At 31.3% G+C, this 1,119,736-nt stretch overlaps 6 protein-coding genes across 8 annotated transcripts; 3 read left to right on the top strand and 3 right to left on the bottom strand.

Annotated features, from left to right (window-relative positions):
• Positions 1–29,025: 29,025 nt before the first annotated feature.
• Positions 29,026–57,501, bottom strand: Drep2 (DNA fragmentation factor-related protein 2). Of its 2 annotated transcripts, none has more exons than XM_088243634.1 (4): positions 57,255–57,501; positions 37,659–37,755; positions 34,971–35,144; positions 29,026–34,881 (listed from the first exon to the last, which is right to left on the bottom strand). In XM_088243634.1, the coding sequence occupies exons 1-4, from the start codon at positions 57,264–57,266 to the stop codon at positions 33,902–33,904; spliced, it is 1,263 nt and encodes a 420-aa protein (XP_088099760.1). In that variant the 5' UTR covers positions 57,267–57,501; the 3' UTR covers positions 29,026–33,901. The 2 variants fall into 2 exon arrangements, with proteins under 2 accessions (XP_088099760.1, XP_088099759.1); XM_088243633.1 differs by lacking the exon at positions 57,255–57,501 and adding an exon at positions 47,397–47,741.
• Positions 57,502–73,487: 15,986 nt separating this feature from the next.
• On the bottom strand, positions 73,488–81,920 carry Myd88 (myeloid differentiation primary response protein MyD88). The gene is made up of 6 exons (XM_088243636.1): positions 81,727–81,920; positions 81,440–81,639; positions 76,142–76,377; positions 75,422–75,590; positions 74,540–74,711; positions 73,488–74,153 (listed from the first exon to the last, which is right to left on the bottom strand). The coding sequence occupies exons 1-6, from the start codon at positions 81,849–81,851 to the stop codon at positions 73,628–73,630; spliced, it is 1,428 nt and encodes a 475-aa protein (XP_088099762.1). The 5' UTR covers positions 81,852–81,920; the 3' UTR covers positions 73,488–73,627.
• A 73,080-nt stretch (positions 81,921–155,000) lies between these two features.
• Positions 155,001–193,662, top strand: LOC148283565 (uncharacterized). The gene is made up of 7 exons (XM_088243630.1): positions 155,001–155,320; positions 183,964–184,782; positions 184,859–185,034; positions 185,130–185,758; positions 186,546–186,832; positions 190,514–190,847; positions 191,456–193,662. The coding sequence occupies exons 1-7, from the start codon at positions 155,318–155,320 to the stop codon at positions 192,844–192,846; spliced, it is 3,639 nt and encodes a 1,212-aa protein (XP_088099756.1). The 5' UTR covers positions 155,001–155,317; the 3' UTR covers positions 192,847–193,662.
• Positions 193,663–197,808: 4,146 nt separating this feature from the next.
• On the top strand, positions 197,809–205,506 carry LOC148283564 (adhesion G protein-coupled receptor G2-like). 2 transcript variants are annotated; one of them, XM_088243631.1, is made up of 6 exons: positions 197,809–197,853; positions 198,964–199,492; positions 200,533–201,089; positions 202,866–202,970; positions 203,608–203,928; positions 204,047–205,506. In XM_088243631.1, exons 2-6 carry the CDS (start codon positions 198,978–198,980, stop codon positions 205,423–205,425), a joined length of 2,877 nt encoding a protein of 958 aa, XP_088099757.1. In that variant the 5' UTR covers positions 197,809–197,853; positions 198,964–198,977; the 3' UTR covers positions 205,426–205,506. The 2 variants fall into 2 exon arrangements, with proteins under 2 accessions (XP_088099757.1, XP_088099758.1); XM_088243632.1 differs by lacking the exons at positions 197,809–197,853; positions 200,533–201,089 and having other exon boundaries at positions 199,270–199,492.
• A 529-nt stretch (positions 205,507–206,035) lies between these two features.
• Positions 206,036–212,139, top strand: Dnaaf3 (Dynein axonemal assembly factor 3). The gene has a single exon (XM_088243629.1). It carries the CDS (start codon positions 206,327–206,329, stop codon positions 207,677–207,679), a length of 1,353 nt encoding a protein of 450 aa, XP_088099755.1. The 5' UTR covers positions 206,036–206,326; the 3' UTR covers positions 207,680–212,139.
• A 9,789-nt stretch (positions 212,140–221,928) lies between these two features.
• On the bottom strand, positions 221,929–895,350 carry mmd (disintegrin and metalloproteinase domain-containing protein mind-meld). The gene is made up of 23 exons (XM_088243654.1): positions 894,740–895,350; positions 882,603–882,716; positions 588,733–588,783; positions 528,403–528,551; positions 495,592–495,663; positions 427,781–427,860; positions 355,932–356,001; positions 321,554–321,700; positions 271,572–271,723; positions 270,123–270,465; positions 252,998–253,170; positions 251,556–251,889; positions 245,735–245,902; positions 244,107–244,411; positions 241,062–241,181; positions 239,951–240,128; positions 237,848–238,022; positions 231,719–231,824; positions 227,603–227,764; positions 226,537–226,611; positions 225,638–225,708; positions 224,756–225,446; positions 221,929–222,232 (listed from the first exon to the last, which is right to left on the bottom strand). Exons 1-23 carry the CDS (start codon positions 894,816–894,818, stop codon positions 221,929–221,931), a joined length of 4,119 nt encoding a protein of 1,372 aa, XP_088099780.1. The 5' UTR covers positions 894,819–895,350.
• Between the last annotated feature and the right edge of the window lie 224,386 nt (positions 895,351–1,119,736).

Genomic DNA, 1,119,736 nt, shown 5'->3' with positions numbered 1-1,119,736 from the left:
GGGTTATATTTATGTGTTATGTGTATGCGCATAGGTATATTTTATATGTATGTGTGTGTGTATATACATATATATATGAATATGTCTATACATGTAAATTTACATTTTATTTATCTGTTATAAATTAACTTGTAAATTATTATTATGTATTAAAATGTAACTGCCTGGCTTGGAACGGGGTATGTAGTATGTACCCTTGTTAGTTGGACAAAGTTTTTAGCAAAACGATGTAAATTAAATATCATAAAATGTATGAAAAAGTATTTTTTGAACAATTTTAAATAAAATACATTTTATAGCGTACTGACAGTCAGTGTCTTTGCTATGGTAACGAGTTTCACAAAAAAAAAATCTAATGAAATAATTACCTCCGTCCTCATTAATCTGCATAAAGTTTGTATTCCTTAGGAATAATTTAATTAACTTTCCTCTATGTGCAGCTGACAGAGAGTCCCTCGGGACTTTATACCAGCTGCGGGTAGATAGTGAGCTCTTAGATTCCCTCACTCTATGGTGATTTGCTGTCTCTTCATTTCCATTTGTTGAAGGCAACACAATGTTTTTTGGTAAATATGAAATGCGGTTGGAAAGGCAATAACTTGTCTATTTGTTACACGTAATTTTTGAGGATAAAATAATTTATTTTGTTCATTTACGAATAACTATTTTATTTGATTTAGTTCAATGATCTATGACTAACCCTCTGAACTTAATTTATCTTACACTCACTGTTTACAAAAAAGCAGAGAAAATTTATTTTAAACACAAAACCTTTTGGTTACGCCACATTTACTATTTGAATTGTGTATTGCACATTTACTAGGTTGCTGCGTTAAATTTATTGCTACCTACTGTGTGAATGTTGCAATTATGCTACTGAGGGTGCAATCTTATTTCTCTCCAGCCCAATAACACCTGGGCTGCTATTCCAAACGCTCTCGCGGCCGTAGGAAAAACTTTTATGGCGTGTATTTACATACTAAATATGTATATAACATACTACAGTACATAGATACTAATAGTATGTAAATACGCGCTATAAAAGTATTGTATACGGCCACAAAAGCGTTCGGAAAAGTAGCTCTCCACTGTGTCTCAAGTTATTACATCCACTGTGTTGTGTTATCGTGTGCATCAATAATCAAGAAAACGACAAGAGCATAATTGACCACAGGACATCTGATAGAGCCTGCCATGAGAGAAGTTCGAACATTAAGGTTGGAAGAATCCCACTATAAGGTAGGAAATTGCATTAATTTGTGTTGGGATTCAGTGGTAAAGTATATGAAGATCACGGAATTGCGACCCCGAAATCCGCGAACCAGCAAAACCGCAAATTCGTTCGTCTACCTGATATCTGGCGAGTGGCGCGATCACCTTTTATAAGTAATTTAATGATCATTGAAATTTTTTTCTCCTTGTGGTATTTTTTTCAACGCAATTCTGGGTGCAGACCAAGTTTCTGAGAACAAGCTTCGCAAAACAACACGGTTTCTTTTCTCCTTCCCTTTTTGACACTGCACACTGACCAGTTATTGGATCCACTTTTCTCCTTTTGGCTAAGAAGTATTACTTTCAATCTTATTTCGTCGTCAAAAAGTTTACCTACGCAACGGGCTGGGCTGGCCATTCTTCAAACGTTGAATGACATGGAATGACAATAATTGTAAAAATTTGATTTATTTTGATCCGTATTTTGAAATAGAAATCTGTGTTATCAAGTATTTCTTTCTTCATTAATTAGAAAGGTTTATTTGTTCTTCAAAACATAGTTGTAATAATATAGTTTTATGTCTAAAAATAAGAAAATTACCGCGTTTTTTACATGACAGTTCGCTCGGGCAGGATTCTCCCGCCATAGGTGCTGAAGCGTATTTTAATTTCAGGCGGGTGGCTCACACCAAAGGAGTTGTGAGGGCCAACATAGTCACATATTTTGCAAAATTATCTTAATTTGTTTAGGTATCTAATTCTCTTATTGCATCATTCTCATATGAATTTATAGACTGAGGTTAATACCGTAGTTTTAGATAGTGTTAGAATGTAAATTAAATAACAGTTCGCCACAGCTGTCTTTCTGTAAATGAATCCCGTGATTACCAAACCTTTGAAATGAAAGTTTAGACTTTCAGGAAAAACGTGACCTGAATATATTGCCCAAGTATTGGACAGATCTAGCTCAGCGCCCGACGCCGACGATCCGTGAGGGCAAACAGCGAATCTCAGATCGTAATTTACCAAAGGATTTCCTCCGTTGAATAAAAAATCAAAGAAAGCACACCTCACCATCCAAAAGAAGATTCACTCACCATTCAATAGATTATATTAGGAAGTTCAGTCCTTCGAGTTCGAGTATTGTCTATCATCCTGTTAACCTTAATAATAAGTTTTTTTTTTTTTTCATTTTCCCTTTTTTTTTTGCACCACAACAGGCCTGGAGGCCCAATTACAGTGGTGAATTACAGAATGCTATAGAATGTTAAAGAATGCTATCTTTGTTTAGTTTTTTTATATTTTACTTTTTGTGCTGTTACATATTCACTTAATTGCCATGCTTACTAGTTCTTTGCTCAATGTATTATTATTGTGTTTTTTTTATTATTTTTTATCGTTAACTTTTTTAAAATCATTCTTATGTTGTTAAAATTCCATTCGTCGATGCGTTTTGTAGCTGCAAGGCTTTTTGTGATGTTAGCTATCATATTCTGTAAATGTTATTAACTATCAAATATCTAAATTTGGTAAATAGGGTCTAGAATTTCAACCGTCCTTGCGCTCAGTAGCTGCAAGACTTGTTGTTATCTAACTTCTATTTTTATAAATTTGCTTTTTATTTCGTTTTTTAAAATATCACTTAAACTCGAAACTTCATTGTCAAATATTGAAAAAAATATATAAATAGTGGCTAGATTTCTTATTGTCCATGCGCTCTGTAGCTGCAAGACGTGCTGTTATCTAGCTCTAATATATCATAATTGTCATATATCTTAATTGGAGACGAGGAACTAGAATCCCAACCGTCCATGCGTTCTGTAGCTGCAAGACGTGCTGGGGTATTTACTTATTGTACGGCGCCCTTGAGGTGATTTTCACAAAAATGGCGCTTTATAAATTATCCAAACATTATTATAATTATTATTATTACGGGAAATAGGATATAAAAATATTTTCATTCACGCGGTAAAAATTAGAGCATTTAATTGTACAGTGAACTTACTCAAAAATGAATTAAAAATTTTTTTTTGATGAAAATGAACTACGTCACTTTTTTATTTTTATTTATTCTCACAAATTTAAATATACATATATTACATAAAAATAATAACGTATCCCTAACTCAATGAGGCCATGAGCACTGTCGTTAGAATACAACATAGTAGAAAGTGGAAGCATGCATATTATTAAACAATACCTACCAAAAATAAAATTAAAAAATTGATATATAAACATATGTTCTAATTAAGATCTGGACAACACACTTCATAGTACCTAAATCTATGCAATATCTCGCAACAGTTTCCTGCAATGGTCTCTTCCCTTATACAAAATCCAAACTTGTACACTTCTCCTGAAAATGGCTTTCGTTTTGGAGACCTTAATATGTTCATCCAGGACATTAAACACTCTTTAGAATCAACTAACCAATTACATTTTTTTAAACATTTTTTACATATTTTTTTTTGCACCACAACAGGCCAGGAGGCCTAATTACAGTGGTGAATTACATCACAAAGCACCCAGGCTTGAGAAAAATCACATTTTAATTTTTGTGTTCTCACCGGGAATCGAACCCGGAACCTTCCGTGCGTGAATCGAGCGTCTCGACCACTACACCACGGAGGCCGCCTACACCGTTGTTACGTGTTGTGATAGATTTCCAGTTTCCGGTAGTATTTTTTTTCAACGTTTAGTGTATTTTAACGCTACGAGGGCTCTACTTTTAAATGACAGCAGAACTCATAGACGAGAACTTGTGACGTCACGGGCGGAGTAATTAAAAAATTATAAATCTTTTAAAATCATAGCGATGATAATACGATAGATAACTATGAAAAAAATTCGCTTAGTTTTATAACCTCTACTAACAAGTAAATAAAACCCACTGGACTTCCTTATGTACACTTCATCCTACACAATACAATGTTATTATTAGAGAATAATATTACTACATAGTACGCCTCCTCGAGTGTTAAATGTATAAGGAAAATGTGTGTACCTACCTTGTAGGCTTTTACATGTTTATATATATTTATATATAAATATCAGACATATTATACACAAAGGTAGCAAAAAATTGAAAATGAAGTAATAAGAAAAAGAAAATAAAAATATATAAAACTAATCTCACATATAGTACATACATATATTCCAGTAGAGAGAACAGAAGTTCATTTTTTACCATCGGTTATATTAAATATTAAAAGAATCTTAAAATTAGAAGAATGTATAAAAATAATAATTAAGAATACAGATATAAGTTAATAAAAAGGTATACAATATAAAAAAAACATAGTATTATTTAAGTATTTGAATTTGGAGATAATAAATTGATACACTGCCTTTAAAAATTCAAAAGTGTTGTATTAAATATATATATATATCATTTGCGTGTTCCTATAATCATTTAAAGAAACTGCGGTTATCTTTTGAACAGTTGCAAAAATTATAATTTCTAAAATTGATTGGTGAGTTTTTAAAGACGCTTACCAGTAAGAATATTTTCATGTGTGTCCTATTTTAAGATTCAAAATCAAAATAACATTTTTCAAACGAATCTTGGTATCATAGATTTCTAATATCACATCCTTTCGGATGTGATATTTATTCATTGATTTTAGAGCATTTCCATCGCCTAGCATTCTTTAGTTGGAGTGACAAGCGGAATGTCATGCCGATTCCTCGCAGAACTTACTTCAATGGCTTTCATTCCGTAAATGGGTTACGCCATTATTTGTAGTGCTCTCGATTTGACAATTACAGTAATTGGATTACCTGCCATTCATTTGCGGCGTGATTGAGGGGCAAATTTTGATATCCCAGTTAACTCAGTCGGTAAAGTGTGAGACTGAATTTCAGGGTTGTCGGGTTCGAGCCCCATGCTGGAAAAAAAACGATTGAGAAAGTAAGGGATTGATTGGGTTTTAAAAAATGCAACAACAAAACATTATTCGACAAAAGATAACCCGAATGATCGCTTAACCAGCGTATTTTTTGGATGAGATGACGCAAAAACATTAATTAGAAGATCACAAAGTATTTTCTTTATTTGATTAAATATCGATACACTCTTAGAGACATCTCTAATTTTGTTTTAAAAATTTCCGCTTTGGAATTATTTTCTCCTGTTTTCTAAGTGCAAGTATTATTTTCTACATTTTATCTTAGTGAAATAGGGAAATATCACGTTTCTTTTATTACAATTTTTAATTTATAAGGGTCTATGAAATACTGACGAGTAAAAAGATTTTTTGTACTTATTTTAGCATAAGAAATATTTCAAATTTATAATTTTAAATTCCCGCGAAAACGGTTTATTGAATTGGCCGCGCCCCTAATACGTCACGATTCGGTTAAATTTTGAACTTTGTTGGTGACCTGTATATAATAAAACCACGTAAAAGTTTAAATAAATATAGCATCGCCATCGTCACGAATCTTGATGTCACAATTGAAGGGCTGATATAAAAAACAACACTTGTCAGTTGTTTTAAGATTTTGAGATAATAATGTCAAACGTTCATAAATTATATTCTCTATGGATTTGTTTATACTGTACATTAAAAAACAACTCATTATATGAACTACAAGGCTTTAAAGTTTGTTTTATTTCGGTAAAAAGAACACACGTCATGTGCTGCGAACTGTTTTGACATATTCTGTTTTTGATTTCAGCCCTTCAATTGTCAAGTCCAAACATGTCACGATTTTGTGAAGACATATTTTTAAACAATTTTATTTTAAAAGTTATGGATGAAAACATTTTTCCACAATATCCATATTGACTTTTAAATTAAATTAATTTTTCTTAATCCGTTTCACGTATTTTTATCGGTATTCGCAGTATGTGATATTTCCTAACAGCAATAATTATCTAGAGAAGCCCTTAAGCTCTATTGTATGGAACAAAAGCATTCCAAATTTTTGGTTTGATTTTAGTTTGGGTTTTAGTTTAAGAACAAACGTGTAGTGGATGGTTTCGGTCAGCGTTCGCAATTTTCAACGCTAGTTCTAAGCCCGCTGTATTGCTGTAATCTCTTAGCTAAGCTCGTGGTCAATAATCACATAATGTTTTTTCTCCGTACGAGCGTCTCTATTAGGTTTTTACTTTAAGGATATTTCCTATTTGAAACTCATCCTTCTTCATGTCTATTTCTCTATTTAAAAAAAATAAATATATTTCCGAATATTAATATGAATATTATTGAATTTCCAGTGAAAGTTCTTGCCCCTTCTTCTTCTTCTTATGAGCCCATTTCTCTCCACTGCTGGATATAGGCTTCTTCCAAATTTTTCCATGTTCTTTTGTCCTAGACACTCTGTTTCCATCCATGGCCCACGAGTTCGACGACGTCATCAGTTCATCTCCTTTGTGGTCTCCCTACTTTCCTTTTACTTCCGTAGGGTCTTCGGATTAGTATTTTGGGGGTCCACCTATCACTTCTTGTCTCGCCACATGACCCGCCCACTGCCATTTTTGTCTTCCCACTCTTTCTGTGATATCGGTCACCTTTGTACGGCGTCTTATCTCCTCATTCCTTATTCGGTCTCTTAAGGAGACGCCCAACATTTGTCTTTCCATGGACCGCTGAGTGCACTTAATTTTGTGAACACTTCTAGCAGTGAGTGACATGGTTTCAAAACCGTATGTTACCACCAGCTTTCTTTCTTTACTTTCTGCTTTCCAAACGCAGCCCAACTTAACCCGATTCGTCTAGGCAGTTCTGCAGTTTGATTAAATTTTCCCAATTTAATTTTGTGCCCAAGGTAAATGTACTCGTCAACAGCACCGATAGTTGTACTCGCCTCCACATACCCGAAAAACCGTTTTACAGACCGTGGATCTTTCAATTGGTTTCACTAATACAAAAAGAAATGTTATTTTGCCAATAACGATTACTCTTTTCAATCTTACATTTTTTAATCTCGTAAATTGCGATTGTGAGCGTGGAAAATTACATGGAGGCCCTTTGTCGGATATTGTCATTCTTCCTCACGATCGTATGGCAGACACGAATTGTAGCAAAAACTGTGTTCACCTACTTGTATCAAATTCAGCTACAAAAGAAGATATGTTTACAGTATGGTTACAGTATTTTAATTAATTTAAATTTAAAATTAATTTAGTGACATAAAATTAGACCTCCATTTTTTTATTATTTCTTAACTCTTAGCTTAAAAACTGGATTGTAAAATGTAGCCAAAATTTAAATGCTTTGGTCGGTAACGGTAACGACAATTTTTCCAAGGAGACTTCAGATTCTTCTCAGATGCTTCGTGCGATATGTGGCGGGCAAGCTGAATTGTACAATATGGTTGGTCTTTCAATTGCTTTTTACATTAACACTTTGTATCCCGTAGCTGTGTAAACACGTGATTATATAACCACGCGTTGTGTCCCGGTCCCATATTTTCACGTGGTTTACCAGCTGTCTAAAAAAGTGCATTTTATTGACATCTAGTGACTTCTATTAGTACTTTTTCGCTGCTGGTAAACCACGTAAAAACACGGGACCGGGACATAACGCATGGTTATTATAATCAAGTGTTTTCACGCCCCCGGGATACAGAGCACAATAAAAGGAGTGAGACCCTGTATATGTGTGAACATTGCAATGTGGCTCTCTCCATAAAGGCCAATATCGACAAAACTATCATAAAAACATTACTTATTAAATTGTTTAAAATAAATATGAGAAGTTTCAATTGATTTAACCTAGTATTTTCATAATTATGTCACTTTTAAGAAACTCTTCACAAAGCATGACATTTCACAAAAATGGGCCGGGCACAGGGTAAATTCTATGTGTGTTAATTAAACATTAGTGTATTTGCGCGATACAATAATTTGCATCACTTGTTTGGAAACACTATTAATTTGTTAAAATTTTCATGATAAGATTTAAAAAAAACTGCTAAAGTATATTTGACAATGTTCAACAATTATATTATCAATAATTTGGTAAGTATTTTTATTTGATTATACTGCCGTCATAGGAAAGAAAGACGCATCTAACGTTTTTTTCGAAAATGAGTTAAATACATATTTGGAATCAGGAGAAAAATACGCATCTACTAAAGTACATCTATCTTCCTTAAATAACCACAACCCTATTATTTTCACCTGTAAATGAGACTTAACTGCAAAAAGTCTTGAAGATTACTAAATATAAAAGGCTGTTCTAACTTTTGTAATTATTATTAAAGACTCATCAAAATACTTATTTTTTCTTCCATTCCGTTTTTAAAAACATTTGAAATGAATGTACCTACTCGTTTTCAATTAAATGTAAAATCTGCTAGTAATTTCGAAGATACATAATTGATTATTAAGGTCGGCGTTACTAGTTTGAAAAACAGTAAATGGTCAGTAACGTCTATTTTATTTAGTTGAGTAGAATCAATTGGCACATTAACACTAAAAAAAAGACGTTTACTTAATTACTAAATAAAAAAGGCGTTTTTTGCAAGAAACGTCTTTTTATTGAAATAAAACATGTTTTCTTGTATTTTTTTTTTACTAAAAAAATGTGAAAATGTAAATTTTTAAATTATAACGTAAAATTTATTAAAATTAAGATATATATGTCGTTAGGGCAAGCCATACTATCGCTTAATAATATACTTAATTTTTGTAGCATTTTTCACACAGAGAATTTTTCAATCTCCGAGTTACAAAATATTTATTTTCTCCGTTTTTTGTTTTATGTAGAAACGTCCTTCTTTTTTATGACGACAGTATACCGTAGGCGCTTTGAATGATTTAGGTACAATTATTACTGTAGAGTCATCAAATAAACAACTTATCCATGTAATCTATTAATTCTCACACGTATACACTTGATATATCTGTGATGTTCGATAAGCCGGATTTGTGACAATACGCATCTATGTTCATTCATTGAAATATTCATGAAATACATCGTGTTTCATTCCGGTAAAACATTAAAGTGAAAACATTTGATGAAATAATACTTAATATTTGGATATAACATACAATACATACATGTATTGCCAATCATAATGTGATAAGAACTCATAACAGAACTAAATTAATTAATAACAAGTTTAATTGACAATAGGTGAGTTCCATTTTTTTACACTTTTATTATTTTTACTACAGTAACTTAGTTTTATTTAATTTAAAATATCAGATGGTTTTAACCAGGTTGTGGTCTCATGGTAATGTTGTGGACACACGGATCAAAGGTGCGTTGTTTAAATTCCACTCTACCACAACTCGATTCCTATTTTTCCATTACAAGTTATATAAGACAAACGAGTGGAGGCGTATATAATATTAAAAAAATAAAAATAAAAAAAAAGTTATATACGACATTTCACGTCACACGTCGAGCTCTCTATTTCATGTGCCAGCAGTTTGTACAACTATGCCCAGAACTCTCCACTTATACGTTTTGCTCGTGAATATAATTTGAACTTTCCCTTTATTGGTCCATTTGATTGTAAAAAAATAACATTTAAAATGCGCGTCTTAACTTTTTGAAACATACTTTTTGTCATATTCTTAGTTTCAATAATAAAGTCTTATTTTATGTTATTTTATTTTATTTTATCTCTAATTCTTAATATTTTATATATATTTATATTTTCTACACTTGTGCAATAATATTTACACGCATGTCCACCCTTATTCCAATATAACACCCACTCACCCACCCTCTAACCCACTTACACTCACACAAACACACTAGTATGCATTGTACGTGTATTTAATGTATTTCTGTGGATATCTGTCATTGGTTTTATTCTCTGTATATTTTATTTGTTATATTTTTGTTACGTGTATTACTGTTAATATCCCCAATAAATAAAAATAAATAAATTAAGGAATGTTTTAAAAATGAAATGTTCGTGTAAATAACAAGAATTCAAATATTTATTTATTAAAAAAAATAAAAACTAAGCCGGTGACCACGCGATCATACTTTACACAAATAAGATAATTATGAAGGTTCTGTCAGAAACAACATATTCTTATCGGAGTAATTTATTTATTTATAAAAATATCATTGAGGTATATAACAAGAGTAAGCATGAGCGTTTGATATATGTTCCCTCAAACTGCGGCCAATTGGCATATGTTTGATAGAAAAGACTTTAGTTTATTGCGAGCATTCCCCGGCTACTTTTCTCCTCGCAATTACTAAAATGCCTATATGTACGCTAAGATACTGCACTAATCGATCTGGAAAAATTAGAAAAAGCGATGCTATAACCTCTCACCGGTAAGTATTGTTTTTATCTGGATCAATACTTGTTTAAAATAGCTATTTTAATGTTATAAAACGTTTTGTTAATATGTTACCCAGTATTTATTAGTCGTAAGCTATCTTCTGTCCTGGGTCCCAATCACAATGGGAAGCTAGCAGAATTATCCTCGGCTGTCTATAAAGAAAAACTGATATTTGTGTACGATAATGAGTATATTTGCGTGAATATTTAAAGGAATTTCCACGATAACCTCTAATTAAACATGTTTAGAAGAAAAAAATGTATTCATATTTTGCTTTTCATACAAAAAACTTAATTTTACTTAAAGATACGCCCTGCTCAGTTAGTTGGGCGTATTGTGAAACGATTAACAAAGGTGACAAAAGTGATTTGAATAGGAATTAACAAAAAAAGCATTCCATCATCGCTTTATTCGCGCACCTAGAAGTGACTCACTCGCAGCAATAATTTATTATACTTGTACATAAAGGCAGCGTTGCTGAAATCGAGAGACAAAATGCTATGGATCGCTATGCGATAGAGAAACTGAAAATAGTTTGGCAACAACGTAGTTTCACTAAATCTCCAAAAAAAATGGTTTAAACTCGTATTTTTCGTCTATTTTCTTGTACGCCGTAGAAACGTGGACCCTGAGAGAAAGATAAAAAAGAAAGATAGACGCTGGCGTAGAATGCTGCGGATACTAATGCCCCTATAACCCGAGAACTGGATATTGAACAGCTCTATCTTTCACTGTGCAAACCCGTGTTCTCAGATACTTTGGCCACGTTATGAGACGAAGAGACAATATAGAAAAAATAGCTGTGCAAGGACGAGCAGAGGGAACTCAACCCCGTGGAAGAAGACAGAGGCAACTGGCGTCCCTCTTCAGGAGGCCTCCAGAAGCGCAGAAGATAGAAGCGGGTGGAAGCGGATAACGTGCTTCCCTCCTGCCACCGTGACCACGACTGGTCTGCCAAGGGCAAATGACTAAGAAGAAGAGGAAGAACATGATGCAAGGCAATATTTAAAATACCTAAATGAATATTTCTAGGCAACCATGCCGGAAACTTACACAAATCCTGACAGGACATGGTGGATTTATGACCTATTTACACAGATTCAAGATATCTGAGATCAACGCTTGCCCATGCGATGATGTTACTCTCCAAGATGTCTCCCATCTATTGATGGATTTCCCCTTTTTTAGACTGCAGAGAATGCAACTGGAGGCGCGATGCAGAAGTCTAAATGAGGATTTGCACTATGTTCATGTAGTAATTAGTCATAAGGACTTGTCAAGAGAGGTAACAGTATACATGATATATATAGTAAAGGCAATAAAAGGTATCAATGCTAGCAGGACACCAAATGCCGAACACTCTTCAAGTGGATCGGAAAATCTGTTGATGAATTTCAACAGTCCGCCTTCTCCTGACGAGTTTTCTGTGGTTTTCTCGCCACTAGAGTAAATGCGGAGAGGCTCCAGAAACAGGCCACAGCCGAAACCTCCCACCCGATCCTTACATAATATATCAACTAAATAACTAAACAAAGTTTTTCATTGAAGTAAATTTAATAGAATAAGTGTTTTTTCTTTAAGTAAACAAATAAATACCTATCCCTTTGAAGTAAATATAAACCTTGTACATTACGAGCAAGGTGAAAGAATGATGCAATTCACGTATTAAAAAAAAACCTTGCCGGGAATCGAACCCAGGACCTCAGAAATGGTAGGAAAATGCACTAACCAGTACACCTCGAGGCTGATTTATCCGTACTTAATTTTCTCTTTCATTTTAAACTGAGAGTTGACATCGAGCCAAACACTCGTCCCGGTTTCTAAATGTATTTCACACACAGAACTGCATTCTTCATTTATAAGGGAATTTTGTATATTGCTATTGTTGCAAATATAATTTGTCAAACTTCCAATAGACTGTTCATTTATTTTATTTAATTGGCTAGATTAGAATCGGCTGGATTTTTACTTAATCCGGTATAGGTAAATCTAAGTGCTCCGGCGAACACATGCAGTACCTGCCTTTTTCGCAAGGAAAATTTATAGCAACCGTATAAAGCTTTCCGCTAACCGAAGCTTTTAAATTTGGCAACTTGGCGAATTAAATTATTACCCTGGTGTTCGAACGAACTGCAAAAAAAAGATCGAGTTTCAAAAAAAAAGCAAAATAGAGAGTCACATTTGTTTCGAAATAATACGGTAAAATTTTATTTTTTTAAAATAAAAAATGTAATAATGCTTTTTTATAAAATAATATTATATCATTCATCTTTTAATTTCACACATACACTTGTTTACTTTCTAGACACAGAGAGGTATGCGCAAGTGAAGGGTGATAACGACTAGTTATGAAACGGATAGTGGTTTGGCCGGATTCCGGATATCCGGAAAGCCCCTAGGCTGGATAGCCGGATATCTGGCGGCCGGATATCCGGCTCATTGTCTAGTAAAAAAGTAAAAACCACCCCGATACTCGAATTTCTCTTATAGTTGAAAACGGTTAAAATATTTTCATGATATTATCGATTAATGTGTTTATTAATTAAATAGTTATAATGGTTTTGCGTAGTTTCACCCTTTGCGTTTTTTTTAATGCGAGTACATTTTGAATTGAAAAATCATTTTTTATTTACCGTTTCATCTCAAATAATAACTAGTAACATTACTAGTAACAGTTCATGTTTTAAAATTTCGAAGTAATTTTTATACAATCAGATCCACCTAATATTGTTTTTTATTTGTTTTTAGTATATTTTGTTTAAAAGATACTATGTGTAACGTATCCCCCGTAAAAAAATAGGTTCTAGTGTACATTATTCTCGCATATAGTCCAGTCAAGCTAAGGTAAAAATCTTGAAAAAAATTATCTGGTGGAGAAAGTCCGCCTACTAGTGTAATGGTTGACGCTTTTGTATCCATGCCGATGTCCCAGGCTCGAATCCAGGAAGAGTCTAGAGAAACTATTGATTTAAAAGGTGGCCTTACAATGCGATATTTCGCGAGTTTGGCAAACGAGGAATTCAGTGGTTTAAAATAAAAATTGTTGATAAACTATCAAACAAGCCAAAAAAAAATAAAAAATATATATGTTTATCGTACTATCAGCGCTATGATCATTAAAAGTTCTCTTTGGTGAATTCTGCTAATTGGTTTTTTATAAAAGTATTTTTTAGGATTTTTTTCAAACATTTTTAAGTAACTTCGTAATATGTATATATATTAAATATATACAGCGTGTTCATTAAACCCTGAAACCACGATGATCAGTATGAGGAAGAAGACATATTGGCACATGAAAATAATTTTTTAGATAATAGTTATGATTAATATTTTATTTTTGAAAATTTTCTTTATTCTAATTTTTTTTTTAAATATGCTAATGTCTTCTTGCCCATACTGATCATCGTGATTTCGGATGTGACAAGGTTTAAAGAACACCCTGTATATATTTAAATAAATATTTGCGTTATTATGATTTACCCAAAGTCCCTGGACTGGCACCTGAAGCATTAGATTGATCATCTTACTTTCATGTAACAAAAATTATTAAAATATTCAGCGATTGGTGTACCAATGCCGTGCCTTATGCACCATTAGGTGAAGAAAGGGAATGTTGATGATGGTAATAATTGAATGCTCTAATTTTTACCACGTGTAAGAAAATATTTTTTATATTTTTTCCCGTGGCACCTGAAGTTCTTCATATTTACGAGTATATTATTAATATCAACAAAATAAATATTCGCAACAAATTTTGGCTCTCGAAGTCAAAAATATTCTCCCATAAAATATTGCTCTAAAATACTCCATTACGATGTTTTCGCAATCATGGCTCAATATATATGTAATGAAGAATACAGTTCTGATTGTGAAACAGAATTTGAATCCTGGACGAGTGTTTTTAACTCGATGGCTGCCGATAGGATTGTGACAGATTTCTGATTTACGGGAAGCTAACTGACCAATCAGAACTCACCGAGAGAACTTGTGACATCACGCGCGGAGTAATTTCAAAATCACAGCGCTGACGGTAAATAAAAAAAATAAATTGCTTTGTTTGAGATGGTCCATTAAAAAATAAATTTTGCCGATGGATCGATATTGTTTTTACTGAAATTAAAGTCATAAAAAACTATCTTAATTGATTGTATACAATACTTTACTATCAACGCTTGTCGACGTAAAAACGATTAGGGGAGTGTTAAGATGATTGGCCTCGTGACCCGCCAGGGGCGCACCGAGGGGGAGGAGATCTGGGCCAGTGGGGCGGCCAGGGCTGCGCTCGTTGCACTGGGCCCTCGCCCACCCCGGGCTCCGGGTACACCCCACCCGCGCCCCGCTCACTCCACTCGTCCACCGCAGCCAGCGCTATTCGACGCATGTGGATAGATAGTCATCTCAACATGCGAAATAATATTTAATGGGTTAGTTTTGTGATTAGTTTTTTTATAGTGTTATGACGTTGATATCAATCGGGATGATGGAAGCTGCAATTCTGACAAGTGATCACTTAAACCATTCAACAACAGGTCATAACCCTCGTAAATGCCGTGACTTCTATATTTTCTTACTGTTCTCCACATCTGTTGTCCGTTGTACGTAATATATATGTCAATTTAAAAAATATTTTTCAAACATTGTAAGTATCTAACACATCTATCAGCATCACTATTGTTTCATATCCGCACCTCATGGTGCATTGATGTGGTTTATCACTCTTTATTTAATTAAAAATAGTGTATTTCTTTACAAGGTTAATATTTTTGTATGTACGTACATATTCGTATTAATAATTTTTACATTAGGGTCATTCTAGAAGACGGCCATAGTTTTTTATAAATTAAACACTTGCTGATCTATCGCATATAAAACAGCGAATTCGTTTTTAATCAAGTATTTATAAGATAAATTGGCATGGGTTAGCTCAAAGTCTTATATGTTGATCGTGTTTATGAATATATCATATTGTATACCATTATTTTATTGCCCTTGTTTGTTTTTGCTACATAGTTTTATGTTCTTTTTGTTCAGTTTCTCGTAGATATGTTTTTTTCATATAACTGTTGTATTTAGCTTAGGCCGTATATTTTTTAATTATTTATTTATTAATACTTTTACATTGTTTGTGTTATTTTATTTATACAGAATAATGTTCCTTCACTGGGGTCCCGTGCCGAGGGAAACATTTTACAAAATGTGAAACATGCCTTAAATTAGTTATTTAACAAAGTTAACATTATAAAAATAATAAAAAAACGTAATGAAATCTAACTAAACGTAATAAACAATATAAACTAAAATAATCATAAAAAACATAACCAATTTATATAGACCAATAGACCAAATTTCAGAAACAATACACACATTTTACCTATTTGGCTTGATCCACTCATCGATCCGTGCGCAACCCACCTCCACTATCTATTTTTTAATAGCAATTTTATACTGTTAGTACTTACTAATTATCCTTATGGATAATGGAAGTAGATTGTACACTTTAACCGAGTAGTAGGCCAATCCTCTTTGACCCAAGGTTGTATTATTTTTTTAATTATTTGCAGCATCGGGGTGGAGTATCTAGTAACTCTTGTATTTGTAACGGAAGGTAGATAATAATGTTTATGTGCGTATAGTATCAGAGCATTTACATAAAGTTGTTTTATAGATTTTACATTAAGATTTTTTAATACACCGAGGGAGCTAGTTCTGATTGGAACTCTTAAGATTTTTATTTAAGCTCTATGTGCAATTATTATTTGTTTGATCAGTGTGTCATTTGCACATCCCCATCCAATTATTTCATATGCCAAAACTGATTGAGTTATTGCGTGATAAATTTTTACAAGTTATTTTAGGCTAATTATATTTCTTTTAGTTTAAAAAAGGAAATTTGCTTTTTCAATTTATTTTTAATATGTTTGACATGATAAATCCATCTTAAATTCCCATCTCTATAAATGCCTAAATATTTGATTGAATCTACTCTGTCCAACGATTTACAAATACATTTAATATTTGGAATTTTACTATTGTAATTGCAGCTGTAAATAGTTAAGGAAGCATTTGGATTACATTTAGTTTTATTATTTATTTAAATGTCATGTATTTTGTTTTCGATATAATAAATTAATAATTAAATAATGATGATATAAAAATAACGTGTTCAGAAAGTGAAAAACATAATATCGTAAAACACTGCGGTGGCCAACAACTCAACAATAGTATTTGTGGTAAGATGGCAGGGGCGAATCGTCTAAATAAGCGATTATGCACAGCTTACCATTTGACTTTTGATAAAAGTGTTTTGGAAAATAAATGAAATAATTACTATTTACTATAAATCACCACCACCGTTTATATCTTCACACAAACAATCGATAAAGTGCGCCCAGCGCCCAGCCCGTTCTCTGTGAACGATGAAACTAAATTCAGCTTATTCTCCATACAAAAAAATACACTATATTTTACGTCTTTAACCTGATCGTGTTTTTTTAGTACTAAAACAAGCTTGCGGATTACAAATATTATTTGAAGATTCTCTATTTGGAAACTAGTATTTCGGACATTATTTCCGAAGCATTTTTTTTTCTTTGATCGGATACCGTTGACATATTATGTATTACATAAAATATGTGACGTTTGCAGTGGCCGTTTTTAGCATTATTCATTTTAAAAGGAATCGGCCAATGCTCATTGTTGACATTTATTTTATTTTTATTTTTTTTTATTTGGGAAGTACAGTTACAAAGTTTTATATTTTACACAGTTAGACTTTACTCTAATGGACCAGTGAAGTTTCCATATTATAAATCTAATTATATGTTAGGCTATTAATGAAAGTACAAAAAGAGAAGGAAAAAAAAATAAGTAAATGGAAGTTGTTTAAAAATTAAAATTAAAGTAAAAAAAAAATGTTTTAAAGTTTGTAGTTTGTAGTTAGTATTTACAAATTGAAATAATATTAAAAATGAAGAAAATTTGTAAAAGTAATTAAAAGTTAAGAATTAAAATAAAGAATGAAAAACATGCTCAGATGTAAAAATAAAATAAAATAGTAATAACATTTTTAAAAAAAAGGAAAAACATAAATTTACACATACATATTTTAAGGGATTCAAAGAAACGATGAGAAGAATCTTTAAGTGAAATATAAGACAATAAATTTAAGTCGATTTAAAAAACATCTTCAAAATTAATGACACATTATAGTAAGAGCAGCAGTATATTGATTTTATATACATTTATAATAAAAGTAATTAAAAGTAGTTTAAAAGTATAAAAATTTGTCAATGCAGCAGAGAAAAAAGAAAGAATAACAGGTATAGCAAGTAATCTTTAAAATTTGAAAAAGCAATATAAGGAGAAGGTTTTAAACCAAGAGTAGTCGATAAAATTTAAATCAATCATAATCAAAATATCTGCTGAATGTCTTTTTGGTATTTATCAATAAACTTTTAATAAGTAGTGTATCAAACTAATATAGAATAAAGCTACTATCGCGTAGTTGATAATAATTGTTGTTTGAGTTGATTTTCTCAGAGCCACTGAAAACATATTCATTTACAATTACATTACTTGCACATTATGTACTTATATGTAGGTAAAATAAATTATATTTTTTTGTAGATTACCTAAAACAAATCACAGCTCACCACTGCAAGATAGTCATATGACCATATACAAATTTCGGACGCGTTTCCTTTGCCTTTGTCCGTTCCATTCCGTTTACCTTTAGCCACAATACAATACTCTAAAAGTAGGTAATTTATTAAATAGTTTTATCCCTTAAATAAAAATACAACCTTCTCACGACGGAAAGAGGACTCCGTAAAGATTATCTATGGATTTCGTACAACCGAGGAGTTTTATTTTTGTAAAAAGGGTACATTGATGCGACGGTGAAGATTCTGTTGACACTTTTACCAATAAAATGGTAATAGCAGTTCGGTAAGCGATATATTTGTGGACCAGTCTAGAGATCTTTCAAGCTTTGGCCACATTGTCTGTCAAGGTGCAAAACGCGGTAAAGTACTGTAGAGGGATTTTTTATTTATTATTTATACCAATCATTGCGCGCGAAGTATTTAATTATTTTTTTTATTTCTCTTCAATAAATTGTACAAAAAATGCGTAGGAAATGTGTTGTACAGAATGAATTGTGTACATATTTTTACAATTCGCATCATCATCATTGCAAGACTGCAAGTTTATTTACTTATTTCACTTAGTTGCAGGAAACCCAACATAAAATATTTTTTTAATTTCTCCTTAATGATTAAGGTTTTTTTTATACATCTCATATTACTATGTTCCATTACAAATCAGTGAATTCACAATTTTTTAGCCTTAGAACGGACTATTATCTAGTTGGGCGACAAATTGTGAATCGTAAATGTAATCTATATACATAAATGTGAATTGTTAACTGACTTTTTCGTTTATTTTGTTTCTCTTCTCTTCAATATAAATGTGTATGGATGTAAATCTGAATCAATGATTAATAAATAAATAATTTCACAATGAACAGAGGTTCATTGTTTCAGATCCCGACTAGCTAGGAATTTCCTGTGTTTGGGCAGGACCTTTTTTGTTACGTTATTAATAATAATAAAAGTTGAAACGTAAATAAAAATTACGAAATCTTGAAAAATCATAAAAAATAAGATGTAATTAAAATAAAAACCGACAAAATATTTTCACGAAGAAAAAAATCAATGGATATCAAAAGGTCTGATTTTTATCCGCTTCCTCGCCATCTACTTATATGCATAGCAACTGACAAACGTATTTATGTCCGGATCCAACATGTTAAAAAACTATGGAGCGTATGGTGTCCACAAAGAGCCTCCGGGCATCTCTGTCAGCTGCCAGCTACTATGCATCTTCCCTAGTCAGGTTCGCGTCTCGTAGTTCTGACGTGAACTACCAACAAACGGTCAGAAGCGGACGTTCAGGACGTCGAGAACCTAATGCTTTGTAAAGCAGGCAGGATCTTAGGAAGCATTCGTGGTTTGCTTTGGTCCAGCCAACCATATCGCCTCCGCTTAATGACAAATGTTGTCATAAATTCTCAAAACTGAGTATTTTTCTGTTCTGGGCCCTAGTGAGGCGCCACGATTCACACATACTTATTTTGTGGATGTAGAGATGTAGAAATATTGCAGTATAAAACCACCATTATATAATCTTTATTAGATTATTTCAATAAATCCAACAACAACAAAAATATATAGGTAATGTAGTAGAGTAAATAGTATTTTGAATGGCGGATTCATCAGGATTATTATAGGATTATATTCACCTGAATCGACTGATGTAACAGAAAATTGAATTACAAAGTACTAAATACTCACTTACTTACCAGTAAGCGGTTAAATACAAATATTTAATAACATTAAAAAATATATTTGACCACAAAGTTAATGCTTTAAATATTAAGAATTACACAGTGTTTTCTGCACCAAAGCAAATATGCAGACATTAATGAATAATGAGCAAAATTTAACACATATGATATTTTTATTTAATATAATGTACCTTTGATGTTTTTTTTTCTATAATTTAGTTATTTTTACTTTTTAAAGAAGAATTGTACTACTACTCCGAAAGTAATAAACAATTTCGATTTCAGGAATTTCAAAATGCAAATCGTGATGGATGTGTTTTTGTTTTCGTAAAATGGTGCATACGGTGTTACATTTCTCTCACAACAAGAAGATGCATTTACGAAAGCCGCATTGAGACTTATTGAAAATTTAATATCGGTGGATCAAAATGCATATGATTTCATACTTTGACCATGATTAATTGCACTTTCTTACCCGAACTTACTCGCTTCATTCACTGAAACATATCAGTATTCATTAGGTATATCTCGTAGATGGATGTCAGTGCTAAATGAGCTCCTGGCGTCATTGTGACCTGAGTAGATCTATTGTGAGGGATCCCCGTAAGTTAGTTCTCGCATTGCTAAATCTCCTCATCCTCGCCCGAGTCCTTAAAGTAACGAGCTGTTAGTCCACCGAGGAAGCGGCTTCATTAGTAATAGTACTATCTGCACTGCAAAACCTACATCTAGAAGTTTCAGAAAGATTCATTCTACTCATAGTAAGGTGTTTATTCAATCTGCAGTACAAAGCAATATTAACCTTTTGCAGTTTGTAAATAACCAAAAAGGTATACATTTTTTTGAGGTACAGACACCGATGTTGTGTTGATCATATTACTGCCTTTGAAGAAATATGGTGCCATATGTACTTTTAGCTGCAAATAAGGGTAAAGAAAGAAAGATCACGTTTAAGGTAAGAAATTATAAAAATTGTTCATTTTTGGTATCGTAGAACATGTAATTTTACACATTTATTTATTTTATTTTATTTATGGGAATTTTCATGGACACATTTATACAAAGAAAATGATTATAACAAAATTAGAAAAAACTCAATGGTTTATAGTAGACTTTGTGGGAGTGGAAGCGGGAGAGAGGTGTTTATAATTGAATTTGATTCAGTGATTGTTTGAAAGAAGACAACTTGTTATCAAAGAAATCAAGACTGGTATGTTTGTTGGCAGACCTGAGAATTCTGGGCATAGGGGAATGAAAACCGTTGTTAGTTCTATGGTTATCGGTATGAAAGAGTAAGTTTTGTCTGAGGTTTCTAGTTGGGATATTTAATTTTATTAAGCTCAGTAGTTCAGTCGCATCAAATATTGAGTTGAGAATTTGAAATAGGACTATAAGGTCGGATTTATTTTGACGGTCTTGAAGAGAAGATATATTGAAGGTAGTTTCTAACTCATTATAAGTATATAGGTCTCTGGATAAGCCCAACCTCCAGCCTATCTTTCTTTAAAATCGAATTTGAACTGATTCAATATTCTTGATGTGAACATCATAATATGGAGACCAGATAACAGAGGAATACTCTAGGTGCGGGCAAACTAGGGAAACATAACTGTACTTCTGTACATAAATTTTAATTTTAACTAAACATGTTATCAGTTGGTTCATTTAAATGTATTAAAAAAATATTCATCTGTAATTGTGCAACGAAATTTAATTTTATGCAAGGCGGTAAAAAATATATGGACACTGGGAAAAAAAAATGCTACCAAGCGACCTCTTACAACTTTACAGAAGACCCAATAAAAGTTTTTTTTATTATTAAAAAAAATCATGTATACGTATTATTTTAGGTTGATTCCTACATAACTTAAATTACGAGATTCTTTAGTGATTAAAAAACTAATTGGGTATTCTGTAAAGTTGCTACAAGTCGCTTTGTAACTTTTTCTTTAGCAGCGTCGATATATACGAGTATATCGACGGTGGAAAGGCAAAAGTTCCTAAGGGTAGGTAGGTAGTAGCAGCTTTACAGAAGAGCCAATTAAAATATCAAATAAATCCATCATTTCGGTGCGATTTTTTTAAAGAATTAAAATAAAACAACTTTAATTGGCTATTCTGTAAACTTAGGGTTCGATTAGGGTGAGATTAATCCACGTAACCAAAATAATCTAGATACGTTGCCGTTGGAGTACTAATGTAGTGCCTTGTGCACCACTGGGTGCCTATAGGTAAATAATCATGATAATAATTTAACAAGTTAATAAAAATATACTATTATTTATATTTAAAGCATCCACTTTGTGGTCAAAAATTTTACTAAATGTTATCAAATATTTATACATAACTACTTACCAAATTTTCCATGTCTACTGATTTCGATACATACCCGTTTGTATATTGGTTTAATTGGTGTTCTGACGAATAGGCGGGTACGTCTCGAAACCGGTAGACATAGAAAGGTCGGTAAATGGTTATGAACAATTATTTAATAATGTTTAGTAAAAATTTACTATTATTTCATTCAAATAACAAACGAACACCAATATTGACTCAATGAAAAATGGAAAATATTCCGATTTTAATTCATTAACTTAGAAGTTTGTTTTCATAATTATTTCATTGCTGTGAATGCTTCATGGCGAGTGGGTTTTAATTATCTGATTATGGCTTATGACAAGAAAAGTTCTTGACCAAGCATTTCCTTTTTCACTCTTGGCAGAACAATGTTTCCCCCTCCTTATCTCATTAGATCCCGACATCCATTATCCACCCTTAATGTTCAACTTGGTACATTTTCATTTTTTATTATTAAAAAAACGCCTTTCGAACGTTTTACGTCTGTATTCGCCAATTATGATGGATATACACACACAAGTATAAACATTTGTATAAAATAGAGGTAATTGGTATTGAGTTTGTATTTGATCGATTATTTTTTTTCTTTCGGAAAATAATAGACCGTTTCTAATGCTGATGCTACTACTACTACAACCATCACGCTATTTCCCCGTAGGGGTAGGCAGAGAGAATAGACCTCCACACACGTCTATCCTGGTATACATTCCTAGCTTCTTCCACATTCATACATCTTGTCATACATGCCCTTCGGTTCTGTCTGCTTTTGACATGACCAGACTTAAGATTTTGGTTTATCTGAGGCTAGGTAGGTAAAGAAAATTATTCAAAGTATTAACATTTAACTAAATGTTTTTAAATATTTGCACTTACCGACTTTTCGATGTCTACCGGTTTCGAGACGTACTCGTCTCTTCGTCAGGACACCAATTAAACCAACATGCAAAACCCACTATCAACCTTCACCATCGTTGTTGTATAAAACTATAAAAGCACCCCGACATGCATTTTATTAAGCAACCGTTATATGCACTGATTAGTTTATGAAAATAGTTTATGTTGTAGGAGAAATAATTTTTCAAAAAGGCAGGAGATAAAAGGAGGGGCATGAGTTTAATAGATATAGGGTGACCATTAACAATGGAACATCGTTTAACGGGCTAAATTGAAAGGTTCTTTGATTTTTGATAAAATATTTTCATAACCTATATGCACAACACTCTGTCCTTTATTGTTCTTGCTCAAATTATAGTGCTTTTATTAAATTTATTGATATATTTGACACACCCCATAATTTATTAAGACTCATTATTTCTGGCGGCGATACGCTCCCACTTCCTATTTAATGATGCGCACGCTTACGCACACCTGAACACTTACTCCCACACAAATACACACAAACCACGGCGTTTTTAATCAATATTTCTTGCAACCGTCCCAGGAATCGAATTTGGGACCTCAAGCAAGGTAGGCGAACGCGCAAACCACTGCACAACGAAGCGTATTTATCTCCACTCAATTTCCATATTAAGGATTTTTCCTGAAAGCAACCGCCGATTCGCAAACTCTCGTCCAGGGTTCTGGTTCTATTTCACACAGAGAGTTGTATTTTTGATCCGTTTGGACGCAGATTTTACATGTACATATACACTTTTGTAACAAAATATAGGTAATTGCTATTGTGTCGGTATTTGATAAGAAAAGTATTTTTTTATTTGGCAGATAACAGATCATCTAGTGTGGATTATGGGTAGCTGAAGTTAAATTTATTGTGATCTCATTGAGAATCGAACTCGGAATTCAAACAAACAAACTATCACAAATTGGAAAGTTCAAGCTGTTTTAGTAATATAAAAAATAGTGTTATATTATTAGGTCATACCCACGTCATACCTTAAGGAACCCGAAAACATTCCGCGTAGATTAATTTAAGAATAATGTGTCCTTCTTCAATCCAGTGTCAAGAATAAACAGATTATACACCATTGAAAACGTAGATATCGACATTTTGGGCACTGGATTGTTTAGGTTCAAGAAGTGTTTACAAAATGCCTTTTTTAAATATTGATATATTATTTTTTTACATTTCATTTTGATGGATTACAATGCTGGTTTTGTTTCGATGCACATTTTGTTTATTGTTTTTAATAGTATTTCATGGATTGTTTTTATTAGTTTTATATTTATGAACGATTTTTTTTAAATAATTTAATTTTGATAATTTGTACTGATTATTTTATTAAAATACGTATTTTGTTAATGTTTATTCTTTTATTAATTCGTAATTTTTTTTTTTCTTAAATGTTTTCAATAAATTTTATTCAATTTAATGATTTGTTTTGCTCATTTTATTTAAATAAGTATTTAATTCGTGTTTAGATGTAATTGATGAAAAATAAATAGTGTCATTTTTTTATTGTTCCAATATTTATGTGTATTATGTCTTATTTTTCATTGTTTGTAAACCAAATAAATAAATAAATCACGCCGTTTCCCCGTAAGGGTAGGCAGAGGGGATAGAACGCAACTATCTTTGCACACAGATCTCGCTTCCTCTACATTCATACATCTTCTCATGCACGCGCACCGATTATTTCCGACTTTTAACATGTCCATCTTCAAGTATTTGTTGGCTTTGGTCATGCCATGTCTTTCTCGGTCTTTCTCTATTTCTGCTTCAATCAACATTTGCATCGTAAATATCTTTAGCCGTTCTTTCGCTGTCCGTGTCCAAACCAACGTAGAGCTCCTTTCTTGATTTTGACGATAATGCTTATCTCAGCCTTACATCATATACGGATCTCAACGTCTACTTACATCCCTGTTTTTCCAAGACCATACTTCGCTCCCATACAGCAGGGTTGGGACCAGGACATTGTGAAATGCTAACTTTGCCTCTTGCGACAAACATTTATTTACCATGGTTGATTTAAGTACACCTTTCACTCTGTTCCAGGCATTCACCCTCCTTTCAATATCGTCCTCAGTCATTCCATCCCTAGTAAACATACTTCCCAGATATTTAATATATACTCTGTTGAAATACATTTAAATAGGGAGGAAATCCAGCCAGTCTGCAAGCATTTGGATATGCTCAAACATTGTTGAATTAACTACCTGGTAAAAGGAGAAGTATAATAATGGAAAATTGTTTTCAAGCGTTGCCTAGTAGGTGATTTGGTTCAGCCGGATGAATCACACCCACGTGATTAAGGTTTCAGCTCTTTTACTTCACAAAAGTAAACAGATGGAAGAGTTGAGGAAATGCGGATGTTCAAACATGGGCAGAATGGTGAATGTTATACAGTGTGTAAAGTGGCCACTTAAACCAGCCAATGACAGGTCATAAGCCCTGTTAATGCCTAGACTTCCATATTCCGTTTTCAAAAATGTTTTCCCTCTCTGTTGAAATAAATTTTAAAATGAATAACTCCCTAGGGAGGAAATCCAGCTACTCTGAAAGCATTTAGACATACTCAAACATCGTTGGACTTCGATGGTTTCATGAGTATATCCTATACTCGTATCATGTCCAAAACATGAATAAAGCAGACCGGAAAGACTTTTGTTGAGTCAAACTTCTAATTGATTTTTCTTAGCATAGGCAATAACGCATTTAAAGCGTGGTATTAGTCATACCGACTGATTAACTTATGCTATCTGAATTTTATATTAAATAGAGTTAGTTTTGGGAAACTGCCGACATTTCATCAACAGTAAAAATATTTAACTCAATCGAAAACATCAAATTGAAAATCTAAAACCCTATTACCAGGACGTTTTTCTCGTGAATTCTGTTCACGCAACTTTCTCGCTCTCACGCCGAAGGATACCGCGGGCGTGAGCGGGAAAGAGATATGTTTCAGCTGCATCTGGGATGAGCTTATTCCACTCAACCGGGGTGAGTTCATTCCACTCAACGGGGGGTGTGAATTTTCCAACACATGCATTCCACGCTGCGATTTTTTATTACGGGGAAGTTAAAAAGTAAACACGACTGTCAAAATACTAACGTGTTTTTATTAAATGCGGAATCGGTTAAGAATGCGCTAAAACAATCAGGAAATATTGAAATATAACCAAATAATAATACTAAATTATAATTATTAATTAAAATTACATTTATTTTTCGCACATTACTTTTTCTTTAATGTTTGAAATTGACGTTAATTTCAAATATGTATATTTTAAAAATGATAGATCGAAAATATATTTGACAGTTTGACCTTGAGATGGTTTTTTAGACGATTCTATGTTCTATTCGAGTTTTGAAAATTCTTAACTGATTGTAATTGCCTGCACACCTAGGTAATAAAATTGTTATGGAAATTTTAGTCTTGTTATTTTATTAAACTAAGATTAGTTTTTTTGAAATTAAATTAAAAAGGTTCCGTATAAAAATATTATATGAATACAGTTAATGTCTTTTTACCTACCTGTGTCATTATGCACACCGTTCCGCTAGTGTAAAAAGTGATCAAGATATAAATTTTTTATTGTATTTATTTTTTTATTAGCAAAGCGTTCATAAGGACGTATTTTTTAAATTAGCTTTCTTAGTGTTGCTTTTATATAAAAGTTTGCAAATAGTGACATGATAAAAAATGCAAAATAGTATATTTTTTTTTACTGAACAAATAAGGTACCTATAGTCCTTAAAATAAAGCTTGATTAGAATGACAGCTGTCAAACTAATCTCATTCATGATGGGAAATTACTGATCACTGATCAAATCCATTTTATCAGTTATTTCATGATTTCATGCAATCATAAAACTCTGCTTCCAAAAATTTATATAAAAAACGCAAACACAAGCCTTTTGTAGTGTGTTTAACACAAATATTCACCAATAAATGAGACATTTGTACCTTTTTCATGAACAACATCAAATGAATTATTTTTTTATTCGATCAATTTACATTGATCAATTTGTCCCATCTCTAACGCTTTTTCAAAATGATGTAACCTTGTAAAAACAACATTCATAATTAAGTTTATTTTAGTTTTAAATCTGGTTTTATATATTAATGTTGATTTATGTTTCAAGCATTGTAATAAAAAAAAAATCACACGCCAGATACAAATGATTTTTCGTGTGTCAATATAAATAACTCCTTTGACGTTACTACAAAGTTATGTCGTCACTTTTTCTGACAACTGTCATTCTAATCATGTTACATTTAAAGGACTATAGGACTTTTAATAATCAGTTTGCTTTAAGTATGCAAGTCCTTATAATTTATAAAAATAATAATAATTTTGAGGTATTTTCAACTAATTATAAATTATTGTGTCTTAAAAATGTGAATCAGCTTTAAGTAGAAGATTAAGTAAACCAGACTCAACAATATTTTTAAAATCGTAAAACTTTTAGTACGTAAAGTAAACAAGCTTTTTTCTTGTCAATATGTATCTTTTCGGGTGATCCCGTGTGAGTTGGATTCGTTCCGACGTTTCGGCTACCATTGCAGCATTCAACGTGGTTCCCGCCACTACACGCTACAAACATGACACGAAATGTGCCAGCTGCCGACTGCGACACGGCACAAATTACAAGTACATAAACACATATTTTAAAAAATTTATTTCAACAGAGAGAAAACATGATTGAGAAGGGAATAATTATGTTTTCCCTCTCTGATGAAAGAAATTCAAATATGAATAACGCCCTAGGGAGGAAATCCAGCCAGTCTGCAAGCATTTGGACATACTCAAACGTTGTTGACATATTTTTTTCTAAAAAATACACATTTTATCCTGAAGATGGCTTCTGCAATTGTAGTCGAAACGAATCCAACTTACACGGGGTCTCCCAAAAATACATACATATTGAAAACATTGTATGGACGAATACCTTCAAATTGTATGTTTTCTTGTATGTACATTTGTTAAATTATCTTATAAAATAACTAAATAAATAAACAGGGATCGTGAAAACTACGCACCCTTTTTTCTTGTGTTTTTCCACACCAATTTTATAATTTGTAATATTTTTAAAAACATCATTGTTTACCAGTGGTCAATAATAAAAATCCTTTTATTATTATTTATCTATACATTATGTCGTTTGATTCGTGTATTTAATGTTTTCTTTGAAGTGTTTTTATTTGTTTAACGACGTATGCTTTTAACAAAATATAAAAAAAATAACCATAATTTAAAATACTAAACACTTGTGTACATAAACAAAATAAAAAAATATATATAATGTATAACAGTGGCAAATATAGAAAAAACATAAATATTTAAACCCAGAATATACAGAAAAAAATTGTGAAATTAGTTAAAAAGGATATGATAAAAAGTTTTACAAAGTAAAAAAAAAAAACAATAATAACAAAGGTATGCAAGAAAAAACAGTAAGCCTATAAACAAAAAATGCAAAGATATAAGCTTATGAAATAAATTATGTAAGGCAAACAATAAATAAAGTGTTACGGTAAGCAAGAAAGACATTTTTAAGTTAAATTATAAACAAGCAAGCATATATTATCACGAAAAAATAAGAAATAAAAATATGTTTCTATGAAATGCGTATTTGCCAATACTACAGTGCAATTTGATATAATAGTAAAAAATAAAAAACAAGTATAAGGTAATAAAAATAAACATGTAAGTATTTTTTTTAATTTATGAAATTGAATTGTCAATAACAGTTTGACGAGCAGCTACAAATAAACTTGATATTGTGGACTTATATTACTTTATATTAAGGTTTATCAGCGCCAGAGACAGCATTTTAAATAGTTTTAATTAGAATTTGGAAAATAAATGCTCAAAAATTTCGTTTGTCTATTGATTAGCAATATGGAGGGTCATGACAGTCGTAAATAAAAATGCAACATAATTTTCGATATTATCATTCTTTATTTACCTAATTTGGCAGTGTTATAAGAGATGACATTTTTTCTATTCATTTTAGTGAAAACCACAGATCAACACAACCCGCAAGAAGCTATTGCCATAGGTATATTTTGTAAACATAAAATAATTGTACTATTTTAACACTTTGATTTGCACTTCGCTCGCACGATCGCTAAACATATCCGGGAAAAGGTAATGAATCAAACGGCATTCATTTTTATTTTACACGATAAAAAATATATTAATAATTAATTGTTATAAATAAATAGTCTTGGCGTATCGGGTGCATCAATTCAATCCAATACCAATCCACGTCTGTGTTTTGCAGTCCGCATATAACAAATATGTTTAAAACTTAGATTGAGTCATTTTAATTTAGAAATAGGACCAGACTGAGAAAAAAAAACAACACAATACAACTGATTTTTAGATTGTTTTAGATCCGTCGACTTTGTGCAGTTTGTCTTTGCAGATTTATGAGTATAACATTTTTGTATTTGACAGATTGTCAGTGTAAAAAACATATTATTACAACACACATATTAAAAAATAACCGTTCTTAACATCGCTTCTTTGTTAAATCAAGTAACATGACGTTTTCAACAAATTTCAAATATAAACTTCAACATTATTCTCAAGCGATTCTCGACATTAATCGAAAGAGATTGACATTGTCGTTTTTTAAAAAATATAAAATTGAAATAACGTATTCACAGTATATATTTTATTACGTTTTTATCAATACTTTTACATGAGGGAACTCCATTTTATTTCTTCAAATGATAGGAATACTATAACCGTACATTAAAATTGTAACATTTCAGTTTATTAAATTTAATTAGGTACCTAAACATATCAGAAAAAATACATATAACGAACACTTTTGTGATGCTCAGAAAATAAAAAATTTATTGAATTGTGCTAATACAATAAAATACGTAATTTTGAGATTGCTTTCATGATAAAAAAAAGGTTTTCATATGGTGTAAATTGGTAAGTATGCAACCCATAGTCTATTTGTCGTAGGTAATCATTTAATTTATACAATATTTTATATATTTGACATTACAAACATACATAATTCATTTGTTTATCGTATACATACGTGCTATCTTGATCATAGAGTTAGTTTTAGGCTTCCATTTAACACTTTATAATGACTTAGATTCGAGAAATCTACGTTAACCATTTAAAAATTGACGAAATAAATCAGTAAGTATAATGAAATAAATCTCGAATGGGTTTCAGTATTTCAAATTCATTATAACAAATGATTATTATTAAAAATATAATATATATGAATTATTTACGGAAAATTACGATTTAATTAGTTTTTAATAAATCATATAAAGAATAGAAAAAACACACAAATTTTAGTGCATAATTTAGTTAAATAATGTTCATCACAATGCAATGTTCATAGATTGGTTATGAAATTCTTCGGTAGCCATTATATAATTTCTTATTAATATTTCATTCGTATTATAATTTACATAAAATATTTTCTACATTTTGTACATTATATGTATATACAAATTCCCTTGTCTCACTTATAAAGTATTGATAAACACGGTACTGAAAAATAAACTAGTATCAATAATTGCCGAATAAAATATTAACAACATTAACAGCGGACATCATTGTCGCTCACAAAATTATAGCAATCATAGATAATATTTAGTTGAGATCATTTATGCACTTTTACAAATAGGTAGGAACGAGAAAATAACTTAAATTTATTAAATATTATATTTACCTAGTCGGAAGATTTTCATAATATCATTAACTGATATATTTGGCACAATAATTATAAATTTAATAAAGGTAAATTGCTAACAGTGCACCGATGAATTAGAAGTACCATTAAAGCACGAAATATTTTGTAAAACATGATATAAAAAATACCAACGCGCACTAAAACAATATCATACAATGTTTAGAAAATTCATGGAATGATTAAATATTCATGGAACACCACGACTGCGAACAACAGAAGACAGTGTACATTTACATGTCCTATTATATAGTATCAAGGATAGGAACCAAAATATTACTGATTTTTATATAATTTGATTGATATTGTAATTGTATAGTTCTTCTTTCAAATCTACATTCCCGCGATATTTCGCGAGAATGTAGATTTGCTTTAGAAAAATTTCCTAAGCAGTAAGTTATTACTATTCAATACATTTGTAGAAAAAAAATATGGATAACTGAAAATTACGACTTGTAAACTCAGACAAAATCTTTGTTAGAACATTTAATCACTCCATTTGTATTTATAAAGAAAATAAAAACGTATTTAACAATTATGAACACTATCACCTTACTTAATCCACTGCCTTACGATGGCTTCCCTCATACGGAATATAGTGTCACAGTACGGCAACACACATCAAAATTTCATACATTCCTCAAAACCCTTCATCAAACGCCAAATCAGAGTCCTGAAAACCTTTCAAAATACCTCTCCGTAGTGATTTGGCACAGATATTTGGCTGATGGTGAAATATAAAACAATACTGATTGGATTGAATATTTTTTCTGATATTGCTTACATCACCTTCGTGGTGAAAATATCTTACAGGTAGTTTTAAAAAAATAGCGCTTATTTCATTTTCCTACATCTTTACAACTAAAGTAATCGCTTGGGGGGAGAATCTTCTTTTCAAATAAAAAAAATAAAATTTTGAACGAATTAATAGTTTCGAAAATTGAAATTTGAGTTATGGTTTATTTTACTTATCTTTGAGTGTCGTTTTCTTTATGGATTTTATGGCATGTAAACATGTAAAATCTGACAGAAATATGTAGAAACAATATTTATAAGAACCTCGTGGTATAATGGCATATTCACTGGCTTAAGGTCTGTCAGATTACAAGTAATGGATTTTTGCAACCTAAAGCATACTGTGCTGTAATTTACCACTTAAACGGACTTCTCGGCGTGTTGTGCCAAAAGGATGCACAACATGCATCATATTTATTGGAAAATCTATTTTTAGTCCGTATTTTTTATGGAAATTTCAATTGAAAATTCTCCCTCGAAGCAATCAAAATAATTTATCACATTTCTTCACTCGAATCCAATCTTCGTTCCATTCGACAACCCAATTCGTCCTATTTTCAATTTTTGATTGCCGCACTATGACACTCACTCGCAAATGCCATGTAAAATTGTTTTATATTCGTATCTAATATAGACCTACATGTGACAATTTTCCAATGAAAAGTATCTTTTCATTTTAATATTCATGCGTGTATCCTAGGACTTCCGTACTATTAAAATTTTCACATTTGTGTGGACCTACCATGACGTCAGAAACAAGTTTTTTGGAGTCAAACTGTTTATAAATATATTTTATTTACAAAGTGCAATTTTCTCTTGTCATGTTTTCGTCTAGTTTATTTTACGTGTCTAACACTTCCTCCTCAGATTGAGCAGTTTTAGAAAGATACAATTATTAAGATTACTTTAGCGCACATGTCTTATAAGATTTTCGTTTGACGATACACATAAAAGTTAAGAATAGTGATAAAAATGCAAATAGCAGTGTTCGTAACTTAGTAAAAATAGTTTTACTACTATGCAGTATATTGCTATAAACTTCAATGTTAGAATCATGTATTGTGAAAATAAAGGATGCCAGTATAATAAATATTCATTCTTTAAAAAATATTATTAACAATCATAAACTGTAATTTATTATTTAAGTAACGTGAAAAAAGAAACTGATTAAATCAGCCATTCAATATTTTCGGAATAAGTAAAAGTATAAAATTCAAACTAGTCTAAATGTGATAAAAAGTAATAAATAACTGTTGAAAGTTGACATTTAGACGCCCTTTCATAGGCCCACACAATATCTCACCCCCTTCAACAAATCTTAAGCAAATAGTTCCATATTTATTCATTTACATGTCATAACAGAAATATCTATACAAAATTTTCATTAATTTGGCTTTATTTACTATTTATTTACCTTATATAATCGAATTAGAATAATAAAAAAACCGTGTATCGATACACATAAAAGTATTTATTTCATCGATTGAACATATTAATCGATTGTCAACTCTAAATAACGTTAATATATTGGAGTTTTTACTGCGACTAGTGTGCAACACCCTTCCACCGTCGCTCATTGGATATTTCACTCTCATTTATTTTCTCTCGTTTAAAATCACTAAACATTTGAAAAAAAAACATCAACATTGTGTAGCGTTTGACTAATTAATAATTGAAAATTCAATCTACACAAAATGTTTCCGGTTAAACTCGCAGTTTACATTAATTATAGTCACTTCGGATCGATATGTGCTTATAAAAACATCACACACGCACGATAGTTTTATAAATTATTAATTAATGGATTTTTAGTTATCTACCGTTTTAAATAAATATTTTAATAGCAACGGATTCGTTTGTGCGTGAGACATCTTCATACGCCTTTACTGGACTCACTGGCTGGGTTCTCGAACATTCGTACATCTTCTTCAGAGAGCAGTAGTGTCGGAGGCGGCGGATCCACGTTCGCCAAGTGGGCACCGGTGTGCCGCTCCGCCGAGTCTCCTACATCGGCTGTACAGTATCAGCGCTGTCGGGCCTGACCTCGTGGTCCACGTTGGAGTATCGGGCCTTACTTCTGGGAAGAACGAATGATTGCATTTATCCTAGGTGATTCTAGTACGGAGGTAATCAATACTTAACATACGCGCGCCGAGCGAAGGCCGGGCGGGGGTTATCCGACCGCGGGCCTATCGAGCTCGGGCCGCCTTCACGAGCTGCGGCGTAGCCGGGCGTCACGGCGAAACGGGGTAAGACTCTCGAGTTATTCCTCGCGGGTGCGATGCTCGTCTCAGAGGCGATCTTCTTCCTCTTCTTCTTCGGCCTCCTCGCCACCTTCCTCGTTCTCCTCCTTGTAGCCCGGATGTTCCGAGATCGCGTAGTAGTTCCCGTTGTAGATGACTCCTAGCTCCCGCAGCGCGTCTCCTCGGATAGTGGCCTTTATCGTCCAGTTATAACAATCGTCACTTTCCGATTCTCTGTCTAGTCTTTCCACGTCCAAAATTTTAGAACTGAGTCTCTCGAGAATGATGCCGATATCTTTGATGGTGAGGTGTCTCTTTTGGTCCACGCTAAGCTGGTCTATGAGAAGCAGGAACTTATCAGAAGTGACGAGCTCATCCTCGAGAACGGTGTTCTCCGTTTCGCTCTCCGAGCTGTCCCCGTTCCGGCGAGCGCCCTCGGCGTCCAGGAACCGCACGTGGCCCTTCTGCTGTGCGCGCCGCCCGTCCGCCAGGGAGGACGGCTGCGGGGACGTCTGGGCGTGCGCGTGGCCCTCCTGGATGGGCGAAGTGGCCACGCTCTTGTGCACGGCGATCTTGCGGCCCTCCTCGTGCAGCGCGCAGCAGTGGAAGTCGCACTCCGGCAGGCCGTTGCCGTCCGCGCCCGGCGGCGAGCCGGGCCGCGCCGCGGGCCGGTGCACGTGGCGCGCGCACTCGGGCGTGTGCGCGTGCACGGCGCCGGGCCGGCCCGGGTACGGCGGCTCGTCGTGGTTGATGACGGTGATCTGCGGCCCGGCCGGGTAGCGACGGTGCGGCTCCTTGTCTAGCGACGTCTGGATGACGAGCGAGGGGCGCCGCTCGGGGGCGAGCTTGCGCGAGGGGGACAGCCGCGCGCCCGCCCCTCCCCCCTGGCCCTGCCCCGCACGCTGGTCCCAGTGCAGCACCACTGTGACGCGCCCCTTGTTGTCCATGATCTTCCACGAAGGAGTCTCATCGTGCAACTCTAGCGCGTGGATGGTCTCGCATACGATCTTTGGGATCGCGGAGATAGCTGAAACGAACGAACGCATATTACTTTTAAATCCTCAGCCACCTCAGTCAGTTCGCATGGTACAGATATCGCGCGTACGCAGTACGTACCAGCCCTGATGACGTCAGCCCCCGTGGGCAGCCAGCGCTGACCCTGCCGCAGCAGCAGCAGGACAGTGTTGGGGGGGAGCGTCCTCCAGTACTCTCCGTCCTCCACCTGAGTCCCGTCGCTCTCGAGCACCAGCCGCACGGACTCGCCGGCGCCGACCGACAATTTCTCCTTACCTAAAATATATTTTAAACCATTTTATTATTTCGCGCATTTGTAATTCGGATGAATTAATCTTATTATTTTCTTACTTTTCAATTTATTTTTGGACGGTTATAATGATTCATCTTAAATTTTAATATTTGTTTATAGCTTATCAACGGTAAAATTGAAAATGACTCCAACTACAGTACAAATTACCGTAAAATAACGAAAATGAATTGTTCAAGAAAGAAAAAAATATTTTTGCTACTTAATTTTTTCTCTATGGGACTCCATAACAAGACAGTTTAGGAACATACTACAAACATGGAATTTAAAAGAATAAACTGAAGTGTAAACCGACCTAATTATATAAAAACTGTATGTAGTTATGGGGGTTGTGAATTTATTTGCTGCCAAGGGGAAAATGAAAAAGAAAATTAAATGCAGAGCAAACCGTCGTAATTTGATAAGAAAATTAAACAAAGGCCAATTACAAAATACAGCTCAGAGTACCATAATGAGGAACTTCAGCCCTACGGGAAATTGGATGAAAAAAATGTTTTCTTGCGCGCGGTAAAAATAAGAGCATTAAATTGTAAAGGGAGGTTTCATGAAAATGTAGGAAAAAAAATTATATATTTTTATAAAACCGCACTACTTTGAACGGCGTCACTGGTTCGTGTGAACCAACCAATGATACGTGAGCTGTGAAGGATATCCGGTTTGCTTTCCGTAAACGAAACGATCGGGAGAACTGACGTCACTCGCGGAGTTATTTCAGAAATAAAAAAATTAAAAATTATAGCGCTGATAATACGATACATGAAAATAAAAATATTTTCTTTTATTTAGTTTAATAATCTATTAACAAATAAAAAAAATAAAAAAAGGCACTGAACTTCCTCATTATTATCACAATAATGAGGAAGTTCAGTGCCAGTTCAGGGGATCACCCCCTGGGAATCTAACCCGGAGTGGAGCCCTCACGAGTGACGTCTTACCATTACACCACAGAGAAATGTTCGTTTAATTATACCCACCCTTAGAGGCGTGGGTGGAGTTTTATTGTTTCACTTTGTTACATAAAATTTTCTAGTATAAATGTTGAAATACATAATATTAAAACCTCAATTCGATATAAAGGTCAAAATCTCAATAATCTAAGCATTTTTATTTTCACAGGTGTGAATTTCTATCTATTTCGTTTTTTAAATCTTTGGTTAACCTTTTACGTCCTACACACATCAGAAAACAATACTTTGGAATTAGTTTCAATGAAAATATTACATTTTTAGTCAGCGAAAATGTTAGACTTTTCGTATTTTATTAAATTCGTGAGAACTATTTTTATCGTTCATTTGAACCCTACATCATGATTCATTCCGTAAAAGCTACGATTGAGTTAATACTATAAAAATGGCGCAGGTTCGATTCTCGATGAGATGAAAATAACACGTTTATTAAATATTGTTTTCACAGTAACCCCAAACTGACATCTCTAGGGTAAAATTTTAAAAAAACTTCTCTAACCAAAAACCATAAGTATAATTTTAATTTGAGCACAAAACAAACAAGACCTCGCGGTAATTCACCCTTTCAAAATTGAAGCAAAGATAATGTATTTCTATGATACGTAGGTAACTTATCTTAAAGTGTTACCACTTTGATAAGTTATTTAAAAGTGTCACCTCAATGATAAGTCAATATGCTCTTTTATAAGTAAACGCAACGGTGTAGGTTCTTCTGTGATAAGTTATCTCATAGTGTCACATCTATGATGGGTCAATGTGCCGTATTACAAGTAAATCGTTAACGTGTTCCACTATGATAAGTGGGTAATCTGAAAGTGTTCCTCTATGATGAGTAGGTAATTTATTTATTTATTTATTTATTAATGAAATCATACAGTCTTTATATAAAAAACAAGGTACAAAAGAACAATTTTAAAAAGTAAGACCAATTACAGATTTCACACTAATGAATGCAGGAGGAGAGGGGAAAAAAAATTTAATTCTAAAAAAGTAAAAATAAAAATATTACATAAAAAGTTCATAAAAAGGAGAAGACATTGTAAAGCTTCTCTACTTTCCTCCCTCTCTCTCTGCTTCCATGAACATTTCAATTTAATTGTAAAAAAAATCACAACTAACAATAAATTATTCGATGCAGGTAGTAGATGTAGGTAAGTATAAATTAAGATTTGAAATCAAATTATTAAAATTAAAAGTAAAAGTTAAAATTAAAATGAAAAGTTTCAATTAAAATTAAGTTAAAAGTTTAAATTAAAGGTTAAAATTAAGAATTAAAATTAAAAAGTTAAAATTGAAAGACAAAATTAAGAATCAAATTTAAAGTTAAAAGTCAAGCAGGAGATAAATTTAAAGTGTCTTTAACTGATCTGATAAAAGTATGGTATCTGAAAGAGTTCCTACATGACAGTTCAATTTGAAAGAGTTCCTACATGACAGTTTAATTTGAAAGAGTTCCTACATGACAGTTTAATTTGAAAGAGTTCCTACATGACAGTTTAATTAGAATAAACTTACCTCTATGAATAAGCTCCTCGAAACTGGTGACCACCAGACCTTTGCGCACATTTCTCGAACTGTCCCATATTTTAAAAGGCCTCTTTCCTCTCGCCTCCTGTAAAAAGAAAAACGACTTTAATTTAACCAGTAAATATTTCATGTCAATTTTTTGTGATTTATTTTCAAATATTTACTAAACTTAGCACATTTTAACACTAGAGATTTTTTTCATTAAAAAAATTCAGTGAACTTCAAACCTTCGTAGAACGAACGGACGATGTGCTAAGCGCTCTATTCGAGATAATTACGCGGAGGAGAATCGGACTACCGATCTCCAGCTTCGATTCTTTCAATTTACCACAGAACATTGGTTTGTATAGAGTCAAGTAATCTTGTATAGAATCGTGTAAATATTATATCAATTCTAACTAGGGAGACTATTAAGTTTATATAGAGTCTCATTGTTTTATACAGGTAAGTCCAAGCTATGCGGGGGAGAGTTGTAAGGAATGTAGGTATATTGTTGGTGACAACAATATATCTACAGTCGTCTGCATACCCACACAGCTTGGCAAGTCATTCTAGATTTGTCTCTCCTAGCAAACAGTCGCTCTCTTACCACAATATAATAAGCATTTATAATAAACCCCTGTCAACTACAATAAGTCTTATTATTGATCTTTACATACCACCATGGGATATAACACTATGATTTTGTAAAATCAATTTATTTTTTTTATTTACGGAAAATATCTGAAACATCAATATACTATATATATTCATGTTTTTAATTTATTTGCATTAATGGTTGTTTAAATCATGAAAATCTAATTGAATGTGCATTAAACAACTAAATTTAACCACTTACCAATAAGTGATAGATAACTTAACGGTAAGTAATTAAATAACGATATTTCATCATCATCGTTCCCTTTCCGCACCCAATGGTGCATAGGGCACTGCATTGGTACACCAATCGCAGCGTATCTTGATCATTTTTGTTACATGAAGGTAAGATGAACAGTCTTACGCTTCAGGTTCTAAGGAAATATTCTAGTGTCAAAACACCCTTTTCAATAAATATTTCATTCATGTCGAGAATCTAGCCCAAGACCTCTCGCATGGCAGGCTAATGCGGATATTTACTAACATTAATTAAAATGTCTGATCAAAAAGTTAACGCTTTGAACATAAATAATTAATTAAACATTATTTATCGTCAACGCATTTGTTTTAATGTATTATGCGGATTTCAGAATATATATATTCATACATATATGAATTAACTATTGTGACATTTGAAGTGCTTTCCAAGCACGAGAGTTTTTTTTTTTAAGGCACAAGAAATATGAGAATCGATTGTAAAAATACATTCAAATCGCAATAATATATATTAACTTAACAATAAATAAATTATTATAAAATAAACATAATCTAACAAAATTATATACATATTTATAACATCAATGAGTAGTATTTGAGTATGGTTCATTTTAGACTTATCGAACAAATCAACAAGGCACAGTAGAATTACTGAGGGTAGATTTAAAAAAAAAATTATTTGATTTATTTATTAAATGGTAGGAGAACGCACTACTTGTACACCCAATGAGGTCAACTTAACTCCCTTTGATTTTATTTGCATAATTTTTACTATAGAGTGGCAAAAACATAAATTAAAATGATAAATGAGTTGATTTGTACGACCCCGATAGTGACCGGTGTGAAATTAGTCTATTACAGACAGACCGTTCGCTTTTTCGAAGTATCGACAAAAATACAAAATAAAATCTTTTTTTAATAAGCTTTTTATAATTTCCCTAATAATATCGTCATGATCGTAGATCAACGACTCATGTGATTTTCTTCAACTTTACAAGATAGCAGGGTTTATTTATTTTTTGTTTATTTGTGTCACAACGCGATAAGTATAAAAGCCTTTATAAAACCTTTTCAATATGGTAAATGAAATGAAATTATTAACATATAAACAAAGAATATTTTACAATACAATGATATTTGTTCATAAAATTATAAACTCTAATAAAAAAACAGAATTTTGGAAAAAAATTGATCGGAACCAGCATGAACACAATCACAATACTAGAGAAAAGAACAAAATTAGACTTCCATTTAGGAAAAAGGCAAAGTCACAAAATTCAATTTTATTTAAAGCAATTAAAAAGTATTACGAAATGGAAAAAAATATTTATGAAGAAAAAAACATATCAAAATTTAAAATAATGGTCAAGACATATGTGATAAACAATTTATAAATTAAATATATTTGCAATGTTATTATTAGAACACACATAACAATATGTATGATATGTGTGCCCTATTTTAAGATTTAAATAAAATACATATAAAAAATAAAAAAATTACACATTTTTCGCACATCCGTCGTTGTTCTACGATCACAACGATATGAATGTTTTTATTATATTAATTTTATAAAATGTAGCTTTGGTTGTTAATAAATAAATAGTAAGTTATTTTTTTTAAATAGGATAAACATATTACCAAATTAAATTAAATTACAAAAATAAAATATTTTATTTCAATAAAAACATTAATACTTATTTAGCAATTATTAGCGGAATCAATTATTAGGTATGATATTACCAGTTGGGGCCTTTCTTGTAAAATCAACATAAAAAAATCTATTTTTACAAAAATCGGCTCTTAAATTAATCAAAAGATCAGCTAGAATTGATAAGGAAGAGGTACCCGAACCTTTTAAAAAGCAAGGGTGCCTGTCCGTAATTGCTATGCTATGGCTCAAATTTGTTACTAGATATCGATTTGATAGTTACTACCAGGAAAGGTTTATTCATATACATAATGCAAGGTTAACACGACGTGAAGACATGTCAGTACCGAGGTTTGTATACAAAAGAACACTTCATTATTCAATTCCAAAAATTTACCATTCCTAAGCAGATCTTTAAAGAAAATGTTAACAAAACTTTTCAGAAAAAAGTTATTTAATGTAACAAGGCTTTCTATTGATTATTATTTATGCAAACAGTCATCTATTTAAATTTTTGTAAATATTTTTTGTGTAAAATATACGTATACTTTTAGTTCTTAATAATGTTTATATTAATTTTTAAAAGTAGAAGATTTCTTAATTTTTTTCTTTGTAAAGGAAAAATAAGAAACCTGCTGACAAGCTGGTTTCGCGGTTCAGTAGGTTTCATTATTTTCCTTTTATATTTTCTGTTTATGTTTACCTTTTTAAACAAAAATAAATACAAAAAAAGACACTGAACTTCCTATATATTTTTTATCGCATTTAAAAAAATACTTATTTGTATTCAGTTTCACGTAGTTATAAACTTTTTCGTTCTGTGCCGGTGGGCCTCAAGCGTGGTAGACGAACGAACGAGGTGGGCTTTTTATTAAATTACCCACATATTAATATTGCCATGCGTCAAATGAGTTCAAGAATACGAATGCACCGGTTCTAAGGTTGTGCGCGGCTCCATGATCGATTCCCAGTCTCTGCAGTGTAGTCAGACCCCACCCGTGAGTACACGTGGCACCCGCCCCTGCCCTCACCCCGACGGCCGCCCCCGCCGCCGCCCTAACCGCCCGCCCACGGTATCCTGCGAGGATATAATCGCGGAAGGGCGTTCCATTCATTCAGCTAGACTGTTTGACGAATACAGCGGGAAACAAAGTGGAAAATAGAACCGAAACATCTTTTCCCACCTTAAGTTTTGTCTCTGAATACGGGCAATAGTCGAGTAGATGAGACCGTTTTATTTACTCCACGTAATCAAGCCCGGAGGATATATAAATCACATAAATAATTCAATGAAATTGAAACATATGAAACACGAGTACAGATATGTCTTTTACATATTTATGCGTGCATACCTAAAAATTACTTTAAACAGGAAAATAAATAAAAAAAGGAAAAGGAAGAAATATATTGAGTTTATAAATAAATAAATTACTCGGATAAGAATAAGTTGTTTCTGACAAAACCTTCATTATGAGGAACTTAAAATAAAATAAATATTTTTTCAAATATGGCATTCTTTTTGCAAACGTCAAACTCCGGTCTTCTCAACAACGAAGGGGTGTACTTATGTAGGAATACGATTTTTAAAAATGTATTGAATATAATATTATTTAAGTATTACCAAAACTCCAGTATAAAGAAATAAATGCGTAGAAATTTTAAGAAATTTAAGGAAAGAATCTGATTGAGATCCACAAAAAACAAATGCTGTTTGTAAACATTCAAAAACAAACTTTTTATGCACAAAAATCAACAGCTTTCCATTTTTTTGTAAATGCATTCTCCTCGAATGCAACCCTGGTGGATCGATGAATAAAACATTTATGCTCCTTACATCTCTTTTACACATTCGATTGAAGATTTTAATATCTACGAACACGCACAGCGCAAAGATCTATGTTTCTCTGGAAACCGCACGTAAGTTAAGCCGTTTAGAAGGAGTTCAGTGACATCACACGTAAAGAGCAATTATATGTATAAAGATGGGTACCGCTAAATTTATAAATTTTATTCATTATTCCATGGTGTCGTTCTACAAACCACGGGGCTCGACAGATAAAAAAAGTAATAGAAATTTTCAAGCACCTGTATAATTGATTGATTTGGTGTTTATTTTGTAGAATTCCATATTTGAACTTATAATTTAAGAAATCAAACACTGGTTTGAGTCTACTGAACACTATATTTTATTTTTACAAATATAAAAAAAAAAATCAACCAAAAATACATACTTGTATGTCAATAAATACTTACTTTGTTATAAATATTTCCGAAATTCAAATATAAATACCTAAATTTCCCATTACCTATTAAACACTTAGCCTTGCCCTTAACTATTGATTTTCCCCACAATTATGATTAATGTACATGTTCATAAGATTATTTTTTATTTTTTACCTAAGCACCTTGAATTGTATAACTATATAAGGACATTCAATCTATCTAATCTTCACATACGTTTGAAAATGCCCTAGCAAGGCGAAACAATTGTCACGAAATTTTTGTTTTTATAATTGTAAAAATAAAATCAGTTTTTGATTTTTTGACTCAAATCAATGTTTGACTTCTTATATAATAAGTTCACCTATATAATGTTAATAGAGATGGTGGGATGCGTCTCAAAACATCATAGTACCCGATAATGAACATTTATACAAAAAGCAATATACAGTAAAGTAACTCTAATTATCCAGATAAATGAGGGCCAGACGTTATCCGGATATGCAAAAATCCAGATAATTAGATTAACCAAAGAAAAAGCAAAATTTACTATGGGTCAATTTTTTTGCTTTAGAAATAATACAGCTTATTATTTTATTTTATTGAAATAAACGGCACTTTGTGCCTTTTACATATAAGTTGCAAATAATAAAATACATACATGTAAGTGAAATAAGTAAAATATAGTATTTAAAACAAATTATTACTAAACAGTTATTTACAAATTAAGGAGTCAAAAAAAAAGATACGCGGTTTAGAAATAATATTACTAGTTATAAAAATACTTGAAAATTTAAATATTTTCAGCCTGTAAAAAAATAAGAGAAAAAAAAGTAAAAAAGCAACACATATTGATTTAAAAAAATTAAAACAATTTTGAATAACACTAAACGAAGATTTTTCTTTTTTGAATTACAAGTATTATTATTTAAAACTACTACTTACGTAACTAATATAAATATACAAATAAATACATACTAATAAAAAATAAATTATAAGAGAAATATTTTGTACTTTTAAATAAAATCAAGAAAAGAAAAGGAAAAAAAATCATTAATAAAGAAATTTAAACAATTTTGAAGAATACTAAATGATATTTTTTATCTAGAACTATTAGGTACTAGCTTCTCCTACCTATGAAATACAGGTGAAGGGCCGTCCTATATAAAGTAAACTTAACATGCAATGAGTCACCAACGTCTTGGTACTTATTGCCTAGAGCGTGAAGTCTATTGATGACTGCATTTTTACCATATGAAGTCGAAGTATTGTTGCCACAGTATTGGTAGGTTTGCCGAGTTGCTCTTTTTGGTATATTGAAATTAATAAGTGATAAAATTGCAGGGGTATCAAACATAGAATGAATGAAATAAAATATAAAAAAATGATATAAATTTAATAAGTCAGTTATAATTCTTCTATCGCCTAATCTTAATAAGTTCAAAATATACAATAACAAATTGTAATCTAAAAATTCGATACAAACACCTAAATTAAAATTAATAAACGTAAAAACTTATTCTAAACTCTTTCAATGTAGTATTGAAATCACATTAAAAACTAACTTGAGCATGTCTAACAAAGTTTATTGCTTTGACTAATAAATTCGTTTACGACCAGTGAGGTCCTTATTTCAAGTTTTAACTTGATATTTTGTAAATTTTATTCTAAAATGAAGTTAAAGATATGTTATTAATATTAATAAAATTTAATTGACGATTACACATATCGTAGGTTCTTTTTAAAAATGAAATTTAATAAGGTTTAGTGGAACATTTGGAAATTTTAAATAGAGATTGGTTTCTGGTTAGCGTTACTGGGACTCTAAAATTAATAAGTGATAGATCTTAGAGCAATCTATCATGTTATTTGAAATTTTATATATAAAAATGGCGTCAGCCATGTTCCTGCGAGTTTGGAGTTTTGGTAAGTTTGTAGATTCATCTTGAACCTGTATTCAGAGTCAACCGTTTGAAATTGCAATACTATATACATTCCAATTGTGTAGATTCAATTCGGTCAATTTATTTTTTGTATTGATGGCACTAAGCGGGAGATGCAAATTCTAATTGACTTCAAACATATGCAAAGTAAAGAAGACTAAGAGTGCATTCGGAAGAGGAAACCTAACACTTGAAATGATTTTTTCACAATTGATTTAAAATATGCTTCAAACGTTCAAGCAGAACCTCGACATCCCGCAACTCATTAACTTTAGTAAGTACTCAATAGTCAAGGCAATAATTATGGATAATTTTAAAGTTGTTCCCTGAAAATGTGAGCACAGAGCATTTTTTAATATTCAATTTTGTCAGGACATTAGAGCACACGATATTCCATGTTCAACATACGCCCTCCCTTTCATCTCCTTCCTCTTTTATGAACTACTTCTCCCACAACATAAAATATTTTCATAACCTAATCAGTGCATGTAAAGGCCGCTTATTAAGATACATGGCATGTTGGTTTTGAATTTTAATGCAACATCTGTAATGAAGGTGTGCAGTGGGTTTTGCATGTTGGTTAAATTAGTCCTGACGAAGCGACGGGTACGTTTTGAAACCGAAAGACATAGAAAAGTCGGTAAGTGGTCATATACAAATATTAAATAACATTTAGTATAATCATTCGTATTAGCAAAAATAAATTGATCTAATTTGCATTTATTAAAATATATGTATAAATATATATATTTATTTAAAATTTATTCTTATGGTTGCCAATTAAAGGCATTGATCAACTTTAACGAGGAAATAAAATAATTGAATGTAAATTTTATGAATTGAAATTGCGCCTGGTGCATCGGCAAAATACGTTACGCTGAAAATATTTTTGACAATAGAAAAATGGTATATTTTAAATATTGAATTTAAGGGCAAAAAAGTGTTCTCAACAATTGATTTTAACTGCAGACAAAGGTAACTAATTCATTTTAATAATGATACTTAATTTATCTCAATCAAGACCTAAAGTTGATAAATGATCATAGTCTGTTTAGTCTGAAATATATTTTTTGTAAATCGTCTCAAATTTGTCAATCGTTGATATTTGACAAAGTAGGGTGAATAAAATAATGTATTTGGTTGACCCTTTCATCGTCTTGTTGATTTATCATAATTAAAAATGATCGGTAAATAAAGCATTTTTTTTTAATACCTAAATTATTCAAATAATTGAGACGGGTTGTGGTCCCGAGGAAGAGGTCCATCAGGAGGTCCAAGGCTCGAATTTTGCTCTACCACAAATGATTTTCCATTTTCTAACACGGCTTTAAGGACTAAATAAATATATAGTTTCAAAACTTAGATATTTTCCAGAGTTTTTTTTATGTCTGAAAGGGATTAAAAAACAAGTAACAACGCCACTTTGAATGTGCAAACTCTATAAAAAATCTCTGATTAATGAAATCCCTGCAAAAAAATGCGTTTCTAGAATAGCGCAATTTAAGTAAAATTATATAAAATTGCGAATGCGAAAATTTTTCAATTAAAAAAAGGTAAAAATCCTAAATAAGAAAATCGAATAAGATTAATTCTGCCTCATAATGTAGTGGTTGGTTGGCGAGTTCACCTACCATACTTAAGGTCCCGGGTTCGATTCCTGGGAACGTCGACATGAAATATCGATTGATAAGTTGCCTGAAGCGTAAGGCTGATCACTTCATGTAACATATAATCAACATTAGCTTAATTGTGTACCAATGCAGAGTAAAATGTAACATATTTTACCAAACTTTAATTTAAACTTTTTGCATCGTAATAGAAAAAAGTACACAGTAAATTTAACCAAAGTTCAATAATAAATTGACGTAACCACTAAAAATATATAACTTTAGCGGGAATACCATAATTATAAATACCACAGTGAACTATTTACAAAAAATAAATGTAACCAAAAAACAATAGTAAATAAATGTAGCCAAAGTCTAATAATAAATTATTGTAACCAAAGTACAGTAAAAATATGTATAACTTTTGCAGGAAGAGTTTGTTGTTCTAAAGATGAATTTTTTTTCTTCAGAAAACCTTAATGCCCTGTGGCTTGAAGGTTTCGAAGATCAGTTGTGAAAAACGTATATTGTCTTTCTTAATTTACGATTTCAGTAATCTTGAAATATAATTGACGTCAACTTGCAGAAATATAACTACTAAATAAGATCCCACGAAATCTTCACGTATTGCAATAAATGTTACTAAATAATACACCCTTACCTCAATTTTTAGTTAGGTGTATGTGGGGACGACGTCGAATATTTTCCGGAAAAACACACGTAAAATAAAAGAAAATCCATTTTTAGATCGTTAAAAAACATTAAATCGGCCTTTTACATTCAACTTAATAGATAAATCGCGCAAAAACGATAGGGTAGAGAAAAAACCGACAACGTAGGCGAGCCCCGGAGTGTCCGCGCATGCAACATGGCCGCCCCTGCTCGGCGCGCAGGCGTATCAAAAGTGCAACTAACTTCAGACGATATCGTGGCCCATTTTCGTGTTTTTATTGCAACTTAATAATTCAGAATTAAAATGAACTAACCGACACCAAAAAATAACAAATAAATGTGAATTTAATTAAATCCTGCGCGTTTTCACGTACCTAGATAATGAAAGCATAAATTGATTTATGAACACGTACAGTTTTCTTTTTAGTACGATAAATTTCAAGACGATATCAGGATTAATTTGGGATCTTAATAAATATTCTTCACTTTTTGTTTTTCTTGCTGTACCTTTTCAATAAGCTCGGTGTTCTTGTTTATGGCATGAACATTTAACATAGCAAATACATTAAGTCAATAATGCAAAGTGCATCCGGCTGTAGGTTACTTCCAGAACTGACCTAGATAATTTGGCAAGAGCTAAAATTTCTACTCCCGACCTATATTCTGGACGACAAATTCAAGAATCGCACGAAATAAATCGCGATTTTACAACGTTTCGCGGAGGAACGAAATCACTCGAGCTGTAATAACCATGCAAAATGTCAATGTCGGTTACACCTACCTCGAAATCATCATGAAGTCTCATTCTCCGCGGTCACGGGAAGATGTTCGTCATATTGCGTACGGTATAGAACACTCCAAAATAACGAAATATTATTTAAATATACGGTGAAAATGGCGTTAAATTCACTTTTTTTAAATATGGGCGATTGGGTTTTGGCGGCTGCGAGACAATAACTCCGCGCGTTTTACAGTTTCCTTTTTTGAATTTTCCAAACGCGCCCGAATTCGAATTATCGTGGATTCGCGTTCTTCTGTTTTTGGTGAGCAAGGTGGGCCAGTACGGCGGTGCCGCCCACGGCCATCGCAAGTAGCGACCGTCGCGCGCGCGCCCGCCCGCCGCTCTGCCGCCCTGCCGTGCGGCGGGCGGCCGGGCCGGGGCGGGGGGCAGGGCGGCCCCGTGACCCGCTCTCGGCCCCGCCCGCCTCAGGTGCCGAGTGTGTTTACGCACCAACGTTTGGCAAGCGCGATCTTAGCCGCGGCGATTCGAAAGGCGCTCGAAAGAATGGAAAATTCAAAATTAGGACGGTTGAGATATCATGCAGATATACCTACACCTATATTTTTTAAAAATCCACCCAGAGTTTAAGGAGAGGCTGTAGGTTAGCGACCACGCGTGTGTTCGGTATACTATACGGTGCATTTAGGTAGATTTAGCTATCAACAATACTATCAACAATACTATAAGCTACGCGACGTCCGTCCGGCCCCAAACTAAATTTAATAAATTTTTAAAGATTTATTTTGCATTCGACGGTAAAATTTTTGTTGGACAGAAATTTATATAGAAATCGAGCCTGGCAAAATCAATGAAAATATGAAATGACATAACAAACACAATTTTTTTTTTATTGGCTTTAAAATTAAAAATTATTTTAATTATGGATGTATTTGTATGTTCATTATTATATTTTTGTACCTTTTACATTATTTTTACAAAACTTTTTTCTTTTCTTATTCTTTAAATTTAAATTTATCTTGTTTCTATTAACTTTATTTTTATAACTGTTTATAAGTATATGTAATTTAATTTTATTTGCAACTTCCAAGTGCCTGACAATTGTTAATTGCTTTTATTTTGATACCGATAATGTACCCTATCAATATCTTACACCACTGTGGAAAAATTTTATTTACTGTTTTCACAAATTTCGTTTATGTGTATTCTTATTTTCTGTATACATATATATGTAAAAACTGTTGTTTTTATCCCAAATAAAAAAAAAAATAATAATAATAATAAATAAAAATAAATAAATAAATGTAATACAATTTCTGGACAGGACAAAATGTGACGAGAATATATATAACACGTGACTCTATTTGTGTTGATATCTCCATTGTTGTGAATAAGGAGTGTGGCTTGTGGAGAGATACATATGTGTAAAATGCGCTGTTTGTTTTATATGTATAGGGGAATTAGTATTTTTATCTTCACCTTTAAAATAAAATAAATGGGGCTAAATATTATTCGATTTGCTATCTTTTATCCGTGCGAGCATCTAGATCTACTGCGAGCAAAACTAGAGTATATATATATATATAAAAATAGAGTATATACATTATATATCATAGTTAGTTTATAGTAAACGTCTTTTATCCGTGCGAGCATCTAGATCTACTGCGAGCAAAACCTTGTGTAAACTGGTTACGAAGTACATATCCTTAGAGTATATACATTATATATCATAGTTAGTTTATAGTAAACGTCTTTTTATTACTGAAACTATTTTAATACTTTACTATATGCTAGAAGTTACGCCCATTTCCCTGTTGGCCTATTTTGTGCCCTAAATCTAAACATAATTTGAGGGGATTAAAATCAAAAACGCCCTTCGCCATAATAACTGTTTTTAACCAAGAAAGACCAACAAAGGTAGTAGCGAAAAGACTATTTCTTTTAAGTTCAATGTGAAACTTGTGCGTGGCATAACAAGTAACGAAATTTTTATTCATTTTAAGTTCAATGTGCACATTCATCTTTAAATAAATAGTATTTTCGATACTGGTTTTGTTGGTCTTCCCAAAAACAGTCATCACGTGGAAGGGCGTTTTGGGTCTTCACCCCCTCATTCAAACATATTTAAATATTGACGAAAAAACATTTAAAATCGTATCGTTTAAAAATACAACAAAAATATAAAAGGCGTTAAATATTTTAAATTGAGATTCATCTTTCGTAAATGTGAATTGACTGCTCAAAAAATGCGATAATTTAATAATGAAATAATATTAGAAGCTACCTCTCGCGAACGATGAACTTTGCGCCATAAAAAATCTGGGTACGTAAAGACTCCGATACATATTCACAGACAAAACTCGAGGTAAAAAAAGTACCCTAATCTCATTTTATTTTGAAACAGTGTGCTATTTTTTCAATTTTTAATTGTTTGTTGATTTTTTATGCATTTTTGTTTCTATTTTATATTATTTTGTACACTTGCCAAACATAAAAGCCTGACTTTTTTTGGCAAGTTTAACCTAAATTGCTCCACTTTTTATTTATTTGTGTATTGTTTAATGTTAAATAAAGGTCCAATACTCATAATAATAAAAAATGAAAAAATAAGGACAGTGGAATGGTTAGAATTTACTTTTTACTTTTTCTGTGAGGAAAGTACGAGTACATTCTAAAGAAAAAATCATATTTGAGGAAAGTATATTCTACTCCTCCTCATTTTTTAATTATTATCTGAATATGATATTAGAATTGACTTTTTCCTCTCCTGGAGTTTTGTCCCTTAACACACTGCGGGCGGGAAAGGTATTTTTACCCGTTCAGTCGATTGATGCTTAACGGCAGGAAGAGTAGAAATACCCTTTGCGCCGGCCTTATTTCAAAGACAAAAAAAGGAATTATCCAATGTTTTTTTATAAATATTATATACCGATCTCTTTGTTAAGGTCTTAACTATATGTACATATTTTTAAAATAGCAATGCAAATCTTTTTTTTATACAAAATATGTAATGTCACAAAATAGAAATCGAGTTTTGCTTTTAAAATTTAACCATCATGACGTTGAATTACAAATAATATTTGGTTTTGGATTGTAATTTTATAGCTTGGATATGCTGAGTTAGTATGTAGATATTTTTATTGAAATATATTTATTATTTTCGAAGATATAGCGATTTCAAATAAATTAAAGAAATTTGCGCGCAATATTTTACCGAAGAATTACCCGAAGGGTGTTAATATGTGCATGAGTTGATTTTTAAGGTAAGCAACAACCACCGGTTTTCCGTGAATGTTTAGAGCCGGTAGTGGTCTCATCCCTTAAACTGGGCGTGTTGTGAAATATTATCGTGAATACTGTGGAGATGGTAATGGTGAAGATGATGATAGATGTGTGTGGTGGTCTATCTTCTCTGCCTACCCCAACAGGGAAATGGAGCTTTAGTAGTAGTAGAGACGTCAAAATTTGGCTACGCAAATCGTATATCATTAATTCTGTTTTAAGATTTCGCTTCTTAATGAGTATTTTATTGTAAGCACTGAAAACTACCAAAATGAGAATCTCAATATACATCTTCTCCTATCGTATTTGTGGAAAAATATAAAACTGACTTTCTGATAGGACACATACGATTAGAAGCTAACATCAATGTGTAATTATTATAATCAATGTACGTTGGTGTTAGCTTCTCATATAATACATCCCATCAGCACGTTACTAATCTAAAGCTTATAATAGCATGTGTCCTATCAGCACGCTGTTTTTATGATTTTCTTCAATTACAACAGTTTAGGTGTATGTGAAATGGAATTTGCATGTTAGTGTAATTAGTGTCCCGATGAAGAGACGGGTACGTCGCAAAACCGCAATAAATAGAGTAGTCACTAATGGGTTATATTCGATCGTTGACTAACATTTCTTGAAGTGTTTGACCACAAAGTTAATAATTTAAATATAAATATGATTTTTATAGTGTTTGTTATATTTATTTCATACGTAGTTTGCTTTTTTATCATAAAAAAGAAATATTACTTATTACATACTGCACCCCGGGAATAATAGTGGCACAACTCAAAAACTTCATTTTTTACACGAGACCAGTTACAAATACGTCTGCGCTATCAGTAAACTAACATTCATTCGCAAAAACAAAGGCAAAACTCAATGTCCACTCACTTGAGCTATCTTGTTTTTACCTTTTTTCAGATATTACAATGGTATAGTGATCATTGTGCCACTGTTGGATTTTTATTTTATTTGATTAAACAATTATACTGTTATATTACAATTTTCGCTTTTAATCTTTTCGAGCCTGAAGGTGAAAAACATCCCTGAGTTCCTGAGAGGGTTACTAGGATTACCCCAGCTAGAATGCTATAAATACGACTTTAAAAAAGTCATTACGATTGTCGTCGTAGTGTTTAGTAGATAAAACTGTTTCATAACATCTGCGAGATTCATAGATTTTTCGTAGAATACTGTTGGGAGAGAATGGCGTAAACGTTGAACAAAACTGATCGAAAATCTCGCTACGTGTTCGCGTGGCAGTAGGCGGGGAGTTGAGTTTCAATAATTCAATAATTTTGATACATTCTCAGCATTATGGGATAGGATTGTGCAAAAAATTAAATCAATATGTTAATAACAAAGTTATTAAAAAATATGCTATCCTTAGATATTTTCCCTTGGGCCCGAAAGGCCAATAAAATATTATTTTAAAGAAAGCTATTAATCATACGGGTAGAAATAAAATTAAGAAACATTCCTGCTTATTTAATTTAAAAACGGGAATTTCGGACTCGTGCCACTATTATGGCTCAGGGATGCAATTATGAATCTTCTCTATCCCCTAGAGAGTGGTTAATTTAGGGATATTTATTATTTCCACGAGGCTAATTTTTGTTTCATATACGGCCACACTCATGATTAAACGTCAAAAAATATGAACACCTGAAATCAAACATGATGATTTTCATTAAAAAAAAAACAATTTTGTTTTTAACCACTAATTTTTATTTTTTACCGACCGGTTTCAAAGCAAACAAGCTTCTTTGTCAAGGTTTACGTAACTAGTGGTTAAAAACAAAGTTGTTTTATTTTTTGATTATAATGAATAACCACAAAGTTAGTGCTTCAAATATAAACTTTATATTATGATAATTTTCATTTAGAAAATTATTGCGACCTTAAGTATTACCCAAAACACTTATTATGTTAAATTGACCGAACCGTATTAGTTTTATTTCCGTTTCTGAAGCAGTTTTATACACCATTTGACGTTTAGTTATCAGTGTGGCCATCATACGAAGAAAAGTGTCGTCGCATTAAAAAAAATCATCTTCAAATTAATCACTCTCTAGAGAAGATCCAGAATACTACCACAGGTGCGATTTACATCGATTAATAATTAATTATTCCAACTTTTGAAATGTATCTAGGAATGGTCTACTACAAAAATTTTGTATGCGACTTGATCTACAATCGCACCGTAAATATTTTTCTTTGTATTGTAGTTTGCAAAAGTACAAGAGTCATAGAATGTTCGTTCTAGTATAACGGAAACAGGAGCGAAATACGACTTTGTAACAGTAGAGTGCGATAGTTATATATGACGGATACGAACGAACTAACAATACGAAGTTATGACATGCTAAGAGGTCGGCATGGATCTTGACATCAAGGAACGATTACTTTTACCGCACAATTCGTTATGATCGAAGAACAACGACGGATGTGCGAAAAGTGCGACATTGACTTTTTTTTAAATATTTGAGCATGAAATGGTTTTACAAAAGAGTTATGTTACAAATTTGAAAAGTATATATAACTAACCCAAGTATCAAAGTGTATACTTTTGTACTCAAGTTATGACATAAAATAAATCATCTCGATTTGTCTGATATATTGCATTTAGGCTTTGGTCTTTTTATTTAAATAATAAATGTATTTGCTATAAGTGTCTCACGGGTGTTTTTGACTACTCTCTGGTAAACATTCTGATTGAAACTATAATCAATGGGTAAAATTTGTCTAGTATCGTGGTGCTTGGCGCGTTCGCCTAGCGTGCTTGCGGTCCCGGGTTCGATTTCTGGGAAGGTTGATACGAAATATTTGTTTATAAGGTGGTTTTACACTGCGATATTTTACTGCCCCTGGGCCGGCTCCTGAAGTGTAAGATTGATCACCTCGTGTAACAAAAAATGAGCGATGTACTCTGCGGGTTAGCGATGCTGTGTAGGTACTATGCGACATTAGGTGAGGTTAAGGAAGTTGTAGTCGTGGATAGTAGAAAGAAGATTTAAATTACAGATTTGTTAATAAAATTGGTGAAGAATTTTTCGTTTTTTTTTTTAGTAAAAAGCGCTGAATTTTTTTTGAGGTATTAAGAACACGTAATTTTTTTTATAGAACTGATACTGGATTTGACCCCGAGGGAGTTTATTCAATTGTCAGATATTAAAAAATAAAATTTTTGAAATAAAAATGAAATTCTCAGACAATTTCCTTTAGGTCGTAAATAACTTGTGTTGGAAAAATGCGAATCGAGTTGTGTTAGAGAGGGATTTGAGCCTCGGACCTTTGATCCGTGGGTCCACAACTCGGTTTACAATTAAGATATATAATATTTTTTAAGAGTATGCAATTTCAGGCATTTACGGCGTTTATGACCTGCCATTAGGAATTTCAATTTATTTTTATAAATAAATATTTGCGTTCATGTGATTTGCCCACACATTTAAATTATAAAGCCATTTTCTTTTAGTCGTAAATAACCGCGTCATAAATTGGGAAACAAATTGTAATAGAGCGAGGTTCGAACCTCGGACCTCCTAATTCGGAGTTCGCACCACTACCCACGAGACTATAACCCATCTCAAATTTTAAGTAATTACTATATAGAAGATTAAAATCAATGAAATATTTATATTTCATAATTTTACACATATTGTAATCAGTGGTAACCGCATTTATTTTCAAATATCTTAACTTTAAAAAATAAGTCAAAAGATGGTGGTAGGAATTTCGAGAATTTTATATGCGACTATTTTGAGCAAAAAAATTAGGTTTCAGAATTAAAATGTTTTAATATGGGCAGAATAGTTAATAGACCACTAAGACCTTCTCTGAAACATTTTTCATTTCTAAAAAAAAATATATGTTTGCGTTTTGTAATTTACCCAAATGTTTTCATTCTAAGGGTCATTTATAAATTATATATTTATATAAAATGGGAAGCAAGTTGAGGTAGAGAGGGGTACGAACCTCGGAACTTTGATCCGTGAATCCGCGATTCTAGGCACTGGACCACAGCCCGGTTTATTTATGTTGAAAGTTATCAAAATAATAGTTATCTTCATAAGTTTTTTTCAACGCCAGATGAACCTCACCCATTTCAGTTATTTTACTTCACAGAAGTAAACAGACGGAAGAGTTGAGGAAATGTGAATATTAAAACATAGGTAGTATGGTGAATGTTACACAGTGTGTAAAATGCCCACTTAAACCAGCCAATGACAGGTCATGAGCCCTGTAAATGCCTAGACTCCGATATTTCTATCTGAAAAATGTTTTCCCTATAAGTGATTTCTTTGATAGTTACATCCTGTATTGTCTACATAGATTTGGACAGACCTAAAATGTTGTCTTATTTTGTTATTTGTTGAATGTAATCTTACCTCCTTTTTATTATCAGTTAAATTATCGTAAATTTCATTAAAATAAAAAAAAGGGCATCAATAAATAAAATAAAAAAAAGGGCATCAATAAATAAAATAAAAAAAAGGGCATCAATAAATAAAATAATAAAAACTCTTGTTGCTGTCGGCCTTGTGATATAGTGGTGAGCGCGTTTGCCTGCCATGCAAGAGGTCCCGGGTTCGATTCCCGACATGGTGATGTGAAATATTTATTTAATACGGTGTTTTTACACAAGAATATTTTATAACCCCTGGACTGGCACCTGAAGATGGTCATCTTTCCTTCATGTGACAAAAATGATCAAGATACGCTGCGATTGGTGAACCAATGCAGTGCCCTGTGCACCATTAGGTGCAGAAAGGGAATGAAGTTGTTGTAGCATCGTCTTGTTTATTTATGACACGAATATCAAATATGTCTTGTATTAAGATGGCAGTCCAGAACAACACGTGAAACATTATCGAATTATTGCAAATAAAAAGCACAAGATCCAATTTTTAATATTTAAAGCATTAATTTTGTGGTGAAAATTTCAATACGTGTTAATAAATTTATATATGATAACTAACCAACTTTTTTATGCGTACCGGTTTCGAGACGTACCCGTCTCTTTGTCAGGACACTAACTGCACTAAAATGCTAATTCCACTGTACATACGGGTGTAGTTCACTGTAGTGGTTATACAATAATACATAACCAACGTGCTGATAGGACACATGCTAGTAAAAGATAACACCAACGTGCACTGATTTTAATAAAAACGTGTTGTTGTTAGCTTCTTACGGCATGTATCCTATCGACAGGTTGGTTGTATATTTTTTCAAAACTACCATTGGTGAGGGTGTATATTGAGATTCTTATTTTTTGTAGTTTTCAGTGCTTACAATATAATATTATGAAGTGAAATCTTAAAACAAAATTAAAGAACTATGACTTTTTTTTAAACAAATGTTTACGTATCTATTTTAAATAATAAAACTGACCGTCTTTTATAACTACTTAGTATGATAAAATGTGAAACATGCTGCTTAATAATTATTTTAGTTGGAAACAAGGCTATTGAATTATTTTGAAATAACAAGAATCAAAACAATTTTTAGCATCACAGCACCATGCCTAATAAATCTCTGGGAATTGAACCCGGAAACCCCGCGTATGAGGTGAGCGTTTTAGACATTTCACCACGCGCGGAGGAGCCTATTCAATGAGAAAATCAATGATAGTATTTTTTATCAGCACGCGACAATCTCGTTCAGTTCGAAAATGAATACACGCTGCTTTGATATTTCCTTTTCATAACATCCTAAAAAAATATATCATAGTACGAGACTTACATCATTTGAATGTTCTTTTCCGTATCTGGTATACCATTTTAGCTGACAATTTTACCTTCCACATAAACACACAGTGTAATCAGCAACTGTTCACGTTGCTCCCAAATTCAGGGAAAACGTTGGAACCCGCGGTTCCAGAATCGATAGTAGGGAACTTCAGACGTCCGGAGGCGTTGGGGAAAAATCGAGGTAAAACCTGGGAAAATGGCATGATCCAACGTGGGAATCGACGTAATCTCTTAAAAATCGAATATTTACGTACATTGCGAGCGTGTAATGAAAACATTTTCAGGTTTAGACGGCGTGGCTGTGAATGGTAACCCCGTGAAATAATAAAGAATATAAGAAAGCTGAATCATATCGCGTGTTTGAGAATACGGGTATCATTTTACATCGAACACGTTTCAAAACATATCAGGCAAAGCACGTTTTTGGCTGTAGATTGCATGTGAAAATGTTTCGGAGCTTATAAAGCGCGGGGGGGTTACATGATAATCACGTTAACATTTTTAAATACAGTAAAAAACGAACAGAATATCTCATTTTGAGTATTTAGGGCATCGTTTCACATTGGCCGAGTTTCAAAACATATCTGGCGCAGCACATTTGCAAAAAACGCGGAGTTTTTGGCTGGGGCTTGGATGCGCCCCCTGAAATCATTCAGGACTAAGAGAGCGTGAGTACCTCGTGCGAAAATAAGAAAAAACAAAGAGATAAGTCGCATGTTGGGGGTATCATTTCACATCGGGCACGTTTCAAAACATATCTGGCGGAGCACGTTTGCGAAGATGCGGTTTACGGGCTCGGGTTGGATGCGCCCGCTGGGTTGGGGATTGAGGGGTCGATGTCGGAGCGTCTCTCGGTTACCTCTCTTGCCATGACGGCATGTCCTGCGGTCACACCCTGCCGCCGCCGCTGGCGAGCTCGTCATCCCCGATGAGCATCGTCCGACCGAGGAACAGGGCTGTCGGCGGAGCCGTGCGTCTGACTGGCGCGCGAGCGGCGGGCCCACTGCGGCGCGCCGCCCGCGCCAGTGGCGGCGAGCACCGATCTCGCCTGCGCTTATCTGAAAACTTTCGATAAAATTTTAGCCGGTTGCATGATTTTTTATGTATGTAGATGACCATCTCGATATCGACATCCTAAATTTTAAAAATTCACAAATGGTTAAAATGTTATTTTGGCGTTTCTGTTAGGATTTCAAATAATGTATATGAAAACTTGTATATTCGAAGAGTGTTACACTGTTTTATAAAAATTGCTACAATTTGCTACTGAAGTAAAAACTGTTTTTATTATTCACAAAAAAAAAAAAAAATTGGGATTTACAAGTTTTAAAAGTTAGGCCAACGATATGTCGTATATTTAGATTGTGGACTATGTTATAAAATGTAGAAAGTATATTATATTGTGCATACGTTCCTGTGTCCTCCTAAGTCCTACTCATAGTGTAGTAATTGGTGTCTTTGCCCATAATTCTAAAGGGCTTCAGTTCAATTCCTAGCAGGGGTTGCGAAATATTGATTTCAAAAGTTATTTCAACTGAAATATTTCGTTGTTTTTGGACTGGCACCTGAAGCGTAAAACTGATCACGTAGATTTTTAACCAATGGCAAATGTTTTAACTCAAAGAAAAAGACAATCAGTATTAAGTGAGGGGCAAACCCTATCGACATTTAATAAACCTCTTCAATGAACCTCCAAAGAGTGTAGATTTTTTCATCTCATTCGTTAACTGGTGCGTATGTAAATACATATTCACATGTATAGAATATTATTGAGTTGAAAACAGAATCGGGTTTTGGACTCGTGGCTAGTATCGCGGATTTGCGGATCAGAGGTCCGACCCCTACTTAACCCTACTCTACCCAAACTTAATTCCTATTTTATAATGGTGAGCTATTTACAACCCATTGAAAATGGCCCACAAAATTAATATATGTGGGTAAATCATAATATATACATACATATAAACCCATTGCAGGTGAAGTGAACCAACTGACAAAATAGTAAAAATTTTCGTTATAACTTTTAATGAGCTTTTTGCCCTTTTTTACTCAACTGTTGATAACAGTTGATACTCGTATTTATCAGTTAGTTAACTTCACCTGCAATGACCTCTTTTCTACAAGCCGTTAGACAAACGGTTCTAACCAACGGAAAATAAATGCTATAATTATTTTCACACATTAACGTTAGCTTATATTTTTTATAATTATTTATTTTGTATTTTAATTTTACAATACACCCAGGGGGCATTTACAAAAATAATACAGGTAACTACAAACATTGTTATAATTTAAAAAATAACAAAAACACATTTTTTTTATTTTTAGACATTTAGAAACCAAAAAAGCATACTGCGATGCAAAATCAAAAGTAAAAACTTTGCGTAGTAAAAAAAAGAAAAATATGTTTATAGTGTAACATGTTAAGTACAAAAGTATGCATAAAAAAATACTACTGAAAATCAGTAGGTATATAAAGTAAATAAGAAAAATAAAAAATCTCATTGTAAATAATCTTTTTTTCCTTTTTCCTATTTAATTTTTTAAAAATGGTATCAACAGATTAATACTATAATAAAAATAACAGTATGTGAATTAGATAGGTACACATATCAAAAATATTTGAAAAAATAATTTTAGAAACAGTATAAGACTATAATAATACCCATAAAGAACACGTTATTTTAATAGTAATATACTATGCGTTCGATTACTAAATAACTTCATGTTTACGTGTTAGTGAGATATCGTTCAAATATAATAAAATATTATGTTTTCCAAGGATAACAATCAAAATTTGTATGTTTACTTGGATCACTGACAGGTACTAATACATTAACAAATGGTGTATTAATTTATTATACTATTTTTTCATGACGACGGAAACAAGGAGTTTTATGGGATTTCGAATAATTTCGTGCAGCCTGTATCTGCACAATTCGGGGGAAATTTTCTTCCGAAATCGCTTCCCACGCAACGCCACTGGCCATAGTGGTCGGTGTCGCGATCAATGCACCACAGCGGCGAGACGCTTGCGCCAGCGCGGCGCAGGCGCAGAGTGGCGCAGGCGCAGGGGGCGCATGGCGCGAGTGGCGCAGGCGCAGGGGGCGCATGGCGCGAGTGGCGCATGCGCCACCCGCGCAACCATGCCGCCTTTTGTTTGTCACACAAACATTTAACTTCTGACCCATTTTGACGCATTATCTACTACGGACCTGACCTGTTCTATTGAACCATACTCTGTCATGCAATTTCCAACACGTACATAGATAAAAAAAAATGCAAATGACGTTTTATTGTCACATATTATTTTTCATTTCGACATGAATATATTTTGATTTCATCATTATCATTCCCCTTTCCACATCCAGTGGTGCATAGAATTGTTAACCAAATGCAGCGCGTTTCGATCATCTGTCACATGAATGTAATGTGATCTAGTCCAGGAATAATGAAATATTGAAGTGTAAAACCACGATATAAACCAATGTTTTGTTAACCCTCCCAGAAATCGAACCCAGATCGGTAGATGATCGTGCCAACCACTACACAACGAAGCGGACTTATCTCCACTCGATTTCCTTATTCAGGATTTTTACCTGAAAGCACTCGCCTGGACACGCATTATTATTTTCATCGATTTAAAAGCCACTACATTTTTATTTGAAATATTATTTACATATCAAAAATAGCGCTCGTAATTTTATTACGACGTTTATATATTTTAATTTAATATAAAAAATGTTTATAGTGTTGAAGACTACAATCGCATTTCAATATACACATGTTCGTAATCGGTAGTCAGATGACAGAAGGGACCATCTGTAATTTTCAAAAATGTTCAGGACAGCTGAAATACTACTCAATTTCAAGACTTTAATCCACAAACTAAAACATTTTACTTGCTTTCCAATAATAAATTACCATTCTAAATGACGCTGTCCTTTTTTTTGTTTTTTCTATGTGCATTTACTGAAATATTAATTAATGTTTTATGAAATATTAAAATAGTTTTATAACTAATTAAAAATAAATGTTTTCAAAATCTAAACCACTATTGATTTTTCCAAGTTTATTGCCGACAGATCCTTTCAACCTTTCTGATGCTGGTATAAAAAAATTAAGATATGGTAATATTTTATAGAAGTGACTTGACACGTCGTCTTGATGAACTGAAAGTGGAACATACATTCATCTTCCGACAAAAGGTTAAATGATTTAACACTGTTAAGCTAGGGTTTCCTAGGACAGCGGTGCCCGTATCTTAACGGCCGTAGTGAACGGTGATGCGGTGGACAGCCGTCGTAGTGGTGACTAGAGAGTGGTTTTATTTTTTAACGGTGTTATCAACACCATTTTTATAGGAAACCACTCTCTAGTCACCGTTACGACGGCTGTCAACCGCATTAATGTTCACTACGGCCGTTAAAATACGGGCACCACTGTCCTAGGAAACTCGAGCTTTAGGGGAGATCCGCAATGAAACGAACGCTTTTATACAAACTTAAATTGTGTTAAAACTGTAGACTCGAGACACAAACCAATCTTAAATTAATTTTCAATATATCTGCTACAGATCTTTAAAATAAAATTGTTGATAAGATTATTATGAAACAATAAAAAAACAGTTTTTGTAAAGAATTTGTCCGTTTCAAAACACATTTTTAAAAAAAAAAAAAAAGAAAAATTTGTGTTTTTATGATTTACCCAAATATTTCATTTTAAGAACCATTTTCAACGAGTTGTTAATAACTCACTATTAGAAAATGGAAATCGAGTTGGGGTAGAGTGGGATTCGAATCACGGACCGTATGTCCGAGACAGGACCACAAGCCGATTCAAATTCGATTCACCGATTCGCTTTGAAAAGGCCAGTGGGTGCTATGAAACGGGCCTAGGGATGAAATGGAAGATTTATCAACTTAAACACGAATTTAACGATTTGGTGCAGTAATTTGCTAGGAAATAATATCCAGCATATAGTAGCTATACGTAGAACACGGTGAGACAGAGACATACGAGTAAAATAATGATCAGTGAAGATAAGTGAATATATATCACATGTCTCGTGACACCATAGAGAACACTAAGTGCATTTCAAACAGTCAATCTTACTTTTAGAATATTCTTCTGCACAAATTTCACACCAATTATTTTCTTGATTTGTAGTTTCTTCATTCTTTTGTTTTTTGCCTTTACCGATTCCCCTTTCCTTCCATTTAGTTTTTGAGAATAATGTAAGACTTTCCTCAGTAAAACTATCAAGTATCGATATTTTGAAAATACTGAAATCATTTGAAGAATAGCTGATTCCTCCGTTGATGATTGCGTAAGTGTAAGAATATTTATCTTGTTTTTATTTATTTTGCTGGTTTCTTTTTGTTATCGTTTTTTTTTTTTGCATTCTTCGATTCCCATATATTATTTTTTCTGGTGTATCAGTGACCACTGTATTTTTAAGTTTTCTTGTTCTCTTGCATGTTTGTTTTCTCGGAGAAGCTTTCGGGAACAGACGTACCTATCTGTTTTGGTGATATTTGTGAATGGTAGGGTGTTGATGGTTGGTTTGTGGTTTGATTATTTGAGTTAGATGCAACGGGACTAAGAATGTCATCTTCATGCATTATTGCGGCAGATGTTTGGTCATCATGGTTGTATAGATTCAGGAATCGCTCGAGCAAACGATCATACGTGCACTAAGTTTATTTTTAATTAATAAGGACATTAAGAAAATAAAACACACCTTACAATATCTCTTAAAATTAAAATAATCAGACTAATAAAACATAGAAGTAATTAAAAGGACACTCATTGGGTATTGAAACGGTCATTATTTTCACAGCAGTCATCTGGCCGATTTAATGCGTATATTTAGTGCAAATCGTATTAAAAAAATTACTTGTGAATGATGTTATACACAAATACGAGTAATTGCAATTATTTCTACAATTACATGAAAATACAAAATCCTTCGTAACATACCTTTAAAAGTGTTGGCAAAAAACATAATTAAATTATTTTTTTCTGATCATAATCGACAATTGTTCATCGCTCCCGCAACGTCCCGCTCAAATAACTGTCAGTGGGAGCAGGGTATTGTCTATTACATTTAATGCTGCCAACATCAAAATTTGAAGGCACTGGCGTGGGTATTTATGAATAACGGTTGTTGGCCGTTTCATTACCCGGCCGTTTCACTATAGATCTCCCCTACATCTTTACAGATTTATGAATCCAACCCTTGATGCTGTTTTGGATAAACTAGCAGAAAAGCCTCGGAAACTTGACGTCATACTACATTGAGTAATAAGTTTAGTTATGCATTTTTAATTTGTGTTATTTGCCATTACAAAAAAATAATCTTTTAGTTTCGTTTTATAATAAAAAATCATTGGGCCGAACATTAATTAATGGTAAAAATCAGGTCAACAAATTTGAAAAAAGCGGGAGAGCAATTAAATAAAGACTGAAATAATATTTAACTTCACATAGATTAAATGAAGATATATCAAACTATGCATTACATTCAAATGAATTAAAACATAATTTTGACGAATCAAAAAACATAAAAAATTAACATGTAGGACATAAAGGTCAAAATTTAGATAGATTAGAAATTTTAGAAATAAATAGGATAAAAAATAATAGAGACAGAATTTTAATAAATCAGCAGATACAATTCAAAAACTCACCCTTATTAGCTACCTTAGTTGGACCTGGTACATTGTAATAAAGCAATAAATGTTTTTTACATAATAGAATCCTCTCTTAAAGTACACCGCCAACACATGTTTCAATAATTTGTCCCACTCTGTTCCATTGAAATATTACATATTGTATCTTTTTTTACCTATTTTTTAAATGTACCTACACTTAAGGTGGCTATTAGAGGGTGAAAGCGCTAATTGGTCAAACAAATAAGTGGAAGTGTACCAAGTATTTTTAAATTAATAACTTATATGTAAATATTTTGAATTGTCAATAAATAATTTAAATAAAATATATAAACGTGGCAATGAATTTAGCTCTAATGATATCTTTGGCTGTTCAATATCAAAATTTAAAGAAATTCTTTAATTTTTGGTGTAATGATTTATTGGGTCATTTATCCATTTTGTATTTAACTTCCATTATTGTTTCTATTTACGTGTTTTTTTGTATTTTTTAATTTCGTGGAGTACATCACTTCGCAGTTTACTAACTAAAATAAAAATGTAATAACTGAATAAAAATTAAGTCCGCTGAGGGCTTTAGAATTATATAAAAATAAATATTACATATTGTTTAATAGATAAAGCTGTTGAGAATACAGAAGCCTAGGGACTTACAGATATTATGACCTGTCATCGGCTGAGTTAAGTAAGGTCTTTACACACTGAGTAATTTTCATATTCACGTAACACATTCTTCGATTCCAGATAATTAACTATATATGGTAGATTTGAATATTACATACCCATGCGTATTGGTTTACTATTGAGAATGAAAATATGGAGAAAACTACGGACATCTATTGTGCCAATGATAGATTGTCAACAGTTTCTTTCAATTCTTCTTATAAGTACTGATAATATATCGCTAATCCCAAACTTTCAAAATTATCCTTCTTTTAAAAAACATACACTATCCTGGATTTAAACTAAAGATATTGACTATTTTTTCCTATGATATATTTTGTTGCCCTTTCCTGAACTATAACAAGGAATATTTTTGTTTTTTATTTTCTTTAATTACTAAAAAATAAAAAAGTACCTCATAATCTTTTCTCTTTCTTACATTATACAAAAATATTATAACTGTCTATTTATTATAGGAGCAAAAATTCATAAACATTTCTTGTATACCCTAGAACAGGCCATGCCTGCATGGGATTTTTTGTTTACTATTAATATGTATTTCATTGCTATGTAATTATACTTTTTTTAATACTCTAATAATAATTAAAAAAGTTTCATCTCTCCTGAAAAAAATCTAATATTACGTATCCTGCCGTCATAAGCAAAAAGGCAGTTATTTGCAAAAGTCATATAATGAGATTAGACACTTTTAAGTATTTATTAACTTTATGCAAATATTTAAAAAAAAAACATAAATAATCATAAGTTTCAAAAGCATAACACCTGTGTGTGTCATATCCACACTGAGTTTTTTCTTATGGCTCTCTAGATATTATGTTATTGCTTAAAAAACCTTATATCGATATTTAGTTCGAAATTTCTTGAAGAAAATTTCTTATTTTAACTTATGTTTAACTCATTTTGTTATTTTTGTCAAAAAACTGCCATTTTCCTTATGACGGCAGTATTCAATTCATATAATTAAGTTAAAAATAGCAAAATATACAAAAATAAAGTACAAAAAACAAACAAAAAAACACATTTTGTTTAATATTGTATATTTTATTTTGTATTAAAATATTTTCTTACAAAGCATTATCAAGAAAATTTATAATAAAAAAAACATCTAATTCAACCAATAACTGATACCACTAATTGGTGTAATGGTTAGCACACTGGATTACTATGCATGAGGTCTCGGGTTCGATTTTCAACCGAATAAAAAGGAAATATTCATTAAAATAATATGAATTTTCAATATCTTTAACAAAAATCTTTCTCGCTATCCTGGACTGGTAGCTGAAATGTAAGACTTATCATATATTTGTACGATAAATAATCAAATTACACCGCAATTCGTACTACAATGTAGCGCCCTGTGCACCATAGGAATTGATTAAGAAAATGTACTTTACATCAACAAAAAGCATGAATTATTTTTTTTAAAAAACAGTTTGCAGATGGGTACTAAAAACAATATATTTTTAACTTATCCTTGGTGCCTAGGGTACGGAATTCACCAATTGTATTGCTTTTGATCAGTCTCACACTCACACCTAATGTACCATTTTGTATATTATGTACATGGTGAATTACTTAGAAGAAAAATATGTTTTATTTAAGTTTAAACATTGCAATAATCATGACAATGATAAAATTTTTAAGGTAACTATAAAATACAATAATTTTAAATACATTTTCTTTAAGCTCAAAATGATACCAACAAATAAAATATGTGATTTGTAACAGTACTAAAACACAAATACTTCCATAAGAAAAAAAAATCATATGAACTACTTAAATTATATAGGACCTGATAAGCATACATAACAAACTCTCAAATGACAAGTTTAGAAAAAATGAGGAAATACAAATTCAAATGGTGACTTAAAATCTAATTCAACTTATTTAATTTATTTCACAGTTTTAAAATGTACAGAGTTTCTTATTTCAGGTCCCGACTAGCTAGGAGATTCCTGTGTTTAGGGAAGACCAGTTTTAGATGGTTTTTTTTCATTAAATGATGCTTGAAAAATCCAAATAATAATAATAATATCAAAAAATTAAAAATAAGTATAAATTAGAAAACATACCGACAATAATAAAAATTGAAACATAAACTAGAAAATATACCATTAATTATTAGAAAATGAAACAAGAATGTAAATTAGAAAACATATGGATAATAATAAAAATTGTGGCATATAAAAAATAAACATAAATTAGAAAACATACCGATAATAATAAATATAACTATTTGTGTAAGAATTTGACGTATTGTTAGTGTTTTAGGTACATCGGCAAATATATGGCGTTTATAAATAGCTTCCAGACCTCTCTGCCTGAAGAGCGGACATGGAATTATGAGGAAATCGGCAAAAAAGGTTTAACAATTGACCCAGGTAACATACCTGAACATTTGATTTTGTAGAAGTCTTTGGTATTAGAATTTTTTGTGTCATTTGCAATAGGGAAATGTCACATACTCCAAATACCAATAAAAATATGAATTGTATTTTCAAAATCAATATGGATATTGTGGAAAAATGTTTTCATTTACATTGAATCGGATTGTGGTACCGTGGCTAGTGTTGCAGACTCACGGATTAGAGGTCCGGGGGTTCGAACCCCACTCTACTCTTAACTTGATTTCCATTTTCTAATGGCGAGTTATTTATAACTCGTTAAAAATGGCCATTAAAATTGAAATACTTGGGTAAATTATAACAATGGTGATATTTCTTTTGTAAAAAAAAAGAATGTAATGAAATCAGCCGCCATAAAAACGCGACCAGATTGCCTTGACAATTGTGATGTTATGATTTGTGAAATACACTATGGTCTTTTTAAACGGTCACAAATGACGGTAAAAATTTTACCAAATCGTGACGTATTAGAGGCGTAGCCAATGCAAGAAGCATTTTGGCGGGAATTGAAATTTATAAATATAAAAAAAATTGCTACTAATAAAAACAACAAAATTGTTTTTTTTACTCAACAGTATTTCGTGACCATTTGGCTTTGGCTTTCTCATGAAACTGAGATATTGAGGTATGAAGTATTAATTTGTGATTATTGATATATTGAGATATTTGACATTTAAAGTATTCAGTTCACCCTTTAATTTTATTATTGATATGTTTTAAAAGATTTTTCAATAAAATATGCAGCGAATTAAGTGAAAATGATTTGCATAGATAGGCCATTCAAATAGAACTTTGTTGCCTAGTTGTTTCCTAAAGTACAAGGAATTTTGAAACGTTTTTAATACAGTTTTAAAGATTATTTTGTTGAGAAAAAAAAATGTGCAAAAAGATAAGTTTTTTCAAAAATGTACAATGATACCTTGTTGTTCTATGGTTACGATTTTTAAGACCCTTATTAATTCAACATGTAAAAAAAAAACATATTTCCTTTTCGTTTAAGAAATTAATCAAACAAAGATAATTTCACATGAATTTGAATCTTGTTTTTTCAGACTTGTCTCACTAACAAACTGGGGGATCGACACATATCGTCAATGTTAAAAATGGTAATTTAAGATTACATATATTTTTCAATTAGATAATATAATTTTTTGAGCAAGTTAACTAACATCTAAGCATTTTGTAAACGTATAATATTTTTAGTAAAAATAAACATTGCCGCTCTGAGCATATTGCAATCAATAGTTTTGTGAAAATAGGTAAATCTCCTTTCATGCAAGTGCGTTGGTTGTGCTTAAGGAATACGGAGGCAGAACATTTAATGCATAATCCACCATTTAAAAAACACCAATTTAAGATGGTATAAAAAATAAAATATTAATATAATTAAACCAGTTGCAACAAGAAGTTTTTGACTGTTTAACATTATGTAGGTAACAATTTATTTCACATACTAGGCAAGGCCTAAAAATTCTTCTTGGACCAGTTGGTTATATTTATTTTACAGAAACAAACAGTCAACAATGATATAATAACATAAAAAAGATATGGTTTAAAGACAGACCATCGAAGGTTCTAAATAAAAATCTTACAAATTAAATTGTGGTTCAACAAATAGTAGATAGTAAGTGTAGAGGTGTGTTTGTGAGGGAGTAAGTGTTCATGTGTGTATAATAATGAGCATACTCGAATAGCAAGTGGGAGCGTATCGCAGCCAGAAAGAATGATTCTTAATTTATTTTAAAATAGATTGAGGGATACAATATTTTGAGATTGTCCAAATGTTTGTAGAGAAAAGACTAGATTTACCCCCCCAGGGAGTCATTAACTAACTAACTAACTAACTAACCATCACGCCATTTCCCCAGAGGGGTAGGCAGAGAGGATAGAACGCCACACCACTCTGTCCTGGCACACTTCCTTTGCTTCCTTCACATTCATACATCTTCTCATGCACGCACGTCGATTATTCCGACTTTTCACATGACCACTTTCAAGAATTTGTTGTACTTGATCATGCCATGTCTTTCTCGGCCTTCCTCGACTTCTACAACCAGACACATTCGCATCATAAATCTTTTTAGCCGTTCTTTCATCATTCATTCGCTCCACATGACCGAACCATCGCAAAAGACCTTTCTTAATTTTGTCGATAATGCTTAACTCAGCCTTGCATTCTGCTCTAATTTCGACATTAGGGCACCTATCATACATTGTTTTTCCGCACATTCGCCTGAGGGATCGCATTTCAACAGCATTCAGTCTACTTTCGTCCCTTTTTTTCCAACTCCATGCTTCGCTTCCATACATTAGGGTTGGTACCAGAACTCCATTATGAACTTACAACAGAGATGGAGAACATTTTAGAGAGGGGAATATGGAAATCTAGGCATTTACCGGGCTTATGACCTGTCGTTGGCTGGTGACTATGATTACTGAAATGTAAATGGTAAATGACTACTTTACACACTGTAACATTCACCATTTTGCCTATGTTTGAACATCCATATTTCTTCAATTCTTCCATCTGTTGATTTTAGTGAGGTTAAAGAGCTGAAACCTTTATTGTTGTGAAGAGATTCATTTGATCGAATTATTTCACATACTAGGCAACGCTTGAAGACAATTAAAAATATTTTTTAACTTCTTCTTGGACCAGTTGGTTTTATTACAATATTTTGAGATTGTCCAAATGTTTGTAGACAAAAACAGTTACATAGTGTGTAAAGTGGCCACTTAATCCAGCCAACGACAGGTCATAGGCCCTAGAATTCCATATTTCTTTCTCTAAAATGTTCTCCATATCTGTTGTGATTTGTTAATCTTAATGGACTCCCTAGGGGGTGAAATCCAGTCATTTGTCTACAAACATTTGGACAATCTCAAAATATTGTAATTATGTATGTAGTTAAATTAATTTAATCTTAATGCATATATAATTATGTTGTTAACAATTTTCCCAAACTATGTGATAAAAAAAACACACACATTACATATTGCTAACAATGGTCAATTTCCCGCAAATTAGTTTGCCATTTAGTCAATCACATTCAGTGAACCATTATTATCTGACATTTGAACTGTAAAATTTGTAAACAAATTCAATCATCATGCGTCAAATCTAATTGAAAAATATATAAGAATTACAAGAAAACAATTATTGTCATTAGAAGAAACCTTTTTCGCAATAATTATCTATTTTAAATAAAAAACTGCAATAAAATAATTTATAATCAAATTTAAAACACCAATTTATCTTAGTGTAAAAATATAAACATACGTATTTAGTTGCTGCAAGGTTAATATGTATAATAAATGTTAAAATGTATAATAACAAACGGTAAATTATATTTTTTACAATTAAAAAAGACTTAGAACACACTTAAAATACTTATCTATATATTAGAAAAAACATCAGGATAAGCTAGTAAAAAAACATCTAATACATTTCGCATATTACAACTAGAGAATAAAATAGCAATAAAGGAGTTAATTGATAAGGATAAATAAAAAAATAACAAAATTCAATAATTTTTTTGACTATTGGAATTAGATTTAACTAACATTCAGATCACAAAAACAACCTTAAAATAACATAGTAAAAAAATATTATTTTTAAAAGTGCAATATTTTAAAAGACATTGCAGTTCCGGGAATGACTTAAGTATATCAAAATATTTTTTTTTAAATTGGACAGTAATTAATTAGTTCAATCTAAATAGACCTTTAATTCCAGCCTATTTTATGGAAAATCCCAAGCGATTTTCAAACAAGAAACAACAGTTTATATTTTAATTTTTTCTCGGTTATTTTTACTAGACAACAATTTTGGTGAATAGGGTATTTCCACAAATCCGGAATGAAATTAAAAATATGTATATTAAATATTCACAGCGGATTTTTACTATTCTAATGATATAACTATCAATGGATAAGAAAAAGTTTTCATTTACAATTTTTGGGTTTAAAAACGATCCAATACAAAACACCTCGCATTTGGCTTCATGTCATTTTGACGTCACACGTAATTCCCACCGAGTGCGTTTCTAGCAAACATTTCGTACAAGTATGGTGCGGTAATGTAACACAACCGTTCGTCCCATGGGGCGCGAAACGTCTCAGGTAATTCAAAATACGCATATTTTGAAACTTTGTGGAAATTTTATCCGACGTCACACAGAAAAAATTATAATACCGTTACCATTGTAATATTTTGCTTATTTAAAAATATGTATTTTTAAAAAAAACATGAAAAGACTATCAGGTTTGATTAGCAAGTTTACGAAATGATACTTAACATTAATACCCGTATGCAGAGACAAAACTTAAGGTGAGGAAAGTACATTCTAATCTCAAATGCGGAGAATAACCCAAAGGTGAAGACAATAGAATGTACTTTGTTCACCTTAAGTTTTGTCTCTTCATACGGGTATAAATCATCTCGAATTTTAAGTAACAAAAAAATATTCAACATAAAAACATTAAGGCTGACGGACAAATTGATTAATGATGAGAAAACACAAAACTATAATTTTGTATCATAACATTATTTGCATAGGGTACATAGAACTAAAGTGGAATGTTTGTAATCAAAGCATATTATACCTAGGAGCTATAGATTACTGAAACCAAACTCAACACTTATGCATTAATAAGTGTGAGATGGTTACAAATAACACAATTATTATATTATGATAAAAGCATCATTGTACTTAAGTTAATACCAATGAAACATACCATTAAATGAAGAGATGTGAAATTTATTACTAAATTATGGCATGTTAAAATAACTGTATTGTAAAATAAAGTATCTGCTATTGACAGCAGACAACTTTTTTTTATGCAAAAACATATGTATGTTTTCAAATTTCACATACTTAAATAGAAACAAATACCTAACTGTCAACCACAACCATAACACAAGATAAGCCAATATGACATTGGTCGTAGGGAGTCAAGAGAGGTTGATGCATGCCATGGATAGAAAATTCTTATAGGATGTAATGTATATATCTCTTCTTTCTTTTAAATAAATTAACTTGTAAACGATAATATATTAAAATGTAATTGCCTAGCTTGGAACGGGGTATGTACTCTTGTAAGCTGGGCAAAGTTTCTAATAAAAATGTAAATATGATAAAATGTATAAATAAATAAAAATATCTTTGTAGCATGTGGAATGATCGTATTAAATTAATATTAATGCAATTTCAACACATTTGCGGACACTTTTTTCTCATATGGACACATCATAACTTATTATTTTTTGGGATATTTCACTTTTGACTGTAGTTGATGGTTTAAAGTAAATCTTATTTGACTAACATACTAGGACACTTTTATTGCGGACTGTTTTTCATAGGGATACAATATCTTTTACTACCATGGTTTCAAATAAGCTAAAGCCGTCTTCACTACCAATATCTTTTGGACTGAAGTCATCGGTTGTGCCAGATATAACCGCCAAAATAATGGCTAGAGCCGGCGAAACTACAAGTCATTAAAGTGTAAATAAATTAAAAAAATATGTACATATTATATTATGTCTTGAGCATGCAAACAATTTTTTTTCACTATCATTACTTATCCGCATTTGATGGTGCATAAAGCAATGTATTAGTAAACCAATTTACAGGATATGTCGATCATTATTCACATAAAGGCAAGATCAGTCCTTACACTTCAGATGCTATTGACTTCAGATTGAAATTAAGTTTTCTAAATTAATATTTCATATACTTTCTCGGGAATCAAACCCAAATCCTCATGCAAGATATGCAAACATTTTAGCCACTACACCCCAAGGTGGAAAAAAAAACTTTAAAATACACTGATAAAAATAAAATTTTATATGTTTTTATAAATGGCTATCACAATAACAAAACTTAAATAAAATAATACATGTTATATCAGTAAATATTCACCTAAATCTATTGGAATTATTGCAGATATCGTATTTAATGTTAATTTATTGATAAATCGTTTGATCTTTCTTCAAATTACATATCAAATTGGAATGTAAAAAATATGTATATTTAAAAAAATCTTACTGAACAAGTTTATGAGTGTATTTAGATTTGATCTAATAGTTCCTGTTTTATTCTTCTATTGGTATATTAAAAAATATATACATATCTGTATGTCAGAGGTTCAGGATCCTAAGCACCATTTTTGACAAAATCACTTTTTGCCGGATTACAGATTGGATTTTTTTTCTCTATCTGGTGGTTTAACACAATATGTTCTGGGTATTATAAAACTGCTAAAATCGTTTTAGACCTGATTTTAATAATTACAGTTAATGAAGGCATAAAAGGTATTTAAATTGCAAATTTATCTAATTTTTAGTCGAAGTAATCCATACATATAATTTAAGGGTATATAAATCAATTAGAAAAATATTTTTATATTATAAACAAAAGAAATTAAATTTGATCATGGATATCGTTTTTGCTTCTCTTGAAAAAACAACATGGCGCATAGCATTCTATGCCTCTGACGTACAGATATTCAATTTGTGATAAGACAATAATTGATGGAATTCCATTGTAATTATATAATAACTTATATTTACATATAAACTGAAATATTATTGTACCTCTTTCAGCTTAGTTTGTACAAATGATCCTAACACTGTAAAATATTTACCAGTCTGAAGACGCCCATTAGAGGGTAAAAACACTAATTGGTCATTTTAAATTCATTTCCCATATGAAAATACGATTATATAATAAATATGTCCTAAGTATACAAAGAAAACTGGCCAAGTCATAATTATCTGCCAATCAAGATCGAAGTTTTTACAGTCACGAACTAGTAGTTAAGTTATTTAGTACACTTTTGATTTGGAAGTTTCTTTTGCTGTGCATAGACAAGGAATTAGCAATGTATTGTGTTAGTATGAAAGTGTTTTGATTTTGTCAATATTTCCTGTAGCAGATGTTTATAGACTAACTTGATTTATATACAACTATCAAATTTGTAAAAAAAACTTTGAGATTAAGGGGTTGCAAAAATTTTAAAGTTGCAAAAAATTGACTTGGCCAGTTTTTTTTGTATGCTTATGATATATACATATTGTATTCAATAAATACTTTAGAATATGAAAAAAGTTGTCTTAATTAAAAAAATAAAATATCCAATAGATTCAATGGACAATGGACAGTGGAAATTTGCAAACTAGATCTATCTTTAAGGCACGTAGAATGGAACATGTTTGGTTTTGTGGCACTCGATTAACATTTCAGAAAAATTGTAATATCACAGCCCATTATATGATAATAACATTTCATAAAACTCTTCACTAAAAGTATTCTTTGAGACATAATCTTTAAATTGCCATAGAAGCTATCACAATACAAAACAAAGACACAATTTATTTATTTGTGGATCATTGGACATTAAAAATATTTATTCTAGAGTAAAAAAAACTACGCTAAAGAACATTAATAATGATTATTGTCTTTTTCTTAGTCGGCCAAGACAGGTACTGATTTTTTCAAATGCCATTTCTTTTTTTGCTTTTCAGATCCCTTGCTGTGATCGAATAAACTGAAAGAAGAACTATTGAATATGGAAAGCTTCTGGTACCATTTGCTTTTCTTGGTCCGTTCTTTCTTGGAAGAATTGGCCATAGAATCAATGTTGGAAATGTCGCTCACGCTGACAAACGTTCCAGAATCTGTGACGGAACTAACAGACGGTTCTCTCTGACTATCCGCGGGGCTGTTGAAATCCACTAAACTCGTTGCGTGTCCGAGGGGGTGGAAGAATGTCGGGAGAGACGGGGTCTTTTCACTCGGTTCGACAACTTCTACTTCGCAGGGTGTTATACTTATCGTAGGCGGTTTTGTGGGTGGTGTGGGAGTTAACATATTATTTTCTACGGGTTTGATCATCAGTGGTGCACATGGAATGGCCAACCTAGGCGCGGCTGGATATTTGTTTTCTCTTGTTTGAGTTGGTATGCTGTTGTCAATTTCTCGGATAACAGCTCTGAAAGATAATTTTTTTGTAAAATTCAAACTAGATTTTAACGGGGTCTAATGACTTATTCATAACAGCTGCAAATTTTGAAGAAATTAAGTACCGATAATATAAGAAAAACTCAAGTCAAGCTTAAAAAACTAATTTCTTATATAAAATTCAATAAGTATGTTCAGTTATTGTAACCACCGATTGTGAGGTAAAATTTTATGCAAATTCAAATAGATACTGATTTTTGGATGGAAAATCAAATTTACTATATTGGTATATCTCTTATCATGTCTTTTTATATAAGCTCAGTTGCAGTCCAAGATAGCAAACGAACCACAAAGTTTATTGAGTGATGCAAGCATAAAAACTTCTGTATCTAACTTTTTTTTAAATCAATGACATACCTTCGATTGTTAGTAATTGAAAAGGGTGTTGCCCTTAGCGAGTCCCGAAGCTTGTCCCAGAAATTCCACAATGTTCCTGGCCTCTGATAATTTAGGATAAAGTAGAAAGAGAGTTGAGGTGGAAGCTCGCAACTTTTGTATAGACAAGGAATAACTTTTCGGCGCTGTTGTTCTGAAATTTTATGTGTTAAATTATTTACACTGCTTCTTATCTTAAAATACAAAACCAGGAAAATGTAAAAAAAGCTTAGTATTCAATATTTGAAATAAATAAACACAGAACCTGTTCCAGGGTTTACAATCTACCTTTAAAACTGGAAAGCTTTTAAAATTGGGTTGAGGTTCTTACTATGTGAGTTACTTTTATAAAGTAACTTATTTGTATTTTAAGTTTGATCTAGTTTTTCATTGAAGTTTTTTGTATGTAGAGATTTCTTGTTAAAACTACACAGTTTATAATTTTGATGTAAAAAATGAATAAATCCTTACGGTTTAGTTTTACTATTTTATTTATTGTACATTTCCATCATAAAACTGATAGATTCATATATTACAAGATGTATCCCCATTTTCATTTACCTACTCACCACATGTTCTCTCCTCAGCTTTCAACTAGTAAATATGGTTTAACCTCAATTTTAGTCTAAGGGCAAACTTTCCTAATATAAAAGTGAACTGTTTTGCAAATAAGATTTTCTTAAAATGTTTGTTTTTAAAATAAACATGTTGTACATGATTTACCAGTCTTAAAGATGCCTGCTTAGGTGAAGGTGCTCGTTTGTCAGTAAACAAAATATTATGAATATATTATCTATCTTTTTATATTGTAAAATATGCATGTAGAAATAAATGTAAATGGATAAATTGTAAATAGTCGGTTACCTATTCCAAGAGCTTGAGCAAAATCAATAAAGAATGTGTTGTATGGGGATTGAAGAAACTCAGGAGAAAGAATGACTATCAGACGATCACACCTCTCGGAAATGAGGCGTAGCATTGCAGAATGCTCTGCAACAATTCCACCAATCAAATCCCTGTCCTTTATGCACAACTGAAATCATAACATTCAAAATGACAACATACATATCAGTAAAAAAACATTTATTTAATTTGACATAAATATTTTTCAAATTACGGTAATTCCTATTTTGGTGGATAAAATTATTAACACTAAAGATTACACATGAAATATTTAATTGTCTTCAAAAATAAATATTAATATTTACGTTCTTAAAATTTACCGAAATATTTCGAATTTGAGGCTATTCTTAACTAGTTTTATATAACTCAATGATAGAAAATTGGAGTCAAGCTTTAGTAGGGCAGGGTTCGACTTCTTGACTATGCTCCATAAGTTTTCAATATCACCACGAGACCACAAGCAAGTTCAAAAATATAATTTAGAAGACTAGAAATCCCCCCCAAAACTAGATTTATTAAAGGGCCAAAAATGTATTTGGTCTATCGTTTCCCTACAGTTTTAATAGGTACCATTTTATCTAATACTTTATATTGTAATGTTTCTATCATTCTACATGGAAAAGGAGGATATATGTATAAATAAATAATAAATGAATTATGAAGACATATTATGTATGATACCTTAAATCCAAAACCATTTTCCATTCGCTCTATAAGAGTCATGGCAAAGTCAATGTCTTCATCAGCATATAAAACAAAAGCATTGTAAAATTGCGGAGTTAGTGAACCCTGGCTAGAAAGTTGCGCATCATCAACAGTTAAGACATCAAAGTCAGGAGTTGTCGGGAGTACTGATCGATTCACACTAGATAAACTATTTGTTTGTGAATCATTTAGAAAAGCGATGGCATCAGATTCTGAAACAAATATAAAAGATGGGCTGTAAAATAAAAATCAGTTGAAAAATTACATTCATTAACCACTTATACATCAGTATACATTAATATTACTAAGAAAACCATTTTATATTAATTTTATTTAAGAATCTTGAAATAATTTAAGATTCAAAAAGCTTATTAATATAATTTTTTTGCCAGGGTGGATTAAGAATACTGTTCTGTATGTGAATTAGAACCAGAAACCTGTACTTTTGATTCGAGCTACTCTCAGATAAATGTCCGGTAAAAAGAATGGCTTAACTGATGTACTATAGTTACTAGAATAAGTGGCATCCAATATTCCAATCTACGGGTTGCAAAATAATAATGTGCTGTCCCTTTATCAGCACAGCATAAACTACGGCTTGCATGCACCAATGTCCCAATTGTGTCGCATTGTATACTCGAGATAGAATCTGGACTTGTTTGGTGATTAATAGATCAAATCTTGTCTTGAAGTAGTCCTGCATTCAGGAAGAAAAAATGGTCTTTTGTCTAGCTCTTAAGTAGGTGCTCCGTGCATATAATTTTATATGTGTTTATGTTAGTGTTGCTAGTAATTTGCTATCATTCTAAAAAAATAAACATAAAATTTAAGAAACTGCAATCTCATAAATGAAAATACATGATTGTCTTAGCAAAATCGTGTTGAATCATATTGAATAGATAAATGTAATAAAAGATCAATTTAATCAAAAGATTAGTTTTGATTGATTGGTCTGAATCTTAATTGGTCAGGTTAAATGTGCGTATGATGAAATACCTACCTGTAAGAATATAATGCAACCTGTATATTTGGAGCAGGAATGAAAGGAAAAATTCAAATATGAAATAAAATGATTAGGTAACTTTCATTTTAAAAAATATGATTATATGACACCTCTTCTACCTCCAGATCTCACAGACGCAACTAACACACATACAAGCTGCGCGTATGATAAAAGAAAGAGCTTGGCTGTGTGCGTAGGTAGTGTGAACTCTGGTACATCAGGACAAGAACTAAGCCCCGAATACAATGTGAATGTTATTTTTTTCAGAAAAATATTTTCAATAAAACATATTGCATTTTATTTGGGGTAATACGGTATTTACATTTATTGTGCTGTGTGCTACACAGTGGAGGTTAAGAAGAAAGTTAACAATGATTAATGGGTAGTATAAAAAAATGTTATTAATTTATATGACTGTAATGTGATGATTAATTTGTGGTGAATTACTATTCAATAAAAGGTTGTTATTTAAATAGTCGAGAAGTATTCCACATTGTAATGTACGCATTACCACGGTTTCCCTGGTTTGTCAGCCTCGTCTGCCGCAGTCAGACTCCCCACCGTAGAGTTTTAATCTGCTTTACTCATTATTGATAATATTATCTTTTTTATCTCTAGTTTCATATTTATGGCCTTGTTAGTCAAATTTTATTATATTTTTTTATTTGATTTATTCTCTCAATTAATTTATGTATGAAAATTGCCACATTATACTTTGGTGCTTTACTGTGAGTAAGACAGTTTCTTCTGTATTAGTGCTATGCATTGTTTAAATACCCTAATAATTACTGATGCATTTTTCACAGAGTGGCCACTTAATGACAGGTCATAAGCCAGCCAGTGACAGGTCATAAGTCCTATTCCCTCTGTGGTGCAACAAATTTAGATCTAAAATAATCCCTATGGAGGAAATCCAGCCTGTCAGCAAACATCTGGACATACTCAAAACATTGCTATATTTATTTATTTTATTTTTATGCAGAATGCAAGTCTGAGACAAGCGCTGCCTGATTACATTAATAAAGGGGTGCTGCAATGGTTTAGTCACGTAGAGTGAATGAACAGTAAAATGGTGGCTGAAAAAAAAATACAATGCTATTGTTGATGGATGCAGAAAACATGGAAAACCAAAAAATACATGCTGGAATAATCTACGTGTGAGAAGATGTATGGGAGAGAGCAAGGTCTATATGAAAATATAGTTTCCTGGTGTTCTATCCTCTCTGCCTAACCCTATAGTGAAATGCCATGAAAGCCATTCTAATATGGCGGCAAATGTTGTACTATAAAACAGGAGCAGAATGTACCATATTATTGAAGCATTTTTTGCAAATGCATTGTACATTAAATAAAATTATTATTACTCAATTACTTTGAAAGATCTAAAAAATCAATTAATAAGTTTAATAGCAAAAATGTTTGCATCACTATCAACCATGAAGTATCGAATTCATTTATTCTGTATTAGAAGTCTATAATTAATAGATTGTCCTCTGAAAAGTCTTATTGTGATGTGTGTCCCACTAAATAATATTCTTCATCTTTTGGAGCACTTATCGGAGGTTAGTGACCATCATTATAATGATTATGGATAGCTTATACAGCGCCATTTTTGTAATATAATACCTCAAGGGCGCTTTACAAAGCGATTATATAAAGATATAAATTTAATTTTAACTTTTTGATTTAAGAAAAATAATGCACTTTGTCACCACATGCTAAGAATTTATTCAAATGATTTAGAGAACAAGTGGGTTTTAAGTTTTTTCCGAAACATCACTTCACTCTCACAGTTTCGGAACTCTGCTGGGAGAGAATTCCATGCCGTAGGGCCTGCGACCACAAATTCGCGTTCACCAAATTTAGTGCGCTGTTTGCTTAGAGGTATAATAACTTTTCCTTTCGACCTTGATGTAGCTGATCTAAGCGTAAGACGTCTGTCAGCTAGTTCATCTGGAATGCAGAGTTCCCATAAATATTCTGGAGCAGAGTTGTGCAGTGACTTATACATAAGTCAACCGAGTTTGTATTCCACCCTCTGTGGTAAACGTAGCCAGTGTAATTCCCGAAGTAGTGGAGTGATATGACTGAACTTAGAGATTCCAAAAATAAGTCTCGCTGCGGCATTCAATAGACTGTAAGCGAGTCATTTTATTCATTGGTAGACCTGCGTAGATACCATTACAATAATCGACTTTAGACACTACAAACGCATTTATTAATTGACGGGCGGCATCAACTGGCAAATTTTTGCGAATGCTTTTAATCTGTCTCAGCTGGTTAAAGCATGAGTTTATTGTTCTACTAATTTGAGCGTCAAGAGAAAGGTCAGAATTAAGGATGACACCCAGTAGTTTAACGGTGGGTAAAGCGGTACTCCTTACATCGGGTAGTGCCGTATCCTGAATTAAATTCTGTCGTCTGGCTGAAGCCATCCATAGTTGTTCCGTTTTAGATGGGTTAAGTGTTAGTCTATTTTCAGCCATCCAGTTTCCTATTTTCTCAATGCATCCTTAGTTAAATCAACAAGCACATTTCACTCGGTCGGTTTACAATAAAAATAAATCTGTGTATCATCTGCATAGCAGTGAAACCACAATCCAAATTCTTTGATAATATTCTATATATCTTTAGTGTACAGGAGATAGAGGAGTGGTCTGAGTACTGATCTTTGGGGTACTCCAGTAGACACCTTAAAGTTGGATGAGCTATTACCCTGGAACACAACTGCATATTCTCATTCATTAAGATATGAACTGAACCACATATGTGCCTGATCACGGATACCTTAAGTTTTTTCTAGACATTCAAGCAAAATGTTATGGTCTACAGCAGGGGTGCTCAAACTTGAACTGCTGGCGATCTACCTCAATATTTTTAGACTACTTACGATCGACTTGAGAGGCTGCAAGTATGTGTGATGCAGGGTTGTCGTACATACACGATACACCCTACCTACCTAGGTAGGGTGTACCGTAGCATATATAGATATTAGCTTTCGACTCGGTCGATCGCGATCGACTGGTCGATCGCGATCGACCGTTTGAGCACCCCTGGTCTACAGTATCAAATGAAGCACTCATGTCCAAAAGAGCCAACAATACCAGATTACCAGAGTCTACCGCCGTTATAATGTTAGCCAGCACTCTTATCACTCCTGTCTCCGTAGAATGAAAACGTCGGGGCATTGGTTGGTGAATTCATCATGATTCTGGGCTAGTCTAATCAGCGCTGCAGCATCCAGTACACCGCACCACTGTCTAAGATTTCCGACCCATGATGCTCTTTTCTGTCCTATACCCACCTTCCCCTGTCTTTCCTCCCATAATAAGTTGTAGGAGGGCATATTTCTCATTTTTCACTGCGGAATATGCAACCAAAGTATGGAGATTTTCTTCTTTTGACAGTGATCAGTAACTTTTTCTCTTTGTTCATAATTAGAACTGGTTCATTGGAGACACAATCAGTCTATGAGATTCAAAGCATTCTTCTGCACAACTAAAGTTCAAAGACTTAAATTTTGTTCATTGCTGAGATTTTGAGAGTCCAACTCCCCACTTCATATAGCAACACCGGCAGTACATGGGCTTGTATTGCTCTCCACCTTGTGCTTAGTCTCAGATCTCGGTTGTACAAGAGTTTCTGCATTTTATAAAAGGCTGATCTCGCAATCACAATTCTAGTCTTTATTTCTGAATCCGGATATCACTTGTTATTTAGCCAGCATCCTGAATATTTCAAACGGGTAACCTGTTCTATCCCACTACTGTCTATAGTGAGACGGATGTTAATGCCTCTCCGTTTGATGGCCACATAGCTTTGGTTTAATATTACAAAGAATAATATTACTAAGAACCGTGAAACACAGAAGATCCTTATTGATGTTATTTTATTTTAATTTTATTTAAGTTTATTGTTGTGCAAACAGTGCTATATTGGTATAATTACAGTGATATTATTACAAAAAAACATAAACATAACACATCACCAATTACATACACAACACAATATATAATACAATTTCTGAACAGGACAACAAAATGTGATGAGAATATGTTTAACATGTGACTCCGTTTGTGTTGGTATCTCTATAGTTTTGAATAAGGAGTGTGCGTTATGAAGTGATTTGTGTGAAATGTGGTGTATGTTTTGTATCCATTTTTTTTCAAAAAGATGGCTCATGGCCTTTAATGTTTGCTTGAGCGAGTTAAACCAATAAAATTAAAATTGTTTACATGTAAAAATAAATTGTTTTTCAACGCCCAACTTACCAAATAGTTTCCTAGTATCTTCCAGTACATCGAAACGATCCAAAGTTTCTAAATATTCCTGCAATGTCTGTAAATTTGCAATTTGAACACCCTTCCGACCCCACTGTGAAAGTAACTCGGAGGTTGGGTTTGGAGAGTTAGAAAAGGCGGGAATCATTTCTCCTGATATGCCAAATAGATGCGCCAAACCTCTCCAGTCCCTAGGAAGAAAAAAATGTAAAACGAAGGAATACAATACATAATGATGTTCCAGCTAACCTATATAAAGGAATGAGTGTTTGGCTTACCTTGGGATTCCTGCATCGTTTGTGATAACTTTACATGGATTAAGCAGTTTCGATAAAACCTCCTGGGCGTCATTTTTCAATGACAAAACGGGTATAACACTGAAATCTAATGAATTATCACTCATTTCTCACAGACTAACGATATAGTTAGAGACGCTTCAAGTCACAAATTATATTAAACTTCGAGTCTTACGTCAAAATAACATAACAAGATAATGTTGCTAGCACGATAGCTACTTAAATCCCTTCATTTGTATACCATTGCCATACCGCAGAATACATCAACCTGTTAATAAAAATATGAAATGGAAAAAATGTTACTTATCTAGTGTTAGTCTAGACCGTTAATTAAATTTCATAACTAACATTGAAGTCTTAGAACGGACGCAGCAGCCTCCTATGACGAGCATTTTGAGGGTGCAGCAGTGGACCTGGCTTAGACGCGTGCTGCGGATGCCTTAGAAGAGCCTTAACTCAAGATGTTTATTTTTTACACTTACGGGTTACGGGCTTCCGCTGTCCTGGAAGACCGTCTATGACGATCTTCTGGCTTTATTTGGTGAAACTAAGGGACCCATGATTGACGTGGGAGAAGGCGAGAGTACTGAGTAGTGATCGGGTCTCCTGAAGGCATTTGGTAATGTCGACAAGCTCTACTTAGGAGCGAATGTGGAAAATAAGAAGATATACAACAAATAATTAAGATTGATAAACATCGATACATCACGGTTTTTTTGTTTTTAGTATTTGTCTAATTTAATAACCATGTTTCCCAACAATCGATTTTCGATATTACACTATTAAGGTTTGTAGCAATATTTAACATTAACTATTGTATGCATAAACAAAAGATTTGAAAGGGTTAAAAGCGCCGGCAAAATTTAATCAGATAAAAATAATGAATTTGAATTACTATCTAGTTTAAAAAAAAAAGAATATTTTCATTAATTTTTTTTTTTCAATTCAATCAAATTTATAACTTGATTTAATAATAAATCCAGAAGAAAAAAATAAAAGAAAAATGTTTTACAAAACGGGGTAATTCTACCTTTTAATTTTACTATCATCTGTTTTCATTAAATTTTACTATGAATATTATACAAAAACAAAATTTTACAGGTGATTTTTTAAAAAATCTTTGTCTTATTAATAACAAAAAAATCGTAATGATAAAAATGTACATGATTCACAGGCCCACGAAATAAAAAAACGGATTTTAAAAAAAGGATGAAATCAAAACACGAAACAAATATTATCTTGTTCTAATAGAAAATCTAAAACGTATATTTTTTTTAAATAATTAGGTACGCAAGTACTGTAGTAAGCACAATTATTGCCATTACGTCTAGCGGGCATGCGCAGTACAAAATACGTGTTTTCGGCGCCAGCCAATGACAGTTTAAAGTTTGACCATCTGTAGTCAGCGAGTTTGACTAAATTGACAGTTGATAATTGATATTGACATTTGACACCACTGCATCTCGGTAATATTATTGTTACGATACGATTATATCACAAAAAACAAATGTACTCATGTCGTGACATAACACAAATCCACTAATTGCACTATGATTGCTTATATCCTAACTTACTGCTTCTACAGTTTTAGTAGAAGATAATAATATTATAGATGAAATATTAATTTTGATAAAAAAAACCTGAGAGTTCAACGCTTGACCATCAAATTTCTCAACATGACTGTAAAAATTATCTAGTAGCTTACAAAAAAGTGTTTCTTATTCATTCTATATATGTAATTCGACTTCCAATATGCATAAAAATACCCAGTTTATTAAAAATAACCATGAGCAGACTGAGTAGTACTGTTGCATCATAGGATTTCACTTAATGTAATGTTTATTGTATTCTCGTAAGAATAATTCTAATGGCGTAATAGTTTTATTTAGGTGCTGACATAATTTTAACAATATCTTCTTTCATATTTCAGATATACTTTGTAATTTTTGGTGACAGTGATGAAAGTTTTATGAAGTTCTTCCAAAAATGCCTATTTGGAGGTGAGCAATAAAACATGTAATATTTTACCAACCTGCCACGCTCTTTTTTAAAATCACAATAACAAATTAAACCTGATGGTGGCATTTTTCAAATTCTCAAATTAAGTTTTCTATTCAAATCTGTCATTTGCATTTTTTATGTTTATTATTTGTGTAACATTTCTACTGTTTTGCAATTTTTTATTGCATCCTTAACCTTTAACATACTATTTGAAAAAACTTCCTAATGTCCCATCCTAAATTTGTATATCCCAGCACAATATAGTTATGTCGTGTTGTAAAATAATATATTGGGGAGCTATCTTCGATTGGTTCGTTTACGGTGACCAAACCGGATATCCTTCAAAGCTCTCATATCACTGGATGGTTAATGTGAACCAGTGACGTTATTCAAAGTAGTGCGTTTTTATTAAAATATTTATTAGAATTTTTTTCGTACATTTTTAAGAAATTTTCCCTTACAATTTAATGCTCTAATTTTTACCGCGCGCAAGAAATATTTTTTTGTATCCAATTTACAGAAGAGCTGAAGTTCCTCATTGTGTCACTGTTCACAGCTCGCCCGTCTGATGGCAAAACAATGCATCTCAAAAAAGTTGAAACTGAGATAATCACCTTTAAAATGTTTTATGGAATTTAAATAATAACTTTTCTATAGCTACACCAAGTTGCCAATTGGCTAGGAAATGAAAAATAATCTCAAATACCATATGATAGATCTCATACCTTATGATGCATCTATATACCTTAGATAGAACCTTTTAGTAGAGTAATAAAACACCACTGGCTTATAGTCGCCCATACAGACAAAAACCGTTCTATGATTATCAGCTACAAAGTTAGGTACTACAGTTTACAGCAATACAACGGGCCCTATGTATTGCTGTAAACTGTAGTACCTAACTTTGTTTGAGAATTGCACGTTTGTCGTTGGTTGTTATACTAACTATCAAACCTAATTTTATTTATTTTTTATTTGAAATTTATTTATGTATAAAACTTTTACGGATCACATTCCTTTAACAAAATAATTTCTCCATTTTAAATTCTAATTCTATTGATAGTGATAGTGATAATATTTTTAACATATTTTGTAAAGGTTGTCTGTATCTTTTCTTTAGTTTTGTCTGGTTGGTAGTTTATTGTATAATTTCAGTCCCTGGTTTATTAGTCTTCACTGTTCTTGTCACGTTTTAGAATGTTGTATATGATATTCTCGTATTGTGTCCACGTTTACTACATTTTTTCCAAGTTTTAGTTCTTCGTCTACAATTATACCAGTAGCTAATTTATAAATAAATTTTGAGGATTCTAGTTGAAAGAGTTCAGTTACATTGAATTATTTAGTTTGTTTAAAGTTCTTTAGTTGCTGTTAGATAAGGGAGATCATATACTAACATTAATATTTTATTTTGCTGTCTTTGTTCTGTTTATGTCCTTTTTCATATTTATTTCCTGTACCCCATAGTAGTTGCATATCACATATCTTAGTTTTTACATAGGCTTATCATGTTGACCTTTTTAGGATTCCATCTGGGACCTCAGGTATCTGGGGTCACTGGGGAAGCGAATTACTACTCTAATGATATAACCATCCAAGTTTCAAACCACATTTCAATAGTACCTTCTTTGAAAACACTATAGTTCTGTTTCATGCCCATAGATGGTAGTAATACACAATATTATGTACTTAATTATTCATATTAGAAACTAAATATCAAGAACATGTTTTCTCAACCGTCAAATTGTATAAAATATTTTATTTATTTTTTTATTATCTATATACGTCCAGAGGGTTTTTACATGACGGGTATAAAATTAAAATTTAAGAGTTGTATGGTATAGCAAGTTATATGTAGGTAGGTACTTAAATAATAAACATCATCATCATCATTCCCTTTCTGCACCTAATGGCGCATAGGGCACTGCATTGGTACATCAATCTCAGCGTTTCTGGATCATTTCTGTTACATGAAGGTAAGATGATCAGTCTTAAGCTAGGGTTTCCTAGGACAGCGGTGCCCGTATTTTAACGGCCTTAGTGAACGGTGATGCGGTGGACAGCCGTCGTAATGATGACTAGAGTGTGGTTTCCTAGAAAAACGGTGTTATCAACACCATTAAACACCGTTTCCCTAGGAAACCACTCTCTAGACGACGTTACGACGGCTTCCCACCGCATAACCGTTCACTACGGCCGTTAAGATACGGGCACCGCTGTCCTAGGAAACCCTAGCTTTAGGCTTCAGGAGGCAGTCCAGGGACTATGAAATATTCTAGTGTGAAAACACCTTTATAAATTTATTTTATTAAGGAAATCATACAGTCTTAATATAAATACAAGGTAAAAAAGAACAATTAAAAAAATTAAGACCAATTACAGATTTCACATTAATTTATTATGAATGCAGGAGGAGAGGGGAAAAAATAATCAAATTCTAAAAAAATAAATATATGAAAATATAAATATTAAATAAAAAGTACATAAAAGGAAGAAGACATTGTATAGTTCAAACTCTAGTTTCCTCCCCTCTTTCTCTGCTTCCATGAACATTTATATTTCTTAGTAAAAATTCACAACCAATAATAATTATTTAGATGAATAAGTAAAAAATAAGAGTTGAAATTAAAAGTTAAAATTAAAATTAAAAAAAAAAAAAATTTTTTTCATACCAACCATGTCGGGAATCGAACCCGAGACCTCTTGCGTGGTTATAAAACGCGCTGACCACTAAACCACGAGCCGGAAAAACAAAAAAATAAATAACGATTAGAATAATATTAAAGTAGCAGGTGACATTATGCTTTATAGATGTAAACAATTAATAATTAGTTAATTTGTATAGATTTAATTAAGATTTACATTAAAATATGTTTTCGGTATTTATCCTACGTCACCCGAATAGTTAAACATAACACCTGTCTTACTTACATCGTTTTGGAATTGATTTTAAATAAAAAAAGTTGGTTTAATTTTTGAAATTTTCAATTGACTCCTGTAAAACAAACTTTAAAGTGCACCTTTTTACCATCGATAATAAGGTATTTTTACAAGTCGGGAATAACGTAATCAATATAATACATACGAGTATTTAGATCGGATTTTTATAATTCTAATGATATAACCTTCAATGTATTCAAAACAAGTTTTCATTTATAAATTTCGGGTATAAAAATGAGCACATACAAAACGGCTCGCAGCTGGCACATGTCATTTTGACGTCACGCGTTATGCCCGCCGACTGTGCTTCAAATAAACATCGCGTACAAGTTTGGCGCTAAAACGTCATACGTGCCGTTTGTCCCACAGGGCGCGTAGCGTCTCGTTTTCTGGTACCTAATTCAAATGATGCATACTTTGAACCTTTGTAGAAAATTTATCCGCGTTGCACGAAAAAAATATTTGTACCGTTATCATCATAATTTTTTGCTTCTTTTAAAAAAGTTTTTTTTTTAATGACCGTATTATGTATCATCGCACCTTTTATTTATTAATTTTTTTTGTTACTATGCTAAATGATTTTATACAAAATAATTTCAGAGTATATTGCCACACTCTTAGTGTACGAGTATACAAATTTGTATGTAATCTAAGGGTATATTCGATTGCCTGGGGTGCTATTCCGAACCACTCTCGTGACACGAGAAAACATTTTTTTTCCTATATTTACAATTTTACATAAAAAACATATATTTTATTTTGTTTATCACATATATTTTTTAAAATTTAAATATTCATTTTTTTAAAACTTTGATTTACTTTATTATTTTTACTCTACATATTTCATTTCCAGTTTCTGAATTACTAATTATTAATTTCTTAGTTTAAAAATTATTTTTTTTAAATACTGGGTTATTATAAATAGTGTGTACATTTGATCAATAACTTACATAGCCGTGAAAAATTATTATTTACTGTTTTTACAATTTAAGTTCCAATGTACCCTTATCTTCTATATCATAGGTTCCCAAAGTTGACTGGGCTCCGACCCATCTAACAAAAAAATCAAACTATGGGACCCACCTCTTAGCTGTCTTAGAGAAAAGAGGACATACATATTGGTAATGCTCAGATTCCCTAGTGGCGAGTCGTAGAGTCTTATTTGTTCTAATTGTTTGTGTTACATTCATAGTGTTACCAATATGAATGAAAGACTGTTGAAATAAAAAACACAACTTAAATAAAATAAAAATATTACTCAAATACCTACACCTGCAGGGTGTTTTTTTACAAAGGTATTTCAATGGGAAGGATGTATTTGTTTCTTATTTTTTCGTTTCGTTCGACGCGCTGTCGCTGACTGAGCTGTCAGTATAGCTGGCGCTAGCTGGCGATATTCAGCGACTGTGCTGCCGTCTGTAGTGCATTGGCAATTCAAATTATAATTATTTTATCACATTATTTTCCGTAACTTAAGTTTATTTCAATTTTCAGGAATTATAAATGGCTGAATGAAATATCAAATTTATCACTTCTTATTTTTTTAATTTATGTATACAGTGGCGAGGGCCCACTCAATATTCGCTCGCGACGCACTGTTGGGTCGCGACCCATAGTTTGGGAAACCATGTTCTATTTGAATTATATGTAAAAACTGTTGTTTTTTCTCTAATAAATAAATACAAAACGTAAAAAAACACAGCGCTGATAATACGATACATAAAAATTTTAAAAAAAATGCTTGGTTTAATAATTTATTAACAAATAAAAAATAAAAAAAAACGACTGAACTTCCTCATTATTAAGGCCAATGTGATTTTGCTGAAACTGAGATGCATTCAGTAAGGAATTAACGTGTATGATTTCTTGTAAGTGGGATTGGCCGCTTTCTTAAAATGTAGTCATTTGTTGAAAAATACATGTCCTCAATTATTGTTTCATGCTGATTTATGGTAATTTTCTTGTCATTTTAGTCACGTTACGTTTAACACAATGCAGCCTATCTAGTAGACAGTCTGTAGACGTTTGAACCGGCGCGGTCCGTAATGGAAGGCAGTAATTATTTTACAACAGTACAAGATTGAAAATTTCTCATCTTCCATTTACGTCAAAGGTCGCACGTTCTGGCGATAATAATGGCTGGTGCCTACTGCCTACTTAGCTCCGAGCCTTGAGAAAGTTGTAAACTTTACACTCGAATGAACGCTGGTATTACTACCTTGAGAAACCATACAAAACGGACTTGTCAATTGTTTGCTCGCAATATACCTCCACTCGTCTTTATTCACACCAATCAAACCTTATGATGCATAGAATACTGTATCCGTACACCGATTGCAGGGTCTTGATTTTTTGTTACATAGGCGAGATTACATCTCTTCCCCCTCAGATGCCAGTCTAAGAACTCTGAAATATTTTAGTAAAAAATTACATTTTTATAAAAATATTTTGGAACTAAAAGTGATAGAAATTTGCGCTAATTATTAAACAATCGACAAAAGGGGAAATATCATATACTAAGAATACCGATTTAAATATATATATAATGGATTAAGAATTATTAATTGTATTTTCAAAATCAATATGGATATTGTGGAGAAATATTTTCATATTTAAATGTAACAAAGAAATTTAATAAAAATACGTTGCTTTAAAAACGCGACGAGTTTGACCTCGGCTGTTGTGACGTCAAGATTTGTGATGATGTTCTAAACAAATTTCAATGGCCAGGAACAAATAAACATGAATCGTGACGTATTAGGGGCGTGGCCAATGGAACGACCGTTTTTGCGGGAATTTAAAATTACAAATTTTTATGTATTTTTTATGCTACTAATAATAAGCAAAAAAAAAAAATTCTTACTTGACCGTATTTCATAGACCTTTATTACTTTAAAAATGTGATATTTCTCTATTCTCAATAATGAAATATAAATTAAATAAATACACTGTATTGTAGGTAATTTAAGGTAAATGTGAAATTTCCCTATTGGTTGGTTTAGGTGATGATTTCATTCACCATTTTTCCTATTTGAACTTCCACGTCTCTGCAATTTTGGAATGTTACAGATTAAGAAAACTTGTCTCAATGATTTGTAAAAGTTCAAAATATTATAGAATTTTTAGTGTTTATTTATTGGTCGGCCTCGTGGTGTAATGGTCAGCGCGTTAGCCTGCCATGCAAGAGGTCTCGGGTTCGATTCCCGACATGGTTGATGTGAAATATTTAATTAAATGGGTGTTTTCATAGTCCCTGGACTGCTACCTGAAGCGTAAGATTGATCATCTTACCTTCATGTAACAAAAATGATCAAGATACGCTGCGATTGGAGTACCAACGCAGTGCCCTATGCACCATTAGGTGCGGAAAGGGAACGATGATTTATTTTTATTTTATTTTATAATTTTTACGCCCATAGGGCTTTTACATACATATAAATAATATAAAATTTGATTACATAACTTGATTTCCCTATTCGCTTGCATACACCTTACTATATAATAACAATAATAGTCTTTATTTATCATAATCTTCATTTATGTAATCCATGTTATAAATAATATCAAGTACATTTTTAGTCAAGTAGAATCAAAACTCAAATTTTACAAAAATGAGTTTTGACAAAAGTTCAAAAAAACCTCTGTATTTATATCCGTATTATTTATTAGGGAATTAATTTATTTTAAGATTATAATCCAATAATGTATTTGATTTCTTCGATATCTTTTAAACATGTAATAAAAATGTTTTTTATAGAAATGGGGACAGTTTAAAAAATGGGTAGTGTGAGTTTTGATCCCAAGTTTTGATATATAATGTGACTTTTTATACTGAAGAAGACAAGGAAAAATGAGGTTGTTTATAATAATGTTTTATGTACTAAACGATACCCGGTAATGATTTTGATTCTCGGTCCGATAGTAAGTTGATATTGAAACTGGCGTCATGGGATCGATTCCCATCAGCTGCAAGAAAAAAAGTCAAGATTCTTTTTTCCTAATTTGTCTGGGTATTATTGTGTATTTTTTATAACTGTCTTTCATATCCACTATTTCCCGCCTGCTGGCAATCCTTTTTTTTATTTTTAAAATTGTATTTATTATATTTTTTTCATTGCGTTTTACAATAGGTATACATAAGTTACAAATAGGAAAAAAAAATCCCACTAAGTCATGACCTGTGTGAGGTATACATTTTGTTTTTAAATTAAATAAAGGATACTGGAAGAATACGATTAATAAATAATAAATAAGTGGTAATAAATATTAGAACATATTTTTTTTGACAGTAAAAATGTGAAAATTATAATTAAAGTATACGCTATTCATTAAAAAAAGACGCTATTTCAATCAGATTTTACTATGCATAATTTCAACAAATTCAATTCGTTTTTTTTTCAATTACTATCTATTTTTATATTTTTTTAATGTCGTAATTAACTTTCCAAAAGATACTAGCTCTTGTGCTTGGAGAGTACAATGTTATATTTATTAATTAATTTGATGTCATATAATTTTGAATATACATGACAAAATACTTAAAATTACACGAAATAAAAAGAATAATAGAAAATAAAAATACAATAATACTAATTTAAATATTATGAAGATAACTCTCTTAATTTCTTATTGTATTCGGGTATTAAGGTATGAAATATTGCACATTTTTACATGCATGTTTAACGTTTGTTTTAATCAAGTAAAACTAAAGGTGCATTTATCAACAATACGGAGATTTTAGCCTTCAGAATTATTTTAGCGTAACGTTAGCACGAAATAAATAACAGCTAGACTTAACTTCTTGAGCGTGTGTCGTATTTTTTCTCTGAAGATTAATAAAAAAAGGCACTCAATATTCCCACATCAACCATTCAGATCATTGTTTTCTTTTAAAACTCTCAAGGAAATAATTATAATACTTGAATAATTTATTGTTCTATTTGATTACGCGAATGAAATAATGTATACAGGCCTCTGCACTGCGTTTTTAATGTTAACTGTAACCTTTAAATGAAATTGTAGTTAAGTTTACGTTGCATTCTTAACTAATAAGAATATGATTAGGTTGTTATTAAATTTGATGTATTTGTGTGTGTTTATCAACGAATTATTTATCATATAAAGAGCGAATACTTTGTGCGATTGAAAACAATTATTCACATATTTTTTTCGCAAATCAATGCACGTTTTATCTACGGTCTTCATTAAAAAAATAATAAGTAATAATAAAAATATAATTGTTATCGACAAAATAAACAATATGGGTAAGACTTACCTAAAAAGGGTCGGGCGTTTGTTTTTGGAAAGAAATGTATAATAATATGAATTATACAATTCTTTATATTGCATAGATGATCCATGTTAATTTAATATTTAAAATATAACATGAAGTAATTTATTTATTTATTTTCAGTTCACAAAAAGTAAAAGATATCACAATATAAATACAATTTATAAAATAAAATATAAAAAATAATAACACAAAACATTTTTCACCAATAGTCACAAAAGAAAAATTAAAAATCGTATATAGACCAAAATTTATTTTTCATTATATGTTATTAAAGCAGTTTATTAGAATTTATCTAAGATTAAATTTGATAAAATTTAATTTAAGATAGATGCAATTTATACAATCGAATATAATTTTTCTAGATTATTAATAAAGTCTCGTAGTAGTAATAAGTTTTTTTCAATGTAAATCAATAATTATAGTCACAATAAAATAAAATAAATAAAAAACAATGCGTACTCTTATTTAGTGTATCCGTTTTATTATTGTACATGTTAGTTAGGGTGAGTATATATATTTAGGGTGTGTGAGGGTGTGTGTATATGTGCATGGATGTGTGAGTATTGCGTGTATGCGAGAGTGTGTAGTGAATATAAGTGAACTTATTGATCAATGATTATAAAAAAAACCTGCTTAAAAAAAACCGTAATGAGGAAACCTATCAACCACCTTATCGATCGATGTAAAATAGTTAAGATTGTTAAGAATATTAACAAAAAATGTGTTTGGTGAAGTTAATAACGTAAAATTATGTAATTAAATACAATATAATAGACAATTTTCCAGTTTTATAATGTACAACGGATGAATAAGTCTTTTTTTTATATTTATTTTGAACATATTAAAATGCATGAAGTAATACTAAAAGGCAAAGAAAACAACTAGGACAAGAATTCCTGAATTCAAAATACTTGATTTTATCATGTTTTGTTAAAAATCGATGTAATATTTTTACAATTAATTATCTCAAGTTATGTACCTATTAAAATAAACTAAAAATATTTTATATAAATGTAACAAAATAAAAATGGCACGTTAACAAGTACACTTATACCCGTATGCCGAGACAAAACTTGATGTAAGGAAAGTACATTCTAATTTCAAATGCAGAGAATAACCCGAAGGTGAAGACAATAGAATGTACTTTCCTCACCGGTTTGTCTCTGCATACGGGTATTAGAGAAGCTTAGATAACAGATTTAGATAATTGATCTTTCCAGATAACTTTTATTTCGGTACCAATAAAAACCCGTAATGTTTATGTATATTATATAAATATTTATTATTTTGTGTCATCAGCGATCAATTTTTTTAAAGAAAATATGTTAAAAAAAAGATTGTTGGTCGATTTAATCAAATACGAAGGTGAAAAAAACAATTTCATATAAAAAGATTACGTGAATGCACAACAAATCAAGGCCAGATAAAAGTCAATTTCAAGTAAGTTAAGAGGATATGATACAGTGCGAAAAAGACAAGTCGAAATTACACGTCTGAATAATTTTGACAACTAAAATCGATCCCGTATTCCGCACCCCAAAATTCAACCGATTTGTTTTTTTTTAGAGAGAGTATCGGAATGAATTTTTCGGCGTTGGTACCTATGTTTTTATAAATTATTTATACTATTTCTATACCGTATGTCGGAAGACGGCAGTTAAAAATGGGCGCTTTTTTGGGTATTTGGATGGGCTTAGTTTCCATAGTTTTAAAATCCTCATGGACTTCATCTTAAGGAAGTCAATTCCACTAGATCGAAGAATATTCATCTCCTCCTCCCGAAAACTATGCGACCTAGAGTATGCCGATGATGCGGTTATAATTGACTGAATAAAATTTATTAGGTATTTTGATGAACTCGAGTTTTCATTTACGTTACAATAATTCACGTCTGGTAAATATGCTTTGCCTGTATCAATAAAATCGATTAATATTAGCTGAAATATTAAAGTATTTTAAGAGCTGAGTGAGCTGAGCTGTACAATGAGTTACCTGAAGAAATAAAAGAAATAGATAAAATTGAAATATTTAAAATTAATTTGTAAAAATATGTAATTGGCAATTTTGATAAAAAAATTGAAATATTATTAAAAGTTGATATCATACACATACACAAATAACATCAACCCTGATGATGGACGCTGTAACGCGATCCGAAACGTCGGTAGAGAGTACGAACGACACACGGCATAATAACCCAGAAAAACTTATTGTGCATCTTAACGGCCGTGAAAATCTAAGAAGTTTATATTAGTTCTTAAAATGTTATGAACTAATTTAATAAAGCATAAATAATAAATAAAACAAGGTATAATAAGAAATAAGAAAAAAAAGACTTCTATAATGTTAACATTAGAAATAAGGCCAGATTTTCTGTGCCCACTACTAGGCTCCAAAAAATTAGCAATTCTTTCCAAAGAATTGTAAAATACGCTTATATATTGATAGTGTATATTGATACCTTATGATATTTAAGCATTAACTAGAAAGTTTGATTAATCACGCGCTGTTTGAAAAAGGTTCGGAAAGAAGAATGTTCGGAAAGTAAGTGTACTAGATTTTTGCATTTATATTGTCTAAGGGCGCCTTCTTGGCTAAGGCTGTGGAGGATGGGCGCTCTTGGACCCATTTGGTTGGGATGTTTTGAACCATCCTCCGTATTCAGATTATTATCGTTCATCTCCCTGAAGTAGGTGAAATTAAATTTTCAACCAACGAGCAGGTGCAGAAAGAGATTCTGAAGTGGGAGAAGGAGTTTGCGGGAGAGTTTTTCGGGGAGGGCATAAATAAGCTTGTGCCACGGCTCGCCAAAAGACATTCGGAAGATGTTCTATGAATCCTAATTGCAATTTTTTGTTAATTTACTTATTAATAATTATTAATTATTCAGAAGTATTTTTTTTGAAAATTGTATGCATTTCGTATATAACATTCCAATATACCTACTAAATCGATAAATTAGTCGATTGTCGCACTTCGCGCGACGTTAGTGACATGTACATAAAAGAAAGTAACAACTTCATGCAATGTTTCCAGATGTACCTATTGGCCGCTTTGTAACATTACAAAACATGCGATTTCCCCACCTTCAAATTCATGTATTTTATAACTTCAGTAACTTTACAGGTAGAGAAATCGCTTTACGGGAACTGCATTCAAGATCACAGACACCTCATCCGAAAGGAAACTTTATTGACAACCTATTCAATTTGCTTGGAGTTACGTAACACAATGTTTTTTGCCTCACATTTATTTTAGCGTCGAATTTTATAACCGCTTCCCAAAAATTATTACGAGCAACGAACTTAATGGGTTGTGTGAATCGTTCTTTATTTTTCGTTATCTTGTGATATCATTATCGATCATTACAAATTGCACTTCGTGTCACAGATTGTTTAGTTACAAAACATTTGCGCATTATTCATGTCAATAATTGTTGCTATTTTTATTTGATTTCACTAGCAGGCGAAGTTCAATGCTTTGATGTGTGAATGCTATTGTTATGTTATTGTGATATTGTTAATGTTACTTTAGTTATAAAATCGTTCAATCCTTTCAGGATTTCTAAGAATTTTTTCAGCGCGTATTTTCGGGAGTCACTATATTTTCGGAACCATGTTTCAGAATTTTTCAGTTTTTTACCTTTGATTTAAAATCAAACTTTTCCCAAATCATTTTGAGATATTTTCAGAAATTATAAATAACCTCAATAACAAAATAAGGTTTTGATTGCAAGTATAAATATAAAAAGTAACACAGTTTTAAATGTATTTTCATTAAAATAAAATTTCTAGCCTAATTTTTAAACTTCTAGGCATTTTTGCAGTTTTAAAACCAGTTTTATTAATAAATATCTGATGAGCAAATTGCAACGTGTATTTTTACCAAATGTCTTGATATTTTCAAATAGCTGTCCCGTCATTCAATTTTATTCCTCTTATCAATACACTTTGTCAATCAAAATATTCAAAAATAAAACTTTTAAGAATTCAAGTGGTCTCAAGTTTTATGACTCTATGAACTATACTTATGACTAATAAAATTCCTTGAATGTTATGAAAACAAATTGGTTAAACTTTTTGAGTTTTTCATTGATTCTACTATTTTTATTGCAGTTTTTCTTCAGATATAATCGTTTTTATTATTGACTTAAACCAATTAATGACAGGTTATAAATCCTGTTGATGCCTAACCTTCCATATTCTTCTCAAATAATGATTTCTGTCGGTTAATATCTTTGATGATTATGAAATATGGCTTACCTGTCCAGTTAAAAAAATATATGTACCTTAACCACGGGAGTCACATTGAACGAAATGTCCAGGAAACAAGATTTCGTGATTGCACCTTTTCCAAAACATGATAAGTGTTAAACCAAATGAGATAATTTCAATCTATAAATAACTTTCAATCTTAAATAATGATTATTTTATTTAAAAAAGTACATTTTAAAATAGCGTATCTGGGACTACTGATTTTTTCGAATTCAAACAAAGTGGACTACGGTGTTTTATTGACATATAAAATAGCTTATTGCGATCAATTCTGCATTTTAAACCTTAAAACGGCTAAAAGTAGACTCTCGCGTTTTACCCTCTAAGGTAGCGCTATCCAACTTCTTTTAGGGTCGCCGGCCATTTTTTCTATGGGAAAAATTTCGGGTGTCATAGACTATAGGTACGTAATAAAACTATAATATAAGGTAATAAAAAGTCGAAAAAAAAAAAAAAAAACACATAACTAACTCGAAATAAAAACAGGATATTATTAAGTTAATTTCTTTTTATGACAAAAATATTCATCATAAATTAATTATGTTTACAAAACAAAGTTAACTTAAACGTACTTATGAGTTACTTAATTGGAGCAATGTGGTCGTCGTTGTTGAGCAACAATATCTTTGACGTCAATATTAACATTTGTTGTGGCAAGTCTAATTATATTTTCAAGTCTGGGGAGCTATTTTGAACCACTGTCGTAGCACGAAAAAACAGTTTTCCTCGTGTGTTTTGTATGTACGGGGCGGATTAAAAATGAAGCTACCTAAGTAGGAAATTTTTTTTTTTTTAAAAAACCATTTATTTCTCAACAACGTCTCCTTATACTTCGACACACTTAGTAAGACGATATTCCAACTTTTTTATACCATCTGAATAATACGATTTCGGGAATCTCTCAAAATACGCGTTAGTTTCGGTAATCACTTCTCCGTTTGAGCTGAATCTTTTTCCTGCGAGCCATTTTTTCAAGTTTGGAAACAAGAAAAAGTCACTAGAAGCTAAATCTGGACTATAAGGTGGATGATCAACCAATTCGAAGTGTATTTCACGTAATTTTAGCACCGTATCTAATGCTGTGTGAACCGGTGCGTTGTCTTGAAGAAAGAGCACTTTTTTCTTCTTTAACTGTGGTCGTTTTTCCTTGATTGCATCATTCAATTGATACAATAATGTACGATAATACTTTCCTGTGATTGTGGATCCTTTTTTAAGATAATCGATGGGCAATATTCCGAGTGCATCCCAAAATACAGTGGCCATAACCTTGCCAGCCAATTTCACTGCCTTTGCCTTCTTCGGAGCACTTCCACCAGCTTCCACCCATTGTTTCGATTGCTTTTTGGATTCAGGTGTATAGTGGTGCACCCACGTTTCATCAACAGTTATTAATCGACGCCAAAAATCAACAGGATTACGCTTTATCATGTCCAAACTCTGCTGTGAAGTAGTCTCTCGAACTCGTTTTTGTTCGACACTGAGCAAACGCGGCACACATCTTGCCGATAGCTTTTTCATATGCAAATGTTCATGAAAAATGTTAAACACACGTTCATATGAGATGTTTACCATTTTCTCTCACGCAACTTCATTCGGCGATCATTCATAACTATATCGAGGATTTTACTGATATTTTCTTCAGTCTTTTGGCCACCTCTTTTGGCCTTCCTGTTGATGGTATTGTTGCAGTGCTTGTTCGGCCGCGTTTAAATTCAGCAATCCAATATTTTACCATGTAATATGACGGAACAGACTCACCGTAATGTTTATCGAGGTTTTTTTTGTCTCTTTTGCCGTTTTCATTTTCAAATAATAGTGTTTAATCACTGTACGAAATTCGCTTTTTTTCCATTTTTCAAGAAACACAAAAGTTGTTTACTTCAAACGACTACAACAAATAAACTAATCGATAAATTTGAGTGTCATTTTAACAGCTGCCGTTTGACAGATCGCAATTTAGAAAAAAAAAAAAAAATGTGTTTGTGCTGCCATCTAGCGCTATGTAGCTTCATTATCAATCCGCCCTTGTAAATACACGAGGTAATACGGCCACGAGAGCATTTGGAATACCAGTCATGAAGTCCTTCAAGCTGTTTCCATGTTTTGATTTCATGTATTTTACGTGAGAGAAGGCACGCTCGCAGATGCATCCGAACGTACAAAAAACAAGTAATTTATTTCTTCATTTTTAAAGGTTTTTTAAATATTTAGTATTGGTAATTCTGAACACAATTTTTTATTTTCTTTCACGGGACATGCCACGTCAAATATTAATGTTTGATCAAAAGTTGGCTGTAAAATTTAAACCTCGCGGGGCGCAAAAAGTTTCACGGGCCGCCAGTTGGATAACGCTGCTCTAAGATACGGATTATTTTGGAGACAATTTTAAAATCAACATTCAAAGATCTATGATGATAACATGTACCAGACGAGATGCAGTATGACTTGACCTTTTAATATGTTTATATACACATAAAGGGTTTCTAAAATTATAAATAAATATAAATATTGAAAAGAATGTATTAGTTTAATAAGACATCATATTCTATCGAAATAAACTAATAGTCTTAGAACAAAATTCTATTTTAATTATTTGTTCCCAAACGTTCTTGGGATGGAATATAATATTTTTTCATTATTTTTATTTATTTACATACATTGGTTTATTGCACATTGTTTGAGACATAAGTCCCAAATCCATGGGACTTAAAGTCCTGAGTTAACGTAGGACGAGCAATTAGTTGACACAGACACATGAGTAACATTTGAAATTATCGTTTACTACACCTATCTATAAATCTGGAAACAAATCGGACGTCACTAACTATAGACCGATCTCAATTCTATCTCACATACCTAAATTATTCGAAGCAATATTAACGCATAAAATTACTCCTATTTTCAAAAATATCTTGGTTGATCAGCAACATGGTTTTCGGTCTGGTAAATCAACCACGACCAATCTCCTGTCTTTTACCGATACCGTTTTTAGGGGTCTGGAGAAAAATAAACAATTTGATTTGCTTTATACCGATTTCTCCAAAGCTTTTGACAAGGTCGATCACCAAATACTGTTGACCAAACTGTCTTCGTTTGGAATTCGTAATAATTTTTTATCGTTCTTTAAGTCATATCTCTGAAAGAAAACAGTTTGTAAGAGTAAATAATTCCATCTCAAACAGCATTAATGCATCTTCGGGTGTAAAACAGGGTGCTCACCTTGCTCCTTTGCTATTTAATCTATTCATCAATGATCTAAAAAATGTTTTTCTTACTTCATCAATTTGGCTGTTTGCTGACGACACTAAAATTCTCAAACATATTGACAGCCCTTTATTAATAAGCCCCACAATTACAATTTGATTTACTTTCTTTTAGTACCTGGTACTCATCCAATAATCTACATCTCAATTTAAGTAAGTGCAAGGTCATGAGATTTTTTCAGCTGGAAAATCCAAACATATACGACTACTCACTGAACGATGAAATATTATCACCTGTGTCTAGTATACGCGATTTAGGTATTATACTTGACACTCAACTTTCTTTTACAATTCATATTGAACATGCTATCAATAAATCCTTGGATTTATTAACAGAAGCATAACTGACTTCAAAAATATCAATACCTTTAAAACTATCTTCTTTTCTTTAGTTCGCCCGCACCTAGAATATTCCTCTGTTATCTGGTCTCCATATTATGATGCCTACATCAAAAATATTGAATCAGTTCAACGTCGATTTTTAAGAGAGATAGGCTGAAGGTTGGGCTTATGAAAAGACCAATATACGTATAATGAGTTAGAAACTAGCTTAAATATATCTTCTCTTCAAGACCGTCGAAATAAATCTGACCTTCTAGTCCTATTTAAAATTCTCAACTCACTCTTTGATGCGCTTGAACTACTGAGCTCAATAAAATTAAATATCCTAACTAGAAACCTCAGACAAAACTTACTCTTTCATACCGATAACCATAGAACTAACTATGGTTTTCATTTCCCTATGCCCAGAATTCTTAGGTCTGCCAACAAACATACCAGTCTTGATTTCTTTGATAACAAACGATCACTGAATCAAATTCAATTATAAACACCTCTCTCCCACTTCCACTCCCACCAAGTCTACCATATACCATTGTGTCTTTCTATTTTCCTTTATAATAATTTTATATGTACAAATATGTCCTTAAAAGTGCCCATTGGGCATAGTTATAAATATTTTTTAATATTTTAATTATATAAAATACTTATTCTACTCGTATGAATAACTCTGTGTAAGTCTCCTCCAAGCACAAGAACGTCTTGTCTTTTTTTGAAGAGGAACACCGTTAAAGATGCTAACAAAATATGTAGTAAAACTGAATAAACGTGCCTTAATAATTCATTGAATCTTTTATACAGCGTTTTTCAACAATAAAAAATGTGGCGACCCAATTACATAACCCGAATTATGGCAGTAGTGTTGAACTTTGTAATTTAGCGGTGTAAAGTAAAACCAAAAGGCAGTTCTACTCGTAATTGCACATTGTTTTGGATGACGCACCGTTATATTTAGCGTGTTCTTTGCAGCCAAGATCCCGTGACAAAGCCGCTATCCATTATGTTAACCCTCTCAGGTATTTTGTCCTAAGTAAAAAAATGACAAAAAAAATCTTCATTTTTTAAACGTTAGTTGCTTATTTTTTGTCTCGCTTATTATCTTATGTACAAACAAACAAACGAACCATCACGCCGCTTCCTCGTAGAGGTAAGCAGAGAGAATATAATGCCATATCACTCATCACTTGCATACAGACCTCGCTTTCTCTACATTCATACATCTTCTCATGCACGCACGCCGATAATTCCTACTTCTGACATGTCCACCTTCAAGTATTTGATAGACTTGATCGTGCCATGTCTTTCTCGGCCTTCCTCGTTTTCTGCATCCATCAACATTCGCATCGTAGATCCCTTTAGCCGTCCATTCGCTCTACATGTTCAAGCCAACGCAGCACCCCTTTCTTGATTCTTATTATCTCATGTCCTATTTTTAATTATTTCGACAATTACCTTTACTATTTCTAACATGCATAATATGACTAAATTACAGCTAAGATTGAGAACGTTTTAGAGAAGGGAATATGAAAGTCTAGGCACTTACAACTAGATGTTCTCCATCCCTGTTGCAATTTGTTAATCTTAATGACTCACTAGGGGGTAAATTCCAGTATTTTGTTTACAAATATCTGGACAAACTCAAAATATTGCATAACATTACTTCGTGTGATAAGTCTTTATGACTTATTACAGTTACAATATCTCCCTGGGTCCTGGGCCGCGATTATGAACGGCTATCTTTATCGGTATATACTGAGACGGTATAAACTAATATAGATATTTATCTATGAAAGTGTGTATATTTGTATGAAAATTTAAAGTATCTTTGTCGGTAACCGGTAATTAAACATGTTCAGAAAAAAAAGTTGTGAACAATATTATATTTTTCATACAGAAAACTCAATTTTACTTTGTAGATAAAATTGAAGATAAATTTTAACTACCAATCAGAATACGTACCCTGGGCCTGTATTACAATATGAAATATGAATCGAGTTTTGGTCCCGTGGCTAGCGTCTCGGACCAATGAATCAAAGGTCCGTGGTTCGAATTCCACTACCAAAACTTGATTCCCATTTTCTAATAATGAGTTATTTACAACTCGTTGAAAATGCTCCTCAAAGTTAAATATTTCGGTTAATCATAAGAACGCAAATATTTGTTTTCTTAAAAAAAAGTTAACAGTTATCTTCAATTTTGTCTATAAAGTAAAATTTGGTTTTTTGCATGAAAGATAGAATATGCATAATTTTTTTTCTGAGCATGTTCAATTACAGGTTACCGACGAAGACTCAAGAGATAACTCTGTTAACTTCACATTGTAATAGGGGCCCTGGGCCCGTATTACAATGGAAAATAATCTGAGTTATATTCAAATGTCTATAAAATAACTCTAATTTTCAGTACGATAATGCGCATATTCGTATAATTTTTAAAAATATCTTAGTCAATAACCTATAATTATTAGAGATGATATAATAACTTATATTTAAATATAAGTTACCAATAAAAATTATAATAATGAAAATACGTATATAGTTTTATTCCACTTTTATTTATATTTTTTACCAGCTACCGGGTTTTGTCGTGATCAACGTCGTCAGCGGTCACGACGAAACCCTGTCACGTAAAAATTACAATTTAAATGCAGTTCCACCAAGAAATGTCAGTAGAAAAACTCAATCTTTTACCAATTGAAAATACTTAGTACGCTTCCGCTTATTTTTTGACCAATAAGCGCTTTCACCCTCTAATGGGCATATTTAAATATAAGTTATTTTATTATTCAAATGGAATTCCATCAAGAATTGTCAATAAATAACTTAAATCAAATTATTGAAGATGTTTAAAAAATATACATTAATATTTAATTTTTCGTACATAAAATTCGCTTTTATTTTAAATTAAACTACTGCAAAGTTAACTTCTGATTATAATAAAATTAGGACCCTGGGCTGGTATTCCAAACGCTCTCGCGGCCGTATTATCTCGTGTATTTACATACAAAATGCACGAGAAAAACTGTTTTCTCGTGCCGCGAGAGTGGTTCAGAATAGCACCCCAGGTCTTCATTCAGACTTCTACATTGCGCCTCTAGCTGCATCGCTCTAGACTGAAAAGGGACAATGCATCAACAAATGAGGGATATCTTGGGTGTATATCACATGGACGGCTATTTATTTCAAAGGGCTTAAAGCTGTGAAGGTAGCTCCAAAAACCGCTGTGGCTGGTGAGGATTCGAGTCAGTTTGTAGCCAACTTGCGGCGTTTTCCTTAAATCGAAAGTATGGAAATTTTGTTGGAAAAAATATTTTAGTTACCTTAAAAATGTAATCAGACCTAAAAAATGGAAAGAAATGTTACAAAAATGATAAATATACGATGCGATTGGTGCACCAATGCAGTTCCCTATGCACCATTAGGTGCGGAAAGGGAATGATGATGATGAAAAAAAGAAAACTGCTAGTACACGCGCGTCGGAATCCACAATAATTTATGTTATTGCCTTTTGACAACGTTTTGCATTTTGTACAAAATTAAACATTGTACATTTTGCGATAACCGTGTCTTGAATGGATAAATGAGTTCAGTACTCTTAGAAATATATTTTTATTCTTATGATTTATCCAAATATTTATATAATATAATCAAATGTCCTATCCGTTACACCGCAGTGGTGGCCTTAATTAAAAAGGTGTTTGAGGCTGATAAAAGGCTTGATAATTTGGCTTCTGGTTCTATTTTACACACAAAACTGATGTATGTTTTTTTTTTAAATCATAAAAAAAGTATATTGTTGATATTATATCTTTCATGTTCAATATCAATATTTCCTTTAGATAAATGAGCAACACCTATAATTACATTATATCTGGTTTTATTATGTGCTTCAATAATAAGAAGCAAATATTGGTCTGCGTGATAAAATCAATCGATTGGTGGCTTTCTTCATCCGCCCGGACACAGAAAGGAATACCTATAGATAATCTTATTGGTAAACTAATGCGGTGTCCTATGTTCCATTTGATGTGGAAAAGAGAATGGCGGAATGGACATTAATGAAAGGGTTATTTTATAGATTATTCTCTTTACATCACACAGAAATGTTCTGGAATTTAAAAAGAATTCGACCACACCTTCGAACGATGGCGAACTGTGAACTTGCACGCGATTTGCCGCCAAAACCTACAAAATTATCATTTTACGTCCGTTCAATTTTCTTCTGTCATTCCTTGAATACTTTTGTCTGTTTATTTAGCAGCGAGTGAATTTATGACTGGACGCACGGAATCGGGAAATTATATTTATTATCAAAGTTAACTGTGATTTTAGTATCGGGTAATTTATTCTAATAGTATTGTCGTGCAAATTATGGTCATCCTCAATATTTTGAGAGAAGGGCGTATAGCTGATTTTTTCCAGAATATTTTTTGTACCATCTAACTTGATTTTTACTAACGACAGACGCATGGCTATTCGGTTGTTTAAATTACACCTTTCATTCTGCAAAAATCACCAAAGTAATGGAAAGCAAACAAAATCTACCGCCTTCTTGTACATTATTTATATTTGAGAGTTTTATTTGTTTTTATTATGTTATATATGTATTCGATATTATTATTTCATTATTTTTAATAAGGCATGTTTCAAAATTATATAAAATGTCTCATTCGGCACGGGATATCTTATTGTTATGATTTTTATTATTATATTATTATTACTATTGTGAGGTAAAAATCCATTAATGTAAAACAAGTAATACATAACTTGTAAAATAACAAATAAATAAATAATGTTACGTGCATATAATTTTTACGCTTATGTTTCATTTTTTAATTATAAATGGTATATTCTCTAATTTATATTTGTGCTTCAATTTTTATTATTATCAGTATATTTACCAATTTATATTTAAGCTTCAATTTTTTTTATTGTCGGCATGATTTCTAATTTATATTTATTTTGATTTTTTTGATATTATTATTTTATTTTTTTAAGCATTATTTAATGCAATAAAAAAATACACACGTATAAAAGAAGGTCCTTTCTAAACACCGGAATTTTCTTAGCTAGTCGGGACCTGAAACAAAGAAACTCTGTAAATTTTTAAACTGTAAAATACATAAATAAATAAAATTGAATAAATTAATATCATCAAAATGCCCTTATTTAAGTTCATTTAAAAATAAAGATTTCTTTATTTTTGGATGTCCTTAATTATTTATGTATTACAATATTTGCGTAAAACTGTTTGACTGAATAATTTACGGTTAATGAGCCTAATAAATACCGAATATCGATCGATCTACAGCGAAACAAAAAGTTGTTCTTCGGTAAATGTACCAACTACCAACCGTGAAAAATGATGAAGCAACCGGTTTATTTTTACTTTCGAGAAAACTACAGACGGCTTTGTTCTACGTTTACCATAGAAACCATGACTTGCCTTCATTCTCTAATGGACTTCAATCACGATAAGACGTGATGCTACGCAGAAATATGACATCATCTGTAATAAAAAAAATGCTTTAATTTCACTGTGAAAAACAGAACAAATATTATATCTACTTACGTTAGTGAATATTTGTTGGTTTCGAGACGCACCCGTCTCTTTGTCAGAAGACTCACTACACCAACATGCAAATTCTCAAATACTATTTCACATTTACCATCACCGTAGTAAATATGGTACCTATTTAAGAAAAAATACATAAATTACATGCAGAGTTAAAGGGGATGCAAACACCAATGCGTCCAAACATGCTAAATACTAAAAAATAAAATACATAAATTACATGCAAATTTAAAGAGGATGCGAACACCACCATGTTCAAACATGCACTAAAAAATTGATTAATAATATTAAGTTCTGTGTTGGAGAATGGGTGGAGGGGGGGGGGGGGGGGGTTGGGAAGTGGAGGTGCTAAGAGGTTGAAAGTTACATGATTGGTTAATTTTAAATAAGAAAGTGGGCTATATTGAAACGATTTGATTATTTACTACGGGACACCTCCATTTAATTTAATTTAATTCCTTTTTAGTATTTGAATGTAAATTTTTAACTCCTGTGATATTATACATATATATGTTTCGTAAATACTATATATACTACGGTGATCGTAAAGTGTATTTTAGTGTTTGCATGTTAGTGTAGTGAGTGTCCTGACGAAGAGACGGGATAATGGGTTCTAAGATATTGTATCGTTTCATTCGTAAATACAATCCAATTTATGAAATATCACCCTATGTTATTTTATCGTGCCGTGTGGATTTTTGTCACAGTGTGAAATAATAAAATGTGAAAAAAAATGTAAAAGCCAGTAATAATATTTTCTTGGAAGTATAATAAAAATTGAATATTTTTTCCGTAATTATAATTCACTTGTCTTGTACCATACGTGTTTCAAACAGTTGCGATTGCTATAGAAATATTATTTATATTCTTATTGATTAATTTATTCCCTATAAATTATCCCCAAATGGCTAACTATTGTAACTCTTGTATAAACAAACTATCTACTTGATATATAAGAATATTTTTTTTTTTTTGATAACAGTATCAAGCTCGATGTCAATTTACTAAATAGGATTAGTGTGTTTTGTTTTGTTCAGAGTGGGAAATTTTGATGGACAAGATAACCATTTATCAAACAGATTGAGGACAAAAAGCCAAATATGGCGAAGTTATATTTCACTGTAATTTTGCTAATATCCTTCATTACAGATACAGAATAGACCAAACAAATAGAATCATTAGTAATGCCTACTCATGAGTTAGCGCGTTGGTCCACGGCATCCGATTAGAGATTTGAAATTAAAATTTTTATTGAACCAAAATAACATTGTTATTACTATTTATTTATTAATTGACTTATTAAGCCCATTGAACAATGAAAAATACACTTCTTTATAATATATACAGTTACAATTGAAATACAATTCAAGTAAAGAAAATTAAAGCTAGGACATAACATTAAATGTTAATTACTACCTTAAAACAATATCTGGTATATCTTAGTGATTGTTTAAATCTAGATAGACTCACACCATAAAATACCAGATCTTGTCTCGAGTTTATGATCCGACATAATCGGGACATTGGTGCATGCAAGCCATAGGTGCTGTGCTGATCAAGGAATAGCACATTATTTCGCGACATTGAATGCCACTTGTTTCGGTAATTATGGTATATCAATTAAGCCATTTAGTACATTAAACATTAATATGGAGTCAATGTTATTTCTACGTTTTCGTAGACTTGAGATTTTCAACATTGTCTCTATTTCTCCGTAAGTGTAGTCTCCCCTCTCGAGGCCAATCGTCCATGCTCCCTTTCTTAGCGGATGAATAATGACATGACAAATAAAACAAAATATTCTAGTCGGTTTTTTTTATTAAATTTAATTGAAATTAATTTGTGAACACTTACGGATTACATTAATTTAATAAAATATATTTTTTTTTAAAATTCGAATTCTATTGTTGAAGATAATATTTTAAACGTCTTTTGCAAATGTTGTCTGAGTCTTTTCTTTAGTTTTGTCTGGTTGTTCATTGTATAACTTCAGTCCCCGGTTTATTAGTCTCGACTGAGTTGTCTCGTTTTAGAATGTTGTATGTGATACTCGTATTAATCTGATATTCTCTTATTGTGTCTGTCTTTGGTACATTTTTTTCAAGTTTTAGTTCTCTGCCTAAAATTACATCAGCGGCTTATTTTAAAATACATTTTGAAGATTCTAGTTGAAAAAGTTCAGTTACATTTAATTGTTTAGTTTGTTTGAAGATTTCTTTAGTTGCTATTAGATAACTAAATTTATGTATTAACTTTAATATTTTATTTTGCTATCATCGTAGGTAGGTATTCTGTTTATGTAATTTTGGTTTCCTGTTTCCCATAATTATTGCATACGAGTATAACTCCGTGGTGAAGTGGTCAAGACGCTTGACTCACGCACGGAAGGTTCCGGGTTCGGTTCCCGGTGAGAACACAAAAATTGAAATGTGATTTTTCTCAAGCCTGGTTTTTCTGTAATGTAATTCACCACTGTAATTGGGCCTCTTGGCCTGTTGTCGTGCAAAAAAAAAGAAATGAAAATAAAAAACATATCTTAGATTTCACATAGGCTTCTAGGAAGAAAAAAAAACGGTAACGTTTCTATTTTGCTAATTAAATGATTGATATGAATCATCCATGCCAATTGTCTCTCTTTTGTTAGTCCTAAGTATTTAACACTTTCAATTTCAATTAATCGTTCATCGTTTGTGTAAGCGCCTATTTTATGGCATTTTCTAGATTAAAGATGTCTTACATTCCTTTTTTTTTCATTAAAATTAAGTATTTTGTTTGTCTATTTAGCAAACACAGTTAGGTCAAATTGGGGCAATGTATCAGGCCGGGAACCTTTTGAGCAATAACCAAATATTATGAATGCACAGTACTCACCAATAGCAAGAATATTTGCCTTGCACGAATGATGATGAACTCCCGCCACATACCCGAAAACCGTTTTAAAGGCCGTAGGTCTTCCTATCAGTTTCGCTCATGCTTATAAGCAATGTTTTGTTGCCAATAAACGAGTTACTCTTTAAAATGCTCAAATTTGTAAGCCGCAATTTTATTTAAATTCTACTCGACATAACGGAGTACTCAAAAGCTTCACTTATTTAATGTTTCATCATAGGTGCTTTCTTGTGGCCCTTTTAAATGCAGCTAAGTTACCCATGCTAATTCCTTTGAAATTGGTAATAGTTTTTAATTTTTGTGAAGTCCTTGTAGATGTGGCTAAGATTTTCAACAACTAATTTATCTGCAATGGAATACCTGCCTACTATATTTAGTGGGTTGGTTCTTATTTCTTTTTAGACTGGTTGTTTTAATCAATGTTGTTTGTATGTCCAGGTTAGTATAGATTTTGAAAATCTAGGTTACTGGAACAAACTTCTAATCCCACTGCAAATATATAAGTACTGTAAGAACTTGTCAGAACATAATAATAGAATCGTAATTAGTTCCCTGATCGTCCCAATGACACATTTTTACAATATTGAGTTCAATGAGTTATCTACGATTGCTCTAAAGTACGTACATGTATGCAATAAATGCAATTATCCATGACATTGCCCCTGTTATCTTTGATAGTAAACTTGATAGAACAATGTCAACAGTGTTAATGATTAGAATACATTCTAGACTAAACCAAACATATGGGGCCTTACTCATATACTTGGTATGAAGTTATACCTAGGCATAGTAATAGAATACGGATAGGAATACCATTCTTATAATAGTAGTAGAAAAAGGATGATATTCCCATCCTTATTCTACCACTATGCCTTTTTATTTGTTAAAAGACTATTTATATAAACGTTGACAAAAATGGCTACCCATAAACCGAAATTCTATCACAACACATAACAACACAATAATTGATTGGTTTACAAGAACCTGTGATGTTTTAAAGTTGTAAATCTTTATTTAAACTAATTTTTTTTCATACGTTTTCGAGGTACTTCACTGTAATGTGCCGATGTAGTGTAGCACAGAGATAATAAATATTTGAAGTCCAACGGATTAATAGAGAAGACACTAAGATTTTGTAAATTAATTTTATTATTTAAAAGACATTACAAAAACCATTTTACTGTTACACTTGCAAGATACCGTGTATATTAAAACTAAGTATTACGTCAGAGCGACGTAGTAACCACGAGAGATTACATTTCTAATGTATCCTCCAAAGGACTGCGTATGGATTTATATAATACAAGTTTTGGTCTTTTGGAGAGGTAGGTTTGATACAAAAAATAGGTACATTTATTCTTCCCACGCTACATCCTGAGATTCACGCGTTGAAGCATATGGTTTTCAAGTGCATACGATAAACGACCCTTTTCAATAAAAATATATGATTTTTGCATTCCGTAAGATGTTAATATTGGTCTCAAGGGCTTTACCAGATGGTTAAGTGCCCAATGCATTAAAATTCTGGGTATAATTCATCCTGTGGAGAAAGTTATTTCTACCACCAGCTTACTAAATACAAAATGTGCCCTATGTAGGTGGTTAATAAAATGCTCTAGTTTTTACCGCGTGTAAGAAATCATTTTTATTTTCAATTTCCCATAGAACTAAACTTCCTCATTAAATAAGGATCTAATTTGAGTTAAATTATAATATCTGTACCTCAGAGGCAGACGCATGCAAATCCAGAATTTGATGAAATGGCATTTTGATTTTCGTTTCCAGTTTATGATCATGCCCATTGATTTTGAAGAAACAAAAGTCTTATAATAAATGAACCAATGTGTTAAAATATTGAACATACAAATTAATGTTCTGAATTATTAGAAATCACTTAGAGAAAGTAGATTCTTTAGGCTATTGTTGAACATTTGACGTTTGGATTTGCATCCGTCCGCCTCTGAGGTATATTTTATATAATTAAACTTTGCGGAACAATAGATTAAAATGAAAAATCACTTGTTCGTTTTATTTTTTAACCACATGGCGAGATCTGTGCATTTTCGTCGCTTCAGTTTGTTTTTATCTAACAGACCAAAACGCAAATCTGTAGAAATAGAGCTTTAAAGTTTTTTTTTACGAAATTGGCATAAATAATGACCACAACTTGGTCGAAAAATTAGAGGACGAAATTCGTTAAAATAAACTTTCAACAAGTTTTTTTTTTTAAATCCTTTGAGTTTTATAAATAAAGGCTTTCTCAAAACTCCGTACACTTAACTCAATTTCGTTAAAAATGCTCTGCTGGACAAAAACGACGTTATGTAAGGCTAAGACCAGCATTATTGACAAAACCAAGAAAAGAGTGTTTCGATAGCTCGGACATTTGAAGCGAATGGACAACGAAAGAACGGCTGAAAGTGTTTACTATGCGAATGTTGATGGATAAAATGTAAAAATACTTAATATGCGTTTTATTTTAAAATTTAAAATATTTGTGCCCAAATGTTGTAGGTTTACGGTAATGTAACTACATAGCCCAAGTGCGGTCCGCACTAATCCCCACTCAAAATATTTGCTCAAATTACAAAAAAAGGTTGCCGACTCATGATATCTTCTTCTTCTTCAGCCTTTTTCTCTCCACTGCTGGATAAAGGCCTCTCCAAACGACTTTATTCCTTCCTATCACCCGCTTTCATTTTCCATGTTTTACCGGCTATGGAGGCAATGTCATCGACCCATCTTTTCTGTGGCCTTCAAACTCTTCTATTGTTTGCCCACGGTCTCCACTTTATTATTCTGGGCGTCCACCTGCCATCATTTTGCCTCGTGTCCTGCTCACTGCCATTTCAATTTTGCTGCACGATCCATGATATCCACGACTCCGGTTCGGCGCCTTATTTCTTCATTTCTTATTGTCTCTTAGACATACACCGAGCATCTGTCTTTCTATGGATCGTTGCGTGCATTTTAATTTTTGGCCACTTTTCTGTGTTACAGACATGGTTTCTAGTCCCTATGTTGTCACTGGCAATATGCATGATTCAAAGACTTGTCCTTTTAAGCATATAGGGACTTCTTTACTTCAAAAATATATTTTAGTTTGGCGAAATGGGCTGTTATTGAAGCACTCCAAAATGCTAGAGTTGATTCTAGATACATTAGATTAGTAAAAATCATTTACGACAACGCTACTATGGATGTGAGGATTGATGAGGACACAGAAACTGATAAAATCAAAATAGAGAAAGGTGTCCGACAAGGGGACTCAATATGCCAAAGCTCTTTACTCTATCAACACATTACAACCTAGATGAAGCCTAGAAGGCTTACGACCTGTCATTAACTGGTTTCGGTAACATTTACTATTCTGCCCATATTTGAACATCTGTATTCCTTCAATTCTTTCATCTGTTGATGTTTGTGAAGTTAAAGAGCTGAAACATTTTTTATGCGGGTGATATTCATCTGATTGAGTTATTTCACCTACATACTAGGCAACGCATGAAAATTTATTTTCAATTTCTATACTCCTACATGGACTAGGTGGATTTATCAACACTATTTTAAGTTTGTCCAAATTTTTGTAGACAAGGACTGGATTCAACTCCACAGGGAGTGAATGTTGTACAGTGTGCATAGTGGCCACTTAAACCAGCTTATGACAGGTCATAAGCCTTGTAGATGCCTTGACTCCCATATTATCTTCTCTAAATTGTTCTTCATCTCTGTTGTAATATGTTGATATTAGCAGCTCCCTAGGGAGATGAATCCATACCTTGTCTACAAAAATTTAGACAAACTCAAAACATTGTTCTCTTTACTCTAGGCTTGGAGGATGTACGAGTATTTTAGACCTATGCTATAAAGCGGAGGTTCCCAAACTTTTTTGTGTCGTAGACCCCTTGCCATGTTTTTCGGTGTTTGGTAGACCCCCTACTTACCTGATATTGATTTTTCATAAATTTCTAACTGTAGTGAAGTTTAGTGTTAAAAACTTAAAGTTAAAACAATTGTTAAGTTTTATACATTTATTGATCAAATTTAAATTAAAACTACTCAAAATAAAATTTTGTATCTGTTATATAAAATAAACGTAACATAAAATAAACTAAGCAATAAGTAAATGTTTTTAGTGGGAAGGATGAATCTGATGCTTTAATAATAAATTATCAACATTTGGCGTCAATTTTGTCAGGTTTAATCTTAAATCTCCTCGGCCAATGATGTCCAGTCTGTTTCTTTTTTTCATTAGGAGATTGGTAACAGCGCTGAACCCCCTTTCCACTAGGTATGAGGATGGAAAGGAAATTAAAAATTTCCTCGCTATATTCCATAAAACAGAATAAGTAACGGGTATGTTTTTTTGCAGCCTGAAGTGTATGTTGAGATCCACTATCGTGGACCCCCATTTTTATTTAATGGACCCCCAAATTTTTTTTCGTTGACGTAGACCCCTTGCAGGTTGTCATAGACCCCTGGGGGTCGATATAGACCACTTTGGGAATCACTGGTATAGAGTGACAAAAACATTTGATTGTTATCTGTTAATTTCGCCCCCTACGCGTTCATAATAGTTAAATGGTGCTTATTGGTATTAATAGGATTTGATATTTTTACGGTATCTCCTTATCTATTTTTATTATATTTACATACCGAGATTATAATATGTAGGTGTATTAGGTATACATATGTCGTTCGTTATAACAACTTTTTCTGATTAGACAGAGGTACCGTTGTTGACAGTACGAATTTACTAATATAACAAACACGCCTAAAAATACCATAATATTTATATTTTTCGAGCAATATGTATTGGAATAATATATGGATGGTGTTTTGCAAATTGCGTTAAGCCCCACCACACCAATCTCATACTGAGATAATTGATGTTTAACATCACTTACATTTTTCAAAAATATGCTTAGATGATTTAAAATATTATTTAGTTTGGCTGTTCAGTTGAATATATAAAAAATACCAAATAGAACAAAAAAAAATATATATTAATTATTTTTTGCATTAAAATTTAACAAAAAGTGGGATAACACGTTTTTGCAGAGAACCTTACAAACTATTACCTTAATATGATTGTCTAGGCATTTGCAGGGCTTATGGTATGTCATTGACTGGTTTGAGTAGCCACTTTACATTTGTTGATCTTAATGCCTCCCTAGGGGTTAAAATCTAGTCTTTTGTGTACAAACATTTCGACAGACTCGAAATATTGTAAAAAAACTCTTTTATTAACAGAAACGAATCGTTAGCTCTTACCTACACTTACGTCACATAAAGAGGATGAGAAATTGAAAAAAAACGACAGGTAAGAAACGTCATTCCCTCATTCCCATTAAAAAATGGCGTACATATCGACCCATGATCGCCAAAACACCGTAACCGACAAAAAAAATACTTTACTAGCGAAAATTTCTCCTTTTTTGTGTGTTCTGTGAGTGGGGTTCTAACCTCGGACCTCTGATCCGTGAGTCCGCAACCCTAACCACGAGACCACAACCCGATTCTTCTTAATTGTTAAGAAGAAAAAGTTTTCTCCCTTGAAATATTGTTCTTGACGGTTACGATGTTTTGATGATCATGGCTCGATGTGTAGAGTAATAAAATGATTGATCATTATTAAAGGTCAAAAGATCTCGATAGAAGACCTTTAACAACTTTTGAACTATTCGACTTCGCGGTTTTATATTATTATCCTCGATCTTATTTGCGTCAAGTGAGAAATAAGTAAGCCGCGATGTAAGCAAATGAAAACATTTATTTTTAAAAAAAAACAAAAAGTGGACGTTTTAAACATGTGTCACCATTTATAAGACTCAGGGCCTTCGGATCGATTAACAAGAGCTGGCGCGTTCACAAAACTCACACAAACGCATTTAAAATATACAGGGATGGTGATTTTAACCAAATTTGCCAACTTTTGTAAAAGTCTCTGTTAGATTAGAGGGTTATGTACATGAAAAAAATTTAGCGGGATAAGAAAGAGTAATAAATTACTAATTTATTTTTACATAAGGATCTTTTTTATTTAATCTTTTGTTTTTTATTATTTTACAATAAAAATTAATAAAATGTAATTAAAATGCATATCACAAGTTATATTTTTATAGCAAACTGTTCTAAGTGTATAAATAAGGGATTTTTTTTTATCTATAAGTGTGTATACTCGTATATATTTTCTACAATATAACTTGTATCATACGTTTTATTTCATCGTTTCCTTTCCGCGCCGAATGGTGCTCTGCGTTGGTACACCAATCAGAGCGTATCTTAATCTTTTTTGTTACATGAAGGTAAGATGATCAGTCTTACGCTTTAGGTACCAGTTCAGGGACTATGAAATTATATAGTGTGAAAACACCCTTTTAAATATAAATAATTCATATCAACCATGTCGGGAAAAAAATATTTACACATTTTATTTACTATGTATTAATTAATATTAAAATGAATACAAGATATTTTATAAAAATGTATTTGTTTAAAAATAAATAAATATTTGTAATTTTTTAAACTGATGGTTTTTCTTCATATACACAACCCTCTAATGCAAAAGAGATTTTTTTTAAACACAGCTTCGACTAATATTTAATATTACGTTTTATTATTTATTTTTTTTAGTTGGATAATTTATAAAGCGCCATTTTTTGTGAAAATCACATCAAGGGCGCTGTATTAACATGTTATATCAACATTTTGTGCATTGAACATGCGTTTCTGTAAGTTTTGCGAATGCGCCAGCACTAGATAATCAACCTATGCATACGTGACTAGATTTAATGAGAAAGTATATTTATAAACCAGTAAATTCAGACGAACGCAGGAGCACCCTGTCTATATTTTATTACCATGTTATTTATTTATTTGTATTTGGGAAAAAACAACAGTTTTTACATATATTGTGTACAGAAAATAAGAATATAAATAAACTAAAATTGTGAAAACAGTCAATATAATTTTCCACAATGGTGTAAGCTATTGATTAAGTACATTATCGGTATCAAAATAAAAGCAAATTAACAATTAAGAAATGTTAAGCACTTAGAAGTTGCAAATAAAAAAAAAATACACATGTATATATACAGTAATAAAAATTAGGTAAATAGAAACAAGATAAATTCAAATTTAAAGAATAAGAAAAAAAAAGTTATATATAAACAATGTAAAAGGTACAAAATATAATAATGAACACACGTGCAATAGTTGCCTCTGGCACGCTCATAAGCGCGTCTGAACGCGATAGGAACAGATTTTTTTAAAATTCGTATGCCGTGCAATGTCATACTATGAGCATTGTGTAAATGTATTGTTCGCGCCAGCTCTTCCTAACAGACCCATACATTGAATAAAAGAACTTTATATAAATTGGCAAAGGGTGCGCTAATGAAACTTTTCTTATGAAATGGCGTATGGATATAGTCGGAGGTGTTGTGATATGACGTACGCAAATAAAATACTCTAATCAATTTGGCGTATTGTTCTTGATGTGGGTAGTGGGTGCTCAACGAAAGCTTATTTGCTCTAAGACGGTATCGATTCCAGCCCTTCCCTCGGAATTGGCGCTACATGGCCACCAGTTCGGCTGTTACGATGTCAAGGTGTGGTCTCCATTCCGTCCATCTTGGCGTGACGAAGAGCCATCACCGTAAACGGTAATGGGTACTCTTAAGCCTTAATCAGAAATGGTCAGTTCATCATTCTCCCGAGAGAATATCAAATTAGATACAAATTGACTTATCTTTCCAGGGTAGAAAAATCTTGACGGAATATATGAAAAAAAAATACAAACTAACAATCGTATTTTGTCTATGTGTTGTTTCAAAGCGGGGATCGAACTTCGGAATTCGTGAGTTCGTAACGCGACCACGGGAAACAGGTCTACAATTTATATAAATATTTAAGAAATTATTTTATTTGTTTTATTTTTATTTTATTTTATTCAGAAAACATACAGTCATACATAATAAGTATTAAAAACAACAAATTTTTAACGTAAAAAGACCAATTAAGTTTTCATAAATTATGCAAAAGATTTAAACATTAAATGTGACAAAAAACAAAATAAATAAGAATTTCAAGTGAGAAAAGAATAATTGTTAACATTTGCGTTTTTCATGGAGGTAATAAATAAAAATAGCGAATGCACATTCCGAGCCATCCACAAACAAACACATGAACGCATATATAAAACATATACAAACATATACATTACATTACATGCGGCACATATACACAGCATAAACCACTCAAGATGCACATTCAGCAACTATCCAAAATAATCGACCCCATGAAGAAATTTTCTGTATAAATGCAACGTGCAGTTAAAAATGTCTACACCAATACTGAGTCCATTATAATTTCTACAAGTACGTCTAATGAATGAATTCGAGGTATAATTGTTTTTACCAGTTGGTATATAAAAAAGGAAATTTAATCTGGTATAGCGAAGAGGACAACGGAAACCAATATTTTGTCAAAGATACGGCGAATCAACCATATTATTTAGAATTTTGAAAAGAAAAATTAAATCAGATGTAAGGCGCCTTTTTATAAATAATTGTAAAACGAACTCCCTCTCCTAAACATGAGCATCTACCTTTACCGACATGCGACATGTAGCAACTTTACAGAAGAGCGAATGTTTTTTTTTAATCAATGAAAAATCTCGTATTTTGATTTTTATATAAATTATGTAGGAAGCGCGCCAAAATAATAAGTATGTATGAGATTTTTTTATTAGTAAAAAAAAATAGCAGGGAAATATCACGCGGAAAAATGTTATCACGTATATCTTTTTTTTTTAAATATATAAAAAAATATGTCACTAGAAAAACGCGACACATTGGCATTTATAGTTAAGACGTCAAGATTCGTGATGATGTTCTAAAAAAAATTGAATGGTTTGTAACAAAGTTGAAAATGAACATGAATCGTGATATATACAAACAGTCAAAACATTATATAAGATCTGCAATTCATCTGCCTAGCCAATTCAGCGGTGGTTTGAAGGGGATCTTCACGAATAATATGGTTTAAGCTATCCTCATCGAAGTCCATCGGTCGTCCGGAACGCTCCATGTCTTTCAAATCGGAATTACCGCCTTTGAGACGCAAAACCATAGATGATTCATTCATCTTCACCGTATTCTGCGCAAATATTGCGATAAGCTTTGGCAGCTTTATTTCATCGATTGAACGCGAATATATGGAGATATCGAAAATGCTTACTTTCATCTACGAGTACTTGACATTACATTTTGAAGGCTTGTAATTAAATAATATATGTAACGTTAAAGCAAACACAGTATTTTGTAGAGCAGAAAATTTTCTTTTGAATCACGTTCAACCTTTCCATTTTCTTTTTGTCCGTATTTTTAAATTTGAAAAAAAAACAGACTCAACTTATATTGGAGCTCAATACATACGTAACACTGCGTTCGTATTTGAATAATGTATTTATGTACTCGTAAACGGTGAAAGGTTTTTATTCAATAGAAAGTGTTAATGAACAATATTCACGTAATTTAACTTACTTATACATAGTCGAATAACTTTGAATAGTATTTAAACTACTATTTACATGGGGTGAAATAGTGGTATTATGTATTATTTTTACTCTCTTATATTTCTTCTGATTCTTCCCGAACGAGAATCTTTCTTAGCTCTCTTTTTTGTCACATACCTCGTATTTAGGGAAAAGGTCAGTCTAGAATCTACTAGGTGCGCATCTAAGTTTCCGTTTTTTTTATCAATAAAACATTGCAAATTTTAAGAGAAATACAAAAAAAATATTCAAAGTATTGCTTCTCACTATCTATGCATTTGTGCCTTCTCTCTGGCAATACATGAATACCTTGGCGATAAAGTGATGCGTCTTTGGACCAAAACCATTCATGCAATCAATTTTGCACGTCTTTGAAATTGTCCAAGTGTAGCCCAGCCAAGCCATGGGCTATCGCCCGAAAAAAGTGATAATCAGAAGGGCCAGGTCTGGTGAATACGGTGGGGTAGCGGATCCCATTTCAGTGTTTTGATGGTGTCCTGGACGATGGAAGTGCGGTGGCACGAAGCGTTGTTGTGTTGCAATATCACTCGTTCGTGTCTCGTGTCCTATTCTGGCCGTTTGTCGAGCAATGGATGGTTCAAATTGATTAGTTGTTGCCAGCATAGGAGGCGTTTAGTCCTTCTATCGTCTGAGCTGCTAGCAACATGACCACATGACCACATGACCAGCCCAGCGCCATTTCAACGTTGCTACCTTTTCTATATTGTCCAGCACTCCAGTTATGATTTCGCTTCTTAATTTATCTCTAAGACTAATCTCCAGCATCACTGACTCCATGGCTCTCTGCATGACTCTCAGTTTATACGCAGTTTTGTTGGATAGAGTAATAGTTTTGAACCAATATGTGAACACTGGCAAAATACAGGAGCCAAACACTTTTCATTTAAGATTTATGGGGGTTCATGGCATTTTTCAAAATAAGATTAAGTTTTCCGAATGCTGTCCATCCCATCTCGGCCCCTTTAGTCTATCTCTGTTGTTTGATTTTCCTTTCTAAATACAATTTTATGGCCGAGAAATGCATATTCATTTACTGCTTTTATGGGCATATCAAATGAACATATAGTTGACTGATAATTAGATTTTTATTAATATTGAGACATTTATATATTATGATGTACAAGTTTAAGATTAAATAAATAAAATAAATAAAGGGAATGGGGAATCATATTTTATTTTAGAACAACAATTGAACTTAGTTATGAAGAAATCAGCCAGCTATAGAAAAGTGAAACTGAGATAATAGCACTTTAGTGACCATTCAATCTTTATCGAATAATCAATCTACACAAAACTTGAATCTTTTTTTGCTTTGGCAAATGATGAATAATGCATGCATTCGTTTTTTTACTATACAAACAAGAGTTTAATTATGTATTTGACCAAATAAAATTATTTTAATGATAGCCAGATTTATTATTGAATGAAACCTCATACAAACTCTAAATGCATGAGCCGACATTCATTTTCATGACATTTTGACAAAATGAAATTTTCGAAAGGTGATTATTTCAGTTTTTTTTTGTATTAAAACGGTCTGCGGCGCAATAAAAAAAAGGTTATCGACGTGCTTAAAAACATGCTAAGCATTTGAGCGATCACAATGAGCAATAATGAACATGCTTAAGTAATCGCGGCATAAGTCAACGCCTGTGTAATCTTTAAGTCAACGCCCGTGTCGGTTTATTTTTTTTCTCGTAAATAAATACAGTTCATTGCCGGAAAATCGTCGATGATTTATAAAAAAATTTAAATATATTGCATTTGCAAAATAGAAAGGAGTATCTAATACATAAATAGGAAATTAAATTACAAACAATTACTATAGCGACTGCTTTTCTTGACATTTGGCTTGCCGACCGCCGGCTAAATGCAATAAATAACATGATAAATTGTGAGCAAACAAATAAAACTTTATAAAACTAAATTGTTTTGCTTTACTTACAGTTTAGGAATATTTTCCATATTTACACGGGTGAAAATCAAAGATGTGATTGTGCAGCAGGATTTTGCGGTGCGAAACGTAAATATTTTGATATTTAATAATAGGTGTTGCGAAGCATAAGGTTGAAGTGTAACAATATAAAAAAACATAATCCCGATCTCACGGATGTTCCATTGTGATCGCGAATACGATAAAAGACCATGGTGAGAAATAGTTATCACGTCGCTTATTAGCGCGTCGATAGGCATTTGTGATTAAGCTACTGGCTGTTTTAAACAGAACATATAATTGACCTTCCTGAATTCGATAACACCAAAATCTCTTTTTTTTTAATTGTGGACTGGCTTCCTTCTGTATAACTACGTTGAATTGTTTCTTCGAATCATTATATAAACACAGACAAACATAATAAACCATCTGCTTTGTCGGCCGATTTTAGGAGATTGCATTTTTTGATCTTTTAACAATTTACGTTATTCATTAACCAACATAAATAATATAATCAAAGAATTTATATTCTGCGACTCGGAGCGTATTGGTGAAAATAAAAGTTCATTGTGAAAGTGTGTTTGTTTGCATATTTATAATTATCTAAGTAGGTACGGTACATTCCTGTGTAGTAGACATATCCTTCTCATACTGTGGTTCCTGTTCGATTGCCAAAAAACTCAAGATTTTTTTTCTCAATTTATTTGAGTGTTGTGGTATATTTTTTATAACTTCCTTTCATATCTTTCTTTCCCATGTGCTGACAAGCGTCTAAAATACAGATTTAGCGGGTTATTACATAAGATAAAACAAGTCGTATTTTATCCTGGAGCAGGATTTGAAGCACAAGGAGGATCATTTTACCCTAATTTAAGAAAAACATTGTAGTGAAAAAATTAACTCTAAACTAAAATTTCAATAAAATAAAAATATAATGTAAAAAATACAGGCATTTTTGATAAATACACAGCCATGTGTTGTAAATATACACCCGTGTGTTGTAAATATGCTCGTGTCTTAGTAGTCTTAAAATAAAGACCCGCTGAATTCAACGAAAAAAATAAGAAAGCGCTCACCCGTTTGCTGGTGCTAAGGAAAAAATGGATGAAAATTCGAGGTTCAAAAAGTATTTAAAGATAATAATATTTTTTTGTTCTTATACGTCCAAAGTTTTGAAAACACTTTTTAAATAGTTACAGAGATTATATTAAATAGTAGACAAGTGAAATGTTCGCGTCCATGGTACTAATTTCCTATTTCTATACCATTTATCAACGTTGTCCGCTTTTCTGTGATCAATAATACATGTTGATTAAACCATGTCCCGCCAAGACGAGAAAACAATAAAATGGACGATTGATGAAACAAAGATATTGGATGTAAACGTTTTATTTATACACGATCAAAGACATTCGTGAGTAATATATTTGCGAGAGAAAATTAATCATAGTCGAAAGTGGGTGGGCTGTTTAGGTAATACAGAAAACAACTTGCAAAGAATGTTAAAAAATAACCCTTCTAGAAACTACTAGAAAGTGTCGCTTCCGATTACTGAAGTATAATTAAATAGAGACGATGCCTCATAGAACGATAGGTTTAAATTATTATTAGGTTAAAATATGCGTGATCGCGTCATGCCGCATCAAAATTGCAGTGCAAAACGCGTAGCAGAGTAAAAAAGACTAACGGTCTATGACAGCTTACTGTGGATTCGAGGCTGTATAACGCGCCCTTTTACGCTGCGTCACGTTTACTGATCGCTGCGCGTAAAATACTATTTCTCACCAAATAAAAGATAAGTTCCGAAGCCTCAGTTGAATGAAACACAAGACGGTTGCTTAGTGCCGCATCTAGTGTATAAATATATATCAATTATAAAGTGCCGCGCAGTTTAGCGAGCTGTAGTACTGATTGTTCGATCCAAAGCAATGAAAATGATATTTCGTGTTGCCGCGACGCACAACGCAGTGCCGCCCAGTGCCGATCTAGTGCGGTTTGTACTTTAGAGGGGATTCACCCTCTAAAGCGCAATTCGTCAAATAAATAAGTGAAATAGTATCAAGTATTTTTTTTTATAACTTAACTATAAAATATACGTTGTTACTATAAAGTTCTATCAATAATTGACAATAAAACCAAAAGACTACTTTTTTTACACCTATATTAACTGGTCTGGTAAATAGACGCGTTATTTATATACTAGCTACATCTTAAAAAAATAGCAAATATTGAGTTGCCCTCAATAATACGGAAACATTTTTTTGCAATTTTAAATTAATAAAATTATGTAAAATATTGTCAAGTAAAAAAAAAAAATTCTGTGCTTATAGTAGCATAAACAATATAGTATTTCGCGGGAATTTTAATTATAATTTAAAATTCCCGCGAAAACGGTTCATTGCATTGGTCACGCCCCTAATACATCACGATTCGGTTAAATTTTCAACTTTGATAGTATCGAGCTATTAGGTAAGGGGCGAGCTATTTAACATCCTTAGGTTTGACCAGTGGTCCCCCAAGGATGAAACTTCCTTTATGATGTAAAGCATCACATTCACATATAATGTGTATAGGTGTTTCCTCATCTACGAGTAGGACTATGAGTGCATACCCTACATATACATATCTATCATACAGGATTACAATTATTTAAAAACAGTGTATTGAAAGCTTTTAAATAAAATTCCCGTTGATCCCCTTTTTTCTTACATCACTTCACATTACATACATTAATATTGTCAATTTTAATAAAAAAATTCTACTGAAATTTGTATTACTGCGAAAATCGCTTTACTGAAATTTTATCAACAACCTTTGGTTTAAAATCGTCTCCTTATATTGCTTTTTCAAATTTTAAATATTACTCGCTATACCTGTTATTCTTTCGTTTTTCTCTGCTGCATTGACATGTTTTTTTTACTTTTAAACTACTTTTAATTACTTATATTGTATATGTGTATAAAATCAATATATTGCTGATCTTACTATAATGTGTTTAATTTTGAAGATGTTTTTAAATTGACTTAAATTTATTTTCTCTTTTAAAGATTCTTCCCATCGTTTCTTTGAATCCCTTAGAATATGTATGTGAATATTTATGTTTTACCTTTTTAAAAAAATGTTATTATTATTTTATTTTATTTTTATATCTGAGCATATTTTTCATTCTTTATTTTAATTCTTAACTTTTAATTACTTTTACAAATTTTCTTCATTTTTTTACTTTACTTTTAATTTTTAAACAACTTCTACTTATGTTTTTTTCCTTCTCTTTTCTGTACTTTAATTAATAACCTTACATAAAATTACTTTTTAATACAGAAACTTCACTGGTCCATTAGAGTTAAGTCTAACTGAGTAAAATATAAAACTATGTAACTGTACTGTATGTTTCCTAAATAAAAGAAAAAAAATACCCTTGTAAAATAAGTGAGATTATTTTATCATTTTAAATGAGTTTTAATTTAACGCATTGAAAATGTAATAATGTGTGTGAAATAAAGATAAATAAACAACATGTACGTTACGTATAATGATAAATCTTTTAAACATAGGTTTTTTGAAAGCACGTTTTTCTATTGATATTCATTTGCGTATCTAAGTTTTATTGTGATTGGTACCATAACTCCTTAGATCGAATGGAAACGACACGTGCGGGCGGTCATCTTCTACAAAGGAAAGAACATAAGTATTTGAATACATTTCTCGGAATCTGTAGTGTTATTTACGTGCTCAATAAAGCGACAAATCAGAATTTAAAATTATTGTTAAATGCAACATGATAACAATAATAAATTATGATAAGGACAAACAATATCATAGTACTCAAGTAATTATTGTTAGGATTATTTAGAATGACGAAACTTGGCGTTTTTATTTTTTAAAGAAATATTAGCGTTTTTATACTTTACCTAAATATTTTTAATTTGGTGGCTATTTTCAACGAGTTGTAAATAATTCACTATTAGAAAAAAAAACATGTTGGGGTATAGTGGGGTTCGAACCTCGCACCTTTGATCCGTGAGTCCGCACCCACCAGCTACGGGACCACAACCCGATTCTTTTGATTTTTGTATATCGTATTATCATCGCTATATTTTTTTAACTATTTAGTTTTTTAAATTATTCCGTGTGTGACGCCTCATGTTCTCTTTCCCTTCTTCTCGGCGAGCTCTGCTGATAGGTCAGTCGACTTACGCTGAACCGAAAATCTATCACAACTCTGTTATTGTTGGTTAATTCGGAAGAACAAGTGACGTCATACGAAGTAGTTATTTAACAAAAAAATATTTTTATTATATATTTAATGCTCTAATTTTTACCGTGCTTAAGAATACATTTTTGTATCCAATTTCCCGTAGAGCTAAACCTCCTCGTTGTTTAGTAATGAGTATTTTAATACACCTACAATTATTGTGTCCTTTTAATAAAAATAAAACACTTGAGGACAATTACATACTCATTATTAAAGAATATTAACGTATTCAGAGATAAAAAAACATATTAAAGAAGGGAATGTTGAAGTCTTGGTAATTACAGAGCCACCTGCCATTGTTGGTTTAAGTAGCCACTTTACACATTCACCATTTTGCCTATATCGGATCATACATATTCATTCATATTCTTCCATCTGTTGGCTTTTCTTAAGTTAAAGAGCTTAAACCTTTTTTATACGGGTGAGATTCGTTTGACTAAATTATCCCCGATCACTGGACTACGCAGTTTTTTAAATTTAATGTCAAATTTGTTCTGGAAGACAGATCTGGAAGCCATTCCAAAAATAATTTCAAAGATTTTAAAAAGTTCTGTAATAATTTCGGCGAATTGATTATGTCCAATCAATTTAATTCCATTCAGCGAAGAATTCGCTTCTCTCTTTTTTCAATCCGATAAAGTGCATATTATGTGCTTCTAAATTACCTTCTTTCAGCACAAATATGCTAAAACTACCAGATTACAGAGAGCTCCTTCGGACCTTTCCCAAAATGAGCATTTTTTCCGTGTGTGTCCTCAGATGCGGTGGGCAAGCTGAATTATTTTGCCTACACACTAGGCCAGCGATCGACAACTGGTTTTGGTGGCGGGCCATATGAATATGTCAATTTTTTTTGGGGTAGCTATTATTATGTCAAAATTGCCTATTGTTTAAGATTTAAAAAAATCGGCAAGGTTACCATCGGATTCGGTAGATTGGTAGATTGCTCCCAAAAACGGTAGATCTGCCGAAAAACCTGTAGAGTTGGCAACGCTGGTTCAGGAACTGAACAGAAACCCGAATGGCTAGAAAGGAGCACTTCGCGGGCCGGATCTGACCCGCTAGCCGCTAATTGCCGATCGCTTCACAAGACAATGAATAAATATTTTAGTTCGTGGAATTAGGTTTTTGTCTTATTAATTTTTTTTTTCAGCACGTTTTTAGCAAATAATTAATGCCGTCGAATGGCCTACATAAATGTTTATTAATTTAAACAACTTGTCAGGTTTTACACGTTTTACATATATAAATCGAAAGTCAGAAATGTATTTTACCAAAAAGAAGCAAATAAAAATTTATTTCCGTATTTTTCGAGCTATAAGATGCACTTTTTTATTCTGAAAGTTCAACCGAAAATTGAGGTGCGTTAGTCCAATGCGTCTTATCGTCCATAACTTTTTTTTTCTAAAAGTTGATCGATAAATTTTGGTGTGCATTTAATGGTCCGACGCGTCTTATCGTTCGCAAAATACGGCAAGAAGAATAATAAAAAAAGCGTATTTACATATTAGTGTGCTGATGTAATGATGCAGGATCTACAGTATTCAATTATTGAAAGTAGAATTTTCAATCAGAGATATATCAAAAGAATCCTTTACAAATCACTAAAAACTCTGCCAGTTCAAGGAATTTTGTGGTTCTGCATCATTTTAGAGCAGTATAATTTTAATAATTTTTTAATTTATCAAATCATAATCACAACACTCGCTTAACTTATATTGCTGGTTTAGTGATCCGCAAAATTAGTAATAAATATGGCAGTAGAATATAGAATTATATTTAACCTTACATTTTTAATTTTTCTTCTACTGACCTTAGATTGAATAATACATGTAATAAGAATAAAATCGGAAATTGGCTTCTTAATCGAGAGTTTTTACCAATATATTCAAGTTATATTAATAATGTGTTCAAAAGTGGCTTGGTGAAGTTTTTATTCATTTATTAGGTGTATTTCGTTTTCGCATATCTTTATTTATTTTTTTAAAAGAAATACTTGCGTTCTTATGATTTACCCAAATATTTAATTTTGAGGGCCATTTTCAACGAGTTGTAAATAACTCACTATTAGAAAATGGAAATCGAGTTGGGGTAGAGTGGGATTCGAACCACAGACCTTTGGTCCTTGAGTCTGAGACACTAGCCACAGGACCACAACCCGGTCTATTATTTTTATTCATGTGTACTTTTACAATAATAAATAAATGAAAAAAAGTTAAAATGGCATATTAGTATTTGACAAAGTCGTATTATTTCCTTCATTTTTATCTTACCACAGCCTTGATCATCCTATTGTGAAGAGTATCTAGTATCTATAATAGTTATGTTTAAATTATTAATAACTTCGTAGTACAGTTTTATGGCGATACAATTTTATATGCCATTAAAAAGACAATGCAATTTACACCGTGAAAAATACGAGTACAATAATTGTTGACAGTTACTAATAATTTCCCCGCACAATAGACATTTCGCCTTGGTAAAGCCACTAATCGATTTATTTTACTACGCGGACCATTTCATTCTGATTATTGGACCACAAGATAAAACCAGATATAATTTTATTATAGGTTTTGTTCATTTATCTAATGACAATGTTGATATAAAACATGAAAGATAACCGCTGGCAAATACCAAAACCTAGAGGCAGTATAATAAAACATTGTTAAAAAAAGGTATAATATGCCTGAGAAAAGTTATATATAGGGAAATATCACTTTTTTTAATACATTTTTAAAGTAATAAAGGTCTAAGAAATACTGTCCAGTAAAAAAAAATTTTTTGCTAATTATTAGTGGCATAAAAATACTTTTAAATTTGTAATTTTGAATTACCGCAAAAACGGTCATTCCATTGGCCACGCTCCTAATACGTCACGATCCATGTTTATTTGTTCCTGCCATTGAAATTTGCGTAGAACAATTTCATGAATCTTGACGTCACAACAACCAAGGCCAAACACGTCGTGTTTTTCTACTAACATATTTTTATTGAATTTATTTTTTACATTTATGTGTAAAAACATTTCTCTACAATATCCATATTGATTTTGGAAAAATAATTAATTATTTTAAATCCATTTTATATATTTTTATCCGTAATCGAAGTATGTGATATCTTATAAAATTCTGAATTTTAGTATGGATCACATAATAATAATCACGAGTGAAATATTGATTTTTGACGGTGTTTTGCGTAACATGATGAAAATGAGACTAGTATAACCCACGCATAGGCCGCTGGTACTATTTTTTTAAAGTAAAAATTGATATGTTTTTCAATCTCATTCGTCCACACAACTATTACTCTCCACTGAACCGTCATCGCTGCTGTCATCTCCCAGATTAATTATAATTTCGCTGTCTAAAATACTATCTATTCTCACATTTCTGGCCAGTGCGAGAAAAAAATGCTAAAGTTACGATTTTGTGAACATACCTCGTTGTAAGAGGCCATTACGCATAATAGTATATTTTATTTTTTTAATTTTAACTATTGGCGCACAAATTAGGCCAAAGCCAAAATTATTGTCGATTAAATTTAATTAATCGTATTGCGAACTCCTTGAAATGAAAACATACAATATAATTCGATATTTAATATAAAGTTGATGTTGTCGATCGGTAGTGAGTTTTTCGGCGTCACTATTGCGGCGACAACAACAATGAAGTACGGCATTTGTTTCTTACACTTAGCCGTCAATATTTACAAAACTTTATGAGCGTGTAAACTGTGGGATGGCAAGTGTGACGGAAAATGTTCAGTAAAGCCAAAAAAGCAAATACGGGTATTCATGCTTTATGCGTGGCCTACACCTATCCAAAATCAATTTGTTGCAAATCTTATAGACATCTGGATATCAGTGGCGAGCTGTAATTTATTTTATAGGTAATCTACAAAAAAATGCTCTTTAATTTGTACTCATGTATAAGTACAAAATATGTAATAATATGATTAAAAATAAATATTTTTTCTGTGTTTTTGTGAAAATCAACTCAAACAACAATTATTATTAACCACACGATATACGTAGCTTAATTCTACTATTTTGATACAGTATTTGTACAAAAGTTTATTAAATAATACCCCAATGACATTCAGTAGAGATTTCCATTATGATTTAAATGTCAACACTGAGCGCTGGCCGATTCCTTTTAAAATGAATAATGCCAAAAACGGCCACTGCAAACGCCACATGTCCTATGTGATACATAATTTGTCAACGGTATCCTATCAAAGATAAATAGTCCTTCGACAATAATGTTCGAAATACTAGTTTTCAAATAGAGAATTTTTAAATAATATTTGTAATCTGCACGCTTGTTGAAGTACTAAAAACGCGACTAGGTTAAAGACATAAAATGTAGCGTACTTTTTTGTATGGAGGAAAAAGTTGAGGTAATCGGCTAGTTTCATCGTTCACTGAGAACGGGCTGGGCGCTGGGCGCACTTTATAGATATTTATTTTTTTGTAAAGAGATATAAACGGTGGTGGTGATTCATAGTAAATAACAATTATTTTATTTGTTTTCCTATAAACATGATAACAATAAAATATTATTATCGAAAGCCAAATATCAGGTTGGGGAAAAATTAATTTCGTATTTCGCGCTCTTTTTTTTCAACTAACCATATCTCGTTCATTGTTGGTCACATTGGATCATAAAATACGGTGTTGTAAAGGAGTGCGTGTATACAAACGCTTCTTTGACAGTATTGCGCTCTGTTAGTTCAATCGTGAACTATCGTGCGTCAAGTATGGAGGTCTCAAAGGAAGAAATTCGCCATATTTTAATTTTTACTACCTGAAAGGGAAAAACGCGTCGAAAGTGACCAAAAAAATTGGCGATGTATACGGGGCAAATACTCTTTTGGTTCGTGCTGCACAACAGTGGTTCAAGCGATTTCGTTCTGGTTTAGTGAAGGTGAATGATGCACCACGCTCTGGCAGGCCTGTCGTCAAAAATGTCGATAAAATCATAGAAAATATGGAGATCGACCATCATGGTAGCAGTCGTAGCATCGCCCAGGAGCTGAATATCGATCATAAAACCATTTTGAACCGTTTGCAAAAGGCTGGGTTAAAACAAGAAGCTCGATTTTTGGGTGCTACACGAGCTGACGCAAAAATTACGCCCATATACCGAATTTCCATCTGTGAATTTCTGCTGAATCGCAACAAAATCGACCCATTTCTGAAGTGGATGGTGACAGGTGATGAAAAGTGGGTCAATTACGACAATGTCAAGCGACAGAGATCGTGGTCGAAAGCAATTAAAGCGGCCAAGACCGTGGCCAAGCCAGGACTGACGGCCACGAAGGTGTTGCTGTGTGTTTGGTGGGATTGGCAGGGAATACTCTATACTATTATGAGCTGCGCTCCTATAGCCAAACGCTCAATTTTGCTCTTTGAACAGAAGCGGCCAGCATTGGTGAATAGGAGAGGACTCGTGTTTCATCAGGATAACGCCAGGCCGCACATATCTTTGATGGTGCGTCAGAAGCTCTGGTAGCTCGGATGGGAAGTTCTTATGCATCCACTATATAGCCCGAGCCTGGCACCGAGTAAATACCGCCTATTCCTGTCTATGGCCAACGCGCTTAGGAGTATAAAGTTGGCCTCCATAGAGGCCTGTGGAAGTTGGTTGTCCGAGTTTTTTGAGGGCTTCTACGAGAAAGGCATTATGAAGTTGGATTCTCGTTAGCAACAATATATCAAACAGAACGGCGCATATTTGACTTAAATCGGAAGATTGTAACACTTTTTATAAAGCATTAAAATAAAGCGAAAAATACGAAATTCCTTTTTTCTCAACCCTATATAATAGTGTGCATAATCGCTTATTTAGACAATTTGCCCCTGCTAGATGTACAGTCGGAACCTTTTTTATTATGATTCAAGTTAATTTTGCATGTTTTAAAGCACTTAATTATTTATGTTTTGTTTTAATTATCACATTATTTTTTAATTTCATAACATGGCATGTGTTCATGTATGACTATGACATTTTAAAAAATAAAGCATAATTCCTCATCACTACACTCAGTGGTGCAAAGGGCACTACATTAAGACTCCAATTGCAGCGTATCTTTATATTTTTTCTTACATATAAAGTATAGCGATTAATCTTACGCTTCAGGGTCGCGGTTACAAACGCTATCTTTATCGGTACACATCGAGACGGTATAAATTAAAATCGACATTCATGTACGAAAATGTGTATTTTTGTACGAAAGTTCAAAGCATCTTCGTCGGTAACCAGTAAAAAACGGTTTTTCATACAGGAAACTTAATTTTTCTTTGTAGATAAAATTGAAAAAAAACTTTCCATTTGAATACGTACCCTTGGGCCCGTATTACAATGGGAAGTTAACATTTATCTTCAACTTTATCTAAAAAGTAAAATTAAGTTTTTAATATGAATTTATTTTTTTTGCTTAACGTGTTACTTTAAAGATACTTTGTATTTTCGTACAAAAATACACATTTTCGTACATAAATATAGATTTAATTAATACCGTCTCGATATGCACGCACACATTCTTAATGTGCTTGTATTAGTTATATCTGTGTACGTTTCCGAAGTGTACAAGTGTGTGTGTTCATTAAAAATGTAGGCCAAATTTAGACGTACCACCCAAATCCACACGGCACGGTAAAATGAGGGTGGCTTGATATTTATAATATTATTTTGTATTTATTTTTAATTTATTCAGGGGCTACTCTTTGATGAAAAGCCAGCAAAAGAAAATCAAATGGAGGTTAGTCACCTTATTGTGTTTGCCTGTAATGAAATAAATATAAAATAGGTGCGAAGGTTTTCACGGTCACTATTATCAATATGTTTCTTTTTTGGGTGATACTGTGTAGCTAGTACACATCGCATCTAATAACTTTAATATCTCCATTAATATAATATATGATGGGTTGAGATTTTCGGCATTCCTTCGTTATATACTTACGTATCGGTAAAAACGATTTTTTTTATTAATTTTCTTAAATACTTAATGCTTATTGAGAACACAAAAAGCGTTTTATCAAATATCGGAGATATCACCAATACAATGGAAAGTTCACCAATGTGTCGCATTTGTCGCATGTTGCGTTCTTAGTAAAAGAGTAATCCTAATATATAATTGTCTCGCACACTCTTTACGTCTCACTCTCGATAAAACAGGTATATTTGGGAGCGAGAGAGGTAATTTTTATGCGTCACACGCGCGGACAGCAAAGTTTCTCGTACTTCTCCCAGACACCCGTTAGCTGCGTTAGTATTAGTAGCTTCTCGGCTTCCGTTGGGGCGGTTCTTTTGCGCGCATTGAGAGCATAAATTAATATATTTTTTCATGTTTTTAGCAATTAGATTAAAATACCACAACTTTTGACTTTAACTATAAATAATTGAAGCAATTGCCGATAAATATTACACTTTTACGATTTAAAATATCTCATTTTTCGCATGTGTAGTGACTACACAGCACCGTAACGCGTGGATGTTTTTAGGACAGTAAGGAAAAGGTTCATCATCATCATCATCATCAGCCGTCTCTTGTCCAATGTTGAACATAGGCCTCCTCGTTTAGTCTCCATATTTCCCTATCCTGAGCCAACCGCATCCAACCACTTCCTGCAACTTGTCTTATGTCATCAGACCACCTTGTCTGAGGCCTGCCGACACTTCTTCTACCCGTTCTGGGTCGCCATTCCAGGACTTTTTTGGTCCATCTAGAGTCTGTGATTCTGGCTATATGACCCGCCCAGCTCCATTTCTGGTTGGCAGCCCTATGGACCACATCGGTGATCTTTGTTCTCGCTCTAATCCATGTATTGGTTTTTCTGTCTCTCAACGAAATACCCAGCATTCTCCTTTCCATGGCTCTCTGTGTCACTGATAATTTGTGTAAATTTTTTTCGTGAATACAAAAGTTTCACAGCCATATGTCAGTACAGGGAGAACACAAGCATCAAAAAGTTTCTTCTTTAAGTAAATACTTCGGAGATTTTAGGATATATGAGAGCTTACCAAAGGCGGCCCATGCTAAAAAAAAGGAAAAGATTAAGAGGCCCAATTACAGTGCTGAATTACAACACAGAACACCGAGGCTTCAGAAAAAAAAATGTGTGCTCACCAGAAATTGAACCTTCCGAGCGTGAGTCAAATGTTTTAGCCATTACACCACGGAGGCTGCCACTCTTAAGTTTTACTATAATTTATGGTGATATGACCGGGAATCGATCCCGAAGTCTGTAGAAAGTACTATAAAGTACTTTTCGTCTAATCACGAGAACCTCTCTCTTCTAGGTCGAGTTTGCATGTTTTAAAATAAACCTATATAATATAATTATTATAATGGTTACGATGTTTAAATTATTTATTGTGTTTATCTCATAGAATTAAGAATAGTTCAGAAACCGCATACGAGCATCAAACATAAGGGGACTTAACTACTCATATATGAGTAGTTTCACGTTTGGACCCATTAATTTCTTTGTAGACGTCGCTCAGTACGCGACTCCTGATTTGAATTCAACTATGCCGTGTTGTGGCCTTTTAAAGTGTAGAAATACTGCTAGGATCTTAAAGAAACAGGATGGTATCACATTTCATGTGTAATTAGCAAATGAATGTGTAAGTAGCAAATACATTACTTAAAAATTAAATTATTTTTCCATCTGTCAGATTCTCGAAGAAATCAAAATGGACATTTCGTTAGTGTTGCCAGGGTAGTATTTTTTTTTTACCCTACTTTGCTCATCTAATGAGAGAACTAATGAAAATTGGACCTCGGATTAAATAACTCTGTGGTGTACATTTGTCAAATATTATCTTTAAAACATCAAATATTATTTATCATGATATAAAAATATCCGTTTAATGTAAAATAAAATTTGTTTTATATTTTAAGTTCAAAGATCATTAATTCAATTACTCTTATTAAATGACCCTTTACTTATCTTCTTTGTTGTGTCAATCAATATTTTCGCGTGCACAATGAAACTTTAGAGAAAATAACAGATTGCTTTTTTTTTTAAAACCTTAAATTAGTGTTATTATTATATTTTTTCCCATCGTGCAACATTACACGACGATATGCGCGCGGCGAAAGTGGGGCATAGTGGGGGCGTTTTTGGACACAGTCCGATGTATTCAAATATAATTCTACGCTCCTTCTGTACTATTCTTAATTCTATGGTATGCTAACTAATAAATTTTATCATATTTTATTTTCACAGTGATAATTTAATATTTCATTATTGATACACATTATGGATCTAATAAGTCAAGGTTTTGGTCATGTTAATCTTTCGCTTTCATGACACAAGCAGGCATTTTGGTTTCGATTATAATCGTTACGCCTGGCTGGCGGTCGAAGAACGACTAAATACGCGTTGGGCATGACTGAACGTTTGGGCATGAGATAAGTGTCAAAAATGTGTCATAAATATGAAACGAAAATAAATAATAATAACAATGTATCCTCCACGCCGCCGCCGGTTGTGCTTAAAACCTCAGTGTACCGGTAGATAAATAACCTAACAAATGTATTTTTTGATAAAGAATGAATCAATTATGGCGGTTTACATAAACTGCTGTAAATTTTCACATCAAGATACAGTTTAAATTACGAATGCTTATTCTTTTGTTTTAAATCAAATTTCAAACCCAACCCGGTTAGTTAGCCGGGCACTCAATTTCTAGGTTATCTCTGAGTTTAGAACTACCGAAAATAATGGAGATCACAATCTTAATGGGTGTATTCTCCGGCCGTACAACTGCAGGTTCAATTCCCGCTATTAATGTTGACCCAATAAAATGTACCTGACCCAATGTCATACATTGACCCTTGGGTATCTACCAACTACCAACTAATTGAATGTTTAATAATTAGCATTAGCATCCCGAAATACTTTTACCAAAGCAACAGTACACGCTAAAAAAACTTGCTAATTTAGTAAGAATATTATCAACCGTTGGCGGCCTCCGTGGTGTAGTGGTCAAGATGCTTGTTTCACGCACGGAAGGTTCCGGGTTCGATTCCCGGTGAGAACACAAAAATTAAAATGTGATTTTTCTCAAGCCTGGGTGCTCTGTGATGTAATTCACCACTGTAATTTGGCCTCCTGGCCTGTTGTGGTGCAAAAAAAAATGTAAAATGTAAAAAAATGTAAATAAAATTCTGTATGCCAGAGGTAAATTGCAGTAAATCCAAAAACCTGACTTTTCAGAAGAGACGAGTGAGCGTTTTTTCATTCTTTAAACATCTTGTATTTTTTAATGAGAGACTTTAAAGTAGATTTGGTTTCTAAAATATATACACATTAAAAAATCTTTGAAAGTAACTTCTAATTTGGTGTGGAATTATAATATTTTTTTTTATTAAAGAATTTTGAAGTGAATGCTATATACCATGTAATAGAGGGCGAAAACTTTGATTTCGACCTAGTAATAACTCAATTTCATAATATTTGGAGTTATCGTAGTTTACCTCTCGCATACAGAATTCAAAATCAGGAGCTGGCTAACGAAACGGGATTATTGGGACAAATTCAATTTTACAGGGCAGTCAAAAAAGTGAAACATCTACACTTCATTCAAATCATTACAATTATTTGATTATATGTGTGTAAACAAATGTTTTTATGTAAATCTATCAATTGTGTTTCTTAAAACTATGTATGCTTCTTTTGATTTTTCACCTTTAAAAAAATACCTATCTTTCAAATATTTAGATTTGTCTTAAAACAAGCTATAACAATATTTAAAAAAATCTCAATTTTCCTAAAGAAATTAGTTAAAATATGAGGCTTTGAGAACAGCGGCGTTCAAGGTTGAGAAACATATAGACATTTCATGCTACAATGTAGCACGAAAGGATACCATTATCCATTTCGCTCTTGGTCAACACGTTTGTGTGGGTACAAACAAAAATTCCAATTTCCTTCCCTATTCTGTTAGATCCTGGCCACAACGATTGCGCATGTTATTGGCCACTTAGAAAATAACATATTTTTTATATGATAGCTCCAGTATCTGAAGTGGAGGGATTGTTAAAAAAAGGAGAGTAGAGAAAATTTAACAAAATAATCTCAGGAGCGAAAAGGTAATTGAGCAATAGCTACCTAGCGGCATGTGGTCGAAACATTACTAGTATCGAGCATGCTTATATAAGCAAATCTGACAAATCCACCAAAGGTTGATTTTTGAGTAAACGAATGCTCTTAAGCAAGTTTGAACGCGTTTGATAAAAATAATACTTGTATCGATCAGTCGTTCGCGGCATTGCAAGCAAAATAGGGAAATATCACATACTACGAATACCGATAAAAATATATGAAATGGATTTAGAATAATTAATTGTATTTCTTAAATCAATATGGATATTGTAGAGAAACGTTTTCATAAATAAGTTAAAAAAATACGTTTTTTTTTAAAATACGCCTTTAGAAAAACGCGACATGTTTGGCCTAGATAGTTTTGACGTTAAGATTCGTGACAATGTTCTAAACACATTTGAATGGTCAAGAACAAATAAACATGAATCGTGACGTATTATGGCCGTTTTTGCGGGGATTCAAAATTACACATTCAAAAATATTTTTTATGCTCCTAAGTAAAAAATTTTTTTTTTTTAATGGATAGTATTTCATAGACCTTTATTACTTTAAAAATGTTTAAAAACAGTGATATTTCCCTACCACTTGGTTTTTTATGTTTTTTACTGCACTGCAGAGAGCTTGCTAATAAATGATATGTGTGTTGAAGTGTTTGCATTGAACATAGATATTTAGGAGCATGCTTATTTTAAGCAAATTTATACAGTTAAAGAGCATGCTCGTTTAAGCATGCTCATAGGCATGCTGTTTTAGTAGCATGTCTATCTGTACCTTTAGTGTAAATGTGTCATACAGCCATCAAGCGGGTAAATCGTTAAACTAGAATGTTGAGTTGAATGTTGAGTTGAATGTTGAGTTGAATGTTGAATGAATGTTTTAGAGGTTTTTGAAATGTGGCTTCACCGGAGAATGCTGAGAATTCCGTGGACAGATTTAGTGACAAACGTGGAGGTGCTGAGACGAGCCAGTGCCGACAAAGAACTACTGTCCTCAATAAAACAGAGAAAACTCGCATATCTGGGCCGTATCATGCATGGAAGCAAATATTCGCTTCTACAGCTGAACATGATGGTGAAGATCGAGGAAAAGCGTGGAGTTGGAAGGCGACAGATGCCCTGGCTAAGAAACATCCGCGACTGGACGGGAGTGCGCGGGGTCGAGGTGCTGTTCCAGTTGGCACAGGACCTGAATGCCTTCTCTAGAGTGATCGCCAACGTCGGGGAGACCTGATAAGGCCCAGAAAGAAGAAGAATGTTGTAAATTTTTTAGCATATGAGAAAAAAAATTATAAATTATTCTGTATATCGGATTTTTTTGAGTTATGGCTCTATTTTATCGATTTGTCATCAGCGCAATGGATGTTGCTAGTTTTCTCCATACTTTCATTCTCTACAGTAAACCAACACGCGTGGGAATGTAATATTCATCAACATCATCATCATACCCATGTCCGCATCAATAGTGCATAGGGTGCTGCATTGGTACACAAAATGCAGCGTATATCAATCATGTTACATGAAAGTAAGGCGATTAGCCTTACGCTTCATGTGCCAGTCCAGAAACATGAAATATTGCGGTAACTACCTTTGTTAATCAATATTTCATGTCGATATTCCTAGGAATGGAACACGGGACCTCAAGTGTTGTGGGTGAACGCGCCAACCACTATATTACGAGACGAAGATATCTCCACTCGATTAACGTCTTCAAGATTTTTACCAGAGAGTGTCCATCGACTCGAAAACGCATATCCAGGAATTTGGTAATATTTCACATACAGTACTGTATTTAAAATATAACATTAGCAATAGCATAACTTATGCTAAGCGAAATCTTTTCGCATGTTAGTAAAATAACAATGTTTTTTTTCATAAGTACTTAATAATGATTCATACAATGGAATTCAACAAAACAAGACTGGTGATAGTCATTGATATACGAGTATATGTACATATTTTGCATTAGATGCGGCACTAAGAACCCGACTTATGTTCCATTGAACATAGGTTCCGGAGCTTATCTTGTATTTGGTGGGAAATTGTGTTTTTCTTTGTATACGCTAAGCAAATGGGCAGCAGTTCGAAAGGGCGCGACGTACTGCTTTGAATTCATAGTAAGCGGCAGAAACAGTTAGTCCTTTTTACTCTACTACGCGTTTTGCACGGCAATGATGGTCGATAATTTTGAGAGCACGATTTCAAATTCACGTTATATGAAGCGTCATCTTATTTAATTATACTTCAGTGGTCAATTATTATTATCCCATTCGCTCCTATTCGTATATTAGTACTCTAATCACAACGTATCTGCGATCATTTGTTATGCACATGAAGTCAAGATGATCAGTCTTACGCTTTAGGCGCCGTTTCAGAAACCATGAAGCCGGCCTTGCTGGAAATCGAACCTAAGATCTCAGTTATACATATGTTCTAACTTGCACGATATTTTGAGTTTGTTCAAAGGACTGGATTTTACCTCCTACAGAATATTTTAGAAAAGGGAATAAAGAAATCTAGTCATTTACGGTACTCATGACCTGTCATTTGCTGGTTCGTGTAGCCACGTTACGCACTGTTTAACATTTATCATTTTACCTGTGTTTGAACATGCATAACTATTCAATTCTTCTTAATGAAAGAAGTGTTGCTAACCTTTGGTGCTGGAATTGTTAAACTTAGTACCTACCTATCTAGTATCAATCGTTTCTCTGTGACTTGATTAAATTGATGTAGTTCATCATCATTCCATGTTCGCTCCTTAGTTGGAGCACGTGGTGTCCACAAAGATTCCACAAGCATCTCTGTCGGCTGCCAGCTTCTGTGCGTCCTCCTAAGTCTAGTTCGCGTCCTGTAGTTCTGACACGAACTGCCGACGAACAGTCAGCAGTGGATGTCCAAGACGTCGAGAACCTGATGCCTTGTAAAGTAGGCAAGCGTGGTTAAGGCTCTCGGGAGGCATCCGCAGCACATGGCCAAGCCAACCGTATCGCCTCCGCTTGATGACAGTTGTCACCGGAGTTTGTTCCGTCCCATTCCTCATTTCTTCATTCCTTACAAAGTCAAACCACCGCACGCACACCTAAGATTCTTCCGAGGCATCATTTCTTGGAACTCAGAATTTTGCTGTTTTGGGCCCTAGTGAGGTGCCACGATTTGCATCCGTAGACGAGAATAGATGTATTAATTTAATAACATATACATTTTTTCCTATCATTCGTGTTTGCAATATGGTCATGAAGATGAATAACAATATCCGAAGAAGCCCCTTCATATAATTTGTCAAACTCGCAGTCAAAGTCGTAGAGTTAAATTCAATTAAAATCGCGATACATGAAATGGAAACTTTTCGAAGAGTGTGGGGTTCATAGTCCATAATCGATGACACACGTGCTAAAACATTTCACCTGAAAAAGCGCGATGACCGAAGAAAGCAATATCATTTTCTATAGAATCCAATACAACATATAATGCAACTCTAACAGTATTGCTCATAAAATCGGGAGTATCGTTCTGCAGTACATTTACATCGTCCCTATTATGAAGAAATGAACTACAAAGGAACGCTGCCTACAAAGAGACCACAGGGCGTAGCAACGCCAGCCAGTCAGTCAGTTCAGCTCAGTCCAGCTCAACGCAGTCACTCAGTTCCAGTGTGTAGTTTAAGTTCAGTTACTTCAACTCCTCGTCGTCGTAACGCTCGTGTGACATAATTCATTATTTATTTGCCATTTAATAAATAAACATCAATCAGCAATCTTGTGTCTTCTGTTAATCTCTAACTGGGGTAGAAGCTCCAACCAACACAACATCTAATTCCTACAAGAGTAACTCATTTATTCCAAAAAAACGTTGCTTTTTTGTATGATATAACCGATAGGAAGACCCACGGACTTTAAAATGATTTCGGGTATAAGAAGGAAGTATTTGACTGCAAATTTTTCCGAAGTAAAATAGCTGTTTATCTATCAATAAACGTTTCCGCTCTTTCAGTTGACATAAATCAACAGCTGAAAGAATCTAAAAAATGTGGATATTTAAACATAGACAGAATGGTAAATATATTAAACAGTGTGTAATGTGATTACATTAAGCCCACCGATGATCACCTACTTTACTAATGACTTTCCCAGTGGCGCAGGTTACTGAGCAAGATCATCAATATAAATATTTAGGATGCTGGCTGAATGATAAACGGAATCACTCGCAAGAGATCAAAGTCAGAATAGAGAAGGTGCGAGACTGCTTTTTCATAATGCTTGACCTTCTTTGCAGTAGAGACTTTAATTTTGACCTCCGAATGCGCATTGTACGATGTTACGTCTTCTCAGTACTTTTTTACGGCGTCGCAACGTGGACACTCACCCAAAACACTTCAAAAAAGATCGAAGCCTTTGAAATGTGGTACTACAGGAGGTTATCAAAATCTTCTGGGTAGACAGAGTCCGAAACGATGACTTTCTCCGACGGATGGAAAAAGATGACGATGTACTGAAGACCATAAAGAAAAGAAAACTTGAGTACTTTGCGAAAAATATCACATTTTACAAGTCATTCTACAGGGAAGGATTGAAGGAAGACGCAGTGCAGGTAGAAGGTGCATTTCTTGTGTAAAGAGCTTGCGTGACTGGTTCCATTGCAGCACTCAGTCGTTGTTAGGGCAGCTGCCAACAAGTGAGAATTGCTACGAAGACTTCCAACCTCCACTGGGGAGAGGAAAGATAAGAAAAGAAGAACCAATAACAGGTCAAAAGTTTTGTAAATGCCTTGACTTCCATATATCTTTCTCCAAAATGTTATCTATCTCTGTTGCAATATTATAAACTTGTTAATTATTTTTTTTAAGCGTGTTATTAACAAATACAATTTTTATGTAAATGGACATAATATTTGAACAAAATGTACATAACGAAATACCACACCACAAAAGTGGCAACTTCTTGTGCTTTGTGTGGGATTATAAACTAAAATACAATAAAATGTTTAAAAATAGGTTTTTAATACCTTAAGAAAACTCTTTGTTTTTTGTTCAAATTTAAATTAATTTATTTTAGCAAAAAACATTATAAATAAAATATTGAAGCCGTTACATTGGGACAACATATTAAACCAGGAGCCCTTGAGCAACGGTTCAACATAAATAAGGTATTTTACTCTCCAAAGGCTGTGCAAAGGTAAAACGCACGCAAAATGAGGAAATTATACGATGTTGCCATTTTAAATCGAATGTTTTTTTTAAATCGCGCAATAAAAAAAAAAAAATACATGTAAATTAGATAAAATCAATATTTTTAAAGGTATTTTAAGTATTACCGAGGGCATAATTTTACGTAAAAATAAAGAAAAATGTCACAAAAATGTATGTGATTTAAAATACTTGTATTTCTTTTCAAAAACTAAATTAAAATTTTGCTTCGGCTACTTCCATGTTCAATTTAGTGACGTGATGCTAACTGCGAACCGTTTTGTATCAGTTGTACTCGTTTGAAAACCCGAAAAAAATAATAAAACCACGTTTTTTATACATTGTTAGTTATCATTAGAATCGATAAAATCCGCTACTCCATACTAATATTATGAATGCGAAAGTGTGTTTGTCTGTTTGTTTGTGTTTCCTTCACGTCGCAACGGAGCGACCGATCAATTCGATTTTTCGCATAGTGATAGCCGAAAACCTAAGAAGTGACATAGGCCACTTTTCGTCCCAAAACTATTACAAAATTCTTAGTGGAAAAATGAATTATTCTCTAACGTCGCAACGGACCGACTGATTAACGTCGTTTTTTTGATAGGAATAGCCGGAGAGCTTACAAGTGTCAAAAATTTTTCATCTCGAAAAATATCACTCCCTCGGGAAAGTTCTTAGAGTAAAAATAAATTAATATTTAAACAGAATAACGATAGTATGTCGCCATAGACTAACTAATCGTTTTTTTGCATAGCGATAGTTGGAGGAACTGCAATCGATACCGCAAAGAATAAATAATAGTCCAGAAGGAGCGTAGAATCATATTTGAATACATCGGACTGTGTCCAATAATTACCCCACAGACACACATTCGCCGCGCGCATACTTGAAGTCTCCGAGTAATATTGCCAGATCGCGAAGAATATAACCATAACACAAATGTAAGGTCAAAAAAAGCAATCTGTTAATTTTTCTAAAATTTTATTTTGCACTCGGAAACATTGATTGACACAACACAGTAGATAAGTAAAGGGTTATTTAATAAGAGTAATTAAATTAATGAACTTTGAACTTAAAATATAAAACAAAATTTATTTTACATAAAACGGATATTTTTATATCATGTTAAATAATATTTTATGTTTTAATGATAATGTCGGCCAAATATCCACCACGGCGTTGTTTAATCCGAGGTTCAATTTTCATTATTTCTCTTATTATATGGGCAAAGTAGGGTAAAAAAAATTACTACCCTGGCAACACTTACGAAATTTCCATTTTGTTTCTTCGACAATCTGACAGATGGAAAAATAATTCAAATTTTAAGTAATGCATTTTCGACAAACACATTCATTTGATAATTACACATGAAATGTGATTGCATCCTGTTTCTTTAAGATCCTAGCAGTATTTCTACACTTTTAAAGAACACAACACGGCATGGTTAAATTCTAATCAAGAGTTGCGTACTGAGCGACGTCTACAAAGAAACTAATGGGTCAAAACGTAAACCTACTCATTTATAAGTAGTTGAGTCGCCTTCTGTTTGATGTGCGTATGCGGTTTCTGGACTATTTTTAATTCTATGCGATACAGGTTACTTTTTATCCGAAAATTCCATAGGGAAAGTTCTTATTGCTAAACGACAAAATTAATGAAATAATTTCTCCTTAATACCATCCGAACGAAGACGCGGGTACAAGCTAGTATTTAATATATTTTCAACGTTAGTCTTGATTTGCGAAAATACCTTATACTTTTGTAAATCGGTATCAAATTATAATTTTGTTTTTCATTTCTCTTGGAAATGGTTTCATGTATTCACAGAAGTTTATCTGCTGTTCTCGCATGTAAATTGCGTGAGAATAAAGTTTATTATATAATTACAACGGTTAAAGGTAAAACACATTAACATACTCAGTAGTTAAAGATGGCTCGCACAGAAATAGAAGACACAGTTTCAGATTAAGTAAACAAGAAGCTCTTTTCATTACTAATTAATTAATTTATAAATACACCAGTAGATATGAATTATTTCTTACGTCGATCACTTAGCACTGTCAAGGGCATCGATTTATAAAAATATGAATGTTATTTACTCATATCAGATGGAAGGTATTTGAGATTTAGTACTGGTGTTCAAGATATTAAATAATGTTTTCCCAAGCTCTTAAATATTATACATTTTTATGTGAGACAGCGTGAAACGAGACAAACCAAACTTACCTTTTGTTGATATGCACAGTTCTTATTAGGTATTTTAAAAAAAACCATCTTTTCCACGGCTACACACGTTGGCTAATAAACGTGTTGATGTAGACATATTTTATTTATCATAATTTAAATTAAATTCGAAACTTTAATTATTTTTTAAACTGTAATTATTAATTCTATGTAGCACTGTTTTTGGCGCCGATTATCTTAATATAAAAAAATACATTTCGAAAACTTTATATTTTTACATTCTGTTATTCTTTTACTTTGTTATATTTATTAAAATTTAGTTTTAAAATTGAATTATTATCGGTGTGCTTTCTAATTTATATTTATATTAATGTTTATTAAAAAAATATTAATGGTATATTTTCTAATTTATATATTCATGCTTTAATTTTTATCATTATCGGTATGTTTTCTAATTTATATTTATTGTTCATTTTTTGATTTTATTATTATTGAAATCGTTTAAGCAACATTTAATGAAAAAAACATATGTAAAAAAGAAGGTCCGGCCTGAACACACGAATTTCCTAGCTAGTCGAGATCTGAAGCCATCAATCTCAGTATATTTTAAAACTGCAAATGTTTAAACTATTTAAACTGCAAACTATTCTAAACTACCGTGGAATTCCCCTACTAGAAATCAATATAATAATAAACACTATATTTATTTAAAAATTCCAAACTTTTAGAATTTTGTCAAAAAGGATATATCTGTATATAACTTAACTTTTGCGTGAAATTAACTATTCATTGTTTAATTTTGTATGCCCAAATAAATGTTATTACATAATCGCTTTTTGCTGATGACAACAAGATACTTAAACTTATCGAATCTCCCAATAATTGTCTTCCTTTTCAACAGGATATTAATTGTTTCAATGAATGGTGCGACATCAATTGTCTTCAACTTAACATTGACAAATGTAAAAAAATATATATTTCGCGACGAAAAAAACGTATACAATTCAACTACATACTAAAAATATTTCCCTTTCAATGGTTTCGTCAATAAAGGATCTTGGCATTACTTTAGATAGTAAACTCTCATATCGTGAAAACATTGATGATATTGTAAACAAATCTCTTAAACTTCTCGGTTTTATCAATAGAATGACGACGGACTTCAAAAACATTAATACTATCAAAATTCTTTGCTGCTCTCTAGTTTGACCCCGTCTAGAATATGCTTCTCCAATTTGTTATCCATTCTATAGGACTCATATCGACCATATCGAATCTGTCCAACACTATTTTCTAAGAAAAATGGCATGGTTGCTCGGATTGCAAAGGGGTAATTATTCCTGTTTTGAAATAGAGCAATCACTTAATCTGTCTTCATTAGAGAAACGTAGAATGTGAGATGGACATTTTATGCATTTTCAAAATACTTAATGCTATAAGTGATGTCCCATCTCTGTTGCAATCAATCATGTTCCCAACCATGTCACCAGAAGTCAAAATTTGCTATTTATTAAATACGTTTTTATACCCCAATGTCCAGAATATGTAGATTAGTCAATTCGTCACACAACTTGGAATTCGTTGGGATAGATTTTCCGGCTTTTCGTAGATCTCTTCGCTATTAAATCTGTGTGGGATGAAGATGGATTGGAATGGTTTAGCTCGAAGTCTTATGTTTATGAATATATTGTATACTATTTTTTTATTGCCCTTGTTTGTATTTGGTAAGTTTCTTGAAATCTATGTAAAAAATAATGAAAAATATTTTAATAAAAACAAACTACTTTGAAGGACGTCACTAGTTTTTATGAATCAACCAATGCTAAGAGAGCTGTGAAAGATTTCCGGTTTACACGAAAAGAACTTGAGACGTAACGCGAGGAGTTTTTTCAAGCGCTGATAATACGATCTACAAAAATTAATTAATTTTAAAAAAATTAGTTTAATAGTCTACTAACAAATAAAAATGACAAAAAAACACCGAACTTCCTCATTGTGCTAGAAAATAGAAATCCAATTGTGGTAAATCGGAAAGTCAATCTCAGAATTCTTCCGGAAAACGTCAAATCACCATAAACTAAATTTAAATAACGTTTTCAATATAGCGCGTCTTACTGTATTTCAAAAAGGAAAAACATTTAGTTCATATTGAATAATTTAAATAAACTTCTAAGTGTATTTCCGTGGGAAAAAAACCGTCTTATGAACATATGATTTTATGTTAATTCAGGCGAAAAACAAATTAACTATGTTATGTGAGATGGTTTTGCTATTTGCATTAATAACGCACTACAATCGGTTCATATTTTATCTGATTTATGGCATCCATCGCCATAAAAATAACATTAAATTTCTCAATTTTACCATTTGGTATTATGCGATTTTGTGTTGGATTCGCGATAGCGAATTTCCATAAATAATTACCTATTATTACCTAATTAAAAAACATGCAATCATCACAGCTAACGAACTGAATTGAAGAAGTGAATGGATGTTCGATTTCAAACTGACTGGACGTTTTCGGTTACATTTAGATTTACAAAGATTCATTATTAACGAATATTTCTTTCAAGTAATGTGTAAGCAGTTTTTTTTCTTCTTTTTTTTGGTATCTTATAACTACCGAATATAAAAACGTGTAATGTATTTTTTTATGGTCAATTTAAATATATTTTTCATATAATACTAGCTGAACCCGGCTACGCTTCGCTGTGGCTTTGTCTGATGTTAATTATTATAAATAAAAATAGTCTAGCAACTATACATTTACCGAAAAAACATAGTGCTTAATTTAATATCTTAATTTGCGTTGCTGTGACTATGCTGTAGAATATAAGGAAGTAATTTTGTAACTTTGGCTAAAATTGATAAAATGGCAGCACCAACACCGTGTAGATTTGTAATACAGTAGGTAATTGTTTATTATGACAAAGTATGAGTCTATTTAAAACGCATAGAATGTTTTGTTTCCATTGGAACTTCCGAATAAGAAGTATAGAAACACCCTTCTGCCAAAATGCAATATTCTGCAAAAAATTGAGTCAATCCATCTTTTACTTTTCGAGATTTGCGGCCACAAACAAACGGAACCTTAATTTATATATATACATATATATGTGTGCATTACAAAATATTATATCTCAATTCATACATATAAAAACAAATTTCTGTAAAATTAGGGATGTAAATATATTTATTTATTTATTTATTTATGCTTTATTAAGTTAGTTCATAACATTTTAAGAACTGGTATAAACTTTTAATAATATTACAATTTTTTAATCAAAATATCTCAACCATATATTTTTTCAAATTAATTTTAAATATTTCAATTTTATCTATTTCTTTTATAAAACACATTGGTACATATACAGCGTGTTCATTAAACCCTGTCACATCCAAAACCACGATTATCAGTATGAGCAAGAAGACATATTGGCACATTAAAATAATTTTTTAGATTGAATAAAATTTTAAAAAATCAAAAAAGCAAATGGTTGCTTACTTCTGCAGGGGAAAACGAGGAGCGGGAGAGGGGAGTATGATACTGCGCCACGCTCCCCTCACTTTTCCCCTGCAGAAGTAAGCAACGATTTGTTTTTTTAAAATTTAATTTCAAAAAATTTTCTTTCTTGTAAATATTTTTTTTAATATGCTAATATGTCTTCTTGTCTATACTGATCATTGTGGTTTCGGATGTGACAGGGCTTAAAGAACACCCTGTATAATGTGTTTAGAAAATGTTAAAAAAGCAAGATAATCTTGCATCAAAAAACTTACTCGGGGGCGCGAAAAATATCAACGTCCAAAGTAATATTATTTAATTTAGAGGTAGATTTATACAAAGTTGCTTTAACTTCTAATTAATGTTGTTTACTCCGTTCAAAGACAATAAATAAAATAAATAAAAAACAGTAATCAAAACATAGAAAAAAATACTTGACATTGTCAAAATAAAGTGAATAGCACAAATACATAGTAAAAAACAAAGTAAAATAGCTTGTTGATGTCGTTGTAGTGCTTGCAAACGGTTACAGGAAACAGTTATCGTTTTATACATATATGAAATATTTTATTAAATTACACGTAAGAACTCCAAGGAGTTTAAACGTTCCTTAATTGTATTTTTTACTCTTGACTTAAAAACTCTTTTTTCCGAAATCCAGTGCCGGACACCTCTTGTGGTGTAATCGGGGTCTACGTTCAAGGCGCACGGAAGGTACGCCGTAGTGTGTTGTGACGTTGGCGCTGTCCGGTTGAGTTAACATAAAAATTAGCTGGTCGGTATTCACGAATATCGAGTCGCCAATTTGAATCGAATTTCTTTCGGTCATACCATATTGCATAAGATTTTTAAATATCAACATATGTCATTCAAACCTTTTTACATTATTTTTTTACTTATTTAACATCTTCCTTTGTATGCTCTTGGCTTAGCAAATAAACACCTCACATTTCTATTCATCCATTGTGAATACAGTACGAGTGCGGACACATTGACCTTCTTGTAATTGTATTTTATTTTCTTACTGCGGGCTCCTACACTTTACTCAGAAATACGTAAGATTAAAATTGTTAGTATTATTTAAAAAAAAATACGTCTTTTGAATGTCATTATGGATTAAAAATTAAAGGACAAAAATATAAGATGTGAAACGAATTATTGTGGATAATTTATAAAGCGCCATTTTTGCGAGTCACTTTTTTGGGAATTGAAGTTCAGTGCTGGAAATAGGATATAAAAATGTTTTCTTATGTGCGGTAAAAATAAGAGCATTAAATTGTCCGGCGAAGCTTCTTGAAAATGTATAAAAATTTTGAGTTCAATAAAAACGAACTACTTTGAACTAAGTCACAAGTTCTACCGATGTAACCAATGATGGAGTGTTGTGATGGATTTCCAGTTTCTGGGAAGCCAACTCACCAATCAGTAGAACTCACAGACTAGAACTTGTGCCGTCACTGGTGTAGTAATTTCAAAATTACGAAACTTTCAAAAATCATAGCACTGATAATACGATACATCAAAATATATTTTTAGTTTTTTGGCTTAGTTGGATAGTTTTTAAATGAAATAATCGACTAGGAAAAATACCTAAAAATGCTTTTTAATACTCTATTAAGTTTTTGCTACCACGAGGAAGGGTCAAGGAAATGACAATAACGAAATAATCGATCAGGAAAAATAATTGAAAATGCTATTTTGTACCAAGCATCAACTCTATAAATTTTTTGCCACCACGGTTTTTCAAGAGTAACAGAAAATGGCTCCAATATGAAAATATTTAACCAATGTGTTAAAAAAAAGCCTTGTAAATGCTAAGACTTCCATATTCCCTTCTCGCACAGGCTCTTAATCTCTGTTAAAATATCTTTAAAAAAAAAAAATGCTTTTGTCTTAAGTTATCCTTCATTAGCAACGTAGGTATTTATTCATAGATTTTTTCGATCGATTTTGCCCTTTAAATTTATTTTTATTATTAGTTTATAGCCTAGACGTAGGAATTTTCGGAATGGCTCTTCGCCATTAACTTGACATTTAAATTTGATAAACAGAATGTATGATAGGTTACTTGTCTTTTCAAACGCGTATTCACGTGGACAAATAATAATACCTACTATTATACGGTCTGCACTGTTAGCTGCTAACAAACTGGTACGCCTTACCTATGTATGTAGATGCAGGGGTCAGGGATTAATGAGCTACTGACGTCACCACGACCTGTGCTGGTCTATTATTTGTTTATTTAAGTAGATACTAACCTCCTCAATAAAATACAAATAAATGCGGGATTGAGAACACTCAGACATCGGGACATATTTAAACTGCCTTTGTTTTAAAGTAATGCTACATACCACACACGTATGGCCCGCATGTGTTAGGAATATAATATATACTGCCGAAATATCAAAATTGACATTTATCATGATACTCTCCCAACTTTTGCTCGATAAATCTTAGTTAATAAGTACACACGTACAACTTATTTTTCATTGTATTTTATACTGTACTAGTGGACCCGACAGACGTTGTCCTGCCCGAACATTGGCAAAAGACTTTTCGTTGATAAGTAGGTACCTAGATACTTGTTTGTGATTAAATTCCAAAACTAAAAGTTGTTCATATTCAAATATTGAAATCAAGTAGGTACCTTGGTACTTGTTTACGGTCGAATTCCAAAACATAAAATAAATATTTTTTCAAATATGGCATTATTTTTGCAAACGTCAAACTCCGGTCTTCTCACCAACAGAGGGGTGTACTTGTGTAGGAATATTTTTTTTTAAATGTATTGAATTTAAAACTATTTAAGTATTACCAAAAATCCAGTATAAAGAAATAAATGCGTAGAAATTTAAGGGAAAAAATCTGATTGAGATCCACAATAAACAAATGCTGTTTGTAAACATACAAACACAAACTTTTTTATACATAAAAAACCAACAGCTTTTCATTTTTTTGTAAATGCATTCTCCTCGAATGCAACCCTGGTAGATCGATGAATAAAACATTTATGCTCCTTACATCTGTTTTACATATTAGATTGAAGATTTTAATATCTACGAACACGGACAGCGCAAAGATCTATGTTTCTCTGAAATCCGCACGTAAATCGGTTAAGCCGTTTAGAAGGAGTTTAGTGACATCACGCGTACATATGAATTATATATATATAAAGATAAGAATTTATTTCATGTAATTATATCTATTTTGTGTATTTCTATAATTAAAGATATGTACTAGTATGCATGTGAAATCGTATCGACGAATACCTTCAAATTGTATGTTTGCTAGTATGTATCTTTGAACAAAAATAACAAAAAATTATGTAGCAAAGATAAAAGGGCAATAAAATAATGGTATACAACATATTCAAGAATATGATCAACGTACAAGATTTCGAGATAAGCCATGCCGATCCAAAATCGGGTTGATATATCCCAAAGAATACTAAGTTGTACGACGAATTGACTAATCTACTAATTCTAGACATTGCGGCATAAAAACAAAAGTTGCTCTTAGACGATTTGATAAATAGTAAATTTTTATTTCCGATAACACGGTTGGGAACATGAAAATAAATTGATTGCAATAGAGATGGGACACCACTTAAAGTACCTATTAAATATTTTGAATATTTCATTTCCGTTCTACGTTTCTCCAATGAATACAGATTGAGGTATTGCTCTATTATGATGAGTGCCCTTTTCTTACCATAATTCCCGTAAATGCCCAGACTTCCAAATTCCCATCAAAAACATGTTCTTCATCATTGTTTTAATATGTAAATCAATGTTTTTTTCCGTCTAGTAATGTTATTTTTTTTATTAAATTGAAAAACATATTATACATAATTTTATATAATATTCCCAAGGAGTTTTAAAAAAAAAACTCATTTAGGGACATGCAGATAACAATATTTATTTAAAGACGTTTTTTATATTTTAAACTATAACATTATTAACAAAAGCAGAATAAAAATTATGATACACTACAAATTAAAAGGGTATGAAAAATATTAAAAAATAATAAAATAAACTTAATACTAGGTATGGAAATAAATTCAGAATGATATATACATTATACGATCTGGGAAAGAAAAACTAAAAAATATAAAAGTTTAAAAAATTACATGTATGTATGTATACAAACTGAACTAGTACGAGAGTGCAAATGTTAAAAATTACAAGAATAAAAAAGTTTTTTTTTAATTAACAAAATATGCGCACCCAATACGGGTTAAAAAAATATCAAAAACGTATTAAAATTACGGATACATAATACAAGCTAATTATCATTGTAGAGTTTTTGCAAATTTTCACATTAAGGTTTGTTGTGATACTGTGAATAAATAAATTAAACAAACATGTAACTACAAAATTAAAAGTTAATAATCTTTTAATTAATTCTTAGTTAGTAATTATTATTTTTTTTCATCTAACGAACAGTAATGTTAACTTCTAGTTCCGTGAGACTTATCAGATGTGAGCAGACTTGAGTTATTATTTTTAATTATGGTAAAGATGTCTTGTGTCGCTGTTTGTAAACAATGTCTGAGTTACATAATGTAAAGCTCGTTTACACAAGTCAGAAAATAGTACAAGATCTTGTGCATGCCATAATAATTATTGTGCCAGATCTTAGGCTATTTTATTTGCTGTTTTACGCGAAGCAGTTTCTGGGCATTACGCGTAAGCATACGCAATACGCAAACGTTTTCGGTGCCATGACAGATAACAGACAGTTTCAAAGTTGACGAAACGAACTGTCTTCTGACGACGCGACTACTGATGGCTAACAATATATTATTCTGCAATCAACAAACGAAAACTTTATTAAAAATCAGTATTTCCAGAAAAGAGCGGTAAAGCTAGGGTTTCCTAGGACAGCGGTGCCCGCATCTTAACGGCCGTAGTGAACGGTGATTCGGTGGACAGCCGTCGTAACGTCGACTAGAGAGTGGTTTCCTAGGGAAACAGAGTTAAATGGTGTTGATAACACCGTTTTCCTAGGAAACCACACTCTAGTCACTGTTACGACGGCTGTCCACTGCATCACCGTTCACTACGGCCGTTAAAATACGGGCACCGCTGTCCTAGAAAACCCTAGCTTTAGCGTAAAGTGAAAAAATACATGTCGACAGTTAAGGCTGTAGTCTGGTAAAACGCACGCAAAATGAGGAAATCATACGATTTTGCCATTTTAAAACGAATGTTTTTTTTAAATCGCACATTAATAAAATAATAAAAAAACATAAACTAGATAAAAACAATATTTTCTAAAGGTATTTCTGTTAAAAAATATACTTTAAAGTGTTATGTGACTAAAATATAATTACTTTTAGACCGGCAGATTACGCCATTTCAAATTTAGACTAAACTCAGGTATCTGGGATCTCAATAAAAACTAAGTATCGAACTAAAATTTGTCGTAGTAATTTGAAGATAATAAATTGAACATGAAAGTGGCGGAAACTAAATTGTATTTTTTTGTTTTTGAAAAGAAATAAGAGCATTTTAAATCACATACATTTTTGTGACATTTTCCTTTATTTCTATGTTAAATTATGCCTTCTAAAAAAAATTTTGCTAGTTATAAGTAGTTAAATTTGTAATTTTCAATTTCCGCGAAAACGTTCATTACATTGGCCACGTCCCTAATACGTCACGATTCATGTTTATTTGTTCCTAGCCATTGAAATTTGTTTTAGAATATTATTACGAATCTTGACTGCCAAGCCTAAACACGTCGCGTTTTTCTACCAACGTATTTTTATTAAATTTCTCTTTTACATTTATGTATGAAAACATTTCTCCACAATATCCGTATTGATTTTGAAAATACAATTAATTATTCTAAATCCATTTAATATATTTTTATCGGTATTCGTAGTATGTGATATTTCCCTATTCTTCTATGATATGTGCACGTACATAGATAGCCAGTGTTTTACCAAATACCAGGACTTAAATTACAACATGCATAGTAGTAGGGGGATGCAATTACCACCGTGTCCGAACATGCACTAAAAATTAGGTTCATAAGATTAATTGAAATGTTAAGGAAATGGGTTGGGAGGTGGGTTTAGGAAGGGTAGGGGCTTGGAGGTTGAAAGTTAGACGATTGGTTAATTTCCAAATTTAAAAATGTTGTATATTGAAAAGATATTTGATTATTTATTAGGGGAATATTATTATTTTTAAGTGGTTAATGTACTAATATTTGCTAACATTAGTTCAAATGTTTGACCCCAAAGTTGAAGCTTTAAATATTAATGATATTTTTATTGTATGTTTTTTTTATTTATTTAAAGGCAGGCAAACGCACTAACCAGTAGCTCAATCACAAATAACTATTGACGTGCTAATAAGCGACGTGATAACAATTTCTCACCATGATTGTTTATCGTATTCGCGATCAAAACATTTACGTTTCGCGACGTATAATCCTGCTGCGCAATCACATACTTGAATTTCACCGGTGTAAATATAGAAAATATTCCCAAACTGCTATTTTTATTAATTGATTTATTATTTATCATGCTATTTATTTCATTTAGCCGGCGGTTGGCAATGCAAATGTCAAGAAAGAGAGTCGCCATTGTAATTGTAATTTAATTTTCACTTTTTTTTACAAGATACTTCCTACTATTTTGCAAATGCAATGTATTGTATTATTTTTTACAGTAAACGCCGATTTTTTGCCAGTGAACTGTATTTATTTACGGGGAAAACAAAAAATAAACCTACACGAGCGTTGACTTACAGATTACACATGCGTTGACTTTTGACTGCGATAACTTAAGCATGTTCATTATTGTTCATTGTGATCGCTCAAATGCCTAGCATGTTTTTAAACACGCCGATAGCTATTTGCGATTGAGCTACAGTACGCCATGAGGCCGAATAATCTCTACTTGATTTCCCCCACTAAATAAATAATTATATTTAAAAATGAAAATAATTCACCCTAATTTTACCGTATTCTGTGGATTTTGGAATTTATTTTATTTAAACATTCTACTCCTACAGTTTAAAAAAATCTCGTTTTTACAATGACAATTCATTGAATTTCGTTACTGCTATTATTGAAAGAATGCGAGAATCATGGATTGTCAATAGACTGTATTAGATAGGTAATATTATATATTTTAATCAATTTGACTTTACTTAGGTTTATTTGATTGAGTTAAATATTTTTAAGTACATTTTTTAAAATAAATATTTGCATTATTGCTTAGTCGAAAAAAATCGTTGGAAAATGGAAAACGAGTTGTGATGAAGCTGGGTTCGAAGTGTAATAATCATATCTGATCCGATGTTGTTAAAATTTATGGCAGTCAAAACTTTTTTGATGGTCAGACATCGAATTATGCATTTAGATTTAGTGTAAAAAAATGTCGCTAAGCAATCCCAGCAAAATTACATATTTATGTTTAGGCATAAAAAACTCTAAAATTATGAAAATAAATAAGCATTTAAAAAATAAAATAAAAAAATGCTTTTTACTGAAATCTACCTTGGCAAACAAGTGTTTGTCGCAGGAGGCAAAACAAGCAGTTCACAAAAGAGTTTTAGTGCCAACACTAATGTATGAGAATGGAAAAATACTGATGAAAGTAGGTTGAATGCTGTCAAAATGCGATCTCTCAGGCAAATGCGTGGTAAAACGATGTATGATGGGTGCACAAATGTCGAGATCCGTGAACTATGTAAGTCTGAGACATGCATTATCGACAGATTCAAGAAAGGGGTGCTGCATTGGTTTGGACATGTAGAGCGATTCGACGGCGAAAGAACGGCTTAAAAGATCCACGATGAGAATGTTGATGGATGCAGAAAACGACGAAGATCGAGAAGGACATGGCACGATCGAGTCCATCAAATACTTACAATATAAATATCAAGAGTATGAATTATCAGAAAGCATGAAAATATGTATGAATGTAGAGGAAGCGGGGTCTGTATGCAAATACAGAGTGATGTGGCGTTCTATCCTCTCGGCCAACTTCTACAGGAAAAAGGCGTGTTGGTTTGTTTATTTGATAAAAATACAGGACAATTAAAATAAGCCACTATTTTTATTTTATAAAAATTATTTTGAGGTTTTTTTTATGGTGGTCATGTTCTTCTCCAAACACAAGAGCTTGCCTCTTTTTTGGAGAAGAACAGTATGAAAAAAACATCATTACTTAAATATTTTATTTCATTTTATTTAAATAAACGGCACTTAGTGCCGTTTACATATTGGTTACAAATACAATTAAATAATCATACATTAAGCAAAATTTCAAGTAACACAGAGCATTTCAAACAATATTAGTCATTAACAAATTAAGAAAGTATAAAAAAGATAAACTATATAAAAGCATAAAATTTTAGCAGTTATAGAATTATTGATAAAAAAGATAATTTGGTATTAGAAATACTCTGAACCAGTTAAAAAAAAAATATTAATATAAAAAAAATATGTACAATATTGTACATATTTTCATACGAATAAAATTAAAAAAAAAACAAATAGTTGCTTTCTTTCTGCAGGGGAGAAACGAGGAGGGGGAGCGTCCCCATTTGCAACCATTTGTTTTTTTTTAGTATTTAAAAAAAAAAAAAATTCGTTCTAAAAATTTATTTTAATGTGCTAATATGTCTTCTTGCTCATACTGATCATCGTGGTTTCGGATGTGAAAGGGTTTAAAGAACCCCTGTATATTGAAACTGTAACACTATTAAATTGAATAAACAATAAAACAATACGGATAATCTAAGTGAAATTATGATAATAATGCGCTTTTTGTACCGAGTACGGAGTACTAAGTTTTACGATGCGATTATTTCACGGCATGACGTCACTTGCGTGAAAGAGGTGGGCATTTGAAGTTACTTGAATTTTAGTTGAGGAGTTGGAGGAACACCCAGTCTTCACCTCAGTCGTGTTAGAAGCGTCCGCATGACAGGTGGGCTGCGAACAGAATCAAGAAACGTGCAAGAAGTGTCAGTGTGACAAGTTGTGATAGTTGTTTATATGACAGGTGACAGTTCTGCGTGTCATAAATTAAAATAACAGCAATTGCATACATTTGAACAAACTTGATTTTGCTGTTTTTTATGAATAAAACGATACTTTTACAATTTTAGTTGCGGCCTCAGAAAAATGGCTTTACATTAAGTGTTTGTGCTACGTAAATGGTGAAATGATGATAATTCAATTTGTTTACTTTTTCGATAAGGTGAACGCTTAAAAATGGTGAGTCATAAACGCTGTTGTGTTTAAAAAATAGATTTCACCTTTTAATTGAAGATTGAAAAATTCCATGAATATGGATGTTTAAAAATTACAGAATGGTGAATGTTACACAGTGTGTAAAGTGATCACTTTAACCAGTCAAAGGCAGGTCACAGGCCCCGTAAATGTCTTTACTTCCATATTTATTTCTCAAAGATATATTTATTATTAAGTCTGTCTTCCATGTCTGTTGAGCTGAGCATTTAATAAGTTCATCTTGATTTAATTTAAAATCAATTTTACACGGTAAAAAAAAACGGTAGTTTTTATTAATATTGGTACACCAATCGCAGCCTATCTTGATAATTTTTGTTACATGAAGGTAAGATTATCAGTTTTATGCTTCATACATTCAGGCACCAGTCCGGGGACTATGGAATATTCTAGTGTGAAAACATTCCTTTGAATAAATATTTAATATCAACCATGTCGGGAATCGAACCCGAGATCTCTCGCGTAGAAGGCAAACGCGCTGACCACTGCACCACTATAATTAATATTACGTTATATTTATATTATCGTTGCGAAGTATATAATCGTTTTGAAGCTAAATTTTGTTTTCTTTCAATAAAAAAAAAATTAAGAATCTTTCTGACATTTGCACATTTACATATATTACGGTGGATCGATCTTGCATGGAGAAAAAAAAATTGAAATTATCAAAGTATTTACTTCACAAAAGTCAGTAGACGAAAGAGTTGAGGAAATGTGGATGTTTAAACATAGTCCGAATGCTAAATAAAAATGTTCAAATATGGGCAGAATGGTGAATGTTACAGTGTGTAAAGTGGCCACTTAAACAAGCCAATGACAGGTCATAAGCCCTGTAAATGCCTAGAATTCTATATTTCCTTCTCAAAAATGTTTTGCCTCTCTGTTGCGACAAAAATTCAGTTTTTATAATTTACCCAAATATATCCATTTTGGTAGTCATTTTTAACGAGTTGTAAATAACTCACTATTAGAAAATGTAAATCATGTTGGGGTAGAGTGGGATTCGAACCTCGGACCTCTGATCCGCAACACTAGCCTCGGAACCAAGAGCCGATTCATATTTAACATACCTAGTTATCGTCTTCGAGAGAAAATAATATGCATATTTTTGTAAGTATTCGAAATATCATCGTCGGTAACCTGTAATTGACCAGCCTTTTTTCAAATAAATTATATGTATATTGAGCGTAAAATTCGTTTTTACTCCATAGACATTTTTTTTTAGATTCTGTGTAGACAAAATTAACGTTTTGAAAAAAATTGTAAGTATAGTTGCTAATTATCTCACTCTAGGTTTAACCTGTTCTGAGGTAGCTAGTAGCTAGCAATTATTCCTCAATTTTTCGGCCTCGTGGTCTAATGGTCAGCGCGTTTGTCTATCACGCAAGAGGTCTCGGGTTCGATTCCTGACATGGTTGATACGAAATATTTATTCAAAACGGTGTTTTTACACTAGAATCTTCATAGTCCCTGAAGCCTAAGACTGATCATCTTACCTTCATGTAACAGATATTGACAAGATACACTGCGATTGGTGTATCAATGCAGTGCCCCATGCACCATTGGGTGTGGAGAGGAAATGGTAAAGACTTTTTTAAAAAGCTTGTACCTACGTGTGTGTGTCACTGAACGCCTTCAAACGACTGGACCGATTTTGATGAAATTTTTTGTGTGTGTTTGAGTGTGGGTTCCTGAATGGTTTAGATTCACAATTAGACCCGGTAGGTAATGGAAACGATTGAAATGTCAAACTCAAATGTCAAATGTCACTTGTATGTATATACACACAACCATAATACAAGATACTCTAATAGGGATCTGATACTTAGTGAAGGGGTCAACACTGTTCTGGCATTAAAACAACACTATTACGTAGGCAAAAAGGTCCATAACCTTTTGCCAGAATCGTGGAAAGACGGGAGTGTTGTCAAGTTGCGGAAGGTGTTGACCTCGCTCTTTCATGACATTGGTCGTAGGGAGCCACGGATTGGAGATTCTTACTGGATGTCGAAAATAAAATATGAAAATAAAGAATAATTTAAAAATATATATATATATACAGATGGTAGCCGTGAAGTTTCGCATTAGAAATAAATTGTCTATGTTTTATAAATGTATGTATGTGATAAAATGTGTATACGAGTAAGTTTATATTTTATTAGTCTGTGCTCTCTTTTAATTTGTTAACTATTATCATATATTATAATGTAATTGCCTAGCTTGGAACGGGGTATGTGCCCTTGTTAGCTGGGCAAAGTGAACGTAAAATTGTATTTTTGATAAAAGGTGTAAATAAATAAATTAATAAATGTTTATAGTTTATCGAAAATTCGAGTATCGAAAAAACGTTTGCTTAACCAGCTAAAAGCAGGCAAGTCAACGTTCGGGTAGGACAACGTCTGTTGGGTCCGCTGGTATTGTTAATAAATTAACAAAAAAAATAAGGTAACTCTGTTAATTTCCCATTGTATTTGGGCCCAGAGGGTCGTTTGTTTAAAATGAATGTAACATGAACCATGATGTAACTAAAATCTTGTCATGGAAAAGACAACAATAATCTGTGATCTTATCAAATAAAAACAGTAATAAGAAACGCCGCAGGCAAAATTTCTCGCATCCCATGTCCGAGGCACATTCTCCGTTGATGACTGCAATAACACGTGTACGGCTTGTCATTTTGAAAAATTAATTAGTTACCCCTTGATTATTATTTTTTATTTTAAAATAAAAAAAATTATAAATAACATTGTTTTCTTTAATTTATAGTAAAAAATAATAGAATTAGATTTTTTATGCCTCAATGCGTAGATTTCTTAAACTCTGCCCCGTAAATTCTTCAATTGACATGCGTTTTTTTGTGCTAGAAATTCCTTAATTTTGTAAATCTCTTCATTCTCAGTGCGGTGTGGAATGTAGCAGGATTGACATGGAAAACTAGATTTATGTAAATAGGAACTTAATGTGCGTGTCTATTATTTATTTTATGTCTTATTATTATAAAGCATTTGAAAAATTAACAAAGGTATTTTATTATTGGATAAATATTTTTGAATGAGGAAGACATTATAAAATTCATAAAATAAATTGTATTTAACCTTTTTATTTATTTTTATTAAATAAATTAGACAAAATTTTTTTTTTTATGTAATAAGGTGGCCCCGTATTACAAAAGGAATGTTACAGAGTTATCTTCAATTATTTTCTATAAAATAAAATGCAATTTTCTAAATTAAAAAAAAGAATATTCTTAAGAAATATGTTTTAAAACATGTTCAATTACAGGTTACCAATGAAGATACCTCACATTTTTGTACAAATTTACTTTATAGCCAATGAGGAAGTTCAGCAGCTTAAAAAAAAAATGACCTTGAAACTTACCAAAAAAAAAAAAATATTTGTCATATTATCATCGCTATGATTTTTCAAAGTTTTGTAATTTTGAAATTACTCCGCGTGGTAAACCGGAAATTTATCACAACACTATCATTGGTTGATTCGGAAAAAATAGTAACGTCCTTCAAAGAAGTTCGTTTTTATTTAAATGGTTTTAATTTTTTTTTTCATACATTCTTAAGAAACTTTGCCGTAAAATTTAATGCTTAAATTTTTTTTGTATCCAATTTCCCGTAGAACTGTACTTTCGCTATTTAAACTTATAGACAATGCTATAAATTGCCCCATAAGTTATTTAGAATATCTTGTGCCCAGCAGGACAAGACTCCAAACTACATTCAATTTTACCAGGACAAATTCAAGAAAGAATGATTTTTTCTATAGAGCATGTCATTATTACAATACCGTTCTCTCCGGTTACGCAGAAATTTTTTATCTTTCCTATACTAAATATAAAAGATTACTTATAGGCGTTGATAATACGCCTGTTTAATTATATGAGTATGTCGTTAAAACTGTATATTTATGTTTGTGTTTATGTAAGTTTTTTATTTTATTTTTATTTTCTTGTTAAAAAAAACAAATTTATAAATGTACTTATTTATCATATATATGTATTTTATTTATATTTATTATTATTATTTTGTTTAATTTTTTTGTTATTATTTATTATATTTACATATTTATTTTACAGTTTCTGAATTACTGATATTTCTTAACTTTTAAATTAATTTTATTCTATTGCTGGATTATTTTAATGTGTACACTTGATTTATAACTTACATAGCCGTGGAAAATGATTATTGACGGTTTTTACAATGTAACTTACAATGTACCCTTATTTTATAGATGATTTATAATATGTGAAAACTGTTGTTTTTTTCCCAAATAAAATTTAAAAAAATAAGATAACGTCGGTAACTTCCCAGTGTAATTGAGACCCTTATACACTTAACGTTTTAACCTCTCTCAAAAAGCAAGATTAGGGCTTCCAGTCTCGACACAAATTTTAGCCTCGAGACTAAGCCGAGACTCGGATACCAAGTCTCGAAATTTCGAGACTTTTCGAAACTGAGACTTCTTGATACTAACGATATAATTTGTATAAAATTATCGTGCATATAATTAATAATTCACACCATGGCATATTATTATTATTATATTATTATTTACATAGGATTCATCGAATCTCTTATAATCGTCAGTAAAATTATTTATTTATTTATTTATTTATTTACGGACAAAGTCCATTATAAACATTACAATTAAAAGAAATTTTTACAAAGGAATAAAAAAATATAAGGAACAGAAATAAGCAGCAAAGACAGATGATAGATTTTTTAGATTAAGTAAAAAGCATAGGCTAACTATACAGATTCTTAGCTGATTTGTAAAGAAAGACATCCTTACACCATAATAATCAAGATCTTGATGATCGTTCACCCGCCTGATCATTCTGGGCAAAGGCGACTGTGCACCATAATTGGTCCTGTAGTGACCGAGGAAAAGCATTTCATTATTTCTTAGTCTACGGGTGGGAACGTTAAAAAGAATCTTTTGCAAAATTTCAGGGGCATCAATGAGACAGTTCATAATTTTATACATGCAGATTATATCTGCAATGCATCTGCGTTTTTCAAGACTTGATATGCTTAAAAACCTCTCCATATCAGAATATGAATAGTCTCCTCTTTCCAATCCCATCTTCCATGCAATTTTTCTTATAAAACGATGTTGAACTGATTCAAGGCGCTTGATATGAACAGCATAATGAGGGGACCAGATTACAGATGCATATTCAAGAATAGGGCGAACTAAAGAGCAATAAAGTGTTTTAAGTGTAAGCATACTTTGGAAATAAATTATAACTACAAAATAAAAATAAAATAAAATAACGTCGGTAACTTTCCATTGTATTAGGGACCCTTATACACTTTACGTTTTAACCTCTCTAATAAAGCAAGATTAGAGCTTCCAGTCTCGACACAAATTTTGGCCTCGAGACTAAGCCGAGACTCAGATACCAAGTCTCAAAATTTTGAGACTTTTCGAGACTGAGACTTCTCGGACTTCTCGATACTAACAATATAATTTGTATAAAATAATCGTGCATGTAGTAAATAATTCACACCATGGCATATTATTATTATTTACTAGGATTCATCGAATCTCTTATAATCGTCAATAAAATTATAACTTTTTCCAGTAATACAAACATAAACTTTGTTCAGAACTTACGAAATTCAATGATCAATGTATTAATTGGAAAAAAAATTGTACTTTCAGTGACATGATATTCCAATATCCTTATTGTATAAATCTATAAATATTTTATCCGTTAGAGCTTTATTATGGTCCAAGCTGGTTTCTCGGCATGCGTCTCTATCTCTGAATGTGCAAGTAAATTGGAGCATGTATAATATAATACTCGGTTAACTAGTGTAGATGGACTAGCTCTCCCTAAATTTAATAATAAATACGAGAAAATAACATTAGAGTACAATTACCAAAAATGTATAATTTGCTTCCATTAATATAAAAAAAATCAAAAAAACTTATCTGGCTCTTAAGAGGTCTGCTGAGAATCTGGCTTTTAGAACGTGGTTTTTTATATTGATTTTTTTTTGTGTTTTTCTTTTTTATTTGGACAATTTTTTTTTTTTCGATGTACATATTTTAATTTTTTCCATAGTTGAAAGAGTTTTTACTTTTTAAAGATTATGTATCAGAGCTTAACTTATAAGCACCTGCTGATGAACTGCATTTTATGCAGTTCAGTAGGACTTGATAATTTATATGTTAATTTTTGTATGCTTTCGATAAATAAAATTAAATATTCTTCGATCGACTCCATAGTAGGTCTTTCCACAGCCTGTGCTCGACAAAATCTTTAATTTCTTTTTTTGGCAAAGCCTGAATTTCATGAGGGACCTTATTGTAAAATCGTATGCAGTTTAAGGCAAAAGATTTTTTTTTGTCTAGTGGTGGGCACAACTAGCATATCTTTATTTCTAGTGTTGAACCTATGGAAATCTCTGTTTCTCCTAAAATCAACAATATTTGATTGAAATGAAACTTTTTATTAAAATGAATACAAAAAATACCAAACATTCATGTATTACCAAACATAGATCATAATGGATTAACTAAAATAATATAACTGAAAAATATTATTTGAGGGGAAAGTCGGTTAGTAAACAGCAGCCATCATGTTCCAGGAGCCCAGCAGCATAGATAAAATATGTGCATCTTTAGCATAAATTCTATTAGTGCCGCATTGATCCATCTGAGACTAATAAAAAAATGGGTTTTTACCCGGCAGTGCATTTTTTGCTTCTGGCTAGCACTGAGATTGTAAAATTCTACCTTTATTTTTGTTATTATATTTGAAAATTATAATGTAAATTACGTGCTAGCAACGCGTTTTTTATCTCCTATAGAGCATTTAGAATTGTTCGGCTGATCTCGAGATTTCGATACTACCATCTCGAGTCTCGAATGGACGCCCCAAGCAAGATGCTCGTGTATAGAGAGAGAGATTTTGCTAAATCTATTTGATTGTCATGGTTTAACACTGTTTGTATTCTTTAACAGAGGTCCGAGGTTCCAACCCCTCTCTACCTCAACTTGTTTCAATCGCTGCAGAAATTAGCAAGTATTTTTAACAGTTGCTAACGCTATTGAAATTTAATTATGACTGGCACAATGCTAATGCTAATTTATTGTACAACTATAATGTATGTACATATTATATGGCGTAGTAGCCTAGATATTCCCAGCTGAAGTAGGAGCTGTTAGTTAAAATGTCAGATAAACTGTAACCATCAGATAACGCGCTAGGATTTCCGCTACGCGAACAAGAGTTCAAGGTTTAACTCTTTGAAATGAAAATTTTATCGAACAAATCGTAATTCGTACTTAGCAAAATAAGTTATACTTATAAAAAAGTAACTCAATTATGCATGTCTAATGATTTTGATATTGTACTATAGTATAAATAAATATATTTTTTCGTGATAGGGACTTGAATGCTGTTTTTTGCACCGGGCAATACTGCAGCCAACTTTATCGTGAAGCTTGACCATTAGGCTTGAAATGACATTATATATTATTTCTCCAAAGCGTAAAAAACGTATTTTTTCAAAGCGTTAAACTTGTCGAATTTCGTACAAAAAAGAGTATTTGCGGCGAGTTTTACTGCATTATTTTTTTCAAAATAAATCCACAGCTGAAGCACATAGAACTAGGAGACTGACGGTGACCATTCTCTCAAAAATATTTTTTAAATTATTTTTTTATGTATTATTTTTTTTTTTTACATAAGAGGTAAAATAGAGTTTACGAAAAATAAAGAATAATTACGTAGCAATGAAATACATATTAACAGTAAAAATAGTAAACATAAAAACCCACAAAGGCATGGCCTGTCTACCTATTTACCATTGGCGTGTCTTTATCGTTTTGCTTTTTTGAATAATCGTTTTTTATGGGAGCTTGGACCATCCAAATATCCACAAAAGCGCCCAGTTTTCTCTGCCGTACGATTTAAAAATAATATGATAAATAGTTTTGAAAGACGGAAAATGTACCGACACAGAAAATTTCATTCGAAAAAAAATCAAAATCAAAAACGAAATCGGTTCTGATATGGTGTGTAGAATATGGAACAACGCAACCTCGGTTTTGTCGATTTTAGTAAGGCATAATCAGTCCGACGTGCAGTTGCCTTTTTTGCACAATATCGAGGAGGCAGCGAGAGTTGTAGAAAAACTATTTTCAAATACCTGTTCATCAAAGACACTGCATATCCTCTTAAAATTAATAAACGCATTATTAAAACAAAATCTACCGTAATTGCGCGAACCTCATGTTGTATTCTAGTATATTTTTTGTATCTGTTGGAAGTGTCTATGGAAAATGTGATAATTACTTCAAACAACGTAAAACTTTCATTTCTCATTATTATTAATAATTCTTCCGCTATATAGTGTGATAGAAAATGCCCGTCTCCACATGCATAACTGGAATGCTTAACAATTATGTGTATGCTCAGTGCACAAAATCATTAAATTCAATTTCATAATGACGACTGTTTTTATCGTTTAAAACAAAGAATCCATTTGAAGAACCGAGTGCCAGGGCCCCTATTACAATGGGAAGTAAACTTTTATCTTCAATGTTATCTACAAAGTCAAATTAAGTTTTCTGTATGAAAAGCAGAATATGCATACAGTTTTTTCTTCTAAATATGTTCAATTATAGGTTACAGACGAAGATACTTTAAATTTTCATGCATTTTCACTTATTTTCGTACACAAATATCGGTTTTTTTATTGACGGCCGAAGATAACTCTGTCAATTTCCCATCGTCATCGGGGCCTAGGTGAACTTGACCGAAATTTAATCAGTTTTTAGCAAAACGACTTCTAAATATTACAATCGAAAATGACGAAAGGTTATTCTGATAATCGCAATTTAAAAAAACATATATTTTTCTAAAAATTGTAAATTATTTGCTATTCCACAAAAATATAAAAGTAAAAACAAAGTTGTTTTTAACCACTTCATAATATTTCAAAAATGTTTTGAGTATGCCCATATGTTTGCGGACAGGCTGGATTTCTTCCCTAGAGATTTATATCTAAATTTGTTGCAACAGAGGGAAAAAAATGAGAAGGAAATGTGGATGTTTAAACATAGGCAGGTAAAGTGGTCACTTAAAATAGCCAATGACAGGTCTCAAAACCTATATCCTTCGCAAAAAGGTTTTTCTGCTTCCTGTTCCAGTAAATTTAAACCTTGATAACTCGCTTGGGAGTAAAATTAAGCCTTGCCTACCAACATTTAAATATGTTTGACAAATTTAGTTATTTTTTATTGAAAACACGAAGAATCATAACAATGAGTTTTATTAACGCAAAATATCATATTATTATTTTATGTTTGTTTTTGTATTCTTCGAGGGAATATTTTAAATATTCAATTGTTTTTAACACAAATACATTCGTTTTTTAAATAAATGTCAGCTTCGTTTGTTATCGTTCAAACATATCATAATATTTTAAATGTGTTAAGACGGTTAACCATTTAACTCTTTAATGACCGATTGCACGAAAAAACTCTGAATTTGCTTTCAGATGTTTTTTCTTCCTTTTGGATATACTTTGTCAAGCCGACTGAGGCCTATTTCACGTGTATCGTCCCAATTCACACGGCCCGGCTAAATAAGGGTGGGTGGATACTCTATTTAAAAAATAAAATTTAAAAAAATAATTATAAATTTAATAAAAGGTACATGTTTTTTAAAAATTCTATTCAGATCTACTTTATACATCTAGTAAATGTTATCACTGTAACTCTCCAAAAAAAGAGGCTAACTCTTGTGCTTGGAGAGTGACTAAGACTGTTGCAGTTGTTTATTTATAAGAGTATATAATTTTAAATATACGAGTACATGAGAAACAAAATAAAAACATAGGATATATAAAGAAAAACATAAAACAATAATACATTCATACTTATTAAATTTCAATGTAGTTTTTACACGTGTTCAAAAAAATTCTTTAGATTTACTCTCAATTATTATTTTTTTTCGTTTAATTTATTTAGTTTCTACTTGCAGGTAAAAATATTGCGAAGGGAAATCGAATAGAGATTAGTCAGTCTCGTGGTGTACTGGTTAGTGCGTTTACATACCATTAAATAAATAATTGGAAAATTAGTTAAAATGCAATAAAAATCAATCCACTTTATGTCATTTTATCGAGCCGTGTGGATTTTTATCTTGGTGTGAAACAGGCCCAAGAGCCGGTTGCACCGAAAACGTTGATTATATATATATTCTTTGAATTTTTTATTTATTTTTATGGAATAACCTGCAAAGCCTCTATTCAGAGGCTTGTCAGCAGGTGGGTTGGAGGGGGTATGAAAGGAGGTAATGAAAAATACACCACAACACACGACACCCAGACCAATTGAGAAAAAAATATTTCTTGCATGTTTTTTTTGCAACTGGCGTAAATCGAACCCGCGACGCCAGTTTCACAGTTAGCTTTCTAACCAACTGCACCACGGCGCCTGCCTACAAATAATAAAAAATGTTGCCTTTTCGTCAAAATTGACAAAATGCGTTGCACAAAAAAGCCATGTAAAACAACTCGTCCATTCTAATAAAAATCAACAATTATTCAATTTTACTAACTATTTTTTTGTGATGCAACTGGTCCCTGGGGCCGGTTGGTTTTCGTTAAAATTGACAAATTGAATTTATTGTAAAAAGTAACATAAAAAAGTATTTCTTTTGCCTACATTGATGATACACAACAAACATTCAACTTTTAACTTAATTTTTAAGGGTGCAACTGGTCCTATAACTCTTTAAATATTTAAAATAAAAATATACAATTTCAATTAGTTCATGGATCTAAATAAAAACATTTAAAAATTAGTTTATACATTTAAAAAATAAATGGCGCCTGTTTTTTTCTCTCTGCCAAATGATGTAAGATGGTCCTTCATTGAAACACGATTTATTAGCCGAAGAATTTACTTTTAAACAGCTGTTTTTCGTTGTTAAAGTCTTAGCGAATTGTTTGTTCGCGTACGTATCAACATGTGAAATCGACTGGAAAAGTCCTAAATGAGGAAGTTCAGTAGTTTTTTAATTTTTATTTATTTGTTAATAGACTATTTATTTAAGCCAAAATTTAAAAAAAATCTAACGTATTATCAGCGCTTTGATTTTAAAAGTTTTGTATTTTGTAATTTATATCACGTATGGCGTCTCCAGTTGTCTTCTTCTTCTTCTCGATGAGTTCTGCTGATTTGTCAGTCGACTTACCATAAACGGGAAATATATTACAACTTTCTTATCGTTGGTTGATTCGGAAGAACTTATGACGTCATACAAAGTAGTTTAAAAAAAATAAAATATTTAATGCTCTATTTTTCACCGCGTTTAAGAATTCATTTTTTATATCCGATTTCCTGTAGAGCTGAACATCCTTATAATACTCACTTGATCTTAAGATTTCAATAAATGATAATTATGTTATTGTATATTTATACCTGCGTATTTACCCACAAATTATAAAACCAAGTGACAAGCCTAGAGGTATTAAATGCAATAATACGTTCGGAACATCAGAGCAGTGGAGACAATTTTTTTGTTTTACCAGGGTGAGACTAAATAGAACTCAAAACAGATTATTTTATAAATATTTTTAAATGTGTACAGGCACTGCAACGAGTAAATAGAATCTCAGGGAAGCTTGAAACGACCACGGTTTTACAGTAAAATCTTTTTTGAGAAAATACACTTATAAGTGAATGTAAATATGTATGTATTCCATCCGTACTAATATTACGAATGCGAAAGTGTGTTTGTTTGTTTGCATATTCTTCACATCTCAACGGATAGACTGATTGACATATTTTTTTGCAATAGGGATATCCGGAGAGGAGAGAAGGCATGGGGTATTTGTTTTTCACCCCGAATAAAAAAAAATACAAAGAAAAAAATATATCAACAATGTGCAACATTATTAATAAATGAGTAGGCGGTAAGGTGTAATGTCAAAAATAATCCTTTTAAAATTAATTCTTTTTTCTATAATTGGTTTGCTTTATTTATGGTTAGTTTGGAAAACTTTTCAATTTGGTTTTGTATTGAGATTTGTGAACAAAATAACGATGCTAATCGATGATGTGAGATGGATACGATCTCTAAAACCAGACAGGTTTTAAAACCAGACAGTGGACTATAGAAATTATTCTTTATTTGTTTATTTATGATTTTTTTCTTATTACACCTAGTGAAAAACTCCTTGATAGTTTTTTAAATATTTGAGTTGGTTTTGTTTGAATTTTGTTTTTTATTTTTGCATATATTTCAAATGTTTTTTATTGCATGTTTTTTTTATATTTGATTTCCCATGTATTTATTGATGATGTTTTTGTTATATTATGTAGTAAATATGGTGATATTGACTATAAGTTTTATGCATATATTCGTCCCAACTCAACACAGGACTTTGGTTCCATGGAGTTAAAACTAGTGTCTCAATAAATGTTTAAATGAATATATTGTGAATAAATAAATAAAATAAATAATTAAAAATAAAACAAAATAAAGAAGCTTTGAAACCGGTTAGTAGAAAAAAAGTTGTTTTATGTTTATTTAATTATATTGAATAAACACGAAGGAAGTGCTTCAAATGTAACTTTTTTTTAAATTAAAAAAAAAATATTTTCATTAAAAAATCTTGATAAAGTAAGTATAACGTAAAGTTAACACGACAAGTTAATTTTTTTAAATAATTTATTGCCCAAAAAAAAAATGTTCAAAACTCGTTTATTTATCGTAGCTGCTCCAAATTTAATTTACTTTGTCCTCATTTAGATATTTTTAATACAAAATTTTGTGACTTCAAAAAAAAACTTTTTGAAACACTGTAAAATAAAACATTTGTCAGTGTGTAATAAGTTTATGTTCCTTTGATTATGTTTATTTTATTATAAAATCAAAATTTTGAATTGGTCAACTATATCATGAAAATCCCTCTCCTCCACTCTATTTCCTCATCCCCTAACCTTCTTAAGAGCTATTTTTCTCTTTACTGTGTAACGTGTTCTCTCATTATATTTGTGAAAAACTTTAACTGGATGTATGTACTATTTTTTATATTTTGTATTATTATATAACAACTGTTGTTTTTCCTTAATAAATAAAAAAAAAAAAAAATAACATTTTCAAAATGATTGGTACATACGCAAGTAATAATAACGTTTCTACCTCTCTAATAAAGTGAAAACTCGTGTTCGAAAAAGAGGGAGTTCGTATATATTATTTATAGTATACATTCGCAACTTTTCTTATTATAAACATATATCATAATATTTTCCATATACTAATCTTTGCTAGTAGATTAATCGTAATTTTTATTTATGTTTTACAGGAATTACTTGAAATAAAACGATAAATAAACTTTAATGCTTACAAGACATCAAAATATACGGTCAATCGTTTGATATATTTTGTATTTATTCCATAAATTAACTTACAATATTACCGTAAATGGAAAGTACGACGCCAGTTGTCTGCCTATGCACCGATTCGTTGTTCTCGCTAAATTAATATGATAATTGATTCCTAATACCACAGAACAATCTATAATTTATTCGCTTATACAAAAGCAGAATTAATACATAAAATCGACTTGTGAAATCTTCAATTTTAAACAATTTCATTGGATAAGTATCATCCAAATCCACACGGCACGGTAAAATTAGGGTGGTTGGACATTTTCTTCGTATTACATTATTTTGCATTTATTTAAAATTCATTCAACGGCTATTATAAAATAAAATAGTACAATGATAATATATGAATGTCCTAATATTAACTTGTATCTATTTATGATTAAAATATAAACTTATTATTAACATTTCTAAACAATATTCGTACACTTAAAAAAAGCAAACTCGAATACAATTAATTTTTAACAGCTAACTTATCTGCTACACATGTGGTTTTTTAATTTTCGTTTAAATTAAATAATATTTTTTTGTTCTCTTATTTCTAATGGTCTTTCCTTTCAGTTATTTTCTTAGTTTAAAATACCAGAAAATAAAGTCGAGGGGAGATTAGTCGGCGTCATGGTGTACTAGTAAGCGTGTTTGCCTGGCCTTAAATAAATAAAAATAATTATTATGCAATAAATATCAATTCACACTGTTATTTTATCGTGCCGTGTGGATTTTTACCATAGTGTGAAATGGGCCTTTTATTTATTGAAATTAGAAATAAAAACTTGTTTTGAATACATTGATAGTTATTCATATCATTCTTCTTCTTCGCAGTCTCAATCCTGGGGATTGGTTCGCAGCAAAGTCCTGCATCTCGTCCTCCATTGGTCTCCATTTTCTGCAGCCCTCTTCAGCTCGACATATGAGGCGCAGCTTAAATCTTCGCACACTTGCTCCAAATATTCCCGTCGGGGCGCCCTCTATAATTTGTCCCCTCAGCCATTCCCTCTATGATGTCGTGCAGGAGACCCTCATGGTGCATAATGTGGCCGATCCATCGGGCTCGCCTCTCTGAGATGGTTTTGATAAGGTGCCTACCTTCTTCGATTCTGTTGAGAACCTTGTCATTAGTGATGTGGTCTCTCCAGTAAATTCCTAATATATTTCTGTAGCACCACATCTCGAAGGCCTCTAGTCTTTTTTTATCTTTTTCGGTAAGGCACCATGTCTCACAACCGTACATCAATATGCTCCATACATATGTCTCGGCAAGTTGCTTGCGGAGTTTTAGATTGATATTATTTGACTCAAAAACCTTTGATTTTTTGTTAAACGCAAGCCTCGCTTGGAGTATGCGGCAGTCGACTTCTCTTTTTGTTCTCCCATCCCAGGTGATCCTGCTTCCAAGGTACACAAACTCTATTGCGTTTTTCAGAGTTGCTCCTGACATTACTATATTCGTTCGTTGCTCATTACGGGCCACAGTCATTACTTTGGTTTTGCTCCTGTTTATTTTCATATTATATTTGTTATCATTATCATTAGAATCGTAAAAATCCGCAGTAAAATTATACTTTTAACGTTATTCCCGGCTTTGAAAAAACGCAACTGGTGTTTATTTTGTAGAGCTCCGTGTTAGGACTTACTTATAAAATAAATCTATGGTTTTGTGTTTTATTTATAAAATAATTAATTTTGTTTTTACACAATGTTTATGTCGATTCAATAAATAATATATCCTAGGTTAGTGTAATTTGTGTTTGTATTTAACTGCAAAATCTACCTATTTAATTTTGTACCGTGCCGTGGTCCTTATCATATTATGCGGCTTAATCTGTATCATAACAACTTGATAGAATATTCATTATATTTTGAAAATTTGTATTATTATTTTGATATTTAAAATACTAAAACCCACTCAGTAATATTGCTGTCTATCAAATAGATAGGTATATGTTTTTGTTGACATAGATGAAATCGTATTTAAATTCAAATAATCCATTTGTATTTTATGTTAATTTTGAAAACACGGTCATTAAAATATTGCATCAGAGGTTAGAGTAAAAATAATAATTGATCTTTTGTATTGTTAATGGCCCAAAACGTGATGGATGATGGATGGTAATGCCATCTTTGATTCAGTAGAAATACACTTAATGTAAAAATAAACGAGTTTCAAATAGTCAAGTTTTCTGGAGTTTTCTCTAGCACAAAGTTACCTGCTATTAAAAAAATATATTTTTGAAATTATGCCAAAAAAGTTTAATCGAAGCATCAATGTCAAATCGCTGTTATTCAAATTAAAATGATTTGTGTAACGTAGGTAACGAAAAGCTGAAATAGAGCATGACAGATTTATTAATCTTGGTTATTTGGTAGCAATAAAATCACGTATTTATCACAACCGTTCTTACAATAAAAAACAATTTATCAATAACGTAGAACAATAAAATATTTCAAGTTTCGAAGGTGCAATCAAAATTGAATTAGATAACCAACGTTATTTATGTTGTCGAGTCGCAGAATCATTACTGAACGTTTTGGAGTATGCACAATGAGTTTTCTCGGGTTTCGCGAATCGCATTACAGCGTCCATCTTTAGGTTTGATGCAATTTTTGTAGATACATGTACCTTAAAGAATAAACCACGCGAGTCGCATTGGGGGGTTCAGGAAACGAGAATTTTCGGTTGTGCGGTTTCTAAAACAGATAAAGAACTTTCAGTGTAAAACGAAAATGTGTACCAGAAATACATAATCATTCCATGTCCGCTCCCTAGTTGTAGCATATGGTGTCTACGAAGATCATCCAGGCATGGCAAGGCAGGCATCTCTGTCGGCTGCCAGCTCCTGTGCATCCTCCCAAGTCAAGTTCGCGTCTCGTAGTTCTGTCATGAACTGCCCACGAACAGTCAGCATTGAACGTCCAGGACGTCGAGAACTTGATGCCTTGTAAAGTAGGCAAGCGTGGTTAAGGCAGGCTCAGGAGGCATCCGCAGTACATGGCCACGCCAACCGTATTGCCTTCGCTTGATGACAGTTGTCACTGAAGTTCGCTGCGTCCGTTTTCTTATTACTTCATTCCGCACAAAGTCAAACCACCGCACACCCAAGATTTGTCTGAGACAGCTATTCTCAAAACTCCGTATTTTCCTGTTTTGGGCCCTAGTGAGGTCACACGATTCGCACCCATAGAGGAGAATAGGTGTTATTCAGGCGTTATATAGGCGGAATTTGGTTTTCACTGAGTAAATATTCGATCTCCAGACAGCCTTCATACTGTTGATTGTGGCGCCTGCTATTCCTAGCCACACTTCCTGTTCTTTTTAAAAGCTGACATTTTCCGTAACATATACTCCCAGGTATTTTAAGCTCTCGACCCTTTCGATGATTTGGTTTGACAGAGTCAGAGGATTTAGGGCACCAACGCATGAAGTGTTACACAGTACATGGGTTATTGTAATATTGATTTTTAAACCCACGCATGCAGAGTACCTATTTAGGCCATCTACAGTGGCCTGAAGACCCGTCACTGAATCGTCAATCATAACCGCATCATTGGCATGCATCTAGGTCGCACAGTTGTTGGGAGGAGGAGATGGGTATTCCCTAATCTAGTAGAATCGACTTCTTTAGGATGAAGTCCATTAGGATTATAAAAAGGAACGGTACAAGGACGCATCCTTGATGAACTCCAGTGTCGAAAACCTCAAACCAATCTGTGACAACATCGTTGATTCTAAATCGGCATTAGCTTCTTGAGTGGGGTGCTTTGATAAGTTAGACTAGTTTTATAGGTACCTTATATAATCCTAGTATTTTTCATAAGAAATACAAGTAATACAAAATAGAGTTATGAGAAATATTACGGTATACCAATGGAAACGCATGTCAAAGACATTAACAAGCTTAATGACATTCTCCCATTTTGGGTCATACCGTATTATGAGATCGCAAAAACGGCGCTTCAAATCGTAAATAAAAACTCTCTCACTAATATTGGCTTTATCTTCAATCGTGATGTCCACCAGTATAATATGCGACAAAGTCAAAATATTCACGTAACTGGACCACGCATGACCAGGTATGGCCCAATGTCTCTGATGTACCGGCTTGTAGTGCGTACAACAGACTACCCGAGTTCTATAGAATATAAAATAATGACATTATAAATTTTAAAAATTACTATTTTAGGAGGTACGTAGAAGGTGAAATTTAGTTATTTTTTTTTGTTTTACCTCAGATATTTCTTACTATATGCAAATGTTTATTATTATGTTTTGTCTTAATTTATTTGTATTATTTACTTGACATGCTATTTTATTTCAGGTTTATGTGCATGTTATTTTATACTTTTTATTCTATTTGACTTTTTGTACCTAATGTTTACTGTACATTGGCGGGCTTATTGCCAAATGGCAATTTCTTCCAACCAACCAATAAAATAAAAGTTTTGTTTTTATAATTCATGTTACAAAACATATTTAAAAAAGCCAAAGATATATAAGAATAGAAATAAATGTATTTGTGTATAAATTGTATTAAATCAATACCATTACTCAATGGTGAAAAGGAAAAAAGAGGAAACAGGAAAGGAGGAGAGATTAAGGTAGAAAGGAGATGTTTAACATATTATTACCGTACCTTTATGCAAATATTTTTCTGTCCCTAAATGAGTTTGCTGTAACTCCTGGGGTGGTATTCTGAATCTTCTCACCTCCTAGAGAGTGGTTAATTTAAGGATTTTTATTTTTTTAATACGACGACACTTTGCTTTATAATGGCCACGATGATGATTAAACGTCAAGTGATGTTTAAAACTATTAAAAAAAACGAATGCGGTTTGGTCAATCCAACCTAAGTAAATGTTTTTAGTAAGCTTGGGGTCGCAATAATGTTCTTCATGAAAATCGTCATGTTTGATTTCACATGTTCATATTTATTTGATGTTTAATCATCAGTGTTGCCAGATATGAAGCAAAATGTAAACGCATGCAAAAAATAAAATTCCGTAAATTAATCACTCTCTAGGGGGTAGAGAAGATCCAGAATACCACCCCAGGAAGTACATTTTTTTATTGTAGTATTCAGTTCAGTGCCAAAAAAACCGGCCTTTATTATTACGATCTGTTTACAAAACAGTGAAGAGGGTAAAAAATTACAAATAAGCCAAATTAAAATATAAACAAACATATAAGGCACTGTCTATTATTATTATTATTATTATTATGGATAACTTATATAGCACCATTTTCGTAATAAAATACCTCAAGGGCGCTTTACATAGTGATTCTATTGTTAAATTAATTTAATTGAATCTTTTAAATTTGTAATTTAATTAAAACAATTAATTTTTTTGTCACATGCTACGGATTTCTCACTGGGTATAGTAAAAAAAACAAAATGATTATTTTTATTACAATACTACTGTTAACGAAAAGGCGGACGGACTGTAAATGAAAATCGAATTCCATTAAATTTTGTGATTGGGAAATATTTGAGAAAGGATAGGAACATGGAATGGATACTTACCTTAAATATAATCTGAATGTTCTTCAATTTCTGGCATTGGATGACAAAATGAACTATAAAATATAACAATGTTTTCCACGACGCGCGACGATTCCAACCACTTTTTATCCGATTTTATGTGAAGTCAAAAATGTTGTTTGGTTTTTGTTCTAAATCCGAATCTTCTAATTTTGAATATCTTCTATCTTGATGTTAGGTAGGTACCATAAGGATAGGAACGAAAGGTAATCGGCCAGGAATAGTATCGATACATGCTGTTATTTACTTAACAACTACATATTTAAACATCACACCTGGGTGTAACAAATAAAATAGTAAAATAACAACGCTACTGTTTTTTTTCCATTAAAACAAAGTGGAATGCAGATTTTTATGACGAATGTGGGTTTTGGTGTTTTATTCACATATAAAATAGCTTATTGCGATAATTTCTGCATTTTTTACTTCAAAACGGCAAAAAAGGCTTACACATATTCCTAATTAGTGCACGTAAGGGTTGCTTGTTGGTTTTATATTTTGTGCGACAACTATGGTGAAGGTGTATAAGGGGTTTGCATGTTAGTTCAATTGGTGTCCTGACGAAGAGACGGGTACATTTAGAAACCGGTACCTACCTAAGTGTTTTAATATTGGCTATATCTTCAATAACATTTAGTAAACAATATATGTTTGTATTATAGTTTTTGTAAAAGGCAATCGTGCTGTATAATATTATGTTAAATAAAAAATACAATATCCGGAAAGTCCCGAACAATTTTCTAACAATCAGTAATTCCATATGAAGTGGAATCTGGAATCCATTCTTTGTCTACAGACATTTGGATGCCTACTGCCTGTAGTCAAAATATTGTCGATTTATATACCATGAACTGATCTAAGAAGGAGTATTGAAAGTAATTAACGGGCGTTTCATAAAGGTTTCATCTCATGAACTTTAATATGATCGTTAAAATATAACCAGAATGGAGAATGTTATGCAAACATGTAAAGTGATCACTCTAACCAGCCAATGACAGGTCATAAGATTTGTAAATGCCTAGACTTCTATATTCTCTTCTAGAAAATGTTTTCCCTCCCTATTGCAATAAATTTCAATCTTGATAACTCCCTAGAATCGCCTTGTCAACAAACATTTAGAGATACTCAAAATATTGTACAATATTTTTGTTTTAAAATCGTTTACCAGTAATATGAGGTGAATAAAAACACATTTTAAAATCAGATGTTTATTTTTTTTGTTTTCCAACAAATCAAAAAAACTGCCTTGGTGAAATCCTTGGACCGATTTGAACTTTCGTTTTTATTCAGCATGTCGCTCTCACGTTTTACTTAATTTACTTCACGTTTAACTTATTATAGCTTGATGCTTTTCACATTTGAAAGGGGTCAATAGCAATGCCATATGGGGTAAATGGAAACATTTAAAGATATTTTGATAATCGTAAAAAAAGTCTTAGAAATGTTTTTTAGAAGGTTTTAAACAAAACAGTGAAAAATTAGAATATTAAAAAAAAAGAAAAATAATGTCTTTAAAAATTAAGGCTTCTTTCACCCAACAGGTCTCTTTTATTCGTCCCACTAGTCGTTTCTATTTACCCCAAATTCATAAAAAAATATATATCACCTCATATCATCTAGTGTAAATCCGATTTTATAATTTGTGAAGTTTATATTTGTGATTTATATTGTAGACGATAGATTAATAAATTAATGGATTTAATTAATACTTTGTTACATTACCTTGGGTTATTCCTGTGAATTATTTTAAAAAAATTCACCAATGTAATACAAGCTAATGCAAAATAGCAAAAAGAGCAGGATATTGCTTAAGAAATATTGTTTTAATATAAGTAGTCCGTAGAAAACATTGTTTGCTTTTACGTACCGACGAATAATTCTGCAATAATTTTAACATGAGTTGCTAAAATCAAAATTAAGAGTTTTACCAAAAACTCTTTCTTATCGCCCCTTAGTTGCGATCCACCCCATATTACGGTACATATCTTTTTATTTTTTCTTGTGTTTTGTATTCTTATTCTTTTAAGAGAACCTAAGATTTGTGTTACAAAAAACCGTTTTTTCTTCCGAGATGATGAGGTCCAACTGTTCCTCCATTTCTTGGGTGGTCTTCCAGCGGACGTTGTCCAGATGGAATTTCATTGGCTGCAGCTTACATAAGTTTGTCACTGCTCATCCTGCCCACATGGTCCTAACAGTATCATCGCCCATCGCACGATATCTTCTATTTCAAACGTATCTATAATAGTATTACAGATTCGGTCTAGTAATGAACCTTAAAATTTTCGTTTCAGCAGTTCTGAGCAACCCTTTGGTACGAACTTTGGTACGCTTCCACAGCATACGTAATGGTGGGTCTCACACGTGTCTTGTGTATTTTGACCTTGCTATCAATACGCATATTTTTACTTCTCTATATTACATTCCTCAGACACCCCGACACAGTTGATGCTTTGTTGACATGTTTACGGACTTCAGTGTACACATCGCTATGACTTGAGGTTTCTACTCCCAGGTATCTGAAATGCTTGACCTGTTCCTCTGGCTTGTTGTCGCTGGCTTTCACCTTATACGTTCTGAATATTGTAAGACTTTTTGTATTGCTGACTGATATTGTCATTTTTTATTTTATGTTTTAAAAAATGATAACTATTCATTTACAAAAGTAATTTTAATGCGTAGAGAATATTCCGAATTGGTTTGGTCGAATGACGCAAAATACATATGAAGACATTATCGGAATCAAATGATAAAAAACACAAATTAAAAATTTACAGGTGTTTAGAGTCTGTATTGTCAGTTAAATGAATAATTATGCACACATTTGAAATAAATTAACAATTTGCTTCTGTGACATTAATTCTCTTGGCCATTCGTTTGTAGTGTACAAAAGCAGAAATTATTGAATTCATATTATTCGCCCAAATATTTAAATTTTCAGAAATTTTCCTAAAAGCCGTAGATAACTTGAGCTGGAAAGATGAAAATCGACTTGTGGTATTTGAATCTCGGGCCTTTGATTTGCGAGTCCACAACACTACCACGGGACCACAACCCGGTTCGATTAAAATTAATTTTTTAAATATGGGTGCTTAGTGCTGTAATTTGAATCAGTTGTGGTGACAAAAAAAAATTGTCTTTCCGAGAATTTTATCTACATTTACAAATATCACAAACGGATATGTATGTATGTCTAGGCATAAATTGTGCTTGTGATCTGATATCGGGTCAGGTGATCACACACAATGAATGCTCTCCCTCCACATACCTGAAAACCGTTGGTCTTCCTATCAGTTTTGCTCATTATTATTACAACATTTTTTGACAAAAATCAAAAAACTTTTTTTTTTTTTAAATTTCATTTTCATTGCCCCTTTCGCAGTGAGTTTTGTAAATTATACGGAAGGCTCATGTCGGATATTGTCACTCTTCCTCATGACCGGATTGCAATTACACAAACATTAGTAAAAACTGTTTAATTCACTTGTATAAACTAGTTACAAAAATCTATTAGTCGTTGGCGAAGTTGGTTGAAAGGCCAATTGCAAAACTGGCGTCAGAGGTTTGATTCCCTCCATTTTCGAGAAAAAACATAAGTTTTTTTCTCAATGAGGAACTTCAGCCCTACAGGAAATTGAATACAATTAATGTTTTCTTACGCGCGGTAAAAAATAGAGCATTCAATTTTATACGGTAAAGTTTCTTGAAAATAAACGACGAAAATATTTTAATAAAAGCGAACTACTTTAAACAAAGTAACTGGTTCATATGAATCAATCAATGATAGGAGGGTTCTGGAAAATTTCCGGTTTACTTATCCGTCAACGCTCCAATCCGCAGATCTGACCGAAAAGTAGCGGGAGAGAACCTGAGACGTCACACGCGGATTAATTTCAGAAATAGGTACAAAGCTTTAAAAATCATAGCGCTGATAATACGATACACATATTTTTTTAAAAAATGGCTTAGTTTAATAGTCTAATAACAAATATGATTTTTTTAAACCACTGAACTGCCTCATTGGTCTGGGTGTTGTGGTTGAATTTTTACAACTACCTTCCAAATCCTCTTTTTTCCGCCTGCTGACAACTTTCTAAAATAGAGGCTTAGCGGGGTATTCCTTGTAATAGTATTCAAAACAACTTCAATTAAGATTATTATCATCGTTATTTTGAAAGATTACTTATTTTTACCGACGCTCTTCGTACTTCGTACAAGTCACCGAAATATAAATTCCACAACCATGCAATTAACGGCACTCAATTTAACTACTTCAATTGAATTTAGTCACAGTGAAATGATTGTTAGCACTGCATTTGACAATAATTGTTACATAACATTATATCGAGAGATTTTTTAGCAGGGGATCCTAAAAAGCGTTATGTTAACGCTGTAGTCTGTTAAAACGAACGCAAAATTAGGAAATCATACGATTTTGCCATTTTAAAACGAATGTTTTTTTTAAATCGCGCAACAATAAAAAAATAAAAAAACATAAATTAGATAAAAACAATATTTTTTTAATGTATTTCTGTTAAAAAATATACTTAATTTTTTAAGTAACTAAAATATAATTACTTTTAGACCGGCAGATTACGCCATTTCAGATTAAGGCTGAACTTAGGTATCTGGGATCTCAATAAAGACTAATACCCGTATGCAGAGACAAAACTTAAGGTGAGGAAAGTACATTCGAATCTCAAATGCGGGGAATAACTCGAAGGTGAAGACAATAGAATATACTTTCCTCACCTTAAGTTTGGTCTCTGCATACAGGTATAAGTATTGAACTAAAATTTGTTACAATAATTTGAAGATAATAAATTGAACATGAAAGTGGTCGAAGCCAAATTTATTTTTTTTGATTTTGAAAAGAAATACAAGCCTTTTTCATCAAAACATTCGTTTTAAAATGGCGAAATCGTATGATTTCCTAATTTTGCGTTCGTTTTACCAGACTACAGCCTTAATATGTTACTTACGATTTTAATCAGCCAAAAATACCACTGGACTGTCATAAATAACAATAATTTAAAACTAACGGCTCTTAATCCCTACGACGAATTTATTTCAGTAAAACATTTAGTAAAATAAACAGGTTACGCTGTGTTGTAGTATCTCAATCTTAGTCTTAAGGTGGGGGTTTAGAACTATGCAAGCCCCTGACGTCACTGCGACCTGCGAAGAGTCCCCGTGAATAGTTCTCGCCCTCTAAGCCCAGGTCTACAAAGAGCCTGGCTACTGTGTGGAAGGCAAAATTTTTTATTTTGCTAAATCTCTCCCTCCATGCCCAGATCCGTAAAGTATCGGGGTGCGAACTCTTCAACATCTTCAGGTTCAATCACCGGTCCTCCGAGGATGAGGCTCCTTTTATTATGTAAAGCATCAGTGCTTCCTCATCTGCGCTGCAGACCCTTCACCTTGAAGTTTCGGAAAGGTTCATTCTAGCAAGGTGTTTTGTCAATCTGCAGTGCCCTGTAACCGACAACATATAAATTATATAGTTAACACTACTTCCCTTTGACGGAAAAGGACAGTACGAAAATATTAGTTCAGTTTATACCTATGGACATTGGGCTCCTTTGACAAAATATGATTTACCAATTATTCTACAAAACCTTAAGGAGTACCCTTGAGAGTTTCCCATTTCTCAGACCAAAAGCTTACACACTGATCTTAGAAAATAAAAATTGCTTTTACTTTCACACAAAAAAAAATCAGTTAAACCAGCCAATGAGTAGACATTCATATTTCTTTCTCAAATTAGGTTCTCCATCCCCGCTTAAATATTTGTTTACAGAATCAAAGATCTACTTCAACACTGTCCTTAATCTGACAATGATTATTCAATGATAAATTCAAAGTAAATATCATTTTTATAAACTTGTATGGAAAAGAATTTGACCAACTTCCATGTTGTTCAAACGAGAGCTTACTGCGTAGAATGCAGTCTGCCTCGTCAAGTAGGCATTTTTGTATTAATCAATTTAGAATCGTCAGTGATCTTGTGATTGATAAGGTGTGCGAATATAATATATAGCATGAACTTTTCCATACATTTAATCTTGAAATATTTATAAATTATGAATATAATATATATAAATATCGCAATCATTTCCCTACCGTAAAGGTCGGCAAACTGCGGCTCGCGAGCCACGTGCGGTAGAGTGGGCCGATGATGTATCAGGTTTTTTTTATTTTTTTAGACATCAAAGTGAAAGGGGTTTAAAAAGTTGCATTTTGGATCACGTTGAACGTAAAAATTAGTTAAAAAAATATTCCATACTTCTTTTGGCCCTCAACCGAGGTTTTAAGTTTATCACTGTCTGAACATTTTGTTAATTATCTATATTGATAAAATTATTTTGTGTTAGTAAAGAAATAACTTAATCCCATTACAAATTCGAACGCGCTTTAAAACTACCGAAATGGAAAAAGTTTACACTCCGCGGAACTAATTCCGTCGAGCGCCTGGCTAATATTGACGAAAACAATGGCCTATGAAAACAATGCTACCCATTTATTACTTAGATGCTTATTTAATAAGATTTAATGCACATTATAACATTTAGTTAGACTGATTTTCTTGCTTAAATACGAAATGACAGCCGGTTTACTCCAAAAAATCGACTTTTTCGAAAACTTAAGCTCTGGTTGAGGGCCAAAAGTAGTATCGAATATTTTTTGCATTCTGAGTAATCCAAAAGGCAACTTTTTAGACCCCTTTCATTTCAAAATTCGGAAAAAAAAAATATCGACCCACCCTAGCGTGCGGCTCTTTGGGCACTTGACCACGGCTCACACAGTGCGAGTTTCACCTTCATTCGATTTATTCGGTCTACCGGTCCTAAAGAAGAACTTTCAGGATTATTGCCACTGAAAGTTCCAACACGTGGCGAGGATATTGTGTCATTAAATGCATGGAAAAATATCAGAAAATTGATAAAATTATTTCAATGAAGCAGATAGAGCAAAATGTTTTTTAAAAAAAGACAAAAATTAATCGCGAAAAACTTCTTTATCATTGCATCATTCACCAAGAATCGCTTTGTTCGCAGACATTTCCAGAAAAAAATGATTGATCAATATTGTCGTCGCAATTTTAGCGAAAGCTAGTCTTACGCTTTAGGTGGCTGTCTAGGTACTATGAAACAATGCAGGGTAGAACCACCTCAGTCGAAACGTTGGAACGAATCCAACCTGGGGATAACTTTAAAATCGACCCATTAAAGTCCACGCTCCTATGATTGCGATGCACTCGTACCTTTGGTGTTCCGATTTAGTGCGTTGTACACCATCGGGTGGCGGATAAGGGGTATGATAATAAAATGATGCAGCTTTGGGTTCAATATTCAACAATGTAAACATACTCGAATTTGAGGGCTTGACTGAATCATCAATTAGTCACCGAGTCTACAAATTAAACAAATTGCTAAATTAACCACATTATATTGGGATACATGTTCTCATACACACATAAAGATAAGATAATTTTCACTAATTGTTCTTGGTATTGATACTAAATGTTTTTAGGGGGTTAGAGGGCACGTTCACCTCGTTACCCCGGGGCCCGAGAATCCCATCACCTGGCCTGATTCAATAATAAGTATTTTTTGTGTCAAATACTGGCCTGGGCCTCGATTATGATGGAAAGATACAGACGTCATACGTCATACGTTCACCTTGACGGCTTAGTTGATGATAAATTCTCTCTAGCGATTACTAAGACACACTACCGACCCCCCACCTTCAAGTTTTGGGTAGGTACATCGATATGAAACAAGGGGAAGCGTACGCCACAGTGCACATATCTACGCACTAAAATGACATAGCTTCAGTATCACGTCAGAGTTGACGATAAAATTCTCCCGACTGGTTACTAAGATACGCTACCGATCCCCCCCGCCATAAAGTTTTGATCTAAGTACATCGGTTTGTATCGACGCTGACGGGTCTAGAACTATTCGGATTCCTGCATACCCGGATACTCAATAATCCAGATAATTGGAGTTTTAGTACAAGAGGGAAATATCACAATAAATTAATAAGGGTCTATGAAATGCTGTCGTGTAAAAAAAAAATTTAAACTTATTAGTACGAGAGCATAAAAAATATTTTTAAATTTATAATTTTCAATTCCCGTGAAAACGGTCCATTGCATAAGCCACGCCCCTAATACGGCACGATTTTGGTAAATTTTGAATTTTGTTTGTGACCATTTAAATTTAAATAGAACATTAATTTTTGTTTGGTTTTTTGTATAAAATTATAAGATTCTGCATAATTACCTAGAATATGTCCATATACTTGTAATTTTCTCAATCTAAACGGTTTGGGTAGGTAGGAAGAAATTGCCTTAAGGCAATATGCCCGCCCTTATATGTATATAAATGTAAAGTGTTAAATAAACATCGTCACGAATCTTGACGTCACAATTATCAAGGCCAAACATGTCGCGTTTTTCTAGGGACGTATTTTTAATAATTTGTTTTTTTAATGTTGTGTATGAGAACATTTCTCCACAATATCCATATTTATTTTGAAAATACAATTCATTTTTTCATAGATGGCGCTTTTATAATTTTTTATTGAAAAATGCAATTTTTACGTTTATTTTCAATGGAAATTTTACAAAACTTGGTTTGCGAAAATTTTACACTATATTGATTGTAACAAATACTATTACAATATAAATTTGGTCTTTTTCACAAAACGGTGTGCAAAACAAAAAATAACCTATCTTATTTTTTGTTTCCGCAAACCAAGTTTTGTAAAATATCCATCGACAATAAACGTGAAAATAGCATTTTTCAATAAAAAATGATAAAAGAGTCATCTATGGATAATTAAGTTTCATATTTTTGTTTTGAATCACCTTAATCTAATGAAGCGCTTCTGTACTTCTGAATAGTTTTTATCTGCATATATGTGCTAAGGCTACCAGATAACTAACAGAAACTAACAGAAAACCTTTAGCTGTCATGGGGTCTAAGCGTAGATAAAGACTTTTTGAAATCTTAACCAGTGTTTATTTCTTCCTGCAGTTCATCATCATACTTATTAGTTGAACAAACACTTGATTACACAATCAAGTCCGCCTAATTTAAACTGATCTGGATATATTGTCTAAAAATATCTAAATACTTCTCAAGATTAAAATACCAATGTGAATAATTGTAACAACCTTGATATATGCGGATTACTTCAATCAATGAATTACTGTTATCAATGACTTCATAACAAAACCCGTACATGCTAATCCATCAAAAATCATAATGGCGTCCATTATTGATCTTTCTGTTATTAGTATATTTAGTTCGGATAAAACGATATTTTATTGTCGATTTGGATGTTGAAAACACATGTTTTATCATACATATAAAACTGATATATTATTTTTTTTTTCCACATTTATTTTATTGAGATAGTAATTAATGTATTTTTTACAGATGTATAAGCTAAAAATGGTAGTTGAACTTGATTAAGATATCTTTGAAATGTTAATCATGACGGTAGTGCACTAAATGCATTATTTATCTGCATTGCGTCTGTCGTATTATATGAACAAATACATGTTATTGAATGACGCTGATGATTAATTACGTAAATGATTACTATAGTAGCTAATGTTCTTTTTTTCAGAAAACTGACCCTGTGCAGCAGATGTTTGCCAAGAAATACAGAAGTTATTCCGGACGGTCAAAGTTGAAATTAGTTTCGATCGGATTAACGGTTTTCTTCCAATTTTATTTACCTGCCTATGCCGCTGTCTCCGAGCAAGCCAATTGCCCCATCGGGTTCACAGAGAGCCTGGATGGATTTAATTGTTATAAGATCAAAACATTCGAACCGAGCAATCAGAAGTACGAGGGATGCTCTGGTAATGAAGTAACGATAGATTTTTATAAAGATTATAAGTTCCTAGCCAGTGAAAATGGTAAAAATAGATTTTGGACAGATTATGTCCGTGCTTATGACGGAGGTCCATTTATTAATTGGAGAATTGGAGATGCACAAATGGGAGACTTAATGGATAAAAATTTACTGGACAAGAATTATGAAAATGACCAAGGGGCGTGTGCTGCGGTAGATTTAAGTAGCGGCAAGCTGATACCCTTAAACTGCGAGAAAGAAATCAATCGATTATGCGTAATAAAGTCGTATACTTTCGCCATGGTAGCACCGTGGAACTGTCCCGATGAATATTTACCGTTTCTCGCTCCTGTACCGGCGTGCTTGAGGATATTTGGATCGAGTTTTGCTCGAAGAGTGGCTGTAAGAGCCACGTGGTCGCAGACTTCTACTCTTTGTGAAAACTTAACCGGCCACCTGCCCCATAATGGGTATGTGTACATAAACCACAATGAGTTTAGTCAATCTATCGGCAACGACATACCACTAGGTATAGTTGTTAGAGAGAACATACCAAAATGGTTAGATTACGTGGATCGACCAAACACTGTAAGCATTTGATTTCATTATCATAATAAATGTAACTATCTGAATTAGTGGAATGCTGGATATTTTTTTCTTCTAGATTCCGTCAAAAGAGTGGAATTTCATCGATAAAGATCCCGATCGTCCGAATGGATATGTATCTTTATGGAAAAACAAGTGGATTGTGAAAGAGGACACAAAAGTCGTGTATAATAATGTTATTTGTGAATTCTTCGTGGAGCTTCCAATTATAAATATAACTTATGTTTTTACCGAGTAAGTAAAATAATATTATATTATATTCAATGAACTAGAAAATTACTTTGTTACTGTTGTTCATTTTTATGTAATCTACATTATTTTATTTCCAGCTCTCATGATACGTTGATTTTTAACATAAGCAGTCCGATTAAAATTACTGAGGATATTCAATGTTTCTCCGATGCCATAACATATTATCCAAAGAGGATAGCTCCTATAAAAATAAATGAAATAACATTTGGCGTTCCAACACATGGAGATGGATTCTACTGGTGTATAATATCTAATACTAAAGAATATGTAACCATTGAATCTGAAAGACTCTTATTCGTGAAAGATAAGGAGAAATTAAAATACACCAATGCATTTTTATTACAATTCAATTCAAGTATATTTACTACAGATATGCTGACTGAAGAAGTAATACTAAGTATTCTCAATCTTCAACTTCAACCCAACTATAAATATGCAAGGAATATTACGCGACTAGACCACGAAGCGAGAAGAAGACACGCCCGAAAGAAACTAACTCTAGAAGATGCCAATGTTTCATCTCGTTTATCAGAACCTGCATCAGAAAACATTACAATTAAAGGGATATTTAATGACTTGAAAGTACTCATTCACGCTAATCATGCGCTCATGGACGCATTTTCTGGTTCACTAGAATACGAAGTTGTCTATAGTAGGAAGTTGTTAACTTGCGCGGCAAGCGGAGATCTTCCGGAATTAGAGATAGGTGAGATATCCCTTATTTTTTATTAAGGCCTTGGTATTATTCTTGGGCCTCTTTGTTCTACGTTATCCTCGCCACATATTTTTATAATTCTTTCGTCATCCATTTGTTTCTTTTCTTAATCATCAGTCCCAGATTTGCATTTTTGTCTGATTTCATCATTCCTAATTCTATCATACATTAATTTCCTACAAATTCATCCGAAATGGTTTTTAGTTGTAATGTTCCGTGTCAATATTTTTTTTTTAAAAAAAATAAATATTTCAGTTCTTATGATTTACCCAAATATTTAATTTTGAGGGCCATTTTCAACGAGTTGTAAATAACTCACTATTCAAGTTGGGGTAGAGTGGGATTCGAACCACGGACCTTTGTTCCGTGAATCCGAGACACTAGCCACAGGACCACAACCCGAATTTAAGGTTAGAACATCAAGCTCTCGTGGTATAATGGTTAGCATATTTGCTTACCGTATTTGTCTCGTAGTTGCGACAAGATCATTATTTGATTTACTGTTACTCATCAATTCTAAAGTCTCTGGACTGGCACCCGAGGGGCAAGACTGATCACCTTGTCTCCGTGTAACAAATTATCAAGATATGCTGCGATTTGTGCACCAACACAGTTTCCTATTCTCGATTACGCGCAGATAAGGGAGTGATGTGATGTAAAAATTTAATCTGTCTATATATTTTAAAAACCCAATTTAATAACATCTTACTTACATATGTATCAGTATTTTTAGCTGTGGATATGTGTTTTAAAAGATTTTTTATGAAATGTGTTTCAGGAGGTACTGCACTTCTTGAAAAAAATTGTTCCCTTTACACTTGCGGTGGTACTTTTACTGTTGGGGCGAATTGGCTTTCGACTACAGATGAATCCTGCCAGACATTCCAACCATTGACTACATCAACGGATCCATATACAACAACTTTCAAAACAACAAAGGTTACAGATTTAGCAACTACCCCCACAATGAAAACAACAACGGAAATCACAACAGAAACAGCAATGGAAACTACAACAGACTCAGTAACGGATATGACAACAACAACTATTTCTACTACTACTCCGGTAAGCATGTTATGAATCATCAGTGGATATCAGCAATCACCATCAAACCCTAATCCGCACCGGATGGTGCATAGGGCACTGCATTGGAAAAGTACATGCAGTGTACCTCGATCATGTGCTACAGGAAAGTAAAAGTATCAGTCTTGCGCTTCAGGTGTTAATCTAGAGACAGGGAAATATTGCAGCGTAAAACCACTTTATATACAAATATTTCATGTTGACCCTCCCAGGAATCGAACCCAGGACCTCAAGCATGGTAGGCGATTACGTCAACCTTTACCCTAAGAGGCAAGCTTTTCTACACTCGATTTCCCCTTTTAGGATTTTTACCTGAGAGTAGCCATCGAGTAGAAAACACACATCCAGAGGTGCTATTCTGAATCTTCTCGCGGGGGTAGAGGGTGGTTAATTTGTGGATTTTTATTTTTTGCATGTGACTACACTATACTTCGTAAATGGCCACACTGATGATTAAACATCAAATGACTTAAAATAAACAGTTTTGTAATTTACATTTTACATTTCGACGTTATAAAACTATTTAAAAAAAGGGAAAAAAAACAAATACGCTTTGATTACTTCAACCTAATTAAGTGTTTTGGGTGACGCTTACGGCCGCAATAATGTTCTAATTGAAAACCATTTAGGAAATCCAGCCTGTCTACAAACATTTAGACATACTTAAAACATTAAAATATTTTTGTTTAAAATTTGGTTTCACACTGCAATATTTCACTGTCCCTGGACTAATCGACCTGAGGCTTAGGACCAATTACCTTACCTTCCTGTAGTAGATGTTCGTGGTACGCTGCATTTGGTGTTCCAATGTAGTGCCCTATGCGCCACCAAGTGAGGATTATTATGATTTCAACAATCTGTAAATAACTTACTTTTAGTAAATAGGCATCAAGTTGTGGGAGAGCGTGGTTTGAATCTCATGATCTGTGAGTCCGCGACACTGGCCACGGGATCACAACCCATTTAATATATAACTTAATAAATATTCAGAATGAATTACCAGAGTCTTATGTTGGGTGTTATGAGTTCCTGACATTTCAAGATCAGATCAAATTAGTTTGTAGTAGTTAATTAAAGAGTTGTGTACCTCGGCTCGCTTATTTCCAACAACGGCAGTTGCAGACCTGAGATTGGTTGCAGGATTCAAATGGCCAAAGAAGCAACAAACTCTTTGGAGAAGATTTGGCGAGATCGAGGTATAAAAAAAGCGGCTGATGGAAGCCCGGGTATTCTCCGTTTTTCTATATGGGGCTGAAACGTGGACAATGCGTGCCTACGAGAGGAAGAGGATCTGTGCATTCGAGATGTGGTGTTTAAGAAAGCTGCTGCGTGTGCCTTGGACAGCCAGAAGGACGAATGCATCGATACTCGAAGAGCTCCATTGGAAGAAGAAGAAGGATTCATCCTGCGTACCTACTGCCATGGTTTTCGGTAATACACGAGTACTGAGAATTCTTTACAACTCGTTGGTGCGATGTTGACTTGAGAGTGGCTCGATGATTTGGGACTATCTCATGGGAGAGAGGGTTCAGAAGAAATTTATTTGATCACGAGGGAGTGTGAATATTATCCTTGGCTTTATCTCACTGAGTTTCTCCAGGGTATGTTTGGTTACAACAGTTTGAAGACCAGAAGGGATGTATATTTAACTATGCATTTCTTTCAATTATTGCGGGCTATTGTCGACGACTATGAAATTGTGCGGAGCATTAGCTTTTATGTTCCGGATAAGCTTTTATGACCTTAGAGAGAGTCAGTATAGACTGTTCTACATTCCAATATACAGAAACAACCTGCCAATGGTTATTATTGTTGGAAAGACTACCCCTATGTTGAACAATATTACTTTGGACATTGATATTTTTCATGTCTCTGAGGGAGTTTTTCAATACAAGATTTTCTTGCTTTTTTAAACATATTCTCAAGATAATATGTGCAAACATTTAACTACTTAACCACTTAACCTTTCCAATGGATAACACGTGAACACATATTTATTTATACTTTTACATTGTTTGTATTCTTTTTTTTTATACGGAATAATGGTTCCCTCACTGGGGTGTCCCGTGCAGAGGGAAACATTTTACAAAATGTGAAACATGTCTTAAATTAGCTATTTAACAAAGTTAACATAATGATAACAATAAAAATTACCTAATTAATCCAACTAACTTAATTATCATTAACATAATAAACAATATAAACTAAAATAATCATAAAAACAAAACCAATTTATATAGACCAATAGAACAAGTTTTATTTTTATTTTATTTTATTTTTATTTATTAAGGAAAAACAACAGTTGTTATATAAGAATACAAAATAAAAAAAATAGTACAAACATCCAGTTAAAGTTTTCACAAATATAATGAGAGAACATGTTACACAGTAAAGAGAAAAATAATATATTATATAAGACATGAGAAGAAAAAAATAATAAAAGAGCTCTTAAGAAGGTTAATGGATGAGGAAATAGAGTGGAGGAGTGGAGGAGAGGGATTTTTAGTTTACCTTATGAACGTAGAAAAGCTTAGATGCCATACGGTCTACCTGTGTATCAGGCGCGTTCCGTCCATAGATACTGTGGATGCGACGCATCCCTTGAAAATTAATAAATAATATGAATTTTCACCTTCAAATATGTATTCCTAATATTCTCATGGAGAACGTTCGGTTGCACGCGATTCAAACAATATCTTTAGTATACATACCTAGCTACATATGCGTATTTCCTATATCATCGTACGTACTGAATATCTAGGTATCTTGATCTTGATAGTATTTGATGTATACGCGGGATGCTGCTTGTCGAGTTGCGTCTAGTTCCCATATCAATTGTCCAAATTTTCGCGCACGCGCTTTAGGTTCATAAGGTTTTAGATTTCTCTTTTGAGACTTGGAAAGATAAGAAGCATCCAACTTTTATAACGCAAAGAAAAAACGATTCTAATAACGTTTATCATAAAGTTTGAAGTAGCGCATTATTGACACTTGGTTTTGATGTTTATATTGTTTATCTCCTTTTCACATCCACGGGGACTGTCCTGGAAGACCATCGATGGTGATCTTTCAGCTTTGTTCAGCGGAATTAAGGGATGCGGAACTGACGTTGGAGGAGGCGAGAGTGCTGGCGAGCAATAAGGTCTCCCGGAGGCGTCTGGTGATGTCCACATGCTCCACTTAGGAGTGGAAAAAGAATAAGAAAATAAGAAAATTTAATGCTTCTCCTCCTTCAATTTATTGACTGTCAATTATTGATTATTATTACTCTGATGGACAACTTATATAGCGTATTAAATAATTCTGAATATACTTACTAAAATAAGGAACATGATGGTTTTTTGTCAGCATCCTTACAGATAAAAGTCACGCGCCTGCTGTGTATACCTAATTTTATTGACTTTTTTAAATTTATGTATGTATAAATTAAGATTTCATATTTTGTAATGAACATATATAAAATTTATGTATAAATAAAATCAAAATTAAAAAAAAAAGGAAAATAAACTAAAACAATCTAGCTTCATAATATAAATGCTTCAAAAAGACAAACTGATAATATATTGAACATGAAAAAACAATTATTGACTTTTCAAACAGATGGAAAAGCTAAATAGGGTTTATATATAATAACTAATAAGTATTTTGTTTTTTTATTTTCAGAGCCGAGAAGATCAGGTTAATGATGTTGTGAACGCTATTGACAATATTCTTAATGGGCCTGTCAACTCCTCAGCCCTTGCGACGGCTGTTAATATGATAAACGATGTTCTGTCTTTTGAAGAAGGTGTGATGATTCCCGCCAAAATTCTTCATAGCCTCGATTCGCTGGTTGACAAGATGTACTTACCAGAAAACCAAAGTCACATATCAATCGTGGAACCAAATTTAGCCATTATGGTCAGTGACAGGAAAGGTGATTTTCCAGTGACGGGAATCAAAGTTGGTTCCACTTCCGAAGGGTTCAATAATAACACCATACAAACATTAACACAAGGTAATATGAATTTTTCATGAACTTGTTTATTTTGTTTTGTATTCTAAAAAATCTAGAAAGAAAAATCACACCGATAACATGAACTGATAATAATATGAAAACATGATTGCCACCTTAAAAAAATATTTATTTTATTTTATTTCATATCACCTTATTCTTAAATTATGTCCAGGTTTTAACCTAGACATAATTTAATGTAAAAATGTAAACATCTGCATTAAAAATTCCAAAAAAAAATGAACTACAGGATTGATAAACGTTATCATTTTTTTATCTTAATTTTTCAAAATTATTTAAATAAGAAACAATTATTGCTATTACTCGAATATTATGTCAAATTAGTTATTCATTCTACGTTTTTTGTAGAAATTGAAGACAATTTTTTTTATCTTAATAAAGGTTATTTTTTATATGGGAATATAAAGGCCAGCTTTGGTAATAAAAAAATTGTATCCTTATTGTAAATTCTACTCACAAAATGACATTGAATAGTTTCCCTGAAATTAACGCGTCACGCTTATTATTATTTGTGTAGTCCGTCTGGTCTTCAATATACAATTATTGTTTATGTGAAGGGTAGCATAATCATAAATGAAACCTTTTTTCAGATTCCATTATTGATGAACAAGAAGAAAATGATGTTTATGTAAATATTCCCCTGAAAATTGGAGTTTCTTCGCAATCCAGGATATCATTCGTCGTCTTCCGAAATGATCGAGCATTCAACCCGTCATCATCTAATCAGTCGTCTGAAAGAATCAACACTCGTGTTCTCAGTATTAATATGGCCAATACGTCAGTTTTTACAAGTGGAAAACATGTGGATATACATTTCAGACCATACGAAACACACAATGTAAATGAAACTAAAGTTTGTGCATTCTGGGATTTCAACTCTGGGCCAAGAGGACGCTGGTCATCTGAAGGATGTGAATTGATCAAAAGCTCTCCTGCTAAAGGACTAGATGTTTGCAGATGTTATCACCTCACCCACTTTGCTCAGCTTATCGCCAAGAAATCAAATGATATCAGCCAAGGAAATAGCAATGCCCTCACGGTTATATCATTTGTCGGCTGCAGCCTATCCCTTATCAGTTTAATATTCATCTATTTGACAGGAATTTTGTTCAAGAGTTGGCGGCTTGATTTCATCAATAAAGTTTGGCTGCATTTGTCTGTCGCCGTAGGGATGATGATAGTGACATTTTTGTGTATTGCATTTATTGACTTTAGATTGTATTCTTCTGTATACTGTGTCATATCAGGAGTCGCATTGCATTATTCTGTTTTGGCTTCATTCTGCTGGATGCTTGTTGCGGCCGTTTTGTCATATCAGCGACTTGTAACAGTATTTGCTAAAAGTGTTTCTCACAGACTGCTTAAAGCGGGAATGTTTGGTTGGATGTTACCTGCCTTGCCTATAGCTGTATTGTTGCTAGTCAATGCCGATAGTTACACTGAACATTTTGAAAGCGCCAACTTACAAATAGAGTTTTGCTATCCGAGTGGGCTAAGCTTTTGGCTAGCAGTTTTTCTTCCGGTGATTTTGGTACTTGTTTGCAATACGTTGCTGTTTTCATTTATAATCTATTCTGTTTTCATAAGTTCGAAAATCAAGAGACACGGGGATAATAAACAGCTGTTTCGAAGTATGACTGTTGGTTTTTTGCTATTTTATTTATTCGGCTTGACGTGGATTTTTGGTTTGTTATCAGATTATTTGCCAATGGCTTATCTATTCTGTATAACAGCAACACTTCAGGGTGTAGTGCTTTGTATATTCTTTGTTGTGGGGAATAAAAAAGCAAGAGATTTGTGGCTGGTAAAACTACATCTCAAGGAAGCCAAAAAGCTTCCGGTTACTACTTCCATATCCAGATCCTTTCCAAGTAGAAATAGTCACTCGAGTAGGCCAATTAACTGCAGAAATGATACTGATTCAACTACCAAACCGAGATCACTCATTGGAAATAAAGATAGTGATTCAAGATTTTCCTAAAAAGATGCGCTTTTTTCATTAAAAAAACTTTTGCTTTTATGGTTAAGATAATAATATGTATATGAATATTAGTGATAATTCTTTTTAAAATTCATTAGCATTTTAGCTTGTATATTCAATATACATTGCGTAAACTAAAATTAAACCAAAAATTCTAAATTAATTACTTCTTGCATGGGCATTTCGGATTCTATTCCCAGTGAGATGATTAGTAAATAAAGATTACATTTATTAAGCCTGGATGTGCTGTGAAGTTCACAGCTGTAATTGGGCCCCTCAAACTGTTAGGGTGCTACAAAAAAGCCTCAAAAAGATCCTCCAGTACAAATAATTTATATTTATAATGGCACTTTAATGATAATATTTAATACATATAATGGAGACAATTTATTACGAGTCTTTAGCAGAGTTCACATGAGGACAATACTGTCCTGTCCCAGCTTCATGGACGATAGGACAATACAACAATTAGAAAGTAGTTCAAATGTGGAAAGCTGCAAAAATGGATACAATATGACACACGAGGTGGTGGGAAAGCTTGCCTGTCTTTAGTACAATGTCTCGGTCCGTTGTCCTGCCCTTTAAATTTTGTTCATTCTAGGATGACACGTCCGAAACTGGGACAAGGCAGTATTGTCCTGTCCTCGTATGTACTACGCATTAGTATTAAAATATCGTAAGCACCTACCTATATTTATTTATGTATTATTGCATAGTATTAACATTGTGATAATGGAACATATTCTCAAGGGGGAAAATGAAGCTTCATGAATTACTTTAAAAAATATATACATGTTGTATGTAAATTCCAAAGAAAAAAAATGTTACCTTGAAAAGTAAGCTACATGAGAAATATTTTTCTAAAAAAATGTTAAACGAAGTCATATTCAAAATCTATTTTCTTAAGATTATTGTATTAATAATGATCCCAAAGCTTACCGATTATTTACATTATGAACAAACATACTTATTAAAAAAAGTATTTGTTCATAATTTTGCTTGACTGTTAATGCATGCAATGCATGTGTTTACAAATTTGTAATGTTAATATAATAATAGGTTATACATTTTATAACAGAATAGGTAACTAAATCTCGTGTTAAAGATTATTGTTATTACAAACATAAACAAAGCACAATGAAATTTTATTTTCTTAATCATTGCATCATTTAATTGACTCACTCAAATTTTGCCAACGGCTGATTTGTTGATTTTATATATTATCCTTTGCATTTTACAGCAAAATACAAATAACTCTTTTCTAACCAAATGAAATGAAAATTTCAAACCAACGCGCCGTTTTCCTTGGGGGTAGGCAGAAAGGATGGAACGCCACATCACTATGTCTTTGCATACAGACTTCGCTTCCTCATCGTTCATCGACGATTTTTCCGACTTTCGACATGTCCCTCTAAAGTATTTATTGGATTTGGTCATGCCATGTTTCTTTCGATCTTCTTCATTTTATGCATCCATCAAAGTTTCCAATTGTAAATCTTTTTAGCTGTTCTTTTGCTCTACATATCCAAACCAATGCTGTACTCCTTTCTTGATTTTGTCGATAATGCTTCTCGGACTTACATAATGCATGGATCTCGACATTTGTGCACCTATTATTCATAGTTTTATCACACATCCTACTTAGTTTTGACTAAAAAGTTATGTCGATGCAGTTCGATCCCCGGAAAAATTAGATAACCTTTTTGAATTTTATGCGCGTCTTGTACAAAGGCAAGAATGTGTGGAAAATTACATCAATTTTGCGTATTTATAAATTGATCAATAACTACAGATTAATTTCCAAATGGGGTTTGGGATTTACAACTAACAACTTATCATCATCATTCTCCTTTGCGTATCTAGTAGTGCATAGGGCATTGCATTGGTACATCAGTCGCATCTCATCTTGATCATATATTAGATACACGAAAGCATGAAGATCAGTCTCATGTTTCAGGTGCTGGCACCTGGTCCAGGGACTATAAAATATTACAGTGCAAAAACACCCCGCTAAAGAAATATTTAATGTCAACCATGTCATGCATTGAACCTGAGACCTGAAACCTCTCGCATGATAGGCAAACATGATGACCATTAAACCTGAGGCGGACAAACAATTCACAACTCCTTCACTGCATCAGTAACAAGATCTAGCAATATTTTCAATTAATTACATGCATCGCATAACTATTACTTCACCAAGTCTAGCATGACATTTACGAGTGTCATACAGAGAAACGGTTGAGGAAATTTTCTAGCATTGTCAAACTAGTAAGTAAATCCTCATACTTAAAGATTTTTTCAATTATCTTGAACAATAATGACAAAGATTTGTCACTCATGTTTTTATAGATAAAGTGATTTTTTGGTGGTTCTTATTCTACTTATGTATTATTACTTACGTCACCATAATAACACAGATTATATGCATTACTTGGCCATGACTAAAAGATCACTTTCAATTTATTTGATTAATAAAGGAATTACTTTTTGTATTAGGATTCTAATATTCTTACAAAACATATTACTATGGTTTAATATTATGAAAGCAAACTTTGATAAAAGCACCCATAGACAATATGTAGTGTCACCAATTAACGTACATGTATTGTATTATTTATATTATTTTTAAAATTTATGTTAGAGATGTTAAGTATGTATCTACCTATTAGATTTTGTATAGAATATTATATTAGTAAAGTAAATGTGGTAAAAAATAAACTAGTCACTCGTATTTAATATTGTGTCATTAAATATGTACATTCAATCATATTTGTTTTATTTTTGACTTTTTAAATGTTAATTAATAAACTAGAATGAATGTTTTATGTTTTACTGTTTCAGAATTTGGAACAATGAGAGCGCTCGTCCCCTACCTAATAGCTTAATAATACTTTAAAGATCTAGGCTTGGAGGGGGAGATTTAGCAACGTGAGAACACTCACCCTCCACTCTATCAGGTCGGTGCTTATGTAGCACTGACCCCCAATTTTCAGAATATGAATAAACATGGAACAATAACAGACAACTGGACATCCATACATAGATTACATTCAATATATCGTTGGTGATACTGCGATACCGCGTAACTATCAATAAATTTTTTGGCAGCACCAAAAAAGCTTTCTATTGATATTTTACTTTCGATTTTAATCAACCAAAAATACCACTAGGGTTTCATTATTTAGAATCGAAATAGCAATAATTAAAAAATAACGGCTGTTAGACCCTATAAGAAATTTATTTCAGTAAAATATTTTCAGCCGAGCCTTTTCATCAGCCTTTTCGTTGTCAAGGATTCCGCAGTGTCCCTGTATCCAACCGATGTACTTGTCTTGGTGTCTGCACCGTAGCTTCTGGATATCTGTTCTAATGTCCATTACAATAGGGTTGACCGAATTTCGGCCAGTTATTGCATGTACGCCAGATTTGCAATCTGTCAGGATCATTATTTTCTTCCATCTGTTTGGTGGTTTCTTCAAAACATAGACCAGGGCTTCGCTGATCGCAAAGAGTTCGTCCTGAAGCACGGAGCAGAAATTGCTGAGTTTCAACTTTCTCGATGGTTGCTCTCTGACGCCATCGTAAGGTACAAACGCTGCACCCACTTTGCCGTCCAAGAGACTGCCATCTGTGTAGATCCTCAACTCTTCCTGCACCGTCCCAGGCAGAACCTGATCATCGTAGCCGTGATCTATCAGATAGTGCTACGCCGGTGATGTATAGTGTATGAAGGTGCTGGATGTGAGACAATTTCAACTAAAAGAAGCATTGATACAATTCTTGTCGAGCAATAAGGAAAGGTTTCAGCAAAATATTAGTACAAGGTTTTCCTAGAATATTAATTACGTAATACCCAAAACCTGCAAAACTTTTGGTAAGAGGCACCTCTGCTTTATTGCACCGAGATATTTTGGATTAGCATATTAAACTTTTAAAGACAAAATTAAATTTCTGAAGAGGGGGTTTAGGACTGCATTTTCCTTGAAGGAAGGGATTTGAGTTGAAAACTGTTGATTTCTTAATTATTTTAGTTAGTTATTTCATGTAAATGAAATGTTTTTCATTGTTTTTTTCCTTCTATATTATTTATGTTATTTAAAAATTATTATTTGTAATACTATATTATTGTACAACATTATTCAACTGAATGCAGGATTTTAGTTCCATGAAGACTTGTGTCCCAATTCCATTAGCCCATGTTTAGTGAATGTGTAAAAAAAAATGGAGTTATCATAATATGTTTTTCTTATCAGTTTTAGATATGATTAAAGGAAACGAGTTTTGAGTAAATAGATTAAATATTTGTCATGATTTGTTCAATAGGTTTGTCTGTCCATGGTATGGTAGTAATGCTTGAAAAGTAACGAAAATGTGATTGGTTATTTGGTAATGCCATCAGAATCTATATGGGTAGGTGTGTAAAAAATAAGCACTTATTATATGTAATTACATTGAATATATACACCAAAAAATCATGTTCAAGAACAAAACATTAAATTTAAGGATTTACCTGAATGTTTTTCCATTTAAAAGAATGAAATAAATTTTTAATAATTATAATGTATTTCAAACTATCAATTTGAATTCTTAACTATTATTCAATAGTTTATAATACAATCTTACACATTTTTTATGTCTTGATTCTGTGTTTTTGGAAAAATACTGACTTTAACCTGTAACCTGACTGTAGGCATATTGTAATACTTTTTTGTATTACAATGTGCCTACTTACTATTATAAATTTGACAGAGCATAGGGAGAAATCAAATAAATAAACTATAGTTATAGGATTTACCATACAATTAATGCTTAAAATAAAAAAAAGTATCAAAGTAGTAAATAAACCTTCAAAAGAGTTCCTACTATAAAAATTATGATCAAGATAGTTATTATGTTTGTTTTTCTGGGTTTTCAAGTAGTTTGAATTTTTTGTTGATGTTTTGAATGTTTGATATTCCCAGGAAAATGCTGTAGCTATCTCGCAGATTGTGAAAATCTATTAAGGTAAATAATGTTATGTTGCTTGATTCTTAAGACTGTTTAAACCTATTTTAAGAAACAGTGCAGCTCTTATATGAATCATCTTTTTAGGGTGATCCCGTTTAGATTGGATTCATTCTGATAAAAAAGACGATACATATTTTTATTATGTAAAATGTATCCCACTGCATGGGACACCCCAGTGAGGGAACACTATCATTAATTTAAAAAAAGTAATGAATTGTAAAAGAGCAAATAAATAATAATAATATTGATAACAGTGATAAAGTATAGCTCCATTCGTGCTGTGTTCACGGAGAAGTCTTTTTTAGGATTCTGTACACTATGGTGAATGAATTTTTAAAAATAACTTATAAAGTAAGGTTAAGTAACTACAAAAGCCTTTCAAAATACAATTTGCTTAATAACATTTGCACGGCAGCCTCTGTGGTGTAATGGCTAAGACATTTGTCATCACGCACGAGGGGTTTAGAGTTCAATTTTCGCCAGGTTCACAATAATTAATGTGATTTTTCTTAAGTCTGGGAATCCTGTGCTGTATTTCACAACTGTAATGAGGAAGTTCAGTGCTACGGGAAATTAGATGTAAAAAATGTTTTCTTAGGAGAAGTAAAAATTAGAGCATTAAATTGTGCAACGAAGTTTCTTGAAAATGCATGGAAAAAAAAAGAAAACAAACCACTTTGAAGGATATCACTAGTTATTCCGAATCAACCATGATATTGTGTTGTGATAGATTTCTGGTTTACGGGGAGCCATACACCTATTATTAGAACTCACTTAGAAGAACTTTGTTACTTCACATGCGCAGTAATTTCAAAATGAAAAAACTTTAAAAATTCATATGCAAATAAAAAAATTTTAGCTTTGGTAGTCCATTTACAAATAAAAAAATATTAAAAAAACAATGAACTTCTTTTATGGAGTATAAAAATATATTGATTATCTAATATATTCTAATTTGTCTAAAATAGAGCATGTTTTCTGCTATTTTCTCTCGTGGATTTTCCATTTATTTCATTTTCGAGTCTCAGAGATTTTGGAGTAGACAGTTGAGAGTACATAAGTTATGTGTAATGAGCGTTGTTTAATTTTTTATATGACTTTTTTCAGATTCTTAAACTGAAATGGACCACACACCTATCAAATTCAACAGACTATGGCTTGTATTTATGTTAAATTTTATGGCAGTTATATCCATAAATAACTGCCCAAATAGATTTGGACTCTATCATGGTGATAATAATTCTGTTACCTGCTTCAACATGAAACCACCCGAAACATATGACAAGAAATTCGATGGATGTTATGGTAACCAAGTGAATGTTTTCTTCTACACGAAGAATCATCTCATGAATATAGCAAACAGATTGATTTGGACTGAATTAGTTAGAGATTATGAAGGCGGTCCATATAGAGATTGGAGCGTGTCTGTATTAGCAAACGTAAAATATAATCTCATGGGAAATACTCTGAATTCAACAGAAGCGTTCATGTGTTCAGTATTCAACAGAACATATAGAGACATAATACCAGCCCGGTGTGACGAGGAACATGAAAGATTATGCATATTTTCGGATGAGTACAGGGACATTTATAACAAAAATCTTCCGGATACGAAAATCAGTTTCAAAAAGAGAAAGTGAGTTACAATTGCAAATAAATTGATAATGATGTGTATTACAAACTCCTAAATGCATCACAGTGAAACTTTAAAAACCACCCCGTTAAAATTGACTTGAAACCTCAGAGTAATAATGCGCCAAACGTGTTTGGCACAGTAAAATTATTAACTGTTTTAAGTCAGTATAGTCAATGAAATTGAGAGGAACATTCTTTTAAATTCAATAATTTGCTTAATACAGTATTCTGAATTTTTTTTGGTTGATTTCTGTTATTCTTGATGTTAATTTTTTTATCAGCATAATATTTATAGTGAGATCCAGGTGTTGTATTTGTTATTTTCATGTTTAATTTATTTTCCTAGTAGGTTTTTCTTAGTAATAATATAATATTATAAATATGCATGTTTTTATAGATAAATGAGTTTGCATCTAGTTTAAAATAAATGTCGATGTACCTTCATTTACATAACTTACATAAAATTGGTGATTCTTTATTATAATGTTATTGGACTTTTATGTGGAAAATATTGAGGAGTTGTGAAACACGGCATGATTGTAATTTGGCAAAAAGTTTGTTGCGTTTGTGGCCTAGCATAACGCGCTGTGCAGCGTACACTGCCATTTTGAAAAAAAAATGTTTGAAGTCAGTTTTTTAAAATATAAGAACTTTAGAAATATTATGTGTTGCAAAAAACAAATCATTGAATATGAAGATAAAAAAAAAATGCAGTCATAGTCTGTATTAAGCACTCCATAGTACTGATATAATTTAATAAATAGATTGGTTATTATCATTATACAATAAATGTTTTTGAACAATGGATGTACACATATATATGTTTGTATTTTCGGCAACTGAGCTGTTAAAGTGTAGTTTCTTTATTTTTATTTAAAAATATAATATGTTGCAGTTTGGCAGTCTTGACCTATTATATTCATGTGTGTTAATTTGTTTTTTTTGTAACTATTTTTGTAAATAAATTGAAAAAATTACTGAAATTTTGAAAACCAGTCTATATATCCACAGCAGTTTTTAACTTATGTTAATTTTTTTTAGTGATGACAGTCTTATTTTTGTAGTAAGTAATGATGTTCCACTGGAAAATATAAAATGCATAAACAAATCGCCTTTAAAAAATACCGGAGAACTAAAAATATTCAAAACGGATACAAAAATGGAGTTCGAATTGCACGTAACAGAGGACGATTACTATTATTGTTTTATCAAACAAAATCATTTCCAAGTATCTGAAAAAGTTTTATTCATAAAAGATAAGAATAAATATCTAAATGGATATGCTGTAATGGTATCATACAGTAAAATTTTGAATAACGTTTTGAAAATGGCATATAGAGAAAATTATACTGAGATTTATGAATGGTATTGTTATTTTGGGGATTGTGTCCAAAACTGTACTGAAAATGAGGCAAGAATTTCTAGTGTACTTTTGGAATCTTTAGAATTACGAATTAAGAGAGTTTACAGTGAAAGGTTGCTTTTCCATATTACAAAAGGAATTGATGTTTTCATGAAATACCTTAACTCGTATGTTATTTTCAAGAGAAAAGTTCTCGAGTGCGAAACATTGGATTCGATTCAAAACACTGACATTGGTAAGTATTTTTCACCGTACCATTTTTCTGTTTTCCTGGATCTTCTTTCTGTCTGCCTATTGTCAAACTGTAAATGGACACAGAACAGAGTTGTCCGGCAATTAATCGCACTTCTTCTTCTTCTTCCAAGTCGGTCCCTCAATGCTGAGAATTGTGATCACCATGAACACTTCTGATTACTCTGTTCCACTCTAGTCTGTCCTCAGCCCGACGAACTGACTCATCAAATTTTAGCCCCGTAGCCACCTTTATTTGGTCAGTCCATCTATATGGCATTCTACCCCGGCTTCTCCTACCTTCAAATAGTACATAGTTTCTACGTTGAAATACATTTTGCTTCAGAAAGAATATAACCGGCTCCCACAACGACTCTCTGCTCTGTACTGGTTAGGTTAGGTTTAGTTTTGGTTTTGGTTAGGTAACCATTTCCTTGTCCATTTGTCAGGAAATTTATATTGTGTTGTGTACGTAGTTAGTGGTATATTAAACTTCTTTAATTTATGTAATTGTCTGTTTATGTATTATAAAAATGTTGCACTTTGTGCCCAGCTGTAAAAATCATAAAATGAGGCAGAGGAATTGAAAGCTATTTAAAAGAATAAACATTTAATTTACCTCTTCACATTATCCACAAATGGCCAGTCTCACCATAAGAAGTAAGTTTAAAAAAAAATTGAACTGAAATAGGTAATTGTTGTGTTTTCACAATAATGGTAACAACAGTTAGTTTCATTTTAAGGTTTTCATGCAAACCATTTTGTCCATTTTAGAAAATAGTATTTTTGAAAGCTGCCATTTTCCATCTCGACCAGTCAATGATAGAACTTAAGCCTTATAAATACCTGGACTTCGGTATTCAGTATTCGGATATTTATATTGTGTTGTGTACGTAGTTAGTGGTATATTAAACTTCTTTAATTTATGTAATTGTCTGTTTATTTATCATAAAAATGTTCCACTTTGTGCGTAACTGTAAAAATCATAAAATGAGGCAGAGGAATTAAAAGCTATTTAAAATAATACACATTTAATTTACCTCTTCGCATTATCCTCAAATGGCCAGTCTCACCAAACACAAGAAGTAAGTTAAAAAAAAAAAGTGAACTGAAATAGGTAATTGTTATGTTTTCATAATAATGGTAACAACAGTTTGTTTTATTTTAAGGTTTTCATGCAAACCATTTTGTCCATTTTAGAAAATAGTCTTTTTGAAAGCTGCCATTTTCCATCTTGACCAGTCAATGATGGAACTTAAGCCTTATAAATACCTGGACTTCGGTATTCAGTATTCGGATATTTATATTGTGTTGTGTACGTAGTTAGTGGTATATTAAACTTCTTTAATTTATGTAATTGTCTGTTTATTTATCATAAAAATGTTCCACTTTGTGCGTAACTGTAAAAATCATAAAATGAGGCAGAGGAATTAAAAGCTATTTAAAATAATACACATTTAATTTACCTCTTCGCATTATCCTCAAATGGCCAGTCTCACCAAACACAAGAAGTAAGTTAAAAAAAAAAAGTGAACTGAAATAGGTAATTGTTATGTTTTCATAATAATGGTAACAACAGTTTGTTTTATTTTAAGGTTTTCATGCAAACCATTTTGTCCATTTTAGAAAATAGTCTTTTTGAAAGCTGCCATTTTCCATCTTGACCAGTCAATGATGGAACTTAAGCCTTATAAATACCTGTACTTCGGTATTCCTTTTTAGTAAAGGTAATTCATATCTATTGTGATATTTATTAATCCTCATATTTTTTTATTTACAGGTGATGTAAAAGTGGACATGAAAAATTGCAAAAAATACAGTTGTGAAGGAAACTTTAATATTGGAGCATTTTGGAATATTACTCAAATTAAGGATTGTAACGTTGGTATGTTTACATAGTCAGTCGATTATCCGCACCCAATGGTGCATAGGGAACTGCAGCATATTTCGATCGTTTTGTTACACAAAGGCAAGATCAGTAGTAAAAACACTTTTTATATTAATAATTAATGTCAACCATGTCGGAAATCGAATCGATGACCTTTTGGATAGTAGGTAAACGCGCTGAATTAGACATTAGGTGGACATTCAAACATACAATATAACGAGATGCTTATTGATGTACATTGGTGTTTTAATGTTTTATTAAAAAGTTGTTTTTTTTCAAGTAATACATTAAAGCAGGATATTTTGAATTTAGATTTCATTGTAATTCCGAAGATTAATAAATGTAAAAATTATATCAACCAATGCTTTCTTTACCTACATAAAAAAATTCCGCTCAACATGTTTTTTTTAATAAGAGCTGAAATGCAAACTTAATATCTTTTTTTTATATTAAAGTAAAAAAAAAATTATCTGCTTTAATTTTTGAAAAGATCTCCGAAATTTAGTTGGTATAGGTTGGCTCTGTAAATACCTAGCCTGCCATATTTTCTTTTCAATGTAACATTCAGAGTTCGTCTGCAAACATTCGGACAAAGCAAAATGTTGTTGATTAAATGAAATTGTTTTTTTTTTAGCTGTTCTGACTCCAGAGGAAGAAATTAAAGATGGACTGAATATAATAGAAGGTGCTTTAAAAGACTCTGTTAATACCAGCAGTTTTAAAATAACTGCTTTTACATTCGACAAACTATTGTCCTTGGGGCAAAATACAATAATTCCGCCGAAGATTTTGAGAACTTTTGAAAAATTTGTTGACAAAGTTATATTCTCAGCTAATGAAAGTATAGAAATGAATCTACCGAATATGGGCATAGTGATTGTTGGAAGCACAAACGACCAGCCAGTTATCGGAATCAAGGTTTCATCTAAGCTAGATATCAGTATTTTAACTGCAGGTAATTTTATTAATTACAAAATTAGTAATACGGCATACCGTAATTTAAGTGAATTAAAGAAGTAATTTAAAATTAAGCACAATGATGATTTTAAATTACTCCATTGACTTTTTTTCAGATTCCGTTATCGAGGATTGGGAAAATAATAGTATAGTTGTTAATACATCTTCTTTGATAAACCCAAATGAAAGTTCTAGAATGTCATTCATAGTATTCCGAGATGACAGAGTGTTTAATCCACAAATTAAAACAAGTCATATGGTAAACAAGCAAGTGTTGAGTATTCAAGTAAAAAACAATACGCAATTTATAAAAAATGGATACATCGACATTCATTTTCACGCCATACGTGAAAAAAAGAAAAATGAAAGAATTATTTGCGCTTTCTGGGACTTCGATTTGGGCCCATTCGGAAAATGGTCAACGAAGGACTGTGAGTTAACGAGTACTCCTGAAGTGGTTGGAATGAATACCTGCAGATGTAAACATCTCACACACTTCGCACAGTTGATAATAAATAATAACAAAAATATAAGTGAAGCTAACTATAATATATTATCAATTATATCTTTGGTCGGGTGCGTTTTATCGTTACTCGGTTTACTTTGCATCGGATTGACAGGGATATTGTTTCAGACGTGGAGACGAGATTTAGTTCATAAGATGTGGTTACATTTATCTGCTGCCATGACTGTTATGGTAGTAACGTTTTTAGTTATATCAACCTTTGGTTTTGACTCCAGCGATGTTACTCTGTGCGTTATATCCGGGGTGACATTACACTACGCAGTTCTGTCTACCTTTTGCTGGATGTTTGTAGTTGCGATAATATATTACCAAATGACGGTTAATGTATTTCAATCTATTTCCTCTTCTGACAGAATGCGGATAATACTTGCGAATGTATTCGGTTGGATATTTCCCGCAATACCGATAGCAGTATTGTTTGCAATAAGTACCGATAGCTATTCTGAAAAATTTATGAGCAATCAGTATGGTTATGAATTTTGCTACCCCAGTGAAAATAAATGGTGGCTAGCCGTTTTTCTTCCAGTATCTCTGATCGTATTTTGCAATACATTATTATTTATTTACATAGTGTTTTCAGTATACTTAAGCAATTTGAAGAAACGAAACAAAAAAAATAAGCGCTTGAAGCAGATTAAAACACTTTTGATATTATTTTATCAATTTGGACTGGTGTGGATATTTAGTCTTCTTTCTTATTATACATTTTCTGCTTATTTGTTTTGTGTTTTGGGATCATTGCAAGGAGTTGTATTGTTTTACTTCTTTATTGCTGGGAATGCCAAGTCCAGGAAGCTTTGGCTCATTAAGTTAAAAATCAACCCAGTCCAGAGAGTTCCCGGTGGCAAATCAACTAGGCATTACACTGTCAGTAAAAAGAAGTGTAATCATAATGACGGGAAATGTTTTATGTGTGAAAACGCTACAAAAGAATCAAGAGAAACGTACACGTTGACATTATCAGAGTAGTTCGATTTTTATTTAAAAATAATATAGATTTAGTAATTATGTGATTATAATTATTTATGTATGAAGTACTAACTTTGTGATTTTATATGCTAAGTAAATCTATTAAAAAAATCTCTAGAAATACTTTTGCTAGGTTAAATAATATTTAGTTTGTCTTTTATGCGTTTTGAGAAATAAACTTCTTAATTTAGTAAATTTTAAGCAAAAAGATTTGGTTTATTCTTACTTATTTATAGTTACTTCAAATAAGGTTACAAAAATATTACATAATGTGACTGGTAAATGTAAGTAAAATGATTGGCCCGATGATACGCGACGACGCAACGCTTCATCGCCAGTGGAGTAAAATCAGTCGGGACCCGTCCGAGTATAATATATAAATTTGTTGCAACAGAAAAGGAAAACATTTTTGAGAAGGGAATATAGAAGTCTAGGCATTTACAGGGCTTGTGACATATCATTGGCTGGTTTAAGTGGCCACTTTACACACCGTGTAACATTCACCATTCTGCCCGTGTTTAAACATCCGCATTTCCGCAACTCTGCCATCTGTTGACTTTTGTGAAGTGAAGGAGCTGAAACCTTTATCATGTGGAGATTCATCCGCCTGAAAACAATTTTCCAATTTTTATACTTCTTATACCAGTTAGTTAATTCAACAATGTTTTGAGTATATATGGAGTATAATAGTTCGAACAGAGATTATGTAGAAGAATGTTTGAGAAATCATTTAGTTTTAGCAGTTCGGTGGCACCACTAAATTCGTTTTATTGAACAACCAATTCTCATTTCCTATGTAACCATGGTGATATTTACCTTGTTGATAAATAGCCTGACATGACATAGTACTAAAACGTGTTTTTACTGAAGCCGTCTAGTTTTTCAAGTGAACTGTTTTAAAATGTTTTGGGGACTGAGCCCAGCTTTAGACTTGCAAAAAGAATTCATAATTAAAAGCGAAAAGTGTGATGTAATCAATATTATGATAATTGGGGGATGTGATGCGCGACATATTTTAAAAACATTATCACAGGCTTATCGACATGGAAAAACAGTTATAAATATACATATTATTGAAGGATGCCCAGAACTAATTGCGAAGCAATTGTTACTTATATCGATCGCCCTTACGGATCCTGAAATCCTCGGACTTGAAGAAAAAACCAGATTGTTTATGGAAGTGTATGGAAACAGCCTCCTGCGATCGGTTTCGTGTCAGGATTTAATCGGTTATTCTAAGCATTTAACAAAGATGATAACTGATCTAGAATACATGGAGAGTAAAATACCACTTATCAACTTAAACCATGTCAAGTACAGAGAACGAGATTACATAGAAACATTGATAAATTTCTGGAAGACAGGGAATAGTAATCTGTTTGATATTTGTGATCTGTGGGATAGAAGACTACGAAACGCTTTAGGAGTAAGGTACGATACTCGGTTAGGAGTTTTCGATTGGGACTATAATATGCGGCTTCGTGACTTGGGTGGAGCAGTTGTGAGCTCTCAAGAGTTCAAGCACTTTCGCTCAACAGGCGTGGCTTTTACTTGGTTGGAGAGTGAAGTTTCTCGGCCGAACTGTTCCCTGGCAGCGGGAGTCTTCAAGTCTGGCGAGCAATTCTGTCACCGCGGCTACATCGGGGATATTGTAATAGGACCTTACGTAACCTATGGACTCCACTGCGAAGATGAGAACATGTTAAAGTCAAGCAACGGTACGTATTTAAGAAGATCAACAGATGTCACGGAAAGAAACATAATGCGAATATTATACGAGTTACAGTTTCAAGAACCCTTTGATCCCGCCATTGTAGAACTAGACGCTGAACATAATTTAGGAATGGTTACTCTTGCGCAGATTGATGCGAAGCTCTCCGATCCGACTGAATGTATTTCATCCAGTAAGCTTCAAAATAATATATCATTTCTGAATCTCGACTACGCCAAAGTGTATTTTCATTCATCGTCAGCCCTAGAACTCTTTGCTGAGAGGCCAGAAAACCAATGTCAGTTTCAAGTCATGTTTGTTGGTTATAATTTAAGCAAACGGATTAAACCACCACTTTTAAGAATCATGGAAAAGGGGGGACTAGTCATAGTTGAAGGCTGTAAGTTTGTTTTAGACATGAAGAAAGATGATATGAAAGAGTTTGAAAAATATGTTGATAAAATGGCAGAAGAGTTTTCATGTGATTTAATTGGTAAATACGATGTATTTAAAGATGCGTGCGCTAAATTAGTTTATAAATAACTTAGATTTCCCTGAATATTTACTACTTCATTTGTGTTTACAAATCTTATGAATAAACGAAATGTCTTCTTAATCTTAAAGTATTTTTGAGTAATTTAAATCTAAATGTAGGAAATGGGAAAAGTAAAAATAAAACACCGTAATAAAATTTTGTTCTCATCTATTTTTCATCAAATAATATTTTACATTTATTTCATTTCACTTATCGAATTATTTACAGGGGCAAATAAAACTGAAATGGTTTAACGGTTTTCGTTTAATTTCGCATTTTTTTTCGTTTTTTTCTCTTCCTTTTTTAATAATTTTATAACATATTACTTTCGATAATGCGTAACACTACCGTGAGCAAATGTTCACATATAATCATATTATTATAATTATTCTATTGAGTTATCAATTTCCTATAATATCACTGTTGCATCCATAGAATTAATATCTTTATTACGAGCGGATTATTGTATATGATTAATTAGAATTAGTAATGGATTTGAATACACATATTTTTAATTTTATCTGATAATGTTTGTTTCATAGAAATAATAAAATATTTTTTTAGCGCAGTTTATTTTATTTTTGTTCACACTGGATTATGAGAATAATCTCACGAATATGCCACTGTATTTATAAAATGAGCTTTAATACAATTAATTACACAGAGTGTATTCGAAAAATGAATGCAAAAGTGATATTTTGCTAGTCCATTAAATCTTTGTCCTCCCAAAAATATGAACAAAAACAACAATTATACTGTCCGCCTTGAGCTGCTCTCTGAATAGTGTTGTTTGTATACACTTTACACTTTGAATGAATCAATAATCGATTGATCAAAGGTCATTCTAAGATGCCGGTAATAGGTATATGATAAAAAACAGCCCAATTTAAAACATTAAAGTACATGATTTCAGTAAAAAATAAGTAAATTATTTTCCTACATAAAACATATTACACATTTGTAAAATATATTTTTACAAATAACTGTTTTAACACAATTGATAGATAACCCTTTAATAGATAATTTAGAATTGTTAAGAAAATTTTCTCATTTGTCACCAGTAAAATAATCATAAATATATTACAAACATTGCAGGTATTAAAACATGATCTCATTAAAATATTATTATTGAAAATATTGTCAAGCAGAACCTTCGTCACAAACATAAGAGATATTTCTTAAGTGGGGCAGAAAATAGTTCGTTCGAAGTCTTCACTGAGATGATTCAAACTAATTACTTGATATACAAGCTTCTTTATCAAGGTATACCTAACTAATGAATTCTATTAGGTTTTATTTTTAACAGTATTAACTTATGAGTTCTCGCATCCCATCTCCGGTGGGTATGCCACCGGAGATGGGATTCTCAGACCCTATGAATACGAAAATTATCGATTACCCGATAAATAAATTTTATACGCGATTTTCGTTCTAATCTAATCGTCTAATCTTTCAAAATAAAATTAGCTTTCGAGACATAAATAAAACTTTTCGGTTAAGGTAAAACAGAGCTTTAATATAATTTAAAGAATAAAGATATAATTTGTTGCTTATCTTTTCTGTGAATTTTATAATACAGATCGGCTGTAGCTCTGTGCATTTATCTCTATGAAAATATAATTAAGATAAGAATTAGGAGATATTGCCTAACAAGATAAGCCTTGGAAGATATTGTCAACCTTTGGCACATGGTATTTTTAACGGATGACTTTGCCATTATAAATTAATCTTTATATATATAATTCCTCTGTACGTGTGATGTCACTGAACTTCTCCTAAACGGCTTAACCGATTTACGTGCGGTTTTCAGAGAAATATAGATCTTTGCGCTGTGCGTGTTCGTAGATATTAAAATCTTCAAACTTATATGTAAAACATATTTCAGGAGCATGAATGTTTTATTCATCGATCTACCAGAGTTGCGTTTGAGGAGAATGCATTTACAAAAAAATGGAACGGTGTTGTTTTTTGTGAATAAAAAAGTTTGTTTTTGAATGTTTACAAACAGCATTTGTTTTTTGTGGATCTCAATCAGATTCTTTCCTGAAATTCCTTATAATTTCTACCCATTTATTTCTTTTTACTGGATTTTTAGGTAAAACTAAAATAATATTACAATCCAATTTAACGTCTTAAATCATTTATTATTTGTTATGTTACTTTGTGAATAAATAATTTGAATTTGAATATTAAATTCAATACATTTTAAAAAATCGTATTCCAACATAAGTACACCCCTCTGTCTGTTGGTGAGAAAACCGGAGTTTGACGTTTGCAAAAAGAATGCCATATTTGAAAAAATGTTTATTTTATGTTTTGGAAAACTAAAGGCCATACTAAAAGGATTGAGTAATAATCCGTTTTTAGAAATAATGTTATCAACGAAAACGTAATTGGTAAATAAAGATCTTTTTTTTTTCAATGCATAGGTTTCATGTGACTCCTCCACAGATGAACTGTTTATCCCGATTCATAATTTATTTAGATTTTTGGATAACTTTAAAAAAAGAAAAATACAAAGTATTCGCAGCACGTGTGCATAATGAAAAGTTTTTTTACTATTACGCTAAATAAGTCAGTTATGTTCGGGGCTCGCGGTCGAAATGCTGAAATAATTTTATTCACTAAAAAAATGTTTTTTATTACTGAAGTATATCAAATGGACGGCAAATCATATTACATCATATATATATGTACATTCGCGCATTATAAGAGATAACGTTTTATGAGCGGCATAGAGCGGAGAGACGGGCGTTAGAAGATAAAACTGTAAAAATGACACTGGCCGGCCGGACGGCGGCAGTCCGACAGAAAAAAAGGCGTATAGCACGTATCCTTAGACTTTTTGCTTCGCTTTGATATTTTTAATTATAATTAGAAAAAACTTCAGCAATTAAAAAAAAAACTTATGAAATGTCATCTCTTTGCTATAAACTACATTTCTATATTTTTTTAAATAAAAAAAAACACCACGAAACAGGCCCAAAAAGCGACTTTTTAAACTGGTACTGTAAGTAACCATTCGCCACCTGAGCTTTTTTCGACCATCGGGCTTTACGTGATGCTGTGTATGGAACTAATAAATCAAGTCTTTTTGTCTTGTAAGGATGATAATGTTAGATGGATACGCTCGAAACTAGACAGGAGTGGAGTAAAGGAAATATTGTTTATTTGTTTTTTTTTTTTTCTTATTTCTTATTTCGAATCGCTTTTTTATTTCTAACATTTCCAAGTTGTCTAATTTAGTATTTTATTTTCAACTTGAAGAACTTTTAATTCAGTGTATATTAATTAAATAATATTATGATTATTAATTATTTATAATTACTAATCAATTATGATTATTTTCAATCAGATGGTTTGCAAATTCAGTTTTTTTTTTTATTATTTAGGCACTTTAAGTGTTTTTTTACTCTAATATTAAGGTTTCTTTTAGTTTTTCCCATACACAGCATAAAACTGATAAAATAAAATTAGAAGGAATTCACGAATTAAGTATACCTTGATAAAGAAGCTTGAGTAGCTTTGAAACCGGTCGGTAGAAAAAAGAAAAAAAAGTGGTTAAAAACAAAGTTGTTTTTATTTATTTTATTATGATAAATAACCACAAAGTGAATGCTTCAAATATAAAAAAAAAAACTAATTGCTTTAGTTCACTTTACCTTATATTTATCTATAGTCCTATATAATTATGTCTTGTGCTCGATTATGATGGGTGACGATGGTTAGCTTGGTTGACAATACGATATCTTCGTATTATAGATAAAATAAAACTATGCGCTATCTACTTGAGTAACAATTTAAATCTTTATTTCATTTTTCAGTTAAGGAATTGTCCCAATCTTCTTCATTCATTTATTTAGAATACGTTTTAAAGAAAGAAAAAATGGCGGAGTTACACTCTGCGCTGACAAAAAACAGATTAAAAGAGTGCAAATTTTATTAATGACTTTATTTAAAATTGTGACTTAATTACTAGTCACTTTTGTGCTGGGTATGGATTTATTAATATTGTACATTTAATTATTAATTCACAAGCATTAGGTATGTTTATTGAACGGATTCCTTTTGAGTGATTAAAGCAAGGATATTTAAAAGTATTTTCCAATATTCATTAGTAAATTATAAATTCTTTAGTAAACTTTATTCCAATGCAGGTTTTTTTATGATCATTTGATAATAATAGCAGTATTTTAGAAACACTAATTTGTTAATATTTTAAGTTAATTTTAACAGAACCAGCTCACTGCTTGAGCAATGACAGTTATATTCATATAACTTATTAAATCATTTAGAATTCATTATCTTTTACAAATACATTATATACAGCAATCGTGCTAATCATAAATTGAAATTAACTTATAAAATAATGTGCTCAAATACAATATATGTACAGTAAAATGTTCTAGATATTATAAATAGCACTGGCGATTTGGTTTGGCTAAATTAATTTCGTGCTTTGATTATCGAAAAAACATATTATTTGATTAGAAATACAAGAGAGTGAAATTCTTATGACTTTGTAAGAATAAAATGATAAATAATATTTCCAACTGCTTTAAAAATGGATTTATTTCATTTTTGTTTGTTTTGTAATTGAAATTCCAGTATTTGGATGCAAAAAGTTAGATATGTAGCTTTCATAATAACAATATAAAATATAATAATTTTATAAATAAGTTGATTAAAATTTGTGAGCTATCGTTTAAAGTGGAATGAAAAAGATCGTTAAAAAGTGTTTTTTTATGATCGCAAGAAGCCTCATGAAAATATTATATCATCTATGAACGCGAATGAAATTTCGTCACTGTTTGGTATACGTCGAATCATTCTGCAGTATATTATGGTTTTGGGTATTTCCAAACTTTGTCTAACTGTCAAACTCGATTTCTAAACTATTCATCATCTAATTCATATTAATTAAGATACTAATATTTCCGTAGTAAGAGAGTCTTGCGTCTTGCCGTACATATTGTGAAGACTAGATAAAAAAAGAAATTTTGTAACACTCTTCGGCCTGTGCAACGTGTGGACATATTAGGCTATGCACAAAACATTATTAAGATTTGATAGCTACTATCCGATGTCATGTATCATTTAATCGGTAACCGAGTTATTTGTGATCCATTTAATTTTCAATCTAACGCTGATTTTTAGTCATGTTTTATTTACACGTGTCTATCTATTAAGTTTATATAGTGTTAAAATTGCGTATGATTCCGTTTCTATGTAACTTTCACTAATATTTTTTCAATAATTCCATATTCATATTACATTATTTAACTTTAACGTACTTATGTATCTCCCTCAACTACGGGGATGTTTTAGAATTTTGGGTTGACATCACGCCGAACTCCTGCGTGCTTCATACTTCCTTAGAATGCCACCCCCTTTCACGCCTTTCTAACCAAATTATTAAAATCACAATGAACAGCATTTGAAATTCCCAATATCATAAATAAAAAACCAACTAATCTATTCAACTGAAAGCACAATAAAACAAAAATCTGCAATCCGTCATTATTAAACGCTATTTTTACTGATCAAGCATTAATAAAATGCCTCATGAAAGTACCCGAGAACTAACATGAAAAACTTTCAATTTCGACGGTTCGAATAGTGATTAGATTTTAAAACATTTAATTACCTAATTACATGTAATATTTTCATATGAAAATTGATAATAAACAACACAAATCGAATCGGAAACAATTTGTTAGATAGGTTCTTATGTATGTATTTAGGTAAATTACCGATTCTTTGTTTGTTTTTCCTGTGAATTGAATTGGCTTTATTTGTAATTTAAGCCATAATTTGGTCAGAAAAGCGGCTCAAAGGGTAAATAGCACCCGCGAGATGGAAATGAACCCTTGAGGTAGGTACCCTGCGGACCCAGGGAGAACTAAAGGGACCCGTGGGGACCCTGACTGTCGGGCTGTGCATACACTATCGCGATAGTGTACCCTTTTTACTAATTACCCTACCATTCCTTTAACATAACCAAAACATACGTCATGCACAATATGATCATGTCATGTCTCCTGAAAACATCGACCACCTACTCGACTATTGTATTCATATCGTTTGGCGATACAACGTGGAACCACAGTGAAGGGCCATGTGCAATTGAATAAAAACATCACGAAATTTCTAGCGAATGCTACTTGTTATATTAAAAAAAGTCATTTATTAGTCGAATAAAGGTGACGCACGATTGTATCATAATCAGGGGTGCTATTATGGATCTTATCGCGGGGATACAGAAGAAAGAAATTTGTGGATTTTTGTTTTTTGCATGCGAATACACTTTTCTTGATATATGGCCACTCTGATGATTAAACGTAAAATGACGTCTACAACCGTTTTATGGACTAATAACGTATACAAAAACAGAAAAAAAGAACACGGTTTGGTCAATTCAACCTAATTAAGTGTTTTGAGCAATGCTTAAGGTCGCAATAATGTTCTTAATGAAAATCCTCATGTATTTAAACATGTTTCACGCGTTCATATTTATTTGACGTTTCATCATCAGTGTGAACGCACGCAAAAAATATAAGTCCCCACATTACTCCTAGAATAGCACCCTGAAATAATTTAGCGCCCGATGCGGTTGCGTTTTATTTCATCGATAAACAAAGTAAATAAATAACAGTGAAAATAAAAATATGTTCAATGACATTGAATCATAATTTGATTGTAATAATAATAATGTAATTGGAAATGATTTCTAAACAGATCTAAGTACATTACACTATCGCGACAGTCTAACACCGTATTATTAATTATTATAAACACTAATTTGTTCATCTTTCACAACATCATTATAAATTTGAATATAATATTTTTTTCGTATCTACCTAATCATAAGTTACATACATATTTAGTTTAAATTGTCACAGGCAATGGCGACGTAATCACTTGCACTGGAGTTGTCGAGGGATCATCGCACACCGAAACACTTAAATAGTCTCCAAAGATGCACCGATAGACATACACGATATTATATTTACATTTGTCGTTAACTTAACTATCTTGGACAGCATTCGTGTGTGGACTGAACACCCTTCCTGATACAGAACCACTATTTTCATTTACTTCCCGGAGAGTTCATACGATTATTGACCATTTAACGGCATTTCAACGAGTTTATTTTATTCCTTAATTAAGTCAGCAAGTTTCGGATATAAAGGTTCATGGGCGGGTGGTTTCATTTTACTGAACACTGTGTCATTCATTTGTATTTTGAATAAAGCGATTAATTCTTTTAATTACAAAATAAGTCTGAAAATTTCATTTTAGACTTAGAGATCTTTAGTTATAGAAACCAAATTACTATTGAAATTATAATATTAACCTTATGTTCACAATCAAAATACCTAAGAAACAAAACAATACTACACATAGGAACAAAATATGAATCATAAATAGATTGGAAGATGAGAAGTGTATTTAAATTTTTTTAAAGTTACCAAAATTTAAACTTCCAATATTGTAATTAATATCTTCAAAAGATTCACAAACTTTATAATCTAAAATCACCAATGATTATGTCAAAAAATGTTTTTGTATAGTTCGTTGCACTAAATATAATTTTAAATTCCATTACAATGTAAAACAATAGGTACTTTGAATGATCGCTTTTGAATACAAACATTCTAATCGCTAGCAAATTTTCTGGGCACAAAGCTGTTTATGATATACAATTACAATCGCGGACTAAACTTTTAGATTCAAAGAGTGTGGATTTATACATAAAAAAGAGTACTGATTAACAAAATGTGTAATATTGATAAATGAAGTCCTGCTTTGAAAATTATCTTTATGATACATCTACGCCGACGATCCAAGGGAAGAAAGCAAAACACAAATTTATGTAACGCAAAAAGATAGACAGATTTAGAGGATATTGGTATTTTTCTAATACACATTTTTTTGCAATTACACCCGTATGAAGATTACTGCTGTTTGAAAATATTATTCACTACACAATCGTTGGTATGTATGACGAAATTCCAAATCCGGAGTAGCATTTAGAATTTGACGAATTAAATTTTAAACCTAGATTTGTTAAAAATCAGATAAAATAATTCTGATCTCACCGGAATCTCCTTTCGTAAGGCAGACGTTTTAGCCTCATCCGCCATGTACAAGTACACTCATGCAACGCGCTTTACGGCTTTATTCGGTTGGACCATCGACAGATGCATACTTGATGATGCGATCGAGTGAGTTTAGTTAGAAATTCATCGCTTTCCTAAAGTAATGTTTATCAAGAACAGCGTTGTACCAGACTGTTCGGAGCGGCGGTGGCGGCGGTGGCGGCGGCGGCGGCGGTGGCGACGCGGAGCGCGGCCGCGATGGCGCGCCCGGCGCGTGGCGTCGCAGGGCGCCGCCGGCGCGCGCTGTCGGGCGCTAGCGGCCCGCGCGGCCGTCAGAGGCGCGTGGCGCGGCAGCGGCACCGCGCCCGCGCGGTCAGTGCTTGTACTCGGGGAAGCGCGCCGGGGCTGGCGGCTCCGGGCCGGACAAGGAGGACGACGGGGCCGTGTCGTCCGAGTCGGAGGGCGGTCTCCGCGGGCCGGCCACCACGGTGACCTCGTCGCGCCCCGAGCTGCTGGTCGGCGGCGAGGGGAAGTACTCGCGCGCCCCCGCCCCCGCCGGCAGGGCGTCTTCACTCGCCCACCGGGCTAACTGTTGTTGAGCTTGAATAAATTCATCACTAGAAAATGACAAGAAGAACTAACGATACTCGGCGGGGAACTGCCGTCGCATAATGTTCCCAATTTTTCAATACCGAACAAACAAAATACTTTAATATCATTTGATTTAATACATTTTTACAAATTGATTTTATTGTAAATCGGTATATTATATGTGAGGATTATAAAGGTTATAATATTTTTTTCTCTTCTGAGTCCACATTTTAAATTATTCTACTGTTTACAACAAACTAATTTTGAAAAATATTTTTACCACACTGAAATATTTTTAATGTAAAATCATTTAAAATTGATTGTGTTTGTGTGTTTTTCGATTATTTAGAATCAAATCATGGCAAAAAAACTTAAGTGTTTTATTTTTTGTGTAGATAATCAATACCTAGTGTAATATTATAATTCGGGTAGCCAAACAAACGCTAAGAACTCAGCTAAAAAGCCATTCACTTATGTATTTCAACGTGTTTCATTGATATTTTTTAACTTTGAGAACATTATGCACTAAACAAACTAATTTTCTACCAGGTCATAAAAAAACATGCTTTTCAAATAATACATAGTAAATAACACATTCAGATTGTTGAAATCGTGTACGGGTGTAATCTGAAAATACCTACCATTGATAAATAAATCAGTAGTAAATATGATAATTCGATATTTTAAAAATAGTGTGATCATGTAAAAAGTGCATAATAGTGCCTATCACAAACATTTATTTATAAAAACGGTTATCAGTCCTGAAATTAATTTGAGGCATTCATGAAATAATATTAAAGAACCAGGTTGTGGTTCCGTGGAACTCGGGGTTGTATTGTGGATTTACGGACCAAAGGTGGGTACGACCCGAACGAGATTAAAATTCCATTCTACCACAACTCAATTCCCATTTTCCCAGAACAAGTTATTTACGACTTTTAGGAAATGGTCGGAAAATTGAAATAGCTGCGTAAATAATTAGAACTCAAATACTATTTTATTTGGAAAAAGTAGTTTATTAAAATTATTATTTAATCAAAACGTTTTTTAACTTTCATTGCTTAAAATGTGAAACAATTCAATTAGATAAATATCTTCACGACAATAAAGGTTTCAGCTTTTTTTCTTCACTAAAATCAACAGATGGAAGAATTGAAGGAATATGAATGTTCAAACATAGGTAAAATGGTAAACGTTACAGTGTGAAAAGTGGTCACTTAAATCAGGCAGCGACAGGTCATAAGCCCTGCAAATGCCTAGACTTCCATATTTCCTTCTCTAAAATGTTCTCCATTTCTGTTATTTTTTACATTTGTTCTATTTCACGACGAGTTAGTCCCCGAAACTATAGTCAGCAACACGTTAATAAAGAAATGGTAATTTAAACGGTACGCAACTTTTATATTTTTTAGGGCTGTTTAACTGATATATATATATATATATTTTAATTAAAAATTTTCATTGATAAACCCTTACGGGTTACATACATTTAACAAAATATATATTTTTTTTAAATTCACATTCTACTGTTAATAATAATATTTTTAACATCTTTTGTAAAGGTTGTCTGAGTCTTTGGTTTAGTTTTGTCTGGTAGTTTATTGTATAATTTCAGTCCATGGTTTATTAGTCTCAATTGTCCTTTTCTCGTTTTAAAAGGTTGTATATGATATTTTTCTGATATTCTCGTATCGCGTTCATGTTTACTACAGTTTTTTCAAGTTTTAATTCTTCCTCCACAGTTACATCAGTGGCTAATTTATGAATAAATTTTAAGGATTCTAGTTTAAAGAGTTCAGTTACATTTAATTGATTACTTTGTTTAAAAGTTCTTTTGATTGATTGGCTTTCATGAATGACCGGTTGACTCTTTACTCCACTTTGTTTGAAAGACCAATGATCGGTTTCGCCGCTCTTGCGATGTCGTCGGACTGGTATACTACCGTCATAAGCATAAAGGCAGTCATATTTTGAAGTATGTCACTTTTTCAAAGTCTTTTTTTTTCGCAAATAATTATGTGTTATTTACTTGTACGTTCTACCTACTAAAATCATAAAAACAACTAAAATGTTTGAAAAAATATTGAATGATGCCACACATTTTAAAATTTCGATTATCTTATTTTTGAAACCTTTTCTTTTGATTATGTGACTATATTTTATATCCTTTTTTTATTTTTTACAAATAAACTTTTATTAGCATGAAAACAATATATATATTTTTTAAAAAAGCACTTAAGGTTGAACTTGCCAAAAAAGAGTTTGGCTCTTGTGTTTGACAAGGAAACAAAATACTATAAAGACGAAACAAAAATGCATAACAAAATAAAAAAAAAACATTTATTTTTCGTATATCTACAAAAAGTCTAAAACAATTTCAGTGTGTAAAAAAAATGTATCACACTAAACTAAAATTGTAAAATGTCTTCCTCGTTTACTTTTTAACATTCAATTAATGTTAATTTGTCTCTTGCTTAAACAATTTTATATCATTTTCTTCTATTTATTTTTCTCTATACTGTTACAAACTTGTTTACTTTATTTGTTTTTGTGTTGTTGTTTACTTTATTTGTCTTATTTGATATTTGAATAATGGATTTATCTTTATATATATCGTTCTTCTGTACGTGTGATGTCAATGAACTCCTCCTAAACGGATTAACCGATTTACGTGCGGTTTTCAGCTAAATGTAGATCTTTACGCTGCGCGTGTTCGTAGACTCTTCATTAAAATCTTCAATCTAATATGTAAAAAAAAAGTTAGGAGCATAAATGTTTTATTCGTTGACTTACCAGGGTTGCATTCGACGAGAATGCATATACAAAAAAAATGGAAGGGTGTTGTTTTTTGTGCGTAAAAAAAGTTTATTTTTGAATGTTTTCAAACAGCATTTGCTTTTTATAGATCCCGATCAGATTTTTCAAGTAGATATTCTGAATAATATCAATATAATTATTCCGGGGCCGATTATAAGAGGCTTGAAGGGCCGAATTTTCTAACATGTAACAGTCGGCGATAACCTGCAACTTATTAAAACCGGTGTAGGTAAGTTTGTATTTCATAAAAGGGACTAGGCCCTGTATGTGTGTATTGTGTATAATGCCCATAATTTTGGTTTACTTGCCGATATTGTATTTTTCTGTAGCAACGGCGGTTATTTTCATAAATAAATCATAACCAAATATCTATGTAAATAAAAATAAAAAAAACATTTAATTAAAGGTCAAACCGCATTCAAGCGCCGCTGCGCCGCACTGCGCAACGCAGTGCGGTGCGGGTGAATTGCTTCCGGAAGGATAAAATATTTAGGCATGGGCCCCGATTTCAATGGAAAGTTAACATTTATCTCAAATTTTATCTACAAAGTTAAATAAAGTTTTCTGTTTAAAAAAGCAGAATATGCATACATTTTTTTCTTTTAAGCGTGTTCATAGGTTACCGATGAATACACTTGAATGTTCATGCAAATATACCCATTTTCGTACACAAATATTGATTTTTCTTTATAGACAGTCGAAGACAACTCTGTTAACTTTCTATTATAATCGGGGCCCTGGTTCGTTTAATTAACTGGCAAAGTTTTCCTTATCATTGGTGTAATATTAATTTATAATAAAATATTTGATATTTTTATTCTACGTTACTTGTTAAAATCCCATATTTTTGTTTTATTTATTTTATGGTATTCTTATTCTTAGGGGTAGGGGTGAGTGAGCGCTATACAAGCTCCTGACGTCACTACGATCTATGAAGATCTATTATGACGGGTCCCTGTGAATAGTTCTCGCCCCCCAAGCCCAGGTCTTAAAAGAGCCTGCCCACTGTATAGAAGGTGAGCGTTCTCATTTTGCCAAATCTCCTCTTCTAAGCCGAAATCCGTAAAGTATCGAGCTATTAGATAGGGAGCGAGCTCTTTAAAATCATCAGGTTTAACCGGTGATCCCCCGAGGATGCGGCTTCTTTTATGATGTCAAGCATCACATTCAAATATAATGTGTACAAGTGATTCCGCATCTGCGCTGCTGAACCTACATCTAGAAGTTTCGGAAAGGTTCATTCTAGCAAGGTGTTTGTTCAACCTGCAGTGCCCTGGGCGGGCTCTAGTGATAACCTTTACTTGATTTCGGCTGAGCTTTATTAGGTTGAAAGCAAACCTTTGCGAGAACTCTTTTATCAGTTCCTTCGCATGGTACTGACCAGGTACTTCTTGTCAGAGAATTATGCTCTGCTTCCTGGCCCGTGGACCGAAGCTCTTTACGAGGAGCACATTAGGGCTCAGAGCCTATTGGGGCTGTCTCAGCTACCAGCTCTTTTATGTTAACTGATTGTAATTTCGTTCCGGATTTGATGTATAATTGGTAATACTGTTTTTCGTGCTATCTCATTTCGTTTCTTCAATCTTTTTGTGTATTTTTTAGTTTCGTCACAAGGCGATTATTACTCACTTCTTAAATCATTTGATTACATCCTACTTTATTTTTAGTTTGAATTTTTTTTAAATATGCCATTCCTCTTTTATTGACATTATGAAGTTTCTCTCCTAAGTTTTTTGTGTTTTTTTTATATTTCGTTTTAGGTTACGTCTTGTAATTGAACAAAACTTTTAGTTTACTGTTGTCAATATTTTTTTTTGAATTTCACGAATTCTGTTATTTCTTCGGGTGCGAATAGAGGGATAATGATGAAGAATGCAATATTCTCTTTCAATGTATGATTTGGGAATATCGTGCACCCAGAACCTTTGATATCAAGAAACTGTGATAATTCTTGTGCGACTGTGGTGTTAGTCGAGTCTTCATAGGATACAAGACTTGATATATCTACCGTATTTATATAAATGATGAAGTTGTATTTTTTGTAATCTTCAAATAGACATTTTCACATCGGATAAGCAAAGTGAAGTTTGTATAAATATACCGGATTTTAATGTCGAAAATGTTTATCCTCACTATGCGAATAATATTTATACGAATGAAAGTGATTTGGCATCACGGTACCACAATAAATCTGTTTTACTGTATATAGACCACAAGAATATAACTTATAACAAGGAAGACAGACACGCTGTTCTGTGGCTGGTGTTTGTGTAAGAGACAAAATCAAAAGCAGAATTTCTTTCAATCAGTCGGTTATTGGCAGTAAATTAGAGGGCGCGCTAGTTATATGACCGGCGCGGCGTATTTATTTTGCTTTAACAGGCTTAAATTGTATTATAACTTTTATTAATTATGGAAATGGAATTTTTTAGTAGTATGTCTCTACGATTTTTTTTTTAAATATCTAACTTTCAAAATATTATATCTTTTGCTTAGGGTAACACGATGTTACATCATTGCGTGTAAAGGAATTTTGAACCACGGCCTTTAAAAATATAATCACAAGAGTCGTACACGACTATAGATATTGTTCGACACCAAAAATGAAAATGGTCAGTAAAATGACGCGCATTGCCGCACTCTTGCAGTTATAGCGCGTTCAGTAAGTGAAGTGAAGTGCAGCGCCGCTCTAGCACGGTTTGACCTTGGGTGTTCCAAACACGAATATTTAGTTTGACGAGGTCGGATTACCTCTCGCTGTCTTGGGGGTCCCGCATCCGGTGCGGGTCGCCGGCCCGCTCCCGGTCCGCGGTCTCGTACAGCGCCTCGTCGTCCGGCGGCGGCGGCGGGCCGGCGCGCGCGCGGCCCGGCGACGGCGCGCGCAGCGCGTGGTGCGGCGGGTAGGGCGCGTGCGCCGCGTGCGCGCCGTGCGCCGCGTGCGGGCTGTGCGCCGCGTGCGGCACGTGCGGCGGCGGCGGCGCGCGCTGCGACGGGTGCCGGTACCGCCCGTACACGAAGCGCGCGTCCTCCTCTGGACGGCCTCGACATCGACTGCTGTAAGCAAGTAAATCACATGTCTTTCACTCGTATTACATACCTACACACACACGTGGTTTAAAAAAATTATAAACCTTTATTTAGTATAAAGAAATTTAAAAAAAAATATTAACTTTTTAAAAACTTATTTGAGCATGTTGTGTTCGCATGAACAGTATCTAAACGTAATAAATTGTACAATGTTTGAGTATGTCCAAATGCTTGCAGACTGGTTGGATTTCCTCGCTAGGAATTTGTTCATATTTAAATTTATTTCAACAGAGAGGGAAAACATTTGTGAGAAGGGAATATGGAAGTCTAGGAATTTACAGGGCTTATGACCTGTCATTGGCTGGTTTAAGTGGCCACTTTACACACTGTGTAACATTCACCTTTCTGCCCATGTTTGAACATCCACATTTCCTCAACTGATCCATCTGTTGACTTTTGTGAAGTAAAAGAGCTAAAACCTTTATCAAGTGGGTGAGATTCATCCGGCTGAACCAAATCACCTACTAGGCAACGCCTGAAAACAATGTTCCAATTTTTATACTTCTTCTTTTACCAAGTTTTTTTTTTCAACAATGTTTGAGTATGTTCAAATGCTTGCAGACTGGCTGGATTACCCCCCTAGGAAGTTGTTCATAATGACAGGTCATTGTGAACAACTTCCAAGGTCAAACGGTCAAGCCCAGTAAATGCCTAGACTTCCATATCGCTTCTTAAAAATGTTTTCCCTCTCTGTTGAAATAAAATTAAAAGTAATAAATATGACTATTATACCAATGTCGTATGTATTGTTTATTGTTTGTAGACGTAATAAATAAAAAACAATAAAAAAGAAAAATTTAAATATTTTGCTAATTCTTTCAATTAATTACAAAATTATACATTATTATAACGAAGCCCGTTTGTTTTTTTTTATTTTGATAATTCAGTCCAAAGATATCGTAGTCACGCCAAGGCGCCATTTTTGAGAGAAGCTTCTGGAGATCGGCTATACTATAGCTACTTTCTATATACTACTTTCGAAATTATTATTTTTTAAATATTTTCATAATATGTGTACACATTTTAACATTAATTAATTTGAAAGTCTTCTCAGGAAAAATTCTGGAAAATCGCTATTTTTGGCTTCCTGACTGTATATAACCCCTTAAGAAGCTTAAAGTATTGTTGCATCAATATGTGGTAATATGAAAATAATATTGCAAAAATGTGTTAACCCCGCAATATACACTTTCTCTGCCGGAATTGCCCACAAGTTCTGTTAGGAAAGGTAGCAATTTTTTGTAATTTGGGGACTCATATATATTTTTTTGTTGTTTAATTTTTATTTAAGAAGCTAAACACGAACAGAACAAAATATAAAAGGAAACATAATAAAACCCACCAAACCACGAATCCGGCTTGTCAGCAGGTTTCTTATTTTTCCTTCACAAAGAAAAACGTTAGAGAAATTATATAAATTTAAAAAGTAATATAAACATTATTAAGAATTAAAGCATACGTATTTTTTCACAAAATTTATGTATAAAAAAATAGATAGATGACTGTTAACATAAAATAATAATCAATATAAAGCCTTGTTACATATAAGCTATTTAATTATTTTTTTCTTTAAAGTTTCTTTAACATTTTCTTTTAAGATCTGTTTGGGAATCTTATTGAAAATTTTAATAATTATTTAATGAAGTGTTCTTTGGCCATACTTGTTTACAAACCTCGGTACTGACAAGCCTTCACTTTGTGCTAACCATGTATTATGTGTATATATATACCTTTTCTGGTAGTTACTATCAAATCGATATCTAGTAACTAATTTCAGCCATAAAATGGCATTTACGGACAGGCACCCTTGCTTTTAAAAAAGTTCGGGTACCTCTTAAAATTGATACTAAAACCCAAGGTATTTTAACGTCTGATTTAGAATATGAAGCTTTTATATAAATATAATTAATTTTTTGACTCAAAATTTTAAATCACAATAAAAAATGTTATATTGATAATTTTGCGGATAAAAATTATGGATTAATGTATTTTTTACATTTAATTTATTTAACACGTTCAATATATATATTTTTTAAACAAAACTAATACATAAGGCAAAAGAAAACACAAAGAAAACGAAACAAATTCCACATAAAAAAATAGGAAACCTCTTGTGCTTGGTGTGGGATTAATAAGCCAAAGAATTTTATTTTTTTAATTTTGTTTATACATATATTTTTATGGGAAGTTGCACTGTTAAAAAGATTTTTGCGTTATTGTTTTTACAAATGTGTCCTGTCTAGTTTTGTGTTAAATTTTTATATGAAAAAATAACAAATAAAAATGTTATCACCCTTTTTTAACTTTTTAACCTTTTTCGTACTTTTTATATATTGAACTTTACAGCCAAGCTAAATTTTTAATAGTATTTTTGAAAAATGCGCCTGACGTTAAACACTCATTATCTCAATTTGAGGTTGTTGTGGCTTAACACATGTTTGCATAACATCGTCCAATTATTATAAACGTATTTTGAAATGAACATACCCTTGCGATGATTCGCTGCAAGGCGCCGAGTTGTCCAGCCTGTAGTGTCTGTCTGCTTCCGTCTCCGACATTCTGATGTCCTCCGATCCGCTGGGGCTCATATGTCGCGAGGAGTGGTGCTCAAGTTGTCTGATGAGATCCTCCAGGTTCCTAATTCTAATGGGTCCGCAGGACGGAGGAACGTCGTCGTCCTCGTCATCCTCGGCCGGCCCGTGGCGATGATGCAACCCCGAAGGGCCTTCCACCATCACCGTATGGGTCTGCGGTCCTTCGCAGATCTTCTCCTGACTACTGGTCCGCTTATACTCGTAGGATCCGCAGTCTTGGAGGGTTTTCCGAAGGATTTCTTCGCTCAAAAGACTACTGCTTCCCGAAGGCGTCGCGTTCGATCCTCTGTGGGAAGCGGCGTTTCTTAAAGCTTCTAAGATGTCTTCGTGGTAGCCGTTGAGGCTCTTGAGAGTTCGTTCTACTTCCGAAATGGTGCCCACTCCTCCGAGAAGCTCGGCTCCCATGTTGCTGTCGGACTGGGACATGTTCTCCAGGTTGTCCGATTGCGAGTCGTCTCCCCACTTCTCCTTGCTGTCTCCCATCACCATCCCGTACCCGCCGTGTTTCTTCAGTATTCCCTTTTCTGGAAGTTTGGATGGATTGTTTTGTGCAACATCTATAAAAGCCACAGTGTCTTCTTCTCCTAAAACGTTTTGCATCCTTTATTGTTATTCGCTTAATGTGTCCCAAGTCTCTCGAGTTCAAATGCGAGGTAAATTAAAGGGATGAAACATTGGGACTTTATACTTTAATTGAAAAACTAGGATCTGATAATAATCTGATAATAAACAAAGCTGACCGTATTTCAATGACATTTATAAATTCTTAAATTACCTGAATGTGTGGGATCTTCTTCACTCCCCGATCCCACACCGACTCTCTTCATATGTTGCATTTTGTGTTCTCTGTTAAAATAATTATACAGATTTAAATATAAAATTGGAAGATGTTCAAGTATTGAGGATGTTTAAGTTAGTAAGAATTTATGTTGAAAGTATTTTAATATTAATATTAATATTACGGACATTACGAGTATTTTCAAATTTATTAATTTTATTGGACTCAAGAATTAGCAAACTTTGTGCAAGATAAAATTAAAACTGCCTCAATATTGTAATTAAATTTAATATGGTTAAAAAAAAACACAATTAATTTACTTGCTTTATATTTTTTGTAATGATTTCCTTAAAATTAATACATTGAGTATTGCAGGTAAATTATTCAAGGCAGAGCAAATGCAAAAATATAAATAATTACGATACGAAATATTACTCATGGCAAGGAGAAGGTTCTGCAATAAGCTAACCCCGACGAACAAATGTTGAAGAGACAATTTGAATACTTATTTGAAATCTACTTAAGAAAAAGCTGTCTAAAAGCAATGATTATTTAAATATGAACGCAAAGAAGTTAAGAGAGAAATCATGATGATTCAAGCGAAATTTTGATTTCTATCTGCGGAATATGAAATATGTACATTTAGCGCAAAATTTAAACAATTTATGGGTAAGGTTTTTTAATGAAAGTTTACAACTCAGAATATATTTATCAGGCGTTCATCTCACATGTGACCTTCATATAATTTGATGAATATCATTTGAATATATTTAGAAGGGAGTTTCAGTACCCGTTCGATAGCAGAAATAGCGAGTTGCTTATGCAAACATTCAGTGTCTCCCCGAACCGGTGTGTTTATGTAATGTATTGGAATATTCCGTTAGATTAGGACTTACTGGAATCTAGAGGAGTTAGCACCGGGTCCCGTGTGATTCCCGTGTCGGAACAAAACCCTCTGGGAATCTCCTCTGCTGCGTGGCAAATTTGCACATAAAACACCATTATGTAGGTTATCACACTAGGTCAGTTATCGCACAGAAACATAACATAAGCCACTCACACATAAGGGAAAAGACTCTCATTATCAACATCGAACACATATTAAAATCCAACACAACACACACTTAATGTCAAAGGGATGGATATTGCAAATAATGGACAGTCGTGAACAAAAGTCGTACCTGAATATCCGACAAAAGTAATAGCGCAGAGCCTAATAATTTTATTATTAAACGGGCTAGGACTTTGGTCCTCGACTGTTGTAAGCATTCGTGCATTAGAACGACAAAAATGACACTAACTAAACAATATTCGACTCGTTCACTTGAGCTTTGGTACAAAATAGCGCAATCAGGAATACAAAATACTTTGGTAGAACCTTTTTTTTTGTATTATTGTCGTGTACCGCTTATAAGCCGAAATAGTAAAAGAAGCTTGAAAGCTGTGTGCTTTGCAATTAGCATTGTCATTATGTGCAATTAGCAAATTAATTTCAATCGACCACGTTAAACGATAATTTGAAATACTTTGTTTATTTTTGGAATATTGTTATTTCGCATTATTGTTCTCGATTTAGAGGTAGACCTCTAAATCGAGCTTTTGAAAGCAATCAAAAATTACGCGGGTGATTGTGAAATATTTAATGTTTGAAACCCACCTACTTAGACCCAATAACAAAACGGTATCATTCAATCAGCTAACTATTGTTTTATATTGTAATAAAAATATTGCGGATTTTTACCTATCTAGGGAGCTACAACAAATGAATAAAGAATGGAAAATATCTACAACGCAGCATAAAATGGATTTTATATTGTTTCAAGCGTTCGTTTTCATCGATCAACTTTCAGAAATAAATGAAGGAATCGGTATGTAGACTAGCCTATTTTAATATTAGCTCGCTAGTTTTCTATTTAGTTGGTTTAATGTGAAACCTCTATGAGATAATGGCGAATGCTTTACCTGACGAACGTGGAAGGTATGTTGCCGAAAGAATGCATCTTGCTTCCATCCATGGAGACGTCCTCTTGAGAATGGTTGGAGCCCGTGGATCCTCCGGGGAAGCTCTTGGCTATGGGCTTCTTAACGTAGGGCGGGTCGTATTTCAGTACGGAACTCTTCCTTCTGGTTGAAAAATAGGATAACAGAATAAAACAAACCAAAAATAACGCGGTGATGAAACAATAATCGAAAGAGGAGGGGACAAGAGAAAGGAAGTTGAACCAAAATGGCGAAAGTGGGACGAAAAAGAAAATAAAGAAAGAAACACGTAATACCGGACCGAATTAGATTTAGTAATCAATTAGAAAATAAAAAGGGAAAATTTTGTATGCCAATTATTACGACCAATAATAAATACTTATCAACACAAAGGGCTCGAATAGAGAGCAGATAATACCTGAATTTCATTGTAAAATAGGGGGAGTGGCAAAGTGACATTTAATCAAGGGGCATTTATATGACTAATCGCACAATGAGAATATTCATCACAAATTACATTTTCAAATAACTTTATAAAATGTTTATAAAAAAATGACTTTTGCTCAATACAAATAATAATTATTTTACATGTAGATATTTTTTAGGATGAGGAAAACTACGATAATAATTCCATTTGACTTCTTGAAATTGAAAGTAAACTTCATCCTCTGTAGGATAAGAACAGAATTTTCTATGACTCTCATAGAAAATTGTTTTCCAAAAGATTCTACCTAGATGTTGTCAGCCTTTATATACAATAACATTACACTAATCCACAGAGAGATGCACCTTTAAACAGGAAGTGCATTTGTAGACAACAGTCCTTGAACATGGAGAACATTTCAGTGATAATTACATACACATCGCATGCGTTCCCTGTACTATCACATTCAGACTATAATTACACAATCATTATCAAGATTTAAACATCAAAAGCAGTTTATTTTATTTCATAGGATCAACATTACCTCTGGTATAAACATCCATACTGTTTGAAGAAATACTTTGAAAAATATGTTCTTATAACATTTGTGTTTTAAAATTTTTAAGTTGTTACAAAATATGGGTTGATACCAGGATAAGTTTTGTGAGTTTCAACACAAATAGGTGATTTAAAAAGGAAGCGATTCAATCATTAGTAATATTTTCAAGGCTCAGCATGTTAGTATTGCTGAGTAACAACATTGTCCTTAACGACAGAGTGATGTTGTTTGTAGAAGTACACTTTACCTGAAACCAATCAAATAAACATAAATAAAATTCATACTTACTCTTTGAAATAAGAATAACAAACAGACAGTAACAAATAGAGAAATAAAAATATACTGAAAATGCCAATTAATTATACAGCGACACAAGCCATCGAGTCAGTTAGCATAGTAATTATACATTTCGATAGGGACCTCAAATTTAGTTTCATGCACGAGTTACTGTTACATACACTAGAGGTCTACTCCAAATGTCACAGGAGAGGAATCGATGTTACAATCACAAGACACGATCAAATATTAGGCAAATAATTACTTTTCTATACATCGAACATATTTTACTTTACGAAAAGTGCCAATGGATAACTGTTTTATGATAAACTTGTAAAATTTTGAAGTTTCAGTATATTTTCTCACACGAACTAAAATCCGCTTCGGTTGTCTCGTGAGACAGTTGACGAGTTCAAATTGAAGCAATTCCGATATTCCGAACCGACAGAGCCGAATGTTAGTTCGTGTTTCAACCCAGGCCTTAAGGCTGGGTTCATCTAAGTAGAACAGAGTGTTACATTTAGCTGCGTCGAACAGATGGCAGATTTTCACAGACACACTATCCAGGAGGTTTACTATTGACCGCAAACAAAAAAGTGATGAAAGGTGAAGGACTTCTAACTACGCGAGGTCTTGTCACTAGTTTGTCGTGTCCGGTGTTTTCAATCTGTGCTTGATATTAGGCTTGTATTTTCAAAGCTATTCTGCTGATTCTAGAAAGCTTTTATTTGTAAGAGGATTTTAATGTACAATGATTTTATCTCGGAACGAAAATCTAGGTGAAGTATTTCTAAAATGTCTTGAATTAAAAAAAAGAGAATTACAATACAGAAGGTCATTTTTCATAGTTTTGTTGTCAATTAACAATTTAAATGAGGCAGGTAAATGACAAATTTAATAAAATGACCTATTCGCCAAATAATCAGACAAATTGAATTGAAGTCTTCGGAGATCAGACAGTTTGTGTGAGTAAAAGTCATCATCAGTGCGACGATCATAGCGTGACAACACATCAACACAAAGATATACAAGTACAGATAGGTAGCCGAGTCGTTCGAGGGGCGCGCTTAATACTCGCCTCTTGTACTGTGTTGTACGGGGCCATAGGATAGCATTCTGTTCGTGTTACGTCCGCGGTGACTATCCGAATACGTTTCATTACAAGTAAGCGAACATGGCATGCTAAAGAAAGGAAACGATGGATCGGAATGAAGATGAGGTGAGCGTTAGGACGCCGCGGACCGGCATTAAATAGACACAAGTCGTGTATTGAGCGCGCCTTGTTGGAACCGAGTGGCAGACATTGCACTAACACGGCTAAGTGAACGGCATCTAAACAATGAGCTAAATAGATATAGAATGGGAAAAAGAAAGATGACGAAGGATAACTATGTGAAAAAAATACGAGGGACAATAATAAAAATTCGTGTGAAAACTACCTTCGGTCTGTTTTCTGCTCACTAACCTTAGGCACAGGGAGAAGTTTTTGTGTACTACGACTGACCTGTAGCAGAGAGCCATCAGAGCAAATGTAATGAAAACACCCCCTACCACGGACATTAGCATCCCCACTAGAAACACCGTGTTAGAGCCATGATAGTTCTCTGCTCGGGGCGGCAGCGGGCGCATGGCGGGGGGCGGCGGAAACAAGAGAGAAAAGGATCATCAGAAGAGTATTACCGCGCTGCTAAGCGCCTGTAGCCGTGGCCGCAGCCTTAGCCGCTAGAGGGAACAACCCTAGAAATGCATGGCCGGGAACGAAGTCTACGCAAAAATCCGTCTTACTGAAACAAAACAAAGGGGAAAAAAGCGCATCGCCTCCGCGAGAGATGTTTTCTGCACCTGTAATATACGGTCTCGGTGGACCTTTCCAGTAAGCAGACGGATTTTTGTTTAGAGTCTTCAGAACCCCTAGAGTTATTCTCTCGCTCGCGTACTTTGGGGATATTGCGGTGCGGTCATTGTGAATAACATCGACGTACTGTTACGACAGCGAACAAATAATATGGATCATTTAAAGCGATGTGTATCCATTGACATTTACAACACCAAACTTTCAAGATGCCACAACATCAATAGCGATAACTCTAAACCAAAATCCGCTAGCTTCCGGTTTGTTCTACAAAAATCAAAGCAAGTTTCATTTTTATACCGGCATACAATTAAATATACGTGATACAGATAGACAGAGAGGTTCAACATTCATACACAAACAAAAATTAAAAACTAAAGAAGAAGTTATTGTTAGATATGAACTAAATAGGATTTTTAGAATTCCCATTAAACCCCGCATTCCAGGAATCCACCAACTGAGGAAAAAACAAGGGCCTTTTCAAATCGTGCTGTGTTTTCCGCGTGTATTGCGAAAACAATTTACTACGCATACACAAACTTGGAAAAATAGGCAAACCTTTGTTGACATGATACTGCAGAAGATACACGTGAATTCTGTGCGATTCGAGCAAGCCCATGTTCCTCTTACCCACTTCTTCGTTATTGTATGTCAGCCCTATTCTGCATGTTAAATCAAAAACAGTATTGACCTTAAAAGGCAGCGAGCATGCTTCATTTGAAGTTCAAATTGAGTAAATGTTGAACTTTGAGTAGATTTTAAAAATGTTAACAATTTGGTCAATATTGTTCTTTTGATACGGAATAGTTCTGAGCGTATGTACAAATCAGCCAATCACAAGACAACAGCATCACAACATACAAAGAAGGCGGCTGTATGACACCATCCAGGTATTATTTAAGTATATTTCGGTTGCGTGGTGTTCCACCGATAGTTCGCGGATTATCGTAGTCTTCCACCGGCTCCGAGGGGCGTCGCTTACAGTACCTGTAGCAAACCGCCATTAGTGCAAAACATATGAAGACACTCTTTACAACTGCGACAAGTATGAAGACCATGGTCACCGTGCTCAGTTTGTTTTTGGTGTCGTTTCCTGTAAAACAAGTGGCAATTTCATGTTATGGTAAAGCATTTCCTTATTACCTAAGCAGACGGCGTTACGTTCAAATCAGAACCCGGAGCTTTAAAATTAAACATTTCAATAGAGAAATATCACATACTACGAATGTCGATAAAATGCATGAAATGGATTAAGAATAATAAATTTTATTTTTACAATCAATATATGTGGAGAAATGTTTTCATACATGAATGTAAAAAAATAAATTTAATGAAAATACGTTGGCCTTTGTTGTTGTTGTTGTTGTTTTTCAAGATTTGTGATTATATTCTAAACAAATTTCAATGGCCAGGAACAAATAAACATGAATCGTGACATATAAGGGGCGTGGCCAAAAGAATGACCGTTTTGGCGGGAATTAAAAATTAAAAATTTAAAAGTATTTTTTATGCTACTAATAATTTAGTAAAACATTTTTTTTTACTGGACAGTATTTAATAGACCTTTATTACTTTAAAAATGTAAAAAAATGTGATATTTCTCTATTCTCAATTATTATTTTTTTAAATAAATATACTGTATTCTAGGTAATTTAATGTAAGCTTGTAAGCAATCAAGGTGATAACAGTAAATTATTTTGTGATGGGAAAGAAATGTTTAATTGTTAATACATATACAAACTAGGTATAATTTAGTGTTTTCTCGTTACCATTTTGTTTTTTATTTTAAACGATTATCATCATCATCCCCTTTCCGCACTTAATGTTGCATGCAAGTGAGATGATTGGTTTTACGCTTCAGGCGCCGTCTAGGGAATACGAAATATTCTAGTGTAAAAACACCATATTCTAGTGTAGTATCAGCTATGTCGGGAATCGAACCCGAGACCTAGAGCACGGTAGGCAAGCATCTGCCAACCAACATGATACACGTATTTTTCTGTATACCGGCTTCAAAAATCGAGTTGAAAAATAACATAACACGATTTAAGTAACTAATTACGAGTCCATAAAATAATTACTTATTAATTTATAAAAATTTATAAAAAAAGAAAAGCAGAAAAAAGATTTTTAATTCACATTTGTATCAAGTGAAATTAAGTCTTCATTATTTTACTAAAGAAAATAGTTTCAATATCTGTAAGTACTGAATAGTGCGAATGGTAATTTAAAAATATTTTATTATTGTTATATCTGGTGAATATATTTATTGATAGATGTTTACATTGTTCATATTATTTATTATGTAATAAACAAATATAATTTCTAACGAATGGATCAACACTACAAATGTTTTATATTATTTCTATCATTATTGTTTTTTTTGCACCGGGCCAGGAAGTAGAATAACAGTAGTGAATTACATCACGGATCACTCAGGCTTGAGAAAAATCACATTCTATTTTTTGTTCTCACGGAGAATCGAACCCGGAACCTTCCGTGTGTGAGTTAAGCGTCTTGACCACTTCACCACGGAGGCCACCAATTATGTTATGTTTAACATAACAAGTGTTGTAGGTAAACCTATTAAACGACTAGTTTCAATTCACATTTAAAACACTTTAAATTTGCAATGGGTATATTAACAAAATCGATTCACCCAAAATGATGTTTGTCTTTAATCAGAAAAAATAACTTACTTACGGAGTTTTTTTTTCGTAGAAAAACATAAAAATATAAACAAGTAAGTTCCGATAAACCCCCGTCTAAGCAATTTTTCGAGAAGTGCTCAAAAAATGTAAGTGAAGTTGAATATTTAACTTAAAAAGCTAAAAACTGATACAAATGTGAAAATTGCAAGGTATAATAATATATTAATAATAATTTAGTGCTATAAAAATGGCTAAATAGTGCAGAGCCAATTCTACTATATTAAACAAAAACATATGTCATTTTAGTAAAACAATGTAGAGATAACTTACTTTATATGTATAATATATTAATAAAATAAGAATACAGTAGTTGAATAAAATACATTCAAACATATAAAAATAAACTCATTCAATAAAACGTTTTTTTATTTTTTTTACAAAAAAGCAGTAAAACATATTTTAGTATGGTTTATCTTATCGTACTCAAGTTAATTACGAGATCGTATCAATTTGTGTTGTCACATTTCACATTTGTCTTTTTTGGTAATTAAATTATTAAAAGATACGAAAATAAAATGCGTAATAGACATCCATATTTATAAATAATCCCTTCATCTCGCGATATCAGGTCAGTCAAAAATGATTCCTTTCCTTTAAATGTCGTTTTTTTTAAATATATATTATGGCATCGCAAAGCTGAAATACTATAAACTGAATTTTCTGAACATTTTTAGTTGAATTAATTTGGATTTTTATTCAGAAATCCTTGCATTTCTGTTTTTACAAAGGGCTTGATGCGACAACGTAACATTAGTTTGAAGGTTTCGGAGTCCAAATGACAAAGGGATGTTGCAGAAGCCTTTGTTATGCCTCGTCTGTCCCAAAATGGCGTTTGAACTCAAGGGATGATGCAGCAATTACGGTTTTGTGTAATTTGATTGTCACGGGGGGCGGAATTATATCTTGTTTTCAATTTGAAAGCGTTGACCCGAATCACAAAAAAGAGAAAATATTTACGAAAAGAATGTTTACTTTGCAGAATCAACCTCATAGAATAACATTGTAAAGCGCCTTTGAAGTATTTTATTACAAAATGACGCTATATAAGTTATTCATAATAATAATTTTAAGAAGCGTAAAACATTTTTGTGTTTATTTTTGCTCATTTAAGTCATTTTCAGTATTTTTAATATTTGCAGATATAAGATTTTTATTTTTTTTGGCAGTGTTTTCTTACGAAGAATCAGTGTCGTTTATTTTATTTCAGCATCATCATCACCTAATTGTACATAGAGCATTGCATCGGTACAATAACCAACTTTATCATTTGTAATTTAAAGTCAAGATCATCAGGCTTCCACTTCAGGTGCCAGTCCAGGGACTATGAAATAAAGCCGAGTTAAACACCTCAATCATATATCAAATAACATACAATCGAGATACATGGCATTTGATGTACGAATTGACTGCTCTATGCACCATTGGGTATAAAAAAGCTCTTCAAATATGAATAAGTAAGATTAAATATATATATATAAATATATTTGTACGTTCTTATGTTTTACCCATTGATTAATGATTGATTGTTCAGTGGTTTTACCAAAATATTTTCATTTTGCGATAATTTTCTTTGACTCGTCAATTTAAATAAATGATAAATTTCACAGCCAAAAAAAACTAGATGATGTCGCGGGAGCGGTGAAATCAGTTATTGGTCTAACTAAGTGTCAACCTGTCAGTCATGAAAATATTTATTCTTTGAATTAATGTAAATACCTGAGTACGTTTATCAATATATAATTTATATGGAAAAGCTCTCAAAGTTCCGAATTTCCACAGATTGGCTGCATAAAAATGGGGTCAAACAAGCTCATTTGGGACAAACTTTCTACTAAAGGGCGTCCCTACAAAGTATTTAATATTTAATTTGATTTGCCATAAAATCAATATCCATGAGTGGATCGTTCCAGAAGTTTTCCACTAAAGCAGACGATAAAAGGACCCTCCACAGGGTGCCTGGAAACAATTTGCGAACTTAAAACTTCGCCCTCTGCCTGAGAAGGGAAAGAGAGACATCTATTGGCGCCGTGATGGTTAGTATAGGGCGATTAAGAAATATAGTGCCTTTGAAAAATTGACAGCCAATTTCTAAATAATCTCTATTTTAGTAGTAGAATTTCATACTTTTCGAAAATAGTAACCAAAACTTAATACAGAGGTGGAGTTTTACGGTTTTTAAAATGAAACTTGTTCCAAAACGCGCTTATGTCAAAAATCTGAACGATCTTCGTGCGCGCATGAAAAGTTATGTAGAGGAAGCAAACTCTGTTTGCAATAAAAGAGTGGTGTGGTATTTTATTATCTTCGCCTACGAATTCGCAGAGTGATTTGTTTGTTTTTGTGAATTGTTTAGCTTAATCTTCATACGACAAAACGCCTGAAATATTTTGACAATATCCCACAAGACGATACGTTTCAGACGTTTGAAAATGTTCTCATAACTCGAAACGAGGTTTGTACTTTAAAATTTCATTTTCTAATCGTACGGGGAAACTAAGTAGGTAATATGTAATAAGTTTGTTAATATTTCCAATTCAAATAAAATCAAAATCAAACTAGATTTTACGAACCGGGTTGTGGTCCCACGGTGCAGTTGCGGACTCGTGGATCGAGGGGCCGAGTTTCGAACACCGTTCTACCACAACTCATTATATTACAGTTATTAAGCACAGCTATTTACGACAAATTGAAAATGGCACTAAAATTAAATTATTTACCTAAATATTATAAATATTTCTTTGTACTAAGAATTTTTCATAAAAATATCAAACTATGAAAAAAATTTAATATAGCTTTATTTCAGAATCTTAGAATATTCAAAATATAAAAAAAAAATCCTAAAGCTGATTAATTTTAACTAATTTGTACTATCACAAAACAGATTTTATAATTTAAATAAAATTTTAAATGAATAAGTTATTAAAAACAAAGAAGCTTATTTTAATTTAACATTTTTTCCTATCTAGTCAGAGTTTAAAGTTCGTTCGAAGCACGTGAAAGCTCGCTCGCTTGCATATTAAACCACTTCTGTGGATGTTTTTGCATTCTGTTTTAAGAGTTAACTACTAAAAACGCTAACTACTTAAGAAAGAACGGCACCGACAAGGGCTAAGCAAAAGTTTGTTGATTACATTAGTGCTAGGATAAATTATACCTTAAGAACAAGCTAAGGCAAAACGAGCTTAGAAAGTTCCCATTCTTCATAGCCAAAGACATTTTATTTGCGAAAATTTTTAGAAAAAAAATATCTTTATATCGTTATAAAAATCAGCTAAATTTATCATGATTGTTTTATGATGAATTTAATGCTTTTAACATATTATTTTTTAACATTATTATTAATGCGTCCATAGTGAAAAGGGTTGTGGTCCCGTGGTAGTGTCGCGGACTCCGGATCATAAGGTCCAAGATTCGAATCACGCTCTACCACAATTCGTTTCCGGTTTTATTTGACAGGTTTTTTTACAACTAACATAAATCTAGTTTAAAATTGAAATATTAGGGTAAATCATAAAAACGCAAATATTTCTTTAAAATTAAAATAAAGTAATTTTCGCCTCCACTTGTTTGCGAGTGATCTTGAATTTGTAGGGCCATTTTATGTGAAAATTCTATAAAGAATATTGTTTATTTTTCTTAAAAAACGCATGTTTAGTTAATTATATTTTTATATCAAATAATATTATTAAATCGCCAGTTGAAAAAACCCCATCAGAGTAAAAATTGTGCCACAAAAAAATAATCGTTATATTAAATAAATTGACCGAGAGCAAAAGAAATATGAAACGATAAAAAAATCTGACTGAAGCATATTGCTGGCCCAAAACAACAGTGAGATAAACCCGAAATTTCCAATGTTTAAATGAATATGCAGATATGTTAATAAATTTAATGTGTTAATCTTTTAAACTAATACTATTTTAAAGTTAAGACAGTTTACCTATTTGAAAATACGGCATTCATCTGCTTCAAATCGTTTAATTCATTATGATTCTTTTCAAACCCAAAAAAATGATTAATTTAGAACACGTTGCTTTGAGAAAACAATATAAGCATAGAAGAAGTTGTTTTAAAAACTGAGTAACCCGTATTAACAAAAAAACAAAACGTAACAGTCTCTACACTAGACAGTTCTCTTTTAAAGCTGGTTACTAGTGAAGAAGACTTTTTAACCAATTGTGTACATATTTTTTATCGTAAAATAATAAATAAAATTAATTTAAAAAAAAACGATCCTAGGCACATCTTCCATGTGCTATTATATTTGGCATTTATATTGGTACTGTTAGAAAAACATTTTTATTTATGAAAAGATTGACGGTAAAACCACATTTTCTTGTCACGCTTAAAATACTTGGAGCCAAATATTGTGATGGCGAATAGTTGAATTTTTGAGCCTACTCACCGTAGGGTGTTTCCTTTTTTTCCATCTTCATCTCGAGGTCGCTCTTGGCCTTGTCTGGGGGTGGAGTGACGGGGTCCCAGTGCGTGGGAGGGGCGATAGTGATCTCCTGAGGGATGGAGCAATCGGGCCCAGCCCAGCCAAGCTCACAGTGGCAGCGGATTACGTTTGAACACACCTGGGTTTAAAAAAAGCAAATAGAAAAAAGATAGAGGCGCTAAGAGTTAAAGGAAGTTAAGCGATATTTAAATAGTTTTTGGCAAAATGGCTTCCAAACATTTATGACGTTTATGAAATGACTTAGATTAAGTCAAGTAAATGTAACGATTTATTCGTAAAATGAATGAAGAGAAAATAAATTATGTAAACTGATTGCTTATACAAATTTAGCAGTTTCTATGGCATCATTTTTTCTTTTAAAATTGAACTTTGCTTTGAATATTTTTTTGTTTATTTGATTGCCGCTTAAATTAGTGTGGTTTAAAACTAAAGATTTTTAAAAATCTAACTACATACTTGGATTTAATAAAATTTCTGTCAAAAGTCGCTTTAGCTCTTATGGCTCTGAGCGCCTCAATTGGTCATACCCACATAACATTTTTGTACACTGATTTTACGATTTATCTAAACTGATTTCATTTATTTTTTATTTTATTTATTTATTTATTTTATTTATTTTTATTTTATTAGGGAAATCAACAGTTCTACATACATATTTTTAGTAAACAAACAGATATAGTGTATAAACTCAGAACCAATAACAGATTTCCACATAGTATACAAAGTTAGTAAAGAATATATATATTACATATCAAATAAATACATACAATTTATACATATAAAAATGTTATTTTCAAGTACTCAATAATCAAAGATTTTTTAAATATTAATTTTAAGAACATTAAGTTACTGTAAATTGGGCGGGATAAGGACAAAAAAAAATGCTTGAAGATAGGATAAGGAGGGGGGGGGGGAGATGTACATATTTATTATTATAATGTCTACTAAGTTACATAATACATTTTTAGTTTAAATTTTAAATCTGACAGAGTGATGTTTGTATAATCTATATTTTTAAATTTTGTATTGTACATTGAAAAAGTCCTACGAAAAAAAGCATTTTTAACATACGATGTTTTACTTGTTGGTATCATCGTATTTGTCCTATTCACAAAAGTCTGTATCCAAAAATACAAATAAGATACAATTTTTTTTGAACGTTTAATTTGAGGAAATGTATTTAACTGATTCTTCAATGTAGATACTTCGACCACACACCAAACCATAAAAATTCTCAGTGTCGGAAAGATGTATGAAATTTAAAATGTTTTATTAGGCTTTTCCTAATAATGATTGGGTAGAATCTCACAAATAGAGTTATATACTCTAGCCCTCTAGAGCGTCGAAACAAAGTTTTAATCATAGGTAGAATGTTCAGTCGAAATTTTGTAAATACGAATAAATTACGCCTTTTACTTCACACGGCAATCAAAGGAACTTTGATGCAACGAGGTAATTTGGTAAACAACGAGGTTAATTTATTTCTTTAAAATATTTGTGAAGAACTTTTTGTTTTAATTTGTGATAAGTATTTATTTTCTGTTTTATTTAATTTATATTTAAATTCTACATTTTTAATTTTTAGTATTTTTAAAAAGCTTTTTCATTGTTAATGTTTCCCTATCCACACCCAATGAAGCAATTACTATGAACAGGGCCTATGAAATATTCTAGTGTAAGAACACTTTTTAAAGAAATATTTTATGTCAACCTTCCAGGATCGAACCCGAAACCTGTTGCATGGTAGGCAAACGTTCTGATCGTTATAGCACGACGCAGACATATCAACAGTGTGCAAAGTGATCAGTGAAACCAGGCAAGAACAGTAGTAAAATTTTGAACTGTATACTGTTTTAAATCTAATATAAATAAAGTTCTCAACGCTGTTAATTTTAGTTTTGAATTCTTCAGACTTTGCGAGCAGAACCTAACACTGGCTACATATTTCAATTAAAAATAATAATATATAATATTAAGGATTAGTAAAATCGAATTCATAGTCTTCAAAAGATTTTAAAGTCAAATGTCTAAAAACTAAATACTTACACCGTGGCCGGAGCACTCCAAGTTGTTAAGGTTACTTGGGCACTTGGTTTGGTCTACGTAGGGGTAGATGCTGGTGCAGGTTTGATTGACACAAACAAGGTTATCTCCACACGGAGTTCCGTCTCTCACGAGACCGTGGTCAGGGATCTCTACATGGCCAGCTGCTCCACTCGTTGATCTGGCGAAAACATAATATGATTAAGGGCTTTGTTTGAGAGAGAATTTGAAAAGCGATGCCAACCTACCAAAACTTTACATCTCGTGAACTAATATAAAAAAAAACAAAGTTCGCCATCCAGCAGTATGTTTTTAAGGATAACAATACTATATTAAGGCCCGTTAGTATGTGTTGCAATCAAAACCATTATCCAAAATAAAGATAAGATCAATAATGTTTCAAGTTAAATAATTGTTGCGTTTTTGTCAAAATGTACAAAAGAGTTCTCACGAAAAAGTAAAATAAAACAACTCATTTCGACAAAAACGTGACAATTATTTATCTTTAAACTTTTTTTTATTGAATATTTGTTTATGCAACTGGCCCCTAAGAGTATTAAAATATTTCGATTATAAATTACTCTTTATTGGTACGTTTGTTGTAGTATTTTCTGGATTTTGTAAAACGCATTAACACGCGGAAGCCCCAGGCTGAGAGAGGGGAATGAAGTGAAAAAGGATGCAGTACAACTTCACCAGGTGGCGAATTGGAAGACGACGGCTGAGGACAGACAGAGTTGGAAGCGACTGTTGAAGGAGGCGAAAGCTCGATATGGGCTGTAGCGCCATCAGAGAGATAGTATAATAAGAGAGATATCTCGCACAATTTAACACACTGCCTAAAATTAATAGAGAGACCATTCCACTTTTGATTCCGCATATCCTTTAACAAACTTATCTCTAATGACAGTATTTTTCTTTCCCAAAAGCATTCCAAAATCTGTTGAATTTGTCTTGCATTTAAATGGTTGAGACAAAATAATACCCCTTATATAATAAAAATATATTTTATTTATATTTAATCTTCTGATTCGGGTTGAACAGTCAGATATTTCTTACAAATCAATTACTCCATAAAACGTATTGGCAAACAACAATAATTCATCATACTTACTTGCACTCAAACTCGACGCCCTTCATCGATATAATGGTTCTGGTGAAATAGTCGTCCATTCCGGAGATAACAGGGTACTGGTTTCCTAACTGGCATTGTAGCGATCCACAACGAACATTCCTACAACAGAATTGCATACTTTATCCTGATACATTGTTTCTCTGACAGCGTTACAAATTGTGTCGTTCAATACTATGTTGACACGAGCACTTTCAGGATAATAAGATCGTTTATATTAATACTGTCAAGTCAAGTAAGATGAGAAAACGGTCAATTTTATGAGTTTAATACCATAATATATATGACAGTTACAAGTTTTTGTAAATAATTCAATTATGCTAATCAAAAAACAAACACAAATCTTTTCCTTTATTAAAGTCTGTTCATTATTACAAGAATTTCTAAATAAGCAAACCAGCCGCGTGATATCCGACGGAGAATATATTTCAGACATATCATCTTTATCTAAACGGCACGGTAAAATTAAAGTGGATCGACATTTATTAGATTCGTTCGAACCTATTTTTTTTTTTTTTTAAATATTTTTTTGTTTATGAAGAAAAACAAAAGCAATACAGAAAAAATGTATACAACATTATAAGAAAAACAATGGTTGATGATATTTATATTTTCCGTTTTTTTAAAATCAATTGGTAATGATTTTAATAAAAACGCTTCTGTTAATATGTATAATTTTTTTAATTAAAAATGTATTAGCGTTCTTACATTTTACCGAAATTTATCAATTTTGGTGACCCTATTTAAAGAAATGTAAATAACTCAGTATTAGAAAATAGAAATCGCGTAGGAGTAGAGCGAGGTTCGAACCTTGGATCTCTGATCCGTGAGTCCGCAACACTAGCCACAGAATCACAACCCGATTCAAATAATAAAGTGAGACTTGACAAAACAGATTAAAATGATAATTTTATCAGAATCACGAGTACTCTCAGGTAAAAATCCTGCAAAAGGAAATCGACTGAAGATTAGTCGGTCTCGTGGTGTACTGGTTTTTGCGTTTGCCGGGAATTAAACAAATTATTAGTATTAAAACAATAAATATCGACCCACCGAATTGTATTTTATTTTTATTATATATTTTTTTTTTATTACTGTTAATTTTTCTCCATTTTGACAGTTGTTTAATTTCTTATTTATTGTGTAATTTTGTTTTGCATTCTTTTTACTATTTTTGGAAACTTGCCAAACACAAGAGCCAGACTCTTTTTGGGCAAGTTCAACCTCAAGTGTTTCGTTTTTTTAATGTATGTATTGTTTTTTTAAGCTAATAAAAGTTTTTATAAAAAAAATATTAAAAAATGTCGTGTAAGTTTGCTCTATTTAATCTATTACGTATTATAATTTACCTATCAATAAAACTACTATATTACGGATGTTGCGATAATGAATATAGATTTTAATGACTATTCACTCATGGGAACGATGATGAACACTGCATTACTCAGACAACCTGTTACCATAATTAGCCCTGCTAATCATAATACTCAGGCTTACATCATTTTCCGTAGCAACTAAAAATATTTGTCGACTGTATGATCTGGACTTTCATATCCCCTTTTCAATAAAATCATGTTTGATGAAGACTCCCATATTCCTTTTTCAAAAGTACTCGTTTATGATCCAGACAACTGTGAGGGTCATATTACATTGATCAATGACACACACAGGTGCTTAATGATTTCACCTAAAATATAGAGCAACGATTGTAAAAAGCAAGTCAGCATTTTATATTGAATACAATATAACCTATTCTGCATGAGCAACATTATTGCACATTTGAGGTCCGTCCATATAAAAGCGACGTCCTGGAGTACATTAACTTAATTACAACCGTGGAGACATGAAGAACAAAGGAACGCGGCCTATTAAGAAAACACAGGGTGTGGTAACGTAACCAGCCCAAAGAGTCAGCCCAACCAAGTCAGCTCAACCCGGTCGTGAAACAAGTCCATTCCAGCATGTAGTCGAAGTGCAGTCAGTTCAAGACATCATCGCCGTTACGGTCGCGCGAAATAAATCAATGAATAATTTATTCGCCATGTAATCAGAGATTTAGGAGTTGTTTTGGACTATAAACTGACATACAACGAGCATATAGATAATACAGTAAATAAATCATTGAAATTACTTGGCTTCATTAACAGAATATCCTCTGATTTTACTAATGTCCGTACAATCGAAACTCTTTATTGCTCAACTGTTCGCCCTCTTCTAGAATATGCCTCCGTGATCTGGTCTCCATTCTATGTCAATCGCATAAATCACATTGAATTATTCCAACATCGCTTGCTTCGAAAAATAGCGTGGATGCTTGGACTAGAGAGAGGTAATTATTCTTATGCTGAAATGGAGTCAATGTTAAATATTTCTAGTCTACAAAAACGTAGAACTAATATTGACTCTTAGTATGCCGAACATACATATGTTTGGCATACTAAATGGTATAATCAATGTTCTATCATTACTAGAACAAGTAAAATTAAATATTCCGACTCGTAGATTGAGAAACAATGAAGTACTGTTCATCGATCAGAATAGAACAAACTATGGCCTTAATTCTCCAATGACCCGTATTTGTCGTATTGTTAACTCAAGAGAAGATCTGGACTTTTTTGTCCAAGTTTAAAACGATTTAAACGAGCACTAAATAAATAGCCCAGATCTTGTCTTGATGTCCCTATGTTTGTCAATGCTTCTTTTCTTTTTTTTTATGTTTTAAACTATTCTTTTATTGTAATATTCAAACTCTATAAATTGTATATATGGACAATGTCCGTTAATAAATAAATGTAATAAATTTGCATCAAACATCAAGCTCGTATCTTCTACCGATCTCCAACTAGGGTATAAGCTCCAACCCCAACAGCATTCAAACTACTTCGCTACTATATTCCCTTTTCGAAAATGCTCGTGTATGATCTAGACGTCCACATTCCTTTTTTAAAATTACTAAAGTATGATCTAGAATCAATACTGTCATAATCCATTTTCATTTTTTTTTTTGTAAACGTGGTTTGGACTTACTCCGACTCGCACTTGATGTAGTGTTGCGCCGCGTCCATCCCGCAGTGGCCGTTGATGGAGCCCTTGGAGTTGAACTGGTCGAAGCACTGCTTGTCCCCGGCGATGCCCCCCTCGCCCCATATCTGCTCGCACTGCAGCGCCAGGGTGGGGCACACGCCGCCGAAGCAGTAGCCCGTGTTCATCCCGCACGGTTGGCCGTTCTTCTTGTGTACGTCGGGGGGACAGGCGCCGGACTCGCCCGTGCAGCGCTCTGACAGGTCGCACTCGTTGCCCGCCTCGCGACAAACGACGCCGCGGGAACGCAACTGATAAACAGATATCCGATTCAAAACAATTTTAATTATGCTACTGTAAACTCAAGATACCAAATAGTGTGTAAAATAAATTGTAACAATGACTTGATTTGTTACAATCATTGACAATGACTTGACAATGATTGTAACAAATGTTCAGTGTTTTAAAAAAAAAAGAAAACATTTGTTAGTAAATTAAACCAAATTTTTAACTTTTATATATCATATTATCAGCGCTATGAATTTTTAAAGTTTTGTATTTTTGAAATAACTCCGCGTGTGTTACGTCAGACGATTTTCTCTATCAGTGCTTCCGATTGCTTCGTTTACGGAAAGCAAACCAAGTAATCCTTCACAGCTCTCATAACATTGGTTGGTTCATATGAACCAGTCACGTCGTTCAAAGTAGTGCGTTTTTATTAAAGTATATTTATTTTTTGTACATTTTCAAGAAACTTTGCCGTACAATTTACCGCTTAATTTTTTTCTGCGCGCAAGAAAAAAAATGTATCCAAATTCCTCTTAGGGCTGAAGTTCCTCATTGTAATTGTTCCTCATAAAGATAAACATGTTTTTTCATACTTAATATTTCCATGAGTGTAACCATTGCATAGTGTAGAAAATGATTTTTCCACCCGTTTTTAGGGTGAGAAATATGATTTTTAATAATAAAAAAATATATTTAAAAAATCATGTAATGCAGGGTTAACTTAAGAATGAGAGGGTTGAGTGGTTTTTAAAAAAAATATTAATAGACTATTAAATAAGGCCAATATTTTTGATTTTTAATGTACGTATTGTATTATCAGCGTTTTTCATTTATTCAAGATTTGAATTTCTGAAATGAATCCAAGTGTGACGTCTCAAGTTTTCTTCCGCTTCTTCTCGGTTAGGTCTGCCGATTGGACCGTTGACGGTAAGTAAACCGGAACCCTTCCACAACTTACTTATCATTGGTTGATTTATATGTATTAGTGTCTTCGTTCTAAGCAGTTCGTTTTTACCAAAATATTTTGAATATATTTTTTTCGTACATTTTCAAGAAACTTTGCGGTACAATTTACTTCTCCAATTTTCACCGCGCGTAATAAAACATTATGCACAATATCCCGCAGGACTGAAATTTTTCATTATAATATTTGTTTCATTGTTTTAACTTTTTACATATTCCGAAACTAGCATATAATCTAAGGGATGAACCCTATATCGGCACATCAAATCCACTTTTAAAAATGTAATCGGGAGTACGTGGAAACATCCTATTTTTAATCATTAATTTTTATAACAAATATTTTAAAAGATAAAACGAAAAAAATTCCCTTTGTTTTTACTCACCTGGCAGTTCTCACAACACGCTCCTGTGGCACACTGCGCTTCTTTTGTCAGCTTACAGGTGATGGGGTCACAGCAAGGGTCCTTCTCCTGACAGTCGTCCAGCGTCCCGCAATCGCAGTCTTCGCCTTCTTCAACAACCCCGTTACCACACGACCGTCTCACCTCCAACTGGGGATCAAATCAGTTAATTGATTAATAAATTATTGTTTAAACTCTGTTGAAATGCGCAACTCGGCGATCGGACCCCACATTACAAAACAAGCTCAATCGTCGCTTCATCATCCTACGAAATGAGGGCATACATTTTATTAATATACTAACACAATTGCTTTACGGGGTTGAAACATGGACTCTCAAGGTGAACTCCATGAACCGATTAGAGGCTTTTGAAATGTGGCTTCACCAGAGAATGCTGAGAATTCCGTAGACAGATTTAGTGATTAACGTGGAGGTGTTGAGACGAGCCAGTGCCGAAAAAGAACTACTGTCCTCAATAAAACAGAAAACTCGCATATCTGGGCCGTATCATGCGCGGAAGCAAATATGCGCTTCTACAGCTGATTATGATGGGAAAGATCGAGGGAAAGCGTGGAGTTAGAAGGCGACAGATGTCCTGGCTGAGAAACATCCGCGACTGGACGGGAGTGCGTGGGGTTGAGGCCTGATATGGCACAGAAAGAAGGAGTCCTGGCCCCGACCCTGATGTATGGGAGCGAAGTATGGACTTGGAAAAACAGGGATGAAAGTAGGCTGAATGCTGTCGAAATGCGGTCTTTCAGACAAATGAGTGGTAATATTATTTATTTATATATTTCACAGTTTTAAAATGTACAGAATTTCTTTATTTCATGTCTCGATTAGCTAGGATATTCCTGTATTTAGGAAAGACCTTCTTTTTTACATGTGTTTCTTTTATTTCATTAAATGATACTTAATAAATTCAAAGAATAATAATATCATTAAAAAAATCAATGAAAATAAGAAAACATGCAGGTATAATAATAAAAATTGAATCGTAAATATAAATTAGAAAATAAACCATTAATGGTTAAAAAATGAGACATAATTATTATAAATTAGAAAACGTACCGATAATAATAAAAATTGAAGCAAAAATACGAATTATAAAATAAAACATTAGTTGTTAAGAAATAAATCATAAATATAAATTAGAAACCATACCGATAATAATAAAAATTGAAGCATAAATACGAATTATAAAATAAAGCATTAGTAATTAAGAAATTAAATATAAATATAAATTAGAAAACATACAGACAATAATAAAAATTGAAGCATAAATATAAATTTGAAAATGTACCAATATTAATAAAAAATTGAAGAACAAATATAAATTAGAGAATATACCATTTATAATTTAAAAAATTAAACATACATGTAAATACTAGTAACTATGTACGATAGAAGCAAAAATGTTGAGATTTGTACATTATGTAAGGCTGAGACAAGCATTATCGACAAAATCAAGTAAGGAGCTCTGCGCTGGTTTGGACATGTAGAGCGAATGGACGGCGAAAGAACGGCTAAGAATATTTACAATGCGAATGTTGATGGATGCAAAAATAGAGGAAGACCGAGAAAGACATGCCATGACCAAATTCAACAAATACTTGAAGATGGACATGTCAAAAGTCGGAATAATCGGCGCGCGTGCATGAGAAGATGAATGAATGTAGAAGAAGCGAGATCTGTATGCAAAGATGGAGTGATGTGGCGTTCTATCCTCTTTGCCTACCGTTACGGGGAAACGGTGTGATGGTTTGGTGTTGTTGTTGTTGCTAACGGACGTACAGTAATTAGATAAGGGTTGGTTAGTAATTTTTTGTTATAATTTAAAGTCACAATGCATTCTCAAAATTGATCTAATGTGACTTTATTTTAAATACTAACATTGAAATATTAGCATAAAATTGTTCTTTTTCTTTATCGTTTCTCTATAACCTGAAAACAATTAAACATATTTTTAATGCAAAATTAAAGTACAGGTAAACGTCGGCGTCGTTTCGCGCTGGTTCGATTTAAGCCGATTTACAATTACGCCGCGCCGGTCGGTGCCGGCGAGGGATTCCCCGGTCCGGCCGACACCAGACGACAGTGTAGGCGCCGCGATTCTAATAGCAGACACACTTTTACGCGTTGTTTTATTATATAACCGTGTACGCGAGCAGCCTATTGTGTATGTGAAACTGTTTCCGAGTTAGTTTTCGTTTTGTTTTTAAGAAAATAAAAAGTGTATTATTGAAATATTTGTAGCTTACGCAATGATTCTACAAAAAAGAAATAACAATCAAAGCAAATGAAATTGGACGCTTTTTCCAAAAATGCGTTTGAATTTAGTTTAATACCGGCGAGCTGGTGAGTTAGTATTTATTATAAAAAATGCAATATTTATATCAAGAGATTATTATTTATTTTGTGAACGAATTTAAACTGTATTTATTAAATACGTTTGTAATTTATTTTGAATATATTTGGGATATATATTAAATAAACATGTTAGATTGTCCTTAGAATTTCAACACGGAACCTAATCTTATAATATCTTCCATTATATTTGTGTTCATTTTACGTCGGTGTCTCTCGGAACGGAACCCCGGCGCAAAACAACGTGTACTCCATCTGGTAAATATCGTTCTGAGTCTTTATAAAAATGATATGTTTCCGAGTAACGACCAACCAATAAGCGCTGCTTTAAAAAATAAAATAAAAACAGGACGAATCTCTCGTTAATTTGAATAAAGTTTTTACGATGTTATTCCTTATGCCTGGATGTACTCGTATATGGAATAGTAACAGGTGAATAGCCAAAACTTCGGCTCAGCTGAAACCTGCGCTCAGATTGTGCCGGATTACGTTCGGCTGTGCTCGGATGCATCTTATGGCTCGTGACTCGGCCGCGTGACCTTTAGAATTTTTATTTTTGTAATTCCATTATAGTGGATAAGTTGAATTTCCTATAAAAAACTTTAACATAGCGTACATTGCAGAATTGCTGCAGATAAATTTAGTGTATAACTTTAATTTAATTTTAAAGATTACTTGCTATACTTGTTATTCCTTCTTTATTTTTTCTTTTTTCTTTGCTGCATTGGCATGTTTTTATACTTTTAAACTACTTTTAATTACTTATATTAAATATGTAAATAAAATCAATATGTTGCCATAAATTATTATTTATAAATCAATATAAATTGACTTAAATTTATTGTCTTATATTTCACTTAAAGATTCTTCTCATCGTTTCTTTGAATCCCTTAAAATAAATATGTGTATATTTATGTTCTTCCTTGTTTTTTTTAAATGTTATTACTTTTTTATTTTATTTTTACATCTGAGCATGTTTTTCATTCTTTATTTCAATTCTTAATTTTCAATTACTCTTACAAATTTTCTTCATTTTTAATATTATTTCCATTTGTAAATACTCACTACAAACTACAAACTTTAAAATATATTTTTTTCACTTAAATTTTAATTTTTAAACAACTTTCATTTATGTTTTTCTTTTTCCTTCTCTTTTTTATACTTTCATAATTAACCTTACATATAATTGCTTTATAATATGGAAACTTCACTGGTCCATTAGAATTAAGTCTAATTGTGTAAAAGATTGGACTTTGTAACTGTACTGTATGTTTCCTAAATAAAAGAAAATAAAAAAAAATAACAACGAACCAAAAAGCGCAAAAAATAAACAAGTTTACTTATTATTTTTTTGCCTTTTATTTCATTTTGGTATCTCTTATGGTGGAAAAGGTTCAGAAGGAATTTCTTCGGTTTCTCTACACGAGGTAGTGCGGATATTATCCATGGCTTGATCCCACTGATTCCCTCCAGGGAATGCTTGGTTACAGCAGTTCGAAGACAAGAAGGAATGTGTATTTTACTACGTACTACTTTCGATTGTTGCGCGGTATTATTTACAACCCTGAACTTATGCGAAGCATTAGCTTTTATGTTCCTGATAATTACCTTAGACAGCGTCAGCATAGACTGTTTCACATTCCAATACACAGAACCAACCTGCCAATGGTTATGCCTGTTGGAAGGGTTATCTCTATGTTGAACAATATTACTTTGGACATTGTCATTTTTCACGTCTCTGAGGGAGTTTTTCGTTACAAGATTCTCTTACTTTTTTAACATATTATTCTCTGGATATCATGTATACTTATATATTTTTTTTATGTTTACCTAATTTTACCTAATTATTTCTATATGTATGAATTAAGATATTCCATTTTGTAATGTATAAATATATATATGAATAAATAAAATTGAAATTGAAATTGTGTATTTTATTTAACACTTAGTTTAATGAACTCGTAAGTTTTAACAATTAAAATAATTGTGGGCATTTTGAAGTGATTTTCAACAAATTTAAATATGTTTCGGTTTCGGCAGAAAATTTTGTTTCGGTGGGTCATAAATATGTAATATGCATTAAAAAGTACTCGCATTTGTAACATACGAATTGGTATTATGATTGATGTAGTCTAATATGTTTTTTCTATCTCTGTTAAGTATCGAAAGATTTTGGAGGAAAGTGTGTAATCAAAGTAACCAAATAAAGATTCTTCTTTCTGGCTAAAAATATCACGTGTCTTAGTTTGTCTCAGAGCGCAATTTTTCTAATCCAAAATCGAGGGTAATTAAGTTTGTTTAAGAAAGGGAAAAGGAAAAGAAGTAATTACACACGGATAATCGTTTTGTGTTTAAGTTTCAATGTTTTCCGGAAAGTCGGGTTGGACCACGAATGAAAGCTATATTATTTTTTCTCCGCCATTTTGGAATCTCCCGCGCTCAAGGCGGGTAATCCATTTCGTAAAATCCCAAGCGATCCGAGAACTAACTTAGTTACCTTTTAGCTCAGGGCGGGGTGGAGGATCTGAGGAGACATTTTAAAAAATGAGAAAATATGAACCAATATCAGGTAGGGCCGTGAGGTAGAAAAACACGTGGAATATGATACGTTATTTAGTTACCAGAGCGGATATTCTGGCGGTTTTAAACTCAATTTCGGATATTTTATTATTTTACCGCTCTGTGGATTGCGAGAATTTTCATCCATACCGATGTAATCTCGTAAAAATACTTTTTAATGAAGATCTCAGACGAATAAAAAATGAGGAGCTGATCAAAAATCGGGATGAGTCTTGTGTGTATTATTTACTTAATATTGATGCAAAATATGGGAAATGTAAAAGTAAAAACAAAAATATGCAAATAGATGCAGAAAATGTTTATGCCATGAAGGTCGACAATACTGACATGTGAGGAACATTTAGTATAAAGGATCCTCAATGAGCTGAAGAGATGAGGAAACACCTATACACATTGTAGGTGAATGTGATGTTTTACATCATAAAAGAAGTCGCATCCTCGGGGGACCACTAGTTTATCCTGAGGAAGTATAACAGCTCACCCTTTACTTAACAGTCCGATACTTAACGGATCTGGGCTTGGAGGGGGAGATTTAGAAAAATGAGAACTCTCACAGTAGCCCGGCTCTTTAAAGACCTGGGCTTGGAGGGCGAGAACTATTCACGAGGACCCATCACAATAGATCTTCAGAGGTCGCAGTGACGTCAGGAGATTGTATAGCACTGACTTCCCAGCTAATAGGAAAAAAGTGGAAGGAAACGTAACAATCCAGTTGAAAAAAATACAAATTTAAATTTAATTTGGGATATTGTGAAACACGAAAACCTCGGATGAAACGTTTGGCAATCCGATATAATAATACATTGATCTTTTGAAAGTCGTAAAAACAAATTTGAATTATTTTGAAGAAACTAACCTCGTTTGGTTTATTGAGCAAGCAGATTCCGTGTCGTATTCTCAAGGCATCAATGTAATCAGATTTGCTGCACTCGCTGAACTTGTAAGGCTGGACGTTCTCCAGCCCGACGATGGTCTGCGCCATGATGCAGCCATGCCAGTCTCTGCAATAGCACTCCTCTCTCCCGTCGTCATGACCCATGCCGATGTTATGGCCGATCATGTGAGCCATGGTACCCGCCAAAAGGTGGGGTTCGTAGGTGTTGATGTCTACGCTGATGCCAACGGATTTGGCTGTGCAGACGGTTTCGGGAACCGCCATGCCGGATTCCCCGCCTTGAAATGTCTCACCTCTGGAAAAAAAGATTCAAGCTTCATTCGATCTAGTAAAATCTTCAATACCTGTATATTTGAGAGAATTTTTCAAAAGTCTAAAGGATTCTCCTGTATATGGTTATTGATAACCCAGTTTTCAAACACTAGCATTTTGTTTAAAGCTTTGTTGTTGTCACAAGTTGTTCTTTGACAATGTGAACATCTGTTGGGGATATTTCATATTTCGTTAGTAACCTGCATCACGACTACTAGTAAAAATAAAATAAAGCCCTCCCTAAAATAAACTATAAATATACGCATATCCGTGGTGGGAGGACTTCTGAAGATTTACACAAGTATTTTGATAAAATTTTGGTAATTTTACTGAAAGTATAAACGGTATTCTAATTTCTTGGAATATTGTTTAAACATTTTAGTTTGTAAGTGAAAGTTTTTGATGGAAGTTCATTGTTATTTATTATTAATAAAAGATGAATGATACTTTAATCCACAAATTTGGAATATCCAGTGACCGGTTTTATCGCTTTCGCGATATCTTCAAATATGATACTTAAACTTATTAAAATAGCATTATATCAACTCATTAGCTAACCCGAAAAAAATTTGATAATGATCCTTAAGATAAAAATAACTTTATTTGATTTACTTTCATATGATCCTTACCTCTGTTTTGTATAAATACATTGAACTCCTTAATAAAGATACCGGTCTCGAAGATGTCGCAAAAGCGATGAAACCGGTCACTGGATATTCCAAATTTGTGGATTAAAGTATCACTCGTCTTCTATTTATAAAATATTGTTTAAATAATTTTCTTTATTTATCTACATACATAAAAATGATATTAAGTGATAAACAAGGTAAACCCGATTAAAACGATATTATTTTTGTTCTATTTGAGTTTATTTCACACAAACATACGCATATATGTTCCTTTTGTATGATTTTTTATCACACCATTTGAAGTAACATTGTTAAATACCAAGTTAACACCGCAAATTAGTGAAATAAAATAAATTGTTCCCAACGGCAAGAAAAAATATATTTCGTATTTGCTTATTTGAAAATATTCATAAACAAGTTAGTTATTACAGGTTAGTAAAAACTGAATAAAATTATACTTACGTTAGTAATTGCGTGGTATCTTTGTCGACTTTGAACAATTTTCTCGAGGTATAATCATTAAAGTTAAGTAAAGCTCTGCTTATGTCCTGGCCCTTGTCAATCTGAGCCTGATTTGATCCCTGCCAAGTTTCAATGTATACTAAGGATACCCTCGTGTTGAGAGTTCTGAAGTACTGTAAGGAAGAAGGAAACAAAATTAACTAATAATAAAAATATTTTTTACAAAAACATGCAAAGTTCATATGCCCACACACTCTCTTTTTGATATTTAACGTGCGATTGAAATATATTATAAAAATTAAGGGTCTGGCAGAATGATCTACCCGTTTTAAAATTGTTGACCATGGATAAAGCTTAGGTATCGTTTTGACTTCCCGAACATTTAAAAAAAATAATTTAAAATAAATATTTGCGTTCTTATAGTTAACGCGAATATTTCATTTTGACGGCCATTTTCAACGAGTTGAAAATAACTCACTAATAGAAAATGGGAATCAAGTTGGGGTGGGGTGGGATTCATACCACGGACCTTCGATCCGTGAGTCCGAGACACTAGCCACGGGACCACAACCCGATTCAATTTGGTATTTTAGTTTCTACCATGGCGTGGAATGCCACCATATTTCGGCACTGAAACCGACATAAGTCCTCCATATGATTTATAAACTCACAATGAAAGGGCAATGAAAGCAGTAGCATTAAATTAAAGAAAATCACCGTTTATGGAATTGAAATTTTTTAACTCGTTATTGATTTAAAAAATCATCGCCTTTTAGTATAAGCGAAGTCGATAGGAAGACCCACGGTGTTTAAAACGGTTTTCTGATATGTGGAGGGAGCGCTTTCATTAGCGAGGATTGGGGAGCATCGTGCATAAAATGGCGTCACTGGCACGCAATGGTTGTTTCGTAGGCATAACGAATTCCGTGCGATTTCTTTGCTTGCGGGCACCTAAAGGCGAAAGCCTTTTAACACAAGCCACAGACAATTGACTAACCAAAGTATTATATTTATCTTTCAATCGTAGCAATACCAGGTGAGATGACTTAAAATTTCAGGGGTGTATAGTAATAACATTATTACATACATATTAGTGGCAAAATGCACAACTGCATAGCATATTAGTGGCAAAGTGCATTAACATACACACAGGTAAGTACATTACCCGGCATTAAATAAAATACATCGGGTTTAAGAAAGAGACTGCCGGCCTAATCGGCTAACCTCGGCTTTGTAGAGCGTCGTATTTGTCATTCATCCATGTTACAAAAACTGGACTCGTGCGACAGAGCCTACGCTCTACAAAGTCGGCAGTCTCTTTATTAAGCCCGATGTGCTTTTTTGTGCTGAAGAGTTAAATTAAATTATATCAACACGAAAACAAAATGGTAAGCCGTGTTCTTTCTTAAAGTAAAATAAAATATAAATTAGGATAATTGTTGCATATTTTAATGACATTTAAAAATATGTAGATCATTTTGCTGGTCCTGCATAAAAAAAAATTGTTTTTCACGCTAAGGCCAGTTTTAAAAAAATCATATTATTACAAATAATCAAACAACCCAGCCTTAGTTAGTTTGCACGGTGCCTACATGTTTATTTACGAATCAATTGGTTTATCAAACAGCTACTTATTCGTGATCTCTTATTCAAAGGGTCTAAAAGTGACTTTCTTCCGGGATCGAGAAAACATCATTTTGAGATGGTTCAAATATTAGTGGAAACGCAATGAACTTCAACCTCGAGAGACTAACGAAAAAATTATGAACAATGTGTCGACTAATTAGGTCATTTATTCCACGCAACCTTAAACATGCTAACAATAGATTTACCGGGGGCGATTTTTTTCACACAAAAAATTAAGTCACAAGACGTGGTAATATTATGGAAATTATATGTAATAAGGTTATTTATAAAAAAATCATTTTTGTCGGTAATTTTTGTCGGTAATCTATAATTAAACATGTTTTGATAAAAAAAAAGTTAAATTATTTTATTTTTGATACAGAAAATTAAATTGTACTTTGTAGATACGAGTACAATTAAATATTATTTCAAACTTCGTGTTAGAACGCAGACCCTGGTACAACTAAACAAACTTAGTAACTATGGGTAATATAGGGTGAGTATTATTTACGGGGGTCCGTCACAATACACTTTTACAGGTCATAGTGACGTCAGAAGCTTGCATAGCACTGACCCCCACCTCTAAGAAAAACTATGGGTACGTTTTCGTTTCACTACTTTTTCAAACATTTTATCCTATATGGCGCGTCTATATATTAATATATGAATGATATACTTTATTTATTTATTTATTTAGCATTTCACAGTTTTTAAATGTACATAGTTTATTTGTTTCAGGTCCCGACTAGCTAGGAAATTCCTGTGTTTAGGAAGGACCTTATTTTATTCTTGTGTTTTTTATTTTATTTTTAATTTCATTAAATGATGCTTAATAAATTCAAAGAATAATAATAACATTATTAAAAATCAATATAAATTTAAATTAGAAAACATGCAAGTAATAATAATAAAAATTGAATCATAAAAATAGATTAGAAAATATGCAATTAATAGTAAATAAATGAGACACAATTATTATAAATTATAAAACATACCGATAATAATAAAAATTGAACCACAAATACACATTATAATATTTAAAATGAGTAATTAAGAAATTAAACAAAAATATAAATTGGAAAACATACCGATAATAATAAAAATTGAAGAACAAAAATAAATTACAGAATATACCATTTATATTTTTTTTTAAAAAATAAGATACGGTTAAAATACTAGTTTTAAAAAGAAAAAAAAAAACATATGTAAATGAATAAACATAAAAAGTAAAAATGAAATATACATAAAAACAATAAGAGATTTTTTTCAATTAAAAGCAACACAATTTTTAGTCATGAAAATAATTACAGGATATAAAAAGGTCTACCCCTAATCCACTTGCTCACCTTCTTCTTATAATCATTGTAACTGACAGATGTCTTTATGTCAGGGTCCAACATGTTAAAAAACCTAGGGCCCAATACTGCAAAATGCCTCTGAAAAAAGGCAGTTCTACTTAGAGGTACCCCAAAGTTTATGCTCATTGCATATCTTGTTTTAATATTTTGTTGTGTTCTATTTTTTATTGAAGACCAGAAATTTGTAAGGACTTCTCTAACATAAAGTTGTCTGACAGTTAGTAAATTTGTTGTTTCAAATAGAGTATGAGAGGGGTAAGTAGATGGCAGTTTTAGCATTATTTTCAATATTGTTTTTTGGAGAATGACCAATGGATTTAGTATGACCTCCGAACAACCACCCCATCCAATTATTCCATATGACGCAACCGACTGGAACAGTGCAAAATATACCGATTTAACTGCTCCGTAGTCTAAAACACCTCTCAATGAGTAGAACACATGTATCAGTTTTCGGAGTTTTTTGACAGTCATAGAAATGTGAGATTCCCATTTAAGATGGCTGTCAATCATAATTCCCAAATATTTAATTTCATTAACTCTTTTCAAGGGAGAGCAGGTACACGGCACTTTATCTTGTCCAGGAATTTGGTTTAAACCACAAGTATGAAGCATAACATTGAAAGATGTGACTGGTTGGGTAGCTCCACTGAGGCTAAATGTTATGTAGTTTGTTTTATCAATATTGAGGGAAAGTAAATTTATGTCTAACCACTTTCTCACCATTTCCATTCCTTCTGTGGCCTTACAAAAAACATCGTTCCATGAGCATCCATCGAAAACGATTACGGTATCATCTGCGAAAGAAATAATGGCTTTGCCAAGTTCCATGTTACAGAGATTATTAATGTATACAAGAAATAGTATTGGACCCAGTACACTACCTTGGGGCACACCGTTTATGACTGGTTGACTTTTGCTTCTAGTTTCTTTTCCCGTCTCATCCGTTATTTTTGTAGTTTGAGTTCTCCCTGTCAGATAATTTTCAAACCATTTTAATGCAGTTCCATTGACTCCTATTTCTGATAGTCTTCTACACAGTATCGAGTAGGACACAGTGTCAAAAGCCTTAGCTAGATCAAGGAACACAGCTATAGTTTTACTTTTTCTATCTAAACATTCGGACAGTATCTTTGATAAATTTGCTATCGCATCAGATGTGCTCTTTTTTTGTCTAAAACCGTACTGATTATTTGATAAAATGCTATTGCTCTCTAGGAAGAAATTAAACCTTGTTTTAACTATCAATTCTATGATTTTAGAAACTACACTAAGAAGAGAAATTGGTCGGTAATTGTTAACTGAGCACTTATCTTTGGATTTAAAAATAGGAATAACAATAGAGTTTTTCAGACAATTAGGGAAAATTCCCTCCTTAAAGCTGCAGTTTATAATATGTGTTAGAGGAAAAGCGATTATGTTTTTTAGGTGCTTAACACATTTAGTAGTAATATTGTCAGTACCTGAAGAGCAACAATTCTTTAGCGAGGAAATAACCGCATTAAGCTCAACATGATTAGTGGGTGAAATATTAAATGGAGGGTACGGTATATTAGAGCCGTTTATTCGCGAAGCCAATTCTTGTTCGGAGTTTTTCAGTCTATTTTTGATAATATTAGCTAAATTAGATCCTATGTTAGCGAAAAATTTGTTAAAGTGGTTGGCAATTAGGTCAGGGTTTTTCAGTACGTTATACGGTTTTTCATCTATGTTAATATCGTTTATAGAATTTCTTGTCCCAGATGTATATGAAATTTCTTTTATGATTTGCCATATTCTTTTTCCATCACCTTTAGCATCGAGAATCTTATTTCTATAGTATTCCTCTTTAACATTTTTTATGGTTTTGTTGCATCTATTTCTATATTTCTTATAGTAATAATTTAAAATTCGATCAGTAGGATTATCAATAGAATATCGATGAAGTTTGTCTCTTTTTCTAACACATTTGATAAGTCCTGTTGTTATCCAAGGTTTGATTTTACGTTTCTTTGACGATGTTCTCCGTGTGATGCTTGTAGCATTTGTTATATGTGCATCAAGTATATTAACAAAGTGTTTGCAAGAAATATTTGGGTCGTTGTTTGAATATACTGGAGACCAGGTCTCTTCAGTTATTTTTTGGAATAATAAATTGTAATCAATATTTTTACAATTATATTGTCGCTCAGGTGGAGGTGGTGTCGAGGTTGCTACACTGATAATGTTAGCATAGTGATCGGTTATGCTACATTTGTAAACAACTGCCCTAGTGTGTAGTAAACTTTTTAAGAAAACGTGGTCAATGCAGCTACTAGTTGTTTCCGTTACCCTTGTGGGTACCATAATTGCCGGATAGAATCCATATGTACCAAGAAGGTTCAGGTATTCATTGGCTTGTGGGTGCATATTATTGATTATATTGATGTTTGTATCTCCTAAGATAAAAAAGTTTTTTATGTTCTTGTTAAGTTCCAAATATTCGTTTAAAGATGATAAGAAAGACGTTATGTTTGTGTTGTGAGGAGAACGGTAGATAGCTAGAATAGTCATCATATTATTAATTTCAATTTCAATACAATTGGAATGTGGAAAGCATACTTCCTTACTTGTAAAAGCTAGTTTACTTTTTACAAATATAACGACACCGTCATTTTGTAGTTTATTATTACAAGAATGACATTGGTTGTAGTTTCCAATAGTTTTAGGAATATAATATTCATTTATCCAGCATTCTGACAGTATGATAACATCTATATCACAATTTAGTTCAGTTAAAACAACCATTAGGGCATCAAAATTTTTGTTTATGCTTCTAATATTCATAGAAAATACCTTGATGGAAGAACCATTATTTAAAAATTGTTTAGCAACATTTGATTCTATGGTTTCCATCAGAGGTATAGGGTCAAATTCATCAAACGTACTATGTGGTTCACTCGCGCCCTAGAGAAAACAGTACTACAATGAGTGATACAAAAATAATTGACGGATTTACAGAATTTACAAGATAATTCAACAGAACAGTTTGAATAAGATTATTTTCAGTCGTTAACTCTTTTGAGAAAAGCTTTATATAAAAGATTATAGAGTGAATCGTAGCACTTGCAGCATCCAAAAAAATAATAAACATTGTCATAGTCATTATAGAGATTACTGGGAGTGATACTATGTAGATCATTTTATACGGTAGCAGAGTCATAGAAATTTTACAGCATATACTTAAGATACATACAGTGAGAATTTTACAATTATTTAATAGAAAGTACAGATACAAATATTTAAAAATGTAGATAAGAGTCAGTATATAGTATAAAAGAGCAAAATAAAAATCATTGTAATTATTACATTTATGACAAGAAAGTATAAATGCAATATTTAAATCCTGGTATAAGAGGTAAATTGTGGAGTCATTTAAAATAACCTTAAAATAAACCGTAGTTATAAATATCATGATATACAGATATAAAAAGTGAGCTGACAAAGAAAAATAGAACATGCTATAAAAACAATATAAAAACTTTGGTTTAATAAATAGAAGCACAAAAGTAAAGTTATATGTATATGAAACTAAGATGATATTAAAATAAATCATTTTTAGAATTGTTAAAAAGTAAGGATACAAAAAATATAGGCATTCTTCACAAAAGTAGAGATTCAATGTAAATAATATAAAGAGAAAAGTAAAATCGTTATAAACATAGGTATAAAGGGTGACAAATTTTACAGTATTTAGATTCATTTGGTTAGAGTCAAAAGTGTTCAAGGTTATAGTAGTATATAAATATGTAAAATTCAGTGTAGTCTCATTCACTGCTGTGTAATCTTTTGCCACACAATAACTGGCAATAACTTACATAATATATATGTAGTTATGCCAGCCAAAGTGAAACTGAGATAATACCAGGTTTTTGAACAGAGAGAATAATCAAATCTACACAACAGTTTAAATATTTTTGACTTTGACAAATAAAAAAAAGAATAAATTGTTTTTTTTTATATCACAAACATGAGTCTTATAACGTAGTTACCAGTCTTAATGATTTTTAAAGTATCCTAAGATTTTTCTAGTACTATTGGTGTGTTACTACTATGGGTGGTTGTTAGTTAGAATGTAAGCTTAGATATACAATTGTAAAGCGCCCTTGAGGTGATTTTTTTACAAAACTGGCGCCATATAAATCAACCAAATATTATTATTATTCTACAAATTGAGAAATGCTGCTTTTGTGATCAGTACTATTTTTGATAGCAATTATTACAGTTTTTGTATGAAAGCCGCCTGGTTGTTTGCCGCATCGATAACACCAATATCTATTGTTTTCTTAATTGTGGACTGACTGTTTTCGGCATAACTACGTTCATATTTGGTTTGTCAAATGAATGGTCCGTATTTCTCTTTTCTACACCGGATTTTTTACATATAATTTGATTTCTTAGTCACTCGGAGGGTCGCCATTCTGCGGTTGACATAATTGATCTTGGTCTGCCTGATGTATATTTTCTTTCTTCACCTTTCGGAATGGGGTGCCTCGATCCGTTATCAAGGGACGTGAGTTCTGCATACGAGAGTAAATGTCAACCCTTCCCATCCATTTGAATTTGGGAAAGTCTCGTTCACACTTCAACACTTGGTAATTGACTAAACCAGCTCCAGATACTAAGAAAATATACTGTGTTTTGGATCCGAGATGTTTTAACAGCTTACTTTTACTAAAAAAGGTTCCACCAATATCCTCTTGAGATTAAATACGAACGTGGTGATTTTATAAAGAATTTAAGGCCCATGACACAAACTAGTGGGCCGCCGACCCTGGGTATTTTATGTACCCACTTACACAGTCCAACATCTCTCCTTTTTATTTAAAAATGTCACAATTCAAACCGACGCGCATCTAGCTAGCTCTAAGTATTTCTCCGAACTGACAAATAAATTAATATCAACTCAGGCATTTACAGGGCTTATGAACGGTCATTGGCCGGTTTAAGTGGCCACTTTACACACTGTAAACTGATTAGACAAAACTAGCCAAACTTCTATATTCCCTCCTATAAAATTTTCTTCATCTCTGTTAAAAAATGTTGGTATTGATAACTTTCGAGGGGGTTGAATCCAGTTCATTTTTACGAAAATTTCGACAAACTCAAAATATTTTTGAAAAATTAATTAAATTTTATTTACTTCACTGAAGAAATTCACAAAAATATATATCGTAAGATATTCTGCAAAAATGCACTGATTTTCAAAATTCGTAGATGCTATTCGGAAGAGAAGTTTCATTTTAGTTATATTTATTAAACCTTTAACTAAACTACTTTTTTTCATAAACACCATTGACATGATTGTTTTTATATCATGATTTTTAACTTTTTTTTTGATGCTGCGATTTAGAAATAACTTTTAAAAAAAAGTAAAGTTTTCTTTATTTTTATCAAACTACAGCCAGCTGTCGGTATTGCGACGGAAAAGGTATTTGTGATCAAGTACTTTTTTCTAATTTACAAAAAAAAACGTTTTGGAATTCTGTAGTTAGTTTTCGTACCTTAAATGTCCTTTACAAGGCTAAAATAAACTAATTAACTTACGGCATTTTTCTAAAAACATGATATTGTGGCTCAGTTATTTTTACCAACAAAATGACGATTAAAGTGACGTTAGGCTAGGTACATAAAATAAACAAATTATTTTTGTTTGCTGCAAAATGGTTTAAGATATTTATCGTAAAAATTCCGAACACGTTTTCAGTACTATGGTTATAGTCACATCTGTGAGCAAAATAATATATTAACTGAGTGAATCGATTACAGTAACGATGGTTTTGTCCGTAATCGTTTTCGGTTCAAAATACGTTTTACTCAAAGGGACTCTACGCGTTAAAGTAAATTAAATGTTAAATATGACTATTTATTTGTTACCACCTAAATAAATAAGCAAATTGCTTATTACGAAAATAAATTACTGTTAATAAAAGCCAGGCTTATATAAACATTCGTTAGTAAACGTGATACCATTTTTAACTAATATTTTAATGTAATTAAATATTTTTGCCTTTTATCTTTTAAAAAAACTGTGGTAAATAATTTATTTGCGCCCGGTGATGTAACATTGAGTTACCACAAGCTAAAAGAGTATCCTAAAGTTCAGACATTTGAAAAAAAAAACATGGTGATATACTGTTTAATAATTTCTTTTCAATAATTGATAAAAATAATAATGGATTTTAGCCCTGATATAATCTGGCACGCGTGCATCCCTCATCACTGTCAATAACCGAGTAAATCTTTTTTGAACAAACACCGGCCACAGAACAGTGTCTCTGTCTTCCTTTTTATGGATTCTTCTAGTATCTTCGTGCTCTCTCTTCTACAAATTTATTGCTGTATTGGCGTCAGATTAATTTTTCGCGTAGCAAGGATAAATAAATTAATATCCAGCATACTTAAACAAATTTTACTTTCCAAATCCGGTGAGAAAATATCCATACAAATATTTCAAAAAATCCAACTTCATAATTTAAAAAAATAATCGAGATAAATCAAGTCTTGTATTGTATGTAGACTAGTGTAACATCACAGCCACACAAGAGTTATAAACGTTCGTTGCGTTACGTGTCGTTAAAATAATGGACAAAAGGTTATTACCCGATTTCGGCCGGAAGAGTAACGCTAACTTCAAGATACACACAAATAATGTTTTCTTTACTACACTCCATTTATGTATTGATCAAATAATTTTTAATTAACTTTTGAGACAAACTTTATATTTATGGTACTGACGCTATGAATGGTTTTGTCATTTTTTTCTTCATATTTTTAATACTTTCAAATCTTTGAAAACATACCCAAGATTCGATCCTTTATGTATAAATATAAAATGTAGCATTATCATTTAAAAATATAAAACCAAATGATGTAAAAAAATATTGTCATCATATTCAGATTGGCTAAGAACGAGATCAGTGTTTCGACTTATATTTAGTTACTACAGTCAACCCCTATTTATCGCGTTATATGGAAGCGGTGCTGTAAGACACCCTGAATTGAACGAAATTATTCAGAAAGCAGCCAGTCCACAATTTTGGAAAAATTAGATATTGATGTTATCGGGCGCAGGAAGGTCAATTCTATCTTCTGCTAAAAACAGCCAGACCGCTTTCGTACAAAAAACTGTATTAAGCACCTTCTGAAAATGGCGTCGATCACAAAAAAAGCATTTCTCAATTTGCAGAAAACACCCACATCTCTGGAAAAATTTTATGGTTTTTTAAAAATCATTAAAGCTAGTCAAATACATAATTAGATTCTTGTTTGTAATATAAAAAAAAAAAAACTTATGTATTTATCGTTTTTCATTTGTCAAAGTAAAAAATATTTTAACTGTTCTTTAGATTTGATAATTCACTCATTTCACAAAAGTTCTATCATCTATTATGTCAGTTTCATTTTTATATGGCTGGCTGCTTTCTGCATAACTACGTTCAATTAAGACTAATCAGATTATTCGTACCGCGTTATATAGAAACCGCGCTAAACGAACTCTAGAAGTAATCAAATTGTACAAAAATCAGATCCATTTGTTAAGTATTACATTAAAAAATTTCATTCTTCAAGTCAAAGTTTTGAAGGAAATTTTTATTAAAAAAAAATTGTACACAAACATGATATTTGCCATGAATATTTGTAATTTTACGTATCTGAGTGTAGGTTCATTCAATATGATACTTAGTTCATATAATTAAATTATAAACTAAAAAAAAAGTTTCTAATAAAAAAGCTTTTCATTCATCGCCACTGTCACATATTAATGGCCTAATCCTTTTTTTCTAATGGGCCAAAAATCCTCTTAACATGCGTCTGAACATATTTAAAGACTATCTCATACGAGCGCGGTGCTTTATCGTTTGAACGACGCGCGTCGTGCAGATGAACACAATAGACAAGCATTTTAAGTCATTTACGTTGCTGGAATTTTGTCTTGTACGAAAAGCGCGTTATAGGGAAACCGCGTTACAGAAGGGTTGTTCGCAATTTTTGCTTCGCGTTATATGGAAACTGTGTTATAAGAATACTGCGTAATAGGAGGATTGACTGTATAGCAAATTTACCGGAAGGGAGTCTCTGAATTAAAATAATAATAATAATAATTAAAGTTTATTTACAAAAATAACAATTACTTTATCTCTACTACAAACATACTTGGGTAATAAATTTCTCTAGATCATGTCTAGTCTGCCTAACTAGGTACAACTTGTTTTAAGGCAGACATTTTTGTGCAAAAAATAAACAATGAAATTAGAACCTACTTGTTAATTTATTATACAGTTATACTATATTAATTTATTATTTAGGAATGTATTTTGAGTAAATTTTTCGATTTTTCTCGACCCAGTAACCAATTTTTTACAAATTTATTAAATTGAATCCAGATCATGGTTTTGCAATCTTTGGGTAACATATTGAATATTTTGGGGCCCAGAAACCTGAAATTTCTTTGCCCGAATTCAGAATTTGTGATAAGCAACATGACACATCCTCTAGTTTGACTTCTGGTAGTGTGGGAGTGTTCCTTTTGGGATTTGATGGAATAATTTACTTTCACAAATATTATTCTAAAAATGTATTATTCCCTTATATCTAAGATCTCAAATTCCTCAAATAACAATACGCTGGGGTACCTAAAGGGCTTTTTAAAAATTATTTTAATGATTGATTTTTGAGCAGATTCGAGAGGTTTTAATATCGACTTATTAGTGCCTCCCCATCCTATTATGCCGTAAGTTATAATTGAGTTACATAAAATAAAATATAATTGTTTGAGTTTAATTAGGGATAAGATGTTACGTATCAACTTGAAGATATGGGAAAGCTTTCTAATTTTTTGTGTTATATATTCTATGAATATTTATTTCTTTTGATTTTCTCAGTTCCAGAGTAATTTGTTCAAAACGTTTAAAAATTGAATTAAATAACTATTAATATGTTTAAACATGTTCAATTAATAAAAATTATAGTTCGTCAATATATGTAAGAGCCACGGTAGGGTTGATTTGACACACGTACAATTTTAGTTAAACTTAATTTAATTTACTACTGCAAATTTACATGTCGGAAGTATCTTTTTGTCAATCTGAAAATCGTTTTCATTCGATTTCTGTTTTCCTAGTTCTAAGAGCAATTGGTCGAAATCTGCAAACTTAGATGTGTCAACAACAAGTTCTGTCGATGGTTCTATGGTCAAGTGACAAAGTTTGCTGAAGTGGATATTCGGGTGACTATTTGCTCGCTTTGTGGCAAGACTGGCAAGCTAGGGGTTATGTTTATTATGAACCCGGAAAGTATTCATGCGTAGCTGTTTGATTTGCAGAGTTCTAAATAAACACACGACCCGAGCGCTGTGATTGCGATATTCGGTAATAGGATTTGGGTCAAAGAACACAATTAACAAATAGGAAAAGGAAGGCTCCGGTTATACAACACATGATGTTCATCCTTGGTATTGATTCGAAAGGAGATGTTTCTAGAAGCGGAAATTCGTGCCTCAAACAAAACAATTTATTAGCTTACTTTGTATCGATTCCAATTTACGTGGGTAGACAATAATTTTGCCTAGAATTAATCGAGGAAATAAATAAATACCTCACATTTTCTTATTTATTTTATTAATAGGGAAATATCACATACTACGAACACCAATTAAAACATATGTGATGGATTTAGAATAATTAGTTGTATTTTCGAAATCAATATGGATATTGCGGAGAAATGTTTTCATATATAAATGGAAAAAAGAAATTCAATAAAAATACGTTCGTAGAAAAACGCGACGTGTTTGGCATTGGTTGTTGTGACGTCAAGACTCGTGATAATGTTAGAAATAAAATACAATAGCGAGGAATAAATAAACATGAATCGTGACGTATTAGGGGCGTGGCCGAAGGAATGGCCGTTTTTGCGGGAATTCAAAATTACAAATTTAAAAATATCTTTTATGCTACTAATAATGAGCTACATTTTTTTGCTGTACTGTATTTCATAGACCATTTTTAAAAAAAAAGGTTTTTTTGTCTTATTGCTATAATATCAAAGTGTACCAACAATTTATCCAAATTTTCATTTGTACATTCAATATTATTGTTAAAAAAAAACATAATTGACTGGTTTCTAAACTGAGAACGAAAAAATCTAGACATTAACCCTATGTTCCCTGGACATAAAAACTTATTTTTTAAACTAACATGCTTTAAATGATTACATGCTTTTCTTGTTTGTTTTTTTTTTTATTTCTTCTTACACAAAAAAATAGTGGAAAATGAAATTGAAGAAATATAGTGGTAGTTCGCCAGGGAATTGTGATATAAAAAATTGTTATTTTCACAATAAATTTAACAATGATAATATTAACAAAAAAATCAAACCACAAAAATATTTGGAAAAAGAACTGACTTGTTGTTATAGTTATAATATTGTGGTTTGTAAAGGAGTAGTAATTTTACAACACCAAACGGATGACAGCTTAACGTAAAACTAATCCCTACGAGTAATTTTTTGAAAATAATTACTTGAAATTGGCCGAAACCACTAAAAAATGACCAAATATGTGACAACAGACATTAGTTACATCGAATGTATTATCATATAAGAGAGATATATAAGTTATTATACACTTGGACAAATTTATACCGTCAGGGAGCAAAGGGTTAACAGGGCTTGTCTGTCCTATATTTGGCTGTTAGAGAGATCACCTTAACACGTGTAACATTTACTGTTCTGTACTGAAATATTTAGCATTATCTTCATTTTCCTATCTACACCAGTGGTGCATAGGACACTGCATTAGCATGATCTAGATCATATCTAGATCGTTTTTATTACTTGGAAGGTTAGATAATCAGTCTTACGCTTTAGGTGCCAGTGCAGAAAAATTCAAATAAAGAACAATGTTTTGAGTTTGTCCGAATTTTTGTAGACAAGGACTGGATTCAACTCTTTAGGGAGCTGTTAATATTAACAAAGTACAACAGATATGAAGAACATATTACAGAGAGGAATAAAGAAGTCTAGGCATTTACAGGGCTAATGTGTATCCAGGTAAAAGAGTCGGATGAATGTAGATGTCAAAATATAGGCAGAATGGTGAATGTTAAACAGTGTGTAAAGTGGCCACTTAAACCAGCCAATGAAAGGTCATAAGCCCTGTGGATGCCTAGACTTCCATATTCCTTTCTGTAAAATATTATTTATGTCTGTTGTAATATGTCAAATATAGAAGTTTATAACTATCTCAAATAAAAGACCAATAGTTTATTCTCCCCTGGTAATAATCGAACCCAGAACATATTGTCAAATAAACAATACAATATTTTGAGTTTGTCCATATGTTTGTAGACAAAATTCTGGATTTCTAAAATACTGGAAATACTGGATTAACAAATTACAACAGAGATAGAAAACATTTTAGAAAAGGAATGTGAAAGTCTAGGCATTTACAGGGCTTATGACATGTATTAATGTAACATTAACCATTTTTCCTATGTTAGTCTATTAATATTTCTTCAATTCTACCATCTGTTGATTTTTGTGGAGTTGAGCGCTTTAATATTGCATATTAAATGCCTGAAGTAATTTGTTAATCTTTACGACTCCCTAGGGAGTGAAATCCAATCCTTTGTCTACTAACATTTGGACAAATTCAAAATATTGTAATAAAACCGACTGGTCCAAGAAGAAGTTTAAAAAATGAAAAACTGTTTTCAGGCGTTGCCTAGTATGTGAAACAATTCGATCAGATGAATCTCTTCACAACAATAAAGGTTTCAGCTCTTTTACTTCACGAAAATCTTCAGATTAAAGAATTGAAGAAATTTGGACGTTCATAATTAGGCAAAATGGTGAATGTTACACAGTGTGTAAAGTGGCCGCTTAAAATACAAGAGTTACAACCTTCGGTCAAAGAGGATTGGCCTACTACTCGGTTAAAGTGTACAATCTACTTCCATTATCCATAAGGACAATTAGTAAGTTCTCACAATATAAAATTGCTATTAAGAAATGGATAGTGGAGTTAATTTGCACACGGATCGATGAGTGGATCAAGCAAAATAGGTAAAATGTGTGTACTATTTATAAAAACTTTTCTATTGGTCTATATAAATGATTATTTTAGTTTTTTATTGTTTATTATGTTAATGATAAATTAGGTTAATTGGATTAATTACGTTGTTTTTATTGTTATTATTATGTTAACTTTGTTAAATAAGTAATCTTGGGCATGTTTTACATTTTGTAAAATGTTTCCCTCGGCACGGGACACCCCAGTGAGGGAACATTATTCTGTATAAAAAAAAGAATACAAACAATGTAAAAGTATAAATAAATAAAAAAAACAAGCCAACGATAGGTCGTGAGCCCTGTAAATGCCTAGATTTTCATAATCCCTTCTCTAAAATGTTCTACCTTCCCATTGTATTAAAAAAAATACAATACGTATTTAATAAACAAAACGTATTAATTAACATTTTTAATCTCAGTTCAACATTAAAATTCTAAATTTTAACTCATGTTGCGTTCATTTCTGATTAAATTTCGATTTCGTGCACAAAATGCAAACATGACACTATATACAAAAGATTCAAAACTGTCGTCATACAAGCTTTATTTGGAGAAAGTAGCGGTTTTCAGAGGTGACATATTGTGAAGAGGGTTGTTCGAAGGCTCGATATATTTGATAGCGGCACCCCAGAGGTTGTACCAATAGCCTAAACCCCATAGAAATTACATCACACAAATCAGGGGGAAAGTTTGCCAAGCCCCAGAAGGATATCTGATACCGTACGCCTTACATAAAAATTAAACTATTCAATTTTCGTTAAACCCTATTTACCAGTGGCTCGTACAAATCGTGGTGGTAAATATTTACATGCCATAAATGATACACAACTATAATCCTTAAAATAAAGCCTAATTTAAATGACAGCTGCCAAACTAATGTGACTAGTGATGGGAAAGTACTGATTACTGACCATGTCCCGATCAAATCGATTTTATCAGTTTTTTTATGCAAACATGAAACTCTGTTTCCAAAAATTGATATAAAAACGCAAAAACACGCCTATTACAGTGTTTTTAAGACAATAATTCACCAAAAATAAGACATTTTATACTTTTTTTCATTATCAACATCAAATGAATTATTTTTTTATTCGATTGATTTACATTGATCAATTTGTCCCATTTCTAACATTTTTGCAAAATAATGTAACCTTGTGAGAACGACGTAAATAATAAGGTTTATTTTAGATTTGTAAGTTTTGAAGCTGATTTTATATAATTATGTTGATTTTTAATATAAAGCATTATATTAAAAAAAATAATTAACACGCCAGATACGAATGATTTTTCGCGTGTCAATATAAATCACCTCTTAGACGTTACTACAAAGTTATGCCGTAACTTTTGCTGACAACTGTCATTCTAATTAAGCTTTAATTTAATGACTATAGTTATGTACAATTTGTTAAAATATTTTTTTGTCTACCATTATCTACTTTAAATTATTACATTAAAAATACATACATACATTAAAAAAAGTTATGTATTGATTGTTTATCATTTGTATAAAACAGTACTAATGATTTTCTTGTCGTATTACTGTAAAATGTTTTATTATTTAATTTTGTTTTTTACATTTATCCTTGAATTGTTTAAACTTTCTACTAAATATGCTGTATAATTTTTAGGTAAATTTCTTAGATATATAAATCTTGTATAATTTTTAGGTTTAGATTTATTTATAAATCTTAGGTAAAAGGAAATTTATGTCTTTGAAAAAAAAAATATATTAAGCCAAATGTGCAAGTATTATATATTTTTGTAAAAGGCAGATTTGCCGTTTATGTTTATAAAATAATTAATAATAAAAAAAAAATTGACAAAGTCAAAAACATTACAACGGTTGTGTAATAACTACGTTCAATTATTATTGGTGGCCTACGTGATGCAGTGGTCAAGAGGCTTGACTCATACACGGAAGGTTCCGGGTTCAATTCCCGGCGAGAACACAAAAAAAGTCATTTTTCTTAAGCCTGAGTATTTTGTGATATAATTCACCACTGTAATTGGGCCTCATGGCCTGTTGCGGTGCAAAAAATAAAAAATAAACTTACCAAATCTGCGATATTCGCGACTTGTATGGCGTCGTGCACGACCTCGGCACGAGTGCTACCATTTCTCTTATCAAACATCGCCTTGTCGATGACAAGCGCTGTCTCTATATACTTCGTTGCCTCGCGCACGTCTCGTCTCTCCCGCTCCCTGTCGTGGCCGGCGTGTTCGTCGCGCGCGTCGTGCTCGTCGTGCGCGTCGTGCGGTTCGTGCATAACTTCTGCGCCGTGCAGGAGCGCGTCGAACGCCGCCATGTGCGCGTGGGCGTCCGCGTACGGGTCGCCCTCGTGCAAGCCACGCCAGAGGAACCGTTCGGTTGGTGGCGAGTCCGCTGCACGTTTGTACCTAGAATAGTAAACATTAGATTAATAATCATCATTATCAACATCAGCCTTCCAGAGGTCTCCGTCCATCGCCAGTTTATGCTATTGATGCCTTGCTGCCCTCATAATATCGTCGGGCTAACTTGCTTGTGGCCTGCCTGGATTTCTATAAGGGGTTCTCGGTCGTCATTACGTGCTTTCAGGAAGAAATAATGATAAAAAATAGAATAAGTGAAGTGCCTATGTTTTTACCGCTAGATCTTAATAAGGCAGCATCTAGCCACATTATCTCTGCACCTAGTCGTTCGTTTTTAAAACTGACAGTTGTGTCAGAGTTAAATTATTTCAATTCAAAATGTTCTTATTTCCTTTTCGTATTTATAAAGGCTTTAAAGAAAAAAATTGCCCACCTTGGAACGATAAAAATTAAAATTAATCGTAATCAAAGCAAAAATTGTTCGGTGGAACAACATTTTTGACACTTTCAATAAATAGATTTGTGAAACGGAGGGTATTTGAGCCCTCGGTACATATCGACGTACCTACCTCAAAACTTGAAAATAAAGGGTCGGTAGTGTATTTTTGTGATCGCTCGTGAGAATTTATCTTAAACTATGGTCATAATGAAGGTATGTTACTTTAGTGCTTAGATTTATATACTCGTATATACATATATATGTATACCGTGGCGTTCGCGTCCTATTGATTGTAAAAATAATAATGATATTTGTAACTTTTTTTTATTATCTTAAACCGCCCTGTTTTAATAAAGTAACACTTTTTGAACCACCTTAGATTGCTGGAATCCGTTGAAACCAGTAGAAATATTTTCTTTAATGACTTTTCGTTTTACATCAAGATTTCGGGACAATATCAAATTTCAGTCACCAGTTACGAAGCTCTTGATTACATGTGCTAATAATTGGGAGAAATATGAGAAAAATACTTTAGGTCGAATTATGACATAGAGCGTCAAAAAAAAACCCGTTCTCATGTAAAGTTAAAGAAAATCACATGTGTCGTTGTTCTACGATCATTGCGATATACTTGTTTAACCCCCTTACAGAAAATATTGTTCATAACATACAAAAGCGTTTTTTTAATAAATGTTGTTTTTCAAGGCAGTACCTGTGAGTTCTAGAGTCGTCAGGTTCTTCGGCCACAGCGGGTCCCACGTGCTTGGTCCGCCGTGACGTCTTCATCCGCAGCGCCAGGTTGCCCGAGTTGGCGCAGCCCTTGTTCGCCTTCGTGCGAGCTTCGAATATCACATGTGGGTGTTTCTGCTAAAACAAATGCCGGACAAAGCCGTGCAGTAACGGGATGTCAATGTGTGGAATGAGCGGTGTGCGAGATGAGAAACATAGCGGAAAGACAGCCATTTTGCAAGGACGCCATTTTGTGAGGACGCCATTTTGCAAGGACGCAATTTTGCAAGTACGCCATTTTATGTAAGTAATCAACAAATAAAAAATAAAATTGAGGTTAGACCTACATTTTGAAAATGCGTTTTAGAGTAAGTTTCTCATTTATCCAAAACCTTCATGTTTATTATAGAAAGAACTTTGTAAAAATGTCCTTAAGATTGAAAAAAAAAAATCAATACACAATTTTGAATTACCTTTTCTTACTGCTTTTTAAAAAGGACATTTAATTTTATAATAAAGATACCAGTCTCTAAGATGATGAAGATGGTGAAAGCGATGAAACTGGTCAGTGGTTATTCCAAATTTGAAGACTAGTACTTTATTTCTATGATATAATCCTTTTATGTCCTATTTTGTTTTGCTTTAAGTGCATTAAATATTTTAGTAATAAATAATATAATATAATATTATTTGGGTAAATATCAATGAGTGTTAAAAGGCGACATATAAAAAATACAGGTAATATTCATATGAAAGTTATCAAATATTGGTTTTTTTTTAACCAGCGAAGATACTACTATAAAAACATATATATTACGTGAAGTGCTTTAGAATGTTTGGTAAGCCTATGTAATTGTATTAGTGCCTGTCGGTGAACCGAGTAAAAATCCAATAAATAAACAAAGTTTATTAAATATTTTATATATTTGTATATTCATAAAGTAAACAGTGAGATTGAACGTCTTGACTTCACGTACAAATCGAGATCTGCTACAGTTTAGTGCTACTGACAATTAGCTTTTAACCTTTTATAGAAGATATAATTTGTTTTGATTTACGTCCAGCAAACCTATTAAAATATGTTCTTTTTTAAGATAATAAACCCATTGCATTAAAAAAACCTGAGCGGAAGATTGATCTACGGTGTACGTTATTACGGTATTTTTTATAATAATACTTATTATTGATACCGAATATGAGAAAATAAAGACCTCAATTCTATCATTAATCAAATCGGCATTAACTTCGAAGAATAAAGAAGAAATATATAATATAATATATCGAAGGAATACTTTGTTCTTAGACCACTAGAGTGAAATGTTGATTTTATAAACACCTGTAGATAAAAGAATCTGTGCCTTCCAAAACTAATTGTGCTTTGAAATAAACTCAATTGGTCTAAGAATAAAGAGTTTTATTACCACAACTCTGGTGATATTTTTATATGCCACTTTGTTCTAGGTGTCTTTTTAAGGGTTAAATATGTTTTCAGGGACGTAATCACCACATAAATATTTAATTGTATGACGCCGACGTTCTTTTTCTTAAAAACATAATAAACTTCGAATGCGCGTTTCCTACTATAGAATGTTAACGTTATTGGCCTGTTAGCTGACCAATCATCAACCTAGTAAATGAGGCATTGATCGAGCGAATCAATGTCACAATAGTTATGTCATTACTTTATCCCACAGTCACGATGTGAAGTCAAAAAATTGTGGCGCCTTCAATAAGAAAGTATGGAATTAAAGATCACATAGCCGATTGACTTCATTCATGTGACTTTAAGCGATATGCTTACGCAGTATATTCGTAATAATAAAAAACATTTGGTGACAAATTAAACAGCAGAATACATCTGCGACACTCAATTGGTTGTGCCTCACTCGCCCGGCTAAACTCGGCTCCGCCTGATTTACTCAAATAAATGTTTCAACTTTTACGTTTGTTTTTTAAATTATATTTATTTATTTAATGTCAGGTAAACGTAACATCTCGTTCATCTTGAGGTCAATAAATCTCCACTCGATTTCCTTTCGCACGATTTAATTTTTACCTGAGGGTTGCTGAATATTTTTATGATAAATCCAAAAGAATATAGGTAATGAATATTAATCCACCTTAATTTTACCGTGCACTGTGAATTGGACGATACTTTTAAAACGGGTCTCATTAATTGTCTAGCGAAAAGTGTGTATGCGGTACGCCTCAAGAAGATTTTATACCTGGCTTCATTTTTAGCTAAGGTAAAAACTTTAACCGGTGATATTCTGTTACAGCCCCCTATCAGAGTGCAAAAAACCTTATTCTGTATTTACGAAGCCATCCCATTTCCATTATAATTACCGTTGAACAGGACATAATCAGTAACTTCTGTCATCGTATGTAAGATATTGTATTACATCTCAAACTTGACGCATCACCTATTAATTATAGCCATACATCCGCCGATCGATATATTCGACTGAATTGTAATAATTAAAACACAAATTTAATCAAACTAATTTACGTGTACGATTTAAAAGTTAGGATAGTAATTAGTATCTTCTCCATGATAAACAATATATTAAAAATAAATATCCGTAAACAATATACGAGGTGTGGCAGAAAAGTAATGAGACAGATTTTTTATTTACAAAAGTTTATATTTTTTTCAAACATCAATGTTATCCCCTTCAAAGTTGTTCCCTTTGGCAACTACACACCGAAAGAGACGTTGTTCCCACTATTGGTAGTAGCGCTGGAAGTCTTCAACCAATATAGTCTTTAGCATGTCTGTTACACTCTCAATATTTTCTAAAGTTCCGAAATGACGTCCTTTGAGGACATTTTTCAGTTTAGGGAAAAGGAAGAAGTCACAGGCACTGAGGTCAGGTAAATAAGAGGGCTGGGGAACCACAGGAATACCTTTAGAGGTCAAACATTCTGTTATGGAGAGGGAGAGGAGTTCTGCTCAATTGTGAGGTTTTTCGGCAACATCTTGGCACAGATCTTTCTCATGTGTAAATGTTCAGTCAAAATTTGATGAACGATAAAACGGTTTAAATTAAATTGTTTACTCAACATTATTAATGATAACTGACGGTCTGATCTCACAAGAGTGTTCATACGTTCGATGTTTTCGTCGGTTTTCGAAGTTGAAGGCATCCCTAAACGATGTTCGTCTTCAACGTGTTCTCTGCCTTCCAAAAATGATTTGTGCCACCGAAAAACCTGTGCTAGGGATATAGAATGTTCCCCATAGGCCTGTTTTAACTTTTCAAACGTCACACTTGCCGATTCTCCAAGCTTAACACAAAATTTAATGGCACAACGTTTCTCCAAATTCCGCTGTTCCATTTTGCGTGACACACAACCAAAACACAACTTCACTAAAAGCAGCCACAAAAATCACGTGGTTAACGTAAGGAGTTGAAACTCGCACTGAGCTATGGGAGGTTACTGATACACGTGCTCTATAAAGGGCAACAACGCAGTTAGAAAAAAAATATTACAAGAAAATACTATATTGTATAAATAATCGGGTTGTGGTCCTGTGACTAGTGATACGGACTAACAGATCAGAGGTCCGAGGTTCAAACCTCACTTACCCAAACTTGATTCCCATTTTCTACTAGTGGGTTTTATTTTATTTGGGATTTATACAGCTATTACATAAAAAAATAAGTAGAAATATATTAACAATACTAGAGCTCATTAAAAAAAAATCACCGTAAATTGAATAATATATATGAAAAGAGTTTACGTAATTGTATGTGTGTGACGTTTGTACCCATGTGTGTGTATGTGAATGTGTGTATGCGTGAATGAATAAGGGAAAGGGTGCATGTGCGTAAGTATAAAATAAAAAACTTGTAATTAGATTGAAAAGAGTACAGGAAAGAGCTTGGTAAAAAGTGTGACTATAAAAAAAATTAATTGTTTGTACCTACTTTCGAAACCTTTTTGTTGAAATTTGAGCCAAGAAATATTATAAATTGTATTTTTTAAAAGTATGGTAAATTTCAAGTTGTGTACAACGCGTAGAAAATGGGCCCAAAATTAAAAAAATATTTTGGTAAATCATAAATACAAAACATTACAAATTTTGTACTGATTTTTCCGGCTGTTAAATACATCTGTAAACTCATTGTCTTTATAATTGTAGATATTATTAACATATATCTTTGTACAATAAATTTAGTATTCATATATATCTTAACCACTAAGCCACAGACTATGGCTTGGTGGGGTATATGATTTAAAATGTAAAATAAAAAAAAAATGTTATAAGTGTGTAATGTACCCATTAAAATTGATAAAATAAAACAAAAAATTATTCATATCAATCCATTCAAGGAAATATCCTTGGTATCTCTTAATTTTTTCCACCTGTTGAATTTGATAAAAAACATAAAATTTTATCTCTGGGTATTTTGATAACCCCTAGTGGATTAAATCTTGTAGGTACTCAATAAATACGTGGATACCAAATATGTTTCTAGACGCTCGAGCTTGCCCTTAAGATACAAGAGACTGAATCGAAATACGAGTATGTTCTTGATTTCTCTTATAAGTAGATTCAATAGATGGTTTCAGGTTCAAATATCAAAATCTAGGAACCCTTTGGCTCTTGATACCTATCGTTTATTTCTCAAATGAAACCGAAGTGGTTGTAACTATTAGGTGCTCTACAAAATGTAGGTAAATAAATATAACTATTAACTGTATTTACTGAAATTATTTACGAGGTAAAGAAGACATATTAATGATCTTTGCCCGACCACACTTTTAATGAATTTCATACCTTATAAATTTACAATCAAAATGTTATTTTAATATTATTTCTTCGGTTACTTTTGATAATTTATTTTTCACTGATCTATTTGTGCAAGCTTCATCCAAAGATTAATTATTATAACTTGATTTATAATCGACACAAAACTTGACGAGCTAATATGTGTGTTTTTTTGGCTGGATGAAAGATATTATTTTGTATCCGACTAAAGTCACATGCCGCCTCGCTATATCGCTTATCAGCTGGAGGGAGAGTCTTGAACAAGAACATCTCACGAAACGCAAAACTGGCCAACAGAGGGCGCTGACAAAACGTTATTGAACAAGAACATAAAATAGCCTCCAAACTTATACCTGCCGTTTAATCTTTAATTCTTGAAAACTCAATGAAAAATAAATCTTGTACACGTGCTACATGGCCAAACCGACGTAGCACCCTTTTTTTGACTTATTTTTATTTATCTAATGCACACAATACCCAATTTGATAATGGCAAAATTATATTTTTTTATGTCCCGACTTGTTGAAAAATTCCGTGATAATAATAAGAATATTTACATAATAAACAAAATACAAAATAATCAAAACAATACACAAAAAAATAATAATAAAAAAATATAAACATATATACATGTTAAGAAATGGAATGCAGAAAAGTTATTTAATAATACATGGCGATATGAAATTAATAATTATTTTTTATTTTATAATTAAATTTGTTAATTAATTGAAAGCCATAATAAATACAAACTAATTCAATTAAGTAATAATAGGAACACATCTATATGGTAGAATATGTAATTTAATAAACATAATAATAAATAATTTCTTGCTTCGATTAGCAATAGTTATATATTTACAAATTATTAAGTATCTCTATTAAGTTTATTTAAAGATGATATACATACGTATATGAATAATAATGAAGACAGCATCGATATTATATATTTATTCCCGAAGCAATATTATATCGACAGTGCTTGTCTCAGCCTTACGAAGTGCACGGATCTCGACATGAGTGCACCTATCATACATCGTTTTACCACACATTCGCCTGAAAGATCGCATTTTGACAGCATTTCACCCACCTTTATAATTATTTTTCCAATTCTGTATTTCGCTCCCATACATTAGGGTCGGCACCAGAACTCCATTGTGAATTGCTAGCTTTGCCTCCCGCGACAAACATTTGTTCGCCAATGTAGATTTCAGTGCACCGTTCACCCTGTTCCCGGCACTCACCCTCCTCAATATCTTTCTCAGCCTTTCTCTCCCTAGTAAACATACTTCTCAGATACGCAAATTATTCTACCTGATTCAGAATCTCTTCATTCACAGTGATCTCACATTTGGTTATTATGTGAATGTTCATGGATGCAGACAACGAGAAATACATGGCACAACAAATTCAACAAATACTTAAAGATAGACACGTTGAAAGTAGAAATAATCGGCGTGCTTGCATGAGAAGATATATGAATGTATAAAAAGCGAGGTATGTATGCAAAAACAGAGTGATATGGCAATTTATCCTCTCTGCTTACCCCTACGGATGAACGGCGTGGTGGTTTCTTGTTGTAATTAAAATTTATTCCAAATAGATTATTCGCAAAAGATGTGAAATTAAAACTAATTCAAAATTGTCATGAAAAACGAGGGTATTGGTATTATTTATATAAGAACTCCCTCAGTTTTCATATGTTTGTGTGAAAACAGAAAAAAGTATTAAAATTACTAAAAACACTACTGGCCTTTCAGTTTATTACAAATACCTCTTTTCCATATAAATGATTTGCTTCAATTTAAAATTCAGATAATGTATAAGCTTTCGTATTTCTGTAATACTTACATTTATTGGAATGATAACATTTAAATAATACTGTTATTTAAATAATGTTATATTAAAATGCCGGCAGTCAGATGGCAGAAAATAATTAATGGTAATTTTTTAAATGTTTAGGAAAGCTGAAATAAGACTTAATTTCGAGAATTTAATCCACTAAATACAATATTTTAATTAAAATTTTCAATAATTAATTAGCATTTTGCATGACGCTGATTTTTTTTCCCTACGTGTACTTACTGAAATATTTATTAAAACTGTTGACAATAAGAAAAACCAAAAAAAATACACATTAAATTGAATTAAAATGATCTCGTCTGCCATTGATTTATGGTAACATAATATTCTAATTTTAAATCGTCGGGTATTGATCGATCAAAAAATTTACGTTGATATTATTATAATCAAAATCGAAATCAAAACTAGGGTTGTATAACAGCCATTTTATTTCTTTATTTTTATTTTATTAATTTTAGATACCACCAGTAACACACGAAATGAAAATAGTAAAAAGGAAAAAACATAAATTAAACCAAAAATAGATATCCACACATATACAGGTAACATAAGCAAGAATGAGAGAGTGTGAGTGTGTGTGTGTGTGTGTGTGGGTGAGTACTCCCCCGTATTCGAGGACCGTGATAGATTTGACGACCTAAAATTCAATGACTCACACGAATTTGAGGACGTCTTTGGATTCGGAACGTGAAAAATTGAATATGTACCTATACTCTACACATTTCAATCGGTACACTGTCAAAATTTTGTGCCAATCAGAGCCGGTCTCCAGAGCGGCGCCACTAATGCTGGGGTGTTAACAGTCATAAATTGGCAGAAGTCAGCACACTCCAAATAAGTGGATATTGCTGTAAATGACATGACGCGATTGGTGTCCGGCTGCCTTAAGCCAACACCGGTGCACAAATGTTATCCTATAATAGGAATCGCTCCACCCAACACCAGGAGAAACGTAGCAGCGGATACAGATAGACATAAACAAATCCATGACCCTAGACACCTCTTTTACGACCATCGAACGGCTCCTCCGAGGCTGGAATCAAAAAAAAGTTTCCTCAAAGTCACAACTGACTTGGAGACCTCTGCAGAAAAACGCACATAGGATCTGTGGAGAGATGAACTCAGCGATAGGTTATGGATAATGCTACCCGAAAGCACAAACACCGCCCACAGTTTGGACTTCCCTACGTGGAAAGTTCTCAATAGACTAAGAGTAGGGGTATCTAGGTGCAAATACAATCAACGGAGGTGGGGTTTTCTGGAGGAAGATGACATGAACTGTAATTGTAGAGAGGTGCAAGATGATCCTCATCTGCTGTGGTGTCCACAAATGCAGTTAACTTGTGATGATAATGATTTGAGGATGGCCACTGACAAGGCGATATCTGTGGCTGCTTACTGGAGTGGCAAGGTCTGAAGTCCGGACCCGATAAGTATGTAACAGTCATGTACAAATCCTAAACCGATGACCTTTTAAAAATCCTCGGTTTATCTTCAAACATTTGTAAGTAACCAAAGGGTGTGTATTAGGGTGTGAGAGGATGTGTGAGGGTGTGTTTGAATGTAAATAAGTATCGACTCAGTATTGTAAACGTAGGTGCTTAAGTATTTATAAACATTATGAAATTGCACGATTAAGATATTTTAAGAACTATAATTAAAGTAGGTTACTGTACAATTGGTTACAGAATATTTTCTACGAGATATCTGCAAAACAGCGATATCCCATACGAATGAAATGCGCCAAAAAGTTAAAGGAAAATTTACAGAAAACAGGTCGCTAAATACGAACTGAGTGAAGGGCGTATATACTTCCATGCATAATAAATAGACTGCCCGACGAAAAACAGAAAAGTGAAACTAACAAATAAAGCTAAAGTTGCTTTGAAAACCTTTTTCCTAAATTCTAAACTCAGAGTGTAAAAAAAATATTTATTTTTACTTCCAAAAATAGTGTTTTTCGTTTGTTATGTTTACATTTCGTTACCTGAAAGGGAATTTTACTCTTATTTTTTAGTTTTATTTTGTTGAAGCACATGTTTTTTATTTGAAATATTTGTGAAAAGTATTATAATTAGTAAGTTTATAAACTTATATTTAAATTCACTTTAATTACGTATCTATTTATGTTAATTATGAAGAGATAAATTCTTGCAAAAAAACTAAGTCAGCAGTTTGGCGGGAATTTTAATATGTGCACATTGTGTTTAAAAAACAAACACAAACAAGGTAAATTATCACCATAGACTCAAAGGCTAGCATTTAATATTGATTTTAGAGCTCGCATTTAGAAAGTCATTGTATTAAAATGAGGACGTTCAGTAATTAAACGAAGGCATTTTTTTTAATATGCATGTCTCAAGTTCTATTTCCCTTCTTTTCAATGAGTTCTGCTGATTGGTAAGTTGGTTTCTTTTAAACCGGAAATCTATCACAACTCTATATCATCGGTTGATTTGGAAGAACTAGTGGCGTCGTTAAAAGTAGCTAGTATTTTTTTTCATACATTTTCAAGAAACTTCACGGTACAATTAAATGCTCTAATTTTTACGGCGCGCAAGAAAACATTTCGTATATTAATTAACCAGTAGCACTGAACATCCCCATTGAAAGGGTCATTATAAATAAAGTTTGATCTAGGTACTCTCGAGCGAAGCGTATTCATAAATCAATTTGGCGGTAGATGTGTTTAGTTTGGTGATGGAATCAGGGTGCTAGAGCCATAGATTCCCATCGAACGGATCAACCATAGACAAGAGCTTCCGCCTAATACTGCGGTGTGACGTCAGTCAACAGTTTCCCGCGTCAGCGATATTTCCTTCACCGCAAAACAAACACGGTGACACCTTGTGTGAAATAGCGAGGACTATTTCGGTACGCGAACGCGAGAGGCTCAAATAACACCCATCGCAGATAAAGGAATATCAAACTCAGCGACATTCAATTACTGTGTGAAACATAATATTGTTACTATTTAAATGGCATAATATTCAGCTAGCTGTTATTCTTTGAATCATGATAGCAAATGATATAAATTGGTAGAACTTTGAGAAATATTACATTACTTATTTCAATTTCTTAAACTGTCTTCAAAATATTGGAAAACTATTAAACTGGTGCATTTAGGGTATTTTACAATTTGTGACGTTATATCACAAGCAAATTTATAATTTTATTACTTATTTCAATGATATAAGTTTATGCATTCAAAACTAACATTTTTGCGGTACGCTGATGACAGTAAAGTATTGAAAATTGTGTCTTCAAAAAATGATTGCGTAGTTCTTCTAGCTAACTCAAATAGAATCTGTCGCTATTGTAAGGAATCAGTTATTATTGAATACTGATAAATACTGACTGTCTTGTCATGTCATTTACTCGGAACAAAAAAAGTATACTGTTTGACTACAAACTATCTGGGAAAATTGACAATCGTTCAATGAAAGCGAGAGATTTGGGTGTACTGATGGATGATAAGCTTTTATTTAGAGATCACATAAATACAATAGTAGATAAGGCGTACAGACTTCTAGGGTTTATCTTACGAATCTCCAAGCCATTCTCATTACCAAATACATTAAAACTTCTTTACTATACTTATGTGCGAAGTCAACTCGAATTCACTTCATTAGTATGGTCCCCTCAATATAATGTATATATTAATCAAATTAAAAACATTCAAAAGAAATTTATAAGGAGCCTGGAATATCGTTTTGGCAACATTGAAAATAATTACGGCGCATCTTTGATCAATTTTAATATAGAATCACTACAAAAAAGGCGCCTTACATATGATTTAATTTTTCTTTTCAAAATTCTCAATAATATAGTTGATTCGCCGTATCTTTTACAAAATATTGGTTTCCGTTGTCCTCTTCGCTATACTAGATTAAATTCCCCTTTTTATATACCAACTTGTAAAAACAATTATACCTCAAATTCATTCATTAGACGTACCTGTAGAAATTATAACGGACTCAGTATTGATGTAGACATTTTTAACTGCACGTTGCATTTGTACAGAAAATTTCTTCATGGGGTCGATTATTTGGGATATTTGCTGAATGTGCATCTTGAGTGATTTATGCTATGTATATGTGCCGCATGTAATGTATATGTTTGTGTATGTTTTATATGTGCGTTCATGTGTGTGCGTGGATGGCTCGGAGTGTACATTCGGTATTTTTTATTTATTTTAATTTATTACCTCCATGGAAAACGCAAATGTCAACAATTATTCTTTTCTCACGTAAAATTCTTATTTATTTTTTTGTCACATTTAATGTTAATATCTTTTGCATAATTTATGAAAACTGAATTGGTCTTTTTATGTTAAAAAATTGTTGTTTTTAATACTTATTTTGTATGACTATGTTTTCTGAATAAAATAAAATAAATAAATAAAAATATTGATGTGCCGTATATATGTATATAAATATATTTAAAAAATTTTTTTTTTTGTTTTTGCTTCTATATTTGTGGTGATATACTCATGTGTCTGTGTCAACTGATTGCTAGTCCCATCTCAATACAGGACTTTTAGTCCCATGGAGTTGAGACTTATGTCTCAAATAATGTACAATAAACTTGTGTATGGAAATAAATAAAATAAATACAAATAAATCATCAGAAATAAAAAAGCTACAGAGTTGTTCAAATCAAGTAAAAAAATTCATTAACTCAAACGATAAAATCGTTCCCTATTTATTGCACCTTTATTTTTTTTAATAGTGACAGAAAAATACTACTAAAAATCACCCTTCCCTTTCGCATATCTCACTGCATCAGGTAAAAGAGGGATGCAGGGAATTCCTAAAACGAATAGTAAGGATAATTATTTTACTGGTCGGCATTGTCGAATAATATTTTTTTTTTTTCGATTTCGTTTTCGTTTTTGCGTCATGTAAAAAGACGTTCAGGTGTATTTTAAAAAGCCTTCTTTGTTCTGAATATTTTCAAATACATGGCTAATAGTTAAATTGTTTTCCAGAAGGTCCATAGAAAGAAAATATAATATTTTTCTGATCCCGGGATTAGGATTGTGCGGTTTGGATACCTTCCAAGAAATTCAGCTTTTGGGTTTTCAATCAGGCAAAGGGTTTGTGGCCAAGTTGTAGTGTTGTAAATAATCATCACAATTCCAAATCCGCAAATCGCTTTTTTATAAACTGATATTGGAAGGTAAGGTGATCAATCTAACGCCTAGAGACAATGTAATACATCAGTGTGAAACCACCTTTTAAAACAAACGTTTCGAGTTAATAACCTCGCAAGAATCGACCCGGGACCTCAAGCATAGCAGGCGAACGCACCATCCGCTACTCGAAGTGACGAGTGACGTATGACGAGGTGGAGTATTTTTCACTAAATTTCCTTTTTCACGAGTTTTACTATTTGACACACAAAACTAAATTTTTCACTTGCTTGGACACAGACAACAAAAATCATATATGTCCAATGGACACTGTCCATACCTTAATTATGAACATATAACTTTTTAATATATTTTTTGGTTTTATTCACACAGTGTAAATAGAAAGACAAAAATGGGAAAATAAGCTTAAGTGTATCTAGTAAATATAACGAAACAAGTATAAGTAAAAGGGCATGTTTTTATAAAAATTACCATTGCAATATCCGTGATAGGTTTTTTTCACGTTTTATAACCAAAAAAATACTATGGTGATGAATTTTTTTTCCGAGTGGCGTCGATTAAAATGTCTACAATGGCTAAAAATACGCATATTTTGAATAACTTGAAAACCTTTCGCGCTCTATGAGACAAACGACATATATTACGCTAACGCGTCATCCTTGTACACAATGTTTATTAGAAGCGCACTCGGGAGTCACGACGTTTGACGTCAAAATGACGGGACTGACGCCAAATACGGAGCCGTTTAGTATGTGCCGAAAATGAATGAAAATTATTTTTTTATGCACTGATAGTCATACCATTAAAATCTGATCTAAATATTAAATATACCGTCCACGTTATTGATGATTCCCGAAAATACCCTGTTTCTGCTAAAGGTTTAAATGGGGGAATTAAAAAAAAGTGGTAATTTTTGTAATGTAGGTATACGTAAAATAACCTATCGTCACGTAGGGAAAATTGTGACGCAATCGTACGTCGTGTAGAGGAGTGTATATGAAGCTATTTTACGAAGAAATAAGCATGAGTTGTTTATGAAAAGCGTAAAAAATTCTCGGACCAAGAAAGTTCTATCCCGGGAGAACCGTGAAACTTTGGCGTGTATATTTTTTATTCATCCGAAAGTTAGGGAAATTTTTTAAAACATATTTTCACTAAAACCTTGAACGAGGGACAGGGCTGTAGTAATTCGTATATTTTATTCCAACTTCGTAAACGGTGCTACAACTTTTATTATTTTATTCGTAGCTAAGTCGTTTTTCAATTTATTCGTTTTTATGTTAACGTCTGAAAAAATACAACTGCGAACAGTAAGGAACTACGTTTAAAAAAATCTTACTTTATTAAGAAATATTTCAATATCAACAGTTTAAATAATAAAAACAATTGTTGGAAGCAATAGTTAGGATATATTATTATCAAATAATATAGTAGCAATCATTTTTAATTTACCCCCTATGCAGTGGTTAAAACATATCAATAAACATAAGTACATAATGGTTTATAACCTCTTACTTACTTTTCTTTGTTTACCAGTTTCGAGACGTACCCGTAATTAATGACTCTAACATACCAATCCTGTTATACACCTTCATAATACCTGTTACATGCACTAGGAAGGCTACGAAAATTAATGTCCCTCTAATCAATAGTAAAAAGCCTTCTGGGATAAAAAAAGTTTGATAAAAAGTATTGTCAAAATGTTCGTTAATTGTAAAGTGATAAAGCACGCAAAACGAGGAAAACATGTGCGATAAATTTATGGACATAAAAGCCACACTATCGAGACATACAGGAGAAGTAAAAATGTGTTCACTGTATTGCAGGACCCTTGTCATAGTTAAATTTGTCCTAATGAAGCTTACTTAGTGTTTAAACGTCTCTTAAAATCATTAAAGTAATAAAAAAAATACTTGATATTGTAGATTTTTATTGTCAGTAAAAAAATATGAAGTAGTATTTTTTAAATGTAACAAATTATAAGTCATTTTCAGGACATTTAATTGTTTGTTAGATCAATTTCGAAAACCGTTAAAAGTAACCAGACCTTCGGAAGTTGCCAGAATAAGTTAAATAAAAAAAAACTGGGTTTGGTCTTGTGGCTAGTGTCGCGGACTCACGGATCAGAGGTCCGAGGTTCGTAACCTGCTCTACCACAAGTGGTTCCCATTTTTTTAAAGTGAGATTTTACAACTCGTTGAAAATGGCTCCCTCAATTGAAATATTTGGATAAATCTTAAGAACACAAAATATTTATTTAGATAAAAAAAAGAAATTATTATAAAAATAAATAAAATAGATATGAGTGATAGATATTTTTTTTATTTTTTGAAGTGAGACTACCATCGATTTGCTAACACTAAATATTGTATAAAAAACAATCGTATAAATTAAAATAAAACAGGGTTTGTGTACAATCAAAGAAAGAATACTCATATCAAAACAAACTTATGATTAATTTGATTTATGGGACATATTGACATCGCATGTACGAGTACATGTCGCTTTCATGGTCTTTTAGTTTTCTTACATTTGATATTTTGTCGAGTCTGGGAAAACGCTTTATCAAAAGACGCAATTTGTACTTAATAAAAATACAATACTACACAATATACACAAGTATAGATATAAACATTCACATAGTGAATTTTATACTTTAGACTAGATATCACACATCTGATTGGTTTTTTCTATTTATTTTGTTTGTATGAAATAAAAAAGTTCATAGTGGTGTAATGTCTGAAATAAAAAATATCTAATATTTCTTTTGTAACACTTTTTTCATGACGTTTTCTTTCAAAGTTTGTAATATATCTAGTTATGAATATTTTCCGAATGTTTCATTAACGAAGCAAAATATATACATAGTAAGTCCGTACTCCAACAATATTGTGAGTTTTTAAAAACTATTTAGTCAAAATCAAGTATCAATTTGTTGTAAATAATAAGGATTAATTAGATATATTATACATGACATGTTTTTAATTTTGATACGATATGATTTAAATAATGATATTTGGTTTTATTTTTCTTTTGTGTATTTACGAGTAATACAAATATACTGTTGTACTTTCATGTAAACGGGCATCAATATATATATATATTTTTTTTAATTTTTAAAATTTATTTATTTAATTTTACAATACGCCCAAGGGGCATTTACAAAAATAATACAGGTAAGTACAAACATAGAAAGTAATAATCTTAAAAATAAACAACACTTTTTTGTGTAAACATGTAGATAACAGAAAAGCTTGCCGCAATGCAAAATAAAAGGTGAAACTTTGCATAATAAAAAACAAAAAAAGATAAATATGAATATATGAAAAATGTTAGAATTGAAAAGAAAACTGTAAATAACTTCTAAAGAATGTAAGCGAAAAAAAATGGTATTATAATAAATGTTAAAAACAAATAATAAAAATTAGTTAGTTGTAAGTATATATAAGATAATAATATAATATATGGCACACAAAAATATTTGATAAATTAATTTTAGAAAGAGATAAGATAATAAGAATTCACACATCAAAAACAGAGAAAAAATTGCATGAAAACAAAAAAATTATTACGACTTAAATAATTAGTTCTAAACAATGCATTTTAAAACGTTTTAAAATGAATAATTTTTGTTTTAAAAATGTCCATATCACAAGTAAATTTGTGAGAATGTAAACACGGAATCGGAGAGTTTCGTGCATACAACTCAGTATTTCTAGTGACTCGATTCGGTATTTTGAAGTTAATCAGATTCAGGATATATTGTGAGATGTTCATAATTTTAATTAAAAAAACATTTTACATACCAGTAACAGGAAGTTAATTAAATTTAAAAATTTGACTTAGAAAAAAAATCGCATTAACAAAAATCCTCAATAAGTAACTTCAGCCCTATGGGAAATTGAATGAAATTAATGTTTTCTTGCGAGCGGTAAAAATTGGAGCATTAAATTGTACGGCAAAGTTTCCTGAAAATGTACGAATTTAAAAATATAATATTTTAACAAAAACGAACCGCTTTGAACGACATCATAGGGTTATATAAATCAACCAATGATAGGAGAGTTATGGAAGATTTTCGAATTGCTTGTTGTCAATGGACCAATGGGCAGAACTGATCGAGAAAAAGCAGAAAAGAACCTCTGACGTCACACGTGGAGTTATTTCAGAAATGCAAAACTTGAAAAACTCATAGCGCTGAAAATTTTATATGTACAAAATGAAAAAAAGATTTTAAAAAAAACAGTAAACTTCCTCATTATTTGTTGCATCGTTTTAAGGAAAAATATATTTTACTTGATTACATAACGATTGACATACTTATTTATTTTTAATATTTTATTATCAACAATGATTAAATTCCATTATTATGATAAGGTTGACAGACCTACCAGCGACATTTCTAAATAATACGCATGCATATTTAATAATGGTACATTCAGAAATGTACGCGTGCGCGTAAGGGGATGCGTTTGTGTGTATTTGTATAACAGTAAGTGTTCCGGTATGTGTGAGCATGTGCATTATCAATAAGCAAGTGGGAGTGTATCGCAGCCATAAACAATGAGTCGTAGTTTGGTTTTAAAAAAGCTAAAAACAAAAGTAGTTTGAACAAGAACGATAGAGGAAAGAGTGTTGTGCATAGTTAGCGCTACAGACTGGCCAATGGAATTAATATTTATTTCGTTTCACGCAAATCGATACATCGAAATTAATTTTGGAAAGTAGGTTTTAAGAGTCTACTTAATTATTGAATAATTTGTTAGTTAATTGAATAAGCAATCGTGTTATTCAATCGTATCGCCTCGGATGTCGATATATTTCATGACAGTGGGATTACTCTTAGGAGGGCAATTTGCAAATTGTAATATGTATGTCAATTTTACATGATAATTTACTTTTATTTTTCTCTTTTCTATTTAATAAATATTTTATGTTTATGTATATTTTGTAATGTGTTGACAATTAATTGGATTTTCCGTAATGTTCTCAATGTAACTAAAAATAAATAAATGAAATAAAATAAATTCAAGAAGTGCGTCTATTTTCAAGGGTAAAAATCCATTTTGTTTAGTAGATTGGCCTCCGGATGATTTTTTGCTAATGGTTTTGTGTTTAGGATTTTTTAAAGCATCCAATAAACATTAAATAACTCATTTTACGAATACCTTGAAATGAACGATATTTTTATACAAGAACCTTAATCATTATACGTAATTTTGGTAAACTTTAATGTCCTTAACGAGTTTGAAAAAAACGTTATTTTAATCTTAACTTGTCTTCCGACTCAGGAGTAGATGATCAGTTAGGCTGGGTCTCTAAAATGACAAGTTAAGCCGCCATTTACTGATCTAACCTCCATACTTGGGTAAACTTGACAAGCCCTTAACTGAATACTCGTATCTCTGCCATCACTAGAACGTCGAGATGTAACTTACATTGAGAGGGTAGACACAACGCCATTTTGAAAATATCTGCTTCTTAAATACCCCAAGATATACGTGGTAATAGAATATTAAAATAAGTGGAAATATTTTAATAACATTTGGAGTGTTTTATTTAGATAGACAGCGCCAAAAGTTTAAAATACGTATTATTTAGAGCTTTATTTTTAAACATTGGGAGAGTAAGGAGAGTTATCACTTAAACCGTAAGCAACTAATCAATGATACGACAGGAGCTCTCTTAATTTGAAAACATTCATATAATTGATTTATTGTGTGTAAATATATTACATTCCTTAAATTACTTATTACCAGAGCATCTTTACATCAAGAGAGATTTATTCATGAAAATGCTGTGACTTCGAAAATTGATGCCTAAATAGATAATTTTATCGTAATAGTAAATAAATTTAATATTTATTATTTATTTATTTATTTATTAACGGACATTGTCCATGTATACAATTTATAAGGTTTAAATATTACAATAAAAGAGTAGTTTAAAACATTTAAAGAAAAAAGAAAGAAGCATTGACAAACATAAGGGACATCGAGACAAGATCTGGACTATTTATTTAGTGCTTGTTTAAATCGTTGTAAACTTAAACCAAAAAAGTCCAGATCCTGTCTTGAGTTAACAATACGACAAAGGCGGGTCATTGGAGAATTTAGGCCATAGTTTGTTCTATGCTGATCGATGAACAGTACTTCATTGTTTCTCAATCTACGAGTCGGAATATTGAATTTTACTTGTCCCAGTAATGATGGAACATCGATTATACCATTTAGTATGCCGAACATATATAGAGTCAATATTAGTTCTACGTTTTTGTAGACTAGAAATATTTAACATTGACTCTATTTCAGCATAAGAATAATTATCTCTCTCTAGTCCAAGCATCCACGCTATTTTTCGAAGCAAGCGATGTTGGACTGATTCAATGTGATTTATGCGATTGACATAGAATGGAGACCAGACCACTGAGGCATATTCAAGAAGAGGGCGAACAGTTGAGCAATAAAGAGTTTTGATTGTACGGACATTAGTAAAATCAGAGGATATTCTGTTAATGAAGCCAAGTAATTTCAGTGATTTATTTATAATTTCGTGTTTCGTGTTATAACAAGATTCTAATTATAAAGGTTGCAGTGCAGTGTGATAAAATACTCGTACAGTTGCATATTTTTACTATGAATTATTTATCATAATATAGTAACATCAAGTAGATATTTTAGATTAAAAAAAACTACGAAATGCAAGAAACACCTCAGATGTCAGTCATGTACGTACAGTACTCGTATTTACATTTAAAAAAAAATATTTGAATTAAAAACATATTATCCGTAATTTCGTATAGTATAAAAAAAACATTATTTACAAAAGCAGAAAAAAATTTATGATACACTATAAGTCAACAAATTATCGCAAAAAAATAAAAATAAAATTATCATAAATTTATCTTTTAAGTTCTAAGCTATTCTGAGTATAAAAAAGAACGTATGTAAAATAGAAAAAATAATGGGGTATTAAGAAAAATATTTACGTTATACAGATTAAAAGCATGTGATTAAATTTTTAAAATGATATAAACATACATAATACAAATTAAAAGAGTATAAAAAGTTTGAAAAATTACAAAATATACAAAACACAAGCTAAAATGGTATGAAAATTATCGATGCATAATACAATCTATTAAATAATAAAAATAAAAATGTATTTAAAATTAAATGTAGGTAAATAATACAAGCTAATATAAACCTATTAAATTCTCGCCCCTCTCTTCATCCCGTCCCTCTTCTTAAAACTATTTTTCCCACGACATAAAATATTCTCATAACCTAATTAGTGCATGTAAGGGTTACTTATAAAAATGCATGTCGTGTTGGTATTATATTTTTGTCCGACAACTATGGTGAAGGTGTATTGTGGGTTTTGCATGTTAGTTTGATGTTTAGTTGGTGTCCTAATGAAGAAACGGGTACGTCTTGAAACCGGGAGACACAGAAAAGTCGGAAAGTGGTTAAATACAAATATTTAATAACATTTATAAAAATGTTTTACCACAAAGTTAATGCTTTAAATTTTAATAATAAAAAATTACCAAATAAAAACGATTTTAAAAATAAAAAAATAAATATACCTATACAAACTAAAAGAGTACGAAAATGGTATTTTAATTACATACATATATATTACATTATTAAACTGTTTAAACTTCTACTGAATATGTTATAAGATTTTTGTTTATATACCTTTTTTTTTAATCATTAAACCAAATATATTAATATCTTCTCCTGAATATGTTGTATAATTTTTGTTTATAAATAATTAAGTCAAATATGTTAATATTATAGATTTTTGTAAAAGGCAGATTTGCCGTATATGTCAATTAAATAAAAAAAATAAAAAATAAAAAAAAAAAAAATAAAATAAATAAATAATATTTTTTTTTTTTTTTTTTAAATAACAAAAATTAAATAAGATTTTCTCATGAAAATTGTTGTCTTTTATTCGCAATCTTAGATATGCTATGTTTCTTTTTTACTTTTTTGTTGTTTTTTTTTTAATTTTATTTTCTCTAAGTTGTTTAGTTTTAATTATTCTTTTATATTTCAAATTATGTATTACATAATGAATTGTTCACTACTGTAATTATTTCTGTAAAACTTGTTATTGGAAAAGGTTCTTTGAACCGTTGATGTATAATTAAAGCTAAAAATGTATAAAAAAGCATAAAAAATCATTTAATAAACATTACACAAACAAGCTAAAAAGGTAAAATATTTAAAAAATACATATTCAAGATGCGCATTCTCTGGATCAATTAATATTATTCATTCGAAGTACTTTTGGAAAAAAATAATTCTTCAATTCGCACGTCCTGTGTCAGTGTTTTGAAATTGGTACTTTAAAACAACTGTGGCAATTTATTAAATTGTTTAAAGCCTATGTATTGCAAAGATCCAGTACCAAACTTGATAGACTTCACTGGTCCAATATAAATGTGATTTACTATCGAATTTTGTACTGGTGGATGTCTCTATTGAAAGCGAGCTTTATATTTATGTGTATTGAGCCGAGAGCTGTATGAATAACAGTGCTAGTTCTTTAGTTATTTATGCGGGTGAGATTCATCTAATTGAATTATTTCACCTACATACTAGGCAACGCCTGAAAATGTTATTTTTTAAATTTCTATACTTCTTCACGGACCAGGTGGATTTATCAGCAATATTTTGAGTTTGACCAAATTTTTGCAGACAAAGACTGGATTCAACTCCCTGGGGAGCTGTTTACATTAACATATTACAGCAGAGATGAAGAACATTTAAGAGAATAAAGATGTTCAAATATGGGCAGAATGGTGAATATAAAACAGTGTGCAAAGTGGCCACTTAAGCCAGCCATTGACAGGTCATCAGCCCTATAGATGCCTAGACTTCTATATTACCTTCTCCTTAATGTTCTTCATCTCTGCTGTAATATGTTAATATAAACAGCTCCCCAGAGAGTTGAATCCAGTCCTTGTCTACAAAAATTTGAACAAACTCAAAATATTGTTAGCAAAATGTCGGCCTTGTTTTATTTAACAATCTGACTGACGGTAAATTAAACGAATTCATAAATATTATTATTTGTGAATCCACTACTTACACATTAAATGTGATTCCACCCTATTCCCTTTTTATCCCAGCAGTATTTTGACACTTACAAACGACACAATAGGGCATAATTGAATATAAATCGGCAGTTACGTACTAAGCGACGTCTACAAAGTAACTAATGACCAAAACGTAAAACTACTAATTTATGAGTAGTTTAGTCGGCTTTAGTTAGATTAGTCAAAACGTTTATTTTACCTTAAAAACGTGTAAGATTATAAATGTACCCATAATTTATTGTCAATTCCATAAAAAGGGAGCACTATCTGTGTTTGAGTAAAAGACCCGGCTAAATTAAGACCGAATGAATGTTTCACCTAAATTGCTCCGTAAATTTAGTTTTTCTCTTCTTCGACTACGCTTAAGAGTATAAATCTATGAAATGTCGATTTAAATAGCCATTACCTCCCGCATAATTCACATAGGTCAGTCTGAATATATTTCTTCAACTGGGGGTCGCGACTCTCAGAAATTTGAGATATTTGAAAGAAAATGGAATATATTTTTACCAACCAATTCTGCAACTTATTTCCTTCTTAAGTGCTTAGCCATAGTGGCGAGCGTTTTCAGCCCGCGCGGTCGCCACTAGTTACCACATGTTTGGTTTACCGCGCCCGCGCCGCGCTGCAAAACACTCGCCACTATGGCTGAACACTAAGGGTTAATCAGTTTGTGAATAACATTGGAGAAGGCAATGTGTTACCGCAACTAGTTGGTTATTCGTTAAAAAAATAAAGCGGTGCAAAAAAGACGACGTAATTTTAATTTTAATTAATTGATTCTTTAATTTCTTGCTGAGACTCACAACCAACAAATTTAATTTCCGAAAAATAGTTGAACACTACTAGTAGAAATGGTAAAACCAATCAGAAAACAACGAATTTATTTATTTACACCTTCTATCAAAATATAATTTTACGTTCACTTTGCCCAGCTTACAAGGGTTCATACCCCGTTCCAAGCTAGGCAATTACATTCTAATATATAAAAATAGTTAACAGATTAATAGAGAACACAGACAAATAAAATATAAACTTATTCGTATACACATTTTGATACATATACATACATATATTCACATACATTTATATATATATACATTCATATATACACACACACATACATACACCCATGCGCATACACATACATACATTCATAAAAACATTGACAATTTATTAATGCGAAACTTCATAGTTGCCGTCTATAAATATATATTTTTTAATTATTCCTTATTTTTATATTTTATTTTCAACAGCTAGTAAGAATCTCCAATCCGTGGCATGCGTCAATTTTTCTGACTCCCTACGACCAATGCCATGAAGGAGCATTGTCACCTTGCGCAACTTACTTATTTATTCCGAATTATCGATATTGTGTTGCAGAAACTACATGGTTTAAATTTATTGTTCCTCCTGAAATGCATTTTTGAAAGTAATGCAAAACGTCAGCAAACGTTATTACTTTGTTAAATATAGTGGTCTTTTAAGGAGTCGCCATAATAAAAAGATTGAGAAATAATACTCTCACAGTATACGAAGTAGACTCTGGTAGACGATGCACAGTTTCTACATGTTAAACTTCCGTAGATAATTTGAGATTAATTGCTGAAACTTTTAATGGCCGTGTCCGGTAGAACTGCCAACTCACTGCGTTTAACGGAATCTTCACTTTTATATTCGAGAATAAAAATATTATTTGACTTGTTTTAGACTCGTTTGAAGAGTTTTCATTTTGGTTTGATTCTCCTAAATTTAGATGAAAACCTTTTTCAGGGCACGCCTAGAAACGTGTGTTAGAAAACACTGTCAATAAATTATTGGTTGCTCGTTGAAACCTTTTGTCGTACAAAAATATTCAAATATGTTTTCTTCGTCAAAAGTCAATTTTTTATGATCCTCTAATTTTGTATAACGTTAGAAATGTGCCAATACACATTAAATTATTGTAAGTTTAACGTGATCCAGATTTTTTTTGAAAAGTAACTATAATGTTGAATTTTTTTTTTTTTTTTATTATTCCTTTTATTTTTATTTGGATAGCCAACAGCGATATTTATTTTATTAAAACAGAACAAATTACAAATAAGCCAATTACCTACAGGTTTTCACTAGTAGCGTCACAGTAAGTTCAAAAGATTCTCGAACATGAAATGAACATTAATTTAATGTAAATCCAAAAGAAAAGAAAAAAACACTACGAATCATTTTAAAAGCAAACGCCGCACGTCATTATGATTATTCGCAAATAAATCAATGTTTATTGATTTGGTTATTACATTAAAATTATTAAAAGTTTACCATAAATATGAATTTTGCCTATAATTAGATGAAAAAAGAGGAATACGAAGAAGGTTATTCCTTAGAACTTTGGAAGGAACATTAATAGAGCAGCATAGTAGTTCAAAACAGTCAATAGAACCAGAGGCAATTTTTAATATGTAAATTATATCAGCTATTTCACGACGTTTTTGCAGAGGTAATAAGTGATGTTTTTTTTTTTACATATTTAAGTTTATTGATCGGATTTAAATTCAAGTTTCAACCGGAAACACATGTACTTGACCAAAATCTTTTTTCAAAGAAATATTTACGTTCCTATTTACCAAAATATTTTGATTTTGGTAGCCATTTTCAACGAGTTGTTAATAACTGACTTTTAGAAAATGGTATTTGAGTGGACGTAAAGGAGAGTTTGAACCTCGGACCTCTGTTACGTGAGTCCACGTCTCTAAACACGGGACCACAACCCGATTTGAAAATTAAATAGTATTTTTTAAAACTGCCCTTATAAGTAAAAATAAGTTATTCGTAGTCTGTCTTTTAGCTTTTATGAGTGTTAACTGATTTTCCAGTTACATGACGCAACAAAGGAACGTTATATGTATTTAAGCATAACAATAAGGCATTATAAACCCTTTTTATATTTCCAAGCACTACATAATCCCATAATTCAAACAGCTTTAAATATGGAACTACAAACCTTGACCAACTCACTCCAGTATATTTTTGATAAATTAAAAGCTATTATTTAAAGCAATGTGCCCTTCTATGCATGAACACATTATTCAAAAAACTATTGGAATGTTAAAAAATCACCAATTTTATTTTTTTCTGTTAAATTTAAAAAAAATGTAATCAACATATGTTTAAATATATTAAAATTCAATAAGCTTCATTAAAAGCAGGTACAGCTACGAACTTATTTGAAAATGACTTCCTGACTAACTGTTTTGGGTTGGCCATCGTTAAACTTTGAGATTTTTTCCAATTTTCACGACCTGTGTATATTGTGTACATTTTCCGTTTTGTTTTTGATGCTGAATAGAATTTCACCGGAAAACCTGTTTTTGAAAAGCTTCGGAGCTTTTAATCCGGAAAAGTTCCACAAAAAGTGATATTTTTATTTGCACATTCCATGTAACAACAGTAAAAAGAGTAAAAAAACAGTTTTCGCTTATTGGGGCCGCCTCTATAATAAAATTTCCCAATTCTGATTGTTTTTAGAAACGTGTAACTAGTTTTAATTAATTGAATCAAATGATAGAGGATTGAATAGTAATTATATTATATGTAGTCACTAATTGTTAATTGATAACAATGCGATACCTTATTATTCAAAATAAAATTCTAAATATGTTCGTCAATCTTCAAAAATTCCCATTGAATTTCAAATTGCCAAAAAAAGTTCGGTATACATATTAAAATGCATTAAAAATATATATTATAAGTGATTACTGTCAAAAACAATTAAAAGATTTATATTAAGTTTACAAAATGGTTGATTGATGTACTATCGTTACTGGAACACTTGGAATTCAATGCTTCTATTTGCTGGTTGCGAAATAATAATGAGCCGATCAGCACAGAACAAACCATGGCTTCCATTCCCGATGTCGCGATTGTATTGTAAACTCGAGACAGGATCTGGAGTTTTTTGGTGTTACTCTTTCTAAATTTAAACAATCATTAAAATAGACCAGATTTTTTTTATCGTTGCATTAATATTTTTTAGTTGTATTTTACTTTAATTGCACCTGTAAATATAAAAAAAGTAATGTGTTTTATTGTAACCACATGAAATAGTAGCAATTTTAATACATGAAATAATTAAGGGGGTGAATGAAATAAAAACTTTAATAAAATTTAACCAACAATGTCATACATATGAAACAAGGGATAAAAAAAAGATAAAATTATCAATGAGGAGAAAACAGAATCTCAAAACAAAGTACTAAAGCTGTACAATGAGTCACTTGAAGGAATAAAGGAGACAGATAAGATTGAAATATTCAAAATTAATTTGAAAAAATATGTTATTGAGAAATTTTGATGAAAAAATTGTAATGTTATTCAAAGTTTATATTAGTTCTTAAGATGTTATGAACTAACTTAATAAAGCATAAATAAAAAAATAAAAATTCATAATCTAATCAGTGAATGTTTGTCCTAATCAGTGCATGTGCTTATAAAAATGCATGTCGTGTTGGTTTTATATTTTTGTGCAACAACTATGGTGTAGGTGTATAGTGGGTTTAGCATGTTGATTTAATTGGTATCCTGAAGAAGTCTCGAAACTGGTAGACACAGAAAAGTCGGTGAGTGGTTATAAACAAATATTTAATAACATTTAATAAAATGTTTGGTCACAAATTTAATGCTTTAAATATTTAAAAATTCAGTTTATTTATTTAAAAAAAAAGATCTACCCATGTTATGAACAAAACTCTCAACTTATGGGACTTAAAGTTCTATGTTAAATAGATACAATTGGATTTCAAAAAAAGTAATAATAAAAACAAAATACAATCATAATAATAATCATCATATCAGGTATTAAAATATGAAGAAAAAATATATAAATATTCAACTTTGAAATAACTCTGATCCAATTTAATTCACTAAAAAAATATATCAGAAAATTTCCAACTTGAATCCAAAAAATAGAGCCAAAACGAGTATTTGTATTTAATATTCAAACATTATTAACTTTGAGTAGAGTATAAACGTTGAAATAACATCTAATAGAAATATATTATTTGGCAATTATTTAAACATCGAAAGAAAAACATTTTCACGTATTTTCTACTCGTTAGCTAAATGATTAAATACATAAGAAAAACCGCTTCGAGAAGACACATAAAAAACGAAAGTGTTGGAATTAACAGGGGTGCTATTCTGAATCTTCTCTACCTCTAGAGAGTGATAAATTTGGGAATTTTTATTTTTTTGCATACGTTTACACTTTACTTCGAGCATGACCAACCACACTTAACGATTAAATGTCAAATAAATATGAACACGTGAAATCAAACATGATGGTTTTAATTAAGAATATTATTGCGACTTTAAACATTACCCAAAACACTTAATTAGGTTGAATTGACCAAACCGTATTAGTTTAAAAAAAATGTTTGTACATTATTTGACGTTTAATCATCAGTGTGGCCATTATAGGAAGCAAAGCGTTGTCGCATAAAAAAATCCTCAAATTAACCACTCACTAGGGGGTAGAGAAGATTCCTAATACCAGCCCTGGGCAGCAATTTCGACGGGAAGTTTAGGACGTCATACTTTCACCATGACGGTATATTCGAAGATAAATTCTCCCGAGTGATTACGAAGATACGCGACCGATCCCCCATTTTTTTAGTTTTAAGGTAGGTACATTGATATGTACTGACAAATCAAGTACGGTAAACACATCTACTAGTTATAAGTGACCAAAATTTTTTTTCGACAAGCAATTTTTGCTTTAATTAAAATTTATCTTATTTTTAAACTGTTCTGAGGTGGCGAACCTTTTTTTTTTAAACCTATTTAAAATACTAGAGATAAATAACTTAATTTTAAAATCGAAGTAAATTCTGACGTAACTGTCAGTTTTGAATCCGAACGGCTAGATGCAGTGGTTAAATGTTACCCTATTAACATATAAGAGCATCTAGTCGTAAAAAAAGGCAACCATAAAAAAAATAATAGAGTTATTATATTATTTTCCATCTGTTTTACTATCTTTCTAAGTGTACGTGTCGAGATTTCAAAAGAATGGGATTTGTAATACCTTGGTAGATAAATACAGACGAAAGTTAAGCATACCCTTTTGTAACTGTCAAATCATTAAAAAACGTGTTCAAGCTAACATTTTTTGCTTGCGTTGGGATTCATTTGAGTTTACAATCGCTTTAGACACTTTTTATCTCAGAAGCCGGTTTGAAATATGAAAGAACTATTTTAAATTTTAATTGAGTAAGGAACGCGAACTTAATTTTCGGCGTCATTTATTGGTTAGATTCAATCATAAATTGATAGAGCATACTGAAGTAGGTAAAAATAGTACAGAAGTTAAGTAAACTGTCTCGGTATGTACCGATGAATTAATTGCACCCTTTATACGTGAAAGACATGCCGACAGGCCATAAGCTTTTAAAACGTCTAGATTTTCATATTCCTTTCTTCAAGAGAATCTTTGTCTCTGTTGAAATATCTATCAAAAAGTAATGAGTCTACTTAAGGAGGGTGGTTTGAATTTCCTTAGCCTGTAAACCGTATATTCAGTTCTCTTGAGCGGTCCCCGTAGTCCGACCCTTCCACGCCCTTAAGAGCCTTTCCATTTCCATTCAGCATACCATTTACTGTTATTATACCTGCCCCTAAGCCGACTTGCTTTTTTTTCTGAGAAGAGATCAGCGATTCGACTTTTTGTAGCAATTCGTCATCTTCCCTTCCTCCCCAATACCGCTAGCCTTTTTGTATTCCGTTTTGTCTTTCGAAATAGCTGGGGATCTACGACAAGGAACCTATAAATTTAAATCTACTTTGTCGAGGACTTTTTTACGGGATGTATCAGTCTAAAAGTAAACATCAAATCGATTTATCCATTCGTGGAAGTTGGCAATAGTCCGAGGTTCGAATCCCATTGTACCCCAACTTGATTACCATTTTTAAATAGTGAATTATTTACAACTCGTTGAAAATGGCCACCAAAATTGAAAAATATGGGTAAATCAGAACAACGCTAATATTTCTACGTCATTCGAAAGCAAATGTTTTGTATTATTTTTAACTTTAAACATATTATTTTATTTGGTTACAACCCTTCAAAATGGAATGTCCAGTAGATGACAATGTGCATTGACACCTCTTTCTGTTCGCGTTCTATCGAGGTTATAAGCTGCTCGCGATATTTGCGCAATATACGATGAAGAAGCTTAGAACTATTTACTAATTTGTTGTATAATAATGAAGGAGAATACAAAATTGACTCATTTTTTGGTGTTAACAGAAACAAGTTGTGTTTTTTTTTTAAATGAAGAGAACATGAGGACGCAACAAAAAAATTAAAACAACTTAGTCAATGATGTATTTTCCTTCATTATTATACAACAAATAAGTTAATAATTCATAGCATCTTCACCGTATACTGCGCAAATATCGCGACCGGCTTTGTCAGCTTTATTCTCTCGATTGAACGCGAACAAAAAGGGGTATTAAAAATATTCACTTTCGTTTACTTGACATTTCATTTTGAAGGTTACAATCAAATAAAATATTGTATATATTATAGCGCAGAAAATTTTGATTTTAATGACATAACCTTTCCAATTTTTTTTAAATTTTCGTGCTCATTTTTATTTGGAAAAAAAAACGAAAAAAACATATGTTACATCCCATACAAATCAAATAAGATAATCGGTTTAATTCTATGGAAAAGATAAAAATAGCAAATAATTCTAGGCCAATGTCAGATTTCTTTTTTTTCTTGCCAACATTTAGTAAAGGGTCGATGTTAATAAAAAAAAAAAATGTATTTTACTATTTTGTACATATATACATATGCGGTAGTGTTTGTTGATTGATGCTTGTTTCAAAAATCTAAAAGAGCCAATTAAAACATCATTCAATGTCTTAAAAATTATTCTCCTTTGATATTGTGATCTACGATTTTGGCCTTTTAGACCCAAACCACAGAATTATCTAATTGATCTTTCATTTCACAAATATGAAAAAAATTCATTCCGAGAAGGATATTTGATCCGTACCTAATGGTCCATAAGACACCATCGTCGTAATCATTTCTACATATTTTCGGAAAATTGCTTTCATTTCAAGGAAAGGAGAAACTAGCTAATACTACATGTTACACAGATTGACTTAATTACATATGTTATTTTTCCATCTTAATTGTCACGCAGTTTCCGACTGCGAGTATACTTAATGTGAGTGTATTTTTATGAGAACGTTTCACAAGTTTCTGGCCGGCAGATTAACTCCCTCGTAATTTCTCCTTTACGCTACGACTAAATAATGAGCCTACACATCTCACGATGTTTGCTAATTGGTCACGTGACATTTCGCAGACGAAGCTTAGAATCTCCCTCTCCAATACATGAACAGATGTATATGAAAACTTTTTCTCTCTGTTTTTTTCATTTGTCTGTTTCTTTCATACAACATTTTATAATATAAATAGCAACGCGAGTTGAAGAGAAATAAGTCATTTTAATTCCTGATGATGAGGTAGTAACCTCGAAACCGGTCGAAGTATAATTTTAAATTGAAGTGGCTTGTACAAATTTATAAACATATAAGTGATAATTCTTTTTATAATTCTTTTATCGTTAATGTTTTTTTCACTTTTTTAATTAATTTTCTTTGATCCACCTGGCCCACGATAGTAAATCATTGTGGGCCAGGCCAGTCAACGGCTAAATTTGTCTGTCGGCATTCGTTAAATTAAAATTTCCGTTAACTGAGAATAGGCCGTTAATTTAGGGGCGCTAAAAAGTGCCTCAAAATTCCTCTCACAATACCGAGAGTACTATTAAATTGATTAAGGTTAGTTCGCGGTAGTTGTCGCGACTTGAAATCGGCAGTGTAAATTTGCATTAATTATCATTAGGGTGATTTGAGGTTTGTGTGGTTAGTTGTTAAAGCATTTAGCTGTGTCGAAAATTTAACGTCCTGGAGGATAGTGTCACAAACTTAGGAATAAATTGCTAAAAACACTTAATGTGGTGCGCATTTAGTTTATTGCTAGAGTGAAATGATCTGACATTTAATTATCAAAAACAAAATTTAATGACAAAAATATAATATCTTTAAATACGGAAAAGACAAAAATCATTCCATTTTTTATTAACAAAACAAATTTAGATTTAGCATTAAAAACAATTATTCACCAAAGTAATTGTAACAAAACAAACTGCGATCTTGCATGTTCAGTACTTGATACAACAGATAAAATTAAATATCTTGGTGAATACCAAGACCAAAACTTAAAATGGAAAGACCATATTAGTGAACTAGGTAAACGAATTAGAAAATATAAATACATATTTATTAGATTAAGGAATGTTTAAAAAATCAATCATTTCAAAATAGCTTTTTACTCAATTGTACAATCTTTGTTACAATATGGTATTGTAGGATGGGGTGGTGCATATGCCAATATATTAAACCCTCATAAAATAGTATAAATATTAATATTATTAAAGTAATTTTAAAGAAACCCTCAACATTCAATACGGAAAGTCTAAATAAAATATTTGAGGTTCATACAGTAGATACTCTTTGTAAAATAAATTCCATTCTATAAATTTATAAAGAAAAAAAAAATAGAAATGAGATGAATAAGTCACTCAGATACCAAAATAATATTAAAATTCCTAAATTCCATACAAATCATGGTCAAAATAGCTTTGCAATCATAGGTGTAAAAAATTATAATAATCTTCCCAATGAACTAAAAACTATTAAAAATAAAACATTAATACATCAATACATCAATAAATAAATTTAAAGTTAATCTGAAGAAATTTTTTGAACACGTGTAAAAACAACATTAAATTTAAATTGGTATGAATGTATTATTGTTTTCTATTTTTTATTTATATATCATATGCTTTTATTTTTCTTTTTCATGTACTCGTATTTAAAATTATATAAACTCCTATAAATAAACAACTAAAATAGTGTAAGTCACTCCCCAAGCACAAAAGTTAGTCTCTTTTTTTGAGAGTTACAGTGATAACATTTACTAGATGTGTAAAAGTAGATATGTTTAGAATTTTACAAAAACAAAAAACCTAATTTTTTTCATAAAACAAAATTGTAGGAATAACTTTCTTTTTTTGACATTTTTTGCATTTTACACGTACCAAGATAATCTTAAAATATTCTTTACTGCAATATTTCATTGTTCTGATTCAATTCACGAAAAAAATATGTACCTGTATGATTTTTCATGGGCAGAATTAAAGTACACCGTATTTGAAGTGATCACTTAAACTAGCCAGATCATCATTATCATTTTCAAATCAGCACCCAGTGGTGCATAGAGCACTGCACTGGTATACCAAATGCAGCGTATCTTGATCATTACGCTTCAGGCTCCAGCACGATCGGCGAATGCGTCAACCGCTGCACCACGATGCGGACATATCTCTTCTCGATTTTCTTTTTCAGGATATTTATCCAAGGGTAGCCATTGAGTCAAAATCACTCGTCCAGGATTCTGGTTCTACTTTATATGCATAAATGTATTCTTTATCTTCTAAAAAAAGTTTTATTTCTTTGTCGACATATGTAAATAAATTAACGTTTTTCTTAAGGAATTATGAAATAAATCATTTAATCCACCGTGATTGAAATTCTTAAGACTCCTGAGATGTTCGTTATTGTCAAAGTTTGGATTTTGAGTAAACGTAGGGAATGTTATAAAATCAGGACATCACTTCAGTCTTTCATTACAAAAGGAACGAGGGGACAAATTTATATGTGGCTCGAAGTTTATTCTTCCGAAATTAAAACTCGCTAAACAAGACAACGAAATAGTTTGCCAAGTTTGCGAGATAAGTCCAACATTTTTCGCAGTTCGCGGTAAAGCTTGCGAAGGTTTAAACTTTGTACAAGAAAAAGTCCGGAGTTTTTGTAGCCGCCCTTGTAATGATACAAAAAAGGGAATCCCTAAAACTTCCCCCATTTCGATTTGACCCAAACCGATGGGGAAGGCAATAAAAAATACAAATTAAAGTGTATGGAAGCCGGGATGAACAAAAAACAAAAGAATTGATTTGAATCCCTAGAAAAAATACACTGCACCCGAATTCCGCAGGTACAGTACTAGACTTTCAGTTTTTTTTTTTTTTCAGAAGCGCTAAGTTACAAAGTATATTTTTTAATAGGCAAAGCGACCATTATAAACACAGCAATGAATTAAGATTAAAATTACGTTTTATGTATCACAAGAGTAAAAAAATATTAACCTAATTACAAATAACACCCAAAATTAATCCTTTCCTTACTGTGTCAAGAATATCCGCGCGTTATAGTGCTGTGTAGTCATTAAACACGCCAAAAAATAAAAATAAATATTCATCTGTAATTTATTAAATTATTTACGGTTGGTATTAAGTCATTGGTATTAAGTCAAAAGAAGTAATAGTTTTAATATTGCTAAAAACATGAAAAAAACCATCAGCTCATGCACGCAACGCGAACGAAAGGACCACCTCTGACGAAATTCGGAAAGCTACCTAATTGGCGTCTGGCAGAAGTACTGACAATTTTGCTGTTCGCGCGTGTGACACATGAAATTGTCTCTCTCGCTCCCAAATATATCTGCAGTATCAAGAGTAAGATGTTAAGAGTGCATAAAACAATTGTATATTCTGTTCTCTTTTATGTCATACGCCGTGACATGCGACACATAGGTAAACTTTTCTATTGTATTAGTGATTTATCAGCGTTTTTTGGTAAAGTGCTTTTTCTGTTCCTAATAAATGAATAAACTTGCAAAGTATTTGGAAGTGTAATGATTAGATGCATCAGCAGAGCCTTAACCCAAGCTGTGGCTTTTTCACACCTACGGGCTCCCGCCGTCCTGGGAGACTGTCGATGACGATCATTCGGCTTTATTCGGTGGAACTAAGGGACGTGGGAGGAGGCAAGAGTACTGGCTTGCGATGGGGTCTCCTGATGTAGTTTGGTGATGTCCACATGCTCCACTTAGGTGTGGATGTGGAAAAAAAGAAGAAGGAGAATCTTTGTAAATAAACTAGTTATTTTAGGTATGTAATTGAAAAAATGATTAGTTATCTTGGCGAAAATTATCTTCTAATCACAGTTTGTAAATGAGAAAATAGTAACTAAATAAAAAAGAAGAAAACTGGTTTTCTCACCACAGAGAAATTTAAAAAAAAACGCATAAAATTAGAGTTCCCGCCAAGAATATCTATGCATTAAATTTCATAGAAAAAATGCTTAACGACTCTCATACTTCCTAATAAAAATTCAGAGATAAAACAATAGCTTCATGTCTTTGCAAAAGTTGAATGTTTAAAATGTCCTTTTTCATCTATGGCGGAGAATCCGACCGCTCGCTTTCCAGAGATAAATGCATTTGTGGCGGGAAACCGAATACCAGTTCCATTAATAAATGCATTCAAATGCAATCGGTCAGAGAGCGCCACCGTTTTATAATGTTCCGCTTTCTTCATTCAAATTTAAATTAGTATTTCTTTTATCTCAATAAGAACGCGAACAATGGTATATTTTGTGAGAGAGAACAGTGATTTTCGTATAGAGATGTCGTTACTGAAACAAAGGTGTTAATACAACAAGCGCGTATTATTTTTAAACGGCTAGAAAATTATTTAAACTGTAACGAGCGTTTCTATATTCAGGATGCATCATAGGAAACTGATACATCAATGTTAGTCCACTCATTCCAATATCTGTCTGTTGAATCCAATGGATTTCAATATAAGGATTTTAAAGAAATAATACTTGATAAATATATATAAAATATCCATAATACGGATTTTGAACAAAACGGTTTAACTAAGTAATCATTTTGCTTTGTTAAAGAACAATGTTTGATAACGTTTAGTTAAAATACTATACAAGCGGTTGAGCAATCATGAAGTTAATGCATAATGAAGTTAAATACTCTTAAATTAACTTATGTATAAAATTACGTTTACCCAAAAATACATAAATTATTAATGAGTTGTAAATAAATTTGCTCAACGGCTAGTTAATGCCAAGACTTCAAAACCATAAATATATAAATCGTAAATATTAAAGTTTTAAAAAGCGTCAGGAAAATTGTAATAGTAAGAAATCCGAGATTTTCAAACAGTGAAACATCTTTAAAAAAACGAGAATTACTTAGACGAACGTACCATGGAAAATCGTTTAGTAGAACACACAGCCATATTTATTTTTTCAGGAGCCTTATAGATGGTAATGACGCCATAAAAAAGGTTTATTAATAAATAAAGTTACTTTTAAGGGTATCGTTGGCGCCAAAGGAACGTTTTTAGCTAATATTACCAGTTACGGGGTTCTTGAAGGGATGAACTTTAGGAATTATAAAGCCTTCAAAAGCCTCATATTACCTTTTAGAGCCTTTTCTGAAGGGAATCCAGATGATCTAACATTTAAGGTTTTTTATTTTAAGTTTGTTCAAATGTCATATAAAAAAGTTTATTGAAACATTTAAAACCCGAGATCACAATCGTATGAACGCTGGCACAGAGATTTATGTCAATTGTTTTTAATGAACCGGGTTGTGGTCCCGCGAAGTACTATGGACTTACAGGTCAAAGGTACGGCGTTCAAATCCCACTCTACCGCAACTCTACTCCTATTTTTCAAGCACCAGAGCTGTTTATGAATTTTAAGAGATGGTCTGAAAATTGAAATCTTTTAGTAAATAAAAATAACTCTAATATTAATTTTATACATTTTGTTTTATGTATTTGTGTAATATATATCAAACCATAATTCACAAATTGTTAGGAACAAAAAAAACCTGATTGGAGGATAATAATGGAGAGTTACGGAAAACACCTCACAATTAAAAGACGTGGGAACATTGATATTTTATCAATTTTGGAAATCCCAAATAAGCAATTATTAAAAAAAAAATCCCCATAAAAGCAATTAAAATAAATTCATTTAAGAGGTAATTAGATTAGGTACAACATTTTATGGATAAATATGACAAACCGTCTGGGTCTCAGTAATGGCAAATGACGTTTTAAATGACGAGTTAAAATTGATTCGGTTTATTGCTTTAACGGAGATTTAAAAAAAAAAACTAATTTGGGATTTCCAACTTTTATTGAATATTTAATGTACCTATTCTTTTAGTATTTTCTGAAACTCTTCATTATGAAACACTCTAATTAGTTTTTTTTTTGTTCTGTTGTTTGAATACCGACACTATTTTGAGTTCATCCAAATTTTTGCAGACAGGGACTGGATTCAACTCCCTGGGGAACTATTAATATTAACATATTACATACGAGATGATGTGCATTTTAGAGAAGACAGTTAAACCAGCCAATAACAGGTCATTAGCTTCTTAGACGCCTAGACTTCCAGATTACATTTTCTAAAATGTTCTTTATCTCTGTTGTAATATGCTAAAAATACCGTATTAATTTGTCAATCAAACAAAAATAAATGATCTTTTCTTCTTAAAGTTTGTCATTTCATAAGTTATTAGTAATTAAAATGCTTAGAGTTATTTAACTATCGAAACTTCTGATGGTTAATTTTAATTTTAGTTTGACAGTTTATATTTAAGTCTGATAGTTTATTTTATTGATAGTAAATTCAAAATTGTCCCAACGTTCTTAAAAACCACTGGCGGACATTACACGTGACACGTGGACGATAAAGACGAAGTTTTACAAAGCCGAATACAGCCGAAGGTCTCTATCTAAATGCCGTCGTACGATATATATTGCCGGGTACTGTATGTATATTTACTTTTGTTTCATAATCGTAATTGTACATTTTCTTATTTAAAAAAATGGATGCATATAAATACTACTAGCTAATGGATATTTGCACGGTTTGGTTGCGAAACCCTTACCGGCGCCTAAAAGCCAACCAGAAACCATGGGATGAATAAACTTAGGCTGTTACCATTTGCATAAAACATTTCTTAATGGTCAGGCGTAATGCGTTGCGTGGTTTCCTCGGTAATCGTTGGCTTGAGATACGAATATGGAATATGAAGCAAGATTTCATGGCGCAATTCATTGTCAGGGTTCCGTGTAATCTTCCAGGGAACACCTGCGACACATCGATACACCTTGCCATAATGTCCATTATGCGGGGCGCTTTGTTTTACCCTTTCGGCAGCTGACACAGAGCTAAGGTGATTACAACCGGAAGATACAGAAGCCATACCTTCACTATGATGGTAGGTTAAATTCTCCCTAGCGATTACGAAGATAAACTATCGACCCCGTCTCTTAGAGTTTTGAGTTATAAACGAAAGGTAGTGACGGTGCATGCATCAGATCATTTGGCGTTTGAAATGATATAATGCGCATGCGCCGTTTGGTGCAATAGCAACACTTCGGAAAACATAAAACCCCTTTTAACGTCAGTAATGCAATTTAATATATCGTTTCTAAAAATCTTAAGGCTTTGTTTTGTAATACGGTTAGTTTGTTTAAATTTTCTTGGTTTGATAAAAATAATATGCCGCTACAGTAGTTAATGTAAGGTTCAATAAATTTGTTTTTAATAATTTTGCGTGAATCCGTTTGCATGAATTTTGCAAGAAGTACCAGTAAGGGTCGGTATAAAAGCAATAAAAACCTAAATAAGATATTGTTAGAAATTGAATATCACAACCAGAACTATCTTTTTAAAAAAGAAAAAAGAATTTCAACTTAAATATTTCAATAACTATTTTTTTAAAGTATTACCGAAAGCATAACTTTACGAAGGAATAAGAAAAAATGTTACAAAAATTTGATGTGATTTAAAATACTTGTATTTCTTTTTCAAAAACGAAAAATTAAGATTTTGCTTCCGTTAGCTTCATTTTAAATCTATTATCTTTAACAATGTTTGAGTATTTCCAAATGCCTGCAGACTGGCTGGATTTTTTCTCTAGGAAGTTGTTCATATTTAAATTTATTTCAACAGAGAGGGAAAACGTTTTTGAGAAGGGAATATGGAAGTCTAGGCGGTGATTTGGTTCAGCCGGATGAATCTCACCCACGCGATAAAGGTTTCAGCTCTTTTACTTCACAAAAGTCAACATATGGAAGAGTTGAGGAAATGTGGATGTTCAAACATGGGCAGAATGGTGAATGTTACAGTGTGTAAAGTGGCCACTTAAACCAGCCAATGACAAGTCATAAGCCCTGTAAATGCCTAGACTTCTATATTCCCTTCTCAAAAATGTTTTCCCTCTCTGTTGAAATAAATTTAAATATGAACAACTCCCTAGAGAAAAAATCATTTGTAAAAAAATAGTTTTTAAATGAGAATCGAGGCCCCTAAGTTTAGTTTAAATTTGAAATGGCGTAATCTGCCGGTCGAAAAGTAATTATATTTTAGTTATATAAACATTTGAAGTTTCTTTTTTATAGGAATACCTTAAAAAAGTATTGTCTTTATCTAATTTACTTTTTTTTACTTTTTATTATTGCGCGATTTTTAAAAAAAACATTAGTTTTGTAATGGCAAAATCGTATGATTTCCTTATTTGTCGTGCGTTTTACCGGACTCCAGCCTTATCAACAAAACATGTCATTCTTCCCAAAATGTGTTATGATACAATGTGTATTTTACTTATAATACGAGGATAGAAGATAACTCCCGAATCATATCGACTTAAAAATACCGAATTGACTAACATACATACTTTGTTGAAGAAAATAGCTGTACGAGTATGTATGGGTAGATACATAACAACTTTACACTTTACTCTACGAGTCTGCGTTTACATTTTTTACCCAATAAAATTACCAACATCTACATACTTTTGACAATCTGTGATCTGGCGTATGAAAAATACTTTTTTTGTTTTCGACTAGATGACTGCCTTCAGATAAATGTCTCGAATGAGAAAATCGAGAGGAGATACGTCCGCCTCGTGAAGTAGTTGACGCGTTTGTTTACTATTATTGAAGTCCCGGACTCTATTGACTTTAAAGGTTTTTGGAAATGTAGTATTTTATTATTCTTGGACTGGCAATCACCTTACCTTCAAGTAATAGATGATAAAAGAACCAGATTTTGGTTTACCAACGCGGTGCCCTATGCACCACTGGATGCAAAAATGAAAGATGATCAATTAAGTCGAGAGACGTATGGGTAAATTTTATTTCTAAGTAAAAATTGTTTACTCTGTGGAGGGCATCACCAACAAGCCGTGAAGTTGACAGGGCCGAACACCGCTTTGGCCCGCAACGCGTAATCCGATGCAACGTCAGCTCGGGCAAGTTATTAAACGTCATGCATCGGAAAAATATGCACATTTCATCTTGGCATTTCGTGTCGCCCGTCCACCAGCTCCTCGCCAGTGTTCGCTGTTGTAAATTCCTTCTGTACAAAATTGTAAGGATGTAACTTGTGTGTATCTACTCAATAAATAACTTTATTCGTAGTCCATCTTTCTCATTTAACCTCAAATAAATTCACGAGCACCCATCCATACAACACCACTGAATAATAAAAATTTCCTATCGTCATTCTATATTTTATAATACTTGTATGTACATATTTTACTTATCTGTATGTATATAAATAATGTATTTCAAACCATATATGTAAAAGAAACTAAGTGGGGTTTATTTTTTTTTAAATTCTCTTTTAAATTATATACTCGTACCTACGTGAAAAATATATTCCCAAAATAAAAGATTTTTTCAAACGGAAAGTTTATTGATTAGAATATTTATGTCAATTTCGATATTCGTACAAAATAAGAAAATCGACGATAAATTCTTTAAAAATAATTTACTGAATAATCAAACTTATTTTAAACGGTATTTATATTGTATAGACCAAAATACGAAATAAAATAAAAAAACAGATATAAAGGGAAAAGTTTTGGTGATGAGGAGACAGCTACCTACTTAATTTCCTAATCGCCTTTGTATAACGAAGTGATAATATTTTTTTCTGAAAAATATGCTAAAAGGTCACTTATAACAAGAAAGCGCGAGAAATCGAGGCCTTCGTGAAAAACGCTGGAGGAACAAAAAGTTCGTGGAGGATGTTTTTCTTGTAACAAGGCGCTAAGAGCCAAGCCCTTGTTGTGGAATAATTTATACAATCAATTACGAGGGGGGAGGGGTGGCTGGGCTGATCCCCGAAGGGAGGGAGGGGGTTGGAAGGGAGCCAAAGATGTTTTCAGAAGTCATTTTTAATTATGACTTCGTTCAAGAAAGTGCTGGCATACATAAAAAAGAAGTTTAACGACAAAAATATATAATGCAGATGTACAAACATTTATTATGCTCTTCCTATAAACGTAATGTGATGTTTTATATCGGAAATTAATAACCATTTAGTGCAGTAAAAAAATATAACCAGTAAAAACAATTATGTGGCAATAATTTGAACATTAACTTAAGGAAAAAAGGCGAAATTAAACATGACATTTATTTCAATTTTTTAAAATGTATTTTTAAAATTACCTTTTTTATTATTTGTCGGCCTTGTGGTGTAATTGTCAGCGCGTTTGACCTCCATGCTAGAGCTCTCGGGTTCGATTCCCGGCATGGTTGATATGAAATATTTATTTTAAAGGGTGTTTTACACTAGAATGTTTCATAGTCCCTGGACTGGTACCTGAAGCGTAAGACTGATTACTGATTATCTTTACTTCATGTTATAAAAAAAGATCAAGATACGCTGCAATTGATGTACTAATGCAGTGCCCCATTAGGTGCGAAAAGGGAATGATGATGATGATGACTATTTTTTTTTCAATTTTTTTATAAATCATATCCTACAAGTATTTCACAAAGCATAAGACATATGAATTGCATTCTCTGGAGTTAATTTCATAATAAAAGTATAATTATTTATGATTAGAACATATCTATTTCTTATGTTCTAAAATCCTATACTAATATTTGCAATAACGTTAGATAATATTCTGAGATCCTACTGATGAAATTGTTTAGACGTTTACCATACGAACGTGGGTTCCGGGTTCGATTCCGGATTAAATCTTGAGTAAGATCATTATAATCAAAACATGTTTTTTTTCGAGTTATCTTAGTCTCTAATAACAACGATTTTCAACGGTCTTATTTTGGCGCAAAAAATATGAACATCCAATCAAATCTACATAAAAAAAATAAAGGCGGTGATAACAATGTTTCATGACCAAATATCTGCAAGTAAGTATTAAATCTTATTATTAAACAGAACGTTTTCAGAATTCACATTTTAAATTTGGCGGCCACCGTGGTGTAGTGGTCAGAACGCTTGACTCACAAACGGAAGGTTCTGGGTTCGATTCCCGGTGAGAACACAAAATTAAATGTGATTTTCTCAAGCCTGGGTATTGTCCGATGTAATTCACCACTGTAATTGGGCCTTCTGGCCTGTTGTGGTGCAAAAAATAATAATAATAAAAAAATTATATGAAAAAAAAACATGAACCGGTTGAATAATTCAAAAAATATTTATGCGAAAATATTCTCAGAATAGCCAATAATGGCAATGCAAAAACCCTGTAAATACTTAAAGCTCCACATTTCCTTATCAAAAGGGGGTTTTCCATCTCTTTGATAATATTAACACAGTGAACAATTTGACTTTTTTGCACCACAAAAGGTAGGGTTTGTTTTCCATTATCAATGCAACTTAAATGTTTGAATGAAAAAATATATGTTTTTTTTCATAGGTTGTATTGTCGTTAAGATTTTTTCGCTTTAAAAAATAATAAAAATAAAAATAATACCTTTTACTCGTAGTACTATTGCGATATTACACAAATAATAAAAAAGGAATGTCAGGTCGGTGATATTTTTTTTTTGTTTTACCAGGGCACAGGAAAAATTGAGGAAATTTAGATTAAAATTTGGTATGCCGTATATAAAGAATGCTTCAGTTTGAATCGAATAATCTTAATTAAAATCTTCACCCGAAACAATTTATTACACTGACCTAAATTGCATTTGTAAAGATTGCGGGTCTTATGGATTTACGTGATTATGTTTTTACAAGGGAGTTTTTATTTTATTTAATGACGGTAATTTAAGTTTTAGAAGAATGGCAATGTAAAAGTGTGACGGTAGGTGAATATGATAAATGGTACTCTTAAATGTAACAATGTCTTAGCGAAATGTAAAATATAACTTTACCGTTTATATTTTTAATATTTTGTCGACAATGTGTTCAATACGTCCAAATATTTGTAGACAGGCTGGATATCCTTCCTTGGGAATTATTAAGATCTAAATTTGTTGCAACAGAGAAGGAAAACATTTTTGAATAGGGAATATAAAACTTATATTTAAAACATATTAAACTAACTGGTATATGAAGTATGAAACTTGAAAAATTATTTTCAGGCGTTTCCTAGTGAAGGTAGAAATAGTTCATCCGTAGGAATTTCACCCACATAATAAAGGTTTCAGCTTGTCGACTTCACAAAAATCAACAGATGAAAAAGTGTGGATGTTTAAACATAGGTAGAATGGTAAATGTTACAAAGTGTGTAAAGTTGGCCACTTGAACCAACCAATGACAGGTCATAAGTTCTGCAAATGCCTAGACTTTCATAGTTCTTCTTCAAAAATGTTTTTTTTCCCCTGTGTAGCAAAGAAACTATATCTAAATAACTCCCTCGGGAGGAAATCCAGCCTATCTACAAACATTTGGACATACTCTAAGCATTGTTGATTAAAACTGACTGGTTTAAGAAGTACAAAAAAAAAAATATTTTCAGGCGTTGCCTAGTAGGTGAAATGGTTTAGCCAGATGAATCTCACCCATATAATAAAGGTTTCAGCTTGTTTACTTCACAAAAGTCAACAGATTAAAGAGTTGAAGAAATGTAGATGTTGAAATATGGGCAAAATGGTGAATGTTACACAGTGTGTAAAAGGGCCACTTAAACCAGCCAATAACAGATAATAACGCCTGTAAATGCCTAGACTTCCATATTCCCTTCTCAAAAATGTTTTCCCTCTCTGTTTCAATAAATAAGTAAATTCTGAGTTTAAAAAAAAATTGAAAAGAAAAACGTATAAAAAAGAATATCTGTCCATTTTCTTAGTTTTGAGAGTTTCAAGTTCAAATATTGAAAATATAATATGTATGTTTCATTATGTAAGGCTGAGATAAGCATTATCGACAAAATCAAGAAAGGAACTGCGTTGGTTTAGACATGTAGAGCGAATGGACAGCGAAAGAACAGCAAAAGATATTTACAATGCAAAAATGGTGATGAATGCAGAAACAGAGGAAGACTGAGAAAGAAATGGCATGACAGAATCCGACAAATACTTGAAGATGGACATGTTAAAAGTAGGAATAATCGGCGCGAGTTCATGAGGAAATGTATGAATGTAGAGGAAGCGAGATCTGTGTGCAAAGATAGAGCGATATGGCGTTTAATCCTCTCTGCCTACCCTTATGGGGAATAGGCGTGATGGTTTGTTTGTTCAAAAAAAATAAACAAAAGTAATTTGTCATTCAAAATCTCCACTTTTCAGTGTCATTAACTCGAAATTAATACAATTTGACTAATTCACACTTTTAGATATTTTTTGTATATAAGCAGTTAAACAGGTAAGTACATTTAACAGTTGTAAGTAAAACTACATTTAGCACCACCCAGCGGTGGAACCTAAGGTGATCAGTCTCACGCAGTCCCGGGAAAATAAAGTATCGCAGAGAAGAATCATTCTTAAAACAAATATTTCACGTCTACTCTGCTAAGAATCGAATCCGGGACCTTGGGCATGGTTGACTGTACACCAACCACTACAAAGAGCAGCGAGGCGAACTTACCTCCACATGGTTTTGTTTTTCAAGATTCCCCTGAGAGTAACCATCGAGTTGTAAATAATTGGTAATTATTAATTTATTAATTTCACACACACATCGACCTTTTAATAATAATACAAAAAGGCACACCCCGAGTCATAAAAAATTATGACACTTAATGCCCAACATGTGTATTTTTTTTAAGAAGGGGAAAATAAATATTTGCATTTTTATGATGTCCTTACTATTAATGTGAATCAAGTTGGGGTACAGTGGGGTTCGAACCTCTAATCTCTGATCTGTGAGTCCGCACTACTATCCACGGAACTACAACTCGATTCATAATAACCGATATAGTCGTTCTCTGACCGTTAGCTAGGGCTGACGTGAGCTTGACGTTTAGAATCGTAACCAAAATGTCCGCTTGTGTCGGAAAACGTGTAAAAACCGTTTGGATATACAATCTTACAATAACGGTGTAACTTTTCATTGAAAATGATTTGTTTGAAAGTGATTAAAGAAGCTAAAAATAATTCATATTTAAATATAAAAAATATATATATTTTTAATTCAATTTAATTCAATTAATTTTAAAAATGTCAAACTGTGTTAAACTGCGCCTAGCGACACAAATTAAAGCTATTTTTTTTAACAGGGGTGCACGTTAGGGATACACTTTTAAAAATATAAAACATGTAAGTTAATAATGTTAGTTTAGCTTTCTCAAACATCCAGTAAAATGAAATAAATGTGTATAAATTAAATAAATTTAAGGAAAGAATCTGATTGCGATCCATAAAAAACGAATATTGTTTCAAAACATTTGAATCCGAACTTTTTTATTAACCGGAAATGGGTATACTCCCAGTTTTTGTAGAATAACGTACGTTTTCGTGTTACTACTTTTTTGAATATTTTACTCTATATGGCGCGTCTATTTGTATTGATAGGTCGATGCACAAACAGAAGTACTTTATCCGCCCAATCGCGGCAGAGACATTTCAAATTCAACGTTTTAAAATTATACTATTCTATAACTATATATATTTGATAAATTCTCATCTAGAAATAAAATCTAAGACAATCTCTATTCCAATTCATACAAATCTCTCGGGGCGAGATTTCCTTTAGTTTCTCGGTTTTTTACTTTTGTAAAACGTTTTTTAGTAAGGCGACCTTGGGTGTATGAGAAAACCGACCTTCGTGGTCATATGGCGGTTGAAATAATAAAAACTGATGAGTATAGAAAAAGAGAGCCTAAATTCCTTTTTAAGTTGATAAATCCATTTTGTATTTTATATAATATTGAAACCACTTTGTCAAAACACAATTTCCGATATTTATTACCTAATTTTAGGTATGCATATTTTATTTCGTGTTATCGAAAAATTCACACACATAAAGGGTAAACAACTTAAACTGAATCTTCAAATTTTTTCGAATTTAAAATTATTAATGCCTTTTTTTTCTTTTGAGTGAGTTCAATAAAATAGAAAATTCAAAAGCAACAAAATGTGGCGTCTGTCTTATAAACGACTTGCAAAAATAAAGTCGAAATGGGACGATTGCTGACGAACGAACTCGTTTTTGTCAGTTCGAAAAAGAAGTTTTCAAAAAATATGAAGTAGACGTTTTTGTTTGTTCTTTTCTGTGATTTTATGTAAAAATATTATACCTATCACATAAAAGGAAGATATGTTTTAACAAATACATGAACTCAGAGTCCCACAAATAAGATTTTTATTATTGTTTTGCTTAGCTGAAAAAAACCTTATTTGTTCATGATTGTTTATTCTTGCCATATAGCCACTTCATAAGTTCGTAGAGTGTCATATAGTTAGCGCGACTATTGACATATGAATATGATTTTTGTGAAGCCCAATTCTGACGTTTATTTTACAAAATACAGTGGTTTTAGTGACGCTACTTTTATAATTTTCAAAACAATGAAAAAATTGGTTCACAAATTATTGCTTCGCTTCAACAAACATCGTTCAAGCGAAGCAATAATTTGACAAGGTAGTGGTGTTATTTGAACTCTGCTCCATCGAGATAAATGGTAGAGAGGTGGTTTGTTGTTTTTAAATGCACCCGTTCCGACACCGACGATGCTAATCAAACAAATCTTATCATCATTAGTTTGACAATATACAGTATTACCAATCGAAAGTTCTATTACGACAAAAAAACACACGTAACTAAAATATTATTTAAAGTTCTGGATAACTAATAAAAAATTAAATTTAACTTTAACTATTCAATTTTACAAATCTGTAAAGAGAATTTAAAAAATCTATACATTAAGTTATTCACGTAGACGCCAATATCATATTGACCTGCCAAAATTTAATACTAATCATCAGGGAAAAAATTCTTTAACAATTTGCATGATGAAATAAAAATTATCAATGTCTTTACGAAATTCAAACTAGAGGTTAAAATATTTGTTTATCAATCTCATTATTTAAATGTTGCTTTTTAACATTTAAATGAAATTTAAGTTTTTTATTTTAATTGAGGAAATATGTTTTTTTTTTCTTTCAATGTTTTTTTTTTCAGTTCTTTAAGTTCTTTTGTTAAGTAACTTGACAACCTTATTTTATAATTTTCTTCACCATGTTATAGTATGTATGTGGGTGAATAAGTATATGCGTGTGAGTGAGTGTGCGTGTGCGAGTATGTGTGTATAATTATACATGCGTGCGCACGCATGCATATTTGCATGCATATGTATATGCACTTATTTATAAAAAAAATATTTATAAACCGTTATTTATTTTTTTGAAATATATGTGTATTTTGTACTTAAATTATTAATATTGTAATCCCACAGCAAGCACAAGAGGTTGTTTTTTTTTTGGTGTGGTATTTCGTTTTGTTTTTTGTTTCTGTACTTTTGCTTCATTATTTATTTCTTTTCGTTAACATGTTGTAACTTTATATTGTATTAAATAAAGAAAAGAAAATCTTTGAAGGAATAGTAATATATTTAAAAAAATTACAAGCACTTTTGAAATAACAGAGAATCTTCAACGTATCGTAAATTTTATAAGTGATAATTAAACGCGCGGTTTTTCGTTTGAAAAACATCTTATTTTGAATCATTTCGGCGTGGTTAATTTTATTTAAATACGTATATTTTTAAAGATTTTTCACACGAGTGAATTCGTCGTCAATCATTTGGTAGATTCTTAGTTTTAATAATATAGATACCTGGTACATATTTCAAATTAATGATTACGCTATAGCGCATGCGATGACTTTATAGTTTCAACTGGTATGTATGTACATTACATTAATCTAGACACTTGGTATATTATGTATTATCATTCAATCATACTCGAGATGTTATTAAGCATAATTACGGAGAATATTCATGATGTAGTATGTAGATGATTTAATCTGTTTATTCAGGGAAAACTAAAGGTATAAAAAATAATACATTGATACTTTAATATTATAATATATCTGACCAGGTAAAAAATGGGAGAAAATGTGATCGCACGTATAAAATATTTTCACATATTATAATGGATGACAAAACGGTTAAATTTTTATCTCGTCAAAGGAATGGAAAAATTATTAGTAAGACACACCACGAGGAAGTCCAGTTGTTTAAAAAATAAATATATGTTAATAGACTATCAAACTAAGCCAAAATAATTTTAAAAAATGTATTGTATTATCATCACTAGGATTTTTTGAGTTTTGTAACTATGAAATTGTTCGGCCTGTGACGTCATGAGTTCAAGTCGGTGAGTTTTTCTGACATTTAAAAGGAGAAACCCGTTTTTTTTAACGACGTTAAACGTTTACAAACATATTGACCCGGAAACCGGAAATCTATCACAACGCAAAACAATGCTATCATTGATTGATTATTGTTCACCTGGACCTGTGAAGTTTTAAAGTAGTTTTCATATATTTCACTATAATACTCTAGTATACCCACAAACAGGCCATGTCTTTGTGGGATTTTTAGTTTACTGTTTTTATTGTTAATATGTATTGAATTACTATGTAATTATCCTTTATTTTTTTAATACTCTGTTTCACCTCTTATATATATTGTAAAAAAAACAAAAAAAAACAATTAAAATACCGCGCCCCCGTCTGATGGCCAAACGGTACATTTCAAAAAAGCTCGAACATAGATAATCGCCTGTAAAATGTTTTATGGAATTTAAATCAGAACTTTTCTATAGCTACATCAAGTTGCTCATAGGCAAAGAAGCCTTATAAAAATAATCTCAAACACCATATTATAGATATTATTATAATTTATTTAAGAGTACAGCATCTATGCCGTAAGATTTTTCTAGTGCGGTGGGTGTTTTCGGCAAAATGAAAAATGCCGTTTTTGTGATCAACACTATTCTCAGAAGGTGATTTTTTGTTTGAAAGTGGCTTGGTTGCTTCTAGCAGAACATTGAATTGACCCTACTGCACCTGATTACACCAATATTTAATTTTTTTAAATAGTGGACTGGCTGCTTTCTGTATGACTACTTTCAATTTTCAATCCAAAACGCCTTCTTGTAGAATTAATGTTGGAATTTTCTTTACCGAAAATCTATTTATGGTAGGTACGAGGAATAACACGTAAAAAAATAGAAACCCCCTTTAGGGCATAAAATAAGAAAAAATCTTGGATAGAAATTTTGAATTTGAAATAAAAAAAAGGATTTTTTTTAACAGTCCCAAAAATAGATCAATTTTATCAGGAAAAGCGTTTTTCAAAGATTCCAGTACTATTTTTTTATTCTCAATTATCTTGCAGTAAAAACGCTCAGTATCCCTCCTAACAGTTAGGATAGTATTCGCTTTGAATTTTTAAAATTATTAATAAATATGATTACGAAATATTCTACTGTAAAAACACGCTTTTTAATAAATATTTAATGTCAACCATGACGAGAATCAAACCCGAGAGCTCAAACAGGATACGCAAAGGGCTGAACGTTAAACGACGAGGTGGATGACATTATTACCTAATACAAATTCTTCAAACATCAAATTGAAATGTATCTTTATTTTTTATGCTGATGTTCGTTTTTTTATATCAGTTTGCACTACTGAAATAAGCCCGAAAGAAAGAAGACACATGTGAAAAGTTATGTTTTGATGTTAATTTATTTAACTGTTAAGTTAGTGATCAAAGCAGCTTATTAGTAGCCGTACTACGGAAAGGAAGGACGCTATGCTGCGCTGGTTCATTACTAACAATTAGCGTCGCTGCAGTTGAACGGAGCAAGAATAATACACCTAGTTTAATTCATCTTGCAAGTAAACGAAAGAAAATCTAATTCCGAGCAAATTTGTTTATTCATTCCACGCAGATGGCGAGAAGGTAAGACCGGAAAATTTTTAATTCAATTTTGCGTTACAAATTTGCGCACCTAGTTTGCAATGAGAAATATTATCCATGAAAACAAGATTTTTTATGATGATGGCGTGCAACTAGTAACAAAGTAACTTGGTTAAATTTACACCTATTTCCATTGAAAGCATTAAAATTTAACGCGTTGTTGCTAACAATATTTGTTTATCATGAATCCGGCTGTCGTCCCGTTGTAGTGACGCCGATTCACAGGTTATAGGATAGAACCACCCCGTCCGCGTCCGACCAAAACAAAATTCTCATTATTATCATTTTTCATTATTCCATGTCCGCTACCTAGTTGGAGCATATGGTGTCCATTGAGATCTTTCAAGCATCTCTGTCGGATGCCAGCTCCTGTGCATCCTCCTAATTCAGGTTTGCGTCCCGTAGTTCTGACACGAACTGCCGACGAACAGTCAGCAGTGGACGTCCAGGACAACGATAACCTTATGCCTTGTAAAGTGAGCAAGCGTGGTTAAGGCTCTTAGGAGGCAACCGCAGCACATGGCCAAGCCAACCCTAGCGCCTCCACTTGAGGCGACATTATTATCAACTTGATGAAAGATAGTAAAACAGATGTAAAAAATATAGTAACCAATTATTTTTTTTACAGTGGCCACATTTTACGACTAGATATTCTTAAATGTTAATAGAGCAGCATCTAGCCAGTCTAGCCAATCGTTTTCAAAACTGACTTCTAAATTTACTAATTTTGCTCTCACATTTTTAATAGACTTCTAAAAAACAAAGCGCCAACCTCAGAACGATTAACAATTGCTAGGCGGAACAACATTTTGGACACCTTTAATGCGTAGATATGTGTACCGTGACGTACGCTTCCCCTTGTTTCATTTCGACGTACCTACCTAAAACTTAAAGGTGAGGGTTCGGTAATGTATCTTTGTAATCGCTAGAGAGAATTTATCATCCTTTATACCGTCATAGTGAAGGTATGACGTTCTTAACTTCCCATCATAATCGAGGCCTACAGCTGTGTATATCGTTATATAAAGGCAAGATAGCTCTTTTGCTTGTGCTAGACAGGGAACGGAATATTGTAATAAAATAACATTGTTCATTTTTGAATAAATATTTTACCATAATCATGTTGGAATACGTGCCAGAAACATTTTGCATGATGGACAAACGTGTTAATAACTAGACCGCATAGCGAACGATTTTTTTTCGTTTCATTTACGGTATTTCTTCATTATTTCATTTACGGTATTTTGACTTATTTTTTCAATTCTTTAAAATTTTTGTAATTCAATTGCTATGAACAGTGTCAACAAAATTACTGGTCGAGTTATATTTTGTCATTGTTACTATATATAATAATATGATCATGGTGTTATGGGCGTCATGAATAAGTTTTTAGTTATCAGAGTATATTTCGAAAAAATTATCATAACATTTTGTTTAGTATTTATTTAAAAAAGTTAAATATTTGATAGTTAGTTATGAGGTATTTATTTATCTAAACAATAAAATAAATTTCTTAAATTAGCTTAAAGTGTGTGTTTTAATTGCTGACTTCAAACTATGATGTGGTTTATCTTGGGACTAAATTAAAGAATTAGTTTTAACGAAAGTCCAATAATCTTTGATATTTACCCAAAGCTATAACAAATAATATGTATCCGTCAATAATACTAAAAAAAAACTAAAAGTTTTTCTGAGAACGGTATCCATTTTGAGAATGTTGCGTTATTCAGAAAGCACCTTTGTAAAAATAAATAAAGGTAATTTGTGAAGTTTTTGGCAAATATAAACAATTTTCTATATTTTTTGAATATTTTATACGTATTTTTATTGAATACTGATTTATATAATGGCGATTATATTCTGTTGGCAGAAATCAACAGAAATGAATTGATATTATTGTTAAAATGATAGGGTTATTTACTGACCGAAAGATCCCCTCCATAGAAGGGGTGGATGACGAAGGTTTCATTTCCCACGTGGATAACACCTGAAACCCCGTTACACGTGTGGAAGGCTGCTGTAGCTCCAGGATAGTCCTTTACCGTACCGTGGTAGTAGCAGTGTTCAATCTCCTGAAATTTGAAAATGAAATCGAGTTAATATCGCGTTAAATTAAGAATAAAGTTTTATTTATTTACTTATAACATGTAAGTAAGCTTATATTAATTTAATTATAATGCTACATTTAAAAAATAAAATTAAATAATGCTGTTTCTATTTTATCATGTTTTATATATTAAAAGTACTTAATAGAACAGAAAAAAGTGATTATATTTAAATGTTTATTATTTTTTTTTAATAAAAATTTAACGTTAAAGTGGGATAATATGTATTTACAGAACATCTTTAAAGATATCATATTTGTAATAACAATAACGCAAAAATGTTTTAAACAATGTTACTTCCCAAAAAACATAATTTTGTCAGCAATTCTGGCAAAGATAGCGTCTAATGCGGAGCTAACAGATTTTTGCAATATTGTTATCATGTTGGCCACATATTGATATCAATCCGCAACAATTTGTTAAGCACCTTAAATCAGTGTTACATCGCAAAAGTATTTAGTCCAGTTGCGTGGTTTTAGATGAACACTCTGGGTTATAAAAAAATGCATGTTTTAACTCATTAAACTATTTTTTCAAAGAAAGAATATCTTATTATAATTTTATTATAAGAATATCACTTTTGAATCACAATTCTGATACAAACTTGTTTATCTATATAAGAACAATCTATTAATTGACATAATTCTTAATTAATTACCTATGAATCTTATATTTTAACACATATATTTTTGACATTTAACATTTAATTTTTTTCATTTTTTTCCTTATAAATTTTTAGTCCTTACAGTAGAAAATTTGAGAAACCTTTTTTTTTCAACTTTTTTAGATGTAAGCAATTCAAGCAATACAAAAAAAATGTGCGTTAATTTGTAAGAGATACTAATATCATGTCCACTGTTTCAATTTAATATTCTCGTACAACATGAAGTAAAGAAAAGATGAAAATAATTTAAACTTATAAAAAAATAATGTCAACGATATTTTGAGTTCGCCCAAATTTATGTGGCCAAGGACTCTATATCACTTCCTAAGAAGTTATCAATATTAACATATTAAACAGAGATAGAGAAAATGTCAGAAAAGGGAAAATGGAAGTCTAGGAATTGACAGGGCATATGATATTTTTCCGGCTGGTTTGAGTGGCCAGTTTGTAACAATTAGTATTCTACCTATGTTTAAACAAACATATTTTAAAAATTCTTCTAACTGTTGATTTTTGTGGAGTTCAGCAGCTAAACCCATTATCAATACGGATGGGATTCATCTGACTGAATTATTTCATCTGTATACAAGGTACCCTGTAATCACTTGAAGCATGTTTTTAATTTGACTTTTTTTTTTTTTTATATACTTTCAGTGACGTTTTTTCCCCCTTAAAATATTACTGTACTCAAAATAATAAAAACGGTTAATTAATTACTTTAGCATTTGATATAATATGAAAACTTTACAAGTCAATTAGAATTCGTCAACTTTTAGTCCCATGGAGTTGGGACTTATGTCTCAAATAATGTGTTAAAAACTACTTTTAAGTAAATAAAAAAATTACGCCTTATTTGTGAACTCTCAAACAATGTAATTGAACTTTTTTTCCTGAATAAAATTTACAAAAAATGAAAACGCCAGTAAAAAAAAATATATACTCTACTCTTTGGGACAGTTGGTTTAATAAAAAACATTTTAAGTTTGTCTGAATTGTTAAACAGTGTTATATGTGGCCACGTAAACCAGCTGACAAGTGATAAGTTTAGTAAATGCCTAGGCTTCCGTATTCCCCTTTTTGGAATGTCTTGAAATTCTATAGTTAATTTTTTTTAACAATTATGTATTAAAAAGAGTTTTTCCAAGAATGAAAATTATTATTAATATTTAAAGCATTAACTTTGTGGTCAAACATTTTACTAAATGTTCTAAAATATTTGTATATTACCACTTACCCACTTTTCTATGTCTACCGGTTTCCAGTAACCACTGTAATGGTCACCCTATAAAACCTTTTAAGCTTATCCCCTCCCTCCATCCCCTCTACTTTTTTTATTAATTCTCAAACAAGAGAATATTTTCATAATTTAATCAGTGCATGTTGGTCCTAATCAGAGCATGTGCTTATTAAAATGCATGTCGTGTTGGTTTTATATTTTTGTGCAACATCTATGGTAAAGGTGTATAGTGGGTTTTGCATGTTGGTTTAATTAGGGTTCTGACGAAGAGACGGGTACGTCTCGAAACCGGTAGACATAGAAAAGTCGGTAAGTGGTTATATACAAATATTTAATAACATTTAGTTAAATGAAAATTAACTAAAACATTTCATCTACAATAATATTCTGAACATCGCATTCTTGCTCAATAAGCCAAATTAACAATCGCTCCTCTTCGCTCTTCACCAGTGCCAAAGTATCAAAGTGGGTCGCTGATGTAACCCTTCCGCTTGTTCGCTGACTATAGGCGAGGGGAGTTTGCTGGGAGGGATGCAAGTTATTTTGGGGTTCATTTAATCGAAAACCACGATTGATGGGTAAAATTTGAAGAAGCGAGTGAGTTAGACACTAATAGTATAATAAAATTATTGCGAGCAATATTTTGCGCCAAAGCTTTCGATTGAATTATTTTAATGCAAAATTCGGTTAAAAATACTCGTATACTGAATATTTATAAAAAAACATATTTGTTATATTTGAAATTGAAACAAATTTTCTTTTGGAAAATTCATAAATCCCTTACAATCTTTTCCAATAAAAGTTCATTTAATCAAGAAAAAAAAAACGTCATTTTGTATGAATTTAGCGAAAGTGCAGAATATAAATAGATAAAACGAATGATTAGTGCAGTGAAGTATGCATTTGCAATGCAGTTTCCTTTTATGTAAGTTTATTTAGAGCTGTTTGCTCCAATTTAGTTCCCGAGTCCAAAGGAGTAGATTGCCAAAGGACAGCTGTTCGTTCTTCGGGTATTTTTTTCAATTTTCAAAGACACCGAAGAGATCAAAGAGTCTTTTGCCATTGACGTAAAATAGAACATGAAGCAGTGCGAAATAAATTGACAGTTTCGGCTTGTCTTATGAGAATATTTATCTCTAACAAATGTAAGGTGCTACGTTTGATAATATTATTTAAAACAGTGAATTGAAATTAACGAAAAATAAATTAGTTTATAAGAGGGATTTATAAACATAACACGTATCTTATATATTATTACTTTTTAACAATGTTAAACAATTTGCACAAATTGGCTACAGCCGTTAACAAATAAAGAGCCAAACTGATAAAAAATAATCTTTTTTTATGTTATTTATAAACCCCACTTCTTTGGGGAATGTAAAAAGGTGGTCATGTCCATACATTTTTTTTTATATTTGTTTACTACAATGATAATTTTGTATGTTTTTCACATCACAACAGGCATAATAAGGGCTGAATTGTAACAACTCTTATGGTTGAAAAAAAATATGCCTACATATTATTTACCAAGAAAATAATCTTGGAGACGCTTTAACGGAGTTGTAAACAACTTATTATTACAAAAAGTGGAAAAAACACTAGCCGAGGCTACACAGGGACCCGAAGGACCACAAACCACTTATTGTGGTTTCGTTGGGAATCGAACTCAGAACCCTCGACGTGAGGCGAGCGTCTTGGTCGTTAGTTAAATCACAAATCAATGACTATTTCGTAATTTATTTACTCCTAGATTTTTAAAAAGCTATATGCTCGTTTTTAACAATTTTTCGTATGTTTTCGCCTTGTTAAATTTTAATCGCTGGTTGCATTTGTCGAGGTGTATAAAATCAACTTAGGGAGAAAACGCGTAAAAAACAGAAAGTGTCGTTGGTTGGGAAGTAAAAATTTAAATGAACAGGATTAAAAGAAACTCATTTGCACTTAAAGTCAAAGCAGAACGAAAGGTGTTCTTTTTTTTTCATTTTCCACTGTAAGGGTTTCTTGCGTTCAAAAAGTAAAATGACAGAAATAGAAATTAGGAAAAAAAACATCATTTCTCCAAGGCTGAGATTTGGCTCGAGCTGTAAATTTGAGTTATCTTTGCCAAAAGGCGAGAGATAATGATAAAATAGTGAAAAAATTAATACAAAACAGAGTTGGCAACGTAAGCGTCACTAAACGGGTGATACTTAGTGGTTTTTAGGTACTTCTTGATATATTTTACGAGAAAAAGCAGGAAGATGAAAAAGAAAGGAATATCAACATAATACTATTTTATATTATGTGTTTCCTTATTTTGGATAATAATACATTTGTACAACGCTAATGCAACTTAACATAATTAATTTTAAAAATCATAAAAATTTTCTACTGTAGAGACAAAAATGCAAAAAGAAACAATTTATAACGGCCGTATTTATACGAATCTAGGGTTTCTAATCTCGGCATACCAAGATCCTGATTTTTTAGTATCCCGCGGGATAACAAAGCAGCATCAAGACGTTTTGCCACAGATGCAATTGCTCTGACTGCAGCCAGCTTATATGAATTAGTAAAATTTGTTTTTTTTTCTAAAAAAAAAAATTTAAAAAAAAAACATTGGTTGATCGCAGACTTTTATTTTAGCTGTCAACAGTAATATATCTTTAAACACCATATTATTACACCTTGACTAGTTCGTATACCTCTAAATAATTTAATTAATTTTACAATGTTTAAGATCTGCACTGATATACGTGGGCCCCGCGGGATTGAAAATATTTGATCCTGCAAATATCGAGATCGCAAATCAGCTGCGGGATAGGAATCCTATACGAATCAAAAAGTTTTAAAAATATTTTAAAACTATGATAAGGTATTAAATATTTAAAGAATAGGGCACTTTCACAAATTGGGAATAACGCAGAAAACAAATGAAATATTTATAAAGGATTTTTACGATCCTTACGGTATAACTATTTATGTAAGTTTTTATTAATAATTTAGGGGTTTAAAAATGACCGCAACAATTAACGGCTAGCAGTTTCGACGTCACGCGTTGTGTCATTTTGACGTCACGCGTTATGCCCGCCATGTACGCTTCTAAGAAACATTGCGTACAAGTATGGCTCGGTAACGTAATACGTGCCGTTTATCCGTTTGCGCAAAACGTCTCGTTTTCAAGAAATTCAAAATATTTGTATTTTAAACCTTTGTAGAAAATTTATCCGCCGTCGCATGGAAAAATTAGGAATAGTTACCATCGTAATTTTTTGGATATTTAAAAAGAACAATTAAATAAAAAATGAAAAAACAAAATCAGGAGGTTAAAGAAACCGAAAGAAGATTAAAGGGTATAAAACATGAAATAAAATGACGATGGCCGTTGAAGGGTGGTTGGAAGTGTATCAATATTTTAATTTATAATTTATATTATAAAATAAAATATAAATTAGACAGCCTGTAACTGGGAGGGTGGATCATCGGTGGCAGGGCGATGAAGGACCTCAATGTCTATCGATTTAACCTCGATGCATGTTCCGCGATATTCAGTCGTTTAAAAGTTATTCGGATTTTTAAGAAATTTTAGTAAAAATTTAAGTGTAGCTAAACTTTTAATTCTCCGATCGTATTTTTTTTGTCAAGTGGCTTAATAGTAGGTTTTTATTCTACATTACAGTTTTTAGTCGTGTTTTAATTTGATTCGAAATAACAAAAAAAATCTCAAAAAAATCTACACTCTTTACGACATTTACTTTTAAACTTTTAAACGACTGAATATCGCGGAACATACATATGGGTTTAATTAATAGGCATTGAGGTCCCCAATCACTCTGCCACAGATAATCCACGAACGAGCAGCTAGATGAAAAAAAACGATGTTGCTGAATTTTGCCCTAATAACATTTAAGAGTATCAAGGCGCAAGGAAGTTGCAATTATATATTTTTTTTCCATCTGTTTTACTATCATTCTGAGTGTAGGTATCGAGACGTCGAAGGAGTGTTTTGTAATCAATCGGTAGATAAATACAGACGATCGTTAAGCAAACTGGTAATTGTCAAAAGTCATATAAACATCATGTTCAAGCGAGCATTTTTTGCTTGAGTTGGGATTTATTGGAGTTTATAATCGCTTTGAAGTGGACACTTTTTATCACGGAAGCCTATTCTAAATATAAATGAGAACTATTTTTCATGTTTATGAAATTAAGAACGCGGTCTCAATCTTTGGCATCATTCATTGGTTGATTTCAATAATATTATAATGTCGAGATGACAAGTAAATAGAACATACGGAAGTAGATACACATAGTACAGAAGTTAAGTATACCGTATCGATATGCATAGATTAAGATAGCGTTCATAATTGAGGCCCGGATGGTGATTACTATGAAGGGGACAATATTAATATTATGGAATAAATATATATTTTTTTTATCAAACTGTGCAGTTATATACGAATATGCCAAGGTTAGTTAGATGTAATTTTGTAAGGAATGATAATAAACGTGAACGGTTGAATGAATTAACGTAAACATTTGTGCCGATCGCGATCATAATTTTAATCGATCTAGAATCTAGAGTGATAGAAGCTTGTAACCACATTTATGTACATATTGTAAGGAGATTACCGTTTATAGCTAAATTTTGTGGTTTATAGATACTCTCCAATTAACGTTTTCAGGCTCCGTTGATAAATTATTTGAGCTAGGATTTTTTTTTTATATTTACGCAGTAATATCAAAATTAAAGTCTTTCTGAATTGTAAGCATACAGTTTGTCAGCAGGTTCTTCTTATTTTCTTCAATGTTTTAAACTTAGCCTACATTAATAATTATTATCAAGAATGTTTTGAGTATGTCCAAATGTTTTGAGACTTGCAGGATTTTCTCCCTAGGGAGTTATTGAGATGTAAAATTTCACAAAAGTCAAGAAAATACGGGTGTTTAAACATTAGCAGAATGATAAATGTTACACAGTGTTTGAAGTGGTCACTTAAACCAGCCAATGATTGGTCGTAAGCCTTGTGAATGCCTAGACTTCCTGTTTTCCTTCTCAGTTGCAAGACATTTAGAATAATAATAAAATTTGAATGCCATTGCATATTATACCACATTTAGTTTTTTTTTTAAATTAAGGCTATCATTCATTTACCAATTATTCATTATTATCATTTTCCCACCTGCTCGTGTGGTGCATAGGGTACTGAATTGGTACTAAAATTGTAGGGAGTCATGATATTATTTTGTATTATTTATTTATTACACATATTTTTTTCTCTCTTCTATATGATTATCTCACCGAGCGAAACCCGTGTCAAGGCATTCATTTACTTTATTTTTATATTTTGTTCCAGTTACAGCAGTTTTTATTAATAATAATATATGCGCATACACACACACACATAAATGTATGTGTAGATGTACACGTACATTTATGACTAAATGTCAATAATAATAATAATTACGAAAATCATAATAATAGTAATTTAAGTAGTATAATACACATAGGTTCTGTGCAGATATTGAGCCGAGAAGCATGCCACCGTCGCGGGTTATTTGGCTCCTCTACACCGGCCAGCTGCCGGTCCTCCAACATCCGCTTTCAAATTAATATACTACTGTTTTGATGGAGTGACCATCTCAAGGCAGTTCTGTAGGTAAGGAGATCAGTCGGATGCTCGGTTAATTAGTTAGCGTTTTGATAAATAAAAAATAAATTATAATTTTCACTTGTAATCTTGTATAGTGCCACGTGGTCACACGTCACATGTTAGTTCTTTATTACTAGCGGACGAGACGTTGTGTTCTTCAAAATTAAGCAAGTTTTTACGATCCCCATGTCCCGTTACATTTTTAAGGGTGACGTTTCCTGGTCGAAAGGGACGCTTTAATTAATTTCGCCACCGTTTAGGGCCGTAATAAATACATTTTGCAAACCCTCTCTGTTGCTTATGGCTACTAAAAATGTAACACGTAATTTTAAAGGGATAATAAGGGAGTTTCATGAATAATTCACTTGACCGACGGAAAACTTTTCACAACTTTTGAAAACATAATTTTGCGATGGTACTGACATATTTATCTGAAATGCAAAATGCATGTTGCGTATTTTTATTGGGATATTTAAAAGACCCTAGACTAGTATCTGAAGCATAGGACTAAGAGCTACACCAAATATCGAAGATAACTCTGTTAACTTCGGCTGTCTATGAAGTAAAATCGAAATTTATGTACAAAAGTGTGTTTATTTGTATGAAAATTTTAAGTATCTTTGTCGGTAACCCGTAATTTAATATATTAAATAAAAACTGTATTCACATTTTATTTTTTATTCAGAAAATTTTATTTAATAGATTAAATTGAAGTGTAGTCGGGTCCCAGGTATTTGAAGCATAATATTGTACGATATAGTTACGATTTTGTACGTAAGCGGCGCAGTTATTTTGATGTAATAAATGATAAATACTATCTAACATGCCAGTGTGGGGTTCATAGTCCATGATCGATGACACACCCACGCGTGAAAAATCAGAGTCATGACTCCAAGAAGCAAGTCAGAATTTTATAATGAATTCAATTTATTACATTCTGCGAAACATGAGATCAACGTTCTGCAGTACATTTACTGCAGTCACTTTCATTGAGATATGAACAACAAAAGAACGCGGCCTATAAAGAGACCACAGGGCGTGGTAACGCCCAGCAGTTCTGTTCAGTCAGTCCAGCCAGCCCGAAGACTCTGCTTGACGCAGCCACTCAGTTACAGCATGTAGTTCAAGTGCAATCTCTTTCACCCATCATCGCCGTAACACTTGCGCGACAAAATTCACTATTTATTCACCATGTAATAAATACGCACTAAACAGCAACCTCGTGTATTCTATCAATCTCTCAATCTTTAACTGTGGTAGGAGCTTCATCAACCCTCAAGAACTGCATAATCCTTCGTAAGTAACAATTTTAAGTAAAAATTAAAATTACTTGCATTTCAAATACGCTTTTAGTTTATAAACTTTAAAGATACTCTGAATTTGAAGAATTAATAAAATGATGTATGTACCATGTCATCGTATCACTTGAAAAACCGAATAAAAATACTTTATATTCTTTCTGTTTGTTTTTCAGTTAAAACGGATGTAGTTAAAAGCCGGTCGTCTTAATAATTATACTGAGTGAATATAAATGCTTTTAATTATTAATTTGTACCAAAACGGCGAGAAAACCTAATTAAAGTAATGAATTATTATACGAAGTAATAAATTATAACGTTCTTAAATAAATGTTTGTCGCAGGAGGCAAAATTCGTCATTCACAATGAAGTCCTGGTGCCGACCCATGTGCATGGGAGTGAGGTGTGAAATTGGAAAAACAAGGATGAAAGTAGGCTGAATGCTGTCAAAATGCGATCTCTCAGGCGAATGTTTGGTAAAACTATGAAAGATAGGTGCACAAATGTCAAGATTAGTGCATCATAAATATACTCGTAAGACTGAGATGCACATAATTGAAAACATCAAGAAATGAGTGCTGTGTTGATTTGAAAACGTAAACCGAATAAACGACAAAAGAACAGCGAAAAAAAAAATAAGGATACACAAGTTGGTGGATGCAGAAAACGAAGATGACCTAGAAAAAACTGACATGACCAAATTTAACCAAAAGTTGACGATGGACATGTCAAAAGTCGGAATAATCGACATGCGTGCATGATAAGATGTATGCGTGTAGAGGAAGCGATATCCGTATGTTGATAGTGTGATATGGCGAACTAACCTCTCTGCTTACCCCTACAAAAAACGGCGTGATGGTTTGTAAATTTGTGAATTATTATGGCAAATCACGTTGGAATTTTGTGATCTCACTGGAAATTGAACCAAGAACCCTACGTGCGTGATGCAAGGGTTTTATTAAACCGAAGAAGCAGTCAAAATTCGACTAAAACGTTTATTTGTTGAACCTCACCATAACACTTTGATGTAGTTAATTCCCGAACGGTAAACGGTTAAAAATAAACCGGAGGCTTAGTTTTGTGTATTTTGAGAAATGTCCAATATTCGGTAAAAAAAAATATCATTTGACAATCATAAACTACCCTTTTTTTGAACGTCACTTAGTTCCGAAGTTTACTAAGTTTTCTAAGTAGAAAATAAAAATAATCTTATGAACTATAGCATGTACATTAATCATAATTGAGGGAAAAACCAATGGTTAAGGGCGAGGCCAAGTGTTTAATAGGTAATGGGGAATTTAGGTATTTATATTTGAATTTCGGGAAAAATATAACAAAGTAAGTATTTATTGACATACAAGTATGTATTGTGAAATAATTAATGAAGCTTTAAAGTTTGTAAATAAAGATAGTTGCTGTCGAAAAAATATCAATAATATTATAATAGTTTGGTGTTCAATTTTAAAACATGATTGAAATATTATGAGGAAATTTATATAAACATAAATATATTATTATACAATATTTCTTTTTTTAAGAATTTCTTATTTAAATATAAAAATGCAATTGTAACATGATTCATCTATTAATTAAGTACCTTGAATTGTATAACTATATAAGGACATTCAATCCATATAATCTTCACATTTGTTTGAAAACGCCCTAACAAGGCGAAACAATTGTCACGAAGTTTTTATTTTTATATTTGTAAAAATAAAATAAAGTGTTAAGTAGACTCAAATCAGTGTTTGATTTCTAATATTATAAGTTTAAATATGGAGTTCTACAAAATAAACACCAAATCAATCAATATATAGTACACTTATTTGTATGAAGAAAGAAGCTGGAGTAGTCGGCTAGTTCTTTGGCTCATTGCTGGCGCTGGGCGCGCTTTATTAATATTTTTACTTATATTTGGAGAAAAACACAAACAGTGGCATCGATTTACAAAAAATAAGAATTATTTGTTTGTTTTTCTGTTAATAAAGTTACCGTAAAACATTATTATGGATAGTCAAATATAAGGGTTAGCTGTGCATAATCGCTTCTGTACACGATTCGCCACTGCTGTGTAAAGTTGGGATACAACATAATGGAAAATGAAAGTGTGCATATTATTAAACAGTACCAAAAATGAAAAATATTACATAAACATATACTTTAATAAACATCTAGAGAAAAAGGTTTAACTGTATAAATATTCGTAAATCTATGCAATATCACGCAACAGCAGCAGTCTCCTGTAAGGGTCCCTTCCCTTAGACAAAATCCAAACTTGTACACTTCTCCTTATTAGGTTTATTATAGGTTTATTGCTTAAAATCTTTATGGAGAACATAAATTTGCCCATGGTTAGGAATATTACAATAACGTAGCATTTCTAAGACTATATTAAAATTGTTTCATTACGTTACGCCCAATAAATATGTTTTCTGGTATGTTTTTTAAATGAAATTCGATAACAAAGCTTCGGAAAGTTACCAATTTCATTTCCTATTGTGCCCAGATATGAAACTAAGTCTTCTTCGAAGGAACCGTTACTATGTTCCATCAGCAACATAGCGAATAATAGCGGTATTATATTGACAAGGCTTCTTTTGATATTTAATCAAATGGTAGACCGTTAACTCGCTACTTTTTCAACTCCCCGACAGCCAAAAATAATTCCCAGTAACACGGGAAAAACGAAGATATGCTAACTGATCAATCAATTAAAATGTTTTAGTCTTACAGGTGAAAAAACTTTCAAAATACGTATGCTGAGGCAATAGTGAATGGTTATGTCGTACGAAGATGACAAAAAAGAAACAAGCAAAGTTTTCATTATTACATTTATATGTATATTTTATTTATTTATTTATACGTTTACAATGTTTGTATTTTATTTTATACCGAATAATGTTCTTTTACTGGGGTGTCCCGTGCCGAGGGAAACATTTGACAATAAGTGAAACTTGCCTTAAATTAGTTATTTAATAAAGTTAAGATAATAATAAAATAAAAACGTAATTAATCTAATAAACCTAATTATTATTAACAAAATAAGCAATTTAATTAAAATCATAATAAAATCAAATAAAAAACAAAACCAATTTTTATAGACCTGTAAACCAAATTTCATAAACAGTACACAAATTTTAACGTATTTGGCTTGATCCACTCATCGATCCGATATCATTTTTGAATAAAATTAATAGTGATGGTTGATGATTTTTTTTTCAGTTTCAGTGCTGCAGAGCAGCGTTTATTTAATAATTTAAAACACATATAACAATTTGTCACCCACTAAGTCTAAAAACTTTTCGGTAAGACACATTTTGCAAATATGTATTTTAACTATTGCTGAACTAAAACATCCAATTATTTTTTAATCTGTTTATTAAATTGTATATTGCACAATAAAAACGTATTTCTATTATTATCAAATTTTTATTTTAACTTTAAAAATTAATATCTAAATTGAATTATTAAATTATTAAAGAAATACATTTAATTTTGAGATACATGATCTTAACTTTGCTACACTATGTATTATTAAATAACTTATCTGTATTGTATTGTTTGCCTCGTGGTGCGCGTTTGCTGCGCGTTTAGCGCGTCTCAGCGCGTTTGTCTACCGAGCAAGAGGTCTTGGGTTTGATTTCCGACGTGGTTAACATAAAATATTTATTTAAAAAGGTATTTTACACAAAAATATTTCATAGTCCCCTGAAGCGTAAGACTGATCATCTTACCTTCATGTAACAAAAATGAACAAGATACGCTACGATTGGTGTACCAATGCATTGCTTTATTAATGCAATGTTAGGTGTGAGAAGGGAATGATGATGATGATGTGTTGTATTTCTTGACATGTGTAAATTTTGAAAATGTATTTTGTTTATTGATGTGTATGATATTTATAAATTTATTAATTTTAGTATAGCAGAGTCCGACTTAACACAGATTTTATCACTATTTTCTAACAAGGTGGGACATAAAAAAATGCAATTATGTAATAGTAAAATTGTGTAATAAATAAATGAAAAGAGTAGGTACTTAAAGCAATAAATCTGATCACGTTGAGTGCAATAATCAAAGGGTAAATTTGTAAGTAGAAAATAAATAATCATGTAATCTAGGTCTGTCAAAAAAAATAACATGACAGAATGAGGGAGTATTTAAGGAAGACGTTTATTTAAAAACGTAATTTTACAATCGAGTATTTCATGGTTACAAGACTGTTTTTTTTTTTAATTTTAAAATTTTATAATTTATTTATTTTGAATCTTGAAATATGGCACGCTTAAGAATATTCTTATGTGTGCTCTAATAATAACAATGTAAATAAATTTAATTTATAAGTTGTTTAACACATATTTCTTAACATAGACTGATCGATCATTGATTATTTTACTTTAATGTAGCAAAAAGCTATCAAGATAGTCTGTGGTTGGTGTATCAATATATAGTGGGATATGCACAATATGGAAATATTAGGGTTTTTTTTTTTTTTAAATTTATCATTGTCTGGTAAAAAAAAACTTACACTTAATTTAATTTTGAATTACCGTGAAAACGGCCATTGCATCTACGTCATTTCTAGTACGTCACGATTCATATTAGTTTTGAACTTTGTTTGTAAACGTTCAAATTTTTATAGAACATCGTCACGGATCTTGACGTCACAATAAGGAAATATCAATATAAAAAAGATCTATGGAAAGCTGTCGAGTAAAAAAAAATGATTTTAAATTTGTAATTTTGAATTCCCGCAAAAATGGTCATTACGTTGGCCGCGCCCCTAATACGATTCATGTTTACTTGTTCCCGACCATTTAAATTTGTTTAGATCATTATCACGAATCTTGACGTCAAACATGTCACGTTTTTTTAGCAACGTGTTTTTATTAAATTTATTTTAACAATTTATGTATGAAAACGTTTCTCCACAATATCTATATTGATTTCGAAAGTACAATGTATTATTTTTAATCTATTTTATATATTTTTACCAGCATTCGTAGTTTGTGATATTTCCCTATTATGAATGCCAAACACGTTGCGTTTTTCTAGGGACATATTTAAGAAAAAAATAATATTAAAGTTATTTGTGAACATATTTCTCCACAGTATCCATATTGATTTTGAAAATACAATTAATTATTCTAAATCCATTTTATATATATTTATCGGTTACGGTATGTGATATTTCCCTATTTGATGCGAAAAGGCAATAAAGAAAAAAAATAAGCAAGATATGAGTTGGTAAAAGAGGAATTACGCATGATTTTATATCAGCGTATACGCTGTACAAATGTACTCATAACATGAATATATAACAACTATATCGTTTTTAGATTAGGGTTACCATATTTCACTAGGGTCTCGTCGGGACGTTCTGGAATTGGAATATGTAGAACAAAAAATGCAATTTTACAATAGTTTTTTTTTTACATTTTATGTGGTGCTTATGGTGAAAGAAGTACCGCTGGCCATATTTTTTCTATGACTTAAAATAAACGTCATACTGCAATATTGATTCTACCGTCCCTGGCAGCAGACGACATTTTTATCGGTTCTTTTCACTGTTCCAACATGAATGATATGACTTTTTCCATTATGGTTTTATGAGCACGGATGGAAATTAAATACTCAACTTTAAAAAATGAGAAAAAAAATCTTTCACAGAACCTATCGATTTCTCTATGCAGGCAAGTTCAGCACCCTTACCGGTTCAATGTCAAATCTCATTCGACATCGATTTTTTCCATGGAAAATTATAAAATGTAGATAATAAGGCCATTACTATGTACATTTTAAAAATAAATCTCGTTTATATTGCAAATCAAGTTTTTATTTTTTTTTTAATGAAAAAATTAGTTTCTATGATTTTATGTTGTAAAAATCAATGTTGAATGAGATTTGACATTGGACCATCATCAATTATTTTACATACATCAGTTACTGTAAGCATTTGCCCTCTTATTTTCACATTCATAATCAGTACTTCCGTGAAAGATTGTTGTTGATTAACAGTGTTGCACTGTGTAAGTTTAAATCGGGACATTATAGGTTTCATCGGGACGTCGGGACAGAGGGATCAATAACGGTGACAGTCCCGATATATCGGGACGGATGGCAACCCTATTCTAGAAAGGAAAGAAGATATTGTCTCTATCACCGTCATCCGAGTAGGTATGAATACTTGACATTTCATGATGTCGAGAAGAATATTTTGTGGCAACAACTGCTTACAAAATTAAGACGAAATTGCTTCCACTACGAGTGAGCACAGATATTCAAAAGGGGAGATTGACACGCGAGAAATGTATTTGAAATTTATATGAACAATACGTAACAATTGAACGTAGTTATACAGAAAGCAGCCAGCCATAGACAAGTGAAACTGAGATAATAGAACTTTTGTGAAAAGAGTGAATAATCAAATCCAAACAACAGTTAGAGTGTTTTTTATTTTGACAAATAATAAATAATGCATACATTAGTTTTCTAAATATTACAAAAAAGAACTGAGTCCTGTATTTGACCAGCTTTAATGATTTTTAAATTCTGGCTGACCAATCAACTTCAGATGTGCATTTTGCAGAAAACAGCCAGCCGTAGTAAAACTCTGATGTATGCTGTGTCATTAGTAATTATGTATTGGACATATTATTTTATATTTATATTAGGGTACTTAATTGTTAAGAATCACTTAATTAATTTATTATAATAACTTTAAAAATAATTTGATCGTATGTTAAAGGAATTTCGGTGAGTTTTTATTCTGAAGTCTGGCTGTCTACACAACCTAAAATATGCATTTTGCAGAAAACAGACAGATCTAATATTGAATGAGGTGACTTTCTGTATTAAAACATATTTTTTTGTTCCGGATGTTTTGAAATTATTGAATTTATAAATACATATGGCGGCCACCGTGGTGTAGGGGTCAAGACGCTTGACTCACACACGGAGGGTTCCGGGTTCGATTCCCGATGAGAACACGAAAATCAAATACATTTTTTCTTTTCTTTTCTTTTTATGTAATTTGGCCTTCTGGCCTGTTGTGGTACAAAAATAAAACGAAATTTTTAATGGAACTAGATTTCTGGAGGCATTAATCTACCCATCAGAATCTATACTTGTAGAGATGGCCTGGCCCCATTTAAATATTGTTCTCGAATATGTCATAAGAAGAACTCTGATAGACAGTAGCTCCAATATTTGTTAGAAGAGTAGCCAACTTTTCAGATATGCGGATGATATCAACATGTCAGGAGATCAATAACAGTTATAAAAAAAGGTCTTTGATCCCTTAGAAACAGCTGTACGAGATGTGGGACTGCAAATAATGTAGCAATAATGTCAGGTTGTGGTCCCGTGGCAGTATTGTGGACTCACGGACAAAAGGTGCTAGGTTCAAATCCTACTCTACCATAAATCAATTTCTATTTTACCAGCACAAGTTATTTACGACTTTTAGGAAATGGTTTGAAAGTTGAAATATTTAGTTAATAATAAGAACTCAAGTATATATCTTTTATTAAAAAAAAAAAAAACAATGTTGCGAAAAAAAAAATTATACATCGCATGGAGCAAGAGGCTGTGTCCAGTACAAATATAATTACTCTTTCGAAGTGGTCGAGCAATTCACCTAATTGGGATCCAGTATAACAGAGAACAATGAGGATCCAGCAGAAATCAGAAAAATAATCACAGCAGCCAACAAAACATTCTTTGCTTTGCTGCCAGTGTTCAAATCTCGTAACGTCCACAGGAAAACCAACATTACCATTTGCATAACAATTGAACGTACTGTATTGGCATATGAGTGTGAGGCGCTAACACTGACAGTAAAAATGGCTGAAATACCGGAAACTTTTGAAAGAAAAGTACACTGAAGAATCTGCGGACCAGTGAGAGAGAATAATCAGTGGCGCATTCGGTATAACGAAAAACTGTACAATTCGTATATACCATGCTCTGAGCATCTCGGCAAATAAAAAGTTGCTTGAATTAAGATAGGCCGGACATGTACAGCGAATGCCTGATTCAAGTGTCCCTAAAAGATTAATGATATATGCCCTATGATTTCAGAAAAATGCAGAATGCTGGCTCCGAGCTCACCCAGATGCTTACGGGTCATGGTGGGTTCATGAGCTACCCGCATCGCTTCAAGCTCGCTGAGATCGACAGCTGCCCATGCGACGGTGAAACTTCTCAAGATGTCCCTCACCTGTTGATGCATTGCCCCTTTTTCAGCTTTCAAAGACAACAGCCGGAAGCACGATGCAGAAGCCTGGGTGAAGATCTATGCGACATCCTATCGGTGAAAGGTAATGAAGAACTCACACAAGAGGTAGTATCATACATGATCAATATGGTGCAGGCAATTGGTAAAATAAACCAAAGTAGGGAACAAAATGCCGAACACTCCTCTAGTGGAACGAAAGGCTTGTTGACTTCTGCCAACAGGCCGGCTTCTCTTGAAGAGTTTTAATTAGATTCCTCTCCACGTGAGCAAATGCTGATAAGTTCCTGATTAGCCCACATCAATATATTCCTCCTGATCCCAATAGTTTAGATAAATTTTAAGATATTTAATTGCAGAAAAATCCACTTTTCGAAATATAAACCATGTATATTATAAACAAGATAAATAATACAACAACTCCTACTAAAAAAAAAAGGAGGCCAAAGCTCGACATGGGCGTCATCGGAGAGAGAGAGATAAAAAAATGACCCTATTGCACCCGATATCATCAATATCTATTTTTTTCAAAAGAATGAACTGGCTGCTTTCTGCACAACTACGCTCAATTGATACACATTGAAGTATTTAATATGCCCTTAAATTATTAGAGCCCCTTTCACTAGCTCTGTTCACGGTTAGAGAAACTTAATATTGAGAAATATATTTCTCAATATTAAGTGTTATATAATACACGCGAGCTTTATAAACATATGTACAAAGGATTAGTATGAAATAATTCTACCCTATGGTGGGTACTGTACTAGGCGGATGGTGTTAATCTTCTATTTCAACAAGGCGACTTAATAAGATTATTTTGAACTAACGAACGTAATATTCGATAATCCTGTCATAATTTATTACGAAACCTGCACCTGAGGTAATCCAGAATTTGATGAAATGACATTTCGATTTTCGTATCCAGTTTATGATCATGTCCATTGCTTTTGAAGAAATGTAGTCTTACAATGAATGAACCAATGTATTAAAATACTGAAAATACAAATTTATGCCATAAATTATTAGAAATCACTTAAAGAAAGTGGATTCTTTAAGCTTAAGTTGAACATTTGACGTTTGGATTTGCATCCGTCTGCCTCTGAGGTACAGAAATATGTACCGCAGTGAGAAAAATAGTGTCGTGTGAACAACTATTCCTAAACAGTATTGCGAGTGACGACTAATGAAAATAACCGAATCCAAAGTGATAAGTGAGTGGAGGCGTATAAAAAAAAAAAAAAAAAAAAAGTGATAAGTCTAAATGCGTCGAACTGAAAAAAACGACTTTGAAGATTTCGGCATTTGTATTTTGTTACCATAATAATTTATTAAAATACATACCTAGTTCATTGTAAATTCCGGAACATAATAAATATTTTTAATGACTACCGCAATTAGTATTATGGCAGTATTGACGAATGATAATAGATCAATGATAAATAAATGTTAATGTGCCTTTCGCACTACGTATGCGGTTATAAAGAACCTTTTAGTTATGGCAATGAGAAAGTTCAGTGGTTATTAAAAAAAAAAATAGAGTATTAAAATAACCAAATTTTGATTTTTTCATTTTCATGTATCGTATTAACAGCGCTATGTTTTTTTAAATTATTGTATTTTTGAAATTACTCCGCGTGCGACGTCTCAAGTTCTCTTCCGCGTCTTCTCGGTCAGTTTTGCCGATTGGTCCGTTGGCGGTAAGTAAACCGGAAATCTTTCACAGCTCTCTTATTATCGGTTGATTCATATGAACTAATGACGTCATTCAAAGTAGTTCGTTTTAATAAAAAAAAAAATATTTTCAACGAATTTGCCGTGCAATTTAATGATCTAATATTTACCGCGCGTAAGAAAACATGTTTTGTATCTAATTTCCCCTAAGGCTGAAGTTCTTTATTTGGCACAGTATTACATTCCAAATTCCATCAAATGTCATACTTAATTCTAAACACATTTTTTTTATATTTATGGCACCCTAGGGGGGTGCGAAATATTTTGGGTTTAAATTTGTTCATGTACTTTTCAGGACTTTATTTATATGTTTATGGCTGTTCTCCCGGATTTCGACGGTCGGTTTGTGTTTGTTTGAGCTCATTCAATAATTTAAAATATTGTCATACAAAATTTCAAAATCTTTCAATGTTTTTACGGTGAGTGCCTACACTTTCAGGACTGATTTTGACAATTATTGACTAATAACTACTAAAACGTATTCGGTATCGACTAATTCTCTAGTACCTACATTCAAATATTATTATTTTTTAATTTTATTTTATTCATTCATCATAGCAATACCATTTTTCGTACAAATAATTGAAACTTGGGCAGAAATTTCTATTTTGAACTGAGTAAGTTTTTAGTCGGAGGAAAACGTTCGATAAATGAACGAAAAGCTCGATTGTCTTTTGTTTCAAAAGTGCGTTCTGGCATCGCCGCGAGCGCGCGTGGCGCCATTTTGCGAGGAAAAAATGTACAGCTTAAATGTAAATGGCAGCGGTGCGGCGGGAAAAATCTGCCCCACTACCGAAACTGTTTAACCAGGTAGGTGGTGTGACACTATTGCCTCCGTTTACGACAATACAAACTCGTAAAAACAATCGTAAGGGATTTTATAACTCCCGTTTATTGCGTTGCCGCCTTTTTTTGCGTTCGAACTTTCACGGCAACAAATTGAAATTTGAACAAGTCACGCAACGCACTTGAAGAAGCAAAGAAAAAATATATACTCGTTTAAAAAAATAAACAGTATCTAACAAATGTATCCATACGAGGTATCGTTTTAATACCACAAATATAATGAGACCCTTGAAACATTATTAATAAACAATCATACTGACTATCTATATGTTCAACATATTCATTTAGTTGTGCAAAGAAAATAGCTACTACTGACATTTAAAAAAAAACAGTGAACTAAAAACTCACCTGTTTATAAATTGTTAAAATAAATTTATTTATACTAACGTCATAGAATTAAGAATAGTCCAGAAACCGCATACGCACATCAAACAGAAGGCGACTAAAGTACTTATAAATTAGTAGGTTTACGTTTTGATCCATTAATATCTTTGTAGACGTCGCTCAGTACGCAACTCCTGATTTGAATTTAACTATGCCGTTTTGTGTCTTTTTAAAGTGTAGAAATACTGCTAGGATCTTAAAGAAACAGGATGATATCACATTTCATGTGTAATTAGGAAACGAATGTTTAAATAGCAAATGCATTACTTCAAAATGGAATAAATCTTCCATCTGTCAGATTGTCGAAGTAACAAAATGAAAATTTTGTTAGTGATGCCAGGGTAGTAATTTTTTTTCCCTACTTTGCTTATCTAATTCAAATTAAACCTCGGATTAAACAACGCCGTGGGGGACATTTGAATGACATTACCTTTAAAAGATCAAAAATTATTCAACATGATATAAAAATATCAGTTATATGTAAAATAAAATTTGTTTTATATTTTAAGTTCAAAGGTCATTAATTCAAATACTCTTATTAAATGACCCTTTACTTATCTACTCTGTTGTGTCAATCAATGTTCCCGCGAGCACAATAAAATTTTAGAGAAATAAACAGATTGCTTTTTTTTTACTTTACATTTGTGTGATGATTATTTTTTTCCCATCAAGCAATATTACGCGTCGACATCACAAATGCGCGCGGCAAAAATAGGGCATCGTGGGGGGACTGTTGGACACAGTCCGAAGTATTTAAATATGATTCTACGCTTCTTCTGGACTATTCATAATTCTATGACTAACGTATTCAACATACATAATGTGCCTACATGAACATTATAATATGTTTGCAAGATTTATAAACTTAATTTGTATCTTATATTTTATAACTATTTAATTATGTTACTTAATTTGTACAAATTGGCTACTGCCGTAAATAAAAAATATGTATTAAGATGTCTAATTATTGCGGGATTTAAGGGATTCGTTTCTGGTCTCTGTTAGTAAGTAATCTTTTACAGATATAATATGTAAAATATTTTTTTATCTTTTAAATATATAAAAAAATAAACTGTATTATGTGTTTCACGAGAAAATACCTAGAACCGACAGAGGATAGATTCAAGATTAATGTTGTTATTTTGTATTTTTAATAACCTATGTTTATTTGCGTCACGAGCGTCTTCCTCGATAAAGGGTCGTAGTACCTATATTGAAAAGTCATATTGTCACATATGTAACTTTGAAGGGTTAGGTGAGGATCCTTTCTGTTCAATGTACCTGTTCACCCCACATCCTGTTTCTAAATACGTATTAGGGAAGTTATTATTAAAATTAGGTTTCCTAACTAAGTAATGCCAATATGATTTACTGCCGGTTCAAATAGGGTGGGCATTGGAATATGCCTTCAGTGTTGGTAATTCTATTGAAATATTTTCCTAAATGGTGGATTTACAAAAAATATTTTTATTATATAGAATACGGTACCTACAAAATAATTTGTCACAAGAAAATAGAACCCTTGTTATTTTAATTTATTTTATTATTCATTTTTTTACATTACAAACCATAATTAATAATTAAAATAATGTGACCTCACCCGTGTTGAGGACACTTTGAATATACTTTTTTTCTTTTTTTACATGTGAGAATATACAAAGAAAACTTAATATACAGATAAAAATAATACAAAATTCAGACAATTTTAAACACTACGTATTCATGTTTTTATTTAATTTATGGATACCTGAATTATTATTATTTTTAAACACACAATAAAATTAACAAAAACATAACATAAACTATACGTTTGTGGAGCATGTTATTAAATATTGGTTTTGGCGAATGAGACAATCCATTTTACTTTTACACAACGCTCCACTGTCCATTTTTTTATGGCTGTTTTAAACATTTCTTCGTTACTAATTGTTTGAGTGGACAGTAGAAGTAGGTTTTAGATTTTAATTGCATAATATTCTAAATCCTTTTGTCCGAAAGTGGTATTAATTTGTAATTGTGTAAGTTCTCTTTGTATTGAGGATTTAGTGATTATTTTATTTGTATGTGTCATATTGTTGAGGTTATGTCCTTTCGTTTGTATATAAATATGTTTCATCCGTTATAGTATGTACATATAGTTTTTCAGTTTCGTGGTGTAGTGATCAGCGCGTTTGCCTGCCATGCAAGAGGTCTCGGGTTCGATACCCGATGTGGTTGACATGAAATATTTATTTGAAAAGGTGTTCTTTCTCTAGAATATTTCATGTAGCTGAAGCGTAAGACTGATCTCACCTTACCTTCATGTAACAAAAATGATCTAGATACATTACGCTTGGTGTACCAGTGCAGTGCCCTATGCATCATAACGTGCGGAAAAGGAATGATGATGATAATAGTATGTCGCTGTAAGAATAGATAAAACCAAACTTTTTGTTCTTCATTCTTTTTTCGAAAATTAAAAACTACATTTTTAACCAAGAGACGCGTCGAAACCGTTAAGATAATAAATGACATAAATGGCAATTGAATTGAATCATTATGAGCACACTTTTGAAACGAAAAATTATCTTCACGTACATACTTTTATTTGAAGCCTTTATACAGTATTTTACTAAAAATTTAAACATTTTACTAATTTTAAAAGCCTATAATAATTATTCGAAACACTCAAAAAAATAAAGTTTTCTATAGAATCACAATTTTTTTTTATTGGTCCAGGGAATACTGTTAACATCAACAGATGAAAGAATTTAATGAATCTAGATGTTCAAATTTGGGTAGAATGGTGAATGTTACACTGTGTTTAAAGTGGCCACTTAAACCAGCCAATGACAGGTCATAAGCCCTTAATGTTTTTTATCTCTGTTGTAAAATGTTAATAATTAAATAATTTATAAATAAACAAATAAATAAATACATAAATTAACCAATCAATTTTCAAATTGTTTCCGCAAATTTTCGTCTATAGGAATTGATCAGTTAGCCGACGAAATCTCTACAGGATAAATAAAAAAATGTATATCTACATATCCTTATAAATAACTTTTCGTTTCGCAAGTTATCTGCATACCAGCAAAATCGCCAAAAAGATTAACGAAAAAAAAGTTTTTCACATCAGAGCACTTTTACTCAGTGCCGATAAAATATTCCAAGCTGTCCTGTTTTATGCCATTTGATAAATTACTGAGTAGAAACGACAGATAATTGCCAAAATTATGTTTTTCTGATTTCAATTATTGCTGCAGATTCCGTTTTCTAAAATTTATCATCGTATTTTAAATTTGAGAAAGCGTCAAACTGAGAAACGATTCTCACAAATCATACCGAGCGAAAATTGAAAAAATTAAACAAAAATGATTTATGTTAAGCTGCTGGTATAATGAATTTTTTCTGAAGTATCTGAAATGAAGATTTACGTCATTATTTCAACAGTGCAAAAACATATATTACGTAAAATTACATTCACTCCATTGTTAAAAATGTATTTAGTATGGTAGTTTGTACTTTTGTCAAACAAGCTTTTTACTCGGTAGGTAAAATATGTTTTTGGAAATAAATGCCTTAAGTCAAGTTAACCAAGTGAGATGTTAATATATATTTAAAAAAAATATTTTGTAGGTTGAAAAAATGTTCACGGGCGATACAAAAGTTATTAAGGTTGGGTACTAGTAAAAATTCCAGATACAAAATAAAATAATATTTTTTCATTGTATGTGCATTAGATACGCTTATGTACACAAAAATCATTGCGCTAGACATATTTTGATATGGACATTGTCATCCCCCTTGCTCAGGGACATGATTATATAACAAGGGTAAATAATGGTACAGCATAAATATTCTTCCTTATAGGACAGGTTAAAATATGCAACAATATTTTGTTCAGCTTAAAATTGAAAGAGAAAAAAAATCTTTTAAAATATTATATATATTTTTACATAAGCGTCAAAATAAAAAGTGCAAAAACGTGTATGTATAAACATTGTTAATATGCTTGGTCCAAAATGAGTTTTTCACAAAATTCCTTGGAAATTCAGAGTACTGAATATTATTCAACAGTATATATTGAGAACGGTAGTGGTTACACACATAAAGAGAGACATTTACCCAAGCGTCAACCACAACCATAATACAAGATACTCTAATAGGGATCTGATACTAAGTGAAGGGGTCAACACTGTTCTGGCATCGAGACAACACTATAACGTAGGCAAAAAGGTCCATAACCTTTTGCCAGAATCGTAGAAAGACGGGAGTGTTGTCAAGTTACGGAAGGTGTTGACCTCGCTCTTTCATGACATTGGTCGTAGGGAGTCAGAAAAGTTGATGCATGCCACGGATTGGAGAACCTTACTGGATGTCAAAAATATAATATAAAAAATAAGGAATAATTTTAAAAATATATATTTATAGATGACAACCATGAAGTTTCGCATAAATAAATTGTCTATGTTTTTATGAATGTATGTATGTGTATGCGCATAGGTGTATGTACGTGTGTGTGTATGTACATGTGTATATATGTGTATATTTATATATACATGTGTGTATATATGTGTATGTCTGTATGTATATGAATCAAAATGTGTATCCGAATAAGTTTATATTTTGTTTGTCTGTGCTCTATATTAATTTGTTAAGTATTATAATATATTAAAATGTAATTGCCTAGCTTGGAACGGGGTATGTACCCTTGTTAGCTGGGCAAAGTGAATATGGAATTGTATTTTGATAAAGAGTGTGAATAAATAAATAAATAAATAAATAAATAAATAAATAAAATATTTTTTAAATTAATGTTGATATTATATAAAAAAATGATTCTTAAATTGATGAATACTTCTCGGCAAAAATATTTAATATTTATGCTTTAAATAAGTCGTACAAAGTTTACAATCCTCTTAAGAACAGATTTCCTTGGTGAGGAGTCCTTTATTAATTGTTTTAAAAAAATATTTCAGATATTACATTAAAAAAAATAATAGTTTAAGGCATAATAATTAAAATTCTCAAATAAAATTAAAATGGAAATATAAAAATAATCATGGTATTATGTGTACTTTTTCTATGCTAACTAAAACAAAATTATGCATTCCGTAAAGGAAAGTCAATCAAGAGAGGAAATAACGCCACATCACTGTATTTGCATACATACATCGCTTCCTCTACATTCATACATCTCGTCACGCACGCAAGCCTATTATTCGGAATTTTAACGTGTCCATCTTCAAGTGTTTGTTAGATTTTAGTCTCACCACGTCTTTCTCGGTCTCCCTCGTTTACTGCATCCATCAACAGTCGCATCGTAAATCGTCTAGCCTTTCTTTCACTCTCCACGCGCTCTACATGTCGAAACCAACAAAGTGCTCCTTTCTTGATTGCCGATTATGCTCAACTCGCCCATAAAAGCATAATGCAAAGCCGAGAGATCGCATTTCAACAGCATTCAGCCTACTTTCATAATTATTTTTCCAATTCCATACATTGCTTCCATTAATAAGGTCCGTCACTGAGACTCCGCTATGAACGGCTAATTTTGCCTCCTGTGACAAACATCGTATGTATTTAGGTGTGCATCCATATTTCTTAATAGCCATAAATCCCGTTTTCAGTCGTCTCATTCGCGAAACACCCAAATCCGCGAAATCAATAAAGAATAAACGCCTACCCACTCCAAACGCGCAAAATTTGACGAAATTCAAATATAGAATGGTTAGGTTTCCCTCCCGAATATTGGCATTCTTTATTTCATTTGCAAAATGTCTTCCGAGTTTCACGGACGGGCGCCATATTTGTCACGGCAGATTGATGACTGTAAATGATTAGCTTAGGGCTCCCTTAGATAAGCCGCGTCCCGTTTTTAAAACAATGTTATTTTGTGGCAAGAATTTACGGAGAGTGCATGCCGTATTAAACAGACTCCATGAACTCGGCAACGGTTATTCCCACGCATCGGATGTACATATTTCATGTAAGGTATTGTTCCTATAGAACAAACCTTTTTAACTTTTTTGAAGATGGTAAATTGTAATTAAACTTTTACTATAGTTATTATATGAAACAGTAACATTTTGATATTCCTGTTTTATTAATCCATTAAAATGTTTTAGTATTTCATTTGGTTTTTACATTTATTTTTAAACTTCTACTAATAAACAATGAATCAATGTGAAATCTGTAATTGGTCTTACTTTTAAGAATTGTTTTCTTGTACCTTGTGTTTATAAAAAATACTGTTTGATTTCCATAAAAAGTAAATAGAAAAATTAAAATCAGTACTTTTTATTGAATTTCCTTATTAAGTTTAAAACGTATAAAAACAAATATCTATACTTATTTTAATTACTATATTGTAAATCTATATTATTAAAATATCCATAAATTCTTTGTTTGATTAATAATATTTCTTTCATTATTTTTACATTTAGGCATTTCGAAATACAATTTTAATCTTTTATACGTTAATGATTTGTTTTTTTTCTTAAGTGGAAGTCTCGTTTTATTACTATTTCTATTTCCAGAATTATGTTGATATTCCAAATTGTTAAAAAATTCATAATTTTATTATTATTTGAGTTCATATAATTATTTTGATTAACTGAAGTAATAATATTATTATTGATGTCATCAAAGCTTTAATTTTTGTTTTGAGTGTATAAATTTTAGTATCAACCACGATGATGTTATTCGTAAAATTTATCTGAAACATAATTCTGAAATGTTCATAATGACGAGTTTATTTGTTTTACGAAGACATTTTATAGCACATCGTTAAACTCATTTATTCAAATTCTGGACTGTTTATTGATCGGTTGACACACATTATTCTCAATGACAAGTGTGTTTATCGGTGCGTGTAAAATTGGTAGTTCAAATTCATAACTTATGTATAATTTTGTCTCTGAGAATCAAGCTATCTGCAGGTAACAACTTTAATAAACTATTGTTTGATATTGCATGTCATAAATGATCGATTTGAAGTTCACAGTGATAGTTTTATTAATACACTATTCTTTATTAAACATAAAATGTAAGAATACAAATTTTCACTATAATGATTTTTAAATAAACTATTTTTGTTTCAAAACAAAACAAAATATTTTGTTACTGAAGCAAAACAATAAAAGACATTAAAAGAAAAAAAGTTGTAGCGAGAAAAAACAAATATTTCTATTTAATTTTACCGTTATTGATAATAAATAAATAAAATTGACAGATGGATCAAATACGTGGATAACTTTATTAAAAAGATAATTTATCTTTTATTGAAGATTAACACATATTCAAAATGTTGTCATGAGTTTTTTTTTTCAGCTACTTTAGAACATTAAAATGTCGAAAGAAATAAACACGTCGGTTTAGAGTCATGTAAACAAAATCAATTTGAAAAACTGATCTCGAATTGAAATATTCGTCTGATTTCACAATTCACAATGCAAAAAAGCAGATTGCTATCACAACCTCAAAGCATTTTTATAAAAAAATTGTAATCACAGGCAAACGACATAACTAATTCAATACAAATCCCGGGATCGTGACATAATGAAATTAAGGAAAACACAGTATTAAATTAGAGAGAAATGGTGGATCATAACTTTACCAACAATCAGAGGAAACATTTTTTGTGGAGAAAATACGTTTGAGTACGAAGATTTTCGCACAAAGATAACACATAAAAAGTTTTTTATATCAGATATTTCGAATTATATCTTTCTTTTGAAAACACAATTAAAAAACTGATAAAAAATTTAACTCAGTAATAAAATACTTTTTGAATTGAATGAGATTTTTTGTAAATTATAAAAACTGTAACAAACATCAAACAAGCAGCAAATAAATAAATAAAGTGGATACTTGCCAAAAAACATATAGCTTAGGTTAAGGACCTGTAACTTTAATGAGGAACACAATTCAATATAAAAATATTAATAACAAAGTCAAAATAATAAAAAAATACGAAACAATTTTTTTTTTTTTCGCCCCGGAGTATAAATACCCGGTTCATAAAACCGTACACCCTGTACGATGTTGCCCCATAAATTAAAACTTGTTAAGATCATCCAGCCTCCTGTACAACCTTCGTTAAACTATTATTCACTATTTGTTAGGATGACTTGTACCATATTTTTGGGACAATACAAGCAATGATCGCTTTTTGTTGTTCTTCTTTTTACTCAATTGATTTTTGGACGTTTGTATTTTTTGGGTTGAAAACAATTAAATTTAGATTATTTTTTCTTGATTTGCGAAAGATTAAATAACTATTTTTCGTATGGAGATTGCATAGATTGTATGGAGATTGCATGGATACAATTTTTAGTGTGGATATTGCAGAGATTGTATGGAGATTTATTATATAGACAGCATTTGATTCAGGAAGAGAAAAATGACGTCACTGGTTCATGTGAATCAGCATATGACCTGAGAGCTATGGAAGATTTCCGGTCTGCTTGTCGCTTCTGGACCAGTGGGAAGAACTGAATGAGAATAAGCGGAAATGAACCTCTGACGTTACACGTGAAGTTATTTCAGAAATACAAAACTTCGAAAAATCGTAGCGCTGATAATACGATTTATAAAAATAGAAAAAAAAATTTTTAGACTTAGTTTAATAGTCTATTAACAAATAAAAAAATTTCCTCATTGGCAAAGGCCATATTTCTAATTAATAAATATATTATTTATGCGAAAAAAAATTCCGAGTAACATTCGAGAAACGAAGATCGTAAAATTATCAAATGTAGTTCAAATATACAATATATACTTTTAACTACTTTTAATTACTTATATTATATATGAAAATAAAATCAATATATTGCTGCTCTTACTATAAATGTGTCATTAATTTTGAAAATGTTTTTAAATTGACTTAAATTTATTGTCTTATATTTCACTTAAAGATTCTTCTCATTGTTTCTTTGAATCCCTTAAAATAAATATGTGGATATTTATGTTTTTCCTTTTTTTTTTTAAAATGTTATTACTATTTCATTTTATTTTTACATCTGAGCATGTTTTTCATTCTTTATTTCAATTATTAATTTTTAATTACTCTTACAAATTCTCTTCATTTTCAATATGATTTCTATTTGTAAATACTCACTACAAACTAAAAACTTTAAAATATCTTTTTTTCACTTAAATTTTAATCTTTAAACAACTTTAATTTATGTTTTTCTTTTTCCTTCTCTTTTTTATACTTTCATAATTAACCTTATACGAAATTGATTTGTAATATGGAAACTTCACTGGTCCATTAGAATTAAGTCTCATTGTGTAAAATATTAAACTTTGTAACTGCACTGTATGTTTCCTAAATAAAAGAAAAAAAAAATCGTAGATATAATACGTTTGAAAAAATAATACTTTGTGCTATACGAATTGAGGTAGACAAAAATCACCTTTCGACTGCTTTCTGTTAAATTTATTTTGTAATAAGATAAACGTAAGGGAAACCATTTAATTTGACGGAAATAAAATACAAAAACACAACCCCCTGATCGTATTTCCCCGAAAAACATTCGCGAGTTTAAGATATATTGTGTATACAAACAACTGAAAAATGTAAACCAGAATAGGTAAGTGTTCTCTTCGACTCACTCAGAAATATTTATTAGTACTTCGAAATTAAATGAAAAAATCTTCTCGGTGTTTTTTCTCTCTTTCCTTCGTTTTCTCTCTCCTTTACTCGGTATTCTCCTCCTTTGCACGTGTGATTCAGAACGAACCATTAAATAAGAGTAAAAGTGCGAAAGAGCTATAAATAAATGATAACGAGCCATTTACATTATCCGAAATGTTGGAGAAACTCGGCTCGTCAGTTACAGACGCGAACGTTCTAAGCCCACTTTCTTCATTTTATCTAAGGAGCAAACTGCGGAAAAACTTCTTAACAAAACTACAAAGAACGAATTTCAAGATCACGCCCCATTTAAGACAAATACGATTTCAAAAATGTGTTGGTAGTTTGTATTAAGTGTTGACTCGGCCCTTTCTTTCCCCCGGTCCATGTTTACGTTGCAAACACTAGAAATTTCGATCAATGTTTAAATGAGAAAGCTTATTTCTACCCGATAGATATTTTATTTAATATAATGTATTTCTAGACGTGATCGCAATATGAAATATGAATTAAACGACGAACGATTCTTATTCTTGGAGGTGGGGGTCAGTGCCATGCAATTTACCGACGTCACTGCGACCTGTGCAAATCTATTGTGACGGGTCCACGTGAATAGTTCTCGCCTCCCAAGCCCAGGTCCGTGAAGAGCCTGTCCACTGTGTGGAAGGCGAGAGTTCTTATTTTGATAAATCTCCCCCTCCAAACCCAGATCCGTAAAGTATCAGGCTATAAGGTATGGGGCGAGCTTTTTAACATACTCTGGGCCTCGATTATGATGGGAAGATAAAGACGTCATCCCTTCACCTTGACGGTATAGTTGAAAATAAATTATCTCGAGCGATCACGAAAATACACAACCCCCCCCTTCAAGTTTTGGATAGGTACATCGATATGAAACAAGGGCAAGCGTACGTCACGGTACACATATCTACATACTGAAATAACATAGCTTCAGTATGATGTCATAGTTGAAGACAAAAGTCTCCGACTACTAAGATACATTACCGATCCCCCCACCATCAAGTTTTGATGTAAGTACATCGGTTTATACCGAAGGGTTTAGAACCCTATCGATACATTTATCTGCCTATTAAAAGTGCCAAAAATTTTGTTACACTGAGTAATTTTTCCTTCTTTACGATTTAATAAAATTTTGAATCGTTTTGAGGTAGACACTTTTTCGTAAAAGCCTATTCATAATATAAGAGAGAAATAAGTAAACTTTGAAGGCAAATTAACTTCTGACATAAATGTCAGTTTCCGAAACGAGTGGTTAGATGCAAAAAATAATGTCGCTAGATTCTTTCCTATAAATATCTAGGCGTAAGAAAGTTGCCACTATAAAAAAAATAGTTATTTTATTTTTCTGTCTATTTTACTATCTTCCGGAGTGTACGCATAGAAACGAAAGAGGAGCCGGTTTTGTAGTCGCTCCGTAGATAAATAATAAAACAGACAATCGTTAAGCATATCGACTTGGCGAGTGTTAAAAGTATTTTAAAATCATGTTCAAGCGAGCATTTTTTGCTTGAATTGGGATTAATTGGCGTTTATAATCGCTTTGAAGTGGGCACTCTTTCTATCACAGAAGTCTATTTAAATTATAAATTAGAACCATTTTAAATTTTAATGAAGTAAAGAACGCGGACTAGTTTTTGCGGTAATTCATTGGTTTTTTTTGTTGATAAAATGTCGAGATGACAAGTAGGTAGAACAAATCGAGGAAGATACATATAGTACAGATGTTAAATATACCGTCTCGATATGTACAGATGAAGATAGGCCCAGGTTTGACCAGTAGTCTCCCGAGAATGAGGCTCCTTTTATGATGTCAAGCACCACATTCACACATTATGTTTGTAGGTGTTTTCTCATCTCTTAAGTTTATCATTTTTATATTTCATTGAGGATCCTTTATTCTAAATGTTCCTTACATGCCACTCAAAAAATCGAAAATTTCATAAATTTTGGAGATAAATAATGTGGACAGGTGACGTTATGTGTGAAAATGATGATGTGCCACAAAAAAGGATCTGTTCGATAATCCTTCCGTAAAAAAAAACATTTTCTCATTTAGGACATTGTTCTCCTTCTGTATGAACTAAATAATGTTTAAGTTTATTCTTAATAGTAATACATTATTTACTGTTCTTAAAAACTGCATTCGTTGGTTTAAAAAAAAAAAAAATATATTATGAAAATAAAAATTTGTTAGAAGTGTTACACAATTTTTATTATTTTTCAAAAACACTACAACGAACAAGTAATACAAAACTAAATAATAAGTTTTCGTTAGTAAATTCATCGAATTTGCTTTAAAATATTTCATTACTTTGCATTCTGTTTTTTTTTAGTATAAAAATTCTCAGTTAAAACAAAGTGGCATACGCAGCTTAGATTTTGTAAAAATAAAACTAGAATCTTCTCTTCGTATATAATTCTCGTGTCCTATAGTGCGGTCGTTGGCATACCAGTTATCGCTCCCTTAAGTATACTTGAATAAAGTTGGCTAAACCTTCGGGTTCCCTTGTATTTATCTCAATTTACATCGCTGGACTATAAAACTAACATAAATAACATGACGTACACATAATATCAAAGTACATTAAAAAAATAAAAAATTCAACGATATTTTTTTTGTTGAATAGGTGATTGGTTAGTGTTTGACCTGATTGATTAACTTACTTGGGATTGGAAATATAAGCTCTGATTAAGTATGAAGTATTTATTCTACGAAGTAACACACTATATAAATTCAAAGGAATTTACTGTTAATAAGACTAGAAGAAAACGATGGCGATGGGTGAAAAAAGCGTCGAGTTATCTCAGTTCTCGTTTGAAGTTGATAGCACAGTTTAAAATTAGGTATTTTAAAAATACGTGTTTTAATGAATATAATTATATATCTGTTTTTTAAATAAGAACCTCGAGGTATTGGATATTGTGATCAATATGTTTTCTTGATATTAATAATAAAAATAACATTTAACTGTGAAATGGTAAATTTTTTGAGAATAACAGTGCTATGATTGAAAAAAAAACAAAAAAATTGTATGTAGTAAGACACAAATTAACCCTAATAAATATGATGACGCTGAAGAGCAGTTAGTTAGACGGCCAACTTTGTAACTGGCGTCGCGGGTTCGTTTCCCGCCAGTTGCAAGAAAAATATCCAATAAAGATTTATTCTCAGTGAGGAAGATCAATAGTTTTTTTTATAAATTTTTTGATTCGTAAGTAACTAAGCTATTTTTTTATTATTATTACAATCAGCGTTAAATTTTTTTAAGGTTTTGTGATTTTGAAATCATTCCACCTGTATCGTCGCGAGTTCTCAACGGTAAGTTGTCCTGGTTGGTGGATTGGCTTCCTGGTAACCGGGAATGTAACACAACACTGTCATTGGTTGATTTCAGAGAAATAATGACGTCGCTTAAAGTAGTTTTTTTATTTTTATGCGTTTTCAAGAATCTTCACCGCACAAATTAATTCTCTAATTTTTACCGCACGTAAGAAAACATTTTTCATTTCTAATTTCCCGTTCTTTGACTGAACCTAAACCTTTGTTCAACTTATTTGCTTAGAGTGTTTATTTCTTTAAAAAATACATTTCATTCCAACATGTGAGTGAAATTTCAGTCATTTGCCATCATTTTAATAAAATAAAAAAATCATTCAACTTCAGGTGGGTTTTTGCACCGGATCTAACGGGCGCTAGCGCCCTACCACTAACTAGAAAGGGACGGGAATATACACGTTCGTTAATTAATACTTGCATATTATTCTTTCCCCCTTGTAAGCAAGTGTCCAATTCTTTGTTCCAGTTGAACCAATAGTAGGCCGATCGAGCTCTGGGACTTATCTTCCTAAAATTTTATTAATTTTGTTGATCGACCTTTAATTTTTATATTTAAATCTAATAACAAATTTCCCTAGTAAAATTCAAAACGCCTTGTTTATTTCTATGTTTTAAAAATGATTATTTCATAAATCTATTGAAATTTTTGTTTTATTAAATAATTTTATATGCGAAGGTGCTTATAAAAGTTGTTTCTAGTAAAGTTATCATTTGAAGCAGTCGTGAAGTATTTTGATTTTTTAAGAATATAAATATTTAAATTCTTATGATTTACTACAGTATTTTAATTTTGATACTATTTTCGACGGGTTGTAAATAACCCACTATTAGAAAATGGGAATCAAGTTGGGGTAGAGTGGGTTCAAACCTTGGACATCTGATCCGTGAGTCCACAAACTAGCCATGTGATCACAACCGGATTCATATAATATTAAACATTGATAACATTAAAATAAAGACTCGATTGACCATAATGTTTTTCTAATTAAGAAAAAAAAAAATTACAAAAATAGCTTTCTTAATAGTTTTGATTGCTTAAAGTATCTAAAAAGATTTTACTCGCGTAGATAAAAATACTAGTGTGAGTATTTAAGGAAACCAGGTATATTTATTTTGATTTTTGCCAGTAATGCCATATAATATACTTTGAAACTGTGTGAATTTTTATAAAAATAATTATAATACTGACCTGTTTAGAAACCTGTTCTGCTCCACTCGGTAGGAAGTGTTTTTGCATCAAGTTTGGTGCCAGCAATTGTCTGCAAAAAAAAAAAAATATATATGTAAAAATCTGTAAAATGAAAATAAAAAGTAATAAATTAGCTAGATACAGGAAGTCACAGATGCATGAAAAACACCTTTTACAATTTAAACAAGTACTTTTTCTTTTAAATTTTTAATTAGTACACAAGTGACTGCGAAACTGTGGCGTAGTGGTTAAGACGCTTGACTTACAAACGGAAGGTTCCGGATTTGATTCGGCCTTGTAATTGAGCCATCTGGCCTGTTGTGATGCAAACAAAATAATGTTCATTTCCAAAAAAATTTGTACACAAGATGGTTTATTTCTTTTACGTAATGGGAAACGGTAATGTAAATATATGTATTTGATTAATGTAAAAAAGTTGTATTTAGTTGGAATATTGTATTTTTATTTGTTATTAATAAAAAAAGGAAAAATCAGTTCTAGTACAGAATCAGTTATTTTGTAACATTTTTTTATAAATACCAACATACCTACAGTTTTATGGAAACATGAAACTTTCATAAATTATTCAAAGGTGATTTTGAAGGTCGGTACTCCAAGGGATCTCACTCAAATTAAAAAAGTTTTCGTGTCTTTTATTTTACAAAAGTCAACACACGGGAAAATTTTAGAAACACGGTGTCCAAACATATGCAGAATGATAAATGTTGTGTCGTGTTGTGGAGCGGTGCTTAACTTGCTTAGCGTGCAAGCGTAGACGTAAATAGTGACTTTTTAAAGAAACACTATGTTGTGGTGTGCTGTGACGCATCATAACCCCCTCCATCACTATGACTTAAAAATCGTTGGATCGGAACTGCATGAAGGCGCGCCACGATATACCACGCGAAAGCAGTGTGATTTTAACATGGAAGTGGTAGGCGCCAGATAGCTCCCCAACACACCACTCCACAACACGACATAACAATGTAACCCTGCCTTAAGCCCTGTCAACCTCTTGACTTATATTTTCTTTAAAAAAATCCTTCTCTCAGTTGAAATATTTGTGCATCAGAAAAGTGTGTAAACTTGTACAGTGTCAATGCGGCTCGACTGTGGAATCATGTCCCGTCCAGTTTTAAAGATGTTTCGGTAGTATCTCGGTTTAAATCACGCCACAAGGATCATCTTTCTATTTCTTAATCTGTCTTCTTTTCTTCTCTTTATTCCCATTTCCTATTAAAGACTAGTATTGATATTAATCAATTTATATATACGGATTGCTTGATCTATTTTATGTATTAAATTATTTATTTTTTCTCGTATACATTTTGAATTTTACATTTTCATCGGTCACCGTTCAGGCCAAAGTTTCTATTACAAAAAACAACATTTTCATAAATCGCAATTTAAAAGTTTGGTGACCAAGAAAATAACCGATTTTTGTGTTTTGGTAGTTTTATTTACACAACATAATTTCTTCATGTCTTGTTGACAAATTTCATTAGTACTTTTTTAATTCTAATAGATTTTTTTTTATTTGTAAGGTTTTTAATGTGGCTGAAATTTGACTAAGTGACTTTTGCTTGTTAAGTATCTAGAGAATGCCAGACAAAAAAGTTTGTGCGAGGAAGAAAATATTACAAGTAATTACAATAATGACATTTTTTAAATAAAATAAAAAATTTGCGTTCTTATTATTTACCTAAATATTTAATTTTGAGGGCCATTTTTAACGAGTTGTAAATAAGTCACTATTAGAAAATGGGAATCACGTTGGGGTAGAGTGGGATTCAAACCATGGACTTTTGAGTCGTGAATCCGAGACACTAGCCCCGGGACTAAAACCTGATTCTAAAATATGGATATGGGTAAAATAAGAAGTGGTTGAAAATATTTTTTAACATGATTCTTTGTTTTATTATACTAATAACCTAAACTCAAAACAAATGTTGTTTTAAGGCAGAAAACTGTCATGCTTAAAAAACTATAAAAATCTGCCGTAACTGTCGATAAATTCTGCTTTTAGTGATTTATGCTTGATGAGCTTTTTTCAAAAGTCCCACCATTGTTTTTCGCTAACAACAAATAATTTCGATTTACGCAACTTTTTTCTAAGTAACCTTGATGACTTTTGGCTAATTTTACGCTTTGTCAAAACTGTATTTTTTTGGATTAGTGACTTTTGTTTGAACGGTGACGACATATATAACACTTTTTATTTTATTGGTTGTTTAGAAGAAATTACCATTTGACAATAAGACCGCCAATATAAAAGTATGTACGTACGAGAAATTAAACAAATAAATAAAATAAAATAAACTTCACCGCACTTCAACCAAAAGAGGGACTGGGTCTGGACTATCTGTTTTAATCCCAATCAATTTGATTTTGTTGTCTGGTCTCGAGGGGTTAAAAAAATTCCGCACCGTTTACAAAGGTTTGGGCTATCTCGAAATACTAAATTTACAGTTTTAAAACAAACCATGTAGGATATTGATTATCAAATTGGAATGACTTGTTTGAAGAGCGGTTCGGTTTTATAAAGCACTGGAAACTTTTTAACTTCATCAAATATTGAAATACCTTTGTTGGTATTTCGCGTTACTCGGTTCGGGAGATGTTTTGCGAGAAACAAGAGATCAGAAATTGCGTTAAAATTTATTTTAAGACTGTTTTCTATTAAATATTTTAATCTTTGTAAAGGTGAGCTTACAAGAAATACACCATCAAAAATGATAAATTAATATCAGTTCTTCGTTCGAAATTAGTTTAACGATTTCTCGAAAATATAAAGACCGTTTAAACCAACCTTTAAAGATTTTAAATTTCAAACACCAATTCCAACAAATTTAATGAATACCAGTATTTACAATAATATTTTTTAAAAGTTTTATTTATTTTTTTACGTAAGTTTACATTATATTCTAGTTATTAAACAACTATTATTTCAATATTTCGCTGAAAAGTAATACGCATAATAAAGACATACTCACATTTAATTAATTTTCGATATGAAAATATATCTTCAAATAATATTTTTTGTATGACGACTATTCGCATATTAAATGGCAGCACTTAAAGCGGCCAAATGTTTGTTCATAAATTTGAACTTGCTACGTTTTAAGTCCAAAAAAATTTGGCTTGTAAACAGCACGGTTCATATAGAAATTACATTAAACGTTCATTTTTAATTTCACGTCTCTAGGACATGCCGTTGAAAAGTGTGATTTTACCGTGGAGGGTCGAGAAAAAATAACTGAGAAATAGCACAGTTTATCTAGAAATACTATTTTAAATGCATAATTTTCAACTTCATGTCACTACGACTCGCCAGTTAAAGTTAGTTCTTTATAATAATACAAAGAAAGTAAAAAAAAAACTGGCTTACAGCACGGTTAGTCTAGAAATTGCATTTACATGAAAAATTTAAATTTTACGTTTCTGTGACTTGTTAAAAAGTTGGGTTCTATTACGAAGAAGGCCGAGTAAAATTTGGCTTAAAAAACTAATTTATTTATTTAACACTTTATTTACGTATCACGGCGATCTAATTTGCCAAATTTGAAATTTGAAATTGTCTTAAGTATTATAACCCAAACCGTTCAGTTTAAGAAAATTACAAGTACATGGACTGAATTGGATTGAATCTGACAACTTTATACAGAATTCAAAACAAAGATTAAAAACACAAAAAAAAAAAAAAATTAACGCTATACTATAAAGAGAGTACAGAGGATAGGAAGGAAAGAAGAAGGATAATGGAGCAACTTAAATATTTAGATAGTGACATTTCAATCTTGATTTAAATGTTAATAAAGAAGGGGCGTCTCTAACATCAGTGGGTAGATTATTCCACAATCGAGCAGCTACTACTGTGAAAGAGAAAACAAGAAAATTAGAGCGATGAAAGGGTATTAAAAGGGTTCTCTCGTTACTAGAACGAAGAAATAGTTCGTGTTGTCATAAAGGTTGGAAGAGCTCTCTCAGATAAACAGGTGAAGTGATATTATTTAAAATATAGTGAAGAAGTGACAGTGTGAATGTTTCTTCTATGCCTGATACTGAGCCAGTGTAGTTGCGTGCGATATTCGATTATGTGGTCGAATTTGCGAAGATCAAAGATATAACGAATACAAACGTTCATTTTTAATCATTTTTAGCCTAAAAGTTGCTTTCAGAATGAGGCGTCCAAATTTCACTTTTCTTTCTTTTACTGTCTCGGAGAAGTTCTTGTGACAGATAGAAACAAACAAGCACACCCATGTACTTTTAATTTCAAATTATATGTTGAAAATTGGTTAAAAATTGACAAATAAATCACAAATAATTATAAACGCCTAAGTAAAAGAAAGTTTCACCAAGAAATGAGATATATTATTAGATGTCTTGAAAAATTATAAAAACTTATTTTAAATGTTGTTATATGAAGAATTTCGCATACATACGTTACGCTGTAAGGTTTTTCTTTTCTTAAATTTTTTACTTTTTTATTTTTTAAATTTTTCATTGATAAACCCTTACGGGTTACATACATTTAACACAATATTTTTACTTTTAATATTCACATTTTACTGTTAAGAATAATCTTTTTAACATCTTTTATAAAGGTTGTCTGAGTCTTTTGTTTCGTTTTGTCTAGTAGCTTATTGTATAATTTCAGTTCATGGTTTATTAGTCTCGATTGTCATTTTCTCGTTTTAAAAGGTTGTGAATGATATTTTTTTGATATTCTCGTATTGTGTTCATGTTAACAGTTTTTTCAATTTCTGATTCTTCGTCTACAATTACATCAGTGGCTAATTTATGAATAAATTTTAAGGATTCTAGTTTAAAGAGTTTTGTTACATTTAATTGCTTAGTTTGTTAAAACAGTTCTTTAGTTTCTGTTAGATAGGGTAGGTTATATACAAACTTAAATATTTTATTTTGCTGTCTTTGTAGTCTGTTTATGTCATTTTGATTTCCTGTTCTTCACATTAGTTGCCTATAACATATTTTAGTTTTTACATAAGCTTCATATATTTAAAAAAAATCCCGTTTTGGAACAAAGTTTTTGATTTAAAAAAAAAGACTCGAAAATGTCGCCACTTGGCTAATTAAATTGTTGATATAATTAAATTGAATTAATTAAAAAATTAAATGGCATGTAAACATTTATTCACCAAATATGTACCAATAGAAAATAAATAAAAAATAAATATTTCGTAAAACATTTGTGTGGCAGTATCAACTATAAAAATATGTAACAACAGAGGTACTCGTACTATACCGTAAACTTAATAAAAATACGTAATTCTGTATGGTTTTTGGTATAATTAAATAATTAATGCGAGTTCAAACAGATTTACCGATTCACGGTTCAAATGGGTTCGGGTAAAAGGCTCTCGCTTCTCAAGAAATTAAGTTACTTTTTAAATAACTATGTAGCACATATGAACAAATTTCATACCGGTAAATTAATCTACAATATCTGTATATTAGAAAATAATTATGTTTTGAACGATTTATACATGAAATTAATGAAAACACGTGAATATAAACACAATGTTAATATATAGTACGTTCATAGGTAATAATTTTACTTAAAATAATGAATTAAGGTTTACACACAATTAACATAATACTTAATACAAATATTATTAGAGTTCCTGTTTTCTTACAGTACGATTTCATAATTTTATGGTAATTTCAAAGAGTTTTACTCAGAAATAATAATAAAATTTCTTTTCTTTCTTTTCAATAAAAAACGATATTTTCAATATAAAAATCTAAAACTTCTGCAACGTTCTTTGAGTAAAATTCTCAGAAAAATTCTTAATTGAAACCATTAATCAAATTTTAGTTACGTAAAATTTCTTCATTTCTTAAGAGACATTCAGTCAGATCGGGCGTAATTTACGTTAAATTAATATACTCGAGTCTACAAAAATGATTGATGAAAGAATCCGAACATTTTAAATGGTTGCTAATTCCGCATTAAAAAATATTTCAATTACGAAGTGAAGAAAATTTCTGTTACTGAAAACCTGGTGATTTTCTTTTTGCCCCAAGGGAAAAGGATCTTTCATTCAGTCGAGCTGAAAAGATCCTCTCGGACAGTCAAAGAATCAGCGCGAGTAAAACAACTCCTCTAAAATGGCAAATAATAAGTTGACTGAGGTTTTAGACTCGGTATGAGCACAGTTGCTTTTTGCGCTTTGTCTTTATGAGTCACTCGAAAAATCAGGATGAAGCTTAAGCCTGATTGTCAAGAACCGCAGGAAATATCCATGGAAGAGAGAGATGATATTCATCCTTGGGAGCCTTTCATCTTCGCGGAGAAATTCATTGGGGGTGCAAAAAGTAAAAATCCACCCGTTTCTATTTCGTCGTATTCCTCCCCCCGGTATTTTTAGCATAATATTAAGTGTCGCGACGATTCAACGAACAAACACGTGAAGTGAAATAAAATAAGACGCGCGGATGAGACTTTATAATCTCTTTTGAAAGGTATCACAGGAATGGAAGACACAATTCGTGAAATATCTAGTATAATTTGCTGAAATAAACTCACAATTTTGTCGGCTTAATCAACACCTCAGCTTTTAATTAGTGTATTGTTATTCAGATACGGGAAATAAGCACACAAGTTAAATACGCGTGAACATAGGTAAACATCACAATTATAAGTGGGTGTGGTAAAATAAGAAGACTTTCTCTTTACTTTTTAAACTTGATTGTAAACATGAATAATAAAACAAACATATTTGTCATACTAATTGACATCATTTAGAGAAATATAAAACATGTAGTCGATGAAAAAATTGAAATTTTTGTTAATAAACAGATATATTATTATTTTTCAAACATGTCTTTAGTTAAGTAAGTATGAGAAATTAGAGATTCAAAAAGCAGTCAATCTTCTAAAAATAATAACCAAATTTAAGATTTAAATAACTGTGCTAAAAATGCTTAATGATTAAACATTGTACTATTTTTCGGACGCCTGCTTACCTACCAACTCTAGTATTTTTTCTAAATGGAAACCTAAACAAACAAACAAAAATAGAAAACACTGAACACATAATGTTAGCAAATAATGCATTTAAGATTCTTACTTGTTATTTTTTGTATGAAGATAATTTTTTTTTTTTTTTTATGCCTTGACAGAGGAACCGTTATATTTTAAAACCGGTCCGCAAATAAAATACATTTAGTGATTTCATATAAAGTCAATATTTATTTATATTTCAACGTGAAAAATCACAATGTAAGTATTTCAAATATTAATTTCTAGAAACAATTACCGGGTTGAGGTAACGTGGTAATATTATAGACTCACGGACCAAAAGTCCGAGGTTCAAGTTCGACATTACCACTCACGTTATTTACTTATAAGAAATGGTCTTAAAATTTAAATATTGGAATAAATAATAAGAACTCAAGCATTTCTTTTTTTTTAAGAAAGAAAAATAAAAATTGTAAACTTTGATTAGTCACCATCATCATCATCATTCCCTTTCGCACCTAATGGTGCATAGGGCAGTGAATTGGTACACCAATCGCAGAGTATCTTGATCATTTTTGTTACATGAAGGTAAGATGATCAGTCTTACGCTCCTGGTACCAGTCCACGGACTATGAAATATTCTAGTGTGAAAACACCCTCTTTTAATAAATATTTCATATCAACCATGTCGGGAATCGAACCCGAGACCTCTTGCATGGCAGGCTAACGCGCTGACAATTACACCGCGGGGCCTACTAGTACTAATACAATATATTCATGTCTTATACAATGTTAAAAATGCGATTAGGCAGCAATGAATTTTTACGTTTTATTTAACAATATTTGCACGCATGACTTAGGAATAAACGGGTGAAATTTAATTTAAACGATGATAAATTTAGTCGTAGTGATTTTAAAAATGACCGTATTATATAAGGTATCTTATTACATTCTTTGCAACTAAAATACAATTCCATACGTATTTCTAGAGAAATAAAGAAAAACTTTGACAGAGGTATGTAAACTAGGGTGTTTTAGTGTATTATTCATAACATTATTTTTTGGTATGTGTATTTTTGTACATACACAAATCTGGATTTCTCCCGAGGGGGAGTAGGTATATATTTTTTTAATCAATATTCCTACAGAGATCAGGCGATTACTAGTACTTAATTTAACTCGGAAGAGTCTTAAATACATAAAATAAAGTAATATGCTAATTAAAAATACTTAACTTCAATATCAATACATAGATGGTGCTCCAACACGCTAGTGAATGGTTTCTCATTTAATAAGATATATACAAGAATCAAAATGTTACCTGTGTCGATATTCGCTAATAAGCGGAATGGGGAATGTTGTAAAACGTAAAGTGGCCACTCAACCCAGCCAATGACAGGTCATAAGCCCTGTAAACGCTCGAATATCGATAATCCTGAATTTGAAAAAATTCTACCTCATCTCTGTAGGAATATTGATAAAAAAAAAATATTTTTCATAACTTAGTTCCATATCCTCTCTCTTCCACCTGCTGATAAGCCTCTGAAATAAAGTTTTTGAAGGTTATTTATCAATATATACTTAAAAAAGCTCTAGGCATTTATTAAACTTATGACATTTCATTGATTGTAAACAATTCAACATTTTGTCTTTTTACATTTATATTTCTTCACAACGTTTATTTATTTATTTATTGACACTTTATATACATATACAATAAATATACATATAAGGGCGGGCATATTGCCTTAAGGCAATTTCTTCCTACCTACCCAAACCGTTCAGTTTGAGAAAATTATAAATACATGGACATATTGAATCTTACAATTTTATACAAAAATTAAAAGCAAAGATTAAAAAATATATATATATATGTATAAAAAAAAATAACACTTTACTATGAAGAGAGGAGAGGGGAGGGGAAGGAAAGAAGAAGGATAAAGGAACAATTTAAATATTTAGATAGTGACATTTCAATCTCGACTTAAATGTAAATAAAGAAGGGGCGTCTCTTACATTAGTGGGTAGATTATTCCACAATCAAGCGGCTACTACTGTGAAAGAGGAGGCAAAAAAATTAGAGCGATGACAGGGTATTAAAAGGGTTCTCTCGTTACTAGAACGAAGAGATAGTCCGTTCAACGTTCATATGTTCCTTTTTTTAAGAGAAATATCTAAAACCTTTATTGGTATTGATTTATGAAGGCAGATATCAATCTACATAAACTTTTTTTTGGGTAAAATCCAGTATTTGCAAGTAAAAGATTTTTTTCCAATTTGTTATTAATGAAACAAATAATGCATAATGTAGATAGAATATTCCGAGGAGTTATAAAAAAAACTCTTTGGTAGCGCACATAAAAGAAAGCATTTTGGTGACAATACGTAATAACCTGCAAAGTTAATATAAGCCAAAATAATGGGATAACATGATATAAGAAATACAAAACACAGTACTTTAAACTTTACATATTATAAATTGCAATTTATTTATTTGAGTTTATCTAAATGTTTGTTGACAAAAAACTAGATTTCACCCCCTCGGGAGTCATTAAGATTAACCAATTACAACAGGGATGGAGAATACCATAAAAAAGGGAATTTGGAAGTCTAAGCATTTAAAAAACTTATGACCTATCATTTGTTGGTTTAACTTGCCACTTAAACCAGCCAATGACAGATCATAAGCCCTGTAAATGCCTAGATTTCCATATTCCCTTTTTAAGGTATTCTCCATCCCTTTTATAATTTGTTAAACATATAAATTACATTGATAACTATCACTATCAAAAATATTTTAATAATATTTTTTGATAGCAACATTTTTGGATTTGCTATTCGACTTTACGTTTTTTAGGTCATCGGGCAGTTTATTAAATTCAAAATGACCAATATTTTGTATTTTAAATTTGTTTGAGCAGAAAAGTTAATGGTATTTAATATAGTCTTGGCTATGTCATGCAGTGGCATCACCTTGAAATATTTTTATATTTTTGTCTGTCGGTAGATATCTTTGACATGGGAATTTATTGAATTCTTTTACTCATAAACAAACATGATTTTTTCACTCATAAACGCTTTCTAAATATAAATATAAAAGTTCTTTAATAAAGTGTGGTATAAAATTGCCCGTGATCTAAAATAATCATCGTTTCTTTCATATACGCGCAAGTGGCACTCAAGAGAGCATAATATTATGTAGATAACATAACATACACGATAACGTATAAAATATATGTACATATATGTTTGAAGAACCATCCCCCATTACTAGGTAAATCTCGGTAAACATACGCCATAAGATCCTTTCTAAATTTTAGGGTTGAAATTTTTCTCAAGACGTTCGAGGGTTAACCGACATTAGTCAGGGCGAAGTATACGAAAATGTGGTATGCTGTGAATTTTAAGTATAACTGCGTCATTGATTTTATGTGCAAAGAAGATTGATGTTCTTCTAATGATATTTATGGCTCGAGTCTTAAATCAAGGCATAATTTTATATCCTTTACGCCATTAACTAGAGTGAAATGTGATGGAAATATAGATATTTCAAAGGTATTTAACGGATAACTATTACCTAAAGAAGAATAATTTATTCGTTTCCACTTACTTAAGTTTTAATAATTAAAGTGTTTCTGCTAATAAATTCAACATTCATGTACCTGAACATAAGATCAATAGATATGTCGAGGCTTTACTGGTATTATGCAATTAATCGAGTTCCGAGATAATCGCATTTAAAGCTTTTTTATTCTTTCAACGCATTATTTCTTCAACAATTTTCTTTTCACACTTTGTATTCCGGAGCCGTGAAAACGCGTGATTTTATAACTACAGTTCCGGTCCCGTGTTTTTACGTGGTTTATTAGCTGTCTAAAAAGGTGCATTTTATTGATATCTAGTGATTTTTATTAGTGCTATTCCGCTGCTGGTAAACAACGTGAAAACACGGGACCGGACACAACGCGTGATTATTATAATTACGTGTTTACACGGCTCTGGGATAAAAAGCACAATAAAAGGAGTGAGACCCTGTATATGTGCGAACATTGCAATGTGGCTCTCCATAAAGGCCAATGTTGGCAAAACTATCATACAAAAAGGAAATATTAAATTGTTTCAAATAAATATGAAAATTTTCAATTGATTTAACTCAGTATTTTTTTATAATTATGACACCTTTAAGAAACCCTTCACAGAGCATGAAATTTCACAAAAATGGGCCGGGAACAGGGTAAATTCTATGTGTATTCGGCCGGTGCTCAAAGTGTTAAAATTTTTATTAAAGAAAGAATAATCTTTATTCTAGGCATAGAATAAAATTTGAAATCAACATCTGGCAACTATATTCAAACATATTTGAAATATATTTTATTTTTATTTTTTTTACATTAAACGCCCATAGGGCTTATATAATACAAATTGACTACTACTACTACTACTACCATCACGCCATTCCCCCGTAGGGGTAGGCAGAGAGAATGGACCGCCACACACGTCTATCCTGGCATACAATCCTAGCCTCCTTCACATTCATACATCTTGTCATACATGCCCTTCGGTTCTGTCTGCTTTTGACATGACCAGACTAAGGATTTTGGTTTATCTAGTCATGTCACGTCTTCCTTGGTCGTCCTCGTCTAACGTTGCCGTTCATTTTCGCCATATATACTTGTTTTACCATTCTTTCGTCATCCATTCGTTCTACGTGACCAAACCATCTCAGAGACCCTTTCTCAATCTTATCAATTATACTTGTCTCAGATTTACACTCTCGCCTGATTTCATCATTCGCAACCTTATCATACATTGATTTCCCACACATTCGTCTAAATTTGCTTATAAAAAAAATTAAGTTTACAAACAATAATAGATGGCAGTTATACAAAGGTTTAAAAAGTAAGGTAATAAAAACATGTTAAAAAATATACAAAAGAAGTTATTTAATAGTACGCAATTTACTTTTTACAAAGTATAACTTAATATTTTAAAGAATAAAACCGAAAATAAAGAATTAAAAAATGCACGAATATCTGTACATATAAAAATATGGAAAAGTTATTTCATCAATATAATAATTAAGTAGCAAAAGAATGACTAATTTAAGCTTTGTTTTTAATTACTTATTAAATTGTACTTGACAAAATTTTTGATTTGATTAACGCAGTCGAAGTATTTAATATATTTAAAAAAATTACTTAATTTATTGGCATATATATATAATTGCACTAACGGAGAGAACTGAGCATATTTAGTTTGAAATGATTTTGAGTAAAAAGTACACCTAAATCTGGTGATCTTAAAAGGAATCCTAAAGTTTATTTCATTATTTCATATGAAGACTGTTGATTTAATGTATTCTGTCAGTATAGCCTCAATATTATTTATTAATCAAAAATATTTTTATAACTAGGTCCTAAAGGTGACTAGGTTATTTGGAGCAACTAAAAGCAAAAAATTTATTTTCATATTATTTTGGCCTCAAAATGTGTATTTAATATCTAAAGCATAATAGCATTTCAATTTAATAATATTCCAATAAACCTAAAAAAATCTTTGATTTTGAACAATCCAAATACGTGCATTGAAAATTTGTTTTTGTAACATGGTAATTTTTTGTTTTGAATATAAAGCAATGAGTTGATTTGGATTGAAAATTATGAGTTGTAAATAAAAAAGAAAAATAAATTATTGACTAAATTTTTGTAGAAAAAAATTGTCCTCTTTTTTTTAACATTTCTTTTTTAATTCTTTTTAATTATCTTCCTTGGAAAAAACGGACGACATTTATGTAAACACCAGCAAATTAATCAATAATGCATTCTCTTTTATTATTTAAAAACAAATCAGTGAATAATTTATACCATGTTTACCGTACACTGTGCAAATATCCCAAGTACCCTTGGCAACTTTACTCCCTCGATTGAATGCGAACAAAATGCTCATATATTTTTATTTTTATTTATTTTTATTTTTATTTAGGAAAATCAACATGTACAAAATAAAATGTAAAAACTAGTACATACATCCAGTTAAAGTGTTTCACAAATAAAATGAGAAAAATTTTATACTGGAAGAGAGAAAAAAATATACATTACATAAGACTAGAGAAAAAAAGAGAAAGAAGGGATAAGAAAATAGAGAAGAAAAGTGAAGAAGAGGGATTTTAATTATACAGTTGATTGATTCCAATTTCATATGATAATAACATGAACATAATTAAAGGTACATAAACTTATTACGCAATGACAAATATTTGTCTACTTGTGTTTAAATTTTGAAGGCTTGCAATGAAATAAAAAAACATAAATATTTAACGTCAAAGCAAACACAATATCTTGTACATCAGAAAATGTTCTTTTAAATGACGTATGTACTTATAACCATTATCATTTTTTAAACTTTCGGTGCTCATTTTCAAATTTAAAAAAAATCAGACAACTTATGTTAAAACCTAATGCAGCGCAATTTTTTATCCTTGATTACCGAATGAAAACTTAGACAGATCCCCTTATCTTTCATGTCACAAAAATAATCAAGGAACACTTCGATTGAAGTATCAATTCCATGCCCTATGCACCATTGAGTGAGAAAAGAGTAGTAATAATAATATTTTGAAATAAATCTACCATTATTTTTCTCCAGGTAACATAGTAATGTTCTCATATAGGCATAACGGATGAATATTCCAGAAAACGTATTTTATTTGACGCTTTAGGGTAAATACTGGTTGTTATAACCAAATTAAAGTCTATATGAAAGAGCATGATTATACGTTACTTAAAACAAATCAAAATACAGCATATTTACTATGAGTATATTTGAATTAATCCTGTCAGTTTCATTGTAAGAATATTATTCACTAGGTATGTTATTTTTTTATAGTGTATTTACCGTAAAATTTCCGTCTACTGAATTTCAAATTCTTCTAATTTGAGTGGCAGTTCAAAACGGTTGTGTTTGCATGTAGGTCAGCAAGTTTCTAACCAGGGGTTGATAGGTATACCTATATTAGTAATAGTAACCCCCGAGGGTTGGGTTTCCTAATAAGCTTCTGACACTCCAAGTCACGTCCGTATTAGCTGTTGCACCTGCTAAGGATATCAATATTTCTGAGGAAGAAGCGATGAAAAAATAACAAGAGTTTTCATTTATTTTTCATCCATGGTGCATGAAGTGAAACCAAAAGTAAAAATACATTGGTATTGTGTTTTATATTCTCTACCTACTGAAATAAATACTTACGTGACAGTTTTATCAATAACTATTTTTTTTCAAATCTTTAAGAAAATAACAGATGAAAATGACTGCTACACACTTTAATTAAATTTAAATATATCAAATAACTGGTGTATCTCTAATAATTTGTATTTACATGTTGATAAATGTGTTAAAATAATGAAACTCTAGTATATATCCTCGGTTAAGTCAATCAGAGTACAACTCTACAATATGATTCCCTTTTTACAAAATTCACATAAATAATGTTAAAAGAGTCCAATGAAAAATTTTAAGGTTCGTTAATTTCAAACAGCATATTCCTAAAGAACAAATTTACTACATGTCTTTGTTGGATTCTTTGAATTTGCTTACTCTGGAGGATCACTGGACAATAACTGACTTCTTCTTCCAAGTCGGTCCCTTAATGCTAAGGATTGTGATCGCCATGAACACTTCTAATATTGATATAGTCAGATATTTTTGACAAATCATATTCAGCGATCTTTCAACATTTATAAAAACACAGTAATGATTGAAAAAAAAGATATGTTTGACATGCCATATTTTGTCATCTTGAACAAAGGCACCAAAACAAGGTGTGTTTGACATATCATAAATTGTCAACCATTTCTGAATATGGTATGTGATGTCTGTTGTCAAAGAACATATCTTAATTTTCCATATTTGGAATTAAAAAAAAAGACATATTATAAAGTGACACGGCTAATACTCTATTGAACGAAGACGTATAATATTTTGCCAAACTGTAGATCTCATCGAGACAATTTTGGTTATATATATATTACTTAATATGCCTAAAAAAGTGACAATTCATACTTTTCACTTTTGCCACTTTTCCAGTAAATTGCGTGTTGTTTTTTTACTGCTTTATTTTTTTTAACATTCAGGCATTACAACCCTCTACTTAAGAAATTACACTGGCAACGTTTAACAAGAAGGATGGAATACACATTTTATTGGCCTAGGTATGTTACTGCACAACTCTGCTCAGGAATATAAAAAATAACTACACATTACAGATAAACTAGCTGACAGACGACTTACGCTTAAATCTGCTACATCGGTAAAATAATTCGGTAAATGCTAATTTGCGATTGCAGGCACTATGGCATGGAATGCTCTTCTAGCAGATGTGCAAAATTGTACTATACAAGAATATTAATACCCACTTGTTCTCCAAATCATTTAAATAAATCTTTACCACGTGATGAGTAATTAAATTGTTGTACTAAAAAGCTATACTTTCTTAAATTCTGATTAAAACAAAAGAAACATTGTAAAGCGCCCTAGATGTATTTTATAACTAAAATTAAGTTGAATAATTTATCCATAAAAACTATTACATACGTTTATAAAAACGAGCAAATGTATAAATAAATAACACCTTTAATCCAATCATGTTTACGCTTTAACAGGGCGAGGAAAATAGTTTTCTTTATGATTTTCAAAAAAAAGAAAAAAGAAATATGTAACCGCTTCAAAAATAATTAAAAAATGTTTTTTTTACTGAATATATGTATTCTTCATTAAAGCCATTGCGGGCCTAAAATGGGACTAAAAGTTGATATTATGTTTATTAAAAAATAAGGTTTATTTTTATTCATCATAATTAATAATGCCTTATGGAACTAGAAAAAAAACCTCGTGGCTCGTAACGTTTTCTTTATTTTCACCCGACTATATTCAAGAGTGATCTTTTCTGCAGGTTAGGTTTGCCCAAATTACCTCGGGTTTGAGAATTTTCGCACAAAATAGCCTCCTGCGGGCCTGAGTATACTTGGGCGTGGTCTTTTAGCGGTTGAAAAAAAAATCGGTACAAAATGTTAAAAAAAAAACCAACTAAGATCTGGGTGCGAAAATTAACAATGTACCAAAAATAAATGCATCAAATTTTCATTATTTTATTTTGGGATAGACATTATAACAAAATTCAAGGGATGTTTTTACAAGGTTCATGAAAGTTTATCAAAGACTTGAATATTTCACAAATAAACTACCGCAGGAAGTTATGTAAAGCTTTAATTGGAATTCTCAGAAGGTGAGAAAACTATCAACGAGATATCTAACTTAAATTTAAACTTTTGAAAGAGTGTTCTGTGAAATTGGAAGATAAACAACCCCGGGGAAAACAAATATTTATTTCGAAGAAAATGCTTAATTTATCTAAAAAATAGTTTTGCTTTTTGTACACAATTTTTTTTGTATTTCATTTCAGAACGAATAATTGTTTTATTTTATTAAAAAATAGCGGACCCAACAGATGTTGTCCTTCTCAAACGTTGGCTTGCCTGCTATTAGCTTGGAAAAAGACTTTTCATTGATAAGTAGGTACTTGTTTGTGATTTAATTCCAAAACTAAAAATTGTTTACTATTATATTGAAATCTGATTGAGATTTACAAAAAATAAATGCTATTTGTAAACATTCAAAAACAAACTTTTTCATACACAAAAAAAAAACATCTTTCCATTTTTTTGCAAATGCATTCTCCTCAAATGCAACCCTGATAAATCGACGAATTAAACATTTATGCTCCTTACTTCTTTTTTACATATAAGATTTTAATATTTGCAAACACGCACAGCGCAAAGATCTACATTTCTTTGAAAACCGCACGTAAATCGATTAAGCCGTTTAGGAGGAGTTCAGTGACATCACACGTAGGGAGGAATTATATATATAAAGATAATACATAAAATTAAATAAAAGCGTTTTTTGGTTTTTATTGTTTTTATCCAAGTTTTGGTAATATAATTATCATTCACACACCAGTCACATAAAGTTGCCATGGTTTATTTTTGCCATTCACGTGTGCCAATACATGTTTCTATTTTTTCTCTACTTTGGCCCAATAAAAATGGTGAATTACAGCATAAAATACCGAGGCTTGAAAAAAAAACATTTTTTTTATGATCTTATCGGAAATCGAACCAGGAACCCTTTGTGCGTTTGACAAGGGTCTTACCCATTACAACACGGGGACCGCCGACTTTGAACATCTATCTTTATATATATAACTCCTCTGTACGTGTGATGTCATTGAACTCCTTCTAAACGGCTAAACCGATTTACGTGCGGTTTTCAGAGAAATATAGATCTTTGCGCTGTGCGTGTTCGTAGAATGTGTAAAAAAGAAGTAAAGAGCATAAATGTTTTATTCAATAATCTACCAGGGCTGCATTCGAGGAGAACGCATTGACAAAAAAATGAAAAGATTTTGTTTTTTGTGTATAAAAAAAGTTCGTTTTTGAATGTTTACAAACAGCATTTGTTTTTTGTGGATCTCAATCAGATTCTTTCCTTAAATTCCTTATAATTTCTATCCATTTATTTATTTTTACTGAATTTTTGGTAATATTAAAATAATATTAAATTTAATACATTTTTAAAAATCGTATTCCCAAATAAGTACACCCCTCTGTTGGTGAGAAGACCGGAGTTTGACGTTTGCAAAAAGAATGCCATATTTGAACAAATATTTATTTCATGTTTAGGAATTCAACCATGAACAAGTACCTACTTAAAGTCAATATTTGAATATTAATTTTTTTTAGTTTTGTAACTCAATCACAAACAATTACCTAGGTACCTACTTATCAATAAAAGGTATTTTTCCAAGGCAAGCCAACGTTCGGGCAGGACAACGTCTGACGGGTCAGCTAGTTTTCATATAAATTATGTATCCATGGTGGCCCAAAAGCAATGAGACCGGTGATTGAGCATCACAATGAAATGGAAGTATTAAAAATCTAATATAATTTAAAAAAATATTTTTAAATTTTGTACGACACCAGGCCAAGAAGCTTAGTAACAGTAGTAAATGCTTATTAACACTGGATCAATAATTTAATATTTATTCAAAGAAAAACCTTTAAGTAAACTTCATTTAATAATCTGAGTAAATATTTATGATAATTTTTTTATTTATTTCGTAATGTTTATTGTTGTGCACGCAATGCTACGTTGGTAAAATACAGTTATATTATTATTGCAAAAATAACATAAATCTAACACAGCCTCAATTACGTACACAACACAGTTATACACAACACAGTGGTTACACACATAAAGAGAGACATTTACCCAAGCGTCAACCACAACCATAATACAAGATACTCTAATAGGGATCTGATACTAAGTGAAGGGGTCAACACTGTTCTGGCATCGAGACAACACTATAACGTAGGCAAAAAGGTCCTTAACCTTTTGCCAGAATCGTGGAAAGACGGGAGTGTTGTCAAGTTACGGAAGGTGTTGACCTCGCTCTTTCATGACATTGGTCGTAGGGAGTCAGAAAAGTTGATGCATGCCACGGATTGGAGAACCTTACTGGATGTCAAAAATAAAAATTAAAATAAGGAATAATTTAAAAAAAAAATATTTATAGATGACAACCATGAAGTTTCGCATAAATAAATTGTCTATGTTTTTATGAATGTATGTATGTGTATGCGCATGGGTGTATGTACATGTGTATATATGTGTATATTTATATATACATGTGTGTATATGTGTGTATGTCTGTATGTATATGAATCAAAATGTGTATCCGAATAAGTGTATATTTTGTTTGTCTGTACTCTATATTAATTTGTTAAATATTATAATATATAAAAATGTAATTGCCTAGCTTGGAACGGGGTATGTACCCTTGTTAGCTGGGCAAAGTGAATATGGAATTGTATTTTGATAAAGAGTGTGAATAAATAAATAAATAAATAAATAATACATTTTCTGAACAGGACAACAAAATGTGACCAGAATATGTTTAACACGTAACTCTTTTCGTGTTGGTATCTCTATTTTTGTGAAAAAGGAGTGTGGCTCATAGAGTGATGTGTGTAAAATGTGGTATTTATTTTATATGCATTCGGGATTTAGTTATTTTTATGTTAGTTTTTATCTGTGAATCAATCTTTGATTTTATATTTATTTTATTATTTTTATTATTTAAAGAGGCTTAATACTCGTACTATTAATAGAGGCGAAACTTGAAAAAATAAATATTATAAATGTATATACGAGTATTTGCTGGCATATATATTTTGAAGAGTTCAAAATCGTAGAAGAGGTTCGATAGAAGTTTCGTGGGGTCGATTCATTTGTTGGGAAAATTTGATCCTTAAACCTTCGGACGGGGATGAGTACCACAATTAACCCCAGCCGATGTATCAATCAAGGGTGGCTTTCTTCCTAACGTACGACGTGTCATCGGCATTAATCCTGAAACACTACTCCCTCCGTACCACCCCTGCCACTCTAACCACCAGTGTTTCCGAGTGCCGTTAAACTATCATGCCCCGAATGTTTAGAGGTATCGAGCTTGATTAAAGATTCTATGTGGTCAGTGATATATTGACAGAGAGATAGGAAATTTATTTTCGCTATTAAAAATTGCATTCACTTTGAAATAACAACAAAACAAATGATTGAAAGATGTTTCAAAAGATAAACTTTTGAAGAAATGAATACGGAAGTTTACATATCGTGCGTTTACAAGGAAAACCAGTTAACTGCAAAAAGCCAGTTTTGCGTAAATTGAATTTTAAAGTTTGACTGTTCATTAAAAATCAAGTTTTGTTTTTTTTTTTAAATTATTGTTTATTATTCAAAAAACATATTTTTATATATTACAGAATTTAAATGAAATAAAAAACAAAAGAACTTTGAGAAAAAAAAAAAATTATGTAAGATAAGAAAAATAAAATCCGCATTTGCTGATTTTCCTAATGAAGAAATTTGTGCTGGTTGAGTTGGCCGGCAACATTGTGTAACTGAATTTATGTCGTATCAAATTCAACACTGTCTTCATCTTCAGATAAAGCATCTATCACATTAGCGGAATGGAAATACTCTTTTACCTATGATGGAATTGTTCGGGAATGACTCCTGTTTTGTCAAACTTTAATAAAAACTTTGGATGTACGAAAACCAGACAAAGACACTTAACCGTTTTTCCTTGTATATTCATGATTAAAAACATAAGCTTCAATTGAAAAATAATCATATAAAATCATTTAAGTGTTTTTTTTGTAAAGATTTGAGAAGAAATGCTATATATTTGTTAGTATTCATAACTCAAATATGCCAAAAACGTAGTTAACCGGTTTTCCTTGTATACTTACGATATACGAGTATGTAAAAATGTTGTACCGTATTTTTAGACGACGCCTTTATTTTTACATTTTTTTTGTGAAAAGGGTGAATAATCGAATCTACCCAACACTTGGAATGTTTTTTCCTTCCACAAATGATAAATAATGCAAAAATATTTTTTTAAAGTAAAAAAATCATTAAATTATGTATTGGACCCGTTTGAATGATTTTTACAGTCTGGCTGACCACACAACATAAGATGTGCATTTTGAATAAAATAGACAGCCCTAGTAAAACTCTGATGTGTGTTATGCCATTATGTATTGATCATATTATTTTATGTTTATATTTCGGTACTTACTTGTAAAGAATAACTTAATTCATTATTTATTATAATTTTCAAAATAATGTACTTTTGTTTTTAAGGAATTTTGGTGATTTTCTGAAGTCTGGCTGACCACACAACGTAAAATATGCATTTTGCAAAAAACAGCCAGATCTGATATTAAACGAAACCTGATACAAACTCTGAATATATGAGGTGACATTCATTTCCATGGCATTTTGATATCATGAAATTTTTCAAAGGAAATTATTACAGTTTTTTGTATGAAAGCGGCCCGGCTGTTTTCAACAAAACATAGAATCGACCTTCCTGAACTTCACATAGTCAATATATATTTTTTTTCAAATTGTAGACTGGCTGCTTTCTGCATAGCTACGTTTATAATGCAATGCAATAATCGTTCATAATTATTGTGCTAATGCGTGGAAATAAAAAAAATATATTTACCGAAAGGATTTTGCAGTATTTTCTCATTTGCAGAGAAGTGGAATACTAGAAATAAAATGGCGGTATGAAGCGATGTGAATTTATACGTCAAAAATCACGATATGACATCTTAGCTTCTAGTACTACATTCTATTCGATTCTATTCTCGGTACACTGAGGTCAATAACTAATGGGGTATTCTGGCCAGAGTAAAAACGCTAATCATTAATCACGGGGCTACATGAACACGTACGTCATAACTATTCAGAAACGGGGTTAGTTGGAGCGGACAAAGGTTGGCCCTACTTGCCACGCTAAGTGTGTTTATGTGTACCGACTTCATGGAACAGACAAATTTCTTTGATCAGCAACTTAATGAACAACGGTTACTTCGTTTCTTGGCAAGTTTTAGATATTATGTACAAGGGATAATAAATCCAATAGAACTTTGACGAATTGATTGATATTAAAAGTATATTGAGTCATTTAGCTTTCCTAATGATTAACGAGTGTTCCGCCGTTTTAAGATCTTCGTGATCTTTTAAAAAAAGGAATATTTTAAATTCAAATCACGTTTTTATCATCATTCAATAATCTAATATATTATTAATACTGGTACTCTTTTAATAAAAACCATGTTAAGACGAAATGTTAAACAATATTTCATATTAAAATTGATTAATAAAACGCACTTACATCTAATTTGGTTTTCATTTAAAAATTCATCACCACCACACACACCTATAAAGTATAAAGTTTATTTCAATCTTTGAAAGACTTGTGAATAAATTATTTATTTTAAGTACATCTATTTCACATTTCAAATGAAAAAATTGCAATGAAAAAATCACCAATCAACCGAGCAATTATTTAAATACTGAAAATGAGCAACTCGGTATGGCAGTCCAATAAGAAGTTAACGGTAGTTTTGTAAAAAATATGCATAATCCAATAAACGTATAATTATTAGAATTAAAAAAAATAATAATATGAACAATTAACATTTCAAGCCATTTTAGATGTTCTAAAATAATCATCCTTTATATTTACTTATACATCCATGCATTTAATCATATATGCATGTGTGTATATGAGAACTTCTAAAAATATTATTATTTCTTTTATATTCCATTTTTTTTTTTTTTACCTATTTTAAAATTAAGGTTTTAGGCTGGAGCGTTCTTAACAATTTAACATCGATCAATAAGGCGGTTGATAGGTTTCCTCAATTAATATAAAAAAATAGATGTTTTTTTAAAAATTAATTGTTTAATGAGTCCACTTATATTCACTACGCATTGTCACATACATACAAAACTCACTTACCCATAAACATAATATACACACACCCTCACACAATACATATAAACTCACATACTCATCCTCACTAACATGTACAATAATAACACTGAAACATTAAAATAAGTACTTAGCGTAAATATTATTATGTTATAATAAAAAAAATCCTCATAATGTTATTGAGACACGTTTTAAATATGTGTTTATTTTTTCCGATATATTGAAACCATTGTATGAAGTCCATAATGCGTTTTGTTTTAAAAAGAAAAATAAAATGAAAAATAGTAAAAGATCGTCTGTTTATTTATTTAGAAATATACACGGTACGCAGTGCCCGTTACTATAAAAAATACGCATTTAAAAGAAGCAAACCCATCGAATATAAAGTAAACCAAAAAAAGTACATAAATAGATATAATAATAAATTATCTACCACGATACGAAACCAACCACCAATTGCTACGCAGGCGCAGGTGGAAAACGCGATCTTTTTTCTAAATAGTATCGACTTAAATATTTTTACGTATTACGTAACAGCGAGCCTTACCTCAGAAAGGTGCTATAATTTTTTAAAATTTCTTATTGTATTTTCTGGTCCAATACACACATTTATATTAGAAGCACTAAAATGTATTATTCTTTTTTTGGGGCCACCCTTCGGTGGGTGTCTGCTATCATCAGGGTTATTTTAATTTACATGTAGTCGCTCTGAATAAGGATTTGAAACTACAATGGAAAGGAGATACTCGTAAGTCTTCTTACACTGCATTTTCCTTCAAATTTTCCTTGTAATGTGATACGGACTATTTTGCACTTCTCTCCCTGCATTAAAGGTTTAATTTTTATCGTGTTTAATACACAGCTTAAATTTTTAGTAATTTTTTTGATAAACATTTTTATTAAATAATATGAAAAGATAATATTTCATTGCATTATAAGTCATTTTCATTACAGGTTTGCCTAGCGAAAAACAATTGTTATAAAAATGTAAGATTAAATAAAATGAACAGAGACTTGTTATTAACAATTTTTTTAATACTTATGTATAAGCTGCCTATAATATATGTATTTTTTATTTAGTCATACAAAGATACATATTATGAAGAAAAAAATAACGTGTACCCAACTATATGAGACAAAGAGCCCTGTGTTGAATTTGGATACAACATAATGTAAAGTGAAATCATGCATATTTTTACAGAATATCAAAAATAAAAATTATTAAGTCAATTTTAATAAACATTTCAACAACACGCTTAATATTAATATATATAAATATATGCAATGCCTCGCAGCAGTCTCCTGCAATGGACAAAATCCAAACTTGTACACTTCTCTTGAAAACAGCTTTCGTTTTGGAGAACATAAAATGTTCATCCAGGACATTAAAGACTAGGGGGGCCAGAAAAGAGAAATTTCTCTGAGCGGAAGTCGTACGTGTTTTCGGTATTAAATCATACAAATTACAGAAAAACCTCGTACAAGCATTCTGCTAGGATCTCCCCTTGTAACCGCATAACCAGAAATGTGCAAATAACACTTTTAATAAAAAAAATCTAATGTCCAGTAGCTTTATAAATTGAAACAACGTCTCAGATGGGGAAGTTGAGGGGCATTAAAGCATCACTCTAAGCAATTATTTTGTACATTTTTGTACATTGTCTATAAGATTATGGATTTTATTATTTTTTCAGTTCATGCTTTACTTTTTTAAATGCTCTTCTTGATGCTCGGCAATCGCGATGGGAATCTTCTCCTTCACAGAGGGTTACCTTTTTTTTCCTCCAATCCGTCAGCGCTTAAAATGTCCAGGGGTTATCCCCGATTACTGGTTTACGCAGTTTTTATCAGGTCGTGGTAAATTAAACGTTAAATTATTTGTTTTTGATATTGTTGATTCCCTTTTGTGCTACTGCGGACATCCTAATCAATCTTCTGAACACATCTTGCGATCTTGTCCCTTTTCCCCTCTCTATGATTACCGAATGGAGCTTCTCGCTGCTATCCGTGGCCCTGTTATAGGATCTGTCGGTTATACAGATCTGGTGACTTCCAAAAAAAATTTCAGGGCTTTTAAAAAGTGTTTTAATCATTTTGGCGAATTGACCATGTCCAATCAATTTAATCTGATTAGGTGAAAAGTTCACTTCCCTCTTTTCTCATCAAATGAAGTGCAAATTGTGTACTTCCAGATTATTTTTTATCAGCACAAAGATGCTAAGGCTACCAAATGGTATGGTAATGGTTTGGTAACGAGAAATTTTTCTGTGTGTGTGGGCACCGCCAAGAAGACTTATGTCCTCAGATGCAGTGTGCGGTATGTGGTGGGCAAGCTGACTCATACTATACTTTTTTCCACGAAGAATTATTATTTTTCATAATGGCTGTTTGCGATAGCTTTGTAGTCAGGCGTTTTGTATTTTTTACAAGGATATTCCGTTAACAATTCAAATGTTGTTTTCGGAGTAAAAACCAACGTCAAAAAATAATCCTCTCTACAAATCGGACTGAAATAGTTTTATAGCTTCGCTGTCCTTTGTTAAAATTGTTTTGTTCGAAAGATTCATTGATAACAAAAATCCGGAAGAATTGTTCGAAAAATCAATACAGAACAAATGGAATTTTATATGAAGAGTAGATACCTACGTAACTAAAAAAAAAGAATGTCTTTTTTGTTCAAATATTAGTTTTCATTTTAATGTTTAAAAAAAGTAAATACATATGTAATTACGTAGTTCAGTGATGTGTGATTTTTTTTCTATAAAGACACTTCGAATGCATATTCCAGAAAGCTAGTTTTACTTGGCGCTTTAAAAGATATGTTTTTACGTAAAAGCAAATTTAAGTTTTCATGACAGAGAATACCACGTTATTAAAATACATTGAAAATAAATTAAAACACATTAAAAAATTGCTACTGGCTGACACCTGAAATATAACAGATGATCGAGATACACAATTACACAGCCTTTAGTGTACTAATTCAGTACCCTATGCACTATAAAGTATGCTACTCTAACTTTATTGTATCCTCTTTCACAGTAGTAGCTGCTTGATTGTGGAATTATCTACCCACTCATGTTAGAGACGCCTCTTCTTTATTTACATTTAAGTCATAATTGAAATGTCACTATCTAAATATTTAAGTTGTTCCCTTGTTCTTCTTCTTTCCTTCCCTTCCTCTTTCCTCTCTTCATAGGATAGTGATAATTTTATATATTTTTTTTTCAGTTAATTTTTGTTTTCAATTTTGTATAAAATTGTAAGATTCAATATGTCCATGTACTTGTAATTTTCTCAAGCTGAACGGTTTAGGTAGGTAGGAAGAAATTGCCTTAAGGCAATATGTCCTTATATTGCCTTAAGGCAATATGTCCTTATATGTATATAATATATTGTATATGGATATAATGTCATTAATAATAATAATATGATTGCATTAATAAAAAAAATATTTTAAAACGTATTTTGTAATAAAACGTGTTATTAAGATTTTTCTAATATTACTTTTATAGTTTGCGAGATCCATCTTGATGTTATTATTTTTTATTTCCCCGGAGAGCCTTGGATCATTCTGTCATCCAAAGTGTCTATTTACTCAACTTGAACCATGATGAATGATGTTTTCTGTTATACACTCGCAATCATAACGAAAATATTTTTTTCTTACCTAATAGGTCAATTTTTTTCTGTTGTTAATATTACAAAAATTCTTGTATCATAGAATATAATTTCTAAATGAAGATGAATTAATGATGAAATTACCTTTTTTAATATCAAAAAAAAAAGTTTTCAGTTGGGTGTGTGCTTAGATGTGGTAAATAAATAACAGTGTTCAAAAATAGGAATCAATTAGTGGAAAACTGGGAAAAAACTTAGGACTTCTGATCTGGAATCCAATCCTTAATGGACAACTGATTGAATTATTTTGAAAAACAAAAATACCGGAATTTCCAAGAAATCTACTATCACTAAAGAAATAGGTCAAACAGGCGTGTGGCATAGCCAAATATTCAATCTACCCGTTCCTATACGCGAAACGCCTGTTCTAAGAAACCGATATATTTCGGTTGAATAATATTCATTGGCATCGTGGTATAGTAATTAAGGCGTTTGGGTGCTATGTAGGTATGAAGTCTCAACTTCAGCTCCCAATTAGGACCACAGGTGTTTTTTACCATAATTTACCTCAGCCCCTTGACTGGAATTTAAAGCAAGACTTCTGTAACAGAATACTCAATACACGCAGCAATCGGTGTTCTAAGGTGCTTTTACAAGTACAATACAAATGACAAAAAATAAATTACAATGATTAATTTAAAAGAAAATTGAAATTTAGTAATAAACTGCTTTGAAAAATACAAATAACAACCGAAAATGAGCAGTATTTGAAAAAAATACGTAAAGCCAGATTCGCAAATGTGTTCAGACCATTAAGGTTAAGTTAGTCAGAAACTTGCCGAGTTCAGCGAAAACATTCTCATTTGCAAATGCTTCGAGGCAGCAAGAGGAATAAGTCGGTGGCCGCCGAGAAAATTTAGAGCCGAAAATAAATTGGAAAAGGAAACCGCATTTTTCACAGCGCAAAAAGGTCGAACACTCCCCAATGTGGCAGGCACGAATGTATTGATTAGCGAGGCTGCCATTGGAGAGAACCCGTTTCTCTGACTGAAAATTATGTGCAAAGAAAAGTAAATTAGAGGCTTCAGCAGTGGCGTTTAGTGAAACCGGATGCAGATAGGGCGCAAAATTAAATTTAAAATATACGAATTCTTCAAAATAGTGCAAAAAAGATTATACTAAAAAAAATATGAAGAAAGAATGTAAATAAGAATAACTTGCTCACAGTAAAGCAACAAATAAAATATAATGTTTCAATTTGTATACATAAAATAATTAAGGGGATAAATAAAATAAAAATAAAATCGAATTTGAATACAATTAGGGATAAGCAAAGATAAAAACACCAATAAAGAGAAAAACAGTCTCAAAACTCATTGTACAATGAATTGAAGCCTTATAATGAGTTACTTGAAGAAATGAAAGAAATTAAAACTATTGGCATATTAACATATTACAACAGAGATGAAGAATTTTTAAGAGAAGGTAAAATAGAATCCAGTTCTTGTCTACAAAAATTTGGACAAACTCAAACTATTGTTGACTATCGGCATATTAAAAATTATTTAAAAATAATGTTACAAGTTCATATTAGTTCCTTAAATGTTATTCATTAACTTAATAAAAAAAAAAAATCGTTTAATACTCGTACGTTGTTTGCACAGCGACAGTAAAATTAACGGTTTATTTAGTTTATTTATAAAAGTTGTGATACATACTACAAAAAAATAAAAACGTTTTCCTAACTCTATGGGTCTAAAAGCCTTGTGTCGAATTGGGGTACAGCAAAATAGAATGTGGAAGAATGCATATTATCAAATAATACTACAAATAAAAATTATAACATAAACGTGAATTTCAATTAACATCCGGACAATGAGTTTAATAGTACAAATATAAATTTATAATGTCTCGCAGCAGTCTCCTGCAACGGTTTTTTCTCTTAGAAAAGGGAAGATACCATGTGTGATAAATGGGCGAGTAGAATTAGGTATATGTGATAAAAATTGCAAAAATATATCCACCTTAGATCGGGTCGAATTATGTTAGATGGAGACTTATGTAATCAGAGAGCACTCCATACTTCTGTTAAATTTAATAGCTCTAGTATTATAAAGATTTCCTGGAAATAAATATGCACGAATATATGAGACAGCAAGAGCTGCTCTTAATAAAATGAGATCCCTCTTCTGCAATGCTAATCTCAACTTGAAAATAAGGCAAAGATTGGTGAAATGTTGTATGTGGTCTGTATTGTTGTATGGCTGTGAGACTTGGACTCTGAAGGTCAATACTATGAACAGGCTGAAGGCTTTTTAGAAGTGGTTGCATCGCAAAATTCTTAAAATATCCTGGACAGACCTGATAAAGAACTCAGAAGTCTTAAGTCGAGCTAGAACGAACAGAGAACTCTTATTCACCATTAAAGTTCGTAAAATTTCGGATCTGGGGCATATAATGCGTGGAGCAGAGTACCACTTGCTTCATTTAATTTTGCAAGGTAAAATTGAGGGTCACAGAGGGACTAGAAGAAGGCAGATGTCCTGGCTGCAAAATTTGTATCAGGGTGAGTTCGATAAATTTATATATATATAAATTCAGGGATTATTATCATATACTGGTTTATTTTATTTATTTTTTATTTTATTTCATTTTATTTGGGATTTTTACAGCTATTACATAAACAAAATAATTAGAAAAATCTTAACAATACTAAAGCCAATTACAAAAATCCACTGTAAATATAATGACACATAATATATAAGAAAGAAGTTTAGTAATTTTATTTGTGTGACGTTTGTATTCATGTGTATGTGAATGTGTGTATGCGTGAATGAATGAGGGAGAGGATACATGTGCGTGTGGGAATGAAAGAGGGAGAGGGTGCGTTTGTATGGGTGCGTAAGTATGAAAATAATATATTTGCTTAAAACTTGTAAATTATATTAAAAATGGTACAATAAAGAGCTTAGTAAAAAGTTAGAAACCTTTTTGTTAAAATTCAAATGACGAAATGATATAAATTGTTTTTTTTTTTTTTTTTAAGTATGTTAAATTTCAAAACCGTATTATGAAGAAAAAAAAAGCATTTTATTTTTTAAATTTAACTGATACACATCGAATGAATAATGTGCGACGAGTCCTATACAATACAGTAGGTAATCACAAAATGCAGTAAATACGAAATAATGACAACAATAAAATAAGGATTGACAATACGCGAACGTTGATTCAAAACGAACACACAAATGCATTTAAGAGTGTTTATACTAGATTTATATATTCCCAAATGATTTCATTGTCTTAAGTGAGATATTTGTTTACATATAATAAAAATAACATAAAAATCTTAAAAACGAGGTGCCCATTTAAAGATATGTTTAAAATATTGATGAAAACCTAACCGAACCTTACCCTGTTGTGCACAAGTCATTATGTGTATTATAATATCAAGAAATAAACATCATTTACATATCTGCATCAGGTGATGCATTGATACTCCCAATCGTAGCGTATCTGGATCATTTGTCACGAAATGTGAAATTATCAGTCTTTTGCTTCAGGTGCCAATCCAGAAACAATGAGATGCGGTAATGAAGAACCACATTTGAAAGTAACGTTTCATTTCTACCCTACTAAGAATCGAACGTACACAAGCAGTTTTAAAAAATTAATACATGTATTTTTTACTACCGCCCCTGGGTTTTAGCACTCCGATGTTCTTCATATTTTCTCTCCGTCAATAAAGATGTACGAATCGGAGGAAAACATAGGTGCCTTTTGAAAATTCCATTAATTCCACAAGTACGTATGAAGCCAATATTCTCAGGTTTTCCCGGGAAATATATCAATTATCGAAATGATTGAAGCCGATGTCGAGTAATTAAATACCCATTCATTTTTCTTTCTCTTATTTTTACCGAACCGAAAAAAAACGGACGGAGAAGTTGTATTAATTTACGCAACATTTTCATTATTATCTATAATTATACTCTAGAGAATTTTAATATAATTCTTTGAAAAGAAAAATGAACAAAAAGGAAGATTTTAATTTTATCTTAGTGTATATTACTATTAAATAATAAGGCTCGCTTTACAGATTCAAATACATTTTAATTTCATTCGTCAATATTGATTTAAAAATAAACTATAAAAAATAGGCAATTGTTAAGTACCATTTATTAAACGCTTCATAAAATACAATTTATTTAAAAAAGGTTCACGTTCTCGGTTAATAACTGCAATTTATTTTATAAATTAAATACTCGTGATACATAAATAAATAAATTTAGGATAAATAGTAACCGTTTGCGAAGATAAAGTGGCAATGGGCGGGGCATGTCGTAATGCAGAATGCCACAGATGGTCTACTAGGGTTCTGAAGATCTTAGGAGAATAAGAGAGGCATCGGAAGACCTCATAGGGGACTCTATATATGTATATGTCTCCCAGCTACAACAATCAAATTCGATTTGGAACAATAATGGTTTACCAACTGTCTAAAAAAGTGCATTTTTTTGACATATAGTGACTTTTATTAGTACTTTTTTGCTGCTGGTAAACCACGTAAAAACACAGGACCGGGACACAACGCGTGGTTATTATAATCACATTTTTACACGGCTCTGGGATATAAAGCACAAAAAAAAGCATGAGACCCTGTGTATATGTGCAAACATTGCAATGTGGCTCTCCATAAAGGCCAATGTTGTCTAAACTATCATACAAAAATGACTTATTAAATTGTTTGAAATAAATATGAGAAGGGTCAATAGATTTAACTCAGTATTTTCATAATTATGATACTTTTAAGAAACCCTTCACAAAGCATGAAAATTCACAAAACTGGGCCGGGCACAAGGTAAATGTGTATTTGGCTAGTGCTCTTAGTGTTCAGGAGAGATATAAAAATTGGACAATTATTGTTTTCTGGCGTTGCCTAGTAGGCGTATTGGTTCAGCTGGATGAATCTCACGCACAAGATAAAGGCTATAGCTCTTTTACTTTACAAAAGTCAACAAAAAAGTAAACATAGGCAGAATGGTGAATTTTACAGTGTATGAAGCGGGAGAATTGGAACTCATTAAAGGAAAACGTTTAAAAAACCCACATTTGTTTACTATGTTATGATTTTTTATTAGTAATTTGAACCTCGTTTATTTGACTATTTTTTCATCACAGTTTAAATCAACTACATCCATGCATTAAGGTACAATAAAGATTTGATTTTAAAAAGTCAATCGCTCCCATTACCCCATACATGCGGGTAATGAGAGCCCATTTAACGCTCATATGGGAAATGGGAGCCATAATTTTTACTTCACCAAAAAATAAAGCTCAACTTATTTGAAAAGCAAATGTCTCTTCAAAATTCTCGATGGTTGACAGAAACGGCCGAGTGCTTAATGTCACTCGAATGTGCACAGGTTCCGTACAATCGCCATCGCTCCGATTATTCGCCAGCTCTCATTACTCCGCGCTCTCCTAAACCAGCCAATGACAGGCCATAAGCCCTGTAAATGCCTAGACTTCCATATCCCTAGTCAAAATGTTTTTCCTCTCTGTTGTAACATATTCAGACAAAATATTATATTAACAAAGGTATTTTCTTGTACACACAATAAAACAGTTGAAAAAATACTTGCCTTTACGAACATGGACCAAATTTTTTTCACATTCAGATACTTAATTTTCTAAATGTGATTTCCTCGAAAAATCGTAACCATAGATTGAGTTTCTCCATTTACTAATCAAAATACTTTGTCTAGTTTTACCACTTTTTAAAACTAAATTGATCATTTTGATTTAAATTTATCTCAACAAAGAGGGAAAACATTTTTGAGAAGGGAATATGGAAGTCTAGGCATTTACAGGGCAGTAGTAATTCAACAATGTTTGATTATGTCCAAATGCTTGTAGACTGGCTGGATTTCCAATCCAGCGGAAATCATTGTTGAATACCTACCTGGTAAAAGAAGAAGTATAAAAATTGGAAAATTGTTTTTAAGCGTTGCCTAGTAGGTGATTTGGTTCAGCCGGATGAATCTCACCCACGTGATAAAGGTTTCAGCTCTTTTACTTCACAAAAGTCAACAGATGGAAGAGTCGAGGAAATGTGGATGTTCAAACATGGGCAGAATGGTGAATGTTACACAGTGTGTAAAGTGGCCACTTAAACCAGCCAATGACAGGTCATGAGCCCTGTAAATGCCTAGACTTCCATATTCCCTTCTCAAAAATGTTTTCACTCTCTGTTGAGATAAATTTAAATATGACAACTCCCTAGGGAGGAAATCCAGCCAGTCTGCAAGCATTTGGACATAATCAAACATTGTTGATCATTTTGAAACTAAAAATAATATTTTTACTATAATAATGTATGTATCATAATCAGTTGAGTACTAAGAAAGTCTGCTTGAGACATCTAATCAGCATACTTCTAATACAGTGACATAATATCATATAAATTTGTCACGAGAAGGCCTTTTGATCATAAACGTCACAGGAGATACCGGCATTACATATTATTTTAGTTAGTAACGAGATATCTGATTAGATTCGAGATGGATGGGTAAAAAAGTGATCTGGTTCATAGAACTAGGAAAGATTTATATGAAGGAAAAACAGAATGATGGTGTTACATGCTACCCGGAGAAATATATTAACAAAAACGAATACTAAATAAGTGTTTTTATCAGAATCCATTGAGCGCTTAATTATTTCAGGGAATTAACTTACGATATTAGTACGATAGGTACATAAATTAATATCTAGACCCGTGCGCTATAAAAGGCTGAGGTAAGCATTAACGACAAAATCAAGAACGGAGTTTTTGAAGACTTACTGTGTGAATGTTCATAGATTAAGGAAACGAGAAATTCCGAGAAAGACATAGCACGACCAAATTCAACAAATAATAATTGAAGATGGACATGTAAAAAGTCGAAAAACTCGGCGTCCGTGCACGAGAAGATATAAATGTATAGAAAGCGAGGTTTGTGTGCAAAGATAGTCATGTAAGTGATATGGCATTCCATCATCTTCTCTTATACAGTTCTACTTCTATTTTTAAATATAATCTCAAACTAAATGAGTTTATTGCTGTTTTCATTACACATATATGTTAAAACTATCGCTCAGTTTACCCTGAAGATAAAGGAAAAAAAGGGCGATATATATTAATGAAATCAATTTCTTTAAAAAAAATCAAAGTTCATTATGTACTGAAAAGTAAATAATGGTTCAATCTATAAAATATTTGGAAATGTTTATTTGACAAATTGATTGTTCAAAAACAATTGTTTCATATAATGTTACATATCTATTTAAATTGACTTAGTGTAGTTTCATTGACATTATTCAAATGTAAAAAAGGGAAAATAAGTTTTCTGATTGAATATACGAAAGTCAAACACAGTTAAAGCTTCAGAATAAAATAAAATACTCAACCCTTCTCCAGTAAAACTTCCATCTGATTTTTTGCCCCTCTAATAAAACATTGACAATAATATGCGCCTCTTCTTTCCACGTTTACTTTACAAAAACACAGGCCATTACTTCACAAAAATCAATTTTATTGATTCGTTTTGAGCAACTAACAATACTTCGTTATCTGATAACGTTATTAAACATTCATAAGAAACCTAACAGTGAGTTTATCTTTTATTAAATCTTCTATACTCTTTTTTTATGTAAATTAATATGAACATTTTATTTGCATTTACCATTTATACTGTGTAATATTTACCATTTTGCCCATGTCTAAACATCCACATTTCCTCAAATCTTCCATGTGTAAACTTTTGTGAAGTAAAAGAGCTGAAACCTTTATCATGTAGGCAAGATTCATCCGGCTGAACCAATTAACCGACTCTTACTACTTCGGAAATACTCAAAACATTGTTAAAATATCTATGGATAGTGATTTTATCAAAATATTTTTTTTGAAGGATATTTTTTTCTTTTGGGCAGGAAACATTAACGTATTTAGTATATCCTGTTTTCATTATTTTAATTAAATTTTTATTTGTTTTACCCAATTACTTAAAAATGCCACAGTATTAAATAATATCGATTCAATTTATTATTTCAAACGTTTGATTGAAATTGGTTTAAGTAAAATCAACTTCAATCGTTCGTATTAAAAAAAAGAAAATTATTCCACATATTTTTAAAGCTTAGAGGTATTTTATCGACGAATCAATTAAAGACAGTTTATTATGCTCTATTACAGTCAATCATTCAATATGCAATAGTTGGATGGGGGGGGGCTTATAACGCTCATCTTAGACCCTTAAAAATTCTACAAAAAAAAATCATCAAAATAATACTTTATAAACCATCCGTGTTCTCAACTACCGAACTGTTCAAAGAATTTAATGTTTTAAGAGTGGAGGATATCTACGGAAAGTGCTGTATGCTCCAGGTGCATAAGGATAGCCTCCCATCGGACCGTATTACGGGAAGGTTGAGAACAGGATGCCTCGCTCTACCGAGAATCAAAACTACCACGGCCAAAAATCATTATACTTACGTAGGACGGAAGCTTTTCAATAATTTACCTCAAAATCTACGTCAAGAAATAAATTACGAAAAATTTAAGGATAGATTAAAGAAAAGCTTCTTGACATAACTCTTGACATCTTGACATTAACATTAACTGTATTTAAAAAAAAGAGATGTATGTTTAATATGTGCCCGTGTTTACAAATTTTGTGTTTTTATTTAATATATTTTTTTATATATATATATAAATATATTTTTTTTTTTTTTTTAGTGTTATATTTTCTCAATTTTTAAAATTGTTTAATTTTTTATTTATTTTATTATTTTGTTTTGCATCTTATGTTTTATTTTTATGTTATTTTGTAAACTTGCCAAACACAAGAGCTAGACTCTTTTTTGGCAAGTTCAACCTTAAGTGTTTCATTTTTCTACTGAATGTATTGTTTATTTATGCTAAAATAAAGGTTTTAAAAAAAAAAAAAAAGTATTGGATAAATTTTCGAAGTTACGTGATAAAATGATCGGTGTACATTCTTGTTGGTGTGACACGTGCACATTTTTTTCGATATTTCTTTACAAATATAACGATTTGAAAGATTTTAAGCATTCTAACCGGATTCTGAAGAAGTAATCAAATTGCCGTGAGAAAAATTTACAGAACTGAAAAACGTCTGAATATATAGATTTTTTTATGAAGACCAAGTATCTAAGCGAAAAAGTTTCCTCGAAAAATTTTATCCGTAAGAAAAAATAAATTTCAGCACTAACATTTCGTATTGCGTCTAGATAATAATACATTTCACAATGTTTAAGCGGGCTTATTCTGTCACAATTTTGTTTCGTAAGTTCGTTCGTTCGTCGTAAATCCATCTCACTCTAACGCAATCGAAATCGTATATCGTTCTCGTTCCTTCTCGCAGAATACGAATTAATTTACAAAACGAATTAGTTACAGAACAAGGCCACATAATATCTCCAAAATGAAAATACTTAGTTTTGAAAAAATAATTTATTTTGTCCTTATTAATATTCTTTCCTGCATAGAATTTAGTTGTTCTCACACAAACAAACAAAACCGATCAAATAATTTCGCTATTTCTTCCATTTCTGATTTTTCATTTACTCTTACCATTTTAAAAAACAACCTGAACATAACTTTCCATTTTCACTGAACATGTCTTTTTTATTTATACAAACATCAACACCATAAATTTCATAATGCATTCAAGATTTAGTATACCCACGCACAGGCAATGCTTATTTGGGATTTTTGTTTGAAAAATATTGTGATATATGTAATAAAAAAAAATACCCAATGTTAACAAAAAAAAAAAAAAAACAAAAAGAAAATTGAAAAGTTTCCCCGTGGGGGTAGTCCGAGAGGATAGAACGCCACATCACTCTGCCTTTGTATACATATCTCCTTCCATTTACATTCATACAATTTCTCATGTATGTACGACGATTATTCAGACTTTCGCCATGCCACTAGTCAAGTATTTGTTGAATCTAGTCTGCCATCTCTTTTTCGGTCTTCCTCATTTACCGCACCTATTCTCATTCGCAAAGTAAACCCTTTTAGCTTTTCTTTCGCTATCCATTTTTTCGACATGTCTAAACCAAGCAACGCAGCAATTTTTAATATTCAGTAACACATTCTTTACATACATTTTGTTTATTTTTAAATCAATAACCCGCTGAGCCTCTATTTTAGAGGCTTATCCTCATGTGGGAAAAAGAGGATGTGGAAGGAAATTATGAAAAATACATTACAGCACCCATTCTAAATATAAAAAAGTTGTACCTATTACAACGAACTAAAAAGCTCTAAAAATAAACTCAACTTTAATTTATGCCCTGAATTTCATTGTGTCTTTTATAAATTTAAGTTTAAGTCAAGAAAATTGACAATTCTTGATGGAATTTCATTGTGATGGTGTAATAATTTACTAATTAAAATCATTTGGAACACTTCTATTTACTTTGTTTGACCATTCACTTGCAAAAGGGCATCTTCAGACTGGTAAATATTATGAAGTATAAGTATATAATTAAGAATAAGTATAAGAATAATTGATATAAAATTGAACATTATCTAAGATGTACGTTCATTAAAAAAATAAGTCGACAGAGGTACAATTGATTTTAATGAACTCGTAAGGTTTAATGATAAAAACGCTTAATTTTGGGCGTTTAAAAGTGATTTTTGACAACTTTCAATAAGTTTTTGTTTCCATTTTGGAAATCAATTTCGGTTGAAAATCGTGTTTCGATTGGTCACCAATAATTTGCATTTAAGCCAAGACTTAATATCAATAAAATCATCAATACTTAAAAAAAATATTTTTTTTTTAAGAATGGCAAGTACAGTAGAACTCCATTTATCCGAACTTTAGCCATCCGAATGACCAAATACCCGGATTCTTATCAAGAAATAAAACGACGATTTAAAAAGAGGACGATTTAAAAAAAATAAAAAAAATAGTTTTTGCAACAATATAATAATAATAATACTTGGCTGATTTATACAGTGTTATAAATCAGCCAATTATTTGTGAAAATTACTCAAAGGTGCACTTACATACATTCTAATCACCTAAGTTGAAGTTACATATTGTATTTTCTGATTTAAAATTGAGTATGATTAACTAAAGAAATGATATTTTCTTTTTGATCTGAACTGACTGGGACAGTCAATGATTTGTAAGTTTAAAGGCAATTGGTTCCAGGCAGAGGGGTCGGCAACGGCAAAAGCACGATCTCCGAATCAAGTGTTTGGGGAGTGCCAGATTTCGACAAGTTTTCCTCTGCCCTAATCAAATGCTGACCTACGAATAGATTTTCTTTGACATGTATTTTCCCTAATAAATAGGTCCGATAGGTATCTTGGACCCATTTCATGAAAGGATTTGAATACTGTTCAGCAAAGCTTGTATTTTATTCTCTCTGGGCTTTTTAAGCAGTGTAAATATCGAAGATGTTGTGAGTTGTGAAAATATTTGTTTACTCCCGTAATAAGCCTTGCTGCTGCATTGAAAACAGATTTGAGTTTATCAGTTAGGTATTTTGGGAGATTTGCGCATTTTCCAGTACAGTAATTTAGACGCAAAATACAAGCATTAACAAGAGCTTTAGTTGCGTCTTTAGGAATATTTCTCCGTGCGGATTTGATTTGTAGGGATTTGAACACGATCATCAGTCAAGACAACAAAATTATGTGTTGAGTTAGTGTATTATGCAAAACCACGTAAATTTTACAAATAACACACAATTTTACCATCATTCCCTTCTACGTACCGAACGGTACTAGGACATTGAATTTGTATTGGTATCAATAGCAGCGTTGAGATCATTATTTTTATAGCATAGTCGTCGGATAATCAGTCTTACGCTTCGGGTACCAGTCCAAGGACTATTAAATACTGCATTGTATAACACATATTTGAACATGTTAATAGTTCATGTCAACCATGTCAGGAATTGAAACCGAGACCTCTTGCATGGTAAGCAAATTTGCTTACCATAATACCACGAGGCGGATACTATTAGTGTTCTAATAATATTATTGAAGTTTAAAGCATAAACTTTGCGACCAAATTTTTTTACCAAATGTTACTAAATATTTTTATCAAACCACATACCGACTTTTCTTTGTCTACCAGTTTCAAGACATATTTGTCTCTTCATCAGAACACCAATTAAACTAACATACACATTCCAATACACTGCCTTCATTAGCGAAAAGGCAACTATTTGCAAAACTCATATTTTGAGATATGATACTTTTGAGTACACTTTATGCAAATTTTTTAAAACTAAATAATCGTAAGTAAAACACAGGATATTTCTAAGCAAAAAACCAGTATGTATCATATCTACACTGCGTTTGTGCTCATGAATCTTAAGATACTGCATTATTGCTTAGCTATGCTATCGTATTTTTTGAAAACTTGAAAAATGTTATGGTTTTTTGTTCTGAAATATTTTTTAACTTTAATAAAAATGGTTCGAAATTTATTACAGAACCTCATATTAAATTCATTCTTGTCGAAAAGCTGCCCTTTCGTTTATGAGGGGCAGCATACACCGTGTTAGTTTAATTCGTGTTCAAACAAAGAGACGGGCACGTCTCGAATGCGGTAGACATAGGAAATTCGGTTACCGGTTGAAAAAAAATATTTACTAACTTTCCGTAAAATATTGCTCTTAATCATCAGCAGTTTTACCGTATAGGTACAGCTCTTTATGTGAATATATTTATCTAAAAAAAGGCTGAGTTTGAAAGCCGTACTAAGCGTGTATTTATTAAAACTCGGTACTAGAGACTTATTACGAGTTATAAATTTAATTTTAAAATTCTCCACAGCGGAGGATGAGAAATAATAAAATAAATTAATTTTCGTTTTCCGATAAATTGAGCCGAGCTGTCATCTTTGTATAACAAGTCGAGCACAATTTTACAGCTATCGTAAAATGTTTACAGCGCCCAAAGATAATTTCCCTACAACTCGAGGCAATCTTTATTACATAAAAAGGATATTTTTCCTTTTATGGGGTGTTTTTACCAACATTCGATGGTGCTTCAATAGGCACGCACACATGTTACGTGAATATTTAAACGCCAACCCATACACAATCGTGAAAATATTATTTAAATACAATATAAGGAAATAGTTTTTTTAATACAGCAAGCCATTTTTACATTTTTCTATTTAATTTAAACTTTACAAGATTTTCGTCTCATTCGTTTTATTTGTTTACCACATTTATTTTGATTTCTAACCTTAATGTTTTATGTATTTGTTTTATTTTATTGTATTTCGACATATTGAAAATTAAAAATTTAAATATTGAATCTTTGAAAAAGACCCAAAAAGTTTTTATATAAATTAAGCAAAGAGTATTAATACTAAATCGGGTTGAAGTTCCCTGGCTAGTGTCCCGGACTCACGGCTTAAAAGTTCGTGGTTCGAATCCCACTCTACTCTAACTTGATTTCCATTTCCTTATAGTGAGTTATTTAAAAACTCGTTGAAAATGGCCTCAAAATGAAATATTTGGGTAAATCATAAGAACGCAATTATTTCCTAAAAAAGAACCTGTTAATATCTTTACTTAAAAAACCGAATGCATACACCGCCATCCACACACCGTCATATATTCTAACATTGATTTCATACGAATTATTTCACAGAATGGTGGATGTTATATTACACGCAGCGAAGGGTGTAAAGTGGCCATTCCTAATGACAGGGTTCAAGCCTTGTAAATGCCTAGACTTTCGTATTCCATTTTAAAACATATACCGACTCCGTCTCTGATGTAACTTTTCTTAATTTTAATAATTTCCCTGGGAGGACTAGCCGATGACAGGTCATGTCCCCAGTAAATGCTAAGATTTACACATTCCCTGCTGAAATGCTAAAAATATTATTTAATAACGGCCAAAATAACAATTCAGCCAAAATAACAATAAGATAATGAACATATTGGGATTCATATTTAATTTTTTTTATGGTCTATTGAACATACAAGCACTAGGGCAGCGATTTGTCTTATGGGCTATTTATGATTTTTTCAAAAACTTATTTAAATGAACTCTCAAGGTTTAACAATAAAACAGCTTAACTTGAAGCGTTTTGAAGTGAGTTTTAACTTATTTAAATATGTTCCGGTTTCGGCTGAAACTAGAACAGAGACCTAAACTCGGTTTCGGTTTTAGCTGGAAAATTTATTTCGGTCAGTCGCTAATATATTCGCACAAAGACAATCTGACGAGATAACTCTTATAACTTCCTATTGTAATCGGGACCCTGGTATACGAATATGTATAATGAGATCAAAACAAAGGAATCGTTTGCTTACCTCCCCTCTACAAGGCAGATTACAGCTTTACACTTTTTTCCAGCATTATCGACATTCGGGGACAGGTAATCATTTCAATCAAAACCCGATTTTTTCCAGGATCGCGGTCCCTTGTGCCAGCGTTGCCTGCCTTTAAATTAGATTTCGCTATTGTGGTCAAACTAGTGGGCCGAGTTGGGTTCAGTCCGTCATTTAGCGGGGGCGACAGCCCGCCGCGACCCAAATCATTTTGAAGAGAATTAGGATTCGCCCCCCTAAACCATGGAATGCCCCCTTCAAACGTCACCCTCGCCTGTTTCACTGCACCCGATGAGCCGGGGGTAGATACGTTCCTCATTTGGTTTTTACGCTTACAGTTTTCTTCAAATCTTTTTTACTTTCGTTTTAAGTATATTACGCTTCGCTTTTGCGTTAGAAATGCGGTAATTTTAGCAATAATCGAAAAAGAAATACGACTCTTTCTTAACTAGTTAAATGATGATCTAGAGTATTTTTCTACATATTTTTTATTGTATTGCTTGTAAGGGAAAACAACGAAAATATAAAATTTTACCTATTTAATATATTTTATCATATTGGTGTAAAATAACTCCAAAAAATACTCGGAAAAAATCAATAAGAAATTTTTTTAAGTAAAGGTTTTAACCTATAGAGCTGAAATATGTCCTACCTAATATAAAAGTATTTTTGTTTTTAAAAAAAAAAAAACATATTAAATGTACTAAAATTAGGGAGTGGGTGTTTGTTTTTTGGTGTTTGTTTGTTTTTTGGTGTTTGTTTTTTGGTATGAGTGATCTGATAATAAACTATAATATAAAATTATAGAGAACCAGAATTTGTAAAAAATATTTGTTTGAGAACTATAATTTTGATAGTAGATTTACAGCAATCAAATAGTATTGCATGAACTTTAAATTGTAATTCTAAACTACATAATATAGTCTGGTTTCTAGCACACGTTGGTAACTACATTTAAGTAGTTGTGAGGTATTGCATTTCAAAAGTTAAAACTTAAATAAAACCACAAGTTGAATTTTATAAAATATTATTTTTTGGATTTTATAAAATATGAAATATTTTTTAAATAAAGGTTATTTGATGCCATTTACGAAAATATCTGAATTTTCGAAAATTTGTAGTTACTAACTTGTGCCAGAAACCCGACGATATCCAAATCATGTGAAAAATCTTCGCATAATTTGTGTGAACTGCCGCGTCGCTAGATATAATGAAGAGTGGCGGGTGCGGTAGCCACACTTCAGGGTAATTCGGAGACACGAGCCGGACTATCAAGACAATCTGATTTTTAGAAAATTCTCCTCCTTAGAGACTTGCCGGGCTTGCCTCCTTTACTAGGCATCGGGCTCCGACGTCCGGGACGTTCGCTGCTGACTGCTTGAAATTTAATACCCAAAACACGTTCGGCATTCGCTCAGAGAAATTTCTCTTTTGTGCCCACATATTAAGTTCTTTAAAACGAAAGCCATTTTTAGGAGTGTACAAGTTTGGATTTTGTCTAAGGGAAGAGACCATTGCAGAAGACTGCTGCGCAATATTGCATAGATTTAACAAACAAACAAACCAAATCCCCGTAAGGGTAGGCAGAGAGGATAGAACGCCACATTACTCTATCCTTGCATGTAGATCTCGCTTCTTATACGTTCATACATCTTCTCGTGCACGAGCGCCGATTATTCCGACTTTTAACATGTCCATCTTCAAGTATTTGTTGGATTTGGTCACTCCATGTCTTCCTCGGTCTTCTTCTATTTTTGCATCCATCAACATTCGCATTGTAAATATTCTTAGTGGTTTGTTCGCCGTCCATTCGCTCTACCTGTCCAAACCAACGCAGAGGTTATTTCTTGATTTTTGCCTCTGGCGACCAATATTTATTTTCTAAGGTTGATTTAAGTGCACCGTTTACTCTATTCCCGGCACTCACCCTTCTTTCAATATCTTTCTCAGTCATACTATTCCTGGTAAACATACTTCCCAGATACACAAACTCCTCTACCTGTTTTAGTAAAACCACATTCACAGTGATTTCACATTAAGGCATACTTTCATTTCTTTCAAAAACCATCACATTCGATTTATCGACATTCATCAGAAAATCACCCACTTTGCATACATCGTAGACCTTTGTTACCAAGAATTGCAGCTCTTCTTTGCTGTTAGCAAGAAGCCCGGCATCATCAGGATACAAAAGAAACGAGTTGTCCAGATGTTTATAAAAATTTATGTTTAAGTTAAAATCATTATTTTTTGTATCGTTCAATAATATGCATTGCTTCACTCTCCATTTTGTTGAATCCCAACTCAACACAGGGTTATTGGCCTCATAGAGTTAGGGATGCGTTGTTTTTTTTTTTGTTGTAAAATGTGGATTTAAAAAAAGTATAAACGTATTTGTTTTTATCTTTCTCACGTTCGTTTACGGCACAGATCTAACTGACATAATAGAAATAGATTTGTGAATATAAATCAGATTTTGAACATCTATAAAAAATTAGAGCATTTTTATTGTAAGCGCATTGTTGAAGCTAATTCTAGACGGTCCGTATCGTGAATATCCACGTGATATAGTCCACATAACGATGATGATAGGTTCAGGAAAATATTCGTTTCACGTCCAACAATGATAATAATGGGCTCACGGCAAATTGGAAGCCTAATAGTTTGTACGGGCGCCAACTATATTGTATTACCTCGGCCGCATCACAACCACTTTGTGTGCCGAACATCAAAAGTATACCAGATACGAACGTATACTCTGGGTGTTGCAGGTCAAACGTGAAATTTAAAAAAGCCTATCAAAGTATTAAAATGAAAAAAACAGCCTGAATAAAAACTTAAAGAACTTTTTGAATAAATCTCTTAAAATTAAAAATAGATCTGCAATATCCATATATCTATTGAAATTTCCTATATAAATTATCATATGGATTTTTATAAAGTTTAAAATTTCCGATTGCAAAATCACGTAAAATTGCAGTAACTAAGTATACATCTATTAATGAAATCCTTGTTTTATTTATATATTAACAGTTATTTCATATGAAGTAGCTTTAATACTTAAGGTTCGGATAAAAACAAAAAAATTGTCCTCAAATTACTAAATGGTTCATTTCTTTATAGAAATGAAGGACTAGTGATACTTTAGTCCACAAATTTGGAATATACAGTGTTAAAAATATTACACACGTGTATTATTACAAATGTAACGCTAACACACGTGTATTCCCCATTACTATACCCGTTGTTATAATTTTAGTAATGACATTTTACCCTTTATTTTTCAGAAATCATAATTGACATAAATCAAACTCACGAAGGGTGGGACAATAAAAAATAAAATATAAACAATACTTAAACATATTAGAAATGTCATTAGATCAACTCATTAGTTAACCTCAAACACTTTTTTAATGATTCGAAAGATTTAATCAATTCAATTTACTCTCATATTATTTTTAATTCTCTATCCTTATCTTTATTTTGTATAAATACATTGAATTTCTTAATAAAGATACCTGTCTCGAAGATGTAGCGAAAGCGATGAAACCGATCACTGGATATTCCAAATTTGTGGATTAAAGTATCACTTGTCTTTTATTTCTATGATAAATTACAATGAACCAACATCAAGAATTTTCACTTGCAAACTTAAATATTTTTAAGTGTTCATAGTTGTAAAATTGGTCAATAGTCGTCAACCTGTTCCACATGCATTTATGATATCTTCAATCACCGAGTAACACTAAGTGTAAGTGCGCTTTATAAAGTGATTATTTTACTTATTCATGTATTATTAGTTCGCATTTGACTTAAACATTTTTTATTTAATTTAAAGTTTTTAATAAAACATTTTATTTTTCGTCAGACGCTACGGATTTATTGAAATGGTTTAGAGAAAAAGTGGGTTTAAAGTATTTCTTCTGAAACATCGCTTCACTCTCACAGTTTCACACTTCTGCTGGGAACACATTTTATGCAATTGGGTCCGTAATTGTAAATATGTATTTACCGAATTTGGTCCGCTGATTGCGTCAAGTACTTTTCCCATTGTTGTAAATATATCTGATCTAAGCGTAAAAAATATACCAGCTAGGTCATCTGGAAGGCATATTTCAGAACGAACAACTGTTTTATTTTATTTAAAATAATACATAAAATTCAACAGAGGCGTCTTTTTAGTTTTTATTGTTTTTGCTCAAGTTTTGGTAATATAATTATTATTCACACATCAGTCACATGAAATTGCCATGGTTTGTTTTTGCCATTCACGTGTGCCAATACATGCTTTTATTATTTATTTTTGGTCCAGTTACAATAGTGAATTACAGCACAAAATACCAAGGCTTGCAAAAAAAAAAAAAGATCTTATAGGGAATCGAACCCGGAACCCTTCGTGCGTTTGACAAGGGTCTTACCCATTACAACACGATTGCCGCAAACTTTGAAAATCTATTTTTATCAACAATATTTTAAGTTTGTCCAAATTTTTGTAAACAAGGACTGGATTCAACTCCGTGGGGAGCTGTTTATATTAACGTTTTACAACGAAGATGAAATAGATGAAAGAACTGAAGGAATATAGATGTTTAAATATGGGCAGAATGGTGAATGTTACAGTGTGTAAAGTGGCCACTTAAAACAGCCAATTATTGATATATGATCTTTATCTCTGTTGTAATATGTTAATCTAATTTTTTGTTTTCCAATTTCTATTCTTGCATAATATTACTTTATTTATGTCACATTTCTTTTATTGTTGATTACAAGTTTAAAATCATTTTTAGTCTGGTATTGAGTATTGATTATATATTAACCGTATTATTGTGTAAATGACTGTAGAATTATATAAATAAATAAAAAAATAACGTACAAAAATATAAAAAACATTCTGTTAATAAATTTCGTAAGATTTTAATCAACCAAAAATACCCCTGGAGTATCAGAAAGACTATAATTATTTGGCAATAGTAAAAAACACCGCTTAGTCCCCTTAACGAATTAATTTCAGCAAAACATTTCGTAATTTTTTTTGTATAATATACAGTAACTGTTTATTTTTGTATAAAATAATTAGGACTACTAAAAAACTATTTTGAAATTCGTGTATAATTTTTGGTTTTTGGTTAATTTTAACGGTTTTGGCTTATTAAAATAGCATGGATTGAAAACATTACAACCTTACTGTCTATTGTGACCTTTCAATAAACACTTAGCTTTTACCGCAATGGAAAAAGGTCACTCATACTGACTACAGAACATGCAAGGGCAGAAATCTATTAAGCTCTATTAATAATTCAACATAATTAGTATTGGAAACATTTATTTGTCTTTCGTGAAACAGTTGGGCATTCGTGTTTCTGTGAGAGGCGTGACTGCCGGGAATAATAAATAAAATAAAAACAGATAATTGGCAACAAGCTTAGAAGGTGCAAATCGATTAAATATATAATGCAATAAGAAGGGTCAGGCGAGGAACAGTATAACACGGGTACACTATAACAGTAATAGCATTTCCTCTTTTTTTTTCATTACAACACTGTTTTTTCAAAGGCCAATAAGAATTTAATATCAGCTATCTAAATACAGAGCTAATTTTATAGAAGTATTTTGATTTTTGTAGTATTTGCAAAACACGGTTTTTGTTTTTAAAAAAAAGCTTCAACAATATTTTGAGTTTGTCCAAATTTTTGTAGACAAGGACTGGATTCAACTCCCTGGGGAGCTGTTTATATTAACATAATACAACCGAGATGAAGAACATTTAAGAAAAGGTAATATAGAAGTCTAGGCATCTACAGGGCCTATGACCTGTCAATGGCTGGTTTAAGTGGCCACTTTACACACTGTGTAACATTCACCATTCTGCCTATATTTGAACATCTATATTCCTTCAATTCTTTCATCCGTTGATGTTTGTGATGTTAAAGAGCTGAAACCTTTATTTATGCAGGTGAGATTCATCTAATTGAATTATTTCACCTACATACTAGTCTTGTACTACAGTCCTTGTATACAAAAATTTGGACAAACTCAAAATATTGTTGATAAATTACCTGGTCCATGAAGAAGTAAAGAAATTGAAAAAATAACATTTTCAGGCGTTGCCTAGTATGTAGGTGAAATAATTCAATTAGATGAATCTCACCTGCATAAATAAAGGTGTAACCTATTTAACTTTACAAACATCAACAGATGAAAGAATTGAAGGAATATAGATGTTCAAATATAGGCAAAATGGTGAATGTTACACAGTGTGTAAAGTGGTCACTTAAACAACCACTTGACAGGTCATAAGCCCTGTAGATGCCTAGACTTCTATATTACCTTTCTTAAATGTTCTTCATTTCTGTTGTAATATGTTAAAAAAAAGCTTCGTTGCTATTTTGAAGCAGTGAAACGCAGTGGTTTAAAAACAATGGAAAAAAAGTGATTAAATTTTTGTCCATTGTTCATAAGCCATTTATCAAATCAAACAAGGTTCCGAGTTGTTCTGATCCGACTTTTTGAAATTGAAAGCAAATCATTAAAATACCCTCAAGGGCTCCTCAGATCTGGGGTACAGTGTAATAGATAAGTGACTTTAGAAAATCCCTTTTATTATTATTTGCAAGCATATTTTCAATTGTTTATTTTTATTCGAGTCAAGTTTAAGGATAAACTAATGACTTACGGCAAGAAAATGTACATGAAATAAATACAGATTTTCCAAAAATTAACTCAAAATTATTTTACTACACTGTTCTCTATCTGACACATTCAGAATTATTTTTAAGAATTTTAATCAAAAAGTATTCAGTACAAAAAGTACTAAAAAGCATCCTTTTTTGTTAACTTTGACATTTTGATTTTGAATTACATTTGTTCTATCAATTTACAAATTATTGTAAATGACTGAAGTTAAGTGTAAATATATTGAGTATCAACAAAATTTTGAGTTTGTCCGAATGCTTGTAGAGAGGCTGGATTTCCTTCCAATGGAGTTATTCAGGTCTTGATTTTTTGCAACAGAGAGAGAAAACATTTTAAAGAAGAAAATATGAAAGGGGATTAACAGGGCTGATGACTTGTCACTGGCTGGTTTAAGTGGCCACTTTACACACTGTGTAATACTCATAATTTTACAAATTTTTAAACATCCACATTTTCTCAACTGTTTTATCTGTTGACCTTTATTAAGTAAAAGAGCTAAAACTTTTATTGATTTCGGTAAACTTCATCTGGCTAAATTATTTCACCTACTAGGCAACGGCCGATAGTACTTTTTCAGCTATAGATTGAACTAACCAGTATGAAAAGAAGTATACAATTTTGACCACTGAGATAATGATATATCATAAGCCTTGTCAATGCCTTCTTCAGCGGTGCCTTATCAGATCTCCTCGACGTTGGCGATCACTACAGCGAAAGCATTTTGGTCTTGCGCTACTCCGAGGCTAGGACAACTGCCAGGACAACTTCCTGGGAAAAGATGACCAGAGTGGTTTCCTGTTACCTTCTCTGGTGAATTTTACTGTCGGGGTTACCTTCCCTTAGCTGGTTGATTCTGGTTTGAAGGCGCCAGAATTTCACCTTTCATCCTCTGGTTATTTGTTGTGAGTGGGATCCCATTGCCCAGGCTTTGCGACGTACAAGCTTATGAGTTGGACTTGTCAGTAGTGTTGCCGGTGGAATGCAACTGGGAATTTGCAGCATTAAATAAAATCACACCTTGCAGCAAGATGTGACTCATTAAGACCCTACTGATCGAACCCGTAGACTTTCATATTCCTTTCTCAAAAATGTTTTTTCCTCTCTGTCGCAATAAATACAGGTATCATGTGTATTGATTAAAATATATTTGTAAAAATAAAGCAAGGGTGCCAGGCGCGGGCGGTTGAAAATTTGAGTCCGAATTTAAGTAAATCTTCTGTGCGGTAAAGCCTTAAATTTTCTGTAAATGTTGTTTAACTGTAATTTTTCTTGATTTAAATGAAACATTTACATGCCGACGCCGACGGGCGAAGAACTTGCGGCGCCGTATTAAAAATCCACCCATACAGATTGCACGTCTAACTTTTCCTTGAGCTTAAACAAATTTATTCATTATATCTGAAAACGTGGCCTTAGAAGTTTTCTTCTCCGGAAAAGTTTCGTCAGCAACTGATGTCGATGTAAGCCTCCCTCATCAGCAATATGTCGGGTACGCCTTCCACTCGACTATCCTGAATTGAATAATGTCATAGTACCCACTCTCGAGATATAGCTCGAGAATTTAATTGATATTCGAAAATTCTTAGACCACAACGCAATCAAAACTTTAATTGTGCGGAAACATTTTCAGACTATAGCGTACGCATTATCAATGATTCCGATCACCAAATAGGGTAGATTTTAAGCAAATTAATAAAATAATTTGTTTTGATGTAATTTAATTAGTTAAAACTATGTTAATCAATTTGCGTCACTGACGCCGGTTATTATATTTTTCAAATAAAGAAAAGTAGGAAATTTTTTCAGTAAAAATGTTTCAAAAGGACAGAGAGGTTAAAACGCCATAGAACGAATCGGGTTGTAGTCCCGTGGCTAGTGTTGCAAACTCACGGTTCAGAGGTACGGTACGAGAAAATGTATGAATTTAGAGAAAGCGAGGTCCGTTAGCAAAGATGGAGTGATATTTGTGTTTTTTTTTACAAAAATAAAATATAAGCTCTCTTATAGATAACCAAAATATTTCAATTTTGGTGACGATTGAAATATTTGGTGAGTTGTAAATAACTCACTATTAGAAAATGGGAATCAAGTTTGGGTAGAGTGGGGTTTAAACCTCGGACCTCTGAACCGCGAGTCTGCAACACTAGCACGCAGTAGGCACGTGGTGTGCACGCGCACAGCGGTCCGGTCTCCGTGAATGTATGGTAGATATATATTTGATACTGATATGTCTTATGAAAAACTTACACATATATATGTAAAGGTATAGAAGATACATACAGTTCTTATGTTGAAAGACGATTTTGAGATTCCTTTGAGAGTCCCTGAATATAATTTGAATTAAATGAAAAATACAAAGAGTGATATTTCGATGCTTCTTAACTTTCACATCTGAGACAATTAACTCATCTTATACTCACTAAGGTACTGGATATGAGACATTTAAAAATAGTCTTTGCTTCATTTATGGTTATTCGACTACAAGAAAAGATCTCAGTAGAATACTCGTATGTACATTAACTTATTGTTTTTGGAAGTCTATGTCAAAATTATATTTTTTTAAATAAATTGTCCTTAAAAATTGAAACTTCAAAAATCTTCTTTAAAAAAAGATAAATTGAAGCTGAAAATTTCATTACGAAAAATGTACGTAATGTAATGAAAGTTATTTATTATTGAATCACGATTTCATTAAACTTCAAGCCAAATCAGTGAAACTAAAGCTGCTCTAAGATTTTGTACAGAAATTTCTTCATGTAAGTAGTACTCGTATTTCGATTTATTGAACTCAAAAAAGTTCCTTGGAGTAAAAAAATGGTGCGTCAGATTACAAAATCGGAATTTCAGATACAACCTCAAATTAATCCTCTACAATTGACGGGTTTCAATTAGGATCTTAAACATAAAAAGGTTTACATTGAAATTGTACAAAATCTAACTCAAAACAGGTCTTAAGTCTAATGAAGTCGGGACTGTGTTCCGATAAATTAAAAACAATAAATTATTTACGAATACATGGTTTCAAAAAATACCGCAGATATACAAGTTATAATTAGGTTCAAAAATAAAATTGTAAAAATCAATAAAATGATACCATAATACTCTGCGTAAAATGATTCCATTAAAATAATATAAACAATATTCTAAGTTTATCCAAACCCATGTGAGTAGCTAAATACATACGTTCTTAATTTAACCATGAAGAGATTTTTAATATGCATATTCCACAAATTAGAGTTTTATCGATGCTCAAGTAAATGAAACTATAAAAGATAATATAATATATATGATTGATGAATGTTAATTAAGGCTATTGAAGTTTGAAGTTTTGATCTCTCACAAGAAGATATGAAATATTTATCTCTCACAAAAAGATATGAAATATTTATCCCTCACAAAAAAATATGAAATATCTATCTCTCACAAGAAGATATGAAATATCTATCTCTCACAAGAAGATAAGAATTATTTATCTCCTACAAGAAGATATGAAATATCTATGCACCCATTGCAAGAATAATTAAGATTTCTATCTCTCACAAGATTAATGTAGAGATATGTATCTTAAAAATCGTTAATATATCTATATTTTACAAGATAAATGTTGAAATATCTATCAAAAGAATCGATGAGATATCAATTAAAATAGAGATATATATCTTTCGAAACATTAATGTTTGGATATCTATCTATCAGGGGCATGCAGTGAGGTTTTTAATTAGAGAAGCAGTCACTTAATACTCGGTACATAGGTTAAATATGTGCCTACTAACACGGTAATTTAAATGAAATGCATTGAAATAAACTAAAAAGGAATTTTTGGCCATTATTTAAGCATAAAAGAGTTGAGTTTCGTAGTTCCATATCATAATATCATCGCATCGTTTCAACCGATTTAAGTGCTAAATTTGTTATATGTTTATGTTAAAACAGTCACAAAATACGAAAAATAAAGGTTTGTTAGAGTTGCTTCTGCAGAATTACTATAAATCTCAATTTGCGCTTGCGCGGACTTGTGAACTCAGTACTGGGCGACCGCTTTATAGGAACCAATAGACTTACGCAGTTTCTTATTTCAGAATAAGACGGAGCGCATAAATATAGTTCGCACGTAACTGCGCAGGCGAAATGTTGGTGGATGAATGAACATCAAACATATGTCAGATCGCTACGATTAAAAACAAAATAATATACTACTACCTGATTTTATTATGATACGAAATAAAATATATTTTTGGGTAAACATTGGTTCCATCAAATCTATGGACGGACCGCGTATGCTATCTATTTATCACAAGACGCGTAGAGATATCCATCTCTGTCAAGATAAATGTTATGTCGAGATATCTACTCTGTATTAAAAGAAACGTAGCGGTATCTATCTTTCACAAAATCAATGCTTAGATATATATCGCAAAATTCATGATCTGATATTTATGTGTCTTCTTGTCAATGTTATATGTTAGCCTTCATAATTAAAAAAGAAATAAACTCAGATCACTAGATTCTGACGAAAGTATTAATTGCCGACACGAATAAATATTATTCTGTATTCCATTTTGGATTGCGAACTGTATCACGGAACAACGGGACACCTTTACTATAATTCGATGATTTATTAAGCAAGGGGATGTTGTTTTAAACGAATGCCCAGCAGAGGATCCCGTTTAAACTATATTCAGGATGTATAATAACAGCAATTATTGAACATCACGAAAGCTAATTTACAAACCAAACGAGGCTAAGCCTAAAGCAAGGTTGGGACAAGTGGCGACTCTTGATTAAAATTACTATCGGTGAATTTTTTATTTCTAATAATAAAGAAGTTATTTTACTGATATCTCAACAAAGAGGTAGGATGTAACGTTGAAACACACGTAAACCGAGGAATTTATTTATTTATTTATTAACGGAAATTGTCCATTTATACCATTTAAAGGGTTTTAATATTACAATAAAATAATAATTAGAAACATTTTTAAAACAAAGAAAAGAAACATTGACAAACATATGGGACATCAAGACAAGATCTGGACTATTCATTTAGTGCTCCTTTAAATCGCTGTAAATTTGTCTTGAGTAAACAATACGACAAAGACGGGTCATTGGAGAATTAAGGCCATAGTCTGTTCTATACTGATCGATGAACAGTCCTTCGTTGTTTCTCGACCTACGAGTCGGAATATGGAATTTAACTTTTCCCAGTAATGATGAAACATCGATTATACCATTAAGTATGCCGAACATATAATATGTAGAATCAATATTTGTTATACGTTTTTGTAGACTAGAAATATTTAAAATTGACTCCATATTAGCATAAGAATAATAACCTTTCTCTAGAACAAGCATCTACGCTACTTTTCGAAGCAAGTGATGTTGAAGTGATTTAATGTGATTTATGCGATTCACATAGAATGGAGGCCAGACCACGGAAGCATAGTCTAGAAGAGGGCGAACAGTTGAGGAATAAAGAGTTTTGATTGTACGGACATTAGTAAAATCAGAGGATATTCTGTTAATGATGCCAAGTTATTTCAGTGATTTATTTACTGTTTTACCTAAACGCTCGTTGTATAATTTATAGTCCAAAACAACTCCCAAATCTCTGATGGACTTAACTACATCAATTTGGGAGATTTCTATTAGGTACTCGAAGGAAATCGGTTGTCTTGAATTGAAGGAACTTATATTCTGTCATTGGCTTGAATGTTCATTTTACACACTGTGTAACATCCATAATTGTAGTATAAGTCCGAAAAGATTGGCTTATACTCAAAATGATGATTTTTTAAAAGGATTTCAGAAGTCCTAAAAAAAATTCTTTCAGGAAAATTGTAAACGAAAAAAAGGTGATAAATTTATTCAAAAATGAAAATAATATTAATGAAAGCAAGATAATCAGTTGCACGCTTTAGATATCAGAACAGGGACTATGAAGTTTAGCGGTGATAAAAAACTTCTAAAACAAATTAGTTGTGTATTTCAAAAACCGCTTTCTCCCTATGACGGTCATAGGGAGATGCTATTTCTGCCCAAGTATGAATAAAAAAAATAGCTAAGGTGTCTTTATTGTACTAAAATTACTATTTAAGTTATTATTCAACTCATTTTGCATGATGTGAACTGTGAAGCACTAACGTACGAAATTGTTGGGATTCCCGAAAATTATTTTGTAATGCAAACCAGAATATGTCAACTGCCAACCCTGGACAAGTGAACGAGTATGTGGGTAAATTATATATACGAAACTCCACCGAAATAGTTATACAAAACGTAATCTGTTTCGGACTGATACTGTCATTTGTATGTATGAAAGTCCAAATACAAAATACAGGATTGAAAAAGCTTACAGATATGCATATTTTGAATTATGTATTTTGAGCGTAAAATTCATAAAAACCAAAAATAATTTAACCACAGAAAACGGCGAACTATAATTAGTCAATTTTTGTATTATATCATGCAATATATGGGATTAGTGTTATAAACAAAGTTGTAAATAAGATCATAAAAACCAAGACAGAAGTACTGGACTTTATTGACAGATTTTCATATTAAAATCAAACACTGATTTGAGTCTACCTCAAATCGTTTATTATATTTTTAAACACACAAACAAAAAAAATCTGGAAATCGTTTCGCCACGTTAGGGCATTTTCAAACGAACGTGAAAACAAAATGGATTGCAGGTCCTTATATAGCTTTAAAATTGAAGGTATTTACGTACTTGACCTAACTATAATGTTTTTTTTCATCTATTGATATATTTTACATGCCCCTTAATTTATTTAAAAATAAATTAAGACTTTTTGTTTCTGGCTGCGATACGATCCCACTTACTATTTAATGATGCCCACACCTGAAAACTTACTCCCACACTTATACACATAAACACACATCTACACTTACTCTCATACAAATACACATAAACACATCCTTTTGTTACAATATTTGAGTTTGTCCAAATGTTCGTAGACAAAAGACTGGATTTCACCCCCTCGGGAGTCATTAAGATTAACAAATTACAACAGGGACAAACCAACTGGTCCAAAAAGAAGTGTAAAAATTGAAAATTTGTTTTCAGGCGTTGCCTAGTATGTGAAATAATTCAGTCAGATGAATCTCTTCACAACAATAAAGGTTTCAGCTCTTTAACTTCACTAAAATCAACAAATGGAACAATTGAAGAAATATGGATGTTCAAACATAGGCAAAATGGTGAATGTTACACAGTGTGTAAAGTGGCCACTTAAACCAGTCAATGACAGGTCATACGCCCTGAAAATGCCTTGACATCCATATTCCCTTATTTAAGGTATTCTACATCCTTTTGTTGTAACACAATTCAATAGTATGTATGATTTTTATTGAGAAACTTCGCTGGTCTGTCTTTAAACCGTATTTAAAAAAAAATGTTACTATATCATTATCGGCTGTTTGTTTCTTTAAAATAAATAAATAAATTATTTTACAATACATATCAATAAATGCTTACTTTAGTTAAATATCATAAATTTCCACAAAACTATTCCCTATTACTAAATGAACACTTAGCCTTACTCTTAACTATTGGTTTTTCCTATAATTATAATCATTACGCATGCTGAACTTAAAACGTTCAATTTATTATAACTTAAGTATCTAGAATTATAAAACTGTATAAGGACCTCCAGTCTATTTGATCTTCACATTCGTTTGAAATTTCAAATGCGAAACTAAGGCGAAACAATTTCCTGAATTCTTTGTTTGAAAATAAAACGAGTGATTTAATGAAAGTAGACACAAATAAGTGTTTGATTTTAATTTGAAAATTATAAAATTGAGTTCTACAAAATAAATAACAAGTCAATAAATAAATTGTTGAAAAAATTGCAATCTAAAAATGGTATGAGCTGGTCATGTCGCTGGTACCTCAAAATTCACCATTACCGTTTAGCGGGGAGGAGGTCTACGCTGAGGGCCGCGATTATAAACGGCTATCTTCATCGGTATATACTGAGACGGTGTAAAATAATATCGATATTTTTGTATGAGTGTGTATTTTTGTATGAAAATTCAAAGCATCTTCATCGGCAACCAATAATTGAACATGTTTAGAAAAAACAATTGTAAACATATTATATTTTTCATACAGAAAACTTGAATTTACTTTGTAGATAAAATTGAAAACAAATTTTAACTTCTCATCAGAATACGTACCCAGGAATGGATAGAAAAAAACGATAAAGATTTTTTTTCTCTTACCAGTCGTTCAGTCTTTGCTGAGTAATCCTGGTAAAACTTTCGGCCTCGAGGCACGTCAAACTATCTCTGGCAAGATGCAGATACCGCAGATCAAATGAAGTGATTGGTCTACGAGCGATGGCTCCTGAGAGCCTTAACCACATTCTAAACGTCTACTACTGATTGTCAATTGGCAGTTCATGTTAGAAATATGGGACGCGAACCTGACTTGTAGGATGCTCAGGAAACTGGAAGCCAACAAAAATACCCGGACGCTGTTTGTAGACACTTTATACATAAACTAGAGAATGTTAAATTTAACCTCACTAACCAAAGACAATTTAGAAGAGATAAGTCTGCCTCGTTTGTGGTTGATGACCTCATTTATCGTGCTTATGCCCCTAGGTTCTATTCCTAGCAGGGTAGACAAAAAATATTCATTTTAAAGGTGGTTCTCTATTGCGAAATTTCATTGTGTCTGTAATGGCACTTGAAGCATTAAGATTGATCATCTTTACTTTTATGTAACAAAAATGATCCAGATACGCTGCAATTAGAGATCAAATGCAGTCCTGTAAACTCTACTGGGTGCAGATAGAGAAATGATGACGATGAACAAAATATAATGAATTCGTTACACAAGAGCATTTTTCAACATAATAAATTTCAATTGTAATGATTTATGGAACCCCGTAATCTGGATACGATTATTGCGAATAATTTGTTTGGAAAACTAGTATCTGGGTAACATAATTTGTCACAGATAATTGGGACATTTGTCCCCAGTGACGTAACCGTCTAATAGATGACGTCACAACCCCGCTGGCGATAATTAGCTGATTGGTGGATCGCAATCATACGGTCAAACAGACAGGTAATATTAGTTTTCGATTAGTTATTCTGATTAACGTAGTAAAACCAATCTAAGTTGTATAAATAGGGAAAATTACAAAACTTATTGATCAGGGACATCTGATAATGATTCTTATTTACCGTTTCAAATAAAGGTATTCTGCTTTTTTATCAGAAACATTTTCTTTTTGTTGCTATTTTAAGCTATTGCTTATTGCGATGATGCTGCATTTTTAACTTTAAAACGTCGAACATAGACTCAAATGTTTTACCCTTTAAGGTACAGATGTTTCATCAACCTTATTTCCGATTGGTGAACATTGTATTCAAAGGAAGCGATTTGCTAATGAATGAAAACAGCACCCAGTTTATCTGCGATGTACAAATCAGATAAATAATTTTGGAAAACAGAAAAGGTACCAAGACAGATAATTCCGTTCTAATACTTTTTCTCAAAAAAAAACTTAATCGATTTAGTTTAGTTATATATAATACTTATAATCAGATAGTTGTCTTTTTTGTACAATATCGGGCTGGCACCTACGAGAGAGTGACCAAAAAAATGTTTTAATACCTGTTCATAACATTTCTCCGATACCGCCTATCCCCTTAAAGTAAGATACAAAAAATACACGTTCTTAATTTATACTCCAGTAAATTATCGATACAAGGTTCGCAGACGAAGTACAAAGAAATTCCTTGCAATAAAAAAGCAAATTTTATTCACTTAAAAGCGTTCCTAGGCAAAAAATGTTGATGATAATTTAAATTTATCGCGAATTTTTATTACGAAATAAATTGAATAAAAACACAAGCCACTATGTGCATTTTTTATGATATAAAATATAATCAAGACATGCTTTGTAAAATTATTATTCAGAGAGACTTTGATGTAATTTTAGATTTTGAGGTCAAATGAAGGTTGTTCTGAAATTACCGTAGACGATTTAATAATATAATTCGTTCACATTCATATTCATAATAAAAATATATGTATCTAAGTAATCAAAGGAAAGATAAATGAAATAAAGCAGTCTAAATACTATTATTTCAAATGAAATTTGAATAATTTATTTTATTATTTTAAAACTTCATTCCTATTAGCTAGCATGAAGAAAAAATAAGATATTAAACTTATTGACTCATATCTCAATCTGAAGGATGAAAAAATATACGTGTAATTTGAAAGTCAAACGGTACATTAAGCCCGCCCCGTGGTCACATGATCACTGCATTTATCTATCGTGCAAGAGATCTCTGGTTCGATTTCTGACATGGTTGATATGAAATTGAGAAAAATTTAGCCTTGTTGACAAACAATTGGACATACTTAACAACTTGCTCTATTCAAGAGGTAAAAGCATTATAATAATTGAGTTTATCGCTTTTTTTATTAAAAAAATAATAACAATAACAATAACAATAACAAATACATATTAAACATTGAAAAAAGTACGGTGACACAAATAATAAGAACAATCGCATAAGTGTAGGATTTTTTCACATATTTTACCAGCACTGGTAATGGGTGGATTTTTTAAAAAGAACTTATTATATTATCATGTTTTTTGTGTTTACCATACTAATTCGCGTCCATCTTCTGAACGAAATCAGTTGTCAATAAAAGGACGCACAACGCGCATCCTGCTCACCGTTTGCCATTTTTTTAAATCAAGTTTAAAGTTAACACTGTTTGAGTATGTCCAAATGCTTGCAGACTGGCTGGATTTCCTCCCTAGGGAGTTATTCATATTTAAATTTATTTCAACAAAGAGGGAAAACATTTTCTAGAAGGGAATATGGAAGTCTAGGCATTTACAGGGCTTATGACCTGTCATTGGTTAGTATAAGTGGCCACTTTACACACTGTGTAACATTCACCATTCTACCCATGTTTGAACATCCACATTTTCTGGACTCATCCATCTCTTGGCTTATGTGTAAAGTGGCCACTTAAACCAGCCAATGACAGGTCATAAGCCCTGTCATTGGCTGGTAGACTTCCATACTCCCCTCTCAAAAATGTTTCCCTCTCTGTTGAAATAAATTTAAATAAGTTTAAAGTTCCTCTATTTAAATTTATTAATTTCAGGCTCCCGCAAAGTTAGCCTCTAGTTTATATCTTTAATTTTCCTAGTAAAGTAACCAGTAAGTCCTCTGTTAAGTTGCATTAAAATATCAATAATAGGGAAATATAACATTTTATAATTCATGAATCAATAAGGGCATTTAAAATACTTTTTTGTTTTGTTTTTAGTACATTAAATATTTTATTTATTGACACTTTATATACATATACAATAAATATACATATAAGGGCGGGCATATTGCCTTAAGGCAATTTCTTCCTACCTACCCAAACCGTTCAGTTTCAGAAAATTATAAATATATGGACATATTGAATCTTACAATTTTATACAAAAATTAAAAGCAAAGATTAACAAAAATAAATAAATGTATAAAAAAAAAATAACACTTTACTATGAAGAGAGGAGAGGGGATGGGAAGGATAGAAGAAGGATAAAGGAACAATTTAAATATTTAGATAGTGACATTTCAATCTTGACTTAAATGTAAATAAAGAAGGGGCGTCTCTAACATTAGTGGGTAGATTATTCCACAATCGAGCGGCTACTACTGTGAAAGAGGAGGATATATATTTTTTAAAAATAAATCCCGCGGAAACGCTTCATTACATTGGCCACGCCAGGCCCCTTATACGTTACGATTCGCAATAATATTTTACGTTATGTCATTCCAGAATGTATTTTGTACGAAGAGACCGTCATATATTATTTTATCCGCGTTTATTTAGATAAAGTGATGATTTTACAACTGTTTTTTGTGCATTAAGTCTGGAAGAAAATGTTATAAATACTGTATAGTACCCGATACACAACAAATATATAATTTACTAGCGGACCTGAGAGACGTTGTCATGCCCAAATGCCCGCTATTAGTTGGTTTGCAAACCTTTTTTTTAATATTCGAATTTTCGATAAATTATATACTCAGTAACATTTGACAATGAGTAAGACATTTCAATCTAAAAAGCAAAATAAAAAAAAATGCAATATCATCAGCCATAAACATAATTCTTCTGTACGTGTGATTTGCGTTTAAGTAGGTACCTAGGTACTTTTTCATGGTTGAATTCCAAAACATGATATAAATATTTTTTTAAATTTTAACACAAATCTGTTTTTGAAAATGTCAGAATTTGCTCTTCTAACAACAGAGGTGCACTTTATTTAGGATTGCAATTTTTAAAAACGTATTAAATGTCAGTTAATATTATTTTAGTATTACCGACAATTTGAAAAAAACAAATAAATGTGTCAAAATTATAAGGAATTTAAGGAAAGAATCAGAATAAGATCCACAAAAACGAATGCTTTTTGATTTCAATACAAACATTTTTTATTCGCTAAAAAATTATATCTTCCCAATTTTTTAGTATATGCATTCTCGTCGAATGCAACCCTGGTATGTCGATGAATAAAACATTTATGATCCTAACTTTTTTTATACAGAAAAGATTGAAGATTTTAAAGTCTACAAAAATGCGCACCGCAAAGTACATTATTATGCAAAAAACCGCACGTAAATTGGTTTAACCGTTTGGTAGAACTTTAGTGACACCACACGTACAGAAAAAATATAAATAAAGATAACGCCAAAATCCTTCGTTAAACCTACAAGGCAATAACGACCCACTCAAATAGTAAGCAATAATGCCAAACATTGAAAAACAAACTGATTCTTAACAAATATCACGATCAATCATGTCTCGTTTTCGTGAAGGCGTATTTAAAAAAAAAAATATTTTGAAAATTATTTTTAAAAATTCCGCAATATTCATACTGATTTTGAAAAAACAATTAACTTTTCTAAAACCATTCAACATACTTTTATCTGTATTCATAGTGTGTGATATTTTCCTATTCGAAACAAACAATAACCTGTTCATTTAACAAAAAAAACTACAGTCCATAATCCCTCAAATAGTTTATTTTATATTCAGATAAAAAAGGAGTGTGTTAAACAAGAATATTAAATAAAAAAGTGTAAAGGATTTTGATAATGAAATCAAATCCTATTCACATTTAAATGGAAATTCCGTAAACCAACTTATTGAAGATTTAGAGTTTCGGTCTTTTAAAATAACTTAAAAGGGTAACCACCCACACACGAACTTTTGCAAACAGACATAATAAAAAAATAAAACATTTCAAGAGTTGTTCAATGAAACATTTATACGTAGGTATTATTTCAATTCCCGAATAATTATTTTTCTAACGAAATGTTAACTTAAGACTCTTGTTGATTTAAAACTTCGCGTCTTGAATAATGTAAATGAGAACATTTTGTAAAAAAAATACTGGAAATAATATTTATCATGAATAAATTTGAATACTGGAGAGCCGATGGAAAATAATTATTATTCTCTCGTTTAAATTGAAATATGAAACAAGTATAAGTAAGAAGTATAAATGTTTAAAAAAATACCACTTATAAAATGAACGGGGCGAAGTTTAAAAAAATAAAAATATTTTAGATATCACCAATAATAATGAACAGAAGCCGATATCATTTGCTCAACATAATATCGCACCTCCCAGAAAAAAAAAATATTACGAAAAAACTGATTTCAAGTTTTTTTTTTTTGAGAAATATTTGCACTTAAATGATTTATTTATTTATCATCAATGTTTTGAGTTTTTACATTTTTTTGTAGACAAGAACTGGATTTAAACCCCTTGGGAATTATTTTCTAATTGAGGTGCCTTGTTAAATCCCCCTGACGTTGGCGATCACTACAGCAAAAGCATTTCAGTCCTAAGCTACTCTTATATTCTGCAGCCAGGACAACTGCTTGGATGTACTCGCGATAGTGATTCCTGGGAAAAGCTTTTGTGATGGATTTTTTGGATTGGATTTTTCTTTTACATTTTTTTTTTGCACTACAACAGGCCAGGAGGCCTAATTACAGTGGTGAATTACATCACAGAGCACCCAGGCTTGAGAAAAATCACATATTAATTTTTCTGTTCTCACCGGGAATCGAACCCGGAACCTTCCGTGCGTGAGTCAAGCGTCTTGACCACTACACCACGTAGGCCGCCTTCTGTCAGGGTTACCTTCCCTTAGCTGGTTGGTTTTGGTTTTAAGGCGCCAGACACTCCAGTTTCATCCTCTCGTTATCTGCTGTGATCACAGCGTTATAAGTGTGATCTCATTGCCCAGGGTTCGCGACGTAGACGCTAACGAGTTAGACTAGTCAGTAGTGTTTCCAGTGGAATGCAACTGGGCATTCACGGCATTTTTTCAAATCACACCCTCCAGCAAGATGTGACTCACTGCAACCCTACTGACAATTCGAATCCGAACTTTTGAGAATTACAAATATTAATATTTATTTATTATATTGCACAATAAGTTCGTGGGATGACATGTAGTTGACGCAACTATTAGTTGACGAATCCACATTTTTATGAAGCACTAACCTTAAAGTAATACGTGGTAAAATTGCATAACAATCTGAGGTTAAGTTCATATGTTACAGTGTAGTGACGTTACTTTTGTAATTTTTAAAACAATGGAAAAACCTTAATTTCTTATGTTGATAAAGCATTGCTTTTTTAAGGGCAAAAATACCGTTCATTGGCTGGTTTAAGTAACAGAAAAGAAATATAGATATTGAAACATAGACAGAACGGTGAATGCTACACAGTGTGCAAAATCTTTACTTAAATTAGCTGACATGTCATAAGCCCTGTACATGCCTAGACTTCAAAATTACGTTTTTTTTTTAATTTTTACATTTGATTATTTACCCAAATATTGAAATTCTTGGGGCAATTACCGAGCAATAACCGGGCTGTGGTTTCGTGGAAGTATTGAAGACTCACCGGCCAAAGGTCCGAGGTTCAAATCCTACTCTTCCGCAATTCGATTTTCATTTTTCCAGCACAAGTTATTTACGACTTCTAGGAAATAGTCTGAAAATTTAAATATTTGAGTAAATAATAAGAACTAAAGTATTTCTCTGTAAAAAAAAAAAAAAAAAATTGTCAATAAAATTATAATTAATCTGAAGGTGTATAGTTGTATTTGCATATTACTGTTATCAGTGTTCTGATGAAGAGACGGGCATGTCTCAGTAAGCCAGAAAAGTCAAGTGTTTATAAAAAAATATTTACTAACATTTATTAGTCATTTTTTTATTTTCTTTCTGAAGTCCTTTCCACAGGGTAACATTTTTGCTAAATATGCTAAAATCCACAATAAGAAATGAATGAATTTTTTTTCAACAAATTAAAATTTGTAAGGGTCTATGAAATAATGACCAGTAAAAAAAAAAATATTTTTGAGACGCATAAAAAATATTTTTTAATTTGAAATATTATATTCCCGCGAAAACGGTTCATTCGGTTAAGTTTAATTTTAAACTTTGTGATAATTGAAATCGTACATCGTCACGAATCTTGACGTCATAATTATTGTCAAGAACAAACATGTCCAGTTTTGAAGAAAGCATATTCTTCAATCATTTTATTTCAATCAGGCGGCCTCCGTGGTGTAGTGGTCAAGACGCTTGACTCACGCACGGAAGGTTCCGGGTTCGATTCCCGGTGAGAACACAAAAATTAAAAAATGTGATTTTTCTCAAGCCTGGTTGTTCGTAATGTAATTCACCACTGTAATTGGGCCTCCTGGCCTGTTGTGGTGCAAAAAAAAAAAAAATGAAAATGAAATTTCAAAAGTGACATGTTAAAACATTTTTCCACAATATCCGTATTGATTTTAAAATGACAATTTATTTTTCTAAATCCATTTCACATATTTTTATCGGTATTCGTAGTATGTGATATTTCTCTATTGGTCATTTAAAAAAAAATCTAATTATTTTTGTGCCAGTTTACGAATCCAAATATTGAATTGAATAAAATAACTTACAGCCGCCCCCTCAGCAGCGATTTGTAAATACGAGTAGGTTTTGATTGTGCGTATATTACTGTAACTACATTTTTCATTCCCAATAGGCCAATGAATGATAGATGGCCTTGAATGACTGATCGAGAGGAAAAAATAATTTATTTTCCGTAAGCCGTTGAATATCATGAATAAATGTATAAATCAGAGAACGAGAAAATCAATTTGCCTGTCAATGGCGTCCAGTTGCCTTTATGGTGGAAGGTTCGGTGAAATTAAGTAATTAAATCCTCAACAACTAACCAACTCTGTGTGATTGATGGCAACCAGAAATGTACATGAATTGTTCCACACTGCGTTCAATTTAACCGGCCCAATATTTATGTAACCAAAGCCGGTCTCTTTTTATGAATATTGTACATGAAAATCCAAATATTCATTTAAAAATGTTCCTTTTAAACACTAACGTATAAAAAACACGGATATTATTTCTACAAATGAGGTGTTTAAAATAAGTTGTATCGGTTTTTATTCAAATTAAAAATTAACACTAAAAGTAAAACGGCAAAGAAAATGTTCTACTCAAGAAGATATTATGTTTGCTTTTATGTTACATATATTATTTTATTTGATTATAAGCCATTAAAACTAATGCCAAGTAAACAGAAGTTAGAATTTTCAAATCCTCATTCTGTTCACGTTAAATAGCGGGAATGGATTTTTAAAACCAATTACAACAGTTATATGAAGAAATATATATATCTAAGAAACTAAACAAAAAAAACGTAAAACTATGTGACAAAGAGAAATAAAGGCAATAAAATAATGGTATGTAATAAATACAAAAACACGATCAACCTGACTTCCATCTAACCCATGCCAATCCATCTTTATCCCACACTGTGTTGAATGCAAAGAGATCTACGAAAGGCCGAAAGATCTGTCTCAAAGAATTTTATGTAAAAAAAAGTAGAACACAAAGAAGAAGAATAAATTATTGACTAATTAGTTGTAAAATAATGAAGGAAAATTATTGGGTCGATTTTCTTATAAAAAAGAACGCCTTACTCGAAAACCGCTATAAAAGTTTCATTATAAAACTTTTACCCTAGGTATTGGTGTAAACACAAGTTGAGTCCATTTTTTTCCAAATAAAGAGAACAAGAAGAGAAATTACTCAATAATATGAAAATTATATTTATTTGTTTTCTCCTTTATTCCCGATTGAAGGCGTACAGAAAGAAGATTCAAAAATGCTTACTTCTGTCTACTTGACATTCCATTTTTAAGGCTTGTAATCAAATCAAATAATACATGTAACGTATGAATAAACACATATCTTGTAGAACAATTAGTTTTATTTTGAATGGTGTATAATTTTTACCATTTTGTTTGTTGTTGCCCTTTTGGTGTTTATTTTTAAACTTGAATGAAAACGGACAAAATTTATGTTCATCTAATGTAACAGTTTCATTTAAGATAAAACAAATGTGGCGTTGTCCTCAAATAAAAAAATAGCTATGCTAATTCTTATTCTTACTTGTAATGGTGGAGGTCAGTGCTATGCAAACTCCTGACGTCTCTACGATCTGTGAAGATCTATTGTGACGGGTGTTTCGTGAATAGTTGTTGCCCTCCAAGCCCAGGTCTATAAAGAGCCTGGCTACTGTGTGGAAGGCGAGAGTGTATATTTTGCTAAATCTTCCCTCCTAGCCCAGATCCGTTATGTACCGGGCTATTAGATGGGGGCGAGCTGTTTTACATCCTCAGGTTTAACCAGTGGTACCCCGAGGATGAGGCTCTTTTTATGATGTAAAGCATCACTTTTACATAAAATGTGTATAGGCGTTTCCTCATCTGCACTGCAGAACCTACATCTAGAACTTTCGGAAAGGTTTATTCTAGCAAGTTGTTTGTTCAACCTGCAGTGCCCTGTAAAGGCTCTAGTGATAACCTTTACTTGATTTCGGCTGAGCTTTATTAGGTCGAAAGCAAACCTTTGCGAGTACCCTTTTATCAGTTCCTTCGCATGGTACTGACTGGGTACTTTTTACCAGAGCATTACACGCAATCATTCATGTCAGAAAGGCATGGGCGTATATTTTTAGTTCCTTTTTATTTCTGAGAGACTGGTGACCGATATGAAACTAACTGTTTTTATTTATGCACCTAATTTGAAATGGAGAGAAACGCATCTAAAAAGTATTGCATCTTTTATAAGATTAAAAGAAAAATAACACAGACTAACATTTTTTTAAAATTATTTATTTATCAACTTTATACGCTAAGGAGGCCTTTACGTGAGAGGTATAAAATTGACACGTTTTGTTGTATAATAAGTTAATATTTCCATAAGGAAAATTAGTAGATAAGTACTTTAAATATAAAATAGCTATTCAGAAATGGATCGTGGAGGGGGGTTGCGTACGGATCGATGAGTGGATCAAGCCAAATAGGTAAAAAATTGTTTCCTGATACTGACATTTTGTATGCAAGTTTTTATGAATTTATTTTGTTCTTTATGATTATTTTAGTTTATTTTGCTTATTATGTTTACGGTGATAATTAGATTAATTATATTATTTACGTTTTTATTTTCTTATTATGTTAACTATGTTAATAACTCATTTAAGGGATGCATCATTATATTTATTGTAAAATGTTTCTTAAAAAGTATAAATAAATAGAATAAATACAGGTACAGCTCCAGAAAAGTTAGCCGCTAGTTTTTTCTTTAATTATTCTAGTATGGTAATCAGTAAATGTTCTGTAAATCTGCTATAAAATATCACGAATAGGAAAATATTACTTTTTTACTATCACAAATTTATAAGGGCTTTTGAAATACTTAAGAGAAAAAAAAACATTTTTTAAATTTTTTTAGTACTTAAAAAACTATAACAAATAAAAAATTGTTTAAAAAAAAAATGTTCTGAAGTTTTATGATATAATAAGTTGATATGTAGGTTCTTATGTAATAAACAACAATAAGAATAAGAATTAAGTATCAAATGACATTAAGATACAATACTGCACAAAAGTACTATTATTTTATATGTGTATTTTCTTCATAATGTTGAATGGTTTAGCTTTATCACCCAACAAAACGGGAAACAAAGGTGTTTGTAAATAGAGTAGTGCACTGAATAAGGATAATTAGTGAGGAAATAGGATTATCATAAATTCTATCTCTATCTAGGGTAATTCAAAACAAACGTTGATACTTTATGAATAATTACGACTGGGAAATTTACCGAGTCAGCGTATTTGTAATTGTGAAGGATAAACGCGAGGAGACATCAGATAAAGCATTAGTATTCACGGGAAACTGTGACACAGAATAAATTTATAAGTTTTTAATCTAATTTGAAAAAAGGTGTGTTTTTTGGATCTAATGGATAAAATTTTCTACTGCAAAATACTTTAAGTGAAAAAAATAAGAATACGTATTAACGTTTGGAGTATCTGATGCGGGAAATACTTTTTTCAAAATCAATGTAAATAATTTGTACTAAACAAACTAAACAGGTATACCTAACTTGATTTTCAGCACCTTTAAATGATCTTCTTTTAATTTCTGTTGTTCTATCTTAGTTTTCATTAAAATATACTTAATTGTTGAATATTTTACATTATAAATGGCAGACAAATTCAATATATTTTGGAATGCTTTGGGAAATAATAATACTGTCAATGGAGATAAGTTTAGTCAGAGGAAATTGTTCCAAATTAAAAGTGGGGTGTTCTTTTTATTCACTTTAAGTAGTATAAGCAATATACTGGTGGTAAAACAAACTCTAGATATTTACATGCAAATGTTCATGTTACATTGTACAGCGCGCAAGATATTTCGCTTGTGTCACCTTAAGGGTTGAATAAATTATATTTTTACAAATTGTTGGTATGGTACACTTTTATTTGTGTGATATTTTACATCAATTTAACTCAATTACATTTATGTCATTATAAATATGTTTACTATTTTGTAATTTTAATGCTGTTCCTCTCCAATAAAAAAATGATCTCTTGTGCTCCGAAAGGGACTAACATTAACCTAATATCGCATGCAACTACACTGGTTCAGTATCAGGCATAGAAGAAACATTTAAATTCTATCACTTCTTTACAATATTTTTAATCGCCTGTTTGTCTGAGAGAGCTCTTCCAACCTCTTCCACAACACGGACTATCTCTTCGTTCTAGTAACGAGAGAACCCTTTTAATACCTTGTCATTGCTCTAATTTTCTTGCCTCCTCTTTCACAGTAGTAGCCGCTTGAGATACGATACACAGTAAGATACGATCTGTTGTAATATGTTAATATTTACAGCTCCCAAGGGAAATGAATTCAGCCATTGTCTACAAAAATTTGGACAAACTCAAAATATTTCTAAAATGTTATTTATTTAAAGCACTTTATTACTATAAACAATTAAATATGTACATGTCCATAGAAATTAGGAACAGAACCAGAATAGCGGATATCATGGATCGCGTAGCAGGGCGTAAGTGGCAATGGGCAGGACATATTGCGAGATAAGACTCCACAAGGTGGACCCCTGAAATTTTAAGATGGAGACCTTGGGAGAATAAGCAAGGCGTCGGAAGACCTCAAAACATATGGTCCGACGACAAAGCTGCTGTAGGGGGTAAAAATTGGCTGCAAGCAGCAACCGACCGAGAAAAATGGATGGATGTGGAAGAGGCCTATGTCCAGTGGTGGACAGAATTCTGAAGAAGAAGAAGAAGAAGAAAGATGTACGCTTTGAAAGAGATACCACATAAACCAGTACGTAACGCCTCAATAAATGAAGATATAAACATTAAAAAAATACAGGAAATTTAGGCAAAGCAATGTTTCACATTGTCTAGATCAGAGGTTCCCAAACTTTTTTGTGTCGTAGACCCCTTGCCATGTTTTCGGTTTTTGGTAGACCTGATATTGATTTTTCACAAATTTCTGACAGTAGTGAAGTTTAGTGTTAAAAACTTAAAGTTAAAACAAATGATAGGTTTTATACATTTATGATTTGAATTTAAATTAAAACTATTCAAAATAAAATTTTGTATCTGTTATATAAAATAAACGTAGCATAAAATAAACTAAGCAATAAGTAAATGATTTTAATGGGAAGGATGAACCTGATGCTTTAATAATAAATTATCAACATTTGGCGTCAATTTTGTCAGGTGAAATCTTAAATCTCCTCGGCCAATGATGTCCAGTCTGTTTCTCTTTTTCGTTAGGAGATTGGTAACAGCGCTGAACCCTCTACCCACTAGGTATGATGATGGAAAGGAAATTAAAAATTTCCTCGCTATATTGCCTGCATCCTCAACTTACACAATTTAATAAACGTATATAATACTTTTTTTACTTCATAGGTACTTTTATAAATAATGTACATGTCTTTATATTATAAGATATCAATGTTTGTTGAGATCCACTATCATGGACTCCCATTTTCATTTCTTGGACCCCCAAACTTTATTTTCGCTGACGTAGACTCCTTGCAGGTTGTCATAGACCCTTGGGGGTCGATATAGACCACTTTGGGAATCACTGGTCTGGTGGATAAAAATAAATATTGACTTCAAATTAATTATTTATTTATAAATGTTGAGTTCGCTTAGCGGATTATTACTAGCAACCTTTGCACGCGGATAGCAGATTCACATCGATATCTTTCAATATGTTTCAATCAATCGTATAGTCTCTTGTCCCCGTTTCTACTACAATTTCTCGACTTAATTGTTTCCTTCCAAAATGGGTATCCTTTAACAGTGTATTTTCGACAGCTTCAATCGTCACTTCGATCAGTTCATCTCTCAAAGTCTATTTTCAATTACAAGCAACTACTTGCCGATGGCTAATTATGCCTTCCAATCTTCGCGAATCGACTAACCGAACAGTGTTGATATTTATTGTTGAAGATTAATTGTCTGAGGTGTATAAAACGACTTTTATTGTTATTTTAAATCATCCACAAGTAATAGTAAATATGTGTTTTTATTATTTTTTAAATTGATTTATTACTAGCTTTTACCCTCAGTGCCGCTCAGGTGATATTTATTATTGAGAAATTATTGAGCTAATTAATAAGCTGTGTCGTTTATCAATAAGAAATTTGCCTACAGAATTATATATTTTATAAAGAGATAGAAAGTATCTTGGCTTTCTTTAATAATATTTTAAGTTAGTGCAAATTTGTGTAGACAAAGACTGGATTCAACCCCTTGAGGAGTTATTAAGATATACATATATTACATCGGGGATGAAGAACGTATCAGGGAAAAGAATATGGAAGTTTAGACATTTATCCCATTCCTTGTTATACCCGTTTTTAACAAAGTCCTTGTCATTTGACCAATCTTAAAATATTGTTGATAAATCCGACTGGTTCACGAAGTTTAAATTGGAAAATATTTTTCGGTGTTGTTCGGTGTGTAGGTGAAATAATTCAATCAAACGAGTCGGGTTGTGGTCCTGTGGCTAGTGTCTCGGACTCACGGATCAAAGAGCCGTGGTTCAAACCCCACTCTACCCCAACTGGATTCCCATTTTCCCATAAGATAAGTTATTTTTTGTTTTGTTCACCATTTTGTGAAAAGGACCGAAATTGTATTGTCATGGTATTTGTCACAATCAGTATCGTGTAAAATTTCCGCGAACCAAGTTTTGTAAAATTTCCATTGAGGATGAACGTAAAAATGGCATTTTTCAATAAAACATGATAAAAACGCCATTTATGAATAATTAGTTTCATATTTTCGTTTAGAATCACCGTAACAAATAAAAAAATAGAAAAATTGTAAATGTTACACAGTGTGTAAAGTGGCCTCTTAAACTAGCCAATGACAGGTCATAAGCCCTGTAGATGCCTAGACTTCCATATTCCCTTTTCTAAAATGTTCTCCATACCTGTTGTATACCTACATGTATATTGTCTTTCAACAATTATGTTATTATTCTATCATTTAATTACATGTGACAGATTTTCTGTGATAAATTCAATACAAAATAGTGAATACATACCACGATTGTAAGATACGTTTGGTAATAGTAAATAAAAAGGATGAGATATCACGATTTGACAGTAGTTGCGAGGTATTTTCGATAAATAATCAATCTTGGATTATAAGTTTTTATTTCATTGATATTTTAAGGTAACATTTTTACACTTCACTTCAAGTTATACGAGTACATTTCGAAATGAAGAATTACCAATAATTATTTCTGTTAAAAGAGCGACCACTATTTAATATCAGTTTATAATTAGAACAGTGATATTTTTTTACGACTCCAGACAATTCAAACTCTCTTGTTTCTTTGACCTTCAACACACTGTAAAAAAAATTCCCTCCAGTAGCCGTGCGGTAACCCGAGGTAAGAATATGATCTCTTGATAATCAAGGTCTCTTTTCATCTTGTTAAATTATATGTGTCTTACTCAGTGATCTAATTAGACAACATTTCTTTCTCTCAAATGAATGTTTTATTTATTTGTCTCAATGTACTCGAAATTTTATCAGTTTCGGAGATCCTGATGAACAAAACATTCAATTGCAAAAATACCTAATAAATCCAAAAATAAGATGTACATTTTTCTTATGTTTAAAAGTTTACTTGAAGATTATAAAAAAAAATCGCGGGAATGTTCGTGCCGTGCCGGTTACATCTCAGAAACGGGCGGTTAATTAAAAACTTGTTAATGTTGTTTCTTATTCAGAGTTAGAGGTTTGTTTCATTATATATATATATTTTATTTTTTATTTATTTAATTTTACAATACGCCCAAGGGGCATTTACAAAAAATATACAGTTAAGTACAAACATAGTGCGTAAAAATTTAAAAGATAAACAATGCTTTTTTGTATACATTTAGAAACAATAAGAAGCATACTGCCATGCAAAATAAAAAGTGAAACTTTACATAGTAAAAAAGAGAAAATTTTTTTTATATGGATATAATAAAAGTAATTAAATTAAAAAGCAAATTGTAAGTAACTTGTAAAGAATTCAAACAAAAAAATAAATACATTTTCATATACTTCATATAAAAAAATACAGGTAACTACAAACAAAGAAAGTAATAATTTTATAAATACACAACACATTAAAAGAAATAAAAAAAGATTTTATAAACATGTAGAAACAATAAAAAGCAAACTGCAATGCAAAATAAAAAGCGAAACTTTGCATAAAAAAAAAGATTAAAAATATGAATAAAAGAACAATGTTAAAATTAAAAAACAAATTGTAAATAACTTGTTAAGAATTCTAAATATATATATACACACATATATACGTATAAACAAATTGTTATTAACAAATTAATCTTAAAAACAAATAATGAAAATTAGTTAACAGTAAGTGAAAATAATATAATATACGGTACACAAAAATATTTGATAAATTAATATCAGAAAGAGATAAGATAATAATAATACACATCAAAAACAGAGAAAGAATTGTATGAAAAAGAAAGTTTCATTACGACATTAATAATTTGTTTCAAACAGTGCATTTAAGAGGAGGTCATTTATTTTTCTACGATCTTCTAATAAAATAAAATTTAAAGTGTAATAAATACGTGTAATTTATGTTATCTAAGGGAATATTTAATTTAAAATTTACAAATCTCAAATACTTTTTTTGAATTCTCTCTATGTACATATATGTATATGCCCGTACTTGTTGATTATATTATTAAAAAAATGTAAATAAAAACTTACGTGTTAAGTTCGAGATCAAGACGAAATTTGTGGTTGAATGCTTTGATGAGTAGCGATGTTCGATGAAAGTGTTTTCCGGTCTGTAACAAGAAAAATTACAAATTAGTCACGAAAACCACAAACCAATTAATAATACAATTGTTCATAACTGTTTTAACTATAACATAAACGACTTATGATAACCTTTAAAACAAAAATGTAATTATTTCATTTTATTGGTGATTTTTAGAGCTACTACATATAAAATAAGTAACAATACTAGAGAGAAAAAAATCACTGTTAATCTAATAATACAATTTATACAATGAAAGCGTTTATGCAGTTGCATGTGTGCGACTTTTGAATTCATGTGTGTGTATGTGAAAGGGTGGGTGCGTATGTGTTGGTGCGTTAGTAAAAAATATAATTTAAAACATGTGTTAATATTGAAAAGGGTATAAGAGAGAACTGGGTAAGAATTTGACTATTAAATATATATATATATATATAAATTTAGATATATTTTACACCTGCTATCGAAACCTTTTTTAAAAAAAAATCTTAAATAATGTTATGACGTTATTTTGAATACGTGTTTGATTCATATCATTTATTGTAGTGCTTTCACACTTATATATTACGCAGACAGGGTATAGACTAAGCTTGTAACCGAGCTACACAGTTTAAACCCGCGCTGTGCCAGCGGGTGCCCTGCAAGACATCGGACCCTCCCAAGGAAGGTCAAGTCGCCTCGCAGTGCTTAACTTTTTGTCTTGGTATTTTTACAGGACCTCGACTCACATTTAGAGCAGTTACTTTACGGTCAAACATTTACTAAATGGTATATAATTTTTATATATAACCTCATACCGAGTTTGCTTTATCTACTGGTTTCGAGACCTATCCGTCTCTTCATCAGGATTTCAATTAAAACAACATGTAAAACCCGCTATTCACTTTCACCATAGTTGTCACGCAAAAATATAAAACCAACACGACATGCATTTTAATAAGAAACCCTTACATGCAGTGATTAGGTTACAGTGGGTTTTTCATGTTGGTTTAATTGGTGTCCTGACGAAGAGACGGGTACGTTTCGAAACCGGTAGACATAGAAAAGTCGGTATGTGGTTAAATACAAATATTTAATAATATTTAGTAAAATGTTTTGACGCTTTGATTATATTTTTAAAAAGTATGGTAATTTCAAAACCTCTTTATGAAAAAAGGATTTTATTTTAAAATTGAATCGATACAAAATGCAATGAGTCCCATATTATACGGTTGATAATCACAAAATGCAGTGAAAACGAAGTATTGTCTACAATGCTCCTATAAACGTCAATTTTGTTTTTCAACAGTACCTTATATAAATGACAAACACAATAAAACAGTTGTAAATGTGTACTCTTCTGGATATTATTTAGAAGTGTAAATTCAACATTATAATGGAGGGTAACAAAGACTTTTTGAATATTGTCTTCAATACTGAAACATATTGCAGTTTAACACAAAAAAAAACACATTTCATGATTATACAAAACATTTAAATTTATGTAGAGATCACTATGGAACTGGCAAGAAAAGTAATTAATTTTCTTGATTTAAAAATTAGCATTGAAAATTATAAATTAGAATCGGGAAATACGTACTACGAATACCGATAAAAATTTATGACATGAATTTAAAATAATTAATTGTATTTTCAAAATCAATTTGGATATTGTGGAGAAATGTTTTCATATATAACTTTAAAAAAGAAAAAAAAAATGTCACTAGAAAAACGCGGCACGTTTAGCATTGATAGTTATGACGTCAAGATTTGTGACAATGTTGAAACAAATTTGAATGGTCAGGAACAAATAAACATAAATCGTGACGTATTTGGGGCGTGGCCAATGGAATGACCGTTTTCGCGGGAATTCTAAATTACAATTTTTTTTTATGCTTCTTATAAATTAATTTCAAGAAGCTAATTTTTTTTTTATTGTATTGAGTATTTTATAGACCCCTTTAAATTAAAAATGTAAAAAAATAAATATTTCCCCATTTGATATCTATAGAAAACCCACATACAGCAATAATCTCATTCAGAATACATCCAACTCAGGCTCGTATCTATTATGCTGCGGTTTATAAAAAGTCAAGTACGTGGGACAAACGGGAAGATCGTTTAAAAATGAAAAAAAAACACGTATTTTACCACTGTTTTTATTATATATATTTAAAAAAAAAACAAATTTAAACTCTTTTATTCCCATAATTACGTAAAATCACGATTTACAATTCCTGCTTGCACTTGTGGGTTAGCATAAAAAATTGTTCAGTCTCCCACCAGTCTCACAATGTCGGTCACAACGAAACCTGGTCACCGGTAAAATTATATTTAAAAAAAAACAAAGGAATAAAACGTTACTCCTAGTTTTATTAGTATAATTATTATTATTAATATTAATGCAGTTCCACCAAGAAATAACAGTAAAACAACTCAATCGATATTATAAAATTATTTAATATTTTGATGTCATTTAAATCATAGTGTTTGAGGTATAAATTGTGGTGTTTGTAAAACTTTATTTTGTTAAAGACATAGTATTTTTATCAACTATTTGTCCAGAATATTTCATGGGAACATATTTCTAAATCGTTTGGCTTGAAAAAGAAACGTTTAACGAAGTTTACCCCGCGTCTGAGCCAATATTTGCTCACGTTTTGCTATCGTCAAATTTCTTAATCCATTTTCTATTTTGTATTTTTTGTATCAGAATTGAAAGAACCGAATATTTTTTTGACTCTGCAGTATTTTAACACAGACAGATAAATGTATGCATATATTAATAATTATTGGCGTAAAAAAACATAGATCTTTGAAAGTTGAACTTGTCTATTTACACAAAAATACTTTTGATTGGAAATATTATTATCATAATTTGTTTTTTTAATTTTATTGCCAACCTCGTGGAGTAGTGGTCAGCGCAATTGCCTGACTTGAAAGAATTCTCAGAAAGAGGGTTCGATTCTCGACATGATCGATGTGAAATATTTATTTTAAGAAGAGTCTTTACACAAGAATATTTCAGAGTCCCTAGACTGGCACCTGAAGCGTAAGACTGAATCTTACCTTAGTGTTGCAAAAAAATATGATAAGTTTTTGGTTTAGTTTTGTCTGGTAGTTTATTGTAAAATTTTAGTCCCTGGTTTATTAGTCTTGATTGTCCTTGTCTTGTTTTAGAAAGTTGTATATGGTATTTGTCTGGTATTCTCGTGTTATGTCCATGTTGACTACAATTTTTTACAAGTTTTAGTTCTTCGTCTACAATTACAATAGTGGCTAATTTATGTATAAATTTTAATGATTCTAGTTGAAGAGTTCGTTATTTTCAATTGCTTAGTTTTTTTAAAAAGTTCTCTAGTTGCAGTTAGATAGCAAAGGTCATACAATAACTTTAATATTTTATTTTGTTGTCTTTGTAGTCTGTTTATGTCATTTTGATATCCTGCTCCCCATAGTAGTTGCGTATAACATATTTTAGTTTTTACATAGGCTTCATCCATTAAAAAAAATCCCGTTTTGGAACAAAGTTTTTGATTTTTGAAAAAAGACTCGATAATTTCGCCACTTTGCAGATACGCTTCGATTGGTGTACCAATGCAATGCCCTATGAACTCTTGGAGGCAGAAAGCATATGATAATTTTATTTAGAAAATATTTTTAAAAATATACTGAACGCTTGCATAGCATCTATGCTCCTCTTCGGATGTGAATCGTGGTACCACACTAGGGCCCAAAACAGCAAAAAAGTGAGTTTCGACAATAAGTATCTTAAGTGTGCGGTGGTTTGACTCTCTGAGGAATGAAGTAATAAGAGAACGGATGCAAAAAACTCCTGTGACAACCGTTATTGAACGGAATATATACAGGCGGCTGGGCCATAAACTGCGGATGCCTCCTGAGAGCATTAACCACGCTTGCTTCTTTACAAGGCATCGGATTCTCGACGTCTTGGACATCCACTGCTGACGATGAAATGCTTAGAGGCTCTTTGTGGATACCATATGCTCCACTTAGGAAACGAACATGGAATGAAAAAAATATAATTTGTGTGCCGTGTAACAGTAATAATTGATTTATTTTACTTTCTTTATAAAGTTCTTTGTTTCGTGTCTAGATTTGCTAGGAATTGTTTTTAGGTAGGACCTTTTTATTATATGTTTCTATTGAAGATTGTAGAAAGTAAACAAAAAATAATACAATTATTTTCCTTATTGAAAGTGCGTTAATTAAACTCATGATATATTTTCTTTATTTTCAAACCTATAACAAGATATAACTATCAAGTTAGTATAAGTATACTGGGTAAGTTTTCAATGGTTTTTTGATGGAAATGCAAAATAAGCTCCGTTCGATAGATTATAGCCAGTCATATTCCCTACCGATACAAAGGCCCATTGACTATGGGAAACCATCTTTACAATGACGAGAAGCCTGGAAAATTGCATGAGTTTAATATCCTAAATTTTGAAATAAACTTTTATTATCAATTTTTACCCTACTTTATGGGTTCAAAATAAGGTGATAGTAATCACGACGTTATTACCGTTTCACTAAGAGCCTAAGTTTAACTTTTTTCGAACATCGTAATGCCTAATGGATTATATTTTTCATAGCATTTTTGTAAGAAACTACCATAACTAAGGTCTGAATATGAACCGTTTGCGTGCGATATCCATACTTGTGTTTAGGAAGCATTCCATTAGCAAACCGCCTTGATCGTTTCTCTCGGCGTTCTCTAGTTGATGACCATTCTTGTTTACTCCCCAACATCGTGCACTTACTCGCGTGCGGGTAGTTAATAAATCTTCGAGGGGAGGTTCGTTTTTTACTCAACCCCTTTCGGAACTTAGTGAAATGGCTGTTGCAAAGAAAATAAATACGGAATAACCGGAGCGCAGAAGACTCGAACTCTTGTTACATGTTTGCAAAGTCTATTATTGTGTGTTCACGTTTTGTTTCACCAATTCGTTTGTAACTCCCGGAAGTGTTTTGTACATTCTCAAGCGTAATACGAGTACTTTTAATACATCTTGTAAGCTTTTAAACTGCAAGTCTTGGAAGAGACGTCGGTCGTTCCGCTTCTTTGTCAAATCTGACAAAGGAATCGTGTAATCGCTTTATTTATTGACGAAATGGAATTATGTTTTACAGAAGCTAATGAATCCGCGAACCGGTTACATCTAGAGTAGATTTTAACAACAAACATCGCAAAGTAACAATAATTATTAAAATCACAAAAGGAACGATTAGCTTCGACTCAATCTTAATTTGTTTTGTTCGCCTAATTTGCCGACGGCCATTGTTTTCCGCTTTCAAATATGGAGCGCGGCGCGAAACGGGAAGATTAAGTTGTAAGCGATCATTGCAAGCGATTCTAACCCACAGTGCCGGGTACAAACGGAGTAATAACGCCTGAGTGTAGCTGCGGCATTGAAATTTACGCCCCCACATTTCCATGGCAATGGGCACTATCGCCAATATATATCGCATTACGGAAAATTAATCGGCGCCGAAGACTAAATTAAATTTAACTCCACGAATGGCGGGATCGCTCGGCGTGTTAGGAGGGATGTTCGGTAAAATCGGAATGGGAAAAAATCAGAGTCTAACGAAGCGTGAAGTGCAGAGACTTGCAATGACATATATGTTCCACGTAGGTACTGAATAAGCCGCCATGTTAGTCAGCCTTCCCGCGCTCGATCGGGTTGACAATTTACCCATTTGCTAGGAGACGTGCACGTACACAACCACACGCGCACACCAACACCACATACAAAATATTGTATTCGAACGTAACACGTATTTTGGCCGTATAGAGGTATACAAGTCTCGTCTGTATTTGAAATAACGTACATATATATTTATTTACCAAATGCGCTCGGTGAAATGAGATTTTTTCAATGGAAATTCAATGTGATCGAAATGTGATGTGTCTAAAAGTATTTCCATTACATCCTTGGATTAGAATTTACATAAAAATATCGAATTCTGTTGTCAATAAACGAAGTAATCTTAAATCGTTTGGCTTAGGTATAATGGAAAATAAAAATATACATTTTGAAGATACGTTTTTGTTCTATTTTAAAAAATAAATTGGGTTTAGATACATATAACATTGACAAAAAACAAATTTATTTAGAAAAAATATTTACGCCGTAAAAAACATGATAATTTTCTTTTCATCTATATGTTTTTTTTTAGGGTGATACCGTGTGTGTTGGATTGCAGGAGCCATCTTATAGGTAAACTGTGTGATATGTAGAAAAAAATATTTGTTTATGTTCTAGTAATTTGTACCATGTCGCAGTCGGCAGTAGGCACATTTCTATTCGTTTTTGTAGTATGCACTGATAGGAACCATGTTGAGTTTAAAGTCCGTCGTCTTTGTTAATTTTATTTCAGTGTTTGTGAATTAAAATGCCTCTTTTAGTATAATTATCATTATCAAACCATTATCTACACCTAATGGTGTGGAGCGTAAGGCATATCGTGGTCTTCTATTATGGGAAGGTAATGTGATCAGTCTTACGCCTTAGGTGCCGTCAAGGAACAGTAAAATATTGCAGTGAAAAACCACCTTAATAAACAAATATTTCATCTGGACCCTTCCAGGAATCTAACCCAGGATATCAAGCTCTGTAGGCGAGCGCGTCAATCACTTCACAACGAGTGGGACCTTATTATTTTCCTAAGAATAGTCATCGAGTCGAAAACACTCGTCCAGGTTTCTGGTTCAATTTTACACCCATAAATGTATACTTCAGCCACCTGGACACAGACAATCCTTAAATGTGTATAAACATGATATACTTTTTATTTGAGTTTATTTGTGCAAGCCTTATTCCCCATTAAAAACAGATGTAATTTTGATTAATTATGTTTTTTCATGCATGCATCTTTTAATACATATTTAGTTTTTTAGTATAATTATATTATCTTTTTTGACCAATCTGTTTTCTGGTTAGCTGGAAAATATTGTTTTTAGCAATAAGTCTCCCAAAATACATATTCTTTGTACGTAAAGATTTAAATACATAAATAAAATAAAAATAATTATTAATAAATGTATTGAAATATGTAACCTTAGTTGATCACATTATCTAACATGAATAGACTTAGTGGTGGATCAATAAAAAAATAATAATTATAAAGTTTTATCAGATTGTACATTTTCAGTACAAGAACTTCAAGTCGGTTTTAACGATACTATTATTATACCCTCTTTGTGATAAATAATTTCTAAATTATATTATAGAAATTATTTATCACAAAGAGGATAGGTACATTGAGGATTTACAAAATAAAACTATTTATATCAAAAACTAGCATCTGAAACAAGGTACAACTTTATGAATTATTAAGGGTTGTCCGGAATAGAATTTAGAGATACCGCAAAAAAGTTTCACGGGACAACCGAGTAAATAAAAAAATACCTATAAAATACACAGCTAACAAGAGACTAGATTGCCAAGTTACGTGAAAATATAAAAGGCTCACTGCTCCAACTTTATTGACTTGGAAACCTTTCACACCTTTAAACCCTCTAGTATGTTGAAACCTCCCGAAAAATTCTGGGTGGGTTCCACCCCCGTAGGTTTGAACCGGTTTTGTCGAAACGGAAATTTAATTCCGATTGTAGGAGAGGGGTCGTTAAGGTTATTTCCTAGTGTATTCTATAACACAACCCCTGCCTGAACCGCCTCATATTGTGTTTGTACTTCGTGTATTTATTACGCGGTGGCAAGACGTTTAACACTTTGTAATATTTTTATAAATGTGCTTTGTCTTGAATTAAATTATGCGGGATTAAAATAAAATTAAAGTGGAATGGTTTACAAATTTCATACAACAAATGCCCATAATATCAGTCAATTGATAAAGAAAACAGTTTTATAAAATAGTATTTAAAGCACAAACTTTGTTAAGCACTGAATTTACACTTTTATACTTGTAACTCATGTAAAACTGTTAATATCCGGACCCTACCTACATCTTTCCTTTTTCAAATGTTGTTGTTCTACCATCCTGTCAGTCAGTAACATTGCGAAAAGTGTTTCTTTGATAAAGCTCTATTATATTATTGCAAATTCTGACAAAGTACAATTAATGTTACATAAATGGCCAAAAATAAACATCTACGCGATACCGCTATGCGTGCAGTAGTAAAAGTAAAGTCCTTTATAAAAGAAACAAACGAACGAACTTAAAAGTGAATAAAAAAATCTAGACAGTCCAACAATTCCTGTTGTTATCAGTGTGCAATGATTGAAATTTATTGAGCTGACTAAATAAACTTTGTCATTTTATATTTGGGTTTCCAAAAATAATTTCTGTATAACGGACATAAACTGTATAACCTGATACCGTGTGTGTGGAAAGCTGGTAAACCATCAGTATTGAAAAAAAGAATAACGATTTGGTTGACAGACATTGGAAGTAAGGAGTCTGAGAATTTATTGTGGATAGTCATCTAAATATTATGTAATCTCATTGAATCATTTATAAATTTATTGTATTTTTTGCATTTGCATTTGCAAATGTATATATTTAATTTTATTTTTAGATTGACATTAACTGTAATTTTTTTCTTCTTCACTCTTGGGCTGTAACTGTTTTTCTATTTCTTCAATATTATTATTATTCAAAGGAAACATGTTCGAAAACCACATTTGCCGCAACAAATAGGTTTCTTAGAACAAGCATTTGCCCATATAGGATCCGATTGCAACACTGGGCATACTAATATTTCTGGCTTGCCGACCCTTCATATACTGAGCCTACTCCTAGTACAAGCAGAATATGCCAGTGTTATTGCCAGCACACAGTTGAATCTTTAGCCTATTCATCTCAGAATCATTTAAATAAAAATATTTTATCAAGAAATTTTGGAAGTAGAGGCTTGCCTTAAAATTAATTTAATTTTATATTTAGTTGAATTTTTATTTTATTTTCTTTAATATTTTTATTAGAAATAAAAGATGTTGTTTAAATAATAAACTATCAATATAAGCGAAATACCTTTTTTTAGATTTTTATAGTGTAATAAAGAGTAAAAACAAATTAATTTTTGTCACTTATTAGTAACATAAAAAAATATTTCTGAATATGAATTCCATTGACTACGCCCTTAATACGTCACAAATCATGTTTATTTGTTTCTGACCATTCAAATTTGTTAAGAATATTGTCACAAATCTTGACGTCCCAACTATCAAGGCCAAACATGTCGTGTTTTTCTAGTGACGTATTAAAAAAAAAAATATATATTTAAAGGTCCTAGTGGGCTTTTACACTATAAAAAATACTGGGAAATGGTTAATTTAACCTATAAACTGCATAGTGATAGAGGGTATACAATAAATTAATGCAATAATACAAATTAAATGGAAAAAAATAAAAACAAATCAAACCATAAAAACAATAGGAACTCGAACACAAAATGCCTAAATGACTTGAGTAAATTATTCCATCGTTGATAAAAGGCTTCCTTTAAATTGGGATATTGAACAACAAAAGATATCAATAGAGCGAAATTCATTGCCAATGAAAACATTTCTTTACAATATCAATATTGTTTTTGAAAGTTCAATTTGGTTTTCTAAATCTATTTCATTTTTTATTTTTTTATTTTATTTATTTTACAGATAATTCCCCATAGAAAAACAAACACACGTTGTGGTGTAGTTCAATAAAAAATACTCCGGAAAGAGTATGCTCGAATGTTTTTTTAAACAATTTTATTGTTTTCTGTACCTATATATCGTAGTATATCAATCAAATGACCAATTCGCGTTTGGTAAATTTGTCAAACGTTCGTTTGTATCAGATTTTTCAATTTTGTTTGTAAATATTTTTATAAAAATGCCAGTGTCTCGACTTTGACCTTTTTCACTATTACTAGGGGAAATTCGAAAAGACGTAGCATTCAATATTTGACACTAACTCGAAATGACAAGGAGAAAAGAACTGACAAATTATATTTGAACAAAATGTTGAGGAATACAGAATATTTCAATATTTTACTAACGTCGTGGATTTTTGTAAAAATTTTCATGAAAAAGTAATTAACAGAGATCAAAAAGGAATGACGAAGAAATTAAATTATTATTGAATCAGGTTGTGGCCCGTGTCTAGTGTTGTAGACTCGTGGATCAGAGGTTCAAGGTTCGAACCCCACTCTACCTCAACTTGAGTTCCATTTTTGAAAAGTGAGTTATTTACAACTCGTGAAAATGGCCAGCGAAATTGAAATATTTGGGTGAATTATAAGAACGCCAATGTTTATTTTTTCCTTAAAAAAATATATTGACTCAGGCATTTTGAAGTCATTATTATGAAGTTTTATGTAAAATACGATTGTTATTAATATTACAAAACTTAAATAGATAAGTACTCAAGAATCTAATAAATGTCGAACCTCTATAATTTTACCATGCCGTTTATATCTATTAAGATAATATGTGTGAAATATGTTATTCTCCGTCGAGTATTACGCGACTGGTTTCCTTATTTGGAAATTCTTGTAATAATAAACAGAGATGAATTTTTTTTAAATATCGCCCTTTTAGCAGCTATAACCTATGACAAATAAAAAAAACATAATTTCAGGACTGAAACAAATTTTTAAAAAAATGAATACGAAGAACCAATAAAGGTAGTTTAAAATGAGGCAGAAGCACGGCGGATGCTAAAGTTGCCGTTACTTGAATAATTACATCATCTTTTGATGGCGGTAATTAGCTCATTACAGTATTTGACCTAGCCGAAGCTTTTGATACTGCATCTCACGTAATATTTTATGTAATTCATTAATATATGTTTAGTATTATAAGAATTTCTAAATAAACAAACCAGCCGCGTGATAACCGATGGAAAAAACACTTTTTCAGGCATATCATCATAATCTAAACGACATGGTAAAATTATAGTAGATTGACATTTGTTAGATTCGTTGGTACTAATTTATATTTGATAATATTCGTTTTTTTTTTTTTTTTTAAATCCATAGTTATTAATTTTAGTAAAAATATTGATAAAAACGCCTCGGTTAATAAACTTTAAAAAAAGTATATTAGCGTTTTTATAATTTACCCAAATGTTTTGATTTTGGTGAGAATTTTTTAACGAGTTGTAAATAATCCGCTATTGGATAATAGAAACCAAGTTGAGGTAGACCGGGATTCAAATCTCGGACCTCTGATCCATGAGTTCGCAACACTTGCCACGGGACCACAACCCGATCAAAATAATAAAGTAAAACTTAACAAAAGAGATTTTAATTATAATTTTATCAAAATCATTATTTAAATTTAACGAGTACTCTTAGGTAAAAATTCTATAAAAAGAAATCCTCTGAAGATTAATATGGTGTACGAATTATTACGTTTGCCAGGCATTAACCAAGTAAATAATTGTAAAACAAATATCGATCCACCTAATTGTATTTTATCATACCGTGTAGATTTTTGACGTGGAGTGAAATGGGCCAATCATGTGATATCACGCAATGGTTTGCACGTGCACAACGGTCCAGTCTCCGTGAATGTACGATAGTCCTGTTTTGAAATTGTAAGGTTTTCATTATGGATATAAAAGCGTTAGGTATGTACTGTTTCCCAGAATAATGTTAATATTGAATATCTACAAAGTAATAAATACATGTTTTATAAAATACTATATAACTGAAATCTCACAACAACAACTAAATGGTGTAAAATATTAATAAAAGTGGTGTAAGTTAAAAACTAGCATTTTGATGGCTTTGTAATGTTTTTGTTATAATTGCTAACTATTTACAATTAGAATATCTACAAAATTAAGACATAAAATACTATAAGCAAGTCTCGCAGCTAACGCGGTCTAATTCTCGGTATGTACCTTCGCAAACTTAATCCTGGTAAAATGTAATTTAAGTTTTGCGAGTGTTGACACACTGGCGTGCAAACAGGAGGCCAATTCACCCCTAGCCGCTTCGTTCTTCATCCTTCGCCCACAAATCCACCGAATTCTCACCCCTTAATTTAGCCCGATCTCCCAGATCTTGCCCACCCGCACGGCATTTTCTACAATATTCCACCCCCATCCCCCTCTTGATACACTCGTACTATTCGATTTCACGATTTCACCCCCTGATTTCCATCCCAAGAATTTAGCACATTTGGGCCCGTATTGCAGTGAGACGGTAAAATGTTTACCGATGTATGTAAATATCAATTTAAATTTCGTATGACAAATTTCGAATATTAAAAAAAAAATCTATATTTCGTCGATTACACAGTACCAACTGATACCGACTAAAAATTGGGTACAAATATTCTTATATCAGTTTGGTAAACCTGAGTTTAATATTCTGATAAAAATCGTTAAATCTCTCTCAAAAGTGATAGTCGTTTTACGATAAGGTAGTAAAAAATGTATTCATTTGTCGATTTGGTCTAATTGTGTTTCATTATATGGTTTATCTAAATAAAATAATTAAAAATCAAAAAAAATGGAAAATTTGCCATACATAATATGTGCGTGAATATATCAAATTAATTGTTAATCCGTTTGAAAAAATGTTTAACTTGAAAAGAAAAACATTTGTGTTTCATTACCAACTTCTACTATTCTGATACAAAAAAAATTACAACAGTTTCATGAATTTTTCGTTGATACTAATTCTTATAACCGACAAAGGCAAATGCAAATGCAAATGCAAATACAAATTCAAATTTCGCAATTTTTTATAGAAAATTTAACGTAATGTATCCACAAATATCGTTAAATCTTTTGCCGTCCCTTTGTAATCGAGAGTGAAGATTTTCCCGCATATTTCCATGTCTCTGGACGATTATTCAATCTGTGATTACAGTTCAGGGCGTGGTCATCGCTTCATACGATAAATAATTCTAGCATTAATTCATAAATAAAATTCGTTTCTATATATAACAACTTTATGTACCCTAATCAAAACATGAATTTAATATGCCACATGCCGATATTTAAAATAATTAGATATATTACACAAGATTTTGTGAATGAATTTATTATTAAACTGATAACCAAAAATAAAAAATCAGTTCCATATAATAATTTTATCACATTATTTCATAAAACCATAAAAATTACTTCGTTCTTTTAAGTAAATATCTTTTTTACTTCTGTTATTAAACAAAAATAGTATGACAATAATTTTTTGATGGCCAGAGAAAAGAGCATAACTTACTGTATTTTGGTTCATTTTGCGATTTATATGAGAAAATGTTCCTTGAGTATGCCGGCTCTAATGATATAACAGTACACTTATACGATTACTTTAAACATAAATAAACAACTTTGTGTCTATTAAACCATGTTTTTATTAAAATAAGTAGGCGCATTAGTGCCATATTTTTAGTGGCACAAATAGTACAAGATAGTCTCAGTAATAAAAGTAGACTCATTTATATCATGCTATAAATAGTATAATTTAGCTCTGATAGTATAAGCAGACTCATGTCCATGAGAAAAGTTTTATATTTGAAGCACTAACTTTGTGGTTATTTATTATAATAAAATAAATGAAAGACAATTATATTTTGAATCACAATAATTTTTTTTACAGACCGGTTTTAGAGCTATCAAGCTTATATATATTTATTTATTATTATATTGCATACATAACATTATGCATTTATACAATGTTTCTTTGACTGTCTAACTAGGGCTATTTACCCCGTTCTAAGACAGTCAAGAAAATATAAGAAAAACCGTCATCAATACATAGAAAAAAAATTACGTTAGTTGACATAGTGAAAGTATAGTAAAAACCATAATACATAGTAAAAATTAAGTCAAAGGCATACTAAAAAACTTATTAAAAAACCCAGTGTAATACGTAGTAAAAAATATATACATTGTCAAAAACACAGTTAAATACATTGTAAAAAAAATATGCGGGTGTGTAAAAAAACAAAAAAAACCATTGTAAAATACGCAGTAAAAAGGAAAAACATAGAAAAATATATAATTTGAAAAAATATTTAGATAAACATATAAATAGTAAAAAAACAAAAAAAAACACAGTAGAAACAGAGGAAAAAGTAATGAGGGTCTCCTAAAATTCAACCAATAAAAAAATACAAATTCATAATTCCAATTCAAATAAGAGCCGGTGTTTCGTATCTAACAGCCACCATCAATCTTTCAGACTATCTGCGACTAATTTCACTGGGGAAAGTAGTCAGTGAGTTTTTAAGTTTGTGACTCTTACAACATATCCCTGATTCTGGCATTATACTAGAAGCTAAATAATTGGGTTCATAATTACGTTTTCTCGCCCATCAAAAAAAAAAAAATATAATTTTACAAATAATACAAAGTAGTTTTTGACTAATTATGTGGAATTGCTCCATCATGTGAAATGAACTATTTTTTAAATCTGTGTCTATTTTTTGTTATTTTCATAAGAAGTCTCCGAACGTTATTTTTGGTGGAATTCCAAGCGCTTAAGGATCTCGGATGACGTATTATATCTACGGCGAAGGTTAAAACCGAAAGTCAAAGTAAGCGGTGGTAATATAACCTACATAGGCATCCCTCAAGGTGGGCGGGGGTGAAATGAAGGTCGTAAACTACGACAATAAAAGACTCGAGCATTATCTGACCGATAAGAGCTCTTCCAGTATTTAAAGGAACATAAATGCCGCGAAATGTTTTAGGTCTTCTTTATGGGTCCTCGATTCACTTATTGACGTTTATGGTGATTGAATAAGACTTTCCTTTCAGAAATTTGTTGTTTTTTCTCATTTTAGACGCGTTAACGCGGTGATTAAAAACGTAAAATCAGATATTTATCTAATACTTACAAATAAGCATTTACATAAGATTATAATGTATTATATAATGAAGTTGCAAAATTGTAATTTGTGTTCCCAATTTCAAATTTTTTGACACAGTTTTTTTAAAAATTAAAAATTCAACTTGTATATAGTTTTTGATGCAAAAACTAAGCACGAAAGTTAATTTTTTTTTTTACAATATAATTGGTATAAGACGATTATTATTTTACCAAAAACCTTTTTTTACGGTTAAAATTGATAATTCATATTCCAAATATTCTTTATTGTTATAAATACACAAAACTTGTATAAAATGATGGCTTGTGAAACGCATGTGACGATTTTTGGTAAAGCATTAAATAAAACTTTTGTGAAACATACTGTTTAATTAAAAGTTTTAAAAATATTTTTAGATTTTTCTTTATCTTTCAGTACATACTATTGATTTTCAATTCACGGGCCTATTGCCAAATGGCAATTCCTTCCAACCAACTGATAAAATAAAAGTTTCATTTTTGTAATTCAAGTCGCAAAACATATTCAATAGAAAATAAAAAGCTGAAGATATACAAAAATAGAAATAATTGTATATGAATATAAATAACCTTAAATCAATGTTTTTTTTCAATGGGAACAATGAAATAAAGAGGATAGAGGAAAGAAGGAGAGGTTAAAATAGAGAAAGGAGACGTTTTTTTAAAAGTGATTTAAACAGATAGTAACATTTCTGATAGTGAATGGGAGATGATTCCACAGTCGAGCCGCGTAGACACTATATGAGTTAAAGAAAAAAGAAAAATTGTGGATGAGTATTAAGATGGATTTTATATAAACTAAAGACAGGCGCCTTAGTAGAGTAATTGGTTAGGAATCTCAACTGTAAAACTGGGGTCGCGGGTTCGACTCCCGTCGGTTGCAAGAAAAAAAGGTACAAAAAATATTTTTTCTCAAGGATTTTTCTAGGTATTAGGGGGTATTTTTTATAACATCCTTCCTTTAGGCAGGATAACATTGTAATGACGTGTTGTGGAGTTGATGTGTTGGGGAGGTGTCTGGCGCGGACCATTTAAATGGATTTTATATGGTCGGAATTACATTGTTCTTGTGTGGTGTGTCATGGCGCGCCACGATACCCAGGATCCAACGATTTTTATTCTGCGTCAGAATGATGGAGAGGGGTTATGGCTCCTCACAACACACAATAACAATACATTTCTAAAGACGTATCCGTAACACATTGAGTCACTGTTTCCATCTACGCAAGCACGTTAAGAGAGCTAAGCAAAAACGATAAATGATCAATAAAAACGACAAAACAGCCCTCATCACACCATACCGTTTCTCAACGCGACTCAACAATGTAATTCTACTTCAACTCGCCATCACAACACACCACACCTCATCACACAATATTATGGGGTAATCCTACATTTGTTATCTCTTGTCTACATGTTGAAAAGCCTTTAGGTTTAGCCAATTATTTTTGAAAAAACATGTAAAATCATAAAATTCATCATCACAATTCCCTTATTTGTACCCAATGGTGCACAAGGTACTAAATTGGTACTAAAATTTCAATGTTTATTGATCATTATTGTTACATAAAAGGTAAGACGATACTTGAAAGCACCCCATCCACTTATCCAGATCTGTTTTTTTAAGCATTAATGAACGATTGATTACATTTATATTTTTTATTGATATTCATTGTTTACACACTGGTTACGCGTGAATGTTTACTGCCATTTATATGTTTTGGTTGTCGGCTTTTCCTTGAGAAGTAGGAACCTGAGCAGCCTGGCGGTACCTACCGCATTGCAACAGTTCACAAATTCCATTTTCAAAATAAACTGACAGATGTATTTTTTCCTAAAACAAATGATGTCTTTCTGTGATCCGCACTATAAACTAACAATAACAAATAATATTCGTACAGCTATCTTGCTATTGGAAGTTACCGCTTAAGTGTCAGCATTAATATCACCACCGCAACCAATATTTAATCCTGATACGCCAATCAGAATAAGAAAGAACTTGACATCCGCATCGTTCCCGCATTAATATCTGGTGGAGCAAGGGGGAACACTTCAACACAGGCGAGTCGATTTCCATTGCATATTAAATGGCAGAAAACGTTCTTAGTAACGTGTGTGTTGGCTGACCTTGTTGGACCATCTTGGATCTGTTCATGCGCTCTCTAAGCCATCGAGGAATTAACTTCTGCGCCTCTCTCTCGCGTCATCAAATAGTTGATCCTTCGTCCCGGATTTCGAATTTAATTACCAACCGTCCTTCGATAAGTTAATATTTATAACCAATATTTAATTCCACAAATCGTGGTTTACATTTTTTTGTTCTTTCTTATTAAAACCGCTGAGACATATACTGAAATACTGTAGGTATTGTCATAAATCATTTAACCGCATATTATTATTATCTTTGAATATTGTGCTTAAAATAATATTTGTCTAAAATATTGTTAAAATAATTAATTATATTTCATTTAACAAAAATAAATAAATCTCCCGCTGCTGTTGACATTTGCATTTTTTGTTTTTTTTTGTATACCCGCATTGCTTTGAATTTTGAATTATTTTTAAAGCTATAAAAAATATTTGTATAGAACTCTATTTTGTATACGGTACCTACCTTTACAATAAAGAGGAAACAAATTCATAATTCGAATTAAATGAACTATTTACTTACCTATTTATGGAATAATGTCTTATATAATTGTTCTGTATTTAAAAAATATTATTTCTTCAGCAATTGAATAATTCAAATACATATTTCTTCAAACGCATTTAAAATAAAATTTCATAATAGCTAATAGAATTAAATTATTAACTGCTAAAAAAGAAATGATTTACTCACGAATAAATACTATATTTGAAAAATCCAAACGATTATCCGATGCTGATAATACTAGATGTACTGAAGCATTTTTAGCCGAAATAGAATCCATTGATGATTTCAAAACACAGTTTATCTCTATTATAGACGAGTTAAACAATATTATATTAAATGTATCTCCACTCGATTATCTAAAGTGCTTCAAATATACATTTTATACTAACGTTTTTAATCTTAAATTATGGGAATTTCGGTAATTTTTGTTTGAGTTATCAAAATATTTTTGAAAATTACTGCTAATAATGTAATTTTATAAGTTAAATATATTTTATGTAGTACAATAAGTACATTTAAAAAAAAACTTGATCGTATTATTTTGTATACCATACAAATGGCTATTGTTAAAGTTTTTGTTAATCAAATATAAGCTTAGTGCTTGGGCGGTGGTTGGGGCGGGTCTAAGGTCGACACTCCTACGCCTACAAGATTTATGTATGGAAGCCTACTATTTGTATTAGACATCACTAAGCAACCAGGGTAAAAATAAAGCGTGGAACTGCCTGGAATTTAGAGATAGACACACAAAGCCTTAATGTGAAAAGAATAATCCCGATGTTGAGTATTCACTTATATATAAAAAAACGGTAGACTTTCCGAGAATGTGTTTTCAATGAAAATGAAAACAATTTGACTAAAAGTTTTTATCCAAACCAAAACAATAAACAAGTTAGGAGACTCAATGGTTTATTCATCGTTATTTTTGGAATGCGTTTGCCCCATGACCCATAATGTTTAATCTTTCAATCAAATTATATCAGAATATGTTTAACATATCCGAGTTTACTACTCCAAATACAAGCAGAGAGCAAAAAAATATTAATTGATAGAAATGCAATTAACATGGAAACTTTGGTTCTCTCTATTGCAGTCATAAGCAAAAAGGCAGCTTTTTGATAAAAGTCACTAAACGACTAAAATATGAGGTAATATAAATAACGATAAATGTTTTTACAATGTTATTGATAAATAAAATAAATATTCTACAATCATTTTCCAACCATTTGACAAACAGCAAAAAAGTATTTCAGTATGAAAAACAATAGATTGTGAAGTTTTTTATGCAATACCACAATATCTAGAGATCCATAAAAAAAAAATTGTGTCAATATGACACATACGTAAGAAACAATTGATCAACTGTGTTTCTTTTAATTATGATAAACTACAGTTTTTTTTAAATTTGCACAAAGTTGATAAATAATAAAAAGTGTCATATCTCAAAAAATTACTTCCGCAAATAACTGCATTTTTTAAAGACGGAATTATAATCCAAACTAACTACACTCAAATACATTTTAATTTAAAATCAATTATTTATTTTCATTTATTTATTTATATTTTTGTTCATAATATAAAGTGTAAATTGGGGGGCTTATTGCTAAATGGAAATTTTTTCCGAAGAACCAATGAAATAAAAGTGCTATTTATAAACTGTTAACTTTCAAAACGGATTCAATAGGATATATTAATTAAAATAAAAAGAACAGTAGATGTTTTTTTCAGACGTGATTTAAACAGAGAAACATCGTTGATAGTGGATGGGAGATGATTCCACAGTCGAGCTGCATGGACACCGCATGAGGTCTGAATAAAGAGGAATTGTGAATGGGTATTAAAAGGGTGCTTTAAGAGTAAGAACGAAGAGGTAAACCATAAACTGATAGGCGTTGGAATTTTTCACGGACGTATATAAGAACGTTTACACATATACACATTTATTGTACGCATTTATTGTGTAAAAAAACGAATTAAATTAAAATTGTTTTCCTAAACAAGGGTTTTCCCAGTGAGTTGTCACTATAATTATATATTGTATTTTTGTGAGTATTAAATAAATAACAATATTAAAAAAAAAAAAAATTCAGGATATTTGCTGATAAATGTGAAGGTCTTTGAATGAAATGAAAGTATGACAAAATGTGAGATCACTGTGAATGATCACATATACTGAAATAGCTAGAAGAATTTGTGTATTTTGGAAGTGTTAACTAGGAATAGATTTACCTAAAGATATTAATATTATAAATATTGGGACCTTTTCTCCTGGATGATTTTAAAATGACACTCCGTATGACGGGAAAAAACAGTCAAAATTAGACAATTGCTGCAACTAGCTTCTCGTCCGTTCAAAAAATAAGTTTAAAACATATAAAGATGTGTTTTTATTTGTTTTTTCTGTGTAACAAAATATATTATATGAATCGGAAACCTATTTTGTTAATTTTCAAAAGGCTGTGCTACAAAATTCTTTTATACGTGGTGATGTAACATCAGGGTAACACAAGCAAAAGAAAATATTTGAAGTTCATACAATTGAAAAAGAAAACAACATAGAATCATACTGTAAAATAATCCATTTTCCATTATTTGTAATAATAATATATCATAGACCTGTTATAGCCAAGTAAACAAAAAAAAATACGCTGGTCATAAAACTAGCGTGTACTCTCCACAACTGCCAATAACTGATTGAATGAAATGTTTTTTTTCCCTTTTGTTTTTGTCTCTTTCACACAAACACCAGCCACAGAACAACGTCTGTTTTGTATTTGTTATAAGTTCTCTTATTGTGCTCTTTCTTATGCAGTAAAACAGATTCGTTGTGGTATTGGTATCACTTCATCATCATCATTATTCGATCTCCACTTCCTGGTTGAAGCAAATGGTATCCATAAAGAGCCTCTATGCATCTCTATCTCCTGCTAACTCCTTTGCGCCCTTTCAAGCAGGTTCTCGTCCCGAAGTTCCAATATAAATTGCCGATAAACAGTCAGCAGAAGACGTCCAGGACGTCGAGAACCTAATGCCTTGTAAAATAGGCAAGCGTGGTTAAGGCTCTCAGGAGGCATCCGCAGTATATGGCTAAGCCAACCGTATCGCCTCCGCTTGACGACAGTTGTCACCGGAGTTTGCTGCGACCATTCTCTTATTACTTCATTCCTCACAAAGCCGAACTACCCCACGGTATCACATTCATTCGTATAATTATTCTTCGCATCGTTAAGATAAATATTTTTTGCATTTAAATCTTGCATATTTATTCAAATTTTACTTTCCAAATCCTATACGAAAATGTTCATTTGAAGATTACAGAAAATATAACGTCATCATTAAATAAAATAAGAGAGATATATCAAGTCTTGTATCCCATGTTTTTAAACTTTTAGACTGCTTTTAATTATTCATTTTGTATATGTATATAAAATCAATATATTGCTGCTATTACTATTAATGTGTCATTATTTTTGAAGATGTTTTTTTAAATTGACTTAAATTTATGGTTTGATATTTCCTTTAAAGTTTTTTCTCATCGTTTCTTTGAATCTCTTAAAATATGTATATATATGTTTTTCCTTTTTGAAAAGGGTTTTTTTTTCATCTGAGCATATTTTTCACTCTTTATTTTAATTTTTATCTTTTAATTACTTTTACAATTTTTAATTTTTTTTTAAATATAATTTCCATTTGTAAATACTAACTACAAACTTTTAATATTTTTTTTACTTTGATTTTAATTTTTAAACAACTTTCATTGATGTTTTATTTCTTTCTCTTTTTTGAACTTATTATTATTGTATTAAAAAATCGTTCACTGATAACCTAAGACATAATTATAATAAAATATGGAAACTTCACTATTCCGTTAGAGTTAAGTCTAACTGTATAAAAAATAAAACTATGTAACCGTACTGTATAATTCATGAATAAAAGAAAATAAAATTAAAAAATCCCACGTAGACTCATGTTACATCAGAGCCAGACAAAAGTTAAATTCATAATCATTATCATTCCCTTTCCGCACCCAATCGGTACATCAATTTCAGCGTATCTTAGTATTTTTTTTTACATGAAGGTAAGATGATCAGTTTTACGCTTAAGGTACCAGTCCAGGTACTATTGAGGGAAAATTAGACAGCGGAGAGACTATCAGTCCCACTCACCTCTGTTCAATGTACTTTATAGTCCTAGCGCTCCTATATACCTCCGTGAAAAATTTCAGCGCTTATCACTTCATGGTTTACCTCTTGGTTTTAATTCTCAGAGCACTCACTTAATATCCATCCACAATTCATCTTTCTTCTCTAACTCATATAGTATCCAAGCGACTCGACTGTGGAATCATCTCCTACCTTCGACCAAAGATGTTACTACAGTATCTTTGTTTAAATTATGTCTGAAGATACATCATTTTTCTCTTCCTTAATCTCTCCTCCTTTTCTCTTTCAGCTTTTTTCCTATTTTACAATGAGTAATAGTATTGACTTATGGCTATAAATATGCAAATATAGTCATTTCTATTTCTGTTCTGCGATCCTACTGATAGTTAGGGTTCAAACTATCAATAGGATTGCAGTGAGTCGCATTTTGCTGGAGTATGCGATTCTATAAAATGCTGCAAACGCCTAATTGCATTCCATCGGCAACACTGCTGACTAATCCAAATTGTTAGCGTCCACGTCGCAAACCCTGGGCAACGAGATCACACTCATAGCGATGTGATCATAGCAGATAACGAGAGGATGAAAGGCGAGTTTTTGGCGCCTCAAAACCAAATCCAATCAGCTAAGGGAAGGTAACCCCGACATAATAATCCACCAAAGAAGGCAGCGGGAAACCACACTTGTCATCATTTCCCAGGACTACGGCGAGTACATCAATAAACAATCGTCCTGGCTGCAAAATATAAAAATAGCGCAGGACAGATACATATGCTTTCGCTGTAATGATCGCCAACGTCGCGTCGGCGGGACCCAGCAAGGCACTAGGGAAGAAGAAGATTTCTGTATATCTTTAACTTTTTTATTTTTGTTTTCTATTGAATATGTTTTGTAACTTGAATTATAAAAACCTAACATTTATTTTATTGGTTGGTTGGAAGAAATTAAATTGAAAATAAGCCTGCCAATGTGCAATTAACATTATGTACAAAAAGGTAAATAAAAAAAAAAAATAACACTGAAATATTTTAATGTAAAAACACCCACGTCGGAATCGAATCCGAGATCTCTTGCATGCTAAGCAAACGCGCTGCCATTACACCATGAGGCTGACACATAGATATAAGAAGAAATGCATATTTGCTTATGTATTTTTTCCGATTAATCCGTGGTATTACGATCAACATAGGTGTAATGGAGAGTATTTTTCTTTATGTTCCTAATGACTACCTTAGACATAGACAGCTTAAGCTGTTTTATCTTCCTGCTTGCAGAACCAACCTGCCGATGGTAATGCCAGTAGGAAGAGCAATGTCTTTACTCAACCGTATCTCTTCGGATATTGACATCTTTTATATTAGTGAAAAAAGTTCAGAGAGGATAGCATTCTTTTTCTATAATTGCTGGGTATTTTTATTTTACAATTTTCGTATATTTAAATTTGAGTATTAATTTTTTCGTTTTATGTATGCATTGAAATATTTTGTAATGTACATAAACGTTTAAAAAATAAATAAATTGAAATTGAAAATAATCTAGGTTTTTTTGCTCTTGTAAAATTCGTTATTCGATAATGATCCCGATCTTGCTGTGTACGCTTCATTTGTTGTTCGTACATAGTCTCCGTTAGTAAATCAAGAGAGAGGAAAAGTCACAGTAAATTTTCTCTTTCCTTCTGTACCTAATCTTTTTCCGTTTGTATGGATAGAATACAGTTTATTATTTGCTTTTGTTTTGGTAAATAAGAAAGCTTTCATTCTATTGCCAAAATGGATTTTCTTTTATTTGTTTAAGCAAGAGTAATAATAAGGCAAGAGGATAAATACTTACCCTGGTACAGTAAGACACTTCATTATAATCCGGAATATTTCCTCTTCCCGGAATCAGAAAAGGTCTCTCGTAATTAAATTGAAGATTTTTCCATTTTTATGCCGTAAATTTCATTAACCAACGACCGAAAAAGATCAATAAATGATATCATTTTAAAATATCGTAAGTACTGTTTTTATTTATATTACTAAGTGTGTTCAAAATAGTTCTATTTTAATTGTTATTTTATCTTCTTTGGGAATAAAACGGTGAAGAAGATTTTGAAAAATTGATCAAGAATTAATTTATGAACAGAGTCTGAGTCAGAGAGTATTTTATTCTGACACTAAAATTTGCGTAAAAAATATCAAGTAATGGTGATAAAATTGACGAGTGTGCGGGGGGCTTGTATGGATTTGTGTTATTTTCACCATCCCACTTTTTCAATGTTTCAGTTACTAGATTTTGAAAAAATAATCTTTGTGTTTAAGATTCCTATCATTGTTTCCACTTAAGTTACATTTAACACGCCATTTATTTAATTATTAATTCTCAAATATTATTTTACATATATCTGCATGCGATAGGTAAACTACGGTATTATTAAGTCAACACCAAATTTTTCTTCCTTTTTTAGGAGGTAAATAGCATTAACTCCATAGAATTAAGAATAGCCCAGAAACCGCATTCGCACATCAAACAGAAGGCGACTCAACCACTCATAAATGAGTAGGTTTACGTTTTGCCCCGTTAGCTTCTTTGTATACGTTCGCTCAGAACGCAACCCCTGATTTGAATTCAACTATGCCGTGTTGTGTCCTTAATACTGATAGGATCTTAAAGAAACAGTATGGCATTACTTAAAAATTGAATTATTTTTCCATCTGTCAGATTGTCGAAGAAACAAACTGGAAAATTCGTCAGTGTTGCCAGGGTAGAGTGTTTTTTTTTACTCTACTTTGCTCATTCAATAAAAGAACTAAAAAAATTAGACCTCGGATTAAACAACGCCGTGGGGGACATTTGAACGACATTATCTTTAAAACATAAAATATTATTTAACATGATATAAAAATATCCGTTTTGTGTCAATTAAAATTTGTTTTATATTTTAAGTTCAAAGTTCATAAATTCAATTACTCTTATTAAATGACCCTTTATTTATCTAATCTGTTGTGTCAATCACTGTTTCCGCGTGCACAATGAAATTTTAGAGAAATTAACAGATTACTTTTTTTTACCTTACATTTGCGTTATGATTATTTTTTTTTTCCTATCAATCAACATTATCCGGCGACTTAACGTATGCGCGCGGTGAAAGTGTGTCTTAGTGGGGGAATTATTGGATACAGTCCGATATATTCAAATATGATTCTACGCTCCTTCTGGACTATTCTTAATTCTATGATTAACTCTTTATTTCATTATTAATAAATATACTTTATGTTTTTTTGTTATAACTTCACACTACATTAGAGATAAAAGACAGTAAGAAATTATACAGTACTATGAAGAGTACGAAAAAAAAACTATAAATAGTTTATTTTGCAAAAAAAAAATACTTGTAAATACCTACTTACATGTTTTGTGCAAATAATTATAAAATAGGATTAGCTATTTTATAAAAAAAACTCAATTTTAATATTTCTCATATATACATAAATTTCATTTCTAGCAAATCGAGACGTTAATACGAAAAGATTCCTTTATTTTTAATTTCCGTTATAAAAATATAGGTAATAAATAAATGCATGTGTTAAAGTCCACTGCTAACAATTTTTTAGCCTTTTGTTGATGAATTACGGGAATTCAAAGGGCTCAGGGGAGTTATCTGTAAATAGAGAGCCATTGATAAAAATAACAGAATTATTCTAATATAACTTAAAGTATTTAAAATAAAATAAAAATGAAATATAAGTAAAGTAAAATACACATTTGCTTGTCTTTAAAAGGTAAGGTAGCGGGAGACAAATTTTAGAGTTCGCCTTGTATTGAATTAATAATTTAGCAAGCTGCCGTGAGTCGGTTACATGAAATATAATTAAAGTTTTGATATAATAAACAACACATGCTTAGGTGTAAACGCAAACTTTCCACTCAGTTTTACTACTGCGCAAGTAACATTCGTCAAAGGCGTATCTTTGTGTAACTAGTAAGCCGAGTTATATGTGACTTGTTTACTCTGGGAGAAGGTCTGTTGCTTCTAATGCATTTAAAGTGCTTCCTAAAGAAAACTTCATCTCACATTAAATGGAACCGTTTTCATATAGATATTTGCTTTGCACAATGCTATTTTTAAAAGCCATTCTACTTATGAGAAGAATTCTTAGAATAAAATAAAAATGGCCATCAATATTATTTCTACGTCGTAAATTTTGATAAAGGAAGTTCGGTTCTAAACATTGAGAAGTATTAGATCAACACATATATTTCATCATTATTTAACCCGAATAGGGCACTGCATTGTTAAATTAAATGCAGGATATTTTAATCATCTGTTACTGGAAAGTAAGGTGCTCTAGGTCCCGGGTTCGATTTTTGGAAAGATTGATAAGAAATAAATTATTTTAAAGGTGGATTTCTATATAAATATCCGAACAAACATGAAGATAACCTTCTGCATAACTAAATGAGGATAGAAAAACGGTGATTATGACTTACGCAATAATTGCAGTATTGTCGTTGCAGAAAGTTTCACAAAATCGCAGAAAAAGATCAAATCGATAAAAATGGCCACTGTTACACTGAAAATCTGTCAAAAAAATAATTCATCGTAATAAAAGCTGAAAATAAATTCCAACCAAACAGCTCACTTAAGCTGTCGGCGTCGCGTCGACAGTGACAGAAATCGGCTTTGTAAAAACCAAATCAGTAACATACATTATTGTGTCTCGTAGGAGAGCATGGATGTCAACTAAAAAAATTACCATGTTTTAACAACGACTTTTTGCAAAATAAAAACCTTGTTTAAAGAAGGGAAACGGCTATAAGAGGCATTCTTATTGAGTAACACCAAAGCAGCGTAAAATTATCCAATAAGGAGAGCAATCACTACTGTTTTAAAATTAGAGAAAATGAATGATTTGGATTTTTTAACGACCAAGCTATCCGCTATAAACGGAAGCTGAGTCTCATTGATATAAATTATATTTAATATTAACTAAATCTACTCTCATAACTGCCATAACGCGCAGTACATTCAACAAACTACTCATCACATTCCAAATACACGAAGCAATAGTAACGCCAACATAAATAATATCTGAATTTATTTATTTTATTCACAATGTATTTATGCAACATTTATTGAGAACAAATCTTAACTACGTGGAATTAAAGTCCTGTATCGAGTTAAAACGAATAGATGCATTGCTTTTTTACACCATGCATATCACCATATATGTTTATTATACAGAACAAAAACATCATTAAAAAGTGAAAAAAAAACATTTGAAGTACATGAAAAAATAAAATTTGAAAAAACTAACTCAAATATTTGAAAAACCAACAAAGAGTTTCTCACTCTGAGTCCTCCCCCTGAGGAAAATCTAGTCCTGAAACTCCTTTCTGAAAAAAGATTTTGTCCTTAAGAGTTTAACATGCTCTTCCTTATTGTTATTGTCTCTGAGCAAAAGTCGTCCGGGTTTTAGGTTTAACATAATTTATTCCCCGGGAAAACCTTGTACAAACGTTTTGTTGAGACCTCTCCTTATTTTTCGACCAGAAGTGTGTCAGTGCTTCTTTTAGGTAAAGTTTCCTCACATCCAGTTACTCCATGTACTGGAACAACTTTTCTGATGGATATGTGGAGGATGCTGAATTATGATTCTAAGCAATACTTTTTGCGAAATTATTGAGGCTCTAAGATAGATGCCGCAAAACCTCCCCTGCCAGCTATTCCAAGGTGACAGTGGGTTGTAGCAAAGAAAAGTACGCACTTCAGCTAATATCCAGAATGTCTCTCAGAGAGCAGAAAGTATGGCGAAGCTTTCTCAACTAAGACGTCAGTGACCTGAGGCTCCCATCGTAGATTCATGTCAATGATAACACCAACATCTTATATAGTTTAATTCTTATGTCATCTTATAGTCCAGTTAGAAATTTGTATAGTATGTTGTGTTGTGTACGTAATTGGTGCTGTGTTAGTGGTTAGGCCGTTTGAAAATGTGCCACAGCGTAAATAAATTCCTATACCTGTCTCCTTTTCTCTCGCCAATTTGAATCCTGTCTCTTTCGCACCTGTATATAATACCAAAACTATTTAGTTTATCATTTTGTCACCGGCTAAACTCGGCTAACATACCCGTAAATCGCCAAATTGATTTCGGTATACCGCACCGCGTAAAAATAAAAATACAATTAATTATAAACTTTTCTAAATTTATGTGACAAAGAAGAAATCATCAGTGTGGAGTTTTGCTGCGGCTTTCCAGAGGAACCAAAAATCTACAAAAGGTCAGTCCTTCTCAATTTTCTTTCATATTCCAATTTTGCGCTGTGACATAAATACATTTATGTACCTACTGTCGAGAACCAACTTACGCATCGCCAGTTAGGTTTTTGGTTTTTGGAACACTGTCTGCACAATAAAGGTATTTATAATAAATAAATAAAATTAATATCTTAAAATTAAAAAAAAAATAATAAGCGTAAATAAAACGCAATTGAACGCAAAGAGAACATCAATGCCAAACGTACAAAATAGGATATGATAAAATAAATATAATTGTATATTTTTCAAACATACCTAGAATTTTCATGTAAACATACAAAATATACTTATTTTCGTCAGACCTTCTATGATTACATAAATTGAGCACTGTTGGCTAAATTTTTTTATCAAACTTAACTCAAAAAAATATTGAAAGGCATTTAAAACAAACAAACAAAAAAGAGGGAAGCTTCAATATAAAGGAATTCCATTTTAACAAGTAGTATTTTTATATCTTCTATCTCGCTGGAATATAAATAATTTGATGCAATATCGACTCAAAAGCTCCGCTAAACACACACAGAAAATAAAACATTAGATCCATTCTACATAGATGTTTCCAGAACGCGGTCTGATTATCTTGACAGTACCACTGGCGCAAATGCTATGCCGCGTATTACTTCGTTTATATTGTGAATTTTGTTTAGTCCCGGAATAATAATGTAGCCAGCGGTGTGACAGAAACGTGGGATGCATATGAAACAAAAAATATACGTGCATCTATAGGGAGATCATCCCTTCTAGGGTTGTTTATTTTTATTAAAAACTCTCCGCGGGATTAAATGTGCTATAATGTAATAACAGCGAACTGAAATACAGGGTGTGAGTAAAGGAGTTCTAGGAAGAACGACAGATTTAAATAAGCGTTATTTTTATTTTTTAAAATTGTTTTTATGAAAAAAAGTTTCCTTTAAAAAGCCGTATGTTAATTAATATAAAATCAAATGCAAAAAGGTAAATTCATAAATAAGGAATAACTTTGAAAACATATAGAGTGGATTTGTACAAATCCAGGAAAATAATTTTTGACTATGAGAAAACCTTTTTAAAACTCTCTAAAATTAAAAATTTGTCAGTGTAATTAGTTAACGTTCCTTCAATTATTTTCATGTTATTATCATATCAAAATTTGAATCGGTTAACTATATTATAAAAATTCCTCTCCTCCTTTTCTCTTATCTATTTCCTCATCCCTTCTTTCTCTTTTTTTTCTCTCGTCTTATGTTATACATTAATTTTTCTCTTTACTGTTTAACATGTTCTTTCATTATATTTGTGAAAAACTTTCACTGGATGTTTGAACTATTTTTTATATTTTTATACACTTGCTGTTTTTCCTAAATTAAAAATAAATAATAATAACTATCAGCTAAACAGCATTCATTCTAAATTTTCGAGTTTAAAAACGAGTACACACGAACTGGCTCGTAGTTGGCGTACTTTACTCTTCATAATTATTATTTCATTTATATTTTTATTACAAAAAGCCATATTTTTAGCTTAGACTTTCATACTGCCTTCTCTAAATCTCTGTTTCAATCAAGCTTTTTCATTTGAATTTATTTTATACTGTAATTTAATCACTACAAGCTGTGATTATTATTTATTTAATATGGTTGTGTAGAAAGTTCTTTGAAACGTAAGTCAATGAATAAATATTGTCAATTATCATTTCGTAATAGTTCTATTATTATTAAAATTTTAATGTAAGTATGACAACTGTGCAATACCCAACAAACAGTAATGTCTCTTTTAAAGTGCTTTCACAGTTGCTTATCTTTCGGCGCAGCACTATCACAATATATTGTTGCATTATTCAAGGGAACGGTTTCAGAAACAGTTTTGATGATTTTACTCCGCTCTAGAGACACAATGTAACTTTAAATTTATTTGTGGTTTAGCTAAACTTCAATGAATACAAATACTGCGGCATTTTCTTCTTGTTTGAACCACGTTCCATACTTTACGGGGCATAATAAATTGCACTCGCAGAGAAATTACATCAAAACAAATTGAGAATTAATTAAATTTAATTACTGTGCCGGTCTACACACACAATAAAATATTTAGGTGGAATAAGCAGTCGACTATTAATATTTCAATAACCCCATATTACATAAAACTGTTTTATTTATAAGTCTAAATCATAGAATTAAGAATAGTCCAAAAACCACATACGCGCATCAAATAGAAGTCGACTAAACTTGTCTTAAATAAGTAGTTTTACGTTTGACCTATTAGTTTCTTTGTAGACGTCACTCAGTACGCAACTCCCGATTTGAATTCATCTATGCCGTGTAGTGTCGTTATCGGATCTTAAAGAAACAATATGGGATCATATTTCATGTGCAAGTAGCAAATGCGCGTGTAAGTAGCTAATGCATTACTTAAAAAATGAATTATTTTTCCATCTGTCAGATTGTCAAAGAAAACAAAATAGACATTTTGTTAGTGTTGCCGGGTAGTCAAACTTTTTACGCTACTTAGCTTATCTAATGAGAGAACTAATAAAAATTGGACCTCTCGGAATAAACAGCGCCGCGGTGAACATTTGACCGACATTATCTTTAAAACATCAAATATAACTTAACATGGCATAAAAATATCCGTTTTATGTCAAATAAAGTTAGTTTTATTTTTTAAGTTCAAAGTTCATGAATTAAATTACTCTTTTTAAATAACCCTTTACTTCGATGATACAATCGATGTTTCTGTGTGTACAATAAACTTTTATAGAAATTAACATATTGCTTTTTTAAGAAAATATGATTTGTGTTATGATTATATTTTTTGCGATTTGGCAACATTACGCGGCGATTTCACGCACGCGCGAGGGGCAAAATTGAGTTTTTTCGGACACATTCCCATATATTGATTTATGATTCTACGCTCCTTCTGCACTATTCTTAATTCTATGGCCTAAATACTAATATCAATCTGATAAAACGACACGATTTTAACTCTTAAAGGACTGTTGTTAATAATTCCCTTGCGCACGGTGATGTATGTATGTTACCATAAGTAAAAGTCGGAATATTTTAATGTTCAGAAATTTGAAAAAAAACATGGAGACATACTGTTTAATAATTATTTTTCCATATTTTACATAAATAAACATATAATTTTACCATGTTTGACAAAATCATAAATACTCCGGTCATCTCTTATATGCATGCATTCCCCATCACTGTCAATAACCTACTAAATCTATTTCACACAAACACCGGCAACAAAACAGGGTCTTTGTCTTCCTTGTTATGAGTTATGTTTTCGTGCTCTTTCTTGTACAGATTTATTGCTGTTTTAGCGTCGCATTCATTCTTCGCATAGCGAGGATAAATAATGTTTTTTGTATTGAAATCCAGCAGAGTTATACAAATTTTATTTGCCAAATCCAGTGTAAAAATATCAATTTGAAGATCACAAAAAATACAATTTCTTAATTGAAAAAAATACGCGAGATATTTCAAGTCTTGTATCGTATATAGACTAGTTTGACATCACAGCCACACAAGAGTGAATGTTTTTATCTGCGCTTATACAAAACTGAGTCTTATTGTATCTGTAAAATCGACAAAACAGTTTGCCATTTGTATTTCAGTATATAAAACGATTTTACCAACACTGCCGAACGCAATTTACACCACCTATGACACTACAACTTTTTAAATAATAATTCAATAAATCCAAGTATTTCATTATTCCAAAAAAGGACTGATGTTATTCTAACATGATGGTTTGTTTTTCTTAGTACATTAAAAATTGTTGTTTACCCAGATAAAAAGACTGTAATAGCATCTTGAAAACGAAATAATAAAAGGAGAACTTTCAGTAAAACGGGATTTGACAGCAAATAATTTAAATAAAATACAGAATAGAAGCAGCCCAAACAGCATTTAACAAAATAAAAAATCTTCTATGTGACGATGATATTAACCTTAAGTTTAAATCACGAATAGTCAAATGTAATATTATATAGTTTATCTTACTGTGCGGTGTAGATGCGAGGAGTCTTAGAGTTAATATTATAAACCGCCTTGAAGCATTTGAAATGTGAATCTATCGTAGAACGTTAAGAATATTTTGGACCGACATAATAACCAACAATGAAGTATTACGTAGTACCAACACTAATAGAGAACTATTAACTATTAATTAGGTGGTACATTAATATGTCATACTTTAGTTTGTCATAAAGGAGAAGATCGAGGGACGCAGAAGGGTCGGAAGAAAACAGCTTTCCTGGCTTCGAAACATCCGAGTATGGACCAGAAGTAGAACTGTGTAGAAGCCGTTTTGCACTGCTCAGGATAGGGAAGCTTTCTCCTAAATGGTCGTCAACGTTGAGGGGACCCGACATGACACGTGAAGAAGAAGAATGATTTGTATTCCATGAACTGCACTATTTTCTCACATTGTATAGTTAATCTGTAAAAGGTTTATTTTGCTCAAATGTTCATTTTTCACATTTATATCTTTCATATGTCACTATTTGGTATTCCTTAATAACGCTTATTTTATAATATTTATCTGTGACAAGCTATTCACAGTTTTTATACTTATTCTGAGTACTCTACCGTTGAGAATTTTTACTATATTATATTTGTTTTGTATGAGTTGCACCAAATCTTTGTTTATCATGTGTCATTGAGATTAAAAAAAAATGAAATGAAAAAAGTGTTCCAATTTTAAAAAATACATGCGAATGAAATATTTATTTACATCATGAGAGGAATTTCGTTTTACAAATTTAATAACAGTTATATTTTAAAGTATTTTCTGTATACAATGGAAGCTGCTTGAAACGTGTTTGTTTTATATGCATAAAATATGTACGCCACCAAAGATAAATAAGATGTTTCATCCTCCTTGTCAACTTATACAAAAAAAAAAAGATAAGGTCTCATGACATTGTAGAAATTTACTAATCTGAGGTCCGAGGTTCGATACCTGTTTTACTATAACTCGATTCCCCTTTTCTATTTCAGTTACATGTAACTTTTTGTAAGTGTCGTCAAAATTGTAATATTTGGGTAAAAATAAAACAGCGCAAATATTTATCTTTCACAAAAACACGGGATTTCATAACTAGCTGTGTTTCATGAATTTTAACTCGCCTCGGCATTATATATTGTACGTTCACTTAAGGGTTGTTAAAACTAACCCTCTTTGTGAAGAACAAGGCTAGTAGAGGAAATAAATCATGATTAACGGAGGCGTAAAATAGAAATATGACACACTTGAAGGTGTTTCTGATAAGATACATAAATAACAGTCGCTACCTTTTGGAACCACAGAAAGGGAAAGTAATATTTTGTTTCATTCTTAAGTTTAAATCCTTGAAAGGAATTATTATTATTTTCCATACGTTTTGTAATTTCTCCGTTATAACATTGATTTGGTAAACTTTTAAGAGTATAAAATCCGGACTTGTCTTTAAACGTTGGGATATACTCTTTAACCAAATATTTGGTAAAACATTAAAGTAAATTACAACGTTTTCTGGATTTATAAAATTTCATTTTGAATGTAATTGAATATATTTTCAAATGGTAGATTGTATTATAATCTAATTTCCGGTTGTCAATGTATCTCACTATTGTTACTGACAGAACATAATCAATTTATAAGTGAATTTATCTTCTGTTCCAAATGTGACAGTCCACGAAGAATAGAGAAGCCATGTGTCTTGCCAGTGTAATATACAGACATGAATACGTAAATAGAGTACTTCTAATAAATAAAAAAATGATAACAAAAAATACATAAGAACATTCATCAAAATATAAGTGTGTTAAATGAATGTTTGTAAAAAAATCTTAGAACTGTGTAAACTGTATAAATACGTAAATAAAAAACTAACCAAAAATAATTTAGAGAACAAAAATATTTTAAAAAATGCATTAAAATAATAAAAAATCGGAAGTTTGTAAAACGCATGTATCTTTTTAATTTTTTTTATTTCAAATAAAAAAAAATGTAAAATACATAATTGTACTCGCATGAGTTGGCGAACTTACTCTAGAACAGTTTCAATTAATAAGATTATCAGAAATAAAGATTTATAGTAACACTTAATTAAAACAAAAATGGACAAATCTTGGAGACTTTTAAATAGCAAATAATATATTATTTAACATTAGCTTACATAAGTCAAGGGTTATCGAGAAAAAGTTTTAGGATGTGATTTTTTTGTATAATATTTTTATTAGTAGACTGATAAGAAATTGATTTCAGGTGAATAGGCAGAAGGCTGTATCGATTAATGTTTTAATTTTTTAATGTTCGCGTTCCAATCTCACTGAAATATTTTACGTATCATCATCATCGTTTCAACACCATGCTAGATTAATTATTTATTATATTATAATATTAATTAACGCAGAAGTTTTCAAGGGATCCTAGTGGGTGGGGATGATGTGTTGGCCTCTGTTTATACATCCTCCTTCTCCCACATTAATTTGCCTAGAGTTTATATTCCTTGGGAATATTTAGCTTACTTTTCTCTATGCAAAGCTGACAGAGTCCTCCAGGACTCTATAATAGCTGCAAGTGGATAGTAGGCTTTAGGATCACCTCAAGTACAAGTTAACAATATGCATGTACTGACAGCGTCTTTGATGAGAAGCAGCCTGAGGTTAGAGGAGCAGTAAAAATTACACAGACAATATAACTAAAGATAAGCCCACAGTTGAAGAAAAAAAGTAAATTGTGTCGTTAGGTTCATTAGCAAATTTATAATATTTATGAACGCCACATCAATGATTTTTTTTCAAATCACGATGTAAAAAATAGTCTGTTCACATGAAGAAATAATGTATTTAAAAAAATGTGTTTTCAGTTGCCATCAAACCGTATTGTATTGAGAAGTCATTCAACTTCATGTCTTTTTCTGTTTTTAAATGAAATGAAAATACTCCTAATGCTTCTTTTGTTCAATTTCTATGGGAAAAATAATGAAAGAAATATACCTCATAGCGGTACCTACATCTATTTCTACATTCATATTGTCACCCCTCTCGTAAGGCTTTATTCATAGGATAAAAATAATTTCGTTTCAAGAAAATAAAATGTGTTTTGTAACACGATACTTTAAAAGGCTGTCATTTTTTGTTTAATTTGATTGATTTTTTATTAGAAAAAAAGATAACTAACGTTCCTTAAATACGTGCTGTTTATTTTCCGGAAAATTAAACACTAAATTAAGTAACTCCCTATAAGGTGAAATAACAGTCATATGAATCTCATCTGCATCATAAAAGGTGTTTTTAACTCAATGAAAAATTAACAGATTGAGGAATTGAAAAAATACCCATGTTTAAATGCAGGTAGAATAATGAATGTTATTTAATGTGTAAAATTGACACTTAAACAAGCCAATGACTGGTCAAATGCCTTGTTAATGCATAGATGTATCAAGATAATTTTTATCTCAAAAATAATGAACAACTGTCTATCCAGTCCTGATTTCAAACATTTGGGCGCACTGAAAATATTATTATCGAATTATTTAGTAGGAACCTGATTGATTCATCTCAGAATACAGGACTTGATTATCAATGAAATAAATCTAGGTCATTACCGTATTTATTTTTGAGCCGGCATAAAGTAATTGGATAATTTTATTTCTGAAATAACATTTTTATTCTGTTTTTTTCCCGCGTCAATCGCCATAAATATCCAAAAACAAACAAATAACAATCTGTGGTCCTGTTAAATCCACCGAAATATCGCCAATCCGAAAAACCTTTGATTTTTGAGTAATTAACATAAAGTATCACAAACATTTGGGTACGCGCCCACCGCCAATATACTCGTGCGGTTGGAATTAATTCATTTAATCTGTAATTCCCAGTTAATTGGTAAGCCCGATTAAATCTACGCTATGATACTGCGCAAGCCGGAGAGGATATTGGAATAAAAAATAAATGCTACTAAATGTTAAGTGGCGCAATAAAACGGTACACTCGATTACATGTATTCGATCGTCAAGTGCGTTTCTACGAAATCGTTATAACAAGATATTGTTTTACCAACATAAAATTTAACTAACCAAAGCATAATATAATACATATATTTTGAAAAATAATATACAACTACAATACGTAACCGAAAGACGTGTAAGACATGTTGGATGAATATGGAAAAAGCTAGAAATGTAGTCAGAATAGACGTGCGTGGCGGTCCATTCTCTAAATGGTAGTAGTAGTGGTTGAAAAATCATAATTTAATATTATCAAAATACCTAAATTCCACACTAGTCACTGTCAAAATACGTTTGGTTTCAAAGGAATAAAAATAGATAATAATCTCCCCAATTAACAGAAAACTATTATTATTTATTTTATTTTGAATCTAGAAAGAGGGCACACAAGAACATATTTTTATGAGTGGTCTCATAATAAAAATTTACATATGTTTAATTTAAAAGTTTTTCATAACATATTTCTTAACTCTCTGTTTAAATTTTGATTTTTTTATTCATCAATGTTTTTTCCCATATCACGAGATTTTTTCTCTGCTTTATATACAATAATTATTAAAAAAAAACTATTACATCACTAAATAAATTCAAGATAAATTAAAAGAAATTATTTGAACTCAAGAGAAAACTGGATTCTATTTAAATTAGTATAGCTGTACAATTTTAATTATATTTCTTATTATAAGGAGAGATCTCAGCAAAATGTTTCAAAAAATAAAAACCACGAATTATGTCATACCCAAAACTCGTACGACTTTTGCTCAGAGACGTCTCTCCTTTATCGCACCGAGAGTGATTAATATTTTGGAAGGGCGTATAATTTCTCAAGGACAAAAACTTTTTTCAAAAGAGGAGTTAAGGACTGGATTTTCCTTGGTGAGAAGGATTTGAGTGGGAAACTCCTTGATGATTTTCCGAACGTTTGAGTTTACTGATTACCATATTGATGTGCCATGTATATGTTTTATTATTATTATTATATTGTGTTTCTGATCCTTTACAATATTTGTGAAGATATTCTCTTGTGTCTGTGTCAACTAATTGCTCGTCCCAAATCAACACAGGACTTTTAGTCCCATCGAGTTGAGACTTAATCGTATGTCTCAAATAATGTGCTTTAAACTGCATTTAAAGAAATAATTTTTTTTTCTGTTTTTCTCTTTATTTTGAATATTTTTTTATTTTCATTATCATGTATATTAGAAATCATATAACTTCAGATTACTACACAACAATAACAGTTTTTTAAATTTAAATCCAAGCACAAGGTGCTCTTTTTTGGAAAGTTACTGTTTTAATTATTCACTAAATATATACAAGGGGATTGTAATAAAAAAAATATATTTTATGTAACTGTAAATAAATAGAGAAAGAAATTGGTGTGGTACAAACGAAGAATATTTCTAATAAAAGAGAGAAGACATTTGGAATAACTACTGAAAATAATAACTTTTAAAAATTAAGGAAATGTGGAAATCAAAACACTTGGCAGAATGGTAAATTAAAACAATCACCTTGTAAAATTATTATTTAAACCAGACTATGATATCCGTTTCTTATGGTACAAATAGTATTTTACTAAACATTCATTCGTTAAATATATTAAAAATAGTATTACCTGTAATAAAATACGCATTTGTACATTAAAGGAGACACATTGAACAAAATGATCAGGTATCAAGATTTTGTAATTGTGCGATTTCCAGAACATCTTATCTTTTGATCCTAATGAGATAATTTCAACCTATAAAGAACTTTTGATGTAGGATAATGATTTTTTGATGAAAAAAGGGTATACTAAAATATTGTATCTGGAACTACTACTTTAAAAAAAAAAATTAACAAAGAGGACTTCAGATTTTTATTTCAACTTAAAAAAAGCATTTTTACAACGAAAGTGGACTTTGGTGTTTTATTCACGCTTAAAATAGTTTTTTGCGATAATTTCTACATTTACAAATTCAAAGCGGCAAAAGCGGACTCCCATGTTTTATCCTCTAACGTACATAAATTATAATTATATTTTGATTATAAAAAATACATATAAATACGAGTATACGTACATACCAAATTATGAATATTTATGTATCAATGAAATACTTCATAAATAAATACATATACTCTAATATTAAAATTTTCTTAACAACATTATTTGTTTCTTTAGTCAGTTTTAACAGAATGGTATTATATATTTATAAAACGTATCTAAAATATAACATGAAGCAGCACTTTTTTAATTCACGTACTTTCCCATATATATTTTCTTTAATTTATACAAGAAACAATTTAGCGATGATTTTTTTCCTATCATTTTTTCTAGTTATAAATTTGAGTTATTTTTTATTTAAAATAATTTTGTTTGTGCATTGGGTTGTAAGCATCGTATAAACTAGTGTTAACAAATACCAATAAAAATAATAATGAAAACTCAACGCTTTTACCGAAATAAACAGTAAAAATCATTACAAAGTGCAAATTAGCGTTTTTAATTTATTTTGGAAATAACGATTTAATTGTTACCTTTTATAAACTTGTATAAAACTGCTACAAATATAATTAAAACAGGTTAATATTTTTCCTTTTTAAAATGCACTACGTGCCGTATTTATTAATCGAATGAAAATAAATAAATAAAAATTAAATAATATATGTTTCATACATAACTCCTTTTATATTAATTACATGTTCTAAGCCTATTCTATCATTAAGGAGACTTGAAGGTTCATATAGATAATACTACAGGATCTCTTTAATAAATTATTCAGCTTTCGTACAGCTCTAATAATAAAACCAATTACAAGAAGGATATTTCTTGCACAAGTGTGTCCTGTTTTCCCATTTTGTTCGGACCGTTTTTGATTGGATTATAGTCATCTTTATTCGATGTTTTTGTACACAAACACATACATTAATCTGCTACGTTGACTAAAGAAAGCTGATACGTTAACAAAAGCGTGTTCAAAATTGTTAAATATAACCAATTATTTTTAGAGAACCTTGTACAAATTCACTGACATTTGCACCATCAATATTTTCAGTTATTTTAATTGATGAAATATAGATTTTTACTCGTAGGCAAAAAAGTAATACGTCAAGAGGGTCCAACAAACCCCACAATAAGAGATCATTAGCTTCGTAACTGTCTTAGTGTCCGCATTGTTGAGAACAACAAGATTTTTTGTTTCTGTCGGAACGGACAATTTGGTTAATCAATAAAAATATTGAAAAAAACACCCAAAATAAATATGTTCAGTCTAGTTCAATCATTCTTTTATATTATTTTGTACATTTTACAATCTGTTTATTTCCATGAAACGAGTTCCATTTTATGTTAAATTTTTATTTTTTCAATTTCAATTATTGTTTTAAAATGATTTATTCTTTTTTCTGTGCCGCATCAGGTCTCCCCGACGTTGGCGATTACTCTAGAGTAGGCATTCCGGTCCTGCGCCAACTGGAACAGCGCCTCAACCCCGCGCACTCCCGCCCAGTCGCGGATGTTTCTCAGCCAGGACATCTGTCGCCTTCCAACTCCATGCTTTCCCTCGATCTTTCCTATCATAATCAGCTGTAGAAGCGCATATTTGCTTCGGCGCATGATATGGCCCATATATGCGAGTTTTCTCGGTTTTATTGAGGACAGTGGTTCTTTTTCGGCACTGGCTCGTCTCAACACCTCCACGTTGGTCACTAAATCTGTCCACGGAATTCTCAGCATTCTCCAATGAAGCCACATTTCAAAAACCTCTAATTGGTTCATAGAGTTCACCTTGATAGTCCATGTTTCAACCCCGTAGACCAGAATTGACCACACATAGCACTTGACCATCCTCTGTCTCAGTTTTAATCTTAGACTATCACTGCAGAAAAATGATTTCATGCTTTTGAATGCTGATCGTGCTATTTCTATTCTGCAAACTAATTTCCGGATCCAGATTAGAAGTGATTTGACTGCCGAAGTATTTAAATTTAATCACTCTCTCGATTGTTTGACCATTTATTCGCAATACAGCATTATTGTTAGGGTTTCGGCTAAACACAATCATCATTGATTTATTATTGATGATTTATTATTAAATTTAATTTATTATATCCTTATACTTTGTACACAATACATATACAATTTATCGAAGTTATACGTTATTACAGTGATTTTTCGAAGAATTCAGGGTACTTAATATTATTCAATAGAACACATTAAGAACGGTAATGGTCTCAGACTTAAATATAAACAAATACCTATCTGTCAACCAAAACCATAACACAAGATACGCCAAAAGGGATATGATACTAAGAGAAGGGGTCAACACTGTTCTGGCATCAAAGCAATGCTATTATTACCTTTGTAAAAAGGTTTATAGCCATTATATAATTTATTATTTTGGCATTTATTTTGTGGAATGACATTTTGAATTTATTTAAAATGAAACACTTTGTGATTTTTTACCACATAAGAGTTTAATATATAAACGTTTTATATCACAAAAGTTTATATTTACACCTGATGATGGATAATTCAGAATACCTGAAACTAGATGCGTTTTAATATATTAAACTCTTATGTGGTAAAAATGACAAAGTATTTGATTTTAAATAAAGCTTTATAACCTTTTACCGGAATTATAGAAAAGCAGGGCCTCAATTATGAACGCTATCTTCATTTGAACATATCAAAGCGGTATACTTAACTTCTGTAGTATCTGTATCTACCTCGGTATGTTCTACCTACTTGTCATCTCGACATCATATGGTCGAATAGAACCAATGAATGACCCCGAAATTTTAGTCTGCGTTCCTTACTTCATTTAAATTAAAAATATATCTTATTTTTATTTTAAATAGGCTTTTGCGATAAAAAGTGCCTATTTCAAAGTAATTATAAATTCCAATAAATCCCAATTCAAGCAAAAAACACTCGCTTGAACATGATTTTTATATGACTTTTGACAATTGGCAAGACTGTATACTTAACGATCGTCTGTATTTACCTACTGAGCAATTACAAGGCCGGCTCTCGACACGTGCACTCAGAAAGATAGTAAAACAGATGAAAAAAATAAAATAATTAGATTTATTTTCAACAGTTATAATATTTTACGGCTAGACGCTCTAATATATTAATAGGGCAGGCATCTAGCCAGTCTAGCCGCTCGTTTCCGAAACTGACAGTTTTGTTGGAATTTAATTCGACTTTAAAATTTACTTATTTCTCTATTATATTTTTAACGGGCTTTTAAGAAAAAAAGAGCCAATCTCAGAACGATTAAAAATTTTAACAAATCATAACTAAAAGAAAAATTGCTCGGTGGAATAACATTTTTGTCACTTTTAATGCGAAGATAAACGTATCGAGAGGTTCTAGAACCGTCGATACAAACCTATGAACTTACATCACAACTTGATGGTGGGGGGATTGGTAGTGTATCTTAGTAGCCGGTCGGAAGACTTTTATCTTCAACTATGACGTCATACTAAAGCTTTGTCATTTTAGTGCGTAGATATATGTATCGTGACGTACGCTTCCCCTCGTTTCATATCGATGTACCTACCCAAAACGTTGGGTGAGGGGTCGGTAGTGTAACTTCGTTATCGCTCAAGAGAATTTATCTTCAAATATACCGTCATGGTGAAGGTATGACATCCGTATCTTCATATCAATCATATTTTTTTTGTTGAAATATTTGCGCTCTTATAATTTACGCAAATATTTAATTTTGAGGGCCATTTTCAACGAGTTGTAAATAACTCGCTTTTAGAAAATGGGAATCAAGTTGCGGTAGAGTGGGATTCGAACCATAGACCTTTGATCCGCGAGTCCGAGACACTAGCCACGGGACCACAACCCGATTTGTTGTCAGGTTGAAACAATTATTGGCCTCGCTCTTTCATTAAATCGGTCGTGGAGAGTCAAGAGAGGTTGATGCATGCCGTGGATTGGAAATTCTTACTGGATGGTGAAAAAAAAAACAAATGATAAGCAAACAGTTTCGCCCAAATGCGCAAAATTAAGTCGTGTGAAATATTTTTTCAATTTAAATATTTTAAAAAAAAACGTTCCTATGGAACAGGAAAATAAGGTGGTATCAATAGGTGTTTATAATTTTCTAGATACTCCACTTCTAGAGGATCGTGAAAAAAAATACTACAGTGTTTATTTCAGGTTTGATATTTTTAAGCCGCCAACAAAATTGAATAATTAAACGAGGAAAAAAACACTTAACAAAGTAAACAGGGGAGAAACGTATTAGCATTTTTTTACGTATATTCATTTTGCTGATTGAATATTTAAAATGAAATTTGTTTGGTAAAAACATTATTTAAATCGACTTTGTTTTTTATGAATAACTTAATGGTTCTAATTTGGATTGAATAACTTGTCACATTGATTGAAATATTAATAACTCGTGAAGAAAAAAAAAATTAAATATCAACGCAGACACGAATTAATGTTTTTTTTTTTTCATCAAAATTTAGTGTGAGAGTATGTATTTTTTTATCTCTAGATTCCGGCATATGAAAAATAAAGTTCTGATTCTCGATGTTCTGAGTTCAGTTTCTGTAAAGGTGGACGTAGAATATTGATTTTGAAAGTTGTGTAAGTTGGAGCATTTCATTGTTTCTGGACTGGCAACTGAAGCGTAAGACTTATCACCTTACAATAATGAAACAGATGATCGAAATACGCAACATTTGGTCTATTCATATAATTCCCTATGCACACAAGGTGCATAAAGAAAAATTATGGTATAAAGTGTTTAAAAATAGTCCCGACAAAAAGACAGATACTACTTCAAGCGGTAGAAATATAACATATAAAAAAAAAAACAAATTATTTACTAAATTTTATGTTATGCACAAAATTAATTAAAGAGTACTAACTACGTAATATTTTGTGTTAAATCAGTAAATAAGTTTAACTAACAGACCGGTTTCAGGGCATTACTGTTTTGACCTTTGTCAAGGCTTAAAAATAAACAAAACCTAAATAACTGTTTTAAATCTTACTAAATCGGCTTTGTGGTGTAATAGTCAGCGCGTTTGCCTACCATGCTAGAGGTCTTGAGTTCGATCCCCGAATTTGTGATATAAAATATTTTTTTAAAAATGGACGTTTTCTCACTAGAATACTTCATAGTCCCGGGACTGGTACCTGAAGCGTAAGACTGATCATCTTACCTTTATGTTGCAAAAACGATTAAGATACGCAGCTATTGGTGAACCAATGCAGTGCCCTATGCACCATTAGGTGCAGAGAGAGAATGATGAGTGATGAGGAAATCTTAATCAATAACAAGGATATATATACCTTAAAACAGGTAATTTCTTTTGCTAACGAGGGTCTTCGTTATAAACCCAGTATAAAGTTACGCCTGTGCCTAGTGGTAAAGTAAAGATGGGAATACCATCCTTATTTTACCACTATAATAAGGGTGGTTTCTTATCCGGATTCTACCATTATACCTAGGCGTATCTTTATGAGTAAAGCCCTATGGGTTTAAAGTTCATGTTTTCTTACATTTGGTAACATTTTGACGAATTTTTTATTACTAAAAAAGTAGTACTTTTGATATAAATAACAAAATAATAATTTATTTATTTACAATTTAGAAAACAATTTGATACTACTATCACATTTAATTATCTAACTCTATTTTTTCTTACTTCTTACTTTCACCTGATTTAGGATAATCGTAATATTTCATTAACAGAAATTTATTCCTCTGAAATTATTTGCGCGAGCTTTATCGCTGTGATATACATTTTAATTACGCAAAACGATAAGCATTAATCACTTACTGTGACGGAATAAAACATTATTCAGCGGAGATTCACTTGATAAACACGCAATATATTGGTTTAATTTAAATACCCGAAAAAATAAATTACAGTTGAGGTCTGGATGGCTTACATTTTTTATTAATGAATTTTTTCCTTGATTTTATATCCTTTGGTTTTAACGCGGTAAAACGATGGTACGGCAACGTAACGGGAAAAATTAGAGCATTAAATTGAACGGTGAAGGTTCTCTATAATGTTTGTAATCCATCATTAAAATGAACTACTTTATACGACGTCACAAGTTCTTCTAAATAAACCGAGATAGTATTGTTATAGATGTCCATTCCCGGGATGCTAAAGCTAGGGTTTCCTAGGACAGCGGTGCCCGTATCTTAACGGCCGTAGTGAACGGTGATGCGGTGGACAGCCGTCGTAATGATTAAACTACGCTGCATTTGGTTAAGGGATGTAGTGCCCTATGCATCACTGGGTGCGGAATGTGAGATGATGGTAATGATGATAGAATTGGGTTGTGGTCCCGTGACTATTGTCTCGGACTCACGGACCGAAGGTCCGTGGTTCGAATCCCAATCTACCCCAACTTGATTCCCGTTTTCTAATAGTGAGTTATTTACAACTCATTGAAAATGGCCCTCAAAATTAAATATTTGTGTAAATTATAAGAACGCAAATATTTCTTTTTTATTAAAAAAAAATAAAAAAATATTTTTAAATTTAATTATTAAATTTATTTTTATACAAAATTAATTTAAGAATTCTCCCTACTAAGGAAATATCTCCAAAGGTGAACTTGAAGACTAAAAGCCAATTGCACCATAAAAAGTTAAGTCAAATAAATTTTAAAGAGAAATAAATGTTGCATTTTCCTCAAAATGAGTTGCTTTATTTTGCTTTTTTTGGCAACTCATTTAGTCAATTTTGACGAAAACGTAACAATTATTTAACTTAAAACTTAATTTAACTTAACTTATTATGATGCAACTGGCCTTAAGGAGGATTTTTATGTTTGTTGGTCAAAATTGGGTTGACTTATTTTTATTTTTTTAGAACTCACTAAAGATCTTTTTTGTCAGTAAATCTGTAGAACGTTTTACTTTGAATCAATACGTCAATATCCTTAAGCACCTAACAAAGATAAACATTATCCCTTGGGCTTCTCAATATAGCGGCTACCCGGAGAAAGTAGCAATGCCGGAGCTAAATGAAAGTTTCTCATTAAAGATCACAAAAGAGTACCATTATTGCAGTTCTCAAACATAACAATGAGAGAGGAATGTCTACACCAATAGCGAGAAAATTCTACGTCTTGGAAAAGATTAAACCCTGTAAAATCCTAGTCCGTCTTGATCGCGAATGTTTGTACTGCTGTTTCCTACAAGTAAACAGCACTTTGCAGAAAAATACACATCAAATTGTCCCGAGAAAAATGCAAAAGTTAAGAATTCGTTCTCACAGAACAACCACCGAAGGGTTTTTAAATTAAATTCAATCTAGCAGATGCCGAGCTGAGAAAAATATTAAAGTATATTTTGCCTCACAACTGTTATGAATATCAAATACTTTGTTTTTCAAACTTGTGTTATTTTGCCGGTAAAACAAGCACGTATTTTATTGTTGAAATTGTATTTAATATGTTGATAAAATCCAACTCAAGGAACTAATAATTTCTATTTTTTTAAGGTTCTAACTGATTGCTGGTTTAATTTATTCAATTGAGTTGAGATAAAAAACAGTTTTTAAAAATACATCCTCATATTTTTTTAGGAGAAAAAACGGAAGTCTAGAAATTTACAGAACTTATGACCTGTCATTGACTGGTTTTAGAGGCCACTTCACACACGTTTTCCCTTTCTGTTGCAACAAATTTCAAAATTGAGGAGTAAAAGATTTGTCTTCAAACATTTGGATTGAAAGCCTTACCTGAATCCGTTTTAAAAGTCTCTTTTCTTCAATCAATACAGCTAAAAAAAATCTTTTTTTTTTAGCTGTATTGAACGGTATTTTTTTTTCAAGAATTAACAGTTACTGCTTTCAATGCCCTTATCGCCGTCAGAGCAACCTAAATGTATACAGCCAATTTGTCCGTCACCTTTAATCTAATATTCCCATTTCTGACGGCGATAGGGTATGTTAGTTCATTAGCTTGTTAGTAAACATGAAAAAACAAGTCTGATCAAGGGAACCAGAACCGTCACCACCGACCTAATAATTTAAACCTTATAAGCTCAAAAGGAAATCACGGTTCATTGTATTAGTAGATAAACCTTTTTTCTTTTTACGGAAATAGACAATACATGACTTGAGTTCGGTTCTGAATTACCGCCATGAAGATCATCCGATTACATTTGGATTAAAATATCTGGCTAAATGAGTACCTACTCTACTAATGTTAAAAAAAAAAACACATTATAATTGCAACGTCAGGTGCCACGGCGCAGTTGGTAAAACAGCCAAATGTGCCAAACTGGCATCGAGGGTTCGATTCCCGCCAGTTGCAAGAAAAAAAATAAAGAAATACTTTTTATCAGTTATTCTGGGTCTTGTGTTGTATTTTTCATAACTTACTTCCATATTGCACCCGCTGATAAACCTCTAAAGAAGAAGCTTGGCGGGTTATTCCCTTAAAAAGATGTCGCAAAAGAAATAAGATTTTTATTTGAAAATCTTTATTACATGAGTTTTTTTAAATAATAAAATTAATATAAAATACCTTTGTTTTTAACCATGTATTTTTATTTTTTCTACGGAATGGTTTCAAAGATACACAAGCTGTTGAAGGCCGGTAGAAAAAAAAGTGGTTAAAACCAAAGTTATTTTATATTTATTGTATTATAATGAATAGCCACAAAGTTAATGTATCAAACTGTGTGACCAATATTCAAAAGTAGATATATTTTGAATAATATGTGTTACATTTACATTTCTAGTAATATTATAAGTTTTGTATGATTAGTTATTTTATGGTATGTATAATTTTTATGTGACAACATTAACAATGACAATATTATGTGGAAGCCTCTAATTGGACTTTATGATATGTATTTATGGTATAATTGATTCTTATAAATGTATAAATGTCTGTTGGCTTTCCAATAAAATAAAATATAAATAAAACAAATATTTTTTAATTTTTTTATGATAATTTGAAACGTTCGTAATGTTTTATTATTGCTTTAGATATAAACACGGATCTAAGGGCTAATGAGCTAATTCTTCATGAATGTATTAAGGAAAAGAATTGTTCAAAACATAATTAAATCAATTGAATCTTTCGATTAGATACACTCTTTGAATTCGAAATGTAGTCGATCTGAAAGTCTATTGGCACTTTTGTCTCCCATAAAACAAAGACAATGTCCTTTGTCTTAGTAGTTTAACTGAAGTATAGTGTTTCGGAAGCGACGGAGCATTACAAGAAACCATTTCGAGTCTGATCGGTAGAAGGATTTTCTTTCAGACAGAAACAAGATCCTTGCAATATTCTTTAATTAATTTTTAACTGCGCAATATTATTGTTCATTTTCTGCTTGAGTTACTCCATGACAGTATGTTTAAAAAGATTACCCATTAGTTACAATTTTATTGACAACGACCAATTATAGGAAGAATGGAACATTAAACTATTGCCAAAACTTATTAATTTCAATGTTTTTACAATGTACAGAGGTACTTTGTTTCAGGTCTCGCCTTGTTAGGAATTTCCAGCGTTTAAATGACGCTGTTGTAAGTGATGCTTAAACAAAAAAAGGTAAAAATGACGAAGCATAATTTAGAACAATGTTTTGAGAGTATACAAATGTATTTATTTATTTATTTTTCTTTTCTTTGACGCCCATGGGGCTTTTACATTATACATACTATATAAAAAGAAAAAGTTACACATTAAACATAATTAACATTTTTTCAAATATAAAAATTTAAAAAATATATTTTTAAAATTTAAAAATAAAGTTACATAGTCAACATAATACACTATTAAGACAAAATACACACATTATATTATGTTTATAATATAAGGCATAGTAGGATTTAAATAAAACATAATTATTATTTTTATTTTTTTTACACCGGTAAACTAAACTTTAAAGTGAAGTTTTCCAAAATACTGAAAACTGAAAAGGGTTTTATAAACTAAAAATATAAAAGATTCAGTATGTGGACATACTGAATTTCCTCCCTAGTACGTTATTAGGATCTTAATTTGTTTTATCAGAAAAACAAAATATTTTTGAAAAGGAAACATGGAGGTCTAGGCATTTACAGGGCTTATGACCTGTCATTTTTTCAAGACCCTCAGTCTTTAAAATGGTTTTTGAGTATGTAGAGATAGAGCTTTTAGTGCAATATTTCACTGTACTTGGACTGGCATCTGAAACGTAAAACTTCACTCCAATATTTTTAGTATGTCCAAATATTCATGAACAAAGTACTAAATTTCACCCCATAGAAAGTCATTAAGATTAACAAATTACAACAGAGATGGAGAACATGCTTAGACTTCCATATTCCCTTCTCTAATATGTTCTCTATTCCTGTTGTAATTTGTGAAAAGTAAAACTTAATCATCCTATAAAAGATTTATTTATTTATCTATATATACAGGGCATTTACAACAAAGGTAAACATTACATGAAAGACAAATATAGACATTAAATCTGTACCTTAGATAATAAAAAGCGTATGCCCACTTTTTGCCGTTTTGAAATTAAAAATGCAGACATGATCACAATAAGCTATTTTATACGTAAATAAGACACTTTTTCATAAGTTCACTTTCGTCGTGAAAATGTTAAGTTGAAATAAAAATCTGATATTTACATTTTTTTAATGCAAAAAGCATCCGTAGTACCAGATAAGCTATTTCAAAATATACTATTATAATATATGCAATTATAATAGTATTTTATATAATTGATACACATAATATTTATATTTTTATGTATTTCATTACTTTATATTTATTTTTTACTGTATATTATACAATATTATTTATGTTTAATAAACTTGTATTCTTGACACATATATATACTTTATTTTTGTATATTAACGATTTTTTATTTCTTACATTTGATTAGCTAGGCATTTATAATAAAGAAGTTTTAGTTTTTCTTTTTTTTATAATTGTTTTATTAGTAAAGGACTACTTACACTCTAAAGATAAAAGATCTCCATCTTAGAATAGGCTGAGCCATGTTAGATGGAGACTATCATAAACAGAGAATACTCCGTTTTCATTTTCTATTCATTAGTTTTATATAAATTCCGTGTTATTAAATATGTATACCAATTTTTATGCAATAAATTTATAAAATATATTTATTTTTAAATTAATAAGATCATAATTTCACATTGAAATTTCTTTGTTGGTTACAATTATCTAATTTCAATAATGTTTTGAGTATGTCCAAATGGACCAAAGTATAAAAATTGAAAAATTGTTTTCAGGCGTTGCCTAGTAGGTGAATTGATTCAGCCGGATTAATCTCACCCACGTGATAAAGGTTTCGACTTTTTTACTTCACAAAAGTCAATAGATGGAAGAGTTGACGAAATGTGGATGTTTAAACATAGTAAGAATGTGAATGCTACACAATGTGTAAAGTGGCTACTTAAACCAGCCAATGACAGGTCAAAAGCCCTGTAAATGCCTAGACTTCCATATTACTTTCTCGAAAATGTTTTCCCTCTTTGATACAACAAATTGAGATATTATCTAATTTCGTTCAAAAGTTATGATGTTTTCAAAATATCACAATCACAAAATTTTGCTTTCTGAAAATTTGGTTCAATGTAACTCCCGTGGTTTATCCTTCAAGATACAGATATTATACAAGTAAAAGTACAGAAATAAAGACAAATTCACAGACCAAGGTAGAGAAGGAACAAAATTGAACTAGGTGGGAAAGGATGAGGGAGAGAGATGATTATAGTTAAATTTAATTTAGTTATCGCATGAGAGAAGACAACTTATTATCAAAGTATTTGAGACTAGGATATTTATTGGGAGACTCAAGAACTATAGACAAGGTGGAGTGAACACTATAATAATTTCTATTGTTTTCAGTTTTCAGTATGAAAATGTACGTTTTGTCTTAAGTTTCTTATTGGATAGTCAAATTTTAGAGCTCAGTAGTCTGAACTACTAAACTGCCGAGTAAATTAAAAAGTTCAGTGGGTTTTAAAATATTTTTTTTTTGTTAACAGACTATCAAACTAAGCAAAAAAAAAAACATATTTGTATTGATATATTTCTTTTTTGAGTGCTACCGTGTGTGTTGAATTTGTTCCGACGTTTCAGACACCATTGCAGGAGCCATCTTTAAGTTAAACTGAGTGTTTTGTAGAAAAAAAGTACGTGTTTGAGTACTCGTAATTTGTACCGTGTCGCAGTCGACAGTAGGCACATTTCTATAAGTTTTTGTAGTATGTAGTGCGGGTAAACATGTTGAGTTTAATTTAAGCCCATCGTCTTTGTTTATGATATATGGGTGTCTGTATTTCAATTGCCTCTTTTATTATTTGTTCACTGTAATTACTGGGTATATGTAAACATTTTGGTTTAAAGGCGAAAAAATGATCGGTGTCTATAAAGTGTTCCGCTGTTGGAGGTTTGTCAGGATGCCCAAGTTTACACGCTCTTTTGTGTTTGTCAATACTTTTCTTTGCTGTGCGCCTTGTTTATCCTATGTACACTTTATCTCATCCTTAGCAACTAAATTTTAAAAACAGCTTCCGTTTCCAGGGGATTCTTATCTTTTGGGTTTAATAAATGGTTCGTTTTTTTTTCTACAGTCCCAAACGTTGTTCCAGTATTATGTTTCTTCAGCACTTTGGCTATTCTGTCAGTAACATTCTGTATATATTCCCAAATAACGTAAACAAAGACGACGGGCTTAAATCAAACTTAACATGGTTCTAAGCACTACATACTACAAAAATTTATAGAAATGTGCCTACTGCCGACTGCGACACGGTACAAATTACTAGTACTTAAACACATACTTTTTTTAACAAAACACTCAGTTTACTCTAAAGATGGCTTCTGCAATGGTAGCTGAAACATCGGAACAAATCCAACACATACGGTATCACCCAAAAAGAAACATATTGATAACAGTGACCGTGAAAACCTTTGCATCTATATTTGTAATGTATTATCAGTGCTGTTATTTTTTTTAACGTGACGCCTGTGACGTCACAAGTAATCCAATATGATTTCGATTAGTGGTAACCAGAACTGTATTACAACACTCTATCATTAGTTGGTTTCGGAGAACTAGTGACGTCGTTTAAAGTAGTTGATTTTTTAAATACATTTTCGAGAAACTTCGCGGTACAATTATATGCTTTTATTTTTACCGCACGTAAGAAAATTTGTTAAAAATCCAATTTCCTGTTAGACTGAACTTTGTCATTAAAGAAGATGAATGAAATACGCTGCATTTGGTTTTCAATGCACCATTAAGTATTGATAAGGAGATGAGGATGACTAAAAAATGAATGCTAAAAATAAATAAGATCAAAGAACTGAATAGCGCGCGTATATAAGATATTAAATATGCAATTTGGAAATTGTACAAGGGAGATTTATTAAATCTTGCCCAAGTTCAGTCTAGCCGCCCCTATTTGAAAACACTTAATCAAAGGATTGGTTGGTAGTCGGTTGGGTTGGAATTATTTACTGCCGAAGCAATCTCAATAACAATGATGACAAAGAAATTCGATTAAGTTGACATCCTTTAACAGCTCCCAAGAGAAGGAGACTAGCCAGAGCCTAAAGTGAATCATAAATAGATGTAGTAACGAAACTAGTATAGTTGGGAATTAAGTTGCATGGCACATATGGAATTAAACAGGATTAGTAGAACGTATTATAAATATGTGCTATGTAAAATTAATGTTTTAAATATGCATGTGACTAAAATATAAATGAATTACACTCTTGTGTGGCTTTGATATATCTCAAGTCTACATAGGATTAAAGACTTGAAATATATTTCTTATTTATTTAAATGATAAGGTTTTATTTTCTGTATTCTTTAAATTGACATTTTCAAATCGAACTCGGAAAATTAAAATTTTAGTACAAAAGTTAAACTGAAGTTTAGTACAAAAAATATTGATCGTAACTATGCAAAAATAATTATAAGGATGAAAGTTAGGCAAATGCCACAATAAATTTATTTTTCTGAAAAAAAAAGAGCACTAGAATGGAACTTTAAAAAAAACAGAGACTCTGTTCTGATACCGGTGTTTTTGTGAGACAAAATCAAATGAAGAAATTCGTTTAATCAGTCGGTTATTGACAGTACGCCGGAGTGCACGCTAGTTATATTACCAGCGTATTTATGATTTTTAATTTATTTTGCTATAACATACCTAAATTATGTTATAATTTTTGTGAATCATGGAAAATGAATGATTGAACAGTGTGTGTCTCAATGTTTTTTTTGCAAATGTCTTAACTTTAGGAAATTCTACATTTTGCTTAATATAACACGATGTTTTATCACCGCGTGTAAAGGATTTTTTTTACACAACCTTTCAGTAAATATTTGTAAGTTTGAAGGCAAGAATTTTTTTTTCCGTATATAAATACATTCATGCATTTAAATAAGTGCACATATATTATTTGATTTAAAATCAATGTTTAAGACTTCTATTTATGTTATTTGCTTTTGACATACACATGTTACTTTTTTTTCAGCATACTATGATTACATTTCACATAACATGACATTTATACGTATTAAATTCGTATTGAGATTTTGTTTGCACAGATAGTTTGTTTTTTTGAATGCAACATATTATTTAAATGTACTTACAACACATCAATAACTCGTCTTGTGATGCATCTTTATTTGGTTTACATAAAATTTAATTTGGTGAAGGATAATAATTTTATATATGTGTCTGTTGGACATTTTCAAATGTTTAAATACGAGTATATAGTAATTATGTGAAAGCCTGTAATTGGACATTTATGTAATTTTTTAAAGTTGTATTAATTTTATTTATAAACAACTTACATTTGTTGGCCTTCTTAAATATATAATTTTTACAAAAATTAATATAATATCAACTAATTGCACTAGAATATTAATATTAATTTTAATTATATATTAATATGATATTACAAGTATGTGTGAGAATGAGGTTGATTAGTGTTTTTTATATAATTTTATTTGTCTTTTAAACTAAGCCAAAAGACAATATTTATATATTTTGTATAAATTTATCATTATTCCCTTTCCATACCTCATGGTGCATAGGGCACTGAATTTGTACACCAATCGCAGCGTATCTTGATCATTTTTGTTACATGAAGGTGAGATGACCTGTCTTACGCTTTCGGTACCAGTCCACTAGAAATATTCTAGTGTAAAAACACCCTTTGAAATAAATATTTCATTTTAACCATGTCGGGAATCGAACCCGAGACCTCTTGCATGGTAGGGAAACGCGCTGGCTATTACACCACGAGGCCGACAATTTTCGTATTAATTACCATTGCTCTATTTTTTAAAGTTTTGTAATTATTTATTAATTACTCTGCCATGTATGTCACAAGTTGTCATCGGTGAGTTGCCCTGACATTTAAAAAAATGATCCTTACGTTCGAAAACATGCTAAACATGATCAAAATACTATGGAATATCTATGGAAGTCTAGAGCACAAACCTTCTGTGGACGTAGAACAACAGAATTTATTTTTTCATGACTGTTTAGCCAGCTTCCCGTCGAGGAAAATAACTCTACTAGTTTCGAGCAAAGAAGCGGACGATCAAAGGACTTGATCGTCGAAAATCAGAACTTTAACAACAACAACAAACCATCACGCCGTTTTCCCGTAGGGGTAGGCAGAGAGGATAGAACGCCATAACACTCTATCTTGGTATACAGAACTCGCTTCCTCTACATTCATACAACTTCTCATGCACGTACGCCGATTATTCCTACTTTTGACATGTCCATCTTCAAGTATTTGATGGACTTGATCGTGCCATGTCTTTCTCGGTCTTCCTCGGTTTCTGCATCCATCAACATTTGCATCGTATATCCTTTTAGCCGTTCTTTTGCTGTCCATTCGCTCTACATGTCCAAACCAACGCAGCACCCCTTTCTTGATTCTGTCAATAATGCATGTCTCAGCCTTACGCACGGATTTCGACATTTGTGCACCTACAATACATCGTTTTACCACACATTCGCCTAAGGGATCGCATTTCGACAGCATTCAACCTACTTTCATAATTTTTTTTCCAATTCCATACTTCGCTCCCATACATTGGAGTTGGAACAAGAACTCCGTTGTGAACTGCTAGTTTAGCCTCCTGCAAGTCGAAAAATGTGTTTAATTTAAATTTTCCTTTTTAAATTTATTTTTTTTAAGTTAGTTTTTAGATGAAAATTTTGTAGTTGATGGGCTGTTTTAAACAGCTGTTCAAAAGACCTGAAGTTTTAAAGTAGTTAATTTGAATTAAAACGTCTATTAAAACTTCACCGTACAATTGAATCCTCTAATTTTTACCGCGCGCAAGAAAACATTTTTTACATCCAATTTCCAGAAGCACTGAAATTTTTCATTTTAATTAATTAAAGGCCGGCAGTCTTTGCTGATGCGCCTATATCTCGTGTACCTTTTTTTGCGTTCTTCTTTCTTAAAAAAAGCATCCTAATGGTTTTTGAACTGGTTGACCGAAGTGGAATGGACAACTAGGCTCGGCAATTTATTCCAGTCAGAAACTACCCTGCTGAAAAGGAAGTTTTTCTTGGGATTGAGGTGGAATTGTTGACAATAGAGCTTCCTGTTATGACCTCGTAAATTTGTGTTGGGATTTAATTGATACATCTCATGCAGGGGGCCAAAATTTAATTGATGCATCTCATGGTGAGTAAATATCTGACTTTGAGTACTATCCAATCAATAATGTTTGATTATGTCCAAATGCTTGCAGACTGCAAGCATTTGGACATAATCAAACATTGTTGAATTACTACCTGGTAAAAGAAGAAGTATAAAAATTGAAAAATTGTTTTCAGGCGTTGCCTAGTAGGTGATTTGGTTCAGCCGGATGAATCTCACCCACGTTATAAAAGTTTAACCCCTTTAATTCACAAAAGTCAACAGATGGAAGAGTTGAGGAAATGTGGATGTTCAAACATAGGCAGAATGGTAAATGTTACACAGTGTGTAAAGTGGCCACTTAAACCAGCCAATGACAGGTCATAAGCCTTGTAAATGCCTAGACTTCCATATTCCCTTCTCAAAAATTTTTCCCTCTCTGTTGAAATAAATTTAAATATCCAATCAATATCTAACACCCGCTTCCACCGTCAATTAAAACCAAAAAATAGGTATAGAGAAAATCATCATTCCCTTTTCTGCAATCTGTGGTGCATAGGAGACTGCATTGGTTAACCAAATTTGGCGTATTTTAATAATCTGTTACATGAAGATAAAGTGATCAGTCTCACATTTCAGGTACTAGTGTAAGATATGAAATATTGCAGTGTAATTATTCATTATACTGTTGAATTATTTGAACACATGGCATCTGACTGAAAGAATAATTAAATTGATAGTAGTGTATTTCAAAGAAAATATTTGAATTTTGAGATAATAGCTGCTTTTAGATTCACATATACCTTCATAAAAATTAAAAGGATGATAAATAACTCTTTTCATACGAATTACAAGTTAACGTTAAGTTCTAAGATAAAAAACTTATTTTTAATAAAATAAATAAAACAACTTTGTTTTTTACCGCTAATTTTTATTTTCCACCGACCGGGTTCAAAGCAAACAAGCTTCTTCGTCAAGGTTTACGTTACTAATGAACTTATTCCTATTTATTTTTTCCCCATGTTTACTTAATACTACACGTGGAGCCAATTAATCAAGTCTTTTTGTCCCTAAAAGGGTGGTAATTTAACATGAATATTTTCGAAGCTAGACAGGAGTGGACTAAAAGAAATATTAAAAGTTACGTAAACCTTGACGAAAAAGCTTTTTGTTTTGAAACCGGCCGGTGGAAAACAAATAAATTAGTGGTTAAAAATAAAATTGTTTTATTTATTTTATCATAATGAACAACCACAAAGTCAGTGCCTGAAATATACATAATGTTTAAGTTTGAATGTTTTAACGCCGTTTCAGATTCTTAAAAAAACAAATGTCATTTGTGATGTTTAATCTTGTGCCATATATAGTTTTTTGTTCTTATTGTCAACGTTTCGGATGAAATTTATTTTCTAGACTAGTTTTGATGTTCTAGTAAATTGAAGTCGTATGAGAAATGTATACCGTACTGCAGGCTGCAGGCGGCTAATTTGTTTTACGGCGATAGATTTGTGTTGAATTCTGGGTACCATTTTGTTTTTTAAGCGCATCCTATCAACTCTAGAAGACACAAAATGAGATACACTGCACGGCACAAAAACCCACAAAAACCCATAAAAACATTCAAAATTTTGTAAATAGCACAAAACGGTGAAATGATTCTCCACTAGTAATTTGAAATTTTCAAAAAGTTATTGATTTTGAACAAGGCGGTTATATTTTCTTTGCACCTTTGAAAACATTAAATGTTTTTTTCTATTTTATTAAAAAAAAAAAAAAAACGTATCTTAAACTACAATATTATATATTTTGGATTAAACAATATTAAAGCTGACCATTATTAGGCAACTAGGTGGTTTTTGCATTGAAATATTTCAAAGTCCCTAGACTAGCATCTTAAACGTATTACTTTCATTTAATAAAAAAAAAGTAAACTTACATTACGATTATTGTGGCGATGCAGAGCTTTATTGATCATTACGTGCAATACATGTAGGTACATATTATAATGACGATGATTCAAAGTTTATAGTAAAATTCACTCATATTATAATAAATTTCATGTCATCAATAAAAATAACTAACTGCTATGTAAATTAAATCGCATCAACTTGGGATTATAAAGTCTATGGTAATCCAAATATTAAATTTTGATATAAAACTTCGTATTATTTGTGAGTAGGAATATATACTGTTATATAAACGGGAACCTCGCTAAAGCCCGGGCGCCTCTAAGCTATTTTCCATATCATTGAATAAATGCATAAGTGTGGAATAAATCAACCCGCATGCAAATTTTACGACTGGGCAAATATTGTAATGAAATATTGACGGAAAGTTTGCCTGAAGCAAAAAGCTGATTGAAACTGAAACAATTATGTTTATTGTAGAAAAAATCATTGCGAGTCTAAAAAAATGCACTTTATAGCACAGTGGTGTTTATGAACGCTTATAGGATAAAACTTCTCATTCATTTGCACAAAAGATACAAAATTACACGTATTTTTGTCTTTAGGAACACGCTTTCTCTACTCTTTAAAAATAAAATAAAATGTGTTTAGTAATCTCAATTAATCATCTTAATAGGTACTTTTAATTTTAATTCAAATCTATTTTGTTCTTATATTTAAATTTTTTTTTTAACCTTGTTTTAAATATATTTATGAGAATCCACCATTTTAATTTTTAAAAGCATTAAAACAATGTTGATTCTTTAAAATTACTGTTTTTTCCTTTCTTCTTTTTCATACTTATTTGGGAGCCAACAGAAACGCCTGAAGACTCTTTATGAACACCATATGATCTAATTAGGGAGCGGATATGGAATGATGATGAATAGCATTAACGTTTTTAGATTACAGTTAAAAAGTTCAAAACGGATAGTTATAAATCCCCTTTTTTCAATTTTTGCTAATTAATTGTTTTCTTACTAGCATCGATTTGTATTAATATCTGGAAAATAACTTAATTCATGTAAACATAATAAAAGCTTTACTCGTAGATATTTACTTATATTTATATATATTTTAAATAAATAAATCGTTGATATTTAAATGATCTTTGTTAATTTTCACTCAAATCAAATAAATAAAATGATACAAGCAACAACAAATAATTTAATACGCCTTGAAAATTTAAGTTGACAGATGACAGTTAACAATATAACAGGGGGATGCGCGCGCAGATCTTAGTTCAAATATTGGTTGAAAAATAGGACGCGTTCTGTTTTTGGAATTCGACCACACATTTCATCCAATTGTGTGTTGACTACACAATAAGATTTTGTACCATTTACAAACCAATGTTGTACGGGCTGTAGACTAGGTAATAATCAAGTTACTTTTATATGGGTCGAGTTAATTTTTTTAAGAGATTGTTTATGCCCAATGCTATTTCCCGAATAATCCCTTTATAATATGCAGGCTGAAATAAAGAGGATTTGCTTCGTTTGAAATGGTACGAAATACTGTGAAAATGGATAAAATATGCAAAAACAACAAAATATCTAGGAATTTCAAACGTGATCAGCATCAGAATTACTAGTTTATTGCAACACGATATACAGAAGTACATTTTTCAGCAAAGAAGGTAAAGCGTTGGTCAATACATACAGAATTTTGACTTTCATTTATATTTATTAATTCAGATACTCAATGAAGATGGGTTGCTATTTTTTTTTTCGCTTAAAACTACAAAAAAAAACACAATGCTCAAAATAAATGTTTTTTAAATAAATAAAAACTTTTAACAGATTATTTTTTAAGGTTTAATTACCTTTTGAATCTTTTCCTATTTTATTTTTAACATTGTTTACCAAATATTATATCGTATTGTTTCTGCTACTTTAAAAAAATATATTTTAAATGAATTTCAAAAACCACTATTATAAATTTTATAAGCGTTACCTAGTCGGCCTAGTGGTCTAATGGTCAGCACGTTCACCTACCAAGCAAGAGGACTCAGGTTCTATCCCTGATATGGTTGTTATGAAATACTTATTTAAAGGGTTGTTTACTCACCAGAATATTTCATAGTCCCTGGACTGGTACCTGAAGCGTAAGACTGATTATCTTTTTTTCATGTAACAAAAAAAAAGATACTCTGCGATTGGTGTATCAATGCAGTACCCTATACGGAAAGAGAATGATGATGATGTCTCAAGGAAATTTTTTGGCTTAGGAATGTATATTCCTGGTGCGTGCAGTGAATATTATGTAAGTAGGGATGCTGACAAAAAATAATCATGGTCTTACTTTTATTAGGCATGATAGTAGACATACTCGTAGGAAGATATCTGATTAAAATCAAAATAGCATAGAATCACTTTTGGAAAGTATGCCCGAGGTATTATATTACGAAAATTATGCCATATAAGTTTTTCATCATAATAATTATCGTCTATAAATTATTAACGTAGCGCAGAAGCCGACGCATCCAGCTGAAAACATTAGGACAGCACCTAAAACTCTAAATGTTCTTAAATTTTGACTAAATTTCAAGAATTTTAGACACTATAAGTATAATATATTAAATCATGTAAATAAATGCCTCGATTCGGGTTGTGCCCAGTGAGGTATTCATATTAAAAAAAGGTTTTTTGTAAAACGTGAAATAATAAATAAATAAATTCACTATTTATATTTTTATGCCATATGCATAGAATTAAGAATAGTCCAGAAATTGCATACGCATACGCGCATCAAACAGAAGGGGACTAAACTACCGTTAAAAGAGTAGTTTTACGCTTTGACCTATTAGTTTCTTTGTAGACGTCGCTCAGTACGCAACTCCCAATTTGAATTCAACTATGCCGTGTTGTGTTGTTTAAGAGTGTAGAAATACTGCTGGGATCTTAAAAAAAACAGGATGGGATCACATTTCATGTGTAATTAGTAAATGTATGTGTAAGTATCAAATGCATTACTACAAAATTGTAGTATTTTTCCATCTGTCAGATTGTCGAAGAAAACAAAATGGACATTTCGTTAGTGTTGCTAGGGTAGTGAATTTTTTTACCCTACTTTGCTCATCTAATGAGGGAACTAATGAAAATTGGACCTCGGATTAAACAATGCCGTGGTGGACATTTGACTAAAATTATCTTTAAAACATCAAATATTATTCAACATGATATAAAAATATCTGTTTTATGTCAAATAAAATTTGTGTTATTTATCTATTTTTATTTATTTATTTAATTTTACAATACGCCCAAGGGGCATTTACAAAAAATATACAGTTAAGTACAAACATAGTGCGTAAAAATTTAAAAGATAAACAATACATTTAGAAACAATAAGAAGCATACTGCCATGCAAAATAAAAAGTGAAACTTTACATAATAAAAAGAAAAAAATAATTTTATATGGATATAATAAAAGTAATTGAATTAAAAAGCAAATTGTAAGTAACTTGTAAAGAATTCAAACAAAAAAATAAATACATTTTCATATACTTATAAGTATAAAAATAAATGTACAGGTAACTACAAACAAAGAAAGTAATAATTTTATAAATACACAACACATTAAAAGAAATAAAAAAAGATTTTATATACATGTAGAAACAATAAAAAGCAAACTGCAATGCAAAATAAAAAGCGAAACTTTGCATAAAAAAAAAAAGATTAAAAATATGAATATAAGAACAATGTTAAAATTAAAAAACCAATTGTAAATAACTTGTTAAGAATTCTAAATATATATATACACACATATATACACATATATACGTATAAAAAAATGTTATTAACAAATTAATCTTAAAAACAAATAATGAAAATTAGTTAACAGTAAGTATATATGTGAAAATAATATAAGATACGGTACACAAAAATATTTGATAAATTAATATCAGAAAGAGATAAGATAATAATAATAAAGAGATAAGATAATAATAATACACATCAGTGTTATATTTCAAGTTCAAAGTTCATTAATTAAATTACTCTTTGTTAATATCCCCTTTACTTATCTACTCTATTGTGTCAATCAATATTTCCGCGTGCACAATAAAATTTTAGAGAAATCAACAGATTGCTTTTTTTTACCTTACATTTGTGGTATGATTGTTTTTTTTTCCATCGTGCAACATTACGCGGCAACAACAACTAATGCGAGTGGCAAAAGTGAGACACACTCCGATGTATTCAAATATGATTCTACGCTCCTTTTGGACTATTCTTAATTCTATGGCCATATGTTATTAAAGTGGTTTTTTCTTGCCATTACACGAGTTGGATGCTCTTATCTCTATGAGACTCGCAGAACAGTATAACAACGTTATGAATCGTAATGCGCGTGCGTGGAAATTCGAACATTTGAAATAGGACTGGACTCAAAATGAAGAGTAGTATCCAGATTCAAAGTCCAAGGTACCTTAAATACGCATACGTAGGTAGGAATGTACGCTGAAAATATTGTTTGAATTTGTTAATCACATGCGCTTGAGTATTTTTGCGACCATTTTAGGAATACTTATAGATTTTTTTTTCATATTTATAATTTTTAATGATAAAATACATATTATTTTTAAATATTCAGGAAATGCACCGCGTCTACAGTATGTAAGTATGGGCGGAACGCGCCTGGTAAACGCGTAATCGGAAAGTGTCGTGCATAGTTAGTATCTACGTATGTAGTCGCAAACAACTCAGTACTTCGAGTAACTCAGTAGTTCACAACAATCGAGATTTGAATTTGTATTTTTAAATAGAAAATGAAGGTCATTTATTTTTCTATGATCTTCTAATTATATTAAATTTAAAGTATTCGATTGAAACGCGTGATTAATGTTGTCTAAGGGAATATTTCATTTAAAACTTACGAAGCTCAAATACTTTCATTGAATTCTCTCTATGTTTCTTATGTGTTATTTATACTAAGGAGACCACTCAGTGGAATTATATTCTAACTTACTACGAACTAGTGCTACATATAAAATATTTGTCACTTCAAGCGAAATTAAGTCTTTGACAATGCGAAGCAGGAAACCAAACGTTTTCATGGTTTTGTTTGGTATGTTGTTAATATGGTTAACAAAATCTAGTTTAACATCAGACACATACCCAGGTATCTTATTTCGCTAACCCTTTAGAGCAGCGTGTCATTTATGGTGTATTCATACATAAGCGTTTTTTTTTTCAACAGAAAGTAATTGATTTGGTATGACTTGGATTTAAAAAATCAATTATTTTGTATGCACCAACTATTCAGTTTATTTATGTTAAACTGAAGTGTTAGACAATCATTAACATTTGATATTTCTGTATTTATTTTTATGTCGTCTGTGAACAGAACAACTTATACATCCTGAAAAACGGAAACAATGTCATTAATGAAAAATAATAACTGTACCTGTCATATTTGACTTACACGTGGTAAACAGCTAGAAGCGTAAAATGGCTGTGATTTTTTAGAATTAACCTTAAGATATAATTAACTATTAAATTAGTAACGTGAACACCACTCCAACATATTACATTTTATCCCCAACGCATGAAATATTTATTTAATAAGGTGTTTTCACACTAGATTATTTCAGTCTCTGGACTGGTAACTAAAGCGTAATACTGATCATCTTACCTTTATATGACAAAAATGATTTTTAAAATTATAATTTTTTTATTTTTGCACCACAACAGGCTAGGAAGCCCAATTACAGTGTTGAATCACATCGCAGAACACCCAGGCTTGAGAAAAATCACAATTAATTTTTTTTTGTGCTCTCACCGGGTATTGAACCCGAAACCTTCCTTGTGCAAGTCAAGCGTCTTGACCACTGCACCACGGAGGGCGCCAAGATACACAGCGATTGGTGTACCGATGCAGTGCCCTATGCGCCATTAGGTAAAGGGAATGATGATGATGATAAAAGAGAAAAAATGAACACTGTACTATGGACTTTTTTTTTTATTCTGCATCTTTCTTGTCTTATTATATCAATGGAATATACGATTTTTTACATGTGTTTTTGTATTTTCTATTAATATTGTATGCAAAGAGCGCAAGTAATTTCTCTCGCATTTGAATGAATTAATTCTAGACTTACACGTTGGAAAAGGATACGGCGAGGTATTCAAATGCAATAATGTTTGAAGTTTGCTTTGTACCGCTATGGAGAAGTTAATTGCACCGTTGATCGGAGTTTAATGAAATGACGCCGGATTCATTGAACGGGTTATTCGATTCTTCACCGAGCGGTACTGACACCACTTCAAGTGACACGAATGAAATTCACCAGCTTAATGACGTCATATTCAAACGATAGCGATGGCACGGACGTACGTTTATTCTGAACGACTCTCGTTGAAATCGGCTTTGAGATTTAAAAGAATATCCTTTAAGTTCATCAAAAATTTTCCCGCATTCTCCACTTTGCCAAGATTATATGGATTGTCTGTTAATTTAATGATCTCGGATATGCAATTTAACATTTTTTTGTCCTTATTAAATGCCAACAAAATACGGAAATCAAACCCAAGGTCTTTTAAATGGTAGACAAGACATGCTTATTTATTTATTTATTAACGGACATTGTCCATGTATTCAATTTACAGGTCAAGATATTTGAATTACTGGAGATGTCTTCCGATGCAATAGGCTGTGATTGTAATCCTAACACAAAATCTAGTAAAGCAGATGAGAATCGTCTTTGAGCATTCAGTTGGTTGATCTTATTGTCTTGAATATCACTTTCCACAATATCAACTCTCACATTGTCTTTTTGTTTGCTGCCAGATGATTCTCTAACTCATGTCATCCTCTTCTAATAATAAACGCGTGATATCGCCACCAGACACCGATCGATTTGAGGCCAAAGCTAAAAACTGCAAACGTACTGCGATTTGTCACCAAAAAATATACACAAACCCCAACCATTCGTCAAAATGACGAGTAGATTCGCAATATGTCGAGAAATTGTGTACTTACCCGCTACACATAATTGTCTCCCGAAATACCATGGCAAGCAGTGCGTTGACAAGCGACAACGCCATCATTGGCGTGCGGGGAAAAAGTGACAGCGTATTTGCTGTCGCGTGTTCGTCGATTCGACGAAGGTTAGGTGTCTGGGGTTAACGGTGCTTCATCATAGTAGGTACTATATACGTGTATATCTTCTCAAAATAAATTATTATTTATAACGGTGTTTATAAAAACGCGACATCGCTGCCGAATATTCATTTCAAGAAACATAAATAAGGTATTACCCGTCATAGCCACTTGATTGAAAGCTTACTAGAAACACATTTCCCTTTTCTAAATATGAGATTGTATGGAAAAGACTTCTATTTTTTCGCCGAATAACAAAACAATTTGTGAAAAATCGCTTCCAAGTAAAAGCATTTTGTGAGATGAGGAGGATCTTGTAATGAAATATTAATTTTGAATATTGGGGAACGGAATTCAAAATTTCCTATTTATATTTGTGATGGACTGTCGCGAAGAAAATAAATGCGATGTAAAATGTTTAAAAATGGTGGGGAAAGATTCAAAATAAACCAAATTATCCTTTAATTTAAAGCTTACCGGCTTATAACTGCGAGATGTTATCAATGTTGTGGATTGTATTAAGTGACAGATATTAGAAACATCACTTCACATCATTCCAAAAGAAGAAAAATTACCGATGATTGAACTGTTTATCGTACACAAACAGTGTGGTTATCTGATTGAAATTACAAAGTTAAAGTTTAAGACCCCATAAAGAATAAATGCAGCAACTTATGTAAAAACATGCAAAAATGCATTTTCTGATATGCTCCGCGCTACTGTTAAAGTAATTGCATTGAAAGGTTTTTTTTATAATACCAGGTAAAATAAGTTAAATAATACTCTAAATGGATTAAAATAACTTCGAAGATATTAAATTTTTGGACTTGGGTAATATTTCAAAACGCTAAAGTCGCCTATCTCCATACAAATTAATAATTTGACACCCGGCCGGTGGCGGTGAGCCGAAATAATTCTTAGAATAAATTTATTTATTATAAGTTATTAAAATACTAAGCAGCCACGACGCGCTAGTTTGCGTCTTAGGCCTAGAGCACGGTGTCAATACCGATGTCGATCTTTGGTCACAAACTCGACTAGGAAACACGGACTAGGCGGGATCAATTGAGCCTTGTTCCTAGCTTTGTCTTGATTTACAACAATTTGATTTCCTTTCCATAAAAATGGGCTACTTATAAAACTTTGGAAATGGTCCCCGTCCTGGAAGGCCGTCTATAATGATCTTTTGGCTTTATACGGCGGAACTAAGAAACGTGGGATTGACGTGGTAGTGGCGAGAGTGCTGGTTGGCGATAGTCTCCTGGAGGTATCTGGTGATGTTCATATGCTTCACTTCGGAGCGGGTGTGGAAAATAAGAAGAACAAAAATCAAATGGCTCCCTTACACAATCAGCTAACAGAGACTTCTTGTACCTCTTTACATAAATGCCACAGAATTATCAACTATTTTATCAAGAAATATCCTTTAAAATAATATTTCCTCACGTTTTTGTTCATTGTTTTGTTTTAAGTAGGGTTATAACCCAAATTATTCGGTAAAACATAAAGTTACGCATGAAAGGATATTTTGATAAATAATTAATGTTTATCTTTGGATTTAAATTCCCCTTTCGATTCGTATTTGTGGAGTTATTTACGAATTTCGTTGTAGTAAATCTAATATGAACCACCTTTAACTCGATGCAACAGTCAGAAATTACATTTTAGGAAAAAGTTAAAGGAAATTGAATCTGAAAGTTATTTCTAGTAGAAATTGACAGAGTCCATATTTCGCAAAACTTCTTTACGTGCACAATATCTGCTGATGAATTTTAAAATACAAAACTTTGGATACGCTACAGAAATCTAAACTGACATTGAACAAACACCATTATGAAATATTCAATGTTTCAAAAAAACTTTCGGACTTATGAATAGTGTTTCTGACTGTTTTACAAACGGTATATAATCCTAAGTTACGTAGTCAAATGGAAAAAGTCCAAGTCGGTCCTAGAATTGAATTGTGATTAAATTTAAAATATGTTCAAAAACAAAAAAATATATAAATTTATTTATTTATTAGTTTATACATACATTGTTACAAAAATGGCACAAAAAACACTCTGGCAAATTCTGCTTGTACTAGGAGTAGGCTCAGTATATGAAGGGTCGGCAAGCAAGAAATATTATTATGCCTAATGTTGCAATCGGTTCCTATATGGGTAAATGCCTGTTCTAAGAAACCGATTTTGACATTTTGAAATTTTGACATTTTGACATTTTGACATTTTGACATTCGAACATAAAATTAGTTTTTTTTAAAAATTACCGTTACCTACCTGTTTCAAGCCTTTATTCTGTATAATTTGCATTTCATTGTTGATTTGGCATTTTTTAAAAATATTTTATACAGCATATTCTTTCTTTAATATCATGCTCCGGTTTTTTATATTTTTGTGTACTTTATATGTTTCTAAATATTATAATTTGTTGTATTTCTTTAAACTGTATTTCCTGAATTCTGTGTTGTTGATTTACTCATAGTTTTTAATTATTTATGTGACGTATAAAAAAGGCTTACGGGCGTAAAAAATAATATAAGAAAAATGTATTTGAATTATTTTCTTATCTATAGGTAATGCGTAGGAACCAATTAAAAACTTAAAAAAAATAAATATGGGTTCTAATATTTAATCAATAACCAAAAACCATTTTTCAAAGGCCATTTTTAATGAGTTATAAATAACTCACTATCAGAAAATGTGAACGATGTCGAGTTAGAGTGTGGTTCGAACCTTGAATCTCTGATCCGTGAGTGCGCAACACTAGCTACGGGACCAAACCCGATGTTTTTAAGGAGAAGCCAACAGATTATTATCTTCATTTTTTTCCGATCCGTATCTAACTAGAATCGTAACCGTCCGTGCGCTGTGGAGCTGCAAGACGTGTTGGGATATTTACTGTACAGCGCGCTTGATGTGATTTTTACAGAACTGGCACTTGATAAATTATCCACAGTAATAACAATAATAATAATAATTGATTGGTCAGCTTATCACCTTTCAGACTTTGTACACTGATAACAGAAGGAAAGGGTGGACTGTATAAATATTGTATTCACAATTAAATTCTTCCGTTTGTTTCTTTTATGAAGCACTTCACTTTTACTTCTGCATGGATACAAGTATCGTGTAGATTTTGATGAGATGTATATTTTAAACTATTTATGTAGCACTAATTCCAATTTTTCAGAAATATGCATATGCAGGTTTATGATAAAGATTTATCAGAGTTATACTTTTCACAATGTGACTTGCTCACAGGACGGTAGGAAAGTTTGCCCACTACATACCGCACACCGCATCTGAGGACATAAGTCTCCTTGGCGGTGCCCACAGACACGGAATATTCGCTCATTGTCAAACGAAAAAAGCTGCCCGAAGGAGCTCTCTGAAATCTGGTAGCCTTAGCATATTTGTGCTGAAAAAAAGTAATCCAGAAGTACATAATATGTACTTTATTGGATTGAGAAGAGAGGGAAGTGAATTCTTCACTGACTGGGATTAAATTGATTGGACATGAGCAAATCACCGAAATGATTACAAAACTTTTTAAAAGCCTTGAAATTATTTTTGGAAGCCACCGGATCTGTATTTCTGACAGGACCTATAACAGGACGGTAGGACAGCAACAATTTTGAATAAGGAAGAATGTAGGTAGAATCGGGATATTTACAGTCTTATATATGAGTATTAAAAAAAATCAGTAGCCAACATTAATAATCCAGTAGTGCGCTAAAACATCGTAATCTACAAAAACCGTATTTTACAGGAGAACACGTATTCCTCTCAATTAACAAGGAATGCACTTTAAGCTCTTTTTCTACTATTTATTTTTTTGATAATTATAAATTACATATTCGAAACAAAATTTGGTTCTCAAAGTATATTACTTAATAATTAATTAGAAAAAAATATTCTCCTCTAAAATATTATTTTTGTAAAAATATGGTAAGAAAGCATAAAAATTCAAAAGCACCCTAATTCAGTTTGTCATTTTTTCAATGTGATGTTTATTCCGGGAATAAAAGTTTCAAACTTTTAGGACCTAAAAGGTTGAAATGTTAATTCACCTATTCACAGGACGAAATACAGTATAATTCATTTTTGAAGTCCCTATTCATAGTAACACAATATAAAGGACTCACCCTTGTTCTTCCCCGCGTACCACCCGGGTAACTTCCTTCGGCTCCTGCACCATACCCTCGGCCCCCAGGAAACTGGAACAAAGGTAAAAAAAGTTAAATAAATGACTTGTGTCTATGAAGGCACATTTTCAACTCTAAGCACCCGAGAGCTGATAAATACAAAAAAATAAATATTTGTTATTGAATTAAGAGACCAAAACAAATAAAAAACTGGTTACTAATAAGTACTCGTAGTAAAACAATTTATAATCTATATATATAAAAGGCAATGTTCGAATGGTTCTCTTCGATGGACTGAATAACTACTGAACCGATAACGTGCAGTTTTCAAACAAATGTACATCTTTGCCACGAGAAGGTTTAAAGCTTTAAAACAATTCAATTTATGAAGTACAAAAAAAGTTAGGAACGTAAATGTTTTTTTATCCATCACCAGGGTTGCATTTGTTGAAAATACGGATACAAAAAAATGGACGGAGGTTATTTATTTTGTATGAAAAAGCTGGTTTTTTAATGTTTACAAACAACATTCGTGTTTTTATAGATCCCAGTCAGATTATTTAATTGAATTCCTTATAATATCTACCGATTTATTTATTTTTACTTGATTTGGTTAAACTAAAATAATATCAACTAGGAATCAATACATTTTTGAAAATCGCATTCCTGACTAAAGTGCATCACTAAGCAGAGCTTGACATTTGTTAAAAGAATACTTTATTTTAAAATCATGAATTATTTTATGTTTTGGAATTCAAACATGAACAAGTACTTGGGTACCTATTTAAATTCAATATTTGAATATCTATTACTTTAAGATTTGGAATTCAATCATAATCAAGTACCTACTCATCAATGAAAAGTTGCAACATCTTTTTTACGTTTATCCGAACGGTTTTCACTGAAGACGTTTTAGTAATTTTTTGTTAGTATACTTAATTATGTTTAATCTTAAGAGGAAACGCGGTCCGACTTTTCTTCATTCAAACGTATTCACCTATTTTCTCTCTAAATTATGGCACAAGTAAATTGTTTATTTTACAATAACAACAACAAACTATCACGCCGTTTCCCCCAAGGGTAGGCAGAGAGGATAGCACTCAACATCACTCTATCTTTGTATTCAGATCTCACTTCCTCTACATTCATAGATCTTCTTATGCACGCGCGCCAATTATTCTGACTTTTAGCATGTACATCTTCAATTATTTGTTGGATTTGGTCATGCCATGTTCTCGGTCTTTTTCTGCATCCATGAACATTTGCATTGTAAATATTTTTAGCCGTTATTTTATTGTCCATTCGCTCTACGTGTCCAAATCAGCGCAGAGCTCCTTTATTGATTCTTGATCTTATCTCAGCCTTACAAAATGTATGGATCTAAACATTTGTGCATCTATCGCTCATATTTTTACTACACATTCGCTTGAGAGATCGTATTTTGACAGCATTCTATTTTGTTTATTTAATCTATATACGAGTATGAACTCAAATCTAGCAATAGCAAAGCATTGCCGGGTTTAGCTCGTTTAAAATAAAATGTATTACATGTTTTCATCATTTCATGTTTGCTCCCTAGTTAAAGCATATTGTAATGGTATCCACGAAGAGCCTCTACAAAGAGCGTCCCGTAGTTCTGACTTGAACTGGCATGACATGAAAGTATTCGTAATATAAACCCCCGATCGTAACAGTCAGCAGTAAATTTTCAAGATATTGAGAACTTGAAGCCTTGTTAAATGGGCAAGTGTGGTTATGGCTCTTAGGAGGCATCCGAAGTATGTAGCCCAGCCAACGTATCGTCTCCACTTAATAATCGTTGTTATCGGAAATCACGTTGTATGTTCTGTTATTTCTTCATTCCCCACAATGTCAAACTACTGCACAGCCAAGATTTTTCGAAAGTGAGACATCTATTCTAAAAACTCAATATTTTGCTGTCTTGGGCCCTGGAGCAAGAGTATTATATGTTGTAATTATCAGCTGCTGCAATAAGGCCTCTTGTTCTATCTTGGAACTAAAACAAGTGAAATATAACGAATATATTATAAGCATCACAGTATCAAAAAATGTTTCTCAATTATAATTTTGACGGTGCTTTGTCATACACTCGCATTCCGAAGCACTTGAATCCTCGGAAAAGCGTATGTTTATAATGAATTTGCATGCATTATTTACCTTGGTCAAATCCCCTTGACTCGACGTGGCCAGCAACATGCATGCTACACGCTTGTTATGATGAGTAGTTATTACGACCATGTAGAATCACGGGCCAGCGTGTTGACATGCCTTGAATCAGTTCTGCTTACAGCGGATTAAACTAGCCAGCGTGATATCAACATAATGCAGAGGTGATACAATTACTATGGAGATGAGTGTAACTTTGACGTTTGCGAGGCGTAATTGGACAACTTTAATCGTACACTTTTACATTGTTATACCAAAATTTACATAACACGTAAAAAAGAGCTACAGATCTACAATTTCGTTTATTATGTTTTGTTAATTTAATTCAAATTAACCAATAAATGTGTTTGATATCCGCCACAAATTAAATAGATTTTTAAATGAAAAAAAATTCACACACTTTTCGCTAGGAAGCGAGGGAATGATCCGTCATGCCTAAATTTATTTAACCCAATCATCATCATCATCATTCTATGTCCGCTCCTGAGTTGGAGCGTATGGTACCCACAAAGAGCCTCCATGCATTTCTATCGGCTGACAACTCCTTCGGGACCTCCCAAGTCAGATTCTCGTCCCGAAGTTCTGGCATAAACTGCCGACGAACAGTGAGCAGTGGACGTCCAGAACGTCGAGAACCTAATGCCTTGTAAAGTCGGCAAGCGTGATTATGGCTCTCAGGAGGCATCCGCAGTATATGACCTAGTCAACCGTATCGCTTCCACTTGACGACAGTTGTCACCGGAGTTTTCTGCGTCCGTTTATTACTTCATTCCTTACAAAGTCAAATCACCGCACACCTAAGATTCTTCTGAGACACCTACTCTCAAAACTCAGAATTTTGCGGTATTAAGCCCTAGTGAGGTGCCACGATTCGCATCCTTAGAGGAGAATAGGTGTTATGCAGGCGTCATATAGGCGTCATATAGGCGGCAACAACAAGAAAATTTTGGGATGCCGAAAATAGCCGAGCGAATTAAATACAAACAAATGTGCGTCGCTGCTGTGCTCTGCTATAATTTATACAATTATTTTTTTAGTTTTTTTTTTTGGCCTAAAATCGCACACACGAGCACTTCCATAGTTCATTATATTTACTTATTCTTCCCTTGTTTCGGGTTAAATTATTTAAAAAGCAGAGATTAAAAAAAATAATTAAACCGTGTTTTACAAAATATGCTTGTTTTATATTTCAGTGATTTAAATAAAATGGCTTTCACAACTATGTATTTATAAGGAAAAAAAATATTTGAGTAACATATGAACGAAGAAAATTTTTATTAAATCCTAGTGAGGAGAGAACTGAAATTAATTTTGTCTTTCTATACTGTTTCCTATTTACAAAATGTTGTAAATAAATGTATAAGGGTACAGTATATTTGTTTTGAAAATAACAAATGCCATCCCAATGAAAGAAGATTCATCTTTGACGAGGATATTTCTTAATTCCAATATAGGTTGAACGGAAGATAGTAATTTGATTTTAATCTACATACATATTTGTGGGCAAAATATAAAGGATTTCAAAGTTATTTTAGGAAATATTCATCTGGTTTATTGAAATCGTTCTTCGCCATTCTTTGAAATGCAAATACCATAGAAAAAATCTTGGCACGGCGGAATATTTCTGATTGTGGAAGAATAGTGTAATAAATATGCAAATAACCAGAAATCTACGATAAAAACCAAGCCAAAAGGCTTGAGGGCCATAATTCGTACTTAAAGTTGCTTCTCTAAGAAGAATATTTGAGTATGTACGTATATTAAATAAATAAAAATAAACAGTTCTTGAAACATTAATGTAATTCAATGTATTAATCAGTTGACGTCATAAACATTTCCTTAAGATAAGAGTTAAGAAAAAGACAAACAAATCGATCAGAACATAAACTTTGTATTCATTCTATTTTCAACAATGCTTTGAGTATGTCTGAATATTTGCAGAGGCTGAATTTTCTTCCTAAGGAGTTATTCAGATTAAAATTTATTGCAACAGAGAGGGAAAACATTTTTGAGAAGGGAATATGAAAGTCTGGGCATTTACAGGGCTGATGAACTTTTTAACTATTTTGAGAACTTAATACTTTTATTTCTTGTACCTAGGGTTTTTTATTTACAATTATGCATTGAAATCTCAATGTTATGCATATGTGGTTTTGATTAATAGTTTTTTTTTAATGTTTAGTGCTATGTTTATGAAAAAAATAAAATTATTCGTTTTAAATTAATTGAGGTAATCGATTGAGTAATAAGAAAAAAAGATATTATGTTTTGTTTTGTGTTTTTTTTTGCACCACAATAGGCCAGGAGATTAAATAAACGTAGTGAATTACATCACAGAACATCCAGGCTTTAAAAAAATCATAACTTGTTTTGTGTCCTCACCGGGAATTGAACCCGGAACTGTCTTAACCATTACACCACGGAGGCCACCAAATTATAAATCAAGTAGGAGTACTACTTTTTCAATTTCAAATATCACAGTAATACTATTTTAAAATAATTATAAAAATACAAAGACAGTTTGTGTTACGTATAAAATACACCGCACCTTCCTTTGGTCGCCTTTAAAAATGCATGAAAAAATATTGTTTACCCACGAAACCCTTATTTCTCTTAATTTTCTTTCCGTCTCCTTATTCCCCTTTTCATCATGCAGTATTCAGCTAAAAAATTAAGTATTTCTATTTAACGTAAATGTTTGCAAGCTTATCTGCTCAATAAAAACAGCTAATATTTCTAACTTAAAACACGTTGTACCTAGTTAGACAGACTAAACATGATCCAGAGAAATCTAATACCTGATTTTATATTAAGTAGATAAAATAATTGTTATTTTGTTAATAAACTATGATTATTATTATTATTATTTATAAGGCAAAAAATACATGTATTTTTTTTCGAATATTGAAACATTTGTAAGTGTGATTTTAGTTGGCTGAAAGATATTTCCTTAAGCTATAAGTCAACTAAAACATTGTACTTATTTTTAAAAATAAATAATGTATAAATTATCATATTCTTATATTGAGTTGATGGTTCAGAATAAGAACCTTCTAGGGACGACAAAAATGATACATATAATATCAGTAATCACAAATTTATGGGAGACATTTATTACATCAAAGATAAAGCGAGTGCTTAGACAAAGTTAAGCGTACGAATTTTATTTCAATACTGGATAAACATATTGATTTATGTTGTCCGAGCCAGTGCTATTTTTCATATAATATTCAAATAATAAATCTCTCGTTCTGCCGTATTCCGGAAGTTCCGTTTCCCGACGTCCAAAGATGGCGACGCCGCTTCCGGCCACTTGGCGGGGAGACCCCTGGTGGTGGAAAAATTTACTTTATTACAATCCGAAATGCGAAAAGTTTTCTCGCAACTTCGAAATGCATTCTTAAATAATGTATCCCTGCATGCAATATTTTCTCAGACCAACTTTGAGATTAAAAAATGAAAAACACGTGTTCAGCTCTGATTCTGCAAGATTCCGTACTGTCTGTGTATACTACATTTAGAACTTCTCTTCAGTATTTTAAGATACGAATGTTTTTTAAACATGAATGAGAAAAACAACCCTCTAAGATTTGCATGATTGATATTATTATGTTTTAAATTAAATTCTTAGAACCCAGAATCAAGATCACTCACCGTGTTTTATTTATTTTTATAAAAAAATATGTATCCATACATATGACAAAAGAGTAAAAAAGATATGTAACTAACAATTGAAGGTACTACTTGCAAACCCGGCAAAATTCAAAATTTAAAAAAGTGAGATATTGATTGAAAATTATTCAGAACACAATTTTTTACAATAATTTTAACATTGTCAGTCGAAAATACGGCTTAATTTGTAAGACTTGACTTTTAAATTATTGGCTTTGTTACAAACATGGCAACCTCTACTTGAGTATTGCAAAGTTGGTAATGTATAAAATTAAATTTATTATTCTACTACTGTTTTTTGACACAATCATGCTTATGTTATCACTGCTTATGTATAAAATATTTACTGATTATAATAAAAAAAATAATTTAAAAAAAAGTTTAAGTTGTATTCTCTCAGTTTTTTGTGATCTGCTCAAAATAAAGAAAGATAGATTTTGCAGGGTTTGCAAGTAGTACCCTCAATTTGAAGAAATACCCAGCCTTAATATTTAACAGTAAAAAAAATGTGCAAAGATTAAGGAAAAGATATCGAAGAAACAGGTTACTCAAGCAGGTAACAGGGCTCTTTAAAAAAATGATTTGTTAATGTTTATAAATTTTGAAAATATTATAGGTAACTTTTTGTGGAATTGTATGTTTTGTGAAGTTTGAGGATGTGTGTTAAAAAGTTTCAACACCAGACGCATCGTAGATGGAAAAAACAGTTTGTAGTTTTGAATGACTTTTTAACTACATTTAAATATACTTAATTAGAATATTGAAACAAACAAAAAGCTGACATTGTCAAGTAGCTGAGAGAGTACAGGAGAGATTTTTTTTTATTACATGGCGAATAATGAATTAATTGTATTATGTGTTAAACTGTCTGCACTCAGACTGCACGCTGGAACTGAGTGACTGCGTTTAGCTGACTTGGTTGGGCTGACTTGCTTACTGGGTGTTATCTCACCCTGTGGTGTCTTCATATGCCGCTTTCCTTTATTCTTTATGTATCCATTGCGGGAATAAAGTGTGTAACGAAGTCAATTTACTGGATGATGTTGCTCTTATATAGACGGACATTGTATGTGCAATACTGTTAGTATTGCAGAATATAATGTATTGTATCCAATAGAAAATGATGAGTTTCTTCTTACTGTCGTTGCTCTTTATTCAGGTAAAATGATAACAACTCTTTTTTTCGTCGATCAATGGACTATGACCTCCATATATGTTTATATTAATTAGCTCTGGAAATCTTAATTAATCAGTTTTACTTAACGTATATAAACATACACCGAAACTTCACTGGTTCATTACAAAAGTTTTTTTTGTTGTAATTAACATAAGTTTGTTACTATTTGTTCTTTCGAAATGTATAAAAATATTGGATTTGCCAAAAAAAATAATTAATATGCTTATAAAATAGAAATGCAAATTTACAAATATTAATAAATCAAAAACAGAATTTAAAATACACATTCCATGATAAACTTTGATTAAACCTGGGTTATGACAAAGGATATTGAGGAAACCATTGCAGTTTTCTAAAGAAGAACCTTTAGAGTTGTCTATGGCTCTATGAGAGAAAACAACCATTGGCATCATCGCTACAATAGGGAGCCATATGAAATCTACTTAGCGTCCGAAGTTATCAATTCCGTTATGGAGGGCTGGCCATAAAATAAGAATGGATGACGAAAATTTCATACAACGCCAAACACTCTCTGGTTCAGAAGAGAAGACAGTTCATAAAGACCAGGAACGTCAAAAATGCGATTGATGGACTGCATCAGTGAGGGTACAACGTTAAAAGTGAGGAACTGATAAAAGGAGAGAAAGGGCGGCAGACCGGCAAGAGTGAAGGAGACTCCTGGATACAGACTAGGCCCACTCAGCTCACCCAGGGCTGTCGGGCTTAAGAGATTGATTACAATTTAAACAACTCTATAAAATGTGCGTGTGTTTACGTATTATTTAAGTTTAAAAAAATCTGAATTCATAAAATACGTTAACGATATTGTGATTTTACTCCCTGAATGAATTGTTCGTAAAAAATCAAAAACGTATAATTGTTTACAACGATTAATTTTCAAGATAAAAGCGACCATTAGAGCATGCTAAAATATACCACCGCTTCACTCATATTTGATTCAATTATAATCCTTTGGTACAAATTGTTCAACATTATAATTTATATAGCAAACAGAGAGAGAGGTGCGACCGACACACCTTACAAATTAATTCCATTTAGGATTGCGGAGGTTAGGTTTGGCCGATGCGATGTGTACCCATTCTTGGGGGTTTAGTCCGGTAAATTCTGTATGACAGGGTGAATTATTGATAAGGGATGGTTCTCACTCCATCTTACGGTGCTCTGGCTGCTAATACCCGTTACCGCTATTCAACTCCTAACTGTGGAGAATATTTATACGCAAGATGCTCTGATTTAAACATTTTGATAGGTAAAAGAACACCCTGAGAAATATAAGAGGTAATTAGTTTTTAATGATAATATTTATTCAACAATGTTTGATTAAGTCCAAATGCTTGCAGACTGGCTGGATTTCTTCCCTCGGGAGTCGTTCATATTTAAATTCATTTCAATAGAGAGGGGAAACTTCACAAAAGTCAACAGATGGAAGAGTTGAGGAAATGTGGATGTTCAAACATGGGCAGAATGGCGAATGTTACACAGTGTGTAAAGTGGCCACTTAAACCAGTCAATGACAGGTCATAAGCCCTGTAATTGCCTAGACTTCCATATTCCCTTCTCAAAAATGTTTTCCCTCCCTGTTGAAATAATTTAAATAATATTTATTTCTTGAGTAAGTTTGCACTACATGCTCGTGTTTAAACAATTATTTACAGTATCCTTACATATATATTTATACCTAAATCAAACTTCCTAATTACAACAGTAAACATGGCATTTTATTACTTTGTTTAAATTATTATTGTTTGCTTTCTGAACAAAAGATTTATTATAAGTTCTAAGACTGAAAGTATAAAAACCAAAATGCGTTTTATTTTATTCGTTTTGGTGTCAGTATTTTTTTGAATTACAATAACTAGCCATTTAGGACCCCTTTTATTCAATGTATATGTTCATGATATAGGCGATTGTTTTAATAACTCTAAATACATTATGTATGCAGACGACATGAAGGTATACTTAAATATTGAAAATACTAATGACTGTCATAAAATGCAGGAGGACCTCACTAGACTGTCGGTTTATTGTTTAAATAATAAACTATCGCTTAACCCTGAAAAATGCCTAAAAATAACATTCAAAAGAAAGACCCGTGCCATCGATTTTAATTACAAATTAAATAATACAAATATTAAATCTGTCGAAACAGTCCGTGATTTAGGTATCCTCTTAGATGAAAAATTAACTTTTAATCGTCACATCGATGGTATTACTGAAAAATCTTTTAGAACACTAGGATTTATACTACGCACAGGCAAACCGTTTCAAAATACCGATACTCTTAAAAAATTATATTTTTCTTATGTTCGTAGTTTACTAGAATTTTCTTCACCTGTCTGGTCTCCTTATTATAAAATTCATTCCTGCAAAATTGAAAGAATTCAAAAAATGTTTATAAAAAACTTAAACCGTAGATTACATCTCAATTTTCCAGATTATCGCCAAGCGTGCGTTTTTCATAATATCCAAACTCTCGCTAATAGACGAACCACAGCTGATATAGTGTTACTCACCAACATAATATCTGATAAAATAGATTCCCCCGAATTGGTTAACCGCATTCATCTTAAGGTACCACAGAGACAAACGCGTTATACACAACTTTTCCACATACCTAAATGCAGAACAAATTCGTCAAAAAACGCTACGATTAACCGTATTATGGATACGTATAACAGAAAATTTAACGAAATAGATATATTTACCAAAAATATTAAATTTATCAAAACTGCCATAGGTAATAAATTGTCTTTGTCCGCATCCTCCTCTCCGTTGCTCTCTATCCCTGAACATATATAAGTTTTATAGTGAGAAGATCTTTTAATATAATTATGTATCCCCGTACTGCGGGCCAACTGTTTGTGACACCTGATTTTTATAATCCGAATCATTTCTATTAAACTTATATGTTATTCTTATTTATATATTATGTAGGTGCATATAATATGCATTTGTGTGTTCGTTTTGAATCAACGTTCGCGTATTGTCAATCCTTATTTTATTGTTGTCATTATTTCGTATTTACTGCATTTTGTGATTACCTACTGTATTGTATAGGACTCGTCCCACATTATTCATTCGATGTGAATCAGTTAAATTTAAAAAATAAAATGCTTTTTTTTTCTTCAGAATACGGTTTTGAAATTTAACATACTTAAAAAAAAATAAAAAAAAAACAATTTATATCATTTCGTCATTTGAATTTTAACAAAAAGGTTTCTAACTTTTTACTAAGCTCTTTATTGTACCATTTTTAATACAATTTACAAGTTTTAAGCAAATATATTATTTTCATACTTACGCACCCATACAAACGCACCCTCTCCCTCTTTCATTCCCACACGCACATGTATCCTCTCCCTCATTCATTCACGCATACACACATTCACATACACATGAATACAAACGTCACACAAATACAATTACTAAACTTCTTTTCTTATATATTATGTGTCATTATATTTACAGTGGATTTTTTTAATTGGCTTTAGTATTTTTAAGATTTTTCTAATTATTTTGTTTATGTAATAGCTGTAAAAATCCCAAATAAAATGAAATAAATAAATAAATAAATAAAATAACTACGAGTCCTGATGCCGACCCTTATGTATGGGAGCGAAGTATGGCATTATTAAAACAAGAGTGTAAGCAGAATGAATGCAGTCGAAATGCGATCTCTACGAATGTATGGTAAAACTGTGGACGATAGGTACACAAATGTTGAGATCCTTACATAATAAATAATTTAAAAAACTTTGAAAGAGAGATCGATGAAATATTTTCTTACTCTAAACATATTTAAAGAAAATGCCAGAACCTTAATTGAAAATAGTCAATTTAATCTAATCTAACTGGAAATATTGATTTATTTTTTTCATATTTATGAATTTTTTTATACTTTCATTTTATTTTTATTTCCACTGGTTTGAAAAAAGAAGGGAAGAAAGGCTAATTTGGGGCTAGTCAGTATGGATCCGCTAGCGAAAAGATTTTTTCAGATCGAATAAACAAAAAATCTTTTTCTTTTCATTCGTTCTTTTTCATTATTATTGTAATTAATTTTTTTTGTTGGAATAATACGGGTCGATTTTTCACGGGTACGCTTTTTTTCTAATTTTTCGTAATTCTGTTTAGTTGGTATACAGAAAACTATTTGCCTTTAATTTTGGTCAACTAAAATTTTATATATTTTTTTTTGTTATAATGCCCTTTTTTTAAATAAATAAAATATAAAAAAATAATATAAGGCTCGGATAGCATTATCGACAAAATCGAGCTCTGCGTTGGTCTGTACATGTAAAGCAAATAAACAGGTAAAAAGATTCACCATCCGAATGCTGACGGATGCAGAAAACGAGGAAGACCGAGAAATGGCACTACCAAATCCAACATTGTAACACTTTTGATTGCCCAATAGACCATCGCTAAAATTAAAGAAAAAATACCTTAAGCTAACCTTTCAAATTAAATTTTAAAAGAACTTTATATGTCATCAATTGATGGCATCTTAAAAAAAGCATCTATAATACAAACTTTAAAAAAAAAACTCACTTATTCACAAAATTCTCGAAACTCTAGATTAACAAATAATATTACTTAACACATATGCAATACAACTGCAACCTTAAATCATTAATCATATATTAGAAAAAATATATAAACTGGTTTTGAGACGACACCAATAAAACTAACATGCAAAACCCACTCTACACCTTCACCATAGCTGTAGCACAGAAATATAAAACGAACATGCCAATTTGAATGCTTCAAGTAGGTAACCCTTACATGTCCTGATTATAATGTGTAAAAATATTTTATGTTGTAGGAGAATTAGTAGAAAAAAGGGGGAAGAGATGAAAGGAGGGGCGTCAGTTCAATAGGTTTAAGGTGACCATTACAATGAAACATAAAAAAATGGGCTGTACTGAAAGGTTGTTTGATAATTGAAATAAGGAGCATTATTTTTCAAAGACTTTCAAACGTAAAATATTTCCACAGTTTTTGCTTTTAATCTTTAATTATTTGTCTGTTAGATATTTTTATAAAAATTATGATTTAAATTGCCTATGTGATTAAGGGATTCGTTGAAATTGTTATTGAGAAGACACCTCATATGATCTTTCTTTGACACAAATATCAAAATTCTTTCATTTTCTTTCAACGTAAACTGAAGAACAAGAATTGATGAACACCTGTTTAAATGTTCAACTACAAAGCCAATGTTTTAAATATTGATATTACAATATTTTTATTGCTATTTTAGCCCATTTCATAAAAAAATATAAAAATACTAACGTGTCATTTATTTTGGAAATTTTGTGTCTAATAGTCTTTAATTTTTCTTTAATGAGAACGTTCGACCGTGAAAATGTCATTCTCTTATTTAATATAATAACGAATATCATAGACACATTATTAAGAACGTCATGGAATTATAACAATGTCAGCATGACACCTTCTTCTGGCTGCGATGGCGTTAGTCAGCAGTTTACGTACTGGAAGATGTAACGAAAGGCCTGTCAGAAACGCAACTGACAACCATTGTTCGAATGGCGTTTGGGAAAACGACAAATGTTCTTTAGATGACAAAGCGAATGTATGGAAACATGTGTACTTTAATTACTTATAGAACATTGAAGATAATGAACAAAGTAACTAGATATATTCTTGCTGTTAAAAAAAGTTACCGCAAGTACTTCTTAGATAAAATTATTCTTCTTTTCTCGTGATCGAAAAAGTTTACCGTTAGACGTATAGAAAAAACTGTTATCACTTTATTTTTTTAATGTATTAACGTTACTTCTGCCAAGTTTTTAAATTAACTGCCTTAATGCACGTTTTGTAGTTCGGTGAAAGATTGTTTATTTTGGCATATACTTTAAATATTTAGAAAGTTTCTGACAAAGCGGTTTATTTATTGTGCTATAAAAATTATCAAATTGAACATACTTTTTTGAAGAAATAAGAATTACAGGTATTTTATTACACAAAATGTACCATAATCATGATCTTCATTTTAAATTTACTCCGCTGATCTACTTGAAAGACTTCCATTCCGTGTGTCATCTTGACCGACAAGACAAAATATTCTGTTTTTCACAGATAACGCGTCAACTTACTATTAAAAACTATCTTCAATACCTAGAATATGCCAGCAATTTTTATTTTTATTTTTTTTATAAAATTGAAAACATATAATACATAATTTTATATAATATTCCCAAGGAGTTTAAAAAAAAACTCATTTAGGGACATGCAGATAACAATAATTATTTAAAGACGTTTTTTTATTTTAAACTATAACATTATTTACAAAAGCAGAATAAAAATTATAACACACTACAAATTAAAAGGGTATGAAAAATATTTAAAAATAACAATATAAACATAATAATAGGTATGGAAATAAATTCAAAATGGTGTATACATTATACAATCTGGGAAAAAAAAATTAAAAAATATAAAAAGTTAAAAAATTATATGTATATTTACAAACTGAACTAGTACGAGAGTGCAAATGTTAAAAATTACAAGAATAAAAAAGTTTTTTTTAATATAACAAAATATGCGCACTCAATACAGGTTAAAAAAATATCAAAAACGTATTAAAATTACGTATACATAATACAAGCTAAAAAAGTATAAAAAAACACAAATAACATTTCAATAGTATTAAAAATTATATATAAGTACCATGGATTTACCAAGGTTGATATTTTTAATGACAATGAACGTAAATTGTCGTCAAAAGTCAAAGGAATATTGAGAAAACCACATATTTAATTAATTAGTATTAAAATATTTGAGTTTGTCCAATAGTTCGATGTCAACAAATGGAAGAATTGAAGAAATATGGATGTTCAAACATAGGCAAAATGGTGAATGTTACACAGTGTGTAAAGTGGCCACTTAAACCAGCCAACGACAGGTCATAAGCTCTGTAAATGCCTAGACTTCCATATTCCCTTATTTAAGGTATTCTCCATCCCTGTTGTAATTTGTTAATGAGTATTACTATTTACATCTAATTCATTTATAATCTTCTACATTTTAAGTATCTTCAATTTGAAGTATCTCACGCTTATAATAAAAAAAAAAACATATATTTTGTACATACTGTTTGTTACTACTACAACTACCATCACGCTATTTCTGTAGGGGTAGGCAGAGAGAATAGACCGCCACACACGTCTAACCTGGCATACATTCCTAGCTTCTTCTACATTCATACATCTTGACATACATGCCCTTTGGTTTTGTCTACTTTTGACATGACCAGACTTAAGATATCGGTTTATCTGATCATGCCGCATGTTCCTTAATCGTCCTCGTCTCACGTTGCCATTCATTTTCGCTATATAAACGTATTTTACCATTTTTTTGTCGTCCATTCGTTCTACATGACCAAACCATCTCAGAGACTCTTTTTTTATCTCATCAATTTAAACTTTCTCAATAAACAATTTAAACTCAGATTTAAACTTTCGTCTGATTTCAGCATTCTACTGTTTTTTTGGCCTATAAAATAAATAAATAAATAAAATAGAACGAGTACAATTTAATAAAAATTTAAATATATTTTAACTAGGCGGACTTCATGGTGTAGTGATTAAGACGCTCGACTCATACACGGAAAATTCCGGGGTTCAATTCCCGCTGAGAACAAAAAAAAAGCTTGATTTCTCTCAAGTCGCTTACGAGACTGTTGTGCAAAAAAAAAACTTTTGTTTTTTTACAAACCCGTCTTAGTTTATTCGCTATACAGCATCAATATAAATCAAATGTCTCTGTGCTTACATTCAAATTCGACCTTTTGCATAACTTTTTCACTAAATTGAGCCAAAAATGTTGCGAATTATTCAGTCGAAAAACACAAAATTCTTTTCAAATATCATAAGTCAGTGCCAAAAAAGAGAACGTATACTTAATAAATCGCTAAAACGTTTTCCGTCGAATATGTAGGCAATTTTTATGAGCACTCTTCTTGTTTGTTAAAACCAGAAGAACGAATTTATACGCTTTCGAGTAGTTTCTGGAGTAACGTGAGGCTGCAAAATATTCAGCATATTTTCAAACACTTTCGTATTCCGCAATATAACAGGCAGCAAATATTTTATATATCCCGCCATTTTCGCGTACGGACGCCCGAAGCAAGTGCCGCAATCTACAGGAGCCTGAAGCTGCATCCAGAGAAGATTTCATAAGTCACAAATTTGACTGTGTATTATTCTGGCTCCGCAGGTACGTGAATAAAGCAATTTTGTACGTTACCTTGGCTTCAAGCTCTGAACATTTTGAATAAGGTAAAGGCTTCTTGAAGTTTATACGCACCTTAGTCAATTTCCTTGGCAAATTTAATATTAAGATAGAAACACACACACAGGTGTTGCAAACTCGCAAACCGCAGAGTGGGTTTGCAAGTCAAATGAAAATAATACACTGCCTACTTATGATTTGTGTATACACAAACGTTAGGGAACACACAAGGTGACATTTAATAATTAAAATTAAAATAATTTAAATAGTTTAAAATACTTCTTGTGCGTTTTTCACACATTGACTACAAAAACCGATAAATGGAAAACAGATTAATTTTACCACTGTTTTTTGTAGTATGTAAATTTCAATTAAAATGTAATAACACTCAAATAAAAGTATTCAAGGCAGGGAGGAGAAGATCGAAAGCGCGCCAAGTGTGGCAAAGCCATGATTAGCAAATTAGGGAGATCCGAAGCGTACTTTGCACTAAAACCAAGAATTATTCCACAAAATATACGGTTTAAAATTGTGTTATTTATTTTATAAAACAGTTTGATGATTTGAATTTGATCTGCTACGCTCTGCGGCAATGGTGAACGAATATATAATTATAACTACGCACAGTACAGCTAATGTGTGACATTAATTGTATTAGAGTGCGATAAAATTAAATCACGATACTTGAATGGAATTTATTCAAGTGATGCTAGTACTTCGAAATAAATTAATACTACGCAGAGATTCATTCAAGAACTATCGGTTTTATCGTCAGAGTAATAATGCGTCAACCTATAGAGAAGCCCTATCACTATGTTTCACAGAACGCAAGCGATGTTGGTTGGCAACAAATTGGCGGTCATTTTGTTTTGCTTGACAACAATGACAACATATGCATAACAGTTATATCGGATGCTTTTATCGCTGTGCTTGGCTTTGTTTGTAAATAACTTGGTTATTTACGTTATGTTAAATAAAAATACACTTTTGTGAATTGCAGTATGTTTGGTTGCAGCAGTAGGAGCGTCAAAGGTCTTAAAAGAGTCAGTTTTCACAGGTAATTTATTTAGAATAGTTTCCCATGATTAACATTGATTTTTGGCATTTATTGTCCCGACACGAGTATTATGTTGCTTAAAAACTTTTCTTGTATCAACATGATTACTTGAGATACTATTTTTTCTCAATTTAGAGGATAAATTTGTGAATTAAAGTATATTTACTGTTGATAATGACAGTTGATTACGGGCAATATGTCAGGGCCGCACTAGGCATCCATATGATGTTTGAGTCTTTATCGAGTAGAGGTCGATTAAAATATTACTCAAAAATAGCTATGTTATACCTTGAAATTGCATCTAAAATGACATGTCCAAATTTCAGGCCGCTACGACTCGCCGTTTCGGAGATGTGACGGACAAACAAACAAACAAACTCAACACAGGACTTTGGTTCCATGAAGTTGGAATTTGTGTCTCAATAAATGTACCATAAGTATATTATGAATAAAATGAATGAATAAATAAAAAAATGAGCACACATTTATTTTTAATTTTGAAAAAAAAACCAAGGCGAATTATAGAAAAATAAATTGGAATAAACCTGCAATAATGAATACACAAGTACATATTTAAGAGTATTTACAATGCAAATTGATATTCATTTGGCATTCTCGACCTGAGTACGGCCCATAGTTTTGCTGCGAACTGTAGCTAACTTGATACCCAATAGTCATAAAATGGTTTTCCTACGTTTGAACTCCTCTATAGCTTGGCGCATTATAACTCTGAGGTATTATCGGTATTATCGGTGGTATCGGTATAAAAATACAATAAGTCGGCCTCGTAGTGTAATGGTCAGCGCGTTTGCCTACTATGCAAGAGGTCTCGGGTTCGATTCCCAACATGGTTGATGTAAAATATTTAATGAAAAGGGCGTTTTCACACAATAATATTTCATAGTCCCTGGACTGGTACCTGAAACGTAAGACTGATCATTTTTCCTTCATGTAACAAAAATGATCAAGATACGCTGCGATTGGTGTATCAATGCAGTGCCCTATACACCATTAGGTATGGAAAGGGAATGATGATGAAGATGACTATACTTGCTCAAATGCAATTCAATCACCCATCAGTGATTATGGATCAAAAATCAATTATAAGATTGAAAAAAATATTGGTTAAGAAATACGGCGTATTTACCCAAATATTTTAATTTTGGTAGCCATTTTCAACGAGTTGTAAATAACTCACTATTAGAAAATGGAAATCAAGTTGAGGTAGAGTGGGATTTGAAACTCGGACCTCTGGCCCGTGAGTCCGCAACACTAGCCACGGGACCCGATTGCTGATTTTGTACTATAGAAAAAATATAAATCTTAAATAGTTTAAATATCAACCATATTTTTCCCGTTGCGGTAAAAAATTTTAGACTTTCGTTTAAAAATCATTTTATGCGCAATAAACAGACATTCTTCTGTGAATCAAATTTGCATGCTGCTAAAATTGTACTCGTATATACACACCTTTTTACGTGTAAATTTTTGTGATTATGATAGGTAAATTCTATTATTATATCAAATTGATGTACGAGGCATATCCCGAGAGTCAGAGTACTCAGTTTTTGTATTTGAAAAAAAACATTTAAAAAGCACAGTAATTGTTTGTATAACTTATTTTTCAAGGTAGTTGCCTTCCCGTTTTATTCAGGTTGTAAGTCGTGGCCCAAGCATTTTGATGCTATCATCATTGAACTCTTTCACCATCTCCTTTACCCACTTCAAGACCTCTTGTTTCACCTCCTCATAGGTTAGAATTTTTTTCCACCCATGTGAGTCTTCAGGAAGGTAAAAAGATGAACATTTGAAGGCGCTAAGTCAGGATAGTATGCTGGGTGGTTAAAAATGTCCCAATCAAATGAGTTTAAACGCGCCTTGGTGGCATCAGCCGTGTGCGGGCAGGCGTTGTCGTGCAACAAACAAAATCCTTTTGTTAAAATTCCCCTCCGTTTGTTTTGAATAGCTCTTTTCAGCTTTTGTAGGGTCTCGTGCTGCAGTGATTGTCTCCCTCTGAGGCAAAAAATCAACCAAAATTTTCCCGTTTCGGTTTCAAAACACATCCATCTTTCTTTTCTGCAAATTTGTATCATAAATCGGTTAGGCAGATCTCTCACTCAACATGTTTCAATCAAGGCAGAACTCCTTTTTTATTTTATCGACGATGTTCATCTTAAATAACATAATACGCTGATCTTGACACTTCTGTGATTCGCCTAAATAATAGCATTTTGACCGCATTGAAGGTACTTTCATACTTGTATTTCTGATTTAATTCTTTGATTAATTTTAGTGTACCATTTACTCTGATAACTCAGTTCACAGTGAGCTCAAATTTAATCAAACGTTCATTTCATCATAAAGAACGTTACTTTTAATGCAAATTTCTCCGCTTGCAAATACATGAGATTATAGTAAAATAATTTCAAAAATAAAATATTATGTCCCTCAGGTTATATACTTTATTTTAAGTAAACTGTTTAAAAGAATATAGAAACTTAGTGATCATAAGTAAGTTAAACCGATGTTTTGCATTATGAATTCTGAATGAGGTATTACCATAAGCATAAGCATTCTTTTGGGTTATTCATAGAAAATTTATTTTTGGGTAAAGAAACATTGCTCGTGAAGTTATTTAAGTCGAATTTGGGGAGGAAAAGAAATTATAAAATGAAATTATGAATAATTTATTGTTGTGGTGTCTACGCCTTGAATTCTAGAAAGAACAATATTCAGGCTCCAGATGTTTTCAACACACGATTTCATGAGAGAATATTAGGGTTTATAAATCATCAAAAGAGAATTCTTTGGTTATATTAAAATTCCTAACAACCTACCCACGCTTTCCTGTGTTAAATGCCTTGATATGTTATTTTATATAATGTTGCCTTTTGAGTAATATGTAAGTACATATTTAACTTAATTTTGAATTTGAGCAAAATTTTCACATTACAGAATTATGGAAACATATTTTTAGGTAGATCATTTATTTAATAATGTTACCATCAATTATTTGTTACAACATGTAATATTTAGAACGTAAATAAGATAAATAAAACATAATTATTTGAATGTTAAATACGTTTTCCGTGATTTTGACTATTTCGAAGACGAATTTTTAATCGCTATTTAGAAATAGTTATATTAAAGCAAATGATTACCAAAGTTTCGAGTTTGTCAAATTTATCTTTCATCTCATAGAAAGTTAATGAAATATTACACCAACAGGTCTAAGAAGACGCATAAAAATTGGAAAACATTTTGCTTTACCTAGTATGTGTGTACTTATGTGAAAAATTTAGTCAGATGAATCTCACCCGCATCAATAAAAGTTTCGGCACTTTAACTTAACAAAAATCAACAGATGGAAGAATTGCAGAAAGACAAATGTTCAAACATAGGACGAATTTTTTCTGAAAGAGACAGGGTTTCGACGTAAAAGACATTGAAAAAATTAAAATAATGAATAAAAAAAAAATATTATAAAAACACGAAATCACCACAGTAAATTAAGAAAACACAAAAAGAACTGTACTCAGAATTTAAAAGACAATAATACGATTTTTTTCAAATGTGTAACAATAGTTTTCAAACTATGAGGTGCTGGTTTTTGATTCGATAACTGATAATATCAATTATTTTCCTTTCCACCTGATGAATAAATGATCATTTCTATTTTGATTAAAAAAGTATTTTGGTTTTTGTTTTGTTCTGGTCTATAAATAGCATGTATATATTTTTTCCATCCTTTATGTAACAAAAATGATCAAGATACGTTGTGATTTGTATATCAATGCAGTGCTCTATGCACCATTAGGTGCAGAAAGAGATGATGATGAAGGTATATTTGTTATTTCTTCCTTATCTAAATATGATTTTTCTTGTATCATTTCCATTATAGATTAAAGAGCTTTCAACTTTTCCGGTCGGTGAAAAATAAAAATTAGTGGTTAAAAACAAAGTTGTTTTATTTATTTTATTAAAATGAATAACCACAAAGTTAGTGCTTCAAATATCAACTTTATAAAGAGCTTTCAATTACTTGACAGGTATTTTTTATTTTACATCATAACTCCTTCCCTCTTTTGTGTTTTTTGTAAATTATAAAAGAAATTGTTTTTTTTTGTTTCAAAACAGATTTGTAAGATTAATGTCGTAAGATTTATGTTGGATTATGATTGGAATTATCACAATTAAAATGCAGTTCCATAAAAAAATGTCAAAAGAAAAAAAGAAAGGCGGCCTCCGTTGTGTAGGGGTCACGACTTGACTCACGCAAGGAAGGTTCCGGGATCAATTTCCGGTGAGAACACAAAAATTAAATTGGATTTTTCTCAAACCCAAGTAAACTGCGCTGTAATTTACCACTGTAATTGGGCCTCCTGGCCTGTTGTGATGTAAAATAAAAACTCAACCTAATATTTCAACCTCAACTTTGTAATCGGTAATCGGTAATTGTATTTTTTCTCTTTGTTTTTAACACACTTTTTTGATCGATCGTTGAAATATAAAAAACGAATAAAGATTGGTGGGGTGTAAAGGTAACATTCACCCCTATCTACCTGTAGCCAGGCCAGAGGGGGTCCCAAAGGCAAACATTTCCGCGATAATGAAAACGCTGCAGAGTAAATATTTGAAATATTCGTCATTTCTACTCAATCATCAAAAAGATGGAGTGGGTATGGTTGAGGCGCCCTGTGACATGTCAAATAATAGAAATAAATTATTATTCTATAGCCAAGGCGTGGAATTTTTATTCTTCGCGCAATGCCTCGGCTGTCAAAAACATCATTTTTAGGGAATTATGTCGGCCGCAGATGGCGCTATTGAGCTTGTGCGGTAGGAACCGGAGATATTTATCTACCGGAACTGGTAACCATAGATAACTTCTAAAAGCGATTCCGAGCACTATATACCAGGGGTGGCCAACTTGAAGAGACCAAAGGTCTACTTTTTACTGTCCGGAATCTATATCTTCTATTTTTCTTCAATCTGTCAGCGCTTAAAATTTTCTTGGCTTATCCTCGATCACTGGACTACGCAATTTTTATGAGATTATGGTAAATTTAATGAAAAATTATTCGTTTTTAATAGTCTTGATTGTTCTTTGTGCTACTGCAGATATCCTAATCAATCTTTCGAACATACCTGTGGTCTTCTCCTTTCCTTCTATGAATACCGAATGGATCATTTTGCTATTATTCTTTGGCCTGCTTAAGATTCAGTCGGATATACAGATCTAGTGGCTTCTAAAAATAATTTTAAGGTTTTTTAAACGTTTTGAAATCATTTCGGCGAATTGATTACGTCTGATCAATTAAATCCCAGTCAGTAAAAAATTTACTTCTCTCATTCCCGCAATCCATTAAAGTGCATATTATTTACTTCTGGTTTAATTTCATTAAACAAAAATACGTTAAGGCTACCAGATTTTTCGTTTAGAAACAAGCTATTTTTCCGTATAAGTGGGAATTGCCAAAGAGACTAATATCCTCAGATCCTAAAATTCAGTGGGCGGTATGTGGTGGGCAAGCTGTCCGATCTATACAATCTACTAACCATTATACCCCCTATCTCACGTAAGGCTACATATACCATTTCAATTGAACTCTAAGTGCAGCGTATCTCGATCGTGTGGTACGCAAAGGAAAGGTAATCTTTCTTACGCCTCAGTCCAGAAACAATGGAATATTGAACAATAATTGATTTCCATTGAATCGTTAAGAATTGCTAGGAATAGAACTTTGAACCTCAAGAATAGTAGTCGAACGTGACACACTACACTATGAAGTGTTTTTGTGATTTGCTTTTCAGGATTTTCACCTAAGAGAAGCTATTGAGTCAAAATCGCTGGTCCAGAGTTACGGTTATATTTCACATTATGAACCGCATTCTTTGTCCGGCTGGATAATTAATCAGAATTCTTTCATAAATTTTAAAATAATGCTAGATTTAGTAAAAAAATATATTTCAACAAAGTAGATTAAAATGTCTTCGTCTTGTTAAAACATTTTTTTTTTCTTGTCGTGGCTGACAGATTTTATAACTACGACTAACCAGTTTGCCAGCGCTGCCGTGTACTTTAAAAAAATCCAGGGATTTGCAAATTATGTTTTTCACTACTAGTAAATTTTCATCTGTTCTATACAATCCTAAAAAGAAAACCGATTGAAGAAAAGTTTTAGTTTAGCGCGTTTGTCTTCTATGCTTGGGGTCCCGGATTCGATTCCTGGGAAGGTTGACCTTAATTGTTCCTGGAATGGCACCAGACTTATGAATGAACCTTCCATTAAAATATACGCTGCATTAATTTAACAATGCACTGTCCTGTCCACCACCGGATGAAGATAAAAGTTTGATGACGATAATGTAATATCATAGTTGTGGTATCTATCGGCATTTTAACTAAATAATTTTACACTGTAATATTTACAGCCTTTGGACTGGTATTTAAAGGCAAGGACAATTTTTTTTCACGTAAAAAATAATGCTAAAAATACTGATATTGAAGGCGAGGATGATTAAAAAAAACAATCATTATCATTAACGCTGGATCTAACGGGATCCGCCACTTTCTAAAAAAGGATGGGAATATACAGTTCATTCATATATTTTATAAACTTTGCTTATTTGTGAGACATTATGTTTTCAAGGAAATATTCCAGTGCGCCCATTAATACAAACGAAATTTTTATGCTAACTTAGTTTACCGACAGGTACATAAAGGTACATTAACATTGTCGTATTGAAAATTTGAACGCATCGTATCGCATTTGTTTGTAAACCAATATTCTCATATGTTCCATGGCTCTGATCATTATCAAACTCTTACTCACACCTGAGAGTGTATAGGACTCTAAATTGGTGAGACTTTAGGTTCAAAATGTATCGATCATCTGTTAGAGATTATCAGTCAATCGAGCTTTTTTTACGTATTACAGTCCGCATTCTCCTTGGAAATTTAATGTGGTTTCCTCGTAATTAAAGCAAATGTAGGTCATAGTTAAAACATCCACCCAATCCTTACATTTTACAAACGTAGCAACATGAAGTTTTTCTTTGAAGTGAATTTAGAAGTATGAACAATATTATTTTGAAGTAAACATAGAAATAGTTATTTCTTTCAGTTTAATATTAACCTACAACATTAACAAATGTTTCACGTTGACTCTACCTTAAATTTAACCCAAAACATCAAGCATGATTAGAAATCATGCCAACTACTACACTACGACACAGACCTTTGTCCGCACGATTTAATTCTTGAGGAATTTAACCATCGAGTCTTAAACACTCGTTCAAGATTTACCTGGATAGAACTATGCAAAGAAACTATTTAAGGGGTACTCACAGAGGTTTGCTTTCAACTTAATGAAACGTAGCCAAAACCAAGTGAAGGTTTTCTATAACGCTTTGGCAGAATGAATCTTTATAAATCTTTTAGATGTAGGTTCTGCAGCGCAGATAATGAAACACCTCTACAAATTATATTATGTGCATATGATGCTTCATTTCTATAAAGAAGCCTCATCCTCGGGGGGCCACTGGTTCAATCTGAGGATCTTAGAGCGCTAGCCTTCTACCAAGAAGCCCGATACTTCAAGCATCTGAGCTGAGAGTGGGAGATTTAGCACTATGACAACACTCGCCTTTCACTCGGTGGCCTAAAACTAATTTACGGGGTCTCGTCACAAAAGATCTACATAGGTTGCAGTGACGTTTGGAGCTTATATGGCGATGATTTTTCAGAATAAGAATAAGATAAGTTTTGGATTGGATTACCCAATACCAAACACAGAAAAAAATATTCAGGTAGGAAAAAGATAATTTATGTACCTCTACAATATCACTGCATATTTATTTAAAATAAATATTTAATAAAAAAAAACGGGGACATAATATCTATACCTCAAAAGATAAACCACAGGAGTCACATCGAACGAAATGTTAAGAAAACAATGCTTTGTGATTGTGTAATTTTTCAACTAAAAATAATATTTTTTTATTGAAATAGTACATTTTAAAATTGCGTATCTATGACTACTTATGTTTTTAGCAAATAAATAATGTGGACTTCAGATTTTCATTTCAACATTGAAAAGCATTTATATGACAAATGTGGACTTCTGTGTATTTTTCACCTATAAAATAGGTTATTACGATAATTTCTGCATTTTTAACTTCAAAACGGCAAAAAAGTGAACTCCCGTTTTTTATCCTCTAAGGTACAGATACAAAACTCGTTAGCGTCTACGTCGCGAACCCTGGGCAATGGGATCTCACTCATAACGGTGTGATCACAGCAAATAACGAGAGGATGAAAGGCGAGTTTTTGGCGCCTCAAAACCAAAACCAACAAGCTAAGGGAAGGTAACCCCGACAGAAAATCCATCAGAGAAGGCAACAAGAAACCACTCTGGTCATCTTTTATCAGGAATCACTACGGCGAGTACATCAATAAGCAGTCTTCCTGGCTACGAAATGTAAAATTAGCGCAGGACAGATACATATGCTTTCGCCGTAGTGATCGCCAATGTCAAGGGGACCCGGCAAGGCACTAGAAGAAGAAGAAAAGTCAGGTATCTTGAAAAATATTATTCTGCACAAATTTAAAATGCATGTTGAATTCAGGTCTAAAACGGTTCAAATAAACATGATTTACCTCATGAATTTAAACTTGAAATTTAAAGACTTAAAATTATCATCACCAAACCCTTATTCTTACCCTATGGTGCATAAGGCACATCATTGTCAAATCAAATGCAACGTATCACGATAATTTGTTACAGGAAGGTGAAGCAGACTTGTAAATGAAGGTAAAAAATTCTTGTTATATTTTTCTTTCAACTCTGAACCTCCACGCTAAACTTTATCTCGTAAATATTTTTCATAAACTTGACAGATGTCTGCCTGTCACTGAAAACCCAACAACAGCTCTTGTAGTTTTTGCTCACAAGAAAAGAATATTTGTTGTTTAAATGTATTTTTGTCATCACTAACGCAAAACGCGAATCCATTTTTCACATGGGAAAATATTGCACCTGACATTTATGAGAATCAGAAAATGACGTTACATAATAAATTTAGATCGAAAGTTTTGCTTAGAAAAATAGTTTCTGCGTAATTCAAATAATTTTTTACACTTGATTCGCTTTATGTCGTCAAAATTAATTCCTTGCCTACATTTTACGGTGCATATGGCACTGCATTCATCAACATTCCCTTTCCACACCTTATGGTGCATAGAGCACTGCATTGGTACACCAATCGCAGGGCATCTTATTTTTTTCGTTGAATGAAGGTAAGATGATCAGTCTTACGCTTCAGGTACCAGTCCAAGGAATATTCTGGTACGAAAACACTTTTTTAAAAAATATTTAATATCAACCATGTCGGGAATTAAACTCGAGACCTCTCGCATGGTAGGCAAACGCGCTGACCATAACACCACGAGGCGAACACTGACACTGCATAAATACACCAATAACACTCCCGTACCTCAGGGTGGTACCTAGGGTCCCCCAGGTAGCATATTTGTTCAATACCTTTTTTGTTAATTATAATTTTCAATTATTTTTTTCCATAATGCTTCCACACAATGTTTAAAATGTATCAAAAATTAGAAATTATTTTTTAGGCTAATTTTCTCAATAATAATTCACATTTGTCTTTGCTTTACCCCGCGCAAACAGCAAGAATCACAATTAATTTACTGCATAGTTTAGTAACTTTCGATGCTTCAGTTAATTTGCACGTGCGCCTCTCCACTCCCAATCCCCTGCCAAACCATTCCACTAATTGGTGGCGTGACAAATCAGTGTTATTTAGAACGTAGCAGCAAGAAAAGCGCGCTTCCATATAGAATACTCTCGCAACCGTATTTTATGGAAAAATGTATGAATTCCACTAACAAACTTTTTCATCTCCAGGCTATCTATTTTCTAATAATTTGTTATGACAGGATTAGAATGAACATAGTTATTTTATTCAACTGATCTAGAACGAAAAATTTAATGAAAAAATGACTTATTAATGTCATTAACGGTAACAATTTCAAATTTTTTTGAAGAAAAATGTATTATTTTTTTTAAACTTGAAGGAAATTGAGAAAAAATGGTCCACGAGTACCATTACTTTTAAATGAATCGATAGAAAACTATGTTAAAAAAATATGCTTAGAACTCATTTGAATAGACTTTTCTATATTTATTTAAAGCTTAAAACTCACGAGAGGATTTGAGATAATCTCTCCTCTCCGGATTTTTTTTCCCAAGAAGAGTTTTTCGCGAAAGAAGGGATATATGAAAACATTATAAATATTAAATTCTTTAGCAGTACCCTGTTGGTTTGAAAAAGCTCGATCCTGGTTGAAAAGCTCCGTGTTCCTAAATGGCAAATATAAATGGGGTTCGAGATATATTGTTCACACACTTTGAATGGAATCGAAAACAGCCGAGAAAAGTCTTCTATAGTCAAAAATTGAGGTTAAATATTTTATTGGCGTTTTTGATTTATGAAGAGGGGTTGAAACCCAAAAAACCGACAAAAGATAGGTCATAAAGGTTTATCGATTTGACTGTGTTTTAAAGAGTCGCTCGAAAAAATCGACTTGAATGCGACAAAACTAAAAAAAAAAGAGTTATTTATAAATGTTTGTAAATATTTGTATTTTACTTATTGTTTTTTAGAGATTTTTATTATTGAAAATTTTTAAAAGATTTATAACCTTACACTGTTCGTTAATAAAACCTTCCATGCGATTTGCCAAACGTACTGTGAAGGGGTCAATTAAAGCAGCAAAGTTTGATTAAATGCGGATTGTAGGATTGACCTTTTAAATTAAAACTCATATATTGACAAAAAAAAAGTTTTTGGTAAGAGCGAAGCCAATAGAAAAACCCTCGGTCATTTTAAAGGTTTTCGTGCGTGTGGAGGCAGTGATTGCACTGCAGTGCCTTATGCACCACTAGATGTGAATGAGGAAAAGATAAAGATCAAAGTAGATTTTATGTTAATTATAAAAATAAAATATTTTTTCTAAAACTAATACGTTAACTAGGATTTTCGTCATTAAACACAATAAATAGTTACAAAAGTCATCGAATCAAATCTCTTTTGATTTTCATGTTAAATAGCTAAAAAAACCTTTTTTTTAAAATACGTACAACCCGATTAAAATTTTATAGCATTTGCTTATGTGTAAGAGAAAATTAAGCATATATGTAAAAATTGTGTTGTAAATATTTTATTAGACTATGTTTATCATAGAACATAATTAAAAAAAATTTCAATCTAAATTTATTGCAACGGAGAAAAAAAATTGTTTAAGAAATTTGGAAGTCAAGGTGAAGGGCTTATGACCTGTTGTTGGCTGGTCTAAGTAGCCGCTTTACATACTGTGTAACATTCACCATTCTGTCTGTTTAAATATCCACATTTTCTCAACGTTTCTGTCTGTTCACACTGTAAAGTAAAAGACTTGAAACCTTTTTCAATGATGGTGATGTTTTTCTGTCTAATTTATTTCACCAACTACGAAACGCCTGAAACCAATTATTCCATTTTTATACTTCTTATACCAGTTGATAGTTTAATCAACAATGTTTTGAGTATGTCTAAATGTTTGTGGATAATTAATAAAAAAAATATAATTAATCAATTTTGACCCCAATAACTCATAAGAAAGTGAAAACCAGCCTGTCAATAAATATTTGCAATTACTTAAAACATTATTGATAAAGAATATAATTTATGCCCTAACATTAACAAAAAAAAATGTTCACTTGATTCACCGTCAGGCTTTAACAGATTATTGGCTTTTAAACATTCGAACACACTGTATATTAAATTGTTATTAAAATTTTAATTAAAATAACAACAAAAAAACATTTACTTAGTCAATGATATGATACGCCTTGACTTCTATAAAAAAAAATTGTTTTCCAAAATAATTTAAAAAACTGTTTGATTAATTACGTAACTCATATTTAAAGTTTCAATCGCTCTTCGTAATTAAAATTCGCCAATAAAACAATTAATTCGTTTTAGTTATATTTTTAAATAAATTAATTCATGTATTAATATCAGTTCTTGAAATATTATGAATGAATTTATTTAAGCATACATAAATTCATCTTATTTACTTGCCATCTCCTCTGTGAAGGTTGGCGTTGTTGACTGCACCCCAAAACAGTGATACTCTAAATATAGTTTTAAAAAATCAATATATTTATATAAACCTGATGTATGTACATAAAAATATTGTTGATTCTAAATTCCCTAAGGAAAACGAGATTTTTATAGGTTCAACACTAGAAATAAAGATATGCCAGCTGTGCCCACTACCAGACTAAAAAAAATCAATGATTCTTTTGCCTCAAACTGCATACGGTTTTACAATAAGGTACCTCTTGAAATTCAGGCTTTGCCAATAAAATATTAAAATTTTTGTCAAACACAGGCTGTTTAGGAAGAGCTACTATAGAGTCGAAGAATATTTGCAGGACAAGACAGCTTGGTATTAGATTCGAGTTTGTTGATTTTGATTTTAATTTATTGATTTTAGTTTGTTGAATTAAATTGTAGTCTTGATTAAAAATTATTCGTTTGATTCGTTTAATTTACTAATTATTGATTTATATTTAAAAGTAATAATTTTACTGACGATTATAAAATTCGATGAATCCAATATGAATAAAAAAAAAACACAATCATAATAACCCCACCACTGCCTTAAATTTTGAAGCCAGGAATTCCTTCGACGACCCGGTCCTCTTCTGTCTTATCTTTTTTCCTTTATTATTAATAGTCGGAGCTGGAATTTTACACGAAGAATTTACACGATGTTCATCTAGTAATTAGTTATAATGACTTGATAGAGAGGTAACATAATCCATGATATATATAGTAAAGGCAATAAAAGGTATCAATAACAGCAGGACACCCAATGTCGAACACACTTCTAATGGATCGGAAGGTCTGTCAACGAATGACAACAGTCCGCCTTCTCCTGACGAGTTTTCTGTGCTTTCTTCGTCACTGGAGCGAATGCGAAAAAGCTCCTAAAACAGGTTATAGCCTAAAGCAGGTCCTATCTGATCCTTACATGTTATAAACATATTTTATCAACCAAATAAAGTTTTTCATTTTATTTAATATAACATAAGTTTTTTGAAGTAAACAAATAAATTATCCTTTGCTCTTAACAACTGACTTTTTACTTTTTCTACCGACCGGTTTTAAAGCTACACGAACTTCTTTATCAAGGCATAATCAACTTATGAACTATATCGTATTTTATTTTTACAGTTATTACTAAATATCACATTATTCATATGAAACTAATAAGTTAAATGTTTATCATGCTGTAATTTTTATGATGGGAAGTGTGAAGTGAGATAAATACTAAAATAAGATAGAATTAATTAGTTAAGTACACTTTTATAAAGATGTTTGAGTAGTTTTAAAAATGACGGGTAGAAAAAAATATAAAACGATTTTAAAATCAAAGTTGTTTTACATGTATTTTATTATGAGGAATAATAAGTGAGTGCTTCAAATATAAAATTTAAATAACTATCCCTTTGAAATAAATATAAACCTTACACATTATAAGCAACGTAAAAAATATTACGACTCCTATAAAAAAACATAGCTAAAGTATAATATAAATAAATGGTAACAAAATATCTGCTGTAGAAGAATCAATCTATATTTATTTTTAAATTTTCAGGTTATGTGCACCATAGTTGGAAAAATTTGCTGTATGAATTTAGTCGAGTTTGAAGCACGTGGCCCACTCTATAGTGTCGCAGGAGTGATTAATGATTGGTGACACGAGTCTAGGGACCCAACTTCGATACGAGTAAGGGACTTCATACATGCTGAAGGCAGCGCAACCTCGCAAGGCTGTTTTTCAGGAAAATATCGTGTAAGGAAGCCAGGAACAAAGGAGCGAACACAATGGGGCTGTGTGGAACGCCGAGGCTCATTGTAAGAAATGTTGCTGATTGTTTTATCTAAGGAGCTACTGTGTGCACATTGGAGCTTCAACTATTGTGGGTCGATTGTATCATATGTGTTTTGATTTTGAGGCAATAAATAAAAGAAAATTGCTAGAAATAAAATATTAGTAAATTAATGCCGTATTCACGCATGCAAAAAATATGTACGAATACATCCCTTCTTTTAAATCAATTTTCCTGTTTTTCTTTATACTCTTTTATTAGCGTTATTGTAGAATAAAGAATAGATCTCCATGCAAAATAGAACCAACACTCCGATTAAGTGTTTTCGTCTTGACGGCTTCTCTCAAAAAAATCATAAAAATAAAGTGAAATTTAGTCCGCCTCGTAGTGTAATGGTTGGCGCGTTGTCCTATCATCTCTGAGATCCCATGTTCGATTCCTCGGAAGATAGACGTTAAAAAAATACTGCAAAAGTGGTTTTTCACTGCGGTATTTCTTCACAGTTGTGTCACTATAGTTTTAAGACATTGTATTTGTATATTTATATACGTTTATTTATGTAAATTGTTTGTGTAAATACATACTTTTTTGATAAAAAAAAAAGAGGCATTAAGGGGATCCTGAGGGGTGGGGACGACGTGTTGGCCTCTGTCTATACATCCTCTTCCCCCCCTCTTAACCTGCATAGAGTTTGTATTCCTTAAGAATATTTATAATAATATTCGTCTATGCGCAGCTGACAGAGTGCCCCAGGACTCTATAACAGCTGGGGGTGGATGGTGGGCTTAAGAATCTCCCCTCAATGCATTTTTTGATTCTCGGAATGGCGCCTAAAGCGTGAGACTGATTATCTTATCTCATTCATAAAAAAAATATTATACCGATACATTACATTTTTTTTTCATATTGCAACAAAATAATTCATAGGAATACGAGGTATTTGTGTAATTTTTTTTTTTTAAATATGATATCTGGCATTTATCAAGTTGTAGAATTTTGTAAATTTTTAAGAAAGAAAAGATGTTGATGTTCGATATCTATGTATTTATTATATGGTGAATATAATACAAGATAGCGAGGACTGAATCAAACTGGATGATGTAACTAGATGAACACTGAACACTGAACTGAACTGAACTGCATATGCTACCAAGCTTTGTGGTCTTTTTAAAGGTTTTTTTTTTTTTTTGGTTTCGGACATCTTGATGACGGGAATGAAGTTGATGTACTTTAGAGCTTTGAACTAGATTTGTTATTTGATTACTATAAGTTGGTCTTTTACAATATATCGTATTGTGTTAAAAAAAAACGCTCAGTTGTTTTCTTTGTCAACGTTTTAGATTTCTGGTAAAATAATTTGGCGTGCGTGCGTGTCCTCAAAATATGTACATTGTACCCGCAAAGTCTATTTATAAATTATAAGGTTTCTTTTATAAATTTCATATGTAAATAAGAACACTGAGACTCAAAAATATTTTAACATTGTTGCTGAAAAACAAAAATAATTTTTGATTGATTTGTTTTTTTATATATTTTATCTGTTCACAGTTACTTTTTTAAACCGGCGTCTGCTTTGTAACTGATTTGATTATTTAGATTTTCAGTTGTTTTAGCAAAAAGAAAAACATTTTTGAGAAGAGAATATGGAAATCTAGGCATTTACTGAGTTTATGACTAGTCGTTGGCTGGTTTACGAGTAAGTGGCCACTTGTGGGCGCTTTACACATTGTGCAATATCCATGTTTGAACATTCCTTCAATTTTTCCATCAGTTGATTTTTGTTGAGCTAAATAGCTAAAAAAATTTGAAGCGGGTGAGATTCATCTGACTGAATTTTACACCTATACACTTGACAATGCCTAAAAATATTTTTTTTTTAATGTTAGCTTCTTTGTGAATCGTATTAACTTCTTAAAAGGTGAAAACCAGTAGTATTTGTTGACAAAAATTGTCCATCTGGCCGGAAGAATCCCACCCACATGATAAAGACTTCAGCTCTTTTACATTACAAAACTCAACAGATAAAAGAGTTGTGAAAATGTAAATGTTTAAATGTAGGCAATGTGGGGTTCAAACTGTCAGTAGGGTCGCAGTGAGTCACATCTTGCTGGAGAGTGTAATTCTATAAAATGCTGCAAAATGCCCAGTTGCATTCCACCGGCAACACTACTGTGTAGTCCAACTCGTAAGCGTCCTTAACTTACCTAGATTTACCAAGGCAATGAGTCTGGCCATCTTTTCCCTGAAATCACTATGGCGAGTACATCCAATAAGCAGTTGTCCTGACTGCGGAATATAAGAGTATCGCAGGACCTAAATGCTTTCGCTGAAGGGATCGCTAACGTCGGGCGGATATTGTTATTTGTTAAAATTTTTTTTTTTTTTTTTAAAAACCGTTTACCACGCCGCGCCGATACTTTGCGAATGGATATCAAAATTGACGCCCTGTGAACTTAAGTTTAAAGTGTTATTACCTTCTGCGCGCCCACTTCTCTGGTGGAGATGCCCATTTTCTCGTGGTGGCGCAGCTGCACGGGGTAAATGATCTGGTAGTAGTGCGCCCCGATGTTCCGCACCAACTCCTGGTTCTGTCGGAACTCGCGCAGTAACCGCTCCACCTCTCCTGGAAAATGAAAAAAAACAATATTTTACAATTTATTTTACTATTCAATAATGGTCTCTGAAAATTTGGACTTACTTAAGGGATATTATGTATCTTTTTTGGGTAATACCGTGTATGTTGGATTTGATCCGACGTTTCGGCTACCATTGCAGGAGCCATCTTCAGGGAAAACTGTGTGTTTTATAAAGAAATGTATGTGTTTATGTACTAGTAATTTGTACCGTGTCACAGTCAGCAGTAGGCACATTGTAGGAAATAATAATTATGTTTACGTACTAGTAATTTGTACTGTGTCGCAGCCGGCAGTAGGCACATATCTATTCGTTTTTGTCATATGTAGTGCTGGGAACCATGTTGAATTTAATTTAAGCCCGTCGTCATTGTTTATATTATCTGGATGTCTGTGTATTTCAATTGCCTCTTTTATTATTCGTGCACTATAATTACTAGGTTTATGTAGAATTTTTGGTTCAAAGGCGAAAAAATGTCCTGTGTCTATAAAGTGTTTCGCTATTGCGGATTTGTCTGGATGCCCAAGTTTACACGCTCTTTTGTGTTCGTCAATTCTCTTCTTTGCTGTGCGCCCTGTCGGATAAAATCCAACATACACGGTATTACCCAAAAAAGATACATAATATTGATAACAGTGACCGTGAAAACCTTCGTTTTAATTTTACTTACGGGATTTTATATTTTTGTTTTTTTTGCACATAGGTAATTAAATAAATTTAGTGCGCATATAAATTATTTAACATGTTTAAGGGGGAACTATTTGATATTTTGTATGATATACGAACGACTGAACATTTATCTTAATAAAACAAAATAAACTCATAAAAGATATTTTTATTTTATATATATTTTTTAACACTTTTTAAATGAAATTCTTATGAATTGGTGGAATATCTAGCAACGCTATTTATAATATATAAAAAAGTTAAATTTTCCATTGTTCTTGTAATGTTTTTACAAAATCAAACGCTTTTTTGTCGGCATCAAAATGGAATATATTATATGATTTAACTGTTGTTGTTTAATTAATTTATTGTTTGTTAGATTTTTAAACATGAATTGTATCTAGGAAATCAAAATATACATAACTTTAATATTCTATATGAAAAACACAATTTTTTTTCAACTAGGCAAACACAAAAATATACTATTTTTACGCCGGGTTTTTATGATTAAACATCATTAATCAAACCCCAACACATTCTAAAAATTATTAATTAGTAAGATTTTTTATAAAAAAATATTTAATGTCTTTTATACGCATTTGTCTCAATTTTTCTGCTTTCCAAAGTTTTAAAAACTGATAGAAAACTCAATGAAATAAACACATAATATATTTTTACAATATTTAAAAATGTACAAGATATAAATGTATTATCTTACGAAAGGTAAAAAAAATGGACAGTAGAAATAGCCAAGGAATGGTGATTTATATTGTATCCAAATTTCGTTACGGTATACAAAATGTATTGTAATTTGTAAATAAGTACACACATTTGGTACTAAATCAGATAAAATGCTATCATAATTTTAATTTATTGCCGTTAGATAAAGATATCTCATAGAAAGCATAAAATATTTCAGTACAATTAATTTTGGGAAGATCGTACATCCATAAAAATAACGCATTATTTTTTTCTTTCACCTTTGTTGAAATGTCTATCAATGGAGGTTTGGTGGGGCTGAAAACATATTTTCAGGAAAGCAGCTAATGGTTTTCTTACGGGCAGACAAAGCTTTGGCATATAATTAATTCTAATATTGTAATATTATCGCAGTGTCTATGAATCATAGGCACCAATACAAGAATATGGATTTTTATTTTATTTTTTGTCGTTCCTCTCCAATAAAGAGACAAGCTCTTGTCCTTGGAGAGGGACTAAAACTGATTTAATAAAAAGATACATGTATTTTATGAATTTATTCATTTATTTATTAACGGACATTGTCCATGTATACAATTTATAGGGTTTAAAATAAAGAGACGAGCTCCTGTCCTTGGAGAGGGACTTAAACATATTTAATAAAAAGGTACAGGTATTTTATGAATTTATTCATTTATTTATTAACGGACATTGTCCATATAAACAATTAATAGGGTTAAATTATTATAAGTGAAGAATAGTTTAAAACATTTAAAAAAAAGAAAAGAAGCATTGACAAACATCAAACAAAGAAACATCAAGACAAGATCTTGACTATTTATTTAGTGCTCATTTAAATCGTTGTAAACTTAAGCCAAAAAAGTCCAGATCTTGTTTTGAGTAAACAATACGACAAAGACGGGTCATTGGAGAATTAAGACCATAGTTTGTTCTTTGCTGATCGATGACCAGTACTTCACTGTTTCTCTACCTACGAGTCGGAATATTGAATTTTACTTGTCCCAGTAATAACGGAACATCGATTATACCATTTAGTATGCCGAACATATGTATATATGGAGTAAATATTAGTTCTACGTTTTTGTAGACTAGAAATATTTAACATTGACTCTACGAGTACATCAGCATAAGAATAATTACCTCTCTCTAGTCCAAGCATTAACGCTACTTTTCAAAGCAAACGATGTTGGACTGATTCAATTTATTTGTGAATAATGTAATGTATTTAATAAAATAGTTGTAAAAACAACTTAAACAACTAGTTATAACTTACGTTATACTCAATATGAACAAAAACAATTTCAGTCACTATATTACAAGTTATTAAATTCAGCCGCCCCGCCCCATGTTCCATAATTTTTTGTATTTCCCGTTTTTCATTTGATTATTTAAGCAAGTTTGTATGCGTCACTTTTCTGTTTCTGAAGTTTACACGGGGGCTGTTGTATACCATGATTGGTTAGTTTTCTTCAATATACTGTTATATATACGGAAATTTAGAATCAACGTTTTCACTCCACACGGTGCTTACCCGAGTTCTTTAACGGTTGATTTTAGTATTGTCTGAAGCTTGCCTGACTTATATTGTTACCAACTTGAGAAAAAAACAAATATTGAGTTAGAAACATACAGCCTGCAAAATCAAAAAATTACAATATCTTTTTAATCAAACTCAAATGCATGCATACACTAACCGCTTAAAGACAAAATCAATTAAGGTACATCCCTCTATTTTTTTGGTAAGGGATGATGAATTTATTGGCTAGTCCGTTCTTTGTGCGCGAGAGATTTATGATAGCGTGCGCGAGGGAAGGAAATAGATTAACTTTATATTGAAAATGGATTTATTGAAAGCAATATGGTGCAAACGTTTTTCGCAAGATTGAATAATACATCAAATCCTTTGGGTTGCAGTGTTTTTGTTTATTACTTAATGGTGGGCTTATTGCCAAATGGCAATTTCTTCTAACCAATAAATAAAATTAAAGTTTTATATATGTAATTCAAGTTGCAAAAAATATTCAGTAGAAAAGAATACAAAAAAAAGGGTCAAGATATATAGAAATCGAAATAACTGTATTTGTAAATAAATTACCTTAAATTAATACTGTTACTCAATGGAAAAAAACGCCAACCACTAAACAAGTTACCACCTTTAACAAAAAAATATTTCATGCCCACTGTGTCAGGAATTAAACCTAGGACCTCGAGCATGGAGGAGAAACGCTCCAACCACTAAACGATGAGGTGAAATGGTTACCATTCGATTTTTTTTTTCTGAATTTTTACTTGAAAGCAGTCAAAGTCGAAAACATGTATTCTTCATCCACCAAGACAGTCTTTAATACGAAAGAAAAAAAAAGAGAAAGTGAGCTATTAGGGAAATGAGAAATGTTTTTATCAGACGTGATATAAACAGAGATGCTGTGGAAAAATCCTTGGTAGTAAATGGGAGATGATTCCATAGACGAGCCGCAAGATGTAATAAATATTTTAATATTTACAGCGTCTCATTTGAGATATCACTATTTTTTTACCAAATTGAACAATAAACGTTTAAATAATACATAAACGTCATATTTTAAGTATTCATTAACGTTTTCTCCTTTCACAATGCGTAGGTACCACCTATCAAAAATATTTTTAAAAGCCTTAGAATAATATAACATACATATTTAAACAATGTTGATTTTGTAAAATAAAGTAATAGAAAGCATATTTTCGCGAGAAAACAGAATAAAGATTACGTGAATAACCGTACTAATTTTTGTTGAAATTTGTTTTAGCGAAAATTTGAAAACGAAATCTTTACGAACGCTAAAAAGCTATCTTTTGCCTTTGGCTATTTTCGAAAATCCCGGTTTAAACCTACGACGGAAGTAGCTTAATAAGTATTTTATTTTCGTACAAGCTTGCTGAACTTGTTGAACCAGAGCAAATTATATTTTTTACTGATACAAAATGTAAACGACCCGGTTTTAAATGAGTTATTTAATGTAAAAAATAAGTAAAGTTTTCAAGGCATTTCAAAAATTATTTAATTGTAAATGTAACCATGTTTATAAGTACTCGTATGTTAAATGCAATCAATGTTTTTCCTATTAAAAAAAAAAACAATAAAATGAAACGAGATTTTGAAATTCAACTATTAATTAAAAATTAATTTACCTATTTATATTTTTCTCTTACAAACTATAGTTAATAATCAAAATAATGTGACCTCACTGGGGTTACCCGCGCCGACGACACTTAACAATATACTTTTTTTAAATGTTTTAACATTTGAGAATAAATAAAGAAGACTAACTTAATAAACAGAGATAATTAACAAAATATTCAGACAGTTTTAAAAATTAGGTATATATGTACATCTACATTATTTACATTACAAAACGCATAATGAAAATAACAAAACCTAACATAAGCTATACACCTATGAAGCAGTTGATTCAATAGGTTTGGGCGAAAGATACAATCTATTTTACTTCTACCTAGCCCCACTGTCCATGTTTTTATAGCCTTTTTAAACATTTTCTCGTTACCAATTGTTTTAATAGATAGCGGAAGTAGGTTATAGATTTTAATTGAATAATACTCAAAATCCCTTGGTCCATTACATGTAAATTATAGTTCAAATATAAATCTGTACCTTAAAGGATAAACCACGGGAGTCACATTGAACGAAATGTTATGGAGACAATATTTTGGAATTGTGTGATTTCCAAAACGAGATAACTTTTTAACCAAATGAGTTAGTTTCAACGAATACAGAACTTTTTATAAAAAAAGTTTTTTGTGATAATAATGTACATATTAAAATAGCGTATCTCGGGGTAACTGAGGTTTTTTGCATTAAAACAAAGTGAACTTCCGAGTTTTATTTCAACTTAAAAAAGCATTTTACGCCAAAAGTGTACTTTGGTATTTTATTCACGTATAAAATAGCAAATTGCGATAATTTCTGCGTTTTTTACTTCAATACGGCCAAAAGTGGGCTTCTGTCTTACGTTTCGAAAAATGAACGTTGTTGTTAACATTGCCGAGCAAAACGCGTAGTAGAGTAAAAAAGACTAACTATCCATACCAGTTTACTGTGAATTCAAAGCTGTATGTCGAGCCTTTATACGCTGCTGCACGTTTACTAACTGCAATTTAGGGTTGGGGTAGACAGAATGATATATTTTATCTATTACTACTTCCATCACGTTATCTCTCCGTAAGGGTAAGCAGAAAGAATGGACCGCCACACACATCTATCCTAGCATACATTTCTAGCTTCTTCCACATTCATACATCTTTTCATACATGCCTTTCGGTTCTGCCTGCTTTGACATGACCAGACTAAGGATTTTGGTTTATCTGATCATACCACGACTTCCTTAGTCGTCCTCGTCTTACGTTACTGTTCATTTTCTCCATATATACTTGTTTTACCATTCTTTTGTCAGTTATTCGTTCTACGTGACCAAACCATCTTAGAGACCCGTTCTTAATCTTATCAATTATACCTGACTCAGATTGACACTCGCCTGATTTCATCATTTGTAACCCTGTCATACATTGATTTCCCGATCATTCGTCTAAAAGATCGCATTTCAAACGCATTTACTCGGCTTTCATCCTTACTCTGCCAGTTCCATTTCTCACTTCCATACATAAATGTTCAGACTAAAATTCTTTTGTGCACTACCAGTTTAGCTTCGATTGACATATTTTTATTGGCAATTACTGTATGCCCGCATTCACACTCCTTTTAACATCTTTTTCTACTCTTCCATCTCTTAAAAACATGCATCCTAGATACACAAATTCTTCTAACATTTCCAGACATTCGTTGTTTACATTTATTATGCAGTCAGTAACTTCACTTCTCCATTCAAATACCATCACATAATCACAATATATTTTATAATAATAAAAATGTGTTGTAAATATAAAGAATTTCATTTTGTATATTAAAAAAAATACTTCTTCATTACTGTTGAGATATTGATCAAGTAAATACGTAACTTGAACTGGTTATCAAACAATCTCTAGTTTCCAAGCACTGTCGAACAATCACAGTCTGTTGCCAGGGCAAATAACACTTGCGACGTCCATCTGTCACATCCGCCACATAATGCTTTCTCCGCTGCAGCTAACTCCATGTCTAATGAATGGGCGTCGTGTCACTCGGGTTAAGTGACGTATGCGGTTAGCAGTGACGTCACGGCACCGCCAGCTAACCCTACCCTGAAACCACGGACCGCAAACACAGGATGGATTCACTATATCCGCAAATAACATTATGAATTTTCATTAGTTAGTAAAATTGGTTTTGAAAATTAATTCGTGTCATTGGAGACATTCGAAAAAAATAAATATCACTTTATTTAAAAACATTTTTAAAGTAATAAAGAATACTGTGTAGTAAAAAAATAATTATGCTACTTATTAGTAGCAAAAAAAAATATTTAAATGAAAAAACAGCCGTTCCATTGGCCACGCTCATAATACATCACGATTTATGTTTATTTGTTTCTGACCATTCAAATTTGTTTAGAACATTATCACAATTCTTGACGTCACAATTATCAAGGACAATCATGTCGCGTTTTTCTAGTAACGAATTTTTAAAAAACATCTTACTTAAACTTATGTATAAAAAAAATTATTCACAGTATCCATACTGATTTGGAAAATACAATCCATTTCATATAATTTTTATCGGTATTCGAAGCATGTGATATTTCCCTATTCTAGATTAAAAAGTATAAAAACTGTAATGAAATATTTTTCATATCCATTTACTGGACTTTTTTTTTTTTTTTGCACCACAGCAGGTCACGTGGCTCAATAACAGTGGTGAATTACAACCCAGAACACCCAGGCTTGAGAAAAAATGTATTTAATTTTTGTGTTCTCACCGGGACTCAAACTCGAAACTTCCGTGTATGAGTCAAGTATCTTAACCATAAGACCACGGAGGCTGCCGTAAAAAGCCGTTTAAAAGTAAGGCATTGCAACATGACAGTAAATCCGCCCAAGCACAAGAAATCAGTATCTATAAAATGAATTTAAGAAAAGGAAACATTGATGGCTAGGCATTTACAACCCTTATGTAATATTTTAAGGCGTTATCTAGTTTTTAATTCAATTCATTTAGTTATATTTAACAAATACATTACAAACAAATAAAAGACTCGAAATATAAAACAAAAATAACTGCACTTATAAATAGTGTATCAAGAGATCTCTTAGAAAAATATATGTCGATTAATAAACGTAGTACTTTATATGATAAGTATTAACATTTTTATGTATTTCATTACTTCATTTTTGTTTTTTTTTTATTTATGTATGGGAACATGTATTCTTGGCACATATTTATATTTATACTTTATATTTGTCTAATAAAGATAATAATTTCTTACATTTGATTATCTAGGGACTTATAATTAAGAAGTTTTAGTTTTTTTTGTAATTGTTTTACGAGTATAGAACAATTTATGCTTCAAAAGACAAAAAATCTCTATCTTAGAACAGGCTGAGCCAAGTTAGATGAAGATTATCCTAAACAGAGAACTCTCCGTTTTCATGTTTTATTCACTAGTTTAAAATAGATTCCCTGTTATTAAATATGTTTACTTATTTTATGCAATAAATTTATAAAATAAAAAATAAAAATAAGCGCGTCTGAGCGCGAGAGAGACAGAGATCATTTTCATAATGCGTATGCCGTGCAATGTCATACCATACGCTTATTCACAGATACTACACAATGCGTTTGTGTAAATTTTGGAACGCGCCAGCTTTAAAAAATTGACTGGTATCACAACCCGTCTCTCTTTGACTGCCATACGAGTCACGTAGGCACACTTCGCATCGAGAAAAGGATATTATGTAATTAAAATAGTTGAGTTTAACTTCTAGTTCGACTTGTACGTACAAGTTAGCGAATGTTTCAGTCTAAGCGGCGTAGAGGAATTCGCCGTAATGAGGCCACGTCCGTTCACTATGGAAACCGAACTCAGTGCACTGCAACGCTAGTATTGCCTGGCTAATTGGAATAATCGAATCGTCCGGGCGGGAGGTGTCTTACTAACGAGGGAGAGTTTCTAACCGGAGGCGGAGGATACCTGCGGTGCCATTTAAGAGGCGAAACGTAACGCGATTGCACTGATTAAGTCACCAGGCATAGAATTAAGAATAGTCCAGAAGGAGCGTATAATCATATTTGAATACATCGGACTGTGTCCAATAATTCCCCGACTATGCCCCACTTTCGCCACGCGCATTTGTGATGTCGCCGCGTAATGTTGCACTATGGGAAAAAAATAATCATAACACAAATGTAAGGTAAAAAAAACAATCTGCACGCGGAAATATTGATTTACAACAGAGTACATAAGTAAAGGGTCATTTAATAAGAGTAATTGAATTAATGAACTTAAAACTTGATTAATAAAACAAAGTTTATTTTACATAAAACGAATATTTTTATATCATGTTAAATAATATATGATGTTTTGAAGATAATGTCTGTCAAATTACCACCACAGAGTTGTTTAATCCGAGGTCCAATTTTCATTATTTCTCTTATTAGATGAGCAAAGTGGGATAAAAAAAATTACTACCCTGGCAACACTAACAAAATTTCCATTTTGTTTCTTCGACAATCTGACAGATGGAAAAATAATTCAATTTTTAAGTAATGCATTTGCTACTTAAACATTTGTTTACGCATGAAATATGATACCATCCTATTTCTTTAAGATCCTACCAATATTTCTAAACTTTAAAGCGACACAACACGGCATAGTTGAATTCAAACCAGGAGTTGCGTACTTAGCGACGTCTACAAAGAAACTAATGGGCCAAAACGTAAACCTACTAATTTATGAGTAGTTTAGTCGCCTTCTGTTTGATGTTCGTAGGTATACGGTTTCTGGACTATTCTAACATTATTATAAAAAAATATGTTCTTAAAATCGTTATTTCTTGTTTACTTTACATTCTTGAATTTTTTAACATTTTGATGCCCGATGTAGCATACTGTCCACATTAACTAAAATATGAAATAAAAAAATAAAAATTTTTTTTTCGTTATTTTTCCTAGTATTTGCATTAATAAACATACATAAAAATAAGTTTTTAGTTAGAATTACAAAAATTGGGTATTGAAGGGTTAAAACAAAGAACCATAACAACTACTACGTACGCCTTTTAATCTGAGAGAGATCTTCCATTTTTTTTTTGTAAACACGGGCAATCATTTCGTTCTTGTAACGAAAGAACATTTTCAATACCCATTCTCCCTTCTATTTTCATAATTTTGTGCAGCTTTTAAATTGAATTATTTCTCGTTTATTTAAGTGAGAAAATATTCGTAAATATTTATGGATTTTTTCAATGAAACTAAAAATTACCTACAATATGTTAATTTATCCAATCCCATCTCAACACAGGACTTTTAGTCGCATAAAGTTTGGCCTTGTGTCTCAAATAATGTATAATAAACTTATGTATGTAAATAAATAAATACACTTATTTAACTAATCAAACCTTTCAGGTAGATAAAAAGAAATTGATTTCAAGCGATTTACCCGCCCTTATATAATATATGATGTATTTAAACAAACAAATAAATAAATCCCAGAAACGCAACCTTCATCCATGTTTTGGGAATAAATCAACAAAACAAATCTAGGTACCTTACACATTTGTTACATCAAAGAGATTATAGAATTATTATACAGCGCTTGGAACGTAAAATGAAAACAAAACTTTGATAAATCAATGCTTAGTAAATCTATGCTCTAAAATAAACATTTCATTCTTATCTTCCTAGGATTTGACTAGGGATCTTGAGCATAGCAGATTAGTGTGCTAATCACTAGACTACTACACAATGTTCTTCCAATTACCCATTTCAGAATGCACTAGAAGTATCGAGTCGAAAACAGTCGTCCAGAGTTCTGGTTCTATTTCAGAAATGTTTTTATTATTTTGCCCTGATACGGACAGGTTACTATTATAGTGACGACATTACAAATAAAGTTTTTGAAAACCTGGAACAGGTAATTAAAATTATAAGAAATGCTCTTAAAAATTGTTTCGTCATGTGAAACGTGTGAATAATGTATGAATTAACAATTTATTTTTTATTTTTAATTATCACTTATGTATGAGAACGTCATAGAAAAACTATTTATATAGATGTTTATAGGCACAAAAAGCTCATGTATGAATTTTGTTTGCAAAAAATGCTTTTCTTTGGACACCAACATTTATACTTCTATCTATTATAATAATTATTATTTCTGAAGAAAACAGTTTAAAATATAAATTCATGTGCTTTTATGTAACAATTAAAATAAAAAGAAGCATTCGTATTTCTTGACTTTATGTTAAATGCACTAAACCAGAGAAAGTGATTTGAGACTTGGGATAAATACGAATCGTTAGCTAAATAAACCTTGCAAAGGGTAGAAAAAACAAACCATTCAAAATAGTGAATTCTATTGAATTTAATTTGTTGTGCAAACGAGGAATATCTTCAAGTCGAAGACGATATCAAATCTTACTCTAAGGCTGGGTTAAAATAGTTACAAATCATTTTTTCATATGAAATAAAACTTTTGTGTGATTCGAACCACAGACATTTGATTCATAAGTCCGAGAACCTAGCCGCAGGACCAAAATTCGATTCAAATTTGGAAAAAGTGTGCCTTTTACTATTATTTTCAATTTTGAAGTATGACTAATAATCAAATAACCCGGCCTTAGAGTTTGTAAAAAAGTATTTTTGATTTACTTGAAAAAACCCTAAAAATCATAGAAAGTATAAGTTGTTTTGATTTAGTCAAGGCAAAATATATATACTGATTTAATGGTATAAACATAATATTAAGGTCAAAATCTAGTCGTGAAAAATCGTTGAGGCTATTAAAACCATCCGTTTTTTAAATATAGTAAATCGGGACTGTTGCAATATTATATTTCTGCGTAAGTTTTCTCGAAGTAAAATTACATTAACAGCTCCTTACTTAATTCATTGCATTTTAAAAATAAACATTTAGAGGAGAATAATGATTCCGACAGCAAAACCAATTGACATTATGTGATTTTTAAAACATAATTGGTTTACCTACTTTTAGGAGTATTTTTTTCTAACCTGTGATCAATTTGGAATTAAACTTTAACTGCGTAGATAAAGTAACACTGTTTTGATTTAAGAATTGTAAGTAGGTACCTACCGACATACTTTAAATTATTATTTCAGTTCAACCTTAATAAAAGTTTAATCCTGTTTACAAAGTTCGGAGACTGAAAGAGTGGAAATAAATATTTCAACTTGAGTTTACAATCTGAATCATTCAGTGCTTTTATAAGCTACGGAGATAAAATGAAAAGTTGGTCAACATTGAGAATAAATCATACATTTCCCACGCCTTCAAGCGAACATTGCACAACTTGTCGCCACTTTACTGCAATGAAGTGTGACCAGACTGATAATCTCGCGTCTCCGTCCCACTCGGGCGGCGGGCTCACCTGAAGGTGTGCCGTCTCCCTTGGACGCGGTGTAACACGGGGGTGATATTGTGAAACTATAAAGTGTAATATTTTTCTCGTCGTGGAAATGTATTTTCACTTTGCGCTAGTTCGCAAAGCCAATGTACAAGCGAACAATGTATGCAAGAGTTTATACCCTGATTGTTGGAAATTGAAGTTTTGCCGAGTGTACATGCTATTTGCCAAAGTTACACACTTTTCGTTTTGAAATCGAATTCCGCTGGAATAAAATGCTGTCACTTTGCACAATGTTTATTTTACAAGACAAGAAAATTAACAAGAAAAAAAAGAAAATGTTTTAGTAAAACGTTTGCGCTATAAAAACTGTATTTTAAAGTTTTTTTTTTATCATTAAAAGTTTCTGTAACGATTTATTTACCAATAAATAGTTAAAATGGAATATTAAAATTATTAACACAAAGTCTAAAAGGTACAATAATGTATTACGTAAGTAAAAACAATATAGTGTTTTGAAATTTTTTAAATATAATTCTCTATGTAAATAGCAAATATTGCCTGTTTAATAAAGTAACGGGAAGGTATTCATGTTATTGCCTTTTTTGCATAAAATATCTGACTTTAAACATATTGTACCAAGTTAGGCAGACTAGACACAATCCAGAGAAATTTATTACCTAAAACATGTACAACAACACCAAACCATCACGCCGTTTCCCCGTAAGGGTAGGTGGAGAGGATAGAACTCTGACATTTCATGAACACATAGAGACAATCAGTGGTAATGCATTGAAGATGTTAGGATTTGTTCTGCGTACTGCTAGGGTTTTCGAAAATACCCGCGTACTGAGAACTCTTTACAACTCCTTGGTGCGAAGTAGACTCGAGAGTGGCTCGATGATTTGGGGGCCACATGAACTGAAGTACTCTCTTATGATTGAGAAAATCCAAAAGAATTTTCTGTGATATCTCTACATGAGAGAGTGCGGGTATTATCCTCGGCTCTACCTGACCGCACCTATTGGCGCATAGGGCACTGCATTGATATACAAACCGCAGCGTATCTTGATATTTTTTTACTACACAAAAGTAATCTCTTAAAATAAATATGTGAACAAACGAATCCCTTTAAATAAATATGTGTTTATGTTTTTATGTTTTATGTTTTTCCTTTTTTAAAAAAAATGTTATTACTATTTTATTTTATTTTTACATCTCAGCATGTTTTTCATTCTTAATTTTTAATTACTTTTACAAATTTTCTTCATTTTTAATATTATTTCCATTTGTAAATACTCACTACAAACTACAAACCTTAAAATATCTTTTTTTCACTTAAATTTTAATTTTTAAACAACTTTCATTTATGTTTTCTTTTCCCTTCTCTTTTTTATACTTTCATAATTAACCTTACATATAATTGCTTTTTAATATGGAAACTTCACTGGTCCATTAGAATTAAGTCTAATTGTGTAAAATATTAAACTTTGTAACTGTACTGTATGTTTCCTGAATAAAATAAAATAAAAAAAAGAAAAGAAAAGATCAGTCTTACGTTTTAAGTACCAGTCCATGCATTATGAAATATTCTAAAAATTCAATTATGGGATCTTTGTCGATAGTATATAGTTGAACAGGTTTAGAAAAAATATGTATACGTACTGAATTTTTAACGTAAAAAACTTAATTTCACTTTCTAGATAAAATTGAACATAAATGTTAACTTTCCATTTTAATTCGGTACCAGGGCTGGTATTCCGAACGCGTTTACAGCGCGCTATAATACGTATTTAGTACGTAAAAACGCGCTATACCGCGCTATAATTTCGTTTGGAATACCAGCCCAGGATATGTTACTAAAACTAATAAAATAATTTGGTTTAATTATATCAGTATTCATAATCAATCTCTTTCCGAACCTAATGGTGCATAGGACACTGCATTGGTACACTAATCGCAGCGTATCCTGATCATTTTTGTTACATGAAGGTTGAATCGGATTGTGGTCCCGTGGCTGGTATCTCGGACTCACAGCTCAAAGGTCCGAGGTTCGAATCCCCCTATACCCCAACTTTATTCCTTTTTTCTAATAGTGAGTGATTTATAATTCGTTAAAAATGGCCTTCAAAATTGAATACTGGAGTAAATCATAAAAACGCAAAAAAAAAAATTTATTTAAAAAAAAAAAACGATGATCAGGTGTCAGACGCTTATGGTACCAGTCCAGGGACTATGAAACATTCTAGTGTAAAAACACCTTTATAAATAAATACTTCATGTCAACTACGTTGGGAATCAAACCTGAGACCTCTTGCATTGCAGGGGAATGCTTTACCACTACAACACAAGGTCGACAAATATTACAACATTATAAAAATCCCCATAACACGGCCGGACAATGCAGCCTCGGTGACAATAGAGAGTGATATCGTGGAATATGGACGCCCATAACAACATACATAATAAAGGGGTTGTTGTTTGCCTATTTTACTAAGCCTTTATTCAATTTGATGCAGGGGTAATGCATGCAATATAACTTGCATCAGTGAAGCGGGAAATCGATCAGAACGTAAACTGCTAAATACATTAATTTGCTTTATGCGTGGATCAGAATGTGTTTTAGGAGGTAAAAAGTTACACACCTGGATTAAAGTGAAATTTTAATTTAATTTACAACGACAGATATAAATATTTTGTTCCGTTTACATACTTTTACAAGTTTGTCAACAAGTCCTAATTTATCTTAATGTTAGTAAATATGTAGTAGTAAATGACCACTTAACAACTTTTTATGTCTACCGGCGGAGAGCCGTCAAGACCCTCAGTACACAAACATGCAAATACTAAATTACAATTTCACCTTTACCATCACCGTAGTATACATTATTTATTACATATAGATCTAAAGCGGACACAAACATCACCATGTCCGAATATGCACTAAAAATAGGGTCATAATATTTAGCTGTATGTTGCAGAATGTGTGAGGTGGGAGTGAGGAATGAGAAGGACTAGGTGGTTGAAAGTTACACAAATATTATTTTTCAAATCTTTTTCAAATGTTAAACTCCGTTATGTTGTTTAATTTAAGTCCCTTTTTAAATATTTAAATGTAAAATTTTCACTTCTTTACCCTTATTCCAATCGTGATTTGAATCCATGAGATGATTGGCAAATCATCGCATGTGTTCTTTAATGCAACTATTTAAGCTACGTGATTTTCTTACAATATACCTTGATAAACACGTATTGCATTGTATTTAGTAAACCCCTGAGTTGTTTAATATATCGTTTTAAATTTTCCAATTTGCCAATATTATTTTTTGTTTTTTTTTATTAGAAAAGTTTATGCTTTGAACATAAGTAATATATTATTTTTTCATTAATATACACCAATATAAAATGTTGTTTTCTTGCTATTTATTAACAAGGATAAAAGTTCATTTTTAATGTCATACTTTTTTAATTAAAAAAATTATTTTTTTTACATAATTTAAAATTTCCACAGCGGATGATATAACTTATTTATTAACTGCATTTTGATACCTAGTAATAAAATAAGTTAATTTTTAATATTGATTAATTTTAGAAATTGAGAGATTGCAAATTAAAAAAAACAATTTTAAAAAGTATGTGTAATTTATAAATGAAATAAAAATTTAAAAAAACTGTAAAAAGTACAAAACATAACTTAACACATTTACCAAAACTTGTATAACAAGCAGGCGTACCATCAATGCCCACAAGGAATCGTCTTTATTTAGTATAAGAGAGATGAAAAATGTCTGCTTGACCCAAGAAAAAAATATAATAATGACATGCTCAATAAAGAAAAACTAATTCTTTCTCGGATTTGTCCTTATAATTTGTTAAATTTTGCTATCAAAGGAGGTACACATGTAATTTATTCATAAAAACCTAACAATTGCCTTCCACGTTTTGCTATTACCACTTTATGGTACTTTTCGCACATATTCCAGGAAGCAAATTAACTTGTCCACAAAGGAACATTAGTGCCAAGAACAAAATTTACAAATTAAGGTTGAAAGCAGACTTAGTTCAGTTGAAATGCAATTTCTTAGGCAAATTAATAAGACATTATTAATTACGAACAAAACAGACGAGGTAATGCAGAAATTTGTGCGAAATACAATGTAATAATCAGTCTGGATTTTAATTAATGATTTCTGTATATCTTTGAACTCCTTTTAAATTAATTTAATTATCAGAATGTGATATTTCTGCAACAGATTATGTGGATTTTATGAAGTGAAATAATCTGATACGAGCTTTAAATGACAGCAATTTACATATAAAAGATTTCAGAAGCAATCGGATAAACATTAATTATTCAGGAGGTCATATTTCCTTCTATCGGGGGGTTTTCCTGCCACAACCAAGCCACACGAATTGTAAAAATAGTTAAGAAAGCGTCAGTTTCTGTCTGCAGAAACAAAAAAACAGATTTTATTAAAAAAAACGGCAAAAAAAAAACAATGCCAGTGTTTATTATTAGTAACTACCATCGACTGTAATTTTAATGTGTTTTTTAGCATAAAAAATATCATATTCTGAAACAGCTTAAAAAATACAGTTTTTAAAAAATTGTATCCATTTTTCTTATGTTTTATTTTATAATTAACACTAAAAAAAAAATGTTTGCCCACCCAAAATTTTTTTTAAAAATACTACCATGAAAATGCTAAAAAACCCACGTTTCGACAGCCTCGCGGCAAATATTATCATAAAAATATTTTTGTTGTTTATTTTTCCCTTTTAGTAGTCAATCTGAGGACCCTCTTCTCCAATGTTCTTAGCAGGTTCTTAGTTGTCCTGATATCCGCTCGTGTTTCTACGGCATATGTCAAGATGGGTCTCACATATGTTGTATTTATTCTAACTTTGCTGTCAATGCGCATGTTTTTTTAGATTAAGTAAAATTTAAGTCAAAACTCGTTGTTAAAACTTTTTTAAACTATCTAAATAAAAACAAAACATTATAGTTTATAATTTAGTCAATCATTTTAATAAAAACATTTTGGAAATATAACTTTTTATATGACTTCATACAAAATCCACTCGTACACTGGTACGTAGATTTTATAAACAAAAATATTTGCGAATTCATAATTTACTAAAATATTTCAATTTAAGGCCCATTTTTGATGAGGTGTAAATGACTCACTATTTGAAAATGGGCTACGTAGGTTATTTTGAGGTTTGTTTCTGCATTTGAATAATTTCAAAGATCACTCAATTATGGTTTGTAATTTTCCATGTCAAATGAACCCGTTAAATTACAAAATATTTCCATATTTCTATTGCCACTCAGACGAAAAGGGCGGGAGGATAGTGGGCGGCCATTTAGAAATTCATGTATTTATTTAGGGTCGCCATAACCGGAAAACGCTTCTTAATTTACGTAGAATATCCGGTATGAATATTCACTACCTGACAAAACTCCGCCGTTTTAGCAATGAAGATGTTTTAATGTTTGGATACCGACTAGTGATGCGAGAATTCGATGGAAAAAAATAATCAAATTATTCGTAACTGGTTAATTTGAGAAAACCTTTAGATTTTTATAAATCATTATTTTTAAGGCTTTAAAAAATTAGATATTCCCACAGTTCACTGAGGAAACATAAATTTATTTAATTATTTGATGTTCTCATTTATTAACTTTTATAGAAACATACTCAAGAATGATTAAATTACGAGTACATAATAATGTAAGGTTGAAAGACAGGCCAGGAAAGTTTCTAATTAATGGTCAAACAACAACGTTTTGAGTATGTCCAATTGTTTGCAGACAGGCTGGATTTCCTCCCTAGGTAGTTATTTCCTACCTAGATCTAAATTTGTTGCAACAAAGAAGGACAACATTTTTGAAAAAATAATATGGATGTCTGGGCATTTACAGGGCTTATTATCTGTAATTGACTGGTTTGATTGGCCACATTACACTCTAAGATTCATTATTTTGCCTATGTTTATACATCCACATTTTCTCTACTCTTCCGTCTGTTGACTTTTTAAAAGTAAAACACCTCTTCGGCATGACTATGCCAAAAAATATGTCAATACATAGCTCCGTTGGGACGTGAAGGAAACACAAAGTAACTAGCAAACACCCTTTTGCACTTATAATATTAGTGTGGAAGTATGGAAAAATTATAAATAATTTCTATTTTTTTTTATTTATATGCACCAGTGAATTATTTGTTGATCGCATAAAAAACAACATATTTTTGTATTAAAATTCAAATTATTTATCTCCATGACGTTACAAAACAGCATCTCTTTAAGGTTCTAGTTCTATTTCACTCTCAGAAGTTTTTTTTCCGCCTCGATACAGAAAAAGAAAATGTCAATTTTGATGAATTAACTATTTATTTATTGAAAGTCTACAAATACCTAAATAAAACTTAAAAGCCGAGGTTCATAGTTCGCTCTCGACTCACAACAATTTGATTCCCACTGCACAATTATTTATGAATGACTGAAAATGCCCTTTGAGTAATTAGGTAATTTTGATTTAAGGTAAATCAATTTGTATATTTTTGTTTTCCCATTATCATATAAAACCAAACTAAAAACTTAATTCTAAAGTTTATTGGTTGTCAAAATAACGTAATCGTGATCCCGAAAAAGGGGTATTCGATTGTATCATGATGGAGATCCTCATGACTATTATAAATATGTTTTGTGAACTAAAATAATGAAAAGGTAACCATAATTATATGTACATTTTCAATATTTATACGTGATATCCTTGTGCCATATCTCGTTAATAGTCTATTGTTAGATTTAGACCAATTTCCAACCGCAATTAAGCCCTGTTTGGGCATTCAAGTACCTTCCTAGTATGGTAAATATATTATATGTACACATTTTAGGAACCCTCCGACATAGGTTCAATTCGATACGGTCAAAAATCAACATACAAATCTTTGCATATTAATTTTACGGATTAAAGGAATTTCTAAGACCTTACAATGTACTTACGTGTGTAATGGAAATATACGTTTGAAGTACTTTTACACATGTAGATTACGCATACAGGATAAGAACCGACTGTACTTTTTTTTAAATATAAATAATAACTTTGATTTTTTATAGGGTACATCTTTTTTGAGTACCAGTCATATTACTGGGTAAATACTTATTGCTAAATAAATATTTTTATTTAACTGTGGCTGAAAAAGTACCCGATACCTATTGCATGACGACATACCTACTGCGTCGACCACAAACTAGATCACGAGACCAGACATTTTATGCGAACCTACAATATATTTGCAAAGCATTTTTAGATCATTTTAGCCCATCGCAGGAAAAATTATCTGACGTTTTAAAAGTGTAGTAAACCCATGGCTTATATTACAATTCTGCAATCGATATAATCCAAATATTGTTTTTTTATGTACCTAAAAAACATCCATGTTAATTAAAATAAACAAAACTGTTAAAAAAAAAGGAAAAAATTCTAACGTACGAAGCATATGTAAACACTAAGATATGTTATATGCAACTACTATGGGGAACGGAAAATCGAAATGACATTAACATACTACAAAGACAACAAAATAAAATATTTAAGTCAGTATATGACCTACCCTTTCTAACAGCAACTAAATAACTTAACACACTAGAAATTTAGGATTTCCGTTGTTTAATTTATTTCTAAAGTTTATCCTAATTATTAAAAGAATTTAGTAGAAAATAATTAGATTGCCTTGTAATATTATGTTGAGAGGAAGGGGTATATAATAATGAAAGAGTGCTTGATCAAATTCCCATGTAGGTTTTATAGTCTTTTAACAAATAAAGGATAACAATCCCTATAATTAAACAAATATTAAACCTATGTCTTAAATTAATTCTTAATATTACGGTCTTATAACTAAACTTAATACTACCAAAAAAACGATCTGGAGGCAGCAGCATCTAGCTGCGGCGAGGGCGCGCGGTTAGCGCGTAGGCGGCGTCGTGTCTGTGGACGACGCGTGGAGCTGCGTGTTGCAGGCGGAGTTGTTTGCGGTGGCCGCGTCCAGCTGCGGCGAGGGCGCACGGTTAGCGCGTAGGCGGACGTCTTGTCGACGACGCGTGAGGCTGCGTGTTGCAGGCGGAGTTGTTTGCGGCGGCAGCATCCAGCTGCGGCGGGGACGCGTGGTTAGCGCGTAGGCGGACGTCTTGTCGACGACGCGTGAGGCTGCGTGTTGCAGGCGGAGTTGTTTGCGGCGGCAGCGTCCAGCTGCGGCGGGGGTGCGTGGTTAGCGCGTAGGCGGACGTCTTGTCGACGACGCGTGAGGCTGCGTGTTGCAGGCGGAGTTGTTTGCGGCGGCAGCGTCCAGCTGCGGCGGGGATGCGTGGTTAGCGCGTAGGCGGACGTCTTGTACATGGCTGCAGGCGGCCACGTGGTGAAAGCTGACAGACTGGGCCATGAAACTTCGAAGGTCCGGAGTTTGGAGATTCAACCGAAAGGCTGGGACAAGTCCGAGTACTTGTCCCGCGACGAGTTTCGCGACTTTCTTCTCCCGACTAAAAACTCCCTCGACTATCTTCCCTCAACTGAAAACACTTCGGAGGTCCGGAGACCTGCCACTCAACTAAAAAAAACTTAAGGGCTGTGGCCCATTTTATAGACCCACCCGATCGTGTCTGTCTCCTTTCCCCCTCACACATATAGCACAATTAGAATGTTGTCCTTTTTCAACCCTTATTACTACACAAATCTTACATCTAAACTTATATCCAACAAAACTATAATAATAATTATATTTATAATTAACTTACACTAACTTAATTAAATCAACTTAAATACAAACATGGAGATTAAGATATAATTTATTTATAATTTCGCCTCGTGGTTGATGGTTGATAGAGGTTCCTGGACCGGAACCTGAAGCGTAAGCTGATCGCCTTACCTTCTATGTAAATGGGAATCACTTAACGAACTGATCCGGTGCTATATGCACCACCAAGTGCGGATAGAGAAATGAGGATGAATAAAAATATACATGTCGAATAAACGTCGGGTTCGATTCCCGGCAAGGAAGATGTGAAATATTGATTTTTAATTTAAATTCTAGGCTGCAATGTTTTTATCGTTCCTTGATTGGAACCCGAAGCGTAAAACTGACCATCTTGCCTCCATACATATGAGTGACCGGAATATCTGTCGACCGTGTTAGTACCCTATGCATCTTTCGGCATGCAGATAATCCGAGCAAGGTTTCTCACGTTCCGGAGACGGGAAGTTTTACATTTTATGATGGGGTAGGATTAAGTCCGGTCCCTTGGAAGAATTTCGGGATTTACTTCGTTGCACGGAGTCGTGTTTTATTGACCTCTGTTAATAAGTGCAAAAACCCAAGTATTTAACCGTGGCTAGTTGCAAGGAATTTACTTTAGCTTTCAAAATTTCCCAAAACGCACGTGTATGATTATTTATCACTATCGGCATCCTTAGTTAAAAACCCAATTTTAATATTAATTATTTTTGCCAATGGTTTTATTGGTAAACACCGCTTTGGTGTTTTTCCATACATCAAACTTTTTAAACAAACTAAACAATTAAATGTAACTGAACTCTTGAACTCTCTCTGAACTTGAATCCTTAAAATTTATTCATAAATGAGCCACTGATGTAATTGTAGACGAAGAATTAAAACTTGAAAAAAACTGTAGTAAACATGAACACAATACGAGAATATTAGAAAAATATCAAATGAAACCTTCTAAAACGAGAAACGGACAATCGAGACCAATAAACAATGAACTAAAATTATATAATAAACTACCAGACAAAACTAAACAAAAGACTCAGACAACCTATGCAAAAGATGTTAAAAATATTATTATTAACAGTAGAATGTGAATTTTAAGAGTAAAAATATTTTATTAAATGCATGTACCCCGTATCGAAAATTCGAAAACAAAAATTTGACCATTTATCATTTAGTCAACTTTATCTGCAATGGGTTCATTTTTGTGTTGAAATTGCAAAAAATACAAATAAAAAAAATGGAAAACTTGGCTTGCTTTTTAAAAATATTTGTTTGTTTAAATAAAAACTAATAGAAAAACAAGCATTTGCTTATTTAAACTGGTATTTAAAGTTGGGGTTTCTAACTGGTACAGCTGTTTTTTTATTGAGTTTTTCATTACCACCAAACTAATGACCACTTGGTTTATTCGTTGAGAAAAGTTAAATATTTTTGATTATGTGTAAGCAAACCGGAAAAGACTTTTTGCTTTTAATCCAACAACAACAATAAAATTAAACTTTAAAATAACATAAACAGTGCTTACAAAATTCAACATTTTACAGAGCTAAGCTAAGTTAAAACAAAGTGTATTGAAATGCTTAAGATTTGTGTTTCAAGTGTTAAGCTAGAACCAACGCAAAAATGGAAATTTCTGAAAACAACGCGTATTCCTCAAAAGTTGCAAGTGAAGCTTTATGAAAACAGTATTTACGCTAAGTCTTACATTTAAATAGCGGGTTTTCGCTTCGCAATATAATATTTCACGTATGCAGATCTGCCATCTAGGGGTGGAATGAAGAAGCATCACGTACACTAGAGCCATGATTCATTTCTGAGAACGTTTACTAATGAGAATTATGTACTTACATTTACGAATCGGAGCGATCACAACACTACAATGGCTGTGAGATTTATTTATTTCTGTCTTACTCGTAAAATGCGGATGCTTTTTTATATTTTTAAATATATTTACCGAAATGACTCGTAGTAGCCATGTTTTTATTATAAGAGATGTAACTAACCAAAGCGTTTTCGAGAACTTTGCCTTAAAACTTTTCCATTTAAACTTAAACAGAAATAACTGACGAAAGAATTTAAAAAATATTACTTAACTAATTAACTAAGCTATACAACTTTTCTAATTACTTGTGTTCTTTTGATAATTTAAGGAAATTTATGTTATTTTAATACCAGTTTCACTTAAAAGAGACAACAATTATGTTAATCATCTTTTTTTTATTCTACAAAGTCTGTGTATGAAATTAAAAGTATTTTTAGGTGTTGCTACGCAGGGGAAATAATTTTGTTAAATCTTGCGGAGGTCTTTACCATGGTAAAGTCTGCTGCTCTTTATGATAAAAAAAAAAAAAATAAATTCAAAATACCGATCTTAAAACTTGGCATGGGTAAAAATGGCTAAAAGTATACAGAATAAAAAATCTCACAGCACCCTTTTAATTCCCATCCACAATTTCTCGTTCTTCTCTAACTAAAAAAGTGTCCATGCGGCTGGCTCATCTCCTATCCAATATCAAAGATGCCTCTACAGTACTTCTATTTAAAGCACGTCTAAAGAAATATCTCCTTTCTCTTCCTCAAGATCCTCCTTTCGTTTTCTTTTTTTCACATTGAGTAATAGTATTGATTTAAGGTAATTTTTATACAAATTCGGTTATTTCTATTTTCATGTATCTAAGTTTTTTTATTTATTTTTTATTTTGTATTAAAAACACCTTTAGAACAAAAATAACACCAATATTTTATTGATTTGTTGGAAGAAATTATCATTTAGCAATAAACACGTCAATGTACAATTTAAATTATGTACAAAAATTTTAAAAAGTGAAAATTAAAAAAAAAAACGACAAAATTAAGATAAACCAAGTAAATGCATAGGCTAACATATTCCCACTAAAAGTCTGTTTATATTTGTTGAAATTGAACCCTCCCAGGAATTGAAACCAGTAACTCAAGAGTGGTTAACAAACGCGCAAAACACTACATTACAAGGTGGATTTGTCTCCGCTCGATTTTTTTTCGAAATTTTTTCCTGAGCGTAGCCATTGAGTTGAAAAGACTCGTCCAGAATTCGGTTACTATTTCACCTACAGTGAATACAGATGGTAATGTACATGAATAATTGATTTATTTTAATGAATGAAAGTTGTTAAAAAAAATAGCGTTTCTTCATTTTTTTTAATTTAAAAAAAATTAATACTACATAAAAAAAAATCTTAATATTAATTAGGTTAGTAAAAAAATTAAATAAATAAATACAATAGTATCAAATAAATACTTCGCTGATTTAGCTTCATCGGCCCAGGAGAACCCTACCAAACAATGTTCGTACCGAATCCCACGCGCGAATTTACAGAGTAAATTTTTCATTCCGAATATGGTATAAGAATTTCATATAACTCAATTACCAATTTTGGCAATATTAAACGCTTCAACGTCAACTGTTTCTCTAATGTATTCATCGCATTCGAATATTTCATCCCTTAAACTTTAGCGTTGACACGAAAAACAAATAAATTTCCTTTTTGTATTCGAAAGAGGTCGCACTCGTACAATTTAATAATGTAATTTGAAAATTTACGCGCTATTATGTTGGCCAGAGTGCCTCTAAGAAAATGAAAACTGAAGGGCCAGGAGAACCAATTAACACCTTCCCCGCAGCCAAAGATTATTTAAAGCGCTTTCTTTCATATTTATTTAATGTTAATTTTATTAATTAAAACGCTATAACCACCGATCAACGATACTCTCTCTATATTTCTAATCTCTATTTAATAATAATACGATAGAGTTAATGTTTAATGCATAAATAAAAAAATAGGAGAAGAAGAATGGAAGAGTACAATAATTGGCCAAGTATGAGGTAACCATTACAATATCAAATTGTAAAATGGGCAACATTCAAAAGTTATTATATTGTTGAATAAAGAGACATTATTTTTCAAAACCTTCGTAATTTGTAATTTTTTCACATAAATAGTTTTTAAGCCTCAATCATTAGTATTAGTACGAGTTCACATTATATATATTTTTTTTTAATAATTATGACTGCACGTTTGTGTTAGTTTCTAATAGCATGTACCTATACATCGTATGAAACAATTCAATTTGTTAAATATAACCTGTAATATTCTTCGTCCGCCATGACAATGAAAAAAAAATTGGCCATGCACGCGTTGTAAGACATTTCAATAAATTTTCCTGCAAATGCTTATCTATCAATGTATGATTGTATGGCTAGTTCTTAGTTAGCTCTCAGTCAAACACTGTAAGGAAATAGAAATTTCAAGGTTTGAATGTGTTTAAAATCATTTTCCAGTAGGTGGTCTCTATACAACATAATTGAATGGCAAAAAAGCTTTTACTATGACAAGTTAATGTCTCAAACATGACGAAAAAGATGAGTTTGTCTGAGCACCGCGCATAGGAAAACCAAATTTAATTAATTTAATGCTACGGACGTGAATTTCATGACGCTTTTAGTGATTGAAACGTCAAACGTTAGTTAACATACCAATTACATTATAAACAATTTATTATGTCTAAAGTAAATTAATTTCTTCGTTTGGAAGTGAATTAAAAAAAATATATATATTTATTTATGTAATTACGAAAACAAATTCAACTGTGAATTTTTATGAAAATGTAGGATAAACATTATTTAAATAATAATCACGATTTATGAACAAAAAAATACAATTTTATAATCTACTACATGTTTTAGTTAATATATTTATCTGGATTATGTCTAGTCTACCTAACTAGGTGCAACCTGTTTTGAGGCAGATATTTTTATGTAAAATTAACAATAATATGACTGTCTACTGGTTAATTTATTATAAATGATAAAATTAATCATATGAAATTTTTGTAAATAAAATTAAACGTCTTAAATCAGAAGGGTTATTTAAAAAATAGCTTAGCTAACCCCATTTTCATATCGTATTAATTCACTTGGAGTAAAAAATTTTTCTACGTTTTGGTTACTCAAGTAAATTAAACAATTTTAAAGCTTTTACTCGTGAAGAATTTTTGTTGCGAATTGGAATGTATTTAAGTAATTTGAATTTCGGGCTCTCAAATAAAATTATTTCTCTTGTCCAGCCTTTTCTTTTGTTCTGTTGTGTGGCTCGGTGAGACGGCTTAAAACTTATCCCAGGTAAGAAGAAATCTGCCATAAAACAGTCGCAAATGTTTCAACAATAAGGAGCCAGGAAGGTGAGGCTTACCCGGGAATATCAAGTCACGGAAACAATAGGGGGTCCTTTGTCCGCGGGGGTCGTGAGTCCAGTATCCCCTTCGAACAAGCCCAAAGTAGCCAGGATAATTTCAAAGCCGATTACCTGAGAACGCCTCAGTAGTACGACCCAGACCCCCATTGGAAAAGTAATAATACTTTTTCTTACATAATCCACTTTGCAAATTATTCGAACAGTTTTTCAAACATTGCGCTTAATCCGCTTTTCTTTCGCCCTATTTCCCGAGAAAAATCGCGCTGAAAATTTCGTGTTTAATTCCGCTCGGCTAAAGAAGGTTCGATGTATTTGTAACGGTTTAAAAATATTAAGCTCCCAAGGGGAAATCACCAAAAAGAAAATCGTAGCAACAGACGTGATTTAAATATTTATCATACCACGTCAGAATACAAATTGAGCTGAAAGTGATTAAAGTGTAAGCTTGTAAATCAATTTAAGAAAAATCGTTCTTCAAAAGAGTAAATAAATGTTAACATAATATGAAATAGAAGTAGGCGGTACATTTATAGTAATATCGTTAAAAAAACGCTTCTTTATTAACAAAAAAAAACAACAATTCTGCATGGCGTTAAAACATAAATAAATCATACAGTTTTCTATAGACTCTACATTGAAGTGCAATAATTTTGTATATTATAGCTTACACATCCTACTAAAGTCGAGTAAAGTTGTTTGATTGTAATAATATTAATACTTGTTGTTAATGCTCAGTACGTCGGCGTTTGTCGATTAGATTCAAAGATTTAATTTTTTTTTAATCTAGAAAAATGAGACATTTATTTATAAATTTAAATGTACAGTTTGTCAAAACGTAAAAATTCATTTGATTTATTGAAAAAAATACATCGAAATAATCGGTTTGTTTTTACAAAATTTTATTTTATTTTATTTATTCATATATACGCCCAATGGGCATTTTTAAGGATATGTTTATACATAGAAAATTAATATGAAAAAAGTAGAAAAACGCAATGGTATATAGTAGACTTTGTGGAAGCGGAAGCGGGAGAGGGGTGTTTTTAATTGAATTTGATTCAGTGATCGTTTGAAAGAAGACAACTTGTTATCAAAGAAATCAAGACTGGTATGTTTGTTGGCAGAACTAAGAATTCTGGGCATAGAGAATAAAAACCATAGTTAGTTCGATGGTTATCGGTATGAAAGAGTAAGTTCTGTCTGAGGTTTCTAGTTAGGATATTTAATTTTATCGAGCTCAGTAGTTCAGGCGCATCAAAGAGTGAGTTGAGAATTTTAAATAGGACTAGAAGGTCGGATTTATTTCGACGGTCTTGAAGAGAAGATATATTTAAGGTGGTTTCTAACTCATTATGCTTATTATATTGGTATCTGGATAGGCCCAACCTCCAGCCTATCTTTCTGAAAAATCGATGTTTTTGATTCAATAGTCTTGATGTGAAAATCATACTATGGAGACCAGATAACAGAGGAATACTCTAGGTGCGGGCGAACAAGGAAACAGAAGAGAAATTTAAGGATGTCGATATTTTTTAAGTCAGTTGTGCTTCTGGAAATAAATCCAAATCTAAGGAGTTTTAAGGATTTATTGATAACATGTTCAATTTGAATTGTAAAAGAAAGTTTAGTGTCAAGTATAATACCTAAATTTCGTATACTAGACACAGATGATAATATTTATTTTAGTATTCTATTGAATGGTTTTCAGGGTGCATTAAATATTAATTATAGAAGTGCTCGACAGTCGTTTGTGTAACGCAAAGTACTGTGTCCATGAATCTACAATCAGCAACTGGCAGTCAGCCAAATGAACTGGGAGTATTTGCGTTGTTCATACAACCTTCTACTAATTGGACAAACTTCACGTTCTACACGGATATTCTTTAATTGGGATAATTAAGCAGTTTTCGTAAAATAATTTTTGCATCATAAAATAAAAACTTCTCATGGAATAGTATTTTTTAAGATGACTAAATAAAATATTAAATTTCATTATCTGATACAAACATATAAAATTACACATATAAAATGTAATGAAATAATATTTCTTTATCGCTTTACTCACTGCTGAGCGTAGTTGATGTCGAGGGTATTAGGTGTATGATATGACTCAATGTCTACTGATCCTAAGCCGAGTTGAGGGTATCGTTTTGTGAGGACCACAATCTTTTCGGACTTAAAACTGTCCTAGTTACTTCCAATTTTAAAAAAACATTTTTTTTTTTTAAATATGTTTAAAACAGAATAGCATATTTTTTTTATTCTTACATTTTGTAGAAAGTATTTTGCTTATTGAGAGTTCATCGAAGATGGAGACATTTGCGCGAATTGCAGTCCACAAAATGCGTAGCATCTGTCTCCACAACAGCATTTCTAATACATCGAGCATTTGCCGATAAAAATAAAATCATAAAAAATTCATAATGATTTATAAATCAAAGACCTGATCGTTTCGCCACTGTCAGGAGAAAAAAAAAAGCGAAGAGGCGAGAAATAAAAAATATAAATAAAAAATTCCCACAAATAAAATGAATCAGTAATTATTATCGTATGTTCATTTTATACGTAGGGGTTTGTGTAAATTTTTCACAAGTGACCCTATATAAATCAATATTATAAATTTCTGAAATTAACTTATCAAAAATTTTTGTGTACCATATATTCTTCCTTATTATTATTAATTATCTTATATATACCTACTGTACACTAATTTTTATAATTTGTTTTTAACATTAATTTATCAATACCATTTGTTATACGTATATTTATATTTGTTTTTTTATTTATTGTTGTTAAATTCTTAACAAGTAATTTACAATTTGCTTTTTAATTCTAATATTTTTTTCTTTTTCACTATGCAAAGTTTCACTTTTTATTTTGCATTGCAGCATATTTTTTTTTTGTTTCTTCATGTATACAAAAAAAGTGTTGTTTACTTTTAAAATTAATACTTACTATGTTTGTACTAACCAGTATAATTTTGGTAAATGCCCCTTGAGCGTATTGTACAATTAAATTAAACAAATAAAGTTGCATATGATTTTGATTAAATTATTTTAGAAAATGAAATGTCAATTATATTTAAAAGGAACATGTTTTCGACCGGCCGGGCCGAATCGATTGATTTTAAAAACAGATTTGGCAACTTAATACATGTTAAATATTACGTTCAGTTGATAATTGTATATATTTCACCCGTGTTACGTACTGAATTTACATTTTTTATATTGGCAACTGATATAAAACTGTAAATATCCCGTTCCTACCTAAATCCTAACTATTTTTATTTATTTTTGTTCTACCGTCCTGTGAGCAAGTCACACTGTGAAAAGTGTCTCTATGATGGACCTTTATCGTATTCTGCGTTATCATATATCAGACTATGTGAAATTTGTGTTAATGATTATAATAAAACTATAAATAAACTTATTAATAAAACTTCTTGGTTTAGTTTTACTTTTTATTATTTTGACCAACGAGCGCTTTCAAGACTGGTGAATTGTTTACAATGTTTACAGCTTTTATAATATTCTTAACATATTTTGGAGATAAGATCATGTAAGTATTTTAACAGGGGACAGAAAACATAAATATTTACAACTAGTTTGTAGAGTTTTTGGACCGAAATTAAGATTAAGCTTTTATAATTTAAAAGGTGGGAAAAGAACACATGGCAAAATACAACAGAATGGGAAATACGCATTTTAAGCGCTCGTTGGTCAAAATATAAAAAAGTAAAGCCAAACCAAAATGTTTCATCAATAAGTTTATTTATAATTTTATCATTATCATTAACGATGGAGTTTTATGAAGAAATATCAACAATAAACATGGATATCATGAAATTAGTGTTATTTAAAGAGCCTAAATTGTTTATTTCATCGTCTATCGAAATATCGTTATCCGTGCAAATAGCAATAATGAAGAACTTCATAAAACAAACAATCGGAAGAACTTTAAAAGTGAGTACACAATTTCCATACAGTCCACAAAATTCTAATTCCCGCTATTATCAGTGTACAACGCCTAAAAGGTATTCAGCTGACCAAACAATATCGGTAAACTACACCGAGAGTCATAATTATATTTGCCACAAAATTTAATATTTCCTTTGCAAATATTCCTGCAGTGCTCAGAGTATCAGGTTTGTTTTTATAAAATTGAGTAAATAATTTCCGGCGTATAATTAACGAGCTCCGACAGAAGTAAAATGCACGTAATTCAGTATTGCCATTCCCCATATATGTACATTACGTACATACGTGAACGTGACTGTAAACAAATGATATAAGGCAAATATGAAGAGAGCAACCAGGCACGTCTTATTAGGCTCCATACTGCGGGCCTCGATTTAAATAACAATAAAATATATGAGATGAGAGATAAAATAGCGAACAAAAGAACGAAATGTGAGATGTATAACAAGAATCTTGGATCTCACTCGGAGATGTGTGAATATTTGAAAACTGTTTAACGAAGTTTTCAAATTAAATATGCGAAATTTTGACAAATGTCTCGTGGATACAACGTGTCTTTTGTAAAGCCATTTGACAAAGTTTTAAATTGTTTTCTTTGACGCATCTCGGGAACAGTTTCCGAGTAATATTTCTAAGTCAACAGAAGCTCTTACAAGTAACTACTTACTCGAGCCTTGTTTTGAATAAAATATTAAAAACTTCGCAGTTATTTTGCGAGCAGTTTTTTGTTTTATAATTTTGCAACATTAAAATTTTAGGCAAATAAAAAAAATATTATTAGAACATTGTAACAAAATATGAAATTACATAAGAAGTTTTAAAATAAAATTTTATTAATATATTCCTAACGTAGGCAAAAGTTATATTTTTAAAATACATTTTTCACGATAAAAAAAAACTATGGGGAAAAGAAAATCAAAATTACATAAACATACTACAACGACATCAAAATAAAATATATTTTTTAATTTTTGAAAAATTTTTTTTAGTAAAAGAAATATTTGCGTTCTTATGATTTACCCAAATATTTTATTTTGAGGGCCATTTTTGACGAGTTGTAAATAACTCACTATTAGAAAATGGTAATCAAGTTGGGGTAGAGTGGGATTTAAACCACGGATCTTTGAGCCGTGAGTCCGAGACACTAGCCACGGGACCACAACCTGATTTTAAATTAAAGCTAGTATATGACTTTCTTTATCTAACAACAACTAAAAAACTCTTAAATGTTAACGATTTTTTTCAAAAATATTATTTTTTGAAATTGTAACTAATTGATATCACCGTAGACAAAGAACTAACACTTGAAAAAAATTAAATAAACATGGATATAATACAAAAATATCAGAATCAATCGAGACAAATAAAAATCTGGGAATGAAATTATACAATAAATTACTAGCTAAAACTAAACAAAAGACTAACTTTTCGAAAGGCGTAAAAATATATTATTATCAACAACAGAGTACGAATACAAAATCATATATTATTTTTGTAAAATGAATGTAATAATCTGTAAGGGTTAACAAAAACATTTCAAATAAAAAAACATTTATTATGAAAAAACGTTATTTACCTACTTACTCAAATTCACATTTAAAATTTTTTTTTTTTTTTCCAGTATTCAGGAAACAAATGGTTTCTGACCTTAATCACAAAATTCCACCAGGGTGAAAGTTAAGTTAGTGTACTTGGTGAAAAAGTACAAACGATCAACGAAAGCGAGAAACAGGGCGTTGCGTTAGCCCACGTGAGTAGGGCGTTGCGTTAGTCTACGTGAGTAGGGCGCGATTAGGTAAATAGCGGGTTAGTACAATTAGGTTCCAAAAAAAGCTTTTAAGTGCGTATCCCGCGTTTTACTTAAAACTTTGTATAATAAATAACGTAGTGGGGTTGTCATTTGTTTAAAAAAATCTGAAATATAATGAAAATATAATAATTAAAAAAATATCAAAAAAATACTGTTCTTACCCTGTTTTGCAAAAGCAAACAAGTGAATATCAGATTCAATATGCATTTATGAAAAATGATGCCAGGGAACCAGAAATGGAAGATCTTTTTACGGTTTCTTTAAATGATTATTTTTAAAACAATTTTTTTTAAATTCTTTCCGACGAGATGTCGGAAATTTTTTCTGTAATGATTTCAAATACGTATATTTTGAACTACCTGAAAACGAGTCGTTTTTGTGTCAAACTTGTACGCAATGTTTATTAGAAGTGCATTAGGCGGGAATAACGAGTGACGTGACGCCAAGTGCGACCCGTTTTTTACGTTTTCATTTTTAAACCCGAAATTATGTGTGAAAACGTATTATTAAATTGAAATTTTTGTCATTAGAATCGTAAAAATCCGCTCTAAATATACGTTATATTTTTAAAATTACTCCCGAATAGTAAAAATATCGTATTCTAAGGTAGTATTTCACTATCTCCTTGTAAACCCTGATTAGTTTATATATCCTGCTAAATCGCATTTAAGTTCAAAAATCTATTCCCCAATTCCTGATTATCGTACAAAAATTAAATCGTTGTTAAAGTTAGAGTTAATTCCTTTGTCATTGGTTTTGTTCTCTTTACATTTGTGTGTTATATTTTTTTTACATGTAACACTGTTGATATCTCCAATAAATAAAAAAAATATAAAACTAAACAGAAAAAAACATCGGGTATCTAATTTTACCTTACGTTTTGTTAATCAGGATTTATTTCAGGATGGTAAAATACCCCATAAATATGGCAATGAAATAGTATTTAAACATTATGTGTATTCTAGCCGGACTGAATAGGGTATTCAAATACCCCATACACCGATTTTTATTCGATAACGATTATTTAAGCTATTTGTCGTATATTTTTTGTAATCGTGAAATTAATAGAAATAAGCATTTTCCTGATTTTGTTTTTAAATGTTGAAAGAGTTTATTTTTATTTTTTTTATTAAAAAAAAAAAAGACGTAAATAATACAAGGGTCAATTTCACTTTATGTACATAAGCATTCGGCAAACTAACAAAAATAAATGAAATACACGAATGAGTAAAATATGTGTGCGCGAAAACATTAATAAGTTATTGCACGGTCATAAACACTTCCAACGTTTAATTCTCCTAACGCCATATACAAGTAAGCGTTGGGGTCGTTTGGTCCCCCTGTTCGGATCATGTGTAATTTTTGGATATTTAGTGAGAGAAAGGTTAAGTACTATTTGGTGTCCATAATAAGAATTGCTCTTGAATATTAGAAATATGAGAACACCTATGAAGCAGGTAAATAATCTAAATTTACTAAAATTTTGAAAATGACCGCTTTCATAATAAATCATCATCATCATTCCCTGTCCATAGAGCACAGCATTGGTTCACCAATTGCAGCGTATCTTGATATTTTTTGTTACACGAAGGTATCATCCAGGGACTATGAAATATTTTAGTGTGAAAACCCTTAATTATTTCATATTAACCATGTCGGGAATCGAACCCGAGACCTCTTTCATGGAAGGCAAATGCGCTGACCATTACACACAATAAATAACTAACTTGCAAAATGGACTACTACCTTTGCGTTATATTTTATAAATCAATTTTCATCACAATAAATTCTCTGGCGTTTTCGAAAAATCCAGTAATTTTGAAAGTCACGCCGGTTTTTTGAAAATTGAATATACTCATCATGCCTTCGGTACGTTGCGACAGGGGGCCAGGGGTGGAGCCGGGGGTAGTAGGAAGAATAGAAGGCAGAATGACTGGTAGCTGGAGGCACCCACCCAGGGTTGTAGCCAAAAAGCGATAAATGATTACCCATTCTTCGGTGACACGAGCCCCGAATACAAAGGCCGTCGATAAAAGAAAAACATCTTGTGAAGGCGGGCTGGGCTTCTGGGGTTGAACGAACCAATTTGGAGAATTTTAACATAATTTATGGAATTGAGAATTATACGTCACAATTCTTTGAACATAATTACATTTATCTACGCTCAATGTGAGATTCAAATTTCGAATTTTATTCAGGATTTGACAGTTTTAACATTAACGTTTAAATTTTCTACATATTAGCACTTACAGAAATACATATATCATCATTCCCTTTCCGCACCTGATGGTGCATAGGGCACTGCATTATTACACCAATCGCAGCGTTTCTTGATATTTTTTTGTTACAGTAAGGTATGATGATCAGTCTTACGCTTTAGGTACCCGTCCAGGTACTATGAAATATTCTAGTGTGAAAACACTCTTTTAAATAAATATTTCATATCAACCATATCGGGAATCGAACCCGAGACCTTTTGCATAGTAGACTAACGCGCTGACCATTACACCACAAGCCATATATATCATAGTGTTTAAATTTGTTGCAGCAGAGAGGGAAAACATTTTTGAGATGGAGAATATGGGAGTCTAGGCATTTACATGGCTTATGACCTGTCATTGGCTGGTTAAATTGTCCACTTTACACACCGTGTAATATTCACCATTCTGCCTATGTTTGAACAACTAAATATTCTCAACTCTTTCATCTGTTGACTTTTGTGAAGTAAAAGGATCATAAGCCCTGTTAATGCCTAGACTCGCATATTCTCCTTCTCAAAAATGTTTTTCCTCTCTGTTGCAACAAATTTACACATGAATAACGTCATTAGATAAATAATTTGTAAATGAATAAGTAAATAAACATTGTTCTTATTGCAATTTTCCCATGCCTATAATTTATTTTATTTTTATTTTATTTATTTGGATAACCAACAGCTATAATTATCTCATATTTATATAACAAAACAAATAACAAATAAGCCAATTACAGGTTTTCACAAGTAGCATCACAGTACGTTAAAAATGATTCTCGAACATAAAATGAATAGTAATTAAATGTAAATTCAAAAGGAAAGAAAAAAATACTACTAATTATTTCGAAAGCAAACACCGTACGTCATCAAGATTATTTGCAAATAAATCTATGTTAAATGATTTATTTATTACATTAAAATTATTAAAAGTTCGCCATAAATATGAATTTTGCCTATAATTAGATGAAACAAGAGGTATGTGAAGAAGAGGGTTATTTCTTAAAACTTTGGAAGGAACATTGATAGAAAGTTTGCTTAGTAGTTCAGGACAGTCTATTGAACTAGAGGCAATTTTTAGTAAATAAATTATATCCGCTATTTTACGACGTTTTTGCAGAGGCAATAGGTGATGTTTTTTTACATATATGAATATACTGGTCGGATTTAAACTCAAGTTTCAATCGGAAACACATGAACTTTACGATTTCTTTTTATACACCCAGTAATTCGATGAGACGAGACAAAAAATAAACGAACATTCATTAGGCATTTAAAATGTTTTTTTTGTAAAATTTTGCATTATTTACGTTTGGGAAGAATTTGGGAATCTTAGAGGGGAAAGGAAAAGACGAACTCATTAGAGAACATTTTCAAAATGGTATCTCCATGAAATTGAATCCCTTACATAATAGAAGAACAATGATTCATGGAAACGAAGATAGGGTGGTGGGGGGAACAGGCCCTTAAGGGGAGAGTATTTTTATACCGTTGATGTCAAACATTGAACAAAAACAATCGCGTAATCATTATTATTCTCATCATCAAACCCTCGTTAGTAAAATACACGCAATGTATATCGATCATGTGTTACAAGAAGGTAGGATAATCAGTCTTACGCTTCGGAAACTAGTCCAGGGACAGTGAAATATCGCATTGTTAAACTACCATATTAACAAATATTTTATGTTTACTCTGCTAGAAATCGAACGGAGAACCTCAGACTTTGGTTTGGCTTTTAGTTCAACAACAAACGTGTAACAAACGGTTGCGGTTTGCGCTTACAATTCTTAACACGAATGCCAACTCTCTGCTGTATTGCTGTAAAGTGTAGCTTACTTCGTAGTTGATAATCGTATAATTGTTTTTGTCCGTGAGGGTGACTCTAGCCAGTAGCGTGTTATTACTCTAAGAAACCTACAGATTTTGGTCAATATTATGCGAAGGAACTGATGAAAGAGTGCTCGCAAAGTTTTGCTTTTGACCCCAGAAAGCTCAGCTGAAATCAAGGGAGGGTTATCACTTAAGCCCTTACAGGACACTGTTGATTGAGCAAACACCTTGCTAGAATGAATCTTTTCGAAACTTTTCGATGTAGGTTCTGCAGTGCAGATGAAGAAACACCCATACATATTCTATGTGAATGTGATGCTTTACATTATAAAAGAAGCTTCATCCTCGGGGGACTACTGGTTAAACCTGAAGATGTTACAGAGCTCTCGTCTTATCTTATAGCCCGATACTTTACGGTATTGGGCGAGGAGGGGGATATTTAGCAAAATGTAAACTCTCGCCTTCCATGCAGTAGCCAGGCTTTTTATAGACGCGGGTTCGGAGGGCGAGAACTATTCACGGAGACCCGTCACAATATATCTTCACAGGTCGCAGTGACGTCAGGAGCTTGCATAGCACTAACTTCTACCACTAAAAATAAGAATAAGGAACAAAAAATATTTTTATCTACATGCATGATTGCATAATATATGTAGATGTATTGTAATCTCTTTTTTGTAAATTGTGGAGAGCTTACGCAATATTTGCTTTATCTGAAAGGTATCTGGTATGGGAATAACGTGTTTATTAATTTTAAGTCAAACCACAAAAAATGACAATATCAGAACATCCATTCAAATTTATATTTCGGGTTAATCGAACCCTAGGTAGGCAAACCAGGGCCTCGATTTCAATGGGGAGTTAATAGAGTTGTCTTCAATTGTCTTTAAAGTAAAATCGAATTTTCTGTATGAAAATTTGAACATAAATATGAATATTTCCTTACCAAAATGGTTCTCTATCTCTGTTGTCATTTGTCAATCTTAATGACTACCTGTAGGGGGTGAAATCTAATATTTTTTCTACAAACATTTTGACACACTCAAAATATTGCAATCATAATTATTTCAATGGTAATAATAAGTATCGGTGTCAAGTATTTTTTACATCGACGAGATGATTAGAAAAATAGTGGGGAAAAATATTTTAAAATCTTCTCAGTTTACAAAGGAGTAAATACTTAAAAAAAAATTGAATCCCTAATACTGAACATAAAATGAGTAAATAAGAAAATAAAACCCATTAAACTGTTACGATAATTTTTTTAAATGAATCATTAAATGCATGCATTCTGAGATTACAAAGAATATTTTACGTTTCTTCTCGATCATTGTTTATTTTATTGTATTGTGTATTTATCATTGTATTTTAAGACTCCTATCTTAATGTTGATTGGTAAGAAAAAAATTGAACACCCTATTTTTCTTGCTACGAAAAAACCGCAATTATTTGAATTTCGAAATACTGTGGGAAAATATTTTTTCTTCTATTGTTGCGGAGTACGCAAAAACTTTCGGTCGGTGATTTTTGCGAAATGGTAGATTTTTTGCAAAGAAAATGTATTTTTACTATTTGAATGAGTTGTTTAACTCATTTTTATTAAAATTAAAAATAAAATTAGATTCGTTTTAATTTTTGGTAATTTCTTATTATTTTCCACATCTGCTCCAAATTAGAGCAAGTGGACATCACCAGACGCTTTTAGGAGACCTTATCGCCAGCCAGCACTCTCGCCGGCCTTTCAGGAGCAAGTCTTTCCGCAGGTGTGAAGAAGAGGCAAATTGGGATAAAACATCTGTAGCATTTGTCCAAGCTAGGTCCACCTACGCATCCTCAAGATGCTCGACATAGAAGGCTGCTGGGTTTGTTATCGGACTTTAATGTTAGTAATAAAGTCGAACAATCTTAAACCTGCTATTCTCATCAAGTACTTACTCTCAAAACTAAGAAATTAGGTGTTATGAGTTTTGGTAAGGTGCCAGGATTCGTACCTATGTAGGTATACTAGTATTACACAAGAGGTAAATAATCGGCATTTCGTTTCGATCTAGTACAAATTAAAGTTCCAGACAGTAAAAATAGTGTTAAAAGTTGCTCCAGCAATCCGTTAGCTGGTTGCAAATTCATTGTACATGCCAGCATCCTCAGTTTTGTGAACTCCCAAGTAAATTAAGTCACCAACTTTCTCGATCCTCTGCCCATTATCAGAACAGGATTTGTTGGGCATAATCTGGATGTATTCAGCATTAATATTAAATGTTTTTATATTATATTAAAAATAATCGACTTCTTCATTCATAAATATTTGACATCCATATTCATAAATAATATTTAATCCTCCGTTAATCTCAACACCTTCAAACTTTTTTTATTTCGGCTTATTTATTTTCAATATTTTTGATTTATTATTCTCTCGGCAGATTCTGTCGGTACAAATAATAAAACTTGATACAAACTGCTATAAACCACTTTTATTAAGCTTTACAATTTACCTCAAAACTCCAACCTGAAACATATAATATGAAGCAACTTGAGTTGAAAAACATCATCTCGTGAGACGACTGGGGGGTTTTTGTTGTGAAATTGCTTTCATATAGTTCGTATCTTCCTTTGTCCACATACAGAATAGAGCATCTACTGAATAAATATTTTTACAGTACTGGAGACATTCATTTTTATTTGGTGACACTGCCAAGATGACGGTCTCAAGAACAAATTCCGAATATTTTTCGGGTAAAACCCCACATTGTTAATTTGTTGATAAATCAATTAAATGATCGCCCATGATTGTTACACGCACGTTTTGAAAAATGCATATCTATGATAGCTATATGAAAATTGGAAGATGGAAAATGGAAGCGTTTGAAAGAGGCCTATATCCAGCAATGGAGTGATGAAGGCTGAAGAAGATGAAAATATGAACATTTGTCATTCTGATCACTCCATACAAGCAATAATAGTTAAGAATTTAAACCTTTTGGCATAGGAAAACAGTTTTTTTCGGGTTTCTATAGTTTTAATGAAAATTTTATGTCGGATTTATTTGCTGCCTTTTGGGTCCTAGTTAAGATGTTGCGTTTCTTACTGTGGGTAGGTACCACATTTTTGTCTCTGGCCCAACATATTCAATATTCAAAATTATTCAAATTCATATAGCAAAAGAACTTTTGTTAATAAACGAACTGTCAGTATTCATGTGCTAAGATATTCTCACTTCTCACCGCAATCGCGAATCAGTTACGTTTGCGATTAATAATTTATGTAATCCACTGTATCTTGTAATAAGAATAATCAAGAAACCACGTCAAGTGCCCCCCCTTCATGGACACCGGATCTGATCTGATCCTGACTGCCGTGAGACAAGTTCCGAACAATAAGGTACCAGAACCCCAGTGCAAGGTAAGAATTGCATTCATTGAATTAGGGTTCAGTGACAAAGCATAAAAAAAAACACATTCCGCGAACCAGACAATTACGAGCGTTCATCTGCCAACAGAAAAGTGGCGCGATCAACGGTGTAAATTATTTATAAATATACCAATCATTATCTAGAAAATCTCCATCATATATTTATGTTTTATCGGTAGATATTTCAGAAAAACTTAAAATTTTTGATGGGAAAACATGAAAATATTTACATGTTACATATTGTATGACATAAACCATCCAGCTTGTGATTCAATATTAGTTTTTATTTCATCATTCTACCAAAATATGCTCAATTTTGAAATTATTTTGTCCAAATATCTCGTAGGAAACAACATTGAAGAATTATGTAAGAGTACCTATTATGAAAAACGATCATTAGTAATTTATTTTGTTAAATTGTGTATGCGCAGCGGAAACACGATCTCATTAATTTTATATTGAAAAGAAAACATGTTTAATGTTGGGAGAAAAAACACAATATTTTGGTTATGTAAAAAATACTTGATTCTAAGAAAATCGTGTTTTGGTTTACATTAGGCCATTAGCAATCAATCAATGAATTAACCTTGGTTTAATAAAATGTGTGCGTGCAAATTTTTTTAAAATTATTTTTAATAATATATCGTTAGATATTTTTTTAATTTTTATGGAGTGTCAACTTTAACAATAAATGTTTTTTCTAATTTTATTTCATATTGCTAGATAAATCATTGACATCCGACTGAAAAGACCACTTTTGTAAAGGTTCCTTCTTATGTGTCTGTAGCTGTAGACTGTAATGAAAGGCATTACTTCTATGCAGACATTTATTCTTGGATGATTATTTTTTTAATAAAAAGGCTGTGGTACTGCTGGGACCCGATAAAAACGACTATTGTTTCGGGAGCTAGGTAAGCAAGGCAGAAGCGGTTTCAGCAGTAGCTCTACATAAAAACCAAAATTAGCATCATTGTGGCGTCATCCTTAGAAAAGGTTTCTTTAGTGTGGAGGATCAACTTTTAATAATTTTATTATTTTGTACAAAAAAAAACACATAGTTTGATAATAAAATAGAAAAAAAATCAAAATGCACTTTTAGAGGAGCACTTAATCTTTTGTATCAGTAGGTATATTGTAATTGAATTAAGTAAAAAATTGCAATAAAAGATGTAGAAAATATTCTAGTCAATTAAAAAATTTTCGTTAAGAGTGAGTGATTTCAAAAAAACATATACCTAAGAGTATATGTTTTTTGTACATGCAATTTGAACATACAAATAAATGATTTTCAATTCAATCATTGAAACTAGTAGACTTTTTCCTTCCAAACTCCTCTTCTCAAGAAATTGATTGCTTTAATAATTTAAAATAAATATAATTATTTAAATCCGATATAATATCTTACCAAATAATAAAAAAAAAGCAACAATGTTTTCGAATGTCCAAATGCTTGCAACCAGGCTGGATTTTCTCCCTAGGGAGTTGTTCGTATTTAAATTTGTTGCAAAAGAGAGGGAAAACATTTTTGAGCTGTCGTTGGCTGGTTTAAGTGGCCACTTTACACGCTGTGTAACATTTACCATTTTCTCATTTCCTCAATTCTTCCATATGTTGACTTTTGTAAAGTAAAAGAGCAGAAACTTTTATCATGTGGGTGAGATTCATCCGGCTAAACCAATTCACCTACTAGGCAACGCCTGAAAATAATTTTTCAAATTTGTACACTTCTTCTTTTACCAGGTAGTTAATTCAACAATATTTTAAGTGTGTCTTTATGCTTGTAGACTGGCTGTATTTTCTCCCAAGGGTGTTGATCATATTAAATTTGTTACAACAGGGAGGGAAAACATTTTTGAGAAGGGAATATAGAAGTCTAGGAATTGCAGGGCATATGACCTGTAATTGGCTAGATTAAGTGGCCACATTACACAGGTCATAAGCTTTGTAAATGCTTAAACTCTCATATTCCCTTCTCAAATATGTTTTTACTCTCTGTTGTAACAAATTAGAAAAAAAAACATTTTAAAAAGTAACATTTTACAAATAAACAAGAAAACAAATAAAATTTACCTCCAATACATTTAGATGTATTGCATTCTACTATTTGTATACATACAGTTGTTAGCATTGTCTTATATTTCAAAATAACAAAGTTACATGATTCACATACCTATAGATGGAGAAAACAAAATACTTTACGTCCTATGAACGGTTTTATGTTGATAAATGGTAGTTCGTGACTTCAGCGCTGTGTCATGAAAGCATAAAATACTTTTCCAGTCAAATGAAGCAGCAATAAGCTTACAAAAACACACAACTGCGTTTTCACAATAGTAAACCATATTTTATTGCAGTATTTTCACATAAAATCTTCAGACTTCTCCATTGTAAGATTCAATTTATTTTTCGTAAAAGGAATACAAAAAAGAAGCGTAGCAAGTATATTTTACAATTGCTACCTCAATAAAAGTATTCATTCATTTTCACAATACAGGTATCCTGGAAAACCCAACACTTAGATTTCTTTACTCGTGGTTTTATTTAAACAGGAAATATTTTTTTAAAAGTATTAGCATCAAAACCGACCTCTTGTTTCTCAAAACCAAAACGTTAATAGATAATGAAATTACACATTTTAATTCGTTGCGATGAAAAATATTTTTTTACCTTCTGTGTAATCTTGAAAATACGAATTGTGTATTGCGATGTCATTTGCATATGGAAGCATTTGAGAACAACGGATAAAAGGATTCGTTTGATCTTCAATTACTCTTTTTGTTGTTTGTGAACCTGCATCCAATCAAACTTTATCTACTCAAGGCGTAAAATGGTTGGAAAATTAAACCGTTTTTTTTTTTAATAAAGCAACAAACTTTAAGCCTCGGTTACAATTAGTTTTTCCAGAACTGTATATTTATTATCATTTATAAATGATTATTTTATTTAAAGCATTATTTGTTTTGCATAAAATGTACATATTATATACAGTCAACAAACATATCTATGCATATGGGCGAGCATTGGTCAAAATTTTCTGTCCACACAATTTGTGTAAACCGATGCACAAAAAAATGTACATGAACATTTATAATTTGGACTAAATACGATAATTTGTATCAAACTCTTAATTGTGTTCATTAAATCCATTTCAAAAGCAAAGCATTTCCGGGTTCAGCTCGTATTATATAAATAGTAAAATACACTGTCGCTCTCTCCATGGTATACACAGTATCGACGAAAATATTTTATAACGTTTTGAGTTAAAAAGATTCGACAAACACCACCATACGCCGTTTTAATATGTGTCCTAAATGCATTTAATTATTATTCAGTGGTTGTTAAAGGATCAGTGGAGATTAGGAAAAGAATTAACCTTCTAACTCCCTCTTGATCCTTTAAGGTTCAATTCCTGGGAAGGTCGACATGAAATATTGATTTAAAATGAACAGGTGTCGTAGCGCAGTTGGCCAACTGTAAAACTGGCATCGCGGGTTCGATTCCCGCCAGTCGCAAGAAAAAAACCAAAGAAATATTATTTTCTCAATTGGTCTGGTTGTTGTGGTATATTTCAAAAAACCTCCTTCCATATCCGCTCTTCTCCAATTGCTGACAAGCCTCTTAAAATAGAGGCAAAAAGAGTTATTCTTTTTTTAAAATATTTTACAAAGATAGTCACACTGCAGTATTATTTTGTTCCTGGACTTGCACCTTGGCGTAAGATTGATCACTTGACTTTTGTGTAACGAATGCAGTACTCTATAAACCATCTGGTGTGGATAGAAAAATGGTGGTGATAATAAAACATTTTTTTTTTTAAATGTATGTAAAGTGATCACGTAATTAAAAATAAATTTAATTGATAACTAGTGCGTTAGTATTATATCTGTGGCTAGATCTATACGGTCGGATATCACATTTTTTCTTATCTTCAACATTTTGTAGAGAGTCGGTAGCAATTTAAAATGATATTTTTTTTAGTTGTTAAAGTATTTATTGATAAAAATAAACATTGTTAGGTTGTAATGTATTTCTCACTGGGAAATCCTGTGCCGAGGAATACATTTAACAAGTTTTTTGACAGAGTATTTTTTTATTGTATTTTCATATACATATGTATCCAAATGCTCGTACAACAGAATTCAGTACAAAATATGTTTTTTTAATGTACATGCTTTTAGTTAATGAACTATTTAACGTAATAAAATTCAGTAAACAAAATATACTACATACATTTGACATGCTCTTTTACAAATAACTGTAATTTTTATAAAATTAATTTATACCTGTACTATAAAATTCAGTACATAAAATACATTTAAAACAATTTAAAAGTTTTGTGAAAGAATTCCCTTTTTTTATATTTGATTTAATTTTACATGCTTCCAAATTCAGCGTATAATGTTAACTACATACGTTTTACAAGTTCCTTGAGAAAAAATAGCTTATTAAATTTGATAAATAAATGTTACAATACAATTCATTAAGTACACACATACATACATACATTTGAAATGTTTTTAGACATAAAATCAGTTTGAGCGTGTTTTCATTTGATAAATATACTACAAAATAAACTAATTACACATTAAAAAACCAATTAACCTCGCTATGTCTGTTATGCTTTGCACTCTATTACTGATCATTACACCACTGCAGTTGGTTTAAAACCACAGTCGCCACTCGATAACTCGTCAAGCTACAATTTTTTAGTTCCACATTTTTTTTAAAACTACATTTTTTTATGTATTATTTAAACTCTTTATTAATTTTCTTAAAAAAATTCCAATAATAATAGGCTGTATTTTATATATTTTTTTAAATTCTGTCTACCTCAGAACAGGTGTTTACTATACCTAGTGATATTAAACAGTACTTCATATGTTTGCTTACATATAATTTTTTTCTTGCTTATTCGTATATTTTTTGACCTTCACTGATTTGCAAATAGAAAATAATAATTTTACGCTAACAATAAACGTCAATATTTGGCACTAAACTGAACTGAACTGATATATGTAACTATTTCATACACACATACATATGTGGTTATAATTTTTATTAATATTAACTTTAAACAAATCAAACAAATCATTAGAAAGACACGCCACAGAGTGGCTGAAAAAGTACTTTACTGTAATATTGCGATTAACGACATTAGTCCCTTTAAAGCAGAGCCACAGATATAACATTAAAACACCAACTTCACTTCATTTCTTAATTTTTTTTTTCCTGGATCCTATTCCTGTCTCCTTTTAAACTCCTTTCACGATACCACATCTATGGTTTCCTTTCATTATCATTTGTTTATTGTTTAAAGCAAGAGCATTTTATTAAAATATTTATACCTGTATTTACTCGTACTAGCTATATTGGACTTATTGATTGATTTGGTGTTTATTTTGTAGAACTCCATATTTAAACTTATAATTAGAAATCAAACACTGATTTGAGTCTACTGAACACTTTATTTTATTTTTACAAATATATACATATAAAAATAAAAACTTCGTGACAATTGTTTCGCCTTATTAGACATTTGTTTGAAAATACCCTAATAAGGCGAAACAATTGTCACAAAGTTTTTATTTTTATATGTTTATATTTGTAAAAATAAAATAAAGTATTCAGTAGACTCAAATCAGTGTTCGATTTATAATTATAAGTTTTTTTATATTGGACTTGTTAAGAACAGCCGTAGTTCGGGAATATATATAATTTTTTCAGTGCAGATTTCAAACCAATATACGATTTCTATTTTCAGTTGCCTAGAATAAAATTGCTTTTGGCAATTAGTCGGCCAAATCGCTTATAATTATTGTACTTTAACTTTTAAAATATATCATACTTTAATAACTTATTAGTTTTCAAGATTTTGATTCCAATAAAAAAGATTGAACTGATAAAAAAAAAAAAAAAGAAACTCTTCCAACCTGATCTAGTAATTATTTTAAGTGCACCTGTGTTCTCTTTGACATCCCGTCTCTGTCTATAAGCAAATCATCGCAATTTAAATGTTTAACCGTGTTTCCATACACTCGACCCGGTTGTCAAGTGCTCTCAGTCTTACGGAAAACTGCGAGATCTAAAGGGGACCCTGTACGACTGCCTTTGAGAAAAACTAGCAATCGAAGCTCCACGAAGCGTGGCAAAGTAGTAATTCTTTGAATTTAAGATGTGTGAGAATTGGGAACGTCTTCAATTATTCTAAAAATCTACTTTTTCTTTGAACTCGTAGATCTAGTTTCAAAAGCACCTGCAATCATATATAAGATTTTTTTGTGTTATTACATACATGAAATTTAGGATATAAAAAATTCCATATTTAAGTAAAAAACTTATTTTAAAACATGACAGTCCAATATTGACTGATAAATTTAATATACAAAAAAAAATGTAAACAATTTTTTTGTATTGTATTTTAAAGTAGAAAATTCGAAAATATCCACAAATATCTGTTACTCTTTAATTCTTTCTTGTGCACACTAATTTTTAGGTAAATCTTTAGTTTGGTTAAATTTTTAGCAAATTATTACTTTACCTTACTATCAAAAGATATAAAAAAAGATGAAATTGTTAAATTAGAAATTATTTTCTGTTGGATTGAATGATTTTTCTAATCTTAATTGCAATACCAATCCTCTACATTTCCCAGAAAATGAATTTCATCGATAAAAAGAATGTATATAAATACGTTAGCATAAAAATGTTATATACGAGTATATTTATTCACTCAATTTTTTATAAAAAGATAATATTCCTTAGCTATTAATCCACCAAAACAGTAATCTATTTGAACTCAAAAATATGGTCGCATGTTTGCTATTTATATTTATTATCTTAATATTTATTTATTATTTACTAGAACACAATACAAAAATAATGTAAATGAATACCTCGATACGGGTTATGCCCAGTAAGGTATTCATATAGAAAAGGAAAAATATAAAGTTTCGTATGAAATATATAAACAAAAATAAATCCCCCACCAAGCACAAGAGGTTTCATTTTTTGGATGTAGTAATCGTTTCGTTCCTATTTCTTTTGTTTTATTTTTTTTTCAATTTATTAAATAAATAACTTTCTTTAAAAAGATTATAATTCAGGGGTAAATATTCAAAAATAGTTAATATCAAATTTCATAGTTCAAATCTTAATCAGTGAGACAAAATAATATTATTTATTCAAAACGTATTTTTGCCATATAAAATATGTTCTTAACTCCATACATTTAAGAAAATAGTATTGTTAAAAACAAGTTTTTGTAACAAATCACTTTTCAAATTAAATCTGTTATATTTTTCAAACTTTGAAATGATCAATTATAAGTATATTTGATATTTATATGTTCCATAAATGTGTCTGTTGCATAGATACGAAAATAATGATGTGTAAAGATTGATTTTCAACCAAATCACAAAGAACTTTTTTCGTTGTGAATACTGTATATTTCATACGATTTTGTGAGACCGTGATATTTAATGTTATAATTTATTTAAATTTCCAATCTAAAAAATTATAAATAGTCATTTTTAATTAGGTTTCGTTATTAGGATCACCAAAATGAGAGGTAGTTTAACAAGGTCGAATTACGACGAGAACCAAAATAGATTACAAATTGGATTACTGAAACATATTAGATCCGTAACGTTTCTTGTAAAATGGTAATCTCAGCAATAAATAAATAAACCCGTGTAATATTGTGTTGACACTGAAATGCTCAAGTTATGTAGCATTATGTAATCACGTGTCAGATATCGGATAACATAATAAATGATTTCGAAAACAAATATATTTTCTTCCTGATAAATAAAATACGTTATCAAAAGTGTATTTTCGTGATCCTTTCACAGTTTCAGTGTCGATTTTTGTCTTCGGGTGAGAAAACAACGAACAGAAATGGAAGTTTGATACGAGAAAGGGGTGAATGAGCAAGGGCAAATATAGAGGGATATTAGGAATTTAAAGGATTGCAGAAGGCGTTGTGCTCAAATATTTTTTCAGGATACAAGACCTAAAAAAGTTCTTCGTGTTTTGAGCGCGTAACAAGGTATTGGCAAACATTTTGTCATTGTGACGTAAACACGCACAACGTTATTTTATAGACGCAGAACTTCAATTATCCGAACTTCTACTATCTGAATCGCTGATCAGAATGACTCTCAGAATTTCGGAAAAAAAAATAAGATGGAAACGTACTGCGATCCGCAAAATAATAATTCTGTCTACGCTCGCTATTGTCCTTTTATTCACTGTTCGTTAAACAGCTTACTTTTCGCAATAACTTTCATTTACAATACGCAGCGTACAAACTGTTCTTATATACAGGACTTGTAATTACGTTTAACATTTAAAAGTGTTGCCTTTTCATTTAATCAATTAAATGCTCTTTTTTAAGAATAGTTTTTTTTACCATTTTCAGCATACGAGTACATCCAGTAATGAATTAAAATAAGCCGTTTTTACGGAAAAAATCCAATTACCCGAGTTTTTGATTATCCGAATGGGGTCCGGTCCAAATATATTCGGATAGTTGGAGTTCTAATGTTCTTCATGTAAAAGAAACGCTGTAAAATTTGAGATTTATTTTATTTTTATGATTACCGTAAAGTCAAATATTGATTAAAATAATATCTTTGTGAAAATGATATATTATGTTGTTTTGATTAAAACATAAGTTTAACATTTGTAAAATTATTAACTTATTTGGAATATTACATAAAAAACGCATTAAATAAAATTAAAAATTAAACAATGAATTATTTGTTTTCAATTCAAACCATATTGTTGAAAATGGAATTAAATGAGTAACACATATTTATTACCTCTTTTAAATCTAAAGGCGTAGAAAGAAATTTACCCAAAAAACTAGGTACTTACGTCTTTATCCGTTTTTGTAAAGTAAATTTATAATTCAGGCCTTTAAAAATATTCCATAAAATGATCCATATACTTATTTTCCTTCTGTATTATCATATTCCTTGATTTTATGAGATCTTTCAGACTTATAGGGCGGTTCGTCTTATCATTGAATAAAAAAGATGAACGAGAAATATCAGATCAGGGAAAAGGGGGTGAGTTGTCACATGGGGTACAATGCAAGGTGGGAATTATGAGCGGGTTATGTAGAGGACAGGTTAATAATGACGGAAATCCCTCTTGTGAGAAACGCCACGTGTCGTAGATAAATCATTTTGATAATAGCCGTCTTCCATTGCGGTTGTTATAAAGTTTTTCTACTCTGCAGTTCCATGAGACTATTTACAATAAAAGTAATCTAATATTGGGTGAATTTCGAACTCGTTGTGTAATTGAGGGCATTGGAAGCTAAAACAACAACCCCCAAAAGAATTTTTTTTTGGTTATGATGTCATTTTGTAGTTTATAAACTTAATTTTTATAAAAATCATGAATTGAGTTGCAAATGTTGTTTTAAATTCTATTTCTGATGGTTTCAATAACCATCAACCATTTTGTTCGACCGATGACAGGCTTGAGATTAAAATTTTCAAAATGGCCATGCCATACAAATATAAAGACAGTTTTTTGAATTCGTGTTACTATTAGAGCTAATTTATAAGTACATTAAAGTTTATGTTCAGTAGAAATATAATTTCTTACTTTCTTTGGCATTAGTGTAGCAGTTTTTGTTATTTTTTATCGAAAACACTAAAACGGGAATTTGCTATTTTTGCTTCCAATGCTCTCAATTGTTGTTGTCATTAAATGATAGTAAATTTTACTTCAATAATCATCACCATTTACACTTTTGCACTTTCGATGATATGTTACATAAAGGTGAGGTAATCTTTCCGACACTTCAGATGCCATATCAAAAGCAATGAAATATTGCAGCTTAAACAACCTTTAAAATCAATATTTGACATGCACCCTGCCAGGAATTGGACCCAGGACCTCAAGAATGGTTGGTGAATGCGCCACTTAATACACAGCGAGGCGGACTTATCTTCACTCAATTTCTATATTCAAGATTTTTATCTAAGAGCAACAATCAAGTCGAAAATACTCGTCCAGTTTTCTGGTTCTATTTCACATACAGAACTGTATTATTTATCCACCTAGACACAGAAAAACAAATATAATATAAATAGATATCTAAAAAAAATAGACAATTTGTAAAGATTATCGGCCTCCGCGGTGACGTGGTCAAGACGCTTGACTCACAAACGGAAGGTTCCGGGTTCGATATCCGGTTAGAACACAGAAAAATAAATGTGATTTTTCTCAAGCCTGGGTGTTTTGTGATGTAATTCACCACTGTAATTGGGCCTCTTTGCCTCTTGTGAAGCAAAACAATTTTTTTTCTTTAATATTATATTTATTTACTTAGTCTTATATATATATTTACATATGTACGAGTATTGGGGATTTTTAAAAATATAAAAATACTTGAATAGAGGGAAAAAAGAAATATAAATATGTAAAGCTATTTGATGTCATTTAAGATAAAAAAAAACTAATATGGTGTAAAAAAAATGATGGTTATTGTCATATGCCGATAATTTTTTGTAGAATGTAATTCGTATTAGAATATAAAAAATGGTTATCTAAACTAAACAAATATTTGACAGAAAAAGAACCATTTATTTTTTATTTTTACATTAACGTAACTTTTTTTAAAATCAGGAACAAGAATGCTCAATGAAAGTCATTTGACTAAAAAGTGAATACATAGAACTCTAACAAAGCAATTTAAAATATAAAACCAATTTTTATACTTTTATTATATAAACCAAAAAAAACAAATTTATATTACTTTTATGTTAACTGATCACATGATTTAAATATTATTATTTTTAAAATAAGTATGTTACTCATATTTCAATTAAATAATATATACTTTGTGAACATGCATCGTATTACTTCGTAAAGACATCGATGCAAGAATAATTTCACTTAGGCTGCTCATAAAGCTCAAAACGTAAGCTTTCTGGCGTCACGATTTATATTAGCATAGAAAATATTAAGTGAAATAATGGTGTTGTTTGAATATCCTTAACCACCCTCTCTGTCTAAGGACGCTATTATTAGGGGCGGCTGTCCTTTTGAAGGCTGAAAAAATTCAAGTGGTTTCAAGTTTTATTTTCAGTGGCTGGATAAAGCGTATGACCTGAAATAGGTACTGAAAATGGCGGCAAGATGGCAACGGAAGTAAAAGTTTCAGTTAACGCAGTGCTATTATTTTGCGCTCAAACTTCTAACACTTTTTGCGAGTTTCAAAAGGTTCAGGGACTTTTGACAACATTATAATCTATTTAATTACCTTTGACCCCACTGACAAGGGAAAAATATTTAAAAATGCAAATTTATTTAACTTAAGAACTTCAACAAACATTTGGACAAAAATGGGATTAAATTGAAACCTTTTTAATATTCGATAATTTTTTTTGTAAGTTTGAATGATCAAAGTACATTTTAATATACTGTTTTTTATTATGAACGTTAAATATGAGTTTTGAAAGCGGTTCTACAAGATAATATTTCATTGTTCCTGGACTGGCAACGGAAACGAAAGATCTTACTTCCCATGCAACAAAAATGACCCAAAAAAGCTGAAAATAGGGTGTGAATGCAGTGCCTTGTGCAAAATAGGGAAAACATGATGACAATTGTAAATTAATTTTTTTAACATTGAGTTGTTGGGGGGTTTAGGGAGAGATAATAATATATTTAAAAAAGTACAACTGCTTAAATTTATTTGATAATTCATTAAAATTAAATTTACATTTAGCGACTTTCTAATTTCTAAATTTCATTTTTTAATTTACACTTTTACATTGTTTGTATTCTATTTTTTATACAGAATAATGTTCCCTCACTGGGGTGTCCCGTGCCAAGGGAAACATTTTACAAAATGTGAAACATGCCTTAAATTAGTTATTTAACAAAGTTTACATAATAATAATAATTAAAATAGGTAGTTAATCTAATCAACCTAATTATCATTAACATAATAAACAATATAAAGTAAAATAATCATAATGATCATAACCAATTCATCCAGACCAATAGATCAAATTTCATAAACAGTACACACATTTTACCTATTTGGCTTGATTCACTCATCGATCCGTGCGCAACCCACCTCCACTATCCATTTCTTAATAGCTATTTTATATTGAGAGTAATAACTAACTGTCCTTATGGACAATGGAAGTAAATTGTACACTTTAACCGAGTAGTAGGCCAATCCTCTTTGACCGAAGGTTGTATTTTTTTTTTGCAGTATCAGGGTGTAGTATCTAGTAACTCTTGTATTTGTAACGGAAGGTAGAGAATAATATATATTTATGTGCATATAGTAACAGAGCTTGACATAAAGTTGTTTTATAGATTTTACATTAATATTTTCGAATATACCAAGGGAGGTAGTTCTGATAGGGACTCTTAAGATAATTTTTATAAAAGCTTTTTGTTCGATTATTATTTGTTTGATCAGTGTGTCATTTGCACATCCTTTAGGAAGTTACTAAGTTCACTTCCTTTTTTGTTTGAGTGTAAATTTTTGATACCGTTTTGAAAGTTTAATGAATGAGTGTTGATAAGAATTCGTTAACCGAAACCCGAAAAATTGTAATTTTTGAGACACCCGATTTGTTCGTTTACCCTTATTTTTGGCGTTTGTGGTATTTTTCCTTTATCAAACCATATCCTCTTTCATTTTCCTAACATTCTCAGTCACACTCACTTACTCCTTGCCGTGTACATTCAATACATATTAAGTTTGTTTGCGATTAACCCTGAAGATAGCGATGTGCTTCCGAAACTAGTTAAATATTTAATAATAAAACGGTGCAAAAAACACCAATTGATTTTAAATGTTGATCTATTGATTTAAGAAAATGATTCCGTCACACGAAGCTATCTCTTTTCCATGAACCTACAGTTCACACCAACTATGCACAGAACTCTCCTCTGATTCGCTTAAAGCGTAATTATATATTTTTTTCAATAACATAGACATATTTAACTGCAGTCAACTCACTTTAAAAACCAAAATTAAAAAACTATTAAATGAAAAAAATTATGTTTCTTTATAAAAAAAAAATATTTTTACATTATAAATTTAAGTTGTTTCTATTTACTCATATCAAACACACACTCACCCTGTCCATAAACCTACCCTCACATCCATATCTAATCACACACATATTCACATACCTACCAAAACCACTCCACTTTTTTACACATGCATCCTCAAACAAAAAAAAAACTCGCACACATGCACTTTTATGAATTATATCTAACTGAACTGCATTTTTATAATTGTATTTATGTGGAAAACTAATTTGGCTTTATTTTATGTTTTTTTGTATAATGTTGTGCATATTTATTTGTATTGCTGTTGTTTTTCTGAATAAACAAAAAAAAATGTTTATTGAGATTTTTAAGACTTTTTTTCTAACAAAAAAATAAAATATTAGCGTTCTTATAATTAACCTAAATTTCTGTTTTGGTGGCCATTTTAACGAGTTGTAAATAAGTCACTATTGGAAAATGGTATTCAAGTTGGCATAAAGTGGGGTTCGAACGTCGGCCCTCTGATTCGCGAGTCCGCAACACTAGCCACGGGACCACAACCCGATTCACTATTTTACGATTTTCTTATGACGTTTATTTATTCATTCAAAATGACACTAGCTTAAATAAAAGTGAAGTTTATAAGGCTTTTTAGGTTGTGCCCGTGTCAAGCCATAATAGTAAAATTATTTAGATTAAAATAAAATGACGTGTGATGCAATAAAATAATAATCCAGAAAAACAAGGTATAAGTGATAAAAAATAAAACCAAAGAATACAATTTAAAAAAGAAAATAAGACATTAGTATTAAAATGTAAATTATAAAAATTTAGATTAATACAAAATCAAATAAACTAAATAAAAGTATCATTGAAATCAACGAAATAATAGTATAATAGTAAAATATAGTAGTACTGAAATAAAAATTAAACAAATAACTCTTTTTTAAGTAGGCAGGTTACGCCTCGCGTGGACCTAATCAACGGTAATCGTGGCACTTTCCGAGCGCCGGAAGTGCGGAAGAGGCAAATCTCGCTCGATCAGAATTTATTTTTCTTCGCACACAAGAGGCCAAGAGGCCTAATAACAGTGATGAATTACAGCGCAAAACACCCAGGCTTAAGAAAAAGCACATGATTTTTTAAATGTTTTTACCGGGAATAAAACCCAGAACCTTCCGTGCGTGAGTCAAGCATCTCAACTTTTACACCACGGATAACGAATATTTGATCTAAGGCGGACGGATCAAATGAATTAACACTGACATAAATTCACATTCATATAAAAATCCGTAGGAATGTGTAAATAATTTTTCGTGCTTTGCTCGGCTTCTTCGAATTTAGTCGAATGAGCGTTTAATTTTTAAGCGTGACGGATCAGAGTTATTCAATGTCAATAAAAGAACCCCAAAAAAGCTTTCACTTTAAAAAAAACTTAATGAACTTATGGGCATATTACCAATTTCTTTACAGAAAATATATAAATTATTCAATATATTTTTATTGAAACATGTTATTATTGCATTTGAGTATGTAAATAAAGGAACGAAATTAAAATACAAAAAGCAATTGGAGTAATAAGCATTTTCATTTTATTTTCAATAACGTCCTTCAAAACGAGTTTTCGAAAATATTTGTCGTGTACACAAAAAAGATTTTATTTTTCGTTTAAGAGCCTTCATTTCTTTGTATGTAAATTGAAAGGGAGTTAGCTCGCAATGTAAATATATAGGACCTGGCAAAGAAAGCTTGCATTTGATCTCATAATTCCCAGAGAGAAAGCTTTTAAGGAAAAATCTCTAAACCTGAGACGAGCGGAAGCAAAAACTCACTTTAAATGAAACACTTAAAAATATATTTACACCGCGAATAAAACTGTTTATTTTATGATTAATAAAACTTTATGTTTATCTAAATGTTGAGAGACAAGTATTGGATTCAAACCTTTGACAAGTCTGTACAAATTGACATCCAGGTGGGTGAAATAAATCTGATTTTTACATTTTTAAAGTTGGTTTACCACTACAATGTGTTAAAGCATAAGAATGATCACCTTACCAAGAAATGTTCAAGTTTGCATTTGGTGTACTGACGCATTGCGTTTTGAACCATAGGGTGCGATCAAGTTTGATGGTGATGATGACAGTAAAACCACTCCCTCTATTTACCCGAAAATCGATTTAAAGGTTGAATTCGTTTCTCTCGTACTAGTCAAACATTTTTTGTCGAAAATTGCGCAAATAAAAATATTACGAAAAATATGAAAAACATTTAAAAGAAAGGAATATAGAAGTCTTATACCCGTATGCAGAGACAAAACTTAAGGTGAAGAAAGTACATTACAATCTCAAATGTGGAGAATAACCCGAAGGTGAAAACGATAGAATGTACTTTCCTCACCTTAAGTTTTGTCTCTGCATACGGGTATTAGTTTCTACAGGAATACTGAATTGTCAATGGCTGGTTAAAGTGTCCACTTAACACTTTGTGTAACATTTGTCACATATCCGTTGTAATATGTTGATATTAAAAGCTCTTTAGGGAGTTGACTCCAGTTTTTGACTCCAAAAATTTGGACAAACTCAAAACGTTGTTGATGCGTTGAATACACCTGATCCAAGAAGCATAAATATTTCAAAAAACTTTTAGGTGTTGCCTGCCTGATATGTAGGTGAAATAATTCAATCAGGTGAATCTCACCCGCATTGATGAAGGGTTCAGCTTATGTGGCGGCCTCAGGCGGCCTCCGTGGTGTAGTGGTCAAGACGCTTGACTCACGCACGGAAGGTTCCGGGTTCGATTCTCGGTGAGAACACAAAAATTAATAATGTGGTTTTTCTCAAGCCTGGGTGCTCTGTGATGTAATTCACCACTGTAATTAGGCCTCCTGGCCTAAATTAAATCAATGGACAGGTTATTTAATAAACCATTATGGGTTGTATATAAACAAGTATTAAAAATTTAATTAAATTAAGGAAAAAAAGTATGATAAAAACAACATAGGTTACAAATTGTCAACAACTTAATAAAAGAAAAAAAAATATAATTGTTATCTCAGAGCGACAAGAGACAAGACATTTTTGCCTTGTCGGTAAGTTATATCTTTCAAAAAGTGAGCTAATTATTTTTCTTTTAAATAACTCTCTTTGCTGTACCATCAGCCGAACTGTCTTTGGACACTTCATTGTAAATCCTGAATATTCTTGGCATCAGTAAAAAGAAGCCAATGTTTGTTCTGTAATTTCCCAGCATTAGAACGAGTGGCGCGATTTAGAATATGGATGTGAATTTGAGATAAAATATCTTGAGCATACATCTTACCGGATAAAATTTCATGTAAAACTGTTAATAAATCTAAAGTTCTGGTGAATTTTAGGCTGAAATATAAAAAAATTCCAGTCACTCACAGTAATTAAATAAAGTATTGAGTAAATCGTTTCATAGGCATTTGTTCTAAGAGATTTACGCTACACGAATTCAATTAGCTTTTTATAAATATCGTAGAGGAGATTTTAAGGAATTAAACTATAAAATGTTCCTGACCCAAGGGTAACTGCAGCAATTGAGCTTTTGAATGGTTTCGATATTCGTAAAATTAATCCGCCAGTTTTGGAAGGTTTTTTGTATACTCGTATTGTCGATATGATGATTGTATTAAGGTCTAAAATCTAGTGTGCCAAGCTCTCTTATAGTTGAAATACTTTTAAATATATTGTTATCGAGTTTGTATGTGTAATTAGTGGTTATTATTTTATTTTGTAAATTGGATGATTACGCATTAATGTTTATTGAAGTGGTCATTGTCGTTGCACCATGTGACTAACGTACCAAGATATTTTTATAACTCATGACAGTTTTGATTTGTTTCTATAGTTTTAAAGATTTTAGGGCATCAGCAAACAAAAGGAATTTAGAAAATTTTAAGCTCTTTACAATGTGGTTAGTAAATATCATAAATGGTTAAGGTCCAAGGTTTGATCCTTGTTGTTTATATTGTGTATTGTAGTTATGTAGTAGGGATGATCAGAAAATCAACTAATTACTAATAGATGATCAAATAAAGGCAGGATGATGAATGAGATACCCAGTGTCTAGAGTTGCCATTTAAACCAACCAACGACAGGTGATAAGCCATGTAGATGTCTAGTCTACTATTTTTCCTTCTACGAAATGTTATTTATCTTTGTTGTAATATTTTGATATTAAAAACTCTTTAGGGGGTATGCAAAAGTTTTGACAAGTATGTAACTTTATTTTATAGATGATGATGACAATACGTAGTATTATCAACGAATTGACAACATCCAAATAAAACGTAGATACAAGGGCTATTTTTAACTTCTGCTACACAGGATAGGCCATGCGGCGTGTTCAGAGGTCAAGCAATCTCCTAAGAGGGTTCTGTATTAAACGCCTGCCCAGGGAAGGAGGGGTGCGTCGTCAAAGTTAAAGCGATTGATTATGTAAGTATATAAGAGTAGGAGCCGCGACAAATGACATATTGATGTGAAGATACTTTTTTGAAGGTCTAACGATACTATGAACCCAAAATAAATACTAAAACAAAAATACCATTCAATATTCCTCTTTTGCATCGTCGTATTGCATAGTTTTCCCCTGTAATCAAAACATTGGTTTACTTTCCCCTTTTCAACATTATTTTAAAACCATAATATTGCTTTACTGGTAGATTATTAATTAACCTGCTTTTGAAACTTAAAACTACAGTTTTAAACAAAAGCATGACTGGAAATCTTCAAAAGTTTTAATCAACGAATTTTCCTCTTTCAGTCTTTAATACTGAATCAGTTGAAACATATTGGTGAAGCTTACATATGTTAAGTTTTATCATTAGTCCTTTGATGATAAGTTTTTTTTTGACTTACACATATCTTTTAAGAAAATCTCTTAAGCGAAGTGAAAAATATTGTTAAAAATTAAATTTATTGTTTCTATATTACAATGTTTTTCTGTCATTTTTATGTACAATATACATAAAATAGGAAACAAAGTATTAAAAAAATAAGAATAATTACATAGCAATTAAAATAATATTATCAGTAAGAATAGTACACAAAAAATCCCACAAACGCGTGGCCTGTTCGTGGGTACACAAGAAATGTTTGCTCCTTTAATAAATAGACAGGTTAAATATTTTTGTAAAACATAAGAAAAAAAAAAATTTTCTTTAAAAGATTAAAAGTAATAAAAGTAACTTTTTTAATAAAAAAAGGAAGTGAAATATAAAAAAAACAACGATATACCTTGTTATTAAAGGGCAACAAAATATATGGTAGAAAAAAGAGTTAATAACTTTAGTTTGAATCCAGGATAGTGCGTGTTTTTTAAAAGAAGGAAATTTTTTAATAATTTGTCATGTTATGTGTTATTTGTTTTGATTAACGCCTTTAGTGCTTTTACATATATTTTTAGAAAATAATATGCAGGCACACAAGCAACATATATTTGGACGAATACCATAAGACATTTTATAAAAGCATTTTAAGAAAATAAAAAGTAATAAAAACTGTTAAAAATTAAGTGTAAAGATAAAACAAAATATATTATTTGATCAAAAACAAACAGCGTTGAGTAGCAAATTTTTAAAATGTATTAGAATTATATTATCGTAAATATGAAAATATCCGCAAGTGATCAAACTGTAAGCTCGTTTACCAACCATACACGATGTTTCAGATTGAATTCTCGAGATGATTGTTAAGAAATATTTACGTATAAAGATGTTTTACACTATAATATTTCATAGTCCCAGTACTGGCATCTGAAGCGTAGTACTGATCATCTTATCGTCATGTAACGAAAATTAACAGGATACGCTGCGATTGGTGTACTAATGCAGTGCCCTATCCATCATTAAGTGAGGAAAGGCAATAATAAATTTAAAAAAAGTTAATTATAATAAAGTTTTATTTGTTTTATAAAGAATCTGACCAATTTTTATTTTTAAAATTTAAATCATACTTTATTTATGTTACTCTGTTTTGATTTTTATGCTAATTAAATGAGAAGGAATTTTGTTTTTAAAACTGAATAACTTCAATTTAAATGCGTTTTAGTAAATAAAGTTTTATACATTCAAGTAAACGATGGACGCTCTAGTTTCTTAAAAGGGAGTTTGTCTAACGTAACCATCGCCATCCCACGAAACAATGCAATATAGTCAGCATCCTTAATCTCTTTTAGCAACTCATTGAACATCTTAAATGCTTTTTATTTATTTTTAGTTCAAAAATATTTTTTACTTTTAAATAAATATGTTTGAAAAAAAAACTAATTTACTCAATTTCTAAAAATATTGGGCCTGTTTTAATACGGGGTGAAGATACGTATTACATAATTTAGCTTATATTAGGATTTTATTGTGAAACTCGTAAACAGATGCCTTATTTCGGATACCAAGTACAATGTCTAATATTCTCCATTTCTATCTAGCCGGTAGAACCTCTTCATATTACGAACTTAACCGCATCGCACGAGACAAAAAGGAAAGAGAAGTATTAATAAATAATTGCTTCTGTGACCTAACAATGTTAAGGGTTAAAACTGTGTGGCTAAGGAATCCTATTATTGTACCGGTCAGCAATTGTTGCGGTAAGATTTACAAATGTTCATAAATTTGATTCGTAATGTTTTTTATAAAACGTTATTAATGTTATTTGAATTATTTAATACTTTGTCTGCTATTATGGTATAAAAAGAGATGCATTATTTGCCTCAACATTGTATATTATCAGTTTATTAAAATACAACCTATCTTTTGGGAATCAAAATGTTATACGAACGTTACTTAAATACGATTCATGACATTTTAAGATTTTATTTATTACTTCAGATTTATAATATAACAGCATAGTAATACTTGAGTACAACAAAAAAATTTCATTTTTTTTATTTTGTCACGTATCACATAATCATATTTTATTTTATGTATTTTTTTAAAAACGGATAAAATGTGTTTTTAATGAACAGATTTTAACATTATGTACATGTTAAATGGGTGTAAATAAATAATTATTCATAAAAACTGTTGTCCATCTGAATTTTTCAAAAATTTTTATGCAGAGTATAAAAAACAAAAACCTTTTTGACTTTCAAAAAAACTGATTTTTAAAACTTATTTAAATTTTAAAAATTCAAAATATTATAAAAAATATTTTTCTTTTTAAAGAGTTTTTGTTTAAAGGCTAAAAACATTTACTTCCGTTTATACTAAAAAAAAAACATCAAGTTTTTAATCACTGGAAACCCTAATGCCCTTACTATTATATTTTTGTTTGTTTTATTAGTCAGCATAACACAAAAAGGTTCGGGGTCTTCATTAGAGAGACGTAGAACTGAGATGGACCTTATATGCATTTTCAAAATACTGAATGCCATAAGTGATGTTACATCTCTGTTGGAACCAATTTCTTTTCATGTTCTCAACCATGTCACCAGAAGTCAAAATCTGTTATTTATTAAATCTTCTAAAAGCAATCTTTGTTTTTATGCCCCAATGTCCAGAATGTGTAGATTAATCAATTCATCACATGACTTGGAATTCTTAGGGATAGATCTTCCGGCTTTTTGTAGATCTCTTCACGACTGAAGTTGGAATGGCATGGTTTAGCTTGAAGTTTTATGTCTTTCGTTTTTATGAATATATTGTATATAATTATTGTTTTGCCCTTGTTGTCTTTGCTACTTAGTTTTATGTTCTTTTTGTTCAGTTTTGAGTATTTATGTTTGTTCATGTAACTGTTGTAATTGGCTTAGACCGTATATATAATAAATAAATAAAAGATTTGAAAAAAATAAAAACTGGCTAAAATCTTCTAATGTTTAATTTAGTAAATAAAGATGACAAAATATTTTAATAAACCGTAGCTTTCAAATCACTATTTTAAGGAATATCAAAACCCAAGGACTTACCGACAGGACTCTCTTCATTCCAAAATGAGTCGTCAAGTGTGTAGTCGGCCTCTGCAAAAAGCAGAAATAAACATGTCAAACTTCCTCATAATTTGTAATATTTACAACTAATTAAGGAGAATGACATGATCAATAATTAATGAGGGTGATAGTGATGTATCTACAATGATAATGATAATGTTATGGAAATGAGTGATAATAAATCATATAAAATATACGAGGAATCATGGGAAAATAATAACATCATTCATATCTCCGTTGTACTAACTTAATAGACTATGTTTGAACGGATAAGGCCTCACTCCACCCCACCATCAGCGCCATTTTGATAAATTCTAAAATGACCGTTTAGTAACAAAGAACATCGCTAAGATTTAAAATTTATTGGTTTTTACATACACAAGTATATTAATTAGACAAAACGGCATAAAAAAACGCCCTGGCGAAATTTACTTTCATTCATTCACTTATTCATATTTTTTTTATGATAAACAAAAATAAATAATAAAAATTATGCGACCTCACTGGGGTGTTTCGTACCGAGGACACTTAAAAATAAACTTTTTTTTTTTTACATGCGAGAATATACAAAAAAGACATAATATACATAAAAAAATGTTAAGACAGTTTTAAACCCTACGTATTTGCGTTTTTTAAAAGAACAAAGACGTAACACGAACGATATGTTTGTGGAGCAGGTGATTCAATATTGGTTTGGGAAAATGAAATTATTCATTTTACTTCTACCTAGCTCCACTTTTTAACATTTTCTCTGTACCAATTGTTTTAATGGACAGTGGAAGTAGTTTACAGATATGAATAGGCTCAGTATATGAAGAGTTTGGCAAACCAGAAATATAAACATGCCTTAAGTTTCAATCGGTTTCTTTATAGATAAATGCCTGTTTTAATGAATCAATTTGTTGCGGCGAAAACCATTTAGTAAGTTTATCGAATATATTTCGCAAAAACATAAATAAAATCAAAAGAAAGAACAAAATAATGCATAATTTGTTTAAGTTCATTTAATATTCTTTTTTTAACTGCATCGTACAAAGGCACCGTAGCGCAGTTGGTTAGATAGCTAACTGTGATACTAGAGGGTTGCGGGTTCGATTCCTGTCATTTGCAAAAAAATGTAAGATGTATTTTCCAAATTGGCCTGGGTATTGTGGTGGATTTTTTATTTACTCTTTCTACATCCTTTTTTTTTTACCTGCTGACAAACCTTTAAAATAGAAGCTTAATGGGTTATTTCTTTTTTTAAATGTCACTTTTATATAAATCTGTGCATTGGGTATAAAGGGGCTAACGTCGAAATTTCATTTTGTTATTGACAACATTTTGTAAAGGGTTAATGTCAATTAAAAAATACACGTATCTAAAAAATAAATATACGCATACATGCCTGGTAGTGTATTTTTTATTGAAAATAGTTTCAAACACCTCAAACAGTTTATTATAACGTTACAAAAAAGCTGTAAAATTATTATGCCGTTATGTTGTGATTTACGATATTGGCCCTAGACCCAAACCACAGACACATGTACCATGGTTTAGTGACATCGTACTGAAAATAAATGCTTTTTAGTTAAAAACTAGACGATTGTAGGTAATCCTTATAAAATGATATGTTATATTATAGTTTTAAAAATAAATAAAGACCGTATAACAATGAAAAAGTTCAGTGAGACGGAAAATTTGATATAAAAATGTTTTTTTACACGAGGTAAAAATAAGAGCATTTAAGTGTACCGCGAAGTTTCTTGAAAACGCACGAAAATATGAATTTAATGAAAATAAACTACGTCACAGGTTCATTAAAATCAACTGACGATAGAGTGTTGTGATAGATTTTATGTTTACGAGAAGCCAACTCCTCAATCAGTAGAACTCACAGACGAGCGTTTGTGAGGTCACAGGCGGAGTAATTTCAAATATTATCGAGAACGTCAAAAATATTATCATCAACTGGTTGCGCAACATGTACTAGGTATATGTGTATTTCACATTTACTTGTAGGTTGCTGTGTTGAATTTATTGCTGCCTACTGAGCCCTAGTGAAAATGTTATAATTATTCTGCTGTGGGTACAATCATTTTCTCTCCGGCCCAATAAGAACTGAACTGTCAATGTGATTCCCAACGCAATACTAATTCATTTTTTTAAGCATTCAATAAGTCATTCCAATCCACTGTGCCGCGTAATCGTGTGAATTTAAAATGAACTTCATCTCTAAACACGAGTTTTTACTCTATTAAAGAGATAGAAGGTATTATTATTTATGTATGTTCCAACTATCATGTAATTTTATATTTATTTTGTCAAAATTTTTCTTAAATAAGTATAAAAAAGATTTAAAAATATATACATTATCAAGAAACTGACAAGTGCCGATTTGACACAGAATCTGATAGAGCCTGCCGCAAAAGAGAGATGTTCGAACATTAAGGTTGGAAGAAGCCTGGTACAAGTTAGGTAATTGCATTTTTCCGGTAGTATAGTAATGAAGATACCACATCGAGCCATCACGGGCAGAACAACGTAAGCGACAAATAGTGAATTGTGCAGGAAAAGGTTTTTTTATATTTTTTGTTCCATGTATATTTTTTTAAATAATTCGGTAAATTGGATTTAAAATGGTTGGTTACTGCCAATACTGAAATGACAGCCAAATTGTTTAAATACCCTCCACTTTTAAGATAGAGGCGATAACGCTGTTTTGCCTGTAAAGCTAGGGTTTCCTAGGACAGCGGGGCCCGTATCTTAACGGCCGTAGTGAACGGCGATGCGGTGGACAGCCGTTGTAACGGTGACTAGAGATCGGTTTCCCTGGAAAACGGTGTTAAATGGTGTTGATAACACTGTTTTCCTAGGAAACCACTCTCTAGTCAACGTTACGACGGCTGTCCACCGCATCACCATTCACTACGGCCGTTAAGATACGGGCACCGCTGTCCTAGGAAACCCTAGCTTTACTCTTGACAGTGGTGCGAGCTAGCGTAACCGCTAACATTGTCGTCGGTAACGTTATTTTGCTAAGCTTAAAAATAAAACTTTTTTTTTTTGAAGAATGGAATGATGTGGAGAAATACTTAAAAAACTATAATTGGCATATAATTTTGGTTTATTTGTAAACATTGTATTTTTTTTTGTTACAGCGGCTGAGGTTTTCTTTTAATAAATAAAAAAAATATTCTTAAATAAAGCAGGTGAATTTTAAAGAGCTATGATGTTTTAATATTTGTGCATGGGGTAATATAATTTACATAATAACTTTGCCTTAAAAAAATGCAATTCGCCAAAAAGGTCGCTTATGTTGTTCTGCCGATTTTGGCTCGACATAGCAACGTCAAATTCTGCGAACCAGCAAAAAAGCCATAAAGGAACGTCCGTCCGCTATCTAGCAAGTAGCGCGATCATCGACAATATTAAATAATATAAGAATGTAATCCGTAAGGGTTTATAAATAAATTTAAAATAAAATAAAAAGATGTGAAAAAATATAATTCAAACAAAGTTGTAATATATGAATATGTCGAAATACAATAATTATAATATAAAAAAATATTAACACATTTAACTTTGTTACTTTGAATTAGTGTTTTAATTTTTAAAATTGCTGATTTACGCGAGACCCACCAAGCAAAAGTTTCGTTAAAACTTGTCACTAGGGTACCAACACAAGTGGGTGTGGGATTCCCCAAAAGCCGTAACAACATTAGCTCTCGACTTAACTTAGGTAATCTAGCCAAAGCATCTTCCTGGGCCGATAACTTTTCAATAACAATTTATGAGAGGAGCCATGAGTAATCGCCTGCCGGGAGAGAAATCGAAACACAATCGCCAAAACATCGTAACCGACAAACACAATATTTTGCAACACTTCTTCCTTTTAACGAGAAATACTCTTTGATAACACTGATCAACATGATTTTTGTCTGACAAGTGCCAAAAAGTGCACTTAATACTTTATCTTTTTTTGAATATGTGCTCGTAATTTCTCCATCGCCCTTAGAATTTCGTCAAAACCATAGACAATACTCCTGGTTTCATGCACCTCAAAGAGAAGTTTCTTAAAATTAGTGGTACGAAAATTAAAGAGATAATATTTGTCGGTCCACAAATGCGATCACTAATGCATGGTGACAAGGTCGAGGATCTATTGAATCAACTGGTGAATGTAGCTTGGCAAACATTCAAAAATGTTACTCGCAATTTCTAGATGTGTCAGAATGTTTGAATATCGTGCAGCTTAGAATGGAGAAAAAAGTTGAAATCGTAAATGCCCGTATCTTTAAAACCTTGCATAAATTTGAAAAACCGATATCATCTTTGAATTTAGGAGACAAAATACTATCTGAGTAACATATTTTATTTTCCGAGACAATTTTTTTTTTTTTTTGTAGCCCAGTGGAATCTCTATTTTGTCTATTTATTTTATCGATGTCAATACAATAAATATTGGGAATAAAACTTGGATCTCGAAAGTATATTCCTAAAAAATTAAGAAAAAAAAATATTCTCCGGTAATATATTGCTCCCGTTGGTTACGATGGTTTGGCAATAATGGCTTGAAATACAGAAAGAGTATGACGTCACCCAGGTTCTCACTATAAAGCCAATCCTAACGAATGAAAGTGTTTGCGATCGTTAGTACGAACAGTCACATTCGATTCTAATATGAATTTTGCGGGTTTCGATTTCGTACGGTGTAAGCATAGGAACAGCCGCCACCGGTGTTAGATTATAATGATTAAATATTATTTAATTACAGTAGAATAAGTAAATTATGATTTTTACATGATATGCAATTAGGATTACTGAAATAAGATTTAGTTTTACTTAATTTGTAAATGGCAAGAATATTAAAAGTCGAGAGCAGGAGAGATTTAACGTTACAGGTTACTTCGGAAGCTGCCGGCGTGAAAAAAATAACGATCTCTCTTGTGTACTATTTTAATAGCATTTTGATAGCGCCCTATGTTGTTGGTTTCACGTATTTGTTTGCAAAAAAACTTTTTTCTTTAGTTTGAAAAACTTTGAATAGAAAGTCCAAAGCGATAATTTTATAATCAAAATGCATGCTCCATACGGAAACTTAGTAGAAAAAAATCATTTTTTTTTATAATTATTTGAAATAAAAATAAACTGAATTGTTTTTATTACAAAGATATAGATATATTGATTTAAAAATTATATATTTTTGTCCATACTCTATTTGTTTGAGATTTATGAGCGGAGTACATTAATACTTGCGTAAAACTCAACTGTTATCTGGAAAATTAAAAAAAATAGTTAATAAACACACTGGTAGTGTATTTATAAAATAATTATGTATCCTTTTTTTTAAAGGAATAAACCGCTTTATTTCTAATTAAAAAACTTGTCAGCAGGTGATAAATAAAGGATTTGGAAGGAACTTATGAATAATTCACGACAATAATACCACAATACCTACAACAATTGAGAAAAAAAACTTTCTTGGATTTATTTCTGGCATCTGACAGTAATCAACAAATTCGTGATTCTTATTTCACGGATAACCGTCTAAACAATAGCGCCATAGTGAATGCTTATAACATTCATAAAATAATACAAAATCAGAAAACCAGAAAACGCGAAAAATCAGACATTTATACAGTTTCCTTTGATTAGGCCTAAATACGTAAAGCATTTGTTAGATTATTGTTAGTATCGTTTTGCGTATGTTCATGGATAAAAGCAAACTTAAATAGCGTTTTAGGCGTAACATGTTCGGCACTTGACTTTCGTATTCGCTCTCGTCTTCGTTTAAATTATTTTCTTACGAAATTACGTATGGTAGGTACCCTGGCCCGCCCCCTCTTATTCTCTACGTAGTGTGAGTAATGGACTAAAAAGACAGGCGATAAAAAAATAGAACAAACATTTGATTTATTTATTTCGTTATCGTAGTACAACGAATCGGCGAATGTATATTCAATATCACCAATATTCAAGTATTTTAGAAATAATATCAAATCTTTTCCCAGTCCATAAGATGAAAACTATTCGTATTTGAGAAGGACCAATAGAAATTTGCAGAACTTAAGAACTGGTCGTCAATAGAAAACTCAAGGCAGAAGTTTACCTATATTTGTCAGTATACTTATCCAATTTTATCATTTTAACAGTGACTACTAAATACTGAAGACCTTATTTGTTAACCTAGAATAAGGTTGGACCGAGGCATAGGAGTAATACCAGATTTATAAGTAAAACCTTAAATCAAATACTCGAATAAACAAATAAACAATAGTTTGAGTTTGTCCAAATTTTTGTAGACAAGGACTGGATTCAACTCCCCGGGGAGCTGTTTATATTAACATATTACAACAAAGATGATAAAAGGCTAGGCATAATATGTTAATATAAACAGCCCCCCAGGGAGTTAAATCCAGTCCTTGTCTACAAAAATTTGGACGAACTTAAACTATTGTTGATAAATCCACCTGGTCCATGAAGAAGTATAGAAATTGAAAAAACAACAAATTTAGTCCTTTTCTAGTATGTAAGTGAAATAATTCAATTAGATGAATCTCACCCGCATAAATAAAGGTTTCAGCTCTTTAACTTCACAAATATCAACAGATGAAAGAATTGAAGGAATATAGATGTTTAAATATGGGCAGAATGGTGAATGTTACACGGTGTGTAAAGTGGCCACTTAAACCAGCCATTGACAGGTCATAAGCCCTGTAGATGCCTAGACTTCTGTATTACCTTCTCTTAAATGTTCTTCATCTTTGTTAGTAAACACTGTTAAAATTTTAAAATTGTATAATATTTATTATTCAAATTTATGATGAGAAAGCTTGTTAGCTTCGAAACCGGTCAGAAATCAACTAAATTTTAATAGATGAAAACCAAAGTAATTTTATTTTGAATTTAATTGCTATAAAATGAAATAAAATAAACCGGCTCGAAACTTTCAAAACTGAGATTTTAGAAGGCGGGGATTGTTTTATAATATTGGAATTATGACTTTTAATCTCTCCAAGTAATCAAGGCCCCAGTTTAAGTGATCTCATTTTCAAAGTTTTAATATTTATTTTTTTCTGCACAGCATTTAAAATATCAACACTACTTTAAACATTAATTAAAATACGTTGAAAAATGCATTTTTAGATAATCGCTTATGAATAATGAATAAATTCAGAATCTATTTTTTTCTAAGGATTAAACATATTAGAATACACTTGATTTTTTTATTTATCTTTACATATATAATTCCTCTGTACGAGTGATGTCTCCGTACTCCTAAACGGCTTAACCGATTTACGTGTGGTTTTTAGAAAAATATAGATCTTTGCGCTATGCGTGTTTATGGCTATTAAAATCTTCAATTGAATATGCAAAAAAGAAGTTCGGAGCATAAATGTTTTATTCATCAATCTACCAGGGTTGCATTCAAAAAGAATGCATTTGCAAAAAATGGAAAAATGTTGTTTTTTTGTGTAAAAAAAAGTTTGTTTTTGAATGTTTACAAACAACATTTGTTTTGTGTGGATCTCAATCAGATTCAATCCTTAAATTTCTTATAATTTTTACCCATTTTTTTTTTAAATTGGATTTTTGGTAACACTTAAATGATATTAAATTCAATACATTTTTAAAAATCGTATTCCTACATAAGTACACCCTTTTGTTGGTGAGACGACCGGAGTTTGACGTTTGCAAAAAGAATTTCATATTTGAAAAAAAAAATGTTTTTTGGAATTCAACCATAAACAAGTACCTCGGTACCTACTTATTAATAAAATGTATTTTTCCAAGGTAATAAATAGCAGGCTAGCCAATGTTTGGGCAGGACAACGTCTGTCGGGTCCGCTAGTATTAAATAAAACTAAAGCATCATACGAAACCTTTCGAAATTTATTGTAAACGACACTAAACATAAAAATCCACTGTATTTGTTTTAGGTTTTAGGCATCTAATAAAATTTTATTAATAAAAAAAAACAAACGGAGGACGAACACACGTTTTATTTTTTATTAAAATAAAGATAAGTTTATTATAATACCCATACAAAAATAATAAATCCAATCACATAAACACAAATCAGCTTAGACAAAAACAAATAAAAACGCGGTTTTATGCAATAAAACTAAGACAAGTTGAATGAAACACGTAAATAATAAAAACGACGTTCTGGATGTACACAGGAGCCATATATTTTTTCAAACCGTAAAAATAACAGCCCATAAACCTGTTTTAAAAAAAAAATATATTTGTGACGATGAATAATGTCAAACATGATATACTGCGGGTACATCATAAAAAAGTTAGTTCAGTCGCAGCGGCATTAATTTTTTTTTGAATTACAAAAGTATTTTAGTGTTCGGGTATTTTTACACTATTTTTTAAAATTATTTCCACAGAGGTTAAAAGAAGCACTCTTTTCACATACCGAAAAACCGTTTTAGAGGCCATGGGTCTTCCTTTAGTTACGCTAATACGCCATAAGACGCAATTTTTTGATCTGAACATTCAACCAAAAATTAGGGTGCGTTGAATGGTCCGATACGTCTCATCGTCCAAACTAAAAATTGATAAATTAATTTTGGGGTGCGTCTCATAGCCCGATGCGTATTATCGTCCAAACTTAAATTTGATAGATAAATTTTGGGGTGCGTCTTATTGTCCGCAAAATATGGTACATCAATTATTCAAACAATATTTGACAAAAACTTCTTAAAACAAAATTTTCAAAATTTATATTCTAGAATCCACGATTTTAATTGAATTTTACTCTGTTCCTCTAATTGACTATGAGTTTGTCAAATTGTATAAATAGCTTGTCTTATTTCCTATAAGGATAGTGAAAATTGAGATGAAAAGATTGTTTTTTTAACACTGTAATAAACAACATTCAGAAGGATAAGAAATATATTAATACACATTAAAATACACATATAGATATTTTATACTTAGTGAATAAAACAAAATAATTTTCAGTATGATAGCCAAAATCGATATATACGTATTTTTTAAAACCATTTTAATCCGAAATATTAAAGTTGATTTTTTTTGCCAAATAGATGTGTTCGTATTTTTATTGTATTTAAGTTTTTTTTATTTGCCTTTATTTGGGTAAAAAAACAAAACATGCAGTTAAAAAATGGAACACTTAAGGTTAAAATTGCCAAAAAAGAGTCTACGCATTGTTAAAATTCAAAAAAACTAATTTAACGTCAATACAAGCAACAGTATAAAAAGAATTAACTAAAGTAATGACTGTGGCCCATAATGAACAGCAAATAAATGTAATAATGTTAGAAGCAACACTGAAAAACGCGTGTGTACCTTGAAAGTAGTATCACCAGGGATGGTACAACAAAAAGAAAAGTCAACTGCCGCATACATCAAGAAAAACTTACAAAGATTTTTAAGTACCAAAACATAGACCTAAATCTCCGCAACCAACTTGCCAAGAAATATGGAGCATATATATGTACGGCTGTGAAACATGATGCCTTTCCGAAAGAGATAAAAAAGGACTAGAGGCCTTTGAGATGTGGTGTTACAAAAGAATATTAGGAAATTCCTGAAGAGATCATATCACTAATGACGAGGTTCTCAGTATATTCGAAGAAGAGAGGCACCTAATCAAAACCATCTCAGAGAGGCGAGCCCAATAGATCGTGCGCCATGGGGGTCTCCTGCATGCCAATATAGAGTGAATGGGTGAAAGGACAAACCACAGAAGGCGCCCCTGACGCCGACGGGAGTATTTAAAACAAGTGTGCAAAGACTTGATCTGCGCCCCAAATGTTGAGCTAAAGAGGGTTGCAAACAGCGCAATGGAGGACGGTGCAGGGCTTTGCTGGAAACCAATCCCCAGGAATAAGACTGTGGAGAAGAAGATATAATTTAATAAATTAAGTATATCGAAAGATAAGACGTATTCTTATTTATATTCTGTTTATGTTACCGTTCGAGAATTTCGACAGTCAAATAATTGATAGTAGGTACCTCGATATTCTACTCAACCAAAGTTTAGTTATTTTATACAAAATAATTAGATTGGTTACTTCTTCGCTTGCGTAATTTACTTTATTTTGAGGGAGAAATGTTAAAATATGAATTTCTCCGCTTTATAGTCTCGTTAAAAAGACTTCCTGCTAAAAAGAGCAGAAAATCCACACTTCAGTCGTATTTCCGAGACAACCAAAGGAATTTCAAAAACAACTGCGCTAATGACGTGAATTCAAAGTAATGAGTAACAAAACACACGGACCTACTACTGGGTGACATGCTTCCCCTCTAATTCTCCTCCTGCTACTTTGTGTGACGTCACAAGTGCTAGAAACGTACACTTAAGAATCTAGTAATCTTAAATATGGCCCGCAGATACAATTTCTGGAGAGTGCTTGTTTTTTCGTTTGTATTATAACAGATTAAAAATAACTCGCAATAAAAATTAGGAAGTCTAATAATTATTACAAATTACAAAAATAGTTATGCACAGGCACAGGCTGTAGTCTGGTAAAACGCACGTAAAATGAGGAAATCATACGATTTTTCCATTTTAAAACAAATGTTTTTTTTAATCGCGCAACAATAAGTACAGTCGGGAATACAATATATTTAAGAAAGAAGTAAAAAATTACATCTATAATTTTTCTTTATGTAATACTGATTGAAAACATCGTTAGTGTCTTTTTTGTAATTTATTTATGTTATTCTAAAAATATTAATGATTGAAATAAAATAATCTATTGTAAGACGTCACTCCCCATTATGTACACAATTACTTTTAGACCGGAAGATTACGCCATTTCAAATTTACACTAAACTTAAGTATCTGGGTACTCATATAAAGACTAGGCATTGAACTCAAATTTGTTGTAATTATTTAAAGATAATAAATTCAACATAAAAGTGGCTGAAACAAAATCTTAAATTCTTGTTTTTCAAAAGAAATACAAGCATTTTAAATCACATACATTTTTGTAATTTTCTTTTATTTCTACGAAAAATTATGCTAAAGCATACTTTAAAAAATATATATCTTTTCATTGAAATATTTTAGTTGAAACTTTTTTTATATAATTGCATTTTCTTTTTAATTCAAAATCAAATAATTATGTTTGTAATATTCAATTTCAAACAATATCTTATTTGAGTTTTTATTACTTTCATACCTGCCCTTACTGGTACCGATAAGGGGAGTAATTTGGGGTTTTTAGGTCGCTGTAAATAAGTAAAATAGGTACTCAGCATGCATGGGTTTAAAAATTAATACAGCAAAAATCCATGTACTGTATACTTGGGTTTATGTAATATAAATTAAATAAATCAAATAACATCTATTTTCCCCAACGGACGCGAGTGGCACCTCACTGGGACCCAAAACAGCCAAAATTTTCAACAAAAAAAAATCACTTAGTAAGGAACGAAGTAATAAAAGAACGGACGCAGCCAACTCCGGTGACGAGTCATCTGGTTCTCGACGTCCTGGACGTCTACTGCCACTGTTTGTCGCTAGTTCGTGTTAGAACTACGGGACCCGAACCTGACTTGGGAGGTTGCACAGAAACTAACAGCTGACAGAGATGGCTAGAGTTTCTCCGTGGACACCATATGTTCCAACTAGGGAGCGGACATGGAATGATGATGATGTCGAAATCATTGTGATTGATAAATGTTGATTTTTATTAAAAAAATATAACGTTACAATTTCAGTAACATTAATATTTCGTAACCACTTTCGGATAAAGGGATTTTGAGTTTTATGCAAATAAAATCTATAACCTACTTCCACTGTCCATTAAATCAATTAATTACGAGAAAATGTTTAAAAAGGCTATAAATAATGGATAGTGTAACTGGGTAGAAGTAAAATGGATTGTCTCATTCGCCCAAACCAATATTGAATCACCTGCTCCACAAACGTAAAGTTTATGTTATATTTTCGCTGTTTTATTGTGCGTTGTATAATATAAATAATATTGGTGTACAGAGAAGAAATATAAATCTAAAAACGTAGTGTTTAAAAATAACTGTCTTGAGCTAAGACACGAAAAATTGAATAAAAAATCCAGAAGTGTCGCAATTAAAAAATATTTCTTAAATCTTTTTGATGGAGATAATTATTAATGTAGTTTATATAAGATGGTGTTTTATGTTTCTTATGCAATAATGTTTTCTTTTTATTTTGGATGTATTAATTTGTATGATATTATGTATTATAAAAAAATATTTTTTCTTATGTACGGTCAAAAATGAGTTTCTAATAACTCCTGGGAGTATAATATGTAATTTTTGTATAACATGTTTTATTAATAATAAAAAATAAAAAAAACATTTTGTAATTATTTCTTTCTGTATATAGTCTTCTTTGTGTTTTCTCACAGGTAAAAAAATAATAAAGTATATTGTTAAGTTCCCTCGGCACGGGTAACCCCGGTGAGGTCACATTATTTATTACCATTAACATATTACAACAGAGATGAAGAACATTTAAGAAAAGGTAATATAGAAGTCTAGGCATCTACAGGGCTTATGACCTGTCAATGGCTGGTTTAAGTGGCCACTTTACACACTGTGTAACATTCACCATTCTGCCTATATTTGAACATCTATATTCCTTCAATTCTTTCATCCGTTGATGTTTGTGAAGTTAAATAGTAAAACCTTTATTTATGCGAGTGAGATTCATCTAATTGGATACGTTAATTTATGTAAATTATTTGGTAACATATTTTTTTGAATGAAAAAACAGAGGCATTGAGGGGATCCTGAGATGTGGGGATGACGTGTTGGCCTCTGTTCATACGTCTTCCTCCCCCCTCCTTAATCTGCATAGAGTTTGTATTGCTTAGGAATATTTATAATAACTTTCCTCTATGCGCAGCTGACAGAGAGTCCCTTAGGACTCTATAAAAGCTGCGGGTGGATGGTGGGCTTAAGGGTCTCCCCTCAACGTTGATGTTTGTGAAGTTAAAAAGCTGAAACCTTTATTTATGCAGGTGAGATTCAAGCCCTGTAGATGCCTAGACTTCTATATTACCTTTTTTTAAATGTTCTTCATCTCTGTTGTAATATGTTAATATAAACAGCTCCCCAGGCAGTTGAATCCAGTCCTTGTCTACAAAAATTTGGACAAACTCAAAATATTGTTATTTATTACTGTTTATTATGTGTAAAAAATGAATTAATAATTCAAAATTGAACAATTGTAGCTATTTAACTATTGAGGTATATCCAACAACTGAAGCAGTATTAATGCTCCGAGTTTCCCCCGGTTGCGGCTTAGAGAACAGACCAGCTTAGACATGTCAGTCTTACTATAAGCAGATCACGTTATTATTATAAAAGATTCGCTGAGTCATTCGAAAGGAGCGCAGCCGAGGTAGAAACGTTTCTAGATTGCATCGTCAGAGCGAGGCTCTCTATACCCCGAGCTATCCAAACAGGATGAGATACGTGCCTCTGACGTACAATGAATATACCTCATAATGTATATTATTTGTATATGCAGATGAAAGAGAAAAGACGACGTTATTCTCTGTTTTTAGAACAAACGAGCCATATCGATATCTCGTTTTGAAATTGCTCTGAATTATATGAACCCACCCCCTTTCAGTGTATCCGCGAATTTATGGGATTACTGAGAAGATGTAGCGATGTTTGCTTTGTTTCGTGTAAGGAAAACACCATCCTACCAGCCGCGCTAAAGTAATTAATATTGTAGGGGTTGATTTCGAATCCGCGAAGCCTTCACATCATACAAATTGCAAGTCACGTCGAAAGCAACAACCCGTAAAGACAACAAGTCATAAAAAATATTCTCATTTTTTTTATTTCAATGTGCGTACATAAAATGAACGTAGTTATGCAGAAAGCAGCCAGTCCACAATTTTGGAAAAATGAGATATTGATGTTATCGGGTGCAGTAAGGTCAATTTTATGTTCTGCTAAAAACAGCCAGACTGCTATCATACAAAAAACTGTATTGATCACATTCGGAAAAAGGTGTCGATCACAAAACGATATTTCTCAATTTGCAGAAAACACACACAAAACTAGAAAAATCTTATGGTACTTTAAAAATCTTTTTAAACTGGTTAAATACATAATGAGATTTTTGTTTGTAATACTTAAAAAAAAACATATTTTTTCATTGTTTATCGTTTGTAAAAGTCAAAAACATTCCAACTATTGTTTAGATTTTACAATTCACTATTTTCACAAAATGGCTATTATCTCAGTTTCACTTTTCTATGGCTGGCTGCTTTCTGTATAACTTCGTTCAAATAATATACCATTGTTTTGTAGTTAGGAACAAGCCAAAATATTTACATTTTTCATTTGTTAATAGACTATCAAACTAAACCAAAAAGTTTATTTTTATTTTTATGTATCGTTTTATTATCGATACGATTTGAAAAGTTCTGTATTTTTTCATTACTCCGCGCGTGATGTCACTAGTTGTCTTCGGTTAGTTATTCTGATTAGTGAGTTTGTTTCCCACAAACCAGAAATCAATCACAACACTATATCATTGTTTGATTTAGAAAAACTTTTGACGTCAATTTTTAATTGAATGCTCTAATTTTCACCTGTGTAAGAAAACATTATTTATATCCTATGTTTTTCATTAAATCAAACTTCTTTAATAAAACAATTATTTGATCAGGTCGAATTTGACATTGCATTTAAACGTGACGTAAAATTGTTTAAAATGAAATATAAATTCCTTTTAAATAATTTAAAGGTTTCATCACCAGACCTAATCAAAAGTATAATAAATCACCTCTAATTCTTATAAATATGAAAATCCAAAACTCAAAAAAATATCTCGTAGTCTTTGCAAACCTCTTTGTAAGATAATAATATTTTTTTTAATTTTATTTTCATATATGTACTATTAATGAATTAATTTACATACATGAAATTTATTTAACATTATTTAAGACCTTATCATCATTATTCTCTATCCGTACCGATGCTGCATATGGCAATGTATTGGTACACCAATCGCAGAGTATCTTGATATCAGCAGCATTTTCTTTTTCACAAAGGTAAGCTGATTATTCTTACTCTTCAGGTACCAGTACAGGGACTATGAAATGTTTTATTGTGAAAACACCCTTTTAAATAAATATTTCACGTCAACCATGTCGGAAATCGAACCCAAGACCTCTTGCATAGTAGACAAACGCCCTGTCCATTATACGACGAGGCCGACAAATGTACTCTTAATATACTGTACATAAATACAGTTAATATCTTTGTAATTCAGTGTACCTTTTATATTTGTGTAAATAAAATAACTTGAAATAATTTATTGATCACATCAAAAATTTTACTCGGAAATCTCTTGAAAACATATGTATGCCTTTTAACTAGTCAGCAGTAATGAATATTAAATACTAAATATTTATTAAAATTTTTCGTTTTGATAATTTTTTATTCTTAATTAAATATTCAAACCCGGAATTGAAAATAGTTTGATATCATTTTGTGTTTGGTGAACAACGTAATTTCGAATACATTTTGTTACCAAAATAAATGAAATGAAGTGAATATTTGATAGTGTTCACTCGATAATTATCGTGGCTTCATGTGCAGTATTTCCACAATGCAATTAATTACTAAATGATATACTTCTGGAAAATGATTCAAAGGCTTTAATTTGAAGCTTTCCTACTTCAAATGAAAATAATTAAAAGCAGTTTGAGCAGGCTTCCACTTTTGAACGCAAATAAACTCCCATAAATTTATTTCATTTTCTAACGTAATAACTAGATACATCAAGGAACACTTTGTGTTTAAATGGAGAATAGACGCTTTTAAGTGGGTCTTACATTTTTTTTAACATTTTCTATTTATATTATTCTCATAAAAATATTGCGGATTTTTTGTACTCACTGAATTATATATTTAAATAATTATGTTAAAATATTTTTTTTATTCATTTTAAATGGCAAAAGCAGAGTAGAGAAAATCGTTTTTACAAAACTGACTATTTTTTTAAAGCTATTTGATGATTGTAAGTATTGATATTAAAATGGAATAGGTACACGCGCATACATATTTTTTCGATTGAAGCATAATAAAAAAATGCTGAAATTAACAAATACCAACCTTATAAATAGCAACCTTGGCGAGTTTCAGTGGTGACCTCAAACCGATCTGTGACAACACCGTTAATTCTGATTTAGCATTCACTACTAATAAGTACGTTAAAAAGAAATGGTTTGTTGCAGAAGCTAATTATTTGTGTCATACCAAATAGAATTATATTTTCCAATGGTTTGGACAAGCTAAGCAAAATAAATGATAAAAAAAACTACGATGCTAATATTGCCGGATTCAAAGAACAAGGATGACTGGAAAAGACATAGCATGACCAAATGTAATTATTAAATACTACACCAGAACACATAATATACTAAAATAAATAAAATACTCCTCATTAGTAAAACCAGTGGCAAAGAATACACTTAAAGAAGGAAACGTTAAAAGAGAAAATAATTCGCGTACGTGTATAAGATGTATAAATGTAGAAAAAGCAAGGTACGCAAGTAAAAAAAAAAGTGGCGTGGCATTATATATTTTTTTTCTTTCCATACAATGGAATGGCGTTTTAATATAATGTGTTTGTTATTTATAAGTGATGCAAAATATGGTTAAAAGTGATTTTTTACAAAACATTTTTTTATTAGGATATTTTTTTACGTCCTTATAATTTACCCTAATTTTTCAATATCGGGGCCATTTTATTTATTTCATAAAACATCGTATCAGAAAATAAAAATCAAATTAAAGGAGAGTGGGGTTCAAACTCTGAGTCTTTAGATCAACTTAATACTTTAAATTTTTATGTACATAAGTTTGTCCCATATTATCAGAAAAAAAACTACTTTTGGGACAAAAATTGAATGTCATAATACAACGCGAATTGTTATCAAATCCTTGTAAAATGTTAATTTTTTAAATCCCTAATTATTTTTTTTAAATTAAGTTTAAAAAAACGCCATTTTTTCCAAAAGGCATTTTTTTGAGATAATGGTAATTTGACGCGAGATCCCTCCGGTGTATTTAACTATTCTCCCAATCAATCACAGGGCGCGGGCACTTGACGCGATAGGAGCTCATCAGCATTTCGCGGGACCTATCCATCAAAGGGTTGATGTACAGGGAAAAAATCCCATCAATTCCCTTTATTTACCGAATAAGGGATGATTTTTGGAAAAAATAAACAGCGGACCGTGAGACGAGAGCCAATAAGGCCCAACAAAGCGTTGTGAAATCCTCGTATAAGTGTTTGTGAGAGCGGCAGTTTTATTACCCTTTGATTAAATGCTTATTTTTAGGAAATTCGTATTCTCTTGTATTTTTTTTTTCTGTTTTTCAAGTTGTGTGGTGGCTGGCGCATTAAATGAGGTTGCAGCTTCAATTTCTTCAATTTCTAACAATATGCGATTATTTAGGGAAGGACTTACATAAAAAAACTGTTAATACGCCTTAGTGAATTATTTTATATGTTAGGTGTTAACATAAATTCAATCCGTTTTATTTCCAAATTTAAAAATAAGCTTTAAAACTGGAAACACAAAATAGTAAAAGTTTTTAGAAAGAAAATTTTCAACTCTTTAATATTTTTTATTTGCTTTAACGTTACACATGTTATATTATTTGATTACAAGCCTTCTTTTTGTGTTCAATTTTTAAAAATTAAAAAAAATAAAAATATTTTACAACATTATTAAACATTGTATAGTTATGACATTTCGATTTTACAAACAACTGGAATCCCACCAAGGAAGAAAATAAAGCTGCCAAAGCTGTTTGCGATATTTGCTTACAGTACAGTGTAGATCCTATGAATTTTTTAATGATTTGTTATAATATTTTTTGGTGTGTCCTGTTGTTCCTTTTGTTTGGAAAATAAAACTGGCAATAGTTTTGTGAACACCTAATGAATAATAATACTAACACGAAATATTTTCTTAAAAATACGTTTTTTTCTCACTCCTATGCATTTTATCTTGGGCACAATTCCATAATAAAAACACGCTGGAATTATGCATATATGGGCAAAAATTCTGAACGATATAATTAATAAAAATATGTTCAAAAATTATCGAGTAAAGAATTTTGTGTTCCACATGGACCGGCCGGAAGTGCATTATTGTTTCAGTCATTAAAATAATACATCCTGGAAGTCCGTCGATCTTTCGGCTTTATTCGATGTAATTAAGGAACGTGGGATGAGATGAGAGTGCTAGCTGGCGATAGGCTTTCCTAAGGGCGTCTCGTGATGTCACTTAGGAGCAGTATGGCAAAAATAAAAATGAAAAATTTAAACTATTTGTCAAATTTGCATGCAATTGAATAGGTACAGCAAAATTCTGGTTCTGTTTTTTACGTTAATATTAAAGTCTAATATTATTTTTAAAAATCAATCAATTGAATTTTTTAAATTATTTAAGAAAATATACAAACCAATATATTATACTGGTAAATTTAATTTATATGAATGAAAATTACAAACAATTTTACTTTAAAAAACTCATCCACAGTTTTTTTTTATCAAAAATCATTTTCATAATATTTTATGCAAAATTTAAAAAGCAGAAATATTTAAAAAAATAAGCATTAACAGCGAAGATGAAAGAAAAAAATATTCAATTCAATACAAATTCAATTTTGGTGATTTAATTTTTTTTTTACAAAAAAATCCAAACAGTATTTTTTTCAAATATACACTGTCCTGTGGATAGTTTAAAATGAGCTTATCGTTCATAAAATGATGAAACGCTTGGGTACTGTACCTTTTTTTCAAATAGAATCCAGGTTTACGGTGCACATAGTAAAAAATTTCGGCGAAACACGAAAAAAAGTTTTTTTTTTTTAAGTTTCGTTCTAAAAGTAGCGGGAAAAGCGTTTAATTAGTGCACATGTTCGTCCACCAGATGCCCCCTACGCTGTGTTGGCTGAATATTCCAGAAGGCTAAGCGTGAGTGCATGGGTAGTGCTATTATAGCGAGAGCACGAAGCAGTCTACAGTAGAGATGCTGATGAGATGAAAATAATACGATAATTAATATCCGATTGCAATCGATTGAAAACCAGTTATGGATAAAAATATTTGGTTGCGGTAAATATCAAAAAATTTCAATAAATAGTACTTTTAGGTTAAAAAAAATGTTTTTATTTAGATTTATTTCTTCTCTTTGTGACAAAAGAAAAACTTTTTTAGTAAATCGACAAAATTAAGAAAGAAGTTTTGCGTTGTTTTGAGAATAAAGAGCGAAATAATTGAAAATAGGTAATCTTATGTATGGCGTTGTTAATAGATACAGAAAACGAGAAAGACCGAGAATGACATGGCAAGACCAACATCAACAAATAATTGAACGGAATTATGGAAAAGTCAAAAGTCGGAATAATCTTCGTGCGTAAATGAGAATGTGTGTATGCACAGAAAGCGAAGTCTGTAAACAAAGACTGACTAAAGTGGCATTCTATCCTCTCTGCTTAACCCCAGGGAAAGTCGGCGTAATATGTTGTTTGTTTTATAATATCCGATTTACGCAAATTGAAACACTGAAATATATCTAAATTTATTGGATGAGAAAAGGAAAACATATTCGAGAAGGAATTATGGATGGCTAGGTATGTATAGAGCTTATGGTCTGTCATTGGCTTATTTGGTCATAAGTCCTGTAAGACCTTACCTGTGTAAACTTCTTTACTTTCCCGAGGAGTGAAATCCAGCATATCTACAAAAGTTCGAATATGCTTAAAACATTTACAACAATGTTGAGATATTTTTAATGTGTAAATAAAAACCTCACAGAAAACAGGAACAATAAAATAAAGGTATACAGTCTACACTTAAGAACCTTGTTTTACATAAGAACTAAGTCATCTCTCCTACATTCGATCATGAAGACGAAGATATTTACGAAATAAATGAAATAATGTCCGGTAAGTCGGGCAGAGAATTGATTTATCAACACATTCTAGACATTAAGGCAACAGAACTAAAGTTGACTATGGAAAATCTTAATAACTAATTTTTGTTTTTGGTAACTTAGTTGAAAACATGAAATAAGACTAACTGAAACCGTAATAGAATCACTCTAGCATTATTATGTTTTTAATGCATTTAAAGTCAATGTTTGTTTTACTGTTCTCATCTAACATAATCGAATTACTCAGTACCGAGAATAACATGGTAATTCGATGATCATAACCGATTATTGACTTCACTACTCTACAGTCTATTTTGTGCAAGCAAGCGATGAGAACGCGCTTAACAAAGCCCCTAGCGTGGTCAGTGATGAATTACTAATTCAGATTTCATATCCAGACTGCTTTACTAAAGACGAATTTTGAACATATTAATTAAAACGCGATTCGTTTCTACCGTGTGCTTAATTATCTGACTACGGTATCTAACGAAAAAGAACATTTTGTTTTGAGCTCAATTTTTTTTCCTAGTGTGTGTATTTGTAAGGGTGTGTGTTAATGCTTAAAATTAAATATCAATCGCAGGAAGAGGAAGTGATAAAAGCTATCAATATTTGATTATATTATATTATCCTGTGTCCAGAGACACGAAAGTTTTTTTTATTTATTAATATTATTTTCTTTCGTTTTGTTTTTAAAGTTTAATCTGTTTATGTTTTTATCATTGTTTCTAATTTTTCAAAATTGATCATGTATGTTTTTAAATTTTTATTTTCGTATTTTTTTTGTTATAACAGAAATATTATTCTAATTATAACAAACATAAATATATATTTGCAGCTTAAGAAAATATTTTTTTGTATCTAGTGAAGCTGCTAGCAAACAAATTGGAACAAGCATTTGATTTTTTTTTGATAAAATGTTATTAACATGTTTCATAATATACATTTTATGTCATTTAAGATGGTTGGTGAAAATTCTTAATAGAAGTTCATTGTAACTTATTATAGAAACAAAAGACGAGTAACGCACGTGCATTCCCCATTACTATACCCATTGTAATATTTTTACTAATGACATTTTACCCTTTGATTTTTCCAGAAATAATAATTGATAGAAATCACACTCACAAAGGATGGGACACTAAAAATAATATATTTATAAACTCATTAAAATAGCATTATATCAACTCTTTAGTTAACCCAAAAAAAACGCGTTAATGATCCTTAAGACAAAAATGATTTCATTTAATTTCGAATTATCTATCCTTACCTTTGTTTAGTATAAATACATTGAACTACTTAATAAACATAGCAATCTCGAAAATGTCGCGAAAGCAATGAAACCGGTGACTGGATATTCCAAATTCATGGATTAAAATATCACTCGTCTTTTATTTCAGTAAAATAAAAAAATAAATCTATCCTAATTTTCTATCGACAGATTTTAATTTATCTTTGGAAATATTGTTTGTTATTAGTTAACCCTTAGAGTAGCAACCTAGTCGGCGTCGTAGTGTAATGGTCAGCGCATTTGCCTACCACGCAAGAGGTCTCGGGGTTAATTCCCGACATGGTTAAAATAAAATATTATTTAAAAGGGTGTATTTTAGACTGGTAGCTGAAGCGTAAGGCTGGTCACCTTTCCTTTATTCAATAAAAATGATCAAGATACGCTGCGACAGGTGTACCAACGCAGTGCCCGATGCACCATAAGTAAGGAAAGAGAATGATGATACTAATGTAACAACCTTATAGACTCGCCCATACAGAATCGCCCATTCTATCATTATTTAGCCTGAAATTGGTTATTGTTAAACTAAAAACGAAATTTTGTATCACTTTTGTTCTGTGCAAAAGAGCTTAAGAGCATCTCAAGAGAATTATTAAGAGTTAATCTTATTTAAGGGGGTAGCATATAAAACAATTTGCCAGAAAAATAACCTTTGCGCCTTCAACCAAAAATGTTATGAAATTACAATGGAACATTTTTTACTGAGCTATACTGAAATATGATTTGAAAATCGATTATTAAAAAGGGATTTTTTTCTTTTTTTGAGACATAAAATATATTTTTTAAACAAAATGAGTTTTTTTTTAAGGTGATTGTGTCGTTCGTATCATATTTTGAAGTTTCAAAAACTAATTCATATGTACGGCGAAAAAATATTCGAAGTTTATATAAAATAAATTTTTGAAAATACGATAAATATTTTTAAGATGCTCAACGATCATGTGTTGTGCAGAGCATAAAACACTTCACAAGCTTTCTAGAGGTCTCGTACTTAATATACTGCCTTCCGCGTAGCGCCTTCCTACTTCCGCTTCCGGCTGGCGCCATGTGCTCGATATATATTTTTATTATTTATACAACTTGTCCATAAAGTCAGGAAAGAGCGTGCAATCTATGAATCAACCATTAAAAGACAATACGGGTGAATTTTAGGATTCTTAAAACGGAAGCTTTATAGGAAAACGTACATAGAATATGGCATAGGGAATTTAGCTGTTTTAAATCCTAAATTTATTATCTTAAGGCAACAAAGTCTGTTAAATTGGGTTTTTGTGTAGGTATTTGTGGTATTATTAATTTATGTACACGGCACGCAGTGCTTTTTACCTAACAAATACACATATTTAAAATAGAATACACACTTCAATATAATGTGAAAAACAAAAAGTATCATTGAAAAGTATTGTATTACATAAATTAGTAATAAATAGTAATAAAAAGTAAAAAAAAAAACACAGCAGTTTCGTATATAAAACATCATTAGACATTAAAAAAAATTAACAAAGCGTGCAGATAAAATTTGAAAAGGAAAAGAATTTGTATTTCCTTATTTAAGAGGTACAAATATTTATACATAAAATACAATTAAATTATTTTGTGTGTCAAAAAAAAAAATTGTTATAATAATAACAGTTAAAGTAATTTGAAAAATAAATATACACGTGTCAATAAAGTACACAATAGTACCCATACAAAAGTAAACATAGAAAGTACATTGATCTACAAAATGTAAATTATCGTTCACCATCTTTGGAATGATTTAAAAGAGTGAGTGTTTTAGAAATAAAACACTGGACAAGTGTTTTTGATTCGGTCTGGTCATGGATACCCTCATGACCGGACCGCATGGACATGATTGATATGAAATATTAATTATATAAGGTATTTTCATGCTTGAATATTAGCGTAAGACTGATGATGAAAAATGGTCAAGATACACAATACTGCAATTGATGTACCAATGCAGTGCCTTATGGACCATTCTTTGTGAAAAAAAAGTTCAGAAGTTTCCTGGTTGGTAAAAAAATTTGCTCATTTTTAATTTAAACGGCCGTACAAATTTAATAAATTTACTCTTCCAGGTTTCTGGATCTTTTTCTCAAGTAGAACTGTATTCGTCATCCGCCTAAAAACAGTAGAATAACTTAGTCCTTAATTTTAACAATGTATATTTTTAATGAATTTAGATATTTTTCCACAATAAGGCCTATATAGTTTAAAAATTGAAGAACTAGTATTTAAAACCTCAAATGTCACAATTTTTCAGGAGTGTATTTAAATTGAATACAATGATTTTACTATTATTTTTATGTCTTTCAATGAAATAAATCAAATATATACTCATACATTAAATGGACTGTAGAAATAACTTCAAGATATTTTTTTAAGATTATTTTACTTTATGTTGCTCATTATGTTAATGATAGTAAATTTTAATAGATTAATTAAGTTTTTTTTATTTTTTTTCTATTATGTTGACTAACTAATTAAAGGCATGTTTCACTTTTTGTAAAATGTTTCCCTCGGCACGGGACACCCCAGTGAGGGAACATCATTTTGTATAAAAAATAATAACAAACATTGTAAAAGTATTATAAATAAATAAATAAAATATGTTGTATGTATATTTAAAGACAAAATAAAATCTAAGTGTGACTTCTGCTACTTTTAGACAGTACAACCAGTTTAACCAATGTTTTTAGTATAAACTGAACGAAAAATAATATGAATAGTTAATAAGAATAAAAAAAAACAGTTTTTCAAAACTTGTATAGTAGTTGAACTCTCCATATTAAGATTTGTATAAATATTCAGTAAAAAATGCTAAAAACCTACATTAAAAAAAATAAAACATTTTAAACTGTCAGACAATGAGTGAAACTCGAAAGAACACTAATTAAATAATATTTTTTGTTTATTAATACAACAGGGTTTTTTTCACAACAGCGGATTTTTTAAATTTTAATCTTTTCATTTAGAATTTTCACGTACGAAAAATAAGCACATACAAAACGACTCTTAGTTAGCATCACGTCATTTTGACGTCGCGCGTTACGACCGCCGACTGGACTTATAATAAACATTGCGTACAAGTTTGGCGCCAAAACGTCATAAGCGCCGTTCAAAAATATGCATATTTCAAACCTTTGTAGAAAATTTACCCGACGCGCGATGTCGGACGATAAAACCATTAATATCAGTACCATTGTAATTGTTTGCTTGTTTTAAATTAAATAAATAAAATAAACGTGGAAAAACTTTATTGATGTGGAAAATTGTCGTTGTTCAACAAATTGATGTGGAACATTACTTTTTTTTATTAATACACCGTATTTTTATCACTGAATTTGACGTACCTACAATTTTCTTAGAAATATTTGAAACTGACGATTGTATGGACGCATAGACATGATAATAAATTCCAGTAATATCGTTCTGGAAAATTTTGGACATTAGATGTTTTTGAACGACATCATTTATTAATTTACTCGTTTTACCTGATTTGTAATTCCTCAGTGCAATACTGAATTAATAGAACAGTCTGTGTACCTATAAAGCGAATGCATTTCGTGCGGTTTTGTCCACAACATTGCGCCAGTTGGTTGAAACGGATCGCCAAGAATTAACCCACTGACCACACGAATTCCCAAACCCCAGAATAACCCCTTCTAGCTAAAGAGCCCATTTATTCGAGGGAGAAACTATTTACATTATACAATGGTGTATGAACGTTTGGCTATAGTCCTCCGGTGAAAACTGTCTTTAAGTTGATTCGAGAGCTTTGGAAGTATGATTTGCTACTTTACAACAGCTTTTTTATTCCAGAGAGTTTGTTGGCTGTTCACGTCTGAACTATGGGACCTAGACCTGACGCTGGAAAAGACACAGGAATTGACAGATGACATAGAATTTTGGACAAAATTTATGGACATCACATGCTCCAACCATAGTGCGCTAAAAATACTCGTAAGAATAAATATATGTAAGTATGAAATTATTTTTTACGAAAACCCTAATAAGAGTATTCATTTGCGATAAACTATTTTTAATCGTCGAATATTACACACGTACCGTATAAATTAATAATGTAGGGGTTACCACACTCGCCTACTTTTCATGTGTTCTTGGAAATTTAGCCTCGATATGTTTGACCGTGAAATATTCGTCTTTCAATAATTATAATAATTAATATATGTACGTATCAGCATGGACTCTCAAGTTGAACTCTATCAACTGATTATAGGTTTTTGAAATGTGGCTGCACTGGAAAATGCTGAGAATTCTGTGGACAGATTTAGTGACCAACGTGGAGGTGTTGAGATGAGCCAGTGCCGAAAAAAATCTACTGTCCTCAATAAAACAGAAAAAACTCGCATATCTGGGCCATATCATGTGCGGAAGCAAATATGCGCTTCTACAGCTGATTATGATGGGAAAGATCGAGGGATCGAGGGACAGATGTCCTGGCTGAGAAACATCCGCGACTGGACGGGAGTGCGCGGGGTTGAGACGCTGTTCCAATTGGCGCAGGACCGGAATGCCTACTCTAGAGTAATCGCCAACGTCGGGGAGACCTGATATGGCACAGAAAAAAGTATGTATCAGGGTCGAATCGTCCAAATAAGCGATTATGTACAGCTTACTATTATATTTGACTTTCTATAATAATATTTTATGGTTACTATGTTTATGGGATAGTTAATAAATATTTATTTTGTTAATAAATAAAAATAATTGTAATTGATTATAAATCACCACCACCGTTTATATTTTTCTACAAAAAAAAAAACCATAAAGTACGCCCAGCGCCTAGCCCGTTCTGAGTGAACGATGAAACTAGCCGATTACCTCAGCCTATTCATCCATACAAAACAGAACACTGTATTTTACATTTATAACCTAGTCGAGTTTTTTCAGAACTAAAACAATATTTTTTCTTCTTCCTTTTCAGCCTTCTGTCCTCCAATGCAGAATATAGGCCTCTTCCATATCTCTCCATTTCATTCCTACAGCGGCTATGCCGTCGGACCATTTTTTTTTAGGTCTTCCGACGCCTTTTTTATTCTCCCAAGGTCTCTATCTTAAATTTTTCAAGGGATCCATCTTGTGGGGTCTTGTCTCGCAACATGTCTTGCCCATTGCTATTTCAGCCCAGCAGTTTTTGGAAAACTTGACACATACTAGAAAACAAAGATATTTCGATTTGTCTGAAAAAACAAGCTGTCAGATTACAAATATTATTTGAAGATTCTCTTCTTGAAAACTAGTATTTCGAACATTATTTCCGAACGAATTTTTTTCTTTGATAGAATACCGTTGACATATTATGTATCATAAAGGACATGTAGAATTTGGTGTGGCCGTTTTTGACATGATTCATTTTAAAAGGAATCGGCCAGTGCTTAGTGTTGACATTTTAATCATAATGGAGATATCCGCTGAATGTCATTGTGGTATTTTTTAATAAACTTTTGCACAAGTGTTCCATGAAAATAGTGTAGAATAAAGCTATGAGCATCGCAAAGTTAATAATAATTATTAAATGAGTTGATTTTTACAGAACCACATAAAACATAGCTATTGAACCTTTGATGGACCTTTTTTTTAGATTACCCATAAAATATATCACTGCTCGCCACTGGTATGTATGCAAGTCATTATTTAATATGTAATTTTAAATTTATGAACCTTGCGTAATTATTTTCATATTTCATTGTGTTTTAATTGTTTTTTTTCATATTTCTTTATTTTGAATTGACTAAAACGGTTTTTTTCTAGTTTGTCTTGTATTTTAAATCAGAACTACGGGAAGCGAATCTAACTTGGTAAGATACATAAAAGCTGACAGAAATGCCTATAGGCTCTTTGTGGACACCATATACTCCAACTAGGAGCGGGCATAGAGTGATGATGATGATACTATATTTCATTATGTTCATAGATATATTGTGTATGTACCTGTTTTTAATCACATTTATATGAAATGTATTGGCACACCAACAAAGCATATTATACTGATCATCAACATCCATAAATGTTAGAGGATTTTTTTTTTGTTAAAAAATAAATAAATTAATATGATTTACTCAAATATTTCATTTTGAGGGCCATTTTCAAGGAGTTATAAATAACTCACAATTAGAAAATGGGAATCAAGTTAGGGTAGTCGAATTTAAATGAGATTAGTCGTATGTTTTTTATTAATATCCCTACAGAGATGAGGTAGAATTTTTTCAAATTCAGGATTGCGGATATTCGAGCGTTTACAGGGCTTATGACCTGTCATTGGCTGGGTTAAGTGGCCACTTTACGTACTACAACATTCACCATTCCGCTTATTAGCGAATATCGACACAGGTAACATTTTTTTGATTTTTGTATATATGTTATTAAATGAGAAACCATCAATATCAATACATAGATGGCGCTCCAACACGCTTGTGAATGGTTTCTCATTTAATAATATATATACAAAAATCAAAAAAATGTTACCTGTGTCGATATTCGCTAATAAGCGGAATGGTGAATGTTGTAGTACGTAAAGTGGCCACTTAACCCAGCCAACGACAGGTCATAAGCCCTGTAAACGCTCGAATATCCACAATCCTGAATTTGAAAAAAATCTACCTCATCTCTGTAGGGATATTAATAAAAAATATATACCTACTCCCCCTTGGGAGAAATCCAGATTTGTGTATGTACAAAATACACGTACCAAAAATAATTAGTCGTATGCTTTAGATATCAATGTTGTAAACTTATCTTACTCGCATCATTTTATATTAAGCTCATTCGAGGAATCAGAAACTGCCTTATCACAAAAAGCTTATTCCAATTTTACATCCAATTATTTTTTCAATAAAAAAGTTATAAATTCATCTTTTCAAAATATTTGGCAGCTGAATCATTTCCTATTAACGGAAAATGATATGATGTTATGTCGAACGTTTCCGCGTAATTTGAGTTTTAAACCCACTTTCAAATAACCAATCATCTGACGAAGCCAAATTCAAATTTTAATTGTTCCAATTAGATCTTCTATAATCATCCCTGACTTAAGGGTGGCTGCGGGTGCTCAAAGACGAAAGCTAAAACAAGACAAAGTAGAAAATTCTTATCCTCTTCTTAATGCGTTGGTTTTTTGCCGGTTTATCCGGGCGGTTAATTTATCACATCAAGTTTTTTTCCTTTTGTTCTCGAAATTGATTATTTTCCTTTTTTTCAGAGGTAAAGCCTAAAGCTAGATAATCCCGTTTTGTTTGCCTTCGTGAATAATCATTACGTCACGAATGGTTTCACTGAAGAAAAAAACACATTTTTTGTTTGCTCTATCCCGGCTTAAAAATACTCGAAAATTGTTTTCTGTGCAAATTAAATAACGCTAATGGGTGTTTAAAAATAATTCTTCTTTCGTGGAATTTTTTCATTATTTTTAAAGTTTCAATCGTAAAATTGATTTATTTAGATTGCTTTGAAAAACAATCGTTTTTTAAGCCCCCGTGTAGTTTGGAGTTATGTATTGTTATTCAGAAGCACATAATTATAAAACCATTTATTAATCCCTAAGTTTTATATTTGAATAAGTTATTATTCTAAAAATATTTATATTTTTTTAGTAACCTGGGCTGGCATTATTAACATATTTATCGCGCGGCATAGCTCATATTTAAAACGTGAATACGAGTTATACTGAGCTATAAATGTTTTCATATTACCAGCCCTGATTTGGTTTGTTACTTTTTTATATACCTTCACTTGTTTGTGAATGATTATAGAATATATATTTTTTTATTATTCCATTGTAAATATAAGCACTTCTTTTAAAACGAATCGTCGATCAAACTTATCGGTTTCTTTTTACATTTATCTATCACTAACAAACGCTTTCGCTCATGAAGCCATGTTTCATGACGCCTTACCGCGCCCGTGCGGTGACTATGGACACTACACTTATTATCATGTGTTTGAGTTTATCGCGCCTGCGCCGTGATGTAAAACACTCACCACTATGGCTCATCAATTAGGCTAGAAAATTGTAAATAATATTTTTCAATAGTTTTTTTTAACAGGTGGAGATAAGAACATCTATCTGGTACGTTATTTTAACAAACAACTCAATGTCGATTTTTTATCTTGATCAGTTACTTAAATAAATTCCAATTTTAGCATATTTTCTGTTTTACCGTTTTACACGTTTTTAGTTACATAATTTTTAAACACCTAAAGCCTACGATTGGTCATCTTACATTTCTGTAAAAAATCGTCATGTTACAACTGGGGAACCAATCTAACAATAGAAGTAGATAAAGGTGGAAAAAAAAGTTTTTTAATTAGGTACCAACACACTTTAAACTAAAACGTACAGTAAATCAGGTTTTTAATGAACTATTTTAAGCATGAATTTATTTATTCCTAACATGTCACACTGATATAAAATACTGAATAATTGACTGCCACAGTTTTCATAAACAAGTTTATTCAGAATTTTTTTGGAACAACGTATTACATGTTTGTTCAATGAGGCGGGTTTTTCGCATACGTATTGCATTTTCTCCGGCGGAGCTGAGAGGAAAGGAAACAAATATGCATGAAAAATATCGTATATTTTGCGCGTTTCACAAAACTATGCAGATTTTCACAAAGCTTTTAAACTCGTGATGAGCGAAGTTATTATAATATAAGTCATCACCTTTCTACTGATTTAACGCATATCATACAAAAAAAACATAGGTTGTTTTTCAAAATATGATAATCGACTAGGTTTGTTTTTTTATGGACTACGAGATCTAAATACATTCCAGAACAAAAAAAATACAAACGGTACCTACAAAACGAAAGTAGAACAGCTTTTTTTTTAAATTTACTCTTCTACAAAAAAAAATGGTTTAACAGTTCTCCACACTAGGATAACTTGTTCTTTTAAAAAGTATTTTTTACATTCCATACGTTAGCAAACAAACAGACAAACATTTTAACGATGTTTTGAGTATGTCCAAATGCTTGCAGAAAGGCTGGTTTTCCTCCGTAGAGTGTTATTTAAATAAAGGTTAATGATAACGGTTTCAGCTCCTTTTTTTATTTATTTTTTTACAATATACATAAGAAGTAAAATATAGTATTCAAAAAATAAAGAATAATAACAAAGCAATTACATACATATTAACAGTAAAAATAGTAAACGAAAAATTTTCACAAAGACATGGCCCGTTCGTGGTTTGAATGAAGAAGAAATTTTTATTAATTTTTGCTTCTATAATAAATAGACAGGTTTAATACTTAACTTCATAGAAGTCAACAGATGGAAGAGTTGAAAAAATGTGAACGTTAAAACATGAGCAGATTGGTAAATGTTAAGTCGAAAGAGATACAATCCATAATATTTCAATGAAACAGAGTGAGACAAAATTATTGAAAACATGTGTTAGTGGTGTACTGTAAGGGTGGATTCTTTTCCATAATTATAATATTTATTGTTTTATTGCAATGTACAATTAAACTTAAAGGGGTAATAAGGCAGAGTTGAATATTCATTTATTTTATTTTAAGTAATAATTGATTGCATTAACAAGTACATATTTAATACCAGGGAATCTATATAAAAGAAGTGAATGACAAAATGAATACGGAGCGTCCTCTGGTTGGGATAGTCTCCATCTAACATGGCTCAGCATGTTCAAAAATTGAGATTTTTGTATATTTAAAAATATAAGTAGTTATATACTAATATAACAATAACATTTTTTTAAAAAAAAAACTTTTTTTAAATATGGCTAATCTTATGTAAGAATGAAATAATAATTATTCTATAAATGTATATGTGCTAAGAATACAAAATGTTACTTAAACATAAATAATATTGTAAAATATATACCTATTAAAAAACAATGTTTAAGTAATGTAATACATGAGAATATAAATAATATGTGTACCAATTGTCTAAAGTAATCGTTTCTTAATCAACATCTATTTTCCGAAAAAATCTCTTGCTACTCTATTTATGTGTGCAGTTATTTTTATTTTAAAATTTGATATACATTTTGAGTCCTTTATATTTGGCATTAAATTATTAAATATTTTTGGAGCGATTACATAATATTACTTTTAATCGAAGGAGGTTGATACAAGTGGGATTATACAGTTAAATTGTGTTGCTGTGCGAGTGTACATATTTTGTTAAGTCCGTTTGACCTCACTTAATTTATTATAAAATTTTAGCAGTCTTCTTAATAATTCTCAATATCTTAAATTCAGCGAATAAATCTTCTGTTTGGTACCTCGAAGGTTTTTTGAGTATGATTTTTATGATCCATTTTTGTGCTTTTTTCAAAGGTTCAGGATTGAACGAGAGCAGCTTCTCCACGGCAAATTGCAATACGATAGTTTGCTTTGGCAAAAAGCTAAGTAAATTTGTCTCACAAGTTGAGCATTCAAGATACATTCCTATTTTATCTGCTGGTTTATTAAAATTCAATTGCATTATTTTTTATTTTATTTTTTTCTAAAATTTCTAACCTATTTACCTTTGGAATTTTACGTTCTTTGTACAATTTTTTAAAGTCTTTTGATTCGTCAAAATAATATTTCCATTCATTTGAATATGATGTGTTGTTTTATATATCGTTCTTTCAGTCTGTGTTAAATTGCTCTCCAGCTTTGTCCGATATATAAACCAGGACAATTACATGTTAATTAAAATATTTTATTTTTTTTCCAATTGGTTGATCTTTACTATTAATTTATGTTAACTGCGTTCCTTATCAAGATGGTAACTTTAATGCCTTTAACTCATAAAAGACTGTGGTAAATAATTCCTTTGCGCGCTGCGATGTACCATCATGTTACCACAAGCAAAAGAAGAAATATTCTTAAGTTTAGACATTTGAAAAAATATATATTGATTAACAATTCCTTTGCCATAATTAATAAAAACGTATAACCATGAAATAAATTGAAAATTACAATAACGTCATTCATCTTACATGCGTACATCCCCCATCACTGTCAAAAACCAACTGAATCTTTTTCACACAAACACCAGCTACAGAACAGTATTTCTGTCTCTGTGTTAAGATTTCTATCTTCGTGCTCTCTCTTATACATATTTATTCCTATGTTGGGCTCACATTCATTCTTTGCGTAACAAGGATTTTTTTTAATCATTAAAATCTTACATAATTGTAAAAATGTTACTTTCCCAATCCTGTGTGAAAATGTCTATTTGAAGATTACAAAAATACTTCACCATTTAAAAACATAAGAGACATACAATACGTCATCAAGTCTTGTTCGGTATGTAGACTAGTGTGACATCACAGTTACACAAGAGTTAAGAACAGTTGGAATGTACTTTAGTAGGCTGTGAGTAAAAAAAAGAGCTATTAAATAAAAAATAACGTATTAACATGTTTTGCTATAAAATAAATTTATTTTCAACCATCTTGTTAAATTCTGTTGTAGAAAAGGAAGCTTATGATCTCATGATTCGAAATCCTTAAAATTACTTGTCGTTTTTTCCACGCAAACACCGCCGGCCCTTTGTAAATTTACCCTAAATTTTTTCTCGGAATTTCTCAAGCCGGGTCCAATATATTCAAGCTATAAATAAGTATAACAAATAACCGTAATACCCTCACGAAGAACAATGGGGGATGATGGAAGTCCAAGTGAAGGGTAGTATTGTAAAAGAAAACACGAAGACTCGGAGGAGACGAATACTATTCGCCCGGGATTTGGGGCAGGTTGAAAAGGATTTAATCAAGTTACGACTGAACACGTGGGATATACATTTATATATTAAAGTTTGCTTCATGTTCAACCCTTTTCTTATATAAATAACATGTTTTCCATGTTTACTGATGACTGAAAACATACATGTCTATATAACACTATAGAATACGATACATTTAATATTACGTATATGTTTTAACAGATCAATATAACTTTTTCTTTAATTTATATTTTTTTAAACAACAGAATAACATCAATTTAGTCTGGATATAGAAGGTGAAACCTTTCATTTATCAAATAAACAGCTGAAATCTAACCCATTTTTATACTTTTAACACGATTAAATTATAAACGTTTATACGGCATGTGTAGTGCAAATATTTGAAATAATGTATTTTTTTAGACGTTGGCTTGTAGGAAAATAATTCAGTCAGATAAATTTCACTCGCATTCATAGATGTTTTAGCTCTCTAACTACACAAAAATCAACACATTGGTTTATTAAAGAAATATGGACGTTCAAGTATCAAAAACCCGATATATTCTTATATTTCCATATTTATTTCACTAATATATTATCTATCTTTATTTTGAGGTGTTAATATAAATACATCTCCAGGGGGTGAAATTCAAGATTTTGAATCCTTAGTAGAATTATTACAGAAAATACTAAATGTTTTTACGTTGAATTTAGTTTTTTTTATTATTCTCCCAAGTTTTTGGAAACAAGGATTTAAGTAAGTAAAAGGAATAGAAATACATTTTCCACAAATAAATTGTAGGAATTTTTTTATTCTAACATTTACGAGAAGTAATTTTTAGACAACGCATGAGTAAAAAGTTGTTGACCAAAAATCTTAAAAAGTGACACCAAACTGACGCGCACATAGGCTTGCCAAATTAGAAAACTTGGATTTTTAATTAGCCCTAGGAACATACATCATATCCAAAACCCTAATCAGCATAATCTCTCGCAAGGTTAAATGAACTTGACTCGTATATTGCTCACTGGATCTTTAAGTGATCGAATTTTTTGTAGTAAAAAGGAATATACTATGTATAAATTCAAATCCTCCACGGAATGTTAAATCATATCAGGTATTCGATTACCTTCCTCAAATACCCTTCGCTATAACTCAGGAACAATCATAAAATAGGTATAGGCCTACGATTTGTTTGCGGGCATTCACAAAAAATGGTTTACATAAAAGGGTTTGTTTTTGGATTTGTTGGAATTTGGTTTGCCTAGGTATTTTATGAATTCGAGAAAAATGAACGAAATGCTTTGATCAAATTTTCTTTTCGCAATTTCTAAATACGAATTATTTAACACGCATTGTAACTATATTTTTGTGAAAATCACCTCAAGGGCTGTGTTAAAGTATTTTATTTTATTAGTATGTAATGAGTAAAAAAGGCTTTTACAAAAGATAATGGATAATTCCTTTACTAAATCAGGAACGTGCAATCCACCAAATAAAAATAATTTAATATCATATTCTAAAAAACAATTAGAAAGTAGAGAAATAATAATTTAACAGAAAGAGAAAAGTTAGTTGCGAAAACCCAAACATTGTAAAACAGTAAATGTTAATGTTTAGAAAATACAGCGTAAAAAGTACCTAAACAAAAATCTATTTTTAAAAAATATACAAGGAGTATTTTTGATTCTCTCATCGCATCTTTATTTTGTGGATAAAAAATTACACATATAACTCTCGTTATTGAAAGATTCTTTTGTTTTGTTTATCAAAAAGAAAGTTGAAAGGAAATTATGCTTTACATAACATTTATTTAACGAAATTATTGGGGAAATGTCTAACCTATGGCTATAAAGAATTGTTCGGTGGTAACTAAAATCGACTAACTCATTCCAGAGATACAACTGAACTGAGTGCACGCCGTGCCCACACAAGCCAAAATATGGACCCTCACCCGCAGCGCTGTGACATCACCCGCCAACTTCCTCTCCACTCATGATAAACTATTTCCTGTAGTCGATAAAACGACTATCGAGTTATAGTTTAAAATATTCTGTATTCTTCATAGTTTTTGCACACCAGGCTCTCAAAAGTACACAAAGATTGGTCGCGACAATACTTTACATGACACCGAGAACGAACCATACAATGTTTATTATAAAATAAAAATAATATTTTTTATTCTAAGATTAATACTTTTTAGATTTCTTTTTTTTATTTTATAAATCATTTAAATTCATGGTTTATGCACTTAAACTGTAACCAACAACGTGTTCTCAATACACGTGTTTTTCCGGTGATTTGTATTTAAAAAACGTACCAACGGGGTCCTGTTTTAATGGTAGGATTTCCGAAATGACTGATCAGAGGTCCGAGCTACCACAACTTTGTTTCTATTAATTTTAAATTAAAGTTTATTCAAAGTTTTGGAAAATGGCCCCGAAATTGAAATTAATTTACTAACCATAATACGCAAATATATCTTGAACGTTTAAAAAAAGAATATATACATTAAACTATTTGAAGCTCTAAAAATAAAAAAAATATATTCTGTTTTATATGTAAACGCCTGGCCTCTAAAATACTAAAAATGTTTATATTTCTTGTAAAAAGTTTGAACCCACTAGCCAAACGTCTCTAAGGGCGGTTTGTTTTAGATTAAAATTTTTATTTTAAAATACACAAAATATAAATATGCAAGATTTAAGGATTTGAAATACGTAACTCTTTTGAACATTGGATTTAATTCAGCAATATCTTACAGATGTATTTCGCTAATCTTTTAGAAGACTAAAAACATGAAAGCTTATATATTCGCTTTTAGAAATGTACGTTATCAACAAACATACAATCTCGAGTATTTATGTAAAGTAATACGGGCTTATGCATACAAATTTCTCGCATGTATTAAAAAGTTCCAACAAAAGCTTTCCACGTGCTGGCTATGAACCTTGGACAAAAAAGCTCGCGAACAGCTGACGCCGTTCCTCAGGACTTAAACACTTTAAAGCTCCACCAGGATGTTGTGTTGAGGACCACTCCATTTCTCACACAGGAGCTTAGGAAAGACAAGACAAACACCTGCGCTCATGAGGTAAACTAATATTTCAATGGAAACTTAAAACCAATACTATAATACACATTTGTGCATTAATTTGGAGCGTGCATTCACTACAAATACACCTGCTGACATTTCTTCTAGGACTTTTTATGACTTATTATTGCAATCGAGTTGTGGTTCCGTAGCTACTGTTGCGGACTTACGGATCAGAAGTCTGTGATTCGAACCATGCTCTGCTTCAACTAAATTCCCATTTTTCTAATAGTGAGTCATTTCTTTGATTTATTTCTTAAGTTGGCTTATATAACAATTTCTATATAAACTAATATATCCGCTTACTCTGATCACATATATATAACATTATCTTACAGTAAACAAAACATTTATTTTTAAGTTCATTCAAACTTTTTTCATTTCTAAACGTTTAATCTTACAACTTGTTCTAAATTATTAGAACAAAAATATTTATTTTTATTTAAAAAGCGAATAATAGTTAAAAACATTTTTCGATAAATAACATACATTTTATTATTAATAATCAAAGCTTTTGTGGTCCAACATTTTAATATTATGTCAATAAAATTTGTATAAAACCACTCACTACAGATTTAGTGTGGATGGATAGACTACAGATTTAGTAAGAATGGATACTCTACAGATTTAGTAAATACTATTTTAAATAGAAAACTGAAGAAAAAGTCAATAAAACAATTTTTATATCCCATTAACAATAATGATAACAATATAAATAATGAAAATAAATGGAGGCGAATTCGATATATAAATACTGTATCCGCTAACGTATCAAAATGTTTGCCTAGTAATATCAAACCTGCCTTCTAAACTAATAATAATATTGGTAGACTTTTACTTAATAATAAAGATAAAAATAATGTTTTTAATAATTCGGGTGTCTACCAATTAAATTGCAATTCTTGTTCTTCAGTATACATTGGAAGAACGTCAAGAAATTTCGATACTCGTGTTAAAGAACACATGAGGTGTCTTAGTAATAATAACTTCTCAGAATTCGCCAACCACATTATAGACTCAAATCATGAATTTAATAAAGATACCGGTGTTAAAGTTTTACACATAAATAATAAAGGACTGAAAGTAAATAATATGGAGATTTTTTACATAAAGAAGGCTTTGAAAAATAATGTCCCATTAATGAATAATCAAGTTACTTTCCAATATAGTCCATTATTCGACATTTCATTGTAATGGTCACCCTACCCTCCCCCTTCCTTTTTCCTCCTTTTCCGATTGTTAATCCTTTTGAAATATTAGCTTCATAAGTCACTAACCCTCGGTGGTGGCGTAGTGAAGCATGTGTCTAGCCTGCATGTCGATTTTATATTTTTGCAAATCTACTATGGTGAAGGCGTGTAGTGGTATTTGCATGTTGGCGTATAAGTCATTGATAAGTCAGTGAGTGGTTTTATACAAATTTTATTAAAATAATATTAACATACATTTTAATTAGTTTCTTGAGAAATACAAAGTAAAATTTGTACACTTGATACATAAAGGAAATAGAAAAAATCAATGAAGAAATCAACGAGATATTATAAGCTAGTTTTTACAAAAAAACAATCAATTTTATCGTCAGTATTATAGATTTGCAAAAAATGTTTTATAATGTAAATTCCTTTTTGAATTGCCTCAAACGCGAGTTAAATTAAAATGTATCATTAGTTTGTTCGTTCCCAAGAAAAAAGAGTGTTAAGTATATTTTACACGTCAATAAACAATAGATATGTCATTATTGTCTTGTCCCAGCTCCGTGAACAGCGTCGACCGCGCAGGACAGAACGCTGTAAAGCTAGGGTTTCCTAGGACAGCGGTGCCCGCATCTTAACGGCCGTAGTGAACGGTGATGCGGTGGACAGCCGTCGTAACGTCGACTTAAGAGTGGTTTCCTAGGGAAACGGTGTTAAATGGTGTTGATAACACCGTTTTCACAGGAAACCACACTCTAGTCACCGTTACAAAGGCTATCTACCGCATCACCGTTCACTACGGCCTTTAAAATACGGGCACCGCTGTCCTAGGAAACCCTAGCTTAACAATACAAAAATTTGCCCGCAGTTCACACGTTGGCACAGCGAAAATGAATACACGACGACGTTTATTATGAGCGAGTGCACGAAAAATATTATTCATTTAATACCAAGAATTATTAAAGAATGAAGTAAATTATAAAATTTAAAAAAAATCTGTCTCCATTTTCGGCAGAAAAAGTATGTAGGAGCGACGCGCAAGCAATACGATCCAGCTTGTGCGCGCTTACACGAGAACAATGCGGCCGCGCGTGGTGTGGGGATAGTTATTGTTTCACGGAGATAGCCAGCCCGTTTATCTCCGTGACAATGTCTCGAAACAATGTCCTGTCCCACAAATTGGTGTTTGCTCTTGCCCAGTGGTGGAATTCTGGAATATTACAATATTATATTGTCCACGTGTAAACGGCTTTTTAGGAACAAGAATTCATATAATTTGTTCTGAGACTACCAAAATATGGACGTTGGCAACAATAAATTTCAGGTCTAAGAACGCACCAAGCGCGGTGAAACGGAAACGCAAATAAGACTCTAAGGTCGACGGACACGACACAGCTAACGACATTCACCGTGAATATAAATTCAATTCGCGTTCATTTAAAATGGCTTGATTTCATTCAGTTTTGTCTACATCTCTCTTTTATGATTGTCAAAGTTAATTAAATTCTAAAATTACGAAATAAAACTCCACAAAGTATGTAGGTGAATCTTATATTTAATACACGCAATCTTGTTACAAAATTTCTGGTATCCAATTTAATATAATCATTCTTAACGTGAAAACATTTTAGTACAGTCTTTAAATGGAATATGACGCCTCATTATCTCGTGTTAACTAATTATACAAATGAAAAACGATTTTGAGCTTTAACTTGTATGTGTAATTTACATATCAAAGAGTGATTGGTTAACCGAAAACATCAAACTTAAATGGGATGAAAGAGAGTGTCTAGGTGAGTGAAGAATATAGTTTGGTCTTTGAAAAAAAATAGAACCCCGGGCAAGTGTTATTTGACTCGATGGTTTCTGAAAATTTGAAAAAGAAAATTGAGTTGAGATAAGTCTGCCTAGTTGTATAGTTGTTGTCTACTATGATTTTGTTCTAAGGACGTGAAATATTGGTTATAAAGGTGATCCCACATTGCAATATTTCATTTTTCCTGCCATGCACGAATGGGTGGAGGGGGGTTGTAAACTTAAGATGTGTTTTATATAAAAAAAATATTATACATATTCTCGTTACAACTTATTATCTTGATCAAAAAAATTTTTTATATATTGTGTCATGTATTTAATTGGTGCTGTGTTAGGTTTATATTCTTTTTGTTATAATATCATTGTATTATACCAACAGATCACTGTGTGCACAACAATAAGTATAAATAAAATATGAACAAAACCCGGTCACTGGTCAATATAAAAAAATATTTAAAAATAGCATAACGGCTAATCGGAAAGCACTAAAGTTAAAAATATATATCATAAACGTATAAAACATGTGAGTCAAGGTCCTGTAATGCATAACCTACTCTAAATAATACTAAATAAACATTATTTGGAAACAATATTTTTAAGTGATCTTAAATAGTTTATTTAAGTATATTTAAGATCATTACAGGATCTCGACTCACATGTTTAATACGTTTATGATATATATTATTAACTAAAGTTCACACTTATAAATTACACAGACAGGATTCTTAGCTTATTACCGAGTTGCATAATTTGAACCCGCACTGTGCCAGCAGGTGCCCGGCAAGACACGGACCCTTCCAAATATTACATGAATTATAATGTTTAAATTAAACATTAAACAAATATATTTACTTTTTATTTAAGACTCCGTTTAACTCACTTATTAAAACAATACTTTTTAAAGGGGCGAGACTTAAAACTAATCTGTTTTCGAAGATTTTGCCTAAAGTGGGAATTAAAAATAAAAATACCATGATAAATATTCAAGGTATCTGTCAATGTAATGGATGATCATCCTTTTTATTTCCATTTATTTAATGTAATTTATTCATATTTTTTACCTGTCGGTAGGTAATTTATCGTACATTCCAATACATCAAATATTGGATTTAGGCGAATAAACGTCTACGGATAATAACATTTCTGAAAATTTTGTTTTAGTGAACCTATATTTTTGTAGTTTAATTACTAAAAAAATCAAAATGTGACAATATGATTTTCCTTTGTCGATGGTAACTCTTCACCAGCATGAACAGTTGCGAGCGTATTTCTTACTGTTCAGTTGGCACATTAAAAATGGTCATCAAGCATATCAATTATCAAAGGCTCCTCTTATGTCGAGCAAAATCACAACGATAATCCTGTTTTCTTGTTGTGCAGTCCTAATTACTTCGACCAATGTATTCAGAGTGTCTTTTGTTGATTTATGGAGTTTAAATCCGTGTTGTTTTTGACATAACTTGCCTTTCCGATGAAAATGGCAGTTGATTCGATTAATCATAATCTTTTCAAGTACTTTACCAAATACTGAAATGAGTTCGATCGGTCTGTATGACTTGATGTCTTGAAAGTCATTCTTTTTCGCTTTAGGAATGGCCCTCGCAGTTTTTCATTGAGTTAAAAAATGGCTCACTCTGAGACATTTATTTTACATATCCAGTACCAACGCTTTCCTCAGCCAAAACTAAATACTCGTTGCCATCTTTGAGCGTCGCTAATGGAGTGGTCTTTTTTCCAGTTAACCAGCACTCTGAATTGCTGACCAGGCGGTTTCTCTAGACTCCATTTTACCTTTTTCAATCGTACTTTTGTAAGTTTGTTTAGCTACGAGATAATTAAGAAGTGTCTTACTCTCTTTGGAGCATTCTGGAGTTCTGAAGCTTGTGCTTGCAATAAGCCTTTTTTGTACTATAAATGGCTTTTGTGTTCCTATTGAGGTATTTAAATGTTTGTTACATTGACGGATTTTCAGTAAAATGAATCTTCAATTTAAACGATTCTAACGAAAGAAATGCGCGGATAACATAACAATTGATTTCGAAAACGAAGTACTGGATCTACATCCAATGACTGTAAAAAGGCAGGGAAAACTGTTACCTGCTTTTTAATGTCCGAAAGTTGAAAGGTATTGTTAGTTTGCTACATCGATGCTGTAATTTTTTGTTTGGTTGTTTGTTCATATAGCAAATTTTTAAACCATTATTTTTCATCGATGATTCATATTTTTCTTTCGATTAAAGATTAATGATAATTTTTTAAACGAATATCCTTTTGCACGGACGAAAAGTGCTATGTTTCTAGATTTCAAATTACGGTCCTAATGCCCAGAACAGTGAGCAATACAGCTGAAAGATTGGTAAAATTAATTACAGGACTTTAATGGTTTGATTACGGTTGAGGAGGAAGAAAATCGATTGTTGTTACGTTGCTTACTAGAATATTAAAAAATCTCTCCGAACGATAAACAGCAAACATTGAAAAAAAACATATGATATTATATTTATATTAATGTTATATAGTAATAAATATCGTATTTTGTAGCAAAAGAACATACATTATAAAATCATTCCATACTATTTCTAGTACAAGTTTTCAAGTTAAAGTTTGATCTCAAGTCGGCACGGGTTATTGTTATCTTATTGACATAATTCTTTTAATTTATGTTTTTGAGGCCAAACAGAAAAAGTAGAGGGTATGCATCTATGGTTTCGCAAAAAAAATCTATTATGTCTTGGGACACCCTAACGTACAAGTTTGTTTTAAGTTTGACAGGTTGCTTCTGTGCCGTCAGACATAAGGTAGTGTAAATTAATAATGAGACCTAACGCGGGTTGAGATTACAGGGACCTAACTACAAAGCCGTGCGTTTTGAATTAAACCCGGTTCCTTTAACTCCTTCATCCAAGGCGTTCTTTCAAATATACCTACACAAAACATACGATTTATTTGTTCATGTACCGAGTAAAACTAAAGAACGGCGAGTTTATTTTATTATAAATGCCATCCTTAAGTGCGTCTCTATTTTTTTCCCCATGTTGGTAGTTGCCATTAAACCGAATGGTTAATTTTTAATTTACAACTTGCTTCTTGCTGGCTTGTTTGTTTTTCAAACGAATTTCTGTCGACCTTCTAAAGGTACTTATGAATGATTTATATAACACTAAAATTATTCTTATTCGATGGAATTTCCATATATTGTAAGGTAAAAGTACATATTTCATTAACTTTTCGATTTATTAGTTTGAGACCAAGCCTTTGTTTAAAATGAACGCTAAACAATTTATCGAGTTCAAAGCTGATAAAAATAATAACAACTTTCAAATATTTTTAAAAATATAAACAGAATACGGAAAAGTTTTATGTATAAATGAATTGATTCACCTCTGAAAGCGACGTAAGAAAGATTGAATAAGCATAGATTTATCGATATGATCGTTTTAGCTGTTATTTAAATCGTAATTTAAAAATAAGTTGCATAATTTATGAAAAACAATCGCGGAATTAATTAAGGTACCTTTCTATTTAATAAAATAAAATACTTTCTCGCGGAAAAGAAAGTTGGGGGCAAAATGAATTAATATCAAGGGAACAAATAATAATATATATGAGGAAAAACAGCAATAAAGAAGAAATTCTTTTTATGAAAGAGGGCGTAAATGCGGAAAAATAATGAGGCTTTCGCTGCTTATTCCTTCGGGAAATGACGTGAGGGTACTTTTATGGTTACTCTATGAGTTGAATTTTAGTGTAGGCATGAAAAATTTTAGAGTCGTAAAAGCGAAAGTTTTTTTCCGAAAGCACTTACTTTTTTGACAGACGGTTAAAAATTATTAAAACGTCACATTTCTAAGCGCGTTACACGCGCACCCGAAGTTATGCTCGTAAACTTTGCGAATCTCTAAAACTCATACATTCGCATTCGTTACATAAATTACCAAAAGTTTGCGGAATATTAGAATTGCTACCACGTAGAAGCGCCTCTGTTGCATTTTACATTTCTATCCCAGTGTCTAAATTACTATCAGTATTTATTTATTATTTGTTTAATATTATTTAATTGTGGTATTCATAGTTAATGTTGTGCACACAGTGCTTTGTTGATATGATTTTTTTTTAATTTTACAATAAATAAAGCTTACGCATCACTAATTACGTAGGTAAACAAAAAATATATATAATATTTATTTATTTATTTCTACTTTTACATTGTTTGTATTTTGTTTTATTATACATAATAATGTTCCCTCACTGGGGTGTGTCCCGTGCCGAGGAAAACATTTTACAAAATGTGAAACATGCTTTAAATTAGCTATTTAACAAAGTTAACATAATAATAACAACAAAAAAACGTAATTAATCCAATAAACCTAATAATCATTAACATAATAAACAAAGAATTTGAAGAGAAGAGAATTTGTTGTCCGATGTAGAAGGACGTAAGCTGGTTACTTGTTTTACTAGTAATGACTTGGGACTCTGGATATTCATTGTTTACCTTTAAGACTGAAAAAGCACACATTATGATAAAACTGTAAATACTTTTAAATATCATTATAAAATACATAATGTACTGCCTTAAAACGAGGAAGCTATCCATAGTTAGACAGTTTTGATGAACCAACATCAAAAATAAAAAAATATGTATGTTTACTTTTACGACTGAATTAATTTGTTGTTTGAATAACTACTTATATATTGCCGTAATAAATATGTAAAATAATTTTAAAAAAAAAAAAAAAAAAAATATATAAAAACTAAAATAATCATAAAAAAGATAACCAATTTTTATTGACCAATAGAACAAATTTCATAAACAGTACACACATTTTACCTATTTGGCTTGATCCATTCATCGATCCGTGTGCAACCCACTTCCACTATCAATTTCTTAATAGCAATTTTATATTATGAGAACTTACTAATTATCCTTATGGATAATGAAAGTAGATTGTACACTTTAACCGAGTAGTAGGCCAATCCTCTTTGACCTAAGGTTGTATTTATTTTTACCTATTATACCAAATTCTAGCAAGGATTACAGCTGATATTATTTATGTTTGTGTTATTATTGTGATAAAAAAATAATATTTTTATTTATTGTTTACTTTATAAAAACCCGCAGTTGGATAAATAGAAGTAATCGGTAAAGATCAGATCTGATGATCCCGTGAATCTTGCTAACAACAAAGGGGAACTGTAATTTTTGGTTACAAAGGTCTGTGATGTATGCAAGGGAACCGATTTGCTGATTAATGTCGATAAATCGAATACGATAGTTTTTTAAATAAATGAAAGTACGACTAAATGTGAAATCACTGTGAATATACTTAAACAAGTAGAGGAATTTGTACATCTGGGAAGTATGTTTACTAGGGATGGAATAACTAAGAAAGATATTTAATGGAGGGTGAGTACTGGGAACAAAGTGGACGGTGCACTTAAATCAACCTTGGCAAATAAATGTTTTTTGTAAGAGGCAAAATTAGCAGTTTACAATGGAGTCTTGGTCCCGACCCCGATGTATGGGAGCAAAGTATGGATTTGGAAAAACAGGGATGAAAGTAGGCTGAATGCTGTCGAAATGCGATCTCTCGAGTGAATGTGTGGTAAAGCTATGTATTACAGTTGCACAAATGTTGAGAACCGTACATAATGTAAGGCTGAGATAAGCACCATCGACAAAATCAAGAAAAGAGCTCTGCGTTGGTTTGGACATGTGTAGCAAATGGGCAGCGATTGAACAGCTAAAAATATTTACAATGTTAATGTTGATTAATACAGAAATAGAGAAAGACCGAGAAAAACGTGGCATGACCAAATCCAACAAATACTTGAATATGGACATGTTAAAAGTCGGAATAATCGGCGAGCGTGCATGAGAAGATTTATAATTGTAGAGGAAGCGAGATCTGTATGTAAAAATAGAGTGATGTGGCGTTCTATCCTCTCTTCCTACCCTTACGGGGAAATGGCGTGTTGGTTTTTTGTTGTTGTTGTTGTTTGTTGTTGGTTAAGATCAGTTACACCTAAAAAGATACACGTGAGCAAATGCTAAAAAGTTCCTGATTAGCCCACATTAATATATCCCTCCTGATCCCAAAAGTTTAGATAAATTTTAAAATATTTAATTGCAGAAAAATCCACTTTTTAAAATATAAACCTTGTATAATATAAGCAAGGTAAATAATAAAGCAACTCCCATATAAAAAATAAAAAAAACCTAAAAAGTTGATAAAAGGTTTAATATTTTTAAAGACAATTATTTTGTGTTGATTTATGTCTTGCAAACCTAATAAAATATGTTACGTTTTAAGATAACAAACTTCTTGCATTTAAAAAGCTAAGTGGGAGATTTATTTACCAGTGTATGTTATGACGATACTCCTGTGACATAAGATTTATGATTTTTAAGAAATATTAGAAAAGTAATACATCAATTCTGCGAACATATTAATTTACCACTTTGTTCCAAGTGTAGGATTAATGATTAATGCAAAATATTAAATTGATGCGTTTTTATAAAAACTGTCGAAATTCTTTGGTATATCTGATGTTGTTTCTGCACAAAAATTAGCCAATATTAACGGAAACACAATAGTAATTACACTTGAAACTATTTTTAATGCAACCGGCTTATAATATAAATTTTAATATACTTATTACGGTTTTTGTAAAAATGTGTTTGTGCGCTGGTGGTTGCCAATTCAACAAATATGGCGGTGATCTTTACTAAATAAAAGATCTTGATAATAGTGGACTGTAAACAATTTGTTTTAAAGCACCGTGCGCCCCGTGACGACCGAAGACTCCGAGAAAAAACGAAATAGAGAGAGATCATAGCCCTTGTGCTATATTTATACATTATTCTATTAGTACCCACCAGAGTAACAATACTGTGGGCAAGCACCAAAATCAGTAAGAATTTAAATTAAGAACTATTTAACTAAAAACTTAACAGTTTTTATAATTATTGTTTTGTATTTTTTAAGTGTCCCAAATCCGATCCGTCATCTCGTCAAGCAGGAGATTTTGGTTTTGATTTTAAATATGATTGACAAAAGATATTTATAATTAAAAGTCTACTAGGGAACGTGTGTTTATTATCTTACAATATAAGTTAATTCAATAAAATTAGTTAAATTCTTCTAAAATAAATTAAAAATTTGACGTCGTTGCACCTGGGCGTGATAAGCACGCCACCTTTTTAAACGCTTACTACTTGAATAATTAACAACGTTACATACATCCCATTCAGTAGCTGAAGTAAAAAGACTAACGTATTGATAGCCTTATTTTTTTTAGTAGTGCCTTGTGCGTGGGCTGAGATAGGAGGGTTCAAAGTGCATTCGAATGTCTCACACCCAGGTACATAGTTTGATATTTTTAAGTAAAAAAAATATGCCATCCCAAATTATTTTTAATTGTATCAGCGTATAGATATATTCTGAACAATCATGTTTTCACAACATTTTGAGTTTATCCAAATGTTTGTAGACAAAAGGCCATGCCTTTGTGGGATTTTTCTGTTTACTATTTTTACTATTAATATGTATTTCATTGTTATGTAATTCTGCTTTATTTTTTTTAAACTCTGTTTAATCATTTATGTTTATTGTAAAAAAAAAGACTGGATTTCACCACCAGGGAGTCATTAAGATTAACAAATTACAACAGGGATAGATAACATTTTAGAGAGGGGAATATGGAAGTCTAGGCATTCACAGGGCTTATGTTCTGTCCTTTCACATCTGTAAGTCACATCCATATTTCTTCTGGATGTTAAAACATAGGGAAAATGGTGAATGTTACACAGTGTGGAAAGTGGCCACATAACCAGCCAATGAGAGGTCATAAGCCTTCTTAATTCCTAGACTTCCATGTTCCCTTTTCTAGAATGTTTACTTTCCCTGTTTTAATTTTTAAATAATGTGTTTATTCGAATCTCAGTTTATTTCGATTAGCTTAAATTTTTTTTAGAAAAATGTTTTTACTCTTTCTTTTCCACATAACTTCACAATTAATTGAATAAATGTCTAATTATAATTTAAAAAAAAACAAATTTTCAGAAATTATTCTAATAATAAAATATACAATGCAGTTTATTCATGCTTTATATTAAAATATATATAAATGTAAAATGACAAATAATGCATTATGGGCGTCCCACACCCAATTCATTCACCGCGTAGTGTAAAAAAGGACGACATCAATTTGCTCCAAAACAAATAAACCAGCCAAAAAGCAGCTTTCAAACATAAAACATTAGCAGAAAGTAATAAAGAACTCATCATTTTTTAATTTTGGTAGAAACGTGATTAAATCAATCTTGAATTTCGTGATAAACACACGGGATAACAGGTTAAGTATGAGCTTCCGGCTTGTTGTACATCACATTCCGTCGAAATCAGTGATCTAAGAAGTTTTCCCATCAAAGCTTATAAATCAAAATCGAATTTGTTGAATACTAACAGATAACATCTTGAATTGGGAAAAATGTAATTTAGAAACGTCGAATATTTTCTTTTGAAACGAGGGCAAAAGAAATTACTGCCCCAGTTTGGGCAAAAAATATCAAACAACTCGCGTACAATTCGAAATCCTCCATTTCGTCCTGAGAAATACCTTACGGAAAGTCTCTTTCATCTAAAAAGTTAATTTTTTCACATGCCGGGGATGCGCACTAACAAATTGTTGGGGGATGGACGGGCAAGACGGATATCCTCAGTTTAGATCTCAAATAAAAGTAGATCTTTCAAAAAAATGTACATATGTATTTTGACTATAAGATCACAAAAGTTTTAAAAAAATGAAAAATTCCAGTGTATTTTTTTCATACGGCGAAATCGTCGTTTTTTCAATAACGGTTTTTATACGTTTTGTTCGGCTAAAGAAAGCATGATTTATATAGTTGCCGGGTAAAATAAATAATGATTGAAACGAGAACGTCTATCGCTAATCATGATCCTCGGCACATATACGCTGAAAAGGCTTCATGGGTTCATTCTTTGCGCGCGGCACTCTGGATTCAGTTTTTATTATGTAAATATGTATAGGGTTATTTGGGAATGGTTTTTACTCATTCCGTTTCATGGTTAAAACCTTTCGCTATTTGTGGCTTTGGTGCTTTTAACACAAAATTTTGATATCAAAGCTTAAAACCAACCCTTTACAACTGTGTTGCTTAAAAATCAACTCTCTTCTCCCTTTATCTTCGCGAACTCTCCAGTTTAGTGAAGAAATTCCGCCTATGATATCTTAGGCTTATCGTTTAGCAACCTTTTCTTTTTATCTGGAATAAAAAGTTTGTCAAAACTTCAAATATTTTACATGAACCAGATTTGATGCGTCAATATAGTATTGCAAATGGAATGCTGTAGACATGATCTCTGCTTTTTTCAAAGCCTTTTCTAATATTGTTTCGCACCAGTTCACCCAGTCAATATTTTGCTTATAGCTGCATACCATTAACAATAAGCAAAATATTTTTATTTTATATAAATGCCGCCCAATTTAAAATTTATCAGTAGCCGGGCAAAATAGATTGTTTTCATTTTGCCTGCCAAAGACTTACGGCACCTAACTATTCACAGGATATAAATTATAATTATACACTACAATTTTATTATTCCCTTATTTTTTTATTAATAGTAACTTTACTAATGGTACATTTAACTAAATTTTGTTTCCTATTGCATTCAAAGAAAATAATGTAAACTTATTCATCTTAAAACGTCAATCGTTTTCTTCGAAAAAATATTCGAGTCCTTGCGCAACCGTTTAAACCACAATTCGCTCAGCGGTCAACTTATTGGGCCAGCCAGGACTTATGCATCAAGAAATATCATGTATATTTCTGTATCACCTTTAACGGGTTTGATATTGCAATTATTCGTTTTGCCCGCCCTCTCCAACTTACACGTCCACCCCCTACCTATGTTAAACTTCTCATTGACCTTAATGAAATAAGTTGATCATACAAAAAGGACATTATGGAACAAATCAGTAATTGCTTTCGTTATTTGTCTTGACTCAACACGGATTTTCTAGCGAGTCACGCCAATTTTACAGGTATTGGTCATTCTTGGTTGTGTCACAACAAGATGTGTCTCTGTGCTCAATAAATACATGCATTAAATATACCTATATACTCGTAAAACATATTTTTTTAAATCTTTAATAGTCTGAATAGTTAACGAAAATATCAGGGGAATTTTTTTTAATGAAATTTGGGGCATTTACAAGGCTCGTTATCGTTCAAATCATCTTTATCATTCCCTTTTTGTAACTAATGGTGCATAGGTCACTGCGATGTTACACCAATCACAGATCGCATTTTTGTTACATAAAGGTAAGATAATCAGTCTTACCGTTCAGGTGCCAGTCCAGGGACTATAAAATATTATAGTGTAAAATAAAAAAATGTGTTTAATTAAATTTTTTATTTATCTTAATACTTTCTGAGAGGGTAAAATCCAGTCTTTTGTTGACAAAAATTTAGACAACTCAACATATTGTAACTAAACTAACCGGTTCAAGAAGAAATATAAAACATTGGAAAATTATTTTCAAGCGTTGCCTAGTATGTGAAATAATTCAATCAAATGAATATTTTCACGACGATAAGGGTTTTTGCTCTTTTACTTCACTAAAATCAACAAATGAAAGAAAAAGGGGCCAACTTATGAACTATTATGCCCTGGCTGACAAATTGACTACATATACTTAGGTTGCTCTGACGGCATTAATGTAAATTATTTTTTAAAAAGGCGAATCTTGAAATTGTAAACAAAGAATTTAAAATAAAATAAAAATAATTTAGCGTTCATTAAAGCTAAAAAAAATGTTTTCTGCAATGTGCGGATTTGAGAAAAGGCCACAAGACCTTAAAAACGAATTCGGGTAAGTATGTGGTGCGCTTTCAAGAAAGAACTGAAGAAATATGGATGTTCAAACAAAGGGCGAAGTGGTGAATTTAGTTTGTAAAGTGGCGACTGAAACCAACCAATGACAGATCATAAACCATGTAAATGCCTAGACTTACATATTTCCTTCCTTTTTAAAAATATTTATTTTTCTCCTTTTTTTGAAAAAAAATAACAATTCAACATTACTTTAAAATTATACGTAGGATTTTTTTTTTATTTTTTATACACATGCTAACGTTCTTAATAATAAAACACAAATAATCAAATACGGAAGTACTGAAAAAAGAAGTAAAATTGAAAAAATATTATTGACTTTTTATTCCACCACAAACAGGCCTTGACGCTTAGTTACAGTGGTGAATTATGGCACAGTTTACCCAGGCTTGAGAAAAATCACATTATTTTTTTTGTTCACACCGGGAATAGAACCTTCTGTATGTGATTCAAGTGTCCCAACCACTAAACTACGGTGGCCACCTTAATATATAATAAAAAAAACATTCAATAAAGTAAAAGAATGAAGGTAAACACAAAAAACATTAAGTATTTTTAAAAAATGCAAAGATATGAAACTATGAAAAGAATTTTGTTTACAGAATTTGCTTTGGCAAACAAAGTAAATAAAATATTTCGGTAAGTAAAAAAGAAAAGTGTGAGTAACTAAATAATTGAGCAAGCATATCTACGAAAAAAAATTAAATGCGTGTTCGTCAATACTTAATTGTGAATATAGTTTATTGAGTATTATATCGAATAAAAATGAGTATAAGGTAATACAAAAAAACAAGTAAGTAACGAAAAACGAAGAAATAAGATTATAAAATACGTGACATAAACCTTAAAATAATTCAGTTAAAAGGAAATATGATTTATTAACAAGAAAATAAAATAAACCAGATGTAAAAACAATTTTCAAAAGAAAAGTAGATGATTTTTTTTTGATTAACGCATGCATCATTACGAGTCTTAACATTTTTATATACTATATATATATGTATATATATATATACTTAGGTGGTGATATAACATACGCAATGATGGATTGCCGTTGACGATATGTAAATATTTATACATAAACCGATTACTTTTTTGAGACGGTTTATGGAAGTCTTTGCATTAACACAGTTCATGATCGCGCACAATATAATTAAATACTTGGGACTATTTATTGACTCAAAACTTTTATGTAGCTATCAATTTGAACATTTAAAACCAAAAATATCACCCGTTACCTGCATATTGCATAGACTTCGTGGCTTGCTTCTTCATTCCGTTTTGTTTGCCGTCTACAACGCTATGATACATTCCCACCTATCCTATCGGGATTCACCAGCAGAAATCAGATCTCAGGAAATACAAGTTCTTCAGAACAAAGCTTTAAGAAACATTCTTGGACTGAAGTGGGATTTCCATGTCAAGGATATCTACCGACAGACAAAAATACTTCCTTTCAACGTGATGCCATTCCATGACATAACCAAAGCTATTTTTAATATCATCAACTTTTCTGCTCACACAAATTTGAATCACACATTTGATCATGATATTCACAATTACAACATGCGTTACTCGGGGAATCCTCATGTGTCTAAGTTTCGCTCAACCAAGTTCGGCAGAAGGTCTCTGGAAAATATTGGCCATTCAGAATTTAAAAAACTGCCCGATGTGCTAAAACACAAAAAGTAGAATAGAAAATTCATATGTGTCGTAAATAAAAAATATTACTGAAATCTTTCTGATTGTGATATTTATTAATGTAATTTATATAGATGATATAAAAAACTGTATTTTATGTTTCTTATATAATGTTTTCTTACTATTTCGGATGTATTAACTATGTATAATATTATGTATTCTTCGGAAATATTCCTATCAAAGTGCGATTCATATTTATAAAAATCTTCCTATATTAAATTATTTCTTGGAAATAAAAATATGATGTTTACCTTTATGGAAGTAGATTTTCGTTTCTGACATTTTTTGCTTGAAACGTTTAATGAATTCGTAAAAGGTTTTCGTAATATTTTCTAAGTAAAGATTAATTTTAAAGAAAATAAACACAATTTGAAAAAAACAGATATTGCTTAACATAGTTGATGTGTGGTATTCAACATCTACATTATGAAAATTTTTATTTATTTATTTATAAAGGCCCGTAGCCAATTTAGACAAATTTTATAATATAGTTAAAACATCATAAAATATTAGATACAAATAAGTTTATAAATCTTACATACATGTAATGATGAACATAAAGGCACCTTATGTATGTTGTATACGTTTTTATTATTAAATTGAATTTTACGAATTTAAAAAAAAGTTAATTTTTCAAAATAAATATTTTTTTCTTTTACCCTATGGTTCCTTCAATAAGGAGCCATCTTCAGGGTAAATTGATTGATTTGTTGAAAAAAAGGGGTACTTATTTCTATTATAAATAGAATCTATTTCTCATGTAGAACTAAATGAGTATAGTAAACGAATATAGATAGTACGATTGTTTGTAAATCATGTTTCAGGGGTCTCAAACTAACTTTATTTATTCTCTCTTTTAAAAATATAAAAATAATTAAAACTTTTGGTTTTTAATTAACTTTTATTTTTTAAATTTATTAAATTACAATAATTTAACCAGGAGAAAACAAACAGCTATATTTGAATACCATTCACGTGTTATTATACTAAAAAACAAATACCGAGGGATCCTTATTTTATTTAAAGACCTATCTGAAAAATAAGAATATTTTTAGAAGAAAATAGAGTTTATTTATAAATCTTTATTTATAGTCATTTACTTATCAATCAACACTACTATCCATGAATTAATATTTTTGAGTTCTACTGAACTGCATATTTACAGTTTGTTAGCGGGTTCAATAGATATTATAATCGTAAATGCACTTAATAATAAAATACAAATATTATTAAATTTTGTAGTTCAGATTTTTCGTTTTAAAATAGGTCCAATGAAATAATGTACGCCAATTACTATTGTAAGTTGTGTAAGCAAATTATTTTTCTCTTACATTTGAAATAAACACAACTTTAAGGTTTAACATTGTATATCGAAATGCGTATTAATGTTTTTATTTTAGTTTTAAGCGGGCAGCTTAAAGCTGATATGCAAAAATCTATTTTAAAGAAAATTGGTGGCTGACGCACTTCAACTTTTTGAAAACTACTATAGTCCATTTTTTAGCCTATTGAGACTACATAAAATTGAGATCAGCTCTTGTGGCAGCTTATTTCAACCATCGACAACCCTTTTCCTCAGGAAACTCTTCCGTGGATTAAGATTGAATCTCGTTTTCTGCAGCCTGAGATTATTGGTATGTTTTTATTAACGTATTTATTTGCGGAGGGGTACGATGACATGTGATTTTTGGTTCACTCGGACAATCATTTTAGTCAAATCAACACATGTATACAATTCTATCGCTAATCAAATAAAATGCATTGAGTTTATATAAAAATAAAAAAAATGATTTGTCTCTGTCCAATTTCAAGGGAAAAAATATTATGTATGCCGACGACATTGGACTATTCTATAAAAATCAAACAGACGTATTAACAAACAATGACATAAACAAAAACCTAACTATGTTGACTAAATGGACAAACACAAACTTACTTACACTTAATGAAAAAAAATGCAATATTATCCATTTTGAATCTAGAAAAAAATGTCATAAAGTAGATGCTTACATAAATAATGAACGACTTACTAAAATTGAACATGTTAAATACTTAGGACTAACAATAGACAGACAATTAACATGGGCAATTCATATCAACAATTTAATTAGCAAAGTGACGACTTTATCGAGTCTTTTTTTAAAAATCTAAAATTTTGTTCCAAAAACGGAAAAAATTATAATGTATGAAGCCTATGTAAAAACTAAAATATGTTATACGCTACTACTATGGGGAGAAGGATATCGAAATGACATAAACAGACTACAAATACAACAAAATAAAATATTAAAGTTAATATATGACCTTCCCTATTTAACTGAAACTAGAGAACTTTTTAAACAAACTAAGCAATTAAATATAACTGAACTCTTTCAACTAGAATCATTAAAATTTATCCATAAATTAGCCACTAATGTAATTGTAGACGAAGAACTAAAACTTGTTAAAAATTGTAGTCAACTTAGACATAATACGAGAATATCAGACAAATACCATATACAAATTTCTAAAACAAGACAAGGACAATCAAAACTAATGAACCAGGGACTGAAATTATACAATAAACTACCAGACAAAACTAAACAAAAGACTCAGACAACCTTTAAAAAACTTTTCAAAAGATGTAAAAAATATTATTTTGAACAACAGTGTACGAATGAAAAATGTAAATATTGTTTTATGTTAAATAAGTGTAATAATCCGTAAGGGTTTAAAAATAAATTTTCAAATAAAAAAAAAAATAATAAAAAACGAAATTTAGATCTTTTTTTCTGTTGATATTTAAAGCGCTAAAATAGGAGTACTGGTGATTTAACTTAAGCTGGCGCGTTCAGAAAACTCACACTAACGCATTTAAAATCTATCGGATGTTGATTTAAAAAAATGTTGGTTTAAATTTTAATCAAATGTGCTTTCTTTTTCAAATTCGGTGTTGGATTAGAGGGAGTGTACATGAAAAAAAAATACAATGGGTTAAGAAAATGTAATACTAATTTTCTAAAATACTTTGTTTCATTACTTTATATTTTTCAAATAAATGTTGCATTTTACTAATTTTAGTCCTTCCAAGAACAAAGGGCAGTTTAAATTTGAAAAAATGTACTTTTTATAGACAAATACTCTAGAACTAGAATGCGAAGTTGTGTAGATTGTTTTAAGAATATAAATAATAAGATTTATTGTTTATTAATAAGTGTGGATACATATTTTTTTCCGATATAATTTGTACTGTGCATTTTAATTACACTTTTTTAATTATTATTACGATGAACACAAAATATTAAATAAAAAACATGCTTGTTTAACAATAAATACTCGTAAATAAATGACATTTTCTTAAGTAATTGTTTTTTTTATCGCTGTGATCCAAAGGCGTTTTTTATAACATCAAGATTTTTAAAATCAGTATTCTTTACATCAAAAATGTTTTTGTGTAAGTTTTGCGAAAGCGCCATCACTACACAATCGACTTATTCATGATTTGATATAATAAAATACCTACGTATTTATAAACCAGTACTTTTAATCCATAACTCAATACTCGTACATATTATTATATTTTTACTATTAAGAATCGCAGCGAAATTCAAACAAACGTAGAAGCATTCTGTGTATATTGTATTACCATATCATTAGCAACTAATAAAGCAAAGGTTGTCTATGTCACGCTCATAAGCGAGTTTGAGCGCGAGAGAGACAGATATTATTTACATAATACGTATGCCGTGCGATGTCATACCATGAGCTTATTCACGAATACTACACAATGCGTATGTGTAAGTATAGTGCACGCGCCAGCTTATAAAAATCCACCAGTACGTTTGTCTACCATGCAAGTGGTTTTAGGTTCGATTTCCGTCATAGTTCACATTAAATAATTTTTTTATTTTAAAACATGTTTTTACAATAGAGGCTGGACCGATCACCTTTATGTAACAAAAAATTCAAGATACGCTGCGGTTAGTATACCGATTTAGTGCACTATACACCATTGTGTACTTATTTATTTATTTATTTATTTATTTATTTATTTACGGACAAAGTCCATTATAAACATTACAATTAAAAGAAATTTTTACAAAGGAATAAAAAAATATAAGGAACAGAAATAAGCAGCAAAGACAGATGATAGATTTTTTAGATTAAGTAAAAAGCATAGGCTAACTATACAGATTCTTTAGCTGATTTGTAAAGAAAGACATCCTTACACCATAATAATCAAGATCTCGATGATCGTTCACCCGCCTGATCATTCTGGGCAAAGGCGACTGTGCACCATAATTGGTCCTGTAGTGACCGAGGAAAAGCATTTCATTATTTCTTAGTCTACGGGTGGGAACGTTAAAAAGAATCTTTTGCAAAATTTCAGGGGCATCAATGAGACAGTTCATAATTTTATACATGCAGATTATATCTGCAATGCATCTGCGTTTTTCAAGACTTGATATGCTTAAAAACCTCTCCATATCAGAATATGAATAGTCTCCTCTTTCCAATCCCATCTTCCATGCAATTTTTCTTATAAAACGATGTTGAACTGATTCAAGGCGCTTGATATGAACAGCATAATGAGGGGACCAGATTACAGATGCATATTCAAGAATAGGGCGAACTAAAGAGCAATAAAGTGTTTTAAGTGTAAGCATACTTTGGAAATCAGACGTAGTTCTATTAATAAAGCCTAAAATTTTTAAGGATCTGTTTACTATATTATCAAAGTGTTCCAGAAAAGTTAGTTTATTATCTAGGATCACTCCAAGATCTCTTATAGAGGTGACAATCGAAAGAACTTGGCCATTAAGTTTATAATCAAAAATAAAAGGATGTTTACATTTATGGTATGAAATAATTTTGCATTTATCGATGTTAAGTTCCATGTTATTAGTTTTGCACCAAGTATGAAATGCATTTATGTCTTCTTGGAGTCTGACACAGTCATCAATATTTTTAATTAGCTTAAGTATCTTGTTATCGTCAGCAAAAAGCCAGAATTTTGTAAAAGAAAAAACATTAGCAGCATCATTAACAAACAGATTAAATAGAAGAGGGGCCAAGTGGGCACCCTGTGGTACACCAGAAGTTACTAGGAAGCTATTTGATATGAAGTTATTGATTTTTACACTTTGTTTTCTATGTGAGAGGTAGGATTTTAAAAACGATAAAAAGGGATCTCTAATGCCTACAGCACGAAGTTTAGCACATAAAATGTTGTGATCAACTTTGTCAAAGGCCTTGGAGAAGTCTGTATACAGTACATCAGCTTGAAGATTATTCTCGAACGCTGTAAAAATAGTATCAGTAAAAGAAAGCAAATTGGTCGTCGTTGATTTGGCTGTCCTAAATCCATGCTGCTCCTCAATCAGCACATTTTTAAATATAGGTGTTATTTTTTTTGTAATAATTGATTCGAATAGTTTAGGTACAGGAGATATCATTGAAATGGGTCTATAGTTAGTTACGTTAGATTTATCACCAGATTTGAATATCGGTCTTATTATAGAAATTTTCCAAATATCAGGAAATACACTCGTTGTTAAAGACATATTAAACAGTAAAGACAGAGGCTTGGCAAGACTAGATTTACAATTTGATAGTAGTATTTCAGGAATACCATCTGGACCAATACATTTACCATTACCAAGTTTACTTAGAGCGATTCTGACATCCTCAGCTGACACTTCACAATTATTCAGGTCTACAGTATTAGTATAGCTAAATAAGGAATTAACATTGGAAGAATTATTAACATATACTGAAGAAAAATGCGTTGCAAAAAGATTAGCTATGTCGGTACCATTAGATGCGTGTTTATCTTTAAGAAACATACTTATTGGCAGATCGTTATTGAAACGCTTATTAGAAACAAAACTCCAAAACTTTTTGGGATTTATGGACAACATTGTTTCAGTTTCATTGATGTATGATCTATAACAATTGGATGATTCAGACTTCGCAAGTTCTCTTAGTTGAGAAAATTGTTGATAAAATTTGAGATTCCCAGTTTGTTTATAAAGTTTGTGGATCCTTTTCTTTTTCAAAATCAGAGTCTTTAAATCAGAGCTAAACCATTTTGGAAACTTAGGTTGAATAAAATTTCCTTTTGGGATAAATTGTTCCATCCCAATTGCGACTTTATCATTAAATAAGATGACTGCATCATTTATATGAGAATTGCTTAGAATACTGTTCCAATCAATTTCTGAAAGATATTGACTGAGGCCAGCATAATCACCATCTTTAAATTTAAGATATAATGAGTCATTAGGTTTGAGTAAGTTATTAGAAAATGAATGGCAAATATCTCCAGAAAGTGGAGGGTGATGTTTATCGACTGGTAATAATGGATCAATGGATTCAATGACAGTAGAATTAGAATTATTGCTAAAGATTAGATCAAGGCAATAGTTTGAGCAGTTAAGTATAGAATTCAATTGGAACATGTTTAAATATGAGAAAATGTTAACAATTAGAGAAGCATTTACAGATATGGGGTTTGCCACATTAACGCCTTCATTGTCGTTGATCCAAGTTACTTTAGGCAAGTTATAGTCTCCGCAGATGAAAATAGAGTTAGAAACTACCGATACTTTTTCCACCATGTCAGAATGGGATTTGTAAATATCAATTGACGATGTCGGAGGAATGTAGACACACCCAATTACAAGTTTTTTGTGACCAATTCTAACACACAAATATATTTGATCAGCTACACAGTTTGATGAATCAATTACATTACAAGATATTCTTTTGCTGACACAAATCATAACACCTCCTCCTCTCGTCTTGCCATAAGTTGTAGAACGATCGCATCTAAAAATATTGTAGTCAGTCAGCCCAAGTTCAGAAGATTCGATACTATCATTTAGCCATGTTTCGGTGAGAAAAATGATGTCATAGTGGCAGATAGCAATATTGCACATGAGAGAATTTAATTTAGTATTTACACCTCGTACATTTTGGTAGTAGTATGAAAATGAGTTAGAGGTTGCAACTGGACGATTTAGTTTTTGGCTAAAAAATCGATCTTTGATAATTCCTTGGCTTCGGAAGCTTTTCTCGCTGGACAATCAGAAGACCCTGTTGGATGTGTGGCAGGTTTTCGGAAGAATGTACAAGTGGCGCACACTAGAGGCTTGTCTAGCTTCGAGCACGAATTTTTATTGTGTCCGGTTTTAGCACAATGGGAGCAAGTAGGAGCATCTGATGGGCATTTAGTGGCTATATGGCCATAAAGTTGGCAGTGGGCACATTTAAGATTGTCGATCCAGTCGCGCACCTTGTGGATGTCCCAGTTATAAGCTAGTCTCGCCGAGGTTATTAGTGAGTGTCGGACTGCAGAGGGCACTCTGACAACATGTATGCAGTTACCAGAACGTGGACCAGATTTGTGTGAAAATTTAATTTGGTCCATAAGCGAATCAAGCGGTAAGCCTGTGTCATCTTTAGTTTGGTTATGTATTGCAGTGACGATTTCTTCAAGGGGAAAATCTTGCGGCAGGTCATAAATTGCGACACGAGGAAGTTTGTGCAGCGCGATTTTGGCAACGAGACCAGAATTGGTGAGTTCAGGCGCATTAGTAAGTTTTATTGCCTCATCCTTGGTACTCGGGTGGACTAGTACTCCACCATTCTTCATCTCACGTATACCAGTCACCGTGATCCCCAGTGAAGCTGGAGTAGCAGATTTTTTCAGCAAGTCAAGTGTAGACTTGGACGACATTTGGGAATCTTTGGGGTGCACTAGTACAGTAGGTCTGGCCGGAAGAGCAGGAGCATTATTTCTTGTGATTGGAGGATATTTATTTTGACTTTTCTTGGCGACAATAGAGCTCCACGTAATTTCATTTTCTAACGCTTTGGGAATATTATCACTTTTCTCATTTTTCGATGTCGATAATAATGCATTGTCGATTTTTTCCAAGAGGCATTTATTTTTTAATAATAGGGCTTCCAAAGTTTTTTCGAATACAGAAAATTTATTATTGATTGATTGTAGAATATCAGATTTCATTTCAGATATTTTAATGTCAATTATAGACACAAATGTTTCTAATTTAGAGTCCATGATATTGAAGTTATTATTGTCTGTGATAGGAACGTTGGTATCAATAGAATCTATGGTAGACTTTGAAGTGACAGCTGTCAGTTTCGCGGTTTTTACATTTCTTGTGTTCTTCAGTGCCGAACATGCTGAATCAGCTTTACAAGTTATGCAGCACCAGGTTTCAAGTTGTATGGGCGTCATTCTTTTAAATTTTTGTAGATTAACACCTCCACAATTATAATGAAAAGTGTTCAAGCACTTCAAACATTTTATAAGATCAACCTTGGGTACTACGTCAGTGCATTCTTTACATTTATCTGCCATAATGTGTGTTGATTTAGACAAAAGTGAGACAATGGATAGTGATTATGGTATTAAGGATCACTTTATATGATGAGATATTTAAATAATAGTGTTTATTTACCTTCCTGTAGGTAGGTTGATTACAGGTTAGATTTTCGATATAAATATGCCGATGTCACTGTGATTTTTATATTTCACTTGTAACTTGAAGTGAATCCACTGTAAATAATATGTGAATCAGGTTATAATCAGCTATACTTAAAATTAAAATGATATTTTTATAGAGAGCGAGTAAGAGGTAGAAGTTGTCAGAAAACGGAAACGGAAGTTAAGTTATGTACGGATAGGGAATCGTGATAGTGATGAAACGCGTCATAATATCTTAAAATTTAAACGAAATACATTATTAAAACAACGAAAACTGTCATAAAGGCCGCTTTTAATTTGAGGGTCCTGACAAGATTCCTACCAAATGGTTTTGAATCAGTAATTTGACTGGGAAGCGGGGCCTATACAAATTTTCACTTCGGCGCCAAAATTATACTTCGCCCCACCCGTCTTCGCGTTTCTGTAGAGCTTAATTGAAACGACCCCCCCCCCCCCTCCTTATCCGATAATACCGAACCCCATTGGGTGAATATTTACGGCTCTATCCCTAAAGCCCAATTCTGCCGAAGCTCTTTCCAAACTTTGGATTTTTGGGGATACACGAGCCGAATTGAAAAAGGTGGATATTACTAATTACTTTAACATGGTACTCAGTACAAGGAGTGACTCAATGCCGAAAATAACCATAACACTTCCTTTTTTGCCGGCGGAAGCCAAATGGTTGCTTGAGGATTATTTTTAAAGGGTTGAAGTGATTTTATGTTTTTAATTAACAAAACACTTGTTTACTTACATTTAAAGGATTTTTCGTCGAGATTACGGAGTTAATTTAATTAGTAAAACTCCGTAATTAAAGAGGAGTTTTAATAAGACGAAGAAAAAATTAAATTATTATTTCTCTTTACGAAATAAAGCACTACTCTGTGTTAATTTTAAGGTTAATTAATAAAAATAAAAAAACATACTAACTCTTTAGCTCTGAAATGGTTCTGCTCAGTAAAAACGGTGATTTTTTTTCTTTTGAAAATATGTTCTTTTTGAACATGGTTTTACAAATCACCTATACATTAAGTGATTTTACATGTTGAAATATTTGATAATGGATGATATTGGAAAATATATGGTAACTTAACTTTTTTTATTGAACAGTTATTCACGTTCCAACGGTACACACAAATGACCAAATTTATACGAATTTTGCATTGAGTTTGTGTTTAAAATGTTATCTTCTTATAAAATAATACGGGTTTAATGTTAAAATGATTAACGAGAGTATAAAATATTTTTATATTTGATATTTATAAAAAAAGAATCCGACATTTAGAAAAGCAGCAAAATCGATATTCAATAAAACTGCATTTTTAATTAATAAAAATATATATATTTTTTATTAATAAAAATATAATACCTGCTTTTATATAAAAAATGAATATTTCCTTTTTTGATACTAGGCCACATATTTCATGTTTTTGGTAAAATGTGATATTTCGCAAATAGTAAATTTCTATCCCTTTCCTTTGAAGGTAAATATTGATTTAAGCATTCCAGACAGTTACTTCAGATAGTTAGTTCCAGGCATTACAGACAGGCCATCTCCTGCAAGTATACATTTTTCAAATTCATCGTAAATCTTTAAAAAATAATTCAGAAAACTAAATTTGATTAAAGTTAATTTTAAAAAATAATTAAATATCTGTTTCAAATAATGTAATGTCTCACTTTAAAACAAGCTTATAAACAGAAAGGAAATTCTAAAATTCTCGGAATTTAATAAATACCTTATATTTGTAATATCACGCGTTTTTTAACAAAAGCAAGCAAAATGTATTTTAAGGTAGAGGTTTATTATAAATTTTATTTTAATAGCGTTTTTTTTTCTTATAACAATGCCAAACGCTCAGTGATCTCGCGTTTTTAATGAGAAAAATCTCTTATAATGAAATTGTGCAAAACAATTTAATAATTATTGTCCTTGTGATTTTTAAGAGTACATAATATTATATCATCGGGTTTTTGGTAAAAAATAGTAACTAACAATTCATTAATTGTGACATATTACACTTTGAAAGTTAAAAGCTCATCCCAAAGCAATAATTCAATTAAAACGACCAGCAGAACGTAATAATTTTTTTTTTTTGTATTTATAAAATACATATTTTTATTTACTTTTTAAACAAAGATTATCGGATGCGATAAATTAGAAACTTGATGAAATGTTATATCTGTTTCTTAAAACATAAAACGGGAGTTAACTTTTTGCCATTTTGAAGAAAAAAATACAAAAATTTCCGCAATGAGTTTTTTTTTACGTAAATAAAATACCAAAGTCAGCTTTCGTCGTATAAATGCCTCTTAAGGTTAAAATCAACATATGTAGTCCACTTTGTTTAAATGCAAAAAATATCAGTTGTCCCAAATACGCTATTCAAATATGTACTGTCATTATTAAAGAACCATTATTTTACATTGAAAGTTCTTCATACATTGAAATAATCTTATTTGGTTAAAAAGTTATGATGTTTTTAAAAATCGCGCAATCACAAAATCCTGTTTCCTGAACATTTCGTTAAATTTGACCCTCGTGGTTAATTTGTTAAAGTACAGATATTATAAATCTAGATAATTCATTTTACTTATGTTCATCATTATAAATAAAGTCTGTTTTACATGATCATTATTAATTTACTGATCTTTGCACGATCATAATTAATTTACGTATGTCTAACTTAGAAGGGATTTTATTTCAAGCATGTTGGAACATAAATATACATAACAGCACAGTGGTGTGTTTATTGAAAATAATCTGCAAATTAATAGTACAATATGTACAAAATTCATCATTTTTAAATTTTCCCGTTGACGTCCGTGGAAATTGATCAATTTCGTCAACATTTCAAAATGAAATAATACAAAACGAATTTAGCCTTTGTAGTAGGCAAAGAAATGTAATATCGAATACTTAAAAACAATTTTACAATTCGGATCAGGTAAGGGGTCTCTTTCAAAGCGATACTTAAAGATTCAAAAATCTGTCCCCTAATACCCATAAAGGATCCGAACAAAGAATCACTCCCATAAAAATGTAACATAAAACATAAAAACGTACTGATAAAATCATAAAATCCACGCAATACATACTCAAAAGCATCATCATAAATACGGAGAGCAAAAGGAAGATGTTCTACATACAAACGAAGTGCAAATAGTTCAATCAGTTAACTCATAAATACGTTTTTTATTCTTTTTTTAGTGCTTTACGTAAATAAATTTACATTTCATTTGTTAGAGTTTATTTTTTTTAACCATGTACAGAAATGTGTAGCAGAATTATAACATTATGAATAAGTCTGTATGACAATAATTTTCATTACAATAATTTATTTTTTTTAAAAAAGGGTCGTAATAGCAATAAATATTAAGTATTGGGTTGAGATAAAATAAAGTTTGGAGTCCCCATGTGTAAATCTTTGAGGATGTATACTAGAATTAAGCTTCTTATCCAGACAGATAAATCAACATAGTTTGAGTTATGTGACTAGTGACAAAATTTTTGTTTCTGGAGGTTGCTTGATTAAAATTAGAACAGTTTTCGACTTTTGGGTGAAAATCCTGAAAAAGAAAATCAAGTGCATACATATCCTATTTGTACATCCATCAAGTGTAAACGATCTCATAATATAACTTGAATGTTATGGTTGGTCAAAGCGGCTTTAAAACAACTTTAAGAACCAAAATATAAAATATCTTTTGGAAATTACATACATGCTTAAAAACATTGTATTATATATTTATAAGGCTTTTGTTAAGCTTATTTGCAAAAAAAATCTGCAATCTGGGATTATAAACAAAAAAATTACAAATTAGTCCTAAAATTTTTTCGGGAATGCAAACGAGAAGAAACTAAAATGATTCGTAAAGGGCTTTTTTTAAGCTGTGCGGACTCGTTTGACTCGTCGGACATGTTTTATAAGAAGTAATCACGCCGACACTTATTTCTGTTCGGTTTCTCTAGCATTGCCGTTGACAGAAATGAAGAATTATGGTAAACAGTTGCGATAAATGGCACAAAGGAACAGTTTTGCAAGTTCTGAGCCCTCCAGAGGCGGTCGTAATAAATCATAGTGGTAAGAAACGGATTTATTAGCTGTGAGAAAGGGAAACGTTCGGAGGGATGGACAAAGCCATTTCTGTCTACCAGATATGTGAAAACTGATTTTCGTTCACAACAAATATGAAAACAAAACTTTCAGTTTCATTGCCACAACAGAATGGGGTTTAAAATTAATATGTTTAAGTTCAGATTACTATGTAGTATGGTAAAAAAAAAAAAAAACATTATCAGTTTTTAGTCATCAAAACTATTTTGAGTTTGTCTAAATTTTTGTAGACAAGGACTGGATTCAACTCCCTGGGGAGCTGTTTATATTAACATATTACAACAGAGATGAAGAACAATAAAGAGAAGGTAATATGGAAGTCTAAGCATCTACAGGCTTATGACTTGACAATGGCTGGTTTCAGTGGCCACTTTATACACTGTTACATTACATTACATTTTACATTCTTTTTGCACCACAACAGGCCAGGAGGCCAAATTACAGTGGTGAATTACATCACAGAGCACCCAGGCTTGAGAAAAGTCACATTTTAATTTTTTGTGTTCTCACCGGGAATCGAACCCGGAACCTTCCGTGCGTGAGTCAAGCGCCGTGACCACCACTGTGTAACATTCACCATTCTGCCTTAATTTGAACATCTATATATATATATATATATATCTTCAACTCTTTCATCTGTTGATGTTTGTGAAGTAAATGAGCTGTAACCTTTATTTATGTGGGTTAAATTCGTGTAATTGAATTTTTCCACCTACATATTGGGCAACGCCTGAGAATATTATTTTTTCAAGTCCTCGTCTACAAAAATTTGTACAAACTTAAAATACTGTTGATGAATCCACCCGGTCTATGAAGAAGTATATAAATTGGACTGATAAAAGAAGTACAAAAATTTTATAATCGTTTTTGGGCGTTTTCTTGTAGGTGTATTAGTTTAACCGAATGAATCTCACCCACATGATAAAGGTTTCAGCTCTTTTTTATTTATTTTTAAAAAAAATTATTAAAATTTTTTCATTGCTTTTTACAAAAGGTATACATAAGTTACATATACAAAATAAAATGTTGCATTAACACATTCAAAAATTCCACAAAGACATGGTCTGTATGTAGGTATACATTTTATTTTTAACTGAAATAAAGATAACTGGAAAAATACAATAGACATCAAAAAGTTGAAAAATGAGTGCTGATATTGACTTCACAAAAATCAACAGTTGGAAGAGTTGATGAAATGAGGATGTTTAAACATAGAAAGAATGGTAAATGTTGCACATTGTGTAAAGTGGATACTTAAACCAGCCAACGACAGTTCATTAGCCCTGTTAATGCCTATACTTCCATATTCCCTTCACAAAAATGTTTTCTCTCTCTGTGGCAAAAATTTTGGAAAAATTAAATAACTGCACCGGCACCTGAAGCGTACGACTGATAACTTTACCTTCACGTAACATATAATAGATCTACGCTCCATTTGGTTTATCAATGGAGTATCTCATGGACTACAGGGTGTGGAAAGATTGATAATGAATTATAATGAAAAACAAACAAACAAACAAACAAACAAACAAACAAACAAACCATCGCGCCGTTTCCCCGTAAGGGTAGGCAGAGAGGATAGAACGCCACAACACTCTATCTTTGCATACAGATCTCGCTTCCTCTACATTCATACATCTTCTCATGCACGCGCGCCGATTATTCCGACTTTGACATGTCCATCTTTAAGTATTTGTTGGATTTGGTCATGCCATGTCTTTCTCGGTCTTCCTCTATTTCTGCATTCATCAACATTCGCATTGTAAATATTCTTAGCCGTTCTCTCGCTGTCCATTCGTTCTACATGTCCAAACCAGCGCAGAGCTCCTTTCTTAATTTTATCGATAATGCTTGTCTCAGCCCTACATAATGTACGGATCTCAACATTTGTGCATCTATCGTACATAGTTTTACCACACATTCGCTTGAGAGATCGCATTTCGACAGCATTCAGCCTACTTTTATCCCTGTTTTTCCAAGTCCATACTTCGCTCCCATACATCAGGGATGGGACCAGGACTCCGTTGTGAACTGCCAATTTTGCCTCTTGTGACAACTTGTATGAATAATTATAATGAATACTTGTATAAATTCAGCTAATCGAATTACATTTTTGGGTTCATTATCCAGCTCATGGCTTTCGAATATCTCAACAAGAGTCCAAAAAGACAGACTTACATGGTGACAATAGCAACTAGCGTAAGAGGATTTCAAAGGTTCTGGAAACAGAGTCAAATGGAGATAGATTCTGGGGACGTATTTCTTCCCTTTCACCGTGTTCACGACTGATCAACAAGAGCAAATTAATTAGAATGATGATGATTATTGAACATCGATTTGGTACTCATGTTCATTTTCTAAAAACGTTAGATGATCAATGAATGGAAGAAAGCATGACATCCAGATGAAACGGCCTTTGTAGAATATTTGATAGAAAAAGGACGAACACCTTTATTTTATTTTTATTCGACAGTCCTCGGTTGACCCAGATTAAAAAGGAATGTTTAATTAAACACGAACATCCTGATAATCAAACTTTGGATCAAGGTTTGATAATCAAATCCATCCATCGATTGGTTCCGGTTTTTTAACTTCGTGTACCTACTCTATCATTATATGGTATGATCTTGATTCGTTTTATAGATCTCTGTTGAAGTTAAAACTGTTTGATTTACAACGCTTTTTTAAAATATAATAATCTATCATTATATTTTAGTCGTACAGATAATTTTTTTACTTTAAGTTTTTTTTACAGTTTGAAAATTATAAAAAAGTGTTTCGTAAATATTTGTGGAATTTTTAGCAAACAGTTTTTATAATATATTTAGTAAATCGTTTCAGGTGCACATCAAAGACAGCGAAATATTTCAGTGTAAAGGCACCCCCAAAATAAATATTTTATATTTATATTTCCAGGAATCTAACCCCGGACCTTCAGGACAATAGACCATTAAACTAATTTTTGACGAGTATTCTATTTATCTTTAACATACGTTACTGTATTTTTATTACGCCCGGATATGATTGAAATAATGTTAATTATGCGTGGAATTTTCGCATTAATGGCGTATATTTTTATAATTTGCTAGCATCGCAAAAGCCAAGAATCAATTTCACCGGATTACTATAAGGAACACCGTTGAGTAAACTCACTTCCACATCGCTTATTGGTCCTGGCATAGATCCAATTGCATATATCCATTAAGATCTGCAGCTATAAAGACTGCGGGATGCTTTCAATTACCTGCAGGTGGATTTACTAATATCTTTAGTCTGCATAAAGCCCCATTGTCCGGCAAGTTTTTGAAGTCATTTATAAAAACCCCAGAATTACGAGTACAAATGCAAGAGAGAAAATTGAAGCATTGTAATCTTATTTATTTAACAAATGTTCATTTTTCTGTATCCAGGTAGACGAAATATACAGTTCTGTGTGCGTATAGAACAAAAATCTTAGAAGGGTGTTTTCAACTCGACGGCTGCTCACTTGGAGAAATCTTGAACAAGGAAATAGAGTGAAGATAACTCCGTCTCGTTGTTTAGTGGTTGGCGCTATCTCTTAGGACTGATCATCTTGCTTTCATCTAACAAATGATCGAAATACGAGGCATGTGGTTTACCAATGCAGTGCCCGATGAACCATTGGGTGTGAAAAAGGGTTTAATAAATCTGTACCTTAGAGTATAAACACGGAAGTCCGTCTTGGTTTTTTTTCTTGAAACTGGCGGAAATCGACCGCGACGCCCATTTTACAGTTGGTTATCTAACCAACTGCGCCATGGCCCCTGTTTATATCAGAAATATAACACGTTAACCTAAATTGAGAGGATGCACAAAAGCTGACAGTTGACAGAAATGTCTGAAGGCTTTTTGTGGGCACCATATGCTCTAGTGTAAAAGTGTAATAAAAACCTATAAATATCATGGTATTGAGAAATGAACGTTTAGTTTTATAACATACATACAAATAAGTTATGAATCATTTTTAGTTGTGTACTTAAATAATTTCAAAAGAAAATGTTAAAATCATTGAAATACATGTATAGACTCAAAGTCTTGTGTACTATTCAACCTAAGTTCCGGAACGTAACTTGTAGTCAGTAAAAGCGTAAAAAGGCGCGACGTACAGTTTTGAGTTCGCAGTTAACTGGCACAGACAGTTAGTCTGTTTTACTCTACTACGCGTTTTGCACGACTATGTTGAATGCTTATTTTTTTAAACATAACTTCAGAATATCTTTCTATCAAGCATAATCTCTATTTAATTATACCTCAGTGGTTACAATAAAAAATATTAAAATTCTTTAGTTACATAGTTAAAATGAAACATTGATAATTAATAATCGATATTCTACTGGTAGCTGGCAAAAAATATATTGGTTCTGCATAGATACATACTCGTATTATTAAGATTATGTTATGATTTCGTTTTTTTTTTTAAAGAACAGAACATTATACTTTTGGCCATTTGATTTTATTCAGTTGTAATGTAAAATCTTGTTTGTATCTCGAATTGTTTGCAAGACGTAATTTTCAGGATCGTAAAAATGCTCCAATGTCTCTACAACTTTTTCATTTAGTAAAATTAAAAAGTAATCACCCAACCACCTGAGAACGCGAGCATCTCAACATTTCAGTGTTTTTACTTTAAGAAATAATATTCAAGCAGAATTGCTGAAGCGTTAAGGGTGGAAACAAGGTGTGCAGAAACGCAAGTTATTTGGAGTTCAATTTTTTTAAATATTTCATTTTCGTTGTTTCAGAATAACCAAATTCAAACAAAATTGCTTGAACTGCACGCTCTACCTGCCAGCGCAGTCCAGGGACTTTCTAGGGATATTAAAACTTAAAAAAAAAAAACAAAATCACACTAACCGTTGATTTTTGCAAACTCTAATACAAAACTTTATGTTTGTGGTTTCATTCTTATGGTTTGATTAATAAAAACCAATGAAGCTGTTATTTTGTTAGAAAAACGATTTCATCGTCATTATTTCACTTTTACTACCCGATGGTGTATAGGGCACTAAATGCATCGTATTATCGATTACACGACAGTAAAATGATCAGTAAACCGCTTTTGGTACCAGTGCAGGAACATCGATGTCACTTTCAAAAACAAGCATTTCACATCACTATACCGCGTTCTCAGTGTTCAGGTGGATAAAGAATACAAAACGGTGTTTGAAATAGAACCAGAACCCAGGACGGGTGTTTTCGACTCGATAACAGCTCTCAGGTAAAAATCCTGAATAAAAAAATCGAGTAAAAAAAACTATGTCTTGTGGTGAAGTGACTGGCGTGTTAGCCTACCATTATTGAGGTTTTTGGAAGGTGGTCGTAAAATATTGATTAAGAAAGTTGATGAAGATGCTACATTTTATTGTTTCTTAACCAGCAACTGAATCATTAGACTGATCACCTAACTTTTATATCACAGATGATCGAGATACAATGTATTTGGCTTTACAATGTAGTCCCCCATACACCACTGAATGCGGGAAGGGGAATGATGATTATGATGATACCGGGTATTGAACCTGGGGTGTCAAGCATGGTAGGCAAACGCTCCAGTCTCAAGACTGTGAAACATATATTTGTTAATTTTCTATCGTTTTAAAATAAATTTATCAGAGATTATTCCGTGTTAATTATTTGGCGATAATACATTTAAGGCTTTTAATTTTTATTAGTTAAAGAAAAAAAAATATTTTTTTTGCAAGTATAGTAATACGGAGTAGCTTTACACCAGTGTTTTATTTTTCGGTACTGTTTTTATATTTTTTATTTATGAATCATATAACACAAAGTATTGTACAAGTATAATACAAATTAATTACATTCCCAGGAGTTACAACAACTCAATTCAGGACTTATATAATATTGTCATTTTTTAAAAAGACACATATTAAGACCAACAAAGCAAGTTTAGCACCCTTTTAATTAAATATAAAACAACAATATATAAGCCATAAAACCTTTCCTTACACAACCAGAATAAATATTTTGTATAAAAACGCTTTCAAGAATGAAAGAAATGGCAAATCTACTAAAGGAGATAAGGTCGTTAACATCACATGCCACGCAGACGATGCAGCCATAGTAGCAGTGATGATTAGAATATATCCATCTCAGTTTGAAAAACATCATGTGGATTAGAAACAAGATGCGAATATACAAAACGTGTTTTAGACCAATCGTGGTGTATGTTATTAAAACGAAAAATTAAGTACGAAAACTAAAAAAACTCCTCAGTACGTCAGAGATGAAAGTAATAAAGGCGATCGCAGGGAAACCCCTAAGGGGCAGAATCCAGAATTAAAAAAGTTAGACGGACTTGCGATACCCAAGGAATAGTTAATAGATTATGGAGAGATAACGTCAATCATTTTATATATTTACTATACTGCTGTTATAAGCAAAAAAACAGTTAAAAGCGAAAATCATACTTTATATTTTATGTTTAAAAAAAAACTGCTAATAATCATGAGTAAAAAAACGTCAATGTCAATTGTTTCTTAAGCATAAAGCCTTTGTGTTTCATATCCACATTAAGTTTTTGCTTTCAAATCTCTAGATATTGCATTATTGCTTAAAAAACATTACAGCGTTTTCGCTATTAAATATTTTATTTTTTTTACTGCTCATTATAATATATCAAATGGTTGGAAATTTCTTATGGAAAATTATTTCATATTTAATTCCACTTTCGATTTTTTACAAAAAACTTTTGCTTATTACGGCAATATAATTGGCATGTAACTTAAATTTATTTATGAATATTCTTCTTTAGTTGTGATGGCTGTAGTTCTCTTAAAATAAATAAATAAAATCTCCACTCGATCTCCTTATCAATAACCATAACAAATTCGACATGGATGAATACTTCATTCTCGCTTCAAATGGTGAAGCTGGTTCAGCTATTGTAAGGTTTGCAATACCCTATATTTATGAAGACAAATCGCGAGAGTCGACAGAGCTGAATTGAAGAAACTTGTTCATACGTGAAAGACCGTTTCGCTGACCAAGAGCTTTGTACCGAAATTGTAGAATTTTTCTCCCCAAAGCGGAAACTCTCAGCGTATTTTATATTATTGCTTCTCCGTTAATATTTCGCTTGTTTGTATTTTTATTTTATGGAACAGAGGTATTAAGATGATTTATATTTGCAATACACAAAGATATATGTATCTCTTGCTTTCTTTAGACCAGCGGTCTCTAAAAAGTGTTTCACAGGGGTTCAGGGAATAATGTAAAACTGAGAAAAAAAATAATTCTTTACAATAAATACGTTGAGTAAATTTGTTTTATTCAAATTGCACACTTTATTTTCAAGTCAAAGATAGCAACATCAAAACATTTAGGTGTCATGGGTTTTAAAAATATCATTTATGTAAATTTACTTTTTTATTGTCGAGATCGAGTTCTTACAAAAAAAGGGAAATCAATTAGGCTTCTGAAGTCAATAAAAATTGGGAGCCGCTGCTCTAGACGTTTATCATTTTAGAAATACGTATAATATTTTTAAAGGTGTGCGGTTTGAATTAAAGGTGTTTAAATATATATGTACAGCAGAACTCCGTTTATCCAAACTCCAGTCATCCAGATTGCCAAATATCCAGATCGTTATGAGGTAGTAAAAAAAAACCAAGGAGAAGTTTTAAATTTAAATTTGATTGTGCTATTAACGTGACATAACACATATTTGAATAACTTTTTAATGTGATTATCGTTCCCTGTATTATTTCAAAACCAATTAAATCCGTCACTCATTAATCCGAATATTTGGAGTTTTACTGTTATAACTTTAGAAAATATGTACTTACGTACTCGTACGTGTCACATTCAACTATTAATTCTATTCGGATAGAGTGATTGAAATCTCAAATTGATAGGTTTAAAATCTTTTAAGAAACAAATGCAGAAACTATTGTTAAAATACGTAATAATGCCTTTTCTGACATGATTCGTGAGCCTGTTAACAGACATTTTTTTCTAATACTTTGCAATTTCCGATAAGATAAATTAAATAATACTCTTACGTCTCTATGGAAATTAATATTTGGAGTATTTACGCACGGCGCGGCGTTCTAAACAAATAGAACCAATGTATTAATTTATTTATCAGTTCAGAAAAATACTGATAGCCGGATGCAAGTTGGCTTTAGTTGTAATTTTTTTGGAAAATGTAAGGCAGAATATGAAACTTTGTCTTTGTAAGACATGCGTAGCGTCGCGTCGGCGGCTCGCTAGTTTGTGACTTGGGCCTAATTGATTTCGTAAAGTGAAAAAATATTCATTTGTGTTAAATATTAAACCAACTCACCGGTTTAATTATAAGATATTATTTATTCTATTTTATTATAGAAAAAAACGTTTTGTAAGTAAATTAAAACATAATACATACTGTTGAGGAGTGGACGAGGTGTGAATAATACCTCGTCCTAGGAGGAGGAAAATCAAGAGTGGACAGTATTGTTGGGAAAGAAGGGTTGCGCAACTCCACTAACCTGCTGATAATGAGGCGCGACGTGTGCTGGAACCCTGGTGAAGCTGGTCGTTAGACGTTAGCACAGCTTGTATGTAGCTGGCGGTCTACATAGACGCTGGCACAGCTCGATTGATGAAAGATTTGTTAAGCACTTCACTTGGTTAAGGTTCGATTAGTACTGCAATTTTAATTTTTAGACGCGCACTCAAACGTAAAATTATTGTTGCATTGAGTGCGCTAGGAAATGGAAAGGACAGGTAGGTATAGATAAGTTGAGCGTTGGTCCGAACACGTGTATTATAATGTATTGTTCCGTTGGATTGTCACAAATTAACATTTAAATGCGCGTTTTAAATTTAAAAAAAAATTCTTATACTTAGTTTTTATAATAAATTCTTATTTTATCTCTAATTCTAAATGTTTAAATAGTATTATATTTTTAAAACTTGTGTTATAATATTTATACACATGTCCATCCTCATTCTATAATAACACCCACTTACCCACCCTCTCACACACTCACACTAACACAAACACACTGGCATGTATTGTACGAGTATTTTATGTATTTCTGTGGATATTTGTCATTGGTTTTATTCTCGTTGTTATTATTTATAATTTTATTTCACTTTCGTTTTTTTTGTATCTTCATTATTTTTATTTATGTTAATAATTTTTCATTGCATTGCTCATGGATGGGCCATTGCAGCGTAAGACTGATTACCTTACCTTCTATGTAACAAAAATTTTCAAGTAACATATTTTTTAAAATTTTAAATCCAACATAAATTTGTAACATTATAAAGTAGATATTATAAATACGTTTCTTATCGTCCAATGAGGAACTTTAGCCCTACGGGAAAATCAATACAAAAAATATTTTCTTTCGCACGGTAAAAATTAGAGCACTAAATCATGGAGCAAAGTTACTTAAGTACGAAGAAAATATTGAAAAATATATTTTAAAGAAAACGAACTACTTTAAAAGACGTCACAAGTTCATAGAAAGCAACGTCACACGCGAAGTAATTTCAGAAGAACAAAATTCAAAAAAATCATGGCGCTGATGATATGATTCATAAAAATTAAAATAATTAATTTTGACTTAGTTTAATAATTAATTAATTAACAAATATTTGAAAAAAAAAACACTTTACTTCCTCATAAGAAGGCTTTCTCATGATCGGTAACATGAAAAATTATCACATAAATATGATACATAATGTAAAATAAATAAAGGTACCCAATTTGTTTATAATATTAGTACGTAAATTAAACTTGTATTGCTAAAAACAATAAAATAAATCTATGCAAGAATATCGGGTTCTGAGTTATACACCATAAAATAGAATATAACGAATATAACTGATAATACAGCGTACTCTTATTGATAAACCTACATACAGTACGACACAAATGAAATATTTAGGGTCCGGATTCAGGCCACAACATCATAACTTAAATTTGTCTTATAATTACTTAAGAGAAGTTAGACTCATTATTAATATAAATATGATTACCCAAATTGCAGGTTCTAATTTAAAATAAGAGTTGTTTTGTGGAACAGTTAAACTTTTTAAATAAAATTTGGTTTCTAGTCTGCACGACTGGGACTCAAAAATTATTAAGTGATGGAAGCTTTTGACAATACACTAAATAAGTCAATATTTTATGTATGGACCTGTATTCGGAGCCATCCATCTTAAATTGTAATAGTATTCAATTTCGTTGGTGTATTTTTTATGATGACGGCTCCGAATGGGAAAAGCAAACTCTAATAATTCACTTCGAACATATAATATGTAAAATACAGGATTCTAATAATGCGTGTATGATTTCATTCTTCCCTATACGAAATAAGAAACCTAAAATTTGATATGATTTTTTTACGATTGCGTTGACATGTACTTCAAAAGTTATATATTTATTTATTTTCATTTATTTATTTGTTAAAAGAAACATTTTAACAAAAAATATACAATATTTACAAATAAACCAAAATTTTATAAAACCAAATTCAATGCCAAAAACTAGGAAAAAAAGCATACACATGAAAAGCCACTCCGTATCATTCCACTTTACAATAATAAATAATCATAATGAAATAGAACAAATAAAAAGATTTAATTTTTTTTACTAGGTCTTAAAAAATCTTTTTGGCAGCGGATCCATACGAATTAACTCCAGATCAGCCTTCCTTTCTTTCATCTTTCGAATATGATAAAATAAATATAATGTGTAATTTTATTTATTTATACTTTTACAATGTTTGTATTCTTATTTTTATACAGAATAATGTTCCCTGGGTGTCCCGTGCCTAGGGAAACATTTTACAATAAGTAAAGTATACCTTTAATTGTTTATTCAAAAAAGTTAACAATAATAAAATAAAAACGTAATAATTCTAATTAACCTCATTATCATTGACATTATTAGCAATATAAACTAAAATAATCATAATATGAATGAATACAAAAATGAATATATAAATACATATGAATGTATGTGTACAAAAAAATTAAGCATTTTAAACCTTTTTTAATTGCAATTATGGTTCTAGAATTTTCTTTATAGTTGTTTCGAGTGAGGAAATAAATATTGATTTCAGAAAAAAAAATGTGATTTTAATTTAGGATTCTGTAAAAAGATGCATTTTTATTGTTATTTGTGCTTAAAATACCAACATGAAACAATTGTTGCAGCCGAGTTGTACATTGAGGGATACGAATTTTAATTTTCTCAAGCATCTGTGGGCAATCTAAGTTGTTATTGACTATTTTGTAAAGGAAGACGGTATCAATGATGCTTCTTCTAGATTGAAAGGTATCGATTTTGTGATGTACTGCAGTTTTTTTATAGTTATTCAAATGTAAATTTTGACCATAGTGTGCGGATAAATAAATTATAATTTTCATTCCACTACTACACGGGGCAATTCCAACACATTCCGTTAGATAATTAATGAAATCATTGTTTTGTATTGCTACATTTTATTTTGTCTTAGTGACCTAAACAGTTTAATTTTCTTTTCTTATACGTAGAAAAGGCGTTAGAATTTACCGTGAGAGAAGATTTATCTCCTTTGATTGCTTAGTTTTACCTTTGATTGGGAAGGAAGTCAGGTCTTCCAAACTCTTTTATACGTGCCCATGAACTTTTGTGAAATAAAATTAGTTTTATAAACAACGCTTACAATACAGAAATAAACATTTTGAAATATCTGAGTATTTTTTTTGTTTAATTATTACATATTATAACGCCAAATAATGTGTCGATGAAAAATTTTAAGAAAAGTAAAAGGTGTTCATTATTTATGTTTATTAATAAAAAAAATATATTGTTAATGCTTTGATGGTGCTAATTAATTATTTAATAATTTAAGTAAGCCAAAATGTTTGAAGTCAGGCTGGATTTCCCCCCTAGGGAGTTATTTAGGTCTGAATTTTTTGCCACAGAGAAAGAACATATTTTTGAGACCGGAATATGGAAATCTATTTTAATGTTTCAGGGTATGTTCAGTGGCCTCTTAAACAAGCCAAATACCATAAGCCCCGTAAATGCCTAGACTTCCATATTCCCATTTCAATTATTTTTTTCTCGCTGTTGCAAAAAATCATACAGTTGTTTATTTTTAATGAAAATGAAAATTAAACACCCGAATAATAGATTAAATGTGATTCTTGATGTCAAAAATTGTTTCATTATCATTACTCCGCATATAATTTATATATTTGGATTGTATCATTTTGTTTTTATTTTGTAGTGTAATGTGTTATAACATGTAATATTGTCATATGTCTAAATATAATATACGATATGTACCAATGTAAACGTGTGTATTAATAAAGTATATACATGTATGTATGTATGGGTACGTGCCCTCTTTGGCGTAATGGCTTAGACAATTGCTTTAAGCATAGAAGATACTGGAATCGATTACCGATGAGAAAAAAAGCATGTACTATATTCATCAAACTGGGAGTTACATGTTGTAATTCATTATTTCAATTCGGCCTCCTGGTCTATTGTGTTGCGAAAAAATGTGTGTTTGGATAAATGTACATTCACTCAATGTATTAATACATTACAAGTGTTCCCGTTTGTCTCACAAAAAGCTAATTCATTGAATTTTCATAGTAAATTGAAGTAAAAAAAATCATTTTAATCAATAAATTAACACGTCTAGGGGGCTCCTGGTTTTTAAGGCGTAAGTATAGCCTGTGAGCTCGCCAATACATGACAGATGACAGTAAACATAACCATAGAAAAACATAGCAGTTGAGCTCTCAGAAGTAAAGCAACGTGAATGCAGCAATGCTTGAACTACGTGTCAATAATATTCTAATAATAAATAATATTATTTGGCCATACGGAACTTTAAAGCATACGTTGGTTTAATTACTAATAGTATTTTATCGGTTAGGAGGTGGAAAAGCCAAAAAAAAACTAAGACAAGCAAAAAAAAAAATAAAAAAAAAAAAAAAAAAAAAAAAAAAATAGCGTGGATGCTTGGACTAGAGAGAGATAATTATTCTTATGCCGAAATAGAGTCAATGTTAAATATTTCTAGTCTACAAAAACGTAGAACTAATATTGACTCCATATATATGTTCGGCATACTAAATGGTATAATCGATGTTCCATCATTACTGGGACAAGTAAAATTCAATATTCCGACTCGTAGATTGAGAAACAATGAAGTACTGTTCATCGATCAGCATAGAACAAACTATGGCCTAAATTCTCCAATGACCCGCCTTTGTCGTATTGTTAACTCAAGACAGGATCTGGACTTTTTTGGTTTAAGTTTACAACGATTTAAACGAGCACTAAATAAATAGTCCAGATCTTGTCTCGATGTCCCTTATGTTTGTCAATGCTTCTTTCTTTTTTCTTTAAATGTTTTAAACTACTCTTTTATTTGTAATATTTAAACCTTATAAATTGTATACATGGACAATGTCCGTTAATAAATAAATAAATAAATAAATAAATAAATAAATAAATAAATAAATAAATAAATAAATAAATTAGCATAATTTGTATTTTGCCACGGGTCGATTAATATTTTTTATAGGTTATGAATGTTTTAATTTATAAAAGTAGATTGACGCTTCGTTAAAAGAATTTTAAGGCGTTGCCAAAACAAAAGTACTCGCTAGGTATTAGCTTAAGCACACAAAATAACATAATTTATTAAACATCTTAGATCTGCGAGCAATTTTTGCACGTTTTATATTCATGGTATAAAGGTTAAATACAAAAACTAAAACTCTACCAATGTTGGTTATCTTTGATGACTAACTATTGTTTAATAGTTTATCGGGACAAAAATATGTTTTCATACTTTGTTTTCTTTCAATAATGTATTAATATTGTAATAATGTGTGTATTTTATTGAATTAAGACTCTTAAACTATTTAATAACAATTAAATTCTATGTTTTGCGAGTCTAATAAGTATATCCCGTTTAAAATTCGTGCGCTAATGTACGAATGACACGCTTCAACTGTGATTGGTGATTTCAATGCCAAACAGGTTGGCCAACATTACAGTAGAGAATAGACAAAAATTTGATAAAAAGTACTTACCTTCTTATTTTCAATCCTTAACTACCAATCAATGACAATATTTTATTGTTGATTGTTAATAATTATTTGTGTATTATTAAGATATTAATATCTTCATTATTAATTACAAGAAATTAATTTCATAATGTCAAATGTTTTTACTTTACGATTAATTTAATAATTTTATGATGACATCTTTTTTAAGTAATTCAGGAGTTATCTGTCTTTATTTGTTTTAAAATAAATCTGAGTGATTAAGCATCCTTTAAAATTTAAATTATTTCATTATAATAATAACGAAATCATATTTTGTTCGTTAAACCCTTTAAAAAAGAGATTCATGGCGTAGCCGAAATATTGTATTAAAAACAATGATGTTTTTGTTAAGTGACGTTAGCAGGCGCTACCCATGGGCGATTTTGTGACGTGATGAAATTAATAATTTCAATATTTTTTTTAATTTTACATATCGTAGCAAATATACGAAATTGCGTGGTGTTTCGAAATTTAACCGTGTAGGTTTAAACGCCTTGTAACAATATTATTTTTGTATTTGTATAATTCCCATTTTAAAATGTTTATGTATTTATCGCTTTTCTTTAATTTTTATTTTTAATCGCTATCCGTTTTTTAGATTATGTTTGTAACACTTAACAATATTTTTTTTTCAAGTATTCAATGTTATTTTTGCATTTTAATTAATATTGTTAATATAAAGCGTATTATTATTTATTCTTATTTTCTATACTGTTTTTATTACAATCAATAAAAATGCTTATTTTTCTATGTATTTTTTCTGCTATAGACAATCTATTAAAATAATACTCATCAAATTTCCATTGTCTGTTGATTTGATTTCCTATCTTCTTTTTTTTCGATGGTTAAAACTTTAGGAAATTCAAAGACAATAAAAATTTTACTGTCATATATTGGCGAGCTCACACGCTATTCTTACCTCGTTTTTAAATTTTGATAAATACAATTTAATACGGTATAAATCATTTTTTAAAAAATCATCATTATATTACACAAAAAACATTTACATGTACAAACAACAAAACTAAATCAGAGAAAACAATAATATTTACCAGTAAGAATGCATTTTTGTAATATGGGAATTAATTATTATCCAGAAGAGACAAAGTAAAATTAAGAGTTAAAAAATAAAAAAATATGTTAAATATTTCCACATAGACTACTAAAGAACTATTTATTTGCTTTAATATATTTAAAATTATTAATCCATTGAAAATTGTTCTTTTTTAGTCGAAACTAATCACAACACTATATAAAAGACTCGCGAGGTAATTTTTATATTTTATTTTATAAGTATTTAGAAAAAAAATTATGTATTATTTTACCCTCACAAAATTGACGGCTAAAACTTTTTATTCAGACGAATAAATGCCACGTGTATACATTTACATAATAACAAGGAAAAATGTTTTTTTCGATCAGAATGTCCGAGAGGGAAAAATAGTGCATGGTTCTCAGTAAACACCTATTCCATTAGTAAATACAAGATATTTGCGTAATGGAAATGAACCCCGAATCCTTCAAGTAATAAATAAATTTGCATCGTCTGGACCACGGCGCCTATAACTGGTGTTTTTAGCGTTATGGGCTATCAAACGAGCTATAAAACAGGGTGAAGCTTAAAGCAAAATATACTGTCGTATCATGCGTTTGAGTTTTAGTGAGTTTATTTGAAAGCACGGTATTATTTCTCTCTGTGAACACTGTAGCGTGTAGAAATATACCATGTTAACGAAAATACAAAATGAACATATACGTAACGATATAAACAAGATTTTTCATGAATCAATAAAATCAGTGGTGCACATTCCTAAGAATCGAAAAAAGTCGGCTGGAAGAGGTCCTAAGATTTATTGTTATCTTAAAAAATCTGCATTTTTTTGTATTACATAATCTCACTATTTTTTTTCCTATTTACTTATTATTTAATCTTTAATTCTCGTGAAAATCTAGTTTTCTGAGTAAACATTGTTTGCTGCCTAGATTATTTATTTACTTTTTTTGTTTATTTAGTTTTGTAACGTGCGGTCAAAACGGGCACCTAAATTTTTTTGCCCATGTATCGCTGTCTCGGTCACATGGCATTACTCTTCTTCCATGACCGGCCACCCCTGCGAGCTTCACCCCCCGCGGAGGCCTTAAGAAAATCATTATCGCTACAATATTCACCAAAGTTCACCAATAAAAGGTCGGGCACCCGCCATAGAAGGCAGAGTTATTTATCTCAACTATCATCCCTTATTCTTATTTGGAACAGTCACGTTACAGGATATTTGCTTTCAAACCGGGAGTTCGTCTCCTCGCCTATCAGACCGTTTTATTATTTGGAACAGTCCTGGTACTGTGAGATGGCTCTCAGCACTCCAAAACGATTTTCCTATCAAGGTTTGATTAAGCTATAAGCAGCCGGTTTCGTGCATTTTGAAACAGCTCATGTACTTGCCAGTTTTCTAATATTATCCTTGACGGGAATTCAAGCAATAAGTTGCATTATACTCACTAAGCAATTAATACGAATGCGTTCTCTTGAGACCTTGCCTACTTAACTTGCTAGATAGTTTTATCAACCACTACTATGAAGCAAGCATAATATTGACACCACATGTTTCTCCCTTTGTCCAAGTCCAGTGTACGGTCATAAATCTCATACGTCAAGTGTAAACAGAATCCCGGCGATTATCAACCCGTGATCCCCGCGAATGTCACACTGTGTTAATAATTATTATTATTTTGATGTAATTAGACCATCGCTGTTATACCAAAATACTAAACTCAAACCTACGTACAATTAGCTTAAATATAAATAAAAATTAACGACAATTGTATTTGCCCTCTATTTTTGCTTTTTATTATTGATTAAAATTTTTTGTTTTTATGTATTTTTTTTAATAGAGTATATTCTTATTTTTCTTATCATTATATTGTGAGTATACTGGCAATAAACGTTAGTTAAAACATATGCGGATTTGACTTAATGATGCCGTTTTGTAAAATTTTTAACGCTCTACAAACTGTCAAAATACACAAAGTCATATTCAATTTCATATATCTGTAGTTTTAAAATAAATTTAAGGTTAAGTCATATATCTGGTATTTTATTCAGGCTAAAAGCTTTAAATAACTAAATATTTACTTAAGTTAAAATTAAGAAAAAAAAAAAAAATGTTCTTTAATGAGCACTTAATATCTTACTTTATTTAAATAAGATATAAAAGAGTAAAATTGTAACAAAACTTAAATGCTTGATTTCTCAAAACGGGGATTTCAGAGTTAAAGTTTTTTGCCAGTATACTAATTATATATTAGCAGCATCAAAACAGGTATTTTTGAACCTTGAGCATTTGCTAGTAAAAATTACTTGCAATTTTATATCAGCATTTACTTTTATTAAAATATTTTTTTTATTGCAAGTAAGTTATAGCCGCATGTTTTTGTCAATAAACGCCGAATTACACAGAAAATAAAATTGCAATAACCGTTGAAAAAATTATAACAAAGTTTGTCCTTTGAAAATCCAATTTTATAAATCAGAAATATATTGACAACCGAAATATTAAAATATTCAAAAACTATTCAAAACTCTTTAAGAAAACTATTTAAAAATTAAAATATTTAACTTCACAAATATCAACAGATGAAAGAATTGAAGAAATAAAGATGTTCAAATATGGGCAGAATGGTGAATGTTACAGTGTGTAAAGTGGCCACTTAAACCAGTCAATGACCGGTCATAAGCCCCGTAGATGCCTAGACTTCTATATTACCTACTCTCAAATGTTCTTCATCTCTGTTGTAATATGTTTACGAAATATTAAAAACAAACGTTTTTAGTATGTTTGAATAAAGAATTTTGAGAAAATGTTTAAAAAGGCTTTTATCACAATATTTTGTGCATATTAAAATATTATTTTGTGCATATTAAAATATTATTTTGTATACGTATTTGTACAAAATTGACTAACTATATATGCGTGTACTCGTATGTACCTTTAATAATTCATTTCTTCCCTTTATTACTTAGCAATTGGTGATAATTTTTGGCAACATTTTTTTTATAGAATTACTTATGATAATTTTGTAAGTCCCTTTTAAAAAACGCTTTTAAAAATCCAAATTTAATTCTGGTAACGAAACAAGTATTAATTATTCAATAAAATGATCCGCCAAACACTTTCAGTTAAACATGTGCAAAATGTAAAGCTTTTAAACGGGTTTTATAATATTACAATTAACTATTTTCAATTGAATTCTAAGGGTAAAACGCTTTTTTAATTATAATCCACACCTGTCTTTTCTGCTTGGGATTACTAAGTGTTATACGTGATTGTCTACCGTACTCCTCTTTTTGTAATAATAGTATGTATGTAAAAGACGTTGTGCCCTGGCTTATTTGGGTAGCAATTAATAATGAAATTAGAATCCTACGTTAAACTCTTAATGTTTTATTTTTTATTTATTTTTTTTGGCATTTTTTATTCATTTAAAAGTCAATTTCAGTATTGTCAATCCTTCCAACATTTTTTTTATTTTGACACATGAAATTAATAATTTAAATGGATCAATATTTTGTGTTTTTTTTTTTTATCTTTAAGATTCACCAATTTCAAAAAAGTATAGCTTCGAAAAACAAATAATTAGTCAATCATTATTTCAAAAACTGTACTAATAGTTATGGAGATAGGATACAAAACATGTATCTACGTTTTTCAGTTTTTAAATAATTTCTTACTTAATTCCAATTGAAAAATTTTCAAAAACATCAATCATTTTAATAATTATTTTCGGGAGCCAAAAATTTACAAATTTTACACGTGAATCAAATAACTCTATATTTAAATTGATTTTCAAAAAATATGTTTATGAGAAAACACCTTTTTATAAACCTCTAATTATTTTTCATTTGATCATTATCATCAGTCCTTTTTGGCAGCTAATGATGCATAGTACACTGCATTTGTACACCATCGCAGCGTATCTTGATGATTTTTTTTTTATAATTGTAAAATGATCAGTCTTAGATTTCAAGTGCCATTCCAGGGATAGTAAAACATTTTTTATTAATATTTTATATCCACCAAATCGGAAATCACACCATGTTGGCCTCGTGGTGTAGTGGTCAGTGCGTTTGCCCAACATGCAAGAGATCTCGGGTTCGATTCGTGATATGATTGACATGACATATTTATTTAAAAAGGTGTTTTTACACTAAAATATTTCATAGTCCCTGGACTGGTACCTGAAGCATAAAACTGATTACCCTTTAACCTTAAAATTACTTTTATGTAACCAAAATGATCAAAATACACTACGATTGGTTTACCAATGAAGTGCCCTAAGCACCATTACGTTCGAAAAGGGGTATGATGATAAAATTGGGAATTAAACCAGAGACCTAATATAACAGTTGGCTAACGCGTTGACCATTAGACCAAAATGTGGACAATTTATTATTTATTATAATTCAACTTTACCTATTTTACAATGCACTAATTTGTCAACCATTACGTGACTGTATAGGCAAGCTATTAGTAAAAAACTGTTCATATTTAGCAAGTTACGCCCATTTGTTGTATATACAGCATGTATGGTAAACCCTGTCACATCCAAAACTATGATGTTTGACGTGAGCACAAAGATATATTGACAGATTTAAAAAAAAAAAGAAACTCATAGGTTGCTTACTTCTGCAGGAGAGAAAAGAGGAGTGCGTAGGGGATAGCTAGCGGAAGCTAGCTCTGCAGAAATAAACAACCATTTGTAGAAATAAACGATCATCGTGGTTTCGGATGTGACAAGGTTTACCGTACACGTTGTATTTTTAAAACGTAACAAATTGATCGATATGAAAATATTTTATCAATCTTAGTATAACTAGTACTTGTATCGATTAGAATTAAATAAATTTGTAAGGAAATTAATAATTTGAAGGTATCGAAAAAATTAAATAAGTAACAGTTAAATATTTTTTAAGATCCGCTTTGATCTGCCTTCTGCTGGAAAGACAGAACTGATAAGACCCCCGCATCATTGCGTCGATTTAGTTTATTTTTTCCAACACACCAAAACAAAAATCTGCAGTAATAAAGCTTTGAAGTTTTTTTTTACGAAAAAGGAATAAATAATGACCACCACTTATTACAAAACCCGTTACACAATTTTAAAAATAATTTTTTTCCGTTGAATTTCATAAATAAAGGCTTTTTCAGAAGTCCTTTCGTTAAAAATGGTCTGTTAGACAATAACAAACTAAAACGACGATTTTCGACCCGAATGGAACATACGATAACTTTCAAATGGTTTTTTTATTTTTTGTTTTTTTTTTTATTATTTATTAATATACACGGCACGCAGTGCCTTTTACCTTAAAAAGATACATATTGAAAATATTATAAACACTTCAATATGTGAAAAACTTCAAAATTAAATTGAAAAGTATTATGTTACATAAATACTATATATAACACAGCAGTATTGTATAAATAACGTATTAAGATATAAAAAAATAATTAAACAATGTGTGCAGATAAAATTTTAAAAAGAAAAGAATTTACATATTTTTTTTATTTTTGAGGTACAAAATTTAAGAATATTAAATACAATAAAAGTCTTTTATTTAAAAAAAAATAATAAAAAAACAGTAATAATTATAATATATTTTTTATTTTTTTTCAAATAAGTATACACGTAAATATGGTACACAATAGTACAAAAGTAAACGTATAAAGCACTGTAATCTAAGAAGTATAAATTACCGTTCACCGTCTTTGAAATGATGTAGTTGAGTTGATTTATATAAACTTTACTTTATGTGAAAAATATCAGTAACGTCGGAATAGTTATTGCCGAGTACATGGAGTCGATTCAGTATAGCATTATACGAGTATACTGTTCGCGAATTGTTGCAACTAAACGAAGGTACTTGACGAGTCATTCGTCCAGGTGCCTTGAAGTTAATGGGTGCTAATAGATTTAGGAAGTTCCATGTAAAGTTAACAATCTTAAATAAATTCAGTAAATCTATATTTTTTCTTCTCTCAGTAAGTTTCAACATGTTCAAGGTATTTAATAAAAAATCATAGTTAGTAAATTCATATCTGATTCCAAGTTTAAAGTTAACGTATCTAAAAAACTTATTTTGAACTCTTTCTAGAGTATATTAGCGATAACTATAATACGGAGTCCATAAAGTTGAGTTGTATTCCAACTGGCTCCTTACCAAAGTTCTAGTTTTTAGTAAAGATCGCTGTATATCAAAATGTCTAAGTCAAGAAACAAATAATCCTCAGATCTCAAACATTTATCGGTTTTAATTATCTGGCTAACCGGCTTCTTACATTTTTATCGTCGTTTATCTTTATAATAAACAAGGCGAGCTTTATATTTTGATTTATATACATATATATATTTGACTCGGTTTAATGTTGATTTTCCCATTTTACCGTAGGGATATTGTGATATGGATAACTTCGTACGTCAATCTCGGTGGACAATTCTTGCTTTTATTAGGTATGCAGATTTTTATCACGAGATTTTAAGTTTTTATTGGCCACCAGTAAATAACCTCATTTACGATTCTTATTTAAATAGCTTTATATTACAAAAACACAAATGTCTTTTACGAATACGATGTTCATAACTCACGCTTATCTTTCAAAACTGTTTTTATAACCTGTCTTTTGTTTGGCTCTAAAACACACATCCAATCCGATTACATTTTTTGTAGCACTTTTGCGCTTTTGTACTAACAGCAGTCGGTAAAATTATTTTCCCCGCAGTACTGACGTACGTCATGCAATGTACAATGTCCCCGTATATCCAGCTCAATCTAAAAACTAAACGATCTCTTATAACACGATAGAAACACGAGCTTTACATGTGACGTCAGCGGTCAAGCGTGTTAAATATTCAATCACTGACACACAATAACTAAATGAAAAAAATATATAAAAGAAAAAATCGGGTTTTATATTTATTTCAACAGAGAGGGATAACATTTTTGAGAAGGAAATATTGAAGTCTAGGAATTAACAGGGCTTATGACCTGTCATTGGCTGGTTTAAGTGGCCACTTTACACACTGTGTAACATTCACCATTCTGACCACGTTTGAACATCCACATTTCTTCAACTCTTCCATCTGTTGACTTGTTGACAAACATGGGCAGAATGGTGAATGTTACACAGTGTGTAAAATGACCACTTAAACCAGCCAATGACAGGTCATCAGCCCTGTAAATGCCTAGACTTCCATATTTCCTTCTCAAAAATGTTTTTCCTCTCTGTTGAAATAAATATAAATATGAATCACTCCATTGGGAGTGTCTGCAAGCATTTGGACATACTCAAACATTGTTGAAAATATCGGTTTTTACAATAATGTTTTTAAATCGAAGGTTTTATTAATTAAGACATTGTTTAAGACGAAAGTCGGACAATTTTTTTATGTTTTATTCCTTGTAAACTATCAAAGCATTTTTTTCATTATTTGTCTTATTATTATCATTACTAAAATACGGAAGAAAATAAAATCTCGCATATCGACGTCTGTCAGAGTTTGAAGTCAAAATGGCGTATTACATAGGTTGACAGTAAATATATATAGCATAAGCGTAGCCTATACGTGGATATACGAATTTATTTAGTAAGCAGATACGTATGTACAAATTTACATATATACGCATGTATAAAAAGTTCATAAGATAACAATTTAGAGTTTAAAATAAATAAACTTATTTTGCTAGCAATTAAGCTAAAGTAACCAAGCACATTTCATTATATAACCCACTTTTTGCATTTGAAATACTTGATTTACATTAGTTGTTGAAGTTTTTGCTAGTTTTAATGTCATTTTTTAAATTAATAACACATATTCACTACAATAACATTTTAAAAATAATAAAATTATACAGTTATCGTCGAAGAAAACATTTCTGAGATCAAAATTTAAATGGCTGATTACGATTGTGCCTGCAAAAAGGATGCATAAATACATTTTGCCTCACTTTTATTTAAAAAAAAGATAAAATGTATCATGTCTGTCGAAAACAAAAGTAATTGAATACCCTTTTAGCATTTTGGTTAAAAATTGACCGTTTTTATAGCTGGGTTCACACGAGGACAATATTGTCTTATCCGAGCTCGATGAAAGGCCTCAACCAAGCAGTGTGATACAATGTGACAATACAAAAATTCGGCTTTTGTTCACGTGTAGAATACTTCGAAAATGAATACGCAACGACGTGCTTCACGAGCAAGTTATTTTTTTTTTATACCAAGATGCATTGGAATCGTTGAAGGAAGAACTTAATAATAAAAAGGCAAAAAAATGCACAATAGGGACTCGCACGCGCCGAGCAAGTGGCCATTGTCTTACTGTCCTGCTTAAGCGCGTTTATACGAAAACAATACGCCCACGCGCGGAAGGAAGGTGGGGGAGAAATCCATTGTCCTGGGAAGATAACCTGCCATCTATCTCCATGATAATGTCTCGGCCTTCCAAATCACTGTTTGAACAGGGACAAAAATCCGATGCCGAGACAGAAGCATATTTTATTGTCCTCGTGTGAACGCTACTTTAGACATAAATACCGATTATACAATAACTTTATGTGAACCCGAGCTATTGGCTCCCATGATTGGATAAAATGGATTTCATATTTTCCTTTACATCTTATTTTTCTACTCAAGAAGAAAATTCATGTGTTGAGTTCGCGTTTGTTAGGCAACCAATGACCCATTTAGTTAACTGTTTCCGTAATTTGTCATAACTTATGTCTTTATTCGACTTTCTTTATTTTCAGTTTTCAAATACAAAAAGCGAGTAACAAAGTTTTTAGGCATCGAATCTCAGACGTTATAATCAGGTATACGAGTACATTAACTCAAATAGAATTTTGTTTAAAATGATATTTAATATTATAGTTTTATGTTTTTAGGTGTAATAAGATAAATAAATAAATTTTAACAGTGTAAATACAAAATATATAAAATACTATATCACACATATCATAAAAAAATATATATCTTAAAAAAATACGTTCAAAGATATTAAAAATATTAGGTATATGATATCAAATTAATAAATATAAATTGCGTAAAGTAGAATTAGATAATAGTAAAGTTATTAATACATATAAATTTTATTAGGTGTATGGCGTATGGTCAAACATCTATTTTTAGTTTATTAAAGTTACTCGGGTAACAATTTTGTTTATTTGATATAGTTACAAAAAATGATTAATGTTTTTTTTCTACTACATTTTTTATAAATATAGTGAATAGTTACAACTTTAACTTTTCTTAAAAGAGACTTGCTTTTGTGTTTTGAGAGTGACTTGATAGTTATTTAAAGTTATAATTTTTTTTTAATTTTAAAATATGTAGTAATTACTTATTTATTTATTTTGTTATTCAATAAAGTTTAATATTTAGAAATGTATCCATTGAATTCAGTTATTGATTTTTTTAAAAATAAACACAGTAGGATCGAAGAATATAATTGAGAGTTATTAAGAAATGAAGAACATTTTATAGCAAGGAATGTAGAAGTCTAGGCATTCACAGAGCTTGTGACCTGTCATTGACTGGTATAAGTGGCCACTTAACACACTGCGTAACATTTACCATTCTGCCTATCAATCCTTCAATTCTTCCATACTATTTTGTTTGGCTTGTTATAGCTAGTTTAAAGGGGTTGAAATATTATTATGATATGTTTAATGATAATTTATCGATCAACAAGATGCATATCAATATGGTTTATAAGTTTAATAAATAAATAATTATGATGTTTTTCGATAGTCTACTCATTGCTAATTATTTTTTTTTACGCAAATAATATATATTTTACTAAAAAGTAGTTTTTAATAAAAAAATATTATATATTATTATTATTAATAACTTATTTAATAACGTAAAATTAACACTGACGAACGTTTTAATGCAAAACAATTAAAAAAATAAAAATAATGAGGGTTGTTTCATTTTTCCCGAACAAGGTTATAGTTGTTAATAAATCAATTTAAATCCGTTGATTTCATTAAATTTCCGGATTTTCATAAATATAAGGTACCCATCGGATCTTGAACTACTAACCAGTATCTGGCCGGATTGTTAAACTAATCCGGATATGCCAGATGTGCCGGATAGGCCGGATACCAAGTAGTTAACGGATATCCGTTTCATATCTTAAAAATATCCTAATACTTATACGTAAAAAAATATAAAAAATATAAATATTTTATTGATCAAATAAAAAAATTATATTTAAAAAGGGGTATTATATACGAATCTTGAGGCACACCGCACAAAAACGTACTCTTACGTTGCATTTAATTAAAACATAAATTAATAATTTAACAAAAAAAAAAAAACTGATAATTATACTATTAGTACTCGTATGTTTAACGAAACAGTAAATTTATGATTTTTTCTTATATTCATATTATTCCTTCAAAGTATTTTATTATAGAATAAGATTTTTACTTTTATTTTAAAATTGTTTTTAACTTCTACTGAATGTGTTATACAATTTTAATATTTTATTTTTGATGTTGAATTTTAGGTAAAAAAAATATTTTGTTATTTTTAAAATAGTTAAAACAGATACGATCATATTGTACGTTTTTTAAATTCAATTTTGCCGTATTTGTTAATGAAATGGATGAAATACGTACGTATTGATAGTAAACTTAAATAAATGTGTGTATAAACGATTCGGCATTCTCTGTTAGATCAGCTGCGCGATTTTCCCGCGGTGCCACAAGTCACCACGTCACCGCGTTCAATTATACTGCACAATCCTCTCAGCTATCCGGGGGCTTGATCCTTGTCTGCAGAACGTGGTGGCAATCAGCGAGTTTCAGAATCCAAACGCTTTGCCTGTCGTCTAGCAAACGGTAAAGCGTAGGAATTCTAAAACCCGACGATCCCATAGGTGTCCCATCCCCGCCGCGTACAAACTCCAAAACTCCTTCCTCCGCCGCTCGATTTAATCGAAAGCATCGGATGTCTTGTCCTCTTGTACTTACAAACATCCCGTTGGTGTCTTCACGATAGTTTTGCTCGCGCACAAAGCCTGATTAATACACTAACACACATGTGCGTGCGTGTTTTAATGTAAACATCCTTGGAATGTTAGTGCCAACCGACAGCGAGTTCTCTTACTTCGTCATTGCACCACAAAGGCGTATTATTCGTATTGTGTGTGCAGTACTCTGCAGACTAAGATTAAATTTCTATTATATTATACACGATCAAATTGAACGTAGAAACGCTAGTTGAAGTTCGAATAAGGAACAGAAATTTAACTACTGTAAAAGCAGAGAAATAAGGTTCAAACCATAGATGTGAGAAAACTCTGTTATTTATTGTTCAAAAGCTTTTCTTCTTTTCTTCTTCTTTTCCACATACGCTCCTAAGTAAAACATGTAGACATCACTAGTTGCCTCCAGGAGACACTATCACCAGCCAGCATTTTCGCCTCTTTCCACGTCAATCCAACGTCCCTTAATTGGGAAATATCACGTTTTTTTAAAAAACATTTTTAAAGTAATTAAGGTCTATAAAATATTGTCCAGTAAAAAATTTTTTTTTTCTAATTACTGGTAGCATAAAAAATAGTTTTAAATTTGTAATTTTTAATTCACGCAAAAATGGTGATTACATTGGCCACGCTCCTAATACGTCACGATTCATGTTTATTTGTTCCTGCCATTGAAATTTGTGTAGCACAATTTCATGAATCTTGACGTCACAACAACCAAGGCCAAACACGTCGCGTTTTTCTTCTAACATATTTTATTGAATTTATTTTTTGCATTTATGTATGGAAATATTTCTCTGCAATATCCATATTGATTTTGAAAATAAAATTAATTATTCAAAATCCATTTCATATATTTTTATCGGTAATCATGGTATGTGATATTTCCCTATTCCGCTGAATAAAGTGGAAAAATCGTCAGAGCATGTGGACATCACCAGTGGCCTCTAGGAGACCCAATCGCCAGCCAGCACTCTCGCTTCTTTCCATGTCAATCCAGCGCCCCTTAATTTCGCCGAATAAAGTCTAAAGATCGCCATTGATGGCCTTCCAGGATGGCGTGATCCCGCAGGTTTAAAAAAGACGCAATTTGGGTTAAGGTTCTTTTGAGGCATGCGCAGCACGTGTTCAAGCCAGATCCAACGCCACATCCTCAAGACGCTCGTTATAGGTGGCTGCTGCGTCCGTTCTCAGACTTTAATGTGGTTTTCTTCAATAAGGTTAGACAAAAGCATTTACCCTGTGGAATATAATTTAAAATATATTACCAATAAAACACTTTTAATAAATGTCGCCACGAAATAGTTAAATCAATCACTCAACTGAGGGGCTAGGCTGTTCATTAAAAACCGGAACATTTGCCTAGCTTGGAACGGGGTATGTACCCTTGTTAGCTGGGCAAAGTGAACATTAAATTGTATATATGATAAAATGTATAAATAAATAAATAAAAAATGAAATAAAAAAAATGGCCTGGCCATTCATTGAATGAATTAAGAAAACTCAATGTTCGATGTGTTGGCTGATTATAGCTGGCTTTTTGTAAACGGTCCAACCAAAAGCCTCCGATTAGATTAGGATAGGTCGGATTAAGTTTAATAAAAAAAAAATCCCGATTAAACGATTTCCGTCATAGTTGACATAAAATATTTATTTGAAAATGTGTTTTCTCACAAGAATATTTCAAAGTCCCTGGACCTGCACCCGGAGCGTAAGACTGATTATCTAACTTTCATGTAACAAAAATAAACAAAATACGATGCGATTGGTGTACCAATGCAGCGCCCTATGCACCATTAAATCTTATCTTCATGTAAATCTTATCTTAATATCTACTATATTATATTTAGCTAACGAGGGAGACATAAACAAGTTTGAAATACTACAAAATAGAGCAATGAGAATTATACTGAAAAAAAGCAAATATAATAGTGTTGAAAAAATTAGAAAACAATTGAACTGGATAGGAATAAAGAAAAGACTATTGTATAATGTATTTGTATTTATATATAAAGTGTTTAATAATCTCATGCCAAAGTATTTTATAAGTGAAATTATATTAAATAGAAATGTACATAAATATAGGACAAGAAATAGAAATAGGATAAGACTACCACTTAAGAAAAAAACAAAATCACAAAATAGCTTAATGTATAAAGGGTTAAAACTGTATGATGAGATGCCTGAAAGTATGAAGAATGAAAGAAAACTTACGGATTTTTAAAAAAAAAGTTATGTTTATTGTAATAATGTAGTTATGTAAGAAATATTTAATAAGTATCTGTTATAATTGTAAATATATTAGTTAATATACAATGTAATATTAACTAACTTAAGTAAATAAATAAAAATAAATAAATAAATAATAAGTAAAAAACTATTTTTTTTTACTATCGCACTAAACCCAACTTATCCTAACCCTAACTTCTGTCACAAAACAAAATAATTAAAAAAATAAAATAATAATTGTTAAAATTAAAGAGGCTAAGCGACGTTCAACAATTTCGTTGAACGTCCTTTTAACTAACGGCTAGCCATTAAGTTGAATGCTGAAATCCAATGAACAACCTAGCCACTCAGCTCAGTGGCTGATTTAACTGTTTGGCGGCGATATATACATATATGCCACACACAAGTTCTATATTAGTTAGAACACAACTAGTTTCAGATATTCTGAGTGACCCATCATCAGGTATAAATATCTAGATGATAACAAGTATGGATTCTTTATAAAGATATACATGATAGGTTCATCAGAATACCTAAAACTTCTTATGTTCTAACTAAAATTATACTTTCGTGCGGTGTATACATTTCAAAGTGTTTTATTTATAATATATGAGAAAACTCTTCCTATTCAGTGGTTCAAACAAATTTTGCTTTATTTTAAATGTGTTTTATAGTACAAATAATATCAAAATGTTTCTTTTTTGGGTGATACCGTGAGTGTTGGATTTGTTCCGACGTTTCGGCTACCATTGCAAGAGCCATCTTCAGGGTATACTGAACAAATCCAACGAAACAGTCGGAACAAATCCAACACACATGGTATTACCCAAAAAAGAAACATATTGATGAAACCGTGAAAACCTTCGCACGTATTTACAAATAATATTTTTGGAAAAAATTAAGGCACACTGTACAGAATTAAAAAACAGAAACTCTGAATATTTTTCTAATATTTTGTAAATTGTCTAAGCAAAATTTTCTTTACGTCAATAACAATTTTTTTGAGAAGTACTGAATTTCACCTCCTGTGGGGTAATTAAAATTAACCATATTACACCAGAAATAGAGAATATTTGAAAGTAGGGAATTTGAAATTCTAGGCTTTAATTAAGTTTAATTCCTGACGATGAGGTAGTAACCTTGAAACCGGTCGAAGTGTAAATCAAAATTAAAGTGGTTTATACAAATTTATAAACATAATATAAGTGTTCATTTTAATTATTGGTAAGGCATCTAAAATAAAATTTCACTAGATGAAATTCTACGTTTATTTATAAATATACGATAGTAAAAAAATAATGTGACGCAAATGCGACGCAAAAACGAAATCGTCAATTACAGTTTGATAATTTCCAATTAAGACAAAATGCTTCACATTTTTTAATCTTGTATATTAATAATTAAATAAAGACGTTAATCGGGGATATGTTATTTCATAAACTTGACTAGGTAATGATTTTTACCATTAATTATAATAATATATACAAAATGACTTACTGTTTGTCAGCAACGGATGATTTATGAATATGTTTGTAGGCTTACCTAAAAAAATAAGAAAAAACAAATTAATAAACAATAACAATGTTTTTAATAAAAATGTTGAAACAATTATAATCACTTCAATGCAATATCTAAGAAAAAAAAAATTTTAAAAAAAAACCAATAAAAAATGTGACAAGCAAGTTTTATTTTGAAACCTCATAATATTTAGCATATATTATATATAAGAGTGTAAGTCCATCTTCAAGCATAGGTCATTTACTCTTTTTTGGAGAAACAAAGCGTTATAAAACAAACATAATATGTATGTACATTATATTAAATAAATAATACCAGGATGAAAAAATTTGTTTTCCGAAAACATTCGATATTATTTCTTACACTTTTAATAGCAAAGGCGTATAATATCTTAAGATACATAAATAAAATAAATACAAGACATATTACAAAACAACATTCCATTTCAAATCAATTTAAGAATGGTCTCCAAAATTGAAATATTTGGGTTAATCATATGAACGCAGATAATTACTTTTATCAAACAAAAATAAAAAATGAGTCTGATTAGACTGAAGATTTTTAAACGAAGCAATTAGAACAGACATTTCACTTTTTTTCTCAAAATTATTTCAGCATTTTACTAAAGGGGAATGAATCCCTTAAAGATTAAATTTGGAAAACATAATTCACTGGGGGAAAAGTTAGTTATACGCTTTTGGCATATCGTAAGAAATCACATTAACCCAATTTCGAAACCCTTTCCGTTATCTATGGGGTTGTTTTAGTTTTAAAGGATATGTTTAATGTTCAAGGGTGGGGAAATAAATATGTAGTGGTAATGGTACTGATCACATCATTTACGAAATCAAGCTATACATTCAGAAAACAATCTACTAAAAGTAGTAAAGAAAATACAGTAACAGACATTGTTTATTCATCATCATTCCCTTTTCGCACAAATTAAAAAAAAAAAAACTATGATAGACATTTATTTACGTAAAGCTACAATTGTAAATATTGTGAATGGATAGTTAAGGCGAATGACAACTAGCGTACTCGTAACTTTATGATAAGGAAAATGAGTCTTACTTCTGCAGATAAACATTTAAAAACCAACAGTTAGCATTTATAAAAAAAAAATAATGGTTGACTTTAAATTCATTTTACGGTTAACATTTTTATCGAACGACAAAACACAAAGTACGTTCATTGCTATTGGTGTTGTAGCTATGTTTTTCTGTGGATAAAGTTGTCAAACTTATATAAAAATAGAAACGAAACGTTTCCTCTGAAATTAAACCTTTTAAAGCTTTCTCGCTCATGCATCTTTTAGTTCGCACTCTAGTTCGACTCGCTAGATTCTAGTTCTACGATTATCTACGTCATCACTACGACGCCGTAGCTTAGCGACGCCAACCGACGCCTGATAGACGTCAGCGTTGGGGCGTCCTATTCATTCCAGTTTCACCGCAGGATCGTGCTCAATGTCCCCGTCAGGATGAGTACAAGGACATTCAGACACGTATTGTTGAGAAAAGGAGAAGGGGCACAATTTTGAAAAACATTCAGTTGTTTAGCATGAATGTTGTTCTAGAACTAAGAGCAAAAAAGAGTTTTTTTCTCTGGATCTTTAATTTAATTAAATTAAAGTACCAACTTGCTATTCAAATTCTGTCAAGTCTTTAAATTACTTTTTCTATATGTGGTTTGCTTGAATTGTATTTGATGTATCTTATATTTTACTATATATGTCACGTAACTTTTATTTTATTCTAAGACTTATTTAATTTTCTATTAAAAAAACTAAAAAATATTTAAAATTTTGTTTGAAAATTTATTGATGTACTGATTAACATAAACAATATACCGTCGACCTTACTTGTAAAACTTGTTAGTCTCAAACTTACTTTTGTTCTAAGTAGAGTAAAAACAGTTTTCACTGCAGTATAAAATAATTTCGCTAAGCTTTTTTTATATACATGATTTTTCAGGACCAGACTGCAAAACTTAGAGGAACAATCCTCATAATATGCAAAAAAAAAATCTAATATAAACTTATAGCTCTCGAGAATCAAAAAAAAAAAATTAAGACTTTCCTTAGGTTGTCATATATTTTAAGGCATGCAAAATATGCGTCGTTGTAAAAAAAAATGTGCATAAATTCATACAACATTTTGCATAAATAACGTTTGTCTTTCTGGAGTATTTGCTTATATATCTTCCGGCATACTTGTTAAGATGCATATCACGGATTGCTGTTCGCAATAAATCTAGCTTACAGTATACTTAATCCCTAGACGAACACGGCGCAAATGGTTTCAAATGAATGTATTAACATGCGAACAAATTGTTTAAGCAAACAGAAAACATCTAAGATAATTGAAGTCGCAAACAAATCTAATAAAACGGCAATAAAATGACAAAAACAACCTTGCATGATGAATACGTATCTTTTGATAATATTTTGCTATGTACAGCTGTCACGCTATTTGTACGAAAATGTTTGCTAAGAAGAAGGATCAACACGCGCGTATCTTCCACACAGTTAAATCTTAATTTTGCTTTTGACTTTTGACCAGACCAGATAAAAAGCTTCTTCTTAGACCTTTATTGAGTTCTTATCTTACGTTTTTATTCACTCTCTATCAAGGTATAGTATTTATTTTCACCGCCACAAAAACACAGTAACATTGTCAATAAAAATATAAACTCAATAATAAAATATTTTAAATATATATTTCCATATAAACAATATTGGAAGTGAGTCATGCACAAATTGTATAAGATCAAGTTTTCACTACATCTTTAGAAAAATAAGTAACATAAGGAGTATGTATTGAAACTCATTTTCAAGAATTTTAAAATTTAAGAGATCAAACTTGATATAGTCAATTAAATAAAAATGGTTGGCGGGTACTAATCTTTTGTTTATAACTTATTAAGGGAAATGTTAAAAATCAAATCAATCATAAATTTTATCAAGACAAAATAAACTACTATAAAAAAATTATATAAACAATATTTTTCCACTAATTCCGTAAACGCATGTTCAATTTTCGACAAATACGAAGCAACGAATGTCGTATGTAATTAATATTTTGTTTATTCTGTCAATGAGGTTCAAACGTGTGGAGTTATTTACTCTGTTTTAAATACCTGTAAATTTGGTTTGTTAGTTGTCCCAATAAAATCAGAAGCAAAGCAATAAAATGTTTGGTATTTACGAACGTTGAACCCCATATTAAACTAACCAAACCAAATTGTTAACCTCACTTCTAAAGCCTAAAGAGATAAGCCATGAGACGAACACGGGATGGTAAGCTATGTATGCTCATCTAAATTCTAAATTCACTAAGGTAAAAACCAGCCAATAAAGGTACTGAGATAGAGGGTGAATAAATAACGACCTTTGGGGGGGTAAAAGCAAGCCTACGTTTTCAGGGATACATTCAAAAGAGAAGGAATTCTAAAAAATATTGATTTTAATGCCTCATTCCATTTTTGTATACTGAGTTCAGTTAGCAGGTAAGCAAAACTTTGCATCATTATAAAAGTTAAGCCGTGTTTTGAACTTTGTCTTAAAGCGAAGGATTGCTTTTTTAATGTCGGCTGACAGCAAGATGTAAGAATTTTAAGTTTTACATTTATTTAAATTAATTCTCAATTCAGTTTTTTGATAATATAATAAATAAAACAACTTTGTTTTTAATCACTATTTTTTTCCACATACCGGTTTCCAAGCTAAACAAACTTCTTTCTCAAGGTTCACTTAACTTATGAAATATGTCATTTCTTATTTTATATTATCAGTATGCCGCTAATAAAACAAATAAATCAAGTCTTTTTTTCTTGAAAGGGTGGTTATATGAGCGGCTAACGTTTAAAACTAGACAAGAGTGGACTAAAATAAATATTGTTTATTTGGTTATTTTTTATTATTATTTATTATAAATCGTTTTTTTAATTTAAAAGATTTCCGATTTCCTAATTTTTTTTTAACATGATGTACTTTTCATGCAATTTCTATTAAAATTGTGATTGTTTTCTATCAGATGGTTTGCGAATTTAGAAAAGTTATTATTATTTTAGCACCTTAAGTGTTCTTTTACTCTAATATGAAAGTTTGTTTTAGTTTTTCCAATGTAGATTCACATCATTGCAATTCTTTGCAACTTAATTGGTTGATTCTAAATTTATTTGTTTATTTTACAGAAACAAACAGTCGATAATGATATAATTACATATAAAATATACGGTTGAAAGACAGACTAGCGAAATTTATAAATAAAAATTATACATATTAAATTGTGGTACAACAAAAGGATCTGTTTGTGTGTATTTGTATGAGAGTAAGTGTAGAGACGTGTTTGAGTGTATTTGTGTGGCAGTAAGTGTTCAGTTGTGTGCAAGTGTGATCATCATTAAATAGCAAGTGGGATCGTATCGCAGCCAGAAAGAATGAGTCTTAATTTATTTTTGAATAAATTAAGGGGCGTGTTAAATAAATATCAATAGATGAAAAAAATGCATTTTAGTTAGGGCAAGAACGATAGAGAAAAGAGGTATTTACGGATTTTGTGGTTTTTTGACACTGTCACCATATTATAAATTGCGTAAAATGTGGGTTTAATGTTTGATGGCGAGAAATAAGATAATTGTTTAGAAAATTTTTAATCAGTTTTTTGAGTTGGTTTGGCTTGGTTATTATGTACAAAACGTTAAAAACGAAAGAAGACTCGAAAATTAATACCAAAAATATGATTTAATAACCATTATCAGTAAACTTACTCATAAACTACATTATTTTTATTCTGTATTGTCGTTAGTGAAAAAAAGGTGAAAGCAGAGTTTATTCAACAAGGTTTTGAGAATGTCGGCATGTTGTAGATTGGCTGAATTTCCTCTCTAGGGAGTTATTAAGATCGAAATTCAACTAACTGATATAAAAAGTATAAAACATGAGAAGTATTTTCGGGATTTGTCTAGTTAATAAATGAAATAAAGCAGCCAGATAAATCTCACCCAAGTCAATAAAGGTTTTAGCATTTTCGCTTCACAAAAGTCAACACATGGAAGAGTTGCTGAGATGTGGGTATTACATAGTGTGTAAAGTGGCCACTCAAACCAGCTAATGACCTTTAAATGCGGCAGGTCACAGGCCCTATAAATGCCTAGATTTTTAAATTTTCTTTTTAAAAATGTTGTCCCCACCTACAATAAATTTAAAATAGTTTGTTGCTTGATTTTTATTAATATCGAGAATAAAAAATATATTAATCATTTGATTTAGATTTTTTTTTTAAATCGTCACATGTGTCATATTCATTAAACTTACAAAGTCTGTTATCGTAATTTTCTCTACTTGCATCTTTAGAAAACCAACTGCTTCAGTAATTTTGCTTCTTGAAAGGTTTTTTCGCGTTTTTATTCTAATTATTTTTGAATAAATAAAAAAATTATGATCCTAACGGGAATATTATTTTTTCCGTCGGATTATTTTTTGATGATAGTATAAGGTACGCATATTTTGAATTACCTGAGAACAAAAAGTTTCACGCTCTTTAGGATAAACGGCACGTATTACGTTACCGCGCTATACGTGTACGCAATGTTTTTTGAAACGCACTCGCCAAACATAACACGTGACAGTGACGGGACGCCAACTTGGGCCCGTTTTGTAATTACACATTATTAAATCGGCATTTTTTTTCATTGATAATTATATAATTAGAACCGTAAAAATGCTCAGTAAATATTCAATATATTTTCTACGTTTTCCCCATTTATTTTATCAATAAATTGATGATGGACTATAAAAACATTAATATCATCAAAACTCTTTACAGCTCACTAGTTCAAGCCTTTCCATAATATATTAGTCCAATTTGGTCTCCATTTCATCGAACTCTTATTGAATACATCGAGTCTGCCCAAAACCGTTTTCTAAGAAAAATGGCATGGTTGCTCGGATTGCAAAGAGGTAAATATTTTTTGAAATACAGTAGAGCAATCTATCAATCTGTCTTCGTTGGAGAAACTTATAACGGAGATGGACATTTATTTATAAAATACTTAATGCTTTATGCAATGCCCCATCTCTGTTGCAATTAATTCGATAAAACCAGCATTTTCACAACCAATAATATAGAAAGTATACATAAAAACACTAAACAATGAACTGATAAATTAGATCGATCAGGCTGCAAGTCATTTCAAGTCAGAAAACCATCACGTAATTTTAAAACTAGAGTTAAAGAACATATGAGATGTCTTAAAAACAAAAATTTTTCGGAATTTGCTGAACATACTCTAACAAATAGTCACTCATGCAACTACTTTGAAGATGGCATTGAAATTTAACATACAAACAAAAAAGGATATCCACTTGATCATTTTGAAATATTGGAGATTAGAAAAGCTGTAAATAAAAATTTAAATATTAATTATAATCAAATAAATCTTAGTTATACTCCTATTTCAAATATGTTCCCTCTCCCTAAATCCACACACAAACCCCCTCACCTTTCTACTCCCGTAGCCACGCCCACTCTACAATCACTGCGAAAATTTTATATGTTATGTTAGTTTGTACTTATACCTGAAGAAGGCAAAGTGTTGCCGAAACAAGTTGGTTGTCGAATTATAAAAATATAAGTGGTACATAAAAACAAAGTGACATTTTTTTAATACATTAAATTCATGTTTATTTCATTTAATCTTTTAACCGTGTCACCAGATATCAATATCTATTATATATCAAATCAGAGAAACTTTTGTTTTTATGCCCCAATGTCCAGAATTCGTAGTTTAGTCGATTCGTCACTCAATTTGAAATTCTTGGGGATAGATCTTCCGGCTTTTTGTAGATCTCTTTGCCATGAACACAATGTGGGATGAAAACGGATTGGAAAGTGTTAGCTCGACGTTTTGCTAGTCGTATTTATGAATTTATTGTAAACCATTATTTTAAATTCCATATTTGCCTATGCTACATAGGTTTATGTTTTTTTTGTTCAATTTCTTCATCATTTGTTTCTTCCTGTAACTGTTGTAATTGGTTTAGGGCGTAAATATAATAAATACATTTGTAAAAATACACTTTTATATGTCAGTTTGCCTGAATGCACTCTATAGATTAAAGACTTCAAACAATTTATGTAAATATTGAAAACAATATTTTTTTCTGGTAGAGTATTTATTATGTACTTAATTATAATTTTTATTGATTAAATTGAGTAAAATAAGCAATAGTTTAACATGCAAAGTAAATTATGAAATTTCAACAACAATACATTTAAAATTATAATAAAAAAGGTGTAACTTTAAAACGAGAAATACATTTTTATTAATTTTAAAGCACTATGCTTATCTTTGAAACTTGCTGAACTATTAAATACAAGAAATAAACGCTCTGAGCAACTTTCGTTGTAATCTGTTGACAATGATATTACAAATACCGTGCAATATAATGTTAGAGTGCACTTTGTGTTTGAAGTAAGCTTAGTATCCTAGCAACACTTACTTTGACGTAACTTCCTGGCAAAATGAAGCCACTTCCGCTTTGTAATGCATTTTGAATACAATAAAATGGTACGGAACCTGCTGCCGAGGACGAAGATAGGCCTAGACCTGTCCTATAACCATAGAAACCATTTGTGAGACCTTTTATGAGACCATTTTCCCATTAAACACTAGAAAAATATTTTATATTAACTTTTGCCCTCCGGAAATGGGTCCGACTAACCGTAGTAGAATTAAAAGTTATAAATTATGTTAAAAGTAAATTAATACATTATATTCCCCAACAAAATCATAAAAAGATAATCACAGAAGTTTACCACACATTTTTTTATAATTTAGAGCATACATGTATAGTAATGAGGTAGATAGGCGACTACAATTTGGATACAAAAAAACTGGATACAATTTTTTCAACGACGGAAATTTCAACGCTTATCAGTTCATGGTTTACTTCTTTGTTCTAATTATCAAAACATTATCTTTATACTCATCCACAATTCCTCTTTGTTTCTAAATCATATAGTGTCCATTCAGCTAAACTGTGGAATCATCTCCCATCCACCATCAAAGATGTTACTACAGTATCTCTGTTTAATTCTCGTCTCAAGAAACATCTCTTTTCTCTTCCTTAATTTGTCTTACTTTCCTCTTTCCTCTTTTTCTCATTGAGTAATAGTATTGATTTAAGATAATTTATATTCAAATCCAGTTGTATATATTTTTATAAATCTTAACCTTTTTAAAATTATTTTCTATTGAAGATGTTTTGTTACTTGAATTATAAAAAAATAAACTTTATTTTTACTGGATGGTTCCAAAAAATTGTGATTTGGCAATAAGCCCACTTATATACAATAAACATCATAAACAAAAAGTTAAATAAATAAAAAAAATACAGAACGACCCACCCCGCCCCACGCTATTTTTCGAGCTTCCTCTAAAAATAAAATAATTCATCAAACTTGGTGCAGTTAGCATACTTTTCTTTTATTTATTTTTATAAGTAACAGAAAAAACGGTGTCAATTATGAAGTTCAATGATACAGGAACTTCTCTGCCCATTCCTTTTCCGCACCTAATGGTGCATAGACCACTGCATTAGTATACCAAACGCAGCATATATGATTTATTTTTTTTAAATGTGAGACGATCAGACTTACGCGTCAGGTGCCAGTTAAGGGGCTATGAAATGGTGTAAAAACACCTTTTAAAATAAATATTTCAAGTAACCATGTCAGGAATCGTACCTAAAACATCTTGCAAAGTAAGCAAACGCGCTCACTAGGTGGCCGTGAATTTCAAAAAATGTTTTATTACACGCGGTTAAAATTGAAGTATTTTATTGTAAGGCAAAAGTTACCAATACGTTTGATTCAAAATGTCTTAGGTTAAGATTAACACGTGTATAAAATATCCATTATGAAAATCCAGTAAATTATGAATTGTGACAGATTTCCGGTTTCCGGGTGACCTGTTTTTAGCATGTTTTAAGATAAACAGGATTCTCTTTTCAGATGTCAGAAAAACTCACTGACTCAAACTCATGATCTCACAGGCGGTATAATTTTAAAATAACATTACTTCGATCATAATCACATCGATAATAATACTGTATGTAAAAACAACAATAAAATTTTGGCTTCAACATGAATTGTCATAATATCAAAACCATATAAATAAAATTAGATTTACTTGTATGGGCCTAGTTTATTCCTTCCAATATGGTTTTGATGGATATTAAAAAAGCACATCAGTCGTTTTTGAAATAATTTGTTCAACTGTATTACGCAAAAGGTTCTTAGAATGGCTTATAAATAAATAAATAAAATTTCAAACTTGACTTCACACTAATCGATTTTCGTCAAAAGCTTTTCAGAAACGCCATGCGCAAGTTACCTACGTTTGTATCCTCGCATTCCTTTAATCGTTTTCGAAGCTCTCCGATTCCCATTCAAGTTGCAGGTGCTACGACCTCTTGCCATAAAAGTCCTTTGAAGCATTTGTACCCGAGATGCAACCTGACCACGTAGCTACTTTATCAGAGCTAAACGCTTTAGTGAACGCTGGAAAACAAGTTATCCCGAGATAAAGACGTTATCTCCTGAAAAACAAGGTAGTCGAGCTTCAGCCATTATCTGCTATGTGTGCAATTACTTGAATGGTCACTTGAGCGGTCTCAAAGAACAGCACTGAACGAACAACCACAGTTTTTATTCTGAGTACTTGTATGCTTAGTACTCTTTTATGAGATTCAAAAAGAAATCCGAGGAAGAAAAATAAGCAATGTAATTGAATAAGATACAAAAAACGTTTTTAAAATGATGTATTATTTATCTACTTAATTTTTTATAGCTTATTGTCTTTTAGAATCTTGATCACCGAGTTCATTAATTACACATCTTTATTTGACAAGTTGGAAGATAATGAGTGTTATTTTATAAACATTTCAACGCTCAAACTTTTTTTTGTCCTTCCTTTCATCTTTTACCATATAGTTCTTTATTGGAGCATGTGGTCATCACCAGATGCATCCGATCACTAGCTAGCACTCTCAATCCACACCGATCCCAGGTCCCTTAGTGCTTCCAAATGAAGCTGAAAAATCGACGGCCTTCTGGGACTGCAGGAGCCCGCAGAAAAAGAGAACGTGTCCAAACCTGGTCTACAGCCGTATCTTAAAAACGCTCGAAATAAGAGGATGCTGCTAATGGATGTTGGTAATGGAATCTGACTACCTTATACCACATATTTTCTTCATGAAGTACTTTTTCAAAACACAGAATTTTGGTGTTTTTAGTTTTGGTCATTTCCGGGATTTGCACCCATATCGAGTATTAACATTATGCTCAATCACTAAAAAAAAGAAAAAAAAATGACTTTCCAACAATACTGTCTTCATAAGCAAAGGGGCATTTATTTGCCAGTCATATTTTGTACAATGACACTTTTTTGTATTTTTCAATTTTATGCAAATTTAAAAAAAAATGTAAATAATCCATAATTAAAAAACTGTAAATAATCATAGTATGTCAATTGTTTTTATATAATAAAATCTGTATTTGTGTCATATCTACACTGAGTTTTTGCTAATGGATCTCTAGATTTTGTATTATTGCTTGAAAAACGTAAAAAAATAAAAAACATTATATCGTTTTTCGTGCCGAATTTTTTTACCGCTCATTGCTAGGTACTATATTATAGGTTTATCAAATACTTCGAAATTTTGAATTTTGTGATTTTTGACAAAAACTGCCGTTTTGTTGACAGAATAGATGTCGCTTGTTTACTCGATACTTTTATTTTTGCCAATACGCATGCAAAATGTAATATTCAAACCAAACATACATAAAATACTGGAAAATGCCATAGGTGAATCTGGAAGTCAATATCCGATAGGCAGAATGATGAATGTAATGCGTGTGTAAAGTGATTGCTTAACCCAGCTGATAACAGACCATAAGATCTGCAAATGCCTAGGATTATATAATTTCAATAGCTTTATTGAAGGCATCTGGTTTTTTTTCACGAAGTACAGCGTTTTCCGCCTAGACTCAGAATTTCACACTTTTAGAACATACTATTTAGCCGCTTTAAATAATTCTGTTAAAACTTTGTATCCCGGAGCCGTGTAAACACGTGATTATATAATCATGCGTTGTGTCCCGGTCCCGTGTTTTCACGAGGTTTACCAGCTGTCTAAAAAAGTGCATTTTATTGACATTCATTGATTTTTATTAGTACTTTTTTGCTGCTGGTAAACCACGTGAAAACACGGGACCGGGACACAACGCATGGTTATTATAATCACGTGTTTTCATGGCTTTGGGATACAAAGCACACAAAAAGGAGTGAGGCGTTGTATATGTGCGAACATTGCAACGCGCAATGTGGCTATCCATAAAGGCCAATGTTGGCAAAACTATCATACAAAAATTACTTATTAAATTATTTCAAATAAATCTTAGAAGTTTTCTGGCCCTTCAGTTCTAGCTTTTATAAATGCATGGACTTTTATATTTTCTTCCCAAACTAATAATTCAATTGTGTTCAAATAATTCAATTCAAAATATTTATCAAAAAGCAGTACACAACAGTATTGTGTTTTTATGATTTAATTTTGTTTAATCACTTTAAAAGCAATGATTAACATATTCTAAATGTGAAAAATCGTGAAAATAATTGAATTATTCTGGCAAAAAGACAGATATTTAATCATCCTCGCGTTTTCACTGTAGGAGTTTACGAGCGCAGCCCAAATTCACAATATGGCCGCCTTTCTTGTTTCCGTCGCCTTAACGGGCCCACACAATATACTTAATGCTTACGCAACTTTTCCAAATAAATGTGACTGCCGCGGGTGCCCGAGGGGTGGAAGAGGCCAGAGTCAGGGAGAAAGGGGAGGGGGCATGCCAAGCGGAAGTAGGCGAAAAATGATGCTGAAAACACCCAGATTAACGGATTTCATAAGTGAATCATTTTCATGTAAATACATCCTCCGTGATGTAGTTTTAAAAATGCATGACTCACGCATGGAAGGTTCAAGGTTCAATTCCCGATTGAGAACACGAAAAATAAATATAATTTTCCTTAAGTGTGGGTGTTCTGTGCGTAATTCATCGCGGGTCTTCTTTTCAATTGTGATGCAAAAAAAAACGTTTTAAAGTAAAGGTTATTTTCTTTTAGTCGCAAATAGCTGCGTTAGAAAATGGGAAACAACTAGTGGTAGGACGGAATTTGAACCTTGGATATGATCCGGAGTTCGCGACACTACCCACGAGACCACAACCCGTCGTTAAATGACCGAAAAAACCCTCTCCTCCATTTTTGTTTCTTCTTCCAGAGCTCTTTTGTACATTGCGTAGTTTTTGCTTTACGTATACCATGTTCTACTATTATATATTTTTATTTTAATTATTTATTGACAATTCTCGATGGAATTCCATTGTAATGATGTAATAACATATATTTACATTTAAGTTATTAATTTTAAAATACTTGGTACACTTCCACTTATTTATTTGACCAATTAGCGCTTTCACCCTCCAATGGCCATCTTCAGACTGGTAAATATTATACAGTGTAAGAATAATTTATATAAAACTAAATATTATCTTAAGTATAGGTACATTTAAAAATAAGTTGAAAAATATACAATACGCTATATTTCAATGAAACAGAGTGAGACAAATTATTGAAACATGTGTTGGCGGTGTTTAAGAGAAGATTCTACTATTTAAAAAACAATTATTGTTTTATTACAATATACAGGGACCATCGAAGGGGGCTAATAAGGGTAAGTTTTTAAATTCTATATGCTGATTTATTAAAATTCTATCGCTATTATTTTTTATCCTATTTATTTCTAAAATTTCTAATCTATCTATCTTTTGACCTTTGACATGTAAAACTTATATTTTTTGATTTGTCAAAATTATGTTTGAATTCATTTAAATGTAATGCATAGTTTGATGTATCGTTATTTAATCTTTGTGATATATAAAACTATGCATCACATTTAAATGAATTAAAACATAATTTAAAAAAAAATCAAAAAACATAAAAATTAGATGGACCAGAAATTTTAGAAATAAAAAGTACAAAAAATAATAGCGATAGAATTTTAATAAATCAGGAGATAGAATTCAAAAACTCACCCTTATTAGCCCCCTTAGTTGGACCCTGTACATTGTAATAAAACAATTAATGTTTTTCATACAATATAATCTTCTCTTAAACACCGCCAACACATGTTTCAATTATTTTTGTCTCATTCTGTTCCATTGAACATTTTTCAACTTTTAAATTTAAAATTTTTAAATGTACCTACACTTAAGATAATATTTAGTTCCATATAAATTATCCTTACACTGTATAATATTCACCAGTCTGAAGACGCCCATTAGAGGGTGAAAGCGCTAATTGGTCAAATAAATAAGTGGAAGTGTACCAAGTATTTTTAAATTATCAACTTATATGTAAATATCAGTCATTACTTCATTATTATATTTTTATATTTGAAAAACTTTAACGAAATGCATGCACCATTTTTTTATTTATGTAATTTCAATATATATAAAAGGAAATAAAAAATTAGTTTGACACGAAAGTAATTGCAAGTTATACTACAACAAAAAAAAACATCCATTTCCATTTTTTTTTTTTATTTTTTTTTTCATATATTTTTATATTTATACGCCTTCGAAATTCAAAACAAAAAAAACATCCTTTTCTTTTTCTTTTTTTTTTTGTAATATATATTTTTTATATTTATACGCCTTCAAAAATCCATTTCCATCCATTTCCATTAATCGTATCATATAAAATTATATGCATAATATTAACTTAAATGCTCTGTTCTGTTTGAAATCCCTTAATAGCTTTAATATTCTAATGAAAATTTATCGACTACGTAATTAAGGTCCACCCAAATCATTAAATTTACACCGTGTTACATACAAGTAAGGAAAATAATATGAAAAATTGTTTTTTGTATCAGGTTACATTAACACTCTGTTCGTGATTATGCACGCATAAATTCAATTAATATTAAGGCAATATATTTCCATAAAGTTGACATTTACGATGTGTGGAAATTTAGCTAGAAAGCTAATTAACCCGTCGCCTTGTGGTGCTCTAAATTACTATCGTTAACAAATTGCGAGCATTTCATGTTTAACCCATTTGTAGCACTAATTTTATGTCAAATTAGTGGGACTATCATGTTCATGTCCATATGATGTAGTAGTAAGTACATTAGACTACTATTTTTACGTGTGATTCACGTAAGGACATTTACGATTTTTATATTATTTAGAGGTTTAAAATGCGACAGGTGGTGCTACTACGGATGTATCATGTCCAAGGTTTAATATACTATTATTTACAACCAACAGAAAATGGGTGGAAAAGCGCAATATTTGAGTTAATATTTATTCATTTTTTTAACACAAATTGTAGTCAGCATTACTTTACGGCTTTTAACCTATAAAGTAATGCAGACTGTAAATATAAATAAGGAGTTAATTAAAATAAGCAGATAGTTGCTAAACTGTGGATATGTACAGAAAAATAGATCTGTATTATTATACAGAAGCCGTTTTCAGCGAGCAAATCGCCCTATTAATTGAAGAATTTTGACTTGCGTTTGTACGGCTTCTGGGTATGTAAAACAGTTCACGAGATCTCGTTCTAGTAGAATTATTAAGAACATGCAAACTGATCTCTTTCAGAATATTTGGATTATATATTATACTTCAAGGAATCAGCTTATATAAATGTTTCCGAGAAAAATTTGACGATGAAATTCTTACTGTAACTCAATTATTAATTTTTACCATTAAAATATACAAACTAAGACTTATTTACTAGCTAGTTTACTGAATATCAAAATGATATTTTAAAATGTTTTTTTTAATTATTAAAAGACTGGGAATAATCCTTTTGCGCGGTGATGTAACATCGTGTTACCACTGGTAAAAGACGGAATATTCCAAAGTTCAGATATTTGAAAAAAAAACATAGAAACATACTGTTTAATAATTCCTTTTCCACGATATATGCAAATAAACATTTAATTTAGCCCAATTATAGCAAAATAAATAAAAAATCATAAATACGCCGCTCATGCTACGCACGTGCGTCTCCCATTACTGTCATCAACTGACTGAAGACTGGATCTGTTTTACACAACGTCCGCCATAGAACGGCGTCTCTGTCTTCCTTGTCATGAATTACATCTTCGTGCTCTCTCTTATACAAATGTGTTGCTGAATTAACGGACATTCATTCTTCGCGTAGCAAGGATAATTTTTTTTGTATTAACATGCAGCATAGTTATACAACTAAAACTTTCTTATTCCGGTGTGAAAATGACCATTTGAAGATTATAAAAATACGAGTTCATTATTTGAAAAAATAAGAGAGATATATCAAGTATTGTATCGTTTGTCGACTAGTGTGACATCAAGCCACACAAGAATTAAATAAACTTAAAAATAAACTAAAGACTTTTAATACCCTAAACCAGTAGTCGGCAAACCGTGGCTCAAGAGCCGCATGCGTCTCTTAAAAAAAACTTGAGTGCGGCTCACACAGCGCAAGTAACACTTTATTTTCGATTTATTTGGTCTATGAGACTTAAAAATAACTTTTTGTAATCAAAGTTTTTTGGATTATTGAAGATATTGAAAATGCTCTCATTAAATGCATGGAGGTACAATAAACTCGAAAAAATTGTTTACATTTTAACAGATTGCGATGAAAGTATAACTAGAGTAAAGAAATGTTTTGATTTTATTTTGGAGACGAAAATCAATCACAAGATACTTGTTAATCATTACGTCATTCATTAAAAAGCGCTTTGTGTGCACACATTTCCAGAAAAAAAATGGCCATGTTATGTTAGAAGTGATCAAGATTGTCAACAAAATAGAGTATTTTCACAAGTTAAAACTATTTTGATCGTATTTTTACGATTCTAATGATATAACTATCAATATATTCAAAAGAAGTTTTCGTTTATAATTTTTCGATTTAAATATGAGCACATACAAAACTGCTCGCAGTTGGCGATACGTCATTTTGACGTCACATGCCTACTCCTTTTCTAATGAACATTACGTACAAGTATGTCACAAAAACGTCATACGAACTATTTGGGCAATTAAAAATACGCGTATTTTAAACCTTTGTATAAAATTTATCCGACGTAGCACAAAACAACTATTTGTACCGGTACCAGTTTTTTTTTATATTTAAAAAAAACATTACTAAAAAAACGGGAAAATACCCTACTGTAGTTAATAATTTTCGCCAATTCGTAGAATTTTAAGTTGAAATGTAGACTAGATACGCAGATTTTTGACTGCATAACAAACTACGTTAGCTTTTGAAAGACAACTTTTAAAAACGAAAAGAAATTCGACTTTCAAAATTAATCTTATTTTTGATCTTTGGTTTTTTTGTCATTGCACTAGTCTTAACCATAGTACATTGTAAAAAGGGAAAAAAACCTTTTGAGAAATAAGGTAAATGCTTTACTATTAGTAACTCAAATGGTGGTTAATAACCCTGCGAGAAAATTAAAATTACGTTGTTTTTTGAATGGATTCGAACATCGGACCTAAGATCCAGAATATGCATCATTACCACGGAACCATAATCTGGCAATGTTGATCCGATTATACAAACTCTGCTTATAAAAGCATTAATAATGATTTCAGAAGTCAAAAGGTTAAAGGACACGCCGTAACATCCTGAATGTAGATGGTTAATCACCCTAGTGATTTCCTGTAGTGAGCTATGAATACTTACCTATATATATTTTAATCACTTACTCCCTTTAGTTAGTATATTAATCATTGTAATGGGTTCCTTTATAGATTCGATCTTTCCACAACACCATTTAACTATCATTAATCTCATCAAATAGGATAGTGTGTAGTAAATAAAATTAATCGAAAATAGTATCGTGATGAATGGGAGTCATTTTTGTCAGTAATGATTCGTTTTATTTTATTGTATGACGATCAATCAAAAAGTCAACTAAAATATCATAAGCAAGAATAGAATATTAAATTTTTTATATTGATGCCAAATTTATTTATTTAACTTTTTGAATATACTTTTATTTGTACATTGGCGGGCTTATTGCCAAATGACAATTTCTTCCAACCAACCAATAATATTAAAGCTTTATTTTTATAATTCAAGTAACAGAACATATTCAAAAGAAAATAAACATTAAAAAACTCAAGTTAAAAAAAATAGAAATATACGTATTTGTTTATAAATTACCTCAAATCAAAACTATTACTTAATAGGAAAAAGGAAAAAACAGAAAAGGAGGAGAGATTAAGGAAGAGAAAGTAGATGTTTCTTCAGACGTGATTTAAACAGAGATAATGTAGTGACATCATTGATGGTGGATGGGAAATGATTCCACAGTCGAGCTGCGTGAACACTATTTGAGTTAGAGAAATTGTGGATGGGTATTAAGAGAGTGCCTTGAGAATTAGAACGAAGAGCTAAACCACGAACTGATAAACGTTGAAATTTTTTACCCAGGTATATAGGAGCGTTAGGACTATGGAGTACATTGAACAGAAGTAAGAGGGAGTAAAAATGTATAAATATTCGATGGTTATTTTTTGGAGAGTTTGAAAATATTTAAACATCGCTTTTGTCTTTATGGATTAGATGCATTGTATTGCGTATTAATTTAGCCGTTTACATCTATATTTTTAAACAAAATAGTTATATTGTGCTCTGATATATTTATTTATTTATTGACACTTTATATACATATACAATAAATATACATATAAGGGCGGGCATATTGCCTTAAGGCAATTTCTTCCTACCTACCCACCCTACCTACCCTGCTCTGATATATTCACACTGTGTCAAATATTACGTGTGAAATAGAACCAGAACCAGAATCCTGAATTAGGAAATAGAGCGGAGATAAGTCCGTCTCGTTGTGTAATGGTGGACGCGTTCGCCTACTATTTCTTGGCTTCCTGTGCAACAGTGCAGTGCCCTATTTACCACTGGGAACGGAAAATGGATCGAGATAACTATTTTAATAGTTTTCAAACAAAAATTTTACTTTTTTAAAATTTTTTCATGACTTGAAATGCAGGTAGGATGCAAAAGTGAATAAGATCGGAATATTTTCTCTGTAGGCCAAATAATTCTGTAGAAATATCGTTTTTTTTTTTAATCATACCCTTTCCCCATCTAATGGTGCATATGGCACTGCATTGGTACAGCAATCAAAGCCTACCTTGATTAAAAAAAAATATTTTACATAAAGGTAAGATGATCAATCTTACGCTTCAAGTTTCAGTCCAGGGACTATTAAATATTATAGTGTAAAAACACTTTTTCAAATAGATATTTTATGTCAACTATGTCAGGAATCCAACCGAAAACCTCTTGTTCAGTGAGTATAAAATATATTCGAGTGTAAAAATTCCTTTTTAAATAAATAGTTTTTGTCATTTATGTCGCGAATCGACCTTAAAACCTCTTGGATAGTAAGCAAACGCGATATTCAGTACACCATGAGGCCGAGAAAATCCAAATCAATAATTTTCTACAACACGATTGATGAATTATTTAAGAAATAATATTAAAATTCAGAAAAATTTATTAAGTACAAATTTATTCAGAATAAATTGGTATCTGGTTTTATTGCGTATCTTACTAGTCAATATTGGCCATAAGGCATTTTTGATTTTTGTTTATATTCTTCACGCGTAAAATTATTCGGCAGGGGCAAAACAAGTTTCCAGTTCAGAACATTTTTGTGGTCCATCAAAATTCATATTCTAACTTTGTAACGTGATGTTAATTGCAAACATCAAACCGCGACAAAGCCCTTCATTATTTAACATGATCCTGAAATATTATTCAACGTTTTAATTGAGCCAGGTACAACAACATTACACATGAGGATTGCGTAAGAGGTGATATTTTTTTTTTTTCATACAAAACCGTTATTTAATTACGCTTTGATATGTAAATCGTGTAAAACGTGAAATCGGAAGAAAAACAATGAAATATTTAGATTACATTCATCATTCGTACAATGTTTAAAACCTTATGGTTTTGATAATTGCTTCTGTTTTTAATGTCATTTAGAAAAAATAAAAAACAGTGTTTTTTCGTTGAAATTTCTGAAACTGCTTAATTTGTTTATATTTAGAAATAAACGTTAAAATATGTGTCACTTTTGATTGATAGATAATAAACTTTTAAATAATATTGAAACAAAGCACCTTGCTCACAACTTTACATAGTCGTTTTATTAAACCAATAGTATAAAATACTTTATTAGTCAGTGCACATTTTTTCAAATACACGTCTTATACTGATTTTTTATCAAATTTATTCTAGGTGGAATTTCGTACACAACTTTTTCTTTTTCTTTTCCACATCCGCTCCCAAGTGACTGTGGGCATCACCAGTTGCCTCCGGGAGACGCTATCGCCAGCTAGCACTCTCGCCTCCTCTTACGTTAATCCAACGCCCCTTAGTTTCACCGAATAACGTCTAAAGATCGTAATCGAAGACTTTCTAAGACCGCGTGAGCTCGCAGGTTTAATAAAGTGACAACTTGCGTTTAGGTTCTTCTGAGGCATGTGCAGCACGTGTTCAAGGCAGGTCCACCGCCGCATTCTAAAGACGCTTGTTATAGGAAGTTGCTGCGTCCATTCTTGATCTTCAATGTATAAAATCATACCACCTCATACCTCATATTCTCCGCAAGCACTAACTTTAAAAACTCAGAAGTTTGGTCCGTTTCGGTAAGGTCCCAAGATTCGCTCCCATATAGGAGCACTGGCATTATACAAGAGTCGAATAATCGGAATTTTGTTTTAAACCAGTAAACACTAAAGTTTTAGACAACGCGCATTATGTTAAAAATGTTCCCGCAATTTCTAGGCGGGTTGCGAGCTCTTTGTGCATGCTTCCATCCTCAGATATGCATATTTAAATCTGTAAAATTTATCGATTCTCTGTCTATTATTATAAAAAAGCTGATCCCTTGATCCCCAGGGCAGAATTTTTTGCATACAATCCCAGAAAAGGAAATATTACCTGCAGTTTGTCAACAATTTCCGAAAAATCACTTTTCAGGAAGAACTGCATCGTCTGTATACTCCAAGTCGCAAGACTTTAGGGGGTAGTTCTTTTCTACGCCTCAATCAGGTGGTTATGTTTTTCATAAGATAAAATCCATCAGCATGATCAATAAGAACAGTACAAGGACGCAACCTTGTCTCACTCCAGTGGAGACCCCGAAACAATCAGTCAAAGAGCGGTTGATTCTCACACGATGATTGCTGTCTATGTGAAGCGCTTTTATAACAGCAATAATCTTTAGAGGAATACCATACCCATCGAAAAATTTCCAAAGAGATGGTTGATGCGTACTATCAATTGCTTTCTCGTAGTCAATGAAACAACACGCAGGGGGTGAGTTCATTTCATTGCTCTGTTGGAAAATGCATATTATATTATGGATATGGTCTGCAAACGACTTACAAGGAATAAACCCAGTTTGGTTGACTCTTAATCTGCAGTACACATATACTTTATATTATAATACATAATTTTGTACTTAGTTACAAAAATAAAAATGTTGTAGTTCCTCGGAATATTCATTTTTAAATTTTATTTGTAATACAAATATTTTTATTTACTTAATCATATCATTGCATTTTTAGAGGCCATAAGGTGTAATGGGTAAGAAATTTAATGGGCTCCGGTTTCAATTGCTGTTTTGTTTTTTTTATTACATTAACTCAAATATTATTTGCATTAATTTATCTAAAAATTCACTTGAATAATAATAATAAGCGTCTTGGCCTGATGTGTTGAAAAAATGTAAAACATTTTTATTAACTTAATATAGAATCGTAAATTAAATATACTCTTCTCATCATTATTATCATCATCATTCTCTAACAAACGTCTCTTAATGTTCCTTCACGTAGACTCAGAAATAATGAAATTCTTCTTCTCGGTCAGCATAAGACTAATAATGGTTTTCATGCGCCTCTACCCAGAATGATTAGATTTGTAAATGAAAATCAAGATCTTAACTATTTTGATTGTAAATTGAATTTTTTTACAAATAAACTGAAAAAATATTTCCAATAAATTTACTGAATATTTGTAGAATTAACCTTGACTCCATAATGCCTATCTAATGTATTAACTTGTCTTTGCTTTTCTGTGTTGTATTACTTCTTTTATTTGTTACTGTATTATTATTGCTTTTTTTTCGTTATATGATTTGTTTAAATTGGACATTGTCCGTATGTCAACTAAAATAAATAAAAACTAGTACACGTTAAAAAAACACCATGTTAACAGTACTGAAGGTATTTTATTTCAATACTAAAATAAATAATGCTTATTTTATTTTTTAAATGATTGATTGATGATTTTCGATTTTAGTGCATTTAATGTCTTAGTCAAAATAAACTATTTGTTTTAATTTAATCGCAATTTTTGAGAATTCAGACTAAATATACATGGGTACTTACGAATAATTCTGAACTGTAGAAATCAATTTGATTGAATGGGTTGCGGGTGGGTTTATTTTTGGGAATCCCCTATTTTCTATCCCATTTACCCACCTCTATATTTCAAGACCCCCAGAACGCAATTAAACGTTTCCCTCTCTAATCCCAAAGGTCGATGGGAAGTCGCCGATTTGGTTACCTTTGTCAACAAACTGCCCTCACAGAACTTGTGGGAAGATCAGCGGAGATAAGAAACCCTCGAAGGGTATCTCAGAAGATCACCCCCTGGAAACGGCATTTAGTTCTTGACATCAACGATTTTAGCAGATCAGATACCTGCCATTTAGAGACTTGATGAGCTAACTACCTTTAGAATCATTTTTTCGTCATTCAAAACTTAAATATAAAAGTTATTTATGAGAAATATGTTTAAAACTAATCTTCTGAACAACATTTTAGTTTATAAAAATCTTTATTTATAATATAAGTACTCAATTTAAACTGAATAAATATTTTAACAGATATAAATAACCCGTTTCTAGAAAATAATACGTAGGGATTGTTGAAATTATTACTTCCCATACTCTGTAATATTTAATTTGTTGCCTTTGTTTGAACATCTGTTAAGTGATCACATAAATAACCAATAAAAAATCGTAAACCATGTACTATAATAGGGTCTTTTTATAATGATTATTTTTAAATAAGTAAAAAATTACGTTTGTAAAGGTATTGTGTTTTTTTTCCGTTCGACGTAAGATAAACTTTCTACAAAGGCTTTTTCTGAAAACGACAGGTTTCACGCCTTATGGGAAAAACGGCACGTATTACGCAATGTTTGTTGGAAGATCACTCGGCGAACATGACACATGACGTCAAAATGACGTAACGCCAAGTGAGCTATTTTGAATGTGCTCGTGTTTTTAAGATAAAAATTTTGAATGAAACTTGTTGTTTGAAATATTATTTTTATGGTTATATCATTAGAATTTTTATAATCCACTCTTAATATTTAATAAGTTTTCATTTTATCTTTGCGAAAAACATTACCTTTAAAACAATTATTGTTGAAATATCTAAAAATAAAACTAGTTTTTTTTTTTTATTTAAAAAGTTTTTTACTGTTTATTTATGTCAAATAAGTGCGTAGGTTTTCGCGGTCACTGTTATCAATATGTTTTTTCTTTGGGTGATACCGTGTGTGTTGGATTTGTTCCGACGTTTTGACTACCATTGCAGGAGCCATTTTCAGGGTAAACTGTGCGGTAAATCACACAGCTTACCCTGAAGATGGCTCCTGCACTGGTGCCCGAAACGTCGGAACAAATCCAACACACACGGTATCACCCAAAAAAAACATTTATTAATGTCGACTAAAATATAACAGTCATTAAAAAAACACATTTCCATAAAAAAATATTAAAATATACACAATTGATGGATAAGTAGTCTCAAATAATTTATATTTTTTTTTTTTATCTCATTATTTTGTATTTTGGTTTATACTGTGATAAATATCTGTCATGTTGGCAAAAAAAAACCTTCTGAACAGGCATCTTATGATATAGGTTATTATATTCCCGGAATTTCGTGAAGTAAGGAAAGTTCTTGACAGTCAAGATACTATCTAAACATCTCCTCCAGACCTCTCGAATTTCCTGAAGATCAAGCTGATGATACCTGCCTGGCGCTCTTCAGATGTAGGAGAACCAATGCATGACATACAATATTTATTTATATATGTAGATTTTAAAATTATTAAAATCAAATTAAATTCAGTCGATATTCAGTAAAAGCTTACTTAACCTGAAAGGTTCTTGTGATATGAGAAGAGAAGTGATTTTTAATTGCCTTCAACATTTTCAATTGCCAATAAATATATTCTCTGTATCCAGGCAGATAAAAAAGACAGTTTTGTGCGTGAAATCGAAACAGAACCTAAAGTGTTGGTTGATTGGATGTATTTTCTTATTGAAAGTAGTTTTTAAAAAAAATAACCTATACCGTCTTATTTTGATATTTTATTTAATTGACTACGTTTTCCAGTTAATCTGGAATGGTTGAACTTATTAAGGCCTCCCGGTCTCAAGGTACGGTTATCAGTCTTACGCTTTTAGTGCCAGTCTAGGAACATGCAGAAACATGCATGCATTGCAGTGTAGAATATCTTTTTTAATCAATATTTTATGTCGACCTTCCCAGGAATCGAACCCGGGACCTCAAGCGTGATAGGAGAAAACGCGTTTTCAAATACAAAACTGAATTCATAATTTGTTTGGTCACAGAAATTTCGGTTCAATTATATTTACGTAGTAACAAATACAACAATAAACATTTTAATAAGGTATCATGTCTGCTTAAATATCATTAATAATGAAAAAAAAAGTAAAACTATAACAAATTACAACAGGAATGGATACTTCAAATAAGGGAATATGGAAGTTTAGACATTTACAGGGCTTATGACCTGTCATTGGTTGCTTTAAGTGGCCACTTTACACACTGTGTAACATTCACCATTTTGCCTGTGTTTGAACATCCAAATTTCTTCAATTCTTCCATTTGTTGATTTTAGTGAAGTAAAAGAGCTGAAACCTTTATTATTGCGAAGAGATTCATCTGACTGAAAATTTTCACATACTAGGCAACGCCTGAAAACAATTTTTCAATTTTTAAACTTCTTCTTGAACCAGTTGGTTTCATTACAATATTTGAGTTGTCATAAGCCCTGTAAATGCCTAGACTTCCATATTCCCTTATTTGAGGTATTCTCCATCCCTGTTGTAATTTGTTAATCTTAATGACTCCCGAGGGGGTGAAATTCAGTTTTTTGTCTACGAACATTTGGACAAACTCAAATATTGTAGTAAAACTATAAATTTAGCTATTAAGCGAAATGCAAGGAGAATCAAATCATTTGAATGCAATATGCATTTCTAAAATCCAACAATGCATATACTATACACAATTGAAATTAACTAGCCGAAACTTTGGAGATCGGTATTTCATCAAGGTAGCCTTCGCAACTGCTGAAGCGAGACCTGGTTTTGAAATATACTGAGATTCAAAGCAAACTTGAATTTGAAACGGACTCGGATTAAGGATAGACTCAGAATTGGAATAGTCTTGAGACGAAGATGTTTCTTTGGCTAGAGAGACGCGTCTTTAGTTTTGCAGATGAAGTCCGGAATACCGAAAATTGAACCGGGGAATATTGATAGATAGAAACTTTGAGATTTCAAAAGTTATAGGAGTCATTGAAATTACTACCAATATAAAAAATTAACATCCGCATCATCGTCTAATAATCAGCGTGTTTGCAAGAAGACTAGAGTTAAATTCTCGACATTTCAACTTATAAGTAATATTCGTTCTATAATGCGTTTTTTAAATGGAAATTTTATACTCTCTGATTTGGCACTTAACGGTTTGCGTTAATTAACAAAATAATTTTACACACAATCTGATGAAATTTTTAAAAATTCAATTTAATTGTTTTATTTCTAATCAGCATGGTTAGATTTTGTTACGCAACATGAAAAGTAATAACTGAAACCAGCCAACAACTAGTTGTTAGCTTTTACGCCCATAAGCTATTCTCTGTTTATTAGTTTCCGTTGATATTTTTGTCTACAAACGTAACTTTTTATTTCAAATACCACCGTCTGTGGAAATACTAAATGTAAGGGACAGTGTGTTAATTTTTCTAAAGAAAATAAAAAAAAGTAGAAAATATATCTTATTTAAAATATTTGAGTGTGTCCAAATGTTTGTAGACAAAAGACTGGATTTTACCCACTCGAGAGTCATTAATATTTACAAATTACAACAGGGGTGGAGAATACCTTGAATAAGGGAATTGAGGAGCCCTAGCTGCTCGAGAACGCGAAAGGCCATCCACTACGCTTTCGTCTCAGGGTAAATTTAAGTTAATTAACAAGTCATAATATTAATATTAAAGCTTATTCGTTGGTAAATACTTTACTTTTCTTGGGTATATTTCGTATGTTTTTTTTCTTTATTTTATTAAACATGCAAATTCTCTAGTAAATATTGTCGTTATAAAAAAATCCTTTCTCTCAACATCATAGTTTATTACGAGACCGTCTCCTCTAATTCACCGAATATGAATGATTGAAATATTATTAAATAAATAAAATCAAGAAAATTACATTTTCTAGTTTGGTTTATTAGGGAATAAACCAGCCAATGACAGGTCATAAGCCTTGTAAATGCCTAGACTTCGATACTTCGTTATTTAAATATTTTCCATCCCTATTGTAATTTGTTATATTTTATTTATGTTTTTTGGTAATTACTCAATAGTTTATAATACAAACGATTATTAGGGCCATACCGCGAAACTTTAGAGGATTTTTTTTTATGATGTACTCGTACTGTTTAAAATATCCTAATATTTTTTTCAGAATTTTTTTATTATAATAAAAATAAAAACGTATTTGGCCATCGAGGTGATACGCACCGGACGAGGAATACATAAGAGGCTGGGTAGAGGAGTGGAAGGGGTTTTGTTGAAGAAATGCTAGTCCAAGAAATAAAGGATTGTCTCCATTTTCATTTTTTTTTTTTTTTAATTCATTCGAAAAAGTGTTAGAAACATCGTGTATATTTTTTCATCTTTATAAATACCACTGTACATTCATTTATTAGACACAGAGACATGGTTTATAGCGACACAATCAGGAACGAACCATGCCTGTGAATTTGCCCCGACTCGGTACGTATTGAGTGGGAGCGTTGAGTAGGAGTTAATTAAAAGTATCCAAAAATAAAAATTAATAAAAAACGGATTTTTTTATTATTATTCCCTATATTGTTCAATATCCTCAACGACCCCTTTAGCGTTTCAAATTCCCACTGACAATATATTATGACATTGAGATTTTTTCAAAAATTGTAATATGTGTGGTATGTATCTTCGAGTAGTATTTTGGTCAAAATTTTTCTGAAATCATTTAATTTACTGCCGGGAACGTAATTTACATATGTATAAAAAAAATATATGTCAATATTTAGCTGATTAGATTACAAACTTGTTTATTAAACACATTTATAAGTTATGACTCTCGATGTCGTAATCAATATTTCACAAAAAATAATATTTTCAATGAAAAGACAAGGCAATACAAAGACAGTAAATCCAACTGAAACGGGTCATACCGAACAGCGTTATATTACATTATTGGATTTAAAATATTATTTAAGACACAAGTATCTTATATTGAGTTTCTTACACGACGTAATAAAATATAACTGCTTCCACTGGACTGGAGTCACGATATTGTGATTAAGATGATGTTTGAGATTATTACGAATAAGACAAGGAAAATGCTGGAATATTGCCGACAGAAAGCAAAGCTAATAAAATATTTTTCCAGAATACCATGTAATAAAACAGCGAGAGTTTTATTGGAGAGCATCACAAAGACGTCTGTCTGAACTGGTTAAGGGATGCTGCTCACTATTCTTTCAAATTTCCTCAAAAATTTCGAATCACACTTTATACTAAATTATTAAATTTGAGTCGAGCGTTTTTTCAATTTTTTTTAGATAATTAATTTTTCAAAAATATTTACAAAATAGTCTTAAATTGAAGTCCTGCTGAGTTGCATACATACTACTCGTCAGCAGGTTCTTATAAATTGCACCGATTATTTATAATCAACTTACATTAACAATAATTTTACTTGAAAAACATTACATATTACATTATTAAAAATTAAAATCTATCACCAATACAAAAAACTTTTTTTTACTAACCATAATTTGAGCAAACGTCTCACTCCTGTATTTAACTCAGTATTTTTAATATTGTTAGTAACACGTTAAATATTTTAGGTATACTGTATTGCAGTGTCTTTTTGCCATATTTATTGCAATATCTAGGAACAGCTAGCCCTTCCTTACTAGAAAACTTGGTGTTGTAATCACGTACCAACTTGTGTTTATACTCGGAGTGCGACGCATGCTGACAAATTAATTTGTACCAAAGTAGAGCCTAATAGATAATTTATTTACAGATTTATACATCAATGATATTGAAATATTGGGTCTCTGTCGTAGCAATTTGATCATAGAATTTCGCAAAGTTTGAATAAAATTAAGATTAGTTTCACTTGATAACCCCCAGAAAGTTATAACGTATCGTATAATTGATTCAGAGAGAGATAAATAAATAATTCGTAAATTATTAACAGGGACATAATATTTTAATATGTATATTCCATGACTTATTGTTCTTTATCGCTTACGCTTACACGTTTGTTTCCGATAAATATTAAAAAAAACACTAAAATTTAATTTTTACCAGTTTGAAGATGTCTATTAGGGGATGAAAGCATTAATTGGTCAAATTACTAAATGGAGGTGTACCAAGTATTTTTAATCTATAATTTTATATGTTTTGTAGATGTCACTTGATAATACTCCATAGATAATGATTTTGATAAAATTATCAATAAAAACGCCCTGGTTTTTTTCTGTATTTGATGTGACTAACGAGCGCTTTCACCTAAGTGGGTATCTTCAGGATGGGTAATTTTTTTTACAACTTTTCAACTTTGATACTGTTTCTTATAAGGTTAAGAGATAAGAAGTTATAAAGAGTACGTGATAAGAAGTTGAATCCAAAAAAAAATCATTTCTGAAGATGCCTACGTAAACCAAGGAGTTTTTTTTGATATTTTAATCAAAATCATTATATTTTATGAGTTATAACGTAATTAAAAAAATATTTACGTACTTATAACTTACTTAAGTATTTCAATTTTGGGCCCATTTTTAAAGTAATGTAAAAACTCATTAAAAGAAAATGGGAATAAAGTTGCGATAGAGCGGGGTTCGCACCTTGAATTTCTGCGAGTCCGCAATATTAATCACAGGACCACAACCCGACATAGAATATTTTTTATTGCGATTTCTTTACACATTTAATAGGGTACTTATGTACACAAACAAAATGGTGGTATTGCCATAAGATATATTTATACAATCAGGCAGTTTGTTTAGACAAAATAATAATACACCGAAACCTCTTTTTACTCGGTGGATGCGTTCCACGTAGTGCCGCGTAAAAAAATCCTTAAATAAGGACAATGGTGCGGTTTCACTGTACAACAATCAATTCGGGATGAAAAAAAAACTAAATTATTAACTGTTTATTGTACAGTTATTTTGCTAACCATTTCGTGAGTTTCTCACGAAGCTACCAGAAATACTAATGCATAGTTCGCTTGGGCTAAAATTCTAAAAATACAATGCAAAAAAAAATCGTTTTAATTCTTATGGTACTTTTTATAAAACCGTTTCATAACATTTGGCGTTTTCTGCAAAATTCATCATTTTTATCATAAAATACTCCGCTGTTCTCGCTACGGCACGTTGAACAGCACTGATTTTGAGTCTCGCCACGTGTTGGCGTTGTGGCACAGTAGAGTCTTGGGAAAAATGCATGCAATGCATGAAATCCGGATGTGTGTGGTTATGGCTGAAAAAAAGCGACCAAATAGCATAAATCACACGTGCAAACTGACCAAGATAATAAAGATTGTTAAATTGTAGAGCGATGCATAGCAAAATATCGCGTTTTTTTTACAATTTTAAATTAATAAAGGTCTATGAAACACAGTCGATAAAAAAAATAATTTTTTGGTCTTATTAGTAGCATAAGAAGGAAAAAAAAAATCAAACATTCAAATAGTGGCATAATTTTTTTTAAATATTGACCATGAATAGACATCTCGTGCCTTTTGCATCGTTATGGGTGAAGAAAGGTGAAATTTGTACTTTTTTTAAACAAGAAAGACATCAATTAAACCCTTAACCGTTTTGAAATTACTCAAATATATAGGTTTTTATATTTTAAAAAAGAGATATTTTATGGATTTGAAAACAAATACTGCAAAACCTTATGTACTGTGTAACACTTCATGCCTTGATGCCACAAATCTCCTGACTCTTTCAAACAAAGTCATCAAAAGGTTCGTGAGTTTCAAATTTCTGGAAGTAAATGTTACGGAAAATGCCAGCTTTCGTAAAAAACAAGGAGGCTGTCTGGAGATGGGATATTTAATTAGTGAAAACCAAATGCCGACTATATAACACCTGCATAACACCCATTTTCCTCTACGGATGCGAATCCTGGCACCTCCCTAGGGCCTAAATAAGCAAAATTCTGAGTTTTGAGAATTGGTGCCTCAGGCGAATTTTGAGTGTGCGGAGATTTGTATTTGTAATAAATGAAGTAATAAGTTAATAGACGCAGCAAACTCTAACTCTAACTAAAGCGGAGAAGATACGGTTGGCTTGGCCATGTGCTGCGTATGCTTCCTAAGAGCCTTAACCACGCTTGCCTACTTTACTAGGCATCAGGTTCTCGACGGCCTGGACGTCCACTACTTCGTCGGCAGTTCGTGTCAGAACTACGGGACGCGAACCTGAATTGAAAGGATACACAGGAACTGGCAGCCGACAGAAAAGCTTGAAAGATCTTCGTGGACACCGTATGCTCCAACTAGGGAGTGGACATAGAATCATGATGGCGGTATTTTATTGATATCGTGATTTACTCAAATGTTAAAGTGATCTTATTTTTGATGTTTTTGTTGTAAAAATTGATTAAATTGATGATTTTGTAGATATTTCTTGATTTTACTCCATTTTTAACAAATTAAATAAAAAAAATCAATAAAAATAATCGTAACAGAGTTTGCCTTATCTCTTTATTGAACAACGAGTGGTTTCGCCTTTGTACGAAGGCATCGTCAGAATTGGTTTTATATTCCCTATTAAAAAACGGATAAAACAAAACCAATAAATTAATATTTTGATACTTAGTATAAAAAATAGTAAAATTACTAGTGAAATTAAATGAAATCTTGTTGAAAACACTTAAAGTATTAAAAGTTTTAACTACAATATACATTTTCTATAAAGGGGTAAAAACAAGATTTTTATTTATTAGGAAAACATAGGGTCGTGGCGAGGGACTTAGTAAAATCTCGATTAAATTAAAAATAAGGTTCTGAAGAAGTAACGTAATTCAAATTCCAAAATAAAATTACAATTAATTCTACAAATTACCTGGGGCGAAGTAAAAGCCCGCCTTCAAATAGCACCATTACCTAGGTTCATATATTACTTTTAAAAAAGAAACCATTGAAAATTATGTAAATAAAGTCATTAAAACCCCTTTGTTGAACTCAATCTAGTAACATTTTTAACATCCCTCTCTTTAATAAACCTTATTTTTTTGCGGGTTCGTTTCTGAAGAATAAAACTTAATTTCACTTAAAGTACGCTTTTTTTGAACAATGCACATCTTACTCAAATTATTTATAATTCTGGCTTTGTTCAAACAATGGCTCATTAAACAAAAGAAAAGAGAATCTTTTTAATTAAGTCGTTTAAAATTGTTTAAGTCAAAACTGTATTGTTACTAAATTAATTTAAATATATTTTTTCACTAAGCATATCTCCACGTTTTGTGAGTTTTTTATTTGTAATCGCCAGAGGCAAAATAAGCAGTTCACAAAGGAGCCCTGGCCCCGACTCTGGTGTATAAGAGCGAAGTATGGACTTGGAAAAATAGAGATGAAAGTAGGCTGAATGCTGTCGAAATGCGATCTCTCAGGCAAACATGTGGTATAATTTTGTACGATAGATGCACAAATATCGAAACCCGTACGTGAAGTAAGACTGAGATAGGCATTATCGACAAAATCAAGAAAGAAGCTATGCGCTGGTTTGGACATGTAGAGCGAATGGACAGCAACATTACGGCTAAGAATTTTTACAATGCGAATGTTGATGGATGCAGAAATAGAGGAAAACCGAGAAAAACTTGGCATGATCGAATCCAACAAATACTTGAAGACAGACATGTCAAAAGTCGGAATAATCGGCGTGCGTGCATGAGAAGATGTATGAATATAGAGGAAGCGAGATCTGTATGCAAATATAGAGTAATTTGGCGTTCTTTCCTATCTGCTTTTCCTTACGGGGAAACGGCGAAATGGTTTGTTGTTATTTTTAATATATTGAATGGTATTTAAGTTTCCAAAAAATTCAAAATTTCATGCGATTTTGAGAAATGTATTATTTTTAAATTACAACATTATGAAATATGAAGAAAATAAATTATTTTGACACAATAGGTGAGCTTATTTGTGGTGTTTTTCAAATGAGAAAATTAGTATCTCTACAATGATCTTTGTTTTACATTTGCACCCTGAAAAAATACTCAAATAAATAATGGAAAGCCTGACACTTGAACAACGCTTACAAATTTAAAAAATATTCTTTAAAATCAGTGTTTCGTTCGTCAGACGTATAGGGAGGGCTCTTCGTGAAATCATTAATTTTCCGCGTGACAAGTTTGGCGACAACATTATTTCTAGAAACGGTTTTGTTAATTGGCCCCCATGATCTAGTAATTTGATGTCATTGGATTATTTCCAATTGGACTGCGTTAAGTCTTTAATTATAAACCAACAATTTTTCAAGAATCGGAAGCCAATATAATTCTCAAAATTTCGAAAATAACGACAGATTTGTTGGAAAACGTCGCCATTAATTAGACAGCAGAATGTGCTACGTAATTTCTTATTGTGGAGGGTATTTGACTGGTTTATAATATGGTTATAAAAACAAACGTATTTTATCAATAATTTTCTTCGATAATTTCAATTAACATTTGAATCCCGCTAACCACCCAATAGTAAGTTTAAAATAACGAACTGATTTAAACAATCGTTTGAAAAGAGAGTATTATAATTCAATCCTGAGTCTAATCTTACCGAAGTAAATAATTTATCATAACTTATACATTTACAATATATTCTAATATAAACGAATGTTTAACTTCGATTAAGGAACACGTTTTTAAAAATCTAAAATTAGAATTCATTTTATTGCAACATTATTAAAATACAAAGGTCGTACTATTTAATATAAAACTATTAATCATCAATGCCAAAAAAAAATTCCCGTCAATTCTGAGTCAAATGCGTTCAAATGGTACAATTTGATTGAAAATTAAAATGAATAAATATTTCGTAGTAATTAAAACTCAATGCACGTACATTGGTCTTAAAAAATATCATATTTCAGATTTAAAACGGAGTAATTTTTTGCTAAATAAGTTAATTTAGATTAAAAATACAAATCTTCATATCTCTCGTAGTCTGCCAATGTTTGATTACGCTTATAACTTGTTTCGATATGAGTTAAACAATTTGAAGCGAAAGTAAAAATATTGCAATCGTTGGTAGATTGGATATTTCTCTCCTTGAACAGAAGTGCCTTTAACTCAGTTTGAGTTTTCTATGGCTGGTTGCTTTCAGCACAAATACACTCAATTTGGAAGCCTTTCACTATCCTGTTGATAGAAAGACAGCGAAAACTGGGTTGAGGTAAAAATATGAAAGAAAAGCTATTGAAAAATGCTGTTCAGTATTGATACAAGTAAAATGCACGGATACGTTAAGCGCGAAAAGAGGGGAATTTCACCTCATTATAATTTTATTGTGATGATGAAGACGGAGAAAACTGTTAGGAAAAATAAATAAAAAGAATAGGGTTTGAATATTACTTCCCAAAGTAAAGTTGAATTTTCAACTTTTGCATTGTTAATTGGAAGTCTCATAAACCAATTTACCTATTTAACTTTGACAGTTCAGAATTTCTCGCTATAGGGTTAATATTGAACTTACTAATAAGCACCCAAGAAGTTTAAACCGTTGTAGCAAATAAAAGGAACTTCAATTAACGGAATATCTTCAACTTCAACATTAATCCGTTCTTTCGAAATGTTATATTGTTATTAAAAACGTTTATTAAAACTTTATAGTTTTATTGAAGAACTTGGCTATAATGTAAAAATGTTTGAAATGCGATTTCAAAAGCCGTAAACAAGGAAAAATACTCCAGTTACGTTTATTACCTTGTTCAAGTTTTGTTTATACCTTTTTTTCAATTTCCGAGGGGTTTGCATATGCGAGCATTGAAAAACACAAATTTTATTTGTATTTTTAAAAGAAAAATCTTTTCAGTTAGAAGCCGAAAGGGAGTGATCCTACAGACTGATATGGACCACGTGTAAAATATATTATTTCCTCTATCCGCTAGATGTCAGTTCCATTTCAGTTCACGTGATCGGGCGGTAAAATCCGATGTTTTTGTACTACAGGTAATGTTTATACATGTGAAATCCTGTTTTTATTTCACACCTTCTTAGGGACGTTGTAAGATGAAATAAGGAAAAAGGAAATTGGAGGCGTTATTTTGGTGGTATCAAACAGAATAAAATATGAAATATTACTAAAAAGGTCTCGGTAATAATAGCTTAGGCAAAGTGCTACGCTTTTTGCTACGAGATTGTAAATATGATTGAATAACATTTTTACTGGCGATATAACTTTTCAAATAAAATGAAAATGTGGGTAACTTAGAACATTTGATTCTTAGTTGAGGTAAATAATGTTTGATTTACGTACGTACTAAAGAAACGTAGACAAGATGATTTTTTTTGCACAAAAATATTTTTTTCCTATGCTTTTTCAAAAATCCTTCCTGTTTATTATTTTTGATTTAATAGTTTTGTACGAAGTTATTGACTGTATCCGTAAGATAATATTAACTTAAATGTTTATGCAATTTTCACGTATACTTTGATGTATAATTGATAAAATAAATCCTACTTATCGTCCTTTCCATCATGTTTTCATATCCGTACTTTAGATAACTATCCACTTATATTCTAACACCTTAGATAAGTGGAAAATAACCCCCCTGCGTTATGTTTCACTGATCATTTTGTTTTTTTTTTTTTAAATTCTCTGACATTGTGAATAATATTCTGTGTTTAGCATCTTATTTTTATACCACCCGTCAATGGAAGGAGTGCTCTTTTAAAACTGTAGTAGTGTTCTTGTAAAATAATAAAAATTATGCAATACAAATAACAAAGTTTTATTATCATAATAATTTAAAATAAAGTGTTACGAAGTTATTGCTGATTAAAATAAAAATATAAGTATAATTAATCATTTTTATCAATAAAAAATATTTTTGAAATAAAAGATATGTGCTATGAGTTTTGTTAATGTAAGCCATGTTAATACTAAAGCTAGGGTTTCCTAGGAGAGCGGCGCCCGTATCTTAACGGCCGTAGTGAAAGAAGATGAGGTGGACAGCCGTCGTAACGGTGACTAGAGAGTGGTTTCCTAGGAAAACGATGTTGATAACACCGTTAAAAATTAAAACCACTCTCTAGTCACCACTACGACGGCTGTCCACCGCATCACCGTTCACTACGGCCGTTAAGATACGGGCACCGCTGTCCTAGGAAACCCTAGCTTTAGACTTCCATATTTCTCCTCAATAATGTTTTCCCTCGCTGTTTTAATATCAATCTATGTGTTGTGTACCGTTAAGTAAAAAAATATGAATTAATTTTTTTAGGAGTATACTTAGAGATATTGGTTTTAAAAATAAATCCTAAATTTTACAACAGTTCAAAATAATCGTTATTTTATAAATTTATATGTTTATTGAATTTGTATTATGCAACCATAATTAACCCACATAAAAATCTCTGTTTTTAAATATTTTTTTCTTATAACGGACGGGAAATAAAAACCACTTAATTAGGATAGTACTCAAAACCATAGAATTTGTATTTAAATGTAAAAAAAGGGATACAAAATTGGTTAACTTATGGTAAAGCAACAAATTAAAAATCATGTTTTCATACATAAAATAATAAAAGGGTAGAAAAACAAATAAATGTGTATGATAAAATTCACACAAAAATACCCTACATAAAATAAGAAAAAATACCAATGAGAAGAAATATGTCGATTTTAAACTCACTGTACAAATATTAAAATTTGTAAAATGAGTTATCTAAAGAAATTAATGAAATAAAAAGCTTTCAGAATGTTAAGTTAATTTAAACAAGTGTGTTCAATAATTTTTATGTAAAATGTAATGGAATTAAATGTTAATATTAGCTTTTAGAACGTTGTGAACTAATTTGAAAAAGCAAAAAATAAATAATTTGGAACCGATTTTCCATACTGTTTGTGAAAAGTAAAACACCGCAAGGCAGTATGGATTATGATAATGCCAAACATCTTATAATTCTTGTAGCAAGTATAATGCGAAATACAATACGATATTAAACTAGATCAGAAGTTTCCTCTTGACTTGTACAGGAATCTGATTATCTGGCACGGTCTTGGATTAAAACTCAGAAAGCGGGTTAAGCCAACCCGCAAAGCATGTATGAAGACTCCACGGAGCCCCCTCGTACAGAACCACGTAATTACACCTTGGAATTAGCAACAGAAGTTTGAAGTTAAGAGAGATATTTAAACGGTTGGAAATTGTTGCCTACCTGGCTCGACACGACCAGTCAACCGCAAAGATACAGTAAATAAGTACAGTTGTATATCCAAAAAAATAAAATTAAAAAATATTTTGGCGTAGTTACCTAAAAAAAATATACTTAAATTTAGGAAAAAACATACATATTTAATGGAAGTTAACATAAGTAGTAAGTGTCGAAAATTCTCAGTTTCATCTACTTGACATTCCATTTTAAAAGCTTGTTATCAAGTCAAATATCTGTATCTTAAAAATAAACCACGAAAGTCACATTGAACGAAATGTTTAGGAAACAAGATTTTGTTATTGTGCGATTTTCAAAACATCAAATTTATTGAACAAAATGAGGTAATTTCAATCTTCAAAGATTTTTCAATGTAAAATAATGATAATTTTGATAATAGAAGCATATACTAAAATAATTTATCTGGGATAAGTCATGTTTTTGCATTCAAATAATGTGGATTGTGGATGTGGATAATGTGGTTCAAATATTTTTTTATGACAAAAGTGGATATCGATATTTTATTCATGTATCTTATTGAGATAATTTCTGCATTTTTAACTTCAAAACGGCAAAAAGTGAGCTGGGGTGTTTTACCTTTAAGGTACAGATACATACATAGAACGTAAAAATAAACACAATATCCTGTAGAACAAAAAAAAATCGAATGACTTATGACCTTTACCAGGTCAATCACCATCCTCAGACATGAGGCACGGATTGAAGAGAGAGATAACCTTAACCATTTTGTCTTACTTTTGATGCTCATTTTTTAATTAAAAAAAAAAACACAACTTACTTTAACACCGAATATGAACATATATACATTTGAAATTTCTTAGATTTTCTCGGTTTTGAACCTCTTAAGGTAGTTTCAGTTTTCTACGTTACTGTACCGCGTGTATTTTTTTGTACGCGGGCTCATTTCAAATAGATTTTACAAAACCACATGATCCGGTAAAATTACCTAGCGTTAATTATTATCAATTTAAATTTAAGTAGTAGTCAAACATACTAACAAGTACACCAAAAGTCCATCTAATGTCATCTCACTTTTTTGCATGATTTAAAATCAATTCGTCCCAATTACGCACCGCGTTGATTTGCACAACTCGAGCAATGTGAAATAAACCAAACAATTAATGCCACATAATTTTGTTTAGGTAACACACATGCTATTAATTAAAACACAATTGCATTATGCCGTTATTTAGAAATAGAAACGAAATAATAAATGAAAAAAAAGGACAATAAATATAATGGACAAACTTTATGGGATCCAGATTGATTATACATAGGTGTTGGGAATTCGTGAAATATTATTAATATTTTTTACTGATAAGTTACGTTATTTAATCAAAAAGTTAATGCAACACTTTAAAAATAAAAATCAGTAAGGATATAATCTAAATGTTAATATATTTATTTTAGACGAATTGAATTTATAACTTAGAATATTTATAACCAAAAATAGTTTATTTATTTAAATCTTAAAATAGGGCACACATATCATACATATTGTTATGTGTGTTCTAATAATAACATTGCAAATATATTTAATTTATAAATTGTTTATCACATATGTCTTGACCATTATTTTAAATTTTGATATGTTTTTTTCTTCATAAATATTTTTTTCCATTTCGTAATACTTTTTAATTGCTTTAAATAAAATTGAATTTTGTGACTTTGCCTTTTTCCTAAATTGAAGTCTAATTTTGTTCTTTTCTCTAGTATTGTATTGTATTAGCCAGTTTAAATAGCTGACATTGATAATATAATAATATTTGTAAAAAAATATCGTTTATCTAACACCTTTGGATGTTTGATAGTTTATTCAACACCTTGGAATCAGGTACAAACTTGAATTGCAAGTAAAAAATGGATCTATTCCCATGATTATGTACTAAATTCACAAACTGTAAAGGAGGTTTTTCATTTCAAATGTTTTGTCGCTACTATATTTCTGTGTTTTATGTGGTAAACTTTGAACCTACGTACCCCTGTCATGCTCTAGCGTTGTGACCTAGCCGGTGGCGACTGGTTTTGTGAAGGAAGGATCGAAGGTTTGAAAAAGCATTTTTCAGACAAACGCGTCCAATCTTTAAATTCATTGTTACATTTTTCAAAGATGGATAAAATAAAAAGATTTTTCAAGCAAAATGCTATATCATAACTGTTATAACAGATTCTTCTTAACAATATCCTCACCAAGTGATACATAGGGCAGTACACGAATTGCTGAATCAATCATTCGTTACGTTATGGCGTTAACCAATAAAGTCCCAGCACCACGACAGATTTATTAATAAATTTCTTTTAATTATTAAGCTCGATTTCTATTTTTGAAATATTCGACGATCATATTTTACATTGTATAAAAAAAAAAAACAATTAACCGCAAGTATCTAAATGCGTTGTATCGAAACTGTTTGAAAATGGAATAGAACAGTTATTTAAAAATAACGCATTTAAAAGACGGTTGAAAGCATAATAGCAAATTCATATTCCACACATAGAAATGGTTAGCTATGAAGTTATGGTTAACACGGAAATTTTATAAAGAACTCGTGCAGCAAAATAAATGCGACCATTAAAAACTGTTTTCGCTTTTGACGAAACAAAAAGCTTTTAATTTTGCGGAACGAATACGATTTTTTATCTTTCCATTTAACACAAAAAATAGCGAACAATAACATCAAAATGACAAATGAGCGCTTCCCGTGTTTAAAAATTGACTACCCGCTTTTGGCGGGAAACTTTTTTCGGGCAAATCGCGTTAAAAGTTTCGCCCGCGGCGAACCTTTTTTACTTTTATCATCATTCCAAATTTAAAAACTTTGAAACTGTGTTAGGACGCTCGAATGGAGTTGTCCCGATTAAAGGTGTGCCGTATTGCGGGACGATAAGAAGTATGGCCGGATATAGGATAACGTAACCACGAGGCGAGAATGTTCTTGGAAAAGACTTCTGCGGACGGGAAAAAGGCACTGAGGTATAATTAAATAGAGATGACGCTACATATAACGCGAATTTAAAATAGTGTTCTAAAAATTATCGACTGACGTTGCCGTGCATAACGCGTAGCAGAGTAAATAGGACTAACTGTTTATGCCACTTACTCTGAGTTCAAAACTGTACATCACACCTTTTCACACTGCTTCACATTTGCTTAACGCATACAAGAAAAAAACAATTTTTCCACCAAATACAAGATAAGCTTTAGAACCTATGTTGAATAAAACACAAGTCGTGAGCTTTGTGCCGTATCTATATACATATACATTTAGTATATCAATGGTCGTTAGCCAATAATATAAATTGTTAAAGAGAGCAAAATAAAAATTTATAATTTTCTGCAAATAGTCCAATAGATTTCTAAGATTTTTAACAATTACAATAGATAACAACCTTTGTAAAATATTACAATATTGTAAAATATGAAAATTGACTGACAAACAAATTTATAAACAAAAAAGAAAAACAGTATGAGAATATTACATGTAACTGTCTTTACAGCAGTAATATGTGATGTTATTTTATCGACTTGAAATTGTGTCAAAAGGCTGTTTGGGAATACACACTTTTGCTGATTGGGAATATTATGTACGAATAAAATATTTATGTTAAGTAATATGTAATTTAACATGTAAAGTTGAACGATTTATTTTGTCATAAATAAACAATAAAAAAAATATGTTTATCATAAAAAAAATTGTATGGCACTAAAAAGCAAATTAAAAAAAAAAAAAAAAACCGTTTAACCGCGAGAACGGATCGTCAGCAAGGTTTTATTTTTAAAAAGGTAGATGTATAAAAAAAATGTAAATCAAAACATCTAATAATTACATAAAATTTCATATCTTTTCATATTGTTATTATTCATAAGAAAGTCATTTTCCATAATAACACGATTAAAAATATATTTGATACAAAAAACAATCGTAATTATTATCGTTAAATAGTTTCCAAGTATATTCATATTCTAGAGTTAGATGGTGTAGATTTATTTATAGTGAAACAATTTGTAATTTTTACTATATTAGAGTTTAATATATTAAAACACAACTAATTTCAGGTATTCTGAATTGACCATCATCAGGTGTAAATATAAACCAAAATAAAATATATACACATATTTGCACTTAGGTAGTGATAGGGTCGGGCGGAAGGGGCAAGGCAATGTGTGGTGGAGGGGGTAGGGTTTTCGTAATTTTGGGAAATTATGTGTGAAATAATTCAAAATATTTTTCCACAAAGTAAATGTTGAAATAACAAATAATATCGATGGTGTAGATACTCGCATGAGTCACTTATTCATATTAAATACTTCAGTAATTTTAAAAATATAACAACAGTCTTCCTATATTAACAGTTAAAAACTTTTTTCCTGCATTCTTATATTATAATTTAATTTAAACTTTGTGTTTAACTGTTCACAAACTATAACAATCTGGGATACTGTTTTTTCTATAACAGCCCTTGCAGCTATGATCTTTGGCGCAGTGAATGCAATTTCCTTCCTTATTTTTGTTAGATAAAAATCCTGAAAAAAATAATCTGTAAATATTACTTCTCCGTACTATAGTTTCTGGCACGTTCGATTCCTGGTGGGTTTGTTGTGAAATATTTATATTGAAGGTGGTTTAGTACAACAATTTTTCACCTTACTTGGACTAGTATCCGAAGCGTAAGACTGATAAAAGTAACTTTCATGTAACAAATTATCTAAATACGCTGCATGTTCAGAAATAGTGTCCTACGCTTTTTTTTGAAAGGGGTATTTAAAAATTAGGCAAGTAAAGGTTTTTTTATTTTTTATTTTATAAATAAATATTAAGATAAATACAAAAATAGTTTGCTATTATGCTTTGGCGAGAAAAGGTCGAACATACGAAGTGGTGTGGCGTATCAAAATATTTGTACGTATCCATCGGTTCCTACCTAGGCAATACCTGTTTTAAAGAACCGATATGTTGCGGTAAATAATAAATTCGTATTAGTGTGAAAATAAAAATTCGAATAAACATGGATGATATAATAAAGGCCTGTTATTGGCTAGTACAAGATTATTTTAAACACATTTTAAGATTTATCATTATGCAAATATTGAAATACCGATATTTTGTCGTATTTTTTCAACGTTCCGAATAAAAAAAATGCATTTTATAATTAGTTTTCTGTTACTCTTTTGTTTTAAAATACAGGTATTTTACCAAACTAGTAGAAAATAATGCATGGTCATGTTTTTTAAATGCAAGAATTTTAACACCGGGCGTGAAAGTGCTCAAATTATACCATAAAATGAAAGTTTCTTCAAGTTTTGAACTAGTTACTACGCCAAGCATAATGTGGGAAACCGCTCTAAACACCTGGAGATCCGACAAATTACTTACTGGGAAATTATCTTAACGTTATGGTCGAGCTTTTACACCCTGATTCTGCAGCATTCGACGACACCCTTCATGTTGATTTTAAGGGCTCAGTGGCATAAATTCGACATAGTTAAAAACTCGTAAAATATGAACTTGGCAATAAATATTATTTTGTAAAAGGGATACCACGAGACATCAAGGATTGTCTTTATTTTCAAATTATAAAATTTAGTCTCTTTTGGTTCAACATACTAATTTAGTTGCACATAGGAAATAGGTACTACTGATATTTCAACAATAACCAATCAACCAAAATTTTAAATCTTTATGAAAAATGTAATTTCAATGTATTTATACTTACGTATACAGCATACATAATGTGTTTTTGTGAAGATCATAATATTATAAAAGTAATAAAATTTTCTGACCAAATTACAATATCTTTATCTACTACATTTTTTATGATACTATAAATATTTGTTTATTTATTCATATTCTTCTTCTTACAAACTATAATTAATAATAATAAAAAATAATGTGACCTCACTGGAGTTACCCGTGCCGAGAACACTTAACAATATACTTTTTTTTTAAAATATTTTTACATTTGAAAATAAACAACGAAGACTTTATATCTCTGGATTATGTGTAGTCTGCCTAATTATGTAGGTACGACCTGTTTTCAGGCAGACATTTTTTTGTGGAGCTAAATAAATATAACACGACAACCTACTAGTGAATTTAGTTGACAATTTAACAATTTTAAATATTCTTCATCATTTTTTTTTATTTAAAAAAAATATTTGAACAAACGTTCTGACTTCTCTGTACCCAAGTCTTGTATATTATACAAGTAAGATTTTTTAACCTCATATGTTTCTTTTTTTTTTTTCTTTCTTACTCTCTAGTACAATTTTAACTAATTGGCTACGGCTGTTAATAAAAATACCAAATCATAAAAAAAAACGAGAATTGTAAAAAAAAGTCAACCATGAGAATTGTTATGAATAAAAATATATTTAAAAGTGTGAATGGCGATTATTAAAAATAGGCATGTAATATATGGGTTTATTGGTGTTTTATGAAATGGTCTAATGACTCTTCTCCATATTGAAAAGTGCAATTTTTTTTCCTCGGCACGGAGCTCTCCGGAGAAATAATATTATCACAATGAAAAAATACTAAATTAGATAAAATTATTCATCTAACGAATGACAGCAAATATCCGAATGAAGGTTAACTATTATTTCCTTTTACGATTATTGTCTTTATACATCTTTTCGCTCGATTTTTTATATCTTTCTCTTTATGTTTTTCATGTCTCTTTTTCACATACTTGGGAGAAATAAAAGTGAACTTGGAGGCGGAATGAATTTTCTTTATGAAGATAAAAGAAGTTTCCTAAAAAATGAATGAGAAAATGTAACATTCCTTTCAGGAACTGTGCCACCGCTGATCTTAAGGGCTGTGTACCTCATCGCGTTACAAGGGTGCGTTTAATTAAATTTGGCGGAAGTAATAGCTTCACCCTACATACAGCAATAAACCTTGGTCTTAGGGCTGACCTTAAACATGTACACGCATTCCGTAGGATGTTTCTTTGTGTGGTTAGAAAAACATTTACTACCCCTTGTGATTTTCAAATAGTTTTTGTTTCCGCTATCACTAAAATATAACTAAATACGATCGAAATGATATATTTTTAAAATTTAATTATTTGGAAGTTCAACAAGCATCCATAAAATACACCTAATTAGTAAGTAAGCATTGGTATCATTCTTTATATATATCCTTAATTATAGAATGCCACCATATTCTATAAATTATATAGAATAAGTGTGCAGCTTAATTAAATGAATTTGGGTGATAATAAAATTAACTTAAAGATAAGACTAATTATTTTTTAAAGAAGGGAAAAGGGGAAATAAAAAATACACACAAATAATAATAATAATAGAAAATAAAATTGATTTAGGTAAAATAAAAATAAACTTTTTTAAAATAATTTCAATAACAATATATTCATATGATCAATCCGAAAATTCTGAAAGCAAAATATTTTTATTCTTATTATTTAACTTTATTTATTTTACGTACCTACATACGATGCGTGCATTAAAATCTGAATCTAGAGACAAACCAATAATATTAATGGCAAACAAAAAATCCATCACGCCACAGACAGACTTGACTTCCTTCACACTCGTACATCTTGTTATGTTCGCCCGCCAATTATGCCGACTTTTGACGTGTCCATCTTAAAGTATTTGTAGGATTTGGTCATACCATGTCGTTTTCATGAACATTAGCATTGTAACTATTTTATCCGATCTTCTGCCGTCCATTCGCTTTCATGTCCAAACCACACCCTCTTGATTTGATTTTAGAACACCTATCTTGATTTTGCCGATAATTTTATCTTAGCCTTACATAATATTAACGGATTTCGTAATTATACATATTCATCATCATCATTCCCTTTCCACACCTAATGGTGCATAGAGAACTGCATTGGTAAAAAAATCTTAGTGTATCTTGATGATTTTTGTAACATGAAGGTAAGATGATCAGTCTTACGCTTCAGGTACCAGTCCAGGGACTATTAAATATTCTAATTTATTTATTTATTTATTTATTATCATTATATTACATACACAAAATTATAATTTATGTAAAGTTGCTTTGACTGTCTAACTAGGGTTATTTACCCCGTTCTAAAAAAGTCAAAAAATATAAAAAAACAGTAATCAATTTATAGAAACAGTTATAAAGATACAGGACAAAGTGAAGAACAAAGTAAAAAATGGAGTAAAAACATGGTAAAAAATGTAGTAAAACAGAGTAAAATGTAATAAAAACATGGTAAAATTGTAATAAAAACATAGTAAAAATGTAGTAAAAACATAGTAAAAATGTAGTAAAAAAAAACGTTAGCAAAAAAATAAATTATAAAAACAAAGTAATAAATGCAGTGAAAACATAGTAAAAAAAACCATGAAAATATATAAATATGTCTATAAAAATATTTTGAACTCAGTAAAATGCGAAACAAAAACAGAATACAAAGTAAGAAACATATTTAAAGTCATAATAAAAAAATGAATGTATGCTGTATAGCAAAAAGCATATTTAAAGAAAGAAAAAAGTTGCAAATGCAAAAACACATTAAAAATATGAAAACAACTACATGAAATTAAGTAGAAACATACATTGTTCATAAAATCCGTCCATTTTTAAATTATAAAAATTACAATGCTGAAATTCTGATAAAATTTTTGGTAATTTTGTAACCGAATTTGTTTTGATTATTTTTGTTCGACCCTAATACTCCGGTCAAATCTAACTTGCAAATTATTTTACAGCTGTAATAACGATAATAATATTACAATAACAGTTGTTTAATGCGGTAACATGTTTTATATTGTTATTTAATGGAAGCCACAAATTGAGCATTTCTATTCAGGAAACTTTCCGTAAGCAAATGCTATCGGAAATAGTATAATTAACCATAATTATAACGTGCGTATTGTTTTGTCCCGAATCAGATTAATTTATTTGTCCACTTTTAATAAGACTGGATTGTATGCAGGTATGTGCGTATATCACACCCATATCGCACCTGAGCTAGATCAATGACACAAGTCAAAAATGTTGTTTTTAAATTGAGCATACAGAAATGTTCCCGAATATATTTTCTATTTACAAATTACAAAAGGAATGGAGAATATATTAAATAGGAAAATCTGGAAGTCTAGGCATTTACAGGGCTTATGACCTGTCATTGGCTGGTTTGAGTGGCCACATTACACACTGTGTAACATTCACCGTTTTGCCTATGTTTGAACATCCGTATTTCTTCAATTCTTCCATTTGTTGATTTTAGTGAAGTTAAAAAGCTGAAACCTTTATTGTTGTGAAGAAATTCATCTGACTGAATTATTTCACAAACTAGGCAACGCCTGAAAACAATTTTTCAATTTTTAAACTTCTTCTTGGACCAGTTGGTATCATTACAATATTTGAGTTTGTCCAAATGTTCGTAAATAAAAGACTGGATTTTACCCCCTCGGGAGTCATTAAGATTAACATTTTTTTTTTTTTTTTTTGATTTGTTAATTTTAATGACTCCCGAGGGGATGAAATTCAGTCTTTTGTCTACGAACATTTGGACAAACTCAAATATTATATTTTCTATCCTCACAATCAACGACATAATTAACGGCATAATACTGCCTTGTCCCAGCTGCGGACCTATTGTCTTAGTGAGAACAGAAATTTGGGACAGGACAATGGACTAAGACGTTGTTCTATAGAGAGACGGGAAGGCAAACTCCGCAGGATAATGGCTTACTTCACCACCACGCGCGTCGTCATGGATTTGAATTGTACCACCGTCCTCTCGTGCAAGGCTGGTGATGTACTTCAGACAAGATAGTATTATCCTGTCTGTTGTATTGTTCTCGTGTGAAATCTGCTTCAAAAAGATTTATGTGGCTTTAAAAGCAAAATAATGTCAATGTCACACTTTTTTGGTTTAATTAAACTCCAGAAATAGTTTACAGTGACTCAATAATCATTATGCAGTTATTATCTCCGTATACATTTAAAACAAGATAGCGCAAGGATTGTATTTTAAGTTGGGCCTTTGTTTTTGCGAATGTTAGTTTACTAATAGCGCGGGTGTGTGTAACTGCTGTCCTATAAAACCGAATTTTCCGAGTTGTGCCACTGTTATACCCGGGGTCTAGTGTGTATAATAAATAAGTTCATACTGCGATTAGTGTACCCCTATGCCATCAGTTGCGAAAAATGAAAAACGTATGTTTTCCATTTCTGTAGAAATATCTGACGATCTTGATAAACTCCCGGGAGGGTTAAATTCAGATTGTACAAACATTAGAACATGTCTTAAAAATATAATTTCTCGAGTGGCCACCAAATTTTCCCCGCTGTTCTTTTTAACCGCTAACTTTAGAGAAATGGATCTAAGAACAGTCCAAAAAGCAACTGGATAAGCCTTAAAATCCCTCGAAAATCCGGGAAGATTCCTGAAGGAGGGAAGCGGGAATATGCCGAGATAATCTCGTGTTGATGTCAGAATACTTAAGAACGACTACACATTCGTGGAAGAGATCTTTCATATTTGTATCTTTCTGGTATTGCGAAACCACTTTAGGCGTACTAGGGGTGCTACAAACACGCCTTAAAAAATAACAATGTATCTCTGATATTTTCAGTACTTTCATATTTTGTAAATATTACTCCGTGCCTATTTAAGTTTCCCGTGCCCGGGAGGATAAATAATGCGTAGGAAATAGAACTAAAACCCTAAATTTTCATTATTATTTAAATAAACATATATATTTTAAACCAATCGACTTTGTCTTCTGCAGCCAAAGGTTATACATTAAACTTTTTCACTTCTCTCTATCTCCAGCAAAGTGGGCCGCGTCCGCAAGGGTAGAATTAGCAGCCTCCTTAAACTTATCGATCCACTTAATCATGTACCCCTCAGTATTCTCGCAGGCACGCTGCCCATTATGATAGTCTTCTTGAGATTCGTACATTCTCGTCTTGAGACATATCATGGCCATAGCCAAAAAAACGAAAAAAAATTGTCGACATGGAGACGATAATCTTGCGTTTATTCGAAGTTCTTGTAGTATGGACAAATTCATTCTACTTTCCGTCAACGATGTTTTTTTATTTTATTCAATTCAGAAAACACAGTCATACATAATAAGTATTTAAAATAAATATTCTCAAGCATAAAAATACCAATTAAGTTTTTATAAATCAAGTGACATATGAAAAAATAAAATGTGACAAAAAAATGAGAAAACAACAATCGCTCACGTTAACGTTATTCTTGAACAAAATTATTGATTATATATGAAAATAGCGAATGCTCACACATACGAGTATGAACGCATACATATACACACATGCATACGCACATTTACATGCATAAAATATAAAACATGAACATACATATGTGAGGACATAGTCTATTGATCGATGTAGAATGGTTTCACACGTGCAATGATTTCACCTAAAATACAGATCAACGGCCAATAGATAAAGTCATCGTTTATATTTTACAGGAACTCGACTCACATGTTTTTATACGTGTATGATTCATATCATTAATTGTAGTGCTTTCACACTTATAGATTACGCAGACAGGGTATAGTCTAAGCTTATAACCAAGTTACATAGTTTAAACCCGCGCAGTGCCAGCGGGTACCCTGCAAGACATCGGACCCTCCCTTGAACTGAATCGAATTCGATACATTTTATTTTCAAAGACTAATAGTGTTGCACATAAAATATCTGTATATATAAGAGTTAGATCCTATAGTACATTTACAAAATGGATACACAAAGAACAAAGAAACGTGGCCTATAAAGCGACCACATGACGTGGTAACGCCCAGTCAGCCTAAGCAAGTCATCCCTAAGAGTTAGCTCGACACAACCACTCAATTCCAGCATGTAGTCGAAGCGCAGTCTGTTCAACAAAGTTCCGTATATTTATTCGTCATGTAATAAATACACATTTAACCCCAACCTCGTGCCTTCTGCACCGGTTTTTGCAGTAGTTGAGCAAAAAAAATAATTTATTTAGAGTACTATCTCTTTATTATGAGGAGATTATTTATAGTTAGCTGGTTATTTCAGTCACTAAAACAAAAATTATGAGCTTGGTTTTCTTTGTATTAATATCTAGAGCGAATTTTTTACTCTGTGCTCAATCTCAATCGACATGTATATTAAAATAATACTTGTTGATTTATTTATTTTATTTTATAAATTGATTGCAAAAAAATAGTTTACATACTTGGAATCTTTATAAAACTAATTTATGTAAAATGAAAACGGAGTATTCTCAGTTTGTGATAGTCTCCATCTAACATGGCTCAGCCTGTTCTAAGATGGAGATTGTTTATCATAAGAGCATAAGTAGTCCTTAACTAATAAAACAAAACATAAAAAAGATAAACTAAAACTACTTAATTATAAATGCCTCGCCAATTAAATGCAAGAAATTAAAAATTGTTATTATACAAATATAAAGTATATATATGTGCCAAGAATACATGTTACTTAAACATAAATAAAATAGGAAAATATGTAATAAAAAACAGTATAAAACAATGAAATACATAAAAATATAAATAATAAACCAATTATATAAAGTACTATTTATTTTGATTTACATATATTTTACAAAAAAATCTTTCCCTACGCTATTTATATGTGCTGTTATTTTTATTTTAAAATTTGTTTTTCATTTTGAGTCTTTTATATTTGGCAATAAATCATATCGTGGCCACTTAAACCAGCCAATGACAGGTCATAAGCCCTGTAGATGCCTAGACTTCTATATTATCTTTTCTGAAATGTTCTTCATCTCTTTTGTAATATGTTAATCATAAAATACTTTTAGAGCAATTACATTGTATTACTGTTTACCAAAGGCGGTTGATACAAATGGGACAAAACAGCTGATTTGTGTTACTGAACGAGTGTTTATATTTTGTTGGGTTATTTTGAGCTCACTTAATTTATTATAAAATTTAAGTAGTAGGCACCTCACAAACAATTGTCTTACATCCAATATCTTTAATTCAGCGAATAGATTTTCCGTTGGATACCTCTTTTTTTGGGGTTTTTTGAGAGGTTTTTTGAGAATGATTTTTGTGATCCATTTTTGTGCTATTTTTACTGGTTCAAGGATTAAACGAGAGCAACCTCTTTAAGCTTAATTGCAGTATAAAGAGTTGTTTTGGCAAAAAGCAAAGTAAATTTGTCTCATAAGTTGAGCATTCAAAATGTTTCTTAGACTTTTATAAATGTATGCTGATTTCCGTATTTGCTTGGATATTTCTATATTTTGACCTTTCCAGCTTAGTTCAGAATCTATTGTGACCCCTTAGTGTTTTATTGAATTTACTTATTCTAAATTTTCACATTTACACATAGTATTTGGTATGCACGAATGGATCTTGAGTGAAAATTTTTCAGGTTCTGTTTTTTTTTGTGATACTGAAGCAGATGAATTTGGTTTTTTTTAAATATTTAAAGTGAGTTAATAATTGTCTAACCTATCTTTTACGCGTCGGATACCTTTTTCACATTTTTGTTTTACTTTTATCTAAAATTCGGAGTCGAATATTAGTACCGTGTCATCAGCGAAAGTTATTGTTTTCTCTTATTTATTTATTTAACTTTTTGTACATAATGATTATTTGTACATTGGCGGGCTTATTGCCAAATGGCAATTTCTTCCAACCAAACAATAAAAGAAAAGTTTTATTTTTATAATTCAAGTTACAGTACATATTCAATAGAAAAAAAAGATTAAAAAATTAAAGATATATAAAAATAGAAATAAACGTATTTGTTTATAAATTACCTTAAATCGAAACTATTACTCAATGGGAAAAAGGAAAAAGAGGAAAGAGGAAAGAGGAAAAAGGAAAGGAGGAGAGATTAAGGAAGAGAAAGGAGATGTTTCTTCAGACGTGATTTAAACAGAGATAATGTAGTAACATCTTTGATGGTGGATAGGAGATGATTCCACAGTCGAGCCGCATGGACACTATATGAGTTAGAGAAGAAAGAGGAATTGTGTATGGGTATTAAGAGAGTGCCTTGAGAATGAGAACGAAGAGGTAAACCATGAACTGATAAGCGTTGAAATTTTTCACACAGGTATATAGGAGCGTTAGGACTATGAAGTACATTGAACAGAAGTGAGAGGGAGTAATAGTCTCTCCGCTGTCTAATTTTGAGCCATTTCAGTTGCCTACGATAATTAGAAATGTGGTCATATTTCCTAAGACCAAAAATGTACCTTATGCATGTATTCTGAAGTCGTTCAAGTTTATCGAGTTGCTCACAGCTTAAATCAGTCATGGAAACATCAGCGTAATCTAGAATGGGTAGTAGTAATGCTTGTACAAGAGTGCATTTAGTACTAATGGGTAAGAATTTTTGCAACCTTCTAAGTGAGTGTAGACTGAAAAATATTTTGTGGCTTAATTCATTAGTATGAGCTCGCCAGCAGAGATGTTCATCCATTAGTACTCCTAGATTTTTTACGGATTTCCTGTACTGAATATTGGTACCATTGACAATAAGAGGATTAAGTGAAGGATTAAGTTGTTTTCAGTCGGTAGGTTGCATAATGCATTAATATAAATGTGCTACATGAAAAGTAATTTAAAAATAAGTTAAATAATGAACAATCTTTAAAAGATACTGTTCAAAATATGTTTATAATTACATTTAACTATAATTTGATAGATTTAAAAATATTTTTATTTTCCCAGAGAGACAGGACATTGCCTTGTAAATAAGTTTAAGATATCAAAAAATAAAATAGATGATCGATTTTGGCTCGATGGTAACGCTCAAATAAAAATCTAGGAAAAGAAAACTGATTGGATAGTAGTTTGCTTCGTAGTACAGTAGTAATCACGTTCGCTATCCATGCTTGAGGTTCATGGTTCAATATTAGTATTTGTTTATAGCGTGACAAGTACCACTCGTATTTCTACAGCATATGTCATGATGGATTTTATACATGTCATGTCTTATAATATATCCTCACCGAATTTTAATTAAAAACGAATTAAATTGTATGTTTTTACAAGCGGTTTGTTTCCCTTATAAAATAAATACAAAATAACGCCTCAAGTAATACCTTTATTTTGACGTAAATTCTGTGCTATTTGGGTATGGTTTTGATGATTTTGATAACCCTGTAAGTAAAAAGGGTCCAAAGAATATCTGCTCTTATATCTCCATAAAAATATTATACAATAGGGTGGTCTGTACCGTTTTAGGGAATTGCTGAAGAAAGCTTTGAGCAAACTCCTTGAAAAGATTCTTCTGTGAATATGGATAACGCGAATGAATGTAGAATAAAAAATGCCTGATGTAATTTAACATGGCTTAGTCCTCTAACAAAAACCTTTTAAATGACGAAAAAAGGTTAAATTAATAATACATGCTGTCAACGAATGAATGACAAAATGTTCCACTGTTTGCCATACTAACTTCAACGTTCAATAATATAAATTTAAAAAATGGTACCTAACGTTGAATTCTTATTCTAAATATATATTTTTTTATTGATTTTAAATATTAGAACGCTTTTTATCTCGTTTACGATACATAAATACAAAATATATTTTTGTAAGCAACCACTGTCTTACTTTTTAAATTGAACAACAGAACGGGAAGCAGAATTGAAAAAATATGTATTTATTCTGAACAAAAATAAATAAACATACCATTACGTATGTATACATATATTTTGAAATGAATCATAAAAGTGTCCCCTTCTGAATATTGCGTAAAGTGTAAAAAAAAAGAACTAAATTTTTGGAACGAAATTAGGTGCGATGTCTTTTTTCTTTGTGGCTTCAATCGTGTGTGTCAAATAAACGTGTATTACAAAATACTATAACAAGCATCTGATAGGAAATAAACTTTTATGTTCCATCATAAAATTTGCATTATCAATGTCGTTCTATTCACTAATCCCACCCTGTGGGGAGACATGAAGAAAAAACTTTTCTGAAAAACAAAATAAACTTTGAAAATGTGATTTTATTCCACCATTAGACAGTATTTAAGGAGACATTTCTTTTGATCCTAGAGGGATCTTTGATTGCGATAGTATAAAGAGACCCAAAATCGTATGTATAGGTTTTAGATAAACATGAGTTTAAAGAGAATTTCAACTCGATCTATTGAAGAATAAAAACATTTTACTGCGATTATTTTTAATTAATAAATACTTTTTATCTCTAGACGTTACGGAATATTTTTTTACTGCTTCATTTTTTCATATTTTTTTTTATTATTTCACTATCCACAATTATTATTATTACAGATAATTTATAAAGCGTTATTTTTGTGAAAATTTCCTTAAGGGCGATGTACAATAAATATCTTAACACGTTTTTTTTTGCACCACATGGTGAATAACATCACAGGCTTGAGAAAAATCACATTTTAATTTTTGTGTTCTCACCAGGAATCGAACCCGGAACCTTCCGTGCGTGAGTCAAGCGTCTTGACCACTACACCATGGATTTGCAGCTACAGAGCCCACGAACGGTTGGGATTTTAGTTCTTCGTTTCCCAATATGATATTATTTAATTACATATAGAATCAAGATAACAGCACGTCTTTCAGCTACTGAGCACATGGATATTACGAAATCAAGTCCCCATTTACATTGACAATATTTTTAGTTTTTCAAAATGTTTGTAGACTGGATGCCACTCCCTTAAGAGTTATTTATAGATTGTATAATAAAATAAATATCGAACATTTGCGGGAAGGAAATATAGCAGTCTCAACCACATAAATATTGATTAAATAATAGTAATATTTGGCTGATATATATAGCGCAATTTTCGTAAAAAATCACTTTAGGGGCGCTTTACAATTGTATACTTAAACTTACATTCTAACCAAGCTAAACGAACTATTATATTTTCTGATTTAAAATTGAGGGTATGATAAACTAAAGAAGTGAGATTTTAGTTGGGATCTAAACTGAATGGGACTGTTCATGTGTCGATTTTCAATTCGTCGATTTCATCTCTTTAACTCAAAAATCAACATTCAAAACCCCACCGACTTACCAGGATCCGATTGAGAGGTCATGTGTCCTCTTTTCAGATGCACATATAAAAAATAAAATAATAAATTTAAAAAAGATAAAATGAACAATAAATTTTATTTTTTTTACATATTGATTCTTTTGTTTACAAACGATTTCCGTTATTTAGAATTGACAATAACTGATTTCAATGCCTCCTATTGCCATCAGTGCACCTCAGTATATTTAACATATTATAACACAGAGAGAGAACATTTAAGAGAAGATAATATAGAAGTCAAGGCATCTACAGGGCTTATGACCTGTCATTAGCTGGTTTAAGTGGCCACTAAACCAGCCAATGACAGATTCTGAACCTCTAAATATTGTTACTTAAAAAAGCATTTTTCTTGTGAGAATATTTATTCGAATTTATTGTAAATATAAACGGGATATTTTCCTCGAATAAAATATATGTTATTTGATCTTATACGTCCTTCAGTTTTCAATTATTACTGGAGCAGGGTGTATCAATATTATGGGCTCCATCCGACAAAACTGATGTACAAAATACAAAAATCATTCTGAGATTCTGAGAATATTCTATTTGAAAAGTTCAAAGGCCACGCACATTCAAAACGATGAGGATCTCTTTTTTTGTGACTTATTTTTTTGGAACCATTAAATGTTTAAAAACAAACATTTATCATAACAGTCGTTATAAATGTAACGTTACATTTTGCTTAGAGTTTTTAAACATAAAATTTATGCCGACGTAATATGATACTCTTTTCAGCTCGTGTGTATATTCAATCGAGGCATGTTCAGAAAGTAAGTGTACTAGTTTCATTTTTTTTTCAATTATTTAATATGTAAATAGTATTTGAAAAAAAAACCTAAAATTATTTAGTATTTAAATAGTATTTGAAAAAAACGTATGTTTTGACTGTTTCTCCACATAATCGTTTTATCATGTGGTGAGCCATGGTACAAGCTTCTCCATGCCCTCTACCCCACTTCAAAAACACTTTGAGTACCGGCCGAATACACATAAAACTTACCCTGTGCCCGGCCCATTTTTAAAAATTTCATGCTTTGTGAAGCATTTTTTAAAAGTGTCATAATTATGAAAATACTCGGTTAAATCAATTATAACTTCTCAGACTTATTTGAAATAATTAAATAAGTAATTTGTGTATGACGGTTTTGCGAACATTGGCCTTTATGGAGAGCCACATTGCGCATTGCAATGTTCGCACGTATACAGGACGTCACTCCTTTTTTATGCTTTGTATTCCGGAGCCGTGTAAACGCGTGATTATTATAACCATGCGTTGTGTCCCGGTCCCGTATTTTCACGTGGTTTACCAGCAGTGAAAAAGTACTAATAAAACTCACTAGATGTCAATAAAATGCACTTTTTTAATAGCTGGTAAACCACGTGAAAACACGGGACCGGGACACAACGAATGGTTTTATAATCACGTGTTTACACGGCTCCGGAATAAAAAGTGTAAAAACTACAGATCTATGAATTTAAATATGATTTAGTGTATTTTACCAAGCTTTAAAAACTTTACAAAGCTGAATCATCAAGTGAAATCCGCATATTTTCGAGTTAACGTTTTTTGCCAGTATACCCACGATATATAACTGCCTTTCGGTGAACCAAGTAAACATACTTCGTTTGTGTTGGTAGGTTAACTGAAACACTTAATATTGGGAGTTTCAAATATACAGTTGAATTTTGTCTGCAAATTTTCAGTTTCAATATTGCGATCGATTGAAATGTACCAATATAATCCGTTCGTGATTAATAAGATTTTCGCCAGACAAAAGAAAACACTAATTAAGTGCACGGAAACAATGCTCAGAAATTTCAATTAAAATTCCCTTTCGTTCCGTTAACGACGAAAATTTCCACAGAGTTTTCCCGGGACAGTATTTGGCCAACAAGTTTACATACACTCTCAAAAGTAAAGAAGAACAATCGCTAACTGAGGGAAAGAATTGCCGACTTCCATTGTTCCCCGGTTGAATGCCGAAGGAATATTACACAAAACACGAAGAAACAAAAATAATACAATTTCCTCTTTTGATGTGCTTTGTTTTCGCCCAAATGGTTACCCTTGGTATAGGAAAATATTATTCCAGTCCTAAAAACACACAGCTTATACAGTGATAATTAACGACATGAATCTTGCGTCGAGTATACAAAATTATTTTCCTGCTAACTAAAACGTTTAAACACAGTATATACTATTTTTTAAAGGAATAACCGGCTGTGCTTCTGTTTTAAAGGTTTATCAGCTGGTGGAAAAAAAGGATATAGAAATAAATTATAAAAAATACACCACAACAACTACGCTAGTAGAAAAAAATCTTTCTTCGATATTTTTAGCTTGCAACTGACGGGAATCAAACCCGCGACACAAGATGGGAAGGGAATATGACCTGTCATTGGCTGTGTTAGGGAAATCCAGCCAGTCAACAAACATTTGGACATACTCTAAACATTTTTGGTAAAATATAAATTTTAAAATTTATGAAGTCTAAGACTGATCATCTTAACTTCATGAAACGTGTGATCAAAAGACGCTGAATTAGGTGTACTAATGAAATATCTCATGTTTAACTTGGTGCGAATAGAAAAATTATAATCAATCAACTATCACTATTTTATTTCTTTCTCTATTATGTTTGTAACTCTATTTTTTTCGTGAATATTTGTGGCCAATCCATAATTTCATTAACTTTATCTGCCTACTAAAAACTACAACTTCTTAAAATAGCTCTAATTAAATAAGAAATATGTATACGAGTATATTTTTAAAGGAAAAAATTCAACCAATATTTTTTTGCCTCGTCTGGTTTTAGGATGGCTAAAGATATTTAATTTTTTTTTAAAGAAAACTCACATAAATATATTTATATGTGTGATTTTGTATAAAAATGTTCGTATATTTCATTAATTCAACGTAAACTTCCTAACCATCTGTTTGAATTTTGTTTTTTTTTCATTAATGTTTTTCCCGTATCATACTATTTTTTTACTGCCAGCAAAATTATTTTTTCTAAGGTTTAATAATATTATACAAAAATATCATCGTATTGTTTAATATATTTTGCTTAAACTTTGGTACTTATGATTAATTTAATATGGAATTTACACATGCGTAATGTTTTTTTTTTCAAAATAATTCTAAAGGCTTTGTTTTGTAATATGGTTAGTTGTATATATTTTCTTGGTTTGGTAAAAATATTAAGCTGCTACAGTAGTAAGTATGTGGTTCAACAATTGTGATGTAAAAAAAATTGCATGAATCGTTGTCAACAAATATTCTAATTCTTTCCAAAGTAGATTTTTTCGCATTATTACTTTTGGCTATCCCATATATTTTTATTCTTAAAAGTTTAAGAATAAAAAAAAGCTTTTACAAAATTTCGTTATTGTCTTTCGAAGAATTTGACTAAACCAACACTGGTATTTGAAAAAAATCCCTCACCTTATTTTTCAATCACTATAATTGTTTTCTTGGTACGTGTTTATTAAAAATATAAAATAATTCACTTTTATTTTTTGTATTGAAAGACGTAAACGCGGAATAAAATAACTTTTAATATTCAACCTGATTTTCTGCGTTTATTTTTATTTCAAATATTTACCGAGTGAAAAAAGGTAAAAATGTATTACACAACGCCATCATGAAACAAGCGATTTACGATCTTTTTAAACCGTCACACCGGAAATTTTCAACCGGATTTCCTACTGTTCCTTTTTTAAATTGCGTAATTACGCAGGAACGCTTTTACCGTATAACGCTAAATTTGAATAATTAATACATTGGGTTCTATAAATAACCCTATTTGGCCTACATATTAAATATAATAAAGTTTATCATAGTAAATTTAATTTCACATTTATTTTAACAATTGTTTCATTTTGATTATAGAACCCGAGCTTAGTTAACAATTTACCGAAAAACATTACTTAAATAATACATTGTTATTTTATCAAAAAGTCATTTATTGATTATTCAGCTTTGAGAAAGGGTGACTTAGATGATACTGACATATATAGGTGCGTTAGGACTATGAAGTACAGTGAACAGAAAAGAAAGGGAGTGAGTCTCTCCACTGTCTAATTTTGAGCCAATTCAGTAGCCTACGATAGTTAGAAATGTGCTCATATTTCCTCAAACCAGAAATATACCTTATGCAACCTGTATTCATGTTACAAACATTCATTATTTTATTGTTTAAGTTAATCGATTTGATCGCAGCTTTGAAAACATCAGCATGATCAAAATGAGTAGTAGAAATGCTTGTACGAGTGAGCATTTACGAGTAGTTTTAGTTTTTTATATTTTTTTTAATTAGGAATATAAACTGTTAAAACAATTAAAATATGCAGAGAATGACAGACCAGCAAAGTTTTAAAATAAAAATCATACATAATTAATTGTGGTACAGCAAAAAGGTGTGTTTATGTATATTTGTATGAGAGTTCAGGTGTGTGTAAGTGTGAGCATCATAAAATAGCAAGTGGGGTCGAATCGCAGCCAGAAATAATCAAACTTACCTCAATTTTTTTTATTAAGGGGCATGTTATATAAATCAAAAATGAAAATAAAGCATTATAGTTAGAGCAAGAACGATAGAGGAGAGAGTGTTGTGCATAGTTAGTGCTACAGACTGGCAGATGGAATAAATACTTATTTCTTGTCACACAAAAGGGGACATTAGGATTATTTTTGGAGAATAGGTAAAAAGAGGCTACTTTATTATTTAATAATTTATATAAATAGCATAATTCAGATAAAGGGCGTGTATTTTCAAGGGTAAACAAATCCATTTTGTTTAGCAGATAAGCTGTTAATGCAAAACATTTTATGTTTTTTTTATAATCTAGGGATATATATTTTTTTTTGTTTTAATGGAATGAAGGTGGACATGTGTATAAATATTATTGAAAGTGTCAAAAATATACTTATTATCACGAATTGGATATAAAATAAGATTTTATCAAGAAACAAAAAGTGAAAAATGTGTTAAAACGCGCATTTTATATGTTAATTTGTTACATTTAAACGCATTAGTGGGAATTTATGGATTATTTATTTTTCTACTACTTAAGTGAGTGTAGACTGAAGAATATTTTGGGGGTTATTTCATTATTATGAACTCACCAGCATAGATGTTCATCCATTAGGACTTAAACTAGCTAATGATAAATCTTAATCCCAAAAATATCTTAATTATCATTATAATGAAAAATAAAATGAGAAAATTAAAACATTTTTTTTGCCACCGTATACATGGCTAGGAAGAATGTCCCAAGTACTACCAAGTTTTATATAAACCTTACGATATCACGTGGTACGGAGGTAAAATGAACGTGGTTCCGCACAATATTAAAAACCACAGCCTTCAAGCAAAAGGCCGTTCCACCAATTTTATGAACCATAACACAAATGACGTCATAACAAAGAGCTACTACTGCAATATAAATGTGACTTTAGGAAAAAAATAAATAGAAAGCATTGTTTAAGGGGGAAATTCCCTTTAAATAACTTCAGATAACTTTAATAAAAAAATAATTCACAATATGCTGCGTATGTCCAAATCATTTTATACTTTTATGCATAAAAATTTAAGTCATTGACTCTTTGATCCCTGAACATAGATTTAAAAGTGTTTTTGAACTTTTCTTTTTGAACAAGGAAATATGACATTTTTTCTACAATTTTAAATTATTAAGAACCTATGAAATACTGTCGACTAAAAAAAGCTGTTTTAATACTTATTAGTAGCATTTTTTTGTTTGTTGAATTTACTGCTTTAATTACCCGTGAAAATGGTTCATTGCACTGGCCACGCCCCTAATACGTAAAGATTCAGGTAAATTTTAAACTTAGTTTGTGGCCGTTTAAATTCAAATAGAACATCGTCACGAGTCTTGACGTCACATTTATCAAGGCCAAACTGTCGCGTTTTCGTAGGGTCATATTATTCAATAATAATTTTTTTCAAGTTACGTTGAAAAACAATTTTCCACAACATCCATATTGATTTTCAATATGCATATTTTTTTAAAACTATTTTATGTATTTTTATCGGTATTCATAGTATGTGATATTTCAGTATATGTTATTTATAGCTTTAAAGCAATTACGTTTTTTCTCTGTTAAAAATGGGTACCATTTAAGAATTGCAATATAAAAAGTTGTGATTTTTCCAATACGATAGATCTACAAAAAATAATGACTAACGCGCATCATCAAAGCATAAAATCATTTAAAAAAAAGCTTTCTTGCTATTATAATATTGAGGTTGGTAAGGGAATAATAATTTTACACGACTAAACGGTTGACAGTTCTACGCAAAAGAGACAGCTCTACAATAATATTAAAGAGTTAAAATAAATTTATTTTATTATATGTATGTTAGCTTCCTGCTAGCAGTAAGCATGTTTTACACCACATCAGTCCGGAAGGCCCAATTACAGTAATAATTACAGCACAAAACACTCAAGCTTTCCGCGCGTTAGCCAAGCGTCTTAAGCCACTACGCCACGGATGAGATTCTCCAATATGGTAATTTTTCATCAAAAGCAAAGGAATTATAATTTACACATGACCGTGAAGAAAAAAATATTAGAGCGTGTGAAATTGAGCGTTTGATCTGTCATTAGCTAGGTGAGTGATTTTTTTACAGCCCGACAAATGTAGTATTTTAAAATTTTACGTTGACATTTTTTTAAACCATATAGAAAAATAATAAAAATGCATTTTTTCCCCGAATTCTAAATAATTATAACACGTTTTTTATTGAAATCGACATATATTTCCTCACTTTAAACAAATTTAAAGAAAATGCTAGAACTTTAATATAATAAGATTAATTATAATTTAATCTAACTGTACCTACCTAATATTTTTTTTTTTGCTCTTTATAATTATAATTAATTCATTTGTTTGAAAGAAGATAGGAGGGAGGGCTGACATGGGGTTACTCCGCATGGATCCGCCGGCGAAAGAATTTTTAAGTCCGAGTAAACAAAAAAAATTTTCTTTTATTTTTTATTATTTTTCGTTTCATTGTTATTGTAATATTTTATTTACTTGTGGAATGATGCCGAGTAGCTTTTTTAAGGTACGCTTTTTTTTTTCTTTTTTTGACAAATTTTTAATAATGTATAGGAAACTAAAATTGGCCTTTAATTTTGGTAAATATTTACTATTTTGTTATAATGGCTGTTGTTTTCTTTTAATAAATAAAATAAAATAAATAAATAAAATAATTTTTATTTGTAGTAATATTCAATATTTTGGATGACTTTTTTCCAAATTTATTTTCTATTATTTGTATTGTACTCGTATTTATGTTTAATGGTTGAAAAACTTTTTTTTTAAATTATAAATTTTACAAATACTTAAAAAATAGACTAGTTAAAAGTCAAATAATCAGGGCGCATGTCAGCGTCGATACATAAATGAAGGGGATGCAGAGTCTATACATAAAGATGGAGTCGCGTGTCATTTTATCCACTCTGATTGTATTAATGTTTGTAGGATACTGAGGGCCGGTTTCGGCAAAAAATGATAAAATATGTTTTTTTTGTAAATAACATTCAATCATTGTTGCATTTTTGTCAAAATTAACGAAATGAGTAGAGTAAAAAATATACCGTGGAACAATTCATTCAGACTTCTTTAATTGTTGCAACTTTTCCTAAATGATGAAAACATTTAAAGTGGTTCGAAAGGTCTGTTGATAAACAAAAAATAGTCCACTTTCTTTTGGTGAGTTTTAAATGGTATCCTTGTAATAAGAGTAAATGAATTTCAGATAATGAAGTAAAGAAGTTAAGTTGATGTTTTTAAAATGATCACAGCCAAAAAATCCTACCCTCACACATTAAAAATTAAAACTAGAATATAGAGATTTTTATTAAAAGCAGAAAAAAATACTATCTCTTTTATTAATTAACCTTTGATGTATTGTTTATTATATTGAATTCTTTTTGAGTAAATAATTTTGAGTAGAAGTAATACTTCCACATTTTTTAAAGCTCTTTTAAGTAATTTGAATATCCGCCGGTGAAATGGCTTTAATTAAAGATCCTTGGCCAAAAAATCACCAAGCTTACTTTCTCCTTAAACTTTGTACAAACAGTGTCATGTCACCACCAGTGGTAGCTTTGGCGTTTAATCTCCAAACAAATTAAAAGGTGTTTGACGAAAAGCTCCCGGCAAAAGCTCAGCGAAGTTAGCCGTAAACGTTGTGTACGGAGCGTCATTATTATTTAACCCCCTCTAATCTGATAGGAAATAATCAGATTAAGGATTGTTCGCACATTCTCAGATAATTTCCAAAACATTACAAGATTACTTTGTACCTATTCTTCTGCTTTCCATGCACAAAATCCCAGGTTCGATTGCTAAACATTTCGACAGTAAAATAAAAACTAAATTATTTCATTTGCGGCATTTGTCGTGATCAGACGTAAAGATTTAAGTTTTTTTTTGATAAGTTAGTGCCTCATTAAACTGCAACCATGAAGAAAAGAGCAGACGCGTCGTTTTTTTAATGAAAAAAATGATTGAATTAAATAATTTGTAACAATACTAAAGTATTTAAATCCCTTCACTTACTACTGATAGCTAGTTAAGGAAACAATGAATGCATTCGAAAAATTTATAATTATTAAAAAATATTTAAACAAATAACTACTTGAAACAGATTTTTCCCTGAAACTAGAAGTCTAATTTATGTATTTTTGTGAACATTAAAATGTGTTCAAAAGCAATAAAATATAAAATAATATTTAAAAACACAAAAAAACATAAAATTGCCAAAATTACATAAACCAGAAAACAGCTTCCAGATTTAAAACGACACTTACTGTATTATTCTGACTACCAATATAAGGGAAAAAAAGAGACTCATTTATGGATGCGAGTGAAAACAAACTCGCCGCTTTTAAATTTCGGAAAGAATGGAAACAAATAAATGTATAACTTCGTGTTCTTACGTTTGAATAAACTCCCGGTTTGAAAGGGTTAATTGAATGTAATTAAGAGGGTTTGTAGTAGTTACTCGTAAATGCTAAATTTTCTCTTATTATTATGACATTGGCTTTTACAACATCTATCATAAAAATGTTTCTGAATTCTACCGGACATGGTCATTCTTTCGAGAAAAGAGTATTTGGCCGGGGCCCAAAATTCATCATAAATTTTTACTTACTTGTCCTGCCTAGAAACGGCTTAGAATTTTCAAAGAGAAATATCACAAACTACAATAAAATATATAAAATGGATTAAGGATAATTCATAGTATTTTCAAACTCAATATAGATATTGTGGAGAAATGTTTTCATACAGAAATTCAATAAAAATACGTTCGGAGAAAAACGCTACGTGTTTGGCCTTGGTTGTTGTGACGCCAAGATTTGTGAAATTCTTTTACACAAATTTCAATAGCAGGAACAAATTAACATAATCGTGACGTATTAGGGGCGTGGCCAATGGAATCACCGTTTTTGTGGGAATTCAAAATTACGAATATAAAAAAAAAAATACTGAATATATTTCACAGACATTTTTTACTTTAAAAATGTAAAAAAAAAGTAATATTTTCCTATAATGTCGTATAATTTTTTTTTCTTTTTTTTCCCAGTTTTAACCAATCGACATATTTATTCATTTAACATTTTAAATTGGATTTAATTAATTAATTAGTAAAGTTAATACAAAACTAGAATAAGTTGTGCATGTTTGTAAAAATAATACGGAAGTACGAATACAAAACAGATACTCGTATATACACTAAAAAAAAACTTTAATACAATGAGTAACAAAACTATAATTAATATTATCATCATTCCCTTTTTGCACCTAATGGTGCAAAGAAAAATGAATTGGCACACCAATCGCAGCGTATCTTGATCACTTTTGCTACATGAAGGTCAGATGTTCAGTCTCACGCTTCAGGTACCAGTCCAGGGAATTTGAATTATTTTAAATCTAAAAACACCCTTTTAAATAAATATTTCATATCAAGTATGTCGGAATTCAAACCCGAGACCTCTTGCATGGTAGGCAAATGCGCTGACTGTTATACCATGAGGCCAACATATATAATTAATATGTTTCCAAAAAAAGAAATTACTTTGCCGTTAAGTTTCGTTGGTTAAAAAAGTGAGGGTTGGTTACAGGGGAAACCTGTCCAAAACCGGGTAATTAAAGAATAATTACTGGGGATTTAAGTTAATAAAAATGCAGATTTTATTGAAATAAGGTTTTTGTATGCTAACTAAGGAATTAAAAAATATACGATAGCGAAATGGTATCAAAACTAAAAAATACATAAAACAAAAGTGCCGAACGCTATTAATTTTTAGTTTTGCACCAGTACTTGGGTAAAATCGGATTCTTTGGCGTACTGTATAATATTTGTTACAGATAAACTGGTCCAAGTCAACTCGTCGCTTCAGTTTGTTTTTGTCCAACATACTATTTTGAAATAAATTGAGTTAAGTGTCCTGGAGTTATGAAAAAGCCTTTATTTATGAAATTCAAATGATTTAAAATAAACTGTTTAAGGGGGTTTTTAAACTATTTTTTTCCTAAGTTGTGGACATTATTTATGTCTATTTCGTGAACGAAAATTGAAGACTCTATTTCTGCAGATTTGTGTTTTGGTCTGTTTGATAAAAGCGAACTGAAACGACGAACTGTCCAGTCGTTGGTACACCAAATGCTGCGTGTTCACCTGTTACATTTATGTCCTTAATAAATTGTGAACAAACAATTAAAACAGTTAAACAAATTTGTTTTCAACCACTTATTTTATATTTTTTCTACTTCTATTGCAAAGGTTCAGGTAGGGAAAATAAAAAAATAAGTATTTTGAAATAACTAAATTTGTTGCAAAAACGAAAAAAAAATATTTAGGAGTATAGAATATGGAAGGCTAGGCATTTACGGGGCTCACGACTTGTCATTTGCTGGTTTATGTGGCCACTTTACACACTGTGTAACATTCACCATTCTGCCTGTGTTTAAACATCCACCGTAACCAGATTGATAAAGGTTACAAAAGTGGCCACTTACATCAGTCAATGACAGATGATAAGCCCCGTAAATGCCTAGATTTCCATGTTACATTCTTGAAAAAGTTTTCCCTATCTGTTGCAACAAATTTCATTCAAAAATCAAGGCAGTCTTAAATATTTAATATACTCAAAACATTGTTGAGTTTAAAACAAAGTTGTTGTATATTTTTCTTATTTAACTGATGAATAACCACAAAGCTAGTGTTTAAAATGTAAATTCTATTTTACTTTACACTAGTTTAAAAATTAGGAGTATTTTCTAATTTTCAAATAGTATTTAAATTCGCAAAACCAAAGATCATATACTTCTCAAAAAAATTCAATTTTGAGCGACGATATTTAATATTAGGTGTTGCCACACAACATGTTAAAGTGTTGCGTTAAAACAAAAAAAATAATCCCGATTGATAAATTTTTATCCATTTCGCATCAAAAACGTTAAAACGATAAACAATCACGTCGAGAAATCTTTATTGTGTCTGTTATTACCAAAACATGCAGCCATTTTAATTGATTAACAGCCGCCAGTCTAGAGACAATGAAATGTCGCAGTGCCAAATAACCTTTAAGATTAATATTTCAAGCTTAATTGTGGAAGGCAAACGCGCCAATCAGTGCACTACAAGCCGGACATTTCCATTTGATTTGCGTTTTCTGGGTTTTTTTTAACAAAGAGTATCCATTGATTTACAAACAGAAATATATTTCAATAATGGAAGATCAGAATAATGCTCAAATTGTATATTGATAGTGACCAAAAATTAGGGAACAAACACTACATAATATGTATAAATAGAACCTTTAATCATTAAGTGTTTTTTTTTTCGATTATTCAATAAGTATTGTCACTTCAAATTCTTTTTTAAGATATGGCTAAAAAAACAATTATTACCTTATTTGACGTGATTAAGTTTCGATAAGATTTGAAGCGTAAGGTTCGTCATCTTAACTTCATATATAAAAAAATATATGATCAAGATACGCAGCGATTGGTGTACCAATGCAGTACCCTATGGACATTAGGGGTGAAAAGTAAATGTTTTTTTTACGAACTTTCGATAGTCGAAGTTTACTAAAAAACAACCGGTGTATAAGATTTAAATTCTAGTTCAGGCGCAATTAATTACCTGATCCGTTTACCTGATTAATCCCGGTTTAATTTAATGTTTAACTCGGACTTATCAGGAATCTTGCAAATAATTAAAATGATTCCATCCTTAAAAGTGAAATCCATTTACATTCCAAAAAAAACTAATCTTTAATTTAACAGCAAGGGCTTAAGCGATTTTTTTTTTAATTTCATATTTTTTAAAACTCTTTTATTTACCCAAAATTATATCACAAGTTTCGAATTGTTTTGTCTTTTAATCAGGGAATAAATTTGAGTGTGTAAACTAAATAATGCATTATCAATAAAACCCGTATCTTATTCGCACCCCGGGAATAATGCTGGCAAAACCTAAATAACTAATTTTTATAGAAGAGTAGTTTCGTTATCAATAAACCAATATTTATTCGCTAAAATAAAAGCACAACTGAACATTCACTCACTTGTACAACGGTACAACTAGACGTAGTTTAAAATTATTTTAAAAATAGTCAAACAATAATTGTGCCACTATTACTTATTTAATTTCAATGACAAATCATATTTTGACATGGTCGTTTTTATTTATAAGCAATATACACTGGAACATTTTAGCATCCATTGTTCAATGGCGACAATTTCTGACTGGAGCAATTATTGTCACTTAAGTGCTATTTACAGTTTAAACTAGTTTTTTGAGTACTTATGGCTAATAAATTATAAGTTTACACTCACAGGTAAAAAACTGTATTAATAACTGGCAAAAATATCGTGGGTATACGGGCAAAAAGCTTTACTTCTCAAATCCCTGTTTTGAGAAATCAAACATGTAAGTTTTGTTCCAATTTTACTTTTTTATATCTTATTTAAATAACGTAAGATGTTAAGTGCTTATTTAAGAACATGTTTTGGATTTTTCCGTTTCTTAATTTTATATTAAATACATATTAAGTTATAAAGCTTTTAGTCTGAATAAAATACCGGGTATACGACTTAACCTTAAATTTATTTTTAAAACTACAGATATGTGAAATTTAATATAACTTAGTGTATTTCGCCAGTTTGTAGAGCGTTAAAAACTCTAAAAAACTGCATCATTAATTCAAATCCGCATATTTTCGAGTTCATGTTTTTTGCCAGCATACCTACGATATCATACTCCGATATACATTACATAATTTTCATTTAAAGAGACTATCTACAAAATTTAACTGAAAATGTGTAAAATATTACTTTGTTAAAAAAAGTCTCTGATATTCGTTTTATCTTTCCGAGAAGGTTATGAATCTTTTTGCTTTCGTTCCATTCAACGTCTACTCGTCTTTTCTTCAGGAACAGATATTGATTTCCTATATTTTGTTCAAACATAATTTGAATACACTTTGTGTCAAAGGGATATATTTTTTCAACGCGATGAGTATAATAATTGAATAAAAGAGTCCGCTGCGCCCCCAACGGAGTAACTCCACTCATTTATGCTTTTACGCACAAAAAAGAGTCAATAAATTCGTGTCAGTAATATCAAAAGCGCTTAAAGTTCAATCGGCCGAACATAATTTCCCTTACTAATTGGGAAAATGTACAAAGGTTCCAGATATTTCCGCACCAGGCGAATAAAACTGGTCCATTTTACATTTTAGTTTCAATGGACACATATTTCATATTTTAATCAAATTAAGCGCTTTAATATCCAGTTTTATCACGTGACTGATGTTTCCATTAAACGTAATCCATTTTTTTTAAACACACAGTCTAATGACTGAACCAGCAATTGAAATTAATCTTAAACTATCTATCGAATCAGGTTGCAGGTAATTAAAGAATTGAATGAAAGAAAGTTTAATTCACACAACTTCTTGGAAATTACTTTCCGAGTAAATGTTCACGGCTCTAATTCAATATGAAGTTTGTCAAAATTGCTTAAATTAACAATCATCTAAAATAAATTAATTTTAGCAGCTACACTCTAAAAAATTAAAAAGGTTTTTTTTCAAACAAGCTTATCAAATATTAAGGGGAAAAGTGTTAAAAAAAGCTTTATTCTTTATCTCTCTCCTGATTTATTTATTTAAAAAATAACAGCCATTACAACAAAAGAGCACAATAGTTACAAATTTTTCATATTTTTTTTTTATTTAAATTTTTCATCGATAAACCCTTACAGGTTACATTTAACAAAATATTTTTACTTTTATAATTCACATTCTACTGCTAATAATAATATCTTTAACATATTTTGTAAAGGTTATCTGAGTCTTTTGTTTAGTTTTGTCTGGTAGTTTATTGTATAATTTCAGTCCATGGTTTATTAGTCTCGATTGTCATGTTCTCGTTTTAAAAGGTTGTATATGATATTTTTCTGATATTCTCGTATTGTGTTCATGTTTACAACAGTTTTTTTTCTTGTTTTAATTCTTCGTCTACATTTACATCAGTGGCTTATTTATTAATAAATTTTATGGATTCTAGTTTGAAGAGTTCAGCTACAGTTTATTGTTTGGTTTGTTTAAAAAGTTTTTTAGTTGCTGTTAGATAGGGTAGGTCATAAACTAACTTTAATATTTTATTTTGCTGTCTTTGTAGTCTGTTTATGTCGTTTTGATTTCCTGTGCCGCAAGGTTGTTGCATTTAACATATTTTCGTTTTTTTTCCTTTTTTGGAACAAAGTTTTGGATTTAAAAAAAAAGACTCGATAATGTCGCCACTTGGCTGGTTAAATTGTTAAAATTATAGACTAATTACAGTTTTCTGTATATTGCTAAATACAATAAAAAAACGTTCTTCTGTTGGCCAACTCTGTATTTTATTGATTGGTTTATTTGTATATTTTTTTTATTGCTCTTGTTTTTCCGAATAAACAAATTTTTTAAAAAGTAAAATTAAAATTTATTTTTTTAAATCAAACCATATACTGACTTTTTAATGTCTTTCCACACTTCAACACAAAACAAATCAAATGTTTGTAAATATCTATACATATAACCGTTTACATACTTTTCTATATCTTCTGCTTTGAGACGCACTTTTTTATAACAGAAATATTGAAAATTTTAGAGAAGGTAATAAATAAGTCTAGGCATCTACAGGATTTATGACCTGCCATTGGCTGGTTTAAGTGGCCACTTTACACACTGTGTAACATTCTGCCCAATGCCAAGACTTCTTTCTTACTTTCTCTAAAATGTTCTTCATCTCTTTTGTAATTTATTGATAAAAACATCTCTCTAGGGAGTTGAATCCAGTTCTTTTTTAAAAAAAATTTAAACAAACTCAAAATATTTTTGATAAATCTACCTGGCCTATGAAAAAGTATTGAAAAATTGAAAACAAATTTTCAGGCGTTGCCTATTATGTAGGTGAAATAATTTAATCAGATGAATCTCACCCGCACAAATAAAGGTTTCACCCCTTTAACTTCACAAACATCAACATATGAAAGAATTGAAAGAATATAGATGTTGAACTATGGGCAGAATGGTGAATGTTATACAGTGTGTAAAGTGGACACTCAAACCAGCCAATGACAGGTCATAAGCCCTGTAGATGCCTAAACTTCTATATTACCTTCTTTAAAAGTTTTTTGTTCATGTTTTAATATGTTTATACAATATGTCACATCAAACTCAGAAAAAAAAATATACATAGTTCTGTTATTAGGCTCCTTTTATTGAAAGCTGTCGTTGTTTTATAAAATAAGTGACATTTCAACCAAATTAGTTGAATTTATTCCAATAAATATAGCACTCTAGAAAAATAATATATTATGTTACCTTTGTGTGAAAAGTTTGAAGCAGGCGAAGATCAATTTAAAAACAGGTCGTGTACACTTACCTGAAACAAGACACATTACTCAGTTAGGGTTAATTTGCATAGATTTATAAATTTTAAGCAAAAAAGCTAAATAATTTTTAACAAATATTTTATGTTGTTAGACAAAATACACACTACGTTTTTTCACTACATTTTATAGGTAACTTTCTAAAATGATAAACCTAATATTATTTAAGACCATTAAACAAAGATGCTAGTCGTTTTAAATTCATTCCGAAATTTTATTCAAAAAAGTTACAGCCACACATGTTTTTCTTATTGTTATTATCATCCATAACACAAGACGACTATACTTTTTATTAAACATTAATAAAGTTCTCAAATCAATAACGGACTTTTAAATTACATCATTATGTCGTTTAAGTACCGCCCGAAACCGCCCTTAACCTGTAGCAATTGCACAGAAATCTTTAGTCCGAGTCATTTAAAAAAAAACATTTCAGTATCCAAGTGACTTGCTCTTTAATGAGTTCAGAGTACTGAATATTATTCAACAGTATATATTGAGAACGGTAGTGGTTACACACATAAATAGAGACATTTACCCAAGCATCAACCACAGCCATAAAACAAGATACTCTAATAGGGATCTGATACTAAGTGAAGGGGTCAACACTGTTCTGGCATCGAGACAACACTATTACGCAGGCAAAAAGGTCCATAACCTTTTGCCAGAATCGTGGAAATACGGGAGTGTTGTCAAGTTACGGAAGGTGTTGACCTCGCTCTTTCATGACATTGGTCGTAGGGAGTCAGAAAAGTTGATGCATGCCACGGATTGGAGAATCTTACTGGATGTCAAAAATAAAATATAAAAAATAAGGAAAAACTTTAAAAAAATATATTTATATATGACAACCATGAAGTTTCGCATAAATAAATTGTCTATGTTTTTATGAATGTATGTACATATGTGTATGCGCATGGGTGTATGTACGTTCGTGTGTATGTACATGTATATATATATATATATATATAGATATATATATATAAATATATATATATATATATATATATATGTATATATGTGTATGTCTGTATGTATATGAATCAAAATGCGTATCCGAATAAGTTTATATTTTGTTTGTCTGTGCTTTATATAAATTTGATAACTTTTATAATATATTAAAATGTAATTGCCTAGCTTGGAACGGGGTATGTACCCTTGTTAACTGGGCAAAGTGAACAAAGAATTGTATTTTGATAAAGAGTGTGAATAAATAAATAAAAATAAAGTATAGTTTTCATCATCATCATTCCCTTTCCGCACCTTATGGTCACAGGGCACTGCATTGGTACACCAATCTCAGTGTATCTATTTTTTTTCTTTTATATGAATGTAAGATGATCAGTCTTACGCTTTAGATACTGATCCAGGGACTATAAAATGTTCTTATGTAAAAACTTATTTTTAAATGATTATTTCATTTCAAACATGTCGGGAATCGAACCTAAAACCTCATGCATGGTAGGCAAACGCGCTGACCACTACACTACGAGACCGACAGGGATAGAATTCACAGGTTTAAGGTTGGTAAAAACAACTATAAGCTATCTGAAAATACGTGCTGTAAAAATAACACATCAAGTCAAATAACAAGTAAAATTTAGGAGACAGATTTTAGGCTTAATGTATCTTTATTATAAAATAAATTGTAATATTAATTTCATATTTCGATTTGAAAATGAATCCGCGAATGTCTCAAGTCAGCGATTGAGATCATATACTTCATTTTATCTTCCAGGCTTCAATAATAATGTGGCGCATTCTAATGCATTATCACGTACGTTAAGATTCTATAATTATGTTGAAAGTAATGCTGATATTGATATCTTTAATAACACAATAAACAACTCTAGAAGGACTGTAACGCAATTAAAAAAATCAATTGTAATTTGTAATAACCTGTCAGTATAATTTATTGTAATGACTTTCATAATGTTAATAGAATTTACTTATGCTAGTCAAATTAAACAAATTAATGATACTTTTTTTACTTATTTGTGCACGTTGTGTACATATATAATCATCGATGAACAATATCTAAACACACTAAATTGTAAGTATTATACATTAATCGAATGAATTGCTTTTTGTTTGTGAACCATAACAAACAAAATAAAATAAATAAAATCATATTATAATAATTCAGTGTAAACACTTATATAGTGAAAATAAATTCTGTTTTATCAACACCATTACAACAATAAGAAGAACTAACTTTTTTTTGTTTTAAACGCTTAATTTTACTAAATAAAATATAACAAACATTTTTACACACATGACACAGCTTATAGTGACAACTGGGAACGCAAACGTCACATGCTTGTGAACTTTCGAAATTATTCACAAACTCAATACGCTCAATTTTTTAACACGCACACGAGCATAGTATTCATTTAAAATAAATACATAAATACTTAATAGAACTAAGTCTTTATTGTTACCAGGTTTAAATTATAAATTGTTCAGCTAACTAAACGTCTGGTAGGTTATATTTAATATCGGAAACACGTTTACAAACCAACTGAAGTCTCCAATAAGCTCGAATATGAACAAGAAAACAGAGTACTATTTTCCCAAACATAATAAATGGTACTCTACAAAATAAACGCTAAATAATTTCATTGTTGTTTGACCAGACTTAATTAATAAAGCAATGGTTATCATTTTTTATTTACTAACGGAAATACAAAGAGGCAGTGATAAGATTATTTTCTACCTCAGCTACGTTCGCCTCGCGTTCGCTATTATGTCAATTCCCATTGCGTAGTCTCCTTTCTTATTTTTTGTAACATTTGACTGCCGGTCTCCTTCGGGGGCGCTATTCGTTCTTCGCGTGAGATATTGATATGTCTCACAGCGGGCCTACGGCTTTACTCCGGCTTTTTATACCGACGGAGAAGAATTGGCCCCGCGAGACGAATAATCTCCCAAAATACTGTGCGTGACGACACTTGAATGATAAAAACTACCATAAGTTTAAAGAGCTTACGCTTGATCGTTTTTCCGCTAAACCTTCTTGTTTTGAGCATTGATAAAAGAAGCATTTTTTTCAAAATACAAAATCTACGTTTAGTTACACGAAGATTTAAAATCATCATTGTGATTCCATTCTGCTGATGAACTTTTTTTTAAACATTTTACAGATCTTTTTTGACCCATTTTTCATATTTTATTTAATATCCTCTCCATTGAAGTATCCTCTTTTCAGTACTTTGCAGTAATTTATAAATAATCAGTTGCATCTAAAAGGTAAGAATATCTAACGTTTTATACCTTATTTTCTAATTTGACCCAGAATTTGTATCATTCATCAATATTAGTTCTATCTCCTTCAAAGTGATTATCATAAAAGGCAATATGCCAACGTTTTAAACAATCTTCGTAGTACTTTTTGTATGCCACTTTCAGAATGGCATTCAAATCCCTCTATAAATTTTCTTTTATCACCTCAATTGCGTTTTTTACAAAGTAGTAATTTTAGTTTAAAAATAGGAAAAAGTCACGCGCTGCCAAATCAGGTAAATACGGTGCATGGAGAACAACTTTGATGTGGTTTTTGGCCACATAATCGCTCACAAGGAGGAATGTGTGAAACGCCACTTTATTGAGGGACACAAACTAACAGATATATTTTCATATATCTGGCTTTTTTTAGACAAACATTATCCGGATAAATACCTTTTATTGGCCGTCTGGCCAATTTAAAGGACTCCGAGAGCCCAACACTAAAGAAAATAGTCTACATCCTTGATTTTTTACGACTTTGGCATGATTTTTTGGGTTTTAACTCAGTTGGCAAACACCTCTCCAAAAAATAAAGACTGGTTTTCATGTCATATTTATATATCCACGTCTTGTCATCCGTAATAATGCACTGAACGGCGGCGGTATCGTCCATAGAAAGCATCCTTCCGCGAGAGATTTGCATTGTTCTTTTAGAAAAAAATTAAGTAAAATTCGCAGAACACACCAAAGACCAATTTTTTTACACTGCTGCTATAAAACACACCCCCTCACAGATTTCACTAAAATTAAAAACGTTTATTATCACAATTTAATAAGAAAGAAAATGCAATATCTTAAGCGCGATTCTTTAAAATGACAAATTTCGGGTCATATTTGAACATAACTGTATATATTTTTCGAATGTATTCTAAAGTCGTTCGAGTTTATCTAGCAATCGACGGCTTAAATCAGTCATTAAAACATCAGTTCAATCTTTAATGGGTAGTAATAATGTCTGTACAATGGGGCATTTGGTAATAATGGGAAATATTTTTTATAGCCTTCTATGTGAGTATAGACTGAAAAATATTTTACGATTCATTAGTATGAGCTCACTAGAATAGATTTAATATAATCTTTAGTTTTTTTGTTGAAACCAGGCCGGAGGCCGCTTGTAAACAAATTTAATGCAAACAAATTCTAGTGTAACCTTATATTTAATTACATCCTATTAGAACTTGTGTGTAAATCTTAAATGCACACATCTAGAGTTTACTGACTGCAATATACACCAACATCAGCTAACTACCTTCTCAGGAACATAGTTTAGCTGAAACCGGCCAAGTTTATACGACTAGTTTCTACTTCGGTTCATCTCTGTTATGGTAATTCCCGACCACTGTACCACTATTTGTCAGAGCGGGACATGCAATGATACCCGCCTCAGTCACGCCGAACTTGCTCAACTAACTCCGGCGTATAAGGGAATGTTGGCCCATATCACAGCTTCTTAAACATTATTCAACAGTATTTATTTTTAATAATTGAATTTCGACGAAAACGAAATACTTCAGTGAATGCACTTCCTCAACATACCCAAAAACCCGTTTTGAAGATCTGATCAACAATTCAGCGTTAAACTACCTTTTAACCACCTACCCTAAAATTGAGCCCGGAAACTCAAGCATGGTTTGCAAACACGTTAAATATTATACTACGAGGCGCAATTTTCTCCGGATAATGTAATTGAGACACATTTTTTCTATATATTTCTACCGACATATTAAAAACTTTGTATTAATTCTAAAATGTGTTTTGTTTTAATGAGAAAAATTAAATTGATAAAGAAAATATCGATGAATACTTTTCAATTGTATATTTTTAAGTATGTATCTCTGTTGAATTACCATATGCAATAAAATTAAAGTTCATTTGTGTAGGATATTTAAGTTGGCATTTCATAGAGAACAACACGATACTATTGGCAGCTTGGCCATTGTGATTACTGTCACTCATAAAATAACCTTTTTTCTGATCGGTGGTGAGAGAAAACATTTGATTAAGGTAATTATGATTACTGTGTAACACTAATAACAAACTTTTATTTTCATAATAATTTACTTGAAAATTCGTCCAAATTCAAAGAATAAAATGTTGAGAAATTGTGAAATTAATGCTTCGAGGTGTTTCTAGATGGTATATCTTGCCGTCACTTATCTTTGTTGATTCGGGATGCTTTTCCGAATGTTACCTCGGCTTTCTATTAACTTAAAGGCATTGTACATAGAAGGAAATATTAACACATTATAAAAGCATTAAATTTATTTTTATAATATAATATGAGAGGTCAGAAGTAAAATGAAATACTTATTGTTCAACCAAAATTTAAAAAAAAGGACAATAAATAAAATATGTACTATATATCAACAATGCGCAACATTATTTGAAAATGAGGTGGTAAGGCGGATGTCAAGAAGAATAAATTTGAAATTAACTCTTCAAATTTCTGTGATTGACATGTTAATATTATTATGTTATATTATATTCTATATCTTCGGTAAAAAGATTTCGTCGATTTAGTCGTCGTAGACTTACAATTCGTCGTTTTTTTTATAGTGATAATTAAAGAACCAGAAATCGACACACGTTACTTCCTTTCCTGAAAAATTACATCGTTTCACCAGGAGAATTATTTTTGCTAATCGACAAAATTAATTAATTGTATGACTAATTTCTGCCTTATACTATGTAAGCGATGCCGCGGGTAAAAGCTAGTATTTAAATATGTTTCGTTGCCCAGAAAATAAGTTCTTATACAATATTTCAGACATCATTAGACATTAGAGACATCTCTCATTTATCGCACCGAGAGTGTTCAATATTTTGGAAAAACGTATTTGGCTCTCAGGGACAAAAAATATTTTCAAGAAGTGAGTTAAGGACTGGATTTTTCTTAGTAGGAGGGATTTGAGTAGGAAACTCCTTAATGATTTTCCGAATGCTTGAGTTTACTGTTAACCATATTGATGTGCCATATATATGTTTTTTTTAAATATTTTTTATGTTTCTAATCCTATATTTGTGGTATACTTATGTGTTTGTGTCATATAATTGCTCGTCCCATCTCAAAATAGGACTTTTAGTTCCATGAAGTTAGGACTTATTGTCTCAAATTGTACAATAAACTTTTGTTTGTAAATTAATAAATAAATAAGGTCTTATTTTAAGTCGTTAATAAATAAACGATAAAATTTTCTAATTGTTAAATCAAATGAAAAGCTACCGAGTAGATAAAATGTAATTTTTAAATAGCTTACTGAGAATTTGCTAAAATAGATTTAAATACATTTGCATTTACCAAGCATGGTTACGAATGTAATAAATAGGAATCCAGTCTGTATACCTTTGGTAGTACGCCCTTTATAGCACGTTCGGATAAAATGATAATGATAGTTATCCCATTAATGGATGCGTAGACCTATCCCGTCGCTTTTGAATAATAAATACCAACTACTCACAACCAAATAACCTGAATGTCCCCATTTTGATTCAGTCATGTAAATTTCGCGGATTTTATAATTTGGTTGAATCATTTTGGCCTGAATGGAAGCATTAAACTCCAAAAATTATGGCCAAATTCGGACACATATTTTTAACCAAATTTCATATAAAAACGAGTTGTACAAAAAAAAAAGATTCTAGTAAAAGACCACTCTTAATTAATTATCCGTGACCATAAATTATCCGTGCCTAAGCGGATAAAGAATACAGGAATGTATGTGAAATAGAACCGAAATCCTAGACGAGTGTTTTTTACTCGATGGTTACTCTCAGATACATCCATGATTGCCATAGTAGAATTCACGATCAGAGTCATCTGATTCTGAAAATAACAAATGATTTTTTGTCCGCCCGAAGAATATAGTCAAGCTACTTAGTTGAATCGGCCATTTCAGAAACCCCATTAGTCAGTCATTGTAAACTTTTTAGAAATCACAGAAAAAACGTTTTTTTTTTAGTTTTAGTTAAACATATCTATCTTACTTAAATAAAAAAGGTAGCCTATTACGTATTTTTCCATTATCAACCTTTTTTTTAAGATACTTATTTTATTTATTTATTTAACATTAAGGCAATTTCTTCCCTACCAACCCAAACCGTTCAGTTTGAGAAAACTATAAGTACATGGACATTATTCTAGGTAATTATGCAGAATCTTATAAATTTAACAAACATTACACTAAACTGTGAAAATAGGAGAGAAAAGATGAAAAGAAGGAAAAAAGAAGGAGAAAAGAACCAATCAAGTATTGAGAAAGTGACATTTCAATCTTGATTTAACCAATCTACCCCTAATGTCTCTAACATGAGGAAGTAAATTAGTTTATTGACATAATTAACGTGAATTAACGTAATTAAATGCGTTTTAAGTAAAAGTTACATCTGCCAAAAACCTGTCCATGGAGTTTCTCAAATGACCGATTTTTTTTATCGAATTCCAGGAAAAAATGTAATTAGTAATTAATAAATGGTAGCCAGCCGCCATATTTGGTGAATCTGATTTAGTAAATTTACCCACTATGTTTGAAGACCCGGTTTCAATTCCCAAGTCAACTTGAAATACTGATCTTTTATATGGATTTACACTGCGTTGTTTTATTGATCCTGAACTGGCACCTAAAGCGTACGACTGATTACCTTACCTTAGTGTAATAGTTGATCGGGATATAAAGCAATTGGCGTATCAATGCAACGCAATATGCAACATCAGACGATGATAAGGGTATAATGATGATAATGAATAAATAAAAGATCAAGATAGTTATAGTTATGTGATATTTGTTTTTGGTATTCCTGACACAACATGTTGAGAAATTGAAGTGTTCAATTATAATTAACGGATAAACGCTTAATCAGTAGATTTAAAAAATAAACGAAATAACAAATTTAAATATTTATGTGGATTCAAAATAATATGACTCATGATTCAATACTAAAACAGATTTCACAAATAATAGAACAAATTTCACTGCAGCGTCTTTCAAATAGTACAAAATGCATATGTTTTATCAACATAATTCAGTGAATTAACCTTTAAAAACTCCGCTCATTTAATTAACCTCAGCAAAAGTATTTTACCCGAATTTTGTTCGTGAATGGTTATTTTAGTTGAACCTTAAAACAGATTTTATCAATTCATTTTCAAAATTTTACCGTAGAAACTAATTGCCTATTGAAGCACTTAGCAATCATTATAATAGCAGTTAAAATACGAAATTTATTATAAGTATCATCATATTGACTGCGATTAGAGAAAAGTGTTTTAGTTTCAGTATTTAAATAATTAATATCCAGTTACAAAAAAATATAATACAATGAGTTACTTGAGAGAAAAAAAGTAAGCTTTTAATTTTTTTTTTCGAACAATACTTAATGTAAAAAAAAACAAAAGCGAATTTTTTAAATAATTTAAGTCCCTAACTGTTCATTTTTAGAATACAGAACTTTTTTTTATTTCAATGAAAACGTATTAAACAGATATAGATTATCGGGGTACTGATTTGCATGACGTTGCATGCGTGTATGCGGTGAATTTAATACATTACTAGTAATATCGTTAATACTTTCATAATCAACTATTATGATCGTCCAGAGTACTGTCATATCTTTAGTTTAGAATTCAGAAGGGTTTTGGCTTGTTTGATATTCTTTCACAAAAATTATATCTAACTGTATAGATGCCCATGATACCCTTGCTCAGATAAAACTTAATGTACCTCGCCATAACTTGCCTACCAATCCTGTCTTTGCTGTGGGAAATTATAAAACTAACATCGGATTGTTTTCCCCTCAGCTAAAAATCTTCAAATCAGTGATCGAAATCTCACTAAACGGTACTGCCGATGTGTTCCTACAGCAAGGGCAGGCATTTAAGAAGCAAGCGGTGTTGTCTCTCCTGACTCGCGATGTCACACTTGCCATTTCCGCCTAGGTTATGCTATATACATACCTTTTGTTAATTATACACTTTGTTCATTTAAGTATATCTTAAGATTGTTTAGATTAAGTATTACTCATTAATGCCATTTTATTAGGTCTTACTTAAGTTTGTTGATTGACTTGAAAAAAAAAACATATAATAACGACTCTGAAACCACCTTTTTTACAAAAAAACAGTATTTATGGTTGAAATGTCTGAAGTATAAAGGGATAAGTATGATTCGAAGCGTATACCTACACTTTCTCATATTTCTAGAAAAGAACTTAGAAACAAAACAGCGCGTCAGCTTTTCAGACCGTCCCGAAGTTTCCATTATAAAATCGTTTCTTGTCTTTCTCATCCCCATTTCTTCTTGTTCCTTGTTACATCACCGTTGTTTTGCAGCTCCAGATTCAGCAGATCTGCCTTAAGTCTTGGATTTCAGCCAGCTCCATAAGCTTTTCACTTAACACCGACTATATTTCAATTAATTATTATTATATATGTATACACTTACGTACTTCGTGGGTCTAGAGATATCTCACGTTTCTGCTTCACCCCATTCTTAAAACTTTCTACACGCAAAGACTGTCAAAAAAACTGTGAAATATCACTCCCTTGATATTGTTTTAATGTAACCCTTTACATTTGATTTATTTTTAACTTATAAAAGTTAAAAATAAAGTAAGGTATGAACTTACGTAGATTAAATCATTTAATGTGCAATAAAAAAACTATAAGAACCGGTCAACTGATTAATTGTTTAGTATTGTTAGTTATGTTTTTTTTTTGTTTTATATTTCTATATTAAATGAAAAATATAATATGAAATACTATAAATTTTACATGTGAAACATAAACTTTGTTGTTATTCATAATAAAATAAACAAATCTTCTTTGTTATTAACCACTAATTTTTTAATTTCATTTTTGCCACCGACCAGTTTCAAAGCAAAAAAGCTTATAAAAACAAAAAATAATTAATAACCAAAAAAACAATATCCAATCCAATAACAATGCTCTAGTCCACTCCTGTATAGCTTCGAAAATATTTTTATCAAATTATTAATAAAATTTTTTATTTCAAATTTATGTTATTAGGGAAAAAAATACTTGATTTGTTGGCTCCACGTTTAGTATTTAGTAAACATGGGAAAAAATAAAATAGAAAACAATTCATAAGTTACGTAAACCTTGACGAAGAAGCTTGTTTCCTTTGAAACCGGTCGGTGGAAAAAAAAAGTGGTTAAAAAAAAATTGTTTTATTTATTTTATTTTATTTAAATATTATTATTTGAAACAAACTTTGCTTCCTATATTGTTTAAATTATAAATCACTAGATTTAAATTAAAAAATATGTTGAAAAAAATTTATGGTTTAACTAACAGTTTCCCATTTTAGTCATAAAAAAAATATTTTCGGTTCATTTAAGACCTGCGCTAAAAAAATAATTTGAAAACGAGAACTTGTAGTTAATTAAGGCTCCAGAAACTTTTAATTGGATGTAAATTGAGTCTTGACAAACCTCAGTTTCGCATTCAATAAATTTTACTAATAACTCTGCTTCCGATAACTTACAAGTGGGAGTCTTCGGCGTTATCAATAATTGTTTTACGATAATTATTTTAACACATTTATTCCTGAATTCATTCCCGTGGAAAACCTGTTTTCAGTATGTACTAAAAAACTTGAAAAGTACTCGCATGTTTTTTTTATTGTATAATTTGTACTTTATACATTAATTAATGTCAATTTTTTTTTTTTTATCATATTTAATAAAAAAATCCATCTTATAACAGGCTGAGCCATTGTGGTGCCTCAGAAGTAGGTACCGCCAACCGTCGGGCATAGCCTACGAACGCGACAGGTTGGCAACTCATAGGATCAGTGACGTAGGTAAGCCTATAAAAGTACAGACGCCGACGCACTGATCGCTCGCTCTTCTCTCTACCTCTGCTGTCCGCCACTTACAACCAAGATCAACAATCGTAGCCTTCCAAAATTACTGTTAAGTGCGACGTAGAAAACATTCGTATAAAACTTTAATTCAGTGTTCTATTTTTTCATTTAAATATTCATTTATATATTATATCATTAATTCTATTGTATTTGATTTTTGCGGAAATAAATAATGTTCAAAGATCGTGTAAGTATGACTTCTTTTTATTTATAATACTTAAAGCAACCTTTTGAAGTGTAAAGTGAAGGCCATGCGTGAGATGTTGGATGTAGGACTTCCGCTGACTTCCTTCATCATACTTTAGCCTGCAGTGCAGGTATAGAAACATCTCCACGTAGCGTAGGCACGCTGACCGACCTACCTGCAAAGACAGAATAGAGTCGACGTACTGGGTGTCCCTCACAACTGTTGACCCCAACAATAGGCCTCTCCACATCATGTTAAATGGAGACTATCCTAACCAGAGAACGCTCCGTATTCATTTTCTATTCACTCGTTGTATATAGATTCCTTGGTAATAAATATGTTAACTTATAATAATTTAATTTATAAAACAACTAAATAATAAAAAAAAGATTCTGGATCTTACACAGATAATAAATAGAGAAAATTTTCATAAATGTTTCATAACATGCATAATTTTATTACAATAAAAGTTCTTTTTTTATTTATTAATTTAAACGATTCTAATATATTATTTATATTCATATAAAATTAACGAGTTAACTATAAATTCTTCTCCGGAAGTCCGTGACCTTGGTGTTGTACTTGATAGTAAACTTACATTTAACAAACATATAGAAAATACTGTAGAAAAAACTTACAAAATGTTAGGGTTTGTCATACGATCAACCAAACCTTTCGCAAGAACTGACGCATTAAGTTTTTTTTTTCGTATGTATGTAGTGTCCTAAAGTTTGGTTCGCCGATTTAGAATCCTCGATATAATACTTACAAAAATCGTATTGAACATATTAAAAAAAAAATTCTTAGACAATCAGATTTTTTTTAATGTTTCATTTTCAAGTAGGACTGAGTCCGCTAATTTTCATAAGGTACTCTAATTTTCGTTTGGTAGGTAAGTAAGCGTAAGCGCGAGTACTCTAGTGTTTATTTTTTGAAGGACGACGGAAATTCACTCCAAAAGAAACAGACCAGCCAGAAGCCTGATGTGAAGCTTAACGTGAAACAGACTACCAGCGTGGTAGCTTCGTAGTGTCATAGCTAAGCTGCTTGACACACACGGAATGTTCCGTATTCGATTTCCGGTGAGAACACAAAAAAATGAAATGTGATTATTCTCATGTCTTGGTATTTGTTACTATAATTCACCAATGTTATTGGGCCTCTTGATTTAATGTGGTTTTAAAAAAACGGAAAAACATTCAAATATACTTAGAGATACCGCTAGTAAAAAATAAGCTCGACTCTTTGTTATTTCGTATTTTATATGATAGTACGTTACTAATTACATATATCTAAAATGTTACGTATACTCGATTGGGCACCTGGGATAAAAGGGTTAAAAAACTCTTTTTTTTTCAATGAAAATAAATATTTGAGTTTTTATGATTTACCCAAATATTCAATTTGAAGAGCCATTTTTAACGAGTTGTAAGTAACTCACTATTAGAAAATGGAATCGAGTTGGGGTAGAGTGGGATTCGAACCACCAACTTTTGGTCCGTGAGTCGAAGACACTAGCCACAGGACCACAACCCGATTAAACATACGACACGGCAGTTAAAATTTGATTAAAAATCTTGTGAAATATACGCCCATCTTAACAGTGAATAATTTTTGGCCGAACCATAATAGATAACGGTCTATTGTCATGCTACGATTCGTTAACTTTTCGTTAGACTTTCATTACCACAAAAGCGCTCGGCAGAAGTACTCTCCGCAATAGAACCTGTATTAACCTTTCCTTTGGGTTTCAGGCTTTCATGAAACTCGTATTTTTCAGGAACGATTAGTAGATGTTCAATCTTCAATAATGTGGACATTCAACTATCCCGTAGAAAGCCATATAGAACTTTCAAAAGGACCACAGCCATAAAAATGTTTTTGAAAAGATAGATTTTATTTGGCTGGTAAAAAATGTTTTCTTAAAGGTACGAAGGTAAACATATACGTTTAACTTTAGATTATGTGTGCATTGATACAATGAACATTTAAAATATCTTTTTTATTTTTACTTTAATTTTTATTAAATATTAACAAACTAAAAACTTAAAAGTACTTATTTTTTGCTTTTTTTATATTTTTCTAAATATTATTTAGTAAAAATACATCTTCATATTTTGTTTACGCTTCTTATAGTTGAGTTAGTGGTAATTATTATTATGCAATTATGTAGTGTTATCGAATTAATATAAATACGTTCTTTTAGACGAATGTATGGGAAATCAATGTATGATAATGAATGTAAATCTGAGTCATTTAGTTGATAATATAAAAAAAGGGTCTCTGAGATGGTTTGATCAAGTCGAACGAATAGACGACGAAAAAATGGTGAAACAAGTAAATATGGCAAAAATGAACGGTAACGTGAAACGAGAGTGACCAAGGAAGACGTGGCATGTTCAAATAAACTGAAATCATAAATCTGGTAGTATTAAAAGCAGACAGAACCGAAGGGCATGTATGACAAGATGTATAAATGTGGAAGAAGTTAAGAATATATGCCAGGATAGAAGTGTGTGGCGGTCTATTCTCTCTGCCTATCCCTACGGGAAAATGGCATGATGGTAGTAGCAGTAGTAGTGTTATCATATGTTTTCATGTAAAAAAAAAAGATCTTCACCGACAAGCCATCTAAATTAGCTTGGTAAGTCCTGTAATAAAAAAAACAATGGTTAAAAAAAATATAAAGTAATATTATATTACAACTAGATAGAACACATAATAGATTTGACATATTTTGACTCGTATGAAGACTCTTCATCTTTTCATAGTTTAACTTCCCTTACTGAACGTAGAAGCATTTCTGGTCTGTCTTTCCTCTTCAAAATTTTAAACAATTTTTTCGATAGTCCATACCTCTTGGAGCGTATTTAAATTTGTAAAGCCAACATGACAAGTTCATTTTTTTTCTAATTTATTTCCGGAAAAAAAATATGTTTTAAACTCGTTTATTTATCGTAGCTGCTCCAAATTTAATTTACTTTGTCCCTCATTTAGATATTTTTAATACAAAATTTTGTGACTTCAAAAAAAAACTTTTTGAAACATTGTAAAATGAAACATTTGTCAGTGTAATAAGTTTATGTTCCTTTAAATATGTTGATTTTATTAAATCAAAATTTTAAATTGGTCAACTATGAAAGTCCCTCTCCTCCACTCTTTCACTGTATTTCCTCATCCCTTAACCTTCTTACGAGCTCTTTTTTTTTCTCATGTCTTATTCAATATATTATTGTTCTTTTTACTGTGTAACATGTTTTTTCATTATATTTGTGAAAAACTTTAACTGAATGTGTGTACTTTTTTTTATATTTTGTATTATTAAATAACAATTGTTGTTTTTCCTTAGTAAATAAAAATATGTAAATAATTAATAAACAAATAAAAGAACCAAATTGAAAAATTTCGAACGCTGTTGTTCTATGGAATAAATCTTTAGGGCTTCTCTAGAGAATCGTTCTTCTCAAAATAAGTTGAAACTAAAGAAAACTAAATTTCTGGAAGAGCCTAAACACTTAGATAACATATCCTAAACCCGTGCATTTTTAATGGGTTTTGATTTTCTTTGCACCATTAAAAGCAGGTCAGCTCTCCTTGTCCTTGATCTACTTCGAAATAGAAGATTTGTTGTTTGGTTTTTGTTTTATGGCTGGTGGCCACATGACGCCAAAACAGTAACCGTTCTTGCTAACTGGAGCTCAGGATGCCACCGTTCATTGTTGTTACTCCGCTGCCATCCTCAACAAATCGTGCTACCCGATGCTGCTGTCTTCCTATAGCCTGTAGTCCGAAGCATGCCCGGGTTAATATTTACTTCTTAAAAGTAAATATTAATTTTCATAAAGAAAAGAGTGAAAATCAGACATGGTTTTAGAATGACCGCGTTCGTATAAGTGTTGGTGTAAATGTGTCAAAGTTATCAAGCAGTTAAATCATACAGAATATAATTATTGATATTTTGCAGCATATAAGATATGTTTTTTTTTCAGTATTCTTAAAATCAAATTTTTGCAGTCATAACGTTAGTCAGTCTATTTTTGCTTTTGATATTTCACGAATGCTCGTGATTTGTTTATTTCAGGAGCAAGTAACTCGATAACAAAAATTTAAAAGAAAAGTCAATTGATTTTTTTTCGCTCAAACTTTCAAGGATTTTCTTATTCAAATAAAGTTTTGTGGTATCATTGTCAGATATTTTTACGGAGGCGTCATTAGTGAAATCTGAATGCCTTTTATCTAAAAACTGGCATCCATCCAAAGGACCCACAAGAATGGCTGACGGGTCATCCATTTAAGTCATGATCTGCCGAACGATCCATCGGTCAAATAGAGAATTCTGAAATATATTGTTTCCCGCGATTTTCAAATAATGGAAGGTGACTTGACGGATTTTGAGGAACGCCATAGAATCATAAAAGTTAAGACACAAAAAAGGCCGACAAGAAAAAAATTAAAAAGGAAGGATATTTTTAAAAGTTGACTCGCGTAATTATAGATAACCAGCATGTAACGGTCGGCAACAGCCGTTATTATTTTAAATTACAGATTTTTTTACAATTCAATTCGAATCGCTTACTAACCAAACTTTTGGTGTAGATATCTGTAAATTGTGTGTGATTTTGGTAGCATTGTTAAAATTTTATCAAAAGATTTATCCTTTTTTCATTTAGATCGATCCGAAATAAATAAATTCTTATGTCCAAAGAGGCCACATTTTTGCTTGCCCGAGTTTCTGATCAGCCGAACCCAAAAGGGCCGGTCAACTGAGCCCCCTAGGTCGATGAAATTAGTCCTGGAGAGCCAATTACATAAATGCCGGGGAGCCAATTTTCCAGCATGATTATGATGTTATAGATTATTTTTTAAATCTGAAAGCATCTAGCCTTCTCAATTCAACAATGTTTTGAGTATGTTCAAATGCTTATAAACAAGCCAGGATTTCAGTCCCTAGGGAGATATAAAGATTGAAATTGATTGCAACAGAGAGAAAAATACCTTTGAAAGGGGATAATGAACATCTAAAAATTTACAAGCCTTATGTCCTGTCATTGACTGGTTCAAATAGCAACTTTACATACTGTGCAACATTCACTATTCTGTATATGTTTGATAGTCTACATTTTCTCAACTTCAACATATAGAAAAATCGAGGAGATATAATACAGTCCGACGTGTCTCACAAGCATCAATAAAGGTTTTAGATCTTTCACTTCATGATAATTTACAGTTGGAAGAGTTAAAGAAATATTTGATGTTCAAATATTAACAGAATAGTAAATGTGACACAATGTGCAAAGTAGACACTCAAAGCAGTCAATTACAGGTTGTAAGTCTTGCAAATGCATAGACATCCATAACCCTTCTTAAGGATGTTTTTCCTCTTTGTTGCCATACATTTATATTCTAAGTAAACCTAATTGAATATAATAACACGCTGTTTTTAATTAACAATATAAGATTTTTTGCTTTTTTCAGTTGATGTTTTTTGTTGATATTTTTTGATAAAACTCCACAGTTAATAATTTTGATAGAATTGAAATTGAAATTAAAATTGAAAAAACTTTTGATAGCGAAAACAATACTCAATTATTACATTTTGAAAACAAAGGGGAAAAAATTAGATAAATAAAAATCATTAGAAATTAATAGGATTAAACTTAAAGCAGTAATAATTAACTAGCAATTAGAACTATTAAACTCTCCTTTACTTTAACCATTAATTTAATATATAACTACACTCCTTTTGATTGAATTATTTACTACTAAAGTAATAAAATTAACATAAAATTAACATAAAATTAACTTTCACAATGAATAACTTCATTCCATTAACAATATATTATCTAAGTATGTATCTTAAAATATTTCGTCTATAGGTATGTAAACTTCCCTGTCAAAAATCAAGTATTGTGCTAACTTTATCTGTTAAAATGTGTATTTTTGTCTGTTGTATTTTTTTGCCATGTGTTCTTTTCCCACATTTAAATAATAAAAGCTTAATCCCAATTTCGGTCCAAAAACTCCTAAAAATGGACTGTTTAACAAACTACTTGTGAATATTTATGTTTCTGTCCCCGATTAAAATGCTTATTTAATCTTATCTCTAAAATATGTTAAGAATAGCATAAAAATTGTTAATGTTGTAAACAATTCACCAGTCTTGAAGATGCCTACTTAGGCGAAAGCGCTCGTTGGTCAAAATAATAAAAAGTAAAACTAAACCAAGAAATTTCATTGATAAGTTAATTTATAATTTTATCAAAATCATTAGTTGTTAGTTCTTGAAAAAAAAAACTAAATATAGGACAGCTGGAGCCCGCAGGTGTAAACAAGTGGCATTTCACAATTTCAATTCCAATCGATGTTAATTTAACTTACTAAGCAAACTTCATTAATTTGTTTCTCGCTGATTTTATGATAAAATGCTTTTTAATCAATTGCTAAAGCCTTGTTGTTCAACAATGATTGAAAAATAAACATGTTCATATTTTCAATTAAATTTTAAAGAACGTGTTTTGAATAAATTGAATTATTGAAACGCGAATGTGCTAACACTATTTTTTATATTTACTACAACTTCTTAAAAATTGCTGTAGTTATTAAATCTAAACCTTTAAAGATTAACGCGAAAGTATACTTTTTGCCATTTTTATGTTAAAATGCAGAAATCATCGCAATAAGCAATTTTGTACGTGAACGTAAGCAAAACACTTAAGTCCACGATCGTTTTAAAAATGTTTTTTCAAGCTAAATTAAAAATGTGATGTCCACCTTGTTTTACTGCAAAAAACTTAAGTAGTCGTAGATACGCTATTTTAATATGTACTTATATTATCAAAATAATCATTGTTTTTACATTGAATGTTCTTTATAGATTTCAATTATATCATTTGGTTCAACAGTTATGGTGTTTCGGATTGTTTCCTGAAAATTTCGCTCATTGCGATTCCCGTGGTTTATCTTCTAATGCTCAAAAAATATTTTAATTAAAAAAATAATATTATTTGTTGTGTTTTTTCGGACCAAGTGTAAAGCATTATATATTTTATTTTTTTAAATGAAAAATTTGCGTTCTTATGATTTACCCAAATATTTCATTTTAAGGGCCATAACGAGTTGTAATAACTCACTTTTAGAAAATGGAATCAAGTTGGGGCAAAGAGGGATTCGAACCACCTTTGGTCCGTGCGTCCGAGACACTAGCCACGGGACCACAACCCGACATTATATTTTTAATATTGAAAGCATAATCTTTATGGTCAAACATTTTACTAAATGTCATGAAATATTTGTATATAACACTTACCGACTTTTGTATGTCTGCCGGTTTCAAAACGTACCTGTCTTTTCGTCAGGACACCAATTAAACCAACATACAAACCAACATGAAAAACTCACTATACACCTTCAACATCAACATGTAAAAAAAAAGATTTCAACGAAAACAAGCTACTTTGAATGCCATCACTGGTTCTTCCAAATCAACCAATGATACAGATTCGTGATGGATTTTTGGTTTACGGAAATCCAACTGACTAATCAGCAGAAATCACCAAAAAGAAGGGAAAGAAAAGACGCCATACACAGAGTAATTTCAAATAAACAACACTTAAATAAATCATTGTGCTGATAAAACGATACATAGAAATTTATTTTTAAAAAGTTGGCTTAGTTAAATAGTTTTGAATTAAACAAAACAATTTAAAAAACCAATGAACTTCCTTATTTTATTACATCGCTTTTTCTCAAATGAATGTTGTATAAAAATGTGATTTCATAATTTAGATGTAGTCAAGTCTATTAAGGACCTCGGAGTTATCAGGATTGTAAACTTGCCTACAATGAATATGTTCATACCATGATTAATCTTATGATTATATATTTACATCATACCATGATTAACCATGATTAATCTTTGAGAATATGCATCCTTGATCTGGTCTCCCTTCTATGTAGGCCAGATAAATCATATCGAATAGGTGCAACATCGTTTGCTTAGAAAAGTAGCATGGATGATTGACCTAGAGAGGGGAGACTACACTTACGGAGAAATGGAGTCAATGTTAAAAATCTCAAGATCTCTCCGCCGGTTGCGAAATAATAGTGTGCTGTTCCTCGATCAACACAGCACAAACTATGGCTTGCATGCACCGTTGTCCCGATTGTGTCGAATTGTAAACTCGAGACAAGATTTGGACTTTTTTGTCCAGATCTTGTCTCGAAATACAATACGACACAAGTCATAAGTAAGTCTTTATAGATTTAAAAATTCTCTGAGATAGACCGGATCTTGTCTTGAGGTAGTAATTTTATTTTTTTTGTCCTATCTGTAATTTAATTTTTAATTTTTTTATTTTATTAGTGCCTGTACTTATTATAAGAAATTGTATTTACCATCGTTTGAATGGACTTGAATAAATAAATAATATATCGCAGGGAACTCGATATTTTGTTGTTTTTTGTCTTTATTGACAAAATATTTCATTCAAAATGACCTAATATACTAAATACGTGATAATATTTTTTTCTTAAGTGTTAAAGTTCACTAAAAGATCACAAAAATAATGTGGAAATATTTATAGTAGTTTCCGAGATATTCATTAATAAATTAAATGCATTTTGCAACGCCGCGCCGCGCCGGTTACTTCACAGAAACGGGTGGGTTAAAATTAATTTTATTTTGATTGGGTCAAGATAAAATAAATCATATTTTCAGTAACTTATAAGTGTGAATTAATGTTGTCATCGACTTTTAATCTTTGCATTATTTATTTTAGATTTTGACGTGGGTTTATCATTAAGATCTCCACAAAGTATTGAAATAAGACACTCAAGCATTGTTCTCTGGAAATCCAAGTATTTTCTGTAAATAATTCACGTGTGATTATGTTAACGGTCTCGGAACATATAATCGGTATGAAGGTTCGGGAGATATCGGGGGACTAGAAGTGGTGAGAAAGGTAGAGCATACAATGTGGAATCGTGTAGGAAGATATACTCTGAAGGGATAATATCTAATTGTCTTTAAGGGAACAATTCGTTAGTATATAAATTGGCGGTCCATCGCCCAGGGGATTTAGGAATTGGAGCTGGCCCGTTGGAACAATACTGTGTGCTCAATATAAGAGCTCCTTACAAAACCTTATACGTACGTACATTATCATTTTATTTCTTGTTCGATAATATTTAGATAAGGGGAATCTGAATATCTCTAGCGCTTAATTTTGAATGATCATTTTTGGATGACGTAATAATCATAAAATGCCTCTATATTTACATTATTTATCTTTCATTTCGTAAATGTATAATTAATGCTTACATTTTATTATGAAATAATACTTTCTATGAATAAAACGTGTTTTTTTTTATCAATAAACGTAAATAAAGTATCCCTTTTCCATATACCTACAGTTCACATCAACTATGCAGAGAACTCTCATCTGATTCGCTTGGCGCGTAATTATAATGTATTTTTCAATAGCCCACTTTTAAAATAAGAATAAAAAACCATTACTTGAAAAAAATTATGTTTCTTTATAAAAAAAATATTTTTACATTTTAAATTAAAGATGTTTCTATTTACTTATATCAAAAACACCCTCTACATAAACCCACCCTCTCATCCATATACCCTCACACACATATTCACATACCTACCAAAACCACACTCCACTCACTTTCTCACGCATCCTCACACACAAAAACTCGCACACATGCACTTCTACATGTATTAATATCTATCTAAACAGGATTTTTATAAAATTAATTTAGCCTTATTTCATGTTCTTTTTATAATGTTGTGTATATTTTTTTTTATAGCTGTTGTTTTACTGAATAAATAAAAATTAAAATAATAAAAAAAAAAATTAAATGAAATATTTTAATTAAACCATTTACTGACTTTTCAATGTCTACCCACATTTCATTACAAAACTCATCAAATGTTTGTTAATATCCATACATATAACCATTTACATACTTTTCTATATATTTTGCTTTTGGGAAGTACCCGTCTCATCGTCAGGACACATATTACACTAACATGCTATTCCCATTATACATCTTGTCTATAGTAGTTGCACAAAAATAAAAGTATTTTTGCATTTTGAGTCCTGATAAAGAGACGAGATCGTTAAGAAACCGGTAGATAAAGAAAAGACGGTAAATGGTTGAACACAAATATTTTACATTTATAGAAATGTTTGTCCGCAAAGTTAATGCTCTGAATATTAATATTGAAACTAACTTTTACCACCTCCATTTTAGTACTAGAATGACATTCCCATCTGAATTAATTGATTGTAAAATATTGCTATAGGTTTTTTTTTGTTTTTAAAGTCTTTTTTGACTTATTTTTTTGTGCCAAATGTGGCAAAAAAATTCATATTACCTGACGAAAAATTCCAAAATGAAAAAAATAAACGTTTACTTTTTCTATTGATCTAATTATTAAGACTTACAAATTACAACCGGGATGGAAAATACCTTAAATAAGAGAATATGGAAGTCTAGACATTTACAGGGCTAATGACCTGTCATTGGCTGGTTTAGGTGGGCACTTTACACACTGAGTAACATTAACCATTTTGCTTATGTTTGAACATTTATATTTCTTCAATTCTCGAATTCTTCAATGACTCCCGAGGAGGTGAAATCTAGTATTTTGTCAACAAACATTTGGACAAACTTAAATATTGTAGTAATTATTAAGAATAAACAAAAATAACGAAAGCACACACTGCCTCATATATACACAAACATGAGCATATAAACATACATATATATATTCAACTATTTATATTCAACTTTTTATATATTCAACTATTTTATTTATTTAATTTATTTATTCAGATATTTAGAACACAACAGAAAGAAGACCCAATTCATTTTAAATACAATAATAGATCACAAATTACAGTAGATAGTTATGTTATTGAAATAATATAACAAAATGTAAAAAGAAAAATTAAAAGTTAGAAAGTGCTTTCCTAAGGGAAGGCCCACTGTCGTGAAATATGTCGACATCCGAGGCAATGCGATTAAGTAGCAAGATTGCTCTACCAACCGGCATAAGCATTGGCAGGTTGGTTCTGCATCGCGGTAGGTAAAACAATCGATGCTGTCTTTGTCAAAGATAGTTATCAGGTACGAACAGACCTACATCCATCAGAATTTCTGAGTTATGTATGCGACCACCGATCACCTGGAAAAAGTGATCACCTAAATGAACGCGTCCCTCCTCCTTCATAATGACTGTGATAGCCTAGCATCCCCAGTAAAAAGTCGGCTGGGAAGAGCCAAGGATAATATCCACACTCTTTTAGGTACAGATAGCGCAGACATTTTTTCTGCACTCTTTCCACCATTAAAGAGTATCGAGTCTCATGTGGCGACCAAATAATCGAACTAAACTCCAAACGACTTCTTACTAAGGAATTATACAATGTCCTCATAATCTGAGTGTTAGGAAAGATCTTGGCATTTCTAAGAACAAAATCAAGCATTTTAAGGGAGTCATTACATAGATTAACTATATGAAGATTAAAAGATAACTGAGCATCAAACAACACCCCGAGATCTCTGGACGTTGAAGCCCTTTCAAGCCTTACTCCGTCCATGAGATAACGATAGTACATTGTTTTAGATGCTCCTGTGTATGCCATTACAAAACATTTCGAAACATTGAAGAATAATTTGTTTTGTTTGCTCCATTGAATTATATTTTGAATGTCACACTGAAGTTTAATTCAATCTGAAGAAGTCAGTATTTCACACAAAAATTTTAGGTCGTCAGTGAATAAGAGAAAGTTACAAAATTTTATGACTTTACCAGTATCATTTATAATGATTAAAAATAACATTGGTCCCAAACTAGATCCTTGAGGAACCCCTGAAGAGGTATTAAATGTTTCAGATTGATACAGTCTACATGACACATATTGCTTACAATCTGTAAGATAATTTGTGAATAGCTTCATAAGAATGTCACTAAAGCCAACCCTCTGAAGTTTCAGAAGCAAAAGTTGGTGATCTATCTTATCAAACGCTTTGGAAAAATCGTTGTACGAACATTCTACTTGAGCACCTTTGTCGAGTGACTTAGTGTCTAAATTCGTAAACACCATCAAATTTGTATTGGTTGAACGCTCAGACCGAAATCCATGTTGTTTGTTTGATATGAATGGGAATTGGGAATTGACAAAATGATATTTCAACCATTCAAATGCCTTTGCAGGAGCAGATAAAATTGCCACCGGTCCATAGTTTTCGATACATGTTTTATTCCCTTTTTTAAACACTGGAGAATTTTGGAGATCTTCCATAACTCCGGAAAGGCACTTGTTTTTAAAGATAGATTGAAAATAACAGTAAGTGGTTTTTTAAATATGTGTACACAACTCTTCAGCACAGCGGTTGGAACAAAATCGGGACCAAGTGAACAAGTGTTCTTCAAAGAACTAATAGATTTGAAGATTTGAACTATGTTTGAGTATGTCCAAATGCTTGCAGACTGGCTGGATTTTCTCCCTTCCATATTCCTTTCTCAATAATTTTTTTCCTCTCTGTTGCAATAAGTTTAAATATACATATATATATATTTATTTAATATTTTACTTATTTATATTATATATATGTATGCATACATGCATATACATACGCATATTTATTAAATATACATACACAATTATGTGCATATATAAAACAAATACACACATATTTCCATCCATAACATAAACCAAACAATAAGTACTTTTAGCAACTGTTCCATATAATCAATTACATGAATATTTTTTTTTAATAAATTCACTTTGCAGTTAAAATGTCTACATTAATTCAATGATTAATTGTTATGTCCCAGGAAAAACACAATTGACAAAATTTCTATCAAAATGCCTTCCTGTAAAATAAACCATTCCGGTTTCAAGGGGTGATATCTCATTCTCTACGGATATCTCGTCTCTGTTGAGATATTCCGCTGTCTAAAGTTGAAATACTTAAACAAATACTCGAAACGCTGAGATATAAATTTGTTTTAAATTTTCAAAACACTTATTAATTCTCAGCACGGGGGATTATGAATCTGTTCCTCTCAACGTGGACAATTTTCGTTAATGGAACAACCTTTAAAATGGCCGAGCTTGGAGATGAATTGATAATTTATTTCATTTCCAAGGAACGGTTTAAACTTTTAACAATGTTTATTCAACATAAATGGATTAGAAATGTTTCAAGTTTGCTGAATCATAATATTACTTTTATATTGGATTACAGCCTCACTTTTATTTAGGTGCTCCTGAAAATCATTAAAATTTCCGGGAAGCTGGGGGAGCGATTTTAACCTAATTCTGAATCAAAGGAAAAATTTAAAAATTCTACTTTTTGCATAATTATTTTATTTTAACTACTTATAAAAAAAATGGTATTTTCCATGTCAAACTTATCGTTATGTTTTTGTTATTCAAAGTTTACCAAATTAAAAAAAAAATAATGCACGCCTGTAAATGCTAAATACGATGACATTGATCATTATTATTTTATGTGACAAAATGTATAGTAGGACACATGAGGACCCGCTAATGAATTGCATGCATGCAATTTAGGATTTCTTAAATAATGAAATAATTTGTAAATATCGACTTTGTTTTGGGAAAGGCTTTAAATCACAGTTACTGTTGAAGTTGTTTAAATGTGTTTTAAACCTATAACTTGAATCTTATACACATTCTGGAAAAATATTGCGCCAATAGGGGTTTATGCCATTCAAATACTTTTGCTAGAATATAATACCTTTATAATCGGTTAAATAGAATTAAAATTATGAGACCACTTTTTCCCTAGTTGTGGGTTCAAGCTTTTGTCCTGAACGCAGTTGATATTTTAAGAATAACTGAGTTAATTACAGCAAAAGAGAAGTGGGGGTTAGCTCATTTGCCTACCTTGTAAAAGGTCTTGGTACAATTCCTGAAAAGGTTGACATAATATGATAAGCCTTGTGAATTCCTAGACGTCTTTATTTTCTTCCCAAAAATGCATTATTATTCTAAAGTATGGATAGTTGGAGTTGTTATTTTTATTGAATGTGACAATCATTTATAAAGTTATAAATTAACACTTGTCCATCAATTTATATTCTCAAGTGTTGTACCAACTGCAGAACAGTGCATCATTATCATATTAAAAATTGGTTCATTTCCGTATGTCTATCTTTATCCTAAAAACTTCCAACATAACTCAAAACTTAATGATAATCATATTTACATGATACAGTTCGCTTTTTTGTACACACTTAAAATTTGTCTTGACTTGTTGACGTAAACCACAAAGGCTTTGGCTATTTTATCGAGTCTGACGTCCAACGATCTTCTCTAAAAAATATTTGCTCACTCCAATTTACGCACGTGTGCCATTGCAAAAGCCTTCTACGAGGTTCATTGAAAGCCTTTACCTTAAGGAGAAACGTGATTTCTTTTTTTCATTTTCTGCCCCAGTAAAACAGAAAAAGGAGAAGGTAGCGAGGAACTGATTCGTTCTTCATTCTCACAGGTTATGACCATCTATTTGTCCCAGCCTTCCGCTAGATATATCTTTTAGAAGAAAAGCGTGAAGTACTCCTACTGAATCTCTGCAAATATCAATATGTTTGACAAATTACACTCGAACCAAGTAATTATTTACTCGAACATCAAACGAATAATATAACCAAATCAAAAAGTAAACTAATTGATGATCAATCGTGTTTTTATTTTTAATAAAGACTTAAACAATTATTTTATTTCATTTGAAAGGGCAACAGTTTAATATATTTACAATTAATATTTTTTAAATATTGTATGGGCTCAAAACCAGAAATAGGATGTTTAAAAATTGAACAATATAAGCAAAGGATTAAAATGAATTTATGTTATATTGAATAATGATAACCTTAAAGAAATAACCAATATATGTGTAATAAATAGGGCGGAATTAAGGCGGGAGTGCATGCTGTGAGGATGAAAAAGGGAAGAGAAATTAAAAAAAAATTGTACCATAGTCCTGTCATTGTGCATATTTAATTAAAATGGCTAATTTCAGTGCTGACTGTGCGATATTTGTACTTTTCTAGTTTTTAACTATTAAAGTAATTTGAAATTAAACTGTCACTAAGGTCGCAGTAAGTCACATCACAAAACTTATCTCCGGCAGTCATTTTTTAATACTCATTACTTCAAAATGGCCGAAACCACTCAAAAATGACAAAAAACTAACCAACAGCGATTAGTTCAATTAAACGCATCTTTGTCAAGAAACATATGAGTTATTTAACACCAGGACACAATTGTTCCGTTAGGGAGCAAACGGTTAAGCTGTATTTTATGTAACCTTCAACCAAAAAAAAATAACAACTATTTACTTTTTATTATATTTATTTCATCTTTTAGTTATGGGACATATTATATATTTAATTATTTTTATCACTACATTTTTTTGCGTTAAATAATTTACATCTATCTTGCTTTAAAAAAAACGTTTAGGGAAGACTATATACCCCAATAATGTTTAAATTAGGTAAGCGTTTTTAGGTTTACCGTTTTACTTACCAAAAGCATAGCTTACTCGCGGCCAATATGTTGAGAAGCACATGTTTCGAAGTAACTCTGGTAGCCTACCTATATTCAGCGGTGCGTGAAAGCCTTCTTTGATATAACTTCCTCCCCTCTATGCTACAGGAAAGGAGTTTCCTTCCTCTTCTACCACCATCTTCAAAATTCACTCTAAGAATACTCTTCTAATAGTCAGAGTTTTTCGTAAATATGTATGTATTTTTCCTCATATCGTTACGTAGGTTGAATGTTTGGTATTTTTAGTTATGTTAGTGAAGAGCATGACAAAGTAATCGATTACGAGAATATTCGGAAAATAATTTATATCAGTCTATGAAATTTGCAAACATCTGATTAGGAGAAAATAAAATACATTAGAATACGTATTAACCTTGCAAAATTATTTCATAAAATTGTTGAATAAATTATGCATGAAAAAACCAAAAAAAATTAAGAATATCAAAATAAACACCTTCCGTGGGTGTATACACTACCTTCATTTAACATAAAAAATCACAAGTGGAATATATTAAAATATTTTTTTTTAATATTTGTATTCAAAGGTCTGTTTAGTTTACTTTCTACTGCATTACATTTATGATTTTTTAGGATTTTGGTGGTTGAGGGTTGGAGCTCCTACCTCAGTTGGAGGTTGATAAAACGTTGAGAAGAAACGTTGGAAAGAAACCTTAAGAAGAAATTATATTTATGTTTCATGCGTATTTATTGCATATTTATAAAGATACGGCACTCTGTTGTGGAACACGAGAGTAATGAAGATGAGGAGTCAAACTAATTGCACTAGGATTACATACCGAAACGGACTTGCTGTACGACTGAGCTGAGTTAGTTGGAATAACTGATTGGGCTGACTAACGTTACCATATCTTGTCGTCTCTTTATAGGCCACGTTCCTATGTTTTTTAAGTCTCCATGTTGGGAACGGAGTTAATGTACTCCAGGATGTTGCTCTTATGCGAACGAATGTCTTACGGAATAAAATGTATTGTATCCGATAGAAAACCCTGAGTTGCTTATAGCAGGGTTACTGTTTATTTCAGGGGAAATCATTTGGACTATGACCCTAACAACATTAATAATAAATGTCTTAAATCCATGTCGCATCTATTTGATTTTTTATCTAATATAAGTTTTTAAATATATTTTATTGTACTTTGTGTCAATATCTAAGACTAGGTATGATGAATAGGGTCAATTAAATGGTTTAACCGTGTTAAATATACGGATTTCAATTTAATGATAAAACAGATATTATTATCATTTATTGTAACGTCGGACAAAGAAGACTAAAAAATACGTGGCATGCTTACATAAAAGAAAATATCTAATCTGGTCATATTGAAAGCGGACACAATCACGGAGCTTATATGTATGAATGCGGAAATGTCAGTGTAGACGCGTGTGGTGTTCCATCCGCTTTTTTTGCCCCTAGTAGTCGTATTAATGCGTTAGAACTGGACTGTCTCCGTTGATAAATCAGTTTTTCAATAACGCAATGTATATAATAACATGTATATTTTGAGAAAATTTGCATGAATGTATTGGCGAAATAAGTTGGTCGTTTAAGAGTTTTACTTTTCGACTACCATAACATTAATTAGCCGAGCGAACGGAGTTCCTATAGTAACAATGCAAATTCAGATCATTACTCATGTAGAAAATGTAGTCGGAAATCCTCGGCGACAATAATAATAATTCCTTCAAATGTTAACCCCAGCGTGACGTCACTACCCTTAGGATACCGTGATGCCCCCGTAAGCCTACCAGCACACAGGCATCTTAATTTTAACGAACACAACTAGAAACATCCATTATTTCCAGGGCTCAGTATCAAAATCCGCTTTTTCGGTTCTAAATATCCACGCTGCTAATATTTTCTTCGTCACGTATCTCACTGGGAATTAGTATTAGTGAGTTGACAATTATATAATCCCATTCTCGCTGTTGAGAAACAAATCGAAAGAGAGACAAAGAACTCCATGTGAAAGGAAGCATAATTTGCCAAGTGAATTAATAATAAATATTTATTGTAGAGTAGCAAAATAGGTGGATGTGTATGTGCAACTAAGTGCTTTGAAGTTCATTATAAAGTTTTCGTTCATAAAAAACTAATATGGGTGAATGTATTTTAAAAATATTTTCTAGCATATTATAACAACATATATGCAAGGTTTTTTTTGTGATCCCCTGAAGGAACCGTTCTGATGCTACCGTTGCAGGAGTCATCTCCAGGGTAAACGATATAGAAAAAAATATTTGTTTATATACTGGTAGTTTGTGCTGTGTCACAGTTGGCAGAAGGTTAATTAATGACACCCATTTTATTACAAATATTTTCATATGAAAATAGTTGTGTATTTGTCAAAAATGACCGTAATAAAAAAAAAAAAAATTATTTTTATGGATAAGCAACACACGTAATCTAAGTTATTTGTATATAACGTATATTCAATGATTTAATAATTAATAAACAATGAACATACAACATACATATTGTACGTTCGCCTTTGAATTTCTATAAAGCTGTTGCGAATCCCATTGAAGTTTTGTGGCTTTGTTTGAAAATACTATTTTATTTTTAGCATTCCGTTTTATGTCAATATCAAAGCAGTACGTTAAGTATTTTAAACTTTGCCACCAAATATTTTATTTTAAAGAAATCAAGATATATAATCATATTTTTAAAAAACTTACACAAGAGGTCGTCCCAATAGACATGACAACTTTGCCTCCTAGAAAATTATCTATATTGACAAACATTGCAACATAAATACGTCTCAATTAACTTAAAACAGGAAACAAAAACCCTTGATGAGTAGCTAAAGCAAAAAAAATGTGTTACCTTTGATAATTATTATTTAAAGTATTTGATAAACACCGCACGCAGAAAATTTTGTTTATACACACGACACGCAGCGCACTACCTTACAACAGTTAAAATGCGTAATATTTATTATAAATAAATAGTCCCAATATAAAGTCAACGAATGAAAATAAGACGAAAATAATATTATATACATTTTGTTAAACAACAGTTTTATGTTAAGAATATGTACAAAATAAATGAACTAATAGTTTGTGAATGAATTTTATTCAGAAACCGCAAATTACAGATTTATTTATTGAAATAGTATCATTTTTTTTTAATACTAAGAGAAGCGTAATATAAATTCAGATTCACCAGTTTTTTTTTAGCTGCGTAAAAATATGAAATTTTATTTTTTAAGCATGTGACTTTTTTTTCATTTCAAAGTAAGATTGAAATGATGATGTAAGCGATAATCTAGTAGTCGACTTGATATTTTCTCTCACCTTCAAAGCTAGTAATGAAAAAGTTCTGTATAGAAACGAAGCCGACGGCTGAAAGACGAGGCAGCTTCTCTTGAATCCATATCCAAGTATTTTATAGAAAACCGGTAAAATATTATACGTCGACATTTTCTTACAAATTTAAGAATGTCTTTGACACATCTCATTAATTTACAACCGCTCAAAGAGAACTTAAAAATAAATCGTACTTAGTCAATAATAAATGCCTTGGAAAACTGAACGAAATATTGTTTGAGTCCATTGAAAATCTCAACATATAGATTCAATCTACAATTTTTTTTTCTTAAATATATAAAGACAAAGATAGGATTTTGTATCGCCATTGAGATAAACAAAGTTTAACAGAAGAAAATATGAAAAACCATTTAGAGTATTAAAGATTTTTAATATTTAAAAATAATCTAACTATTCTCCATAAATTTAATTAATACAAAATTCTCCTGGAATTCATAATCCATTAATTATGATAATATTTTAAGCATCTTTTGTTAAAATTTGTTTATTGTTTTATTTCAGTCCCTGATTTATTTGTTTCTACTGTACTTGTCTCGTAGAAGATTGCTGTAGGTACGCGATATCGTTTTGAAATTATCCTATTATGTCAGCGTCTGTTCATATTTTTACCAGTATTTAATTATTTGTCTACAATCACATCAATGACTTATTTATAAATAAATTGAAAAGATTCTGGTTGAAAAGGTTCAATTACGTTAAACTATTTAGTTTCTCAAACAATTCTTTAGTTGGTCTTGGATAAAAAAGGTCGTGCGGTAATTTAAAAAAAATATTTTGCCGACGTAGTCAGTTTATGTAATTTTGGTTTCCAGTTCCCCATAGTAGTTACATATTACATATTTTAGATTTTGCATAAGCTTCAAGTATAAGACTTTTTTTTTTTTTTAAGTTATGAATGAACCAAAAGGGGTGTTTTTTTTTTTTTTTTAAAGAAATTTTGCGTTTTTATGATTTACCCAAATATCAAATTTCAAGGGCCATTTTCAACGAGTTGTAAAAAACTCACCACTAGAAAATGGGAATCAATTTGGGGTAGAGTGGGATTCAAACCGTGGATCTTTAGTCCGTGAATCCGAGACCACTACCCACAGAACCACAATTTGATTTTCGTTCAGCTCATTAACTTTCAGGCTTTGTACACTGATAACTGAAGGAATCTTGTGGACTGTATGGATATTTTACTCGCTTTTAAATTATTCCATTTGTTTCTTTTACAAAACACTTTACTTTTACTATTGCAAAAATGCCGGTATTGTGTAAATGGTGATGAGATGTATTTTTGAGGCTTGTTTAGACCTTTAAGGCAGATTCCTACAGATATTTAATTTTTCTATTTGGCCAAGTAGAAAATTCTGATTATGTCTTATCGCGTAAGCACATGGATATTTTTTTGTATGACGTAATTAATACTTACAGTTTCTATTACTTGTATTTAGGTTTTGAAGCTTTAAAGATGCACTTTTGCAGAATCATTATTTTTAGACTATTGTGTCATGAAGGAACAATGTGTATTGTGCTTGTAATATTATAAGACTAGGCGTAATACTAAAACAGGGCGCTTTAAGAAAAATATATCTGGCGATGACTTTATTTTTTTGAACTACGCAATTCGTATGTAAAGCTGTTAAACATTTTGATTCTCTGGGTCGTAATATTTTTTATAAAGGAAATATGTTTTGAAATTATGCCGTTTTGTTTAAGGCGAATTAATTTTTAACTGGCGCGGTCATTTTGCTTTATAACAGACTAATTGGTCTTCCATACGAAAGGGGAACGCATTAAAATTCTAGTCAGATTAAAGAGATAGTCAAACAGTTGGTTTGATCAGTGGAAAATGTTATTCGTGCCATTCCCCCGCGGGGGTAGGCGGAGATGATAGAACGCTGTATTACTATGTCTGTGCATACGGACCTCGCTTTCTCTACTTTTATACGCTTTATCTTCAGAGTCGACACTTCGCCCTGTTTGTTACCGTTGTACTTCTATGTTTGTGAGAAAAATAAAGGAAATTTTAAACAAGTGTTTTTTCTACTTTTTGACTTCTACTAGCACCGACTACCAGAACCAAAAAGACGATACAAGGCTGTTTATGAAACACTCGTTTCAGTTTGTCAGAAGTATGCAGATATGATGAGGACTTATCAAAATTTACACAATAAGACTTATTCACAGAACGGTAGAACAACAACAATTTGTATTAAAAACAAAATATGAATATTTTTTTATATACTAATTAGAATATAAGCTAAATTAAGAAATAAATAAAACAAACAAAAAAGTTTTTTTTTTATTTTAAATGAAGAAGACTTGATAATGATGCTTCTTTTATAAATAAATCATTGATATTCAATTTCATTTGTCGGTCTTTTGTTAGTTCTTGGTATTTTTCATGTTCTATTTCCATTAGTTATACATTTATAATTTTCGATAACAATAACCCTGAAAAAACTTTGAAAATCCCTTATAAAAATAAGTTATTCGCATCAGTTGAAACATACGCCAAGGTATATTGTTCAAAGAACAGCCCTTACATAAATATATTCTGGCATCTTAAACGCCTTTAAAACCTTTTACAATTTTTTTTCAAATTAAATAATATAGTGATTGTGTAGAGTAACAAGTCTATAAAATATTCAATATTCTAGTTTCAGTTAGGAATATATTTCGTTTTAGCATTGCGATAGTAAAAAACACTGCATTAGGTGAAACTAACGCAAACCCTGTTACTCAATTTTATAACAAAGTGTAATCATGTGTCCAGGCAAATGAAAAATACAGTTATGTATGTGAAATTGAACCAAAACCTTACGTGTTTCTACATTTCATTATTCTTAGACTGGCACCTGAAGCGTTACTCCAATCAGAGTTACCAAACAGTGTCCTATGATAGAGAAATAATAATGATGTATTTCTAATTTTAAAATACTTTTCAGTTGTTAGAAAATTTAAGAAACGTCAGTTAACTATGTAGACTTGTATTATGCAAAATTTTAAAGTTGGAGACGCTAACAATAAGATATCAGTAAATTCTCTTGGAACGGGCTTTAGAATCTCTAGAGTAGCGACAAAGTACCGGGAGACTATAATACGAAAGGAGGTAGCTATTCCCTAGTCTACAACCTTACTGGTAGTAAAAGGTATGTATAAAATAGGGTCAGCGGGAGGCACATCTGGTTGTGAAAGTTCTAAGGCTTTGGAATATCCCATCTTCAGCCATTTTGGAGCATTTTCTTAGGAAAAATGCGAAAAAAACATTGACGCTGAAAAATCGCACGGCCTGTCCGTGTTTTTGTAAAATATGTTTAAAGTTAAGCCTTCAAGCTTATAAATTATTTCCGTGGTTGATAAACAGATTTTTTTTTAATTAGCGAAACAAACAAAATGTACAATTGTCTCCAAAAAAATACCAATTTTCGACAATATAATAAAAGTATAATTTGTCTGATATTAAATTTTTAAGAGAAATATTTTTATTATTTTAGTACAATCATCGTCATCATCATCTTTCTCTTTTCCGCATTTAGTGGAGTATAAAACACTGTAATTACATAAAAGTAGTCTTAAAGTAGTCTTACGCTTCAGATACTAGTCTGAAGCGTAAGACTATTTTACTTATACATCTGAATTCTTAATTAAAAACAACTACAGCACATCATTTTACTTACAGAGGAATATTTTTCTTAAATGAAATGAACAAAGAAAATAATAGGTGCCGTCAAGAATACAACATATTTAGAAAGAAGCGAAACGTTATATTTATAATTCTGTTTTGTGTAGCACTGATTGAAAGCACCATTAATTGTTTTATTTTTAATTTATATGTTTTACTAAAAATATTAATATTTCAATATAAAATAAACAAATTACTATAAGACCGCGAGATTTGTTTTTTTTTTCTTTTACGTAATGGGAAACTTAATTTTTCACAGAAAAAATGTATTTATTAGAAATAGTGTATATTGTTTATAATGTTAGTGAAATTGTATTGAATTATTTTCCTCACAAAAAACAGGTTTTTTTTAAAAATTAAAATAACTGTATAACCTAAATTTTAGGTATGGTATTTTAAATTAAGTGTTCATAGCCAAATAAAATTAAAACATGCTTTTATTAAAATCAATTCTTATAGTCCCTTTATTTAATCGATGAATTTAATTTTTCCTTGTTTAAAGCAAATTAAACTTAACCTCAAAGGTTGTTTTTTAAAACATCAAAAGTGAGTTCGTAGAGGAGTTGATCAGATGAACGATTTTCTCCTAAAACAATAAAGCAACCGCTTTTTCATTATGTATGCCGCAGGATATTGTTTGTGGTTCCTTATAAAAATACACGGAAAACCAGTATTATTATAAAAGGTTTTCGTTCAGTCTCAGATCTTCTTGCTTAATTTCAAGTAAAACATATATATTAGAAATAAATTCATATGCATGAGTTTACACATTTGTGTGAACATACTGAGACCAGATAAAACAAGTTCGAAAATAAGAAAACACAATAACAATTAATTTAGCAACAAGAATGATGAATTATTGTGCGCTTCCATGACTTAAATAACTCAAAATTAGCTCACCATGACCAATTTTATTAATGTCACCGAAAAGTCAATCATAAATATTGTAACAGGTTTTATTAAATCATTAAGAAATACTTGTAAATAAACGTTTTTTAGTTGATTATTGAAATAGTACTAAATGATCACAGAGTACCTTCATTCATAAAAAAACGTCGTTATTAATACGTTAAGGCATTTTATTTGTACGATTCATTACCTTTCAGACATTGTCCATTGTTCACAACAACAGCTGGAATTAGAATTTTGTGGACTGTAAAAAAATTGTTTACTCACTTTTAAATTCTTTCGATTGTTTCTTTTATGAAGCTCATCACTTTTGCTGTTGCACGGATACCAGTATTGAGTAGATGATGATATGTTTATTTTAATATGTTTATGTAACACTAATTGCACTTTGGCAAAGTATGCAAAGGAAGGATATGATAAGGATTTATCAGAGAAACACTTTTCACAGCGTGACTTGCTCACATGACGGTAGAACACCGAAAATTTGAAATCAGAAGAATTTAGATAGAAATGGGATATTAACAATCTTTTATGAGTTGCAAGTATAAAAAAAATGACAATTTAGTACTCAACACATAGTTTTAAAAAAAAATATAATTCACAAAAATAAAACGAATTAAATAGTTCTAAAATAGTTTTTGTATTGAAAACTAATAAACAAATCTTGGTCTTTAAAATATCAAATAACACTAAAACTTTTCTATAATTTAGAAAATTTCTTAAATGTATAAGTGATGCCGTGCGTAAAGTTTGGCCCCCTTAAAATAATTTGATTGCTGCCCCTTGAAACGTAATATGATTTTGCTTATTTTACAGTGGAGACCAAAAAAAGATTAGAAAAAAACAGCAACAATTTTTTGAATATTTGTACCATGACCTTTGTTGATCATTGTTTTATATTATAGTTTTCAGAAATAAAATAACTTTATTTTATGAACCATTTTATTCATTTACACAACCGACTGGTTTTGGCAACAACAACAGTTGTATAATAACCCCGAAAGGGCAACGTTATTTTATTTTTTTAAAAATACTACGCCTTAAAAATTTTACCGGGTTTTAAACATTCGACATTTTTTGAAACTCACACCTCGTTACATTTAAAAAAATGACGTCTGTTTAAGAATAAGTAAAAAAATCGCTACTTTTTAATACGTGTCTTTACATTTCTTTTAAAGTAAATTTTAAGGGGCGAAATTGGAAGTGCCAATGTTTTTTCTTAACTTAATAAATTTTTCAAATTACTTTTCGGAATAATTATGAAATTCTAAGCATATTTCTATGGATCTTTGTCTGTTTGCATATTTTTCTTGACTCATAGCGGGGACATATTCATTTTTACTGTTCTAAATATCAAAGCATCCACTCGAATGTTAAACAAAAAGTATCAAAGAACGTAAGGCCTTTCAATATTTATTGTATATTTTTCTGAGAACAAAGATGATTCAGGATGAACGATCTCGATGCTGCGTTACATATTAATATTGCTCCTTTTTGACTTCTTTGTAAATAGATTCGTTTCCCTAGTTAAGCGTTTACAGGTTTCAAATACGATAAAAAAAGTTTTACTTAAAAAAAATAGTATTTAATTTACTACGCAATAATAAATTTATTTGCAAATCACTCATTTTACGCAAATAAAACAATTTTCCATGTCGGGAATCGCACTGGAGTCTTCTTGCATGGTAGGCAAATGATTTGACAAATTGACTGCAAGGCGCAAATATAATATTATTCAAAATAAGAATTTAATTAGCAAAATCATCTGCATGGCATGTGATGTTAATGACCTTATCTCCCTTAGTAGATTCACTACTTTTATTTTATTCTTAAAAGCGTATTTTTATATATTTACTCTACTTGTGTAAGAAAAGGTTTTAGGCGTATATACTGTTGTGCTATATTTAGTTATAATGGTGCTAAACTTGCTTTGTTTCTTTGTTGTTCTCAATATGTGTTATTTTCTCAATGTTAATATTATTTATGTTTTAAATTGAGTTATTGTAACTCCTGAGAATGTAATTCATCGTATTATACTTGTAAAATACTTTGTGTTTTATGATGTATAAATAAAAAAATATTAAAAATGGTGACAATATCCAATATTTTTTTAAATCGAAAACTTTGTTCCAAAATGGATTTTTTTTTCTATGTAAAAACTAAAATATGCTTTATACAACTACTAGGGGTGCAGAAAATCAAAATGACGTAAACAGACTACAAAGACAGTAAAATAAAATATTTAAGTTAGTTTATGATTTCCCTTATCCAGTAGCAACTAAAGATTTCTTTAAACTAATTAATTCAATAAAACTGAATTCTTTTAACTAGAATTGTTAAAATGTATTCATAAATTAGCCACCGATATACTTGTAGACGAAGAACTAAAACTTGAAACTGAAGTAAACATGGACACATTACAAGAATATCAGAACAATATCAGAACGTTTATAATTTTCTTAAACGAGACAAGAACAGTCGAGACTAATAAAACAGGGACTGAAATTATGCAATAAACTACCAGACAAAACTAAACAAAGACTCTGACAACCTTCACAAAAGGTTTGTAAAATATTTTATCAAAAGTAGAACTTGACATGTTTTATTTATTTTGTTAAACATATGTAATCCGTAAGGGTTTATAAATCTTCATCACTCCCTTCCCGCACATAATGGTATATAGGGCATTGCATTGGTACACCAATCGCGGCGTATCTTGACCAATTTTTATCATACGATATTCTAGTGCAAAAACATACTTTTAAATCAATATTATTTTATGTCAACTATGTCAGGAATCAAACCCGAGACCTCTAGCATGATAGGCAAATGCGCTGACCTCTACACCACAAGGCAGACAGCTTTGTAATTTTTACAATATTTTGAGTTTGTCCAAATTTGTTAATCTATGTAATTATCACATTCATTTTATTAAACTTAAACCGTAATGAAGTGAATATCTTGGTCTACTTTATTTAATCAATAAATACTTTTTTTCTCATTCTAAAAAAAAGCAGATAAAAACAGTTCGTAAACAAAATGGCGAATAAGATAAATAAAATATGATCAAATGTATTGTGATAGAAACGCAATCATAACAGTTCCATTTACTCGAGAAGTTTGTTTAATACTTTACCAGTAACATTCTACTGTCATGTGAGACAGCTCGTCACTCAACTAAATCGCAAACTCGTGCGTTTTATTATTTAATGATTCAAAAACCGTTTCCTATTTATTTTTCTGGCAAACCTTTAAACATTTTTTCTTCTTTATCGAATCGACTAATTGTGTTTCAGTTCCTTGAATAATTTTATCGATAATTTTTATTTGATTAAAATTAAATAAAATGAACAAACACGAAGATATAATCAATATCTAATATTAGAATGACATTTGTAAGAAAAAGTGACGACATAACTTTTTAGTGACGTCTAAGGAGTCATTTATATTGACAAACGAAAAATCATTCGTATCTGGCGTGTTAATTTATTTTTTTAATACAATGCTTGACACATAAATCGACATAAATATATAAAATCAGCTTTTAAACTAAAAAAAAAACTAAAATAAACCTTATATATTAACGACGTTCTTACAAGGTTACATTATTTTGCAAAAACGTTAGAGATAGGACAAATTAATCAATGTAAATGGATTGAATAAAAAAATAATTCATTTGATGTTGTTCATGAAAAAAGGACAAATGTCTTGTTTTTTTGGTGAATAATTGTGTTCAACATACTATGATGGGCTTGTTTTTGCGTTTTTACATCAATTTTCGGAAACAGAGTTTCATGATTGCAGGAAGAAACTGATAAAATCGATGTGATCAGTGATCAGTAATTTCCCATCACTAATGAAATTAGTTTGACAGCTGTCGTTATAATCAAGCTATATTTTAAGGACTAAAGGTTATAGGATATTGTTCCTTGTTAAAAACATTCATAAAGTCATTGTACAATTTTGACACTGAATTTTAATTTGGTATTATCAAAATGTTTTTTCCTATGTTTTCGCTAACCATATTCAAGTTACTTGAATAAATTATAAAGTTAATAAATTTTTAGATTTTCACGGTTGTACCCAAGTGAAATGAATTTTATTGGGTTAATACACATTTTCCATACTAAGTTACTTCAAAACATAACTATTAATTGTAAAGATGATCAGGACATAGATATACAGAGAAGAGCCATCGATGTCAGGGCCTCTATGCTAGCAAGACGCTTCTTTCAGTGCAGCAACAAAATAAAGAAAATCCTCTTTACAACATACTTGACGGCCATTATTTAGCGGAACTACGGAATAATTATACGCAAGCAGTTTGGAATAAATAATGGGCCACCCACAACAATGTTTGTGTATAGGCAATTATTTGGACTACTTAGTACTGCAGTACCTCCGAAATGTTGACAGCTAGAGGGGTAAACACCTTCGATGCCCTATTTCGCCAAAGAGCCTGGAACCTGTGGGAACGCCTTCAGAGCTCGTACACGCTTCTCCAAGCCACTGCAGAATGGATCCATTCACCCCTGTTCGAGCGATAGCTGCAAATGCTGAGACCGCCAAAAGGACATAAAATAAGATAATTTATTTTATTTTATCTCATTTAAAATCTTCCTTTTTTTAAAATTTCTTTCCTTGTAACTTAATTATTTTTATTCATTTTGTTTGTATTATAGTTCTAAAAAATTGAAAGTATCTATTTTTATTTTTTTACTAATTTATTATACATATTATGTAAGTTCTGCGGTGACACGGAAAAGAGACCTAAGTCAGCCTGGCATAAATTTACATATTCATTGCTTGTAAAAATTACATATTTATACATAAGACATGTGCCTTTCTTCCATGTTTATTTTTTTCCTATTCTTCAATCGTATTAGTACTAAGTGCACTTTGGCCACAATTTTTAGATACATTTCAGCATTATTCTAATACAGCTGGGTGCTTTTTCCGTGACTCCATAGAGTTATATCTTCATTTGGTCATTTTACTATAATAAACATTATTGTTATTTTTCTTTTTTGCGTTATATGGATTATTTTATTTAATTACAAGCCTTTAAAATTGAATATCAAGTGGACAAAAGTGAGTATTTTACACATTGTTTTTTATTCGCGTTCAATTAAGGGAATATAACAGCCAAAGCTACTCGCAATATTTGCGCAATGTACGGTGAAGATACTATAAATAATTGACTTATTTGTTGTAAAATAATGAAAATAAATACCTCGTTTACTTATTTGTTGTGTTCCCTTGATTTCTTTATTTGGAAAAAAAACGGACATAAATTATGTTAACACCCGTTAGTAGGTAAGTAGCATTCCCGTCAGTAGATCATAAATAGCAGGGCTAAAAAAGAGAAATATTTTTTTTCCTACGGTGGAGCTTAAACTAGAGGTGATAAAAAAATGGATAGTTATTTTAAAACCGTTAATCTCCTAAAATGAAAAATACAAAGGTATAACAGTGATACAACCTACGAGTAGCTTCCTTCGACTATAGAGAAAATACGCGTTGTTATTATTAAACAATGTAATGTAACTTATTGTAGGTACGCTTTATAGATGGAAAGCCGAAAAAGTACCTTTCTTGTAGTTGAGTGGTTAAAAATAGCTACGACTGATAAAAACAGCATTCCGCTAAGATGTAACTTTTTAAACGATTTCACGAAACAGTTTAATGTGTGAAACGGTAACTGTTACTGTTACTCTTATAAAATAACCGAAACGTTAATCTCATGATTAAACTATGGACTTCCATGATCAAAAGAAAAAAAAATGAAAAATAAAAAAGTCTTCAGCACTAGTTCAAGATTATTATGAGTACATTTTTTAGATTTTTCTAAATATATATTACCAAGTAATGCCAAGTAGTAGAAGACCCGTGCTAAGGCAGACAAAAATATATGTTTATTAATATGTTTTCATATACATACACACACGTGTGCAACCTTATAAACATTCATACACATACACACATACATACACGCACATACACACATATACGTGCATATATACAAACATATATGTACATATTGTAACGTTATAAAAAACAAGTCCAACGTACCCCGTTTTTGAAAGCATTTTAGTACTGGAATATAATTCTATGTTGCCTGATTTAGCGCAATCTGACAGCTGCGGTAGTAACTTATCCATACAATATCCGTGCGCTAGAAATAAATTCTTTTCCATTTGTAAACTTGGGACAAACAGTCCAGCTGTCGCGGAAGGACTCAAAGGGCAGGCGACCGCACATTTCAAAAATATAGTCCTTCAAGAAAGGGAACGTTCAACGTAACGTAAGCCTATTTGTTTTAAATTTATTAGCGCAATTTTGGTAGAGAGAGATATCATATTCTAATGGGATTGTATTTTATACAGGTTCTTTTTTTTTTTATCTTTTTCCATTTTTCCACTTTTTTCTATTTTTTTATTTATTCCACCTTTTTATCTCCTTTGTCCCATTAAATTTTTTTAACAATATAGTATATTTACTCTATGATTTGAATAGATCGCTAATTATTACGAAGTTTATTCGTAAAAATCTGGAAAAGTCGGTGTCAGATTTAAAAGTTTTCTTCGAGATCATGAGACACAAATTAACAAACGCAATGAAGCAGACGATCATTTACTGAATTAAGATGTCGACAAACAATCTTCTGGGAAATCATCAACTGAGCCAACCATGAGTTAAAATATATCAACTGAAGACGTCGCATATCGAATTCCATCTGTGGATTTTATTTTGTAAAATCAACATTATTTCATATTACGGCGAGAAAAAAAACAATCAAGAATCTATTTCAGTTGTCATTATTATTGTTACGAATATTTACTTCTTAGATGAATTTATTGTCAACCATTTATTCATATCAGCTAGGCAGAATTCTGATTTTTTATATTAACTAATCTTGTTACATTTGTAGAGAATTGCTTCTTTTACTAAAATTTTGTATTTCGCTAACGAGTTGTTTATTTCATAGAATCCAGATCTTAAAGTCATATTTGTTCCATTTTACATTTAATATATAACGTTATTAATGCCGTTCAAAAAAAAATAATTTATAAAACATAATCTTATTCTTTTGGAGAATTCTCATGTTCTTGCCGATTGAGCGAGACTGGTGAAGGGTAAGTTGTCTGTAGGTACTTTATTTGGTTATCTTCATTATTTTTCTATATCTTAAAAATTTGCTTATTGGTTTGTGATAACCTACCTTTATAATGTCGCCCAACTGGGACCAAATAATTAATTTCAACCTATAACTAACTTGCCTCTTTACAATATACACAGAAATATACACAAACCCACATAAATAGTCATGCATGTATATACACACATATACATAAACACCCTTACATACATAAATGTATATATTTATAAATTTTATCCTTCTTGTCATGTTACATTTTCAAAAGGCGCTAGTAACATCAAAACTTATAAATTATTTTACCTTTCGATGGTTTAATAGAATAATACGAAGGTTTACCTAATTATGATTATTAAACCAATTTCGCTTGAAATATATGATTGTACTTATAACACAGTTATGCAAATCATTATCAGTTCAAGATCTCGGGACTTGCTCTTGACAAACCCGTACACATTTGATTTACACGGGCACACATTTGGTAGACGCTCAACCCTCGGCAGAGCCATATGTGAAGAGAATTATAAGGTAAACTTCTCTTAACTTCAGACCGGATGCTCAGGTTAAATAATATGCTTAGTTTCGCTTAATATGACACAAGTTATTCCTAACTTGTATAGCCAAAGGTACAAACAAGATACTTGTGGAAGTTTAACGAGTTCCATACGTTATTTTGCATACTTTTTGCACTAAATAGAAAAAAATATGGATTTGTAGTCAGATTAGCGTTTCATTTTTTTTATTCGCTTGCTAACAGTTGTCGTAAAGAATAACATTTTTTAAATATTTTCGGACTCGTGTTGTAGTGGCCAGCGCATTTGCCAACCATGCAAAAGGTCTCGGATTCGATTCTCGACATGGTCGATATAAAACATTTATTCGAAAAGCTGTTTTTACACTAGAATATTTCATAGTCCCTGGATTGGAACCTGAAGCGTAATACTGATCATCTTACCTTCATGTAACAAAAATGATCGAGATACGCTGCAATTGGTGTACAAATTCAGTGTCCTATGCACTATTAGGTTCGCGAATGGAATGATGATAAGTATTTTGTTTTAATTACAAGGAAAAAACAAAAGAATAACAATAACAATTTTGAGCAAAAAAACATATTTTTTTTTAGAAATATGAATATGTCTGAAAGTGATTATAATTATCGAAATTCAATTCTTTTATTCTGGTCAAAATGATTCAATTCATATATCAACCTAAGTCATAATTCATCATCTACCTGGACACAGAAATTGAGGGTTAAATCCCAATACTAGTCTTCAATGATTTGAACGGGGTTAAAATATTTATAAATGTATTGATTTTAGTATGTAAGAGTCCCAAATAAACACGAAATTTTCTAATAAGTCGGGATATAAAAAAATATAATTCGCTGCCTTAGTTCTTGTATGTTCAATAGATCATTTTGCAAAATTGTACAAAAGACATTTTATTTGTTTTTAAAGTCAAATAAATAAAACCAGTTAGTGGATATTGGCACTCAAAAAATACTATTTAAAAACGGGAAAAATAATAATGTTTTAGTTATATGAATGCGTAATAAAATAATAAACATATTGGCATTAATAACTTAACTTTTTTAAATGGTCTATTGAACACACAAGAACTAAGGAAGCGAATTGTGCTTTAATAAAATTGTGTGTTGTGCGTATTAAATAAATACATATTTTTTTTGCATATAATTTTATTATCCTGGAAACCAATAATTGTTCATGTTCTGAAAATTGATACATCTGTAAATTTATGCGCTTTTCTGGTATTTTAATAAACGAAGTGACGGAAAGTTACTCTTTAGCCACCGGTTAAAGTTGAAGTTAGTTCCCGGGGAGCATACTTGTACAAGGGTAGTGGGTAGGGTTACCAATTTAATCTACAGAAAATCCTGGAGGTAAAAAAAAACAACTAAAATAAAAAGTTAATTTAGTAAAAATAACATAGAATATACTGTTTATACACAAAACAAAATTTTGAAATATCTTATTAAAGAAAAAACGAAATATGCTTTTTTTAAATTACTACATTCAATGATTTTTCAATAATCAGAATGACTTTTCGACAAACGTTGATTTACTACACTGAAAATGCGCTAAAGCTAGGGTTTGCTAGGACAGCGGTGCCCGTATTTTAACGGCCGTAGTGAACGGTGATGCAGTGGACAGCCGTCGTAACGGTGACTAGAGTGTGGTTTCCTAGGAAAACGGTGTTATCAACACCATTTCCCTATGAAACCACTCTCTAGACGACGTTACGACGGCTTCCCACCGCATCACCGTTCACTACGGCCGTTAAGATACGGGCACCGCTGTCCTAGGAAACCCTAGCTTAAGCTGCGACATATTATTACTTTTGTACATTCATAATCATTTTTTTTTTTTAAATCTACTCCCATTGTTTCGAACAGTAATCATCATACAGGAATATCGAGATCGAAAATATAATTAGCGTATTTAGCATATTATAACCCCGGAATCAGGAGCTTCAGTGTTTTTTTTGTTATTTGTTAAAATACTATAAAACCAAGTTTTAATTAAATAACAGAAAATTTTATGTGTCGTATTTTCAGCAGCATGTTTTTTTTAAGTTTTCTGATTTTGAAATTACTCCGCCTGTGACGTCGCAAGTTCTTTATGGTGATTTATCCTGATAGGTTGGTTGGCTTCCCGGCAACCGGAAATGAATCACAATATTCTGTCACTGGTTGAGTTCAGAGAACTGTTGACGTCGTTTTTAATTTAAAAAAAAAAAAAAAAATATTTAATGCATTTTCTATAAATTTCGCCGTACAATTAAATACTCAATTTTATACCGCGCTTAAGAAAACATTTTTGTATCCAATTTTCGGTTGCAATAAACTTCCTTATTTCGGGAGGGTTAGCAACCCTAGTAGTGCGATAACCAGTAACCACGGGCTGACGTGTAAACCGCACGATTGAAACTTTTTACCAGTGAGAGCCGGCGCTTCGGGCGAGGAATTGATTTCCCTCTTTACTTTTCTCGCCACCAGAGTGTTCTGCAAATAGCTTCATTCGTAGAGCTGAAAACATCCCGTTACTACTGTTTCTAGCTTTCAAATCATAACACAATTCTAAATTACGGTATTTTTGTTTCACAAATGATTGAAATCAAACAGTCTAATAATTGTTTTAATTCATTTCATAAAATACGAAATATGTTTGATGCATTTTTCAACGCATTTCTATTAACGATCTACTGAAACGGTTAAATCAATATTCAGGACAAAAACTTCCATACCCAGAAATATTTTAGTATTTTAAGCTAAAAATAAAGGAATGTGATGCTTAGTATCATAAAAGATGCAGCTTCCTCAGGGGACCACTGACTGAAGATATTAGAACGTTCGCCCCCTTTCTAATAGCCCGATACTTTGGGATCTGCAATATGAGAACACTTGACTTACACTCTAAGCCATGGTCTTTAAAAACCTGGCTTCGGAGAGCGAGAACTCATTTATGAAGACCCATCACAATAGATCTACACACGTCGCAGTGATGTCAGGAGCTCATATAGCAGTGACCTCCATTGTTTGGTATAATGATTAATTACGCATTATTTTTTGTTTTTTAAATTTATTTTCTTTTTTCACCACAACAGGCTTTGACGCCTAATAACAGTGGTGAATTATTGCACAGTACACCCAGGCTTGAGAAAAATCACATTGAATTTTTGTGTTCTCACTGAGAATCGAACCCAGAACCTTCCGTGTGTGAGTCAAGTGTCTTAACCACTACACCACGAAGGTCGCAAATTATCTATTTACTATAAGCTTATTTTTTTTATTTAATTAAAATTTCTCCAGAATAAATAAATTATCATCATAAATTGTTATTCCTGTTTTGAAATTGACCAATTTTCTTCTTCATCTTAGAGTCTTCATTGGAGAAACGTGGAACGAAGATAGACCTTATATGCATTTTCAAAAACCTTTATGCTAGAAGTGATGTCCCACTTCTCTGGCAATCAATTTATTTTCATGTTCTTAAACATATCACCAGAAGTCAAAATCCGCTATTTATCCAATTTTCTAAGAGAAAGTTTTGTTATTATGTCCCAATGTCCAGAATATGTCGATTAGTTTATTCGTCACACATCTTGAAATTCTTAGAGATAGATCTTCCGGCTTTTCATAGATCTCTTCGTGACACAGTGTGAGATAAAGAAGGATTAGCATGGTTAAGCTCGAAGTCGTATATGTTGATCTTGTTTATGAATACATATGTTGTATCCCTTAATTTTTTCGCCCTTTTTTTTTCTTTGCTGTATAGTTTCATGTTATTTTTGTTAAGTTTCTTGGACGTACGTTTCTTCATATAACTGTAACTGGCTTTAGCCGTATTTAAAATAAATAAAATAAAATAATGTTGAATTACCAATGTATTTTACATTGCAAAAACTTGTTCGGAGGAATATATTTATTATACAAGAATGCTAAAGCATTACAGTGAAGTGTCTAAAGAAAATTCAGTTTATCTATTCCTAAACCTAAGGTCGTCTTTACGTTTCCATAGCTCCGTATCTGGTGGATAAAGAATACTGCTCTGTATTTGAAATAGACCGACGCCGTGGCGCAGTTAGTTAGACGATGAAACTGGCGTCGCGGGTGCGATTCCCGCCAGTTGCAAGAAAAAAATTCAAAGAGTGATTTTTGTCTCAATTGGTCTGGGTATTGTGGTGTATTTTTCATTGCTTTCTACCATATCTCCTTTATCCTACCTGCTGACAAGCCTTAAAATAGAGGCTAAGCGGGTTATTCCTTAAAAAAAAAACAGGACCCTTGATCAGTGTTTTCGATTCATTAATTACTCTTAGTTAAAAATCCTGAATAGGGAAACCGAGTGGAGATTGGTCTTTATCACAGCTTAGTGGTTGATACATAAGCCTATCATGCTTGAAGAACCTGGTTTCGATTCCTGATAAGAGCAATGTGCATTTATTGTTTTAATTTTCCACTTTTTACATTTTCCCCGGACTAGCACCTGAAACGAGAGACTACTTACCTACCCTTCCTTCATTCATTCATTTATTATTCCCTTTCCGCACCTAATGATGCATAGAGTACTTCATTGTTACACCAATCTCAGCGTATCTTGATCAGTTTTCTTACATGAAGGTTATATGATCATTCTTACGCTTCAAATACCAGGCCAGAGACTATGAAATATTTTAGTGTAAAAACACCCATTTCAAAAAATATTTTATGTCAGCCATGTCGGGAATCAAACCCGAGACCTCTTAAATGGTAGGCAAATGCGCTGACGATTACACCACGAGTTCTACCCTACCGTCTATGTAATAAAATTGATCCAGATATGCTGCAATCAGAGTACCCTTGAAATCTATATTTTAACAAAGTTATGCAGAAAACAGCCATAGAAAAATTAAACTGAGAAAAAAGAAATAAAAGGGTTATAAATTAAATTTAAACAACAGTTGGAATGTTTTTTACTTTATTAAATGATAAATGATAATGTGTTTGACCAGTTTCAATGATTTTCTGACTACCCACACAACTTAAAATGTATATTTTGGAAAAAAAAACAGCCAGCTCTAGTAAAACTCTGATGTATATTGTGTCATTATTTTTTGAACATTTTATTTTATATTTGGGTACTTATTTGTAAAGAATCACTAAATTTGTTTGTTCCAATAACTTTTAGAGTAATTAAATCATGATGTGTTAATGGAATTCCCGTAATTTTTTTAAAGTTTGGCTGGCCATACAATCTAAAATATACATATTGCTAAAATTAGCCAGATCTCATATTAAAAGATACTTCGTTTCAACGTTTGGATTAAAATAATTTTTTTTATTACAAGTATTTTTTTATTAATAAATTTATAAAATTAAAATACTTTTTTTTTAAAAATTTATGTAAGAGTACTATATTTCTAGAAATATCAGCATCTGTACCGTAAGATTTTTCTAGTGCTGTGGGTGTTTTCTGCAAATTGCGAAATACCGTTTTTGTGATCAACATTATTTTCAGAAGGTGATTTATTGCAGTTTTTTGCATGAAAGTGGCCTGACTGTTTTTAGTAGAACATATAATTGACCTCACTGCACCCGATAACACTAATATCTCATTTTTTCAAAACTGTGGACTGACTGTTTGCAAAACAACGCTTATTCCATCTCCACTTTTTCAGGAATCTAACTCAAGACCTTAAGAATGGTAAGTGAGTTTGATTAACATTACACTTAGGGGCGAACTCAAAAGTGACTAGATATTAAATTAGACATGTTTATGAAACTACGACTTCTATCAACTCCCGTTTTCAAATTTGTCGCAAAAACCAGTAGGCGAATTATTGTAACCAGGGCTGGCACTCTTACAAAGTGCCTTCTCAGCTGTAATCCATTAGCGGCCGTCCGTAAATTTGGAGGTCCAACCCCTTGAGTTACCCCATCCCCGAGGATAATTCCACGACGTTAAAAAATGGTCGAAATTGGCATACTATCATCTGCTCCGCCTGAGAACACTTAGAGACAACCCTTTACTTCAAAGTTAAGTCTTTTGCTATTAAGAATATTCTCGACAGTCCTCAGTTTTTCTTTATTTTCAATTAAAAATAAACCCAATATAAATAAAACTTGAAGTAAAGATAGTTTAAAAAATAATGATTTTTAAAAAACTGATTTTTTTTCAAAACTTAAAAACGTTGTAATGATGTAATAACTTAGGTATATTTACAAATAATGTACTAATTAAAAATACTTGGTACACTTCTGCTTATTTTTTCGACCGATTTGCGCTTTCACCCTGATTGGTAAACATTAAACAGTGAATATATAATTTATATAAAACTAAATATTATCTTAAGTGTAGGTACATTTAAAAATAAGTTGAAAACATACGTGATATTTTAATGGAACAGAGTGGGACAAATTATTGAGACTTGTGTTTGCGGTGTACTGTAAAAGAGGATTCTTTTCCATCAAAACATTTATTGTTTTATTACAATAAACAGGTTCCAACTAAAAAGACCCTGTACATGGGACCCTGGATAAGTACGTATTTTTAATTAATACCTTATATGTAAATACAAGTTATTACATCATTATAATGGAATTTCATCAAGGATTGTCAACAAATAATTTAAATCTAATTTAAAACTTTGTTTTAAGACTTCTGCTTTACCATGAATTTTTCCTGTGTTTTAAAAAACATTTATTAAATAGTTTTTTAAGGTACTTTTTAATTTTAATTGGAAATTTTTGATACGTCACACCGAAGGTTTAAATAAAGTTCACGAGTATATCAAGCTTCATACATTTTTTTAAGTTGCTTACGATTAATAAATAAATAAACGATTTTCTCCAACAATAAAAATATTTGTTCTTAAAAAAAATATGTTTAAAACTGTTGATTTGTAAGTATGGTCTACATTTTTATATGTTGTACAATCAATATAAAATACAGTAATATAATTTCACTCATTCAATTTCGTTCAACATTAAGTGATTTTAAATATATTTGAATTTAAGTCACACTTTTTTGCATCGAAATATAAAAAAAATGTTATTTAGTTAACAGTTTTTAATATTCAAAAGTGAATTTAACATTTTATGTATCCATTCTTACAGTTAAAAAAAAAAACAATTTCCTTTTAACAATGTTTAGAGAGTGTCCAAATGTTTGCGGTTCTCTTCTCTAAAATGTTCTCCATCTCTGTTGTAATTTTTTAATTTTCTTTTTATTTAAAATATATTATGTTACAAAAACCATTTGAAAATAATGATCAGTTTTAATTTAAATCACATTTATAAATTAATTTATAAAAATAAATAAATAACGAAAATAAAGCCGCAAAGCCATACTATTTATTATTTACGTTCTCAAAAATAGTGAAAGTTTTAACAACGAATGAAATTTTATGAATGCGAGTATATTTCTATGGAACTATTTTGTAACTGAGTAAATGTTTAAATATAAAAAAATAATCTTTTTAATATTCAAGTACGAACTTTTGGCAGACAATTGTAATTTAAGTCCGTTTTATCTAGATAAAAATAAAACGACGCTATCCTAAAAATTTGACAAAGTAATCACCCACTTCAAATAATCGTTATGTCATTTTCCGATCAACATTTTCGATCTTTTAAATCATAAGCCCATAAAATTGTTTTCGTCTTTTTAGATTCTCCCTTAAATAAATTTAAATGTAGAATTTTCACGAATTTGTGAAAATTATGTCTGGATCCCAGGGCTTGGAAATATTTTCAGAAATTGTGTCGTAAATAAATAAGTCTTACTAAAATTTTCTCACATCACAGGTATGTGAAATTATGATCAAAGTAGGCTTATTTTTTGCACATTTTCCAGTTTGTTGTACTCGTGTTTTGAGAGTATACTCGTAGACGGAAAATCGAAGACCGTAAATATAAGTAACAAATTCTAATAACTTTTGAAGATTTCCCTTTGATACTTTTAACGAACTCGTAAAACAAGTTGGAGTCGAGTTTTCGCTTTTCACATATAATTTCATTTGAAATTTGATTTTTTTGTTTATTACACGTCCCAAAGTATTTGGAAATAAAATTTCATAGCTTGCTTATAAAAATAATAAAAGCTTCAATAAAATTAAACTAAAATTACTGGTTCTCTCAATTAGGCTTTTCCTATTTGATATGTCTAATTCGAATTTCATTTCATGATTTGTTTTGGTGCTACTGTTTTGAATAAAAAAAAAAAGATAAGTGTAACCAAACACCTTATATTATGATTGTATTCTTTGTTTATTATTGTAATGGCTTTAAACTGCAGTTTCGCTCACATGATGTTAGGGAGAAATTAGTTCATTAATTAGTTTTGTCGTTTTAACAACAAGAGATAAAAAGTAGCCTGTTACGATAGCTGGTTGTCTATCTACAGCTAGCACCATCACGTCAACCAGTTCATCTGTTGTGACGTGAAAGAAAAACAAACACACAAACAAATTCACTTGCGCATTTTATTAATAAAGATTTATTTTTGTTATATTGTTTGCTTTTTAGATCTAACCGTTAAGTTTTTTTTTTCTTTAATGAATGAAATGAAATAATTCAGATAACGCTGTTATAATTTATTTTTTTAATACTATGCACTTGTTTTAAAACAAGTATTTTAACAAAGCGTTAATGTCAATAAAATGAAATTTTTTAACTATTGTAATATTTGCACATAACACGAAACGTTTTATATTATGAGTCTTTTTCGGCATGTAGCGTGTTGATCAGTAAACAAACAAAGTACAACTTAACCCAGAAAACTGAAGAGCATTTTATTTTTCAATAATTATTTTTAATTACATGTAAACAATATTCTTGTTTAACTAAATGTGTCAAATACGAACGACTTTCTAAAAATAAAACAAGATTTATTTTTCATTTCCGACGCAAACAAATACAAAAACCACCAAAATTACGTAAAGGTAATTTCAAAACGTATTCCGCTATCCGAAAATCTTTAAGCATGGAAACATCTTCATTAAAAGTTTTCCGATACAAATCATCCACTTATCTAGAGCATTTATCTTAGAAAAGCGAAGAAATTTTAAACGAAGTATTTTGATATTGAAAATGCTTTCGAACAACACAATCTAGATCATTACTTTGATTAAAACATTATAATCTAGCTAAAATTACTCACGAAATTTGAGAAGTATATCTACTTGTAATTATATTCACATTGATAACAGATAAGAATTTTCTTTTTTTTGTGAAATGTCAGGTTTTATTTTACAAGTAAAACGCCATTTTCATCAAACTCAAAAAAATTGGGAGGCAGGTAGTTAATGTGTGAAATTATGCGTGCTCGCTAGATAGTCATATAAGTTAAATATACATACATGTTGCAACAATTTGTTCGTGGAGGATCGATAAATAAAAGAATAAATTGAAATTAGAAATAGTTTGTGCTAATTTATCTTCCCAAACTAACGATCCTTCATTTTAAAACCAAACACCACCGGCTAGGCTACAACGCTAAAACAATCACAGAAATGAATTTTAGAGAAAAAATATTTGAAATAAAAACACCGGTCCTTACATCATATGAATTTAATGGCAATAACATTAGAAATTTATTACTGAATTGAAATTTACTACCTGATTAAAAAATCCATTTAAAATACTACTACTTAATTTATTCCTAGTTGAAAATACTAACTAAATTACTGATACGAAATATTATCTCACCATATTAAATAATAGTGACGCGTTAAAATTGGAGTTTTGAAAAATGTTATCTTAGCCGGCTGCTTCAATAATCTGGAGTAAAGACAGTAAGATGAAAAAATGGACTAAATTTCAATCAAAAATTAATGGGATGGCTGGAAACATTGGACTATCGTGAATTAAAGTAATTCACTTACCCAATATGTACTTTTTTCACCGAACTGCGCTCAATCATTCTGTTGGGATTCTGTCACAGTAGAAGGTTTAGAGAAAACATTCAGTAGATGCGTTCACCATAGACGAAATGAGAAAGATAGGTGACAACTATTTTTTGTGGGGTGTAGCCTCACCTAATAGTTACTTGTTAAAAGACTTACTGATTGTATAAAAAAGTACGGGAAAAATGATTCACGGAAAAAATTTCCGCCTAATTTAGATAAAATGAGATCACACCCTGTGCCGTGATAAAGATTTACTAAAATATGTAACATAATGGTGGTTGTACTGCTTACATTAAATTGACGTCAAATAACTCATGGATTTTCCGAAATAAATTTCAATTTAATTTTAATATCAAAAACGTTTTCCAATTTTGGTGTGACATTTTACATTTTTTTTATTCATTATTCAATTTATGAAAGCAATCAATTATTCCTTTTTCCACACCTAATGGTGCATAAAACACTGCATTGGTACACCAATCGTAGCGTATCTTGATAATTTTTTTGTAACATGAAGGTAATATATAATCATACTCACGCTTCAAGTACCAGTCAGGGACTATTAAATATCGTAATGTGAAAACACCATTTTCAACAATGTCGGGAATCAACCCCGAGACCTCTCGTATGGTAGGTATACGCACTGACCATTATGCCACGAGGCCGACTGACAAATGCACTGAAAAACGTTTTAAACTTTGAGGTGTGACATTTTACATTTATTAATTTATAAACAATATTTTTTTTAAATCTCAAAATAAACCATGAAAAAAAATATTGATATTATTCTCAAAATTATTCTAGTAAAAATAATTTTTGGCCTAAAATTTAATTCATTATCTCATTAAGTAATAATAATGCTCATATTTTACCTAAAGATATTAGGCTAGCATTTTTAAAACTCATCAAATTGATGATGACAAATTGAACCATTCGGGAATTTATAAATTAAGTTGTTTAAATTGCTAAAATTTCTATATTGGAAAAATATCACTTAAATCTAAAATTATAATCAAAGAACAAATATTATCTCTCAACAATAATAACTTCTCAGGATTTGCGATCATCTTATATCAAAAAACTATTGTTTTGATTTGAGAAACCGGTGCAGAAATTTTACATAATAATAAAAATAATCTTTGTTTGGAAAATATAAAAAGATTATAAGATAAGCCATTAACCAAAAACTCTTCATTATAAATAATCAATCAAATTTAACTAAGTGTCTTGTTTTAAAAATAGTCCTGTTTTGATGCATATAAAATAAATAGCAGCGTGAGTAACTCTAAATTTGTTAAAGTCCTGATGGTGAGGAAGTTATCTGGAAACTGGTCGACGCACAACTCAAATTAATAAAATTAATAAGTGTAAATATCAATTTGTTTCGTTTCATTTCAAAATTTTTCATCTTCAATAATTAATAGAAAGTTTGTAGTCATTCTGTTATTTTATAAACGAGTACAATTCCATTAGTAGCGTAGTGATGATAACGATTTTTTTTTTAATTCTTTATTATATTATTTCCATCATTTTCCCCTCTTCTATTCTTGGCAGTTTTGGCTGATATATATAATACCACATAATGTTGGGCCACGATTTGAAATTTTTCAAGTAAAGTCTCATAGTTTGCAGTTTATTCGACCCGCGTCAGCAAGATTTTTTGCTCGGTCGAAATTTTTAAAATACACGAGATATAAATGGAACCATAGTTCTCTGCTTCAACATTAAAATTGCAGCACTGTATTTTAATTGATAATTTTAATTATTATTTAAAATATATTTTAGTTAATATGTATAAGACAAATTTGCACATTATTTATTTATTCATTTAAATCTTCAAGTACGAAAAATAAGTACTTTGGTGTGCTTATTTCTAAAAGCAATCTTTCAGCCAACCAAAAAATAAAATGTTCAAAAATTTGTACAAAAAAACGAAATGTGTATCAAAAGATACATACATGAAAAAACCTAATTTAAAAAAAATAACAGCTGTTTTTGAATGGTGAGATAAGGTTTGCACATATTAATTACTTTATGTTATTCGTATAAAATATCGAGGAATGTTGAATCAAAAGTTTGGAATGAAAGAGCTTTAGAGAAACCAAGGAAAGAAAATGAATAAGATTATTTTTTTTTTTGAACTTTTAAATAAAGGGAGGGTCATGGTTCTAAGAATATATAGTAGTATTTCTTGATTAATTGTGTCTTTTTTGGAGGGTTACTGTGATAACATGTACTGGAAGTGTAAAAGTAGATATGTTTAGAATTTCAAAAAAACATGTACCTTTTATGAAATTTATTATTAAAAAAAATAAAAATTTTCTGATCCCAAAAATTCACTCTCTCAGGAACAAGCACATGGATGATCAAAAATAAATGTTTTTTCAACACTTTAGCCAATTTTAAGAGCCTTTAAATCTTATAATATAAATTGTGTTTCTAATATTAACATATTTTTTTGTATTATTAAAAGTTATATTTTTATATTTATAAACTACGAGCTGAACCCTGAACGATCGAGTATTTTCCTTCGACCACATTTTGCCAAAAGGGAAATCTGGCTTATCGTCCCTTGCTTATTTTATTCACTATATATTATTACGTTATCTTTTTGTTTACATTATTGTGTTGAAAAAAAATTATAATTAGAGTTTACGAAATCTTAAAATTTTATAAGTCTATTTAAAAAGAAAATAATTACTTTTAACTCGATAAACGTATACAGTTTACATATATATATATATATATATATAAAAAAGCGGACATATTGCCTTTAAGCAATTTCTTCCTACCTACCCAAACCGTTAAGTTTACGAAAATTACAAGTACATGGACAATTATAGTATTTTAAAGTGCATTTTATCCGTAATTGTTAACAATTTATTTGACGTTTAAATTGCAAATGTAACGATTTTATAATGTTGATGTAATCATTGTCATCATTTCCGCACCCAGTGATGCATAGGATAGCGTAATTTATTATTCTGTTTTATGAGGGTAAGGTGATTAGTCCTTGGCTTCAGGTTCCAGATAAATGATATATTTCAGTTTAAACAAAATTGGAAATCTTAAAGAAATAATACGCCACTGGCTTATAAAGTCACACCAGACAAAAAATATTATATGATCATTAACCATAAAATTAGCAACAAGTTACAGCAATGCAACGGGATTCAAGTCAAGAATTGCAATCGCAAACCGAAACGCAAAGATTTTTACTAGTGAAAACAATCGTCCAAGTGACAAAAAATTGTTTATTATATTTTAATGTCCTGGATCAACATATTAATTTTTCCTTTCAATTTTTTATCTAAAGAAAAAAACCATTGCAAGAGACTGCTCCGAGACATTGCATAGATTTTTATGTAGTACTATTAAGCGTGTTGTGCAGATGTTTATTAAATTTTATTTTAATGTCATAATTTTTATTTGTAGTATTATTTAATAATATGCATGCATCCACTATCTATTTTAATGTAGCCCAACCTAACACTGGGTCTAATAGAGTTAGGGAAACGTTTTTTTAAATGTTATATGTAAATTAATATGAATAAATAAATAATGACGAAAATCAAAAATAAATTTATTTTACTGATAAGTCACGTCTGTTAATTTCTAAACTTTTATAAAGAATGAACATAAACTAACCTGAATTTCCAATCATCTTGAGCAAGTTACCTTTATTCATTTTTTTTAAACAAATGTATAAGTACATATGAGTAAATACAGCAGTTATGCAAACCAGAATAATTATCTATAGGATACTGTATAATTAATGACATAATTGAAATAAAACATAATTAAGTTGTAAGAATAACTTCATTTTGAGATGCTACAAAATTATTCATTCAAACTTGAAAACCTCCCAAATCAAGACTAAACCCACGAACAAAAAGATAATCGTCCGATGACCTAATTTGTTGAGCATCCATTTTAATCACTTGGACATTTTTAAATCGTGGACCAGAGTTTCCCGGATTACTTGAGGCGCGGAGATCGAGTATTAGGGCATAATCCGAACAGTATCCGGCTTATATCTCATGGTTGATGGACACGAAGCGTATTACGAGAGGATAGTAATTGTGTGGGAGAGTGTGTGTCAGTGTGGGTGAGGGTTGGGGGATGGAATCTCACGCTTGGGTTGGCAGCCCGACGAATCGATATAAACAGCAAAGGAAGTAAGTACGACGTACCTGGCCATGCAGGTGTACTTGTCAACTTAATTTTATCAGCGAAGAAGAGTTTAACAAATTTAAATGAATTGGTCAATTCAGTCTAGACTTTTCAGAAATCACAAAAAAATGTTTCCCAGAAAATTAAGAATTAAATATTCATATCTTACCCAACTCCCTCGTACATGAATTATTATAAAATAATAACAAATAATCTAGAGAATAAAATATGGATTTTTTCAGGAATCAGACAGAACAATTACATAATTACAAATTAGATTTTATTCTAATGGACCAGTAAAGTTTCATTATTATATAACATGCTTATGCTATCAATGAATTATTTTTCAACAATGTTTGAGTTTGTCCAAATGCTTGCAGTCAATAACAGGTCATAAGCCCTGTAAATGCCTGGACTTCCATATTCCCTTCTCAAAAGTGTTTTCCCTCTTTGTTGAAATAAATTTTAATGAGAACTATTTTTACTATTTCAAGTATTGTAAAGAGAAAAAAAACATAACTGAACGTAGAATGAAATCAATAAAAACATCAAATTAAAAACATGTTCAAAGTAATTAGGTAGTCATTACAGGAAAACATAAATATGTAATTAATAATCACAAATTTAGGTGATATCATTTAATTTTTTTATGATACTCAAATCAATGGACTTATTTGTTTGCAGGCGAATAAAAAATATATTTATTTGTGTGAAATGAAACCAGAACTCTGGACGTGTGTTTTTGACTCGATGACTGCTCTTACGTAAAAGACCTCAATAAGAATATCGAGTGGAGAAAAGTCCACCTCGTTGTGCAGAGGTTAAGGCGTTCGTCTACCATTCTGGGTTCGATTTGAGTAATATTAATTTTAAAGTTTGTTTAAACAGCAACATTTCATTGAATTGGCACCTGAATTGTAAGAATGATCAACTTATATTCATGTTAAAATACATAACCCTATAAACCTCTAGGTACGGAAAAGGTATGATGATGACGATGATACAAATTATTTCTAAACAAATGAACCGCAATGTTGTTTTTACTTTGTAGTGCTAGTAAATAGTGTGAAAAAAAAATGCGTTTGACTTACTATGTAAAAAAAATCTGAAGATCACTTTGTCTTTGTTCAACGAAATATTTAGACTTATTTATATGCTAAATCAGGCAAAACACGCATATCTTTGATACATTATAAATGAACAATTTCACTAATTTCACATATTTTGCCTTGCGAAAATATTTCCCGGTCTTATCTTATTATCTGCTTATTTGGTCCATTGATTTAGGCATATACATATCTGCGCCCAGCTTACGTTATAAGAAATACGTTAGGGACAAATCTTTATTATGTAAAACACGGTACTGCAAGAGTTTTAGAACTAAAACAAACAATAAATAAAAATGTTAAATTAATTTGGCAGATGTCTCAACAGAGACGATGAGATTGTTAGGAAGTGTAAACATATTTTTATTTTATTTTAAAACGCACAAACGCCATACGCCCAAGGGGAATAAACAAAAAAGATGTCATTACAAACATCGTAATAATGAAACACAAACTTTTTAATTGACGGGAAGATAATTATTATAAATAAAGAAAGTTGGCGTTTGATAAGAAAAAAAAGTTATGTTTCAAAGTTAAAAGAAAATTGTCAATAAAATCAATGAATTGATATTAACTCTAGCTCACTTACCTTATATATAAAGGAGGTGATAAAAAAATATCATAGTAATTACAGGTCAATTGCAAGTTAAACAGTGTTCAACAAAATATTTGAAAAATACATTTTTAAAAAATTAATGGATCATTTAAACAATCTTAATATACTATCTCTCAACCAACACGGCTGTCAGGGAAAAAAAAATAACCGGCACCGCATTAGTAAATTTCATAAATTATATTCAAGCAAACATGGATACTGGAATTCCAATCACCAGAGTAATTTTAGATTTTAAAAAGCTTCCGATCCGGTACATGTTGAGACCATGATGAAAAAATTCAATGATATTAGAGTAAAATTTCAAAAATTTAAACTACTAGAATCATACTTAGCTAATCGGAAGCAATATACATATGTAAATGAAAAAAAAAGCCAAATACAAACAGTAAATTTTGGAGTACCACAAGGATCTATTTTGGTTCCACTATTTTATATTTTTCATATAAAAGATTTATCATTGTACAATTTTAAAGGAAAAAAATATATAAATGCCGACGACATTGGACTATTCTACAAAAATCAATCAGACGTATTTTGTTCAGTGGTTTCAGCCATTACGCTTAGCCGAAAATTAAAAAAAACAAATGGACTTTTCTATAAAAATCACACAGATGTATTTACAAACAATGACATAAACTAAGACCTGACTATGTTGACAAAATGGACAAACACAATTTTTTTTACAGTTATTGAAGAAAAATGCAATATTATCCTATTTTGAATGTAGAAAAAAAAGTCATAAAATGCTCACATAAATGATGAACAGCTTACTGAAATTGAACATGTAAAATAATTAGGACTAACCTTAGAGTATCTGAACTAACAGTAGATAGACAATTGAGATGGAAAATTTAAATCAGCAATTTAATTAGCAAACGGTGACATTATCGAGTTTGTTTTTAAAAATCAAAAAATTTGTTTCAAAAACGAAAAACATTTTAATGTATGAAGCCTATGTAAAAACTAAAATATGTTTTATCTAACTACGATGAGGAACAGGATATTAAAATGATTTAATCAGATTAAAAGAGAACAAAATAAAATATTAAAGTTAGTATATGACGTTCCCTATCTAACAGCAACTAGATAACTTTTTAAACTAACTATTCAATTAAATTAAACTGAACTTTTTCAACTAGAATCACTAAAATTTATGCATAAATTAGCCACTGATGGGATTGTAGACGAAGAACTAAAACTTGTAAAAAATTGAAGTAAACATGGACATAATACGAGCAAATCAGAAAAATATCATTGATAACTTTCTAAAACAAGACAAAAATAGTCGAGACTAATAAACCAGAGACTAAAATTATACAATAAACTACCAGACAAAACTAAACAAAAAACTCAGACAAACTTTTCAAAAGATGTGAAAAATATTATTTTGAACAACAGAGTATGAATAAAAAATGCATTTATTCTTTTTGTCAAATGAACAAAATAATCCGTAAGGGTTGATAAATCAATTTTTAAATTAAAAAAAATATTTAAAAAATATATATGATACGAAAATTTACAAATTTTGAACAATCTGTGATCGATTCGATCGATTGCTTTTGCAACATTTTAAAGACTTGTTCCCTTCTCTATTGAACAGTTAAAATATCAAGAAAAAATGGCAAGCTAATAAAAACGAACATATTTTAAAAAAAATTATATTAACACGACTAAATAATGGACAAAAGAACGTAGGCCCTTTTAGATCCAAACCATCGATAGATATGGTAAAAGAGTTGTAGTCGGGCAGTGATGTCACGGACTTTCGAATTAGAGGTCTTAGATTCGAACCCCGCTCTACCACAACTTTTACTTTAACAAGCTTCTGCCACATAATTTCGTGTAGTTATTGACTCTCAACTTATTTTTGCAAATATTTTGGTAAAATGTACATAATAATTCGTACAAAAACACGTACATTTAAAAAAAAATTATCATAGTTTTTGTTTTGGCGTTAAATAACAAAGTTTTAAAAATAAAATGTAATTCAAATAAATTTATCAAAGGTTTTTAAACGAAGACTGATTAAAAAGACAACAATGATCCCAAAATTTGGGTCACCGCGTACAATGAATCCAAAATGGCGTAAGGAATGCGTCATGATGGTAAAATAGAAATTTATTAGTTTCCACAGCTAGCTTACTCATGCATAAATCCTACACATTTACAGAGGTTTATGTGTGTATCGGAAACTATAAAAAACAAAGAATTATGGATTTATCATTTGCAAAATGAAATAATTCCACAGTTTTTTATGAAATAACAAAACAAATATTATGTTTAGTAACAATAAATTTCTCTGAATTTTACTTTTGAATTTGTTTTTATTTTGTTTTGATTGAATTATTTGGGATATTAAATATTTTTAGCGGTCGGTAGTAAGAAAACAAATGCCTAGAACAAACAAAGAGATAAAAGTTTCCAGTAATTTTTTTTTGCTTAAAAAAATAGTAAATATACATAGTTCTTGAATATATTTTTTTTTTGCAGTTTACAATGGTTTTATTTTTTCAGCCACTGTGAACTGGTAACAAACAAAATATCAAGTATTTAGAGATTAAAATTAGTAAAATATACAACGTGTATATTATAGCATACCTGTCTGTATATCTTTGAGCAAAAATATTTCATTAAAAATGTGACTAAAATTTCAGATTTATTTTTCTTTTCATTTTCGAAATTTTAAAAATATCATACTAAATTTTTTTAATGAAACCACGCTTCTGATTTTATTTTAAGCAAAATGTTCATTTACTTTTTTGTGCGAACGCTATAAAAACAGTATACCCCCCAAAACAGCTACTTATTTGCAAGGAAAGCCAGGACTAATATAGGCCGACCGCATCAATAAATATGTAAAAATGCTTTTCGGCCTATTTTGTCGTGATAAATCATAACTGACTGGCTTAAAAGAGAGAAAAGTAGAAGGGAAATGAGAAAAATTATCAAATGGCTCGAGTAAGATTGTGTTCGCGCCCGATTCTTACGCTTGAATTTTGAATAAAAATGTTGTAGTTTTTATCTGTGATTGAAAGTTTATCGGATTCCCAAAGGAAACGCTTGATATTTATACATTTTACCCTCTCTATTTTTATGCGAAAAGCACCAAAACGCGGTGACAAGACTGGAACATGTTTTTTTAATTAATTTTCGTAGAAAAATTACATTTAAAAAGTGATATATACGTAAAAAAATAGGAAAACGATTTTAATATTTGCTATTAAGAAATGCAGCATTTGAAAAAAATTGTACTGTTAACGAAGAAAAAATGTTATTTTTACGTCATGATGATCTTGAAGGATTCTTAAAGCGTCATGATGTAAAATACTTTATGTATTAGACTTACTATGTTCACGATGATAACAAGGTTAATTAAATTAAATGCGTTTTTATTTTCTAATTTTATTAGCTACGTTAAATAACTTATTAAAGGCATGTTTCATAGTTCTTATTGTAAAATGTTTCCTTCGGCACGGGAAAAGAAAATAATACGAAATCGTCAAAGTATGTTAAAAAAATTATCATTATTTATTTCATTACATTAACAATTTATTTATGTAACATTTATTAAGACGCAAATTCCAACTCCATGGGACCAAAGTCCTGTGTTAAGTTGGGACGAATAAATGTATAAGATTTTAACAACGTACATATGACCATGTTTGTATGATATACATGGCATATCAACATATTAAAGGACAAACAATGAAAAACCATTTAAGGTACACGAAATAAAAAGTAATATAAACAAACTCAAATATTTAAAAAACCATCAAGGAGTTTCACACTCTAATACCTCCCCCTAAGGAAGATTCAGTCCTAAATCTCTTTTTTGAAAATAAATTTGGTCATGAAAAGCTTAATACGCTCTTCCAAAAAAAAAAAAATAATACTCTTAGCGTGATAAAGGAGAGCTGTCTCTGAGCAAAAATCGTCCGCATAAGTATGTAGACATTTTTAAAATTATAAAATAGGATCATATTGCTTTTTGCACCACAACAGACTAGGCTTTATAACAGTTTTGACTCAGGCTTGAGAAAAATCACATTGAATTTTCGTGTTCTCACCGAGAATCAAACCCGGAACCTTCCGTGTGTAGGTTAAGTGTCTTAACTACTACACCACGAAAGCCGCCCTTAACAATGTTTTTTTCTCAATTTTCCAATGATACCTTCTTTTTTTCGTAGGACTTTTTCAGTGTACAATAAAAAAAAAACTTATAAATTACACAAACATCACTCTGTCAGATTTAATTTTTACACTAAAAATGCATTATGTAACTTAGTAGACATTATAATAATAAATATGTACATCTCCTTTCCTCTCCTTATCCTCTCTTCAAGCATACTTGTCCTTATCCCGCCTTATTTACAATAACTAACTGTTCTTAAAAAAAAAATTCTTTGATTATTGAAAAATATTTACGAGTACATGAAAATAACATTTTTTTATGTATAAACTTATATGTATTCATTTAATATGTAACAAAAAATTTGTCGGCCTCTTGGTGTAATGGTCAGCGCGTTAGCCTGCCATGACGTGGTTGATGTGAAATATTTATTGAAAAGGGTGTTTTCACACTAGAATATTTCATAGTCCCTTGACTGTTACCTGAAGCGTAAGACTGATCATCTTACTCTCATATAACAAAAATTATCAAGATACGCTGCGGTCGGAGTACCAATGCAGTGTCCTATGCGGAAAGGGAACGATGATGATATTTTTTTTACTAATTTGTATATGAATATTTATAGAACGTATATGTAGAACTGTTGATTTCCCAAATAAAATTTAATAAAATAAATTAAAACAGTGTAGACAAAATAGTGTTTAAAACAATGGTCAATTTGATGTTTTTTCGACTGTCAATAAATGATGTAACAAATAAAAAAATGATTTCTACATTTATTTTAATAGAGCTGTATTTATTTGGTGAATAGTATTTTTTTATTTCATATATATGTTTTTGTTCTGTTCTGCAACACTGGATTTCCTCTCAAATAATTATCAACCACATCACAGGTGTAGAATTTCACTCTTATTTTACTGTTGTCAGGTAATCAAATTGCAAAAAAAATATAAAACATTTCAATGAATTAAAGCCAAATTTTATTAATCTTACTTTAAAAATTCACTGTTTTGTGCGTAAAATACTGTGATTTATTTTCAAAATAAATAAATAGATTATTCATAATGGACAATAAATAAAGGTGTTTTATAAATAGCAATTACGATCGCGGGACCTTAATAGCATACCCGAAAGCAGTGTTTTTCAACCTCTGGGTCGTGACCTCCTGGGGGGTCGCGAAGCCTTGCCAGGGTGGTCGCGGGCCCAAACAAGGAAAAATTAAAGGATGAAAAACTGGCATCTTGGGGGGAGGGGGGATGAAGCCAGATCTTAAGGAATATTTGAGTTCCCCGCTTTCCCACACCAAAAAGCGGGGCGCCACTTTTTTCTACAAATATAGGAGTTGCGTATTCAAAAGGTTGTAAACCACTGCTTTAAGGAATCAAGATACGGTCTTTTGATTTTAACCGAGGGTAGTGAACAAATTTACGCATCAAAAGTCCAAGCTTTTCTATAAGTTATCTATTGTTTACTTAAAACGGCTCTAAAATTTAAGTTGTATTGTGAATTATGATAAAAGCTCTTATCATTAATCCTACGTCAATACTCTTGTTTTAATTTCGAGGCCATTTTCTTTAAGTCGTAAATAACTGTGTTAGAAAATAGGAAACAAATAATGGAAGGGTGGGATTTGAACGTAGGACCACAAGTCCGCGAAACTACCCACGGGATCAGAACCCATCTCGACAATATGTAGTCGTGTTTTGCATTAATTATTACGTTTGTATTACTGTTTATTGTTCATAAATTAATTATTTTATTTATTAATTAATTTATGAATTAATTTATCGATTATTATTTTTATTATTATTTTTTTATTTTTTTATTTTATGTATTTATGTATTAATAAATTTACTGATTTATTTTTATTTTTTATATAAACGCCCAATGAGCATTTTTGAGAACACATTTATACATATAAAATTATTATAAAAGAAAGTAGAAACTTGAAGGGAGTGGAAGCGGGAGAGAGGTGTTTAAAATTGAATTTGATTCAATGATCGTATGAAAAAAGACAACTTGTTATCAAAGAAATCAAGACTGGTACGTTTGTTGGCGACCTAAGAATTCTGGGCATAGGAGAATGAATACCATAGTTAGTCCTTTTGTTATCGGTATGAAATAGTAAGTTTTGTCTGGGGTTTCAAGTTGGGATATTTAATTTTATTGAGATCAGAAGTTCAGTTGCATCAAAGATTGAGTTTTACATTTTAAATAGTACTAGAAGGTCGGATTTATTTCGACGGTCTTAAAGAGAAGATATACTTAAGGTAGTTTCTAACTCATTTTACGTATATTGGTCTCTAGATAAGCCCAACCTCTAGCCTTTCTTTCTCAAAAATCAATGTTGAACTGATTCAATATTTTTTATGTGAACATCATAATATAGAGACCAGATAACAGAGGAATACTTTGGGTGCGGGCAAACTAGGGAACAGAAGAGAGTTTTAAGGGTATTGATATTTTTTAAGTCAGTTGTGCTTCTGTTACTAAATCCAAGGAGATTTAAGGATTTATTGATCACATGTTCAATGTGAATTGTAAAAAAAGTTAAGTGTCAAGTATAATACCTAAATTTTGTATACTGTAAAAACAGATGATAATATTTCATCGTTCAGTGAGAAGTCGTATACGATTGGATTTTCCAGGCAAAAAAATCTCATAACCATAATAAAGATAGTTGTTTACATTTACATCATATTGATAAATATTTGAAAAACTTTAATAACCTTAAATAAAATACCTTAACAAACAGCCTTTTATTGTTCAATTTAAAGATAATTAAAAAAAAAACAAAATTCTTATTTTTTAGCACGGCTAAATAAATGGAATTATTTGCCTTCATTATTCATTAATTACAAGAACGCGGATATTTTAATGAAAGCGATAAACCCTTTCTCTACAATTTAAATTACCAGCAAAAATGCTTAGAGATAAATGTTTTTAAAAATACGGTTAGGTGTATAAAATATAGGTACTTGTGTTTCATCCCTTCTTAAACGGGTAACAAAATTGACGCTGCATATTAGTGTATATTTCATCCACTAAGGTAGGTTGAAAAAAATCCGCCCTTAAGCGAGTCATGAAATAACAATAAATAAAGTACTCTCTAAACCGCACTAAGCACCCCTACCCCGTTCTGCTTAGGTGTAAGAAATTTATCATATTAATAGTAAAGAGTATCTTTATCCTTTTCTTCGACGCCAATACAATGAGATTGAAAAAGAAACATGTTTTTAAAATATGAGCTATTGAATAAAATGCTGTTTTTATCTTTGTCACTAAATAAACCATTTGAACAAATTGAACAAAAATGATTTTCGATAATCTGTTCTTTATTGCTTCTTGATTTTGAAAAAGTTCGCGTACTATTGATCAGATTCCAGGTTGAAAAAATATATAATGAATTGCAATTATTAATATTGTCTCATGACTAAAGTTACTAGGTATAATTAATAATAACATAATCTTGACCGATGGAGGTGTTTTAGAATACAAATAAGTGTAGTGTATTGTCATATAAAAATGCAAAAAAATAATTGCATTTAAAAACAAATACGGAGAAATAAGGATTCATTGCAACATTATGAAATACTAGCTCCAAAAAATCTATTGAGATCGTCTCTAGCAGGTGACTTTATTATTTCGCCAATTCACGCGTGAGATTATTGTCACAGTATACATGTGTAATATTATTTTTCTGTCGATAAGCTTGAACTTTGACTTTTTTTGTGAAAAATACCAGTATGCATGAGCGAGATAGACAACGCTCCAAAGCGGCAAATCATGAATTAGAACGGAGATGACGAAAAATTACAAAAACTTTGATAAAAATAATACACACATATTATTGAATATTAACTTTATCCTTGTAGAACAGGTACGTGAGAAATATTACTAAGAAATAAAATCTAAACAAAGGATTTCTTTTTTTAATTGATGTTCGTCCTGTTTTCCGAGCCGCCAGAACACGAAAGGAAGTTTTTCCGTGGTGTATCCATAAATCCTCAAAACCACGAAACTGTCGCAATAAATAGTCAACTTTTGCGGGCGTAGAAAGATGCATTTAGCCTCCAAACGAAGCCGCGTCGACTCATTTTCTGTTTCCTCGCTACACGTGTGTTCTAATAACATCGTTTTTCCGGTAACATTTTTTGCCCAAAGTTTCAGGATGTATGGCCGCAAGTTTTCAGCAAGTTTCTATCTATTTGGCAGAACTGCTTTACGATTGCGCCAATTTTACTTCTCACTGTCACCGGCATAAAATATTTACTACAAAAATACTGATTATTTTTATCAGTGGAAACTTTCAACATTACTCGGCCACGCTCCGTTTCCTTGAAAAAACAGTGAATATTTCATGTTTCTATTTTGTTTGTGTTAAAAATTTATTATCGATTCACCAGCCAAAATAATTTTGCTACTAGAAGCATTTGTTATTAATATATTTGAAATTTTTAATATTAAATAGCATCCAAGCTATTTAGCTCCATTGTGCTTTTGCCTATGTATTTGGTTTTATTTCAAACTTATTTAAAAACCAATCGATTATCTATGATGCTTCTTTATATTTACGTACTTATGTTTTTGCTTTATTATGTACTATTTAAAAACGTTTATTTTAGCGTTTATCTCAGTTGTGTGTTAAAAAAAGAATATAAATGATACTTGACCCACAAAACTACTTAGTTTGAACTGAAATAAATTGAGGATCCTAATGAGATAAATGAAAAAAAAACCTATTTGTATTTTAACAAATTTAAAGCGTATGAATATTTTTAAACATTTTTATTAAAAATAAATTGTATTTAAATAAAACGTAAATCTTTAAATTTTCAGTTTAAATTTCAACGTATGACGTCATCGATCGTCAAACATTTTACTACTAATCCTTCAGTTAAGCTTCAAAATTTGTGAGATTTTTTCAAACGGTCGTTTATGATTGTCAAACAAATTTTTAATGGCTAAAATTTTATCGACATGTTTTTTTTAATGTTATAACTTTACTACTATTTGAACTGTTTTAAAGAAAAAGATGTTAAAAAGAGGCCTTGGCAAGCAAATGGCAAGGCGACATTGTCAGTTCACAAAGTTGTTTTGATACCGACGCTAATTTATGAAAAGTAAGTATTGAATAATAAACAAAATAGGTTGAAAGTAGGCTGAATGCTGTCGAAATGCAATCTCTCATGCAATTCGTATAGTACGCAAAACTGAAAAGCAAAATCGACAAAATTAAGAAAGGTGTACTGCATGTGACATGTGACATCAACAAAAAACCGACTATGAAGCCTAACGATTCAAACCTTGATGCATTTAGAAGAAGAGAAGGAAGGCAGTTTAAGAAAGATATGGCATGATTAAATACAACAAACACTAGATTATGTGATATATTAAAAGTTGGAATAATCTGCGTGCGCGGATAAAATGTATGAATGATATATGAAACGGCGCGGCATGGTGGTTCGTTTTATTGTATATTCAATAAAAAACGAGTTCAGAAAAAACCTATTATTAAAAACATTGCTTTATTTATAAGAATTAATCCCTTCATATTTCTTATATTTTCAAATAACATTTCCTTGTGTACACCTGTTTACAGTAGAAATTTTTGATTTAATTGATTCCTGAATGAAGAAACACAATATTCTTGGAAGTAAGTCGTTTAGAAACAAATTCGTACCACGCAGATTGTATTAAATACATTAGTGAATTAATGTTTAGTAAATAATTAACTTCATGAAATTTGATTACTCTGATCAAGACTTTGGTTGGAGTGACATGAATCATTCATTTGCGATCTGTTTTTGATAGATTCATAGAAATCGAAACTTGATTTATTAATTAATTTTCATTGCGTGTGGATTTCGAAAACAAGTCAATACAAATTTTCAATCAATTTGTTAGATGAACCATAGTTTAAAAAAAACGACGCCAGATAACACAAAACTCCAACCAAAAACACATTTTTTAATGTTTATTACGATATAAAAAGTGTATTTTGCCTTATTATTATGATATCAAATAATTTAATTTGATGTAATCAAATTTGCAAAAATTTAAAATGATCAGTTTTACGCTTTAGACGCTAGTTCTGGAACTTGAAAATATTTAAATAAAAAAAAAACACCTTTTCAAAATAAAAAATTTCATATCAACCATGTGAGAAATTGAACCCGAGACCTCTTGCGTAGTAAATAAACGCGCTGATCATTTGACTATAAGGCAGATAATTTTTCCTCAATGATGGGTGTTTAAATTTATTTATTTATTCTAAACTTAATTTAATTACATTTATTGATACGCAAGTCCCGGGACTAAGTTAGTCCCAAATAAGCAATTATTTTAATAAAATCTCAATTAAAATAAATTTAATTTCAACTCATATAAGTCACGAGTCATTACTTAGATCCAGATGGTTCGTCATATTAACGCATAAAATATTACACCTAATCTAATAACTTCCAAATTGAAGTTATTTCAATTTCTTTAACGGGGATTTTCTTTAATGATTCCTTATTTGGAATTTCCAAAATTGATTGAATATTAATAGACCCACATCTTTTTATTGTTAATTGTTTTCCGTTACTCTCTCTAATTAGTTTTTTTGGTTCCTTACAATTCGTAAATCTAAAAATACCATATTTATTTGTAAATCAAACCAAAATAAACGATAACTTCTTCTTTAACGTATGACATCTCACAAGTCATCAGTTATAAAAATGATCACAGTAATTTATTTATCGAAACTTTAGATAGTTCATTTTACTTGTAGTTTCATAGTTTTTTTAAAGTCTTTTTTGTGTTAATTTTCCCAACCATCCTTAACAATGTTTAACAATCACTAAAAAAACATTACACGTGACACTAGTATGACAAAGATGAAGCTCTTTAAAGCCAAAAGTCTCTTTCTAAATGCCGACGTTCGATATATATTTCCAGGTACGGTACCATATTAGCTCGAATATAACGCGATATTTTTCAAAAAAAAAGCATTCCGTTAAACTCGGGTTTAAAGATGAGTGAACTATTCCTTTCATTCCTTCTCAAAATACATATGCTTTTTTTTTCAAAAATTCACCGACTTTATAAAAGTATATCATAAAAATGTTTCTCTGAAGTCCCCCGGTATGGTCCTGAACAACGAAAGTAACAATTCGCATGTATTTTTCAATTTTCAATATTCGTCCTTATTTCACACACAAATTCGGAAAATCTCATTTGTTTCAAGGATTCGTCTGTTTCGTATCCCACCCATATTTTATCATAAAAATACTCCAAACGTTTTGACTGACAAAGAAAATACAGAAATTCATAATAGAGCCTTTTTAATAAGATAATTGACAAAAACGGTATTTTCAACTAAAAATTGATAATCCGTTCAAGGTAAAATAATTCATTCAGATGAATCTCACCCACGTCGATAAAAGTTTTATACTTGGCACTAAAAAATCAGCAGATGAAATAATTAAAGAAATACACATGAATTAACGAATTCAGAATAGTGAACATTACAAAGTTTGAAAAGGTGCTTGAACCAGCCAATGGCAGATTGTAAGCTTTGTTAATATCAAGACTTTCATATTCCCTGTTCCAAAAATTTATCTTTATTGCAATATGTTTCTGCTAATAACTTTCTATGGGTTGAAATCCAGTTCTTTTCTACAAACATTTAGGCGAATTCCAAATATTCATATATTTTTTTACCTTTAATTAGTTTTTTACATCTCATAATTTACCGATGGAAAAAAGCTATTTATTTATACATGAGAAATCGTTTGTTATTCTTATTTTTTCTCTTACAAACTATAATTAACAATAAAAATTATGCGATCTCACTGGGGTCAACCGTGCCGAGGACACTTAATAATATATATATTTCTTAAATATTTTTACTTTTAAGAATCAACAAAGAAGACAAGCTTAATAAACAGAGATAATTAACAAAATATTCAGACAGTTTTAAGCACTGCGTATTTATGTTCATAATTAATAATTGAACATCTATATTATTTATATTACAAAACGCACAATGAAAAAACAAAAACCTACTACAAGCTATACACTTGTGGAGCAGTTCATTCCAAATTGGTTTTGGCGAACAATCCATTTTTCTTCTTTCTAGTTCCACTATCCATTTTTTCTTAGCCTTTTTTAACGTTTTCTCGTTACTTATCGTTTAAATAGATAGTGGAAGTAGTTTATAGATTTTAATTTAATAATACTTAAAACTCCTCTGTCTAAAAGTGGTATTAGTTTGTATTTGTTTAAGTTGCCTTTGTGTTGAGGATCTGACAAAGCTGACAAAAATAGGTAATCAGGAAATTCATTGCAACGAAAAATCGTAAATATTTTTTTTTCTTACACGCAGTAAACATTAGAGCATTTAATTGTAATGCAAAGTTTCTCGAACACAAACAAAAAATATTTAATTTTTTACTATGTAACGTAATTTTTTCTAACGTCTAGTGTATTTGGACAGCCGCGGGATTCTACTTTTAAATGGAAGCACAACTGACTAACGACAAGTTAAAGTCACTGGCGAAGAAATTTTGAGTAACAGAACTTTAAAAACTCATAGCGATGATACTACGACTCATAAAAGTGTTTAAAAAAACATGTTTGGGTGTCTATTCTTTATTCAAATTACTGATTAATGGAATGGGTATTTGAAAAATGTTTTTAGATTTATGGAAAAAAAATGTTTTTCGTTTATTTGTATAAGTACGGAAACATTTTTGCTTTATTTATTTACTGAGATTGCGTTTGTTTAATAAAATTCCATATTAAAACTTTAAAATCAAAATCAGTAGCCTCAAATTAGTGTTTGATTTTAATATTTCAACCTTTTCTGTCAACCTATTTTAATGCATGAGTAAATTATGTAGCTTCACCAGGTATCTGTATTTTTGTATTTTTTCCGGACTGAAATAATTCTTCAATTCAGTCACTATAAAATTTGTAAAATGAATTGATACCTACACCAATAGTTAATCATGCCTACCTTTTTGATGACTTTATGTAATAATTAAAATCAGTGAATTTATCAAAAGCAGCAAAATAGTAGTATTTTAGCATCCCTCATTAGACAAATGACCCTTGATACGATGAGATAGAATCCTTTGAAGGTTTTGTCCTTTCGAAAAGATCAAAAGGTCGGCCTTAATGGCTTTACAGATGTTTCTTTTTCCAATCAATTAACTTTTTATATGAAATATATTTCAATTCGAAGAAAAATGATCATAACAAAGTTTAATGTTTTATTTTTTTAATTTGGATATTAAAATGCGGGTTTTAAGCTAGAAATAAAATAAAGAATCGGGTAACGCACACCCTGAAATATGCATAGTCATTATCATCATGTAAACCAAACTAAGCGTTTTTGATGACTTGTTGCATGAAGGTAAGGCGATCAGTCTTACGCTTGAAGTATTTTTACTTTTTTCAGTGACCGTACAAATGGTGAATACGGTTATGTGTGTGAAATGGAACCAGAACTCTGGAAGAGCGTTTCCGACTCACTCGATGACCACTCTCGGGTAAAAATTTTAAAGAGGGAAATCGAGTGGACATAAGTCCGCCTTGTAGTGTAGTGATAGACGCTTTTAAAAAAAATATATTATAGTAATTCCAGTCATTTCACCATAAAAAAACAACATTTTATATTTGATGCCTTTATGGTAGTTTCAACATATCCCGCCATCGCTCAAACAAGGATGAATGGACCCACCCTGCAGTGGCTTGGAGAAGCATGTTATTATAGCTTTTCAGGTGTTCCCATAGACTCCAGGCTCTTTGGCGAAGTAGGGCAGCTAAGGTGTTTACCCGTCCAGCTGTGAATATTTCGGAGGCATTGCAGTGCCGAGGCAGTCCGAATAATTGCCTGAATGAATTATTATACGTGACCCTTAATTTATTCCATGCTGCTTGCGTATAATTGTTCCATAGTTCCGCTGTATACATGGACGTCAAATACATACGATGTAAGGATGATTTTTTTCACTTCGTCACTGCACTGAAAGAAGCGTCTCGCTAGCATAGAAGCCCTGACATTGATTTCTCTTCTCTGTATTTCTATGTCCTGATCATCTTTACAATCATCAGTTAGAATGCCCTAGATACTTGACTTTTGCAGTTACCGTTAAACTGTTGTTGTCTATTGATTTCAAATTAAATACAACAACAACAAAGACAACAAAACATCACGCGGTTTCACCACAGGGGTAGGCAGAGAGGATAGAACGCCATATCACTCTGTCTTTGCATACATACCTTGCTTCCTCTACATTCATACATCTTCTCATGCACGCACGCCGATTATTCCTACTCTTGACGTATCCATCTTTAAGTATTTGATGAACTTGATCGTGCCATGTCTTTTTCGGTCTTCCACGTTTTTTGCATCCATCAACATTCGCATCGTAGATCTATTTAGCCGTTCTTTCGCTGTTTATTTGCCCTACATGTCCAAACCAACGCAGAACCCCTTTCTTGTTTCTGTCGATAATGTATGTCTCAGACTTACACAGTTTACGTATCTTGACATTTGTACACCTATCATACATCGTTTTACCACAAATTTAACTGAGTGATCTCATTTTGACAGCGTTTAACCTACTTTCTTCTTTATTTTTCCAATCCCATACTTCGCTCTCATACATTAGAGTTGGCACTAGAACTCCATTGTGAACTGCCAGTTTTGCCTCTTGCGATAAACATTTGTTTGCCAAAGTAGATTTTAGTGCACCATTCATCCTAATCCTGAAACTCACTCTCCTTTCAATATCTTTCTCAGTCTTTCCATCCCTAGTCATCGCAGATACACAAATTCTTCGACCTGATTCAGAATATATTCAAATTTATTTCAACAGTGAGGAAAAACATTTTTGAGAAGGGAATCCATATTCCGTATGTATGAATGTAAATGTATGTATGTGCATGTATGTATGTATGTATATATATGTATGTATGAATATATATATGGATGTGTGTGTGTATGGATATGTATGTATGTTTCATGTGTACATTTATAAACATTTTTTTTTTCATTACCCAAATAACAAATATCAATAAACAATATTTTTACGTCAATAACCCGCTAAGCCTATTTTTGAGGCATCTCAACGTTAGTTAAGACAGACCAAGAAAAAAAATAATAAAATCAACGCATAATATGTAAATCTCCCATTTTTAAAAGTAATTTTATAAATGTTTTTATCTCTTGTGTGACTGTGATGTCACACTAGTCTACATTCGATACAATATCTCTTATTTTTTAAACAATGTAGTTGCATTTTTTTCCCATCTTCAAATGGGCATTTTCACATCGGATTCAAAAAGTAAAATTTATACAAGTATTCAGGATTTTAAAAACAAAAAATATTTATCTTTACTTTGCGAAGAATAAATGTGACGCCAATATTACAATAAATCTGTATTAGATAGAACACGAGTATATAACTAATAACAAGATAGACAAAGACACTTTTCTGTGGCCGGTGTTTGTGTGAAAGAGATTCAGTCGGTTTTTCATAGTGAGCAGGAGTGCATTCATGTAAGATGAACGACAAATTTATATTGTTATAACCGAGCTAAATTAAATTTTTATTTTAATAAATTATGGAAAAAAAATATTAAACAGCGGGTCTTTGTGTTTTTTATTTTTAAAAGTAAAAATTTTAGAATATTCTGTCTTTTACTTAAAGTAACATGACGTTACATCACCGCCCACAATTTTTTTTTTTACCATAACTTTTTAAGAATCAATATGTCCCACAACTAAATAAATAAAACAAAAATTACCGAAGGGTGGCATTGAGTTTTTGGTATAAATTTAATATTTTTTTACCGTTTTTTTCTAAAAACTTTTTATTTAATTTACAGATTAAAATAAAACAGATAAAAATTTGAAGTCTTACATCAAAAAATATTAATTTCTTGAAAACAGTTGTCATAGAAACGATAGATCGAAATCTCCTTCAAGTTTGAAAGAGATTTCTGTCTATCATTTCAAAGAAATCTCCTTTAAATAGATCAGAAATATACAGTTTACAATTTTTCGCAGATCATTGAATCAAAACGTTTCGCGCATGGATAAATGTCCCATTTTTATTAAGTGGCATTCGTATTTCTCGGTTTGAGGACATTTGAGTACCTGAAATGAATTTTTCGAGGCGTAATAATATGTCTGTCATATTAGAAAGGTTATTTCATTGGATGATAATATATTACATGCCAGGAAAAAAGACATTTCTACCTTCAACCATTACAAAAGTAAATACACACGTTATTCCATAATAAAAAAGTGTTATTTGCACTTACGTACAATTGAAAAAGACGTGGCTCAATTTTATTCTATACATAAGTGTAAAATAAATTATGTCTAAATAGCAGTACCAAAACTACCAATTATTTCGTCATACTAGGAAAACATCACATTTTTTTATTTTACTACAGTAAATTACTAATACCCGTATGCAGAGACAAACCTTAAGGTGAGGAAAGTACATTCTATTGTCTTCACCTTCGGGTTATTCTCTGCATTAGAGATTAGAATGTACTTTCCTCACCTTAAGTTTGGTCTCTGCATACGGGTATAGGGGTCTATGAAATATTGTCAATTGAAAAAATAATTATTTTGTACTTACTAGTTCCATATAAAATATTTTTACATTTATAATTTTAAATTCCCGCGTAAACAGTACATTACATCGGCCACGCCCCTAATACATGACAAATCAGTTTAATTTTGGAAATTGTTTGTGACCGCTTAAATTTAAATATAACATCGTCACGAATATTAACGTCACAACTATCAAGGCCAAACATGTCGCGTTTTTGTAAATACGTATTTTTTAAAGCTTCTTTTTTTAAAATTACGTATGAAAAAAATTCTCCACTATTTTGATTTTGAGAATAAAGTATTTTTTTCCTAACTCATTTTACATTTTTTTAGCGGTATTCGTAGTATGTAATATTTACCTTTTATGGAATTACTGATAACGTGATTTATAATAATTTGAACGATACCATAGAAACGGTTATTAGATATGCAATAATGACATTTCTAAAAAAAAAAAAATTATACTCGGCAGATTTAATTGAATCTGTTATTTCTGAAGTGACCAAAGTATGAAATTGATGACTTTACAGGAAAAGAAAAACACGTTCTTCTGAAAAAATAATGTAAGATACGAATTGATATTTCAAAAGTCAAAACCATAAAATTAAAACATGGACTATATTTGTACATTCTAATATGGTTTTAATGAATATGAAGAAATTTTCTTTGGTCATTTTAGAAATAATTACATTGATTTTTTTTTTCACTATCCTAAATTTACTGTTCTTTACTAAATTTATTGTTTAAATATAAATCGATTATTCGAAATGTTTGTGCGTGAAAAAAAAATGAGACCATATTTGATAGTAATAATTATTTATGAAAATGTTTTTGCAAGCGTTGTGAACGCGTTTTGTTTGTTGCCGTGATTCTAAAATAAAAGAAGTCAATTAATAATTTTATTGGCGATAAATAAACATTCCTTATTTTAAATATTGCTAGCTATAAGTAGGCTGGTTGGTTAGTTAAATGTTTCTTACTGTCCAGGTAGTCCAAAATCTCTGAGTATTAAATTAATGTTCTTAGGTTTTGTGCCGTCCTTTCTCACAAAGGTGAAGTAGTGTTGCTAACACTTGGTATTAAAATTGTAAAACATAATACCTACTTACTAACAATCCTTTCTCTGTGACATGATTAAATTAATGTCGTTAATAATCTTTAATCAATCTGGACCGCATGCATAATTACGAGATTTATCTTATGGTGGCATATGAAAAGCGTCGGAGTTCTTTAATAATGTTTTATAATTTTATTAATCTAATCAGATGTAATGAAATTCATTAAATAACTATAATGAACAAAGGTTTTTGAGATGAAAGGCAGTTGTTTCTAACATCCGTGTATGTAATATGGTCATGAGTACGTTTAACAATATCCAATAATGACCCTTGATATAAAAAACCATACTCAGAGTGTAGTGGGCAACGAAGGTGGTTAAGTTAAGTTGTGTATTTGACTACACATTTTTATCGATTGTTGCGCGGTATGATCGATAATTCTGAGATTATGATGAGCATTGGTTTGTATGTTCCTGATAATTACCCAAGACAGCGTCAGTATAGATTGTTTCATATTCCGATATTCAGGACCAAGCTGCCTATGGTTATGCCTGTTGGAAGGGCTACCGCTATATGCTGAACAACATCGCTCTGGATATTGATCTGTTCCATGTATCCGAAGGGGTTTTCCGGTGCAGGATTGAATGTATGTTTGTAATGTATATGATATATTTAAAATAAATTAATTGAATTGAATTAAATAGAGCTAAATTAAAGTAGTAGAGTTAAATTTAATTAAAATAACTGTTTATGAAATCGAACATTTTAAAAGAGTTACTCGCTTTTTACTAAGAAAAACATTGCTATTTAGAATGAGGGAAACTGATATGCAGACCCTCGATCTTAAAAGGTTTTGGATATGAGGAATGTATTTACATAAGTTAACATTATTTTCTGCAAATAAATATTACTTCTTACAAAAAAAAACGAATGAAAACATATATTAACATCTCGCCCAAAAAAAAAAACATTTTAAATTTTTCAGTAGAACAGATAACATCAATGTTTTTGCATTTGAATGCTAATTTTCATAATAAAAACGTAAAATATTTTTGTTCTGTGGTACCAGAAATAATAATAACCTTTAAGGTAATTTTTAGACTTTCAATAACTTTTAATAAACAATGAGTTGTTCTGGATTATTTTACCGTATGCCATTTGCACTCAGGCGGCGCTTTTTTAAAATTTATTGAATCAAACTGTTCCGCGTTTTTCTCTCTCGATGAATAATAATTTTGTTTTCAACGCTCTATAATATAATCTAAGAACGCTAGACGATGACTATTGTAAATATGAAGTGTGTTATTTCAAAACCGAGTTATTATGTAGATCTTTTTATTTAATAAAAAATGTAATACAAGGCGTAACATAGAGCGAAGTGGCTGGAGAAAACCTTAATTAAAAATCTGCCAGAATCAGCAATGTCTAAACGCCTTTTTTGTGGGGGATTTTAATTCTAGTTATTATGCTTAAACAGTTCCTACTTGTACATTTTCCACATAATTACGCAATAACGTCTACTAATTATCACCGCCGTGAATTAATTTGACTCCGTTTGTTAAACTTCAGACTAATTTGTACGAAATTCATAGAAACACTTTAAAGCTTACGTGGATCACAAAAGTTGCAAAAATACTTAATTCTCAAGCCAAGTGTCACGTTTTGAAGAACATTATTAAACACGTCATGAATCTGTTAAAAATAATGTTGTCTTATTAATTTGGTACTTTTAATCATAAAATTCAGACACAAAGCGTTTTGGTCCTATTTACTGCAAATTTTAATGTTTGTCGCGCGAGGCGAAATAATTAATACTACTCGTGCTACCGACTAAATGTGTGAAAAATAATGGAATTGGAAACAAAAAGATAAATCAATTTGCGAATGTGAGATGAATTTATGTTTTATAGAAGTAAGCAAAAAATAAAATACCACATAATTATAGTTTCACTTGTGCAGCTTCCTTTGCAAACATTATTATGTAAAATATATATTTTTTTAAATATAGCTCTGTTTCTGAAATCAAATGTCTAATATTTTATTTATAAACTTACTTTCGTATATACTTTCATTCATTTATTTATTCATGCAATTATACATATTACAAAAAAATAGTAACGTATCCCAAACTCTAAGGCCTAGAGCCTTGTGTTGAGTTGGAATGCAACATAATGGAAAGTGGAAGCATGCATATTATTAAAGAATACTAAAAATAAACATTATTACACTAACATGAATTTTAGTAAACATATATTTTTTTATGACTTCTTATATATCCTTATTTTCCCTTCTTTAAAAAACTTTTTATTTTTTATTCATTAAGCTCACGTATTTAATTTAATCTATGAAAGTTGGTGGAGTTCAATAAATGAGGATATATATGATGAATGATAACAATGCTGACTTACAATTTTTTTGTATTCTTGTTGAAATCATTTCAATTCTTATTTTTAGAGGGAGGGGGGTCAGCGCTATGCTTTATGCTCCTGACGTCACTGCGACCTATAAAGATCTATTGTGCCTGGTTCCCGTGAATAGTTCTCGCCCTCCAAGATCAGGCATATAAAAAGTCTGGCTACTGTAAGGAAGTGAGAGTTTACATTTTGCTAAATCTCCCCCTCCAAGCCCAGATGATCTGTAATGTATCGAGCTATTAGGTAGGGAGCGAGTTCTTTAACATTCTAAGGTTTAACTAGTGGTCTCCCGAGAATGAGGCTTCTTTTATGATGTAGAGCATCATATTCACATAGAACGTTTAAAGGTATTTCCTTATTTCCACTGTAGAAACTACATCTAGAAGTTTTTGAAAGGTTTATTCTAGCAAGGTGTTTACTCAATCTGCAGTACCCTGTTAGGGCTTTAGTGATAACCCTCACTTGATTTCGATGCTGAACGGGTACTTTTTGCCAAAAGGGCACATTTAAGCAACCCGCAGTAGGGCTCAGGGCATATTGCGGCTGTTTCAGTTCCCAGCCTTGCTAATTCATCAGCTGCCTCGTAATCGTCTATATTTAAGTACCCAGCGCCGCGATTATGAACTTTATCTTCATTGGTACATATCGAGACGGTATAGACAAACATCGATATTTACAAACAAAAATGTATATATTTAAAAGGAAATTCACCGTATCTTCGTCGGTAACTTGTATTTGAACAAGTTTAGAAAACAAATTACATTTTTCATTTAGAAAACTTAATTTTACTTTGTAGATGAAATTGAAGATATATTTTACATACTATAAGCTTACGGCCCCAGGTACCCATATTAATGTCACTTTGTTGCATTTACCGACACAATTATTGTGGAATTTAGAAAAAAAATTACAATTTGTGACATATCCATCTTAAAGTATTTGTTAAATTTTCCATGTCGTTCCATGTATTTTGCTTTCTTTGTCGTTCTTCTGCGCCCACTTACATTTGCATCCTAGATGTTGAGTAAAACCAAAAAATATTTTATATTCTGACCAACAAATAAGTGACTTTACTATTTTTAAGTGAGTGTGATTTTGCTCTTTTCTTTGGTATTCTGACGGGTTCTGAGGTGATTCAAAGACGTTCGTTTTTATTCAAATTGCTTTTATTATTTTTTTCATACTTTTTCGAGAAACTTTGCAGTAGAAACCAATGCTTTGATTTTTACCGCTTACCGATTTTACGTAGCACTGAACTTCGTAATTTTTTTCTTAATATTGTTCTTCATCATTTCCTTTTTGATTCGATCTTAAAAACATTATGCCGTAGGTATTCAGAACGAGAATTGCAAGTGCAAACCGAAACCGTCTGATACTCGATTGTGGTTATACTAAGAATCAAATTAAAAATTTCGAACGCTTTTGTTTTATGCTATAGGGCTAAAAGGCTTGCCTTTAAGTGAGAGCGAATCGTCACTTGAGTTCATACATAGATAAAAAAGCCTTGAATTAAGATTCTAAATCTAAATCAATAAAAATAGACAAACTTTTGAGTGACATCAGCACTGAAAAGTACGTTATACGTCTTTACAAGATTTTCTGTGAGTTGACAAGTTTTTGGACGATCGAGGAACATCATTCTTCCAGCAAGATGAATGGAAGATAATTCTAGCTGATTGAAGGAAAGAGATAAGGTGACGAGATGAAGTGAACAACTCTTCTCTGTCACGAAAACAATGGCTTAATAAATACAAATTTTATTCCGTTTTTGTGGAAATTCCTTTGATATCATGGCGGGGCAATGAATAAATATGAAACGTCCTTGAAAGGTTCATTCGGGTAAATACGGAAAAACCGAGTTAATGCGAGCAAGTGTGACACAGCGGTGCGTTGCTGCTGTACTTTTCTGTGTTAAGTTAAGTTCATCAAAATCAACATATTTCTATCTGCTCACGTGATGCAGAAAGCACATCAATGGCGCTGTAACTGCAGAGTACTTCAATTTTTTTTTTTTATCAAAACTAAGATGTTCAATCTTAAGCTTCATGACAGTCATGAAACAATGAAACATTTCAGTTTTGAACCATATGTTTAATGTTTCAGTTAAGAAACTGAATTCTTTTAATATTTTCAGATTTTTTTATTTATATTTCAGATTATCGGCGTCCATTATGAACCCCCTAATAAATATACAAAAATTAAAACTTAGCGTGATGTTTCGATGTCTCTCGGCATTCCCATCTGAGATGTCGTTTCAACTTATAAAGATGAACATTAGACAATTTTTTTCAAAGAATCATTGACACATTTTTGGTCATGCGGTTTCAAAAGGAGATCCCAGCAGAATGCTTGTACGAGGTTTTCCTGTAATTAAAATTATTCAATACCAAAAACACGTACGACTTTTGCATATGAATTTCTTTCATGTGGTCTTAAGAGTGTTCATTGTCCAAGATGAACATATTAAGTTCTCTAAAATGAGAGGCATTTTTAGAAGAGTACAAGTTTGGGTTTTGTCTAAGGGAAGAGACCATTGCAGAAGACTGCTGTGAGATATTGCATATATTTATTAACTATTAAGCGTGTTGTCTTGATGTTTATTAAAATATATGTTCATGTAATCATTTTTGTTTTTTTATTTTTGCTTTTGTTTAAAAATGTGCATGCTTCCACTTTTCATTATGTTGTACCCCAACTCAACACGAAGCTTTTGGCCTCATAGAGTTAAGACGCTTACATTTTTTGCAGTATTTATGTATAAGTAAAATAAAATTTACTAATAATTGTAACATTTAATCAAAACCGAAACAATTTTTCCCATTATTTGCAGCTACTCAGGCTTTTCAAATATTTGGTAATAACATTAGTTTTTCCGTTTAATTCCAAATTTAAAAATTATCACCAAAATTAAATAAAATCGTTATGTCATTCGTAATTCAAAAAAAAACTTTTGCTCCATTTTTTTTTTTAATAAATTTATTTCAAAAAAAATTGTTCTCATACTTAATAACAGAGAATCTACCTAAAACTTTTTAATGTAAAATGAAAACGGAGTATTTTCTGTTTATGATAGTCTCCATTTAACATGGTTCAGCCTGTTCATTAGATTTTGTGTTTGCTTTTACGTTACATTTATTATTTTATTTATGTAAAGATACAATAAATTATTGACTAGTTTATTATATTTTTTTTTGTGTTTTCTTGTTCTCTTCATTTGGAAAAACTGGACAAAACTTGTGTTAACACCCAATATACACCGATATTTTACATTATTCGTTTATAAATTTGTTGCAACTACTAAAGCTTTCAAATTTTACGTCGAACGGTTTCGTCGAAGTTAGTTTAAATTCTGATGATGAGCAAGTGACTTCGAAGCTAGTCGATGTATAGTTGCAAAGTCAAAGTGGTTTATAGAAATTTATAAATAAGCACTGTGAAATGTATTTTTTTTATATTTAATGAATAAATACTAATATTTTTTCCATTTAATTATACATGTGGCGTCACCGCTCTTCAGTTTTTGTTTATTTATTTACGGACTTATTGAGTCTATTCAACAACAATGGCAAACACATTTCTTCATAATACATACAGGCATATTTGAAATAAATTACAAATTAAGAATTTTAAAGCTTGGACAAAAAATAAATAAATTAGTTACTACCTCAAAATAATATTTGGTATATCTTAGAGATTTTTTAAATCTAGAAAGTCTTTAACAAATCTGTTTTCAAGTTTTCAACGCAACACATTCGGAACACTGGTGCAAACAAGCCATAGCTTGTGCTGTGATGATCAAGGAACAGCACATTGTTATTTCGCAACTGGCGCATCGAATGCCATTTGTTTTAATAACGATGGTACATCATCAATTCAGCCATTTAGTGAATTAAACATAAATATCGAGTCAATGTCATTTGTACGTTTTTGCAGAACTAATTTTTATATCATTGACTCCATTTCTCCGTAAGTGTAGTCTCCCTTCTCAAGGCCAATCATCCGTGCCATTTTTTTTACCAGACAATGTTGCGCCGATTCAATATGATTTATCCGGTCTACATAGAAGGAAGACCAGATCACGGAAGCGTGTTCTAAAAGAGGACAAACAAGTAAGCAATGGAGTGTTTTCACTGTAAACATATTAGTAAATTCACTAAATGTCCTGCTAACAAAACCTAAAAGTTTTAGTAACTTTTAAATTATACTATCAATATATTCATTAAATGTAAGTTTACAATCTTAACTAATATTTTTGATTTTGTAATTATAGGAGAAAGGTTTTATGTTGCTTTACGAAGCACATATTTAGGCTTTTTCAAATTGGCATATTTATTGGAAAACTGATTGGCGAATGATGACTACATAGATTTATTAAATACATTTTGTAGTTTCAAGTTTCGCCATATAAAAATTTAAATACGGCTAAATAATGAACGACTGATTACCGTACGACAGGTAAGCATCATTTAAAATTGTAAAACGTAAATATTGTTTTTTTTTTGATCATCCAAACCTAGGAGGATAAAAAATACAATGATGTGTATAAAATAAAACCAAAACAGTAGACGAGTGATTTTGACTTGGTGGTTGCTCTCAGGTTAATCCTGGATAAGGAAATCGAGCGGAAACAAGTTCGCCTAGTTGTGTAGTAGTAGACGCGTTTGCCTACCATTCTTCAGGTCCTGGGTTCTAATCCTGGCAGAGTGGACGTAAAATATTGATTTCAAAGCTATTACCTGAAGCTTAGCACTGATTATCTAATTTTCATGTAACATTTAGTTTACCAATGCATTACAAAGAAGAATAAAGATGATATCGAAAGATCACGATTTTAATGTCGCGAGAATAAAGACACGAGTCTTTATTGGCATTACATAGCCAAAACCAGCTATTTGAAATAAAACAAATGAACAAGATACACGTACACAAAAGAAACACAACGTAGTTCCCGTCCATGATTCCGACTGCCAATAAAACTGTTCCGTTTTCAGCTTTTAGTAGAGAAAAGTGTGCTTTGTTAACGACAACTGTCTTGAAGGCGACACACTCGATACCTCCCGAATACGATGCTGTAATGTGCGGATATAATATATATACATATATATATATATATGTGTGTATGGATACGTGTAGAAGTTTAGTAACACAAACACTCATACGGCATTGTTGGTGTTGGAAACAAAAACGGCTAACTGCATTTAAAGGAAAATAGACGAATGGAATAGAAAGTTATGAAAATACGTGTGAAGAAAAACCATTCAAAAAGTTTTTCAAACGAAAATATTATAATATAATTATTGTAAAACAATATTGTTTTTCACGGCTCTTTTTTATTTTTTCTACGGACTGGTTTCTACCAAGATTCTTTATCGAGGTATACTTAACTAAATAATCCTATCCTTTTTATTTTAACGGTAATTACTATTATTTCATTCAGATTCATAACACAAAATTCATTATTTAAGTATACCTTGACAAAGGTGCTTGTTTAGCCTTCAAACTGGTCAATGTGTTTTCAAACCACAAATTTAGTGCTTCAAATATATTAAATATATTTATGGAAAAAAAATTTCACGATTAAAAAAAAGTCTTTAAAAATTATCGATCTTCTTGATGCGTGTGAGATTTGTTTGGCTGAATGAGAAATTTTAGTGGTTTTTTAAAAAAAGTTTTATTAAGCTAAGTCAAAACTTTTGTCAGAGCTACGATTTAATAAAGTTTTGTTATTGTGAAATTACTCCGCCTGTGACGTCACAAGTTCTCTTCGTTGAGCTCTGTTGATTAGTGGGTGAGCTTTCACTTAACCAGAAATCGATTACAATACTTTTCATACCATTTGTTGATTAAAAAAAAACAAGTGACGTCTTTCAAAGTAGTTACTTTTTATTGTATTTTTCGTAAATTTTCGAGTAATTCCGCCGTACAAATAAATCATTTATTTTTAAACGCGCATAAAAAAACATTTTTTTGCCGATTACCCATAGCACTGCACTTATGTGTTATTTCACTAACATACCAGGCAACGCCTGGATACATCGTTTAATTATTTTCATCTGAAAATAGTTATTTACTTTTCTTGCGATATTTTCAACAAGATACTACTGTTATTCTTTGTTACTCGTACTTGTATATTCTAGATGAATAAATATCAAAACGCAGAATGGATATGTTACACTTGGCATGAAATTCAATAGAAGGCAGTATTTAGACCATTTGTTCTAAAGCCACGCCCACCGAGGCACATCGCCTTTTGTCTTGTTGTGGAAATGTTCGTATACTTCCATAATACATATCGTCGGAATACTGATAAACCCTTCTTAATGCATTGTTGCCACCACTAAAAAAAATGGAGATAAATATTTGACTTAACGAAATTAATTTTCGGTCGTCGTTATTTATATTTTGGACATTAAATGGTATTCCGAATCTTACAGAAGTTTATTTAGGGATTTTAATTTTTGCACGTAACTACACGTTGCTTCATAGATAACCATACTGATGATAAACGTCAATTGATATATAGTACTAAATCTTTCTTCTTCTTTTTGGGTAATACCGTATGTGTTGGAATTGTTCCGAGGTTTCGGCTACCATTGCAAGACCAATCTTCGGGGTTAACTGTGTGTTTTGTAGAAGGCAATTAAATGTGTTATCTTATCATAATTAAGTGTGATGTGAGCTCGGCAACGCAACAAAAAAGATAGAGTATTAAACAATTTTTCCCTATTCTGTCTATTGCTGTCCAGCAAACGTGTGAAATTATAAATTTCCTCCCTATGGAGGTTAGTTAAATACGTGCGAAGGTTTCGGCGGTCACTGTTATCAATTCGTTTCTTTTTTGGGTGATACCGTGTGTGTTATATTTGTTCCGATGTTTCGGCTACCATTGCAGGAGCCATCTTCAGGGTTGGAACAAATCCAACACACACGGTATCACCCAAAAAAGAAACATATTGATAACAGTGACCGTGAAAACCATTGCACCTGATATAAAGTACTGTTTAAAAAAACGGAAAAGTCTAATATACTTTTGTCAATTCAACTCAATTATGTGTTTTGGGTAATGTTAAAGATCGCAATAATGTAATGAATGAAAATCATCGTAATTGGTTTCACGTGTGAGAACTGAAAATGTATATTATTCTTTCTGTGCCATATCAGGTTCCCCTATGTTGGCGATCACTCTAGAGTAGGCACTCTGGTCCTGTGCCAACTGCAATTGCGCCTCCCGTCCAGTTGCGGATGTTTCTCAGCCAGGGCATCTGTCACCTTCCAACTGCGTAATTTCCCTTGTTCTTCCTCACCATGATTAGCTGTAAAAGCGCATATTTGCTTCCATGCATGATATGGCCCAGATATGCGAGTTTTCTTTGTTTGATTGAGGACAGTAGTACTTTTTTGGCACTGGCTCATCTCAGCACATACACGTTGGTCACTATATCTGTCCTCGATATTATCAGCACTCTCCGGTGAAGCCACATTTCAAAAGCCTCTAATCAGCTCATGGAGTCCATGTTACAACCCCGTAGAGCAGTATTGACTACACATAGCACTTGACCATCCTCTATCTTAGTTTTTAATTAAGACTATCACTGCGGAAGAATGATTTCATGCCATTGAATACTGATCGTGCTCTCTCTATTCTACATCTAATTTCCCTATCTAAGTTCAGATCGGAAGTGATTCGACTGCCTTATACTTTATATTAAATACTTTAATTTTTACCGGCTTTGCTCGGAGTCAACTTAACGACAATTTTCATCGGTTATACAAGATAAGACAATCAGTATTACGCTTAAGGTGTCAGTCCTGTGTTAGCTTGTACACGTCTGTGTTAGCTTCTAATAGAATTTGCCCTATCAACACGTTGATTTTAACATAAAACAACAAACATGGAGAACATCTTTGAGAAGGGAATATAGAAGTCTAGGCATCTGCAGGGCGAATGACTTGTCATTGGTTGGCTTAAGTGGCCAATTTACATACCGTATAATATTCAACCTTCTATATAGGTATATAATTAGACAACGGAGAGACTATCGCTCCCTCTCACTTCTGTTCAATGTGCTTCATAGTCCTAACGCTTCTATATACCTGCGCGAAAAATTTCAATGCTTTTTAGTTCATGGTTTACCTCTTCGTTTTAATTCTCAAGGCACTCTCTTAAAACCCATCCACAATTCCTCTTTCTTCTCTCACTCATATAGTGTCCATGCGGCTCAACTGTGGAATCATCTCCCATCCACCATCAAAGATGTTACTACATTATCTCTGTTTAAATCACGTCTGAAAAAACATCTCATTTCTCTTCCTTAATCTCTCTTCCTTTCGTTTTTCTTCTTTCCTCTTTTTTCCTTTTTCCCATTGTTAATTGTTTTGATTTAAGGTAATTTATAAACTAATACGTTTATTTCTATTTTTATATATCTTTAGCTTTTTAATCTTTTTTTCTATAGAATATGTTCTGTAACTTGAATTATATAAATAATACTTTTATTTTATTGGTTGATTGGAAGAAATTGTCATTTGGCAATAAGCCCGCCAATGTAGAAATAACATTATGTACAGAAAGTTAAATAAATAACTAAATTTTTATTTGAACACCTACAATCCTTTAATTTTTCCATCTGTTGATGTTCGTAAAGTTAAAGAGTTGAAACTTTTATTGACGTGGGTGAAATTCAAATAATTATTGCACCTACATCTAAATTCTTTTATACTTCCTTTTAATGTGTTTTTCATATCTGTTGTAATATGTTTATATTAACAGCTCTCTAGGAGTTTGAATCCAATTCTAACGCACAAAAATTTTGACAAACTCAAAACGACGTTGACTTTATATTTTTTTGTGTTTTGCATGTTAGTGTAATTAAATACTTCAACACTACGGAAAATTGAATTACCGCGAATGTTGCCTTGCGCACGACAAAAATTAGAACATTAAATTGTGCGGCAAAGTTTCTTCAAAATGTACGGGAAAAATAACAAAAAATATATTCGTAAAACGAACTACATTGAACGACGTCACTTGTTTGTATGAATCAACTTATGATAAGAGACTTATGGAAGATTTCCGCTATGCTCATCGTAAAAGGAACATGGGAAGAACTGATCGAGAATAAGTGGAACAGAACCTTTGACGTCACACTCGGAGTTATTTCAGAAACACAAAACTTTAAAAAATCATTGCGCTGATAATACAATAAATGAAAAAAAGAAGAAAAGAAAAATTGACTTAGTTTAATAGCATATAAACAAATAAAAAAATATTTATAAAAACCACTGATCTTTCTCATTAGCATCCTGGCGAATAGACGTGTTTGTCTTGAAACCGGTAGATAAAGAAAAGCCGTCATTTTTTTTATTCGAAAACGGGTATGGCGTACTAAAAAAATATCTCTGTTTGCTTCGCGAGTTTATCTAGTAAATAAAATAAAATTCTCCATCTTATTATTATCATTTGCGATTCTAACAATTGGTCCATCTAGCAGTCGTTTATCTAGTGGCAATACCAAATAAGCCGGAGGGTTCGTATAAATCCGGTAGAGGGATTAAACTATCGCCATTGCTACGTTCACTTTTTATTTTAAGCAAAGATTACGGTTTTCCCGCCGGAAAGTTTAACCGTTCAGAAGCAGTAAAATTACCACTGCAGTTTAAACGTTACTCCGCCATTTTGTCGGGGCTATAGAACTCCATCGCGATCCATAGAAAGTGGAAAATATCTCACTACCCACTACGTCACAAAATACAAGTTTTTTTTATTATTTCTTTTCTTAGTTAAAAAAAAACCATTTAATGTAGAGCCACAAAGTGTTGATTAAAAGTACCTATTAAAATTAAAAGGTGCAAACATTTTCGTGGTTACTGTTATCAATATGAATCTTCTTTTTGGGTGATCCCGGAACGAATCCAACCCTTTTGAGAGCATCCAAAAAAGACGGTACACAAAATAAATTTAAGCCATAAGCACTTGTTTTACTATCAAGATATTTTTCAATTGATTGAATTTTTTTTTTAAATTTATTTATTAGTGACATTATTTATTCATGTACATGGCACAAATATATTTTATAAACATAGACTTATAAACATTTAACACAACAGTGATCTGTTAAAATAATATTAAATAATACAAAAACAATTCAGTTGTACATATTGAACAGTTTTCAATTTATCTTGCTGAGAACTTTATTTATCGTTCTGATCATGGTCTTACGCTCTGCTCTTCTCAGGAAAGAACACTTCCCATTCCTCGACATAGCACATCATTGTTCAGCTATTTTTTTCCATCCAAAGTGCTAGACTTTGAAATAAGCTACCTCATCATATGGAAAATGCACCTTCTCTAGTAACCTTCAAGAAACGCCTAAAACATTACTTTATATCCAAAGAATCTTTGACCCCCTGTATTTTTTTTTAATTTACGGTTTTATCCCTTTTCTTTCCATGGTTCCTCTTTCTGTTTCTTTTAAACTCATTATCTAATTCCCCATTTCTCATCCTTTAATATGTATAACTCATCTTTTAATATGTATGTATGTAAATGGTACTGTCAATGTGTTCCTACAGCAAGAAGCAAGCGGTGTTGTCACTCCTGACTCGCAATGACACACTTGCCATATCTGCCGAGATTATGCCGTAATAACACCTTTCGTTATTTTAAGAAGATTTAAAGATTGTTTAGATTAAGTGTTATTATATATGGATATTAGATATATAAACTCATTAATGCTAATCTGTTAGCCCGTTGATTGGCTTTTAAAAAAATGAAACATAATGTACTTTTTTTAAGTGATTATACACAAGCTGTATCTCTTGATTCAAAAACGGTGCGCAATTTTTAATTAGGTTTTTTTTTATATATGTCTCTTTTCAATACATTTTTTCGTTTTTAAGACAAATTTTTGACTAACTCTTATTTTGACCAGTCTGTTTTTGGTTGTCTGGAAGATATTGTTTTTAGCTTAAAAGTCTGCCAAAGGACTTCTTCTTTGTACTTTAAGTTTAAAATAAATAAATCTATTGTATTTTATTATAATACTATATGCGGTATGTTTTGCTTAACAAAGGAGTACTAAGGTTTATAAAAATGAAGATGACGCTTTAAATTAAAAACGATAAAAATCATAAATTCTTCATTTGTTAGTATTGTTGCAATGTCTTGATATTGAACCCCCTAGATTTAATACAAACTGTATTGTGCTAAGAAGTCACGAGTTAACAACAAAAAAAAAATATATGTAGCAAGCCTATTTAAAATATTTTAAAAAGAGGTTGCAAAAATCTAGTCAAACTTTAATATACATTAAGCATATATGTATTTATTCATTTCTTTTTCTCTTTCTACAGATTAACATTATCATTTAAACAGTTGTTATATTTTTAGACTTTTTTTTAAATAACAATTATAAACTTTGATTTTTCTAATCGAACGACAAAATTTTAATTATTTCAGCGTGTAGTTCCTGATTAAACTCACTATATTTGTTATAAAATGAGATTCAAATGTCGTTTAAAATGACGACATTTTATATCAGATTCCATTTCTTACATCAGTCAAAATATTTACAATATCCCTTCTTTAAGATTTTTATCTGAGAATAACGGTCGAGTCAAAATCGCTCGTCCAGGTATTGTACGTCCTTGTATTTTTCATCTGCCCGGACACGGACTACGCTCGGACAAGGGCGAAAAATATATCAAAATAGCTAAATATTTTAGTAGTAAAAAAATAATCTATCAGGGATATTGTTATAATTAAATACGGAAATACCATATATTTTCTTTAACAGTTTTAAATTATTAATGGTCTATGAAAAATTGTCGAGTAAACGAAATTTTTGTACTTATTAGTAGATTTTTTTATTTTATTTATAATTTTCAACTCCCGCAAAAACGGTTCATTATACTGGCCACGATTCAGTTAAATTCTAAACTTTGTTAGTCACCCTTTAAATTAAAATAAAACATCGTCAGAAATCTTGACGTCATAATTCTCAATGTCAAACATATCACGTTTTTGTGATTTGCGTATAAAAACATATCTTCACAATATGCATATTGATTTTGAAAGTACAATTAATTGTTCTAAATTTATTTCATATATGTAGTATGTGATATTTTCCCATTACGCGTTTTAATAAATAAATATATATGGAAAAATAATTGTCATTATCCAAATAAATCCATCGAGTCAATAGAAGACTTGATAAATGTACATTAAAAGCGCCATGTTGTATTTAAAGTGATGAGTCAGGAAAATTTCATTTGTCTTTAAAACTTCTAACTACTTTAGATCGGAAATAGGGTTCGCCTGCTTAACAGGCTCCGTTGTAAGTCTAAGAAACTGCGGATCAAAAATCCCTTAAATGACTTAAATTCATTACAGGTATAATTTATGGTTTTAGAACTTTTGGTGAAGTAATTAAAGCATTTGATTTCTATGGATGCAAGTCAGAGGTTCGATTTCCGACGAATTAAATAGAGGTTATTTTGAAATATTTCATAAAATAAAAATAAATCTTTTTTTTTCATGAAGAAGAAGAAAAATATTTGTTTAAAACAAAGAAGTTTAGTTTTAATTATTATTTTTATGACAAAAATGTTTTAAGTATGTCCATATGCTTGCAGACTGGCTGGATTTTCTACCTAGAGAGTTATTGACATTTCGATTTGTTGCAACAGAGAAGGAAAACATTTTTGAGAATGTTTTATCTCTCTGCTGCAAGAAATTTAAATACGAATATCTCCCTAGGGAGGAAATGCAGCCAGTCTGCAATCATTTGGACATACTAAAAACATAGTTGAATTTACTACCTGGTAAAAGAAGAAGTATTAAAATTAGAGAATTGTTTTCAGGCGTTGCCTTGTAGGTGAATAGGTTCAGCCAGATGAATCTCACCCACGTTATAAAGGTTTTAGCTCTTTAACTTCACAAAAGTCAACAGATGAAAGTGTTGAGGAAATGTGGATGTTCAAAGATAGGCAGAATGGTGAATATAACAGTGTGTAAAATGGCCACTCAAACCACCCTATGACCGGTTATAAGCCCTGTAAATGCTTAGACTTCCATATTCCTTTTTCATTAATGTTTTTCCTCTCTGTTGCAACAAATTAAAATTATTTTTTTGAATTACTTTTAAGTTCAACTTTAAATGTAAATTTTATTTTAATATTTTAATTTTATTTCAGTACATTCTACCATATAACTTGTGATGTTTTGTAAAATGAACGTTCAATTCTAATTAATTTAAAACATTTTATGGTGTTTATTATGCGTATTTTTTACAAAAGACGTTGAATATTAGTAATGGTTCTTAAAAAGTATTTGTATTAATAAAACAATTTTATAAACTAATACTTTCTTGAACTCAAGACTATAATTGAACGTAGTTATGCAGAAAGAAACCAGTTCACAACTTTGAAAAAACGAAATAGTGGTGTTATCGAGTGCAGTAAGGAAAATTATGTTTTGCTGAAAACAGCCAGACCGCTTTCATACAAAAAACTGTCATAATCACCTTATGAAAATAGTGTCGATCGCGAAAACGGCATTTCTTAATTTACAGAAAAAACCTACAACACTTGGAAATTCTTACTTATAACTAGATTTATGTTTAAAATACATAACGTATTTATTGTTTATCATTTGTTTAAGTCAAAAACATTTCAACTGTTGTGTAGATTAGATTATTTACTCTTTTCATAATAGTGATATTATTTCAATTTCACTTTTCTATTGCTGGCTGTTTTCTGCATAATTACGTTCAATTGTGGTAAAGTGCAATGAAAAAAATATGTTTTCACATTCCAGTATTTAACAACTCCTTGGCTCCCGATTACAAAAAGAAGTTAATGGAGTTATCTTCAACTCTTTATAAAGTCTAACTTAATTTTCAGAACGACAATACTGAACCAGCATGAACACGATCACAATACTAAAGAAAAGAACAAAATTAGACTTCCATTTAGGAAAAAGGCAAAGTCACAAAATTCAATTTTATTTAAAGCAATTAAAAAGTATTACGAAATGGAAAAAAATATTTATGAAGAAAAAAACATATCAAAATTCAAAATAATGGTCAAGACATATGTGATAAACAATTTATAAATTAAATATATTTGCAATGTTATTATTAGAACACACTTAACAATATGTATGATATGTGTGCCCTACTTTAAGATTTTAATAAAAAAAATATTAAAAAAAAACAATACTTATATTTGGTTAAAAATTTAAGTATATCTGTCGGTAATCTGTAATTTATATTATTTCGACTAAAAAATCTTTCAAAACAATTTTATTTGGCTTAAAAATTGATTATAATTTATAGAATATTGAAGATAATCTTAAAAAATAAAAGCCGAGTATATTTTGAATGTCCATAAAGTAAAATTTTATTTTCAAATATATTTTTAAACATGTTTCATTATAGGTTTCTGACCACGATGCATCAAATTATCAAAAAATATAAACAAATTTTCGTACTAAAAATTCGATTTTACTTAATATTAAATAATTATTGATATTAAATCCTTTAACCTCACTTGATAATCGGTGCCCTGAAATAATACCTGAACCCTTATAATGATCACTTTGTCCTTATGTATCAATTAAACGAGAGACGCTGCGATTTGATTTCTAATAAAGTACCGTATGCATCATTAAGCTCCGATAAAAAAATGGTGATGATACTCCAATATCGATATAAAAAACTGATATTAACAATGAATGCATTATTTAGTACTATGTATCAATACGGTCGTCCTAATGATATTTTTCCTCGTTATATTTTACCCATTATTTGCGTGTTTAGTTTCATCTGCAAAAATTATAGTCACGATCATGATTAAACTGGTTTTTGTAAAGATGAAAGGGGACCCTTTTTAGATTTTGCGTCAAAAAAAATAGGCCATCTCAAAGGGTAAGGGTTGCAAATTTCAGGGTTGGAATTCGATAAAAAGGGTTCCATGAGGTGAAAATGATTGCTCTGAACTGACATTCGAGGCTTTGTAACAAACGAACTATTGATGAACGAAGATATGGGTGTAATTTGCGAACATATAAGATTCTCAAAGAAACCGTATGTAGATACTCTAATCAATCAAACGTTTACCCCTAGTATTTCTGTACATATTATTTTATCAATGCTTAGAAAAAGTATTTTTTGCTACAGAACTACAATCTGTAGTTTTTTTTTTGTTTTTCTCCTGTGTCCAAGCGCAGTGTAAATTAAAATGTGTGTTTTTTTTATCGTGATGAAACTTTTGGTTGGTAATACTGTCTCTTATAATGAAAGTTTATTTACATAATAAGTTGTGCTCTGTAACAATATTCAAATTAGTGATGGAACGCTTACACTGCAACAACGCGAGCAAATACTGAAAATTAACTTTTTTAGAATTTTCATTTTTAAAGATTTTTTTTTCTTACATAGAATAAAATGATAAGAAAAAATCCCACATAAACAAAGCCAGTGCGTAGGTATACTCGTACATGGTTTAATTAGTTTTACGTTGAAGTATGTATATAAATAAAAAATACACTATTTTAATATAAGAAACAAAAAATACACCTGAAAGAACAAACGAAAACTCAATGTTTCCCAGAAAACAGTATCTCTTAGAAAATTTCCTAATTCATTTACAAAGACTTTTCTATCTTGAGACAATATAATATGGTGTTGAATTTTTTTTTTCATTTCATGTGTTAAATTTTTATCAATTGTATTTAGAAATGCTTCGTAGCTAAAAAAACACAGTACTTGCGCACGAAAAGATATAATATGGTGTTGAAAGACAATATAATATGGTGTTGAATTTATTTTTTCATTTCATGTGTTAAATTTTTATCAATTGTATTTAGAAATGCTTCGTAGCTAAAAAAACACAGTACTTGCGCACGAAAAGATATTGTTGAATTCTAATTATTTAGTTGTATGGATTGCTTACCTTTTTTTAAAAAAATCAATCAACATATCTATGAGAGCCCTAATAGATTGGTATTAATAATATCTAAAACAATATATTAACTTAACCTAAACAATCTTCGAATCTATTTAAATGTCAAATGGGTATAGTCATAGCATTATCTAGGCAGACATGAAGAGTGTGTCATCTTAAGTCAAGAGTGATAACATCGCATGCTAAAGAAACATATCAACAGAACTGTTCAGTGATTGCTATTCTGAAGATCATTGGCAGAGAGGAAAATAATTTATGTAAACATTCTCCATCGGAAACTACTTGGATCACCAATTACAGCAAATTTCAACAATCTGTAAAATGAAGGATAGGTGATCAGTCTTTTGCTTCGGGTTCAATAAAATATTGCAGTAAAAACTACCTTTCAAACAAATATTTTACGTTCATTCTGCAAAAAATCGAATCTGGCATCTCAAGTTTGATGTGAAATGCGCGTACCAATACAAACTGAGACTTACTTTTAGTTCTACATATTTAGACTTAGAAATATATTCGTCATCCGTCTAAAAACAAACTAATCAACCAAACAAAAACCAATATTTGACGAATCATCCACTTGTCAATTTTCAATAAGTGTTCAATTTAAGTTATGGTTTATTAAATCGAAAATTTCAAACAAAACAAATAAACAAAATTGTATATTTGTTAGCTTATGTATGCACCAAAAAAAACAAATCTATGTTTCACATTTAAATAAATCATTATCTAATTTTATAAGGCATTAACCAATCTTACTTATCGCTGAAAAACGTGTATTAAATAGATACGTACTACGCATTACAGACAAAGCAAAAACTGAAAAAAAAACCGCTAAAAACTTACTCGAATCCTGAGGGTTATTGAAATTTAGATCCTGAGTTACGCGTAAATTAATTATAATCCTCCCTTTATTTTCCAAAAGGAGTTCGGGTATTATCCAACGCTAGAAGTTCTGATAATATTTTGATCAAATATTTAATTGCGTAACTAAAAGTTTGACGTAACCGCTGATTCGGACAGTAATCCGTTTCTCTCCGATTGTTTGGACGTCACAGTTCCCTCTCTGAGTTATTTCTATTTTAAACACGTGAAAGGCTGAATGTTTGAAGCGATAAGATAGAATCCTTTATGTCCATATAAAAGTGGAATGGAATCAGTAATGCAAATAAGCAAAATCCTAAATATACATCGGTGGCTTCAACAACCTCCCACATTAATAGGAATTGTAATAGCGAATCAAATTAGGTCAGCATCGAGAGATAGAGAACAAAAAATAAAAATACAGAAGTCTAGGTTTTAACAGGAATTATGACCTTTCAGCGGCTGATTTAAACAAACCATTCACCTTATATACTCCTTTTTGAACCTATACATATATTCTTTTTCATAATGTCTACATAAAAATAGTAAAGCCAGTCGTCTGTTGTTTTATTCTCCATACCAAACTTAATCTTCCTGAACCCAGAACATTTTAATGATCCTTATTACTTAATAAAATGAAATAAATAATAAATTATAGGTTAAAACTTCAACCCGCTTAGTTTTATGGACCAATAACTGGTTTCATCACTCTTGCGACATCGTCAGACTGGAATGTCGATAACTCTTTGGGGCATTTATTTAAAAAAACTGTCTAACAACGTTTGGACTTTGTCAAAATAAGATTGATTGTATAAATTCGGGTGTGACCCGATTTTTTCTGTGATCAGGCGAAGAATTATTCTTCTTCTCTTAGTGCCTTGTCAGGTATTCCCAACGTTGGCAATTACTATGGATAAAGGCTATCTGTCCTGTGCTGCCCAGAAAACCGGCGTCACAGTCCTGAATCCAGCCCAGTCTCGTATATTTCGCAGCCAGGACATCTGTCTTTTTCGAAGAATTATACATTTATCAAAAAACCGTTAGGGTTAAAGAAGAAATATCATAAGGTCTTGTCATGTTATGTCTCGTCTGGTATGTGTAATCATTATGTCTTTTTTGATTAAGATTGAATTTACATTTGTTTCTAGTGTAAACTTTTAAGTGGTAACGTAAGTAATCGTAATGTTTAAGTTCACTACATGGTTTTTTTTTAAGTGTTCTACGTTCTCCTTTACTTTTTTAACGTGGTAGTGTTGTCTGGTATTTTATTTGTGTTTGTCAGTATATTTGGTTAAGGTTTTTTTATGTCAAACTGGTGTGTTTTTTCGTACAGTTCTGGGTGAGAAACTGCATTATTACCATTGGAGTACGGATAATAGTTGAATGACGATGCTGTGTTGATTCATTTTAATTTCTTTTATTTTTGTATCAAATTTTTATAGTTATAGTTAAGTATATTTTTAGTTCTTCGCTGTAGCTTGCACGTAAATATCAATCTGGTCCAGATATGTCGCATCGCCTCGGATGTCGACATATTTCAAGACAGTGGGCCTTACCTTAGGAAAGCACTTTCAAACTTTTAATTTTTCTTTTAACATTTTTTTACATTATTTTAATAACATAACTATCTACTATTATTTGCGATCTTTTATTGTTATGAGAATGAATTGGTTTTTTTCTGTAATATTCTAAATATCTTTTTAAATGAATAAATAAAGTAAATGAATAAATGAAAACCTGTAATGAATTTTGAATTAGGTAATGGTCCCGTGTTTTCTTGCCTTTATGTAACAAAAATGTTTAATATACGCTGTGATTAAAGTACAAATGCGGTTCCTTATGCACCATTACTTGATGGTGTGGTCCTGTGACTCACGGATCAGAAGTTTGAGATTCGAACTCCACTATACCACAACTTTGTTTTGATGTGCTAATAGTGAGTTTTTACAACTCGTTAAAAAAGGCCACCAAAATTGTAATATTTTGGTCAATTATAAAAACGCCATTATTTATTTTCATAAAAAAGTAATGGTCATTAATTTATTTCATGCACTTCAGCATTTTTGGCATGTATATCTTTATGTTCATTATTATTTATTAACAAAGCATGATTTTATGTAGGCCGGAAAATAAATCATTCGAAAATATGCACAATCAAATTTTATTCATTTGACCATTCAATAATCAAAATGGGAATATTATTTTCCAATTTAAAGCCGCTCCCAGAGGATTTTTACCATTGATTCAAATATTTTTGCGGAACTCTAGAAATAGTCTAAAGTAATTATTGAAACAGCATAATGTTTTATTTGTTGAATTTTTCATTTAATTATCACCCTTTATTATTTACATTTAATTCCAACGTTTGTTTGCAAAGGGTAAGCAGATTAAGTATTTGAATAACGATTTTTCATCTAAATCTGTAATGTAGAGTCCAGAAAATTATGTGGCATTATAGATTAGGCAAATAGTATATTTTTCGGTAAGTTTAAATGTTCGTATCTACGCAAATATTAAATTGAACCCTAATATCAAGAGTTAATAAAAGACTAACAAGTATATGAGAAATCTAAGCAATAATACAATCTCAAAAACACAAAACGCATTTTTATTTTATTTATCCATTGACTTTATATAACAACAGAACAATAAAAATAGATAGTGGTATATTTTTTTTAATTTATTAAGTCTTCATCTGCTATGGCTAAGCATGTTCTAAAATGGTGATTTTTTGGTAAGCTTATAATATGCAATTTTTATATCGATGTAGAAACACAGTTAAAACAACTCTCTTGCAGGATTCCGATTCTTTTTCACACACAATACTGTAGTCTTTATCCGCCTTGGTACAGACAATAGTTAGAGATATACATTACATTTTATCAAAAATTACAGTTTTGCTTGTCTTTTTCTTGAAATAATTTTTAAAATTTTATTTTTATACAGTTTTATTTGTTGCGATTAAGTTTTCCTACTCCATAATAATAAATGTTTAACGAGTTACTTTTACTCGGATTTTTTTTCGATGGAGTAAGGTTTGCAGAGTTTTTTATGTCCAACATATAGCAAATTTACATTTAATAAAACAATTTCAAGCCTAATTTAAAAAACATTTATTGAATTTACCGATTCTTCGAGGATTCGGGTTATATTAATTTCACACACGAAATTATTTATACATTTGAGCTTATTAAAACATTTCAACGTATTTTATTATTTAATTAAAGGTAAATATTTCAATTGAATTATTAAGGATAGTGTAAAAAACAACGCTCTAGCACTCTTAAGTAGCAAAGTTACTGAGTTATATGAATTTCATATAGAAGTGGGTATTTATCAGAACTTACGTCCCTTCTCGTTTACGATCCTTTAAATATGTATGGACATGTGAAATGAACTAGGTACTCATTGAAATCTCTAATCCCTTCAAACTAGCCGTCAACTTTTGAACACAACGCGCAACGTCCTAACTCATAAATGACATGACATTAAACTTAGTGTTCGAAGAAGATAATGTATGCATGTACTTGTATGTACATATTCCGAATCACTCGCATCTTTGATTACGTTTTTTTAACATAGTAGAATTTTTACCCGACTTTGCTTGGGATCAAGTTAAAACGAATTTTTTGGTTACAAAATACTACTGTCTTGTTATTTTTAAATACATGACTTGGTGCTTAGTTTTATCTTAAAATAACCGTCAATTTTGAAATTTTACGTCACTACGAAGTTATTGGGTTTTGTTTAATACCGAAGAAGCCCGAGAAAAAAATGGCCTGAAAACATCACAATTAACGTAAAAATAGCATCTAAAATGTTATGTACATAGAATTAAGAATAGTCCAGGAGGAGCGTAGAATCATATTTGAATACATCGGACTGCATCCAATAACTCCCCCACTATGCTTCACTTTCGCCACGTGCATTCGTGATACCGCCGCGTAATTTTGCACGGTGGGAAAAAATATAATTATAACACAAATGGAAGGTAAAAAAAAGCAATCTGTTTATTTCTCTAAAATTTTTTTGTGCACGTGGAAATATTGATTGACACAACAGAGTAGATAAATAAAGGGTCATTTAATAAGAGTAATTGAATTTATGAACTTTGAACTTAAAATTTTTATTTTATTTTATATTAAACGGATATTTTTATATCATGTTAAATAATATTTTATGTTTTGAAGATAATGTCGGTCAAATGTCCACGATAGTGTTGTTTAATCCAAGATCCAATCTTCGTTAGTTCTCTCATTAGATGAGCAAAGTAGGGTAAAAAAATTTACTACCCTGGCAATACTAACAAAATGTTCATTTTCTTTCTTCGACAATCTGACAGATGGAAAAATAATTCAATTTTTAAGTAATGCATTTGTTACATACACATTAATTTGCTAATTACACATGAAATGTGATTGCATCCCGTTTCTTTAAGATCCTAACAGTATTTATACACTTTAAAAGGACACAACATGGCACAGTTGAATTAAAATCAGGATTTGCGTACTGAGCGACGTCTACAAAGAAACTAATGGGTCAAAACGTAAACCTACTCATATGTGAATAGTTTAGCCGCCTTCTGTTTGATGTGCGTATGCGCTTTCTGGACTATTCTTAATTCTATGGTTATGCATTATGTATGTCCAAATAAGTATGTACAAATGTCGTGTGTCGCAACGATTTAGTGCTTGAGTTTATAATTTGAACAAAGAAGACCCGAAAAAATTTGCTGGAAAAAAAATGTATTCTAGAAATAGCATTTTAAATATATTGCTACTAATTTTCAAGTCGTTACGACTTACCGTCTCCAAGGAGTTCCTATGATGGACGAACAAACAAACTGACAAACACACAAATGTATTTGAAGTTTTATAATAAAGGTATGCATATAAATATATATTATTTATTATGCTTTTTCTTTCCAGCAAGGGCGACCCTCTTTTCCCCCTTTTGCCACCCTTTTCCCAAGTTCTTTTCATTTCCCAGTCACCAATTGACAGATGTTCAGTATCTACGTCAATTTTTCCCGTTTTGTGTCGAGAGGTCCCTGACAGTTCTCATTAGGCGGCCCAGGGACGTGGGTGGCGCTGAGGCGAGGGGGCCAGGGAGCGGGTCAGGGGGTCACGTGGTATCACGGGGTGATAACGGACGTTGATCGAAAACAGGAAACGGATATCTATGACCAATTTGAAAAGTAATTTCATCAAAATCGAATGGTATTTATTCCGTGAATCAAGTATCACTGTACGATTTTGATAAGTTATAAATAAACTCACCCGCAATCTCTTTAATAAAACGTATATATTACTTTACTATACTTACAAGTATAAATAAATACACAATACAAATACACTCTCACGTGAAACATTACTGGGTTTACACACATTTTTGGATAACCATCACTTGTAATCAGTGTAGAAAAATAGCACATCTAACGAATACAAATAAAAGTATGTGAAATGTAAAAAGCAAAATAAATTGTGTTTTCAAAATCTAAATGGATATAGTGGAGAAATGTTTTCAAACATAACTATTTTGATAAAAATTGTTAAAAAACATGTCTACAAAAACGCAACATGTTTAGCCAAGACATTTGTGACGTCAAGATTCGTGACGATGCTAAATTTTTCTTCTTTTTTTTCCCCCCCTTTTTTCTTACTATCATTCATGTATATCTACGAGTATCTGTGTGCACTTAAGTATGAATATGTAATATTTTATGTACATTTTTCAGACACCATAAAAATATATCAAATCAAGTATATGAATCTCTCGACATGGGTTGTGCCCAGTGAGGTATTCATATTTTAAATAAAGCGTTATGTAAAACGTGAAATAAAAAATAAATTTTGTAAACGTCTATTTTTTTATCAAAAAATAATAATTTGTAATTTATAATCAATAAAATGTCACTAAACAATGGATCATATGATAAATTGAATGAAAAATATATTTTTTATGTTTAAAACATTAACTTTGTTCCTTTCCCTTCTTTAAGGTGTTCTCCATTTCTGTTGTAATTTGGTACTCTTAATTACTCCCGAGGGGGTGAAATCCAGTCTTTTGTCTACAAACATTTAGACAAACTTAAATATTGCAATTAACTTTGTAGTCAAACATTTTACTTAATGCTATGAAATATTTGAATTTAACCACTAACCAATTTTTTTTATGTCTACGGTTTCTAGACGTACCCGTCTCATCGTCAAGACCAATTAAACCAACATTCAAAACCGACTATACACCTTCACCATAGTTGCACAAAAATATAAAACCAACACGACCGGCATTGTAATAAACACGTCCACTGACTAATTTAAAACGGACAAAGACGTTTACAAATTCTGGTTTTTAGGACCATGTCACTTATTATTATAATTTAAAATGTGCTAGTTTCTGTAATGACTGTCTTTTGATATCAATATAAAACTACTTAATAATCAATTCACAAATAAATCTGCATCTTAGAACAGGCTCAGCTATGTTAGAAAGAGACTCATGTTACCAGAGGACACTCAATATTCAAATTAAAATGCTTTTGTTTTATACAGATTTCCTGGTAATAAATATAAATATAGGTGTATGGAATAAATGTATAAATCAGGCTAGTTTCTGTAATGACTGTCTTTTGATATCAATATAAAACTACTTAATAATCAATTCACAAATAAATCTGCATCTTAGAACAGGCTCAGCTATGTTAGAAAGAGACTCATGTTACCAGAGGACTCTCAATATTTAAATTAAAATGCTTTTGTTTTATACAGATTTCCTGGTAATAAATATAAATATAGGTGTATGGAATAAATGTATAAATCAGGCTAGTTTCTGTAATGACTGTCTTTTGATATCAATATAAAGCTACTTAATAATCAATTCACAAATAAATCTGCATCTTAGAACAGGCTCAGCTATGTTAGAAAGAGACTCATGTTACCAGAGGACACTCAATATTCAAATTAAAATGCTTTTGTTTTATACAGATTTCCTGGTAATAAATATAAATATAGGTGTATGGAATAAATGTAAAAAATAATCAGCTTTATCTACAAAGCATTCTATTTTTTTATGTACTACGTGTTTGCGGTTATCAGGATTATGTGTAGTTTGCCCAATTTTTTTTTCTCCACCTAAACCCTGAACCAGAAATGAATGAAAACTTTATATCTTTTTCTCACATCACATATGTTTGGTGGGCTAACTTTGGATATGTTAACAATATCTGCCTTGTAGATGCAGGACGTATCCCATATAAAACTTGCTTTCAATAATGATTTTTTATTAATTTAGAATTCCAACGGCCCATGCGCTTTACGACTCTGTAGGTGTTAGACGTGTGGTTATTTTCTAAAACAAAACACTGAGTGTAAAATAATTATTTTTTTTCAACGATATTTTAAGCATGGCCACTTTTTTTTTTTTTTTTAATTATAAATTTCATAAAAGGTACATGTTTTTAAAAAAAATCTATACATATCTACTTTTACACATCTAATAAATGTTATCACTGTAACTCTACAAAAAAAGAGACGAGCTCTTGTGCTTGGAGAGTGACTTACACTATTGTTGTTGTTTAGTTATAAGAGTTTATATCATTGAAAATACGAGTACATGAGAAAAAAAAAACATAAGATATATTTAGAAAAAACATTAAACAAAAATACATTCACACTAATTGAAATTTAATTTAGTTTCAAAAAATTTCTTAAAATTTACTTAAAATTTATTTATTGATTTAGTATTTTTAATAGTTTTTAGTTTATTGGGAAGATTATTATAATTTTTTACACCTTTAAAGACAAAGCTTTTTTAACCATGACTCGGGTGGAATTTAGGAATTTTAATATTATGTTGGTATCTGAGTGACTTATTCATCTCAAAATCATTTATTTTTTTCTTTTTTATAAATTTGTACAATAGAGTTTATATTATTACGAGTGTTTGTCACTTGAACCAACCAATAACAGGTCATAAGCCCTGTAAATGCCTAGACATTCATATGCCTTTCTCAAAAATCTATTCTCTCTCTGCTGCAATAGATTTCAAATAATGTTTTTATTTTTATTTTAATGCTACCCAGAACGTTAACTGCTCGTGAACTCAATAGCTATATTACGAATTATAATTTGGCTTTTATCTGTTATTTCAATCGGATTTTATTTTTACAGTTTTTATTGGCTCGAAGAATCAAAAAATAAATATTTATTCAGCTTATCACCTTTCAGGCTTTGTTCACTGATAACAGAAGGAATATTGTTTAATGTATAGAAATCGTACTCACTTTTAGGTTCTTTCGTTTGTTTCTTTTATGAAGAACACTTTTACTCTTTTACAGATACCGCTAAAGTGTTGATGTTGATGAGATGTATATTTTAGGCTGTTTATGTCACATTAATTTTCTAACACAAGGAACTAGAAATTTAGTAGTCTATGCTCTGTAAGACTTGATGGGACATTTATTGTTTTATTTGATTTAATACAAACAGTAAATAAATTTATATTTACACACATGTCCACCCTCATTCCAATATAACACCCACTCACCCACCCTCTCACTCACTTACACTCACACAAACACACTTGTATGTATTTTACGTGTATTTAATGTATTTCTGTGGATATTTGTCATTGGTTTTATTCTCTGAATATTTTATTTGTTTTATTTTTGTCACATGTATTACTATTGATATCCCCAATAAATAAAAAAAATAATAAAAAAAAAACATTTCTATTATAACACAATTGTAATTTTTTATGTCGCGACTTCTTAAAAAAATATTTTTTTAATCAAAACTTGTACAACGCTTATGCGGAGATTCCCGAATAACAAATTATCCTAACTTATAAAAGTCATAATCAAAAACCTTGGTTAATATACAATGAATATAATCATATTATATCATATTAACTTTCATGGGAATCGCACTTGTTTGAGGTAAGTAAATAAATATTCCAACAGATCTGATGAGCTCGAAGTACGCTAAAACGGATAAAATTATCAGGAAAGGGCGAATAAAAACAAATAGTATGATAAAAATGTCGGATAAAAGGAAATAGGTCAGTCGAGAGTACAGCGCCTTACCCGCTGGCGATGTGAAAATCGAACCATTTACTTAGGCACCTTATTGCTTAAGATCTTCTCGGGTTGTCCGATGGGGTATTTAGATGGGAAATGAGATCATGGGCGATATAAAGAGTGTTGTACGTGAGTCGGTGGACAAAACAGCCCTTGCAAACATTGCTTTCATAAACAGGCAATAAAGGATTCGGGATATTTTATCGACTTTTATATCTACCAATCAGATATGCCGGGACCGACTTATCACCTTAATCTAGAAGCGCTGATCACTATTTTCCCTTCTAACGTTATCTCTAAAGATTCTATGAAAAATACATTGGAACTTAATAAACATCTATTGAATACATACCTCTTGCAAACGTTGTACAAGTTACTTCATATTTCTCGTATTATAGCTATGGATTGTTTTATAGTAAACACCGTTTCTTTTCTGTAGAGATATTTTTTTTAAATTTTTATTCATAAATTTCATTAAAAAGTTCAAGTTTTTGTAGAATTCTAAACATATCTACTTTTACACATCTAGTAAATGTTATCAATGTAACTCTCCAAAAAAGAGTGCTTGGAGATTGACTTACACTGTTTTAGATGTTTATTTATAAGAGTTTATATAGTTTTAAATACGAGTACATGAAAAAAAAAACACAGGGTGTATAAAGAATAAACATAAAACAATAATACATTAAAATTTAATGTTGTTTTTACGCGAGTTCAAAACATTTCTTTAGATTAACTTTAAATTTATTTATTGATTTATTGTATTTAATATTTTTTAGTTCATTAGAAAGATTATTATAATTTTTTACACCTTTGAAGACAAAGCTATTTTGACTATGACTTGTATGGAATTTAGAAACTTTAATATTATGTTGGTATCTGAGTTACTTATTCATTTCAAATTCTTTTATTTTTTCCCTTTTATATATTTGTAAAATAGAATTTAAGTTACAAAGAGTGTCTGTCTGAGTGTATATCTGTCTTAAAAGTTATTTGAGGTAATGTACTTTTCATATTATATGTGAAAATAAGCTTAAACTAATATGCGCTTCAACGTCCACCTTTTGAACTGCAAATTATTCCTATTCCCAAAGATGAAGAGGACTATGAAAAGACGACGTTTCCCCGACCATCGACGAGAAAAAGACCAAATCGCTGAAAAAGTGCGTTCTAGAAATGTTTTGAAGATTGGAAAAAAAGGTGGCATATTGAATGTTTTAGATCCAATTGTGATAACTTTAAAGGGGACGATATGATTATTGAGAGATAAATTAATGTATTTTTAAATACGCACAAACTCCGCGTATTTTTTAACCAACTATTTATCGCACGCAACTGCACTGGCTTAGTATCAGGCATAGAAGAAACATTTACATTCTATCACTTTTTCACAATATTTCAAATAATCCCACTTCCCCTGTTTATCTGAGAGAGCTCATCCAACCTCTTTCACAACATGGACTATCTCTTCGTTCTACTAACGAGAGAACCTTTTTAATACCCTGTCGTCGCTCGAATTTTCTTGCCTCCTCTTTCACAGTAGTAGCCGCTCGGTTGTGGAATAATATATTCACTAATGTAAGAGACGCCCCTTCTTTATTTACATTTAAGTCAAGATTGAAATGTCACCATGTAAATATTTCAATTGTACCTTTATCCTTTTTCTTTCCTTCCCATCTCCCTTTCTCTCTTTATAGTATAGTGTTAATTTTTTTTTTTAATTTTTATTTTGGTAATCTTTGTTTTTAATTTTTGTATAAAATTGTAAGATTCAATATGTCCATGTATTTATAATTTTCTCAAACTGAACGGTTTGGGTAGGTAGAAAAAAATTGCCTTAAGGCAATATGCCCGCCCTTATATGTATATATTTGAATATGTTTATAAAGTGTCAAATAAATAAATACAAATGTATACAAGACAACGAGCGCAGCCCTCAGATGCCTCCCAAGAGCAGCAACCACGCTTGCCTAATTTACAAAGCATCTCTCGCGGACCTTGACGTCCACGGCTGACAGTTTGTCAGTAGTTTACGTCATAACTACGGGACGCGGACCTGACTTGGGGTGACATGGGAGTGAGATGCAAAAAGAGGCCTGGAGAGATTTGAAGTAAGTGTATGTTATATATGTTTATTTGTCATGACAGCGGGTGTTAAGACTGTTTACACGCGTGTGTGTATCGTCGTTAACGATTCAGGGGGCAAACTCAATTGTTTCTAATGTGTCCTACGTCCAAGTTCCACCATTGTATTTCGTATTATGTCCTGTTTGTATCTAATCTGCTACTTCCATACATAGCCCATCACAAACAACTCAACTGCTACTAACCACCATTGTCCTGGTGAACTTGGTTATTAATTTTAATTGTTATAAACACGCCCTTTAGATTGTCGTAGCTTGCGAGATGTCACTATAACTATTTGATTTAAGTACTTTGTCCTTAAGGCTAAAGTCTGACAAAAAGTATTGAATTCATACGATTTCGTCGTTTTAATCTATATTTTTTTTAGACCTTAGACAAAAAAAACAATTTTCAAAGATATTTAGGATGAAAAAATATGTTCATAGTTTTATATAACTTAAACATATTTACATTTCAACCAACACATTACACCTCTTTTAATTCAGCCTAAACTTAGAAACATTGGTACTTATATAAGTACGACGTATTTAAGTTGAAATTAATTGATTTTTTTAGCATTTTAAATCACACAGATTTGTCTGTATTTTTCTTTCATTTTAGGTTAAATAATTTACGTTATCATTTTCCTTTTTATAAGGTCATGTTTTATTTCTAAACATTATTACTAAATGAGTTTAAAGCACATTGCTACGCTGAAATTAGTTATCAACGTAAACACTTTGTTTCCATATTAAATAGTTTTTTAACAGAGATGAAGCTGTTGAATATATAGAATTTTAAGCCATTCTATAGAATATACCATTCTGCAGATGGTTGACATCAATAATCAAGAATATAATTGTTCTATATATGCTTAGCTAAAGCGTGTTAGCCCACTAGAGAAAATGAAAGTAGAAATAAAACTTGCGACATCTGTTGTTAAAAAAAGTAAGTTTTATTTTATTTCTGATGAAAGGAACATTGAACAGACAAAATAAATTAGAATCAGCCATATTTAATTACAAAATCGATATAAAATAGGGTTTCGATTGAAACGTCGAGTTAATTAAGCTTGGGTTAACCTTTTTCCTGTTAGCTCGTGGAATTAAATACTTACTTCAATAATCCTCTCTCCCATAGAATAACGCAAGATTGTTACTTGGTCACTTGAAGATTGATAACTTTAATTACAAAACCTACAAAATTAATGAACTCAAACCTTAGAGTAATAACACGTTACTTACTTATAGAGTACCCCATACGGAGAAAAACTATTATTTGATTATTAACCACGAAATTAGCTACATATTGCAGCAATACAAAAGACGCCGTCTGTTACACAATTGTTGTTAAACTTAGAACCACACTAAAAACGAAACCGAAAAATATGAACGTTTTTGTTCTATGCAATAGAGCTAAAAGGCTTCTCTTCTGAAGTTTTACTCATGAACCAAACCGAACAATATGAATAATTGACATCAACATTAAATATTAATGAACAAAAATACAATACTTTGTATATATCAAAACATTCGTTGCCTGATATTGTTATTCAACCCCGTAAGGATCTTAATATACCAATATCGCAACAGAGAGGAAAAACAATATTTTGAGTTTGTCCAAATTTTTGTAGACAAGAACTGGATTCAACTCCCCGGGGAGCTGTTTATATTAACATATTAAAAGAGAGATGAAGAACATTTAAGAGAAGGTAATATAAAAGTCTAGGCATCTACAGGGCTTATGACCTGTCAATGGCTGGTTTAAGTGGCCACTTTACACACTGTGTAAAATTCACCATTCTGCCTATATTTGATATATTCCTTCAAATTATTAGAGAAATTAAAATTATTAGAGAAAGTGAAAGTGGAAGTCTAGGCATTTTTAGAGCATACAGTTTATGACTGTTGGCCAATTTGTACACCGTGTAACAGTCATTATTCTACCTCTATTTAAAAATCCACATTACTTCAATGAGGAAGTTCAGTGCTGCGGGAAAATGGATATTAAAAATATTTGCTTACACGCGGTAAAAATTTGAGCATTTATTTATTCAATTTTATCAAAAACGTACAAAAAATTGACAAAAATGATTTTAATAAAAATGAATTGCTTTGAACTAAGTCACAAGTTCTTAGGAATTAACGAACGATATTGTGTTGTGAAAAATTTATGGTTTCCGGAAAGCCAATTTATCAATCATCGGAACTCTCCGACTAAAACTTGTGACGTCACGGGCAATAGATTTTTTAAATTTTTTTTTGTTTCTTATTTTGGAAAAAATCTGCCTGGTAATACAGTGATTGGTGCGTTCGCCTACCACGCTTAAGATCCTGGGTTTGATTCCTGGGAGGAGAAACATGAATTTTTTTTAATAGAGTGGTTTTCTCTGAAATGTTTCATTATCACTGGACTTGCACCAGAAGCGTGAAACCGATCACTTTACTTTCATGTGACAGATGATCGAGATACGCTGCATTTTATTGAGCAATGCAGTATTTTATGCACCATCGAGTGCGGATAATGGTTTCAGGATCATGACTTAAGCACTACGGCGAGTGACGAATAAATTCACATAGGTACTTCGTCACATTTTTTTTTGAAAGTGCAACCCCGTTTTGTCTAGGAAATTTTGTCTCTCGAGAAACGAAGCGGTTTTCGTGATGGTTTGATTCTATGACAAGCTAGCTAGAGGGCAAAAACGGGTGGCACGTTCGGGACCCGGGAAATCCGGTAAGTGCAACATCATAGCGCTGTTCTCAACCATTAAAATCTATTCTAGTGCCAAAATAATAATTACTTGTATTCAACAGGTTTTCTTGTATCCATATTTATAATTATTATTATTTTTTATATGTTCGTACTGACCACGTATAAATTCAAAGCTTACATAGTCAAACCGCTATAGAATTAAGTATCTGAAAGCACCCTTAAAGCATGTCAGAGGACAAAATGAGATCAAAGCGGGGACCAACTATGGAAGAGTTGTTGTAACATTTGGAACGAAATCGTGTACGATATTGATCTGTCAATCAGTCTTTTGACTTCGTTTATCTGGAGCAGCAGCATTGAGAAGAGCTGATGCTGCATAGTACTGCAGTTTATCTCCAAATTTCTTTTTAATGAATGTTTCGGTTTTGCGTTTTCAAGTAAATGCGTGGAGATATGTCACCAATGGAACCATTATTTCGCCCGTGGATTGTTAGAAGGAATTCAGCTTCGTCTCTGTAAATAAAGATACAGGTTTTTTTACTAGGTATTGGCACATCGCCAATCCAAAATTGCATAACGTGTTGTAGATTGATTTAAGAAATCGTATTGTAGTATTTTTTTACTTGTATTTTAAAAATACAGAAGTGTTTCTAATGGTTTGTAGATTGATTTAAGAAATACTTTTTTGTTAGAACCATTACATCTACACGTTATCTTTATTATTTTAATTATAATTGACTATTATATTAAAATGATTTGATTTGCAATCAAGGAAGGTCGTGGGTCCGGACCTATATATATTATGTTAGATCAAGGTGCAAAATAGTAAAAGAGACAACAGAACTTTATAGTTAAATTAAATATCGTTAGGAAACATTTATTTGTTAACAGTTTTATCAAGTGTTCCTACGTGTATTATCACAATGAATAATGTATTATGGCTTAACAAATTTTGAAATATCATTACGATATTTTTGTCTCAATCGGGGTCCATGTTTTATGAAGATTGGAATAAACAAATGTCGGATTCGAAAAATGTGTCTGTATTCGGGGATTTGTGTGGTGCATAGGTCACGTGGGATGGAGGAGATTTGCTTGGGTAAAAGGTTTTAATGCTCTAATGTTTCACTTGGCTTATCTGGTCGATGGATGAGAAAGTTCAGGTGGGTGCTTCGCCCCCCAGAATTTCTTTATCATAAGCGTCGCTGCACTTTAGTTGTCTGGAGTATCACACAATGTAGCCCATTTGTATGGTTTAGTATGGTTTGTTTCATCAAAAACAGTGAAAATAATATTTTGCGTTGCCGCATAGTGCCGCTCTAAAGCGGTTTGACCTTTATCATCATGAAAATAACATGAAAAAAATATTTTTCAATTGAATCGGCATCAGCGTTGTAGAATAACATGATTAAATGTATAAAACTAAATAAGTTTATTATAATACCCGTAAATGGAGGAATCTGTGCATTGCAAATCTAGTAGTACTTCGAAATAAACTCAGGTGATATTTAAATAAAGTGTTGAATTTAACATATTTAAATAAATCAGTTTTGTTTTCACTAACCACTGCTTATAAGTAACTTCCGTATACAGTATCAATGTATATGTATACGAGAATACGCCCCACACAATGACAATTTCCGGGCTCCCCTGTCAACGCAGTGCACTATCAATTATTATTAATTATCACGTTATTCATAGTCTGACGTCACTGTGGCACACTGCAGTATGAACAAGTGATGAGAATAATTATTGCTGTACATTTTAATCAGTGTGTAATTATTCAGATAAATGCAGATATATTATAATCATTGGTTATTCGTGTTACCACTGCACGTATTGTATGTTTGGGTCAGTTCTTCGATTAGGTCAACAGAAAATATTAATATATTATTGGAATATATAACGTTATTTCTCTCAAATGGGGAAAAAAACATTAAATCATTTTGTAAAACTCAGAGTTCAAATGGTTATCTGATTTTCCGACAAATGGTTAGAATATCTTTAGTACAGAGACAATACTCCTACATAGAAGAAAAGCTATAAAACATGATGCTAGATTAACAAATTACAACAGGGATGGAGAATACCTTAGAAAAGTCAATATGGAAGTCTAGACATTTACATGACTTGTGACCTGTCATTGGATGATATTTCTTTAATTCTTCCATTTGTTGATTTTAGTGAACTTAAAAAGCTGAAACTTTTATTGTTATAAATAAATTCATCTGACTGAATTATATTTCACATACTCGGCAACGCATGAAACCAATTTTCCAATTTTTTAAAACTTCTTCTTAGACCAGTTGGTTTTATTACAATATTTGAGTTTGTCCAAATTTGACAATCTTAATGACTACCGAGTTGGTGAAATCCAGTCATTTATCTACAAACATTTGGATAAACTCAAATATTGTAATGTAATGCTAGAACTATGAAAATGTTGTATGAGCCACAAGCTTAAGTAGTTACTAACCACTTTCCTTAGTGAAATTGGTCGCGAAGAGTCTGAGGAGTCGATGCTGGCTTTTAAATAGCCAACACATGTTCTTATTTAAATTCCCATTAATTTTTTTAAGATCAATGTTATTTTTACTGTGTTCCTACCTTTCTTTTAAAAAACATTGTTTTTAATTTGTTTCTTCTTTGATTTGATTATTTTATTTTATATTTTATACTGAAGGAAGACAGTCAAAGCAACTTTATAATTGCATGTACATCAAATGATAAATAAAAATAATTTAACCATCTGAACATTCTAAAACTTTGGGCCGGATTCAATTGAATGTAAAATAATTGTTTGGGGTTTTCAGCACAAAGAAGTCAGAAGAATTACATAAAAATATCGATAAACAATATTGTGGATAGTTTAACTTGGATTAAATACACTTAAAGCCAAAATTGTATCATCAATATTTTTATTACTGTTTATATATTTTGTAAACTGTTTATCTTTTCAGTCTTCTTAATTTGTAAATAACAGTTATTATTAATTGATTTGAAATGATAGCTTTTACTTATGGTGTTATAATTTACCTATACTTACGTGTACGTATTTTATTTAATTTGAAAATAATATATTAAGGGTACTAAAAGCCGTTTATTTCAATAAAACAAAAAATAAAAAGCATTATTCTGCACTGCGTATAAAAATGTCTCCTTTAAAACAGGTTGTACCAAGTTAGACAAACTACGCGAGATTCAGAGAAATATGTTGCCACAAAAATGTAGTAGATTATAGGAATTGTTATAGCTATAATCTGTTACTGTTTTTATTCACGAAAACTTTTAGACTATACGAAATAATATATCATCATCATTCCTTTTCCGCACATAATGGTGAAAAGGGCACTACTACCGCAGCGTATCTTGATCATTTTATTTGCATGAAAGTAAGATAATGGATTTTTTATACTTTAGGTACCAGACCATTTTAGAGTAAAAACACCATTTAGAAATATCAAATGGAATTAAATTACAAACATTTCAGATATGTAAACTTAGGCATCTAGCATGGTAGGCAAACGCGCTGATCATATGTCGACGAGGCGGACAAATATGAAATACATAGTTTTGATATATTAATGTTGAACTTCGTAAAAATTCTTGGCCTCAATTACAATAGGAAGTAAATACAGTTGTCTTTGACTGTCTATTTAAAAAAAACGATATTTTTGTACGAAAATGAGTATATTTGCATAAACATTAAAAATATCTTCGTCGCTAACCTATAATTGAACACGTTAAGAAGAAAAAATTGTACGCATATTCTACTTTTCATTCATAAAACTTTGTTTTACTTTGTAGATAAAATTGAAGATAAATGTAAACTTTTCTTTGTGATTGGGCTGCAATGATAATTATTTTAAACATTAACTTTGTGGTCAAAAATTTTACTAAATGTTAAAAAAAAATTGTAAATAACCACTTACCGACTTTTCTATCGATTTTTCAATATAACCCGTTATCCAATGTTCCATTGTAATAGTCACCTAAAACCCATCAAACTCACGCCCCCCCCTTCATCCTCTCCCCCTTTGTTTTCAACTATTTCTCAAACAACATAATCTAATCAGTGCATGTATGTCCTAATCAGTGCATTTGCTTATTGAAATGCATATCGTGTTGGTTTAACATTTTTTTGCAACAACTATGGTGAATGTGTATAGTGGGTTATGCTTGTTGGTTAAATTAGTGTCCCGAAGAAGAGACGGGTACATCTCAAAACCAGTAGACATAGAAAAATCGGGGAGAGGTTATGTACAAATATTTAATAATATTTGGGAAATACCTTATCACTTACATTGACAATTAGTTCCATTTTTTTATTACTTTTCATTTAACTGTTATAAAATGATCCTATATTATCTTGAATTTAGCCACTTAAAAAAGGATAATTGTAAATATTATGCATTTGTGAAAAATAGATGAAAAATGTAGTTTTCACATTTAACATAATTTTTATTTGGTTTTTTGTGATTGTTACTTTATATGTTTTTAATAATTTTCCTTTATTTAAAAAATCCCATAATGTTTGACAATACTACATGATTTGGAAAAATGATGGATAAAATATTTCTAAAAATACTGTAAACATATAACGTATTTCCTTAAATGTTTATATTATTAGTGCGTTCAGACTTTTTGTTTGCTAAAAATATTTAAAACTACTTTAATATTTAGTTGAACGTCAACCGGTTTTGAAAATCATCGTCAGGTTTACACAAATTTGTGATCAAAAATATGTTTAATTCTATACGATAAAACGAAAAATTTTATTGAAAAAAAAAAGATTTTCCTACAATGCTAACAATCTAAAAAAATTAATTTCTCTCCATCATTTTGTGATATAAAAGAATGGAAAATATCGAATTGATGGATTTACCACCGGCAAATTAATAATTTCCCACAATAAACCCGTTCAAAACATGATAAAACTTCTGACACAAAATCGATAAACAATTAACTTGAACATCCAGCAATACAAAAAATAACATCAAACTTTCAAATGAGGAAAGCAGGGCCCATTGATTGACAGTCACAGTTCCGCACTGATTGTGATGCGCAGAGTAACAGTTTGTCATGTAAAACTGTATCCCCGAGTAATTATGCCGTGACATTTACACTGCCCTTTCACCGGGGACAGGGAGGAGTGAAACGTTTTTAGATAGAGCCAATTGCTCGAACTAGTCGGGACGGGATACGTCGCTAAGTCGATTGGCTAGTGCACGCTTGTTCGGCGGGAAAAATGAGCGACTGAAAATAAAATGGCGTATGTGTTGGATTCAAGAATATCAAATAAACTGAATGGTTTCACAAAATAAAACAACTTTGGTTTAATGAATAACCACAAAGTTAGTGCTTGGTTTCAATCTAATATGACATGTAACGTTTGATAAAAATTACTCTTCACGATCTTTGAAATTTAAATTCAAATTATTACTGAATGAAATCATTATTATGTAGAAGGTAAATCGATAGATACCGCATGCACCTGATATAAAATATATTTAAAAAATCCGATTAACTCACCAAAAACGGCATTAAGTACTTGACGCTAATAAATATTAGAAATATATTTTTTCGACACCAAAAAAGAAGTCAAATTACTTGTGCATGTATTTTCTCAATAAAAAATATTCGAACTCAAGTATATATAAAATATGTAGTTACCATAAACGAAATGTTTGTAGGATATTTAATTTATTAAAAAACTTTAATTATTTTTATGTTACGAAATAAAAAAAAGTGCTAATGCCGAAGATATTGGATTTTTTTTGTATAATGAAATTTTTTTATTGATGGCTACGTTGTAATTTTTAGCATGGCTGCCAATTATAAAAATATAGAAGGGATTTTTCTCATTTGCCCGTCTGCATTTCCTTTTCAAGCCCCGTCAAGGCTTGTTGTAAAACATGCCATTTAAATTAAAATGCCTGGAAAATGACTTAGTTTTTATGTATGAACTATAGAATGGAATTTGACAGTGTTGATGCCCAAAAACGAAAATAAATATTTCGTCACAGTATTTGAATATTTCCCGAAACCTAATTCGTGGAAATATGTCGACAAGCTACGAAGGGCTGCGAGAATGCGTAATAAGATGATTGATTTATCTACTGGAATGGTGAATAATAATTCATATCTTTTGGCTCTATCTGAGTAAGAATATGACGCGAAGTAAATGTACTAAATCTGGCAAAACTAGAACATTGCGCACGCGTATTAAGTCACTATAATTTAACTCTTGTCCCTCGTCGTAATCCCTTTAAATATGTATGGTTCCTAGTTCTAAGCGACTACCCTTTCCCTAAAATGTCCCGTTCCAATGTACTTATCGGCGATATCAGTTTTAATTAGGGTGACTGAGGTATAATGCTTTTAGTATCCTAATGGCCTTTTTAATATGTGAGTAGATAATAAACTCTTGTCTTTTATTATTCAGTTTTATAAATGAGTGCTATCATCTAAATTTGTTGCAATAGAGGAAAAACATTTTTGAGAAGGTAATATGGAAGTCTAGACATTTACAAGGCTTATGACATATCGTTGACTGGTTTAAGTGACCACTTTACACACTGTGTAACATTAACCATTATGCCTTTGTTTAAATATCTACATTTCCTCAACTCTTTCAACTGTTGACTTTTGTAGTAATTTCGCCTAAGTTCGATAGGGATCATGTTGGGATCTGTGTTGAGATTTTGCCGGTAGTGTCTTGATAATTTGATATTCCTCTGTGATTTGTTATAGATACGTATTGTTTTTCTTCTGTTGATTGAGTGCATATTGTATAAGGCAAATCATTCTAATGTTTCCTATATGTATTAAGGTTTCATGTCGTTAATTGATGTGTTTGTATTACTACGTTCTTCTTCCTTCTTCCTTTCGGATGCGGGTTCTGGAGCGTGCGGCCGCGGTCTCAGTTTGGAACTAACACTGTATTCCTCCACTGTCATACTGGGAAATTAGAAAAAGGTGATTGTGCTGACCACGTGTATTTGATTGATCACAAACTGAAAATACTGCAGTGAGGGGTACAATGAAAGTTTTTAAAGTTTATTTGTTTTGTTATTTTCGCGGTTTGATTGTAAAGAAATATTAAATTTTCACTTAGTTAGTTTAAAAAAAATGATATTGATATGCGAAACTGAAGAAAGACTCAAGTCTGTATGAACAGTTTCGGGAAAGGGGTGGAAGCTTTCATTGTTGACTTTTGTGAAGTAAAAGAGCTGAAACCTTTATCATGTGGGTGAAATTCATCCGGCTAAACCAATTAAAATAACAAAGCGACCCCTAAAAACAACATTACCTAGACTTTCACATTCCCTTTTCAAAAATGTTTCCCTCTGTTCAACAAGCTTAGATCTGAATAACTCCCTAAGGAGGAAATCCAGCTAGTCTGCAAACATTTGGATATGCTCAAAACAACTTTGTAATTAATGTTTAAAAATCTTAATTAATCCGTATTTGCTCTTCAAGTAGAGCATATGAAGTCTACAAATTCTCTACAGGCTTCGCCAGCAGCCAAAATCAAGCGGCTATCTAATACTTACTGCTATCTAATACGCCAGCACCCAAATTCAAGCAGATATCTAATACTTACAGGTAAACCCCGTAGTTTAAAAGTGATCTGGTGACGAACGGTAATAACGAGTCAGCTTTTTTAAGAAGGAAAAGTTTTATGAAGAGTTGTACAGTAATATTTAAAAAGTTACGTATGTCTTTTTACCCGAAATACGCTTTAAAATAATGAAAAGCCATCAAAGGTTATCGTACACTTAAAAAAAAAGGTCACGCCATCGTAAAAACAAGTATGTTTTACATTCATGTATTTATTAAAAAGGATCCGTTCTGATACATTCTGAAGAAATATCACAATTGCAAAGAAAAAGGTTCATTCGATAGGTTCGTGGCAAATTTTGCGATGAGCAGTAGTTAGGAGAGAGATAGAACTGAATAGAACTATTGTACGTTATATAAGTGAAATAATTTGGTACAAGAAAAGGCCATGTCCAAAGGTTACAACTTGAAATGACGCACTCAATTCAGTCAAGCCCGTGCATGGAACGAGGAACAACCTTGATTAAAAGTTTGGAGGGAACCTTTTTGTCAATTGATACGTCCAAAACTCGACCGAAAACAGGGTTAACAATTTGTGATTTTTAAAAAATTAATAAAAAATCCTAAATTAATATATCTTATTTTATCATTGTTATTTTAATTTTAATGCAATCACTTACGTTAACTTTTATATGTGAAAAAAAATCTGTATCAATTTATGTTCTTGAAATTAAAAAATTAATCATGTAAAGATACAATGCATTTTTATTGATTATTGATGTTTGATAGTAAATTTTTGATATTTGAAAATTTGTATCTAATGTTTATTTCCAGCCGATTTGAATATATAAGAAAATTTCTGTCGAGGAATTTGGGTTGCTTCGAGGGGTTAGAAATTCCGAACGATGCGGGTCAACCCTCATAAACTCTTGATGATTTCATTTACAAATTAACCGCAATAAGATTAGTAGATATTTCCAATATATCCGCTTTGGCTGCAAAATAGTAAATGTTTATTTAAAGTCTTATTATTGGACCCTTGGCATAAAAGAACTTCATTTTAAGGTAAAATATGTAAATATGTATGTCAATTTACATTTTTTAGATAAATATTCAACAAATGTATTTAATACATAAATTAACAAAAATCAAGTTAGAAATCGGACTTGTTTTATTTAATAAAAATAATTTATCATAATTTCCTTAAATTTAAGTGGAAAATAAAATTGCATTACGGCTTCATTTTTCTGTTTGATTTTTCATATTATTAAAATGCAATATTTATTTTATTCGGTAAACAAACAGTTTGTACAGATATATTGTCAATTTTCTTGTATGTGTCTTTCTTTGTGTAGAACACTCCTGCACACACCTAAAAAAAATTTAACACTTAAGAAAATAATTTAAGTTATGTTAAATATAACAAATGTCAAAGATTAGAAATAAAAAGATATGTACATAATGATGAAAATAAATAAATATCGGCTTCTCTCAATAATCTTACGATTTTTGACTTAAATTTACGTACATTGTCATAAAAAATATTAACCTCGAAAAATCTATTGTTATATTACTCGTATAGACTAGGTATTGTAAATTGTTTCAAATAGTTCGTTAACGCGTTGTCTATGTAAAACAGAAGGTATTGTCCTGTTGGTCTAGATGGTACACGCAATATAAATGAATAGTTTATCAAACAAACATCAACGGGTTTGTATGATTTACAATGAAGTTTAACTCGTATATAAGTTGAATAACCATAAAAATATCAACTGTGTTACTAGTGTTAAACGTTTTTGTATTATTTTATTGGTGTTACTAATACTCAAAGTATTTTGAGTTTGTCCAAATTTTTGTAGACAAGGACTGGATTCAACTCCCTGGGGAGCTGTTTATATTAACACACATCTTTAACTTCACAAACACCAACAGATGAAAGAATTGAGCGAATATAGATGTTCAAATATAGGCAGAATGGTGAATGTTACACGGTGTGTAAAGTGGCCACTTAAACCAGCCATTGACAGGTCATAAGCCCTGTAGATGCCTAGACTTCTATATTACCTTCTCTTAAATGTTCTTCATCTCTGTTGTAATATGTTAATACTCAAAGTGTTTATTTTAAAAATAATTCATTATGAAATGTTTATCATCATAATCATTCCTTTTCCGCACCTAATGGTAGATAGGGCACTGCATTAGTACACCAATCGCAGCGTATCATGATCTTTTTTTTGTTACATTAAAGTTAGATGATCAGTCTTACGCTTCAGGTACCAGTCCGGGGACTATGAAATATTCTAGTGTGAAAACACCATTTAAAATAAATATTTCACATCAACCAGCGACTTTGAAAAACATCCTTTAAAACCAATATTTCATATAAAATATGTCAGGAATCGAACCCGATACCTCTTGCATGGTAGGCAAATGCTCTGACCATTACATCACGAGGCCGATAAATGAAATGTTATGAAGCGAATATGATACTTCTTAATGATGATATACTAATTCATACTATGTATTACGTATGCTAAAATCAAAATATTCGTTACACGGTAAAACCGCTTAAACCGGTCAAATGAATAAGTTAAAGAATCCTTTGCATTTCTTCGATTCCTAAAAAAATATTTGCTGTTATTTTGTACCCATGAAAATAGTATTTTAACAATCCAAATACCAAAAAACAGTACTTAATTGACCAAATTTTACTTAGTTTTTTGACAGCCCTAATCATACGAAAAAGTATTTCTTTTTTCTACGTACAAGAGTAAGTTAGATAGAATACCCATTGGACTAAAATTCTAGAATACCAATTCCCTTAAAATCTAAAGCAGTTTTGTTAAAAGCAAACGGAAATACAAATTGGGAAAAGGGTATTTTGTCAGCCACGCATCTGTGGAGCGAAGGTGAAAAGAATTTTGCAATTTTGATGGATTAGAAACGGATTTCCGGTTTCCGGGCAAATATTTGATACATTAAAGAAGGGTGATCTTTCTCCTTGCTCGGTCAACTATGCGAAAGGTAAATTGAAAAATACGACTTGGTATTTATACTCCTAAGATAAAATAATACAAAAAACCATTTGTACATTAATTACAATGAGGAATTTTTAGGAGAAAAGTTCTATAGATGCGAATTTCATTCATCCCTTTAATAGGAAATCTTAATTCGCCAAATAGATTTTTGTAACTTGATTAATAAAAAATATTCTCAGATCAGTTTACAATCCTAATCGTAATCATAATAATCCTACCCGATGGTGCCTAGGCCACTGACTGGAAAACCAAAACCGGTGTACCTCGATCATCTGTTTTTTTTTTTTATATGGAAGTCGCCTATTTTTTTGCCTTGCTTGTTATGTACAAGGCTTATATTAACTACAAAAAGTGTGTTCTTTCTTATTACTCTTGACTTTAGTGTGAGGATCTGGTGGGGTTATTGGCTATGGCCTTGTTAAGGAACTTCTCCGCATTTGCTTTAAGAAGAGGAAACCACAGAAAACTCATTCAGGAGAAGCCGGACTATTGACAGACATCAACAGACCTTTCGTTCCACTTTGAGAGTGTTCGGCATTTTATGTCCTTTTTGTATTTATTTCAACAATTACTTCTACTATTTTTACCATGTATGATATTCCCATGCGATAAGTTCCTTTGATTTATTACTATTACGATATCTTCTACGAGTAGGTCCTCATCCAGACTTCTACATCGCGTCTCTAGCTGCATTCCTACTAAGCTGAAAATGGAACAATGCATCAACAAATGAGGGACATCTTGGTATGTCTTGTCATCACATGGACAGTTTTTGATTTCTATAAGCTTGAAACGGTGAAGATAGCTCATTAAGGATTTGAGTCAGTTCGTAGTCAACTTGCTGCGTTTTCTTGAAATCAAAGGCATTAAAGATTTTTGGAAAAAATATTTTAGTTACCTGTCCAGTAGTTTCACTTAAATACCGGTCGTTGCGAGTTTTGCTTCTTCTTTTCTTTTTAGCAAAACTTAAATGCAATCTGGTAAAATCAGGAACTGTTTTCTTGAGAGTAGCTTCTCGAGCCTTTTCATCTGCTTTTTTATTGCCTTGAATTCCGCAGTGGTGATCATCTGTTTCATGAAGGTAAGGCGATCAGTCTTAGGCTTCAGGTACCAGTTCAGAGACAGTAAATTATTACAGTGTTAAACTTAATTCAAAACATTGAACTTAGGACCTCAAATAGCATTGTTGGTAAATACGCCAATCACTCCCCTACAAGGTCGACTTATCCTCGCCGTGGTGATCATCTGTTTCATGAAGGTAAGGCGATCAGACTGAGGTTTTAGGTACCAGTTCAGAGACAGTGAATTATTACAGTGTTAAACTAAATTCAAAACATTGAACTTAGGACCTCAAAAATCATTACATTAGGTAAATACGCCAATCACTCCCCTACGAGGCTGACTTATCCTCGCTAGATTTCCTTTTTAAGAATTCTTCCAAATTTTTTAGTTAAGAATTCCGGTTTTTTTTCTCTCAAAATTTTTTTTATTCATACGTCTGGACATAGACGTAACATATTACGCAACCTTAAAAATGTCACTATTTTATTACATAAACTTTGGAGATGTGCCATCTTTGAGTTTTTTAATTTGAATTTTTTTTTACATATGCATACATAAAACTAAATAAAACTCGAAATAATTTTTTGTACTCTAACTGGAAATTGAATCAAGGGCTCCACGTGTGTGCCCTTACGCATAGAAGGCCGAATGCATTATTAAGAAAACGTGTCATATATTTATTTATTCATAGCAATTCTGAGTACTTATTTGTGCTCTTCGGGTGTCTCCAGATGAGCAACGTCAGTTCAACGATGATAGCTTAATGTACACGTATTAATTTTTCCCGATTTACACCTGTCCATTATGTCGTGTTCGTTTCACGTGAAATGTTCAACCACCTACAAAGGGTGTTTTTAATTTCTCATTGTCGACGGGGGCTGTAATCACCACCCTGGCCGACCCTTTGTGAGCCTCACCTACCCCTTTCAGCATTTATTCGTGGATTGTTTCCTCACAGCTGCGCTTGGCATGTTTATAATTTATTTTAGCGGTACGTGAATCAAATATTTGAAATTGTTACCATTTACCCAAAGTGTTGGGCTAAGTTTTTTGCGGGAACGACGGTTAAGCTCGAAAAAAGAATTCGGGGAAAAAATACACAGTACACATTTTTGACACCCGCAAAGACTCATAATATATTTATATTCGCCAAGATTAAATTATTTTCGTAAACCGTTTACCGAAATTCTTCTCTTTAATATTAAAAATAAACACGAAAAATGTCTCGGACACATGCGTCAAAAATTAATATCCATTAGCATAACTGAAAACGTGTTTTTAACATCGCGATATATTTTCATCTTATTTTTTAACATAAAAAACTTTTGTTCATTTCTCATTTATCATTAATATCATTCACCTAACGTATTTATTGAACAATATTTAAGATCAAAAATTTTTTTTATATTAGGACTTGAAATTCAATAAAAATTACACGAGCAAAATTTGTAATTATTAGTTTTGGTCCTTTTTTTAAAATTTAGTTTTTTTATTATTACGTAGTATTTATTAACTTGCCCTTCCTACGTTTTTTATCATCTCTTCCTTTCCTGTTTTCCTATTCCATTTTTTTGATGTTATGTATTTTATGTTTTGAACTGTTCATATGTGAAACCCGTAATTGGTGTAGTTATGTGTTGCAGCTTTGTGTTTTATTGTTTGAATTTATAAAAATGCTTTTTAATTTTTTAAATTTATTTTTTATAAAATTTTATTTTATGTAATTTTAAAAATAAGTCAACGTTTGTTTGATCGTTACGGAGTCTAAAACGTTATGATTTTTCTTTTAACGATTTTTTTTTATTAGTTTTTATCCATTGTATTATTTTTATATATATAAAAGTAACGTTTTTATTATTTAATTATTGCCACACGCATTAGCTGATGTGCAAACTGGTCGGGCCTTACCTGGTAGAAATTTTTAACTATAGCCCAGACATAACTTTGTACCATGTTTTTAAGTAAGCCCCTTTTAGATTTAGGAGAAAAATTCCGGCAGTGAATTGAATACACTGCACATTAATGTTTTTCTTACTTCAAATTTACGTCTACTTTTAATCGTGCAAAAAAGCATCGCTAAAATTGTGTAAAAAAAACCTAGAACCTAACCATTAAATTTAATTTCTAAAAAACGAGATAAACCTTCAATTGATGCCATCTTTAGAAAATCATCTTTTATCCAAATGTTAAAAAAAAAACACTTATGAATAAAATTCTTTGAATTCTAGATTTCCAAATAATTAAACATTACACAGATGCAATACAAATGCATATTTCAATCATTATTCATATGTTTTTCTTCCTGATATCTAAAAATCAATACCAAATATTAAAATATTTTCATCTAAATAATAAAAAAACACATGAGACTCACCCTAGCCTGAACATACAGCGAAAATTGTGTCTTTTAGAATATAAGTTCTTGTTTTTAGAAATCTGTTTTTAAACAGTAAAAATAAAATGTAAATAAAATAAATGTGTATTGATACTATATATATATGTATAAAAATAAATGTAAAACGAACTTCCTCTCTAAACACGAGTTTTCACTCTATTAGAGAGGTAGAAACGTTATTGTTAATTATATATGACCCAACCATTTTGTAATTTTAAACTTATTTTGTTTAGATTTTTTGCAATAAATGAAAAAAAAAAATTCTCCATAATTTAATAATATTAATATATATTTTTAAAAAATACCGAATTTCCAGATTTAATTGACGTAAAATTTTAACTTAAAATAAAATGCTTGATATCAAAACCAACTAATAAGTCAAACTTATACTTTTCTTTATTTTACAATGATTAATTTATTTTTAAAACTGTGTCTCCTAATATCTGATATTGATATTAACTGAATTATGTTATCCTTAAATAATCAAAGGAATAATTCAAACTGCTTTTTTATTTATTTTTTTTTCAATTATTTTTTTTGTTTTTTTACAGTTTACATAAGAAGTTAAACATAATATTAAAAAAAAAGTATATTAATACATAGCAATGAAATAAATATTGATAATAAAAATAGTAAACAAAAAAATACTACAAAGGCACGGCCTGTTCGCGGGTATACAAGAAAAAGGTTAATGAATTTTTACTTCTATGATAAATAGACAGTTATAATATTTTTGTGTTACATAACGAAACCTTTTGTTTTTACAGAACAAAAGCAAACATTTTGGTATAATTTGTGTATTTATGTGTCTAAAGTCGTTAGAATCATAAAGACACATTTGCACGGTTCAATGACGTAGCTTATTAGATAATCTCTTACTAGGTGGATGTGATTTTGCGGTTGAAGGAGTACCGTTATACAAGCGAAGCGAATTTGCATGGTCTTCTGTGCTAATACGTCAAACTATAAACTAACTCTCAGCTCGTGTGCTATGCAGTTCAGTCGATAGACGACACACCAGAATCAGCGCTAATAATATTGAGATAAACTTTGCGTTGCAACTTAGACGTTTTTACGTATAATGAAGTTTGCAACTTTAACTCGTGGGGCAACACACACCCAAGAGCTTGTTTGAAAACTGAGAATACACATAAGAGCGCGCATTAAAATATGATTTGAACCATCCAATAACATAATAATTTGGAGTTTTATCTCTACCTACTACCGGTACATAAATAATGGGAAATAAAAGCAAAAACAACATCAAAGTACAATATTCATATTTATTAGACTAAGGAATATTTTAAAACTAAATAATTTAAAAATAGCTGATTTCTCAATTGTACAATCTTTTTTACAATACGGTATTGTTGGGTGAGGTGGGGTGGTGTATATGCTTATATATTAAACCCCCTTCAAATAGTACAAAGATTAATTATTAATGTGATTTTAAAGAAAACCTTAACATTCACTAGAGAAATTATTTATAAATTATTTAAAGTTCATACAGTGGACACTATTTATAAAATAAATTCCATTTTACAAATTTATAAGGAAGAAAAAATAAGTCACTTTGATACCAAAATAATATTAACATCCCTAAATTCCACATAATTCATGGTCAAAATAGCTTTGTCTTCAAAGGTATAAAAAGTTACAATAATCTCACCGATGAACTAAAAACTATCAAAACTACATCAATAAATAAATTCAAAGTAAACTTTAAAAAATATTAATTTAAATACTAGAATGTTCTTAAATCTAGCAATAGCAAAGCATTGCCGAGTCCAGTTAATTTGATATATATTTTGGGTTGAGTTTAAGTAACTATTAGTCATAAAGTAAACATTTGTGTATGTATATTAAACTTCGGTTTAATAATACATAAAAAAAGTATCAATAACGTTTTCAAGTTTCTCCAAATATTTTCACAAAAAATATCATTATCTTGTATTCAGTAATCAATTTTATCCAGACAATGAAATTATGTTCATAGAGCGCTGATCAATGACAAAAAATATCTTGAATAGCTGTCGATTAAAACGTTAAAAAAATAATCTTTTAATGCCTTGCAAAATGCGGGTAAACCGTAGTATGCTATGCCATTACCAAATAAACAGATGAATGAAACGAAATTATCAAAGTATTCTGTAATCCTAAGAGCTTATGTAGGTACCGGAATACGGATAGGGATTAGAAATACCTACCGCCACCGTCAGTTTAGGACCAAGTAAGTATCACTAAGGATTACTTAGTATAATTAAAACACCTTCATATTGAGAGCGCCAAAAGTACTGCATTTGTACTATTATCCGCGTGTAGAAAACCATTTAAAGACTTTCAAGTTAGTAGGGAGAAACAAATTAATTTCGCTTATTTTTAATAATTTTTTGTTTATTTTTGTTTTATGACAAAACTTGGTGCAATTTATACACGGTGTTTTAGGGTCAGACCGCAAACCTTCAGGGTAAAATTAAAAGTAAACCTAAATTCTTTTTTTTTATATAATCTTAAAATTGAGTACCATCACATTTTCATCTCTTTCACAAACTCCTAACCCTCCCCTACAAAAAAATAAAACACGATGATCAACGAAGCAATACGCACCGGACGCGGACAAAGGAAGCGGCTGGGTGAGGTAAGGATAGGGGCTGGTGGAAGAGATGCTCGTCCGAGAAATAAAGGATACATTCCACTTTGGTTGTAAACTTTAAAAAAATATGATTTTTTTTTAAAGTTTGTTAGGATATTTTGTAAGTTTACCATGAGAAATGTTCCTCTAAAGTTTTGCAATCTGGCCTTGAAACACCGTGTATGAAATGCACCAAGTTGTGTCATTGATCAAATTACCTAAAAAATTACTGACAAAAACACTAATCCATGCAAAGCGGAAAAATGACATAAATTTTGAATTTCCATTATCACCTATAATTTAAAAATAGCATGTAGCTAAACATTTTTATTTAATATATATAGACAAAAGTATTTAAAAAAAAAATATCTTCTTTTGCTGTCTATGAAAACTAATGTTTTACGCGGAGTTACTATGAGGTATTTATAGCTTTGTTTCACCAGTAACATTTTTTTTTGTCTTCAAACATTATTTTTATTTTGTTAAAACGTAAGTGTTCAATATGACATGGTTTACAACATTTTTTTTTTTTTTTTTTTAATTGAGTATTTTCGCTTAAATACGTTTTCAAGTGCACAAATATAGAAGAGTAAGATTTTCCAGTGTCCTAGCATTGAAATAATAATTCCACAAAACGTATTAAATGTTCGTTTTTTTCTTCAAACAGTAAATTAAAATGGTTCTTTAACTCAAAGCTAGTCAAATTCTTAAATTAAATGTCCGACCAGTCTCATTTGAATACCCCACAACACTCTTATTAAATGAAAAATCAATCATTGTTTTTTAATTAACTTTGAAATGCCTTTAAAATCAATTTGACCTCAATTTAATTCTTAAATATGAAGTATCGAGTTCAAAGTATGGCATCTACAAAATAAAAACTAACTCAAATCGATGCAAAACCTTCTACGCCCTGCCCTAATTATTACTAAATACATTTTTTCGGTAGTACAAGTTTTTATTTTTTAAAAATCACAATGAAATATTTTCAAGTATTTTAATTTCTACTGGAAAAAATGGGGGAGAAGAGTAGAGGATGATTTACGACAGTAGGTACCAGTGGTGTTCTTGAAAATTTGACGCCGTAAAAATAAACAAACCGTTTTAAACCCTCGAAAATATTTTCGGAAAAAAATAGCGAAACCACACTCTCGGAAAAAATAAATGGAAGTACTTTAATATGTTGAGTGAAAAAGATTAATTGAGGAAGACAAAGACAGATCATCTAAAAAAATTAGAACAAGGAAACAAAGAGAAGAAACTAATTGACTACTCCATACGCATGTGTTTATGATAAATCGTGGGGAAACATATATCAAGAATTACCATTTTTTCGGAATTAGAATATTTTCTGCTCTTTTACCGTACATAATGCCGCCATCATAAGAAGCGACTGAATTGTGAAAAAGTACCTTCCATTTGAGATAATCCCAAAGATATTGAAGATAAACGCTCCAACATAAACATGGAGGAGTTTGATGAATAGAGCGGTTTTAGGATACGATTAAATATGGTAAAAATATTAAGTCCGTGGTGAATTATTTAAAACCAGTTAAGGATTTTAATTTAAAAGTTGATGTGACTATGTTTAGTCACATGTCTTTTAAGCTGGGTTCACCCAAAGACAATACAACAGATCAGACAATATTTTTAGTACTGGCTCCGTAGCCTCAAAGCGCAGGTAAGACCATCGAGATGATACAACAATATGGAAACATCACCTTTTTTTTACATTTTAAAAGTAATAAAGGTGTATGAAATAATGTCCAATAAAGAAAAAGGTTTTTGCTAATTATTAGTAGCATAAAAAATATTTTTAAATTTGTAATTTTCAATTTCCGCAAAAACGGTCATTCCATCGACCACGCCTCTAATACGTCACGATTCATGTTTATTTGTATGTGGCAATTGTAATTTGTTGAGAACATTATCGCAAATCTTGAAGTCACAACAACCAAGACCAAACACGTCGCGTTTTTCCTGTAACGTTTTTTTATATAATTTCTAATTTACATTTAAGTATGAAAACATTTCTTCGCAATATCCATATTGATTTCGAAACTACAATTAATTGTTCTAAATCCATTTCAAATATTTTTTCGATATTCGTAGTGTGTGATATTTCCCTATTGGATTGTAGTAAGACATGACGACGCGCGTTACGAGCGAGTTCCTGAAAAATATTACTGGTTTTAAACCTAGATGTATTTGAATTGTTGGAGAAAGAACTAAATAATATAACGGGTATTTCTGCAGTCATTTTCGGTAGAAAAAATGCTTGGCGTCTACAATACTGAAATTCACACAAGGGCAATACGCCCGCGCGCGCTTGTAGAGGTAATCCATTGTCTTGCGGAGATGGGCTGCCCGTCTATATCTACAATGTTTCGACTCATTGTCCTGTCCTCCGAATTTCTCTTGACACCAAGATAATAGGTCCTGGGCATGGACAATATTGTCCGCTTTTTGTTTAAAATCTATATTACACAAAACATATTTAATTTGCCCTCAAATCGTCGTCATCATTTTCAAATTACTTGAAAATATTACATTTTTTTACATATGTTCAACAACTTCATCTCTTTCATTATAATTGATTAAGATACTATTTATCTTGACAGTATTTCAAATTTTACGGTCTTGATTGTTCTGAATAACATTTCGTGTGATCAAAAAAAGGTTTTTTAAATAAAACATACTAATTATGAATGCAGTGAGTTGGTTGAATTTCATTCCTTATATTAGTGAGGTATCGAAAATAAAATTTAATTGCATTATGTTCCACATTTATTTATGACTATACAAGAGTTTATAATGTGACGCATTTTGTCTTGTAAGGACATTATCAAACTGGTTTTGATAACTAGAGTTTGAAAATGTTCTTACGAGATATAGGTGCTCTTTTTAAGACATTTTCAAACTTTAGTCTCTATAAATAAATGTAAAATATCAATCCGTTTCAATTTTATTTTGGATGCCTTACCAACACATAAAAAAAACTGTTATTTTGCATCCCCAGTCTAGAATTTCACAAGTTTAAATGCGTCAAACTAAGAAAAACGACTTTAAGATTTTGATATTTATAAATATCATAAATATCTTTGATTGTTGATTTTAACACTAAATATGTGGTGATAATTAATACGTTGTGACTGCCACATTTCATATTGTGGTAGTCTTGACGAATTATAAAATATAAGAGATCATGTTAGAGTACTATTATGCACTCCGTATGCAGTTATAATGGCTTTTTTAGTCAATGCACTTCAGCAAAGTGTACTATAATCCAAATTCTATTAAATGTCATAATTAACTCTGCCGTCATAAGAAAAAAGGACACATCTACATTTTTTAATAAATTGAGTCAAATACGTATTTGGAATCAGGAAAAAAATACGCATCTACTAAAAATACATCTATCTTCCTAAAATAACCACAACCCTATTATCTCTACTGATAAATGAGACTTAACTGCAAAAAGTCTTGAAGATTAATAAATATAAAAGGCTGTTCTGACCTATGTAATTATTAAAAACTTATTAAAATACTTACTTTTTCTTCTACTTCTTTTTTAAAAACTTCTGAAATGAATATACCTACTTGTTTTCAATTTAATTTAAGATCTGCCGGTAATTTCAAAGTAAATTGATTATTAGAGTGGCGTTAATAGTTTTAAAAACAGCAAATGGCCAGTTGCGTCTATTTTATTTAGTTGAATAGAATCAATTGGCATATTAACACTAAAAAAGAAAGACGTTTACTTAATTACTAAATAAAAAGGTTGTTTCTAGCTTGAAACGTCTTTTCATTGAAGTGTAACATATATTTTTGTAATTTTTTACTAAAAAGAAGATGAAAATGTTAATTTTTAAATATATTACGTAAAATTTATTAAAATTAACAAACATATAACGTTAGGGCAAACCATAATACATACTGTTGCATAATAATATACTTAATTTTTGTAGTATTTTTCACACAGCAAATTTTTCAATCTCTTAGTTCCAAAATATTTATTTTCTCCGTTTTTTGTTTTATGTAGAAACGTCCTTCTTTTTTATGATGGCAGACTCAAAACAAAATATTTTTTAACAATGTTTGAGTTTGTCCAAATGCTTGCAGACTGGCTGGATTTCCTCCCTCGGGAGTTATACATATTTAAACTTATTGCAACAGAAAGGGAAAACATTTTTGAGAAGGGAATTTGGGAGTCTAGGCATTTACAGGGCCTATGACCTGTCATTGGCTGGTTTAAGTGGTCACTTTAAACAGTGTGTTATATTCACCATTCTGCTCATGTTCAAATATCCACATTTCCTCAACTCTTCCATTTGTTGACTTTTGTGAAGTAAAGGAGCCAAAACCTTTATCATGCGGGTGAGATACATCCGGCTGAATCAAATCACCTACTAGGCAACGCCTGAATACAATTTTTCAATTTTTATGCTTCTTTTTTTACGAGGTAGTTAATTCAACAATGTTTGAGTATGTCCAGATGCTTGCAGACTGGCTGGAATTCCTCTCTAGGGAGTTATTCATATAATGTTTTCCCTCTCTGTTGCAACACGTTTAAACAAAGCTTTTTTTACCTATGGCACCCTTAACGGGATGCAATTTGCGTGATTAGATTATAAAGTCTACAGAAAAGTCTATGCTTCGGGACTGGGATATCATTCTGAAGGAAGTGATAAGGCCTACCTCCCGCCAAGGCGATCTGCGCAGCCGCGAGATACAGAAGGAGCCGCATCGCGCAGCCGGCTCCTGCATCTGTCCCCATGCGCAACCTTCCTGCCCTCACAGATACTGCCTTACCTGGAACAAAAACATTCATATCATCAACAAAAAAGTCCACAGAATATTTTTTAACCATGGCGTTTATTACGTGGAAACCTTTTATTGGTTCAGAGTTGGTACAATAAATATCCAAGCTTGAAAGAAAATGTTAATAAAGAAAGAAACAAAAAAATGTAGAACAAGCCGTCGACATTGAAGAAATCATCATCATTATCATCCGCCTCTTCACACCCACTGATGCACAGGGCACTGCATTGGTAAACCAAATTGAATATAATTTAAATTTATCGCAATACAGAGAAAAACACTTTTGAGGAGGTAATATGGAAGTCAAGGCATTTAAGGGCTTTTGACCTGTCATTGGCCTAGGTAAGTGGCCATTTTACACACCGTGTAACATTTACAAATTCAAAAATGTTTTCTCTCTATGTCGCAACAAAATTGGATCTAAGTAGCTCCCTAGGTAGGCAATCCAGAATGTATTTAAATGTTTTAGTATTTTATAGAAATGTTTGAAAAAATTTATGAGAAAAAGAATATATTATATAAGACATGAGAAAAAAAAGAGCTCGTAAGAAGGTTACGGGATAAAAAAATAGAGTGGAGGAGTGGAGGAGAGGGATTTTTAAAATAAAGTTGACCAATTCAAAATTTTCATATGATAAAATAAAGATATTTAAAGGAACATAAACTTATTACACACCGACAAATGTTTCATTTTACAGTGTTTCAAAAAGTTTTTTATGAAGCCACAAGATTTTGTTTTGAAAATATCTAAATGGGGACAAAGTAAATTAAATTTGGAGCAGCTACGATAAATAAACGAGTTGTGAGCATAATTTTTTTTAAACAATGAATTAAAAAAAAAATAAACATGTCGTGTTGACTTTACGAGACAATTGATTAAAATACGCTCCAAGAGATATGGACTATCGATAAACAATTTTAAAATTTTGAATAGGAAAGACAGATCAAAATTGCTTCTACGTTTAGTTAGGGAAATTAAACAATAAAAGAAAGAAGAGTCTTTATACGATTCAAAATATGTAAGAGATTTACGATCCAGAAGTATCAGGAATCGATTATGTATTCTATCTAGTTGTGATATATAAATTGTATATCGAGGATTCCATAAAGATGTACTTAAGTTTTCCCCTTAATGGGAAGAGTGCTCTCCCGAAACTGTAGTAGTGTTGTTGTCAAATAATAAAACTGTGTAACACTAATAACAAAATTTTATTTTTGGAAAAATCTTATTTCACGCATAATAAATAATATCAGTTAATTTTCATTTCTTCTCTAAACCAAATTATTTCAAAAAGCGAACCAAAATATTTTTTTTTAAATATGTACTAACTTAAGTATGTGAATATAGTTTTAACCATTCTTAGGAACAAACTAAACTGGGGTTTATCAAAGCTAATGTAAAAAGCAACTCAATACAAATACAACTCAAAAAGATACAAACATATACCACTTTTAAACAAAGATACTTTGAGTACTACGTCATAAATATTTATTATCTATTTCCACCATCTATAAGGGAAATGAGCAAAAAATTAATAGCAATAGAACTGTGGATTGTTGAAGTAGTTTAAAATGAAAGAGAATGTGCCATTAGGGTAAATCATTTTTCATTTCCGTAAACTTGCAGAACCTTTTTATGGATTATTGATCGACATTGAAAAATGCGTACAAAAGATAAAGTACAAAGATTGTTTGGTTCTTAAACTATTTTTCGGTATCCTGAATATTCTTATTTGCATTTTTATAACCAAACATTTATTTGACAAGCTTGTATAACAATTTCTTTCAACAAAGATATTTCTTACCGATAATAAATATCTGACCTGTAACAGTTATTTTGCAAAGGAATCAAAAGCTGGTTAAAATGTTAAAAGTTTTTTTCAGTGTATATTCAGAAATGAAACAATAATTTGAAAATATCACTTTGAAAGATGAAAAATTTCCAATTTACATTTGACAGATATCATCAAATACATCGGGAATCGCATCGTCCTGAAATTCCACTCAGATATACTACAAAGGGTAAACACAATACCAGTGTTATTTTGTGAAATAAAATCTTCCTCGTGATTTCCTTTTATTTCAGTATCTATAATATTAACGTTCATGCAATTTTTTGTTTGTAAAAAGGAAATATTTTTTTGATCTGTACATGATTTTTTAAAACTGATAATGTAAGTTTTTGACCCATATTTTTATATTTTGCATAATACGTATTTAAGCGTAAATATTTTATTTTTTATTGTTAAAATAATATTAAATTTAATATTAGAATGAATATAGAAAGCTACTCTAATTAAAAACGTTTAAAGGTTGTCCTATACAAATGGATTTTTTTAATATTACAAAAGAGTTTGATAATTATGCATTTATTTCATTCAAAAAGACATTAAAAAAATATGAGATAGGAGTAAACACTTAAGAAACTGAGCAAACAAATTCTTCAAATTTCATTATCAGCCTGTTTTTCCCTAATAATGCATTTTTCTTGAATAAGGAGATTCTTCTTGTCTCAAGTCTGTTATTTTGTCCTAGGTTTGTTTTATTTTTCCTTCTTTTTAATTTTAATCGTAGCTTAATATTTAAAAAAAAAATATTAAACTTAATGAGTTTGTACATAAACATTATCGTTTGAGAATTGAATTGAGGATTTCAGGGAGTTTAAGAACATTCATCTTTTGAACTAGTTTATGATCACATATAAATAAATATATTTTCACGTGTGAATATGAACATTTTCATATCATTCATTTTTAAAGAATTTTCTGATACTTCTTTTCAACAACTACATTGCAAAAAATATTATTATGCAACGTCTAGTTACATATTTTTGTGGGGACCAGAGAGTAAGAGACGAGGATGTGTTGTTGTCTATGGCCACAGTGCCCAATGGACATATATAAGGGCGCATAACACGTCACTCGCCCTTCTCTGTCTTCACCAGTATTCAAATTCACTCTAAAATATTATTTGCGTATTCTTTGTATTTTCGTGTGTAAAAACCAACAATTATAAGTAACTTAAATTATTTTATTTAGTTTTCCTTGAGGTTAATTCCGTTAAATCCATTAAATTCATTAAATCATAATATGTTTTACATGAACTAACAAATAGCTACTATCAAGTAGAGTATAATAATAATACCTCTACATTTTATTGATTTTTATTGAAATTTATCAAACCATGTCGTTTTAAGCTTGTGAATTATTACTTTTTTATTTATTTGATAAATAACGTACTTCCCAGAATATTTTCGTGCACAATTTCACAACAGTGCTAGATTAAATATCCCAGATAGGAGTTGGATTTGTATAGAAAAGGACTTTTATGTTTCTTCCTCTATCCTGGATTTTATATATCCTCGAATGTTTTTAACACCCTACACAATGATCCTCCGATCTGCGTCCATCTCTGAAAGTGTTCACTGATTCGACCCAATCCTTTCGCTTCATTGAACTTTGACTTTTAACAAAAGTTTTCCTTCGTTCGCCTCTCACACGAATGTTTGCCTTCAAAATTAAGTGATGTATAAATTCACAGACGGCTACTGAAATTTTTCCAAAGTTTCAAAAACTGAAATTGAGAAATAAATTTCCTAGAGGTAATTGGACGTTTATTCAGGTCTGAATAAAAATCAGGGCATTTCACGGTAACATAAATAAATCAAATATGTTTCATTCCCAATTATGTTTTAAAGAGTTTGATAGACTTATTAGCATATTATATATTTACGAGTGTTTTGACTAATGAAGAAGAAAATTATTTTTTTAAGTTTAAGGAGGTTATGTTTTTTTATTTGTATATTTTTCCATGCATATTATATTATATTAACATAGAAGTAAATTTACAAAAATACACTTTAGAAAAATACATCTTAAAATTGAGCCATAACATAAATTGGAAAAAATGTCCACAAAGACTTCAGCGTCTGAGCGTGGGCCATTCCTTTTTTAATTATTAATAAGTTTATAGCATTTAAATATGGTATGACATGACCATGAAAAGAAAAGAAAAGAAAAAAAAAAGAAAAACAAAATTAACATATGCTGGTATTACGAAAACATGATTTTTTTGCAGAAAGCATTTTATTTTTAATTTTAATTCTTTTTTTAAAATACAGTGTCTATCTTTTGCTTAAATTCATTATATTCATATTTTTTCGTGCCTAAATATAGACACGCGTCTGTTGCACTTACGCATATCTTTCACCAACTTTAATATTGAGTAAGTATTTATATTCTTTGGAGATTGAAATCAAAGCTTTTTATAAGATATCAAACAATTAAAAAATCTACAAATCAACTATTTTATAAACACATCCGTCTCTTCAATCAGAACATGTTTACATAAATATAGAAATTTCATGATTACGAAAAACATTCTACGGTTTCAAAACGTCATCTTCATTCCGCTTTTCGCACTTAGTAGTGCATAAGGTACTGCATCGATAAACAAACGCGGCGTATTTTGATCATCTGGTACATGAAGGTAGGTGATCAGTCCAAGAACAATGAAACGTTGCAGTTTTAATAATCTTAAAAATCAATATTTCACATCCACTTTACCAGGAGTTGAACCTGCAGATTAACCTTCAACATTTTTTTTTAATTATTATTCAGGACGAGCTGAACCCGGCAATGCTTGGCTATTGTTTCATTTGAGTACATACTCGTATATTTATATTGAATGAACACAATCGAAAGTTTGATATCAATTATTGTATTTAGTCCAAATTAAATATGTACGTATACATGGCCTATTATATTTGTGTTTCGGTTTACATAAATTGTGAGGTCAGAGAATATTGATAAATAGGTATTCGAACATTGTTTTCTTGTCACTGTCTTACGATGCCTTCCCAATACTGTGCAAAAAAGACAACTGCATGTCAGACCTTCTGTTAGAACAGACAAAATCGACGTTTCACTGTCCCGTTATCCGCACCTCAAAAGCCAATCAGTTTTGTTATTTTTTTTAGACAGAGTATCAGAATTAAATTTACTGTACTAGTATGTTTTGCGTTTTTCAAAAATAGTTTGTACACCGTGCGCTCAAAAATAGCAGATAAAGACGCACCCGGAGCCCTCTAAAATTATGACACAACTCATGCCCAAACACTCTGTCCTGCCCAACGTTATTTAGTCGTTTTTTAAACACCAGGAGAGTTTCGACATGAGATTGATATTTATTTAGAAACCGAAATGCTTGGTTGTGTCGTGAAAGCGTAAAAAAGCTGTTCGGATAAACGTAAAGAAGATGGTTTAACTTTTCAATGGTGAGTAGATACCTAGGTACTTGTTCATTATAGAATTACAAAAGTTTAAATAGCTAATTTTCAAATATCATAGGTACCTAGGAACTTGATTACGGTTGAATTCCAAAACTGAAAATAAATAACTTTTGAATAAAGAATTATTTTTGCAAATGTCAAACTCTACTCTACTTACCAGCAGTGGTGCATTTTGTTTAAGAATCCGCTTTTCGAAAATGTATCAAATGTCAGTGAAAATTATTTTTACATTACTAAAAATCCATTAAAAATAAGTTAATTAAAGAAATCGTAAGAAAATGAATTAATTTAGTATCCATTAAAAATAATTGTTTTTTCTAAACGTTAAAATAAAAACTTTTTTAAACCTGGAAAATCAATAAAAAAACACATCTATGCTTCTAACTGTTTTTCCACTCAACACATTGAAGATGTTTTTATTTATAAATCTTAAGGGCGTATACAATTTTCGAGTTTTTGCGAGGGTAATAACGACGATTCATTTTTAAATATATGAATTTAATTTATACATAACAGCAGCCATATAATCTTGATTTTGATTTGAAAATGATCACATAATGAGCTGAACGACTCTTTACGTGGATATTTTGCTTGACCATACTGTCCGCATGATAGCATGATGAGACAACGGCAAATCACGTACGCTGTAGCCCGTGGGTACGTAGATGGAGCAGGGTATCGAGGCCGAGGTGGAAAGTTTTCCAATATGGAGTGTACCTTGGCAGGAAAGGCGATTGTTATTAGTCTCATTTGTCAGGCGGTCCATTCCTCCGGGCCGCGGACGTGTGGAGAACTTGGTGGCTAACTGAAGTTGATTACGATCGTCGATGCGAACGTTCGTATTTAGTGCCAAGACGCGTTCTTCTTTTTTTAATTAAAAAGGTACTTTCATTTTCATTTTTTTAAATTATTATTACGTTTATTGAAACACAACAGCAAAACAAAAAAATAAAAACAACATTATAAAAATACATTAAATAAAATCAAGTAAGTTTTCCACTTAAATACAATTATTTAAACCCAGTTCCGTTAAATATTATAAAGCCCGCTGGCTCAAAAAAATACGTGCGTGGCTTGTCACGTTTAAGGATTTTTTGTGGGTTTTTTAATTTTATCCTTTTATCATAATAATGCCTTAATCATGAAAAGACGTGAGATAAAGTTTTGTGTACAAATTTTCATGATTTAGTGAACGAAAATGATATGAAAAAAATACTTTTCACACAATCGATCATTTATAATGGGTCTAATCAGACCCATTATAAATGATCGGTTAAATATATGTATATTATTTAAAAATACATTATAATTACGCGCTAAGCAAATAAAAAAAATCGGGTTGTTGTCCCGTGGCTAGTGTTGCGAACTCACGAGCTGAGGCCCGAGGTTCAAACCCCACTCTACACTAAGTTGATTTCCATTTTCTGATCTTTACAACTGTCAGTTATTTACAACTCGTTGAAGATGGCCACCAAAATTGAAATATTTGAGTTAACTATAAGAACGCCAATATTTTTTTTTTCTTTAAAAAAGGAGAGTTTTATGCATTGATGCATGTTCTTATGTTCCACCTAAATATCGAAATTTTGCGGGCAATTTTTAAGGATTTGAATATAAATAACTCACTATTGGAAAAGAGGCGTAGGGTTTTAACTTTGGATCTCTTATCTACCACCACATTATTCCCCTATTTTCAGTAGAAAATGAAAAACAATGTTTTTAGTATATCCAATTGTTTGAATACTGGCTAAATTTCACTACCTACGAAGTTATGAAGATCTAGTTAATGACAAGTCATAAGCTTTGTAAATGCCTCAATTTCCTTGGTTTCCTTCTCAAAACGGTTTTCCCTATCTGTTGCAATAAATTTAGGAAATAAAATAATTTGTTTTTTTAGACACAAACTACAAGTACTCCATATATTGAAATGTACGGTTTCTTTAAAAATTATTTCTTCCTTAAGTGTATAATTATATAGAAATTGAAATATTATCACTATTGATACAGTTGGTGCAAAAAAACAGATACTTTCTAAATAGGGAATGGAGAATAACGTGCTCGTATTTATTTACAAACGTCTATATGCCCGTCCCGTTTCAGCAAGTGACGGGACGCTAGATCCTGCACTGAAATGTATTTATTTTTACCTTAAATATAAATTGAACATAAATAATTTGTTTAAAATACATATGTACATTTATGAAAACATAACCAAAAATGATTAAATTGCATAACTATAACAATAGTTACAAGTTGGCAAATACAAATAAGCAACCAAAAATACTAACGAAATTTATTCATAAATATGAAAAAGCAAAAAAAAAAACATTTTTAAACATAAAAAAAAGTTAAAATATTATATTGCGAGAGAAAAAAAGAAATCAGACTCGTTTTATAACTATCAAGTCCAGAACCAAATATATCAGCCTTGTCCTAATACTGCTGCGGGTAAACTGTGTACCTCATGCAGTTTACCCCTGGAAACCGCCGCTTAGCATACCCTATCCTTAGGATTTTCAGGGCAACAGGCTGCGGCGGCGGGAGTTTGATATGAGGTAAGGTAGTTATACCTGGCGGTTACTCATCCAACGTGGCCTAGTGTGGCCGACATGAGTACTAAGGGGGGGTGGAGCCCTACGTGAGTGAGCTACACGTACCACCCCGTTTGGTGTCGGACTCTTAGGGGCGTGGCGCCAGACCTAAGGGACAGTTGCAGTTGTACACCCATTCATGCGCGTGCATACTGCTTACGAAGGGGGGGAGTTAGCACAGCTCCTATCCCCGCCGCGGCTGGTGATACTTGGAAGTGAGTCCCTCACAGCCGCTGTCCCTGCCGCTTGGGGTTCGAGCGAAATCCGGTAGTCATGGTAGCGGGTGTTGATTTGTCAGTCGGCCAGGGTCACGAGATACGGGACAATGTAAAAGGACTGTTTGAATTATCGCTATCCTGCATTACATGAGATGTAAAGCGCGTCACCATACGCTCTGTTTGTGATCTGAGCACTGTACCTTGTGGAGCCTAGGGAAAGGAGAGTGCATGTGATAGTTGGTCTTAGAACTCGCAGAACAAAAATGAGATCTGTAGCAGGCATGTTGACCAGGTACACGGAAACACACTAATTCCAGCAAATCTGGACTGTCAATGAATGAATTGATCCCTTTATAAAGTAATATTAGGCAATCAGTCAGAAAAGTTAAAAAATATTTGCTAAAGATAACAACTGATCATAATTAAATAAAGCAGCTGGAATATGTTGTTTAAAATACACATATTTTAGGAATTTCTTCCGGACGCGTTATATTTTATTATTCTTCTTCTTTGAAGTCTCAATTCCGGGGATTAGTTTGCAGCAAAGCCCTTCATCTTGTCCTTCATTGGTCTCTATTTTCTGCAGCCCCCTTCAGCTCGATATATGAGGCGTAGTTAAAATCTTCGCAAACTTGCTCTAAATATTCCCGTCGAGGGCACCTTCTATAATTTGTCCCCTCAGCCATTCCCTCTATGATGTCATGCAGGAAACCCTTATGGCACATAATGTAGCTGAGCCATCGGGCTCGTCTCTCTGAGATGGTTTTGATTAGGTGCCTACCTTCTTCGATTCTGTTGAGAACCTCGTCATTAGTGATGTAGTCTCTCCAGCAAATTCCTAATATTTTTCTGTAGCACCACATCTCGAAGGCCTCTAATCTTTTTTTATCTCTTTCGGTAAGGCACCATGTCTCACAACTGTAAATCAATATGCTCCATACATATGTCTTGGCAAGTTGCTTGCGGAGTTTTAGATTGATATTATTTGACTAAAAAATCTTTGATTTTTTGACGCAAGCCTTGCTTGGTGTATGGGGCAGTCGACTTCTCTTTTTGTTCTCCCATCTCAGGTGATCCTGCTTCCAAGGTACACAAACTCTTTTGCGTTTTTCAGAGTTGCTCCTGAAATTACTATATTCATTCGTTGCTCATTACTGGCCACAGCTATTACTTTAGTTTTGCTCCTGTTTATTTTCATATTATATTTGTTATTTGATATTTTCTCCGTGGAGGTCAGAGCCTCAGTGAGTTCTTCTTCACATTTAGAAATCAGAGCGATGTCATCGGCAAACCTTATCATGTCTATCTTTTCTCCATATATTTTAACACCCTCTCTAAGACTAATTTTTTCCCTGATTTCATCGATTGCGCACTGTATATATCCATTAAATAATACTGAATATTTTATTACTTTAACCAAATAGTCATTGTAGAACCTTTTCTTACAACAGGTAAAAACGAGTGTGTTTGTTTAAAACAATAAATGAAAACAAATGTACGGGTTCTTCTGGGCGGGACAAAGCGACAGCTAAACATCAATCGTCACCATAGCACTAATTTCTTTTTGCGTATGATCTTGCCACGAAACAGACAGACTCCATCAGACAAGGCATGTTATGTTCTTAACGTTCGCTTTCGTTCTGATTTTTGGACGAAAACTACTGACGTCCCATGCTAGCAATTCGGGGACGGAAAACTATGGATGTAGTAGATTGTAGGTACTAGAAAGGTGTCTTTGCGGCTACCGTCAATTGTTTGTAGAGAGAGAATTGCCGTCTTGAAGCAATTAATACGCGGTCGGCGAACGCAAGGTACTTAGTCTCCATTCTCGATCTCCCCGAGAAAAACAGCCATTGAACACAACAAATAAAGGCCACAAAATCGATTGAACTTTGGAATTGAAGTCTTTTGGAATTGAAGTCTATTTTATGTGTGGTAAATTTTTGTGTATCGTCACTTGAAAATCATATGGATTCACGGACGACAAAATATTTACCCGTATTTGTCCATATGGCCAATTTAAAATTTCCGTTTAAAAATAAGAATATTTAGTAACGTGAACGTAAAACGAATAACGTATATTAATTTTGGGAATAATGAAATTACGCCCATAAATGTGTCTGTAACAAAACCATAATATATTTTATTAAAGTGTGAGTTTGTATTTATGTCAACGAAAATCAGCGTATTTTTTTAAATTTACATACTTACATAGTTTTTATTTTTTGAAAAAAAAAATTGGCATAAAATATAAATTCGCACTGTAAGTGTTAAACCAATTATCATTATTTCCTTTTTAAACTCAATGGTGCATATAGCACTGCATTGCTACACGCGTATCTTGATATTATTTTGTACATGAAAGTAACACGATCAGTTTTACGCTTCAAGTACCAGTCTAGGGACTATGAAATATTCTTGAATGAAATCACCTTTCAAATAAATATTTCTTATCAACCATGTCGGGAATCGAACCTGAGACCTCTTGCATGGCAGGCATACGCGCTGACCATTAAACCATGAGGCTGATGAACCAAAGTTTGAGCAAATTTTTATTCTTTAAGGCTGAAATGCAAAACAATCACATTTTCTACTAGCTTTTAAGTGGAAAAAAGAAGTATATTTAAATTAAAGCATTAACGCTTAAAAACATTTCATTACCACAATTTTCCAAACAAAGAGAAATTTTCAAATTCTCATATCTCTAAACTACAGTATTTAGAAATACTATTATTACGCAAGTTATTCATGAAAAAAAATATCCAAATTCACTTCTTCCTTTTGGCTACTAAATATCAATACATAAGTAAAAATATGCTGTTAACATCCCTTTAAAAAAAAATTTTTAAATGAAAAATAAATTATTCGTTCTTTGCTTATTTTTTCAATACGTATTTCCTTCGTTTTTTATTTATTTAACTTTTTGTACATAATGTAATTTGTACATTGGCGGGCTTATTGCCAAAAGGCAATTTCTTTCAACCAACCAATAAAATAAAAGTTTTCTTTTTATAATTCAAGTTACAGAACATATTCAATAGAAAAAAAGATTAAAAAGCTAAAGATATATAAAAATTGAAATAAACATATTTGTTTATAAATTACCTTTAATCAAAACTATTACTCAATGGGAAAAAAAAAAAAGAGGAAAGAGGAAAAAAGAAAGGAGGAGAGATTAAGGAAGAGAAAGGAGATGTTTCTTCAGTCGTGATTTAAACAGAGATGATGTAGTAACATCTTTGATGGTGGGTGGGAGATGATTCCACAGTCGAGCCGCATATACACTATATGAGTTAGAGAAGAAAGAGGAATTGTGGATGGGTATTAAGAGAGTGCCTTGAGAATTAGAACGAAGAGGTAAACCATGAACTGATAAGCGTAGAAATTCTTCACTCAGGTAAATAGGAGCGTTAGGACTATAAAGTACATTGAACAGAAGTGAGAGGGAGTGATAGTCTCTCCGCTGTCTAACTTTGAGCCATTTCAGTTGCCTACGATAGTCAGAAAATGGACAAATAAAATCTCATATACGTAATTTGGTTGAACAAGATGACGGCAAGCATACTCATATATCCTTTTGCTCTTTCGTGCACACGCTAGTTCAGAGGGCAAGGGAATCGGGTATCTGTCCAGTATCGGCGAAGCGGGGCGTTCCGCTCGACATCCCTCAGTTCTCGGAATAATAAGAGAGAGATTGAATGGTAAAAAAAAACATCCGAGATGAAAATTTTAATCAAGGTCGATAACGACAATAGACATCCCTCCGAGGTATTAATTAATCTTGGTAATCTGTCTTCGTTGGGATAAAAAGGAAACATTATTGAATTACCCATTAAGGGTAAGGCAAAGTGTAACGATCACTTTTTGTTCCCTTTCCTTTGAGAATTTATTTAATTAAAATCGTTTTTAGCTTACCGATACCTCTACCTTTCGCTAGAGTGGGTGATTCTGGGTTAATCCGACGACACTCGTTGTTTTCTGATACTCTTTTCATTGCTTACTGACTAGGAGTTGCAAAACTTCCTGCTGTGAGGTTAAACAACATTACGTAAAAACTCAATTTTATCTTGCCCTTAAAAAGAACATCGCCGCTTCGGAGGGGTTAAAAGCTAAACTCATCTAACCGGAAAAGCCGAGAGAAAAAACGATTTACATTTAAAAAAAAAAAAAACTTTAAAATTAAAACTTGCTACCATGATTATGAGTAATTTCTAGTTTGATTGAATGCTTTGAGAAATGATTGGAATAGATAAATTATTGCAAACATGTTCTTATCGATTTGAATTAGCGATATGAAATTCAACATGTAAAAATTGACAAAACTTTTATCAACGTCGGCGACGCTATTTTAGCGAGCTTCAAAATTGTTTTATTTTGTGAATCATGCTGACACGTAACAAATTAGTTTTATGAAAACAAGTGAATTACAATACAAATGTCGTATACAAAGATCGATTGCCTAAAAATTGAATAAAAAACTAATTCTGTTATTGCGTTTCACTCTCCGGTAATTAACAACTCCGTCTGGGAAATGTCAACAATGATGAATGCGGTAGTGCCGCGGATATACAAGTCACACAATGTATGACGAATAACGCGTTTCCCGCCGGCGCCGGCCGCGGTGTCGAAGCGAAGGATCGATAGGTGACACTCGGCGCTAGATGGCACTGAGAGCCAATCTGAGATAGAAATACTCCCGGTTTATTGCTATTCTTTCCCCGTACGCGCCATTAAACTCACATTTGAATGGAAACACGAGGACGTGCCGTGCCACTATATCGCCTTCATATATGTAAGTATAAGTGAAAGCATTATTTACGTCCTCTATGAGGGAGAAAGCTAAATTTGGCCCAGTCAAATCGGCCCGGTCGTTCTGAATGCCGAATTTTAACCACGCGGCAAACGTTAGTCTCAAAAGTTTAAGCGCGGGTTTCGCTAATGACATTAAACCCACATTAGTGCGTATTACCATTTTGTCGGATTGCTATTATGTGATAGAAACACAAAGTGTGAGTAAACCTATACTTTATAATTACATTTCATGTGTCCGATAGTATGAAACAACCATTAAGTTAATGGGATGGTAAACACGCCGAAAACTTTTTATTTATAGGGCGCTGAAAATTTACGACATAAAATGTGAATTTCTTTGCCATAACACCAACAAATATTTTGAAAAACAACTGTTTGATGTTGAGAGCCTAAATATTTTATGCCGAAAGCCGTGGTATTTTTACACAGTAAAAAACATAAAAGTACGCTGGTTTTAATAAATTTAAAAAATAAAGTGATTTCTTTTGAATTATGGAGAGTAATAAAGCGTTGCATCGAATATTTATAAAACGCGAAGTCGTTTTGCTTCTTCTTTAAAGAACTTTGCGACGGGAAAAATCTTCATTACGTTAAAAAAACTCGGGCATCCATTCAAACTTTTTATAAGCCGAGAATATTGAAAGAAAATTCTTCCGTTATTTATTACCCTCGAATTTCCTGCCAGGAGTTAAGAAGACCGCTAAGAAATCATCCGTGTCACATCCAGCAAAAATGGTATAATTTCTCGAGGTGTAGGAACAAGCTCGAACGTACGGGAAGGTTCTAGGAGGTACTAGAAGGCTCAACCCAACTGCTATAACTTTCGAATTGCCGTCGATACTTTTTTAGTAGATTAGCAAAGTTAGCGTGGAGTTGGGCCGAGACAGCGAGGTTTATTGTTTCAAACGATGAGACCAACAGCCCAACAGACTAACTGGCGAGAAATCGTGTTTGTAACGTCAGAAGAGAAAATATTTTTTTCCCGCCATTACTGGAATTGTTATTATTTCCCGCCCTAAAAGAAAAGGAAGTTTTGAAGCTTGCTAATGGTATAAATATCATTTACTCGGAAGTGAGCATCGTTACGCGAACAATTTGGACGACAGCGTTCTGTTAAGGTAATCGATTCTTAGTTATGAAAATAGCATTCACTCAATTTTATTTTTACGCTGTTTTCGTACAAAATGAAACTTTGAACAAAAAACACTAATAGACACGTCATTTTCAAAAATGTTCAGTTTTTCTGTTTTATTTTTTATTTTATTCGTAAAGCAGTACCGTATTTTTAAAAAAAATTATTTATTTATATAAAACAACGTGTTTTAACGACTTGGAACATAAATATCAAAAATCTTCTATTCCGCTCATATATATAGGTTTATAATTTACATTTTAGCACAAAATAAATCATAATTAAAAAGACCTTTCCTGGATTTAATTAAATTTCGTTCGCCTAACCTACAATCGGCTCGTAAAACGAAAAACATTTATCTTATATTTACATCAAATGGTATTAGCGAAATTTTAAAATTACGGGGTATTATTTTGTGCCTTCCAATTGATTTAGGAAAAGCTAATTAAGTAAAACAATAAAGGAAGGAAATATTTAAAATTCTTTTTCGATAAAGTTTGTTTTAATCAAACCGCGGATTTTATTTAAAAATTAATGTTGATCCACCCTTCTTAAAGTTACAGAAATGCGGTAATGTTGAATTTTCACTCTTAAATTTTTGACGGGTTTCAGAATTTACAATCAGGGGTTAGTGCTTATCGCTTATTGTCGATTACGTAGATTTGATCGAAAATTTATGAGGAAATTCTCAATTTTTTGTGTTTAATCGGTTGATTTATTGGGGAAATTACCTTTATACGTATTGGAAATGCATACAAAATGAATTAAAATATAACTGAACATGTGAAATTACGTTGCATTGAATTGAGATTCAAAATAAAGATTTTGTTGAAACTAAGAATATTTCATATCAAGCTCAATATTGCGAAAAGTCGACAATTGTTTGTTTATTAATGAACGTTTGAAAAAATATTTGTTTTAGAGGGCACGTATGCCTCAATAAATACTTTAAATACGTTTACCAATAGATGCACTAATTATTTTGTTATTTATTTCCTTTTTTATTCGTATATTTTATTCTGATTGCACGAGATTTATTTTCTAATTACCAAACTCACCAAGTTGCCCTGAATGGGGGCAGGAATTACATTTTTTAATATTTAAATATTGATATTGACCATTTGAGGCTAATAAAATTTTGCCCTTAACATAGCGTTGATATAAAATACAAACAATTAAAATGTTTTCTAAAAAAAAGAAAAAAAACTTAAATTCATAAAAAAGGGGTTTGAACTAAAAAAAAACGATTATTGAAGGCATAATTTATCGTAGATATAAATGACTTGTATTTCTTTAGGAAAACTAGAATGTTCGTTTTTTTCTTAACTAACTTCCCTGTGCAATTTAATATCACAATGACCATAAGTGAACAATAAATTAAATTTAAAGAAATATACTAACGATATGTTTTTATTAACTAACAATATGTGCATATTTTTTTTTAATGAATTTACTTTTTATTTTATTAAATTCTGTTTCCTGAATAGATTAATTTAAGCGGAAACAGCATTAAAACTGCATCGATACCTTTTTTTAAAGCTCTTTTTTTTCGTTAGTAACTTCCCTGTTAAATTCGTTATATTTAGTTTATTAATTTTTAAAGCGTAAATACTAAATGAGTACCAATGTAAATACCAAGGTTAAGTCAAAATTTTGAGAGGCGTAATCTGTTGGTAGAAAATTAATTAGATTTTTGTAACATGATATGTAAAATAATGAGGTATATTTTTAATCCACAACAAACCTAAAAATAACTGCTTATATTTTATGTTTATTGACATGATTTTTTAACCAGGTGATTTTGAAAGAACGGCGTTTTAAAATGGAGAACTCAAACGATTTCCGTACTTTTTATTAGACAATTCAGTCTTAAGTCAGCGAGTTTTCAACACACTATATTATTTACAGTCACATTTCAAAATACAGACCATCTAACATGATTCTATAATTTTCTGCATACTTCTATTCTTCTCTTCACTCTAAGAGTTCTTTTCATTTCTTTTACCCAATTCGCGAAGCCTGTTGATAGGCCAGCCGCATTTCAGGGCGACACGTATCGAATTTCTATTTTGATATGTGATGTTTTGCGACATTCTCGGCGTCCGATACAAGTGACAATTTGTCACCTCGCAAATGGACTTTGTATCAGGTTCTTTGTTTATCTTCTCCAGAGATAACATTTTTCCTTTTTTAAACCTGTTTCTGTTCATGATGTGACGTAAAACGGTTTACGTTTCCACGAAGTATTGTTTATCGTACGTGACATAAAATATAGCCGGTAAATATTGTGACGATGTTTTAAACGAATTTACGACAACGCTTTTTATTTTTGAACATAATGTAATTTTATCCTTTTACAGCTATCAGTTGTATGAAAACTATTTTTGAAAAAAAACACCCCCAGCGTTATTATTATAATTATTATTACCTTTTTATAATCACAAAAAACCAAACATTAAAAAATGGAAATATTAATTTATTTATCACTGCTTACTATGAGTTTGGTAAGAGATTTGAGATGTATATTTTCCTAACTTGGCATTGAAAAATTCAAAAACGCTTTGACGCTTTTATAAACATTTCGGAAACGCATTGATTTGATTAGAATAATTTCTATTTTGGATATTTGTAGCACTAACTCGGTAGTTCTTTGTCATATTTTAAAGGTTTAAATAAAATAAGTTTGTTACATAAACAACTTTTTTCTAAATATAAAACAAGGTTATTTTATTTATACCTTTAAAACAAAGATTTCAAAAATCAGAATTTATTCACAATTAAAAAGCAAACAAAATATTTTGAACCCAATTTTATTAAATATTTTATAAAATGATTTACACATATTTTAATATGTACCTACCTTCATTGTAAGTATTTTTATTTTGTAAATGTTAATTTGCGTGCTTTACAAAAAAAGAGATAAGTTCACATTTTTCAACGTGTTTAAAGGCATTTTCTAGCATCCAAATATCCCAGTAAATTTAAAATTTACCTTTGTCCAAATTTTAGACATTTAAAGAAAAATTTCTCAAATGGCTTTTTTTTAATTGGATGTATAAAAGCTTTTGCCTGTTAAAATATCTGAGTTTTTAATTCAAATAACGGCCACGCCGTAGATTGAAATTTCCATTTTTCAATTTGGCAACATTTAGTTTTCAAAGTAAATTGAACCTTGATTTACTTTTTTGAGGGTTCAATTTTAAATAAGTGTAAGGTTTTTTGGAAAAGTGTTTAAATGACTTACATAACAAATATACGACTCATGTAGTATTTATTATCAAAAAGTTTTCTTTTCACTTCAGAACGAAACTAAATAGTTGATATCATTTTCTGTGATTTTCGTACGTACACTTTATCAATACGTATTAGTATATAAATATGTTGTTTTAGTAAAAACAATCATAAGTTTTTAGATGCCGATAATATAAGAAAACATATTTTTTATTACCATAATAATAAACCTACGCCTAAGAGGCTTTCATAAAAGATAGTGGGTAAGACCCATATTTAGTTGACAATTTGTGTGACTTAAAGTTAATTTTTGGCGTACTATAATTTCCAAAAAATTACATGAATTATAAATCACACTTCCCTTTTATTTCATTTTTTCAGTTCAGTTGTTTGCAAATTGTGTAAAATAAATATTCGAAAGCTTCACCTTTTTGATTTTTAATATACTTGGTTTATGTGCTTTCTAGCCTTTTTTGTCGGCCTCGTGGTATAATGGTCAGTGCGTTTTCCTACCAAGCAAGAGGTCTCGGGTTTGATTCTCGACATGGTTGAAATGAAAAGTAGCACTGCCCATTTTCAGAGGCATTTTGCTGTATGGGCCCCAGGGTTTTTATCATGTACGATTCTGACATAAAGGCGTCTGTCAGTTACAGTGTTTATAAAAAAATGGTGAGCAAGTGGATAAGAAGTAGACCTTTTCATATCTTGTAAATTATTTTTATGACTATAAGTTGCGTTGCCTTTAATTATCAAATATCTCCTCATTCTTATTATTTATTTATTATTTTTTCGTTTCATGTTTTGTAATTGATATTTGTTTAAATTTAATTATAAATAGTATTTTTTCTAATTTATATTTGTGCATCAGTTTTTGTTATTACCTGGAAGTTTTTTTATTTATGTTTGTTTTATTTTTTAATTAATAACCGTATATTTTCTAATTTATTTTTATGATTGAATTTTTATTATTATCGGTATGTTTTCTAATTTACATTAAAGTTTCATTTTCTTATTAATAATGGTATATTTTCTTATTTATTTTTATGATTCAATTTTGTTACCTGTAAATTTTTAAATTTATATCTATTTTGAATTGTTTTTTATTATTATATTTGAATTTTTTCAGTATCATTTAATAAAATGAATAAAAAATACTGATAAAAAGAAGGTCTTTTTTAAACACAGGAATTTCCTGGCTAGCCGGAACTTTAAACAAAGAACCTCTGAACATTTTAAACTGTGAAATATGTATATAAATATTTTTTTAATATCTATTAAAAAGGGTGTTTTTGTACCAGAATATTTCATAGTCACTGGACCTGTACCTGAAGCGTAAGACTGATCATCTTATCTTCATGTAACAAAAAATGCTCAAGATATGCTGCGATTGATCTACCAATGAAGTGCCCTATGCACCATTAGGTGCGGAAAGGAAATGATGATGATGATTATCCCCTTAGCTTGAGAATCGAAGATTCCAAAGATATTCATTGGTAATAATCATTCGTCATAGTAATAATTAAAATAGGGAAATATCACAAAAAAATTAAAGTAATAAAGATCTATGAAGTACGGTATAGTAAAAAAATTTTTTTTTGCTAATTATTAGTAGCATAAAAAATATATTTAAATTCGTAATTTTGAATTCTCACAGAAACGGTCATTCCATTGGCCACGCCCCTAATACGTCACGATTCATGTTTAGTTCTTCATGACCATTAAAATTTGTGTAGAACATTATCACGAATCTTAAGGTCACAACAACTAAGGCTAAACACGTCGCGTTTCTCTAGCAACATATATTTATTAAATTCCCTTTTTACATTAGTGTACTAAAACATTTCTCAAAAGTATTTATATTGATGTTTAAAATAAAACTAATTATTTTAAATCCATTTCATTTATTTTTAATCGGTATTCGTAGTATGTGATATTTCCCTATTGGGAATTATAAATTTAACGTATTCGCCTTGTCGTAAATCGTTGACGTTTTTAAAACAAATACTCTAGAAATTCCCATGTGAAACATATACAATGTGCATCCGCAATTTCTTCTAGCCATCTCAAGCTGAGCATGTCAGTACAGTGTTCATAGTCACTACTGCGACTCCTCAAATCCCAGTAGAGTCGTTCAATCCGCTCCTACCAGGAACAAAACAACAACGCGACGGTTCACCCCCGCTGTCGGATATTGCGAGACGGGGAGCTAGGACAGACAATACAGAATCCAGCATGAGTCGAGCCAGCGCTGGAGGATTCAACTCCCGACCGGCTGACAGCGTCATTACTCTTCCCAACCATTCCGCTACATCAGCCTGAATGAACCAAGATGGAATGATGCAAGGATGATAATATATACGACCAAAGCAACCAAAAAATATAACTCTGTTCATATTGTTAATATTCGCATTTATCATTTCATTCATTATTTAGTCTTAACTTCTTATTTTTCCTTTTTGTATCTTTCGTTGGTAAAAGTCAACTATGAAATGATTAACAATATTTAATAATTTGAAACAAACAAAACTGAAATAACCTCAAAATAAAATATTCTAGTCTCATCTCAAATCATTTGATTAAATTAATACATTTTCTTATTTTGTATTGTATAGGTACTGATTTATTTATTATTTATCGTCTAGTTTTTCTCTGTGGTTTAAAAATATTTATAGCGCGTTTTGTTTAACGATAACTCTTTTAAGCTCTATGTTTTTAATTTGAAAAGGCAAAATTCGTCATCATGTTGTAAAAAAAAAGATTTAGGAAACTAATGTATTTCAAATATCATTAAATGTATTGTGTACGTTTCATTTTAAATACCCACTCATTATATTTTCGATTTTTGAGAACGACTTTTTTATATACGTAAGTTACATTTAATAAATATTTGCATCGAAAAGTTTCGAAGCACAACCGTTCTTCCGTCCGTCTTTTTAGGTGGTATAACATTGTACTGGCATGTTGTGTAATAGCGTGTTGGGGAGCTATCTAGCCCATATTTTTTTTATTTTTTTTTATTTAATATAATCATACAATGCATATACATTATACTCCCAGGAGTTATTAGAACTCATTCCGGGACTGAGGAAAATATAACAATTTTATAAAGTACATGATATAAAGAGTTTCAAGAGACATCGCATTTCTGGCTAATCTTAAACCAGTTCATACAAATAGAAATTTGAAGATCAACCAGATCAGATTAATTTCAATAGAGATATGCCAGTTTAAAGTGTAACAATTATACAATTAAAAATATACATCCTAACTACAAACAAACATCTTACCTTAAAAGAAAAATCTAACAATTATAAAAAAAGTACATCATTTAAAGATCAACCAGAAATGGACCAGTTTAATGTATAACAATTATAACAAAATACATAATATGATAGACTAATAAATTTATACTACAGTATACAATTATAAAATATACAATATACATCCTAACCAAAAAGTACATAGTATGAAGAACAAACAAGAAAAATACTATTTTATCCTACAAATATGCAATTATAAAATAAAAAAAACATACATCCTAGCTAAAAAGCATTAAACATCAGATATAGAGAAACCTTAAATAAAACAAACCATTAAAAAGCAAGCAATCAAAAAGAAGGAAAACAAACACAATTTCTTATAAATAGAAACAGTAAAACATCAAATTAATATCCAGTCAAAAATAACCTTTATATTTGTTTTCTATAAAAAGGTTTAGGAAGAAATTCTTAAGGGCCACGCTTTGCACTTTACGAATTTTGTTTTCTTTAATTTTACTTGGTAGCTTGTTATAGAGAGTTCGAGAGATATTCTCCAAAGACTTTTTTCCAAACTTCGTTGAATTAAATTTCGGTATATGTAGATTTCTTGAGCTACGCGTATTGTGGCTATGTATCTCGTTATTAAGGGGGTGTTTTAAATTTGTAAGAGCTGAGAAATTTAAAATGTTTAGTATGGTGCTGGTGATATCATGCATAGGTATGTATATTGTTTATTTAATTCTATGCGCAGAATCACATTGCACAACACGCTAGAACAATGTTATCCTACCTTTGTCAATTCACAAAACGGGATTTTCTAATGTCTTTTTTTTCCAGTGGCATATTGAAAAAAGTTTTTTTTATGTTTTGATTATTTTATGCATTCGATGGCAAAACTCAAAGCATAATTGTGCATACTTTAAAAAAAAATTAAAATGGCAAACCATACGCGTTGACTAATTTATTACAATAAACAGCATTAATTTTTGAAATTTAACAATTTATTTCCGTTTTTACAAGATACTCTTACATATTCGTACAGCGCTCAGCGGCCGCATTGACAGCGCCTAACTAAATATGCGCTAATGAACAAAAATAAAATTACTCAAATATGTAACCAGAGTTTAACCTGTGTATTACATAATTTTGAAAGGTTATTTTTTTTCATGTTGGATTCCGTAGTTTAAAGAAAAACCTATTTTTAGGTAATTTTTCTGCTGTGTTTGATGATACGATATTTTTTATTCCGTAACTCTAATAACTCTTCAGAGAACCATAAGGTATTGACTGGTTTATAAAGCAAGCTGATGTGACATGTTTCCTTGCTGTTATTTTCCTGGCTTAGCATTAAAGTTAAGCTTCGCATTGCCTAGCTTGGCTTGCACTTATTCCAACAGTTGGCGGTGACTGTAAAAATGTATCGTTGGCTATAAAATGTCTTGTTTGTGAGGCTGTAAATTTCCTAGACATTTTGATGCTACCGCTTTGTCGGTCAATTCAAAGGAAACACATTCTTTAGGAATTTAGAAAAGAATTAAAGTACCCAATTCAAAAAAATGTGGGGAAGATAGTATTTTCTTTACAAAATTTTAACTTTTCTTTAAGAATGTGTTGTATTAGTAGGTATAATTAATTAATATTGGGGATTTTTTTTTTTAATTAAACATGTTTTTGAAAAACTTTAGGCAGGAAAAAAATCTGCTTGTATAAAATTTACTATTTTTCGCCACGTGAAATTTTCACTACTTACATTATGAAAATATTTATTTTTAGGAATTTTGTATGTTCAATCAAAATCTACGCATTTAAAAAAAGTTAATACAAACTCTTAAAATATGGTGAATAATTGTGAATTTTTTTTTTGTTAAATTATAATATTGTTTCATGTAACAGAGATCATAAGTAAACTTATTATTGTTATATTATTTGTTATATTCTAATTGCACGAAATAATTTATTATCTAATTACTAGACTCACCAGGTTATCCTGTATCAAAACAGGAATGACATGTTTTAAATTTTTTAACATTAATATCGGTCATTTTAGAACATTAAAGTTATGCTCTCAACATACAATAGAAGTAAAGTATTAACTATGAAAATATTTTTTTTTAAAAAGACGAAAAAAATAATTTCATAAAAAAAGGTTTGAAAAAAAATTTTTAGTGAAGGCTCAATTTATTGGAGATTTAAAATACTTGTATTTCTTTAAAAAAACTAAAACTGAAGTTTTTTTTCTTACTTCCCTGTTTAATTCAATGTCGCAATGACCATAAGTAAAAAATTCATTTAAATAAAAAAAAATATTATATGCTTTTATTAACTTACAATATTTGCTTCCTTATAAAAAATAATTTTAACTTTTTAGATATCTTTTATTAAATTCTGTTTCTTGAATAGATTAATTTACTACACAATAGCATTAAAACTACTTAAAGCCCTTTTTTATTTTAAAATGTTATAAAAGTCAATTTATACTTGCAAAATGTTATCAAACTATCAATATCCCTACAAAAAAATAATTCACTGTATAATACATTTAATAGCCGCACATAAATTATTTACCAACCATAAAGCAAAAAATCATACACGAGTTGAAGAAGCTTTTTCTAAATTTCTGATAAAACTCCAAACCATCGATCATTCGTTTTTCCCGATCATTTGTCTATGGCTTCTATAAACGCAGTAAACTCACCTTTTTGCTCCTGTAACAAGACGTTTCGGGCAATTTGGCAGCACGTTGGCAAAAGAGCTCTATTATCCGCTGCACGTCTAAGGGGTAGTTTGTTTAACTATACCCGTTTTGCTTGGTTATCGGACTTATTTGTTTCGTTTGTCGGGCGGGATCAGGGTTGAGTGCTGCAGAATAAATAAGGCAATCTCATCGCGAGAGGCAAGGATTGAGGGGCAGAGAGGCATAATAAATAACACGACTTCAATGTTCCCTTTGGGGGCGTTGCCTCTGCGGGAGCACAAAACTGACATTTGAAGAATATCTAGCAGTAAAATACGGATTTTCAATACGGTTATAAAACAAGTTTTTTATCTTACAAAGAAAATATGTGTCATTCTCGGGAGACATAGTACGACTCAATCAAATTGTAGCAAATAGTTGAGATAACGTTTTTGTAGTTTTTCTAGTTTAGTTTTGACGCAAAAGCAAAAAAAAGAAGTGTCCGGCAGATGAAAAATACAATTCTGTGTGTAATAGTACCAAAAACCTGGACAAGCGTTTTTGGCTTTCGGGTAAAAATATCGAAAATGGAAATGGAAGCCAATCTCGCAATGCAGTGCTTAGCGCATTTTTCTATCATGTTTAAGATCTCAGGATCAATTCCTGACAAGGTTAACGTGAAATGTTTGTTTTAAAGATGGTTTATCACCATCGTCATTCCATGTCCGCTCCCTAGTTGGAGCATATGGTATTCACAAAGAGCCTCCATGCATATCTATTGGCTGCATACGCTGCAGACTCTCGTCTTCCCAAGTCCGGTTCTCGTCCCAAACTTCTGACATAAACTGCCGACAACCCGTCAGCAGCGGACGTCCAAGACGTCGAGAACCTGATGCCTTGTAAACAAGGCAAGTGTGATTCAGGATGTCAGGAAGCATCCGCATTATATGGTCCAGCCAACAGTATCGCCTCCGCTTGACGATAGTTGTCACCAGAGTTTGCTGCATCCGTTTTCTTATAACTTCATTCCTCAGTCAAGCGATAGATAGATATAGATAGATGATACCTACGTACATTCCTCACAACATATTTAACACTGTAAAATTTACGGTCCTTGACCGGCGCATGAATCGAAAAACTGATCATCTTTCTTTAACATATAATCAATAAACGCTCTATTTATTTTCCTTTGTTTGATGAAGATGAAATATTAAAAAATGTAAAGTGACACAAAAATATCATTCTTAGATACCTACTTTAATTAATTATCAAGTAAATTTGATTATAGGTTTTAGTCCAAAACCATGGGTTTCATTTATGTTTATTGTTAATTATGTTTAAAAAAATCATGATCAATAAAACAAAAACTTTCAGGGAAAAATGAATCAAAACTTACAAAATCACTGAAACTCACTTATTGACTAATCTATTAATATTTCTAGGTTGATCAAATTAACTAATAACTCGTCAATATTTGTTTTTTAGTAATTAATCACTATAAGTGTCATTTGTGCTGTTACGTTTTTTATGGAATGTAAAAAATATCATTAGTAAAAATGTTTAAAGGAAACTCAATTTCAGAACATGAGTCAAGACAAATTAAAATTATACGATTCAATTTTTTCGAGTAAATTTTTTCACGAATACCAACGTACAATTTTCAGAATTTTATTTGTAACGCGTTCAAATGTTAAATTCACTAAATCTAAAATTAAATTTACGAAACGAAATTTTATAAACATCATAAATGTAATTTAGGCACCCTAGTAAAAATTCATTTTCAATCAAATTTCTTTCTTAATAAAACATCAAACAATGACTACAAAAGAAATCCGTAGAAAGGTTTTTTTCTCGACTTTATCCGTGCGCTCTGTGCTAACTTTTTTTGCAAAGATTAACATTTTTCAAATAAACTTCCAGGGTATAACCTACATAATTGATATTCACTGAAACATTAATGATAGGAGCGTAATTAAAAAATACTGAAAGTAAAAATGGGTGAATTTTAAAAATTCTTTCTATTAAGAAATCAATGTGAGTAATTATTATTTGTAAATAAACACTTATTAATCTTCCTATATGTTTACTGGTTTTAAGACGTAACCGTCTTTTTGACATGCTAACGACAAATCTTTACTAACTACACTAACATGCGCATCCCACTATCACAATAGTAGTTGCACAAAAATATAAAACCAAAGTGCTGATTGGATCTGGGAACTGGTGGACATAAAAAAGTCAATAAGTGGCTATATACAAGTATTTATTACGTACATGGAATTTTTAACAAAAAAAATAAAATTTTCATGGCACACTCATATTATGTTTGAAAAATTGTACTTTTATGGCATAAACAACTCAGAATAAAAAAAATGCATTAGGTACATCACTTATAGTGTAAACATAAAACTGGCATAATGTGCAATTTTAGGACGTTTGGCTCCTATGTACTTTTATTGTAAGGTCCTGATTGTTCGATTATTAGCAAAAAATATCTTATCTACACAAACTCGTTGAAAACGGATTATAGGTCTAGGGTTACCACATTCATTGACTTGTTTAAAATTGACCAAAAATTGAACTTAGTTATGCGGTACTGGTGTTATTGAATGCAGTACAGTCAATTCTATGTTCTGCCAAAAACAGCCAGAGCGCTTTCATACAAAAACTGTAATAATCACCTTCTGAAAATAGTGTCGATCACAAAAACGGCATTTCTCAGTTTGCAGAAAACACCCACAACACTTGAAAAATCTTACGGTACTTTACAAATCATTAAAGCTGGTCAAATACGTAATAAGATTTTTGTTTGTAATATATAAAAAAAAACGAATGTATTGATTGTTTATCATTTGATAAAGTCAAAAACATTCCAACTTTTGTGTAGATTTGATTATTCACTGTTTTCATAAAAGTGCTTTTATGTCAGTTTCACTTTTCTATGGCTGGCTGCTTTTTGCATAACTACGTTGAATTGAAACATTTAGGTGAGGTACAAAAAAACATTTTTTTTCAATTAAAAAAAATTTTCAATGCTCTGTTTTACTACTAAGTACTTCAATCATCATACGTTTCTCCATATAGTTAGACATGACAGAAAATATGGAATACCACATGCAATTAATGCTGAAAAATTGCGCATTTCACAATGTTTTTCTGTCACTCTCTCGCAAATGCCTCTCCAATACTGTGCAAAAAAGACAATTAAATATCTGACCAATTAAGCCTTACTAAAATCTTTAGAATTGACAAAGTTAACTTTTAGTTGTCCTTCGTATTTTCGCACCCAAAAACCGAATTGCTTTGGTTGTTTTTAAAATATCAAAATGAATTTGTATGTGTCGGTACCAGTTTTTAATAATAGTTGTCAAATTTGTATACCGTACGTCTGAAGACGGCAGATGAAACTGGACGCTTTTAAAAGATTTTGAATTATTCTAGTTCCCATTATACGAAATTTATCAAAAAATCAAAACAATAAAGACACGCCAAAGGTAAATACTTCTTGTATATAAAAAAAATACTCTCTCTGTGGTTAATCACTCCAAGATTCGTTGATACGTTTGTATGAAAAAAAGTCAGAGCACGTTACCTCTTTAAAACCAGTTTTTTGTTTAGTTCAATACATTATGTTTTAAAAAAATAATAAAACTTTTTCGATTCTCATATAAATCATACAACTTTTATTTTATTTAGTATATTTCATTTACATTTCATATCTGCAAACTGGTCTTCTACATTATTTATTTATTTATTCATTCAAAAGTACACTCGTTTAAATATAAGTGAACTTATTAAGGCTTTTTAGGCTCTGTCCATGTCAAGCCATAATAATAAACAATACCTGAAGCATAAGACTTACTTACTTACCTTCATATGACAGGAGATTGAGATATACTGTTTGGCTTTTTTAATGCATTACTATTAGAACTATCAGATACGAATTAGGGTTTGATGATGACAATTAATGTAAATGTAAGAAAAATAACAAATAACAACATGAATGGAAAAAACCTTAAAGAAGAGAATATGGAAGTCTAGGCATTTACAAAGCTTATGACCTGTCATCGGCTAGTTAAAATGGTCATTTTACACACTGTGTGAAATTAAAAAAAACTGGACAAACTCAAATATTATAAGAAAAATAATTAAAATTACTGTGCATGAACATTGCACAGTACGAAATTCCGGTCAAAAAATCAGATTCTATCAACAATTTATAAAAGAAGAACACAAGAAAGATCATTCTGTTCCACCGACAGCCTCCGAGCCTATACGTGACGTTTAATCTTCGAAGCTCTTGGTTTTAATTTTTTCCTTCCATTGCTAACTACGTGAAAAATAAATATGAAATTAATACATAATTCTCAAATAAATTTATGTGTCATGAAATAAAATATAATATCAATAATCAGAATACCGGTCTTTTCTCCGTGTTATTTTTATGACATGATTTTTGTCTTTTTTTTGTCGTAATTGAACATTTTAAACCTTTCAAAAAACAAACACGTCTGCTCCTAGGATGTCTCGCTGAGAAACGACGAAGGCCTTTTAATATGTCCGTCTTTAAGCTGGCGGGTTGAGATTTCCACTAACTTCGGACATTGACACCCCCTCTAAGGTGGTTTCAATTCCGGTCTTCTCTCGATCTACTGGAGCGAGTTACGGAAAACGTTTCACCCCCGCAGATGTTCCGAGACTAGCGTCCAACCCCCTAGATAACCACCCTAGATAAAAACTTCACATAGATACCGGTGATAGAGTCATTATAATAAACGTTGCAAATTTATAATTAATTAGCAGTAGCATCATAATTCAATGGAAGTAGCATTTGCTTAACATAATTGTTTTTTTGGTTCAATAAAGTAAAAAAATATTACTTTCATTGAAACAATAGTGCTTTCATATTTGTTTGGGTATTTTCTATATTCGTGCTGTTAAGAAAAACCATTATGAGTGCAAAAAAATCAGAACTCTGGATGAGGGTCTTATAATTGATGGAAAAATTCTCACGTAAAAATTCTAAAAAACGCATTAAAAAAAAAAACATTTTTTAGTAACCTAGTGTAATGGTTCGCGCATTCGTCTACCACGATTGATTTGTTTTTGATCAGGATCAAAGTAAATGTAGTATTTATTGTGATTTTACACCACAATATTTACGCTTATTTTGTTTTATTATGGTTGTTAAATAATAAATCTACATTTATTATACTAGTGTTGTGCCTCAGAAGTAAGTAATATGATAATATTTACAGCTCCCCAGCGGGATAGTTTTGATCAAAAAAAATTTACAAACTCAAAACATTGTTGAATAAATATCATTTTAATTATATTTTATACGTTTGGTTTTTTGTGCGCTTTTTTGAATTCTTACGAAACTAAAATAACAACCTTGTCCATTCCGTAGGCAAGGCATTGAAACAATTTAAAAAGTATGTAAACTATACATATATGTAAATATGTTGAGGCTAACAAAATAATAGCACGAGTATTTAGGAAAACCAAATATATTAACATATTTGCACAAAAAACTAAGAAATTTGCCTAAAAACCTTGCCAAAAGGTTTTTCGGTAAAGCGTTTTATTTCTTTTTGGAATTTTTTTGTTATAAGGGTACGGCTCCCATTTTGTACCCTTTATTTGAAGCTTTTGACCTGAAAATTTATAATGAGCGTGTTTAAATTTAACGAATTAAAGAGCGTACGGGTGTTGCGTTTGTTAAAAACGAAACTCGTCAAAGAAAATTAAAATAAAACGTCGTATTCATTATCCCCAGACATGACAAGAAAATGTGTTAATAACATAATTTCCTTTTACGCACCCAGTGGTAAATTAGTAAATCAATAAGCAATGTATTTTGATCATCAGGCACATAAAAGTAAGCTGATCAGTCTTACGCTTTAGGTGCTAGTTCAGGGACACTTTAAAAATAAACATTTAATCTTGATCTTGCCAGGCATCAAACCTGGGACCTCAAGATTGGTTGGCAAAATCGTCAACCACTAATCCAATGTAATATTTAAAAAGTGCCAATGTAGTATAATATTTTCAAAGTACGAATGCAAGGTAATATTTAAAAAGTATTACTGCAATAGAACTGAAAAAAGAACTGGGAATAAGAGTAGCAGGCGCCACACACGACAGTATGAAGACTATCTGGAGATCGGATATTTACTCGGTGAAAACCAAATAACGCCTGCATAACATACTCGTCTACGGATGCGAATTGTGGCACCTCACTTAGGCTAAAAACAGCAAAATTCTGAGTTTTGAGAAAATGTGTCTCAGAAGAATCTTGGGTGTGCGGTGGTTTGACTTTGTGAGGAATACAGTAATAAGAGAACGGATGCAGCAAGCTCCGGTGACAACTATCAAAGGTGATACGGTTGGCTGAGCCATTTACTACGGATGCCTCCTGAGAGCCTTAACCACGCTTACCTCACGCACGTCCACTGCTGACTGTTCGTCGGCAGTTTATGTCAGAACTTCGGGACGAGAACCTACTTTGGGAGGACGTAAAGGAGTTGACAGCCGATAGAGATGCATGGAGGCTCTTTGCTGATATTGTATGCTTCAACAAGGGAGCGAAAATGGAATTATGATGATTATGAATTCTATAGAATATTAAAAAAGTATTGTTATATGTATATAAAAAAGTACTTATGCATTGTGATTTTTAAAAACTATGTAATTGTACAGAACGAGATCAAAATTGTAAGAAAAAACTCCGTTAACAAGCCGTCTGGTTTTCGACGTCCTGGACGTCCACTGCTGACTGTTCGTCGGCAATTTGTGTCAAAACTACGGAACGAGAACCTGACTTGGGAGGATGCACAGGAGCTGACAGCCGACAGAGATGCTTGGAGGATCTTTGTGGACACTATGTGCTCCAACTAGCAGCGGACAAGGAACAATGAATAATAAAATAGTACTTATGCACTGTGATATTAGAAAACTATGTTATTATGTGATGTTAATGACCTTATCTCCCTTAGTAGATTGACTACTTTTTTTTATTCTTAAAAAGCGTTTTTTCATATATATTTATTCTGTTTGTGTTAGAATAGGTCTTTGGCGTAAATATTGTTATGCTATATTTAGTTATAAAGGTGCTAAACTTGCTTTTTTTCTTTATTCTTTTCAATATGTGTTATTTTCTAAATGTTAATATTATTATGGTCCCGAATTGAGTTGTTGTAACTCCTGGGAATGTAATTTAACGTATTAAACTTGTAAAATACTTTGTGTTCTATGATTTATAAATAAAATTAAAATAAACAAAAATTATACAGAACGAGATCGAAATTGTAAGATTTTATAAGGTTTCGGGAGCTTTGAATAGCTTAATGTAAAAAGGAATAAAAGGTCAAAGAAAATCTGGCACTTTCGAAGTTCCCTTTCTTTTTTCACATTGCACACACTTAAGTTAACTGCGAGTTGGCAAGACTCCGGCAGCTGGTATGGAATATTAAATGAAAAGGGTCGAATGAAGCTTGTGGCGACACCGACAAAAGACTGACCAAAATCGTCGACAGTAATTTACGTACCCACAGTCGACGCAGTCAATCACAGTCGATAAACCAGAATTAACAGACAAAAACAAATAAAATGCTCTTTGCTTAAATTGTTTCGAAATAACCAACAAGATCTCAATTTATTGTGACATAAGGGAAAACATTTTTGAGACGGGAATATGGAATTCAAGGCATTTACAGTGTTTAAGCGGCCACTTTACACACTGTGTGACATTGAACATACTGCCTCTATTTTAATATCCGTATTTCCTGAATTATAACATCTATTGACTTTCGTGAAGAAAAAGGGCTGAAACTTTTATCGGTGCGGGTGAGATTCATCTGGTTGAATTATTTCACCCACTAGGCAACGCCTGACAACATCTTTTCAATTGTCATTTATTTCATTACATTTATTTTACATGGACGTATTGAATCTTACAATTTTATACAAAATTAAAAACAAAGATTAACAAAATAAAAATTATTAACATTTTTCTATGAAAAGAGGAGAGGGGGTGGAAAGTAAAGAAAAGGGATGAAAAAACAACTTTAATATTTAGATTGTGACATTTCAATCTTGACTTAAATATAAATAAAAAAGGGGGGTCTCTAACATTAGTGTGTAGATTATTCCACAATTATGTTTTGAGTTTTTGTATGAAGAAATAATCTGAAGTGATCCGTTATTTTATTTCTCTCACTATGAACGGGCTGGGCTCTGGGTGCCCGTATTAATATAGAAATAAAATAAATAAATATAACCATAAATATATGATTATGTTTATTTTTTTAAGAAATACATAAACGGTGACGATAATTGTAAATAAATATATCATTATATGTATTATATGATTAACAATTATTTTTTTCATTATAATAACTGTTATTTTTTTTTATCCATAGTAAAATAAAGTGGTAAGTTGCGCATGATCACTTGTATAGACGATTTGCCCCTGGAGATTAGAATGTATTTATCTCGCCATTAGTTTTGTTTTTAAATAGGGGCCTTAAAAAAGATTAACGATTTAAATTGTGTAATTTATGTAAATACTAATAGATGATATTTTTTATGTTTGTAGCAATAACTTTCTTGGATTGCTGTGATGTAACATTAAAATTAAAGTGACTTTGTTTTTTAAACACCGTTAGGATTTTTATTCAATCTACTAATTTTAACACCGCGTTGTTGCGTAAAATAGTTAATGCTCTATTATCATCATCATGATCCTTCCCCTTTTTGCACCCAGTAGTAAATAGGGCACTGCATTTTTAAACCAAATGCAAAGTATTTCGATCCTCTGTTACATGCAGATAAGGTGATCAGTCTTGAAATAATAAAATATTGCATTTTAAACAACATTTAACTCTTAAAAGGCTGTGGTATAAAAATCCTTTGCACGCGGTGATGACACATTGAGTTACCACAAGCAAAAAACGGATTATTTTGAAGCTCAGACATTAAACAAAAAACATTTTATTAAATGATCCTTTTTCGTAATTTCAAAAAATACAAATATAATTTAGCCCGGATATACGTGCATCTCCTCTCCCTGCCAATAACCGACTGAATTTCTTTCACAAAAACACCGGCCATGTAAAAGCGTCTTTGTTTTTCAAGTTAACAAGTTTTTAAAGATGTATGAATGTAGAGGAAGCGAGGTCTGTACGCCAAGATAGAGTGTTATGGCGTTCTATCCTCTCTGCCTACCCTTACGGGGAAACGGTGTGATGGTTTGTTGTTGTTGTTGAGTTCTATCTTTGTGTTCTGTCTTATTCAGATTTTTTGCTCTATTGGCGTCACATTGATTCTTTGCAGAGAAAGGACAAATATTTTTTTCAATTAACATCCTGTATATTTAAACTAAATCTTACTTTTCAAATCCAGTGTGAAAATGTGGATTTTAAGTTTACAAAAAATACAATTCCGTGATTAAAAAAATAAGAGAGATATATCAAGTCGTGTTTAGTATGTCGACTAGTCTGACATCATAGCCTGACAAGAGTTAAAATCAATATTTGACATTCATCCTGGCAGGGATTTAACCCAGGACTTCAAAAATGGCAGGCAAACGCACTTACTACTACACAATGAGGTGGACTGCACTCGATTTCCTTATTCAGGATTATTACCAAAGAGCAGTTATCGAATCGGAACATTCATCCAGGATTCTTGTTCTATTTTAAACCCAGAACGGTTTTCTTCATCCACCTAATTTGCTAATCCTGAATCCTGCTCATTTGGGAATTACTTTTTAAAGAAATATCTATTTTATACTTAATAAATTTTTAGCTCTTTTGAAACTTTTTCCGCATCAAATCTTTTTTTTATGAAAAAAACTACCCGAATTTCTTTGAAGCTTTTACATGACGAATTTAAAATGAGGGTCATAAATATTTTTTGTAAGAAGGCGTCAACATTTATCACTTTTATTCAAAATTAAATTTGAACAGACTCGTTCTTTAAAACTTCGCGAGATGAAATGAGAATAGTTGTATGATTTCCTGTCAAACCGGAAACGCTTGCCACCCGCCACATCCGGCGGCGACACTCCGCATGCGATCCGCGGACGTCGGGCGTCGGCGTCAAAAGGCCGCGCGCCAGGTGCAAAGGTTAACGCTTTAAGCAAGGAAAAACTAAATAAATAATTTAATACTTCTTACATGGAAAACAAAAACATAAAATTTTTATTTTCCTATGCTAGTCAGTTTTATTTCATCCGTTAAAATATTTATTTTGATGTATTATTATATGATCTGTAGTATTTTAAATTGTTTTATATATTTTTTTCATATTCTAAATTTACGGATCTCAAAATCAAAAGAATCTAATTCTGAGTTTTTAAATCAGTTTTATAAAATCTTAATAATCTTATGAATATTATTACAGAAGCATTATTCAGTGTTCTTTTTACAATATTCAGCTGTTGTTATTATTTATTTTTTAATATTGTTACATAAAATGACCCATGGTTTTTTTTAAAATTTCAATCTTCTTATTTATATTAACTTAATCTTATTGAAAAATGATGATGATCGTTTAAACATATTATTAAATCAAATTTTGTGCTGTAAAAATACATTTAAAAAGTAAAATCGACTGTCATTATCAGAAGAAATTTGAATCATATCACGTTTTCCATTTTCATGCAAAAAAGCTTAACATGGCCTTATTGGATATCAAAGCAGAAAAAATCGACAATGGGTATCCTCGAAACATGGACGAATATTCAGTAAAACCGTTAGAGAGCAATAAATAACAATAATGTTCTTCTAATAATAATCGCATTATGTGATATCCACCCCTATAAAGCACACCCAGAATGAGGAAATTTACCGTTAGCATTCAGACTCGACCGTAAAATAAAACAAAAAGCAGAAAACCGTACAAGTATGCAGTACGACTGATTTATATTTCACCCGTTGATCGGTCCTTATCGCGACCCTTTCTGATCTAACAATGGAAAAAACACATCGATTATACTGTGTATGGAGATAATGTATTATGTTCCAAAAAATTTAATCAATGATCGAGCTTTGTGATAAGTTTATAAAACGAATTACGGGTGTGTTGACTCTGGTATTTATCCTTACAAGATTTTTTTTACTGCTTTTTATTTAAAATAATATTCATATTGAATGCACAATCATTTTTATTAGTACACCGTTAGTATCGTTTAACTTATAAGAATTTTAATCAGTTTACTATCAAATTTATTTCAACAGAGGGAAAACGTTTTTGAGTGGAATATGGAAGTCTAGGAATTAACAGGGCTTACGACCTGTCATTGGCTGGTTTAAGTGGCCATTTTATACACTGTGTCTCATTCACCATTCTGCCCATGTTTGAACATACACAAAGAATATAAAAATTGGAAAATTGTTTTCAGGCGTTGCCTAGTACGTGATTTGGTTCAGCCGGATTAATCTCACCCACTTGATAAAGATTTCAGCTCTTTTACTTCACAAAAGTCAACAGATGGAAGAGTTGAGGAAATGTGGATGTTCAAACATGGGCAGAATGGTGAATGTTACACAGTGTGTAAAGTGGCCACTTAAACCAGCCAATGACAGGTCATAAGCCCTGTAAATCCCTAGACTTCCGTATTCCCTTCTCAAAAACGTTTGCCGAAATCCGTTTCCAAAATCCAGCCAGTCTGCAAGAATTTGGACATACTCAAACATAGTTTACTATCAATTTATATACATATGTACATACAGATATTTTTTGTATGGTCAAATAACTTTCAAAACCGTAATTGATGTTTTTATATGATCCTATATGTTTAATTTAATTATTTATTTACGTTTATTTTTGTGCTCACATTGCTACGTTTCGTTGGTATAAAACAGTGATATCACAAAAAAGGATAAACCTAATACAGCACCAATTACGTACACAACATAATATGTAAAACAATTTCTGAACAGGAAAACAAAATGTGACAAGAATATGTATGTTAGTATATCTATTGTTGTGAATAAGGAGTGTTGCTTATGGAGTGATATGTGTAAAATGTGGAGTTTGTTTTACATGTATGGGGCTTGAGTATTTTTATCTTCGTTTTTTTTATGTTTTTAAAAAATACTTTTTTAAAGAGGCTAAATATTATCAATAGAGGCTAAATATTATTGTTGTCATTGAGACTTAGCTTCCGCTTAAATTTTGTAAAAATTCTAATTGCTCTTGCTAATGTAGAATTGTAAGCTATTCTGGTGTTGCATTTGTCATTGCTCTATATATGTAATGATATATATGTATGTGTGTATATGAGTACTTATATAAATACATTTGTTTTTTGTTACTTTTCTTACATATTTTTAAATTCAGGTTTTAGCCAGAACGTTCTTGACAATTTTACATCAATTGATAAGGTAGTTGATGATAGGTTTCCTCATTAAAGTTAGAAAAAAAACTGATATTTTTTGATGATCATTTTTCACACTTGTATTTACTACACATTGTCACATACATACAATACTCACATATAAACACAAACTCACACAATGTATATATATACTCACCCTCACTAATATGTACAATAATAACACTTGATAGCAAGCACTTAGCATAAATATCATTATATTACGGTAAAAGTTATCCTCATAATGTAATTGAGACACATTCAATAAAAATATTTCTACCAAAATATTGAAACTATTGTATAAATTCTATGTGTTTTGTTGTTATGAGAAAAATAAAAATAAAAACAAAACAAGAATCTTGAGTAATTTTGAACATGCAAAAACGATTTAACTAATTAAAATAACTCGTTTAAAGCACGTGCATTACGTGTAATGTTTAATCATTTTTATTCCACACATGATAAAAAAAATATTGGTAACATGGTTTTTCACTCAACGTTTAAGCCATAATAAATTATTCATAAATACGGGTTATCCGGAAATATATGGAATAAATATATTTTTTGGTGTTTGTAAGATAGTTGAAACTTTTTTTTTCGTATTTTTTCTATCTTTTTTTTCTAATAATCATTATTATTTTTCATTTCAATAAGAATAAAGATACCGATCGAAATTTGTTGATTTTGAGAAGCGTTACTTATATTATTTTGAAATGTATTAAAAAATTCTTGTGGACTGTGAAATCCAAAGATTCGTATTTAAAAATAAACACGCAGTTTTAGAAAAGCAACTCGTTTTTTATGGGCAGTTATTAACCTTTGCTCTTTTCGATTTTGGCGTAAAAAAAATTCTACAAAAAAATATCGGTCCTGAATAAAAAAATAAATGGTTCAACACCAATTGCATAAAAAAATTTAGTTTAATCATATTTTTGGGTTATTTGCCATAATTTGAGGGAATCAGAACAATATATTTTTACTTCATTAAAAAAAACATATTTTCCGTCAATATTCTAATAAAGATTCAATAGTAGATTACTCGTACATTATTAGAAAACCAACATTGAAATACCTTAGTTTTAAGAAAATTATGGTACCAGAAGTACTCTTATTTAGATTATTTTAATTTAAAAACATACTAACCTCACTTTTTTTATTTGAAAATTTATTTATAAACCCTAACGAATTATTACAGTTATATACAAAATACAAAAATATATACAAAAATAAAACTAAATAGTATTACACTTACTTTTTACTCTTATTTTTTACTCATTTGTGATAAAAAAATTACATTTTACTAAAAAAACAAAATATGCTTAAAATTTAAATTTTTAGGAGGAAAAATAATGAAAATTTTCTACATTATAATATTGGAGACTATTCAAGTTCGCATATCGATGGGGGGAAAGGAGGGTAAGAAAAATGAGAGGGGTTAGAAAATCATAAAATCACGTTCGGTACAGATCCCTGGCGGCATCCAATATACGTCAAACCAGATGATGGAAAATGATCGGATTCCGGCAGATTTTCCCAACCGCGATAGGGAGATGTTCTCAATAGGCGGGTGGCGTAAACGAATCAAACATGCTGCCGTGAATCTCTTATTGGATCAAATAATTCGAATGAAACCCCTCCCAACCCACCCGTGATTGAGAAACCAACTCTAAGCATATTTTTATATGTAATTTTAGCAATTTGATCCAATAAACTCTGCCAAATATATGTTTAGAGGGATCCGCTGGATTCACTCGAGCGGATCGCTTGCCCCAAAGATATTATATCCGATTATGTTTTATCTACATCCACATCTTAGATACATATCGAAGAGGTAGTACATAATTTAATATGAACATAATCCAGGGATTAAGAAATAAATTATTGCATTTTTCATCATATTATCAGTTCTAATTAGAAAAAAGAGAAAATCGACTTGATTAAAAAAAAAAATACATGCTAATTAATTAAATCATTTAATGAGTTTAGTTGAAATTTTGTAATACGATAGCTGAATTTTCGTTTCCCATAAATTTCTTTCCATTTATACACAATTTTAAATACATAGGTAATTTTAGTGTTTTCATTCAAAGTATTTTGAAGGATACATATTTTTTCGCTTTAGTACCTATTTTAGTATGGTCTATATAAGTATATATTATATTAATTGTCATTAAAAATACTATTAAGGATACTCAATTTAACGCTTTAATCTTTCTTTTATTTTAGTCTTAATAAATACATCGTTTTTGTTTTGCCGTTCCAAGTAATTTGTATAGTGCACAATATTTTAATTAAAATTATGTTTAAATGTATAATTTAAATAATAACACGATGTAAAACTAGACGATAAATATTGCACACTTAACCGATCATGAATTTCAAAAATGGGCTTATAAATTGACTAATGCTCTCAAAAGAACTATTTCATCTTTAAATGCACGTACAAATTATTGTTCTTACATAAACAATTTTTTTCGCATATTAAAGCGAAATTATATTTGTTCTTTATATGTTTAAAAACAAACAAGTATAGATGACAGTTTAGATTGCTATGGTGATTTATGTGAACAAGATGTTTTATGATGTGATAAAACGTAGTCCCATACTTTTTAAATGCCATTTAAAAAAGACGCGTCTTATATTTTCTTGTCTGGTTATTCAAAGGAAACCTTTTTACGAGAATTCTGTAATGATTTTCATACTAATGTTTTAAAAAAAACCGTTTGATGGTAATAGCGTAGCTCATCAATGAAAGAAAATGGCCCCGAATGTTTTTAGACGACCATTTGTTTGATGAATTTCCAATGCTCTAATTCAATGTCTTAATACTTTACAAATGAAACCAATATGGACAAAGATAAGATTATTTTCTTTCAATTTTTTGTGAGAAGTATTTAAGTACGCGCATTTCTTTATGGTTTAAATATCAAAGGCGCCAGGTGTCTTTTTCACACAAACATTGAGATCTTATGATAAAATACTCATTTAACAACCAATTTTTGTACTTTTTTTATGAAAATAGAGATAAAATTTTTAGAAAATCATCAAATAAAGAATGATGTTAATACTGATTCGCCAAAAATTCAGGCTAAAATTAAACTTGCTGTTTGTATTTGCCTTAATGGAAATAAATTCAAAAATAAATTAACAACAGCGTGAATACTTACTTCTTCCACTCCTTGACTATGCGGATGTATGTTATTCAGATGCTAACTCTTCTCTCTGCTAAATCTTCGCAAATTCGACCACATAACCGAATATCGCACGCAACTACACTGGCTTAGTATCAAGCATATAAGAAACATTCACATTCTATCACTTCTTCACAATATTTTAAAAAATCCCACTTCGCGTGTTTATCTGAGAGAGCTCTTCCGACCTCTATCATGACACGGGTTATCTCTTCGTTCTAGTAACGAGAGAACCCTTTTAATACCCTTTCATCGCTCTAATTTTCTTGCTTCCTCTTTCACAGTAGTAGCTGTTCGATAGTGGAATAATCTATTCACTAATGTTAGAGACGCTCTTTCTTTATTTACATTTAAGTCAATATTAAAATGTCACTATCTAAATAATTCAGTTGTTATTTTATCCTTCTTCTTTCCTTTCGTTCCTCTCTCCTTTCTTCATAGTATAATGTTAATGTTTTATTTTGTAATTTTTTTATTTCAATAAAATATTTTTCATTTTGTGCTTTGAGATTTAACAATTCGTGTTATTATAAGAACGCTAATATGATTTTTTTTCAATAATACATTAACCGAAGCGTTTTTATTGATATTTATGTTAAAGTATTAGCGATGGAGTTTCATGTAAAAAAAACGAAAAATGTTTGTATTATCAAATTTAAAAGGGTACTAACCAGTCTAATAAATGTCAATCCACTTTAATTTTACCCTGCCCTTCAGATTAAGATAATATGTGTGAAACGGGTTACTCTCCATTGGGTACTATGCGGCTGGATTGTTTAATTGAAAATTCTTTTAATAATGAACAGACTTTAGCTGTTTTTCAAATTAATCTTATTTTATTTTTAAAGCTGCTTTATTTTTATATTAATTTCACACGTGTTAGAAATAAATTTTACAATATTTTAAAACAAAGTTTCGCGTTCGTTTTTTCGGTTTAGCTAATCGCACCAATTAACTTACCACCTTGCAACCATGTCACAGAAGATGGACGGACATTTTAACATATTCAGTAATGTTCAAAGCATTTTTTGGTTCAGATTTTTACGGTAGTTTTTAGAGAAAAACTAAATCTCGTATTTTCTGTATTGGAATTGGAAAGCACAGAGCGAAGAGTAAGACACAGACACGGGAATGATGAAGCTATTCTCCTCGTACCCTGTGGGATTCCGTAAAAAGTAAGGCAAACATTATTCACATTTTACGATACCCAAGTACGGGATATAGAGAGCCTATATTAACATACGTGGTGGGATAAATGTGGGTTTATTGCCGTGATCTTTTAATACTTTGAGAATTCCGTAGAGATTCACTACCCTAATAGATTACGCATATTATGCAAAAGTATTTTTTTCAAAATGATTTAGCAATTCTATTTAAATACATTTTTAAAGTTCTTAAATCCAAACTGTCATTTCAACGTTTCAAGAATATATTTTTGTTCTTTTCCATTTCACAGCAAAAATAAATACCATTTTAAAACATTCGATACTGACTTTCTAAAACATTCAAAGTTTAACCAATAATGTTTCTACAGTAGATCTGTTCAAATCACAATTGTAGAAACATCTACTTTCTCTTTCGAAATCCTTCCATTTTTTACTTTTTTCTTTATATCCTTTTCTTATTCAAGACTAGTATAGATATTTCTCTATCCATTAACACATGTTGCTAGTTTTATGTTTGTATCTATTTTGTTTTGAAACTAAAAATCATTAAATTCACATCGTTAATTTGAATTTATTTCAAATGAAACACATAAGTTTACAATTTTTCTATTTACACTTGATGATAGGTAATTCAAAATACCTTAAACTAGTTGTGTTATAATATTATAATAATAAACACTCTTATGTGGTAAAAATTACAAAGAAAAATTTTTTTTTAAGAAAATATGGAAGTCTATGTATTTTTAGGGCCAATGATCTGTTATAAGCTGGTTTAGGTGGCTACTTTAAACACTGTGTAACATTCACTATTCTGCCTATATTAAAACGTCAAAATCTCTTCAACTCTACTATCTACTTATTTTTATGAAATGGCCACTTCAACCAACCGGTAACAGGTCGTTAGCTTTGTAATTGCCTAGACTTCCATATTTCCTTCTCGAAAAGGTTTTTTTTCTCAGTTGCAACAAATCTAAATCTAAATAACTTTCCAAAGAGAAAATCTAGCCTGTCTCAAATATTTGGACATACTCAAAACATTGTTGTTTATTGTATTGATTGGATGGAAAAAATTGGCATTTGACAATAAGCCCATCAATGTGCAAATATGTGGGAACAAAAAGTTTTAAAAAAAACGGTGTGATAAGTGGCACTTAAACCACCCAATGACAGGTCATTTGCCCTGTAATCACCTAGACTTCGATATTCCCTTTTATAAATTGTACTTCATCTCGGTTGTAATATATTAATGTTGATAACTCCCAAAAGTGTTGAAACCAGTTCTTGTCTTTTAAAATTTGGACAAACTCAAAATATTGTTGGTAAAATTAGATGGTTCACCAATAAGTATAAAAAATATAAACGTCGGTGAAATAATTTCGACAGAATCTCACCTGCATCAATAGAGGTTTCAGCACTCTTACTTCAGTAAGGAATATAGATGTTCGAACACATTGTGTTTTAGTGGCCACTTAAACCACTCAATGACAGGTCATAAATCCTGTTAATGCCCAGACTTTTTCAATCCCTTCTATAACATGTGCGTCATCTTTGTTCTATTATATGATTTTTTTATTTTTTTTTAATTGTGTTAATACATTTAATTTGAAGATAATTATATCAGTCACGAAGATGTCGCGAAAGCGATAAAACTTATCAAATTCTGTTATAAAATAACTTGTTTTTAGTTGGAATTCGTAGCTTCTTGATTTTTTAAAAAAGTATAGTGTAATCGTTTCAAGAACTGTACTTAAGTACCATTTTACATCAAAGGAGATTATTCTTTTGATAGAAATACACTCAAACATTTGCTATTACACCCAAATATAAATCCACGTTTTTTCGTTATAGTTGAAAAAATTCAGAACCACTTTGGATGTAAAAAAATCTACTGAAGTTTTTTTAGTTGTTTGAGTACAATAAAACTGTTTATTTTTTAATATCTGTTTCTCTATCATTCTGTTTTAATTTATCGTCTTTAAAGAAGCGTAATCATCACCAAACATCGATTATTTTTATTTTTGATCTTAAAAAATAAGTATTATGGTAATTGCCATAAAACAATAAAAAAAAACTGGCTCATCAGTGCGAGACATGAAGGTTATTAAAACTTTAAAGTTTAGATAATTTATGTTATTTAATAATTTATATAGGATAAAACCGGGTGAATTAAGAATACATTTATGTGTAAAACCGAAACCCTGGACGAATGTTCGACTCGATAACTGCACTTGGTTAAAAATCCTATAACAAGGAATCGAGCGAGATAAGTCGGCCTCATAGTAGAGTGGTTTGAGTCATTTACCTACTATATTCCACGCCTTTAGGACGATAACGACTTAACTAAAAAAAGCTTAAAATGAGTTAAGATTATAAAACGACTTCAATGAACACTATCCATCTTTCTGCATTTCGGGTGGAAACAGGACAAACCCGTTACATCGGTCTCTTTATTACTCAGAGAATTTAGATTTCATGTCAGTACGGAAGCGACCCAATTAGTGTTGCGTTTACATTGCTATGTAAAAGACGCAACGCAGATAAACATATAGGGACTAAAAGCCGGTTGAGTCCATTTTATTCCGATACAAATGGCACGTTTACTTTTTTTTTTTATATTAAAATAACCAATTTAGCTTTGCAATTGTTTCGTTCCGACTAACCGATAATTTTAGGGACTTATTTAAGTAAATGTCATTTTGTTATTTGAATTATCGATACTCTTATTGACTTATTATTGTTTATGTAATTTTGTAAATAAATAAAAACATGTGTTTGCTGACCTAATCTAACCTAATAAAAGTTATGTAATTATCTTATATATCAAAGTGGTTTTGTTTGGTTTTTTTAAAATATAATAATGACTAATTAAATTAACGAGTCAATAATAACCCAATTTTTTAAACATTATTTGTTTGAAAAAATATACAAATTCGTTATTTTTTGTATGAAAAGGGTACCAAATAAGGCCTATGAGACCATTTTAAAAAACAACATCTTTAAACAAACGCAAAACGCAAAAGTTATGTTCATTTAGGCAAAAAAAAATGTGTTTTTAATTATTTTTTATTACCTTACATTTAAATATATTGAATACGTTGCTAAGTTATATTTAAGTGCATTTTTAACTATTTCAAAGTAAGTAAATAATAACATTGATAGCTACTGTCGAACGTATGGTTTTGAGTTACTAAGAAAAAAAAAATATTTTAAAAAAGTAAACGTTTTCAGGTGTGTCGTGATTCGCCATTTTTTTATTGTTGAAGGCAACGCAATATTGGCTATATTTTACATGCTTCAAGTAAAGTAATGACATATTTATTAATTATACATCGGTGATACAAGCACGATCAATAGATACAGGTTACGCGAGCAGTTATTATTCATAATTTTACATTTAAATTATTGTTTGATTCCCTTTAGGTTATATTTAATCAATTAGTTGATTGGTACCTATTTCAAAGTGTAGGATATCATTAATCATATGAAATATAATATTAGTATGAATGGGTTTTGGCTTTGTGCGATTCAGCGTGAATAGCTTTGTGCTTTAGTTTATCCCTTTCATCTGCTAAAATATACCAATTCCAACTGCTTATGGCTATAAACATGTATGTTTAATGGCAAGAATTTGAGTAAGCACCGAAATAAATGATAATCATAATAATACGAACACTTAAAACATTACAACAAAGCCACATTTATTTATCATTGATTTACTGTCCCGATTTTCAGTTTAGTATTTTATGTTTGACTGTGTCCAATGGGATCGAAGATACAGTTCTGTATGTAAAATTCAAAACAGAACTACGGACAAGTGTTTTTGAGTCAAAAGCAACTCTCATGTAAAAGCATTTAAAACGAAAATCGGGTTGAGAGATTGCACCTTGTGGTATGGTGATTGGCAAATTCATCTGCAACTGGCGCAGATATCAAAATCAATGTTTTGAACTCATCGTGTGGTTTTTTTTTCTTTTTCTTTACACGAAAACCAAGTAGCAAAAAACTCCATGACCACTCATGTAATAAGTTCTGTCGGATATACAGATCTGGTGGCATCCAAAATGAATTTCAAAGCTTTTAAATAGTTTTTTAATCATTTCGGCGAATTGAACATGTCTTGTGGTTCAACAACGTTTGAGTATGTCCAAATGCTTGCAGACTGGCTGGATTTCCTCTCTAGGGAGTTGTTCCTATTTAAATTAATTTATTTTAACAGAGAGGGAAAACATTTTTGAGAATGGTGAATGTTACACAGTGTGTAAAGTGGCCACTTAAACCAGCCAATGACAGGTCATTAGCCCTGTAAATGCCTAAATTTCCATATTCCCTACTCAAACATGTTTTTCCTCTTTGTTGAAATAAATTTTAATATGTCTTGTGGTGTCTATGCATTATTTGTTAGTGTATGGGTTGAGTGTAAATGTTTAATTTGCAAGCGACGCGAGGCGGCCGGCTCTATTTATTCTGGTTTTGCCTTCCTAGTCGGTCACACGTCCCTGCTATTAAAATTGAATTTAAATCTCTAATAAAAAATTATACGAAATACCAATTAAGTTTTTAAAATCAATCTAATAATTATTTATCAAACCAAGGATATCACATTTTATAATCAATCTAATAATTATTTAAGGATCCAAACCAAGGATATCACATGTCTCTTATCAATTTAATCCCAGTCAGGTGAGAATTTACTGATCATTTTGTCTCAATTATGTACTTATAGATTACCGTTAATCTGCACAAATATGCTAAGGCTACCAGATTTAGGGAGCTCCTTCAAGCAGCTTTTTTCGTTCAGAAACGAGCAACTTTTTCGTGTATGTGGGCACCGCCAAAGAGACTTAAGTCTTCAGATGCGGGGTGCGGTATGTGGTGGGCAAGCTGCTAAATATTACCAAATTTATCTGCCATTTAGTTATTGGCTTTGATTTCTGGCAGAATGAATGTGAAATACTAATTCAAAACTTAGTTATGATTCAATATTTTACAGCCTCTGAATTGACACCTGAAGCGTAAGATTGGAGCTTTCCCTTGTTCAACAAATGCCAAATACGCTGCGAAAAAAACTGTGCGGATGATTTCAATATAAAGCGAAAACATTAAACTTATTAATGCTCCGTGGAAGTGAAGAACAGGTTATTTCAGGTGCTATCCCCGCAGCAACCATTCAGTGAGCTGTAATTTAAATACAACTCACGAAGTGTTAGGGACATAAAAGTGTGCTATAACAATGGTTATAGAGCCCTACACAAACTCTCCCGACATTGTGGCACGAGTGGGATGTTTGCTGCTGCTAGACTTCCTCACTGGAATGGACAGTGACATCGGATAGCAGGCTTCAGAAAACGACTGGAAAAACTCAAGGATCATAATCAGCCAAGTGAGGGAACACTGCTGGGAATCGAGGTTGCGGCAGTATTGGAGCAAGACGTTTAAGTTCTATTTTTCCTAATTTAGTTGCCTATTCTTGTAACTTTTCAGTTAGATCTTCTTTCTTTTGGTTGTATTATCTTTAAATACTTTGATATTCCCTTGAATGTTTTTATTTGCATTTTATTGTTTACATTTGTTTAATTTATCATATGAATTAAGTTTTTCTTAATCTTTTTTTATTTCTTTTTTTTTGTACTTTATATTGATAATATGGCTGGTTATGTATTGCACTATCCACCCAATCAAGCTGAAATAAAAAATATTTTTATTATTATTTTTAGTAGAACCAATGCAGTGCCATGAGTGCAATGCACCCCTGAGTGCGGATAGGGATGATAATATTTGATACGATTACAATAGTTAGAAAAAGAAGAAGAACAAGACAAAAGTATAATAATTCAATATATTTTTTATTTTTAGCTTATTAAAAAAACATATTGTCTCATACATTTTTAAACGATGAAAATATGAGTTTTCAAAAAATAAAAAAATAAGAAAAATGTACTTATGTACAATAGCTATAATATTGATAACACCGCTTATGGCCCGATTTAAATAGTTAGTAACATTTTTTTTTTACTGCACTGAAAATAATAATATTCTGATCTCACTGGCAAACGAATCAGAAATATCCGTGTGTGAACTTACCGCGTGGCCTCCAAAAAACCCTTTTTTTTTAATTTTATTATTATTTATTTTATTTAGATCTATGATTAACATAGTCACATATATATTTACAACACAATATTTACATCTATACTTATTCTAACATTATTTATCACTATTATACACTATTTTACACTTAATAAACAAATTTATAATATTCACTGTTTCATATGTAATTTTCATTAATTATATTCACTATTTACACTATATAATACCAAGTATTTTTCACCCATATACTTTTTACATTTAATTTTAAATATATTGACATTTATTTCATTTTTTATGCTTTCTTGCATTTCCTCAAATAATTGTATTCCCTTGTACATAAGGCAGTTCTGGGACATTGCTTTTGATTTCTTTTCCAGTCATATTTTTAGATCCTTTTGTTGTATAGTTATGAAAGAACTCATTATTTTTTAGTTAACTTTGAAAATATCTCGGAACTATTCCTATAATAATATTCCTGAATTCCTTTAGTTATGTTTTACTTAGAAAATGTACCCAAATAAAAATTGACCACCTTTTTGAGTTTTACATAATGCAATTTCAAAGCAACTAACCTCTTTTAATTTTTATTTCAGGAATACATATTATTTTCATATTTTATAAACCAATAGATTTTTAACAATAGTTTATGTTGTTTAAATATTAGGGTTAGGTTCATCACTACGTATTATTTTATTTTTAGTTGTTTGTCACAAACGAAATAGGCGAAAAGAAATTTTATTCTATTTTTATCCTCAAAGCAAACACAAATCGCTATAAAAATGATTAACGCACATAAATATATTTCAAATAATATTTCATCAGATCTCTCAGCTCTGGAATTTCAAAAAGACACGGGTAGTGAGTTACTTATCGATATTTTTGTGGATGCAATCAACATGAAAAAACCAAATAGAAATGTTCAATTGGGAATTCATATTAATCTGATCATTTTATAAACTGCCTAATGTTTCTAAAAGGCATACGATAAAATTAACCATATCATATTGCCTCATAAACTGGAATGTTATGGAATTCAAGGCTTTTAAGATGGATGAATTCTTACGTAACAAATAGATCTCAGGCAGTAGCTATAAACGGTGTTTTATCTAGTTTCAAATACTGCAGCTCTGGTGTTCCACAGGATTCCTATTTAGGTCCCATTTTATTTTCTCTCCATATTAATGCTATAAATCAGTGCTTTAATTTTTTTCAATTTCTACTTTTTGCTGATGATGCAAAAATCTTTGTTAATGTCAACTATACATCGGACTTTGTAAATATCCAAGAAGATCTTGATCATCTAATTGATAATTGTAATAAAAATTAATTGTACATTCATTACGTTATTATTATTATTAGTTATTTTATACGTATACAGTATTATATCTGTACTCTTTTTCTTTGATTATTAATTAAAATTAATGTCTGAGCACCCGATGACAAAAAAATATTTAATGGTTTATCTGTACAAACTATATTTTAATCCTTTTTTGTCTTTGTAATGTATTAATATTGTAATAATGTGCATATTTTATTGAATAAAGACTCTATGAAAAAAAAAATAACCTTAAAATGTTGTTGAGTGACCCTTTATGTACAAGTTCTACAAAACAAACACAAATCAATCAATAAAGAGTTGTAAAAAACTCTTAATTACAAAATGGTAATTAAATTGTGGTTGAGTGGACTTCGAACCTTGAACCTCTGATCCTTGAGTTCGCTACACTAGCCACGGGACCATACGTCTGAAGTTGGCGAATATTGATAAGGTTTTTTATATGTATAAACGTATAATCTATTAACATAATATATTGTGAATTTAAGGATGTTATTAATCACAGCTTATTAAATAGTACCCAGACATCCTAACAATAAACAAAACAATAGTCTAAACTGAATGGTTTCACTGTTTACATAAATATGTAAATTGTAATACAAACGTTATTTAAATTACTGGACTCATAACCTTTGGTCATAAGCTTAAGGGGACTTTAAGGGCTTGTGGAAGTTCTAATGTATTGTACAAGTTGAATACAATACCACGGAGAAATTAATTCAACATTAATGAGGACACGTCTTTTGCCTACTCCTATTTAGATAACACGTCCATAGTTTCTGAGCAAAACAATTTCATTTAAGTCGGAAATTTTAAACATTTACATATCCTTGTCGCAGCGATAAACGGATCTTTACTCTTATTAATGTATCTTATTTTCATTCAGGAACATCCGAATTCTCACAAATTACGTTCCGTTTTCAGTAAGAAGGAAAACTCAGAAATATATCGTTGTGTGTGATGAAAAAAAACTTTAAATACACTGTAACTAAAAAATAAAACGAAATATCGTTTCATTAGTAAACACAATCTAATTTGTTAATGTAATATTTTAAAAGTACATTTTTTAACAAATTTTAATTGGTAACATAAATAATACACTGACAGCTGGTCGTTTCATTGGTAGCAATTTAAAAAAAATGAAGCAAATACATATTTCTTTTTTTTACATCAATATTTAAAGGTGCCACGTGATTTGTTGTCACTTTTTTTTTTATTTCGAGAGCGACGCAATAATGTATTTATCTTAAATGTAGCTAGTATATAATGAATAACTCATATACGTACGTGAGTGTATACTGTCAAAAGTGCTCGGTAAAAAAAATTAATTAGCTTTTATCAACTATATTAATTTACTTGAATAATTTTATTTAAGACAAAAATATACATGCTGATGTTACAATTTTAAAAATGTATGTTTGTACGATTTTGATTTCATTTTTTTACGTACGTACAAAATGTTACACTAAATAAAAAAACTATCACAATACATTTTTTTTCTCATTTATAATATGCTATTAAGATAATGAAAATATAAAGTACTACTTTTTTAAAAATGTTTTTTTAATGTATCAACGAAGTTCCTTACATTTGTCTGAGTTTGAGTATGTTATAACCACAATTAAAGAAATCAAATATATTTTTTTAAATTAAAGGATTTTTGAAAATTCAGAATAAAAATAATTTCTTAGTAATTCGGATTTTTGCTCTAAAATTTACTCTGCCTAAGTGGGGAAGACCATTAAATTTAATGCAAATCAGAGGATAAATTTAGAATCAGCAATGAAAAAAAAAGTCCCTACAACAAAGAAATGTTTATCTTCTGTACGAAATTTCAATATAATTTAATTTTTTGTTTGCACGAGCCGTAATTACGATTTTCTGAAAGCTTTTTAAGTAGTTGAAAAAAATGTCTGCATAATATTATTTAAACAGACTTAATTTCAGCTTATTTTTTTTACTTTATTGAAGCAAATTGTTAATAACATCATTATATTTACAACTTAAATTTACAAGATTTATCAGATTAAATTTCAGCCAGTATTTGAATATTTTGTTAAATTTTAACATGTTCTCTTTTTGTTCTTTCAGTTAATAAAATTGTACACTATTAGAGAGTTTTAATTCTAACAATATAATTTTAACTTAAGTTTCAAGTCAAATGGAATTATATTTGATTTATTTATTTTATCTTATTCAGAAAACATACAGTCATACATAGTATTAAAAATAAAAATTAAATAACATAAAAAGACCGATTAAGTTTTTATAAATTATGCAAAAGATATAAACATCGAATGTGACAAAAAAAAAGAATTTCAAGTGAAAACATAATAATTGTTAACATTTGCGTTTTTCATGGAGGTAATAAATGAAAATAAATAAAAATACCGAATGCACACTCCGAGCCATCCACGCACACAAACATGAACGCACATATAAAACACAAATAATGCCGTGGGCGTCGTCAGAAAATAAAATTATGTCAAATGTATATATACATATATATATATATATTTTAATGCTTTAAACTGGCACTGGAATAAGGATGCAAAAATATTTTTTCTTGTTTTGCTGCATCTTACGTAACCCTCGATTTGTCCAAAATGCTTAATTGTTGTTATAAATAACGAAATAAATTAATAGAAAAGGGACGTAAATAAAATATCAAGTAACACATTTTTACGTTTTCTTGAATAACTCATAAAAATACATAACAAATTTGATGTATTCAAAAAAGAAATTCAGTGCTACGGGAAATCAGTTATTATTTTTTTTCTTGCACGTGGAAAAAATAAGAGCATTCACCTGTAGGGTGAAGTTTCTCGAAAATGGATGAAAAAATGAAACGCTTCTGTAATCATTGGAAAAAAAAATGTTTTTGGATTTATGAATAAATTTTATTTACTAAACATATGTGTTCTTTATAAAAGCCATTTTGTGCCTAAAACTGGACTACATGTTGATATTATGGTGTATTTTGTAAGCCACGAAATAAAAAGAATTCATAGAGAAAATATTCATTTCTATTTATTACAATTAATAATGTTTTATAATTACAAATAGTTTTAAAAATATATATCTAGGCTTGAAACAGTATTTATTTTCACTCCAGTATATTTGGGAGTGATCTTTTCTGCAGGTAAAGTTTACCCGATTTATTTCGGGTTTGGGAATTTTCGCACATAATAGCCGCTCGAGTTAATTTGAGCGTGGTCCTTAAGCGGTTAATAAAAACACGTTTTAACAAAAATGAACTACTTTAAAACGTTACAATTTTTAGTGAACAGCTTTTTATAATGGCCAAGTAATTATGTGCTTTGATATATTTCCTGTTTCCGGGAAGCCATGTTAAGCGTGTTTTCCTATGTACAGGGTTCATATTTAAATGTCCGGACAACTCACCGACTACAACTAGTGACTTCACGGATGGAATAATTTCAAAATAATGCAACTTTAATAAATCATGGCAATTATAATAATATACGTAAAAATATATTATTTCAGCTTTGGTTGACAATCTGTTAACTCATATATATTTTTTTAAACCACTGAATTTCCTTATAGGAAGAGTCTTTTCATTCTACTGTATTTTGTTTGAAAAATAAGCTTATAGTGTAATTAACAAATAAGAAGACTGATATCACATTGGAAATAAAATATTTGTGACATATATTATTCCACCGTCAGAAATTATCTGTTGGTAATATGTCATTAAAGTTTAGCCGCAAATAATATTTCCACTCAATTATAGCATATTTCAGTATGGATATGTTTACGTCCTTAGTGGCACAAAGTTTCCTATTTGAATTCAACAAACAAGGTTACAATTCGCCGTCACGCGCTCACATACTAAGTTCCAGCCGCGCGATACAGAACCCCTTTCAAACACATGCAAATATTCATAATAGCTCTTGTGTATGGGGTATATAATTATTGTTGTTACACCAACACATGTGGGCATTCATTTCACTGATACAACGACAAGTCCTGTAAAACATGGACGCCGTATGAAGTGCGCTGCGGTCGTTCTCAAGTGTGAGTGATGCATTCAACGTGAACGGAATAGGATGGGGTATCGCAGGGTTGGGCTTTGGACCGCATATAAATACCTTCACAAATTAATTACACTAGTCTTCTTTATGTTAATTTTTTCAGAGATTTCATTGTTTTCATGTACGCGTTCTTGACAAAAATAAACATCAAGAGATTAAATTTGCAATAATTGTTTTATATTCAAAGCTAGATGAAATATGCCTTTCTTACTGACAGTATTATTTACTTTGTTTAATAACGCCCAAGGAGCATTCATAAAAAACAAACATGCAAACGTTCTTACCAGTAAAACACAAATAATTCCGTTACTAAATGTACAGAAAAAAATTGAAAATATAAAAACCTTTAACAATGTAAGAAAAATGAAGATAAACACAAAAAACAATAAGTATTTAAACAAAAAGTCCAAAAATATAATAATTAAATGAATCCAGTAAAGCAAAAAAATGTGTTTCGGTAAGCGAGAAAGAAAAATGCGAGTTAACTCAATAATCAAGCAAGCATATTATTAAGGAAAAAAGAATAAATAAATATTCAGAATGCGTGTTTGCTAATGTTTAAATACGAATAAAGTTAACACAGTATTATGACAAATAAAACTTGTTTTTATAAGGTAGTATAAGGTAATACAAAAAAACCAATAAGAAACAAAAAATAGAGATACAAAATATATTATATAAACTGATAAATAATTTGAAATAATAAGATATTAAACTAAGCAAAAAAATAGACTAGGTGTTAAAACACTATTTAAAATATGACCTTTGTGTGTGCTTCAGTTTGTTTACTTTTTAATTAAAAGCTCGTCCACTATTACGTTTTTATTTTTTTACCTGAAAAGGCACTATCTAATTTTCAGGTAAATATGATAAGAAATGGAATCAAATTCAGTTAAGAAGTACAAAAAAATCAATGATTTTTTGCATATTATATATTCAAATCATCTGCTCCGGCTTTTCACATATATTTTGGTGTGTTATCCAAATTTGTAAGAACTACCTTTTTTGCTTTGGGTATTTTTATAAAAAAGGCCAAGATGAGACAGAATACACAAAAAAGGACGGCTTTACAATGTCAAAGGAAAAAGTGGGACGAAAAGGGATCAAACCCATTAAAGCAAAGCCTGGAACATCCCTAGCACATGGGGAATACCTCGTGGTAAAAGTCGAAAACAAAAAGCAGCCCTCCTAATAAATATATACAACAGCCACCCTAACCTGTCGCTGTATGAAGATTGTCTGTCTCGAATATCTAACTTTTCAGTTTACTCCCGCGTATTTATAAGAAACGTTTTGATTTGCATTAATGTCATGCATATTTGTCAGAATACAACACTTGAATATACATTATGATAAAGAACTTAGACTTTTTAAAAAGGATGAAGCGTTCGGGCTTTATTTTCATAACAGCAGTTTTGTAAAATGTATGAATATATCAATAATTAACCATTTTTTTAAAAATTTTAACTATTTATCATTACAGTTCATTATAACAACAATTTATTAAAAAATCAAAGTATATTCTTACATGGTTTGAAAAATGTGGCATGTTCTTTTAATTAAAATATAATTAAAAACCTTTTGAAAAAAATTCTTACTTATTTTTTCGTCCGATTAAATTTAAATACTCGTATGTTGAAACTTGATAACTTTTTTTATTTTATATTTTTTGTTAACAAATTAAAAACATTAAATTTTAATGAACATTTTTTTGCCAAAAACAGTACCAATTCATAATTTAATATAAAATGTCATTTTTTAAAATTAAATACAGACTAACCACATAAAAAAACGTTATAAATAAACAAAAAAAAAACACTAACCCCTTAAATGGCGAATTATGTTTTCCTTATTATAACTAGTAAATCATTTTTTTCTTATTTAATTTGATATTTTTTGTATAGTTTCGCACTTACTTTTAACGTGTTTATAAAATATAAGACCATAACAGCGAAGTCAGTAATATTAAAACATTACAACTTTAATTAAAAACAATTTTAACATATAAACAACGGAGTAAAAACTTACAATGCACAGACGGAAAACCTTAAAACTTAACATTCACAGAGATCCTAAACTTAAGTGGGACACATTTAAATCCCCCCAATGAATTACATATATTAATAGAATTTTTTATAACATTAACCTTACCAGGTTTAACATTAAACCATAAGTTAATGTATAAATTACAATATGTATGTGTGAATATATCTGCATGTATATCTGATGTTTGTGTATGAATCCATTGCAAATGCCCCAACTCAACACGGATTTTTCAGCAAGTCGAGGTTCAGGCATGCGTCGTTCCTGATAGTGTTACTTCAAACTAAGTATCTGTTCCCAACAAATGTATATACAAGGTTACTAAAAATAAAAATAAAAATGTTTGTTATTCTAAATGTATTGCAACCGAGAGGGAAACATTTTTGAGAAAAGAATATGAAAATCACCAAATATTTTAGGAAAAAATGTCCCCTAAAATTATTAAATTTTGCGGTTTATTTTGTTAAGTAAGAGATTTGGTCCAAAACGTTGTGAATTTTTATGGGGAATTTTTTCGAAAGGAATTTTTTTGAAAGGGATTTTTTTTTCAATCTATTATTTTACGTATTATTTAAGGGTTGGTAAAAAAAAGAATAAAAAAAATTCAAAACTAAAAATCTGGTTAGTATTTTAAAACGTTATTTTAATGACCTACAAATAAATGATATTTTCATAGGAAAATCATAAAATTAGCTACGTAAGTCTATAAAAGGTAATCAAATGTCATTTGTAGAATTTAATACAGTAGTGCATAGAGCAACGTATTGGTCTATCAGTTATCCAGCGTATTTTGGTCATCTTACCAGGGTAAGGACGCTTCAGGTACCAGTCCAGGAATAAATAAATACTCACGTAAATCACAATTAAAATAAATATTTAACGATGATCTTTGAATAATAATGTGCCACCGGCTAATAGAGTCGCCCATGCGGGTAAAAACAATTTTATAATTAACAACTACGAAGTTCGAGACAGTTAACAGCAATATGACGGTCCATAGGTAAAAAAAGTATATGTTGAGGTTGAAAATTGCAAGCGCAAACCGAAACCGTCCATTACACGTTTGTAGTTAAACTAAAAACCAAACCAAAAATTTGGAACTCTTTTGTTCTATACAATAAAACTAGAAAACTTCTCAAGCAAATTATAACTCTGAGACGTCGACCTTACCGGGAATTCAACCTCGGACCTCAAGCAAAGTTGGCTAACGCGCCAACTGCTGTGCCACGAGTGAGACATATCTACACTAAATTTCCTATTAAGGATTTTCACCCGATAGTACCAATCGAGTCGGAAAGGTCATCTAAGGTCGTCTGTTCTTATATTCTTCATCCGTCTGGACACGAAAATACATATGCATATTTCAAAATTCATTTTTGTGTATAATCGTATTTTTTAAGACTTGAGATCTAAAATTACAATTGAAGTATTTTTGAAAGGCGTTTTAGTGGTTAAACATTAAAAAATAACTTAATGTTCCAACCATAATTTTGACATTCTTTAAAAATAATATGATTAATTTGTTTATTTTTACTATTGGTCATGTATTTTACCGCATTCATTTCGTAAAAAATCTTTTTTTATGTTTATTATTTGCAACAACTACATAACTAAATACAATTGTAAAAAAAAAAACATTTTTAAGTCCGATGTATTGATTTCGTTCACGCTAAAAAAACATAGTTTTTGTGGCAAAAATGAGAAAAACTTTTTTAATTTAAATTTTTAAATTAGTGATTTTAATTAAATTAATTTCTACTGTTTCTATTGCCCCTTTGATTGAGAGATTGGCAAATTATATGGAAGGATATTGTCTATTATCTATCTGTTATTTGTCATACCTTTACTTGAAAAAGACTGACGCATTTGCCCACTATTTTTGAGATCGTGGGTTTGATTTCTGGCAGGGAAAATGTGAAATGTTGATTTTTTTTTTAAACAGCAACATTTTGTTGTTCTTGGACTGGCAACTAAAGCATAATACTAATCTCCTTCCCTCCGTGTGTGTCATGCCTCCTACATATGATCGGTCCACGCTACATTTGGTTAACCAAAACAGTGCCCTATGTACCACTGGATACAGAAAGAAGGATGAGGGTGATGATGATGATATTTAAAAATATGTAAGCTAATAGAATATTTAAAAAAATACATAACCCTCAAAATATATAATAATTAGTTAAAAACAAACACTAATTATGAAAAATAATTTAATTTCTTTTATTGTACGCCCCATGTGTTTTTTTTCCTCATTTATTAAGGCTTTTTACACTTCATAATATTCGAATTGAAAATAAAATAAACAAATTATTTTAAGACGTCACTACTCATTATATTCACGAGAATGGTTTTTTCTTTTACGTAATGGGAAACAATGTAAATATATGTATTAAATTTTTATAAAATTTGTATTTACTTGTAATATTACATACTTAATAATGCTCTTTTTATTTATTAACTCTTAAAAGGGTGCACTTCCTCAAATTTTCCATTTAAATTCTTTAATACGCGATGATGGAAAATCGTATTACATCAAACAAAAGATTAAATATTCTGAAATTCAGATATTTAAAAAATATAAAATGACATTCTGTTAAATAATTCCTTTTCCATAATTCATAAAACTTATAATATAATTTACACCTGTTACAAATAAATAAAACATCATAAATACGCCGGCATTGGAAAGAAAATTTTCTCTTCAGAAAGATTTTGTTTTTGCTTTTACTTTAAATTGATTATTTTATTTCATAACAAACCTTCAAAATGGAATGTGAAGTAGACAAAAGTTAGCATTTACGACAACTTCTTCTGTTTTCGTTCAATCAAAGGAATAATGTGGATTTTTTTCTTTTTATGTACCGTCGCAAACAAGTTTTTTTATAACTCCTGGGAGTATAATATCTTGTTTATTTTTTTAAATATTTTATTTGTAATAAATAAAATAATTTAAGCAAATAAGAAAATATATTATTGTAAAATAATGAATTAGAATTGTAGGGCATTGAACGAGAACGTCTTTTTTGACAACCGGTGTGAAAGTTTCATTATAAAACATTATCCTGAAATATGGGTGTTCACATTAGTTTTTTCTATTTTTTTTTTCTAAAAAATGAAGAAACCACGAGAATAAATTACAACAAATTGTCAATAGTGAATTCTCATTTATTTTTTCGATTAAATGCGAACAAAAAGAGGTGTCAAAAATGCTATGTTTTGTCCACTTGATAATATTCCATTTTGACCACCAAATAAAATAATATATGGAACATAACGGCAAATACAATTTATTTTTATTTTGGATGTTAGTAGCACTAATTTTGTAAGTTCATTGTTATATTTAAAGGTATGAATAAAGTTATTTTGTTTTATGAACCACTTTTTTTATTGTTACAACCGACTTGATTCGGCAACTACACGTTATATAATATTATATAACCCTAAAGAGGGCAACGTGTAGTTGGCGAAACTAGTCTGTTGTGACCATAAAAAAAAAGAAAATAAAAGTGGTTCATAAAACAAAGCAATTTTATTTATACCTTTAAAATTCAACAAATATAAGTTCTTGAAGAGCAGAAATTTTTATTGTGTATGACGTTTAATCTTTTACATTTGGTGCTCATGTTTAAAATTGAAAAAAACGGGCACTTCTTACGTTAACACCTAATATTTATCGTTTAAATTCTGAATTAAGACGTTTTGTTCCAAAGTTTTTCGGCAGACGCTCGTGCGATTTTTCCGCTCCATCCGTTGGTACAGACGTTTTTCTTATTTAGTTGCTACGTAAACACGTGTTGAGAGCGAGCATTTATAAATCAGGGTTGCCAAAATACACGACGCATCCCTGTCCTACTAAGAGCACTATTATTATTTCATGAGCGCGACGTGCCGGCCCCGCCCCTAGTTCTACCACCACTATTACACTCCCACCCCATCTCATGCTCCCCGCTTCCTACTTTCCTCTCGTGGAGGCCTGGTTTGACTTATTCACGACTCTGAAAGCTGTTTTATACGGATCAGAAAGCTGATCAGATTTTGAAGAAGATTGTTTCATAGTATTCAAAATTGATAACATTTGAATGCATAATTGTTTAATGTCCAAATTTTGAAATATTTATTTACTCAAATTTAACGTACGATCACAAATTATAGGTAGATACTAAATACTACTATTACATTTTTAAGACGATAAAATCCTCTCAAAATATACTGACTTTCTAATACGGTATTTTTTTTAACTATTCAGAATCACTTCGCGAGTACGACTAGCCTCATACGCATATTTGTCATTATTATGTATAATTTATACAGCACCGCTTTCTGGAAAATTATCTCAAAGGCACTGTACAATAAGTATTTTAACACGTCTTGCAGCTACAAAGCGAATAGAGAAATGGAATTTTAGCATCTTTAAAATTATGGTTTTTGAATGTTTAGTTTGTCAAGTATTCTTGATAATTATTTTACTGATTGGGCATGTCTATTTTTTCATTTTGAAGCTAAAAATAAACTCCGTTTTTATTTGATTTATTCATAGGGAACATAAAGTTTTCAAAATATACATTAAATAATACAAAACATTGTAATAAATTGTTTTTCCTCAGAAATAATGTCGTGGTAATTACAAAAATCTAAAAAGACTTTGTACAATTATCTTTGTATTTGGCTATAATATGCTTAAAATTTATTTCTATTTTATGAATTATTGAAAACAGATTGCTGTACGAGTACTTTAAAAAAAAATGAAAAAATCCGATCAATATTTCTGTGCAATCCAAACTGAAGATGCAAATGACTGATTTGATCATTAAATCTTCATTTTAACTATGTAATTTATTAATTCTGAGTGATCGTCGTCTAATACTAGATATGGGTGTTCTTCACGATATAATATTGACTGGACGTCTAGATAGCACAACTCTAGTTTCAAAATTATCCTTTAACACTCCTGATCACCATACTCATCACACATCAACTGTTTATTTTATGTACCCTCAGTCCGTACAAACTTTGTCCAGAACCCTCCACTTGAATGCTTCACTAGAGAGTATAAGTTATTTTTTTTTATATTTACCATTTTGATTGTAATAATATGAGTTTTGAAATGCTAGCTATAAAATTATACACAAATTTTTGTCCTTATTTTTTTGGTAATATTTCACCGCATTTAAGTTTGTTTGTGTACCCTACTCTATTAAACAATCATTATAATGTCTTAATCTTGCAGTTTTATAACGTTCACAAATACTTACGCATTCTACTTTTACAATACTAAATATAAACTTATTCACATACATGCACCTTTTCACACACAAATACTCACTTTTACACATGCACAATCTTATTTTTTACTGGTTTTTATTAACTGTATATTTGCGGATATCTGTCATTGGTTTTATTTGATATTTTTATTTTGAACTATTTATATTCGTTAAAATCGTTAAAAATAAATATAAGAAACAGAAATAGAAAATGAAACAGCATGTAAAGTCTTTTAATAGCTAAACTATTAGATATTTTTTTCTTGGCCCCGTGGTGTAGTGGTCTGTGCGTTTGCCTGCCATTTAAGAGGTCTCGGATGCGATTCCCGGCATGGTTGAAATGAAATATTTATATAACAATGTGTTTTTACACAATAATATTTCGTAGTCCCTGGACTGGCACCTGAAGCGTAAGACTGATCATCCTTACTTTATGTAATAAAAATGATCAAGATACGCTGCAACTGGTGTACTAATGCTGCAGTACTCTATGCACCATCAGGTGCAGAAAGGGAATGATGATGGTGATGATGAACATTTTTTTGATTGAATTGTTTTTTTTTTTTTTTTTCAGTTTTCTGATCCGTGTAACACAGCCTTTACGCAAGTAAAGCGCGGTTCTGTTTACACGCGCTCGTGGTCTCAGGTGATATCATAACGCGACAATATTATATACTAACTGCCGAACATAACCGAATGCGAAACCTAAAATTTACGAACATTATTTGTGAAAGTTTATTCTAAATTCAACAAAATAATTATAACCACTTATGCACAAATTTGGAATAACCAGTTACCAATTTCAAAAATTTTGTATTTCTACAATTACAACTACCTAGTAAATTATTTATGCAAAATTATGATAAAGAATTGAAATTTATATGATAGAATTTTACATCAAATGTTTTTTTAAAAAAACGTGTTTTTTAACCACTAAATATTTATGGACCTGCAGACCGGTTTCAAAACTACATTAGCTTCTTTATTAAGGTAGAAATCTTTAAAAAATTAAAAAAAGGTATTGTAACAACAACAAAAAAAAAGGAAAATTTCCCATAGTCCACTTCAGTCTAATTTTTGAATTACAAATGCTCGAGTTTCAATCCTCCTTACCCCTCACTCCATTCTTCCACAAACACAAAACACTATTTTATATGACAACTTGACTATTAGATTTAACACGGCCAGCGCATTAACTTTCCATACAATAGGTCATGGGTTCGATTCTTGACATGGCTGACGTGAATTATAATTTATTTAAAAACGGTGGCTTTACACAATAATATTTCATAGTCCCTAGACTAACTGATCATCTTACCTTCACAGAACAAAAAAGATTCAAACTCGCGGCGATTGGTATACCAATGCAGTGTCCTATGTACCATTTGGTGCGGAAAGAGAATGATGATGTTTCGAAGCTGATTGGTAATCAAATAAATGCTTGGTGGTTAAAAACTTTTCTTTATTTTCATTTTCATTTTATAATAAATAACCACTGTGCTTTAAATGCGTATTTTTTTTTTGTCTAACTGATCCATTTGACATTATATTACTAGGATAAAATAAAAAATAAGCCTTGCATTTGTTGGAACATGTAGAACTAATGGGTAGCAAAAGAACGGCTAATGAAGGCTTGAAGGATGCAGAAAACAAAGAAAAAGACAAGACATGACCAAATTCATAAAATACTCGAAGATGGACATGTCGAAAATCAGAATAGTTGGCGTTCGTGCAAGAAAAGATGCTTGAATGTAGGGAAAGCCAGGTTTGAATGCAAATTCAGAATCGTTTAGCCAAAACAGTTTATTGGTTTGTGTTTTTTTGTGAAATAAATTTCAACAGATGGAGGGCCAAAGGTTAAAAATATCTGTATCATTTCTTTGTTTTTTCTGTATCATTTTGAAACCGATTCGAGGGATACCAAAACGTGCATTGTCCTGGGTGGAATTAAATTAATGATATAACTTTGTTGCAAATAGCTATAGTATCTCAACTTTGTTCAAAAACGATTGGTAAGGATATCAACGATCGTCTGAACAAACTGATAATATTAACTAAGAATGGTTCTCACATAGTTTGTGGAACCAAGAGCAAGAAGTAACTTTGTACTGCCATCGCCTTGATCTTGCATGATGTGTTCATTCTTCACATTGCCTCGCTTGCATCCACTCACGAGGGAACTATTTTAATGAAAATTGCATGAATTGATGATGTTATCCAGACTTGAAACTATTTGTCCGAACTTCAACCACCGATCAAGAGAGAAACAAATTACCTGACCTGCCAACCCCTAAACAAATTGTAATTAATTTCAAGTACTTAATCTAGTTGTTGATTGTTCTGTAGAACTACGAGTAAATTCAATCGTTGCTTGGTTTTGATTCAACGGAGTTCGGAGAAAAATGAGGTTAAAGTTTGCTTAATGCTCAAAAGATATTAATTTTGTATTTTCCCTTACTCTGAGTAAAAGCTTTAAGTTTTGCCTAGTTAAACTATTTCGTATATAAGTACTCTAAGTGGTTTTTTAATTTTAGTTTAAATGTATTTTTTTGTAACTTCTGGCTCATTATAATTATTTTTTCTAATACCATGGTTAACAGTTTTATATATATATATATATAAATAATATAAGAACATATTAAATATATATATATATATATATATATAAATATATATATATATATATATATAAAAGCTTAAATTTTGATATATAACTGTAATCTTTACAAAAGAAACGGATTGCTTGAATTCCGAAAAAACTTGAAAATTCTAATGCTTTATAGACTAATATTCATATTTGAGTAGAAAACAATATTTCTTCACCAAAAAGCTCTACCTCGCCTCATATAAATATTCAACCAAATTTCAATTTCAAACCCAACATTATTTTATAATTTCTTAATCGTTTTGAAAAAATGTTGTCTTTTTTTTTCTTTCTTTTCTCAAGCATTTATTTTCGTTTTAAAATATCTTTAAAATAATCATTTTGATCTTGTATGCCTGAGACTGTAATACAGACGAACTGTATTTTCCTCCGTCAAGTTAAATGTTTTCTTTGAACCTTGATTCTGGCAAAATTTCGGCCAAGAAGAAAAGAGCTTAGTATGTGATAGCTCGTCTAGCGTCTTTTTTATTACACAGAGGTGGTAAAAAACTGCATTTTCACTATGCGAAAAGTTGATGCCGCGGATTTAAAGTCTGGCAGAAGTAAGTTCACCTCGTAAAGTTCATTTTATGTGAATTTAATCTCAGCGTTTTTCTAAGAAATTTACGACTATGAGTTCTCGAGAGAAAACATTAGTGGAGTGTGATCAAGCAATGAGTGTTTTTACAGACCCCCTAAGGAAACTGAGGAAAATGAATAGCTTTGCAGTATCAACTTTACTACTCTAAGTTAGTGCATTCTCGAGAATGAAGATAAAATTATTCTTTATTACCATAATGCAAATCTCCGACAGGTAGAGTTTACGTTCACTTCAAAGTATTTTATGAATCTACCGTTTAATAATCATATCAAAATATTTATTTGTAAGTTAACCTGAGAGATATGACGTTAATGTCCTGCTCCTTCATTTTATCCCCGCAGTAGTGCAAAGGGAATTGCATTGGTACCGCAATTTCATCTCTATCTTTTTAATCAATACGGAAAAGTTGTTTTAAGTTATTTTATCATAAACCGAATACGTTGGAGCCGCAAATAATAAAGTTTATGTTACGTAATAAAGCTACCAAAGAATAAGAGTTTTTATTTTTAATTTCTTCATAATCGTACTTTTAACAAATTAAATTCACCAAAAAGTCTCATCAATTTTTGGGTAGGTAACTGAAATAAAAATATGTATTGTTAACAATAAATATTATTAATATTGTTTTTTGCAATAATGAAATATTTTTTTTTTAATGTTAATAAAGTATTTTTTTATTTATCATCACTTAAAATTTATCTTTTGAAGTTTCTGATTCCACAGTCTTCATCATTTATTATGTAAAACATAATGTACTTTTTTTTTAAATTAATGTGTGCAGGTTTTATCTCCCAAATAAAAAATAGCTGTTGGTTTTAATTAATTATGTTATTTTTGTTTTATCTAGGTATCTTTTGATTTTTAAGTTCAAAATTTTGCAAAAACTCTTCTTTTGACCATTTTGTTTTTTGGTTGGCTGGAAGATTTTTTTTCTTTCAATAAGTCCATTAAAATACTTATTCTATGTTTTTGTAGAACAATGCTTTTGTTTTTCAAATGCCTACTCAAATATCAATGAGCAAGTAAATTAAAAGTTTAAAATATAATAAATGCTGTTCTTTATAAATATTGTTCTATTGAAATAAAAATTCTCAAACAGTTTTTATGATTTGATTTTATATTATTGGCCTTATATGATTTGATTTTATTTATGTAAGACATTTCGATGAAATATCTCTCTCAACTTGTGTTTACCGATCGCAAAGTGGCTTTTGATATTGATGTTTATAATTTTAAAATGCTGTTTTCTCATTGAAATGTGGATAGTATTTAATTCGAATAAGTTATCAACAGATTTCCGATCTCTCCTTCTCAAATTTTAATTTCCTTTAGCAGCGTTTAGCAAAAACTTTAAAAATAAACCATTTGAAAATTTTGATAACCAATTTAGTTCCCAGTTTGATGGCAGTGACTGACTGGGAGTTTTCTGTTGAATTAACTTCAATAAATTGTCTGGAAACTGTAATTCAAGTTTTGATCAAAGTATTTTCATTATATTATATTCATTTGAAATTCACAGAATTCAGAAAGTAAGATATTTTCACATTGATACTTTCAATTGAAATTTTCACAAATTGATATTTTCTTTGATACACAAGAATTAAATTGCGTTTATTACTTCAGGTACTAGCATACTTTTTCTTTATGAACTTTAAAGCGCCATTTACTTAATTCAATTTCTCGATCGTAAAAAAAGATTTGTCGAGTATTCAATTAGCCATTTAGTAGTTTATTATAGTTAGTTTATTTGTGTACATTAAACGCCTAGAAAACTTTGACAATACAGAGTTGCCAAAAAAATACACACTAAAATTTACAAACATGACAAAGAAATATTATATGTTGCAGTTAAGACTTCCTACACAGAAAATATTATTTGGTAAATAAAAAAAGTGTTTAAGAGTTAATTGAGTAAAGTTTTTTTTCAAGTGTGCAATTTAAATTTCACAAATTGAAAACAATTCATTCAATCCCTTCCATTTACACAAGTACCAAAATAGTGTCCGTGTTTTTTAGGATTTTTGCATTAGATTCGCCATCGAGTTAATGGAGGTTTTCCATGGTCCTAGTTCTATTTTACACACAGAGCCTTACTTGTAAACCCGGTATTTAGTTACGCCTAGGCATAGTAATGGAAATATAATAAGGATAGTATTTTTTTCACATTCTACCACTTTAGGTGAAACTTTACATTAAGTTAATGAGTGAAGCCCACAAAATATTATTTTCAATCCGCCCGGACACCGAAGTTATCGATAAACTATTTGTATTATTATCTAATAGAGTTTAAAAAATACATCCCAAAATAACTGAAGAAACATTTAGTGCTTGTACAAATTCCTTTTTAGTAGATTTAATGAAGGAATTGTTTAAAAAACGACAAATATCAAAATGTTAATTTTGAAAAATTTCAAAAAGAGTAAATCTCTCAAATTGATGAATCAACAAAGTTTAATTCACTTCTTAGATTTTTTGTAGTGTCATACTCATTCTTGAAATAATTTCAAAGTTCATTTAAGATATGAAATTCCCTTTTTTATGAAAAAAAACATAAATAAATGAACTCTTTTTGTTTTATTTTAACATTTTTTAGTAAACTTAGCGTATTTTACACAAAATATCAACATTTAATATCTAAAATTTTATTAAGATTTTATTATAAGTTTAATAATAGGAAAAATATTTATATAACTTTTGAGTTCATCTCATATTGCATAAGGCCTTACTCGTAAACTTAGCATAAAGTTACGCCTAGGAATAGTGGATGGTATTTCTATCCTTATTAACTCAATACGATCATTATTTGTAATGCCTATACTGCTTTAAAATAATATCTATGATTTTATTTAATTATATGATACAATAACCTCAACAAAACCGCGTTAATCAGGTCAAACACTTTCCTTAAAAATAGTTTTTGACATACATATGAGGTTTTTAAACAAGGCCTTTAAATATTGTGCACGGTACACGAATTTAATAGTTTGTACTGACAATTTTGTTTTGACATTTAAAAACACAATCTAACAAAAACCGAATTATTTTCAAATGTGCGTAAAGTTTCAAGAAAGCGTTTAATTTTGTGGCTGGATGTTAGCTGTTTTCTGTTTTCCGCATTTTTGCTGTTGTTCGGCTACCCATTAAAAAGTATTCAGATAGTAATTACCATTGCTTTGTGATGTATTTCTTGTTACCTGTTATGAAACCATCCGAGGAAAGAGCCAAAATAAATGTCAAAACTTTTTGAATACAAATTTCGGGGACTTTATACTTTATTCTGCTCCAAAAGAAAAGAATATTTCCGTAAATGTAGCGTAATTGTTCCGTTGAGGACTTTCTGAATAAAAGATTTGCCGGGTTCCGTTTTTAGCAATAAGACAGTTAGATAAAAATACTACTTGGACTGTTTTTCCGAGTTTTATGTTGTTGTTAGAAAAAGCAGAAATATCTTACATGCTTATTTTATTTCTCGAGAATAAACCATAACTTTGTAAGTTGCTTGGATTCTTTATCGTTACAAAAACAATCTAATTCTTTTCCTATCAATTGACAAACATTTTCTGGAAAACATTCAGCTAAATAAACTTTGTGGTCATGGCGAAAAATCTGTGACGCAGGGAAATAATATTTTTAGCTAACATATTTAAATTAATTGCTTTTTAAACATATTTTTTTTTTAAAACGAAACCGTCCCGTGTCTAGCGTCACGAGCTCACGAAACAAGGGTCTGAGGTTCGAACCTCACTCTATGACAACTTGATTCCCATTTTAGAATAGCGAGGGATTTATAACTGTTTAAAAAGTCCTTCTTTAAGAAAACAAAAAATAAAAAAAGGTTTTCGTTTTAGATTGGTAGACATTGTTAACATCGTCGTAACAATACTTTTATGAACATTTTGCAAATACCTCAAAAAAAATTCAAAATGTAGGGAGCTGATCCCATTTATTTTTATAAAATATCAGCTTAGGTAAATTATAATGTATATTTGAATATACGTTAAAAATAAAAAATACTTGCTATACTTCCGCTTATTTTTTCAGCCAATCAGCACATTTTCTCTTTAACGAGCATATTTAGACTGGTGTTTTAATATAGGGTATATGAATCTACCAAAGTTCAAGTAGATCTTCAAGGATTTATAACATTCCATCAAATCATACATACATGTAAAAAAAATATATGTTGCTAGATCGCTGTCTTATCGGCCTCGTGATGTAGTGGTCAGCGTGTTTGCCTATCGTGCAAGACGTCTCGGGTTTGATTCTTAACATAGTTGACATGAAATATTTATTTAAAAGGGTGTTTATACACTAAAATATTTCATAGACCCTTGACTGGTACCTGAAGTATATAGTAAGTAGTAAAATGATCAAGATACACCGCGATTGGTATACTAATACAGTGCCTTATGCACCATAAAGTGTGGAAAAGGAATGATGATTATAATGATCGTTGTCCAAATTATTGATGTTCATTTTTAATTTTTGCGTCTGGATTTATTTTGTTATGTTATACGTTGTAGTAATAACAAATTTTTCGTTTTCTTTACATCTGAGATTATATTTTATTTTGCAGTGATATTTCAGAAATTTTTTTTTACAACCGACATATTTTACCTAAAAAAAGCAAAAAGTTTTTGTTATATTTGTACCATTTGAGACAATGAAAAGTGAACTTAGAAATCTCAATTGAAGAAGTTGTTGTGCTATTTGCGAAAAACATCGAAAAATGAAATGAGAGATTTCTAATTATGCTTCGCTAACTCATTGAAGAATGCTTAGTTTGTGGTGTCAAGTATTATAATTGAAATCTTTTTTGTAAGATTTAGATACGGTTTTGAATTACGCTATTCTTTGGGTAGTTAAGTTTTTATGTGTCATTGATTTTGGCATCAATAACTAATTTTCCATTTTGGGTGGTGACTTCTAAGTTTGCATCAAATATATTTTAAATTCTCATAAAACAGAGGAAGAAATAGAAAAAAGAATCTGGAGATATTTCCTGGTAGTTACATGCACTCCAATCCACGCAAAGTTATCTTCAATCGTAAATGAAATTAAAGGGAATTTTCTGTATGAAAAATTAAATACTCAAATTGATTTTTTTTTTAAATCACGTCCTCATTTACAGGTTAACTGATGATGATACTCAAAAACTTCATACAAATAAGTCTTATTAATGTTGTAGCCAATTGAATATAATTCTGTTAACTTCCTTAACTCAACTTTCTTAAATGTAATAAATGGAACTTATAAAAGTCCTATTTAAACCAGTTTTTTTCTAAAACAATTTGGTTTTATGAAATGAACGGCTTGTTTGATGCAACAGATTTTCAAATAAAAATATTGAATTAATTATACTAATTTAAAAAATATTCAAAGCATTAACTTTATGGTCAAACATTTAAAAAAGTATTAACAAATATTTGTTTACCGCTTACGGCCTTTTCAATCTCTACCGATTTAAAAAAAATAACGTCTTTTCGTAAATATAAAAACGAAAATATTTTTTCAAAATATGTAATCAGTGCATGTTGATGTTAGCTTATGGTCTATCCGCACGTTGTTTTTATGTTTTTGTGTAACTACAATAAAAGTGCGTTGTGGGGTTTGCATGTTAGTCGCATTAGTGTCATGACAAAGAGACGGGTACGTCTCTAATCCAGGAAACATTAAAAATCTATACAAATATTATTTATTTCATTCAGGAACACAAACATGTACGTAAATTTAAAAATATTTTGGTATTATGGTATGGCAAGAATTGATTAAACAGACGAAATGGTGTGGTATAGCAAAATATTTGTACGGATCTATCGGTTCCCATGTGGGCAGTGCCTGTTTAATGCTATCATGAAATAGGTGGTAAAAAGTGTTAATAGTTTATGGGGATATTTAACATGTATGGAGAATTTTTATATGGACCAAGAAAAGTAACGTAATTTTAAATCAATCAATGTATACTGAGTACATTTTATTAGGTAAATTATGGGTATCTTTATTTTATTTATTTATTCATTCAAAATTACACTCATTCAAACATAAGTGAACTTATTAAGACTTTTTAGGCTATGCCCTTGTCAAGCAATAATAAATAACAATAAAAAATACATAGTAAAATTAGTTAGATTCAAATATAATGACATGCGATGCAATAAAATATGAATCCAGAAAAAAGGTTTAAGTAATAAATAGCCAAAATCCAAAGAATACAATTTTTAAAAAATAATCAGACATTAATATTAAAATATAAATTTTACAAATTTAGATTCATACATAATCAAATATACAAAATAACAGTATTATTGAAATCAATAAAATAATAGTATAATAGCAAAATATAGTAGTATTGAAAAAAACAAAATAAAAGTATCATGGAGATCAGTATAAAATGAATGTATATATAAAAACACGATTGAAATGATAATTGAGATATGGTTTCTATAAACTCACTATACACTGTAGTAAAAAATAGGAGTAATAAATAATATGCCAAAAAAGATTAAGTGCTTGATTAAATAATACAAAACTAAAATAAATACAAAATGAAAAAACATAAAACTACATAATTTAAAAAAATCTCAAAATTTATAAAAAGCACATAAAAGTAAAAGTATGGAAGGAAAGCAGATATGTCTATTTTTGCTAATTGCTAATCTTCAACTTTAAAATAAAATATTCAAAAAGCCTTGCATTATTTAAAATATTTGTAGGGGGTATTTGTGAAATCAATAAGAAAATCAATTCATTTTAATGCTGTTGCATATTGTTATTGCGGTATACGTGTGATTAATATGAAACGTATTGTTGGCATTTTTTGGTAAATAAATGTTTTATAAGTCGGAAGTTACGTTAATATAAGTAATATTTTTGAGATTTATAAAACAAAAGTGAAATATAAAATATAACATGCTAACATTACACGCATGATATTTGTTAGTTTAATAAAATTTAAAAAAATACCAACTCAAATTAAAGCTTTATCAAAATTCCTTTCAAATTGACATAGCAGATAGTAAAAAATTTTACACTTAATAAATAAACATCTAAAAACTATGAAACATTGTATTTTAGAATGATGTGGTATTGCTACAACCAATAATTTGTCGGCCTCGTGGTGGTCAGCGCGTTTGCCTACCGCGCAAGAGGTCTCGGGTTCGATTCCCGACATGGTTGATTTGAAATTTATTTATGTATTTATTAACGGCATTTCTGCCATTTACATTTATTATGTGGTTAAATAAAAATATAAAATAATCCAGCATGATATGTTAATAAACTCGTAATTATAAAATAACAAAATACATTAATCAATCAAATTATAATAATTCCAACTCAATCTTCTGAAGTTGATTTGCTCTTTTTGATAAGAATATGTTGGTCATTTTATTTTTTAAGTAAGGCAGAGATAAACTTAATATATCAAAATATGATGCATTTTCATTCCTGGTATTCTGTTATCTAAAAATGTGTGTTTTTGCATATTTTTAGATAACAGAATACCGTGAAAAATATGTGAATTTCGACAAAAAAAAAATAATTTAAAATAAATTGAAATTTTACAATATAATATTTCATAGCCCCTCGACTGGCACTTGAAGCGTAAAACTAATCATCTAACCTTCATGCAACAAAAAATATCAAGACGCGCTGCGATCGGTGCACCAATGCAGTGCCCTGTACACCATTATGATGATGAAATAATAAAGAAACAGGAAAATAACTCTCCCTTTATTAATATCCTGTATTTTCTATGATGAGATGGCCTGCAAACTTTTCATTATCCATTTGTAATGACAAATGGCGAACATTTAGTTTGTTCTTAAGAAGTGGATTATGTTCATTGAATGAAATAATTTACTTAAACTTTATAATGTTCGAATTATTTATCAATTCAAAAAGTAAAAACTGTTTTTAGAGTCTTTGAAATTCATCATCAGTTAACAATTATTTTACAAGAAACCGTATGAAATGATCTCGATCACTTATTTTTGCAACAATAACAATTATTTTGCTAGGGCCTCGATTATAATAAACGGTGTTGCCTTCAACTGTCTACGAAATGAAAATGAACTTTGCAAACGAATGTGTGTTTAATAAAACTCTTTTAACGCCATATTGTAATCGGGGCCATATTGTTATCGTAATAGAAATACATAAATATTTTTATGATGACATTATAATTATTTGTAACTTGAAATTTAATCCATGTATCATCTTGCCTGGCACAATGTGTGATAAAATTTACCACTAATTAATTTTCCACGAACAATATGGTAAAATAAGATGCTTCCCATATTTTTTTTGCACCTCGCAATCTGATGATGAAAAGATAACTTTAATAGGTACATTACATACGTATAAAAAAAATTCACAAAATATACGTCAACTCATTCTAACTTGCAAATTGATCTGTTGATTGTCTCTTTCAATAAAATATGATCAACCTGACATTCTGAAGATACGCCCATTATCAATTTTTTTCGGTTTTCTCAGGTTTAGATGACTATTATTAACGTCTGATAACTTTTAAGACCAAGTGTTTTAGCTTTTTAGAAAATACATATATTAACCAAATAAGTTATAGATTAATGAAACAAATATCGATCAATTTTTTGAATGCAATGGATGTTTCGCAATAAACCAATTTAACTCGCCATCGCTGGCGCCGTCGGTAATCGTGTTGTGGTGTCCCAGCGGGTGTACCTCAGGGGACACAGCTTCAAATTGATTGTGCTTTTGTCGTGGTCTATGGGAATAAATGATTCAGTTTCGGTTCAACTTACTTCATCCACATAACGACATCGCTGGTAGCGATCTGCCGTGGCGGCTTGTCGCCACCCAGGTTCCTCGTCCGGAGTGCAGCATCCAAACTGTGTCTATAGCCCCGAGTAACTCACAATCACCGCACATAGAGACTGCGCGACACCATCGCACCGAACGGTCATTCGGTTCAAATCCAATTAGAATCAAAAACAGGATTCATTAATCAATATTTTAATCTCCCGGGATTCAACGATCAAAAGATGATTATTTACGCTGCGACTGTTTAGTTAAAAAGCAGTAATTAACCAAAACTGATACATAATATTTTTCAGTTATATTATTCAAAACTTTATCGTAAGGGTAAATTAAATTAATTGTATGGAAATTATTTCATTTTTAGAACTTGTTTTAATGGGAAATGGATTAAAATATTTTGAGCGGTTTTTTTTTTTTTTTTTTTTTAATTCGGTAAAATTTGCCTAAAAAGTTTAGGACATCTTTATTTAAGGTAACATTTTGATTGACCACTGCTTTTAAGCACAAAATTACACGTGAACTTGATCGAACCGCATCCCGACGAAGAAGCGCTTAAGATCGTTGTATCTGAGCATTAAGTTCCACTGATATCGGCCAGGTAAGTAACTGCACACACTAGGGACGGACCCGTACAATCCAAGCACTCGTGACCATGGGTGGGGGCAAGTCACATCTCCCGGTGGGGGAGGGGGTGGCTTGAGGGGCGTGAATTGTCGAATCTACGTCCGGTAGACGCAACCAGCCACGTCGGGGGTCGCGCGCGCACTGCCGCCATCGGTCGCCGCGCTCATCACGTGCGCAAAACATGCTGAGCGCATGCGCCGCCCTCACCTTTCCCATTCCCCTGAAATTTCCACCGAGGGTTTTCCTTCGCCCGCCCGTTGGATGCTGCCCGGAGCAACGGGTCCTCAATATTTGATCTCGAACATTTAGAACACGTTTCACTAAACATGCAGTGCCGCAGATAAAGCGGCCGCGGCGCTTGGCGTAGAATGAGTACCTATCAAAAAAAAATTCTTACGTCACACCCCAATAAGAAATGAGGTTTTAATAAAGTAGGACGCCACTTGCCTTAACCCGTCAGATAAGCGAGACCGAAGTGTTTCTAAATGTTTTATTTATTTAACAGATATATGCCCAAAGCCAATTACAACAGTTATATGAAGAACTACACCTACAAAAAATTAACAAATATAACATAAAATTATGTAGCAAAGATACACAAGAGCAATAAAGTAATGGTGCACAATATATTTAAAAACACGATCAACAAACAAGACATCGAGCTACCTCATACCAATCCATCTTCATTCCACACTGTGTTAATGGCGTAGAGATCTACGAAAAACCGGAAGATCTATCCCAAATAATTCTAAGTTGTGTGGCGAATTGACTGATCTACTTACATAGGGGAATAAAAACGGAAGTTGCCAGGAGAAGATTTGATAAATAGCAGATTTTGACTTCTGGTGACACAGATGAGAACATGAAATGAAATTGATTGCCACAAATATGGGATAGGAAGCCTTTTAGTACTGACGGTAATTTCGACATCAATTGAGAATTTAAGATTTTATTTTACATATTTTAAAAGATACGTTTTTTGAAATCTGAAACGTGTATTAAATTTTTTTAAATTGAATTTTATTTTTTTAAACCAGTAAACGTAGCCACATTTTTATATTATTTTTTCATTTATTTGTATTTTTACATATCTGATCATATAAACTAAAATGTTCCAATAACATTTTTAAAATAAAAATTGCATTGAAACCGGTCGGTAGGAATTTTTTTTAAAAATAAATTAGTAGTTAAAAACAAAGTTGTTTTTTATTTTATTTTATTTTTTCAATGAAAATAAACCATTTTTAATTCCAATCAAAAAACGATTTGTACTTAGACCGCGAAGAAAAAATTCAAATCATTCTGAGATATAATAATGGACAAAATTATGGAGGCTTTCTACGGTAAGGGCTCGCATCAAATTTGACAAACCCAAGAGTACCCTTTCTATATTTAGAAAAAAGTTCCTTTTTCGAAGATCTCCTTCTACAAGTACAGCGGCAATCTTAGCAAACTACTTTTCTTTTCAAAGGGTATATTTGAAAGAAATAATTTCACAGTGTATCATTATTTGTTTGCTTCGATAAAGAATTTAATAAAGGGAATAAAAATGTGATAGACTCGCAAGAAAAGACACGTATCTGTTTGTTTTTTTCCGTATTAAAATATCGTACAAGTTATAACCAATCAGTTTGGTTGTAATCATTTATTATGTCTAATTTTCAAGATTTTGCTAAAGTCATATATTTTTCTTTACATGATCTACAAGTGTTTACTACTACTACTACCGTCACGCCATTTTCCCGTAGGGGTAGGCAGAGAGAATGGACCACCACACACGTCTATCCTGGCATACATTCCTGGCTTCTTTCACATTCATACATCTTGTCATACATGCCCTTCGGTTTTGTCTGCTTTTGACATGACCAGACTAAAGATTCTAGTTTATCTGATCAGGCCACGTCTTTCTTGGTCGTCCTCGTCTCACGTTGCCGTTCATTTTCGCCATATATACTTGTTTTACCATTCTTTCGTCGTCCATTCGTTCTACGTGACTGAACCATCTCAGAGACCCTTTCTTAATCTTATCAATTATACTTGACATAGATTTACACTCTCGCCTAATTTCATCATTTGTAACCCTGTCAAACATTGATTTCCCACACATTTGTCTAAGAGATCGCATTTCAACCACGTTTAGTTGGCTTTCATCCTTCCTCTGCCAGTTTTATGTTTCCCTTTCCATGTTCCATGCCAGTTCCATGTTCCAATGTTTACATATTTCTATTTATCTCTGTGATTTAAATTTAGTAACAGAAGTTAGAATACAATCTTTTAGAAAAATGTGTGGGAAATCAATATGTGACAGGGTTTCAAATGATGAAATCAGGCGAGAGTATAAATCTGAGTCAGGTATAATTGATAAGATTAAAATAGGGTCTCTGAGATGGTTTGGTCATGTAGAAAAAATGAAAGACTAAAGAATGGTTAAACTACTATATATGGCGAAAATAAACGGTAACATGAGACGAGGACGACTAAGAAAGACGTGGCATGATCTGATAAACCTTAATCCTTAAACTGGTCATGTCAAAAGTAGGCAGAACTGAAAGGCATGTTTAACAAGATGAGGTGGAAGAAGTAAGAAATGCATGCCTGGATTGACGTGTGTGGCGGTCCATTCTCTCTCCCTACCCCTACGGGGAAATGGAGTGATGGTCTAGTAGTTATAGCAGTATTTAGCGTTCGGCTAAAGATTCCGACACGATTGTATCAATATTTTATTCAAACTTTCGTTTTTTTACTAAAAATTAAATTGTTATTTTATTGATTTCATTTTTGGAACGATTACGTACACATCCGCTTATATTGCAATCTACAAATATTATACATATCAACCAATATTTTCCGCCCAGCTAAAAATCAACTGGTATTTGATTAAGGTTGTACAAAAAAATTTAAAATGCTGTTTGCTTTGTTTCGTTTTGTTTGTGATTGTAATTATACATACGATGACAATATAGTTGAGAAACAGTACATAAACAGATTAGCAAATGGCAAGTGTGAGCATGTACAGTTCATGCTAGAAGCAAAAATTCAACACAAGTGCTAAACCTCTCACTGTTTCACTATTTTTATTAGACCACACTCAACATTGAGTATTTATCATTAGGTTCTTGCAAAGTAATTTGTAATTACTATTTCGAATCTTTACCGGACACGGATATATGAGAAGTTACCTACGTGGGTTTATGCGATAATATCGCTTCACCAAGTGTCGAACATCTGTTATTCCAGTGTCCGTTTTTTGCCTTTCACCGCCATAATCTTGAAACAGGATTCAAGAAAGATGAAATATATCTGAAAAGTTGTTATCATTCACCATGTACCATTCTTCATAGACTTTGCAACAATGGTGATTGGACGCATCAAAAACCGAAATCAATTAACGATGTTCCCATTTAAAGATAATTATTTACGATTTTTTCCAGAATAACATAGCCTGGTAGATGACACGTGAGATTACTTTATTTATTTATACATTTTATCATATGACATACATTTTTGTACACTTTTCCCAGCTTACAAGGGTACATACTCCGTTTCAAGGTAGACAATTACATTATAATATAAAACATTACAATAATTATCAAAAAAGCACATTGGAATAAAATATAACCTTACTAGTTAACACATATTGATACATACACAAATATATACATATACATTCACACATACATACATACATATATATATACATATGCATACATATTTACATATATATATACATATAAACATTCATACATACATACATACACATACATATACCCATGCGCATATAAATATCGCATCATAAATAAAAGATTTAAATTTAATTAATATTTGCAAAACTTCATGATTGTCTAGTGTATTTTTTAATTATTCTTTATTTTTATATTTAATTTTCAACATCCAGTAAGAATCTACTATTGGCGGCGTGCATCAACTTCTTTAACTTTCTACGACCAATGTCATGAAAGAGTGAGGTCAACACTTTCCTCAACCCGACAATACTCCCGCTCTTTCACAGTTCTGGTAAAAGATTATAAGCCCTTTTACCAACATAATAATGTTGCCTTGATGCCAGAACAGTCTCGACCCCTTTATTTTGTAACAGATTCCTATTTGGGGGAGTCTTGAGTATATTAAAAAATAATTATTTAAAAATTACCATTTCGAATACGATTTTTGTGATCATATCTAATATCTAACTTTAAGCATCTAAGGAGATTTAAGCTGTTTGTGTTCAAGTTCTGAGCTAGTGATAAGTGATAATGTAAACAAGTGATGTTTTAATGCTTCGCTGTAATTCGATTTACCCAATTATTGCGTTAATTTGCTAAAACCACAATCGAACGAGAAAGTTAGATTAATCCTAGGCTGCTAAGTGTTTCATCCGTGATCAAAAACTACCCGTCTAGGTAAATACGTATGACTGCGGATTAAGCAAGTCCGCCCAATTAGCAAAGTAAGTTACTCACATTTGGTCAGCTCTAAGCTAACGAGCTCTTTATAGGAGTCAGGTTAATTGTGAGTGTTACGTCATGTCTCTTATTTATTCGGTCAATTATTTTTGCTCAGTTCTCTAATGCAAACTTTAAATTGACACCGGGCACAAATTATTTTTAAATACTGGAGTGCAACGAAAAATCACATTGGTATTTTTCATATATTGCGATTGATACAGCATAAAAAAGAAAGTAACAAAAAAAGAGATATCTTACATATTATATATGTATATTTACAACTGTATCTTTCCATTACTAAATTCTTAATTTTTTTTAATTGAATTTTTCGTAAAATTGAGTGCATGTTAATATGACAATATCTTCTAACTATCTAAAAACCAACTGGTACGAGTTAGATAAGTTTTGTATTTAAGGTTTTTTTACCATTTAAATTTTTTAAAAAATAGTGTAATTTTTATTAACATATTAAAAGAAAGGTCATCTTCAATCTCATCTGGTGGGTGTTGTCATTATGTGATTCTAAAAAAAAAAAAAAAAAATATTGTATATTTAGCCTTAGCCAATTACAACAGTTATATAAAGAAATATTTCGAAAAGAAACTGAACAAAAAGACATAAAACTATGTAGAAATGACAAACAAGGGTAGTAAAATAATGATATACCATAGATCCATAAACACGATCAACATATAAGACTTCGAGCTATATCATGCCAATCCATCTTCATTCCACACTGCGTTAATTGCGAAGCGATCTATGAAAAGCCGGAAGATCTATCCTAAAGAATTCCAACTTGTGTGACGAATTGACTAATCCACTCACATTGGGGCATAAAAACGAAAGTTTCTAGTAGAAGATTTGATGAATAGCAGATTTTGACTTCTAGTGACAAGTTTCGGAACATGAAAAGAAATTAATTCAGCAGAGATGGGACATCACTTATAGCATACAGTTTTTTGAAAATGCGTATAAGATCCATTCTCCGTTTTACGTTTCTCTAATGAAGACAGATTGCGATATTGCTCTTTTTCAAATAGGAATAATTACCTCTTTGCAATCGGAGCAACCATGCCACTTTTTTTAGAAAACGGCATTGGACAGACTCCATATGATCAATCCTAGTCCTATAGAATGGAGACCAAATCGGAGAAGCATATTCTAGGTAGGATTGATCGAGTAAGCAGTAAAGAGACAATGATTTTAAATTTAAATTTGTAGTCAGGTAAGTCGTTGAAAGTAAAACATGCCATATAATCAAGTTACATTAGAAATAAAAGTTGTACCTTACGTATGACATATTTCGTTGCTTTCGGGTCGGGTCAGGATTAAAAAAGTTTTGGTTTACCATATATTCGAAGTACTTATGGTAAGAGCATATAACAAATGCATTCGGAAAATCATGAAGTCACTGAAATATTACAAAATAGTCTTTTAAATTTACCAAAACAGGAAAACAATAAATAAAAACATAATTTTGAAATAAATTCCATGATTTTGTTCTATTAAAATATCTATTAAAATGTTGAGAACAATTTATTAATGGTTGCAATTTCTGTTGCTATCGCAAACCAGCAGATGTTTTATATTATTCTCTAAGTACAAGTTGAATGTCACAATCGTTTTAGTTTTAATAATACAAGTATTACTTTTATCAACTAAGGCCCGGGTTTTTCGACTCACACGGGGTGGATGGCAAAGAACAAATAAGAAAATTTGCACGTTTAAAGTTTTCTCTTTTTCATAATGTATGGACAATTTCTCTGGAAGTAAATGCAAGTCACTGGGATATTTTTCACATTTTGACAAGGTAAACGAAGATACTTTACCCCACGTTATACTGACGTAAGCAAGTATGTTCGAGATCAGCGGTCGGCAATTAGTTTTGGTGGTGGGCCGTTTGTTTTTTTTTTTTTTAGGGGCCATATGACTATAGACATCTCCCATGGGCGTGCAAACCATACACAACTGAAATAAAATAATGTACCTTATATTATGCAATCAAATAATTGCTGTGATGAAAGAATACGATTTGAAACGACATCGATATGTCGATTACAACACTCGTTACCATGAATATTCTGATTTACGAAAAATTTTGTTATTCAACTCTTTATTGACGGCCGGGCCGCACGTACTACTGTGATTCACTCAGAAACTGAACAGGAACCCGCAGCGCCAGAAAAGAGCACTTCGCAGGTCGAATCTGCCCGCGGGCCACCAATTGCCGATCACTGTTCGAGATCTCTTTTACTTTGCGTGTTTTAATGCGGACCGCATTTTTCTCGATGCCAAAAAACTTCTTGACTTGATTGATCATTTTTTGTGCAATCGATTCTGTGTCATGCAAACGGGGGAAGAGGGACCCATCATGACTAAAATGTTATCAAAAACCTTTAAATGCCCATCGATCAAAAAGCGAACTGAGAAAATTATTTTTCATTTTCATGCTATAATATACAATATAATATTACGAGTATCTCATTCTACTAAATAGCAATTTATTTTTCAAATATTTTGAAAGACTGATAAGTTTCACGATATTAAGCATAATGGTTATTTTCTTAAAAGCTTTAATGGTTCCTTTTTTATACATTCTCACACGGTTTAAGCTGTGTCTGTTAGAATTTTAGTTAAAACTAAGCCTTCTTCACGTCAATTTTCCGATCCCGATTTAAAAGATCCTTTTCAAAAAATTGTAATTCTCATATTTATTCAAAATGTCCAGAGTCTAGATTCTATTAGATCAACACTTAAAACCTTATTGATTGAAGATGTTGATAAGTTTAAACTCTTCATGGAAAAATATCTCTTATTTCGACGTTCTTTAGGCGAATGATCATTGTATTTATTTAATTTTGCTCATATGGACATTCACGATGATGTAAAAAAAGATTACAAATATTATTTTAATATAAAAATTTGTAGGTTTATTCAAGTAAAAAAAAACAAACCATCACATTTGGGAAGCAGAGAGGATAGAACGTCACTTTCATCTATGTTTTCATGCAAACCTCGCTTCCTCTTTAAATACACATCTTCTCATGCACGCACGACGACTATTTTGACTTGACCATATTCGAATATTTGTTGTCGTTGCTCATGCAATGTTTTTCTAGTTATTCGTTTATTTTTTACATTACACTAGTCACTCATTTTTTACATCCATGAACATTTGCATTGTAATTCTTTTTAGCAGTTTTTTAAATGTCCATTTTCTCAACATATCTAAACCAAGTTTTACCCCACATTTGCCTTAGAGATCAAGATCGATTTCAACAGTATTTATCTTAATTTAAACATGATTTTCCAATTTCAAAATCCGTTTATTACAGTTATTTAATAAATTTACCAAGAATTACCAAACGAAATGTTTTACCTAATTATAATCACCAAGATAGGTTTACTTGTTACGGTCTTATAATTAAAATTATCCCATGATATTAATTATAATTGCAGTGACTTTGAACGTGAATATCATTTTTATCATAAAGTTCACTAACATGGCTGAATCCAGTAACAAATATAAAATTATAAGCTTTTATTCTGAATCATATAGCTACTGTTTCCTAGGAGAGCGGTACTGTCTTCTAGCGGCCGTCACGTGGAGACAAATGATGTAATTTTTTAAATACGTTTATTATTTAAATTTTAATCCGCACGTTGTCTGAACAAACCAATAACGCTGGTTTCCTAGATAGCGTTGGTTGTAAGCAAAACATTAAACATCGGTGTAGCCATTTGCAGGACGACAGTCATAGCGGTGCGAACAGACACTAAATGGTTTTTCTCGCGAAGCAGTGAACATTCTGGCATATCAAAGCTGTCAAAATTTATCTATTTAATTTTTTTATATATTCAAAAAAACACTTGTTTAAATATTAATGAATGTATTAAGGCCTTTTTAGGCTGTACCCGTGATGCAAACTAGTCAAGTTGACAAAATGTTGATTGATTTTGTAAAAAATCATTAAACTTTATATAATGACCAAAGACTACAATAAACCCAATTAAAACAAAAATTTTGGCGAAATATTGGAACAACAATAAGATATCAGATACGTTTTGTAATGTTAATAACAAAGAAATCATATGAAAAATAAAAATGTTTATTTGCTTCAAGAAAAAAGTTGATCATGTGGTGCCTCAGAAGTGGGTACCGACAACTGTCAAAAGAATATCAATAGGCAACAAACGTGTTAGGTTGGCAACTCAAAGGATCAATGACATAGGTGCAAAAAATGTAAAAGCACCGACGCAATTATTACTCCTTTTCTTTTCCACCTTTGCAGCTCGCCACGCGCAACAAAATTCAAGATCTTTGCCACTCAAAATCGTTGTCAACCGCATATTGAAAATATATACAAACTTCAGTGGTCATTTGTATTGGGAATATATATTTGATTGTAAATCTCGTTTATTTTAAAACGTTATTTATTTAACCTTTAATAAACTGTATTCAAAACTCTTGTAAGTACACCCTTAAATTGTAAAGCAACCTTTTGAAGAGCAGAGGGGGATCAGGCGTGAAATTTTGGATGTAGGATTTTGATCGACTTCCTACACCACATTTCAACATAGGACCAAAACCTCTACGCATAGTGTATACACGTTTATAGTGTAAAGTAGTGAGCCAGTACTAAAGTCGACAATTGGCTGATTGGTAATGAGTGATCTTCACCACAACTGGTGATCTACACCACAATTGGTGTCCCCTATAATCATATATCATAATGTTTTTCTTTTTCAAAACATCTGTTTCTGCGTAACTGATTTTTTACATTATGACTACTGAAAAATATGACATATTACGGGCGCTTATTTCAGTGCAATTTTTTGACAGATAAGCTGTCACGGCCGCTCGTTAACGACATTGCCTTCTCTAGACACCGTTAAGATGTCCATTTTTATACGCCCACTGCATCACAATATACTACGGCCGCTAGATAATTGCAGCGCTTTCTTAGGAAACCCTAGCTAAAGTGAATACGATAGTAATTACATGGTTTTCAATAAATTTCAAACAGGTAATGACAAAAAACAAAAAAACGTGTTTTTTTTCAATTCACAATCTTATTATAATATTCGAGAAAATATAACAATGTCTTAATCTTAGTAAAGAGGAAGTTCAGTGGTTTCAGCCATTACGCTTAGCCGAAAATTAAAAAAACAAAATCATTCATCGCATTATCAACGCTGTGAATTTTCAAAATTTTGTATTTCTAAAATTACTTCGCGTGTGTCGTTTCAAGTTCTCTTCCGCTTCTTCTCGGTCAGTTCTGCCGATTGATCCGTTGACTTACCGTTAACCGGAAGCCTTTCACAGCTCTCATACCATTGATTGACTCAAATGAACTAATGACGTCGTTCAAAGCAGTAAATATTTTTTTCATACATTTTCAAGAAACTTTGCCGTACAATTCTGTACATTTTTACCGGGCGTAAGAAAACATTGTTTATATTCAATTTTTCATAGGGCAGAACTTTCCCATTATGAATTCAATGCGATATTAAAAGTAAGAGTATTTGATTTAACTTAGTTCACGACTCCTATATGACTAATGCACCTACCAATAATATGAAAGAATTAAGACTGTTAAAAAAATATTATTAGAAAGGTTATTAATTAAAGCCTGTGTCTGTTTTAGATTTACATACATTATTTTAATACTGTATTGCGAGCAAATTTCGTTGTTTAGTAACCGAAAAAAAATCCTTACGAAGATAATAACCAAAAAAGTTTATCCCGAAAATAAGCTCGTTACATTTTCTGTCCTTTTGTCTTAAATTATTAAAAGATCAAGGAATTCCAGACAAACTTTGTGTGTATTTTAGACAATTTGACTTCAATTTAGAGATTTTATTGATAAAACGTGTTTCATATGTGTTTTCAAATTTCAACTTCAATAGGAATTTTTCGTGTGGTTTTATCAAACATTTGAAGCACACAATTTAGTCAAAATAGTATAATTTAGCTAAGGAAATATTTTGAAATTTATCAAAATATGTTTAATCATCTTTGGCTAGAATTAAATACTTCTAATTCACATATACCAAAAGTCAAAACAAAATTATTGATAAGGGCTTTGAAAAATAAATAAGTGTTTTTTCGGACAACTTGGGTAGAGAGGGTCGTAGTTATTCGGTTATTATTTTAATACATTTTTATTGATTCATTTCAAAACATATTTTCTCAAGAAAATATATGTTTTCTATCTAGCCTATGGGGCTTCAATTAATAAATATAATACGTGTGCTGATGGTCACAGGCTTCTCAATTTTCCTCTCGCGAAATTCTATACACGCTCTTGAACCACGTTTAAGGCGCTGTGACGTCATCGGCCTTTTTACGAAGAAATTACTTTGACCCAATAGCGTGGTCGAAATAAATTGAACAATCTATACCAGCTACGGTTAGTACTAGGATTACACTTGAATCAAAACTTGATTGACCCAATCGGGAACGCTGTGAAAAATATTATAAAATAAAGATAATGTTATTCTCCTAATCGTTTATATTGTGAAAAAATAGATTATACGACATCCTTGATAAAGAAAACAGGGTTGAAAGTCATCATTCCTGTCTAAAATACACAAAGTTCCAAAATGCAATGCTTCAAAATACCTTTTACGTTTATTTTTATTCAAGCTCGGAACAATATCAAAAAAAATAACGAATAAGCTGATTAAATGTCGAAAGGAGTCATTGGCCTTCATTTTTCAATAAAATTTATATTGTCATTTATTTATTTCAATTATCTCAAAAAAAATATTACAAACACCTACAAAGTTCACAAAATTTATATAAATGTATTTTTTTATCGTTTTTATTTGTGTTTGAGCCCACCCCACTGGCCCATATGCCCGTTATAAAGTCTCAAGTTTGTTATTGTTTAATTTATGAGTATACCTCTTACATCAATTTTTTTTTATTTAAAGATAATATAATGTTACATAAAAATAAGAAAATGAGAGAAAAAAAACATGTACGAAGAAAAATAGTTTGTTTTAAAAATGAAATAAAATCATTTTTATTCTTTTTGGATATTACCTACACATGCAGTTTTTGTATAAATATTGTATGTAAGATAACATACTCTCACTTAAAAAAAATCGTGTCACGACATGAATGCGTCTGTCAGTTACAATTTACGATGCGTATATGAAGATGGTGAGCAGCTGGATAAAATATAGACATTTTCTTCCTGAGGATAGTTTTGCAGCAAAGTCCTGCATCTTGCCCTCCGCGGCGTTCTTTTCTTTGCAGCCCTCAGGTCAACATATAAGGCGAAACAAGTCCTTGCACCCTTGGTTTAAATATGTCGTCGGCGTCGGGGGAACATTTTAATATCCTGTTTATTGATGTAATAACTTATATTTACTTATAAATTATTAACTTAAAAATACTTGGTACGGAATTGTCAATAAATAATTTTAATAAAATTTTAAAATCCTGTCCATTGATTTTAATTTTTTTTATTAACTTTTGTGTGTTTTAAAAATAACATTTTTATTTTATTATCCTAATATTTGAATTTCGTCATTTACATTTCAAGGTATAAATTTTCAACAATTTACTTTACACGATTTTGTAAAAAAACATAACATGTATGAAAAACTTGCTTGTTATGTTTTCCTCGGTTAGTCTGCCGTGTATTTAAAATCCTTCTTGCCGATGTATCTGACAACGTTACAGTATCCATCATCAGCTCAGATGGTGACCCAGAAACCCTTAACAAGTATCAGAAAAGTAATAAAAACCTACGAATTGTAGATCATTATTTCATTGCCCTTCATTGCCGAATGTATTTTTGTGATGTTTCTATTTGTACAGATATTTTCGCGTGTAATTGGATTAGACCATTAACATTTATAAAATAATAATGATAAAGGTTTATTGCCGATTCCTATAATTCACTTTATATTTGTGGAAACTGATTTTTCTGAATTGTGTGTAGTCTGACTAACTAGGTACAACATTTTTATATTTAAAAAAAAAACCAATAACAAAACATGACTACGAGTACCAGTGTACCATACTATTATTAATTATTGTATTTAAGTGATTTATTTAATTTTTCTTTACCCTAACCCAATTAAAAAAGTTCTCATTATAAATACATAATGAATAAACTAACGTTAAAATACATATTCAAAATATAAAAATCCATTTATACTATGAATAAAATCGTAATGATATAAAACCACTTTACCGACAGTCAAAAAGATGAATTGCCGAATGTCGCCGAAAGACGTTTATAAGACGTTAATTTACCATGTGAACGGGGCAGATGGAACTACGGTATTATACACAAGTGGAATTTCGGATGTAGGTGTATAGGACAAAATGGTTCCTCGAAGCAGAACTAGCTTTTGCCTCTAGGCTGTTAGACCCCCGATAATTATATTTCTTCCCCTTTCAGCTCGGGTGTATATTCAAATATACACAAAATAATGATTTATTTACTCACGTACTTACCACAATTTAAAAACGGCAAGTTTCTTTGTTTATTGGTATATTTTCGTGCGTTTTTATTTTTCTCTGCTTATGTTGGTAGCCAGCATAACACAGAAAACTTCATTTTTCTGTTTGATATTAGGCTAGTTAGTTTGATTAAGGCAAATGTAAAATGTATTTCACGATCGCCGTTGTCATCGTCACTCCCTTTCTACGGCTTGTAGTGCATAGGGCACTGCATTGGTACACCAATCGTAGCGCATCCTGATTATTTTTGTAACCTGAAGGTAAGATAACCAGTATCGTGCTTCTGGTGCCAGTCTATAGACCAAAAACACCCTTTTGCATAAATATTTCATGTAAACTATGTTGGAAATTGATTCCGAGATCTTTTGGTTGACTACCAACCGCACTAACCATTACACCACGAGTCGGATGAAACACATTTCATAAAAAAATTAAGTTAATATTTTTACATTCTTTAGCACTGATTCATTTGGAGCAAATTTCTAATGTTTTTCAGAGCTGGAAAAATTATTAAGAGTTGTTGGAGGATCTATGGAATTATCGTATTTCCTGTTAACCCCTATAGTGCTAAAACTGTCCCCAGTGGCTGGTAATTAATTGCCGGAGAGGGTGCCAAGTACGAATACTCAGGTCTAGAGGCCAAAAATTTAGACAAACAGCAGACTTAATTTTAACACGATTTTTTCGTGAAAAATACTGGCACATCAAACAATATTCAATTAACACTTTTTTAACTATTTACGGTTAGAAATTTTAGCAACACAACATTTTAACTTTATTGCAATAAAAGCAAAAATATTTTTGCCTCGGGAATATGGAGGTTTATGCATTTACAGAGCTGATTTAACTGATCAATTTACATACTGCACACCATTTACTATTGTACCTTTGTTTAAATAGACACATTTTCTCAGAATGTGAATACAAAATGAAACTGAGAAGTAAATCATAATTAGTAAAAACATGTTAAAATACTAGTGGGATGCAAAAAATATTTTTTATAGAAACAAATATTGTAGAAATTCGGGATGCAAATTATTTTGTGAAAAATAAAATAAATTTATGGTCAATTTAACAAAAAAAATATCAATAAATCAATTACTTACACCTATAATCCACCAAGATCCCACAATGTTTGTTTATTGTCTTCATTCGTATTTGCTATTTCCATTCGTTTTGAGTGTTTTTTTTTATGCCTTATAGAATTGTCTTTTTGCAGTCAGTCAGTGCAATACCCGAAAAAACAAATTCAGACTCTCTGTAATAAAATAAATATTAAATTAAAGCATATTTTCCAATCATCTTGCATCAGGGCAGCAATTACAAACGCTATCTTCATCGATACATACCGAGACGGTATATTTAACTTTTCTACTATTTTTACCTTCCTTGGAATGGCGAATTTTGATCTACTGACACATCGATACGCGTTTTCATTACGTCATATGATCGAATCGAACCGATAAGTGACGCTGAAACTTTACTCTGCTTTCAATATTTAATTAATAAAGTATTTCTCTTTCGTATTTCAAATAGGCTCCTTTTTTACAGATAAGGCTTTTAATCAAAAGAGTTCACTTAAAAACTATTAAAATTCAAAAAATTAAAGACAGAAATGCTCGCTTGAACATAGTTTATATGACGTTTGTCAGTTTTTAAGGAGGTGTGCTTTATTTTTCATCTGTAATATCTACCGAGGTATTACAAAGCTGACTTTATCGACATTTCGATATGTGCTCTCAGAAAGATGGAAGAAATGGGAATTAAATATAAAAATTATATTTATTTTTAATAATAGTAACGTTTTTATCAAATTTCAAACGTCACGTGATCTTAGGCATACGTTCTTACTACCCAAGTTTTTAAACTGAACGGCTAGATTCTGTTATATGTTAATATTGCAACATCTAGCCACATATTCACATATAGCAGCATCTAGCCACATTATCTCGGCATCTAACCGTTCTCTTTCAAGATAGATAGTTATATCAGAATTCAATTTCACTTCACAATTAACTTTTTTCTCTTTGTATTTTAGAAATACTTATTTGAAAAAAAATTGGCCACCTCAGAACGATTTGAAATTTTAATAAATCGTAATTAAAGCAAACTTTCACAATGAAACAAATTTTTTGTCGCTTTTAATGAGTGGATATGTGTACTGTGGGAATCTTTAGCCCTTGGTTTTAAACCGTTGTACCTACCTCTTGACAACAAAGAGTCAGTGGCGTATCTTCGTGATCGATTGGGAGAATTTATCTTCAACTATACCAACATATTACAACAGAGATGAAGAACATTTTAGATAAGGTAATATAGAAGTCTAGGCATCTACAGGTCTACCTCAACAGTTGAAAAAATTGAAGGAATGTAGATGTTCAAATATGGGCAGAATGGCGAATGTTACACAGTGTGTAAAGTGGCCACTTAAACCAACCAATGACAGGTCATAAGCCCTGTTTATACCTAGACTTCTATATTACCTTCTCTAAAATGTTCTTCATCTCTGTTGCAATATGTTTATGTTAACAGCTCCCCGGGAAGTTGAATCCAGTCCTTGTCTACAAAAATTTGGACAAATTTAAAATATTGTTCAACTATACCATCACGGTAAAAGTATGTCGTCCTTAGATTTTGATTTTAATCGCGGCGTAGATTTAATTTTGTTCTGTTGTTATAATACGAATGGATATTATATTTTTATAAAAGTAAATAACTATTCAGAAATTTAAACATATACAACTTTCTAAGACAAGACAAGGACAATCGATGCGAAGGTTTTCACGGTCACTGTTATCAATATTATGTATCTTTTTTGGGTGATACCGTGTATGTTGGATTTGATCCGACGTTTCGGCTACCATTGCAGGAGCCATCTTCAGGGAAAACTGTGTCCTGAAAGGAAAACTGTGTCCCTGAAGATGGCTCCTGCAATGGTAGCTGAAACGTCGGATCAAATCCAACATACACGGTATCACCCAAAAAAGATACATAATAAGGACAATCGAGACTAATAAACTAGGGACTGAAGTTCTACAAAAAACTACCAGACAAAACAAAACAAAAGACTCAGACAAACTTTTCAAAAAATGTAAAAAATATTATTTTGAACAACAGAGTATGAATAAAAAAGGTTAATAATATTTTTGTAAAATGATTGTAATAATACGTATAAATTTTCAAATAAAAAAATCATTATCCCTTTGATATTTACCTGATTTCATTTATTTCAAGAATATGTTATTATGTAACATAATTTATTTAATCTTTTATCTCGCATAATCCAATCTGCTTAAAACTAAATAAAACTATGAAGAAACATTAAAATTATACACTTTTCCTTAAAATAAACTTGAATTTTGTATAATGGATTTAACGGTTGCAAACTTGTACAAATTAATAAAACACCATGCTTTAATAAAACAGTCGGATATACCAACCTTTAAATGTGATTTACTTAATATTTCTCAAGAAGCTGTGATTTCTGTCTTAAGCAGCCAAACAAGGTTTCTGAACTCATAACTCCAGTTAACTGCTTCAAATTGTATAAACACGAACTAAATTTTACAAATTCTCGTCTCAAACAAACTTTACCAAACATTTTTTTGCCGTTTTTGGGATTTATGCGAAACTGATTTGCTCAACAAATAAATGATATGATTTTAATTACGTTTAACTGAGTCTGAGAAAATTTATAAAACTTAAAATTTTATTCAAAAGTACTTTGAATTAATAAGAAAATACCTTTTGTAATGAAAAAATATTCTTAGTTGTACCATTAAAATGTATTTTTTGTTGCGATATTGCCGTTTTTTTCATTTTTTTTTTAACTAACTGTCATCTTGCATTTCATTAGATAACTCAATTTTATTTATATACAGTTTTTATCATTATTTTTTTCTTTATATTCTACTTGTTTACTTTTTTTCCCGAAGGCGTTCAATTTTTATTGGCCCTCGTGTAAACAATATACGCCTACAAGATATGTTATGTTTAGCTGGAAACATATTAACAATTCGTAAAAAAAAGTGGCTTTTAAAAATGGGAAGGAGCCAGTTGGAGCAGCAATTAAGAGTTTGTGAGTGATTCATCATTTTTTTGCAAGCGTGTTGTATTAAATAAAAAATTGAAAAAAAATGAATATACTATTTCACTAAATTCCTTATTTTTTCATTCAGTTTATACTTTTTTGGGGTAATTTTCTGTTTTTTTTTATGCACTTTGCCACTTTTTTGCTCATTTTTGTAAAATTTTCATATTTTTAAATATAATTTCATTTTTTATAAGATTTCCATATGAAAATCATATCTAGATATTTCTCAAATAAAATGTGCTGTATTTTATAAAAAATAAGTAAATGCCGCCTACCTTAGAACAGATATTTACTATACCTACTGAAAATAGTCAGTCTTTTGCAAACAAAATAAATTGTATTATTTACTATAATAGATGCAGATTTTAGCTTCTGAACTGAACTGATATAATTTGTGTGAGAAAATAATAAATAATTATACTTATATGTTTATAAATTTGTATAAACCACTTTAATTTAGAAATATACTTCGACCGATTTCGAGGTTACTACCTCGTCGTCGGGAATTAAACTTACTTATAATTACTCGCGTCGTTATTTACATTATAAAATATTATATGTAAGAGACAGAAAAATTAAAGAAAGAGAGAGAAAGAAGATAAAATGAATCATTACGAGAATATTTTTAAAATGAATATTTTTTAATTCCTGACGATGAGGTAGTAACCTCGAAACCGGTCGAAGTATAACTCTAAATAAAAGTGGTTTATACAAATTTTTAAACATTTAAGCGCAAAATGTCGTACCACAAAGTTTTAAAAAAAATGATAACAATAATAAAATAAATAATTAATTAAATTATTTGCTTAGAACGAGTGCAAATGATCAAATTTCAACTCTCCGCACCCCTTACTCATACCTCAACAAAAACAAACTACTACTTGGCACAAATACTTGATTTATAATCTCCTAATGTATAAGATTTATAAAGACACTGTTAACATTATAAAAAAAGATTTAATAATTAGAAAAAAAAAATACTTTGATAAAGGGGAACGAAGTATTAATAATACAAAACAGTTTAATTCGGGCATCGTATTGTGCGACAAAAATCTTTCAGATTCATCGTAACATGTAAACCTTTTATATGGTCCTGTTTTTTTTACGAAAATGTTTTAATTTAATAAATCCAAAAGTATCGTAATTAAAAACTATACCCTTAATCTTTTTGAAAGTAATAGTTATTAATGTAATTTATATATATGGTGTAAAGTACTGTGTTTTATGTGTCTTATATAATGTTTTCTTACTGTTTCGGGTGTATTAACTATGTATGATATTATGCATTGTCACAAAAATGTTTTCTTTATATGTACGGTACCAAATGAGTTTTTTTTATTAACTCCTGGGAGTACAATATGTACTAAACGTATTATATGTTTTATTATTAAACAAAAAAAAATCGTCATAAGAACGGGACAGCAATTTGTTTTTATTTATTGCTATTTTTACTTTTAATAAAGACAGTTCTTCTAATACTCAAGAGGGGATTTTTGTTTGTATTAAATCGTAAGTAGTATATTAACGTTGGCTTTTTAGGATCCCATGCCAAAAATTCTATCAAAAGTTATTATTGTATCATTATTGCAGTATCATCGACGATACTTACTATTCTCGTAACATGCAAACCGTTAAACTAAATGTAAATATAGTACAACAACTTTATGCAACACTTTTGTAAGCAGTAATTTGGAGTTTGCATCCGTTTTGTGAAGCCCACAATACATAACAAACATAGAAAGAATTAAAAATGTTCAACGAAAACTTTTGAAATACCTAGATTATAAAAACAATAAAACGCTTGGTACTTCCAGCCAATTTGCCAAACAAAATGGATTTCTTACCCTTGAAAATAGACGCACTGTATCTGAATTATGCTATTTACATAAATTATTAAATAATAAAGTAGACTTTTTTAACCTACTCTCCAAAATTAATCTTAATGTCCCCTTTTGCGTGACAAGAAATAAGTATTTATCAACACACTCTTTCCTCTATCGTTTTTGCTCTAACTATAATGCTTTTCTTTCATCTATAGATATATTCTACATGCCCCTTAATTTATATAAAAATAAATTAAGACTCTTTATTTCTGGCTGCGATACGATCCCACTTACTAATTAATGATGCTTACACTTACACACACCTGAACACTTTTTCCCACACTAATACACATCAACACACATCTACACTTACTCTCATACAAACACACATAAACACAGCGGCGTCCGTGGTGTAGTGGTCAAGACGCTTGACTCACGCACGGAAGGTTCCGGGTTCGATTCCCGGTAAGAACACAAAAATTAAAATGTGTTTTTTCTTAAGCCTGGGTGCTCTGTGATGTAATTCACCACTTTAATTAGGCCTTCTGACCTGTTGTGGTGCAAAATAAAAATGTAAAAGTGAAAAAAAAACCCTTTTGTTGTAACACAATTCAATAATATGTATAATTCTTATTTAGAAACTTCGCTGGTCTGTCTTTAAACCGTATTTTTTTAAAAATGTTTTAAACATGTTATATTTTTGACTGTTTGTTTCTTAAAAATAAATAAAGTTAAAATGAATAAAATAAAATAGAACGAACTTTATATACTCGTCCCCAACTAGAATATTAAACTCGTATCTGGTCTTAATAGAATTTAGGTTCGACATAAATTCCTCAGACATGACAACTCGAGACTTAAGCTTAATTTATTTGATATTCGATTGTATTGATTTATGTCTAATAGAATATTCCCTAAAACTCCCCAAAGCAAACTGCAACTGAAACACATTTAGATGGGGACGTTAAAAAAAATATATAAGTATATATTTTTTAAAAAAGGAATAACCCTTTGAGCCTCTTTTTTAGAGGAACCCCTGACGCTAGTTTCCCAGTTAGCTGTTTTAACAACTGCACCATGGCGCTTGTCTAATATTATGAATATATATCTAATTAACGAATAATATTTACGTTGAAAAAAATATAAAGTGTCTCCATAATAACAATTTCTCCAAATTCCCTAATTACTTAAGCAATTTTAATAACATCTTTGATTCTACATAAGTTGAAATCTTACATACATAATAATGAAAAATTATTATTATAAATAAAAGACGAGTGATACTTTAACGCACAAATTTGGAATATTCAGTGACCGGTTTCATTGCTTTCGCGACATCTTCGAGACTGGTATTTTTATTAAGGAGTTCAATGAATTTATACAAAACAGAGGTAAGGATAGATAATTAAAAATTATACAAAAGTAAATTAAATAAAGTTATTTTCATCTGAAGGATCATTATTAAAAAAAAATATAGTTTAAATGATTAAAAATTTAATAATAAATAAATAAAAAATAAAAAAAAATTTAATAATAAAAACTTTAAAGCAAATAATATGGATATATTGTACTGTAGGTATGTAGGGTCTTATTTACCAACCACTCATGCGTTTTGTAGCGGCAGGAAATGTTGTAATCCAGATATTATCTGTAAACGTTATTTTTTTTATTATTAATCACACTTTTTCAGGCAAGTTTACATTGTTATGTCGTGTTATGGAGTGGTGTGTTGGGGAGTTATCTGGCGCATTTCACATCTATGTGGCGCCACGACACACCACGCGGGATCAGTGTGATTCTAAAATCCATGTAAAATACATATTAGTAGAACGCGCTAGATGGCTCTCCAACACACCGCTCCATAATACGACATAACAATGTAACCTTGCCTTAAAAAGTGTTTTTAAAAAAAATTATCCATAGTAAAAAATAGATTCTAGATTACAACATTTCCTGCTGCTGCAAAGCGCATGAGCGGTCGGAAAATAAGACACTATTACTTAGAACTCAATCACACTGTTTTCACGTAATGTGTTGTAGCGCCATGACAGAACAGTATGATTCTAACCATATAAAATACGTAAAAGTGGTACGCGCCAAATAGCTGCTCAACACACCACCCTACAACACAACATAACAATGTTACCATGACTTAAATCACCGTAACGTAACACAAACGTTAATGGGGTTAAATTATCTTATCATCCGTGCGCTCTGTAAATGCAAAACGTGTTGAAATTTGGCACCTATAAAAAAAAAAAAATTAACACGTATATGAGGAAACTAGGAACTAAAATCTTAACTGCTTTTGTGCTTTGTAGCTGCAAGCCGTGTTGGGATGTTCATTGTACAGCGCTCTTGAGGTGACTTACGCAAAAATGTCGCTATTAAAATTATTGAGAGTATATAAACTAATTTTATGTTAGGAAGACTGAAAAATAATGTCCCTTTAATGAATAATCAAATAACTTACCAATATAGCCTACTGTACCATGTTCCGTTGCAAAAATTACCCTTTTCTAGCTAAATCATATTCTTTTTTTTCATTTAGACCCCTTTTTCTAACTATCCTACAAGATGTATTTATACCATGTATTTTTTTTTCTAAAGAAAGAAATATTAGTAATTTTCGTAATTTACGCAAATATTTTAATTTTGCTGGCCATTTTCAACAAAATTTAAATAACTTACCATGAGAAAATGTAAATCAAGTCGAGATAGAGTGGGGTTTGAACCTCGGACATCTAATTTGTGAGTCCGCAATACTAGCCACAAGACTACAACCCGATTCATTATTCAGTGCACGTTTGTGTCAACTTCTAAAAGCATGTTCTCCAATTATAAAGTTGGTTTTATATTTTTTGCAACTACTTTGGTAAAGGTGTTTAGTGGGATTTGCAAGTAAATGTCCTGACGAAGAGACGGGTACGTCTCAAAACCAAAAGAAATAGAAGTCGGTTAGTCGTTATTTGAAAATATTTAGGAACAGTCATTAATATTTGTGTTTGTAACAAGCAATATTCCGATTCCAATTGTTTACTGGATTACTGGTAACTGTACTGAATTTTACCGCTTAGGGGTAAAAAATCAACGCAAGAAAGGATTGATGAAATGTGGCTGTTAATAAATATGGTGAATGGTACATAGTATGCAAAGTGATTATTTAAACCATTCAATGACAGGTAATTAGCCCCGTAAATGAGAAAACATTTTTTTGTCCTCAAGAAAGAAATATAAATCTATTATTTTTGATACCTAAACATATTTATTCAAAATATGTACTTAAATGTTCAGTGTCCGGACGCATGAAGATTTTAGAATTATATGTTAAATAGAAGCTGAAACCTACATATTGTTTTCGACTAAATGGCTACTCTCAGGTAAAAATCCTGTAAAAGGAAATCGAGTGGATATAAATCTGCCTCGTAGTGTACGGTTAGTGTGTTCGCTTACCATGTTTGAGGTCCCGGAATGGATTTCTGGCGAGGTCAAAATTAAATATAGGTTTTGACGATAGTTCTCCACTGCAATATTTCACTGTCTCTAGACTAGCACCTGAAGCGTTAGATTAATTACTGTACCTTCGTAGAAAAGAATGATAATATACGCTGCACTTAGTGCCTTATGCACCACCGGGTGTTGATAAGGGGATGACGATGTACATAGGTTTATGCGAACTTAGTTAATCAGTATAGCCAATAAGAGATTGTTTAAATCCTTAATCCGTAAACCAATATCAAAAAAGTCTATATTAGACCACCATCATTATCATCATTCTCTTTCAGTACCTAATGGTGCCTGGGTTACTGCATTGGTACACCAATCGCAGCGTATCTTTTTTTTAAAATATAGAAATGAAATATTTTCGTTCTTATGATATACCCAAATATTCCATTTTGAGGGCCATTATCAACGAGTTGTAAATAACTCACTGTTAGAAAATGGAAATCAAGTTGAGGTAGAGTAGGATTTGAACTACGGACCTTTGAGCTGTGAGTCCGAGACACTAGCCATGGGACCACAACCCGATTCATTTTTGTGTCATGAAGGTCAGATGATCTTACGCTTTAGGTACCCGTCCAGGGACAAATAAACCATCTCGGGAATTGAACCCGAGATCTCTTGTACGGCAAACAAATGCGCTGATTATACCACGAGGCCGACATAAAATACCTAAAGTAATTATTGTAAATACAGTACAAACGAATTCGGTGAATTGTTTAGGCTTCTGATATTGTTTTTAATACATGTTTATCAGTGTGTGAGGTTCATAGTTCATGATCAATGACACACCCACACGTGGTAAATAATTTCATCCGAAATATAGTCCTGACTCCAAGAAGCAGGTCAGCATTTTCTATTGAATTCAATTTATTACATTCTTCAAAACACGTGATCAACTTTCTGCAGTACATCAACATCGTCCCTACCATGAAGATATAAACAACAAAGAAACGCGGCCTATAAAAAGACCACAGGGCGTGGTTATCCGCAGCATTTCAGTCCAGTCAGTCCAGTAGTTCAAGTGCAGTCTCTCCAACTCCTCTTCGCCGTTACACTCGCGCGACTCAATACATTATTTATTCACCATGTAATAAATCCGCATTCAAACACAAACCTCGTGTCTTCTGTCAATCTTTAACTGGGGTAGGAGCTCCAACCCTCGACAATTAAACCCTGCAAGTATATTACTTATTCGGTTTTTTATTCGACTTGTGTTACTTGGATTCTGAGCCCATTACGAAACAATCGTAGCGTCGCGCACAGAAAATGTAGCATTCTCATGCGCTGTACAACTTCCGGTTGACGTCCGACCATTTAATTCCAGAGAGGAAATTCAAAAAAGGCGGGAAACTCGCGAAAGCGGGACCAACAAAGCAAGTATACTGTATGTACCCCAACTTGGCTGTGTTTCTCGTTTTTACTATCGCAAATTTCTTTTTCTGGGGTCAATTGGATACAATAATTTATTATTTATCTCACAACTTTTATCCATCAGTTTAAGATGTTATTATTCACTAAAATTTTAACTTCCTTCACATGAAATTGAGAAACTGCATCGAAAAAATATAACGTAGTGACAATCACAAAAAGAATTATGACCGTCATCATAAGTCTCTTTCTGGTTGGTGCATCAATTGCAGCGTACCTTGATGATCTTTGTCAAATGATCATTCTAACGCTTCAAATGCCAGTCCAAGAACTATCAAATATTCATTTTTAAATTAAAAATTTATATCAACCATGTCTAGAACTGCATGGTAGGTGACCCAAGACTTAATACCTTAAACATGGTAGGCGAACGCGCTAGCCATTTGATACGTAGACATTTGGTGAGAATAAAAATATCTTTGGTTTCTTTTTTAAATTACAAAATTGACCTGTGATTATTTTCTCCTTGCCCATATTTTAAACACATGCATAACACATGCATGTTATTTAAGTGCAGAATTTAATATTCCATGCAATATTTTTATTTTAATATTTTGAAGATAATATTTTGCCTATTTTGAGACACAAAATTGCCTTATCGATTGTTTTTATTTATTAACCAGTTTAAAAAATTAGAAATTAAAAAATAGAGTATTGTTTAAAATCATGCTTTTAATTTGAATATTACTGAAGTTATAACGAATGAATTTTAAATAAATTTATAAGCATAATGAAAATCACTCAAATTCGTGAGAAATATCTCACTGTTGATTAAAATATTAGAGAGGTCTTATTGAATTTAAATTATACACAAAATATCTTTCCTACGGTTTATTCAAACAAGATCTTGTGTCGAAATAAAGAAAAAGAAATGTCGGAAGCCCGATGGAAAATATTTTCTTCCGTAAACAGATATTAAATAAGGCTAAGGTTTTATATAATATTTAATAAAGGATGAGGATCCGGATAGAGACTTTTCTGGATTAAACCTTTCACATTTCTTTATGTACAGAAGTGTCCTCATGATCCGTGTTAAGATCTTCTATATTTTATAAACATTATGCAATTTATGAAAACGAAAATACAAGTTTTTTAATATCTCCAAAAATAATTTTCAAACAAACAAACCTATTTGTTTTTGAGACATAAAGTGAACTAGACTGGCTAATTACATTGCCAACCAACATATTTAGAGATGTTTTTTCAAATAGTTTTACTGCGATTTTGACCTGAGAGAAGCTATCAAATCAAAAATACTCATCTAGGATTCCGGTGCTATCTTTTTATTCCGCTCAGAACCAGAAGTTATTAAAAAAATTATATGAACAAAAAGACATTATAACTAGAAATTTTTATAATTTATTCAACGTAAATAAATTACTCATGTTATAATAGAAAAAAAAATAAAACTTGGAATTTAATTGAAGTATACGCGGACGCAGTGTAAAAATATCAGAACAATATTGCTTACAAAATTATAAAATAATATAAGGACAGTCGAGGCTAATAAACCGGGGACTGAAATTATACAATAAGCAGACAAAACAAAAAACAAACATGTTTTAAATAGTATCATTTACAAAAACATGATTTTTGGCAAATTATATCATGAAATGAATGTAATTTGTAAGGGTTTAGAAAGCAATTTAAAATAAAAATTTATAAAAATATTAAATATTTGTATATCATTTAGGTAATACCATAACTTGGTGGTAGAATCATCGACATGGGAGCTAAATATTTACTGATAATATATTTAATCGGTGTCCAAACGGATTAAAAATACAGTTCTGCGTGTGAAATTTAACCAGAAATCTGGACGAGTTATTTTGACTCGATGGTTGTTCCCAGGTTAACAACCGGAAAAATGAAATTAAGTAGAAACAAGTTCGGCTTTCAATGCTTGATGTCCCGGGTTCGATTATTTGTGTTTTTTTTTTTTAAGTTCTTATTATTTACTCAAATATATATTAAATTTTCAGACCATTTCCTAAAAGTCGTAAATAACTTTTATTAATAAGCGCTGAAAGAGTGGATATCGAGTTTTGGTAGAGTGGGATTTGAACCTCGGACTTTTGGCCCATGAGTTCACAATACTACCCGGGACCACAACCCGGTTCAGTCGAGGTGAATTTTTTGTTTTAAAGGTGATTTTGCTCTGGGATATTTCACTCTCTGGACTTGCTGGTAAGACTGATCACTTTACCTTCATGTAAAAGATGATCGAAGTAAGCTTAATCTGGCGTACTGATGCAACAGTCTATGCACCAGAGGCTATAATGAAATATAAAATGAAATTGAATGTTTAAACATTATACAGAGGATTAGAACCCAAATTAAATCATTGCACAAAATCGCGAAAAGGTTATAATGGATTTAATCCGTTGCATACACACAAAACCGCCGCAACTCACATTCTGTCGTTTTTGAGTTATTTTTTTATTCGTAATCAACATTTAATTAGCTACAAGTGCAACTAACTCTTTTTTTACTACGATAACTGGAAGCTTGTAAATTAGTATAGACATGCAGTAAAATACTTTCTAAAATGCGGTTTTTAATGAATATTTTTGGCTTTATATGTTGAATATTTTTATTTACACAAATTAACGTCAAGGGTTTGTTTTTACTTTTTGCATAAGTATTTGATAAATAGACTGTACATTTTTTTAAATGTGTGTTTTAATTCAAACTGACGATAATCAAAATAAGTATTTGCTATAAGTTTTCTCCAAAAACCATTTAAAACGCAGTAAACCTTTTAAAATACTGTGTTTTAAGCTGTAATAATTACTTTAAGTCGTTTTATTAGTAGTATCAAGGTTCAATAATGCATTTTATTTTGATTCTATCTTTTATTTAAAGTATTGTTTTGAATTTGATTTTTTTTTTCTTTTTATTTGTTTCTCACAATTAATCGTTGTCGTCATAGCAATATTTTTTTCAATGCAAGTTTGTATCAATATCAATACGATTTACTCGTTTAAAAAGTTGTTTGATTTTTTTTACGTGGATTTTCTGAGTTATGGTGGTGTAGGGATTACACCGCAAAATACCGATTCGTGATTTTTTCGCAAAAATATAAACGTAAAATTTGATTCCACATTTGAGATAAAAGCTTAACAAAAAGAATAAATGATTGTAGTTCTCGTGGATAAAATCAATTGAAATATTAATTCTACGTATATAATTGTAGAATGCACTTTTGTGAAGTTCTCGGAATCAGCCAATATCGTTATGTTTGTATGTAAAAATATCAACTTGAAAAGTGTTATTTAGGTTATATAAAAGTTTCATTCAGTAAATTTGATCGATTTTTGTTTCAAATATTAAAATGCATTTTCTTTTCAATCAATTTATTTTAAGTTATTAAAAAATATTAAAAAAAGATAAAGATATTATAAAATGTAATATTTAAGCCATTTATTGACACCTCTAGTTATTAATTAGCATAGCAATTTGACAGTTATTATCATTTTTACGGTTTTGTTAATACGGGAAAATTACAAGACATTAATTTTCAAATGGATATAATATAAGAACAAAAATAGTAAATATAATTTAATTTGAATCTTATGAAAAAAGCAATGTTCTTTCTATTTCAAATATTATTTTGAAAAAATTTTGACTTATTTTGACAACTAGATAGAGGATTGTTTTTTTTTTCATAAACTAATCTAAATCTTAATCAATTTAAAAATTTACGGACAATTTTGATTACGAGTTTACTTTTAGATTCATATTATTTTTGGCTACTGTAATATTTAATTTATTTTCTTTATTAAAAGCGTGCTTTGATCTTCGTTCTTGTTTATCGAAATTTTCTACATCTGTATTAATATTTTCCTACTTCTTCCCAAAGATAACTTCACGTTTGTCCTGTTCTAATTGCAGGGACACAACTGACTTCGACTCATCTCCATAAAAAACATTTTCTTTTAACGTTTCCAGATCTAAATCAAAAACTTGGCTTAAGAGCTTGATGATATAATTGCATCAGTTGCTTACATCACAATGCTTGGATGCCTTTTTAAAAACCCTTGATAACAGAAATAACCAGGAAAATTATCTTCATAAGAGTGTGGCTTTAGGTGTTTTACAAAAATGTACACTGATTTGCAAATCTTTTTTTTGTGGAAAACCCTTCCTTGTATATTCAGCAATCCATCTAACTAAGTGAGCTTTCTCATCATTTATCAAAACGGTGCTAGGCTTATGACGAGTTTTATTAAATTTTCCATTCAAACGAAACTGGATTGTGGATCTAGAATATAAATTTTCAAGCATACCAGATATAAAGACTGCCACAGCTTTAGAATCATTTTCTTCCTAATGTTTATTTTTACAAGCAGTCCTTGTTGTACCTTTGGCATCTTCACTAATTAATACAAAATAATAATAATTTTAATCACTATCAATGTTAAAACATTTTATTTCATGTGTTGAAAGGAATAAATATACAAAAAATCAAAAACGTAAAACAAAACTGATTGGCATGTACCAAAAATTCAATGAATTACAAATAATTCTACAACACGTTAGTTATTGACACGGTGCCAATCTCTGATTTTGTACCTTTTTTTTTAATAGTTGGCACACATTACAGAAATATATTAATAGTAAAATAGTTATATTAAACACAATAACTAGATTAATTAAAATTTATTCGATTACTTACTATTGTAGGTAACCTTACAAAAAAATTCAGTTCAACAAAGCTCGATTCTTAAAGAAATCTTTAGAAACTACCGATTTCTCGCAACGTTTTAATAGAACACATTTGAATTACGGTTTCAAAAAAAAAAAAACTAATATTAACGATTAATTGTTGCCAGTTATTTATTTGTCGACTTAGTAGTGTAATGATCAGCGCATTTGCCTACCATGCACGAGGTTTCGGGTTTGATTTCCGACATGGTTGATATAAAATATATATTTAAATGGGTGTTTTCACACAAGAATAATTCATAGTTTCTGGACTGATACCTGAAACGTAAGAGTAATCATCTTACTTTCATGTAACAAAATCGATAAAGATACGATTCGACTGGTTTACCAATGCAGTGCTCTATGCATAATTACGTGCGGAAAAGGGATGATGATGATGAATCGTGGCCAGTATTCATAAATGTAAATTAACTTGAGTAGTTAAGGTTCTCCATTTTCAATACATTATTGGTATTCTTTGTTGCCTTTTAATATGAGTGCCAATTACCAGAAGGATGCCAACAATACCCTGGTTTACCCATTGACGAATACTTTAAAATTAATTAGATGCCAAAAGATCTACCTTAACGCAAACAACGGCATAAGCATATTTATGGAAATGATTGCTTAATACCAAAAACCGTATATCGACATATCTCAACAGCGTCGAAAGAATGATCAATTACAGATATCTCAACTGAGATAAAGGGATCATGTGGAAATGGGGATGTCTTACCAATACCGGAACATATGAACTGTCTAAGGTAAGGATCCTGAAAAAAAATCGAGTGGAGATAAATTTGCTTTATATCGTGATGGTTGGCCTATTCACCTACCATACTTGAGGTCACGGGTTTGATTTCTAGCGGGTTCAATGTTAAATATACATTTTGCTGGGGGTTTAACCCTGCCCCTGTACTGGCACCAGTAGCGTAGGACTGATTAACTTGATATGTTTCTTTTTTGGGTGATATTGTGTTTGTTGGATTTGTTCCGACGTTTCGGCTACCATTGCAGGAGTCATCTTTAGGGTAAACATAACAATGGTTTATCGTGAAGATGGCTCACGCAATGGTAGTCAAAACGTCGAAACAAATCCAACTCACACGGTATCACCCAAAAAAGAAACATATCGATAACAGTGACCGTGAAAACCTTCGCACATATCTGATAAACTTGCATTAATGTAACAAATGATCGAAATACGCTGCATTTGGTTTTATATGCACCACTGAGTGTGGAAAAGGGGACAATGATAGTAAACGCTGCGTGTAAAGTGATTACTTAAACCAACTAAACGCCTAGTAAAGTCATGCGCCTTGTTAATGCCTTAAATATATTAAAGAGTGTTTCCAACTCTTGAAATATATTTATTTGAGACTCTTTAATACAGACAGCTTGACATTTTTAACAGCAGGGGATCTAAGTGGTCTAAGGTATACGATGTATTTGTTTTGTAATTATTTGATTGATTTTGTTGAAACAGCGCAGCGTTAAGAGAAAGAGAAATGCGAAAGGAGAGTGGTTTGATAAATAGGTATCAGTTTACCTTATCTTCTATGTAACGAAAAAGGATCTAGATACGCTGCAGTGCCTTGTGCAGGTGCACAAGGTGACTATATCATTAACAAATCTCTTTAATTCTTTGCATTTGTCAATAGAGCTACATCCAATTTTGAAAATACATTAACTCTAAAAACACTTTACTGCTCATTGGTTCGTCCCATTCTTATATACGCCTCCGTAATATGATCTCCTTCATATGTTACTCATATAAATCGCATCGAATCAGTTCAGCATAAATTTATACCAAAAATTGCATACAAACTAGGAATCACAAGAGATAATTATAACTATACCGACATGGAACTTTTCCTGAATATATCCAGTCTCTCAGAACGTCGATTTAATGCAGATTTAATTTTCATGTTTAAAATACTCAATAGTTTATTTGATGTCCCGACTATTCTCCAACAAATATATCTTAATGTCCCTTCGCGCAGGCTCAGAAATAATGGAATTTTGTTCTTCGGTCATCATAAGACTAGTTGTGGTTTCCATGCACCTCTACCCAGAATGATTAGATTTGTAAATGAAAATGAAGATTTTAGTTATTTTGATTGTAAATTGAGTTTTTTTACAAACACACTGAAAAAATATTCCTAATAAACTTACAGTATATTTGTAGAGTTAATCTCGTTTCCATAATGCCTGTCTTTATTAACTTGTTTTTGCTTTTCTTTGTCGAATTGATTATTTTATTTGTTACTGTATTATTGTTGTTTTTCGTTGGCTAATTTGTTTTAATTTGTCCGTAAATTTGTTAAATAAATAAATAAAGATGATAATAATATTTTTAAATCTTTTTTTTAACTTTTATTATTTTTTCTTAGTTCCTTAAAAAACATAATTTATTTCAATATTCCATTGCTACATCCGGTAGCAATACAAATTTTCCTATAACTTAATGCAAAAGAACCCTCGCAATTAAAACTCGACCCATTTTGTTTATTGAATCAAAACATCTTTCGATGAGGGTAAATAATTGTCCGCCATTTCGAATATTCAAATCGTCTAATTTAATTGATAATGTCCTCCAAAATAAGACGTGCCAATGTAAAACTTATTGGAAAAGTATTTTTAGTAAATCTTGCTTGTAACTGGTATTTATTATATAGTAAACAATTATTAATCGGTAATAATGTCTCTCGTCAAACAAAGACATTTTTTTAACATTAGTGCTATGTAAAAATATTAAAGTAATAATTTAACGCCTTGAGTAGAACAACGCTTGAAAATGGAAAAAAATTACATATACATCGTTTTTTTTGTAAAAAAAAAATATTTGCGTTCTTATGATTTACCCTAATATGTAATTTTGAGGGCCATTTTCAATGAGTTGTAAATAACTCTCTATTAGAAAATAGAATCGAGTTGTAGTGGAGAGATATTCAAACCACGGACCTTTAGTCCGTGAGTCCGAGACACCAGCCACAGAACCACAACCCATCAGGACATCAGTGCGCAGTTAACCAAACGTACAGGACTCTTCGTGAATCAAGCTAAGTGACAAAATTATTTTCAAAAGTGGTTCTGTTATTCGTTGCTCCAAATCATGTGATTTGATATGGGGCTATGTTAAGTCTATGGTTAGTGAAAACTAAAGAATTTTTTCCTTTTAAATTTTATTAGTTTGCGCGGCACAAATGCCTTTTATAACATACGAACTGAACCCGGCAATGCATTGCTCTTGCTATATTTGAGTACATTCTCGTACATAGATTAAATGAACACAATCGAGAGTTTGATACAAATTATTGTATTGAGTCCAAATTAGATATGTAGGTATACATTATTATTTTGTGTTTTGGTTTTTATAAATTGTGAGGACAGAAAATTTTGACCCGGAATACTCTAAAATTATGACAATTATCTCATGCCCAAAATCTCCGGCCTGCACTTCGCATATTTAGTCGTTTTATAGCGGCCACCTGGGTTTTGACGTGAGCTTGACATTTAATTTGAAACTAAAATGCTTGATTACGACGTAAAAGCGTGTTTAAACCGTTTGGACAAACGTAAAAAAGATAGTGTAACTCTTCGTTGGTATAAAAGTAATTGTTTATGATTGGATTCCAAAATATAAAATAATATACTATATATATATTAGTTGGGTTGTGGTCCCGTGGCTAGGGTCTCGGACTCACGGCTCAAAGGTCCGTGGTTTGAATCCCACCCTACCCCAACTTGATTCCCATTTTATAATAGTGAGTTATTTACAACTCGTCAAAAATGGCCTTCAAAATTAAATATTTGGGTAAAACGCATAAGAACGCAAATATTTATTTTTCTTTGAAAAAATAATTGTATATTAAGAGTTCTGTTTGCAAATGTAAACTTTGCTCTTCTTGCTAACAGGGGTGAATTTTTTTAGGAATGCGATTTTCAAAAATATCAGTACATTTTTCAGTTACAGTCAGTTAATTTTATTTTTGTATTTCCAAAAAATTTGGAATATTATAAGAACATTGCCTTTTATATAAAGAAGCTTTATAACATATATATACATTAAGAGACCATAAATATATTGTTCAACCGTCCATGTGTGAAAATATTAACCATTAGGTGTATTAAGGTTTTGCAATAGATTGTAACTTTAAATGGGATGTACATTTAAGAAAATTGTTTAAGCGATTAAGAGCAATTAGTTATAGAATATACATATTAAAATATTTTGTCCCTGTCAATACTTTACGAATTATTTCTTTATCTTTCTCAGAATCAATTATTTGATACGCTTTTACTTCCTGGGGGCTATCAAGTGAAACTAATATTAATTTTATTCAAACTTTGCAAAATTCTATGACCAAATTGCTACTGCATAAATTTATAATGTGTAACTCTATAAATAAATTATCAGTTAGGGCTCTACTTTGGAATTACTTAATTTGTTAGCATGCGTCGCACTCCGAGTATAAACACAAATTGGTACATGATTATAACACCAGCTTTATTAGTATGCCAGGGCTCGCTGCTCCTAGATATAATATGGCAAAAGGATACTGCAATACACTATACCTAAAATATTTAACATGTTACCAAACAATATTAAAAATGGTGAGTTAAATACAGAAGTGAAACATATGCTCAAATTATGGTAAATAGAAAAAAGTTTTTTTTATTAATGGTAGTTTTTAATCTTAAATAATGTAATAATTTTCATATAAAATGTAATGTTTTTCAAATAAAACTATGATTAAAGTAGGATAAATATAAAAAACCGAAAAAATATATAAGAATTTGCTGACGAGTTGTATGCTTTTAATTCAGCAGGACCAAAATTTTTAAGATTTTTTTAAATTTTTTTTATTTTTTAAATCACAGTGTTCTATAACGAAACTATAAAATAACAATTGAAACATAAATAATATAGTTAAATATCATATATATATATAACAGTTTTCAAAACTGATAATTATTTATTGCACTATATTATAATACTATTCCATACATACTTTAGTAAATAAAAATAAAGATATCGCAGTGAATTGGGGATGGCAAAAATCATGAATTCTGAATTATCAGGTATTGTTGCAATGTCTTTATATTTTGAAGCATTCAGAGCCTTATTTTGGAAATACAACAGATTTATTGAAAAAAGTGGACGAAAATTGAACCCACAGAATGCGCTACGTAACATATTGTCGCGCAAAACATTTATTTGTTGGATATCATCATCAAAAATATTATATACTTTTATCATTTTTAATTATCACTGATGCTAGCGCCTAGTATTAGTCTTTATTGTGTGAAATAAAAATAAAAAATAATTATAAGTACTGGGTGAGCCGTTTTTTTACTTTTCAGAGAGATTTATTCAAATTATTGATTATCGAATATTGATTTTTAGGAGCTTTCAAGAATCATGGCCGACAAGTGGCAAACTCCGGTTGCATGGGAAATCAAGTATGTAACTTGATTAATATCGCGTCACGAATTTCTATTTCGATGTCATTTCCGGTCAATTTGCCAGTTATCAAATGAGCGACTTAAAACGGAGGCCCAAATCCGCAAACAAAACTTCCCAACCCGTTCCGCTCCTCAGGACGTGACGAAAAAGGAAGGTAGTTAATAGTAGCTTAGAGTTGGCACGTGGAGGGTTGAACACTGAACACTCTCCGCCCCACATGAGGGAACAAAACTTTGTTCAATGCATCTCATAGACAGTGCGAAAATTTATTGAAAGGCATTTTTAATGGTCGCTGGTTTTGCAGAACCAACTTTTGAGAAAGTTTTTAGAATATTTTATGCCACCCTTTATATATTCGTGTCTTTTCCATTACAAAATATTCAAAAACTATAAGTCAAACAGTAAAGAACTTCTAAATATTTTTAAAAATTATTAAAATACTTTTATTTTTACTGCAAAGATTGAAATAAAAAAAAAACAAATTTATGTATTTTGATCTTTAGGTTTCTTAATATGGTCAAAATATGAAAATATTTTTAAAAATATTTCTAGAGCAAATTCGTTTCCTTACATAAATGCTTCTAAAAATTGTTTCCTTTTTTAAAAAAACAGTGTTTTTCGGTATGGTTTTTAAACATAATTTAATTATTTTTAAATAATTTAACTCCATTTCTATTAGGGAGGGTACAGTGATTAATCGATTATCGAATTCAAACAATGCTCAAAATTTCCGTATTGGCATGATTATAAACGAAAAAAATTCTTCGTCAAATTGCAGCGCAAACCTAATTTTAATTTTTGCTCAAAATGCACGGGTAATTTTTTAAATTTTACTTCTTTATTTTAGTTTTCTGGTGATATAAAAAATATATTTCAAGACATCTCCAGTATACACATCAAGTCATTTTATTTTGAATTTTTGTTAAAAATTGGGAATTTTATCGTTCACTTTAGCAACACTTTGCTCATTTCACATTTTGACGAAGAACTCACCGCTAGAAGGTAACTGAAATTAGAATCCCACCCACACTCTACCTATCGAACTAACCTACTGGTGTATATTATATATGTTTATTAAAATTTGGTGTTTTTTGTTCTTTTTTTCAAAACTTTATGCCCTTTGCGCTACACTTTCTGCGGGATATTTTTTCGTAAATAAGCAATACGCAAGTGAGCCTTTTTTGAATTCTATAATTGAAAAATCACTCTTTTCGACCCGCCCTAATGTTTATATGTGCTAGACTATTAAAGTCCCATGGTTTTAAATATACAGCGCAGAGTAAACGTATTGTTAACATTCCGTTTTTTGTGCTACATAACAGTTTTAAAAAATTGTAATTTTTTTATGGATGAACTTATATGCATTCTTAATATTATTGGAAATAAAGCAAGAGAAAAATAACTCAAATTTAAAAACGCGATTAATTCATTTTAATTCTAAGATCGTGTTTAGCTCAACTCATTAAATTAATAAATGTATCTATCTTATCATCAAATAAAAAATATCGAGCTTAAAAAATACAAAAACATATAATAAATTGTAATAATCTGATTTTATGAACAAGTGCTATGCATCTTGAGAAGATATAACCTTCAACAAGTACAAATACAAATTATCTAGACTTGTTTTTAAAGCTTTAAGATAAAAAAAACAGTAATTCAGGAGGATTTAAAATATAAGTGATTATTTAGAAATAATGTTGAACTTAATAAATAAACTTACTAGATCAGTTTGAACGCTACTCTAGCAGAATCTTACTGGTTAAAAATTCTCCAAAAATTAAAATACTATATTTGGAGAAATCTGGAGCTTACAAACATTTATTAGTATATTATACCCATAATGAATGACACAAATATGCTACGTTAACTGAAAATGATAATATATTTTTTTTAAATAATATCATAGGCTAAATTCCGTGACAGTACCCATATACGGCCTCCGTGGTGTAGTGGTCAAGACGCTTGACTCACAGACGGAAGGTTCCGGGTTCGATTCCCGGTGAGAACACAAAAATTAAAATGTTATTTTTCTCAAGCCTGGGTGTTCTGTGATGTAATTCACCACTGTAATTGGGCCTCCTGGCCTGTTGTGGTGCAAAAATAAAAAATAAAAATACATAAAGCACTATCATAATATTGAATTAATCACCTGGAAGTCCAGTATAAATCACACTACGCTGAAGCCACTTTAAAATAAAATGCCGCTTTTACACCAAAATACTTTTATATTTTAAAAGGTAGAAATTTATGTCTGCGTAACCTTTGATTTTAAAAGCTTTATTGGGTAGTACGAACAGAATCGGCTCCCCACGTCATGCGCCACAGGCTAGTCTCTACTCTTGCTACGGGCTATCTAGCCTTGCGAGCCAAGCTTTCTATAGCAAAAGGCATATTTTACATTTTGCACCCCTATATTACGTACTGTGTACAGTCTATGCTCCGTATGGTCTATTCTCTGTATACATAGTATATATGTACATACACAAGAAGGTCGGACCGGCTGTCTAGGTGACATTTACTCCGTTCGACCGACAGCAAGTGACAAGTCGTGACATTTAAGACTTGCAGCCGACCGTAAAACAAATTATAGCTCATCGAAGACAATCTCTTTAGTTGCGAATGAGGAAGTTAAACGATTTTTGTTGACAAAGGCAAAAAAATATATTTTTGTTTACCACGCTATCATCGCTATGATTTTTTAAATAATAATAATAATAAAAATAACCATAATATATACAGTGTGATAAACATTTAAACAAAAAAATATTATTAAATAAAACAAAGACATACACGCTTAAATGGTGGACTTATTACCACTAGCAATTTCTAATAATCTGACCAATAAAAAATACAAAAATGACAAAAACATACAATAAAAAAAATAAAAAAATACAACATCAATAAAATACAAATAGAAAAAATATTACATTAGTTGTGGTGTCTATTGCTAAGGTATTTATATTTAATACATTTCAGTTTATTTTATTGTATCTTCCAGATATTTAATTACACCATAGAGACATTTATTTATTGGAAACAATTTTAACATTCTGGAAAAAAGTTAGCAAAATTTATTTCTTTAATTTTTTTGCTACTTTTGCTAATAAATTTTGACTGCTACGCATTAATGTATAAATGATTATTTCGTCAGTGGAATTTTAATTTTATTTTGTTCCTGGTGTTATAAAAGTGGCTTATTTTTTTGTGTACTAAAATATTCAGATCTAATTTATCAACAAGACTTAGTTCCATTGTACAAATGAACGCAGTTATGCAGAAAGCAGCCAGCCATAGAAAAGTGAAATTGAGATAATAGCGCTTTTGTGAAAATACTAAATAATCCAGTCTACACAACAGTTGGAATGTTTTTGACTTTAATAAATTTTAAACAATGAAAACATTTGTTTTTTAAATGACAATCAAGAATTTTATCAGGTATCAATGATTTTTGAAGAACCGTAAGATTTTTCTAATGCTGTGGGTGTTTTTAGCAAATTGAAAAATGTCGTTTTTGTAACCGACACCATTTTCAGGAGGTACAGTTTTTTGTATAAAAGCCGTCTGGCTGTTTTTAGCAGAACATAGAATTGTCCTTACTGCACCTGATAACATTAATATCTCAATTTTTTAAAATTGTGGACTGGCTGCTTTTTGCATACCTACGTTCAAATGCATGTCACTGTTTATTAATTTAATCTAATAAAAATTGGCCTACATATTGCCAGGTAATCGGAATTCACAATTTTTCTTACACATCTTTTTTGAATTTTAAAAACATCTTGTACGTTAGTAGAGTTACCCAAAAAAATAATACCATATTTCAAAAAATTGAATAAACGTATGCATAACAAGTGGACATTACACATTAGTTGTTAGCTATTTTATACAGTTTACCTGATAGAAATACATAACTGCTTATTTTAGCGACCACAGTCTTCACGTGTTCTTTCCAGTTAAGGTGGTTATCTTATTTTATAAAGCTTTATGATTCTAAAAAAAACCCCACCGAGACTATAAAAAAATTCACTTAGAACTTGCTTATTCTGAGAAATAAACAATAATGAGGACGGTGGCTTATAAGCACTGATCACATTTATGAGCTTTTCCTTCAATGAGTTCACTTTTGATGCCGAAATACAAATTAATCCTTTAGGAATCCAAAACTGTTTTTAAAGTTTTAGTTAGTTTGGCTTTTTCCGTCATAATATATGTTTACAGGTTGCAGTGACGTCAGAAGCTTGAATAGTAGTGACCATCTCTGAGAATAATAATCGTTTGGCTGTAAGTCACTACTTGTGTGCAGTGACACATCACAGTTCGGACATCAATATAACAGCGCAACGACCGACGATGGGGAAACCACAGTGCATTACCTAGTCAGTAAATAACTTGTACTGGAAAAAATTTAATAGCATTGTGTATGGGTGCAATTTAAACCTTACACCTCTGATCTACGAGTCCACGTATCAGAAGGTTGCGTGTTCAAATTACGTCGGGGTCACCATTTGTATGGATCTGTTTGCGTGAATTTGAGCTTAAATGAGAAAGATGGATTAAAATTGAAGTCATCTATTGAGTAGATACACTCAAGTTACATCTTTACAATTTCGTCCAGAAGGAATTTACAATAGCGAACACTGGCGAGGAGCTGGTGGACAGGTGACACAAAAAGCCAAAATAAAATGTTTATATTCTTTCGCTGCACGACGTTTTATTAATTGTCCGAGCTAACGTTGCGTTAGGATACGCGTTCCAGGCCAAAACATTGTTCGGCCCTGTCAACTTTACGGCTTGATGGCGATGTCCTCCACACTTCCATTGGACTGCAACCTGTTTAATTTTGATGTCCATGAACACCTTCTCTGATGGCTACCAACTCCTATACATCTCAAGTTTGATTTGTATCCCGTTGTAGCTCTGGCACAAACAACCAACAAACAGTCAGCAGCGGACGTCCAGGACGTCAAAAACCTGATGCCATGTAAAATAGGCGAGCGTGGTCAACCTTGAACATACTAAATGAATAAACTCATTCAAGTCACTGTGTGGTAACCTGAGGTTATGAAATGATCGCCTAATAATACTTATCTCTTTTCAGTTCATTAAAATTATATGTTTGTCTTGCTTATTGATCTTTTACATATTTTTCTCTCAAATGAATGTTTTATATACTTTTCTCAAGGTACTTGATATTTTGTCATTTTCTGAGATCCTGGTGGATAGATTATTTAATTTTAAATTGTGTAATATACCTAAATATATAATATATTTTTTTACTTATGTGTGAAGGTATAATATAATTTTTTTTTGTATGTGAAAATTCTTGATCGAAGTTCATTGTAATTTATTATATAAATAAAAGACGAGTGATACTTTCCACAAATTCACAAATTTGGAATATCCAGTGACCAGTTTCATCGCTTTCGTGACATCTTCGAGACTGATATCTTTATTAAGGAGTTCAAGTATTTATACAAAACAGAGGTAAGGATAGAGAATTCAAACTAAATGAAAGTAAATTGAATAAAGTTATTTTAATCTAAAGGAAGATGTCACGAAAGCGATGAAACCGGTCACTGGATATTCCAAATTTGTGGATTAAAGTATTACTCGTCTTTTATTTATATAATATAAATTTCGTGGTAATTTTCTTATAATTTGCCGAAATATAAAATTATGAAATATAAATTATAATAAGTGCAATTTGCAATGCCGGTTACATCACAAGAACAAAAGAGTTAACAGTTGTTACCTTGATGGGTTAAAAATTTCAAAAACTTGGTAGTACATGTGGCGAAAAATGGCAGCTAAAAAAAAAAATGAGTCTGCCTAAGAATATAATAGACTGCTTTCAACAGAATGAAGGCTGTCCTGGTATTGGATAATATACACTCAATGAATAATCAAATCCACCTTTAAAACGCCTGCATAACACATATTCATCGCTATGGATGCGAATAGCGAACACAAAACTAAAACCACCTTTTACTTTATTCCTCAAACTTTGCAAAAGGTGAAAACGTTATCAAGATACTTCAATGATTTCTTATCAATTCAATGACCACGCTCTCAAAAATAAATTGGATAATAACTCAAGCCATGAGTAGAGCCTTATATCATGAATCCAACCCCCTCAGTAAGGAGGGATGAAAGGAAGGTTCACTTGGAAAACACGAACGGGGGGACTTAAACCATATAACACTTGATTTACTATCACAAAAACAACGCGATCCTCATTTAACTAATTTCTTCATAGTGTGCTTAGAAATAAATCATGTTTTTAAGAACACTTCTTAATTTCCCAGAATTTTTAATTAAGTTAAACGTACTTCAAACGAAGATGCTTTCATTTTTCGGCTTGTAATGGGTTCTGAACAAACTTAAGATCTTTTATTAATTTACTTTGCTGACCCATTTTTAAGTCATAATATTAAAATTAATAATAATTTACTTGAAATGATATTCAACATAAAATAACAATACAACTGACCGTAGTTAAATAAATCATGATAACGTCCAGTTTCTATTGATTATTTTCATTTATTTTCTAACAACCTACACTACCACGTTCATAACTTGATAGTAGAAAGATAAATTATTTATTTATTTATTCAATTTTACAATACGCCCAAGGGGCATTTACTAATTTATAAATACAAACAAAATTCCAAGTAAAGAGCCATTTTTTTAGTAATTTATGAAACTTTTATATCGTATATTTTTATACCAACGTTTTGTAACACACATGTTATTGTTATTTTCACACTTGTTTTTAAGGTTATTATTTTATTTTATTTTATTAACATAAACGGCAAATCTGCCTTTAATAAAAATTTATAATACTAACATATTTGGCTAAATATTTTTTTTTTTTAAACATAAATTTCCTTATACTCAAGACCTAAAAAATTAAACCTAAAAATTATACAATATTAATATTAAAATAATTAATCTAAAAATAATTCAGCATATTCAGTAGAAAGTTTAAATAGTTCAAGAATAAATGCAAAGAACAAAATTAAATAATAAAACATTCTTGAGTAATTCAACAAAAAAATCATAAGTACTGTTTCATACAGCTGGGCAAAGAACAAAAAACTGTATATATTATGAAATGCATGAATAAATAAATATAATTACCATTCACCATATTTAAAAAAGTTTAAAAGGTTTGTTCTATAGGAACAATACCCTACACTAAATATATCAGATACGTGGGAATAACTGTTGCCGAGTTCATGAAGTCTGTTTAATACGGCATTACAAGTATATACTGTCAGTAAATTGTTGCTCCAAAACGGTGGCACCTGTTTAGTCATTCTTCTAGGCACCCTGAAGTTGATGAGAGATATTAGTTCAGGGCAATACCATATTGAATTTACAATTTTGAATAAATTTAAAAGGTCTTTAATTTTTCTTTTATCGTTAAGTTTTAACAAATTTAATGTTTTAAGTAAAAAATCGAATCGAATCAAATTTAAAAATTCATGACTGATTCTAAGTTTAAAATTTATATACCGTAAGAATTATTTTTGGACTCTTTCAAGAGAATTTAGGTGACAGTTGTAGTAAGAAGTCCATATTGTAGAGTTATACTCTAACTGGCAATTCAAAGTGCCTATGTTTTTGAATTCCTTAGTCACACGTAACATGAAGCCTAACATTTTTAGAGATTTACTAGTAATATTATACCGTTATGTTTCTTTTTTGGGTGATACCGTGTTTGTTGGATTTGATCCGACGTTTCGGCTATTGTAGGAGCCATCTTCAGGGTAAACTGAGTCACCCTGAAGATGGCTCCTGCAATGGTCGCCAAAACGTCGGAACAAATCCAACAAACACGGTATCACCCAAAAATGAAACATATTGATAATAGTGACTGTGAAAACCTTCGCACCTATTTATTATACCGTTTATGTTTCGTTCCTACTCTTTTCCGATGTTTCATAATTTCACAGATTTTTTCTGTAAATTTACTTATTTGTGTTTCATTTTTAAGTACGTTAGAATGCGTGTTTTTCATAAATGCCCCTTGGGCGTTAATGAACAAAATAAATTAATAAAATATATCTATAATTTTATATACTTCTACTATTGGATTAAAAAATTACAGGTCGTAGGTCAGTTATATAATTTTATTTGGTTGGATTTGTCGTCTATGTACATTCCTTTGGTTTTCTGTACCCAGTTTGTTGTTGTTATATTTTAGGATTATTTCTTTTCATTAATAAATATTTCTATATCATGTGCAATAAAGTGGAAAGATGCACGTGAAAATCTGTCAAGAAAATTATTCTTGACTTTGTGATATAAAAAACACAAGCTGCACCCCTGGATCTTTGCGCCTGAACAGAATCAGCTGTTGCTATCTTACCCACTAGAATTTCGCGACGTAATTTCTTCAAACCGATCCCCGATTGTTTTTATCTGTTGTGGTGTTCACTAGAGCTGTGCTTGCGGAGATGACCATCAATCGGCTGAATACGGATGTATTGATTGTAGCACTGTGTGCTATTGGATGATGCCAGAGATTAGATGCTTAATGCTTTGACATGAGTCATGCAACCAGCATAGAATCTGGATCTGATGGCTGACAGTACGAATTTTACACTCTTCCGTCGGTTTGTCCGGGCTTCGGTTTGCGTCGGGAGCTCCTCGGATGCGCGGACGCCTAGGTGTGTTAAATATGGCAGGACAGACAACTGTTCCTGTGCGATGCTGATACAGTTAAGACTGTGCTTTTTTTCGAGCGGAATGCACACGCTCTCTTATTTGATCCTCCCCTTACGGGGGTGGTATTTGGATCCTCTGTCTCTGTTTCTAATCACCCGAGGAGTCCTTTTTTATCCAAGGCCGTTTTATAATTGTAAATATCCGTGTTTCTAATTATGTTTGTTGCGTTAGCTAAATTTTCTGTGTTACTAAAGTTTTTGGTCATTATTTTTGTAAATTTGTTCGTTTATTTGTATAAATTGTTTGTAGAAATATATATTTTAGAATTTAAAAATACAGAGGCATTGAAAAGATTCTGAGGAGTAAGAACGACGTTTTGACCTCTGTCCATGCATTTTCTTTCCTTTTTCTTAATCTGCATAGAGTTTGTATTTCTCAAGAATATTAATAATAACTTTTCTCTATTTGCAGATGACATAGAGTCTTCCAGGACTCTAAAACAGCTGCGGATGGATGCTAAGCTTAAGAATTGCCCTCAAAATAGTGGTGTTCACTCGACACCACCTCCCCAAAAAGTACACGATACTAAAGGAGTGTAGCTAATCCTCTTAGTAAAAATACACACGCCCCAAATCAAGGGAAAGCGTAGGTTGCAAAGTTCAGCGCGAGAGGAGCTGCGGGGTTGTGTACTTATACCAACAATAAGACTTCATGCGTCGATTTTACAACAATAGTTTATATGCATCGACAGTAGTCGGCTCGGAATACGAGTACTAAATTTCACAAGAAATCGGGTGTAAGTTTATTAGTAATCCAGGCCGTATTCAGGTAAGTGTAGACTGAACCACCTTCCACCTGGGCTTTTCGCTCCTTGTATGTTTCTATCTAACCCAGAAAACACATTTTTATTGGGCATTACGCTACGCTACATTACGTCACGTCACGTTACCTCACGTAACAGGGCTTCGAATCTCAGTGCGTTGCGGCATGTGGCGCTTCCCCTGGCCTGATCGCATCACCTAGACGCCCTCGCCCTGGTGCGAGGCCCGTCCTCGTAGCTCGGCTTAGACGCCAGCCGCCACTTGTGAGATTGCATCAGACGCTCCTCGGTCGTGCCTTCGCTGTATTGAACGGCGTCCCCTTGGGACCTCAGCCTCCAGAGAACTGAGTGGGGCCGCGAGATGCGATATCTTTTCCTCCGTAGCTAACCATCTCGGTGCGGAAGACTATACCAGCTAAGACCATCCCACCTTATGTCGAATAGTAGAATTTTGGTTGAAAACGCTACTAGACGGCTATGTCTGGAGTATTCTTTAAACCTAGAGTTCGATTTGTCGCATAGATTATATCACGGGCTTGTGACCTTACTAGATCCCGTTTATTGTTGTAAAGTTTTGAGACATTTGTGATTGCCAGGCACGCCTCCGACTATCAGGTTATATATTTTATGTACTGGTGGATATCCGTCGAACGATACAACTCCACTGTAATATAAAACGTCTCAGGGTTAGATCCGTTCTGACATGAAGTATATGGAATAAATTCCGACTTAAGCGTATGCCAAAAATGCCTGGTTTATAAACGTTATTCTTCATGCAATTATATTTTTATATTTAAATGTAACACCTTGAATATTTATTTAATAATCTGAGTTACGTAAAATATCCGAAGAATTTTCAGCCAACTAAACTTGTCTCTACGTTGCAGCAAGAACACAGAGGAAATCACTGGACACGATGGACAAGTAAAAGAACCCACCATCTGATATAATCTTATGCTTCCCGATAAATTGTTAAAAGGTAGCTTACAGGTAAAGAAAATGGCCCTCTGCACCTGGGGATAATATTTGTATGAACCAGTTCATTGGTTAACATAACCTCATTTTTCTTTTCCTCCAACTACCTGTTCTTAAAGTAATTATTCGACTTTGGTATGAACTTGAATTTCTTGGATTTAGCCGATCCAACGGTTATTCTCCAATCAATCTTGCGTATTTGATTAGGTTTATCTTCTGAGAATATTATGTTATTTCTTAGATAAATGTTTGGTTCTGCTTTATCGATCTAACTCAACAAAAGCTCGCAAAATAATCAAACACGCGTCACGCAATTACGTGAGCTTAATTAAAACCATGCAAAATGACAAGTTAATTCAATCCAACGATTAAGTTTAAAGATTACATCACAATATTATATTGGTAACATATTATAACAGAGACAGAGAACATGTAAAAGAAGGGAATATGGAAGTCTTGCAATATACGGGGTTTTAAACCTGTCATAAGTTGATTTAGGTAGACATTTAAGACACTGTGTAACATTTACTATTCTGCCTATGTTTGAACAACTGTATTTCTTCAATTCTTCCATCTTGATTTTTGTGAAGTGTTATGTTGAAACCTTTATTGATGCGTGTGAGATACATCTGACCGAATCATTTCACCTATATATGTCGGCCTCGTGGTGTAATGGTTAGCGCGTTTGCCTACCATGCAAGAGTCTCGGATTCAATTTCCGACATGGTCGATATAAAATATTTATTTAAAAGGATGTTTGCACACCAGAATATTTCATAGTCCCTGGACTGGTACCGGAAACGTAAGACTGATCATCTTACCTTCACGTGACAAAATGATCAAGATACGCTGCAATAGGTGTACTAATTCAGTGCCCTATGCACCATTAGGTGCAAAAAAGGAATTTCGATGATGATGATGTGTACGAGACAACGAACAATATTTTTTTTTAGTTATACTGTATCGTGTACTGATCAAAATAAAAATTAATTGATTTTGTTGCATGAATTCTTAGTGTAAAATATTTTCATATTAGAAAGGTTTTGAAAAATAAATTCCATTTAATAAATAATTAAATAACCTTTTAATACATCTAAATTATATGATGTTCAATTTGAATGGTCATCCTTAACCTAGTGAATGCATAATCTTGCTTTAACTATTCTTCTCACACGATTAAACTATTTTTTTATCAGAATCAGCGCATGTTGGTGTTAGTTTATAATAGCATGTTTCCTATCAGCACGTAGGTTTTATATTTAGGCGTTTTTTATTTATTATAGGCAGCCTCCGTGGTGTAGTGGTCAAGACGCTTGACTCACGCTCGGAAGGTTCTGGGTTCGATTCCCGGTGAGAACACAAAAATTAAAAATGTGATTTTTCTCAAGCCTGGGTGTTCTGTGATGTAATTCACCACTGTAATTGGGCCTCCTGGCCTGTTGTGGTGCAAAATAAAATGAAATAAAAATGAAATATTTTGTTGCAACTACTTTGGTGTATTATATATACTTTCATGCTGGTGTAATAAGTGTTTTGACAAAGAGACGGGTACGTCTCGAAACCGGTAGACACAGAAAAGTAGGTAAGTTGTTTTATACAAATATGCAATAAAATTTATTATGTGTATAAAGGATGTATAAAATGTAATGTTTCATTGTTCCTGGACTGGCACCTATGGCGTTATACTGATCACCATGTAACAGATGAACGAAATACGCTGCGTTTGTTTCACTAATACAATGCCGTATGCATCACTGGATGCGGAAGGTAAAACGATGATGTTAAATATTGTATTTATTTTAAATTAATATTTTTTTACAGGCAGTAATGTAAATAATTTTTTTTATACATAAACTGATGAAAAGTTCAAAAATTTAATTAAGAAATATATTTCAATTGCATAATTTGATTCAAGTGATGTGTCTAACCCTGCAAACGTGTTCTTGTAGTGTGGGTGCATTATCGCAGGCAAGTGCAGTAAATTATGAACATTGTTGAACTTTGTCAGGAATTTCACTCTGAGGGTATAACAACTGTATACTGTTACGTTTTAAGGACATTGTTGAGAGGGTATTGCGTTGTCACGAACTTAATTAACATGAAATTAGAATACTTAATGAATAATTTTGGAGCAATTCAACTTTTTGTCTATCGCGAAACTCTTTTGAAATTTTTGCAACATCATTCAATCCACCACACGAATATAAAAAACATCACGTTTTCTTCGATTGAGTAAAGAAATTTATTTATTTATTTCACAGTTTAAAATAAACAGAGATGCTTTGTTTCAGGTCCCAACTAGCTAGGAAATTTCTGTGTTTAGGCAGGACTGTATTTTTAACAAGTGTTTTTTTAAGAAATGATGCAATTATCGAAAAATGAAAAATAAATATAAATAAGTAAACATACCGAATCCGAAATATACATAAAAAAAATTACCAATCATAATTAAAAAAAAAACAAATATGAATGAAAATTAGAAAACAAAACGAAAAAAATAAAAATTGAAGTTTTAATAAAAAATAGATATTTTGCCATAAATAATCAAAAAAATTCAATTTAAATAAGAAAACGTACCCAATAATAATTGAAGCATAAATACAATAAATGAAAAAAAATACCATAAATAATTAAAAAATGAAACAAAACAATAAATTCGAAAACGTACCGATAATAACAAAAATTCAAGCATGAATATAAATTAGAAAACACACATTTTGTAATATAAAAATGAAACGTACTTAAATGTTAAAGTAAATTAAAAGAATAAATAAAATAATGTGATATTAAAACGACGTGTATCATATTTTCACCATTTTATTAAATACTTTTAAAACACAAATATTTTTGTTATCTTCATCATCATCGTTAAATCAAATGCGGCGTATCTTGATCATATGTAACATGGAGGTACGGTGATTAGTTTAACGCCTGAGATGCCAGGCAGGGGCATAAATACTTCTGTCAAAAACCAACTTTAAAAAAATATTTCATGCCAAATTGTATGGTAAGTGGACGCACTGACTTTTGACTATGAGGCGAACATTCCATTCCAGGATGTTAAATAATACGAGAAATCAGATATGAAAAACGTTTTCTTAAAGGCTGTAAAAATTAGATCATTTGATTGTATGGCGAAGTTTCTCGAAAATGAATGAACGAGTAAATTTTTTTTTTCAAAAGCGCTTTGAGCTACAACGCTAGTTCTTGCTAATCAACCAATCAACTACAGCATTGGAAAGATTTCCGGTTTCCGTGAAGCTAACTCTCTAGTCAGGACAACTCACCGACGATAACTAGTGACGTCACGGGCGGAGTAATTCCAAAATTCAGAAACTTAAAAAAATCATAGTGATGATAATATGACACATGAATTGAAAAAACGTCAAAAAAAGTTTTTCGTATTTTTTTTTTACGCGTAGTTTGATAACCCATTAACAAACTATTTTTTTTAAAACCCTGAACATCCTGATTAGGTACAAGCTAATTTTTTTGATATCTTGTATGCATCTATTATCGGTTCAATTAACCTTCGACAAAAAATAACTTTTTTTTTAAACATAAAAATATACGCATTAGTATAAAAAAATGGCATCTGTTAAAATAAAAATATTAACCAATATAATAAAAGGGTAATTTCAAAAAACAAGAGTTCGAAAGAACAAAGATCTTAGATTTAAATAGAATGTTTGAATATTTATTTTACCACAAAACAACCACTATGCTTTGGTTCAAAAAGAAAGTCTTAATTTATTTAAATTACAGAATAAAAAATATTTTGTGAAAAGGCAAAAATAAAATTATCCATCAATAATCTATTTATGTGTCTCACTAAAAACTGTTATTATGTAAAGTGTCCTCGGCACGGGCACCTTGGTGAGGACACATTATTTTTATTTATTTTATTTTAATACGTACTCATTGCAATAAGTAAACAACCTGACGTTTCAGATTGAATTTAAAAGTTCATTATTAGTTAAAAGTCAACGCCCTAATGGACGACACACGATACAAAAACCCAGGGAAACTCAATTTGCACCCGCCCTTATGAAGTATTTTTAGTCTAACCTTTTTTAGGTTAAACCGTATTTTAAACCCATCAAAGGTATCTTGGCCTGTTCATAATATTACATTTGCATTGTATTGACTAATAAGTAGTAAGGGTATTTAATAAGAGTATTTGTAAAACTCATTAAAAAAGTGGAATTTATATTAACACTTTGAATTACACATAGAATTTACACATAGAACATACACCCTGTGCCCGGCCCATTTTTGCGAAATTTCATGCTTTGAGAAGGGTTTCTTAAACTTATAATAATTATAAAAATACCGAAATTTTAAATCAATTCTAACTTCTCGTATTTACAAGTCATTTTTGTATGATAGTTTTGCGAACATTGGCCTTTATGGAGAGCCACATTACAATGTTCGCATATATACCTACAGCGTCTCACTCCTTTTTTTGTGCTTTGTATCCCGGAGCCGTGTAAACTTGTGATTATAATAACCACGTGTTGTGTTCCGGTCCCGCGTTTTCACGTAGTTTACCAGCAGCTAAAAATTACTAATAAAAAACACTGGATGTTAATAAAATGCACTTTTTTGAACAGCTGGTAAATCACGTGAAAACACGGGACTGGGATACAACGCGTGGTTATATAATCACGTGTTTACACGGCTCCGAGATACAAAGTGTTAAAGACATTAAAATATTTCGAAATCGATTCACAAAAAATACCTGTAATTTTTTTGAAATTAATTGAAAAACGGATAACAGTTTTTAACTAAATTCTAAACCGAAAACAAAAAAATCATACTATAAGGGGGATAAATTCATCCCCGAACTATCAATTACTTGAGATAACGGGGTGGTTCTTAATTACATCCTTCTTGTTTGTTTTGGCAGTTTAACAACATAAAATATCGCGGATTGATCCAATCCCATCCGAGGAATTCTGACGCAACGACGCCCCGTGATTGCTTTTCAAGTTTTCATTCGCGCCAAAACTTTTAATTACATATTTGCCCTGGCAAGGCCCTCCCTCCCAATCACCCCCCAGGATTGAAGGCACCCGAAAGCCCGGCGGAAGTTGTTACACCCCTGGAATTTACGTCTACTAAGGCTTATCCGTCAAATTTCGCGAGTGAGTCATTTCTAGGAGACTAAGTGCTGTTACACCCGAATGCGGGCCGCTTTTTTACGGTAACAAATATATTCACAAGATAGATTAACGTCGCATAAGAATAAGGAAATCTAATAGAAAATTCTAGTTTTCATCAACAAAAATATTTTCTTTATATGTTATGTGATTAATGACTAATTTATTATTTGTGTCCGAGCAGATTATAAATACAGTTCTTTGAGTGAAATAGAACCATAATAATTACTCTTATTATTATTTTAATTTACTTTATTTTATTACTTTAAACTGTTTTTTATGTTTATTATTTTATACGTACACAGTATTATGTCTGTACTCTTTTTATTTGATTATTAATTAAAACTAATGTCTGAGCACCCGATGACAACTATTATCGAATAGTTTATAGGGACAAAATATATTTTAATACTTTGTATTCATTATAATGTATTTATATTGTAATAATGTGTATATTTTATTGAATAAAGACTATGAAAAAAAAAGGTAAAAATCCTGAATTAGGAAATCAACTAGAGGTAAGTCCGCCCTTATATATTATTATTGTGTAGTAGTTGGCGTGTTCATCAACCATCCTATAGTTTGGTCTCGGGTTCTATTCTTAGAAGGTACTACTACCATTACGCCAATTCACCGTAGGGGTAGGCAGAGAGAATGAACCGCCACACTCGTCTATCCTGACATACATTTCTAGCTTCTCCCAGATTCATTCATCTTGTCATACATGCTTTTCGGTTCTAACTGCTTTTGACATGACCAGACTTAAGATTTGGGTTTATCTAATCATGCCACGACTATCTGGGTCGTCCTCGTCTCACGCTACTGTTCATTTTCTCCATAAATGCTTGTTTTACCATTCTTTTGTCTTTCATTCGTTCTACATGATCAAACCATCTCAGAGACCCTTTCTTAATTTTATCAATTATACGTGACTCAGATTTACACTCCCACCTGAATTCATCATTCGTAACCCCACATTGATTCCCACACATTCGTGAGAAGAGAGATCGCATTTCGACCGCGTTCCCTCGGCTTTCATCCTTTCTCTGCCAGTTCCATGTTTCTCTTCTATACATAAGTGTTGGGACTAAAACTCCGTTGTGCACTGCCATTTTAGCTTGGATTGGCCTTTTTTTTGGCAATTACTGTGCTTGGTGCACCGTTCATTTTGCTGCCCGCATTCACTCTCCTATCAAGATCTTTTTCTACTCTTCGATCCATTGAAAACACGCTTCCGAGGTACACAAATTCTTCTACTTGTTCGAGACATTCGTTGTTTACATTTATTATGCCGTTTATAACCTCACGTTCCCTTTCTAATACCATTACTTTTGACTGACTTTCGTTCATCACCAATTCGCTCTCTAGGCATACATGGTCGATATGAAATATAGATTAAAAGGGTGGTTTTTTAAATAAAATGTTGTTTTTTTTTTCAAATAAAGGTAAACTAATGTAACCTTATGACATCATAATATTTTTTATCGGTGCTGTTCATTTTCCATCACACTAATCAATAATAATACATTAGCTAGTGATGTTTTAACTTTTTTCTAATGGTCGTAAGTCATACTTAATCAATTTGTATATTGTTCCATGCAACAGTGTCACCAATTAGTGTATTACTGACACTCGAAGTACTTTTGGTGTCAAAATAGTATATTGCTACAAGATTAATATAATGTGTAGAACCTCTTCACATCTGAATTACGTAATTCTGGTGGTATAATAAAATGCCTTCAACCCTTTAGTTGTTATTATAATCATCCTCGCTGTTCTCATAACGGTCTCTTAGATCCGACGACATGTATCATGTCACAAGAGCATGTAGAAGAATTCTCAGGGGGGAATGGAGGTTGTTTTTATCTGCACACCCCCTAAGTGTAACTGAAAGGGACGATAATACATAATACATTATGCCCCGTCTTTGTGTTCAATTAATCGATACCGTCTGCCTACTGAGAATCTGATTTTCCTAAATTATGGGATAAAATTATCCCCATAATTTGGTTTCGTACCAAAAATTTATTGGTTTCTATGGATATTCATATAAAATATCGATTATTCTCTCTATAGTGCAGAGATTGGTAAGGTTTGTACTATAGAGGTTATACTTTTTTGTTGAGGCCTAGTAACAGGACCATTTTTAGAAATAATAATGTCGCCAAATTTGTCACGCAGTCAATCTTTTATTTTTTTTATTTTTCACGCCCATAAGGCTTTTACATACATGAAAGTTATATAAAATATGAGTATATAAACAACATAAAATTTAAAAAATACAACATAAAGCAACAAAATATAGAACAGTGTTACGAAGTAAAGTTTATATAAAAAGAAGAAGATGATTATATAAACAACATAAGTTTTTTTAAAATACAATATAAAGAAACAAAAGATAGGAACAGTGTTAAAAAGTATAGTTGGTATAAAAATAAAAATAAAAAGATGAGTGTATAAACAACATAATTTAAAAAAAATACAATATAAAGTTATGAAATATAGAACTGTGTTAAGAAGTTTAGTTGGTTTGAAAAAAAAAGAAATATATATTTTAATATATATTTTTTTTAAATAAGCTAAAGTAATGCAGTTCAAGGTTTAAAGCAGCTAGGTACATAATGTTATAAAATATAATATGAACAGATATGGTTTCGCAAAGTGCGCTCTACATTTGGCGAACTGAAGACTATATTTTTAAATAAAATGTTCACAATTATCAAGCGTTATTTTAGTGGAAAGGTAGGATTACATTGCGCTCTTGTATTGTGGAGTGGTGTGTCGGGGAGCCAACTGGCGCGTATCGCTTATATGGATGTTTCATGGGTAAAATTACATCGCTCTCGTGTGTTGTGTCGAGGCTCCTCGACACACTCGTTATCGCGCCATACTTTTGTAGGCAATATTTGTTAGAAGTCCACTCGGCGGGCACGAAGTGAGACGTCAGTGACGAGACGCCAGCTACGAGCCGTTTTGTACGTAACCACTCGTTTTTGAACTCGAAAATTATTAATAAAAACTTGTCCTTTATACATTGACAGTTCAATCATGAAATTTCTAAAAATCGGCTTTGAATATTTTTTTTTGTATTTCAACGGTAAAACGGTAAAAAAAAAAATATTTTTAATAAAATCTACAGTCATATACAATAATATAATATATAATATAAAAGACACTTAAAACTAGACTAAAAATGATCTCAAACTTATAATTATCAATATACGTAATGTCACAAATAAAGTTATATTATAGAAGAAAAATATTTGGAAAACCATAAATAAAATGTTTGCACATATTAACCATTGTAAATTTAGAACAAAATTAAAATAAAATTAAAAAATAATATTATATTTACTCATCACTACTCACCCACGGCGACAATGCCTGCATGCTGTCGCTGATTTCCCTTTTGAATTTATTATTATTTAAGTTGAAGATATCATTCAAGGTATTTATTTGTAACACAACTTAACTGAACTTTATTGTTTTTTTTATTTAAAACATTAAACATATCTATTAAAAAATGGTGTCATAATGCAATTTAACTCATTTTAAAAGTTGTATTATTTCTGTCAACGGCTATGTTTTTGTTTATTTCTTTTTTAAATGATATGTTTGTTATATCGGCGCCTTATATTAATACCTCATATTAGTATTATATTCTCGCCTCGTTATCAAGTTAACAGTTGGATAAAAAAACAAGCTATTTTCCCGTGGATATTTTTAATAAAATGTGAGAATGTCATTTCATAAGTACTTATAAAACACACTTTTTTCAAGTGTAACGACACAATTAAATTACATTATTCAGGTAAATGAAGAACTTTTGGATACGAGGTTACAGTATTAAAGATTTGAGAACATTGGAATTACCGTTAATGTGAGGTATGAGGTGATTTAATTAAAGCAAAAAAGCGAAAAAATTTGAGAATTTTTTTTTCCAGATAATAGCACAAATCTTATCGAGGTTTATATAGACTGTCTTAATTTCACTTAAAGGTGTTACTTTCATCTGGAATATGATTATGTTAAAAGTACAAATCGATTTTAAAGGTTTTACTTTTAAAGTTCTACTTTTAAGAGGCATAAAAGATATTTTAAAATGTATTATTTCGAATTCCCACGAAAACGTTCCATTACATTGACCACGCCCCTGATAAATCACGATTCGTGAAAATTTTGAACTTTGTTTGTGACCGTAAAAATTTAAATCGAAAAAAATTTAAAAATAGAACATCGATATGAATCTTGACGTCACAATTATCAAGGCCAAACATGGTGCATTTTTGTAGTGACTTGTTTTTTTAAAGATATGTATGAAAACATTTCTCCACAATATACAAATATTTTGAAAATTTAATTAATTTTTTAAAATCTATTTCATTTATTTTTATCAGTATTCGCAGAATGTAATTTTGCCCTATTTAAAAGAAAGTGTATGTTATTACGTAGGTACTTCATTTTTCAAAATGTCCGGTTTTTGTAACATCACTAACTTTGTAATTTGCCGTTTAAAAAATTGAACTACGTATTTAGTTAGTGTAAAATCACTTAAATACATTTTGTTTGCTGACCGATTCGAATGTTATAGCTTTTTAAGTTTTCATTGTAAAGTAAGATAGCATTATCATTTTGGAGTATCTTGTTATAATATTTTCCTTTTAATGTATATAAGCGCGAAATTGTCAGTTACGAATTTCTTGCAAATACAAATATATAGAGAGTGAGATACAATGAACTTGTATCATCGTTTGCAGCAAAATTGAATTCCATATTCAAATATTAGTTCTGCACAATTATCAGCCGTCCATGGCAGTAGCCAAAAGCATTAAAAAAATTTTTTTTTCATCACATACAAGGTTGTGAAAGAATAGCGACGTTACATGGGGTAGTATTCATATAGATACATCGGCGAATAAAACCATGGTCCCCAAAAAAAGTATTCAAAGTGTAAATTTGCTATTTACCAGTTACGCCATTTTCCAACTCTGTAATTAACTTATTATAATTTCATCACTTTTCGTCTTTCCACGTCCATAGGGCACTGCATTTGAAAACCAAATGCTGCGCATTTCAATCTTCGGTTACATTATAGGATGGGTGCGCGTGAGTTGATTTGAGGTCAAATAAGAAAGATGGATTACAATTGTGGTTATTTATTAAGTAGTTACACACGAGTTACGTCCAATATTTTGTACAGAAGGAATTTACAATAGCTTACACTGGAGAGCTGGTGGCCGGGTAACATGAAATGTAAAAAGTTTTTCCGATGTCGGCGTTTAATATCTTGGAGTTTTGACCTGTCGACCTCACGGCTGTTAGTGTTGCCCTCCACAACATAAAATTAAGGTGATTAGTCTTATTCATTTTTTTTTATTAATTTTTAAGATTTTTTTTTTTATATAATTTACATAAGAGGTAAAACAGAGTTTTCAAAAAAAATAAATTATTACGTTGCAATGAAATCCATTTTAACAATGAAAATGGTAAACAAAAAACCCCACAAAGGCAAATTAGTTCTACATAAGGTAAATTATTTTTGCCTCTCACCAAATTACCATAGATAGAGTTCAGAATAAGTTTTTGAGATATGTTAACTTTAAATTAGGAATACATAATGAATTTCGTAACTATTATTATTTACTAATTATATTAAATTTGATTAATTTAAGGGACAGGAGAACAATAATGGATTAATTAGTTCTATTTAAAATCGTTAATTCAGTATTGGACAGCCCTGAAATTTTGGCCCTCGTTGGTTTTAAAGTACCAGTTAGAGTGACTAGGCTAGTTCAACTTTATCACTGCAACAATCATATCTCAATATATTCTAGCAATTCAGTACTGAATCGTCTACATGCGCTGGGTAATAAACATTCGGATTTAGGTGACATATTTTTATTGAAATTTCCAGCTTATAAACAATTACTTGTAAAACATTTTAGTGTGGAATCAATATTTTTATTATGTTCTTTCTAAGTAAGCATTGAAAAAGTTGTGACTGTATATACTCCACTATAAATACTTATGTATGTATGTAATGTAAAAGGTACTTGTACTGTTAATTCTTGAAAAAATTAAATTAAATAAATAAAGTATAATAAATACCCAGGGTACGATTTACAAAATTTTTTTCATAAAACAAAAGGCTTCCTAACACATCACTTCAAAATACACAAGAAAACGTATTGTTACATAGAACAAATGTTTAAAAAACCATTTTTAGGTTGACAAGAGACAGAATTATCATTCGAAAGTTCTATCAGACCAAAAAAATACAACCTCTATTTATACCCATTATTTTTAAGTTATTAGCTATTACTGTCCACAACTCAACAGCTTTTTAGAAAGTTGGGTTATGTTCATACAATAAAAGTAAATTATATCCCCGTGTTGATATATATAACGTTCAATACCTGGCCACGTGGATTTACTGATTGAGATCATTCGTGGTCTTTTATTTCGACTGTTTGGATCTGTTTCATATTGCTGTCAGCGCTTTGGGTATGATTACATTATAAATTCCGAATTAACAATGTTAATTTCAACATAAATCGTGTTCAGAATAATTGTAATAACGTCATTATAATCTCTTCAATACTTAAATTGATTTATTTTAATGTCTCGTAACTCATTTTCGCACTACAAACGACTAATTGCTAAGACATGTTGAGGAGATTGAATAAAAAAAACCTTTTTTCTTTACTTTTTTTTTTCAAATAAATCTTTTTTTTTAAAGATTGTGTTTTTCTTTTTTTTTAAATATATTACGCCTCTACTCATTAGCGAGTGATTTTGGCTTTGAAAAATAAGAATAAGGAAATATACACTTCAATGAAACGACAAAAAAATATACCCTGGAAAAATTTATTTAATGTGAGATCCCTAAAATCAATTTTAAAGAGTGTGACAATAAAATATTATAACCGTCTAAATTAAAAGTAAACACTACATAAAATTGTAGGCAGATTGTGACTTAAGATTTAAGAATATCTCTTTTCAACAGTATTTCTACCAAATATAAAATAATATGTTCGCTTTTTAAAATACGTCTTCGATGCAAGAGGTCTCAGGTTTGATTCCCCCCATGGTTGTCATAAAATATTTATTTAAAAGGGTGTCTATACATGATAATGTTTTATAGTCCCTGGACTAGCGTTTGAAGCGTAAGAGTCGTCATCCTACCTTCATGTAAATAAAATCACGAAGGTACGCTATGGTTGGTGTACTTATATGCACCATTAAGTACGAAAAGGGAATGGTGATAAAAAATATTGATGTCATTGAAGAATTTTGAATGAACAAAAAAGAGACATAAATGTACATATGAAGAACGTAATATTATAATTTTTTTATTTGTCATACATGTAATAATTAAAAGGTTGTGTTTTTCATTTAATTTATTTATTCGAATTCGGTAATGAACACAAAGTTATTCAAAAACACATTTTTTAGGAAACAGGTTCTACTACAACGTAAATAGTTTTTGTAATATCAAAAATTTAATTCAAAAATGTTTTACTTTGAAGAGATTTTTTACCGCTTCATAATCCCGTAACAACGATTCGTTCCGACTAAGTTCTCAGGAATTGCATTCTAAGTGCTAAAGTTAGACGATTTTCTTTCGCTTTTCAAAGTGTTTTAGGTTTATTGGTAAATTTTCTCGTACGGAGTACCTTTAAAAATACAAAAACATTTGTGTTGTTGGTTAAAAAATGGAATTCTATAATTGAGGATCTTTTTTTAAAAACATGATATTTGCCCTACATGACGACTCGTTTTAAAAAAAAAATAAATCCAGTATTAAGTCGCATAGATAACCTGAAAAAAAACTCACTTTAACAAGATATTTTTTTATGTATATCTAGCCCTAATTTCAATTATTTATAGTATGTGCAATTGAAATATGAATGAAAATGATAAACTAAATATTAATCATAAATTGAATTACTCAGGTTTATTTGTAAGGTGTAATTTTTGAAAACAAAGATTGTTCACGCGATTTGACGTAAATCACAAAAAACTCACTCCTGAAAAATAACGTTTAAGTCAAATTTCGAGCTATGAAAAAACAGTCTTAAATAATTGTCAAACAATTCTAAATGAAATTATAGATTTGTGTTTAGAGTTTTTCAAATGGATTTAATCCGTTATTAAATAAATAAATTATAGTTTGATTAAAATATAACACAAATAAGCATTCCATGCATATGTTGGAGCATAAAAGCACATGTTTCCTAAGTATCTATCCATATATGGACATCCTGGACTTGATTCCTGCTACGTAAAATATTTTTTAATGTTTATTTTTTATTAACCGCAATTTTTCGATATTTACTAACTACGGATTGAAACTATACACTGACTATCTTAGACGTTGCGAACAATTAAATTAATAATCCTAAATAACTCATTCATCCTAGTTACTTTTTTACTGTTATGAGTAAAATCAACAAACCTATGTTCGCTGATCTCCCTAAAAAATAAATAATTTGAAAAATCCAGTGTTCCAATTCATCTGATCTGTCCAAAATCGGATTCTATCAAACAGGCTCAAACTTAAACTATCTAAAACTGAGCTTCTATTGATAGCGACAAAAAAACGATAGCATATTTTATGACGATCTTCAATTTAAATCACAGGTTGTAAATCTCACACCTGATATAATTATCAAACAACAACAAAATTTAATTAGATTCAGATATGTTTCTTCAATTTCGGGGTGAGAAAACGATGTGAGCTGGTTTTTTTTACATCTCCGATAAATCAAACCATCCCGTAAAATATTCCAAAAGATGCCACCAAAGCGCTTGTTAATGCTTATGTTGTTTTGCGTCTAGATTTAATATACGTAAATGGTATCTTGTATAAAAAAGACATGTATTACATCTTAATATATAAATTTATATTGTGTAATTCTATAATTGAAGATATATGTGCATGTCAAATTGTATCGACGAAAGCTTTCAAATCGTATGTTTTCTAGTATGTATTTTTGTTGAATTACCTAATAAATTAAAATAAAATATAAAAAATATCTCATAATACCACATTTGCAAATTACTATCCGTTTTCAATGCAACAGCAAAGCAATGACAAAATATACTCATATCTCATTACATTTCCTAGATTTGCACTGGTTAAAATGCATCACATTTTCTAGATTTGCACTGGCTAAAATGCCTAAGGGGCTCAAACTGTCAGTAGAGTCACATCTTGCTGGAGGATGTGATTCTATAAAATGCTGCAAACGCCCAGTTGCATTCCACCGGCATCGCTATTGACTAGTCCAACTTGTTAGCGTCCACGTCACGAACCCCGGGCAATGGGATCAGATAGCAGCAGATAACGAGAGGATGAAAGGCGAGTTTTTGGTGCCTCATAACCAAAACCAACTAGCTAAGGGAAGGTAACCCTGATATAAAATCCACCAGAAAATGCAACGGGAAACCACGCTGGTCATCTTTTCCCAGGAATCACTACGGCGAGTACATCAATAAGCAGTCGTCTTGGCTGCGAAATGTAAAATTAGCGCAGGACAGATACAAATGCTTTCGCCGTTGTGATCGCCAACGTTGGCGGGACCCGGCAAGGCACTAGAATAAGAAAAAGACAGTTCCCAAAGAAAATTAAAAATAAGCTTTGATGGACAGTATTTTAATTTTTTCATAAAATGGCTACAAGATATCAATCGAATCTTTGTATAAGGAAAACTAGACTGATTAGATACGAAACATAAAACATTTTATTCAGGTAGAGAAAAACTTGTGGAACTCTGGCCCAGCTCAAACCCTTGGTTCGGATATCGTTCTCTTGCCGTGTTAGTTCCTCTGCATGGAACTAGTCAACTTCACACTTGTGAATTATCGAAAGTACCATTCAGTTCAGATCTCAATTTAAAGCATTGCACTTCCTTTGTATATCATACCGTCAATTTCAAGATCAGAAGTCCAAAATTGTAAAGTGCTTCCGATATTACTTTTCTCAAAAATGAGGCTTTAACAATTAGTCAAATATAAATATTATTAGCCCTTAAAAGGCTGTGGTAAATAATCCTTTTGTACGCGGTGATGTAACATCGTGATACCGAGCAAAAGACGGAATATTCTAAAGTTCAGTCATTTGAAAAAAAAAGCACGGAAACATACTGTTTAATCATTTTTCATCATAATTTATGTGATCAAACATATAATTTAGCCCTGTCATATCAACATAAGTTAAAATTCACTAATACGCCGCTCATGTTACTCGCGTGCGTTCCCCATCACTGTCAACAACCGACTGAAGACTGAATCTGTTTTGGACAACAGCCGCCGCAAAACAGCGTCTCTGACTTCCTTGTTATGACTTCTATCTGCGTGTTCTCTCTTCTATAAGGTATATGTATAGATGTGTTGCTGAATTAGCGGATATTCATTCTTCGCGTGGCAAGGATAAATATTGTTTGTATTAACATTTAGCATAGTTATACAAATTTCACTTTCCAAATCCAGTGTGAAAATGTCCAACTGAAGATTACAAAAAATACGAATTCATCATTAAAAAAAATAAGAGAGATATATCAATTATCGTATGTCGACTAGTGTTACATCACAGCCTCATAAGAGTTAAGTTGCAATCGGTACACAGCAAGTTCAGAAGCAAATCTAGGGAGCATTTGCAATTGAAAATTAACAAAATTATCTTCTTAAGGTGTAAAGTGGGTTTTGCATGTTGGTTTAATAAATGTACTGACGAAGAGAATGGTACGTCTTGAAACCGGTAGACATTAAAAAAATCAATAAGTGGTTATTTACAAATATTTAATTACATTTAGTAAAATGTTTGACCACAAGGTTAATGCTTTAAATATTAATAAAAGTTTTCTTTGACTGTCTATAAAGTAAAATCGATATTTACGTACAAATTTTTTTATGACATTTGTATTACAATTAAAAGATTATTCATCTTCAATCTGTTATTGAACATTTTTATCAAAAAAATTGTATGCATATTATATTTTTCATAGGAAAAACCTAATATTACTTTGTACGTACAATTTCAGAAAAATATTAACTTCCTAAACCACTACAATACGATGGAGGCAAAGTTTGTCCGTACTTTAACAAAATGAAAACAAATAACACAAAAATAATTTATGGTATCAAGTCTGTGTGAAAGTTTTAAATATTTGATTCAACCCTTGGCCTCTTCTACTGTATAATTTCCTACCCTTAAGGCACATCTGAAAACTAAGCTCAGAGTAAATGTACATGTACCATATGACTTTTGATCAGGGTCTGCCACATTATACCAACATACTCAATACTACCTCAAGATGATATATGAGACTGTGCATAAAACCTTAGTAGGTGTATTTCTAGTGATAACTTAGAAGTAAACTATCGATTCAAGAAATTTACATATTGATAGGACAGTATTGAAATCAAAATAACTTTTAATTTTATAATGCTACTGGAATCACTTACTTTTCAGTTTCAGTTTCAGTACTGCAGAGCAGCGTTTATTTTATAATTAAAAAATACATGAAAAAATTTGTTACCCACTAAGTCTAAAGAATTTTCGGTGGAAAACATTTTTTTTAAATTTTTTTTATGACAGGTTTAAATTACATTTATTTTATTTGTATTTTACAGATTTATTTATAAACAGGCACTATAAAGTATCAAGAAGATATTTCTTCAGTTCTTTTTTTTTTCATTTGAAGATTTTTCATGTTGATGATGGTTTGTGGGAGATCATTGAACAATCTTGGAACAACGCAATTTAATGTTCGCTCTCCGAAGTAATTTGTAATTCGGGGAACAGACAGGGAGCCCTTAGTTTTTAATCTAGTGTTGTGAGTGTGGGAAACTCTTTTTTTATATTCCGAATCAACAAAGTGATCTACAATCAATCTGTAGTCACAAAGTACTTTTACCGGCAGGACATTACAGAATTTAAAATATACACTTTTACCCATATGTTTCGCCTTTATTTATTATATTTTAGAACATGTTAGGTCCTGTCGCATTAAAAATCTTTAAACATTTGTTACGTTTTCGTCAAAATAGCCAAAAGAGATTGCTTTACCAAACTATTTTGACTGAACTTTTTTGGATGTAACTAGCCGTTAGTAAGACAGTACTTTAAATGGTCAAAAAAATGCAAGACCCAATCCAAAATAAGGTTACAATAGAATAAAATAAAAAATTTAATCAAAATCAAGGGAGGAGTTCTGCGTTGGTTTGGGTATTAAGAGCAAATGGACAACCAGAGAACGGCTTAAAGGTTGACGATGCAATTGTTAATGGATGCAGATATCGAAAGAGACCACGAAAGATATGGCATAACCAAATCATCAAAAACTTGAAGACGGACTGTCAAAATTCTGAATGATCGGCACATGCATGAGATGTATGAATATAGAGGAATCGAGGTGTTTTTGCAAAGACAATAATATAACATTCTATCCCATCTACCTACCTTCACGAAGAAACAACATGATGGTTTAATTATATTTGTTTATATTATTAAAAGTACAAGTCTTAATTGTATTTGTTAACATTTTATCATCATCATAACACAGCCATTCCTGTCCACTGCTGAACATTAGCTTTTATCATACGTTTGGCGGCCTCCGTGGTGTAGTGGTCAAGACGCTTGACTCACAGACGAAAGGTTCCGGGTTCGATTCCCGGTGAAAACACAAAAAAATAAAATGTGATTTTTCTCAAGCCTGGGTGTTCTGTGATGTAATTTACCACTGTAATTGGGCCTCCTGGCCTGTTGTGGTGCAAAAATAAATAAATAAATAAATACGTTTCTGTCTTGCATTTTCTGCATCGTCTCTAACAACTCTCTTTATATCATCTGACCATCGAGTGAGGGTTCTCCTACTACTTCTTTTGTCTTCACGAGGTCTTCACCCAACTACACTTTTAGTCCATCTTTGATCTTTTGATCTGACAACATGTCCCGCAAATGACCATTCAAGCTTAGTCAGTCTTCCAACTACGTCCGTTACTCCAGACTTGTTCCGCATCTCGGTGTTTCTCGTATGTCAGAGAGTTTTATATGTAGCATCGCTTTTTCATGTTTTTTCTGTGCTTCTTGGAGAATCCCTACAGTCAATTTGGTGTGTAAAAGTATTCTTGCTCCATATGTAAATACTGGAAGTATACATTGGTCGTATATTTGGTTGTGAATCAGGTTGTGGTCCCGTGGCTAGTGTCTTGGACTCACGGATCAAAGGTCCGTGGTTCGAATCCCACTCTACCCCAACTTGATTCCCATTTTCTAAAAGTGAGTTATTTACAACTCGTTGAAAATGGCCCTCAAAACGAAATACTTGCGTCAATAAAAAGAACGAAAATATTTTTTTTTCAGTTAAGAAAAAATAAAATAAAATCTGTGTTTCAGACTCTGAGGAACGTCGATGAACGTCTTCAAGTTTCCATGCGCTATCCACCCAAGACTGATTCTCTTATAAAGCTCAGCAGTCTGGTTATCTCTGGAGAGTAAAATGTTGTGGCCGAGATATTTATATTCATTTCTTCTTATATGAAATGATTATTAATAAATACAGCATCACCGAGGATCAGATTCGTCCTTCATTTGGTCTTGCTTGTGTTAATAAGGTGTCCCACTTTTCTTGTTTCTTCTTCACTTGATACGCGCTTTATTAAGATCTATTTATTTTAATGAAATACTTTTAAATACTCTTACCTCGCATTATTACCTCAATTTAACCAAAAATATGTTTACTTATGTAGTTTGATATCCAACAGTCGATATTCCATCTTAACAATCAATCGAGTGGGTAGGAGCTTGTTATATTAAATAGGCGAATGAAATTTCACTGTAGATGTATATTGGTTATACTTTCCAGGAGTATGCGTGGGTATAAATATATGTACATATCTTATATTTGTGAATGTGTATATTGCGGGAAGCAGCCTTAAGTGGAGCGTTTTAGTTAAACACCCTTAATGCGAACTTTCTCCTCACCCTTGTCTCCGTACCACCACCCCCTTTCCGTAAAACAGCCCCACAAGGAATTCGATGAATACTTTGTCTTTATTTACTGGAATACAGGTGTGAAACGGTTGCACTTTGTGCGGCTGGCTTGTTTCCAAGGACCCAGTGGATTTTAGAATGATCTTATTTTTTATTACTACTGTTGAAAAGAATAAAATTTATTACTTTAATGGTACAAAAGCACTCGTTAAAAAAATAAATTTAAAGCACGAATGTACTGTTATTTTTTTGTGATTTCATAAATTTTCAAAACAAATCATTTTAATGTACTACTTTCACATCATCATCATTCCCTCTCCGCTTCTAATGGTGCATAAATCACTGCATTATTTTACCAACCGTAGCGTATCTTGATCATTTATGTTACATGAAGGTGGGATGATCAGTCTTACGCTTCAGATACCAATCCAGGGACTATGAAATATTTTAGAGTAAAAACACCCTTTAAAATGAATATTTCGTATCCACCTTACCACTGCTTCTACTTTATTTCCTACTCGTACTACTTTCACACTTACACAAGTAGATAACGCGGATACAAGTTTGCTTTACAGGGTTGTAAAATAATACCAGTATTATTATCATTTAATTTAAATACGTTCAATTCACTTATATCAGAAATAAAAAACAATCTTTAAACTTTTCTCCTTCAAGATGAATATTTCAACAAGGCCAAAGACATTTTTGAGAATAGTTTCCGCATAGTAAAAAATTAAACCTGCATTATTTTCTCTTTAAATATCTATCTTATATAAGATGATAAAAATACTAACTAAATACGAAAAATTACCAATGTAGGTTTACATCCAACCATCTTACCAGATTTTCACACAATAGTCAATAGTTAGTGAAGCTAGAACCAATATACCTTTTGCAGTAAGTATATTTAAGCTCTGTACAAAGTATTATGTGTATTTTTTGTCATAATATTCTACCTTTTACAGAAAACATTTCTCAGCATGATGTGAGAAAATGGTAGGTAGGTCTCTCATTATCCGCAAAAAGGACATATTGTTTTAACCTATGGGGTATATTCAATCTAATTTTGATAAACCCTATAAAGTCTTTTTTTTCTTCTGTAAGCTAATAAAAAACTGACCTTAATTTGGGTGACGTCTCAGAAATAAAGCAAATAATACAAACAACTTTCATTGGTCGTTTTCAAAAATAAAAAAAACATCGGAGAACTAACATCAAATTGTGTTATTCCAAGATTGTTCAAAAATTTCCTGAAAATAATGAACTGAAAAAAAACCTACTCAGTATAGGAAATGATAGTTATTAAATATTGTATACAATTATTTTTTTTGCACCACAACAAGCCAAGAGGCCCGATTACAGTAATGAATTACAGGCCAGGCTTGAGAAAAGTCATTTTGTGTGTCAGACAAGCATCTTGGCTATCACACCACGGAGTTTGCCGTTCTAAATAGAGTTTCAGCAAGCAAAATGTCACAAATGTTTTTATACCTTTTACTTATTATTTTTTGTCTCGTAAATGTAATTTTTTTTTTACCAAAAAACGCCAGCATAATTTTTAATCGGTAGTACTACAAAATGATTTATATTTACTGTTTGCTATTTTTTTTTAAATTCTAGAATAATGTACAGTATTTTACGGCCAAGTTCTCTAAGACGCGATGAAATTTTCAGGCGGATGCAACTCAATAGTATGCACGTGCAAGGGATACGTTTCTTTCTATTCGGCAGTGCAGTCAGTAATGGGCCCGCCCATCTGCCATCCGCTCACGTCACGTCCCGGAAAAGTTACCATTCCACGAGAAATTTACTTGCTATTTCAAAATGGGAATGCAGGTACCATTTCGGCACGGAAAATTCCATGCCATATTTCGGCACAGAAACTACCTTGCTATTTTTGGCATGAAAAAATTGCAAACAATTTCTCGCCAGAAAATTCAACCAATTCTATTTTAGTTTCAGTTTCGGGGGTTAAATTTGAGTTTGCACTTTTATCAGATTCTTAGAAAAGGGAAGTGTTTCAGAACGTGAAAAAAATACGGCAGTAAAGCGGATATATTTTTTCATGGATTTAAATTATTCATCAGCTTATTGATGGACTCCAAGTTTTACTAGAGTTTTTCAATAAAGTTGTCTAAATAAGTTAACCCAAGTTTTTACTTATAATGATTTTTTTAATGCGTCATTTTTTTCGAAACGACATTTTTTTCCATATCATCTCATTCTTGCATAAATATATACAATATTTAAAAAGGTTTTAGCTGCCAAAAAATTAAAATGAAATCAAATAACATGCAAGTATTACAACAAAGAACATTAAAGATAAAAAAAATATGGAAATCTAGGCATTTAAAAGGCTTGCGACCTGTTATTGGCTGGGTAAAATGGCCACATTACGTGTTACATTGACCACTTTACTGAAGTTTAAACAGCAATTTTTCAATATGTTGATATTTGTTAATTTTAAGAGCTAAAACCTCGATTGACAAGGCAATTTACCAGGCAAGGCCTGAAAACATGTTTTTTACATTTATTATTTTTAGACCATTTGGTTAAAAATTCAGTCTTTTTCTCTTAAAAATACACTAATATATACATATTTTTTTAATACGGTTATTTTTTTATTATTTTTGAACAATTTTTCGATGTGTGTATCATTGCATTCTTAAATAAAATGCCCATGCCTAAAAGTACCGTCCACGGTTTTTCATTAAAGCTTTGTTAAATTTAAAGTGAAAATAACGTTTCTACTTTGAACGTCAAACGGTTTTATTATTCAGTTCAATGCGGTGATATTGCAGTAGAAATTATCTATGCAAGGAGGCAAAATAAACTCAACGATTGCAGTTACTAAAACCAAAACAAAATCTGCGAAGGTAATATTTTGAAGGCATCTTTTTTTTATTTATTTTTTTATTCATAAATTTTATAAAAAGGACATGTTTTTGTAAAATTCTAAACACATCTACTTTTACACATCTAGTAAATGTTATCACTGTAACTCTCCAAAAAAAGAGACTAACTCTTGTGCTTGGAGAGTGACTTACACTGTTTTAGTTGTTTATTCATATAATTTTAAATACGAGTTCATGAAAAGAAAAAAAAACATAGGATATATAAAGAACAAACATTAAACAATAATACATTCATACTAATTAAATTTATTAAATTTATTAAATATTTATTAAAATATTTATTAAATTTAATGTTGCTTTTACCCCAGTTCAAAAAATTTCTTTAGATTAACTTTAAATTCATTTATTGAAATATTACTTTTAATAGTTTTTTGTTCATTAGGAAGATTATTATAATTTTTTACACCTTTGAAGACAAATCTATGTTACTTTATTATTAATGAATTCAACGGCTTATGCCTTTTAAACAATTTATGTATTTTTTTATTTAATAAAAAAAATACAACATGTTAACAAAAAGAAATACATAATAAAGCAAAAGTACAGAAATAAAAAATCGAAACGAAACACCACACCAAAAAAGAAACAACCTCTTGCCCTTGCTGTGGGATTACAATATTAATAATTGAAGTACAAAATATACATATATTTCAAAAAATAAATGAAGGTATATACAACATTTTTTTATAAATAAGTGCATATGAATATGCATGCAAATGCGCATGCGGGCGCACGCATGTATAAATATCCACACATATACACGCACACGCAAACTCACTCACACGCACATACACATTCACCCACATACATACTATAACATGGTGAAGAAAATTATAAAATAAGATTTTCAAGTTACTTCAAGTACTGTAAAAAAATACATTGAAAAAGTACTTAAAAAACGTATTACCTTAATTTTTAAATAAAAAACTTAAATATGATTCAGATGTAAAAAAGCAACATTTAATTGAGGAGGTTGATAAACAAGTTTAACCTTAAGTTTGAATTTTGTAAAAATTAATAATGTACTTATAAAATCATTTTTAAAAATCTAAGCGCTTGTTTATATAAACAAAAGAAACAAAAAACAAAAATTGACGCTAGTTATTAAGCTAAAAATTGTGGGTATAGTGGCGAAAAACTTTAACTCTCAAATCCCTGTTTCAAGCATTTAAGTTTTGTTCCAATTTACCCTTTTACATCTTATTTTAAAAAAGCAAGATGTTAAGTGCTCATTTCAGAACATGTTTTTAATTTTTCCATTTCTTTATTTTACATTAAGTAAATATTAAGTAAGTTAAAGCTTTGAGCCTGAATAAAATGCCCAGTATACGACTTAACCTTAAATTTATTTTCAAAACTACAGATATATGAAATTTAATACGATTTAGTGTATTTTGTCAGTTTGTAGAGCACTAAAAACTTTATAAAACTGCATTATTAAGTCAAATCCGCATATTTTCGAGTTAACATTTTTTGCCAGTATACATACCCTCGATATATATATATTTATAAATAATATAATTTCCTACTAATACCAAATACAATGTAACGGTATTATTGCTTCAAATATAGTAAATTCTCTGTCAAAACTAATAAAAAATGACTACTCAAAGGTATTTTCAAAGAAAGGTTGCTCCACCCCAAGCGTTTTGGCTACCCGACTCGCTAGTATACCGTATGACTAATTGTGATAACTTCGTATGCAAATAATTTTTCTTCTTTCGAGTATACTCTCGGTACATTATACTTTTGAAATATGACGAAAAAAATAACTATTTTCTTATGCGCTCAAAATGTTGGGATTATAAATTAACCCGTTCTGAAGTTTAAGCGCATTCATAAGCAAGGCAATGTTCCTTCTGGCCCGCAGACTTGTAATACCAAGCATACCTAAAAAAAACAATACTGGGTACTGCAATGGGTAGTACCTATACTCTATCATGTATGAAGAATGAAATGAATGAAGAAACTTCTTTGAAGAAACATTTTGGATTGACTGAGGCAATGTGGATGATAGATCAATATTTTAAATTTCAGCTTGAATTTAGTACGGACTTTGATGATTTTTAGCTCGTGACGCAAGTTGTCAAAGAAGTTAATTCTAAAAAATTTACTTTTAAACGGTGCGCGCTTAGTATGATTCAATTTGAAAAATAGTAATAACAGACAACCGTTAATAATATAACACACACACATAGTAACAGTTCGTAGTTATATTACTGATTTCGTTTCCAAAATTGCCCTATTTACACAGCAGAGCCAATAAATTATGCATTACTTATTCGATCTGCATCACCCTTTAGCCCCATTTCCTTTACGGGTAGGGGTAGTGACGTATGAACCGCCAAAGCGGGTGGTCCGTAGATATTTATGTGGCGCTGAGGATGTCACAATACACATTTCAGACGCACTGAATGGGTTATAATACATACGTAATGCCTTAGTATTAGATTACGTTAGTAAATATATGTCACAAGACTGTAGTGTTTTCACTCTTCCTTCCCGGTAATGTGTAGCTAATACACATTTCATCTAATAACTGTAATATCTCCATAAATATAATAAATTATGGGTTAAGGTTTTCGGTTGTTCTTCATTGCGCATTTACGAATCGTTTAAAAATTATTGTTATTAAATTGTCAATGCTTATTGGGAACAGAAAAAGCATTTCACCAAAAATCAGAGATGAATCACCAATATAATAGAAACTTTACCACCGTGTTAAATGTTGCGGAGTACGTAGTAAAAGAGTAATCCTAATATATAATTGTCTAACACACTCTTTACCTCTCACTCTCGACTCATATACAAGTATGTTCGGGAGCAAGAGAGACAATTTCACACATCACACGCGCAAACAGAAAAGTTTCTAGTATTTCTCCCAGAACCCAGTTAGTAGCCACCTGACTTTTGTCAGGGGTGGTTCTTTTGCCCGCGCTGGGAGCATAAGCTTATTCTTTTTTTCTTTTTTTAGCAATTTTATCAAAAATATTATCACTTTTGACTGTAATTATAAATAATTAAATAAATTTCATACGGATACTACATTTTCCCGATTGAAAATCTCTCATTTTTGCATGTGTAATGACTACACAGCACCGTAACGCGTGGATGTTTTTCGGACAGTAAAGGAAAACGAAAAGCATTGAAAGAATTGCTTTTTTCACTTATCGTACGCACTTACTTAGACGCGATGTTTTAGGACCCGACCACGAAACTTCAGAAGAACTCCTCTCTTGTAAACTTTTCAAAAAATCCCTCTAATTTTTTTTCAAAAATGATTTTTTGTTAATAAATGAAATGATTAGAATAATTTGAAAATGGAGACAATCCTTTATGTCTCTCACTAGTATTTCTTCTAATCTCTATCTCTCACCTACCTAACTGCTTTCATATTCCGCGTCCAGTGCAAATTGCTTCGTTGGTTTTAAAAATGTTTATCTTGTTTGTTTGTTTTTTTCTTTCTTTCCCCATGATTATGTCATACCATATTTATATGCTATAAACTTTTAAATTTTTAACAGAAAAAAAACAGAATTTATTTGCAGTATTTCATTATAAATTTTGATTATTTTATTGTCCAAGAAGGTGTCTATCTATTCTTTCCATGCTAATCCAAGACTTCAAGCCTACTTTAAACGGTATCAGTGATTTAATTTTTTTTCATTCTTTAGGTAGAAGATGGAAAGATCTTGGACCAACATGTAAGGAGTGCCTCTGTACAAACTTAGTTCTGCATCCTGGAACTGACAGTACACTATCGAAACAGCTTAAGCTGCCTATGTCTAGGGTAGTCATTAGGAACACAAAGAAAAATACTCTCTATTACACCTACGTTGATCGTAATACCAAGATTAATCGGAAAAAATACATAAGCAAGTATGCATTTCTTCTTTTCTCCAAACTATTGTAGCCGAGCATTTCCAGTATGAAGTCAGACGGGTACAACCACGAATAGTAACCGTACTCAGCCAGAAATTTCTTCTGAACCATCTCCAGCATAAGAGAGTACTTTAATTCGTAGGGCGCCCAGATCAGAGATCCACACTCGAGTCTTTTTTTGTAAATTTTGCAGCATTTAATACAAATATTCATATAACATTGTAAATAATGGATTTTAATTGGCAAATTCTGTGAAGGGCCACTTTAGTTAAAATTTGAAAAGGCAAATACATGTTTTGTTCTATATTTAAACTAAGTACCTTCATGTAACAGATGATCGAATTACGCTGCGTTTGGTTTACAAATGCGGTGCCTTATTTATCACTGGGTGTGGAAAAGGGAATAACGAAGATGTTATTTTTTATTACAGCTGTTTTAAATAGGCAGATAGAGCTGGTACCCAAAGACGTTTACTGAAAATATTTTTACCATAGAATTAAGAATAGTCCAGAAGGAGCGAATAATCATATTTGAAAACATCGGACTGTGTTCAATACTTCCCCCACTATGCTCTACTTTTGCCGCGCGCATTCACCATGTCGCTGCGTAATGTTGCACGATGTGAAAAATAATAATCAAAACACAAATGTAAGGTAAAAAAAAGCATTATGTGAATTTCTCTAAAATTTTATTGTGCACGCGGAAATATTGATTGATACAACAGAGTAGATAAGTAAAGGGTCATTTAATAAGAGTAATTGAATTAATGAACTTTAAACTTAAACTATAAAACAAATTTTATTTTACATGAAACGGATATGTTTATATCATGTTAAATAATATTTAATGTTTTACAGATAATGTCGGTCAAATGTCCACCAAAAAGTTGTTTAATCCGAGATCCAATTTTTATTAGTTCTCTCATTAGAGGAGCAAAGTAGGGTAAAAAATATTAGTACCCTGGCAACACTAACGAAATGTCTATTTTGTTTCTTCGACAATCTGACAGATGAAAAACTAATTTTTAAGTAAATTTTTAAGTAACGCATTTGCCACTTACACATTAATTTGCTAGTTACACATGAAATGTGATTGCATCCCGTTTCTTTAAGATCCTAGCAGTATTTCTACACTTAAAAAAGACAGAACACGGCATGGTTGAATTCAAATCAGGAGTTGCGTACTGAGCGACGTCTATAAAGAAACTAATGTGCAAAACGTTAGCCTACTCATTTATGAGTAGTTTAGTCGACTTCTATTTGATGCGCGTATGCGGTTTCTGGACTATTCTAAATTTTATGATTTTTACCTTACGAGGTACGAAATACAAAGAATGCGAAATCGGATAAGGAGTTCGGATGAAGACTAGAAGAGAATCCAGGAAAAGGGGAAAATTAGTTCTTAGAAAATGCTCGTCTAATTTAAATGTTTCGAGCGTTCCTTAAGTATAATTTTAAAATGTGTATTTTCCTTATGATGAAGTTACTTATTCCAGGGTCTGCCAACTTGAACTGAAAAGGAAATGCTGTAAAATGATGTGATATGTAGTGAAATGCAATGTGTTTCTGAGGAGAACGAAGCAATACAACACGATCTGAAAGTTAAATGAAGTTCTCAGCATTATTGTGTTTATACCAAAAGCAATTTGAACTTTATTGACGTGAGTTTACATTGTACATGAATCAATTTCCCTAAAGTCCATTTAACGAACAGGTTAACGAAACTTCTTATCTGATAATTAGACGTGGAGAACGGAGCTAAATATGTGTAATATTAATCGTTTAAACGCAGAGCTCACAAAAAAAGTTTTGATTTATTGCATAACGGTATAAATGATACATAATTTAAGTATCTTTTTTGTAATTGGTAAATTGTTTATCATGACGTGGTACTTAATTATAAATCCATCCACCATTACTTAATGTTATAAATGGGAAAATGTGTTTTTTTTCTTGTTTGTGTTTCCTTCACGTCTCAACGGAACGACCGATTGATTTTTTTTCGTAGGGATAGCACCCTAGACGTGAGAAATAAAATTGGATACTAAGTTTTTATCTCATCTCGAATCTAAAAAAAGGCGCAATATTAAAATTGTTAACTGAAATATATCAACAACGAGCAACATTATTTTTAAAAAAGTAAAGGGTAAACCTTAAAAATAATACATTTTGAAATTAATTCTGCAAATTTCTATATTTGACTTGCTTTATTTATGGTTAGTTTGGTTGGCCTTTCGTTTAGGTTTTGTAGTAAGTTTTTGGATTTTTGAACAGAATAACGATGCGACGTTGTCATAGACATAAACATATGGAATAATTGGATGGGGATGTGCAAATGACACATTGATCAAACAAATAATAATTGCACAAAAAACTTTAATAAAAATTATCTTAAGAGTCCCAATCAGAACTAGACCCCTCGGTATATTCATAAATCTTAATTTACCATCTGTAAAACAACTTTATGTAAAAGCTTTGTTACTGTACGCACACAAACATTATTCTCTACCTTCCATACCTCATTTAACAAATACGAGACTTACTAGATACTCCACCCTGTTGCTACAAAACAATCAAAAATGAATACAAACCTTCGGTCAAAGAGGATTGACCTACTACTCGGTTAAAGTGTATAATCTACTTGAATTTTCCATAAGGACAATTAGTAAGTATTCACAATATATAATTGCTATTAAGAAATGGATAGTGGGAGTGGGTTGCGCACGGATCGATGAGTGAATCAAGCCAAATAGGTAAAAATTTGTGTACTGTTTATGAAATTTAGTCTACAGGTCTATATGAATTGGTTATGTTTTTTTATGATTATTTTAGTTTATATTGCTTATTATGTTGATGATAATAAGATTTATTAGATCAATTACGTGTTTACTTTATTATAATGTTAACTTCGTTAAATAACTAATTTAAGGCTTGTTTTACTTATTGTAAAATGTTTCCCTTGACACGAGACACCCCAGTGAGGGAATATTATTCAATATAAAATAAAGAATACAAACATTGCAAAAGTATAAATAAATAAAAAAGATAAAAAAACCAACGGATCGCCGTATTTTTTCATGGCAATAGTTGGAGGACAGGCTATCGATATAAACTACTTTTTGTCCTGAAATAATATATAATTATATCGGGAAAATTCTAACTAACTAATTTTACCCTTATAGCAGGTGAGCGAAGCCTTGGGTAAAAATAGTTCACTATAAAAAGTTTAAAACAAGAGCACGATTCAATTACATAATATATTAGTTTGCAGCTATAGAGCTTGTCAATAAAGCCCTATTTGCAGTTGAAATTACTCAATATTTTAATGAAAATAAATAAATTACAGACGTAAGAATCCTATACATCTTGCAGCAACAAAACACATACATGTTTAAAATTCTATAAATCTAAAAGTTATTACAGAAAACGTCAAACAAAAATATGCATCAAAACATGAGGTGCAGAGATGCATTTAAATTTATAATAAAAAGAATAATAAATTTTTCGAAAATAGATAATCAGACCATTAGAGTTTTGGCACAACTTCTAAATTTTTTAAACACTATTCCCTTGCAGTCGGGACATTTTTATATCCTACAATTCCAGTTTGTATCCGACCAAAGGCCATTTAACAGTAATTTATTGACCGTGAATTTAAATCGCTTTAGCACAACATTTGTTAAGGTAACGTTGAGCCGGGTAATATAACGAGAATAATGAAATATTATGAAATATTTACTAGAAATAATGTAATAAAATAAATTAAAACAACTTGGTTTTTAAACACTTTTTTTTTCTACTTACCTGTTTCAAAGCTCCACAAGCCTTTTCGTCAAGGTATACTTAACAAATAAATTCTATCCTTTTTTATATTTTCAGTATTATAATGTGTATGAAACTAATAAATCAAGTCTTTTGTATTGTAATGGTGGTAATGTAAGATGGATACGCTCAAAAATAGACAGGAGTGGACATAAGGAAATATTGTTTGTTTGTTTTTTTTTCTTATTATGAATCGCTTTTTTTATTATATGTTGTCTAATTTAAATATTTTATTTTCAACATGAAAGACTTTCATTCCAGTGTTATTAATAAAATTACAATTATTTTCTACGATGGTTAGCGAATTCAGAAAAATAATTTATATGTTGGTTCCTTAAGTGTTTTTTTACTCTAATATTAAATTTTCTTTTAGTTTATTATTAATATTATATTTCGGCAGTTTGGCGGTTATAAGCCATGTGGGTAACGGATTGAGAATTTGTCGATTACTCAAATAACTAATTGATTTCTGAATATTCAGATATGAAGATCAATCAATCACGTATACAAGGGGGACAATAATTAATTATTGTTTTAAATGCGTTATAAAATAAATTAACATTATTGCCTGGCCTCTCTAAAGCTTGTATTACATGGATGAGAAAACGGTGCAAAGTCTTGGTCTATTTTATATGCGGTTTTACGCGAGGCAGTTTCTAGGATTGAACATTGTGAGTAATCATGTTTTTGGTGCCATGATAGATAACGGACAGTTTCACAGTTGACAAAATGAGCTATCGTGTGAGGGCACGCTACTGACAACTAACAATATATAACTTTCCGATCAACAATTCACATCAGGTTTGTTAAATATTATATTTATTCCAAATGCAAGTCTGTAGCACTTAATATGCAAAACACTATTTACTCGATCGTTCTTGCTTAGACTATAATTATTTTTTTCATGTATCGATATATTTAACATGCCCCTTAATTTATTCAAAAATAAAATAGGACTCATTAAATCTTGCTGCGATACGCTTCCACTTGCTTTTTAATAATGCTAACACTTACTCGCACCTGAACACTCCCAAACAAATTAACACATACACACATCTACACTTACTCTCATACAAATACACACAAACACATCCTTTTGTTGTTGTTTCTGTAATAGGAGTGCAAATAAACACCCTATGGGCGTTAAAATAAATGTATAAATAAATAAATGTGAATTACTATTTGTATATAACCAATTAACGACTAAGCCGTATATTCCGGTTTCGAGACCAATTCCCACTATAAAACTTCACAATAGTCATCATCAACATTATTCATTTTCCACACCTAATGGTGTATAGGGCACTGCATTGGTACACAAATCGTGACGTTACTTGATCATATTTTTCTGTTACATGAAAATAAGATGATCAGGCTTATGCTTCAGGTGCATCGTCTAGGTACGATGAAATATTATTGTGCAAAACCACGTTTTTAAATAAATACTTCATGTCAACCATGTCGGGAATCGATCCCGAGACCTTTTGCATGGCAGGCAAACGTGCTAACCACTACACCACGGGCTGCCACCATAGTATTGACATAAAAACTAAACTGCTGATGGGACACATGCTATTAGATGCTAACACCGACGTGCATTGATTATAAAATATTTTTTTCATATTGTAGAAATTTTTTTTGAAAAAAGGTAGTGGGGAGCAATAATAATGAATCAAGTTATCTAATCATTGATTAAAAGCTTATTATTTTTCAAAGCCTTCCTTAAGGGAAATACCTGTCTCATATTATTTACTTTTAGGCCTTTACTATTTGTATGTAACATTAACACTATTGTACCTTTTTAAAAGTCATGATTAAAATTAATAAGCTGATTTGCGAATTTGGAGAAGTTGATTTTCCGAATGTTGAGCTTACTGTTTACCATATTGATATACATGTTTTTTTAAATATTTTTTTTATGTTTCTGATCCTATATTTGTGGTGATATACTCATGTGTCTGCGTCAACTAATTGCTCGTCCGATCTCAACACAGGACTTTTAGTCCCATGGGATTGGGACTTATGTCTCAAATAATGTACAATAAACTTATGTATGTGGATAAATAATTGTATAAACAAATAAAATAATTAAAAAAATATCTAAAAGCAAATAATACTAATTTGGCGTTTAAACATACCTACATATTAATAATACTTGAACAAATATGTGAAGCAAAAGTCGTGCAAATGCAATTAATGCCTTTTTTTATTTGCTAAAGAGAAAACAGCTGACATATTTGCAAAAACTGATTGTTAGAATATAAGACATTTCTTATAAATAATCAAATTTAACGTTTTTATGAACTTATTTCGATCAATCAATTGCTCAATACAATCGGTTCACAGCGACGCGAATAAAGTCTCTGATATTGCAAAAAGTATTATCAAAACTTTATCTCGCAACAAAAAGAAATACAGAAAAAACGATAACCGTCACCTGGGAACGCTGTTGCCATTAATCTTCTAGAGTGTACGAAAAAACAATATCTCACATAGTTTGGAGAAAGTTTAGAAAATGATTATTCCCCATTTTCGTTTTTCGTAATTTGACGTGTAACGAACATGCATTTTTATACTCACAGTTTTTTTAAAACCTTCGAAAATAAATACACAAAATTTGTTGACAATACAACATGTTAATTTTTATTTGATTTACTGAAAGATTTCGATTCGTATTTAACTAATTTTGATTACTTTTTTGAGCAAAAATATTTTGCACGATGAGTTTGTATGGTTTATTATGCCATGTGTCGTTACTCTGAGCCGAGGTTTTGGACCTTATTATAGTGCGACTGGCACATGGCACAATCACCTAGAAAAACTCATTATGCACAACAACTGTATCCAGTAGCGAGCGGGAATTTTTTTAAAGGAAATCTACAAAAAATATGAATTAATTAGTAGCTGCATATGAGTACATAATTAACTGGCGGCCTTCGTGGTGTAGTGGTCAAGACGCTTGACTCACGTACGGAAGGTTCCGGGTTCGATTCCCGGTGAGAACACAATAATTAAAAATGTGATTTTTCTCAAGCCTGGTTGTTCTGTAATGTAATTCACCACTGTAATTGGGCCTCCTGGCCTGTTGTGGTGCAAAAAAAAAAAAAAATGAAATGAAATGAAACATAATAAAAAATGGCTATTTTTTCTGTGGTTCTGCAAAAATCAACTTAAGTACCAATTATTATCAACTAAGCGATATGAGTAGCTTTATTCTAAACTATTTTAATACAACAATACCTATTTTAATACAATTCCGTGTCTTGAGGTAGATTTTTTTTTGTCCTAGCTTTAATTTGATTTAATTGTATTTTATTTTATTAGTGCCTGTATTTATTTTAAGAAATTGTATATACTATCGTTAGAATGGACTGCGTAAGTCCGTCAAATAAATAAATAAAGGTTTTTTTTTCAAATACCACAATTTAGTAGATATTTCCACTAGATCGAAATATCATCACTGAGCACTGGCCGATTCATTTTTGAATGAATTATGCTAAAAACGGCCACTTGGAACCCCACATGTTCCATCTAATTCATAATATGTCAATAGTATGGATCAAATAAAAATAATCATTCGGAAATAATGTTCGAAATACTAGTTTCCGAATAGAAAATCTTCAAAAAATAAGTTTAATCTGCAAGCTTGTTTTAGTGCTAAAAACCTGCAATTGTTATATATGTACAATATAGAGTACATTTTTGTATGGAAGAATAAGCTGAGCGCTGGGCGCATTTAAAATATTTATTTTTTTTTGTAAGAAGAAGTAATGAAATGGTAAGCTGTGCATAGTCGCTTATTTGGACAATTCACCCCTGACAGAATCACTAATATTGAACACACCAGCTAACGACATACCAAACGCTTTGTATATATATATATATATACCCAGACTTTTATTTTCCCACTGAGAGATTTCTTTAGTTACTTTAATTACTTATTTTTGTCAAATCAATTCTTACGAAAACGTCAAATTATGGAAAACGTTTTAATTCAAATATTTATTAGATACCTACAATCTGAACTATTAATTTTATTCTTGTTTATTGAAAAAAGATAGATACACGTCAAAATGGGGTGACAAGCTAAGATAAAATGGGAAACAAACATTCAAAAGGTTATTTGTCTTATTGTTATGCCAAAAATTAAGGAAAACCTGTTTTGAACAACACGGTTTGTTTGAATGTATGAACTTTAGGACATACTTTATATGAAAAAGAACACGTCTTAATTAAAAGCGTATTTTTTTCTCATAGATGTATTAGATATGAACAACAAAATTTGATACTTACTTTTTTTTTTTTCAAATTTGGACTAATTGGTTTTTGAATGTTTGCTCTTCAAATATAATATGAGTTTTGATATAATTAAAGCACATTATAATCAATCAAACAAATTAATATAATTACCTGCTTTAACAAAACAGGGTTTTTTACACAAAATACAGTGTTTGGGAGATTAAGTTCGCATTGAATTAAATACATCCACTTGATGAATTAACTTTTCCAGAAATTTGTTGGTGTATTAAATTCAAAACAAAAGAAACGCTTCTTTGAAAAGCAACTTGGGATTATTTTGAAATTGCTTTTCGTAAAATTTCCGTTATCTGCCGTTTTTATTGTTGCCTCAAATTGTTTTTAAATTTGTTATTTTTGTAACTAAGCACATTTAGATAAAATGAAATACGATTTCGTAATAATAAAAAAAACTAAAGGTTTAAAATATTCTCAAGTAAAAATGTTTGTATTTGTCGTGAAGTTTTTCACGACTCAAATTAATGAAACGGCATTTGCTAAATAAACCAACGTTAATAAAACGAACGCTTAACAGATTTAAAGTTGAAGTAGTTCAGGAAATTTTTGTCTCTTTAACATGTATATGCTTAATAATGTATTTCCTCGAACCAGGAGAGCAGAAACATGAGCGGGTATTGAAGCCCGCACAAGGTGTGTAAAATAGGCCGCGGAAAGGGATGGATATATAGGTACATCTACTGCGCAAATGAGACAGCGCGACATGAAGCCATGACAACTAGTCCCATGGTGAACTTTTCATTCCCGTCTAAATATACGCAAGAGCCGCGTGTTGGAAAAGGACAACCCCACAAATCACGCCAAATGGTTTTTTTGAAAGAGTAAACTGTCGCTGAAACCCGACGCACAAAATACCCGCAAATAATGCAAATACAACCTCCAATATTTTCTGTTTGCCTACTCCGGAAGAACAAGAATCTTTCATCCTGAAAAAGAAGATTCATTCGCTACTTTTCGAGGGAAAAATTTATCATATCCCGCGCTTTTACTTCCTTTTACATTCGCAGACCATTTTTATTCCCTCGCAAAGGACCTTGAACGTTTCATTAAAGTAAAAAAATACCCTACAAAAAACAGTATTTTCTTGCTGGAAAGAGCAAATACAAATATTCAACGTCTTATTCCTTTGTGCCTCTTTTATTCCAGAACATACCTACAAAACAAAATTCAAATTTTTCCGTTGACAGTATTATTTATAGTTGAAATATAACTGTTTGTATCAAGTAATACAAAATGGTTAGTAAAACGGGGAAGTCTCTGAATCGAAGAATGAAAATGTTAAAATAGATAATACAGAACTTTGCAAAGGATTGAACCTGCTGCTTTAAACATAATGATACAATTATTTTGTTTTTTTTTTAATAAATTTATCAATTTTATTATAAGTTAACATTTGTTTTTTTTATCTCAATTATATTTGATTGTTTACTTAAATAAACAATACAACATATGAATTCAACCAATTTAAAAATAAAATTAGTAACTTAACATATTACAACAGAGATGAAGGACATTTAAGAGAAGGAAATTTTTTTTTTTTTTTATAAAATATAAATATTATATAGTAATATAGAAGTCTAGGCATCTACGGGGCTTATGACATGTCAATGGCTGGTTTAAGTGGCCACTTTACACACTGTGTAACATTCACCATTCTGCCCATATTTGAACATCTATATTACTTCAATTCTTTCATATGTTGATGTTTGTGAAGTTAAAGAGCTGAAACCTTTATTTATGCGAGTGAGATTCATCTAATTGAATTATTTCACCTACATACTAGGCAACGCCTAAAAAGAATATTTTTTCAATTTCTATACTTCTTCATGGACCAGGTGGATTTATCAAAAATATTTTGAGTTTGTCCAAATTTTTGTAGACAAGGACTGGATTCAACTCCCAGGGGAGCTGTTTATATTTACATATTACAACAGAGATGAAGAACATTTAAGAGAAGGTAATATAGAAGTCAAGGCATTTACAGGGCTTATGACCTGTCAATGGCTGGTGTAAAGTGGCCACTTAACACATAATTTAACTTAAATTAGTATACTGAAAACCGTGAATAGGTCAAAATGCGTGGTACGTATTTCTCGACATAATTTGTTTTAAAATAAAAAAAAAAATTATTTGTGTTGTGACAGGCGCCGTGGCGCAGTTGGTTAGACGGCCAACAGTGAAACTGGCGTTGCGGGTTCGATTCCCGCTAGAAAGAAAGATTTTTTCTCAATTGGTCTGGGTCTTGTTGTGTATTTTTCATTACCTCGTTCCATATCCCCTCTATCCCACCTGCTGACAAGTCTCTAAATAGAGGCTTGGCGGGTTTTTTTCTTTTTTTTAAAAAGGCATAGATAGGGCAAAGCAAATATTATTTTGAGCACAAAATAAATCACCTGAAATCCTTGATAACAAAAAAAACTTTTCATTGTATTAATGTTATTTCCATTATGATTGTAATATTATTTTTTTTACAAGTGGAATTATACGGAATAGCTTTTTACGGGTATGCATTTTTTCTTGTATTTTTTTTGCGTGGAATTTATTTGAGATAGAAAACAATAATTGAACGTAGTTTTGCAGAATGCAGAAAGCAGCCAGTCGACAATTTTGGAAAAATGAGATATTGATGTTATCGATTCTATGTTCTGCTAAAAACAGCCAGACCGCTTTCATATAAAAAACTGTATTAATCACCTTCGGAAAAAGGTGTCGATCACAAAAACGGGATTTCTCAATTTGCAGAAAACACCCACAAAACTAGAAAAATCTTATGGTACTTTAAAAATCCTTTAAACTGGTCAAATACACAATACGATTCTTTTTTGTAATATATAAAAAAAATTATGTATTCATTATTTATCGTTTGTTAAAGTCAAAAACATTTAAACTTTTGTGTAAACAAACAAACAAACCATCACGCCGTTTCTCCGTAGGGGTAGGCAGAGAGGATAGAACGCCATAAAACTCTATCTTGTCATACAGACCTCGCTTCCTCTACATTCATACATCCTCTCATGCACGCACGTCGATTATTCCTACTTTTGACATGTCCATCTTCAAGTATTTGATGGACTTGATCGTGCCACGTCTTTCTCGGTTTTCCTCGTTTTCTGCATTCATCAACATTTGCATCGTAGATCCTTTTAGCCGTTCTTTTGCTGTCCATTCGCTCTACATGTCCGAAAATTCGCTATTATCTCAGTTTCACCTTTCTATGGCTGGCTGCTTTCTGTATAACTACGTTCAAATGTCCTATAAATTTGGTATATTTGTTAATATTTTTTTTTTAGTTACAATGGCTGTTGTTTTCTTTCATTAAATAAAATAAAAATAAAGAAATAAAAATAACACCTTAAAGAGAATGTATTTTTTTCTCTCGCTATTCCCATTCCTGTTATAAAACGAGGAAAAAATGAATTGCGTAAGATGGATTTTAAGTAAGCGCCGAAAGTTTACGCAAGGTCTGCAGCGACCCAAATCACCGCCATTTGTGGAGCTGATTTGGGTCGAGGGGGGGACTTTCCCGCAGATTCAATGTATCACTTAACTATACAAATTTCAATTACGTGTAAAAATAAACTGTACCGGGATTGTGGATTTTTCAAATCTTATCGATGAAATAATAAACTCAGTTATTTAATTAAGCAATAAATTGATTTATTCGTACGTAAGATAAATTATTATTGATTTTTAAAAAAGTTAGGTTTATTACATAGAATTAAGAATAGTCCAGAAGAAGCGAAGAATCATATTTGAATACATCGGACTAATTCCTCCACTATACTTCAATTTCACCGCGTGCATTCGTGATGCCGCCGCGTAACGTTGCACGATGGGAAAAAATATATTTATAACACAAACGTAAAGTAAAAAAAAAACAATCTCTTAATTTCTCTAAAATTGATACAACAGAGTAGATAAGTAAAGGGTCATTTAATAAGAGTTATTGAATTAATGAACTTTAAACTTAAAATATAAACAAATTTCATTTTACATAAAACGGATATTTTTAAATCACGTTAAATAATATTTGATGTTTTAAATATAGTGTCTATCAAATGTCCACGATAAATTTTGTTTAATCCAAGATCTAATTTTTATTAGTTCTCTCATTAGATGAGCAAAGTAGGGTAAGAAAAATTACTACCCTGGCAACACTAACGAAATTTCCATTTTGTTTCTTCGATTATCTGACAGATGGATAAATAATTTAATTTTTCAGTAATGCATTTGTTACATACACATTCATTTGCTAATTATACATGCAATGTGATTGCATCCTGTTTCTTTAAGATCCTAGCAGTATTTCTACACTTTAAAAGGACACAACACGGCATATTTGAATTAAAATCCCGAGTTGCGTACTAAGCGACGTCTAAGCGTCTCTAAGCTTTTCTACTAATGCGTCAAAACGTAAACCCACTCTTTATGAGTAGTTTAGTCGCCTTCGGTTTGATGTGCGTATGCGGTTTCTGGACTATTCTTAATTCTATGGTATATTGTAATAATATGGTTTAAAAATTAGTAAACAGTTATAATTATTGTAAATTTCACTTCATATACAAATGCAATCTTAACTGACAAAAGGAAATAAAATAAAAATACAGCTTATAGTTGGTAATATAAGTATATAAACACTTACCGACATTTTATGTCTACCGGTTTCGAGATGTACCCATCTCTTCATCAGGACACTCACTGCACCAACATGCAAATACTAAAATAACCTTTCATCTTTATCATCACCGTGGTTAACATATTATATACGAAAAAATTAATAAATCACATTAATTAATCAATTACATGCAAAGTAATAAGAAAACGCAATCACCAACGTGACCAAACATGCACGAAAAATTACGTTAATAGTATTTAGTGGTATAGGCTAGGAAGTCGAAAGTTACACGATTAGTTAATTTTTAAATCAAAAAGTTGATTATACTGAAAAGATATAATTTATTTTAAAAATGTTTTTTTTACAAAGCTTTTTTAATGTGAAACACTTCCGTGTTATTTCATTTTAGTAGGAAGTCAATTTATCGTATTTTAATGAAAAATTTTAACTTCTGTTTTCATATTACGGTGATGGTAAAGATGAAAGGGTATTTTAGTGTTTGCATGTTAGTATAAAGAGTGTCCTGGTAAAGAGACGGATTCGTCTCGAAATCGTCAAACATAAAAAATCGGCAAATAGTTAAATACTTATATTTGCTTACGTTCGGTAAAATGTTTGACATGTTAATGCTTTTTACATAAATTATAAAACAAAATAACTGATATAGTAACGTAATAATGTTGTAAGTAACAAAAAAAGTATGCAATCTACTTCATGTTTTACTTCGTAATTTTGATATAATTATAACTATTATTTTAATTGATCTACACGGAAAAAATAAAAATGATATTTAAGATGAAAAATAATAAAATAAAGACAAATATTAAATTTAATTTTAACTACAACATACATAAAATAAATACAAGAGCATCAAATAATTTAACTTGCGGACAACCTAGGACCAAAAGAAAAAGAAACAGTTTGTTTGTTTATAGCAATAAATTTTTACAATTCACTTTCTAATGATCTAAAAAATATACAAAACATGTACGTACTTTAAAAACACCTAATTAAAACAGTTCCTACAGCCCGTGTGACGAGTGACATGTGACTTTATTCTATTGAGTTTTTATTTTAACTATTGTGTTACTATTTATAATATCCCCTTATACCAGCACTTTTGCTGATTGGGAATATTTCGTACAAATAAAATATGTAATAAATGTTATAAGTAAAGTTTTAAAACCTTGTATTTTTTGTCATTATATAATTCAAAACGTTTAAACCATCGCGTAGCTTTATTTCGTAAAATTTAATTGGAACCATTTAATTGCCTTACTATGCATTCTCTTATTATTTTTATTTATCTAAAATATAAGTATTATAACCTGTACATCTACTGGTAATCTTAATAATTTAAACAAATGTTCAATAAGGAAGTAAAGCGGATTTCTCGTATTTTTATTTGTTAATAAACTATTAAATTAAGCGATTTTTTTACAAAAAAATATTTTATGTATCGTATCATTAGCGCTATGATTTTTTAAAGTATTGTGTCTCTGAAATGAATCCGCGTGTGACGTCTCAAGTTCTCTTCCGCTTCTTCTCGGTTAGTTTTGCCGATTGGTCCATTGACGATAAGTAAACCGGAAATCTTCCACCACTCTCTTATCATCGGTTCATTCATACAAACAACCTACGCCATTCAAAGTACTTAGTTTTTATTCATTTTTTAAATTTTCGTACATTGGCCGTTTAATTGAATTCTCTTATTTTGATCGCACGTAAGAAAACATTTTTTGTATCTAATTCCCCGTAGGGCTGTTCTTCATTAACAGAGTTGGTATTTTTTAAAACGCTTTATTTTTATTGAACCAGCCTTTTATTTATTTATTTAAAGGTATAGTCCGTTAAAACTCAATTTAAGAGACTTATCAGCATGTGGAAAAAAGAGAAACTGGAAAAAAATTTATAAATTCACCACAACTTAGGCTAATTGAGAAATGCAACTCGCGGGAATCGAACCCGTGACGTCAATTTCACAATAAACCGTCTAACCAACAGCGCCACAATCCATCAAATTGTTTTTTAATAATATGTATGTCACGAAATTAAATTAATTATTTTCCCGTTGCGATAATTTATAACACCGCGTCTCGCGTCGGAAGAGTACAAAACTACACATTACGTTATATTAATTTCCTGTTGTGGAGCGCTAACTAATTCACAGAATAAAACCTCAACCTGTGACGTCAGAGAATTCAATTCATTCTACTCTCTAGGGTCGGAAAATAACAAACTTCAGCTATTATGGTAATTATACTCTGTAACTTCCAAAAATATTACTTCATTAATACGGTAGAGAAGGATTCATTCTTTCCTCTTTTAGCACAAAATTATATATTTAACGGATAATACGAATTTAGACATTAGCGAGCATTTTGAAAAGTAAACCACGTGCTTTTTTACAGCACGTTATATATTAAATTAAAAATGCTGTCGATATCTCTCAGGCGAATGTGTTTTAAAACTATGTACAATGTATAGGTGTGCACAAGTATCGAGTTCCGTCCGTTATGTAAGGCTGGATAAGCACGACAAAATCAAGAAAAGAGTTCTGCGACGGTTCGGACATACGAGTATAGAGTGAATGTACTGCGAAAGAACGGTTACGAATACTTACGGTGTGTGTATGTTAATGGTAGCGAAAAACATGGAAGATTGAAGAAGACGTGGCATCCAACTGGAAGATAGAAATGTCAAAAGTCGAAATCGGGGCGCGAGCATGAGATGTATAAATGTAGTGGAATCGAGGCATGTATGCGAAGACAAGAGTGATGGTTTGTTTCTAAAATATATTCGTTTAAAATAAATGTTCTCCCAATCACAGGATATTACATAATTTGCTATAGGTTGTACCGCATAACAAGTTACACAAAGACACTGCGAATGTCATTGATATTTTTATAGATCTGAAGATTAATTTTTAAAAAAAAATTCGCAATTATTATTATTATTATTAAATATATGTATTTTTTTAATATTTTATTTTATTTTGTTTTATTTTATTTTATTTTATTTTATTTCATTTTGTTTTATTTTATTTTATTTTATTTTATCTTCTTTAATTTTATTATATTTTATTTTATTGTATTTTTTTATATTTTTTTTACAAATATTTTTGTTTTTTGTATATTTTTTCTTTTAAAATGTCAGGGTAACCAACATTTATAAATCAAATTAAGAGTAAACATCATAATATATATGACAGAATGATATGTTCAATGTAAAATCAATGTCTTTAAATTGAGTATTGTTAAATGTACACCTTTTAAACATAATAATATGATATTTTAACTATTGGAATATGAAACCGGTGGTACCGTCTATACATCCTGGCTGGAACATGAATGGTTATTAAACTAAGTAATTCTGTACAGTCAAAACTAATCCTGCCATAATCCGTTTTCCGTGTACTTTTTTTTATATTGTATTACTTACTAATGCTTCTTTTCTTCGTTAAAAAAAATAACCAAAGCGTGCTTTATTTTTAACTGGCGTTATATTCTAGTAAATCTGAGTTTAGTTATGTGAAAATCATTATGAAAAAATCATATTTGCGAGACTACTGCCGAAATAATAATAAAGTTTGAATTGGAACAAGATATGACATTACATCTCTTTAGGCAACAAGTAGGTTGTTTTGAAACAAGTGTTTCATAATCACTGTAATGAACGTAAAATGTAATGTCAGCTTAGCAATGAAGAGCGTAATCAATTTAAATCCAAAACTTGGTTAATTTTTAATAAAAATAAAAATGCCATTAAGATATTTAAAAGCTCGTCGTAAAACGAAAACTTTAATTTTGCAAATAAAAAGGAAACAATCGTCCTGTATTTAAAAATAGTAGTTTTTGTGTAATAGTAGATTTCAAAACATATTATTTTTTTCATAATTTTTTATGACGCCATTTCAAAAATATATATATTTTTTTTAAATTCTGTTAACATATAGTTTTTGATAACACAAAAAGAAGTTAGCATTTTTAATTTTAAAAAAAAAAGTGAAATATGTATATATATAATATTATATTTTGTAATAACATTAAAGTTTAAATAATAAATACTTCTTTAAATAAATATTGTTTTCAGCATATCTCTAAACAAGTTTATTTTCGAAAACTCTAAATAATAATAGCCTGCTATCTATCTCAGTGACAATATCTTGGAACAATGTCCTATCCTAAAAATTCCTTTTTACACGTCATTAAAAAAAGGTGTGCACGTAGTCAAGAATTTACCTTTTTAAGTCGGAAAGAGCGAATATACCTGAATTTGAATTAAAAAATACTTTTTAAGATAGGTACTTGCTGATATTACAAAACTCAAATTAATTTTATAAGATGAAAAAAGTTTTAGCGTCTTCAATAATTAATGTCTGTTTCTATCTTTTCAACAATCTGTCATAATTTACATCAGCCTCTGCAGTGTTTGATATCTGCCTTTCTTGCCGATAAGCGTCACGTTCGTTCCTAACAAAATTAAGTAAAACAAGAATGAAAAATATATCATATTGGTTGACAATGAAATCTGGTTATTTTCCCACCATCTTTATTCCAATTGCGATACCGGATGCTGTAAGATTTTTAATTTAGAACGCCTTGTACAAACACAATGATTGGTTTACAGCCAAGGGTATTTTTTAAACGAATTGTAAATTTTTCATCACCCATTAAAAAACTAGTCTTAACGTACGTAGCAAAAAACACGTTTTTTGATGCAGGATTTGTTTTTAGCTATTCAAAATCGAATATTGTTTCCAATCAATCCAAAACTGTGTTTTTGTGCCAGCACAAAGAGCTTTTGGTGTGTTTGACTGCGATCAAAAAACATTGATTTGGTAGTATTCCTACAAATTATAACCTGAAATATTAAAAAATATAGTCTCCAGCTATCGTTTGTCCCTTGTCCCCGTTAATTCTGTCACATTTTTATCGGTCACGCTTTATTTTTACTAAAATATTTTGTTATATTAATATTGTACACATATAGTGTTTATTCGGCTAGACTGAAATCATCTTTCATCCCCTATGAAGGATGTTAATACAGTACCTATCTCTCTTTAAATCTCGCCTAAAGAAACGTATCCTTTCTTAATCTTTCCTCCATTTTACCCTCTAAATTCCTTTTTCCATTAAAGACGAGTATTTACTTTAATTTATTTGTTAACGAATATTGGTATTTCCGTTATGTTTTATAATTTTATTTTCTCTCAAATATGTTTTGAAAGTTAAACTTAACAAACATTGCTATTTCATTAGTTGATATTGCCATGAATTTGGTAAAAACCCCGCCTTTATACAAATATGAACAAAAAATTGAATAAACAAAATTAAATCAATAAATTGTAAAATGTTTTCAAATTAGACTTAATATGACCGTCAGTAATTTAATTAATATTATATTGTTAATTACGTTTTTTTATTATTTGATTTCGGGCGGATAAAGAATACGGTTTTGAGTGTAAAAAAGAACCAGAACCCTGGACAAGCGTTTTTGACTCGATGGTATAAATCCTGAAAAATGAAATCGAGTGGAAGTAACTCCACCTCGTTGCGTAGAGGTTGGTTTCAGTTTAGAGTTTTTCTGACCTTTCTTAGTACTGGATGCATTATTACTGTTCTTTACCTCTAATATGGTGTGGGGTTAAAATTTGGTTTCAGTTTAGAGTTTTTCTGACCTTTCTTAGTACTGGATGCATTATTACTGTTCTTTAGCTCTAATATGGTGTGGGGTTAAAATTAAAATTAAAATTATCCTTGATATTTAAAAATGGGATTTTTTTCAATTAACCTCCACCATAGTGATATCTCAATTTCATAATATTTGGAATTACAGTAGTTTACCTTTCGAATACAAATATAAGCAATGAGTTTATATCGACTCAACCAAATTTCGGATTCTGTTCTAGTTTCCGCTAAAACCTTAAAAGTAACTTCAAAACTCCCAGAATTATGATTTTTTATTGTTAAACCTAACGTATTTATTAAAATAAGTGTTCAATAAAATACACACGAAATAAAAGGCATAAATTTAATGAGTAATTTTTTTTATGAATAGCGCTTTTTAGTTTTTTATTATGTTACACATTTAACATTTTTATAACATTTTTTCATTTAAATTATGTGTACCAAGTGTACCAGTGTACCAAGTATTTTTAAAATTAATAACTTACTTGTAAATATAAGTTATTATATTATTACATCATTTTTATAACAGTTCTTCAACGTACGCTATAGGAACTTTAACTTTTAACTTATAAAATAATTCTTAAATATAAATATGAAAGATCTTAGCACTACAAGCTATTATCAACAAATCACAAAATCAGTCTAGTTTTTATTTTTGATGTTAGACAATCATCATCATTCCTTTTCCGCACCTAATGGCATAGGTACACCAAATATAGCGTATCACAATCATTATTGTTGCGTGAAGGTAAGATGATCAATCTTCCGCTTCAAGTACTAGTCCAGGTACTTTCCTCTCTTCATAGTATAGTGTTATTTTTTTTTTTAAATATATTTATTTTTGTTAATCTTTGCTTTTAATTTTTGTATAAAATTGTAAGATTCAATATGTCCATGTATTTATAATTTTCTCAAACTTTGGGTGGGTAGGAAGAAATGCCTTTAGGCAATATGCCCGCTCTTATATGTATATTTATTGTATATGTACATAAAAGGTCAAAATAAATACAAAAATAAAGAGTCCAGGGGGCAATAAAATATTCCAGTGTAAAAACACACTTTTTAACCATGTCGAGAATCGAACACGAGACCTCTTGTATGCTAAGCGCTGACCATTACACCACAAGGCCGATAGACAAAAACAATACAATAACTAATTATTAGAATGGACAGCAATTCAATATCTCTAATTGCGCTAATTTTCGACCCGAACACAGCCGAACATAATCCGATACATTTCGTCCGCGTGAGTCGAACCTTCAACCGGTTGTTGGCCGAAACTCGTTTTATGAGCCGAAACCGAAATCACGGTTGGTCAATATGTAAATATGACAAGAAAATATGCATAAGTTGAAAGGTCTCTTAAAGTTGGCTCATTTGCTCAAACACAAATCCCCATTGCACTCGAGGTCTTCTTTGATTCACCACGAACAAAGACATAGAAGATTTTCTCATTACAGATCCGTGCGGGGGATGATTTTTTGTTACGTCTACCAGCGAAGGGGGGCGATAGGGAAGAACGCGGCAAAGTGAGGAACGGGGCAAAGTAAGGAATGAGGGAAAATAAGACCGGAAGGGTGTCGCGGCGGACCGGAAGCAAGGTAAACAATGCCCCGAGAACGGGAAGTTTTTTTTTACTTTTTCTCTTACCGCGCTATACCAATGCTTTTTGCGTTAGCGTTCTCACTCTTGCTTGCTACCTTCTAATAAAATCAACGTACTTTTATTGCAGTTTCATCGAATTAAAAATTAAGCTTTTACAATTATAATATAAAACCTTTTTTTTTCATTTTTATGACGGAATTATAAAAAAATTATGTTTTTTACTAATTTTGCAAGACGGTTTTCGTTAAAATAATCTCGCGCACTATCCACACGCGTTGGAGCAAAAGGCACTGTATCGTTAAATCAAATGCTGCGTTTCTCGACCATCTATTACAGGAAGGTAAGATGATAAGTCTTACGCTTCAGGTGCCAATTCAGTGACAATTAAATACTTGAGTGTAAAGCCACCAAAAACAAATATTTTATGCATTTATTTATATTTTTATTTTGGATGTTTGTAACACTAATTTGTGGGTTATTTTATAGTAAAAATACTTTTAAAAAAAAAATGTGATTGAAATCTTGGTTGTAAATATCCCTGAAGAGAGCAACGTGTTGTTGCCGAAACTAATCTGTTGTGTAAACATACAAAGTGGTTCACAAAAGAAAGTATTTTTATCAGTAGATTTATTTTATTTACTACTTCAAATGATACAAAATATTGATCATTTCTACACTACACAACGAAGTGGTAGTTTCTTCACTCGATTTCCACCAGATTTTCAATCATCCATGTTTTTTCTTCTAACAGAATAATAAACATCAACATTGTGATGAGCAAAATATTGATTGACTGACCGAATGACGTATATCGTATTTGACTATTTTTAATGAAATCCTAACTAATAGAAATTAATTGCATCTCTAACATCTAAACATCGTCAAATGCAAAACCTGCCAACAGAGGGCGCTGTCAAATATTATAAAACAAAGAACAGCAGATCTCCTTTTTACAAGTCCGACAGCTTACCAGTGAATAGGTCATTCGATTAATGTCTTACGAGAATATGAGGTGTCAGAGAAATTTGATGAACATATATTTGAGGATAGTTTTTCTATCACTCTCTGGCAGATACCTCCCCGATATTGTACAAAAAAGACAACTGCCCGTCAGATTGACTATGTCAAATGAAAGTCTATAAAATTAAGACTTCGTTGTCCTATTTTTCGCACCCCGAAATTGAACCGCTTTTGTTTTTTTCGGAGAAAAAGTATCAGAATGAAATTTTGTGACGGTACCATTTCCGTTTATCAAAATTGTTGATCATATTTGTATACCGTATGTCAGAAGATTACAGATAAAACTGGGCGTTGTTGTGGATTTTTGGATTGTCCTAGTTTCTATAAGAAACAATTTATCAATAGAGACACGCTAATCTTTATTGTGTAAAAAAAAAATACTGCTTTAGTGCTACAATACTAGAAGAATATACTGAAATACATTTGTATGAAGAAAAAACAGACAAAAGTAATTTATAAATGTAGTTAATTATTGTTTTATTTCCAACAAAACAGTTTGAAACGCAAATATGACTTACAATGCAGATGAAATGAAATAAAAGTTATGTCTCATTTTCACGCAAATTTACGATGCGCCATATCAATTTTGATATATTTTTATTGAACAAATGATAAGTCTTTATAAAAAACTTTGATAAGACTTTTTTCTTCTAAAAAAATATCCGTCTCTGCGTGAGCTAATTATTTAATTTTCAACTGTTTCAAAATACGAGTACCTACGAATAATAGAACCGGGTTGTTGTTCCATGTCTAGTGTCGCGGTTTTACGGATCAAAGATCCAAGGTTCGAACCCCACTCTACCTCGTGTTTTTTGACAATGAGTAACTTACAACTCGTTGGATTATGATGATGAATCTTATTTTTTTATCCTGGAGATTATAAAATATATATATGTGGAAAGAAAAAATTAAGTGACATGTAACAACTTTACTGTCTGTAAACATTTGGACATACTCAAAATATAATTGAATTAACTAACTGGTAAGAGAAGATGTAAAAACTTGGAAAATTGTTTTCAGGCGTTACCTTGTAGGTGGATTGGTTCAGCCAAATGAATCTTACCCACATGGTAAAGATTTCAGCTCTTTTACTTTACAAAGATCAACAGATGGAAGAGTTGAGGAAATGTGGATGTTTAAACAAAGGCAGAATGGTGGATGTAACTCAGTTTGTAAAGTAGTCACTTACATCAGCCAATGATAGGTCATAAGTTCTGTAAATAAAACTTCTGTAAATAAACTTCTCAAAAATGTTTGCTCTCTCCCAGCCAATTAAAGTTTCTTTTTAAAAATTAATAGTACGAAATCTTAAATTTTAGAGTTTCATTTAAATTATCTAGGAATAACGCCAAAAAAACAGGTATATGTGAGATTTTTTTATTTGATTAAAAAAATTAAAAAAACTTTGAATATGTCTTCTGTAAAGTTGTTATATGCAGTTAAGTAACATTTTCCTTTCCATCGTATATATGTTTAAACATATGCATTTAAACACTCTTTGAAAGGTCACATCAACAACAACAGTCGACCATGAAACAAAATAAAAATTCATATTTTTTTTCTAGTAACAGGAAAATCAAAAAAAATATCAGAGTGGGTTCACGTTTCCTGGAAAATTCACATGCATTATACTTTTTACGTTTATCCAGCGATGAAAAGATTGAAGATAAACATTACCCCGTATAAAAAACACGACAAAATATTTTTTCTTATCTCTATTAGAAAGTTTATCGTAAAAACATTTTTTTATATTAACTTAGCGATATAAAGGCGCAATTTTGAGGTTACGTCAACGTTTATGAGAAAAATATCAGTGATGAATAAAAACAAGAATCATTTTTCTCTCGATAATTTTGTTTCAACCAAGCTTTGTATTTATGTAATATTAAAGCCTTTTCTTTTTATTCAGTTTACTTAAACTCTTAGACAGATTCAATTAATTGACATCAAAAGATACTGTCACTGGAAAGGACTCTTTAAGAGGAAAAAGATAAAACGAAAGGATTACGGAAATAAGGAAAATTGATTATCATCAGAAACCACTGAACAAACGAAATCAATTACGAAGTGACCTTTTGTTAATGAAAACTGGTAAAACATCAAATAAGACAATTACTTTGCACACGAATAAACTTTAAACTATTTCTTGGTGCATGTATGAAGAAACATAAATAGTAGCTTTGTATGATGTATATACAGGTAATTACATACAAAATGGATATTTTTCAATACATTAAGTGAAAGTGTATATCAAAAAATAAAGCGAATATTCTTACATTACAAAGAGTATTAATTAAACCCATGAAAAAGACATTAATAAAACCATTACCTCTAAAATGGCAGTGCAAAAAAAATCCATTAGGAACGGTGCTGTAACGTCATGTAACATAAAACAAAATACGGAATATTCAAAAGTTCAGACATTTGAATAAAAAAAAACGGAGACAATGTTAAACAATTTCTTTTCCATAATCGAATCGGGTTATGGTCCTGTGGCTAGTGTCTCGGACTCACGGCTTAAAGATCCACGGTTCGAATCCCACTTTATCCCAACATAATTCCAATTTTCTTAATTTAATTTATTTACGTTATAGTCGTTAAAATTCTGGATGCTGTTGTCTCTTTTGCACAAACATCGGCAACAAAACAGAGCCTGTGTCTTTCTTGTTATAAGTTTTATGCTCGTGCTCTTTATATACAGCTCAACGTACTTTGTCTTGTATCGGCATCACATTCATTCATTTAATTTTTCTTTGCATCTTGCATATTTATACATTTTTTACTTTCCGAATCTAGTGTAAAAATGTCCATTTGATGTTGACGAAAATATAAAATTCGTCATTAAAAAATTCAACAGATATATCAAGTCTTCCGTCATATGTAGACTCGTGTTATATAGCCACACAAAAATTAAATGACAGAAAAAAACCCGTGGTGCCAAGATAATTTTATAACTATTTTATTTTACTTTGACTTGTCCATATCTTGTTATTCTTTAACAGATAAAAAAAAAGAGTTATTTTTTTATTTTTAGTAACCTTGTATAAGTGGGTTAAATGCAAAACCGCTAATCTGCATGACCACTGTTTTTGAGAAAACCAACAAAACCAGCAGCAAATAAACTATTTATTTTAAGTCCAATTTGCAACTTGTGCGTGGTATAACAGGTTGCAAAAAGAGTATTCATTTTAAGTTGAATGTGCACATTGAATTTAAAAGAAATAGTCATTTGACTATTGGTTTTGTTGATCTTACCATAAACAGGGATCATCCAAAGTGGAGGTTTTGCATTCAACCCCCTCGTATATTCATTTATCGGGGACAGAGACACAGTAGTTTATAGTGACTCAATCAGGAACGACCTATGCCTGTGAACTTACCCCGTCTCGCTAGAAATTCCGTGTTGAGTCGGGCACTTACAATGCATTCATAAATATACATGAAAATCAACACATGCTTATAAATATTATAACTTATAAATATATTAAGTTTAAACAAATCATGCATTAATATATTATATTACTTTTTATATTTTCGATTCACTTTACATTTAAAGAAATAATTATTTTAGTCTTACACTTATTTGTTTATAAATTTGTATAAACCACTTTAATTTATTTTTTTAATTACACTTCGACCGGTTTCGAGGTTACTACCTCATTTTCAGGAATTTAACTAACTTATAATTACACGCGTTACTATTTATATAATAAAATATTGTATGAAATAGACAGAAAATTGAAAGAAAGAGAGAGAAAGAAGTTAAAATAAATCATAACGGGAATAGTTTTAAAAGAGGACTCGAAGTTAAATTTAATTGAATATTTATTATTTGAAGTTTTTGATTAATGGCTTTACTAATTTCTAATCGTTCTAAATTATCTAAATGAAAACCATTTTTATTGACATGCAAAATTCTACACCCGTTTCTTGATTAAATTCATGATTTTCGGATAAAAGATGATTTGCGAATTCTGAAAAATTATTATTAGTCAGACATTTCATATGTTCTTTGATTCTAACTTTAAATTTACGTGAAGTTTTTCCAATATAGAAATTTGGACAATTTAAAAAATTTAATTTATAAATTCTCGAATGATTTAATTTATCATCCTTATCTTTACAATTTGTCAATATTTTACCTATGTTATTATTAGTATAAAAAGCTGGCCTAATATTGTTAGGTAAAATTTGTGCTATATTATTAGAAAATGAATTAATGTACAAAATTCTACGCCAGTTCTCATTTTTATTGGAAATATTTTGGGAACTGTATAAATTTTTTTTCCTATAGTTTAATTTAAGTTTTTTATTCAAAATATTGTCAATCAAATTTACTTCATAGCTAATACAAATTTAGAAACAAATAGGTGTAAAATGTTATACCACAAAGTGAAAAATATTTTTGATAAGATTAATACATTATTTTAGTGTCTAAGCTACTACTACTAGTCACTAAACTGTTATTTTTAATCTTTATTTGTTTACAAATTAAATTATAGGAATGAATGTTTCTGAAAGGTGCGGTATATATTCATGAAATTGCCGTTCTTACAAACTGGTCAATTCAAACATGGCTAACTTTCTCTTGAGCAGGAATTTTAAATTCAAATATTTTTTGTTCCAAGCTACAAGAGCTGTAGCTGGAGACTTCCCCCGTCTGCCTAACTCGCTAGACTTTTCTTCTATTGATAATTTTTTTTTACATTGATGACTTTTTACAGACGAAAAAAATTAACTCCGAAGAGTCGGTAAAACATGCTTTCGTTGCATTTGCCGACTACCGCCCACAAAACTTTTAAACTTTAAAATCAATAAACCACCATTAATGGTTTCATTACCGCTTTAAAGCGGCAAAACTGGAGATATTTTTAAGGGCATCACGTTATAGTAATTACAAACAAACCATCTCACCGTTTTCCCGTAGGGGTAGGCAGAGAAAATAGAACGCCATATCACTCTATCTTTGCATACAGATACTCGCTTCCTCTACATTCATACATCTTCTTATGCACGCACGCTGATTATTCTTACTTTTGAAATGTCCATCTTCAAGTATTTGATGGATTTGATCGTGCAATGTCTTTCTCGGCCTTCTTCGTTTTCTGGATCCATCAACATTCGCATTGTAGATCCTTTTAGCCGTTCTTTTGTTGTCCATTCGTTCTTTTGTTGTCCATTCGCTCTACATGTCCAAACCAACGAAGCACCCCTTTCTTGATTCTGTCGATAATCCATCTCAGCCTTACACAGTTCACGGATCTCGACATTTGTGCACCCACCATACATCGTTTTACCACGCATTCAACTGAGGGATCGCATTTCGACAGCATTTAACCTACTTTCATCATCATTTTTCCGATTTCATACTTCGCTCCCATACATTAGAGTTGGCACTAGAACTCTATTGTAAACTTCTAGTTTAGCCTCCCGCGATAAACATTTGTTTGCCAAAGTTGATTTTAGTGGCCTTTTATTTAACTTTTAAAAAATATTCTTTGCATTTATGTCCATTGAAACTTTTTTCTTTGTTTTCAAAGTGCAACACTTTCGTTTTATGCTATTTTTCTATCGAAACATTAAAATGACGAGCACATATTTCAAGTTTGGGATCCCTCAACAATAAGTACGCAATCACGCTTTTCCCCCAATTATATTAAGATAACTTTGTGTTGCAAACAAAATATAAGACCTCTCTTCATTCAGAGCTCTTTGCCCGAAGCAACTTAACTTATGAACGAGTTTTGCCCCGAACCAGTTAATTAGTTCTGACATTAACAGCGATTCGAGATCTAGAATACATATGTTATTAGCAAAGGGAATTTCGATAATTTCTTCACATTAAAACTAGAAAGGCGCATAACTTAATAAAATAATATTAATGATAATTTTAAATACACAAATACATTTTTACCAAAAAAGCATTAAGATGTATTATTACCGTCTGCATGGTTTATAATTATAATCTTATTTATAAAACCGTATTTTGATAAATTAGGTAAAGAAAAAAAGCTACAAAGTAATTTAATTTATAATCTTTTGGGCGATAAACAGTTTTCGCCACACTTAATACAAAAATCGCAACTAACGCATCGTACGCCCTTTTTTCTAAAAAAATGAAACGTATATCTCAAATATTTATTAGGCTTAATAGACAGACATATGCTGAGGATCTGGCTTTTAGAAAGTGATTTTCTACAGTGGTTGATCTTATTTTTATGAACGCAACAAATCTCGCTGAAATTTAACAATGGACATGAAATAACAGAAAGATGGTCAAACAAATCATTTTTCACTTTTGTAATGAGTAAATGTAAGTTCATTATTTAAAATGGAAGTTTGACAATTCTATTTTATCCACCAATGTGAAGTAAGCTGCATTTCAATGTAATATTGAGATTTTTGTCGGTCGCTTTTGAGTCGTTTGTGAGGTAGTGTTTTGTTTGGTTTTTTTTATGACTGAAATATTTTTTCACAATGTTTGAGTATGTCCAAATGCTTGCAGACTAGCTGAATTTCCTCCCTAGGGAGTTATTCATATTTAAATTTATTTCAAAAGAGAGGGAAATTCCTTTCTCAAAAATGTCATCCCTCTCTGTTGAAATAAATTTAAATATGAATAACTCCCTAGGGAAGAAATCCAGCCAGTCTGCAAGCATTTAGAAATACTCAAACATTGTTGAATTACTACCTGGTAAAAGAAGAAGTATAAAAATTGGAAAATTGTTTTCAGGCATTGCCTAGTAGGTGATTCGGTTTAGCTGGATGAATCTCACCCACGCCCACGTGATAAAGGTTTTAGTTCTTTTACTTCACAAAAGTCAACAGATGGAAGAGTTAAGGAAATGTGGATGTTCAAACATGGGCAAAATGGTGAATGTTACATAGTGTGTAAAGTAGCCACTTAAACTAGCCAATGACAGATCATAAGCCCTGTAAATGCCTAGACTTCCATAATTCCTTCTTAAAAATGTTTTCCCTCTCTGTTGAAATAAATTGAAATATTTTGTAACTGATTTACTGCGGACAGTCTTATAAAGTAAGTTTTGGTGAAGTTTTAGTAAATTATTCCATCTTTTTCTGGAGATCTGGTGAATTTTATGACTTGTGGTGATTTTCGACATGGAAAAAGCAAAGAATATATCTTCGACAAAAAAACATGAAGCAAAAGCATTATGAATAAACACTCTTTTTTTAAAGACACATTTCAAAGATAACTAACGTTTTCATCGGAACTGTCAATAGAATTATGTAGAAACTCGACAACAACATTGACTTAACTCCAAAAGGATCTCAGGATCTCAACCTCTAAAAAGGATCTCAGCGGGTTCCTCTTTTTTTTAAATAATTTAAAAAACAGTACTTACGTAACATACTGCTTAGTTAGAATTTAGTCATATCATCGAAGTCTAGTCCCTTATTTCCTTTATTAACCATGAAATCAACGGAAACCCTTTACCTGCGTTGTTTGGCCTTTCCGGTCCTTTGAAATAAGATTACCTTCGAAAGGGAAAGACTTCGCTCTATATAATCTATGGGTACTTAACTTATTCAATTATCACAGAAGTGGAAAAGCAAAATAACTTTGCCAAATATTATTTGATGAGCGCGGGTCATTAAAACTATTTATTTTGCGCTTGAATAGCTTCTTCGTAATAAAAAAAATATTTTTACTTTACTCGAGGTTTCGAAGGATACGTATTCAATAATGATAACGTTAATATAAAACAGTAAAATAACTCTCTAGGATTCATGATATTGACGATAAAAAGGCTTAATGACCACTTAATTTGCAAGAGTCATTTTTATTTAAATGAGCATAACTGACATAACTGCTTATTTATAATCAATTCCAAAACAGCGTAAAAAAGACAGGTAGTATTTAATTTTTTTTATAGCTGTATTGAATAAATATCAAAAACAGATTTTTATATAAGCCCGTAGGACAATTTTTGAAAATCAATCAATTTTTGTTTGACAGAAATCCGTTGATTTTAAGAACTTCGAATTTCAAGTTTTTTGATGCCAACATCAAAATTACCTCCGATATTAATGAGTGTTGGCTCAAACGAGGTAACTTAAAGTTCTGAAAAAGGTGTAATTTATTCTTATAACTCAATGTTAGCATTAGTCACACTGTATGCAATGAAAGCACCCACCCTTTTCCCAAAACTGTTTGTAAAGACCTGCGTCTTTCTTCGGTTTCACATATTCACTATCAATTTTCTAAAACTAAATAAGCAAAAATGTAGTGTTCCTTTACAAACAAACCGCTAAAATAACAAAACATAAAAACTTTTCAAGCTTTCATTGTACCTCTCACTGCAGTATTGTCAATTTTTGATTAATCAAATACACATGGTCGGTACACTGAAACGTATATATTTCATCTGGACCCGTTTTTATCACCTCAAAAATACTTACATTTTCGACAGTATATTTCGTTGTATCGGTAAACATCAGCCCGTAATCTGGCAACATAAATGTTTGAAACCGCGTCATTTGCTCAAAATATAACGAAGAAGGCAGATCGAAATCCTATTTTGATAAATCCGTAATCGCCTGCCCAGAGAAAAGTAATCGCTCAAGAACGGAAGCGTCAATGAAGACGAGAGTACGATGAATGAAAATCTATTACACCTGTTTACCGCTTCAAGATGGTCAGAAAAAAACAATCTAATCTTGTAATTTTTCAAAACAGGGTGGTTCCTGCTCTTTTTTTATTTTTTCTTGTCAATTTTAATGGGATAAAAACCACATTATCAATTGATTATCGATTATATCTGTTTAAATCTTGACAATCTATATCGATTTAATACTTGGACAACTTAATGTGGTGTTTATTTTGTGCGCTATTTTTACATAAAACGGCCGAAATACAAGAAGAAAATCACCTGCAGTTTATCAACACAATGTCGCTCTAGTTATTCTGAAGTCAGATGATAAAATCCGAGGAGTGAAATTGAGTTTGAAATTGTTAACAAAAAAAAATACATTAAATATAATTAACACAAACTATCCTACCTGGTTCCGATGTTTGGTCAAACAAGACTTCATGATGGAATTGCTCGTGATGACTAATGCGTCGATTAAAAAAAAAACACAAATATCTGCAAAGAACTATTGTTAAATTTTAGTTTGTTAATTAGTTTATATCAATTGTAATATTTCAATATTGTTTTTTTTTTATTCTGGAAATTTTAATACCAAGTAAAAAATAGCTAGATAGATTTGTAAAACGTTACCTCATTTATCTGGAAATATTTATTGAAATTCACAGATATAACTTGTTTACAATTAGATTAGAATTCTAAAAAGCCGCCTTTGTCATTTTTCAATACCTGTTTCTTGTATTTTAATCAGCGATGCACAATAAATAATGATGCAACGAGTATTAAAATTGAATCTAATTTTTTCAATGATTTATCACACAATGTGTTTTAATAATAAATACTACATAATGGACTTAAACACTACAACGACCTACCTTACTACTTGAAAACTTTTAATGGAGACAAATTTAAAATCAATCTGAAAAAGCACATGATGACTGAACTAACTAGACTAGACGAGACATAAAATGACTAGACAATATTAAATTTCTAATGTAACCCTAACGGGTTTTTTAAAATTGTAAATAAATAAAAATAAAAAAAAATAAATAACATTAATATTGTCTACATTTTGGAGAAATTTTCATGCTTAGCTGCTCTGCAAAACTGGTGAAAATGAATATTTTTGATTGATTTTTTCATTTACTTGTTTATCTTATTTTTTTGCATTATCTAAATAAAATGCAGAGAACAAAGATATAAGTGAATTACTGCCTAAAGCCACCATTTAGTTTTTTTCTAAAGAGTGGTGTCCATCTATGTAATTTGTTGGCACTTTCTGTAAAAACGTATTTGTCAAACCGTATAATTTACTTGTTTTATAACCTCTTTAACAGCTGCAGGTGGGCTTTTTTGTATACCCTCAATTCAATATTTCACTTTTGCTAGTCAGGTGACTGAAACGTTAGACTGATCACCTTACCTTTGTTTATAAAGGTGATCAAAATACAGCATTCAAATGCAGCTTCCTATGCACCTTTGGGTCCGAATATGGGTATATTGATAACAAATGCACTCAATCGTTTTCCCATAAACAACGGAATAAAAATAGACGCGGCATCTCGGTAGTAGTAAGAAAGTGCAAAAATGAAATAAAAAAGGGAGTTTCTTGAATAAAATGCTGTATTCGTAGATTTCTCTTAAACTGTCTGTTCTAGTAAACAGATGGAGACCATTGCGGACACTGACATCTTCTTCACATACATGTACTAGTAAAAAATAATAAATGTCTTCGCAACCATTTTTCTACAAGAGAAGATAGCAATTTTCCATTACATTGAAATATGCTTAAAATCGTTACGGTAAAAACGACTGAGTTTGTTTGATCTACCAGCATACGATATTGAGGTCATTGGAGTCAATGTTTAAAATCTCAAGTCTACAAAAACTTAGAAATAACATTGACTCCATATTTATGATTAATTTACTGAATGGCTTAATTGATGTTCCACCGTTACTGGAACAAGTGGCATTCAATGTTCCAATCCGCCGGTTGCGAAATAATAATGTGCTGTTCCTTGATCAATACAGCACAAACTATGGCTTGCATGCACCAATGTCCCGATTGTACCGTATTGTAAACTCGAGACAAGATCTGGACTTCTTTGGTGTATGTTTTTGTTGATTTAAATATTACTAAGATAGACCGGATCTTGTCTTGAGGTAGTAATTTTTTTTTGTCCTAGCATTAATTTTATTTAGTTGTATTTAATTTTATTTTTACCTGTATTTATTATAAGAAATTGGATTCACCATCGTTAGAATGGACTGCATAAGTTCGTCAAATAAATAAATAAATGAATAAATAAATAATAAATAACTAGATATAAAAATTGAAGGATTTTCGTGATCAAGGAAAGTGGATTTTTTCATAGCATCATCATCTTCATTGAGGATTTAAATGACATTCAATGACAACGAAATAACGCATAATGAGTTTTATTAAAAAGAATTAAAATAGGATCGTTAATAAAACTGTTTACGTTTATCAACAATATATTGACAAAAAATCTAAAAAAATGTTGTTATGTTATTATTTTATTGGTTGGGAGAAATATTTTTTTGTTTCAATTGATTTTGCTTCTTTTATCAAGATGGTAATCATAAAAGGCACATCTAAGTCGTACATGAATTAACCTTTTTTTTTAACTTTAAATTTTATGTATTTATATATTTTCTAACTCTTTATAAGATATTAAGATAAGATATGTCTGAAAAATGAAAACCAAATGTAAAACAAAATAACAAAGGATATACGTCATTCGAAAGAAAATTTTCTGTTTTACAGGATATGGTTTGCTTTTACTGGAACATTATTTATTTTATTACATTACAAGCTTTGAAAATTGAATTTCAAGTAGACAAAAGTGAGCAATTTCGACACCTTTTCCTGTTCGTGTTCAATCGAGGAAATAAAGCTGCTCGTGATGTTTGCGCAGCGTACGGTAACGATGCTTTGAACCATCAACTATTTAATGTTTTTTTGTGTCTTTTTAATTTTGAAAAAAACGCACACAACGTATGTAAACATCTAAAATTATATTTGACTATCCATATGTTTGTCGTTTTGCATCTTTTCTTTTATTTTTTAAATACAATATCCGTTTTTTTATTTAAAGAAAAATTAGTGTTCTTAAAATTAACCCAAATATTTCAATTTTGGTGGCCATTTTCAACGAGTTGTAAATAACTCACTATTAAAAAATCGAAGTTGGGGTAGAGTGGGGTTCGAACCTCGGACCTCTGATTCGTGAGTCTACAATACTAGCCTCGAGACCACAACCCGATTCCAATTCTTAAAAGTAAAATATTGAACTTTTGTTTTAGCACCCGAATATAAATCGCTTGATAAGAAGTTTATTTCACATGTATTTTTTTTTTTTGTATAAAAACCCCTATAAATGAGTTTTTTTTTTTAATAAGGACTTGTAAGCATTTTTTTTATCACATTAAATATCGTCTTATTTTGTAGTTTTTGTTTTGATTATTTTTATGGCTTTATTTTACAATCATCCAGTTTACAATTTAATAATCAAATGTCTACAACATATTATATTGATGTATATTGCTAGCGGTATATTCCATTATCGTAATGTATACATTTATAAATTAATTATCAATTAGGGGTCTTCTTTTGTATAGCATAATTTGTCAGCATGCGTCGCACTTCGAGTATAAACACAAATTAGTACCTACATGTTTACAATACCGGGGCTAGTAATATGAACGTATTTAAAGCGAGTTTTTAGTAAGTAAATACGCGTTATGTCGTGATATAAATGAGTTCATAATACCAGCACTGAAGCTCACACACAATGGCCGCACTTGTCGGTAATTAGTTTATTGATTAAGTGTTGGTTCAGGACATTTGAATAATTGAGCACCAGGTAACAAGTATGGAAGGTCTAGTTGTTCCTATACGGTATAATAAATATCTCCAAAAGACACTTTAATACAGTATACCTAAACAATGTCATATACTGAATTAAATTAAAGATGAGACATTTAAATTTAAAATTCTTTAATTTATATTTTTAATAATAAATAACTGAAAACTGTTTTTACACTGAAAACCAAAAGCCGCCGCAATATAATAATTGACAATTTGTATGAATATTTGTAAAATTGATGGTATGTGTTAACATTTTTCTCCGTAGTCAATCGTTTTGAGAAAAATATTAATGTCATTTTTTGGTTTAATTTTATTGTTTTATTTACTGGCCCGACAAACGAAACCCAAAGTAGTCTAAAAGATGTCTAATTAGGCAGTCTGATAAGTCCACCTTGTACTGTAGTGGTTGGCGTATTTGGCTACCATGCTTGAGGTTTCAGAAATATTTGTGAAATATTTGTTTTAAAGGTGGTTTAACACTGCGATAATGCACTGTCTGTGGACTGGCACCTAATGCGTAATATTAATCACCTTACCCATATGAAACAGGCAATCTAAAAATGCTGTATTTTATATACCAGTGGTTGCGGAGAGGAGAATGGTGATAATCAAGAGATTTTCAATAAATTAATTGCAATCAAAAAAATTAACAAGTGATATTTTCAACACTTTTTTATAGCTTAAATGGCCTAATAAAAATAAATTATACATCACAGTTTTTAAACCAACCCCAGAACCCGCAATAAACTCCCTTAAATCCTTTTTGAAGTTCAAACATTTACCCAACGCACCATAACATCAAAAGCGTTTATGCAGTCGTAAAATTTAGATTTAACTGAACTTAATGCGGGTACGGGGAACAATGATATTACCACAAACAATCGCTACCCCCAAGAAGATAAATAAAACAGAAAACATCCCTCCTGAGAATCATTTTTCTTTTTATCTAAAGATGTCTCTGACAAGTAAAAAACTTTAATGAGGAAATGCAATGTTACGGAAAATTAGATTTAAAAAATATTTTCTAACTCGATGTAAAACTTATATCGTTTGATTGCACCGTGAAGTATCTCCAAAATATATGAAAAAGTTGTTAAAATATAAATGAACTACTTTAAATGATGTCACAAGTTCTTGTAAATCAAACAATGATATAGTGCTGTGATAGATTTCCGGTTTATGGGAAGCCAATTTAACAAACAGGACAACCCACCGCATTGTAGAGAACTTGTAACGTCACAGGTGGAGTAATTTCAAAATTCAAAAACTTTTAAAAATCATTGCGCTGATAATACGATACAAAAAAATATTTGTTTAACTTTTTAACTTTTTTGCTCAGATTGATAGTTAATTAACGATATTTTTTTTTTTTTTTAAATCTCTTGGTCATATAAACAAGAAGTATAGCAGATGTTTTGATTTATTACTTATATAAAACGATTTAAGTTTTGTATTTTTTTATTTTGCCTCTGTCTTTTCGGGATTGTTATATGGCCCGGGCCCATTATTTGCGAATCATAAATATTAAAAGACAAATTAATCGAAACCATTCTTAATTGCGTGATTTTGGAGTCAATTTTATACGAGACAAAATTAATTATGTATAGTTAGACGTTATAACTGCCCAGTCGATCGATGCACTTCAATTTTGTATGTACATAATGAGGAATTCCACTGTTTTATAATAAAAAAAATTCTATTAGCGTACTTTTTAACTAAGCGAAATTTTTTTATTTTTTTTTTGTGCGTTATTAACAAAGATAAGATTTTTACATATGAACTTACATTTATCTAATACCGCGCCAAATGACTATAATCAGTGTGTCACTTTTTAGTAGTGACGTCATGAAAATGTTGGCGTTCTTACTTTCACTGACTTGACAAGAATCTATGGAATATTGCTTTGATTACTTCATTTAGTTGATCGTAATTTGCTCATTTTTATGTTATGGTTTTTTTACGACCGTTTCGGTTTAGAAAAACCTAGAAAGTTGACATAATCTCTGGTTGAAATGTCAAATTATACAAATAACACTTTTTTTTTTCCATGGTCAAAACGTTCCTTACAAGGTTTCTTACACGGGGGCTTTAAAGCGGAAACCGGAAATACTACACGTAGATATAAAAAGTGACGTCATTATTTACGATTTTAAAATGAATACTATTTTGAACATTTTTTATTTATTTTTGCGTGTGTTTTTGAGATATTTCATCCTACTCCAAATTTTTTTAATATTCACGTGTACACGAAAACATTTTTTAAATTTAATTCCGGGTTAGGCTGGAATTTCTCATTACCACCTAGCCTGTTTTCAATAACTGCCGTTTGTGCTACGCTGAAAAATGCTAACTTGTGTCTGAAAAATTGCTCTAGATCTAGCAATTATGAAGAACAGAACAATAACATACATAGTTTAATTCGTAAATACTATGAAATTAATATTTTTAAAGTACAATTTAAAAAAAAACACAAATATCAAAACTTAATGCCAGATTCGTAACCTTAACAACAAGTTTCATAGAACTAGGTATGTACCTATCCGTATCAATTAATTTGCCGGTAAAGGAATATTATGTAAATTGTATTACGTACGGCAATGCATTATGCCTACATTATGTAGTGGCTAAGATGCTTGACTCACTCAAGGAAGGTTCCGGGTTCGATTCCCAGTGAGAACACAAAAATTGAATGCGGTTTTTCTCAAGACTGGGTGTTCTGTGAAGTGATTGATCACTGTAATTGGGCGTCCTCGCCTATTGTGTTGCAAATCAAAACTTGTATTTAAAAAAAATATAAGTGTTGTTCCAGTTCATGAAATTTATTTCTTAAATCTATTTTCTACTTAGGAAAGTTTAATTCCCATTGTAAATTGATGTAAGTAATAAACATGTGTTTGGACATCACATCCAAATATTTGTAAATGTACCATTACATTAATTAAACCATTTCAATACTAAATATAAGCTGGGCCATTGAAATGCAGTTTTTGAAAGCAATCAAATGTTAGAATTTTCGTTGGTAAACAGTTTGGGTATTCGAAATATGCGTAAATGATTGAAAGTCAGTGGGTAATTGTTATTTTTACAAGAAATGCGTGAGAAAAAAAAATACAATAAAAGCTTCAGTTTTTGGCCCGGAATCCCTGAATTTTCAATAAAAACGAACAATTGGTGAATTAATTGTTTGTACAGCTAGAAAGCCAGAAGTTGATTGATTTTGAATGATAATTGTTGAACATTTGAAATCAAATAAAAATCTAATTTTGCTAACTAAATCAGATGATCCCACGCATCAGCGTAAATGTACAGAAAGGTCAATAATTATTGGTACTATGCACGGCCATACAAATCCCGATAATAATCTAAAATGTGATACATGGGCAAAGTTTGGGGGTAGTAATTTTGATCGAAACAAGCATTAAACAAATTGGATTTATTCCGCTCGACATTTGGTGTAAGGGACGGGATATAAATCTCCATATTCTACCATTTAATATTCAAATTGACATTCAAATTCAAAAAAGACAAAACACGTGTGGAATATTGGCGAAATGTCGCTTAACACGGGCGATAAATCAGATCTGTCCGAATCGTTGACCGAAACAAAATTTGGAGCAAATGTCGGCTTAAAGGTTTGTAATAAAATGTTACGGACGTAATGCGGCTTAGCCTCAACAGGACAAAGTCGTAAACTTAGGATTAAAAGTTCGTACATGTGTTTACATATATTGAGAATAATTCTTTCTCTTCCGGGTTGTTTGGGTCTGTTTCTTCCTGGAACTCGATACTTAACCCGGTAGACCTTTTCGAGGGTATTCCTGATGAGATTTCATCAAAATTTTGCTGTACCTACTTAAATATTATATTCATTGAAAGGTAAAAGTATTGAAGCTAGGAACGAGTATTATTACGTAATGATTTTGGTAAACATCAAAAATTGTGTTTGAAAATAACTCAAATAACTTTACTTAAACATATTACGATACAATTTCGTAGAATTATAAAGGGCTGAAAACTAATAATACAGAATTTCAAAATGCTTTATGTTTTATAATAATGTTTTCGAAAACGTACATTATTTAAACGTTTTTATATATTTAATGTCACAATAATTGTATTTATCATTACTTTGCATGTTTTTTTTATTCATTTATAAATCATAAAAGACAAAGTATTTTACAAGTATAATACGTTAAATTACATTCCCAGGACAACTCGATTCGGGACATAAATAATATAAACATTTAAAAAATAACACATTCTGAGAACAACAAAGAAACAAAGCAATATTTACACCAAAAACCTTTTCTTACACAAGCAGAATAAATATATAAAATAAAGCTTTTAAGAATGAAAAAAGTAGTGAATCTCCCTTAGGAGATAAGGTCATTAACATCACATGCCACGCAGATGATGCAGCCATAGTGATGATAAGAACATATCCATCTCAGGTAGTAAACATTGAAATGCCTAAGAAATGTCGTATAGTACAATGAACACATGATCATTGGAAACATTTTTTTGAAAATTTTTTTGAAAATTTGAAATAATATTTTTTTTACAACACGGATATAAAAAAATATTATTTCCCATAATGTAATGACAGATTGTGAATAAGGTAGATCTGGCTCTAACATGATTATTTGGAAAATACATATTTATATTTGAAATCAAATTCCTGTGAAATTAAAAACAATACTTACATCAGTAAATAAAAAATACAATTCTATTGTAAAATATAATTATAATAATGACTTTTTAACAACTCACACCTGAGAAATAATAATAGCACATGTACAAAATTACCGTTTTTGAGCCAAGTATGCAGAAATGTTCCTGAATATTTTCTATCCGCATAAATAACGGAATAATTGTTGTTAATAATAATGTGGCCCTAAAAGCGAAAATGTTTATGTAAAAAACAATAGTGGCATAATGATCATTATGCCATTGTTATCTCTGAAAACGCTTAAAACTCGATAATACAAGATATTAAATTTTAAGTTGTGGCTTTGTTTTTCAGAATTCATATTAGTTTACTGATAAGCGTGGGTGTGTGTGTAACTGCTCTCCTGAGAAAATTTGTTTTTTTAGCTGTGCCACTGTTATTTCGAGGTGTGAACTGGTAATACCCTTTACACTGATAAGCAAGAGTTTGAAAACATTTTTTGTTTTCTCTTGACATCAATTAAAATTAACTTAATTGCTTTTTTCGCATCTTTCCCTCTTCCAATTTATGGAGATTATTTTTTAAAAAAACCTCGGTTTGCGTTGAGAGTAGTTGTACTACAAGTTTTACACCATAATCTGCTTTATGATATCAATTTAAAAAGCTGGTTGTCGCTTACTTAATTAGCGAGTAATTAAAGTTAACTGCCAACTGTCTCCTAGCGTTCCTCTTGTAAATGAGATTAAACAGATTACACCAACTTATATAGAGAAGTGTTGACAAATCTTAGGTCATTTAAAATAATCTTGTTTAGTTTTATTTATAGAAGCTCTTCAATCTGGGACCTCGGAATTCGGGGTGGGTTTTAAAAGTAATAGCCTTCATTTGTCAATAAACCTTAAGCAAATAAAATAGTTCAAGATTCCGACCTTCCGAATTACAGGGATCATATTTATAAAATAAGTGTTATTTATTGCGCAATCTTCCTTGATGGAGAGAGGGTTTTGTAAATATGCTCTCGCTCTTGTTTTCTTCATTTTTTATCATGAGTAATTTGAATACGTTAGGATTAATACAAAGCGGCACTTGTAAACTCCGAACGTAAAATAATGTTATTTTGGGTTTATCATCCATTATTAAAATTCAAGAAAAATTAAATCAAGTAAAAATATATTTAATAAAATGTAAACCTATGTTCCTAAAATCTTGACAGCCAATTTTTAATACATTTTTAATTTCAAATTTAAAAAATAATAGTAGCATTATCTCAAAGTAATAACGCTATAGAGCCACCTATATGGACAAAAATGATTCTAGAATTATTAATCACGAAGTTAGCTATAGCTTTTACCAAAACAATAAGCCGCATTTACTCAGGTCGAGAATTGCAAGCACAGCGACAAAACTGCCTATTACACGTCTGTTGTTAAACCAAAAAATTAAAACGCTTTTGTTCTATGCAATAGAGCAAAATGAGCGCTATACCGCGTTATTACTTTGAGGACTCAATGATCTTTATGTCATTTTTATTTCCGAAAACATTTCAAACTAGATGGCATACGTGATTGAACTAAGTTGTGTTTTTGTTTTTGGGAATGAATGTCAGCTAATGGGTATGTGTGTATAAAGGCTTTCTTGTAAGAACAAGTTTTTCGAATTGTGCCACTATTATTTTCAGCGTGCGATTCTGATTCTGATTTAAAACGCCTGACGCCTGACGCCTGACGCCTGACGCCTTCCTTAACTTATACTGAAACTACATCAACATAAATGAAAAATCAAAGGCCACGCTTTCGCCGGATTTTTTTCAGAATAGTACACAGTGCGTTCGAATATTTTATAAGCCTATATTATTTATTTACTATTGCCCAAAGGGCTTTTACATAAACAGAGGTAATAAACAATAAACATTTTTAAAAATACAATTTAAAATAAGAATATTTAAAAATACAATTTAAAATAAGAATATTTAAAAAAAAATGAGAATACTAGAGACTCAATTATTATTCAAAAATTCAAATTTATGATTGTACTCGGATTCAAGAAATATGGCGGCTGACAACCCTTTACTTATTACGGCTCTTCCCAGAACGCGGTAGAAATTGCATTGGTGATTGTGAAACCCCATAAGTCAGATTTTTAGCGGATGTGACTTTGACTTGAAACGCACTTCATTCTATTAAAAAACAAAGTTTTATTTTTAAAAAGGGTGACAATATAAAAATACGCTATTAGCTACTTATTTATTTTAGTTATATGTAAACGTTTCATTAAAAAGTTTATAAATTTTTTTTTTTTTTTTTTTTTTTTTTATTTAATATAATCATACAATGCATATACATTATACTCCCAGGAGTTATTAGAACTCATTCCGGGACTGAGGAAAATATAACAATTTTATAAAGTACATGATATAAAGAGTTACAAGAGACATCGCATTTCTGGCTAATCTTAAACCAGTTCATACAAATAGAAATTTGAAGATCAACCAGATCAGATTAATTTCAATAGAGATATGCCAGTTTAAAGTGTAACAATTATACAATTAAAAATATACATCCTAACTACAAACAAACATCTTACCTTGAAAGAAAAATCTAACAATTATAAAAAAAGTACATCATTTAAAGATCAACCAGAAATGGACCAGTTTAATGTATAACAATTATAACAAAATACATAATATGATAGACTAATAAATTTATACTACAATATACAATTATAAAATATACAATATACATCCTAACCAAAAAGTACATAGTATGAAGAACAAACAAGAAAAATACTATTTTATCCTACAAATATGCAATTATAAAATAAAAAAAACATACATCCTAGCTATTGGGGTATAAAATACTATTGGGGTTTCTCAAATCAATGACCAATTTAATTATGTAGTTTAACTATATTCTTCAGGCTTAAAAAAACAATAAATCATTTATTGTTTGCTTCTGTAGTAAGAAGTAAACATGTATTGTTTGCTTCTGTAAGCACCAGTGGCGGCATTGCCTTATTGGGTCAATGACCCCCCAAAATTTGCTACCAATTAAAAAAAAAAATCCTTTCACCTAAGTTAGTAGGTAGGTGTTTATGTTTTACAGTGTAATAAAAAAAGCTTTAAAATATATAAGTACCTATTAATACGCATATTTTTATTAATGTATTATTATATCGAATGCTTTACACAAAAATTATCCTACCTAAATCCGCGCTACATATTTCTCTGCGCGGGTCAATTCCTAAAATGTCCCAAAACGAATGTCTTGTCTCGATAGTTTTGCATGGGAAAGATGAAACTTACCCTCGTTCTAGAAGATTCTTGCTAAAATAATATGAACGCGGGACAGTGTTCCAAGTGAGATAAATAATACGAATGAAAGAAGGTTAGAACGAGATAAATAATATTGTTATCAGCGTAAACGAGATAAGAATGATAATTATATTCCTATGCATTTTACATGCCTACACTAAAAAAAACGAATTCTTAATGATGAGCTAACATTTTCTCTTCTTTTTGGAGTTTGTGCCAGCCTATCAAGAGTTCGTAATATTTTACAAGATTAAAAGGATCTTTGTAAATTATTGTTATTATTTTGTTCACTCTCATGTAATAAATTATTTTACTATCACAAAACAAACAGAATTTGTTTTAATTTACAAAAAGTTGCACAAAAATTTGTTTAATATTAAATAATTATCTAATATATATAAATAGTGGCAGTGGTCTGATAAAAATTGATGAAATTATACGATTAAGCCATTTAAAACGCCGTTTTCCTTTAAAAATTGTGCCCTTAAAAAATAAAGTAAATAAATATTAGACAAATGCAATTATTTTTCAATGTATATTTGGTAATACAATACATATACTAATCGGCGTAATCTGCTGGTCGAAAATTATTCATATTTCAATTACGTAAAATTATTTAGTATATTTTTTACTAAATATACAATAAACAATAATTATTTTTGTCTAATATTAATTTAATTTAATATTTCAAAATGTTTCTTATTTAACCCTTATGGATTTTTCAAAATTAAAAATAAAAATTAGTTCATTTGTGTATCATATTGTGACTGCCTCCATATGAATGTATTTTTATTTGTGTTTTTATTGTGAAAATTATTGTTAAATATACATGTACGTCTCCACCAAGTAACCACCTGGCCTTACTCTAAACTATATGTTTTTCCCATAATTATAATAACTTTACATGCTGAACTCGATAAGTTTGATAATTACTGAATTACTATAAATTATATAGCCATACCCTGGATGAATATAATATTAAGTTCTCCAAAACAAAAACCATTTTCAATAGAAGTGAACAAGTTTGGATTTTGTCTAAGGGAAGAGACCATTGCAGGAGACTGCTGCGAGACATTACATTTATGTCGTAATTTTTATTTTTAGTATTCTTTAATACATAATATGCATGCTTCCACTTTTCATTATATTGTATCCCTACTCAACACCAGAGCTCATGGTTTCGTAGGGTTTTTTTTACTTCTTCCTATCAGCCCGTTTCTTTCCACTTCTTGATATAAGCATTTTCCAAATTTTACCATCTTTTTTTGTCCTGGGCACTCTGTTTCTATCCATGATCCACGAGTTTGACAACGTCATCAGTCCATCTCCTCTGTTGTCTCTCTACTTTCATTTTGCTTTCGTAGTCTCCAGTTGAGTATTATTGTGGTCCACCTATCGACTTCTTGTCTCGCCACATGACCCGCCCACTACTATTTTTGTATTCCCACTCTTTCTGCTATAACGGTCATCTTTGTACGGCTTCTCATCTCCTCATTCCTTATTCGGTCTCTTAAGGAGACGCCCAATATTTTTCTTTAGTGCAGGCAATTGGTAAAATAAACGTAGGAAACAAAATGCCGAACACTCCTCTAGTGGAACGGAAGGCCTGTTGACTACTGCCAACAGGCCGGCTTCTCCTGAAGAGTTTTAAGTGGTTTCCTCTCCACATGAGCAAATGCTGAGAAGTTCTTGATTGGTTCACATTAGTTTATCTTTCGTGATCCCATCAGTTTAAACAAATTTAAAGAAATTTAATTGCAGAAAAATTCACTTTATAAACCTTGAAAAAAAAATATATATTTGTCTTTCCATAGACCGCTGAGTGCATTTAATTTTGTGAACACTTCTAGCAGTGAGTGACATGGTTTCAAGACCGTATGTTGCCACCGGCAGAACGTATGGTTAGGTTAATGTTTTTTTTTTGGTCTTCTGTATTTTTATATGAATAAATAAATAAAAAATATGTGAAAACCATAAGTCTAATTAATCTTCACATTCGTTAAAAAATGCGTTAACAAGGCGAAAAGAGCTGTCCGGTTTTTTATTTTTCTGTTTAAAAATAAAATAAACTACTTTGGAAGACTTAAATCGGTGTTTTGTTCTAATATTAAAATTATTACCTTGTACTTGCGTAGACTTGGGGGTATAATCCAGACAAACTGGTTGGTAGTTTCCAGTTCATATCCATAAACATTTTATCCAGATAATCCAAAAATGCCTATTTTATTTAAAAGTTACTTTTCTCGCGGTGCAGAAACACGTGTACACGTGTTACATATATTTTGTTCTTATATGGCTTTAGTATTTGAAGACGAAGCGCGGTGAAGCTCCATATAGCATATTTTCATGAAAGACCGAAACAGCTAAAGAAAAACCTCCCCAATATCGTATATGGGTCAAGTGAAATCCGGGGCTATTGTTAGAGAGAGATGCAGCTTTGAAGCTCAGGTGGGCCGGGACCAACGATCACAAGGGAAGGAAAGAGACGATAAATGTGTGTCGTAATCGTCTTGAAGGGATACCACCAGCTGATAAAAAATATAACGAACGTTAGATATTTGAATATCTTTACGAAAAAATACACAAACTTATTTTTTTTCAGTATGCATTATTTTTTATTTGTTTCAGTAAATAAAGTAAAAGTATTTTTATAAAAACAAATCATAGTTATGTTATAAGTCGAGATACAAATATGCGTCAATAATTTTATTATTATAAAAAATGAGTTTTTTATAAAAAAAAAATTATCATTTTTTTATTTATTTGTTTATTGAAATCTACAGTCAAATACAATAATACGGTTTTAATATAATACATACTTAAAACTATACTAAAAATTATCTCAAACTTATTAATATCAATATACGTAATATGTCATAAATAAAGTTTAATATAGACCTAAAACTAAGAATACTCATAATCAAGACCTAAGTATGGAGTGTCTTGATTATGCCTGCGAGACATGGTGCCTATCCGAAATAGATAAACGGAGAATAGAGGCTTTTGAGATGTGGTCCTATAGAGGACTTCTATGAATTTCCTGGAGAGACCACATTACAAATGAGGAGGTTCTCCAAAGAATCGAAGGTGGAAGGCACCTGCTCAGGACCTTGTCCGAAAGGCGAGCGAGATGGATCGGCCATGTAATACGTCAAGAAGGCCTCCAGCATGTCATATTAGAGGGGATGACCGAGGGGACAAATTCTAGGGGACGCCCACGCCGAGAGTACCTGGAGGACCTATTAGAGGACGTGCGCTGCTCATCATATGCTGACTTTAAAAGAGCCGCACAAGACAAGGAGGAATGGAGGAGAAGAATGAATGTAATTGCTGCCAGCCAATCCCAGGATTGAGACCAGAGAAGAAGAAAGTTATAGTATGCAAGAAAAGAATTTTGAAAACCATAAATAAAATCTTTATACATTTTTACCGTTGTAAATTTAAAAAGTAATGAAAATAAAATATGATATTATATTTACCATCACTACTCACCCATGGTGACAATGCCTGCATGTTGTCGCTGATTTCCCTTTTGAATTTACTATTTTTTAAGTTGAAGATATCACTCGCATTGGCTCCAATAATATTATTGTATAGGTTGCATATTCTATAAATGCCCGACATTTTTGCTGCATTAGTGTTTACATCGGTGCAGTAAAATAATTTGGTGTGACGGGTACATTTAAAAGGTACATAGAAATTAATTGAATTTAGTAAATAGGGGCAGTCAGTTATACCATTTAAAAGCTGAAATAGAAACATGAAGTCAGCAATCTGACGTCTATTATCCAAAGAGTTTATTTCAAAATGCACTCTCGCTTCATTATAATTATTGAATTGGTAATTATTAATGTATGATAGACATTTATTTTATTTATTTTTGGACTTTTTTTATTTCATATTTGTGATTTTCATAGTATGGGGACCAGATTAAAGTTGCATGGTCAAGCCGACTTCTGACAAATGCGTAATACACAATTTTTAGGGTAATTATATATTTAAACATTTTAGTGACTCTAGTGACAAAACCTAACAATGTTAGTGCATCACCCGTAATATGCCTGACATGTTCGATGTAGTCGAGTTTACTGTTTAAAAGAACCCCGAGGTCCCGAGTTATTTGAACATTCTTTATAGATTTGGTAACAAGGTTTTATTGATGATGAATGATATTAATGTTTCGAGTAAAGATGATATGAAAGCTTTGGATATGTTTAAATATAATTTATTACGAGCAGAATATAGAGAAAAGTGGTCCAGATCTTCTTGCTGACACATACAATTGTTTGGTGATTTTATCGGTTTTTATATTATATAAAGTAAACAACTATTTAAAAAATCGGGTTGTGGTCCTGTGGCTAGTGTCTCGGACTCACGGACCGAAGGTCCGCGGTTCGAATCCCACTCTACCCCAACTCGATTCCATTTTCTAATAGTGAGTTATTTACAACTCGTTGAAAATGGCTCTCAAAATTAAATATTTGGGTTAATCATAAGAACGCAAATATTTCTTTTTTTAAAAAAAAAAAAAAAAAATATTGAAAAAGCTTCATGAAGCTTTTGAAGTTATGTTGAAAAAGCTTATCGTTGGTTAAAAATATATACATATTACTAGTTTTTACGCGAGGCTTCATACACATAGTATTAGAGAGAAATTATTTAATGGATTAGCTGTGTCGTTTATCAATAAGAATTTTCCCAATGGACTGATATGTTTTATCGGGATTGAAAATAGCTTGGTCTTACAACAATCGCTGCGAAAGAAATACGACTATCCGTTATTCCGTTAGTCCGTTATCTAGTAGATCCGTTATCTCTATGGTGACGCAGCATCGTTATTTTGTTGACAAATTCAAAATCCTTCTACAAAACCAAAACGACAAGCAAACTTAACTTACCACAGATAAAGCAAGTCAAATTTAGAAATTTAAATTATTCATTTCAAATTCATTTTTTCTGACATCCCCACCTTACCGCCTACTTATTAAAGCCTACTTATTAAACAATTACGAGTGTGAATTTTCAGTTGCTTTTAATATTTTTTTTCTAACGAATACATTTAAATTGTAATGTCTTCGTCATTTTATTGTTTTTATTTTTCTGTATATACGCATATTATAAAAGCACAAGAGTTAAAATATTTTTAAATATGTAACAATGAAAAAAGTAAACTATTGGGGAAAAAAATGTAAATCAAACAAAAATCAATAACATTTCAAACTGCAGAAGTTACAAAAATAATATATTAAAAAAATATCTTAACGAATACAATAAAGTTAAAAATTTACTAATACAAATAATCAGTTGATAAATGATTTATTTTCGAAAATCGATTACCATAAAAATAACTCCGAGTTTTGGAATTAATTTACAAAAAAAAAACAGCAAATTCTCCCTTGTTTATATTTTCCTAGTAACTGCCATTAAAAAGTTTTGAACGGATGACATCTGGTTTTTTAGGGCAAACTCTTTTCTGATTATATTTTTATTCGTTTTTTAGATCAAATCCGCTTGAAAATGCCATATTTTTTCACAAAAAACGACGACGTAAAAATAACCCATAAAACTGATAAAATAAACTCAAATATTACATTATAATTTAAAGTATACAAGCGTAGGCGGTCGATAAAGAACACCTCACAGTAATAATGTTCAGAACCGGTCATAATAATTCAGTTCTATTAAAAACTTAATTATCGTAATTAGCAATATTGTCAATGTTCATTTTCCATTTTTTTTCTCGTCAATTCGCTCAGTTTGATACTGCAATGTGTTCCAAAAACAGATTAAATGACACACGGCACCATAATATATAAATACATATTAATTTATACATACGTATACATATATATTTAATGCACTTGGATGGTTATGAAAATCTTTAAAACCTAATACTCTTAATGAGTTTTACTTGTTTTTCGATTATTTTAAACCAAAAAATACTAACACACTAAAATAAATTAGTAAGCACACTTTTCCAAATATATAATACCAAAAAGGTGATAAAAACTAACATTCAACAATATTAATATAAATATTGATAATATTGATGACATATTTGACGTGTCACATTAAAAAAATAAAAATAAACACTTTTTATTTAAATTGGTAAACTTGTATTACATTGCTAAACTTGAATTACATTTAGTATTTGAAATTATTTTATTTTTAATTTATATTCTTATCTTGTTCTCTCATTTTTATTTCAGTTTTTTTTCTAATTGATGATAATAAAATACGTTTTTTATGTATTTGCTAAAATTGGCATTGTGCCATTTATCCTTTCTACTGGAATAAAATTATTATTATTGCAATTGTGTAACTTTTTTTATTACCATTAAACCCTTTCAGTCAGATGTTCATTGAAATATGCACGAATTTTAAAATTTATTTACTCTAGTACCAACTAAAATTTGAAAACGACAGTTATATGTTTAAATAACTTTTATAATTTTTTGCTTAAGTTGGTTATCGTAATTATAAAGAAAATTTCTAGTTTTGGAGCTAATGTATTTCGTCCTTTAACTTTTATTAAAGTAAGACGCAGTGCAAGTAGAAGGCGTATCTCTTGGCTATAGAGCTTGCGTGACTGGTTCCATTGTAGTGCTCAGTCCTTGTTTAGGGCAGCTGCCAACAAAGTGAGAATTGCTTGGATAATATTCAACCACCATCGGGGTGAAGAACGATAAGAAGAAGAACAAATTATATTGAAGACGTGTTTTAAATGTGTTTCACTAAATTTTTAAAAAATTATATGAACATCTTAACATATCATAGATAGTGCAGCAAAAAGTGGCAGTGAGCAGGACACTAAGCAATGCAAAATGATGGAAGGTGGAACACCCATTATAATAATGTGGGGACCATGGGCAAACAAAAGAAGTATCAGAATGCCACAGAAAAGATGGGTCGATGACATTGCTTCGGAAGCCGATAAAACGTGGAAGATAAAAGCGGGTGATAAAAAAGAATGGAGATGTTTGGAAGAGGCTTTTATCCAGCAGTTGAGAGAATAAGACATAAGAAGAAGAATAATATTTAAAAATAATAAAAAAACAAATCCTGGACTGTCAATTTGAGACTCAGTGTAAATGAAAGTAAAATAATATATTCAATGCAAAAGATTAGAAATTAAAAATACCAATAGTATTTATATGTATGTTCCCTTAAATACACACAAAATACCATTTTTTCGTCTCTTTAGGATTTAATTCAGGCCTGAAAGGGTTAATTCAATAGAATTTGTAAAACTAGAATAGAATAAAACGAGAATACCCCAATCTCACATCAAAGCATTAAATTGTACGATAAAATATATATGCTTCGAAAACAATTTAACAGTTAAACAAGAGTGTCAGAATGATAAATCTCTAGTGAATTTAATCAAGTGCTTGTTTGTAAATATTTGGATACACTTAAAACGTCAAATCGCTTCTTTTTACAACATTATAAACTTATTTCCTATTAACATTTAGGATTTTGTTAGTTATTATAGGAGCTTCTACACCAGCTGGAGATGGCAAATCAAGTTTGAAATCAAAATTTGGAAATCAAGTTCTTGAGTAGCTTCGATTATTGAATTTATCAGCACGATGTTACCACGCCCTGTAGTTCTTTTATATGCTATGGTAAGATGAAGTTGGGGTATTCCAGAACATTCAGTTGGGTTTGTATCCGATTTCGTAATTTAGAGTTAACGTCTTGTGAGTAATAAGTAATTCATGCACAATATGATGAATTAAATTATGAATGCCATTGCTGGAAAGACATTACGTGATCGTGTTAGGAACACCACAATCGAAGAAATCTGTGAGATTCGAGATGTGGTCAGATGGGGACGACAGCCTCAATGAAACTGATACCAACATGTGTAACATACGCAGAGAATGAATCCCATAAGAATTTCATATTCCATGATGCTCCGGAATCATTTTATATTATAGCTGTAGTTATGAAACTGCTTAAAAATGAGCATTTTTTTTTTAATTTTTGGTTTATATACTATTTTTAATGCACATATGCGAAAATTAATACTTTGAATACCTTTAACATAAAAATTCCAGAAATTTATTACCAGTCATATTTGCGAACATACATTCTAAGAAATTCGTTATCGTTTCCATTACGTAAATGGGTTAGAAGTTTAAAAAATGTTTTTTTTCTATTTATTTTACTTATTAATAAAAAAAAGTACTGGGCAATTGATTATTAAAGAAAGTGCAAATTTTTCAAATATTTTAAATCCAGAAAAAAATATTTTTTGGGATAAATAGTCAAAAATACAAATAAACACCCCATTGTTATGATTTATCTTAAATTTTAGTTTTACAGATTTCGTTTAATGGTAAAAACTAATAAAATAAACCTTATAGATCGTCATGGGATCATTCTTTATCAACAAGGATTAAATGTGCGAGAAATTAGTGAGAAAACGTAGAAATTTGTAGGTGAGATTCATTACTTTATAAAAAATATAAAATATGATGTTGTGGACAATTCAAAAGAAACGAATGACCAAATAAACGGTTCTGTCATCGTTTGTTTAGATCTGACGTTGGTAACCTCGTAAAAAAAAGAGGAAAATTAATTACGGGGGGAGTTATTTGAACATTCTGAAGAATCATGCCATCCCTTCTGAAAAAAAACTGTTGGCGATAATGTTGCTCTTCAGCAAGATAAGGATCCTCGTACAGCTAAGCAAATTAAAACCTATTTGACCCAAAAAAAGATGCAGGGGAAATTCGATTACTCGATTGGCCACCTCAGAGCCCAGACGTATATCTTATATAAAATTTGTGGGAACTCTAACTAGATTTTTTTTTTAAGTCTTTAAAAATAAAGAAAAAATCCGGATGGTACTTGAGGATTGGGGAATCATACCGGATGAAATCAAATAAAATAAAGAGTGGGCATACAAAATATGAAATAAATTAATTATTCGTGTATTTTTCTGTATTTGTATTATTATTTTAAGGTGTTGCCTCGATAAAACCGTATTTTTAATTTATTTAATACCGATTCAAATTTAATTTTCTGCCAAAACCGAATTTCAGATTCTGTCCTAATTTGCAATTTAATTGTTGAACTTCAAGAGTTAATTAAAATAAAATACACAATGAAATAAAAGGTATAAATTTGACGTGATAATTAACAACACTTACTGGCTAAAAGCCGGAACAAACTAAAAATCACAGGTCGCAAGTCACACGGCCGAGTCACCGATGCATCCGAGTACATCCGAATTTAATTCGACACATTCCAACCGCAGGGTTCGGCTGAGCCGAACTTTTGGCAAATTTTCGGCTGAAACTCGTTTTATTGACCGAAACTGGCCGAAACCGAAATTAAAACTTCGTTCGGTCACTACCCTCAAACGATTTGAGAGATAGGTGGAGTTTAGCGTCACATGAGGATAATCCTGTAATAACAGAATCTTGATTTTATAGTTGAGAAGAAGAAGTGTTATAAATAGAAAATTCTTAGTTGCTTTCTACGGTTGACGGTATATTTCTGGTTAAATTAATTGGCGCGTGTGTGTCACCCATCTATGAACGTTTTACTTACAAATATGTCAATTAACTGAAAACCACAAATTCAACCGCAATTTTATCCTTTATATAAATTTACCACCAGCGCAAGTTCTCAGCGCTAAATTTTAAATTCATTGAAGCAAAACCAAGGGTGTACTTTTGCATTCATGATTTATTTATAAGCAATATCTCCACTGAGATTGGCACGAAAAGTTGAATGTTGAACCAAATTGCATCAAAGTTACGACGTGATTTGCGTGACTACTGAGGAAAACTTTTGTTTTATGCTAAATAAACATCCTTACATAATAAACATAGTCATATTAATTTTTATTTTAAAAAAAGCACATTGAAATTTTATTGACATTTATTTGGGCTTAAGTCATATGGGACTGAAATCTTGAAGGTTAGATTATCAATCTTACGCTCCAGGGACTATGAAATATTATGGGGGGAAAACATCCTTTTTTATAAATGTTTCATATCAACTATGTGAGGAATCAAACCCGAGACCTCTCGCGTGGTAGGCAAACGCGCTGACCATCACACCACGAGACCGACAAAACACTTAACTATTTATTGACAAAATATTTACTTACATGTTATTAATAGATATATTTGACCCCAAAGTAAACCTACCTTTAAATATGAATAATATGTTACATTTCGAATTGTTCTTGATCTTTTCATGATATTATTTTTATATTTATCTGCTAAATAATGATCAATATGTTTCAATTTATTTTCTGAAATTACTGGTTGCTAGTTTCAGTTTAAGATTATGTTTGCAAAATGAACCATCGCGTCGACGTCATGTCACGTAATATAACATGTTTTATTAATTTGTTCGTGTTGAAAGCTCGGAGATAATTTTTATTTTCTTAACTCTAAAATGTTTTACTCCTAAGGGAATATACACTTCGTAAAATGCTGCTTGAGCTCGAACGTAATATTGTGCAGCTAGGCTTCTAAAAAATGCATTTTCCCATGGCATGCATTCCTTGTGTGCATTCTCGATGCAGAGAGGATGATGCGCGGTCACGAAAGATCTCAAACCCGACCCACACTGGCTTTAGTTATGCTTCACTGAGTATTCTGCCCACGAAATAAATATTACAACTTTGATGGAGAACATTCTTAGGTACTAACCGTACATTTTGCAAACGGCTACCATGAATCTATTAAAAAATAATAACAGTAAACGTGATCTCTCAATTACTACATTAAATACTCAGATGCTCGTAAACTTTGGTATAAACATTGAATTTTCTTCCTTGGCATAGCCGCTCTAGAAAATCGAGTCATGAGGCAGCTGGGTATAAAGCGAATATTGTATTAACTCTTAAAAGGCTGTAACTCGAAATTACTTTACACTCGGTGATGTAAGACCGTATAAACACCCGCTAAAGACAGAGTATTCTGAAGTTCAGACATTTAAAAAAAACATAGAAAGATACAATGTTTTGAGTTTGTCAAAATTTTTGAAGACAAAGACTTTATTCAACCCCGTAGAGAGCTGTGAATATAAACATATTACAACAGACATGAAGAACATTTAACATAATGGAATTTAAAAGTCTAGACATATATATATATATTTGTATTCGGGTTGTGGTCCAGTGGCTAGTCTCATGGACTCATCGATCAGAGGTCCGAAGTTCGAACCCAACTCTACCCCAAATTGCTTCTCATTTTCTAATAGTGAGTTATTTACAACTCGTTGAAAATAGCCCAAAAAATTGAAATATTTGGGTAAATAATAAGAACGCAAATATATATACTTTTTTTAAAAAAATATGTATTCCCTTCTGTAAAATAATCTTTATATCTGTTGTAATATGTTGATATTAACAGCTTTCTAGGGGGTTGAATCCAGTCCATGTCTACAAAAATTTGGACAAACTCAAAACATTGCTGATGAATCCACCTGGTCTAAGAAGAAGTATAACTATTGAAAAATATTTTCAGGCGTTATAATATGTAGGTGAAATAATTTAATCAAATGAATCTCACCCGCGACAATAAAGGTTTCAGCTCTTTAACTTCACAAACATCAACAGATAGAAGAATTACTGTAAGTCTACGGTGAAAAATGTTGAAGTCAACGGAATATAATTTAAAGATAAATGTATTCGATAAAACCTTGCACATAACAAAAGCAAGGTACAAATAATTTGCAACTACAAAAAAAAAAAAAAAAAAACAGATAGAAGAGCCGAAGGAGTGTAGATTTAAATAAAGGCAGAATGGTGAATGTTACACAGTGGATAAAGTGACCACTTTAACCAGCCAATGACAGGTTGTGAACCCTGTGGATGCCTAGACCTCTATATTTCGTCTGTTAAATGTTGATCATTTATGTTGTAATATGTTAATAGAAATATACTGTTAATTAATTATATTTTCATAATTTATAAATAGTATAACATAATTTAGGTCTGTTATAGCAAAATAAATTTAAAAACGTAAATGCACTGGTCATGTAACTAGCGTGCACTCCCGCTTACTGTCAATAACTGATTGATTGAACGAATTTCTGCTTTGGTTTTTGACTCTTTCACATAAATACCGGCCACAGAAGAGCGTCTCTGCCTTCCTTGTAATAAGTTCTATTTTCGTGCTCTTTCTTATACAGTAAAACAAATTTACTGTGGTATTGGCATCACTTTCATTCGTATGATTATTCTTTGCATATAAGGATAAATAATTTTTGTGTCCAAATCCAGCAAGTAACAGAAATGTCCATTTGAGGATAACAAAAAATATTATTTTATTATTTTAATAAATAAGATAAATATTTCAAGTCTAGTATCCTACGTAGACTCGTGTCAAATCCACACAAGAGTTTAACCTTTTTTATCCGATTTTTTATTTTTTTATCTAAATTAATTACCTCAAATTTGATTGTGTGTACTGATGTTTTTTTGGGTTTTTTGAATATTTTTTTTTACAAATAGTAAGGCCGCGATGACTTCGTTAAAACAGTAATTAACGGAAAATATTCACTAATTAAACGTGTCATTTTTTACACTTAAAATATAGTGCAGAATTTAGTTATACAGTGCGAGAATAACGGCCATAACTGAATTGAACTGATCTTATCTACTTCATGCCTGAACTTAATTCCTCTGAACTACTGGTGCAACTGCTTTTATAGCAGTTGTCTATAGTATTCTTTGTGTGTCTTTACTTCCAAGTAGGGAATCGAGGTCAGCTTCTATTTCGCTTGCTGTCGCATTTGTTAGATTATCAGTATTGCTGATATTTTTATTATTATTTGGTTTACGTACAGGAAATGCATGATTCACCTTCTGCAATATCCTTAAGACTAATATTTGATTAGATGACAGTAGGCATTGGTTTTCGAGTAAATTTATGTTGTTTCAATAAGTACAAATATTGTAATGAAAACGCAATACTTTTTAAATTTATTTATTTTTCTTATTAAACTTTTTGTACAAAATGTTATTTGTACATTGGTGGGCTTATTGCCAAATGGCAATTTCTTCCAACCAACCAATAAAATAAAAGTTTTATTTTTATAAATCAAGTTACAGAACATATTCTATAGAAGAAAAGATTAAAAAGCCAAAGATATGTAAAAAAAGAAATAAACGTAATTAATTACCTTAAATCAAAACTATTACTCAATGGGGAAAGGGAAAAAAGAGGAATGAGGAAAAGAGGAGAGATTAAGGAAGAGAAAGGAGATGTTTCTTCAGGCGTGATTTAAACAGAGATAATGTAGTAACATCTTTGATGGTGGATGGAAGATGATTCCACGGTCGAGCCGCATGGACACTATATGAGTTAGAGTTGAAAGAGGAATTGTGGATGGGTATTAAGAGAGTGCCTCGAGAATTAGAACAAAAAGGTAAACCATAAACTGATAAGCGTTGAAATTTTTTACGCAGGTATAAAGGAGCGTTAGGACTAAGAAGTACATTGAACAGAAGTGAGAGGGCGTGATAGTCTCTCCGCTGTCTAATTTTGAGCCATTTCAGTTGCCTATGATAATCAGAGATGTGGTCATATTTCTTAAGACCAAAAATGTACCTTATGCATGTATTCTAAAGTCGTTCAAGTTTATCTAGTTGCTCACAGCTTAAATCAGTCATGGAAACATCCGCGTAATCTAGAATGGGTAGTAGTAATGCTTATACAATTTTTGTCTTTGCTAAGTACTTATTTTTTTTAAAAACACAAAGCCAGGCAAAATAAAGCTTTATTTCTATTTGTAAATAATAGCACAAAATAAAATAGAGTTAAGCTTATGCGACATTATATTTATTGTGATGTTATCGGGGACCGTATTTAAGTCATTTATAGCAAATACTCACTGATCTAACGTTTTGTTTTAATTTACATATAAGTTGAAAGCATCAAAATAAGCTGAAAGGAAAAATGCTTGAGATTAGCTCTTAAAGAAATTTTGCCAAATCAGTATGCTAAAACATATGCGAGGAGTTTTAAATTTGCTGATCTCTATACATGTTTGATGGTTTGCAATCATTGAGTGGGTTAATAAATTTTAGAAATATCAAAATAATAGGAAATCAAAATATTCCGAAATGTCTTGGGTTTAGGTAACGCCTTTCATTCCCAAAATTCCTAACCTTGCAGGATTTCCTCCGATAGGTATTATACTATTTAGCATTCAAAGCTCGCACTCCTCACATACGTTTCGGCATACTAATTTTGCACAATATCTTTAAGAACTAATCTCAAGCATTCTTCAATTTAGATGACTATTAACTAATAAACAAAAATAAAAAAATCAAACCACCACGTTTTATAAGTGAATATTTGCTGTAATTTAGAAGTGAAATTTTTTCTCTAATTTTGTTTTTTTGTACTTTCATTCACAAATAGGATTCAAACTTTTTTTGCCTGGCGTGGTGATTTTAAAAAATTATTTATTTAGCTAGGACTCAAATTCAACAACGCGTCATAACATCGAGTTTTCATTACAATATTTGTATTGATTAAAACAACAAAGTCTTGTCGGACTTATCTGGAAACCAATACCTACGGTCTCCTGACCGACCATCGTCTTAGAACAGTACAGAAGGTGAATCATGTATTTCCTGTACGTAAATAACAAAATAATCAAAACATCGAAAATTCTGTTTTTTTAACGCGGGTGTCAAAATGCGGCAGCAATGGAAATAGAAGCTAACCTCGATTACCCACTTGGAAGTAAAAACACGCTGAGAACACTATAGACAACTTCTATAAAAGCAGTTTATTTTTACACATTGTAAAAAAACTAAAAAAATAATAATAAAAAATAATAAAAAAATTGTATAACATTCACCATTATGCCTATGTTTAAACATCCAAATTTCATCAACACTTCCATCTTTTTCTGAAATAAAAGTGCTAAAACTTTTATCAAAAATCTTTTCCCTATCTGTTGCAACAAATTTAGATCTAAATAACTCCCTATGGAGAAAATCCAGCCAGTCTCCAAATATTTAGACTTACTCAAAACATTGTTAGATTAGATCAGTTCAATTTAGTTATCATCTTTACACCCGCGCTTCACAACCAAATTCTGTTTTTAACTTTATTTTTAAATACGCATCGAAGCATGACGTAGTTTTCTTGTATGATTTCCTTCTAGCATATCTAGTATAGCAGCTCCCAGTAAGTAATTGTATTTTCACATCAAAACATTAAAAAAAGTATATTAAAATATGCATTATTTGTGCCCAATAAAATATTAATAACCCTTAGCTCCCTGACGGTACAAATTTGTCCAGGCGTAAAATTAATCATATATCTCTTACATAAGAATGCATTTGATGTAACTTATTACTGTCGGTACGTATTTGGACATTTAAAAGTAGTTTCGGCCATTTTTAAGTAATTAGTTAGAAAAAATAGGTCCTGCGGATTAGTTTTGCGTGGATTTGTCACCCGTTTGGTTGTAAAACAAATACCCCTTTACAAACCTCAATAGTATATTATATTTATAATAGCAAGTAAGATTTCTTTTAAGTGTATTTGCGGTTTGATTATAAAGCTGATTTTTCATTTATTTTTTGTAAAGATATCGTATTGGAAAGAAAACAACTTTTTTATAGTAATGCCATGACTGTACACATTTGAACCACTATTTTATTTCATATAAGTTATTGTTTTCATATATTGAGTTTTTCTACTGACATTTCTTGGTGGAACTGCATTTTAATTATAATAATAAAAATACTTTATAGTTTTATTCCACTTTTATTTTTTACCAGTGACCGGGTTTCCATACAAACAAAACTTATATTCTTATAATTGTTATTACCTTTCACTTAAATGATTTTAATTTAAATTCTTTTATTTACATAATTATATAAAATCATGATTTACAACCCCTGCTTGCACTTGTATATAACACAGAAATTTGTTTAGTCTCCCACCAGTCTGACGATGTCGGTCACGATGAAACCCGGTCACTGGTAAAAAATTTATAAAATAATTATAAATAAAAGTGGAATAAAACTATAACGTATTTTAATTATTATTATTATTGTTTTCATATTACTATACGAAACATAATAATAAAATTAAAAGTTTCACGTTTTTACTAAATACATGTTAAAGGAAGAAGGTACCTCAAATAATTTAAAAAATAATTTATTATTTTTAAGAAATACGACACTGCATAACTAACGCAATACGACTGCTGAAAACATTGTATTTTTAAATACTGCCCTAATATTTGAAACTAAAAATTGTAAAAGGTTCTATTATAAATACTTGTTTTTACAACGGATACTGTATTTGTAACATTAAAATTTAGTCATTTTAACCTGTAACAAGTTCAAAACGTAACATAGATATTAATCGACACATATAATATCAAATCTGATTATGGACGCTGTGAAGCGAACCGAAACGTCAGATGGGAGTACAAAATGTTTTCAGATAATTTATCTTTTCATTTTAGGTTATACTAAAGAACCACGTAACGTCGCGACTTTTCAGGAAAAGGAAGCGCAAATATACTCTTCATGTTATAGCATCAATAGACTGGTTATTTTATTCAATGTAAATTTACGATAAAAACAACTTAACTTTTTCTAGCCTGAGCGTAAAAAAAAATCCGCAGGTTCCGGAGGGAGATGCCAGGAATACCTCAACTAAAATGCTATGAATACGACTTTTAAAAAAGTCTTCTGTCTATATGATTATCACAATAGTATTTAAACATAGGCAAAATGGTAAATATTACAGTGTGTAAAATGGACACTTAAACTAGCCACTAACAGTTATGGAGCCCTGTTAATTAATGCCTATAATATAATTATAATAAATTTTGAGTATGAAAAAGTAATATTAATGTTATGTACTTTTTCATACTCAAAATAGCTTATAATATAGAAGATAGGTTTATAATAAGTATTATTTTTGCTAAATGTTGATTTACAATGTATCATATTTTTTATTTTGCTTTTATAAATATAATTAAAGTTCAAAATATAAATACGATTGTAAATAAATATTGTTATTTGCATATCACTAAATGAGTTTTTTTTTAAACTCTTTGGGAATATTAATATAAAACTATGTATAATGTGTTTTTAATTTTAAAAAAAACATCTTTACAATGCAACTATTTTTTATATGAACTAAACATTATATTTTCTGTACAATTACTCAATTAAAAGAATTTTTTCAATTTTTTTAGTATCAAAAATATTGATAGTTTTTGTAGATGTGTCGTGAAAAAACTCCGTAATTGAAGATTTTAATTAAAAAAAATTACAAAGCTCGTTAAATCCGTTTAAATTTGTTTTATTTGAACAACGAGGGCCTTTCAGAATTTGACGATGCCTACTGAGGCAAAAGTGCTCGTTGGTCAAATAAAAAAAAGTTACATGAAATCTAGAAGATCACTATTTTTCAAATTATATTTTTGCAATATCTAAAGGGATTAATTGTTTTTTTTTTTAGGTGATACCGCGTGATTTGTTCCAACGTTTCGAATACCTTTGTAGGAGCCATCTTCAGGGTAAACTGAGTGTTTTCTAGAAAAAAAATATGTATTTGATTACTAGTAATTTGTACCGTGTCGCAGTCGGCAGTAGGCACATTTATTTACTAGTACTTAAACACATACTTTATTCCTACAAAACACTCAGGCTACCCTGAAGATAGCTCCTGAAATGGTAGCTGGAACGTCGGAACAAATCCAACACACACGGTATCACCCAAAAAAGAAACAAATTTATAACAGTAACCAGGAAAACCATCGTACCTATCTAAATAGATTTTTTAAAACGCTTTTTTTACGCTACAGTTAAATAACTTCTTTTTTTTAAAGGAGTTTTTATTTATTTACGTACGTATTAATTCTAAAAATATACAAACCAATATCTTATGATTGTTTCACTCTCCCCGACCATCACATATTGGAAATGTAAAGGTGATTGACATACCTGAAACAAAAAAATAGGTTATTAGAAAAAAGATTTTTTAAGTTTGAAAATGCCAGTATATGGTGTTAGTAAACTTTTTTTTCATGATATATTTTCTTTGTTTAACATGATTTGAACTAATTTTATTTCAATTTTGTACATAGAAAAGCGAAATAATTTTGAACAATCTCACCAGCATCAATAGGAAAACGGGATTTTTAATTGAAACGAAACCATTAAGTGAAAGCAAAAAATTAAAAAAAAAAACGAAAAAAGAAAAATCACATCTTAAAATAAAAAATTGACAGTTAAGATGAAAAAATCATATGTTCTAAATATAAATTTTACAAAGTTAAGTTAAGAACGATTTAACATAAAAATAAAGTGACCTGTCAACCAGGTAAAAATAAATAATAAAATTATAATACTCGTAGTTACTTTTCTACTTTTTGAATAGCATGTTTTTTTTTGCAATACGGAACTTAAATTTTGTAAATAAAACCCCTTATTTATTAGCCGGTTGGAAGAAGTTGTCGTTTGGCAATAAATCCGCCGATAAACAATTTATATTATGTACAACTTAAAATAAAAAATTCGTATCCAAGGAAACGAAGTTAAATTTAATGAAATGCTTTTAAACAAATATAAAAGATAGAAAAAAGACATAATAGTAAAAGTACAAGAATATAGGATCATTGATCTAATAAGAGAGGGAGATGAATTGGACTAGATGTAAACGGAAGCGGGAAAGAGATGGGTAAAAGTATAAAAGTTACATCTAGTATTTTTTTTTATTTTAAATAAAACATATACGTAGTACATCAACAAGATATTATACGCCAAGAAGTTATGAAAAAAACTCAGTTCGGACGGTACATAAAATAAAAACGTTTTTGCGACAATACATAATACCAGTTAATACAATCCAAAATAGTAAGAAAACATAATAAAAGAAACAAAAAACAGAGTATTATACACTATCAATATAAATTATCGGTTTCGTGGTGTAGTGGTTAGTGCATTTGTTTACCATGCAAGAGGTCTCGGCTTGATTCCTGACATGGACATTGCCCCTAGAATGGTACCTCAAACAAAAAAATGATCATCTTACCTTCATGCGAAAAAATTGATTCAAATACGCTGCGATTTGGGTACCAATGCAGTGCTCCATGCACCATTAGGTGTGGAAAGGGAATTATGATGATATAAATTATTATAATTACTATCACTGTTAAAACGATTTAAGTAATTTTTTTTAAAACAACACTTTTTAATTATTATGAAAATAAAACTTTGTGCTCTCCTGAAACTATAGTTGTGTTCTTGTAAAATAATAAAATTGTGTAACACTGATTACAAAGTTGTATTTTCATAATAATTTATAATGAAGTGTTACGAAGTGAATGCCGATTCAATTAAAAACAACACTTTTAAATTTGCTAATCAACTTTTCATTTTTTAGTTCAGCGAGCAGTTTATAAAATTGTTAATGGCCAATATTTTCCAGAAACATTTATTATTTATTTCATTAAAAGCAAACTACATAGCGAACCTTATAAGAATTTTTACACCGACTAAACTCTTTAATACTTATAATAATACGGTTAAAATATAAACGTATTTTATCGGTGTGATTAAGTAGAGACACCAATACTGGAATAAGTGGTGAATTATTGAAAAAACTTAACGTTTATTTTAACCGTCTTTAGAAATTTATAAGGGTCACTTCTATCGATAAATTTCCAGCCAGTAGATAAAGACTACCCTCTCCATTTAAAACATTTCTCTGAGAATAACGTGAGAAATGCATTTTCAGATAAGAAGCCTCTGTCAAGATAAATCCCAGGGGATCTTAGTCAAAAAAAGATTGATATCCTAGCAAGAAATGTTTTTAGTTACGATTTCGTGGAGGTGGTATTTTTATTAATCTTACTTACAATATATAAGACATTACGTCTCAATCTTTGCGATCAAGAACTAAGGATAACGCACGAGGTAAATTGATCACCTAAGACGGAAAACTTAATTTGAGAAATGTGATACTCTAAAGTAATCTCGAAACTAAAAATATTAACAACGCCTATGACATGTTATAAGAATAATGTTAATATCAAGACTTCTATTATTTCTTTCCCGGGGAGATTTTATTTAAATTTAATAATATAAAACGTAGAGTTACTAAACCTGCCCTGGAGCCATATGCTAGAAAGATGTGACATTTTGTCTCCCACTCGACATTAGTCGATTGGGCATCTCGATCGCTTTGTTATAATGCTATTTTTGAAAATCCTCCGACAATTTAATTACAAAGACGAATGAGAAAGTGGCGACACCAACATATCAATATTTATCTAAAGCTCTCCTTTATTGTTTATTGTCAGACTTCTTCCGTTAAATATTTTGAATATGAAATATTATGGAAAAATAAAAAATAAAGTTTAACTGAGACTCTGCAAGATTGATAATTATTATTTGCTTTTGCTTTAATGACAAATCTACATATTTTTGGAAATATTTTGTATTTATTTAATGGATTTAAAAAAAATATTGTATAATATATATCTCAAATACGTATTATGACATTGACGAGTGATAAAATAATTTTGAAATCTGGTTTCTAGTGAAACTTCATTTAATAAAGGATTAAAAATAAGTACAGTTATATTTGTTGTACACTTGTTGAAACGTCATCATCATAACATTGATCAGTGTTGTTAATTTTAAGTTAAAATACAACAAAAATACCTACTCGTCATTCAAACATGAATGCCGAGCATTTTACAAGAGAGAAGTTTGACAGCTGAAGTTACGATGCGCATTCGATTGTCAATGTCGAGTACTTTGGAGCACTCGAGATAAAGTCGATTGGTTTTCGATCTCTGCATAACTAAGTCCATTTGTATATTTTATACATATAATAATATTTAAAAAATCATAATTATGTTAGCATATATACATAATATGTGGGTACATTTTTTATGAATATAAATAAAAATGAGTAGTCTTATCCTACTACAAATAACTTTAACATCTGTCTTAATGTTTATTAGTAATGTATGAAGTAAAATTCTTCTTCTTTCTATTTGTATGTTTTTTTAGTCGTTATTGCAAAAAAAAATTATTAATATTAAAATCATTGTAAAATAAAAATTTTCATAGAAGTTCAATGCTCTAACAAGAGTTAGCAAATTTCCAGTTAAAAATATACCGAGGTTATAAAGTTCTTTAAGAGGGTAATAAAGTAATATATACTGCTTTCTATTTTAATGTTTTCGTCTGCAAAAAACAAAAAGCTGAAAATCTCTTCCGACCATTTAAAAGGGAGCATCTGGCAAATACTACCTGCATTTTTTATATGCATCTTTTTCCGTTATTTTTTCATCATACCTTTTCAGTTTGTATCATTTTATTTTCCCAAAATACCTGCCATAAGCCTTATCGAACGCTTTACCAAATACGTTGTCAAAGAAATTTCCATGGCGAGGGACATTTTTGTGTTTTTTTAGTGGTCCGTTTGATAGTTTTTAAAGCCTTTTGCTTTTTTGTCGCTTGCATTTTTATATTATTTTCTAATATCTGACTTTGGATTTTAAAAAAATATTCACTCCAAATTTTTGTATTTTTTTATGCAGTGTTATAAAACAGTATCGTATCGTAAAAAATCATAAAGAATTGAAATTATCACTTGATGAAGTCCAAGTACGTAAGAAAGTGAAATATAGTATTGAAAAAACGAGGATGAAAGAACGATTTGAATGTGTGAAAACTATTTACGTTAGAAGCACAAATGTCAAGAGCAGCGTCGATTTGGACCAGAAGAGCGAATGGATGTTGATAGATGCAGAAAACGGGGAAAGCCGAGGAAGACATGGTATGACAAAATCTAACAAATACTTGAAGACATGTCAAAAGAAAAAAAATACAACGGGCGTTCATTAAAATATATATTTATGTAAAGGAAGCAAATAATGTACGTAATGACAGAGTGGTTTGGAGTTTTATCCTTTCTACCTATTTCTACGCTAAATTTTGTGATGGTTTGTTTGTTAATTTGATTTATTTATTTATTAATTTCAAATTGATTCACAGTTTACATATTCATGAACGCATTATGCCTTAGCACGGGAATAGCCTAAAAAGCATTAAAATTACCATTGATAATATAAATGTAACAAATTTTATGAAAAATGTAGCTCCATATTATAATATGTAATTCCATTGAAATCTTAAGAATAACAATCTTAAAAATAACGTTTATTACTTTAAAAATGTTTTATAAAATACTGGTATTAAAAATTAGTGTATGGGAAAAATCCCCTTTGAATTCTGTAAAAAGGTAAAAAAACTTAAGTTTGTAAATAAACAAAAATAATAGCTGTGTTTAAATTTTTATTAAAATTTTTATAAATTTTACTATAACCGAATTATTAACTTTCATGTCCAAACTTGCAAGAATGTTCCGAGTGAAGTAGGGCATTGTTAAAATGCATTATTTAAATGATGCACATGAATCTATATGTATAAAAGGCAATGTTCGTATGTGTGTCCTCGCTAGACTAAATATTTACTAGACTAATTTAGACGGATTTTTTTAAAAAAATGATGAACTTTGCCGTAGGCATGCTTATGGCTCTTAAAATCTTCAGTCTGATCAGAAAAGAAGCTATGAGAATAAATTTTTTCCTCTTAGACATACCAAATCTGCATTTGAGCATGTTGTTCGAATATATATTCATTGAGAGTGTGTAATTTGTTTGTATTAAAAAAAAGTTTGAATTAGAATGTTTACAAACAACATAGTTTTTTTATGGATTCCAATCTAATTCTTTGGTAAAATTCCTATTCATTTCTACCCACTTATCATTTAACTGGATTTTTGGTAATGTTAAAATAAATTTAACTGACATTAAATTCATTTTTAAAAATCATATTCCTGCATTAAGTGCACCTCTGTTGGTAAGAAGAGGAGAGTTTTACTTTTGAAAAAAGAAACATATTTGAGAATGAATAATTTTAAATATTGGAATTAGACCATAAACAAGAACCTATGAACCTATTTACCAATGAAAGGTTGCACCATTTTTTTTAAGGTAATCCGAACAATTTTTCCACATATTCACAACACAATCTAGAACTTTGGTTCCTAATTAATTATCAAGCTCACGTCAAATTCCGGCTGGCGGTTAAAGAGCGGTTCAATACGCTTAGGGCATGACTGAGTGTTTGGGCAAGAGTTAAGTGTAATAATTTTAGAAGGCTCAGCGTGCGTCTACGTGTATTTATAGATCGATGGTTTTTTTAAGAACACCAAACCTGTTTCTATGGTTACGTAAAAGCATTATAAAGTAAAGTTTTGAAAGCACACTTAATTTTTCATCTTAAGAGGAAACGCGGCCTGAGTTTTATTTATACAAACGTATTCCCTTTTTTCTCCCTTGATTATGGCACTAGGACAGTGATATTTTAACATACTGTAGATATTTACCATTGGCGTGTCCCTATTGCTTTTTTTGTGATTCTTATGAGAAAAACCCTTAAAAATCTTTTAAGAATAACCTGTTTAATTCGCTATCTTCGGGCGCACCGTATACAAATATGGTATTTAAATTTGGTTTGGTTTCTGCCACTTTCATTCTTGCAAATTTAAATTTGGTTTCTGCCACTTTCATGTTTAATTTATTATCTTTCAATTATTACAACAAATTCTAATTCAACACCATGTCTTAATTAAGATCCTATATACCTAAGTTTAGTCTTAATTTGAAATGGCGTAATCTGCCGGTCTAAAAGTAATTATATTTTAGTTAAAAATTTTAAATATATTTTTTAACAGAAAAACCTGTAAAAAATATTGTTTTTATAAGATTTATATTTTTTGAATGGCAAAATCGTATAATTTCGTAATTTAGCGTTCGTTTTACTAGACTACAGCCTTAAAGGATAAAACAATGTTGTTCACTTTTTCCATTTCGAAGTTAAAAATACAGAAATGTTCGCAAATAAAATTTTATACGCGAATAAAACAACGAAGTCCATTTTCGTAGTAAAAATGTTTTTTAAAAATAAATAAAAATCTGAAATAAAAAATAAAAAATACACAAGAAACATAACAAGAAACATACAAGAAACATCAGAATCCCAGATTTGCTATTTTATTACGTGCTGTTATTTATAAAATAAAAATAAAAATTATGCATTAAAAGTTCTTTATAGGCTAAAAATAACTTATTTGGTTAAAAATGTATCATGTTTCGCACAATCCATAACCTTATTGTTATCATGTTAATTAATATTTTATGTTTTAAAGATAGTGTCGTTCAAATGTCTCCAACGGCGTTGTTTGATCCGAGGTCTAATTTTCATTAGTTCTTTCATTAGATGAGCAAAGTAGGGTATAAAATTTACTACCTTGGCAACACCAACGAAATTTCCATTTTGTTTCTTCGACAATCTGACAGATGGAAAAAAATTCAATTTTTAAGTAATGCATTTGCTATTCATAAGCTTCATTTGCTTAACATTCGTTTGTTAATTACACATAAAATGTGACGCCATTCTGTTTCTTACAGATCTAAGCAGTATTTCTACACTTTAAAAGGACACACGGCATAGTTGAATTCAAATCAGGAGTTGCTTACTGAGCGACGTCTACAAATAAACTAATGGGTCAAAACGTCAACCTACTCATTTATGAGTAGTTTAGTCGCCTTCTGTTTGATGTGCGTATGCGGTTTCTGGACTATTTTTAATTCTGTGTAGTGACCATTAAAATATTCAAAACATTAAAGTTTGTCTGTGAAAATTCTTGAAGGTTCATTTTTATGAGTGATGCTTATTCCACAAATGGGTTCAACCTGAACGAGTTCAAGCTGGATTGTACATATATACTGTATTTTTTTATTTGTTTATTTAATTTTTTTGTTTTTTTACATTAAACATAATAATAAAACAGAGTATTAAAAAAATAAAGCATAATGACATTTCAATGAAAGACATATTAATAGAAAAATAGTAAAAAAACAAATCCCACAAAGGCATGGCCTGTTTGTGGGTATACAAGAAAATGTTAATGAATTTTTGCTCTTATAGTAAAAAACATAAGAAAGAAAAATTTAAATATTCTGTAAAAGATAAAATGGTATTTTTTTAAATAGTAATTAAAAAAGGAAATAAAAAATATTTAAAAAAAACACAAAAATATTCCTTATTATTAAAGGGCAACAAAATAAATCATAGAAAAAAAGAGTTCATATCTTTAGTTTGAATCCAGGATAGTACATGTTTTATTCTTTACTTCTTTTATTGGGATTTTTTTATAAAAATAATAATATTTTTTGATTACAGAATCGCTCGCCTTTTATTTCATTAATAAGTTTAAATATCGAATATCACGAAAACAGTATTTTTAAATTATTTGTCTTATTTCTGAAACGGTCATCGCCTATTTCAACATGTTGTAGGTAATATGAATTTATGTGTATACACACTCTCTGTGTTGAGTAGCTTTGTACCACAGAGCGAGGCGGTCGTGACGGAGCATTTTTACATGTTACAAGCGCGTATCTCTACATATGACAAATTGCATGATGCCGGATTTGTGTCACCGTCTCTAGGGAAAAGCGGGCACTAAAGGGAAATCTCGCATTTCCCGTGGAAATCCACCTCGAAAACACCTTTGGACATGTATGTTTGTAAAAAACGCCACTTTTTTCACCAATGTTTTTTTTTCGAATTCACGAATGAAATGTGACCGTGTGCCTGAAAAGATTTTCATTTCGTTACATGATCATTACTTCAGCAGTTCTAATTACTCTTTGATATTACTTCAGTGAGAAATCTACTGAAAATAATAAAGAAAATACCTTTAGGAAAATAATTTATTACATGTTTTATTTATCCGAATACGAGATTATAAAATTGAAATAGAAAACAAAAAACTAGTAAACTGTTTTGATAAGCGCATGAAATACCCCATAAATAAAATATCAGCACATTACATAAAAAATAAAGTTTTACAACAGAGATGAAGATTATATTATAGAAGGGAATATAGAAGTCAAGGTATTTTTTTATTTATTTATTCATATTTTTCTCTTACAAACTATAATTAATAATAAAAATAATGTGACCTCACTGGAATTACCCGTGCCGAGGACTCTTAAATACTACGAACGAGTTTTTATGTACATCTATATTATTTATGTACAAAACGCACCATGAAAATAACAAAAACCTAACATAAGCCACACTTGTGGAGCAGTTGAATTAATTTAACTCGGGTTGTGGTGCTGTGGCTAGTGTCTCGGACTCACGGACCGAAGGTCCGTGGTTCGAATCCCACTCTACCCCAACTCGATTCCATTTTCTAATAGTGAGTTATTTACAACTCGTTGAAAATGGCCATCAAAATTAAATATTTGGGTAAATCATAAGAACGCAAATATTTCTTTTTTTATTAAAAAAAAAAAAAAATATATATTAGTTTGAGCGAATGAGACAATCCATTTTACTTCTACCTAGCTCCACTATTCCTTCTTTTATAGCCTTTTTAAACATTTTTTCGTTACTAATTGTTTGAATAGATAGTGGAAGTAGGTTATAGATTTTAATTGAATTATACTAAAAATCCCTTTTTTTGAAAGTGGTATTAGTTCAAGTTGTCTTTGTGTACAGGATCTAGTGATTATATTATTTGTATGTGATGAATTGTAGGAGTTATGTCTTTTATTTTAGTGAGAGTAGTTTTTGACTCTGTAAGTGAGTATTGTTTTAGTGTACAATTGTTTTGGTGTCATTAGTTGTGATTTGTGGAATATTTCTTCAGTAGGTGTCTGTATCGGGACTCTGAGCATTATTTTATTTAAGGATTTTTTTGCAACAAATACACTATACACAGGGCTTGTGACCTGCTATTGGCCTGTTTAAGTCGCCACTTTACACACTGTATTAGACATCATTGTGTCTATATTTAAATATGTATTTTCCTTCAATTCCTTTATCTGTTGGTGTTTATAAAATTAAAATGCTGAAACCTTTATTGATCCGGATGAGATTCTTTTGGTTGAATTACTTCACCTACATACTAGGCAAAAACTGAAAAAAAAATACTAATTTTTATGCTTCTTCGTAGACCTGGGTGATTTATACATAATTTTTTAGGTTTTTTAAAAAATTTGTAGATAAGGACTGGATTCAGCCCCTTAAGGAGCTGTTAATATTAACATATTACAACAGAGATGTTTAACATTTTAGAGAAAGAATTATAGAAGTCTAGGCATCTACAGAGCTCATGACCTATCATTTGCTGGTTTTAGTGGCCACCTTATACACTGTGTAACATTCATCATTCTAGACTTGACTAGACTTCTATATTCCCTTCTCTCAAATATTCTTCAACTGTGTAGTAAAAATGATGGAATAACTTATATTTAAATATAAGTTACAATAATTTGTCCCACTCTCATTGAAATATTACGTATTGTAGCTCATTCAACATATTTTTTTAATGTACCTACACTTAAGGTAATATTTAGTTTTATATCAATCATCTTTACACTATAATATTTACAATTCTGAAGATGTCTATTAGAGGATGAAAGCGCTTATTGGTTGAATAAACAAGTAGAAGCGTTCCAAGTATTTTTAATTAGTAATTCACATATAAATATATGTCATTACATCATTACAATGGAATTCCACCAAGAATTATCAATAAAAAACTTTAATCAAATATGCTGTGATATGCTAACAAAATAATATTCATTTACTTACCTTTATCTTATTTATCTTATAAGTGATGTTTTTTTAGAATTTGATTATTTATTTATAGTTAATAAAGTGTGCGCATCTCGATAAAGTTTTTACTTGATAAACCTGACACAACACAAATTACGTTAAAAACACAATATTTGGGTTTCCCACCACATACCGCACACCGCATCTGAAGACATAAGTCTCGTTGGCGGTGCTCACATACACGGAAAAGTTGCTCGTTGCTGAACAAGAAAAGCTGCCCGAATAAGTTTTCTGTAATCTGGTAGCGTTAGCATATTTGTGCTGAAATAAGGTAATCCAGAGGCACATAACATGCACTTCATTGGATTAAGAAAAGAGGGAAGTGATTTTTTTACTGACTGATTAATTTGATTTAACATGATCAATTCGCCGAAATGATTACAAAACTTTTTAAAAACCTTGAAATTCTTTTTCGAAGCCACCAGATCCGTATCTTTCACTGGAACTATATCAGGGCCACGAATAGTGACAAGAAACTCCATTCGGTAATCATAGAAAGGAGGAAAGAGACAAGACCACAAGATGCGTTCAGAAGATTGATAAGGATGTCCGCAGCAGCACGAAGGGGAATGAACAATATTGAAAACGAATCATTTGTCATTGAATTTACCATGACTTGATAAAAACTGCGTTGTCCAGTGATCGGAAATAGCCCAAGAATATACAAAAAAAAATATAAGCACAACTAGATAGATTGAGAATACATTTGATATTATTTATGTTGGTATTTTTGTTGTTTTATTTGTTTCTGTTTTTATTAGTGTCGGATAAATATATTTAAAATTTCCGAGTATTTCAAAGCCTTATTCGTAGATTCTCGAATCAAATCTATTTCATTGATTAATAAATTTTACACAATAACGCTCATCTCGTGCTATCAAGTGCAATTAGAACTGTGCTTAAATAAAAAAAAAATCTAAAAATTACAATTATAAAAAAGGTTGATTGAATCAACTTTTACTTTTTAAAACAACTTATGTTTAACTAGTGTTAGTAAAGTTAGTTTTAGTAAATATTGAAAAGATTTTCAAAAAATTTATATCATTAAAATTTAAAAAATATCACGTTTTTATTTGAAGCACTAACTTTGCGGTTTTTCATTATAATAAAATAAATAAAACAACTTTGTTTTCAACCACTAATTTTTTTTTTCTCCACTGACCGTACGTAAACCTTGACGAAGAAGCTTGTTCGCTTTGAAACCGGTCAGTGGAGAAAAAAAAAGAAAAGTTTGTGGTTTAAAACAAAGTTGTTTCATTTCTTTTATTTAAAAAATATCTTTTGATTTTTTTAATAGTAGATTCAAATCAGTACGGATTCCAAATAAAAAAAGTACTGAACTAGTATTACAGGATTTTTTCAATTGTATTATAAATGACTTTAATAATAAAAAAACATATACTTGTACTTTTTATAGATAATTCTAAAGCTTTTGACACGATAAATCATTGCAAACCAATTGAAATACTTAATGATCATGGAATCAGAAGAAACCTCCTAAAACTATTTGTGAATTATCTATCAAATAAAAAAATATGTATAAAAATAAATGGAAAATTTAGTGAAAATAAATGTGTAACTGCCGAAGTGCCTCAGGGTTCCATATTAGGTCCTACTTTATATATACTGTACGTAACTATTATGAATAAGTTATTTATAAATGCCAAACATTTTGTGTACGCTGATGATACCGCACTAGTGATGTTACATAATAATTTAGCTACAGCTAAGAAACAATTACAGGATTATTTTATACAATTGCAAAGATGGTCACATGATGTCGGTTTGATTATCAATGCTAAGAAGACCAAATTAATACACATTAGATTACCAAATGCCAAATTTGATATAGGGCCCTGTGTAATTTCTCATGATTTTTACTGTATCCATCAAAATATTATAGAACCCTGCAATTGTGATATATTAGAAAATATTAGGATTAACTATCGATTGCCATTTTAAATGGCATGCTCATGAACAAAAATTGTGTAATAGACTTTGATCAATAGTTAGTATTATGTATATATTGAAATATAATGTCCCTGAATAATAAATATAATTTAATAGTCACTTTCAGAATCAATTATAAGATACGTTTTAACTTCATAGGCTTTTTCCAGTAATACAAACATTAAACTTGGTCAGAACTTACAAAATTTAATGATTAAATTATTTATTGAAAAAAAATTGTACTGTCAGCGACACGATATTCCAATATGCTTATTGTATAAATCTATAAATATTTTATCCGTTAGAGCTTTATTATGATAGAAGCTGGTTTTTCAGCATGCATCTCTATCTGAATATGGAAATAAATTTTAGCATGTATGTAATATTTGGTTCACTAGTGTAGATGGACTAGCTCTCTCTTAATTCAATTATAAATACGGAAAAAGAACACTGGAGTACAATATACCAAAAATGTATAATATGCTCCCATTAAATAAAAAAAATCAAAAAATATTATCTGGCTCAAGAGAAAGACGCCTGCTGAGAAACTGGCTTTTAGAACGTGGTTTTTAACATTGAAATTTTTTTGTGTTTTGCTTTTTTATTAAGACAATTTTTAATTTTCGATATACATTTTTTTTCCATAGTTATAAGAGTTTTTATATGTTTATAGAATTTAAAAGATAAGATTATGAATATATATTAGAACTTAACTACAAGCATCTGCTGACGAACTGCATTTTATGCAGTTTAGTAGGACTTGATAATTTATATGTTAATTTTTGTATGCTTTTGATAAATAAATAAATAAAACCGCTCACCAACTTTTCATGTCTACGTATGTTCATTTCGAGACGTACACGTCTGTTTGTCAGGAGAAACACTACACGAACATGCAATCACTAAAATTACCTTTTCACCTTTTCTATAACTGTAGATACTACGATTATTAACGAAAAACACATAAATTTCATGCAGAGTTAAATGGGGTGCAAATACCACCATGTCCAAACATGCACTAAAAAACATTCATTCAAATATTTGACCACAAAGTTAATGCTTTAAACATAAATTATCTTATGTTTGTTTAGTAATTTTGTTAAACAGTATTTCTTGTATGCATTTTTTAATTCTACTTACAGTTTTAATAACAATTGAGTTGCCACCTGAAACTAAAACTGATCTCTTTACAAATTACAACAGGGATGAAGAAATCCAGTTTTTTGTCTACGAACATTTGGACAAACTCAAATGTTGTAACGATCTCTTTACCTTACATAAATCAAAAATGATCAAGCTGCGCTGCAATTGGAGTACCAATGCAGTTCCCTATACACCTGAATAGGCATACAATAAAATTTGAATGATGATTTTCTTGCTTTCATTTCTATAATTTGCCTGCCGCGCTGTGGGTAATTACAAAACATCACTGGCCCAGTATTTTTTTTGCATTATATGTGTTAATAAATGTATTTCTCTACAAAATAAATACTTTAAAAACAAAATAATTCCAGAAATTATTTAAGACTCACAAATAATTCCGTATTCAAAGAATATACGACATTATTAAATTTTTCAACTCGAAAAAATGTAAATATACACAGCTTAAATATGTCAGACTTTATTGATAAGTTCACGTTCATTTAATTCAGATTAGGCCGTCGGTGAACTAATTTATTGAATGACGTGACCATGGCCACGCGCCACGTAACAAGTGAACTGAATGGTTTCCTCTTAAACGTGTTTGCATTAATGATGCATCGAAAAGCTTACGCTATTTAAACCAGTAATTAAAGGTTCATACAAGTATGTACTACAAATTAATACAAGCCCAGAGCTTTATTAAACATCAAAATTAAATCAATAAGTTTGCAGACACGGATGAATATTCATTTATGAAATTTTTTGAGCTACCATATTTGTACATTATCAAATTTATTGCTGAAGGGTGCTTTCTTAAGTATTTTTTTATTTATTTATTTTAACAATAAAATAGCATTTATACATTATATTGTTATTCCCACAAAGCCAAGACTTGTCTGCGGATTACAAAATACTATTTTTTTATAAAAGGAAGGTAAAGAGTTTAATAAAAAAATGAAAAAAATATTTATTTGCACACATAAGATTGACCTAATAAGTTCTCGATGATTTAAAAAAAATGTATTTAATTTTTTTCTCTCTGAATTTTCACTAAGTATTAAGTTTTAAAAAAAATTGTACTACGCTCCCCATTGTTTGATCTCCATAGTAGTTTTTCTGCCGAGGCACCGACTTTAAAACTGCAGTCGAGGAAATGATCCGTCATTATCTTACACTGTCACTGTTTGTTAATAAGCAAAACTTTAACAAAGTCAAATGAAACTTTATTATTGTTTTGCGCCTCAATCTTTATTTTCACAAGTACGATGATTTTTAAACTTTGTACTTGTGAACATATTTGGAAAAAAGTTGATAAAACTGATCAAACAATATGCAAACCTAAATAAATTAATATCGATAAAAGTCATCAATTGGAATGAAGGTTGGAAAGTCAAAGAGAAGAAATTGAGGAGAAGGTATTTCTTTAGACGTGATTTTGAAAAAATTGAACGAAAACATATTTGATAGTGAATGGGAGGTGATTTCACAGTCCAGTGATACAGTGTCTAGAGATACTCCGAGTATCTGAGAATGAATAGAATCAAGAATTATAGATGGGGATGAAGAGGGTACTTTGTGAATGTGAACAAAGGTGTACACCGTTATTATTTTATATGTTTATGTTTATATTTAATAAGTTTTAACGTACATAATTACGATACCAAACATCATAGTTTTGACAATGATCGATAAAAGACTAAACCACTAAAAACAAACACTTTTTTGTAGTGCAAACAAAAATGTCTTGGATACGTTAGGCAAGAAAACAAAAATTATTGATTAAATCAAAGTTTACAAGAAAATTTCAAGGACGTTGGAAAATAAAAAGTATTCATAAAAAAAATGTGTTGCGATTAAATAAAAACCACAGTAAAAGGATTGAGAGCCTTACTTATAAACCTAATATAAAGGTTTGCCACGGCATAGTGGTAGAAATGTCTAAATAAGTAAGACCCGTAAAATATTGCTGATTTAAATAAAATAAACACCTGACTATAAATGAGTTTTAGTAATTATTTTTTATTCATTAATTTGAGTGAAATCAAATGTAAACTCTCGTATCTTATACAAATATAACTTTCCTTTCTATGTCTTGCCCATCCCTGGAGCCGATTTTGGTATGGTTTGTTTATTAAAGCATATGTGATACATTAAATAATATTGAAATATAACTTTGATCGTTAAGGGAGAAGTTGTCTAATGAGATTAAAAGATAATTGCCTGAGTTACGACCGTAGCATTATTATTTCTAGCGTGGAAACAATGTTTTCCATGTGCGCTAATTCACATTTAAATTTTTTCTCTTGAGATAATAGACGCTGTAATGCAATGCCCGAAATACCAGAGTACATTCCATGGCACAAAATATTACTCTGCTACCGACATTGGCGTTCTGTATTCAAGTGTACATTTATTTTCATATTTATAATAATAGAAGTTGTTTATCATGACTAATTTAACATTATACAGGATGTTCATTAAACCCTGTCACACCCGAAACCACGATGATCAGTATGAGCAAGAAGACATATTGGCACATTAAAATATTTTTTTAGAACGAATAAAATTTAAAAAAAAAAATATCAAAAAAAGCAAATGGTTGCTTACTTCTTCAGGGGAGAAACAAGAAGGGGGAAGGAGGGAGTCTGATACTGCGCCGCGCTCCCCTCAGTTCTCCCCTGCAGAAGTAAGCAACCCTTTGTTTTTTTAAATTTTAAATTTTTTTTAAATCTCATTGTTCTAAATATTTTTTTAACACCCTGCATATCATCATCATAAGCTCGATAGCCTTTGGTGGGCCTTGGCTGAATCCAGTAGTCTCCTCCACTCTTGCCTGTCTGCTGCCCTTCCTCTCCAGATTCTCACTTCCAACATTGTCATGTACAGTCCATACATCGCATTTTGGGCCTTCCTGGTCTTCGTCGTCCTTATTAAACAGAGAGAGCTAGGCGTTTTATGGAGTTTTGTCGTCTATTCTAATTATATCGCCAGCCCACCTCAAACGTCCCACTTTGATGGAGTTGATTAAATCGGGTGCTCGGTAGATATCGTAAATTTCTCTATTGTAGCGACTACGCCGATGGTTTTTCTCTCTCACGGGGCCATAGATAACTCTGAGAATTCTTCTTTCGAAAGCTGCAATGGTTCCCTTAATATTCTTTTTCGTAACCAAGGTTTCGGAGGCATATGTCAGGATCGGTTCAGTCAGAGTTTTGTGCAGTATTATTTTTGTATTTTTTCGTGCTAGTACTAGTTTGGACCGTATTTGTTTTTGGAACGTGTAGTAGCAACGGTTGTCCGCCATTATTCTCCTTATAATATTAGAAATCAAACACTGATTTGAGTCTACTGAACATTTTATTTTATTTTTACAAATATAAAAATGAAAACTTCGTGACAATTGTTTCGCCTTGTTAGGGCATTTTCAAACAAACGTGAATATTATATGGATTGAATGTCCTTATATAGTTATATAATTCAAGGTACTTAAGTAGAAAATAAAAATAATCTTATGAACTATAGCATGTACATTAATCATAATTGAGGGAAAAACCAATGGTTAAGGGCGAGGCTAAGTGTTTAATAGGTAATGGGGAATTTAGGTATTTATATTTGAATTTCGGGAAAAATATAACAAAGTAAGTATTAATTGACATACATGTATGTATTGTGAGATAATTAATGGAGCTTTATATTTCGTAAATTTAGATAATTATTCTCCTCCTGATTTCTTCCTGTGTACTGTGTTACTGGTGACTGTGGAACCTAGATGTGTTATATACATTATATTAATGAGACAATTTATGTCATTAATTACGAGGAAGCTTTTAGTTACGCTTTTTGACATTTGTTTATTTTATTTATTTATTTTATTTTATTTGGGAAATCAACAGTTCTACATACATATTTATAGTAAACAAACAGACATAGTGTATAAACTCAGAACTAATAACAGATTTCCACATAGTATACAAAGTTAGTACAGAAAATATATTATATATCAAATAAATACATATAATATAACAAATAAAAATGTTATTTTTATGTACTCGTAAATATTTTTCAATAATCAAAGAATTTTTTACATTTATTTTAAGAACATTAAGTTACTGTAAATTGGGTGGGATTTGGACAAGAATGCTTAAAGAGAGGATAAGAAGGGGAAGGGAGATGTACATATTTATTATTATAATGTCTACTAAGTTACATAATGCATTTTTGGTGTAAATTTTAAATCTGACAGAGTTATGCTTGTGTAATCTATATTTTTAAATTTTGTATTGTACACTGAAAAAGTCCTACGAAAAAAAGCATTTTTAACATACGATGTTTTACTTATTGGTAAATGAAACAGGTGGTACCGTCTACAAATCCTGGCTGGCACATGTATTGTTATTAAACCAAGCAGCTCTGTACAGTCAACCATTCCTGTCATAATTTTGTAAAGCAGTAGTTGGTCCGTTGGTTATAGAATGTATCTTATGATTTTAAAGTTTTTGATTGACTTTCTGATACAATAAAATAAAATTAATGTTTTGACATCTATTTTTTATATTCTTCATTTGAAATTAAATAACAATATTGCTTCTACCAATTTTGTATATCGCCGGAGGCACAATTTTTCAGTTTCATTAATGTATGAATCTGTAAATAAATTAACACCTCGGGCTCTATTTTAATATAACTTAATTTGGCAGCATGTTTCACACTCAATATTCACAGGAATTGGTACAGTTTACAATGTACCATGTTACTATGTCGTATGGAAAGGCTAGCTGTTCCTTAATATTGTCACAAATATAGCAAAAGGACACTGCAATATACCTAAAATATGTTATCAAATAATGATGCGTTGAATACAGAAGTGAGACGAGTTTTCAAATTCTGGTTGAGAGTAAAAAAATTTTTTTATTGATAATTTGTAATTAAAAATATAAATTCATTAACGTAGATACATAATAAATTATATAAAATAACATGTATAAGAACCTGCTAACGAAACTTGTGCTTATTGATATAAGAATGCGCTTTTTTAGTAAAATTTATTTTGAGTTATTTATGCTTTACTAAGTTAGTTCATCTTATAAACTAATACAAACTTTTAAATAAGATCTTAAAAAATATCAAAATATCTCAAGGACATATATTTCTAAATAACGACAAATATTTTAATGCTTTCTATTTTTATTTTTTTATTTCTGCAGGTAACTCATTGTACAGTTTCAATTCCTTGTACAATGAGTTTTGAGACTCTCTTTTTCTTCTCATCATATCTTCAACAATCATATCTTTTTTTTATCTACAGTTTTAGATGTACGGCGTTGTTGGTCAAATTTGGTAATACATGTTTTTTTATTTATATCTTTATGTTTCATTTCTCATTTTACTGTGAGCGCGCCAATTACTTTGTGCATTATTTCTACATTAGAATACCTATTTCTCTTGAGTTTAATTCTCATCGCCTTGTTTTAAAAATTCGGATATATTTTTTAAATTTATTTGTTTTTATAAAAATAATGGAAAAACAGTAATTTATGTGTGGACATGTGATTGTTTTACGGATAAGAACACAACTCTTTACATCTATTACATTTCTTAACCATCCCATATGTAACAGACGCGGCGGATCACTGCTTCGTCCGTAGCAATCGCGCCCGTCACAAGAACTGTATTTCTATAGGTGCTGGTGTCAAACGCAGAGTGGCCGGGCGTAGGCGGGCCTCGGCCGACGAACGATAAGCTCCGGGGGAGGTATCGTCGCCTAGAGATCCCTTGCGGGGTCGCTAGCGAGTAGCGCTGGCGGCCGCAATCCTGAGTCAGGCAACCGGGTTGTAAGGCCGGTATCTCTCCGTCGGTGGGAACGGCGGGGTGTGTTCCGGGGAAGTATCCAAGGGTCCAAATTATCCGGGGTCCAAAATCCAATCCAAAGAGTATCCGAGTTCCAAGTCCAGGGGGGTAGCGGTGTTCGAATCCAGGTGGCGATGAGGTCCGGTTTGAAGCGAGGTAGGGAGGTGAAGTGGAGAGTAGAAAGCCTTAGTAGTGTGGTGAGATGACTGACTTTATTTTTCCCCGGCGGGGCTATATATACAACATTTTGCCGTGCGGCGGTGGGCTAGGCCAATAGCGGGCGGTGCTAGGTTGACCAATCACGCGGCGAGAGAGATAGCGAGCACATTTGCCGGCTCTATCGGTCTCTCTCGCGCCACGTATAAGGTCCCCACCCTCCCGCTACCGGCCGCAGTTCCCCGCCGACCGCGCGGCGATCAACACTTATACAGAACAACATAAAAACACATTATGGGCATACAAATATTTTCATGAATTCTAATCTATATGTGGGCTTCAGTATGGCGATCACCACCCCCGAAAGTGACAAATACTAGTCTTTATTGAGGAGGTGGTAGATCGCTTACACATACTGAAGCCTCCTATGCTACATTAAAACCCCAGGAAGGGCCGCCAAGTTGGTGCATGTACTTTTACGTCGGCAACACTCCCCCCTGCCGAGGAGGCATCTCTGCGCCGACGTCGTCCTTGATTTGCAACACGGCGAGCTTGACGGCGGGTCGTGTGTAGGTTCCGGTGGCTGTCTGGACCCGGGCGCTCCTGACTTGTCCATCCTTCCCTGGTGTGACTGCTATGACGCGTCCCCGCGGCCATTCATTCCGCGGGAGGGCGGCGTCCGTTATTATGACCAGGTCATCGACCATGATCGGTGTGGCGGCCTGTTGCCACTTCCGTCGCTGTGCCAACGTCGGGAGATATTCCCTCATCCATCTTTTCCAAAATGCGTCGGCTAGTTTCTGCGCCACCCGCCATTGTTTTCTGAGGCACAGTTCGGGCGGCGCGTCTCTGTAATCGGCCAGATGCGGCTGGGCCCCGCTCGACCCGATGAGAAAGTGCATTGGAGTCAGCGGAGCGTCGTCTCGGCTATCAAGCGAGACGTGGGTTAGGGGCCGAGTGTTTACTGTGTACTCGGCCTCCGCTATTGCTGTCATTAGCGTTTCCTCTCGGGGGGCTTGTTCCTTTAGAATCACCATAAGCGCCCCCTTTATCGACCGGACGAGCCGTTCCCAGGCTCCCCCCATGTGTGGCGCCGATGGCGGGTTGAACACCCATTTGATCCCTCTCCTTGTCGCCTCGTTCTGTAGTTCGGGATCGTGGGCTAGTTCCTTCATGGCGGCCGCCATCTCTTTGTCTGCGCCTCTGAAGTTCGTCCCGTTGTCCGAGTAGAGCGTTGTCGGATGTCCTCTGCGGGCCGCCATCCTTCTGAGGGCCTGCACCGTCGAGTCAGTACTCAACGACGGTGTAATTTCAATATGCACGGCCCTCGTAACCATGCACGTAAACAGGGCCCCGTATCGTTTCTCCCGGCGTCTTCCGATAGTTACGTATACGGGCCCGAACATGTCCACCCCACAGTGGGTAAAAGGCCTTACGTGATGATCGAGTCGGCCGGCAGGCAGCTGTCCCATGAGCGGAGGCTGCGGGCGGGCCTTCTGTATTCGACAGTAGCGGCACTCGTATATAATTTTCCTTATATTTGTCCGTAATCGTGTTATAAAGAACTGTTGTCTGAGTTCGCTGAGTGTCCGCTCTGTACTTGCGTGTTGCCGCGACTCGTGATAATGCCTTATCAATAGACGCGTATAGGCGTGCGCTCCGTCCAGTATGACGGGCGCCTTTAGTTGCTCGCTCACCGCGGGGGCTTCCATAATTCGCGTCCCCATTCTGAGGACGCTATCTTTATCGAGGTAGGGAGTGAGGCCCAGCAGGCGGCTGTTCCGCGGGAGGCACTCCCCCCGTCTAATTGCGGCTATCTCGGCGTGGTAACTGTCTGTCTGGCTTATGAGTATCCACGCCCTCTCTGATGCCTTGAGTTCCGGGGCGATGAGTGTCGCGCTTCCTGTATTCTTTTTCCTGCAGCGGTTTATGAAGCGCAACACCCACGCTGTAGTCCTGATCAGTCTCCGCCAGGAGGAAAATCTTCTTTCGTCCGGGAGGGCTGTCATCACGATGGCACTGTTCGCACACTTTATTTCACTGCTTGTATCCGGGGTCGCCGTTATTACCTTGAGCGGCGGCCATTGACTTTTATTTTTCTTTATGAAACTCGGCCCACTGAACCACATGCCGGCCGGGGAGATGTCTGGTATCTCGCCGTTTTGTAGGCCTCTCTGTTGGAACCTCCCGTGACACTTTAAATTTAAATTGAAACTCGTCTGTCACCGGGTCCCATTTGATGCCGAGGACCCTCTCTGTTACGGAGGTTCCGCTAATTATTTCGCGTGCGCTTTTCCCTCTCAGACTTGAAGGAATCGCTTCCATTACGGAGGGATCATTACTCGCCCAATTCGCGAGGATGAATCCGCCCCGCCGTAGTAGTTCGCTGACATCGTGGCGCAGTTGTATCGCCTCTGTTGCACTGTCTACGGCATCCATATAGTCGTCCATGTAGAATTTATTTCGCACAGCATCCCTGGCGGCGGCCATCTCTTGCCCGTGATCTTCTGCGACTTGATTTCTCACGTACTGTGCGCTGCTCGGTGAACACGCCGCGCCGAACGTCATCGACGTCATAATCATTTCCCGAATTTCTTCTTCGGGACTATCGCGCCAGAGGAACAGCTGCGCCCTCTGGTCTTCTTTTCTTATTTTAATTTGGAGAAACATCTCCCTTATATCTGCTGCCAGCGCGATCTTTCCCTCGCGAAATCGCATTATATTTCCCATAAGCGATGAGAGAAGGTCCGGGCCGTTGGCCAACATGTCGTTCAATGACTTCCCGTTGCAGCGGCTGGCGGCGTCAAATACTATCCGTATTTTATCCGGTTTATTCACGTTCGTCACTGCGAAATGCGGCAAAAACCAAAGCCCACTCGCAGTGTCTTGTCTTTCAGCCAGCGTCAGTTCCCGGGCATACCCCTTGTCTAGATATTCTTTAATCTTTAACTTGTAAGCCGCGGCGAATTCACTGTTTTTACTGAACTTTTTCTCTATGCTTAAAAATCGATTCAGCGCTGTACGGCGATTATCCGGTAAACACATTCGATTGTCTTTCCACAGTAGCCCTGTCTCGTACTGTCCTTGCGGTAGGAAACGTGTCGTGGCTCTCATGGTTTCTGTGGCTCGCGCCTCCTGACGCGATATCTTGGCTGTCGAACTTATACCTAACGCGTCGACGGCGTAATTCTGTTTAACTAGATTTTCTAGTCTCTGTTCTGTACTAAGCGCCATTAGTATGCTGGCGTTAGTCTGGCGTGTCCGCCCACCGTGTATCACCTTTCCTAAGGCTGTCACTGAGGCGATGTATTCCCCGCATCTCCGTGCCTCTCTCGTCACTATGAGAGAGGCGTTATCTTGGCCGATGAGTAACTGCGGGCACACTTGTCGCATCCTGCCTTCCCCTTCAATCACGGGCTGTAGCGGCAGACTCAGCTTCTGTATTGTGTTTGCGCGGAGAGTGAATAAATCTTCCGTAACTCCGCGCACTTTAATTGTGACTTTTCTTGATGCACTATCTGTTACGCACATTCCGCCGGCACCGTGGATTTTTAATCCTCGAGTCTCTCCCGGCGCGCCGATGTCGTTTGCTATTTTTGCGTCAATCAATGTCACGGTTGATCCCTCATCTAGTAACGCGTACGCGTTCACTCGTCCTCGCGGACCACTTAACATGACGGGAATCACTTTTAGGAGGACCGGTTCCTCCCGAGCGTAGGTGCTCGTCACTATATTATTCGTCCGCGAACTGTGGCCGTAATCGTAGTTTCTTTTATTTGAACTCGCGGCGCGGGTTTCGTTCGCGGTCGGTCTGTTTCCCCCGGCGCCCGCCGCTGCAGGCGTGTCGCGGCGGGCATTATTATCTGGCGCTCGTATATCGGCGCTAGACCGAGCTTCACTGATATCGGCACTATTTCTGTCGTGTAATGTCTTGTGATGTGTTCGGCGACATCCATCGAGGCCGCACTTTTTTACATTTCTACACTTTATCGCCCGATGAGTGTTCGATAAACACGAAAAACACAAATTCTTTTGCTTCACTATGTCCCATCTTTCCGAAATACTACACTCTATGTATTCCTGGCACGTTTGTAGTAAATGTCCTCGTCCGCACAAAACACATGACGCTACACTTTTCCCGTTTCCCTCTGTTGAAATCACTGTATGCACTTGTTCTCGCTTCTGTGGCTTCTCGCGTTGTTTTCCGCTGTACACTTGCGGCTCTATTCCGCCGCCTATCATTGAAGATTCCGTTAAATCTTCCAAAAAGAGCGCGAAATCCTTCGCGGAGGGCCTCACCCGGTTTCCTCTTCTGCTGTACCACCAGAGAGACTTCATGCACAGCGGTAACTTGCTCACTAGTTCACTTAGTAGTTGTGGCGTAGACATGTAATCGCCACCGAAGCCTTCTAAGGTCGCTATCGCGTTCCGAACTGCGCTAGACAGATCTACTAATGCTTGCGTAGATCCGTCGTTCTGTATGCAGCGGAGCCTTCTCACTTTTTCCAACAAGGAAGACGCTACAATGTCCGGCTGGCCGTAGTGTAGCTCCAACGTCTTCATTATCACCCTCACTTGGCTTGGATCCACTAGTAATGACGACACAGATTCTCTTGCCCGTCCTTTTAACGCACGCTGTAGACGCAGGAGGTTTTCTGGATCCGAAAGGCAGCACATCTCCGTCGACTGAGTGTACTGCGATTTGAAAGTAGCCCATTCCTGCGGCTCTCCGGCGAAGGCGGGTAGGTCCTTGGCAGTAGATTGGCGCGCTATCATGGCGCCGACTCTGCTAACGTCCTCTGGGGCTGAAGTCGGGCTTCTTCCTTGCGAAGCCTCTAGTAGAATCGCCATTTTTGACAGCACCGTCATGATGCCGTCCATATCCGTAGTACGCGGCGCGGGCTCGGGATTCGTCTCCAAGGGCACGCGTCGGTCTTGATCGTGTAGTGAAGCACGGAGCGTTCGAACCTGCGTCCTCAGCCGCTGGACTGTATCTTCGGATGTGTCCGACTCGGCTGAGTCCTGATCTGTAGCAGGGTCTTCTCTCGGTTCCGTGCCTCCTCGACCCGAGCGGAGTGAAGGGGTTCTCGAAGTCATCTCTAGGCGCTCTGCGATGAATATCCGGTTCTTCTCGAAGGACCAACTTGTAACAGACGCGGCGGATCACTGCTTCGTCCGTAGCAATCGCGCCCGTCACAAGAACTGTATTTCTATAGGTGCTGGTGTCAAACGCAGAGTGGCCGGGCGTAGGCGGGCCTCGGCCGACGAACGATAAGCTCCGGGGGAGGTATCGTCGCCTAGAGATCCCTTGCGGGGTCGCTAGCGAGTAGCGCTGGCGGCCGCAATCCTGAGTCAGGCAACCGGGTTGTAAGGCCGGTATCTCTCCGTCGGTGGGAACGGCGGGGTGTGTTCCGGGGAAGTATCCAAGGGTCCAAATTATCCGGGGTCCAAAATCCAATCCAAAGAGTATCCGAGTTCCAAGTCCAGGGGGTAGCGGTGTTCGAATCCAGGTGGCGATGAGGTCCGGTTTGAAGCGAGGTAGGGAGGTGAAGTGGAGAGTAGAAAGCCTTAGTAGTGTGGTGAGATGACTGACTTTATTTTTCCCCGGCGGGGCTATATATACAACATTTTGCCGTGCGGCGGTGGGCTAGGCCAATAGCGGGCGGTGCTAGGTTGACCAATCACGCGGCGAGAGAGATAGCGAGCACATTTGCCGGCTCTATCGGTCTCTCTCGCGCCACGTATAAGGTCCCCACCCTCCCGCTACCGGCCGCAGTTCCCCGCCGACCGCGCGGCGATCAACACTTATACAGAACAACATAAAAACACATTATGGGCATACAAATATTTTCATGAATTCTAATCTATATGTGGGCTTCAGTATGGCGATCACCACCCCCGAAAGTGACAAATACTAGTCTTTATTGAGGAGGTGGTAGATCGCTTACACATACTGAAGCCTCCTATGCTACATTAAAACCCCAGGAAGGGCCGCCAAGTTGGTGCATGTACTTTTACGTCGGCAACACCATAAATGTTTTTTTTGTTACGTGTTGAGAATGTGTTTTGAAATTTCAACATTTATCTAAGTAAACTCCGAGATACTTTATTTTATCCACAGAATTAACGGCTCGATTATCAATATTTATATTGTAACCTTGGTGTTTATTTTTTCACTCAAAGTTCACATATTTTATTATTGCGATTTTGAACTTGATGTTTATAACTATATCGAAAAATACTTGAGCGTTACGAACTTAATTACTAATGATACCTTTTTTCTTTCATTAAGAATATTTTATCAATTAGTCATTTAAATACGCTTAATCACCATGTTTATTTACGATTGCACGCATTTTATTTTGTTTTGTAATACGCAAATGAAGTTTACATTTATTACAGTAGAAATAGATAACCACGACATTCCATATATGGCTTGCTGTCCATGCATATGTCCAATAATTAACATATTATTTTTTTAACGTTTAACGTTAAACGTCTATTACAAATTTGCTTATGTAATAAATAATAAAGTTGACATACAATAATTGGTAGCAGTTATAACTTCCATACAAAGGTTAAAAAATAAAGTGAATAAAAACGTGTTTATTTATTTATTCATTAACGGACATTGTCCACGTTTACAATTTATAAGGTTTAAATATTAAGATAAAAGAATAGTTTAAAACATTTTTTAAAAAAGAAAAGAAGCATTGACAAACATAAGGGACATCAAGACAAGATCTGGACTATTTATTTAGTGCTTATTTTAATCGCTGTAAACTTAAACCAAAAAAGTCTAGTTCTTGTCTTGAGTTAACAATACGACAAAAACGGGTCATTGGAGAATTAAGGCCATAGTTTGTTCTATGCTGATCGATGAGCAGTACTTCATTTTTTCTCAACCGACGAGTCGGAAAATGGAATTTTACTTGTCCCGGTAATGATGGTACATCGATTATACGATTTAGTATGCCCAACATGTATATGTAATCAATATTATTTCTACGTTTTTTGTAGACTAGAAATATTCAACATTGACTCAATATCAGCATAAGAATAATTACCTCTCTAGTCCAAGCATCCACGCTACTTTTCGAAGCAAGCGATGTTGGTATACAATAGAAGTAATCCAAAAGTACGTAATTAAGATGTGCAAAATGTAAATTAATTGCGTGATGAATATTACCGAAATAATAAAATTTAAAATACTCACATATATTTATATAAACAAATAAAGAAAAAACATTCATAAGTATAATAATTCAGTAGGTACTAATTTAAACAATGTTTTGGCTGATAATTTATTACGTTGTACTTGACATAATTTATGATTTAATCAAAGCAGACAAAGTATTATATACATAAAAAAGATCGTTAAATTTATGGGCATTTAGATGTGATAGTATTAATGAATAATGGAGAGAACTAAACTTAATTTGTTTGAAAAGATTCAGTGTGAAAATTACATCTAAGTCTATTGGTCTTAAATGGAATCCTTAAGTTTATTTCTTTTACCAAGCATGAACAATCTTTAATGTTATTCACAATAATATTTTCAGTTAAGTTCAGTTCAGTGCCGAAAGTTGGCGTTTATTTTTAGGATAGTAATATTATATTCTGTTTGCAAACAGTGAAGAAAGTAAAAAAAATAAAAAAAATAAGCAAAATTAAATCATAAGCATACATATTAAGCGTGGTCTATTCTCACTAGGTATAGTAAATACCTGTTTTATCATGAAGTTTAACAACGTCATGTGTCTAGTGAAAAGCTTTATAAAATATTTTTTTAAATACCTTAACCTTGTGTGCAATTATGCAAATAAACACTGAAGAAGGTTAAAACAGAAAAAAAAGTAATATTTGTTCCTGTAAATATTATTCAGGAATCTTATTGGCTGAAAATATCTTTATAAAATTTGGTACTTAAGTTTGAAAAATAACAGTTTCGTTTTCCGATAAAAAATGGCCATTTCATAGGAAAACACGTTATAGTTTCCCTATGTGCATTCAATTCGTTGCGTCTTGTGAGTTTGACGTTTGCAAAACAAAACATGAAAATATTTTATAGTTAGGTATATTTGTCTTTGAATTTTTTATACTTTTTATTTCTTTATTTTATGTTGATGTATATTTTTTTGGTAAGCGACTCATAATGTTATTATATTTATCAGTCTTGTCACCACGTTTATTTATTTATTTAATTTGTTAATTTAATTATACAGATATACATATTAGGAAAAAATAATAACGTTTCCTTAATTCCAAGAGGCCAAGAGCCTTGTGTTGAGTATAAATACAATATAATGGAAAATAGAAGCATACATATCATTAAAGAGTTGTAAAAACATTTTTTTTCATTTTTAAAGTAAATAACTTTGATTTTGTCCGTTTTTTCGTATCCTTTTTTTTATCTTTTGCAGTTTTTGCAATATGTGTGTTATTTACATTTTGAAAAACGTGTCTTTTTATAAATATAACACTAACAACAAATGATAACAATATTTTGAGTTTGTCCAAATTTTTGTAGACAAGGACTGGATTCAACTCCCTGGGAGCTGTTTATATTAACATATTACAACAGAGATGAAGAACATTTAAGAAAAGGTAAAATAGAAGTCTAGGCATCTACAGGGCTTATGACCTGTCAATGGCTGGTTTAAGTGGCCACTTTACACACAGATGCCTAGACTTCTATATTATCTTTCCTAAATGTTCTTCATCTCTGTTGTAATATGTTAAAACAAATGATAATATTATTATTGTTTTACAAATTGCTGTGCCATGGCAACCACAATCAAGCGAAAATCGGTAGATTAAGGTAAATTCGTTATCAACCCGACTGTCGTAGACAGGGGGGAGGGACGGCATCATTGCCTACCTGTTGATTATTCTTCCCGTGTGCTAAAGGAGAGGGGGGGGGGGTGGCCAGATTTCCAAATCTCAAAATTTATTATTCTTACAAAGGCCTAAAACGTGCGAGGGGGTGTGGCTAAGGTTTTCATTCAACCTTTCTGGATTTGTTGTCCTTTCATAGATAAAACTATTTTTACATAGGAATTTTACAATATGGGAAAATGTTTGAAAACCGGTAAAATTTCCATCGAATTCGGTAGATCGGTGGATTGCTTTAAAATCGGTAGATCTACTGAAAAATTCGTAGGGTTAAGATGCTGCGCCATGGTCACGGACTCTACCACAACTTGATTTCAGCTCAACTATGTTTTATTTAAAAATTAACCCGAATTGAATCATTAGAAATTATTATTTTTTCATTTGAAAAATTGCTAAATAATTCAAACGCATAGTTGCGTCTTAGATGGATACTATCTTAAAAATAAAATATATTTTTACGTTCTCATCTCTTTTTTTATTTTATTTTTATTTTTTATTAATAAAACATGTCATACAAAAATTACATATTATACTCCCAGGAGTTATTAGAAACTCATTTGGGACCGTACATAAGAAAAATATTTTTTTTGACAATAAATAATATCATACAAATTAATACATCCGAAATAAAAAGAAAACATTATTGTATAAGAAACATAAAACACCATCTCATATAAACTACATTAATAATTATCAATATCGAAAAGATTTAAGTAATATTTTTTAATTGCGACACTTCTGGATTTTTTATAAAGTTTTTCGTGTCTTAGCTCATCAGGCAGTTTATTATATTCGGAATGGCCAATATTTTTCAAATCTCTCATATCTGTATTTTCAAAATAGGCTCCATGCAGAGATTTTCTCTTGAAAAGTACAAGTAGATGATGGTGTGTATGTGAGAGTGTGTTGGACCGTTCAACCCTCTCACTGCCAGGAGCGATTTGGGATGGGCAATTACTCCCCGTCTCTTTCACCACTAGTCCTCAATAGCTGCCTTCTAGTTACACGGACTACAAGTTGGAATAAGTTTTTCATTTAACCCTCCAACTGCCAGAAAACACCAGTTCCCACAAATTACCGGTATGTTTAGTGAACATCTACCCTCAACGTTTTCTTATTTTAGTTATGCACTCAACAACTAGCGAATACATCTTGCAGCATTCACACTTCTACACGCACACGTCTAGTTGGACACGCACGTCGTAACGCAATAATTTTAATAATAATACATGTAATTAAAAAAAAAAAATAGCAGCGTTTAGTGTTTTTCAAAATTGTTTGAATTTTCTTATCAATATTTTTTGCCGTCTTACTTTTTTTTTACAGGTTCAAAATATTTCTATGACCAAATATTTTATTTTTGAAATATTTTTATAACTGGTAATATAATTTTTAAACTGTGTATCTTTTTTTTTACTCCTTTTTTGTAAATAACTGTTTAGTAATAATTTGTCTTAAATACTATATTTGACTTATTCTACTTACATGTATGTATTTCATTGCATATGCAACTTATATGAAAAAGGCACTAAGTGCCGTTTATTTCAATGAAATAAAATATAAAATAAATAAAAAAATAAAAAAATCAAAAATCAAAAAGTCCTTTATGATGCTTAAGTAAAATAGTTTGCAGTTACCTGTTAGTATAATTTATTGCAATAACTTTCATAATATTAAAAGATGTCAATTAAGCGAGACATTTTAAAAAAAATATGTATTTTGTTTTTTTTGACTTATTTGTGCATGTTGTGTTTACATATAATTGATGAACAATATCTAAACATTACAAATTTTTAATTGTATATTGCAGATAGTTGGTACAATTCAGTATTAAAATTTGGTAAGGTACTCAAAATAAAACACTTTAATTGGATTAATTTCTACCTTTTTTGTTTTTAAATATATGTGACGTGTTTCGTCTAGTTAGGACATTATTGAACTGACCTAAATATTTACAAAGTATCCGTATATACATATACACAGTATACATATACAGAATATACATATACAGAGTGTATAAGTTTTAAATATTTAAGTCAGTTCGATAATGTCATATCAAGACGAAACGCGTCAGATGTATTTTTTAAAACAAATAAAAGTATAATTAAATCCACTATAAGTTTTTTATTTTGGATACCTTATCAAATTATAACAAACTGTGATTATATTAAAAATATTATTTACATTTTTAAGTTTATTTTGAGTTTGCCCAAATGTTTGTACACAAAATATTGTATTTCACATTAATGTGCATACAATAAAATATTTTACACATTTCTTATTCATTATTTTTATATTTATTTAAGAAACGTTTTATAAATAATTGTTTACAGTGTTACCAAGGGTTTATTGAGAAAATTCATTGAAAAATTAAAGACGTATTTACATTTTCACATTTTAATTTAACAATTATTTTTTAAAAAAGCCGAAAAAAGAAATATGAAATCAAACATACATATTCTCTAAAAAATAATACGAATTATTATTTTTATTTATTATGTTAATATAAACAATAATTTTCTTCATTTTAAATTCAAAGTTTAATAGGTATTAAAAATAAAAAAACGTAATTATCTTCCTCTAGATTAACTTAACTAATATTATTAATATTTTTTTAACAAACATGAAGAAGATTTTAAAGAAGGGAATAAAAGAGTCTAGGTATGTGTAATTGAATTCATTCATAAATAAATACTTTTCAACAATATGCCTTCTCCCTGAAAACGGCTCCTGCGATGATAGCCGGGAACGTTGTAACAAATCCAACTTACCGTTATCACCTAAAAAAGATACGTATTAAAAACATGTGACGTTCGTTTATTTTTTTAATCGGTTGTGGTCCAACGGCTAGTGTTGCGGACTCAAAGATCAGAGGTCTGAGTTTCGAATCCCAGTGTTATAGTCAGTGGTTCAATTTGACGCGATGATTAATTCTGTCTGAAGGCGATAAATGAAATCAATTCATTGCAGAATGTGTAGTTGAATTTCTCGCCCGGAGATGGCGGGCATCGTTTTCGCTCGGTCAGTATTACCGCGCCCGAAGATCATCCGAGGTTTGTAAAAAGAAAAACGCCGACTTGACAATTTTCGGTTCCTCTGACTTGTTCTTCAAAGTTTCAATCGCTGCATTGTGCTCACCAACCAACCAACAAAAAACGGATCGAAGTGAATGCTATTGAATATTGAAAGGTCAGATTTTTTTATCCTTTTTTGGGCGGGTGATGATTTGTCGTGTATTGAACTGCAGTTTATAAACATTGTATGACATTTTCTATTGAATCTGAAAAACTATACATATCGCTTAAAGAGGGTATAAAAAATATAACTACTATATTTTTTATAAATAAAAAAGATTTTACGATTTCTACAATATATTCATATTTTCTCAAATCGAATGGTTTGGGTGGGTAGGTTAAAATTGCCTTAAGGCAATATACCCTGCCTCATATGGATATAAGCGTAAAACGTTTATAAATAAGTAACTATAAAACGTTTAAACAAATCAATATCCGTATTTGCATTCTATGGCAAATAAGGTACAGCAATGGTAAACAAAATGCAGCGTATGTTGTAACGGGGAACATTTGCTACTCGTCAAAGAAAATAATTGGAACCAATCTTTCTGATTTTGTTTGTGTGGAACGCATCGACCAAAGTCGTTTTTTCTAATCTTTCTTCCGTGACAGAACGTGAACAGAGTGGACGGTCACGAAAAACACCGTTCAGTAAAATGGACGACATTGTGTGTAAGTTTTTTAATTACTTTAATTTATTCCGATCCGTCTCTATACATTCCAAAAATCATTGATTGAAGTCCACAGAGTTCATTTTTTTTAACCGAATATCTTGAGTTATATTATTTATCAAATAAATCTTGATGTGACAACAATGTCGCAGAGTCAGTGCCATTTCATTAAGTCTAATCGATTTAATATGAATAAATCAGAGGTCAAGATCATAATGTAATCCAGACAAACCATCACGTCGTTTTCCAGTAGGTATAGGAAGAGAGAATTGATAGCACTGTCTTTGCATACATACCTCGTTTCTTCTAAACTCATCCATCTTCTCTTGCACGCATGTTGACTAATTCTACTCTTAACATGTCTATCTTCAAGTATTTAATGGACTTGATCGTGCCTTTTGATCGTGTTTTATGCATCCATCAACATTTCATCTATAAATTGATTATTGGACCATACTAAAAATAACAACAAAAATGGATTTAGTCCAACTGGGAATGGAATGTATCAAAAAGCTGTCGTGTTTGTCAAAATGTTGTATTCTTTCGAGAATCATTCTAGGGGATGAGGTTATGATATTTAATAAGAGCATCAATCAACTTAACCAGATGACAAACCCAACCAGATGACCCATGACTTCAAATGGAACATTCCAGATCATTGATGCATCTGGCCAAAAGGACATTTTTTAAGACTCCGATTTCAATGCGTCGCTATTTTTTTCATTTATGCAAAATTACGGCGACATCAGTAATTTAGAATATTTATATCCAAAATTAGTTAAAGTAGTAATTGAAATTGAAGGTAGAAATTTAACTTGAAAAAATAATGTATTAATGTTACTGTAATTAAATCCATATTCTTAAGCACCGGTATTTTCTCAAATATTTTTTCTCTTATTTATTTCTATGATTCAAGTAATTTCAAGCTTCGAGCACATTTAGATCTGGCCTGTCCAAGCTTTGTAGCGTAGCTGATGACGATTGATTTTGTGAATGGAGGATCGCGAGTTTGGGAAGACAATTTCGCGTAAACTCTTTCAAATTTCAATTAAATTTTTATTCATCGATCCTTCACAAACAAATCATTGCAATATCAATCATCTTTTATACGAAGGCAAGATCAGTTTTTCGATGCCGGTGCCAATCAAGGAACAGTCAAAACACTCGTTCAGGGTTTAGGTTTTAGTTTACACACAGAAAAGTATTATTCATCTGCTCGGGTACGGATTGGAAGAAATGTAGTAAGAAAACCTTTTTTTAAATAAAAATAAACTTTTGACGTGTAAATAAGCCATGTGGCATTAAACATTTGTATTATTAGGTGAATTACTTTGCGTTCATGTGCATCTCTCCAAATGAAAGTGATTCAAAAGCTGAACAGAGTGAACACAAGCAAAAGTCAACAACACATCTTAAAGTTTTACGCTTAGGATTAATTCGTATCAGAAAAATAGAGAAAGCTTTCGGGGGGTGAAAAACAGATGCCAGTGTGACACATTCACCCCTCAATGGCATTTTAGTATCTTTATCGTCTCTCTCCTTATGTTATCCGGATCCCTGAATGCGGTTAACTCTGGGGGTATTTTCTTATTGAAAACCCTTTTCAAAGGAAAAAATAAATTATACGCAAGTGTCTACATTTGAATATACGCTGATACATTCGCGAGGTAGCGGTTACCGCCAAAGAACTTGTAGAGTTAACTGGACCGTAAAATTTAACTGCGAGATATAGCTTTTTCTTTTGAAGATGTAACCGAATAAATTCTACGATTTAATCGCGCCGTCGAATGGTCTACCGCTAACGTGTTCCTAACAACGTTTCGCTATGTTTTATTCAAAGGAATATCAAACATTTATTTATTGGTTCTTTGCTTTATACAGTTAACTCTTTTGAGTCTGTGGCGTTTCTGTAATTTGTTCATTAAAAAACTTGTAGTCCAGAATATTTCTGTTTATATTTTTTGGTGAAAAACCGCGTTTTCCTTTATGCAGAATAAAAAGTATTGAAAGCCGATATTCAAACAAAAAAAATGTATGTAATTAATCAAAATTTCAAGAATTCACTTTTCATTATTTAAAATGCAAAGTTCAACGACATATTTTGATCAAACTGTTTTTAACTTACCTAAAACTACAAATAATACATTAAAATATGCAAAGCTCTTCAAAAAGGAAACACTTTATTTTGTATTGTAGAGTAAAAAAGCCTTATTTACTGTAGTAATTTATTTATTTATTTATTTATTTATTAATGAAATCATACAGTCTTTATATAAAACAAGGAACAAATTAACAATTTTAAAAAGTAAGACCAATTACAGATTTCACACTAATGAATGCAGGAGGAGAGGGGAAAAATAATTTAATTCTAAAAAAGTAAAAATAAAAATATTACATAAAAAGTTCATATAAAGGAGAAGACATTGTAAAGCTACTCTACTTTCCTCCCTCTCTCTCTGCTTCCATGAACATTTCAATTTAATTGTAAAAAAAATCACAACTAACAATAAATTATTCGATGCAGGTAGTAGATGTAGGTAAGTATAAATTAAGAGTTGAAATCAAATTATTAAAATTAAAAGTAAAAGTTAAAATTAAAATGAAAAGTTTAAATTAAAATTAAGTTAAAAGTTTAAATTAAAAGTTAAAATTAAGAATTAAAATTAAAATTAAATTTAGAGTTTAATATAATTTGTTTTTGTACAAGCATGTTATAAACAAACTCAAAAATAAATACTTAATATTTACGTATACGTAGGTAAATAAAAACAAGCCACCAAAATTTGTCAAATATCACGAGCCGTAATGAATCCTTTGGACATTACTATGAATTTATCCAACTTTATAGTTCAAGCAAGAATGGTAAGATTCCGGCTTGATTGTATTTTTTTATAACAGTTTTCTTTATAAAGAGTAAGATTCGCAATAAAAGACTCAACATTACAAAATGAATTTGACACTCTGCATCATCAGTTGACAACTTATACTCAAAATTCACATTACTACTATCGAAATAATCATATTTATTTACACAATTACAGTAGAAGAGTAACAAACTTAATTACTTTATAAATTAAACCTTATAATGCCCGCAATACTAACACAAAACAACGCCAACTTTTCAACAAAAATGACGATTGATGGACTCTTTAAAAAGCTGTCTTTGTTTCTGGAAAAGTCTAGACATTATGCTCGAACCAACCCAAATATTTAAGAACTCGGTAATTCAGAACGAGATTTCGTTAAATGAAGACTTTACCGAGAGAAAAAATAATAGAGTGGTCTTTAAGCCCCAAAGACCAGTTAACCCCGAGCGATTTCCTGAGATAAATGAAACTTTTAACATTCACTCCTGGTACGGCCTAACGGCGCTTTTCCTTTATTTAGCAGTTCTCGCCAACTCGGCCCAGAGCAGCGATTTCGTGGGACCGCGCTCGCACAAGGGACTCCCGACATTACTCAATGTAAGCCCGCGTCTGCACAATTTTCATCACTCTTAACTTGGTCGTTTCTCTAGATTTTTTATGCCCCATTCCTGGAGAAGGAAAAAACGGTTCATTGTTGTTATGATGTTGTTGTCATTTTGGGCAAAAAACCTCGTTTTGTTGGCCGACCATTTCATATTTTAAGTTTCGGGCAACGCTTTAACTAGAAAAGTTTTGGAATAAAAATAACATGGCGTTTTATTACGTGGTAAACCAAAAAATATATTAAAATTGCAAGAGATTTTTATTATTTTAAATATTCAACAAATAAAATCCACCTCTTGGAAAAAAATGCCAATTAAACTCTTCTCAATGTATATTCTCAAGCAGAAGATATAAACATTTCGTGTTTATTGATAATTTACAACTACAACAAAATATGTGAGATATTTTTTAGTAAAAAAATTAAAGTTATTCCATCAATTTTTTTACCGAAATCGTTTGTAAAATATCGCGTAAATAATATTTATAATACAACTAGTTGTGTTTATTAAATCTTGAAGCTTAAGAACTTCGTGTTCTTAGATTACCTCTTTATCAGCTTTGAACTCATATTAATGACAATTGATATGAGTTCAAAAGAACATAGTATGTTTAAACACCGGCATTAGGTAATTTTACGATACCTTGGAAATGTTAAACGACCGTCACAATTACGAATATTAAAATAATATCTTTAACAAATAAAAGATAGTCTATTACTAACCAGAAATGAAATT

The sequence above is a fragment of the Micrasema longulum genome, unplaced genomic scaffold (genome assembly GCF_059751315.1).
Source record: "Micrasema longulum isolate JH-2025_06_02 unplaced genomic scaffold, ASM5975131v1 h1tg000222l, whole genome shotgun sequence".
Lineage (NCBI taxonomy): Eukaryota > Metazoa > Arthropoda > Insecta > Trichoptera > Brachycentridae > Micrasema > Micrasema longulum.
The sequence above is the reverse complement of the archived record's forward strand: the minus strand, read 5'-3'. Positions and strand labels throughout refer to the sequence as shown.

Bases quoted from the DNA above. Each gene is read 5' to 3' on its own strand.
- Drep2 (XM_088243633.1), bottom strand. From the start codon at position 47,420: ATGAGACTTCATGATGATTTCGAG. The intron at 37,756-47,396 runs GTAGGTGTAACC...TTCTTTTTACAG, and splicing joins GACTTCATGATGATTTCGAG to GAGGCGAGAGGAAAGAGGCC. The intron at 34,882-34,970 runs GTACGTACTGCG...CGTTCGTTTCAG, and splicing joins GGCTGACGTCATCAGGGCTG to CTATCTCCGCGATCCCAAAG.
- Myd88 (XM_088243636.1), bottom strand. From the start codon at position 81,851: ATGAGTGATAATTCATTAGATTTCAGTGTTATACCCGTTTTGTCATTG. The intron at 76,378-81,439 runs GTAAGTTGGGCG...TATTTGTTTCAG, and splicing joins AGATACTAGGAAACTATTTG to AATCTGATGCCATCGCTTTT. The intron at 74,154-74,539 runs GTATGTCATTGA...ATTATCTTTCAG, and splicing joins TCAATTACTAACAATCGAAG to AGCTGTTATCCGAGAAATTG.
- LOC148283565 (XM_088243630.1), top strand. The intron at 185,035-185,129 runs GTAAGTAAAATA...TTTTATTTCCAG, and splicing joins ATAACTTATGTTTTTACCGA to CTCTCATGATACGTTGATTT. The intron at 185,759-186,545 runs GTGAGATATCCC...AATGTGTTTCAG, and splicing joins TCTTCCGGAATTAGAGATAG to GAGGTACTGCACTTCTTGAA.
- LOC148283564 (XM_088243631.1), top strand. From the start codon at position 198,978: ATGGACCACACACCTATCAAATTCAACAGACTATGGCTTGTATTTATG. The intron at 199,493-200,532 runs GTGAGTTACAAT...AATTTTTTTTAG, and splicing joins ATCAGTTTCAAAAAGAGAAA to TGATGACAGTCTTATTTTTG. The intron at 203,929-204,046 runs GTAATTTTATTA...ACTTTTTTTCAG, and splicing joins TATCAGTATTTTAACTGCAG to ATTCCGTTATCGAGGATTGG.
- Dnaaf3 (XM_088243629.1), top strand. From the start codon at position 206,327: ATGTTTTGGGGACTGAGCCCAGCTTTAGACTTGCAAAAAGAATTCATA.
- mmd (XM_088243654.1), bottom strand. From the start codon at position 894,818: ATGAAAAGAGTATCAGAAAACAACGAGTGTCGTCGGATTAACCCAGAA. The intron at 495,664-528,402 runs GTAATAACACTT...CCTTTGTTCCAG, and splicing joins GAGAAGTGGGCGCGCAGAAG to TTTCCTGGGGGCCGAGGGTA. The intron at 251,890-252,997 runs GTAAGTATAATT...CTTTTTTTCCAG, and splicing joins GATACCACGCAATTACTAAC to AGGTGAGACATTTCAAGGCG.